Genomic DNA, 1,074,646 nt, shown 5'->3' on the forward strand with positions numbered 1-1,074,646 from the left:
AAATCTATTAATTAAAATGTATGTAATGTATATCCATCCATCCATTTATGCACAGAAAATGGATGGATGATTTATTGTAAATTAACATTTTAAAAAAATTGTACACAATTAGCAAATAAAGAAAATTGCATTAAAAAAAATACGTTGTTAAAAACAGATTGACCTGGCCTAATTGACATAAAAAAAAAATTTGGCCCTTGAGTACAAATGTTAGTCCACCGCTTAGAGATGTTTTCTTTTTAGGTTAGTATAAAATTAGCTATACAATCTGAGTGGAAGGTGGAATTTTATTTGAATTTCCTTTTTTTTATTAATTAACCAAGAAAAAACGTTGTATTCTGTTGACATTTTCATCGAACGTGAAACAAACTCTTTACTTTTTTTTTTATATATGAACTTTATTTGAAGTTAACAGTAGCAGATACAGAGTCAACAGTAAATTGAGTCAACGATTATAGCTACGAAACAAACTATTTCCGGGTTATGTGGCTTCGCTCTAATGACGTCACACAGACACTCCCTTTCCCCAGTGCAGAGAGAAAGATGGCGCCCATTCACGTATTGAGATGCTGCCAACGGGGCTTAGCATGGATACCTGTGATTTTCATCGCTATGGTTGTCTGCTGGTCCTATTATGCCTACGTGGTGGAGCTTTGTATATGTAAGTAGACTCCTTGCTGCCCCGTTGTGTCCCTTTTAAGCCCTGTTTTGTGTCCCCACCCCCCCTCACCGCTGTTTCCTGTACTCGCCACACAAACAGGCAGCCGCTTTTGGCCAGTAGGAAGTAAATGGACTGACTGCTGCCCAATAATAACAAGCCCCAGTTTAAGGCTTTTGATTCAGCTAATTAGTAGACTGAAAACTAGCATTGTATTGAGCCCAGATATTTATTATTCAACATGCCTCGGACGCGAGACAAACTTTCTCTGTGCGTGTTAATGCCTTGCTAACAGTTTTAGGTTGGCGCTCACTGGGGAAGTGGACATCTAATGTCACATGACATCAAAGAGTTAATTGCTTCGATTAATCAGTGGAATAATTGATTTTTAAAACATTCAATAGTGACTGACAGCCCCAGACAGTAGGCTATATATTTCTCACCATTGTAATTTGTCATAGTTGATGTAATATGACGATGACATATATTTAAATACACTGTTTAACTATTCTAAATTTGGCCATTTTGAAATGCTTGCAACGAATAATAATCTGGGGTCTGTATCTGCAGTACCCATTAAACTATTCCATTTACTTTCAGACGCCTAAAAAGGTGAAAGTTAATTTTTTTTTCTTTAAAGTTTTGCTACTGGTGGAAAATAATTCCACTGCGGACATTCAAGTCTGTTGAGTGAGGTAGTCAAAGGCAATAAAACAGACGTTGGTTTTGATGTACTTTTGCTCGCTCTTGCTCTAAAAATATGCATGATGGATTGCTTACACAACACTCCCTTGTCAGATCTACAATCACTGCTTTTATTTTGTGTGTCACATTTTGTTGTTGTCTCTTACAGTCACCATCACTAGTATAGGAAAACAGGGTAAGCTTTCAGTTTTTGTGCTTAATCTCTCGTTTGCCTTAAAGATTTAGATATTTATGATGAGTTTTTCTCAGTCTTATGTTAGTTTGCTGACACACTTTTTCAGTGAGGCTAATATGTATTGTTTTTATTTTTCATATTGAATTTCCCCCAGTTGTATACCTCATCTTCTTCCACCTCTCCTTCGTCATGTTTGTGTGGTCCTATTGGAAGACCATCTTCACAAAGCCCGCCAACCCTTCCAAAGAGGTACAGCGTGATCCGGGGCGACCCTGCTGTGCTATTCAGCTCAATGGTCTAAAATGATTTTTTTCCCCCTTGCTCTCTCTCTCTCTCGTTCTCACTCCAGTTCTGCTTGCCAAAGGCTGAGAAGGAGCGCTATGAGAAGGAAGAGCGACCAGAATCCCAGCAAGAGATTCTGTGGCGAGCCGCCACCAGCCTGCCACTTTATACCCGCACCGGAGCAGGAGGTGGGTATACGTGTGTTTCTTTTACCTTATTTTCACAATGGGTTGGAAACATTCGCCAAATAGACCCCCGCCCCAAGCTCAACTGCAACCCTAATGAGGACAAATGGTATAGAAAATGGATGGCTAGCCCCATGAATAGCTGATAGCTTTGCTTTTTTCAGCAACAATGAGAAACAATGTTAGTACAGTACACTGCTTTGAAAATTATAGATTCACATTCAGCGACAATATCCCACAACAATACTGATGTAAGTTCTGACCCCGATTCTGATTTAATGTTGCAGCAGTTCGTTACTGTGACCGCTGTCAAGTAATCAAGCCGGATCGTTGTCATCACTGCTCTGCGTGCGACATGTACGTTTTTATTCATAAGCTTGTATGGGGGGAAAAAAGTTTTTGTCTTCCTTGTCTGTCTCCCTGTCTAATAATTTTCATCATTTCATCTGCCCCCTCCATCCTTTGCTTTATTTCATAGATGTGTGCTGAAGATGGACCACCATTGTCCCTGGTAGGCAACCTTTAATGTTTATTCCGTACGCATTACGTTCTCGTCGGCCTCAACATTAGGTGCACCGGCACAATTGGCTTTTTTAATGTCTGAGCTATTCACTGCAGAATGTGCACTTTATTATTTCTGCTGATCTGCATTAAATGCAGGAGAATAAACATACCCAACTCAACATTATTTTAGAGCACTTCAGCAAGAATTCCAGCTTACACCAAATTCTGTCATCTATTGATGCTGTGCAGAAGTTTTTAAGTGTACAGTTATTATTATTAGGTATTAACAATTATGTTCTCATATATTTATTGAAAATAACATAAACATTCACAGGACAGGGAGGCAAAAGTGAACCTCTAGGCAACGAATTCTCCAAGAGTGAATCAGACTCGGGTGTGAGCCAACCCAGAGTCTAATCAATGAGAGAAGATTGGAGATATGGCTCAAAGCTGCGCTGGTCAATAGAAAACACACACCAGGTTTGAATTGTCTCCGTCAAGAAGCATTGTCTGACGTTTACCATGCCTTGCTCAGAAGAACTCCCAGAAGACCTACATGTAAAAATTGTTGACTTGCATAAAGCTAGAAAAGGTTACAAAAGTATCTCTAAAAGTCTTGATATTCAGTCCACGGTTAGACAAATTGTATGAATAGAGACAGTTCAGCATTGTTGAATCCCTTCCATGTAGTGGCCATCCTGTAAAGATGATTGGAAGAGCACAGCGCAGAATGCTCAATGAGGTTAAAAAAAGAAAAAAGGAACCCTAGAGTCTCAGCTGAGGACTTAAGGCTCCTTAACACTGCACTTGGCAAGGTGTCTGAGCCCCTTGACTTTCCCATTAATTTTGTGTGTGCATCAGCTTGTTTTGATGTGATGCCGAGTGTCGCTTCATCGGATAGAAAAATGTACAATTGGGGAGCGTTGACAGGGATGTGAAAAAGCTCCTCCAATCATAGCGGGGCTGGCGGAGTGATTTCTGAGTGCTATTTTGGCGGGTTAGTACTGTAAACGACACAGGGCAAATTGAGGAAGGCATAATAATTGCGGTGTCCCACTATCCCGAACCTTGGGCCAATAGATAAATGATATACCGAGACATCTCTGTGGGAGATTTCAAACTCCCTTTCAGAGCTCCCTACTCAGCCTGAAATACACCTCGAAGCCCTCTTCCTGGATCCAGAAAGCTCACGAACGAGTTTAAACTCCAAGATGCTGCCATGAAATTAGTATGGGATATTCCCATTCCTTTTTCCTTTTTTTTTTCTTTTTTTTGCTGCTGCATCACCTCCTCCTCCATAAAGTAAGCAAAGTTAGGCCTTTCTTTTCCAACGGTGACAAATACATATTGCTCCGTTGCAGTCCACTCACAGGGAAAGCCTCCGGACTTCCTTCTAGGCTGTTGTGTCACCACTTCCAAATATGGGATGGACCCCCGTTCCCATCGTCATTGCGGTTTGACACGGGGGGCCTTTCACAATGATTAAGTGCAATGTGAAAGGGCCTTTACAGAAATGACTGCACATGCCAGCATCTCTGTTGACAAATCTACTATATATACAACATTAAACAGGAAATGGGTTCATGGGAGAACACCAAAGAGGAAGCCGTTGCTGCCGAAAAACTTGGATGTTCCGCAGAACTACTGGAAAAATATTCTGTGTAAAGATTAAACCAGAGTTGATTTTTTTGGGAGGAATACAGCGCCATGTGTGGAGGAAAAATGGCAGAGTGCACCAACATCAAAACTTTATACCTACTCTGAAGCATGGTGAAGGGAGCAACTCGGGGCCTAGACAGCTTGATATCATGAGTGCAAAAATTAATTCACAAGTTTATAAAGATATTTTGTAGAACTTGAGGCCATTTGTTCAACAGTTTAAGCTCAAGAGAGTCGCAACAGGCCAATGATCCAAAACACAGAAGCAAACCAACAGAATGGCTTCTGGAGTGGCCCAGTCAAAGTCCTGACCTCAATCTGATTCAGATGCTCGAGAGCTATGCACACCAGACATCCCAGGAATTTTGCTGAACTGCAGAAGTTTTGTAAAAAGGAATGGTCCAAAATGCATCTTGATTGTTGTGCACATCTGATCTGCAACTATGTTTGGTTAAGGAATGTTTGGTTAAGGTTAAAGGAGGGTCAACCAGTTATCTTCAAGGGTTCAGTCACTTTTTTCTCCCTGTCCTGTGAATGTTTTACGTTATTTTCTCTAAAAATACGAAAAAAAAAATTTCATCCATCCATTTTGTGTGGTATTAGTTTAAGCAGACTGTTCATTCTTGTGATTTAGATGAAGATGAGAGCACATTTTATGACTAATTTATGCAGAAATTTAAGTAATTCCTAAAGATTCACATACTTTTTCCTCTCACTGTAGATGCTTACTACTTGTTAGTGCGGAGGTCCAACATGACCGTAGCCTGTCTATCTTTCTCCAGGGTGAACAACTGTGTGGGGTTCTCCAACTACAAGTTCTTCATTCTCTTCTTGGCGTACTCGCTGCTTTACTGCTTGTTCATCGCAGCCACCGTGCTGCAGTATTTCATCAAATTCTGGACCGTGAGTAATGAGTCCGGATCCGTTCAGAACTTCACCTGTACCCTGATGAGTCAACCATGTTTGGCACTGAGTTGCCCTCCTGACTTCTCTGTCCTCCTTAACCGCTGTGCCCTTCTATGTGTGTTAGACCTGCCATACTGAGCGATTGTTAAAAAATTCCCCACACATTCATAGGATCCATTACGACACCCATGCGTCAGTGAAACTGTCCACGCGTCCCCCATCCCCTTTTTTTCCTCTCATACCTTCTTTGACTTAACACACTGTGCTCTGCATTTGCCTGCTAACCATCCTTTCCTGCCTGTTCTTTCCCGGTGTTGCTAACAAGTCTCGTTTCTGTTTGGACTAAAGCTTTGCCGGAGAAAATCGGCTGAGAACTGCCCAAAGGTAACAACAGCCATCCTCCCAAGCCTTTGCACCACCTCACGAGTTGTTGGAATGCATGCATTCGGGGTTTCTTTGTCTTTAGTGGCCAGTTAGTTTATGATTTTTCTCAAGTGTTTATATGTGCCATGTGATTGGCTGGCGACCAGTTCAGAGTGTACCTCGCCTCTCGCCCAGAGTCATATGGCATAGGCTCTAGCACGCTCGCGACCCTAGTGAGGATAAGCGGTGCGGAAAATGAATGAATGTTTTGGACTCTCTGCATTACATAACAATTGCCAGCAGAGCTGATTTCTTCTACCAGACATTTTTAGAAGCCTTAAAAGTAAAAATGACCTGTCATGGGGTGACATTTTTTAATTAAAGGCACATAATTTTTCTGAAAATCTTTATTACTCAATCTCATGATAAAACAAAAGGTATAATTAAAAACTTTTATTTGATAGCATAAACAATATTTATCGTTTTAGTACCACCAAACTGGGCCTGTCACAGTTAGTTTTTGCAGCATAAGTAATGCAATTAGTGTTTTTTTGTGTTGTTTAACCTGTCCTGTTCAACAGCATGAGACGCCTTATGGTGGTCCTCCTGAATTTGAAGCCATTTGCAGAATGGTGGATCTGTATGCCTTTGTGCTGGAACGGTTTTGCTGTGAAATAGGGAGTTTGAAATACTCCCTCTGCTTATTTTTATTTTTTATTATTATGATGATTATTGAAAATTCAGCCGGACAGAAAAGGGGTTTAGGGGACAGACAGAGGGATAGAGTGGGCAAGGGGACTTGGGGTGAGAACCACAGCAGAACAATACTGACACAGTCTAGATATTTGAACTCAAGTAACATTACAACAGTTATTTGTAGATTGGGCGGGGAGGAGGGGGGGGGGGCACCCGGTGAGGACATGTAATAACTAACCAAGAGAAGAAGATAAGAGAGGATAGAAAAGGGCAGGACAGGAAGTGGGAAAATGAGCAAGGCAGTGCTCTTGACAACTGGTGCGGTGGGATTCTTATTTAGTGTCGAAACACCTGTAAGAACCTGTGAGTTGATATATTAGTATAAGCTGTGTTGTTGTTAGTGACCCCAGCACAAGTAATTAAAGCGTATAGTGTGTCTGTCAAACTTATTAGTGAATGAACACCATATCACATGCATGTTAGACAACTGGTGTACGGAGTTGCTGAGCCGGCACATCAAGGAAGGGTGAGCCCCCGCCGCCCACAAGGAGGGGGCCGAGTCAGCGAGCCCGTCCAGCAGGGGGCCCAACCAGGGGGATGCCCCCCCAGGACCCAATTTGAATAGTCCTTTAAATTACACAGATCATTTAATCAATGTTCAAAATAATTATTTAAAACAAAACAAAACATTTTGGCTCACATGTTGAATGCATTATGGATAGTAAAACATATGTCAGTGTCACACAGTGACAGATTTATCAGGGTCAGATTGCTCATTAAGTGTATCTTATTGGACAGTAGTCAGTGTAGCATTTGATTAGTGAATGTTTGAATAACACATTTTACTGGTGAAAGTCTGTCTATTAAATTACTGAATGGGTTATCCAAGACTAATTCTCAAAAACGTGGCGGGACATGTCCCGGAGTGACATTTCATGAAGAAAACATTGTTTCTAAGGTGTAAGCCTGGAAAACATTTTTTTTGGGGGAAAAAACCTTTTGTGGTGGGGGAATGATAAAGTATGACTTTCAATTAATGCTACATAAGCATAGGTATGTGTTTTTAAGTGGTAAGGACCTGGGACACATGGCCGCTAAAAATATAGAAACCCTCACATGCTGTTTCCGTCTGTCCTGGTCTCGAACTTCTAACCCACGCCCCCCCCCCCCCCCCCCTCCCCCACACACACAAATAAATGCCCCGCGTGTAGAGACGTGTTATTGATGCCTCTTCTCCCGTCTCTCTCCCCAGAATGATCTGCAAGAGACTCACTCACACGCCAAATTCCATGTCTTGTTTCTCTTTTTTGTTGCGGCCATGTTCTGCATCAGTATTCTCTCCCTCTTCAGCTACCACCTGTGGCTCGTCGGGAAGAACCGGTCCACTATAGGTAACACCTTCTTTTTCTGAAATCCATCCATCCATTGCCTGTACCAGTTACCCTCACTCAGCTGACCTTTGGGCAAGAGGCAGGGTACACCCGCGAAATTCGCCGTTTTGAACTCAAAATAGGCCATTTACGTGAATTGTATAGATCCAATTAGTTTTTCCTGGTGGGGGGGTCGCCACCCCTGTCGTCATAGGCGCTCAGGGGAAGGACCTCATCTCCAATCTGGAGAGGGTACGCCACCCTTTTCCAACTGAGGACCATGGTCTCAGATTTGAAGGTGCTGAATCTCATCCCAGCCGGTTCACACTCTGCTGCGAACCACTCCAGTGAGAGTTGGAGTTCACGGCTTGATGAAGCCAACAGAACCACATCATCTGCAAAAAACAGAGATGCAATACTGAGGCCACCGAACCGGACCCCCTCTACAACTCGGCTGAGTTGAGAAATTCTGTCCATAAAAGTTCTGAACAGAATCGGTGACAAAGGGCAGCCTTGGCGGAGTCCAACCCTCACCGGAAACGAGTCCGACTTACTGCCGTCAATGCGAACCAAACTCTTGACACCGATCGTACAGGGACAGAACAGCCCGTATCAGGGGGTGCGGTACCCCATACTGCCGAAGCACCGTCCACAGGACTCCCCAAGGGACATGGTCGATCGCCTTCTCCAAGTCCACAAAACACATGTAGACTGGTTGGGTGACCTCCCATGCACTCTCGAGGACCCTGCCGAGGATGTAGAGCTGGTCCACTGTTCCACGGTCAGGACGAAAACCACACTGGTCCTACTAAATCTGACATTCAACTTCCCGACGGACCCTCCTCTCCAGCACCTATGAATAGACCTTACCAGGGAGGCTGAGGAGTGGGATTCCCCCTGTAGTTGGAACACACCCTCCGGTCCCCCTTCTTAAAAAGGGGGACCCCCACCCCAGTCTGCCAATCCAGATGCACTGTCCCCGATGTCCACGCAATGTTGTAGAAGCATGTCAACCAGGACAGCCCCACAACATCCAGAGCCTTTAGGAACTCCCAGTCATGCCCCTCCAGGTCTCACTGTCATTGCCCACGTGAGCACTGAAGTCCCCCAGCAGAACGATGGAGTCCCCAGCGGGAGCACTCTCCAGCACCCCCACCAAGGACTCCAAAAAGGGTGGGTACTCTGAACTGCTGTTTGGTGCATAGGCACAAACAACAGTCAGGATCTGTCCCCCCACCCAAAGGCGGAGGGAGGCTAACCTCATCCACCGGGGTGAACCCCATGTATAGGCGCTGAGCCGGGGGGGGCAATAAGTATACCCACACCTGCTCAGTGTCTCTCACCGTGGGCAACTCGATAGTTGAAGAGAGTCCAACCCCTCTCGAGAGGACTGGTACCAGAGCCCAAGCTGTGTGTGGAGGTGAGCCCGACTGTATCTAGTCTGAACTTCTTGACCTCACACACCAGCTGCCAGAGAGATGACATTCCACGTCCCTAGAGCCAACATCTGTAGCCAGGGATCGGATTGCCAAGGTGCCTGCCTTCGGTCACCGCCCAGCTCACAATGCACCCGACCCATATGGCCCCCCCACAGGTGGTGTGCCCATAGGAAGGGGGACTTACGTTACCCTGTCGGCCTGTGCCCGGCCGGCCTCCGTGGGTGCAGGCCCGGCCACCACGCGCTTGCCTTCAAGCCCCACCTCCAAAAAGAATATAATAATAATAATAAATAATATTTTCCTGGTGGATGCATTTGGGATTGGCCTTTGAAGTTGGTAATAGTGAAACAGACTGATTTTAGTCAATTCTTTTCCAGATTGAGAGGGTTTAAAGCAGAGGATGCTATTCATGTGGCACAGTTTGAAGCAGGCATCAGGTACAGATGGAGATGGGCCTGGCTCAAGTTGGAGGCCAGAACAAAAACGCAAAGAAATGAGGCAAATTTAATTTTAATCTTAAATTTGCACATCAACATGTACTTGAGCGATGTCAATAAATGTTTTTCTGCGTGAAGACATATTTTTTTATTTGGCTTTATTGTACTCTTCAGAGTCTTCCAGATTGCTTAATTTATCCATCCATTTTCTTTTACCGCTTATCCTCACTAGGGTACCATCAATTTTTAATGTATTATTCAAATGATTTCAATTGTGAACAGATTATGTTGATTTTATCTCAGAGGCGTTCAGAGCGCCCGTCTTCAGGACTGGGTCTGATAAGAATGGCTTTTCTCTGGGGTTCCGGAAGAATATCGCTCAGGTATTTGGAGACCAGAAGAAGTACTGGCTGCTGCCAGTCTTCACCAGGTATTAAATTACCCCCCTTTGTCTTGTTGCTATGTTTTAAAAAAAAAAAAAAAAAAAATGCTTGAAAAGTTGTCTTTACCATTTATTAGCTTTGATCTTTTGCTCCTGGGTGTTGCTTGGGCTGACTATGTCCTCGTTTGCTGCAGTCAAGGAGATGGTCTGACATTCCCCACCCGGCTCGTCAACGCCGACATCGAGCAGCCGACAGTCGCCGTGCACCCGGAGCCTAATAAATGGTGATCAATCAGATCTGAGAAAAGTTATTTTCGTCTGAGTGTCAGGGTTCATTTAGTTGTTTTGTTTGCAGTGAAGTGACTGTGAGCCCGCTCACCGAATCACAGAGCCGCCTTCTGAGCAACGAGCAGCAAACCAACAGCATTGTACACCATATGGCTAATAATCCCATCAAATCAGGTAAATTCCATCAGAATACAGAACAAAAGAAGTGGGACACAATCCAGTAGTCCTGGAATAGAAGTCCACAGGTGCCAGAAGACTCCATACAACTCGGCTGTAAAGCAGTTCTTAGAAGCGTTGGGTATACTAGCTCGATTTTATTTTAGTCTTAGATTCACAGAAATGATAAATCTTCAGTTCATCTTCAGTAAATGTTTGAGTTTGAAAAATGTAGACACTGTTGTTTATCTAACATGTATCTAGTTCCTTTATCTTAACCTTCTGTACGCAATAATGTTAGATAATTTTTTTTGTATGTTATGATTTGGAATATAATATATAAAATAATACATTTGTGAATATGAAAATTAAAACTACAGTTTTTCACAAGGGTTACATTCCAAAAACTGCAGTGAAAAGTGAAAATCTTGATCGTTTTTCTATAGTTTAGGACCAGATTTACCCTCCCACACTATTCAAACACATTCAAGACACAAATGCATGAATATATAAATGCATCCTGTGACATGTTAAAGTCATTTGCTTAGCACGATGGTAAGAAACCTAAGTGAATGTGGGTTGTTACGGTTGCCAGCTTTTACAGCTCCTCAGAAGAATACATTTCAATTAAGACGACTAAGTTGTAGGCTTCAGATGCCATGATATTGGGAATTACAAAGTCTGAACATCAATATATGTTGTATTGTTGTTTGAGCTTTACACACTGATTTTATTCTAAACACAATGTCCTGGTTGCAAACAACACAAACCAATGTGTCTTCCTGTTTGATTTTACAGCCCCAAATGACATCACCACAGTCTCCATGAAGTGAATCCTAACCAGGTGATTTGTTGTTTCTACATCCAGTTGTGTTGCACGGTGAAAGCAATAGCAGTGTAACAAACAATCTACCCATTTAATTCCACCTGATTGCCTATTGTGTCCTCCCCTTGCCCCAGGAGTGACTCCTCAATCATCCAGTCTGATGCCTTAAGCCGTGCGACACTTTGACTCATCACCATGGTGACTACCCCTCAGTGCAACCTCAGAGTAACTATGGAAATGCATTCCTTTTGCCTGTCATAGCACAGTCGCGTCCACGGCATTGGCTTTTTTCTGCATGCAGCAGCACCAGCTGTCCCAACACACACGTTTATTTTATCGCTACACATATTTGTATTGTTGGATGATTTTGCTTTCTTTTTCTGGAATATTTATGATGATGCTTGAGGAAATCCTTTGCAGGAGTTATGAGCTGCTTTTTTTTTTATTATTATTTGTATTTTTTGGTGCCAAAAGCTACCTGGATCCACATTAAGATGGTCTCACAGGCACAAAGCTGCAGCAAAGGGTGGGAGAAAAGCTGGATCATTACCTTTTTGTTTTCTATGAGGAATCCAATGAAGATGGGACTATTATTTTTCTTGGAACTGTATTCTTGGAAGATTTAAAAAAACATACAAGAAACATCCCAGCACACATTTCCCAGATTCCTGGGTCAGTGGACTGATTTTGTCTGAGCACAAGATGTAGAGGTCATTGATGGCCATCAGTGTGCTGCTTTTTCACAGGTTGGCAAAGCAAACGGAAATGGATCTTTTGTGTGTGTGCGTGTGTCTGTGTATTTATAATGTGCAGCATTTACTTTGTGTTTTTATATTGGGGTGGGACTTTAATGCATTAATCGCGATTAATTAATTACAAACAAAATAGTTGGGGGGGTGGGGGGGGGAAGGAACCTATTTTAACCTCATTTTGTGTTGCAAACAATGCGGAGATTTCCTGTTATGCTGATTACCAAGCCACCAAAATTGAGGAATTGGATGAAACAGTGCATCTAGGACGGATGAGAGGCGAATTTCATTTAAAAACAAAAAAACACGACCCGATGGAAGCCTTGATCAGCGTGGTTTTGTGCAATTTGTGCAAAAAAGAGTTTCCATACCACGAAAGCACTTCAACCCTCCGATATGTGAACCAACTTTTCAACTTCCATGCAGAAGCCATTTAGGGGTAATAGTGTCCTAAAAAACAAACAAAACAAAAAAAACCTGTCCTAAAATGGCACTTTAACTTTAGGTCTTTAATTTTGGCCAGAGATATTTCTATTAATTTTTGTACTTTTTTGTATAGAAATGCACTTAAATGCATATATCAGAGTTAACACTATTCCTGTCTGTGTCAGTTATTTGACTCAATCATCCACTAAAATCCATTTCAATTCAACCATTTGCTTTTTTGGACAAATATTGTTCTATGATTAAAATGTGATTAATTCAAATTAATTCATTAGACAGCCTCCAATTAATTACCTTTTTTATTTTATTATTTTTTTTCAATCGAGTCCCACCCCTAGTTTTTATGCATTTGCTTACAATATGTAGAATGATTCCCTTATGTTTTGTTCCGCTCACAGTGCTAGACAAATTCAACATTTATTGCCAAAATAAGGGCTTGAACCATCAGGAGCTCAAACTTCTGAACCACAGTGTTTACACCATCCTTAGCTTTACCTTAACCTCTGTGAGCCAAACGACATGAAAAGTCATGGCGCTTGTTCTTTTCAAACTGGACCTCTTGCTTGTCGCGTTGTCTCACTCTGACCAGCAGATGGGCACAGGGCTTTATTTTTGCATGCAGTACACAGAAATATCTTCCATCCATCGATTTTCTGAGCCGCTTATCGTCACAAGGGTCGCGGGCGTGCTGGAGCCTATCCCAGCTATCATCGGGCAGGAGGAGGGGTACACCCTGAACTGGTTGCCAGCCAATCGCAGGGCACATACAAACAAACAACCATCCGCACTCACATTCACACCGACCCCACCTCCTGCCGGATGATAGCTGAGATAGGCTCCAGCACGCCCGCGACCCTTGTGAGGACAGGCGGCTCAGAAAATGGATTTAAATAATTTACCAAGGAATTCTGTTCCAAATATGCAACTTTACTGTACCTGCTCACACACACACACTATATTCATGTCTGTCTGATCGCATCTTCATGATGGTTGCAGGATGAGCCTCTTGCTGTTTGCATCCCATGCTGTACGAGTTTACAGCCATTTATATATTGTATAGAGTGGCCTGTGTTGTTGTACCTGGTTTTCTATCATAGCTGTGCTACATGTAAACAAAATAGACAGTATTTAATGTGATGACGGATAGTTGTTACTGCCTGCCTTCTGGATTTTGTTTACCTGTCACTGTTCAAACAAGTGACAAACTAGTCATTGGAAGATATGAGTTAAAAGCTCAATGGGCATCCTAACATGAAGCTCCATCTAAATGTAAGAAATCAAAATTTAGTGAAAAATCCCATTACAGGCCATTCAAAACAAGCATAATGAGCTAGAACCTTTCCACTGTTACCATCTATTCCCAATATTTGGACCTATCATCCTTTTGTTTTCTATAAATGGCCTCTAATCTTTTTCTGGGCTGTTGAGCCTTGAGATCGATGCGTTCGTGTGTATTTTTGCAATGTGTTGTTTTGTAAAATTATTGTCTTGAGAGAAATGCTTCAGTGCAGCAACCTGTTTTTTTACATACGTTGTACGATGCGCATAATGCCAGAATAAAGCCCTAAAGCATGGCGCCTCACTGTCCAAAAATTGGATTTTAGCCGTGTGTCGATGTGGTTGCAAATGAAGGTGGATCATGTTTGAAAACAGCTTTATTCTGGTGTGTCCGAATAAACGAAGCCATAAAACCACAAATAGCCATGTCCATTTATCATTTGAACATGTTCCATGATGTCAGTTCTGTTATTCTTTCTGAATTTTTGTCCTGTTATAGGCAAATAGTCCCGAAATACCAACAAGTCTAGTTGCTTTTAGCATCAGAGTCTGCTTCTGTCCTGCAGTTTAAGTTAATAATGTTTTCCTCGAAATGCTATGACACTAGCAGACAGATATATGCAATATTTTGGGGCCCATTTTGGCTCTCTTATTAACTCTATATAAGTCTGGCTATTTGAATGTGTACAAATGTACATAATGTGGTTGGTAAGCGTATGAAGATAAAATTATTTGAAGTCGGACAACTTTGGAGTTGAACATTTGGCTATCTGTCTAACACTCAGACGCTCCACTCCTCCTGGAAGGTTGTCCAGTCCTTATAAAAGCTATACGTCAACTCCACTGCACTTGAGGGGGGAAAAAAAATGTAAATTTGTGTGTCAAGGCAAGCATTTCATGCAAGAAATATAAGGGTGAGCTCACCAACGAAGCACATCCACTCCGTCGCTGTGATTCTGAATGCGTTTGCTTGTTTAGCATGCACTCATTTGCTCTCAAGGCAATGGCCTCCATGTCAGTTGTTAGACTTGTTGAAAAGCAAACACGTCACAAGGTCAAAGTGGCCTCGCTTTCACCAAACAACTTTTGCATGGCTCATCCATTACAGATAACACAAAAATCCACCATTTAATGGGGATTTTTGACATCTCAGTGTCGAGCGACATTTGGTCCTAATTCCGAACTGAAGTGGTTCAGATCTAGAAGATTTGCTAACCTCTAACAGCCAGAGGTTAGCTCATTGATCATCTAATTGTTTAACTACATGTTTTGCTCTTATTGTTAAATTTTTTATTTTATTTAATATATTTTTTTACTCCACAGAAGTGTACCAATGAGAAAACAATTATGATGGTAAACATAAAACAAACAGCGACTTAGAATAGGCTATATGTATCAATTAAATACACAAATTAACTTCAGCAAACATGTGTTAACATAATTAGCATATAGCTGAAGCATAAAGCATGGGTGTCAAACTCAAGGTCTGGGGGCCAGATCCGGCCCGCCACATCATTTTATGTGGCCCTCGAAAGCAAATCATGTGCGTCAAATTCCATGATTCTTGCTAGAGTCCGTGCCAAAATTTAAAATTGTGCAAGGTAAAAAAAATAATTAGGTTGACATATTTTTAGTAACCAAAACCATCTTTACAGTAACTTCTACAATAGTTGAATGAACTACTATTCTTGACATTTGAGTTCAGAACTACTTTTCCATCAGTTTCTTGTGTATGCGTAATACTATGATGAGGCGATGCAACATTTATCTGGTTTTATAATGGCCCTCTGAGGGAAACCGAAACTACAATGTTGCGCGTGGCAAAAATGAGTTTGACACCCTTGAGATAAAGGCCAGCATGGAAATCACCAAAGAATCTTGCCCACAAACTCTTTCCTGTTCCCTCCATGTTAAGTGTCCATCAGAAATGGTCAGGAGTTTTACTCTATTTCATTTTGTTTCATTATGCAGTGGTTAGCTTCTCTTTATACTTGGATGACTTGTATGTCTCTTACTGGTAAGTATCCTGTGCAGATGATAAGGGTTTACGATGAGGCAAGGTAATTAATTTTACATTGTTTCCTGTGTGAAAAGCAATTCTGAAACTAAAGCAATGTGGATGTCAACCAGTCATAGAGCAGGCTGTTCCTTTTTGAGTTTCCACTCTATATAAGATACCTTTATGTTGTTCACAGTAGATGCCTCACTTTAAAAATATTTTTAATAGTTCCCCAGCAATGAAATCACATTACATGCTGGTTTAGCAGATTCTCTCGTGTTTACCTCCGGAGGAAGTTTCGCCTTAAACCACTACCTAGAAATAGATTTCTTCTCCGATAATGCTTGTGAATGCTGACAAGCTAAAATAGCAACGAAAGTATTGGTGCCTATGAATTGCAGCACATCATGCAGCCCCCGATACAATGTAAATCCGATTCCTTGTAAGTGGCACAGTGCTGACCTTTACTGACTCGCTGTTTGTTTTCTCATGGAAAAAAAAATATTACTAATTCAAAGCCACAAGCCCACAGCCTCAGCTGATGAGGTGAAGGGTTATAAATACTAATTAGACCTGGAACAGTAATTCATATACAATGGAAAGAAAATAATTATAAATGTTGACATGCAGTGCTTGAAAAATGTATTACAACAAAACACTGTAAGGTTTATGCCACAACTATTTCGATGATTAGAAATATTTTGTACTTTATAGTTATTGGCTGCATTTTTGCTGCGTTCTTGAAAAGATGTCCAAAGTTTTAAAACTCTGAAATTGAAAGTCCACATTAAAACACTTTGTGCTGCATTTACGCTTCCTCATTTTTAGGAAAGGTGATCTGATAAATTTGCTCCAAAAATAAGTTTTCATTTTAAATGTGAATGACAAATATTTGATGACAACTTTCATTTGATCTCTCTCACTCTAGAAAAATACAAAACAATTAAAAAAAATAAGGCAATACAAACATGTAAGGCTTTTCCACCAATATTTATTTTGGTAGGTCAAAACGAAGGATGCTTGATACCACTTTTTTTTTCACACCGATACCAGTACAAGTATTCACATTTGATTTCTCACCAATACCGAGTACTGATACCACTAATACTGTTGATACATAAAATATCAATCAACACAGAGAATTTTTTTTCTCCTGATGCACATAATGATTCGCCAATGCGTCAGACCACTGCAGTGTAGCGCCAAGTACTGGTGAAGAAGACTTAATGTCTTTTTTTTTTTTTTTTTTTTTAAAGACTGTTTAGAACAGGCTGACAAAAATATTTTACTATTGCAAATATTGTATTTTTAATGATATGGAAGCTCAATCAAATGCAAGTTGACCTACATTTTTTTGATACCTTAGGTATGTTTTATATACTTTAATTATATATAATTTAGTTAGATCAATAAATATATTACTTTTTGATTTTTAAAAAATTGGGGGTGGGGTTTTCATTAGTAAGCCAACTGAAATTTAAATAAGTGATGGATTACATTAGATAGTACATTTTTACAAAAGTTTCCAGCAAAAGTGTGGGGAGAGTTGTGTTGTGCGCGCGCGTGCGCGCCTCCGAGTAAGAGGAGGCGGGTCCGGCTTGGCTTGCGTCAACTGTAGGGGTGCCCCCCTGCCCCTGATGCCCATATGACAGCACTGCCAAGCAGCAGCGCGGTCTTCTCGCTTGGGCGACTCACCACCGACACTTCGAAGTCCCGCGCGTGTCCGTGGATGCGAACTCGGGACCGGCACACGACGCCAAAGTTGCATCGGTGAAAGTATCGGGAACCTCCAACATGAACGAATCCGTCCCCACTGTGGACCCGCAGTGCAAGGGGGAACCTCCCCTGGCCATGGACATCATCCTCCGTGAGTAGGCTGTTTTTCTAACCCACGAAGGGTCATGTCACCCCATTAAAACATTGTCGCTACTTTATTTGGAATTTTAATACTTTTATGAATCTCTCACCCTTGTATTATTATCCGTCTCCACATTCTGTGCTTTATTCAATAGGAACATTAATTTTACTCATTCTTTTCTTGAATTTTTTGAGGGGCGGGGGACACAAAAAAACCTTGAAGTATTTTTGGGGGAAAAAAATCACTTCGATGACGTACAAACAAAACCACTCATTACATATTAACCCTAGAACCTTGTTGTTTTGTTGACATTTACAATATCACAGAGGTGGGCATTTACATGTCTAACTTTGAATTAAGAATACTGTATTACAAAATACTATATCCTTTTTAATGCCATGGGGAAACAGGGAACAGTTTTAGGTTAATAAGCGTTTATCCCCCCCAACCCCCCCAAAAAAGAACAAATTACAGAATACACTCAAAATCCTGCAATATGGAAAATTATGCAAGATATGAATATCGGAAAGAATAAACAGTGCACTAAATCCGCAATAGGTGAACCACGATATAGCAAGGGAACACTGTATTCCTCGAGGGCAGTTGTGTCCTAATTCCAATTTTGTATTTGTTCCTAGAGAGAAAATCAGCTTTAAGATGCCATGGTTGCCTTTTTATTAAACTAAATGCAATGTATTCACCCACTCAACAAGTGTTTACAATTTAAGAATTCACTGAAATATAAGTTTTCATGCGTAATCTTTCAATAGACCCCAAAATACTAAGGAAAGAACTTGATTGCTGGTTGATGCATCACATCAGTCATTCGTCTTCCGTTCCGCTTACATCACATCATAACGGTCCCATATAGGCATGACATCAGTACAATCTGATTGGATGTAAAGATATGCTCACCTAGTAATGATTGTTCTAAATATGAGTTTTAATCACGAGGAAAAAATCTGATACTTTGAAACCAATGGATGTTTGGGATTAGCGAAATTATACAGTACAAATGACGACGCTCACGTGTGCTCTTATGTTTAGTGTTTAGCTTTTTTTTGCAGAAAAAAAACAGAAACGCAATACAAAAGTCTGTGTTGTTTATTGTTAGATTTCATTATACTAAATGACTGCCCGCGCCCCCACGTATGACGCTGAGTTACGGGCAACAGAATAAAAGCAACGACTCAACCTTTCTTTCTTTTTTTTCTCAAGCATAAATGTGTGTAACATCTCTTAAATGCGCACCAGATGTGTGTTCTTTTACATGGAAGATGGATACAGCACACACATCCAGTCCTGAGAGAAACAATAATAAACATGGTTGAAGATTGTTACTTTTTTTTCTTCACATTTCTCATTTACCAAATTTGATTAGTTCCTGTTCGTCAATGCTGTAAACCTCTTGGATATTGTACTGCAATACAACAGTCCAGATACAAACTATCAGTATTTTAAAAACAAAGTATTATCCCTCCACTAGCCCCAAAATACGTTTGTCACCAGGACCTGCGAAGATTATAATTTTTTTATTTATTCAATTGGTTGTGCGTCAATTCAAGACTCTTAATTGTCCATACATTATGTGTGATTTAAATGGTTGTTTGTCTAAATGTGGCCTGAGATTGACAGGCAATCAGTCCAGGGTGTACCCCACCTCTTGCCCAAAATCAGCTGGGATAGGCGCCAGCTCACCCAGGACTCCAATGAGAAGTGCTGTAGAAAATGGACTGTTGTGTCCTGGCAACTTCGTGGAAGACAGAACCTCTAGATCAGAGGTGGGGAAATCTGTGGGTTAAATGTTTTTTAGTACTTTTTATAACAGTTCCGCAGCACGGTGAATGCCAGTTAGAGGTTTGCAGTTCGAATCTCAGCCCCGGCACTCCTGTGTGAAGTTTACTTGTTCTGTCTGTGCTTGCGCAGGTTTTTATACCAAAAACATGCATGTTAGGTTAATTGAAGACTGAATCGTCCATTGGTGTCAATGTGATTGCGAATGTTTTTTTTTTTCTGTGTAGCAATTGCCTGGCGACCGGGCCAGATCCTAAGAGGAAAGGAAGAGTAGAAGAGGCAAGTGTGGTGGACCAGGAAGTAGCAGTGATTAGTACGGGGGAAGTTAGAAAGGCACTCGAGGATGAAAAATGGAACGGTCCTGATGACAAACTGTACTTGTGGAAGTATGGAAGCATTTAGAAGATCTGGCTGTGGAGTTTTTGACCAGGTTGTTTAACAGAATTCTAGCGGGTGAGAAGATGCCACAGGAATGGAGGAAAAGTGTGCTGGTGCCCATTTTTAAGAACAAGAGGGATATGCAGAGTTGTGGAAACTATAAAGGAATAAAGTTGATGATCACAGAATTGAATTATGAGAAGGAATAGTGGAGGCTAGACTCAGGACAGAAGTGAGTATTTTCATTTTCTCAAGAACATATCCAGAGTGAAGGCTTGCATGTGCCAAGCAGACCAGGAGAAGCTTATCCATGCTTTTATCTCCAGTAGACTTGACTATTGTAATGGTCTTCTGACTGGACTCCCCAAAAGGAACAACAGGAGGCGGGGTACACCCTGAACTGGTTGCCAGCCAATCGCAGGGCACACAAACAAACAACCATTCGCACTCACATTCGCACCTACGGGCAATTTAGAGTCTTCGATCAAGCTACCATGCATGTTTTTGGGATGTGGGAGGAAACCGGAGTGCCCGGAGAAAACCCACGCAGGCACGGGGAGAACATGCAAACTCCACTCAGGCGGGGCCGGGGATTGAACCCCGATCCTCAGAACTGTGAGGCAGACGCTCTAACCAGTCACTCGCCGTGCCGCCGAGATCTACACACTCAGGTCAAATAGTGGAGAACAGAATCCAAAGCAAACATGATGAAGCAGCATTTAGCTATTATGCTGCACACAAATGGAATACGTTTCCAACAGAAGTGATGTCAGCCCCAAGTGTGAATGTTTTTAAGTCCAGGTTAAAAACACTTCTTTTTTTTCTCATGCCTTTCTTGCAGGCTACACTGTTTTAATTGTATTTTTATTTTCCTCTTTGATTTAAATGTTTGTAAGCTGTTTTTTTAAACGTTTTTAATGATGTCAAGCACATCGAGTTACCTTGTGTATGAAATGCATTATATAAAGAAAGTTGCTTTGGTATGCTTTATTTGCCTTGAGGGTGTTGATAGAGAAGTACAGAGAAGATCAGAAGGAGCTACGTTGTGTCTTTATAGATCTAGAGAAAGCCTATGACAGTATACCCAGAGAGGAACTGTGTTACTGCATGCGGAAGTCTGGAGTGGCAGAGAAGTATGTTAGAATAATACAGGACATGTACATGGTGCAGCAGAACAATGCTGAGGTGTGCTGTAGTTGTGACAGATGAGTTTAAGTTGGCGGTAGGACTGCATCAGGGAACAGCCCTAAGCCCCTGCCTGTTCACAGTGGTGATGGATAGGCTGACAGATGAGGTTAGATTGAAATCCCCGTGGACCATAATGTACTCAGATGACATTGTGATCTGCAGTGAAAGCAGGATGCAGGTGGAGGAACAGTTAGAAAGGTGGAGGCAGACACTGGAAAGGAGAGGAATGGAGATTTGCCCAAGTAAAACAGAATATATGTGCATGAATGAGAGAGAGTGGTGGGGGAAGAGTGAGGCTACAGGGAGAAGAGTTAGAGTTTACATAACAGTCCAGAGCAAATGTGAGTGTAGAAAGGTGAAGAAACAGGTCCAAGCAGGTGGGGACGGGTGCAGGAAGGTGTCAGGTGTGTTGTGTAACAAGAGTCTCTGCTAGGATGAACTTTATAAAACAGTGGTGAGGCCAGGGATTAGAGAAGAGACAACAGGGAAGCAGAGCTGGAGGTAGCTCATTAGAGGGACAACCAAGGTTAGATGTTTTGGAGACAAAGTTAAGAGAGAGCAGACTTTGATGGTTTGGACACATCCAGAGGAGAGATACTGAGTATATTGGTAGACGGATGATGAGGATGGAGCTGCCAGGCAAGAGAGTTAGAGGAAGACCAAAGAGAAGGTTGAAAGATGTAGTGAGGGAAGACACGTGGGCAGTTGGTGTTAGAGAGGAGGATGCAGAAGATAGGTTTACATGGAAAAGGACGACCTACTGGCAACTTTGAACGGGGAAAACAAGATGTTTGGTACAAACACAAAACTGCTTATCACCAAAAGAACACTTTATGTACAGTGAAGCATGGTAGAGGTAGCCTCATGGTGTAGACCTGATTTCCATTGTACTGTATTCTTTTTTTTATTCATGTCCCAACTTAATTGGAATTGGGGTTTGTAATTGTGTTTCTGATGTAAAGATGGTTAATGAGTCGTCTTGTTTTTCCACAGAGTTTGACCTCTTCTCCATCATCTTGTACTCTGTCCTCACCTTCATGGCAACCACGTCCATGCTGATCTTCCTTGAGGAGTGTGTTTATATTTATAAGAAAGTGCCAGCCAATAAGAAGAGCACCATCATATGGGTGACTGGAGCAGCACCGGTAAGAATTATGCATTAGGGCAGATGGTGGTGTGGTGAAAAAAATGCTTAAGACTATTTTCTTTTCAATACACTTTTTTTTTTTTTTTTTTTTTTTTGTCTTTTGTGGTGCAGTGCCTCTTCCTCTGCCCTTCGTTGCCAATGAAACCGTACCAGTTTTTAGTGCCAAAGCAACAAATTGATAAATCCAAAATGGTCTAAAAAGTCTAACATGGCACAGGAAAACAAAGCAAGTAATTTTTTTGCATCCATTTGGTAACAATGATAAATAATACTTAATTTATTGTATTGCTCATAGTTTGCATGTTCTCCATGCTCTCTGGGTTCCTCCTACATCCCCAAATCATGCATCTTAGGTTAACTAAAGACTGTTTTTCCCATAGGTATGAATATAAATGCACATGTGAATGTGCCTGTAAATATTCTCATTCATCCAGGACATGTCATTCTCTGGGCATTGAATCAATCGCAGCTGGACTCTGCTGGCCGTCTTAGAAGATGTTTTCGCCTCTCGTTCGAGCAAGCTTCATCGGTTCATGCAACAAGGCTTAGTTAGGACAGACTAGCCTGAGTTGGTTTGCAGAAACTCAACTACTTATGCTCAAAGTTGGAGGCACGTGCCAAAACCACAGCTGGTTTCACTCTTTTGGAATGCAAATAGGACAGCCATTAGGACGCCTGGCAGAGAGGCCACTGTCTGTCAACAAGCATCGTTAGGTGGAAACTCCCTCATTAATATTCCATTTAGTTGGTAAGGGGTAGTGGAGCTGCTTAGTGGCAAAGAGGCGGTGTTTTTGTGTTATTTGTTGGAGGAAAATGATTGTTTTTTTTTTTTTAAATGGATGAAAGGTGGTATTGTATGTGGAAGATAGCCGGTGTCGTAAGCCACTTCCTCTGTTAAGGAATGGTCTTTCCACCTTCACATGTAGCTAGCCTCTCTCACTCCTCTTTCAAACCTTATTCCTTCTTCCTTATCCAGAATATGCTCATTTTTGCTCTCAAAAGGGTGCTGTTTCTCTTGGAGTTGCAGGTAGACAGCTGAGTTTTGACCTGAGGAGTTTGCCCGCGTCTTGGTCTCCTCAATGTAACTATCTGTGCATTCTTCACTGCAATCGCTTTTCTGGGTATGGACTGTCTGGTCTTTGGGCTGTACCAGCCTTTTTTCTGAGGGTGTTACGAGGCTTGAAGTATACCGGAATGTTGTATTGGTTGAAAATCCTTCTGAGTTTCTTAGACAGACCTGAGACATACAGAATGACAATATTGTTGCATCTGTCACTCTTTTCTTTCTCGTCCACCTTGCTCTTGTCCCTTCTGGAATTAGATACAGTTTTCCCAAATGACCAGCTGGCGTAACCACAGGTTTTGGGGGCAATACTCACGTGTCTATTCTCTTTCTCTTTGGCCTGTGTCCACAGTTGGAATGTTATCAACTCTGTGTTGTAGGGTACAGATAAAGCCCAGTTTGTGTTCCAGAGGGTGGGGGAGGCCCCTGTCATCTCCAATGTGGACATCACAGTCCAAAAAAGGCAACTTACTGTCTTTGACATCCACGTGTGACCATGATGTTGTTGTCCATTGAGTGAAGGCTTGTACTTCTTGGCTTTTGATATGTAACCCATGAGTCATCCACATATTGTATCTGTACCAATGACTTGGAGTCGTTCCCTTAAAGGAGTTGAGCGCAAGCTCTGCTTTCCATGTCCTCCATGTACAGGTTTGCTGGATTGGGGGATACTGGGGAGCCCATAGCACAACCATGTTTTTGTCTGTAAAATGTTCCCTTGAATCGAAAATACATGGTTTTCAGACAAAGTTCCAGCAAGTGACAAATCTGTTCAAGGTTAGGTGTGGATCTGTCCTGGAGGCTGTGATCAAGCAGTAACCGTTGCCTCACAGTTTTCCATTGTATCTTATTCCAACCCAGAATGTGGTGTTTGTTTGTTCTCTATTTTTCTGTGGGTTTTCACAAGGGTCTTCGGGTGTTAGGTTAGGTTAATTTGAATACTCGAACTTGTCTATGAATAGTTGGCAGTCTATATGTTCCCTGTGATTGACTTGCGACATCTCCAGGGAGTAGCCTACTTCTTGCTCAAAGTCAGCTCGGATAGGCTCCGGTTCACCTGTGACTGCCACTCCCACTAGCCAAAGTTGACTTACAATTTCATTATAACATGCTGCGAATTTTGCACATCGCTGTTGTGACACTTCTACATTATTCGAGCACTGGCTGTTTTCCATACTGTTGTTTATTACTACTGGCCACTTATGTTTGTGAACTCTCTGCACCATTTGCACAATCGTTACGGTACCAGATCATTGCACTATTAATCACTTTAAAGTGCTCTAAATTGCTTGAGGACTGCATCTTTTGCAAAATGCCATTATATCTGCATCACCACACTATTGGTACACTTTCATTGCTTCATGACTCTTCGTACTTGTGTTTCTTATGTCCTAAATGTATATTTTGTCATAGTGGCTGTTTGTTGTCATACTCAAGTGGCTCCAACTCCCGGAAAAAAATTCCTTGTATGTCTTGTAACATACTTGGCTGATTCTGATTTGGCGATTTGGGTTTTGATCGGGAGAAATGTATGTCACAACGACGACACCCATTAACTAATGTTTGACGTTGTCCCCACCACCGCCTACCTCCAACGGAGACGAATGTATGACAATTGTGAAAAACCTAGCTGAGCATCCCACCTCCACTGATGATTGTATTTCGATTGGGAAAAGGTTTGCTCAGCCCCCAACATGCTGCAGTTGGTTCTGATAGAACAAAAATGAAAATTTCCCTCTCTCTTCCTGTGTGTATTATTTTTTAAGGTGATCGGCACCATGTCCTGTCTGGGAATGTGGATCCCCCGAGCCACCATGTTTACTGATATGACCTCGGCATGGTGAGTGTGTCTTCTTTTAATCACTTTCAGCCTCTTCCCCTCCACTCCCCGGCATCACCGTTTCATTACAGCTACTTTGCCATCGTGGTATTCAAGTTCCTCATCCTGATGATAGAAGAGGTGGGCGGCGACGAGGCGTTCCTGCGGCGGGGGGCGAGACACAAATTGAAGATCAGCACAGGGCCGTGCTGCTGCTGCTGCCTCTGTCTGCCGTATGCAGCCATCACACGGTAAACGCTCCACTGACTGATGCACTATGGACAGTGATCGAGTGCTTGGCGTGGCCGCCTCGCAGTTCAGAGGTTCGGTGCTCAAGTTTCAGCCGTGACCTTCCTGTGTGAAGTTAGTTTGTATGTTTTCCCCGTGCTTGTGTGGGTCTTCTTCGGGTAGTCCGGATTCCTCCCGAATCCCAAAAACATACTGTACATGTTAGGTTTATTGAAGACAACATTTAGAAAAAAGAGTGAATGTGAGTGTGAATGATGCTTTTTCTATATGTGCCCTGCCATTGGCTGGCGACCAGCCCAGGCTGTCCCCCACCTTTCGGCCAAAATCAGATGGGATATCATCGGGCTACAGCCGCGACCCTAATGAGTGATATAGAAAGTGATAAAGAAAATAGATGGCTGGATGGTCACCCAGTGCTCAGCAGCAAGTGTTGTTGTGTGTGCGTGCGTGCATTAGTGTTGTGCAATCCCGTTATCATAAATAGAACTAATTGAAACCTCGTGCTGCTAGAATGACACGCAGACCCATACAACTTCCACATGTGCACGTGAGACGCTATGGAGGTTTTTTTATTTTTTATTTGGGGAATGGGGGGAGGCTGTTTGAATGTTACATAAAATGGGGAGATCCTCTGCACGTACTGTACTTGGAAGGCAGGTTAAACACACTCCTGGCCATTCAACTCTCCCGAGTGCAGGTGGCACTTTTAGCCACGAAGTTAAAAGTCCACATACTATTTTTTTTCACATAGTGGCAATGGCAAAGACAAATAGCTCCTGATGCAACTTGTTTGGATACACTGAAAGCAATGTTAATGGTGGGAGGCGGAGATGGGAGATATTCCACACACACACATTGTTTTAATATTGTTGTGTACAACATTGGGGAATTGAATTACAGAAGTTTCCTCTGTTGCAGGCGTTGTCTTTTCCTGCTCAAACTTGGCTCTTTTCAATTTGCTGTGCTCAAGGTCGTCTTCACCATCCTCTCCATCGTCCTGTGGACCAACGGAACCTTTGACCTGGCGGATGTGAGTCGATCGCTTTGATGCCTGTACTGATTACTGACTAGAAACAAACAAGATTTGCACTACGACTCGTACAGTTTCGCATTACGTTTACAACTCCGCCCCCCCCCGTGACTCACACCAGCCACTGGAACAACATTATAGCTACTTTAGTTTAGGGAGTGTAAATACGTTCACTTGATTTGTATTGGTCTCAGAAATATGATATTAGGTATATGCACAGTCTAATACAATATAATATGTACTTCCCAAAGACAAGGATACATATAATATGCATATTAATAATTACTTTAATAATGTTTAATGTTGTATGTTTAATAATTTATTATTGTGCTTTCCAGCAGTGTGGTACCGCAATGAATCATACTGAAAGGTGTTTTTAATATTTCACCACTCTTATGTTTCTCCCAACCAAATATACTACTACCACTACTCTTACGATAATAATAATGATAATAATAATAATAATAGATTGTACACAGTTTGGGTTGCTGCATTCTTTCTATGTCAAATTATAAATGCAAAAGATTTTTAGAATATTCTCAGGGCATTGAATCAATCGCAACTGGACCGTTGTGGTTGTCTTAGAAGACAATAATTTTGCCTCCGACAAATAACACAAAGACACAGCCTCTTGGCCGTTAGGCAGCTCCATTACCACTTTACAAATGAAGGGAATATTAATGAGGTAGTTTCCACCGAACGACTCTTATTGACGGACAGTGGCCTCTCTGCCAGCCATCTTCATGACTGTCCTTTTTTTTTGTGTGTGTTCGGAAAGAATGGTACCATACGTGGTTTGGGGCGTGCCCTGAACTTGGAGCATAAATAGTTGAGTTTTTCTTTGTCTGTCCGAACTAATCCTTGTTGCATGAACTGATCAAGCCTGCTCGGATGCGAGGCGAAATGTCTTATGAAACAACCAGAACAGTGTCGTTGCGATCGAGTCAATGCCCTGAGAATGAAATGACTTTGCTAAATGAGATTATGCACACGCATAATCAGAATATAAAAAAATCTGAACCAATATTAACTAAACATTATCTAGTTATCCAATTACTAGTAACCATTAACTACCTAATTCACTATTAATTAACTAATATTACTCTATAAAACTTGTTTCCTTGTGATTCCGACTCACGGTTGCCTGCCGCGCATACACCCGCTCCCTTCACTTACTAAGTTATCCAAAAATCTTTGTGCCCAGTGCTTTTGTTTGGAAACGTTTCAGTGGAATTTGTGTTGTTGCTCATGTGTTCTCTGCCTGTTTTGTCCTGTCTTGTCCTTGCTGACTCTCCCGACGTGCGACTGATTCAGTTGAACATCACAGGATCTGCGATATGGATCAATCCCTTTGTGGGCATCCTGACGATCATCGCCCTGTGGCCCGTGGCCATCACCTTCATGCACCTCAGGGCCACCTTGCGCACCTTAAAGATCATCCCCAAATACGCCATGTACCAGGTAGGACTCGAGGAGAGGCTCCACACCTCATGACCTCACAATGGGATTGTCAGGTCCAACAAGCATTTACATGCTTGCAGCTCGTGCTGATCCTTAGCCAGCTTCAGTCTGCCATCATCAACATCTTGGCTTTGAATGGAACAATCGCCTGCGCACCGCCATTCTCTTCCGCAGCCAGAGGATACAGTGAGTCATCATCCATCAGTCCTTACATTTATTTGCACCACCAACAATGACTGTTTTTTTGTCATGCCAACCCCCCCTTGATTTGAATCATTTACTCATTAAAACTTTGACGTCTCCACAGTGATGAGTCAGCAGCTACTGATCCTGGAGATGTTCATCATCACGTTGGTAACACGTCTGCTATATCGTCGACTCTACGACCCGCTGCCCGAGGAGGAGTATGACGACGAGAACACCAAAATGGTTCCTTTGCAGAAGGCTGTATGAGTCAGTCTTAATTGCTTGTATGTGTTTGCGTCCTTATGTTTGTGTGCAGTTCAAAAGGAGATTACGGGATGTTCAATTGACTGAGCAGACTCCTTGGTTGCACAAACTTTATGGGGTGTCATAACTTTTGCTGCCAATTCTTCTCTGGTTCTTACCGTCATAAAACCATGAGAAGTTGGGCAAGAGCCTTTTAGCACAGCAACGACGTATTTGAAATGTAAGAGACAATTCTTTCTTCAATTTACAACTTTGAAAAGGGAGTGAATAGTTAAAAGATTTTTTTATTATGATAAATCTGTACTAACTGGCAAATGATTTCAAATTATTATTATAATTTTTTTTAAACAGTTCGGTTTTACCTCATGTTCCCTAGAATAATATGATATGACTTTCAGTGTTTCTTTCATGTAAGTGTCGTCATAGAAATGTACAGGAAACAGATTTTATTTACAGTGCACAGTAAATACTTGTCCTTTAGGAGACGCTATTGCATAAATGATGATGAACATTTTTAATATATCTTTTAGTGTGTTGCTTTACCGGCATTCTGGAAATGCACAAGACAAGTACATGACATTCCAAAGACAATCTGATTCCCTGTTGTTGTTTTTTTTCTACTGCTTACCTGCTAATGTTTTTCCACTAGATGGCAGTAAAAAGCAAATTCTGACGTTTGACGGTAATACAATAAAAATAGTAGAGACTATATGTATGATTATTATAAATTAAAACATGGTAACAAACGAATCAAGTCCTATTATATTTACAATGTTTTGCTATTCCGTGGGTAGTCGTAGCCATGAGAACATTACTGACATATATTTAGGCGATTAATATTAAATGATATTGCTATTGTCCAGTAGTATTACTACTAATTCCTTACGTCAATTGCTTAAACCAATGGTTTTAGCGTACCGGCAGGAACTACCAAGTGAGGTTGACTCGTGACTTTGCAACGTGCTGTCCGACCGCTTGACTAGACCGGAAACGTGACTGCATATTTTATAAATAAATTCAACTTTTGGTTTTACAATATTTAGAAAAAGGTACCTAAACAATTACCATTAGGTTTCAAATAATTTTAAAACCACCATGTTGATTGTGTAGCCCAATTCTATTGTTTTCATTTGTTTCCCCTTTTTAAAATGAAATGTTTTTCTATAAAATGGCATTTATAATGTACAGTCGCTGTACATTACACATTTGGAGTTTGATTAAGAATCTTTGCGCCCTAAGTAAAACCATAAATGGTCATTTTATATCAGACGCGGACGTCTACACTCCAGATTTATTTTGAAAAACCTAATGACAAGTCGCAGTGGGAGACTCGAACTTGACACTCACTTGACAGGTCTGAATTAATGAACAACATTGTAGATACAGGAAGAGCAATTGTAGAATTATTGCTCCAATATATGCCATAAACCCGCATGGACAAGAAGCCTTCGCCTCGCTCCATGTCCTCCGGGCCGAGACCGATGTCTTCGCCGCCGAGACGCAACCGTCGACACCGAGCGTCCGATTGTCAACATTACCGGGAATGAATGGCGGTGCGTCAGCGTTAACGCGTCAAAATGAGGCTTTTAATGTCTCTGTTGAAGAACTCCAACCCCAAAGTGGAGTATTATTCCAGGTTCTCGCCGTCTCCGCTCTCCATTAAGCAGTTTTTGGATTTCGGTAAGTGGTATCAGGTGGTAATTGTGTCAGTGCTTCTTATTTCCTGTGTTGTTATTGTTTGCTCTGTGAAACTGCTCATGGTGCTGCAGTTTAGGAGAAGCTCCAGCAAATGTTCCTGTCCAATGTGTTCGCCATAATGTGGGACTTCATGTTGTGACTGCATTGTTCATGGTTCCGCATGGCAGCTCTGTGTTTCTTATGTAAACATGCAGCAATATAAGTAGTCTTGAAACGCTACAAATATTTAAAGTGGACCAATATTCTGACACAATGTAGCCATGTAAAATATAAAATATAATGTAATTAAATTCATTATAATAAGTATAATTAAATAAATATTATTGTATAATATGTTATAAATATATATTATAATAATAATTAGTAATATTTGATGTTAAATTAAGTATATATAAGTATAATATAATTATTCTAATTATATAATTATATCACTAATGAGATGCAAGATGCACGAGCAGTTCAAATGTAAAAATGCATTTACAGAGTTAATAATGCAGATTACGCCGTATAAGGAAGCACTATTTTGTTTTATTTTATTTTAAGGCAGTCCTTTTCAAGCCTTTTACACCAAAGTACCCCCTAAAAAATGCAAAGCGCTTTAAGTACCATCTTCATGGCCAACATTAAAATACAGTAGCTTAGTAGATCTAAGTGTTCATGAAAATTATATTATTGCAAGTCACTGTAACATTGTGCACAGTTTGAACATTAACACTGCGCTTAACTATAGGAAAATTGTACTGACAAGTTAAACACAACTGAGCTGTACTTGGGCAGTGATTCTTTCGCGTACCGCTACAGTGAGCCCACGTACCACTAGTGGTACTAGTACCACACTTTTAGAATCACTGTATTTTCAAAGCATATTCTATTGCATTGTGCATAACGATGCTCCATACATCTATTACAATATTATTGTTATGATAACCCATGTATTAGATCTTATTAGAGGTGCAGGTGTACCTAATGGTGTGGTCGCTAAGTGCATATATTTTGAAAACGTACTGTCTATATTCAGATTGAATGTAAAGCGGGATCAATACCAAAGCAGATTGTTTCAATTATGGTCAAATTCATAAAAAAAATCCACAAATATTTAAGTATAAACAATATTCTGGTTGGTCGAGCCTTACACTATTACAGTCATATAAAATACATGCACATGCCAGCATATAAACAATGTGTACAAAATGCAAAGAAAAGGAATGTGTTGTGTTACATAAATAAGTTTACAAAAATATCCAAATCATTTACAAGGATAATTTTTGCGCGGACAGTTTGTTAGTAATATTTATATAAATGTGACTATTTTTTAGGGTTACATTCGGGAACTTTTCATTTTATTTTACAGTATATTTGACAGAATATTTCATCCAGCCTTTGTGTTGGATCTCATTAGATCTCTAGGTGTACCTGCTGGTGTGTTTGGTGAGTTAGTATTATATTTGTAAGTTTGACGGCGTGTATTCTGATGTATACGGTATATAAATATAAACACCAACGCAGATTGCCCCTTCAATTTTGATGAAATTCATCAAGACTAACTCCATGTTACCAAATGTGTTTTCTTTCCTTTCCTGTTTTTTTTTTCTTCTTCTCTCAAAATGCTGAGACTTGAGGCTTGAAAGTTGAGAAAACAGTTACTGTATTAACTGCAACATGCAAGCAGTTCTCTAAGCTTTCCCTTAATCCATGTGCGATTACAAGCGGTCGTTTGCGTTATGTCATTTCTTCTCACTGCTGTATGGGAAGGAGGCTGTGCAGCGTTTGTGCGCCAATCTTCTCGGTCGCGCCGCGGGACAGCATTTGTTGTTTTATGATCAACAAGCCACATCCTCTCCGTCATTCTGCTGAATCCGAGGAAGCTGAGTAGAAGGAACTTTTGTTCTACGGTATAATCCTCTTTCTCACATATTTTTGTGTGCTTCTTAAGTTGCACACTGCATTACCAGAACCAATGTTTACATCACAGCCTTTTAAAAGTGAGACATTTGCAGAGATTGAGCTTTCCGAAAGCATATAACCTACACATGACCCCACAACCCACCACACGGAGTGGTCTAACAAGACTTGCGGTTTCCTCAGAGACTCCACAAAGTTAATTCAAGTCTGATGGGTCTTGGCTTCAAGCTCCTAAAAAGCTCCCTCTGTGAATTATTGTCTTGCTTTTGATTTGGCAAATAATTGATAGTGGGTTAATGATAAAACACAGTGGAAATTAGCTCTTGTCAATACAAGGGTTGAAAACAACTGTTACTAATATGTGCCTTATTGACAGGCAAATCTAGAATCTGAGCTTTAGTTGTGCCCCTCCCCTACTCAGAATGTCTGGCATGCAGTACATTGCAATTTGCAAAACAAACACGATAAAACGAGAGATATTCGAACATATTTTGCAAATTAATCATAAAATGCATCCTAATTGGTAAACTCACCAAAGATATTTTAGGGGCGCTAAGAGGAAATTTAGCTATCCCTAAAAAGGGTCTAAATACGCCAATCCGTACTGATATATACCGAGTCACTCTTACTCATGAGACGTGACAATCAACCTTACAAAAAATCTATGATGTTTACAGTTTTCTTACTCAAAAATGTTTAAATGTAAAATACTAGTAAGTGTTTGCTTAAGTTGTCTGCACGGGCTGGGAATGATAAAATAAACATCTACGCTAATGTTGGCTTACCCTGTTGCTGCGCATTACCGCAATTTAATAAAACTAAGACAAAGTAAAACGACTCACCTTTTCAAAAGGCTCATAATGTACCGAGCAGCCATATCCTGTTCTACATCACACAGTAAGTTACATTTCTGGTTCTATGGTTATCATTATGGTCTGTAATGATATGTCCGGATGAATGCATTTTTAACAAATGGGCTTTTGATTGGTCGTCAGGATTTATGTATAAAGGCGAACAGATTGATAATGAACATCACAACAATGTATTAATCCAGATCAAGCCTATTTCCGTATGTCCACCTTTTGTTACAGGTAGGGAGAATGCATGTGAGAAAACATCGTACATGTTCCTACGTAAGGAGCTGCCGGTGCGTCTGGCCAACACCATGCGAGAGGTCAACCTGCTGCCCGATAAGCTACTCAGCCAGCCGTCCATCCGTCTTGTTCAAAAATGGTGAAATTACATTTATGTGCAAAATGTACAAAGGTTCAATAAATGGCCTCTTTTGAAATACAATGTCTGCTTGTAATATTAGTTGTGCTGAGTTATTAATTACTCCTGCGTTGTTGTTTTTTTTTTTAGTTTTTAACTGTTTGAAATAGATAAAATTTTCAATGGAGAGCTGGAAGTACATTGAGTAAAATTGTATGCATTTTGCAACCACTTGATAAGGTGTCTGATAACAGTTGCCCTTTGCCTTTTGTGTGTTTTATCAGGTACATGCAGAGCTTCGTGGAGCTGCTGGATTATGAGAACCGAAAGCCAGAGGATCCTCATGCTCTGAACGAGTGAGTGATGCATTTGAAAACAATGCTAGGTTAATTGAACATGCTAAATTTGCGTGAATGGTTGTTTGTCTATATGTGCCCTGCGCTCAATTAGCTCGGGTGTACCCCACATCTCGTACAAAGTCCGCTGCGATAGGCTCCAGCTCAACTGTGACCCTGAACAGGATAAGCGGTAGAAAATGAATGAATGGACGGAGGTGTTTCCCAAGGCTTTTGTCCATACAGTGTATACATGCCGGCTGTGCAAGTATTGTGTATTTTTACAATAACAATGGCCATGTGATAAACAGCCATCCGTGGCTAATACTAGCACACAGAAATTTGGATAAGGCAGCCCGTTTGGAACACCAGTTTCCAAGAATTGCTCCATCATTTCCCCTTGTTGGGTCTCTTTTCAGTTTTGAAGCCTTTTAACACCTCCTAAATTCTCTCTGCGTTGCGCCAAAGCTTCCTGGAGCTGTTGATCGAGATCCGAAACCGTCACAACGATGTGGTTCCGACCATGGCACAGGGCGTCATCGAGTACAAGGAGAAGTTTGGTTTCAACCCCTCCGTCAGCAGCAACGTCCAGTATTTTCTCGACCGCTTTTACACCAACCGCATCTCCTTCCGCATGCTCATCAATCAGCATAGTGAGTCTTAATGGATTTGTATGGATGTTATCGGCTTGTTTGTGTATGGCTAACTTGAATCCCTGTCCAGGTCTCCTGTTCGGTAACGACACCAACCCGGCTCTTCCCAAGCACATCGGCAGCATTGATCCGACCTGCTGTGTGGCTGAAGTTGTCAGTGGTGAGTTTAAAAGCCTCTAGTGCACCACGGTTACTACAGTTGACGAAAGTTTACAAGCCATTTTCTTTTAAATGCAATGGTTTCTATGGTGGAATTGCATATCAGGTGTTAGAACGCTCTTCACTGCTCCCCTCCTTTGAAGTGTATTTAGTGGTTAGTTGTTATATCTACAAGTAGACGTCCTCTCAATCCAAGATGGTCGACAAACAGCCACACTTGTTAACCACTGCTGGAATATCCTCCCAATCCTTCTATTGGAGGAGAACCCCCCAAAATGCTGATATGCAGGAACATCTAAGGAACAATATTATTTTTGTTTAAAAAGAAATAGTTCAAATAACTAGTAAATTGGGATTACACGTGTCCAATACAGTGGATGTCATGTCATTCGTTAGTATACAGTCATAGCCATGACTGTATTGTCTATTTATAGAAATAATTTTGATAATCTAATTGACCTGTGTCTTCTTATACAGTCATGTCTAAAAACAATGGCATTCCTGGGGCCAATGTTTTTAGCCATGACTGTAGGAGCTCAGTGGTAATGGAGGTGCAGATAGTCAAGATGCACAGGGCGGTCAGTATGATGGGGGAGCTGTGGAAAATGCTCGCATGTAACCTGCCCGGTAACCCACACTCAAGCCTGCAAATAACTGTGGAAAGTCCAAGACAATGACTTTGATGGAGATTTGGCTCCTTTTCTATGAAACTGGAAAATGAATGTCGAGGGAAGAACACTCGTCAATTTCTTCATGTACTGTATTTGTTTCCTGGTGAGCTCATTGATAAGAGGGTGTAAATCACCAACGTTTATGCTCTGCAGCAAGTAAAAGAACAGTGATGAAATGCAGATTTCTCTCAGCAGGTTCAGCGCAGGTTGTCACTGGTCCCGTCTCAAAAAGTAAAAAAGGCAAACAGATGCCGTGATGCTGCATGCACACATGTGCGACAATGCCCTGGATGCGTTGCTTGTTTTCATACAGCCTAGGATTGTTGAACTTAGCATATAAAGTACTTTTAGATTTTCTTGCAAATTCTTTTGACGGTGGCAGCAGCCAGGACACGCATTGTAGAGGTGGAAATATTTTTCTCGTCCTGAATATTTGCTCCCATTGATCTCTGCTAAATGGTTTGTATACATAATACTAATCCACTGCTAGACATCCTGCAGCGAGAATACAAAGCCAAGTGACGCAAGTAGAAGCCAAACACTTTATTTTGTTTAGTCTACTGAGTCATGTTGCCTGTGCTTCATCCATCAGATGCATATGACACGGCCAAAATGCTGTGTGAAAAGTACTACTTGGCTGCTCCTGGGCTCCACATTGAAGAGTTTAACAGTAAGTGATTTCAAGGCTTTTGTGCAATATTGTTATGATTGTTATGGCCCACCTTGGGAGTCTGGACATAATTCCAAAATGACAAGAAAGGTGACGGACAATGGAGTGTTTATGTTAAAAACATGGCAAGATTACTTTTTGCCTCAGTTACCTCTCGCGCACAGGTGTCAAACTCTAGGCCGGCAAAAGCGTGTCGCAATGTTTCCTTTATTTCTGTTCAAAACTAGTTATTCAACATAGAAATATGAGGCGCAGTCAAAATGTAATGAGCCCGATTTCACTTAACCCTATAATAATGGATTTTTGTTTTTTCAATTGGCTTCAATTGCCGTTTGAAGGTTGTTTTTTTAGGGGGGGAAATGTCCATTTTGGAAATGCCACAATTGTTGAATGCCCGTCAGAAGCAGAGAGCTGTGATTGAATTTCTTGGTTTGGAAATGGAGCCACCAGTGGAATATTTTCAAAAGGTTGCAAAATGTGTATAGGGAAGCTGCTATAAGCTACAGCACCGTCAAAAAGTGGGTGTCCAGGATCAAAGGTGAAGAACAAGAGCCTGCTTTGAGTGACCTCCATAATGACCAGCAAAGGAGGTTGTCATCAGTTTCTTTGGCGGGACAACCATATCCCATCCTCCATACTCACCTGATCTGGCACCATCAGGTTTTCACCGTTTTGGAACTTTCAAAGGAGGGGTTAGGGGTCAGCTCTCTATAATGACGAACAAGTTAAGCAAGCTGTAAAAAAAAAAAAAAAAAAGGGTAAATGAGCAACCTACTGAATTTTGCGAGGCTAGGATTTTTGTCCTAATTCATCGATCGACAGTTGGTGTTGAGAAAAAGGGAAATTATATTGAAATCCCCACTTTTTGGGCTTTATGTGTACCTGTACGGTGCCTTTATTGCAGTAAATAAAGCTAGAATAAAATCATGTCATTACTTTTTATTGCAGCCCCTAAGAATACTAACGCAGGGGCAACTTTTAGGGTTCCCAAATGGAACATATTAGATAACAGACAAGAGGAACTGCCTTGCACTCTGGCCACAACGCCTCATGCTGATAAGAAATCAACAATAGTGACAACATTAAAAGCTCTTTGGTGACATCAACCATTATTTGTGTGTGTGTTTGTGTGTGTGTGTGTGTGTGTGTATGCGTGTGTGAACACCCTCCATCGCTTTCTAGTGAAGACCCCCAAAAAGTCCATCCAGGCCGTGTACGTGCCATCTCATCTATTTCACATGCTGTTTGAGCTCTTTAAGGTCAGTAACCTCATAGCTGTCTGAATCGAATTACTCTGCATGTGACACTAATTCTACAAGGACATATTTAATTAACCCTCTCTCTTTTTTTCCCAGAACTCAATGAGAGCCACAGTGGAGCTTCATGAGAACAGCACAGAAGGATTACCACCTGTTAAAGCAAAAGTCACTCTCGGTAAAGAGGATCTGTCCATAAAGGTGAATCAGACACACCCCGACATTGTTCTTATCTCTGTGGTAAAACATAATTTTGCGTGTCTACCAGATCAGTGACAGAGGAGGAGGAGTTCCTCTGAGGAAGATCGACCGCCTTTTCAACTACATGTACTCCACTGCCCCGACGCCCAGCCTGGAGCCAGGCGCAGTCCCGCTGGTACTCTCACACACTTTTAAAATCACATTAGCGTTGACATTTTCGTAACTTTTCTTTCATGAGTTGTGTGCCATGTGGCTAATGAAATAACCTGCTCTCATCTCTACTTTCAGGCCGGTTTTGGCTACGGTTTACCCATTTCCAGGCTCTATGCCCGATACTTCCAGGGGGATCTGAAGCTCTACTCTATGGAGGGTGTGGGCACTGATGCTGTTATCTATCTGAAGGTAAACAGTGGATTTACGCTGCAGGTCTTAAGTGTCCAATTCCAATTTAATGCCTACATCCAATGTTTTTGAGGGTCATTTAGTCCTGAATTTGTAAGTAACACATATCCAATATCACTGTGTGACTGAACACCTGAAACAACTCACTTGTGTACATGCCCACAAGGCACACAAACAACTACAGGTGTGTCAACATCAGGCAGTGGCAACAAAGAAGTAAATATCCATCCATCCATTATCTGAGCCGCTTATCCTCACAAGGGTCACGGGAGCGCTGGAGCATCTATCCCAGCTATCATCGGAGAGGAGGCGGGGTACACCCTGAACTGGTCAAAGACGTCAAGACTAATATATAATACAAATATTAAACATGCTGTTTAGTTAGCCTGTACTGACTCCTACCATCCCATTGGTTTAAATGAAAGCAACCTCTGCATTACTTAATAATTACACTGGGGAACACAATTTTGGTTGAGTTAGGTCTGACAGCTGTTTTTCACAAATTTTTGGGTGCGTAATCCAACACTGATCTCAGTTTTTCTCTATCACGTCAAGTTTTTGAACCATATATCCCTGTTTTCTTAAAAAATAGGAAAAATACTGTACTTAACAGATATGTGCTCGTTTTATAAAACATTTCAAATATTGACATATGATGAAATATGAAAGAAACAGGCATGACTGCAATGTTATTTTAACACCATCACGTTTTACAAAGGATATGCCACAAATCCTCTTAATTCCTACTATGCTAGCTTTCTGTTTGCAGATATTGATAGTACTGACCTATTGGGAGCTGCACAAACCTCTCACCGCACAGTCTCAATCACTGTTGCCACAGTTACCTTGAAAAAGTAACATAGTTACTTTACTGATTACTTGATCTTAAAAGTAACTTAGTTACTTTATTGATTACTGAATTTCAAAAGTAACTAAGTTAGAAAAAGTAACTAGTTACTTTCAGCAGCTGTCAAGTGGCAGGAATATCACTTGTCCACAGTACAAAAAAAAACCATTAGCTTAACCGTACCCATTACTTGGTAATATACGCCACACAAGTTACAGAAAGATGTCATCAACATGAACAAATAACTTAAATATGAGTGTAGTTGAAGCCACATTAAATGAGCAACTTCGTGCGCACTTGACATGCCAAATAGCCACCTAAATATAAACCAGCACACCATTCTCAATACACTTCTTTAAAGACTCTTATTTGATAGATAGACAGACAAGCGGACACAAACAGTAGCAACCCTGCCGATTGTGTGGGGGTCCAGGAAGGCAACTGTGTGTGTGTGTCCGTGCGTGCGTGCGTGTTTGTGTGCATAGTGTACAACGAACCTTAGTATTGTCCTCTTCAGAGAATCTCGAAGTGGTGACTGTATAAATTCAAGTATGCAATCCCTCGTCACCGTCCAGTGGGTTTGCGCCGCTCGGCTGCTTGGGTACACCTGAATTGACTGACTATGTGTGGAAAACGTGCAACACGTCACGTGACGTCCTTGGCCCAGACGGCTCCGTTTATACATATTTAGCCTTTTTTCGATATTGTAGTTAGTCGTTGTGTGCATTTTAGTTATGGATAGTTAAGAATATAGTGTGTTTCGTCTGTTTTATTAGTCATTACTAAAACAAAGGCCTGAAAATTGGTCTACACTTATGGCATGCACCGTGACTGAATCAAAAGTCTTGGTTATTGACTTGCCTCATGTTCCCAAGCACTGTAGTTTGTTAATGATAAATATCTGTTGCCTGAGCATAAATAGCATAGTTTAATATCAAAAGCATATTAAGCTCTGGTTCTCGTGAACAAAAAAGTAACTTTGTTGTACACGTAACCAATTGCCGCACAGTATTCCTCCACATATTTGCAATTGTTTTTTTTTGGAACCTATCCTTCATTGTGCTCAGGCCAAAGCCGTGTCTAATAGGAAGATCTTGCTTTGGTGCCACCCCTTTTCAAGGAACTAAAGTATGTTGTCGTGAGTGGAGGAGCTTCATTTAGACACATCGTCTAATATAAAAGTATTTTGACTACGTCAGGCTCGCAATGACAGGTTTACTGTCCCCTCAAAATAACTCAACATGCAGCCATGTCTCAACCGCTAACAACAAAAGTGAGTACACCCCAAATGGAAAATGTTCAAATTGGGGAAAAAAGACTTCACTTTTCAAAGCTACCATAAAAATAAAGCCTTATTCAAAATAAACAGCCCTTATTAAAAATAAACAATAAATAAACACCCCTAGCCACTATTACAGGAAATACTGTAAGTGTACAAGTAATCCCTTGCTACAGTATATCGCGGTTCGGTTATTGCGGAGTGCATTGCAAATTTTTGACCACTGTAGTGCAGTAACACCCCTGGTTCTTTGGTTCACTTAGTATTGCTGAGTATTTGACTATAATGTGGCAGCAGTGACTTACTGAGCAGTTTTAACTCACACAATTGGTAAGCCACCAAGTTTCATAGTAATGCAATGAATGCGACCAGAATGCCAATGTTGAACACATACAGTAAGCTACAGTGACAGTTTCATGAATTAAAGTCACAAATACCAACCTAGCAGCCCATTCCGTATCGTTAATGCACACACTCATAACCATATGGAACAAATGCAAGTAAAGAGCAACGTTAAGCTTGATTTTCTACAACCTGTAGTTAAAAAGAGCACCACACAGAATTCTGGGAAGCTTCAGCAAGCACCATGATGCTTTGCGCTGCCGACAACGCAGAGACCATCACTATGCGACACATTGCCTAATGGCTCGGCATGGGTTGACGTTCATGTCACTCAAGCAGAGCACGCACAGCTTTTAAAGGCATGTGCTTGTGTACTGTAGAGTGTGTGGAGGGTGACATCAAGTGGACAAATAAATACCTGCACCTCCCTAACGTATCGCATACTGCCATTGAAATGCATATATGAAGCTTTCAAATTATAGTAATAATACAGCAAGTAATTGGTCGCTACTTTGCAGATTTCATCTTTTGCTTGGGTTTTCTGAAATGTAACACCCCTGTGATAGAGAAGGGATTACTGTATTTCTCTTGTATGTCACACTACTTGTGTGGTCTCGTCTGTGTGAAGGCCCTGTCAAGTGAGTCCTTTGAGAGGCTTCCCGTCTTCAACAAGTCAGCGTGGCGACACTACACCACCAGCCCCGAAGCGGACGACTGGAGCAACCCCAGCAAGGAGCCGCGTGATGCCAGCAAGTCCAAATACAAGACCGGCAGATAACTCGGCACACTCCTTCAAAAATTACCAGTTTAGCATCACACTGTCTTTATATCGTACTGGCAAATATAGAGGACATCCAGCAAAGTCTCTCTTCTGTAACTCCATTTATTAATAACCGGTGACGCCTGGTCAAATGTTCTTGTGTTTCGTGTGCTGCTTAGCCTACCTCAGCTTTGCACATAGCTCCCTGTGCCTCAGTGAGTCATCAGTATCTCTTCATCGTTCAAAGGGCGTTTTCGCTTCTTCTCGCACACCCTGGCTTCGAGTTTCAGTGGCGTCATCCTTTCTTTGAGAGCTACGTTTGACTGGACACACAAGAAGGTCAGTGGGGTGGTAGTAGTAGAGTCTTGTTTCAGCCCGTGAGCAAAGTCATAAATCAGCAAATACAGGATTCTGCTTCACCAATACACAACGGTAAAGCCTTACTACTGAATTTTATGGTGGATGTTTTAGGTCTAGAGTCCCTCATCGTCCTTTTGCAATTTTGGTAGATTAGTCATGTGCCAATCTTGCTCTGTATGGCCATTTCCATCCATCCATTTTCTACCGCTTATCTGATGTCGGGTCGCGGGGGCAGTAGCTTTAGCAGGGACGCCCAGACTTCCCTCGAGGTCAGCAGTGCACCATCCCCAATATACACAGTGTTGATGGTGCACTGCTTCCCCCACCTGAGACGCTGGATAGTGGACCAGAATTTCCTCGAAGACGTCCGGAAGTCTTTCTCCATGGCCTCACCGAACTCCTCCCATGCCCGAGTTTTTGCTTCAGCGACCACCAAAGCTGCATTCCGCTTGACCAGCCGGTACCCGTCAGCTGCCTCAGGAGTCCCACAGGCCAAAAAGGCCCGATAGGACTCCTTCTTCAGCTTGAAGGCACAACGGGTCGGGGATTGCCGCCACGACAGGCACCGACCACCTTACGGCCACAGCTCTGGTCGGCCGCCTCGGCAATGGAGGCGCGGAACATGGTCCATGGTCGGACTCGATGTCCCCAGCCTCCCCCGGAACATGAGCAAAGTTCTGTACTGAAACTCCTTCTGACAGGGGATTCCACCATACGTTCCCAGCAGACCCTCACAATACATTTGTGCCTGCCACGTCGGACCGGCATCTTCCCCCACCATCGGAGGGGGAAGATGCCGGTGGTGGTCCGTTGACAGCTCCGCCCCTCTCTTCACGTGAGTGTCCAGGACATGCCGCAAATCCGATGACACGACCACAAAGTCGATCATCGAACTGCGATCTAGGGTGTCCTGGTGCCAAGTGCACGTATGGACACCCTTATGCTTGAACATGGTGTTCGTTCTGGACAATCCGTGATGAGCACAGAAGTCCAATAACAGAACACCGCTCGTGTTCTGATCGTGGGGGCCGTTCCTCCCAATCACGCCCTTCCAGGTCTCACTGTCGTTGCCCACGTGCGCATTGAAGTCCCCCAGCAGAACGATGGAGTCCCCAGCGGGAGCGCTCTCCAGCACCCCCTCCAAAGACTCTGAACTGCTGTTTGGTGCATAGGCACAAACAACAGTCAGGACCCGTCCCCCCACCCGAAGGCAGAGGTAGGCTACCCTCTCGTCCACCGGGGTGATCCCCAACGTACAGGCGCCGAGCCGGGGAGCAATAAGTATACCCACACCTGCTCGGCGCCTCTCACCGTGGGCAACTCCAGAGTGGAAGAGAGTCCAACCCCTCTTGTACTCCAGAGCCAGCTTCTCTAGTCGGGGATCGGATCACCAAGGTCTCCGCCTTGGGCCGCTGCCCAGCTCGCACTGCACCCGCCCCCTATAGCCCCTCCCACAGGTGGTGAGCCCAAGGGAAGGGGGACCCACGTTACCCTTTCGGGCTATGCCCGGCCGGGCCCCATGGGTGTAGGCCCCACCTCCAGGTCTGGCTCCAGAAGGGGGCCCCGGTGACCCCCGTCCGGGAAAAGGAAACCTGAGTCAATTTTTTGTCGTCATCATAAGGAGTCTTTGAACCGTGCTTCGTCTGGTCCCTCACCTAAGACCTGTTTGCCATGGGTGACCCTGCCAGGGGCATGAAGCCCCAGACAACTTAGCTCCTAGGATCATTGGGACACACAAACCCCTCCACCACGATAAGGTGACGGCTCAAGTAGGGGCAAATCTAAAAGACCAAAAGGTGGAATAACAAAACAAGGAAATTGAAATGTGCAGGTGGATACAGAGTAGCCAGCATCCTAACAGTGGATCTGGTCAGGAATCTAAGTTGAACATAATGTGCTTTTTCTTTTATTAGTGGGAGTGAAAATGAGAAGGTGGAGAAAAAGCACCAGCAAATTGGTTTTATGTTGTATGTAGGAGCAAACACACCACCAGTAAACATTTGTTTTCAGCTTTGGACTGCTGTATTGTTTTTCCTTTAACTATTTTTATTCAGAAGAAACTCAATTGTCTTAATCAGGCAGCACGCCAGGGCTGAAGGCTTTGAAGGCAGCAGATGCAAATACAGCATCTACTCAAATCAAACACAGTACAAAAGAGTGCATTTTACTAACCTTACACTTAATTCTACTTGAATAAGAGTATAATCAACTATGAAGATTTCTAATGCAAAGTTTTATTATAATGGAAGATTGAAAGTGGTTAAAAGAACAAATGTAGAGTTTGTGATATGAAGGCCAGTTTAAGCCTTACTTCCAATTGTTATTTCATCTGATCCTTGGATGTTTAACATGAAATCCAGTGTGTATAAATATGAATAATGTATTTGTTGCTTATGTATGCAGCCAGTGTGGGAGTGATGGTTCATCTCACAGCTTCAAATTATGTATTTATATGCATGAAATGTGATTGTGGCCCCATGCAGACATGCAATCACAAACCAAAAAGCCAGTGATTGAGCAAAGATGTGATTCAGCATAAGATTAATTCACTTTTTGTCAAACATGACAATAAAAAAAACAGATGTTGTGCGTGAGTTGTTTTTTTTTTTTTTTTTTCAAATGACAAAAAAAACATGTTGAGTTTTTATTTTCACACCAAGCAATTTGGACTTCATCATAAAAAAAGAAAAAGAAAACATACATTCCAAAAGCATATATGTTGGCTCTCACAGGTTGCACACTTATACCGTTTCTATGCACAGGTGAGTTTAAATTGAATGTATCATCATTCTTCTGAGTAAAGGCCCAAATCCACCTTGAATTATATTGCATGTTGAGCAGAACATTTTGAGAAATGTCGAGATGTATGGCTTTTCTATAGTGTGACACGTGAAACAAATCAAGCCAAGATGGAGGAGAATGTGACAGGTTAGCTCATTTTGCGTTGAAGAAATTCAAACTAAGTGGTTGCACCAACACAGTACAGTATTGCTTATACTATTAGTTAATTGTGGTCTGCTTAAAACAACACATATCAAAGGTTAGCGATCAAAGTCAGCCAATATGTCTTGGAGCCTGCTGAAGAGATTCAATTACTTAAGTGTATCATTTTTAGAGGAAGGTAGTTTTGTGAAATGAAAGAAAATCATGAAATGCTTTATGAAGATCACGTACAAGTGAGAAATTTACTAACTTTACACATTATTGACTCAATTTCCCCCTTTGCGCGTTTTCTCCCTTATAGTTCCTGATTATGTCACGTTGCACTTTCAAAGTCTAGGCCTGACTTGTTGATTTAAAATGTTCTTGAAGCAAGTAACAGCACATACATTTTTATTATTTTTTTTTATACAGGGTGTGTGTTTTTACAAGTGTGTTCCAAAAAAATTGGACATAAGTTTGAACAATTCTACTAAAAATGATTAGCGATGAAAAGGCATTGTGTGTTAGAATATACTCGACCATGAGTGTCCAGCGTGCATTTTCAAGATAACTCAATAACAAGAAAAACACCCATTGGAAAGCAGATTTGGACATTGAGGAAAGCTGTTTGTGGAGGCATCCAGTTGTGTTTGGCTGGAGTGCTGCCTGAACACCTCACTCGTGGTGTGCACATTGAACATTTCTAAAGCTTTGTGAAATCAGTTGTAACATCTAGCTCAGTGGTTCTTAACTGTTGTCACCCTGGGAGCCACATTTTCCTACTGTTGCAAAGTCATGACCTACTTTTATAGATGTTACCAGCAATAAAGCACTTTTTGTTGAAAAAAATGGTCTCTGAAAACCCATGTGCAGTGTCTTCTATTTTTAAACGCCGTTTCAAATGAGTTGACGAGCCATGACGCCTGCTAGACAGAGGCTGAGCTGCACTGTGTTTGTTCACGGAGTAAACCAGTGAATAGACTAGAGCACAAGCGAGGAACATCTCCTGTTGCTTACTGTGTATTCCATGTGGGAACTAGGTACACCGCTGTACTGTACTGAAAAAAATCAATATGAATGGAGTTCAAGCCCTGAATATCGTACACAAAACTTTTCTCTTATAAACGAATGGCTGTAGTAAAAAGAGAAAAGGGGACAAAAACAAGTCGGTGGCTTCACAAAGCTGTGGGAACATTTGTAACGGAAATTCCATGATTAGAGTTTAGTTTTTTCTAAATATGCGATCCTGGAATCATGAACAGTCATCTTCCACCTTGCGATGGCTTCTCCACTCAGCAAAACAAACCTCCCATGCACAGAAATCCCACCGCTTCAGTATGCTTTGCTATTTTCCTTGAGGTAAAGCGTTTTTGGTATTCCATCTCGTGTTTGTGTGGGAATTGTACGTGGGCACACGTGTGACAAGTTCTCAGGCAGTGTTCTGTGAATCACGTGTGCACATGGGAGCGTCCGCCACCCGTCTACTTCTCGTCCTCGTCGCCTTCACTCATGCTGCTGATGGAGGCGGACGCTCCTTTGGGGGAGGTTGGCGGCGAGGGCCGTGCGTTGTGCCAGCGGGCGGGCGGAGATGGCGGCGAAGGCGAGCGCAGGGGAGACAGTTCACGTGGAGGGCTATTGCAGGGAGACTCTCTGGGAGACAGAGCATAGGAGAGCATTCGTCCACTGCGCTCCTGAAACACCTGCTTCTGCACAAGCACAGAGAGGGAAAGGTGGAGTCAAAGGTCATGCCATAGAAAATCCCCCCAAAAAGTGTTGCGATGCTTACCCAAGTACCATCAGGTCCGAATAGTTCCAGGAAGTTGCCGATAAACTCCCTCGATTTTTCCTCCCACTTCTGAATGAGGTCGTGACTCTTCTCCTCCACACGGTAAACAAAATGTTTGCTCTTCTCCTCGACGTTGCGAACCTTCTCTTTCATTCGGTCGACTTGATTCTGCAGCCGGTACTTCTTTTCCTGCAGAAATCACATAGCCCAGATAATTATGCAGATGATATCTTGCAGGGTGTGTTGGAGAGACCGTGTCTCGGCTGGTCACTGTTTTGTTACCAATGATCCATGCACGTACAGGACTTCTTTTGAAGTCAAAATGACGGCAGAAGTTCAGTCTACAAGGGGACTGAAGTCAAACAGATTTGCGACCCGTTCACCTTGACGGCTACTAACCTCCGGCTTCTCGTATTTGATTCATGCATAATTTGAAATATTACATTTTTTATCTAATAAATGTATTTACAAGACTCTTACAAGTTACGATAAAGCGGTGAGGTTAAGACACTAATGTCATGATATTGCAAGCAAAAAAAGTTACAAATAAAGTTATAATGTGCCGATGACGTTTTCAAGGTGCAAGAATGAAGCCGGAAACTTACGTGTGTAAGGTCAGAATGTCACAATAAAGTTGCATGTTAAACAAAGTCTTGAGCATGGCACTTTAATAGGCTACACAAAATAACAAAGTGTACAAAGGAGTATTGGACGTGCGTCTGTCGCCACAGTGGCGCTGCACCCGCCACCCAAACAAACAAACATCTTTTTGGATGGGTGGAGAAAGACAGAATAGCTGGAGTTCAATGCATGCTCAGGGAGAACTTGCAAACTCCATAAAGAAAAGCCCCAGGTGCGAACTAAGATTCAAACGCACAACCAACACGCCAGTGTCACGAGCTCACATTGATGTAGCTGACGTTGAGCTCCTTGGCCGTGTAGCCACGTTGGAGGTTACGACGGGCGTAGACGTCGTAGTCCCGGACAATCCTGGTGATGATGTCCGACGTGGAGATTCCTTCGGTGCGTTGAGTGGGCACAAACATTCCTGGTGTGCAACGAGACAAATATATTCCTTTAATACAAGAAAGGCTGCACACAACGGTCTTTTCGTTGCATCGCACAAACACACCAACCTGCCTCCTTGATGTGTTTGTAGACATCTTCGCTCCCTGCTGAGGAGTATGGGATATCATCATGAGCCACAAAATCGATCTGAGAAACAATCAGACGACGCTGTATTGCACGGAAGGACACACACAGCCTGCCCCTAGTGTTTGAACATGCCAGCCCTCGCTCGCACCTTGTGTTGCTCCAGAAATTCGGGCGTGAGCGTCCAAGGAGCATCCCTGAGCACCTCGTCGACATAGCGGCAGTGTCTGAGCGCTTCGTATCGCTCTGTCTCAGTCATGACAGTGAAGCCCTTGTACTTATGGGTCAGCTCATCGCTGCACACTGTGTCTCACAAAAAGAACACATCCAACGTGTTTCAGGCAGATTGTTGGCTACCGGAGACGTGGCTTCGCAGGTTGTCTCCTACCTCCCACGATGAGGTAGGTGTTGGGGAAAAGATTCTTGGCCTGCATGAGAGCACGAGCATGGCCCGAGTGGAACAGGTCGAAGATGCCATCAGCGTACACTCTCACTGGACGGTCCACTGAAAACGCATTTTAAAATGCTTGTTTTTACACAGTAGGTGTGCATGGTTTTGAGGTGACCGACCGCGTGCAATTCACGAGTTTGTGCAGCGAGCGGCACACGAATACGTCGTCCCGAAGCACAAGAAGGCATGCACAAAAATATTTACTGTAAAAATGCAAATCTATATGTATATATAAAATACAATCTTTTAAATGACATTTTAACATTATTCAATGTCATCTAAGTATGAAGAGAAATGAACAACTGCTTAATTAAACTCAAACTAACATAGTAAAGTAAAACCCCTTGAAAATGCATTGACAGAAGCAACAAGAAGGTCCATTGGTGTTTTATAGATACTGCTGGAAGTGTTGCATACTATATAATAAATATTTTTGGCTACTGAGTGTATCGCTGATATTGTACACTCTCCTGTGGTGTGGTAAGTTAAATTTCCTGGTCTATGGTTCTAATCACACTTTCCTTCGTCCTCACTGAGCTGAAGTCTTACAAGGTTTGCTGATGTCTCACGTGACGCCATTAAGTAGTCATACTGTGTTCCCAACTGTAGGAACTACAGCAATGTCATAAAATGTCATCGTTATTTATGATGTCATTGCAGCCTAGCGCCAAGGTCACCCCCCCCCCCCTCCACAGGCTTGTCGAACGGGAGGGCTTTTTACCCGGGGTGCCTCTGCGGGCCTGAGCGACGGTGAGCTTCTCATGAGGCGCGCGGCAATCGCAGCTGGTCTCTCTGGCAAAGATGGCAGGCTCTGTCAGCATCTGAGCAAAACACAACAACAAGAGACGGGGTCATTACTGCAATACCTCGGACGTCTGCTCCGCAGTAAAACATTGGCTCCGGTTGCAGGCGGGCCTGCTCTCGACGTGCACTTAGTTCTCTGTGCAGCACAAAAACAAATCGAGGAATGACGCGGAATGGAGAATTCTTTGTGAGCCACGTTACTCACTCTCAAGTCAGGGCAGAGCAAACAAAGGTGCTCTGCATTTACATCCTCAGGTGAGGATGTAAATGCAGAAAAGCTGGAAACGGAACCTCCCCATGAGAGGTACAACCGCTGACGTCGGCCATGGCAATCGGTCGAGACAGTTGACGGAGGCAGGGTACGCATATCATGATTCTTAACATCTCAACCCATTTTTATAACAATCGATTTACAGCGATACGGCCTGACCGTATCTTTTATTTTGTTTGAATATTTTTTTTTTAAACAAAAACATCTTGAATAAATGGGGATGTACTGCTAATAAGCGTTTTGGGGGTTGGTTCCCTCAAAACATGAAAAAAAAAATGAAAACAACTAGAAAAACAATCTGTCAATAGGTGAATCCCCGGGTGCCGGACTGCGAGTGTGCAGGGGTCCACTGTATTGTTAATTTCCTCCAGAGTTGATTAAGGAAATTTAGTCACATGTCCAAATGGGACCCCGAGACCCTCAGTGATATTGAAAATTGATGTATGGGTTAATCCTATGGGTACTGCGGCCTGCAGGGGGCGAGAGTGACATGAGGGGGAAGACTGTAACATGAAGACAGAGGGCACGGAGACATGGGTAAGGGAGCGCGGTGCCCCCGTTTGTCCTCACTGCGGTAATGCCCTCTCTGGCTCATCATCCTACCCGCTCAGTGTCCACTCAGCATCTCCCACAGGCACATGTGATGCGGGGATCTGTTTCATAACCAATCCAGGAGCCTTTTGTCTGCCTTTCACTCACACCCACACGCGCTCGACCAAAACAAAAGAAGACGCCCTACCGTCCGAGGATGGGGGCAAGTGTGTTCCAGCTCCTCCATTATTCCCAAAGACTCATTGGATGTGGCTGCGGTCCCTCCGTGATGTGACTCAGCATCAATGAGATGATGCCTCTCTCCTCGCCACTATGTGCCTCCTTCTTCTTCCCCCGCTCCCACTCTCACATCCCTCCTCCCATCATCCAGTCTCTGGTGCTCGCTACTCCGCCCTCCCCTGCCCTCCCCTCCCCTCCCATCCCCTTCCATCCACTCTCACCTCATGGCCGCACAGAGGAACTGTCCACGATGAGGACCCACTCTACAACACCACAGGCCTTACAAGCACAAGTCACAAAGATGATGATCAACAGTCGGTTACATATAATGTTTATGCGGAGGTCCATCTCTCGGCGCAGAACAGGGAATTCGTCCCCAAATCAGCCGAAAATCACAATATTTGCGTTTGTGACGCGTGAGTTGCTCTTGGCGTTGAATAGAGGATCTTTGAACGTTCGCTGATGATCGGCAGAGATCGCTCGCCCAATCAGAGCGGCGAAAACCCCAAAGGAGGACATCGCACTCTTTGGAAAGAAACAACATCAATGCATTTACGCTTTCTTTCCCCCTCCTCTATCCGTGCTTCCATTTATATCAAACTTGTAGGCGTTACAAATGAAGAATTTTAGGATTTCAGACAAGTGACAGTTGACAGCGTTTCGACACACGGAACCGATTTACGGCATCACACACCACAATTTGTTAACAAATACGAATTTAGATTTCTATTGCAGAACATTTTGATAACTTTTACCGCAGATGCCATAACCGTCGTAAAACAATTGTAATGTCTTTTTTGAGACTTTATCCAAGTAAGTATCGTCAGAATGTAATGTTAACTTCAAATGACGACCTTAACTTTTCAATTTTTTATTCTTTTTTTGCAAAATATTAATGGATTAAAATAATATATTTATATATATTTAAAATGTTTTAAAGTGCTCCATGATGTGTTCTCAAATAGGTTCATTAACCACACAACTGGGCTTCAGAGAGTCATTTTTATAAGAAAAAAAAATGTTTAATGTAAAAAAGCAGTTATTGGGCAACTTTACCTTCGTGGTTCCTCTTCTTTGCCGAGGACGAGTTGCATATGCGCCACATCGTGCTTGGCTGCGTCGCTCTTTCACCATAGCGTCCAAAAAGCATGCCAAAGTCTAAATTTAACTAATATCTTGAAAACTTGTGTTTCCCCTTTAACTAATTTTGCTTTAATGGTAGCACTTCCGGTTTTGTGCTCGAGTAATTGTACGCATCTATCTCATCATAGACATATGATGAGATGACGACAGTCGAGTGTGCTGACCTTATTGTACACAAACAGTGTCTGGTTGGATTAATTCGGTTGGCTGCAACATATTGTAAAAAATAAATAAATATATATATCACTAAAGTAAAGTGGCAACATGAAGTATAAATGTCAAACGCCAAAGTGAACTCAGTAACGAAACGGCCTTTGTGTTTTTATTGTAGACACTGTAGTATCTCTGTGGCCCCAATGTGGGGCACAAAGCTATTGTACCCTCCTGAATTCCGCCTCATTACCATAGAAACGAGTTCACACAGTGTAACAGAACAATGGCCCGAATCGTATGATTAAACATTTATTCAGACATAATAAAATTACTACACACAACTTGTCAATAGAAGTATGAGATTTTTGTTTTTCATTTTAATTGCCATATTGTTATGTTGTTGGTTTTTTTCACCCAAATTCTTAATTTTCAAACTTTCTTACAGGGAGATTTTTATTTTTTTTCAAAGAACCCCCTTATAAACTGAACCCCAATTAAACGTAACTTCCATGTGCTCCCCTAAATAGCATAACAATTAAAAAGTTGTCTATTTTCTTGAAAAAGTCATAATATTATGATAACAAATACACATTTTTCTGAATTTTTTTTAATGTTCTGAGACCAAAGTAAAGGAAAAATGTAATCTTTATGATACAAAGATGGTGGAATGAAGAGTCTTAATTTATGAAAATAAAGTCATATTTTTTCAAGATTGTCTTTCTTGCAGAGTTTTGTATTCACAAAAGTAAATTTGCTAAGGCAAGACTTATTTTCTGTGTCTAATATGAAATAACTACGAATAACTAATCATAATAATAACAAATATCTGCTGCTAAAACAAGAAAGCTATCAGAACCTTGCGATTGTGCTCCCATTTCACTGTCTTTAATCTTATTTGATTAGATTTCTATGTTTCCTCGTGACACCTGGCATGTCTCCATTTTTTCCCCGTTTATTTGTCCGTTGTAATTTTGGTTTCTGTAATGTTTTGTAGCATGTAGCTACATTGCACGACTGTCAGGTTGACAGATGTGAAATAAAGGTCGAGTGAACCAAAGAAAAAAGGGATAACTTTTGGACCACACTGCCACCTTGTGGGCAGTTAAACAACACATGTCGTCTCCATCGGTTGTGATTTGATGTCACTTCCGCCACGTGACTTTCACCGAGGGGGGAAAAGATTTGGCGCGGACTTTTCTGTTATTGTGTTGACCTGGTGGCGCTGGGCAAGCGTCATGGCTCCCGTCTCAAACCCCGACAAAGACATGGACACACAGGACGGAGGTGGGTTTATTTTAGTCCCTCTTGTTTTTAAACTTAAATTAGCGCAGCTGAAGTGAGGTAATTCGGTAGTTATCTTAATTATCACGCAGGCTACCGTGTCTGCGTTTGCTAACCCCAACGCGGAAAAGTTGAGTTCAAACAATAATTCAAATGATTTCCCGTCATTAAATTAGGTTTTGCAGGACACGTGTGTGACAATTATGTGGGAGAAGATGAGAGGAGCTAGCGGCGTTGTCGCGACATTTTCTACGCATACGTATTATAAATAACCTTAGAATAATTGACCATTTTAATTCATAAACTACATATTGTTTCAAAATGTATGAATAACCTGTCTGACGTGAAGAAACGTGTGTTTAATCTTTTATCAATGTTTCAAAGTTAAACGTATGCGTATTTTTGCATGGTACTTGTTTTTGCAGATGCGGATCTGCACCTGTGTCACGTGTCAAATTTGACCCGGAACAGCCTTAGTATACACAAACTTTGTAGCCCCTGTACAAAATAATGACACGTGGCCCATGCCAGGCCCACTGGGAGTAATTTAGGGTTCAGTGTCTTTCCCAAGGGCACTTCAACAGCGGACAGTCGGAGCTGGGATGCAACCCACCCATTTTTATCCAGACTTGGGACAGGCACTCCCAGTGTCGAACCCGCACCATGCAACATGTACCACCACATGTCAACACGGGACAAATTGGACACGAACAGTATGTCAAATTCCATTTGTATCTGTCACCTTGCCAGACGATGGAGGTGATGCCTGTGGTCTGGCCAAGTCTCGCTCCAGACGGGAGAAGAGGGAGAAGGTTGGGAGGAAGTCTGCTCTGGAGCAACTGAGAAAGGCCAAGCGAGGGGAGAAGATCAAATATGAGGTCAGTCATGCATGTAATGTTATGGCTCATAAAATCCTAAATATGAGCAAGCATGTCTAAATGTTGGATGTATGTTTGAATTAATGTCACAGTTTGAGAAATAATGTATCTATTTTTCAGGTGGAGGAGTTTAGCAGCGTGTATGAGGAGGTGGATGAGGCACAGTACTCCAAGATAGTCCAGGACAGACAAGAGGATGACTGGATTGTTGATGATGGTGAGTGGTAAATACCGTAATAATCCATGTTATCAATACTAAGCCCCCCCCCCCCCCCCCCCCACCCCTCAGATGGAGTAGGCTACGTGGAGGACGGTAGAGAGATCTTTGATGATGATTTGGTTGATGACGTAGTGGAAAAGAAACAAGGTATTGGCAGTATTACATCATACATACCCTTGTCGTTCATTTTTATGCAATTTATCAATCCCTTTTTATTATTTGCGTTGGCAGGAAATGCTAGCAGCAAAGGCGCCACCTCAAAGAAACAAATGAAAAAAGCAACGGTGGCAAAGCCCAACAGCATTAAGAGCCTCTTCATGAACAGCAATGTCAAGAAGCCAGCGGAGGTGCATTGTCGTTTGCTGTCTGATGTGTATAAAGCTCGATACTGGTGCTTCAAAAAAAAAATAAATATATATATATATATGTATAGCACACTGCTCACAAAAAGTTAGGGATAATCAGCTTCAGAGTGAAATTTCAGTAAAAACCTAAAAATGCACTTTAACCTTTACAATGAATTGAATATGACTTCTAAAGTTCTGAATGCACATCACACTGTTCAGCATTTGGAGACTTTTTGCATAACTTAATGTTCTCCAAAAAGGAGCTGACTGGTGAAACTCACAATAGGTGTTTAAGCCATGAATCAGCCAATGCATTTCCTGGTTCAACTAGAAAGTCCTCTTCGTCATGCTGTTCACCTTTTGAAATGAAGTCGCGGTGACACCTTGCCAGTGCGATACTTCAAACAGGATGTTCTCAACCACTGAGCTTCAAATGTCGCAGTATCATAAGCAGGTCGCAACAGAGAGACTGTAAGACTCACAGAAAGGAACACATACACACCTACATTTATAAATGTATTTACAGAGGGTTCTCGGTTTACGACAGTTTTGTTCCTACACCATCGTAGGTGGAGCATATATCATATCAAACCTATGCTAACATAAATCACAATTGCAGTAAATATTTGTAAGAAAACATTTTTAGATCATAAAACTAACAAAAAAAGAGAACAGTTCCTTACCTTTGCTCGTGTGGTTTAGTTGCTTGTGCAAACTTGTTTGCACATCACATTCACTCTCATTCGCATCACTAATATTTCTTATGCACAGCCCTTCAAGTCACCCCACAGATTTTCAACTGCATATCGGTCTGGGCTCTGGTTATCAATTCACTCTTCTGGTGGAGCCAGATCAATATTACCTATGGTTCTTTTATTGTACCTTGGAAAATGTGTATAAAATCTGGTTTCTGCCACAAATGTTCCACAATTTCACCTAAAAATATATGTTTCTTTCATGCTTGCATGTATCTTTGTGACCTCTTGCAGAAAGATGTGGACTTGTCCAAGGATGATTTGTTGGACGACATCTTACAAGACCTGCACTCAGAGGTTGATAGAGGCATAAACATGCTTTCATGTCAACAAATGCTTTTGACTTCCTGTCTTTTAAGTTGCTAGTTACACCCCAGTTTTCCTCTGCAAATATGGCTCGCTCTTGCCTACGCAGAAAAGCACCATCCTGTTTCCTCCGCCTGTCACACTGAAGAAAAAGAAATCCCTTGGATCGCCAAGGAATCCGTTCTCTATCAAACCTCAGGTGTCCAAAGTAAGCGTTTCAGTTGTTGAAATCATATCTGTGAATCATTGGGATGAAGTGTGTCAACTCGGCTTTAAAAAAAAAAAAACTTTTGTCATGTCTGTGATATCAGGAGCCCACTCCAGCTAAGGCGAAAGTGATCCGACCACCACCACTTGACACCCAGAGGCCATCAGTCACTCAGTCTCCTCCCTCAAAAAGGGCTCCAGCAGTGGAGAAAGAAACAGAAACAAAAACAGCCAAGAAGGAAGAGGAAGGTGATAAAGGCATGTCCATATTTACCTTTGTTTTTGCTCTGACCATTGGACTAACTTCAGTGGTTCATGTGACCCTGCACTAGCTGAAGATCTGGCGTTTGACACCATGGACTTTGATGAGCCAATGGAGGTCGGACTTGAGGAACCTCCAGAGCCTGCAGTCACAGAAGAGGCCCCGTCTGAATGTAAAGCAGCCCTTGCGGCTCCAGTCAAAGATGAGCCTCAGGACACTTTCCGCCTGTGAGTCTTTACATCCTTGCAAGTGTGCTTTTAAGGCGGAGTTTACACCATTTCCCGGTGGCCAAATCATTCCTGTGAGCCCGAAATGTAGTGTGTTGTGGGATTTCGGCAATTTTTTTTCCTCTGTATTCAAGTCTTGCTAAGTTTTCTCTGTGGGTGCACAGGGATGCTGAGTCCCAGAGGCTTAAGGGCACAATAGGGGTCGCCCGCCGTTTCACCACGGATGCCAGTATGTTCCCTCTCGATCCGTGATATTCTGAGCTGCCTCAATTTGGATGGCTTTAGAGCCAAGTTTCTGGGCCAGGCAGAGTCAAATGAAGGTCCCCTGTTGTAGCCTGGCTCCACAGTCCGCGTCAGCACAGGGGGGTGAGATACTGCAGCTCAATAAATAAATCTGACCACAGCCCTGCTCGTTGCCCCCATGTTCCATCATATATCCCGTCTTTAAAAGAAGGTTTGCGCTTTGTTAATGGAAGAAGCAGCCCTGTATTGTTTTATTTAAGTTGCCCCAAGTGCATAGCCTGAATCAGCATCCAAGTCCGATTTCGTACCCTATGCTGCTCTTACAGAGATTGTGACGATATGGTATGATTAACCACTGTTCTAATTCTGGTTCTGGATGCAGCATGTCAGGAGGCTCGTGGGGGCTGGAGGATGACAACGGTGCAGTCAGCGAGGCTCCTGCGGAGGTGCAAGTGGACTCCAGCAAGCTGCCACTGGTAGCGGGTCCAGATGGCGAGAATGTTTTCAGATTCTATTGGCTGGATGCTTTTGAAGACCCTTACAATCAAGCAGGTATGGCAAAATATATCCTCTGACATATCGGTTGTATATTCTTCATCACAGCTTCACCTTGTTTTGGTCACGCAGGCGTGGTCTATCTGTTTGGAAAGGTGTGGATCGAGTCGGCCCAGTTTTATACAAGCTGCTGCGTCTCCATCAGGAACATCGAGCGCACTATGTATATCCTGCCACGTGAATATGTATGTTGCAAACGACAACCATAATAAACACATCATTGTGTTAATACTATTTACTTGTTAATGAATCATTTGAAAACATCTTTAAATCTTAAAGTGCTTTTGTTTTCACTCCACAGAAAGTAAACCCCAGGACGGAGGAGGTGTCTGATACACCCGTTGAAATAATGGACGTCTACCAGGAGTTCAGTGAGCTTTCTGACAAGTTTAAGATCATGAAGTTCAAGTCCAAGGTACTCCCCCGCCCCCCTACAGCAAAGCATGTATATTTTTGTGTCAAGCCTCACACTTACTTTGGCTTCAGAAAGTGGAGAAGAACTATGCCTTTGAAATTCCTGATGTGCCCATGCAAAGCGAATACCTGGAAGTCCGCTATTCAGTGAGTAAATGCACGTGGTAGGATTTCGTTCCCTTTTCTGATGAAAACGATCTTATTTGTTTTTGAAGGCTGACTTCCCTGCTCTGCCGCCTGATCTCAAGGGGGCAACATTTTCCCACATTTTTGGAACCAACACTTCCAGCTTGGAACATTTCCTCCTCAGTAGGAAGATTAAAGGGCCATGCTGGTTGGACATCAAGACACCACGTGAGAACAGATTTCTTTTTTTTTTTTAGTAATAAAGTAGTGCACCACTATCTGTTTCAAGTAAAAAGGTAATATTTATAGAAATATACAAATATTTCTGTGTTTTTGTGTGAAAGAGCTTCTCAGTCAGGCGGTGAGCTGGTGCAAAGTAGAGGCTCTGGCCCCGAGGAGTGACCTGGTCACCGTGGTCAAAGACTTGGCGCCGCCGCCCGTCACAGTCATGTCTATCAGCCTCAAGACTGTCCAGAACCCCAAGACCCATCACAATGAGGTCAGAGCTTATTGATCAGCTTCTGATTGATTGGTTTTACTTTGAAGGACAACGTTAAGCTGTTATACTTTAAAAAAAAAATAATAATAATTTCTTACAATGGATGAGTGTGTGATTGTGTTTCTTTTCACTTTGTGCAGATAGTGTCTCTGGCAGCACTTGTCCACCATAGTTTCCATATGGACAAAGCTCCACCTCAACCGCCCTATCAAACTCATTTTTGTGGTGAGCTCCCGCTAAGAATTTTTTTTTGTTCGTCATGTGAACGAGGCTCATCAAATCAATATTATCTTTCAGTGGTGACCCAACCTACCGACTGTATGTTCCCATATGATTTCAATGATGCAGTAAGAAAGAAGGTGAGCTGGCACAGAAGGCCTCGTTGACATTCCTGAGGAAAATTAGTAGATCAGACAAAAATAGGGTTTTATAGCAGCGAGTAAAAGAAGGTGTGATAACGTTAGGTTGAAATTACGGAGATTCCACGCACTTGTCACATTATTAGGTACACCTCAACAATCCATCCATTTCCGTTCATCTGTGCATTTTCTACTGCCTATGCTGTTCAGGATCATAGGTGAGCCAGAGTCTATCCCAGCTGACTTTTGGAGAGAGTATGTTTACATTCAGGACTGGTCGCCAGCCAATAACAGGACACACAGACAACCATTCACGCTTACTGCACATTCATACCTCAGGGCAATTCAAATGTTCAGTTAACCGAACATGCATATTTTGTGAATGTGGGAGGAAGCCGGAGTACCCTCAGAAAACCCACACTCTCATAGGGAGGCCATTCAGAATGGTCCAACCTGAGATTCAAACCCAGAACCTTTGATTGTGAGACAGATGTTCCAACCCTGTATGTACTGTAATGTGATTTGGTACAAGAACGGTGCCAAATAAATCAACCTTGACAAAGATGATAATGTTCTGTTTTGACAAATGGATGTGACTTTAGTTCCATGATGTTTTGGACCGTCGCACTGAAGTTGCCCTACTCTCTTAGAATGCTAAAGTGGAGATAGCCACTAAAGAGAGAACTCTACTTGGCTTCTTCCTTGCCAAGCTTCACAAAATTGATCCTGATGTTCTTGTGGTAGGTGTTTCATTGAGCTTTATTTATTTTATTTTTTTTGCTTCTCATCCATGGTATGTTTAATTGCTTGGTTATAACTAGGCTTTACACGATCAGGATTTTTGGTACCGATCAGCGAGTTTAAAAAAACGATAACCGATCCGATCACAAGATGGAGGAATGTGTCTATTTCAATGACCTGTTCATTTACTGTATATACTTGTGTACTTAATTGCTCAAAACATTATATTTACAATGAATAATGTATCTTTGTTCCTCTATTTATGCCAGTGAGGCATAGTGACAGACAGAACAAATGATAAATGGTCTTCTATTAGATGGCAGGAAGTACATACAGTAATTAATGTATCCACTTTTTGTGACATTTTTGTTTGTTGGTGTGCCGTGAGATTTTTCAATTGTAAAATATATTCCTTGCCTCCATAAAGGTTGGAAATCACTGCTCTAGTCAGATCGTGTATTCTAATCAGTCAGGTCAAACCAACGTTACATGACAGAAATAATGGGTGCTAACTTACTGTAATTCAATTACTTTATTTTTAATTAAATGACTTCACCCACTTTAGAGCATGAGTCGACAGAACGGCGGCATGTTTACATACAACCGTTCGTGGTACCGCTAGCTTGCTAGGCTACATAACATTTTATTGCCTGCTTGCGAGCCGGATCGTATTAAAAGTACGTGAACATACCTCAAGCAAACCTTAAACGAACGTCCTCTCCTGTCCTGAGCACCGGTGATCACCAACACACGTTTTCCCCCATTTTGTCCTGATAATACCGTCGGCTCGGACCACTCTGGTTGTCGTCGCCACAGTAACTAGTCTATCCGGTCGCATTTGAGTTGACAATAAAGGCCAATGATCGTAAAAAACGGGATGCGGAATACAAGATTTTTATTACAGTAGTCTAATATTTACAGTACTACGTCAAATGACACGTGACAAAGCTAAAAATAAACTGGCTTTTGGATTCAAATATACTGTACACGTGGCGCCGCGGAGTCAATGTCTTTTGTGGAGCCGATTGATGACGTCATTGATCGGATCGGTGAATTATGACATTAAAGCCGATCAGCATAAAATGCTAAATATCGTCCGATACCGATCAGACCGATCACATCGGTGTAAAGTCTAGTTATAACGCAAGACTTTCTGCTTGTTCCTTTAAGGGTCACGACATTTTTGGCTTTGACCTCGAAGTGCTACTGCAGCGAATCACTTACCTCAAAGTTCCGCACTGGTCCAAGATCGGACGCCTCAGGAGGGCCAACATGCCAAAACTAGGGGTGAGGATGAAATTTCCTACGGACAAAGTGTCATTTTTACTACGACTAATGGCCATTTGCTTGCAGGGCCGCAGCACCTTTGCAGAGAAGAGCGCCACCTGTGGCCGCCTTGTGTGCGACACAGAGATTTCTGCCAAGGAGCTGATTCGCTGCAAGAGTTACCATCTGACTGAGTTGGTTGTGCAGGTGCTGAAGACTGAGCGAGCCAACATCCCAGAAGAGAGCATAAGAAATTTTTACAGGTGTCTTTCATGTCGTTAAGACCATGTCCACATGTATTTTTAAAGTAATTTTAAAGGAATGTCTGTCTTTCTAATTTGGCACCACAAACTACAATTTGGGGAAAACACTGTCTCCATGATTTTTTAAGTGTGTGAAAAATGGTCTTTCTACGTTATGTTCAATTCGATTATTGTTATTACACCTACCAGACATTAATTCTTCACCACTCTTATGGCTGGTACTTAAGTACCAGCCATAAGTTGCCTTGCGCTTGACAGTCTGCAGATTTTTTTTGAAATGGAGCGAGATACTTTTTAAATACCATTGGTTTGGACGCAGGTGTTCTTTTAATTCAGAAATTCGGGACATAGACTTGTTTGCAGATTATGTGCGGCACGTTAAAATGATCTGTCTATGTGCCAGTGATTCTCCTCATCTGCTCTACCTGTTGGAGCTGACATGGACCGACGCCAAGCTGATCCTCCAAATGATGTGTGAGCTCAACGTGCTGCCGCTGGCGCTACAGATCACCAACATTGCCGGCAACATCATGGTATCGCACGAGTCCTCTGCACACGCACGTTGAAAGTTGTTGTAATGGTCGAGCTTAATTATCTAATGATCTTCCCCGCAGTCACGTACTCTAATGGGCGGTCGGTCTGAAAGAAACGAGTTCCTGTTGCTTCACGCCTTCCACGACAAGAACTACATCGTCCCAGACAAACCGTCCTTTAAGAAAATGCAGATGGACATGGTAACACCTCAAATAAACCAGCAGCATTCTCTGTCTTTCGCTTGTGTTGCTTCCATGTATGCAGAAAAGTTACTCCTCTTTTTCACATGTCCCAGCATGAAGGAGAAGACGACGTTGAGACTGGGAAAGGGAAGCGTAAGAAGAAGGCCGCCTATGCCGGAGGGCTGGTGCTTGATCCTAAAGTTGGTGCGTGTGGTTTAGATAATTCTGTCCTCGTTTTACTTTATATATTGAGTTAATTTAAAATCCTCGCTTGTGTCCGCAGGTTTCTACGACAAGTTTGTGCTGCTGCTCGACTTCAACAGCCTGTATCCGTCCATCATACAAGAGTTTAACATCTGCTTCACCACCGTGCAGCGGGAGGCTTCCCGAAAGCAAAAGATAAGTCAGGTCTGTGCTTTGGAGACCCACGAATGTGTCACTGTGGCTTTTAGGGTTAAAGTCATTCTGCCGTTGTTGAAGCACTTATGTATAGGATGACGTTTTGTTTCTTTGGCAACAGGAGGATAAGCCAGAAGAGATCCCTGAGATTCCAGATTGTGACCTGGAAATGGGAATCTTGCCCAAGGAGATCAGAAAGCTGGTGGAACGGCGCAAACAGGTTAAACAGCTAATGAAACAACACGACATCAACCCGGACCTTTACCTGCAGGTACACACATACACAAAACACTATTTTAACAGATGACCAAATGCTTATCAAAGTCAAACCCTGTTTATGTGTTTCTCCCAGTATGACATCCGCCAGAAGGCATTGAAGCTAACTGCTAACAGCATGTACGGCTGCTTGGGATTTAGTTACAGTCGCTTCTATGCCAAACCACTGGCTGCCCTGGTCACACACAAGGGCAGGGAGGTAAGTGCAGCACGCACACAGAAAAAATAAATGCATTCGACACCAGGTAACACAGATTAGAGAGAGCCTATATTACTGGCCACATTTGTCCCCAACATGGTCATTTTGTCTTGTGTGGTTTTAAAGTCTTGACAATGTTTAGCTACAAACTTGATTTTCAGTGGTGCTGTGCTACCGTTCACTGACTGGACACTTCATCAGGTACACAGTACTGTATTTAGCTGTATTAAAAATGACATAGTAATCAATCAGAACTGAATATTAGCTTTGTAAAAGCAGAATTTTTGATCCAGCACCTGTATTACATTAGATGTGCAGGTGTACTAGTCGATGAGTCCACAAGAGGGCACTGCTACATCATATTCCATCTTGACTACCCATGCCCTCCTTACTACTTTTTCCATTAACACCTCTTCTACGTTTGTGTTTTAAATTTAGTTCACCCAATAAATATTTGACTTGTCGAATGTAAGTATTGTCTAACACCCGTGGCACTACACGCAAAAATCTCCATGTTAAATATGATGCAGGGACGTCTTTCAACACTCCCTAATGGAACAACATGGGTGAGCACACGCTCAGTAAATAGGTGCGAAGAGATGTCTTGGGTGACATACACAGCTAAATGTGGTATAGTAATTGAACACCACACACACAAACACACTTGCCACGTCAGTGGTAACAGTCGCATTCACCATCCTCGGCGGAGGCGTCGGGCGTTGCCTCGAGGGAGTCGTTCATTAACATCTCGTTACACACGCATTGTGTTTGTTCCCAAATGGAGGGCAGCGCCATAACTATGTGTTCTTCTTACTTTGGCAGCCCATTTGTGCCTTCAGTCACACAGCAACATTGTAAAATGTGTGTGTCTGATTGGCTCGTACAGGTGGGATTCTCCCGTGCTGCGAGTGTATAGGCAGCGGACAATAACTTTTATTACAATTCATCTTTTCTTGTTACATTTAGTGAAGAAGCCTTGCTGCTGTTTCCATTTTAATTTATATTTTTCATTTTAAACTTGAAATGAGGGTAAATGCATTTTATGGCAAATACATGTGTATTATTGTTGGTAGGTTTTCCTAATTGGCCTGCTCTGTCTGTCTCTCCCGTCCAGTCTTATTTTGTTCCTTTTGGGCGAGAGGCGGGATCCACCCAGAACTGGTTGCTCGCCATTTGCAGGGCACACATGAACAAACACCCATGCACACTCACATTCAGTTTGATAACCCTGAATGTAAGCGATTTACTTTTAAGGGTAATGATGTAAGATGAATTTGAAATTAGGGCTGTGGCAATCGAATCTTTTTGTAATCGATTATCCTACAGATATTTCGTCAAGTAATCGAAGCGCCCCCCCCCCCCTATTATTTTTATTTATTTTTTACTACTACTAACATCACATTTATTCTCATTTACTTCTTTACTTCTCTATGGTAGGGGATTTTAAACAACTAGATTAAAGTTTGTTAAGCCAATAGAATTTAGGCTGGGCCTCTGTTTGACCCAATTGGAGTTTTTCTGGAGCCCTGACATCAACTAGCCGTCAGCCAAGCACTTCTCAGTAGTTTCCGACTGCAGCGAGACAGAAAGGCCAGCTGGCATTTATAAGCGGCATCCTGATGTATTTGTGGCTATTGCCGTTTGCACCTCCGCCCCCGTTTTAATCGTCACATTTGCACTCTACTTTGGTGTCGTGATTTAGGAGACTTTTTATTTTTGTAATTTTAACACGCACGCACTTCTGTCTAAGTGCAAATCCAACCCATGCACCCTCCTCTCCCCCGAGGTACGTTTTGGCGGGGAATGCGTCCTGGTATTCATTGATTGGCTCTTATATTTCTCACTCGTTTTAAATTGAGGCCTAATGTGGCGGGACGAGTCAGGTCGAAGGTTACAGGAGTTTCAGAGACTAGGTGGGGGTGGGTCGGAAGGGATGTTGTGCCATCTCCCCCCCACCTTTTTTTTTTTTTCCCTCGCGTTTCTCATTTGTTTGATCTTATCATGTGTGTCTAAATGTTTGTGTACACATCCATGTGTGTCTATGCAGGTTCAGTATATTTTGTGAGTGTGAATGCACAAGTGCTACTGGCCAAACTCTGCCCTTTGTCGGTGAACCATTTGTTGTGGGCCAACTCTGTCCTGGTATGTGTGGGTATTAACGAGTGAGAAGAGGTGGGGGTGATGGTATTAAAAGGAAGGTAAGGTTTAGGATTACACGGCCGTGGATCTGCCGCAGATTGATGTCCCGCTCAACCCCTCGGTGTTATTTTGGGTCCTTTTGTATGTTCGCCAGAGAAGTGTCGGGCACAGAGGAAGAGTTATATGAAACACGGACAACAAGCGGTTATAATTGGCTGCTAAATGCATTTGTCACACCAGGAAGACATTTATTGTCTAGTAAGCTCTGGCCAGCCGATCCATGATCTCATGCTTGATGCATGTAGAAGTCAAAATTAAATAGAAAATAGAAAAAGGATCAGATCCAGAGATGAGCTTTACAGAAGACGCCAGGATCTATCAGCTTGCTCGTGTTAATTTTCCTCTCGTGGTGTTAATGTTGCTACTTGCTGCAAATTGAGTGTCAGCGAGCAGTTAAGGGAGCCACAAAACTATGCACTTCACTGGCTTTTATTTTGCTGTTCATAGCTTTCAGCTACTGATTATAAAAAGTAACAGTCATCCTAATCAAGTGATGTAAACAATGCAGCCCGCTGGAAGCCGCTGATTGTTTTGGAATGCATATTGGTTTGACCTTTGACAGTGTGCCAGCAAATCTGACAACCGTTAGCAGGTGTGTCGGGTGCGCGTTCACCCCCTAAAAGCCGTGTAATTGAGTCTCTGTCCTTGTGTTTAAAAACAGACTGACAGGAGCTCGTAGTCGACATTATTGGATGGCATGCACAGTGAGCGATAGACGCGAGCTTGGGTAACAGAGGCGAGGGTGCCGAGAGGTCAGAGTGTCGTGAAGGTTAAACCCACCCCGTGTGAATGTGTGTGCTTGTAATCAAGTCAAGGTAAATATTGCGGCCCCCGTTGTCCTTCCTTCAGGTTTTGGATCATTCCTCGTGTCTCACGAATCACAAATCATTTCCCCGAATTAGACACAGGAATCCCGCAACCATCCGATCATATGTCGTCTCGGTGTGTGCGTGTCTATGTGCATGTGTGCGTTGGTCTGTCCGTGTGTGACTAAATGGTGTCGGCCTCGTTCCAATAGCTGCTACTGTCTCGGAATCAAAGAGGTCATTTTACCTTTCCTCGTATTAGAAAATGCCATTGTAGGTGTGTGTGTGTGTGTGTGTGTGTGAATGTTTGTGTGTTGGTGTGGAAACGAGGGCTGCAGGTTTCCATGGTCTTCTTGTCCCCCCGCCCCCATAAAGAGGTGGCTTTACTCCGGACTTAACAAATAGTCACATGGGAACAGCGCTGCTATTTTGGCTCCATTAGCTCGTCGTGGTGGCAGTGGAGCGGGATGGGATTTCTACATCTGAACTGTCAGTAACGTTTGCTAATGAGGCCATGTGAAGCGGCACTCATCATGGCTGGGATTGTTTGTACCTCACAATGTCTTGATATAATGTCCAGTGTTTCAATCTAGGGAGCTCACACTGCTGTTAATGAATAATAATAATAATCAGGACATTGTCTCGACAAAAGATTTACTTCGTCAAATGTCAGCAAAATTAATTGTCATTTATCAATTGTGTTATATAAAAAAAATAACTGAGTAACTGCCTGTGGATTACAGACAAAACGATATGAAAATTTCATGCCACAATTTTAGCTCCCAACATTATCAGGATATTGAAATATTTATACAGTATAAAATTAGTTAATCTTTAAACAATCTTTGTATCCTGCTGGTTTGGTTAATGGTCACATGGTAAAAATTCCGAGCGTAAACATGAAAGATGTCGTATTGCTAACTGCTAGCACGCAAGTCAATGGTCTAACTTCCCGTTTATAATTTCTTCCCCATAGGGCGGGGCGAGTAATCAAAAAAGTAATCGTTTAATAAAAATGGCGACCCTGCAAAAGCGAGAAAATAACAGAGCTCCTGTGTTTGTCGTATTTGGCTAAAGAGGTTGAAAAAAGTGAAACTAAGATACAATGTGCAACCACTGAACGTGAATAGTAGAAGAGATGGAGCATTCAATTCAGCACATTGGTGCGAGAGCCATCGACGAGCAGAAGCGTCATCATTCCTTTCGTTCGTTGGTTTGGCGCATGCGTGTGCGCTTTTATATGCGTTCACTCCACGCGGTTACAAAAATTGGGCTGCGCTTTGTGCGCGCTCTCGACCGCAGATGGACCGATGCCGACATTTACATCACATTTGCCAACATGCACACTGTGGACACGCATATGCAGAAAGTATTGGCCTTGAGCAGCTTCCATAGCCTGCTGATGAGCACTGTTTACACTGACGCCATGGCAGCGAACAGGGACGAGCTCGTTTACGAAAAGGCACCATTTGGATTTGGTTCGGGTTTGCAGTGTCAGAGAATGAGCAGCAAGCAGGCTGGTGCATAGTATGTTTAAAGACAGTTGAAACCAAAGGAAGGGGAAACTCCCGCTAAGAAAAAAGACAACATGAGTGGATTATTTTAGTTTTATATTTGACAAAGGAGCCCGATGGAAGGCAATCGCAGAGTTGATCACGCTGAACATTGTCAGTCGTATAAATGGGCGTCGTTTATACGCTGCAAAAGCAGTCATTTATCCACACACTGGTTCACTTCAACGGTGGTAGGCAGCTGTTGTAATAAACTACATACAATCTGTACTACAGTATGGCTTATCTAAATGCGTTCTTCACTTCACGGGGGCTTGTTCCCATCAAGTCGCACTGTGTCGCTTTTTGCCAGACTACCCACGTTGGTGTGACTTGACAATGAGAGCACCCAAAGGTTCATCAAACATTACAACAACGTAAAATAAACTTCCCACGGCAGAACAATATCCATTTTCTACACCGCTTATCCTCACTAGGATCGCAGGTCTGCTGAAGCCTATCCCAGCTAACTGCGGGCAGCAGGCTGGGTACACCCTGAACTGGTTGCCAGCCAATCGCAGGGCACACATAAACAAACAACCATTCGCACTCCCATTCATACCTAAAGACAATTTAGAGTCTTCAGTTAATCTACCACGCATGTTTTTGGGATGTGGGAGGAAACCGGAGTACCTGGAGAAAACCCACGCAGGCACGGGGAGAACATGCAAACTCCACACAGGCAAGGCCGGATTTGAACCCGGGTCCTCAGAACTGTAAGGCAGATGTGCTAACCAGTCGTACACTGTGCTGCGCTGAATAATATAGGCTAGAAAAACCTCTGTATCCTCAAGTACCCCATCAGAGAGTTGAGGGGTGACTTTGTAACATGTAACTAGGCATGCCTTTAAGGCTTCTTTATACTCGCGCGGATGGCGACCGTGCTGACGTTACTGCGGCTGTCCCTCACGTAGTTTGCCTTTATACTCAAGCGCAACCCATGCGCGCTGTTTTGAAAGTGTGCTGCAGTTCTCCTCCAAGTCAGGGGTGTCGCTACGGCTGGTATTGGATAGGACACCACAGGGTGGAGTTTCCTCTGCATGTTTTTTTTTTTTTTTTTTTTTTTTTTTTTGCGCCATTTCCGGGAGCCGTCTTTCCTTTCCTTTCAGTAACAAGGAACAAAGCAACAATGGCGACTGCGACAGAACAAATGGGCCTAGGTGACCAGATGATCCGTTTAATTATGCTGCAAAATCGATCGAGAATGCGGCGACGTAGATGGTATGTACAACCAAGGAGCACGCTGAGTACATCATCACATCACGTGACTAAAACGGACCAATCACGAGAGATGATCTCCGCGGCGTTCGACGTGCAGCAACTATTTTTGTCGGGTGCGCGGCAAGCGGCGCAGAGGTGCTGCGCGGGGCAATTCGTCGGTCACGTGATGCAATGCGGGCGTTGTCACCCGCGCGACCGCGGGAGTATAAAGAGGACTTAAAGTTTCAAGTTGTAGCCAGCTTTTTTTTTTTCCCCTTGCCAAAAAATGTTTATTAGGTTGCCTACCTGGCATTAACCTGGAGTGCTATATACTTTTTGTGAGATTTTGTTTATATTTTCAGGGACAAGGGTTAATTTAGTTTGGAAGCCGCACTTTTTATTCATGGTATGTTGAAATTTTTGTTGTGACATTAATCCCAAAGGGACTTTTTTTTGTGTGTTAATTTATTGATGTTAATTTGTTGTTGTTAGGGCTATTGTGCAGCGGCACGGTAGACTCCTGGTTAGAGCGTCTGCCTCACAGTTCTGAGGACTGGGGTTCAATCCCCAGCCCCGCCTGTGTGGAGTTTGCATGTTCTCCCCGTGCCTGCGTGGGTTTTCTCCGGGCACTCCGGTTTCCTCCCACATCCCGAAAACATGCATCGTAGGTTAATTGATAACTCGAAATTGCCCGTAGGTGTGTTTGTGAGTGCGGATGGTTGTTTGTTTGTATGTGCCCTGCGATTGGCTGGCAACCAGTTCCGGGTGTACCCCGCCTCCTGCCCGATGATAGCTGGGATAGGCTCCAGCACGCCCGCGACCCTAGTGAGGAGAAGCGGCTCAGAAGATGGATGGATGGGCAATTTTGCCTACGTTTTGTATAATGTACTTTGCATTTGCTTTTCGCTTTTTATTGAAGGGGGAAAATTGATTGGCCAAAATTGATAAGGCCATTTCGCCCAGCTCTGAATCCTCATAAAGATTTTTGAGCATGGTGGAATCATATCGATAACGCCTCCCTTCATCCTATTAGCTCCAATGTTATTGGTAATGTCGTTGCGTTACTGTGCACATGCTACAACACAGAATGCCAAGGAGGAGGTGGCAACAGATGCATTTTCGACTACTACTACTACTCTTAAAAATGCTCAATATGGTATTAACGATAATTAGATTTTGAAACGGTAATACTAAATTGAATTTCTTTCATGGATTAGCCCAAACCATTTTATCAATATTGTTCATCCTTAAAGTCTGAAAAAGTCTTGCATTTGATTCTCCAATATTAAGTCCATACTTATTTCTCAAAATTGCCCTATACTAACCTTTACCCCCGTTGTTTACTTCTCTGTAAACATGCTTGTTATTCCGCTTGTGGTGGTGATAGCAGTAGTTTTAGTATTAGTACAAAACTGACATTGACATTAGTTGTCCATGATGTATTCATAAAAATGTGAATGCCAATATTTGAAAATCACAGATCACACTATTTGTTTGCTGGAGAAATGTTATCTTTTAATACAGTAGGCTATGTTTTATATATATATATATATATATATATATATATAAATTATTATTATTATTATTTTTTTTTTTTAATAAGCCCTTTGGCTTTGTGTTTTTATGCACTGTGATGGTGCTTGACTGACTTTTTTTTGTTTGTTTTTTTGCTATCACCATATAAATCACAACAAACACACACACACACAAGTCAAGCAAATCATGACTAACATAAACCTTGTTCTTTAGATGCTTTGAGATGACAAAGGCCATTCAATCGTTTTTATCGGAGGCCACTTAACTGCCACAAGTAAATTAGCAGTTTGGACATAAAACATCGCTGATTTGCTCGTCATACAGTTGACTTTGCCCGTGTCAGCGGCAACGCAGCGACATTGGAATGTGTCCTTTCCATCTGTTAGCGCGCCGTATTTTCTAATTGAGTGGACCGCAGGCGCATTGTTGTCATTGTGGAGTTATTTACAATGAACGCCAGCATTTGTGATCTCAGCCGGTGGTATATCAAAATCAGACACAGCGTTGCGACAGACTAGCCCGTCCAGCAGTAGACATGAGAACACAGCTATGACATCTTCCCGGACATGTGTGTGTTTTGGGAGCGAAGCCTCTGGTACTTTTGTGTTCATAAATGCTCACATTAGCAGTAAATCTTATTAGTCAAGTGTAATTTTTTCCAGTCTTTCTCTTTGTGTGTTTGCACATACTCATGCATGTTACATGTGCACACATAGCTCCGACAGTGTTGTGTTCCTCCACAGTTGCTATTTCAGTCAGGCCGCAGTCATCCCCAAATGCTTTTCATCAGAGTGCTATTCAAAACAATCTTCGCTGTTGTCCTTTTACTAGGGCCCTCAGTTATACTGCAGTTTAACATGCTCGCCTTCATGCGCTGATCCTCCGTGGTATTCAAATGATACATACAGTGCGTGACAGGAGATTGGCATCCACCTTTTTGTGGATCCATTGCCAACTCAACCGAGCAGCTCAATTCAGGTTGATACTTCAAATAAGTAGCTGTCCGCAAAAGATATAAATGAGACAAAGTAGTACCAAGAGTCAGTTGAACCACATGACAATGTCTTCCAATAATGAGGCTGACCAATAACCAAACAAAGGCATTTGTGTCATAGTGAGGAGTAACTCTGCTTCACCCTTCACCCTAATTGATTGATATTGTCAGAGATAATAGTTATATATAACAATGTTTATATTGTTTGCCGTTGTGTAGTACAGCACTACAATTTGGTTGGATGTGTTTTTAATAACTCAATGAAACTAGCTTTATAAACTTTGTAAAGACAATGCATACAGACATACAGCTCTTGTTTTGGGTTTTGTTAGATTATTTTGATTCATGATTCGCATTGTGTGTGTGTGTGTGTGTGTGTGTGTGTGTGTGTGTGTGTGTGTGTGTCAAGATGAGTGCTCACACCACCAGTTGCACAAATTCCAGCGTCATGGTCAAAGGACTTGTCTTACACACGGCCCATTCCTCCGAGCGGCCTGTACTGTTGGAAGCATATGGAAAATGTGTCTAAATGAGTCCGCACATTATTTACACCAAGGCATTCTCACTTTGTTTCACCTCAGGCTGTTGTCATCTTGACTTTCACAGCATCTGTCCTTTTTGCACTTATGAGGTTTTTTTTTTTTTTTCAAAAATCCATCCACTGCTCCTTAGACTCAGAACATGCCATTGTTCTCTTTGGCCACTGATTAACTTTATTACATAGAAATGGGCTTTGTCAATAAGTTGTGCCACACAGGGCTCGCCGTATGCATTGTTGGGAGTAGACACGATGTTTGTGTGGGGGTGTAACACCATGAGTGTTACATGGAGCATTAATGCGATAAACATTCATCTTCGTGCCAAGATTGTTGTTTCTGTTATATATTGTATTTACACAAAACATTAGGCTAATCGAACCTGAATACAATTCTGACTTGATCTGAGTTCTTAAGTTTCTAAATACCCCCAAAAAATGTGTTGTCTTTAGCTACATATCTGATACAGTGCAAAATATTACCACGGACGTCAGTATGATACAGTGCACTCTGCATAACACAAAGCGTAACTACCTGTAATGTTTAACAATTTTTGCATAATGAACCTGTTACGATAGAAATGCAATTATTGGTGTGCAACCCTAATTTTGTGTTTAGAATAAAAACAAGAATATAAAATAAATGAGAACTAAACTAAACAAGACTTTGCAGTGTAAATAGCAGAAAGGCACAGTGGAATAATGTACACTATGCACAGGTAGAAGCAGAGTCAGGAATGTTTCAAATGTAATGAAAGAGCTGCAATATGTATTTTTACAGCGTGTCCGTGTATCCTTAAGGTCTGTCATTTGATTTCCGAGAATTAAGGCCTTTATACCGTTGATGAACTGAAGGCCTTAATTCTCCGTAAATCCACTGTTCAAAGATCTTACAAATGCCAGATTCAATGAACAACGTTGCTATACTGCAACTGCAGTCACTAAAAAAAAAATGTTTACTTGTTTACTACAGTGTAATAACAGGTCTTAAATTTCATTGAAGTTGCCTTGGTCTGTAATTTGGTATCCTTAAACTGTACCTTGTATTAATACCTCTTTGTCAGTGTCAATGTAATCAGGTCTTGTCCTTTTAAGTAGATTGTAGTAGATCTCCGCCTGTGTGGAGTTTGCATGTTCTCCCCGTGCCTGCATGGGTTTTCTCCGGGCACTCTGGTTTCCTCCCACATCCCAAAACATGCATGGTAGGTTAATTGAAGACTCTAAATTGCCCATAGGTGTGAATGTGAGTGTGCATGGTTGTTTGTTCATGTGTGCCCTGCAATTAGCTGGCAACCAGTTCAGGGTGTACCCCGCCTCCTGCCCGAAGATAGCTGGTATAGGCTCCAGCACTCCCGCGACCCTTGTGATGATAAGCGGCTCAGAAAATGGATATCCCTTTTATGCCGTAACGGTTTTACTGTGCAACAGTGGAGTTTTTTTATACTGCCACTGTGGTTCTTTGTACTATGATGGGTAGTTATTGAAAGTTTCAGTTGGTCAGAATGAGGTTTTAAAGGAGAGTGACAGAAAAGAAAAAGAAGAGGACGGGACACCCATGTCTACACGAAAAAGACTTTACCTTTGTCTTCCACTCCCAAACTCTCCAAAGTAGAAAAAAGTACTTGATATAAATGTCTGCAATGCATTTAAAAGTAGCAAGTCACCCAATCAGAGGGAAAAAATAAGAACGTGAATTCAATTTGGATTTGATGTACTCTGTACTGTCTGTGTTAGTTGCACCTGCCTGTATGACAGCCAGTCTTCACAAACTGTAGTTTGAGGCTTTCTTTACCAGTAAAGGCGCTCCCTGTTTCCTTATCATTAGCATGTCTTTGAGTGTTTGGTCTGCAAAAACCCTTCTACCACACACGTGTGTGTGTGTGTGTGTGTTGAGACGTTGACCTTGTTGTGCAGCCTCTAATGGAGGAGACTGTTCTGTGAATGACTCAAACACCCGCCTCTGTACAGTGGCATGTATCACCCCATAAAACATGCTTAAGTCCCACTCTGGTTTCAGGGAGTGAATGTACCCCTCCCAGCCCTTTTCTTACTCTGAAATAGCCTGCGTCCTTGTCCCCACACGCCACTCACTCCACCGTGTTGTGCACGCGTATGCCGGCTCCAACTACCGGAGACAAATTCCTTGTGTGTTTTGGACATACTTGGCAAATAAAGATGATTCTGATTCTGATTCTGATTCTGATACAGGTGCAGATTGCCGGCGACAGATCACGCCAAATTCTGTCAGGTCGATTGACCACTCCTCCTCCCAAATTAAAGACTCGGAGTACACACCTGTTCGGATCACTTTGCTCCTGAGGAACACACACACAGACAGTTAACAGTCTTTGTCCAGTCTTGGGTGATTAAGGCCATTACGAGTCATTAAGAAGTGCGTGTTGTGCCCAGCGTGGATGTGTGTGGGTTGAAAAGATGGCTGTCACAGCACGCTCTCATAATTGCCCTCTTAGCCAATTATCCCCCGTTTAAAAGAAAATTACCTGCTCTGCTTTTGTGTCCACACACACGTAGTCACAGTAACACAGGAAATTATATTTTAGTCATTATAGTGTATGTCCCTGGTGTTTTAATTGTGTGGCATTGCCAATTTAGATCTAATCCGTGTTTTTTTTCTACATCTGCTCTTATTCAGATTCTGATGCACACCAAAGACATGGTTCAAAAGGTTTGTATACCCCATTCATTTCATGGCACTCTAGCATTTGATTAATCCAACAATAATTTGGTTGATAAATCAGTTTATAAAGTCTTAGACCAAAAGATTAGTAACCTCTCTGAGATCTAAAACAGAAGTTAATTCAAAACTTCCACCTGTATCTCAATAATAATAGTAACTTTTTACACTGTTAAAAAAAAATTAACAAAATGTTGTAGTTTGTGTTTATTTGTATTGAAGTCCATTATAGGATTACTAATATTTTATATTTTTGGATCCTTTATTGAGCTCTATGAGAGGAGCAACTTTTAAGATTGCATTTAAATTGTGGCCAGTGGGTGTATATTATGATTTTATTTTCTCCTTTTAATTATTGTTCTGCTCAGATGAACCTGGAGGTCATCTATGGAGACACTGACTCCATTATGATATACACCAACAGCCAGTCGTTGGAAGAAGTCTTCAAGCTGGGCAACAAGGTGGCTTTCAATCATAAAAATCACACTCAGTCAAGAAGGTAGCTTCCTTTTCTAATACGCCGATTGCATTTTTGTTTTTTGTTCTTTTTTCCTCTCAGGTGAAAGCAGAAGTGAACAAGCTGTACAAACTGCTAGAGATTGACATTGATGGAGTGTTTAAGTCACTTCTGCTGCTGAAGAAGAAGAAATATGCAGCTCTGGTGGTGGAGCAGCATGGCGATGGGCGCTACAGCGTCAAGCAGGAAGTTAAAGGCCTGGACATAGTTCGGCGAGATTGGTGTGATCTGGCCAAGGAATGTGGCAAGTATGTTCAAGTGAAGTAAAAAAGAAAAAAAAAATATCTGTATTTGAGTTAGTCATTCCTGTCTCGTGTTGCAGCTATGTTATTGGTCAGATCCTGTCAGACCAGAGTCGTGACATCATTGTGGAGAACATTCAGAAACACCTCGTGGAAGTGGGGGAGAAGGTAGCGTGTGGGGCGATACCTTTACAACAGTATGAGATAAACAAGGTAATGAACATTTGTATACTTAGCCAAGTTCTATTTGTCACTGCCTTCCTTATAGTTAAATCCTTCAATCAAACTTTATTTATACAGCGCTTTTCATACATAAACTGCAACTCCAAGTGATTTATATGGATGAAAATCAACCCCTCCCCCCACTTGTCCACAAGGAAACAGACGCACACCCCCATGCACACACACAGGTTAAAAATAATAATGTATTGACCTACGGACCTCAGGCTGGGTACAGAGTATCCAGGTCAGGAAACACCAACTCAAGGAGGCGTCTGCACCGGGACAAGATCACAGGCTGTGGCCACAGGTCACCAGCACGGAGTCCCCGGTGCAGTGGTACAGCGAATGCCACGCACGGCAACTGAGGACCCCCATGAGGCGAGGCCCCGGCCCGTCACAGTGCAGAGGGCTCCATTTGAGGAAGCTCTGAAGATACTGAACTGATACTAAAAAATATGAAACGATAAAATCAATGTAAACTAAAATGATTTTAAACATTAGTAACATACTTAAAACTATAAAGTTTTAAATAATTTTAATGCAAATAATTGACCTAGAGATCTGAGAACAGCACGAAGATAAAATTTTATAAATAAATAATTAAAGAATGGAAATAAAATTAAAGCTAAGTGATAATAAAATAAATGGTTAAAAGCTAGTTAAAAAGGTGGGTCTTGAGCCTGTCCTTAAGACGTTCTCCGGCAGGCTGTTCCACTAATAGGGGGACCTAAAACTAAAACGATGCCTCACAGTGAGTGTGTGTCTTGACTTTTGGGATGAATAAAAGGCCAGAACCGGAGCACCTTAGAGCTCGCAAGTGTTCATGGGGTAAAAGAAGTTCTGAAAGTAAGGAAGGCCCAAGACCATTTCGACACTTAAAAACCAGTAAAAGAACTTGAAAGTCCATCCTGAAATATTGCGGAGAGACAATGCAATGATTTTAAAATGTGTAATGTAGGCCTTCACGATACCGGAAAACAATACCGTTGCAATTTTATTTATTTATTTAAATTTTTTGCCTGTGGTATATATTGCATTGTGAAATAATACAAGATCAGACCTTCTCTATGCGCAGTTGTTCAAAGTTCAGTTCACCATTCAAAAAATGATCTAGTTCAGTTCATTGTTCATAATTCAAAATTTTGGACTAAATTCACTGGTCCAAAAATCTTAATTTTTTTTAATACTGTATGTTGCTGACGGGCTATTACCCTAAAAAATACTGGCATTTCACTTCCAGATTGTTGCCACCCTTTCAATCCACACTACTAGCCAGTTGCAGCTTTAGGGTGACTTATGGGGGGTAAAAGGGCCGTGATACCACTGAAAGTAACTGCAATACTTCGGCAAGGATTTCCTGGAACAGGCAGGTTTATATACCAGTGGTGATCAGGCTGATTGGAGACAGGTGCTGAAAACAGAGAAGGGAGGGGAGGGAGAGAGAGAACGCAAAGAGCCCTCCCGGCTACAATAAGGGAACTGCAGGCAGTATATGACAATTGTTTTACAAAAAAAATCAAGGAACATATTGGCTCTCATTTATACAGTCTACCTGAACGCACCTTGGACACTCACGCAGCTGCGACATTCCTACCTGAGTAGTTTCATTCTGAATAGTGAAATAGGAAATGCAGCTGGTGTGCATTGTTTCCTGTGTTTCCTGCGATGCTCAAACAGTATATCGCGCAGCCCTAGTGTAATGTGCTACCGCCTTCTGGTCTACGTCAGGACACGCGCTGCTGAATTTTGTATTAATTGCAAACCTGAAGTACACTTTTTGGGAAGACCAGAAAGCAGGGCATTACAGTAATCATTCAGATAAGTGATAAAAGCATACATTAGCGTCTTCGGTTGGCAAGGGAAGGGGGTGGACTCTGGCTATGTTTTTCAAGTGACAGAAACTTTTTTTTAAATATTGTTTATCTGTGGAATAAAAGTGAGCTCAGTCTACAATAATGCCCCGGTTTTTCACCTGTGATGAGGGATTTAAGGGTAGTACTTTGTAATTAGATGAAAGGTTTTTCTCTCTGGTTAAGCTGGAGATACCTCTCTGCCAGCCAGGATTTGATGTCTATAATATAGTTGAAAAGAGCATCCAGTGGTCTGGTGTCATCAGCAGACAGATATGTACAGCTGTGTATCATCCACGTAACTATGGAAGTTCACTCTGTGCCCCCTGACGACACCTCCAAGAGCAGATACAAATTAAACAATACAGGGCCTAAAACTGATCCCTGGCGCACACCACATTACTTCACAGAATTTTGTAGACTTTCGAGGCGCATGTACTGTATCTAAACTTACCATAAAAAAAATTTCCACTACCCCAGGCACTGACCAAAGATCCTCAGGACTACCCAGATAAGAAGAGTCTACCCCATGTCCACGTCGCTCTGTGGATTAACTCCCAGGGAGGACGCAGGGTCAAAGCTGGCAACACAGTCGCTTATATCATCTGCAAGGTGTGTTCATTCTCAAGAGACATTACATCCTCATGTTTAGTTGCACAGTAGATAGTCTTTTAGATACTAAATTGTAAGTATAGAGTTTATTTCCCCTTCTGTTCTGGGACTTCCACTCTTATGGAAATGTTTCAACATTCTTCAAGAATTGCGTGCTCACAATCTCTGTTCTTGTTCTCCCTAAATTGGTTTGATTTGGTTGACACCGGGGCTCGGTGTGGCCCAGTTTTATTCAACCACTCCAAACCAATCCAATCAGACTTAATGGCCCTTGCTCCGTCTTGCTGGAATAGAAAATAGCCTCTTTTAAAAATGGGAACTACGGGGCCTAGGCTACCCCTGATTGATTAGTTAAATGATTAAGAGGTGTGGCCTGACACTTTTCTATCAAATCTAATGATTATTCATGATTTTTAAGAGTTATACTCAGGGTTTTGATAAACAGAGCTTAAATGTCCAGTAATCCTGGATGAGTGTAAGGAGCAATAGCATGTGGAGTGCAATCATTCTCACACCACTGGACGGCTTTCACCTGCAGGATGGCTCCACATTGGCAGCCAGTCAAAGAGCGTACGCTTTAGAGCAACTCCAGAAGCAAGATGGTCTCAGTCTGGACACACAGTACTATCTGGCCCAACAGATCTACCCCGTGGTGTCCCGCATCTGCGAACCCATTGAGGGCATCGATGGCGTGCTCATAGCCACGTGGCTGGGTAAAACATATGTTAAAAATGTTTTGATTATTCTGTTGCCCAACATTTGTGTGAATGTGGAAGACAATTTTAGCATGAGTTTTATTGGCCTGGTGATGACTTCAGGTCTGGACCCCAGTCAGTTCCGGTCTCATCAGCAACACCAGAGAGAGGAGGAGGGCGATAGCACTCTGGGAGGACCGATCCAACTGACCGATGAGGAGCGCTACAAAGACTGTGAGAGATTCACTTTCACCTGCCCTCAGTGTGGGAAGGAGAACATTTATGAGAGCGTATTTGAAGGAGCTGTGAGTTGTCTTCCCTCACTTTTTTTGTTACCTTTCCCCTCATCATAGAACAAGATTCCAGTTACTTTAACTTAGAATTACTCCAATTGGCTGGGCCCAAAATGTTTTAATGAATTGTCATTTGGGTGTTCATTTATGACATATTTTCATATTAATAGCAAAATAACTGGAATATGTAGTCCAGTGCTAGCATTACACACACACCGACCACAGGTTATACACCGTCACAATCTAATTAGATGCAGTACAACAGTTGTATCTTAAATTTTGGTAAATAGGTAATGCTTCGTCTTGAAGGACATTTTCAGTGAGGTATTAATTGATCAATAATTAATTTGAGTTATTAATGTGTGTGGTGTAGAATCACCTGGCATCGTAGTGAGAGTTGTCTAGTATTTTGGCAACCTTAATTAGCTCCCAATGTTGAAGACACTTTAAAAAGTAAAAAATTGTGCATTAGGAAGCAAACTAATACTAGTAATGCTACATTCAAAACAATAATAAACATAATCTGGATAAAAGCCAAGTCACGAGATGTATGACATATTCTTTTAAAGAGCGCCACACTCTCAGGTCCTGTGATGAGAGGTCAAAGTGGCTAAAAGCTGCCTCGTTGTGATACTTGGATCAGACTCTTGGATTGGGCAACACCGAAAGGATGTGGAGGATGCATTCCATCAATAAATGTCAAGCAGATGGTCAAGACCATGCAGAGAATTGTGGCTAACAAAAACAAACTCTTTAAATCATTTCTGAAAATAGCCTTTATCCATTGCAGACTGGCTGACCACTTCATTGCGCTCTGATCCTACACACTGCATCGTTTAACCCTACAGGTATATAGCTGCAGTTTAGCCCGATGTGCAATATGTTGTACTGTGAGTGCAGGTTGGGTCTACAAAAGTGTTTTTAATCATTAGTGAGGAGTTAGACTGGTGGAATTGACTCTGAAGCAGATGAGTCGAAGAATGGTGATTCATGGTGCAGTCATGCTCTATATTGTGTCTCTGTCTGTATTTTTAGACAGCTGCCTGGCTCCAATACGCACTCTGTTTTCATTGGCATAGTTTGGACACCACAACTTGAAAAGCCTCTCCTTAACCCCTGCCGCTCTGTAGACACAAACACACACACACACACATGCGCTGATATTCTGCCATTTGTCAGGCCAAGGTTATGTATGCGCTATCTGCTTGTAATGAGGAGTAGGGCACACAGCCTCTTCTTGTCTTAAAGGGTCTAATAAACCTGACATCCCCTTTATCCTCTGCTGGCTTAAACAACTCGTATTAAATTAAGGCTTTGTCACCATATTTGGAATTTCCACAAGTATGTCATCAGCTGTCGGGGAAAAAACAGCAAACCTGCAGTCTTGCACATTCAGAATAAACTTAATATGCAAGTTAATTAGTTACGAGTATAAGACTTAATTATCCATGATTATTGCTTGTGTTTTCCCCACTATGTGAGTCACTGATAAGATGGTAAGTTAATTAGGGTGGCGAACATGGTCTAACAGCTCAGTGAGGGGAGGACAGATGGGCCTTGACACAGAGCCAGGGATGCTAGGAGGAGGCGGTGACAGATGATGGAGGACAGACAGGGGAGGATAGTTGTTTGATGAAGGTGGCGGGAGAGCCAGGGCAAAAGCTGGATCGGGCCGCAGGGATTTCCCCTGAGTTCACTTTTAGCGGTGCGGCCAGTTAAATCAACATGCACATTATCATGCCGCGGATGAATAACAGTCAGCTGACATTGTAAACTGTTTAAAAATGTTGAAGGGTGCAAACGTGTGCTTCTAAAGGCAGAAGGAGGGTTGGATGTCAAAGATATGTTCTCTGGGTCACGTTGTAAGCCCCACACACAAGATTAATTGCAACTCCTTTGCAAGCCTGACACCAAGACGAGTTTTTCATAGTTTTATTTAATTGCTCGGTCATTAAAAAGATGGCAAGTAAAGTAAGGAGGTGCATAATTTTGTTTGGGGGTGGATGTCTGTTATCGGAATGAAGCAGGCGAGTTAAAGAAGTAGCAGGGGAGGAGGTCATGTAGAGAGAGAAGGAATGAAATAATGATGGAGAGACTTAATCCATTGAACTGCATTTAGAGGAGTCAGGCAGTTGACACAGGCATAAAAAGTCCTTGTTTTTCAAAAAAGTACTGATTGAGGCTGAGGGGGTGGGGGATGTCACTTAGGGGGGGTGTCACTTCCGTGCCCGTATTTTTGAAACCTGTTCTTTGCGCTGTCAGTGTGCCAGTTCAATGAGTTTTAAAATTTAAATGGGTTTTTAAAGTAGTTTTATTTCATCTGTTATGCACCAGGATGTGTTGTCTTTTTTGTTTTTTTCCCCATGGACATAGGTTTTTGCATCATTGTGTGTCTTTCAACATTGTGTGTCTTTCTTTACGCAACCACAATGCCATTTTCTGTAATAAGTCTGACCTTATGACTGATCACAACTAGGCTTTACACGATCAGGATTTTTGGGGCCAATCAGCGAGTTGAAAAATACGATAACCGATCACCGATCCGATCACAAGATGGAGGAATCTGCTTATTTAAATGACCTGTTCATTTACTGTATATAATTTAAAAAAATTATATTTACAATAAATAATGTATATTTGTTCATCTATTTATGCCAGTAGGGCATAATGACAGACAGAACAAATGATAAATGGTCTTCTATTAGATGGCAGGAAGTACATACAGTAATTAATGTATCCACTTTTTGTGACATTTTTGTTTGTTGGTGTGCCATGACGAGTCAGATCGTGTATTCTAATCAGTCAGGTCAAACCAACATTACATGGCAGAAATAATGGGTGCTAACTTACTGTAATTACTTTATTTTTAATTAAATGACTGCACCCACACCGAAACTTTAGAGCATGATGCGACGGAACGGCGGCCTGTTTACGTCCAACCGTTCGTGGTACCACTCGCTTGCTAGGCTACATAACGTTTTGTTGCCTGCTTGCGAGCCGTATCATATTCAAAGTACGGGAACATACCTCAAGCAAGCCTTAGACGAACGTCCTCTCCTGTCTTGAGCACCAGTGACCACCAACAGATTTCCCCATTCTGTCCCTATAATACATTGTCGGCGCGCTCCACTCTTGTTGTCGTCGCCACGGTAACGTGTGTATCTGGTCGCATTTGAGTTGACAAGATAAAGCCCAATGATTGGAAAAAACGGGAGGCGGTGGTATCTGAATACAAGATTTTATTGCAGCAGTCTGATGTAGTGCAATTGTGAGAGCAAATTTGTCTTGTAGTCTATGCATTACGTGTTGTCTGTCTCAGACGTGTTGTCTGTTCTACACTGCCGACGTTTTTTATTTTAAATAACTTTATTGGCCGTCAGATATTTCCAATACCACGTCAAAAGACGCACGACAAGGTTAAAAATAAACTAGCTTTTGGATTCAAATATACTGTGCACGATGGCGACGCGGAGTAAATGTCTTTTGCGGAGCCGAGCAATGACGTCATTGATCGAATCGGCGAATTATGACATTAAAGCCGATTAGCATAAAATGCTAAATATCGGCCGATACCGATCAGCCCAATAAAATCGGTGTAAAGTCTAATCGCAACGTAGGTCTGTACAATCCAATGAAATACATGACTGTCAACAATTCTACCTTTACAAAGATAATTTTAAGACACTGTCAATTAAGTATTAAATTGCAAGAAGTTGTGACGATCACAATAAGAAACCTTACTATACGTTAAATTAATAAGCTATGTTGTGGCAGGTAGAATACAAGAAGAGTTATTGATCGTCCCTGACTCAAAGTGCAGAATGGGCACCTCAATGCAGATGCACCCACACCTCCGCAAGGAGTCCACCAAAAATGTTAAATAGATATAAGCCACACACGTACTATTCCTTTGATTTTAATTGGTGGATGCAAGACAGATGTATTTTTCTTCTCACAGTATGAGTGGTGATTGATTTCAGTGAAGCCGGTGATTCACTGATGAGCACAGAGCGCTATTGAGCGGAGCAGTAGATGACACTGTGAGAGTCAACGTCATTCATTTTCTGTTCGACATGCTCAGTTGGTCGGGTCATTGCTGTTAACAAACAATTGTCTGAGTAAAGACAGTCCAGATGACACTGATATATGATTAATAAAATGAAAATAAGAGTCTGTTGGTATTCTGTCAGTCAGGTAATAGTTCTTGTGATTCTTATTTTGCATTGTAACACAAGTGCATTCATTCAAATATCTGCCCCTGAATGCTGCATTTTGTGGTTCAGAATCTGTTGCGAAAAGAGGAGAGAATGTTTTTATTCTTTATTCGTGGACTTTGTTGTTGTCTATTTTTATTATTTTATTTTTGTGTCTGAATTGAAATGATGCATGATGTCTTTCAGGGGTCAAAGTTGGAACCCAGCTTTTTGCGATGCAGTCACGTGCCTTGTGGCGGCCGCCCCCTCGACTACGCTTTCAACATCAGCAACAAACTGCTTCTTGACATCCGACGCCACATCAAGAAATACTACTCTGTGAGTATTTCTGTTTGCAGTCCAGTACACTCGTGTGCCGTCTCCTTTGATAACTCACTGCAATGCTTCAACTACTGCCTGCAGGGCCTCAAATCCGTTTATGTTTCAACTGACTTGACTTGCACATTGCTGCAATCCACTTTTATCTCCAAAGGCGCTGCTCATTTGAATCTACAAAGTAGTTTTTCCATCAATGGCCTTCATTTGGTTAAAAAGAAATCTATATGCATTTTTTCAAACGAAGATGTCTTAAAATTAGTGATTGTGCCGATCACATTTTTTTGCGATGCGACACATAAAATAAATCCATCCATCCATTTTCGGTATCGCTTATCCTCACTAGGGTCACGGGCGTGCTGGAGCCTATCTCCGCTATCATCGGGCAGGAGGCGGGGTACACCCTGAACTGGTCGCCAGCCAATCGCAGGGCGCATAGAAACAAACAACCATTTGCACTCACATTCACACCTTCGGGCATTTTAGAGTCTTCAATCAACCTACCACGCATGTTTTTGGGATGTGGGAGGAAACCGGAGTACCCGGAGAAAACCCACGCAGGCACGGGGAGAACACACAAAATAATAATATAAAAAACAAACAAATGAAAAGACAATACATATTTAGCATGTAGCAAATATAAATAATTTTCGGAACCTACTTGACCCAAAACAAGCAAATCTTTGTCTGATTTCATGTCAGACAGTCACGGGGAAAAATCTGCTGTTACTGCTCTGCGCACCTTGGCCTTTTAGGGGCAGTGTGGTGTGATGAGTGAATGAAGCTACACGTGTGCAGTAAGCGAAAAAAAGAATAGAAGAATGTTGTGATATAACATTAACTTGTTTTTCACAGATTAGGAAGAATATATGCCTGTGAGTATTGTTATATTACCTGTCTGTATGTGTTACTACGGAGTTTGTGTATAAATATTTGTTACTTCATGGTAATCCCCCGGTGATCTAATGCTAATTTTAGCTGGCCTGTCAATGGGGTTTTCCCTTGACTGTTAGCATTAAGCTGGCAATTTCTAAAAAGATCGTGTGTGTCTTGTATTAAAATGTACAATGTGTGTAATTCCTTTTGTTGCATGTTTAATTTTACAGTAAACGACAGTAAACCGTTTAAAGCACGGAGCGGACAGAGACTGTGTGCATGTGCGTGCGTGCATCTCACACACACGCACACAACACAGAGTCTGTGTGTCTCAGTCATTTATATTCTACTGGTACTAAAAATACCTGGAATAGTTACATTGTTTAATATAAAGCGATAATATAATATAAAGAGCTTTGTACCTTTGGATTATTTTGTCAGTTTGTGACATTTAAAATATCAGAAAATAAATACAACTGATCTTTTTCACCCGATCTCGATGAGGTGGAAATCACGTGATCGACCCCGACTTTCAATCGCGTGATCGAGATCGGGACATCCCTAATTAAAATATTCCTCACGTGTGAAAATTGAGGCAGCCCATGCAGTAATGGTAAGGGAAGCAATCAAAAAGATATCGGACAAAAGATGAAGCAAACCCCAGCGGGGCCACTGCGCTGACATTTTCCAACAAAGAGCACATTATGCTTGCAAAAATAAGAGAGCACCAGGCACATTTGTTTGGATCATGATCCATGAAAATATTCAAATGCCAATTTTAACTTTTGAATGCCAAGTTTGCCTTTCGCCGCCAGTGTGTAATTTTAACGGTATATCTGTTAGGATTGGTTAATGGAGAATCAGCAGTGACCAAATATAATGTAATTTTACAATGATGCGGCAATGACAAATCTGCTTGAGTAAGTGTTGCTCTGTGACTGACTGACTCACCAGTGATGTACGGACCAGACTATTGTTGAAGGTTTACAAAACTACATGACAGTTGTTACTGACCAGACCTTGCCCATATCCTTATGACCACATACTACTTGCATGAGCAGCGAACATTCACCAAGTTAGTCTGAGGGTTGTTTGCCTGTCTTGAAATTCCATTTTTTCCTTTAGAGGCAAAAGTGAACCCCAAATTTAATCCAGATTATAACCGAATTCTTTTTGGAAACCAGATTTTAACTGAATTCTTTTTGGTCGAAATCTATATCTCCTATATTCGATAACTACTATTAATATGAATAGAACTTAGTACACATTTAGTACACAAAACAGACTTAAGAAAGAAGAGTAACAGGTTCTCCATTGAGTTTGTGTTGGCGCCAATGTTGCCTGTGACCATGACTTTGTCACATGTTGATTTGCATTTATTATGGTGTCTTAAAAGAATTACACTTCACAACCTTATAGGGGCAGCCAAGTAGCTCAAAAAGACCCGAAATTTCACTTCTACGCTTACGGCCGGTCCAATTTGTCCATGATGAAACTCAGTATATGATGCAAAAGTGTTGCTGACAAGTCGTCCTATCCATGGGTTGTTTGTAGTGCTGCATTTGTTGTACACACACACACCCCTCCTCTTTCTCCCTCTCTCTTAGGAATCTCTGGCAACCTCTTAGATGTTGGACCTGAGAGAGTGGAATGCACTATCTGTAAAAGTGTGTGTGTATGGTTGTCACTCTCCCACAGTGCTGAACAGAAATCAATTATTTGACTGAATGTGTGGGGAATGAGTCCCTCTCAACTCTTTTGTCACAATGTGTGAAACAGCTGCTACCACTGAATACTTACACCTCACACAGCAACACACACACTCCCTCTCTCGCTCTTTCACACACTGACAAACGCAAATGCGCACCCACACACACACACCAGTGATGGCTGAATTGCAGTGGACACAGCACACACAGCGGAGCAATGAAGAGGGGTAATATTGTGGAATTAAGGATTCCTTTCAGGCCGAGGGAGAGTTCAAATAGAGCTGTTTGTCTGGCCAGAGAGGCAAAGATTTGCACTTGTTTGTGGGGAGGGGGAGCAGGAGGGGGGGGGGGCAGTAGTAACTCGTCTACATTTGTGTTGGCATCCTCAACCACAGGGACATTAATCATTAGTGAATTTGCCTCCTTGACCCCCCCCACACCCCCAGCCCAATCATTATTAATAAACCTGCACCCTGAGAATAGGCAAACACTGTGTTTTCTTTCTCGGGTCCTGCTGTCTTTGGCAAAATGAGAGATTCATTGAACCACCCAGTTCTTCTTTAACCCCTCCCATCGAAGCAACGTTGCCATGGCATTTAACAAATTATTGCAATTACCCTAAATGTACAGGTCGCCCCTGGAAACCGGCTGAGGGGCAAGACAAGAAGTGGAGAAGGGAGAGAGAGAGAGAGAGAGAGAGAGAGAGGAGAATGGATGAATAAAGACAGGAGAAGGTGATAATCCTGTTTCGAACAAAAGGTCAAAGTGTTGAATTGAGAAGCTTTGATTAAGCAGAGAAGGTACAAAGTGGAACCATTTGAGCTCTATTCAGTGTGTGTGTGAGATTAAGCATGTGTGGGGTTGCGTGTGTTTGTAGCGTAGATCGATTTTAGGTCTTTTGCGTCTTAAGAGCTGCGAATGTTGGCAGCCAGCAGTGTGTGTTAATTTATGTGTGTGCGCGCGCATGCAGGTGGAATCCACTGTTAGAGGAGTCATGCTGGCTCCATGTTAATAACAAAAGAGCTCAAACAAGTGTTCCATCTGAGGAACATCAAATAGCATCTATTGTCATTTTTACTGCTTTTCATAGATTTGAATTTCTGTGCATCTACTCATACTGTATGGGGCAAAATACACATTGAACAGCAAGATGCGATGCTGAATTGAGAAAAAAGACAGAAAAATGGCAAAAGTCCGGGAGCGTTTCATAGTGAAATGCAAGGCGAGCACCCGTTTGTTGTAACACGGACCGATCGCTCCGCATCGTGGGAGCCGAGAGAAGAATGTGAGATTAACGTTAGACTACCTTACTAACATAACATTCGCCCTTGCGTAGCGTTTCTGTTAATTATGAGTACCATCGAACAAAAATTCATGAACTAGTTCATATTTTGGGCGAACGTGAACTGAACTTAGTTCATTTCTGCCTGTTCATCGAACGTTAGTGAAAACGTGCACATTCTGGCGTCTGTGAGCGGTTTTCGAATGAAAGTTCATTTTCATTCGAGAGTGCCAGGTTTTGTTCGGTACTTCCAGGACAAAACCCATCTTTTCAGTAGGCTAGTGGAGTACTAAAATATTCATTAGCTGCAGTCCTACATTCAACTCCCCTGTTATATTGTCATATTTTTGTTATTTAATAAAACCTTTGCTTTGGATCCCTGTGCGATTAACCTGCCAAAAATTGCTCCTTTAAAATTTCAAAGTTGCTCCTCAAAAGAAGAAATGATTAGCAAAACTGCTCCTCAAAGAAAAAAATTCAAGCCTATTAGATGATAGTGCCAAAGCCCAGACTGATAGGAAACTTATGTTATGTTGAAGGAAACTTGTGTTGAAGTGAGACCTCTTGACTGTGAGACTTTGATCTTTGTATGTCAGGGAGGAGCTATGTTTAGTCAGGGTTATTAGCAGACGTTATGTCTTTTTTTTGCTCTGCTGAGTGGTTATTAAAACGCTCAATCTAAGAAACGGCAGGTGTCCTGTTATTGCTTGGCAATTGCTATTTTTACAGGTTTTGGAGGCGATATACATGTGCACTTATGGTGCATTTTTTTCACAATCAAATTGTCTTAAAGCCATATTACTAAGGGTAATGTTGTGAGAAGATTTTAAAATGATATTTGTCTTTTGGGGATCCTAGTTTATGGCATATTCATGTTTTAACATGAATTTATCATGAATAAAATGTTTTTCCATGTTTTATTAATATAGACACCTGTACTGGGTCTCAATTACTTTTTTAAAATCTTTTTTTTAATTTATTTATTTATTTATTTTCCCCTCTCTCTCTCCAATCCCCTGCAGGGCTCAGTTCCAATCCCTAAAAAAAAAAAAAATAAAACACTTTCCAAAACAATCTGAAACACTATGTTCAGTAATGTGTTTTCAGAAGAAAGAATAAAACTAAATCCATCCGATGCACATACAGTATGGAGCATCGGACAATAGTAATTTATTGTTGTATTACATTAATACGTCACCGAGTGTGTAGTAGTACCGTCGTCTGACTTCAGTGCAGGAAGTGTGGGTTCAATTCCACTCCGTGACGGTGTGAATGTGAGTGTAAACGGTTGTCTATCTCTATTTGTGCTCTGCAACCGGTCCGGGATGCAGTCTGCCTTTTGCACGAAGTCAGCTGAGATTGGCTCCAGCTCACCTGCGAGGCTGAAGAGGATAAATGCTACAGGTCTGACATTGTCGAGCAAAACTGAGCATTTTCAGCAGCATTTTATAGCTCTTGTGGATTGTTTACTTATACCTTATGTGTTCCGTGGATCTGTTGACACCGTTTTTGACAGTTCAAAGTTTTTGCATGAAAAAAATGTAAGGTGTTTAACAAAATGAGCCAATTCAGGTATCTTGAAAAGAGACAACTAAACCAAGGGTGTTCAAAGAGTTAAAGATGGCGGAATATGAATGTAAAGAATGTTTAAGTGATCCACCGTCACCATTGAAGACATAAATGAGGAAAGAGGTTAACGAGACAGGAAGGTTTTTGGTTTCCGAGTGGAGCTGGTCTTGCCTTGTTTAGTTAAATTATGTAGCACTCATTTTTCACATCTGCATGCATTATGTCGTTTATCCACTGATGTACTGTAAATTGTGCTATTATGGGCCTTTATGCCACTCACGTGAGACTGTACACCTCCACTCCCAACTCTGGCTAAATACCCTGATTAGATGGCACCCCACGCACCTCCTTACTTCTCATGAGTTGCTTGTTTCTGATTTGTCTGTCTTTATTTGTCTATCTAATCTAATCTATAGATTCAATAAAAATTTACTGTAGAAATGATTTTGTTTCGCACCTTCATCAGATTAATTTGCGTAATTGCATCAGTAATTTTAACTCTTCAGTCCATTGGAATCACCGCTTTGGGGGGAGTGTTGAGGTTGCAGGTGCTGAGGGGGTTTATTTGGAGTTAGTGAATGGAAGGAAGGAAGTCCGGGCATTGATGACTGTGGTTCTTACGCTCTGTCATTAGTTGGGCATTAACCCCCGCCCCAGCCGCCCTCCTCCTCCCCCCATTTCATAATGACAGGGCATAAGAAGCTAATGGGAGTGGGTGGGCTGCTTGTAATACTACAGACCTATTGAAATAGTCAGACCACAGCACCTGTCCAGCGTCACCAACTAAACCCAGGGGGGGGTCCTCACTGCGGCTGCCCACGGTGCTGCCTGTCTGACAAGTGCACAAGGAAAGAAACATTCTGTCCATCCACCCATTTTCTATAATGCTTGTCCTCATTAGGGTCGTGAGTGAGCTTGAAAAAAAAAATCATTAAGTAGCTCATTTTCTTCCTTTCCTGGAAGTACTAATTGAGGCGAATGGAGTGCACTACTTGGATGGAACCAACAGAGGTGCTGTCACTTCACTTTCCGCTAGTTTGCGATCTGAACAACTTGACAACTCGAGGGGGTTCTTGTTTACGTCAAAATCATATTTTAAAATTATTTCAAGGCCACCTGATTTAGTAAATCACTGAAATATGAAACCACATTGAATTTGCTTTTGAACCATTGGCTCAAAATCAATAACTTTAATCGAAGCATATTATTTGTGTACAAGTTGTATTTTTTTTACGCAGTAAGTTCTATTGTTATGTACAATATTAAAAGAAGATTTTTTTTTTTTTTTAAATGGCTTTGTTTACATTGTTGGGAGAGACATAGAGACCTACATACAGTAGACATATATACTGTACGTTTAGAAATCCCTTTAGCTGTAGATCTTGGATCTTGTTTGCCTTTCTTCCAAGCGTCTTGCACTAGGATACCACAGCTTTGTCCGAGCCTCCCTGTCCTCCTTGGCAAGTCTTTGAAGCAGCTGTGTTGCTCGCTGCAGACTCTTGCATCCTTGGATTTATTTATTTTTTTTCCCCTCCCCCCCAAACAGTATTCCAAAATATTCTCATTCTAAACTTAGTTATGATAGCCCTTGGATTATTTGAGGTAGTGGTACTTTTCAACCCCAAACAGTGAATGGCGTCTACTGTGTCCAGCAAACAAACGTTACACAGACAGCGAGACAATTGTCCTGAGAATTTCAATAATCACTTCTCTTGCATCTTCTCATTGGTTTTCCAAGAAACCAGTCAAAATCTCAAATTCCACCTCCTTTTATAACAGGTATGCTCCTTATTTCCTTTGTTAAGCGAGTTTTTGGGAGATCCAAACTTTTTTTTTGCAGGAAGGCAATACTGTATCACCCTTGTTCTCTGTAATAGCAGTTATATATTCTCTGTCGATTTCAATTTCAATTGATTGATTGATTTTCAATTGATTTCCTTTCAATTGATGGAATTGCTTCTTCGGCCTTTTGGTCCACAGTTGAATTCTGTGGCAATACTGGCATATTCTTATTCTTTATCACTTATTATTATTATTCTATTTTTTTGGGGTGGGGTGGGGGTGATTTTGTTGTTGTTTTTTGTTGTTTACTTTATGTCCATGTTTTCTATCTTGTCCATACCACATACCTCCTGAAGAAATTGCAATTTGTAGTAGTGTTCAGACATCCTACCAGTTGTAGACAATAATAACTGCACTTTTTAAATGAGAAAACATCTTGACAAAATCAATATATCCTTGTTGGCAAAAAGTGTTTTCACTGTTGGGCTGTAAATACTCTGTATCGACTTAAACAAGTAGCTTAATAAAGGAACCTGCTAAAGTGCTGCCTCTCATTCAACCATCTTGGATCCTTCCTGGAACTAACCAAAAAAACAACAATATAGTCAGCTTGTGGAAATTATTCAGACCTCCACTTTGGCAAGAAGAGTAACAATGCAATTGTAGAATTAATCAGCTCACCTGAAAGTCAGCAGCTTTATAAGTAGTACCTACATGAAAAATGACATTTGACTAGACATGAACATTTTACAGACTTTAGGGTGTACCCCGCCTCTCGCATGAAGATAGCTAGGATAGGCTCCAGCACCCCCGCGACACTAGTGAGGATAAGCGGTACAGAAAATGGATGTATGTTAAAACAATGGATTGATTTACCAATATTTAGCAAATCCCACAGCGGTGTTGTTGATTTATAAAAAATATAAACATCAAGGCTAAAGGTAGACATTGTTGACATTAAATTAAAAAAAAAAAAAAAAATGAAAGGACTCAACCCATATCAACACACACCCCACTGCTGAAATCCTTCTGGCACCTAATTGCCCAGTTTTATTTATTTTTGTCACATTGCTAGTTGTCTTTATTTGAGTTAAGAGGTTTGCCGCCTGTTGAAAATATTACTTGCTCCTCAGAACTATCGAAACTGTCCATCATTGAAAAACATTTGTGTAAAGAAGAGAAATGAAACTTGCCTCAGTTATTCAGATCAAGGCCATGTTGGCTCGTTTGGAACGCTCTTGGAACGTCGATTGGTCAAAAGCTGTCGTATTCAGCCAAAGAATTTGGCTTTTGGAGTGAATGGAAGGAAGGAAGCCCGGACATTTATGATGGTGGTTCTATTCTCTGTCATTAGTTGAGCATTGTAGCGTCAAAAGCTCAGAACACTGTGGGGGATTGTCTTTGGGATGGTTACGGGACTGGTTGCTGGAGACCAGTCAGTGTTCCTAAACACTTCTAAGGCACCAAAAGCCCAATTGTTCACTGGTGTGACACTGTCTCGCAACCCTCTGCCTTGAAGTGGATCTTTTTGTGTATAAGTAAAGAAATCTTTATTGAAAACCGAATATCCCCATTGGTGTGAGAGTTGTTGTAGTATCTATCTATCTGTTTGTTTATTTAAGGGCTGGTTGGTGTGTGAGGACCAGGCTTGTCAGAACAGGATCAGGCGCTTGCCCATTGCCTTCTCTCGCCACGGACCCATCTGCCCAGCCTGCAGCAGAGCGACTCTCCGGCCCGAGGTAACGCACAAGCACCTCATTGCTGTTTGGGGTTGAATTTGACATAAATCCACACACAAATACACTCCTAATTATGAAGGATTTCTCCAGTTGATGGTGCTGTGGAGCTGAAAAGTCTTCACATGCAGGGTACACGCATCTATGGATCAATGTAACATTTCACTTCTACACACACCTCATTAAAAACATCAACACCATATAATATGTAATACAAAAGCTACATCAAAAATTGTACCATTACAAAGATAATATTCAATTTTGACTGACATGGTCATTGCCTTCCAGCGTTGCTGTTTGGAGACATACTGCCAAATCTCCCTTATTGAGCTTTCTTTTAAGTATGTTCTGAAGGTCCTCAATAAAGTTAGGGGATTATTGTGGCCACACCATGAGCTTTTCTGCTTTTGTTTTACCCTTAGCAGTGAAAGCGGTAATGACATTTTTTGCAGCATTGGACGGTGCAATGACATTAATTATTTTCCTGCAGAAGGCACGGTTCTTTTTGTACAATGGCAGGAAATAGTCAATGAAAAATGGCACCTATTTTGCAGAGGTCATTTTGACACATTCAGGCACCCTAAAGGGTCCTACTACCTCACTCCCAATTATTCTGGCAAATATAAATCACTCTGCCATCTCCGTACTGACATCACAGCCATCTTGGGCCATGGTGGTGGAGATCTACCAACCATCCAGAACTCCATCCATATGAACCATCTAATGAAACATGGCATTCATCAGTGTATAAAACTGTTTGAAAATTAGTCTTCATGTATTTCTGAGCCCATTGTAAATGTTTCTTTGTTTGCTGTATGCATGACTGCGAGGTATCAAGAATTTCTTGGAACTTCGCAGACACCAGCAGCTTCAAATACTGTACCTACTTGATGCTCATCAGTGGGTAACAGTTGCTCTCTTGTTGCCTGACGGAAACATTCCTTTATATGACCTTTTCTAAACTAATGTGTCTCACTCAAATTTGAAATGTACAGTGTTTTCATTCATGGCAAGGCATTGGACTATTTCACATTTATTTTGCTCAATTATTCACAAAAACTTTGACATGCTTTATAATGTGGAACAACCTTTGGTCATTTTCCAAAAATTAGGCTTACCTGGGAAGCAATCTATTAACCTATCTGAGATTGATATAAACGATCTAAATAGACAGTCAAAACCACATAAAAAATCTTCTCCGGAAAACTAAAACACAAATGTTTATTTTACTTTAATCTTGCGTGCATACTAGTCTGGACCACAGTATAGTTTTCAAAGATGTAGAAGCAGTGTCGGCGTCAGAGCACATCTAATGGGGCACATTCTGCTGCTCTTTAAATGTTATTTATATATACATGCATACAGCAAATGTAAAAGGTTTCTAATATACTAATCCATCTCTTTTACAAAGCATTGGCGACAATGTCTTTTCGCTTGGTTTTTCATTTTTGGGTTAAGTCTCACACAGGGTGAACCAACTGGACATTTTATTTTATGGAGCATTGTGCGCCTGTGGTCTGGAAATATGTTTCTCGAAGTGGACGATGAATTCTCACACATTGCTGTGGAGGCGCCAAATGTTGGGCCAAGTTTGAAAGCAGTCCGCTCACTTGGCATTGCCATCAGATGCGTGTGCTACTTTGACAGGATGAGACATTATAGACTTTATAAAAACTATATAAAGTTTGGCATGCGAAGGCTACACTGTAGTGGGGGGTGTCACAGTAACTCATTTTGGGGGTATTGTCCATGACACCAGCACTATGTAGAAGTACACTGCATCACACTGAGAACTGTTTTTAAAATTTTGCCAGTCTAAATAAGGGCGAAAGGTGTGTGTGACCGCATTGGAGCACACCTATGAAGGGCTCAATGCTACATGATTTTTTTAGGAACTGGTTGGCGCCTTTTGAACACTGTGTTAGCTTGACCACTGGATATAACAACACTCTACCTTTTAACTTGACTCTGACTGTCCAGACTGTCTTTCCTCAGTCCCATTCCTTTTTAACCATTTCCCTAACTCTCCTGTCATGTTTTTTTTTTGTTTGTTTGTTTTAAATCCACTGCGCTCAATGCTTTGCTGTCCCTGACTCTGTGGCGACAGATTGTAACCCAGAAGCCCAATTTCTGCTGTCACTGTAGCCACTTAGGAGGCTGTTGGTGTGCCTGAGGGCTGTGGCACTTTAAACTGCATGCTGAATAAAAACTCTCCCGCGCTCACTCATCCATCTTTTCTCAACCATAAGCATTGCTGCCTCTACGTTTGACCATCTCCGGAGTATAATGTTTAGTGCCACACTTTGTGATTGCATATTATTAAAACAGCCAAAGATAATGAAGACATCCACACGCAGTAGTGTTGAGACTGCATCCACTGTTGACAGTGACCACATTTTTTAAGGCAAGCCAAATTTATTTATGTAGCGCATGTGCTTTACATGATTAAAAGCATTTCATAACAAAGAACCAAAACACAAAGCACAGAAAATTAAAGTTCACTAAAATGACTAAAAATGTACAGTGCAAGAAATATCACTTAAAAAAATGAAAATGCTCTAAAATGCTAAATCATTAGGATGAGGAAAAAAGTTGTTTTTAACCTTGACTTAAGATTCACACTTGGGGCTGATTTCACTTCTGTTGGCAACTTATTCCATTTGTGTGTAGCATAACCGCTAAATGCTGCCTCACCAGGTTTGCTCCACTACCTGACCTGATTCTGTAGAGCTCAGAGCCCTTCTGGGTTTATATTGAACCAGCATTTCTTTAAAACCCATTCACTGCCAGGCCTCCATGTTAACATGGATATTTGAATTCAGTAGCCGTCAATGGCAATGGATATTTTAATGTATTGAGGACTGAAACCATTTAGTGATTAAAAACCAGTAGCAGAACTTTTGTCTGTTCTATAGCTGACTGGGGGTTAGTGTAGAGACTTTAGAATTATAGTAATGTGCTCTGATCTCCTTGTTTTGGTCAAAACCTGAGCTAGAGTGTTCTGAATGAGTTGCAGCTGTGTAATGCTCTTTTAGGGAAGTCCAGGCAGAAGACCATTACAATAGTCAAGTCTACTGGAGATAAACACATGCTCCTCCTTGTGTACATTTTTCAGGTGCCCGATCAAATTTGTTGTGTTGAAAGATTTGGGGCGGCACGGTGGACGACTGGTTAGAGCGTCAGGCTCACAGTTCTGAGGACCCGGGTTCAATCCCTGGTCCCACCTGTGTGGAGTTTGCATGTTCTCCCCGTGCCTGCGTGGGTTTTCTCCGTGCACTCCGGTTTCCTCCCACATCCCAAAAAACATGCATTAATTGGAGACTCTAAATTGCCCGTAGGCATGACTGTGAGTGCGAATGGTTGTTTGTTTCTATGTGCCCTGCGATTGGCTGGCTACCAGTTCAGGGTGTACCCCGCTCCTGCCCGATGACAGCTGGGATAGGCTCCAGCACGCCCGCGACCCTAGTGAGGAGAAGCGGCTCAGAAAATGGATGGATGGATGGATGAAAGATTTGGTTAGAGTACGATGCCACAAGACACGTGAAAAGGCTAAAAATAAACTAACTTTCGAAATTCATATGCGACCGTGACGCTGAGTAAATGTCTTTTGCGGAGCCGATAGATGACGTGATTGATCGGCTCGGCGAATTATGGCATGCAAGCCAATCGGCCGATAAGCATATAATGCTAATTATCGCTGATACCGATCAAGCCGATCAGATCGGTGTAAAGTCTATTTGTGAAACAAAGAGTGAAAAATTTAAGGGGGTCTGAATACTTTCCATACCCACTGTAAGTAGTCAAATACCTGAAGAGGACAATCTTGGCCATGTATTCTGTGTTGGTTGACGGAATCTGTGGCACTTGATGATTTTCTAGCCACATTATCACCGTGTCGATGTTTTTATGTTAGAGTAATCTATATCACTGTGGATAATAGCCTTAATATGATTCATGATTGATGAGCCAGAAAAACAATCAGGTTTTCTTGTTGCTGCATCCGCCACTGGAATGTAAATACACTTGTTGTTTGGTCCTTTTTTCTGTTAAGCATCATGGTACATTTACCATCACAGTGGGGGCTGCCTCTGCTTGCTTCTCTTCCATCCCTCCCTCCCTCCGTTTTTCTATCCATCTCACTGCCTTTTACTCCTCCGCCCTCTCTGGCTGGACACAGATTCAGAGCTTGATCTGATCTCCATGTAATGGGAGCGTAATAGGCACTCTGCCTTGATTGGTTGGTAATTTGGGGGAGTTATGCACAGGTGCAATTTGTAATATTTTCAGTAAATTAAATTTCTTTCTCTCCCCCTCACCCTTGCTTTTCCTTTCTATCGTTATCACTCTTGCTGACACCCACCCACATACGCAGCGCTTAACTCAAATAGCCTCTTTTTTTTCCACACCGTTTCAAATCTCTCTGGTGACTTTCCCTTTCTTTCCCCTTTTATTCACCGCTTTCTTACGCCTGCTCTTTTCTTTTCACTTTCTTTCCCTCCCCTCCCTCGTTAGCTCTCCCACTTATTCTCTCACCCTCCCTCCACAACTCCCTTTTTCTCCCCCCTCGCTTTATTGATGTACGCTCAGACGCCCATTAGAGCTCCCTTTTTCCCTCTAGTGGAAATTGCTCCGTGTTAATTTTCACACAAATTACGGCAATAGCAGGTATCTCTATTTGATACATTATAGCTGGAGCAATCAGAGATAATTGAGTGCCTTTCAGAGGGAGACGGCTGCATTCACCGCCGCCTCAAAGCTGCCCCATTATCGCCTAATCGCTCTTTAAACACTGAATTTTGCAGAACAAAAATTCTTGTTATAATTTTGCTTAAGTGTATTTGGAAATCACAGTCCTTTGAGCGAGGATAATTGAAATCAAATCCCTTTCACTGGAGCTGACATTTCTACATTTCTCCCCAATTGAAATTAATTTCAAAAATTGGGCATGAATATCTTCAAATAGCAGGCAATTATGCCTTTCAATATAGAGAAATTACCGGTACTGAATGGTTGGAGGCTTTTGGCGAGAGCACCAGTTAAATGCCTTTGTTTCCCGTCTTGTTTGCCTAGTAAAGATTTACATATATTGACTCATTATGGTGTCTTGTGAAGCTGATCAGCGCGACTAACTCGAGCGGCAATAAATGCTCATTGCATCTTTTAAAAAAAAAAAAAAAAGTTTTAAAGCCCGCTGGAGTGACAGCTGAGGGTAAATGTATGTTTGCCTCTCGCCATCACCCAGGCGCCCCCTTGCTTCTCGCAGCTGCACTCATGAGACTGCTGGATGTTGTAGGCATCATGGTCTGCATCAAGACTTGAACACAAGGGTCACTGGAGAACTGGATATACCAGAACGGCCTTTTTTATCACTGTTGCTGTGCCTGCCTAGAAGTCTATCCACACTCAATGCAACCCATTGGGTTTTTGTCCCCACAATCATATTATCGCACTAACTGCCTTTTCATTTAACCGCATCTGAGTGTTTCCGAGTGAAGTTCTTTGAAGGTTGTACGTGTTCCTTCGAATGGTCGCGGTAGGTTTTTTAAGAGCATGACCAAGTCTTGAGTACAAATTTTTTTTGTTCAGTGAACTACTACAGAAGAGTGCTAAGTGATTCGGGAATATCCTTTTGTACCTTCCTTTTTTTTTTTTTTTTTTTTTTTTTTTTTTAATTTATTTATTTATTTATTTATTTATTTTTTTTTTAAGATTCATATTTTTCTTGATGAGGTATTTCTTTCTTCTTAACTGTCTGTGCATACGTTTGTGTGTGTGTGGGGAGGGGGGGCGTGAGTCAGTAGGGACTGAAGACAAGCAAGGGGGTACGACGTGGCGGGGAAGGGGGGCATCCAGCGTTCCCGGGAGAGAGGCAATTTCACAGCTGGTTTGCTCCTTAGGCAGTCAGGCTGAAAATGTCTCATATTTGTGGAGCAAATTGAAATGGTGTCAGTGCGGGAACAAAGCGCTGAGCTGAATGACGAGGCAGCCGTATGAACGTGTATGCCAAAGAAAGGTGGGGTTGAGGTGCTACAAATTCAATAACAACCCTGTAATATTTTAGCCACGCCTTTCTGACACCTGTCAGTCAATCAGAAAGAAACAATTGGCTCACCCATAATCAGCATTATATTGATAGAATGTTTGTACGTGTGTTATCGTTTCCAGTATGTGGTGCATGTTTTCTTTTCAAGATGGCGTGTGACTGCGCTTGTACAACCTTGGCAACCAAAAGCGAGACTCCATTATCGGTCTGACATGGTTCAGTTGCTGGCTAGGCAGCGCATCAGCGGTCAACAGCTGTGCGTTCCATGCATGCAGCAGTTGACTGCCATTAAACACCTCCCTTACACACACACTCACTCATCATATTTGGCAAAGAGCTACATTAGACACTCTTGCCACTTGATTATGCCGCTGCTGTAAAAACTGAAATTACAATTACACTGGTGGTCGATTGGCAGGTATAATGGGCACACACTCGCTCCAACGGTGACACGCGAGAATTGTCGGGGGATTCTTCCTCCCGGTGGTAATAATAAAGCACTCTGCAAACACCTGACGTCGGTGTGGGGTCGGGGCTTAGCGTGCCCTCTCCATCATAGCGGGGAAATGACGATCCAATAACTGCAATTAAACATGCAGTATAATGGCTAATCAAATTGACAGCCTCGGCTGTTCGCATTCTTCTCTCACAATGGTTTATCAAAACAAACTATTACGAGGGAGGGTATTTCAGGCCTGATCCCCTCTTTTATTTCTCTCTCCATCTTTGTCACGTTCTGTTTATTGCACTCTTTGTCTTTTACCCTTTATCTTTCTTTCCTCTCCTCCTCCGTTTCCATGGCTCAGTGTTGCTCATTGTCACCCCCCTCTCACCCCCAGTTAATTGCGTTAAAGCTTTAAAAAAAAAAAAAAAAAAGCAAACTTGTTGTCTTGCTTCATACAGAGGAACTGAGATGTTCCATGTGATTCTTCTTCTTCAGCATTTTCTCATAAACGTGACAAACATTTAATCGATTTGTTTGCATCATTTTGCAGTATTCGGAGAAGGCCCTGTACAACCAGATCTGCTTCTACAGGTTCATCTTCGACTGGGAACATGCAGTGGCCAAAGTATTGCAGGGGGAAGAAAAAGGTAAGCACATACACACACACACTAGCATGTTCTTGGAATGTTAATGTTGCTTATTCAAGATTTGAAAGAAGACAAAAAAGGGCTTTTGCGATGACTGTTCACACAACTGTACATTAAACCGATGCATTGCTCCTCTCTTTTTCCATGTCTAAATTTGACCTGGGGTGTTCAAACTATAGCCTTTGTGGCCCACTGTCCGTTTTTCAGCAGCCCGTGGCATTCTATTAACATTAACATTTGACACAGACCGTGTGGTTTGTCTGTTTGGGTCTGACGCCCCTGATTAATACTACTACTGATAATAATAATAATATGATTGATTTATTTTTTTTTAAATTTGTTTTATCTTTAACCATATTCTCATTAGCAATGCTGACCTGGCTGCAGACAGCTGAGTAAAACAAAGCAAATGCATATACATCAGATTGTGTGTACTGTATATATGTACAGTGGGGCAAAAAAAGTATTTCATCAGCCACCAATTGTGCAAGTTCCCCCACTTAAAAAGATGAGAGAGGAGTGGCTTCGTAAGAAGCATTTGTCAAGGTCCTGGAGTGGCCTAGCCACTCTCCAGATCTCAACCCCATAGAAAATCCTTGGAGGGAGTTGCAAGTCTGTGTTGCCCAGCGAGGGCCCCAAAACATCACTGCTCTAGAGGAGATCTGCATGGCGGAATGGGCCAAAATACCAGCAACAGTGTGTGAAAACCTCGTGAAGACTTGCAGCTTAAACACTTCTGGGACAGTTTTCCACAAGATTTACGAGTGTGTTTATGGGAATTTTTCACAAATTTTCCAGGAGCGCATTTGTGAGGCTATACACTGATGTTGGACACAGTGGCCTGGCTCTCAGTCGCCGTTCTGCGTCATTCAAAAGTGTTCTATAGGGTTGAGGTCGGGATTGGTAAGGATGAACTTGACTGCCCTGCACAGTCCTACCCACAACCCGTTAGAACACCTTTGGAAGAAAAAGTTTGGACACCCCCAGTGTACATCCTAGTGCTGTTTTATTTAATGTAATAAATTAAAATCATCAATTTAAATATGTATTCAATTTGTGTGTATTTCTAATTTAACATAGCTATTGTATGAACCCCATATATGTTATGTAGCTGATTTTTAAGTTTGTTTCTAAAGTTTTGTCCATTTGCGGTTAGTAGAAAGCCACCATTTGCTTTTTAAATGTTGTGATATTTTATTCATTTTTTGGCTGTTTGTGTTATAACTCAGCAGTACGGTCGTGAGAATTGAAATCAAGGAAGTGCGGTTTGAATTTAGATGTCTCCATCAATGTTTCCTCACAAATACTGTAAATGTAACATAGCATTAACAATCAATAGCTCAAAGTAAGCCTGTTACCCAGGGTGCTCTTAAAATATTCATCAGTGGTGCCCCATGCGCACACAGGGACACACACCAAAGTATGGGTATTGCACATGGGAGAGGGGGGGTTAAGGGCATTCATCTCCTCGAGTCAACAGCCCTAATTTAGGAGACGGATTCAATCACACACACGTACAGAATGCAAAATGCTCCAATCACCGGGAGAACGGTGAAAAGAGCCCTCCATCGCTCTCCCCCAGCCATTCCCTCACTGTCCACCTTTACCGCTCTCTCGTCATTCGCTCTCTCTCTCTTAGACAGACACTCGTTTGGCTGTGTTGATTGAAAACAGGTTTTAGATTTGGAGAAATGATAGGGGAAGTAATGGGCGCGCTGAAGAAAGGATAGCCCTTCTCCTGTAATGGGACATGGAGCGTATATTTCCCCCCTTGGACTCAAATAGACGCTACTCCAGTCTGTGGGTGCGCTCGGGAGGCGGAAGCCACAAGGCCTCTTTACCCATAGTTCTCCCTGATTGATGTCACTTGATTAGAAAGGGCCGCTCGACTGAGTGATTTATTTATTTGATTAAATATTTATGTATGTATGCCTGAATGCCAGGACTCTGTTGGCAGCCAGGAGTGAGACAGCAGAGGTTTATATATAACTTATATATTTAATATAACTTGTAATCAGCGGATGACCACTCAGGCTATGGAAGGCGCTAAAATAAGGGATTGGCCCAGTGCAGGGCTACTAACATGATTATAGCCCCCACTTCTGCTTTCTTATTATATTTTGGTCCCGGCCTAGATGGAAAAAATCATTGCCAATCACCTCTTGACTTGCCTCCCTTTATTTTGCCGAGCTATGCAGCCACTTACTCATCCTGTGTTCACTCTTATATTGTACCTCACTATGCAACATAATGCAACACATTACGTACACAGGCGGTTTTGTCCAGTTTACTATTGCAAAGTGAAATTGATGTCAAATGAGAGGCGCAATAACATTTCTGTCATGAACGGAACAGAGGACAGGACCCAAAAATGCATGACTCCACTAACAATGGACAGTTTCAAAAAAGAGAGGTTTAATATACGGGCAGAGGTCGGTACACAGGCAGGCAATCCGAAAAGGCAACAGAGCCTCAAAAACGTGAGGCAAAAAGGCAAGGTTGTTAATCGGAACAGGGTCTAGTCTTACTGACGTGACAACAATGAATGCTGGAACGCGACGACAAGGTACAACGAACTGGCGACTAGAAAGAATGAGACACGAGGTTAAATGCAAGGGATAATTAGGGTGAATGAGGCACAGGTGGTGAAGATGCTCTCAGGAGCAGGTGTGTACGAGACCGGGAGAAGATAACAACCAGAACACACACCAATGACAGTACCCCCCCACCCCACCATATCCACCCTTAACGGCCGGCCACGGAGCCCCAGGATGCGCAACGTGGAAGTCCCGAATTAGTGAGTCATCCACGATAAACGCAGACGGCACCAATGAACGTTCCTCAGGCCCGTAGCCCTTCCCAGTCCACCAGATATTGAAACCCCCGCCCCCTCCGACGAGACGGCAACAGCCGCCTCATAGTGAAGACAGGGCCCCCATCCACGAACCGGGGGGGGGGGGGGGGGGAGGAGGGGGTCTGGAAGGCGACCACCAGAGGGGACTCCCGGGCGGGCTTGAGCAAGCTGACGTGAAAAGCAGGGTGGACCCGCATTGACCTTGGGAGCCTAAACTACATGGTGACCGGGTCGATGATCTTTGTGATGGGGAAGGGCCCCACGAACCTGGGAGCGAGCTTCCTGGACTCCACCCGGAGTGGAATATGTTTGGTAGAGAGCCATGGGGCTATGGCAGGAAACAGAGATGGTTGGTAATCATGCACAATGTGAAAAGGCGATAGACCAGTGGATGCAGAGGGGAGGGAATTGTGAGAAAACGCAACCCAAACCAGTTTCTGAGACCAGGATTGTGGCTCCTGTGAAGAGAGACATCGGAGCCCAGTCCCCAGGTCCTGGTTCAGCCTCTCGGTTTGTCCGTTGGTTTCAGGATGAAACCCAGATGCCAGACTGACGGTAGCACCTATGAGACTGCAAAACTCCTTCCAAAATCGCGAAATGAATTGGGGACCCCTATCAGATACCACATTCTTGGGGAAACCATGAAACTTGAATATCTGGTGTATCATTAACTCAGCCATGTCTTTAGCTGAGGGGAGTTTCGGAAGTGCAATGAAGTGTACCATTTGAGAGAACCTGTCCACGACTGTGAGAATGGCGGTATGTCTGACCAAGGAGTCAATTAATACAGGTGTATGAATTTCTTGATCAGGAGCGCGTAGTGTCCCTTTAGGAAGAACCCGGGCAGGGTCTTCCTTAATGAAATTCAGACTCGCCTCTCCCGTACCCTTGCTTCTGGCACCGGCAACTTTGACGTGACAGACGCTTCAGCGAATTATAATCCACTAAAAGTACGAGTCCTGTCTTGGTGCTAGCCAATAAGAGGGAGAGTACGGCGGGTTATTGTTCCATCAATATAATTGATACGAGACTTTTTGCTAGACTTGATACATTTTCATTGTTGTGGGAATACCTGGCGCGCCGCTCACAACATTGGCTCCGGAAATGCACACAACTGGGACACTTTAGGGAAAGTCACCTATTTATTACGTTCGCTAGCCTGTGAGCGAACAACATAGCGACCTGAGGAGCCAAACAGCTCTGTCTTAAAACAGAGGTCACAAACTGGTCCACGTCCGGACCCAGAAGCAGTCCTATACAGACCCGCACCGTAGCAAAAAAAGTAAGATTATGATTCAAGACATACAAAGTGCTACTATTTTAAGCACCACAACATTACAGGCTTTACGGTAGTGACGAACCATACCGACCAATCACATGCGGGTTCACCCACCCCCCGCAGACTATCAAATCTGCATTTCAGGCTGTAATCATTGACTGCACGCAGACCAGACAGAGACAGGGAGAAACATAGCCGAGGGGAGAGAAAGAGACTCAGTGTGTCGGTTGAGTTAAAGACGGCAAAAGATCAGAAAATGATCGATAAAGGAAGAGAACATTTGGAACAAACGGCGCTTAAAATGGAATGGCCAGAGTCATTTTTGTTCGTACTTCCCACCGGGAGCACTTATTAAAAGGGCATATTTATGAAACACCATTACGAAGCAAAACAAAGGTTTTGAGCAAACATAACCTCTAAAATGGTTCAGTTAAAATTTGTTAAATTAAAACATGTAAAATTGTTCGAGACTTCACTGTTGTGTCAAGATGCCAAACAGAGAGAGGGAAATTGAAGCTTTTATTTTTCTGAAGTTAAGCACTTTATTTGAACATGTATAACTTTCTGTTCCAATGATTTTTTTTTTGTCATACAAAGACTAGATGCTATTTGCAACCCATGTTTGTGTTCCACCAACAAGAGTTGACAGCATCAGTTAGCCAAAGTAGTATCACACACACGCGCGCACACATCTTCATGCTGTTAGCAAGTATAGGTTTAAGGTGTTATCCTCTGTCCTGTGGCAGTAATACCACATATTACTGCATTACACACCCAGGGGCCACATTGCTGCGATTACAGGGATGAAACATACAATGCTATACTCTGTGTAGAATGCTGTTTGTGTGAGAATGTGTGCGTGCATTCTTGAATAGTAAGTTTTTTTTCCTCATGCAACATTTAATAGGATCACTTGCTAGTGCGGGTAAGTTCTATAGTTATATTTAAAACACTAAAAAGACCTTGCCGGAGGAAAGAGAGGCTTTTCCCAAACAACATCATGAATGTTGCGACAAATTTCAGCGTTCGTTCATAGTATGTAAAAAGTCCCTTCAGTGCTCTGACTTTGAATTTAAAACCCCCGATTTCTTAAGGCCTTATTTTATACCACTAGCTGATCATGAACATCTTAGTCAATAGTGTACACAAAATTATGTACAGGATTTCCCATAATCTGCAAACAATTTCTTTCAGATCACAAGTGCTAACGGAATATAATTTTCTTGGTGATTTTACATCCAGCAGTAAACTATTTCTAACTGCATTATTACAATTGAACAGACAGACAATAGTTAGGCAAGTGCAGTTCCAATTCAGTGGCCCTTTTCATATTTTTGGATGTGCAGATTCTGAATGCATTCAAATATGTGTGGATATTTTTATGGACACAACGAGCACAATAGACCACATCGAAGTACAATGGCTGCGGATTGAACATGATCTTGGAACGGGTGCGTCTTATCTACATGTGCATGGCGTTTTTGTGCCTGATTGCTGTGGTTGAGTAAAACGTGGAGGTAATTTTATCCGCGGCAGGAGAGCTCCTAATAGATTATGCACACACCACCAGCGCTCGCTCGTGAAAACACGCCGCCCGTCCTCTGGCATCTCATATTGACGCGTTCCAATCATTTCTTGTCACTTTTCGTCTTTGCATCTGTTGCTTTTTCTCCTCACCTCCACATCTTTGAGAATGGGCAGCGTGATTGCGTGTGAGCCATAATGTAATTTTGACGCATTGATAAAACTAAATTGTCTTTGAGCCGCACTATTCTAATGGTCCCTTTTATCGGCTTCTGCATTCGGTCCTCCCACCTCCCCCCCGCCCCCTCCTGCTCTTCCTTTCTCTCTTTCTCTTCACCATTCTCTCTACCTCCTTCGCTCTCCTCATCCTCTCTTTGCTTTCTACAGCATGGCAAAGTCCGTGGGTGCGATTGTCAAATCAATTATTCATTCTATGCAATTACACTCACACAAAGAAGTTTCCCCCGTGCTCCGAGTGGTGATTAAATTAACTGCTATTCCAGCTGCCCGCCACCACCAGCCTAATAGAATATTCATGTAGGCGGCCGACATGATGGCCGATCTCCATTAACTTCATCATGCTCACTTAATTACAGGCTTGTTATTGTATTTACACCTAGTTAGAGCGTGCAGAGCCCTGACATCCTCATGCCCAGTGCCGCTAGAGTGTGCATGGCCGTGTGGCAACACCTTAGTTGGAGTGAAGATAACCCCCGATATGCTTACAGTGTGTGAGTGCGTGTGCATGCCCATTTTTGTAACGACAGTTCAATGTTTGAATTTGGAAAAGTGTTAATCCATCTGCATATCTTTTACTTTCCCCCATTCTAATAAATCAATCATACTAAGGTTGGACGTAATAGTTGATTTATTTTTATTTTTTTTAGCCTTAAGAATTTGTTCGACTGTGACAGTACATGGGAAAATGGAATGCAGTACTTGGTTGCAACCAGCAGAAGCGCTGTTTGTAAAACCTCAACTAGTATGCTGTCTTAAGAAACAGGCGTCACATCAGTTATGGGAACTTTAGTTACATCCTTGCAGACCTCCACCATGGCACAGTATTATTTTGCTCAATAAAGCACTGGCATGGGAAAAGAAATTCCGAACATTCCAAGATATTCTCCAATCCCATTACAAAGTGGGATTGTTTTTTTGATTTTCCCCATAGGTAAGAAAGAAAATGTTGTTAAAGGTCTGTCTCTATTGATTCCCATATGTTCTCAAATATTTGCCTCCCCTCTCAATGAGTGCATCATCCAGTTAAACAAATCAACACCTTATCTTTTTTTTTTTTTTTTTTTTTATAACCACAGGCTACATTTCCACCAAGTACAGTTTGTTTCTACTGTGGCCCGTGGAGTTGGGAGGCTGATAGTTACATGAGCTCTGAAAATTGAGTGACATCATTCCAACAAGATTGCGTGTAACTTGCTAGTGAATTCGCCAAAGAAGAAAATCGTGTCAAGGCAGTGTTTTTTGTGTGGACACTATCGGTACAGGGGGTTCTTGGTTTAAAACAATCAGATGAAAAATGGTAAAAACAGCGCTAACTGAGCATGCCTTCTTGGGCCACATAATGACGTATTCTTACGCTGCTGAGCAAACTAGTACATTGTGCTCCGTTTCTTATATGCAGACATTAGGCTGTACTCAGGATAACTGGGTTGAAAAAAAACAGGTCAATTAATAAAACATGCGACAAGGAAAATACGCATTGTAATTTTACAGACACAAGACCAAATAAGTGCCAATTTGAATAGACTTTGCCGGAGCACTCCTGAATGTTTGCTTCAGCTGCGCTGTTTATCCACATCGTAGTTTGTTGTATACCGTATGTATTTATTTGTATTTGCTTTTATTTTGCTTTGTTTTACTTTGCCGTATACCATACATACTGTATTGGTACAGGTTGGCGGTGGCCAGCTGATCTGACTTCCTACCCGGAGAGGTTTTAGTTCTGAAAGCTCAACATGGCATTTTAATTGGCCGTAACGTTTGCAATATTGCAACGCCGTTCACCGGCGAAATTTCAAATCGCAGCAAAACTAGCGGGCAGCAGTTGGACACTCATTAAAAGTAAAACTAGCGGGGGGACTCCGAACACTGCAAAACCGTTGAGTGCCGTTAGGCTGTCGCTGTGTGAGGCAGTTACACAATCCATACCCGTCGTGCTTCTACTCACTGAAATGTAGTAAATAAACGCTACTACAGGTATTTAAGGAAATTTAATCTCTGCCTTCCCAACTTTTTTCCTTGCTGGAGGTTATTTGTATCTACTCCTCTACGCATACTTCTACAACTTGATCTCTATTCTATTTTTGTTCCTCTTTTAATATATATATATATATTTTTTTATCTATTCACCAATCTTGATTCAGTCAGCGGCAACGAAGAAGTGAGGGTAGGAAGAGCAGAGAGAGAGATGATTTTCCACCTTTTTAGAAATGATGACATGATTGCTTTCGCTTGATCATGCATCATCACACCCACCCCCTTCTATTACCCCGATAAATAGACTCGTTTGTGTCTTCCTGCTCCCCCTTCCATGTCCCTGTTAGCATGCTGTATTTTTCGTGACAGTTGCTGATGCCGTTGAAGTCAACTTACGTTGTGTGTGTGGGTGTGCGTGCGCATGTTTCTGTGTGTGTGTGTTTCTATGTATTTTCCTGTTCTCATGGCCACAAAGTAGGCTTGTATTTATACAGCAGTCACTAATGTAGTAGGAAGGAAGAACAACACAGGAGATATAGCCATATGGACAATTTGGACACGTGTGTTTACAGCACATCATCTAGAAATGTATTACCTCCTCAAGGGTACCATATTTAAGGTACCTTTCTGTGTTAATGTGTTTAATGAACACTCTTAGTAACCACTACTTCAAAAAAAAAAAAAAAAAAAAAAAAAAAAGGATCACACTTCTGACAGTAGGCTTTGTTTTGAATGCTTTCTTAGACTTTCTCAAAGTATCCTGCATACATAAACATAACTGCTGGTAGTTAAACGATGTAAGTGGCTAACAATACAGCCTGTATCCAAAGGGCCCAGGTTAAATCCTCCCAAAAATTACAGAGGTTTTACTAAGCTCACAAATAGCTAAATTGTGTGTTCACTCACTCTAACACATGTGCTGTTCACTAAACAGGTGTCAAGGTGGTGGAGACCGCTGAATTTAAAAGTGTTTTGCGCTTTAGGATGCTCTGATAGTTTTCACCATGGAAAATTTAGGAGAGCACCGCAAGCGCAAAAGGAAGTTTAAGCTAATGGAATTGGAACTGTTATTGGTAGATATACTGCTGAGTTACAGAAAATATATTAATCATTCAGATAATGTTGGGGAAGCCGGCAACCTTATAGAAGCCGTGCTTTGTTTTATTTAACTCGCCCCAAGTGTCTGGCAATTGGATAAACATTTAAATGCCCGTCCAGCATAATATTGCATTAAAACTTGGGACAGCCCACCCAGAAAATTTATGTCACCATCATGTTTGTTGGTATTTCTAAAATGTTCACACGAGCGGAAACATTCGCCCATGTCCCCTCATTTTGCCTGAGCAACACTGGCACTGCTATGCACCCACCTTTTTAGAGGTGCTAATTAAAATTGCCAGCGCAATTTTCCTCAGGTTTGATAAATCACATTGTGCGTGCTCAGTGAATCAATTTGTATATACTCTTCCCACAACGCACAAAATGAACTGCACTTCTAATATGTCCAGTGTAATTAAGCACCCGGTTAGTAGATCCAGCTTGAACATCTGTTTGTGTGTAACTACATTACTAGGTTAAAAAAAAAAAAACATGCTTGAAAAACAATCGCAGTATCATAACAAAATAACGCATCATCATTAAGACATGTTCACACAATGGCTGAAAAAAAATTGGAAAATTGTCGTTATACTGAAGTTATTTATATAAAGCGGTACTATGTTTGGTGAGTTAAATGTGAGTCAAAATGGATGCCACACATAAGGCAATTCAATTTCTCACAGCCAATTAACAAAAACAGGGTGGTCAGGGTAATAAAGTTATTATTAAATATACAGCAATGGGGGAAAAAGTCATGTCACGTAACACCACACTTTCATGTGCAATCATTTCCATGCAATCAGAAAAGAATGGAGAATGTGGTTCCCCCCCCAGCCACATAAGAACGGTGTAATCAGATAAACGTTGGACCGAAAATGTTCTTAATTACGTTGTCTTCAGCTACTTCAGCTGCGCCATTATACCTCTTGGGTCCGATAGTGTGTTATTACTCGGTTTTATGACACTTGATGCGCACTCCTCACTCGCCGTATCGTTGGGAAGATTTGGCGAATGGCAGCCATCCCATCTGAGATGGTATCAGTGGTCTCACAGTGGCCCACCTGAGGGGAGAACACACACGGTATCGACTTAACACTCTCGCTGTACTTCTGTATCGATCTCTTGTTCCTGTGTGCTTGCGCCGCCGTCGAACGATCGGTCCAAGTCTGTGATCTCCATCCTGACCCTCCAAGTGATAGCCTTATGGGGAGATAGCAAAGCATCTCCAGGTAAATACTCGTTCAGGAGATTTAATATTTACCATGTGTTCCTCACCTTTATATTTGAACCAATTGATGATAACACTGGGTACCACATCTAAAAAATAAATAAATGTAAGTTGTCTCTCTTCTCAACTGATTTTTGACACATTTGCATCGCTGAATTGAAAAGGGAGAAAGAAAATTATTCTTATTGAGGTCGGGTTTTTTTTTTTTTCATCAGATTTTCTTAATCGATTATATATTTGTGACATTATCAGTGGATTTTTATTTCTTATCTGAGATAGGGTTTTAGGAGGGGGGAGGGGGGGTGTTCAACCTGGGGACACAGGAATACATTCCTGTGTCCCCAGGTTGAACACTCCAGATGTAAAGAAAAACTAGCTGTACAAAAAAGAAATGTGGCCATAATTCAAAATGTTGACCTGATTGAGCAAAATCAATGTGATATTTGGATTCAGCACATAAATATTTTTTTAAATCAGCTAAAAAGAAAAAAATCTTCAATGAATTTGTTGTTGGCCAGTGAAATTGATGTTCACAAAGGCATTTCCATCTTTTTTTTCCCCTCCCTTTAGCTCGCGCCGGCTGGTGGAACAAAGAAAAGGAGGTGTACCGGAAGCTGAAGGAAGTGCCAGAGAAAGCGCTCACCGCCAGTGGCTATTCGGAAATTAACCTAGCCAAACTCTTCCAAGCCTTCTCTTCCCTCAAGTAAAAATGGGATGTTGGGATTATCTTTCTTTGTCCATCTAATGGTTCTGGTAGACATTTTAAAGCCCAATCAATCGCACCCCTCACGTATTGACCCCCCCCCCCCCCCCCATCATCCATAGAAACAGGCGAGTAATCACATCTGAATGACAGTCTACAGACTATCCCCGCTTGTGTGTGCGTGCAAAAATGACTTACCTCCAGAGAAGCTCAGTATAGTCCAAAAGCCTCTAATTAAATAATGATAGCGACCTCGGCCACTCGTAGTACTGGATCCCTGAAACCAATGAACACTTGTTCTGATTACCTCCATTCATCCTCCACGTGTGTGTACATGTCAGGATGACAAAGGATGCAGGAGTTGACTTGTGTGAGGGGAGGCCACATATGTAGCCGTCCCCTCACTCTTTTGTCTCGCTATCGAACCGCAATTCGTCTTCTGCGCTGCCTCTGTTTAACTGTTTTCATCCCTTTTCACTTTTCTTCCTCACTCCGCCCCAACTTGTCAGATTGTCACTTCACATTGTGTTTTTAACGCTCGTCATTTTCTCTTAGTATTGTAATTACTAGAGCCGTTTGTGTTGTCGTTTTTGTATACTCTGATAATCTGTTTGATACTGAAATAATAAAAAGATAAGTAAATATGGTGTTTATCTTGTCATTTGCGTTGTCAGCTGCTACATCGTCTTGCAACACGGACTCAATGATCACAATATTAGGTAAACATTGCTGCTAAAGCATGAATTACTTTTGATTGACACTGGGAAAGACAATTTAAACTCAATTTCTTGTGGTTGCAACACCTCTTCATGATCCATTGACCCCGGCAACATAAATCATAGCAATAAATTTTAAGTCAATACCTATCCGGTAGTGTCAATAAAAACTTGGCGTGATCTTTGTCAAGGTAAAATATTTTCATCATGACTGCAGTTGTACCGAATGAAGTGTCCAGTGCGTGTTATTAACAACTTAAAACACCTGTTTTATACACAACATAACTCTCCTCTGAGTTCACAAAACGATAATTTTGCTGACATTGTAACTCATATCATTTTAAACATTTAAGTGTCCATTAGGTGAAAATATATGACGTCTTAATTTGACACACTACAGAGAAGAGTGCTGCTAACCACCCTGCCAAATTTAAATATAAAGTAAAGCTTCAAAAATGTGAAAAATCAACTGCGGGCGTGTCTGCTGAATGCGCTGAAACCACGCTCCACTCAACTGTCACCTGTCAATTAAATAGCAGCGCGACGACCTGGAAAATGGATGCTAGTGATTTATTTTCCTTACTCTTCCGTCTCTCTGCGTGACTTGCGCGCGCACTCACAGTTGACAACGAGGCGCTCTAAAAGTGGGCACACCTGATGACTGTCCGAAGGGACGAGGCATAGCTAGCTAGCTAATTGCATCTCACAATTGCGCCAGATAACCGCTGATGCGATCTAGGCAATCAAGTTCTTATATTGCGGGGAAGCGCAACTTGTTCTGGGGCCCGAGAGCGTCACTGGGTCCGGTTTTAGGCCCGATACACACACAAATACAGTTGGGCTGTTTTTATTCTGATTTTGCCCCTCATCGAACGCTGCACTATTTTACAAGATTACCAAATACAAAATATTCTTAGGTCTGTGTTGTGTTAAGAGTGGGTTTGTCCTGATAATAGAGTCTGAAACGGGTCGGGGCCCACAATCTTTAAATATGAAACTTGTTCAATATTTACGACGAAAAATCTTAACGTGTTTGAGCGAAGCTGACATCTCCCAAGTCATGACACCGTGAATTTTGATGCGGAAAAGAATATACATAATATAAAGGGAAATGGCCGTAAATAAAAACAAACATGTTTTACCCGATATTGTTTTTTGGAATAAAAGTGGGATCCCCCGGCTCTTTTAATTTCATTGTACCTGTGACAATGACAAATATCTATTCTATTTTATTGACATTTTACAACGCTCCTGCCTCCGGAAACACTGGTAAAACCGCGCATTTGCGGAAGTGTTTGCTGGTCTTTGTTTTTGCGAGATCGTGTGATCATGTGCGATTTATGTATCGGAGGGCTTGTTTTGTAAATCGGGGCTGGAACAGAATCTTTTTGTGTGGTGCTCTGTTGAGATTATCAGAGCACAGCACACACAAGACTGCCAAAACTGTTCAACGCCTGATTTATTTATTTATTTATTTATTTTCTTCCCTCCCTCCATGTGTTTTGAAATTGAGATTTGAAAGTCAGGATAAGCGCTACGGAAAATGAATGGATGGAAAAAAAAAAAAATTAGGAAACGTGAAGTTGTGTAGTCTTCTATGCCCTTCTGTGACTCTTCCAGTCTCTCTGTATCTCCGTTGTTGTCTGTTGTCTCACCATGTGCCGTGCTACAGTGGTTGGGAAATCACTGCATTAGAAGCACCTCTCAATATAATTCAGTGCTTTTGTACACCGGACTGCATCCACACCAATACGTCAGTCACAATTGGCACTCAGAACTGAGCATTGTTTTCTTCGATACACCTCTTATATTGGATGTCATTAGACTGTGCTTGTGTAGCTAATGGTATACAGTACTGTATATCTGGTTATTTCCCACAATCAGGTTGAATTTCCTGTTTTGTGGTTAAGGTTCAGTCCGTTAAGTGTTCTAGCGTTTTCCACCAAGGCTTCTTTAATAGAGTCAATTGATTTTCTGTTCCAACTCCATCCTGTTGTTTGCATTTCTATAAATACTGCCTGCCTCGCAAATCACTTGAAACCATTGTGACCTGCAAAGACAGCCTTAAGGGGACCGAGTACTTAAACTGTGTTTCACAATGAATCGAACATGCTCCATGCGAGTGAAAAGAAACTTTAGATATTTATTTAATTCTACCGTCTCCTCCAGCTGTTCAGCCTGATTTCATTTTATTTTGTTTTTTTTGGTCATCGGATTTAATCAGCCACATCTCTCAGCAGAGGCCTGCTATTCTCACTAGCAGCGAGGGCCTTGTTTTGTCCTGGTCCGCCGTAAACCAGTCAAATGGAGTCCCTCGCATTAATTCGACCCCACTAAGCTAATAAGGTCGAACAAGTCTCTTTGTATTGTGGTGTTAAGCTTTATTGCTTGTCGTTTTGACCAGCGATGGACAAGGTAGGCTTTGATGAGGGAATTAGTCCTCCATTCTCTGGCTGTTATTCATAGTGCACTGGAACTACAAGCAGCCGAGAGGGTGTCAAAAGGAGAGCCGGTCCTATTGCAAAGTGTCTCCCTTGTTAGAACTGAAAGGGCGGTTATGAGACGATAAACCGCTTAATACACTGAGCTAATTGGATGAGAGCAAGGGAGACGAGGAATTAAGGGGCAACCCGAGAGGGGAGCGAAGTGCCGTGGCCCCCGCTATTCAACTCTTTCACGGGGGCTGGGGAGGGGAGGCGACGTAGGGGAACATGGGCTGTTCATCAAAGCGCATTCGAGCTCCTCTCCCAGCGACTGACTGAGTGAGGACTGATCCGACTGAGGCTGTGGAGTGATTGGGCCTATTCTCTCTCCCTCTGCTCTCTGCTAGGGACGTGGTGTGATAAATAAGGGCCAGAGAATCCAAATCAGGGGCCAAATCAAGTCTGCAAGTAGGTGAGGGAGGGGAGGGCATAGGTTGAGGGACACCTGGACAAATCTGCGGAGCAAGGAGGGTGGTCGCCCCAGGAACTTTTTTTTTTTTTTGCATGGTTTGTATGGGTCATTTTTATATAATTTGGTCAATAACGGTAAAGACATACCCCACTGAATTTCATTTTGAAAATGAGTATTTGAATTATGGCAGTTATTGAAACGGTAGTAATTGTTTTTGGTTGTTTTTTTTTTTTTTTTTTTTTTAAATGTTCTAAGGGGATATTTTTATTACACTTTTAATACCAAAATGGCTTTACCGTTATATCTCTCAAATGAAATTTCATGATTTGCAAACATTTTTTCTGAAGATGCTAAATACATTTTGGGATATATGGGATATTTCTCCTATTGCTTTATATGCCTTTTCCATGAAAACTAATGCAAATGCCTTTCAGTGTCTTCGCAGTTGCTTTTTTTTAATTTTTATTTTATTAATTTTTTTTTACAAATGGTCACTCAAGCTGTCCTTCCCGTTAATGCCACGGAGAAAGCCTCGTTGTTGCAATACACCAGAGGGATGTGTGATCTGAAGTGCCAGGGTGCGGCAGACGTTTTGCTTTCACACAATATCACACGGTAAAAAAGGTAATTTCTGAAAGGGTTGGAACAATTGCATGTCTTTACTGTTATTACGACTAAGGACAAGAGTGGAATAGGTTTAATGTGTAGTTAGGATCATTCACGCCGCCACCCCCACAACAAAAATAACAGATATTGCAACACAGAGGTTTTAATTACCTCTGCTGTGATATTTCATATTGCCATGTCTTTTGCTCAACTTTGTTACCACAACACACACTGCCTGCACAACAGACAAGGCATCTGTACAGCTGAAGTTTATACTTGGAGTTTTAAGATGCAGGGTGCCACATTCCACTGCATAAGCTACTCGAGATAGCATTTCAATATTGATGTGAAAAAATGACAAAAAATTAAATTTATAAATGCCGCACCTCAAATAGATGCATTCTTTTTTTTACTTCTCAGGAAAATAACAGGTGGTTGTGATTACAATTTACCACCATGCGTCGTGGTAGACATCATTACCGCAGCACTTGCTACCTGCCAAGCAGACATGGCATCTGTAGAGCTGAGGTTTACGGGGGAGGTGAAAGAGAAAGTGCTGCTGTGTGCAATGTGGAGCAAAAGCTGCTAAACTTTTCAACGTTGACGTGAAAAGATTTTGGGAGTGGTAAATAAAAGGACAGTTTGGTGTGCACAACATTTCTGTAGGGAGGGAGAAGAAATTGGAAACAACCAATGACTGAAGCCATATAATATACAAACCCCAATTCCAATGAAGTTGAGACGTGAAACAGATAACAACAGAATACAATGATTTGCAAATCATTTTCAACAATATTCTTTCATTTTGGATTTGATGCCTGTAACACATTCCCAAAAAGCTGGGACGGGCAACAAAAGACAGGGAAAGTTGAGGAATGCTAAAAAAAAAAACACCTGCTTGGAACATTCCACAGGTGAATATGTTAATTAAAAACAGGTGAGTGTCATGATTGGGTATAAAAGGGCCATCCCCGAAAGGCTCAGTAGTTCACCATTTTGTGAACAACAGCGCTTTGTAGTTAACACAGTTCGTCGCTACATCAACAAATGCAAATTAAAACTCTACCATGCAAAGCAAAAGCCATATCTCAACAACACCCAGAAACGCCACGGACCAGAGCTCATCTGAGATGGACTGATGAAAAGTGTGCTGTGGTCTGTTGAATCCACATTTCTAATTGTTTTTGGAAACATTGGGCGTCAGAAAAGGACCATCCAGATTTCTTTTTAGCGTAAACTTCAAAAGCCAGCATCTGTGGGGGTGTGTTAGTGACCATGGCATGGTTAACTTGCACATCGGTGAAGGCAGCATTAATGCTGAAAGGTACAGATAGGATTTGGAGCAACATATGTTGCCATCCAAGCAACATCTTTTTCAGGAAAGTCCCTGCTTATTTCAGCAAGACAATGCCAAGTCACATTTTGCATGTGTTACACCAGCGCGGCTTCATAGTAAAAGAGTGTGAGTACTAGACTGGCCTGCCAGCAGATCTGACCTGTCTCATTATGAAGCACATAATGCGACAACGAAGACCCCAGACTCTTAACACTTGTAACACAGTGGTAAACATGCCCCTTTCCCAGCTTTTGTGGAATGTGTTGCAGGCATCAAATTCAAAATGTGTGAATATTTGCAACAAAATCAATAGCTTTGATCAGTTGAACGTTAAATATTTCGTCTTTTTAGTGTGTTCAATTGACTAAAGATTGAAGAGGATTTGCAAATCATTATATTATGTTTTTATTTGCGTTTTACGCAGGTCCCAACTTCATTGGAATTGGGGTTAGTAGAATAATATACAGCCGTGCATTGAGATACGAGATACGCTTGTAACTCAAAACTGCTATCTCAAATCATCTTTCCCCATTGAAATGAGTGGAATGTGTCAACCAAATCATGCAAGTGACTCTGTGGTGACAGCTGAAAGTCACAACAACAACAGTATGGCAGCACCGGGAGCACAGTCTGAATCACGATTGAATGGTTCTTGGTTCAAATCTCTGCACCTGTGTGGAGTTTGTATAATATCCCTGTGTTGTTTTTTTTTTTTTTTTTTTTTTTTTTTTTTTTTTTGGTCTGTATGTGCCCTGCAACTGACTGGCAACCAACCCAGGGTGCAATATCACACCTCTCGCCCAAAGTCAGCTAAGAAAGGCTCCAGCTCACCCGCAACCTTATATTGTACAAGGATTTTATGTCACCAGGCATCTTTTTGAACTCTTTACGGTCAACATTTTAATTCCACAGAAGTCATCTCAAATGTCAAAGAAAATATTGCCCCAGTTAAATCACCTGTGGGTAATTTATGGCTGTTTAAAACATTATAATGTTGTTGAATAGTAATAGCTGTACGGTAATTGTATGTGTTAATTTGATAAGTTTCATGTTCTCCAATTAGAGAACCAAATCATTCAATGTAATCAACTAACATGAATCTACATTATCATTTGTTCGGTAGGCCTGCGTTCTGATCAAATCTAGGTTGTAAGCACGCTGGGTCATATTAGCATTGACTGTATGACACTTCAATTCAAGTCTCGGTAAATGTAAAAAGGTATTTGTTATTGGACTGATTTGGGTTGGGGCAGTCCTCGGCCTGCCCTCCAGATGCTTGCGCCGCACACTACGCCACTGCTAATTGACATGCGTCCATTGAATAATGCAAACGTGCCTCCTTTTGGGGCTTTCAAAGTGAACTTTTATATTCATGCATGTGGGAGCTAATCCCAGCAGTCAGTGCGTTCCTTATCTTGAATGAAATTATCCAACAAGTGTGGACTTTCTGTCGGCTATTTCTCTGCAACTCGCATTTCCCTTGCACCGCAGAAGAATGTTTTTAGTTTACTGCGAGCGGGTCATCTGCACACACACCACCCCTAAGCCCCCCGCCCCCCACCCACCACCACCCCATACATTAGAAACAAAAAAACTTTGTCATTCATTGTTCACAATACTGTAATATTAAAGCTCTCTGCACAATCTCAACAAAACTCAGTTCTAGCAAGAATAATAAGAAAACAGTTTTATATATGTGGAGAAAAATGTGCATCATTTTTGCAGCAGCTGTGTCCCCTGCATAAAGCCTGTGTGAATATGTGAAGACAAAACAAGTAATTTGCCCAATATAACTCTTCCCCCGCCCTTGTCGGCTGTCTTCTGATTCCCTCTTGTTTGGAGTAAATTGAGTGATTAACAGGTGTCGGACCTGTAAAACAAGTCCGCCGAGGGAAGAAGGTTTTTTTTTTCTTCCCCTGCACCATTCAATCAAAAGAGGCACTAAATTAATCCTTAGGGTAATTTCACGCAATTTACACGGGCACCAAAGATGGGTCAAACAGAGGAGAATGCGCATTGATTGCCGTAATAGTCCCCGCATCAAGTGAGATCCTCTTGGGGGGGGGGGGGGGGGGGGGGGGGGGAGCGGGATGAGGAGGGAGAATCGGGTGGATTGGGGGGGGGAGAATTAACCATGCGAGGTGTATGTGTGTGAAAGCCGATTGATGAAGTGGTTTGTTACTTCATTAATGACAAAGAGGACTCACTTCCAGCGACACGGCATTACAGATGTTAAGACCAATTTAGCGGCTCTAAGCCTTTTTTTCAAGGAAGTTTTGTCGCCACCCGCCCAGCTAAAGTGGTGGATCTAATTGAAAACCCCTCGCCTTTGTGCCTCCTTTCAAACGTTGGGGATTAAGCTCATGAATATATGGTCTCTATTTTGTCAACTCGCCTCAAGAGGAGAGACACGACTGAAATATGTCCCCCCCCCCCCCCTCCACCGCCCCCCCATCATGTAGAAATACATTTAAAAAATCCCACCGATAGAGCTTTTTGAAAAGGTTTCAACAAAAAGCATGAGCTCCTCATAACACTTTTTATTAATAGTTCTATAATATTTCACATCATTTCAGTCCTGAATGCCAAAAGAACTCATTTCATGAAGGTCATTCATTCCGATTAGACTTCTCAGTTCATAGGGGGCGACGTTTGGACATAAATAATGAACTAAAAATCTAATAATTCATAAAACACAGATGGAGTTCTACACGGGGCGACATTCAGCACACACTACACCGAGTGCAAATTATCAAAACACGGCCTCTTGAAATATACACAAGCGTCTGTTTTGAAAATGGATCAGTTTTGTTGTTGTATTTTGTCGTCCCTCTTTACACAATATTTACATCTTTCCGTCACACAGTCAGAGACGTCCCAGCCGGGCTCGCGTGACCTTAGGCCGGATTGGACACCGTGTGTGACCTGAGGACAGGTGAGCAGCGGGAGAGGAGTAATGATTGTAGAGAAGACTCAAGTCAGATCTGTGGACCGTTTTCCTTTGGTTCTGGGCGGGTGGCTGGAGAGCGGGTGGGGGCAGGTCGTCGGGGAGGTGGGCTGGGCTGGGCTGGCCCTCGTCGACGCGTTCATTCATATAATGGAAGCAACACAGCAAGCCTTTGTGTGTGTGTGTGTGTGTGAAACTTTCTAATCTCATTTTCTTTTCATTCATGCTTCATTTTTTAGTTACACTTCATCTACTACAGGTACTCTATATCTTTACATCAGTTGCAATTTTTCTGCAGGGCCTGTGCAGTACTTTTTTTGGTTTGTTTTTTAGAGTCGTATATGCTAAAACTGTAGGACCATTATTAAAATGATCTATTGAATAATCTTACCTCTCTGGCCCCATTTTATGCCTCTAATTGAATTGGAACTACTATTTTACAAATGGACACGGCACGACACGCGGCACAGGCTTGGAAAACCACCGCAAACAGTCTCGTCTCCATTCTCACCTGGGTCGTCAGGTAATTTGATCACCGCTTTTATATTTGTAATGGATTGTACATTCCCCAAAATACAACATCACACCGGTGTCGTTTGGTGTTCGGCAATACACTCGGCTCGGACAGTAAGGTTGTCCGCTCGCGGCTGACCGAGGTGGACTCTGAGGCGGCCAGGCAAGCACGACACACTGGTCCCTTACTGGATGTTTTTTTTTTTTTTTTTCCAAGTTTAGTGAGCTGGGGGAAGTTGAGGCTACATTCCAATCTTGCCAGCAGTTTGAAAACTGAAAAGTCTCCGTTTTAGTCAACGGCCGGGAACCTTAAGTCCTCTGTGGGCCATACTAAATTGATGAAGAGCTATGATGCCACTTGCATTGGCGGGCTCAATCATGTATATGGCCCACGGGGGGGGGGGGGCAATCAATATCTCGCCTCTCGTAAAGTCATGACCGGAACAATACTGTATCTGCACGATCTAATGAAATCCAGCACCAGAGCCATTTCAAAATCATCAGCCTTTGTAAAGAAAATGTTTTATTTTGGCTTGACACTGTTAGGAATACATGTAACAATGGGTTTATTATTGAGGTTGTAGTTTGCCTGGTGTACAACTGCACTTGCATCCTTTCAGCTGTTTTATGTTAAAACCGTATGCATGACCTGACGGTAGAATATTATTCAAATGATCTATTGAAAACGTTTCCCTCTCTGGTCCCATTTTATGCATCTAATTGAATTTGAATTACTATTTTACAAATGGGAACGGCACAACAAGTTGCACGTCACGTCTCTGTTCTCGCAGGGTACCTGATGGGCACCCAAACTATAAAAATCCAGTATAGAGTATTTTTAGATAGCATTTTAAATTTGTGACGCTGTGCATCTTTGTAAGGACAGTTTTCCTGATACAGTTGTGGTTTGGATCTCATTAGATCGTTGTGGCCAGAGAGTGTGAAAATGTGTCACCCATGGTCAGTGTGTCATCTGTATTTAGTCAGTGTTTGTGTGACTTTGGTCGTGCTACTTTGTTGGGGGTCAAAGGGCTCCAACGTTTGAAGTGGCTTTTCTCTTTTTTTGGAGGAACGGGGTAGGGAGGCATCGTAGAATGGGAGGAGGAGGCCTGGAATTGTTCAACACACCTCCTTCCCGGCCGTGCCGGGGGGCAGGATGTTGATCTGGGTGAGCTGGGCCGAGTGTTCCTTGGCCTTGAGGCGCAGGGCGGCGATACTCGAGGCCCGGCGGTCCGCTGCAGCTGAGGATGCGGGGCTGGAAGAAGGGGTCGGGTCCGGGAGGACGGGGCCCGCGTGGGAGCTGTCGACGGGGGGGGCCGGCTGCCGCAGGAGCGCCGCAGCGGTGGAAGCACTGGTCAGGGGACCCATACTGGAGAAGAGCCTGCATGGCCGGAAAGATTTGCTTTGAATTCATCTCCGTAGCAATCTGAACCTCCTTTGGCATCATAACATGAAAGTGTGATGGCAGAATAGGAGGAAGACACATTTCCTGTTAATTAAGGCTTTCAGTGTCCCTCGTGGCAAATGAGGAGCTAATTGTGACATGTGGTGTTTGCAGCGTCAGCCCTCTTCACAGCTTGTTTTGCATGATCACACATTTGGTTAATTTATTAAGACATTTGGCAGTGATTACACACCACACTGCGAACAGTTAGCACTGAAACACATTTCTAATCAGACGCCCCGAGATAAATAGCAAATGTGTGGAAGCATCAGTCATTAGTCGGAGTGCTGTTGGCAAGATTGCTGTTTCAAGGAAGTGGTTAGTGTAGAAATAAATAGAAATAGAACAGGTGAAGCTTACCTGCCAAAAGTGGGCCCGATGAAAGCCGGGTGGCGAAACATGGCGGCCGTGCCCAGGAAAGTGCCCAAGCCGAGCGGGGTGGCGAGGGCCGGCGCGGACCCGTTGTGGTGCGGCGGGGCGAGGCCGGGGAAGGCGGCGGCGGCGGCGGCCGTCCATGCCGACTCGAGGGCGGGGTGCGGGTGAGGCGGGAAGGGTCCTCCCTCCAGGTAGTGGCTGAGAGGGTGGCCCGCCGCCAGAGGGCCCGGGAAGGGCAGGCCTGCTGGGTGGCCCTGCACGCCCGCCTTTTCACGCTTCCTCCACTTGGCCCTGCGGTTCTGAAACCACACCTGGAGGCACACAGGGAAAGTCATTTAACATGCATTATTTGGTATATTGAATGCGATGCAACAGAAGAAAGCTGTTATTTCTTTTTTTAAACTGCCTCTTTCTGTTAGTGTGTGTGTGGGGGGGGGGATTACATCAAAAGTTTTGTAATAGTGTCTCCCTAATAACAATATAACCAAAATATCAGTCAAAAAGTAATGAGCCCAATTTTATTTAACCTACCAATCAGTGACATTATTTGAAGGTTTATTTAAAAAAAATGTTTGTTTAAGCCTGTGCCGGCACGGTAGTCGACTGGAGTTTGCATATTCTCCGGGCACTCGGGTTTCCTCCCACGTCCCAAAAACATGCTTGGTAGGTTGATTGAAGACTCTAAATTGCCCGTAGGTGTGAATGTGAGTGCGAATGGTCGTTTGTTTGTATCTGCCCTGTGATTGGCTGGCGACCGGTTCAGGGTGCACCCCGCCTCTTGCCCGAAGATTGCTGGGATAGACTCCAGCACGCCCACGACCATTGTGAGGAGAAGCGGTACAGGAAATGGATTGATGGATGGATGGATGTTTAAGCCTGTCCTCTTCCTTTCAGCCATTTTGGAAATGAAATCAGAAAATCAGAAGCAGAGAGCTATGAGTGAATTTCTTGCTTTGAAAGGAGAAACGGGTTTAGAAAAGGTTGCACAATGTGTATTATGATGATATCCTCAATGGGAACTCTGATCTTCTCTGACCAGTGCCTCGACCCGAGCACAATTCCCGGGACGCTGAAGATGCTCTGGCTTGTTACAGATGTCTTGTCCTTCGCCTGTAGCCTGTTGCAAGCTTCCTCATTCACATTTTGCCACCTTTTGAAAATGTTTATTGGCGGTTCCCCCTTCCAAAGCGAGAAGTTTAATCGCAGTTCTCTGCTTCTGACGGCCGTCCAACAATGCCCTCATTTCCAAAATGGCTGACAGGAAGAGGACAGGCTTAACAAAATATTTTTCCTAAACATTCGAACAAGCGTTTAAACTGCGGAATAATAATAATTTTTAAAAAAATCCATTATTAGTAGGTACAATTAAATTGGGCTCGTTACTTTTTGAACTACCGCTCATACAATAAATACTTCTTTGACAGCGCCAATCAAAACAGATGTTGTATTATTATTATCCAGTTACAATTGAATATGCTTACATCACAGCAGTAATTAACTGCCATTTATAATATTGAACGCAGTTGTCCTTTTCAGGTGTAGGACTGCCATTACGGTGCCCCCTTAAAGCTACTTTCAGCCTGTTTAATCCCTGATTTTTGTAGGCAGGCTTGGGGCGGTAGACGTAATTAAAAGCTGTGTTGACTAAAGGCCCACAAAATTGCCGCTGAACCGGCTCCGATGACAATTAATGCGCTTTAAATTAAATTCCTTGAAGCGACGTCGAGCAAGTGGGACTATTTAACTTTCCCACGCACCCACTCTCGCCGCTGGCCAGTTTGCGCTGCTGACGCACTAAGAGCCCAAAAAATGTCAACGGGAGCGAAGTGACTGAGCGACGGGGACAGCCTGCGCGCGCGCGCGCACGCACGCACGCACGCACGCGCCCGCAATTCCCAGAGGGCTGTTTAGCATGACACAGCCACCGGGGAATTTATGAGTTTTTATCACCTCCCGATGGCGCCCGCTAAGTGATTTGTTCACCTACAGCCCCCTAAAGAGACATCTGTTGTATCGCCGTCGGCCATTGACCCTCGAGCCGTGTTTGAACTGTCTCTGTGGTTCTGAGCCCCCCTCCCCGTCCCCCCCGGGTTGGACGTGCACGCCACGCTTTGTGCACAAGAGCGGGCTGCGAGGGAGGGAGGACGACTGTGCGAGCAAACACCTTTAATGGCCTCTCATTCGCTCCCAAGTGCAACGCATGGGATCAATGCAATTCTGCAATCACGGAATAGGAAATCAAATAGCATTACGCCCCCATACCAACCACCCACCCACCCACCCACCACCCTTTTCCCTTCTGACGGGAATCCGAACGCCGGCAATATGTTTGCTCGTGCACTAAGTGGGCGTTTTAGGAATCGCTTAATTGCCGCTAAAAAGCCATCGCGCGAGATAAAGCACCAATAACCGGAAGTGGCCCTTGTCGCGCACACCGTTCGCCCCCACGCCCCCCCCCCCCCCCAATAAATGACCGCCTCTAATTGTGTACATATCAGTGGGTTTCAGGGTGTCAAAAAAAAAAAAAAAAAAAACTGAGAGAAATACTGTACTTAATAGGTATACCATTTTCAATTCATTTGTATTTTTCCTAAAAACACACAGTTGGCATTTTTGACCACCTGCGCAGATAATAATAGTGACACAAGAGCTGTCTGCTCAAATGCCTTCAAAAAGGCGATGACGCTCATTTCCGAGTGACACAAGTCAGCGTGCTATTCCTCTAACAGTAATTGTAATATTTCCCAACTGCACTGCGTCATACCGAGAGTGGTTTCGAATATTCCGTCTGCCTTGGGAACACATTTATTTATGATGCAATGTGTCATTATCCTGGTCAAGGCACACCGTTAAATACACACTCTTCTATTTGGATCTCATTCGATTGCGCAGAAGGTCACAATGAAACGTCATTTCGTGGCTCGATTTATTTCGTGCATTTCAAAAAAAATAATAATAATAATACTAATATTTCAATCGATATTGTTGTTATCGCGATTGTGTTTCTCGCAAGCAAATACTGGATGTCTATTTGTGTATTAACAAAAAGAAGAAAACGTTGATGGTTTCCAAATGAAAATGACTCCCCCAAAACGCCCCCCACCCTCCCACCCTCCTCCAATTTTAAAGTGAGTCTTGACTTGAATGACTAAACGTGGGAGGCCAGTTGCTATAGAGGACATCAAACATTGGAGAGAAAGACACCTACTTGCACTCGGGCTTCGGTCAGATCCAAACGCATGGCGAGCTCTTCCCTGAAAAGAAAAGAAAGAAGCAAAAAAAAAAAATAATTAAATTATCGTTTTGAATTGTTTCTGTTGTGCCCTGTCAACAATGCACGTGGGGCAAAAAAAAACAAAAAATAGCCTCGATTGTTTTCATTTGTCTTCTTATCTCGAACTAAACGACATCATTGCACGTGTTCTGTTTTCCCTGTCTGCAATAGGTGGAAATGGGCCTAGTGATTGTTGGGATTTTTTTTCCCTTTTTTTTTTTTTTTTTTTTTCCTTTCTCCATCCACATGGATGTTCCCTGTCACTGTAACAACATAATGGCTGGAATAATGACATCCAAACGAGTCTGCCACGTACAAAAGCAATTGAAGCTCCCTTCGGCTGTCGCGCAAATTAGACCCACAAAGTACACTGGGAAAAATATGAATACTGTAATCCCAATTTAAACATATTGCAATAAAAATAAAAATAATAATATATATATATATATATATATATATATATATATATATATATATATTTCCAAGCCACAAAAGACACCGTATTAATTCCAAAAGTCGAATGAAAAAGAAATACATATTTTTATAATGTATGAACGAGTTTTTGGTGCTTCTTGACGTGTGTAGTTTAGGGATTTTGTTTTATTTTCTAAATGGGTTTGGGAATTTATTTCGAAAATGGATTATACACTGGGGGGGGGGGGATACTTGATTTGATCAGGTGCATCGGTTGCAAATGATTACAAGGTCGGTTGTCTTTTTTTTTTTGCATCGATGCACATCACGATAAGAACATTTATTAGCGACTCCATTCCATCTGAATATCAGTGGACATATTTAATATGCATTTAGTTGAACGGTGACGATATATTATTATGATTCCGTGACAAATGATTCTTATGACTGTAAATAATAACAGGGTTATAATAAACGAGCGTTGTTGCCAGTAAAACATTCGAGGACAATTCGCATGAGGTTCAATGAGTTTTCGGTATGTCAATATGTTTCAAGCCAAGAGCATATAGTGAGGGCAAGGCGAATGTAGCAAATACCTGGTGAAGACGTCGGGGTAGTGCGTCTTTTGGAAAGCCCTCTCCAGCTCCTCCAGCTGGTAACTGGTGAAGGTAGTCCTGTATCGTCTCTGCTTGCGCTTCATCATGCCCTCCTCCGAGTCACTGCCCGCCGACAGGCACACGCTGTCCTCCCCGTCCCTCACGTCCCCATCCCCGGCGTGCAAGCTCTCCCTCTCCTCGTCTTTGGGAGACAGACGAGCAGCCGCGTTCCCGCAGGCGCCCTCCTCCGTCTTCACCGCGTCCTCGTCGAACTTCAACGCGCCGAGTTCCACCAGGGCCGCCGCGCCGCCGCCGCCGCCGCCGTCCTCCGAGCCCTCGCCTGGGCTGCGGTCGCCCTCGGGCCGACTCAGGGCCGCGTTCTCCCGGTACGACTTGCTGCGGCTGATGCTCACCTGCGGCGCCTGGATGATCTTGAGGCTCTCGGCGGCCCCTTCCAGGAGAAGCCGCTCGCGCTCGCGCTCGCGCTCGTGCAGCTTGTCCGCCTGCTCCTGGAGGTATTTGCCGCCGGGGCCGTACAGGCGGCGCAGCTTCGGCGGCAGGTGCACGTCCGCGCTCAGAGAAACCTCTTTGGTCGACCCTGGTCAGAAAAGCGCGTTAACTCCGAGATCCCGATCTCCACCACGAAGCCCCCCTCGTAAAAAAAAAAACAAAAACATCTCAAAGTAGTGAGGGGCACCTAATAAATCGGACGATTCAAATGTACTAAAAAGGTGCTAGTCTGCCGCCTGCTCTTGTCGCACGTGCCCTTGAGCAAGGCACCGATGCCCCCCATACTGTTTGCGCGCCCCGTTCACGCTCACCTTTTTTAAAAATGTTTTTTAATTTTTTTTAACGTGTGTGTGATTTGCTTCCGTGAGTGGTGTGCAACGCCAAATATAAACGAGTATAAATCGAATTTCCCCTTCAGAGAATATATTGAGTATAAGAGATGAAATCGAAATGTAAAGGATAATAGATTAACGTGCAACTTTCACTGCTTTAATCTCACAGCCGCGCAATGAAAATTGGCCTCGAAAGATCATTTATTCGCCAACTTTATTCAGCAGCAATACTTTTAAGGTCAAATGACCTATTTTTGCTTCATATTCATGTTTTCTATTTTTTGTATTTATGATCAAAGTTGCTAACTTATCATTGGATCAAATACCTGCACAAGCGAACAGGTCAACAAGTTGTTAGTTAGTGTTTTTCAGGCTAATTCTTAATTATTAAAAGCAACAATATTTTAGGGACCAATGAGTCCATTTTGGTACAATCCTAAATAAAACACCAACATCACTCCAGCCCACTAAAGACACAATTAGACATTTTTTTTAAATGTGTTTTTAAACATCAAGGTTATGGTAGTTCATTTATGATTTTGCGCTTGTTAACAACTAAAATGCAATTGTGAAACGTTAGCTTCATTTTTATTTTGTTACCGTTTTATTAAATAAAGCTCACTGAAGACGTGGCCACCTTTAAGGAGGTGAATAACACAGTACTAATGTAAAAAAGATATGTTTATGACCTATATATTTTGACCGTCTTTGCCACAAATACACTCGAGACACTTTTTTTTAAAATTATTATTATTTTTTTTCTTTCTAAAAGCTAATTTACACGTGCAGTATAGCTTTTGGACATTGTTATCAAATAAGCGCAGACCACTTTGACGTATCAATAAAAGGCACAATAAACTTAACGTTAACATAAGTCCAAAACAAAAGTTGCCAACTTATTATTATTATTTACATGTTGTAGCTCACCACCTCTTGAAGGAAACTTAAAAGGTGAACAACAGAGTAACCATGTAGATTAAAAAACAACAACAAGCCCCAAAAAAAAATCATCTGTAGTTGTGACGCGTCAAGCCCCAAGAGGTCACCGTTTGACAAGTTGCACCGACCCGAAGGGAAACTTACCCTCCGGCGCCTTGTCGAGCTCCCCTCTGCCGGGCAGGGCGCCGATGAGTCGCAGCCTGCAGGGGCTGCGGCGGCCCAGAATGCTGTCGATGCAGTAGGACGACAGCAGCGTGGGGGACTTGCTGCCCTTCCTCTCGGCCCGCTCGCGGCCGTCCTCGTCGAAGTGGCCGTTCATGTCGACTCTTCTCCGGCCACTTGCTGCGTCGTCTGCCGCGGACAAGCAAGATGGGGGCGGGCGGCCGGGTGGGGGGTGGCGGTATTGGCGGAGGGAGGGGGGGGGGGGGGGGGTGCTCGCTTCGCACCTCGCTGCTTCTCCGCAAGCTCTGTCACACACACACACACGCACGCGCGCGCACACACGCTCACTAACACGCACGTGCTGGCTCGGTGTAGGGTCCTCCTGATTGGTCGACAGGCTTAGTGCGTGTGTGTCGAGGGAGACTCGGAGGAGCCGCTTTATATATTTCACATTAAGGTTAATTTGAGGGGAGGGTGACAAACCCAGACGTGGACTCCTTTGCACCACACGGATTGAACCTTTCACTTTTATTTCCTTTCACGGCTTGTTATTGTACTGTATATTTAAGTTAGTCGCGTTTTGATTAACCGAGACTTATTTAAAAAAAAAAAAAACTTGAACTGAAAAATTCAAGGCAACCAATTTCGATAAAATTGAGTCATTAAACTAAATGTAAGTCGTAAATCTTGAATTCTGATTCCCCCCGCCCCTCAACTCAACTGTTACATGTACTAACTTATAAATTTACATCGAAATAACTTTTAATCCTTCCGTTTTTTTTTTGCGTGACCAACTGACAAAAAAAAGAAAAAGAAAATATTTGATTTTCATACTCAACTGTAGGACGAATAAAACTGTTCTTAAATGAACAACAACAGCAATAATAATAATAACAACAGTTTGAAAAGAATAATTAGGTATTTTAAACGTATTTTATTAGTCTTGTAATTTGAGATGCAAATAAATTAGTTTTAATGCAAGTACATGAAGACTTTTAGCTAATACTGAAATGGGGTTTTAAAGAAGGTCCAGATGTGGATCGAGGACCTGTCTTCATTGTGCGACCAACAGATTGCAGAATTGCGCCAATGCATCCATTTAACAGGAAAACCTCATGACCATTAAAAAATCGAAATGGGGAAAAAATGTCTCCCATAATAAAGCAGCGTGTTATATAGCACGACTTTCATTTAAAAAGTGCTACTCTAATAAAAATGTAAATAACATCATCAAATTTATAATATATTTGTAATTCCTGATTTTGTTTTGTTTTGTTTTGTTTGTTTTCTTTTAGACTCGAGTCCCGGATAAAGTCCCGTACATGATGCGATTGTAAGTAATTATGGCGTTACATAAAATTTTTATGATGATTATTATTATGTTTTAATCATACAGTGTATATGAGTTGTGCACGCCTGTCTGTCACTCTGCATGCTCCCCGCTGGAGTTTATGATAAAGTGAGGGTGACGAGGTGCCGCAAGGGAAGCCGGGATTGCGCGCGGGGATGACGGGAGGGGGTTTGGGTGGCGCGGGGTTGCTTTGGATGGAGAATGTAATTTTAAATGAAAGTCTATTTAACCCGCTGTGAATGGCGTGCGACCCCTATGCTCGCCTCAGAGCCCATCACTGTTAAAAGGATCATTTTCAGAATTCAATCCCAAAACTTGAGCAAGCTGCAATTTGCGCTGCCCCCTCTCTTTCTCTCTTCTTCCCCTTCGATCCGTCGACAGCGCCGCAGCAGAATGTCCAGAAAATTGCTCATAATTCCCAATTTTCCCTTCACGTCAGGTTATATTTGTATCTTTTTTTTTTGTGATTGCTCGGATTAGTTAAGGTTTAGATTTTGATATAGGGCGCCATTTAAACAAACAGCCTCTTCCAATTGGTTATGAGAGAGAAAATGGAAACGAGTATGTATGCCCTCTTTTATTGAGCACAAACTCACATATCACCTCTGGCGCGATCACCCGCAACATGTCAACTTCCGATCTTGTTTATTTGCAGGCAAATCAATGCAATGAACGTCGTAACAATAGGCCCGTGTTGCATGTTCTTGGCGGTCGCGAGCAGACGTGCGTTATGCAGACGGGCATTTAGAGTCGCTCTGTAATTTGCGGCCCACAATTTGATTCATTTATCCGCGCACTGTTATTAACCCCGTGGAAAAAGAGATGTCAGCCGCCATTTCGAGCAGCGGGACATCCGCGCTTTGTTTAAATGCGCTAATTACGCGCATACATTAGAGGGGAAAGGAACAGCCCGCCGAGCGTGCAATTTTCCGTCTTGTTGGCATGCAGGTGGGGAGAAGACGCCCGGACGCGCGCTAAGCATCACTTCAGCACGTATTGGCAACGCAAATATATCGGGACACGCAACATTTCAGGAAGGAACGTGCAAAGATTATACTTTTACACTCTTTTAATTGGCATTGACAAACAAAAAGGCGTTCATTTACAGTATGGATACAATATCATTGTGGTTTTAGTGCTCTGCATCACACCGAGAGGAGTTTAGTTTCTCATTCTGTGATTACTTTATCTCGCTTGACTTCTCACCGACATGAATTAGTCTTCATTTTTGAGGAGATATTGTTAATTATTGCATGACAAATATGGGGTGTACCTAATTTTGTGACTGTTACGAGTGCACCCGAGGCTCATTGGTGTGACTGCAGGCGACGCTTTAAGATGTGTCGACTGGCGCCATCTTCCGGTTGCAAGAGCAAACGGCTGTGCAGACCGAGAGCTTTACTTCTTGGCTACTGATTGTCGCCAAGGGCTACCAGTTTGATCACGAAATTGCTCCATATACCTGAATTGTATGATATGAATAATGATTCGTGATATTCCTCTATGTGAAGACACGAACGAGTTCTCATAATAATGATCAACAATGATTTAAAAAGGGAGGAAACATGAACATCGATATGCAACACTTCATTTCTATACATCTCTGCTTGTTTTTACTTTTTGAATTGATCGCTTCTACAACATTCCTAGGAAATCACAGTGTCCCATCCTGTGCGCTATCTTTAGAACAAGCCTGCGAGCTACTCATTGCAGTCCACCGGCACCGTGTTAGTGACTCCTTGAGAGGCCTTGCTTAAATAATAATACACATGTTTATTTGATTTAAAACAGACTATTTGCCGGCTGTAAACTACATGCCAAAGTAACAGGCGGTTCTTTAACCCATGTAACGTCATGGTCTGTGCCCTGCAGTTCCTTTTTTTGGAACTTGGGTGGCGCTCTGTGCCTCGCCTGTCCCCCTCTCTCCGCCCAGCCATCATCACCTCCTCGTTCACGCACCTCTTATTAATCAGCGCGCGTCACTGTCTGCATACAAGTCTGCCAGATCCAGGAATCCAGCGCCAGAGTATTCACGCTTGTTTGTAGTACACAAGCCTACTCTCATGGTTCCTTCTCGTGTGTTCAAATTGATTACTTGGCTACCCTCAATTGTACTAATCCTCTTGCATCCTCGTCCGTCCCTCGCTGCCCGCTCCAGCCACGCCGTCAAGCTCGCTGCACCTTCCCCGTTCCAACGGACCACCATCACTCCTCGGATATCCCACCCTCTGAGCTGCTACTTAATAAACCATTCTTATCTATTTCCTCCGCCTCTGCCCGCTTTTGGGTCCAGTCCTATTTCATACGATTACCAATCTCTCTAAACCAATCAGAAGCCTGAAGAAAGTAACTTCCGGAAAAGTCACTCTAAAAACAATGGAGAATCAACGCAAGGGCGAGTCCTGTGTTGATTGATGGAAGTTGGCTAGAATGGGACGTTATATAAATGAGCGAAGATTAAACTATATTTTTTGAAAGGCAGTTAGCTGTGGCCGAGTTAAAAATGCATGCGGGCACAATTTTATCTATAATACCGATGATACAAATATAATGAAACTTCCCAACGGTGCATGCGTGGGGATTTTTGTCTCATTTCCAACTTCGAGTTATATCTCTTTAAATAGAACAATTATATACTGTTTCCATCAAATTGTATCTTTTGGCTCTATAGCGTCCACTTTTGACCAATTGAATCCATAAAAATGAGATTTTTAAAATTCCTTGTTATTTACTGGATTGATTCAACAGCGAGGCATCATTAATCAGTGTTTGCACAAGAAAACAAATTCATGGAATATTCAGAGTGTTCGGTAGATTAATGGCTTCCTGCACTAATGGAACAAATGAATGATACAATTTAGATTTTAAGAAGTGAAGGTACTTCCACTTCTGTTGATTTGTATTTCAGAAGTGGAAGTGCTCTGCTGAGGCTATTAGCGATATAAGAAAAAAAGGTGGCCTCAAAAATACTGTACATAAAAAAAAAAAAAGATTTTTTTGAGGTTGTTTTGCAACCTGCATAGTGCAAAGAAACTGGAATTTGAACAGTTAAAATGTAAAAATGAATGACTATTTTATACAAATGACAATAACTGATGTTTTGTTATGATTATTATTACTATTATTATTGTTATTATTATTATAGCAATCAATAATATGAGGATAATAATAATAATAATAATAATAGGTATATTGATATGTATCTGTTTTCTACCTTGTTAAATTATTGTTGATTATTATTATGAGAACTCATTGGTGTCTTCACATAGATGAATATCATTCATTCATTATTATTATTATTGTTATTAAATAATATAATAATTTTATAATTATTAGATGCCTCAGTGTTGACTCAAGCCAGTAAATAAAAAGGAATTTTAAAATGCAATTTTCATGGATTCAATTGGTCAAAAGTAGACGCTAAAGATTCAATTTGATGTAAACAGTATATAATTGTGATATTTAAAGAGCTGTAACTGGAAATTAGAAATTAGACAAAAATCCACATGCATCCCCATCATCATTATTATTATTATTATTATTATTATTATTCGTATTATTGTTGTTATAACTCCAAACAAAAATGTGGACATGCCTGTTCCAAGGTGATGGATCAAATGTGGAAGCATGTCCTATTTGGTCCAGTTGGATCATGCACAATGATGTCCTATCACCCATCCAGCCGCCTCTCATCCTTTGTGTATGACATCATTGGACACTTGTCCCTCTCCTATGGCTGCCAACGCAGGAAGCGGAGGAGATGAAGGTGTGAGTGTGTTGAGGAGGGGGAGAGGGAGGCCTTTGGAGGCGCGCGTTGGCAACGTTAATTAGCGGTTATTAACAGGCCGCATAATGAGTGCGAGAGGGAGTCATTTTAATGACTTTGTTAGCGCCAAGTCGAGAGCGACATGCAAGCGCTGAGCGAGACAACAAAGGCACGCAGCCGTCGTGTGCAATTTTCAGCCCTAATGCGCTCTGATCGGAAACAAAGAGCTCTAATTTCATTCAACTGACTCGATAATTTATCCCTTACGTAAGGAAAATAATGAATGACATAATGTGTCAACAGGAGTATAGCTTTCTATTTGGAGGGACAAGGAAGCGGATACTAATGACGGAATGTCACATGGGACTGCATCCCTGTAATTATTTGCATCATACATTTCCATTTAAAATTTGTCACTGCACACATTTCCCTCCCAATGGACTTGTGCATAAAGCCTCAAATACATGTCCCTAGACTTGAACAATAAAACCCCAAGCTTATTATTGCTGTTTACTACAAGCCTGTTTTAGTTTTGTAATTTTTTTCTCTTTATATTTTATTATCATTTGATTGATTTGATTTGTTTTTTACTCAGAATCTGCATTTAGCCGCTTTTGGAACAATATCAGATTGCACTTTGATTCCAAAAAAATGTTGCTTCGTTGACAAGTGCAGTACAGTATAGTACAGTACAACAGTACGTTTCTCTGACAAATAAGGGCGCCTGCCATCTGTTGGCATGCAGTTATTGAGTTTTACAGTTGTCCCCTCCTTATTTCGGGGTTCACTCGTTGTGGGTTCAGTGCATCGTACATTTTTTTTGTACAGCACAGTACTCAACGGCAGGTCTCTGGTAAAGTAAACATCGTTAGCTAATTGAATATAACCTACCACCTCTAGTCAGAACAAAATGCGATCAAAACAATTGGTATAGAGAGAGGATGGAAACAGCCGCTGGTGTGCTTTCAATTGCTTTATTAAACAAACGTACATGCGCTCACACCTGCAAGTAACCCTTTGCCACCGTCAGTGCACGCCACAGCGGCAAATGCTATAGCCAGGAAATAGCTGGCCGATAGATCATCCTCATATGTGCACTTCCACGTCACTCAACTGAATAGACCTGACTTTAAAAGGCATACATACATTCACAGCAGTGCATACTGTGGTGTAGAATGTGTGGGACAAAAAAAAACAGCAACCCAAAAAAACCCTCCCGTGCATACTTTATAATTTGGTGGTGAGGAAATGAGTGCGTGTAACTTCAATATATATGTAAATAATACCATAATTGTTAATAATAACTGCATTACACTTATATGGCGCTTTGCTCAAAGACGCTTGATTGCATTGCATAATTATGCATTATTCATTCACTCCTCTGTCACACCTGGTGGGGGTAAGTTACAGTACTTGTGCAGCCACAGCTGCCCTGGGGAAGTCTGACGGAAGCGTGGCTGCCATCCTGTACCTACGGTCCCCACTGACCATCAGCAAACATCCAAACACATTCATCCATAGGCAATGTGGGCTATGTGTCTTGCCCAGGGAAACAAAATCGACATGTGCTCAAGCGAGGATACGAATTTGCGACCCTCCAGTTGCAAATCGTACTCTTATTCTCTGCACCACGCCGCCCACAAACTTACTTGCTTGGTTACTGCTTTGTGGATTTGATTTATTCCGGGGGGTGTTCAGGATCATAACCCCCGTGATAAATTAGCGATTGCGGTACATCGATTTAGATTACATTGGTGCCTTGAGATACAAGCAGCCATTTGGAAGATTTTTTTGCTTTGACTTTCAAGCGCAATCTTGAAATATACAAGGGCTGTATGGTGGCAGTAAATTCAACTCCATCCATCCATCCATCCATTTTCTACCGCTTATCCGAGGTCGGGTCACGGGGGCAGTAGCTTTAGCAGGGGCGCCCAGACTTCCCTCTCCCCAGCCATTTCAGCCAGCTCTTCCGGGGGGATCCCGAGGCATTCCCAGGCCAGCTAAAAGACGTAGCCTCTCCAGCGTGTCCTGGGTCGTCCCCGGGGTCTCCTCCCCGTGGGACATGCCGGGAACACCTCACCAGGGCTACCTCATCTGGCTCCTCTCGATGTGGAGGAGCAGCGTCTCTACTCTGAGATCCTCCTGGATGACCAAGTTTCTCACCCTACCTCTAAGGGAGAGCCCGGACACTCTGCGGAGGAAACTCATTTCGGCCGCATGTATCTGGGATCTTGTTCTTTCGGTCACGACCCACAGCTCGTGACCACAGGTGAGGGTAGGAACCTATATCGATCGGTAAATTGAGAGCTTCACCTTTCGGCTTAGCGCCTTCTTTACCACAACAGACCAATACAAAGTCCGCATCACTGCAGACGCTGCACCGATCCGCCTGTCGATCTCCCGTTCCATTCTTCCCTCACTCGTGAACAAGGTACCAGAGACCAAGCTGTGTGTGGAGGCGAGTCCGACTATATCTAGTCGGAACTTCTCGATCTCACACACCAGCTTGGGCTCCTTCCCTGCCAGAGAGGTGACATTCCACGTCCCTTCGGCCACCGCCCGGCTCGCACTGCACCCGACCCCTATGGCCCCTCCCACAGGTGGTGAGCCCATGGGAAGGGGGACCCATGTTACTCGTTTGGGCTGTGCCCGGCCTGGCCCCACGGGTGCAGGTCCGGCCACCAGGTGCTCGCCTTCGAGCCCCACCTCCAGGCCTGGCTCCAGAGGGGGGCCCCGGTGACCCACGTCCGGGCAAGGGTAAACTGAGTCCATCGTTTGTCGTCATCATAAGGGGTCTTCGAGCCGTGCTTTGTCTGGTCCCTCACCTAGGACCTGTTTGTCATGGGTGACCCTGCCAGGGGCATGACGGCCCAGACAACTTAGCTCCTAGGATCATTGGGACACACAAACCCCTCCACCACGATAAGGTGACGGCTCAAGGAGGGGTAAATTCAACTCACTTCACAAAAAGCAGCAGTTTGGCAAATAATGAAAAAGTCCTATCCTAACATCACGGAAATGGTCAGTGACGAACACAAATGATGGAACAACACGTAAACATAATATAGCAATACTCACAGGCATATATTCTTTATCCTCTGTAACATATGAATAATATTACAGCAACTTATTGAGTCGTAAAAGAAGGAGGCAATTCTTTTTTGTTTGTGTGTGCGTGACTGTATTGTACAGTACTGCCTCCTGGTGGCCAAAGCAGGCACACCAGAAGGAGCAGCACAATTAATTGAATTGCAGTAATAAATCATGATGCAAAAACTGTTTAATTCTTTACATTCTGTTGAATTATATTGGAGCGTATTCCACAGGTCGCCACTCAATCGCAGGGCACATACAGTGCAGACAAACAAACATTCACATTCACATTCACGTCGACATAACATGCATATTTTTCGAGTGTGGGAGGAACATACAATAAAGTAGCTCACGCCGAATAGAATAGAATAGAATACAATGAGCTTTGATTTGTCTCACAATGGAAACATTTCAGTTTTACAGCAGCAAAGTGGACATGCAGAGGTGTTCAAGAGAAATCAAAGCACAACATGCGTCAATTACATGGGCAGGGCCGCAGTGACTGTAGCCCACTAGTGCAAAATGACGGCTTCTTCACGCATGACCTCCTCATTCCACAGATGGGCTGAATTATAGGAACGATGCAAGCGCCATTATCACCCGGGAGGGGCGGTGGGGGGACACATAAGTCGTCTACTTGGATTCATGCCGAGTTAAACGGTGATCTAAAAGACAGAGAGGCTATTTCCCGGCTACTTTTGTCTCTTCTCGGCTACATTTGCCTCTTCTGATCGCTACCATAATCGCATGAATCCAGACTCATAAAGATTGTGAGCTGAAGAGGTCATCATCATCATCATCATCATCATCATCATCATCGCCAGTTGACCGTCCAAACCCAGAGGCGCTGTTTGTTTTCACAGTTTCGTTGCCCTTTTATTGATTGCGCGCCTTCATTTTAATTCAATTGCGGCGGTGTCAAAAAACTCGGCGAGAATCATCCGAGTAATGAGATAATCAAAGTAATATATGCAAATAAGTTATGTTGCCAGCTTATCAAAACCAGAGCGCCCCCCCCCCCCACCAACCCCCCTTGAGTGTGAAGAAGTCCTTTTATTCACTTAGAGGCAATACCTTGAGCGAATGGCACAATGCAAATGACAGTTGATTAGACTAAATTAAGAGCCTGACCTTGTCTGAGTTTTATGTAAATGCTCTTTTTTTTTTTCCACACTTTAATGTGATCAAAAATGTATTTTACACATTGGCCCTATACTGCATATTTTCTGTGGGGATACAAAAGAAACTAACTTCCGTCTCAACTCCCTGCAAGGCTTAAACGATCCTCTCCACAAACATGTATATACCTTGACCAAGGTGCAATCCCGCTGGGACACAAAATACGTCATTAGAACTTCCTTGCTGTGAGGGAGTGCGCCTTTAAGATTGACTGTGTGTGTAGTTGTGCGTGTACCATAACAACACATTGTTTTTAGGCACTGCAGCTGAGACTTCCTCTCTGCGGGGTGTGCGGCCTGTCGATGGGAAAGGCCTAAATCCAATATAGATGGCGGAGCGGAGCTGCCTCGCGCTGGGGACCCTCAGACTTGCAGGCCAGGATCGAAGAGACACCCCCCACTACTCTAAATTGGTCTGAGAGGCTGTTGAACTACACCCCCAAAGCTGAAACTGCCTATGATCTAATGACAGGACTGGGGACTGATGTGTGTAGCTGCATGTGCACCTTAACAGCGCTAAGACTCCACATGATTGATGTACAACCCCAATTCCAATGAAGGTGGGACGTTGTGTTAAACATAAATAAAAACAGAATACAATGATTTGCAAATCATGTTAAACCTATATTTAATTGCATACACTACAAAGACACGGTATTTAATGTTCAAACTGATAAACTTGATTGTTTTTAGCAAATAATCATTAAATTAGAATTTTATGGCCAAAGTCAGGCGAGTGTACCACTACATCAGTGACTCTTGGGACATCGTGTAAAACATAAATACAAACAGAATACAATGATCTGCAAATCTTTTTCAACCTACAGTATAGTCAATTGAATTCACTACAAAGACAAGCTATTTATTGTTCAAAAGTTTTGTTGTTGTTGCAAATATTCACTCATTTTAAAATGAATGCCTGTAGCTGGAACAGGCGCATGTTTACCACTGTGTAACATCACCGTTCCTTTTAACAACACTCAATAAGCTTTTTGGAACTGAGGACACTAATTATTGAAGCTCTGTAGGTGGAATTCTTTCCCTTTCACAAAAACAATAAAAATAAACATTCTTCATTTTTGCTGCGTTTAATAATAGCTCACTGTTTATGTTGTTAGGCAGGAGTTAGTTGACATTTTTTTTTCTAGCCAGGAAACGCTTCAGGTGGTCAGAGAACGCGCGTGCATGTCGTGCATTGAAAAATCCCCCAAATAATAATAATAATATATTTTTAAAAAAAAAAATTTTTTTTTTACTGTAGCACAACGTTTGAATAATTGTTTAGTTACAGACTTTGGTAAAAGAAATACCATTTCTTTCATAGAAGTGCCATTCAAAACTGAAATTGATCCTGCCTGGCTGGGAACTCAACACCCCTAAACCTCTCATCCTCGAAGCTATCCTGCGCTTATTTAGCTGGAAGAGAGGGGCACAAGCAAAGTTCTCAGGATTAGTAGATTAGGAAATGACGTCATTGTCAGTGAAGATTGTTAAAACTGGGGATTATTCACAGGGACCATATATATCAATGTGAGTACAGAACAATAGAAAGGAAATACACAAATGGAAGACAAAGTCGAGCATCTTATAAACAGAAACTAGTAATACACAACATAATTGACATCAATAATTGATAAATCCTTTGATTAATTTGAAGAATTGTCCTTCGAGTGCCTTAGTAATTGTGTGTTGTTTTTTTTTTTTTTTTTATTGTAAGCACCCCTCTCTCTTTAAGGCACATCTTTATAACCAAGCAATTCCAAAGCAATTTTCTCTGTGGGAGGAGAGTGTAATTTTCTATTCTGTGACACTGTGATGTGTAAGAAACTGGGAGCTGGCGCTAAAAGGCATTTGCAGCACGCATCGTCGTGTGGGTGTGAGTCGTTTTAATGGCCAACGCGGGGCGGGCGGCAGCGGTGGGGAGTGGGAGCCGTGTCAGGGAGGCCGTCGTTTAATGACCACCAAATTGTTAGAGCTATCGTCCTGGAAACACAAGGCTTATGAACCAGGAGAGCGCCACACATCGCAATAGTCCTATCTTCATATTAAACCATTTGCATAAAATTAGGCCATAGATAGGTTTCAGAAGATACTCACGGAGAGTGAGTGCCTGAGACACTGAGAGGGTGCGTTTACATGTCCTTGCAAATCTAATCAGTGTTAAATGGAGCTGTCAAATTTGGGTGGGCGAGGCAGCCAATGATGTCTCGTGTCGGGGCTAATTTAACGTTCCCACCGCGGTAGTGTCTAACTCACAGCTAGAATTCATTGTGAATAGTGCAACAGTGAGACCAGTGTCATGGATGGGCAAAAGTGGTCACAAGTTACAGGTACGTTTGATTTGTTCATCTAACATTCGGCTCAAACAAATTAGCTAACATACAGAGAATATAAGTTCCACACACCCCTGTTTCGCACTCACATTCACACCTACTGACAATTTAGAGTCTTCAATCAAGCTACCATGCATGTTTTTGGGATGTGGGAGGAAACCGGAGTGCCCGGAGAAAACCCACGCAGGCACGGGGAGAACATGCAAACTCCATACAGGCGAGGCCAGATTTCAACCCGGGTCCTCAGAACTGTGAGGCGGATGTGCTAACCAGTCGGCCACAGTTTATAACATGAAACATTAAATATTTTGTCTCTGTAGTGGATTCAATTCAATAGTTTGCAAATCATTGTATTCTGGTTTTATTGACTTTTTTTTGGTAGTTAAATCTCAAGCTCAAGCCATGATGCAAACCAGCAGCAGGATCTCATTGTTCAAAGCTATTAGTCTTGAGATGGTATCAAATAATTTCCCCCAAATTTCAATGCACCATGAAACACAGTGAAGACAGTCATCATCAAGTGGAGAAAATATGGCACAACATTAAATATCTTGTCTTTGTAGTGTATTCAATTGAATATAGGTTGAAAAAGATTTTCAGTTCTTTATTTGCCAAATGCTGTGTCAAAAACACACAAGGAATTTGTCTCCTGTTTTGTCTCCTATTCTGTTTTTATTTACATTTTACACAATGTCCCAACTTCATTGGAATTGGAGTATGGAAAACAAAGAGAATTAGCCTACACCCTGTGTATTTCAAACAACCACATAGCATTGCTTTAGATAAGTCCGTTTAGCTTCACGAACAATGCAAAATGCCGTAAATTGGCTAACGAAAAGCATCGGTGTCACAGTGTTCATTTTAACACAAATGGTGGAGCAAGACATGTGGACATACAATATGACAATACTCACAGGCATATATTCTTTATCCTCTATGAAAAATTCATAATAGTACTGTGGCTTACTGAGGAGCTGTGACCAGCCCCTAGTGTGCCTCTATGATATTGGCCCCAGGTTCCCAGGGCGCACACACCAGAGGGAGCATTACAATGTGGCTTGTGGTTGCCTGAGACTTTGGCAGTCTTCTATATAGAAGTCAAAGTGAAATCGTGTACTTCTGGACATGTGCATGTGATTGCTTGTTTATGCATATTGAGAGACTGCGGCAAGCAAGTGTACTATTTACCATTGAGCGATTCAGTTCAGCAGGCATCTACAGTAATAACAATGCATTTCTGGGCCACTTATGCATGCATAGATACAAGTCTATTTGTCAGCAGTTGTGGTTGCCTCTCTTTAAGCACACGGGCACCATCCGGATTGCACCCAAATACTCTAGAATTCTATCATGAGACCCTAGGATGAAATTAAAATCGCCTATTCTCTTTCTCCATGCAAGCTGCAGATCAATTTACGGGAATGGGGATGCGATATTTGGCCGCCATTTGAGCTTTCTCGTCTTGCACAGCACCAAACTGCCTGCCAGCGGGGAGGCCCGGGCCTGGCTGGACGCTTCGCCGAAGGAAGCGTTACTTCTGCCGCGGCGAGTTTATTTGCGCCTCGCTATGAGAATTGCCTTCATTTACCCTTCCCCAACAACACTTGCAAGAGAAACGAAATAGACAAGCGACGCATGAATGGGAAAGCCAAAATTGATTCAGTTTGATACGTGCACCTGGGGTAGACCCTCGTTTGACCACCTAGTTTAAAGATAAATGGAAAGAAATTGCCTTATGCATAAGCTTTTTTCAGCCCTGCATGTTGTTGTTTAGCACAAAGCAGTTGTCTTTGGTGCATTTTCCACTCCAGCCACAATGTGAATCTCCCAAATAATAAGCTCCAGTATAAAAAGTAATCATGTTTTGTTTTGATTCACACATAGAGACTTTGTGATTTAACATTAACATTTAACATTACATGAACATATATATTTTTTAGGGGCTTGCAGTTGCAGACGGAGGTTTGTTTTACAACCCCAATTCCAATGAAGTTGGGACGTTGTGTTAAACATAAATAATAACAGAATACAATGATTTGCAAATCATGTTCAACCTATATTTAATCGAATACACTAAAAAGACAAGATATTTAATGTTCAAACTGATAAACGTGATTGTTTTTAGCAAATAATAATTAACTTAGAATTTTATGGCTGCAACACGTTCCAAAAAAGCTGGGACAGGTGGAAAAAAAGAAAAATGTTCATCAAACACCTGTTTGGAACATCCCACAGGTGAACAGGCTAATTGGGAACAGGTAGGTGCCATGATTGGGTAGAAAAGGAGCTTCCCTGAATTGCTCAGTCATTCACAAGCAAAGATGGGGCAAGGTTCACCTCTTTGTGAACAAGTGCGTGAGAAAATAGTCCAACAGTTTAAGGACAATGTTTCTCAACGTACAATTGCAAAGAATTTAGGGATTTCATCATTTACGGTCCATAATGTCATCAAAAGGTTCAGAAAATCTGGAGAAATCACTGCATGTAAGCGGCAAGGCCGAAAACCAACATTGAATGCCCGTGACCTTCGATCCCTCAGGTGGCACTACATCAAAAACCGACATCAATGTGTAAAGGATATCACCACATGGGCTCAGGAACACTTCAGAAAACCAATGTCAGTAAATACAGTTCGGCACTACATCCGTAAGTGCAACTTGAAACTCTACTATGCAAAGCAAAAGCCATTTATCGACAACACCCAGAAACGCCGCCGGCTTCTCTGGGCCCGAGCTCATCTAAGATGGACTGATGCAAAGCGGAAAAGTGTTCTGTGGTCCGACGAGTCCACGTTTCAAATTGTTTTTGGAAATTGTGGACGTCGTGTCCTCCAGGCCAAAGAGGAGAAGAATCATCCGGACTGTTGTGGACGCAAAGTTCAAAAGCTAGCATCTGTGATGGTATGGGGCTGTGTTAGTGCCAATGGCATGGGTAACTTACACATCTGTGAAGGCACCATTAATGCTGAAAGGTACATACAGGTTTTGGAGAAACATATGCTGCCATCCAAGCGATGTCTTTTTCATGGACGCCCCTGCTTATTTCAGCAAGACAATGCCAAACCACATTTTGTTACAACAGCTTGGCTTCGTAGTAAAAGAGTGCGGGTACTAGACTGGCCTGCCTGCAGTCCAGACCTGTCTCCCATTGAAAATGTGTGGCGCATTATGAAACGTAAAATACAACAACGGAGACCCTGGACTGTTAAACAGCTTAAGCTGTACATCAAGCGAGAATGGGAAAGAATTGCACCTACAATGCTTCACCATTTAGTGTCCTCAGTTCCCAAACGTTTATTGAATGTTGTTAAAAGAAAAGGTGATGTAACACGGTGGTACACATGACCCTGTCCCAGCTTTTCTGGAACGTGTTGCAGCCATAAAATTCCAAGTTAATGATTATTTGCTAAAAACAATGAAGTTTATCAGTTTGAACATTAAATATCTTGTCTTTGTACTGTATTCCATTAAATATAGGTTGAACATGATTTGCAAATCATTGTATTCTGTTTTTATTTATGTTTAACACAACATCCCAACTTCATTGGAATTGGGGTTGTAGAAACGATGCCTTACTATGTGTAAATAAAGAAAGTTTACTCCAGCATAATGACCAACATTCACTTTTTCACTGCCAGCCGTTTTCTTGTTTTCTCACAATCACAGCACACACCTTCTACTACCTACCGCGACCATTACTCTTGCAAAGCTTGAAAAACTTGTTGTTTGTCCTGGCAGCATTGGACACTCATCTTTGTTTGCGCGCGGTCCCACCTCTGACCCCTCCTCTCCCCTTTTGCCATAGGCCCTTTTTCATTGGCCACAAGGAGGCCTAATTGAAGCCATATTGACAAAGAGTGCAAATCCAGCCCCCTCGTCCGCGCACTGCGGGCATTCAGCGGAGTTTGCTCGAGGAGAATGCCGTAAGAGTCATTCATTTATATCTTTTGTCACACTTGCGGCTGCCTCCAGGACAGAATGGCTGAACTCAAGGTAAGGCAGCATTTATCTCATTCCAAAACACTGTCTTTTTTGTTTAGTATAAGTGAGTGTGTCAGTTTTTTAAAACTTGCACATACAGATACAAATTCTCTGTCACTGTGGAATTAAAAAAAAATAATGGAAGAATGGGTTCGCCACATCCGTTCCTATTTTCGTATCATTAATAAATAAAGTTCAATGTGCAACAAACAAGCAAGACTTTCTACAGCCGAAGCAGACGGGCTGAGAGAGGGGCGATGTTGCTCCCGACCAATCAGGATGCAGCATTCAACAGCTGCCCAGATGTGACCGTGGGGACGCTAAGCTTTTAAAGTACAAGTCCCAAAACAAAGCCATTTCCCTGCCATAAATCGACAGTATATTAAACATCTCTTTTGCTTAAAGAATAGTGATTTTTACATTTTTTTTTATGGGGGGTTCTTTTGTTGGTGAATCTGTTAAGTTTTGTTTTGAAATAGAAGACAGAAAATATACCAAGACACGCACATGGAACACATTTGCGCGTAAGTCTGCACACTCCCAATGACTCAGCAACATTTCTTTACATGCCAGTGGTCATAGGGTGGTGATAGTCAGCACAAGTTTAAATAGCAGTGGTTGTGTCTAATAAAGCAATCTGAATTAAAATATCACTGGAGGATGCCGGTTTAATGAGTCTCTATCTGGAACACCAAATAATGGATGACTGTGCTTTGTTTTATCACAAATCTAATGTGAATCACTGTGACAACAATTAAGAAAAACACTTAATGACGAGCCTTCCAATTTAATTATAAGCAGCGTGAACACCTTTATCCTGCATTACAATGAAGCTGCATGGTGAGTGTGTGTCTTTTCCCTCTTAAACGTGACATGTTGAATGTCTGGTTTTCAGTACTTGTGTGGATTTGGGAATGAATTCTCCTCCGAAGACCCTCGCTGTCCTGGTTCTTTACCTGAAGGACAGGTAGGACAGGTTGAAGTTGAATTTTCATGGATAATCCCCATTTTCACAATGACACCTGAATGCGCCACCACGTCTCTGTAGAACAATCCTCAGGTGTGCCCGTATGGCCTCTACGCTGAACAGCTCTCTGGATCGGCCTTCACCTGCCCACGTCCAGCCAATAAGAGGAGGTCTCCATCTTTTTCTAACACTATACTGTACAGTAATCCCTCATTTATCACGGGGAACAAGGTTGCAGGACCTAAACCCCACCCCACCTCCCCTCCCACACACACACACAATAGATGAAATCCACAAAGTAGCCGAGAATTATTTATTGTACAATTTATATGAATTTATAAGTTTCACATATATGCAATTCTATGTCAATACATGACAATTAAGAGAGATGCTGGTATTTTATTTGTCCACTTGAGGTCACCATTTCACACACTCTACATGAGCACATGCCTCTAAAAGTCAGGTGCGGTCTGCCTGAGTGATGTGAATAACAGCCCGTGCGGACATGGTGAAAATGGGTCATTTCCTGCCTAAAGCATTAGGCACTGTGCTCCACAGTGACGATCCCGGCGTGTAGGCAGCGCAAAACATCATGGGAAGAAGGACTGGCAGATCCTGCTGCTTCCCAGAATTCTTTTTAACTTGAGCTCTTTTTAACTACGGTACTTTAGTTGTATAAAATCAAGCTAAACATTGCTCTTTACTTGCATTTGTTCCTGTCCATATTGTTATGAGTGTCTACATTAGCTGTATGTCAGGCTAGATTGGTATTTGTGAATTGAGACTGGTATTTCTGAACCAAGATATAGCGAGCCATTACTGTATATCCATATATATACTGTACACTGTCAAATTCTCTCTGTCAAATTAAATGGATATTTTAATAATTTCGCTTGTTTCCAGCTGGCTTTATCGCATTCTCCCATCTGTCAAACATAAACCTTTCCTGCCTGCGCCCTGTGGGAATCTGACAGAGAAGTGGGACGAGGTGGAGCCCGATCCCAACCAGGTAACATGGAAGCACTGTAGTCTGTTATTTGTTTGGAAGGGCCATCATGATCCATTACCTCGTTTGATTGTCTGGAACTGATTGTTGCTTAATCGTGTCCTGTAGCAAGTGAAGCACAGTCAAGTGCATGACTTGTGCTGATAATTTAGTATCAAATAGCGGTTAAAAGAACAATGTGATCTATCTGGTCAGCTGATTTTCAGCTATGCTACATCGATGCAGACCTCCACTCTGGTGACATTATTCTGCACAATACAACGCTGGTATATACAGGTATTGATTAAGAGTTTATATATTTATCATCAGTTCATCTTAGCTGACTGAAGAAATGTAGTCAAATTCTCTTCCATATGTTTGAGCGCCATGCTTTTGCTTCAATTTCCCCATAAAATGTGTAAGGGTGCCCCAAAAATGTTGACATAATTTGAAATATGAGTAACTACATGTCTTGGAAAAACTAAATTAAAGATGCTTCATGTTGGAGAAAAAAAAAAAAAAAAAAAAAGAAAATCAAGGAATTATCAAAATTAAAAAATGTTCACAAAATGATTTATTTCTTTTTTTTTTTAAATTTCATATAACACTGAAACATGTTTATAACATGTGGCTGGTGTGGATCATTTAGCTTTTGGTGTCTTGAGTTTACTGCTGTCAATTGTAGCGATGGCTTCAAGTTAATTAAACTAGTGGAACCAAAAATAACAATTAATTACGCTTCATCTAAATCCAGTAGAACTCGGTGCTGCCGGGCATGTTGCAGCACAACGTGATACTACACTGACAGTACACAATTCTAAATTAGGACTTGCCTGTACAGTATGAAAATGTAAAAACCCATAAAAAAAAAAACAATCCTTAAATAATTTGTGATATAGGGGAGGGGGAACAATTAACTGCGATACATCATTGCGATTGTGTTGGTTTCCTCTTACAGATGCGATGGCGCCCATTCTCCATCCCCAAGTCTACAGAGAAGCTAGTCGACTTTGTGGCTGTGAGCTTATCTTTTTTCTCTTTTTCAATGTTTAAACTTGAAATCAAAGGTTTTCAGTGTGACTGTTGTCTGTGAATGTTGCAGGGTCTGCACACCATCTGCGGTGCTGGGGATGCTAAATCTCGCAACGGCATTGGCATCCACGTGTACACCTGCAACACCTCCATGATGAACAAGTGTGAATGGACTTATGTGCATATGATGTTTATTATTGAGATTTGCAACTAAAATGATCCGGACCCTTTTTAGTGCCGTGACAGAGAAATATTAGAAAACAGCTCTCAGAAAGATTCAGTGCAGTGTAAATCATAACTGAGGATTATTATCCTGGAAAAGGCAGCATGCAGATTCTAGCGTAAGATCGTGAAGGCGGATCTAATGTTTTTTTTGTTTGTTTCTCATGTTCCAGATGCTTCAACAACTCCGATGGAGACTTTCTGATTGGTGAGCAAAATAAAAAAAGGAGGGATGTTTACACCCCTATCTTTCACACTAATTGCTCAATTGTGAGTGTGCTTATTCCCTCATATTTTCTTTTTGCTGGTCCTCGTACTGTTTGTCTCTTTAGTGCCACAGCAGAGCGAGCTCTTGATCACCACAGAGTTTGGCAAGATGATGGTCGAGCCGAATGAGATATGTGTCATTCAGGTACGTTTTCTTGCTCGTGTCTGCAATCCTCTGACACTGTTTTTTTTTTGGGGCCATATTTGGGAAGTTTACTTTACAAAAGTGAGAAAAAGAAGAATTGCTAGCTAAGCACCCTACGTGTCTGCACAATATGGACAAAAGTATTGAGACACACCTGTCTTTAATCTTTAATTTTCATCGTTCATCATGTTTCCAGCAAGGGATGCGCTTCAGCGTGGACGTGTTTGGAGAAACGAGAGGTTATATCCTGGAGGTGTATGGAGCACATTTTGAACTCCCTGACCTCGGGCCTATAGGTGGGTGTCGGCGTATGAATAGCGAAAAACATGCCGGACACCCAAGTGCGTCACGGCCCGCTCTTTTAGCCATACCCAAAAATTCAGGAAAACCGAAATGGTGAAAAACGGTTTAACACTATATCTCCACAATTCAGTACCAAATAGTTCTCAGTCTTTGCATATGTTTTCAGCAATTATCAAATTATGAAGACAATAACTGTATGTTCTCCAGTTGCTCCATAGTCTTGCAGACCCTCAGAAAATACTATCATGCCCTCAACATTGAAGTGACATTGTTTTAAACTTTACAACAAGTACATACAAGTACACGCGTGTGTGACTCTTTGCAGGAGGCAACGGTCTGGCCAACCCGAGAGACTTCCTGTGTCCAGTGGCGTGGTACGAGGATCGGGAAGTGTCCACAGGTTACACCGTCATCAATAAATACCAAGGGAGGCTCTTCGCCTGCCAACAGGTGTTTTGTGTGCTTTCTGTGTGTCCTTGTACTCCAACGGTGTCCTATCTGCCACGTAAGGCCTATCTGCCCTATTACCCCATTTGGAGTTTGCATGTGCTTCAGTAAACACCAGTGAAGCGCGACAATGACTAACAGCCAGGAAACTGTCCAAGGGACGCATTTGATCCATTAGCCGTCGCCGCTGATTGATTTACCATCCCCGGTGATTTATTATCGAAATGTTTCCACCTCAATTATGCGTCTTAATCGCTCATAATGAGTTAAGGCGTTCAGAGTTGCAGAAAGTGAAAAACAACTCAAGTTAAGCATGAATTGCAACAGATTTCACTCAGAGAATGATACCCCCACACCTCCTGCAAATGTCCTGTTAGGCACATAATTGGGTAGACAGAATGGATGAGATGTTTGTCACGGTAAAACATTTTCAAGCCTCTTGCTCCATTTTTTTTTTTTTTTTTTAAGGTCTGAGGTTTAAAGGTGGCAGCTTCTTTTTCCTGACGCCTGGAGTGCAGGCCGAGAAGGGGGGCAGGAAATAAGATGGGAGGTGGGGGAGGGAGGTCTCATTTTAGGGAAGATGCTCCCATCTTTTCCCGCTGTTTTGCCCCCCCGCTGAGCACCAAAACTGCTCAAATTAACTTATTATTTGCTTGACTGGGCCAATATGTTTTTTATTTCGTGTGTGTGTGTGCTTGCAACTGTCTCCCACTTTCCATTTTAATCGAATCTGGCAGAGCTACCGCAAGTGAATGTTCAGGAATAATCGTCCTGCAGGTTGACCAAAGATCTTTGAGTGCAGCAGCAACTCTACGTGTGTGTGTGTGAGTGTGTATTTAGTTCATCTAGGTTATGTAATGAACTACGTGCAATGACTTCTTGTCAGTGTGTGGAAGCTTACGTGGTAATGTGTGTGTAAAGAGTGCCAAGGTCACTAAGAAGACAGCTTGAGTTGTAATGAACTATATCGATTTTAGAGCTGCTGCTGTATTTTTTCCCCCCGTGACATTATCAGAACAGCAGAACGCTACAAAATTGCTCTCTTTTTTTTTTAACAACCAAGATAAAGAAATAGCTCTGCACCCACCGTTACTGGTTTATTTCAGCCCCCCCCCCATCCCCCCCACATCGAACAACCCCTTAATGCACTGCAGTGAGCGTCGAAATGATGAAAGTTTGTGAAAGTTTGATTTTGACGCCAATTACTGAGTAAAACCTGCAGACTTGGCTCACAAAGAACAAGGGGAATGGAAGAGGAGCAGAAGTACAACTTATTTCACAAACCCTTTTCATTACGACCATTTACCCCGCCCTCCTTTCTGTCAAGCAGCACAAACCCAGAGTACACCGACGTCAGCCATTGTTGGTGCTCTCTGTGAAAAGCTCGATTCCTTTTGTGTTAGTTACCTACTTGCTTATGGTCAAATTGTCATGTCTTGTTCCGTTCCGTTAGGATTTCTCTCCCTTCAACGTGGTCGCCTGGCACGGCAACTACACACCGTACAAGTACAACGTCAACAACTTCATGGTCATCAACTGTGTGGCCTTTGATCATGCAGTGAGTCTCATTTGTGTCCACAATTTCCAAAACCAAAATCATTACTAGCACACTCTCTTGAGTTCTATGTTGCTTCTAATATTGTTTAGGATCCATCCATCTTTACTGTTTTGACGGCCAAATCCACCAGACCGGGTGTGGCCATCGCTGACTTTGTGATCTTCCCCCCGCGCTGGGGTGTGGCTGACCATACCTTCCGTCCACCATATTATCACCGTAAGGCATAACATTTGTGCGGAAGTGAGAAAATGGATGAGATAGGAATATACTTCAATCTGTATACTCCCTCTGGTCTCTACGCTGGCCATTTGTGTCCACCTCGTTTTTTATTTTAAAACATCTTAGCTGTGTTAATGCAGATGTAATGAAACCTCCCAAGGATGGAGATTGTCTTAGTTTGTGATTTTCAACTTCAACTCTTTACATATTATCAGTTATATATTCCTTACATCAAATTGCAGCTTTTGGCTATTGTGGCCATTTTCAGCCAATTGAAATGCATGACTACGACATTTTTTAAATTCCTTCTTTACTGATTGAGTCATGCAATTTGTGTAATCGGTCTCATTCTGCAGTAGAATCAACACTTATTTGTTTTTTATTCTCGATCAGATTTCATCATTTGTTAATTTTTGGATAAGGGAGCAATTTCATGTAATATTCCTAGCTTGCGAAAGAGGCGTTTAATGGCTTAAGTGAGCTTCGGTGGAGCAAACGAGCTATTTAGATTTTACAATAAAGTGGCGATACCCTCTTCTGCTAACCATATACAATCATGACATTTTAATAGGAGAATTGTAAGCTCTTTCTGCTGGCTACAAATAAGAAAAAAGTTGGAACTGAAAAACAATGTAAATTTTCAAGTTGGAAACAGGAATTTGAAGGGTTGAAAAATAAAAATGAATGGATACAAATAAAACAAAATCTAAAAGATGAAAGCGTAGTAAAAATCATACAACGATTGAGGGTTAATGTATAGAGACTGTTGTACGTGTTCTAAATTTTAATAAGCCAGTACTATATTGCTATAATAGACGTTTAAACTTATACTGTACTATATTTGTAAAGCCACCTAGTGTCATTTGATATTATCACATCCACTATTTGCTCTAGTATTGTGTAACAGCTCCGCCTGCTGGTGTTTCAAGGTAACTGCATGAGTGAATTCATGGGGCTTATAAAGGGCCACTATGAAGCCAAAGAGGAGGGTTTCCAGCCGGGAGGGGCCAGCCTCCACAGCATCATGACCCCACACGGCCCTGACGCTGACTGTTTTGAGAAGAACAGCTTAGCTGAGCTCAAACCAGAGAGGGTGGCTGAAGGAACCATGGTAAAAAAAAATAAAACAAGGAAACAAGGAAACTCGAATAATTGTACAAAACAACTTCACATCTGTTACATCTTGCTTCCCTCAGGCGTTCATGTTCGAATCATCCTTCAGCATGGCTGTGACCAAGTGGGGTCTGGAGACGTGCCAGAAGCTTGACAAGAGCTATTACCAGTGCTGGGAGCATCTACGCAGCCACTTTAACCCCAACTGGCAGCCCACAAAACACTAGACAACGCAGAATCCGGGCCAAATGCAATAGCCAAGCAAAACTCAACATATTTCAATTTCCAAATATATTTTAACATAGCCACTCAAGTTCCATGTAGTCACTACTCTATATCACACATTTGACATGTAACACGGTACTGTTTGAAAAAAAATAAAATATATATATATATATATATATGTATATTTAATTGGAACAACTGTACATTCATTGGATGGGCAAAAAAAGAAGAAAAATCAGTAAAACTTTATCATTCCATAACTGTCACTTGATTTATGACTGCTCCCACCCACCCTGATATGTATACAATTAAAATATCATGATTCTCCCCCAGCATTAACCTTTTCTGAGCATGCCATATAAAGCCACAACACCTTTGATTATGACAGTATAGTTTTATTTAGTTATTTATTACACACACCGAAACAAGAGGCAGGTTGATTTTTGTACAGCAGAGGTCACGATGACAAACTGAACTTGCGTTCCAGCGTTCCATCTTTAATACGCTGCTCTCTTCTGTCCTGTAAAAAAAAAAACAATCAACATGACGCGTAAAGATGGGTACACACATACGGATATTCGGGCTGAATTTGAGCCTATTATCAGATGGCTCTAGAAGATTAGTCTGACCAGTGTAGGGTATGTTCAGTGATTTTCCCTTCCCAATCTGCTGACAATCATAAATGTTGAATCTTCAATAGTCACGATTACAAATCCTAGCGTTGTGTGCGGTCAATAACAAATTCCGCCTAGTTAACGGGCTCCTTGATTGAGACCTGAATAAGAACGATAGCCAAGTAGGAAGCTATCTGAAGGCTGCAGTGTGGCCAAACACAAATAGCTAAACAGATGCCGTTTTTTCCACAGCATGTTGGGGGTCTCGCATCAGGCAGAAAACCAGTATTGTTTCCAACATTTTTTCTTCCAATTGAGTATTTCTGACAGAAAGGTGCCTTTAAGAATGAACTGTAACTTAATTGAAATGACAAAAATGTGCTAAATTTTAGCTAAAGAGATAAACTATCAAAATGAGTAAAGCTCATGTTTGTAATGGAATTTGAGAATTCACCTTTGACAAACCATGACAACTGTAGTAGAGGGGTTACCTGTTGTCATCCTCCACACACACACACACTCTTAAAAAACAAGCAACTAGCGCACATACCCTGTCTGCCACACACACACACTTAAAAAACAAGCAACTCGGGTACATACCCTGTCTGTCTTGAAGACGTAATAGAAGAAGAAGAGTGGAAAAACCCCAAACATGGCCCCCAACAGAGACGTCTTGTTGGTGGGCCTGAAGTGTGTGTAGGGGTTGCCACGGGCGTATACCCAGCGTGTCAGGGCGGGATCTTCCTGTTACACAATAAAAATGTTTAAAAACAATTTTTTTTCACATGAGTTTATTGAAGACGAGCGATTGCCAATAATGGAGGTGATAATGTTTTTAACAAATTGACATCCATCAGTTTAGCTGTAGTAGATGAGGAAGATTATTTTCTGAGGGTTTTTAACAGATCTCGACCCACTCACATTTCAGTCAAAACCCTACTCATAAGCACCTGAAAAGCAAGCCTGATTTCCCCATACTAGTTAACGTACTCAGTTGGCTCAAAAGCAAGCCTGGGGCGAAATTCTCACCCATGTTCAAAGTCTGGATGTATTTTTTTTTTTGAGACAAAGAGTGAAAATAGCGAGGTTAGATAAATTTGTGTAGGCTTGTTTTGGTGAAATCGATCGCTGTAATGACACCTTGTATAGAGCCGCCGCCTGGGATAAGTGATTCATTTTTGCCTGCCAGCACGGCGCCATGCTTGTACTATTTTAGCAGGACGCTTGAAAAAATAGGTTTCTGGATGATGACGTTTCACAGGCGTTCGATTTAGTGACACATTAAAGAAGACGCTGTACCCCCAGTTGCTCCTGATGCATAGTATAGTACAGTAAGTCGATGAGGAAACAGTGTTAAAGCACTTTGGAGTACCTTGAAGGTAAAAAAAAAAAAAAAAAAGTGCAATACAGGTGAAAAGCCGATGGAGACTTTTTGGACGGACATGGCTGCCCACGACTTTGATGCGCACGGCTGATCAATTTTAATTTATTAGCAAATGAACCTAATTTTGGTGCTATAGCTGTTCTGTTCGTGTGAGAAAATGCAATGATGTGTGATTGCTTGGCTTGAGCGAGTGATGAGTCTCGCGGTTTATCATTTTAATCAATGACACCCTAATAAATTAGCAATTTTACAGAATAGAAAATTAGCGCTGGAACATAATTTGTTTTTGGGTGCTATAACTCTCGTGCTCATGTGGCATCGTAAGTGCAACGCTGGGATGAATAATTTCAAAATGAATTCAAACAAACAACTAAATTGCTAGCCTTAAAATATAGTCCGTTAGCGGGCTGACAGAACCGCACGCCATATAGTTGAAAATCTATAAAACACGAATAACAGAGTTGAATGTTAACTAAACTGGACTGTTATGAATAATGTTGACAAGTGTGCCGGTTAGCATGTTAGCTGGACTGCTTCTCCAAGCCAAGGGTGACATTGTTAGCTCGCCGGTAGCCACTTACAATAAGCTCTTTCCTATGCGGGTTGTTCAGTTGAAGCTGGTACTGCCTCTTGAGATTCGCCCGCAGCGCAGCCCTGGCCTCCTCGGCCCTTCGATACTCCGGTGAAACATTAAAATATTCATTTGGGTCCAATGTTTTCGGCCGCGTAGCCAAGGGCGCTTCTCGGTACTCCGCCATGACAGTTTTCTGTCGGCCGCGAGAATACGGAACTCTCGCGTTGTTTTGTTTTGACACTGACGCGACTTTGCGAATTCTCGCGTGGCCTTCATCTCCATGGAAACAACAACACACAAAAGATGGAAAAGTCCCAGGGAAAAGACATCAACTAGTTGATGGTGACGCGATATGATAGACACGTCACCACGTCTGTTTACTTAAATATAATCGAGAGGTGGTGACGTTGCCACATTTTAGTTGTGGATTTACAACTCCGGGGTCAACGATGACGCTCTACAAGGGGGGCAATAGTGTCAAGTTTTCCGTCCAACTATGAGCACAGACGATAACGCAATGGACCAAGACGATATGTGTGATCCTGACGGTGATGATCGTGACGAAGATAATGATGTTGATGGGGAAGTTGAGGGTGATGATGCCGCGGACGGTGCTGACGGCGATGGTGACGGTGTTGATGGTGGTGACGATCACGATGGCGCTGATGGGAGCGCTGCTGGTGATGAAGGAGACAAAGAAGACGATGGAGACAACGACGATGGTGATGATGACGACGGGAGCTTGACGGAAGGAGAAGAAGATTTGGAGGCGACAGTCAAAAGCATCAATGAGCGCGCGGGAGCAGCTCACGGCGTTTCTTCCGCCCTCGTCTCCGAGCTGCACGTCACCGCAGACGACTTTATACGCAATTTTCTCTGTCAGATGAGGATGACCGCAACTCTCGACACTTTCCAAACGGAGTGGACTGAGATGGTGCGGAAGGGCTTGCTGAATACCAAGCGGGTCGGCGAGGTGCCGGACGTTTATGTGCAGAACCAGCGTTTGCACAACGAGCTGAAGAACGCGCTACGGGAGAGGGAGGACTACCGGCTGGCGGCCTCCGCCTCGGCCGAGACGCTGGTGAGGGCGCAGAGGGCCCGCGACGAGCAGTGGATGAAGCGCAAGCGCGAGGGCCAGGAGAAGAACAGATTGGCGGAGGAGAGCAGGAGGCTCAAGACCCAGTGCCACACGCACGAACCTGCAATCGGGGAAATAGAGCACAAGTTTCAGGTGGTTGCAGAGCAGGCCGTGCGGGTGGCTCTGGGCAGGGACAAGGTGGTCCACCTTGCTCAAAGTCAGCCGTGTCCGAGGAGATAAACCACAGGAGACTGACCGCTCCCTCGTCAATAGCTCGCGTCGGTTAAGTTGTGGCCAAATGCTCTGAATTGTTGGAAGATAAGACACCTGATATAAATCATCATTTGGCCTGCAAGGACAGGCGCATCACAATAAAGTGGAACGTGGTAGAAAAAGTTCATTTATTCATACGTTACATCAATTCACTGAGTGCTTGGGACGAGGGCACGTTCCTGCCTATTTCCATTGTTTCTTGATTGTTTGTTACATAATGCTCTCATCTCGAGAGGTAGTTAATTTTGGACTTTCGTTTGCTCCAAGCTATAGTCATCAACATTATAGGTATATATTATATAGAAAAAAAGGTGAAATATTTCACTCTGACTAGTTCATCTCTAATATGAGGGTCACTTTTGGAATTTGAACAAAATCAAGCTTTTGACACGATTATAATTGATTTAGACACGGGGATTCCCCATTTTAAAATAAAACAAGCTAAACCTGTCGAAACGTCCATTGTTCATGTTGTATTTTGTTCATATAACCACTAGAGAGCCATCTCCACCAGACAACACGCCAGACAACACCAGCCAGAAAATCCATACAATTCATTACTCCGAGTTCAGTTGCAGCCATGGAGCATTTTGTAAGAATATTTATTGTCTGAGACTCAAAGTGATCATGTAGAAGCTAACAATTTATCCATTGCAATAGAATGAATCATTGATTGAACATTTTCCCCTTTTCGCCTCATGGCAAGTGCTTTCAGTGAAGTGCCTAAAAGCTTTATGCACGTGAATTGGATTGCACACAAATTTGTCTGTCGAGTTGCCTTGGTTACAGAGATGCTGACAGAGCTCTGGCTTTGAGGGCTGATGAAATGACCGACTGGCCTCCAGGACATCAGAATTCACAGGAAGTTCATAACTTCCCTTGGCCAACAAGCATCAAGCCTGTCAACACAGTGGCCACCGCGATATTTAACCTTGTGAATTATTCATGTTTCAGAATTTTACTTGATTTCCGAGCAGTTTGCCCAACAATGCTTGATGCAAAGAGACTTAACTGTGACACAAATGTGAAGAAGTGATGAAAACAACATTTCGCTCAGCCGTAGTAATCATATGCAACGTTGCTGCTGCTTTAAAATGGCTTCTAAAGGGAAGTCGAGCTAAGAAAACCAGAGCAGGTTCCATTTGTGGCCACATCCCTAATATAGTTTTGCTCTTTACCAGAGGTCCTTGAAGTGGTTTGTAGACTTACAGACAGTGACCTCATGCTGCTTCTTATTCATAATATTTCCCATCAGTCTCTTGCCTTTGAGGAATGTTATAGGAATTTAATGTCCCACCCTTGTTTTCAGCAACGGCACATAAAGACATTGTCATTTCTAAACATGGTATAAAACAAGTCAGTGAGGCGGTCGTTGAAGGAGTCGAGGTACATTTTGTACCACCCAAGCTTCACACCCATGTTTGTCTCCTCCGACCGCCGTGCTTCCTCTCTGTACTGTATATAGGAAGCTTTCAACTTTACGGCTCCGCCCGAAATATCTCACGGTCGATGGAATTCCACCCTGGCTTGCCATGCTCCCAAGTTCTGCCCTTCCTGCTCTGACCCACCCATCCTCCTCATATTCTGCACAGCAGCCACTTTGGTGTTACCTTCCTGTCTGCACAGACAGCAAAAAGCAATCAACAGTATTGCTTTGATCATTTTCCTGGTTTTATTATTTATTGCTCGGCAGACTTTACTGGGATCGAGCATTAGCACATTTGCCTCACAGTCGACAGGATGTTTGTGGGTCTGTTGGTGCAACAGCACCCCCACAAACATTCAGTCATCATTTTTGCGGTCACTTTAGACCAGTCACTGAATGTGTAATACATTTTGAAATATAGCGATAATTTTTTTTCGTCACATTTCTTACTAAATTCTTATGAGATAATCACATTAGGCTCCCCCTGAGATCTTTTTCCAATATTCTTTTAAAAATTAATTCCAGATTTCATAGCGCTCATGGTTTGTTTTAAACGTAGTCGCGTGCCAATTCCTTCACCGATCAAACTCAGCAAAAATGTTGTGCTCAAGTGTGTAGTGTAGGTAAGCGATTAGCCCATGGCAGGCACTTCATCAGTCATCCTGGAGGAACCATCAATTTCCCAGATACTGAATTTGATAAAATATAACATTGGTCATATTTGTCAAGAATCAATAGTTTAAATTAACCAAAGTGCCGATAGTCAAGGACAAGGCTCAAATACAATGTTTGCACAAGTTCCTCAATGAATCTGGAGGGAACGAGTGACTTTCTCCCAAAACACTTCCACTTCCTACATCTATTATTTTCATTTAGATGTATTTCATCCAACGGTGAGGGATGCCGTCAAGCTAAAGAAAAGAGTCCTTTCGGGCCTTTTTGGTCCTGAGACACCTGAGGCAGCTGATGGGTACCGGCTGGCCAAGCGGAATGCAGCTTTGGTGGTCGCTTAAGGAAAAACTCGGGCATGGGAGGAGTTCGGTGAGGCCATGGAGAAAGACTTCTGGACGGCTTCGAGGAAATTGTGGTCCACCATCTGGCGTTTCAGGAGTGGGAAGCAATGCACCATCAACACTGTGTATAGTGGGGATGGGGCGCTGCTGACCTCGACTCAGGACGTTGTGGGGAGAATACTTCGAAGACCTCCTCAATTCTATCGACACGCCTTCCCATGAGGAAGCAGAGTCTGGGTTCTCCGAGGCGGGCTCTCCTATCTCTGGGGTTGAGGTCACCGAGGTGGTTAAAAAGCTCCTCGATGGCAAGGCCCCGGGTGTAGATGAGATTCGCCTGGTGTTCCCAAAGGTTCTTGATGTTGTGGGGCTGTCCTGGTTGACACGCCTCTGCAACATCACGTGGACTTCGGGGACAGTGCCTCTGGATTGGCGGACTGGGGTGGTGGTCCCCCTTTTTAAGAAAGGGGACCGGAGGGTGTGTTCCAACTACAGGGGGATCACACTCCTCAGCCTCCCTGGTAAGGTCTATTCAGGGGTGCTGCTGTTTTCATTGAAAGTAATATTGACAAAGCAGACAGATGGAGATCAAAGTCAGCAGTTTTTCAGCCAATAAATGCTTAATGGTTTACCACAGGAATTTCCAAAATGGACAGCAATCTATTTAGGTGTGTAAATGACAAATGTTGTATTGTATCAATTCAATATCTGAGTCACTGATGGTTCTTCCAGGATGATGGCTGAAATACCTGGCAATGGGCCAATCTCTTCTTTGCACTGTGCATTGAGGCACAGCATATTTGCTGGGTTTGAACCATTGGCCACAACCGTGGGAAAGCTGCTTTATTGAGACGGAAATGCTTCCAGGCAATACAGTGTTCCCTCGTTTTGCACAGTTAATGGGGACCAGAACCCCAGACGAAAGGTGAAAAACCGCGAATGTGGGGTTGGCCCCCCCCCCCCCCCCCAGGAATTTTCGTGGATGTGTATGTGGGTACCAGAATGTTTAAAATATGTAAACATTATTTATACTTTACATATTTGAGACAAAGATTACAACAGTACACATATTTACTTAAATCTTTAATTATAAAACCTTATAGAGTAATTAACATTCATCAACATTGCCAACACAGGCACGCTTGTGAGGCCATATCATTTTTGAAATTTTTTGAACCAGTCTATGCTGGCTGAAAAGCCTCGTCCTCCAGGAGGCGAATCACTCCTGGCGGCGCTAGTGCTGGCTTGAGGTTCGTCAGCACCTTCTTCAGCCTCTTCATTGTCGTCATCAGGCAAGATTTGGTCGTAGAGAGCTTTGGCCTTTGTCCTGATAATATTAGTGTCCAACCTCACTGTCTTTTCCCTGCAATCAGCAATCCACAATGCCCATGCAGCTTCCATTTTCACAATTCTCTTATTACGCAGAGTTACCACTCGTTTATTGAGTTACCACTTCCTTATTGAAGGTTATTTGAAGCATTTTTGCGGATGTTTGCTTCCTCGTTCTTGATGTACCGCACTGTAGATTCATTCACGCCATAATGGCGTGCCACAGATGCATAACTTCTGCCCTCTTTGATCTAATCTAAAAGTTTCACTTTTTCGCTGATGGTCATCATCTTCTTTTTCCTCTTGGGCTATATAGAGAATAGAGAGAGTCGTACTTTGCAAACATAAACTATGAGCATGAAGATGTCTGGACTTTATAAATTGTATTGAAAAGCATTCTCATGGGGAGCTTAAGTTGAGTCAACGCAGCAAGAACTTAGGAGGAAATTCAACAAAAAAGTGAATCATAATTCAAAAGACTACCAAAAATACAATAGAAATATATAAATATAACATCAAAATTATTTATATATATATATTTATATATATATATATATAGAGAGAGAAAATGTATAAATATAATTAATACAGCGCATCCATCCATCCATTTTCTAGCGCTTGTCCTCATTAGGGTCACATGAAATGGAGCTTATTCCAACTGCTATTGGGTTAGAATGGCGGGTTAGACGCTGGACAGTCAATCCCGGGGCACTGTAGACATACTATACTAATTACTATATTTCACACTCTTTTAATTCGCACCTTTGGACAATTTAATTAACCTTCAATTAACCTATCATGCATGTTTTTGGAATGTGGGAGGAAGTCAGAGTACCTGAAATTGTCAAAAAAAACAACCAAAAAGTAATTGTGGAAAAAAACTAAACATTTAAAAGTAACAACAGTCAAAATGAGTTTTACTATCCTTGTAAAGGTAACATTTTTATTGCAGCACTTAAATGTTGTCACTGTGCACAATACTGTGGCAGATAAGTGCATATAATGTAATGTGTTGTGTTTTTTTGTAAGTAAAGAATCACATCGGATTTATGCAAATGTGACATTGAAGTGATAGAATTAACAGAGAATCTATATGTGAGACTGCCAAACAAAGCATTTGTTTATGATACAAGCAAAAAGTCCCACGAAAAAAAATGACTCCCACGCACATCCATCCTGTAAGGTCAGCGTGCAGAGGAGTTATATATCAAGTAACAAAACATCCATTTCCCGCTTTCTGGTTTTACGTTTTCATCAGTAGAACATGAGCGATGCTGCTGTGACAGCACTTACAGGATGGTTTTGGCGGGCCCAGGGCAATTTTGGGAGGGGCGTTGTCAGGCGAGAAGAAGGGGGCGAAGGGGCTAGGGGGTGAGGGAAGACAAGAGCCGCTCTTGTCTGTCTGATCCGATAGGAGGTGGCGGGAGATGAAAAAGGGGAACGAGGCGAATCCAGCCTGAAAGCTTGGTCGCAGTATGCGGTTAGCTTGAAAATAGATGAGAAGGATCCACAGAGGGGACACGAGGAAGGGAATACCTCGTCTTCACTTTCAATGACCGCAAAACCGCACAGGAAATTTGCTACAAACATTTTCTGCTTTGATCGTGAGATGAAATCAAAGTAAGATTTTGATTGTATAGTGCAACTTGGGTTGGTTTAGCCTTCCATTTATATGGCGCGCAACCAATGACAAATAAGTCTTATCCATGCTGCCATCATTCAATAAGAGCTGTCATGTGGCAGTTAGGAGATGTTAACGAACTGCTTTTAAATACCACATACTGAATGGTTTGGCAAACGATCACAGCGTTTCTGTTTTAGAGACGACCCGGACTTGGTTTAGATTTTAGTCTTCGTCCCACTTGCATGTTGTTTATGAGGAGAAGCTCTCATCAACAAGCGACAAACACTTAGAGCAGTGGTTTCTAGTGCCTGCGAAGCACTTTGACCGTAAAGCCCACTAACTACATACATGGCATCCGGGAAATTGTCAAATAATGCATGTCTCTGACGACACCATTTTGTTGGCTGCCATTGGCTTCGACACACATCACTGCGAGACAGTCATTATGACTCAGAAAACTAGTTTGTGTGTGACAAATGCTGTGATTGAATACCCTTTTTAACATATTTACCATCATGACGGAATGGGTGACCTTTGTAGTATTTGGTCATCAGTGGGACATCATGACGAGTTTTCCAGGTACAACATTGTGTGTTGTGGGTCTTACACGCACGTCATATTATCCCTTTGTGGCATAACAGTTCCAAACATGACGCTTTGGGTAATAATACATGTCCAGCCTCTGTGACTAGGAATTTAGGGTTGAGGTTTTGGATGAATGTTTGTGTAACTCATTGCTGTTTTCAGTTAAAATGGGGAGCTTTTTAGGTAGTGATGTAGCTAGGTAAATAAATAGGTAAGGAGTAGCTGAGGAGAAAGGTACAGTAGGTAGCGAGGTCAGTAGGTAGGTAGGCAGGTAGATGGGTTGTTACAGAAGTCCGTTGATAGGATTAACTGAAGGTAGAGAGGAAGATGAGTACATTTGAGTATTCAATTAACCTAGCAAGAATGTTTTGGGGATGTGGGAGGAAACCGGAGTAACCGGCGAAAACCCACACAGCTACAGGGAGAAGATGCAAACTCCACATAGGCGAGGCCAGACTCGAACTCGGGTCCTCAGAATTGTGAGGCAGACGGAGCACATTCAATATCACTAAAATGCTTCTGCTTTGGAGAAAATTGTCAGTTTATTCCTTCACTTGCATCCACAACACCTCAAAAGACATCCTAATAGCTACTGTACATGCTTTGACTGGTAAATGAGTGGTGGATGAGTCATGCAGTTCATTTGGATTATCCTGTAATGTACTCGCTCTCCTACTCAGATTGCCTCTTACTGGGGGTTTTCTGATAAAACCATTTGAGATATTAGTCTTGCAGCTTTTATTTCCAACCCATCACTCATTCGGTGATTTATTGAAACTCAGCTCACCCTGATGCTGTAAATAGGCAGAGTTGTTGTTCAAGCTCTGGTTATGTGCGCACATTGACGTCAGCGTCCTGCAGAAGCACTCCAGCCTAATCTGCTGGTCTGGACCACAATGTGTTTCCATTTTGTGGGCAAATTAATTAAAAGTGACATGAGATATTTGAATGGACGTATTATGATGCAAGAAACAGATGGGCTAATCTACATTTAGAGTTTTTTTCTCCTGTATCTTTCACTCACACAAACACCATTTGCACTCAGTAGGCTTTTTACCCTCTTTTCAAACCATAAAGTGTACCTGCAGCATTGCCATCTGTGGTTGGAGACTGAACCCTTTGCTATTTCCTTTTATGAGTCAGTCATAGGCAGTTTTGCAGGTGCCCGAGTGGGTAATATAAGGTATTAACCAAGCAAAGCGACAGGGAAAGATGACACTGCATCAAAAAATGGCTTAATGGTACACTGAGTGCGGCTGGTTAGAGCGTCTGCCTCACAGCTCTGAGGACCGGGGTTCAATCCCCGGTCCCGCCTGTGTGGAGTTTGCATGTTCTCCCTGTGCCTGCGTGGGTTTTCTCCGGGCACCCCGGTTTCCTCCCACATCCCCAAAAACATGCGTGGTAGGTGAATTGACAACTCTAAATTGCCCGTAGGTGTGAATGTGAGTGCGAATGGTTGTTTGTTTGTATGTGCCCTGCGATTGGCTGACAACCCGTTCAGAGTGTACCCCGCCTCCTGCCCGATGATAGCTGAGCTAGGCTCAGAAAATGGATGGATGGATGGATGGTACACTGAGTGTTAAAGTGTAGGTGTGCTCCACTGATTTAGAAATAAATCTCCAACAACGCTGGAGCTTTTTCAACTAAGTCTTTATTGAAATCTCATATAATAACACAACAAAACATTTCTGCAAAAATATAACCCTCACTATCTGATAAAATACAATAATGGACAAGAATGCCTTATGTATCTTTTGCTAATTTTTCATAACATGCAGGCATTACATATTAGAACCTTAGCATATAATTGCCAACTGATCAATCGACTATCTTACAGCTGAAACAGTAATGTTAGACACACACAAACCAATAAACTGCTTGTGCGTTTGTCTGTTTTCCTTCTAAGGTCTAGACACATCTCTTCTTGTGCATGTCGACTTAACCATAATAATAACATTGCACTATGCTGTTATTGTTTTCTATATGCTTCTCTTGGGTCTTCCATTGTGTCTGTCATTCTGTGGATCTCCCTGGACAGAAAACAAACACATCTTATGACAAAGGAGGTTTTTGACAGAGGGGAAAATTACATTACAAGATGACTCACCAGAACAGAGAACGCCTCGGACCGACCGGAATTGCCGTATTTGGGCTGCTCGTTCGTCACCTGTCTTCTTGCTCTGATCACCTGGAGGAGAAAAATGATTCTTAACATTCAGTCGCAATGATAATGTATGATTTTTTGATTCATTTCAAAAGCCCGGTCTGTGATCAGTGCCTGCTGCACATCGATCCAGCCTGCACAACAACGCTCTTTTGCCTCAGCTGTTTGTCTGCTCGGGGGTTGTCATGGAGACTCACCTGTAGGGGGTTGGATTTCTTATCGTTGCTAAGGAGGGAAAAGGAGCCGACACGGGATTTACGCTTGTTCTTCTTCTTATTCGCTGCTTGAGCCAAGTGTCGCCTGGACCTGTCAGCCTGGAGGAGAGTTGACAAGGCAATTAGAAACACACACACGCACACACACACACTTTCCAACTCATCTTTGTGATGCATGTGGATTTACCTGGATAAGACTCTTTGGAAAGCCTTTCGCAGAGATTACTCCAGGAAGGTTAGAGTGAACCGGGTGGGCGTGGCCTCTCTTCTCCAACTGTCTCTTCCGCCGGAGCAGGACCTACAACATAACACAGTCACAGTCGTCATGTTCAAGGACACAGGTGGAGGTCTCTGTGACTGTACAAAGAATCAAGTTTTATATGATGCGGAATGATGTGGCCCCCCACCCCCGCCCCCATCCTGGAGCCGTCATCTTATTGTGGTGGAGGGGTTTGTGTGTCCCAATGATCCTAGGAGCTAAGTTGTCTGGGGCTACACACCCCTGGTAGGGTCACCCATGGCAAACAGGTCCTTGGTGAGGGACCATACAAAGCACACTCAAGGACCCCTTAAAGACATTGGACCTCGTTTTCCCTCGTCCGGACGCGCGTCACCAAGGCCTGGAGCCAGGCCTTGAGGTGAGGGCCTGGTGGCCGGGCCTGCACCCATGGGGCCCAGCTGAGCTCACAGCTCACAGCTTTGGTGGTCGCTGAAGCAAAAACTCTGGCATGGGAGGAGTTCGGTGAGGCCATGGAGAAAGACTTCTGGACGGCTTTGAGGAAATTCTGGTCCACCATCCAGCATATCAGGAATGTTGCACCATCAACATTATGTATTATGGGGTTGGGGCGCTGCTGACCTCAACTCAGGAGGTTGTGAGTCGGTGGGCCGAATACTTCGAAGACCTCCTCAATTCTACCGACATGCCTTCTCAAGAGGAAGCAGAGTCTGGGGGCTCTGAGGCGGGCTCTCCTATCTCCGGGTTTGAGGACACCAAGGTGGTTAAAAAGCTCCTCAATGGCAGGGCGCCGGGAATGGATGAGAACAGCCCAGAGTTCCTGAAGGCTCTGGATGTTGTGAGGCTGTCCTGGCTGACATGCCACGGCAACATTGCGTGGAAATCAGGGACAGTGCCTCTGGATTGGTAGACCGGGGTGGTCCTTTTTAAGAGTGGGTACCGGAGGGTGTGTTCCAACTACAGGGGATGACAGTCCTCAGCCTCCCCAGTAAGGTCTATTCAGCGGTTCTGAAGAGGAGGGTCCATCTGGAAGTTGATGCTCAGATTCAGGAGGAGCAGTGTGGTTTTCGTCCTGGCCGTGGAACAGTGGACCAGCTCTACACCTTCAGAAGTGTCCTCGAGGGTGCACGGGAGTTCGCATAACCCATCTACATGTGTTTTGCAGACTTGGAGAAGGTGTTCAACCGTGTCCCTCAGGGGGTACTGTGGAGGGTGCTCCGGAAATATGGGGTACTGGACCACCTGATAAGGGCTGTTCATTCCCTGTATGACCGGTGTCAGAGTTTGATCCACATCCGCGGCCAAAAGCTGAATACGTTTGAATACGAATAGTGAGAGTTGGACTCTGCCAAGTCTGCCCTTTGTCACGGGTTCTGTTCATTACCATTATGGACAGAATTTCTAGGTGCAGCTGAGTTGTTGCGGGGTTCTGGTTTGGTGACCTCAGCATTGCGTCTCGGCTTTTTGCAGATGATGTGGTTCTGATGGCTTCATCAAGCCGTGACCTTCAACTCTCGATGGAGCGGTTAGCAGCGGAGTGTGAAGCGGCTGAGATGAAAACCAGCACCTCCAAATCTGAGACCACAGTCCTCGGTCAGAAAAGGGTGGAGCGCCCTCTCCGGGTTGGGAAATAGATCCTGCCGCAAGTGGAAGAGTTCAAGTATCTCGGGATCTTGTTCACGAGTGAGGGGAGAACGGAGCGGAAGATCGACAGGCGGATCGGTGCAGTGCCTGCAGCGATGCGGACTCTGTATCGGTCTGTTGTGATGAAGATAGAGCTCAGCCAAAAGGCAAAGCTCTCTATTTACTGGCGGCGGTTGATTTACGTTCCTAACCTCACCTCTGGTCATGAGGTGAGGGTCATGACCGAAAGAACAAGATACAAGCGGCCGAAATGAGTTTCCTCCGTAGGCTGTCCGGGCTCTCCCTTAGAGATAGGGTGATGGCTTGGCAATCTGGGAGGGGCTCAGAGTCTAGCTGCTGCTCCTCCGAGTACGGGAGGAGGCCTTGGGGATGACCCAGGACATGCTGGAGAGACTATGTCTCTCAGCTGGCCTTGTGATCCCCCCAGAAGAGCTGGACGAAGTGGTTGAGGAGAGGGAAGTCTGGGCTTCTCTGCTTAAGATGCTGCCCCCACACCCCAACCTTGGATAAGCGGAAGAAAATGGATGGATGGAATGACCCCCCCCATGTAAATCTAAATTCTGTTTCTTTGGTTTTATGACCAGTCTAGCTTCACCCATTTATGGAGTAAAATGGTCATAAAAATCCTTTCCTGCATTTCTCATTGATCTGAACATAAACAAGGAAATGTTATTGATTGCGCCTGTGTGCCCTAACAAATGGACTGTCAGCACGGGAGGCAACAGGTTTCCAAATTGGACTTTGTAGTCAATTTATTACATTGCTGCAGGTTTATCAATAATTCATTTTCCGAGCTAAATAATCAAGTAAAAAAGGATCTTCCTTCTTTTCATCCTTCTTAACTCCATTTCTGACTTGAAATTAAAGGCATATAAACATTGGCCTTGTGCTTATTTGTTATGCTATTCACAATGCTCACTGTGATTGCCCTTGACCTATATTGCAATGATTGTGTCTATTTTTCATCACATTGCTGCATGTGGCTATTTGGCACTGACACATAATTGGAACATGCATCATGTCATTCTATGTTTCCAAGCTGCCAGGAAGCCAGATTACTCATCTGGGCTCAACCATGTTTCCATGGTCACACCGCTATAGCTTTATTACAACTACAACATGTATCACTGATCTAATCTTAATAGCTTTGAATGCAGCTGTTTTGCATTTCACGGTGTACAGAAGATTAAAATCAGCAACCAAGCTATCCTTAATTTTATTTCCCTCACTCAACTGCAGCTGCTGCCTTCCTCACAAAACACAAACCCTTTTTCGAGCGAATGGCGACTGTCTTCTATGAGGGACAGTCAAAAATATTTACCTTTATTTATTGCAATAGAAAGGCAGTATACACATAGAAATAAAGCCTAAAAAAAAAATGAGGATTTCATTGATACTTTTTAATATAATCTAAATTTTTCTCAACACCAATTGTCCATCAATGTACAAGGGCATGTATGCCAGCCTCGTCAAATTCCTTAGGCTGCATTTTCAACCAGTTTTTACAGCTTGCTTATCTTGTTCATCATCAGAGAAGTGCTTGACCCTGAACTCCATCTTTTAATGGTCCAAAATCGTGTCAGTATGGGGGATGGGTTATGGTTTGCTTGTCACGGAGACCAGTCAAAGCAGGCTTTTGTTCTTCGCCTTTGATCCTGGACACCCAATTTTTGACTCTGCTGTGTGCCTGTTGCAGCTTCCCCATACACATTTTGCAACCTTTTGAAAATGTTTAGTGGTGGTTCTCCTTCCCTAGCAAGAAATTCAATCACAACTCTCTGCTTCTGACAGGCATCCAACAATGATGTCATTTCCAAAATGGCTGACAGGAATAGGACAGGCTTAAAAAGAAACTTCAAACAAGTATTTAAAGTACAAACAAAAAAAATAAAAATAAATCTATAATTAGTAGGTTAAATCAAACTGGGCTCTTTACTTTTTGGCTGCCCCTCGTACTTGTGTACGACCAGATGATTCTAAAAAGGTGGCATATACCTGTTCTTCATTTGAAGGCATTGGCCGTTGCAGGCCCCGATCACCCGTCTGAGAATAGAATGAGAAAGCGCACATGATTAATGACAACATGAACACATTCTATTCTGTATCTATGATATATCATTTTTACGTCAAAGTAAAACAAAAACAAAAATGGGAAATGGAATTGCATTGCTTTATAGTGTCATATTCACTGAATCACCACATTGCAGTTTAGCGTAGAATTTTTCACTCAAATCCATTTCCACTTTCATTTACAGTAGTTGAATAAACCCAAAGAACACCCACGTAATGAACATATTGTCATATCACTACCTCTATGATAATATCAATCAAAGTGAGCATTTTGTAAAATGGTATTTTTGGAGCATTTGGTTTTGTTTATGTACAGGCGGACACAATGTTGTGGCCATATATTTCTCCTGCCCCTGACAAACAAAAAGTAAACATGGTGGGTTAATCATGTACTTTTCCATTTGTTCTACAGCCTTTATTTAACATAAGATAAAACCCATCGCGCCCCATTGTGCTGCATGTAGTATGAGTCAGAGTGCCATAAACTATCTTTTCAGATATTTCACTGCCTTGACCTTTGTGGAAGCCAATTTAAGCTGAAGTTATATGTGATTCTGCCTCAGTTACCGCTACAATTGCTTGCAAATACTGTAATGACTTTTCTAATCACGAAAAGAAAAGCACATATACATTATGTCACTAACTTCTTTAGATTGAGAAGACATTTCCTCAATGTCTCCCCTCCTTGTACGGGAGAAATATTTTTTTCAACTCCTGCAGCTGTACAATGCATAGTCCAGATGAGGAGGATTATTATGGACAAAACACCATGACTTTGACGAAAAATGCTTAACCGCACATTTGAAGTTAAACAGCCTGCGGCCACATGAAACAACAACAAAAAAGGGCAGAGAGGGATTTTTGTTCCACACTGGTTTTATTTTGGGTGTTTTTGGTATTCTAGCTGAAAAAACCATTACAATGAGATGCTGCTCCAGTTAGGGAATCTAATTATATATCATTGCTGTGCAGGGTTATTTTGTCTGTTGCAATCTTGAAACACATTTGACCGCTGCTGCTGTCACACACAGCTGCCTCTTTCCAGGGAAAGAACGCTAAATGAACGCAATAAACAGGATTCATGGCCCTTACACCTACAAATATGGAAGAAAATATTGTTGTATGTTGGTGTATTTGACTTTTAAACATGTCTATAGGCATTTTTGATACTGGATGTGAAAGAGGATCTGGCTCACAATCTATGTTGCAGCGCACTAACAAGGGTTTTTGATGGACCTTGGTTTGTGCACAAAAAAAAAAAAAAAAGATCCTCCTCAAAGTTAAAAGTGTAGAATAGGCGTCAGCCCAACCACAGTTTGAAGAGGTGGGTCCGAACACTTTTGAACATATAGTGTAAATTACATGAAAGCGATCACATTATAATAATTTATACTATATTTGAACAGTAGAATATTGTTTTGTACCATCCACCTATCCATTTTCTTTACCGCTTATCCTTACTAGGGTCGCGGGCTGCTGGAGGCTATCCCAGCTATCTTCGAGCAGGAGGCGGGGTACACCCTGAACCGGTCGCCAGACAATCGCAGGGCACATACAAACAAACAACCATTCGCACTCACATTCACACCTATGGGCAATTTAGAGTCTCCAATTCATGCATGTTGTAGCATGATTCTATCTATATTTTATTTTCCGGAAGATGCTTGTCTCCATATTTTTTTCATATAGTATACTGTAGAATCATCACACAACAGTTATTGACCCCCAGATACAATTAAAGTGAAAGCATTAAATTATTCTAAAATACCTATTTCAGATTAGATATATTTGATATATTTTGTGATCTATGTAATGGATAAATTCTTGGTTTTTTTAGCATTTAAGTGATTTTAAAATGCATTTTCATAAGAATGACTGATTTAGATGTGTCTTCTTGTTTTAAGAATGTTAAATTGATGCATCAATGAAGCATTTTAACATCAGAACATGATCTTGATGGAAAAAGGTGTTCATCCCTACAGTAAGCAGTGAATTCTTTCCTTTCCTTTAAAAGGAAGGAGAGTTCTTCCAATTTAGCTGTTTCAAGTACAATGTGATGATGAGAGATCTTGACAATGCTCTTCACTGGACATCCATCAGAAGAAGAGTCCTACCTGCTCGTCCGCCGTCTGGGTGTTGACGCACAAGTCGGCCGGGCTTCCTCCCGAGCAGTCAAGCGCATGAGACAGCAGGCTCGCCTGCAGGCAGAGCAAACACAGCCACACAGTAAAGCCCATGATCCAGTCTGGAAGTAGAGTGTTCCCAGCCCCTGTCAGCTCCTTACTTTATACTCTCGGCTCCTCTAATGAGGACCAGATGCAGGGAAACATGCGTCCGTGCCAGCTTCACACAGACACACAGCCCACCGCAAGTGAGGCGCTCCACGCCTGCAGCCAATGGCCTGCGGTCCTGCACAAACATGTAAGACATCTTCTGGAGCAGCCCCACGACCACCACCTTCACCCTTCTGAGCTCACAACCCCACAACCCCATTGACCAAAAGATGAGTTGATATACAATGTTACACTTAGTCCATCAATCTTGAATGCTGCCAAACAGAGCAAGCTGACTACAAGGAAAGGAAACTTGTGTTCTTAGCCTTTAAACCAGGGGTGTGCAAACTTTTTCCTCCAATTAGCGCCTACAGAAAAACTTTGACATTCTTTAATATTGATGTATTAAATGCACTAAAACAAATCCATCAAGCAATTATATATTTTTTTAAAAAATATATATATGTTATAGCAATTCAAATGCTACACCATGGCTTTCTGTTAAAGGTAATAAGGCAAATGGTTTAGGATTTTTCGGCTTTTTGGGGTTACGGCCCTGCATTGAGCAGCAGCACATCTCCACATTCAGAATCAAAATATGAGCGATATTTTGCAAGATGAGGATTGTTAATGGGATATATTCCCAAATCGGAGCCAAACCATTTTTGATTTTCAAACTGAATAATCTTTATTTACTGGGGCAATGTTGTTGCTATTTTCATTGGAAATAGTGTCTTTGCTGATCGAGAAAAGCTCAATATGAAACCAATTTCTTATTTTTTAGTAGTCTTGGTAGTGGCACCCACACTTTTCACGCTGTTCCCATTAACGTTGCGGTGGGCCGCAAATGGCCTATGGGCCAGACTTTTTGACACCCCTGCTTAAACAAATGAAACATCCCTGTTTATTTTTTTTCCTCTCAGCATATGCAGACAAGTTTGTGGCTTAATTTCACTTCAGGAAGCCCAATAACCATTTGGAAACTCACATAAACTGTTTTAATGGTTACAGTGTGGCTCACATATACACAGATACACATTGAGGAAGCATTTAGCACACCTTATGTGAGAGATTTATTTTATTATTTTTCAAGTCTTTACAATGTTGCCTGCCAGAAAGAATGCATCTCTTGGACGGGGCAAGTAGCGCATGAATAGGGAGCTTGTCTAAAGGTGTGTTACACGATGGAAGGAGTGACTCGGAAGGAGGGAGTGAGAGTCGGAGAGGAGGCTAATGTCTTCAAGCCTCGAGCACCTAGTAACAGAGGAATTGTTTCCTGCTGGTATTGGAAACATGCGCTGCTGAGAAAATGCACAAATTGTTGAGGCGAAACATGTTTAATTTCCTCTTCAGGTTAAGCCATTTGTACAACTTTACAGATTTCTAACATATCAGTGAAAGACGTGCTTGTTACCAAACTTCCACAACTTCCCAAAGCAACCTTAAAGTTATCTGGCGACTCTTGTTGCAAATGTCTCCCAAGCCAAGACCACAACTGCAGGGGTGATGATGGGTTGGAAGGAAGGGATGTTCAAGCCTGCAGAGAAGGAGAGAAAAAGTGAAAAATGACCTTACAAACAATGGTTGTTCTTGGCAGTCAAACCATAATGGTCTCAAGACGACAGCTACTGAGCAATTTCACTAAGCGGCTCATTTCAGCGTCATAGTCTGTGTTTGTATGATATGTTGAAATCAAAGCAACATGGCTTGCTCACATTAGCCTCATGAAAACCAGAGCGAGTCCTTCTGATGACACGCCAGTGAAATGTCTTATTAGAAATATCCCATTAGGCGCCTGGAGACGTGTAAAATCCCAATGGGAAGCCATATGTGGTTCATCAATGAGCTACCAACATTGTGCTGATGATGATGCTCTGCGGCTAGCATCGGCTGATGTAAAAAAACTTGTCGGATCTGAGCAAAGATGAGGCGACAGGCCATGTGTAACACAAAGACACGTGTCGTATGTCATTGTGAGGGTGGGGAGACACAACACAACTGTTTGGCAACGATTTAGGAAACAACATCTGGGTCAGAAGAGACATGACTCACGCTGTTATAGATGTTTTGAATTAGTTGAAACATGCTCTTCATTGCTACTAATTACTGATATTGTTCTTATTTTAGAGACATTTGCAGATGTTTTATGCGCGGTCTCCTCTAATATAGTAAATGACTCTGAGGTGAATGGAACTTTTGTTTTAATGGGTGTTCTGACCCTGTTAACTGAACGAGGATTTGTCATGGCCAATTGTTGAGATCTCGGCTCAGTTTATTATATTGTATTCCTGTTTCTAATGTAGTCTATTTGAGGTTGGATACAGTATTTCTTCTACCTTGAACTTGTCCATTAATGTTGAGTCTTACTGTATTTATTCAACTTGATTATCAGAATTTACCATGAAAGTTATGTTAAGTTTATATTAATTATGTTGGTGTGTGTGTTTCATTTAACCAAGAAAAATATTTTGCTACTGAGTCCCTGCTAGTTTTGTATTACATCAAATTTAACACTGTGTAGAAATAAATGTATTGCCTATTACAAAATTACATCACCTTTTTGGTCTATTTATCAACATAAAGTTACCAACTACTCCCACCCAGGCACAATTTTATCTCAAACCGCACAGACTACTACTTTTTGAAGTGCTCTGAAGATGTTTAGCGTTATTAATCCCACACTGCTCGGTTGCAAAAATGACACGTGACAATCTATAATTGAAAAAATACTCTATGTCATCATTCATTGTTTATCATCGTATTATATTCAGTAATGAAAATTCATAACAAGGGCAGTAATGTTTTGTCTTCATCAGTGTGGAGTTTCTGGGCAAAAGGGAAGTCACTGGATATAGCCATCCATTTATCATACATAAATGATAAGCCTATGTAAAACTGCCATTTGTCACTGCATGGAAAACAAGGTGGTTTGGAATGTACATACTATATGCTAACATTCTAGCTTCTCAGCTTCATTTCAAAGCATTTTCCCCCAAAAACCTTTGTTTAAACAAGTAATCTACAGTGCCGTCAAAAAGTATTGGCCCCCTTCTCAAATTCTTTTTTTCATAGTTTCCCCGTGTTAATGTTCCAGATCATTAAACAAATGTAAATATCAGACGAAGATAACCCATGAAAACATAAAATGCATTTTTTTAAATGGTGATTTATTTTTTAAGGGGAAAAAAAAACCTATTCAAAATTACCCGGCCCTGTGTGAAAAAGGAATGGCCCCTTTGTTAGCCCTTTTAAAACGACGGGGCACCAGTGACAAGGCGGCACATTTGTATTTCAAATTACCTCACTACTTTGTGCAATTTTTATCATTCAAACAGCCGCTGAAAGCTCTGAAACTAATCATTATATCTATTATTATGGTGCTAAAAGGGTTAAAGCAATAACTATCTGTGGGCAATCAGCTTTTTTTTTTTTTTTGTAAAGCTGAGTTGATTTTCACTGACCACACCCAAGCTTGATTACCTCCAGACCTGTTCAATCAAGAAATCACATAAATAGAACCTGTCTGACAAAATGAAGTCAGCCAAAATATCTCAAAAAGCTGGAACGAAATGCCGCGATCCACAGAAATTCAAGAACAGATGAGAAATAAAGTAATTGAGATCCATCAGCAGGAAAGGATTACAAAGCCATTTCTAGAGCTTTAGGACTCCAGCAATCCACGGTGAGAGTCATTATCCACAAAGGGAGAAAACATAGAACAGTCGTGAACCTTCCCAGGAGTGGCTGGCCTAGAAAGATTACTCCAAGAGAATAGCAATGACTTGTTCAGGAGGCCGCAAAGGAACCCAGGACAACATTTAAAGAACTGCAGACCTCCTTTACCTCAGTTAAGGTCGGTCAGTGTGCATTACTTAACAATAAGGAAGCGATTGAGCGAAAATGGTATCCATGGCAGACTTGTAAAGCGAAAACCACTGCTGACCAAAAAGAACATTAAAGACTCATCGTACTTAATAACATCTGAATGATTCCCAAAACCTTTGGGAGAATATTCTATGGACTGACGAGGTGTAAGGTTAACTTTTTGGAAGGTGTGCGTCTTGCTACATCTGGCGTATATGTAACACAGCATTTTCAGCAAAAGAATACCATGCCAACAATCAAACCTGGTGCAATGGGCTGAGGCTGCTTTCTTCCTCCAGGACCTGGATGACTTGCTGTGATTGATGGAACCATGAATTCTATTCTCTACCAGAAAATCCTGAAGGATAATGTTCGGCCATCAGTTTGTGACCTCAAACTGAAGCGCACTTGAGTTCTGCCTCAGGACAATGATCCAAAACACACAGGCAAGTCAACTTCTGAATGGCTTCAAAAAAAATAAAAAAGGAAGGTTTTGGAGATGCCTAGTCAAAGTCTGGACTTTGATCCGATGGAAATGCAGTTCGTGTTAGAAAAACCTCCAATGGTGCTGAATTCAAACAATTCAGAAAGGAATATCTCCACAGAGATCTAAAAGTATCATTGCCAGATATAGAAAACACTTGATTTTATTTGTTGCTGCTTAGGGTGGCACAACCAATTACTGTATTAGGTTGAGGGGCCAATTCATTTTTCACACATGGCCAGGTAGCTTTGATTATTTTTTTTAACCTTAATAAATAAAATCACAGTTTAAAACAGCAGTTTTTGTTTACTTGGATTATCTTTGTCTGACATTTACATTTGTTTGATGATCTTAATCATTGAATTGGGAAACTATACAAAAAAAGGGGGGGAATACTTTTTCACGGCACTGTACATATCACATAAAAAAATTAGACTTAGTTACAGCTCTCATATGGTGACGCAAATGATGATATGGATCACAGAACCTTTCTTTGAACCTATGTTCTTACACATTTGTGGTTGGTGTGAAATGAGAAGGGGTGTCGAATGCATTCATGTGGAAAGAGTGCAGCAGTGTGAGTGCTTGTGAATGAACTCATCACTAATAGTTGTCTCAGCACTTTTTACCTTTAATAATAAAAAATGTCCATGTCTTATATCATATAGATGACAATGCTCCTGCAGGAGAGCATGTTCATTTTATGGCTAATCAATTAGATTCGAAGTGTCAGTGACTGGGAGGGGGCGGGGGGGATCAACGCCTCAGTGTGGTTTAAAATAATATAGGCGAGCCAATCATATGCTGTGAAAGCTAAAAGTGGGTCATGAGCAGTGTGATTATGGCTTGGAATAGAAAAGTGACACACTGTCGGAATTACGGGGTCTGGGCTGCACTTTAACATTTTGGAGCTGGTGTAAAATTATACATTTATATAGTGCTAATAAGCTACAGTATAAAGGCTTAGTACTTTTTATGGTTTGACCATTGATTCATATCATTTTGAGAGGGATTTTGAAAACTGGAGCATGGGTCACACTGACTATAAATGATCTTTTGGATGTGTCACCTTACCATTTACATGCATACTTGAACAGATGAATGAAGCAGCGATTTAAGCAGCAAAGTTCTTATTAAAGTCAATTTGCCTTTCTGACAACGACGTCACGAACAAGCGTCACATATAGCACAGGTCGCGGCCTCTCCCTATCTCTAATTTATATCCCATCGTCTCTCAGCTCCGGTTACCATGGCAGCAAGCAGTTGTATTCAAACAATGCCACTGAGGGCGAGGAGAGGAGCAAGATGCGTCTGGATGAGAATGGGTGTGGACGCGCTTCCTGCAGCGCCAGTGAGACGAGGAATAGTCCACACTCAGGTGCGCTGAATGAATCTCTCTGCATTATTCAACAATGAACTGCCCCACGTCTTTTTTAGACCGTATCGTTTTGTCTGCATGGTTTATTGCATTTGTATTGTCAACATGTTCTTTTGCTTTTGTGTGTTTTTATTGATTGGAGTAGTTTTAGTTGTAAGTATCAGATTCACTGTATACTTATTACTTTATCACATTCTTGTAGGCTACTGGAAGGATCTCATGACAGACCGGCAATATGTGTGAGTGTTGCTAAATCTTTAACACACGCACACACACCTCCCTTTTAAACTGTTGCAAAAGAGAAGCAGGCAAATTTACTCACACAGTTCACCACTCATAAAATACACACAACACAGAGGAGTTAGTGTGACTAATGTAGTCCGGATGTGGAGAGCAACCACACACTATGTTGTGGGTTTTCCTCTTTGGAAGAAAAAAATAATTAGTAGGAGGTGAGTAAAGACAGAGAACTCTGGCTGAGAGCTTTGCATTACTAACACAATCCTTTAAAGGAATTGTCTTGAGTCTGTCCTAGTCGCATGAACGTGTTTTATTTCTGGAAACTAATCCGTTCCGGGACTCTGGTTGACCTCTGATTTGGTCAGAAATCGAAACAGTTTTTCTTAAACTTAATCAATCTGTACCACAGTCAAACTCTCACATCAAGTGTAAGTCTGGCATTGCAAAGCCCCATTTTCTTGACAGAAATACAATTCCTCACATTCTGATAAGACGCTTCAAAAGAAGTCCTACGCTCCATCATCATCATATTTGTGCATTGCTTCGCATTTCCCCATCACAGTAATTATGTTTTCCACAATAGCGTCGGCAGACAACTAACAGCTAGCGGCGGCTTACGGTTAAACTGACAAACAAACAAACAAACAAGATGTGTGAACTTGGACTGGCTACCAATATGCCTGAAAGTTTAAAATCAGCCACACTGTAACCTGTCACACTATGCCAAAAATAATGCTGGCCCAAAAAATGTTTTCTTGTTTCAAATTGTACAACCTTTGGGAAGTTTGGATGGTGAAGTTATACTGCAAACATATACATACCCATATATTCGTTCTTCACTATGAATTGAAGCACAGCAGATGATGAAGACTCAATGACGAATTATTTGATGCTCTGTTTCCCACACTGCAATTGCCACTTGCCAACAATCAGTCAAGTCGACGTGCAAGAGACCGATAGATTATTTTCTTATTATTCCCAGATGAGGGAAGCGATAGTCAACAGCACCCCATCACCCCATCACCCCTGTCACTAGCTGGTGTGTGCATATACATCAATACAGAGCAGGATCACTACAGTCACTGGCTGCTCGAATGTCGAATGTGAAGGAACACTTCCTCTTAGACAAGTGTGGTGCACCTGTAAATATTGCTCTCATTTTGTTAGAATATTTAATATTTATTAGTACTTAGTCAAGCATTTCTTACTATGATATAAAACAACAACACAGAGTGATTGTCACTCAATAAGATCGCTCCCTGCTGGCCATTAGAAAGGAAACTGGAAGTTCCGCACGGCTTTTTTATATACAGTGTGCCACGGTCCGATTTTCACACAAATAGAAGTAAAACATAAATCATGGCTTGCTTCTTCTCACCTCAGATGAAGTGTCCCCCAAAGGGTTCATATTGTAAGTGACTCAGCAGTAAAGCATGAGGTTTTTAATAAGATCCATCCAGCCATTTTCTGAACCACTTATCCTCACTAGGGTCATGTGTGTGCTGGCGCCTATCCCAGCTCTCTCTGGGCGAGAGGGGGGGTATACCCTGAACTGGTCGCCAGTCAATCACAGGGCACATCGAAACAAACAACCATTTGCACTCACATTCACACCTACTGGCAATTTAGACTCTTCAATTAACCTACAACCCCAACATTACATATTTGAACATTACATATCTTGTCTTTGTAGTGTATTCAATTAAATATAGGTTGAACATGATTTGCAAATCATTGTATTTTGTTTAACACAACGTCCCAACTTCGTTGGAATTGGGGTTGTAGCATGCATTTTTTGGGGATGAGGGAGGAAACCGGAGTACCCGGAGAAAACCCACGCAGGCACGGGGAGAACATGCAAACTCCACGCAGGCGAGGCCAGATTTGAACCGGGTCCTCGGAACGCTGAGCCAGACGTGCTAACCAGTCTCCACCATATATTTGTGAGCAAAAGTTGGTTTAAGGTTGCAGAAATGTCCTTGTGACCAGGGGGATTATTGACACACTGTTGGCCTTGTTCCTTTGTCTGTGCTATAAAGTGATAAAAACAGCTGATCCAGCACATATTCACCAAATTCTAATCTGTGTTGTCTCTTTTTAGTTTAGTTTAGTAGAGCATGTACATTTTGTTTGAATTTCCAAACAATGAAAACAAAAAGCATACTGTATCAAGTTTGAATCCTCTTTGCCCAAGTCAAATACTTCCCGTTGCTTTGACTTGTCGATTTTAGCGACAGCACTCAGAAGGCGTGATTTAAGGTGTTAATCATTTGTTGCGTTCTTGCGAGCACACCCATTGCAAAGCAAAGCAAATTCATTTATATAGCGCAGTTCATACACAAGGTAACTCGTGTGCTTTACATGATTAAAAGCATTTAAAAACAAAACAAAAAACAAAAAAAAACACACAAAAAAACAGCTTATAAATATTTAAAACAGAGAAAAATAAAATACAATTAAAACGGCATTCAGTGCAAGAAATATCATTTAAAAGTGGGAATGCTCTAAAAAGCATGGGAAAAAAAAGAGTTTTTTTTTTTTACCTGGACTTAAAAACATACACATTTGGGGCAGACGTCACTTCTGTTGGCAACTTATTCCATTTGTGTGCAGCATAATAGCTAAATGGTGCCTCACCATGTTTGCTTTGTACTCTGTTTGCCACTATTTGACCTGAGTCTGTCGATCTCAGAGCCCCACTGGGTTTATATGCCATTAGCATTTCTTTTATGTATTCAGGACCTAAACCGTTTAGTGATTTATAGACCAGCAGCAGAACTTTAAAATCTATTATAAAGCTGACTGGAAGCCAGTGAAAAGAATTTAGAATTGGAGTAATATGTTCTGACCTTTTTGTTCTTGTCAGAACCCGAGCTGCAGCATTCTGAATGAGCTGCAGCTGTTTAATGCTCTTTTTGGGGAGTCCACTCAGAAGACCATTACAAAAGTCAAGTCTACTTGAGATAAAAGCATGGATGAGCTTCTCCTGGTCTGCTTGGCACATGCAAGCCTACACTCTGGATATGTTCTTTATATGGTAGAAGGCAGTTTTAGTAATTGATAAGACTGTTGAAAGTCAGGTCGGAATCTTATCAGAACACCAAGGTTTCGGACTTGGTCTTTGGTTTTTAAAGAGAGTGACTCCAGCAATCCTCTTTTCTTTATTGCCAAATACAATTATCTCAGTTTTGATGTGGTTTAATTGAAGAAAATTTTGGCTCACCCAGTTATTTATCTGTTTTAGACAGTGACACAACACCTCAATTGAACTGTAGTCATCTGGAGACACTGCTTGATATAACTGTGTGTCATCTGCATAGCTATGATAGTTAAAATTAAAGTTCTGAAGAATTTGACCCAAGGCTAGATTATACAGGCTGAACAGGAGGGGTCCAAGAACTGACCCTTGAGGGACCCCATAGGTCATTGTCATTCGATGAGATTCAACACTTCCAATGGTTACAAAATAACTCATTTGCTCCAGGTAGGACCTGAACCATTTAAGGACTGTTCCATTTAGTCCTACTCACGTTTCCAACCTGTTCAGCAGTATATTATGATCTACCGTATCAAAAGCTGCACTGAGGTCCAACAAGACCAGAATTGACACCTTTCCCGAGTCAGTATTCAACCTTATATCATTTAGCACTTTGATAAGAGCAGATTCTGTACTGTGATAAGTTCGGAAACCTGATTGAAATTTGTCAAAAAGTTCATTTAAATTCAAGAAATTGCTGCGTTGATTAGAAATTACTTTCTCAACAATCTTGGCTATGAAAGGGAGATTTGAGATGGGTCTATAGCTTGCTAACACCCCTGCCCCCTCACAAAAATTACAACTTCAAACTGACCCTATTGGTCAAATACTGTAAAATACTACGTTTCCTGATTTTAAGTGCAAAAGAGACTTAGCTGGAATGTGGCCACCATGGCACCTCCAAGCTGTACTAATACAGTAAATATTGGGTTTTACAATAATAGTTGGAGATGCCCTAACTATATTAGAATCTCTATCGCCAAAATGCACAGGTACAGTCAGTGAATGAGGTGATCGATCATGGCCAACAGCCTGTCAAAATATCCTCATTCTCTCCTTTGTTATTGCCCGTTTCCACTCTTAGTGGCAATCTGTTTGTTCCTTGACAATTGCACCATGTTTTTGTGGTTCTATTAAAAATAATAATAAGATTACAATGTTCGATGTTTAGGCTTTCTTTTTTCATGTTTACATATGTCATATCGTATTTGTGAAAGTAAATTATATACATGTATTTAACGTTTGTCCGAAGACACCAGCCATAAAACCAACTTCGGCGTCCAACAATCATGTAATCAAACCGTAGTTAGGCTCGGTAGCGTAGCATACACAGAACGTCAGCTAACCTGCCTACCGGGTTTGGTCATGTGACCTTCCCCAAACGTTTCGCAGAATCGCCAACTGTAATTTTTGTGCGATCCCATCTCTCTTCGTAAGTCATTTGCTCGAGCTAGACATATTAATTTCCATATTTAAATAGATGGCTAGCTAGACAGTGCGTTGATGTTTTAATTGAAGCCTGAGTCCTCTCCAACATGATCTAAAAGTGACACATTGGTGCAGGATTAATTGGGATGTTTTCATCTCTGCCTGGAGGCTAATTGCACTGTGACTGTCTTTGTGAATGGGACAGACAGCGAACGTAGCCTACTCCTTTTTCCTCCCCCTCTTCCTTATGCAGTGCCAACATTTTTGAGCACAGGTGCCAACATTCATCACATCAGCCCCCCCCCTCTTTTTTTCCCCTCTGACCAGTAGCATGTGCTTTCCAGCCTCTTTATGGCGCACAACCACTCAACGAACCGGTAAACAGGTTGTGTTCCAGCCCCCACTCTCACCTCGCCTTGCCTCCCTCTTACCCCCCCCCCCCCCCCCGTCCCCCCCTCCCCTCCTCGTCCTCCTCCTCCTCTGCGTAATACAAACCTCGTGATCACCCATTCAGTTCTGCAAGCGTCTGGCTCTCTTTGAGGGAGAAATAATAAGGCGAACAGCCGTGGGTGGGGGAGGTTGAGCAAATTATCCGAGGAGGGGGGCAGGCAGGTGTTGTGGAAGTTAACACCGGCCAGGAAGAGCAAGCGGGGAGAGTGTGGCTGGCGTTCCACCGGTACCGGCTGATCCCGCGTAAGTGATCCACAACAAGACGCTGCGCTATGGACGCATAGGTGTGAGTGTATGTGTGTATTGCTTCTTAGCACGCCTGCAACAAGAGCTTGGGTTCTGCTTGTCATTGCATCTTTGCATGCAGATACATGTAAAATCAGTGATGGGAGTTTTACTTTTTTTTTTTTTTCTCCCCCTTTTCCCTTTTAAGTGCGATAGAGCACACTGACGTTACCCTTTTTTTTTTTTTTCTTCCCCAAGGTAAAATCACGCCGATGTTACACGCTCTCATTATATCAATATGGAAGTGTGGATCCAATGCACGAATGCTGCTTTAAAAAAAAAAAAAAAAAGTAAGATAAAAATGCGTCATTTAGCAAGGGGGCGTGTGAAAATAACCATTAAATGCCCATGACGTGGAGCGATGTATTTTCAAATTGCTTTCTAAATTGGTTTAATGAGCTGCAGCTTGTAAGAAACACAAAGTCATGTTTTGTTTCAGAAGAATAAACCCTCATCCCTCAGGAATGCAAGCTGGAAATCCGGTGCATGGAGTGTTTGTGGAGATTTAGGTGAGCAAGGCACACAGTTGATTTGTTTGTGATGCTTGTGTACCTGTTGACAACACGCTGCCATCACTGGTAGTGGCGACACATGCAGTATTTGTCATCCAATTACCAAGCTTGTATTTGTATTGTGGTGGTTATCGTTATCACTTGCATCATGACTCAATAACGTATTCAGATAAAAATATACTTTTAATGTTGTGTATGTATGTACGTGTGAGTGCAGGGCAGTTTCAGACAATGTAAACTACAGCAACAATCACAGTTTAAAATGTAAACCTGTAACATTAATAAAGCGAGTGGCAGAAAAAAAAGCAAGTCTATCTCATTAGATTGTGCAAGTGAGGGTAAATTCAGTTTGCCTTGTGTTTTGCTACATTCCATTGTTTATCTAATGTTGGGAGTGTAGGTTAAGTTCAGTCTGTGTTTTTGCAACTGACCTGCACAAAACCTGATGACATTCTTTCTTGGCCCTTGCAACCCTGAACCGAGTTTGGTGGAAATCTGTTTTCGTGTAATCCCGCTGACAGACATGCCAACAGAAAGAAAGGAGGAAAGCAGCAGACGCGTGTGACATAATCTCCTTGGTGGATTTAATAAGAATAATTAGTACAATGCCTTTTTTTTTTTTTTTTTTAACTTGTCACGGTGAACAAATAAAGCAATGGTGACTGCCGTACCAGGCAGGTGGAAGGCAGTGAAGACTAAGACAAAGTGTTTGTTTTTTTACATCACTAATTGTTGACTGCTGACAAAAGACACAACCCAATGTGAGAAGTTTTAATTGCATGTCAAAGTAAATCCTTTGGGCTCTTGCTTAAGATATTAGACCTTGATGCCTGACAATTAGTTTGGGGCTAGAAAGTTGTTTGAGTGGTGCCAAAAACATGTTGTGATTTGTCCTTTTGATCTGAACTAACTTCAAGTTGTGAAGGAGACTGGTCAAATTGAAAACAAAAATCCAAACAACCATCCCTCCCTTTTTTCGAGACAGCTTGTCCTCATTAGAGTTGCGGGTGAGCTGGAGCCAATCCCAGCTGACTTTGAGCAAGATGCTGGTTACACCCTTGGCTGGTTGTCTGTCAATCTTGGGGCACAATACAAACAACCATTCCCAGTCACACATGTGGACAATTTAGAATCTTCAATTATCTTTAAAACAAGGGAAAACATGCAAACTCCACACATGAGGGCTGGCGCTGAGATTTTGAAGCCAGAAAATTGGGATTGGGAGAGGGCAGAAAAGGCACGTTTCACTCTTTCATGGACTTGCTCATACTTTGATGACAGCTACCATGTCCATGTTATGCACTGTACAGCAATACTCTAATGTGAATCGAAATCTGGCACAGGACAATAAGGCTTGAGATAAACTTGGGCCTAACACCTCAGAGTTTGACCTCCTCAACACCCTTGTATTACATGAAATCAATAGGGTTAATTTGTTAATACTGCACAATATTTTCCGAAGGTTTGACTGGTAATGGACTTAAAAGGGAAGTCATCTTCCTCGGCTATCCCAGTGTTGGATAGCTTTCAAAATCAATGAAATCAATGACTCGTTCCTCAATTGCCAAGGTTGGTCATTTGCTGTTTCTCAGCATTCCTCAAATAATCACGCCATTTCATCCTGCTACCAAAACTCTGTTTTGCTACATCTTTTATGTCCTGTAAATAGGATCTTAAAGTCATTTTGCTGAAATGACTTTCAGTGTTGCTCTCAATGTACCCTAACCCTGTGACTTTCACCAGCTGACCCGAGAGAGTGACCAAACAAGCAGTTCATTTAGTGCTTGGCTGCACCTGCCATTTTATCAGGTCCGGCGTCCTGAGTACGCTTTAGCTCTGGCTGGTGTTTCTTGTGCGAATTCTCCATTCTCTAAAGCCATTAACAACTGTAAGGCCTCCTGGGAAATGCCTCAGCGTGACCTCATTTTATCTGTCTCTCACCGCCAAGCTTGTCAGGCTGCAAGTATGATTTCAAAATATATTAATTTGTGCTGAAGTTGCTGCAATCACAAGTGATTAATTCAACTACACATGGTGTGTTCAAATCTGAGAGAGAATGCTATGTCAGCACTTGTGACATGATCCTCTGTTGTTGTTGATGTTTAAAAAACGGAATTTTGGGGGGCTTCTGAAACCTTAGGCCTTGGAAAAAATGTCTAACAATCTTCATTGTTTTCCTGGCCAGCCACTGGTGTGTTGTTGGAATCCTTTCTCACCCACATGGTGAAATGTAGTGAATTTAATATCCCTGATGGGACTTTTCATTTACTTTCCAGAACAAGTGTCATATATGTTTTAGCGTAGAGTGAAAACCTGAAATAAATTGAGTCTTATGGCTAAATGATCTATCATTGGCAGGGTTGGCACTGAGTCGTGAAAGCTCTTGGTCAATGTGGCTGAACATTATAAATATCTCCTAGCCACACTTGTGTATTTCGCCACATCACGTGTGTTTGTGTATAGAATTTTCCTAAAATTAAAACGCTTTAGTTGAAGATAAACATTAATATATTCTAAAATCTTTGGTGCTAAATAATAGTAGGATAATTTTAGCTGTCAGATAATTTTAACATATTTCAAGAGGAGGACAAAGTCATCTAAATTACATAGGGAGGGCGGTGGGGTAGGGGGGCGGCATGATGATTATATTTCCCTTGGGCCCCCAAATGACTAGCTAGCTACATACGGCCCTGCTTCGAGGCAGCGCCACCGCCGCTTGCCATGACGGCTAAAGTGGGATTAGAGACTTGTGCATTGAAGAAGAAGGCAGCTAGCTAGCTGCGAGAACTAATGTGAATTGCAGGACACATTGTCCATCAACACTTGAAATGTACGTCGCAGTAGTAAATATGCATGCTCCAATTTGGCGACAAGCGGCATCTGGTCTTGTCTTCCCCGATTGTGCTGCGCCCCACAACTGGGAAAGCCTATAAGCCTGACTGCTTAGTCAGCAGCGGCTGGATGGCGGATTGAAGCATTTTACGAAGTGGGTGGGGGGGGGGGGGGCGAAGACCAACCCATCAACACCGTTCACAACTTCACACACGGCAGAATGTGCGCTGTCAATTTAACTTTCATCAGGAAGGGCTTTTGAGTTTTGACGCAGGCAATTCTGATTCACCAGCGTGGAGAAGGTGGGCAATATTTGCTTCACCACAGCTTGTTTGAATTAGCGAGGTGGCGAACGGGCAGCGTGAACCCTGATTGGTCCCCAAATGAAGTTATGAAACAAACAAACCGTTGCTTTTTAAAAAAAATTCAAATTATTAAAAAAAAAAATTTTGTTTTTTTGTATTTGCACAAAATATTGGAGATAGATGTTTGCTATTATGCTTCTGACTTTTCTGCACTCAGAAAAAACGGTTTGTTTTCGGGTGCAATAGTAGCTTGACTTTTTTTTTTTTTTTTTTTTTTCCCCCCCATTTAGTTTGTGATTTCCTTTACTCTTATATGCTGACATCCTGATATCTCTACTTAATTAGTTTTGTGCATGAGACTTGTCGTATATATGAAAAGAAATCCATGGTCTTCCTTAAACCTGCTATACAAACCTCACACTCATTTGAATAAGTTGTCAGACTTGCTATCACTTCTTCCAGCATGATCCTTTCATGTTGTCATGGTGACTGTACCCTGCTGGACTGCTTGGTCCTCTCATTACTCTATGAAGCTGCTGTGTATCGATGTGTACTTCACTAGAGGGGACTGATAGCAGTAACCGTAACTACTTTTGGCTAACAAAGCTGTGAGACACTAATGCTAATCTTCAATGAAAAATGCTAAGAGGGAAGATACAGGCAGGAAGACAATGGTGTAATGGTATTTTTTGAGGATCATAGAATTTACCAAGTATCCATCAACATGCCTTATACTGCTCACAGCCTCTAGGGCATAGGTGTCAAACGCAAGGCCCGGGGGCCAGATGCGGCCCGCCACATCATTTTATGTGGCCCGCGAAAGCAAATCATGCTCGTCAACTTCCGTGATTTGTGCTAAAATCTGTACCCAAATTCCAAATTGCCATAATAATAAACAATAATGTTGTGATATTGCATTTTTCTGTTACCACACCCTTCTTCTACAGTAACTTAAACAATACTATTATCCTTGTCTTCTGATTTCAAAACTGGTTATCCCTCAATTTGTTGTGTAATGGTAATATGATTTGGTGATTAAACATGTCACTCTTCTAGTGGCCCTCTGAGGGAAATCATAACCACAATGTGGCCCGAGACAAAAATGAGTTTGACACCCTCACTCTAGGGGCTACATTTTCACGTGGGGATTTCTTTAAACATTGTCAGCCAGAGTTATAGTCTTCAGCTTATTCATATAATTCTTTAGCATTTCTGATTGATGATCGCTTTGAATTTAGAGCAATTTGTAGTGAATCTGGATAGGAATAATAATCGATAAAGTGATCTTTAAGAATTTGATCCATTGTGTGGAACTGATTCAAGATGGAGCACATTAGCGGAAATTACCCAATGTGCTATTGATTCACTCTCAACTTGTTAACTGTCAAAAGAAGAACATGTCAGCTAGCGGATGTTCAACACAGACCTCCACTCCAGCAATTCAAAAATTCAGACAGATTATACAATTAAAAGAATCATTATCCCTCCCAGAAATAAAATGTCGGCAAATGTCCTTCCCCGCTATTTTTTTTCATGACGTCATGGGTTTTTGTTTGATTTTTACAATATACCGCCGGCGCTTAGCTGTCCGAGCTAACTGTTTACATGCACATGTCACCAAGTGTGTAACACTTGTGAAATATGGCTGTCAGAGTTGGCCTTTTCCCAAGGCAAAGGGCAAAGTCTCTCATCACAGCGGCTGAGCGAGGCGCGCGTGTGAATGCCACTGTGACCGTCCTTATTTACACCGCGCGCTGCCTGATACCTGATATGCTGAGATGTTGCCGCTTTTATCTGCTCCAGAGCTGACAATGTTACAAAAGCTCCCTCACTCCTTATGTGCGTGCGCGTGTGTCCTTGTGGGTTTGCCATTACGCTAATACTCCCAACCGAAACAAATGACTCACATAAGCTCCCGGTGGAGAAATCTCTTAGGCTGAAATAGGATGATGCCTTGAGAAACAGTATTTAGAGATGCTTTCTCTGCAAAACGACACCACTTGGTCAATTTAAAGCATTTTGACTTGAGTGCCGAGATGCTCCACACAGTCCATTAGAGGCTAATGGCTTAATACAAAATGAATGGTGATGGGAAGGTTAAAAAGTGGCAAAATACACCAAAGTCAAGTATTCATTTTCAATTTATTTATTTATCTTTTTTAATTTTATTTATTTATTTATTTATTTTTTACCACAGTATAGTTTCCTCTAAGATTGGACAATTTGAGGAATGAGTATCATATGTTTATAGGGGAGGCGCTTCATCGATGAAGCTATAGGCCCAATAATGGATCAGGCAAAACTGTCTGGCCTTCTGAGTCATCATCACTCTGCAAGTGCACTCCCATCTTGTTTGGACACTGTGGTTAATGGACCTTCTACTTTTGGCCATGGAATCATCTGTCTGTACAGCGCCCTTCCTCTTGTGTTTTCTGTGTGCTTGCCATCATCCTTCCTTCACTTCCTCCCCTTTCTTCCATCCATCTCCCCCATCCTGATAAATAACTCACTGGCCAGAACAGAAGGTAAACCTGCACAATTCAATGAGATGCAATACTAGCGCTGTGTTAAAAATTATACCTTTACAATTGCAAGGATTACAAGAACACGATCTCCATTTACTGTATCTACATATCTATTAAAATCATAAAAGCATAGACAAAAAATATCATTACAAATAATTTTCTATTTTCAATTAAAATTACAAGATTGACTCTGCATGAGCACACAGTTTTTTCCCTTTTAAAATCACCAGCATTCAATGAAAGCCTTAGGGCCAGAGGGATATGGATTTTGTGAGGCCGATTCTCACACTTTGCAGAGTAAAATTCTCCTAACTGATTAAAAAAAAAATATATATAAGTCAAATAACTTTTTGGGTCCCTTAACGCTTACAACAAAAAAAGATATGAATTACAGGCAGAACATTTGACTATTTTACAATACCTTGTCCTTCAGTATTAGTTTAACTTTCCAACAGAGAGAAGAATTGGCAAAAATAGATCCAATTTGTTTTGTCTCTCTTATGTTGTAATGTGGCGGCATGGTGGCCGACTGGTTAGAGCGTCAGCCTCACAGTTCTGAGGACCCGGGTTCATTCCCCGGCCCCGCCTGTGTGGAGTTTGCATGTTTTCCCCGTGCCTACGTGGGTTTTCTCCGGGCACTTCGGTTTCCTCCCACATCCCAAAAACATGCATTAATTGTAGACTCTAAATTGCCCGTAGGCATGACTGTGAGCGTGAATGGTTGTTTGTTTCTATGTGCCCTGCGATTGGCTGGCAACCAGTTCGGGGTGTGCCCCGCCTCCTGCCCGATGACAGCTGGGATAGGCTCCAGCACGCCCGCGACCCTAGTGAGGAGAAGCGGCTCAGAAAATGGATGGATGGATGTTGTAATGTGTAAACAAAAGCGTACTTTTTTTTTTGTTTTTTTTTTTGTTTGTTTTTTTAAAGGCCTAATATGTACCAATTTAAATTAGCTGGGCCCTAAAATAACCTTTCCTTTAAACCACACTCAATAAGTGTGTGGGAACTGAGGACACTCATTTTTGAAGCTTTGCAAGTGGAATTCTTTCTCATTCTTGCTTGATATAGGACTTGAGTTGCTCAACAGTCTGGGGTCTCTCTAATTGTTTTTTACGCTTCATAATGCATCACACATTTTCAATGGGAGGTGAGGCTGGACTGCTGGCAGGCCAGTGTAGTACTCTTACACATACAGAATGTGGCTTGGCATTGTCCTGCTGAAATAAGCAAGGATGTCCCTGAAAAGGACGTTGCTTGGATGGCAGCATACAGTTTGTTGTTCCAAAACCTGTATGTGCATTTCAGAATTAATGGAATTTGAATGATAAAATCACAGACACTGGCTTTTGAACTTTGCACAGATAACAATCCAGACGGTCCTTTTCCTCATTGGCCCGGAGGACACGATGGCCATGATTTCCAAAACAATTTGAAATGTGGACTCGTCAGACCACAGCACCACTTAGTCCATCTCAGATGAGCTCAGGCCCAGGGAAGCCGGCAGTGTTTGTGGGTGTTGTTTATATATGGCTTTCGCTTTGCATGGTAGAGTTTTAGCTTGCATTTGTAGATGTTGCGACACTCTTTGTAAACTGATAATGGTTTTCTGAAGTATTTTTGAGTCTACATGGCAATATTCTTTATACAATGATGCCAGTTTTTAATGCAGTGCCGCCTGAGCGATCGAAGGTCAGAAGCATTCAATGTTGTTTTTCGGTCTTGCCACTTATGTGCAGAGTTTTTTCCTATATTCTCTCAAACCTTTGATGATGATATGGACGGTAGATCACGAAATTCCTAAATTCCTTGCAATTGTACGTTGAGAAATGTTGTTCTTAAACGTTTGGACTACTTGCTCATGCTTGTGCTCACAAAGTGGTAAGCCTTGCCCCTTCCTTGCTTGTGAGGCTTTCGGGGAAGCTCCTTTTATACCTAATCATGACACTTACTTGTTTCCAATTAACCTCACCTGTGAAATGTTCCAAACGGGTGTTTCTCAGCATTCCTCAACATTCCCTTTTGTTTTTTTTTCCCCTGTCCCAGCTTTTTTTGGAATGTGTTTTGCAGGCATCAAATGACAAAGTATTTGCAAAAAAGCAATAACTTTCATCAGTTTGAACATTTAAATATCTTGTCTTTGTAGTGTTATCAGTTGAATGTAGGTTGAATCATAGTATTGTCTTCATTTACGCTTTACAAAACATCCTAAATTCAAATGACTTGGTACATAGTTTTCTGTCTAGAAAAAGTGGTTTTAAAAAAACAAACATGCAAACCTTTGTTCATGTTAAAACAAACTTGTAAATCAAGTAACAAACACTGTTGCGTATCTTTAAATAAAACTTTTTTTAAATTTTAAAGCAATTTACCAGCTCTAATATTGAATTTCTTTAGGTTGTACAAATGTAACCAACACTGTGGCCAGTGAGTGCATTTCTACCACGATGGACTCATCGAAGAAGCACTTCTCTCTTCCTTTTGCTCCAATGATGACAAAATATTTGAAATCCAACTTCCATTTTACACCTATCCCTTTGTCTTTCTCCAGGGTTGTACAGGTCAACAGTATACTAGTGCCTCTCCTCCTCCTCATCTTCTTCATCATCATCCTGTGTTGGACCACTAGCAGCCCAGTGTGGCCAGCCCAGTAAAGATGGGCCGGAGGGTGGACTTGTCCGGCCTGACAGACGACGAGGCCGAACATGTCCTAAAAGTTGTCCAACGGGACATGAAGCTGAGAAAGAAGGAGGAGGATCGGCTAAGGTAAGACAGTCAACTCCCCCGTGAAGTTGTTTACTTTCAAATGCAGTGGAACCTACAAACTTGAAAAGCTCCACAAGTGGCACAATTAGGAGCCCAACTGAAATTTTCTGGAATGAATGTGCCTCAAGAGTCAAACAAAACCTGGAGTTTTGCTGATGACATGTAACATGTCAGCAAGTCTTGTAAGACTTCAGTTCAGTGAGCATTTGCGTTTTTCTTTTTCTTTGGCTTTTTAAAAAGTTTTTTTAATTGATGCCAACACAGAAGGGTACCCGTGATGACAGAGAGAAAATGGCATAGAAGTAGAAATTGAACTTAGTTCATCATCTGATCGGTCAGTGCAATATTAACAATACAAATCATGAATAATTAAACACGAGTAAGGTCGGTATCCTTCTGCAAACACCTTTCTGTTCCCTTTCCCTTGGGTGTCTTTCAGGCATCTTCAAAGGGTAATAACTTTTACTTTTATCCATTTGCCATATTGCTTATCCTCATTGGTGTCATGGGTGAGCTGGAGTCTTTCCCAGCTAACGTCGGGCGAGAGGCATAGTTTTGCTTCATTTTAATTGCCAGGATTTGTAGTCGAGATGTTGTCCTTGAAATTTGTTGTTGTAATGTAACACATTTCCCAGTTCCGTTAGGTTTGTTGTTGTTTTTATTGCAGTGCCTACTGATTGTCAGGGCTTCTTTTGGATTGTTGGCTGTCAGATTGGTTGGCACATGTCCCTTGTTGTCACAGCTTCTCGTTTGACATATGAGGAGTTGTTGGTCCGTTCCTTCACTCTCATTCTTCTCTCCTCATGTCAGGCGGAATTCAGAGGGGGATTCACTTTTGACAGACCCCTCCCGTACGGGTTCTGCCAAATATGTGGTCATTTGAGGGTGTCTACATGCAATGTCTCAGCAACTCTCTGGGGGTGGCTTAGCATTTAAATGACTATATTGTCACAACCAAATCCAAAGTGTAATTTGCAGTTCTCAAGTTTGGTTAGACCCAATAATTTTCCTCAACTCAAATATGTTCCCTTGACTACGAACCAGACCCCAGCATCAGCTAATCCACTTTGGAAATTTGATGTCTTTTTCTTCAGATTTAGACACTGTTCTTCTGTTCAGTTACGTGCTTTTTTTTTTTTTTTTTTGAGAGGAGGCCGTTCGTGTTTTGGTTTGAAGTGCCAAAAACACAACACAACAGAGGAACCACAGAGAAGCCGCTGCTGCTTAAACCTTAACTCGTTTTCCCAGAACCAGTTTCAAAGTAAAGATGGTGTTCTGCGAAATTACTGGTCTGTTAATGCTTCCCTCGCACTCTCTCATGAATGAGCCCAAAAAAACTTATTTTTTCTTCTTGGATAAATTCAAACGGTTTTCCCAGAGCAAACTGACTTTACCTGGTAATATTGCAAATATGATTTCTTAAAAGCAAAGAACAAAAGGAAGTGAAATCGCAACTGTAGAAACGGTACATGAACAGAGATCTTTTTATAAAAGCTGGTTGACCGCTGCCATATGTGCTTGAGTGTTTCAGCAGGTATTTTGCTCCCTCCGGGCTTCTCTTCTCTGTGCATGGCTGATATTTGCTTTTCTTGCCTGAATAAAGTTAGCCCTGCAGAGTTGTCAATTACCCAGTTGAAGGATTCATGGAAAAGTAAAAAAGCCTCAGCCAGGGCTTTAATGCTCCATTTTATTTCCCCCATGCGGCATTATAAGAAATGAAACACTTTGCTTACACTACCCCTTGTTCCTTGAATATAGAGTCGTAATGAATATGTTTTGTAAATAACATGATTCACACCGCTATACTGAATGATGACAACTGACCATAACTGTTGAATGATTTATAAGCTAAAATAAACTTTGTAAGAAATTTTTATTAGTAAACCCGAAAAGCTTTGCAGGTATATTCTCATTTGTAGGTGCAAGTGGAATGTACATTAAAATCATGGAATTAACATTAAAACATGGTCCGAGATTGAAAGGAAAGTAATAATGCAAACTTATGTCATGAGTTATGACATCCTTTAGGTTTTGCTGACTTTTGTTGCCATGGTTATAATTACCGGCGTTGAGTTAACCCACTCCCCATCCCGAATTCCTCCCCCTTCACTTTCTTGCTATGTATAGATTTTTCTTCCATTGCGCTGATTATGATTATTATGACCGCTAAAGCGTGCATCACTTGAATGTAGGTGGTTTTATTTTGCAGTTATTGCCATATTATCATGACTGATGTTGCAACAAACTATTGATAATGACCATTTAAACGGTGGAAAATGCGCATTTGTTTTCGGGCACACCCACTCTCACCCACGCGAAGAAATTATTGAGTCCATTGTGGTTTACATTCACTTTCTTGTCAAAGTGTTTGTTGTTGTTTGTCCCCGAAAAGGTCAAATTTCAATGATGGATTATAATTTTACAGCAATGTTTATTTATTTATTTTAACTGATCATCTTTGACTAATACCAATCACCTCAGTGGCTCTGCCACCAAAGTGGCAGAGTGTCATTCTGCCAATTAGAGAGCCTGAGCAGCTCAACCTCTGGCCTTCGCTGTCTCAGCCATCCACTTAGAGAGGCTCATTATGGAACAGCAGGACGCTCATGGGGTGAAGCGTGCGACTGGTTAGCAAACATCTCTCCCAAAGGGGTGCGGGAGACACTGACTGGGAAATCATTATCGATAGAAATAGTCAAGAAGGTGCCGGCTGCTCTAGCCGTTTCACTGTCAGCAATATTCCACTCGGAAGAGAGATTTGTTTTCCTAAAGCCTGCGCCAAAACTTGTTCTGGTTGCAACTTCCACACAACTCTACCCTACCCAAAGAAGAACTTCTATGTCCGTGTGCAACAAGAGAAAAAATATAATTATTAGTTTTCTTTTAGGTTTTGTGTCACATTTTGTGAACCCACATAAGCATGGGGACAGCTTGCAAACTCCACACTGGAAGCCTGGAGCTGAGAACCTCATGACTGGGAGACAGACCTGCTAACCACTAGGGAACCGTGCTGCCCTGTGAACATTATCTTTGTAAATGAAGAATACTTTGAATATCTATTTTATTGGTTATTCACATCTGCGAGTGTCTTCTATGATCTATTAACCATCGTTTGTGTTCCTTTGCGCGATTCACTATTGCTGTTGAAAACTTTCCATCCTAATTTGGTGGAGCTGTGACACATACGCACAGCTTTCAAACACGATTTTACGTGCAGTTCACGTCTCGTGTGGTGTAATGCATGCAAAAAAATATTTTGAACATAGTGTAAATTGTTTTCCCTTCACGGATAATAATTTATAATATATTTTAAAACAGATAAGTAACATACTGGGTCAATATTCTATCCAGATTCTGGGGTTGTAAAATTTTGCGTATAATACCTGATTAATCTTCCAATCAGACAAAGTATTCTGTTGACGTGTATGACACTGAGCTGTAGGATTTTTGTTTACAATGATTGCCTTTATCAAACCATTAGTTGCTCAGTTTATTCTCCAACTAAACCATTGCACGTTGTATTTGAAGCATTTAGAGGGCTAATCTGAGTCAGATCCTGTACGTCCATTTGGGTCAACTATGACTCATGCATCCAAGGGCATTTGCCTCTGATTGTCTTCTTTCTTCCGTTTAGCTCGACTGTATGCATAAGCAGAACGGTGGAAGTAATGTATTAAGAGTTCAGTGTATGGGGGGGTGAAACCTCCACTTTTCCTGTAAGTTATGTACAAAACTATCTTTAGTTCAGTAAAGTACACATTTTTGTGCCGACTTCAGTTTTTCACGGGACGCCAACAGTATTCTAAAGACACGATGCTTTGTATTTAAGTGCTTCATTAGTATAGTATATACTGTATGTGTGTGTTATTCACTCATTCTCTCTCTGGATCTTGTGCTAGAAAACTAGGTCCAACACGAGACATGCACGTGAAACAGTCCAGAACTGTAACGACGTGACCATTTGACCGCACAAGCACTCTTATGAAGCAGCTAATCTCCTCATCTCCCACATATGTACAGCAGACTCCATGGACTTTCATGTAATCCAAGCTGGGTTTGGTCTGGTTTCAGTTGTGAGAAACTGCTTACAGTATTCCATTAGCTGCTGTTCTAGTACGGGTTATTTGTCTGAGTCGGGTTGATGTGGCTCGTTTTTAAAGTGAAAGTGTACGTGTATGATGTCATTGTGTGTGTGCACAAATGCAAAATTGAGCGCTATTATCTCGTTTTGAGATGTGCCCGCTATGTACGCTGGATGTTTCTCCTCATGGATCGATTAAATCAAAGCTGCCCTTGTGCTTCGGTAGCTGTGACTTTTCGGCACTAGAAGTCATCCTATCATTTTGATACAGGATGTAGCATGTTGGTGAAGAGAGACGTAAGCATTCAAAAGGTCAAAAAATTTAAATGATATGCAGAGAAAAGTGTTTCAGCCAGTGATATGACGAAGCAACATCCTACTCACGATTGAAGTAAGTCGGGGGGACCCGTAAGCTTTAATTTCACAAGGGCTGGCTGAGGTCGGCTCTACAGTTGCCTCAGACTGTGAGATTTCTAATTAGCGTTTGATACTGCTCCTACTTGATGATATTTAATATAATTAAACTTAATTAGCTAATGGGAATAAAGCTGCCACGACCACAGCAGTTAAAACTGTGCATGCTTGTGCATACTGTGTTCAGACACACACACTCAAGTGAGAGTGCTCATGTATTGGCCTTATGGGCAGTATTCTTTATCAGTAACACTACCACATCCGAATTATTTTAGCTTTTATTTTTTTAAATTAAGCATCACTCTGAAGGTGTTGTAATAAATTGGGGCCAGCTGAAGGTCCTGATAATGGCCCACTGTCCAAGTTTCACAGTCAGTATTGGGTTAATGGAAGCGTTGTTAATTTGGCGTGCCATTGTTTGTGTGGGGAAAAATTACATTTCAACTTCAACATGATCAAATTCATGAAAACATTTTATTGGCATTCCGTTCATTAGAATGTCAAGTTCAAGAACCAATATGTGAACATTTGACTATAGAATAAGTTTCAAAATCATTTGGATAATACACTGGTTTTATTAAAGATAATTTCATCATTGTCATGGCAATCCCGGGTCGCTCTCATGCAGTGTTTCCTTAAATCTTTAACAGAATAAAACCCCAGGGCACAGGAACAAACAAAAAAAGTCCCAAAGATTATGCTGTACATACAAAAATAAGTATAATTTACTCACAAATTTACTTACTGTGTGGAATGTGGTTATTAAACAAAGCTATTCTGTTGTATATATGGTAACAGGTGGATACACAGGTTATGTGTACCTTCTGCCATATAGTGAAAGAGCATTTAATTGTTCGGCATACAAACTTTGCCGAATGCTCAATTAAGATGGGATGAAATTGCACAGAGTCGATGGAATCGTGGCAGCAAGGACCTACATTATTCCTGAGTGTTGCTAGAAGAAGACAAGCATGAGCAGCCTTCCCAGTGAAATGTTTCCCAAGCCACACAGCGGTTTATGATGTGTGAGGGAGGAAGATTCTTGCTTTCAGTGTGACAAATCAGCAGCAGGGCTGTGCTGCTTGGATTGGCTGGTGAGAGAGGGAAAAATAATCCCCCGGTGGCTCACATACACCTCTTTAGCTGTCCCTACTGACTATATAGACACAGTAGGTGTCTCAAGTTACTTTGTGTACAAAGTAGCACCGTTCCTTCTCCGGAATAAGAGAGATGCATTTCCGGCAATAAGCCGTGGCGCCATCTCCTTGAAGCCCCTGAGCAATCGTCCGAGCTGTTACCTTTATATTTGTTCAGGTCTGCAGTGATTACTTCCGCTGCTGGCCAAATGTCAAGTGCTGTTTTTAGTCTGAGGAAAATAGCTGGTTGCGGCAGAGAGACGCTGCCCCACTCATCTGTTTGCCTACCTGTGAATGTGTCACTTCTACTTTTCCACCGGAGGTTTTATGCTTCCAGGTCTCAAATGTACTTTTTTTGTTTTTTGTTTTTGTTCACATGGCTTCCCTGTTGTCTCATTAGCATCCCATGCTAATTTGGAGGCCATGCGGTGGTGGCAACCTGCTCTGTGCAGGGGAAGTATGAGGGCTCAGTTTTGATTGACAATGTTCAGAACGACCATTTTTTATGTGGTCACATGCACTTTGGCAGCGTATTGCTGCCACACTAGACAAAAAAAGTTCAGTATCACGTTTGAACGTTTTTAAGTCGAAGCTCTCGATTTACCGGTCGATCTACGTTCCTACCCACACCTATGGTCACAAGCTGTGGGTCGTGACCGAAAGAACAAGGTCCTGGATACAAGCGGCCGAAATGAGTTTCCTCTGCAGGGTGTCCGGGCTCTCCCTTAGAGAGAGGGTGAGAAGCTCGGTCATTCGGGAGGAGCCGCTGCTCCTCCACATCGAGAGGAGCCAGATGAAGTGGCTGGGGCATCTCCTTGGTGAGGTGTTCCGGGCACGTCCCACCGGGAGGAGACCCCTGGGACGACCCAGGACACGCTGGAGAGACTACGTCCTTCGGCTGGCCTGGGAACGCCTCGGGATCCCCCCCGGAAGAGCTGGATGAAGTGGCTGGGGAGACGGAAGTCTGGGCGTCCCTGCTAAAGCTACTGCCCCCACGACCTGACCTGATAAGCGGTAGAAGATGGTTGGATGGATGGATGGATGAATCAAATCTAATCTGTTTGGATTGTACAGGTGTCAGTCATGTTGGGAGAGTGACAAACTCTCAGAGAGTCAGAGGAGCTTTCTCATGGGGGGTTTGACAACGATAACGATGAGGCACTCGATGAATATGCTCTGATAGCTAAAAAATAAGAAAATACTTATTTGGGGGGCGTAGGTTTATGCTTTTAAAATTTTTGCATAATAATCTAATAGCATTTTATATCAAGCATCTTGGATAGGCTTGATGAAGCGGTGTGTGGTTTTAGTGCACCATTAAACCCTGCCTGCATGATTTAGTGCACAAACCGAAGAGTTGGCTTAAAGTCTGTGATATTACATAAACTGCTGTATATCTGCTGCATCTTTATCATGATGGTTTATGGCTGATGAGTCATTACGTCCTCAGGGGAGTCACTACTGCTTCACTATGACTGATTATGCTTGTGTTTTGGGGCTGAAAGAAAGTGTCTGCTCTCAAAATCCACCAACCTCCAGCATAACAGCTCCCCTCTCTTGATTTTCATCTTCTTTTCAATCCACTCTAGTTTCAGGAACATTGCCAGGATGGAGGAGCTCCACGCTGCAGTGGTGATCCTGCACTTATTCGCTGAGTCAGACAACCGGACTATTTGCAACTTGGGCCAAATTGTGGTGATGACTGTGCACAAAACAGACAGTTTGCTTGTGCTTGCCTTTTGGATTCATTCATGCCACCTGATCCTTTCTCTTCCTGCAACATTTTGTAACAACATTCTTCCCCCTTTTTCCATTCTCTCTGGTGTTTTATTTTTTTATTATTATTATTTTTTTAAATTTCTTAATGCAGGCTAGTACTGTCTCTTGACATACATTTTCTCATCACCTAATGAGAGCCAATACAAGAGCTGTTGTTTGCCGTTTTCGTGATAGTATTGCTAAATTTTGAGTGACACTGTCTGAGGTATTAATTTAACGTTTTTTTTTTTTTTTGTTCCCCCCCCCCCCCCCCCCTCCTTGGTTATTATGGGTGTGTTCGGTATTTTAGAACTGCACTGGATCATACTGAGAAGTTTTCTAACATTATACCTTGCTCGTGTAGCTATTCATGGTAACCAGACTATTAGAAACCTGTCTCACTTTAATGCAGTGCAGTTTTACACTGGTGGAAAATAATAACCATCCATCCATTCATCCATTTTGTGTACAGCTTCTCCTCACTAAGGTCGCGGGCGTGCTGGAGCCTATCCCAGCTATCGGCTGAGGGTGAGAGGCGGGCTACACCCTGAACTGGTCGCCAGCCAATCGCAGGGCACATATAAACAACCAACCATTTGTACTCACATTCACACCTACGGGCAATTTAGTCTTCAATCAAGCTACCACGCATGTTTTTGGGATGTGGGAGGAAACCGGAGCGCCCGGAGAAAACCCACGCAGGCACGGGGAGAACATGCAAACTCCACACAGGCCGGGCTTGGATTTGAACCCCGGTCCTCAGAACTGTGAGGCAATTGTGATAACCAGTCAACCACCGTGGTGCCAAATATAACCATAATGATTAAAAAAAAATAAATATATATATATATATATATATATAGACTATATAAATAAAACAGCTTTATTTCCTTTGCAAAGGGAGATTTAAAAAAAAAAAAAAAAAAAAAAAAAAGCATTTTGTTGGTATCACTGTCCTCAGTTGAAGGGTTTCTGTATAATCCCTTCCTTTGTTCCGATGTTTTAAACGCATGTAATATAAATATTTAAGTCTATCATCATCATCGAGCCATGTGCACACTTCTCGTGCTGTTCAACTCCGTGTTGAATGCCTGCCAAAGTCTCCATCTGCAGCTGTGGTCAGGTGAAGGACAGCAGTGGTGAAATCTAGAGACGGGCGGGATACAACAACGACTTCTTATGGTTGTTCAAGGAAAACCATAATTCATCTTTAGTTATAATTAAATATACAGTAGCTGGGATTCCATCCTGCCATCTACATTTAGCCAGAAAGGGATCTCAGTCGTAGTAAAGGGACTGAGAATCCACATGTGATGATTTAACAATGAGTTAGCAGCTCCTGCTGCTTTTTCATCTTTAAACGTTTATAAAACTGGAAACAACTGTTTTGTGCGCCACGTATTGAGACCCTTACTTGGATATTTAGATGGCTTTCTTTCCCTTATGCTTTAAATGGTTGTCACATTAAAGCAAAGGAAGTAATGGTTTGGGGTGTAAAAACGATGAATCATTTTTCTACAGCCACAGCTGATAAACTCATTCAGCTATTTTATATATATATATTAAATTGAGCCATAATGAATGTGTGGAGTGAACTCAAATCCATCAGTAGCAAGTGGTGTTTGTATTTGCAGTAAAGCGACTTTGGGAGTTTTTTTTTTAACCATGTAGTGGTTAAATCCTCAGATTAACCTCTGAATGCTTTTTCTTTCTCCCAGCTGGATATAGTTTTGCAACTCTTCTGTGCAAGGACCCATAGGGAGCACTGTTGTCCAGGTTGTACATGGTGTGATTTAAATCCCCATCCTTCGTCATGGGCATTGTTCTGGTCTGCCACATTTCAAGAAATGGTTAAAAAAAAAAAAAAAAAAAAGTCAAGAAATTGGTAATGTACTTTTGGTAAAATATTTTATTCAACTTAACTGCATTTGTAAACATTGTATTTTGCTCTTTTTAAACTATTTTTGATAAAATCTTATAGAACTGAAGGCCTCTACTTCACTTCTGTGAGTCACACCAATAATTTAATATGAAATTGAGTCTAGTACCACATTGTACTAGACTAAATACTATTTAATGCTTGTAATGCCCTCCTCTGGACTCAAATGTAATTGCACCAAAGTGTACGCTATACTCATCAATGTATTCATGTCACTGGCAATATTCTCATCAGATTTACAGTGTAAAAAAGCTTTTGTGAAAATTACGGCCACATACAGAGAGATGGCTTTTTGCCTTTTTGGGGTTTATTTTTTCTCTGCTATTGGAACTCCATTTGAAAGCACAATACAAGTAACATGCAGGGGGTTGTGGGTGAGGGAACAGTAGGGCAGCAAGTGGCTCTGCTTGTATTTATAATTATTAAACAGTAATTCAGAGATGTATTCATCGGTTTGCATGGATTTAAATTGGCAGGCTGTGTTTATTTGCGTCGCGATGTGATTTGTGAGGATGGGTCATTGCAACAAAATGGAACACTGAAGAGAATCCACCAGCTCCTCATCTGCTTGCCCTTCACTGGCAGATATAATGTGCTCCAATGAATTAGCACACAGAAACTGCAGTCATCCTACTCTCCTCTACAGACTCACTGGTCACGTCATTTTGCCAAACAAATTTGAGCGTTCCTCCACAGAATTCCATACCAGATCAGTCGTGGCCCGGGTTAACAATGTCTGCCACCGACGCTAGTAGCCTACAGAGCACCAGCGGAAATTCAGCTGCTGTGGATCAAAGATGATGGAGAGGTGGAAAGCGGGTTCTTAGGCAGAAAGATAAGAGGAAAGCATAGAGCCTTAAACTGAATGTGGGGACTTTGAACGTTGGATCGATGACAGGAAAAGCTCAGGAGTTGGTTGACATGATGATTAGGAGAAAGACGCAACGACATAGGGTGACCAAGAAGAACGGAGGCAGAAGCACGCATTACATCATGTGAAGATCATGCAATCGGAAGGTTCCTGACTGCAAGGTAGTGGTAGGGGAGAGTGTGGCTAGATAGTATAGGATGGTCGTGTACAAGATGACTCTGGTGGTGGGAAGGAAGATTAAGAAAGAATACCACAGATGCATTATTTGCCTTGAGGATGTTGATGGAAAAGTATAGAGAAGATCAGAAGGAGCTACGTTGTGTCTTTGTAGATCTAGAGAAAGCCTATGACAGAGGAACTGCGGTACTGCAACCGGAAGTCTGGAGTGGCAGAGAAGTACAGCATATTAGAACAGTGGTGAGGTGTGCTGTCTGTGTGACAGAGGAGTTTGAGGAGGTGGGACTGCATCAGGGATCAGCCCTGAGCCCCTTCCTGTTTGCAGTGGTGATGGATAGGCTGACAGTTGAGGTTAGCTTGAAATCCCCATGGACCATGATGTACTCGGATGACATTGTGATCTGCAGTGAAAGCAGGGTGGAGGTGGAGGCATGAGGTGGAAAGCAGAGGAATGAAGATTAGCCCAAGTAAGACAGAATACACAGTATGTGCATGAATGAGAGAGGAGGATGAGGAAGACTGACGGTACTGGGAGAAGAAATAGCATGGGTCTTAAAATACTTGGGGTTAACAGTCCAGAGCAAAATTGTTCCAGGGGAAAAAAAAAATAATACCCTTAATGGATTCCAAAAATAATTTTGCTATTAAAGGGGAAAAAAAAAAACTGTTAGAATATATTTGAATATATGCAAAGAAGCATTGCATAACATCTGAGTTCTACTTCAGGCCGATGCCTTAAGGTTTGTACACAAGGCCCAGTCATCATTTGATAAATTATGAATCACTGCTTTTTTTTCTGTCCCTACATTACATTTATCGCGCCACTTTTTTATGCTAATTGTAAGAAGCTCTGCACCTATTTGTTCATTTTATCATAAAGTACGGATTGCTGTATTTATTTTGTCCGTAGTTCATGCCAGGTTACATGATAGATGGAAACTGCACTGTATGAAACCAGTCTTATTGCCCCTTTTCATATGCTTGAACAGCTTCTGTTAATATGCAAAATGGCCTCACATGAATAAAGATGTTATTCCTAATGTTCCCATCGAGACACCATAATGATACTTAAGGTACATGAGGCAATAATAGAAAATACCTTGTGCAATGGTAACGTACCATTATTTCTCCTCTTTTGGACAATTAACATCCAACAATGTGCACAATAATAGTTGTTCTCTTGGTTTCGAGACAAGTACTCGTGCAAGATACTGCACTATTATTTGCAGCTGTATTGATCATTTGACCTTCATTTCAAAAAGAGGTAAAGCCCTGAGAAGAATTTCAATCATGGTCCTCCATACCTTAAAAACTGCACCCTAGAACTGTTCCATGGAGGTCTGGTGAGAAGACTGCATGGCTGGATGTCTCATTGGGTCTAATTGGGAGATTTGCAGGTTGTGAAGGCTTAGAGGTGACAGTGGAGAAGGGCTTTTAGCCTTGTGGCTTTGCTTGAATAGAAATGTGCGGGACACGAGTGCTGCTGCATTTGTGATTCATAGTGTAAGACGGCCCACGACTGCAATGTTTCAGGTCTGTAGAATTGTTTTTTCCTCTCCTTTCGCCCCCCCCCCCCCCCCTTTTGTAATGGACTGTGTGTGTTCAGAAAAAAATCATGAAATTGTCAGTACAGAAACTGTTCCCCATATTTTCTCTTGAACCTCTTCTATGATTTTTGGCTCTGATCGTATCAAAGAAAAAATACTCTGCTTTTAAATTCGTAGCAACTCGCCATATATCATAGAAATGATTGTTTTCATCAGCTTAAAAGTTTACAGTCTAGCCTCCAAAGTATCATTGCTGTAGAGCAAAGCCGAATATAGGGATTAAAGTCTAGATAAGGATTTGTTTAGTCACAATCTCTAGAGCATGAATGCTCCCGCCGCGTGGTCATGTCAGCTAATTGCGCGCACACACACACAGGTGGATTTCCCAAATCGTTTTTATTTTTTTATTTTTTTATCCCATTGGGACTGGACTTGATTCTTGTCGGTCTGAGCAAGGCAGAGGTTTGCCTTCTCAATCACTGAAACACCCAAAAAGAATATTCTTTTAAATGCAAGAAATTTGCTTTTGAATTATCTTAACGTAAAGCCTGCCTAACATTGAGTTATGACACATGCATTAGCATTTAAAAGTGTTATAATTCACTTTAATGAAAGTCCTCTTCAAGTGGTCCAGTTGCTTTTAATTGTAATCTGGTGACCTTAACCTAGAATTAAGAAGGATAACAACGCTCAGCAATGATATCTTGTCTTATTTGGGCTACTGTATTTCCCCTTGACAGAGACCGTTAATCCTCATTAACATCTATGAGCCACCGCTGGGATCATTGTCATTTACTGTGCATGTATAGTGTGAGAAACATCCTTACACGCGTCAATATTTAATGTGGTGTCTTGCAGCTTGTAGTGAATATTTACCACAGTATTGTATGTGAAATGACAGGTTAGATCAGGTGTGTCAAACTCATTTTTGTCGCGGGCCACATTGTTGTCGCGGTTTCCCTCAGAGGGCCGTTGACTGTGAAACCATATAAATGTTTAGTCACCTCATAATGTTATTACATACACACACAAAATTGATGGATACCTAGTTTTGAAATCAGAAGTCAAGGATAATGGTTTGTTCAACTATTGTTCAAGTTACTGCAAGCAGAAAATGCTTGCAATGTCTCTGATATTATTATTTTATGAGAATTTCAGCAAGAATCATGGCAGTTGACAGATTTTCTTTCGCGGGCCACATGAAATGAGTTGGAGGGCCAAAATTGCCCCCCCGGGCCTGGACTTTGACACCTGTGGGTTAGATGGACAAATTAGTCACATCTGAAATAAAAACTTATTTTTATTTTCAATGACCATGAACAGGCCAAAGATAAACATCCATTTCATTTCAAATCCTATCCAACCTGGTCACTCCGAGAGAACTTCACCATCTTCATTTCCACCACCTCCATCAGTCTTCAGTCACATAATACACCTGAAACTTTCTTCCACCAGTTCCAACCTGCTTGGACCCATTTCTTAACTTCCTTCTCCACACGCACAATTGATTTGGCCTGTTGACCCTTCTCCACCTGACCTTGTCCACCTCTCTCAAGCACATATTTTGTCTTACTTCAGCTAATCTTCATTCCCCGCCTCGCCAGTGCATGCCTCCACCTTTCTAACTGTTCCTCCATCTGCTCCCTGCTTTCCCTGCAGATCAATGTCATCTGCGAACATCATGGTCCAAGTGGATTCCTGTCTAACCTAATCTGTCAGCCTATCCATCACCACTGCAAACAGGAAGGGGCTCAGGGCCGATCCCTGATGCAGTCCCACCTCTACCTTAAACTACTCTGTCACACCTCACCAATGTTGTCCTGCCGTCATACATGTCATGTACTATTTTTAACATAATTCTCTGCCACTCCAGACATTTGTACGCTGTATGTCAGTTCCTCTCTGAGTATTCTGTCATAGGCTTTCTCTAGATCAGATGTCACCAATGCACTGTTCTAAAAATAGTTCACCAGTGCGATGCTTAACAGTGTGCTGAATCTAACATTTTCTGTTGGTATTCTTTTTAAATTGGTGTAAATTTGGAAATGACAATATTGAGACAAAAACAACTAAACAGTACAGTTCAAAGGTCATATTGTAGCGCGTGACCAAACCGTAGTGTTTCTGGAGTGAAGCTAGTAGGCACAATGATGAGATGATAACCCCCCAGAAACATGCCAAAAGGGGAAAAAAAAAAACAAAAACGAATTAACTTATAACTTTCACAGTGGATGGGCGGACGAGTTTTTTTTTTTTTTTTAAACCACTGTGAGAAAATCCTGCGTGTCTCATTTATGGAACGACTGTGGCGACGCCGAAGCGGCACAATGTGGAGAGACAATTCAGAACGTGCCACACAAGCTTCCATGCTTACTGCACACTGGGCAGTGCACTACCACCTGACCAAGTCTGTGAGTTGAAGGCAGCTTTGTGCAAACGGCAGTCTTTTTTTCCACGAGACCGGTGAAAATGCCCTAAAAGTAACCGAAGCCTCATTTAGAGCTCCAGACGTCCTGATGAAGTAAAAGAAGGCATTTTCAGATGGGTAGGTTTTCAATCAATCAATGATCATTGCAAAACCAGTTCTTAAAGACGAGAAATATGGAATTTATGTCTGGGAACAATAAACTGAGTATTATTCTCTTTGTAAAGGCATTTGGATATTTGAGGTGTGCCTTATGTTGTGGCTTGAGAGTGTGTAAGTTGTTAGCCAGTTTTTGCATGCAATTTTGCCTGGGCTCATCTTGAAGGGAATTGCCTTCCTTGTTGTGAATGGGGTGAAATTCTAATTGTTTCCAGATGAGCCCATAAACCAAATCAACAAGCAAACAAATAAACCCAATTCAACTAATGAAGCAATCTTCCTAATGCAGGTTGAATATGTTCCCTACCCTCCATTATGTTATTCCTGCACTCGCTCTCCAACACGACTTTTGACTGTGACCTGCAGGAGCTGTAAAATGCAGTTTTGTTTTTTATCAGCTGGCTGCGTTGTCTTGAATTGTTCCCTGTCGGTATTGTTCAGAGACCGTGGGAGAGGGCTTTCAGGCATTCCGATGAGATAAATGGCTGCCATGGAAGCTGTCTGTAGGGTTAAGAGTCAAGGTTGTGAAGGTTGACACTCTCTCTGATGCTGAAGTAAACACCCAAAACCTGGGCTCATTCATAAGACGTGTGTGTGTGTGTGTGTGTGTGTGTGTGTGTGTGTGTGTGAAAATATGTGTGAGGAGCAAGATGACACCGTTCTTGTGCTGGAAAAAGGATGCAGTGCTGTTCGGTTGAATCCGACTCCTTGTTAATAATATAAGGTAAAAACATCCCATTCTCGCTCAAACTAGGAGTTATCGCCACATAAAGAATGTGGCTGAAGAATAACATAAGAACTTTCCTTTTGCCTCAGTGGATTAAAATTAATTGCACAAATAAACTCACCCCGTGGTTGATTACATTTTCAGCCTGTAACGCCCATGCCGGCTTTGGATTTGATGTATTTCATCACATTTTGACAACATCCCACAATGTACTCGATGAGTCAATGTCAGGTTGGCAATGAAGGCGGCTGGATGAGTGAGTGTGTCGCTTGCTGTTATCACTGTCATGGCGTTGGATGCTTCATTAAAATGAGTTATTGACAAGATGACTGGCCAGCGACATCTTCGTTCCACAGCTGCATTCAAGACCGCTTCGAATCGAGTAAAACCGGTCGAGCAAACTAGTGCCATTAAATGCACCATAATGGAGAAAGTAGTTGCAGCCGAATTGCACATGGATGGCTTAAAGCTGCTTTTATATATTGAGGTAGTTTGCCTCAATAGCTGAGCGCCCTGTAAAATCTCTCTCTGGTTCAGCTATTCTGCCTGGATTGTCACATTTATTGTTATTCTACTGCATGTGGCTCCTAGCTGCAGAGTAAGGAGGGATGCTTGGAATATTTGCCTCAGCTCACAAACATAAGGTGACCTTTGGTAGGACAAAATATTGTTTCTGTCCGCATTTCTCATGGTTGTATCTCTTCAAATCTCAGGACCTTTACTTTTGACCTTGTACATGAGATGAACATATGCATACAATTGCAGGACACCTCATTAGCAGGCACCTGCACACACAGACTCCCAGTGGTGCTTATGCACCTGCTCTTTCGCTCTAGATGAAGAAAGTGGCTTTTTTGCTGCAGCCCATTTTTTTTCTTCATTCACCAATATTTAAAAACAAAACAAAACAAAACAAAAAAACCCTGTGTCATGAATTCCACCCCAAAGTATTTTGACGTCTGATAGGCATTTATTTGAGTCCGTGGGGCAATTATACATATGCAATGATATGATGATGTTGCTTTGTATTTGTTTTGTACCCTTCCTCTGACTAACACCTTTGAACGGAGACCCCTCTAATGCGGCGGAAGCTCTCTGCGGACCATGGCCTGTGTTGTAAGGTGTGACTACAAAAATGTCAGGAAAGGTCTACTAGAACAACCGAGATTTATTTGGGGTTAATGAGCGGCACTTTGGTGGCAGTTCTGTGTTGACTCCCATTTAACATGAGTTTGAATGTGATTGCTTAATTCTGAACACAACCACATCCCCATTTATAAGAGGGTGTGTGCACTTGTGCAACCCTGTTATCTCAGTTTATTTTTACTTCCACTCTCTAAAAGAGTGTTATTTTTCAATTGAGTTGTAAGGGTTATAGGTTAACTAAAAGTAGTAGTAGTAGTAGTTTAAATGATTTATTCTTGGTCTTATTTTTGTATATCACAAAAAACATTTGAATAGGGGTGTTTAGACTTTCTATATCGACTGTAGCTTCCCTTCACCTCCTTTGTCAATAGTTCTATTCACTGTGTTGATGTGTTAACTAAAATAAATACGTAATACATATACCGGTACTACAGTTTCCCTTAAGTATATGAATAATTTTGGCAATTGGTGGCTTTTTTTATTTTTTGGGCATTTTTGGTGCTTAACCTGCCCCGAAAATGTCTGTGCACGTGCCTGTTCATTAGTTACATCTGCACAATAAATAAAATATAAGTCACGTCAAATAGGTATTGATGAATAAGTGTGATGATCTGACATTTTGCCCCTCTTATGTAGCTAAGTGGTGTATATATATATATATATATATATATATGTATATTATTATTATGTCATACACCATGTTGTATTATTCCATAGACTCAGTCTTCTTCCACTGAGAAAAATGCTTTTATCCACAGGCGTCCCTTATAGGGTTTAATAATGCTGAATGGTTTGAAAGGACAAGAGTGGACTCCCTGTGGAGGAAGCTGCCCTGGTACCACGTGTGCGTTTTTGTGTGTGGCTACTGAATCCATGAGTGGTTCTATGTGGGTTATCGGAGGACACTTGAACATGAGAGGGGTTCACTGCAGCTCACATCGGCTTTTATAAGAAAGCTGGTTGAATGAGGTTGAAGCCATTTCATGGTTATGTGATAGGGCCTATGTGGTTGTGTTCAAGTGCCTGCTCGGGCTGTCAGTAGATCGCTGACCTTGTGTGCTTCTTGACATAAACGGTAAACCATTCCATTTCCAATCAGTCTTCTAACAAATGCTTGGAATTTGGCAAAAAAATATATAGATTGATAACTGGACTTATATTGAAAAACAATCATGTACCTACTGTATGTACTGTATGCAATCCCCCTTTTAATGCCCATTGACAGGTACAAAAAAAATGGTTTTCTACTATTTGCGGTCAAAATCCTGCAACTAACACAACTTAGCAGGAGGTTTTGCATCAGGCACTGTGGAGAGCACGCTCTGCCTTGTTGACTTGTATTGATTTGCTACTTGAACTTTGTCATGCATGTGTGTGTGTGAGAGGCGGGAAGTTCATCAGCAAAGATCCAGCCGTTAATCACAGGCGCTGTTCAAGCTGAAGTCGTGATGGTGAAGTTAGTTTTGAAATGTCTGTCAGAATGTTCTCAATTCTTGTTTTTAAGGTGTGTGTGTTGTATTGTGATGCTCAAAAAAGTTCTTAAGGTTTGCGTGGATCTAGCTTAACTTTGGTCTAGTGGTTAGCACGTTTGCCTGACAGTTCTGAGGTTCAAGTTTGTAATCCTGCCTTTGGCCTTCCTGAAGGGAGTTGCATGTTGTCCCTGTGCTTGCGTGGGTTTCTCCGGGTACTCCAGCTTCCTCCCACATTCCAAAACCATGCCTGGAAAGTGAATTCAGAGATTTGTTACCAATAACGTAATGCCTTATTACGTTATTAGCTTGGTAAAAACAACAACATATATATTTGCAAATAAACTGAGCCCATAGCGGATCCATCCATCCTAATATCATTTCATTTAACTCTTTATTTTTGGCTAGAACTGTGAAAATGCATGTTCTCTGTCTCTCTCTCTCGCTATCCCTCTCTCCATGATTTTTCCATTTGTTACATAGCATGATCTCTAGTCCCGTCTGCTGCTCCTTAAGGCTACCGCACACCGAGCTTCTGTAAGAGAAGCCCATCATGTAAAAACGGTCAAAAGTTATAGCGTTGTGGGCCTATTACATTTTAAAGAGGGCAAATTTATTACGTTAGTTTGAGGGCCTGAAGGACCCCCATTAGGCTATGCCAGAAACCCCGTTCCTCCTCTCCCCCAACAAATCCCCTCTAGCCCAACTTGTCTGTTCTTTTGCTTCACCCTTCCTTCATTATTTTGATCCACAGATAATGTTTGCATCTGGGCTTTTTATGTTTTAGTCTTTAAGCAGGTTAAAGTGTGTGTGATGACTTGTCAGTCTTCACTTCCCGCTCAGTGACAGCGTGAATCTTGTGTGAATGGTTGTCTGTCCATGTGCCTTAGTGATTTATTGCGGTGACCCTGAACAAGGTACAGATCTACAGTTGTAAGGAAAAACAAGTATGTGAACCCTTTGGAATGACCTGGATTTCTGCATAAACTGGTCATAAAATGTGATCTGATAATCATCTCAGTCACGACAGTAGACACATAGTCTGCTTTAACTGTTACCACACAAACAACTCTGTTTTGAGGGGTTTTAACCCTGAGGCTAATGAATTCTCCGAGAGCTAATTGGAATCAGGAGTCAACAAACCTAGAGTCCAATCAATGTGGTGAGATTGGAGGTGTTGTTTAGAGATGCCCTGCTCTAGAAACAAAAACACCTACTGTCCACTTATTCTCTGCTTCTTTATTCTCAAGAAGCATTGCGTGATTTGAATCATGCCCCTCACAAAATAGTTCTCAGAATAGCTACAGTTAAGAAATATGAAATTGCAAGAACCTGGTGAAGGGGGGTCAAAATGTATCTCTAAAAGACTGATCATCAGCCCATGTTAAGACCGATGGAGAAAGTTCAGCACAGTGCAGAATGCTCAATGAGAGGAAAAGAAAATCCTAGTTTCTGCGAGAGACTTACAGAAATCTGCAGCACATGCTAACATCTGTTGACAAAGCTACAATAAAACAAAGACATTCCTTGTGTCTTGCCACATACTTGGCCAATAAAGTTGATTCTGATTCTAAACAAGAATGGTTGTCTTTGGCGTTCACTGCGGAAAAAGCCACTGCTGTCCCCAAAAAACATGGCCTGCAGCTATCGCTACAGTATTTTCTACTAATTGAAGATTAACAGAACAGTTGTTAAGCTTATTGCTGTCAAAGATGGGTCAAGCAGTTATTAAATCCAATGGTTCACATACAGTACTTTTTCCACCCTGCACCCTGATGTTTTCATGTTAGGTACAGTAAAAACATGGAAACATAATTGTGTGTCGCATTGAGTTTAAGAAACAGATCACATTTTAGACCACTTTATGGTGAAATCCAGGTAATTTCAAGGGGTTCACATAGCTTTTCCTGCAACTGTACTTGACTATTATTGCTCAAGAAAATTAAACTGGCAGTCATCATTTTCAATAATATCAATCCATTTTGGGGCAATTGGTGAATAATGAATTGCCTTTGGAACGCCCCTTTTTCATCAAAATCAGCATTTCCCCCCCCCCAGTTGTGAACAAATTCACTGCATAGCTGGTGTGGAAAAAGGAATGTATTATACTCTAAAGGGGCAGTATTTCGTCATATTTTATATACTGTCTCTGTTGGGGGGAAATCCACCCCACCTGCAAAATGACAGGAAATTAAAAAACAAAAAAACCCAGACAGCTTGCTTGAGTTTCCAAACACTGCTTTGTTCAAGTTGGTATTATAGCTTTTTGCCGTCACATACCTTTGTTCTCTCACATGAAGACAACAGCTAAGGCACCCCAAAATTATGTTCAATCAGTAATTTTATTATTCATAAAAATCCCTAATTTATTAGGGTGTCATCGATTAGAATCATACAAACAACTGTGGTGGGTGCCGCCTCCTTGCAAGCCCCGTCAACCCAAGCAATCATATACTGTGGTTTAGTACTGTAACAATGACAGCTATACCATACCAAAAATTATCTTCAATTGCTAATTTAATATTAATTATAATTTTCAGAGGTGCCCGCTAGCAAAAAAAGATGCGTGGAAGCAACAAATTGCACACTTGCTAACATCCCATCTGATAATTTTCAAGGTATGAGGCCTGTAGGAGGACACCTTATTATCATCATTATTATTATGAGGCAATTATTATTATTTTTTTGCTATAATGCATATTTCTGTCATGTAAGCCTGTGCAAGTTTTGTGATCTTGTGAGCTTCTTAGCTTTTATTTAGGTATTACTCCAAATAATGTACGAAACGGCATGATTTTCTGATAAATTGGAAAAGGTTTAATAAGAGGAATATCCCATGAAATAAAAATATTTAGGCAATAATTTTTCGGTGACAGTGGAACATCCTGAAACTTCAGTGACACCTACTGTGTCAACCACAACAGCACATAGCCAGTTTCATTTGGTGTCCTGATGTGTTTTTACCTCCATCCATCCATTTTCTGAGCCGCTTCTCCTCACTAGGGTCGCGGGCGTGCTGGAGCCTATCCCAGCTGTCATCGGGCAGGAGGCGGGGTACACCCTGAACTGGTTGCCAGCCAATCGCAGGGCACATAGGAACAAACAACCATTCGCACTCACAGTCATGCCTACGGGCAGTTTAGAGTCTCCAATTAATGCATGTTTTTGGGATGTGGGAGGAAACCGGAGTGCCCGGAGAAAACCCACGCAGGCACGGGGAGAACATGCAAACTCCACACAGGCGGGGCCGGGGATTGAACCCGGGTCCTCAGAACTGTGAGGCTGACGCTCTAACCAGTCGGCCACCGTGCCGCCGTGTTTTTTACCTATTCCACCAATTTATTCTTAGATCTTTTTTAATGATAATCCAAATGATATTCAAATAATGTCTGAGCAGTCAAAATGACTGCTATGGTCATTCTAGTAGTTGCAGAATTCTGGTAATCCTGGTTAACCAGCATCCTGGAACAGATTGTGTTCAACTTTGGACCTTCCACCGTTTGTTGTTTTAGAGCAGTCTTACATTGCAGTGAATCTTTCTTACTCAGGAATTCAGTGAACGTTTCACATTTGTGATCTGCTCTTCATTTTCGCTGCCACAGAAATAGTCTCTTGTTCCCTGGCGGCTATCACAGGCCTCCTCCACTTAATATATAGCAGCACATCCTCTTATACCCGACACTTGTAGCCCGCAGCTAACTGTGCACCTTGAAGATAATGTCATTACGAACACAGTCACATGATGACATCGCTTGACATGTTTGGAATGTTTTTTTTATTATTATTTTTTTTTAAAGGTCCGTTATTTTGGCTGTTTAGACCTCCATAGAGTGATTCTTTAACATGGAACTCAGGAATGCATGGATTTGAATTCATTTTCTACATGTTGACTGAGGTACCATAGATCAAGTACGAGAACATGTTGGTTTGACAAAATACGTCCTTCAGAGTAAAAAGGATAGAGGTCTTGAATTGTTAAATGAAAGCTCCAATGGGCCCGGTGGCGAGTGGGTAGCATATCCGCCACACATTTCTGAGGTCGGGGGTTTGAATCTGGGCTTGAGGTGGGCTCCAGCCTTCGCTATGGGGTTTGCATGTTTTCGCCACACTTCTTTCTGCTGTATTTAACCCCCGCCCCCAGTCTTTTCATTCTTAAAAAAAAACAAACAAAAAAACAGAACTTTCTACTCATTGCGTCTCGAGACAGACAAAATCTCACAGATTGCTCCAGATTGCTTTGTGCAAAATGAATGCACCCATCACAGAGACGGGATGTGCAAATGAAATTGGGAGGCCGTTCTCTCTCAAGTAATTTGAGGGTCAAAACATTATTATCCGAATGCGAAACATAATCCCTTCTTCTCTAAATGAGCTCACCTTGCTGAGATTGCACATTATTTTCTTCTCGCTCCTTATCGCTCATTTCCCCCTGCTATAACTCCTATGCCAGCCGGGCCACTCTGATTGGAAATTCTTATCAGCAGAACGCACATTTGATTAGAATTGTTTTCCAAAGTGAGGGCTCAGTTTTGGCGAGTTGGCTGATGTTCGCCTGGAAAAAAAGTCCCGAGCTTAGAGAATACATTTACTGTAGTAGTTAAAAAAAAGTAATATAGATGTAAATTTTCTATAATTAGAAAAGCTATGAATTAGATTTATATATATATATATATATATATATATAAATATTTTATTCATCGCTCCATCCATTTTCCATACTGGTTATCCTCACTAGGGTTGTGCATTATTTTGGTGTGCAGAATATAGGCAATGGAGAGGACTAGAGTTCATGCTAACCATCAAGTTAAATAGGCAAGTAGGTGGAGAGAGGGAGAACGAGAGAGAGAGAATATACATTTTCACATTATGTGATAAGTGATATTAGTATATTATGTTATGGGCTCAGTTATTACATTTGCAAAGATTTTTTATTTTATTTTTTAACCGGGCCAGTATAATCAGCCAATAACATAATGGGTTATTCAATTATTGGCTGAAATTTATCACGTTATATGTTCATGACTTTTATTACGCTATTGGCCAGTTATCGCGTTATGGGTCACATTTTAAAAAGGGCAAATCTGTTCCCGTACGTGGGCTATTATGTTATGGGCTTCTACACGTCTTAACCACCTTTAAATGGAAAATTCCACATTCTTTGAAGATATTGTTCTTTAACATATCACGTAACGTTTGTGTTCATCACACAATTTTAAGAAGCAGCATCGCGTGCCATTCGGAGGAATGGATGAAGGTTTGGTGAATTGTCAAATTTAGCAGAAAGAGAGTCCTGAAAGCGTGTTTGGTTATCTACATGGAGAGCTGCTGCGTTTGATGGTGTTGCTGTGTGTTGCCTTTTGATAAATATTTTCGTCTTCAGAGAAACCAATAAGTATAGTAGCCAATTAAAGATATGCCCAATATGTGCTAACGTTTTAGCTAAAACCTTTTTGACGTTATATGTCTTAATGAGCCCAGGCCTATTAGTAACCCCAGGGCTCTTGGGTGGCGTGCTCATCTAAGTGCTGTTTTTAAAAAAAAAATAAATAAATCTGATCGCCTCCAGCTTTGCGGTTCTGGTAATAAAAACATTTGACAAACATCCTGAGCTTGTCACATGAGTTCTCATCTTCATTTGTTCTCTGTCTTAAAAACGTTTTAGTCACATTGCATCCTGGTATTTGATTATTTGTTTATATATTTTAGAAAGGAGTTTGTCCCCCCCCCCCCCCCCTTCTTTTCGGACCCACTCACCAGATACTAAATTGGGTACACTGACACAATCTAATGAGAGCCAATACAAGAGACTTCCAAAAACATTAAAGATATAAAACCTTTGTTTTGGTTAGTAGTGTTAGACACACGTAGTTACGAAATAAATGATCCAAAATATTAGAAACACCCCTTAGACTATTGCAGTCAGAAGACACAGATTTTGCTGTTGTTCTTTCGCATTGTAAGCAGTATTTCATGCATCATAGTACAGTATTTACACAGATGGAGCCTTTCTGTCCCTAGGGAAGTACTGCCTTTAAGAATGTCCCTATGTGACTTACTGCATGTCCACACACACACACACACATTTTTTTCTTTTTCTTTTTCTTTACAAAGCTGCCATGTAGCTCAGTGGGCTGTAAAGCCTGCAGGATTTTTGTGATGGACGTATACTGGATGGAGATGATGGTCTTTGTGTGTGCTTCATTCAAGAATGGCTAAGTTGGCGTCTTGATGTTTTTAACGACACTGGAAAAAACATCTTACTTGTTACACACAGAGGGGGTCTAAGGTTTATTTTTGAAATTTTCTTATTTCTGAAATGATGAAAAAAAAAAAAAAAGGAAAACATGAGCTGCGATGAAATATGTTAGCTCTTTATTCATGCGCTGGATAAATCAAGCACATTGAGAACACAGACTCACAGAAAAATTAATGATTAATTCTGTATTTTATAGAATTTCCTTTCAGCACACAACGCTGTGATAACTCTTTGAGCTCGAGGTTTGAGAGTTCAGACTGCAGAAACGAATACATCCGTGTTGTGGGACCGACTCCACCGTTGGGACAATACAGTAAAAACACATTATTTACATCTTTTCTGCTCTAATTTGAATAATTCTTGCATTGCATTTACGGCTGAGCATGTTTCCTTATCATTAATTCTTTTATACGCTGCAGAATTGGATGCCTTTGTTTGCAATGATCTAATTAACGTTACAAGAAAAAGGAAGAATATCAAGATCAAAGAGCTTTTGTAATTACTTTGCCGGCTGCTTGAAGCTCGGCATACATTGTGGGAATTATCAGTTTTGTGTGTGCCAGTTGCAAACCCAACTCCGTACCGACTCACTTTTGAATCAAAGCAGATTTACTGTTTATTTATTTTGTTGGTGAAATATTGTGCACCACATGAGCCATCAGTTCTTTTTTTTATGCTAGGAACTCTTGAGGGGAATAGGTGAATTGAAATGCACTATTGTACATAACATTTGTATCATTCCCTACAAATTTGTAGGAAATAATTGCATAAGAATGTAACGTGTAGATCTGCTAATATAAAACTGGATTGGGTTTGGTTCGACCTCTCCATCAGGTTTATTGTCCTGGTAATATATATTTTTTATTTGTTATCCTTCCCAGCATTCATAAAAAACAGAAAGGCAAGTGTGAACATGCTATTGAAATGGATTGGGCACTTAAGAACCTTCGTATTTGGAGCCTCTTTAGGGCATTTTCATAATATGACTCTGTGCAGGAAAAACAAGAGAGGGTCTGTGCTTTTGTAGCAGGTGCACACCGGAATTCAAAGTAACATTTTGAAATCATATTTGTGGTAAGCGGTCTGTGGTCTGGCGCATGCCAGAAGGGCAGGTTCGTACTCATGCACGCACACGGGCGGGAAGAGGAGAACATAAATTGTTCTTTATCTTAAACCAGGGATGTCCAAACTTTTTCCATTGAGGGCCACAAACAGAAAAATGGGAGGAAGAAATGTGCTGACTTCACCTTGTGAAACATTATGCTGTTGGTCAGCATATAAGCAGTTAAACATATTTAAAAACAAAATAAAAATGTGTGTTATCTGCATTTTTTTTTAAATTAAAAAAACTGTGTTATATCTTGTAACATTAAACTTAGTCTTCTTACATAAAAAAAATAGTTTGATATCTTGTAACATTCAACTTTGGTTACTTTTTTACTTTTTTGTTTTTAAGTAAAGAAAAAGCTAATGTCATTTACCAGTAAATGAGTTGAAAGTTTAAAAAAAATAGTGTGCTATTTTTCAACCTTTTAATGTGGGGCGTATTTAATATAATTTTTTTATTAGACTATGTGGCGGGTCTTTAAATCACCCCTGTCTTAAACTGTATGTTCCCTGCTGCAAGATGTTTGCACGTTTCTAGTTCAAGAATTATTTTTCATCTTTTAAATTCATTGTGCTTAAAGCATTGTAACATTGTTTACTGGATTATAGCGCTCATGCAAAACCTTATTCACGTTTTTTTTTTTTTTTTTTTTTTTTTTTTAAATGTTGTAAACTTTGTCAAAACATGAAGGGTACCACAATAACTAATTGGTACTACAGCACTTTTCCAAATTATACTGTATGAAGCAGAAGTAAAATTTAATGTACGGTAAAAATGTTCCAATGTGCGTCCAATAGTGAGTTACTCTAGCATTAGAATGTCGCTCAAAATGGAATGAATGCCTTAGTGACAACTACTGCATCTTACTTTGAGTACGACAGAAGAGGCAAACTTGAATGAGAAAAGATGCCCTCCTAACTTCAGCACCATGGACAGGATCCATGTAGAGACCACTGTAACGTGCGCCAACTTGAGTCACAGAACAAATCAAATAAAGCACAGTTCAAATATTCAGCTAAATGACCAAAAGGGTAAACCAAGCTAACCACCCCAAGCCCTTTAAACTTTAAACATGCTCATGGGGCTTTAAAGGACTCTCGCGTGTTAGCTTTTAAGCCAAAGTACAAAGTTCATGCGTGACAAAAGAAACTGCTGCCACAACTTTGTCCATTTAAATCTCTGCGTTAATGACCCTCTGTAAATATTTCTGACTGACTTAATAGGCAAGCGCTCGTCGAGCGACCGCTGTATGTCTGTTATTCCTAAATAATCATTTATATGAGAAATTTGGTGAAAGTTGATGCAAAGGGAAGGTATTTCTTTGTCCTTGAATATTTATTGTTATGCGTGTATTAGTAACTAAACAACTGCCTCTTAATGCAGGGTACGAGGTGCACACGCACTGTACATTGTTTTGATATGATGCATGCAAGTTAGCTTGTATTCACCGCGACACCTTCTGACAGAGTGGATGAAATGGTTTGCTCATCTTGTTAATAGTCTACAGCTAATGATTGCATAAGAAAAGCAATCAGTACATCAGGGGCGGATGTTGTTAAGGAGCAACCTTTATAAGTTATTGAATATTGCAGCAGCAGCAGCAACCCCGCCCCCACACAGACACCCCATCAGCTGCTTACTGATGCTGAATATCTTAACATTGTCTGTCCTTAACATAGCTGCATATGTTTTGCGTGTTCGATAAACGGTGTTTGCTCTTGAAAGTTTATTGCACACCTTGTAGCGTTTTACTCGACAATATATTGTAGCCGTAGGGCGGAATCCTCAAAGTGCCAAAATGACTCATTTTCAAGAGATTAAAATGCCATCTTGTGTGAGTTCGCAAATACCGCTTTGTTCAAGCTAGTATTATGCCTTATATTGCTATCCTATACAATTGCACACTAACATCAACACACCGCCCGGTAAACATGTTCAACCGCTAATTTAATATGCTAAATAAATCACAATTTTATTATGCTGTCATTGATTAAAATGGCAGGGCACGTCGCCTGCACATCAAATTGTGCGCTCACGCCAAGCCCCTAACCGTAAGTCTTTAATACGTCACAAATGCAAACTAAGCCCATGTATTAGGCAATTAATCTGCACGCAGACTTACTGTACCTCCATGGGTCCGTGAGCTTCCTTCTGCAACGAAGCATTAGAGAAATTGATTTTAACAAAACAGGCCTACTCAAATGTATCTAACCTTGTTATTGTGTAAAAAAAACCCAGGACACGCTGGAGTGACTGTGTCTCCAATAGAGACCAATATAGCTGGACTTTCTGCCAAACAGCGACGCTATGTAGTATAAAGGAGCTGCATGAATCCTTTACAAAAATTTCAGCTCACTTTCAGCCCTCCATCCATTTGAAATGTATTAGTACATAGACTTTGCATCTTATTTGCCACATTCATTGACACAAGCCCACTGATTAACGAACGGTTTTGGGAATAAATAGCAATATTGGTTCATTGCTGAGAACAGAGAAACAAGAAAAACTCAAATGCATAATTTAATTTGTCAATATCTACGTCAGCTGCTGTTGATTAGTGTCAAAAGCGTGGCGCGTAGTTCTTATTCCTCTTGAAGCGGCAAAAGACTAAACACTCCAAGTTTAATCTTTTCATTCCAGGCTGGTTTGTGCAAGTGACCTTCAAAGCAGCATTATTTATGCCTTTGCATTATCATTACTCTCATGCTGCCTGTGTCTTAATTAATTGAGGTGGCTCATTCTATTGTTGCGGATGCAGGGGGGTGATGATGCTCCTCAACTGTGTTCTGACTGCGGTAGGCAAGCACACCATGACCGGGCCTTCCAAATTGAAATGTCAGCCCTTGTTTCACTTAACCTGCGTACAAAGAGTGACAGCGAGAGAAAGAGGAAGCTGGGTGAATGCTGTCCACTGCCCCCTGCCCCCTGCACCCCTTCCCTTGTTTATGCATTTTAAATTTGCCATAGCATTGCTGATTATTCCACATCACAGTCATATTCTACCACTTGACCAGATGCTCTATTCCCTCCCTCCCTCACTTCACCCCCTCCCCTCACTTTCTCATTCTCTCTTTCTTTATCTTTCTCTCTCTCTCGCTCGCTTGGCTCTAGTGAGATGAAGCAGGAGCTGGCGGAGGAAGGCAGCAGATGCTCCATCCTCTCCAAGCAGCACCGTTTCAACGAGCACTGCTGCATCCGCTGCTGCGCGCCCTTCACCTTCCTGCTCAACCCCAAGCGTGAGTGCCTGGACTGCCAGTACAACGTGTGCAAGACCTGCTGCACCTACAACAAGGAGGACAAAGCCTGGCTGTGCCGCGCATGCCAGAAGGGCAGGTTCGTACTCGTGCACGCACACGGGCGGGAAGAGGAGAGATTTAAGTGAATGGGAGCTCTGCTTTGGAATTGGGTGACTGGAGTACGGATGGGACTGAAAATACACTGGTGGCAATTATGAAAGGAAAAGAAGGATGAATAAAGGTTGCGACATGTGCGGTAGTAAAGTGACACATTGAGGACTTTGAAGGCGTCAGCACTACAAGCTTTTTTTTTTTTTTTTTTTTAATTATTATTTGCCGTGTGACTTTTATTGACATCCAACTGTGTCATATCTAATTGAAAGAGTTCCTTTCTTTTATCATCCTTAGTAGTAAGCTTATGGGAGATGTGGTATGAAATCAGAAACGACATTTAGGGGGAAATGTTTTGTATATGACTTATTGGTCTTGATTCATGCTTGTGTGTGTCTTCTCATCGCATCTCTGCAAACACAGTCGGCATTTAGACTTGAAGGCAACTAATATTTGCAAAGTGTGTGTGTCTGTTTTGCTCCCCCGATGCCTTTGGTTATTAGTGCCCCCGCTTCTCACTGGGTGAATAGGCAGGGAGGGGTGTTGGAAGTCCTGTCGCATCAGATAGGAGGAATTCATATGTTAAAGGTGAAATCAAAGGCAGGCATAAGATATTAAAATAATGTACAATGTTACATGGCAATCATCTTTAGTAGAGTTTATTTCAAAGCAGATGTCAAATTGGAGAGGTCAAGGTTCGGATGTGTACGTATGTGGTTGACAGGATGCTGTTGAAAAATGTTTTGCCCCTCCACTTGGGCCTATTTTCCCCCTTCCATTCCCCTGACACTGCCTCTTTTTGTCTTTCATTGATTTTTGCGGTGTACTGAGGTAGCGCCGCTGCCCTTGTGCTGGTATATAAGATGCGAGGGCGATGTCAGAGCAGGAGGTACTGTATAAGAAGGGGGAGGAAATATGACATTTCAATAAGTGGGCAAGGTTTAGTCTCACCCCTCACACACCCTCGCCTTCACTGGATCTAGGCATCTGTGAACGCTGCATTTCCAAGGGATTCAGAAATGTTCTCATTAGGGGGTTTAGACTCCGTCACGGATGGGCCTGATGTCACAACATTGCCGTCGACCAGCAAGCAATTCTAATTAATAGCGAGTAGATCATTTTGGGTTAGTTTTTTGGGTAACTATTAATGTATAACCCTAAATGTGTTGACATTTTTTCCACCCTATATATCAAACATGATGCACCAGGATTTGTTTTTGGGGGGCAGTGGTTTGCACATGTGCAAAGACTATTCACAGGCATGGCTCATGTTACTGTAAAATAGCCAAATTGGAGTGATTTCTGTGCACATTGCGATTTAAAAACATGCTCTGTATCTTTAAAAATCAGCCCCCCTCATACCAAATCCCCATTTATAGCTCGGCAATTTCCAAACGGCATTCTGTCGGATCCAAATGTAAATCCAATTCCCATTGGAACAGGCCAAATGGTCTCTCTTTCTCTCTCTCTCTCTATTCCCCTCTCTCACTCTATCACTCTCTCTCCGGTCGTCTGTTATCAATTTCTTAGTCGCACAAGTGTGAGAGTCGTCCAGAACAGTAGAGTTGTAATAATAGCGCACATACACGCTTCTCAGAGGCTGAAGTTGCCTCCTCACCCTCATTAGATAGAGAGGTGTGTCAGAAAAGTTACAGGACTGATATTTTTAAAACCCAAGCTACAAACTATATACTACTATAACTATATATACAAACTATTTCTCCTGCTCTCTCATCCTTGACATATGGCACTTATAAACAAGCAACCATTCACACTCACATCCGCAATTTAGAGTCGTCAATCAACCTACATGCATGTTTTTGGGATGTGGGAGGAAACCGGAGTACTCGGAGAAAACCCATGCAGGCATGGGAGAACATGCAAATTCTGCACAGGCGGGGCCGGGATTTGAACCCCGGTCCTCAAAACTGTGAGGCAGATGTGCTCACCAGTTGCTCACCGTGCCGCCAAATGTGTACCAATTATGATAATTTGCAATGGTAGGAAAGCTTGCAAATGTCCTTTTGCATCCAATAATAGTCGACAAAGTAGCCAGACAGCCCTCTTTTTATGAGGTTACCAATTTGAGCACAGGCTTTGTGGGAATAACACCGTAAATACAAATTGTGCTTTATGAGCTGGTTGGCACCTTTTGATAGCATTCCCTTCCACATCTGTAACCTTGGAGATTGCACAGTATTTCACCATTCAGCCACCCCTATTGTTTACGTGGAATTTTTTTTTTTTTTTATTATTAGTTGTTTTTTTTTTTAAACAGAATTGTTCTAGCTTCCCATATTGTAACAGCAATTTGAATTCTTTCTTTCTGGCATCTTCTACCAAATAGTACAGCGCAACTCTCTTGACTCGAAACAAGTAGTTTAATTAGTTTTGGTTTGAATGGATGAGTGAGACAAAACATTAAGCCATTTAGTTTAGTTACTGTTAAAGCATTTCCCCATCGATTATCTTCATCTGCCTGCATGTTGCATTATGTATTGAAGCATCCCAGAAGGATTCTACTACAGTTTCTTGCGTTGTTGTTTCTTTGTACGCCCCTGCTAAGCACCTCCATGAACTTTCTGACTGCCTTCAGACAAGCACCTGCAGTTATGAGAGGCAGGGTGGTCTTTTTTTGGTCATCCTTTAGGGGGTATTTTTATCAGCACCAGCAAGCAAGATTGTGCTCTTGAACAGGGAGGCTGTGCCCTACAGCACCGCAAAGCAGCCACCACCCACGTCTCAACTTTAATAATTTACATGTCTGTGTCTCTCCTCTGTCCCACTGTTTGCGCGCCTAGTGTTTATACTCCCAGGCTATTTACACCTGCATGGCTAGAGCAAAAGCAAGCAAACAATGCAGCCCGATAGAGACTGATGCCGCCTAATCATCCATAGCATCCAGCAAGGAACTTTGCTAAGAAATTAGGAGTCTTCATCCATGGAATTTCACAACGGAACAATGACCGCCATAGGCGCCGTTAACTTGCATGGCGCTGGTGGAAATTTAGTCAAAGACAAAGGAGAGGAGAAAAGAATGAGAATAGGAAAGCACTGAAAGTAAGGACTTTGAATGTTGGAACTGTGCCTGGTAAAGCTAAGCAGTTGGTCTACATGATGAAATGTAGATGTACTGTGTCCAGGAAGGCAGGTGGAAGGGGCAGTCAGGCTACAAGCTTAGGGGAAGGGTTCAAATTGTTTTTCCATGGTGTAGATAGGAAGAGAGAGGAAGAGTTTAACAATGTCCTGGAGGTTAAAAGTGTCAGATCGAGTGATGAGGCTCAAGCAAAGCAAAGCAAATCAAATTTCGCGCATTTTGTACACAAGGTAACTCAATGGGCTTTACATGATTAAGCTTGAAATCGAGCGTGTTATGTTTGTTATTAGTGGTTACGTGCCACAGGTAGAGAGAGAGAGAGAGAGATGAATTTTGGAAGGAGCGTGACAAAGTAGAGAGACTCGTGATGGCAGCAGATTTCAATGGCCACGTTGGTGAAGGCAACAGGGGTGACGAAAAGTGAGTGAGCAGGACTCAGGACAGAAGTGAGTATAGTACTGTATTTGTGGGCAGCATTAATGTTTCTTGCCAAGAAAGACGACCACAGGTGCAATATGGGCGATTTCCCAGATCGGGCCTGACGTATTTGGTTTGAAACAACAAAACTTCTTTTAGAGTGACATAATCCATGACCAACAATTATGCCCTCCGGTAGCCCTATTGATGTCGACCAATCTTCTTCTTTTCCTTTCTTCTTGTCCCTTTAGGGGTCGCCACAGCGCATAATCCTTTTCCATGTAAGCCTATCCCCTGCATCCTCCACTCGAACACCAACTGCCCTCATGTCTTCCCTCACGACATCCATCGATCTTCTCTTTGGTCTTCCTCTAGCTCTCTTGCCTGGCAGCTCCATCCACTAACCAATGTTTTGGAACAGGAATCGACGCCGACATACAAATATCGGTGCTAGTACTATCTAGCTACATAGCTACATCCTCCAGATGGGGTCATGAATCCAGCAATAAAAGAATGGGAACATTACCTCAAGCTCTCATAGACGAATGGACAGCCCAAAATGTCCTCTTTGGAGCACCCGGCGTCTACACCAAGTTTTTATCCTCATTTTATTTTGGTAGCGGTGACATGTTTTCCGGTCCCGCCTACTCGGGGTATGTGTAAGTGTTTGATTTGACGAGCCCACTGATCATAAAAGACAAGACACGGTAATATCTTAATATATCGTGTCGTGTTTCCCATCTCTGACTGAGATATGTCTAGATTTTATGGTTAATAGTCTGACATAGTGCCATTGTGAGAGACCAAATTTGTCTTTGTCATAGCTAGGCATTAGATGAAAGTTGACAACCTGTAGCAACCCTTAACAGAACAATCAGAAAGAAAAACAAGAATACTAAAAGAGATTTAACTATAGGGGAAACGAGAAAATGCAATACAAAGGAGACAGACAAGATTCCTTTTTCAAATGTACAGTAGATCCAATTTAGCAGCACCTCCATACAACTGGACACTTTGTTCGGTACCCCTGCACAAAGATAATACTTTGACACAGATTTCACACAATTGCTGCAGCAGAACTTTTTTACACAGAACCCAGTGAAGTGGGATTGTGCCACACATATCTGCACTTTTATACAGGAAGATGGTGACTAATTGCGTAGAGTGTCAAAATCTGTGACAAATAAAATACTGCAACAATTGTTTTCAACAAAACGGGGCAAGAGAAGTGGGCCTTGGTTGTCAATTACACTCTTGAGGGTACAAATACAGCTATTGTTTGCCTTCAACGATCCACCCACTTATGCCTGATCTTTGGTCACAGAGTCATGCATTACCGCCGGTACTGTACTCTCAATGCCAAAGTACCTTTTCTTTTAAATCAAATCAGGCAAAAGTAAATCCTATATTTGTTATCCTGCCAGGTGCAGGCATGGAAAGCAGCATCACTGATCACATTCTCTCCCACACTACAGCCGCTGTTAGCCCAACCATTTTGCGCTCTTTATCATTCCGTGGAGTTGATCGTAACTCCTGGTGGCGGCACAGTCGGCTGTGACACAAAATGCGCACAGAGGATTGCTGAACAGTGACCATGCATGTGCACACTCTGCACACTGAAGATTTAAATTCTGAGAATCCAGACGTTTAGCTTTGACTAAGATCCATTTAAATGCCTTGCTCTGATTTGTTGAAACATAGCCTGAATCAAAAGCGTCTGTACTGTGTGAAAGGCGTTGCTCAAAGCTAATTGGCTGTCAACGTCCAAGCAATCCATCTTTCTCCTAATTGTGCTTCAGCGAGAGTTTGTATGTGGATTCCTGCTTTGTAAATCCCCCCCCCCCCCCCCCCCCCCCCCCCGAGGGGCCCCTGCGCTCCATGATAGGGGACGAGGTTGTGTAGCAAGTGATAAATCACTGCTGTCCAGGTAAACAAGCAGAAATGTACTCAAAAACACAAAGAGATGCTGCTTGGTCCTTGTGGGTGTGCAAATGTTTGTCAGCCATACTAAAATTCCTGTCTCTATAGAAGCTCATGTCACCCGGGCAGGTTTTCTACATACCGTACAATATACACGCATTTGTGTGGCTCAGATTGAATGGGCTGGGATCTGAAGTTCAGTTGTGAGCCCAGTCACTGGAGCCTTGCCTGTTATCAGTTGATGATCCTTAGAAACTGACCGGCACGCTCCACATCATCTGGGGGATTCTGTGGCTGGCAGTACTCAGGCAAGTGATTGGAATTCTCATGACTCTTAAAGCGGTTTATGCTGTAAAATGACTAGTGGGGCAGAACAGAAGCAAAAACCCCTTTTTTTAAATTTATTTATTTATTTATTTTTTTAAATATGTTCTATTGAGGTGAAAACCTGTTTGACACTGCCTGGCAAAGACTTCCCCGCCCATCAGTGCCATTGAGAATGTTGGACTTTCCTAAACCATTTCAACATTTTCAAAGCTTTCTAATGGAAATGATAAAAAAATCATGGATTTTTAATGGACTAGTAGCAATGCATTATCTGGTATTCACTTAATACTTGTAATGTCACAATTGCAATAGGCATAGCAACTCCTTTGGAAATTCATGTGAAAGTACTTTTTTATTAATTTTATTTATTGTTTGATTTATTTTTTTCACTATGCGTTCATAAAGTACGGACAAAGCAAAGCCATTGAATAAAAAGATAACTATTCAGGTGTGTTTTAGCCCAATAAATCATTTAGTCCTTGCTCTGTTTGCTCTGGGCTCGACTATCTACAGCCGAAAGATTAATTTGATCATCTCATGTGGGAGGCATACTGGAGTGAGGCCTGTCTCGTTTCCTGGGAGGTTTGCCGCATTTCAAAAGAGATGATCAAATCATGTGAGCCTTAATATCATAAATAAATGCAGTGTTTGCCATTGGGTTAAGGTGGTTATAATCACATAATTATTTTTCTCCTTAAATATTTCCAATCATTTGTGTGGTGCATTGACTGAAATGTGTTGAATGGATAATCATGTTTCACACCATTCCGCAGGCGAGTCATTGTCTCTGATCATGTTCCTCCCTAGAATTACTGAACTGACAGCGATTTTCAAACTCATTAAACTTTCTCCCCTCATCTACTTGAAATTCTGCTCTCATGAGAGTGAAGTATATTGCTTTCTGTTGTATCTCTTTAATAACTTCAAATTTTCCATAGATGTGAATATGAACGTTTGGTCTATATGTGCCCTGCAATTGGGTGGTGACCAGTCTCTGTTCTACCCCGCCTCTCGCCCAAAGTCAGCTGAGATTGGCTAGAGCTCACCCGTGACCCTAGAGAGGAGAAGCGGAATAGGGACTGGATGGATAGATGGAGGGGGAACTAAGGGGTCTAGCCTGAACACTGATTGATTTATGAATTTGTTGAGACGTGTCCCAATACTTTTACCATGTAATGTTTCACTTACACTCCCGTCTTCAACTAAAGTTCTGTTTTAAATGAACTACAATTAGAACAATATGCTAATGTGTCTATCCTGCAGTGGGATGATGTTTTGCGCACACTCATTTGCATGCATTCTTTCATCAACATGCATGCTTGTGCATCGCTCTGGGCCTTTGGCTCGTTGCGCCTCCTCCCCAATTTTGCAGCATTTAAAATGAGGCTTTGCTGCAGAGAGGCCAGCTTGTGTTTCGTAGTGATTTTCCACTTGAGTGATGAGAGCTGTTTGAACTCATTAAGTTTAAAAGAATGTGATGTTATTAGGTGTGTGTTAAGTCCTGTAGCCTCGTGGGATGAGCAGCTGAGTGCTGGCTATCACCCAATGTGCTTGTCCCTTTGCATCCATCAACTTGAGTGCAGTTGTGTATTTTCAAATACTGTACTTGCGTCGCAAAAGTTGAATTCAGGCAGGCATGGCAACTGGACTCTTCTTGGTTGTTGATGTTTCACCTTTAATCCAAAAGGCTTCAATAGTTTGAAATGTTTGGCGTCGGGGCCTCCATTTTATGTCTCTGGTGGCGCATCAAATGATGGTTGTTGTTGTTGCCAGGTGTGGCTGTTGAACGACCATATTACATACCAATGGCTTTTTCACATGCCTGGTGGCAACAGTTGATGGCCACATTTCCAAATGAATGGGACAATCTTTGGGGGAGGGATTTCAGGACATTGTTGTATGCAGATAATAAATCATGGCGTAAACCTCTGTTTGGAGAAGCTGTTTCTAGTTTGGCAGATGGCTTCTTTCATACCTCTGTCAAACCATCAGTCCTCCCTGTCCAGAATTTGGAAATCGTTGTCCTCAAAGGAATGTCACTTTTTCTTTAGAAGAACCATCTGTGTGGTTGGGATAACCAGTGATGCCGGTAGCGTATTACAAAGTAATGCGTTACACCTCCCCCCGGTAAATCGGTCATGGAGGGTAAGGACTGACTCACTGAAGGACTTACAATACTTAGCTTAAATAACATTTACAATGAAAATTGAGAACTCTCTACTTCTTCTGGAGACCAGACTGTGAGCTGCACAGCTGGCGTCACGCAGTAAGAAAAAAAAGTTTTCTCGCTTTTTGCATCAAAATTACTGTGGTGGGAGCAATGCTGTGTGTGTGTGTGTGTGTGTGTGTGTGTGTGTGTGTCACTCACTTTCACGTTCGCATGCATGCACGTACAAAGACACACACACACTCACAGTTGCCTTCATGGATTGTGTTGGCATCTCAAATCTGCACTAAATGGATGATTTAATCTGGCAACTAATATTTCACTTATTGGTTCATGTTGGAGTCACTGATGACGTAGTGGTACACTCGCCTGACTTTGGTGCGGCCAGCGTGTGGTCAGTTCCCACTCAGTGACGGTGTAGTGAGTGCGAATGATTGCCCGTGTCTATATGTGCCTTTCGCCCGAAGTCAGCTCGGATAGGCTCCAACGCCCCGCGACCCTAACAAGGATAAGCGGTGTTGAAAATGGATGGGTTCATGTTGATGACATCATTCTCTAACGTTTGTGGCATACATTACCAAATAATGGGTATAGTTAAGCTAATGCTTTTTTTGTACTGTGGATAAGTGTCATTTCTGCCACTTGGCAGGTGCTGAAAGTAACTTTTTCTAACTTAGTTACTTTTGAAATCAAGTAATCAGTAAAGTAACTGTTACTTTTTCAAGGTAACTGTGGCAACACTGGGGATAACCATGAGACGGGGACATGGGTAGGCAGGGGAGGCAGAGCCATAAAGGGTGGTGTCAGAGGTGTCAATTTGAGGCATTTATTTATCTTTAGTGCAACAACGGACCTGTCTACTAACTTTGGCACACTGTCTATTAAAGGGATGGCCACTCATTGATTGAGGAATGAAGGTATTTTATTCATGATCAAACTAATATATTGAAATAATGAAAATGCTTTTTGTGCAACTGTGGGTATTTATTAACTCTGTGGTTGGGTTGTGGAGTCCTGTCATTTACTTACGCCTGCATTCATTCATTGCACATCATCCCGATGCATCAAGCAGTTTCTCTTGATTAATAATCAATACTTTACTTTCAATGAGGCAGTCTGTCTTCACTCATCCTTTCCTGTAATTATGCTTCACTCCATGAAACAGCTGCCACAAATTTGGTTCCTCACGTTAGCCTCTTTCACACTGGCCATGTAAGGCAGCATTTTCCCAACCCGAATCACTGTCCACACCCTTTTGTGTTTAAAGTAATTGCTGCAAATCTAATGATCTAAAAGTGGGATTCAATCTTAGTTGTGTGTAAGTGCGTACATTCTCGAAAATAAACCGCTTGGCTGGGTCCCATCTGAAAGGGACAGGCAAATAAATCTTGGTTCTACTGGTACGCCACTGATGCACCAATTTACGAGGAATGCAGTGTGAAAATAGCTTTTGTTTCTGTGTATGTGACATTTGGTGCATAAATGCAATTAAAAGCTTTTTCAAACAGGGAGGGAAGCAGTAGAGCCTACAGTAAATGTACTCAAGAGGACAAACAAGAAAGAGAAGGGAGGACCGTGTTAGCGATACTCTTCTCATTAACGCCTTTTGTCAAACACTCTTGTATGCAACACAAACTACTCCCTGCAGTCTTACGTGATGAAAGTTTTTTTCGGTGAGGTGGCATGCCTTTATCCATACTTGTCATGAGATACAATGCATTGGATCCCATATACTGTAGCTGTATGGACCAAAACATAACTTCTCAGTTTGTAGACATCTTTGCTAAAACCTAATTGAATAACATTCAATTCAATTACCTTAATAATCTGTTCAAACTTGCTTTGGTTCATTACCATAGTACATTAGAGTATGTGTAAATCAACACAATCGCTGCTCATTTACCAGCCGAGCTTGTCACCCAGCTCGCCACAGTGGATTCAGCTCAGTCTCCTCTCCCCTCTGAAACCAAATCAGCTTTTCTGACATCTTATCAGCAGAAACCAGTGGGGTGAAACCGACATCTGTGAAGCGGTGCCAATGTTTTGTTGCTTACACAGCAATATTACGGTCGGGAGAAGCTCGCAAATCCCAGAGAATTGAAGTTTAAGCCATTTTTATTTATTTATTTCTTCTTTTTTTTTCTTTCTCGATTTAGCAGCCAAATCGATTCTCGGTGAGAAGTCTTGTTTTACCATGCGTCTATGATGAAATTAGTTTACTGACAGTGTTGGTCAATACTAAGTATCATTTTGACATTTTGATGCCGCATATGAATGTGCTGGTGTACTTAATGAAGTGGTTGTTCAAACCCACCACACTTGCACCCATCACCCTGAGAGATGAGCTAATAATCAAAGGCTTTCAACCGTGAGTAAGCGAGAGATGGTGTCCGTCCGCCCCCGGCCCCGTGCCTCCTCTGCTTCTCATCGCTGGAATTTCTCACTATGACAGCATTGGTATGAATAATACAGTGCTTCCCTGCTTTGGCCAGCAATGTGATTGTTTGCACACACATGCTGCTTGACATGAAAGCGAGCGGGCAAAAGAACTGAGACGCGGAGTAGAAGTGTTTTAAATTAGTCAACCGGAGGAGGCTTTAGCGTTGAACTCCGATGTTCACCGTGCAACGTCCTGTGATCTTTGCATTTTGCTGTCTTTACCGTGCAGCATTTTATGTTCATTGTGAATCGGCAGTGGGCATTTCTTTCTTTGCACTCACTCCATAGGGAAATTGGCAATCATTCTGGGGTGTGGTTTGGCTTAAGTTTTTTTTTTTTAACCCCTCAAAACAATGCTTACTATAGGAAATAATGTAAACCAAACTAAGTTGTTCTGGACTCTAGCCTCTCATTATCATCAACACCTTTATTAACTCTACATGCAATGTTTTATGTAACAATTTAACATTAACTCTTGTAAAGGTGTAAAGAGTGGTTAACCACGTAAAAAAATAAATCAAGTAAAACCGCCCACCCTTTGAGCAGCCATAACCTTTCCTAGTACAGTACGTTCCATTTCTGTTTTTTATGGTTGTCATCACACTTTATTGCTATTACTGGTGGTCATAAACATTTCTCGCCCATTTTTGGCGAGTCTACCCCTAAAGTGAATCGCACCACCCCTAACATTTTAGAGATGATTTGATTCTATTTATAGTATGCGCTTTTTAAAGAAGCTTAAAAAAAAGTGTATAATGATACCGAACTTGGTTGAAACTTAATATTTTAACAACAAAAATACAGCTCCCTCACCCCTTGTCTCAAATATGGTTGTTCCACCCCTCTGGTCCTCTGTTTGAATTGCAATGAGAGACACCAACTGTCGTGCCATGTGCATGTGTTAATATAAAAGCCAAGGTGCTGCTGACAAGCTAATTGACTGGATGGCCATTAACATTATAACTCTTATCAAGGAGAGAGGCAGGAGGAAAGAGAAGATTTTATACATTAGTATTCAAAGTATTCACAAAAGTCAATTGCTGTTAAATTGTGTTTTCACATGTAGTACATTGCATTTCATGGAGGAGTCCTCCAAATATGTCCAAGGTCCTTTTCAGTTATTTTTAGTACACATTATAGCGGGATGGTTGACTCCAGGGAAAAAAATAAAATAAACATGCATACTCTTAATGTGTTGCTGTATCAAAATAAAGTTGTTCTTTGCCCAGGTTAGTTTTCTAATGACAAACTCCAATCCATTCCTGGATTGCTGCTGTGGCTCGACATTTAAATAACCTTTGTCAGATTGGATGGTTTAGTGTGGGGAATTAAATGGCATTAAAAGGTACAAAACAATGAAGTTTATCTTGCCCGGCTGGGAGCTTAGCACCCTTAAGAACCGGCACCCCTTAGAATCGCCCTTGCTGGTGGTTCCATCACAAAAAAGCAAAAGATAAGCAGACTAGTAGAGTAAATCATTTAGTGGCTTACTGAGTTTAAGTATCATTGGATTTGCTTACATTTTGTGACATCACACTTTGACACCTATGTACTTTTGATACATATTTTTTCCCCTAGCAAATTTACAAACTTGCTAACTGAATTTTTTTTTTTTTTAAAGCAACGGCCCCCATCATTCCCGCCATCTGTCTTTTGTCATCAAAATCCTGTGGAAACGCATGCAATGAATGGGAAAGGATGCGATAGGGGATTATTGTGTCCGTGCACGCATGTGTGTGTTTTGTTTGTGATTCGTAATGCCACTGATTCATCATCGCCGTCACTCTCCCACGCCCTGTCTGCCAGACTGAGCGGGGGATGGTGCTCTGGATCACGGCTCATGTGATGGCTTAAAGGAACGCTCACAGTTACCTTCACTCCGATGAGAATTCCCTGAACTCTGCTGTCACATGGTACAATGAACAGACCGTTTTCTAAAGCATCTGTCAGAGTGATGCACCGACTATGTATTCTGGCCATGTAACATGGAAAACAAGGGTGTCATTACGCCAAACCCAGGATGCCTCAGTTCTAGTGGCAATCCCTGCAAATTATATGTTGTTTTCCTGCGTGAACTTTGATCACCACTGCTGGAGCTCTTTGTAAAATTGTAATCAAAATGAATGTTGTGTCGGTTATTCACCAATACAACTCATTCCATGCAATCTTGATGAATTGCACGATTTAGAGGCTGATAATGGATAATTAATAGCAAAGGATAACTATTTACAAATGATGGTATTTTTCAAAGTTTATTAAATGTTAAATTATTGTTCAGTGATCATGAATCTCTTTTATACAGAGAGATGCCATAAAAATAGCTGCATCAGAGCTGTATTAGAAGATCCTGGTGAGGTGGGATATTGCCACAGCTGTGCGGAATCGGACAATGAGATGCGTGACCATGTCTGTGCCAGCTTCGTGCGTGATGTATAAAATACTTGTCGGACGTTGGCATTGCTTTGCATACTGTATGTTTCAATGCCCAAACTGGTTCTGTTCGTGGAACCTCACAAATCAACCGCCATGATTCCCAATTCTTCTGTCACCATCTGGTCTGATCCAGAGGGATTCACTTTGGAACTCTCAGCCCCAGTGTGAAATTTTGTGTGCGGTGGAGTGCCTGAGTGGTTTTGACTCAGTGCCACGCTGCCTGCCGCTGCGCGCAGCAGTCACTGCTCACAGCGTTAAGCTTTTGTGGGACTACACGACTACAAACTTTCCCATCAACATACACATTTGTCTTTTATATTTGCGTTCAAGTTAATCATCACTTTATTATGAATTATCTTTCAAAGATGCAAGTGTCACTCATCCTAACAGTCATTATGAAATCAATATCTATGTTGATGCTTTTTTGGCACAACATGTCCGCCATGCTATGTAAGGGCTTTGCGCATGCACAGTGTCATTCATTTTACTGGAAAAGTGTGCAGTGCGCCTTCTCTATAATTTTCGACTCGTAATTCCCCTTAAAGGAAATTGCTCAGATGGAGGGACATCAGGCAGCAATGACACTGAGGACAAAGGCTGCAGTGATTTAGTCTCTTGATTTGTGTTGTGTGACTAACTTTGTGCTCTCATGTGTGGGGGCATCCAGAGGCCTGTTGAACCATTCATTTTATTCCTAATTGCTTGGAGTACAGTCACATAGCTCACTGTATTGCCTTGCCTTGCACCCTTTTCTCCAGTGAAATGCTCTTAAGTGTAGTGAATGATATGGGTCACAATTGCAAAAGAAGTGGGGTATTCCATTGGGATACTTTGGATTTATAGTCAACCTTTTAAGTTAGTGAGATAGCTAGGTTAGTCTTAACATGAGTCAATTTGTGTTTTGTCCAGGGTGGATGAGGTAAAAGGCCGAAAAGTTGGAAGTACTCAGAAACTCAAACAGGGCTGATAGTTCGTTTTAGATTGCTCAGGCCAAAAGAAAAAATGGGGGGAAAAAGAAGCTAAAGAGCAACGTTATTAGAGCTGACTACTTGATAATGACCTGTAGCGTTAAACATTTATGTAGTCTTGCTTTGTGTGTGTACAGGTTTCATTTAAAAAGTTAGTAAATCTAGTTCAAGTAAACTTTAGCATGCCATTGACAGCTTGAATCATGTTTAACCTAACCCACATTATGCGGAGCTTCATGTGGTTAAACCCGGAAAACAGGTCAGCGGACTTCATGTGCAGAAAGAAAGAAGTGCTTGGACCTGTTTTACCGAATGCGGCGGTTGGTTGCACGTAACCCACTATTATCCAACAACAAAATTGTGGCTAGTGAAAATGCTAAGTGGCTAGTAACGCTGGGAAACCACGAGCCACAGTGGCTGGTGAGCAAAAAAGTTAATGCCAAGTCCTAACTATTAAATATTCACATGGGCAAACATTTTGTTGTGAGAACTTCAAAAGTTGGGGGGGGGGGGAACACCCACACAAAATGTTGCCAAAAAAAAAATAAATCAAAGCATAACATCTGATGAACAATCCCATTATAGCTGGTCATCCATAATATTAATGATAGTGACGTGATTTTGCAAAGAACATAAAGAGAGAGCATTTCCTTTCTGATAAATTTTCCTGTTGTATGGTTGCTGCCCTCTGGTCATTGTGTTGCTCTTTGAAGTTACCGGGCGCACATGCCAAAACTCGATGTCTGGAGCTGTTCTGTGAACCTCTGTGCACCGGAAAGTGAAATAATCTCTTTCACAGAGCTTCTTGTCTTATCAGGCAAGAACAGTTTGCTGCCTCCTTTACTTCTCCATTGAAGATTTTTTTTTTGGGGTGGGGAGGGGGGGGGGGGGGACTATAATATATAGACTGGGGATGTGCTTCTGCAAAGGACTGCTAAAAATATCTTGAAATAAATGTAAACTCTTTTAGCCTGCCTTTCATGGTGCCAATCACTGCAATGACCTTTACTTTGGAACTCTCACACGGCTGACGTGACGTGAGCCACCACAAACTACAATCACAACAAAAATGTCAACGTTTTTCAAATGTCAAAGTACATGAATCTAAACTAAGCATTGTTATCCTTCTAAAATAAAAGTTAGAACTTATTATTACATTGTGCACTTGTGTGTACTTGTCAGACTGCCTCAAACAGGCTAGCAGAGTGGGCTCTGACAGCTACTCTTCACCTTCAGTGTCAGACCTTGATCAGGTTGATCAAGTTTATCACCTTGATCATCATCTTTAATCTGCTGTTTCACCACCGTTGTCATCAATTGCGCTAACGGTGCACTCCATTGTGAAGTGACATCTTGCACTTCAACATGGCTCCTGAGCGATACAGCAGTCTCAATAAATGTTGTTGTGTATGCAATGCTTTGCTCACTTGTGTGTGTGTGGGACTGACTTTTTGCATGCACAAAACATATTGCAAATGTTGTTAACAGGTTGTTGTTGTTATTAAGACCCCTAGTGAATTGTGCCCCCTGCAAAGGGAATTGCAGGTTTCATAATCCACACAGACTAGCTTGATGCAGAGGTTTGGTGGTAAACGTAACCTCAGGCTATTGTGCATCTAGATTTCCCACAACGCTGAGTTATTGCAGAGTTCTGCCACTCCAGATGTTGTCTCAAAAAGTATTGCATTGGGTGCCATGGGCTGTATGTGTCATGACAAAGTTTACTCCCTAACAGTTTTAACTGATTTAAAATTTTGCTTGAAGTATCTTTTAGTATTCTGCAAGTGTGGTATGAATGTGCTCTGGGTAGTCGTCAGTGTATTTATCCCTAAGGCAGAACAGCTTGAGGTTTTGTAAGAAAGATCTTTTATTCGCAAAGGAAAAGTGCCTAACTGTTGCCAGGTGGTCTTCCTCCTAAATGTAGACATTTTAATGACATGGGTAAATAAAGGTAATGTACCGGTGTAGCATTCCTTTGTAAGATGCAGGCGCACATGCATGTAAAATCGGATCTGTCACTCATATCCATGTATATTGCAGGAGGCTTCTCTCTCCATTCGCCTTCCTGTCTATGTGAATGGCAATCAGAGAGCCACAGGGAGGTGATCAATATTCCGGCGGCTTCCCACTAAGGTCACGAGCCGGTTTTTGCCTCCGCTCGCTGCCATATGGTTTAAAAAGATCCATGCACAGAAGCCAGGCTGGAATCATGTTGAGAAATTCTCATCTGCTTTTTAGCATTTGACCCACCGGCTTGTCCTCTGTCCACTGGCCATTTGTGGCAGCTCGCAATAAATAACCTGACCTGTTTAGTGTGGTCGTGGAGTATCAAACAGCACTAGCCAGGGAAAGAGATGGAAAAATTCAATTTTGTACACCATTATGTAAATCTTTAGTTTTTTTTCCCATTTTCTATTTATGTTCCTTCCATCAATATCTTAAACCCAAGTCAGTGGATGTTGGATTAAAGGCCATTATTTCTCGTTATCTTATCTAAAAGAATCAAAGCTAGATCAATATTAATGTCCGTTAGGATTTCGGAAAGGCAGTGGTACAGCTATTTATTCTGTTTGGGGCGCACTTTTTTTTTTTTTTCTTCCCCCCCCCCCCCACAGGAATAATTTCTGGACCAATTATTTACAATCAGTTTATCCCATATGACTTGAAAGCGAGAGGCAGGGCAAGATTTGAATGGAAACTCCAACCCTTAAAGTCAGAGTGTTACTATAACGTTAAGGGCTCTATTCTCGTAGATGGCCAGCTGCGCTTGATCATAAAAACTTCCCCATCTTGATTTGACGCGCAAGACTCTGTGCGTGTTTTCCAATTTGGCAGACCTTCTGCGCCAAGCTGGGCGTGTCGGCGCAGTGAGGGTGTGCCCTTGGGGATCCACTTGGCGGTGTCTCGCAAAGTCCATCTAAACTTATGCTTACTGGGACCAACGTCTAAGTTCTGGCACAGGATCCAAAGCGATTTTGGAGAATTTGATAGGAGCGCAGTGTAGTCGTGACGTACACCCCTGATGTCAACAGTTACAGCCAGCGCAGCCGCCGTTGTAGGCATTACTTCCGCATTGAACGACGCAGTTCAGTCAGTTGGGCCAGTCACGTGGGCAAGTTAGCCACAGTGTATTTCTTGTGACGTCGTTACGTCACATGGTTTACGAGGCCACTCAGGTGCTTAAATACTGTAACAAGGAAGTGAAGCCTTTTTTTCCTCCCGCCCTTGCGCTGGATCACCCCAGCTCATTATCGCGCCTTGACAAACATCATCTGGCGGCCCAGATGTAATTGGCAGCAGGCCAGTTCTGGCCTACGGGCGGCTAGTTGCCAACTTTTGTCCTGTTTTTGTTTTTTTTTCTTCAATCTTCTCTGTCCAGCACCCTGTTGTTTTTATTTTCTGATTAAATAAGGGTTTTGATTGATAGATTGATTGGTTGATATTGGAACATATTGGACAGAACCTCGGTCAAGCTTTATTACGTTTTCCCAAAATATAACTCAATAGAGCTCTTTCAGAACGCAAAAGATCTGCGAGGAGAACGAGAGCAGGTTTCCCAGCATTGCAGCCAGTCTAATGAAAGGGGAGAGATGATGGGAGAAAGTGTAGATCCAGAGTCAGGAGAGAATCCATAGAAATCCCTTTCACTTATTCATGCAGCAGCTTAGAATTTATGGGACTCTCCCAGTCTCATTATGCATGTTTTTCCCATAAGCTCGTGCAGCTCATACAACACTTGAAAGTTTCTAGTCTCTCCTCTTCCTCACTCCAGGGAAGCGATGTCATGCTTCATTCATTGAGAAGCCTTTCTACTTTTATCCTAAATCCCTTGCGCTCCTCCACGTCTTGCTAATTTTTATTGTACTAAAATTAGCTTCCCACCTCTTTTTTTTTTTTTTTTTTTTTTTTTTAGAATGCTGAGAGTATTGCATCACTATGTTGCTTTAAATTTAAGCAGCACTAGAATATGCAAACAATTTGGACCGAAATGGACTCATTATGCTATGCAATCTGTGCACGTGACTGCATGTGTTGCTTGGACATGTAGCTCGATTTACAGAATGATTAAGATTCCACACTTAGAACTTTGTTCATTTCTTAGTTCAAATGTCAGCAGATGTGAAGCCTTTCACAGTGCAGTTTGTGTTATGGGTGATGGTACCTCTTAGTGCTCTTGCTATTCCAATGAGTGACCAGGCTGACCCATGCAATAGTGTTCCTAGCTAGAATGGCGCCCCTCCAACAACGCTCACGCACTAATGAAAAACACACTTGAATGGACCTCAAAGTATATTTTCTTCCAGCCATTCATTTTCCATAGCGCTTATCCTTACTAAGGTCGCGGGCGTGCTGGAGCCTATCCCTGCTATCTTCGGGCGTGAGGCGGGGTACACCCTGGACTGGTCGCCGGCCAATCGCAGGGCACATATAAACAAACAACCATTCACATTCACACCTATGGGCAATTTAGAGTCTTCAATTAACCTACCATGCATGTTTTTGGGATGTGGGAGGAAAACTGAGTATCCGGAGAAAACCCACGCAGGCACGGGGAGAACATGCAAACTCCATCCAGGCGAGGGCGGATTTGAACCCGGGTCCTCTGAACTGTGAGGCAGATGTGCTAACCAGTCTCCTACAGTGCCGCCATTTCATTTTCTTCAAAATTAAAATATACTGAATCATAATTAAATATGTAGTCCGTACTGTAGCTGCGGATAGCCAGTCTTAAGCACCCTTCCAAATGATCATTAGTCATGGTGGAAAGGTATTTGGTATTAATAATCATGTGGGGAAAAGGCTGACCCACTTAAGGAAGTGGAGGTAAATAATGCCGTCAGGGCTTAACTGTGCCGTGTAACTGTCGTTCTTGATAGCTCGAGGGCTTTAATTAAAGATATTTCTGCTTTGTTTTTAATGTCTTGGATCAATGTGCCAACTGCTTTAATGAATGACTTTTTACCATCGCTCCATCTCGGAAGGACTTCTTTTGCTTAATGTTATACCGCTCTGTGCAGCTGCATATATTGCACATGCCATAAACTGCTCCTGGGCCCGAGGCAGGAAATTAAGGAGCTGAGGCTCATTAAACAGCTCTGCCCAAAGATGCAGACAATGATAAATCCACTGAGAAGGAGGAAGGGTGTTTAAGAGGGAGGGGAGCAGGCCACGGAGCCCCAGGGGCCACTCTGGATACTATTCCTTTTTACTCCCGCTTCTTTACCATGCCTGCTCCTTCATTGAAGCACACTAAAAATACCATGAAAGGACAGTCCATCTAAATGGCATGTTGGTTCCTATTCAGGATGGTAAAATCAGTTAAAATGTACACCAATTTAGTCAGATATAACTTTTTATATTCACTGCTGCACAGGAATACAAATAGCAAGTTAGTGTATGTGATATAATCTAATGAGTGGGGACAACAGAGGATTTCCTTTCCATTCAGCATTGTTTTTATTGCAAATGTGTAATCCCAAGACACAACATTAGGCACTCCAACAAACTACATCGTGGCTAAGCGATTTCACCAAGTATACTTGCAGGATCATATTATAGACCCTATCCCCCAACAATTCTGCTGCTTTCGCAAAAGACTGTAAACTCTTGCTGTTTGTAGGGGATACGGACCGAGCCCGGCTGTCAATAGAGAACATTTGCAAGTTATTGACACCCCCACAAAAAGGTTTATACTGTAATGTAATTACCTATAGATGACACAAGATGTCAGCAAAGGACTTCTGCTTCTTTTCCTTTCGGCTGGTCCCTTTAGGGGTTGCCACAGCGTGTCATCCTTTTCCATGTAAGCCTATCTCATGCATCCTCCTCTCCAACACCAACTGCCTTCCCTCACGACATCCATCAAGCTTCTCTTCGGTCTTTCTCTAGCTCGCTTGCCTGGCAGCACCAACCTCATCACCCTTATCACCCTTCTACCAATATACTGCTCTGGACGTGTCCAAACCATCAAAGTCTGCTGTCTCTAACTTTGTCTCCAAAACATCTAACCTTGGCTGTCCCTCTGACGAGCTCATTTTGAATCCTATCCAACCTGGTTCTGTCACATAACACACCTGACACCTTCCTCCACCCGTTCCAACCTGCTTGGACCCGTTTCTCCACTTCCTGACCACACTCACCATTGCTCTGGACTTCTGCCACTCCAGACCTCCGCAGGCAGTGCCACAGTTCCTCTCTGGGTACTCTGTCTCTAGATCTGCAAACACACAATGTAGCTCCTTCTGACCTTCTCTGTACTTTTTCATCAATATCCTCAAGACAAATAATGCATCTGTGGTACCCTTTCTAGCTATGAAACCATACTCAATTCTGTCCTGAGTCTAGCCTCCACTACTCTTTCCCATAGCTTCATTGTGTGGCTCATCAACTTTATTCCTTTTTAGTTCCCACAGCTCTGCACATCACCCTTGTTCTTAAAAATGGGCACCAGCACACTTTTCCTCCATTCCTCGGGCATCTTCTCACCAGCTAGAATTCTGTTGAACAAGCTGGTCAAAAACTCCTCAGCCACCTCTCCTAGATGCTTCCATACATCCACAGGAATGTCATCAGGACCAACTGCCTTTCCATTTGTCATCCTCTTTAATGCTTTTCTAACTTCCTCCTTACTAATCATTGCCACTTCCTGGTCCCCCACAGTTACCCACCACTTCATCACCCCTGTTTCCTTTACCAACATGTCCATTACAATCTGCACCAATCACGACTCGCGCTCTGTCTGGGATGCTCAGAACTACTTCGTCTAGCTCCATCCAGAATTTCTCTTTCACCTCTAGGTCACGTCCTACCTGTGGGACATCCCCGCGAATCACATTATACATAACACCCTCAATTTCAAGTTTCAGCCTCATCACTCTATTTTCACCTCCAAGACATTCTTAGCTAAGTCTTCCTTTAGAATAAACCCTACTCAATTTCTCTTCCCATCTACAACATGGTAAAATAATTTTAACACTGCCCCTAAACTTCTAGCCTTCACTTGAAACACACTCAAAAGTCAAAGCTGAGCGACTGGTGGAGGTATTTAGTCATTTATGATTTAAATGTCACTTTTCCAATTTTATATTTAAAAGACAAATGACTAATAATTCCATTTACACAATAAAAGCACAAACGCAAGACTATTGATACAAGCGGTCTTGGTCATGAAGCAGAGTGTGAGCATGCAGCATTCTGCTCTCCTTCCATTCTGCTGCAGCACTAATGGTGACAAATTTACTACCTTTATAAAAGTACTTTTGCTGACCATCCACTGCTTGTCAAAGAAGCAGATAACAACATTACAATGTTAATGTGTGGGACAAGCCCACAGGCATTACAAAAGGCGGCCTATAAAATAGGTTTTGAACCTACAGCGCGTATATAGATTGATGGTTGAACATGTACACTTTGTCAAGGCTTTCAATATCGAATCATATCGAAATCACCTTATGGAACGGATTTAAAGAAATCAATCTGTGTTGCAATTTGCGCTAAAAAAAACAAAAAAAAAACAAAAACAAAAAAAGTGTCTGTTGCATTTGTCATTTGTGTCTGCAGGATTTTGAGGACACAGTCCCTGGAATGGTATTACAACAATGTGAAGAGGCGCTTCAAGAGGTTCGGCAGCGCCAAGGTTTTGAAGACTTTATATAGGAAGCACATTATAGAGAGAGGAGCACTAGCTGATCTCCCAGGTAACCTCATTCTTTCCTGTCAGCGTGAACCCTCACTTTCATGTGTGTGTATGTGTGTGTGGTGTGTGCGCGCATGCATGTCCACGTGGTGATGGTTTCCCTGCAGCCATGCCTTGCCAGCTAATACTACGTGCAAGAGGCTGCATCCGTGTTTGGTTTTATTTTTTGTCCTCAGCGATTCGCACTGTGGTGGGCAGCAGCAGGGAAGCTTTTATCCATTTTTGCTCTCCCCTCCCGATTGCATTGTTTTGACCCAGCTGCAACATGATCAGTCTGTCTCCACAGGGCATTATTTCCAACCCCAGTAGGCGGGATTAAATGGATGAAGGAAGCACTGAGGGGATAAATCAGGTCAGACTTTGGGCTAAACTGAATGAGGGGAAGGTTCTGGACAACTGAGGGACTGTGAGACATTTTGTGTGCATTATTTAGCAGGCCAGAATGATGTGGAAGTGTATTATTATTATTATTATTATACTTAGTAGTAGTGGTGGTTGTTGTAGTAGTAGTAGTAAATAGAGCAATTAATTAATATGCAGTTAAAAATATATTATTTTTAATATTGTTTGTCATGTATAAGTTAAATTTTTAAATATAACAAATGTTCAGGTTGTATATCTCTAAATTGAACATACATTTGCTATTAAATAAAAAATCAAATTAAAAAGAATAATAAAATGTCAAGCGCATCCATGGTGTGCAGAAATAAATAGTAGCGTTTCATTACTGTTCAATTGGTTTTACTGACACATGCACACGCAGACATTCAGTATTTGTTGGCAAATCACAATTATCTCCTTCCACTGAAAATGATGTACATGAAAGGCCCGTGTGGCAGTCCCACCTTTCTCGCTCGCTGTCTGTTTGAAGGTCACACATTCGCTGTGGGGCACGTGATCGATGCAAAACACCCACCGCTCTCGCCACGACGTCAAGTCAGCCGCCATTTCGCACCTCCCCGACAATTCAGTGAAGATCAGTCCTTTGGTGATGAGTAAAGACATAAAAACCAATGTACCTGCAGCGCATATAAAATCTGCCAAAGTGTCAGCAGTCAATGGGAAAGCGTTTATGAGAATGTTTTACATTCCTGAGGTGTTGCCCCTATTTGCATGAGAGGCCATTATTTTGAGTTTCTGGGCCACATCATAAAAGCCCATTCTGGAAGTAGAGCAACAAAAATTATGTAACAACATTGTTATTGAATCCATTTTTCTTCCCAAATGCTGCACAAAATGGAATGGAACACACACAGGAATCACAGTGTCCAAGAAGTTTGAATATTACAAACAATCATATTACTTGCCTTATAATATACATTAATATTAAGAAACACAAGCTTGGCTAAAGTTTAATCAGAAGATGAATACAACTGCTATCTCTGATTTGGACATCAACAGGATGACCCTGCTCTCTTTAGTAGGATTTTATATGGGGAAAAAAATCCACTCTTGTTTTTTTGGGGGATCGTTAAAAATATATATACTTATTTTTTTCCAGACAGTTTATCTGAGATGATTTTACACGTCACCTATTTTTTAGTTAAAACATAATTTTCCAAATATAGTCAACAATTATAGTAGTCTCCCGCTTGTATATTTATTTCTAATAATTGGAGAAAAAGAATATGCAACAAATTTTGAAATTTACAGTACGATTATTATCCATCCAATTTCTGTACCGCTTATCCTCATAAGGGTCGTGAGTGTACTGGAGTTATTCATAGCTAAACTGATAGTTATGTTTTATTAAAATGTATTACTCTATTGTATGTTATGATTAGTTTTTTCTTTGCTGACTGGCTGGGAGAAATGTCCTTTGCAGATTAAAGTCTTTAAGGCATCTATGAAGTGAAAAGCAAAGTCGAGCATTCGAGGTGGGAGATCGATTTTAAGCTATGCTCGGGAAAACCAGCTACTGCATCTTGTTCCACATGAAAGTGCCAACGTTGACTTGAAATTCTCACCTCACAGCATGTTGCGTGTCGCAGAATGTTAATCAACCCTTCAAAGAGTTCAAAACAAGTTTATTTGAGGACCTGTGGGAGTGAGCCAGAAAACCGGAGAAAAGTGCATTTTGTGCTACTTTCCTCTGTGGCTCAGCAGATCTTTAAAACGGAGATCTATAAGCTTCCTTTTTACCATGTAGACTCATATCGCACCTCTTTTACTTGGGTTGCCGTGAGATGCAAGCGTGACGGGACTGTTTGTAAGTGTAACGTAGGAAGGATATTTTTTATTTTTATTTTTTTTATTCTTACTGTGAAATCACATTTATTTCAAACGGGGGGATTATAGTTGTCCCACTTTTCTCGTAACATTTGCGTTTGTTCTCCCATGCCGGCAAACATCTGTGGGAGGCTTTCCACCTTCACCGCCACCAGCAGGGATATGACGACTTGGGAATTGTCCAAATGTATTGTCACCTTTTTCCAAATGTAATTTTCTCACAGATTGTAAATAAAGACACTTTTTCTTTTTAAATACAAACACAAAGAAGAAGAAAAATATTCTTGTGCTATGATTCAGGGGCTTCACACATCAAATATCGGACAAATAACAATAATCAAATGAGTACACTTATGAATGATATCTATCAGGAAAACTGTTACTAACATTTGCACAGTTAATATTGCGCTTCCTTTTTCATGCTCTCATTCAGAAAGGCGACGTGCAGGACTTCAAGTGGCAGATTGCTGCTAACTTAGCTATCGCTGAAGGGCAACTTTCACTGATTACGTAAAACACGCTAATAACACATTACACGCTTACACGCAGGAAGGCAACAATGTATTTGACACTGTTACAATGAAAATCATGCTACAATCACACATCTCTACCACTTTCAACCCACCTGGTATTATATATTCAAAATAGTGGAGATCCCTGTCCATCGCTGGACTTTCTTTACCTCATCATACGGGTTCCCTGTTTCGTAGTCTCTGCTTTCAAAATGTTCACTTTCAATTGTATCGCTACCCTCCGTCTCCTCTTGAATTACATTTTGGCTGTGTCATTTGAAGTGGAAAACTGACTCCTCCAAACCGAGGCAAGAAAACTTGGAACTCTTAATAAGAAATCCCTTGCATTGTCAGTTATACTGTGCTACGGGGAAAAAACAAAACAAAACATATATATATATATATATATATATATCAAAACAGGAAGGCAACTAGCCAGTAAAGTCACGTTTCCATTCTCAATTGTCGCAATCGTACAAGTAGGAAGTGAAAGAAAGGGCTTGAAATGATTCTTTCATTGCAAGGGAGTATCATTAAAGAGCGCCTGAGATGCTCTGACACATTGAGAAGGAAGTCATCATTTCTCTTGTCTATGTGCTTTCAGGTGAAAGCTTTGTTCCTCAGACTATTGTGCATGATGGGCAGAATGTTAAATAGAAGCCCAGAGTGACCGTCTCGGATGTCTGCAGTGAACGTGACAGTTGGTGCAGTAATTGGACAAAAAGTCTGCTCTCCCGCATTTGGGGACACATGAACATAAGAGGAGGGCCAACTGAAACGCTGACCTTCGTCAGCCGAAGCAGATTTTACTCTGAGTTGACAGTCACTGTCAGAATGAATTACACACGTTGCGAGTTCCTCGACTGATCCCCAGCCAGTAAGTGAAGCATTGACCCAACTTTTCAAGAAGCAATTTTTGTTGTCATGTGTTGGGTTGATTCCCCTGACCCCGGCCATCCGTTTTCCCATAATGACATTTTGATCACTACCATTTAACATTAAATGTATTTAATTTACAGTATTATCCCCTGTAAATGTGAATGTCATACAGTCACCATTCCAAACTACATGATGTCCAATATTCTACCAGATTGAATTTCATTTAAGCAGTGAAATAGTAGGAGCACCTCTGTGTAATGTGCAGTTTTACAGCATTGCTAACTGTAATCACAGTTATATACATGAATTATACCCGATAACATAAAGACGTAGTACGTTTAATGTCGGAGTGGGTAGCTTGTCCGCCTCACAGTCGAGAGTTCCCGGGTTCGACTCTCAGCTCTGGCCTTCCTGTGTGGAGTTTGCACGTTCTCCCTATGCTTGTGTGGTTTTCCTCCAGGTACTACTGCTTCTTCCCATAGTTTAAAAACATGTCTGTTATTTTCATTTGAAAAAATTGTAGTAGGAGAAGTAAGGCTGCTGTTGTTGATTGTACATACCTGTAATTGCATAAAAGCATTCAAGAATTTTTGTTAACCAATTGGACTGTTTGTGTTAAGTTGTGTAGTGGGTTTTAGCAGTTGCTGGATCTATAATGTAAAACAATTTATGCTAACAATTTCAACTGGGGTTTACTGCATGTGGTTTGATTTTATGACAGATTGCAATTATGCTGGCATCGCTTCAGCAAAATCAGAGACAAAACTTTAGCAAAAAAAAAGAAAAAAAGAATAGTTGTGCATCGAGGCTTGTTTGCTTTCCTCATCTGTTGTTATGTTTGTGGAGATCCTGTCAGTTCAGCCCTTGTTGTGAAAGCATTGTTAATGAGACATTTGCTGCCATATGCTCCGTTGTAATTGAAAGAAAAGCGTCTGGACTTTTTCCGCTGCGTTCTGCCTGATCTAAATGCTAGCAGCACCTCAGGAACTTTAGCATGAAGAGAAGCTGACTATCTCATTTTGTATTTATTTTCTCTGCTTATAATACTCAATATCCAAAGTGTCTGGAAACACCCTTAGGGCCATAATAGCAAAAGGCAGATGTCTTTTGTAATATAGTAGTATATTTAAACAACATTGATGAACACTGTGCATAGCACTCTCAGCATTAACAACACAACCCAATTCAAATAAAGTTGGGACGTTGTGCGAAATGTAAATAGAGCATTCAATTATTTGCAAATCCTTTTCAATCAATCCTTAATGAGTCACATAGGTTAATGTTCACACTGATTCCCTTTTTTTGATTTTCTTTTTGCAACTAGTCACTCCAATAAGCTTTGAATTCCTTTGCATTCTTGCTTGTTGTACAACTTCCTTTGCTCCACAGTTGGGGGTCTTTTGTTGTCTTCTTTTGCATATCATAATACGGCAAACGGATCTCGTCTGCTGGCAGGCCAGTCCACTATCTGCACTCTTTTATTACAAAGCCACGTGTGTAGCATGTGTTGCTCCAAAACCTGCATGTACCTTTCACCCGTACATGGCGCTTTCATGTTTCCCATTACACGGGCACTAATACCACCCCCTCATACGATCGCATACCCTTGCTTTTGAACTTGACGTACAGATAGTACATTTCTATGATTCACAAAACCAATTTGAGTGGTCGATTCATTAGCCCCCACAGCTTACTTTTCGACTTTGCGTCAGTCCATCTTCGATGAGCTAAGGCTCAGATAAACTAAGACCCATTATTATTATTTCATTATTGTTCATTATTATTTCTTTTTCCCCGTTCCTGACACTTTTGAATAGCTGAACATGCCCCGGGGTCAAATTTGACCCAGGAACATTAATCCTGTTCCTGAAAAAACGACCAGCGCAGGACACGTATAAATGAGTGATTCAGTACACCAAATCTCGTATACTTATTATTGCACTACGGTTTACTATAAATGTCCTCACTGCTGGGCTGAAATATAATTATATTCTAATTAATTTCATTATAATTAAATGTGTCTACTGATTTGAAGCAGCAGTTTATACTTGCAGCCTTGTAAAGTTGTACATTGGCACAGTGGAGCCTGCACAACAAGAATTTAATGTTCCTAAAAGGAAAATTCCTTTGCCTTTTTTTTTTTTTTTTCTTTTTAAACAGTAATTTAAATGCATCTCCCTGGAAAACACCGTGCACAATTCGGACCGTATGGTATACAATAAGAGAGATATCAGGAAAAGGGGCATGTGCAAGAGTGCACAGTTACAGTAAATGTTAATGTAACCACACTCACATGCCCCCACAGACACTGTCATGGTCTTATTTAAGCATGTTTGTATGCCTCCACTTGCTGGTCAACGTTAAAAGAACTGGTTTGGGCTAGAAATAGACAGTGTTGCACACTGCACTTGATTTTTGCGGCACCCACCGCGGCGTAGGGCACAAGGTTGCACATATATGCCGCTGGTTGGTGAGTGTCTGAACAGGAAGTAGACTGCTACCTTTTCTCCGTGGTTTGGAAATAAAATTTGCCGCGGCTCGGCAATATGTATTTGTCACTATAACTACCTTCGTCTTCTCCCATCCAAGGAAGATTGAATTTGTCACCCTCTGGTTAAACACGTAGGAAGTATCCTCCAATCACAAACATACTCAACAGTCTTATCATTTTATTTGTTTATTCAATCAGACATTAGTCAATCTAAAGCAAGTCAGCAAATGTGACAAGTTACAAAAGACAAATCCCTTTGTGATTGTATACATTTTAATGTTTTTAATGAATCGCTTAGGCGGCTGGAAGAAAATAGTATGTTTGTTAGATTAGTTTTCCATTCACCCAAAACACATGTCACTGAAGGTCACAATTGTGCTCCCACAAGGATGTTTGTAGTCATTTTTGTCCACGTGTTATACAGTTTTAGGTGAGCAGTGAGATAAAAGTGCCACAAGTATTGAGGACTAACGGAGCAGACCCAGTCATGAAGGAGAAAATATTGGATGATGACGACAAGGCAGAAATAGAGCAGATAATCTGCCTTTCTTTGTTGTCTCCCACCTCTCACTGCATCATAGCTGGTCTGATATGAGCTTGCTATGGAGAGAATGGAAATCCGAAAACACCCCTCTGCAATGTCTAAGAATAATTAGAGGCCTAGTGAGAAATGTCTTGAAGCAATGTTCAAACATGAATTTTGTATGCAGCATCGCATCTAGTTGTTTACTTTAATCAGCTGCCATATAATACTGAAATCACTCAGCGTGAATTATGTATACAGCATAATCTAAGCGTATTTTCAAAGCATATTCAAAATCCTCACAAAATAATATACACACCGGTCACAACTGCTTTCAGACACCAATGCCAACTCCAATCACAATAATGTTTTTGACTGTCATAAATGAGGCTTCTTACAGATTGTATGCAGAATTTACCCTACTATATTTGTAGCGTATGTAGGCGTACCTGTTCCTCTGCTTCAGGTAATTCCCACTGCCTGTTGTCATACTTTCTGCCCTGCTCAAGGAGTCAATCCAGGTGTAACAAAGCGAGGGGAGAACATTTCTTGTTGAATGTGGGATCAATTGGGCTGAGACAAACAATGTGTCACGGTTTGGGAGATTGGGAGGCTTTGTGATTGCTGGATGTATGCAACGCTGCAGCACTTTGGGAAACAGAAGATTCACGTTGCTGTCAAGTTATTTCACTGCATATTTTCCTAAGATGAACACTTTTGGGAAAACTGAGCTCTCATCCAATGGCAACACGGCGTTGCAGCAGAACAGTGGTAGTTGAAGCGCGGCTCATCATCTTGCCTGGGTGACAGTTTGTTATGGCACACGCCATTAAGTGGTTCTGGTTCCATGGGAGCAGAATCATACCAAAACCACATGCCAGTATCGCATCTCTGAAACAGACACGACCGACGGTCCAGCTGGAGGGGGAGGAGGAAAGACCAGTCAAGAATGAGGAGTCTTGTATGTCTTTTTGGTTTGGAACAATGACTCTGAATTATAGCTCCTGTGTTTGCTCTGGAATTCTTATTCAGGTTTGAGAGTGTGAGATGAAATAGTAAACATATACTTCACCATGGGACATTCCGATTGTTTGCTTCTGAAACTGCGCATCCATTTGTCCTATTTATTTCTACACCTGGATGGTTGAAAAGACTATAGAATATGGGAGCAAGCTGGCGGTAATGATCCCCGAATGGAATATGTGTTTTTTAAAGGCTCAAAACAATATAAGAACCCATTTAATGTTGTTCATATTACTTATATTATTTTGTATTTGTTTTTCAGGACGCCTGTCAATAAATATGTGATCACATTTGCATTTAGGTCACATGAATATCTCCTAGATTTTCCTAATTATGTATTATAATACATAATTATAGCTGATCTGCTCCTTCAGAGACCTGTCCTGAATTGAATGAGTGACTGTTTGAGTGTTGAATTGTCATTGTCATTCTGTTAAGATAAGAAAAATGCAAATAGGAATACAGTAAGAGTACAAGTGGTGGGTGGGGGGTGGTGGGGGTTAGTGGCACTGTGTGGATGCTATATTATAGCAGGCTTAAATATAAACACGGTGTTTACATTACTGTGACAGTGTATCAGATTGGAGGTTGGACTCACAGATTCTCTTTCCCCTTAGAAATCAGCATCCACGAGGGAAGTTTCGGCAATGACAACGATGGCAGCATATGTGGCAGTGACTCAGTCTTCTACAAACAGAGTGAAGGTGAGGACGCTGCCTAATTGATATATATATTGATCAAATATGGACAAAGAACCTCAAATTGGGGGGAAAAAATTGCTGGGGATGCACCCTGATAAGCATCTGTATTCTGTACAATAATAGTTCCTTGTACTACCCCATCACAACATTGGATGGAAATTGGCAGTTTTTTGCATAATTCAGTAAGAATCATTCACTGACTTTTTTTTTTTTTTTTTTTTTTCTCCCCACACCAAAACCTCATAATATAGTTGTGTTAAGTAGTCATTTTTACATTAGAAAAATCTGACAACACAAAACAAAAAGTCCCAAAAAGTATGAATACGAAAATAATATAGTTTACAGTGGTGCCTTGACTTACAAGTGACCCGGTTTTTGAGATACCAGATTGTCAGATTTTTGACTTAACAGCTCAGACTCTGAGATACAAGTGCCGTATAATGGCAGGTGACTCGACTCACTTCACAACAAGCGACAGTTTGCATTCAAGCTGTTTATTGGCACTCTCAGTTGAAGAGTTCTGTCAAACTAAGCGTAGAACAAAGATAATTAAATGTTATGCATTTAAAGCAACCGCACACAGCCTCCGTTGCCTGAATGCTAACATACAATGGGAAATTTCATAGGCACACAGGCTAACAATTAGCATCTATGTGACGGTGTTATTGCGCTCTTTCGAAATGGATACCTGAACACAAATGTTGCTCAAACACAGACAATTTAACAGTAATCACAGGCATATACTGTTCATAATCCTTTGTGATGAAAGACTAATATTAGCTGAGAGGAGATATACCTCTCAATGAAGACCCCTGTCTGTTGTACACTGGCCCCAGGTGGCCAAGACACTCACATTTGAAGGAGAAAGTGTGACAAAAAGTTTATGTAATGACTGTATGTTTTAATAAAGTATATTATAATAGTGCTATTTTTCTGATTAAAAAACAATTTTTATTTATATGTTTTTCTTGCCATTCATTTCAATACGGAAAGATGGTTTGAGACACAAATCTTATACACTGGCATGAAGCCAAATTCTTTTATATGAATAAAAGCGAGTACACAAGTTTGTTGTACCTATAAATGGAAGGGCATTTAATGGTTTTTGCTCTCGCTATATGTACCTAGCATAGATAGATGAACAAAGATATATTTAGAATAAGTGTTCATTTTTGGTCCAATTTAGTGAAAATTGATCATTTCCCACGGCACCCCTGATAATCTCTTTCGGCACACTAGTATACCACTGCACCCTAGTTGGTCATCACTAATCTAGCTGTTCTTGTATGTTGTGTGTCGTATCAGGACACAGTATGGCTGAGACACTCACTGTTGCCTTGCGCGTTGCTGAGGAAGCCATAGAGGAAGCCATTGCAAAAGCAGAGGAGTTCAGCGACAGTTTGGTGAGACCTTCGGCCTTGACTCCCTTCTGTCCTCGCACCCTTCAGTCGCTCTCTCTTAGCTTGTGTGTTTTCCAGTATCAAAATGACTGCAATCATCCCCTTCTGGTTAACCATCACTTTCTAATCACATTTGCAGTTTACTTTCAGGCCACATAACATTTGGCACATCTGTACAATTATATAACATCCAATCAAAGAACCCTATAGATAATCCTACAGTGCGGTTCAATGGCAGAAAAATAAACATTCAGTTAATGCATTTTTGACAGTGTTAATCATAGCTGAGCATTATTGTCTTGTCAACGCAATGTTTTAAAAACAGCATTTGTTTTGTTGTTCTGAATAAGTGTCCATACTTGCATGTGTGTATAGGAGAAGCAGAATGAGGCTCGGTATCTGCGGGACCACAAAGAGGAGCTCATAGAGGAACTTGCCACAACAATTGTACAAAAGGTATTTTGAGTCGGTTGATTTCCTCATGTTTATTAACTCTCCAATAGGTAGAGAAGCAACACACGCTTGGCTAACTCTATTAAAATGTAAATTCACTGTGTAGAATAGAAAAATAATACATACAATTTACTTCTACCCAAACTTATGCATTACACTCCCATCCAAAACAATTGGAACCGTGAGGCCCATTCATTCGTTTTTGCTGTACACTGAAAGCATGTATATGAGACAAGAGAACAATAGTTTAGCTTTTATTTCCAGGTATTCATATCTGTATCTGATCCAACTAAGAAGATGGTATTCTTTGAAAAAGAACACCAAGTTTTAGGTGAGTATTGAAACAGATGGTTAAAAAAAAAAAAAATAGAAGTGAATAAGAGTTATTAAGTTACAAATCCTTGCTGGCTTACTTTTGTTTCACCGGAGCCTCTTTCAGTTTTTGTTTGTTTGGGTGGTTACTCCTTTTAGTCTCTTTTTAACAGGTAAAATGCATTCTCTATAAGGTTTAAGTCTGGAGATTGACTTGGCTAGTAGAAAATCTTGCACTTTTTGCGCCAATGAACTCCGCTGTTTTGGTAGTGTGTTTTGAGACATAATCTTGCTGCATGATAAAGGATCTTCCAATCAGACTGGTTGCATTTAAGTTCATGTGCTGCTGTCATGATGTGATACATCATCCATAAAGATTAATGAACCCGTGCCAGGAGGAGCCTTGCAAGCCCATGACATTACCTCGAGTGAGTTTCACAGATCAGCTTGAATGTTTGGGATCATGAACAGATCCTTTCTCCAAACGTTTGCCTTTCTGTCACTTTGGGAAATATTTGCCTCATCAGTTCATATGTTTTATTTTTTTGCTGGTCTCTTTTTCTGCAAATTCCATCCTGGCCTTTCTTTTGTTCTTGCTAATGAGTGGTTTGCATATTCTTGTGTAGCCTGTGTGCTTTTGTTCATGGAGTCTTCTCCAAACAGTATAATGTGATACTTTCATTCCTGCCCTCTGGAGGTTGTTGCCGATGTCACTAAATTGTTTTTGGCTCTAAATCGCTTACAATGTTTCTGTCATTAATGGCAGTGGTTTATTTCTTCTTTAGGGCATTCCAAATGGTTGCAGTTGGCCCTGATTGATTTTTATCTTCCTTCAGCTTACATTAACTTGTTTTTTTTCTCTCCCCATATACAGCTGTCTGGTTTCATGTTGGTTACACCTGTACTGTAACTATAAATGTAATCTTCACAGGCAAAAACCCACATCTGAAACAGTACTATTTATTGTTTGAATATTAAATGCAATAGGACACACTCGGGCAACAAATCACACCTATCACATGTTCCAATACCTTTGCTCATGTGAAAATGGGTGGTTTGAAGTTGTGTATCACATTCAAGATCCAAATCCATCCAAATACCTGGCAATTAAAGCTGAAATACAATACTTTTAAATGCGTTTTTTATTTATTTATTTTATTTAATTACTGCTTGATTTTCATTAGATCATCCAGAGGAGGAAGCGCTCAGAGATGCAGACAGAGTATGACTTTGTCTGGCCTCAGTCCTTGATTCAGACCAGTGAACAAGCCTCACCTTCACAACCCCAAACGTCTTCACAAGGACCTTCGGACCCCTTCAAGGCATCCTTCAGCCTCTCGGTTAGTCAGCGCCACCACACAAACACAACATACATCCAACATCCCAAGTGAAAAAGTCAGTCTTTCAGTGTAAAAGACTTTGTATAACTTTCTTGTTAATTTATTGTCTGGATGATTTTGTGACAGACTGCTAAAGATGAGAATTGAAAGCTGGTTCTTTTTGTTACCAGTAATTTGACAGGTGGGTGCCATGATTGGGTATGAAAGGAGCTTCCCTGAATTGCTCAGTCATTCACAAGCAAAGATGGGGCGAGGTTCACCTCTTTGTGAACAAGTGCGTGAGAAAATAGTCGAACAGTTTAAGGACAATATTCCTCAACGTACAATTGCAAGGAATTTAGAGATTTCGTCATCTACGGTCCATAATATCATCAAAAGGTTCAGAGAATCTGGAGACATCACTGCATGTAAGCGGCAAGGCCGAAAACCAACATTGAATGCCCGCAACCTTCGATCCCTCAGGGGGCACTGCATCAAAAACCGACATCAATGTGTAAAGAATATCACCACATGGGGTCAGGAAAACCTCAGAAAACCAATGTCAGTAAATACAGTTCGGCGCTACATCCGTAAGTGCAACTTGAAACTCTACTATGCAAAGCAAAAGCCATTTATCGACAACACCCAGAAACGCCGCCGGCTTCTCTGGGCCCGAGCTCATCTAAGATGGACTGATGCAAAGTGGAAAAGTGTTCTGTGGTCTGACGAGTCCCCATTTCAAGTTGTTTTTGTAAATTGTGGACGTCGTGTCCTCCGGGCCAAAGAGGAAAAGAACCATCCGGACTGTTATGGACGCAAAGTTCAAAAGCCAGCATCTGTGATGGTATGGGGCTGTGTTAGTGCCAATGGCATGGGACACTTACACATCTGTGAAGGCACCATTAATGCTGAAAGGTACAAACAGGTTTTGGAGAAACATATGCTGCCATCCAAGCAATGTCTTTTTCATGGACGCCCCTGCTTATTTCAGCAAGACAATGCCAAACCACATTCTGCACGTGTTACAACAGCGTGGCTTCGTAGTAAAAGAGTGCAGGTACTAGACTGGCCTGCCTGCAGTCCAGACCTGTCTCCCATTGAAAATGCGTGGCACATTATGAAGCGTAAAATACGACAACGGAGACCCCGGACTGTTGAACAGCTGAAGCTGTACATCAAGCAAGAATGGGAAAGAATTCCACCTACAAAGCTTCAACAATTAGTGTCCTCAGTTCCGAAACGTTTATTGAATGTTGTTTAAAATAAAAAATAAAAAAAACTGATGTAACATGGTGGTAAACATGACCCTGTCCCAGCTTTTTTGGAACGTGATGCAGCCATAAAATTCTAAGTTAACGATTATTTGCTAAAAACAACAAAATGTATCAGTTTGAACATTAAATATCTTGTCTTTGTAGTGTATTCAATTAAATATAGGTTGAACATAATTTGCAAATCATTGTATGCTGTTTTTATTTATGTTTAACACAATGTCCCGACTTCATTGGAATTGGGGTTGTACAATAAACGTAAAATCCCATGTGTAATGGATGCCCGCTCGCACTGCGCAAAAGTACTTTAGTCAAACTCTGTCCCCGAGAGCCCCACTACTCGCGGCAGCCGACGGGTTAGTGCACTGAACTCTGAACAATGAAGGTTAATATAACTGCATCAATGCTACTACATCACCTGTTAATGCTCGGTTTAGGGCACAGCTAGAGGAGCATGAATGTAAACAACATTGTACGTTACACTACGTTACAACACAACAACAATGAATGTCATTTAGCTGCACGAGAGGGCCAAAGTATTGGACACTGCTCACAGTATGATGCAGTGCAGTTCTACACCTCTGCAGACTACAACCACAATAATAAACCAAATGTTGATTTAAAAAAATAAATAAATAAATAAATAAATAAAAATATTACATTAGTGTAATTGTAATGTTGTGATTTTATATATATATATATATATATATATATATAGTGCTATTTCTGATCATATATAGTAATTTTGATGGGAGAAGTCATTCTTTGAGAAACAAAATAAAGCTGGTTTCTAATACCTGTTATTTTCACTTTGGAAATGTTTTAAAGCAGCCCTCGCGGAAAAAAAACAAAAAAAAAAAAAAAAAAACTAAAATTGATCCTTGGAGGCAACAATGAAACTGATGAGTAGAAATATGCAACACTCATTTCATCAGTTACACATAAACTGTTTGTTAGAGTCACACAACTTTGCCAGCAGGGACTTTTTTGTCATCAGTGACATTTGTCATCATCCTGTGCTCGAGCAAAGCATCAAAGCTGCGCTCCCAGGTTTTACTGTGTCGTGATCAAAGTTCCGTGGAATGCGTTTGGATCCTTCCGCAACAGCTCAGGTTGCCACGGGACCGCCTCTGTTGATCAGCTTCCCTTCAAACACGCTCAATTAGACACACTTGCATGCAAATACGCACTGGGCTCCTTGTGGCCTATGCTCACAGATATGTCCGCATTGCTGACTGACTGTCAACCTCTTGCCTCAAAATTTGCTCTTTATTGGCTTTCCTTTAGCGCCACCTACTGATGAGAATTTTTTGCCTCAACGAGTTTCTCCTTAGTGGTTTAAAACAGAACTTTTAAGTGGATGTGTTGAGATTAGTTACGTCTGCTAAGGTGATTATGTTTTGATTCCCCATTTGCATCTGCTAAATTCGGCCAAATGCAGAAAGTGTGCAATTTAGGGCTAATTCAATTGAGTAATGTTTGGCCTTATCTACCTTAATATTTTAGTCCCGTATGTGATCCTTCATGTACATTTCTGCGTGTGTGTGTTTTCAGCGCTCACGCTCAGCCTTCTCCCTCACCAGTGACGACTCTCCTGAGAAAATTCCTCAGGACGAGGCTGTCGGCGCGGGTGATAGCCTACATGAGTACTCCTCGCTAAAGAGGGAGGCTAAAGCCACGTCCCTACCCACCTGGAAGAGTGTCGACCGTCTGGACAATTCCAGTAATGACAGTTCATTTCTTGTATCTCACCAGGTTACAGTGGATTTACAGTAATCATTCTGTGTGCAAAATACCGCTGATGGTTTTATTTGGAACATTTCTTTATTATTTGTGAGCTGAATACAATGTGTTCCACAATCCACTTCAGTCTTTTAAGAGTAAGAATACTTTTTTTTTTGGCAGAGCAACAAAAGAGAAAGAGAGAGAAAAGGATACACAACTAATGTTCAAACTGAAATGTAAAAATAAAAAGTAAGAGTAAGACAGCCCTAGAGGTGAGTGGGTTCCGTTGATGCCAAGCTTAAACATCATGTTTTGTCTTATTTAATCAGGTGCATCCTCAGTCCTCCAAAGTCCAGACGGCAACTGGATCGCTCTCCACAGCTCTCAGCTGTCTCGTCCCAGCCTCCTGACCAAGAGGAAGAGCCTGGTGTTCAGCGTCTTGGAGAAGGAGTCCGGCGTCGTCTCAGCCTACGACGAGATGGGTTCTGACTCTGAGGAGGGCGACCAAGGCAGCTGGGGGGCAGCGTTGCAACAGTTCCGCCGCAAACTGTCCGATGAGACCTACTATACGGACTCGCAGCATGACCCCGAGTGGACGTATACGCAGCACCTGCCCGTGACCTCACCTTCCTCTGGCCAGTACACCAACACGGAGACTCTCAATTCTGACTCGGAGGCGTCATCGGCGCGGTCCTCGTGTCCTCGGAAACCGCCTCAAAGCCTGCTTAGGAAGAAAGGACCGTCAGACACGCATCTTCACCCTTACCACCAACCACTCTACCACCAACACCTTCACCAAAACCTCTCACCATATCCGCTTCTCTCAGGGGCACTGGATGTGAACTTTAACCCCAAGGTGTGTTGCCTCAACATTATTACTTTGGATATTTTAGATTGTGTTTGTGGGAAAAATTAAAAAAAGAACCTTCACCATCAGTCATATTAGGTACCCCTACCCAATCTGTGATCCAGTACATGAAATGTACAGTATAGTTGTACTTTGCAGTGGTGTCCAATTGTATTCCATTGTACTCAGAGATGCTACTCTTATTACTACTAAATAAAGTAACCAGAATGTGAGAAGTACCTCTGAGAATTACACAGTGCGAAGTACAATCAATGATATTGTTAAATGAATACCTCTCCAACTTTGTCAATCTAAAGTGAGCATTTGTAGAGGCAAATGTGTTGATATAACTCTTGTATCTCATTTGTTGTGCTTGTGAATTGTTTTAGTATAACCGTAGTGCAAATTCTGCAATTTCCCTTGTCAGTAAATTGAGTCAGGCTTTGACATATCAAATTGCCGACCGGTAAACAAGTTTATTTACACAACATTCACATTTGCAGGTAATGGGGGACAGCAGTGAGGCGGAAGAAAGGCAAAACGACCCAGTTAGAAGGTCACGGCGCCGCCGCACAAGCAAGAGAGATTCATCAATCGAGAGCAGGTCCGGGAGCCAGAACTACTCACAGTCCATTCAGGTAACATATTGTACCAAATACAAATTATAGCTCCCTTATAGATTCCACGTGAATGTTGAGAAATGCTGTTCTCGAGTCAAAAAGCCAAAGGGATGAATAGATGACTACATAATAGTTTAATAATACCAATTCCTAAATATCATGGGGGGCTATGAGCAGCATCCGTACAAGCTGACTACGTGCTTACTAAAAGTGCTATGATCTTCCAGCAATACCGAAACATTGTTGCCACATAATTACTTGTTTATAATCTTTACTTGTCTTCCTGAAAAAGTCAGATTTTCAGAATGAATACGTGTTTTTCCCCTGACCTTCAAAATAGTCACAAATAGTCACTATTTATAAAAAAGCTTAATTCAAAAATTTGATTGAAACTCCACTATTGGTCCACCTGCAAGGCAATTGAAGCAACTAATACAATACTTAAGAAAACACAGCCAGAAACAGAAACAGGTGGATGGAAATATATGGGTTGGATGTTTCATTGAGCAACGATATTCATACGTTCGCGCAGTTACCGATATTGCATGTGTAAAGTCTTAAATGTTATTGTGAAACCTTGGCGTCTCTGGTTTTCTCCATTTTTTTGCTGGAGACTATCCCAGCTGATTTTTGGCAAGAGGCGGGGTCCACCCTCCACCTTGGTCGCCTGCCAATCGCAGGGCACGTATTGTAGGCCTACTAAAGGACCAGATGTGAATTTTAAATTGAGCAGATTGAGCAGTTTTAATGTGTATGTAAAATATGTTAAAAATATGAAATAATTCATGCTAATTTTAATGTGATAATTGATCATCATTAACCAATTATTTATCAAATAATTTAAAATGTATAATACCCTTACATGCATGCAGCATTGCGGCACGGTGGGTGAATGGTTGGCACATCAGCCTCACAGTTCTGAGGTCCCGGGTTCAAATCCAGCCTCACCTGTGTGGAGTTTGCATGTTCTCCCTGTGCCTGTGTGGGTTTTCTCTGGGTACTCTGGTTTCCTCCCACATCCCAAAAACATGTACGGTAGGTTAATTGAGAACTCTAGATTGCCTGTAGGTGTGAATGTGAGTGCGAATGTTTGTATGTGCCCTGAGATTGACTGGCGATCAGTCCACGGTGTACCCTGCCTCTCGCCCAGAGTTAGCTGGAATAGGCTCCAGCACGTCTGCGGTACGGAAAATGGATGGATGGATGGATGGATGCATGCCGAATTTGATTATCTGGACCACAGTCTCCTTCTGACTCATTTGCAGCACCTGGTGGGCATTAGTGGTAGTGCTTCTGAGTGGTTTAGATCCTATCTCGCAGGCAGAACTTTGAGTGTAAGCCTTGGTCTCTCGGAGTCCCACTATGCCCCACTGTCTTAGTGGGTTCCACAAGGTTCTGTTTCGGGTCCCTGCGGTTTTCTTTATATTTGCTGCCACTGGGTTCCATCCTGAGAAAACGTCGCATTTATTTTTATTGTTATGCCGACGACAGTCAGATCTATGTCCCACTAAAGAAAAGGACGCCTTCTCCTTAAAGCCTATTTTATGTCTTAAGGACATTAAAGCCTGGATGGTATTGAACTTTTTGCATTTTAATGATAAGAAAACAAAAGTTAGTTTGGTCTGAGTGGACCTTGTAACCCCAACTCAACAGTCTCAAACTTTTTCAAAATGGACAGTGATTTAAAACTCGATTGGCAAATTGGTGCAGTTATCAAAGCCAGCTTTTCTTTATTTTAGGCAGGTGGCTAAAGTAAAGCCTTTTGTTTCACAACTGCACATTGAAACAGTAATCCATGCCTTCATTCCGGATTACTGTAATGCACTTTATTTTGGAGTGAGTCAGTCCTCCCTCAGACGTCTCCAGTTGGCTCAGAACGCTGCTGCTCGCCTCCGAACTGGAGCACGTAGGAGGGAGCGCATTACCCCATTTCTGGCCTACCTTCCTGTGCATTTTAGAGTCCATTTTAAGATTCTTTTTTTTTTTTTTTTTTTTTTTTTAAATCTTTAAATGGTCTCGCCCAACCTTACCTCTCTGAGGTGCTCCACCTCTCCACTCCTGTACGTTGCTTTAGGTCACCCGACCAGACGGTGCTGGAGGCGCCAAGGACTAAACAAAAGCTCAGAGGGGCTCGAGCTTTTTCTGTTGCTGGTCCATCTCTTTCAAATAACCTCCCCCTAAATATTTGGCAAGCCTCCTCAGTGTCCATCGTTAAAACTTGTGAGACTCTGCACTGTTTGTGTTTTTGTTTTTAACATCACTATTAATCTGTTTCAATTTGCCCTCTGTTGAATTTTTTTTTTAAAGTTTTGTTTTTATATAATGTATAACACTTTGTGTGCAGCTGTGGTTGTTTTAAAGAGCTCTCTAAATGAAGTTGAGTTGAGTTTTTTGGAAAATCCACACAAGCACTGGGCGAGCATGAGCACACAAGAAGGCTGGAGATGTGATTCAAACCCCAAATCTCATAACTTTGAGGGAGATGTGCTAACACCTATAGCCCATGTTGAGTCTTAAGTCTCCTGAATCTCTGTTGTGGTTTGTTGTCATTAAAATAGTCTTTATAGTTGAATATTTAATCTAGTTTGTGTGTGAATATTTTTCTCCTGAAGGAGAGCAGTGGTTTTCTTCTCAATGACCTACTGAAGAGGGGCCTAAGCGAAGATCAGCCTGTACCTGACGGCGTGCCAATGAGCACAGCCGCACCAGATGCCTTCACATTCGATGCCATCACCCCCGAATCCCAAGACTGGGACAAAGTAACCCCGAATTCAGTGGACCTGAGCATCCCTCATTCACCAGACTCTCTGGCTCCGGGGCCCCACCTTGCCAACTCGGGACCCGTGTCTGGCACAGGCAACCCTCTGAAGGAAGAACTGCAATCCAGGATCAGTAAGCTGGTCAGGAGCCGCACCAACAGCAGAGAGAGCAGCTCGTCTGAGGAGGAGCTGATGGAGAAACACAGTGGCAGACCAAAGCTGAAAGACAGAGAAAGGGAGAACCCAAGGTCAAGTTTTAGATTAAGAGAGAAAGCGAGTGAGCCAGGTGGTCAAGTGAACAGCCAAGAGATGACAAGAAGTGAGAGGTTGATAAAAAGTCCGCCATTGAGCGGAGAAGGCCGAGTGAAGGAGAGGAGGTTAGAGAAGAGAGTGGGGAGTTTGAACGAGATACCAGATGAGAAGGAGCAGAAGAGAGGAGAGAGAAGAAAAAACAAGAGACAGCACAGGCGAGATTTGGAGAAGGAGATGACAGAATGGAGGAGCAGCTCCAGTGCTGCCAGCTCGCCTGCTGTTACGCCATCCTCCCAGGAGGTGGTGCTGTCTGACAACCAGGTAAGGCGATGAGAGGACAGAAGGGATTTTGTTTAGGATGCTGCTTATCTGCTTGTCTTGCTGTTTGTCTCATATTTCTTCATTCCTCTTCATTTTACCTGCCTTATTTTTCCATTACTCCATATCGACAAATGTGATGTAACCATTGTTGCTTCTCTGTCGCCCTCATTTTTGACTATTTTTCACTTCCTCACTTCTGATTTTCCACGGCTCGCTTGTCTTTTTTCTTTTTTTGTGCGCGTGTGCTTGTGTCAGGAGCGACATAATGACTTGAAGCAAGAGCAGAGCCTTCAACTGCTCTCCTCTCGCTTGCAGCAGGTGAGATATCTGGACGGGAAGAAAATGTGTCAGTGCAGCATTAATATTGATTATTAAAATCCTCACACACACATTTGTTTACATGCGTATTACAAATCTATTACTTACTTTTGACTGTTCAGACCGCTGCTTGACACTCTTCCTATGTCGGTATCGTTCACACTGTGGCGTTAGTGACATTTCTCGGGCAGCAATGACTCAGCCTTACCTCAACTGTAGTCCTGTGGTAGGCTACGTGTTCACAGGGAGAGGAGGAGGCAGCGTAGTCCATTCTTGGGAGTGTCATCATGGTTCTCGTCTGTACCCGAGAGAAATAACACAACCATCATAAGCTGTACTACTTGTCAGCCACCTACTGTGTATGCTCCCCACCCTGTTGTGTCTAGCATTATCTCAAATAACATGGTACAACTATTTCTACAATATTGTCATTTGGGGTGGAACTGTGACTGTTTCTTTAACTCTCACAATAGTTAAAATCGATTTGATTGAAAACTTATTTGGTATAACATCATATTAATGGCCACTTGCACAATATAATATGTTGCACATACATTGAGGACTGACAATAAATGCTACCATACCATACTATATCCAGTTAAATAACTCTTATTAAATACTCTCTTTACAAAGCTAACAATATCTAATAATTCATTCATATGACTGATCATACAGAACACCGGCTACAGGTATAGATGTTGCACTTTCGCTAGCCCAGCCATAACAATAGGTAATAAAGTCGCAGTCGGATTTGTACATACATTTTCACTTTCGATCGACACTGTCAGGGAAGCTATTGATTTAAAACTACATTCATAATTGTTATTATACAATAGTTTGCAATGGTGTAAAACTACCGGTAAATATCATTCCCATATTTCAGATACCTAATTACTTTCCCTTAGCTAAACAAGATTAGACGTACTTGCTGTGCATCATTTTGGTTTAGATTTATTTTATTTTTTTTAAATAACTACAGAATCTTATTAGATTGTGCAATTGTACCTAATATTGTTGCTGGTGATGGATGCAAACACAAGGACAAGTTTTTTTTTTTGTTTGTTTTGTTTTGTTTTGTTTTGTTATTTTCTTCAATAGTCTTGAAAATATGTCCTGTGTTGATGTTGTTTGAGCAGTGTCAGGCTTCAGTACGACTTGTCTCTGACAGTATGGTTTGACATGTAATCATGTGATCTATTTCTGGTGGGTTTCACAACTGCTCAAATCAAATCATGACTGCTCAGACTGTAAGGGGGGGGGGGGAATCAATCTGCCAGTCTGTTAATTTTAACTCAAACTGACACAATTCGAAGTGAATTATTTATAACTCGTGCACCCAGTAGAGCCCCTTGGGTTTATGTTAGCATCAGAACTGCGCATGCTGGGAGCCACATGGCTTCTGCTGCAAAATACCGTAACTCTCTGTGACGTCAACCCAAATCCCATGATGCAGTGGAAACTGTAGTTAATTACAGTGTAATCACTTTAAAGTATTTCACTGTATGGTATGTGGTAAATCACTATATAATTGACAGGAATGTCTTAAGAGTGCAGGATACCCTTTTTCGCGCTTTATCTACAACTATCATCATAATAGCCAGGGGTTATACTATTGGAAAAGTCCCCACAGGGATAACTGGCTTGTGGTGGCCAAGCATTCATCGCAACATAAATTTTGGATCTTGGGACGTCGGCTCTTACCATCTTTGTGAAGCAGAATTCACCAAGCGTTGGATTGTTTGTCCACTAATGGTGAGCGTGAGCTGTCTTTAGACAATCGTAAGTTTTACCCTACTGATGCTGTGTTGTCGCAAAAGTAATCACGAAAGCCGCCGAGATACACCCTAAATCTGACCGCGAACACAGCGCGATTCTGATTTTTTTTGGGGGGGGGAAAATGGATTTTGATGGAATGGGACCTTGAAGAAATAAAAGATCCCCCATCTGCCATCGAATACTGTACTGCCTTTCCTTTGTGATAAAAGAGCTGCACTATGGGGGTGTTCATGAGCAAGACATTGAGGTGGAAGCATTTTTCAGAGCTCCTGCAGATCCAAAATAATTTTTCTTCAACAACTAAACGTTATGAAGCGTTTTCACAAGAGCGCTGTACTCAAAACATAAAATAATAACGGCATGCATATTTTTGGAATGTCCGAGGAAACAAATCTGACAAATAAACATACAAAACCAAAAAAAGGTGCATCCTCCTCTGTCTTAGCAGCTCAAGCTCTTTCTTTTGTCACACTGTTAGTGAGTGTTGAGGGGGATCAATACATCTACTGATTAAAGCTTCAGCCAGTGATTCATTTCATATTGAGAAAAAGCTCGGTCTCTCTTCCCTTTCACGGTCAGTGCATTTCTGAGTATATTTGCCACTCAGACAGACACCCTGAAACATCATTAAGCTTTGACAGGGCACTTATTCAAATACATAGATACTGTGTTAAAACTTTTGACCCTGGAAAAATTCCAATGTATTTATTTGCTTTACATGACCTTAAAACTTTGCTCATGTTCCGGGGGAGGCGGGGGACATCGAGTCCGAGTAGACCATGTTCCGCGCCTCCATTGCCGAGGCGGCCGACCGGAGCTGTGGCCGTAAGGTGGTCGGTGCCTGTCGTGGCGGCAATCCCCGAACCCGTTGGTGGACACCAACGGTGAGGGATGCCGTCAAGCTGAAGAAGGAGTCCTATCGGGCCTTTTTGCCCCGTGGGACTCCTGAGGCAGCTGATGGGTACCGGCTGGCCAAGCGGAATGCAGCTCTGGTGGTCGCTGATGCAAAAACCCGGGTATGGGAGGAGTTCGGTGAAGCCATGGAGAAAGACTTCCGGACGGCTTCGAAGACCTCCTCAATTCCACCGACACGCTGCTCCTCCACATCGAGAGGAGCCAGACTACTACTACTAATAATAATAATACAATAATGCAGCACAGTGGAAAAAGTGATAAGCACGTCTGCCTCACAGTTCTGAGATACGGGGTTCAACTCTTGTAGCTATATTATAAAAATACTAAGTGAGGAAACAGGCGAGCAATAAAGGAGTGTGGCTATTTGAGAGGCTGTTGGCAATGATTGATCCATTCATTGAATGCACTTGTGCATTTCAGCCACAGATACTCCGTACTGTGCTTTTTAGCCACAGGTGAAATTATAAATAGTTATGTATTTCGTAAAATAACGTAAATACTGTATTGTACAGCTTTGGTGGTGGCCAGGTGGAGCTTGTTTGCTATCAGTAAACATAATTACAGTATTGGTCGGCAGATCGTCTGTTACATCTGTGATGTTGTGGCGCCGTTCCTCTTTAAAGAGTCATTTTAAAGAGTCACAGAAAATGTGCATGAGTCGTGTACGTGCACCAAAGTGTGCATTTTTATAAAAACCCTCTCTTCTCTGGAGAAACTTGAAATGTTCATCCAAAGTTACTGTACTCATTGAGAAATCTCCTGAGCGGAAGATGCCAATGTGGCAGTGCACCATCATGCTTAAAAAGGTAGCCATCACCATCAGCAAGCTAGTTGTGGAAACATCCAAGTGTATTGGGGTACCACTGATGCAAATCTTTGGATATATTTATCAATATGTTTGAATTGGTTTCGACATCATAATGTCATGAAATGGTTTGTGGACACACTGTATAACATTCATGGGAGAGCTCATGATAAAACTGATGATGATGTTTTGTGTGTGTGTGTGTGTGTGTGTTCAAATGACGCAGAAGTACTCGGCGGCCTCTCTCTGCAGCATCACCACAGAGGTGTTGAAGGTTTTGAATGCCACCGAAGAGCTGATCAGCGAGGCAGGAGGGGATGGCTGCACGCCCTCAGACTCTCAGAGCCCGTCCACCATCTCCAGCAGCTCCGAGACCCGCAGACTGGACCAGAGGCTCACCAAGATGGAGGAGAATGTAACTCTAAATGCTTTGCCTCACATCAATAATATATATAATATTAATATATAATAGTTAGTTATTTTCTCAGTCCCTCAACGATTCTCACCTTGAAGGTTTACCTGGCTGCTGGCGCTGTATATGGCCTAGAGGGTGCACTTGGGGACTTGGAGCAGTGTGCCCGCAATATCAGCAGTGGGACCACCGACACAGAACTGGCCTTCCTGGAAGACCAGGTGGCTACTGCTGCTGCTCAGGTCCAACAATCTGAAATGCAGGTACTGGAGAAAATTCTTTGTTGTTCATCACGTTTAGCGGAGCAGCAGATCAAATAGAATCCGAGCTGAGTGGTTGCTGAAGGTGGGGGAACTTAGCGATATGATCCCATGCTACAAAAGCATAGAATGTCACCACTCTGGCAGAGAAGGTCGCCTGAGCTGGTGTGCAAGGTTGAGAAGCTCAGACTAGTTATAGTCGGGCTTGCCTCGACACAGAGCTTGGGCTCTGGTACCAGTTCTCTTGAAAGTACAAACTGTACTTATTCCCAGCACTAGCTTGGTGCCTGTATGTTGAAGTTCAACCCAGTGGATGAGCAGTTCGGCTCCCTCTGCTTCCGGGTGGAAGGGCGGTCCTTACTATTGTTTGTGCCTATAGACTAAACACCAGCTTAGCGTACCCACCCTTTTTTGGGAGTCTTTGAAAGGTGGGGCTTTGCCCTCTGGTGACTCCCTCGTTCTGCTGGCAGACCTCAACTGGTGTTCTGTTATAGCTCATCGAAGATTGTCCGTAGCCAACACAATGTTCAAGCATAAGGGTAAGTATTTTACAAGTTAATCAAGTATCTTGCATATTATTTCTACTTTTAGATATCCAACATTGAGGCCAGGATATCGGCTCTTAAAACAGCAGGTTTAGATGTGACTGTGTGCAATCATATCTCCAAGTTCAAGCCAACAGCAAAGGTATCTAATCATGTACCCATGTGTTATTAAATGACTATATACAGTACATCTAGTCGAGTCATGATGATGTCTGTTGTTTTGACTGACAATGTAGCCACAAACCCTGGACTCTTCACGCCATCAGAGGAGGAAGCTGCCAGCCCCTCCACTAAAAGGTACCACATAAAGATTTCAGTATAAATAATTTAACATGCTGCTGCAGGTTTTACTGTATTTGAAAGAAGAAGAAAAAAAAACAATACTGCAACATCCTCCACAAACTTTTTTTTTTTATTTTATTTTTATGTATTTATTTTTTTTAAATATTTTCTATTTCAAAAAAGCGGCACACTGAAAAACTGGTTAGCACATCTGCCTCACAGTTCTAAGGACCGGCGTTCAATCCCCGGCCCCGCCTTTGTGGAGTTTGCAAGTTCTCCCCGTGTCTGTGTGGGTTTCTCCGGGCACTCCGGTTTCCTCCCACATCCCCAAAACATGCTTGGTAGGTTAATTGACAACTCTAAATTGCCCGTAGGTGTGAATGTGAGTGCAAATGGTTGTTTGTTTCTATGTGCCCTGCGATTGGCTGGCGACCAGTTCAGGGTGTACCCCGCCTCTCGCCCGAAGATAGCTGGGATAGGCTTGCAGCACGCACGCGACCCTTGTGAGCATAAAGAAAATGGATGGATGGATATTTCAACCGTTTTAAAAAAGGCTTTTTAAAGTAACCTCAACATCTTTTATTTACTTACTTAAGGTGTGAGCATCTAATAATTGGTAAGATTTGAGTATTGTAAAAATATATATAATAATAATAAAAACATATTATCCCAAATTGTTGTTCTTGTAAATCTGTTAAGTGAACGGACAAAAAATGGATAATTTGAAGAAATATATCTTCCTTAAAGTGCAAGTGTGCATACGTATGTGCGTGTGTGTGTCTGTGTGTATCTTTTATCAGTGTGTGAGAGGGAGAGACATTTTATTCACTTTTGCTTAATATCACACATTTCCCTTATTGTGGAAAGACAAAAGCTGGCTTGCTGAATGGAAGTAAAAGTGAATGCATCTGCTGGCCAGCGGGATAATTAGCTGAAAAGCTCCATTAGATGTAAAGCAGCGAAATGGAAACTTGCACAAGAGAGCAAGGCTGTTTTATCAACCAACAAGAACTAGACTCCTTTTAATCTCACTGAATGGCTATTTATTTTTCTGTTTTTTGTTTTGTTTTGTTCCCCCCTCCCCCCCCACCAACCCCCTCCACCCTCCCAATCGCCAGCATCAACTCGTATGCAACTCTGATTTAGATAAGCTTTTTTAGTTAGTCACAGGAACACGCAGTGACTAAGACATCTTATGTCACTTATAGTCACCTCGCTAATTTTAGATTAACTCTGCCAAGCACAAAGGCAAGATGTGCTGTTTTGATTATTTGTTGATTGATTTTGTTTGCAGTATTAAATAAAAAATACATAACAGACCCAGAATGCAAATGGTTGGAGACTTCCCCTGTTTGTATAATCTTAACGCCTTCTCCTAAAAGGAAAAACTCAAATTCGAATCTCCATGTTGTTAACACTTTTATTCGAGCAATTCATTTTCTCTTTGTGCTGTTTGAGGGGTAATAGAAACTTTCTCCCTACCACAGAATATAAAATGCTATTATTTTGTTATCCACCATGAACTAGGACGCTTTCTGCAAAAAAATAAATACAAATTGTTGTCAGTGGATTTTGTTTTCTCTGCGGTATCTTCCACCCCAACATTAAAATTGGGATAAATATCGAATTCCATAGGCGGCACGACTGGTTAAGAGCGTCTGCCTCACAGTTCTGAGGACCGGCGTTCAATCCCCGGCCCCGCCTCTGTGGAGTTTGCATGTTCTCCCCGTGCCTGTGTGGGGTTTCTCCGGGCACTCCGGTTTCCTCCCACATCCCAAAAACATGCGTGGTAGGTTAATTGACAACTCTAAATTGCCCGTAGGTGTGAATGTGAGTGTGAATGTTTGTTTGTATGTGCCCTGCGATTGGCTGGCAACCAGTTCAGGGTGCACCCCGCCTCCTACCCGATGATAGCTGGGATAGGCTCCAGCACGCCCGCGACCCTCGTGAGGAGAAGCGACTCAGAACATGGATGGATCGAATTCCATGATTTATTTCACTTTGGGTTTGTAAAATAATTAAAATGGGGGTCTGCGCTGTATTGAATACTTTTCGAGTATCATTCATGAATGAATATCTTGATATTACCCCTTATTGCTGTATATTAAAATTGTGACATTTCAGATAAGGTGGAGCCAGAACAGCCAGTGAAAGTCTTTCGGCCGTAGTGTCGATCAGGAAGGAGCAGCAGCACAAGTCCCTCAGGGCCACAAACCAGAGCCCTGTGGACAAGGGCCCCCCCCCCCCCCCCCCCCCCCTCCCTCTCACCCACTCATCCAGTGCCTTGACCCAGCGTCCGCCTCCAGTTCCACACCAAACAGGAGCCTCCACCTGCCCTGTTGCGGCCCACAAAGCACTCAGCCCTTTCATGCCATTGACGGGATGTATACAGCAAAGATGAGTGGACAGTCTGTGTCTCTGCCTTAACACTTCTCAAAAACAATCTGTGTACAGATATACAACTTTAATATCTACCGTGATTAGGATATACCATGAAGTCAAAGACTAATAATTATAAGACATTTACCGGGCTGGAATGTCACGTGGGTCCTGGCTGTTTAGCCCCCCTTCAAGATTTCATGAATGATTGTTCATTTGCACACACACAGCTACCAGATGATAATTCCCATTCAGAGGGACGATTGGCATTTTATGATCATTCCCGAGTGCTGGGAAGTGGGAAATATCCAACTTGGAGCTTCCGAGGTTGGACGTCAAAGCATTGTAGTGAAAACAATAAATGAAAAACATGACTGATGACCCAAACAAATGCGGATAAATATGGTTTACATAATCTTTTACTATTCGCAGTGGGTAGGGAGCAAGCCCTGTCTTGAATAGCAACAAATCTGAGGGTAATTGACTCCGCAACTAAATAAGTTAATAATTACCGATAGGCACATGAGCCACAAGATGGTGACAAAGCACTACTTTTCTATTAGGGAGTGCGTTGGTCTGTCTGAATGAAGCTCCTCTCCTCACTTCAACATACTTCCAAGACCCCACAAGATGGCGCCAAAGTAATACTTTTGTATTAGACAGGGCTTTGGCCTGAACACAAAAACAACAAATAAATGTTGCGTGAATAACACAAAATAGGTTGAAAGAAAATCTGCTAAAATAGGTCAATTCAGGAGCAGCAATTCAGAAATATGTAGGAACACTGCCATTGCGTTTGATATTCACAATGGGCGCCAGAGTTGTGTGGCATCACATTTCAGTGTACCTGTACACGAATTTGTTCCAACTTTGACTCTCGTTCCAATACACTTTTCCAAGTCAGAGATCGGAAATATCAGTCTTCTCCATGACCACGGGGGTCTGTTCTTATCATTCTTTTCCTGCCATCTACCAAAACCGACTAGTAGCAAAGGTTTTGTCATTCTGGTTCTTATCTGCGCTCTTGTGGAACTTTCGATGAGAGTTCTAGCCAGTAGCTGCCAACACATTAGAAAATTAAGACCTCCTAAATATTGAACTGTTAGGTTGGTGTACATATATATTTTTTAAAATCATACATACTTTCTTCTTGTCACCACATTGTGCTAAGAGATAAGCAAGAAGTCTGTCTGTTGTAATATCTTGTGACATCACATTCTCTCATCTAACGTTCTTCTAGAACGCAAATAAGAGAAAAAGGTCTTTACCAAAATGTTCAAGATGAATTAAATGGTAGCCGTAGTAGACATACTAATAAGAAGAGATTACTGAAGGCACACACTATCATGTTAACGAATACAACATTAAACTACGATGGTCTGACATTCATCATCATGAAACACGAGCCGCCCATTCATTGCAGTATTCTCTTCTTCTCCTCTCATTTTCTCTTACTTTCCTACTTGGTGGCCTTTTGTTTGAGCGACAGATCTTTTCCTGTCCAAACTTTTGTCACGTTTAGATTTTAGTGGGGAGATTTTACCAGAGTCATAAAACCACAGTTTTTGTTACAAGCAATTTATTTTTGTACTTATAGGACATTTTTTATGCATATTATCGCAAATGAGAGATCTTTATTTTCTCCTCAGTGGTTTCAAACTCCAAGTGCTTTCAGTGTACGTCTGCATTTAAAACTCTGAGGACAATGTTACAATGGGGAAATAAGGCTATCATCATTCTTATGAAATGTGAGAATATTGCTTTTATTTTGTTTTTTTTCCTCCCATCATAACCACCATTAGCATTCCACATGAGTGCAGGGTTGATTTTCTGACTGGCTGGTGGAAACTAAAAAAAATAAATAAATAAGGTGCAATCCATCTGCCTCTGTGCACTTGCTCCTCCCCTTTCTGTGAGCGATACGTCCTTGCAACCTTTTCACATATTTTTTTAACATTGATCCTGTTATGTTTCGTCATTCTTGGAGTGTTGATATATAAAAGCATGTTTGTGATGTACAAATGCCATGAGAAGCACAGCTACAAGGGTCCAATCATCTGTGTCCTGTATTTTTGTAAAAATCTCATCTCAGAATTTAATATACAGTATGTATATGTATGGGGGGGGGGGGGGGAATGGATATGATATATGTGTATATTGCCCAATCATAGTTGAACCACTTTTTTCAATGTAGTATAACAATCATGACTTCACACAGGAATTAATGGAACCGTGTCCCACGTTAATAATGCAATTGATAAAGCGTCACACTGTTGCTGTTTAAATCCAGTGTGACTGACGAGGTTGAGGTTTACCGTGCGCAGTGCCACATCCACCTTACGTGCAGTCGTTTGTTGCAGTCCATGTCATGTTGGGGAAAATATTACCATGCAAAAAAAAATACAAATTTATAAATTAATGTGTGCCACTGTGCACCTCGAGAAAGATGTATTGTGAAGGAAATAAAATTTGCAACTTGAAACACTTTGGATGTGTGGTGTGTTACATCAACAAGTCAAGCCTAAGCACTGTTAATTTAATCTTTATTTGTCGATCTTAACTGCATTTTATATGTACACAAACACATTTGCAGGTTGATTTTATTAACACTCACCAGAGAAACACAGAATGAGAGTGTTGTAAAAAGCAAAGCAAAGAGTTTTTTGGTTTTGATGTAAGGGAGCGATGCACGTTGTCATGGTAGCCAGTCCCTATCCTCTCCCTGCAGCACTTTGTCCAGGTTCTCCTTGTTCCGTAGACTGTTGAAGAGCAGCTCCAGCATCCTGACAACAGGCACATCACCCATTACCTCAACGCTGCTGTGTCGCTTCCCAAAGCGCCCGATGGGTCTGACGCCGCGGCCCACGTACCAGAAGGGGTCGATCTCTGGACCTGGACAACAAGCAGGTGCATCACTTCTATCACAAATATGAGATGGGATATGATACAGGAGGGACTTTTTCCACACATTTATCTTTATGTACATTAATTGTGGAATTCAAAAAGTCACTGAAAGTCCACGTCAGAATCAAAATATACATGAACCTCTAATAGTCCACAATTATATTGAGTAACTAAAATGTATGAATACTGCAGGTAAATCAAAAATCAAACAGAATAAACCATCTCGGGCATTTTCAGCAGTTTCTTTATTTTTCATTTGATTGATTGATCAGCTTAAAAAAAAATCCATTCCTTTATTCAAAACAGGACATTGATATGTTGACAATTCACAAACATAAATTGATTACGATTCAGCTCCTGGTTTGGTCCGTAAAACATCAGAAATGTGCAAAAATGTTGGTCATTGGTTTCCAAAGTAAAAGCAGATGTTTGCAAATGTCTTATTTTGACTAAACACAAATATCAGTCTGCTTTCATGGAGGACTGCATACATTTGAGAAATTTACTTTTGAGAGGCTAAAATTCTGAGGATTTTTGACAATTTTAAGTTGAAAAGTGTCTCCAAACGATTGATCAACAATCGAAATAGTTGTCGATTAATTGTTGCGCTTCTAGTTATTACATTGTGCAGATGTACCTAATGTTGTGGCCAGTAAGCCATGGCATGCAAAACTGTGTTGCTGCGCCGTCCACACAATGGTCGGTGGGCTTTTTATGCCCACCAAAACCAGTTTGGATATAAACTATTTTAGTAGGGTATTAAAATGTTATACCAATTATTCATTGATTTTCATATTAATGAAAATATTTAATTATTACTAATTATATAATTACTTTTAAACCAGGAAATTAGAAGCCTATGAAATTCAGTTGAAGCTTACTTCTGTTGTCGACGTTGTGCACAATGTGAAAGTCATGTTCCACCGTGGTCCTGTGTGCGCCGCTGAGGCTGCAGGGGGAGAACAGGAGGAGCACGAGGACAAGGACGAGAGCCAGAGATGCAGGCAGCCCGCACCTCGCCTGGACATCGGTCTTTCTCCTGAGCAACATGCTGAGGAGTCAGTCGAAGGCACTGCAAGAAGGGGCTGGTCAGGCACCTTATGCACACCACATGCTCAAACGGGTGGTGAGAAGCTCTACTGACTAAATCATGGACTCCTCGGCACCCAATTTAAAATGTATTTGTATCCAAGGCGACCAAACTTGATGTTACATCATCTTATCTCTCGAGAAATTACAGACAGAACACAGTTTGAAGATGTTAACTAAATCTGAATTATCAGCAATTTGCCATAATGCCAAATCTGGAACAGATCCAGACTGTTTTTCTTCTGACCCTGCTTACAATTTTGTTCAAGATAAGAACTTGCTTTCTGACCAAGATCTCATGATAACATCCTTTGAATAATACATACTGATTTTTTTTATTATTTTTTTTATGTGACAATGCGTTACATTTTGAAAAACAAAAATTTAAACCCATGCTGTGGAAAATATGTACAGTATTGAACAAAATAGTAAATGAAATACAACAAATGTATCCAAACGAATAGGAATGAATGAAGTGAAATTCTCTTGACATGTCCAAGTAGCTAACAATAATACATATTTCGGAATTAACCAAATGTATGAATTGTTTTTTTTTTTTTTTTTTTTTAAATGTGACCTTATTTAAAAGAGCAATTTAAACTTACCCTGAACTTTGGTAAGAGGTTGAGGTCAGCTGGCGAGGTCTGTAGTTGTTAGAGCTACGCAGGTGTGCAGCATCTTATATATATCTGTGCTTCTCATGTGCCTGTGGGATGATGAATAAACACCACGCACACACAGGACGCATCCCCTCATCCCCCCCATGCCCTTACCTTCCCACTCCTGGAAGCCCTTTGCAAATGGACGTGTCCTTTTTGTGTCGTCCTGCCGTCTGTCACGCAGCAGAGGCGTCCATCAGCAAGTTGATGACGTGAAGACAACTTTAAATTAGTCAACATGGGGAAACCCAGCACCTCAAGTACATTTCTGTCAGACTGTGATCCACAACTGTGGTGGGCGTCTTTTTTCATGGCCCTTTCATCAATCTTTTTGATTGTCCGGGGCAAGGCAAGACACAATCAGCTTTAGTGTCTAATGAACGGAAAGTACTCCTTTTAATATATACATTTGGTAATATAGTCAACATTTAAAAGCTTCTCTTTTGGACCAAAACATATTTGGGTTTAAACACCTTTTGTGTCACGTGAAGGCCTAAAATATCTAAAATCGTTGCCGTGGACCGGGGGGAAACAATACTGCTACTGCATGTGTCTGTATCTTTTTATCACTGAACTTTTAAATCATTAGCATTTCCTAGCATAAGGAAACCAAAGGTTCAATTTGAAGAATCGTTTCCCCTGTGCCATAATACTTCATGTCTGGTCTGCCTCTTGAAAAACAACACTGTGTCATCAGCACCTGATTGAATGACTTCACCACACCTGAATGGAACAACATAAAGGATGACTCCTTCAATGTAAGATTTTTACCTTGTCTTTTTATTTTATTTGTTTTTTTTTTGTGAAGATATCAACTCTACAAATAGATTCTGCTTGAAAAATTGTGAATTGGAATGTCATGACTTGCTTGATACCCGAGCATCCTCCCATTGCGCTGCTTTAAGCTATTGAGAAATGTGCTATTGATTGAGAAAGACCAGCTTAGGCGAGTGATTCACAACTTGCCTGGGCCAAACGTGTGCTCGAACTCATTCCCTATAACTGCTACAGTATATTTTGTTAATCGTCTCATAAATTGTGGCCGAAACATGGCGTGGGCTTGGTTGACCGTGTTTGGATCGTCGTCTTACCTGGGTGGGGAAAAAAAAAATGCTCAAAGTCAGTGGACAATCGGGACTTTATCTTAACTTAATCGAAGCATTCATTCTTTGTAACAAATTAAAGTATTTGTATCTACTTAATGTCAAAAGTCATCATTAGAGTTCCAGTGGCCTATGCATAAGGCTTCACCTTCTAAAGGTAGGAATTGTGGGTTCAAGTTCTTCCCGGAACGTGGAATCTTAAATCTTTATTTCGAATAATTACAGTGGACATCAGAATGAAATGATTTCAGCAGTGGTAATTACAGCGACATCTTAGTGATGAATGTGGCAAATTTGTTCAGGATCTATTTGAACTTGGCTGCACTGAAAACCGAAATCAACATGCCTTGACTTTTGTCGAGCTTTGCTGCCCCCCTGTGGTGAGTTTGAAGTAAACAATAACGTCAGCAAGAGACAGTCTACAGTAATGACATGTATTATTGTACGTAATCATCTCCATGTTACAAAGGTTTACTCGATGGTACAAAAAAAATGAGGTGAGAGAGGTATTGGGAGAAACTTAATTAGTTCTCTCCAAGGTCATCGTTAGTGGGAAATATGTCTCAAAATAATTTCCACTCCATGACAGACCGAAGGTAAATGTTCTTTTGCTTTTTATCCATGTAATTGTATTTAGGTTTATAGTAGTAGGCTACTGACCAGAAGTGGAATTAGGAGTGATGGTTTTAATAATGTGATCGATATTTGTCTCTTTGTACATTTCCTTTGACCTGAACACAATATGGCATATGGCAATAAATGTCATAAAGTAGTACAATACATGCAAACATTTCCTATTAAACAGTTCCATTGCTTTATGCAGAAGACCAACAGATTTGGCTGATTTAAAGTAAAACTATTTAATTTCACTATCACCCTTCCCACCACCAAACACCATGAATTTAGTTTTGCTTTCAACTAGTGACAGCTTACTTCTATGGAACTATTTCTTTAGCTTGATCAATTCCCTTTCCATGTTTTATCAGTAATCATTTAATGTCCTCCCTGCAGTAAACTAGTGTCATTTGCAAATGGAAGAAATTATACACAAATACCCTCCCCCCACCGTGTCCACACAACCGAGCAACCAAATATGACAACTTTATCAGAAAAAGCAAATGTTGTTTGCTGACAATATTCTGTACACCAAATAAAATTAAGCAACTCTGGTCATCCCTTGAAAGTGGTTGTGGTCCTTTCCCAGCCAAGTTGCCAAGTCATGGATTATTAGGTCATTATGTAAATTAGCCCCACTATTGCATAAAAGTGGCGGAACATAAGAATGACTCGCTCATAAACACATTTTCAGAAATAAATAAAATATTAACGTTAATTTTACAAACTTCAGAAACCTTATTTGTTCATAAGAAATTTAAAAGTAACAAGACTGAAATAAAATGAAAATGTCATCTGAAATTATTAAGAGTTCAGCCCATGTGAAATTTTATTCATGTGCATGATTCAATTTCACAATTTTTGCCCCACATTCCACACAACAATGAAATGCAAACTGCAGCCAGTACGTGTTCTATTGCGGAGGAAGTCACGTTTATTTGTATAGTCCTTAATCACAAAAGAGTCTCAAAGGGCTAAAATTGGGAAAAGTCGACGACATCGCCTGATCTAAACACCCCCAATCGGGCAAGGGAAAAAAAAAAAGAAAGCATGAGGAATAATTTAGGATGTAGTTACGTAGTACTCCAGTAGGTGGCAGTGTGCAACATTTTACCTTGTCTGGCAGTAAACAAGCCGAAGAAGACGACGCAGCTGTAAAACATGACGGTCGAATAGGAACAGGCGCTTCTGGGGGGGAAAAAATGGTTTTTATAGTTTGTAATCTCCTCAGCAAACGTTAATCTGTCGCAAAAGGAGCTGCAGTACATAGCAGAGGAGGAGACCATCTGGCGGTCGAGGAAGTGACATTTGACAACCCCACGCACTTGCTTCCTGTTTGTCGGTGAGGTAGTGAAATGTCTGGGAGAGCTACTATGCTACAAACATAGCAAAGAGGAAAAGAACATCGAAGTGGAACAAAAGTAGAGCCCGTTCTGTTCGTGTCTCGTCTAAATGCGTCCCTTGACACTATGTCACTAAGTTCGGGCGGTTGGACCGCCGGTGTCGTGACGGAACAGCGCGCGCCTCCTCCGCCTGTCGAGTATGGAGCGTCGCACCCACAACCCAACTGTCAAACCGTCCTCATGTCGGTTCGGGTGTCATTGTGCCATTCTGCTATTCGACCGCTGCGTCTTCCGGGAGTAGGCGGCGAATCCCTTCGCCTGCAGCTCTGTATGGACCCGGAGAAGTCCGGGGAATTCCGTCTGTCGCTCCAAGAGTGCAGCGGGAATGGTCGCAGCGTGGTGAGTTCTCTGGAAGGCATCGCAGAGGGACTTCCAACAGATTTTGCTTTTGACTCGTGGCTTTATGGCTTGTATGAATAAATGTAGGTTTGCTGTGTAGAAAAAAAAAATATATATATATATATATATATATATATATATATATATATATATATATATAATATGGAGAAAGTGAGTGTGTCACGGTGTTGACAATTTCCTACACTACGTATTGAGCCAGTATTTTAACATTGTAATCGTGCAGTGTCATGCAATATCAAGTTGAAGTTGATTCTTGACCTAAATGTAAAATTATTGATCACTGAGAGGCACAGAGAATAACCAATCGCAAGACAACAACAGGTATGTTTGGGTGTGACAGTGTTCAGAAACAGAAAGTGAAACTACTGAGACTGCTATGGCGGAGCAATATGGCATCATCTTGGATCAGATATCTTTGTAGTCTTGGTCTAATTGTTATTATTCTCTCTTTCTCCAGACTATCGCAGAGTATAATTTGACGTCTGTGAACTATCGTGTAAAAGCGGCAACATGTCACGAGCTGAGTCTGGCAGCGCCTCCACATGATCGCATCAGCTTCAACTTTGGCTGTGAGCAAGAGGCCCAGCAGTGGGCCACCGTCATGATGACTTCACTGAGAGAAGCACACAGAGGTCAGCGACCCTTGCTTTTTTTTTTTTTTTTTAACCCACAACTTGTATTGCAAATTACAATCACATTTTTAATGTGAAATTATGCAAGTCTTAAATGAGACAAAGTGCATGTTTTTTTAATAATTAAAAACAGTTCCTAGGTGTCCCAATCAAAGGTCACTGACCATAGGTCATCACATTAATACATTTTTATCATTTTTATTTTTACCGGTGTGTGTGTGTGTGTGTGTGTGTGTGTGTGTGTGGATGAGTGGCGGGACGGGATTGATTTTAACAATGTAAAGCACTTTAGGTTGCATGTTGTTGCATGAAAAGTAAAACCATCTGACTGACCGACAGCTTTTATTTTTTTATAATTTTTTTTTATTATTTATTTTTTATTTTTTTGGTCTTGTCTTCAAAGAAAGTGTCTGCAACCGGCAATGTGCTGCTGACATGTTATGACTCCCAATTGAGTTCCAAGCAGGACTCTCCCCGCCACGGGCGCACTTTTTGGGGGATTTATTGGCATTATTTAAATATTTCAGTTATTTTTTATTTTTTTTAAAATGACATCATAAGGTAAGTTTTGGCAAAAAATGCGAAATGTTTTTTTCCACAATCCACCTAGTTGGAGGAGTTGTGTGTGCATCTCTGTGTGTCTGACAACTTGGGGAGGAGTGGCTAACATTTGCCTCTTCAGCTTTGAGCAGCTTTGCTCTCAAGAGTCCATTCAATGCAGGGATACTGGTACAGTATTTTATTGCACCTCACTGTTGCGTAGAATGTCTGGGATATATGGAGGGACAGCGCCACTAGTAGTCCGGTTAGCTGCTTACTGCCACATCAGTTAGCAGCTAACATACAGGATGCTGTGAATCAGATCAGTAACGTTATGTAATAAAGAAATCTACAAAAAATAAAAAATGAATACAGTCGTCTTAAAATTAATCCACACAAAAAATGAGTGGTCATTATTGTGTAATAAATTTAAATTCGTAAAAAAAAATTCTTATGCTGGTCAAACAGAAAAGGGAACGAGCAGAAATTAATTAAGTGTATAATAAAAGGCTAACGGACGCGCAGCCCAGTACCAGATGGCCCGCAGCACGGTGGTCGGGGACCACTGACCTGAGCACATAATACAGAAACTGGCCATTACCCATGAATTAAATATTACTTCTAATAAAATGTCTCTTTCAGAAACGGTGGCAGAAAGTGGATCAGCTACTCTATTATCCTCTACTGAAGGTGCAGACTTGAGTGGAGGTGAGGTGCTGAGCTTAGGTCTACGCAGTTATAATATAAAGTAAATATAGCTGTGTTATATATGTCTACTTTGGGTGTCATTAATAGTCCTGCGTTTTGATATCCAGTACTGTGAGTTCAGACTTCTAACAACGCAATTCAAATTCCGGATAGACTACAAGCAGTGTTTCCCAACCTTTATTGAACCCAGACACATATTTTACATGACAAAAAAAATCTCACGACATACCAGCTAAACTGTCACAATTTCATTATGTACCTTCTGGCATCTGGTGGAAGAGCAATTGTTCTGCCCCTCACTGAATGTCGCTGGCACAGATAAAACAAAAGCAATCCAAATTTATTTATACAGTGCATTTCATACACAAGTTAACTCAATGTGCTTTCCATGATTAAAAGCATTTAAAAACAAAGTAAAACCAAAACAAAACAGCTAATAAACATTTAAAACAAAGAGAACAATACAAATAAACTAAAAACAGCGTACAGTGCAAGAAAGGTCATTTAAAAGTGGAAATGCTCTAAAAAGCATGACAAAAAAGAAGAGTTCACACTTGGAGCTGACGTCACCTCTGTTGGCAACTTGTTCCATTTGTGTGCAGCATAACAGCTAAATGCCGCTTCACCACGTTTGCTTTCGACTCTGTGCTCTGCTATCTGACCTGAGTCTGTAGATCTCAGAGCCCTACTGGGTTTATATCCCATTAGCATTTCTTTCATGTGTTGAGGACCTGAACCATTTCGGGATTTCAAGACCAGTCGCAGAACTTTTAAAATCTATTCTAAAGGTGACTGAGAGCCAGAGACTTTAGAATTAGACAAATATGTTCTGACCCCTTTGTTCTGGTTGGAACCCGAGCTGCAGCATTCTGAATGAGCTTCAGCTGTTTAATCCTCTTTTGGGTGAGTCCAACACCATTACAGTAGTCAAGTCTACTTGGATAAAACCATGGATGAGCTTCTCCTGGTCTGCTTGGCACATGCAAGCCTTCACTCTGGATATGTTCTTCAGCTGGTAGAAGCCTGTTTTAGTAATTGATTTAATATAACTGTTGAAAGTTGGGTCGGAATCTATCAGTACACTGGGACTTCGGTTTTTAAAGAGAGTGACTCCAGGTATTTACGAACAGCAATCTTCTTTCCTTGACTACCAAAATCTCATTTTTGTTGTCGTTTAATTGAAGAAAGTTTTGGCGCATCCAGTTATTTACCTGTTTTAGACAGTGAAACAACACCTCAATAGTACTGTAGTCATCTGGAGACACTGCTAGATATAACTGTGTGTCATCTGCATAGCTATGATAGTCAAAATTAAAGTTCTAAAGAATTTGACCCAAGGGTAGGATATACAGGCTGAATAGGAGGGGTCCAAGAACTGACCCTCGAGGGACCCCATAGGTCATTGCCATTCAATTGAGATTGAACACTGCCAGTGGTTACGAAATAACTGAACCAGGACCTGAACCATTTAACGACTGTTCCATTTACTCCTACACGTTTCCACCCTAGTTTACTCGGTAGTTTAACAAAGGTGCATTACTCGTAGTAAATATTTTTCAGACCGATTAAGTAATATGTAATGCTTTTCTGCCACACACCTGATGATCTCTTGTGGCACACTAACGAACTGGTTGAGAATCACTGCAAACAGTGTGTCTTTATTGGCGCCAGCGGGGTTTGGTTTACAGGAGCTCAGCTTTACACTTAGGTGTGTGTGTTGAATACCCCCTGGGATCCAATTATTTGTATACATTTATAAAGTCTGCTTCCACTTACTGTTACTTACTGTTAAAAATCACTTCATCACAAGCACCTTTTTATGTCGCATCACCTAATCTTTTTAGATCATCAATTTAAAACTGTACTGGCACACTAAACATGAGAGGATTTGCAGATAAATTGTGACTTGTGAATGTCTCATAGGATTCTCCCTTTGACCAAACAGCAGGGAGGAAGTGTTTTTGTTATGTCTGAAGATGAACAGGAGCTAATATCCTTGACGGAAAAGAAAAACAATACGGAATAAAGTTGTTATGTCACTGATACAGTTTCTTTCAACCCCACCTTCGTGGATGCAAAAAAATCTGATTTTCTTTTGTGCATTGTAATCTGATATTTCACAGTTGCTTTATTCTTGTAATATTACAAATTGTTTCTCATAATTGTACTTTTTTTCAGTTTGCCCTAATCGCCGATGTAGCATGTTTGTAAAAATATTTTTTGTGATAAATTTTGTACTGCTTCTCGTCATTGCATGGCTTCTTTTTGTATCACAGTTGTTTGTGTTTCAGCTGGAGCTGGTAAAGATAACAACAGAGAGTGTCTCCGATTCCAGAACACCTCATCTTTACAGCAGTTAGGTGTGTACGGAACATTTTCAATCTTATCTCATTTGAACCACCTGGTAGATCGAGAAGGGAACTCACCATGTGTTCATTCCATCATTCATGTATTGACTCACTGGAAGTTTGGCAAAATCCTCCTCATACATTTGCCTGGGTTTTCACCTTAAGTTGGCCCTTCTGTGTTTCCATGTGAACGCGTGTACGTAAACGTCGATAGAAGACGCATGCATCGAGCTGACCCAAGCCATCGAGGGTGGTGACATGAAGTTGGCCTCCGTCTTTGCTGCCGAGCTTTCCTGCCAAAATGCTGCGCTGAAGATCCAACCCTCTATACGACAATGTGAAGACACTGAAATCAAGTAGGTTGGTTGTTCAAAGAAATGCTTTGTAGTTTTCTCTGGACCAGACACCTAAATAGTCTGACCTGTCGATGTGCAGGCATGATATGGTTCATGCCATAAATGATGCACATTATGAGCAGGACTGCTCAAAAACCCTTTATCAATAAATGGATATATGTACAAGATGGATAAAATGCTGTCATGAAGAGACTGGTCCTTCATGCCATTTAATGGACCGTTTAGTGAGACTACATTGAAATGTTTCAGACAGTAGCTATCTGTTTAATTAATGGAGTCTGCGCTCTACTGAGTGCCATTTGACTTATCTTTAGCCCTCTATGTGCACGCTCACAGCATCGACAGATTCTTGCAAAGGTGTGACCATAAAATAGTTGTCAGGCAGCGACAATTGTTCAACTTCACACCACCGGTTTCTGCGCTCTGTGCTTTTCACACTGCTGCCGCCACGCCTCTGTCATGCTTGAGCCATTACCTCAGAAAAATCTGAGATATTTGTGCCAAACACCCCCACCCCCAATTCTATATACCGGTAGATACCTTTCACACAGAACAGAGACACAGGAAAAAGCCAGCTCTGACAGGCAGTGCGAAAGAGGCTTTTGTAAAAAAAGCAATTTGCAACTCTTGTATTGGATCTCATATTTTGCTAGTGTACCTAATGATGTAGTCGGTGAGTGTCAGTATTGACCGGAGCGGTAGAGTTTCTTGACTGTTGCCTGTTTTTTCTTAACAGTTTGGCTGTTGTAGTAGAGGATTCTTCTACATCATGTTGCATCACTATGAAGGTTTCTCCTGTAATGACTACTGCAGCTTTGAAACACCAGGTGAGTGTCTTGTCTCATGTTCTCTCCTTTCCTTGTTGTTGTGAATTCACGTTTTTTTTTCCCCTTTCATTGTTTCATGTCCAACACCTCAGATGTTTCTAGAGTATGGCTTTCACCCATGGGTGCAGCGCTGGGTGATTGGCCAGTGCCTGTGCACTAACCAGCGTTCCCTGGCTTCATATGGCATTCGTCAAGATGGCGACACAGCTTTTTTGTACCTCTTGTCAGCTTGCCACGCTCACCTGACTCGCCAACTCCTCCAACAGGACCAGGAGAGTGCACTCCTCCACAATTCTTTTCCATGTGCATCCTTTCTCCATCACCCCTCTCATAATAGTATCGCATCTCAAGAAGAGAAACTTTATAAAACCTTGCCAGCTAGATTAAATTGCAGCAACGCTGGTGAGTGACACCACTGATTTTGCATCGGCCATCGGACATGCAAATCAAGTGTGTTGACATTTTCCATTTTTGTCTGAATAGGGTTCCAGAACGGAAACCTCAGTGAGCTAAAAGTCAATGTCCCCAGTGTCGAGTTGCCTCAACTAGATGAAGAATCCGGCATAAACACACCTTCCTTTCAGGTAACACACTAGAAAGATACATTCAATGTCCACAACAATAAGTACAGCAGTCCAATCTAATGAAGTCTACTACACGAACTGTATATATTTAAAAACTCATCTAAAAACACCTCTCAGCACAGTAACTTAAGAGGAATGGATGGTTGAACGGTCATTCATTAATGCGTGGAAATGTTCTTTGTTTGCACACAAATTCAAGGTACTTTGGTAATCTATAGCCTATTTTCAAAAGGTTGGGATCATTGGAAAGCTTGCTAAACACAGAATCTGACAACATATAATAATGATGTTGATTATTTTGAAATAATTCCAAAGGTAAATTAGAAGTTTTGGCACTCAAAACATGCATAGAACAGTTTTACCATCTCCAAGAAATTAAAATGTTACTTAAACAGCCAAAAAGATTTTAATAGGCATTTGAGGTTGGAATTGGCCTTCTGAAAAGTATTTTCTTGTGTTGAATGAATCTGTATAATTTATGAGTTTTACTTTTGGAATTGCAATGCCGAAATAAATCTCTCTGACAATATTCTAATTCATTGAGATTCACCTGTAGTTAAAATTATCATGGGGGTTTGAAAGAATAGTTAACTCGCGTTTGATGTTTTGGATAATTGTTTGTCACTCTAAATTTGGGAAAATTGTGTCTTGGATTTGTAGCGCAAGTACTTGGTTGATTTGAAAACTTGAAAGCGGTGTATAACCAAGGAAATGTGTTCAGCGCCATCAGTATTGATGTATAGTGGTAAGGAAAACGTGAACGCAGTGAAACACGGAATACAGCAGTTCGATTGCTGTTCAGGTTGTGTGATCAAGCATATAGCTTGTTGAGTGACCACTGCCAGCAGCCAACCAGTAGCAGATATATATGCATACACATTACAGGGTTTACGGTGCCTGTTCGCTACCTCGCCAATAGCTAATTGAAACAGGATGTGGCAAAGTGAATACTTGCCCACGTTTTCCACGCTGTCGAATAGAGTTGGGCATCGTTTCAATTTGAGCGATTCCGGTCCCAATTCCTGTTCCTTATTTCGATTCCGGTTCTAAACGATTCTCGATTCCGATTCTTTTAGGGGGCTGGGTCAAAAAAGTTGGCATGGTTTAAATAACGGGTGTCCAAATTATGAACTTTACAGATGTCTGCTTTGAAAGCAGTGTGGTATCGATTGATGTCTACTATCGCAACACAGTGTTTGTTGATCAGAAGTAAAGGTGTTTTTGAGGTGTTTATTTAAGTGATGACCTGTATTTAATAGAATTTAAATTGACAGCCAAAGATAAGGAATAAAAGTACCCATGTTTTCCTTCAGGGTTGGCCGTGTCCTTCTTGTACTTACATCAACAAACCATTGCGGCCCGGCTGTGAGATCTGCAGTACCAACCGCCCTGTGACCTACATTGTTCCGGGCGGATACCAGCCCGACTCGCTGGAACTCAGGCGGCTCCAGCAGGAGAAGGATGCCATTATACAGTACCAGCAGGTAGAACATTGCTTCTGTGGAAATACAACACCAAACATGTAGGAGTTGGCCTTAAAAAGAAAAGGCAGCTGTGCAATTTGGCGTAAGTCGTAGTAATATGTTTAATCTATGCATGTACTCCTATCGCATATTTCGGAGTAAAAACACATCGTCATTAGGTGGCAAGTCGACAAACTTCAGGCTGACTCTCTTCTCTTCTGTCTCTTTTTTTCTTGAAGGAGAAGGAGAGAAGAGAGAGCTGAGGAGTGCAGGGAGTCAATACAACTTACTACTCTAAACCTGGACCAGAACTACTAAACACGCACACACTCACAGGCATACACAGGCGCCAGTATATATACTCTATTTGTGTGTGTGTGTGTGTGTACCGTATTTATAGGACCATAGGGCGCACCGTATTAAAAGGCGCAGTCTCAGTTATGGGGTTTATTTCTGTATTTAACACACACCGTATTATTGGTCGCAGGCATGGTAAAACATACGCTAGCTTACTTTAGCATGCATGCACGCTAAAACAATGGCAAAGGCAGCAGGAGCAAAACTGAGTTCGGTTGTACTTTATTGAAGTATATAACAATGTACTCATGTTATTTTTTGATTAATCCTCATCCACAAATCCATCAAAGTCCTCATCTTCTGTATCCGAAATGGAACAGCTGGGCAAGTTCTCCAGCAAACACGGCAGGTTCGAGTCAGTCTCGTTGCCGTGCGAAAGCTCGAACAACAGTGCAAGCAGACACGTTAGCCCCAGCATCCACAATCCTTTCACAAATTGTGGCGTAACTCGCCCGCCGCTGCCTCCCTGTTTTAGTAAAGCTGTGTTCGCCATCTGTCATCCATGGCTCCCACGCCGCTCACTTCACTTTGAACGCCCTGTTTACACGGATGTCCAGCGGTTCGTCAAGCCTCGCGGAATGATGGCAAGCCCCGAGTTATTGCACTCAGTCGAATGGTGACTTGAGACGCTTCTCCCGGCTGTTCTTTGCTCATTAATCCCATTGCTCGAGTTGGTCCTCCAACTCGGGCCACCTCGCCTTGTTTCCCCGTTTTGTTTTTCTTTTTTTTCGGCTGAAACTCAGCTTCATCTTCTTGACTTGGCGAAGCTCGTTTTCCTGCTTCCTACACTTGCGAACCATGGATTCGTTGATCCTGAATTCTCTCGCGGCTGCGCGATTCCCATGTTCCTCCGCGTAACTGATAGCTTGCAGTTTAAACTGTGCTTCTTAAGCGTGTCTCTTCGTAGGTGACCTTTTTGGGGGTCCTTAGCCTAACCAATGTTGTTTTGCACAATGCACACCCCAGAAATGCTCCCAGTCAGTCAAGCGGTTAAAAAAAAAAAAAAGGCGCTGTATACCTACTGGGGGCGTGGCTTTAGTGTCCTACTTCATGCACCCTTCCACTGTTCTCAGCCACGTCCACTTTTCCTCTGTGTAAGCAGTGTGTTGGCAGGAAATGTGCAAATAAAAATAAAAAAAGTCAAGCAGAGCGCTCATCACACAACAACATTTACAGATTTTGGAACTCGGTGCACACATAAGGCGCACCGCATTATAAGGCGCCCCGTCAATTTTGGAGAAAATGTAAGACTTAAGTGCGCCTTATGGTCATGAAAATACGGTGTGTATATATATATGTTTTTTTTAATATATATTGTATATATATATATTTTATATTGTATTGACTTGTTTGTAGTGTCAGTCCAATGAAGAGGAAGGGTCATATTGTTTTGATGAATCGTTAACTATGAAGAGTTTCTCAGCAATAAACGTTTTTTAAATTTGAAGGTGTCATTTTGGGCATCCAAAACTTGTTTTCTAATTTTTGTACAATAAAATTTATGCAATAATTGTCATACCATTGTTACATCTTTTGGAACATAAAAAAAAAAAAAATACACAAGGCTCGTTGTGATTGTATGGCCACATGAGCTGGTATGAAAGATGCTGCAAATGCAAACATTTGAGTCCACACGACAATATTAAGTAGAGGTGGTCATTAATTTGATGATGGTGTTAAGTTTGCATTATCTAAGTGTGTATATATATATATATATATATATTCTCAATCAAAACAATCATAATAGAAAAATATGCATACGATATACAGTACATTACCTACTGTATATCAGCATCTGTGTGTAAGTTAGGCCAGTAATGTTCAATAAGTTGACAGCCAATGAAAACGCCCATTGTCCCAGGCAAGGGAAGAGGAGCGCCAGCAGAATTTTGCCCAGCTGGTGATGATGGACGGCCAGGACTTAGTGCCGAATCCCGAGCCTTTGGACTGCAGAATCTGCTATGTAGAGCTAAAGGCAGGAGAGGGCGCCATGCTCAGGGAGTGTCTCCATTGCTTCTGCAAGTAAGAGTCGGTAGGACAAGAGAAGTGGAATGTGTTCCCCATTCATCCATCCATCCATCCATCCGCTGTGCCACTGACCCTCACTAGGGTTATGGGTCTGTTGAAGCCTCTCCCAGATAACTTTGTTCGAGAGGCGGGTTACGCCCTGAATTGGTCGCCAGCCGATCACAGGAGACAGACAAACATGCATTCACACCTATGGAGAAAATTTGACCCATAGACAATATGCATTTGCACATATGGAGTCTTCAGTTAACCTACTATCCATGTTTAGGTCCATTGAAATGTGTTATAATGGGATATTATAAGGGGGGGGGGGGGCATTAGTAGACCCTCACAAACAGACCAAATATAAGACCTGTATCAACAATTCTGCCTTTACAATAATAATAAGGACCCGTTTCGATCTTGTATTCAAGTGTTGTGGCTTTAGTTAGTGGCAGCATGGTCTGCCTTACAGTTGACAACCATGACATCTCTGTGTAGAGTTTGCATATTTTCCCTGTGCTTGTGTGGTTTTTATTCTGGTTTTCTCCTACATACCAAAAACAAGGTGAATTGAAGACTCAACATTTTCTATTGGTGTCAATGTGAGTGTGAATGGTGACCAGTGCCGGATGTGCCCAAAATCATAGGCTCCAGAAACCCCTCAATGAGGACAAGTGGTTTACAATATGGATGGATGCATAGTTTCATATAGTGAGGATTATCTCTCCATTGATCATTTTTGATACGGCTCTTGTGTTGGTCCTCAAATGATAGAAATGAAATGTTTGTGTGTTTGCCTGTAGAGAATGCTTGCGCTCAGTCATTATGCTGAGTGAGGAGCCGGAAGTGTCCTGTCCTTACAGAGATGACACGTATGCCTGTACATGCTCCTTGCAGGAGAGGGAGATCAAAGCTGTGAGTAAAACCATGAAACACATCGCATGTAAGACCGTGATTGGCTACGGGTATTCCAGTACATTGTCTTAAAGTGAATATGAGAAGGTTTTCTAAAAAAAAAAACCTCAAGATATATAGTGACAAAAAAGCCACCTGAAAATGTGTCACCGGTTGAATGCTTTCGCCAGAGGTGGAGCAGTGGCCATCGCTTGTAAGCAAGGACGAACGCGAGGACAATTGTGCCAGTGACTTCAGAGGGTATAGGGTACATTCTTAAAATGAACTGATGCAAGCCGCATATATTATACACTAGGTTACAGACTCTAGCTATTTGCTATGAAAACACACACACACTTACACGACAGACCTTCAAACATACTGATAAGAGCATGCCATCATTTCTTGTGTATAATACACTCTTGAGTGTAATACACACCTCCAAAATTGACTCCAAAAATCAGGAAAACCCTTCTTCCTTTGTATAATGCACACCCGTGACTTTCTATACATTGATATATTTATATGCAATAAATATTAGTCATGATCACCTCCTAGCTTGTTTTGTCTAATTAGGTCTGATCAGTATTATTATTAATTCTAAGGTTTGCTTGTTTAGTAACGTATATGTGTATGTATGTATTACTGTGGCGCATCCTAGTGTTTAGTTGTAAAACTGCAGCTTTACAGAGGTATTTTCACCCTCCCACTTAATCATTGGCACGTCAGCATAACAAGATGCCATGTTCTTACAATGACGTTATAGTTCGCATCATCATGGCAGCTTGTATTACTGTGAGCAGCCAAGTATTTAGTTTTTACACTCTGGCTTTACAGCGGTACTTTCCACCTCCCACGTTACCAAGGCCACATCAGCAGGCTTACTGAAAGCTAGAAAGGTCATGTGCCCAGATAACACGTTCACTCCTGGTGCAAGATAAAAAAAATAGTTAAGACAGAATAAAAGCTGCAGAAGCAAACCACAGTGAAATGTGCACTGCACAGTACCAAGTAGGCTGTGGCCTCCCACTTGTCCCGCGTTCTCTGGACTTGTCTTGTCCAATCCCGATTAAGCTCTTTCCAGTCACGATGGAACATCCCACAGCCACACAATGTTTCGGCATCTTAACTTTTCTGGACAAAAACTACTCACTTTGCTGAACTAATACTGCATAAGCCAGGAAACAAAGCAACGTCATGTCAACCGCTGACGTCGCGTGTCAAACTGGAAAAGGCAACGTTGTCGTTCAAGGTGGCAGATTTGTAAGTTAAAAAGTGACAAACATTTGACTAATTACATTTCATTGAAATTCTGTTTGATGACTATGGTAATTTATATTGCCTATTTTTTGTTCATGACAGATGTATATTTCAGCTGATCCATCTCATCTTCCCGTTAAAGTTTAACAGCTACTGACTAAAAAGCTCTTTATGCTATTTAGCATTTAGAGTTAAAATTTCATATACTGTATTAATACCTTAAACTGTTAAAGTACCACAAAATAGGATCCCAAAACAGTTTATTATTTGAAACTCGTCTTTCAACAATAGGCGAGATACACCAGTTCAAAATATTTCCTTGCGACCAATTACTGTACCACTTTCTTACTTTGTATCACGTCATGCACCACCTCTGGGATGTTCAACTTTGGAGGTTCTGCTGCACTGCTATTGTCTCGACATTTTTCTTCTTCCGCTTTGTAAGTTGGTTACACCGGAGGAGTATCAACGCTGGCTGCAGAGAAGTCTGTCCGTGGCAGAGTCCCAATGTCAGGGCAGCTACCACTGTGCCACTGCAGACTGCCCCGGCTGGTGTGTGTACGAGGACACGGTCAATGTGTATCACTGCCCCGTCTGCACGAAGCAAAACTGCCTCATTTGCAAGGTAATAAGCACTCCAAATGATGCACAAATACAAGATACAGTGATGCCTTGAGGTACGAGTGACTCGATTTTTGAGTTTTTCATGATACGAGGCGTTGTTCACCAATTTTTTTGCTTTGATTTGTGAGCACAGACTATGAGCACTTTATGGGGGCAGTGTACTCGAGACACTTTACAAGGAGAAAAGTGAACAATTCAGCCAAAGAGTTCAAGCTGTTTAATTACACTCCTAATTTAAGTTTACTGTCAAAATAAACAAAAACAAAAAAAGGATTACACCTTGAGTATTTAAAACAAACTGCCTGAAGAAAGGCAGACAATATAAGTCATATCCTCTGCGTAGAGCAACTAGTATTAGTGCCGTAGACATTATTGTCAATCCTACTAGAATTATAGGCAGAAGGAGCAGCATTCAATTGATGCAATGTGACAAAAGCTTATTGCTTTAATTATGTCATTACTTCTTGTTTTTATGAATAACAATATGATGGAGTGCTATAGTTCTTCATTAAACATTATTTTTTCTGGGGGTTTTTTTGGAGGCGGTAGGGTGAAACGGATTAATGAAATTTCCATTCATGTTAATGGGACAAGACGATTTGAGATACAAGTGTTTTGCATGGCCATGGAACGAATTTAACTCGCATCTCAAGGCACCACTGTTATAATATTTGATTACTAGTGGAAAGGGTGGCATGGTGACAGACTGGTTAGCACCACCGCCTCACAGTGAGAGGCATTTATTTCTGTGCAGAGTTTGCATGTTCTCCCTGTGCTTGCGAGGGTTTTCTCAGGGTGATGAGGATACGCGGTGTAGAGGATGAATAGATAGATGGATTACTCGAAAATGACAGTCACTCCCCAAAACATTAGGTATGCCTGCATGATACAATAACACTGCCTTTCTCAGGCTATTCACGATGGAATGAACTGTAAGCAGTACCAGGATGATCTTGCAGCCCGCGCTATCAACGACTCTGCTGCACGGAGGACAACTCATCTACTTCAGGTGAGCTAAACGCATAGCATTATGAGCACGTGTCCATATTATAATTCATTTCATATCTTGCATTTCACTAATAGACTCTGGTGCAATCTGGGGAGGCGATGCACTGTCCCCAGTGCGGCATCATTGTGCAAAAGAGGGACGGATGTGATTGGGTGCGCTGCACTGTCTGTCACACAGAAATCTGCTGGGTCACCAGAGGGCATCGCTGGGGTCCAAAGGTAAGTTGTCCAGACCAACTAATACTGTATATAGTGAAGACTCCAAAGTCCGACACAATACGTTCCAAGGCACATGTTTATTTCCAAGTTGTTCACAGTATATGTTTCATCAGTTTATATATCTGGTGTTTCAAAAGTCACTCATGGCTCCAAAGTCGGACACAATACGTTCCAAGACTCTTGTTTATTTCCAAGTTGTTCACATTTCAATTTTCAGTAGTTTATTTATATATCGGGTGTTTCAAAAGTCACTCATGGTTTTGTATTTATTGAAAATGTAATTGAAACAAAGTGGATGAAATTCACAGGGTAAAACATTGAAGCTTATGCATTTCTGATGCGTCCTTCAAGCCATCGGAGATCTGAAGACCTTGTTCTGTAGACTTTCACGTTGTTGTAACCCCACAATAAAAAGAAAAAAAAGATCACAGGAAAAAAAATCCCACTGGTGTGGACATCAGGTGCAAGGTAATGTATAGCATTATCAGCATGTATCCATATTATAATATAATGCGTGAAACGGTGGCTTGATTGCTACGAAAAAGGTGGCGGACGCGTCAAGGCGTACCACTGACTTATGGATGAACATTCCAAATCAAAGATAGTACCACCAATATTCTCAGTTAATGTAGCTTTTACCTTTCGAATGTCATCTACTTTGTTACATTTTCTATAAACAATACAAAACCATGAGTAACTTTTGAAATACCCCCTGTACTATTATTCTTATTATTGTGTTTATGTTCAATTTTATGTACAGAACTTTTGTTTAGTGAAGTGCTCTATAAATAAAGTTCTGTTACTTGTTCTATAGTAGTTACTACAGTTTCTCTGCCATCACAGAAACCCAACAATCAAAAGAAAAAGTAAAACTTGCACAGTTTATCCTTTGGAAACGTACTGAGCCCCCCCCCCCCCCCCCCCCCCCCCCCCCCAAAGAACGTTTATGATTACTACTTTTGGAGTGTTCGACTTGAGTGGTTAGTTACACTGTAATCTGTGACGTTCTTTATGGTCCAAATCTGTGCAGTGTGAGTTATAAATCCGGATTAGAAAAGTAGTCACTTCTTTGTTGTTGTTGTTTTTACAATTATGACACTAATAAACACCCTAGTAAATGCCACTTTATGATGAGACATTTTTGTAAAGCAACTGAAACAATGTTAATTTCTTCGATTGTTTGTCTTTCAAGGGTCCTGGCGACACCAGTGGAGGATGTCGCTGTAATGTCAACCGTCAAAAATGCCATCCAAAATGTCAAAACTGTCACTGAGTCGTTCAAGAGTCGTCTCGTGTGGAAATGATTGAGCCGAGAAACCAAACATTGTCTTGCGAAGTACAAGAAGAACAATTTAGCCAAAAACTGACTTTAAAAGGTTGGAACATAAAATGCATACTTTTTCTTGACTGTTTCTAAATATCACCGTCAAGCTTTTTGACACAATCATAATAGCATATTCAAAGAAATTCTCATCGATAACAGTAAAAAAAATATATCAGAATGATGACATAATAGTAACTCTTGCATGTGGTGCCTTTGAAAATGATTTCGCCTGCAAATGTAGCCTTTCAGGGGTGTGTGACGTTGACATACTGTACCAAAATGCAATACATTACACCAAAGTGGCCTTTTACTTGTGCACAAACTCTCAATCAGGGTTTTCATCCTTGTGCCCGTGCAATTATTTTTTTTTCTCAGAACTTTAGTCTTTTTTTTAGTTCTTATAAGCATGTCTGCTTTGTTCCATAATTCGATTTTCTGCCTGCAGAATGAAAACTGTTTGAACGTCTGTTTGATGTACTTTAGCAGCTGACGAAGAAGCAGAATAAGTTTTGTATTGATTACTAGTGTAAAATTAATAGGGAAACTTGTCACCTGTAAACCCGTGTTGTATAAGCTAATGATCCCTTCCTGCCATCAATCCACTGTTTGCTTCAAATGCATGGTGTTAACTTAATGATGTGAACAGTAGGTACTCTCAAGAAGATCCCTATTTTAAAAAAGTCCTCCCCCTAAATAGGGTACCTCCTTAAAAAGATGACTATCCTGCACTGACAAGCCATACAAAATACTGCACTGTCTTAATATGTAATCAAATGTCATCAGTGTGTGGTGTCTGGTGTGCCTTAATTCTCATTAAATACCCTTTAAACAATGACACTTTGTGGGAAAACCTTACATAATTATTACTATTCCACTGATATCTGGTGTAAATTTTGTTACTATTGTAGAAATGTTGGTAATCAGGGGCGGGGCAACAAATTGAATCCACATGAAGAACACTTAACTATTAGTAAATAAAATATTGAATAAGGTATACCTGTACGATCTAATCACAGCAGATACAAGAGTTATATAAAATATTACCTTTACAAAGACAATGAAGCTGATGTTTATATTTACAAGGTTTCTGGAACGTACAATCATCAGATGAACACTGGGACAGTATTACTGATACTGTATGAGATAGCCACTTGCATCAGTGGCGGGCTGTCCATTTGGTGCCTGGGCCTTCAGTTGAGTTCAATTCATCACTATGGCGGCACAACTGCAAAAAACAATGCTACACACAAACTGAATGTAAGAGCATGCATGTTCATGCTGCGTCATGTGTTACAGATTTGTGTAATAAAATGACAAAAACATTTTAATGCTAATTACTACAGTTGTGTTTTGCTAGTTGAACTTGGTGGCTGTGCCAAGTTTTCCCATGACCAGAGGAAAAATCCTAAACATATTTAAATATATTATTTAATGTTATAAATGTTTATTGATAGCATACGCTTTGGCGTTGGCGAAACAGTAACCCTCATGAAAATTGAGGAATAAGCAAGTTACGACTTGATTTCAGTGTTCATACATTGCCTTCGATGGGAACGTCGACCTCCCCAACATGGCCGCCATAGAGGCACGTCAGTTTGCCGAGCTGTTTCATTGACCTGGCGTATCTACGCAATCTTTTCTATTGATTTCACTGTCCATGCATTGCCTTCTATGGGAACGACGACCTCTCCAACATGGCGGCCATATCGGCACGTTGGTTTGCCGGGCTGTTGCATTGCTCTGGCTTACCTACGCAATATTTTCTATGCTAAAGACCCTGGCCAGGTTAGAGTGACAGCACATGGAAGCTAAATTCTGATTGGACAAAAGATCTAACACCCACATTCACTACGGGAAGCAGTACGGAACGAAGAGGATAATAAGCTGTTGTGAAGTCGTTATGACACATTTATTGAACAAATAATAGAATGTATGTTGTAAATGTAGGTCAGTGCTTCTGATACCGTTTTGAGGCGAGCAGAGAAAGCCTTGCTGGCCCAAATGTCTTGCAAATGAAGCGATACACTGAACGTTAATGGTATTTGCTTTAACAGTTATTGAATGTTTAATGTTATAGTTTGTGGTTTCAGTCATCTAACTACATTATATCATAATAAAGGTACAATATTTATGATGTTTCACCAAATAATTATTTTGGGGGTCTCATTGTTTTTACTATAATGGTTCGCGTTGAGTATCGTGCACTTTGTTATGGTACGTTCACAATACCACGTAAATCGTAATTTTCAACCACGTGTTTTGCGACTACACGTTACTTTTTGTCTCGTCTCATGATTACAAAAAAAATGACACCGTGAAGACTTGGTATTTAAGGTCTTACATTTAAAAACGCTGTGCCCCTGACAGTAGTTTAGTCGCCTTGCTGTTGGGGGGGGAGGAGCTCCAGCTTGTGTGTGCGTGAGTCGCTGGTTTGAATAAGAAGCTGCTGGGAGTTAGGACACCAAGAGTTGACAGATCGACTTATTGACGATTAACACGCGGCTGACGGGTAAGTTAAAGCAGTTCCCCTTTCATTTCACGGTTAGGAACGCACTGCACACATTGCAAACATACATTAGTATGTTTAGATTACATTGCACGACAATCAGGTTGAAAGTCTTTCGTGCACACTCGTGTGACGGCGCAAAACGATAGATTTGCGTTCACTTATCCACAAGCTGTACAGTTGTGCGGTTTTTATATGCGCTACTCGCGCTGAAACACGTGTCATATTTCCGCAGACTTCCCGTGGATGAATATTTTGTTTGGGTATTTAATGTGATGCAATATGTGTCTAAAAAATTCAGATCTTGTGTTCAAATGTCGAGCATCACTTATAAATAAACATGTTGCATATATATATATATATATATATATATATATATATATATATATAGTGTCTATATATATATATATATATATATTCTGTGCTTCTCAAACTGTGTACCGGTTGTCCACAGTGCTCACCATGGCCCACATTCAAGGGAAGTTTGACTTCGCCATTGACCGAGGAGGAACCTTCACTGACGTATTCGCTCGACTACCAGACGGCCGGGAGAGGGTCCTCAAACTGCTTTCGCGTGACCCCCAGAACTACAAAGATGCCCCCACTGAGGGTATCCGCAGAGTCTTGGAGGAGGTAACCATGTCTGAGCATGTGTCGTGGGCTCCACAACCACAGTAATAAGCATGTTGTTAAAAGAATAGCTTTCAGACAGCGTCTATCAAAACTGAGCATGATTATCTTTTGCGAAGGCAGAATATTTCCGACACTTGTATTGGATTTCATTGATGCTGTTGCATAAAAAGTCATGGAGAGCATTGTAATGTCATTCTTTGGCTTGATAAAGTATGTTTATATTCATGCGCTAATCAATACAAGATCATGTTTCACTATCATTGAAAGCATCCAGCCATGGAATTTGTATAGCACTTGTCCTCATTAGAGTCAGGGATGAGCTTGAGCCTATCTCAGTTGACTTTGGGCGAGAGGCGGGGTGCACCCTGGATTGGTCGCCAGCCAATCGCAGATCATGAAATCAACACAACTATGATTTCACTGTCAAGATACTGTATTTTTCACCGATGTCATTGTTTCATACATACGTGATGTGTCTGAACTGCGTTTGCGTCGTGTCTGCCTCCGCCGGCAGGAAACGGGATGTGCCTTTCCTCGCGACCGGCCCCTCGACACGTCTCGGATCGGCTGGATTCGGATGGGCACCACGGTGGCCACCAACGCGCTGCTGGAGAGAGAGGGGGAGAGGACGGCTCTGCTGGTCACTAAAGGCTTCAAAGACTTGTTGCACATTGGAACACAGGCCAGGCCTAAACTGTTTGACTTGGTTGGTAATCCTCACACTGCTACAAACAGCCAAACTATGTCCCTCGCAGGGTATATGTGCTACTTTGGAAGCATTGGGGGATAAGCAAGGATGTTTTGTAATCTTTTAAAGAATCGTCTTAGAGTTTGCCCTCTAAGAAGTGAACCATTAATGGCTAAGCGGTCCCTTATGTATAAGGGTGTGTCTTGGATAAACAGAAGTCTTATGTGCTGGTGTAAAGTGCCATCCACATATTTTACAGCGGTATAAAAACATAGTGGAGCTGTAAACTACTACTACTCGTATATAAAAAAAACAAAACATCACTTATCAGAAAAAAAAAAAAAACAAGTTTGCTGACAAATAAAAATCTGAGAATAGGTGAATTCACAAATGCTGAACCGTGAATATGCAGCAGTCCAATGTATACAACTACAACTATTGTTCATTCTATGTTAAGAAAGGATTTGGTGGGAGAAAATTTGCAATTTTTGTACACATTTTCTGCCAAAATGATTTTGCAAGAAATTTAAAAAGAAGACACATTTGCTTTAATGGCCCACAAAAAATGAAGTGGCGGGCCAGATCTGGCCCCTGGGCCTTGAATTTGACACGGATGTTTTGGATTGATCAATAATTTGTAAATAAAATAAAAAATAACAGACCAATGTGGGGACTGACCAATAGTGTCAATTTGTGAACAAATATTACAATTTCCAAATTTGGACATAGGAAATTTCCGCCCGACAGTAACAATATGTGCCTTCCTATCGGTTTATCTTTGGCACACTGTATTTGTCCAGCGTCTTTTATTGCTTTCTTTACATTGTCCACTATTATACAACACTTTATATAATGTGCATTCGCAGGAGGTGTCAGTACCTGATGTGCTGTACGAGGAGGTTATCGAGGTAGACGAGCGCGTTGTCCTCAAGCAAGATGGCTGCCAGCTCCCCAGGAAGGATTCTCAGCGTGTTGTCACAGGTGTAGAAACAAAAAAAACTAAAAACAAACTTGTATTTATTTATTTATTATTTTATTTATTTAGTTGGGTGTCTATCCCCAGGCAGCACCGGGGATAGTCTGGAGGTGTGGCGGGATCTTGATCTGGAACGTGTGGAGAAGGACCTGAGAGGAGTTCTGTCCCATGGAATCACCAGTCTGGCGGTGCTTCTGCTTCACTCCTACACGTCAGCGCAGTGGCTTATTTTATACTCTTATGATAAGTCTACTCATTCACATATGCTTTAAAAAAAAAAAAATCTTCCTACCACCAAGGTCCAGAAGATCTATGTCCACAAGCAATAAGGTTTGAAGAAAATCTCTGTCTACTGTACATGAAACCACATTTGTTGGCTCTTAACTGCATTTAAGCCAATCAGAGGCGAGCTGACTTGGTTGCACTTTGGCAGAGAATAATGTGTTTTTGATCATGTGAACATGACCTTAAAGACACACCCATCACATGCACACTTTTCTCTCTAAAGTGGTTTGGTCGCTGTAAGTTGATGACACAAGTTAGCTGTAACTGTGCATGTACACCATATTGACTCAAGTGTTTTACTTTATTTTAAATCCAAAGGCATAAAACTACCCTCCGTTTCTGGAATGATGTTCATGCCAGACTGTCGTTCACTGTGCGGCTCAGTACTTAGAATTGGTCTTAATGAAACCTCCTGATTGAATTATTAAAAAGATGTGGCCCAATACGTTTGTACATTGAATGTATGTTGTGGCTCCGTCACAGTTTCCCCTCCCTTTCTCTTTACCCCTCAGGTGGTCTGACCATGAGAAAGCCGTGGGTGCCCTGGCTCGTCAGCTGGGCTTCACCCAGGTGTCTCTGTCCTCCGAGGTCATGCCGATGGTCAGGGCGGTTCCCCGAGGTTACACTGTCTGCGCCGATGCCTACCTCACACCCAAAATCCGGGAGTATCTTAAAGGGTTCACCTCTGGGTTTAAGGGTGCTTTGAAGGTATGCCCTTTCAATTCAGTGTCATCGTCGTCATTAACATAGAACGTGGGTAGTGATTATTTGATAAGTGTACAAACATCGTAATTTTGTACGTTACTTGTGACACAAAAGATTAAGACATTACAAAAAGTGCATTTACAGCAGTGCCTTTACTGCATGCTTCAACTCCACACCGCTCTACTCCACTTAGTTTGCAATTAACAACAACAACAAAAGAAAAATAGCACCTGAGAAAATAGCAAAAATATTGCAATGAATGCATGAGTTGCAATGAGAAATGAAAACATACAGCAACAAAAGTGAAGGAGAAATGAAGGTCTCATATTACTTCTCGAAATGTGGCTTTTGGCACAGGAAGGTAACTAAGTAACACGTTTTATTCTAAAGAGACTGAGGACCTCAAGAAATTTTACTGCGACAGTAAAATCGAGACCAAAGAGTAAAATACTGCAGTATCCAGACTCAGTTAAGTCTCTGGAACTCTGACCAGGTACTAAAAAGTGTACTACGTCCTACCTGCTTTTAACAAATGGAAAACCACACTTGGCACCCTTTCTAGTTACTTCTGGTGAAACTGGTTGGGCAGCAGTGAAACACATTATGCCTCCCGATACAGTATATTGACTACGTCATGTTTAAGTAAGATGAATTAAATAGGTATAGACGAAGGAGGAATAATTTTTAATGTGACATACAGTGGGTATGAAAAGTATTCAGACCCCCTTAAATGTTTCACTCTTTGTTATATTGCAGCTATTTGCTAAAATCATTTAAGTTCATTTTGTCCTCATTAATGTACACACAGCACCCCATATTCACAGAAAAAAACGGAATTGTTGAAATGTTTGCAGATTTATCAAAAAAGAAAAACTGAACTATCACACAACCATAAGTATTCAGACCCTTTGCGCAGTATTTCGTAGAAGCACCATTTTGAGCTTGTACAGCCATGAGTCTTTTTGGGAATGATGCAACAAGTTTTTTACACCTGGATATGGGGATCCTCTGCCATTCCTCCTTGCAGATCCTCTCCAGTTCTGTCAGGTTGGATGGTGAACGTTGGTGGGAAGCCATTTTCAGGTCTCTCCAGAGATGCTCAATTGGGTTTAAGTCTGGGCTCTGGCTGGGCCATTCAAGAACAGACACGGAGTTGTTCTGAAGCGACTCCATTTATTTTAGCTGTGTGCTTAGGGTCATTGTCTTGTTGGAAGGTGAACCTTCGGCCCAGTCTGAGGTCCTGAGCACACTGGTGCACACCGAGTTGAATATATGAGCAGCAAAGGGACTGAATACGTATGGCTGTGTGATATTTCAGTTTTTTTTATGTCAATGTAGGGTGCTGTGTGTATATTAATGAGGGGAAAAAAGTAACTTAAATGATTGTAGAAAATGGCTGCAATACAACAAAGAGTGAAAAATTTAAGGGGGTCTGAATACTTTCCGTAGCCACTGTAAATGTGCGCCTGTTGCATTCCAACATCAGGTTAATCTTATGTTACCTTCTGTCATGAGGGTGTGGACGTCCTGTTCATGCAGTCAGACGGTGGTCTGACTCCCATGCAGCAGTTCTGTGGTTCGCGCGCCGTCTTGTCTGGCCCAGCCGGGGGAGTTGTGGGTTACGCTGTCACTTCTTACATCCAGATGGAGAAGAGACCTGTGATTGGCTTTGATATGGGTGGTAAGTCTGTGGATTTGTTTTCTATTTACAGTGCTGTATAAAAATATTTGTGTTATAACAAGTGACAGCTCTCCATCTCCACAAAAACAAACAAAACAATGCCTTCTGTACTCCTGCAGGAACATCTACTGATGTGAGTCGTTACGCGGGCCAGTTTGAGCACGTGTTTGAAGCGACCACAGCTGGAGTCACCCTGCAAGCGCCTCAGCTCGACATCAACACCGTGGCAGCAGGCGGGGGCTCGCGACTCTTCTTCAGGTCTGTCGCAGGAATCGTTTGACCGCTGGTGGGAAGCAACAAAACACAAATACTTTTGTAGATTCTTCAGGTATCTGGGCTGTACTTGAGTATTTATTTTTCTGACGACTTTTACTTTTACTAAAGTAAAGGGGTTGGATCAGTAAAGTTTTTGTTTCCACAAGTATCAGTACTTCGACTTGAGTACAGAGTGTGAGTACATTTGCCACCTCTGTGTTTGACCCACTGATTGTTGATTCAGCTCTTGCTTTGGGTCTCATGAGATTGTGTTAGGTGTACGTGCAGTAAATATTGGCACGATGTCATCTGTCTTTGGTGAAGGGTGTTTGTCTTCTCATTTCTCTTTCCTTGTCAGGTCGGGGATGTTCGTGGTTGGGCCAGAGTCTGCTGGTGCACATCCAGGACCGGCCTGCTATCGGAAAGGTATTGTACATAACCATCATTGCTTTGCTTGTTACCCTGAAAATAAAGAAAAAATGAAACAAACTGAAATTTCAGTTCAACATAAAATGTTGTTTTTGCACATTTCTTTCAAATTTGAGGTAATTTGAGTTATAGTTTCCTATGTTACTAGACTATGAAATTATGTCATTTTTTTGAGGAACACGCACAAAAACCCAATGTGTGCATTAAACTGGTAAAACGTTATAACATGGTATTCCTGTTTGATTATCCTAGGTGGTCCTCTTACTGTGACAGATGCTAACTTAGCTCTAGGCCGCCTCCTCCCTTCCTTCTTCCCCAAGATATTTGGACCTGGCGAGAATGAACCGCTATCCCTGGAGCAGACTATGACGCAATTCCGTCATCTGACCCAAGAGATCAAACACTTCCTGTCCTCTAACAAATCACAAGTACTAATATTTTTCTTGATATCACATTATTGGACCCATTTTCAGTTACAAAATGTTTGATATTATGTTGTCATTTGCAGTGGAAAAGAGAAGTGGTTATCAAAACTGGACTCTAACTTGCTAAAGGCAAAATTTTAAATGTTGAGTGTAATAAATGAGGCAGAATTGAATTGTTGTATTTTTTTCTCTTTTGCAGACTATTGCAAAGGCCACAAACCAATCAAAGAGCAGTACTTTGCCCAAAAGCCAATCTGAGATGACTTTGGAAGATGTGGCCATGGGATTCATCCGTGTGGCAAATGAGGCCATGTGTCGGCCAATAAGAGCCCTGACACAGGTACTGAAGTAACAACGTACGCTTTCGGATTAGAGTGTGTTAAATATGTTGAATGTTAACTATCATGTATGCACTCTAGGCAAAGGGCCATGACACATCTCAGCATGTTTTAGCGTGTTTCGGGGGAGCCGGTGGCCAGCATGCCTGTGCAATCGCCCGATCCCTTGGGATGAAGACAGTCTTCTTACATAAGTAAAAATAATACCTACGATTAGGGTTGGGCATCGTTTGAATTTGAGCGATTCCGGTTCCGATTCCGGTTCCTTATTTCGATTCCGGTTCGAAGCGATTCTCGATTCTGATTCTTTTAGGGGGCTTGGTCAAAATAGTTTGCATGGTTTAAATAAAAGGTCAACATCCATTTTCTTTGCAGCCCGCAGCATAGACTAAAATGAACATTTGACTCGAGGTTCTTTATCACCAGTATCAATATCAAACCTATGAACTAAAAGGCAATGTGTGTGGAACTAGCCTAATTGACTTAATATTCATTAATTAATGATTCAGCTAAAAGTTAAATATAGCATTGTTAAAATTATTTTGGTACTGTTTCAAGTGTTGCACTGAGGCAACTGGTCATTATTTTTAAGAAAGTTAAGACACACTTTTGTTTGCGCAGCCGCCGTTGGGCACAAGCACGTCATCGCGTGGGTTCTTCTTCGTTGGTTTATGCCGCTTCTTGGTTGTTTTTTGCCACTTCCTCTTTGCGGCTGGAGGACTAGGCATCGAAACTGGCAACCGAAATTTTTCAATTTGAACGGTTCCGGGTGAACCGGACCGTTAGTCTAGCGATGGCCACGGCAGTTCTTTTGAGTGTACTGAATCATTCGAATCAGTTCATTAAAAATATTTCTTCAAAAGATTCATTCACCGAATCGGTTCCAATCGGGTCTCGATTCTCAATGCCCAACCCTACCTACGAGTGATCTTCTCTTGTTTGCATTTGCACTCATCAGGCTTTATTAGCTACACTCTTGCAATGTGACAAATAACATGTATCCATTCCATCCATCCATTCATTTTTTTTTTTTTTTTTTTTTTTTGCTGTCGTAGTTTTATGGTCGTGGGGTAACTAGATCCGAATTTTTTTTTTCAATTAAAACAAAACATTTTGTCACTAAAATTTGTGAAAAACGTTCTACCAACTGGAATTGACTTGATAAGATTCTTAAAACAAGATCTTATATCTTAAAACACGTCTTTTAGTCTTGCTGAAAGTTTAGAAAAAGTCAATACAGTCTTAAAATAAGGACAGTAAGATGTTTTGACTAGAAATAAGTTCATACGGTAGGATTTGAGTTTTTGCAGTGTAAGAATAGTAATTTACAGCAGCTTCATTTACAAGTGATTTACAACTGCAGTGCGTCATACTGAGGGCTGGTTATATAGTTTCTTAATGTTAAATAGATACACGTTTACAATGCGACTTCACACTTGTGATAAACATATTGTTAAATTAATATCTCTTTGCTGCGATTGACGGGCGACCAGTCCAGGCAAGGGTGTATCCCGTCCACTGGCATAAGCTCCAGCTCACCTGCGACCCTAATGAGCACAAGCGGTATGGAAAATAAAATGGATGGATGGATGGATGGATAAAACCTCTCTGACAGTTTATTTAAATTTGACAGTTATTGTCCTTGTTTTGGCAGATTGTTCCTTAGATTGTGCAAGTGTACCTAACGTGTTTGTTGACTGTAGCGTCACAAAAACACTAAACACAGTTTTTAGCTCGCACTTTTGTCAAATGCTTGCTGTACTGTATATTTTTTGCTGACATCTTTAGGTACAGTGGCGTTCTGTCAGCATACGGTCTGGCTCTGGCGGACGTTGTGGAGGAGGTGCAGGAGCCGTGCTCACTTCAGTACGAACACAATTCTTTCGGCGAGCTTGACCGTAGAGTGGAATTGCTCTCACAACGTTGCCACGACACACTATGTGCACGTGGATTCAACAGGTTAGCACCAGTGTAGTTCTGTCTCACACTGTTGCCCTTGTTCCTACTTTTGCTTCTTGCAAGATGAATGTGACATGGCATTAAAGTAATCTTTTTTATCTTCTCAGTAGCCAAATAAGCACTGAGGTTTTTCTCCACCTGCGCTATGAGGGCACAGACTGCGCCCTCATGGTGACAGCAGCCGGTTACCCCCGAAATGAGCAGACGTCTCAAGCTGGTGACTTCCGCAGTGCCTTTACTCAAAGGTTTGTGCGATAAGAGTTCAACCGTGTCTCCCTGTGTTACAATGAGCTAAGGCTTTGTTCTTGTCAAGGTATCTGAAGGAGTTTGGATTCACCATCCCAGACAGACCCATCATGGTAGATGACATCAGAGTGAGGGGCTGTGGCAAGTCTGGCATCGAAGTGATGTACAAACCAAAGAAGGGACGCGTTCAGGCCAAACCTGTCACGGTATTCTGACTTCCTTGCAGAATACTCAAGCAAATAGGAATACACTAAATGTCATACTTTCAGCCAGAAATTTGATGACTTCCTAAAGTAACCCAGAGTCAAATTTGACCCATTCTACTAAAATTTATTTTAGATTTAAAAGTGCATTTTGAAACAAGTGGTGGTAATGGTGGGAATCTTGGGACAGTGTTTACGGGGGAGTTTGAAACACTTCTGAGAACTGTCTGTGTTTCCTCCACATTTGCCACAGAAACATTCCCCTGTTTGTCTTTGAAGGGTCATGGGGTACTCTCGAAACAGTAAAATATTAAATAATTGAATTATCATACATACTAAACATGAAATAAAGGAACAGAGGTTATCTAGAGGTCAGAGGATGCCTTGACACAGGTTTGAGATCTGTACCTTCAAAAACAAGAACTGTACCTGAAATGTAGTAGATGAAATTGCTCTTTCCCTTTACTCTGAAACATGAATGAAGTATTTTTTTTTTATTATTATAGGGTGTTCACTTGGGGTGGAACGGTTCACAAAATCCACGGTTCAGTTCATATCGCGGTTTTGTGGTCATGGTTCTCGGTTTGGTTCAGTCCGGTTGACTGCTAAGAAAATCAATTATGTCTTGCATAGTTAACTCATTCACTATCAGCCTTCCCAGTTAACATGGATATTTGACTTCTAAAGCCGTCAATGGCGGTGAATGTGTTAAGAGTGAAAGAATGTCTCCACAACTAAACTAACCTCATTCGGATGCACACTCGGGGAATAACATTTATACCTCTTACAACAAACATAAGAAAACAAATCATAAGCGCTTGTGTTCTGGAAATGTGTTTAATGACAATGCGTCATCTTTGGCCTTCTCTCTAGATGACCAAATGTTACTTTGAGGATGGTTACCATGACACCGCCGTGTATCTGTGGGAGGAACTTCCTTGTGATCACACCATCCCGGGACCAGCCATCATCATTGACAAGAACAGGCACGGTCACTTGTTTTATGCTTAATATAGCTAATATTTTGTCATCAAAGTAGCTGCATCTGGACAATCTGATGAGATATGTATCAAAAATTAAGAAAAGGATTTCGATATTTGTCTTTATAATAGTTTGCCCCTTTCATGTAACTAATTAGGTAACCAAAATATAAAAAGCGTGGTTCATTGCTGTTCTTCAATAGAAATAATAAAAAAATCTATTCAAAAAAACTTAAGTACTGTATTAATATCTTTAAGGCAGAATTTGATAGACCTCTTCTATTGGACTTCAATAGATTTTGTAGGTGTACCTAATAGATTTATCGATTGTTGTCTTTCCTCCTCAGCACGATCCTGGTGGAGCCCTGCTGTGAGGCCTGTTTGACAGAAGGGGGTGACATTTGCATGACGGTTGGCACCGACCCTCACTGTGCAGTGGGCACAGAGCTCAACACAGTGCAGCTCTCCATCTTCTCCCATCGCTTCATGAGCATAGCAGGTTGGCTGACAACACTATCCGCAAAGACCTCCAAAGTCACATATGCAAAAACCTGATCTGTTCTGGTCTACCTTTGTGTCTCTCTAGAACAGATGGGCAGAGTTCTTCAAAGAACATCCATCTCCACCAACATCAAGGAGCGTCTCGACTTCTCCTGTGCTGTGTTTGGACCAGATGGCGGTCTGGTGTCTAACGCACCCCACATTCCTGTCCATCTTGGTGCCATGCAGGAGACTGTCCAGTACCAGGTATGGAAGCTTTGTGAGCTGTGCAATTTAGCTGGTTCAACCCCAAATATTCAGTTCTTCTTTTCTGTTTAGATCGTATCTCTGGGGGGGGGACTAAAAGAGGGAGATGTGATTCTGAGTAACCACCCATGTGCCGGCGGCAGTCACCTACCTGACCTCACAGTCATCACTCCAGTCAGTCACTGTCCTGTGGAATCTCTCTTTTGTTTTCCCTCTTTACTACCGCTCCTCTCCAACACCAACACTTCCTCCTTTAATTCCAGGTGTTTAGGAAAGGCGTTAGTGGGCCGGTGTTCTTTGTAGCCAGCAGGGGGCACCATGCAGACATAGGAGGCATCACTCCAGGCTCCATGCCCCCACACTCCACCTCTCTGCAGCAGGAGGGCGCTGTCTTCATTTCCTTCAAACTGGTCACAGGTGGAGTCTTCCAGGAAGAAGGTAGGGCAAGAACAAATTGATCTTTTTTTTTAAAGCATTTGATGCTGTGGATAGGATTCAATTGTATTTGTGTATATTCATTTCACAACATTTCAAATCCACACAAGGACAGCCTAAGCTAAGTATATAATGTAATGTATAAGTTGTGATAACAGAAATGCAAAGGTCTCAAATGTCGATATTTAAATGACTTTTAATCTATTTTAAAGGTCCCGTATTTTGCCAAACTAACTTTTTCTAGTATTTGGGATGGAATATTGTCTCTATGGTGCCTCAGTAAACATGAAATATGAATTAAAAGCATTCACGCATTTCTGAGTTCCAGATATTTTTTTTCCGAAATGCCTGAAATCATTCATTCATTCATCTTTCGTACCGCTTATCCTCACTAGGGTCACGGCTCTGACTCTGGGCAGGACGCGGAATACACCTTGAACTGGTCGCCAGCCAACCGCAGGGCACATATAAACAGGTCATTTGAATTTCTCGAGCTTATCTACGTCACTAGCGAAGATCTCCGCCTACCTCTCTGCTCCCGAGCCAGCGCTGTCAACATGACGTGTGCTCTCACAAGTGGGTCTTCTACACGGAGGCAACCAATCAGAGGAAAGGGGGTGGTCTTCGTCATATATGGGGAAAAGCGGATGCAAAACTGGGTCAAACAGAAGTAGCTCTCAGAATTGCCTTTTCCTGACACTCGTATGACAAAACCAAGGTGTTTTTTTTTTTTTTTTTTTATGAAATTAACTCTTTTATACTAACTCCTTGTTAGAGAGTTACTCTATGGAAGTATAAATAGCCAAAATATGGGACCTTTAAGTAAGACTTTGGGGAGAACATTTCTTTTATTCTGTTCTTTAAAAAAGATGAATTATGTATGACTTTTGAACAACAAATCTCTTTTTAAGACACTTTCTTTACATCAAGCCCCATTCCATTTAGAGGCAACTGTCATATGCATATGCCTTTGTATAATCGTGCTGGTGACAATATTTAGGTCACTTATACCACTGCAAACTCTTCTCCCGAGCCTTTATTGTATTTTCTATTTAATGAGGTTAAAATGCCTTGTCAAATAATATATTGGTAATTATGAAATACCCCCAGGCTACTAATAACATGCAATATATGCAGCTTTACATTTTACGTTACTTTCTTCCCACAATGCTTTTCTGTTTTGCTACTTGGCTACCCTCGCTGTCCCCTCATCAGCTGTGACTGAGGCTCTAATGGCTCCAGCCCAATACCCAGAATCCTCTGGAACTCGGAATCTCCACGACAACCTGTCGGACCTGCGCGCTCAGGTAGCAGCCAACCGAAGAGGCAGTCAGCTGGTGGGAGAGTTGATTGACTGCTATGGGCTGGCTGTAGTGCAGGCCTATATGGGCTACATCCAGGTAATAATGGCTCCAAGAGCAAACAGTAGAAAGTTGACCCCCAGTGATGGCATGGCCTATGCGTACTGCAGAGTAATGCAGAGCTGGCAGTGAGGGACATGCTGAGAGCCTTTGCGCGTCGTCGCCGGCAACAGACAGGCTCCTTGGAGGTGGAGTCGGAGGATTTCATGGATGATGGCACCCCAATCCGACTGCGGGTCAACATTAATGAAGACGAGGTGATAATCTACTGGAGTCAACACAATGACTTGTCAATGACTTGACACGGTGCCATGAGACTTTTGTTTAACTGAAAACTTGTTTGTTTAGATGGCAATTGTGTTTTGCAGCCATCTTTTAAAACAGAGGAGATTTGTACACGATTACGCCACAAACAATACAATGCCTAAACATTCACTGTTGTGGAGTTTGTGCTTATAACATTTCTCCAGTACAGTGTCCATTTACTACACCACTACTGCATTTTATTACTTACTCTGCCTGCTTTCTAAACTCATATACAGTACTGTGCTAAACTCTGAAGTCGCCGCTAAGTTTGTTTCTTTTCACCTTTTCACAGCAGTCAATATGACTTGTATAACATTTACTAATAGGACATTTGTCTTCTCGGACCAGAATGTGTACATTTTGATCCTCAAAAGTGCAGGTAGACAGCTAGGTCTTGACGTGAAGAGTTAGCCCGTCTATGTTGTGCCATGCGCCTGCACAGTGGTTGCTTGGTCACCCCAATATATTCTGTACATCAGTGCATTGCTTACTGCACTCCACAGCATACACCAGGTCTTTCTTCTAGGTATCGGGTGCCCGATCTTTGACGTGTACCAGCACCCCAGCATCCCAAAAGAATGATACCACTCATGGTTTGAGGCGTGCCTCTTACTTAGGGGATAAAAAGTTGGGTTTCCATACCAACACACAGACTACAGCTGTCCTATCTAGCCGATGTGCACAAACTCATGAAGCCTGCTCAGATAAGAAGCGAAACGTCTTCTAAGGCAACCAGAACAGTCTCGTTGCCATCGATTCAATGCCTTGACAATGAAATGACTTGGCAGAATGAGAATATTCACAGGCATGCTCCCATCTGTTCTCCATCCTCCATGAACAAGGAAGTAGCCTGCATGCTAAATAATGACTGTATGAACTAACAAACCCAAATATAAAGCTCTTTCAACTGTTTTCACTTTTATTAAGAGTTCAGCCTTGGTGGAGGTCTGCGATCTACATAGTGGCATTCTCGTTAAATATAGTCATTATGGCATTGCTAAAACAACAAATCTAATGGTGGTCTCGGACTTTTGCACAATATTTATACTACTGACAAAAGGTATTTAAAAGACAGCTTTGTCAAGGACAACAAACTACTGGACATATCAACAGCGTAGTAGAAGGGAGAAGATAAGTCCAATGTTTTGACTATAAGATACTTGCACATGCTGACACTGAAATGAAGTTGCCATTAACACCCTTTAACCACTACAGGGCACTGCGGTGTTTGACTTCACTGGGACAGGCACAGAGGTTTGGGGGAACTGTAATGCTCCTCGAGCTATTACACTCTCTGCCCTCATCTACTGCCTGCGCTGCATGGTGGGTCAGGACATCCCCCTCAATCAGGTGTGATGCTTCTCTCCATCTAATTTGTGCATAGTGGAGCATCATAGTACAAGCTGTTTTATGTTTTTCTCCCGCCCGCACATTTAGGGCTGTCTTGCCCCCATCCAAGTCATCATCCCTCCAGGTTCCATCCTGCAACCCTCAGAAAATGCTGCTGTGGTTGGTGGGAATGTGCTCACGTCTCAGAGAGTTGTGGATGTAATTTTTAAAGCGTTTGAGGTCTGCGCCGCCTCTCAGGTGAGGATGGCTGCGATAAGATGGTGCCACTTCATAAGCTCATGCTGATTTTAAAACATGACCCCTATATGACAACCTATGTCTTTGTTATCAGGGTTGCATGAACAACGTTTCATTCGGCAGCGAGAAGGTTGGATATTATGAGACCGTCGCTGGTGGCGCTGGGGCAGGGCCAAGCTGGAATGGGAGAAGTGGTGTTCACAGTCATATGACCAACACACGCATCACTGACCCAGAGATTTTAGAAAAGCGGTAAGACATGGGATCTTCAGCTGCCTCCAGCTGTGGCAGAGGAAAATTCTGTCATCTGTCTTCACTGTCACCAAAATTGCATGCCCGAGCGTTCTAAAGCGGCAGCGCAAAGCACAGGGGAAAAGGATATGCCGGCATGTAGCAACCCTGGCCAACAATGAGTTAAAAGCTGGTACAGTGTTCCCTCACATATTTGTAATTCGCTAATTCATCATCTATTTGAGCATTTTTGGGGGAACCTGCAGTATCTTCTATTATCCGCTGAAAGTCTCAACTATTCAGTGCTTTTGTGGTCAGGCCAAAGCCCAGTGTAAGATAAAGGTATTTGCTGTGGCACTGTTTTTTGACATCTTGAGGCCAAAGAACTATGTAGGAATGAGGGGAGGAGCTTCATTTTGTCAGCCCGTACCACTATCTAATAGGAAAGTAGGAAAGAAGTGCATGGCCACCATCTCATGGAATCTATAAGCAATTATAAGCCTTTGTAGGGAGAACCGGGAGGAGGGTTAATTACTTGCAGAACGCTGTATAGATAACCTTAACAAGGTTGTTGGCACCTCCAGTTGTTGACTTAAAACCACAGTCTCTCTTTTAAATCTGGATCTCTTGGCCTACAATGCCTTCGTCCCATGGAGATCAGTCCATCCTGAGTGGAAGTCCTATGAAACCTACCAACTTTATTGAAGAACCGGGGCACATACTTGTTACCCTAGCAATTTTAAGATGACCTTGTCCCTCATGCTCAACAGCCACTGCTGGCATTGTTGCAGGGATTTAGCAGTCTGAGACTCAGTGATACCTTCAGCTTGAATTCAAAATGAGGACAAGGTGCCGTGCACTGTGCACTTCAGAGAGAAGAATGCTAACCAACTGTTGCAGCTGTATAAAGTTTCTTCAAGGACTCCGCTTTGCACATCTTGCTGCCCTTGCGCATGCACATATACACACACGTGCATAGGTTAAAAACGTTATTCAGTTAGCTGTAAAATGGCAATAAACAAGCTGAGTGTATTTTATTTTTTTTAAAGTTTTTTATTTAAAAATATTAAATATTGCGTATACTGTGATTTTGTGAGAATGGGCTTTTGATTTGCTGTGGGAATAGATTATTAAATCAATTGAATACTATTTTAAGTTTATAGTAATTTTAGACAATAGTAAGGAATTCTTGAAATACAAATGTGTGTAAATGTGGAAAAACATCCACCTAGGTATATTTATTTCAAAAATAATATTTTGAACACTCAATTCTATGTAACAAGTAGCATAGCATTATATAATGTAGTATTGCAGCTATCTTATGCACTCTGTTTTCATCAGTTGTTTGACGTCACAGTTCACTTCACACCAGTGAAGGCAAACAATCAGTTTATCAACTTATTGATTGTTATGCCCATCTCTATTAGGTACCCAGTGATTTTGGAGCAGTTCTCTTTGCGACCCGATTCAGGAGGTGCAGGGAAGTACCGCGGAGGAGACGGTGTGATTCGGAAGCTCTTGTTCAGGGACAATGTGGTCCTTTCTGTACTTAGTGAGAGGCGATCCATACGCCCGTATGGCCTTGAGGGTAAACACAGTGAACCTGCATTCAAGATGTCTTTATATTAAATTGCCTGACCATTTTTGACAATGTTCTCTGTCTCTTCTGATCAGGAGGTGAAGGTGGTGCCGCGGGACTGAACATGCTTCACAGAGCTGATGGCAGAGTGCTCAGTCTGGGTGCCAAGACCAGTGTCAGCCTTCGACCGGGGGTAGGACAATGATTCTATTTTAAATATATATATATATATATATATATAATGTTATAATTCTTTCTTGTACTAGACACAAACACAAATCAGAATCAGAATCAGAATCATCTTTATTTGCCAAGTATGTCCAAAACACACAAGGAATTTGTCTCCGGTAGTTGGAGCCGCTCTAGTACAACTGTCTTAATCAAAGCAAATTAGTGTTCTACTCTGTTGCACCTCAACTAGCTTGCAGTCTCAAGAATAATTTGCTTCAATATGATGCACGGTGGTTAGCACATCTGCCTCACAGTTCTGAGGACAGGGGTTCAATTCCCAGCCCCGCCTCTGTGGAGTTTTCATGTTTCATAATTTTTTAACGATTACAATTATAGAGTAATAATTATGTTGTGAAACTGAACAGAATTATTTGCATCCTACTACATAACATACACCAAGAACTGGTAATGTTCTTGAAACAAATTGTTGTGGAAGTGAATTTCCACAGGTTGGTAGCTCTGCAGTCATAGCCATGAATGCAATTTTACTGATGATTGTCATAGTTTTATAATTAATAATCGGCGGGTTTGATTTATTTTTATATTTGAATTGTAAAGCGCTTTGTGTTGCATTTTTTTTCTCCCCCAGAACTGTGAGGCACATGTGCTAACCAGTCGATGGTCTGGAACCCATGTGCTAAATCAACACTGCATGTATCTGTTTCCCTCTACAGGACATGTTCTGCCTATACACCCCTGGGGGAGGAGGGTATGGGAAGGAGGAGGAAGCAAATAGAAAACCACAGACAAAGCGCAGGCGCTTGAATGAGACTTTCCCCGAGAGAGGCAGCGTCTTTGAATACCGCATGGCACAAGAGGGAGTGTGACTGAGCAGAAACAAAGCAAATACAAGTGGAAAGGTGGAGTGATTTGAAGGAATTACAAGATTATGCGTTCAAAGGTGGACTTTCTTTCAAAGAACACATGTGGCACATAGAGAAGAAGAGACATTAAAGTCAGATCTCTCACAGAAATGCCATTATCATTTATTATCCACAAATGTTTATTGCTGATGTAACCATGAGAATTTCAGATGATTAATTACATAAAGTAATCCCTTGTCTTCCACACTCCTGTTACCCTATACCACACTCTTAAGACACTTTCTATACTCTTAAACACTTTTTCAATTCTTAAACTTACAGTAATGCATGCATACACTATGTACATTTATGTTTTGATTAATTTGATTTTTTTTTATTTTAGTTTTAACGTTTTAGGCTAGTGTTTATTTTACCATTAAAAAAAAAAAAATACAGCATGCACTCAAAATCATAAAAACTGCGCAAAGCACTGAATCCGCTATAGGTGAACCGCAATATAGGGAGGGAACACTGTATGCACATTGCTGAAATACATTTGTAACTAACTTAACTTTTACAAGGGCTTAAGAACCCTATTAGGGTCAGCAGCAAACCTTCCACCTTTACATACCTTTTTTTTTTCCATTTTTAAGTAAGGTGAGTCATTTTTGTATTAATAGTGAAAAAAAAATCCTGCAGATGTTCTTTTATGGATCTTGGCCAATGACCCTCGCGGAAGAAAAGTTTCATTTATTTTTGTTTGCATATTAGAGTATGTATATATTGAAAAAAAGGACAGCCCAAAATGATTAAGCACATTTTATACTCCTGAACTGGGGTTTGAGTAACGGAACATTGTGGTTACTCTTGGAACCAAGTACAATGGGGAAAAGTCATAAATTTAAATGTGTGTGATTGCTGAGGTGTAGCCCAGTATTGTCTTGTATTCGGGTGGAGTGGGTGGGGGCGGTGTTGTTTCCCTCCTCCCTTTTTTGGGTGAGGAATGATGCAGGGGGACGCATGGTGAGGGAGTGCAGGCATGCGTAGGCTGCTGATAAAGAGATAGCGACCACTGCGGAGGAAGCAGCAGGAGGTTGACGGCTGCTGGATTTTGGATGTAAATCAGATGGGTTCTTTGCGCTAGCTGCAAATTCCAATCCGGAGCCCGTGATTGATCAAAGATATAGCTTCCTTGTTTATGGATCTCAATGCCTGTGCTCAAACACCATCTGTGGCACTATGAAGATTGGAGACGTGCCCCCCTTTGAGCCTACCCCGAATTATCTCCTTTGGTTTATCTGCTTAGCTTGCAAAAGCTGTGTTCTCGTTGACACCAAACATGACTAATTTAGGACTAAGCGACAATTAAAAGAATGTTCGGTAAAAAGCAGACAATTTTTCTGTTTAATCAAAACAAACTATGTTAATTATAATGGAAAAAAATAATATAAACTATGCATGGTAGAAAGACAATGAAAAGAATCTTGCAAGCAAGCAAAACTTTCAACTTTTGCATAGCTTTAAAGCCTTGTGGATGAAGTATCACAGCAATCTAATTTTGGACTAAAACAGAATTTTATTATAGACCCTGTTCAGCACCATGACATTCTTTATACAGCTTAGCCCCAGAGACAAAATCGAGGCGGAAGGATGACAATATATTTTTAAAAACAAAAATATTTAGCTGTCAACACAGGTAGACATTTATAAAGAATTTCTTTTGGTAGACATTCACGACTTCAAAAGAGTGCAAGTTAACCCCACAGTGCAAAGTCCACAGTCGACAACTAAAAATGAGGTGGTGGTCTGACATTTCCTTTAAAAAAATAAAAATAAACCTGAGCAATATTTAAAGGAACAGTACAATCAATAAGCATGATTGATCTTTGCATGTAAAAATTCTGTGTAACTGTCTAGTGCCCTTCTGTGCCTTCGATGCACCATTAAAACAGGATAAAAGTAATGTCTTTCATGAGTTTGTAACACCACTGGGTTCTATTTTATGCACCATTTACTGCCCAATTCCTTTCACTCAGCCATAAAATTTAGTACAAAACACATTCAGCTGTCCAATTTAAAAAAAAAAAACAATGCAACTAAGGTGCAAAGATAATGCTGTATGTGAGAAAATGCAAAATTTCCTTGTAAGATTGAGGTAGATATGCTCGGTTGTACAGTTAAAGGTAGTTTCTTTATTTTTGCACCTTTTGCACAGTTTTATGGAGCTGCAAGTCATGTTTAAGAGTTGTTCCTCTGTGCCTCAAATGTCATTGTAGTTTGCATGCAATAAAGTGACAGTTTATAAAAGAGTCAGTAGCTAAAGGAGTCAATACTGAGGGTACCGGTTTAAGGACGACCCATTCTGCAAGGTGTACTGACTGGGTGGCTGGTGATGTGAGTTTTGATTGGGTGGCATTAGTGCGTCAAACACACTCTTATTTGGTGGCACAGACTGCAGCATGTTGTCCAGGTCCATGATGAGCGGAGGGGGTTGGACGGAAACCCGTCCGCTGGGGAGGATGGGCCAGTAAGCATGGCTCAGAAAGTGACCCGGCGCCACATGAGGGCTCCCATAGCCATAAAGAGGAAGTCCACCATGTAGGGGCATTAGAGGTCCACTGTTGAACCGCATGCTTGGCGGGGCGACCGCATTGGGTGGGGCGTATTTGGCATAGGAGGTGGGCAGCTCCCAAGGTGGTGCAAGAGCATCCCGCCGCGCTGACTTATGTAGTGGAGCTTTATATTCCTCATAACCGTCTGATCCCGCTTGACCATCGGGAGGGAGACGCTTCCCATGTAGGGACCCCCCCTTCCAGTCTTCCTCAGAGGAAGACGAGGAGGTGGAGGCTGGGCTAGCTGAGCTGGCAGAAACACTGCGGGCAGAAGAGGCGTAGCGGGGTCGCGGAGGGGGCGATAGCTGGGGGCGTGCTGTCTCGCCCCAACAGCCCATGTCCACATCCCCAGAGCCGCTGTTGGGGCGAAGGCTGTGGAGCAAAGAGTCAATAGCGAAGGATGAGTCCAGCTTGGGTCGGAACAAGTCCTCTTGGGGTGGGGAGAGGTTCCTGGGAGGGAACGTTGTCACCGGGTCAGTGGGCCGCGCTGGCTCGGATTCCGGCTTGTGGCCCTGCAGGATGTAAGGGGCCAGATCCTGAGCAAAGATGGTCTCATCCTGGCGAGACACAGCAGTGTTCTGCCTCTTTAAGAGTTCCATAGGAACGCAGCTCAGCTCCACAGCCCAGAAGTTACCTTTGCCCTGGGGCTTGGTGGGATCTTTTAACACCTGCGGGTGGAAGTATAAATGAATAATGAATAGTTGGGCTGGGCTGACCCCCTTTCACATTTATTCACAATAACAGTGAATAGAAGCTTCAAACTGGTTTGAGGTTTCAGCCAAAAGACCATCAAAGAGTCTTGTCGCAAGAATTAAGAATGTGCAAATAGAAGCGCTGCATTTATACAGTTAGGCCAAAAATGATTCATACGCTGGCCATATTTTCAGTCAATTGAGTTCTTATTTGTTACATGAGTGCCGTTATATGAAAATGGCTGAAAATTATGAGAAATAGGCGCAGGAAAGCATGACGTCGTTCCATGAAAGCATTGTAAAAACTATACATACAATATCGAACAAGTTTGAGAAAACAATTTGATAATTTCTCGCATAATTAGTGCAGTGGTTCTTGGAACTTTTTACACCACGTCCCACAAAATAACCAACATTAAAATACAGAAACTTAGAGTTTTAATACCTGAAAAGCTTTGTTATTGTAAGACGTTATGCAGTTTGAACACAAACGCTGCACTTCTACAAAGGACAATTAATATATTGTCCCATGTAGATAATATACATAAGTATATTTATTATTGTAAGCCAGTGTACAGTTTTAACATGAACACTGCACTTCTATAAAGGACAATCTTAAAAAAAAAAAAAAAAAAAAAAAAACTACCTGAATGATTCAATGAAAAATGTATTGCATGTAAATAAATTTTAAAAACACAAAGATTAAATGCAAATTATTGAACTAATAAAATGTTTCCTTTTGACTTAAAAGTTAAATACAACTGAACTGTATTTAAAAATGTTCAGTACTGGATTTAACAAACGTGTGAATAGGCACACAGTATGCATAGTTACAAGCTTCATTCTAATACAGTGTTACATGTTTGAAATGTAGTACGTTTTATTTGTATTTAATTTAGTAAATCTTTCCCATACCACTTGAGGGAGGGAGCCTGTGTAGCACTAGTGGTACTAGTCGTAACACACTGAGAATCACTGATCTAGAACATTCTACTCCACTACTGTGTACATTTTAGATTGTCCGTTTTGAGAAAGGGTTTTAATAATTTAGGACATGGGACATTTGGTCAAGATTTTTTTTTTTAAATCAATATGCATCTCTTAACGCAACTAATTTGAGTCATTCCAAACTAACTAACATAACTACAATTTAAAATTAGGCCACATTATGAATCATTTTGGGCTCGGAGGAGCAGACTCAAACATGTTTTGTGTTACAAGCACTACATGTTGTGCTTGTAATTTGTGGTGGTGCTGCAGTTCGCCCCAAAATGTTCGGCAACGCTAACACCTGCAAGTGTAATGCAGTGCAGTTCTACATTATTGAAAACTGCGACCACAATAATAAACATCTTGCTATATGATTACCTCTCGATGGTGCCAACTGAATGGGACAACGCTTGAACGATATGTGATTATTGTCATGGTGTCAACCTGAGTCCAATTACATTACATGAATCCAGCCAGGCACTGCCGATGAAATCTCATCCAAATGGTGTGCAACACTAGTCTTCAGCTGGAGATTATTCAAGAGTACGTTCACGCAACTTCTTTTGCTGTCAACTGTGTTACCATACAAACCTTAACAAAACAGTCATATGAAGAAAGGTTGTGTCGCACAGAATCCCGCCAGCCTTTGTAGTTCCCCTTAAAGAATGGAAAGAGGGTGCTAATCTCCTTCAGAATCTGAAACCAGACCAGCAAAACATATTGTAGATCACTAGTAGCTTGAGGTGACGCCAATGCCAAATTGCACTTGGCATTGGTTAACAAATAGTTGACTTTCCTATTTGACGTCCATGTTGAGGCTAATGTACTGTACTGTATATCTTATCATCCTCTTGCTACATATCAGCATCTGGTTGCAGTGCAGTGCAACTTGTCTTATCGGTTAACAAACCCAATAATGGCACGGCTGGCATTCACTCAAGTGTCAACAAGCTTTGTTGTTTTCTGTCTCACTGTGTATTGACTTAACATTGAATCTTCATCTTATTTTCTTGAAGAAATTGCTCCTTTGACTTACTGACTCTAGAAAGTCAAAAGAGGGACGTGCGTAAAACCCTCAAAGCGGCATTGGGTGCACTTGCAATTTACAATCAAACGCATGCATGTTTTCTATTGGCGTTTACCTCAGATAAAGTCAGTTTCTTCTCCGGCGAGCGTTGGATCACCATGGCAATCATTGCAAGGTAGGAGTAGGGCGGTTTGGGGTACCGCTGATAGTTCTTCTTCTTAGCGCCTCTCGGTGCGGGGGCCTCCCGCCGCTCAGCTTCTCGTTTGGGGTTGGCCTCGTGAGCGTTCCCGTACGACGGCTCCGGTGCCAACTGATTAGCATCCATGAATGCGCCGGTGATGTGCTCCTGCGGGTGGACTGCTGAGGGCTCGGAGAAGCTCGGTGGCGGGTGCTGGGGGACCATCTGCGCCGGACGCTGCTGGCTCCGGTGCCGGACTGTGGAGCTCCGCGCTACGTGGCCGGGCGGACGACTCGAGTCGAGGCGATGGTCTCCGAGGTGGCTGAGAGCAGGCGGTGCCATCAGGCTGTGCCCCGGCCAGTGCTTTGTCATGCTGATGGTTGCTGCGCGTTCGGACAGGCGGACCGAGAAGGGTGGGGTGGGGGGTCGGGTGGGGGCGGTCAAATAGTCGGTCCTTAACTTGCGGCAGACTGCTGGCTCCAGGCTGACTATTTGAAGAGCAAACAATTAACAGTTTCATGTCAATCCCGCTGCGTAATCGAGAAGAGAATGACGCGTTATCTGAGAGCAGGATGACTGATCGCCGGGGGGTTGTGGTTGGGGGGGGGGCTTGTGTATAAGACACTAAACCACCTGTAAATAACCTTTATGATAATATCAATTTCCCCACCTTCAACACATGAATGCGGATTTTGCTCTGGAGACGTGCGTAAACATTTACGCACGGCCGCTGCGTTTCGTCAGGGAAGATACTGCAAAAAAAAATAAAAAAAAATTAATAAAATAAACACATCAACATCATATTTAAAAAGGGAACTTTAGTCATCTGATTATCGCCAATAAACTCCGGCCGCGCATCAGTATTATGTGATACTGCACGGAGGCTCTCTATAAAGGAGGATTCATGGGGAGTCATACGCGCAATCAACAATTTCTTCCAGGCAATATACGAAAGGAATCTCTCGTTTACAGCTACGACACAATTTGAAAAATCACACGCCTTCTGATATCGTTTTAGAATATTCGCAGTTAAATGGTTTCCGGAGCTCAGTACGTTGCGCGTTTATTTTGAAACGAGTCAGCAGATGCAGAATTTTCAAACTAAAACTTGGAACTATACGAGGCTTCAGTTTTGCGGCGATCTCGCTCCCAGGTGGACTTTGCATTGCAGGACGTCATTCAAGCTAGAAAGTAGAGAGTTTCGGGAATGCACATCTTTTGTTCCAATTAACGTAGTGCTAATGTGGCATCTCTTGTTTCCCAGCAAGACAGTGAAAACAAGTTGGATTAGGAGAAACCCCGTCGGCAGGCTGACGACCAAGTGAGTATCCTTCCCATAGAGAAGCTGATTAGCATGTGAGTAGATTCTGGGTGGGGGCAGGGGGGGTACTCAACACCCATTTGTGGGTTTTGTGGGGCTGACGAGCTGCGAAGTGTTCGAGATGGGCAGGACATTCACACCTTGGACAAGGACAATCTTGCGGTCGTTTGCAAAAAAAAAAAAAAAAAAAAAAAGATACGAATCAACAAAATCGTAATTTCCTAGGACTTCGCGAGATGAACTGTCTCTGGAAATCAGTTATTATTATTATTATTGAAGGATGCGCTAATGGCCTATGAGGCTACACACTGTAAAAACGATAACTAGTAATGGTTGCTCTCATGAAAGTTTTCAAACTCATCAGACTCAGAAATCAAGGTTTCCATTTACAACCTACAAAACAACCGACAAATTTCTCTCATTGTTGTCCTCACTAATATTTTCTAAATAGCACAACAAAGATGATTGACTTTTGAGTCGAGTTTTTTTTTTTGAGTGATATCAAGAACCTGTGAGAAACTCCACCTCATTAGTGAAGTGCGCATGCGCACGCGGTCTGAACCAGTTTGAACTCGCCCGCCGACCGTACCTGACCCGTGTGACGGTAGTCCGTCGACAATTTCGTAAAACTTGACCGAACGTGGACAGTTGGATGTGAACTGAATTGTTTCTGCCATTACGAATTTTTGTCTGGTCTGCAGTTTGATTCGAGCGTTGGAACATTTTCACGGACAGGAGGCGGGAACGGACAAGCATTTTGCCCTAGCAACTAAGCTAACTAATATATTTCCAGCCCTTCGCCTGCTTCTCTGCTAAGGTTTTATTTCAAAATCTGAAGAATTTCATCGGATCACGAGCTAAGACCTTCTGGGGGACTTTCAATGCGTCCCTTGACAAATTTGTGCCTGTCCTGCTGAAACTGTACAGGTCTAAGAAGGGAACTCTTGGTGAGAAGATGGATAAACAGGTGAGTAAAGTGCTTTTTTTTTTTTTTTTTTTTTTAGAGGAGTATGAATATATTTTTCAGAAAAAGATGTTGGCTCCAGCAATAACACATTAATGGACATGTGTCACTAAAAAAGAAGTTCAGCAGTCATTGCTTTATGTTCTTTTTTTGACGGTATTTTATTTAACAGAATTTTAATTTGTAAAAGTAAAATTGTTAGCATGGTTGCAGTGTTTTTTTTAATAAGTTTTATATGTTGCTGTGTCTGACCTGTGATTTATCTTCATTACTGTGAAAGAGTTCTGATTTGACATTGTGTATAAAGTACACTACGTTACCATACTAATTGAAATGCTTGTTTTCCACTGAATCCTCTTTAGACATCCCGACATTGTGTCCCACCGAAAGACAGCAGCACTGAGAGGCCTGCCCGTTTTCCTCTGAGAAGATGCAACAAAGGTTTTCCTGACGTGCTTTGTAAGTACAGAAAAAGTAATGCAAGTAAAACTAATTCCCACGAGGTGTTTTAAAGGAGGAGTTCATCCAAAATGGAAATATACACCTCCTCAGTGCTGTCCACATAGAGTAAATTTATGGTGAGGATTATATTTCTCTATAAGTCTCGCTCCCTTTTTTTTCTGCTGAGAAGCAGCTGGGCATAGTTGGTGGGTGTTCAGTAGGAGAAAATACTTTTGTACAAAACTCATCACAAGGTTGGTGGGTGAAATCAACTGTGTCATTAATAAAATAAAAAGATGTTTTCTTTTTAAACCCTCCATGAGTCAAATGACCAGCATGGTACGGAAGTTTAAATTCAAATCAGTAGAAATGTATTTCGTCTTTTAGTTTTTCTTAGCTCTCAATAATGCATTTGTTACTTCTCTTCAGGACACTGATATTTTGGAACCAGTGCTGAACGGTGCATCTCTTGCCATCCTCACCATCTGACAAGATGACAATGCCGATACATCTGTGCAAGACCAGGCAGTTGTGTTTGAAGGGGACACGGTTCTACACAACATACGAGACCTCTCTACGGCCTTGGCATACATCTTTGGACTTCTGTATGCCCTCCACATTGATTATCCAAAGCAGATGAGGTATACATTTTGAAGCAATTCAGGCCATCTTTTTTTAGCTTGGTCACAGCGCATAAGGGCTCTGAAAACAAAGCTATTGCTGTGACTGTTAATGGGGAAGTCAGACATGACTTTAACTTGTGTTCTTTAGCTTGTTCAAGTGCATTGTAGTTGAGTCATGTAAAAAAAAAAACCTGTGGTTAAAATCCATTTGCTTCTGATATAATCATTTGTCAGTTTCCCAGAGTTGCATATTTAGTGTTTGAACTGTTATTAAAATTAATTATTGTTCAACAAAAACTAATGTATGCAAAAAAAAAAAAGGTCACCTCTTTCAACTAGCATAGGGATGAGTAGGTGATCGAAAATGTTATTTTTATTCGATAAAAAGTTCCCCTCCTGTTGTCCTTCGGTTCAGAAACGAAGAAGGAAGTACAGGGAGGATGAAGGAAGGAAGGAAGGAAAGGAGGAAGGGAAGAGGAAAGCAGGGGAGGAAAGAAGGAAGGGAAGAGGAAGAAAAAAGAGGGAGGGGGAAAAGAGATGGAAGGAGCGGAAGAATGAAGGCAGGAAAGAAAGAAGGGGCGGAGGAGGGAACAGTCAAAACAGAATGGGTCATTTTGACCTGGTTGGACAATGTGAAAGTTAAGTGGATAAATCATTATTAGAAATGTCAATTTTAGTCAGAGAAATCGATGTTGTTGACAATATATGGTGAGATTCTGTCATGCAGTATTTTGAAAGCTTTGTCGAAGTGTTTCCCACTTCACACGAAGCGCAGAACTGGTGTTTTAACAGTGAGTTCCCTGTTCATTGATGGGGAAGTTTCGAAGAACTTTTAACTGCTCAAGTTCATTATTATGGCCTTAATACTAATACTTACTATATGTAGCTGGACAGTTGTTTTTTTTTCCCCCGCGTCCTTTGTTTTTCTTTATTGGTTCTGGACTTCAATGTTAACATCTGTGCTGTGGCGCTCAAAGCACCCAAAAGAAAAAGAAACCGTCAATATTTTTTTCCACAGAAATTGACCCGATTACCCATGACGTTCTGCAATGTACTTGAGGCACTGTTAAACAAAATCAATGTTAAAAGATTTCAGATAGAGTTCAGATAACATTCAGTTGTGCTTGTTTTTTTTTTTCAAAATCTACTTCATGAGCATTTTTCAAATCTAATTACAGCAACATACATTTTCCTTTATTCATATAGGTACATTTTTAACTCACTGGCGTAAGAATTGTATGATTATTCGACAAAAAATATCTGTCTTTGGTGAAGGCAGAAATACATGGCATTGAAACCAGGATTTCTTCGTTAGCCTTACAGGATTATCCTAATTAGGTCAACAAAAAAATCCAAGTTGGCAGAATTAGTGTCATAACTTGTAAACCTTAGTTAAGTCAACAACAGGAGGCAAAAGTTGAGAAAACTCAAAAATCTCTTGCATCAAGTTACCATGATATTTTACATTTTGTCAAGGTTTTTTTTTTTTTTTTTTTTTTTTACAGCGTATGAAATAGTGGATGAAAATAAACACCCACTACTTTGTCTTGTTCTGGTTATCTCATCAAATATTTGTGGTTACATTTAATATCAATCATACTGTATATAATGGCAAAACTAAACTGAACAAATGGTTATTATGAAAACCTTTCTAGTAGGCTATTTCTCCCACATTACATCACTTAAATGGAAAATCTTGACTACACCTACGCCTACACAATTTTTGGTAAGTGGTTGTTTTGTTATTCATACATTTCTTCTTCTGACGCTACATTTTTTGTGAAATTGTTAAAAAGCCTCATTGAGATTAAACGTATCCTTCACAAGAGTGTCCTTGGTCCAGGACAACAATATATAGTCATGGAACACACACAATCATAATACAAAATAAATAAAAAGGCACACCAAAATGTCCAGTGAAATCTCATAAAGATTAGCAATTGAAGCATTTGAAAGCAAAAAAAAAAAAAAAAAAGCATCAAAGCAAGTGGTTGTTCAAAATGTCCGATATCACATGAAAAATCCATCAGACCGCGAATATTGTCAATTCATACCAATTACGGTGAATGGCCTTTCTTTTATGGCTTCTACGTCACTTTATAGCCCCATAATAATAAATACTATTTTGGGGGCATGTTGTTGCTACGTTATTCAAACACTATAGTTTAGTCAAACTTTTTCTTATGTTGACTCCACCTTATTACCCCATTGGCAACACCAGTGTGGTTACTTAAGTCAAATATTCATATACTTGCCATTTTATTCAAACATGTCTAAGTTTAACCTCACTTTATAGCTCTCACACACCAAATATTGACAATAGATGCCAATTTCTGGCTAGTCATTTTTGTTGTACATATTTCCTGTACTGATTGACCCCACTTTATAGTCCTCATAAGATAGAGGCACAACTATTTACTTTTTAGATGTTTGTACATACACTCCTGTAGATTATTATTTTTTTTTTTCATTTCAATTCAAATTCAACATATAACAGTAGGTCTTACCACGTGACTTTGCTGCTTTAGTTACTTTTGCAGTCTCAACTTGTTTTCTGATGACTTCCTAAACTTCCTTCACCTGCTGCAACTTGCTAGTGATTTACCTCTCTGAAAAAGAAAAAAAAAAGATGTCTCCCTCTGGTGGTTTCAACTCAGTATCTGTATTTTAACACTGTTAATTAACACAGTTCTTCAGAACTCCCACAAAAACCCATGTGGTGGATTTGATGGACAGAATTTTGTGTTATCTATCTATCTATCTATTATAGTGATTTCTTTTAACTTTTTGCGTCAAGTACCACTGGGGGGAAAAATACTCCAGTGCTCTCCAAGTACATACCATCAGAATCAGAACCATCTTTATTTGCATGGACAGTACTAGAGAGCACGTAACCAAGGTGACGACACGGTTAGGCGCCATCTTGATTGATCATGACCAACATTAAAATACAACAGCATACGTAAGCCTAAGTGTTCATCAAAAAAAAAGAGAAAAAAGCTTTAATTCCTAAAAAATACATGTAATATTAATGTACAGTTTGAACAGTAACACCGTGTTTAAATATAGTGAAATAAATAACTAAATAATTAACTTGAAATAATGATTAAATTAAAATGTATTGCATATAAAAGTTAAATATAAAATGCCCCTTAAAAATGTTTTCAAACAAACAGTTCTTGAATATGAAATGCAAATGTATGCAGTAGAAGATAAAAGTTCAATTGAACTGTTCTTAGGCAGTGATTCGTTAGTATACCACAAGAGGAAGCCCACGTACCAGAAGTGGTAATTGATTGGACCACGCTTAAAATACATATTTCATGCTGATGCATAATAGCCTGCCTCTGTTGTGGTTAGAACATAAAAGAAGGCAATGAAACATCAGCTACAAAGTAGCATTTGTTATATTTTGGCACAGTACGTCGAATTAGTCATGAACCGCTGTTGAAATTGTAACTTAAGCCCTTACTTAAACGATATATATATATATATATATATATATATATATGCTTATAGCTAAACATTCAGTTTTATTGTCAAAACATGCATAAATTCAAATGGCGTCACAGCCTACTATATATATAAATATATATATATATAAATATATAAGACTAACTACAATAATAGTGAATGGAAAAACTCTTGCAGAAGAAATTAATTAATACATTTGTGGGACACAGACATTAATATTTAGAGGTATAATGTTGTAAAAAAATGAAATTACTATCGTTAGAGTTTGTAATGCGCAAATCTGATTGACACTGTCGGAAAAGTAATTGAAGAATCTGTTTATTATTTGGATTGTACTTGAAAGTGGTGTGCAACTGAGGAGAAGTGTAAAAGAAGCACAAAAAAAAGATTTAAAAGAAATCTTAAAAATAATAAACACGATGGATGGATTGGTGGATGAAACTGAAAGGGGAGTAAAATCACACAAGACCTGAGGGATAATAATCAAAATTATAACAAATAAATTCATGAAATATTTCACTCTGTGTGCCGTGAGTCTACATAATATGAGTTTCACTTTTGGAATTGAAGTACTTCAAATAAATGACTTTTTCCATGATATTTCCGCTGTAGTACTAAACTCTCCCCAATAGATGGCGCTGTTTCCCCGTGCTATCGCTTGTCTCCTTTTTACCGAAGCTGTTTCAAACATGGATACTTTGGCGCCGTCTGTCGGAGGCGTAGAGCAGGAGGAGAGGTTTCAGGTCCGGTTGTTATGGTGAAGCATTTCCCTGGTGGGGCTGGCTGTGGCAGGAGCTCACACACAGCCAACAGCACAGGTACGATACGTTTTTTTTGCCCCCCCCCCTCTCCGTATTCTGCGTTTTACTTTTATGAAGTACACCGTACGGTGGTTACACTGTTTATGTAACTTATGTCCCCGCTACTTGTGAGCACGACCTCGCCGCTGAAATTATGTAAAGCTAATAACCTGCGTCTCGCGGATGCTAACACGGCAGAAGAGTAAGGAAAGCCGACTTTAGCGAAGCTCAGCGGGCATTCTGAAGTTGGCTAAAGGGGATAGCCGCCTAGCACAGAACACACACACACACACGGTCGGTCTTGTTCTATGAACGAAGCCACCTTTACCTGTCCGATGAGCCACCTGTTGAGGCCAGCGTAGCCATTCGGCTTATTGTTTACATTCATGTCCTACGCACTAATGGTGCAAATGTAGCCATGTGACCATATACTTAAACGTGACAGATTGTAAGACAGATTGTAATTGTGCTTGCTTTTTATTTCAGTATTAAAAAGTATTGATAACGATTACAATTCTAGAGCAGTGGTTCTCATATATATTTTTTTACATCAAGTACCACTATAATGGTCAACATTAACATACAATAGCCTATAGCAGTAAGTGTTCATCATAAACAAAGCAGAGGTTTGCAAATTTAAATAAAAATGTACTTACAGTCATGATTCTTTCACGTACCAGGGGTTTCAAAGTCATTTTTGTCGTTACATTGTAGTAACGGTTTCCCTCAGAGGGCCGTTATGATTGTGAAATCATATAAATGTTTAATTGCCTACTCATAAGACTACGCGTACACAACAGATTAATGGATAACTAGTTTGGAAATCGGAAGTCAACGATAATAGATTATCCAACTATTGTAACTGTCAGCAGGGGTTTGGTAACAAAAAATTTGACAATTTGAAATGTTGGTACTGATTCGAGCAGAATCACAGAAGTTGACATGCAAGATTTGCTTTCACAGGCCACATAAAATGATGCAGCGGGTCGGATCTGGCCCCCGGGCCTTGAGTTTGACACCTGTACACGAGACAGACCGTGCGTACCACTTGTGGTACTTGCACCACACTTTGAGAATCACTGAATTCTAGAGCAGTGGTTCTTACATTTTTGGAGGTACTAAGCCCTGCAAGTTTCATACATCCAGTCACTAAATCCTTTGTAGCTGGAAAAATAATATGTGATTTTTATTTTATTTTATTTTTTTCTTCCCCAAATTCAAAACATAGGTACATATATCACCGCACAAAATGACCTGTGCTCAGTTGCACATAAAAGCACTGTGTTCAAAGAACAAAACCAACAAATCATGATTTAAAAAAAAAAAAAAAAACAATAACTCAATGGATATTTATTGCAAATCAATGTAACTTTTGCTGTCGCTTGCTGTTGCCTTCCAGAGATAAGTTCAGGAATGCTCGGCTTGACCTTGGCAAGTGCCACTCTCATATCATTTTCGCAACAAAGTCTTTTCATTCAATTTTAGGTCTACCATCCTCGGAAAGGATTGCTCGCAAAGATACATTGTTACAAACAGTATGAGTATCTCAAGAGTTTTCTCTGAATTGTTGACACCGAATGGCTGAGAGCATTGTTGTTCTGAAGAGTTGTCACGAATCATACGACCAGGGTGAATGGGACTGACACACACACACAAACAGTTTGTGTTTCTTGACCGCTGCTTAACCCAGGAGATTTATTCACCCAACCCCTGGGGTTTGAGTGAACTCAGCTTAAGAACCACTGATCTAGAGGGAACCTCACTTTCAGGAAGCTGCCGTCTTAAGGGTTTTGCATGGATGAAAAATGACTCACAAAGAAGAGTTTACAAATGTTTTAAACGGCGGCACGGTGGCCGACTGCTTAGAGCGTCAGCCTCACAGTTCTGAGGACCTGGGTTCAATCCCCGGCCCCGCCTGTGTGGAGTTTGCATGTTCTCCCCGTGCCTGCGTGGGTTTTCTCCGGGCACTCCGGTTTCCTCCCACATCCCAAAAACATGCATGAATTGGAGACTCTAAATTGCCCGTAGGCATGACTGTGAGTGCGAATGGTTGTTTGTTCCTATGTGCCCTGCGATTGGCTGGCAACCAGTTCAGGGTGTACCCCGCCTCCTGCCCGATGACAGCTGGGATAGGCTCCAGCACGCCCGCGACCCTAGTGAGGAGAAGCGCCTCAGAAAATGGATGGATGGATGTTTTAAACGTAAAATATCATCGTCCCTTTGCAGCCTTGATCACAAATGTGAATATGTTGCCTCGGGGATCGAAAATGTGCCATGTAGTTCTCTTTGAATTAGGGTGTGTCACACAAATTTATGTTCATAATCAATGTTTGCATTCTTGTCAAACCAGCCTTGTAGCTCAAAATTATATGTACACTACCCATTGCGGTCCAGATTTGTGCAGTACATATACCATCAAACATTTGCATGTTTCACTAGTTAACAAATGAAATGAATATTAGCTGGCAGACTACTCGAAACAGGTAGACAAGCACACAGACAGTGTTTATGATGTCAGACCTTGGAGGAAATCGTGTAAAGGTCAGGTGACATTTCTAGATTTTATTGAAGTTGAGTGGACCTTGGTCTACTTTGATCGTATGAGGAAAGCATGCGGGTTGAATACAAGTGTACCTGGTGCATTTTCATTTCACAGGAATAACATTTTATCGTTTTGCAACTAGTTTTTTTTTATTGAAGGTTTAAGATAACAATGTTGCAATAGGTGGTTTAGTCATACTGTAGATTTTTCAAAAAATATTTGTTGTTGTTTTTTAACTGAACAGCAAAGAGTATCGGGCGGAGGAATGGGGTAGACCTTTATGTGTACAATTGATTTTTGATATTGAATGATATGAATCACATCATATACAATTTAGGAATGATGTGTTAACAAAATATGTTGTCACTGTCCAACAAAAATTACGTTGGCTACTGTATCACAAAATTGTGCATTTTTTAAAAATTCTTATTAGAATAAAGATTGTCATATTTCGGATGAAGGACAAAAACTTTCTTCATGCTATTCGTTATATCGATCCATTCCGCGAATAGTATTGAAAAAAACTCTTAATCGATGCCCCTCTCACATCCCAAAAATGTCAGTTGCCTCTGGTACCAAGAGAGGCCTTTTAGGGCCATCTCGTGGCTTCCTAGGGCCTTTCAGTTAGCGCAAAAACAGTGAATAGCCGTATCGTATTAAAAGTACGTGAACATACCTCAGGCAATCCTTGAACGAACATCTTCTCCCGAGCACCGGTGACCACCACCACCACAAGTTTTTCCCCATTTTATTCTTGTTTGACCAACACGATACACGCGCAATCCAGTGTTGTTTTCATGGCCATGGTAACGAGTGTATCCGGTCACGTTTGATTTGACAAAGCCCAGTGATCGTATATGACGTCAAAAGACACATGACAAGGCTTAAAATAAACTCGCTTTTGAATTCAAATATACTGTATCTGAAGGCGACGCGGAGTAAATGTCTTTTGCAGAGCCGATCAATGACATCATTGTTTGAATCAGCGAATTATGACAATAAAGCCGATCAGCAAAAAAGGCAAATTATCGGCCGATAATTATTACTTTTGTTCCTTTTTTCCCCTAGCATTAACTTACATCAACTTTCACAGCAATAACAGAAATAAAAAAATATTATTTGCAGCTAATAAGACAAAACGTTCTTCTTGGTAAAATGTCTCATAAGTCAAATCAAGTCCCATATACAATCACGATTGCTAATTAATATTTTATATGTTCAACAATTTAATGTGACAAAATTAATCTTGAAACTGCATGGCTCGGCCGATCCATATGTAAGATAATAGTAATGTCGCACTCCTTCCTGCTCTTTCAGGCTCTTTTCTGATGTAGAGTTGTACAGGTGACCGCAGCAAAATATTTGCAGTTTATAAGAAAATTCTGTAGATCTAAAAATTATACACACCCCCTGTTATAAATGCCTTTTTTCTTTATCCCATATAACTCAATTGATGGGATGTAAAAAATAAACAACTGAGACAATTTTACAATTCCATTGCGACATGTTGACAGTTTTGGCCAATTTTGCACATCTCTATTGGGATATTATTACAATCTTACCGTACTCATTGCTGTAGCTTCGTCACGCTACGTTATTTGCGTAACTGTTGTTGATTACTACTGGCCACTCACGTGGTTGCCGACTGTGCATCATTTGCACAATTATCATTGTATCAGCATTACCACACTACTGCTACCCTTTCATTGCTCAAAGACTCTCCGTACTTGTATTTTTATGTCCTAAATGTGTATTTTTTCATAGTGGCTGTTTGTTGTCGTACTATAGTGGCTCCATCTAGCGTAGACAATTTCCTTGTGTGTTTTAAAGTATTTGGCCAGTAAAGATGATTCTGATTCTGAGGTAATGTGGTTGAAAAAGTGTGCACACCCGCTTAGAACTGGGGATTTGGCTTTGTTCAGAATTTACCAATCACATTCAAACACGTTAAATGGAAGTCAGCACACACATGCCACCATTTAAAGGGCCTCTGATTAACCCCAAATAAAGTTCAGAGGTTCTCGGTTTCTCCTGACTTTATGTTGTTTTCTAGCAGAAGCCTGAAGTTTTTGTGCCAACACTGACTGGTATTTGGAACTGTTCATAATTTCCTCCACCCTGACTAAGGCCCCAGTTGTAGCTGAATTAAAGCAGCCTTAAAGCACGATGCTGCCACCACCATGCTTCACTGTATGAGGTTCTTGTAGTGGTGAGCATTGTTGTGTTTGCGCCAAACATACAGTACCTTTTGGAATTCTGGCCCAAAAGTTCAACATTGATTGCATCGTACCATAGCATATTTTGCCACATGCGTTTGGTACATTTCTAGTGTGATTTTGCAAAATGTGACTGGGTTTGGATTAGGGATAGACTGATGTTTTTTTTTCTGGGCCGATACCAATTATTTGTAGCCAAGGAGGCCGATAACCGATATTTGGAGCCTATATTTATTTTCTGTAAAAGGAAAAATATTAGCATCAAATTTTGAATAATACTAACTCCAACACTTCGTATAAATTTCTTTAAGCATATGTTTAATAAACACATTTTCAGATTTGCAACACGATAGTTTTGTTTGGTTTTTTATCTTAGACAATAGACATCTTTGTTTTAAAATTCTAACAAAAAGTGCAGGGAGCTACCAGGCTCAGCAGAATGTCTCATGAAGTTAAATGAAAACTTAACCAAATAAATAGCTCCCTAAAGTTTTCTACAGTAAATAGTTTTCCATAATTTCAAAATGACTGAAATGCTAATCTTTCATTTATTTTTGTTTTAAGTAGAGGTGCATCAAACAATCAATTACTCGACAACTAATCGATTATCAAATTAATTAATTTTGATAATTGATTAATCGTTTAGAGACCTGGTTTAACTTGAAATTGTCCAAATCTTCGTAATTTCAGCCTCCCAATAATAAATATTGAAGAAGATGGGAGATTTTTGTCACATGTACTAAACAGTACTTGCTAGAAAGTCCTGCAAGAATGCTACTGTCAGCTGCTTGGCAGCCTCCCTGACCAGTTTTCTTCTCGTCTTGTCATACGTTTTTGCGGGATGTCCAGTTTTTAGTGATGTCACCGTTGTGCCATATTTTCTCCACTTGATAATGACTGTCTTCACTCTGTTCTACAGTAAATGCCTTATAAATTATTTTGTACCCTTCTACTGACTTTATTTGGGGCTAAATGGGTGCCGATGTGTGCTGACTCCCATTTAACTAGTTTGAATGTGATTGGTTCACTTTCCAAATTATAAGAAGGTGTGCACACTTGTGAAACCACATTATCACAGTTGTTTATTTTTACTTCCCCTATATCTTTGCCATCAATGTATAGTGACAGGCAGAACCATTGAATGCTCTTCCATTATATGGCAAAAGATACAATATACTGTACATGTATCCAACTGTTGCCATTCATACAACAGAATAAGTCATGCCTTCCTGCGAAAATATCAGCTTTGTGTTAAATTAAACAGGCCCATATGTCACACTAAGTCATTTTGTGAGTACATTTAGACGACTTCATTATTTCAGTTCTTGTTGGTGGTGTGCCATGAGATTTAAATTGATAGATGAGACCACTTCCTGTTTAGGAGCTGTCAAATGACTCCTTGACATCCATCCTTCTCATTCTCCCTTGTCTTCTTTCCTCCATGTGCTGTTCTTGAGGAAAAAAATTCTCTTCATCTCCTCCCACGACCACACATGCAGAATTGCGATTATGTGTAAAAGCTCAACCTTGACAAGACTTAATGGTTAGCTTCTCCTCCTCTTCCGTTAATTTAGCCATATTTTCATGGTAAAATACTTTTGAAATAGGTATGATGACATTAGCGAAACCTTTGTCCCGTGCTGCTGACTCATGCAAACATGGTGTGTGATTATTTTGTAAACAGATTAGCACACTTGGCGTCCGCCAGAGGATCATTCAAGAATCATCTGCACTGAACTCAGCTTTGTTTCATCAAACAGCTCAGCTACGGTGGTACACAATGATGGTGCCATGCTATTTCATAATGACACAACCACCTGCCTACTCCCAAATGTTGCCACATTTAAGGCCTGAGCCAACCTGGGATTTAAGCAGGGCTTTGTTCCTGTGAGTTTCGTTACCGCCCTCTTGATAAATGCTTCAGCAGCGTGTTAGTGTGTTCATAGTGCTCTATTCATTACACTCGTTGAAAGAAAGTGTATGTTCCAGAACAGCTCTAGACTCCCCTTCCTGTTAAGTCATGAGGTGGGAAAAAGTCCACAAATGTCAGATTGACCGAGGAATATTTGAGCAGGCACTGAATATTTGTTCATATTTCTCCATGTTTGCGTTCTGTTCTACTTTGCCGGTTTGTACAATATCAGTGATTTACCACTTCTCCTTTTATCATATCAGTGCTGAAAGTCACAAGGCCAGGACACAGTGTTGCTCACAAGAAAAACAAAAAAATTCTTAAGCGTATTGGAGCCAAGGCCAATGTCAAAACACCCTTTCTCACATTTGAAAGAAATAGGAACACAAATCCTCGATTGGATGCTTAATTTGGAGCACTGACATAAACCATTGCTGACAGTACGAATGGTATTTGGTATTTTACGATAATTACTTACTGAACACGAGGAATCTTTTTTAAGGAATGCTTTATTTTATTGTATTTATTTTTTTGCAGTTGTGATATACTAGATAGAACTTTAATTGGGTGTTCAGAAAAGGGATCACAGATTTAGTCGGATCATGTTCATATTTTGTGTATTTATACCAGTACTTGATAGTATCTATTATACCATGTACAACCCCAATTCCAATGAAGTTGGGACATTGTGTTAAACATAAATAAAAACAGAATACAATGATTTGCAAATCATTTTCAACCTATATTTAATTGAATACACTACAAAGACAAGATATTTAATGTTCAAACTGATCAACTTTATTGTTTTTAGCAAATAATCATTAACTTAGAATGTTATGGCTGCAACACGTTCCAAAAAAGCTGGGACAGGGTCATGTTTACCACCGTGTTACATCACCTTTTTTTTTTTTTTTAAACAACATTCAATAAACGTTTGGGAACTGAGGACACTAGTTATTGAAGCTTTGTAGGTGGAATTCTTTCCCATTCTTGCTTGATGTACAGCTTCAGCTGTTCAACAGTCCGGGGTCTCCGTTGTCGTATTTTACGCTTCATAATGCGCCACACATTTTCAATGGGAGACAGGTCTGGACGGGAGACAGGTCTGGACTGCAGGCAGGCCAGTCTAGTACCTGCACTCTTTTACTACGAAGCCACGCTGTTGTAACACGTGCAGAATGTGGTTTGGCATTGTCTTGCTGAAATAAGCAGGGGCGTCCATGAAAAAGACATCGCTTGGATGGCAGCATATATTTCTCCAAAACCTGTATGTACCTTTCAGCATTAATGGTGCCTTCACAGATGTGTAAGTTACCCATGCCATTGTCACTAACACAGCCCCATACCATCACAGATGCTGGCTTTTGAACTTTGCGTCCATAACAGTCCGGATGGTTCTTTTCCTCTTTGGCCCGGAGGACACGACGTCCACAATTTCCAAAAGCAATTTGAAATGTGGACTCGTCGGACCACAGAACAGTTTTCCACTTTGCATCAGTCCATCTTAGATGAGCTCGGGCCCAGAAAGCCGGCGGTGTTTCTGGGTGTTGTTGATAAGTGGCTTTTGCTTTGCATAGTAGAGTTTCAGATTGCACTTACGGATGTAGCACCGAACTGTATTTACTGACATTGGTTTTCTGAAGTTTTCCTGAGCTCATGTGGTGATATTCTTTACACATTGATGTCGGTTTTTGATGCAGTGCCCCCTGAGAGATCGACGGTCATGGGCATTCAATGTTGGTTTTCGGCCTTGCCGCTTACATGCAGTGATTTCTCCAGATTGTCTGAACCTTTTGATGATATTATGGACCATAGATGACAAAATCCCTAAATTCCTTGCAATTGTACGTTGAGGAACATTGTCCTTTAACCGTTCGACTATTTTCTCACGCACTTGTTCACAAAGAGGTGAACCTCGCCCCATCTTTGCTTGTGAATGACTGAGCAATTCAGGGCAGCTCCTTTTATACCCAATCATGGCACCCACCTGTTCCCAATTAGCCTGTTCACCTGTGGGATGTTCCAAACAGGTGTTTGATGAACATTTTTCTTTTTTGCCACCTGTCCCAGCTTTTTTGGAACATGTTGCAGCCATAAAATTCCAAGTTAATGATTATTTGCTAAAAACAATAAAGTTTATTAGTTTGAACATGAAATATCTTGTCTTTGTAGTGTATTCAATTAAATATAGGTCGAACATGATTTCATTGTATTCTGTTTTTATTTATGTTTAACACAACGTCCCAACTTCATTGGAATTGGGGTTGTAATATATACTTTAGCTAGATGCAATGACGCACAAAAGCCAATTACAGTTTCATTTGGACTGACCTTATTATTCTAACTCTTTTTTTGTTGAACAACCTTCATGGTACAATAGACAATTAATGTTATATTGTGGTTGTCTATGGCCACGTATTTCTACTTATTTATCATTTCTGTACATAAAAGCTAACCACCCACAATAACCACTTGCCATATCCTTTTAATGGTGCCTACAAGTAATTTGTTTGATTGTGCTAGTTAAGTATAAATACTGTATCGGAAAATATAGCACACTGACTTGACATATGCTTCTTCTGTGTGTCTTGAATGTTGGCCAGAATGTAAAATGCATCCAATTCAACACCTTTGAATCAATGTAATCAATAGGCCTAATTAGTATTGCCACCTATTGAAGCCGAGCAGCGACCCATCAAACACCAACACTGATAAGTCGTCTAATGTGTCAACAAGTATGATCAGCTACAGTAAGCTTAAATGATATCAAATAGAACACTTACCCCTTGGTGTATTTTGGAAGCCTAATTAGTCTCTTATCACGGAGATTCTTGAGTTCCTTGACTGACTTCAGCTTGTTTGACTTGTTTACCGGATCATATTTAGACAAGTAGACAGAAAACACACCGTATGAGTGCTTTTGTTCAAATGTTGTGGTTGTTGTTTTCACCAATGCAACATAGATAAGAGAGGATTTTTGCACTAAAGTGTTTTTTGTTTTTGTTTTGATTTCTTGTTGTCATCATGATTCATACATCATCAGTCTGACACACAGCCTCCATCTCGTATTAATTAGTCTCTAGGGCCAATCAGTGCTGCTGTTTAAACCAGGGCAAAACAACATTTTCATTTGCCACCATACACTCTTGTTTTAACTAAAAAGTGTGTCTGGAATTACACCACTAATACAGCAGTTAACGTTCCTGTGGGGATTTTCCTTTTTCCTCCAATCCCTTCATCCTTTAAATCTCCTTTCAAATGACACATGACATGTTGTTTTTCATTGGCTAACTGAATATAGTTTTCCTCTCAGCGTGACAGGTCTCCTATTTACTGTAAGCGTGGACTGTGGAAACTGTGACTTACCTGAACGAAGAGAACTTACATTGTACATGGAAATGAACATAATCACTCTTAGAGGTCTGTGTTCTTGCTGTAACCCACCAGTCAAGGGTGGTATGAAAATGACACAAACATTTGTACCAAGGCCACTGTTTAATCCAGTGGCAGGCCTGTTGGATGAGGCCCTGGCGATCACAATCTTACTGAGTGCCTCGAATTGACCTTGCTCTCAGCGCTCACAGGCCTGAGTCTAAATAATATATAAGTAGCTGAGAAAGAGCCAAGTGTGTGTGTGTAGGCCACAGACGTTGCCCAGTTTGTTATGCTAATGAGAACTTGGCTAAGATGTTGCAACGTCTCATGCCCTAGACCAGGTTCAGTCCCCTTCACATCTGTTCACACCTCCTCAAGTCTTACCTTGTGTTTATGCTCAACACCTGTAAAGTGTGTGTTTGGCCACAATGTGTGTCAATCATTAATGACAAGAGTCCCACCGTCTCATGTTTCCTTTGGGAGAGGGAGTTGTTTGAAGGAGCTCAAGAATTAAAGATAGCAGGGGTAGGAGAGAAGTGCTGTTACATTGTACTGTAACATGCCAATTAAATCTACTGTCCTTCCCCACAGTTGCAGCCAGAAGACTTGAAGTGTCCAACCCAGTTCCCTGGAGGATCAGCCCAATAAGTTGCCAGCTGCAATGCAATATATGGTGATTTTTGAGTCATCAGCAGTCACCACCAAAGGATTTTTGAAAGCACCGCATGTATCAACTGCAGTAGACACTGTGTGAATATTTAAATACCATCTAGCTAGATCTACAAGTGAGAGTGGCTCCTATTTTGTATCCAAGTAAGTAATTTACAAGCTCAAATGAAACATCTAACCGAGCGAGAAATTGGAATTCAACGGTGGATCATTGGCCAAGTGTCCCATCAATGACATGGAGGAGAGGAGGACTGATTATTGGTTGCAATTCTCAGGTCGAATGTTTTTTGTTTTGGACACATGTTTCACTTTTCCTGCCATGATAGAAGTTCTGATCTGAAATATGGAAAAGAGACACTGCAGTCATTCTATATGTTCCTCCTTTCTGCAATCATGGAGATATGTGCCATCTGATTCCACTACATAAGTTTGAATCATTGGTGTACGTACAATTTTTCCTTTCTTTCCTTTTGTTTTTTTGGCTTTAGTTTTATAGATAAATTCCTGCACCCTCACCTATGCAATGTCATAACAAACTTCTTTAGAAGAATACAGATGACACAACACTTGAACTAAGGGAAGCAGGAATATTTAGTGACTGTGTTGTGCCATTATGGCAGCCGACCACAGTGAGTTGCTAGCTGAGATGTCCACCATTGGCCGTCTGAGTGCCACCGAACGCCTCAAACATGCCCAGAGGCGGCGTGCTCAACAACTGAAGGCGTGGGCCCAGATGGAGAAGGATGCAGCACGAGGCTCGAAGGCCAAAGCAGATAAGAAGAAGAAGCGTACAAGAAAAGTAACCTTCCCCAGTGCCACTACCCTTCTCGATGCAGCTGCACGCAATGACCTGGATGAGGGTTAGTAGAAGCATGCTTACATTTGTCATATGTAATAATTCAGAGAAGACACAGTAACCCCACCCAAATATTTGGAGTTGTCATAATTAGAGGAAGTCCTTACACCGCCATTATATGCGCAGCCTCAAGACAGTATGACACCATTCTTTGAGATCAACTCTGGCCAATCAAAAATCTCTTGTCATGTGAAAGCAGAACCTAATTTATTTGTGTCATGCAAGACCTCAGACAGTAATCCATCAAGTATTAATATGGTGATGAGTAAAAACTAGATTCAAAGGAAGACATGCATAATTGACACTGACTTGAATTCTCAGGCCGTCTTTGTCTTCAATGCCCTTTGTCAGGTGTGGGATCAAGGCTAAGAATAGGGTTAAATCCTTTAAGTTCATTGTTAGCTTGCACACTGACAAGCACAACTTTTTATGGAAGCTAGATTTCTGCAATGTCTTTCATGTAAGGTTTATGTGTATATTTGTGTATATCATCTAGTGAGGGAGCTGCTCAACAGTGGCGTTAGCCCTGATCTGGTCAATGAAGATGGACTGACGGCCCTCCATCAGGTAAACGCACATATTCCCGTCAGTCTGCCTAGTTTGATATGAAGGAGCAATCCAAAACATTGCCATGGCCTTTTAATGGGGTTCAGGTTCATTTGGATTGTCACACCTTCTACAACCCACTCAGGTTTTATAAACAAAAACTGAAAAGTTAAACAAAACAATTTGCAAGTGCCCTTAAAAGTGCTATTTGTCTGGTCATCGATGTTTTTTCTGTTTGTCTTTTATTTTGTCTATGCCTTCACTTATCTTCATTATACAAACACAATGACTCCTTCCCAGAGTTTGGTGAACATTCTTTTTCTAAACGGTTTGAGTCAGATTCCAGGGACAACGTTTCTAAAATCCTGTTTTGTCTGACGAACTCCTCTGTGAGAAGCACTTAGAAGCGCTTTTCCACCATTCTTATCTCATTCTCATGACAGCAGCAAAATATTTTTCCTTCTTAAAAATGTGATTTTTCAATACACAAAGTTTTACTCCCCACTATTGTGCACATGCTTCCCATCTGCATCGAAGCCTATACTTACAATGTGGCTCATGCACATGTCCATCTGTCCTGTCCTGCCAGTGCTGCATTGATGACTTTGTGGGCGTGGTGCAATGCCTGTTGGACGCCGGTGCTTGTATCAATGCCTGTGACAGTGAGCTGTGGACACCGCTGCATGCTGCTGCCACCTGTGGGCACACTGGGCTGGTGCAACTCCTTATTCAGTCGTGAGTTGGCCTGAGAACATTTTCCCTTTCTCCTGCTGGAAGTTACTCTTTATGGTTCAGTTGCTGCCAGACAGCTCTCAGAATTAGCATAAACAATGCGAGTATGGCTTCAGGTTTACTTCTTGACACTTTGCAAACATGTGTACGGGAATCACTCATTTATCGCAGGGATTACGATACAGACCGCCCCCACAACAGACAAAGTCCTTGAAGTAGCGACCAAGTATTTATTGTTTCAGTATTTCAAAGCTTCACCTATATACTGCAAAACCAAAATATAGTATGTGCATGTGAGGTGCGGGTCTTATGTTTGTCCACTTGGGGTCACCATGCTCACACTATACACAGCTGTGATGGTGAATGTGAACCTGCCTTAAAAGGCGGGTCTGGCCTATTGACTGAGGTGGAAGTGACCGAATGAGGACCCACAGTCGGCCGGCTGTTCACTGGCTTTTGCGTTAGCCATTGTCTGTCTAAAGTGACGGGGCCATCAGCAGGTCGGCTAAGAATGCGCTCGTGTTTACTGTATGATGTTACCGTTTGGTTCAAAAAAGGGATTGAAAGAGCACCAGTGGCTGTTTTCATCCTCCCTCTATTCTAATCACCTGTTATAGATTACACATAGATTTAACTATTGATATGGTAGGTTTAGTAGTCACCGAATTGCACTCTAATCCACGTTTCTTCCATTTTGTGTGTATGGTACCTACAGTGGAGCGGACCTGACGGCCGTCAATGCAGATGGAAACATGCCCTATGACCTCTGTGAGGATGAGGCCACACTCGAGCTTCTGGAGATGATCATGACTGAACAGGGTCCGAGAGATGGGTCAAATAACGTCATTTATGTTTACATGCACCTGGATTTATTTCAGGGTACTGCTGATAGCTAAAGCATTAGCAGGAAAGACGAGATGAAATCTGTTTGTGCAGGGATAACACAGGTGCGTATAGATGAATGCAGAGGAGCTAAAGAGGCGGCCATGCTTGCTGACATCCGAGCTCTAGTTCAGAATGGAGCTGACTTAAACAGTCAGGATGATAATGGGACAACACTGGTGAGAATTTTTCTTCCCAAATTTCAAGTATTGTCCTTTTATCTCTCCAAAGCCAAGTTCTCTGTGTTATGATAAAATAACTTTAAACAAATTATTTTGTAGGTTAAATTAGCTCATTATTCATTATAAGGTTTGTTTGTGATCTCTCTTGTGATTCTGTTGTGCAACTTTTTGTTGAACGTGTCTTCTAGCTACATATAGCATCTGCCAATGGATACCTGTCTGTGGCCGAGCTGCTGCTGGAACACAAGGCTCAGGTGGAGGTAAAGGACTGTGATGGGTGGACGCCGTTGCATGCTGCCTCCTGCTGGGGACAAGTCAGTACCGCAGCATGAGAAACCTAATCTACCTGTAGAACTCACTAAGACTATGTATGAGAGCAAATAATTGTGTTTGTGTTTAAACCATAGATCCAAATGGTGGAGCTGCTGGTGGGCCATGAAGCCAGCTTAGATGCAAAGTCTATCCTGGAAGAGACTCCCCTGGGCATGTTTTTTATTTTATTTTTGTTATTAAATGTAAAACTTCCAGCCTTGTTGCTATCATTCTAAAAAATAATATCTGAATGTTTTTAAAGATGTGTGCATGGATGAGGAGGTCAGAGCCAAACTAATGGACCTCAAGCACAAACACGACGCCATCATGAAAAGCCAGGACCGTCACAAGGGTACCTTGCAAAGACGAGCTTCTAGTACCGGCAGCAGAGGGTAAGAGTGGATTTTAGGCCCCCAGTTTAGTTGGAGGGAACTTGTGGGAGTAGGAATTTAATGTTTCTGTCTCATTTATCCGCACAGGAAAGTGGTGCGTCGTGTCAGTGTGAATGAGCGCTCCAGCCTGTACCGGCGGGAGCATCACAAAGAGGCCATGGTGTGGCAGGAGAGGGGCTGTGAGCCTGAACCCCAAGATGAGGACGAGGACCGTCTGACAGATAACGAGCTTCACCAGCATGTGAGCATTTTTAAGGGAAATCTGTCTTGTCACTGAAAATATAAATAGCAATGTGGTATAGAAAATGGTTGGATGGATGGATGACAAGTGTAACTTATAACTTTTTTCCTTCCCTAAAATATTTTATTCAAGGACTGCTCCTATTCCAAACAATTGTCTGAACTATTTAATACCGTGTTGCTTCAGAAAAAGAAACAAGTGAAACGATGGACTAAAAAGGTAGTGGAACACCAGACATTGACCTCTGGTCCTTGTTGAGAAATATTGACATGTCAGCATGTAAACTTGGAAAACACCCACCTTGAAGATACCACTGTTAGGATATAAGCATATTAGTGTGGGGAACATCGCTTTCTTTTCCACATTCAACTTTCACCGTTGCATAGAAAACAATAGGGTATTGCATTATTGTTTCTTGTTCAGCCACCAAACTTAAAATTGATTTATTTGTCAAAATTTTATAGCATTATACAAAAACTACAGAAGTGGTACCTGGTGGTTGCTTGTAAGTAGGGGGAACCATTATGCCTCCATTAAGTTATTGCAAGGCCACATAAGACTCCTGATGATGTAACTGTTTGATGATCAGATTAAGAAATATAGTGTGCAGCCCGACACAACATCACCACATTGATACAAATGTAAATGTATCATTCCTTGCATCTTACCATTTAGGCTGGAGGTGGAGCCTCGTCACATGCGGATGAGCCAGAGGCTACCGTTAGCAGTAGCATTTCAAGCTTGGGCAATGGAGGGACATCTGTTTCCCTGGCCTCTTCTGTACCTGGAGAGCAGTGGAGCGGCGGCGGTCGCACGGAACGCAGCGCCTCCTACCAGCTCAACTCAGCATCAGGGCCCGTAGACGAAGAAGGCTCAGACAGTATGACTCGGGAAAAATCCCACCACACGTTGGCCGACCTGAAACGACAGCGGGCGGCAGCCAAGCTCAATAAGTACCCGGCGCCTCCGCCACCTTTGACCCCACCAATAGAAGAGGAGACCCCTGCCGCTGCGTCCGAGACGACGAGTCCTGCGGCACAGCACAGCACAGAGACAGCAGCATCCCCCAGCCAGGTGTTCTTCACACCAGCCAGTGGAGATCCTCCTCTACTGAAACTGCGAGCCCCTGAGGAGGAGCAGTCTACCAACAAGGAGCCATGCTGTGGACTCATGTAGGGACACAGAAGTTGGACAGTTTTTACACTCCAATGTGGCTCACGATTGTTATCCTTACACTTTCCTCCCACTTCATGAGTTGATTGCATGGTGCACTTTTTTTCAATCTTCACTGATACTGTGTTCTTCACGAAAGCCTGACAATAATGTCAACATTGCATAAGTCGACTGAATATGAATGACTAAATAAAAACTTGTGACTTATTATTAAATATTGAAAATATGAGCTTTAAGTTGCACTTTTTTCAGAAACTACCCATTTCTATGACGGTACGTGCTTAGTTAATTGATACTAAAGTATTGAGAGTTATAATACAGCTAATCTTTTTATGGTTGCGAGATGACTTAATCATGTTAGTTTTGTAGTACTGTACTGAATCACCATTCATACAAAATGGTAAACAAGGACTATTACCTTGCATGTTTTGTTTTCAAATTTGGAATCATCCTAAAGTCTATATTTTCAATGGTGAAGTTTGTAAATTGTCTTTTTCTGAAAAACTGTGAGGTAAATTATAATGAAATCCACACTAATCCCAATCATCTATTCATTAACAGATAAACATAATGCTATTCCGTAAGCACATAATTTGTGAGGTAAACCTACATCGAGTGCTGAACATGAATTAACACACACAGACAGATTTGTTAGAGAACAATATTTCCTTTCAGAATCAATTTCTAAAGCATACCACTGTACACTATAAAATCCTTGCACAAATGTGGGCCATTGATCATTTTGTAAAACTTGAATTTCAAGCAAATCTACAGTTTAGATTGCAATTCTCAACCGCAAATGTGTCTCATCATCCTCAAAATCCAGAAAATGTTTTCACTGAGAAATGGATAAAAAGCTTACTTTTCTTTTTCATTTATGTTGAGCACTGTAGGTGAGGTTTTCTACAAGGATGATGTCGTATCAAAGGTTGTCTCACTTATCTATGGCAAATACAATCACCACCCAAGTACACGTGCACAATCTGTAACGATCCAAAGCAAGATATGCATCATAAAAACTGACTTTACAAAGATAATACTCAATTGTGCTCCACACTGCCAAAATCTATCAATTTAAGTGTTTATATATATATATATATATAATATACAAATTAAATTTGAATAAGCAGGAGAGCTACATATAGGTACTGTATGCCCATGACGCATGCTGTTGGTAGCATAAAAAGTATCGACCCTTTTATTTTTAAATACATGTTTTCACATTATTCTTTTCATGCATTGATTTCATTTGTAATCTGTACTCCCATTGTAATCACTTTTTTTGTGGCTCAGATACATTTTTACAAGTTTTCCCTCACCTGATATTCAGAATCACTATGAAGAAGTCGCGTTTTACGGTGGTATCAAAATTAAACTCCACTGCATAGGGGTAGCCTACTGAATGTGCGTTTTGCTTGCTTGGAAGAGCATTTTGTTCTCAAGGTGCCCCTTATCGTGCAGCCTATCACCCTAACAGTACTGAAATGACTTAACCTCAATCGGATTCTAACCTTAAACTTAAAAGCAAGAATTGGACCCAAGATTATGGGATGTGAAGACGAAATCTTTATCTTTCAATGATGAGTTGAACTGCACCAATTTTAAGCTTTGATCACATGATTATCTCACATGTTGTTTTCCTCTTTCCACTTAGATAGAATTTGTTTGCACAACATAACCTAATAAATTGGACACATCTCACAAGTTTGTGCAAAGGTTACCGATAATTGTGGAGCAAGTAAAAGTCCAACAACTCGAATATAATGTTGTGCCGTGATAACTGCTGTGGACACAGTGAACTCCTTTGATTAGAATTATAAGACTGACAAGACTGATGCATGGTGATCATGGAAGAAATTGGGAATGGAGTTGGATGTTACGATAATGAAGTTACACCTCTATGTGCCTTAATGCCAAATGTACGTTAGCTGTGATTGGATTGTTTAGAGTGGTTTCTTCATGGTTGATTGCCATAAAGTATTTTTTTTAAAAAGCAATCTGGTCCATCATCTGTTCCTAGAAATCAAATGTCAACTGCAACATGTTCCAAAAAGGCTGGGACAGGTGACAAAAAAGACTGTGAAAGTTGAGGAGTGCTCATCAAACACCTGTTTGGAACATCCCACAGGTGAACAGGCTAATTACGAACACGCGGGTGCTACGATTGGGTATAAAAGGAGCTTCCCTGAATTGCTCAGTCATTCACAAGCAAAGATGGGGTGAGGTTCACCTATTCGTGAATAAGTGCGTGAGAAAATAGTCGAACAGTTTAAGGACAATGTTCCTCAACGTACAATTGCAAGAAATTTAGGCATTTTGTCATCTATGGTCCATAATATCATCAAAAGGTTCAGAGAATCTGGAGAAATCACTGCATGTAAGCGGCAAGGCCGAAAACCAACATTGAATGCCCGTGACCTTCGATCCCTCAGGCGGCCTGCCTGCAGTCCAGACGTGTCTCCCATTGAAAATGTATGGCGCATTATGAAGCGTAAAATACGACAACAGAGACCCCGGACTGTTGAACAGCAGAAGCCGTACATCAAGCTAGAATGGGAAAGAATTCCACCTACAAAACTTCAACAATTAGTGTCCTCAGTTCCCAAAGGTTTATTGAATGTTGTTAAAAGCAAAGTTGACGTAACACGGTGGTAAACATGACCCTGTCCCAGCTTTTTTGGAACGTGTTGCAGCCATCAAATTCCAAGTTAATGATTATTTGCTAAAAACAATAAAGTTTATCAATTTGAACATGAAATATCTTGTCTTTGTAGTGTATTCAATTAAATATAGGTTGAACATGATTTGCAAATCATTGTATTCCATTTTTATTTATGTTTAACACAATGTCCCAACTTCATTGGATTTGGGGTCTTATATATACCCGCATATATAATAGAAACACACACATATGTGTGTATATATACATATATATATGTATATGTGTATATATATGTATATGTATATATATATATGTATATATATATATATATATATATATATATATATATGTGCGTGGGTGTGTGTATATAGTAGTAGTAAATGAACATTTACTACAGTTATTTTATTATTATTTATTAGTTAGTTGTTACAGTTTCAGCTAAATGATTTGGGATTTTTTTCATGGAACATTCACTTATCTGGTTTGTCATATGAAGCGATACTGTCCAAATTGCGTATATTTGTCATTAGGTCAACATGGTATCCTGTTTTCCACATCCTGTACACATACACTGGACCCTCAATTTAACGGACTAAAAGGGAGAAGGGCTAATCCGTTAAATCCGATTTTCCGTTAAATTGAATAACTTTTTTTGAGGCTTCAAAACACAAGTACAGTGCCTAATTATTGTTTTGTACACGGCCTAAAAACACATACACAAAGATTTGAATTGTTTGAAAAGTTTTTAAGGTTATTCAAATTTACCTCGTGCATGGGAAGAGGTGATTTTGAGTTCCAACTGGACACTATTTTCTGTCCGTTAAATCGGGGTCTGTTGAATCAAGGTTCCACTGGATACAGTATATCTTTATGTATGTATAATGCAACAAACACATTTTTATTATGTATTTACAGTCAGTTTATTATTTATGTAAAGAACAAATATGTGGTTAATTCTAAACTAATGATTTATGATTTTTGTAATCCACTTTTTTTTTAGAGGACACATTCAAGGGACCTGTTGATGCATTCATTCAAAATATTAAAAAGTAATCAAAATGTAATCAAATGCAATTCGTTATATTACTTTGAGAAAGTAATTGAAATGACTACTATTGCATTTTCAACAGAGTAACTTGTCATTTTAAGCAACTACATTTTCCAAGTAATCTTCCCAACACTGAATATCCCCATGTCTTACTTTAACAACATTACAATTAATCATTAGATGTTTCTCTGTAAACTGAGATGCAGATTTGACATAAGATAACATATATGTAATACTGTATGTAGGGTATTTATGTTCCCACTTGCAGATTAGATAACCACCCACCCTCTTGTACCTCCCCTTGCAAAGAGCTTTAAAAGGAGCGATTTGCATGTTGTTCTATTTCTTCAGACAGCTTTACGTGCACTCCCAGTCAACATGGATTTTTCAAAGAATGCAACAGAGTGTCCACAGCCCCTTAAGGCAGAAGTGAAAGGTGTTTTTTCTCTCTTTCTTCTTTTTTACATTGTGTGCTTGGCATCAGGAAAATATTTCATTCGTGATTATTTTGTTGTTTTACTCTTTTAAATTTTTTTTATTTTTTTTAGGGAACATCCCCTCCTGGTTGCAAGGCACATTACTACGCAATGGCCCTGGGATCTTCTCAGTGGGGGATACCAGCTATGACCACTGGTTTGATGGCATGTCCATCATGCACAGCTTCTCCTTCATGGATGGTTGGTCTCTTACATTGTCTTTTTAATGCATAATTCATTAATAGACTGTTTTTGTTGTTGTTACTGCACTGTTACAGGTGAAGTGATCCACAGAAGCAGGTTCCTGAAAAGTGACACCTACAAAGCCAACATGGAATCCAACCGAATTGTTGTGTCTGAAATGGGAACAATGGCTTACCCCGACCCAAGCAAAAACTTAATTGTCAAGTAAGCATCATTCTTGAGCTGAACTAAGTGATTAGGACTAGAATAGAATTTATGCATCACCCTAAAGAGGGCAAGTGCTATGGAAAACGTATGGATGGATGGGATGGAGTTTAATAATGGAGATATATTCCATAATATCAGACACACACGAGTTGATGGTCTAGTGCAGTGATTCCCAATCAGGGTGCCGTGGCAACCGAGTGAGCTGTAAGAGACCGTCCGGGGTGTCGAGGGAAATTATCCAATTTCATTTCATGTGCCTGAAAATGATTTATTCATCACAAACACATCTTTGTCTATCTATCTATGCCAGCGACGTATAGTGATGGGCAGAACAATTAGATTCCATTAGATGGCAGAAGGTACAATAAAGCTTTTGCCATTGATACAAAACAATAAATCATGGCTTCCTGTGAGTGCATCAGCTGTTTGATCAATTAAACAGGCCCACGTTTCACACAAAGTCAATTTGTGTGTAAATTCACACAAGGTCTTCATTGTTTCAGTCAATCTACTTTTTGTGACATGCAGCCACAGCATGATGATCATTTTAATGATACACAGTAGATCGAAATGCAGTATTCTATCTTCACAAAGATATGAATCTTTGGTTTGGATTGAGACTGTCATGGAGGTATAAATGTTGAATAATGGAGTTCGAAATTGCAGCTGTGTCGAATTGCATCGTACCTGATAGCCGTTTCTAATATTTTGACTCTCTCGTGTAGCTAATCGTGGTATCCAAAACATTATCTTTGTAAAACTGCAGAATATTGGATGCAACTCGTGCAGTGGAAATATTGTGCAAGTGGTCATTGTGTTGTAGTTGGTGTGTGTATGTGCAAGTTCTGATCCTCCTCACATTTGGTGGACATTTTTTAAAATTATTATTATTATTATTATTACAACTTTTCTTTCAGTGTCTCTTCATCACAGCCACTTAGTCCTCAGGGTGGGTTTTGTCTCAGACTATCACTGTTGGAATCTTTCATTTTATGTGATTCCTATCTATATGTGTTCTTATATATATATATATATATATATATATATATATGTGTGTATTTTGTTTTCTTTTCAGGGTGATCACCTTCCTCAACCACACAGTGCCTGACTTCACTGACAACGGCACCAGCAATTTTATCAAATACGGTCAGGATTATTTTGCCACCTCAGAAACCAACTACATTCGTAAAATTGACCCAGTCACCCTGGAAACTCAGGATAAGGTAAGGCTCGTCCGTCTCAGAAAAAAAATGATAGTTTTCCTTTAGTGTATTAAGTGTACAAATGGTTTCTTTCCACTCAGGTAGACTATATGAAGTTTCTGCCTGTGAACTTGGCTTCATCCCATCCACACTACGACAAGGAGGGTAATGCCTACAACATGGGTACTTGTATCGCTGAAAAGGGCAAGACGAAATACCTACTGTTCAAAGTCCCCGCAGTTTCTCAGAAAGGTAAGTGATGACCTGCTCTACTTTGTCCCTACAATTCAACTGGCTGGATCCTTATCTGCAGTCAAAATGCAGTAACGAATGCGCACGAAATGACCTAACAGACTTTGTGCACTATTTCCATGTGTAAGCCCAGATATACGTAGCAAAAAAGTCTTGGCAGTGACTCAAGTTTGGGGGAAAGAAATTGCTGAAGCAGTAAAAAAGTGAGTCACTGTTAAAATGTTTGGCCACAGCTGTAATGCCAGCGCAACATTTGTAATGTATAATCTATCAGGGCCCCTCCTTAAGCCGTCACCTTACCGTGGTGGAGGGGTTTGTGTGTCCCAATGATCCTAGGAGCTGAGTTGTTCAGTCTGGGCTTCCCTGCTGAGGCTGGTGTCCCCGCCACCCGACCTCGGATAAGCGGAGGAAATTGAATGAATGAATGAATGAATGAATATATCAGGGTACCCATGGGTGCTTGGGATTCTTCAACACACATTGTCAGAAACTGGCTTGAATTGCTTGAAATCACAACTTTCCATTTAGGTTATATAAAACAATGGGCGGACTTAAAAGTGTTCCTTTCATTTTTACCCTGTAGTCATAAAACCGTTTTTTAAAGATAATATAATGATATTTTCATATGAATATATAATAATTCGCTGCAGCAGTAACTAGAAAAGGTTTTCGATTTTTGATCGATTGATTGATTTTTTTTTTTTTTAACCCCTGCAGACAAAGACAAGAAAGTCCCCGCTCTGAAGAATGTGGAGGTGATCTGTTCAGTACCCTGCCGCTCCCTCCTGACGCCCAGCTACTTCCACAGCTTCGGGATGACGGACAACTACTTCATCTTCATCGAGCAGCCCATCAAACTGGACATCCTCAAAATGGCCACCGCCTACATGAGGAGAGTCAACTGGGCCAGCTGCCTGAAGTTCTGCCCAGAAGATTGTGTAAGCACTATCTTTATTTTCGCCCCACTGAACATCTGGAACTTCAAAATCTTAATAATCCACTTCATTCCTTTTAGACTCTGATCCACCTGATCGACAGAAAGACAGGCAAAGTGATGGAGACCAAGTACTACACGGAAGCCATGGTCGTCTACCATCACGTGAATGCTTTCGAGGTCGACGGTTGCGTCATATTTGATGTCATCGCCTACAAGGACAACAACCTTTACGACATGTTTTACCTGAGCAAGCTGAAAGAAAAGCCAGGATCTCACGACAATAGCTACTCCAAACCAAGCTATAAGAGATTTGCACTTCCCGTTCAACCGAACGAGGTGAGAAGAAGACATGCCAGTTTGACTTTGACCCCGAAGGGGATACTGAGCTGTTCCCGTTGTGTAGGGCGCGGCCATCGGAGAGAACCTGGTGAAAGTGACGTGCACCGCAGCCACAGCAGTGAAAGAGAAAGAAGGCAAAGTAGTATGCCAGGCAGAGGTGCTCTACGAAGGTACATTTCATGCCAGTCACAGCGACATTCTGTGCAACGGGTTTTGCTCATTGAAAGTCCTTTTTTTTTTTTTTTTTGAAATCTCCATCAGGGATTGAACTGCCACGAATCAATTACGATTTTAACAGCAAGAGACATCGCTTTGTGTATGGCAACTGCGTTGAGGAAACGGTACTCTCAAAAGAGGTTTGTTTTTATTTTCTCATGCGATGACAAAATGCGAGAACAATTGAGATTCCTTTGACTTGCCAGGGTATTTTGAATAGGCTAGTTGTAAAAGTAAGGAAATGTATTGTTCAAAGCCACTTTGTTTTTCTAAAACTTATAAATGAGAAAACCACAAGGTGGGAAACTGTTAAAAATGTTGACTTAGAAGCTGTTCAAACAGAACACAAGCACCTCTTGGCCTTGGTTAATGTACCCATGGGTGGTCTTCATTTGGCAAAGCTACACAGAGCTAACACAAACAATGGAAAGAAAGGAAGTCCATTAGGCTTGAGTAGTACAGAAAATATATTTTGAAGCGCTTCCACTCATTCTGACTCTATGCCCAAATTACTGCTGTGACGTCAGAGAGAGGAAACCTGCACAAGGACGTGTCTCATTTCTGTCAACAGGATGATGTTTATTCTTCCCGCTTAAATGCCACAACATCCTTTTCGCCCAAGTTCCTCATGTTTCCATGTCTTTCCTCTGATATGATCAGTGCGTTGGTTGCAGGGCCTTAACCCTCCACCTCTCAATACCACATCGTAATTATAGAAACTAACGAATTGCACCAGAAAACCTGCACAATCGAAATGAGGTTAAATGCAACAATTCAACCAGCTACTGTAATATTGAATTACCACCGCAGTAAAAAAAAAAAAAAAAGATTGAGGTAAAAAGGTAATATTACATAATAATCAGGGGTGCACACTAGTATTGGGAATTTCGACTCTATTTCGAGAGCTGCTTCTTTAAGTTCAGCTCCCTTAAAAGAGCTTCCACGCGGCCCCTCAATTTCAGTTAATTTATTGCCAAATTATGTGTACCGGTAAACTGAATTCATTATTTTAAAATAATACATCATATGGACTATTTATATTGCATTATGAATTCACATTCTAGAGTGCAAAAAAAAACAAAACCATAAGATACAAACACATAAACAGGTAATATATTTGTGGATCGTTGAACTATTGTCGGCGCAGCAACAGATGCGATAGACACACTTGCACGTTCATTAACAGCGGGTTGCCCAACACCAGGTTAGCTAACTGAAGTAATAGTACGCATATGCCCAATGCAGGTTTTATTTGGAGCTTCTCCAAACTGAAATTTGATTTTTGCAAGGTTTGCATCCTGCAAGTTTCGAAATTTTACTTTTTTTGTTTTAATCAGAGCAGACTATCAGTGTCATAAATCTAGATAACATAATTACTAAACTGTGGTAACTGGTGCTTTATCAACATCCAAGTTTGTGTTCAGAAATATTGTCATTTTGATGGGCATAAAATGGCAAAGCATGATAACGCGACCACAAATGAATTTTTACATTGTAACACTACAAATGTATCCAAATGTGAAGCTATCTCTTTTCTACAAAGTTTTCTTTTTAGTGGGACCAATGTTCAAAGTGTTTCACTGACAAATATTCCACATCATAAGACGTTAGGTCATCGCTCGGTCAACTCGAATACTGATTGAAGTCTCCCAAGTTTGTTTCCTGGAAAAGGACATTACCAGGTCCATTAAACAATTATCCTTTATCACACTTATCAATAAATATGGCCTGCAACTGGACAAAGGTAAAAAGATAACTTTCTACTTCACTATACTGTTAGTAGTAACACTCTTTCAATATACAGTAGCTGGCATACCTTCTCAAATCGTTACAATATATATATATTTAATTCCCAATAAACCTTGATTTAAGGTGTTTTTAAATAATTATTTTTTTAAATGTAGATTACCAAGTTTGACACAGAAACCAAGCAAATATTGACCTGGAGTGAAGACAACTGCTGGCCATCGGAGGCAGTGTTTGTCCCCAGACCGAATGGCGAGGCAGAGGATGATGGTAAGCATTACTGTGCAGTTAAATTTGTATTTTTAATATAGTTTTATGAAATTGTGCAAGACTAAGTGACAAGATCTTTTTCATTTTACTGCACTGTCTTACTCTTTTTTTTTTTTTTTTTTTTTTTGTAGGGGTGATTTTATCATCTATAATCAACACCAGTCCCGACCAGTCTAACTTCATCTTGGTTCTTAATGGCAGAACATTCAAGGAAGTGGCTCGGGGTTACGTGAACACTGAGCTCCATAAGGACATGCATGGATTTTTTATCCCTCACGGAAATTAGTCACTTATGGAATGCATCAATATACATTTCAGGAAATTAAAATCCTTAATCCTGCCAACATGTATAACATGTAAATTACATTCCACTGTAGTTGGGACTACTAAACAAAGTGATCAGGATGATCTAGATATTGTATAAAAGGTGTCACATTTGACTAAACCAATTAATTTGGATGTAACATTGGCTGTATAGTGCCTCAGTGAACATGTGAAATATGAATTCATATCGTCCACGCATTCCTTAGTTCGTTTGTCTGCCGAGAGGCCTGAAATCAGCTCATTCGAATTTCTCGAGTTTATCTACGTCGCTAGCGAAGATCTCCGCCCACCTCTCTGCTCCCGAGTCAACGCTGTCAACACAACAAACACGTGTGGCAGTCTAGACAGAGGCAACCGATCAGAGGAAAGGGGGTTGTCTTAGCCAAATATGGACAAAGCCGGTACAAAACTGGGTCAAAAAGAAGTCCATGTCAAAATTGCCTTTTCTGGACACCCGTATGACGAAGCCAATGTGTTTTTTTCTTTTTTTTTAAAATGAAACTGACACTTCTATACTAAGTCCATGTTAGAGAGTCACTATATTGTCTATCCATCCATTCATTTTCCGTACCGCTTCTCCTCACTAGGGTCGCTCGCGGGCGTGCTGGAGCCTATCCCAGCTATCTTCGGGTGACAGGCGGGGTACACCCTGAACTGGTCGCCAGCCAATCGCAGGGCACATATACACAAACAACCATTCGCGCACACATTCACACTTAAGGGCAACTTAGCGTCTTCAATCAACCTATCGTGCATGTTTTGGGGGATGTGGGAGGAAACCGGAGTACCCGGAGAAAACCCACGCAGACACGGGGAGAACACGCAAACTCCACACAGCCGGGGCCGGGATTTGAACCCCGGTCCTCAGAACTGTGAGGCAGATGTGCTATCCAGTCGTACACTGTGCCGCCTCTATTGTCTAAATGGCCAAAATATGGGACCTTCAAAATGTTATTTCTTATTTACATAATTTTGTGTGGGTGAAAATGTATACTGTAGTATATACCCACTTTGTTGTTGTGTATCACTTTGAGTTGCCTTTTTGTGCGCTTTGCTTTCACAGAAAAAAAAACATTCGGCCTGTTATACCCACACAACATCGAGTAGGTCCAACCAACTCTCATCATGTGGGAGAAGTTAGACATGTGTAACATTCCGTGTTGGGCTCGGTTTCATGTCCTTAAAGCCTTGGTCTACTATATCAGAACATTATATACTGTATAACCGCTATGCTCACCCACCACAACGTTATTTTTGTAAATCAAATCTAATGTCATTGTACTAGGCATCTAATGATTTACTTTGCTCATCTCTCTTCCAGCTAGTGTCCTGTCTTTTGTTATCGTTTCTTCCTATATTGTTGAGTTATCTTTGCACTGTTTCTCACTTTTGTTTGATCTGTCACTCCACTTTAAGACTTTGTTCTGTCCGACTGAAATGTTCAATAAATATGCATCAGAATACAAAAAAAAGAAAAGAAAACAAAACTGCATAAAAGGTATACAGCGCCTCCTTTTCTGTTTTACCTAACAGCCGAACATGACCAAAAAAAAACAAAAAAACAACAACAACAACAACAAAACACTCAGTTGTCATCCAAAAAGATCATCAAGCCTTGGGATTGACTAAAGGGAAATGTACAAGTTGGAGACAAAGTGATGGATCAGATGACCTTTCGGCCAGAGACTATATCATAAATTATAAGGATGGTCTCGTTAGGTAAAGATACAATTGCACAAGAGCAGTGAACACATTGGTGAACTTTCTGTAATCGATCGTCCAAGTTGGTTCTGCTGTTAGAGTCTTTAATCAATGACTGAAAAAGGTAACTCATTTCTGATGTGAAATTATTCATAGTTTGTTATCACACATTCATCATTTGGGGGGGGGGGGGGGGGGGGAGTGTAAATAAACCAATTGCTTTAATGTTCAGTTAATGTTTCAGCTTAAACTGAAAGATAGCGTTGTTAAAATAGTCATTGCTAATTTTTAAAATTTGTTTTGTTTTATGCGAGCAAGTTTTAACTTGACTTCCTGTTTTAAGTATAATCGCTTTAATTTTGAAAGGTGCGAACCAGGATGGAACGGGCACTTAACCCTAACCTTAAGCCTTTGACGGTAAAACGAAGTAAAGAGACGCCAAGAAAAACGAACGACGAATGAAAGCAAAATGCTTTGTTTAAAATGTTTATTCTTTAGCTCTGAATCGATTTAAGATTTAAGTGTTAAGACAGACACTGATCGTGGGTAAAATTGGGTCTAGGTAATGCAACACGTTGGGCACTCATAACAGTTGTACAATATGGGATTTTATTGTTGTATTTTTTTATTTTATTTTTAATGACGCACAAAGGATCCACACTCCAGTCCGATAGATGGCGGTAATATCATCCCACCTTTCAAATCAAGTCATCCGAAGAAAATGTTGTTAACGCCACCTTCCTGCGACGACGAAGCTGATTATACGCTACCGTCGCTATTCGTCTGTCGACAACGATTGAAAGAGAAAAGGGCTTTCTGAGCCGTTAAAATGGGGAAAAGGGAGAAAGGGGATCGAGGTGAGTTATTAATCGTCATTTTAGTACGTTTCAGCTCGCTAGCTTGAAGCTAGATTTGATTCAACCTTCTAAATGGGTGTTTAGTGATGCACAAATGACTTAAATCATATTCCACATTCCGTTTGATGGCATCGCACCCATGAGGATATTGTCAACATCAATGCTGCATTTCAGTTATTGCTCTAGTTCCAGTTGACTTTGCTGCTCCCGCTGACATAACTTTATCACTAGGCGTTTATACTCCACTCCAGTTGATCAGTTCTCGTCTGTTTTCAACATGTTATGCTCTACAGAGAAGAAGTCCAAAAAGCGTTTCTATGAGGAGGACGAAGATGAAGACGACGTGGTGGGTGGCAAGTCGCAGGATGCCATACCAGCTGCTGCGGGGAAACAAGTGGATGAATCCACCACCAAGATGGATGAATATGGAGCCAAAGATTATCGTAGTCAGATGCTTCTAAAGAATGACCACTCCTCACGACCCCTCTGGGTGGTAAGCGGTGTCATTTATGATTTTCAGAATTCTTTCAAGATAAATGTTCTTCATTGTAATTGAGTTTCTCTCCCGCAGGCTCCAGATGGACACATCTTTCTTGAAGCCTTTTCACCAGTATATAAGTATGCGCAGGATTTCTTGGTGGCCATTGCAGAGCCGGTGTGCAGGCCCAGCCACATCCACGAGTACAAACTAACAGCGTATTCACTGTATGCAGCAGTCAGTGTGGGGCTGCAGACTTCTGACATAGTGGAATATCTGCAGAAACTCAGCAAGACCTCTGTGCCGGATGGAATTGTGCAGTTTATTAAGGTATGAATTTGGGACGCACCGATATCATATGGGGACTGACACTGTACGTCTATGCTCGTATTTGGACTCAATAGCAGCCTGCCGTATACGTACTAAACTATTATGTCCTCCCTGAGCGTGGTGCGGGCACTTTGGCAGATGGCAAACCAAAAAAGGTCACTCGTATGTATGCTCGCTCGTTCAGGTTTACTGTGAAACTAAACACGATGAGGAGAATTACACACGTTGCATATTTAGCCAAACACAGAGCTTTGTCTCCTCTTGCCTAATGCTAGCACATGCATGCAAAACACCATAGACAGGCTTAGAAACAGTGTCAATGTCACAGTAAAGAGAAAAGAATTGGAATCAACCTTTAAATAATTAATATTTGACCACATACGGCACAGAAAAATGAGATGATAATACTCACAGTCGTATATTCATCTCTGTGAAACACGTTATATTGTGACTTTCAATTGCGTCTCTCTCTTCTTTGGGTCTTTTTTAAAAAAAAGTTACTATTATTATTATTATTATTTATTTTTTTTAAATACAGTTTATGCGTGCACCACACTTCCCCCGAGGAGGCTAATGCGCGCAAAACAGAAGTGGCACATGTGCCTCCTGCGCAAATTAATAGGGCACTTTGCGCTTTTGAAAATGACCACAGCGGTAAAAAAAGCGCTGTACATAATAATAATAAAGATCAAGAACAAAATAAAAATGTTAAATGATAAGAATAATAGTAATAATTTTCTTTAAAAAGTTAGATTTGAGTGTTTGCGTAAAAGGAGTGTTAACTTTGAGTGAAATTCATGCTATGTTTTAACAGCAGATTGTATGTGGGTGATTGTTGTTGAACTCCAAGTCAACTATTAAGGTTACGTTGTCTTCAGCGTCTTTGTTTTTGAATGCATTTAGTGATCATGAAAATGTTTAGTTTCTTTTTTCATTATTTGATATTTCTTTTTCTCAGCTGTGCACTGTGAGCTATGGCAAAGTCAAGCTGGTGCTCAAGCATAACAGGTACATAATAGGCCACTTCAAAATCATTCCCTTTCTTGTTTTTGTTGCTCTTTCACTTTTTTTTCTTTCTTTTTTTTTTTTTTTAACCTGCGTGTCATTCTGTCTTCAGGTATTTTGTTGAGAGCACATTCCCTGATGTGATTCAACATCTCCTGCAGGACGAAAAGATCCGAAAATGTCGCCTATGTGCTCCTGATGGCACAGACGGCGAGTTGATTACTGAGGTCATCCACAGCAAGTCAGCGGTAAGCCCCCTGTTAAAACATTCTGTCCAAACACAAAAACTCTTAACTTGTTCAATTTAAAAACATCTAATAATGACCTAAGTATTTCTGTATATTTAACAGCTGTCTTACCTACAGTACTAATAAAGAAAACCAATGCCATGGTTCATGAACAATCGATACTGTATTTCTTCAACAGATCTCCAAGTCTGTTGAGGACAAAGGAGGTCCTTCCACCTCACAGCAGCCCGCTGATGGTCAAACTTCGGTCCAACAGGTCCCTGAGGACATCTTCAGTTACTATGAACAGATGGATAAGGAGGAAGAGGAGGAGGAAGAGACTCAGGCCGTGTCGTTTGAGATTCAACAGGTGCGGTTTACATTTTTTTTTGTACGGCAGCTTGTTGGTTTCCCGATGAAGTTCAAATCCAAGTAAAGTAGATGATGTTATAAGGTACAGGTGTCAAGCTCAAGGCCCGGGGGCCAGATCCGGCCCACCACATTATTCTATGTGGCACATGAAAGAAGATCATGTTTCTTGTTAAAATATAAAAATGGACAATTTCTCTTCTCTGTTATTAATGTTCAGATATAGAAAGGATTTTTTTTAACCAATCCCAAATTGAATAATGGTTGAACAAACAATTTTTACTGGCTTCTGTTTTCAGAGCTAGTTATCCATGAATTTGTTGTGTATGTGTAATATGGGGCGATCATAGGCTATACGGGTTCACACTCATAATGGCCCGCCGAGGGAAACTGTACGTATGTAATTCTAGCTTCCTGAAGCAAACGGAATTAAATTACTGTAATATCCGCTCCCGGGCCACAACATTAGGTAGGCTTGCAAAAGAGCTGTATCAAAACAGTTTCCGACCAGAAGACAATGATGATCAATTTTGATTGATAGTGTCAAAGAGGTATTCATTAATGTTTATTATTGCGATTTTGGTTTGCTGTGGTGTAGAACTGCGCTGCATCATACTTTGGGGTGTTGCTAATTATACAGCTCTTGAAAGGGATCCCTTTAGAACAAATTCTATGGCCACTGAGTGTACAGACCGGTAACAAACTGCTGAAGCTGCTTTGTGACTTTTCAAATCAACATGTACGTCGTGGTTTTGTGTAGGATATGATTGAGGCGCTACAAAAGCGCTGCATTGAGCTGGAATACCCGCTCCTTGCGGAGTACGACTTTCGGAATGATACAGTCAACCCAGATATCAACATCGACCTGAAGCCGACTGCTGTACTACGACCCTATCAGGAAAAAAGTCTGCGTAAGATGTTTGGCAATGGACGCGCTCGCTCCGGAGTCATTGTGCTGCCCTGTGGTGAGAATCCTGGTTTACTGTTGGCAAAGGAGGATGGAATGGTGAAAAATGCAGTCAAAATTAGTTTGAAACGCTAACATTTTTCTTCATGTCAAACTGACATACCGCAATGTGTGTTTGCACAGACCTACTGGCCACAACTTATGTACATTTGCTTTCCAGGAGCGGGAAAGTCTCTAGTGGGCGTGACAGCAGCGTGCACAGTCCGCAAACGTTGCCTGGTATTGGGTAACTCCTCTGTGTCAGTGGAGCAGTGGAAGTCCCAGTTCAAGATGTGGTCGACTATCGACGACTCTCAAATATGCCGCTTCACCTCCGACGCCAAGGACAAGCCCATCGGTTGCTCGGTGGCCATCAGCACCTACTCTATGCTGGGCCACACCACCAAGCGCTCGTGGGAAGCTGAGAGGGTCATGGAGTGGATGAAAAGCCAAGAGTGGGGTCTGATTATCCTCGATGAAGTGCACACTATTCCTGGTAAGGTTTAACATCACACATCATATTAAGTTGCCAATAAAACAAGAAGTAAGTGCATTTTGTGCGATGGTTTGATATGCTACCATTTTTTCCATATGCCTCTGCCTAGCCAAAATGTTTCGAAGTGTACTGACCATCGTCCAGGCACACTGCAAACTGGGCCTCACTGCTACTCTAGTTAGGGAGGATGACAAGATTGTGGACCTCAACTTCTTAATTGGGCCAAAGCTTTATGAAGCCAACTGGATGGAGTTGCAGAGCAATGGCTACATAGCCAAAGTCCAGTGCGCAGAGGTGAAAGAATCGCAGACCTCCCAGGAGCTGATAGTCCTAATTGTATGCACGTCCTTATCAACATTGTCTGTGTTGCAGGTGTGGTGCCCGATGTCTCCAGAGTTTTACAGAGAGTACGTGGCCATCAAAACTAAGAAGCGCATCTTGCTTTATACCATGAATCCCAATAAATTCCGGGCTTGCCAATTTCTCATTCGCTTTCATGAGCGGCGCAATGACAAGATCATTGTCTTTGCTGATAATGTCTTTGCCTTGAAAGAATATGCAATTCGCCTTAACAAGTATGTACCCCACCCAAAAAAAAGAGCACTTTTGTAATACAGAATTTCAGTATTAAATTTCTCTCTGTAATTGTCTGCTCAAGGCCCTACATTTATGGGCCAACCTCCCAAGGGGAACGTATGCAGATCTTGCAGAACTTCAAACACAACCCAAAGATCAACACAATTTTCATCTCCAAGGTAACAAACTGGGAATGGGTTAGTGAGTACCTCACAAAAGCTTCTTTAATATATCTTTGCCACCTAACAGGTTGGAGACACCTCATTTGACTTGCCAGAAGCCAATGTTCTCATCCAAATCTCCTCTCATGGTGGGTCACGGAGGCAGGAAGCCCAGAGGCTTGGTCGAGTTTTAAGAGCCAAGAAAGGTTAGTTTCTTTTACTGTTCTAACGGAACACTTTCTTTCTATGTGTTAATGCAAGAAACATTTACAAAAGCAGCCTCTCACACCACTAGTCTGCCTTTTTAGGAATGGTTGCAGAGGAGTACAACGCATTCTTTTATTCGCTGGTGTCTCAAGACACCCAGGAGATGGCATACTCCACCAAGAGACAGAGGTTTCTAGTGGACCAGGGCTACAGCTTTAAGGTATATCTTAACTGTTGGACACATGGACACTGCTTATGGCTCTTTGTCCAGACAATATTCAGTCAGTAGTACCTTGACTTGTGAATTGAACGTACTGTATTGTAATATACAAGAATTTAAAGAAAAAACTAAGAGAATGTAAAGAACATGAATGAATGTTTAAGTCAGTTCTATACAGTTTGGAGAGAACAAATAAGAGGATGGCGCAGATGGATAGATTCCTCCACATTGGAAATCCATATGTTATGTAAAATAGTCATGTCCCGTGTAAAAGCCATGTACGTTTCTTAGGTGATCACACAGTTGGCAGGAATGGAGGAAGAAGATTTGATGTTCTCCACCAGAGAGGATCAGCAACAACTCCTCCAAAAGGTTCTGGCTGCATCTGATCTGGATGCTGAGGAGGAAACTGTGGCAGGGGAGGTGGGCACCAGGCCACAGGTGGGTGCCACCAAAACCTTCCATACATGATAAAGCTGACAGATTGCTGCATTTTGACTGTTTTTATCTCCTTCCTATTTCCCGAACAGTTTTCACGGCGAACAGGGACCATGAGCTCCATGTCTGGTGCTGATGACACAGTCTATATGGAATATCAGGGCAAAAGCAAAGCGTCTCTGGGCAAGGGCATCCATCCGCTCTTCAAGCGCTTCAGGAAGTAGATGGGCTGACTTTACCATTAGCCACTGGAAGGTGGCGTGAAGAGGCCACAGCGGTCAGCACATCAGCCTCACACTTCCGAGGGTGGGAGTTCAAATCCGGGCTTCGGCCTTCCTGTGCGGAGTGTGCATGTCCTCCCCGTGCTTGCGTGGATTTTTCTCCAACATTCCCAAAACATGCGTGCAGGTTCATAGACGTCTACGACAATCTCTTGTAGTAGCAACATGTGACCACTAATGGGAGACATTGACCTTGTTAAAACAGATCACGTTACTGTTCCTCGAGGACCGAAAGGAGACAAAATAAATGTAGAAAAAAAAATACCCGTCCCTTTAATTGAAACTATCTGCACCCTATTAATATATATATATTATAATTAAAAAAAAAATAAATTAATTCTAATTCATTGTTTCAATCAGCTTTATTTGATCGTCCAAATTATAGAAAAAAAAATGTTTTAGATGGTAAACGTCCATAAAAATAAAAACAAATACCAATATGCAAAATAGAACCTGGTCGTAAACTAGTCTTCACATCTTTGTGCTGTTTAATTTAGACTGAATACGAAAATCCATTTATTTCTTTAAAATGTTGCCAAGCATAAATTCAACACAGAAAAGTATTGTATGTGCACCGTGTATTAGTAAACATTTTTGGAGAATTTAGCTACAGTACATCCTAGGGCAGTTATTTCTGCTGAGAAACTGAACAATTAATACTAATCTTTAACACAAACATTGGATAGAATATGTGCAGATAAGACACGATAGTAGACTAGTGAACTTGCATGCAGTCAGTATTCCACATCATTCTTACAACTGTATCATATTTAAGATTAATTTGTAAATAAATGCTAAATGGCAGTGTGTCATTTTGGATTTATCCCGATACAGTGGGGAACCTATGAATGTACTAAAAGCTACAATTAACATCATTTAAAAATATAATACTGAAAATGAATTTAAGATAAAGAGCCGGACTAGATAATGTGCTCTGGCAACAAAATGCAGGGGGGGGGGGGGGGGCAATTAGTCAGTTCTGGGGTTTCTCCAAAAGAACAGAGGAGAAACGTGGTAAAACCTAATCACAACCTTGGAATCCTCAAAGGTGCAGTGGTGTAGTGCTTAAGGGGGGCAGGATTTGTCAATCCTGGATGGGCTTTAAGGCCTTCCCCAGTAGGCCTGTGATGGCCCCAGGCCGTTCTCACCTTCCCTTTCACGTCCACTGAGCGTGTTTGGCCTCTCAAGGAATGGTGAGCTCGGGAATGAGGCCCTTTAAGGACATTGGATCATGCCTCAATGCAAAATGATGATGATACCGGGTGCCATGGAGATGACGTGTTTATGGCAGGAGATGGTTTGGAGTCTGTTCATAGCCATAAAGCACAACTTGTCTGCGCTCACGGGCGCCGTTGTAAGTTTTAGAAACTTCCGCAGCCCTTTCGCCGACCAGCTGCGTCCTCACCGGCTGTCATCTTTTGACGAAGAAGACTTTGTTTTCTCAGCGTCTTCTTCACCTTCATCAGCTGGACGACAGAGAAGCAAATTGACAAGTCAGACTAATGCATGGCCTGCAGAATCAGCAATGTGCCGTTTTATTTTGAAGGTCCTACCGCTTGTTATGTTGCACACTCAATTTTGCATTCAATGCTTCAAATAATGGATCAATTCCACACCCTCGATAAAATTCTTAACGATCACTTATAATTCTTATGCCCATATCTACTTTTGACTCCTAATGTGTATCATTTTAGTCATGTTTTCCTTGGCCTGCTTCAGCTGGTGTTGCTCTTAAACTTTTCTTTGTGCTCGCTTTCTGGATTTGTATGTTGAAAGACTTGCTTTATAACACACCCACTTTATTACATTTGTGCGCAAGTCCCCGTGTGGACTTTGTCCTGGTCCATAGTCTGATATACTTTACCTGATATACCTCTCCATTAAAGACTGACCTACTAAAGTAATACCTTTCTGACAGTGGCAATGAAAACTGTGCATTATTATACTGTTTGCAAAGGCAGCTCTGAATTTTGTGGCCGGGCAGCATGTGTGCAAGTTTTTACTTCCTCTTACCTGGTTTGTTGATGTTGACCTGCGCCACGCTCGCCGACAGGTCTGCGGTTCCCGGCGCCCCGGAGGCTGCCGGGATGTCGTGGATGGCGTTCCTGCGGCCGGACCGTCGAGAAGCGATGAAGTCCTCAAAGGAAGCCTCCACATCAGTCATCTCTGCCACGCCTCACCATGGCAGGACCTGCACAAGCTTGCAGAAAAAAATGGAGACATATGTGTTGTACAGACAGGAGGTTTGTATAAAGAAAATGCCCTTAATACAGGGCTCCCATCTCTTTTTTTTAGGACTTAATCCTTCATTAATCCCTAGTCTCTTTTAAGATCAGTCAACAAGAGAGCTAAAAAGAAACCAGAATGTTCTTGAACTGATGACAAAAAGATGAAATTATGGCCCAAGGTGGAATATATTCAAATGCCAGTTCATTTGGAATTAGCATGAGGCACGATTGGCTCTGTGTTGCCACGGAGATTCGGGTTAAACCCCTGGGTTGATATTCAAACACTCCCAGTCTTCTGCTCACCATAGCACAGCCTTTACTCTGCTTTCACTGCCGTGTGTCCATTAAGAGGCGACGTCGACCTAATTTATGCAAATCAATGATGCTCTATTGAGCTTATTCTATTCTATTGCAATTTATAGGTTGGTAGCCCACTGACACAACCTCAAATGACAGTGCCGGCATTCACGTCTATTTTCAGATGCAACTTCTTTCTCCATGTGAGTGAGCAATGAAACCCAGGCAGCTGCCGTGCTCCGAATGGTGTCAAGATGGGCGAGACCCCGCAGATGTTAACCTAGCAATAGTCACATGATAATTTTACTCTATACGTAGTACTGCTTCTAAAAGGCTCATTTTCTCAATGACGCAGTGGCAGGATGATTCAAATTACATTAGGATGATGAGGCCTCTTATAAATGTGGATGATTTTATCCTTTATACGCATGTTTGGTACACGTCCAATGAAATATTCATTTGGAAGTTTTCATAATTTAGACCTGCCTGCTCACATGATGCAGCCTGTCTGCTGTTTAGCCAATTGTGTGTGCGTGTGTGTTCCATGAGCAGGCAACCAGAGCTCAGTCGAACATATCTTGAAGCAGATGCCAAACAACTGAGGCAATCAGAAAAATACAGCACATGTTAAAAAGTAAAGGAGAAAAAAAGAGTAGGGCTGTATGGACAAAAGTACACTACAGGAAGTGAAAATGGAAGAAAATGGGTCAACTCTGCCTATTGGCTTAAAGCTGCTCTGGCCTCAAGAAAACACACCAGGTTAGAATTGTCTCCTGTCAAGAAGCCTTGCCTGGTGTGTAGCATGCCTCACTCGAAAGAGCGCTCAGAAGACCTGCGATTAAGAATTGTTGACTTGTATAAAGCTGGAAAAGGTTACAAAAGTATCTCTAAAAGTCTTGATGTTCATCAATCCACGGTTAGATAAATTGTATATAAATGGAGAAAGTGCAGCACCGTTGCTTCTCTTCCAAGGACTGGCCATCCTGTAAAGACGATCGCAAGAGCACAGCGCGGAATGCTCAATAAGGTGAAAATAAATCCCAGCGTGTCATCTGAAGATTTAGAGAAATCACTGGCACATGCCAACATCTCTGATGACAACACTACCGTTAAGTAAAACATTAAACAAGAATGGGGTTCATTCATGGGAGAACACTCAGGAGAAAGCCGTTGCTGTCTAAAAGAAATATTGCTGCATGTTTGAAGTTTGCTAAAGAACACTTGAATGTTTCACAGCACTACTGGCAAAATATTCTGTGGACAGATGAAACCAAAGTTTAATTGTTTGGGAGGAACACACAACGCCGTGTGTGGAGGAAAAATAGCACAGCCCACCAACATCAAAACCTTATTCCAACTGTGAAGCATGATAGAGGAAGCATCATGGTATGGGTGTGCTTAGTAACCTCAGGGCCTGGACAGCTTGTAATAGAAAAATGAATTCACAAGTTTATCAAGCTGTTTTGCAGAGAAACTTGTTGTTGGCCATCTGTCCAACAGTTGAAGCTCAAAAGAGTAGCAACAGAACAAGGATCCAAAACACAGAAGCAAATCAACTACCGAATGGCTTCAGAATGAGAAAATATGTGTTCTGGGGTGGCCCAGTCAAAGTAATGACTGATTGAGATGTTGTGGCAAGACCGCAAGAGAGCTATTCACACCAAACATCTCAGGAATCTTGCTGAAGTGCAACAGTTTTGTAAAGGGGAACGGTCCAAAATTCCTCCTGACCCTGTGCATGTCTGATCTCCAACTACAGGAAATGTTTGTTTGAGGTTATTGCTGCCAAAGGAGGGTCCCACAAGTTATCAAATCCAAGCTTTTACTGACTTTTTCCTCCCTGTCATGGGAATGTTTACATGCTATTTTTAATACAAATGTGAAAACATAGACTTGTTTGTGTGGTATTAGTTTAAGCAGACTCTTTTCAGCCTTGTGATTTATATGATCGGACTACATTTTATGACCAATTTATGGAGAAATTCAAGAAATTCCAAAGGGTTCACGTACTTTTTTTCTCCCAATATGTCCCCAAGGCAAATTTTCTGTTTCAAAGTGACGTATTTGCAACTTAAATGAAAATAATTAGAAATGTACCTTCACTATTGGTCATATTTAAATAAGGTATCACAAAATAAAATATCAATGGAAATAGTGGTTTTAATTTATTTCTTAAAAAATGTATTGCGTGTCCCTCACACAGCATTCCACCCTGTTGGTATGTGGTCATTTTCTCCTCTAAAGAAATAGAACTAGTCCCCATGAATCTGCATTCTGGATGTGACATCACGCTTTTCAAGGGAACTCAAAGGAGCAAAACGAGGTGAATGTAAACTTGCTGTCTGCATTTGTTCTTGTTGTTAATGTAAGGATCTTAAACTCTGTTTTACACTTACATTTTCAACCTGTTAGGCTAAATTATGATAAAACTTGTCACTTATTTTCTCATTCAAACCTGTCACTAATTATTGTATCCACGTTTTGAAATGTTTACATAAAAATAACGGGACACTCCCATTCCCATATACTGTATGTTGATATTCTCTATTTAATTTATGGGATTAGGATCACGTTAGTGGAAGGAAAATGCAGGAATGACGAGGCGTTGAAGTACACATTGTTGCAAAAATACATACAAAGCGATAAAAAGGTGAACACGTACATGCAGGTAACGGTCATGCGCACATTGATTGCAATAATCGACATGCACGTCTATGTTTGAAGGCCCCTCGCTAAACCAGTCAACCCAATTTTCGTTGTTCACATTCTGCATCACATAAACAATTTGAATTGTTGTTCGGTACCTGTAAAGGTTTAAAAAAAAAAAGAAAAGCGTCCAAATATTCGGAGTCGACTATATCAGGTGGAGGAGCGGAACCTCTGCCTCAGATATTCTCGTTACACTGTGGAAAAAGGTTTAAGAGCGTCACATTTCAGGTGACCATGGGGTGATAAACGTGTTTCCGGTTGTCGTTTCAAAATAAAGACCGGCGTCGTCGCGTTTGTGCACAATAGTGCACAGTGCAGCGTGTCTGTGTGTGAGGGTGAGAACAGTGATCCTCTTATGCCCACAGCCTCTCTCCAAGTAACAGCTGCTTGTCAGTCACTCCATTCACAATGCACATATGTGCGCAATATGCCAAACAGAGAAACAGTGTTTGGAGGAGAATTTTTTTAAAAAACTTTTGGCATTACAATACATGACAATAATACCTTGCATTTGTTCACGTGAAGAAAAAAAAGAAGAAGCAAATCTAATTTCCATATTTGAATTTAGGAACAGGGGTTGCCTCCCATGCCCATCTGCTGGTTGCCGTGCATATTGCATGAGGAAACACCACGCCGAAACAACCAATGGAATCCTGGGATGTTGACATACTGGTAGCATCATACAAGTCAGTTGCCATTGGTAGCGCAAAGATCACTTGAGACAAGATAGTTTACCTCTTGCCACTTCCGTCGAAGCTCACTACGGGAACCATCAACAGATTCAAGATGCGAAAGTCTATTTTAAAAAAAGAAACTCCCACCGTTCATTCAAATAATAAAGCGTGTGTATGAAGGTTAAGAGTGCAGACCACATTTAAGTTAGATTTAGTTTCATTTGAAGCATAAAGCGTAAATTCCACGCGCGTTGTGGAACTTGTGTTTGTAACAATTCAGCCACGGTGACGATTGAGTAGTGGCACAGGTCATCTTTATTTGAAATGAGAACATCGAGGAGTGAATTGCGTCTCATTTCTCCAAATATTTGTCGCTCCTCGCTCCTCTGGTGGGAGGAGTTGACAAGTAAACAGATCGGGTTGCAAACAAAGAAATGAAAGCGACTCCCTGGCGTCTGTTAGCAAAACCGGAAGTACTCAGAGGTGAACCCCTTTGACATCATTCGGCGACTAGCAGTCTTTTGTTTGTTAGGGCAGCTGAGCCGCATCTGACTTCAAGAAGGAAGCAAACGTTCATGATGGACGAATTCGGAGGTAAGCCAAATTACGGTGTTTAGTTTTGCCTTTGCGTGTCAAAATCCAGTTTTCAGTTTGGGGTGTTTTTGCCAGCGACCTCTTATTGTTTGGGATGTCGTTCCTGTCTGGCTAGGTAACGTTTAGACACACTAAACGTTACCTAGCTGCTCGAAAGACTGCAATTAGATTTACATACGACACAAACATTTAAACAAGGTTTTTGTTATTTTTTTTAATTATAAATAACAGCCACACTGTTCTAAATGAATATATGTAATCTCCAACCTAGACATCGTTATTGATATTGTGCTGTGTGTATGCAGTATATGAATGGTTATAAACAGTGTACTGTACTGTAAAGCCAAGTGTTTATGGGTGATTCTCCAACTATCAAAGAATTTTTGTCCCAGGCAGAAATAAGAAAAACAAAAACACGTTTCTCATTTTTTTTTTATATTCATGCTGCACTTACTAGACACAAAGACGAACTTACAAAAAAAATATGGTCGATAAATTACTATTTTTATTATATAAAATATGGTTTTATATTGAGTGTTTTTGCTATATGTCCTTTTCTCCCTTGGTCAGGTTTTGGACTCTCAGTCCCTCATACTCATAAGACTGAAATTAAAAAATATTCAACAGTATCTTTATTGACAAATGGCACATAAATTCCTTATTTTAATGAAGAATATCATGTGCTTGAAAAAATATATTAGTATTTTATTTATTTTTCATAAAAAGAACACCTGTCCCTAGGGATCACTGTCATTTCCACCACCCACCACAAAATGTAACTTTTAACTTTTTTTTTTTAAACCTTTGTCTACTTGCAACCACATCAGTTGTCATGTGACAGGAGAGCTCATAGCAGGATCGCAGTGTTAGCTCCATGGAAGGGAGGGAAACAAGAAAAAAAAATCAAGGTAAAGTTTTGCAAAACCAAGAGTAGGTTTATTGGTCGTCATTTCCAAACACCTCATCTTTCCTTTGAATGTACAAATAATGAGAAGAATACCATTTTATGTTGTGTATTTTGAGTATATTTTATGCTAACTCCAAAACAGAGATTAGCATGCTAATATGACATGAGATTTAAAAATAAATGCTAAACGTTGTCATTTCCATCACTTTATTTATTGTGATGGAAAAGACGTGTTGTGATGGAAATGACAATGTTAGTGTTATAAATGCATTTATTTGTCTTATATCACTTAAAATACTCTGTATTCAATTATGCAAAAGAGGTACAAGATGTTGGATCCCACAGTTTGGGCAGAAATATGCTCTGCTCTTGATTATCAGGGATAAAGGAATGAATCCATATGCAAGTTTGGCAGTTTGTTTAAAAGATTAAATCACGAATTACAGCCAGATTAATGAATATTTGTTTTCCTTCCAACAGCCAGCCCTAGTTTTGCAACTTGTTTGTAGGTTTTTTTGTAGTTAAGATTAATGTGCATTATTTTTTACGTTTAAACAACATAACATTTAAAAAACGATGTCACTTGATGTCAAGGACAATAAAGGTTGCCGATGTTCAGCAATGCGCTGTGTCACACGTCATTTCCAACATGTGCTGTCTTTTCCACCACACAATGTCATGTCCGTCACAACACATATTTTTACACAAAAGTAATAATAATAACAGCTACACAAATAATATTTAGGAGTTTTGAAAATGATGCAGTTATGGTTACAATTCATGTCTGGGATTGGAAAACTCATGATTCTGTCATGTACAAACTTGATTGAAAGACTTCAGTAAGATAGTAAAAAGGTATTTGATGATGAGAAAATATTATATTTTTAATGCTTAAAATACATTTATACATTTGGGTACATCTATGTGTGAAATTTCATTAAATGTTTTGAAAACATGGGTTATGCTAGTAATTTTGTTTGAAAAACATCTTTTTTGCAGTGTGATGGAAATGATGCTTTCCGCCGAATGCAAGATTAAAATGGCAAAAACAATATATTATATTTATGTAATTTAATTACAACCACTATCAGTTAATGTGATGAAGTAGAACAAATCAAAATATTTCTAAGAATATGTGTTGGAACTTCTGAAAAATATCCTGACCAAATTTGAGTGTAGTTGGAGAATCACCCTTATATTGGATGGTGGCTCAGGACCTCAGTGAGTCTTTGGACACGTTGATTTGAATTTTGACCCTCCTCTGACCTTCATCTTGTGTTGCTAATTGGAAGAGGGCCTAAGGGCCAATCACTAATCTTTTGTCATCCAGGCATGGCTTAGGCATTCTGAGGTCTACATCTAACTGACTGTGAAGTTAAAATTGGTTCTCAGGAGCTCATCCTGGTGGTAGTAGCAGGCAGTGTGTTTGTTGGTCTGTGCAACCCTCCAAAGGAAATGTGCCACACCCAACGGGCAAGCTGAATGATGTAATGGTGTCACATGCAGTATATTGAGTGTACATTTATCAGGACACTAGAAGCGAGCCTGCCATTTGTGGTGTTTGTCAAGAGGGGGGGGGGATGCTGTTTGAGCTGCGTGGTGCTGTCAGCTCAGGTCCCGATAGCTATTGAAATGTCCATTTCAGAAGCGGACTGTATTTTCCACCCAACCTTTGGTCCCATTCCAAATTGTGTGAACTCAGGGACCTTCAACTTCAATCTATTTCACAGTACAGTGGACCCATGCTATTCGCGGGGGATAGGGACCGGCCAGGCCTGACCGCAAATAGCAACAATCTGTCAATAATTGACACTCATAATTAACAGAACATTATTTTATGCCAGTGAGTGCGTGTTCCATCTTTGTTTTCTAATCTACAGTACATCTAAATTATTATGACATTTGACTCCATAATTCACTTTTGTTAATTCACAGATGGGGAAGACCTTTCTGATGGAGAGCTGTCTCAGTGTAATACCTGTAAAAGAATGTTCTTTCCGAAAGTCCTGGTAAAGTCAACACTGTTGCTTACATTCCCAAACACAGATTATTTCCATAATGTAACACTTGTTGAGCACACGACATAAAGTTGTGGTTATTTGGTGTTTGGTGCGGTGGTTGTTGAGAAACGTTTTCTCCGTTTCTCCAGGAGAGGCATTCCAAGGTCTGCCAAAAGTCAACATCGAAACGGAGGAAGGTTTTTGATTCCAGCAGGCAAAGAGCGGCTGGCACGGACATCCCCACCCTCAAACCCCTTAAACCAAAGGTAAGATCACACAATGAGGGGTGGATTCAGTCTAAATTGGACTTAAAAGTTTTAGGTTTGATTCTCACTTTGTCCTGTCAAAGCATCCCTGAACAAGCTACTGCTCAGGAGGCTGTCATTGTTTGAATTAGTCTCCCTTCCGTGGCATATTGGGTGACATTATTCAGTAAAGTTCGGGCTATGGGGCACAATTTTTCTCCCTAGCTTTACTCACTGCGGCTTAAACAACAATGCACCTTGTTTGCGCATTTTGGCCAATCCCAGGAGCTTTACATTTGTGTTTACTGTTCATGAATTCACACACATTGAAGCATTCAGATCGATCCTGAGATCTGCTCTGCTGTGCGTTTGTGACATAATGCCTACGATGCTGCCTTCAAGTTAAAGGCGATCAATCTGAAAAAGCCCGTCATGGCAATCAAGTCACTCAGAAGATTCTGGACCTTAATTTTGTTGTACTTACTTCGGCAACTAACTAAGTCTTGTTGCTTGAAGCCGTTTATTTGTAAATGTTCATTCAGCGTACTTTCAACATGTAAAATGTACAATTAACCTTGAGGTCATTCCTCCTTTTGGGTCTACACATTTGCAACAAATACAACTACTGTATATTTCAGTCACAAAGTTCATCATCTTCTCAGAAATGAAGTTGATTTATTATTATTTATTCAGTTCAGAGTTCTCCGAGGGCCTGTGTGCTGCCGATCGACTTGCACACATGTATAGTATGTACCCATTGAAACGGCAGAATGGTGGTAAGCACCTCCTCTGTGTTTTCTCCTGCCAGGCAGAGCCCCCAAGGAAACCGTCCAATTGGCGCAAGAAACGCGAGGACTTAATCTCGGCCCTCCACGCATCCAGAGCCAGCATGAGGGCCATGAAGAAAGGTGCACCTTTGCCCCCGCCTCCTCCTCCTTCATATGACCCAGGTAAGTCATATTTGGCACACTGGAAAATGGGGCTGGGCGATATGACCTTGAAATTAAAGGTCTGATTATTTTTTTTCCCACAAACACCCAATATTCGAATTAAATCAATTTGCATCAGTTTTGATAAGAAAAATATAAAAATATAAGTTAAATATATTTTTCTTTGCAGATAATGTTGGAACGTTTTTGTTGAAATATGCACGTAAAGACAATCCTTAATGAATTAACATTCTAAATGTTAACCAATCATAAAATGAACTAGCAAAGTGCATGGCTTGGCTGGTCCATATGCAAGCGAAGAGTAACACTGCGCCCCCTCCAACTCTCTAATGGTCTTTGAAAATATTTGCGGCTTGGAAGCACATACCTCGGGTCAAAAGTTTCCAACCTGCTGATAAATTACTGCTTTTGCAACATGCTGAATAAATGGGCACCGTGTCTTATGCAGTGTTCAGCATGATTTACTCCATGATTGCCTTGTACTGCGCTCCTTCCTTGTCATTCAGAAAACAATGTGAAAATACATCCACTCATGTTCTCTGTGTCATAGTGGGAATTGGTCTCGCTTGTCGCTTTTTTTGAAAACAAGTTGCTAGAGGGGTTGTAAAAGTCGCTACATATAGTGACCGGATCCCTAAATTGGCAACACTGACCGTTTTTGTCAACTCGCTCCTCTCTGTTCGCAGCCATGTGCTGCTTAGTGTAACCAGTGAGGACATGCTTTGAACTGAAGTAACCATAGGTGATTTCCTTTTGAAATAAACTTGGATTTATCCTTAACTGCCCATCCCTAAAGGAAACTTTAGTTGCTGTTTAACCGTATTCTGATAATCAAGAACAGATAGGAAACAAAAGAAGCTGGAATGCCTTAAGTTGGTTGTAATGGAAGTTTACCAGAACAAGCTACTAAGTGTGATCGAATAATAATGTCTTTGTCTTTAGAAGCATATGGTTATTTTTACACCCTGCTCCAAGTAAATGAACAGTTGTGTTTATGATCACAGGGCACCTCAATTTAAGTGGGTGTGTCAGTCATAAAACTTTGGAGACTGCATTCTGTGTGTCTGCTCTATGCAAATGTTCTCCTCTTTCTTGCAACAAATACATTTGAAAGACAACCTTTTCCCTTTGTTTATTACAATTATATAGAAAACATTGCCTCAACACATCGTATTGTGAGGGTCTGCTGGGAACGTCTGGCAGAATCCCCTGTCAGGAGTTTCAACTCCCACCCATGGCAGAACTTCACCCACGTCTCGGGGGAAGCAGGGGACATCGAGTCCGAGCGGTTAAAAAGCTCCTCGGTGGCAAGGCCCCAGGGGTGGATGATATTCGCCCGGAGTTCCTAAAGGCTCTGGGTGTTGTGGGGCTGTCCTGGTTGACATGCCTCTGCAACATCGCGTGGACATCGGGGACAGTGCCTCTGGATTGGCAGACTGGGGTGGTGGGCCCCCATTTTAAAAACGGGGACCGGAGGGTGTGTTCCAACGACAGGGGGATCACATTCCTCAGCCTTCCTGGTAAGGTCTATTCAGGGGTGCTGGAGAGGAGGGTCCGTCGGGAAGTCGAACCTCAGATCCAGGAGGTGCAGTGTGGTTTTCGTCCTGGCCGTGGAGCAATGGACCAGCTCTTCACCGTCAGCAGGGTCCTCGAGGGTGCATGGGAGTTCGTCTCATAGAATTGGATTGCCATGAAAAAATGACATGCACTTTTTCTCTCAATCTGTTCTTTAGACCTAATCCAGTGTCCCTATTGTCAGCGGCGGTTCAACGAAAATTCCGCTGAAGGACATATTAAGTTCTGTCAGGATCAGGCTTCCAGGATGGGTAACAGGAACAAGTTGGCCAATGCCAAGAAAACTCCTGCTCGCGCACAGGTATTATTCAACGTACACACCAATATAGTTGTCAGAGTATTAAAAGGTAGTAAATGGAAATGTCTGAAACAATGCTTGAAATCTCAACCTGGGTCATAAATGGTATTTCAGTATTCCATTTTGACATTCATGTATATATATATATATAAAAAAACATGGGGGATCACACTCCTCAGTCTCCCTGGCAAGGTCTCGCCAGGGGTGCTGGAGAGGAGGGTCCGTCGGGAAGTCGAATCTCAGATTCAGGAGGAGCAATGTGGTTTTTGTCCTGGCCGTGGAACAGTGGACCAGCTCTCGAGGGTGCATGGGAGTTCGTCCAACCAGTCTACATGTGTTTTGTGGACTCAGAGAAGGCGTTCGACCGTGTCCCTCGGGGTATCCTGTGGGGGGTGCTTCGGGAGTATGGGGTACCGAACCCCCTGATACGGGCTGTTCGGTCCCTGTACGACCGTAGTCAGAGTTCAGTCCGCATATCCGGCAGTAAGTCGGACTTGTTTCCGGTGAGGGTTGGACTCTGCCAAGGCTGCCCTTTGTCACCGATTCTGTTTATAACTTTTATGGACAGAATTTCTAGATGCATCCGAGGCGCAGTATTGCAGCTCTGCTTTTTGCAGATGATGTGGTTCTGTTGGCTTCATCAGACTGTGATCTCCAACTCTCACTGAAGCGGTTCGCAGCCGAGTGTGAAGCGGCTGGAATGAGAATCAGCACCTCCAAATCTGAGACCATGGTCCTAAGTCGGAAAAGTGTGGAGCGCCCTCTCCGGGTCGGTGTTCAAGTATCTTCTGGTCTTGTTCACGAGTGAGGGAAGACTGGAACGGTAGATCGACAGGCGGATCGGTGCAGCGTCTGCAGTGATGCGGACTTTGGTTCGGTCCGTTGTGGTGAAGAAGGAGCTAAGGCGAAGCTCTCGATTTACCGGTCGATCTACGTTCCTACCCACACCTACGGTCACGAGCTGTGGGTCGTGACCGAAAGAATAAGATAAGATAAGATACAAGCGGCCGAAATGAGTTTCCTCTGCAGGGTGTCCGGGCTCTCCATTAGGAATAGGCTGAGAAGCTCGGTCATCCGGGAGGAGCCGCTGCTCCTCCACATCGAGAGGAGCCAGATGAGGTGGCTGGGGCACCTGATTTGGATGCCTCCCGGACGCTTCCCTGGTGATGTCTTCTGGTCACGTCCCACCGGGAGGAGACCCCGGGGACGACTCAGGACACGCTGGAGAGACCATGTCTTTTGGCTGGCCTGGGAACGCCTCAGGATCCCCCCCGGAAGAGCTGGATGAAGTGACTGGGGAGAGGGAAGTCTGGGGGTCCCTGCTAAGGCTACTGCCCCCGCGTCCCGACCTCGGATAAGCGGTAGAAAATGGATGGCTGGATGGTTACAATGATTGAGTTATGATGGAGACATTGGCTACATCCAGTGGATATGAAAAGTCAACAGAAACATGTCCAAATGCCTGCTTTTTGTGACAGAGAAAAGATGAGACCTCAAAAAACTATATCTGCGAGCACCTATAAGCGGGCACCCGCACCCCTGGGCACATTGGCGTGCTGCCACGTTGGGATACAGGCATAATGAGGATCCATTGAAAATGAATAATGGCATAATAAATCCCAGTTTAGTCCCTGTTAAAAGGCGCCATATAAATCCAAGTTATTATTATCTGATAATACCAATGTAGCGACGCTGTCTATCACAACACACTACACCCGCATAGCAAACATGGCATCTGTAAACCTAAAGTGGAGTTTAAAACTAAACTGGAGCTTTACCCTGATGCAGTAAAGAAACACCCCCACCACTCTATGGGGTAATGCAATTTGTGGTTATTCTATCAAACTTTTCATTGACTGAGCTTTTCACCTGCCTTTGTCCTCAGTACAAGCCCCCCACTCCTGTCAAGAAGGTCAACTCTGCAGTGTCAACTATCCCTTCGGCCTCCTCCCGTCTCCCTCAGAGATCAGGCCTTGCTCAGACTACTGGTAACACCTGCAGCAAGATTTGTGTATTTATAACAGTTTGAAAACACTTTCACATTCAGCACGTCCTGTTAGATACGATATCTCATGAGCTCGAGCAGCACAAGATGTTACATTGAGTCACAAGTTCTTCCAATTCTAGGAGTGCCTTCCAGTAAGGCCTCCTCTGCAGCTTCTATGAGGACAAACACATCTGGGATCACGAGCCCTGCTTCTGGGTGAGTACACACAGAGAGAAGCATTGGAGTACAGAATCATATTTTTTTTTCCCACCCTCTTACCTTTCCCTTCAATTTATATGTCAGTGTGGGAATGAAAGGTCGAGTAATGGGCTCTGGATACGGTTCTCTGAGGAACACTACGCCCGGAAGAGGACAGCTCAACAAGAAGAAACAGGAAGACACTTGCATAACGAGGTGAGCCAACTCCCCAGAAGACATTTGTGCAAAAAAAAAAAAAAAAGACAGAGAGGCTAGGAGGAAGGGAAAGCACATGCTACACTATCCTGACCTCTTGTGTTTGGGTGGTGTATTGCTGGACACATTTCAATCAGAATACCTGCTCTAATTCCATTTAAATGCGGTTCGAAATTCAACAAATCGCCCATTGAATCCAAGACAAAATGCATATTTTTACTTGTTGTTTCATACCCAAATCTTAACTTTTTATTTGCATCAGCAAACCTCCTGAGACTTCAGCTCATTGAACTTCTCAAGTATTAAATCCACAAGTGTGTGTGTGTTTGTTTTGCTTGCTTTTGTGATACAATCACAGAACCTGTTTGGTATGGAAGTTACGCCTAAGGAAAAAGGAAAAGCAAATGCCCAGTACAGTATGAGTAATAGAATAAATGATTGTATTAATTCGATACCCACATTTTACGACGCAGGTGCTAACATTAATAGACATAATTACACACGACCCTGTAAAGTGAATTCAGGGATGAGGCTTCAGGATGTCAATTTAGGTTGTTTCTAATCTGACTGTGTTCCATTTCTCAGGGATGACGTCAACGGCAGTAACGATGTGGGCAATGATGAGAAAAAGAGCAAGTTTTGTCACTCATGTGGGACCAGGTACCCCGTAGAATCTGCAAAGTTTTGCTGTGAGTGTGGCATCAGAAGGATGTGTATCTAAGATAAAGGGACTGATGGGAAAAATAAAGTATGTCAACGCTAAATTTTTTTTCTTAAATGCATGGTTTTACAATTTATTCTTGTCATCTTGCATTTGAGTCCCAAAGTCTTTATCGACAACTGAAAGCTATTAATTGAAAACACATTAGCTCAGGATTATTTTTTCTAATGGCAAAAGTATGATGGCTGTGTTTGATGTTTGGTTATTAGAGCATTTGAGTAACAGTTATGGCCAGGGCCGTGTTTCACAAATATGGATCCTACAACTCGATTGCTCCACGCCCTTTGACAGGGATTCAGTCCGTATAATCCCATGTTCCAAATCTTTTATCACTTTTCGTCACTTCCAGAAAAGAAACATTCACCCAACTGCTACAATTTTGATATAGCCTTCAAGCTTCAATTGTTAAAAGAGCTGTGACATTGGCTTTTTAAAAGTACTGCACTTGTGTTATTGGACTATTACTGGAGTCATTGCTCCACACACCTGTGTCTCAATTGGTACTATCTAATATTATATAGTTCTTATTAACTGATAGTGAGTGACACAACAGTCTTAAAAGAGACATTGGATGATGATGATGATGACAGATGTAATACGAATTTTGTTACCACCGGGGTGGAGCTAAGACCTTGGGACAAAGTGAAGGCTACCCAGTGTTCCAAACAACAAAGCAAAACTTTGTTGCTATATATAGTGACTTTTCAGCCCCCCTTAAGGCCTCTTTATACTCCCTCGGCCAATAGCGGCCGCATTGCATCACGTGACCGACACATTGGGCCGCGCACACGATAAGAAATGTTGCTGCGCGTAGAATGCCGCGGAGATCATCTCTCGTGATTGGTCCGTTTTGTCCACATGGTGTGAGGACGTGCTCAGCCATCCCCTTGGTTCCACATATCATCTACGTCGCGGCCTTCTTAATCGATTTTGCAGCATAATTAAATGTGTCATCTCGGTCCATTTGTTCTTGCAGACACTGTCTGCACAGATTTTATAGACCGGGACCACGTCCCTTTTAACTTTTAATGCTGATATTTCATCACAAATGTAGCATTCTCTGTAAACCCATACATTCCTTTTCCGACTTGTTATTTATTTATCTGTCCTTATTTCATCTCATTTTACTGGATTTTTGTTAATCTACTGAATTTACGTTTTGTTTTTATTTGCACCAGTACCAAGATGGATTACACGTGTCTTTTGTTTTTGTTTTCATTGGTATTCAGTGAATTAAGGTAGTTTGGGTCCAATACTACAACAAACTTTCAGAGCTTGTCAGAATTTAGTATACAAGTGTTTCAACTGAAGTATTTACCAGTAACGTGTCACTCCAAAAACGGTGGACATACTATACTGAAAAAACTAGGTTACTTTTTGACTGAAATCCTACTAACTTCTCATAAGATGTTCAAAACCCTAGTATTTAAAACACTATGGATGGGTGTAAATCAATATCGAATTCATATTGATCTGTTTCAGAATGGTGATAACACGGACACCTTCAAGCATGGGTCGATATGTAGTTTTTGACACATTTTGGCTGCTTCTCACGTAAGGTCTGATGTTCCATCAGGCTTAAAGTCTCTGCTGCTTGGATTACTGTTAGGCTGGGGTCAAAGGCACATGTACCACATGATGGTACGACATTGACTTAGGAAATGTAATAGTCACTTTTACTGTTGGGAAAACTATCAGAGCCATGCATACTTCCCATGCTTCATGTTCATAAAATAAAAAATGCGTTCCTATGCTGACTACAAAAGTCGTGTGTTTGTGCAACTCATCCAATGTATAGCCTCCATGAATAAACCTTTATGCAGACGACTGTGTGTGTGTGTGTCCATTGAAGATGACAACACAAGAATCAAAAGTACAACAACACCTTTGCTGTTTTTGTTATAAATATATTTTCAATACAAATGGGTTATATACGTCAAATGCTTATATGGGTGTCTTGTACATAAACCAACAAATGTCAAGTTTAGCTCTCGCAACATACAGTATGTGGCAATTGAAGACTGAGAACTTCTTGGTGCTGACCCTGAACAGAGTTAGGTGTGTGTGTTTGAACTCAGCCATCTGTTGCAACATTAGCTTTTAACACATCAGTCATACACAGCGAGTGATCTGCTGTGTCATCTAATCCAGATTTATGACCAGGGTGCCCGTGACACTAGTATGCAGTGAGAGATCATCAGGGATGCTGCAGAGAATTATCCAATTTCACTTCATGTGTCCGAAAATGAGTATTAATGGCAAATATAGCTTTATCTATCCATGCAAGTGAAGTGTCATGACAGGCAGAGCAATTAAATGCTCTTCCAGCAATTCAACTCTTCCATTAAATGGTAGACGGTACAATACACGTGCATCTACCTGTTGTGATTCATATAATAGATTAAGTCATAGTTTATTGCAAGCATAGCAGTTTTGTGTGAGATTAAATAGGACCAAATTTCACACTGAGTAAGTCAATTTGTGAGTACATTTTGGTTTGGTGGGAGATTTTTCTAATGTAAAATGGGTGCCAATCCATCTGATTACAAACCAGGGCTGGTTGTTTGGATTTAAATTGAAAATAAAGCGGCACGAGCACATTTATTTTCACTTCTCGAGCAGTGATAGATGAGTGTAAACCCTAAAATAAGCTTGAATAGTAGTTGCCCTTATGTCATTGTTACGCTTCTTTTTACTGTGCACTTCAGTATATTGGAATGTATAGTCACACTTTGCAGAGCAAGTTCGCGGATGTTCAAAACTGAACCGTTTTGAATCATAAAACAACTCAATCACTTGGCCTTTGCACTTCCCATTGTGTTGGCTGTGTAAAGCGTAGCTAAAGAGTCATTTGTCATACACGAGCCAAAAAAATGTCACTTGCCAGGGTAGCTTAAATGAAGTGGGAGCTTCCTCTTTTGTAACCCAATCATGGAGTACGAAAGAATTTCCTGGTGTTAAAATAACCCAAGCGGCGTGCTGCTATCAGGTGTCCCCTAACAGTGAATTCAGGATCTCATAGCACTTGGTCATGCTAGATAAGATTGCATTAACTTTGCAAAGTTTTTTGGTCTCCCTGCTGATTTTTCTCTGCTGCTTGTGATTTTGTGTCATTGCTGTCCTCCTCTTTGACTTGGCTTTGTGTTCTTCACTCTAGAGAACAGACAAACACAATATGCTTCTTGAGACCTTAGATTTCACTCGAATCATCAAATTCAATGCATCGTTGAGGCACCCCTTTCATACAGACAGTCTGACAACAAAAACTATTTTGGCCTAATGTCAGGGCCTAAGGTTGGTACATGTTAAATAGAATACCACTCAGTAGGGTACAAATCTACACATGGCGAAAATGACCCATTTCGCAAAGTTAATACATAACAAAATGTTTCCTTGGCCCATGTCCCAGCCATTTTTGAAAATTTGGTGGCGCACCAAAAGCTCGAAATTAAGTTTGAAGTGACGCAATTAGAAGTGTCAAGGGAAGAGACAAACAAAGATTACTGGATTACAGACAGAAAATAAATGGGAATAAAGCTGTTTTGTTTGATTTAACTCGTCCGCGTTGGATGGGAATTGGATGTATCGCTCCATTCTGTGTACTATCGATTCAAAGAACTCTTGAAAAAACGGTCTAGGAGAGGCCATCACCAATTTCCACAGTGTGCTGAAATGGCACTGATGCAAGCAAATGCAGAGTTCAAAGTAATTTTGTCATCGGTGATATCGCATGACTCCTTCTTGTGACTGACTTTAAGGCCGGCAACACAATTGGGCTATTTTTGTCCCGATTTTGCCGCTTCCCAACCAAGGACGTCAAACGCCAGACTATATTTTGTCTTATAAGATTCTCTTCTAAAATTATCCTCATGTGTCACATGTGTCTCATGTGTGTTAAGAGTGGATGTGTCCCAATTATAGTGTCTGAAATGGGAAAACCGATTCATGACTCCGTAAATTATGACGTGGAACAGATAATAGAATGTAGCCAATCAAGAAGCGCTCGACTCAGGAACAAGGCATCCATCCATCCAACCATTTTCTGAGCCGCTTCTCCTCACAAGGGTCGCGGGCGTGCCGCAGCCTATCCCAGCTATCATCGGGCAGGAGGCGGGGTACACCCTGAACTGGTTGCCAGCCAATCGCAGGGCACATACAAACAAACAACCATTCGCACTCACATTCACACCTACGGGCAATTTAGAGTTGTCAATTAACCTACCATACATGATGTGGGAGGAAACCGGAGTACCCGGAGAAAACCCACGCAGGCACGGGGAGAACATGCAGTCAATTTTAAGATTTGAAAAATCCTTGTGTGTGTACCAGGCCTAAGTCAGCCCTTGGATCATTCCGAAGCTCCAAAATCACGTTGCTGAATTGACAATATGAATTATACATTTTTGGTTCTGGCATGTCAAAATATATACATGTATGTAAAGATCTCTCTCAGTCACCTCTCATTTTACCTATGCCGCCTCTTCGTAACAATAACCGCAGTCATCGTGCCAGTGTGCGCCTGGCTTTTTCAGACGCAAAATCAGCCGCCGTAATTTTTCCCAGCTTTGATATATCGCATTGTGCACGCTAAATCATATTTTCATCTACCAGTAACAAACTATCCACTTTTTTTCTTGTAACAGTTTAACTGTTCCCTCAGCACTTTATTCCCGTAACAATTGTACTTTATTGTTGAAAGATTAGTAACATTTATTCTTGTAATATTGCCACTCCATTTTTGTAACATTGAGTTTTTCATGTAACAATTCTTTTAACGTTTCGACTATTGTAACACTGCAACTTTACTTTCTTTTAAATGTTTTTTTTTTTTTGTGTAGATTTACTTTCATTTCTACTTCAGTGTGGCCCTAACACTCCTTTGTGTGTTTCTTACAAACAAGCAAGCGCCAATGAAAACACATCCTCCTCAGTGTAGAGGTCAAACTACTTACAATGTGTTACGTTTGTTTAATTCCACAGAAAATACATATAAATGAAGTGCATTTGGACTTACTGATTTCAACGAGCAAAAGCATTCTATTGAGTCGAGGACCGAGCTGACCAGTTGATTTGTGAGGGAAGGTTTTATAGTCTCCATTTGGCAGGTTAAATTGTGTAATGTGCTGACAAAATCCTGCAGAACAGAAACACAGGAGAGTCGTTTGTAACATGAATATAAATCCAAGTCAGGATTATCTCGATTTAGGATGCTAACTACAGAACAACGTACCCCGAAGTACTCCTCCAAGATACAATATGTCACCTTTTTTGGTTGAATGCAAAGTTTGGATGAAACTACTATTTAACGTGCATTTAAAGTGGCTGCTACTCAACAGCTGCGACTCACTGTGTTGTTTCTTGTCGTACAGCTTCGCACACTTTGTGTGTCCTCAGTACAAGACGTGTTTTGCAGCAGGGTAGCGATTCTTCCTTTCTTATTATGAAAACAAGAAAAGCGTGCATGTTAATTGAACACTTAAATGTGTTGCTAAAATGTTTCATAGCTGTGAGTCAAGGTACCACTGTATTATGAACATGTATTCTTTCTGTCTTCGTCTGCATGATTCATGTCATTTGCTTTGAACTGTCTTTTTTTATGGTCATCGAATGTTGTGCGGGAGTCTTGTGCGCATTTCTTACTCACTGCGTTGTTGAGATCCGTTTCCACGACCGGGCTGTAATCATCTCCGAGTTCTGCGAGAGACCGTCGGCTGCTGCAGCTCGAGGCCAGAGGTAGAAGCTGAAGAAGCAGGAGAATGATGTGCAGAAGATGCTTGCGGGAGATACAAGAAGACATTTTTATCAAACCAGCCTAAACTGCTTTACATCTGGTATCAGAAACCTATTTTTTCCCCACTAAGGTTTTGTGTTCTTGCCCAGCTTTTAAGAGGTTGCGTCCATCTACCTGTTTTCCGTGCCACTTATTGCTCCTATACCAGAAATGGGGTACACCCTGAATTGGTCGCCAGGGCACATAATAAACAAGCAACCATTCGCACCTACGGACAATTTAGAGTTGTCAATCAACCTACCACGCATGTTTTTGGAACGTGGGAAGAAACGGGAGTAACCTGGAGAAAATCCACACGAGCACGAGGAGAACATGGAAACTCAGCCGGATTTGAACCCGCGTCCTCAGAGCTGTGAGGCAGATGTTTAGCACACTTAACACTTCAATCAATCACAGCTATACGGTGATACAGAAGGAATGCGACAAGTATGTATTTACATGGATAATGCCCAGTTGTAAACATTTTACAAGACTATTAGGCAGTTTTTATTGTCTGTGTTGTAGAGAGTTGTATGCATTTAACAATGTGGTTATAGTGATTTAAAATATATATATATTTTATTTGTTTATTTTATTTTATGGTGCTATTAGCCCAATACAGAAACCTCTCAGTTGTCTACAGCGCAGTTTGTACATCCCTGAAAACTGCAACCACAATAATAATCATTCTTAAACTCTTGACAGTGTCAAAACTCAGCATTATTTATTTTTTTATTTTTTTTGGGGGGTGGGGGGGGATCCGCTTACTATTTTGTGCAAGTGTACCTAAGCCAGTAAGTGCACCAACCCACAGAGAAACACGAATTTAGACACTTCTAAAATATTGCAGTCTTGCGTAATACAGACACGATGAATCGCGATGAATTGAAGCAGGCTAACGCGCATGGTGCAAAAAAAAAAAAAAGGTTATGATCCAAAAGAGCAGGCGTACTTTAAACCTGCCACCTTTCCCCCTAGAGTGGCGATTTAATTTCCCTTTCCTTGTGACTGGCAAATGGGAAGTTCTACAAGCACAAGAACGACTTTCGAGGATCAGTTGGTCGCACCGGAGGGGACGGAAGCGGCACGGGAAGTTCGGCTTCTTCTCCCGAACTTTGGAAGCCACTCAGCCTCGGTGAGTCGCAGTCTCCTTCGCCTTCGCGACTTACCATTGGTCATTCTTCCTTCATGTCCACCGCGGCGTATTGTGGCGTGAATAATGCTGCGTGCAGATGCCGGCGTGCCTCCTCCTTCCAGTGGGGGCTCCCACACGGTGGCTGCACGGCGCGTGGCCACTTGCGTGCGTTTTAATTCCTCGTCCAACGGCGCGCTTGTGATTTTCACGTCCGTGGCCACAGCTTCCACTTTGTGCTCGTATTTCAATCGCGGGGGCGTTGCCAACGTTTATACGCGCATAACGATTGAATGTTTTGGCTTAAACCAAAAGATGGCGAGGGACAAGTGAACGAGTGAACCGTTGAACACCTCGCGCATAAATGTGTTGATGTACCTTGAGGCACGGCAGACTAAGTGAGTCAGGAGTCAGGAGCCTGGAGTCAGTCAGGTTGACATGTGTTAGCGGCTTGTAAGTGTTTTCCTTTTGTGTGTTTTGTCTGCCCCGATTCTTTCATTGAGAAGGGACTCAATGAACAGCACAATTTGAAGTTTACAAAGCATATTGACAGACTTACTATTAGATCTGGATCCCTTTTCAGCGCTGGTCTTTCGCTTCATCAGGTTTACTGTCGTGAGAGCAGGTGAAGCTTGCTCACGAGCGATAGCAACAGCTTTGACTGATTCAAAATGACTCTCCGAGGACACAAAACTGTCAACAAAACTTCTTTTATAGACTCTCAACCTGACTTTCAAAAGTCATAGAAAATGAATCACCAAAACAGCCTTCCACCAGCTGAAGAACATATTCACAATGAAGGCTTGCATGTGCCAAGCAGACCAAGAGACGCTCATCCATGCTTTTATCCCATGCTTGACTATTGTAATGGTCTTCTGACTGGACTCCCCAAAAGAGAACTAAACAGCTGCAGCTCAGGTTCTTACCGGAATAAAAAGATCAGAATGTCACGTATGGAGAGGAGCTGGACCCAAGAGCAGGCGGCGGCAGATAGATTATGATGAACAGTTTATTAGGAAAGGAAACATATCACTCTACACTAGCTCCCAGATAGCTTTAGAATAGACTTTAAAGAACTTCCACTGTTCTATGGTTTCGGTCCTGAATACATGAAAGACACCCTAATGGAATATAAACACAGTTGGACTCTGAGCTCTGTCGTCTCAGATCAGATAACGAAGCGCAAAGTCCAAATCAAACATGGTAAAGCAACATTTGGGATAAGTTGCCAATAGAATTGAAGTCTTTAACGCCTTTAAGTCCGGGTTAAAAACTCTTTCTCTTGCTTTTTAGAACATTTACTCTTTTAAATGTACATTGTTTTTAATTTGATTTGTTCGCTATGATTTTGAATGTTTTTGAGCTGCTTTTAATTTTTTTCTTGATTTTGTTTTTTTTTTAATTGCCCAACCCCAGCGAAGGTGCACCCATCAAATGGACTAATTGTTCCGGATTGAGACAACTTTTATGAAGAAATGATCATCCTCTCGCATTCAAGTGCTCCTCTCCATAGTAGTCAAAGAACTACATCACCAAACTGTCAAACTCCGGTTGAGGTAAAAAAAAAAACAATAACAGTAAAGCATGAGTAGCCAGATAATTAAATGGCACCACTCTACAGAAAAAAACATCAGTAAAACTTCATTTTCCCCAGCAAGCTTATTCGGCCCCAAATGGAAAGAAGGTAAAAAGGTTTTGAACCATTTCAAAATCCATCCATCCGTTTTCCAATACGCTTATCCTCACGAGGGTTGCAGGCGTGCTGGAGCCTATCCCACCTGACTCTAGAGCAGTGATTTCCAACTTTTATGGAGCCAAGGCACATATTTTACAATTGCAAAATCTCACGGCACACCAACAAACAAAATGTCACAAAAAGTGGATACATTAATTACTGTATGTACTTCCTGACATCTAATAGAAGAGCATTTATTTGTTCTGTCTGTCACTATGCCTCACTGGCATAAATAGATGAACAAAGATACATTCTTTATTGTAAAATACATCGTTTTTTGAGCAATTAACTAAAACGTGATAATTTTCCACGGCGCACTGGTTGGGAATCACTACTCTAGGGTACACGCTGAACTGGTCGCCAGCCAATCGCAAGGCACAACAACCAGAGTACCTGGAGAAAACCCTCGCAGGCACGGGGAGAACATGCAAACTCCACACAGGTGGGTCCGGATTTGAACCTGCGTCTCCAGAACTATGAGGCAGATGTGCTAACCATTTCGAAATATTATTTGAAACAGCCAAAGTCCTCTGATTTTCAGCCTCTTAGATGTGAAGGCTCTTCTTAGTCTTCTATGAAAGCAGGCAAATTGTATTTCTTTGTGTTTTTGCGAAACAAGACATTCACGGACATGAACTTAGACTGAGGAAAACTGAGCAACATTTTTTCCCTATTTTCTGTCATGTTTTAAAATCAAACAGTCCCAAAACAGAGTAGGTAACAGATCCCAATTTTAAATCGGACAATCCAAAACCTCAACATGTGAGACTAGGGTCAATAATTCCCAAATACTGTATATAGTTTTCGAAACAAGAATAAGTGTCTGTGAACACGAGGCTATAAAAAATGTCCAATTCTACACAAATCAGACCATTCACTTACTACACTTTTTCAGCACATTGATTTTATATATGGCGCCACGGTGGCCAACTGGTTAGAGCGTTTGCCTCACAGTTCTGAGGAGCGGGGTTCAATTCCCGGCCCTCACTGTGTGGAGTTTGCATGTTCTCCCTGTGCCTGCGTGGGTTATACTTGTAAAGCACAAGTGCTCTTTATATTTAGTATACTAAAAGCAGTGAGCACACATTCCGAGGCACAAACTAAGGATTTGGTTTGTCTCTAGCATAAAGATATTGTAACTAGCAAGCAAGCTAACATAATGTACGTACCAATACTGTATTAGTTTTAGTGGCAGGGCTCTGACTCACAGTACTGGCGCTATTGTTTTTGCACAAGCAAAAAAAAATAAAATAAATAAAAATAAGCGAGCCATAGCTGCCGCACAGATTATGTTTTACTTCATTACACCGAGTATGTATTAAAATGCTCATACATTTGTGTCTGAAAGAGCTGTTGGTGATATTTACTGTATGACTAACATGTAACATGTAACAGTTCTACGCAACCTCCATTTTTTTTTTTTTTTTTTTTTTTTTTGCCTTTTGCAGATTGATTAGCATGACATTTTTTTAAAGTATACATCTGTGTCATTTGTCTGTGTGATTGGTCATCTGCCTGGTGACTGATGTGTTCAAGGGCAGCACGTAAAAGCATGTTATAGCATGTCGAAGAGGAATTTAGCTCTTTTAAATGGCTGTGGAAGTGTGGGGTGGACAGAGTGAGAAAGTGGGGGGAACATGTCTCCCTGCCTCCTCGCACGCAACTACACCCTTGCCTGCTGACAGACCAATGAAAATGCTATATGCCAGTCATGCTCAGGACTAGAGAGAGCAGACAGGAAGAGGAAGTCAGACAGACACACAGGAAATGACTGCAGCCCTACAGGGATTGAGAACCCTTCATGTTTTGCAATTAAATCAGTTGCGTGTATTAAATATGCTGCATGACAAAACAAAGCCAATTGGTTGAGCTATTACTTTTCTCAGCGAATAAAAACACTACTTTTAAAAAAAGTAAAATTTCAAAAAATTGAAAAATAAACAACTGCGAGCTCATGCGCTGTTCACGTTAAAAATAATACAAAAATGTCAAAATAGTTCCCGGATCCACACCTGTCTCCAGATTTACAGCAACATTTAATAGCCTCGTCATTGGCCCATTGATAGCACCACGACCTAATGTGGAGGATGTCATCACTGTATAATCATTTTTTTTTTTGTGTGACAATTGTGCAAAAAGATGCAGAGTCCTCTAGCAATTAGAACGGTTTGAATGACTAATATAGCAATGCAATGACCATTGTGCAAAAGGCGCCGAGACTTCAAGGAATGTACGCAGTTTAAAGTGACTAGTAGTGCGATAATCTGGGACAATGTTGATTGTGCAAATGTTGCAGATACTCCTCAGTCAGTGAGCAAATGGGGCAGATGCTACTCCGCCATGAGTGGCCAGTATTGGTCAACAACAGCTATGCAAATACTGCAGCGTGGCGACACTACTACAGTGAGCGCACGAGTAATATATAATTGGCCCAAGAGAAATGTGACAACAAACTCAAGACAAAAAATTGGCAGCATGTTGCAATGGAATTGTAAGTTAGCTGTTTAAGAAGTTGATGGCAAGAGGGAAGAAGCTGTTGGAATGTCTGCTGGTTTAAGTTTGCATTGTTTGCAGCGCCTACCTGAGGGAAGGAGCTGGAAGAGCTGGTGACCGGGATGTGGAGGGTCCGAGAGGATTTTACACGCTCTTGTCTTAGTTCTGGCAGTGTGCAAGTCCTCAAGGGTAGGGAGAGGGGTACCGACAATCTTTTCAGCAGTTTTGATTGTCCGTTGCAGTCGGCGTTTGTCCTTTTTTGTAGCAGCACCAAACCAGACTGTAATGGAAGAACACAGGACTGATTCGATGATCGGTGCGTAGAACTGCCTCAACAGCTCCTGTAGCAGGCCGTGCTTCCTCAGAAGCCGGAGGAAGTACATCCTCTGCTGGGCATTTTTGAGGACGGAGTTGATGTTGATCGCACACTTCAGGTCCTGAGAGACTGTAATTCCCAGGAACTTGAAAGTCTCGACGGTTGACACAAGGCAGCTGGACAGCGTGAGGGGCAGCTGTGGCGAATGATGCCTCCTGAAGTCCACGATCATCTCTACAGTCATCTGCAAACTTCAGGAGTTTCACAGCCTTGTGCATTGAGGTGCAGTCGTTCGTGTAGAGAGAGAAGAGCAGCGGAGAGAGGACACAACCTTGGGGTGCCCCGGTGCTGATGCTGCGTGTGGATGAGGTGGCCTCCCCTCTAGCCTCACCTGCTGTGTCCTGCCCGTCAGGAAGCTGTAAATCCACTGGCAGATGGCAGGTGACACGCTGAGTTGGAGAAGCTTGGAGGAAAGGAGTTCAGGGATGATGGTGCTGAACGCTGAGCTGAAGTCCACGAACGGGATGAAACTTAAATAAAGTAAAACCACTCACCCTTTGAAGACACCTGACAGACACGAAATGGAGAGGAACCAGGAAGATACTGTCACCTACTGCTGGAATTAATAAATGTTGTACCCAGTGTATAATAAGTGTCTTTAGTTCAAGAATCTGCTTACATGTTGGGTTAATTGTGTGTCCAGAGGTGTGCAAGTGAGTGTGAATGGCTGTTCCTCTATCTGTGTTAGTGATGGGTCCAAGTACCATTTGGTACAATACGCCTCTATGGACTCTGGTTTTTCAGTTTTGCACTCAGGCTATGTACTTTACGCAAGTTAAATAAAGCAAAAATCTTTTATGAAGTTGCTGGCTTTCCCCAAGATATCGGAGTGATCTATTTATTTTGGGTAGCTCAATAAGACGTATGTTTGTTCTCCTCTTCCTCTGACAATGTGCAAAACTGTCTTTTAAATTCAGGATACAAACTTTTGGGATGTTTTTGCTGACGAGCAAAGTAAAGGGATACTTTTGAGAAAGAAAACAAGTTGTTTTCTTTATGAACCAAGTACCAGAAATGTACTGAAGCTGTGGGTTACCTGTACCATCCCACCCTTAATATCTGTCATCCCAAAACACACACACACACGCACGCGCACGCACACACACACACACACACTTAAGAAAGCCAGTGAAAACTCAACACCCGCTTCTGGAGTTAATCCTTTAGTCTAAGTCTCAAGACCTTTGGGGTTGTTGTTGTCCCAAGTACGCAATGAAAATGTGCACAAAAAACAGTAAACCTTTGCTGATCTTATTGAAATCTATAATTAAACATGCAAAGTTTTAGCCCATGTACTGTTATTTCTATGATATGATTATTATAGTGAAAATAATAGTTGATTTCGTATTTGACAACAGTATTTGCCTTTGGCTTGTGCTTCTTATTTCAAATGTGTGTGTGTTTGTGCCACAGGTCTCAGGCCGCCAGTGATTGAAGACATCTGTCCAAATCTGAGGGTTCCCACGGTGACAGCCAAACACACTCCTGATGCCCCATACACAGCGAGATTCTTTTTGGTTATTATGGTATGATGATTCACTTAAAAAGTATGTGGAGATGTGTCCCAACAGGAATGCATGGAAGCCGATTTATGCGATCCTAAATGCTTTGATTTGCATTTTTAATTTGCATTGTATTCACGACACACATTTTAAAATGACTTTTAAAAGCAGTGGCTTTAAAAGTAACTCTAATCATGATACCTTGACTTGTTTAAGCATATCCCTGTAAAATGTGTTCAACAATATTGTTGATACAAATTAATTATGGAATTTCATTGGTGATAATTGTTGTGTTATGAATCCTTTGATATGCTGCATATTCATTTCCTTACCTTACCCCCAATATCTTTCAAATGTATTTAGTTTTTGTCTGAATACGGTGAAAAAAGTAGTTTATGTATTTATGTGCTAATGCAATTTAAAGTTATTGCGTAAACGTACACATACTTGGCAAAGTCACACACAGACATGAGGGTGGGACTTTAAAAAAATATCCCGGAATAGTTTCTTGCCTAATATGTGTAAGTGAAAGCTACAATACTGGGTTTATTTCCCCTAAGTGATGTTGCAACACACTTTTTAAATGTGACTATTAAGAGAATTGTGTTTCTCGTCAGTGCAATTTTTTTATATATTTTTTTTTTGCAAGAACTTTATACTCTTGTCAAATTGTGTGCATCCAAGACAGCCAATAATTTATAATGCACAGTCATTAGGTAATGTCTAGCTATGCATGGTCAAGTTCCAATTTGTTTGCGGATGCAGTCGCTTTGTTTACTAAATGTAAATAATGCTGCAGTCTACAGGACCATTGCTTCACGCATCGTGGTCAAAAGGATTCCAAATTTTCAATGGAAAAAAACTCATGACTCATTATATATATATATAGACACACACACACACACACACACACACACACATACTGTATATGTGTCCTAGCGCTGTCACCCTCAATAGCACCCCTACAAATGTGTTTGATTTATTCATTTTTTTATGTACCTATGTATCTATGTACCATAGCATTCCTTTTCTTTTAGGGAGATTCAGCCTACCGATGTTTTTCATGTAAACTCAAAAAGAATTGCATTGCTGGTCTGGATGGTCTGGAAGCTCAATTTTTCAAAATTGCTGCTCATGTTATAATGTAAACTTGCTGATTTATGTAACCTCTTTTTTTCCTACATGCTCAGTTTCCTCTATTTGGATGGCTGCAAAAGTTACCCTCTTTTCAAATCAGGAAATTCAACAGACATGAATAACTATTGTCCAATCTCTATCGCTATCTGGCTTTAGATCAAACTTCTCCAATACAACAGCTCTTCTGAAATTTACCAACGATGTGTTCTCCTTACTTGATAAAGGCCAACTGACCGGTGCTATCTTCATTGATATTTCCAAAACTTTTGGTATGGTTGATCAATACCTTCTCCTCGACAAACTATTTACCATTGGTTTAAATCATCATGCTCTGCTTTGGTTCAATGCTAATCTCCGTAATAGAGGTCAATGTGTTGTTTTTTTTTTCCCAAGGTTGTCCGTCAGATTATTTAATTGTTGAAAAGGGTGTCCCTCAAGGTTCCACTTAGGGACCCCTCCTTTTTTATCTATTTATAAACGGCCTTTTCCAATTCTCTTTATTCTCTTTATGCCAATGACACAGTTTTATACACCTCCCTTTCTAGCATATCTCATATCCAAAAGGCTCTACAGTCTGACATCAACTGTACCTTATTTACAAGACACATTTGTTCCAAGTAGATCTATTTATTCCCGCCGACATTTACAGTACCCTTCCTTTACCAACCGTCCCCATAATTTGTAAAGAAATTGGTCGCAGAGCATGTAGTTACAAAACTCAATCTGGCTGGAATAGAAATCTCCCCGACTCATCACCTCTCTCCATTGTTTCAGTATTTATGTATTCTTGTATCTTAAAACATCATGTTTATGTTTTTAATTAGTCAATCATAGTCCTTTAACATATTTTGTATTGCCACTGAATGATTACAGATCATCACACTGTTCTGGCTATGATTGGGCATTTATCAATCCTTTGGGTCACTGTTTGTAATCGTTTTATATCTGAAGCTAGAGGAATTGCGTGAGATTGGGTGAGTGAGCTATCTTACTATTATTATTTATATTTTTCCTTTTGTTCATAATATGTATTGTTTGTTCTGTAACTCTGTTTATGTTATCAATGTTGTATCTGTGTTTTGGGACCCCCTTGAAAATGAGATGCTGCATGTCATGGGATTATCCATGAATATATATTCATATTTACAGTAAATATATAGTTTTCTTTCACGTGTGATTTATTTTACGATACAAGTTTTTTAAACTTGTGCTTGAATGCTTATTATTTGTTTATTTTTTTCAGTATACTGCATACTAAAAACATTAAAATGCCCTTAGTTGTTGTAACACTACATTTTTCACTGTATGTGATGGGAAAGTATCCATCAGACAAACTTTTAAACAATGTTATTATTGGAACCTAATTGTTCTTTTGGACAATTTACAATCATGGCACGGGAATAATCAATGGTGGGATACATTGTGATCATCCAAAACAATACTTTTCCAGAAGAATATACAGTATATATTTTTTAACTTTTATTTCCCTGCTAATTTAATAATCTGTTGTGATTCATAGTGTGTATGAACTAAAACAAATAATGTAGATATTTCTTTCAAATATCAAAGCAACTTGTTTAATGCAAGTGTTTTGTAATAGCGTTTTTGTATACACTGTAATTGTTACGCTGTACACTACTTATCATGCACTAGTCCAGTCCACATTTAAACCAATTTATTAAGTTGCTGTAATGTTTTTATAGTCTTTAGTTGTCATTTTTATATGACTGAGATGATTCTTCTTCTTATTTATTAGGTAGTGTAATACCTTTTTTTAAAAGTGACTTTAAAATGTTGAGTTTTTTGTCTTTTTTTTATTTAACATTTAAAAAAAAAATGTGTTTTGACCTACTTCGCCTCTCGCCCGAAGTTTAGCTAGGATAGGCTCCAGCACGCCCGCAACCCTAGTGAGGAGAGGTGGAACGGAAGATGAATGAATGAATGAATGCTTTGACCTGCCCGTTGTTGCTTAACCGTAACGAAAAAGGATTAAGGTGTTCCTCTGACTTTTACTTTCACTGGATCAGATTAATGAATCTGTGATTCTGTTCAGTCACCCTGACTAAGAATCTCACATCTCGGATTCAGCTGATATTTGATGCATGGCACCCATCCACATTGTTAAATACCTCAGTAGTGCAGTACTAGGAGAATCAAATGCAACACTGCCACTTTATTATTATTATCATTATTATTTAAATACAATCATTCGGTCTTTGTAAAGTTGTCATTTTCAGCTTTGTGTAGCAGAAATGGGAAGAAATAAACAAGAGCCCCAGTTCCAAAGCATCCATGATGATGTGTCAAATGATGGCATTATGCACTGGGGTTACTGCATGCTGTTTATTTATGCCACAGCTGAAAATGAAAAGTGTGAACAACCAATTTATTCCATTTGTGTGTTTTGATTCGATGTGTTTTTCTAAAAAAAGAGAAAAACAAGATATCTTTTTATTTTATTTATTTATTTTTTTACAGGCCAGCAGTCATGCATGCACCACCATTTTAAGCTGATGTTAATTGTATGTCTGCTGTTGTTGTGTGTGTGTGTGTCTGTGTGTGTCTGTGTGTGTCTGTGTGCGTGTGTGTGTGTGTGTGTGTGTGTGACCCGTGCGACACAAAATGTACACAGCAGAGTGTAAATTGAATTTCCCGTCGTGGGCGCAATACAAAATTAACCTAAATAATCAACCTTTAACAGGGGTCGTGTCAATGGTGTTGATTTGGAATGCTTAAATTAAATGCTTAAATCCCTACACGTTGTGGAAATCCTAACATCATATTATGTAGTTATTTTGTAGCCTTTTGGGAAACTGTACTGGGCCCTCTTATCAAATTCAATCTCAGATAGGGAGCGCCCTCTAGCGATTATTCTACAAATATGCAAGTATTCGCTGAGAGTCATAATAAGGCTAAAGACACATTGATAATAAATAGTCAGTTTAAGTTTATGAATACAAAAATGCCGAAGAGCTTAAATGAGTTGGTTCATTTCAAAAGTTGAAACTCATATATGTACATAGATTCACTCGAAACAGAGAGAAATATTTGCACGTTTTGATTTTGTTTGATTTTGATAATTATAGCTTCCAGCGAATGAAAACTCCACATTCACCATGTAAAGAAAAAAAAATTATATCACCCAAGAAACAATACATATATTTGTTTAAATGAAAAAGAGGTAGGAATTGGCCTTTATAAAAATAATTTTACCATGTGTTTAATGAATCGTTATATACACTATATTACCAAAAGTATTCACTCACCTGCCTGAACTCGCATATGAAATTAAGTGACATCCCATTTCGAAACCATAGGGTTCAGTATGAGAAATATAGAATTATTAGATATGAATATTAGCATATTATTACAATTAGGCTGCATAGGGCTGCATTTTTCACTTTTTGAATGAAACTGCTTAAATTAAGGGAACTTTCTCCAATTTCAAATTTATTGAGAGGCACCTGCAGATATTAAAGTAAATAAAATAAGCAAATAAAAAAAAAAAAAAAGAAGTTGTACTCAATTTGAATGAAATGACTAAAACACAAGCATGATTGTGCGGAGGTCTAATGGAATATTCAAATTTCTCGAGTGCTGAATGTTGGGAATTTGTTAGCTGAGAGCTATAATCATCAATAGTATACAAATAAAATCGTGAAATAGTTCCCTCTGCGAATAGTGACTCTAAAATATAGATTCCCACTGTGCTGAGGCACACAAGTGTTCATCAGGTGTGGTGTGCGAAATTTCACTTAATTGGTACGATTTCCCCCCGATTTTCTTGAAATAATGTATCTTGGTTCATCTACAGCACAGGTGTCAAACTGCTGAGGTGCAGTCGTTCGTGTCGAGAGAGAAGAGCAGCGGCGAGAGGACACCACCTTGGGGTGCCCCGGTGTTGATGCTGCGTGTGGATGAGGCGGCCTCCCCTCTAGCCTCACCTGCTGTGTCCTGCCCGTCAGGAAGCTGTAAATCCACTGGCAGATGGTTGACTTGGAGAAGCTTGGAGGAAAGGAGTTCAGGGATGATGGTGTTGATCGCTGAGCTCAAGTCCACGAACGGGATCCTTCCTTGAAAGCGTCCTTTTCAAATCTGCAGTAGAAGGTATTCAAGTCGTTGGCTCGTGTGCTATTGTTCTCAGCTTGGGGGGATCGTCGCTTGTAATTGGTCAGCGATTGGAATGCATGCCAGACTGATTTAGAGTCCTTAGCGCTAAACTGTTTTCCTCTTTGCAATGTTAATTTCTTTAGTCAGATGGTTTCCCCCGCTTCGATATGCGTCCTCCTTAGCTCGGCCAAGTTGCTTCAGTTTGCCAGTGAACCACGGCTTGTTGTTGTTGAATGTGCGAAATGACTTTGTTGGTACACACACCTCTTCACAGAAACTGATATCGGATGTGACACTCAAAAAAAATGAGTTTGACACCGCTGATCTACAGTATACATAAAGTATAGTATAGGGACAGGCAAAGCAATTAAGTGCTCTCCCATTAGATGGCAGAAGGCGCTTGTGTTTCCACCTGTTGCCATTCATACAACAGAGCTTCGTGTTCAACTGAACAGGCCCCGAGTTTACATTGAGTACGGGAAATTTGGGAGTAAATTGAGACAAGATCGTCGTTATTTCAGTATGACTCTTTGGGGGGAAAAAAAATCAAATCAAAAAAATCAAGACACGTCTGCAAAAAATATAGAGTCAAATGAACGTTTTGGTTTCATTCTATAAATTGCGAACAACATAACGCCCTAGTTCCAAATACAGATATTGTTATTCAGAGTATTTTTTTTGCATAACATGAAACTGGGCAAAATATATACCAACAGGTCCAGACAAGTTGTTGATTTGGTGGTCTATCGTCCACACCTTGACCGACCAAAAGTCATTTTACTTCATCATATACGCTGCATTTAAATTGCAAAACCCATCTCTTTCCAGAACAATGCAAGAATGTACTGACCCCTGCCCCCAGCCGGGCCCCCAACAGCAAAATTGCTCTGAAATACACAAGTCACTTTTTCAAATGCAACTACAATTTCCGAATGCTTTGAGTTGCACCTGCACTTCTATGAGTGATTCCGGAGGAGGGGGGGGGGGGGGGATTCTTGTGGACGTTGCGCTTTTCACCGCTGATGCACAAATGATTTGAATGCAATGCAAATTGCAGCTAAATGCATCAGCGGGGCCAATATATGATTGGAAAAACACGAGAGGATAGGCCGGGCCTCCCACGCACGGTGTGTGGAACAATGCACAGACAGAAGGGGGGGGGGGGGGGGGGACACCCTTCTTGTTGTACCGTTGTTACCCCTGCAGGGGGCGCGCCACAACACACGATTGAAAGGGCTTGAGTAAAGTGTCAGAGCGAGGAGACAGAGCGCGGCTGTCTCCATCCTTTCCGGTGCTGCTTGTCGCCGCAGTGCTTCGCCGCTCTCCCTCCCCGTCTGTGCACGTCCGAGTGTGTGCCTTATTGTTGTTGTATCCCCCCCCCCCCCGCCCCCCGCCCCTGCTCCACCTTCAGTCCTTTCGCGGACGGCAAATGCACACCGCCTTGGCCGCAGCCTCGGAAGCAGCAGGACGCGCGCTTCCATCCTAAACTGAGGCGAGCACGCTGCGGATTGGAGCCCGAAGAAAAGCGCGCCGGGGGTGGCAGGAGAAACGCGGAGAGTTGGCCAGGATCTCATTTCGGTAAGTCGTCCTTGCATGATTTTTTTGTTATACCTTGAAATAGAGAATATGGGGAATTTCAACGCCCACCACAACGGGACGTGCAAAGTGTTCGTTGTTAAAAACACCATCCCGGCGTTGCCCTCAGACATTCAGTAGACAACACACACAGGCTCGAATTTGACTCCCAATGCATCACTTATTGTACTAAAAAGTGCTCTTCTTTGAAAGAAAATAACCCATAGCACACTTGCTACTATGTTGGAAAAACGAACTAAAGTTGTGTTTTAACATACTGCTTACTCTAAACGAGCATGAGTTAAAAAGGTGATACAGGGGTAGTTATAGGACCCTTATCACCCCTTTTGCCTTACTTGTGGTGATAAATGGACATTTTGCAGGAGAGAGATTGCACTGGCAGTTTGTCAAGGGCGTGCAATAGATCCTGCTGATGAGCTGGAGGTAGAGGAGGATGAGGAGAGGGGCTGGTGTTATTAGACATGATGGGTACATGCACAGCCGACTGCACGTCAGCACTTTGACGGGGGCATGATGGACGGCAACATCATGCAGCGAGTAGGGGGAAAAAAAGAAAAAAAGCTTTGATTATTTACGCCAAGGTCTAACTATTTTTGGCATTGGACTCGGTCTCGTCGGGTGTGCGCTGAGAACAGAAGCACGAAAAAGATTTGGGTTGGTGCTTTGGGGGTGTCTTCCTCTAAATGCAGCTCAGATGCAGGACTTTGTGGCTGCAAATGCACCCAAACTCTGTGTTGTATAATACACCAATTGAGAGCGATGGAAGTGTGTGTCATATGCACATACAATTATGTGCATATTTTGCAACCTATCTTCCATTATTTGCAAAAAAAACAAAAAAACTCACCTATCTGCAGTTTTTGTGCTCAGGCCTAAGCAATGTCTGACACCAAAATGTTGCTTTGGCGCAATGTGGTGCTGGCCGTCCTGCGTACTGATGCCAAGAAAAGCAAAACGTATGAAGTCTGAAATAAAAGTGACGTGACATATGCTGAGGCCTCGGCGGGGGGGGGGGATAACTTCAGCCAGAACCCCCCCCCCCACTGATGATCAGCATCACCAGTGTTGTGTAGCATTACAACTTTGCACGCCAGAGGGTCTAGAATTCAATCATTTGGTCTTATTAGATTTGCTGATGGCACTCGTGACTGCGGACACATTTTGAAGTTCATCCCTCCTCCCACCCACCCCACCCCCCCCGAAATATTCCAAACAGCTGAGATTGGCTGGCGATCAGTCAGCTGGGAGAGGCTCCAGCTCACCCGCGCCTCTAATGAGCGGTATAGAAAAATGGATGAGCGGAATTCCAAAGGGTGGCATTTGACTTCAGAGGTTCCGCTTTAAGTGACAAACCATTGCACCCCTTATTACCATCATCAGTGTATTCTTGGGCCATATTTCTCTTTGTCACATACATGCAACAGCCTCCCATACACCTCCCTTTCGGAAATTTCCTAAAGATGAGCTTCTTTTCTGTCCTGCGACTGTCTCTTGCGAGCATGCGAAGCCTCGTCCTTTCGTTGCGGACAGAGATTAGGCTAATTCGCACAGCATCTCGGGATGTTTAATCGCTACGCAGCGGCGGCACAACACAGCGGTCTTTATAGTGTTGGAGATGAGACAGGGGGTTGGGGCAAAGCTTGCCGCCGGTGCCTATTGATCGGGCGGCGCGGCCGCTGGCCGGCGTCCACGAGGATGGAGTGCCGACGACAGTCCGAAGAGCGGCCATGATGAGCTGGCCGCGGAAGAGGGACGCTGACGACCAGGGAGGAGTTTGCAGCAATAGTTAGTCCGCCTGAAGCTAAATAGTTCGGGTGGGGATTGTTTCATTGCTCAGCCACTTTGTCAAGAACCTGTCGAGACCTGGCGCCAAAATGACCTTTCAGTCTTTCCCGCTTTGATTTTCTTTTTCCTGGAAATGATCGGAAAAGTCAGACGGCACACTGAGCAGCCAGTGAGTGAGACTCCTTTGACCTCCCTTTTCAAGTGCACAGCACCAAAATGCTTTTGCCTTGTATGCAGTACTTCACGAAGAAAAGATCCATCCTGCTTCCTCTTGACTCCAACACAAACTAGACAGATTTTGTCTCAGTGCTGTGTTATCAAAGATCATGTACTTATCAGATGAGGGAATCAATTAGGCCGAATTTACCCCACTTGCTGCCACCGTCAATTATTTTGCCTATTTAAGGGTGGACACGCCTCTAATGTATCATTTTACATCCCATTTCATGGTCTATGCTCTTGCTGTAGTTTAGATTTACAACTGGTGTTTTTTTGTGTGTGTGTGTGTGTGTGTGTGTGTTGATTTGCGTTGTTTGGGGAGACGCGGGTGTGTCAACAATTTGTCTATATTGAGGATGTCAAGCGTGCATTGTTGGGCGTAGGCCGTTCCCATCTACATTTAAGCTGCATTTGCTTTGGCGAGGCCTGATTCCATTGGGAGAATATCCTATATAACTATAAATGTTGAATGCTCAACTCCCACCATGTACACCATGAAAACATTTTTAGATGAACAACTATACGATTGTGAAGGCAGCACTCAGCATTCATGAATGTGATAGAGTAGTATTCAGGTGAATGCATGGCTCACAGCATTAACCCATGCAATACTCATGCTACTTGACTCTCAGTATTTATTGCTGTACGAAAACAAAAAGCTTGTTGACGTGGAGCAAAAATAGTCGGAATGCTGGACTTAAGTGTACACACCATGCGAACTCAGCAATACTATTGTGAATGCTTGACGCTCTCAAATTTCATGTGTAATAAATACTGTTTGACTTGCTTAGTATTTGCATAATCAAATATTTAGCGTAGTGCTTTCGTGCAGGCAGCGCGCGTTCGATTCCCACTCATTAATGGCATGAATCCGAGTGTGAATTATTATTATTCTTTTTTTAAAATTTATTTCCAGTCTCTTAGCAAAATAGTCACTGCTCTTTGTGTGATGCCCTGCATTTACGGAATGACTGAGTTTGAAGTTGAAAAGAAAAGATGAGAAAAAAAAGAAAAAGTGAGACATTTCGGATTGAACGCTTTCTCTTTCATCTAAGCGTGTGTCAAGGGTAGAGCACAGCTGAGTGACACTGGCTGTGAACTTGCCCGGTGTTTTGATTAGATTTTGATGGACTCATGGGAGGTGTTGACAGCCTCCATATGCTCATCACTCATTCCCGCTTCTTGTCAGGAGTGGATGACGATGAGCCAAGCGTAATGACATTCAAATAATAAGAATAATAATAATAATAAAAAAAACACACAACAACACAAAGTACAGTTGCTAATGGACACTTTTACAATGTTCCCTATAAGGATGGAAGTGTTACAAGATTAAATACACGTTCTGCGCCATTAAACCTGTAGCATCGCTCTTCTTTCCCCTCACAGTAGTACATTATAGCATCCGGCATGGCTGTCCTTTGAGACCACATTGAACTAATAATCTATCTTGTTCTTAATTGTGTCCATTTGAATCACTAATGTGTAATCATTACTGTTTTCTTTGTAACTGCTGATGACAGCAATTGGCCCTATTCCAAACTGTGAAAATACAGCCCCTTTTCGATTCCAGCATTTAAAACTTAATAGTTTTATAGTCGTACGTACTTTTGTGATATTCGTCTTTATAGTTAGGCATATTCCCGCACTCGACGTTGATCTCAATAAACAGACTAGAAGGTAAATTGAGCACATTTAACTTTGACAAATGAGATATTGTCTTCGATGAGTTGTACTCCAAGCTTGCTGGTATGATTAGTTATGGGCTCCGCGATTTAGGTTGAACGTCTTAAATGTATATATCGTCCTAAAGATGTCCATGAGTGGCAAGAGGAATTCTTCACAGCCCACAAGGAACGTTGGCCCGTTACTGAAATTTTGACCTCTACACGAAGCAATCGAAGCGTGAACACGCGCTCAGTGATATTTTTTTGGAATAACCAGTATCATAAAGCTACTTATTAATGTGCTTGTACTGCATACTTTGTTTATGCTCATGGCCACAACTTAAGTTACACCTGATATGCAGTAGCGGTTTATGGCATGTGCATTATGTGTGCCCGCACTTGGCGGCATTGCTGGGGGGTGGTGGCAATGCACCCTAAAAAAAAAAAACAAGAATTTTTTTTTCTATTGCGTAATGGTATGAGATGTCAATCGTGGGTGTGCATGGGGAATTTGCACCCCCGTGTGGAGTCATGCTCTGCAGCAGAGATGCAGGTCGGGGGTGGGGAACTAAAGGGAAATGTGTATTACACTCAAACACGGCGGGAAAAAGGCCATCAGGTGCACAATTTTGAAAGAAAAGAAAAGAAGTGAGCAAAGAACGCACATATGAAAACAGCTTTAATTTTTTATTAACTATATTATTCTATGTTGTTATTCTATGGGGGTTCCAACTTACAATTGTCTAGGCCCTGTCATGAAGCGTTTATTATATATTATATAATCCTTAACATGGCGGCACGGTGACCGACTGGTTAGCACATCTGCCTCACAGTTCTGAGGACCGGGGTTCAAATCCCCGCCTGTGTGGGTTTTCTCCGGGTACTCCGGTTTCCTCCAGCATGCCCACGACCCTCGCGAGAAGTGGTACAGAAAATGGATGGATGGATGAATCCTTAACATAAAAGAAAGCAAGCACACTGGGAAACAAAGTCAAAATGATTGGAAGAAGGTTCCCTTAATTTTTATTTTTTTTAATTTTCTGTTTGTTTCCTTGATTCTAGTTATTCTTTGCTGTTGCTGTATTCTCATTTGTTTATAATTCAATATATTTTAAAGAAAATATAAGGTCCGCACTAGTTTTCTTTCCATCAGTGTGTGTGCGTTTAATAATTTTGAAAAAAATGTAATGCTCACTTTTGAGTGACAGAATTTTGACATTGACACTCATTACAATTATGACTATATTCTCACGTTTCCCAATTTATTAAAGATTCAAGATTGTCCTAATATTTTAATTTGTTCTTGCATTACAACACTTTTTGTACTTACTTTTACCACTATTCTTGTACTTTTATTCTTTTTTTTTTTTTTACAGTGTGGCACCTTTATACTCTTTCATCAAAAACAAATGTTGTTGTTTATTGTTGTGGTTTAGGTTTGCAGCGGTGTAAAACAACAGTTGTTCATGACCAGTGAGAGCTTTTTCTAGTATTTAATACCAATGCCAACGCATTATATAGACCTCTTGTTACGAGCCTTATTCATTTAGTAACTTTGTACCTAATACTATTGGAGTTCTTATTAAGCTCACCTATTGGCTGACTGGAGATGTGCCCTTCCCTTGCACCTCAAGTGTAACCTCGCCATCTGTCGACCTCCCATTAAATTCCCAAAAGGGTTGTCAGACTTTTTTAGCGTGTATAACATGTGTCAACCTTATCCTGAGAAATAGGTGTTCAAAATAAAACGAAAGATTTCGCTTTGACATTGCAGAGGCCGCAGATAATGCGGGGAACAGGATTTGTGAATAAAGTCTCTATTCAAGATGGATAAGACTGAAGACGCTGTTTTAAATCCTTTCAATCAGGTGTCACATATACACTGGTCAAAAGTAAGGTTAAGCGAGATTTTTCTTTTTGGAGTGCTCTTGTGCTTTTAATCTCCCCATTCCAAACGGAATGCACTCTTTTGTCATTTCTAATGGAAAGAAAAGGTGCAAGAAGTATCTAGCTTTGGGCAAAAACTATCAATTGAAGTTGCCATTGACTCTGGCAGAGTAGTTTGACAGTGAAGGAGGTTTCTAAAGCATCACACCATTCACAATGTTGTTATGTGTTGTAAATGGTGGTGATTAATGACAGTGAGATTTGGAGATAGCGATGCGTCAGCATTGGACTGGTTCCAGCAGGGCGGCAAAGTGTGTGTGGATGCCTTCTAGTGTGTTTTCCGCTTCTGATTCTCTCGCTCCTTCTTCTAATGAGCTAGCCACAGATGGGTCTCCCTCCATCATCCCTCCTCCTCCTCCTCCACTCTATTGTCCTCCCTATCAGCTTGCAGGCAAAGAAAGAAGTCAAGAAATGATGGTGGAAAAAAGGGAAAGAGAGGTGGGGAATATGTGAAGTGACAAAACAGCGTGAAGGTGCACTAGGTTAAGGATGCAGGTGACAGAAGAGGGAATTCACAGGAAGGGGTAAGTGGCGAAAATGATGGGGGAGATGGAGTGTAAAGTGAAAGACTGGGAGGTGGAAAATGGAGAGCTTGTGATGGAGCCTGTGAAGGAGAACGTGCAAGAATCGTCACACGCAAAACGAGAGGCCAATAAAAGTAGAATACAGTATATAAAACATGCACAGATTCAAGAACTGCAGTGAGAGCAGTCTAACTGTTTGGATCCCAGCCGTGACATCACATCTGGGCCTCACTCACTGTACCGGCTGAGCTGCATTCATAATTGGCTCATTTAGCAGGTGTGCCAGAGTTAATTTAGCATCAAAGCGGAGCCTTAGATGCATAACACACAGAACATTGCTAAGTCAGGTACTTCCACTCCCGGAAGTGATGCACTTTGTCCTTCAGGATAACATCATAATACTGGAAGTGTGATGTTAACTGTGCAAATGTTGCAAACTTTACAGCCTTCTTGATAGCTACTTTATCATCAACAAGTGTACTCATTTGATTACTGTCATTTATCCTATGTTTTGGTTTTCACTTACCAAACTTGTTTCACTTGTTCTTTGTCTCTCACATACACATGCACACACACACACACACACACACACACACACACAATATTACATTGCAACTGCATGTGGCCTAACCGACCTCGATAAAGGAACCCTCTACTCATTGAAAAAAATATTTGCGGCCCTGTAGATTTGTATTTGTGTACCCTTGCTTTCAATTGTCCGTAGGTGTGAATGTGAGTGTGAACTGTTGTTTGTCTATACTGTATGTGCCCTGCAATTTGCGGGTGACAAGTCCAGGGTCTACCACGCCTCTCGCCCAAAGTCAGCCGGTGTAGGTTCCACCTCACCCGTGACCCAATTGGCGAAAAGCGCTATAGAAAATGGCTGTGTGCACGTGTAGATAAACACCCATTCACACTCACGTTCACACTTATGGACAACCTATGGCCCTTTTCACACTGCACTTGGTTTACGTGGCGTTCACAGTGGGCTGGTAAAGGGTGTCCATATTTGGCGCTGGTTGCTAAGCTACCCAACAGGTTTTCTACATGCCTTTAAGTGTACAACTCTTCCAAAATCTCTTGCTGTGTGAAATCACTTCTCCACCACCTCTCCTATTGGACGCACCGCCCACTTTGCGCACTGCCTCACGACGCGGCGTGGCGTTCCTTCATTGCGCCGAGGGAGCACTGTACACAATGAATGGGTTGCTCGCTGGCCCATTGCACTGTGTAAAAAGGCCTACATACCTAACATGGAGGTTTTTGACGGCAAGATTCAAACCCTAAATCGTAGGACTGCGAGGCAAACGTGCTGACCACTCTTCCTCCATGCTCCCCTTGGGGATGGATGATTAATGAAATTCTCTTGATCAAATATGGGGATAGTGTAAGTAAGTTCTTTTTTAGAAATGATTTTTTTTTTAATGGAATGAGAGGATAACTCTCTTTGGATGCCAGAGTTTCTACTGTCGCCATAGTCCGAATCAGAATAACAATCATCAGAATGATTTTATGCAAAATGTTCACAATGTTGGAAGAAAATACAACATTGACCACTATCAGTTGTGGAACAAAATGATTTATCCCAGAGTGTTGTCTGCATGTCTGAGAGAAGAGCAGAACAATAAGGTTTCACTGCCAAGTGTTTTATGAGGTTATTTATTTACTGATGTGTGTTGACGCTGGTCCACAGTCTTGGCTCCTGTTGTCTGCACCATTTGATTTCATTTTCTCTGAGTTAACAGGTTTCATTCTCCATCGTGTGTAAAGATGCTGTCACTGTAAGCTGCCTACACTCGATGCCGATGTTTACAATTTTACATACCGTCACACCAAAATTTAGATTTTTCTTAAAAAGGGATAGGATTTAAGAATTGTACACCTAGATAGATTGAAGTGTTTCTCTTGTGGTCTGGACCTTTGTGCTGAAATGAGTTATGAAGGCATTAACTATTGATGCAAGTAGTAGTAGTAGTATACATGTTTTGCTGTGGTGCTGTTGGTGGGTGCTAAATTATATATTACAAACGTGGGAGGAGCAAAGCTTAGGTCATAAAGTTGTTCATAAAGAATGTAAGCGTTTCAGTGAAAATATTTGAAGAAGTTATTTTTTGTTATTCTTTCTTTAAATGTATTGATCATTTTACACTTGAGACTGTGTCCCAGGATGCACATGTCATGGAAACGAGTCCCAGCCCTGGAACATTGAGTCCCTGCAACTTATCAACACGGAATACAATTACAGTAATCCTCCGCTTTTTATTACAGTTGTTACTCTTTAATCTTTTATGCTGTTTGTACAATATTATTGCTCTTGCTATCGTTCAATATATTATGTGTTTAGGCCTGCCACGATAGCAAATTTTTTTTATATGCACTTTTAACACGAGCGCTGAGTAGGAACGTCCTACTGAGAAGTACAAACAAAAACTGTTCCAAATGTTCTCTTCCTTTTTCGGTCATTTTCTGATCTTTCTCTGTCTTTAATGGAACTTACACGGAACGGAACTCTCCTTGTCTCGGTCCGGTCTGTGCCCAATCAGTGATTTCAGTAATTACCGCCTGCGATGCAGATTTGATTGGCTGAAAGGGTGGCAGAACTCGCACGTGATTGGTCGGTACAGTTCATCACTTTCGTAAAGCTTGAAATATGTTGCACCGCTTCAAACAGAATCAGAACTTTTCTTTTTTGGCTATGGTGTGGGTCCGTTTGGTACTGGGTCTGGGCACGGACATTGAGTCGGTGAAACTCTGTTTTAAATGATGTCGCAACAATTGAGCGAGCCAGAGTGAGTTGTTTAGCTCCGTAGCACACGAGGGCTAGCAAACATAACAAATAGTTCACTTTCCCTAAAATGTCCCAGTTGTTTGCATCTACGGAGCCAAAGCCGTTCCGCCAGCGGCTCGCTGCGTCGTGAGCGGCACACCGGGTGTTACCACAATGACACACACATACAAGGCTCCAAATATTTGTTTTCCTTTGAGTAGCAGTTTTGTTCATCATTTCTTCATTTAAGGAGCAACCTTCTAATTTTAAGGAGCATGTTTTTGCAGCTTAATCGCACAGAGACATGAAGCAAGGATTGTATGAAACAATAAAAATATGACAATATAATGGGGGAGTTGAATGTAGCGCTGTAGCTTACGAATATTTTAGTACTCGAGTATCCTACTGAAAATTCCATCAAACAATTGATTATTTGGATAAACTACATTTTTGCTTGGTTAAAGAGCAATTTTGAATACAAAAGAGAAAATAAGACCTTTCACTTAATAACGTATGACTAATTGGTTTCCTTTTTTATGTAACCAACAGTTTTTAATACTTGAATTCACAGAATGCATAAAGCATTAACAGCCTTTGTGCATCTTCATAAGGGTTGATGATACAGCACTTGTGTCAGATCTGAATAGAATTCTGAGTAAAGTAGAATATTATGACGTAAACTAGGAATAGTTCAAGAATGAGGGAATTTATTCTTCTTACTTTAGAACGTCTGGCTTGTTATTTTAGTACTTTATGTTTGTTTTATATCTTTCTTACACTTGCACTTCTTACACATTTTATAGGCCTATACAGTACTGCAAATCCTATCTTACTGTGAAAACAAATCCATTACAGGTGAACATCTTTCATTCCCCCCCAAAAGTAGGGAATTATACATTCTTGTTAAAAATGGGTTAGTGCTTAAAAGGAGGGATGGCTGAATGGAAGGATGCGAACTGCCAGTGCTGTGTTCGCCATACTTGTGCTATTCAGCAGTTGTCGAATTCCCACTGACAAGCGCAATTTCCTCCCTAATGCACGACATTCCATGAGAGTTTGGCAACATGTGACATCTTTGTGTGCAAAAGCAAAATGCTGTGGTCACTCACTTGGCATCACCCTGCCTCCTAAATTATATTTGTTGTGGCCTCTTCATTGCATGTGCTATCTCCAAAGTGAACATTGATTTCACTCATCTCTGTCTGGATGTATAATTTATAATGTTAACAACAATCGCCGTTGATATATGCATATGATTTAACTTGCATGTTGCGCAGCTCATGGATTTTAAAGGGCTTATGTACGTGCTAATGCCTCAGCTCTTTTGTCTACTGCTTATGACAAATGGAGTGAGTAACATTTCTCCGTGTTGTATCATATTTTAAAGCATTTTTTTTTTTGCACCCACAAGCCACCACTATTGTAATGCTTATCAATTATAGATGGAGTCTAGCTGGTTTGCGATACAGTGTGTGGTCTATTGTGTATTTCATGCACACGCCAAACATAAAGGTGCGACCGGATGCATGATTAAGCCAACACTAAGCAACGGAGAATCAGAAATGAGTTGGCGGTTTGGTCGCTCACACAAACAAAAAGCTTGAGACAATTTGGAAAAATGATGGTGAGTTTTCAAATGCCATCTGGTATTGAATTTGTGCTGTCATTTATATTTATTTGGACTATGGCTGATTGTGCATGATTTGGCTCTGCTAATTAACTCTATTCTGCTATAGTCACAAGGCATTCAGATGTATGCAAGCCCCCCAAAAATGCCTTAACAAAAGACCGCTGTCTTCGACGCAAGGCAAGCGATACCCCACACTGTTGTTCAGGCCAATTAGGCTCACAATTTGCAGGCTTGAGAGTGGCAGACAGGCATTCTCAAAGGGAAAAAGAAATGAAACAAATATACAGACATGCACAATATCTGTCTCTCTGTGCTTCCCTCTGTCTCACTGGACCGTGCGGATACAAGACGACACGGTTGAGCTTATTTACTTTCTAGTTGCATACGTCCATGTGTCACCCAGGGAATAGAATGCATGTATATTCACTGTGATTATTTGAGACTCCATTGGATTTTATTGGTTTTCTGCAATGCAAATTTGCATCACAAGTGATTAATTTTTCTCCTGATGTATTTTCTGATGTCATCGCTTTGTTGTATCACGTCAGATCAATATCTAGGAGTGGCACCGATATTGTAGAGAACACAAAGTAAACCACAGTTTGATTGTAGGTTACTTCAGCTGGACCCATGTTTAGAACATTCTTCATGTTAGAAATGTATTTATTTACTACAAATAATGTATCTTTGTTGATCTATCTATCAAAAGTGACAGGCAGAACAATTCCTGTGTCAAAACCTGTGGATCCACCTGTTGCTTCTACAAGTATTATATATATATATATATATATATATATATATATATATATATATATATATATATATATATGTCGAACTCAGGCCCCGGGGGCCAAATTTGGCCCACGATGTAATTATATTTGGCCCGCAAGACCATATCAAATGTGTATTAGAGCTGGCTCGCCAGTATATAGCACATTCGCCACTAATATAACAAATCACAGAATGCTTTGCTACTGCGTTGGCCCATCAGTCTAGACCGGCGAGCGCCCCTTCCCTTTCTGTTGCAGTTGTTAGCAACTATGCTACTAGTCTCCTCGAGCAAATTTACACTTCGCCTTCCCAAAAATGGCCAAACAAAAGATGGAAAACTTCCAAGACAGGTTGGAGGCAGAATATAACAAAGAATATAACATAATTGAATTAATGTTTTTTTTTTTTTAATGCCCTTTATCGACTCCTAGGCACGGACTGTTTGAAGTTTGAAGTTTGGATTTTTATTGAAGGACATTCTTATTTTTTTGGGTTATTTTGTTGTTGGCCTTTGAAAAAATATTTACATAAAAAAGAAAGGTCGTTGGAGATAGATAAATAGAAGATGGAGAAACAGAAAAAAAATGGAAACATTTCTTAATGATCTAAACATTCCTCAATTAAACACAGACACTAAGGACAGTCTTGACGCCCCGTTAACCATCACAGAATTATATAGTGCATTAAAAAATATGCCGTCAGGAAGAGCGCCTGGCCCGGATGGAATTTCGGTCGAATTTCTTTAACATTTCTGGTCAATACTAGCGCCTCTATTTTTAACAACAGTCAAGGAGATAAAAGATAAAGGTCAAATTAGTAACCATATGAACACAGCTGCAATCAAAGTACTACTAATACCAGGCGAAGACCCCACTCTCCCGGCTAATTGTCAACAGCCTATTCGTGTTTGTAGTTATCCATCCGTATATTTTCCATATTGCTTATCCTGTTCAGAGTCACTGGGAGCTAGAGCCTATCCCAGTTTACTTTGGGTTAAAGGCAGACTACACTGGTCGCCAGTCAGTCACAGGTCACATAGAGACAGACAGCCCTTCACACTGTCAATGGAAACTGAACCTGTAACTGGCCTCCAGGGAATTGAGGCAAATGTACCACTACACCATCAGTAACTGTAGTTATACAAAAAGTAAATTGACTTTTCCTCACTTATGGCACATTAGCAAAGACCACAAGAGGCCAGACAGCACCAGCTAACCTTACAACTGTGTAACACACATGACCAACCAATGACTATATCCTGGTGTGAAGGCAGTAGTCACTAGGGAAAAGGTACTCCCACCCTTGGTGTCTTGTCTTTGTTAGACGCTAAAGTGAGGGTCAGAAGGTTTCCAATAAGAGTACATTTTTTCATCTAAGCCCAGTAGTAGTAGTTTAGAATCCATGGTAACTACTTGCCAGGTCACTCTAGTTGCCATGACAACACAAAGATCACAAGTTCAATGTTATAATATGCCAGCAGGTATTGATTATGAACAATGAGAGTGGAGAATGACCAGTGTGAAACTTCCACGTCTAAAGTTGCTCACTATGAAAACAATTCTATAAATGTAGTGGGCCGAAGGTGGGGTGAATGAGATCTAATTAACTTTGGCCTCCAGGAGACGCAGCTGATCTATCTTTACAGCCCAGTGACCTCTCCAAGGGGACATTTGAAATGCTAATTTAATAGCAGTAACCTGCCATACATGAGTGGTGGGAGGATGACAGAAGTGTGCACACATAGCTGTGACCCGTGACCCCCGTCATGCTTAATTTTCTGAGGCGGTTCTGTTGGTAAAAGCCCAATCAATAGTGGTGTTATTAAATGCCAGGGTGCCAGTATTAGCCTGCAAACACAAAGTTAATAAGGCGCCTTTAATCTACTGTGCTGCCATAGTTTGGAGCGTGCTACTGTTTGGATTTTATTACCAAGCTGTGTGCAAATTGGACAACAAAACAAGCTACTAATAATAAGTCTTATGTATCTAGCCAATTACAGTCCAAGCCAGTATAAGGACATACATGAAATATTTTGTCACTCACAAATGAGAGTACATTTTAGATGTAATTGAAATGTAATGTAGTGTCAGTCGGTTGTGGATTTTTCATGTCGAGTTAACGACAGTGGGACTTTTAATATACTACTATGAAAGGATGTGTTTCGTAAGGTGGATATCCATAAGAATTTTTTTTATCAGACACAAATAATGCACACTTTGCACCATCTGATGAAATCTGCCTTTTACTTCAAGGTAGCAATTGTAATGTTTGAACTGAGAACGTTTCTGAATATCGATCTGAAACAGAACAATGAATGAATCCCAACCCTTTTCTATCCCCCTTGTCCTCTTTTGGGAAATGGCTAACTGTAGCATATGCTACCTGACGTTGGGCCAGAGGTGCCCTACACCCCCTAGGTGGGATACACCCTTGATTGGTAGCAGGCCAATTGCAGGGTATAGCCAAACAACCACTTTCATTCACACCTGTACCAGGAGAAACCCCATCCAAGCACGGGGGAATGTGCAAAGTCTAAACAGAGATTCAAACTGGACTGTGTGGCAGATTTTCTAACACGATTTCACTGTGCTGCCTGAATAAATAACAGTAAGTGAAAATATTGTTGTGACGGCTGTAATGTGATTAACCTTTTGCTTATTAGCCCTTTGCCTGGGTTCACCTTGACTCTGTGTGTTGCCATACTTGCTGAATTAGCATTCTTTGACCTCTGTAAAAAGCCAGCAATGTCAGTAGGGTGAGAAAAGAGGTGAGGAAATATGTCCCTCAGAAACACAAAGCTGTGTCAATGATGATCAGAATTACAGAGAAGGCGCTTTCGAATTCTGTCGGAGCGCGGAGGCCCTTCGCGCTTTCTGAGGCTCGGCAGTGGGCAGCAGCTGTGGAATTAGCTGGGAAAATCGGCTTGAAGCTGGCTCCCGCGGCTATGGCATCCACGGTGTGAGATCTATCCGGAGTTGGAGAAATCGTGTTATGGGAGTTTGAGTGAAACCACCTGCACGCCTTAACATGTGCGGTGCGTGGCTCTACGCAAGTCTAATTGACTTTATCGCCATGGCCACATGGGTTTGTTTACCTCTGTGGTTGTTTTATGTATTAAGTTTAAACCAATCTTTAAATTTCCGTCGCAGTACAACACGAGTAATTAACTGAGGATGTTACGCATTGTGTTGTGATCCATCTTTCTGTTTTCATCTGTCTGTCTGTGTCTCTATCTATCAGAAACACCCTCCACACACATTGCTTGGGGTTAGCGTCAAGCCAGGAAGCGTTACAACTCACCAAGGTCCCATATGCCTCTTGTGGTAATAGCCTAGACTAAGAACATCATCACCCCCCTGAGGAACAGCGATAGACAGAGAGGAAAAATCCACAATGAGTGCTTAAGGATGGAATAGCAGTGGCTGAATTGGAGATACAGTACTGTGCAAAAGTCATTCGAGCAGTGCTGTAATGAACATATAATGAACTTTATATTGGATAAATGAATATTACAGATCACGCACAATAGTAATATTATTAGCCAATGAGGATTTTTTTTTCGTTATCAGTTTTACTTGCAGCTCAAAGCCATTACGCAATGGGCTCTATTTTCGTAGACAGCACAGCTGCGCTTCAGCGTAAAAACTAGCAAATCTTGATTTTCGGTCACCAGTGCTTTTCACCAGCTCATTTAATAAGGGTACCTGCTAACGTTCAATGCTTCTGTCACACGCGGATTGCTGTGCCCACTTCTGCATATAGTGTAGAGATGTCTTCATGGGGGACTTTTGCACCTTTCTTAAAGGCATTGAGAGAAGTCGCTCCGATTGGGCAGGATTGAAGTTGGCTGTGATGACGCCCGCACCAGTGCAGACGTCCCACTTTTAAATGCGCTGGGGGTATGCTGGTCCACAAAATTAACCAAACTGCGTCTAGCCCGCCTCCTTGCAGAGGAGGATTTGTGCTAGTCACGAAAATAGAGCCCATCAAGTTTAATCGTACTGTCTGTACTGTCTGTGTCTGTATTTAAATGGGATCTTGTTGATTTAGAATGAGTCAGGAGCATCTGACTAACCTCTCTCCTACTATTCCCATCAGACGTTTCATTGTGTGTTTGACTTTCACTTTTGTGGCATGTGTTTGTGTGCACATAAACACATTTTGTCTTTCAACAGTTAGCCCGTCAAACCATCTGCCCTAAGGCCTTTTGGCTTGTGACAATGGACACAGAGCTCTATTGTTTTGCTTGTGATTCAGTTATTACACAGAGATTAACACAGTGGAAGATGCCACTGACACCCAGGGGCTTTGGACCCAGCGACAGACTGACAGACAGGAGAGCGAGAGACTTTATCATGTCTTTCTCCCTCCCTCTCCCTCTCTCCGTCTGTTTCACGGTGCTTCTGACAGACACATACATAGTTGCACATGATGTTACACGCTTATTCAGACATTGCCAAACAAACAGTTGCAATTACGATACAAAAACAAGACGCGCACAAACACCCAGACACACAGTCGGCCACCGACTCCTCCGGAGGGATGTGTTCAGTGGCTGATAAGGGCGACAGCATTAGAACAGAAATGGCAGCCCAGTGGCATCCGGTCATTGACACGTGCACACACAAAGACATGCCTCTCAATGCAAACACGCTCATTAGAACAGTTTGCATGAAAGAGATGGTTGAACTTCAAAGGCTTGCAAAAAGAAACAAAGCGAGCCAATGCACCGAGGCAGGGAGGAACACACGAACGAGTGAGTGAGCGAGAGGCTGACGTCATGTTGGGAAGGATGAGGTTGGGCACCGGTGGGACCACTTGTGTTCCCTCCTCTGACAGATGTAAGGTACCTTGGTGCGATCAAACACAAGCCGCAGGAAGATTTTGTGCTCTGAGCAGCTGAAGGAGCGTAGAAATGACATCTACATCCACTGTGCTACACTCCTCCATCGGTATCATATCACATCAATTACTGTTGCTGCATTTGTAGATATCAAACATTCTACTTGCTTTATTTAGCTACCTTACACGTGGACGACCAAATATTGGAAATCATCTCTCGCAGTTCAACACCGCTGCAAACTGCAACCTTAATGTTAAACATATTGTTGCATTAATACATCTCTATAATAAAGAAACGTGAAAAACTGAGCATTTTGTCTTTGTAATTGGAGTATTTTTGTTTCAACCTTTGGCCAAATTTAGAGTTAAAATGTATTTGTTTTAGCTGGCAATGACACAAGGACGTTAAAACATGTGAGTTGCTAATTAAGGAATTGCTACAGGTATTTTGATTATGTAATACCTTTTGATGAAATATTCCATATCCCCAAAAAATCTGATTCTTCCCCAATACATTCATATCCTATATGAAACGAAACTTTTATACAGCAGTCTTTAAAACATAACATATAATCTATTCTAATTGGGGCTGCAACTAACGATTATTTTAATAATTGATAAATCTGTCGATCATTTTTTTTCAATTCATCCATGAGTCAGATAAAAAACTAAATTTCCATCCATCTATTAAAAATGCACAAACCTGAATTATTATTCAGTTACTGGTTTGGTTCAACATGTCGGAAAATAGGCAAAAATGTTGATTATTGTTTTCCAAAGTAAAATCAGATGTTTGCAAATGTCTTATTTTGATTGAACACAAAAGATAATCCGTCTGCTTTCACGAAGGACGACAGAAATCTGAGAATATTTATTATTGAGAGGCTGAAATTCCGAGGATTTTGAAAAGGTTAACGTCTCTTAACAATTAAGTATTTATTAAAATAGATGAATTTAATATTTGGTTAGTTGTTGATTAATGGATTAATTGTTTCACCTTTAATTCTAATAACAAAATACAATATGAGCGGAATGTCTGGTCTTTAGTCAATCAACAACCACACTTACACCTATGGGCTATTTCGTCTTTGTTTCCAAATTAGGAAATAGTAATGACCTGTTCAATGGTCAAACCCTTGTTAACTGTAACCGTTGAAATAAATATTTCAACATTATGTGTTAACTGGCCAGTACTCCGGTGTGACAAATAAATTGTGAACCACGATAATTTGAAATGGTGCCTCTGGCAGTCTCATATCCTCCAGTTCAGGTTGCCTTTGTATTTAATTGCGTTAACAGCTCGTGATTGCTGCATGAGTGTGTGTTTGCGAGTGCTGTCACGCCAGGTGTACATCATGCGTGTATTAAATGTCAAATGCTGCAAGGGATGAAATGTGCGAATAGGTGCTCATACAGCCGTATCCCCTACAAAGCCTCCAACAGGGGATTCCAGCCCCGTCCCTCCCAAGTTCCTCACCGCTTTGAAACTGACAAACTGCCTTGATAGATTTCCCACAAAAACAGGAGCACTATAGCCAGGAGTAGAGTTTTTATATTTGAGTATATCCTAAGAGTTGGAAGATGTCTCAAGGCAATTGCATGTGCAATGGTTATTACTGTGGCAGAGCCCACAACAGGAAAGGTACTGTGATATATTTATTACTTGCAGTTAAAACCAATAGGGCATTGCATAGATGTTGTTTCCAACCTTTCTGGCTTTTAAAACAACTGTTATGTAAAGTGTTTAGACACAGTGTGCAAGCAGTTACATATTCATACAGTAGATGATGAAAACTGTAGCAGTAAGTAAAGTCCTCTGCTCTTTCCTTTCATTTTCATCCCCCTCTTTTTCCTTCCAGCGTGTTCAATCCAGTTTATTCTTTAATGCAGCTTGTTTAGAAGACTGACCTGTCAGTTGTGATCGCCCCCTCTCCAAGTAGCTGCCCTATTTATTTAGAGGAGGTGGCGAGTGACATCACATTCTAGATTGGAGGGTGAAATTCGAACAGGAACAAGAATTGCTGTAAGGAACCGGGCAGAGGCAGAAATGAGTTGAAGAGGGCAGGTTGGATCTGTTTGTGCTCTTGTCTTGTTAGTTTTGCTAATAGGAAAATGACAAATCAATAATAAATGACAATAGACGTTCAGGGACACAGTAGGAAAAGTATTTTAGCACCGTGGACAGCAGCAAGTAGCGAACAAAATTCATTAGAAACCTCTTAACTAACTCCTTATTATAGCGTCAAGACAACACAATTTGCCATTTTTTTTATAATCCGGATTCCCCTTTCATTTATACAAAGGAGTATTTTTTTGTGGGGACCAACACAACGCGAGTAGGGTCCATAGAGATGATAAGAAAGAACGCGACCCCTCAGTGAGTGATGGTGTTCGGAATACATTATCCAACGATATATAATGATATTTATTATGATACATTTTCAAATGATAATTTTGACACACATTTTTCAAATGAAAAATGCATTTGTACAAATATACAAAACTGCAGTCTTCTTCCCTCATACATGGACTTAGTTTCTATACATGGATTAGTGGATATCCCTTATCATTACATGCATGAATTACATGCTTTAGGTGTATGTACCTATTGTTACCATACGACATACATTCTCACACCGTATGTGATGGTAATCTGATGAAGCGTTTTCAGATTGTATAGTTTGTCCCACAAGGGCAAAAAAGTTTTAAGTATGTTGGCTGCATAAAAATGTAGTTTTGGCATCAGATGACACTGCTCTGGTTTGTCTAGACATTTCCTCACTTTATACCTGTCGCCTCTTTTACTCAACTCCCTCCTTCCACTCCAGTGTCAAAATAAGTGACATTATGGGGGAAATTCGACAGGGAGGTATGTTAGCAATGGGCTGTGTGACAGGGACAAGAAAGTTTAGAATTATTTTTACCTCTTTTTGACTGTGGGGGGATATATTTCTGACTTTTTATGCTGATGCTTTCTCTAGCTTGTCGCTGAATGCACACCCCAATCTAGGTCAACCTACTTCACAGACTCCAGCACAGTGTGCGCGCGAATGCGATGTGTTGCACATTCTGTCAGCACTTCAGGCTATGACAGACAATATATGCATTTTCACAGTACTGAAAGCGGTTGAATATTACTATTTTGCACTGGATGACTTCTGATAAATGGTGGACTTCGGAGTAATAAAGTTGAGCATATCATAGGACTGCATTAGCTGCAGGTATTGATTGAACGGGTGAAAGTTGCGTGCCTTTGAGGCCGTAGAAGAGCAGCAGGCCTCAGGCGTAAGATCACAGCCGTGTGTGAGCCGCCTCCTCAATGAGAGAATAAGGCCGCTGGAGACGTGAGCCACGTCCACCTCCAGTCTCATCCTCCAGTTACTTCTGGGCTTTACTCAGACTTATGGCACCTCCAGAGGGAACGTAAGACCCGACATGCATTTTCAAGATCGGCGCAGGTAGTTGTGAGCTTTGATTTCCGTTACCACATTATGTTTTGAGTCTGCGGTATCTTGCTAACACAAAATGCTCTGGAATCCCCAAATTCATGCTTTCATCAAAATAAAAGCACAATACACCTTCCGTCCTTTTTTCTTTTTTTTTTTTAAAGCCTCACATAACTCAGCAAGTTTTTACCAGGTGGTCCTGTCCCATGCAAATTAGTCACTGCCCATCCCCCGCCCACCTCTACTGCAAGGCCAACTGCGAGTACAGCTAACATTAATGTGACGGCTTAGGGCAGTGAAGGGATGGTGAATGGACAAGTGGCTTCTACTTGCACTTGCATGGTAGGTTAATAAGAATACAAAATCTCTATAGGTGTGAATATGAGTGTGAATGGTTGTGTGTTCACAAGTATGTGCCCTATGATTGGCTGGTGACCAGCCCAGGGTATACCCAGACTCTAATGCAAGGTACTTTTATTCTTCAATATGCATAACACATACAGAGGATTGAAATTATATTAATCAAGGGCCCGCAGTGCTACAAAAGACAGTACAAATAATAACATCAATATAATTGATACACTGACTGAATAATTGTGTCCCTATAGTGATAGAGTTCATGGTTGTCAATTGTTGTGCATGGATTGCTATTAGAAAAAGTAGGTGTGATATTGTAATAGGGAACACCAACATACTGTCGCAGCTTCAGCTGTTCCTGTAAGTTTGGCTTAAAAAAAGAATCTATTTATAGCTTTTGGAAGAGCATGCATCTTATGTGCTTGCCTACACATGCATACAATTGTGCACCCACTTCATCTCTGCGGAGTGCGAACTAAATTATGCATTATTCAGAGTTTAATATGAGCCATTACATGGAGGTAAATTAGAGCCATCAATCACGGGAGACGTTTGTATGCGCCATTCGTCAGGGGATCATTTTAGAAAAGCAAAAGAGTGTTTGGCACCAGGAATGATTGGCTGGCAAAATTGGGCGTGAAAATTTAAATGATCGTTGCTTCATTTTGAACCTGGCTTCACTCTGACAACATTAGTGCTATTAGCCATATGTTAGCAACGATTATTGTGTAAGCCACTGCGGAAATTGAAGTCTGCACTGAACAGGTAATGTGCTAAAAACCCTGAACAGTCATTAATTAACTGAGTCACAATTTGATTTAGGGAGTTCAAAACACCGAGACGAGATGTGAAAATGTTCCTTGTTGAAAAGCCTACAACAGCTGCGACCCCGACTCCTGCATCGCGCCCAGGGTGGCGGCCCCACGACCGGCGAAGGAGGAAGCAGAAACGGGGCAAGCGTGGAGGTATCCGAGCTAGGCTAGCGGCTAAACCACACACCTCTATCGTGTTAGCCGGCGTACGCTCTCTGGACAACAAGCTGGATTACATTGGACTACTCCACTCTACCCGTATGACTGGGAGAGTGCTGTGTTTTTGTGTTTGTGGAAAACATGGCTTAACAGCAGCGTTACAGACGGCGCCATTCAGCACGACCGACTAGCATGCTACCGAGCGGACAGAACTCTCGCGGGAGGTAAGACTCGCGGTGGGGGCCTGTGTGTTTACATCAATGCTACCTGGTGCCGGGACGCTATCTTGCACAGTCAACACTGCTCACCACTACTGGAGTTTATGGCTCTGATGTGCCGGCTGTTTTATTTACCGAGGGAATTCACTGCCATACTGCTTGTGGCTGTGTATATTCCTCCAAACTCCAGCAATAACAGGAGTAAGGCGCTAAATGAGCTATACCATCATATCAGTGAACAGAAGATGGCCCACCCAGATGCTTTCTTCATCCTAGCTGGGGACTTCAACAATGGTGACCCCAAGGCTGTGTTTCCAAAACTCTACTCAAACATTGACTGTCCAACACGGGGAAATAACATCCCCTCCCCCACCTCTGCGCTTCAGACCATCTCAGAGGGACCATAGAGAGCATCTTGACCAACTGCATCACTGTATGGTATGGAGCCTGCACCGCATCCTGCCGCATGACTCTCCATCTCATAGTGAGGGCAGCTGAGAAGCTCATCGGAACCGCTCTTCCGTTCCCGCAGGACATTTACAGCACCCGCCTCACCTGCAAAACCCTCCGCACAGCAGGGGATGCCACCATCCATTACACAGCCTCTTCACTCTGCTGCCATCAGGGAGGAGACTGCGGAGCCTGCGTGCCAGGCCTAGCCGACTCAAAGACATTTTATTCATCAGGCTGTCAGAAACCCTCTGCCCCCTCTACCTCTTCTGTCCTTTGCCTACCTGAACTCTGAACTCTGATGCCCCACAAACATGCACACGCACACACACACACACACACACACGCAAATACGCACAGGGTTGCACTAGCCACTTTAGCAGCACTGGGGCTTTGTCATCTAATTTATATCTCTTATTTGCCTTGATTCTCTGACATTGACTATGTTGCACACGTCACGTGATCTTTGCTGTTTGCACATTCAATTAATACTTTTCATACCGTATATACTATAGTTTATTTAGCTTTTATATTGATATTATTTGTACTGTCTTTGGGAGCGCCGTGGGCCCTTGAGTACCGTAATTTCAATCCTCTGCATGTGTTATGCATATTGAAGAATTGACAATAAAAGCACCTTGTACCTTGTATCTTTTTGTTACTGGTGTAAATCCATCGCTGTGTTTGGCATAACACTGCCAGGAAATGTTTTAGACCCTGTGTTGGTAATTTTGTGGACTGGCGTCCATCAGCACTTTTAAAAGTGGAAAGTCTGCGCTTGCAAGGCCATGTTCCCGGCAGACTTTGATCCTTTCTAATTGAAACGGCTCCTCTCATTCCCTTGAAATGCGGTGCAAGTAGTTTGGCATGGAGATAGATCCCTGCATGACTGGAGCATTGAAGATTAGCTGGTACCCACATTTAGTTTTCTTTATGGCTGGTGTCTTCGGACAAAAGTTAAATACATGTATATAATTTATTTGTACAAATACGATATGATACGTAAACACAAACAAAGCTATTGTCATCTTTTGGTGGCTCCATGGTGATATCTTGTATTTAGAAAAAGACAATGTAGCTATTTCAAGTTCCTATGGGTGCTTTGAAACGTTCCGTGAGAAGGAAGCGCTTTTACCCGTATTGACGAATGCGAAAGTAGTTTGCGCATATAGAGGATGGCAAGAAATTAACATTTATGAGCTAGGCATGTGTAAAGCTGTGTTGATTTTATGTCATAGAAGAAGATAGGCTGATCATTTTTCTATTGCTTGTTTTTGAGTGAGAAGATACTGTACATTTTAGAGAGGAAATACTCATATTTAACATATTTGTCTTGTGACAAATGTCAAACCAAATAAATGTCCTTTCCAGACTGCCTGTTGTACCACTTTATAATAACCAATCTTCTTTATTATGTCATTTTCTCTACCGCTTATGCGCTGCTATTCAGGGAGGTGTATCCCAGCTGACTAAGAGTGAAAGGCAGGCTTAACCCTGGACTGGTCGCCAGTCAGCCACAGGGCTCGAAAGAAAATGTCCGACAATATCAAATCATAAAGTGGTAAAAAAAATAAAAAAAAATAAAATAAGTAATCCTGGGCCCTTGCCCGATCTCACCCAAAATGGAAATTGTTGACATATTTTATTGTTACAATTTATTTGCATAATTGGGATAACAAATGCTGATCAAAAACGACACTTTGCCTGAGACATAAAAGGTCTTGGCATTACTACCCCGCAACGAACCCTATTCCTTGCGCAGACTAACAGGAAGCAGCACACTTTTCCACCAGTCCAATTAAATGTGTCCCAATCGCCGTCTAAGCTGAGGTCCCTGTTGCTTTGTATTCTGCAGAAAGTGGTGCATTTATTCAGTAGAAGCTGCTGACAATAGCGGCTGTGTGAAGCATTCTGGGATAGTGTGGCATTGTGACACTTGATGGGAAATGTGTTATAGCGGCATTATCTCTGTAAAAGCCAGCTTTGCAATTTTCTCAACGCAGTCGTGGTCAGTGCATCGACCACAACGGTTTTCTATAGATTATCACTTTTCATAATAATGTGCATTGTAACATATGTAAACAGTTTTGCAGGGAGTTGAGGAATTTGGTCTGTTTGCACAGGATGTAATTGCATCTTTTGTCAGCGTGTTACGATGAAAAAAACGAGCAATAATAGAGGATATCTGATGAGCCACAGGCCTCAAAACGCTGTTACTCAATGTCAGTAAAACTCCCACTCCTTTATGAAGGTGTTTAATAAACAGCTGAGGCTCCGTGACGCTCCTCTGCTTCAGTGTTGCCTTTGCTGGGGTCTTGGTCGCTCAGAATCCAAAGTGCGGTGTCTCATTTCCTCTTATAGAGTGAAGATGCCATGCCGAGAAGTGCTGTTTGACAGCCAAAGTGAAAATATCCATCTGCAGGCTGCCTTAACAGCATCTTTTATTTACAGACACCACCCTGCCTAGCCTGCTGTCTCTGTCCGCTGGCTAAGCAGACTAACTGGACTCACTGTTTGATTTACAAACACTCTGACTTGTTTACGGTCTTTCTTTATGCTAATGGTTTACTTGCCCTCAATGGAGATCGTATCACCCGGTGCGACTTTTGTCAGGCTGCCTACTGAACCGATACTAAGGCTCATTTGATTCTTCTGTTGGAAGTAATCGTTCGATAAGAATTATGTACATTGTGTGCAATGCATTGTTGATTAATCATGTCTTAATTGCAAGCAGCAAAGGTGCTGTTCATTCAGTGTCAGCCGTTGCGGTTTAAGGAACAACAACGTGACAGCTATGGGAAGTTGTGGCCCAGCCTCTGCTATGGCAAGCATTACTCAGAAAGAGATTCTCCCCTCCCTTTAAACATAAAATCTTTAAAACATGCTGTATTAAGTCATCGTTCATTTCGCCTTAGTCAACCAAAGAAAATGACTCAAAGCCTATACTGAGACTGCATACATAAAAACACAAAACTTACTTCTTTCTATGAAAACCACTTTATGTGCTCATTTTGAGGCAGTTTTGACTTTTTCTCTCAATTTTAAGCAAGACAAAAAGATATAAAAGGTTTTAAGATACGAGATCTTATTTTAAGAATCACGTCAAGTTAAACCATACTGTCTTTTTGTCTTGCTGACAATTAAGAAAGTCAACACTATGTTTACGTAAGTACATTAAGATGTTTTCACCAGAAATAATATACATTTACCAGGTAAGTTATGCGTTTTCGGAATTGTTGCTCTCCAACATTTTGCACCAAGTACCACCTTAATAAAAACATCGATCTCCAAGTACCTAACTATTTGGTTAAAATGTATTTGACATAATGGATGGATGGATGGATGTTTAAAAAGAAACCATTGAGTTATATGCAAATGTGTTGTACTTGAAAGTTAAATACATGTGAACTATATTTAAATATGTGCTGTACTTGAAAAGTAAAAAATGTACTCTACTGGATGTAAAAAAGGTTTTAAGCGGCTGTAGTCATGTTTCAAATGTAGATTTCAATTCAGTGATTCTTTCGCTTACCACTCGCGGTCCTCGTACCGCACTTTGAGGATCACTGTCCTAGATAATTTAGCCTTTTGCTAAATGACCAATAATTTACAAAACATCTGGTAAGGTTGAGGCACGTATGGCTAAATGTTAAAAATGTATTCATCCACACGAAATTAAAGAGGATATTGTTTCCTCATTATTTGCCTTCAATAACTATGCTTTTAAATGTAAGCCACCTATCATTATTGCAATGCACAGAGCAGAAAGGTGCACTGGGCACAGTTTTGACCAAACAATAGTTGGCACAAACTTGGATGTCAACATTAGACATTGTAATTGGACTGATGAGTCTCCCAGGAAAGAGACTCCACTAACTTGCCTCATTATTTACTTTGCTCTATTGACAGTGTCCACTCCCTGTGGTCTCTTTGCTGTAAAACTTGCTGCCCTACTTCCCGATTTCTTAGTCTTTTTACTAAGCTTTTAAAGAAGATTAAATATAAATGCCATTTGGTTTCCACATTGTGCCATTCTAACCCGCCATCCGTTTGCTTATATTACAGTCTAAGTAAAGACCAGATTTATGATGACGTAAAGGCTTTGTAGCAGTCACGATCACCTTACAGACTTTGTGTGTCTCCTACGTGTTTAATCAATGCGAGTCTGTAGCCTGGAAAATATCAATTCATGACTCATCAGTGTGTCAAAATCCACTTGGATGATGTGGCTGAAGATGCGATGAATAACCTAGCAAATGTCAAACACATTAATTCTGTGTTTGAAGTCTGGTTTAGGCTTTCTGAACGGATGAGACATGAGCAGGACGGTGCAGAAAATATGATTCGGGTAACACCAATTTCACACATGATTTTGAGATGTCGGCGTCTTTGGCACGTCAAATATTTCAGGATGCGCAGGTCTACTTTGTAGAAACCTTAATTTGGAGCGGTCAAACAACACATCTTTTATCATGCGTGTATGCATAATATGTATGTATAATAAAGGGCACAACTTTTATCTGGAGAAAGGTGCCCAATGTTAAAGATTACAAAGGTAATCCTCATTCATCCATCTGTCCATCCATTGTCTGAGCCCCTTCTCCTCACCAGGGTCGCGGGCGTGCTGGAGCCTATCCCAGCTATCATCGGGCAGGAGGCGGGGTACACCAGCCAATCGCAGGGCACGTACAAACAAACAACCGTTCGCACTCACATTCACACCTACGGGCAATTTAGAGTTGCCAATCAACCTACTATGCATGTTTTTGGGATGTGGGAGGAAGGAAACCGGAGTGCCCGGAGAAAACCCACCCAGGCACGGGGAGAACATGCAAACTCCACACAGGCGGGGCCGGGGATTGAACCCCGGTCCTCAGAACTGTGAGGCGGATGCTCTAACCAGTCGTCCACCGTGCCGCCTCCTCATTCATCACATGAACAATTCTTCAGTTTTTTTTTCTTTTTAGGGAAATTGTCGCATAGCTTTCCTTTTTCCTTTTCAAAGTAATGAAAATTGTGCTAATTTCCTTTTCACATCTTATTCTAATGAGTAAAGGAGCACTCATGATGTGACATTCTGGCAGATGAGAAGTGAGATTCGGTGTTACAGGATGATTTGAAAAGCCTCCCCTTGAGTTCTTCAAACATACTGTTTATGGATTGTGAATATATTCATTTGTAGTGAAATAAGGCTATTGAATTTATGAAACAATATTTTTCAAACTAAAGATGAGGCATTTGGCTTTCACGTTAAACATGATGGATTAAAACACATTTTGCAGAATAAAGAAATGGACCTTAATTGCATTATGGTCTAATAGCTTTAAACGACATGATCTGACCTTGAAAGATCAAGTTATTTTTGTTAATTGCGCCCATAGGTGTTTTTAGCGTGCTATCTGCACAGAGCATCTGCACCTTCTAGTGAAATACAGTCGTTATTTTCTCATTCATTCCTAATTTTTTGCTGTATTTAACCATAGCTCACTGCTTATGTTGTTAGGTAGCAGGTAAGCTAAGGTTATTTCTTGCTAGGAAACAATTCAGGTGGTCAGAGACGGCAACACTGGTCTCTTTGAATCGGAATGAGAGAAGCTAGCTGTTGTGTCATCTACAATTTTAATGCAGGGGCGTCAAACTCATTTTTGTCACGGGCCACATCATAGTTATGACTTCGCTCGGAGGGCCGCTACGACTGTGAACCCAAATAAACAAAACGTTACCACCTATAATTACATACAGTATACACAACACATTCATGAATAACCAGTTTTGAAATCGGAAGCCTATAAAAACATGTTTTTCCACTATTACATGTGTTTTCAAAGGGGGATTGGTAACAAAAAAAATGCTTGCAAATATCTCAATGTTATTACACCAGAACACAATGAGCAATTTTGATTTGCTTTCGCGGGCCTCATAAAATGATGTGGCTGGCCGGATCTGACCCCCGGGCCACCCGTTTGACACCTGTGGTTTAATGACTCCTCTCCATTCCTCTTTTTGCTGTGGCTCAACATTTAAATAACCTTCATCGGATTTGATGACTTAGTCATCGACTCTCCGCAAAAAGTGTTATGCTTGTCTTTCATAAATGTGGGAATGAAATTCAAATGTACCAAAGAGTGAAATATATCTTGCCTGGCCAGCAGCTCAGTAGCCCTAAACTGCTGGTCCTAGAATTGGCCCTGATAGCGCCTGTGAATGTTTTTGATCATTTCAGCCATGCCGGTGCCAGAGCAGCCCGCTGAGCAGGAGAAGGGCGCCATGGTTCCCCCGGTGATGTCGGGCTCCAATGGAGATAGGTCAGAGACGGAGACAACCTCATCTATCCTGGCCTCAGTCAAAGAGCAGGTAGTAACACTTTCCGTTACGTACGACATTGGGCTTCAGGGGGAATTTGCGCTGCAAACAAAACGTCTGGCCAATTCTTTGTCACAACAACAATATTCAAAAATGAAAATTAATAACTATGATAATGGTGGTTGATGCCAAAATATGGGCTCCTGAATCACTGATACAAAAAGAAAACCATTCATGGATTTGCAAAATAATAGTTTTTTTCCCCCTTGAATTGTACATTATTAGTATTATTATCTTTCAACTGCATTTTGACTTCATGTAAGTTTAGTCTTAAAAGTGTGTCTTCTATTTTGACAAATGTATGAAATTGTTTTGTCAAAAGGATTATGACACTTTCATTTAGACAAGGTATAGCTACCTCATGTAAATGAACTTTCACCAGCTCCGGCTGAAAAAAAAAAAATAAAATCCAGAAGATTGTGTATCTGGTTGGCTGTATTGTGCTGGTAACTGATATTTAGTGTGGCCTTTTCTCTTTTTCGTCATAGCTTTCAGCTTCCAGGCAGCTCTAAGGGTTATTTAGGCGACTGTTGTGCATGAAAGAACATAAAGATTGAAAGGTGCCAAAGGATTTTGAGAGTATAATGGATGGAAATGATGGAGCATTACTGGGCTCCAGCTGTTGCCAAGAAGACATAATTGAAATAGTCATTAAAAGCTAGGCAATTACTCAAAGTGGTCCTTTTTCCATAGCTGAAACATGACAAGAGTCGAGGCTTTTTGGTGGTGCCTGGGAAGACGGAAAGGATTAGAAGGCAAGTACTGCAAAGGTCAACAGCCATGGTATTTAGGTGTGTGCGTGTGTGTGTGTGTACTTGCGAGCGTGCAATTGTTGGTTTTTATCTTGTTTAAGCAGCGAATCAGACAGAAAGAAGCAAGAAACAAAAGACATTTGATGATCCATCTGAAAAACAAAAACTTTGTTTTCGCACTAATTGCATTGGGTGATTGGTGTTTCGTCTTGGTTTCATTCATCGTGCAGCTGAATGCTGTTCCATTAATTGGCATACACATTACAACAAACTTCGGAGGCAATAAATATGTTTTTAGTTTAATTAAACAGTGATGGAATATCCAATCTACTCTGAGTGGTGAAAGGGCATCTATTGCAAATTGCTTGACGTCCATACAGTATTAGAGATGACCATTTGACTAAATTACCAAGGGCACCTGAAGGAAGATAATCAATGAACTGTGGGTCCATCTCTCCCTCCATTTTCGATAGCGCTATAGCGGCATTAGGCTTGCAGGTAACTGAAGCCTATCCCAACTGGTTTGAGGGTGACAGGTGTGGCACACCCCGAACTGATCGGCAGTAAATTAAAGGGCACATGTAGACAAACAACCGTTCACAGTCCCATTTTCAACTTTGGAAAACTTGGTCTTCAATGAACCTAACATGCAAGTTTTTGGGATGTGGAAGGAAACAGGAGTAGGTCTAGACAAAACCAACACAAGCACAAGGAGAACATGGAAAAACTCCACACATTGTTCCAATGGAGAGTCGAACCGGGATATCCTAGCTCTAGCTGGGAAGCAGAAGTGCTAAGCACGAGCCAGATTTTCTAAAAACAAAATATACAGTGGTACCTTGAGTTTTTCCAAGTTACGCATGCTCGATTTTTTGCTTTGTCTTGCGAGCCAACATTTGAGTTACGACAGTAACAAACCTCGCTGTGCTGACATGCCCAGCTTGGCACAGATGGACGGGTCTGCCAAATTGGCAAACATGCACAGCGAGTCTTGCACTTGCACGAAAATCAATATGCGGCAGTTTTTTCATGCTGAAGCGCAGCTGCACTGTCTACAAAATTGGAGCCCATGGTGTCTCAGACTAGTTGAGACTGAATCAACAGCGTCTCCACTCCATTGCACTCCATTTTGTCACACTTGCTTCATGACAGGATTAATCAACAATGAATTCCGCAACCCATGTTAAATATTTTATTGATCCACCTTTATGCCCATGCATGTGATTCTAATCACATTTACAGAGCATTATTTCGTGCTCACAGTTAGTTAGAAGAAAGTTTCTACAGTAAATATTAATGGGGCCGCTGTAACATTCAATTGCATTCAGGTGCATTTAGCTTCAAAACTGAGTAAGTCAATGGTAATCTGGTAATTATTTTTTTTGGATAGCTTCTTTGAGGATGTAGTATCTGTGCTAACGTAATGGAGGATTTTGTTGGCTTAGGGTGGTATAACCTTTTCCAGGTCGACTGTGAATCAGTTATGTCTACAGGAAATTAGTCTTACTTTTAATCGGCGTATTTTCTGATGTGTAAATCTCCAGCTAAAATGTTCACCATTAACATTTTCCTGCACCGCTTCATGTGGAACCGCTTGAGTTTCTTGAGATGCTTTGCAGGATGTTGCATCAGCTCTTAGGTTGCCTCAGGAGAACTTCACCAGACCTACCGCTGCTAACATGCTTCATTCACAGTATTGCTCCATGGATATTTAGTTGAAGTTAAGGTCTGTTGGAAAAGAAAACTACTTTTGTGTTTTTTCTCAGATATATATCAATCCATCCATCGATTTTCCGAACCACTTATCTTCACTAGGGTTGCGGGTGTGCTGGGGCCTATCTCGGCTGACTTCAGGCGAGAGGCGCTGTACACCCTGAACTGGTCGCCAGCCAATTGTAGGGTACATAGAAATAGACAACCATTCGCACTCACAGTCACACCTATGGACAATTTAGAGTCTTCAATTAAGTCGCCCACCTTGTCGCCCATTTATGAATCCATAAAGCCTATACTTGATTATTAAGTAATTCATGCTATTTGATACTGTATTTTAAACATACCACGTTTTATCCGAAGAACAGCATTATGGCTGGCAAGCAGTGTTTATGATTCGCAATATCACCTTCAAATTTATTGTTGCGTACCGTGAAGATAATGACATTCTCCGCATAAACATCTTAATAATGATTAATTACATCATGGTAATTTGGTTCATTGGGATGGTTACATGTCATTAGAATCAAAGACACCAAAGGACACAGGAAACGCCTTAGCTATAGACCCTTTCCCAAAAATTTGAATATCATGGAAAAGTTTGTTTATTTCCATAGCTCCATTCAAAAAGTTAAACTTTCATAGATTCAGGGCCCAAAATGTAAACAATTTCAAGTATTTATTTGTTTATTTCTTTTAAATTTGGGCTTCCAGCTCATAAAACCCACAAAATCAGGAGTTCAAAATATTAGCATACTGTGAGGAAATCATCCCAAATTTTGCAGGCCATAAATATTTTAAACTGAGTGTCACACACTAATTATCTACTAAACTCAAAGCACCTGCACAGGTTTCCCCAGGTGTCATTAAATTGCTTCAGTTTGGTTCAATTGTCTCAGTTGGGTTCAGTATGGGGAGGACTGCAGAATAGGAAATATTTTGAATAGAAAATGAACACTCCCAATACTGGTTATGGCTTCCGCAATTTGACCCTTGAAGGAATTATTACCATTTCCATTACTTCCTCTGGCAAATCCTTTTTTTTTTGAAACCAAACATATCGGAGGTTGCAGGAGCAGCTTTTGTTTCACTTCACAGATTCCACTGTGTTATATTTTATACAGATGTATCTTGTCTTTGGTGTTCTCTGCAAAATGACTTGCATGTGATTAAACTATACATGGGTTCATTTCTTCGCTAAGCTTGTTGCATGTGAGCTGAAAGTCTCCATAATCCACCAATCCACCATCAAAGGTTCTCCACTGAAGGAGTTTGTGTATGTGATAGAAGCAAGGTCTTGTTCAGTGCACACAAGATAATATATTCTACAAACGTTTGTATACTCTGGACTGCTGCGTGCAGGTCTCCAGACTCTCTTCGTTGTTTCAATTTGGCCTTTAAAAGGAAAACCTTATTCTTTCTAACACGCTACCTCTGTTCAATATACATCATTTTCAAAAGAGAACACAAGTAGCTTTAGCAGTAACCTTTCTGTCGGTGTCAGCTGCTCAAGACTCTCAAAGTACAGTATCTTCCACCCACATTCATTGAAAATTGCCCACTTTCAATCAAGTTAGTGTTGTTGAAGTTGAAATTGGCTGAAACCAGCAGAGTCGCTGTTGGTTTAGTCTGAACTAGTTTGTGGTTTAACGAATAACAACATGAGATCAACTGAGAAGTTCAGGCCAGAGGCTGTAATTCTGATCAATACAACAATGGCATGGAAAAAGAAGTTCAACATGTGTATCCTTTACTGCTGTTGAAGAAGCATTACTGTGCCGGCCAGTATGCATTTTGCACGTACAGTATCTACAGTACAGTTTGCACTAGATATACAGTATAACGATCTCGCTTATAATGAAGTCAAACCTGTTCTGCTTGCTGTGAAGGAGCTTTATTTCTTACAGTTTCTGCCCTGAGCCTTTAGGACACTGCAATTCTACCTCTAGGGAAGTAGCCCATGTGATGACTGAGTGGTTTTTAAACAACACAGAAAGCTGCCAAGGTGACTTGTAAAGATTTTTCACTCGAGGTGTGTCACGGTAATACCTTCTCACTTCCTTTTGCTCGGTGAAAGAGCAATGCGTTCGTATATAAATGAACTAGGAATGAAACTTTGAATGCAATTTTCCCCACACAAATTGGTGTACTTAGGCTGTGTGCATATTTAAAAGCCCCACCTCCTCCTTCCATCCAACTTAACATTACCTTGCACCTGCATCAGTGCATCTTGTTGGATAAATCATCCCAAAACTTAAAAGACCTATAAACTGCACAACAATTTAATTTTAAATGCTTGATGATGACAACAATTTTTATCAGTATTTTATTTATTTATTTATTTTTAAAGTACAATAAGCGGTTTGTATTAGTGTACACACCCGAAACTAATAGGGCTTTAATTGCAGCATTCATTCTTTTGGGGTAAAAGTGTTTCAGCATGGCACATCAGAACTTTTTCTCAAAAGAGAACAAAGTGTTTAAAATTACGAGCAATCTCTTGTGCACAGTTTTTCTATTGACGTTACTATAGGTCTGGTTATTCAAAACCTTTATTATTTTTTGTGTGCAAAACCTCTCTTTTGTTGACTTGTGCGGATACCTTTGGTCACTGTCATGCTAAAAAGTAGACTCCGATGGTTTTGGGCCAAAATGGATTGGACTGGTGTTTAGGACTTCTCCACTGCATTTGAAATGTTTGTTATTTTACAGCTTTTCTCATTATAACAAAAGTTGATGACTCTGTGCACCCATCTGCGGATGGATGTTTTCTATCAACACACAGCTGTATGCCCTTACCAATTTGAAATAATGCAAGTGTAGTCATTCCTATGCAGAGTTGGAATACAGTGGTTAAGTTCTCACAATAGCATTGTTGTTTTGTTTTGCCGCCGCAATTCAAACATCCCAGTGATGAGCATGTTCCGACTGTCCATGTGTTGAATTATGTTTTATAGGACCAAAAACACATTTTGCTTACAAGCAAAACAACTCTAACTTACTAAAGATGTAAACTGTGTGACTCATCCCATGAAAATAAGCAAGTAAGTAAAATTAATTTATACAGCACTTTTCATTGGTACTCGTTACAAAGTGCTCGAAAGGACCGTTACACAGTGCTTGAAACGACAGGCACACACTGCAAAGACATAAACAAATCTCAAGACCACAGTATCAAATGCATAAAACATGCAGGCAGAAGCAACAAAATACAACACAACATGAAAAATACAAAGCAATCAGACTGATTTTAAAGCACAGAGAAACCATGCATTAAAACTAAACTAACTAACTAAAAAGCCTGAAGCTGTCCATGGGCAGAGAGCTGAGCCTGATATTGGTCAGAGATGAAATGTTTGATAAAATATAAAAAACTTGGAAATGTTTTAAAGTTTCAAATTTTATCCAAACTTACCACACCGGTGTGCTTGGTCATGGTGATATTTTTGACGTACAGTACTCATCATAGGCGAGTCTCCCGGCGCAAAAACAGCACAAGCATCCATGCACTAGCGAAGCAGAAACACTGTGGTTTCGGAGGACAAAATGGCGGACGAGGCACGGGTGTCGTAAAGTCGAAACGTCGTAGGTCGAGTGCGTCGTAACTCGAAGACTTCCTGTATACACGAAAAATTACTGTAAGCCAAGCGTACAGGTTTACACAAGAAAGTGATTTATTGTAAGCTGCCTACATCAGACAATGTGTGTTTGCATGCCAATTAAATTTGTGCCCTTTTGTTGCATCACAGTCAGGCTTATTTTGATAATACTTTTTTTTTTTTTACCAGTCTTGGTAGCTACTTGGACGAAGATTTATCATTTTATTTTTCCGTGTGGGAAACGGGCTACACATAATCACTACTATTTAGCACATATAAAAGGACAGGACAACCTCCCCAAAACTGTCTACTTTGAACAGTTTGTAGGTGAGAAAAGTCAAATCGTAATGTGTGGAGAGATAAAAAGGAGAATGATAGCGAACTTAGGAAGAGGAAGGGGGGATTTGGTAGATAAATTAAAGCGTGCTGAAAAAGCAAGCAAGAGCTTAAAGAAAGAATGCTGGTGAAAGCCATCCAGTCCACATCTCTCTGAGTCCAAATGAATGAATCTTGCCAATTACTGTTTGAAGGTCAATCAGTGAAAGTGGAATCACAGTACATTGCTGTTTGTGCACTCTGCTGCAAAGATAAATGGACCCAATACAAACAATGAAAGACTGCCGAGAAGCTCTCAAACAAACTTCCTCAGGAAGAACAAAATTAAACAAGCAGAAAGCAAAATGTTTTCTTATACAACCTGAAGGCGTATAAGGATATGATAGCAGGATACTATACATCTTAGTAAACTCTCCTTTCTCTACTTGTGCTAACAATTCAACTAAGCACAACATGGCCTACACCTCCATTATGGCAAGGGTCTGTTCGGCGTGGTACTGAAGATCGATTCCTCTCTGAAACATGATCAATGTGCAAAGTGTAGCCCACCTTCCTGTAGCTCATCAATCATTTTCATGACATTGTAAACTGTCTGGTACCAATTTAAAGCACACCTGTAAAATTAAGACCGTATTGCATGCCAAGTGCAGTGGCACTATCTTGTTTATGCTTACAGTGATTCTGGGATGCTTGTTTGGATTTCCCCCCAAAATTTCACATGGGAAATAATGGAAATCCGTTCATACTCAAAGGCACCTGGAAAAAAACGTAACTGTCATAAGTATGTAAACAAGTTAACCACTGTCAATATCAAGAGATACTACATTCCATATTTTGACCGGTAATTGTTATGAAAGTGTCAAATTAAGGTAACCACTTGCTTTGCATGTCGTTCCGATTATGGCCTAAAAGAAAAAAAAAATTCTTTTGTAACGGACAATCAGCTATATCGGACGACCACCCGCCTCTATTTGTCGGTTCTATCGAGGTCTTCTCTTAACATTCCTTGTTGAGGCTGGTCCCTTTTTTTTTTTTTTAATGTCACAAAATGTACAGAAAAAGCAAAACTGTTAATCCTTGCATGATGTCATGCATGGGAGAGGTTCGCGGTTTAAAGTTTTGGTGTTCCAAGGGGGAAAAAAAATTAACTGTTGAAAAAAGTTAGTTATATTGTCTATTGGAAAGTGGGTCAAGAGCACTGCACAACTCGCCAAGTACGAGGCTGTGACAAGCCCAAACTCAATAATAATGTGTTCATGCGTTATGTGTCGGCCGTCCCCTCCCACATTTGTGCCTGGTCATTGCGGAATGATGCAGGATCCGGTAGAACTTGCATGAACTATGACATTGTTAGACACAAAATCTAATGAGGCGTGAAATCAATATGTACACTCCTGCTTCACCCAGGGCATGCTGGGTAATGGAGTGTCAGGAGTGCTTTGCGGCGGTTTTAATCACAAAGCCCTTGGAATAGCTCCGTGTAAACAACTCCCTGAGATACAGATACAGATTGTATATGTGCACCTGTGATTACTTTTGCCACAATTGAAGCTAACTGTGCGTCCGTATGCCAGCATGGAGCTGAAATGGAGCTGCGCGATTGTGCGGCTCTGCATGAGTTCAGTGCAAGTCCGACTGCGTGGTCCATGTTATCAGTGGATCAGCATTGCTCCCCCACCTGCTTTTGTTTCATTAGCCTCTAAGGCTATGTACGACTCCTGTGAAGCAAGCGCTCATCTTACTAATCACTTACCCTGCACCTTGGGCCATCCCTTGTACCTTGTGAATGCCGATGCTACGCCAGCTCACATCATCTGCATGCTGATCAACTTTGTAACAATAATTGGAAAAAGTCAAAGTCCCACGATAAAGCTGAATACTAATAATGTATCTGATTGACATGGCCAAAAGTTGCACTGTAAGGCTCATCCTCGGCAAAGTAGTTTAGAACATTCAGAGACAGATTCTGTCATCCCATTAAAATATTGTATACAATTTAAAATGCCATTAGGGAAGTGTATTTGTCACTTTACCTACTTTTTCCTCCAAACTTTTATTCCCAGCATGATAACTGATTATGTATGGCTCATGTGGGAAGATTCACAATAACCCTCAAATACGTGGATGTCTTTTACCTGAGAGACTAGAAAGTCTCACTGAGGGTGTATAAATAAGGTAAGCACCATTTCAGGAATTTCTGTCAGTACGATGCAGTGAAGTTGTCAATCAACACTAAAATAAGCTGATATTTTTCACACAGTTCCTGGATTGGATCTCATTAGGTTATGCAGGTGAATGTATTTTAAAAACTCTACGTGGGTTTGTTGTGACAAACACCTTTTTGTTTTGAAGCAAAATTGCTGAAACACAGACTGTACCCAATTACAGACTTGTTTTGCACTAGTTTCCCTACTCTTGTTTATTTTGTGTTAGCCATTTAAGATAAGCCCTTTAGAGGGCACATGTAGAAGTACTAAATCGTAAACCATTATGATTATATATAGGTATATAAAATGTGAATCTTTTAATAATATACTAGTATGATTTGATTTTCTTTTGTTTTATTGAATAGCAACATTTTCATTTTCATCCTTAAGATTATCCCCCCCCCCCCCCCCCCCTTGTAGATGGGTTAAATCACAAAGATTTCAATCATGACTTCCTTAGTTTACAATAGAGACGAATACACTCTTTGTCACAAATTTGATATAAATGAATAGAATTAGGAAGAAAGGATACACTTGCTGAAATAGTACTCAGTCAGAGACTACACCTTGACGATCTCACAAGTACAAACAGAAATCTATTTTTGGATACTGTTGTGTTGAGTGTGTTGTTTTTGCACACTTCTGTGTGACTCAATCGCCATCCCATCCAAACATGGGGATTTCTTTATAAAAAGGGAAAACATTCCGTTTTGGCAAACGATCCAAATCCTCGCATCGCAAACACGACTTAAAGTTTTCTTTAATTGTTTGGGAGAATAGCAAACAGTATTTGAAATGTACTTTTTCTTTCAAAAGTGAATTTAGGTCTTCCATCACCTGCCTTTGTTGTTTGTGTCAATATTATATAGTGCCCTTTCCTTTCTCTCCCTTTGGCATTCTAAATGGATAAATTACTCCTGTGCACTTGCCTGGCCGCAACTGTTGACATATTCACGGCAAAGACACTGGCTGATGAAGAATGCCTCTGCCGTTGAACTTCTCTGGGAAATAAACAAGAGATCGCTCCATCTTTCCCTTTTCCCCAACTTTTTTTTTGGTTTTTCCACTCTTTCTTGCTTAGTTCCCATGTTGCACCTCCATTCATTCTCTCACTGCGTTCTGCCACAAGGGAAATTAATGACACATCAGCACTGAAAATGCATCATACCATATTTTTTGCGTCAAGTTAGAGATGTGCATCTAACCGATGTTAATGAGGCTGGTTTGCTGTCAATGTTTACCCTAAAGTAATTTGTGGTTGCCATGACTTTGTGGAAATTCATCACCACCAGTAGCTTGGAGGCAACGTTGATTAATGTCGTTTCATAATGTTTTGTCATTAACCTCTTGTGTAATATTGGATTTATCTTGTGTTTTCGCCCAAGTTACATATGAACCTTGTGTTTTGTTTTTTTTTTAATTTAAAATGATGGCAGATAAGATGTTGATTTATTGAGACTAAACTTTTACTGTGTCAGTTCCACCGAAATTTCCCCCCAAATATCTTGACTCGAAATATGAGGTGGGGACAGATTGTCACTCCCACTAATGACTTGCATTAAAATGGCCAAAGAAGCTTGTAGCAAGGCATCATGAAAGGATGACTTTATTTTTTGTTTTCTTATAGGTATTAGTGCACTTGTCTTTGTACTTTCCATTCATTTCATAAAGGTTTTATGATTTCTTTTGATCCTGGAACGGATGAATTTATTTTGATTGAAACTTCCAACATTTTGACCACAATTATTTGTGTTTATTATGAGTTACTGTATATATAACAATGGTTCTTGCTCTGTCAGACTGTCCTCGATGAAAATGCAATTTCCATTCTTTTCCCTTCTTCACATTCCTGCATAACTCCTGTATTTTTATTATAATCTGCCCCGCTTCTTCGTTCTCACACTTATTTCATCCACTTCACCCTTTTTGATAGCTTCCCACCCTTGAACTCTCTCTGGAGATGTTCTTTTCTTAGTTTACTTTTCATCCCTTCACTCTCTTTTTCCATAACTTTAAAAACATAACTTTCACTCCCTCTCCATTTCGCTGTCTGCGTCAGAACTCTTGCCTGAGCGGGCTACCAGCAACTTGTCTGACATTTGTCTTATTTTTTCTCTAACTTAACCTCATTTAAATTCTGTCTGCTTCGCGTGCATGATTGTGTTTCTCAGACCTTTAGTGTCTCCTTGCCTACTTCTCCCTCACTTCTACGCTAAATACTGCAGTACCGCTCTGTCATTTGGTTTCCTCTTGTTGCTTTTCCACATACTTTCTTTGGTCCACTTTGATACTCCAGCCCGGGCTAGTGTATAACACACCTCTTTTTACCTACAGTGTGCATATTGCAACCATTTGCTAAAATCATTTAAGTTCATTTTCTCCCCACATTAATGTTCACACAGGACCCATATTGACAGAAAAAAAACAGAATTGTTGACATTTTTGCAGATTCATTAAAAACGAAATGTCTCACAGGCATAAGTATTCAGACCCTTTGCTCAGTATTTAGTAGAAGCACCCTATTGAGCTAATACAGCCATGAGTCTTTTGGGGAATGATGCAACAAGTGTTTCACACCTGGATTTGGGGATCATCTTCCATTCCTCCTTGCAGATCCTCTCCGGTTCTCTCAGGTTGGATGGTGAATGTTGGTGGGCAGCCATTTTCAGGTCTTTCCAGAGATGCTCAATTGGGTTTAAGTCAGGGCTCTGGCTGGGCCATTCAAAAACAGTCAAGGAGTTGTTTGAAGCCACTTCTTCGGTATTTTAGCTGTGTGTTTAGGGTCATTGTCTTTTTTGAAGGTGAACCTTTGGCCCAGTCTGAGGTGGTGAGCACTCGGGACAAGGTTTTCGTCCAGGATATCCCTGTACTTGGCCGCATTCAATTGACTTTCTAGAACTTTCTGCCATCTCCCGACTGGATCTCTGGAGCTCAGCCACAGTGATCTTTGGGTTCTTCTTGACCTCTCTCACCAAGGCTCTTCTCCCCCAATTGCTCAGTTTGGCCGGACTCTAGGTAGGGTTCTGATCGTCCCAAACGGCTTCCATTTCAGGATTATGGAGGCCACTGTGCTCTTGGGAACCTTAAGTGCAGCATACATTTTTTTAGAACCGTGGCCAGATCTGTGCCTTGCCACAATTCTGTCTCTTAGCTCTTCAGGCAGTTCCTTTAACCTCGTGATTCTCATTTGCTCTGACATGCACTGTGAGCTGTAAGGTCTTATATAGACAGGGGTGTGGCTTTCCTAATCAAGTCCAGTCAGTATAATCAAACACAGCTGGACTCCAATGAAAGTGTAGAACCATCTTAAGGATGATCAGAAGAAATGGACAGCACCCGAGTTAAATATATGAGTGTCACAGCAAAGGGTCTGAATAATTATGGCGGTGTGATATTTCAGTTTTTCTTTTTTAATAAATCAGCAAAGATTTCAACAATGACATTTTTTTTCTGTCAATATGGGGTGCTGTGTGTACATTAATGAGGAAAAAAATTAACATCAATGATTTTAACAAATGGCTGCCATATAACAAAGAAACTTTCCGTACCCACTGCACCCACTGTGATTATCTGTAATCTTTATCGGTGAGCTTATCACCCCGTTGTAGTCTTTACAATGTATGTATGGAAGCATGAATGACTAAAACTATGTATGCATGAATAATTGGATGGATAAATGGACACATGCAAGTAAAGATGGATTGATTGCATTGATGGATGATTAACTGGATAGATACCCTACACTAATGGAGCCCATAGAATACAATTATTCAATATACATTTAATTTTATGTGAGGGTCAATTTTGTATGCATTATAATGCATGCTGAGCAAAGATAATACCATTTTAGCGATTCAAAATAATTGCAGGTTATTGATAAAATGATGACGATTGTGATTGTGTACATGCTACTTGATTCCCCTAATCAGACATTGGTGGATTAATGCTGCTCCTGCAAGTCATTTGAGCTAAACAAATGCATCTGCGTGTGTTAACAAGCAGCGTAACGACATTGATTTCCTTTTTGTTCCACCCCAAATCTCCCGACACACTGACAGGATGAGTCAGAATCAAATGCTCTTACATGTTTTGTGTTGTTCCTCAAATTCAAAAGTTTACACACGGTCAAGATTTTATGGATGTGAAGGCTCGTTCTATCATAATACAGTAAGAGGGTTGATAATAATCTATTAAACAGTGAACTCTGTCTATTGGTAGGAATGTTAAATCACGAATCAGCTACCGCTGAAAGCACCCAGCCAAGTAATTGCATAATCTAACTGAGAAAAAGCAAGGAACATATCAGCCAAGTCACGTTTCTACTCATGACTCTGTGTTGCCATTTATTCATTTTCAAAACACATTTTCTCAACTGGTGTCCTCACAGTCATGCTATGGTAAAACTGCATCATTGAAATTTTCAAAGATTTTAACCAACAGTTTTTGTCCTGTCGTTGCCTTCTCGTTAACTCCTCATGCATACCCTTGCATGTTGTAGCCCCTTTTACAAATCATGCAGAATGAGCTTTTTTAGTCACATGGTGTACACTCGGCATGCTCAGCTGATGCGCCAGCTGTGATTTGAGCTCTGTCACTGATGCATTTTTGTTAATGAACTCCCTCAAAGAATTTCACTTGGCATTCCCTCAGTACACTGGACAATAAACCCAATTAGAGCAAGTAGTGCATTTTCCGTACACATGGTAACCTAGTAAACATGCACACCTACACACCTCCATGGTCCCGTCTTCTTCCTAATTTCTTTCAATAGCTTTTTCAGCGGAAGCATTTCAAAGTACAGCTTATTAATTAATGCTTATTAATTAAAATCTACAGCATATTGCAAACTTTGCTTTTCTTGGCAAGTTCCATCGTCTTCTCAAGGTGTCGATCGAGCTCTTGTTTCATGACCAAGAAAGGAAGCCAGCTGGTACATCTCAGTATCCGTCATGCTCACCACAATCGACAAGGTAGCTGCTTACTTCCTCCATTTGGTGGATGAAAGTGACATGGAAGACTTTGCATCATGAAGCTTTGCACGGCCACAGAGGCAGTCGGGCATGTGTCATGACTTCTCGTCTTGCAAAGAGGTAGGGGTTGTCTTCAAGAACGGAAGAAAAGAATTGTATTGCACAGAGCATTTTTGGTGTCAGGAGAATTGGGACTGCCCGGCCATGTTTCCCCCAGATGATAATCCTTGAGAAGTGTCTACACAGCTTTTTCTCCACTTCAGAGAGTGTGAGTCCACATTCTTGTGCGGATCAGTAGTGTCACTTGCTAAAAATGCAGATAAGGGCATGCTTGAAATCATAGAGCTCACATTGCCGAGTTTGCTGTTGATAAAATGCCAAGCTGTTTCTTCAAGACACCCAAACTTGGTGTCAGCTCACATTGCCTCCCCCTCACTTCCCCACACCCATCGCATGAAATCTCACCTTTACTTTCTTCTGGTTTCCATCCTCTAATGCACAAAATACAATACTTTCAAATATTGAAATTGCATTTTATTGAATGAGCTCATGGGCAGCCTGCTGGTTAGCACGTCTGCCTCACGTTTCTTCCTATGCTCTCTACGTGCATGCGTACGTTTTCATAAGTCCGGGTACATAGGACGGTTGTCCAGAAGGGATGCTGTGAATAAACTTTGCCAAACAAATCATGCAAAGGGCTCGTTATTATATTTATTTATTAAGCATGCCACTCATAGAGCTTCTGCCTTTACTGAATTCCCACCGCCTCCATATGACATATTTGTTTTTTGACATAATGAGGCTCTGTTAGTAACTCGTTTCGAAATGCTACTCTATGTTTTTGCCTTAACGTTCAATGTTGACACAAGTACTAAAGCTTCATTCATGCTGCTTTTTTCGCCTTGCTCGGCCTCCTTGCAGCAGCTCTGCGCCTCTGTATTGAATTCTGCGAATCTCTGACATTGATTTCAAGATTACAGTACAACAATTGTATGCATAAACTACGAATACCTTTTGAAAAACATGGCGTTCCTGGCTATCGACTGGAACGGAATAAGAAAAAAAGTCCTCAATTGTACACTTTGGTTCAGCACTTAGACATTTCTTTACTTCTACTTAAAAATAATCAAATGATTTAAGTACATTCAAGGCAATCCCCCCATGGCAGCAATACTTGAATTCCCGATATTTGTGTGTCACTCTATGTAACGGTTATGCACTTGTCCAAAATATAGTAGTTCAACTCCGACCACTTTTTAAAAAATGTATCCTTCTGTCCTCCCTGTCATGTTGTTTATTTGCGCATGCTTATTGTCATGAGTCACCCTTCACAAGCGTTAGCCAGCATGGCACATTAATATTCATTTAATGCTTTGCATTGACCGTATTTGGTTAAATTTGGGCCTGTCGAGGCCGGGATCCACATGCGCACTTTCCTAAGTAGAACTGTGACTTATCAAGGAAAATTCCCCACAAGTGAGCATATGCACGCTTTGATAGGTCTGATACTTTTGGGTTGTACACCATTTTCAAATTTTGAGCGTATTGACATTTTTAGTAAGAATCCTACGCACTCTTTGATAAGTAAGGCCCCAGGTGCTCGAGTAACCATTCTCATTAACGGAAAATAAAATGCATTGTTTAAAAGTCCATAACCTCCACTCCAAGAACAATCAATAAGCTGCCTACGAGCATAATACACATATGAAAAGAATAATTTTAACAGACATTTCCCACACCAAAACACACATGCACAATGAGACACACAATCTAGAAAGTCATGAATGTAGAAGACGTTTCGCATGAGTTTCTGCATAAAACACTACTAAATGTTTGGCTTTTGTTTATACTGTGAGACTACTCAAATGAAAAGAATAATAATAACCTAATACAACGGAGCGAGTGTTGGACCATTTTACCAACGGTATAATGCTGCTTCTCTCCTGTGGTTTAACCACAGTGCATCAATACTAGTTACAGTAACTCTCACTAATGTGCGCTAAATACGTGTACAGTATAACACCTTTACACTCTGTGTGTGATTAGATGGTCGTCAGTTGTTAACTTGCTAACTTGACTTTGGCCGTGAGGCGGGTTAGGCCCTGGACTGGTCATCATCTAATCGCAGGGCACATATAGACAACCAATCAATAACACTTACATTCACATCTATGGATCATTTTGAGGCCAAACGTGACAAGAGCAATCGCTGATGAAAGGCAACACAAGGGGAATTCCTGTTGTTCTGCAAGTGAGGAAGGTGAGATGATGACAGAGTGACTGTGGAGGAGGGAGTGTTTGCCCTGTGGGCTCAAGAGGCTAAAGGTAAGTCAGCAGACAGCACATTGTGTCAGTCTGCATTTAGTCAGCAACACAGGCAAGTTATTTGTGGAGGGCTGCAGGTCCATTCCTAATGGGTTTGGGGTTGTTTTTGTCTCCCTGGCTACTTGGCTGTGCTTTGTGCTTGCCATTAAACCTCGCTAAAATGTATATCTGTTGCCCAGAAAGCCCTGCTGACATTTATTTCTGTCTGTCTTTTTATCCTTTAGCGTTATAGTTTGAGGCGAGCAAACGCGGCGCTCACGTTTTCATCTGTGTGCGTGTGAAAGCAGATCTGTTGCATGTCATCTTCCCCTCTCCTGCTCCTTCCTTGTCACACCCTAATGAATCCTGACTTTTATCGCTCATGACTCCCCCCAGAGTGTTGTTGAAGACACACACTTACGGGCACTCACACACACAACCGCCCCCTCCTGCTTCCCCCCTCCACACACACACACACACACACACACACACACACATGCAGGCATGCAAAGGCCTCCAGAGATATGAAGAGAGCTTGGATAGAAGGTTGCTATGTGTGAAGGAGAAGGAAGAAGATCAAGATGTGGATGGATGGAAGGAGACGTCGGCGCATGGTCTGAGGTGGCACGATGTTCTGAAAGGATGTATAGAAACGTGGCACTGAGGTGACAGAAATAGAATGCCACTGTGTAGAAAGAAAACTTATTTGATAGAAAGACAAGAAAAAAATCAGAACATTGAGTCAGGTTTTCAGGATTGCAAATTTTAGGAAGCTTGGATTCACTCAAATGGAAAATCCAAATGTGTTTTATTTGTTCATATGCGTGTTATCTCTCACTCACATGTTTGTCCCCTGTGCCCTTTCCCCACTTTGGAGCAAATGCCAAAACGCTAAAGTGCTTTCTGCCCAGCCCTCAATTAGATAACAGCGGCCTAAATGGATGCTCTTTGCAACACCTATCTAGGGATCAGAACGATACGTGTGAAAAGCAGAAGTGTGGATAATCATAGCCAAGCCGCTGATAATCCTTTCAGTCATCATTTATATCATCCAGTATCTATTGCATAAATTATATGTGCAATATACAAGTATTCACGGGCGAACAGTTTTAGTAGTTTGTCAATGCTAACTTTAATGGCAAAAGCTTTATACTGTACAGTATATCCAAAACCGTTTAACAACAGCAACAACATTGTAAACCTCTGTAGAAATATATTATCTTGTATACAAAACAACAAAAAATGCAGCATTCATGCTGACAGAGCTGTGTGATAGAATGATGTATATTGTTGTGTGAAAAAAAAAAATATATATCTACTGTCCTCTATAACCCTCTATCATTTATATCACTATTTTAGATTTTAGATTTCCCTTGCCGTTACTTAATGGCTCTAGTGTACAGGCTGAGACAGCACTCTCGGGTAAACCAGGGCCGCTCAAAACTCAAACTTTCATTTATGAGCACCTCCACTTGCTAAATGGTAGGCATACTTACTTATTTGTTACTTGAAGGACAGTGTGTTATTTTTATTGTATTTATTAATTCCTTGAAAACTGGTTGTACTAACAGACATTTTGAATAGTATTTATTTGGCCTCTGAATATACTGTAATTGGTTACTATATTTGGATGTCTGTCAATATCAGGATTTAAAATGACCTATATCCAGCTATAAAATGTTGTTTATATCGCACAGCACTTCATGGTGAAATTATTCATTCATTCATCTTCAGTTCCGCTTATCCTCACTAGGGGTCGCGGGCGCACTGGAGCCTATCCCAGCTATCTTCGGGCGAGAGGCGGGGTACGCCCCGACGGGTCGCCAGCCAATCGCAGGGCACGTAGAAACAAACGATCATTCGCACTCACATTCAAACCTACGGGCAATTTAGAGTCTTCAATGAACGCATGTCTTTGGGATGTGGGAGGAAACCGGAACATGCAAACTCCACACAGGTGGGGCAGGGATTCGAACCTCGGTCGTCAGAACTGTGAGGCAGATGGGCTAACCAGTCATTTAAATAAAGCTTCAAGATACCTTACGCCTACTACGTGCCTTAATTTCAAATACAATCCTAAATTTGCAAGGCGGCAAAACAGCAGAGAGCTTCCGAATCTAGCCAGAAATTACAGTAATTATTTGTTTTTCTTATTGAGCTGCACAATGAATGCTTCAGGGTCATTTATTGCCTTATGGATGTTCCACTGCTTCGACAGTAATTAGAAGGGGAAAGACAAGTCTCCTCTTTTCTTGATAAAAGTAATATAATTTCTATTCCTGTTTAAAATGATTGTGCCTCTCTTGCTCGTATATGCACACATGGACAAAACTGTTGCTATCCTTCTGTGACAGGAAAGAAAAACCCAACATGATGACTGAAATAAGTTGAAACTGATTTTGTAGAAGATACAAATATTTATAGAAAATGAACTCATATAAATCAGGCATCTTTGTGGTTGAAAAAACAAATTAATGAAATGGGCTGACAAAAATGGATGAAATGAGTATATCTTTAACTTTTGATGTACAAGCTTTTGAGGCAGTAGCTGCAAACAAATGATATCTGTCACTATCAATGAGATGTGTGTGTCTATTTAAGAACTGACTTAGGCTGAGGAACTTTATTGATCCCATAGGAATTATTATTATTATTTTTTTTTGTGCCAAACCTCATGAGCTAACAGCTCCACCTGTCTCAGGTTTGAAAAGTGCCTTCGAGAGGCATAATGTTTCAGCTCCTTCCACACATAGGGTTTAATAAAAAGATCAGGGCTCTTCAGAATGGTCCAGTCTTTTGCTATAGAATATTTTGAGCTGGGTATTTTCTGTATTTATCCTGTTGGAGGACCCATGACCTGAGGCCGAGACCAACCTTTCTCACACTGGGCAGCACATTTTCCAGTCATAATTTTCCTCTAATCTTTTTGACAGCGCTGATCGATAATACCATAACAACTAACAGCCAGTCCCCCCGATATATGAGGAACCATAAAACAAGTTGCACAAATCACAAAAAGTGATGTGTTGACAGTTTTTGCCTGATGATACGGTCCCTCACTTCTACTGGATCTCCTTTTGGAGATGAAGGATGAAGGAGTAACAGTCTGGTTTTGTGTGAGAATTTTTTTTTTGCTGGTTTGTTTCTGGCCTCTCGGTTGTTATTTTATTCATCCATCCATCCATCCATTTTCTGAGCCGCTTCTCCTCACTAGGGTCGCGGACGTCCTGGAGCCTATCCCAGCTGTCATCGGGCAGGAGGCGGGGTACACCCTGAACTGGTTGCCAGCCAATCGCAGGGCACATAGGAACAAACAACCATTCGCACTCACAGTCATGCCTACGGGCAATTTAGAGTCTCCAATTCATGCATGTTTTTGGGATGTGGGAGGAAACCGGAGTGCCGGAGAAAACCCACGCAGGCACGGGGAGAACATGCAAACTCCACACAGGCGGGCCCGGGGATTGAACCCGGGTCCTCAGAACTGTGAGGCTGACGCTCTAACCAGTCGTCCACCGTGCCGCTTATTTTATTCCCATAAAGAGAAATATTTAATATGTACATTTAGGGAAAGAGGGTCAGTAATGCTTTGGATGCTCAGGCTGCCCCAGGCTAGATTAACTCAGAAATGGAACTGTGCACATGTGCACTGTCTGCACATGTGCGCTGAGGTTTACATCACATTTGTTGTGATTGCAGCCTGCATCTGTTCACTGCACAGCCAGTTTGTTTCTGCCCTGCAGGTACATGGGGACTGGAGAGATTGTGGTGGCAATTGAAAGTGTGACTTTTTACTCACTTGCTGAACGTATCATGTATATCTTAAAGCATGTTTATGGTCAGTTTGTGGAGAAGAGGTAGCGAGCTCAGCATTTCAAACTGCTGAGTCTGAGGGATGGTGTCACATGACAAATCGAGGGGAGACGCCGCATCCTTTATATGCTGTCCTTCACACATACCCCATGACCGTCTTTCAACACATGACCTTTCTCGTCACTCAGTGAAAGGTGCAGCACGTGTGTCATGTACTGGACATGCAGTCGTAGTGTAGCATTTTGTCACCATTTAAAAGAGTTCCCATCTATCTTAAAGATAAAGAATCCCGCTGACATTCTTCAGTCAAAATAAACAAAGGATAAAGAATTACACATATCATCCACTTGTCACATTCTGGTTCAGATCATGCCATTTCGGGGGATGGTTCTGTTTCATGCAAATACAGTCTACGGCTTTCGCTACCATGACAACCAGTGGCGGAGCTAGGGCCTTGTAGATAGTAACTTTGTCGCTAGTTATAGCGACATTCCCGAACCCTCAAGCAATTCTTTTATTATTTTTTTTTAAAAGCAACTAGCAACATCTCTAGCATTTTTTTTGGTCTCGTTATTGGAGACTGGGGACTCTGAGACTTTCCACATAACAGGAGATGTTCACCCCTCCAGATCCAGACTGCAAATGAATTTTAGGGGTGCAAAGCCACCACGAGCTAATTTATCCACACGCACCCACATCCACACCCCAACCGTCCGTACAGATTCCATTGTATTTTTTCTCATGGAGGCAGCATTTAATCAGCATGCCACCGAGTAACAATTTTCTATTTGTCAAGTGGTGTGGCGCATGACATCGGCAAACACAAATGGCACCTCCCACACCAACCACAAAAACAAAAACTGAACAGAACGAATATGTGATGCTTATCAGAAGTGAATCCCGATAACACTGTTAGCCAAAGCTAATCTGTGCTAACTCTGGTTACCTTTGGCTTTTTCATAAACGTGATATCTTCAAACATCGCTCGACAATGGCAGATCTAGGAGCCTGGCTGCCAAGTCATAGTCGGAAAAACTCATTGTGGGTGCCAGTTATTATATAAATTATGGAATCATAGGTCGCAGGTGCCGATTGGCTCACTTACAGACACATTTTCAGAAATAGGCAGAAAAGATTTACTCTGTTTAATTTTCCACTTGATGTGTGGCCAGGCAGTTCAGAGATACAAACATTACAAATGTCCATATTATGTCTGCTTTAACAGAGTCATCCCAGATGAACTGAGGTCTTGTGAGGTATAGCCATAACCTTGTATTTGGTCTATTTATCACATACAGTTATCATACTCTCATTGCTGCAATGTATATGAGTTTTAACAAGAACAAAGTTAATATTCTTATTTCCTGCCTCAAGTCAATTGCAGAGATTTTAAATGGCACGTGCTTGTTAGGGGTTTGCGTACGTTTTTTTTTTTTTTTTTTTTTAATTGAAATGGACTCATTTCACTCGATCACATCCTCAAGCAGGCCAAACCCACACGATGAGCAACCACTCGACGTCATGGTTTAAACGTCACTGTGAAGTTGTAAAGTCGACAAGTCGACTAGTTGACTAGTCCGTACAATCGCTAGTGCTCGTACTAAGTCTTTAATTCAGACAGTCAAATTCCAAGCACAGTTATATTCTGTGGAATTTAGCACCGTGAGATGGTTTAGTTGTGGTCCTCATTATCGGTGACAGCAGTGACTCTTGGCGGAGCGACAGATGAGTCAGACCTTGGTGCCTTTCCAAAAACGAGACACAGGGAGAATTTTTGTCTTCCTTGGCAGCTGTGCGCATTACACCAACTGTAGGAAAGTCCTGCAGGTTAAAGTGAGCCAACGAAACACTTTTAAAGGCTTACTGACTCATTATGAAGCTGTCTTGAAGACACCCGCTTGCCCAGCAACATTAAGCACATAAACAACTCTCATTATGACACTCTCTGAAAACAATAGAGTTGAAAAACACAACACCAACTGTTTCAAATACCTTTGTCGTTGAGTTGCTGTTTTTCAACATGCTCACATCCCCCTACCAAACTTGCACAATCTAATGAGATTCAATACTAGAGATGTATGAAAAAATATGCATTTACAAAGATATCAAGGTTTAGGTATTCTAATAATATTCTTATTTCCTCTCCTTTGCTTTCCTGGATCTCTCTACATAACTCCCCCACTGCTGTCTTCCCATACACATCTTCCAACCTTATTCCCTCCCTGCCTTCCTCCTTTTTTCTCCCCCGTTTTCCCCCGAGCCGTCATCTCCCTCTGTATGGGTTGGGCGGCCCAGAGTCATGTTTTTAACCTAAAGATGCATTGCCAAAAGGGGCAGAAAACTTGACAGTTAAGATCCTCACGCACACACACACACACACGCACGCACGCACACACACAGAGATAGTGCCAGTGCCAGACAGAAGCCAGGAGATACTGGGGACACACACAGTCTACCAAAGCAGCAAACGTCTTTGACGGATGCTAATTGATGGCAATTTTCAACAATGCCAAAATATCTCTTCTCATCTTTGTAAATGAATCTTGGGCATGTTGGATACAGAGTTAGGCCTGGTGCACACATAAGGATTTATCAAATTTTAAAAGATTTGATTTTTTTTAAATCTGTGGCAGACCCCACACATAAAGATAAAAAAAATCAGGTCGTATTGTGTGTGGTGTACTCCGATAATCTCAATGCATAACACCACACACATAAAGTTTCTGTTCCACCACCGGTCTGCAAACAAGTCCGTCCAAGCAGAAGATTTCTGCTCATGGTCGCGCATGATGTCACAGAAACAAAGATGGACAATGCTGTTCTCAAGACGACACTATCTGAGACCAAGACTTGCCTGAGACTAGAACTCACCGAGACCAAGAAAAGCCCAAAACATTTGGTCGTTGAGACCGAGTAAAAACCAAGACAAGCCAAGACCAAGACCGAGACAAGCTGAGACCGTCACAAGACCAAGACCATGAAAATCCATTTAAAAAATCATGACAGGATTGAAGAGTTAAAGAGAATTTGCTCTTTAATTTTAAATGCTCTTTTCTTTCAACTTTCTGCCACCTAATTGTCATTCCGCGAAAGACACAACCTCGCTCTGCTGGAATGCCCAATTTGGCACTGACCGTTCGGCAAAATTGGCAAACGTGCGCAAATCTTTATCCTTTATCTTTATCATTAGCATTTGTGCCCCACTGTCTACGAAAATAGATCGCATGGTCTTACAACGGTGACATGTTTAGTTTAATTGACTTGTCTTAATCTCTTCCATTTGCATGCGCATGAGAAAATTACACGTCACAACTGTAAGACATTTCTTACAGCTACTTTATTACTTCAAACCATCAAGTTTCCAAACTTTCGATTTAAGATTATTCGTAATTTGTGTTACGAAATCTTATGCACTGGTCCTCGGACATCCTTTAGAAGTACTGAATACCTTTTCCCCCTCATCCAGACTGACTGCAAAGGACTGATACTGTCACTCTTAAGTAGAGTGGAAGAATCCTGGTATTTTCAAATATGTCAGCCATGTGGTTAACAATGTTTAATAATGCAACATGAAATTTACTCACATATCATGACACTAAGTAGCCCTAGGGAGGGGTTGGCATCTAGTGATAGTTACTTAGCTCTGGTTTCTATGAGTGTCAGATAAAGACTCTGCTGTGGTCATTTTTTTTCTGACTGCACACAACAAAGATGAAGACATGAACACGCGTTAAAGTCTGTTTCATACTTTGTCTCAAAATGCTTGATGTACAATGTCATGCAGCACTTCCATCATGTGTATGGGTTGCGTGAATGTGTCTGATTGTTTGTATGCCTTTAATGTGCAAGCAGATTTTCTCGGCATTAGCTTATCTCACCACCCCTCCCCCAGTACAGATCCTGCCTCTCTCCTCTGGCGTTCTCTTCCAAACGTCTCCTCAGGTTTCTCTCTTTCTGTCTCTCTCTCTCTCTCTCTCTCTGTTTTTCTCTCTCTAATGAGATGACATGGCCACAGTGTTCATCTTCCACTCGCCGACAGACTTTCTGTTGCCAATTACTGCACAGTCGCCAGCTTTCTGTTTGCCTTTGGAGATTATATCTCAGTTTGTGTATACAACCTACAAATGAGACGTGCCTTTCAAAGGCCAGAGATATCATCAACAGTTGTAAAATATATGGCGGCTAGTGCAAGCTTGTTTACTCGTAGACTATAGAAATCAATGCCCCGTGCATATTGGTGAGGCTTTAATCTGTTTGCACAGTTGCATTTCAAAGACTTCTCCATTTTTAGCACTTAAAAATCAACAACGTGTGTTTGTGTTACACAATGTGTATTCATATTAAGAATAGTGATTTTACTATACTGTATATCAATTGATCTACTGTTGGGAAAAAATTATTGTTACTTAAATAAACCTCCACAAGCGCTACCATCTCTAAAACGAGCTGTATCAAAAATCTATTTTTACAAATAACAGAGAGGTATTAATTTCATGAATTGTATTTCCCCTCTATGTTGTTATATACGTAGGAACTAGGACAGTTTTAAAGTGTGATATCATTTACATCTGTGTGTTCATTACACATTTGGGAGCTAAATGTAATGACTGCTTCACATTTAATGCCATGATGATAAGTAACACTTAATGCCATCATGTAATCTACAGATTGAGAGGGTAAGGCAATTTTTTTTGCACATGATATATGGATAATTATCTAAAATCAGCTTTTTCTGTATCCTGCAGATACAGGCATATCTGTTTGCATTTACTATTTAGTCGATTCGCTTGATGGTGAATGGGCCACACACACACAAAACCCCGTTTTTGAATTGTGAATGCTTTATTTAGTAAATAGTGTGAATGAACTGTAAAGAATGGAGCTGGCAGAGATGCTTGTTAAGCCCTTTACCGATCATAGAAAGCTGCGCCGATGGGCCCGTCTGTGATTCTATCATTGTCATGGCTGTCGCTCCCGTTTAGGTTTGGGGACCTGCATAATGTGTCTAACACACACACACACACACGCACGCGCAAAGACTCATGAGTGCATGCACAGACAGTCTCGTCTGACACAGCAAACATGCAGAAGTTTCAAATACAAACAGTATATGCGTGCAATCGGCAGTTTAGCAAGACTCGGTGTGACTCAGAGGGCAAAGCAGGTTGCAAGCTCACGGTTACCTTGAGAATTATAATGATACATGCACACACACAATCAACCATAAGCCTGCATAGTCAGTGACCTCGTCTTTTCAAAGCTAACAGTGCCGTGTGTGTTTTCTATCCCCACTGCTTCAAGGAAACATTTCCAGAAATGTTTTTCATTGGCTTCTCTCTTTGATTCTCTTAACCAAAGAATTGGTCAATTGCTGCTTTTATACTGTAGACAAGTTAACGACAGCCTTCAAGCCGCCTCAAACTGCATATTTGTTGCCTGATTGCCTCGCAACCGCCATCTCTCTCCAACTTGTTTGCTTAGAAATTCTTTGCATTTGTATGCCGTTTGTTAGCTTGTTTGTACGAGGTGGCATGTGTGTTTTTGTGTGTGCATGCAATGGTTTGCATGTGCCCAACTTGGCTTATTTATCAAAACGAGTGCTTGTGATGGCTAGTGGATGGATGACCTTTGGGACCTCCCGAGGGTCCTGTCGCATCATGTGGCGGGATGGAGGAGAGCTGGGCTATTTATTTTTACCCTGCTACGTTTCGCATACAAGTTCTTTTTGGGGCAATTCCATGCTTTTCAGACTGTATCACACCTGGCAGCAGTCTCATAGAGCCACACACTGCTTCCATATGTATAACCATGATTGTTCAAGTAAAGTAATTAAAAGTCCGCAACGCTCAAAGGTGCGCTGAGTGTTTACATATTCACTGTTACTCAACTCGATTTTCCCCATCTGGTCTGACAAATTCTAACGTGCGTCTCTCTTTCTAATCTGCAGAGCACTACTGCTCTTGCCGAATGAACGCATCATACTTTGTGGATTAAAGCGTTGAGATATTTTTTACCCCGTCCTTGGTTTTGCTTGATGCATAAAATAAACTCACCCTGCCTTGTTTTGATATCCTACTCGCCCGAACACCTACCTATCCATCTATCCTACCTTTTTACTAATCCCACACACTGATCCAAACACCTTCCAAGCTAGTATAACTCCTACCCACCTGTCCAAACACCTGCTACCTGTTAGGGCTGTGGATTAATTCAATGTTTGGTCAGATTTTTTTTATTTCGCAGCTTCTATACTTTAAAGATCGTCCTCGCTTAGGTGCAATGCTTTCACTATAATGGCAGCGGACAGAGAGGTGCTAGTTTGTAACAGTTTTGTTAGTCAATTTGGAGTTGGTTTGGGTTTGCACCTTAAGAAAATGAATAAAAAACAGCCCACTGCCAAGCACGTTCAAATGCTGTTGCAACCAAAGGAAGTAACACAACCAACTTTTTCAACATTTGAAACAGATTGGAATAAATGCTGTTGTGTACACGACTTGGAGGAACTAAATCCCATTAAAACAGAACCTTAAGTGGATTAATTTTCACATTTTGTTTGCGTATGATAAGGAGGGAGCCCGGCGGAAGGCAATCACGGAGTCAAACGCACCGCACATTGTCAAAGACATGATGGTGTCCAATTCAGGTGACTGTTTGGTCCGTATTCACTGAAGGATTAATTCGTTTTAAATAACATCCATCCATCCATCCATTTTCTGAGCCGCTTATCCTCACAAGGGTCGCCGGATTGCTGGAGCCTATCCTAGCTATCAACAGGCAGGAGGCAGGGTACACCCTGAACTGGTTGCCAGCCAATCGCAGGGCACATATGAACAAAACAACCATTCACACTCACCTTCACACCTACGGGCAATTTAGAGTCTTCAATTAACCTAACATGCATGTATTTTGGGATGTGAGAGGAAAGCGGAGAGCCCGGAGAAAACCCACGCAGGCACGGGGAGAACATGCAAACTCCTCAGAAATTTGAGCCAATAGATGGATGGATGGATGCTAACCAGTCGTCCACCGCACCGCCTTAAACTTTTGTGACAGGAAAAAAACAACAAATATAAAATATATATATGTATATATTATTGATATTTAATTATGTTGTTTTTAGAAGCATATTTGATGTTGGTGTAATTAAAAAGTAATTACAAGTAATCAAGTTCCATAATTTTAATATTATGGTACTTGGATTATGTTTGACTACTTTTTGTTTTTTTAAATACTTAACTAGTAACTGTATCGGAATACATTTTTTAAGCAACCTTCCCAACCCTGGGAACAGCCTACGGGGCATGCCTAAAGCAAGATGTTGTTGTCATTCCTATTTTCCTTGCCAAAAGTATGTGTGTAACAGGCACGGTGCCAGGATTTCTTCTCTCCCGGTGCTAAGCGGGTCTTGACCGATCCGTGGGGGGCTGAGAAATTAATCGATTTTCATGACTTCAGTTACTGTATGATAGAATATTTCAGTCATTTGTAATCCTCATACCATCTACGATTGAAATAGGGGTCCTGCTGTCCAACTTTCGTTGTTAGATGACACTGAAGAAGAGGCTGCCTTGGTTCATCAACAGGTGATTATTGACTTAAGCTGTGTCTGCTAGCAGCAATGGACTGCTCTGGTGCTCCTTCAGAACCTGGCTCACATTTTTTAACCCCCCCTTCTTTTTTGTCCCCCTAGGAGACTGGATTTTCATTTTTATTTTCTACCTGCACTCTGTTTTGAAAAAAAAGGGGGGTTTTCTCATCATTGTTGCAACGGACTGAAGGTTAGCTAGCCTTAACCCAACTCCTCCCACTCCTCTCACATGTGGTACAGGTGTAGCACAAACACGGAGGTGGGGATTGGACTGGAGCAGAATGTTTTGAATGTTTTGTTAAATTTAAATATTAATAAATAAATAATAAAATTCTAGCGGAGTTAACCGGGGCTACAAGGCTATTTGACAGGGGTTTAGCACCCCCTACCCCCGCTGTAGCGCCGTCCCTGGTGTGTAGGATCCCATTTTGTTGACATTTTCAGGGACAAAAGTTAGTGTTATTCATGTTACCTTTAGTGACAGTTGTGTTGTGGCACATTAATCCCAAAGAGAACATTTGTGTTCATTTATTGATGTCAAATTTTGAAAAATTTATTTCTACTCTAGCTGTGAAGAAAATATTAATTCTATTCTTTCTTTTGATACTAGTTAATGCTGGAAAAAAATTATAAAAGCCTGTATTTGTTTTCAGGAGAGATAACACTTATCCCAGGGAAGGAAAATTGGAAATCAGCTTTTTGTGGGAAAAAAAGTCTGTAAATTCTCCCACACACCCATCTCAACACCTTCTTGACTATCTATCCTACACATTCATAGAAACAACTATTTGACCTATTTCCACACCCAACACTCAACTACCCATCTACCTATCCGTCCAAAGAGCAACCAATTTATGTGCCTGCCTACCTGCCCATCCTACCTACATACTTCCCTACCTAAATATCTTCTTACTGATACCCCCACGGATCTAAACACCTCTGTACCTAACTGTCCTTCTTACCTATACAGATCAATCACACACACACGCACGCACCTGCGCTCACACACACATAGACACACATGAACACACACAAACACAAACACACACACACACACACACTTGGACACATGCAGAGCCGCAATGGCATTTAGGCGATGACATTTTCCAAATGACATTTTGTCTGCGGCCAAATCCATACTAGGGGAGCATGAACCGTAACGCTGCTGTGAAACACTGATGTACATCTATACGTGAATGCCCCACTCCCAACCCCCAGCCCCGTTCCACCCCGTGTTATACACGGGGCTACAGACGTTGATCGATTACTCCTTAATCCTGAGTAGGGATTTCTAGTACTTTTCAAAACACAATTTGACCTTGGTAAGACCTTATTGTTGAACTTACAGTTACGGGGTCTATTTCTATTTAACACATACATAAGGCGCACCGTATTGTTGGGTGCAGGCATGGTAAAACATATGCTAGCTTAAAACATACGGTAGCATGCATGCACGCTAAAACATACGCTAGCATACATGCTTGCGTATGTTTTTAAAAAGGCAGCGGGAGCAAAACTGAGTTCGGTTGTACTTTATTGAAGTATTTAACAATGTAAACAGTGAGTTCGGTTGTACTTTATTTAGGTATTTAACAATGTACTCACGTTATTTTTTTATCAATCCTCATCCACAAATCCATCAAAGTCCTCATCTTCTGTACCCGAAATGAACAGTTGGGCAATTTCGCCATCAAACATGCCGGGTTCCCTCTCAGTCTCGTTGCCGGGTGATTGTTCAGCAATGATGCCGGCTTTCTTCGAAAGCTCGGACAACAGTCAAAGCGGGTACCTTAACGCAGGCATCCACGTGTGAACCATGGATTCGTTGATCTTGAATTCTCTCGTGGCTGGTCGATTCCCATGTTCCTCCGTGTAACTGATAGCTTGCAGTTTTAACTGTGCTTCGTAAGCGTGTCTCTTCATAGGTGCCATTTTCGGGGGTTCTTAGCCAATATATACCTACTGGGGGCGTGCCTTTAGTGTCCACTTTCACGCGCACCCTACCCCCTTTAACGTCCACAGGCTGTCCTCAGTCACGTCCGCCTTTCCTCTATATAAGGAGCGAGCCGGCAGGAAATGCTCCCAGTCAGTCAAGCGGAGCGCTCATCAAAGTCACACAACAACATTTACAGATTTTGAAACTCGGTGCACACATAAGGCGCGCCCCATTATAAGGCGCCCCGTCCATTTTGGAGAAAATGTAAGACTTTTAAGTGCTCCTTATGGTCGTGAAAATACGGTAATAAATATGTGGTGTCAGGCAGTTAAAAACCTTTCCCATTATTTTTTTGCAAATTTGTCATGGTCGCTGAAGACAAATGATATGACTTACTGTAATGAAGTCAGTCTATTAGGTAAAGCCCAAGACCGTAGATGGATTAGACATCAAATACAAACATTAAATTAGATGACACTTGACATAATACTCTTCGAGACTGTCCAATAGGCCAATAGATCGGAAACAATAAATTTGTCCACACTTCATTAGTAGGCTTCTACTGGATTTACCAATACACAAATCATGCCTTATTATTAGCTGCAATTGTGATATAAAAGCTGGAAGAAGATGAACAATACATAATTCTACTGCCTGCACAGAAGCTAAACTAACTACATTATAACAAATGTGAGGTCTGAGCTATATTATGGGAAAAATACTAGTAGAAACTTCTCCATATGATGCACTGTAGTTTTCCACCACGGGTCACAACAGTGTACCTGATTTTGTGGCCATTTTTAATACTGAACTAGCCCTATAGGTGTACTGCTAATAGCCATTTTTAAATAATAGCTAGTAATTGTATAATCTATCAGAAGTGAAATAATTTGGAACTTTCCGACTGCATTCCCCGGAGAGAGAGTTTTGAGATTGTTTCGTGACCTGCATGTGGAATGTAGACAATCTGTTACTGGAGACAGATAATCACAGATGATTTAATCACTAAAGCACCTCACCAACACACTCATTCAATCATGCATGCAAAAGCCATTTAGAAAATGGACGAACAAGGTAAATGACGTGAATAAAAGCTGCTGCTCATTTAAGGTGCTGCCATTTAAAAGTCCCCTTTGTTTACACATATCTGTTTGTTAACAAGTGCAATTATATGATGTTATGATTTTAATTTTAACAATGGTTAAAAACTGTGCCTTTGCCTGGACTTCCATTTGCTTTGTATCACTCAAGTGCAAACTACATACTTTAAAGAAAATCAATAATAATTCATTCTAAGAGTGCCCTGTGACTGACTGGCGACCAGTTCAGGGTGTGCCCCGCCTCTCGCCCGACAATAGCTGTGATAGGCTTCAGTGCTCAGCAAGCCTAACCAGGATAAGCGGTGTTGAAAATGAATGAATTAATGAATAATTCTGAGCACATTTAATCCAAATACTTCATAGAATTATAGAATTGATTTGACATGACATGGGATTAAACAAAGTCGACAATTTGAATGGCTTTAGTGTTTCACAGCCAATGTTTAGTTTTTAGATTGGAAAAATTGCACCCTCATCCCTTTTTTTCAGAGCCGTTATTGACTTTACTAAATAAACATCATGCCACTTTTAAAGCTAAAGGCCATATTCAATTCAGAGCATTTACATTTTTACAGGATTGTGCATGTAACTAGCGACACCAAAGCCTCCATAAAGATAAAGGAAGCTGAGTCTGCACCTACATCTTCTTTTGGCGAGACTCCATCCATCCATCCATCCATCCATCCATTTTCTTTACCGCTTATCCTCACTAGGGTCGCGGGCTTGGCAAGACTCATGGTTTCCTATTTACAGTAGTCAAATGCATGCAATTGTACACACGCACACACACACACACACACACACACACACACACACACACACACACACACTGGAAAAGCAGGCAGGACCATGGACGACAGCAGTCAGAGCGAACGGAGAGACAAAGAGAGATGTTTTCATTTTGCCCACTAAGCTCCTAAATAATTTAATGAGGGGGAGATCTGTCAGCGTATTGCTGTGTTTGTGTGTTGAATATATATAATGCATATTAAACTGTTATGGGCCTGCTGCTCGCAGTCTTGCATCTCAGATCCCTGCCTTTCTAAAGGTATACTCCAATTTGATGCATCTAAAACCGGTGTCAAACAGAACCAATATATAGCAGTCTGAAGAGGTAATGCTGTACACTTACAGTATGAAGAGGCAAACTGTGCTATTGTCTACCGCTTCGAGACAGGAGAAGTGGAGGTAAAATCATATATTTCAGATGCTATAATTGACTACAGAGCTGTCGTCTGTACAAGACAGCATTTAAAGGAGCTTCAGTGGAGATGCATGAAAGAGTCACCGCACATCATCCTCCCAAAATGTGATGAAGCTCCATCTATTTCAAACATGTGCTGTAAGGCTGTTTTCTGGATCAGCGCCTCTGAGTTAAATAAGCAACAGCTATCCCCAAAACAGAACTGACAGGGTTCTCGATGAGGATTTTTGCAAAGTCTCTATTTGTATACATCAGCGTGTCCGTTCACAGCCCAAAGTCGCTTACTTTTTAAAGAAGCTGTTTTAGCTTTCTTGTCAAGAAGGATTTTGTTTCTTTGTATTTCAGATAATTTTACATCGTAGAAAGTATGAGACGCTGTCACATCAGGTACACCTGCTCAATTCTAGCACCTGGGAATTGGGAAGGACTTATTGAAGCATGGCGCAGGCTGGATGCTTACTTTCCCTTTTATAGGAAAGGATCTAATTTTGGTTGTTTATTGGGCTGTGGCTCACTGCGAGTTCAGCCTCATTAAAAGTAAGATGAAAGATTACATCTAAGTCGTCAAGATGTTTACTATGCTTTACATGTTCAGGTTTAGGTTTTTCTCAAGCATGCTGATAATTAATGAGCACTCATTCAATATTTAATAATGACTGATAAAGTCCTATTTTCTTTACATTGATGATGTAACAGTTTAGTTCCTGTTTACTTTAAAGAGAATTCTTTTGAGATTTTGCTGAAAATGACCCGCAGAATTCGTCTTTAATATCATCCATGTTTTTCCTAGTTTACAAGTCTTAGTGGAAAAAAAAGTCTTGCTCTGTTTTGAGCTGAAGTGTCTTAAATACTATGAGTTCTTATTATGGATTTTGCATGAAACAAAGTACAAAGTGCTATTGGGCGAAATCAATTCAAATTCTCCAGTTTGGCTGTTGCTTCTATCCATTGTAAGTTGGGCTCAAGCAATATGGATTTTTATACGCCGGTGCCAATCCCAATATTTGGCAGAATAATATTGCGATATCCGATTCATCAGCCGATTAATGAAAACATGTTTATATATATACAGATCCTCAGAACTGTGACGCAGATGTGCTAACCAGTCTGCCGCCGTGCCGCCCATCCGCATAACATCAATATTAAATTCATCTTTACAAGCCCACACTTCACAGAGATGAAGCTCGTTTCATTCGACAACATCCCATGTTCTCAAGCCCTTATCTGGGCAAGGAAAAAACCCCGGAAAACCAATTTGGTTATATAAAATTTAAAGTAGAATACTTAAATAAATAATATAGGTTAAATAGCGACCTTTGCTCTAATAGATGCTGTGCCTCGAATATTGCAGGATGTCGATTACAAACTTGCGCCTAAAAAGCGGATGATGATTTTTAAAAAGTTTACTAAACGTGATGAAAAAAACAGTCACGCGGAGTTGAGTGAGAGGTCATATGGTTGGGGTCCTTTCTTCTTCCACTCATCCCCTCCCCTCTCTATCTTCAATATATAGAAGGGGAGCATCAAGTTTCCTCCCGTTGGCCATCATCTCATATGACTTTCATCACCACAGTCACCTCACTGTCCTCGCCTCCAGGTATTAGCCCACCCACCCGGCTCGACTTTGTACTCATTAAAGTGGTGACGAGCGCTAAAGGAGGGGCACGAAGAAGTCTCTGAAATATAAACCCTTGAATAAAGTAACAATGACGTGTGTGCGTGTGTTTGTGTGTGTCTGTGTGTGTGTGTGTGTGTGGGGGGGGGGGGGGGGGGGGCGGGGTTCAGTATGCATGGGGTGACAGAGCAGAGCAGTGTGACCTTTTCACCAGCTCGCATTCACGCGTCCTTTTCCCCGCTCCTTTTTTTCCACAAATTTTTTCCTCTGCTGATTGAGGATGGAGAAAGAAGGGTTGAGTGAGGGAGCATCACGTCTCAAAGAGAAGGTCAGAGCTCTGTTTGATAGCCTTTTGTCTCCCATCCAAAAACAGCACCGCTAATAGCTATCCATAGGCCACTTTATAATGATTGGGCCTTATCTTCAGACACACACAGAGACCATCAAGCGCAGACGGCATGCAGCATTTTATGGTTGCTAGCAGGATCATTTGTCTCCAGCGTGGAAAGAGACACATTGTGTTTTTGTTTGTTTTTTATACTAACAAAGTGACAGGGCAGGGCTGCTATTTATCCCATTCAAAGCTCTGATAGCTGGACCACGGCTATTGTACAAACAAGACTCGCTAACAAACATCAGCATACAGTGGAGGAGAACAAAGTTCCACACCTTTGGTTGGGCATGGTAAAGCAGAGTACAGACATACCGATATTCAGACCTAATTTGAGCAGTTTTCTTCTTTTCTAATCAAAGTCAGCAATGCCCTAATTTCTCCCATGTCACTGAATCTTTATCGTGTGGTGTGGGGTGTGTTAATGTTTCTTCCTTCCTGATCTTCTCAGAAAAAGTCAGGACAGACGATCGGAAATGTTGAACTTGTTCAATATAGGGCTCGAAGTTAACTTTTTAGGGCACTTGCCCAAAATTTTTGCTTGCCCGTGGCAAACTTGAGCTTGCCCTGTTTAGTCAAGTGCATGCAAATGTTTGCTATATCTCACAGTTTGGTTTTATCACAATTTTAATCTTACGGTACGATAATTATTGCAGTATTGTGGGAAAGCTCACGGAATTGCATGGTATGTGGTAAATAACTATAATTTACAGCAATGTCGACGTGTACTGTGATACATGTTCCCAGCATGCATTCTAATATTCATGGCTCCACAGTGTTTAAGCATTTCAGTGTCAATAACAAGAGACACATGCAAGAAAATACAATAATACAAGAAAGAATGATCATAAAAATCTATTATGTAGAAAAACTCAACACTAACAACGTGGCACCGTTGCAGAAAATTATTGTTGTATATGCTTCTCGTATATGGGTGTTTATTTCATTACGGGCCTTTTTGTGCCCTTGATGTAAAATTTAAAGAAAAATATATTTACATAATTTTTTTTCAATAACCAGCAGTGGGCATGCCTAATTATAAGTGTTGTCTAAAATTTCATGTTATTATTTGTATATTTTCACATTTCTTGAGCGGTTTTATGGTGGTATTTTACCTGTTTTCACCGTGTCCCTTGCACAGGGTTTGGATATATTAAGCTCTGTCGTTCTACTAAAAAAATGCTAAAATAGTGTAACTTTTACCATAAATTCCTTAAAATATAATAGAATTAATGATTTCTCAACATATATACAAAACAGTTCAAATTATGCCGTTTATTTTTTACTAAAATATGTCTGTCCCTTAAAGTTGCTGTCATTACCGCCACATTGACCATTTTCAGATCAATAAAGTTTATTCAAAATCGGATTCTTTAATACCCTGTGTCATTTTGTCTTGTCACTCAAGCACATGCTAGGGCAGAGAGAAGTCAGAAATTTGGAAAACTGGAATAGTACGTTTTTTCCTTATTTGTACCCTTAAGTCATAATATTTTTTATTGTAAGTCATTACCAAACGACTTGTAGTGTTAATCTGTTTCAAGATTTTCCTGTAAAAACTTGATAATCATATAAAAATGTTATACAGGACTTGCTAGCTAAAATAAAAATGTAAGCTAACTCTACCAGCATAGCACAGTTAGCTAAAAACTATGAAATGTCATTACGTCATCACATAGTGCAGTGTGTTGGTGATGACAGAAACGAAAATCAAAAGTGCCCGAAATCAAATAAACACCCGTATACTGTACATGTCGGTTTGGTAGTCGCAGTATGTTTGCATTGGAGGAAGCTCATTGTAGAGGTCAATAGACCGGAGCCAATTGCTGCTTTCGCAGAGTGTCACCTGATTCAGGTAAGCTAATCAACTAGTATTGAGCAAATAATGATTCACAGCTGGTGTATGAGTACAATGCATGATGTGGTGCATGAGTCCAGAATCCTATTCAGACTACTCACCTCCCACTTTTTCAAGTCTTTTAAAAAAATAATAAGTCACTGTAAAAACTCTGTGACATGTCTAACAGTGTATTACATATTGAACTTTGACTTTAATATTTTTAGTATATGTGTGATAATATAATATTATGTCCTCTTCAGGTTGCTAAAAAAGTTAACCAAAATATTTGTCACATCTCAATATGATATAGTGCAATCTAATCTGTGCATTATCTTTTTAAAGGTGAGGTTTTATGTTGCATTTCTTGTATTGTGCATTGTGTAGGTTAAATTTATTCTGCATGGTAATGACCAAAATTATCATGCTTATCAGTACTGTATTACCATGATATTGCTAAAATAATCACCTGTTGCTAAAAATTAAATTTTAGTCACTATTATCAGGTGCTTATCAAATTAATTCTTCGCATCATATATCACCAACATGGCACTTAATACAAGAAAATATATAATTTCGTTATCTGATATGATACAAACAAGTCTCCTATCTGCTACAGTAGTGAGTTGTTATCCCAGGATACCTTAGAAGGCTCGGAAGATCCTGAGGCATTGTGTCATTAATTTCCATAATTCTGCTTTTTTTTTGCATTTTGATACCTTGAGGATTTGCCGCTGTGGCAAACAAGACGACAAAGCAGTTTGGGAAAAAAAGGAGCAGCGGTACAAAGCAAGGCATCTCCTTCATCAAATAAAGACCCCTGTGATTTCAAATTAAAGGTTCTTGCTGTTGGATAGACCACACTCGAATCACCAGTCTCAATCTTTGCGAAAAACTGGGGTGACTGGACCTGCTAGTTAGTTTTGTCTGAAAATCATCAACACTCTTCCTTGGCAGCATATGACAAACCTTTAAAGAAAGCGGATGGCAAGAAAGGGTGCATATTGATGAGTAAGTGCTTCCTGCGAATGTTGGGGGAGATGAATTGCATTGCACTGTGCTGTAATGTTGAGGAGTTGAGGGGATTGAGCTTAGAGACTTGAGATAGCGACTGGGGGATCAAGCCATTCAGCGCTTGAAATGGCTTTGAAAACCAATCACAGGCTCATTACAACTCTCTCTCTCTCTCTCTCTCTCGCTCTCTCCCTCTCTACCTCTCTCTCTCTGTCTCTCTCACTCTCTCTCTCTCATACATAATATAGCATACTTAACAGGTAAGCCCGATATCTTCGTAACACGTCACTTCACTTTGAATTGAAAACACATACTAGCTGGTATGATGCTACTCTCACAAGGATTTTCGTAGGATCTGTCCTAAACGTAAGACACTAGGGCTGTACAATTATGGCTAAAATAATAATCACGATTATTTTGATCAATATTGTCACCACGATTATTAGTCATGTTCTTCATGAAAATCTTTATTTTATTGCTCTACTTTTCGACAAACAATATGTAACAGTTTTAAGTGCAAAATGAATCTTTAAATAAGAATAAATGATAGCTACTCATAAAAAACGTAAACGTACCCCCAAAAATTCGACTTTACCAATGGCTAGCTGAATAAATGCTATAAGTGCTATTACAAAGTCCAATCACAAATTGCAACTTAATTGAAGCAAATACAATTAATGCATACAACGCAATAACATTAGGCTGTAAGCTTTTCATTTCATTTTCATTTTCATTTGAAAATCCCCGTCATCAATACAGTGAATTGTCAAGGAAGGATTTGGTCCGATGTGCACGGTCACAAACTGCAAAGAACTCGCTAGTTGTGATTTCCCTCTATTACTGTACTTCCGGCGTTTTTTTTTACTGTGGTTAGGCGAGCCGAAAAGTTGAAGCCAAGTCAGCCGCTACAGCCATTGTTAATAGTATCTTACCGTGATACTCCGCCTTTCTGCCAACGTGCTGAGAGGGCCAACTTCAAAATACAAGCTTCTCATATTACTGCTTTTGGCAGCAATGCCATTTTAAGCTTTATTTTGAAGTTGGCCACGAAACGCGATGCTGGCCCTTAATGAAGCCTAAACCTTAAGTTCGCGCCCTGGTGGCTGGCTGACTAGGTTGCGGGCACTGCTAGAAAGGAAGCACTTTTCATATGAAGCAGTGCCCGCATTTTAATTGTCAAAAAATTGCCGATGATCAGGCTCATTTAATCATGGCAGCCAAAATCACGATCACGATTAAAATGTGATTAATTGTGCATCTCTATAAGACACTGAGGTTGTCCCTTTAGGGTCTGCGCATGTGTCGATTTTCTAATTAAAGTGACACTCATGATGCTAGGAAATAGTCAAATTTGAGGGAAAAATTGGTTATTCATGTATAATCCGGTGTGGATGTTGAAGATGTGGAATTCTAATTTGACTTTAAAAGTCCAATTGTCAATCAATCTTACTGTTTTTTTTCCTAATTGGTAAAACAGAATTGTGCAAACTCGGCTGGTTTTATACAGAATTCTGAATACAATTCGCAAAACCACACACCCAATTCCCGTATTCTGAAAGAAAAAAAATGAAGCACCCTAACCAAAACATTATCAAAATCAAACCTTAGCATCAAATGATGCACACTTTATTTATATTACTAGATTTTGTTTGATCATCCACACACTGTCGGGCTTAATGAAAAGCACTCTCATCTTTAGCTTTGCCAAAATACTAAAATAGTTTAAATTGTAAAAACCTCTTTCCATTGTTCACATGCACTGAAATATTGAGAATTGAAGGAAAACCAATCCATGATCCATTTATAAGTAGAGTAGCTTTAAAGGACATTGTTGTGATCAGCTCCCTTACAGAAAACCACTTCTTTGTTATTTTTCACGATATTCTCAATACAGTTTGGGCAAAAATAGTTAATCCAATCCTCAAATGATACATCCATGTGCAGTTAGCACAATCCATGGAGGAAATTCACAAACGTGGTTAATTTATTCACTTTCAGGAGAAGCGCTTCAACTATTCAAGTGACAATGTCGACAAAAGAATTATGAGCCTTTTTTGCATTTGGACTATTTTCAACCAATCACAGCTCCTCCCACCTTCTCTCACACGCCAATTACATCTTAGTTAAATACAATGATGACACCTCATTTCAGACGTTGCATTGCAGCGTGCCGTCTACATGACTCGAGGCAAACGTTGCATCACTTCGTGCATTGCCTGAACAAACTACTTTGCATATGAGCATACTTTTCAGTAAAATGGCAGCATTACAGTCTGTATAATGATTTAAGAAAGCAGATGTGTCCGTGTTAAAGTATAAGTGATGTGGAGAAACACTTTGCAGCCAGGAGCTTTTTAAAAAAATTTTTTGGACATTTTGTGTAATTATTGGTACAAGTTTACCAGTAATGTGTCACCAACAAATGCAAAATGACGATGTCTTATTTCAGGCATAATTGGCTTTTGACCTATAATGTAAGTGGGCTGTAATATCCCAGCCCACAGCCATTATGTACATTTGCATTGAGACGTACGACAATGTCTTATTTTCAATCAAAATATGTGTCCTGTTTCCTAGCAGTCTTACAGAACCTCTTCTTCCCTTTTCCCTCTTGCACTTTTTTTTTTTTTTTTTGACGTACACTGTCTTCTGCAGGAGCTACAGTTTGAGCGCCTGACCCGGGAACTTGAAGCCGAGCGTCAGATTGTTGCCACCCAACTCGAGAGATGCAAGCTGGGATCAGAGGCTGGCAGCATGAGCAGCATCAGGTAACAATTCAAGACCCCTTTTTTTCTTTGCTTGTGGAGGTGACTGGGTGTCGTATCACGCATCTGGTGATCTGGTGATAGTTGCTGGGCTTGTGAAAACAATATCTGCGTGAGTGTGTGGGTGTCAGTACGCTCCAGTTTCTCATATACTGTATGCTATCAATACAATGAATGCAAAGATGTTCATCATGGCTGAGACTTTAACATTGTATACCCAATCTTGCATTTCATACTGTGCAAAAGGCTTAGGGTATCATGGGTTTTGTTTTAGACCTCTGCTGTGGCCAAACCTCTAACAAAAGTCAAATAAATGCCATATTTAAGTCAGTTTGTTGTTTGTCCACCAGTTCGTTATTCAGAAGACTACTTCCTAATTTTTGGTGGATGATAAACAGATGAGCAGTACAATTATGATTCTTGGGTGTGGTTGGTTCCATTGATTCTACAGTGAGTTTGTTTTTAAAAGCTTTCAATCATGTAAAGCACATTGAGTTACCTTGTGTATGACGTGCATTATATAAATATATTTGCCTTGCGTTGCCATAGGCTGATGTGGTGTTGTTGTTGTAGGGACTGAGTTAATAACGCTTCTGCTGATGCGGTTATCACCAGTAAATTACAAAACTATCTACCATATCCTTACCAATCAATGAATTACTTATTTTGTCCACCCTTTTATCTTTACTCATTTCATTTTGTTATGTCAAAATGTTTGCGAAAAAGGCAATTAAGCAAGAAAGCTAGTGGTGGGATTTTTATACTGCTCTCAATTTTTTAATTCTTAAATTTGCATATAAAATCCACCAAACGAGTGAAGTCCCAAACCTTCTGCTGTCAAACTTTTTTTTTTTCCAAAGATGCAGTTGAGTTAGTCAGAAATGGATGAGCAGATGACTGTGATCTACATGCTAATGAGGCAGTTTAATGCTAACAGCCCGAAAATCATACTTTTGCTATCTACTCTCATTAAATCACCTTCCTCCGAAACTGAAACGTCCAGAGGTAGAACTTTGTTGTTCGGGTCTCTGTGTTTCAAGCTCTTCTGAAATGTCAACGTGACAACCTTCATATTAATGCAGCAACTTATTGTGCATGCACGCAAGAAAAACTTCTTTGCCTGTTGGGAAAAAATAGTGGAAGTATTTTGAGTGTATAAAAATCTTTGTCATGATAAACACTCAATGCTGAAACTCTGCATTAAAATGCATGACCACTTCAACATTATCTGTATTGCTACGGATGCAGTTGTTGAGAACAGCGAGGCAATATTTGCGGACGTATACATACACGTGAGAGCTACTATTACAACCGCAGTAATAACAAATATGCAGTTGTTACCTCTTTGGTGTCAAAAGGAGATTTATTTTGAATTGATGTTTTTGTAAAAGCAGTTTTGTCATATGATTTCATTCAAGCAGGGTTTCACGAACGTTTTCGCCTCAAGACCCATATGAGACGTGCCACCCTGAGACCTAATTTAGAAAAAATAAGATTAATGAATAGTAGATATAAACTAATGATAACACAACAGACAAGAATTGATTGGAACAACATGAAACAAAAAGCCCTTTCATAACAATAATGCCACAAAAAGTATAAATACCGTAAAAATGATGATCTCGTCTCAATTTACTCACAGATGGACTTACGCAGTGTGAAATCTGGGCTTGTTCGATTGAATACAAAGTTGATGTACTCGCAGGAAACCATGACTTATTCTGTTGAATGAATGGCAACAGGTGGGCATACACAGGTTTATTGTACCTTCTGCCATCTAATGGAAAATCATTTAATTGTTCTGCCTTGTCTCTGTGTGTTGATGGCATTGATAGATCAACAAAGATATATGTACTGTATAATTAATAAAAAATCATTTTTAGCCAAATTAAATGCAATTGAATAACTTCCCATGGCACCTCTGAATAATAATATCTCTACGCTAGTGTGCCACGACACCTTGATTGGGAATCACTGTGTTAGACCATCATTATAATAGCTTAAATAGATAACTGATCTATAATGTATAAAAATGGCTAGAGAGTATATGATTTAGAATCCATGAATTATTCCTATCTATAAAATAAATGTCCTTAAAAATACTTCAATTTAGGAGCTAACACAGACTGAAAATAACAGATCTCAAGATCTTTGCATATCTTAAAAGACCTCCACAAATCTTGTTCATATCTCATAATCTTCAGTTTGGTGAGCATCTTTCTTTGTTTTTTCTTTGTATTTTAGTGATTCCAGCATGATTACAACCATATTTATGAACACTATACTGTACTTTAAAAGCGGTGTTATCTTTGTGTGACAGTTAAGAATGTTAAGATGTGAATTACTTTGCCTGTCCATTTTATAACTTTGTGTTCTTCATAAACCCCTCCTTGAGCCGTCACCTTGTCGTGGTGGAGGGGTTTGTGTGTCCCAGTGATCCTAGGAGCTAAGTTGTCTGGGGCTTCATGCCCCTGGCAGGGTCACCCATGACAAACAGGTCCTAGGTGAGGGACCAGACAAAGCACGGCTCAAAGACCCCTAATGATGACGACAAACAATGGACTTCGTTTTCCCTTGCCCGGACGCGGGCCACCGGGGCCCCCCGCTGGAGCCAGGCCTGGTGGTGGGGCTCGAAGGCGAGCGCCTGGTGGCCGGGCCTGCACCCATGGGGTCCGGCCGGGCACAGCCCGAAAGGGTAACGTGGGTCCCCCTTCCCATGGGCTCACCACCTGTTGGAGGGGCCATAGGGGTCGGGTGCAGTGTGAGCCGGGCGGTGGCCGAAGGCGGGGACCTTGGCGATCCGATCCCCGGCTACAGAAGCTGGCTCTAGGGACGTGGAATGTCACCTCTCTGGCAGGGAAGGAGCCCGAGTTGGTGTGTGAGGTCGAGAAGTTCCGACTCGATATAGTCGGACTCGCCTCCACACACACCTGGGGCTCTGGTACCAGTCCTCTCGAGAGGGGTTGGACTCTCTTCCACTCTGGAGTTGCCCATGGTGAGAGGCGCCGAGCAGGTGTGGGTATACTTATTGCCCCCCGGCTCGGCGCCTGTACGTTGGGGTTCACCCCGGTGGACGAGAGGGTAGCCTCCCTCCGCCTTCGGGTGGGGGGACGGGTCCTGACTGTTGTTTGTGCCTATGCACCAAACAGCAGTTCAGAGTACCCACCCTTTTTGGAGTCCTTGGAGGGGGTGCTGGAGAGCGCTCCCGCTGGGGACTCCATTGTTCTGTTGGGGGACTTCAATGCTCACGTGGGCAATGACAGTGAGACCTGGAAGGGCGCGATTGGGAGGAACGGCCCCCCCGATCAGAACCCGAGCGGTGTTCTGTTATTGGACTTCTGTGCTCGTCACGGATTGTCCATAACGAACACCATGTTCAAGCATAAGGGTGTCCACACGTGCACTTGGCACCAGGACACCCTAGGTCGCAGTTCGATGATCGACTTTGTGGTCGTGTCATCGGACTTGCGGCCGCATGTCTTGGACACTCGGGTGAAGAGAGGGGCGGAGCTGTCAACTGATCACCACCTGGTGGTGAGTTGGCTCCGATGGTGGGGGAAGATGCCGGTCCGACGTGGCAGGCCCAAACGTATTGTGAGGGTCTGCTGGGAACGTCTGGCAGATTCCCCTGTCAGAAGGAGTTTCAACTCCCACCTCCGACAGAACTTTGCTCATGTTCCGGGGGAGGCGGGGGACATCGAGTCCGAGTGGACCATGTTCCGCGCCTCCATTGCTGAAGCGGCCGACCGGAGCTGTGGCCGTAAGGTGGTCGGTGCCTGTCGTGGCGGCAATCCGCGAACCCGTTGGTGGACACCAACGGTGAGGGATGCCGTCAAGCTGAAGAAGGAGTCCTATCGGGCCTTTTTGGCCTGTGGGACTCCTGAGGCAGCTGATGGGTACCGGCTGGCCAAGCGGAATGCAGCTCTGGTGGTCGCTGAAGCAAAAACCCGGGCATGGGAGGAGTTCGGTGAGGCCATGGAGAAAGACTTCCGGACGGCTTCGAGGAAATTCTGGTCCACCATCCGACGTCTCAGGAGAGGAAAGCAGTGCACCACCAACACTGTGTATAGTGGGGATGGGGCGCTGCTGACCTCGACTCGGGACGTTGTGAGTCGGTGGGGAGAATACTTCGAAGACCTCCTCAATTCCACCGACACGCCTTCCCATGGGGAAGCAGAGTGTGGGTTCTCTGAGGCGGGCTCTCCTATCTCTGGGTTTGAGGTCACCGAGGTAGTTAAAAAGCTCCTCGGTGGCAGGGCCCCGGGGGTGGATGAGATTCGCCCGGAGTTCCTAAAGGCTCTGGATGTTGTGGGGCTGTCCTGGTTGACACGCCTCTGCAACATCGCGTGGACATCGGGGACAGTGCCTCTGGATTGGCAGACTGGGGTGGTGGTTCCCCTTTTTAAGAAGGGGGACCGGAGGGTGTGTTCCAACTACAGGGGGATCACACTGCTCAGCCTCCCTGGTAAGGTCTATTCAGGGGTGCTGGAGAGGAGTGTCCGTCGGGAAGTCGAATCTCAGATTCAGGAGGAGCAGTGTGGTTTTCGTCCTGGCCGTGGAACAGTGGACCAGCTCTACACCCTCGGCAGGGTCCTCGAGGGTGCATGGGAGTTCGCCCAACCAGTCTACATGTGTTTTGTGGACTTGGAGAAGGCGTTCGACCGTGTCCCTCGGGGAGTCCTGTGGAGAGTGCTTCGGGAGTATGGGGTACCGAACCCCCTGATACGGGCTGTTCGGTCCCTGTACGACCGGAGTCAGAGTTTGGTCCGCATATCCGGCAGTAAGTCGAACTCGTTCCCGGTGAGGGTTGGACTCCGCCAAGGCTGCCCTTTGTCGCCGATTCTGTTCATAACTTTTATGGACAGAATTTCTAGGCGCAGCCGAGGCGTAGAGGGGGTCCGGTTTGGTGGCCTCAGTATTGCATCTCTGCTTTTTGCAGATGATGTGGTTCTGTTGGCTTCATCAAGCCGTGACCTCCAACTCTCATTGGAGCAGTTCGCAGCCGAGTGTGAAGCGGCTGGGATGAGAATCAGCACCTCCAAATCTGAGACCATGGTCCTCAGTCGGGAAAGGGTGGCATGCCATCTCCAGGTCGGGGATGAGATCCTGCCCCAAGTGGAGGAATTTAAGTATCTTGGGGTCTTGTTCACGAGTGAGGGAAGAATGGAACGGGAGATCGACAGGCGGATCGGTGCAGCGTCTGCAGTGATGCAGACTTTGTATCGGTCCGTTGTGGTAAAGAAAGAGCTAAGCCGAAAGGCGAAGCTCTCAATTTACCGGTCGATCTTCGTTCCTACCCTCACCTATGGTCATGAGCTGTGGGTCGTGACCGAAAGAACAAGATCCCGGATACAAGCGGCCGAAATGAGTTTCCTCCGCAGGGTGTCCGGGCTCTCCCTTAGAGATAGGGTGAGAAGCTCGGTCATCCGGGAGGATCTCAGAGTAGAGCCGCTACTCCTCCGCATTGAGAGGAGCCAGATGAGGTGGCTGGGGCATCTGATTCGGATGCCTCCCGGACGCCTCCCTGGTGAGGTGTTCCGGGCATGTCCCACCGGGAGGAGACCCCGGGGACGACCCAGGACGCGCTGGAGAGACTACATCCTTCGGCTGGCCTGGGAACGCCTCGGGATCCCCCCGGAAGAGCTGGATGAAGTGGCTGGGGAGAGGGTAGTCTGGGCGTCCCTGCTGAAGCTACTGCCCCCGCGACCCGACCCGGATAAGCGGTAGAGAATGGATGGATGGATGGATGTTCTTCATAAATTGATTATGCCGACAGTTTGACCCAGGATCTTATTAATTCAATTTCAAATATCTTCTAGGCATCACGGTGGAATATTGGTCAGCAAATCTCCCTCAGAGTTCCGAAGTTGGAGGTTCAAATCTGGGCTGCAACATAACTTTGTTCAATTTGCATGTTCTCCCCGTGCTTGCGTGGGGTTTCCCCGGGTTCTCCAGCTGCTTCTAACAGCCCAAAAACATGAATTTACACTGTTCCTGGCAACCACAGCAGCCCAGTTTGCCAAAAACACAGTGTGACGTGGGATTTTGGCCATTTTTTTCTCCATGTTCAGATCTTGTTAAGTTTTCTCACAGAGAGGGGCTGGTAAGTTGCGGTTTACCACGGGGGTCGGGGGTGGGGGGGTTGGTGGTGGCATACAGCAACTCAATAATACTAGTGTTCTACCAACCAACTCATTCATTAATCTATCTCTTATACTTAAACATGCAAAAGAGCCCGTTATTCACCTACACACTGCATAGTGTGTTTGCGTGGCCAGCTCTCTCTGTTTCAGTCTCTCTCTCTCTCTCTCTCTCTCTCTCTCTCTCTCTCTCTCTCTCTCTTTCTCTGTCTCTCTCTCTCTCTCACACACACACACTTCAACATTAAGCATTATAAACAGGTACAACCCCAATTCCAATGAAGTTGGGACGTTTTGTTGAACATAAATAACAACAGAATACAATGATTTGCAAATCATGTTCAACCTATATTTAATTGAATACACTACAAAGACAAGATATTTAATGTTCAAACTGATAATCATTAACTTAGAATTTTATGGCTGCAACAAAAATAAGCTGGGACAGGTGGCAAAAAAGACTGAGAAATTTGAGGAATGCTCATCAAACACCTGTTTGGAACATCCCACAGGTGAACAGGCTAATTGGGAACAGGTGGGTGCCATGATTGGGTATAAAAGGAGCTTCCCTGAATTGCTCAGTCATTCGCAAGCAAAGATGGGGCGAGGTTCACCTCTTTGTGAACAAGTGCGTGAGAAAGTAGTCAAACAGTTTAAGGACAATGTTTCTCAATGTACAATTACAAGGAATTTAGGGATTTCATCATCAACGGTCCATAATGTCATGAAAAGGTTCAGAGAATCTGGAGAAATCACTGCATGTAAGCGGCAAGGCCGAAAACCAACATTGAATGCCCGTGACCTTCGATCCCTCAGCATCAAAAAGCGACATCAATGTGTAAAGGATATCACCGCATGGGCTCAGGAACACTTCAGAAAACCAATGTGAGTAAATACAATTTGGCGCTACATCCGTAAGTGCAACTTGAAACTCTACTATGCAAAGCACACATCTGTGAAGGCACCATTAATGCTGAAAGGTACATACAGGTTTTGGAGAAACATATGCTGCATCCAAGCAACGTCTTTTTCATGGACGCCCCTGCTTCTTTCAGCAAGACAATGCCAAACCACATTCTGCACGTGTTACAACAGCGTGGCTTCGTAGTAAAAGAGTGCGGGTACTAGACTGGCCTGCCTGCAGTCCACACCTGTCTCCCATGGAAAATGTGTGGCGCATTATGAAGCGTAAAATATGACAACGGAGACCCCGGACTGTTGAACAGCTGAAGCTGTATATCCAGCAAGAATGGGAAAGAATTCCACCTACAAAGCTTCAACAATTAGTGTCCTCAGTTCCCAAACGTTTATTGAATGTTGTTAAAAGAAAAGGTGATTTACCACAGTGGTAAACATGACCCTGTCCCAGCTTTTCTGGAACGTGTTGCAGCCATAAAATTCTAAGTTAATGATTATTTGCTAAAAACAATAAAGTTGATCAGTTTGAACATTAAATATCTTTGTATTGTCTTTGTAGTGCATTCAATTAAATATAGGTTGAACATGATTTGCAAATCATTGTATTCTGTTTTTATTTATGTTTAACACAACATCCCAACTTCATTGGAATTGGGGTTGCATGTTTATATGTGTATGTGTATACTAAATGTAAGTATATACATACATATTTCCAGCCTTCTCTGCCATGCCTTTTATGCACTCCAAGAAGGATTCTTCTGGAATTCAATGCTGCCCCGTCATTATGGCCATCTTGATGTCGTTAATTTCACACGGAGCCAGCTAGGGTGCGTAGGTACTGTATGTTTCTGTAGCAAGGTGATGTTTTACTCGGCCAGGAACTGTCAGGTGCTCAGGGCATTGTGAGCAGGCGTGTTGTCATGGTGAAGCAGCCAAGACTTGTCCTTCAACCCTCTCTCTCTTGGTGAAAAATCTGATCGTGTTGTTTGGGTTTGAAATACATATTATAACATGCCTTGTATTGCAGCCACTATAAAATGATGTCTACTGTACGACGTATTACTAGGAAAACCCAATACAGGGCCAGTTGCTTTAACACAATATCTACTTAGGATACAAATAAAATTAGAAGGCAAAAAGAAATGTTGTTTTCTTGTGAAAGCGCTATTATTGGCCAGTTGTTGTGTGCATCTGGAAAACATTTACTTGATGCTTTTGATTATGTCTGCATGTATGCGTGCGTGTGTTTGTGTGGGGGGGGCAGCAGTAGTCTGTCTGCAGTCTCATGGTTGCGTCATCCCATGGTAATCACCCCAGATCTAGAGGATTAGTTGCGCTTATGCCCGCCAGGAGCTTATTATGCCGCCGAGTCAATGTTGATCCCTGCATGCACTTAAACTTGTCAATGCGCGTTAACTCAAATGTGTGATGTGCGTTTGACGTGCCTGTCTGTGCATCACACCAGAGCTCATATGTGAATTTGTCTGGCTTTATTTCGTCTCACTGCGTTGATTGACGTTATCCTTTTATTCCAATTGTTCCCAGCCTAAGTATAGATAAGAGCTTCTGCGATATGACTGTGAATGATCAGAGGCAATCCGCTAGCATTCAATGACAGCGCTAACCTTTTTGTAACATCACTGCTCATTTTCCTTTCCTTCATCCGGCACGCTATGACAGACTGCATCTAAATATGTTGAGATGTTTCTTATATGTTACAGTAACTCATAAGGAAATTAAAAGGAAGGAATCATTTGAAGGAAATGAAAAGAAAGGAATAGTTTGGGTCAGGTAAAGAAAAGAATCTCTGTACTGCAAATAACCTGTTAACCTTAACCAGACAGTTAATTAGGTACACCTGCATGATCCAATTAGATCTAATCCATGGACCAGAAAGAAGTCTGTTAACTAACAAACAGACAACCAAACACAACTCCACCTATTTAAATTAAATTATACAAAGTTTGGTTTTTGAAAAGGAGTTGGAGTAGTGGTTAGGATATTTGCCTCACAGTTTTGGGAATCAGAGTTTGAATCTGAGCTCAGGCGTTTCTTTGTGTAGTTTGCATTTTCTTCCTGTGCTTGCGTGGCTTTTCTTCTGACATTACAGATTCCTCCCACATCCCCAAAACATGCACGTTAGGTTAGGTGTGAATGTCACTGTGAATAGTTTATATATATATATATATATGTGCACTGCAATTTGCTGCTGACCCAGGCAGGGTGTACACTGCATCTCGACCAAAGTCGGCTGGGATAAGCTCGAGCTCACCTACGACGTTAATGAGAACAAGCGATATAGAAAATGATGGTGAGCGGGTAGTGCAAATGATTTTCTCCTCTTGCTCTTTGAGAATAAAGAATGTAAAGTCCAGTCATCTTATGTAATTCTCCACATACAAGGACATGGCCTGCATACCTAAACACGGACATGCAAAAGTTTCCCACAAGTGTTTTCACTTTTGTCAATCAGGCGTTTGAGTGATGGTGGAAGCTTTGCCTGAGTATGAAAAAATAGTCCAGTCCAGTTGTCTTACGTCATTCTCTGTGACCTTGGAAGTGGCCTTACAATTTAGAAGTCAATGGACCTACAAAGACAAATATACCTACAAAATCCTGCTCCTCACCTGCAAGTCCCTCAATGCAATTGCACCCCAGTATCTGTCAGACCTCCTTCAGCCATACAGCCCATCCCGGGACGGCGGGACCTTAGATCTTCCAATGGTGGTCTTCTCTCCACCCCCCGTACCAGCCTGCGGACCTATGGTGCCAGAGCCTTCAGCGTTGCAGCCCCCACCCTCTGGAACGCTCTCCCTCCGACATCTGAAACGCCCCATCGCTGGACATTTTTTTAAACGAAAACTCGAAACCCACTTGTTTCACTCAGCTTTTGTCTAGTGTTCTTTGTTTCTGTGTTCTTGTCTGTCTACTTTGTGTAAAGTGTTCTTGGGGTCTGTGAAATGTGCTATATAAATGTCAGCTATGATAAATCTAAGCTATAATCATATAATTCATTTCGCTGTATTTTCTTCAAAAAAAATGGTTCATTCTTCCCATCTCAAGTTGCTCTTTGTTAGGCCGGAGGTAGCCTGCTAAATGAATGAATAAATAAATAAATACAGAACTCCTTACTTTTGATCTTGGACATAATTTTTTGTTTTTTTCTGTTTGAGTCACGATGGACGCTTCCCATCACTAATCAAAGTCAAACAATCAAAATGGTAGTTCAGTCAAAGAGACAGTGGCCTGTTAATAAATGGACAAACACCAATACAGCTTTGACATATTTAATTTTACTTTTGTCAACAATTCAAACTCCAATGTAATGACTACCTTTCAAAGTTATCTTCAAAAGTATCTTGTTTTAGAGTATATTAGTCTCCTGGTGTACCTGATGTTATGGCCTGAGAGTCTCAGGATTCAGGTTGCAAGTTGGACCCAGATGCAGAGAGGACAGGGAGGTGAGTTTGTGAATAAAGGTTTATTGCAGGATGACAAGGTGCAGCTGCGAGACTCCCAACACGTCAAAGCACTCATGAAACACACACACATGCACACAAAAAGTATATACAGAATATGTGGGCTCTGTACCTCCTCTGGTTGTGTAGCAAGAAAGGGTTTGTCAATACATTGTGAGCCTTCCTGTGTATGTTGTATTCAGTCAAAGAATTCTGGCATCTCCTTGCAGAATTGTTGAGCTGAAAGAATGTAGTGCACAGCGCTGATGTGGGACCATCCCGGCGAACATCTGTTCACACTGTGATCTGCTGGCATGCAGCACCGCAGCTTTTTACAGCAAGGAAACACATTTGCTTGTAGAAATGACATGTTCTCATGCAGGCACGGGCCACCAAACGGGGGCTAATTTGTCATTTTTCTAACATTAGTTGTAAATGGCAGCCGGTGGGGAAACTCCTTGCTCCTGCTGTCTGGTGTGTGCCTGACTGGCTGCGTCGAGCTTTGGGCCTCTTTTTAAAAAAGCCCAATCACATTACTTACACTTGGTTTAGCTCAGTTGGAAATGCCAAGAAAAAAAAGATAAAAAACCAAGTGGTGCAAAGATTAGAATGGTCTGCATGAGAAACTGCCACAGAGGAATTCATGCTTTCAACTCACTTTGTCTTACAGTCATCAGGTCTCTGCAAAAACTACTTACCGGTAAATAATTTTGACAAAACTTTCTTAAAGGTTTAGAATGGACCAAAAATAGTATTTTATAATAAGTAATCATAAGTCATTGTTATTATTATTATTCATGCATTCGTTTTCCATACCGCTTATCCTCACTAGGGTCGCGAGCGTGCTGGCGCCTATCCCGGCTGGGTACACCCTGAACTGGTCGCCAGCCAATTGCAGGGCACATATAATTTCTCAGTCAGTAATGCTTGTCACCTACTAACAACATTTAGGCATATGCAAGGGATGGGTATCTATAAATGTGTTTAATTGGATCCAGGTTAGCATTGTTCAGTCCTGCACTGTAAATGGAATTGTAGTTTCGCAATATAGTTTAATAACTTTTGTTGACAAGTGAGGCAATACTCTTTGTCATATAAAATTGTGTGGTCAATATAAGGAAATGTACAGTACTGTATAGATCTACAAAACAACAAAAAAACAAAAAAAGAAACCAAAAACAAAACAAAAGCACAATTCCTTATGACATGTATTTAACAATAAATTGTATGCAAGCATCTGGGGTCAGTTGTAACCATTAAAGTGTGTTCTGTTTTTGTGAACTTTGTCATCAAATGCAGACACATTTGAAAGTCCACTTTAATTGAGCAATTATTTAAAACCCAATAGGTCAGATAGCAAAGTTAAGTAGCCCCTGCAGGTAGTTTGCGGATGATGAGTCAACTTGAGCGAAACAAATGGGATTTTTAAGTCAATGCTCTGCTATGGAGTTGTTAAAGAGAGAGAGAGAAAGCTGTATCCATGCTGGGGGTGGTAACACAGCAAAGAGGTATAGGAAATGGAAAAAAGAAAGGAATGAGAGAAACTAATAGATAGCTTTCATTACCCTATGGCAGCGCACACAGAATGGCTTCATTGATTTATTATTAGTATTTTTTCCTGGTATCTGGCTCTGTAGTTTTTGTTTCTTCTCCTTGTCTCAGTTTCTCCTTCATTTGTCCTCTGCCCAATTGCTCTCTAGCCTTTATCATTCCTTGCCTTTTTTTTGGTTATTATTTCACTTAACTGGCCGACTGGGTAGAGCGTCAGCCTCACAGTTCTGAGGACCCGGGTTCAATCCCCGGCCCCGCCTGTGTGGAGTTTGCATGTTCTCCCCGTGCCTGCGTGGGTTTTCTCCGGGCACTCCGGTTTCCTCCCACATCCCAAAATTAACATGCATGAATTGGAGAGTCTAAATTGCCCGTAGGCATGACTGTGAGTGCGAATGGTTGTTTGTTCCTATGTGCCCTGCGATTGGCTGGCAACCAGTTCAGGGTGTACCCCGCCTCCTGCCCGATGACAGCTGGGATAGGCTCCAGCACGCCCGCGACCCTAGTGAGGAGAAGCGGCTCAGAAAATGGATGGATGGATGGTTTATACATACATACACTCACTTGTTCTATAGTGTGACGACAAGTGGCTCTGAGACACTTGACTCGTCTGAGATTGGTTTATGTATTATATATATATATATATATATATACACACATCAATTTTCTGTACCGCTTATCCTCACAAGGGTTGCGGGTGTGCTAGGGCCTATCCCAGCTATCTTCGGGCAAGCGGCGGGGTCGCCAGCCAATCGCAGGGCACATCCTGTATAAAAACACAACCATTCGGACTCAGATTCACACCTACGGACAATTTAGAGGCTTCAATTTACCTACCAAGCATGTTTTTGGAATGTGGGAGGAAACCGGAGTACCCGGAGAAAACCCACCCAGGCACGGGGACAACATGCAAAACTCCACACGGGCGTGGCCAGATTTGAACCCGGGTCCTCAGAACTATGAGGCAGATGTGCTAACCAGTTGTTCACCGTGCCGCCTATATGTGTGTGTGTATATATACATTTATATTTGTGTGTGTATGTATGTATATATATAAATAAAAAAATAAATATATATATATATATATATATATATATATATATATATATATATATATATATATATATATATATGAGGTGATAAAACAGATAAATATCTGGATGAGCCCAAATTTTCCTCAATTAAACCACAACAAAACTGAGATAATTGTTTTTGGTAACAAAAACAAGAGGATTGCTGGTGTCACTCTCGAAAAACCAAAGACCAAGTCCGAAACCTTTGTGTTCTGATAGATTCCGACAGGACTTTCAACAGTCATATCAAATCAATTACTAAAACTGCCTTCTACCATCAGAAGAACATGTGTCAAGTAGACCAGGGGAAGCTCATCCAAGCTTTTATCTCAAGTAGACTTGACTATTGTAACGGTCTTCTGACTGGACTCCCTAAAAAGAGCATTAAACAGCTGCAGCTCATTCAGAATGCTGCAGCTCGGGTTCTGACCAGAACAATGAGGTCAGAGCATATTACTCCAATTCTAAACTCTTTAAACTGGCTTCCAGTCAGCTTTAGAATAGATTTTAAAGTTCTGCTACTGGTCTATAAATCAGAAAACGGTGTTGGTCCTGAATACATGAATGGAATACTCATGGAATATAAACGCAGCAGGGCTCTGAGATCGACAGACGGGTCAAATAGTGGCGCACAGAGTCCAAAGCAAACATGGTGAAGCAGCATTTAGCTATTATGCTGCACACATATGGAATAATTAATAACATTATTAAAAAATAGATGAAGGTAAAGTCGTGACTGGAGTGGAATTGGGCACCTGATTGTTTGAATTTCCTGCTGTGTAATAAAAGTTTTTTTTCCTATCATCTATCAATAACGTGGAAGGAGTGACGGAAAAGAAATATGAAGCATCTTCATCACTAGTCATAGACAGTTTGGGAAGGATACGTTGCTTTGCTTGCTTGAACGCATCAAGCGCAAATATAAAGCTCAGTCACACAAAGATGTGGCTACTGAGAGGTGTGAGGTGTAAAGTTCATGTCCTCAAGCGATAACAGCTTGTAGTTTACACATCTGCCAACCCCCCCCAATGGGAAGGTCAGTTGAAAGTAAAAGTTATAGATTGTATTTGTGAGTGTTTGTGTTAGTGTGTGAAAAGGAAATCAAGAGAAAACCCCATTAGTTAGTCTGCATGCACACATGCTTCCCCAACTGTGTGCAAGGGGATTCATTATTCTCATGAGGAAATGTCATAAAACTACACACCAATAGTGGTGCACTATAGCCATGTTTTTCGAAGTAGTAAGTACAGTTCAGTTTGCCACAGTTTGGAAGACAACACAGTAAACAAAGGACAACACTGGAGGACATCAAACATTTTGTGTGATTTCTTTTTGGCAAGAAGCAGAAAAAAAACCTTTGTTTGAGAAATCTTTAGCATTCCTCCCCTCCCATTCCTGCAGCCACACGGGAGTGATCGTCCTCTGTCAATCAATCAACGTACGGCATAGTGAGAGCAGTGCTCTGAATATGTAATTTTTTCTCTCAATAGTATAAGAACATTTTCGCGGAGCGAGTGTGGCTGAGCACCCAAATGAAGCACACCAGGAAAGTTGAAAACATTTTAATACTCAATCTGACATGAACTGTGACAGGTCAAATCAAAGCCTGCGTTCAGTGCTGTTAAGGGCAGTCACTTCACACTCCACGATAGAGCGGTTCAGGCTTAGAAGATAGCGTGCTCTTGGCCCAGAAGATGCAATAGTGATTAATCCACAGATAGCAGGTCAGGTAATGTTCAGATTTTACTGTTGTCTTATTCCACAATTCACAGGGAGCAGAGGAGGGAAAACAGTAAATTTACAGTGACTTGACCTTGTAGCAGAATCACGGAGACCGGGAAAAAGACTTTGCAGGACATTTAGTGGAGAACAATATTTGTTTAGGGGGGTGGAGATTGGTTTTAGGGGGGCTTTGACTATGAACCTTCTCCATTTACACATATTACCGTATAATTTTGGTGGGGATACATTTTTACGCCTAGCAACACTGCTTCACACGAAACTATATATATATATATATATATATATATATATATATATATCGCTTCTCCTCACTAGGGTTGCGGGCGTGCTGGAACCTATCCCAGCTATCTTCGGGCAAGAGGCATCCTGAACTGGTCGCAAGACATATGCAGGGCACATATACTGTAAACAAACAACACATTCACATTCACACCTACGGGCAATTCAGAGTCTTCAATTAAACTACCACGCATGTTTTTGGGATGTGGGAGGAAACCGGAGTACCCGGAGAAAACCCACGCAGACACGGGGAGAACGTGCAAACTCCACACAGGCGAGGCCGGATTTGAACCCGGGTCCTCAGAACTATGAGGCAGATGAGGTAACCAGTCATTCACCATGCCTCCAAGTCTAAAACAATTTTGCATATTTTAATTTAACAAATCTTAACAACTGAACCATTTTAGAGGTTATGTTTGTTCAAAACCTTTGTTTTGTTTCATAATGGTGTTTCACATATACTGTATGCCCTTTTAATAAGTGCTCCCCAGTGGGAACTTCCCACTGAGAAGTAGAATCAAAGATGACTCTTTGTCTGTTCCATATGTTCCAAATGTTCCCTTGTTTTGTCTCTGTCTGAAACTGTGCTCAGTCAGTGATTACCACCTGAGATGCAGATTTGAATGGCTGAAGTGGGTGGCTGAACACGCATGTGACTGGTCGGTACGGTTCGTCACTACCGTGAAGCCTGTAATGTTGCGTCGCTTAAAATAGAAGAGCCCGTATGACTTGAATCATTACCTTACTTTTTTTTTTTTTTGCTATGGCGTGGGTCTGTATGGGACTGCTGTGCGTCAGTTAGTGACCTTTGTTTTAAACGATGTCGCCACGATCGAGCGAGCCTGAGCGAGCTGTTAACTCCTTAGCTTGCTAGCTAGTTAGCGCACGGGCTAGCGAACGTAATAAATTGTTGACTTTCCCTGAAGTCTCCCAGTTGTGTGCAGCGCCCGGGTGTTACCACGACGATGAAAATTGATCAAGTCCAGAATGTCTTGTGTTCATTGTATTTACAGAATGAAAACCCACCCTACTCTGCCTCTGATTGGCTAGCACCAAGATAGTAATCATAGTTTTTTGAGAATAATGATTCGCTGAAGCACCTCAGCAACACACACACATATGTAGTTAAGCAATGCTGTGCGTCTGTGGACACAGAATGATCATACTTTATGCGTCCCTGCTCATTTTTGTGAGTCTCAGATGCAGGACGAACATCAAACGAGATCCATGAGTATGTGTGTGCGTGTATATGCATGCAGTGAAATTTACCTCTGAACCCATGACAGAGTTTACCATTTTCCAAAAAGGCACACATTTAAGGCAAAAAGTAAAAACAACAACATTGAAGGAACCTGTCTCTCTAAAAAATACAATGAATCCTTAATTAATGTCATTGATATCTTCTGTTTATGTTCTTCTGTTTACTGTTTTGCAATGTAAGTGACAGCTGGACACAGAGCAATTGCTGCAATGTTTAGGTACAGCTATACTGTGCTTGGGTGCCAAAGGTGCTAGCTCAGTTCTTTTGATACCTCTCACTCTTTCGATCGCATAGTTGAGCACAGTTGAGAGCTATACCAAATGGTAGTACAGTATTTGGTGGAGCATAAAGGAAATATTAATTTGCCTATAAGACTTTGGATAATCTTTGACCGAATTACGTGATGCCATTTTGAAATAATGGGATGGTATTTGAATTGTAAAGGATTGTGATAAATGGATGTTTACCAAATTACAAACTTCAAGCATTTGTTTTGTTCTTCATTTCCTGAAAATTTAACGAGTGATTTTCTCATACCTTTGCACATTTGTTAAATATGAAATATCCTAAATGGGCTCATGTATGATTTAATGTAGTGAATGGGACCGACGGATACCGACCACATTTTGACTTTAACTTGCAGTTATCATTTTAGTGCTTTTTACATAGTCCTTTTTTTGTCCCTGGTCACTTCCCTGTTTTTGCCAGGACTAAAATACTATCCAATTAGATTCCTTTATCTCACTATAGCTCATGCTCTTCTCCCAAGTTGGGTGATAATAGAGGGATCCATCACACCATTAGCTGGAGGCGGTTTTATAAGCTCAGCAAAACGCTGCATAGCGAGAACTCAAATTATAGGCCACAGACTTCCACCTTAAAATATGCCCTCATGTTCGAGTTTGTATGTATGTGTATGTGTGTGTGAATGTGGGTGTGTGATTAATAATACCAGGAGTCGCGCTCCCTCCTAATGACTGATGATACATTTCCAGGAGGGGATGAGAGAAAAATGGTGGCAGGTGGACACATCTCTCACCCGGCTGTAGGGCCCACTGTCTATCTTTCTGTCTGCTTCTCTCTGTGTGCTTTCATCACACACTTCTATCTATTTGTCTCTTAGATTACATCTTTGGGCTTTAGGAAATGCTGTTTTTAATATACTGGCACAACATTGTACAGTGTGTGTTGGAAACAAGCCATTTGACTTGACTGAACATTAGCATGCCAATTGTTGGCTATATTTTAATTAAAATAAAAGGCTACTGTGACGCAGTTAAACTGTTCTTAAAAATATAGCAATGGCATAGATATTATTGTTGTTGTTGTTGTTTTATTATTATTGTTATCATTATTATTATTGATATTATTATTGTTAGTAGTATTATTAGTGGTAGTAGTGGTAATAGTAGTATTAGTTTATTCTTCCTAATCACATTTTTATTTGCTGCCATTTGATTTTACTGCATTACATTGCAGAGTACAATCTGTGTGCCCTTGTTACCAATTAGCCAAATAAAGACGTCTAATCATATACAGTATACTTATAATAAAGTATGGTGATAATTTAAAACAAATATTTAAGTAAACTTATTGAATGCTAACTTAGTGTAATAAAACTTTTAGCATTAATAATTGCATTCATTTATCATTCATCATTACAACGGTTTTGACTTTTTTCAATATGTATTTTTACACGTCAATAACAAATTTATTATTATTGTTTAAATTTATCATAATTTTTTTAGCTGATTTACGACAATTTTGTTGTGCTGAATCCAAATTTCAAATTGGTTTTGCTAAATCAGCTTTTTAAATTATGGCCACATTTTTGTTTACATGTTGACGTATTTTCGCTTTAGAGGTTCAAATAAACATAGGTTCAAGCCCTGAATTTTGAACAATGATGATGTAATATTCAATTTAAAGGTACTTACTTTTGTCTACTATGCAATTTACAATAAGCGCAGTTTGTAACATTTGATTAATAAACTGTTAACAACTTGTCATAAAAATCCGACCTGAACAAGAAAAACGGATGCCATTTTCAGATTCAGTGTTGCCAGTTACTTCTACCGTGGGGGCTCTAGTAATGTGATAGCCACCAGATACACTTATCACAAATGAAAATGATACCATATTCCTCGACTAAAAACACAGACATAATCTGACTCAGTTTCTTACGATAGCATTTTTGCCTGCTTTTTTATTAGGGAGATGAATTGGTTTCTTTCCAATATGTCAAATGATGTCAGGGTTGTTTTGCTATGAGATGCTCCAACCAAATGTCCATGTGCCTGTCATTCAAGTTGTGAATGTGAAGCTGGATAAATGGGCCATGTTTATTCCTGTAGGAGTCAGCAGCTGGTGACTCCATGTCAGCGGCAAGGAGATGGAGGCCTTTAGGGCATTGGTAGCATTGTGTGCGTGTGTGTCTGTGTGTGTGTGCATGCCTGTGTTTGTGTTGTGTGCACATGTGTGTCCCCACGCTGAGGGTAATCGGGGGTGTTTGGTTCATTAAACATGCAAATGAATGCTTATCTTCCCCCAACACCAGATATTGGTGCGAATAGATAAGAAGCAACCATGGTTCAATGCCAGGGAGGCAGGCGCAGAAAAGTGAGAGGAACACTGCAACCAAAACATTGACAGTGAATGTTGAAAATCGACATGTCTAAAAAGTACACACTTGTTGGAAAAAGGCCATTAGACAAATTGTACAAAGGATCATTTTAGCCCAAACATTATATAACATGGCACCTGATAACTATTCAACAACTTTTATCATCACTCTCTGGTCCGTAGCAGAAAGATAATGGATTGCTGTTTTTGTAGATTCACATCACAAATTATATTGGTTCGCCCTGCAGAGCACTGTATAGGTGCAAAGCAGATGATAAATGTGCCAGGGATGTACAATAATAATGTCAATTCGTTTTTTTCCCCCCACTTCCAAAATGCTGAGCTGTGCTGAGTGGGCTCTGCTGTCCTCAAGTTCTGAGTAACTTAATTACATAAAACATTCAGAATGTATGGGCATTGTCTACTTAACTCCTTTGGATATTGGTGCTCATGTAATGTTTGGAAAAGTAAGTTATTATGCATTTATGTGGAAATATGCAAAGGAATGTTTTGTTGCTCACACAAACTCAATAAGCTTTTAAAATGCATGTTTAGAGCATGTTTGTATTTTTGTGTGGATGCATACTGTGACATTTTCATCTGTCCAAGAGAGAAAAATTCATAACAGGATTAATTGAAAGCGGATTAGAAAAAATGTCAGGTTTAATTTCAAAAGTGCGAGATGCATTGCAGAAGAAAATCTGTGGTCATACTGTAATACCATCAAGGTGATCAACATTGTTACTACCATAATTATATTCTTGTGGCTTGTGTCACGTGTAATACCTGTTTTACTCTTTTTACACTTTTTAAAACTGGTGTGACATGTTAGTCTTAAAAAGTGGTATAATTTGGAGTGTGACCCAAATGTTGCAGAAAAATATTTCTTAACAGTCAAAGAGAACCTGAAGTTCAAACCACCATGATGATGCATGATGGTCATTGTCTGTGTTTTAGTTTAGATTATGTTTAATTTTGTTTCATGTTTTCCTGTGTCCTATGTCGTTCATGTCGTGTGTGTGTTTAGTTATTGTGTCCACCTGTTCTCGTCAACCTTCTCCCTTGTGTCAACCAAGCAGCTCCCCCCAGCCAATTGTGTCTTGTCCAGGTGTTCCTCCTCGTCTTATCTATTTGTATTTAGTTCCCTGGTTTCTTTCAGTGCTTGTTGATTCATTGTCGAATGTCCTCTGCTGTATCGTCTGTAGCTGAAAGCCATGTTTCCCAAGTCATGTTGTTTTGATTAGTTAATCCCTTGCTTCTTTTGTTACTTGGAACCTTGCTTAACCTTAGTTAATTTAGAATTTTCTGCCTCCATGATCCTTGTTTGCCTTTGTTTTTGGAATTAAATATCATTTTGAGATTCTCACACTCCTGCTTTGCCTTCCTGCATCCCTGCACTTGGGTTCTACCACCTTTTTGCCTCCAACGAAAAACGAAAAACTTGACAATGATGTTATGCAAATCCTGTGAAACTTCGACATAGTGAGCATTTTAAGGATTACCCCTGGCTTTTTTGGGGACACAACCAGAGAGAGAGCGACCTGCGACAGTGATACAAAAAACTAATAGAATTTACTGCACAATATGAATGGGTATGGGTGCTTGGTATAAAATGAGATATCCATCCATCTATCCATTTTCTGAGCCGCTTATCCTCACAAGTGTCGCGGGAGTGCAGGAGCCTATCCCACCTATCATCGGGCAGGAGGCGGGGTACACCCTAAACTGGTTGCCAGCCAATCGCAGGGCGCATACAAACAAACAACCATCCGCACTCACATTCACACCTACGGGCATTTTAGAGTCTTCAATTAACCTATCATGCATGTTTTTGGGATGTGGGAGGAAACCGGAGGGCCCGGAGAAAACCCACGCAGGCACGGGGAGAACATGCAAACTCCACACAGGCGGGGCTGGGGATTTAACCTCGGCCCTCAGAACTGTGAGGCAGACGCTCTAACCAGTCGTCCATCGTGCCGCCATGAGACATACAGTTAATGTAAAAGAAATATCATTTACAAATGTTCACATTTCACCACAAAAATGAATGAATGAATGTATTTAAGCAACACAAACAGGTTGCAGTATTGCTACAAAGTACTTTGCTGTTACCTCTCCAGTTTGTATGTTGTTTTTGTTCCATGACTACCTGTTGGCCTTGTAAAGGAGATTTTTAATCTCTTGGTTAAACTATACTAAATATGAATGAAAAAAAAACCTGTAAAGGTTCTGTGATGGCAACAGATTTAACATGTCGCAAATTGATTGACGATACTTGCTTTACTTTATGATTTTGAAATGAGAACAACTTTGAAGCCAACCAGCATCATTGAATAGATTGTGTTCAATTTTGGAATTTCCACTGTAACATTCTACTTAAAATCTAATCTCTACAGTTTCTCCTTTAGTGTTAAAGAATAATAACTACAATCGTTAAAAAAAGAAAGAAAAAAATTGTCATAAAAAGAATTGCTTTGGAACCTGACTTCTTATTCAGCAGCATTACCTCTGATTCCTGTGAGAATACTAAAGCATTAAAAAAATGAAAGACAAGACGATTGATTTATGAGACGAAGGCATTGAAAAATATAATGTATCCTCTCTACTTTACTGTGTGACAAAGAATATACTCATATCCTAACCAAGATACTATAGAGGGTGTAGATTAAGATGACAAAGCCAGCATCTTTATGTCCTTTGAGCCAGAGGTTGGACATTGGGGTAGAGTCCTTCCAAGGCCATAACTGGATGCTATGATTACACTTCTCGTGGATTTTACTACCTTCGACGGCTGCACCTCAATTTATTACTGTTGGAATTGTAACCAAGTCACTTTATTATAAATTGTCTCTTTACTAAAATAAAACACAGATCATGCATTTATTTACTTAGAACTTAATTTGTTCTCATGTAAGAAACTGTTATGTGCATTTTCTTGTCTGGGAGACATCTCTACTGCCAGTCTAACAGTACATTTTGCCATCATGGTTTTCCCGAAATCCTTGGCCGACCCCAGGGGAACCATCGAAGGCTTCATGGCCTTAGATTGTCCCATGATGATTGATTTCATGCTGCTGACACCTGATGACTGGTCTCTCACTTGCTAGGATGAGTGCTAAAGCATACACCAGGGGAAGCAGGATGTTAACTCTGCAATCAGCAGGTGAAAACCTTTGTCCATCTTACTTTGCCCTGGTGACAAATGGCTCACCTGACTTGGGGACATTGGAGCCTTCAGGTTTCTAGTCTTGGAATAATTTGTGCTTTTGCCTCTGATGCCTGTGGACATCTTAATATCTCCCAAGTGCAGAAACTCGAGCCCTTTTTCCACTAAGCGGTAGACTTCAATTTATTTGGTTATAGTAGTAAAATAATTGTTATTGTGATGGCAACCTCATAGGCAAAATACTTCCTGTTGTCATGTATGGAATAATTACCAGAATGATTGACCCCAATGAGTTTCAGTTTAACAAGACTTCTTGTTTCACCGATGTGAGCTACTTTTAGCAATAAATATGTTCATATTAGTGATGGGAGAACAACAAAATTTTATTTGAAAATCTACTATCGGTTGTTTATTTATGAAAAACTCTGCCCACAGGAGGAGTGCCATAGCGGAAGGCCTCACAGATGTAGATCAATTAACTTCCCAAGCAATATACAATATATGTATATATATATGATTTTTAAGCCTGTCTGTGTGGCTGACGCCATTTTGACTTACTTTGCATAGTTTCTGCACATATGCGCAGTTGTAGTTCATTCCTGCAGAAGATCATTGATCACAGATACAAAAACAGTAGCCATATCCCAGGTAGCTAGCTATCTAGAAAGGAGGCAGCTGGTCCCAGCCAGCGAGACTTTACGGCACTGAGACAGGTGCAAAACTAACCTGGGTTCAAGTAATTTGTTACTTTTCAACACGAATAACGAACTGGGATTAGAGGGTGAGTCCGAGCCCGACTCTCAGTTGTCCATAGGTGTGGATGTGTGTCTGAAAGGTTGTTTGTGCACTGCAATTGGCTGGCAAATCGTCCAGGGTGTACCCCATGTCTTACCTGAAGTAATCAGGGATAGGTTCTAATTACCCACGACCTTAATGAGGACAAGAAGTATAGTATGGATAGATGGAGAAAGAAGGTCCAGTGATATTTTCCAGATACATATGCTTGTTTAGTCTGCTGCAGGATTGAGTAATACATTTCAGTGTGTATCTTCAGGTGACAAAGTCATGACGTCTGATATGCGTACAAATATCAATGTGTCATAGCGAACATAATCTACTTAGGACAGCAAATTAGTTGTGTGAATCAACAGCGGCACTGCTGGTTGCATTCAAATAGTGCACTAATTGCTTCAACAATAGATGCCGTACAAATACTGGATAAATCTTAACAATATATCCATTAGTATACCCAGCCCTTTGTTCTATTTTTTTGTGGGCATGTTCATGTATACAGACCTTATGCAACCACTGTGTTGCCCATATTGGTTAAAAAAAAATATTACCACTTGACTGCATTCTACTGTGTAACATTTTTGTTCAGTTTCCGACTAAATTTGTGTCTGAACACATTGCCCTATAATCATGACATCCATGTGGAGCCACCATACTGTTCAGAAGCCAAAGGGGTCATGAAAACACCGTAATAGTCTTCCTCTGACACAAAGCTACTGATAGTGACACCCTCTAAATCATACGGTAGATTATCCCCAGTGGTTTGTGTGATTTAGGCTGCCTCGGACCCCAAACCTCTGGATCCAATCAAGACATCAAACTGCTGCTGGCTGCTGCTGGCCACATACATTCAGCAGGACGTTCTTCATTAAATTGTTCAAATAAAAGTGAAAGAAACCTTGCCTTTCACAACAGTCATGAACATCACAATTCATATAAGGCCCATTGCTCCAATCTGGTGAATGATTGCTCATTGTCAAAAAATGGAGATTGACAATAACTCATAGGTGACTCCCACGGGTAGCGTGTCTGACGAACACTGATGACAAAATTGTTGTCAGCCTTTGGTTTCTGTTTTCTGAATTACTCGGTGGTGTGCAGTGTTGACAGCTCATGCAACATTTTAATTTTGCCCTATTTTTTGTGCTCATGACTGGCAAGACAATGTTTTCCCTGTCAAACAGCAATTATTTTGAAACGCAAATGAAGAAAAAAAAAACCCACCAGTGCTGCGGTGAATTTGTTGGCTTTTTAACAGTTTTATGGATGCAGTCAGACTACTGCCGCCAAACAATGATTTGGTATTTCATTACATGGGCTTTCATTTCCTTGTGTGTTCAGCAGCCCTGTAAAAACTCCTATTCATATGAAAATGTTGACTGTTTATGCTAATACTAAGAGTTTTTTTGTGATTGTTGTATATTTAAATAGGGCTTAATGGATCCACACTGTAAAAAGCGATTTTGGAGAGTGGTAAATATAATCCATGAAAATCATCTAAAATTGACATTATTTTAGATAGGTACCGTAATTTCTCACGTATAATGTGCACCTCAAAATTCTGGAAAACCCTTCCACCTATGTATAATGCATGTTTACAATGCATGATTTTGCTTCTACCCATATGATCAAAACATGAAGTATTATCTGTATTTTGTTAGCTTTTTTCAAAGAATTATTCTGAATTTAAGCACTTTATTTGAACACGTAATACTTTGGTTTTATTGACTTGCTCTTATTTTGAAATTCACAGCCCTACTTTTATTTAGTAAATGAGAAAGCACACAGTTGTGCTCATAGTTGTGATTACCCAGGGATAATTTGTAAGATGGGTACAATTCTTTAAAGAAAACATGAAGGGTCAGGCGAAACACATTTAATTTTATTTTAATGGGATTGAAATTAAACTGTCAAGCATTTCAGAAAAGCCTTATCACTGAACAAAACATAACCATAAAGACATTATTGATGGTTGTTGTTTAGTCATCAGTCTTATTTAAAAAAAAATTAAAAAATAAAAATTTCACAAATTCTGCCAGGATATGTAAACTTATGAGGACAACTCTACATATATGCAGTCATAAGTACCCCTGTCATATTGGAATGAAAGTGTAGGCTACAGAGTCCAAAGCAAACATGGTGAAGCAGCATTTAGCTATTATGCTGCACACAAATGGAATAAGTTGCCAACAGAAGTGCGAATGTTTTTAAGTCCAGGTTAAAACTCTTCTTGTATCCCATGCTTTTTAGAGCATTTCCACTTTTAAATTATATTTCTTGCACTGTATGCTGTTTTAATGGTACTTTTTTTTCTCTTTGTTTTCTATGTTTATAAGCTGTTTTTTTTCTTTGTTTTGAAATGCTATTTACCATGTTATAGTACATTGAGTTACCTTGTGTATGAAATGTGCTATATAAATACATTTGGTTTGCTTTGCTTTGCTTTAGACCTTTTTCATAACCACTAGGTGGCGGTGAAATATTAGAATGATAGTGTACACCTTTCTCAGAATCTCTAGGTGGCAGTGGCATATTGGAATGAAAATGCACAGGTTTTTCATAACCACTAAATGGCAGAATACATTTATAAAATGTGAAAGTTTTTTTCATTTTTTCATGTATAATGCCCACTATTGACTTTTGACAATTTTTTGGGGAAAAAATGTGCATTATACATGAGAAATTACGGCGCTCTAAAAATTAATAGGGTCAATTTTACCTACACTACCTATTTGACAACAGTAAACAGTGTTCCTAAGAAAACGGTAAAGGTAAAATCTACCTAAAAACCCTTGGTACAACAATATGGATCATGTGACGCTTGCGTCATTGGCTCATCAGCGCATGTAGTAGTAGCGTGGTCATCTCCTGAGTCCCAACCCGGAAGTTGTGGGATCGCTTAATTAGTAATTAATAGACTTTACACCGATCTGATCGGGCTGATCGGTATCGGTCGATATTTAGCATTTCATGCTGATTAGCTGATCGGCTTTAATGTCATAAATCACCGATCCGATCAATGACGTTATTGAACGGCTCCGCAAAAGACATTTACTCCGCGTCTCCATCGTGTACAGTATATTTGAACATGTCGGGGGTGTGAGACAGACAACATGAAAAGCCTGGATCAGACTACAAGATAAATTTGCTCTTTCACGATTGTCAGACTACTGCAATAAAATCTTGTATTCTGATACCACCGCATCCTGGCTTTTACGATCACTGGGCTTTATCTCAACTCAAACGCGACCGGATACACTTGTTACCACGGCGACAACAACAACAATGCATCATGTGTATTATAAGAACAAAATGGGGAAAAACGTGTGCTGGTGTTCACAGCTGCTCGGGAGTGGACTTTAATTCAAGGATTGCTTGAGGTATGTTCACATACGTTTAATGCGATACAAGCAGGCAACAAAACGTTATGTAACCTAGCAAGCTAGTGCTAGCACTAACGGTTATACCGGCGTTCTGTCGAATCGTGCTCTAAAGTTTCGGTGTGGTTAAAGTAATTTAATTACAAAAACTAATGTAATTACAGTAAGGTCGCACCCATTATTTCTGTCATGTTGTAACGTTGGCATGACCTGTCTGATTAGAATACATGACCTGACTAGAGCAGTGATTTCCAACCTTTATGGAGCCAAGGAACATATTTTACAATTGAAAAATGTCATGGCACATCAACAAACAAAAATGTCACAAAAGGTGGAGACATTAATTACTGTATGTACTACCTGCCATCAAATAGAAGACCATTCATTTGTTATGTCTATCACAATGACTCACTGGCATAAATAGATGTACAAAGATTATTTATTGTGAATAATCACTAAAATGTCAAGGGAAAATGTGGAAGGTGTCTGTGTCGCCATCCTACTGGTTGGCCAATTGAATCTTTCTGTAAGTCTTTTGACACTGCCAAAATAGGCAGACTTAGGTATATCCATCCATCCATTTTCTGAGCCGCTTCTCCTCACTAGGGTCGCGGACGTCCTGGAGCCTATCCCAGCTGTCATCGGGCAGGAGGCAGGGTACACCCTGAACTGGTTGCCAGCCAATCGCAGGGCACATAGAAACAAACAACCATTTGCACTCACAGTCATGCCTACGGGCAATTTAGAGTCTCCAATTAATGCATGTTTTTGGGATGTGGGAGGAAACCGGAGTGCCCGGAGAAAACCCACGCAGGCACGGGGAGAACATGCAAACTCCACACAGGCGGGGCCGGGGATTGAACCCGGGTCCTCAGAACTGTGAGGCTGACGCTCTAAGACTTAGGTATATCAATGAAATAAATATACTATAAGAGAACACGGATGATGTGGAACACAAAGTATACAAGCTATAATGTTGGGATGCTTGCCGTGATCTCGGGCTGCTGTGGTTGGAATGTAGTCACAAATGTGCTGTAAACTTTATCCAATTTTTTATATTTTATAGCTATTGAAATAAGGTATTCACCCAAAATATGTGGTTTAAATGTACCCAATTAAAACATTGTGTAGGTTCTTTTTTTTACAGTGCATAAGTGCATGTATCCTAATTTAATAATTTGTGTTTACATCACCTTATAATCAAATATTTCCAAGAAAAGGAGCTTCAGCTTGCTTGTGCCACCACGCTGCCATCTGTGAGCATGATTTGAATAGTGCATATGGAACGGTGCGAAGCGAATTGGCAAAATACTCTAATCCATTTTGAATGGCATGGCACATGCATTGCAAATGAATCATGTGATTTAGCAGACCTTAGCTGTGTTTTTCTTGCCACCTCAACCCAAACACACCTGGAAATGACTAAAAAAGACAAATCTCAAGAATAGAAGTAGTGGAAAGAAACTGAAAATTGCTTTTCTTCACTGCTGGGTTGGTGCCAGTAGAACAATGGAGCCCTTGACATTCTCAACAAGCCAAGTTATCAGCTCGTTTTCCTAAAGTAACGAGCCAACACACATGCAAAGGCTCCATAAAAAGAAATGTAATGAACAAGTAAGAAGAAAACAGAACCAGACTTATATATTTCTGCAATATTTGCTACATTCATTCAATTTATAAAACAAATTCAAGTTTTATATAGTTTTATAGGCCTGTCACCTTTAAATAATTGTTTTTCGTTTTATTATTTGTAGACTTTGTAGATTATTTTGCGCTGACGGTGATCTCCCAAATGTTCCATGTTGAAAAATACCAAACAGTGCAAAATACTCTTTTAAATATGGCAGTCTCCACCACTCTTAGATATGTTGCAGACAGTACGCGCAATTTGTTACAGTGAGTGAATTTAGTACCGGGTAATTGGGATCTCAGCAAATCACACCCTAGGTGTTTGGTTGTGTTTATTACTTTCATAAAGAAAAAACGGCTAACTACAACAACTTTTGTTAAAATAAAAAATTCCAACAGTAATTGTTTGACTCCAATGATACAGCCCATGTCTGGCCACACGTGCCTGGTCAATTATGCATGCAGGCATTCAGTCTGTTACAGTGTAAGGCAGGGGCGATAGCTTCACTGCCATGATAGTTATAATAGCTCGCTGCTTTAGAAACACACGGCAGATGTTCCTTAGTTCAATACAATACACTTACCTAAAATGCATGCATTTATGACTGCAGTTAAGACAGTGTCGACAGCAATTGCATGTACAAGTTCTCTGTATCCAACAGGAAGCATTTAAAGATCTTGTATGTGTGTGTCATACATGTACTGTATGTGTGAGATATATGCGTGAGCATGATATATATTATCTTTTGCACATTACAAACACATTTTGACACAATTGGAAGTTTGTGAGGTGCTTGAAAAAGCCTCGTGTGTGTGAGAAAGCTGCACTGTTCAAATATCTCCACTGAAATTTTCAGCACTCTGCTGCAGTTTTTTTCCCCCTTTTTTTGTGAAAATGTAGCTTTTTGTTGCAGCTGTCAGTGCTTGTGTCTTGAAGGTGGTTTCAGTCAAGCCTTTGACAAGTAGGTTTCTTTTCCAGCCTGACCAATTAAACTGTCAGAACTCACAAACGTTTGTCTTTAGCCTTATTGGGAACAAAATGCTTCAACAAAATGTAATTGCACAATAGTTTGTGCATCTACAAACACGTCACTATCACAGGACATCGCTTTTATACTAACCAAACCAGAACATACCTTTATCTTGTACTCTCCACACAAATGTGATGTAAACATGAGGAAAAACACATCCGCCCGCACAAATACACAAACATGCACACACTTCATAAAAGACAAGCTGGCTGCTTTGAGTGACAGGTTGCAGTTATCATGTCACCTGTCATGCTGACAATGATGAAGCATTGATGGTTGTTATGGCAACCATAACAAGATCCTTACAAATGAGTGAGTGCTTCTGAGCTTTATGACTAAAATTGAGTCTGTAGAATTTAATGATTGAATGATGATAGAATAGTATATATAACATTATATATATATATATATATATATATATATATATGCCGGCACGATGGGCGACTGGTTAGCCTCATATCTGCCTCACAGTTCTGGGGACCGGGGTTAAAATCCCGGCCCCACCTTTGTGAAGTTTGCATGTTCTCTCCGTGCCTGCGTGGGTTTTCTCCGGGCACTCCGGTTTCCTCCCACATCCCAAAAACATGCGTGGTAGGTTGATTGAAGACTCTAAATTGCCCGTAGTTGTGAATGTGAGCGCGAATGGTTGTTTGTTTATATGTGCCCTACGATTGGCTGGCAACCAGTTCAGGGTGTACCCCGCCTCCCGCCCGAAGATTGCTGGGATGGGCTCCAGCAGCCCGCGACCCTAGTGAGGATAAGCGGTAAAGAAAATGGGTGTATGGATGGATATATATATGGGACACACATAAACACTTGTATTAATAATATATGGGCAACCGACAAAGTACAAATAAAGAAAAAGAGGAGCATTTAGGATGGATTAAAACAAATGTAATTCTAAAAAGGAAAAAAAAACAGATGAAAAAGTTTGCATGTTGGTACAAGGTAATACTTAATTGTCTTAATTGTGCTACAGTAATATTTGTTCTCTGAGTGGAAAGTGGGAACTATAATAATAATGAAAGTGGCATAATGATATCAAGATGACTTATCATGCACCCAATATATACAGCGTCTATTGATATGCATATGTATGCATAATAATTCTGTTGCACAAACTCGAGAGGAATTAAAAAAATGAACATTAAAATAATCATATTTAAATCTGCTAATATTCTGGTTACATATTGTACAGTCACATTTGAATGATGAGTCCAAATTGTGAGTTATAAATATGGATAACAACGAACTAGTGTATTGTACATATGTCAATATCCATAATATTGATTGTACATACCTGTATGTATTACACATTTTACATATCTACATACTTGGACCAAACTTCACCATTTCTACCTTTTTGATGAACAGCCATGAGTGTGACAAGTGACATTTGACAAAGGTTGGCAAGGGGTCCTCTCAGCTGGAAAACCTGGGTTCAAGCTACCATGTCCGCAGTCATCCATCCTTCTAATTCAGCAAGGTCATTGGCGCATGATGCTGAAGACCTCACAGTTTCTGTTTACGCTGCAGGTGACCTTGACATCCTATATTTGACCTACTTACTTCTTTTAAGACATTCTACAGAGGGAATTATGATTTTGAGCTCAATGTTATACTTTTAATATCAATTCAATGGGTTTGGCAGCTAGGATTTTGAGAAAATGTCGGTGTTCAACTGTGATGAAAAAGTAACGATCGACAAATCCTTTCACAATTGTTTTCAAATATTTTCTATTATTTATAAGAATTACTCTCAGAATTTTCTGACCGCATGTTTCCATGACAGTGTTATATTGAACAGACGAACGCAAAACGAGCAAACGAGTGACACTGAATGAATAGCGGGTGCAATGACCATTGTGCAAAGGGCGCCGAGACTTCAAGGAGTGTAAGCAGTTTAAAGTGACTAGTAGCGCGATATCTGGGACAATGTTGATTGTGCAAATGTTGCAGATACTCTTCAGTCAGTGTGCAAGTGGGCCAGATGCTACTCTGGCATGAGTGGCCAGTATTGGTCAACAACAGACATGCAAATAGTGCAGCAAGCTGCGTGCGGGATAGCCGCAGTGATGTCAGCGCGGTTGCCGCCCGCGCGAGTATATAGAAGCCTTTGTGTTCATTAGGCGTCATGGTATAGTTTTCAGTGTCACAGATATGATATGTGGAACTGTTTTAATTTGTGGGAAATTGGATTAATGTCTCCTCTAAAGATCAGTAATTAAAATCAGTCGATTTATGTTACTGTCACTAGTTAAGAACATTTGGTTGCAGATCTGCCCCCCAATTTTGTAATTTCTCTTCTTACGCTTACGTTCAGTGAGAGCAAATGTTTGCGACCGTGCACACACGAACACACTGAATGTGATCTCAGGATGGACAAGTGTTGTTAAGTGCTACTATGTTTAAAAGTAGGCAACTGGTGGTTTGGGTAGACTTATTTTAAGGCGAAATGTAGCTGTTGTCTTAGAGTGATGCTCTCTTAATGACTCATGAAGGACGTGGGTGCTGAGGTTCTTCTTGATGACGTCCTCCAGTTCCCTTGAAGATATTAGGAAAAACAAGCCGATGCACATACAGCATTCTTATAGTGATTGCTTTTTTCTTTGTACAGCTTACTCATGACAAATTCGTGTTTGTGAACAGAAATAAGTTGGTAATTGTACAATATTTAAATCACATTATGATCAAATTGCACTCCCGTATTTCCTCAAATTGCGGCCTCTACTCTGAATAGAATCCATACCAATTAATCCCCCATTTGAAGTCAAACAGTAGAAACTACCGAAGCATAAAACCAGTCTCTCTGATGAATTACAGCTCAGAGTCTGTCGTAAACGTATTCCCTGAGTTGTGTTAAGAAGCTTTTACTAACAGTATTTGGAGATGACATCTTTTCCAGCGCTCACTGCTCACTCCACAGTGTTGTATGCATCCAGTTTAATGTTGCAGGGACCCACGCGCCCTTAGCTTCACCAAGGTTATCTGTATTTTCTCTCTTCATGTTTTCCTGTGCTTGTGCCACATTCCCAAAGCATGCATGCTACTACTCAAAGAAAGCAGCTTTGGCTGTGGCGTACATTTCAATTGACCTCCAAACTGTGGGAATAAACTTTGTAAATTAATAAAAAAAAGTGTAATTTGGGTGCAGCAATGTTTCATTCTATTAGTAGAGGGTGCTGTGAGATGTAGCTGTTGAAAGTGTAGTCATGTAAAGTGTCTCTGCACAGGATCACTATTTTAAGAAAGTGGCAGCCTCTCGGGCTTGAAGTGTTGCGGTATTCCGAGCGGGCGTGTGCAATCAAGTAGAATGACGCTGTACTCACCACAATTGTCTCATGTTCATCAGCCATGTGTCAACTCAATCAAAATGTTTTTTTTTTTTCACTCACTTAACCATAACCAACAACCAACAATATACTTTGTTAGCATGTTGCCTGTTTTTTTTGTTTTTGTTTGTTTTTGTCCTGTTTGGCCGTTAGGTCAAGCAGAACGGAGTATCTGTATCCCTTTTATGCCGGAACAGTTTTACTGTGTCACAGGGGAGTTTTTAAGCTTCCGCTGTGGTTTCTAAAGTTTCTACAGGGAAGGGAGAAACGAAGACAAAAGACAAAGCACTAATTGTAAACAGGGTGAGAAAAGTAAGTCATTACATTATCTACGCCAATGAAACATTAAATATGAGTGTTGCATGGGGCTGTATTGCTACACCCTGTGAGGGAAGGCCAGGAGAAGAAGCATGCAGGACAAGGGTCGTGAACTTCATATTTAAAGACAATTTAGATGGATATCATATTTCTTCTCTATTTTCCTTTTATAGTCATCATGTTTTTGTTCAGTTGTGGGTCCATCTTCATGTTCCATATGCTTTTATATCTAAGGACTCTCTTAAGGAATGGAACAGTGCATGTCCAATGCACTGTTGCATTTGTTTGCAACAAAGTACTGTAATGTGTATTTGTGTTTTTCTTGCAGTTCGGCAGATGAACAGTTTCGTTGGAATGCTCAAGGTACTTAACATTCAGGTCACACTTTAAAGTATACATTCTTCTTGTATCTGGCTAATCATTGATTTTGTTGTACTTTTTCAGCTGATGGACAAAAGGATATTGAGGATGAGCTGACCACAGGTTTGGAGTTGGTGGATTCCTGTATCCGTTCCCTCCAGGAGTCAGGAATCCTTGATGGTGTGGAACGTAAGTCTGCTGATCAGTATCACTCGTGTGCGTGTGTGGTTGCGTTTTCAGAGGGTAACAGGAAATTTTAATTGGGTCTCATTGAATTCTAATTATTTCACACAATGTTGTGCTTTTGACACACCTCAAAGAAAATCGGCAAAGAAAAACAAAGCACAGTTCGAGCCAAAAAAGCACAAAAACATTACAGTGAAACTCATTTAATGTTCTACTTTATTATATTTACTCACATTTGTTCTCAAGGGAGTTAATTTGTAGATAAGAAATCATTTACCCCCACCCCCTAAATTGTTTAAACATTTGAAACCTCAGTCTCCTTATCTGTTGCAATGTTTCATAGTTACACCATGATAAGGCACTTTTGCAGATCTAAGGGAAAAAAATCACTTCTGTCTCAGCTTCAATTGTTTGATTTGCTCACAAGAAGAAATACCAATGTTATCTTTAAGCATCTAGTCATGTAACAACATTAAGTACTGTCTTAAACTGAGTAGTGAGACTTTCATTTCAAAAACAAATGTTTAACTTTAATATTCCATTGTGAATCCAGACATAGAAGACATTGATTGCTTTATGGCTTTAGCTTGCCCGGTGGCATATGTTGCAGTTGTCTATGACCATGGGTTAAAGTTGGCAAGGAACACAAAAAGCAAGTGATGACGTGTGCTTTCCCCATACCAATCAGTAAATGATATTTTAAAGTGGTGACATGTGCGTCATGAAATATAAAATAATGTATTCAATTAAATGATGATGATCATAAAACTGTATATATTTATTCATAATTTCCTTCTCTAATATTATGTCAATAAACAGACCCTTTGTCATAATTGGTGCGCAGGTGTGTGCACTGAAAATATTAAAAGTGCATCAGATTGAGTGTGTCACTGTGTAGTTGCATACCAAGCATTTTGCATTTTCATTTTCTTTTTTGCATCGAAGAAGTAGATGGGGCTCGAGTAGCGTTGTCGTTGGCAACTACTTCTAATGAACCAAACATTTGTGGAAACGGAATGGAATCACTTCATGAAGAGATTTGTTTCTTTCTCAGTTCAGTTCAGCTCACATTTGAATTAATTTAATTCATTGTATGTTGTCAATTTTTGTGTTTACCTTTGTGTTGTGTTTAGCTGTGTTCAAGTTTTCCAATGATACCAACCTTTTAAAGATAGGATAAAGATGAAGAAAGTTAGTTTGAAACTCAGGTTGAACAAAAAGGTCACACCTATATAAATATATATATATATATATATTGTATCATTTATAATTTCATCTTGAAGAATAACACTTCACGATGCAAACAATTGGACTTTTGCACCAATCAGCTCAAATGAAAGGCAATTATTTTGATTCCTGCAATACAGTATATCTGTGCTCCTTCTTTTGCAAACAAACAGTAAAATGTAATGCATGCTAATGTATAATAGTTTTGTTACAGTAGCACAGGGTACAGCTCAGTGTTAGATATTTTCATATCTGGCTTATTCAGATAAGAAACTGGTTAGCATGTGTAAGTACATGCAATGTAGTGAGAGATAGTTTGAAACCTGCTTGGTGGAAATAGTCCTTTATGAAAGAGAATGCTTTTGTAATAGCTTCTAATGCGGTGCTCCCGCTGTTTTGCAAATGCACATTGAAATACACATCTGCCGCAAGCATCTCAATGTGTGGGTGCTGATAAATTCAAGTCGTCATGCAGCGAATGTCATAAACGAAATAAAAGCTAAATTCGCTCTATGTATTTATTGGAAGTTGAATAATATCTTAAAGCTCATCTTTCATTCATGCCCATAATCAATTTGTTTCACATACACGTTACTTATCATAAATGCATCTAACACACGTTCCCCCTCTCTCATACAACACCATAAAAATGAGTTCCAAACTCCTAGTAGCTATCACCAACCCACTTTACATCACATGCACGAATTCTGAAACAAACATGCACTGTAGATATTTTCAACACCAAAGCGCTCTCTTTGACGGCTTTGGGAGCTCCGACTCACACAAAGTAATGGTTAATAATTCATGACAAGCAAGGGATTGCATGGGGATGGGGTAAGACAAGTGTTTTGTGAAGGCAAGAAGCTGAGGAGGTTGATCTCAGTTTGCAGGGAGAAAGTCATCGGATGGTAGAGACTGAGAAATAAGACTACATTCGTTTTTCTGGGGTAGACACTCATGGGCGGCTTTAAAAGGGAGTCTCATTCATCGTTTATTTCTTATCGTGGTCATGGTTCATTGGTTCTGGAGTCTATTCCTGAGAAATGAACACCGGAGTTAGAGCACCTGTCAACCACAGTGACACTTTAGAAACATTTAATAGGTTTTCATGGAAGAAAAAAAAGCACCGTAATTAAAAACTAGAATATTTGTTATATTTTGTTGCTGTTCAGTAAACAGCATAACTTCACATTTTTTTCCATTTTGGTTTTTCCAAAATACAACACACATTGTTATTTGGATGCGCTGTAATAATTACAAACTACAGATATACTGCATTTTAGTAACCCCCAAAATAATATTATTAACCCAATAACATAATTAACTGAGTCATTTTTAACATACTGTCACAACAGAAATAAAAAATACCAAAGTGCTTGCTAAAAATCGCTTTTTCTTTATGTCTGTGTAGATTCTCATTCAAAGGAACTAATCTTGTTTGTTGAATTTGTTGTGTTTTTTCTTATCCAAACATGTTTAAAAATGACTCAGGCAATTATGCTATAAGGCTAACGGTATCATTATCCTACACCCTAATCATATCCATCCATCCGTTTTCTGAGCTGCTTGGGCTCATTCGGGTTGCGTTGAGCCTCAGCCCAGCTGTCTGCAAGAGTTGGGGTACACCCTGGACTACTTGCCAGCCTTGTGGGATGTGTTTGGTTGACATTTCTTGTGTTTGGAATGTTTGTAAGAATATGTTGTGCCACAGCTTTCTTCCTGTGTATTCAGAGCTAACCACTGCACCGCCGTGAAGCCCTTTTGTAAGCATTTCATCAATGTGGTGCGTCTGCCGTGAGAGCTGTAATTAAACACCTCACAAGCATATCAGTCTTTTTGTCAGAAATGAAAAGAGACAGCAAGGGAGTAAAAATAGTCACCTAATGAAATATATATGAGCGATGGGAGCACAAGTCACAGACCTAACTGCCCTTGAATAAAACACAATGTGATATAGACACAAACGCATTCGTCCACACCAATGGCTATTGAGAGGTTTGCTAACAGTGGCCTACTTAGTGTCACTCACATTTTAAAATACGTACACTCACTGGCCACAACTTTAGGCACCTATGCAATATCCAAATTCAATACATGAGCTCTATAGAATATTCTTTGCTAATATAATGATGTTCACCATCTTAACATTTTGACATTCTTTTAATTCAATTAGGTAACCAAAATATTAGACCTAGGTAGTGTGTGATAGTTAGTGTGGTGCAAAAGCACCACAGCAAACGATAATAATCAAAAAATAAAATAATGGGCAATATCAACCGCTGCTGTTAATCGAAATTAACATCACAACTACGCTGTCCAGTTTTGATTCAGCTATATCCGGAACGTCACATGACCAAGCTCGGAAAACTGGTTAGGGGACTTCCTGTGTATGCTGTCATAACTAGCATAGCTACAGGTTGAAGACATGATGGTTTCAATCCAAACTTACTTAAATGTTGTTCAAACTATCGTGCCATCAACCCGTACTTATGCTAGTTATCGCAGCATACTGCGCTTGACAGTGTAGTTGTCACATCAATTTCGGTAGGCAACAGAGGATGATATTGTCCAACATGGCGGCCCCTCGAGATCCATGACGATTGATGTATTATTTTGTTAAATTGTTATTCCAAGAAAGCGATATTAATCAGGGTGCTGGCACATACGGTATAACATTTTCTTACAAACAAATGTTTTTGGGTTAAGGTCCCATTTACAATTAATTAATTAATTATTTATTTATTTATTTTTTTGGGGGGGGGGGGGGGGGGGGGTTAATAACTGAGACTACTGAGAAGCCTGAGGCACGAAGGCGGTAAAAGTAGCTATACAAAGCTGCTTTTTTCCAATTCCTTGCCAAAGTATAACATCTATACATTGTGAAAAAGGGTTCAAGTGGAGGTTTATTCAAGTCTAAAGAACAAGGTAACTTTCAACGTCTCAGGGATAAACATCAAGTTGTTCCGTCTATTACAACTTCTTCTTTTCAGCCTTCCTCCTCCTCATTCTCCTCCTCCTCATCATCATCCTCCCATGTTCTCGGTTCCTCTGTTTCTCTTTCCCTCTGCTAATAAATTATGTATGCCATCTCCAACTCACGGAGTGCTGCACTGCTGCACTATCTGCTCTAAATTGCTCTCTCTCTCCGTCTCTCTCTCTCGCTCACTCTCGCTAACCCATTTCACTCTTCGCCTCTCAATCGTTCCCCTTCATCCCCCGCTACTCTTTGAATCTCTCCCTGGTCTTCCTCACCCTTTTCTCTCCATATATACATGCATACATGCACGTTCGCATGACAGACTCAACCCCCCATCCAACCGACTTCCGTCTCTGTCCGTAGGACCGGCGCTCATCTCCCAGAGTTCCTTGCAGCTCAACTCTACCCCGGAGGCTTCGCTCCAGTACTCTGCCAGCTACCATAGCAACCAGACCCTCGCCCTTAGCGACAGCATCTCCGCAGCATCTCCTCAGCGCAGCGGGCAGGTTGGAGGAGCCGTGCACAGCTATAACCAGGTAGGATATGCTGCCATGTTAGAAGATGCAATAACACGACTGCTTCTTGTTTGGTTTAAACTTACCTTTCACTTTTTCCATAGTTACACCACCTGACAGATTACATAGAAGACCGTGCATGTACTTTTACAGTAAGATGTATTTCATACATGTAAATCAGTCGCCTTTTGGCTGTTTTGACCTCAAGATAGGCCATTTACGTAAATCGTATAGATCCGATGAGTTTTTCCTGGGGGCGGGGGGGTTCGCTGTCGCCGTCACTGACGTCATAGGCTGTTTCGTACTCCATGAACGCTGGCAGCTAGAGCCGTTCCACACATCCACCATCAACACACAGATGTAATTGTGAATTGTGACCCTACTCCACGGCAGACTGGGGTTCCGCCTGTACGCTCGAAGTCCCAGGAGTTGAGAAGAACAGAAAAAAACTTTTGCCGCTTCTGCTGTTAATAAGTCGCGGTACTTTTACTCGAAATGTTGCTCGCTACTTTTATTGACCAATTATTGCTCATTTATCAACTATTTCATGCATGAGACTACGACTTCGACTTCCGCATCGGGCGCTGTTTGCGTCATCCAATTTAAGCGCTAGTGACGTCTAGTTCACCGATCAAACGACACAAGAAAGTCACATGACCTCACACAACGTCCTCCATTGGGCTTCCAGGACAAAGGTATTTACACGAGATAAGCCTGCCCCGCTGATCGTTGTGCACACAGCAAAATTATTACTCAAGTACTGAGTAATAATTTTGCTGTGTACTTTTTACTCTTACTCAAGTAATTCTTTGGAGGACTACTATTTACTTGAGTCACATTATTGTCAAGTAACAGTACTCTTACTCGAGTACAATATTTGGCTACTCTACCCACCTCTGCAGCGGACATCCTCTATTTTTACTTTTACGTTTAAGCAACATTTTTGCTCATCAGATCAGCCAGTGTCGTATTTGTTGCACTGTTCTTTTGTATTTTCTCGTTGAGGTGCTGCGGGTCGTGGCCCTGGCTGTGGTTCCAGTGGAACCGCGAAGCACACGTAACATCGGCGACAAGAGCTGATCCGCTAGTACAACTTGTATTAATTAGGAAACGTGCCTACAATTATGTAATTAGTTTACGGATGTTAATGTTAAATGTATTAAGCGACGGAGCGATGTTAGGGATTATGTCACAACGCAGAATGAACTAACTCCAAATTCAGAAATGGCCTATAAAAATGGAAAAATACTGTACCTAATATTTTCCTGGAGGATGCATTTGAGATTAGCCTTTGAAGTTGGTAATCGTGAAAAATGAAGTGAAACATACAATGATTTTAGTCACTTCTTTTCCAGAATGAGTGCTTAGAGGAGGATGCTATTCATGTGGCACAGCTTGCAGCTGGCATCAGGTGCAGGTGGAGATGAGCCTGGCTCAAGTTGGAGGCCAGAACAAAAAAAGCAAAGAAATGAGGCAAATTGTATTTCAGTCTTAAATTTGTACATCAACATGTACTTGAGCGATGTAAATAAGTTTTTCTGTGTGAAGAATTATTTTATTTTTTTTGCCTTATTGTACTCTTTAGTCTTCCAGATTTCTTAATTTATGTTAAAATAGAAAAAAAATCTCCTCTGGGGCTTGGAGGATTCCCCCAGTTCCCCCCGCCTACATTTTCTTATTTTTTTTTTTGTCACCTGTTTCCTTTGGTGTTTGCATGTCTGGTTTTTATGGTTTTCTTGTTGCTCCAGTTATGCATCACAACACTGAGCAAATATCACTCATATTTTGCTAGCTTCTATTTCCGAAAGAAAAAAAAAAAAGATTGCACTGTATCTCATGTATCCCATAATGCGTTGATGAAAAGGGTATTTTAAAGTTTTCAAACATGGTTAAAGCTGTTATTAAGGAGACAGGTAATAATATGCTCGCCCACACATAATTAAGAGCAATCAAAAGCACCCCAGTGAGTGTTGTATTCATGAGGACCTGAGAAATAAAGCTGCAGTAGAATCCACATCATAATCACAGCAGTGTGTTAATGAAGAGTAATACGCTATGTCAAGATTCCCAAAGTGATGCATTATCGCTATAAACATGATTATTTCCACAAGAGGGGCCTCAAACAGATGCGAAAATGCCGCCATTCAATAGCTGCAGTATATTTGAAGATATGTGGGCCTTAATTTTTCATTACAACACTGGGATCATTAGGTTTCCAGGGTTTTACCTTCTGAAGATGACTTTCTTCTGACATTTGTCGCACAATTCCACATTATTAATTGTCATTTTTGTACCATGGCAGTGCGTCCCCTTCTCTCTTCACCTCCTCCTCCTCGTCCTCTTTGCTCACCATCGCTTTCTGTGTGTCTATGGCTTTGAATGTAATCGCCTCTCATGTTTTGGCCTTGTCAGTGTAATTGGGCCAGAGCTGTCAGCGAGGGTCATGAATTGACTTTTTCACAAGCTACTGCTGCAGCTCGATGGGCAGGTGCGGCCCGCAGCCATGTACAGTATATGCACGTTTTTATTGGTGTGTGCTTGCAGCAGTGTTTCCCTCAGCAGAGCATAACCCAGGTATTGATTTAATATTTTTTATAATGCGTGTACACGATCACGTTAAAAGTTAAAAGAACATTCCGTTTCAGGCTGATTTGGAGAGAAATAGAAAGAAGCAGCATGTTGGTACTCTTCTGCAGCGTATTTATATAACCCTGAGAGGCTTTGTGTTAATAATACATGGCTACATGGCACCTCAACTACTCCAGTGTTATAGTGGCAACCACCACAGTAAGGAAAGGCTCTCTGGCTCACTAATCATTTATTTGCTTTCTTCATGAATCATCAATCTCTCCTCATGCTGTCTTTACCCTGGTTCACGAAATCATTATCAGACATCTTGTCAAGCCAGTTTTGGTTCCTGCATCTCATTTCTGTTCGCATTTGGCTTTGTAACCTACTAAACTAACACAGGGTCCCATGATGTTTATTCCTTGGGTGCATTCCGATGAAGACTTGGGCCTTGCATTGTGACTGACACCTCTGGCTTGAAAGACACTGTGAATTAGTTACCCTGCCATACATTTTTACTTAAAGGTGTATGATTACGGTACCTTACATTTTTACACCCATTTGCTGAAATCATTTGTTTTTTTTTGTTCCCCCCCCCTCATTAATGTACACACAGCACCCTTTACTGACAGACAAAAATTGAATTGTTGAAATTGTTTCTGATTTATTAAAAGAAGAAAAACTGAAATATCACACAGCAATAGGTATTCAGACCTTTTGCTCTGTATTTAGTAGAAGCATCCCTTTGAGCTGATACAGCCATGAGTCTTTTTGGGAATAATGCAACAAGTTTTACACACCTGGATTTGGGGATCATCTGCCATTCCTCCTTGCAGATCCTCTCCAGTTCTGTCAGGTTGGATGGTGAACGTTGGTGGACAGCCATTTTCAGGTCTCTCCAGAGATGCTCAATTGGGTTTAAGTCAGAACTCTGGCTGGGCCACTCAAGAACAGTCACGGAGTTGTTCTGAAGCCACTCTTTTGTTATCTTAGCTGTGTGCTTAGGGTCATTGTCTTGTTGGAAGGTGAATCTTCGGCACAGTCTGAAGTCCTGAGCCCTCTGGAGAATGTTTTTGTCCAGGATATCCCTGTACTTGCCCGCATTCATCTTTCCTTCGATTGCAACCAGTCGTCCTGTCCCTGCAGCTGAAGAACACCCCCACAGCATGATGCTGCCACCACCATGCTTCACTTTTGGGACTGTATTGGACAGCTGATGAGAAGGGCCTGGTTTTCTCCACACATACTGCTTATAATTAAGGCCAAAAAGTTTTATCTTGGTCTCAGCAGACCAGAGAATCTTACTTCTCACCATCTTGGAGTCCTTCAGGTGTTTTGAGCAAACTCCATGCGGACTTTCATGTGTCTTACACTGAGGAGAGGCTTCCGTCGGGCCACTCTGCCATAAAGCCCCGACTGGTGGAGGGATGCAGTGATGGTTGACTTTATAGAACTTTCTCCCATCTCCCGACTACCTTTCTGGAGCTCAGCCACAGTGATCTTTGGGTTCTTCTTGACCTCTCTCACCAATGCTCTTCTCCCCCAATTGCTCAGTTTGGCCGGACGGCCAGCTCTAGGAAGGGTTGTGGTCCCAAACGCTTCCAGTTAAGCATTATGGAGGCCACTCTGCTCTTAGGAATCTTAAGTGGAGCAGAAATTTTTTTGTAACCTTGGCCAGATCTGTGCTTTGCAACAATTCTCTGAGCTCTTCAGGCAGTTCCTTTGACCTCTGAATACTTATGGCTTTGTCATATTTTATTTTTTGATAAATCTGCAAACATTCCAACAATTAAATTTGTTTTCTGTCAATATGGGCTGCTGTGTGTACATTAATGAGTGGAAAAAAATGAACTGAAAATTTTAAAGGGGTCTGAATACTTTCCGTACCCACTGTGTGTGTGTCTGTGTGTGTATTCTGTATTCGGATTTCAGTCTAATATAACATACTGAAAAGAATGAAACATGTTATCTATATTATGAAAATCATTAGGGTTGTTTTGATGCGAGTTTGTAATTTATATATGAAGGTTACATGGAAAATGAGATCCATCCATCCATCCATTTTTCGGAGCCGCTTATTCTCACTAGGGTCGCGGGCATGCTGGAGCCTATCCCAGCTATCATCGGGCAGGAGGCGGGGTACACCCTGAACTGGTTGCCAGCCAATCGCAGGACACACATAAACAAACAACCATTCGCACTCACATACACATTCACAACTACGGGCAATTTTAGAGTCTTCAATCAACCTACCACGCATGTTTTTGGGATGTGGGAGGAAACCGGACTGCCCGGAGAAAACCCACGCAGGCACAGGGAGAACATGCAACCGCGATTGAACCCCGGTCCTCAGAACTGTGAGGCAGTCGTCCACCGTGCCGCGGAAAATGAGATGATTTCAGCAAATTATAATGAGCAGCTGAGAAAGCTGTTAAAAGGAAATGATATGCTAATTAGGTGGAGTCCAACTTACAGAAGTTGTAACCCCAAGAGTTGTTCATTTGTGAATTGAACTTATTTGTGTTGGGGAGGTCACAGGCTGACCATAGCCACATGCTAATTTCCTGTAATGTTTTAAAAGGATTTAACACAGATTCAACACAACATATAGTATAATTAGCCGATTGTTAAAATGACTGAAAGTATAAGGATTATCAGGGCGACATTGATTTTAAAATGATACTGTAACTTGGAAAGTGAAGTTATGAGAGTAATTGGCTTGGGTCAAGTCCAGGGTGTACCTTCCCTCCCAAAGTCACCTGGGATCGGCTCGAGCTCACCCGCAGACCCTAATGAGGACAAGTGGTTTTGAACAGTCATGAGAATAAAGTCAGGATTGTAGGAGGAAAAAAAAGTGAACAAGAAGTGCTACTGTGAGAAGTCTTTTTTTAAGAAAAAAAAAGTTGTAGTAAGAAAAAGATATTAGTTTTATGACAATGAGGTTGTAATAATCTGCAAAAATATACAGTATTACATAATTAATAAATGGTTTATGGAAAAAAATCTTTATTTTTTTTAAACTATTTGTCTCACAGCAACTTTTTTACAACATTTTAAACCTGTTCAATATGGTCCTCAATCTAATAGATACTAAAGGCTTCAGAAGCTGTTGTGTTCTGTGATATTAATCCAAATAAGGTTTTGCTGAGCAGGCATGGCTTTTTTGCACGGCTGCAACTATTCCGCATATGTGCACACTGTTTGTGCATACATACACATCTTCTTGTAGATGCTATTTATTCTTGCCATTAATTGAGGAGCGCCAGAAGAGTAGCGTTTTGTTTTTTTGTTTTGCAAACTAAAGTGAAACATTTTCAGTACTCCAAGGTGACTCAGGGACTGTGTGCTTGCATCATGGTACATTATAGCTGCTCGGGTGGGTAATAATGTATCTGGATCACCTTCACAGCTCTAAGTATCAACATAAGGCTGTGTGGCTCAGCTGAACAATGGCATATGTCCTCTCCCTCCCACCACTGTGTGTGAAGACTAAGGCAGCGTGTTCTCCTGAGAATTTAGTAAGGAACTGAGCCAAACGTTAGAACTCGTCAATTTTGCAGCACAATTTGTACCAACCGCTACAAAACAACTACTGTGTGCTGTGTTGTTGAACAATGATGCAGATTGTTATTTGCGCACAACCCGGGTCATAGTTTTATTTAGCTCACGTTCAAATTTTGTTTGTTTGTAACCATACTTGAGATCTCAACATGGACCAAAAATGTAACTTTTATGAAGTAATGAACTGTATTCCAGATTGATTGCATGCCATTCAAAAGTCAATAAGTGGTTTACTTTTAGTGGGGCTTAATTATTTAAAGCTGATTTGTTTTATTGTTTTATTTATTTATATACAGTACACGATCATGAACAACTGGAGCATGCTCATGGGATACACTGGGGTGGTCTTCAACCATACATTTCTAGTTTTCAAAGGAATTGGGGACAAAGGAAAATATTGTAATCTGAAAAACGCTGGAAGTATTACTTTTTACTAAGAATCCACCAAAATTCTTCTTGGAAAAGGCTCACAATATACTTCATGGATAGCATTTGTATTTCTTTACTATTTTCGATTTGCCTCCACATTAGTGGACAGCTGGTTAGATTAACCAGTTATATAATGATAAAAGAAACATCAATATGATTTTTTTTAACATCAGGGGATTTGACTCACAACTTTATTTAACTTTGATGGTTTAAATAATAATGAGTGGCGGGGTTTATGTGACAATACATGATATTTAATATGTTAATACACAAAGCCTTTGTAGTTGTCTCCTCAACTTTGAGTAGGTGGTACAACAAGGCTTAATGAGAGATTATTTCAGTCAGAGTAGCTCCTCTGAGTTCATCGTCTGCTTCCAAGAGTCTGTTTGAATCCCCCCTCTGTGTTCAGCTGGGATTTCATTACGTTCTCATCTAGGTTCGTGCAGGCCTCCTCATTCAAAGATGTGACTGAAGTCATTGTGCATCAAAGTTTTTTTTAATGCTCCCTACTCTTTATCTCTTTCATTTTCCTTTCATTCACACTGCATTTCTCTCTGACCATTTCATTACCTCCCCACCCCTCACTCTGTAATTATTCATCCCTCATTCCCTCTTCCTCTTCTTTATTTCTTCACACCAACTCCCAGGTGACATCGAGCCGTGCAGCCCAGCAGCAACAATCACAAAGTGGGGCAGGGTCAGGTAAGTGTTCACCTCTCGTCTTCCTCTTTTTCTGGCCTCTGGTCAATTAGCCATATATTTTTATTCCATGAACAAATCAAGCTGACATCGCATGACACAGTTTGCTGAGTTGCTGAAATTTGTGGACACTGACAGTTATACATGGCACCTTTGGGATTAAAATAATCGTGAAAATTTGTTCTACTAGTAAGATTGTGGAAGTTATTCACTCTACAGTACGGCTTGATCCTGTACACTAGGGCTGGCCAAATTTTACTTTGTCTTAAGACTTGGTGAAGCAGCATGTGGCTCATGAGTCAAAGTTGTTTTGTACTACCTGTTCCAAGTAGCTGTTAACAGTTAGATGTCTGTTGCTTAATGTTTACTCAAGGGGACAGTAGCTGCATATTTATTCTAAAGACTAATTGTATACTGCATTCTGTATGTTTATTGTTTACGCCGTATAATCTCTCCTCTTCCTGGGAAGGAATAACTACGGAAAGACAACTCGGTGTTTTGCACTGCGTATTATAGTAATACTGTATCTATACAGTGGGTACGGAAAGTTTTCAGACCCCCTTAAATTTTTCACTTTTGCAGCCATTTGTTAAAATCATTTAAGTACATTTTTTTCCTCATTAATGTACACACAGCACCCCATATTGAATGAAAAAAACGTAATTGTTGAACTTTTTGCTGATTTATTAAAAAAGAAAAACTGAAATATCACACAGCCATAAGTATTCAGACCCTTTGCTGTGACACTCATATATTTAACTTGGGTGCTGTCCATTTCTTCTGATCATCCTTAAAATGGTTCTTCACCTTCATTGGAGTCCAGCTGTGTTTGATTATACTGATTGGACTTGATTAGGAACGCCACACCCCTGTCTATATAAGACCTTACAGCTCACAGTGCATGTCAGCGAAAATGAGAATCATGAGGTCAAATGAACTGCCAGAAGAGCTCAGAGACAGAATTGTGGCAAGGCACAGATTTGGCCAAGGTTACAAAATAAAGAGCACAGTGTCCTCCATAATCCTGAAATGGAAGACGTTTGGACGATCAGAACTAAAGAAGAACTTGAGAGAGCTAAAGAAGAACCCAAAGATCACTGTGGCTGAGCTCCAGAGATGCAGTCGGGAGATGGGAGAAAGTTCTAGAAAGTCAACCATCACTGCAGTCCTCCACCAGTTGGGGCTTTATGGCAGAGTGGACCGACGGAAGCCTCTTCTCAGTGCAAGACACATGAAAGCCAGCATGGAGTTTGTTAAAAAAACACCTGAAGGACTCCAAGATGGTGAGAAATAAGATTCTCTGGTCTGATGAGACCAAAATAGAAATTGTTGGCCTTAATTCGAAGTGGCATGTGTGGAGAAAACCAGGTACAGTGAAGCACGGTGGTGGCAGCATCATGCTGTGGGGGTGTTTTTCAGCTGCAGGGACAGGGAGACTGGTTGCAATCGAAGGAAAGATGAATGCGGCCAAGTACAGGGATATCCTGGACGAAAACCTTCTCCAGAGTGCTCAGAACCTCAGACTGGGCCGAAGGTTCACCTTCAAAAAAGACAATGACCATAAGCACACAGCTCAAATACCGAGGGAGTGGCTTCAGAATAACTCCGTGACAGTTTTTGAATGGCCCAGACAGAGCCCTGACTTAAACCCAATTGAGCATCTCTGGAGAGACCTGAAAATGCCTGTCCACCAACGTTCACCATCCAACCTGACAGAACTGGAGAGGATCTGAAAGGAGGATGGCAGATGATCCCCAAATCCAGGTGCATCATTCCCAAAAAGACTCATGGCTGCATTAGCTCAAAAGGGTGCTTCGACTAAATGCTGAGCAAAGGGTCTGAATACTTATGGCTGTGTGATATTTCAGTTTTTCTTTTTTAATAAATCTGCAAAAATTTCAACAATTCCGTTTTTTTTTCTGAGAATATGGGGTCCTGTGTGTACATTAATGTGGAAAAAATGAACTTAAACGATTTTAGTAAATGGCTGCAATATAAAAAAAGAGGGAAAAATTTAAGAGGGTCTGAATACTTTCCGTACCCACTGTATATATACAGTATAAAGTTAGGACCGCTGTTCTCTGTGTTCATTTTGTCCTGCAGGCATCTACTACTCCAGCTCCACCTTACCTGCCCAACGTGTCAATTCCCCTCTGTGTGGCGGGGGAGGGGGTTCAGGACCAGGGTCCCCCAATAAACTCCAACGCCTAGGATCGGCGTCCGATTCTCTGGGGTACTCCACCACTCAACGCCTGCCTTCCTCCTCCTCATCCTCCTCTCCCAGCAAGCAGTGTGCTGCTAATCGACTGGCGAAGTCATTCAGGTACACGAGTGACTGTGATGCTCATCTTGATTTTGATGGATTGCTGTTGATACTGACAATGAAAAGGAACCCTGACAAACAGAATATTGCATTAAACACATCACTCTTCAAGATGATGAGAGCAGGTATGATAAGAAATAATTAAATATGGTAGAAAGTAGTATAGATTGCAGTAGAAAATAATCCATAGCCTTAGTGTGCCTAAGTTTATATTGAGGTTTCCAAAACTCACAACACCCAAAGGCAGGCACAAGTTATCAAAAATGATAATGCAATAGATAGACATGTTATATTTATTATTTTTCATATTGCATATAAAATATTTATATAATATATATATATTATATTATAGACATATTATCTATATTCAGAGATATCTTGGTCAAGATGAATGATGTTTATTTGTCCTCCAGTACCAACGTTGCTGTGACAACAGGGGTTGGGGGAGGTTCTCCCCTGAGGTTGGCCTCTCCACCCAACTCCACTGCCACTGGGGGAGGGGCCGGCTTATCATCGTCTCCCCTCCATCAGGTAAAGACCCACTATGGCTGCCAGTTTGATATACTGGGAAAGAACAAAATAATTAATACTTTTCTCTGTAAAATTGTGCATTATTATCTTTGAAATATTTCTTTAAATACAGTTGCTACTCTAACACAAATTTTGCTCTAGTCTAAATGTTGAAAGGCTGTTTACATTGTACCAATGTGAAACTTTTGTGTGGCACTGATTGAGTTTTATTAACGCCAAGTGCTTTCAAGTGATTTACACAAAGTGATTATTTCCAACCATAAACCCACTTTAGGCAACTCTACCATGTAGAAATGGGAACAAAAGTGAGTTGGTTTAGCAAACTGAGAAGTGTACCAAAACACATAGTTCTGGCTGCCAGAGACCAAATGAAGTAATTTCACCAGTTTATGCACTTTTTAATTTCTCCCTCCCTCAGTGTATTGAGCAGTATTTGACCGAAAGCTACTTCTCGCCATTGCAGATGAGCTCAGGCATTGGCAGTTATGCCACTTTGTCTCCCAAACGGCTTGCAGCTCACCACGCGTCCGACCAGTACAAGATTTCCCATGAGCTCTATGCCACTGCTACACTTCAGAGGCCTGGCAGTCTAGCAGGTGAGAGTTTACACATGCCCACACAGTCTCATGCTACATATATTATGACAGTAGTCATTACTTCTGTAACTATACCAATCAGAGGTATTTGCACATTTGATAACCCAGTACTTGCGAATTTGAATTTTAATTTGGTCCACTATCAAAATATAATTGTAATTATATATATATATTTCAATGGTAAATTTTATTTGCCATAACTCATTCCAGAGTGCAAACGGTCGGCATCATAAAACCTTTATTAAGTGCACAGGCCATATTTTGTTAGTAGTTAGGCTGGTAGATACTTATTATACATAACACCCTCAATTTCAAGTTTCAGCCTCATCACTCGATCTGATACTCTTTTCACCTCCAAGACATTGTTAGCTAACTCTTCCTTTAAAATAACTCCTACTCCATTTCTCTTCCAATCTACGCAATGGTAAAATTATTCAAACCCTGCCCCGAAACTTCTAGCCTTACTGCCTTTCCATCTCGTGTCCTGGACACACAATATATTTTCCTGTCATAGTGCCAATATTCAAAGTCCCCACACTCAGTTCTAGGCTATGTGCTTTCCCCTTCTCTTTCTGCCAAAGAACGCGCTTTCCACCTCTCCTTCGTCTTTGACCCATAGTCAAATCTGAATCTCCACCGGCGCCCTGTAGGTCTATAGCGCCGGTGGCGGACGTTGTTAACCCGGGCCTTGACCAATCTGGTATGGAATTCTTTGGAAGAACGCTCATATTTGTTTGGCAAAGTTTTAAGGTGGATGCCCTTCCTGACGCAACCCTCTGCATTTATCCGGGCTTGGGACCGGCCTACAGTTTGCACTGGCTTGTTCCCCCAATCGGGCTGCATTACCACTGTAATTATGCAAAATGTTTATATTGTAACTACAGCTCAGATTGGGGCAGTATGAGTTCACTTGGAAGAGCTGTTGATGAAAACTCCTGAATTCAAGTTTGCTTTGGGTTTCTGAAAGGAAAAACAGCTTGTGGGAAAATCTATAAGAATATCAATATGGCTTTGTGTGTGTGTGTTTGTGTGGGCCCAGTGTTATTTAAGCACCTGGGTTATGATGGAGCCTCTTTGTTGCATATCAGTGCCCTCGCTCAGCCATTCTTAGAAAGGTCAAGTGCTGCGTTTAAGTCGATTGAATTAACTGATCTGTGAACGACACCGCTGGCGTCTTATGGTTAGCATCCTGAGATTTATGTCCACGTACAAGTCCAAAAAATGTTTTGGAGCACGCTTGTGGCAATAAAGTAGTGTTTATAACTATTTGTAAATGTACTGGCTGATGGTATTAACGATTGAATATCAGATCAAGGCTGTTTTCGGAATGAGTATGTATAATTCTAAGTAGGGATGGGTTTTTGAAAAATTAACCCTACAGTATTTGAAGATGGGGAAAATTAACAATAGATGATTTTTTTTAAATGATTCCCAATAAGATGGTAGAATTGCTCTCTGAATCCTCTTTTCTTGCTAACGTTGTATTGAGCACAAAAACTCTCCATTGTTGACATCATGTGTACTTCTTTCAGAAAGCAAACTTTTGAGACTAAATCAGCAATGCTTTTATTGCTTGAAGCCAAGTCATACATTTCATTTTACTTAAGCTGCTTCAAAATGCAATTAATTTACATAATTTCCAGACAATTGACAGAATTATAAATAATCAATTTTTTGTTTTAGTTCCCATCCTTATATTTAAAGCTTGAATTGGACTATTTTCCAGCAACATTTCTGACTAAATTCTCATGAGAGTATGCTTGGAATTTAACTGCATAAATCTTGACAATGAAGTTCCATCATTTGTATTGTTAGTTGTTGTTGACCCCAAAGCAGATACAAAATGTTGACAGAGTAACTCAAAGTCTTTATTTCAATGAAGTACAAATAAAAGTTCAACTGACAAGTTGGTGCGGTATTGTTCCACATAGAGAGAAAGAAAAAAAGACTAAAATACATAAAGCATTCACCATACTAGAAACTAACTGAGGAAGGAGTACAACACAACAAATGCCAGGAAAATCCCAGAATTTAGGGGGGGAGGAGAAGGAGCACAAAGATAAAACATCCAACAAGGAGTAGGGTTCGATACGAGAAAAGGCTATGATGCAGCACAGCACAGGACAAAGTCAAAGGAACGATCTGGCATATTCATGGTGTGAGCGCAGTGCTGAAGTCGGGGAGCCGATAGCCAATAGTCCCCAGTAGTGATGTTACAAGGTGTGCCGAGTCTTCGAGGCGTGTGTCGAGTAATGGAAGAGGCGTTTCTGCAAAGGGCATATCGAGGCTTGCTTCATTTCGGGGGCCTAACCCTAGTGATGACATCTGAAGCCTCGCTGCCCGGCTGTGCCACGTGACCGATTCGGGAAGCGCTTCAGATTTTGCCGTGAGGTTTGACAGCAATCTAAACCCCTCATGCATGCTCCATTCAAAATGGGTGTGTGTGTGTGTTTTTTTTTTTATATAGAGTTGCAGTCAGCTCAGTTTGGATAAAGACTGTGTCGTTGGTATAGGCTAAGGAGGAGGTGGAGAAATGAAAGTCATTCTTGTATGGCACTAATAGTGAGAGCCAGCACTGACCGTAGTAATTGACACTTGAACGGTTGACGTTTTATGATGTTGCCTGAGGCACAGTTGGGATCCCTTAGCGTGGTCAAGTATAAGGCCTTGCTCTATTTCTGAATTAACTGGCCATGAGAATTGTTGGACGTATTTACAGTATAATCATTTTCAAGATGGTTTGTTGAGTCATTCATGTAATCCAAAAGGAATTCCAAATATTCTGCAAACATCGTTACCATATTTGTTTGGAATCGTTTTCACACAACAAAAAGCACTGAGGCACCAAAGGGCTGGGGTTTTTTCATATATTTTGTTATCCTTAAATAGTTTACCAAATTAAACATCATGGGAGGGCTATTTTCTGCACCATTTTTTTCTTCTTTACTTAATGTTCCCTCTCCCTTTTGGAAGAAAGAGGTCAGTGCTTCTGCGAGTGAGGCCCTTTGAGTCAAAAATATAAATGAATAAAGAAATAAAAACCAACTCATCAAGACTTCAAAGACAAAGTGGATCGGAGGAAGGGAGCCAGCTTGAATGAGTCATGCAGTTAAATGGGCGCGTCTTGACTTTTTATTAGCTCGCAAATTCAGACTGTCTCAACCTGGGTTTTTTTTTAAGCTTTCCTCCTGTTTTTCTCTGTTTTCATCGTGGTACTACTCAGTGGTTGTCACAAGTACAGTACAAGCTTTCGTTGTTCGTGAGCTCTTCATTTTGTTCGATGTTATTCCTTTATTGTGAGACGCATGTAAACAACATTGATCTTGCTAACATTCAATGCAATGTCATTGCTGATAGTTGTACCAGTCTGCTTCCTTGATGGACCCAGATGTACTGTGTGTGGGTATGATTGTTATTATTGCAGTGATGGAAATCGTGGCCTCAACTGAGCTAACATGGACGATGCCATGTCAGCATGTCTTGTTTTTCTTCATTTAAACAAGAAAAAAACAATATTTAAGGTTTTATTGGTAGAAAGGACTCTCTTTTCCTTTAGAGGCTTATCCTGTCTAAGGATGTGGTAGGGATGCATCATGATAGTTGGTTTATTTGTCACTTCTTCCACACGAAACTCACCCAAGACTGCCTTAATCTTTGTGCAGAGCGGGAAAACGGGTCCTTCCTAACAAATATGGTACCACAAAGTTGGAAGCATCAAATTGTCTTGGTAAGATGGGTGATTCAAGTTCAGAATAGAATGGACCCAAACCAAATCCTGATTGATTATAGATTTTTAATAGAGGGGTTTCTTTTTTCCACTTATATACAGGTAGTGTACATTATCCTATATCAGAGGGTATTTATTAAATTCCAATATGATGTGAAAGGCTGAAGCGCTCACAGCTTTAAATTGATGGTGCAGTTACTTAGCGTTTTAAAAATTATAGAGTTGGGCTCGTTCCTTCCCCTCAGAGGCCGGAATCTCCTTAGCACACGACTCGCCATCGACAGAGCTAATGTGACACGATAGCTCCACTGGACCGTCATTCTCTCTCGCTCCCTCTCATTCACTCTCACTCATAGCTTGCGACAGTGTATACATATGATCAACTCCTCCCACTTTATGGTCCTTCCTGGCTCATTATCATATTAGTCCTTTTCTACTCGTTTCTTGATGTAACTTCTTCTTGTCAGAGGGACGCCCCTGCCTTACATTTGTTCGCCAATGTAATGAAGAAATGCCTACTGTCAATGTCTTCGTCGCCCTGTGAATTTGGACCTCGTGCCAAACACACGCCATCGCTTCTTTTTTTTCTTTTGTGACAACCAGCAATGTGTTCAGTTGAGATAAAAAATGAAATGCAATGACATTTTTCTCTTTTACCATCTGCTAATTATCCATCATTTCTTCCAGCTCTTGTGTCACCATGGTGTACTTACTGTCTCCTTTTTAATGTCTGCTGTTGAATTTTTTTTTATAAATATGTAAATGGCCCACCTTTGTAACTTCTTACAGGCGAATGGGGAAAAAAATGGTGTGCAAATGGAAAGGTCTTGTCACGATAGGTTTTTCGAAGGCAAGGCAAAAACGGAGGACCCAAGTGTAGGGAAGCAGGGAGGCAAGGCAAGAGTCAAAAAAATTTCCCAAAAGATGGCAAACAAGGAACATGGATAAAGCAAACAAAACAAAGTCCCACAACAGATAACCAAAGTAAAGAAACTTGAATAAAGCTAAAACTGGAAACAAACCATGACTGAGTTAGACGTGCCACAGACAGAGACAATGACACCTCACAATGAACCGCCAAGAACTGAAAGAAACCAGGGAACTAAATTCAAACAGATTGATGAGGCTACGAGGTATACCTGGACAAGACACGAGTGGCTGGAGGGAGCTGATTGGCTGACACAAGGTAGAAGGTTGATGAGAACAGGTGGACACAACTGAAGGAGCACACAAGACGTGAAAAACATGGAACACAGGAAAACATGAAACAAAACCAAACGCAACCCAAACCAAAACAGACCATAACACTACCCCCCCACCGCCCCCACTTTACTCCCTTTACTCCCTTTACTCTCGACACTCCTAACAGTAAGTGTAAGTGCCCTTCCAAATTGAGAGTATTCACCGCTTTTCTTATTAATGTACTTATCCACCCCATCTTGACAACATCATATTTGACTTCACTCTCTTTAGCCTCTAAGGTCATTATGACCCCCTTCGAGTCATATTTTTTCATGGACCTTCTATAATATCTTTTCCCCTTCTATAAAATCAATCTGACATGCAGAAGGAGATTTTACCACTTTTATATTATTTTTCTTCTCTCTGTTCACTCCAGGCTCTCGTGGCTCCTACAGTAGTCAGCACAGCCAGGAGCCCCTCCGACCCTTGGGGTCTCCAGAGCACCATATAGACCCCATTTATGAGGAACGCGTCTACCACAACAAGGGTCCCATGAGGAGCCTCAGCCAGAGCCAAGGGCCTGACATTGGCCCCTATCGCAACAACACCGGTAGGCAATTTTTACATTTGCTTGTATTTACTTCATATGTTGCGTATATAGATCCAATTTTTTGGGTTTTGAACCAATTTATGCTTTAGTAAGTAATGTAAATAGAAACAACCAGGTCCAAGGTCACCATCGTAAAATGGTGGATGGACGTGTGGGAGACACTTGTGCAGTCAAATCATCAATCAGAATTCATCACCATGATGATTAAAATATCCTGCATTTTCAAACACAATAATGTTCATTATTGAAAATGTCAGAGAATTTACAGTATACAACATGGTTGTAATTGTGGTTGTAGTTTTCAATGGTGTGGAATTGCACCACTCCGTGAGAGTGCTATCAAGCACATGTGAACTGTAAGACGTATTCATTCTCTCAGCTTCCTTGTGTAACTCCATTGTTGCCAATGTATTTTAATAGGGGCCTCACTGTGCTTATCTCAGTGTGGGTTTAGGTACACCGTGTTAATCCCATTAACATTATCATACCGGGATAAAAACACCCAGGTCGGTTCCGCCACATTCACAGTTCCCTTGATGTCATTAGCCAGCCTCCCCTTAATAGCTATCATTAGCATTTGGGGCAGAACCATGCCAGTAAATATGCCATTCCGGCCCTGCATTGGAGTTGATCAATTTCACTCGCACAAAGGGGACATGAAAATTTGCATTTAAGTATGAAGCCCAGCTTTCTAGGTACACTTCGGCATGAATAGATCATTGGCTGTGCTCTTCTTCTTGTAAAAGTCTGTGTAGTACATACACAGTGATAGGATTGTCTTAGCGAAAAGCGTTTTAATTAAATAAGTGCACATCCGAAGTGGTGAGAACAAATTCCCTATTATCTCTAATTTACTGTTCCTTTTATTTGTAGGTTCAAAAGATGAGTCGAAGAAAATACACAAAGGAAATTTACAGAGAAGCTCCAAAAATCAATACGATGCGAAGTAAAGCATGTGCTTTTAATTGTAACCCTTGAGCTTCACGATACCCCGCTCCAAAACGCCCAGCATAACGATTTTTTCCATACACAATTTAAACTCCAATACGCTTTTGGGCCAACAAGCTGGTACATCAACAACAAAGCCTCAGCCTTCGTTAATAAGGCAATAATTTGTATTGTATGTACAGTGACTATAAGAATCTGAGAATGGGATTCATATTACTTAAGCGATTGCACTTAATGAATTGCTTAAAAGCTGTGCTGATATGGTACCTAGTAAGTCATTAATTATGTGACATTGCCTTTTCTTGGCAATGGCAGACTCACTTATTAGGGTGGTGATGCTTCAGTAACACATTTTGCAAGTTATCCTTCACGGTGCAAAGGAAAAAGAAATGTTTGTCTTATTCCTTCCATAACTGTCAAAGTTGCATTCTTGGGGACACTGCATACTGAATCGCATCAATTCAAGCAATGTGGGTCGTCATGTTTCTTATTATGTAACTGTGTTTTACAGGCCTGGATGCATCATTAGGATGCCTGCACAAAACAATACTGTAAGACCCACGACAACAGTTGTATCAAAAGGCTGCCTTTCCAAGTGTAATAATATTTGAAGTTAAGTTTTAATTGAATTATATGTTGATTATTGTGCTTTGAAGTGTTGTGGAACAGCTGTACTACATATTGCACCTGTTCCTAATAGCTTGGTTAAATGAAAGGGCCAACCTCTCAGTAGGTTTAAGAGTACTTTAGTCAATAAGACTATCCATCCTTCCATCTTCTGTACCGCTTCTCCTCACTAGGATCGTGGGCTGCTGGAGCCTATCCCAGCTATCTTCGGGCGGGAGGCGGGGTACACCCTGAACCGGTCGCCAACCAATCGCAGAGCACATATAAACAAACAACCATTCGCACTCACATTCACACCTACGGGCAATTTAGAGTCTCCAATCAACCTACCACGCATGTCTTTGGGATGTGGGAGGAAACTGGCACCCACCCAGGCACGGGGAGAACACGCAAAGTCCACACAGGCGGGGCCGGGATTTGAACCCCGGTCCCCAGAACTGTGAGGCAGATGTGCTAGCCAGTTTTTCACCGTGCCGGCTCAATAAGACTAATCGTCTATAACCAACATTGTGTTGACATTACTCGTGTTGTGTTCTAAGGAGTAGTTTATTTTGGCACCTACTGCATTTTAGTGATATGCATGAATGATTCTTACTACTGCATAGGTGTCTCATATTCTGTTCTGTTTTCAAAGCAGTGGGGGTACTAATTAAAAACTGTATCAACTTTAAATTTAGCTTTACTCTGCTGCTCACACCAACTATTATTGTGCGTGTGTGTGGTGGGGGGCATTGTTTCAGTGTTCGCTCATGGATTAAACCAGGCCAAGGCCCCAGAGGACCGCAGGTTAATGTGGTCTATTTCAAAAGATTATTCCGGCATGGTCACCATGTCCCTCTCTTTCTCATACAGTTCCCTTTGTTGTGATAATAGTATGGCTTATGTTACGCTGTTCCTTTTCTTCTTTTCGCTGTCTAATAGAGGCAAATGAGACCTATTGCTATTCTTACTACTGTTGCAGTGTTACCCTAACATGATACAAATTAATCTCAAAAGTCACTTGTCTTTGTTGCTTGCAGTTCCATGCAAGACGGGCTTTTCCTTGATTTCAAGCAGCGTAGTCATGATGCTCCTGTTGTTTACATTCCATTTGTTGTCTCACAGACCTCATTAGCTCCTCTGCATGAAAATGAATCATTTGCCCATTAATTTTAATTCAAAAAAAGGTTTTCAAAAGAATGCAATTGAAATAGTCAAACACAAAACAGCTGGCCAGCATAATTAGGAAGTGTTAATGCTTTTTAATTTATATTAAAAAAGGGACAAAATAATAAAATGTTGTTCCAAAAATAAAAAAGTTAATCCTGCATGAAGTGCCTTTGCATACTGCTACACTTACAAGCCACAACCGTAGGCGTGCGATAACCGCGAGCAAAATATTGTGGTTTCATGCTGTCAAGGTATTGCACGACTGCTTTAAAATGTATTATTTTGAAATGTTTGGGTAAAGAAATGTTGCTAAATAAAATAAAAAAGAACTTAGTTCTCAGAAAAATGAATAGCTACTTGTCTGCTCTTCTCCGCTTTGTAATGTCTGAGAAGAAACAAACTGTTAGCCATGCTAGTTAGCTAGTTATATCGATAGCAATTCTATACTATTTATTTCACCAATTGTAGGCACTGTAACTCTCAAACGTTCATTTTAAGAGAGTGTTATAATAATATATTAGCGTTACCTTGAAAATAAATAAATGTCAATGTAAATTTGTATTGGAAGTATTGCCTCAATTCTCAATCGACAAAGTGAAAGTCGTTGGGCTCACTGACTACTGGCACCGACAATGGGAAAGCAAGCGGTCATGCCACTTCGGCTGCACTGACAACTAAAAGGGGGAAAAAAAAAAAACAAACAAAAAAAAAAAACTCATACTGCTGTTGGAAAGTTTTTGTTGTTTTGAAACCGTGACTTAAATACACAATTGCAATCTACTTATAAACTGGTAAAATTGTAGGGACACCAGCATAATCTAATGAGATCCAATACAAGAAGATATTTGAAGATAAAATAGTCAGTTTCAGTTAACTCTGTCAGAAAAAGATACATTTACAAACTGTATGATTGTAGTAGCAGTGGTTACCCTATTTAGCTACATTAGAAGTGTAAAGCCTCTCAGTACGTTGCGGTGCAATGACTTCATTCCGTCCATCCATCCATTTTCTAGCCTATCCCAGATGACTTTTGGCCAAAGATAGACTAGACCTAAATTGGTCGCCCGCCCATCAATCGCAGGGCACACATACTGTAGACACACAACTATTAACACTCCCTTCATGAGGAGTAACTGAACCCATGCTGCCCGTGCAACATTTATCATTATCAGTGAGCAAGCATTCAACACAATAATAAACTTTGTGTTAAATTAAATCAAAAACATAGTGTTGTCTTTATGAAGGAAGTTTGCTTAATAAAATGATTGCTTTGGGTTTCATTGGATTGTACACGTGTCCTACTAAAGAATGCACATCAATTAATTACATGTATTAAAAAAAAAAAAAAAAAGATCATCCACCTCGTTTTCTTATCTTTCTTCCCTTAGGCATTTATTTTTAACGTTGCCCGTTTGTACCTTTTATGTTTGTCCTGAAAACCCTCTTGGCTACATAATGACTGACCACTGGGAATAGCTGCACATTTTCTATTTAATAGCTTAGTACCAGCCCTGCGCATAGCTCAAGTGGCATCAAAGGGGGACAATGGGTGATTTCCCACATAGCTCTGGAAGCCACTTTACGCTATTGTTGGTTGATAAAAGGCTAGTTCAGTAGCACTTCAGTATCTTTAGACAGGAGCTGGACAGAAATTGTGCTACAATCAGTAAATCCACTTGCGAAAAGGAGGTTATATATCTGTCCAGCCTTTAACACATAAGATAACCTTACAAGAAATATGTGGAGGGGAAAAACGCTGGAACAATTGCATAGCTTTGTGTTACACACCTGCATATAACCTTTTACATATACAGAGGCATCCTGCCCTCGTTACTACCCTTATTACTCCTGTAATTGTGTGCTACCCTTAATACTTTATCACCTCCCAAACAGACAAGGGCAAAGCTAAGATGCAGCTGCTCCTCAAACTTTATTTGCATATTTTGCCAAACTCTACTGCATGATAAAGCTCGATACAGTTACAACTATGAGTGTGTAAACGCACAACAGGGCTGTAACGGTATTCCAAAAATCACAATTCAGTTTATACATTGTTTTAAAGGTCAGAGTTCAACAGTAACATATCGACCAATTATTTTTGCTATAACAAAATAATAATGCCATTTGTTATTGTTTTGGCATTACCCGAAGAGCCCAGAAGAGATTAAATACTGCCGGAAGTTGCGTTTTGACATGCGCTATTTTCTTATTTTGTGCTGCTGCCGTAGTCACGTTCGTGTGATGCCTTTTCAAATGAGTTAAGTTTGACATCCTGACAAAAGCATATCGCTAGTCATAATATGTGCTTACCAGAAACTAAGTTCCAATGTATTTGTTTATGGAGGAGGCGTAATATATTTTTATTAGGTAATTGCTCCCGCATTTTATTTTTAGAATTTCTATATTAGATCACTAGATTTAAACATCCATCCATCCATTTTCTGAGCCGCTTCTCCTCACTAGGGTCGCGGGCGTGCTGGAGCCTATCCCGGCTGTCATCGGGCAGGAGGCGGGGTACACCCTGAACTGGTTGCCAGCCAATCGCAGGGCACATAGAAACAAACAACCATTCGCACTCACAGTCATGCCTACGGGCAATTTAGAGGCTCCAATTAATGCATGTTTTTGGGATGTGGGAGGAAACCGGAGTGCCCGGAGAAAACCCACGCAGGCACGGGGAGAACATGCAAACTCCACACAGGCGGGGACGGGGATTGAACCCCGCACCTCAGAACTGTGAGGCTGACGCTCTAACCAGTCGGCCACCGTGCCGCCAGATTTAAACATGTGAAGGAAAAATTATGGCAAGTTTTCACAGGCCCATAAAATGACCGGATTCGGTAGATGTAGCTGTAGATGTCGATGTTAGTATGACACGTGCATTATATTCTGAAGTCTCACGACATTAGCTGATGGGTTGTATTTCAAATTTTGTTTGACTTTTGAAGTATATATATTCTAATGTTTTCTTTTCCCCACAAACGCGTCACGAAGGCTACTATCCAGCCTTACATCTACATTTCACCAATTGGCTCTGGCTAGCAAATGTGTTGTTTCTACAGTAATCAGCCTCAAAAACTTTGTGGGAGGGAGACAAAAAAGACAAGAGGGATAAGAGGAAGCAAGGACGAGCTCATCAGAGGAGGAGGAGGAGGAGGAGGAGGAGACGAGGACGAGTGGGTGATAAAGATGGAGACAGTTGGGGGGAAATGGTGCATTTATTTTGCTTCTTTCAGCCAGAAGGCAGGGACATTTAATGGAACCTCTTAAATAGAGAGAATGATTTCCTTCCTGGAAAGCAAGAAAGGTAACAAAAAGTCGAGATCACACTAAAATATTTTCATAACCCTGAGCAGAGTTGGCTCAAGGCATAAGCGAACCAAGCGGCCGCTTGGTGGTCCCCTGGCCACTATGGCTCCCAAAAAGCATCAGGATGTTTTTAAAAACATGAAACATAAAAAGAAATATAACTAAATCAAAAAATGAAAGTGGTGACACAAAGTAACTTAGAAGTTGAACGGTAGTAGTCAAGCTGATGTGATGGTGGAGCGATGGGAGGAGGGCCCCGCATCAAATTCTGCTTTGGGCCCCATAAAGGCTGACCCTGTAACCAATTAATGTTTCATGTGCAAACCATGGACTTGGTCAGTCTTGTGAATGATAATATGTCAATGGTGATTCCTACATATTTGAGATCTCTAAATGGGGCCACTATTGTATCCGTTGTTATTTTCATGGATCCCGTGTCATTCACAGTACAGTTCACTGTTTAATCTCAGCTGATCTTATTATTGGAACCTTTTGGGATGTACAGCATACTGTAAACATCATAAGCAACTGGAGGGTTAGCGGTGGGACCCTTTGGTGCCACTAATAACCATACATTCATATTTCATATCATTCTTGAATCCATGCAGTATTAACCAGATACGTATATCGATTGTATTGATAGTTTTACAGTATCATGATATCTTATGAGCACTATGTATTATTTTTCCATCATGGCAAATGTATTTTAATTGGAGAATTAGCTGCGGTACAATAACTTTCGAGCATTTAGCCAATCTTTAGAGCATTTAGCCAATCCAGTTCCACAAGTCACTTGTGTGTCAGTCTCCAGGCCAACTGTGATTAGAATCGTTTGGCTGAGATCAATTTCTGCTTGGCCCTTGATCATGCTGGTTTATTGATAGACCCTCTGTCTTTTAAATAACGGTAAAAAGTCAGGCTCGAAAATCACTCAAATAGATTTCCTCCCTACCTTAAAAGGTCTGTTTCTGTCTTTATATTTGTGCAACTTGAATATGTGCTCACTGAGGGATTTGTGATAAGAGCTTGGAAGAATGGCCTTTATAGCAATGCCTGTAATCGTGATTTGTTGTCATGAGTGAGAGCATGTGAGAGCCTGCAGAAAACCCAGAATAGATTGTGTTCAGCCCCTCCATTAAGAGCACCAAATAAAACTGAACTCCAGCACTATTTATAATACATATATTTTGTATTCATAAAAAGTCAGTCCAGAAATTATTTATGGTAAAGCTCATTTAAAAACATATGCAGCTACAAGGCATAGCTCGTCTTCAGATTTTTTTTAGTTGACACGAATATGATAAATGCCAAGTTGACGTCGTTGATAGTTTTTTCAGTACGGTACTATATAGTAGTTTAAAACAAAATCCTGCTGGAGCCTAGCTTTTTCCCCTTTACTGGTTCGCCCTCACGTACCAAAGGTCAACATTCAAAAATAAAGACAATTTAAATCAAGTAAGTTGAATAATGGCGGCACGTTGGCCACTGGTTAGCACATCTGCCTCACAGTTCTGAGGACGCGGGTTCAAATCCAGCCTCGCCTGTGTGGAGTTTGCATGTTCTCCTCGTGCCTGCGTGGTTTTTCTCAGAATACTCCGGTTTCCTCTCACATCCCAAAAACATGCTTGCTAGGTTGATTGAAGACTCTAAATTGCCCATAGGTGTAAATGTGAGTATGAATGGTTGTTTGTTTATATGTGTCCTGCGATTGGCTAGCGACCAGTTCAGGCTGTATCCCGCCTCTCGCCAGAAAACAAAAACAAAATGCCATCAACGGACAAACAATCACACTATGACTTAGACTTTTGTCCTTCCTCTGCATGGACATTAAACTTGCCTCATACACACGAGTGTCCTACAACCGCAATGCTGCAAAACACTCGATACAGTGTATGCGTGTGTGTGTCAGCCATTGCTTCTGGATCTGGAACATCATGAGCTATGTGTTAGACTGGGGCTACTCCGAGGGATTAACCTAAGGAGAAAGTAATCCCCCCCTCTCCTCCATATCCAAGCATGTGTGTGCATGTGTATGGGTGCATGTGTGTTCACCTATAGTCGTAGGGCCAAGGTTATAGCTGCATGACCTTAATGCACTGCACCAAAAATGCCCCAGGGGCATACATGTTTAGTCCATGTCAATCACTTTGATATTTAGAACTTGTGAGCCACTGTGTGTGCGCGTGTGTATGTGTTTGTGCGTGCACGAGAAAGAGGGAGAGAGAGAGTGGGGGAGAGAGAGTGAGGGAGAGGGGGAGAGAGAGAGAGAGAGAGAGAGAGGTACTGAGGGGTTTTGTGTAATCGTGCTGAGCGTTGAAGCGTGTCGAGAGAAAGGACATGTCCTCGCCTCTGATCACATAGTCTTCTACAACTAGAATAGAGGCGGCACAATGGAGAGACAGAGGGTGATTGGGAAGAAAGGCCGAGAAAAACATGGGATGAATGGTCGATGACGAGAGGATGACAGGCAAAGAAAAAAAAGGGAAGCATAGGGGGAGTTAAGAAAAGAGCGAGGGCCGGGGATTGAAAGGTGTGAGGCGGGTGAAAGAGGAAGATGGATGGGGTGAGGACAGAGAGGGATGGATCTGGAGAGAGGGAGAAATAAAGAAAGATGCGAAAATGGCAATAAAGCAATGAGGGAAAATAGCGTGACAGAGACAGAGTAGAAGAAAAAGAAATTCGGGCAGAGATGAAAGTACTTCTATACTGTATTCCCCATCTCTGTCATACTTCTTAATGCAGCTTTCTTGCTTGAAGCTCACTGGCGCTTACGCTGGCTGCCTAATTGTGCGAAAAAAACAAAAACAAAAAACAAAGTCCCTTTCTAGACGCTAATCTGCTAGCTATTTGTTTACTAAACACCAAAGTGAGGGAAAACATACACGCCAGAGTGTGTCGTGTGAGAATTATTGACACTGACTCGTTGTGGTTGACACATGACAGTGACTATAGGCTACATATGATATACCCTATTACATTTCACTTTGTCAAAAGTATTCAGACGTGATTTTTAATTTTATTTTTGCTGTCAAGGTAATTGGATGCAGAGTATTTGCGTACATTACATTGCGTACACATAAGGGTGTTATTGCAAGCAAATGTTAAAATGGATTATAATTGCCTATCTCAGTAGTTGAAATCATAAATAAAGTGATCCCTCGTTTTTCACGGTTAATGGGGACCAGAACACTCCGTCAAAGGTAAAAAACCGCGAAGTAGGATTTCTCCCCCTAGGAATTTTCGTGTATGTGTATGTGCGTACCAGAATGTTTAAAATATGTAAACAGTATTTATACTTTACATATTTGAGACAAAGATTGCAACAGTACACGTATTTACTTAAATCTTGAATTCTAAAACCTTATACAGTAATTAACATTCATCAACATTGTCTTCTGAGAGAGGCGAAGAGTTTTGCGTTGGTGGCGGAGGAGAGGCTCTCACTTGACTCTTCTGCTGGAGGTGCTGATGGTGTATCTGGGGTTTTACCTTGGAGAAAAATATGGTGATGGGTAGTCTTTCGCTTTGTTTTTTTAATTTTGCTTCAAAAATTCCCCTGTACAAGGACATAACCCTGTCCCTTATTACGCGGAATTACCACGTTTCGCTTCCTTGTTGAAGCAGTTTTGCGGATATTTGCTTCCTCTTTCTTGATGTACCGCACTGTAGATTCATTCACGCCATAATGGCGTGCCACAGATGCATAACTTCTGCCCTCTTTGATCATATCTAAAAGTTTCACTTTTTCGCTGATGGTCATCATCATCTTCTTCCTCTTGGGCGCCCCGGAGGAAGCTTTCGCAGGGGCACAGCGCATTGTAAGGGCTTAACTAATCAAAAAACGTTATCGCTTCAACCGAAAATGTTGTCACGAACTCAACACTAAGATACAGTACGCGAGACAGTCAACAGCGTGGACTAGACTGGCGAGACACAACAAGGGAAGATGCTGGGTGAGGCTGCGATGATGCGCAGCCAATCAGCTCACGGGATAAATCTACTCGTGCCCTCGTTGGTCGATGTCGCGCCTTGTATGAGTGCCCGTGGCATGTACAGTACAGGCATGTACAAAGCCTCTGAGTCAACACATCTCTTTGTTTGGCATTCAGGGAAACCTTCTCTCTCGTGCATCATCATGAAACAACACGTCAATATGGCAGTTGATATGGCTGTCTTTTTCCATATTTATATATTGATGAATTTTGTATTTTTTTTTTGATGAATATTTTGGATAAACCCACGAAGCACTGAAGCCGCAAAACGTGAAGCGCGAAGTGGCGAGGGAAAACTGGATACAACAAACTATGATCCCAAATCAAATTAATAGCATTTCATACATCCAATCCACACATTTCATCCTCGCATCCATACATAGAGCAGTTGTGGCCAAAATGTTTATATTTTATCCATGTAATATTTTTCAATATGAAATATGTGTTTTACAAACAAATGGACAAAAGATTGAAAAAAACCCTGATTAATTTCATGTCATTTTAAGGAACGATATGATCGGGATATGTATCATTTTTGGGAAATGAAATTACCCATATCAGGGTATAAAATGTTGTTAATATCATACAGCACTACTGAATACGTTTACGTTTTTGTTTTGCCAGTGGGGTGAATTCGGAAACATTTGTATTGGACCTAGCTGATAATAACAGCTCTTTTGTATTTTCTGAAAAATAACATTTCAAACTACAGTAATGCAATTAAATATAGCCAGTTCTAGTTGGGTAAAAAGCTGACTGAAGTTGAAAGGTAATATTTTAAAGTAACAGTGAAGGCACATCTTTAAATAGATATTAATATCTACCGGTAAAGGCAATTTTACAGATATTTTTTCCTTGTAAAGGTCAAGATACACCATTCGAATATATATATGCAATAACAAGAATGCATCTTCAAACATGCGCCCCGTGCTCATTTCCTTCAGGCTGCATGGTCCGCAAAGGTCAAGTCATCAGCCAGCACACTCCATTACCAGGAAAAAGGACACATTCAGCAACTCTCTTTAGTTAAGGTTGGAGAAAAGCATTAAAAAAACAGAGAGAGAAGATAGTATTGAATGTAACCATCAGTCATTCAGGAATCATTTTATCCTACTTTTTAAACCCAATCATAGTAAAACTAGACCAAAGTATATTGCCATCAAATGGATTCAAGCATCATTTTAAAGCTATCGTTTTTTCCCTTCATTCTGCTTGCCCTCCCACCCACTTCTCCCGCTTGGCATTTGTCCTATTTCAGTGTCAAGTCCCTGGGAGGGTGCACTCTCACTTGAATACTAGTGGTGTTAGCCTAAAGCCCTGGTTACTAATGAGACGTTCAGGAAGAAGGACGCATCACAGAGAACATTTAAAGAGGAGAGAAAAGACAAGGATTTGTTTCTGATGGGAGTGACTCTGCTTCATTACCCTTCCTCGTTCTGTGCTGGCCACTGCTCTGCTACCATTTAATTCCCATACCTCTTTTTCTTAAACTGCAGCTCACTCCAATAGCTTCTTTCCAATTCAGTGTATTAAGTCTTCAGTGGGGCATACTAAATCTAGTAAAAAATATAATCAAAGTCATCAATTGATTTTCAATAACTGCTGCTCATCATTAGGATTGCGGGTGAGCTGGAGCCTAGCCCAGCTGACTTTGGGACCATAAACTGGTCACCAGACAATCGCAGGACACATCCGGAGAAAACCCACACAAGCACGGGGAGAACATGCTAAGTACACACAGGGAAAGCCTGAGCTCACATTTGAAAACCGCAGCATCAGAACTGTAAGGCAGACGTGCTAACCACTACTTCACCGTGTAGCCACAATCCAAGTATTTTATTTTTATTATGCTATACAAGTATTTGTGGGTTGAATGTTTTCCTCTGAGGTTTTATTTGTTTTTAGAATTGCAAGGCTGTCTGGATGAAATGTCCTCGCTGGCCGTATGCCTGCTGCCGTTTCCCCACCCATAATTGTACTTTGGGGTTTCTCACATTTTGACTTGAATAAGATACGTGGCACCAGGAGAACTCTTGTTACATTTACCCTCGTTGTGTCTTTTTTCCTGCTTGTCTTATATGAGCCGTTGAATATGCAGTAATTAAGCATCGTTGTGATGTGTTAAGCAGGTGTGTATGCAATTTAAGTGGGAAGATAACAGGGAAGTCAAGTGTATGCCACTTCTCAAGCGAACACGAAGACGCAAAGTACTCTAAGGCCACACTTAAAAGACCTCCGTAGATGTACACTCACTGCTCACTTGATTAGGTACAGCGGTAAAAAAATAATAAAATGTTTATTGTTTTCATGGTTGTAGTTTGCAGTGGTGTAGAACTGCAGTGCCTCACAGTGACAGGTGTTTTTAATCTAGTGTACGTAGTGACATGGCAGGATAAACAAATTAGAAACAAATGTCTGTATGATGTTTTATGCCACTGCAGACTACAGCCATAATGATGCACATATTGTTTGGAATGCATCGTCTTAGACAACCACATTGTGTCCCGCACGATACCTGTTGATTACACTCGCGTTGCTCTGCTCAGAAGGGAATGTAGTAATTTACAGATTGTGAGACTCCTTGATCAATAATAATAATAACGTAAACTGTAAATACACACACAAACCTCTAATAATGGTCATCCACACTACAATCAACAATGTTTTCTCCTTTTTTAGTTCTGTCAAATCCGCCTCTGTTCTTTCCATTTCTTCGCAATATTCCTCTATATTATTTTAGCCAGTTATCACAATTTATTGGTGTAAACATGATCAATGATCATGGTTAAAGGTCCCATAAATACATTTAAAAAATATATTTTTTAAATATTCTTTGCTGTCCTTTTGTTGGGTTTGGGTTGGAAATGCCCAAGATGCCCTTTTTTAAGCTCCTGTATTCAAGTTGGTCTTTTCTGCCTGGCAACTGACACAGAAACAGCTTTGCTCTGATTGGTCCTTGGCGATATCACAGTGTCTTGTGGCGGCCAAGCATTCATAGCGACAATGCTTCTACGTCAGAGAGGAGGATATTTTGAGGTTATGCTCGTTCTCCACTGCGATTCACTTGAAGACAACCGGCGCGCGTCGTTCATCGCTCCCACACATTTTGGTGACAGTGTCTGCAAGTTTCGCTATTTCATCCACAGTTACTTTATAAATGATTAATTAATATTAATTATCGTGGTAAAACACAACATACATTATGTGTACATTACAGACTGTATTTGTACGGCTTTCCGGCAGCTGAGACGCGCTCGCTTAATGCCACGTTGCCGTTCAGTTGAGTTGAGTGGGTGGGTACCAACTGCAAAGGGGACAGGTACTTGAATAATTAGCTAGCTATCCACATCACAAACACATGGACGTCTGATCTGGTCGTTTTGCAAGGCTTTGTTACCTTTTGCATTCAATCGACAAACTACACAGATGTCAAACTTAAACCATACCACAGACTCATTTTGACTCATTATGTTATGCATAAAAAAGTTGGGGGAGAAAAAAAAAATATATATATATTTGTTGGATGGCATATGATTTTCCAAATGTATTTGTACAGATAACGGCCTCCCTCGATTGGACACCAAATACTAAAGTCAGTGCAACGGTCATATATATTCAATCATTACCTCCCTGTCAGTGTTAATCATTTGTATCTTTGTAAAGGCAGAATTTTTGATACAGCACTGATCTCATTACATTGTACAGGTGTACCTACTGCTGTGGCCAGAGAATTGTTTCTGCGCACATTTGTGCCAGCACCCTCTTACGTCTCACATATATGCTGTGCGATTTTCCATGCGAGTTTTAGAGGTTAATACTCCTTTAAAAGGAGCCTCATTGGGCTCTGTTAAAGTCCCAGTCAATCACGACCCCTTCATTGATCCCACATCTCTGTGATGCGTCACATAGTCTTTGAAGAGCGCATTTATGGGTGCATTTGCATGCGTGGACATTTGTGTATTTGTATACCTTGCTTCTAATGACAGACGAGATAGATCAGCCTCCCCACTTCACACGCACACACGTGCACATGCACACCATTTTTCTCTTCGTTTTTTTACAGCCAGAGAAACAAGGCCCCCAGACTCACATTAACACTTTGATATATCATCGCTCCTTTGCTCCCACACAGGAGCAAGGGAAGGTGACAGCTCCAATGCCGCTGCAGAATGCTTACATCACCAAGCAATTCCCCATTCAATTCCCATCTCTCGCTAAACACAAAAAGCTTGGTGTTTTTACATCTTGTTTTATGTTTTTGTGTTTTTTCACTCCTTATTGTTCACCGAACAGATGTCTCATTATTCGGACAAATAAAAGTTTACCCGATTGTTCTCTTGCTACAAGTAAAAAAGAAAACAGTGCCTAGTGTTAAAGTGGGATTTAGCACCTATTTAAGAATGTTCCTGAAATGGGGGTGTCTTTAAATGTGAGTAAAATTCTTAGCAGTTTTTTAAATGATTTCTGCACAATATTTGTCATTCTTTGTCTCTCTCCCTCCTCCAATCCCTGCGGTAAACATTGGTCCTTGTTGGAAATCCCGGGCATGTGGCCAATATTTATCAATCCATATGGAGACATGCCTGTTTGTTCCTATCCTTTCCTCTCTTCTCTCCTCTTTCCATCTCATCGACTCTCCTTATAGACTTGCCCCACCGTCTCCATGAACACGTCCTAAGTTATGTCCTTTGTCCCTACTTTCCTGCCATAGCTCCTTCTTCCCCTGGTGTCGACTCCACCCCTTTGCAGCGAACAGGAAGTCACGGCACGGGAACAGGAAACTACAGCCGTGGCGGGACCAACAACTATGCCACAGTGGGACCAGGCTACACCACAAGCGGGGGAGGAGGCGACATGTACGGCTCGGACCCCTACGTGGCGGACCCTTACCGCACCTTGCAGTACTGCCCCTCGGTGGTGGAATCCCCTTACAGCAAGTCTGGGCCCGCCTTGCCGCCGGAGGGCACCCTGCAGCGCTCACCATCCATTGACTCCATTCAAAAGGACCCCAGGTAAGATTATCTATAAAAACTAAGAGTCTTATTAATATATAGTATATTACAGTATATTAATGTATATTATATTGAGCGTCACATTCAACTACACAAATCTCAGTAAACATAGACAAATGTATATTTCTCTCATGGCTGTGGCCAATACGGCTTGGGGAAATATCCTAGAATCGATGAGCGATGACACACAGCACACTGAGGAGGAAAGCTGCTTGTGTTCATTTTGGTTTAATAAAGCAAGTGTCAATATCCTTGCTTTATGAATGTAATTTTTTGAGCTGATGATTGACAATATGGTACATGTATAGTTGCACTAAAATGTGATTGGTATGAACAAAATCGGGTGACAAATATTGCCTTCACACTATTAATGCTACTGATTGAATACAATACTTTACAACATTGTGAGGTTTTTGTGGAAACATTTTGTTTTACTTTTTTTAAATTGCTTGTGTTATGAGTTTCAGATACTTTTACTCCATTCATTGTAATTCAGAAATAAATACTGTTAATATATTTTGGTTTACCTGTGCTGCACAAAAAAGGTCTTCATTCTTCAATTGTGCTTTTTGTCAAGCCATTATAATCCCTCAGTCTGTTAACATAATTGAATTGTAACTACAGTATGTGTTCAGTTTCTCTTTGCCACGAGGTTAAGTGGCCGCCTACTTCAACTCCGTCTTTCCTGTACAATAATTGGATCAAGCTGATCTTGCATGAAGACCTAAATGAGTTAGCAGATATTTAGAGACAAGGAATGGCTTGAATTAAGGCAGAGGTTATTTTTGTGTGTGCACCACTACGTGTAAAAGTAATCAATGTATTTTTCCCGTTGTAAATTTATGTAGTTTGAAGTCTAACGTGAATGTGTGTTTTGTGTAGCTGCTATTAACGTGGTTAGGGCGCCATTACAGCTGCAGAGGAGTGACCAGAAGTGAGGACACAGAAAACTCACAAAGCCCTAATGGGTGTTGGTAGGAAAGGAATGTGGTAAATTAAGTGGTTAAGGGGAGGAAAGGAGGAAGAACAAAGGAAATAAGAAATTGGTGAAGATGAAGCCGGAAGACGAGGCGTTAGAAAAGCAAAGTGTGAGAGGAGTGGGGAGGAGGGGATGAAAAAAGCACAATGAAAAGAATGGAGTGGCACATCTAGAAAGGAAGGGGGATTTGGGAAAGAGGAAAGTGGATCAAAATGCATACAATCATTTAGAGTAGTGGTTTTATAAGTTAGATTAGTGGTAGCTTGAATTGTTTGTTCTGTGTGATTTTCTTAAAGCACTATAAGAAGTAAGGGCAGGCAATAAAGGAAAACAAATAAGGGGTGGTTGCTAAGGAAAGATAATACAGAAGAGGGTTTGATTAAGAAGATGGAAGGAAGAAGAAACAAGTAGTGAAGCATTGTGGGTGTGGTGTGTGAGTAAAAACAAGAGGGAGAGGAACATTAGCTGAGGGAGTGTGGGAATTAGGGACCACTGAGGTGGAGGCGGTGGGTGACGATGGTTATTGTTACAAAGATTAGGAGCTCAGGAGGCGCACAGGCGTGTTCCACACATCATGAAGGGGGGAGTTTGGCCAAGAGAGATGAGGATTGATGGGAAGACAAATGGAAGAAGTTGCATCACAGTGATCAAAAACAAGACTGCTGTATGTTTCCCCCCCCCCCATGCGTTTGCTTTACTTGAAAGAGCTTATCAAAGAGCCAATAAGCCTGCAGCATGCTACCGGGAGAACATAGACAGAGTTTCCATTGATGTTTTTATTAGGAAACACTTTTTTTAGGGTAAGAATATAACTTACGATATAAACCTTCCAGCAACCACATTGGGCCGCTCTCAGGGGGGCTCCTGGGCCCGACCCCGCCTCTCGGCTGGGTGAATGGGGTGTTACAAGTAATATGGTAATGCTCCATTTTGTTTGGATTGTAATACATTGGAACGTCTAAAGTCAATCTATTAGGCCGTAAAAAAATGGTTTTAATGGATTGATGGCAGACATTTTAATACAGCGCTTGTATTTATCTAATCATTGATCAGTGTGTAATGCATATTTTTAGAACAACTTGCATTGCAACACTCAGGCCCACCGCACACCGGGCGAGACGACCAAGATGGCCGAATTATCGGACAGCGTGCGGGGCTCTGCGACTAGTTTTACTGAGTGGCCGACGGTCGGCAACTTGTTCTGCTGCAATTCGAAGTGTGAATTACAGATGAACAGCGCAGCAACGTCGCAGATGTAACGGCCGATCAAAAATGCCATGTCATATCGCATGGGCTTTCGCAACAAAGATTAGGTTTCTGGGTGCAAAGAGGGATCCGGAGTTGCATAGATTACCTCACCACACCCTATTATGTCATCTGAATTAACTTGTTCGCCCCCTGACAACCTCACCTCATCTAATTATGTTTTGAATTATTGATTAAATGCCTATTGGTTAAGTCCATGTTGATGGTATGGATACGATATGTATACAACCTCTCATATGCTGAATCACAGGGCTGATACAACACAATCCTACATTACTTTATTGTGTTTCATATGTCTTTAGGAAAGCTGCAGTGGGTAAATTGTTGCTTTCACTTGTGCACTAGTGTCCGTTTGTATACGCTGAAGTGACAAAAAGAGCGCTTCTATCCCGATTGTCCCATTGTATAAGTGTGTTGGATATATTTGGTTTATGTATGAGTCTGCAGATGGGACACCTGCTCAAGATGGAAATGAAAGCAGCAGCAGGCTGAGTGCACACTGCGTTTGAATGTGTGAAAGGTTCTTGACCACAGGATTATATGCAAACTGGGGATTCCGTAGCCTCTTAAGTGAAAGAACCTGTCACTGCACTGTTTACTACATCACACATGGGGATTACAATTGTCTCAAGTGCAGGGAGATTTCTTTTCACATCATAAACATCTGTGACTACTGGCTACTTGCCACATTTTCTGTTCTCTCTTTTAGTGCTTTTCATATAGTGTGTGCACTAATATTAGTGCATATTTGTAGGAGACGTGAGGCGGATAATATGCAACAGTAACTGTTGACCGTATTTTAAGAGGCTATATTGACATTGTGTTAACATCCGAGTGGAATTTGTGCCAAGTAATGAAAAGACGCGGATTTATAAATAATATGATGATTAATTGTCTTTCTTATTTTAGAATTGCTTGTATTGATTGCCAGTGTATTTGGCTAACTTTAAGCAGTTTCAGCACCATGAAGAGCAACACTTTGAGATTGCTTTTTTTTAAGGACCTATGACAGTGTCTTTGAAAATGAAATAAGGATGTAACCTATTAAAATTAGCAATGGATCATAGGAAATTATTTTACAAATAGTGCTTAGTGAACTTTACTGTATGTAAAGTTTTTTTTTTCCTTACATTCTGACAAGAACATTTCTTTTTGTCTCTGCCTTATTGTGTAAGGGAAGCCATTTCATGATGTATTCTTGGTAATAAGGTTATGAACTCAAATGGTAAACCTTACCTTGAGCATCTGACTGAAGGATTGTGGACTGAAAGGAAGATAGATGTACTATAGGTCCCATCTATTGAATTGTATCAGTCTGTGTCCTCCATCAGTTAGAGACGAGAGCCAGACAAAGCTGTGGCACTGAGCAAGGTGTGATGGGAGGATGGGACAATAAATGTATAGGAGTCACAGTACCTAAGTGAGAAAGGAAAGAAGGGAGACATATAGAGGAGAGGACACACTCTTTTACCTCTCAGCATGGCCCATGGGTAATTTCCACTCCACATGAGAAATGCATGCTGGGATGTGGCATCACCTCCAGGGGAGGGTAATGATGCTTTGCCAGAACCTTGGCCCCGAGGCACAGCTGTGTGTGTGTGTGTGTGTGTTTGTGCAGCTGTGGTCTGGCCATCGCCCTTACCTGTTCTGGGTAAATTGCCCATTGTAGTAATTTTCCTTTTTTGAAGTGGCCTGTCTGTTTGTGTGTGTGTGTGTGACCTTGGGATGAAAACAAATGAGGATGTCTCTGCCTTCATCTCCTCTTCTCTGGATCTGAGTAGTGGGCATTCTGAATAACTGATGACTTCATTGCGACTGAACAACTACTTAAAATATAAGCGGATATATTCATTCATCAGAGCTTTTGTGGAATTTGTGGATCAAAGTGCATGCAATCGTTTAGAGAAGTGGAACCGGAAATTCTACTGCAAGAGTTTAGGTAAGTTTTTAATATGTTGAATTTCAATGTGAAATTCAATTGGATTTTTTTCATTCTTTTTTTTTTTTTTTTTTTGCTTGATTCAGTTAATGTATGTATGTATTTATATTCACAGAGAACTTTGCCAGTTGGATGGTGCAAGGGATGCAGACTCACTTTAATGACATTACCATTATCTGTTTTTCTCTGTCACACATCTTCAGGTGTGGAGAAGACGTGACAGTTGTGATGGCTTGTCGGCTGTAATCAACATTCATCCAGTAATATTCAAATGATGTTCATTAAGGATCGTGTATTTCTAGTTATGTCTTCCGTGTGCAATGTTATGAAAATCACTTCGGAGGTCTTTCAATGTGATATCACTGGACCGCCATCAATCTTTAGGGTAATCGTAATTATCACAGCATGTCGCGTTCACCATGGGCTTACGTTATATGGCATTATCAACAGCATCATTTCCATCATGTCATTGTCGTGTGAAGCTTTAAGCAAATGGTGCAATTTCCAGTTTGCCTTGCAGTGTTGCTGCTCGAGTGTAGATTAATGAAAAGAGCAAGTGCACCAGCCACTCGTTTGAGTTTTCTGTCCCCTTTGCATCACTTCACTGTTTTCGTCTTTATCTCACACGTGACTATAGGCAATTCTGACATTAGCACTCACACAGCACTCAGTGCCGAAACACTAAGTCCAAATCTATGTTCTATTACAATAGGATTTATGAAAAAGGATTTAAAATCGTTCTCTATTTGAAGCTAGCTTGTCACCTTGGCCTCCACTTATCAGGCTTTCTCTGGTGTTGTAGTTTAACCTCCACGGTGCCCTATTTCCAACATAGCAGAGAGAGCGTGACTACTGCATGAATTCATGTGTCCAGGAGTGTGCGTGCGACCGTGTGTGTGTCTGTGTGAGAATAAGAGTGGCAGTAAGCTGAAAAAGAGCAGGAAATCAACACCAGTGACTAAAAGTGTTTGACTGCGTAATAAATATACGTTGCTGTGATGAGAGTGCCAGCTGATTATTGCATTACTCCCCGTTACCCCCTTGCACACACACATTCAGTCAAGTCCACGTGACCATCATTAGTGAGTAATTCTACAGCAGCACCACAAATCACAGTCTTTAATAATAACATTAAACTACAATAACACCCCTCTCTCGCTCAAACATTGTAAAGAATAACCCTTTTTACCGTGCCTTTACGCAAGATTGAGGCATCTGTATCTGTAGTGCGCGTTAGCACAGGCTCGCCGCAAGTAGATAATCAGATGTGTGTTGATGCCAGTGCCAGCACCAGGGGTAGTAACAATTGTGGGCTTGTGTTAAACTTCACGCCTTGGTCCGGGCTTCCCACTATCCCATTTCCACATGTGGCTTTCTACCTCTGTTATGCCTGCAAGTTTGCGAGGTGACTTCAACACCACTTTCGCATAGAACAGCTTTGATGGGCAGTGTAAATGTGGCTACCAGAAGTGCTGGAATCCTCATGAAGGAGTGCTTTATTACAGAATCTGAATCTGTTTAATCATGGTGAATTGGTAAGGAAATGTGCAAATGACTGGATCAATTGAATAAAATCCAACAATTGTGTGTAAAAGTATAGATTTATTCAATAAAGTTGCTCTGGACAAATGTTTCATGTGATTAGATTAGTTTATCACGTTTTAGTGTTGCAAATATGTGCATGTAGTATCTACACAGCATTATCTAAATAAACCAATGAAATAAAATTCAAAAAAGCCTTATAAAATGAAATCCAAATTTGCTAATCAAATTTAAGGTTAAATAACTTTTGGTTAACAGGCCGAAATTAATCAATTTAACACTGTGGTGTCCAATTATTATTGTGGTTATAATTTGAACTGCATTGCATCATACTGAGAGGCTTTTCTAATATTATTACGTTATTTAGCAGTACAAAATACTGGAAATACTACTCAATATGATGCACATGGACATATATGGTATATGGGAAGAATCCATTTTTCAGGTCAAACAGAAACGAGGATCTGTATCCCTTTTATGCCGGAACAGTTTTACTGTGCCACAGTGGATTTTTTTTAAGTTCTTTGTATTCTGATGGATTTGTATTGAAAATAAAATTTCATGAACATTTCAGTCAGACAGAAGAAAGTTTTAAAGAGACTGCACAGGACAAGGACAGGAGGGGAAGCAAACAAGACAGCGGTATTGGACCCGGCTGTACAACTGACGTGTGGTGGGAGTGGCTATGTAAACTCTAAACATCTTTATAGAGTGCAAGTGAGGGGATACCCAGGAGGTTTGCATCGTTATGAGATATTTATCGCAATGAGTGAGTGGCCCCACACCAAGCGAAGACCCAGAGGTGAGTAGCAAGTGAATTGACACCGTCTCACATGCGCAGTAACTTTTAGAAGTGACCACACACACGCACACACGCACACGGTCACACGCATATACACGCAGAGAGATGGAATCCAGTTTGACATTAACATGTCAGACTATCTGTGTATAATTTGTCGATGCATACAGCATGTGGATGTGGTGTGTGATAGGGACCTGAACCTTCATTAGACGTGTGACATAAAGCTACAATTTGTCGATTACGCACACACATGCACTCGCGGGTTAACGTCCTCATTAGCATTATCGGCACGGAATGAGCTCACCTCTACTGTTTCTCATTCAGAGGCCAGAGCGCTACTTGTTGAGGTGATTGCGTCTGGGCTTGCAAATCAAAAGACAATGGGCCCCTAATTTCTCAGCCAGCGCTCATCCTTCCGTCAGTTTAATCTTCCCCTCTCACTTTGATTGGCTGAGTGCACTAGATGAGGATTTTGATTGGCTAGTTTGCTCACTTGTGTTTGATCATGGCTGTGGTTAAAGTGGCTCCTCTCAGTCTTGGAACCATCTTTATATTTTGTATGTGCAGGTCCACCAATGTACCAAAAGTCATATCTCAGTGTGCTTGAATCACTAGAAATTGCTTAAATCAAACCAAATTAGTCCTTAAACAGTGTGCATGCATACTGATTTTTAACATATTTAGCCATCTTTAAAACATAAGATCCCCACACATGACAAGGAAAAAAAAAATTAACATAAATGTGTAAGAGCTGTCAGCTCTTATAGTGTGTGGTGTACTCGAGGTGACCAACACATCACACCACAAACGAAGATATGTCCACCAACAAGATTGGGTCTCCTCCCCTATACCAAATCTCTGTTGTAGTACCTAGATTGATCTGCGAGATGCAGCATGGTGCTACAGGGTATCCAGACTGCAGTAAAATTCAAAGATTAGTAGTAGAATAAATTGAAGAAACAAGGCTGACTGTTTGCTTAACTGTTAGCTGCATGCAGGAACAAACTCTTCTCGTCATTTTTATTGTGTTTAATGACTTGTGACACACGTTATACAAACACTCAACACAACCAGCTGTTCCTCTATTTGTGTTTCAGGTCACCTCCTAATTGGCTATTGTAATGTTTCATGTCACAGTCATGGAGATTTCTGCCTTAAATATCATCTTCACAATGTTCTCACGGTGGTCCGTAATGGTGTAGGTCATCTCAGTCTAATGAATTGACTAAGTGCATGTTTCACTGGCTTGATATTTCGCTGCGTAAACATTCAGTAATTGCACTGTACCAAAAGGGAACTGTGACAATGGACTGAAAATCTGTGCTAGGCAAATATCGGGTAATCGCGATGTGAATGTGTGAAATTTTCATCTTTTTGTAGGAAAGAGTGTGTGCACAGTATATGCATGTGAGTTCATGACAAAAACAAAAGTCATCTTAATGCCTGATTCGATTTGGCCTTAAATTCTGGTTGATCAGCTAAATCTTCCCGTGGAAGCATTACACACATTACTCACTCTCACTCAAGACACTGACATTGATAAAATAGATGACTATAGCTATCCCATTACACCACACTGAAACAATTAGCGCAAGCCACTATTTGAAACAACTTCTTGGATCGGAGCTTCTGGATCCAAAATAGCAAAATGTAATAAGATACTGTATCAGATAGTACAATCAGATTTGAAGATATCCTCCAGAGATATATGTGTTAGAACATGTTAAATGGAGTTTTAAATGGCTGAGAGATGCATAATCTAGATCAGCGCCAGATAGCTGAGAATAGCATAATAGCCTCAAATTGGATAAGAGTTGACAGATACGTGATTTTCATTTCGAGATACATTTGACTTTTGGAAACTATTCTCAGATATATATATATATATATACACACACACACACACACACACACACACATATATTTTGAACGCTGGCAGTTAACGGTGATGGTACTTTTACTGCATTACAATGATCTAAATGTCGCTCGCTGCTTTTATTTGTCAATTATTGCTTATTTATCAACTATTTCGTGCGCGAGGCTAAAACGTCGACTTCCGCCATCTAATTTAAGCGCTAGTGACTTTGAAGCTAATTCACCAATCAAAAGACAAAAGAAAGTCACATGACCTCACACAACGTCTTCTATTGGGCTTCCCGGGCATTGGTATTAACACTAGATAAACCAGCCCGGCTGATCGTCGTGCCTGCGTGGCCACCATTTTGGAAAGGTCATCATTACCATGAAGGCGACGGCGCCCGACTCATAGACGAACAAAAACAACAACTTGCATGTATTGTAGTATTTTTCTGGCACTGTATGACCAGACGTGGCTATTTCAGCTCACTTATAACTTGAGAAAACACTGTGCAGTAAATTGCAGATGTTTTGTTTGTTTGTTAGTTTTTTCCATTGTTAGTGCTATTTACTCAGTACTTGAGTAATTATTTCACTGTGGACTTTTTACTCTTATTTACGCTTAGTATTTTTTTGGAGGACTACTTTTTACTTTTACTTGAGTCACATTATTCTCAAGTAACAGTACTCTTACTTGAGTACAATATTTGGCTACTCTACCCACCTCTGCAGCAGACATCCTCTATTGCTACTCTTACGTTTAAGCAACATTTTTGCTGATCTTATCAGCCAGTGTTGTATTTATTGCACTGGCCTTTTGTATTTTGCCGTTGAGGTGCTGCGGGTCGTGGCCCTGGTTGTGGTCCCAGCGGAACCGCGATTAATTAGGAAACGCGCCTACAATTATCTAATTAGTTTACGGATGTTAATGTTAAATGTATTAAGCGACATTAGGGATTATGTCACAATGCAAAATGAACTAACTTCAAATTCAGAAATGGCCAATAGACATGGAAAAATACTGTACCTAATATTTTCCTGTGGGATGCATTTGGGATTAGCCTTTGAAGTTGGAAATAGTGAAAAATTAAGTGAAACAGACAATGATTTGAGTCAATTCTTTTCCAGAATGAGAGTGCTTAAAGAGGAAGATGCTATTCATGTGGCACAGCTTGAAGCAGGCATCAGGTGCAGGTAGAGATGAGCCTGGCTCAAATTGGAGGCCAGAACAAAAAAGCAAAGAAATGAGGCAAATTTAATTTTAATCTTAAATTTGTACATCAACATCTACTTGAGCGGTGTAAATAAATGTTTTGTTTTTTGTCACCTTTTTCATGCCTTTGGTGTTTGCATGTCTGGGGACAGGCTCCAGTATGCTTTCTAGTTTTCTAGTTTGTTTGCTGTCACACATTTCATGTCTAGCTCTTTTTCCCAACTTCCATAGCATAATGTTGTGTAAGCCGGTTTCATTCCACACCTCATATTCTTGTCACTCACACTCTTTGCTAGCTTTCATTCACGCTCCCTAGCCATCCATCCCAGACAGGAAAAGCCTTGGAGAAAGCCTATTGATTTTTGTTCTTGTCCTCTTCTTTTTTCCCCAAACCATCTAATATAGAACAAGGAGCAGACTATAAGATAGACAGGTAGTGGGGAGGGGAGGAACAGGAATGCTGGTATGTGCAGACAATTGTATAGAAAGAGAAAGTCGCATCTGGCGTACTGGTTCTGACGTGATGAGTTTGAAAAAAGAAGTTATATGTACTCCTCCTCTCTTCATCACATTCCTTTATCTCATTCATGGCCTGTTCTTTTTCTTCTTTTTTGTCTTTCTCACCCCTCTTTTTCAATTTTTACTAAGAGTGGTTTTCTTCACTTTCCAGAGCTGAAGGAAGGAGAGTGATAAATAAGAGCAAGATGTTTTTGTCCAATTGTGAGGGGTATTTCATCCAAATGAACCTTTTCACTGATCCACAGACTGAGGCAGCCGTGGATCACGATATGCACAAGTCCCCAGACCCTTTTGAAAATCGGATATACGTAGAAGATATGAGTCTTTTGTCAACCCTTAGAGCCCCAGCCCTGAAGTCAAAGAATCGTACACAACATTAAAGGTCAAGAATCAATATTTTGGATTATCAATTTTTTATTTTTTAGTTTTGCTGAAGACCCGTCGATATAGTCCCATCCAAACACGATGCTGACACAAGAAGAGATGTTGTGGTTCTGTTTGTCAATATTAATAGCAGGAGTCAAATAATGTTACATTTGAAACTCGCTTAAGCATTGCATTATATGAATGCCAACTAAAGACACAAACATACACCTGTATTCATGCATGTAGTATATATTTTACTTTTTCAAGGGATGTGAGCAAAATAATTTTGAATGTGCGGCAAATCCTTAGGCTAGTTGCACTTCACGCTGCCAGGATGAATCCTATTTAGCTGGGGGTTTTTTGTGCGCCAAAAAGACATGCCAATTTAACGCAGTATTCACAGAGTTGAAAAGTATTCACAGGTCGAAAAGTTCCAACTAGATATAGTCGAGCTCGCCTCCACACACGGCTTGGGCTCTGGTACCAGTCCTCTTGAGAGGGGTTGGACTCTCTTCCACTCTGGAGTTGCCCACGGTTAGAGACGCCTAGTAGCTGTGGGTATACTTATTGCCCTCCGGCTCAGCTGCTGTACGTTGGGGTTCACCCAAGTGGGTGAGAGGGTAGCCTCCCTCCGCCTTCGGGTAGGGGGATGGGTCCTGACTGTTCTTTGTGCCTATGCACCAAACATCAGTTCAGAGTACCCAACCTTTTTGCAGTCCTTGGAGGGGGTGCTGGAGAGCGCCATCGTTCTGCTGGGGGACTTCAATGCTCACGTGGGCAATGACAGTGAGACTTGGAAGGGCGTGATTGGGGTGCCCCCCCCCCCCCTCCCCCCGTTCAGAACCCAAGCGGTGTTCTGTTATTTGACTTCTGTGCTCATCATTCATTGTCCATAACGAACACCATGTTCAAGCATAAGGGTGTCCACACGTGCACTTGGCACCAGAACACCCTAGGTCGCAGTTCGATGATCGACTTTGTGGTCGTGTCATCAGACTTGCGGCCACGTGTCTTGGACATTTGGGTGAAGAGAGGGGCGGAGCTGTCAACTGATCACCACCTGGTGGTGAGCTGGCTCCGATGGTGGGGTAAGATGCCGGTCCGACGTGACAGGCCCAAACGTATTTTTTTTTGTGTGTTTTTTTTTTTTTGTATTGTGAGGGTCTGCTGGGAACGTCTGGCCAAATCCACTCTCAGAATGAGTCTCAACTCCCACCTCCGACAGAACTTTGCCCATGTTCCGGGAGAGACCGGGAACATTGAGTCCGAGTGGACCATGTTCCGAGCCTCCATTGCTGAGGCGGCCGACCAGAGCTGTGGTCGTAAGGTGGTCGGTGCCTGTCGTGGTGGCAATCCCCGAACCCGTTGGTGGACACCAACGGTAAGAGATACCGTCAAGCTGAAGAAGGAGTCGTATCGGGCCTTTTTGGCCTGTGGGACTCCTGAGGCAGCTGATGGGTACCGGCTGGCCAAGCGGAATGCAGCTTTGGTGGTCGCTGATGCAAAAACTCAGGCATGGGAGGAGTTCGGTGAGGCCACGGAGAAAGACCTCCGGATGGCTTCAAGGAAATTCTGGTCCACCATCCGGCGTCTCAGGAGGGGGAAGCAGTGCACCATCAACACTGTGTATAGAGGGGATGGGGCGCTGCTGACCTCGACTCGGGACGTTGTGAGTCAGTGGGGAGAATACGTCGAAGACCTCCTCAATTCCACTGACACGCCTTCCCATGAGGGTCTCTGAGGTGGGCTTTCCTATCTCTGGGGTTGAGGTCACCGAGGTGGTTAAAAAGCTCCTCAGTGGCAAGGCCCCAGGGGTGGATGAGATTCACCTGGAGTTCCTAAAGGCTCTGGATGTTATGGGGCTGTCCTGGTTGACACGCCTCTGCAACATCGCATGGACATCGAGAACAGTGCCTCTGGATTGGTAAACTGGGGTGGTGGTCCCCCTTTTTAAGAAGAGGGACCGGAGGGTGTGTTCCAACTACAAGGGGATCACACTCATCAGCCTCCCTGGTAAGGTCTATTCAGGGGTGCTGGAGAGGAGGGTCCGAAATCTCAGATTCAGGAGGAGCAGTGTGGTTTTCGTCCTGGCCGTGGAACAGTGGACCAGCTCTACACCCTCGACAGCGTCCTCGAGGGTGCATGGGAGTTCGCACAACCAGTCTACATGTGTTTTGGGGACTTGGAGAAGGCGATCGACCATGTCCCCCGGGGCGTTCTGTGGGGGGGTGCTTCGGGAGTATGGGGTGCCAAACCCCCTGATACAGGCTGTTCGGTCACTGTACGACCAGTGTCAGAGTTTTCAAAATGAAATTTCCCATAGAAAATAATGTAAAGTGAATTATTTCTGTAATCGCAAAATATTGCCATCGTAACACCTTTATTTACTGGATAGGCACTTTACTTAATGTCACATTTTAACATCTTAACTGTCATGTGTGTAAAGAGAAGTTAACCACTGTTAAGGTCAACCAAATAAATTAAAATGAAATTATTGTAAATCTACTCCACCTGACAGACACATGATGGATGGGGAACAATCATATGTTTTCAGATCATTACTGTCACCTAGTGGCGTTTTGATAGGTACTTCTAGAATTCATAAATAATATCACAATAAGAACACATCTTGAATTCTGTGGTTGTTTTGTTACTATTCAAGCATAATATTTGTTGAATTTAATATAAGTTTTCATTTATATTTAATAAATTGTAATACTCATATTTTAGTGAGCAGCGAGATCCTTTCTAAGGTACCAATGAGTTCCATTTCCAGCTCTACGGTTATCATTACACGTCTCCATCAATGCTGTTCACCACAATAAACACATTATGAAAATAAAAGATAAAGCAAAACACACACTTGGAGTTAATCCTGTAGTACTCTCAAGATTTGCGTACAGGTTGTATGATGCCTTGCGTGATTTTGAACTTTCATGGCATTTTTGTCCCGAGTATTTCCATTTTACATTCATACATAATGTGTACAACTTTGGCGGTTCCACTGCGTCTAACATTAGAACCACCTTCCAGTACGACGCAGTGCAGGTCCACACTACTGTAAAGTGTAGTAAATACTGTATGCTGTATCTCTCTTTGACATTGTGCATCAAATTCTTAGCTTTGAAAAAGACAGATTCTTGTATTGAGTCCTGTTAAAATATGTGTGTGTGTAATATTGTGGGTAAGTGCAGTAAGATGACATGAGACAAAAGAGAGGAAGTGGAAGCAGTTGATATTTGACGGCCAGAATGATTTACCAGCCAATACTTCAAAAAATGCTCAGCTTGGCTCCTTTGTCAAAGTCAAACTCGTATATTGTTTCTCCAGAGTAACATGCAGACTTTCATCGCCAAGGCAATAAATTACCTCAACTGTTTTCGGCACTTTCTTTCACTTTACTCTCTCTCCAATATCTCTAAATCTCTCATCCCCCCACTGACCACCTTCATTCCTCCCTCCACCCTCAAGATGGATGTTCAGGTACTAATTAGCAAATGCTTTGGTATGCGCAATGCTTTCCTGTCTGCCAATCAGTTAACATAAATGACAGGCCTTGTCCAATCAGATTAAGGCCAGTGAGACGCACTTTCTGTCGGGAGCTGTCTCTTCAAATGCGTTTTGGGCTCTGAAGATGGATGTAAATTGGACTGTGAGGACAAAAAGGACGTAGCAAACTACAATGTTGCATATTTACGACAATGCACTCTAAGAGTCCACCTGTAGTCATTCGAAGATGGTCAGGTCAACGCATTGTATCACCATCTCACATTTGATAACACATTTGATAACAATGGACGGTGGGTATGATGTTATGGTATGCAACAACTCCACTTTTCTAATACCGCATCCAAAAAAAAATACTGATCTGCACCCTCAAAGCCATCAGTAACTGCTGGCTCAGATCTTCGTCCTCCATCCACCTCACCGCCCTTCTGTTCGTCTATCCACCTTGGGGGACAGAGCCTTCTGCCGTTCTGCCCCCCGACCTTCGATCCCTCAGGCGGCACTGCATCAAAAACCGACATCAATGTGTAAAGGATATCGCCACATGGGCTCAGGATCACTTCGGAAAACCAATGTCAGTAAATGCAGTTCAGCGCTACATCCGTAAGTGCAACTTGAAACTCGATCGAAGGCATTCAATGTTGCTTTTCGGCCTTGCCGCTTACGTGCAGTGATTTCTCCAGATTCTCTGAACCTTTTGATGATATTATGGAGTGTAGATGATGGAATCCCTAAATTCCTTGTAATTGTACGTTGAGGAACATTGTCCTTGAACTGTTTGACTACTTTCTCACGCATTTGTTCACAATGAGGTGAACCTCGCCCCATCTCTGCTTGGGAATGACTGAGCAATTCAGGGAAGCTCCTTTTCTACCCAATCATGGCACCCGCCCGTTCGTAATTAGCCTGTTCACCTGTGGGATGTTCCAAACAGGGGTTTGATGAGCATTCCTCAACTTTCTCCGTTTTTTTTGCCACCTGTCCCTTTTTTGGAACGTGTTGCAGCCATAAAATTCGAAGTTAATGATTATTTGCTAAACACAATAAAGTTTAGCAGTTTGAACATTAAATATCTTGTCTTTGTAGTGTATTCAATTAAATATAGGTTGAAGATGATTTGCAAATCATTGTATTCTGTTTTTATTTATGTTTAACACAAAATCCTTCCATCCATTTACTTATTTTACCATTCACACTCAAATTCACACCTATGGACAATTTAGAGTGCTTTTTTTGGAAAATGAAAACCCACACAGACACAGTGAGAACAGGAAAAATTCACACAGAAAGTCCCAAGCCGAGTTTAAAACATGGATTGTTTTGACTTTGAGGCAGACATGCTAACCACATGCTTCACGGCGCCGCCTGACAAAACATGCATTTATCAAATAATAAAGCTTTTCACGCCATTTAAAAATGTATTCACCATATTTAGAGTGCATTGAATTCTACAGAGAACAAGCTGCCTTAATACATATTTAGTGTAAACCTTGTGGTTTTGCTGGCATTACTCTTGTCGCCCTTTCGGTTTTGTGTTTGCATCCCGCTGTTTCACGTCACTGGCTCGTCGCCCAGCAGTGTGTCTAACAGGTTTTTACCGCTCATTAGCACCAGTGTTGACGGGTGTCCTGTCTGAGGGCTGTTTACCTCCATGCATTTGTTTTTTAAAAAGAATATTATTTTTACTCTCCCTCTTGCCTGTTGTCCCTGTGGGGTTTCCTCTCAACGCCCATCCTCCCTCAGCGCTTTGCTCCGCTTTTCTCTCGCTGTGTGACTTGCTCTCTCTACCAGGCCTTTTTAATTAATGGTGAGACCATGATGCTTATCTTATCAGCAGATCTTACTGATTTCTATTACGTGCGCTGACAGAACTGTGAGGTTGTAAGGGATGGATCACACACACGCGCACGCACACACATTTTTGGGGACCAAACAAGCCAAGCCATGTGTGTCCACATCAAAAGCCTTAATCAAATCTTGCCACATGTACACACACATAAACAAACTGCCCTGATGCTATCTGCCCATGTGATTTCGTGTTGTTTGAGGGTCTCTCCTCCTAAATGCCCTGGGAATGCCCCCCTCCTCATCAAGCCCGGTCTTCCTATTGCTCCTCTACCTCCCTCCATCAGCCATGCTTTCCAGCCGAAAGAACACTTATCATTTGGCAGATAAAGACCCGTCCAGGCAAGAGGTCACTTTATCTTCGAGAGCCATGTTTACTCCTCGTGAGTGCTCTGCTTTCCAACGATGCTTCACACACTGCATGCTCATGATCCAGCAGAGACCGCAGCATGGAGGCCAGGGCCATTTCCAGCTCCTCGGGCTGGTCAATTTCTCTGTATTTACCCTATTTTCATGTCGAGGCAACTGAGGTAGGAGGCAAAATAAACCATGATATCTAGATGGGGATTATGGCATAAGCTATTTTGGCACACGAGAGCCAGCATGAAGGCGGTAACAGCAAAATCAATCCTCATAGAGCAAAATCGATGCAGGTTGCAAAATTTCAACAAAGGCTTTTGTGTGATCACACTGGGAGTTTGGAGTTACTTACAGGGCGGTTATTAAAGAAAATATCATAGGTGATTGTGGAGACATACCCACCCACACTTTCTCACATGTAATTTTCTTATTCAGGGGACCATTACTGAGGAATTATCAGCAGGGGATGCTACTATGAGGGAGCCCATTTCCTGGGTGTTATTTCACTTGATTTACTCTTGCCAGGTGGACGAGTGAGGATAAGCGGTAAAGAAAATGGATGGATGGATGGATGGATGGATACTCTTGCCAGTGTGCTTAAAGGGGTGGAAATTGATGATTGACAATACATACAATAAAATCAGGAAGCATCTGTTGTCAAAATATACCTTGTTATTTGTTATCAAAGTTACCCTGGAATATTGTTTACCCTTAAGTGGTGTTGACTTTTAATAATGCTCTAAAGTAAGATCATTAATTGTTTCTCATGCTACATTCCATCCTAATTTCCATCCATCAATTTTCTGTCGCACTTACCGTCTCTAGGGTCGCGGGCGTGCCGGAGCCTATCTTCGGGCAAGAGGCGGGGTACACCCTGAACCGGTCGCAAACAAACAACCATTCGCACTCACACCTACAGGCAATTTAAAGTCTTCAATCAACCTATCACGGATGTTTTTGGGATGTGGGGGGAAAACGGAGTGCCCGGAGAAAATCTATGCAGGCACAGGTAGAACATGCAAACTCCAGGCGGGGCCAGGATTTGAACCCGGTCCTCGGAACTGTGAGGCAGATGTGCCGACCAGTCAAGTTCTGCCCCATCCTAATATACCACGTAATATAATTGTTAAATTCTAAGGTATCTATACTTTTCCAAGACCAAAATAAGGATATACTGTAAAAGCAATGCCAACTCTGTTGATAAGCGGATATAATGGCTTCTTATTGTATCCTTCAGCGACATTGATGGACCTCTTTCTGAGAGTGCCGGCAGCTTGATTATTCAATTTGAATTGTATTCTTTACATGGAAGGAATTATATGTTTCAATTTTTGCCTTGTTGGCTTCAGCTGTCATTATTTTAATGAATAAGAAAGTCACCTTTCAATATTTTTACAAAGTCAGTTGTCGTGTCATCTGGTCAAATGGGGTAAAAATACCTTTTTTTCCCCATGTGTATTCTTCAAATAGTGTTGGTGATGTCATTCATTTCTTTTGCTCTCACTTCTCTGTGATATGTGAAAATAATGTCTTGGCAAATTGGAATTTTACTCTTCAGTTTGTATCATTTCTGTCCCACTTGTGTTTCTAAGCCTGTCAAACTCGGTTCTGTAAAACAATGTCTCTCCATGTGTATGCTGTAATTTGATCCATTTTGACTATATTTATCAGAGTAGATTCTGTAGCGCTGGGTGTGATAGAAAGAGCGTTTGGGGTTTTATGTGTCTTCCCTCAGGAGGTAATATCGGCAAGACGCTTGTTACGTCTCCCAAGGAATCAAAATGTCTCCATCTGTCCTGTCTGTGCAGGGAGTTTGGCTGGAGAGATCCCGAGCTCCCAGAGGTGATCCAGATGCTGCAACATCAGTTCCCATCTGTGCAGTCCAATGCTGCGGCATACCTTCAACACCTCTGCTTTGGAGACAACAAGATCAAAGCTGAGGTTGGTGTCTGCATTGTCTATGAAACAGCTCATAACAAATGAGAGGATTAAGTATCTCCAAATAGTTTTGGTGTATTTCCCCGCATTACATTTCAAGTCGATTTGTTTTATCTTACCCTTGCTATTAAATTCATTTAGTCCCGAACTTGTGCACTCCTTTCTCAAATAAAATTTGGGATGGAAGACTTCAACCGAATTTAGACTTTAATACGGCAAGCAGTTCTCTAACATGTAGAGCTCTATTTTTGTAGATTGCGCATCTGCGGCGGGGTGCAAATGCCTGTGGATTCTTATTTTTGTGCAAGCGCAAGGCTCGCTGCACTTGTTTCTCCAATTTGGAAGACCGGTTTGCTCCTAGCTGGGCGTTCCGGTGCAGCAGAGTGTGTAAGTGTCCTTGAAGATACGCCTGGCGCAGTGACAATCTCGTGGTAGAAAGTCGATCTAAACTTTAGACGTTTCATGTCCAAGTCTTGGCGCAAGGTAGACCGCTGGTCTAACGTGAATTTGATCAGGGCACAGGCAGACAGATACTGTGCTCCTCGGACATATTTAAGTCACCAGCGGTTATCACCAGCTCATTCTGTATTTAATATGGGTACCCGAGCTCACATTGTCTGTAGCCACATCCTGGCCAGGGGAGTGAAAATGCACTCTTATGCACAGAGAATGGTGCCACGACTCCGTTGAGACTGTCATTTGCGCCACATTTAAAGGGACTGAGAGGAGCCGCTTCAATTGGCTGCGACTGAAGTCGACTGCAAACACCCCCGCAGCGGCGCAGCCCGCCTACTTTCAGATCCACCGCACTGCGCTTCTCTACGAAAATACCAACACTGGACTAACCCGTCTCTGGTGCAAAGTTGCACCGCCTGTGGGGCGGGGATTTATGCCATTCACGAAAATAAGGCCTATAACGTTGCTGTGCACACTCACAGCCAATAATAATAAGTACACCTGCACAATCTATTGACATCCAGTGCGAGAACTATGTTGAAATTTTGTGTTAATTAGTCACATTTGTGATATAAATAAATCATAGAAGCATCAAAAGATATTAGCAACATGAATTACAATCATAATAATATCATAATAAATGCAAAGAAAAAACATATTTCTATTCAATGTAACCATTGAAAAGCAATGCCACATCCATATTCATATTCTGTTGGCAGTTGCAATGTTTATCTATTTATTTGAAAACAATTATTGAAAAATAATCATTGAACAATTCTGTCATATGACAGTAACCATTCCCACACAAATACATTGTAGCACACACTCGCATGATGAACACGGTAACTATCAGCTGATGCTGACAATTCAGCTTAAAAAGGGACCTGTAATTCTCACTAAGCGACTTATCCACCCACACAAGCAAATAAGAAAATGCAGTCAGATTTGCACGCAAAAGCACCACCCATCCATCATTCCACTCAATTCTTGTGGCCCTGAAAAAAAAAAAAAAAACTTAAGTGCTTAATGTCTTTTATAATGGATGTAATTAACGTTTCTCAGTGAAGGCATCCAACAGTGAGAAAAATGGAAACCACTACTTGCAAGTAGGAGTTTCTTTCACCGCTTTATTCAAGTGTTTCATTGAAGGTCTAAAGTGCAGCAACAACACTTCAACATTCATCATTACATTGGCTTTCCACATAACTGTAAAATGAAAGCCTTTAACATGATTGTATGCATTCACATAATGATACGTCGATAAAGACAAGTAGCGTGTAAATCCTGCTAGATGAAAACTTTATTTTAGTTAGTTAGTAAGATTGTGTTTTAATAACCCTTACAAAGTTTTGAGCTTCCTTGCATGAAGCTTATTTTATTTGGGAATTATTAAAAGTTGTTAAACAAATAACATCCAACTTTAATTGTTCGCAATTGCATTCCTGTTATTATTTAAGATTTAGTACTTCTACATGTGTAGTCAATTGAACATTGAATTACTTTGTCAGGTCTGAATTGTATTATAGTACTTGTTTAATTTTTTATTTTTTTGTAAGATTTTCAAGCGTGTCTTGAAGAATAATAGCCAGCCTTCTTTTGTTAAAATCACAGGCAGGAGCGATAAAGAAGTTAAAAAAGCACTTCTATTACTAGGAACAAAAAAAAGTGTTAGACTTTCATTTCCCCCGCTGCCAGCTGCACTGTCCTGTGTTTCATTCATTCAAAATAGTACCGTTCGAGACCAACTGGATGATTATTAATAGTTTAACCTTACTGAGTGACCTTTACTTGGTGCTGAATCTCCTTCAGGTACAGAAAAATGGGAATCCCCATGACATATCTCTGCGATGATGTAGTAATACTTTTTATTTTCTTCTTATCTGGGCCTTGTGTGCTGTGCCTTTTATGGCTTCATTGTTTAAGACCAACTGCCACGCTGACAAATTGACCAATAAAAAGGTCACTGGCCACACCATTAGGTACATCTACACAGTCAAGAATAATGCACGTCACTTCTGACATCAATAGCTAAACAAAATAGGATTGGAATTGCTAAAGTAAAGTTACGTTTTATGGAGATATAGTTTTTAGTACGATATGTGATGATGTGATGTTAAATGGGATTTTCCATGTTAATTCAGACTGCTGCCAAATCTTCAGTAAGTCAAATCTAAAACTGTGTTTGACATTTGACCCTGCATGCTCATATGCTAATTGCGTAAGATTTAATAGAGATATGATGATGAAGATTGGCCCATCAGAAATGAAAAAGACTTGTTTTAATTACATCAACGTTGGAGCTGAATGTGTTGGGAGGCTCATGTGGGGAGACAGCCCATTCCAAAGGATTTAGGATTAATTCTGGACGGTCGGTTGCAGTGAAATAAGTGTTTGATCCCAAAGTAGCTGCATGAAAACTCAGCTATATGAACTGTTACTCTAAATAAATGGCCTTGGAAGAAAAATACCTCCTCATAACTAAGGAATCTAGGTTATCTAGGTCAGATAGTTGCACACAAATCCTTCCCCACTGCAAACTACAACATCAATAATAGACTTATAGTTGATAACGTCACTAAAAACTGAGCATCATATTTTGATATGGCTCTTCTAATTTGATCAGACTACAGTTGAGAAGCGCTTTTTTCCCGCAATGTATTTTCCATCCACCGTGCCGCCGCAATGTATTTTATTTTACATTTTATTTCTTCAGCGAAAAAGTACGTTTAAGTGACACAAAACATGGAGTTAGTCACATTGGTGGTACTGTGGGATTCAAATTCAATCAAAAAGAAAATGGAAAGAAACCTTTTTTTTTTTTTTAAACAATTTTCGAGCACATATTTTCTGTCTAAACATTTCACATTACCCATACCGTATTAATTTGATCTAAGTCAAATTTCCAAAGAAGTCATACAGCATTGATAATACGTTGATTAATGTTCACATAGTTTGAAAACCAACACCGTGTGACTTGGCCCGTGTGAAAGTTTCTCTCTTGCGTGTTTTTAAAAATAAACACTGACAGCTTATGAATATGCAATTCATCAGCAAATGGCATGACAACCTTATTACCGTGGGACTCATAACGAAGCAGATGTCAAAAAAGATTACATAAGATGCTGACAAGTGATGCAGTTCAGTTTTTTTTTCCTCTTGGCTGTGTCTTGAAATGTTGACGTTCTGATATTTGTAAAGACATTGATTTGGATTCAGCGCTTGTAAAGGACCTCCTTACATTGTGCTTGTGTACCCAAGTCTTTTGACCAGTGTGTGGACAATTCTTAATTCATCATTTTTCCGCCATTGCCAAGAAAAGCTGTCAGTTTAAGACATCCAAATAACATACCAGTGTTTTGTGTCAGAGCAAGAAACCTAATCATTCGTAGTGACAAGATGGCTAAAATTTGAGCATGAATCAGCCTCAACATGTTCAACCGATCTTCAAACTTCCAGAGATTCTGCTTCTATATTAAAGCAAGAATCCTAATGATTTGAAGGCGTTTTGAGGATTCAGGGGTAGGTGGCTGACTGAAGTTGATGGATGGATCCCTTTGGATTTTTGAGGTAGTTCAGAATCAATTTTAAAAAAAAACTGCTAATAATGGATCTCTTTGTAATCTTACAAGCTAGACAACACCTCGTCTAAATTACTGAGTCCTATTTTGAATCAGCACCTCCAAATCTGAGACCATGGTCCTTAGTCGGAAAAGGGTGGCGTGCCCTCTTCAGGTCGGGGATGAGATCCTGCCCCAAGTGGAGGAGTTCAAGTATCTTGGGGTCTTGTTCACGAGTGAGCGAAGAATGGAACGGGAGATCGACAGGGGGAACGGTGCAGGTTCTGCAGTGATGCGGACTTTGTATCGGTCCGTTGTGGTAAAGAAGGAGCTAAGCCGAAAGGCGAAGCTCTCGATTTACAGGTCGATCTACGTTCCTACCCTCACCTGCGGATCGTGACCGAAAGAACAAGATCCCGGATACAAGCGGCCGAAATGAGTTTCCTCCGCAGGGTGTCCGGGCTCTCCCTTAGAGGTAGGGTCGGTCATCCGGGAGGATCTCAGAGTAGAGCCGCTGCTCCTCCGCATCAAGAGGAGCCAGATGAGGTGGCTGGGGCATCCTATTCGGACGCCTCCCGGACGCCGCCCCGGTGGGACGTGCCCAGAACACCTCAGAGACCCCAGGGACGACCCAGGACAGGCTGGAGAGACTATGTCTCCCGGCTGGCCTGTGAACGCCTCAGGATCCCCTCACCCCTGGAAGAGCTGGATGAAGTGGGTGGGGAGAAGGAAATCTGGGCGTCCCTGCTAAAGCTACTGCCCCCGCGACTTGACCTCGGATAAGCGGTAGAAAATGGATGGATATTTTGAATCCTGGAGTCATAACATTGTCAGGGTAGTTTGACGTTTAAGATTTAAAAAGCCTGCTTCTTTCCATGTGTTTTATCATCTCATTTTCCATAAATTATGAAAGTAGATTACGACACTATTTTTTAATAACCACTGATCTGAAGTCAGACATATGAGAGTGTATGACACAATGAACGGCTAAAGGGAGTCACAACATTATTTGTTACTAAAGTATAATACTCAACAAAGACGGAGAAAGAGTGAGAAGTGAGAGCAATGAAAGAATATTCATGTCTGCTACGTGGATAAGACAAAGAGGAGGGAATTATTATTTTTTGGAAGAGGATGGCACACCTGGCAACTATTCTGTTTGTGGGAGGGACACTATTTGAGGACATGCTGTGAATTACAACAAAGCAGTAATGTATAAGAAATATAGTTGTGTTAGACTTACCTTTTTATGATTTGGAGCTTGAGATGAAGAAATGATCATGTTGGTTTAACACCTTCCTGATTGTAAAGTGTCCAGGTGATTGTTTTTGCAATCAATGTCGAGAGTCACTTTTCTTTTTTGTTTTTAGAAGAACGAATTAGGTAAAGACAAGTTGTCAAAAATTCTACTTTCCAAGAACAAACGAAAGAAAATTCCGCTTAGAGTGGAACCTTTGAAGTTAAAAACAATTCACTCTGGGATGCTTGTTTGGATTCAAAACAATTTCCACATAGGAAATAATAAGATATAATAAATAATAGTAGAGTAGTAGTAATAATAGAAATAATAAGATTGAATCCATTCCAGGATCAAACTGTTGGAACCAAAAACTTTCATATTTGAAAAGGGGAAACAATAAAAATATTGATATCTTGATTTCCTGAAATCTGATGTACAATAAATATGTTGTGAGCTGCTTTTTTTCCCAGAAAGCAAGTCATTATTAATTTTGCCAAGTAGCCACGTCAAATTTGGCCAATTTACATTCATTGATGTAATTGCATGTTCTCTACCTTGACTTTGATGATATACATTCCAGAGGAAGTCACTGGAGTTTCCAGTGTACATTCAGTTATTTTATTGTTATTATTCCTAAATTACCCATTTTATACTGAGCAACCTCTACTGTACTGCTTTCCGCCATCAAAATAAGTTCCATTTCGGTTCTGTGGTTGTCAAAACCCAAAGAAAATCATGTCACTGTTGAGTTTTTTTTTCTCCCTCTGGGTAACCTCAATAATGATGTTAGTGAAGTATGTTATCCTCAACCCAAATCCATCATACATACTGTACATAGTCACACACACTGAGATTTCCACAAGATACAGTATTCTCCATCACATGCTGTGAGGTGTGTCACGCCTGTGTTTTAGTAGCTTGTAGATGGTCACTGTAGATTTTCACTTGCTGTGATCTCTGCCTGACTACAAATATCAGATGGTTCATGGTGGCCCATTTTGGAAGGTACCCATAGGGAAATCACTGCCTGAGGCCACAAATTAAATTAGGCAAAGGTTGAAAGATCCTAAAATCGAGGCAAATTGTGGGACCAAAAAAAAAACAAAAAAAACATGGTGCATGTGTGATGGGTTTGAAGGTGTGTGACATGTTTTCACTCGGGATCAAGCTGGTAAGCATTAAGTGTTCCGCTGATTTGTGCTGTCATTCCATATGTGGTGACTCATGCCCAATAACAAACTTGTTAGGCTTCATTGGTAACCACCGTGGCTAAGATGTGTCACCCATGTCACCCACCCCTGTGGATCTCACTGGGATTTTTTGTTAACGCCTGCAGCACCTCCGAATCCCACAATCCCAGCTGTCACCACCGTTAACTGTTACCACAGCAATGCTGTCGCTATGGGTTACTGATAGTTGTGGCTGCTGCAAAACAGCGGGAGACGAAGACAAATCAATCCCCGCTTCTAATCTTCTTTACATGGAATAAGGAGGAAAGGCACGGTGGTATTGGAAACCTGTGTAGGTATTGCAAAGGCAATACAAAGTAATAGCATGATGCCTTTCATCAAAAGCTATGAAACAAGCCTTACAAGGGAGATGTATTTGGACAAAGGGAGGGAAGGAACAAAGCAAGTAAATAGTGTGGTCAATACAGCAAGGTTAGTTTGCCATTCACAGCAAACCTTAATCCATTTTAATTGAATAGATAAGCAAAGTCATTTTACTCGATAGACTCCTGCTGTGTCATCAAACACCTCCGTCCTCTCCTTGCCCTCCATCGCACCCTGGTGCAATCCTTTTTCTTCTTTGCCTCCTTTCACCTCCTCCGCCTACTGAATGTGTCTTTTCACTTAAATGTCATCAAAGCTATGTTAGAAGTTAGATTTTTTTTGTTTTTTCTTTTTGTATCCCTGGCCAAAGTCCCTTCTCTGTCCCTGTGACGCTATACAGTATGCTGTACACACCAAAGCACTTCAGGCAAATAGCTGAGGTCTTGGTTGTAAGGTGGACAAGGACGTTTTTCCATCACAAAAACACGATGACGAAAGCGATGGGAAGTTGAGCAACATCCAAGCAGATATCTGCTCTGGCGCAACTCCACCAGGCAACATTATTATGCTCATCAGTCCTTTGGCATTGAAACAGGAGTTCACAACATTAAGAGATATTTCCTACTGTCCCATTATAAGTACTATTGGAAAAACAAAATTTGACAATTCCCTGCTGTCGGTTAGTGGCATTTTGTCCAGTACACATCACTAATTGAAATGTAATTTGCATATAATTCAGAGAGGCGGCACAGTGGGCAACTGGTTAGCACATCTGCCTCAAAGTTCTGAGGACCCAGGTTCAAATCCGGCCTCGCCTGTGTGGCGCTTGCGTGTTCTCTCCGTGCCTGTGTTGGTTTTCTCCGGGCACTCCGGTTTTCTCCCACATTCCAAAAGCATGCATGGTAGGTTAATTGAAGACTCTAAATTGCCCGTAGGTGTGAATGTGAGTGCGAATGGTTGTTTTGTCTATGTGTGCCCTGCGATTGACTGGCGACCAGTTCAGGGTGTACCCCGCCTCTCGCTCAGAGTCAGCTGGGATAGGCTCCAGCACACCCGCTACCCTAGTGAGGATAATGAGGATTAGCGTAAAATGGATGGATGGATAGAGTATTAGTAGTAATCAGTGAGTGTCCCATAAAGGGTAATTGCACAAATGTCACTGCTGTAAATATTTCTCTTTTTTTTTAATAATCTGTAATAATCTCCCTTAAAATGGAAGTAAATGAAACAGGATCTGCCTGTCACAATATTTCAGTAAGTCCCGTATGACAGTGGCTGCATATCAAATTCCCGATGTCTCTCATAGACACACGCTACTGTTGAGATATTGTGAGATATTTTGTTGAACAACCTCATTCACATGGAGAAGGCAAGCTGTAAAGCATCGTGCAGGCTGGGAAGACGTTACGTGTAAGACCCAGGTCCGCTATTAAAAGCATATAAGGTTTACGGGGTCCAGACAGTGAAATATTTAATAGACCCAGATCCCATATGTATTTATAACCATTTTACATTTGTCACCTCTACAGTTTTACTCTCAAATAAACACAAAGTAAATCTGTCTAACTAGACTACTACTTCGTTTTAGTCAAGCGCCTTTATGTTAAATATAGAGAAATGGCTTTGACTGCAACACCAATCTTTCAGTGTTAAACCGGGTTGTTGTCGTTAAATTTGTTTAATTATGATATTATTATTTATAGAGATGTTTATTTATGTTACGATAGCTGCCACATGCTACATCATTATAACAATGGCACGAACTAAAATCACCTTTTTACTGCAGTGCAACCTCAATAAATCTACGAAAAAATAACAACGCAGTCGGTACAGGCTGGATAATATTTTTTTATCATAATAATTGTTTAATTGCGCCATAAAGATTCAACATAATCATGTTATGTCATGTTCAATATTATATGAGACACATAACAAATGATTTCCTTTCTCCGTTTGTAGTATTGTAAATAAAAAATGTGCAGTTTTGTATGCTTTTTTTTATTTAAATTTTCTGAGCTTCTGTGCGTGTTACGACTCGTTCAATGTTAAGATGTTAATCGCTCACAACCATAGCCATGAAGAATGGAGACTCATGTCCTAACATTTTCATGCACAAAAACTGCAGAATGCCAGGGCAGCTTTGATATTCTTCACCTTTTGTTTATGAAATATATTTAAACCTAAACTATGTAGGTCAATATTTACTGTATTTAAAGAAAACATCCGATTGTTGTTATACTGTAGCTTACAAAGCACATAGTTATAGTTTTATTGTTGTTGTTTTTTACATCTTTCTTCTTACAATGATTTCATATCTGAGGTTTGCTTTAAAATAACATTTGCTTTGCCTCAAGCAGCTAAAATACATGATGTAATGACTTCATGTCAATGTATTGTAGAAACTAATGACATAGAACACAACGTACAAGCATATAAAATGTGACCGGGGAGCCATTTTGGGTCTCAGCTCTCAGCTTGGGAATCCCTTTATCTAAATAAGTGTCTAGTGTAGTCTATCAGGTATACTTAGTTAAAGACAATATTAGTAGTTTTGCTTGTCCCATGAATAATTCAAGCCCGGGGCGATAATTTGTATGTGTGGCTTAGATCCGCAGACAAGGAGGCATCCAGCTGCTGGTGGACCTTCTGGACCACAGGATGAGCGAGGTTCACCGCAGTGCCTGTGGAGCCCTGAGGAACCTGGTTTATGGCAAGGCCAACGACGAGAATAAAGTGGCCCTGAAGAACTGTGGAGGGATCCCAGCGCTAGTTCGCCTTCTGAGGAAGACAGGCGACGTTGAAATAAGAGAGTTGGTCACAGGTATGATGTTTTACAACACACACACACATTGTAGCTGCAGTTATGTGGAGCATGACCTCGTATCTTATTAGCCACAGAGGAGCTTTTAATGTGGTAAAAATGTGTTTGCATTACACAAGACGATGTGGAAAAAAGTTAACCCCATTTGACGTGTGGAGGTGTAAACTGAATAGACCACACGCGCACACAACAATCTGGGTCGTGCATGCAAAATATTCTTGTGCAAAATGTTCTCTCCTTTGAGTTTTAGTGATGTTTACCACAACCCTTCGACTCCCTCTCACGTACGAACGGTTGCAGTTTGTTTTGTGTCCTTGACAGCAACACAAGCAAATATTTGAAGTCATTCATAACTTTTCATTCCAAGTATTTAATCAACTTCCACTATTCATTCAAACCAAAGCTGCTAAACATTCCACTTTGATTGATTTTTTTTTTTGAATTTCTCTCCAAATGTGAAATAGCACCAGGGCACGACTTGAATGCAGATGTGGCACGGACGCCAGCCAATATTGTCTTGAAACCTCACGACTCAGACCTCTTTTTATGTCCTGCTTTTCTCCTTTGTCCCAAGTTGAAGCATTAGAATTCAAGTTTCTTTCTTTTCCATTTGCCGGTCATTTTCTATAGCCCAACCCATCATGAGTAAAATACTTAAGGTAAAATGTATATTTTGCAAACTGCCTCCCACTCGCATCGTAATGATCTTTGTTCTCCAATGAAGTGCATCACCCAGCTGTCTCTGTTATATAATACACGTTCAACTATCAGTATCATATCTGTATGTGGCTGCAATTGTTTGTCAGCATGACTGGTGTCACAAAAGATACGCAGTTTTTCAAACCAAAAATAAAAACTACAAGTCTTGCCCTTCATTGTAATCGCCCTGTACTGTGGCCTCACTTCTTTGCGGCAATTAATTTTTTCCCCACATGCTTTTAATCCATCAAGAGCAGAGTTTGTGATGATGAGACCGATAAAACCAGACTTGTTAGGTCTTATTGTCATCATTACCCCCCCCCATGATGAATCATGGGTCTTTGAGTACGACCCACCGACCAAACGCCAGTGGAAGAGTCCAATCTCACCAAGGTCGAAGAAGGCAAGACAGTCAAAGTCCCAAATCAGTCATGTTTATCATATTCTTTGATGTGAGGGGCATTGTCCACTGCGAGTTCTTGCCACAGGGCCAGACGATCAACGAGCACATCAGCAAAGTGTTCAAGGGGGTCATCAAGGGGACCCATTTTTAAGACGTGGACGACCACAGCTGCGGAAGAAGAATACTTCCAGTAATGAAGGCTGGCAAAATGCATTAAAATCCAGGAGGATCTCTTCAAAGGTGAAAACTTGTAGTTTGTAGTTTGGATTTGAAATATATCTTTTGTGACACAAAAACTCACAGGGACATTCCATCCTAAAGCCATCATATGCACTCCTCTGGGAAGACATTGTGCAACAACATTATAGTGTGTCTGTGGTTAACGTTGACAATTCATCCCAGGAGATCATTTGTTAGGTCACAATGCCCGACTCACAATGTTTCTTCTGGTTTATCTCAAAGGTGTTTGATGGGGTTGAAGTCAGGGCTTTCACTCTAAACCCGTCACGCCATCCTTTTCAGAACCTTTATGACTCATTCAGTGACAGATAAAGAGCTTCGCCCAATTGTTCCTACAAAGCATGGAACTTTTTTAAGGTGTATTGAGAAGCTGAAGCATTTGGATTTCCATATACTGGAATAAAATGGGCCAAGATTAAACTCATTTTTCAAACCCAGAGTCGTCCTCTTGACTGCGAGATAGCAAAAGAGAATTCTGCACTTCACACAAAAAAAAAATAATAATTTCACTGGTCTTCCAGTGGTCACAAAAGTCTTTCAGCCCTCATTGAAACCTACTCGTTACTGTGCAAAAGTTGAATTCTGCTTTACTGCTGATGAGTGTTTCCCAGCATTTCCTGCGCATACAAGAAGGGAAACAGTATTAAGAGTGATTGAGGAGTTGCATGCAAGAGTTGCATGAGCAGTTGTTCACGTGACAGAATGTAAGAGAAATAGTATTCTCTACTCTTATTTTATTTACTACAGTCACTATAAAACGTCTACACACCCTTGTACAAGCGCCATGCTTTTGTGATATAACAAATGAGACCAAGGTAAATCATTGCAAAACTCTTTCCACCATTCATTTGACCTATAACCTCTACAACTCAATTTGACATTTTTTTTTTAATCTTTTCGAGATGGAAGCAAAAATAAACAACTGAGATAATGTGGTTGCACAAGTAAGCACACACTCATAACTAGGCATGTGGCACATTCAAACTGATGTTAAATGGTATTCAGCACACACCTGCCACCATTTAAAGTGCCTCTGATAAACTCCAAATAAACTTCAGAAGTTCTAGTAGGACGTCCTGACACTTTTTTTTCTTCTTCTTCTTTTTTCTAGCAATTCTGTTGTACTTGTTGTAGGTCACGTTAATGATGGAAAATGTTTTGAAATGATTGATCTTTCTCATGTTCTTGAACACGGGTGTGTAGACACTTTATAGTCACTGTAAATTCTCATGCGGTTTACACTTCTACATCTATCTGTCTTTGGCTCGATCTGGCTTAGAAAAAGCATAGTTTATGCTGTTGGTACTGTATATTCAATGACAAAATATTAGAAGTGGTTCAAGTACACCGTGCATGGTAAACCATTCACAGTTGCATCAACTAGACATAACTCACAAGTGCACAGACCACTCAGATAAAGACGATGTTTAGTTTGAACTCGAACCCAATTGTTCCTTAAAATCTCATTCATATACCACTGCATCCTTAGAGAGGTCACTGGCTCACCAAGGAGATGTTTGGATCAGAGTAGCAAAGAGTCAGCGAAGGATTTTGTAGTTCCCTTTAGAGATCGGCTAAATACTGATAACATCCCAGCAGAGAGTACTGGAAAAATAAAGAATGAGTGTGGGTGAGGAGGGCACATCATAATGTACGTTTTCATGACTACGGTTTATTAAATAACCTTTCTGACTTGGCTGAAGGGAGAAACTGACAGGAAAAATCCAATACAAGAATGTTCATGAAAATTCTGCCGTTATAACGATAATAATCATAAGCAGTAACTAATTTCTGTAACACATCATGTGAGATGATAATGAAATGGTGATGCATGGGTCAATATTGACAAAGATTGACCTGATTTGTCTTCACTGTTACAGTCTGCTTAATGAAGCCATTGTGAACCCATGAGATCCAGTAGATGGAACCACAATGAAAAAAGAAAAAAAAGTTTATTAAAACGTGTATGTGGCCGCACCCCCTCCTGTAATATGCAATATTGCCACTTGCATCATGACTGAAATGGAACAGTATCACCTGACATGTCACAACAACCTCGGTGTAGATTTGAGCTTTACTAAATATAATCCACTGCGGTTCTACACCTTACTGCAATACAATACTGTAATAATAAACATGTTGTTTTTTAGAATATACTGTATATGACTATCAATCTAGAGTAAGCATTTTTAATGTAAAAGGCAGAATTGTTGATGCAGCCCTTATATTGGACGTCATTAGAGGATAAGCAGTCTAAGATGGATGGATGGATGGATGGATGAATGATTGATTCAAGGTTGTTGTGTGTGTTGTGATTCAAGTGTGTAGTGTTGTCACATATTTACATGTTTAACCTAAGTCTCACTTAAGAGAAAAGAAAAATCAACACTGAAATTGAAGTAAAAGGTAGGAATTCAGTTTCGCAGCCAAATATCCCACATAGCTTGACTTTCATGACTCATCAGTCGCTGAATGATTTTCTAATGAGTAAAAGTTCATTGGTCCATCAGAAATGCATGAAGACCAATAGCGGATATTCAAACAGCATGCACATAAATGCACATAAATCATTATTGTCCTTGGCGAGACATAGTGGTCGTGCTTGAGTCCAAACCAATGAGACTCTTTACCACCCACTCGTTGACAGTCTTATCGGATTCTATCGTCTGTGATTAAAGGAGCTTTGTAGGTCTGGGAAATGAGACAGGAAACCTTTTACTGTATTGCACTGTCCTTTCTGAAGTTTAAATTTAGACAGGCTTTATTGGCTTCCTGGCTCTCCGTGCGAGTGTGATAGGAGGAAGTTGAAGCTTCCGGGCCTGTCAATCAAAATCTGGTCGATGGCGAGCCTCTGTATGTCAATAGGAGATGCTATCCATGCTCGTGGGCTCACCTTGAGGTGCTGGACTGTGACATACGGCTGGCTGCAGCTCTGATCTCTTTTGCTTTGAATGCTCTGCTTAGATGAGAGAGGTACAGGTGACATGCAACAGTTTTTGTAAATATTTTTTTTTTTCACTTGTTGGTAATTGGAAATTAATATTTTTGACTTCCATTATGTTTGACAACGGCGGCACGGTGGACAAACTGCCTCGCAGTGCTGAGGACCGGGGTTCAAATCCCGGCCCTGTCTGAGTGGAGTTTGCATGTTTCTCCAGGTACTCCGGTTTCCTCCCACATCCCAAAAACATGCATGGTAGGTTCATTGAAGACTCTAAATTCTACAAAAATCTTCAGTGAACATTGTTCTCTCTACACTTACTGCCTTCGATACAAAAGGTTAACTCAAAACAGAAATGTGGAGCTACAGTAATCCTTTAAATGTGATGGAAATGAAGGGTTCCCCATTTATTTTCGAATTTTCAATAGTTTCCTCCAAAATATGGTTGAAGTGCTTGTGTAAGAAGGTTAACGACTTCATGCTGCTCCAATTGAGGGTTGTTCGGTCTTAAAAGTGTTCGGCAAACTTGTGTGAGTGACATTGTAGTTGTGTTTCAATTCATAACATTTTTACATGTGTTATTAATATGTGGCCCGAGCTGGTTTTATTATTATAAACCAAGGCATCATGGTGTTTCTTGCACTTTGCCTTCAGAAGTATTACAGAGCCCAAGTCAGCAACCTGCTCTCAACCACTTTCCCAAAGTCCACTTTCGATTTCTCTTTTTGTATATTTTGCCACAATTCCTGTATAATTTCTTGTCTTTGGCTTTGTTCATCAGCAGGTTGTGACTCTGTTTCTTAACTAATTCACGCAGAGCCACGTAGATGAAGGCTGTTTAATAAAACATTTCCACTTGAGTCCTAACAGGCCTGGCTCCCCCCTTACAAGTCATACTTTCATTTATTCATGAATTCATGCAATCATCCCCACATTTTCCCCAAAGCACCAAGCTCCTTGGAAACTGTCTGTCATGTGTCTTGAGGGACCCAGTTGGAGCCAAGAGAGAGAGAGGGATTACAGAGGACGAGATAAAGGAGGAACACACACACACACACACACTTTTTGGCTGGCACACACAAAATCTCTCGTGTGATGTCATTGTCTTTTGGTCACCTGACTGCAATGCTCCAAAGGGCCCTGTGGGCTTAGTGAAGCATAGCAGATCCATGTTTCTTGAGCAGGCAGATGTGTGTGCGATAGTGTGTGTCAGACCTGAATTTCGCCAACGTGACACAGTGGCAGACGCGATGTCCTTGTCCCAGAAAACACTGCAGCCTCTGCTCTATTTTCTTCCTCCTCGCACCTTCCGAAGAACACATCTGTGGCTGCAACCTGATTGCAATCATGCGGCGACATTACTAACCTTTTAAGAAAGGCAGCGTTGAGTGTGTCAAGACTGTTGACCTACATTTGTTGTCTGTACCTTAAGGCTTTAAGGCTATGTTTGTGTATACAGTTGTAGTTCTAAAATCTATTTTGTAGTGTTGAAAAAAAAAATCTGTATTCGTACCAGCATTTTAAAAACTTTTATTGTAAACAAATAAATAAAAAAAATTAAAAAAAAACATTGTCTGGCTATCATGTGCATGCCAAAGCAACAGGTGGCATTGTCGTTTATAGTTTAGGATAATTGTAGCATGTCTGAAAATGAAAAATAAAAAAGAAACGCATGAACAAATCCATAAAGAATGCAGTCAACAACTAACATATAGAGTGCTTAACATTCAGAACAACTTGGGTTGCATGTAGACAAAAGCCCAAAGTCCATTTTTAATGTGCTGATGTGTCTATTTTAGTAAATACGGTGTCTTTCCTGCTTGTGAACCCGTGACTGAAGAGCGTTTGGGAGGAAAGTACAAAAAAAAAAAAAAAAGGCTGCTGAGCGCTAAGTGATGGCAAATGCCATGGAAACGCACACAGAAAGGTTCAAGCCCTCGATTGGTGCCAAATAGCAGCTATCCTTAGCCTCATCATCCTCTTTGTCCTTGTTTCCCAGACTGTCAAACAAGCACACAGAAGCAATTATCTTTTTTTATTCTCTCACTCATGCCTAATTTTACTCACTTGCAACGTTTTGTTTATGCCTAGTTTGACTTTTTTCGTCTTTTGTTTTATCAATATAAAGTGGTGCTATACAATAACAACAATAATAAGGACACAGTATAAATCAGAATATTTTTTTCTCCTCAGGGGAACAATCCAAAGTTCTTCTTATTATAACCAGGAATGTTGTTTAATTTCATTAAGGGAACTCATACTGTAACTGTAGGCCTTTTTTTCTATTGTAATGACACAACTGCAAGCATTTCCCTTCTATGAATATTTATTCATAACTCTATTCTGAAACTTTGATAGCGTTTGAGTCTGTGTTCTCAGTTGTGAACCTATTTTAAGATGAACATTAAGGTACATGTAAATATGTAAATACATTCAGCATGGTTTCCCTCAAACCTAAGTATTCATTTCCTGTGTGTTTTTCTTCAGGCTTTTTGTTCCAAAAGTGTCAGTTGCTTGCATGATGTGCGAGTTTGGTGTCACCAGATGCATGAGACATGGTGACTTTTTTTTTTTTTTTTTTTCCTTTGGGCAGCTTTTGTTTTATGTAAAATGACAAAACTCACCATGGTAATATAACATAGCATGTGTCATCTTTTGTCTCAACCTGTTCCTGCCTGACTTTATCATTACTCAGCTTGTCTGACTGTCCTAACCCCCTTATTAGTTCATTGTCACCCACTTTGTCACCAGTACACGCAGTTGTTAACATTTTTAAATATGCAAATGATGTTAAGACATTTGGTTCATTTGCCAGTAAAGAAATATATGTTTTTATTGCTTGTGTCCACACTTGATTGTATCAGCATGTAAACAGTGTGAAAATATACAGGTTGTTAATGACAGCTTGTGTGCAGAATAGCCAAGGCACAAAATTACATTTCAATGCATCACAAATATCTACTAAATCTTAAGGACTGCTCCTAGGATATAAATAGAAGGCTATGACAAAAAAGTGATTCAAAATGTTTATCCGTAAAATGCCAGCTGTAAAATCCGTCTCTAGTGTCGAGTGCAGTCTCCATTTTGGCCTAGAGCCCAGTGGCCTGTCCTCAGTCGCAGGTAGTTTTAAAAGTTTTTGTTTGGCACATCAACGTGAGCGACAAGCACCATCTTTTTTAACCTCACAAAATGCAACCAAATGCTTTGCCCAGGACACTTCTACAAGGTTCATGTCACTAAAAGTGCGTGCCTCTAAATGTCATGTTAGCAGATTATGAGCTGAACAAGAAAATGAGATTTCTGTTAGCTTGAATCACAAGGAAGTTTTTAAAATGCAAATATTTATATCGATGAAATTAACTGATTCTTGTTAATGAATTCATTGATTAATTTTTATGTGCAGGCGTGCTGTGGAACCTGTCATCATGTGATGCTCTCAAGATGCCCATCATCCAGGATGCACTGGCTGTGCTGACCAACAGCGTCATCATCCCTCACTCTAACTGGGACTCCTCCCCCAATCACCATGACGACCGCAAGCTCCAGCTTCATACTTCCCAGGTGTTGCGTAATGCTACTGGCTGCCTCAGGTAAAAGCACCTTGGACGTTGCATGAAATTGACATTCACATGTATGTAGACATGAAATCGAAATACACATGCTAATTGTAACAACTGGGTCACGAGCTTTCCGTACATGTCGTCTGTGTTTACACTTGATGCCTCAGAAACACCCTTTGCAAATCACCATTTGATTTTATTGATTCCCTGCAGTCATAATATAGCAGCATGCATAATTCACCATGGTTTTATTAGCTTTGGAACTGCAGTTCTCCATTGTTCAAATTTAGAGTAAAGGCCATGTTTCGATTGCAGTGGGTGCATACTACTTGTACTGATATACTGATATATTTTCACTTTACATTTCTTGTAGTAAATCATTTAAAAATCAATGAGTCGAATAACTGTACATGTGGATTTTGTTGTTTTTGTTTTAATGTTGTTCGTTTTAACAAGGCTATTCTATGTGTAGTCAGCTGGTCTTGGCGCAATTGAGGCAAAATTCCATGCATCCAACCAATCATATATACTGTGTGTGCGCGTGCATGTGGATGTGTGTGTGTGTGTGTGTGTGTGTGCGTGTATATATATATATATATATATATATATATATATATTGCAACAATTAGTATGCGATGGTCTTGATGTATGGAATACTTTGGTTGTTCCCAACATCTGGTGAAATTATCAGGTCAATAGAACCTTTGGAAGTACATTTAGTGAGAAAAATGGTGAAGTGGTAAATACTATATATATATATATATATATATATATATATATATTTTATATTTTATATTATCTTTTGGCCTGCCAATTCATCATCCAGTTCCGAAAAGAACTAATAAAATGCATATTGCAGTCATTAATTTTCCTACTGGCCAATTGAGGACATTTAGTTCAGTGTCCATCCGTGATGTATTGCACTTACTTCTGAATGATTTCTACTTCTAATGGTTTAATTATGTGTACGCATAATCTGCACAGCAGCATGATGGATGAGTGGTTCGCACATCCACCTCACAGTTTTGAAGTTGGCCGTTTGAATCCGGGCTCTGGCCTGCCTGTGTGGAGTTTGCATATTTACCCCATGCTTGTGTGGGTTTTCTCCAAGTGTTCCAGCTTCCTCTATATACACATTCCAAAAACATAATTCTTCGGTCAATTAAATTGTCCTTACGTGTGAATGTGTTTATTATACTGTGTGTACTGGCCACCAGACCATGGTGTATCCCACCCCTCGCCTTACGTCAGCTGGCATAGACTGCTCCTGCTCAGATGCAACCCTAGTGAGAATAAGCACTATAGAAAATGAATACATGGATGGATGGTTGTAATCAGAATTATGATGGTTTTTTTTTTTTTTATTATTCCAGTTACTTCAGTGTTGCAGACATTTTTGGAGCATTGGTACATTCAGGAATTTTGTTTGTGCGCCATGCATATATTCACAAAAGCGAAGCAATTGTTTGTGAACACTTGAAACTTTGGTCCTTGACTCCAGATGGTTACCATAGCAACAACACTTACACGTATATAAGTTCTCGCCATTTCAAGACTTTCTCTTTGATGCATTAGGCTGATAAAAGATGCTTCTGGCTTGTTGAACCTTGACATCATAAAACGACATCATGCAGAAAGCTGCTGAGTCTACAGTAGCTTTAAAGGTGACATTTCACAACCTAAAGCAATTTGATCTTTGAATACATCAAATGTGAAAAGCAATATTGGCTTTGTAAACAACATTCAGCAATAGTGCATTCAGCCATTGCATTTGAAATCCATCCATCCATCCATCCATCCATTTTCTACCGCTTATCCGAGGTCGGGTCGCGGGGGCAGTAGCTTTAGCAGGGAGGCCCAGACTTGCCACATTTGAAATGGAATGACTAAATGACAGTGTTTTTTTTGTTTTTTTTTAAACATACTGTTAACAAGACGTTTTCCATTCCTTGTTTATGATTAACAATGAATATTCCAATTTCCCGAGAACATTATTTATTCATAATATGGACACATATTCACAAAAAAAAAATCCTCCGAAGGCAGTGGTTAGATTTTCGATACTTAAAATATCTCACGTCCACTTTGCTTTCTCCCCATGCGTTGTTTCCTAAATCAACCACCTGCAGCTTGAACATTAATCCTCACTCCACTCACTCCTGTCAAGCTTCTTCCCCAGCTTTTGCGCGTTTGTCAAAAGGATTTTAAGACTGGCAGTGATAATTTCATGTTTTTGTTTGTGCTTGGTGAGAAATGTGTATGTGCAATCAACATGCCGAATATTCATCATTCGTAAGGCTTCATTGTGTTTCTGATGAATTTTAACATATTACTCAGAAAAAGAACACCCACACACTGTTCAGATAAATGCTGTTGTATGAAAAACAATCCCACATGTACTTCTGTATGGTTATTCTAGCTAAATATAATACTAACTCTAATAGCAACATAAGCAGTAAAACAATGTTTGAGAGTTCTATGAGTTTTGTGTGTATCTACATAGCATACAGTTTTCACAAAATACATTAAATATTCTTCAAAAATTCTCCAGAACATGACATGACTTAAATTATGTATATTTACAGTGGCAGCGGACACGTTCCTGCACCACTTAATGAAATCCAATCCCAGATTTTTTTTAAACTGCAGTATATTTGAAATGTATGCATGTGTTTCAGTTAGGTTCGTGTGTGTCCAGGAGCTAATGATACTAACGGACCTATAGGTTATGTTATCAATTGCCGCACAAATTCACATATACACACACACACACACACACACTACATGGAAGGACTTATCATGCCAGACACTTGGTGTTCTGTGAATGCTTTTCAATATCCTCAATAGCCTCCATTCAGTGCTGTTTACCTCCCTCCAGGGTGTTGGTTCACAGCCAAGGCACAGAGGCAGGAGGGAAAAAAAATGGATGTTTCCACACTCTACACACCTTTTCTGTCTGCGGTTCTGTTTCTGGGCTTATCGGGATCACACACGCACACACACGCACACTCTTCTGTTTGCTTCCACTAAGACACCCACTCTCATGCAGTCGTAGAATTAATGGCTGGATGAATCGAGACTGAGCGTCGTCACAACGAGCTTGTCATTTTATTGATATTATTGATGTGCTTTGGATTGTGTGTGCGAGCCAACCGGTGATGACCCGCTACTGTCCCCACGCACACAGACGCACGCACGCAGACGCAGTTTGACTAGTGTGTCGAGCCGCCTCACACCAGCTGCTCTCATGTCACTCCGTGGTCATTTGTTCTTTAAGTGACATTAGAAAGCCATCTGACAACCATTTATTGGTGTCCATGTGTTTCTTGTAAACGTTGAATGCTTGCATGAATAATAACAATCAAAAGGAAACTTTAAATTTCCAGATAAAACAGATACTGTGTCTGTATTTGTCTTCAAATAGCTGGTGCTTGTTCAGTTCTCGTCGAATGGAGGAAATGTCGCGTGTGGGGAGTAGCTGGACCCAAGAGCAGGCGGAGGCAGATGTAAAATGATGAACAGTTTATTGGGGAAAGGTTATGGAGGTGGTCCTGGATGTGTTGGCAGGCGGCGGCGTGGACATTCGGCTCGCTTGGCGGCAGGAATGACGTGGGTCAGGAACACCGGGGAGCACGGAAAACGAGGAGACACAAGAGTATATACACCGGTGGTGATGAGGCTGATTGAAGACAGGTGCTGGAAACAAAGAGGGGAGGGGGGAGAGAGAGGACACAAAGCACCCTCCCGGTTCCAATAATGGAACTGCGGGGCAGTATATGACAGGACAGTTACATGGGTCAACTATATGACTAATAAATACTAAATCTCCAGAGGTGACTTGCAAACTGTACATGAATCGTAAATACTATACAAAAATGAATGCGAACATCAGCAAGAATAGTCGGCAGCATCATGCAGCAAAACACTGTAACGAAATAATCTATACTGTATAAGCAGTTGAGAATGACAACATATATACACTAGCAGCAGTGGAATGACAGCAATACAGGAATAAATAATATACAAACAGAATGCTATACACTTGAGCTTTGCAGCGCACATTCTCCAAACAAAAGACTGCTTGCATACATACATTCATTCATTATTTTTGCTAGTTTTACCAGCTGAGATGTAAACTTTCATCCTTCAGCACCACCTAACAATAACTGATAACGATTCCAAAATCATACTTCCCACGTTTATTTTCATTCCTTTCACTTCTCATAACTTTATTGTTCTCTCTTGATTTTGTCCTAAAATAATGCCACATATTTGCTGAACTTTGTATATGCCCTACTTTCCCCAAACGCATTGATCAAATGTTCTTTATTACACTTGAGGTGTGCTTGGACTGACATGTATTTTTTTTAAATCTACATGATGTATAGTCTAAGAAACAGCATGTAATTTATCAGTCTGACACAGCCAAAATAACGACTGTTTGAATTGTGAATGGGATGCTTAATCATGTTCTGTCATTCTTCTCGCTGGGCAATTATATAATGACGCAAGCTAATGAGTTCGACTGAATTAACGATGAGTGACATCCGATAGAAACGAGGTGCTAGTCTATAATGGAATAGTTAACGAGTGAAGATTACCAGTTAAACCCCAAGAAATTCACTGGTACATTATCTCACACACACACACACACACACACACACACACACGTAATTGACAGGCAGCAGATAGGCGCTCTCATTTCCTCTCTCACTGGTGCATTACGCGTGAAACTTTGCGTCTGAATTCTGCACAGTGTCAAACCATGCTGGTTTGGGTTTCACATTCCAAATGGAGCATCTCTTGAACTGATGATCCAAGTGGTTGTGGTGACATCTCACCATCTCCACGCCTCCTCATCCTCGAGCACACCCCAACCATGTGCTGTGTGACTCATTTGGAAAGCCAGAGAAGATGTTTTACTCTTTTTTTTTTCCCCCTCTCTGTTTGTTGTCATATTTTAGATTTTCAAATAATTTCACAGGACAGGGATAGACTCTGCATGTTTTTCAAAGCTAAAGAAGATTGTTTTGTTGTTGTTGTTTTTGTTTTATTGTGGAAAGTTAACCTCATTTTACAATTGTGTGAAAGTTGATCGATCCACTGTCTATACTGCGTGTCCTCATTGGGGGCGCAGTTGCAAGAAAAAATTCAATAACTACCACACATATATGACGATTATAGCTTTACTGCATTTCAGCAAAATTAGTAACTGTGTTTGTGTAAGTCGTCAACATACTCTCTAAACACGGTGGCAGTTATGTTAAATGTATTTTTTTGTCAGCTTGTCCCATCTTGGGGTAACACATCCGTAACTCCAAGTGTGTTGCAACTTTGCTTTGGTCACCGTCATTGCAGAAAACCCCACTTCACAAAAGATAAGATGGTTGCAAGGAATTCAGTGCTTTTTGGCAATTTCTGGATATTCTCCCTTGATTTTGAATCAAGAACCCAACTCCATGTGCTGAAGCAGGTTTGAAGCCTTCATTGCCTCATTTGCGAGCAATGTTTCCACATATTACTCAGAGCGGGCCTGGTGTGTGAAAATCACCTGTAGGAATAGACCAGCATTTTAAGTGGAGCTGCTGATATTGTCTTTAAATGCCGCTTTTGTTCTTGGAAGAAGTATTTTTCTTCTTTCTCATCATTTGGCCTTTCCCCCTTTCCGAAGAAGCTCTCGAAAGTTGTTTCTGGGCTTATGTTTTTTTTTTAATCTATCACCTGACCGAGACAAGTGGTTTGACGTGTACAGAAGCACACGCAGATACACCAAAATAAAACTTTTTTCAGACTCTGATGGTAATTCCGATTTTTTATTTTTTTCCAGTCTCACTGTGCATTGCATTGGTAACCAAATGACCTACGGAACGGTTTGTGTCCTGGTGGTTGGGGACCAAAAGCTACCTGGTCTAATGCAAATATTGCAAGAAAACATTCCAATTCACCCTTTAAATGTTTAAAATTCACGTGAGCACCTTTATGAGTCAGAAAGAAGTGTTGTCAGTCTTGCGCAATGACTGCAGAGAATTGTCACTTTGAAGCCAGTTATGCAAAGTAAGCTTGTTTGCCTATTAGCATATTCAGAGCTGCTGAAACTGTTTTGACCTTGTCTTGGAAAGCCAGAAGCATCAGACGTTAAGTTTTAATTGAGTTCCTGTGTCTTTCTCTCACCTCATTCTCATCACAACAATAAAGGATTGCCCTCATTTCATAGACTAGTCAAAGAGCCGTGAACTCTTTAAAATGCCAGAATGATGAATGGACTCCGCTACATGCCATCAATACATTTCTATTGTCTGTCATAGCTGTTCGGCTATATAATAAACTCCAGGAGCTTTTGACTAATCGGTTTGATAACTATTTTGATGTTTCCCTTATTTGGTTTCTGCTTTCTACAACCCCGTAATGAAGGAATTTCATTACGACTGTAATTAAACAGGGAACTTAATACAAGCAAACTGATGAGACAACGACGAGCACCTGGACAAGACACAAGTGGCTGGAAGGAGCTGATTGGTAGTCACGGAACAGGGCTGACGAGAACAGCTGGATACGAAAACCTAGTGAGCAAGACAAACCATAAACCTTTTCAAAAGACACAGGGGGAAAACATGACATGACATAAAACAAAACCTAAATCTAATCAAAACTAAGTCAAAAACACGGATCATGACAGGCTTAGTACAGTCTGGACTGGTCACCAGCAAACAACCATTTACAATATGCTCACATTCACATCTACGAACAATTTTGATTTTTTTCCCATCCATCCATTTTCTGTACCACTTATTCCCACTAAGGTCGCAGGCGTGCTCAGGCCTATCTCATCTGACTCTGGGTAAGAGGCGGGCTACACCCTGAACTGGTGATCACAGAACTGTGAGACAGATGTGCTAGATTTTTCGATTATCCTACACATGCATGATTTTGAAATGCGGTACCCGCAAAAAGCCATGCAAGCACAGGGAGGCAGGGCTTTACACATATATATATATATATATATATATATATATTCGGAATTACTGTATGTACGGATCCAAACTATTTATACTGCATGTATTTTTGCCTGGTATGAATCTGACGTTCAGCCACCATCTGTCGGAATTGAAGGGCTTCCGTTGGACGCAAGTGAAATATTTTAATTGGAAGCAAACCTGCGGGGCATAGATTGAGATGTATCCAGAATTGTAATGCACCCTTTCAGTTTATATCTCACAGTGACTCAGTCTGCGTATATCTCGTGTTATCCCGCCACCTCAAAAACTCCCCGTTTCGTGGCACTTTTGGTTTGGCAAAACACACTCTGACGTTTCTTACAGGAACGTCAGCTCCGCAGGTGAGGAGGCGCGACGGAGGATGAGAGAGTGTGACGGCCTGACGGATGCCCTGCTCTACGTCATCCAGACCTCTCTAGGCAGCAGTGAGATTGACAGCAAGGTGCGTCTGTGTTATAATAATAATAGTAACGGTGATTATTGACAGTACTTGAGTGACTGCCCGATAAAGAGTTTAAAATGGGTAATATTTTAGTCGTAGTCGCCACAAAGAGTTCATTCATTGAACATTTCCCAGTGCGTGGTGTTCTGTTTGGACCAAGCCTGCACGTACGTGCACTCGTGTCAAAGTATGTGTTGGCCAGTCGATATCACATAAACAATGTTGTGGCTGGCTGGCTTCTCAAGGTCTCCCTGTCTGCCAGACTCCCTAAATGGCCTCCCTTAATCACTGTTTATCCGCCCGCTCCTCTCCACCATCTGACTGCAGCCGCCAGAGGAGTGCGGGCCGTTGCCTCGCTAACAAAGACTGATTGGCAGGTGGACCCGCTGGCGGTTATTAGCAAAATAGCCATAAATGATGGGCTCTCGCTGTCTTGCTTTGGCGTTTAGACTTGTCGACTCGTGTTGTGTTATAAAATGTTCAGAATAATTGGTTTTAATTCACTAGTATTTCATGTACATTGGTAAATGGAGAATTTATTACTATACAATAAACCGATTCAACAAATAAAAACATTTGTGTTGCAACATACTGAGAGGTGTTTCCAAATTCGAAATATAAAACCAGTTACACACCAATGCCAACTCCAACCACAATAATGAACATTTTGTTATAATTAATGTCTTTGAAAGTGTCACATGCACAAAATTAACCATTCATTTGGATTTTTCAAATACAGTATATCAATAAAAATAATAATAAATAAAAATAAACATAGTGTTTCTACCAGTGTGAATACCATCCTTTTCATACAGATGTTATGTTGGATCACATTACATTTTTCCATATTGCCATCACTTTACATTTTGATTCTGCTGATGGCAATACTGTATGTCCATGCACACATGCAGCAATTTTACAGAATATCTACTGTGTTGAATGTTGTGTTATCAGTTGTGCCAATATAAAAGTTAGGCCTACATATCATAGACCTTTGTAACCTGCACAAAAGTGTTAAATATATGCACATTGTTTTAACAGAATGTACAGATGTGTAACACTCAGCTAAGAAGACATTAGCACCCAGTCATTGAAATGATCTCATACCTTAAAGGTGACAAAACTACAAATTCACATGTAATACCAACTGTTATTGGAGAATGCCAAACTAGATGTTAAGTAAAAAACATGTCAAACTGTTTATTTATGCCTGAACATGACCCACTTGTACAAAAAAAAACAAAAAAAACATCATACCGTCACCAAGTTCAAGTGTCTGTTCACTGAGCAATGCAGCTGAATGAAGAAAGGAAAAAAAAAAACATGAACCCGAAGACGGAAATGTCACTGTAAATTGGAAACAATACATAAACTGTGGGAGTTTGTATGCAGGATGTGGATTTCATGTGACTGCAGCTCGCCCGAGTACGACGTTGCTTTGTTTGTCGCGACTCCCGAGTGTGTTCAATTACATTACCTGGTTGTTCTTGTGTAAAGCGGGCGGTCTCTCGGCGAAAAGATGGATGATTTGTCTTTGTTAATTTCCACTCAGTTGACTCGACGACACCCCGCTTTCAGAGTCATACTTAGCACAACCGCTCGCACTAAAGCTCACATTTACGCATAGGCATGAGCTCACATTCAACTGTTTAATGGCGTGTTAGAAACTCTATTGGACATGCCATGTTTCCTCATTGACCTGCGTTTATTCTAATCTCATTTCAAAATCAGACCTAATAAAACACACATTCATATCACCGATGTATTATCTAGCATCTGTCCTCTCACTCTTTTCATCAAGTCTGCCTAGGGTGGAAGGGGGGATAAAGTGCTGCTAGTAGTCGTCAAAGCGCTTTTATTAGCAGGCCTCCACTTTCACTTTGAGTGTGATGTTTCATTTAAGTGTATCAAGTGGGCATCTCTTAAATCTGTTCCCTCATCTTTCTCATTTCCCAACTCAGACTGTGGAGAATTGCGTTTGCATCCTGAGGAACCTGTCCTACCGCTTGGCAGCCGAGACGTCTCACGGCCAGCAGGGCGGGTTGGAGGAGCTGGACGGCCTCCTCTGTGACTCCAACGGTCGTGACGGAGAGAGCTCCGGCTGTTGGGGCAAGAAGAAGAAGAAAAAGAAGGGTGCTGACCAGGTAAGAACGCGATGGAGGAGATTCAAAACTTCTGGCAAATACATGGGCTTCTTGCTATGATGCTGTCTGATGGTGGGAGAAAGATTGGTTGAAAATTGATCACAGGAACTGAGTGACGTGAAACAATGCCCCATTAGATCAAGCAGATGTGGTTAAAAAAAAAAAAAAAAAAAACTTTGTTACTTTACTACTTTCTGAATCAATTGTGACAATATATACAGTTCGACCAAAATTGTAAATACATTGGCCAGTCCACATTTATTATAATTAGCTACTGTTGCGGGCTGGCTTGGTTTTATGTTGTGGTAAGGTTAACTCATGTTAGTTAGACGCATGTAATCATTAACGCCTGGTCTGACAGGCTGCTATTATAATTCATCAAGTTGGCAAAGAAAATTTTTTGACCACAAGTATTTCCTTTATAGCTCATAGTAATTGTTTCTTGGTTCTATTTTCCCCTTGCCAGGTGGATGGTAGTTTTTGGGTGGGGTTTTTAACCAAACACACTAAAGGAACCCACTCGAATATTGAACATGAGAGACATGCTCTGTCGTGACTCCTTGCACCTTTTCATTGTGCAGCAAGTGCATAGTTAGTGCACTGCCGAAACGGTTGTCTTACTACAGTGCTGCGTATAGTAACTTTAAGAAATGTGGGGGGGGCATTTCACATATTTGATGCAGTCCAGGGGTGACACTATTCCTCATTTGGAGGAAGACGGCCCAGTAAGCGCTCACTTGGCTTAAGATGTGATGACGGTGCAACCCATCACTGAAAGTTCTCCTTTTACTTATTCACGTCCGTTTGTCGCCAAACGCTGTGTTCCGACACACGCGTGTCCAAATAGTAGGAGCCGCCTTGCATGATGGAGCAGGAACACGTTGTCAGTAGTCGAGACAGGGGACATGTGAGCTGAATAATCCAGAGAGATGGAAACCTTAGATCACAAAGTACGCTGTAAACTTTGCTTTAATGCGTTGGCTTCCTTGAAAATAAATTGGATCACGGGCAACTTTTATATTCTTTTATGGCAATTTATATTAGTGAGACTTTTTTAAACCTAGATCTTGTTTAGCTTAATTGTATCTGCACCCTCCTCCCTTCTGTCTACTTTCTCAAGCTAATAAGCTGAAGTTTAACTCTGGTGGGTTAAGGAGTCAGAACCACATGTACCTGTTCTGAAGAGGCAATATGCGTGACCTGAAGAAATGTTAAAGCCATTTCATATTGATCTGTCACTCACTAGGTTGATGTGATGAATTGACTTGCAATGCAAAGTGGGTGAGTTCACAAATGAACCAGTGACTTTATGTTTTACTTTCATACACTTTCGCGAAAGGTAAAAGAAATGACACGCCAAATATGTCAAACAGATTTTCTTTCACAATCACGAACGTTTGCTGCACTTGCACAATCTGAGATCCAATACAAGCTGCATCCCGATAAAAAGTCAACTTTACCTGCAATAGATAATAATTGATAGTGGAGAGAAGAAAATGAGTTAATAGTGAGAAAAAGACAGGCAGCAAGAGCCGAGGGTAGGCGGCGGCACTTAGACGGTATAGTCCCTGTAATCATTTATTAGTCTTTGACGGCAAAGCCAAGGAGCAGCGTGGGAGCCTGAACTAAAGCTAAGTTCTCCTAATTGACTGCTGCATACAAATAAACTCACACCCCCACACAGACACACGCACACACTTTTTTCCTGCCACCAGTGGCAGGAAAAAGCAATTAAGTTTCAGAAAATACACACTGAAAGGACTAAAGTTTTTATTAATTCAACAATAAGCAGTTGGATTAGACCGCTTAGTTCCAACTGAGGACTTAATTATCGATGTTGCTAAGGTAGCATATTTTCACGACCATAAGGCGCACTTAAAAGTCTTAAATTATTATTTTTTTTCAGTAGGGATATAGCGTCGGGGTTATTTATTTATTTATTTTTTAATTTATTTTAATTTTTTTTTACCGCTTGACTGACTGGGAGGATTTCTGGGGTGTGCATTGTGCAAAACAACATCGGTTTGGCTAAGGACCCCCGAGCAGCCGCGAGAGAATTCTAGATCAACGAATCGATGGTTCGCAAGTGGAGGAAGCAGGAAAACGAGCTTCGCCGTGGAAGCGATGGATGACAGACGATGAACACGTTTACTAAGACTAGGAGGCAGCGCCGGGCGAGTTACGCCACAATTTCTGAATGGATTGTGGATGTTGGGCTAAGGTGTCTGCTTGCACTGTTGTTCGAAATTCGCACGGCAACGAGACTGACCCGAACCTGGCGTGTTTGATTGAGCACTTCATTTCGGATACAGAAGATGAGGACTTTGATGGATTTGTGGATGAGGATTGATCAAAAAACAACGTGAGTACATTGTTAAATACGTCAATAACCGAACAACCGAACTCAGTTTTGCTCCCGCTGCCTTTTTAAAAACATTTTTGTTCCCGTATGTTTTAAGCTAGCATATGTTTTACCATGCCTGCGCCCAATAATACGGTGCACCTTATGTATGTGTTAAATACAGAAATAGACCCCGTAACTGAGACCGCGCCTTTTAATACGGTGCACCCTATGGTCGTGAAAATACGGTATTTTGGAAAATGTGTATGCTTCCAATCGTGGGAAGAGAATTTTCTGTCCCGCCTTGGACAAATCTGGGTCCATAAAGGCACGCTTGGAGGACTTTGGTGTGGAAGAACTTGAGTGCCTTGACCTCAACCCCTTTAATCACCCTTTGGATGAACTACAACATAGATTGTAAATTGTAAAAGACCCTCTTGGCCAACATTTAGTGACCTCACAAATGTTGATCTCGGTTCAAAATAAAAGAGTGGCTGCTTGCAATTTTCTACAGTACATCATGTTTGTGTAACAGTCAGGTTTCTCTAATCAGAAAATTTTTTTTATACATACTGTAGTGCCATACAGTTCTAACAAATCCAATAGATTGTTGTGGCTTGTTATCACCTATTGAAAGCAACCATAATAGGTGCAAGGTATTTGCTTTTTCCTCTGGGACTTTAATATTGTGCACTTTTTGAGCATTCAAAATTAACATTATCTATTTGTATTCACGTAGGAGGTTTGCAGGCAACAAATGTAGAGAATAGGTTGTTCTGTTCATAGTCTTCAAACTGTATCAAGTGTTTGATTTTGCCATCAGAGAATTTATGTAAATAAAGCATGCACCCACACACACACACACACATACACACATAGTGCAAAGTGCACACTTGCCTAGTTTACCATGAAGCGAGTAGGGGGGATCAGTTGAGCGGAACGAGAAGGTCGACGGGGAGGAAAATCCAAAGAAGAGGGAGAAGGATGGAAATAGAATAAGAAAATGGGGAAAAGAAGGGTTTATTGGGACAATCACAAAAGAAAAGCAGTATAGCATCTAGAGAGAAAGAGTCATCTGGAGAGAAAAAGAGGGACACAATCTCAATGATAAGCAGTAGGAAAAGAGAGAGCGAATGAATTGAGGCCACGTGACTGACAAAGAGACAGCAATGTGGACGGATGGTGGGAGTTAAAGCGCTGAGATTTTATTTCTCCAAAAGTAGTTGTTGTGTGAAAGCAGTTATTTTATTCCTTTTCCCTTGCTCACTATTTCCATTCCATCAGTCTTAATAAAGGAAACAAAATCAAGGCGACGGCACATTTCACTTAATAGTTAGCTATTTTACTTTTTATTTGGAAAGCTCAAGGTTTCTCTCCAAGAGAGAAACAGTGATTCCGCACTAATTCCACTATTTAAAAAAAGAAGGAAGGAAAACTGGCATGAATTAAACAGGAACTAAGTTCCACAGGAGATCGTGTTCAACTCCTATTTTCCACCAAGACAGATTTTATTAGTGTTGGAGTTTAGGCTGTGTTCCTCAAGTCCAGTACACTGGTCCAGATTTACAGTACATTGGTGCTAGAAAAAGAAAAAAAAAGGCTTAGTATCAAATAGTTACCTGAAAAGTATCACATAATTCCTTGAAAATGTTGTTGTTATTATAATATCTGTTTGATGTCATGAAACATAAACTTATCACATATGTATCTACGGAGCATTCTAACGACGCTACATCAAGAGGGTCAGATCTGTTCTTTCTTTGGTACAAACCCATGAATTTCAAATTTAATTCATGTAAACAGATAATATTCTGTTTCACAGATCTTAAATCATGTAACTTTGCCTGTTTAGCTTGTTTTAACATGAAAATATCACATCTTGAATTAAAGTGGTCAATTCACTGTCTTGAAAGTGAAAGCGACTGTAACACGAAAAAGATATTGTTATAACAGAAAAAATGAAAAAAGGTGTGCAAATATGAACAGGTTTGCCTTGCATTCACGTTTTTATCTTGGGACAAAAATTGCCTGTTGTCCACTATTGAAGAATAAGGCTTTACCACACCCCCAACCACTGTATTCAGGCCTTTTTACAGTGCACTTAAGCACAGTGCAGTGCACCGTCGATCGACCCTTTCATTGTGCGCAGCGCCAAGCCATAGTGGCTGGCAGCACATGAGGTGGCGCCTGCCACCACAGCAGACACACCCTAATTAATAAATGATCAATTCGGGCGACAGCACATTGTGATGAGATCTCGGCACTTCCAATCTGGGAAAGTGGCGGAGTGATTTCAACAGCAACAGTTCTACAGTAAAACCACAGAGAAAACAGAAAAGAAAAATGGAGGAATCAATAGTTAATAAGGTTTCCCTGCAGTATATCCTGAGCTCTGGGAGACAAGACAGATGACGTACTGTGATGTGGTTAAAAAGCCACACCGATGGAAGGGGATCTTCACTACGCAGGACGTAATGTACCGAGTTTGTTGAAAGTGGTAGAAGTGTGTGTGTGTTTTTTAAAATAAAAACGTTATCTTAAAATATGGCATTATCACACATGCTTTACTTGCAACATGTCTCCATCTTGACCTTATTATGAGTAAAGCCTGGGCTTACTTAATATATTTATATTGCTGAGCTGTAGCCTACTTTACGACCAAACCAACAGGATAAAGCACCAGGCTACTTCCTTTTCGGTCGCTTAGCAACCAACACCAAATATGGGTAACTGCGCTGTGCCACTGTAGTCGCTGTGCAGTCCTGTGTCCTACCCCGCGGTGGGTGTAGTGAAAATCAAGCGCAGTGTGCTTTTACGTTGTACTGTATTCCCTTGTGGACAATCTTATCCTGTTCTTTCTTCTCTCTTCCAGTGGGATGGCGTTGGCCCCTTTCCAGACACAGTGGATCCCCCCAAAGGTGTTCAGATGCTCTGGCACCCCACCATTGTCAAGCCCTACCTCACCCTGCTCTCTGAATGCTCCAATCCCGACACCCTGGAGGGAGCAGCTGGAGCCCTGCAGAACCTGGCTGCTGGCAGCTGGAAGGTAATGATGATAAGTATGAATTGCTCCCCAAACTATTCATTGACTTATACTCACTGACAAGACAAAACAAAGCTTGATTGTATTGTCATATTAGGCAAAATCTTGGAATTCTGCAGTCACAAACTCAGTAAATTCACAGACACCAATTAATTCACAGCAGAGGAAATAACTGGTTCAACTTTGAAATGCAGCCCATGATTTATCTGATTGTAAAGCAGGAATGGAATTACTTTAATGTAAAGCCGCCAAGTCTGAGCCCACACAGGAGTCCACCCAGGGTTCAACAGCAGCTGGCTGATGGAAGCAGCTTTTTGGTAATAATGAATGAGTCATGCAGTCCAAAGGGATGGTATCAGGCAGTGTTAGCCTTGGGCAAAATTGAAGATATACACTTTTTTTTTTTTTTTCTTGCAACAAGACTGCAATTGAGAGAATGTAACCTTGAACTGCCTCAACTCAGGTGGGACATTGTTGACTGCAAATGGACAATCTGGGAATGTGGTCAATAGGTTCCCATGAGTTTACATTTGTTTTACTTGGTTGAAACTTGCACTTGTGGGTCACATTGTGGACAAGAAGAATAGCTGTGCATCTGTAGGCGTGTCTGATTTTGGTTTGTTGACTTTCTCCATAGTTAGAGGTAACAGCAGTGGGAAAGTAGAAGGTGCCCTAGGAAAATATGTTGTATTATTTCTAAGATAAGCCAACATTTTTCAAAAGATATGGCAAGCTCTCGTCTCTTATCCCTTCTTTCCTCATTTTGATTGTTCTCCTGGAATTATTATGTAACCTCTATTTCCCTAGATTGCTCTATAGAATAAACAATAATGGGTTGAAGTTCAAGTGATTTGAAAAGGCAGATTATCTTTTACTGATATCCATTCCTCTGCATATGACCCACAAACTGGCACTACTTGAGGCATCTAGTGTAGAGAAGCCCATCTAGATGTACCATGATTGTTACTGAGGGAGGATAGAGTGGTCTCCAAGCTCTAAAGACCGCTCTTGCTCATATATTTCTCCCTCTTGCAATGTATCAGTTGTGAGTCAGTGGGTTACTTCAGCCTCTTGTATGGCCCCCGAATATACAATTTCCCTCTCAAACAGGGGGCTTCATCTGCCTCTTACAGCTGTTTTACTACTCCTACTCATTTATTCAGAGATCATTTGTGCTCATACTGCGGACGAAAAAGTCGTAAAACAGCTGGAAAACTGTCACTCAAAGCAACACATGGTCAGTGTTGAAGGTATACCCTTCCATGCTATGAAGGTTTAATTGATAAGCATTCTTATAATCCATCAAGACCGTGGTTAAAAAGATGAACCCCCTTCTCCTTTTTTCTTGCTTTGCAGTGGTCTGTGTACATCCGGGCTGCTGTCCGTAAGGAGAAAGGACTTCCCATTCTTGTGGAGTTACTGCGAATCGACAACGACAAAGTTGTGTGCGCCGTGGCCACCGCTCTCAGAAATATGGCGCTGGACATCAGGAACAAGGAGTTAATCGGTGAGTCTGGATAGTGGTTATTTTCATCCATACCCATTAAAAAGAGAACTTGGTAACTAGTAACCTATTTCAAGAGTTTGGGTGGGTTTGGGTGATGGGTCAGGTTAGGTTAGGGTATTATTGTTAGGGGTTTAGGGTTAGGTCAGGAATATTGAATCATAGATTTGGATGTTCTTTTTTTTCAAATATGTTGATGATGGGCTATTACCCTCAAAATACTGGAATTCCATTTCCCTATTGTTGCCCACCAGTCACTCCACACTAGTAGCCAGCTGCACCTTTCACCCAAAAACCTGTTGTTTGAATGGTGTTTTTTAAAAGGAGGTATTAAAATCAGTCAGCAGCTCGCGCCTCGGTCGGGCCCGCCTTCTGGCCCTGTTCTGGTCATTGGGCTCTAGTTGGCTTGGGCGGGTGTTAGCTGTATACAGAGAGGAGCTTCAAAGATTCTGGGACAAAGATGTAATGCCGTGGCTTGGGCATGTATGGCTTCTTCTGGGACAGGCTCATTCATCTTTATTAATGAAACACATAACGGCAGCAGCAAACTACAGAACTATTTTGTTTTAAGATGAAACTAAACTGATTGGGAGATAGACAGCAAAAATAAAGGAATTGTCCTGTCTGCTCCAATACCTTTAGATGGAAGTGTGTATTTGTGTTTCTGCCTCTGGTATCTCTAATTATTGCAGTTTTTTTGGTGGGCTCGGTTGTTTCTATAGCAACTGTGCTTCCCTCACTTGCAGCAAATGATTTCTGGAGTCTCTTCTGGCTTTGTTAGTGAGGTATAAGAACTTAGAGTAATGCCATGGTCAAAGCGCCACATTCCCATACAACAGTTGTCTCGCTGGTCCATGGTAGCAGATGACTTACATTTCATACAGATGCCAAGTTTTAATTTCATTTGTTAGCGAGTCAGTTTTGCTTCAACACAATAGTTTTTGTAACTTTACTAGGTTATTCAGGACTTCATGTAAAAACTGAATATGTGATCAATCAATGTGTACATCACAGAGCTCACAGGGGGGTTTATGATTTTGATAAAGGAGTTAAAGCTGTTAAAAAGGCATTTGCACCAAATCCGACTGAGCCATTCGCCGTTACTTTATCGACCTAAAGGCTCCATTTAAATTAATGGATGAAAAAAAGCACTTCTTGTAACAGTCACAGAATTGGATGAGCTATTCTATTTGGTCTTTTACGATGAGAACAATATATGAGCTTCTCTGGAAATCGTTAAAACTTTGGCTAATTGATTAAAGTATTTGAAGGCAATTGATCAACTTTTATTGCGCTGCCTAATTAGCCTCTTCAGATCAGAAAGAGGTAGTGAAGAATTATGGCAAGAGTCTCCTAATAAAGATGGGTTTAAAGGAAAGACTAATGAAGAATTTGGTATTTTCCTACTCAAAAGACCAAAAAATAAATAATAATAAACAGTAGTCTGTTGGGTTACAAGTATAGTGTGTTTTGGTTTTGTCCCATAAAGAGACTGAACTCCATGTTGAAATACTATTGTACAAATAGGACGACTTTCACACATGAAGAATGTGATATTTTATATTTCCCAGCAGTTTTGAATGCAGCATGATACGGGGTGAACTGAGATGACAACAAAATCTGAGTGAGACAAACAGAGAAGCGTAAGAGCTTGTTCAGAGACGAGCGTTTGCTCTCGGCAAGGTGTGACATGATTAGTGTTGACAGCAAAGAGGTAGAGGCCAGACACCACTAGCCCCATCTTGCTTGGCCCTTGTACACAAGCTTTATTAACACACACTGACTCAAACCTCACAGTCAACTCCTGTTTCTTTACATCAAGGCAAAAACTATCCTTGGGTGACAAAGATGTTTTGCAGAGCATTTTTGCTGGTCTTTTGCCAAATACTGTTGAATCCAGTCACAGGATGGCTGGAAAGTTTGACATTGGCACTGTTGGGCCAGTATAAAGAGTTGCGGCTCAATAGCTACTACTGTGGGTACTACTGTAATTTCTCATCTCCCTCAAAATCGCACTTTCGCAGATGAATTTTCATTCAACCTATGTATAATACGCACCCATGAATTGTTGCTATCTATGCTCAAAAATGTAAATATTATCATAGTCATTTGTATTTGATAAGGTTTTTCAAAGAAATGTAAATGTTCTCTGAAGTAAACCAGAAACGCCTACATTTGCGCCTGCGTCAAACAAAACGAAAGCGGAAAATGCTTGCCTTGCTATGCGCGCTTGCATTACCGACACTAATCTACAGATCTACAGATCTGTACTAGACTTGGAATTATAATTCCACGCGTGCGCTAGGTACAGTGCATTGCAGATTTGTTTTTCATACTCATATTGTGCATAATTCACCATATTGCAGAATTTTCAGTCTATGCTGTATTTATTTTCATGGTAAAATAAATGCTTCCTAGCCTAAAACATTAAAACTGTTTAAAAACAAATCTTTAAACACATATTACAAGGAATAAAATGTACATAATGTACAATACTACTGTGCATTACTGTATGTTTAAGAATTTAAAAGGTGTTTTAAGAGTATAGAAAGTGTTTATAAGGTTGTTAATAAGAGTCTGGGGTGGGTCATACTGCTTTAAAATACTGTATGTATAAATCATTTTTAAAATACGTGGTCACTACTTCGGAACCTAACCCCTGCGATAAACGAGGGATTACTCTATATTAGAAATTCACGGTTGAGCGTTTCTGCCATCTAGTAAAGACGCTAAATCCGATGCCGTGTTACGTCAAACACCCCTAGTCACCGCTATACATCTTGCAGGGAAGTTTGTAGCATTGATTTTGTCCATCTTAAGGCTGACTAATTTTTCTTACACCTAGGCTATGTGTGATGCACACCCTCAATTTTTAATACAATTTTTAGCCAAAGGAAATTAAAAAAAGTGTATTATACACAAAAAATGACGCCATCTTTTTGTGCTGGTTATGGTTTGTTAGTTGGCCAAGAGAGTGTTATAGAAGAAAAGCAGATGAAGAAGAAAGAGGGACCAGTGACATCTGAAGACAAAGCACACGTTTGCATCTGTTGCAACTCAATGTCTTTAATGTCATCTGGCGGCATTTTGATGTCACTAAGCTTCATTTATCTCATTGCTCAACCTTTTTGTTTTATACCTGTTTCCACCCCTTTTGTTTTTGATTTGTATGTTATTCTATAAAACCATGTCACGATAAATGAGGCATTTATCGCTACGATGTCCGTCTTTGCGATTCTTACGCATTGACTTGGAGATGGCAATTTGACACACATGAATTGGGAACAAAGCTGGAACGCCAAGCAGTCGTCACATTATTCCAAATAGAGCAGCTATTTGCGGCGCTCTTTATAAACACACGCTGTGTTTGCCACCAAAACAAAGTTAATGCTGGATGAAAAGCGATTAATTCAAAATCGGTATTAATTCAAGACGCTTAATTAATTCACAGCTCGATTTAATTGGGTTTTTTCCACTTGTGTTTTGCAGCAAGCATTTCATACAAATAGGGTGCAAATACTGGAGATTATATTAAATATGTGACGTGAACTATAATGTAACTGTCACCTAAAATGACAAGTCTATCAGCAAATTTGCTATTATGGTCTTTCTTCCCTTGTCACGCCACAGCTATTGTCGACTTTAGCCTCCCCTCCCACTATTCTCCCTCCATTGCCCACCTTCCTGTCTTCAGAATGAGTGTTATTCTTCCTCCAACCATACTGTATCTGCTTAATTCAACGCCTATTTCTCTCTAATGCCGTTTCAGACATGAGCTCATAACAGCCCTCTCTCTTTTCTCTCTCGGCCATTGTGTCTCGCATTGATGACGCCGGCGGCCGAGACGTTACTGTGGAAACGGCAGCGGCGTACCGCTGGGACTTCGCTAAGTGCTTGATTGCAAGTTTGAGTGTTTGAGGTCAGGAGCTGTGATAGACAAATGCTAATGAAGTAAAAGACTCGCAGCTGGAACATTCTGGCACAGGGAGGACGGGCATCACGAGGCACGCTCATATTACCTACATAGAAGCTCCATTATGGGGTTTCTTGACACTTTTCCATGCTTCTTCTGTTTGCGAGCAGAAAACCTTTGAAAGCTAACCAGAAGAAGGTCAGAAGATGACGTGTGGGCCTCCAGTGTCTCACACTTGGATAACACACGTTTGTGTCTTTATTGGAGTACTTTGTTGAGTTTTGAATCTTTTGTAAGTGTCTGACTCTTTTATCACTAGACCTTCATGTTTTATCACTAGAGTGTGTCTAACAGATGGAGACGTAGAGAACAATATACACACACTGGATATTTCATTGGGCACGATTACAAAGGGTAGTTTGATGATAGAAATGCTAGTGAACTGGTGTACCTTGACACATTGGAAGGGGGGGATGTATGGTCCAAAGAAGAATCCATTAGATTCATAATTTATAAAGATGGATTTTGTAAATATACATTTAAAAGCAATCTAAATAAAACAAATTTAACAAATGTGCAAAATATGGCTACTTTACTGCACAATTGATCAGTTTTGATGAAAAATTCCGACATATGCTGGAATGATTTTTCGTATTTATGTATGGTACTGATCGAAATTATGGTTGTTCAGCCTTTGTCAGTGCTCATCTGATTTCCATTATATTGTAAAACTATGAAGACATAGTGTTTTGTTTTTGTAATTTGACATAGTTACCAAAAGCAGTGTCAACACAGGTATTCACAGTTTAACATTGATGCTTTCAAATGTGTTAAATAATGGACTTTTATTTAAAAAGATCACTTTTTACGATGTAGCGAAAGGACTAATAAAAGAGGGCAGCACCGTGGTTAGCTAGCTAGATTAGTTTCGAATCTCAGCTCAGTCCTTCCTGTGTAGAGTTTGCATGTTCTCCTTGTGCTTGTGTAGGTTCCTCCCACGTTCCAAAAATTACATTGATTGAATACTCTAAATCAAGGGTCTCCAACATGGTGCCCGCGGGCACCAGGTCACCCCCTAGAGTCACATGAGTCGCCCACATGCCTGTTCTAAAAATTGTACACCAGTGATGGCACATTGTGATTTCCTAGGAATGTTGTAGAAGTGAGCATTGTAATGTAAACACAGAGATTTATAGAAATTAATTGTTATATGTCATTCTTACTAGGGTCTCAGGTAAACTGGGTGAGAAATCCTACCCCTAACCCACCCTAGACTGGTCAGCAGCCAGTTGCAGCCTTATGTAATTTTTTGATTATTGTTGTGAGAAATCATAAACATGATCAGTGTCTTCACATACAGTAGATGAATATCATTATTCATTAATCATAATTTTAAGAAACTTAAAGTATTGAGAATTGAAGTGTGTATCAAACTGAAAGTAAAAGTGACTAAGCATGAAAGGAGTAGAGCATGGAGGGATACCAGAAAAATGCCAGAACTTAGGGGAGGAAACAAGGAGCACAATGAACTTGGCCCATTTCTACCAGTACAGTGTGCAGTTAGCCATCAAACTATGCTTACATCTCCAAAAATACATCTTCCCTGAGGTGCAATGTTTTATGATATTTGGACTACAGTGTGTCAGCTGTGGTGTGTCCCCACAAGCGGCGAACCAGACGGGATCTGCTGCCCCGGCAGCCCTGTGCCAGCCCGGCAGCGGTCCGGCACAACGGCGTTAGAGCCTGCGTGGCTGCCACAGAGGGCCTCTCTGGTGCCCGTGAGAGCGTGTGCAATGTGCAGCACTGGGAAGGAGGGAGACGGGAGAGAAGGCACGTATTTGATTGGCAGTTAAAGATTCCAAGGGGCGGGGTTTTCAGAGCATTCAGCGACACACCCACAGCGTCTGGAAGCTGAAAGAACGTCACAATTCTTGACCATTTGAAGCCTGCTTTTACATACTTTTTTTTTTCATTCAAATTTTTCTTATTAACAATACTCTGTGGTGAGTCAAATTTTACATTTTTTTTTTTGGTCACTTTCGTGGGCCTTTAAGTCTGGGAGCTGACTACCAATAGCCCCCAGGTGGGCCGAATTGCTAAACTCCTCCTTGCGCCGCCTCGAAAAACACAAGGAAGAGCCGACTGACAAAAACTCAAGAGCGGATCATATCAATGAATGGCTGTTTGTTTAAATGTGCCATGCGATTGGCTGGCAACCAGTCCTGGGTGTACCCCGCCTCTCGCCCAAAGTCAGGTGGAATAGGCTGCAGCTCACTCGTGACCCTGATAAGGACATGTGCTGTATAAAATGGATCGATGGACTGATGGGAAGAAGGAAAACAGTTTTGGCAGTTACTTTTACTATGGCGCCCCCTATTGTCAAAGTGACATACATTTACATGCAAAGTCTCAACTAGATCATGTGATTGGGCAAAACTGGATGGATTATCATAAATAATCCATCAGTGCTTTTTTAGATGAAGAAATGCTGCTAACTGTTTAATAAACATATTTTATTCGCATTAGGCGAGACACCTCAACCAATCAAGTTGCCTCATCTCTCATAACATCTCTCTGAGACAATTACCTCCAATTTTTCTTCAATAACACTCTCATTTTTCCTCCAGTGAACAATCAAATCACTCCATTGTTGGGGGGTAATTGGATTTCTTTAAATCAAATCAGCCATTGTGGTCCTGTTGAAGCACAGCTTTCTCGAAGGGAGCAGCACGGGGACTACAACAGGAATATATTAGCACCTCTGTATCCCAGGTGATGGAGGTTCTTTTTGGGCCGTCTAATACAAGTTTATTAACTGATGCAGGAAGAAGCATGTCCAACGTGAAGCAAACATTTCGCCATTGTAACGCCGTTGGCTTTGTCATGTTGTGCTTTAAAGCTGCGACTCACTCATGGGAAATCTTCATTTTTGTCATTCCATCTTCATCTGCATTTGCTCGTCATCATCATCGTCTCTTCATGTCATTACCATATCAGCACTCTGAGGTCACGACTGAAACTGTTTCATGATGTTGCCTCTCGCACGCATGACAAAACTGACTTGGCTAAACTACTGTGCCTACACTAAATTTTGCAACAAACACTAGAGGAAATACGGGCGTCAAAACATTAAGCTTTTATATTTGGTTAATTTTGCATTGACTTTGGGAAAGTGCAGCATTTCCCCTCCGTTTCTATTAATCAATAATTCATCACAAAGCTTCTCTTTGGCTTTGGTTGTCGCCATGTGTGCCTAAAGGACACACGTTAGATTTGAGTCATTTCAAAGAGCCTTTGAACTGAATTTGCTTTATTTCACTCGAGATCCTGTCGTGACGACACTAAGCACCTGAATAACCTGGATTCAACTTTACGTGACAGCTTCTGAACCGACAGAAAACCAAAAATCTTACATATTCAGGTGTTTACATATAAAATACACAAAAATCTTGAAAAATATCTAACGGTAGTACCACTGTCTAGTATTTGATTTCATCCAATTTTATACAAAATACAAAAGTATACATTAGTTGACAGTCAACAACATTTTGGTGAAAACATACTGCAATAACCTGGCTGACCATCAGTTGCCTCAGTTATTTGTTTATGATTTGTTTTGTTTTTTTCCTATGAGAAGAACACCCTTTTGAAAGAAAAGGTTGCAAAATGAAACGATCCCACAGGCTTATAATGAGGAATGGGAATGTGGTTGTGCGTGTATGTGCAGAAAATGCTTTCAAATACACTTGTACATTTCCACTAGTTCCCGTGTTTTTCGCAAGCAAAGCCCTTACCTTCTTTTATTATTAGCATCTCTCTTCCCTTTATGGCTTGATAAATGAGTCGTTCACTCAATCAGTGGCTCGGACAATAAATTGTCAGTCATTGGCACAGTCAATTATCTGGCGAGGCACTCGCTAAATTAGATGGTCACTAAGTTAGTCATGCCGCGGGTGAATTATTCAGTGAGTCGCTCCCAAATGCATCAAATAGAGGCCCTTGTGAGTAAGTTAATCTGTGAGGAAAGGAATCAGTGCGATTCAAGTCGCTCAAACAATGAATTTAGCTCAACTTTGTGGGCTAAAAGACAACAGCCGTTTAACCTCTGCTTATCCTGTCAAATAGATAACGCTGGGCCAATTAACCCACTACTCATTCTTATCTAGTGTAAGTGTGTCATATATGTGCATACATAAATGACGTGTCCTTCAGCGTCGCGTAATTGTGTGTTTGCTTATGTGTACTCTCTTTCTGAAGGTTAATAGTGTCATCAGAACCTCCTGATTGTCCATCATTCTCAGCCTTTCCCGGATCACTTTGACTTATTAGCGGTAAACAGGAGGAATGGATTTGCCAAAAGCAAAAACATTTTGCCTCATCATCACTGTTTGAAAGGGGAAGAAAACGTTTTTTAAAAAAATATATATGAAAAGAGGTTTGCACAGTACGGTAGAAGTGAAGGGACCATTGTGTTCCCTTCAAGAATGTTGTGTTCCTCCTAAAAGTTAATAATGCAAAAAATCTGCAGACCTTGGAGAGCATACGCGCCATGTTGTTAGTGTAGAGTTGCTTTGCAATAAAGATTTAGTAGGAAGGTGACACATCCAAATCAACATCAATTTGATTCAAATCATGATCTCTGAAGCTCAACGTTGCTTAGAAATGGCTCCAGAACACTCTCCCAACTTACAGTATCTATATATGCAATTCTCATTCTTAGATCTTTACTGAGTTCCTTGGACTTAGACTCGTCTGAGGATTAGTTGACCCAGTGTTTGCTTTTATCCTTTTCATGCTGCCCACACAAAATAACTCTGCACATCAAGAGACGCCTGTCACTTTTTAACATCCCAATTGTCACACAGGTGTCAAAATAAGTTCAACATTTAGTCCTTTTTTAGATAAGTGTCGCTATAAAAATCAACAAAAAAAACAACACACCCAGGATCGTGTTTGATGTCTCGCATGACTCCAAACTCTGACGTTTAGTGACATTCTAGAGATATTTATCCTGAATATTTTGCTCAAATCTGGAATTGCATGACTTAAGAGGCATTCAACTACAGATGCTTCATTATTTAGTGTTTCTTTTTAAGATCATTATTTATAGTAAACTTCATATTACAAAGTAGACGCTTTCTCAAATAACATCAAAAGTTATTGCTTCTGTTGTAGAAATAGCTCCACAAATATTACATTTTATAATTGTTGTTTGGCTCTCAGGAATGTGAGTGCTTTGTTGTGGAATTTCATTTGCAACCAGAGTAGATTTTAAGAGTCCACTTGAGAAGGAACGCTCAGCTCTTTTTCCTGCTTTTGACACGGACGTTTCTCCGCAGAGGACGGTTTTAGATTGTGACTCGAAGCGTGAAACAGCAGCTTTTGTATTCTCTACATTTTGATGTACTTTGTGTCAGTAACATATGTTAGCCTATCGGGTGAAGTAATTCATTCATTGGAATAAGTCGACTTTTAATTGGGCAGGTTTTGTGTAGTCCTTACAAGGGATTTTGTCAAAACGTGTCCCCTTATTTTGATTGACATTTTGAACCTCAAACACGTTCAACCAAATGTATTCTGTTTGGCCCCACTCACATTTTTCTTTCATTTATCTCCCACGTTCTTCTCTTTTTCCTTCACCTTCTAAGATTTTCCTCAGAAACACTCATCAAAATCTTCTCCATAAAATGTATACAATGTAGAAAAGCAGACCCAATGATGACGATTGAGAAATCCATTAGATCCTGAGATGAGGATTTGATCAACTTGGAGCAGAAAGTCAAATGCTACGTATTAACATCTAGAATTCAGCAATTGGACTGTGAAAAAAATTGAATAGATATGATCGTCCATCCATCCTCACCAGGGTCGCGGGTGCGCTGCAGCCTATCCCAGCTGACTGCGTGCGACAGGCCGGGTACACCCTGAATTGGTCGCCAGCCTATCACAGTACATACAGTGTGATCGTAAAGCATGACAAGCTCCCATTGAAACTCAGCCTAAATACTATATTTAATTTGTATTGTGTTGTGTTGAAGTACATTTATTTTATGAAGTCCTCTGCAAGAATAATTACCGTTGTGTAATGTTTTTGTCTTCTTCAAGAGATGAAGTTTCAGTGACACGGTTGAAAATATTCACCCTAAAAGTAAATGTTCTGTCCTATCAGGGCTAGAAAAAATATATCGATTTTTTTTTTTCTATTGATTTGCACTCCTTGTTGCCTAAATTGCAATTGTTTCCACATATATTCTTATCAATCGATTAATATCCATCCATGCATTCATCCATTTTCTTTACCACTTTTCCAAAAGGCCGACTATAGATATTTTGCAACCTTGTTTCACCATTGTCACTCTGATTGCAGATACTAGCTTTGTTTTGAATTGCTTCGGTGCACAACATTTTGCTTCATCCAAACTAAAGAGACCGTTTTCAGAGGATTAGCATTAACATGAGACCTTTCATAATAAATGCACATCCAAATACGTAGCTTTACTTGAATGGTTGATCTCACATCACATGGTCTCCATTTTGCTTGTCATGTCTTCACACACTCTTCCACGCCGGTGCATTGGCTTTTCCTATCTGACTGCATCTCCTGGACCTCCTTAATTACTCCAACAGCTCATCCCCTTGAATGTCATTTCTTGCTCAGTCTCCTCATATGCCAGCCTATTCACTGAAATATCACAAGGCGGCTCTTTTTATTGCATTCTAAGCATGAGCATTAATGCGGCTGTGTGAGAGGATTTACAGTCAACCCTCTCAGGCCAAATCTTTATGGAGTTATCCAAGCACCGACTCGCTGTGCAAGACGTCTGCTTTATTAGTTAGACACTCAAAGGATCTGTTAACTTGTTACGTTTCCTTCATAGCACTTCCTGATTTAAGTCCATTGGAATATTGCAAAGTCAAAGTGCGTGAGCATACAGCATCGTTAAGTCGTACGTGTTTGAGGTACTTTTGATTTCTGAAACTTTTCTGAAATGAGGTTAAATACTCACACATTCCCTGTGATCCACAGTAAAATATACTTAATCGAATAATTTCTCTTGCTTCTCTTAAACAGTGGCGAAATGAAGAAAATACCAGAATGGATGGTTATTGCTAGGCGAAGGATTTTAGAACAAACAGCTGAAAGTACAAGGAGTCATCAGAAACGCAGTCTCACAACTAACTAACTCCCCAAAAAGCACAGGGGTTTGAGACAACTTAAATCTACAGTATATCCATTCAATACACAATAGAAACACTGCTCATGGGCCACCAGCTTGCCCCTGATGCAACATTACCATTTAAAAAAAAAAAATCATGCTAAACTCCACAAACTCATGTTCAAAAGCCAGGTTTTTGGGATTTAAAAAAATATATGGTGGCACGGTCGTAGACTGGCTAGCACATCACGTTCTCCCCGTGCCTGCGTAGGTTTTCTCTGGAGACTCCGGTTTCCGCCCACATCCCAAAAACATGCATGGTAGGTTGATTGAAGACGCTAAATTGCCCGAAGGTGCGAAGGTGAGGGCGAATGGTTGTTTGTTTATATGTGCCCTGCGATTGGCTGGCGACCAGTTCAGGGTGTACCCATCTTCTCGCCCGAAGATAGCTGGGATAGTCTCCAGCACACCCGCGACCCTAGTGAGGATAAGCGGTACGGAAAATTCATGAATGAAAAAAAATACAGTATATGTATACTGTAAGATAGATCATTTCAAAACTTTTTCCACCATTAATGTGACCAATAACCTATACAACTCGGTTTTTTTTCCCCCCACCTTTTTGAGAGGCGAAGTAAAAATTAACAATTGAGATAATGTGTAAGTGTTGCCTTAGCCATTTGGAGACTCTTGAAGTGCGCAATTATGCATTGCATTCAACTATCCATCCATCCATTCTCAATACTGCTTATCCTATTCAGGGTCGCGGGTTGCTGGAGCCTATCCCAGCCGATTTCGGGCAAAAGGCAGACTACACCATGAACTGGTCGCCAGTCAGTCGCAGGGCACATGTAGACAAGGACAACCATTCGCACTCACATTCACCCCGTCACTGAGTGGGAACGGAACCCACGCTGCCCACACTGAAGTCAGGCGAATGGACCACTTCACCATCAGTGACATTCAAGAATAAGTGAACAAATATTGTGCATATATTTGGGTGATAATTGAATTTGCTCTTCCTATTTTAGGTAAGTATGCCATGCGAGACTTGATCCATCGGCTACCAGGCAGCAGCAGCAGTAACAACAACGCCACCAGCAGTGGGACCTCTGGTACTTCAGGTCCGCCCAGCAAGGCCATGTCTGATGACACGGTCACTGCCATCTGCTGTGCGCTACATGAAGTCATCACCAAGAATATGGAGAACGCCAAAGCCCTCCGCGACGCTGGTGGCATAGAAAAACTGATCGGCATCGCCCGCAGTAAAGGAGACAAGTGAGTGTTACTCACTCGACACATGAACGTCACTTTGGTGTTTTGTATTTTTGGAAACCCATGAGACCAATAGGAAGATATTTTCGGGATGGAGAGGATACAAATCTGCATGATTAGACTGGATTAGCCATTTAATTGTTGAGGATTTTGCTTCATTCCGGGACATTTTTGTTGTGAAGGTGTCATGTACTTCAGCGGAAAAAGCCTCTCCACACTTCAATTTGAATATAGAGCATGCATTTGCGCATGACTGAAGAACTGCAAAGGGAGGAAATAATTTTGAGAATAAAAAAGAAATTGGTCAATTTTATTATTATCATTTGTTTTATGTTCAGTTTAGTTTCAAATACAAGTCACAATATATTTATAATTATGTCCGCATCAGTTTTGCACATGCCCTTTTGGAAACAGTATTTTAAGACTCAAAATCAACCATCGCAATTGGTTTCAGGTTTGTGTGTGCTTAATTCATCCTTTTGCAAACACTCCTCCCACAATTCACAAAATGAACTGCATAGCCGTGGCACGGTGGCCGACTGGTTAGAGCGTCAGCCTCGCAGTTCTGAGGACCCGGGTTCAATCCCCGGCCCCGCCTGTGCGGAGTTTGCATGTTCTCCCCGTGCCTGCGTGGGTTTTCTCCGGGCACTCCGGTTTCCTCCCACATCCCAAAAACATGCATTCATTGGAGACTCTAAATTGCCCGTGGGCATGACTGTGAGTGCGAATGGTTGTTTGTTTGTATGTGCCCTGCGATTGGCTGGCAACCAGTTCAGGGTGTACCCCGCCTCCTGCCCGATGACAGCTGGGATAGGCTCCAGCACGCCCGCGACCCTAGTGAGGAGAAGCGGCTCAGAAAATGGATGGATGGATGGAACTGCATAGCAATTTGCAGATGCAATACTGGTTGTGCCCGGTCAGTAGGTCAGCTTGCGCGATCAAGTGTGCGCCCGTTTTTGAGCACACAAACCCTCCGAGCCATATTCTCCCGCGTTTAAAGGGGAACAAAACCCAGGTTGTCAAAACTTTGTTATATTTTACATATCTTCTTTATTTTACTTACCATAAATGGACAAAGTACAGTATTTATCAGAGGTGGGAGTAAATCACATATGGGCAAGTCTCAAGCCTTCATTTTCATCTAAGTCCCAAATCACTGGAAAAAAAAAAGTCAAGTCGAGTCCCTAATGAATTCCAAACAAGTCGAGTCAAGTCATGGATCAAACAAGTCACAAGTCAAGTCATTCGCTCTTGCTCAATCACAACATATATTGCAGTGATGCAATGGTTTTTTTTCCTCACGTATCGTTACACTAAAGAGTATATCTAGTCCTTTTGACAGTGAACCCATATAAATTGTATGATCGTCTTATGTTATTAGATATACACAACTACTTTTGAAATAAGAAGCCAGTAAATAATTGTGTGTTCTATTATTCCATTTATTTCAAAAGGGGGCTTGATAACAAAAAAATGCTTGCAATATCTCAATGTTTTTCAAAGTGAAGAAAATTTGCAATTTTGGCATTGTAGCAAAAAACATTAAGTCGACGCACATAATTTGCTTTCATGGCCCAGATAAAATATACTATGGCGGGACTTGTGTTTGACACCTGTGCTTTAGATGCTGACTGAGCTAAAAACACAAGATTTGCTGACATCCTGCTTGATGTCACACATAATGTTGGTTTTGGGTTTGTTTGACATTGAAGGGAGATTTCCAAACTGTGCCACTTTCAGGGAGTTGGACTTTGGCGGTTCCAGTGTACTTGATATGTATGTCTATCGCAATACACAGTCGGATTATATGTCACATAGTAAACTAAAGGTAATTATAGCCTATCAAGATGCACTCATGTTTTGATGAAAAGAAGTCAGTGCTTACTAAGGCACAGTGTCTATAAGGGCGGAGGTCACTATTTGAGGAAATACTTTATACACACACCTATGGATGAATTGTGACCATTGCTTAAGTATAGCCGCACAATATCATTCATAAACTGTCGGTATTCCTAAATAAATAAGTTAGTAGACCAAGTAGGGTGTTCTCCCTTGCTGCTATGGCAACCAGCAAGTCAGAAGTTGCCAGAGGTGACATCAACCAGACGTCAAACATTGAGTTATTGTTAAGAGGGTGGAGAGAGAGAGAGAGACTATTCACGGAACGTTGCTCAAGGGCATCAATACGAAGAGCGATGGGGCCGAGACTGGAAAAAAGTGCAAATTTTTCAGTGAGTTTAGTCAGCTCCTAATAGCTCACACATCTTTGTTTCTTCAAGATTGGTGCGCTGAGAAGAAATGCTCCTCATCAGCAGTGCCTCCCTTGCCTCAGTCAGAAGATTTAGCCTTTGCCTCACCCAAAATGTGTTTAGCTATTTCATAACTAGCTAAAAGAGTCGCACAATTTCAATTAAAAACATTATTAAATGTTGAAAAGTAAAAATACCTCTTATTATACAAAAAAGTTGTTATACCTATACTTATTATACTATCCTCTACACAGCAAAAAGTCCTATTCATGTTCTTGAAACAAGAGGGCGTCAAAAACCAATCAACTAAGTCCAACCAGAAAAGTGAACTATACAGTAGATGTTAAAAGCACTTTTTTGTTGTCTTTTCCAGGCAGAAATTGAGCAAAGGATGATGTTTACTTCAGGAGAGTATTGCTAATTTCGCAAGCATCGGCGTCTACTTCCGTCTCTCTCGAGAGCCATTGCTTATGAACGGATTCCTCCTGGAGTCATTTTGCAGACAAAGCGGCCTGGCAGGGGCCGCAAGTGTGCTATGGAGAGAGGGACTTTTTAACTCCTCTCCATACTCTCGAAGGGGAATTACTCTCTGCTAAAAAGGAGCAATGGCCCTCTTACTCTAAAAGAGCCGACAACTTCCGCATATGTTGCCACGGTGATATTGGCGGGAAACGGAAAAACAGTTTGGAATGTTATCAGAAGTAATAGTGCGGTAGAGATGTAACAATGTACTATCGCTCCCTCAGACACTCGGCCAAAGTGGTTAAGGCGGCCTCTCAGGTGCTCAGCAGCATGTGGCAGTACAGAGACTTGCGCTCCCTCTACAAGAAGGTAACACACTGCTATCTTGAACACCTACTGTATATACTGTATCAAAACTATGATTATTTGTCAGTTTTGTGCAAACAAGAATGACCATATAGCGCAGTTAAGATTGTGTTTCCGCTTGCCCGTGTGTGTGTGTGTTGTAGTTTGTTTGCTAACTTTGAGGTCAGTCAAAACCAACTCCAAACTATAGATCAATGCTTTCTGTGCTTGGATCCATTAATACTCTGCAGAAGAAGAAAACAAATCAATATTGTTGTGTTATATGTGTTAAACATGTACAAAAGGCTGCTTCGTTTTGCCAATTGTGACTGAGTGGTAGTCACCAATTTTATTTTAACATCACACAACGACATAAGCAAACACGAAGGGGAATGTTTCTGTGCAGGATTGTGTGCATGCTTGTGTTAGTTAGTTACTTTTTTTTTCCGATTGCTCACACAAGCACTATAACAAAAAGATTTTTGTTCCAAGTCAGTGGATGTCTTTTCAAATGACTTGATTAAATGAGTTCTTTTCTCTTCATTTGTCTCTGATAAATGTTGAGTGAATATCTGCCACCAAAGTTGCCTGCAATTCATTTTACTAAAAGAGCGTCTTGTCAAGATATTAAGTAAGGTATTAAGTAAGGAAGGCGTACTTGGCTTGGTGTCCTGTTCAAGTTAGTGTGGTGGAAAAGAAGGTGATATGAATTCCTAATGCTCAGTTTCGATTGGCACCTATCCTACAACTCTTTAGTAATACATTAATACACAGATTTAACTATCCAGCCTGGACTGGTTGCAACCCAATCGCAGGGCACACAGAAACAAAAACGTATGGCAATTTAGTGTCTTCAATTAGCCAAACATGTATGTTTTTAAAATGTGGGAAGAAGCCGAAGTAAAAGAGAAAATCCACGCAAACGTGAAAGTTGAGCCAAGATTCGAACCCGGGACCTCTGAACTGTGACTTCTTGGTCTTTCAAGACATTTCAACTTGAGTCGAATAGACTTTTTCAGTTTTAGGCACTGAAGTCCCCTATTTATGTCTCCTGTGGACTGTATCTGCCAAATGGTAGTCACATGGGAGTTGTTGTTGTTCTTGTAACTGATGAAGTACCATTTTGCAAAACATTTTCATCATACCTTGAGTTTCATTTCAAATCCATTGAGTCGAGACCTTTTCTTACTCCAGCAAGTGCAGTAATTGCTGGACAGAATGAGTGAGACTGGTGAGCCCTTGGCTCAGCCCTGTTTTTGCTTGTACTTCTTAAATCAAAGTAAGTACTGCTTGGACAAAGTTAAAGAAAACCACATACCCGGTCTGAAGTGCAGTTGGCTTTGTCTGTTGGCTGGAGTCTTGCAGTAGTTCAATGACGGCATCAACTGCCACGGTGGTGCGGATGCGTGTCTGGTTTATTTTCCTCTTGTTCACATATATTTAGTATGTATGCACTGTATGTGTGTGTGTTTATATGTATATACTGTGTGTATGTATATATATACATACACGCACACAACCAAAGATTATGTAAAAAAAAAAAAAAAGAGTCAATGGAGTAAATTAAACCAGCTAATCTCAAACTGCTTTGTCTTGTTATAGTCTCAATATTTTCAGACCAATTTTTTTTATTTAGTGTTAAATTTATATTTGGTTTCACCTGCAAAATAAGTATTCAGATTCTGCTTTACTTTGTGATCATCATCTTTATTTAGGCAGTACTAAATAATGCAGGTCAAACAAGGTTTGTATTGGTAGCAACTTTAATTAAGATCGGATCACAGTGTTTGGTTTCGCTAACTTGTCTCCTTCTTCTCCTTCTTTTGTCTCTCAAAACTGCTTTTAGCCCATTCGTTGCCATTGACAGCTGTAGAATTCAAATATTCATGTTAACATGGAGGACTGACAGTGATTAAGAGCTGATCGAAGTTGTACCTGGTAAAGCAAAAAAAAAAAAAAAAAAAAAAAAAGCACTTACTTTGTTGCTCCAGCAACTGTTACAGGCCAAAATCCACTGGAGGGATTTATCATCAGAGTCCAGAACCCTGCATTCTTCCCTTGCATGCACATACAGTATTAGGTCATGGATGTTTGGGATAGCCAAAAATCCCATAAGCCTCCAATCCAGACATGGATTAACATACAATTTCGACGAGAAGAGTCTCTACTAAATTGTTGCTATCAAATGGTAAAGCAGAAAGACCTTTGGTGAATTTTGTGTATGAGAAATGGTTAAAAAAAAAAAAACTGTCAGGTCATTAATAAGTTTACTTGTTTATTTGTTGTCATGAGTGTTTTGAGACTTGTTTTTCCAAAGTTTTCCCTGAGTACATCAGTGTATGTTTTGTGTATGCTGTTTGTTTTTGTCAAGCTACAGTCACAGGACTAAGTAGGGTTTATGACTTCGTATAGCAATTCCACAGGAGTAGAGAAGGGAATTTCGGCAGAAGCAGTAGATGTTAGTTGGATGACGGTCCATGAATAAACAGAAATGCATGAAGAGAGCATCTGAGATGACTAGAAAGATCAGTGGTGCAGCAATTATGAATAAACCAAAGCCTAAATCTGTTTCCAGCAACACTGGCGCTTGCCTTAAAGATAAATCATGTATAAAAGTCTCCAGTGTGCTTTCAAACTGCGCGTGTACCCGAGTTGATTTGGTTTCTATGACTTCTATGTCCTCATTCTGTGTTTGCGCTCCTGCTTCACTTCCTTGGAGGGATGCCACCAGTCAGCCATCCATGTCAACAACAAATGTCCAGTATTGTTCAGTCAGGGATTGATGAGCAAAAAAAAACAAAGTTACAGCGTCTTCTTGATTGGACCGGCAGGATTTGATAATCCCACACACACATAAATACACAAAACAAACTGAAGACTGAATTTCACACTGCAGTTTCCAGCTTGCCTCACTTCTTGAGAAAAGATTTAGCTGTGGCACTTAATCAGACATGCTCGCTTTATCGCTGTCTCACACACTTGCATGTAAATATACAGCAAAGCATACACAAATCAACAAAAAGTACTTGACAGTTTGGTTTCAGGGTCAGAGAGATGTTTTGCCTGGCAAGTGTGGCAGGTTCTCAACGGTGCAGGCTTGTGTAATTGACTGTGTGGATGTGTGTTAGTCAGATATGACATTGTAGAATGTGCATGTGTGTGTATGTGTGAGAAGTCAACCGTGTGTGACGCTCCGTATGTTCCTGTAACACGAGTGAGTCCATTTGTAAAGAAAATGTCAGAAAGTATGTTCAGGTCATCGCGTATCATGCGATTCCTTTCCGCATTGTTGCAGTAACGTTGCGTAATGCAACGAACGTTTGATTGATCATGCTCAAATCACTTTGAACTTGTTTTTTTTTTTTTTTCTTTACCAAGGGCATTGATTAGATGAGTGTCTTAAAAATTAGCTTGTCATCCTCTTCTGCACAAGAGAAGACACAGCAAGAAACATAGAAGGGAATTGGAAGTTCCGAGATAAAATATAAAAGTGTACTGCGATTACTTATCTGGTAGCGAGCGAGAGTATTTTACAACACTCAACCAAAATAAGGCCTGCAGAGGTCAGGTACAACATTCAGCATCGTAGAAATAAAAACAAATATGAGGATGAAATTCACTTCAGAATGAAAAACTACATAGAAGACACACACACTTACACATCCATTTCAATCACGTTTTACCTTGCAACTGCATGACCTGAAACTAACAATGCAGTTATGAGGAGAACGACATGCAGAATGGTTGCAAAGCAGAAAATGGATGCATGTGGATTAGGACAATGCTCATATTTTTGTCCTTTATGACATTTGTAATTGATATTATTTCACCACTAACAAACTGATGTATTGTTTAAATATTGTATTTATTATTTTATGTGACCACATTTTTCAATGGTAGTTATTTCTGTATGTCAGGTACTTCTGTTGTACGGACCAACCAGCTTGATTATTTCCGCTTTGTCTCTCTAACAAAATCACTGCGTTCGACACAAGATCACTTCAAAACAAGATACATTTTACTGAACGACGTGAGTCGTATCTTTAAAGTAGATTCATCCAGCTCAGGTCAATATTGACTGTTCACTAGAACCCAATCATGCTTTTGTCAAAACTACAAGACTACACAATCATTGACATTTTGCTAACATTAAGACTTCTTTTTCTGTAATCCTACTCAGACGATATAACAAATAAACACTTGCAAACTTCACATAGGGATATCCCAACGGAAATTCCAACACAGATCTCCTGACTGTGAGGCAGACGTGCTAACCATGATCAGTGTTGTGAAATAAATCAGTTGAATGTTTAAAAACTCTTCGTGTTGTTCGTGCACGCCCTTAAAGACCCTTGCGGCTCAATTCGAGGACCCGATGAACGAGCTGCATCCACAGGCAGCAGATTGCTCCCATCGCTCACTGCAAAACCCATTCATTATTCAATAGTCAGTGACTGTGTTCATTTGAGCAACATGACACTTTGACAGTGTCCAATTGCGGGGTGGCGGCATGTACCATCAGGAAGTTACATGGTTTATAATGAGATGTAGCTTGGGATGGAGGAAGAGTGAGCTGATGGATAAATGGTAGCAGTATGGATGGCTGGAATGGATCTACCTTTTGAAGCACGGGGTCTCAGAGGAGCCACCTTCTATTCGTCTTCATTCCTGTGGCGGGAAAGTCATGGGAGGACACAGCATACTTCTTGATCCTTGGCTCTGTATCTCTTTCTGCTTGCCTCACTCGTTACGGTCCTGCCATTACTCTCCCTGTTCCCACTACGTCCTGTCATCTTTTGTCTCACGTGTCTTCCTCCCTTCTCTTTCTGCCTCATCTACAAACCCCAATTCTGGTGAAGTTGCGCCAAAAAACAGAAAACAATGATTTGCAAATCCTTTTCAACCTGTATTTAATTGAATACACTACAGAGACAAGATATTTAATTTTCAAACTTATGAAAGTTTTTTTTTTTTTTTTTTTTTGGGCAAATATTCACTCGTTTTGAATTTGATAACTGCAACATGTTCCAAAAAAAGCCGGGACAGAAGCAACAAAAGACTTGGAAAGTTGAGGAATGCTAAAAAAAAATGCCTGTCTGGAACATTCCACAGGTGAGCAGCATGCGCTACTTCCATTGAAAATGTGTGGCGCATGATGAAGCACAAAATGCGACAACGGAGACCCCAGACTGTTGAGCAACTGAAGTTGTACATCAAACAAGAATGGGAAAGAATTCCACCTACAAAGCTTCAACAATTAGTGTCCTCAGCAAACGCTCATTGAGTGTTGTTAAAAGGAACGGTGATTTAACACGGAAAAAAAGCTGGGACAGCAACAACAACAACGTGTTGCAGGCATCAAATTAAGAATAGCACAGTGAAACCTTGATAGAACGGACTAATAGGGGTGGGGGTCGTCCGATTTGGCCGATTGTCCGTTACATTGAAGCACTTTTTTTGAGGCCATATGCTCCCATATTACTGTACAGTACAAAATTACTGTTTTGTAGTTGTTTATTTTGTGGACTAAAACGCCCAATACAGTACATAATTATTGTAAATAAATGTAAAAAAAAGCTTAACAGACTTTGTCAATGGCATTTTAAGTGACAAATAACTATGAACTATATATATATAAAAAACAAAATCAGTGTAAATCTATGATGAACATAAACAATACATATAAAAAACTTTTTTTGACACACTTTTTTTTTCGTTTTATCCGATATCCATTATATCAGGGTCCCTTTTATCAAGGTTCCACTGTATTTGTAAAAAAAAACAATAATAAAGTTTATCAGTTGGAACATTAAATATTTGTAGTGTATTCAATGGAATATAAATTGGGAATGATTTGCAAATCATTAGTGTACCCCACCTCTCGCCCGAAGTCAGCTGGGATAGGCGCCAGCGTACCCGCGACCCTAGTGAGGATAAGCGGTTCCAAAAATGGATGGATGTACTCTGTTTTACACAATATCCCAACTTCATTGGAATTGGGGTTTGTAATTCCTCCTCCTCATCTCCATTCCATAAGCCAACAGCGCCAACCCCATGTATGCACACCTGCACCCACTGCTAAACTCATGCCCCCCAGACAGCAAAGCAATGATTGACTCCATTTATATTTGTATTATCTACTTATGGTTTGCATTCAGAGGTAGCCAATTATCTTAATGCTAAATTGAATCAGGTTCCAGGTCTGTGATTGTTGCGGACTATCATAATCCATTTTTGAAAAGTGCTTTGCTCCAATCGCTCACTCCTTAATAAATACACACACATACACAAAAGCCATTGGCTCTGCAGTAATTATGCATGCCAACTTGTTGTGATAAAATGTCTCTGCCAGTAAAGTAATAAGACGATGCTCGGGCTTGATGCAAATGTCTTCAATTGTGTTGGCCAGTTGTGTTGTGGGTGTTTTTCCCACTCTGTGTTCAGAATCATTTTTGATAATGAAAGAAGTGATTGATGTGATTATGTCATTTTTTGGCACTAAAAGAACAATTTGGAACAGCCAGCCGGGGATGAATAGAAAGGGCAATTGTTTGTGGCTATTTGTTTGTGGCAAAACTGTGGCTATTTTAACAAATTGACCATATAGTGGAGCGGTTCATCGTACATTTACACTGAATTTGGTTTAACTTTAAGACATTTTAAAAATTAAAATAATAATAATTTGCGTCACAAAATTAAGTATGCATCTAGCCTTCTGCTATCATCCATTAGAAGCTCAAACAAAAAGTGAAACAAATCTTGAAGGTCTGCCAAGAAACCATGTGAGTGGAATGATGGTGGCCCATTGAACTATGTTGTGAACTTGTGTTAACATCTACTTGTTGCGCTGCTCACTAGCTTGAACGTTATATCATCACATCAATGGACTCTTGCAAATACACACTAGTCAATGCTGTAATGACATTTTTTTTAAATAATTTAAGTGCCTAATATTTATAAAAACACACCAATATCAGTGTCTTTTTATAATTAGTCGTACGTTTAATCGTTCAAATTATTACAGACAGGTGCACATTTGAAATAAAATCCATTGCAAACAGACTACTGCACAATAAATGTGAACATAAACATGGATATTTAAATAATTACGAATCCAAATCTAATAATATTAACAATATAAAAACAGTAATTGTATACATTACTAATAGCATCAAATATATGAACATAGTATTATTTAATGGGGGTTAGGGTTCGTTTAGGTTAGGGTTAAATTATGTTGAACAATTTCAAATATAGCATACACATATAGCACATGAAAACTTAAAATTTTACTTTTGTATTTTATATTGTTTACTTAACTGATGAACATGTTAAAAAAGCATTTCCCCTGTGACATAGTACATTTAGTCGAGTGTGCTCATTTCAAATCTGAAGCACGGAATTTCCTACTTGAAATATGATATTTATATACACACTGTACTGTGCGTTATTACTCATCATAATCTGTGTCTCTTGTATATTTTTCCTCCAGGATGGCTACTCCCAGTATCACTTTGTGGGCTCTGCCTCCACAATAGAGCGAGACCGACAGAGACCATACTCTTCCTCTCGAACTCCCTCCGTGTCCCCTATCAGGACGTCCCCAAACAACCGCTCCGGTGAGAAAACGACAAGTAATGATTATGATGAAGTGTGCGTGCATGCGTACGTGAGTGCGCACGTGTGTGTGTTTGTGTGTGTGTGTGCGTGTTAGCCTTGCTATTACCATCATACTGTAAATGTTCCAAGGGTAATTTCATCCAGTGATATTCTTCTTCTCATGCGGTCATTTAAGTTTAGGTTTAATATTTAATTTAAACTAAAATTAACCTTGTACAATCTTATATTGCTTGCAAAGATCAGTGGGGGCTTGCAGAGTTCACGTCCACTTACAAAAGTCTTCTTTGAACTATTAAAATACTTAAAAGGTAAAAATCCGCTCTATTTTATCACATAGACAACTCGTCAAAGATGTGTCATATATATTCATTGAAGGCTTCCTTCCAAGGTCTTTTTGGTGCTGTTTGAAGTTTTTTCTTTTTTTTTTTGAATACCGAGTGTCTTGAGCTGATATTTTAAAGTTGAAGCTGTGATTCACCGAACTGAAAATTCTTGACTGAAAGCAAAAACCGAAAATGAGGAACCCAAGGCTGAAAGCCGAAACACAGAAAGAAATTACTGTGCCAATTATAAGTAAAGTAGAAATTCACTTCCAGAACAATGTGTCTGTGAATTTTCCGTATTTTTAGAATTATGTCAAGAACGCTACCGCGGGACAGTTATTGCAGTATATTATGAAATCCATCCATCCATTTATCTCTTATATTTGTACAGCAGCTGTTCATTTTCACAGAACTGTATTTTTCACTGCGCAAAGGTGGTATTTGCTCTGAAGTCGGCTTACTTTATCCGCACGGTAGTATATACGACATATACGATCTTAACATCAGGCAGCTTGTCAGAGTGAAACTGAAAAAAATGTAGACAAAAGAAATCGATTAGCTAGTCTTTTAAGGTATATATATATATATCCATCCATCCATTTTCTGAGCCGCTTCTCCTCACTAGGGTCGCGGGCGTGCTGGAGCCTATCCCAGCTGTCATCGGGCAGGAGGCGGGGTACACCCTGAACTGGTTGCCAGCCAATCGCAGGGCACATAGGAACAAACAACCAGTTGCACTCACAGTCATGCCTACAGGCAATTTAGAGTCTCCAATTCAGGCATGTTTTTGGGATGTGGGAGGAAACCGGAGTGCCCGGAGAAAACCCACGCAGGCACGGGGAGAACATGCAAACTCCACACAGGCGGGGCCGGGGATTGAACCCGGGTCCTCAGAACTGTGAGGCTGACGCTCTAACCAGTCGGCCACCGTGCCGCCATATATATATATATATATATATATATATATATATATATATATATATATATATATATATATATATATATATATATATATATATATATATATATATATATATATATATATATATATATATATATATATATATATATATATATATATATATATATATATATATATATATATATATATATATATGATGATGTGTGACTTATGTTGAGTTGACAACGGACGCGACGCGAACGTTCGGCTTATATTTAACGCATTATTCATGGCAAATATTGAGTTAGTTGTGTTGTTTTAGTATTTTGAATATTTATATGAATAATAGATTATTCACATACGCAATTTGGAGAAAACTGATCCTATGATGGACAAAAAAACAAAACATTTTTGGGGAGGGGGGCGGGGCTGGAACGGATTAATGGTATTTCATTCATTTCTATGGAGAAAGATTATTTGAGATAGTGTGTTGAGTGTTTTGAGTTACGAACGTGGTCATGTAATGAAAAAAACTCAAAGTAGCACTGTAATATTTTTTGCATTTACTGTAGATATGTTGAAAATGATAGCCTCCTGGAATGGATTCTGTTTGACATTAGAAATGTAAATAATGAACATTTAGCAGTCAGTATGTTGACATCTAGGCTGAACATATTTTAGAATGTGTGTTTGTCACCCACAGTGATTACAGTTAACCTTTAGCTTGAGCCTAGTGGCATTCATGCGTTGCAAAGTGCGCATTAGCTGTTAGCATCCGTCGTCGAGGATCCTTTAGCTGTGCTTTCTCCACATCAGGCTTAGCAGGCTGATGAGGCAGAAAAGTACTTTTCCTTCCTCCCAGCTTACAGGGGTCTTCAAGGACCCAGCAAGGGAGCCATGTGTGTATTCATCCATGTATGTGTGGAGACAGCAAAGAGAGGGATGATAAACAGAATGAGAGAGAAGAATTAGATATTAAAGGACTTTTAATACAGGGATGAAGATTTGACCTTGGGCAGTGACATTGAAGTGTTCATCTTTTTTGTGTGTATGTGTTTGTGTAGGTATGTCTCCCATTTATTCACCTCTCCTCCACCTTCACTCTTCCAGTAATCCTTCTTTCTTGTCCCGTCTCCCTCTGATCGCACACACACATAAATGTGCATCTGTATCTCCTGCCTGCATATGCTCCATGATTGGGCCCCCTAGAGACGGATCAAAGGAGAGGGGGTAGTGATGGTGGAGTGAAAGTGGTGATGTGGGGGAGCTGGGTTGGGGAATTGGGGGAAAGGAGTTTGCAGGGAAGGTGTCAGGGGGTGTCAATGGCAGGGAGGCAAAGTGAGAAGGAGACCTTTGCATCCACCCTGGCCGCCGTGGGAGTTCTGCTGTGTTTCGAACTGATAGAATAAGTCCCCCAGCTAGATTGCCACTGTAACCAGGGGTGATGGCAACATCTCTGTGGGTGTCAGGTCACAGCGCCCATCCTAATGGAATCTACCTCAGGGGTGTCAAATGATATATTCTGTGGAGGGGGGAATAAAAGGATGAAAAGTTCTCTCTCAGTTCTGGGGTGGCCAAAGCTCCTTACGAGCCATATCTGCCTCTTTCACCGCCCCTTTGCTGTTCACAGATCCTCAAGTACATTGTTGCTCAGTCATGTGGCGAGCAATCTCATTTTACTGAGGGTTCATAAGTATAAGACAGCAGATGGTGGTGAAACAGTAATATTTCAGACCTCCAACAATGCAAAATCAAAATTCACTCTCTCTAACTCACGATGTAACTTGACGACTGTAATTTACGACGACTGCACTGGTGGAGACCGAGAAAATTGGCACCAAATTACACAAACATGGTTCGCCTCAAGCCCGGATTGGGTTAGGCACTGAAAATGATGATAAGCCCTACTTGCATGATCGCATAAAGGTATAGTGCAGTAGCATTCACAGAAACTACATTTCCCCAGACAATTCTAAATCTTAAATGCATTTTTTCCACTTGACATCACGTTACGTACCTATCCTCCTGTTGGTGTTGCACTGTGGTGCCCACAAATTGTGCAGAGTGGCATGCATTATGGAAAACATGCAACTGGATACTATGACAGAGGAGGGGGCAGAGGTGTATACATCTCATCAATCCTCATGGGCCGTACAAATTCATGTTACTTACAGTGTTGAGTCCTCACAGAACACTTACCGTATACATTCTGGTGTTCACTGCGCAACTCCAAAAAGAATTTCCTGTCAAGAGCTAAGATGTTTAGTACAAAAAGAGCACACATTCATGTTTCGAAGTTAACGCAACAATTGCCAGCAAGGTAGTCGACACGACACGGTAAACAACAAAAGCTAACATCCCGGTAGCGCAAGCTAGCAACATGTTTCTGGCAGCAATAGAATAAAACGATTTGATTGTAGCTCAGCTAGCTTCATGTATCTGGTGAATAGTTTCAGTGTATTTAAGCTACATTTGATGTTAACAGCTTGTACCTTAGCTCACTGCATTTTAAATAGCTTACTGTTTTTTTTAGCCAGGATAAGTACATATTGTAAGTAGTCGGTTAGCTGTAAAGCCTAACTCTTGAGTACCTGCCAACACTATGTGAGAACTCCAGTGACAGCGTTGGGAAAATGTAAAAGAAAGCAAAGCAAACCTGTGAGCAAAATATTAGAAATTCGGAGTGTCGCTGTTTGTAATATTTGGGCCAGGAGGTGTGAATGGCTGTTGACGTCACAGAATGGTCAGCCATTGTTCGTGTTGGCCGCCCCAATCTAAATCTTGGTAAATAACATTCTTAACAAACTGAAGCTCTATTTAGTTTTGCTAGATGATTCAAGTTGGCCTGGCTTGGCTTGTGTGTGCATACAGTAAAATCGCTTGTTAAAAACTGGGAACCAGATAAAAGGTGATGAATTTTTCTTTTGCTGTTAAATGTCAAACAAAGGACTTGGATTGTAATAAGTAGTCCTTTTGTATTCAAATAGATAACTTTTAAAGACACTTTAAAAAAAAATCACTTTAAACACCTTTATTCTATTTGGGTAGTTTTGCCTTGCTGCTGTCTTCATGATATAGGAGAGACGTCAAAGAGAACAAAGGCTTTTTTTTGTTCTTATTTGTCCCTCTCACATTGAAATGAAGAACATTGTTCCTCTTGTTACAATGAGAGCGTGTTCATATGCGCAGACTGAGAAAATATATACAGGGACAATCACTGTATAGAGCTCTATCACACATTTTGATTTACACTGTCACCAGGGTACAGTATAAACTCCAAAGACGGAATTGCCAGTTGCTCGAATTTCCTTTGTCTATGTCTGATAGAAAATAATCTAAAGTGAATCCATTTGTTCCATTCCACAGTTCATTGGCATCATAAAACCTTTGTTAACTGTGTAGGCAATGTTTTGAATATTATTTGGACATTTTTAACGTTAGAAGTTAACCAATGTAAAATACAACTAAACCTAAATAAAGTAAAACTGCTGTCATGGAGGCGGCACGCTGGATGACTGGTTAGAGCGTCTGCCTCACAAATTCTGAGGACCGGGTTTAATCCCCGGCCCCGCCTGTGTGGAGTTTGCATGTTCTCCCCGTGCCTGCGTGGGTTTTCTCCGGGCACTCCGGTTTCCTCCCACATCCCAAAAACATGCATGGTAGGTTAATTGAAGTCTCTAAATTGCCCCTAGGTGTGAATGTGAGTGCGAATGGTTGTTTGTTTATGTGTGCTCTGCGATTGGCTGGCAACCAGTACAGGGTCTACCCCGCCTCCTGCCCAATGATAGCTGGGATAGGCACTCCCGTGACTCTTGTGAGGATAAGCAGCTCAGAAAATGGATGGATGGATGGATGCTGTCATGGATTAAACCTGACAGACACATAATGGAACGTGAACAAGATTGTGTTTACAGAGTAGCATTGTCTAATGGCTGTTTTTTTTTTTGGGGTCAGTATAAGAACACTTCTTGACCATTGTGGTTCTTTCGTTTGTGTGTACTCAATTTATTCTTCTATTATTGATATTTTATTATTATTATCATTAATTCTGTTGCTAATATTGTACTGAGCAGCCGTACTCTTCTCTACTGCAATAAATTCAATTGCTGGTTAAATGACTATCATGACACATTTCCTTTGCCATCACTGATAACCTTCTGTGCTAGCTCACAAACAAAAAAATCAACCAAACACATACATGTGGCGTTAATTTGGCATCATGCATGACGTCATGCGTGGTGACGATTCGCTTTGACTTGAGCATATTTTGTTAAGTTTTTTACCACTTTTGGGTCCTTCTGCTGTATTAAGTTAGCTATATATCTATAGTTATGTTTGTAGTTTGCAATGATGTATGACTATTGTACCAATATCTTTTTGTAATTGTTTGCCCCTGCAGCTAAATAAAACCTCTTGCTATAATGCAGTAGAGTTGTACACCACTGCAGCATCACTGTTACCTGCAAAGTCGGACTGAACTGGTCCAGACTGAGTATTTTTAGAGTGTCCTTCACTTTGAACGCTCTGGCTAATCTTGCAGGGCATTAATGCACTACATATATGTGGAGTAGTTACAGGAATGTTTAGCAAAGGAAACTAAGGGGGTTGATACTCGGGCAGGCAGGCAGGTGTAGGCAGTATTCTGGCAATCCTTTGTGTCAAGATAAGAGGGACTGAGTAAGCACTTTGAATATGCTATAAGGGGATTACATTGCTGTGTGTGTGTGTGTGCGTGTGAGAGAGACAGAGAGAGAGCGAGAGAGAGAGACAGACAGACACAGAGGAGAGAGAGAGATATAGAGAGAGTGAGTGAGAGAGACAGAGACAGACAGAGAGAAGGTGAGAGACAGACAGAGAGAGAGACAGACAGAAGAAGAGAGAGATACAGAGAGAGAGAGACAGAGCGAGAGACAGAGAGGTGAGAGAGAGAGAGAGAGAGACACAGAGGAGAGAGAGAGATACAGAGAGAATGAGTGAGAGAGACAGACAGAGAGAAGGTAAGAGAGAGTGAGAGAGAGAGAGAGACAGACAGACAGACAGAAGAAGAGAGACAGATACAGAGAGAGACAGACAGAGAGAGAGAGAGAAAAGGTGAGAGATAGAGAGAGAGACAGACAGACAGACAGACACAAAGGAGAGACACAATGAGTGAGAGACAGAGACAGACTGAGAGAAGGTGAGAGAGAGAGCAAGAGAGAGACAGACAGAAGAAGAAGCGAGTGATATACAGAGAGAGAGAGACAGAGAAGGAGATAGAGACAGACAGAGAGGAGAGAGAGAGACAGACAGACACAGAGGAGAGAGAGAGAGATATAGAGAGAGTGAGTGAGAGAGACAGAGACAGACAGAGAGAAGGTGAGAGAGAGAGAGAGAGACAGACAGACAGACAGACAGAAGAAGAGTGAGAGCTACAGAGAGAGACAGACAGAGAGAGAGACAGACAGAAGAAGAGAGAGATACAGAGAGGTGAGAGAGAGAGAGAGAAACAGACAGACAGACACAGAGGAGAGATAGAGAGAGAATGAGTGAGAGACAGAGAGAAGGTGAGAGAGAGTGAGAGAGAGACAGACAGACAGAAGAAGAGAGACAGATACAGAGAGAGACAGACAGAGAGAGAGAGAAAAGAGAGCGACAAAGAGGGAAGGTGAGGGGCAACCGAGGGAGAAACTGGAGGTAAAGCAGTTTAAATTATGATAGGCTATGCATGCGTGCGTGTATGCGTAGATGTGCAGTGATGCATTCATGTGTGTGAAATACAGTTGTGCAGAAAAGGTAACATTACAGCTGGTAAAATATCCTCCCAAAACAGTGTAATAAATCTGTCAGGGTAACCTCCACATGAGCAGCACACATTTTCATCTGTTTTAAGATTTAAACAGATACCTGTTTTATATTGCTTGCATTTTGATTGGTTAACAATGTCAAATAAAGCGGTTTGTATTTGTGTACAGTGTTTAGTAGGTGATCCTATATGCTGACGTGGTAAATGTGGAATAATGACTCTGCATCTTGGAAGGCCAGAATGCTCATGCATGCACAAATATGGCCATGCAGGGGTGTGAAGTCTCATGCTGTTCTCATTATTTTGTGTGTGTGTGTGTGTGTGCATGTGTGTGCATGTGTGTGTGGTGTTTGTGTGTGTGCGCGTGTGTGCAGCAAGCGCTCCAGCCTCTCCGAGAGAGATGGTGAGTCTGAAGGAACGCAAGCTGGACTACGATTCCACAGCAACCAATGCCGGTTTCCATAGCAGCAAAGGCGAGCATACATCCCGGAAAGATGGCATGGCAGGTGTGTATGAGTGTGTGTGCGCACGTGTTTGTGAGTGTGTGTGTGTGTGGTGGGTCTTTCTTTTCAGCCACTTTCATGATGTTGCCTTTTTTTAACTCTCCATACATAGTGTTGTTCTTTCTTCTTTTGGGGGTGGGGGGTTAGCGTGTAATCACTTTTCTCAGTTTTTGTATCTTTTCTATGTTTCTGTTAGTCCTGGAATAAAGAGTGTTAGAGTGGAATAAAGTACTTTTTAGGTTTTTCAAACAGAGTAAAGTAGCACTCCACGTGTAAATGTCACTATTAATCATCTGTCTTTTCAATTCAAGTGTCCTGTGGAACATCTACATTGTTCCGAAACTCATACCTGACTGCCAGTGATGATATCAAGCCAAATCAGGTGAGCTGATAGTACCAAAGAATGTGTTTTTAATGCATTCTGTTCACCCTGACAAATACCATATCCAGCATGTCCTTACTTTTGCGTATGCTGTCAAGAGATAATAGCTTGATGGAATCTAAATACTGTCTCACTGTTATCGTAATTCCTCAAATAGTGGTTTCTGTTCTGAAAGATGGCATGTCTCAATTAGTTGTGGAAAAAAATGGCTACCCCCAAAATGTCTCCCATTTTTCCCTCAGGAAGAAAAAAATGAGACGGCTGTAATTACATTTACTATAGCTGTGTTTCCCAAAGAGCTATGGTTCTGTTCAGTTCACAAGGGCATGGTGCGGTATGCTCATACACTGAATTAGTTTTCTTCAGCCAGGGTTTTTGAGCAGGTCTGTATTAGTTCTGCCTGTAACAGCAAGACCTTATTGATATGAACGAAGAATTAAAGGCCGCAAAAAAAGAAAGTGCTAAAGTGAAGGAGTTAAACATTGCATTCCCATTGTACCACAGACAAACCCGTTTTCAAGAGAAGCGTGTCCAGCTGCACCCTACAAATAAAGACCTCACATCAGCAAAATGTCTTCTCTTCTCAAATGAATACCTGTTACTCTCTACACTTGAAAATATAATCACAGCTTGCAGTATTTGAAATATATTGCTATATAAATAAAAAGGAATGCGCTGGAAGAGTACAGGAGCTTAAGTATATTCAAAAATATGGTCCATATACTGTAAATACTGTTGTTGATAGTTTGAAATAATACAAGCATTATCGTTTCCTGCATCAATGTCAACAATATAGTGCAGTACAGTATAGGTTTTTCCACATACAGTATATACCAATTAATCAGTGCACAGACGAAAAAAGGTCCAAAGAGAGATGGTTTGTTTGAAGTTATTCTGGTAGCCCTGGCAGCTTTTCAGGATGGAAATACAAACAACTGCATAGCATTCTGAACCAAAATGCAATAGATGTGCATGTAAAAATGAATATGGAGCATGTGCCCACCTCCTGTTTTACGTTTTGTGTTTATCAACACTGCCTGAAACCTTTCTCTGCATCACCTCACCTTCTGCCTCCCTTCACTGCACTCCACCCCCAACCCGTCTCCCGACACTGCACCCTCGACAGGCCCCAGTTCAGCCCTGCACCATGCCCCCGCAGCCTCAGCAGGACAGTCCGTCAACAGCCGTGCTAAAAGACTATGACCACTACCCGCCCCCCCCTTCCTTCCCCCAGCCTCTGCCTCCACAGCCTCCCCCTCAAAGCCAGAGCCGGAGCTTCGACGAGACCTACTACGAGGACCAGGGACCGACTCCGCCAACCCAGCCACAGCCGCAGGTCCAGGCACAGGCCCAACCCCAGCAGCCCCCCAGCACCACCGGACCACCCCGGGACCCAAGGGAGGACCTGCGGATGCATCTGGGCCTCAAGTCCACTGGCAACTATGTAGACTTCTATTCAGCATCGCGGCCATACAGTGAACTGAACTACGAGACCAGCCACTATCCAGCCTCGCCTGACTCGTGGGTCTAATTCTATGGACTATGATGATGATGATGAGGGGTTAAAAAGCATCTCTGTGTGTGGAGGGGATTTTTTTTTCCAAGCACATCAAGTTTGCAAAGTAGTCTTGAATCCCCTGACAAGGTCTTTTTGTGCTCTCTCATAACAAAAGCAAGAAAAAGTGATGTATTCAGGTCAAGTGACAAACAATGCATGTGCATGCCAACATCTTTTTTTAACCACCGCTCACTTTATGTCTTCAATCTCAACCCCACTCCACGGAGTGAGTGCCAGGTGTGTGAAGGGCCAAGAAGGCAGTGGGCAGTATAAATAGAGAAAGAAAGCAAACAACAAGGCAAGAGATGACCGTATGATAGGGATGGCATGAGTAAAGAGCCTTTATCCGCGGGAAGAGTCCTGACCTTTCGTTGAAAGCAGTGCAAGCAAAAGAAGGTGACTTGCACAAGGCTTCTCAAGGAGGTCAGGAACAATGGAACAATATCAGACCTGAGGAGAAAAGTAGGCGTTTCCTACTTCCTAAACGTAGCACTGCTTCTATCCCCTGCCCTTTCTTGTTGTTGTTATTGCCTTTTTGCCTATGGAAGCCTCTGCATTTATTTTAAAGGAATGTCATGGGTTTTTTTTTTCTACTTTTTTAGATTTTTCAAGAAGTCATTTTATGTATTGCAGATAGATGGTGTGCACACTTTTTTTTTTGGATGCAATTCATGATTTGTTTTTAAGAGAAAAACAACAAAAAGACGTCAAATAAGAAACACAAGAAGCAGACTTCATCACCAGGATGGAAGTCAGCACAATCCCAGCTTTGCAGTATTTGTGTTTATCGACCTTCATCCAATTGAATATTGTGGTGGAAAATTAAAATGCGCACGTGGAGAGTTGCTCACTTCTGAAGCAAGAAGTGCTTTTTCACTGCCCAAAAAAAAAAAAATACATTTCCAAGCACATTTTGTCTTTGGGAAGGTTCGTCTTGTCTTTAGTTGGGAGCATCATCACTTCTGCAGGAGTAAATATTGTACAAGCCAATGTAAAGTGACAAAGGACAAGAAAGACCCTGCCAAACCCCTCATGATGGATAAATCCTGGATGACTTTAAAAGGCACATTGTCTCAGTTTTCAGATACTGACTGGATGTCTCGCTCTGCTGTTTGTAACTTTTATGTTGCTGTGCCCCTGATCTAGATATTGCTGGGAATTGTGGGTAATTTCCCTGAGATGTGCAGCGCACAGCTGCCCTCCGTGTCGGGCTGAGCATACGTGGGCGTGTAGACGGATGAGTGTGTTTTTGTGTGCATGTAGGTGACAGAATGCGTGGCCTGTACATAGACTCATTAACTCGGGTGAACGTATTTATGCATGCATGTGTGAAGTAGTGTGCGTATGCCTCTATTGTGTGTCTGTGTGTGCGACTGTGCGTGGGTTTCTGTACAATTCAATGTCCACACAAGGCATTCCTACCGAGAGTCCGTCTGGTTTTGCTAACCAAGGTACAAATCACTAGAACGAATTGTTGATATAGAATGACAAATCTATAAATATATGAATATAAATATATAATTTTTATGTGCAGATATCTGTCACAAAAGCGCAACCAATGTTTGCAGAGAAAACAGAACTTTAGTTCACTTGCTCTAATCGTGGAAACTGCAGCTCCCTGGCACCCTGCCCGTCCCTCCCCTGACGAGACTAACCAGAAATCCTACCTGAAGGTGCTCAGGCTCTGGTGCGAGTTGTGTGTTATTGTGTAATCCATGCTTCTTAAATGACCCTGCTGAGAGAGGACCGTACTTGAACACAAGGAGAAATAAAAAAAAAAAAAACATGACTCTTTGCAAACAACTGTCATTGGGTGTTTCTGTACACAAACTGTGCGTTGGTGCCCTTTTCCACGGCAAGGTACCTACTGAGCTCACCACGGTTCTACTTACTATTGATGATTTTTCACTGGCAAATCCACGTTCTAATCAGGGTTCCAAGCATGCCAAACTGGCCAGAAATACAAAAAATAAACACGCACGCTAACGTTAGCTTACCCTGTTTCTGTACCTTAGCTCTGCACCGTATTATAATCCAGTCGCCACTTTAATGCAGTCGTCAGTTTTATTGCTGCCTTCAGTCTCTAGAATATGTTTCATTGCCTCATGAAGTTAATACAGGAGACCTTTTTTCTCTGCCGTTGTTGTTCATTGGTGACATTTTGTCGATTGATGAGTTCAAAATAGCAAGTTGTATTAGTTACCACCAAATTACCACAAGTGGAAAACTAACACCAAACTGAACTAGTACCGTGCAGTGGAAAAGTGAAACTCTTTGTGATTGCTGGCCTTTCGATACTGTCATGTCAGAATATACACACAGCCGTGGCCCAAGTGCTCAGGATTTCCGCCTGCCACCGCTAGGATAGCGAACAAGTAAATTGATCGGCAGACGAATGTGTGTGTGTCCATATGTTAATTTTGTGCTTGTAGTGGTGTAGAAGTGAACTGTTCATATTGAGGTGTTTCTAATATGTGGCTTATTTTTATTTTAAGGAACGGTGAGCACATCTGGTGAGCACATCTGCCTCACAGTTCTGAGCTCCGGGGTTCAAATCCCGGCCTCGCCTGTATGGAGTTTGCATGTTCTCCCCGTGCCTGCGTGGGTTTTCTCCGGGCGTTCCGGTTTCCTCCCACATTCCAAAAACATGTGTGATAGGTTGATTGGAGACTCTAAATTGCTCTTAGGTGTGAATGTGTGCGCGAATGGTTGTTTGTTTATATGTGCCCTGCGATGGGCTCGTGACCAGTTCAGGGTCTACCGCGCCTCTCGCCCAATGATGGCTGGGATAGGCTCCAGCACGCCCGCGACCCTGGTCGGGATAAAGCGGTACGGAAAATGGATGGATGGAGAGGACCAAATTATTAGAAACATCTCTCATTATAATGATGCCCAGTTCTACACCCCTTCCATTACAATAATGACCGTGGGTCTGGTGAGTGCTTTTCACTTCAATTGTATTCCTCTAAAGTTGAGTCATGACCAGCCGAGATTATTGCGACAATATTCATTACATTTCAAAGTCACAATACTGACTATACGATGCTGTACGTAAGCACCAAAAATATGAGCGATCTGACACTATGCAAATATTGTCCATTTGCATTGCCTATGCACAGATCCTTAATGGCCGCTGTCTTGCGTCCTTCCACCTCGGCTGATGGGCAACACTGTTTACATCTTGAGCAGCTCCCAACAACATTAAATGGGGGCTTGACTGACAGGCTTTGTATATCACTGTTCCTTCCTCTGATAAAAGCTAATGTACTTACACAGCACGGCAGTTAGGCATGTCAAAACACGATGTGGGAGCTTATATTTCACTGTGATGTTGGCACGGAGTGACAGCGCTGCGTTGTTGTCCGAGAGACGTTGCTAATTACACAATGCAAAGCTATAGAGGGATGTGCCCATGGTGACAGAATTACTGTACATACAGCATTGCAATCTTTAATCATCCTTGACAGATGAATTGGATAAGTAGGCCATGACACTGCACAATTGAATGTTTGTGAAGTGCTCTTGTAGAAATATTTTCGATCGGTGGTTGTCGATCATTTTCTTAATTAAGGAAAGGTGGCATGCTCTATTAATTGCCTTTTTTTAAAGTAAAGACAAAAAGCAGAATGATAGACTGAACTGCAGTAGAGGCTCAGCGCTAAACATTTTACTCAAATGCATTAAGACCATAGTACCAACAAATAACCCTGCTTTTTGGTCAACTGTCATGAAATACAGTATATGCATGGCGATGTGAAAGTGGGAATGCAAACTTATTGTGTTGAGCTAACTTTTATCGCTCGAGAAACCTAACTCCATTCGCTTTTTGTCAGTGTGTCATGGCAGATCAAGTAGTATATCTCAAAGGTTTTTAGTGGGCTTGAGGTATGGGCTTCCAAGTTCTTCAACACCAAACTAATTATTCATGCACTGGAATCATGCTACCAGGATTGGGACGGTACAGGTAACTCACGGTATGGTGTGTACACATGACAATAAACACAGTATTATAAAATATGTAAACTGTAAACAAAAACACTACTTGTGTAACAGTCGGATAAAGCGTGGGTCGATTGCCACTGCCTGCACGCCACTGCAGGCATGACCAATCGATCCAACTGTTGCACTTAGATTGGGAAATTAAAATGTCACGGAAATGTGCACAGGCACAACATAACATTGGTTGTGCATTTTGACCAATGGCCCAAACCACACTTAATTACTCGAAGTCGTAGGGTGTGTTCCAACTACAGGGGCATCACACTCCTCAGTCTCCCCGGTAAAGTCTATTCGAGGGTGCAGGAGAGGAGGCTCCGTCGGGAAGTCGAATCTCTGATTCAGAAGGAGCAGCGTGGTTTTCGTCCTGGCTGTGGAACAGTGGACCAGCTCTACATCCTTGACAGGATTCTGGAAGGTGCGTAAGATTTTGCCTAACCAGACTACATGTACTTTGTGGATTTGGAGAAGGCATTGGCACTGTGTACCTCGGGGAGTCCTGTGGAGGGTGCTCCGGGAGTTTGGGGCACCGGACCCCCTGATACGGGCTGTTCGGTCCCTGTACGACAAGTCTCAGAGTTTGGTCCGCATTGCCGGCAGAATTCGTTTCCAGTGAGGGCTGGACTCCGCCAAGGCTGCCCTTTGTCTGTATATGCTACCCTAGGCTCAAATTCTTCAGCACTTTAATTTTGATTATCATAGCTATGCAGATGACACACAGTTATATCTGGCAGTGTCTTAGTTTCCAAGCAACAAATGCAGACAGTAAAATATCTTTCAACAGTTTTCACTCCCTTGTCATGGTATTCAAGATTGAAAACAAAATTAATCCACTGAAGATTTGAATGAAGCGGATACTCAAATTTTTGTCTTTCGAATCCTCAGCTTGAACAAGTGGTTTTATGTTTTTATGGTGTCAGCGGAATGCAGATACAACTGTGAGTGATTGAACGTGCACACACACACACACACACACAATCACACTGTGATTGATTGTAAAACGATCAGGCATGGTTGTCACACCGATTTCAGACGCAGCTTCTTGAGAGTTGTGTTGAATAGTTTCACCTTCTCGAACAGTTGGTGGAAGTAACCAAACTAAGAAAAAGCTCAATTGTATATGTGTACCTAACCTGGACTTGTTAAGTTACAATTGCCAAGGAAGTGTTTGGATCCATTTGTTAAGGCTCTTTGCGAATGAGTTGACTGCTTTTTGTTTTGTTTGTTTTTTATGTTTAGGGTCCTTTTTTGGGCACTTGATGCTGGTGGATTTGTTTTCCAAATTTAAAGAAAGCAAAAGTTAAGCTCGCAGAAGTACCCTTGGAACAAGAATTAATCGGTTAATATTTAAGTCAAATAAGATGCTGCATGTTCCCAACAGCTGGCAGCAGAAATCAGGCCACTCTTCAGGCATGCATAACTTTTCCCTTATTTGAAGCCTCTTGAAAAGATTTTTTGCTTCAAACATCTTTTGCTCTCAGGTCCTCACCCGTCCGACCCCCTTAGATATGCATCCGCTGCATTTTTTTTATTTTGACACTTGGAAGCAATGCAGACAGCCTTTGATCAGCAGCACCTTTAAGGTGGAATGAAGAGCTCTTTAGTAAACAGACGCTTAGTTATGCATTCAGCAGATCCGGAACAGCGTGCGGTTGCATTTATATGCAGCCACTTTAAGTGGAGCTTCATTTTAAGTGTTAATATTGACTAATATTTTGGCTGTGCTGTTGATCTATGTCAACTCTGCATTTTGTTTAATGGGTTATTCTTCTGCTGCCATACGTTCTGTACTGTGGATGACTGAAGAGAAAAATTTACAGTAAACAAAGAAATAGGCCACATCGAGTGAGATGTTCACTTATTGTATGTTGGGCATGCGTGTTATCCTGGTTCAGTTCCACCTGCAGGACAAGATGTTCCCATTCTAGTATTGCCAACTCTTTTCGGAGCAGGCGGACTGAACAGCATGGTTTGATGTGGCTCAAAAGCTTGGAGCATATGAAAATTCAGAACAAAACCGATTATCCTTCAAAATAATACTGTTTATTGGCAGATCACTGTCAACATGAGGTAAGTTTCATGTGTGTTTGGGGTGGGGTGCTCATTGTAATTTCTCTTCACTGTTTTGATTACGTTCAAATTACTGTTTGGAGCTCCAGTATTCTCACAAGGTAATTAGTTTTGATTGCCAGTAGATCCCCATTTAATAACCACCCTTTATTGTCTACCTCAGTTCTCCGTTCCTTGGAGAAAAAGAACCAATCGACTGTATTGCAATGTATGATCTTCTTTTTCAAAACAGTCTCTATATATCTTTTTTTTCTTTATAACGATGTTTGTTGTTCACTGAAAAGCATACTCAGTGAAACCTGCACAGCTGAACGCTATCGGTTCCGTGTCGCTGGTTGACTTCTAAGTTGTTCTCACTGCTTTTCAACACTTTTCCCTAAAAGAAATCATTCAAAAGGTTTAGTTTTACTGTCATATGACCATAAAAAGGAGTTAAACTGAAAGTCAATCTACTCACCCTTTAAAGAAACCTGACTGACACATTGGTAGAGGAAACAAGAAGTTGTTTGCAGAGACATACTGTTACCTCTTATGCACTGTATGGTTCTTTTCCAATCGGTCAAAACAGTAAACAGTGAATCAAAAATACTATATCCATCCACCCATTTCCGTTACCATTTATCCTCATTAAGGTCGCTGGAGCGTGTCCGAGCGACCTTGGCCAAGAGGCGGAGTACAACCTGGACTTGACGCCAGCCAACCACAGGCAACATGAAAATGAGTGTGTATACACGCATGCGCCTGTGTGCATGCCTGCCTGTAAGAGAGGAGTGTCCAAGACATGATTTCATGCATTTGAGAGAGCACGTGGGCGCATGAACCTGTCGGCTTGAGCAAAGGCATTCACCTGCGACGTCCTCATTCTGTCTCTCTCCAAGACATCGATTGAGTGCCCCTCCTCTCCAAGGCCTGGACACACACACACACACACACACACACGTGCGTGCGCACACACACAGATATCAGGCATGGGCAGGTGTCGAGATCACTGACTTGTGGAAAGGATTGCGCCCAGGACAGTTTAATGTGTGCCATGGATTTACACTCTGGGTAATGAATGCTCTCCTTGCTCACACTATTCTATAGTTACGTCAGAGAGGTAAAGGTCAAGGAGAAAATGGAGGGAGCACCCAAAATGACACATAAAGGAGGGCTGAGGTAATGGGGAAGCTTTATTTGGGGCTCTGTTTAGTTTTCCGCTTTAGGGAGCTCACAGCCCAATCCTGCAGGGCACAACGTGCCCACGTGGAGATTGAGATGAAGTGAGCGCCACTTTTCTTCTTAGTGGTCACAATTGTGTACGCAATTGCCAATGGACACACTTAAGTCGGGCGGGAAATGTTTTTCCTATTGTGGGGGCTTTTCCTTTTTAGGCTCATACTATGAGGTTATTTTACATTAAAAGCACAACCGCACTAACGAGCATTGCTTTTCTAATGAACATAAAGTGTTACAACTGCGCAAAGCTATGTAGAAGACAAAGGCCACCATTACATTTGTTGGTTTATCAATGCTGCAACGATTGTTCATTAGTTGGCTACATCCTGGTTCATGGAAGATGACCTGCCATGATCTGTATTTTGCAGACAATGCATTTGTACATTTTTATTTAACTTTTCTATGTTGTGACTTTGTTTTCCTGTGTATTCTCTGTCTGCTTGTTACGTCTTTGTCTCCAGTTTGCTCCCCTTGTGTCAGCCAATCAGCTCTCTCAATCCGCTCACGTGTTGTCAAGAAGTGCCTCGTTGTCTCTACAGCTCGTTTGTATTTGGTTCCCTGTTTTTAATGCCCTCTTCCTGTGTTGCATGGACTCTCGAGAACCAGTGTTGTCTGTCATCTGGGGTGGTGAGTCCCCTATTTTTATTTGGTCACCCTGTACCCTGGTTTTCGGACTGTGTTAATTTTGTATTTTTTGCTCCTGCTATTTTTGAGAATAAATACTTTTGATCACACTACTTTGACATTACCTCGAACTCCTGCTTTGCCTGCTTTCCTGAGGTTGGGTCCGCCTGCACACCACCAAGATGAGCCCCCCCGGCCAAAACGTGACAGTGAGAAACAGCTGGGCAGTGTGATTATGATTTTGGGAGCAGAAGGGTGCTTCCATTAATGTCACCGTGACTGCAAGGGTGAAATAAACTACTGTACCAGTGCCTTTTATCTATATTCTCCCCAAATTGTCATCCTTGGTGCATGCATGATTCTCTAGTTTATGGTTTTGTACTCAATGCTTCTGAAAAAGATCATTAAAACAACTAAATTAAGGTGGCCTTAGACTTTTGCACAGGGTCGTACTGTGTATATTTTGTTGAAGCATGGTTTGCAATGTTCCCACAGGCCTTCCACTCATGGTTGTGCTTACAGTACGGCATTAATGAAAAGGTGCCACATGGATGTGTCAGTCAGTGCTGATTGATGACCAAAAAAAAAAATAAGCTAAAAAAAAGTCTCTCAGCTTGAAGTACTCCCTGTTGATGTGTTGTCAGTAAAAATCACATCTTAATCAACTTGTCTTTTTGAATTTGAGTTTTAATTAAAAAAATATTAACATATGAAAGGACACTGTTCCCAATTCAGACTGCGTCCCGACCTGCATGTGAACTCCTGGCCTTTTGATTTGCTGTCAGCACCCTCCTCAGGGGACAGTGAAGCACCTATGCCAATTTACATCCAATATTTAATTATTTTAAGTTCTGCTCCTGGCCTATAAATTACTAAACGGTTTAGGTCCTGAATACATTAATGAAATGCTAACAGAATATAAACCCAGTAGGGCTCTGAGATCGACAGAAGCAAACATGGTGAAGCAGCATTTAGCTGTTATGCTGCACACAAATGGAATAAGTGACGTCAGCCACAAGTGGGAATGTTTGAATGTGTGAAGGTTCAAAACTCTTTGTTTTTCTCATGCTTTTTAGAGCATTTCCACTTTTAAATGATATTTCTTGCACTGTTCGCTGTTTTAATTGTACTTTTATTTTTTTTCCTCTTTGGTTTAAATGTTTATAAGCACTTTTTTCTTTGTTTTTAAATGCTTTTAATCATGTAAAGCACATTGAGTTACCTTGTGTATGAAATGCGCCGTATAAATAAATTTGCTTTGCTTATGACTGCTACTTACGTCCTTGCTTGCAATTCTCATCTGTATCCAGTGGCACACGTGTGCCGTAGGGGCCCGTGCCCTATTTATTTTGTATTTTATTTGATCATAATAGCTGTTTTTGTGTTAAGAAATACTAGTATTGAGTTGAGACATTAAAAAAAGAAACAGTGGTGTGATTTTGCTTGTAGATAATCTATTCTGCAACAGTCTATCAAGGTTTGAGCTGAAATTTGCACTCTTAGAACTTTGTTACCACAGTAAATTGACACATATTTGTACAATATAACTGAATAATCGTGTTATTTTTCAGTAAACCATCCATCCATTTTCCGTACCGCTTATCCTCATTCGGGTCAAGGTGACTTTGGGCGAGAGGCCGGGTACACCCTGAACTGGTCGCCAACTATTCTCAGAGCACATATTGACAAACAATCATTCACACCTATGGGCAATTGAGAGTTGTCAATTAACCCACCATGCATGCTTTTGTAATGTGGGAAGAAACTGTACAGGCGGTACCCAGAGAAAACCCACGAAGGCACGGGGAGAACATGCAAACTTAACACAGGCGAGGCGGGATTCGAACGTGGGTCCTCATAACTGTGAGACAGATGTGCTAACCAGGCGCTCACCGTGCCGCCTACAGTCATTACCACTTTTATTATTATTATTTTTAGAACAGTTCCGTAACTGTTAATAAGTCATTATAAATAAAGTTTTTTTTGACGTTTACGTCGTTACGTCACAACGCGCGCTTGACCCCTGACGCCATGACGTTTTGCTCCCAAACAATCCTCAGGAAAAAGCCACGTTGACGACTCTGGACTGGAGCTCCGTCCTGAATTTGGGCGAGAAGAAAACAGTGTACGCAGTAGTTTGGTGTCGACACACTTCGGAGCCTGAAATATGTCGTCTCCACCGAAGGAAAAGCTCGAAACAAAGGGTGGACACCCTCCTGCAGGTAAAGCTGCTACTTGTCTTTATTAATACAGCCTCCTGCGTATCTCGAGGCGAAATGTTATTACGTTTTTAAAGCCAAATGTGGTGCAATCCTCTGAAATACCCACAAAAGTATCACTAATATACGATTTGGCAACCGTGTATTTTCTGTGCTCCTTGTTTATTGCTAATTGTCTAGCAAGTTCACTTCCGGACAGTTGAGCGATGCCTTATTAGCATTTCACGTCATATCGCGGTCATTTTTTTAATGACGGCTTTATTATTTAGAGGGATATGGCCGGCGTGTAATGGCAGTCGGATGATGACGTGGAGGTCAGTGAGCGGGGAGGCGAGTGGACAGATGAGGTGTATGTGGACGGCGGCAGCTGCACTCAGATAAGTTGACATTACAATGTCAGCTGAGTTCAAAGGTTAAGATCAAGTATGAAGAGTTGCACAAGATAGACATATGGGGTTCACTGCCCCGCTATCTGTGGGGGATAGGGATCGAAATCTTCCGTGCATACTTTTATTTACACAAATAATTGGCGGTGATCTACTCGCATTGATTATTAGTGGCTATATTAAGAGTTTAAACCTGAAACATACCACAAACTATGATCCCAAAACGCTTTAAAGTTGCACCCAAGTCCTTTACGTTGTTTTGCATACATATGTTTGAAGTGCTGAAAACGTGCAAATACTGACAACAATTTAGTACTGAATTGTTGAGAGATATCTTAAATGTATTTCATCTTAAAAATGTTCGAGATTTTCTTTTGGGAGGGGGGGGGGGGGGGGGGGGGGGGGGGGGGGGGGGCGTTCGCTGATGTCACCATGGAACAGCATGAGTCGGCCTGCCCCCAAGCGCCCTTACTCCATGCAGTGGCCATTCGGTGGGATTGCCACTTCCTTATTCCTAATAACTTGACCTAGTTCTACAAGTATAGCGTGCAGTTAGCCATCAAATTATGCCCACAACTCCAAAACATACATCTTCCCTGAATTGTAATGTGTTTTGTGCTATATGGGCTACAGTGTCGCTGCCGTCTGGTCCCATGTGCATTGCGTGGCAAGGCTGCGCGTACCGGACGGGATCCGCGGCCCCTTGCCAGCCTGAGTTAGAGTACCACTTGAGGTTCGGTGTAACGGTATTAAGAGTTGTGAGCCACAAAGTTCTCGGCCGCATGTCGCAGGACGAGGAGGAGGAAGGGGAAGAAAGAATCACCCAAAAGGACCGGTGCGCATCGTGCTGCTGTGGCCCCTTATGGCGGACTCTTTGACAGCCACAGCAACGCAATTGACAGCCCACTGAATTTCAACGGCGGCAAATGAGGGAAAATTGTCCGGGAGGTGCGGCTGCTTCTCTGCAGCCTGTGACAACAATGAGTGTGCAGTGAGAGAAGGCACGTATTTGATCGACAGCTGAAAGTTCCGGGGAGGCGTTTTTTTGTTTTGTTTTTTGATAGAGTATTCAGCGACACGCCCACAGCATCTGGAAGCTGAAAGAATGTCTAATTTCTTCACCATTTTGAAGCCTGATTTCATGTGATTTTAAGCATGACTCTTCGCTGTCGTGTGTTGCTGTGCTGGTGGAAAAGTGCTTCCTTGGCCGCTGACTTTACAATGGATAGCATTTTGGTGGTGTTTCTGACTTGAAACTGCTGGATCCACACAGCGACAATACAAACTGGTGGTCATAGATGCGTTTAACGATATTCTGCTGAGCTCTTGTCAGATTCCACTGGTTTTGATGCCGTGTTTAGTCCTAGTTTGGTGACGTTATCGCGAGCCAAAGCAGACATGGGTGCTGCAATCTTATGTATCCACCCCCACTGACTGTCAATCACAATTCAACAGCGCTGCTGTTAGATTTGTGATGGGATGAGATAGTCTGTGGCTGGGAGCAGAGCTAGTAAGCATTGCACTACTAGTTCAATTATTATTATTTTTTGTTTAGTTTTTTTGGATGTGGTTACTGCCAGCAGAAGGAGAGAGTTTCTCATTCAAACGAGAAAGTTTCTTCCACCCCCCCACCCCCCATGTCCCTTTAGGGGCTCCGTAGAAAACAATGAATCATTTCGTTTTTCTGCAAATATGGATGATAAATTAAAAAACACGAAAAAACATCTGCGACTGGAAATTTTTAAACTCCAAACCACAAAAAAGCCACAAATTATTGAAGTATTCAAAATCCATTAATACTCTTTTAGCCAACAGGCGGAAAGAGACATGGTAATAATGTCCTCTTGGATGTAATGTCTTACTGAAACATATACATGTGTTGCAGTGAAGGCCGGGGGTATGAGGATAGTGCAGAAGCACCAGCCGACTGCTAATCCGGAGCCTCCACCAAAAGATGATGACGAGGAAGAGTATGTGAGCAGCAGGTGAGCCTCACTAGAGTACAGATTTTAAGTTTGTATACTGTATGTGCTGGGTCATGGTTCCAGGACAAAAATGTACAAATGGCAACTTATTGTTGGAGAGATGCTAGTCTTCTTCCAGGCTACTGTGGAAGTGCCCTGAGTAAGGCACTGTCTCCACTTCCCCAACTCAAGAGTTGCAGCACTGTTTGCACCCCTTTCACTTAGACTTTAGACCGATCTGATCGGCTTGATTGGTATCTGCCGATAATTAGCATTTTATGCTGATCGGCTTTAATGTCATAATTCACCGATCATTGATCGGCTCCGCAAAAGTTTACTCCGCATCGCCATCACGTACAGTATATTTGAATCCAAATGCTTGTTGTGTCTCTTTTGAAGTAGCACTGTAAATATCTGACCGCCAATAAAGTTATTTAAAAACAAAAACATGATGGCGGTGTGGGACAGACAACACGTCTGAGACAGACAACACATAATGCCTGGATCAGACGACAAGATAAATCTGGTCTTTCACGATTGCACTATGTTAGACTACTGCAATAAAGTCTTGTATTCCAATACCACCGCATCCCGTCACTGGGCTTTATCTTGTCAACTCAAACGCGACCGGACACTCGCTACTGTGGCGACGACAACAACAATGGATCGCGCATGTATTGTGTTGGTCAAAAAATAACAAAATGGGGAAAACGTGTGGTGGTGGTGGTCACCAGTGCTTGGGAAACGATGTTCTTTTAAGGATTGGTTGAGGTATGTTCACGTACTTTGAATACAATACGGCTCGCAAGCAGGCAACAAAACGTTATTTAGTCTAGCAAGCTAGTGCTAACACTAACGGTTTTACTGTGTAACAAAGTATTCAGTCAGCCACCAATTGTACAAGTTCTTCCACTTAAAAAGATGAGAAAGGCCTGTAATTTTCATCATAGGTATACCTCACCTATGAGAGGCAAAATGAGAACAAAAAAAATTTAATTTATTTGCAAATTATGGTGGAAAATAATTATTTGGTCAACTACAAACAAGCAAAATATCTGGCTCTAACAGACCTGTAACTCCTCTGTCCTCCACTCGTTATCTGTATTAATGGCACCTGTTTGAACTCGTTATCAGTATAAAAGACACCTGTGCACAACCTCAAACAGTCACACTCCAAACTCCACTATGGCCAAGACCAAAGACCTGTCAAAGGACACCAGAAACAAAATTGTAGACCTGCACCAAGCTGGGAAGACTGAATCTGCAATAGGTAAGCAGCTTGGTGTGAAGAAATCAACTGTGGGAGCAATTATTAGAAAATGGAAGACATAAAAGACCACTGATAATCTCCCACAATCTGGGGCTCCACGCAAGATCTCACCCCGTGGGGTCAAAATGATCAGAAGAACGGTGAGCAAAAATCCCAGAATCACACGGGGGCGACCTAGTGAATGACCTGCAGAGAGCTGGGACCAAAGTAACAAAGGCTACCATCAGTAACGCACTACGCCGCCAGGGACTCAAATCCTGCAGTGCCAGACGTGTCCCCCTGCTTAAGCCAGTACATGTCCAGGCCCGTCTGAAGTTTGCACGAGAGCATTTGGATGATCCAGAAGAGGATTGGGAGAATGTCATATGGTCAGATGAAACCAAAATACCAACTTCTTTGCAAAACTCAACTTGTCATGTTTGGAGGAGAAAGAATGCTGAGTTGCATCCAAAAAACACCATACCTACTGTGAAGCATGGGGGTGGAAACATCATGCTTTGGGACTGTTTTTCTGCAAAGGGACCAGGATGACTGATCCGTGTAAAAGAGAGAAAGAATGGGGCCGTGTCGTGTAAGATTTTGAGTGAAAACTTCCTTCCATCAGCAAGCGCATTGAAGATGAAACGTGGCTGGGTCTTTCGGCATGACAATGATCCCAAACACACTGCCCGGGCAACGAAGGAGTGGCTTCGTAAGAAGCATTTTGAGGTCCCGGAGTGGCCAAGCCAGTCTCCAGATCTCAACCACATCGAAAATCTTTGGAGGGAGTTGAAAGTCTGTGTTGCCCAGCGATAGCCCCAAAACATCGCCGCTCCAGAGGAGATCTGCATGGAGGAATGGGCCAAAATACCAGTAACAGTGTGTGAAGACTTACAGAAAACGTTTGACCTCGGTCATTGCCCACAAAGGGTATATAACAAAGTATTGAGATGAACTTTTAGTATTGACCAAATACTTATTTTACACCATAATTTGCTAATAAATTCTTTCAAAATCAGACAGTGGTTTTCTGGAATGTTTTTGTCATTGTCAAATGTCATTTTGTCTCTCATAGGTGAGGTATACCTATGATGAAAATTACATGCCTCGCTCATCTTTTTAAGTGGGAGAACTTGCACTGGCTGACTACTTTGCCCCACTGTTCGTGAACATGCTGGCATTGTTCTGCTTGTCACTATAATTTCACTGGTATAGATAGATAAATAAAGATATATCATTTGTAGTAAATACATTCTCTGAACAATTGAGATTTTCTGCACAGTTGTTGGGAATCACTGCTCTAGCCCAGCCCTGGCTTGGTTTCCTCATTTTTCATTTAACATTACACAAACACTTATAACGACGTGTTCTACCACATAATTATTCGTCCTACGAACATTTTTTTGGGGTAATAGTAAATTCCCATTCCTATTTGCGGAAAGTATAAAGCAGGGGCAGCTGGTATATTCACATGCTGCATTATCAGTTTTGTGTGGTGATGAGAGCTGATATGCGGTGCACAACAGAGGGCTTTACCATCAGTCCAGTAATTTTATGCACATTTTTTCGGTCACACGCAATTATATACACTCGCCATCCACAGCGCTAGGTACACCTGCACAATCTAATAAACTGTATAAAAAATTCTGCTTCTGTGAAGATAATAATGCTAACTTTTGAGTGTCACGGTCTGAGAGGTATTCATTTCACGATATGTTTATAACAGTGGTTGCAGTTTGCGTGAGCTGCATTATTCTGAGAGCTGTTATTTATATTTCGGCCCACTTGTCTATCAAAATAGCGTACCCAAAATATTAGATATCCTTCTAGGTATAATGCAGTGCATGCAGCCTTTATACACACAGTTATCTCCTCACCGTGAGACCAAAAACAATAATAAAAAAAAGTATCCCTGATCAGATTTAGCATCTACAAGCTGTCCGTCTACTTCCTCATTGAGTTGCTAAACAGGATATGGGGTCATGTACTACATTAATCATGATTTTCATTTTTGCCTTTTACACAACCAAATCTCTGAGAGTTAAAACAAAAACTCGTAAGTAAGTGTAGAGGAAGATATCTCATTCTGGAAAAAAATGCAAGGCATACTTATGGATGCGACAAGCAATAGACATAAATAAAGCAGTTTGATAAATGGTAATGTATAGAAATTTAAATATAAATGTTGCACATTAACCCATACAGTTTAGTGTTATTACCAATGAACAGACAATGTTGTATTTAATAACTTCCATTGGGGACAGAACAAGCTAGATACCATTAATCGATGTAAACATAGCACTGGTCTCTACAAACGTGTATATATATATATATATATATATTTTTTTTTATATTGTCCTGTGAAACATTAATCTTTGTCCAAAAAAAGTTGGTATATAAAGCCTATAGTTGCACTCAATCAGTAAAACTCCCACTCGAACTGTTCCCTCCATGAATCACATCAGCTGCGGCCAGTGAAGCGTAGTAGTCAGGGGAGCACCTGCCGAATCCAATCTAGCCCAGATGGACAGATGGGGCAAAGGGAGAAAGAAAGATGCCGATTTCTTTTTACATGGAGGAGATGTTGAGGATTGAGATGGAATCAGAACACCACCAAGGTCATGTCCATCTAAGAAAACACATTTGAAAAAAGGAAAAGTATGTGAACTTTTTTTTTTTGGTATACATGAAAATCAGTAAAAATGTTTTCTCTGCATTTTAAGTTATCACCTGCAAGCAACCAGCAGAGGGCATAAAGAATCCAGGCCCCACAAGTCTGCTGCAGAAAGAAATGAAACAGGAAGTACTAATGCTGAAAGAAGAGCACAAAGTTTGATGCAGGACCGCTTTTGAATTAGAAATTATGAAATACTTTTTCATCATTGAAATTTTAAGGTAGGAAAATACCACGGGCTGGCAAAGGTAGCGCATCGATACTAAAGGTGGGAATCACAAGAATATCACAAACCATTACAATATTGTCACAATACTTTGGCATCCATATTACCGATCTCCTAGAGTTTCTTTTTTCTGAGCTAAAATTCAGTGGTGGTAGTTTTGCAATTCGTTAACCGCTGTGAGTTGTGCAGCAAATTGACAGCTCGACGAAAAAATTAAGTGGGGAGATACCGACAAATGAAGAAAACGCAGCATACATCAGTTTCTATGGCAACCACCTCTGCGCCCATGGCAACAAACTTGCTGCGCTGCTGAAGCTCAGGGAGACGGTGGGTCGGTGAGTTGCAGCCTACCAAGAATGCTTGTATAATAACAGATTTCACTCTTTCAACTATGAGTGTAGAATTAGCATTCTGACTTCTTGTCTCACCCTCGGCCTCCTCTCTCTCCTCCATGCTTTTTGTCTTGAGGCACCAGTATGCAAGATTTCCTACAGCTCTCTGCTTCCCCCTGCAGGCTCCACACGCCTGCTTTCAGTCAAGAAAGATGTCCTGAAAAAGTTTTTTTTGTTTTTGTTTTTTTTTTTGTACTAAATAGCAACTCAGTAACTGTTAAGTAGTAATCAGTGGAATTTCATGCAACTGAACAGTGGATAATTTTACTCTTTGGATGTATAGTCTAATCGCAAATGTTAATTACTGGCTTCCTCCTGATCTTTAAATTTTTCTAAAATTCATTTTCCAATGCTTAGACTGTAATTATCCTTTAAAAAAATGATTATTCCTTAAATCCATGCCTGATTGTTGTGCAATTCAGCCCTCTCCAACCAGCTGACTGTCATTTTATAAGGTAGATTTAGGTAGTTACAGTGCCGCAAAAAAAGTATTGGCCCCCTTCTCAAATTCTTATAGTTTTGCATAGTTTCCCCACTTAAGATCGGCAAACAAATGTAAATACCAGACAAATATAACCCAACAAAACTTTAGGTGCTGTTTTTAAATGATTTCATTCATTAAGGAAAAAAAAAACTGTTCAGTTATCTGGCCCTCTGTGGAAAATTTAAGTTCACGTGTATTATATTTGTATGATATTTACATTTGTTTCATTATCTTAATCGAAACTGCAAAAATATAAGAATTTGAGAAGGGGGGGCCAATATGTTTTTAGGGCACGGTAAATGCTGCTACCTACAGGCTTCAATTACTGTCAAAATGCACAATTATTTATTATAGTATATAAAACATATGAACAAAATGTCTTAAAACAACGTGACAAAATATTAAGCCCATATTACCTACTCCTTGTAGTAACATTAAGTGAGTGAGAGGTATGAAAAAAGTTTCCTTTAATCTGCAGACACTCTGAATTGGTATAACTGTCGGGAAATAATTCCTCATATTTTATACGTCAATATATTTCTCGGAATTGTTAAATATTGTAATGACTGTTGGTTAGAGCTTTCGTAGTGCTTAAGTGTTTGAGGTGACTTTTGAAGGGTGTCTCCATAACCGAAGGGCGACGACGCTGTAGAATTAGATGGTGGCGCTCGCTTGTCACGTCACGGTCGAGCTGCACACTCGCTCCCTTCGTCTTTTCCACTGCCTCCATGCCTCTTTTTGTCCACGTTCACCCACCTCCATCCTCCTTTCTTCCCATCTGAAGATTCTTTATTATTATTGTTAGAAAGGCGTTTGGCGCCATATGTCCTTACCTGCGCTCTGGCCTCCCTTAGACCCACCACACCAAACAACGCACCAGAACAGGACGGAATTGGACCATTGCGAAAACAATTACAGTGGCTCACTCAAACCCGCACGTGCACGTGATTGAGCTCAGCACATCTATGGAAAAAAAAAAACTGTGAGAACCTGTATCAGGTTTTGAGGCTCTGCATACAATAAACTGTACTGTATTATTTTATTGAACCACAAAAAACATGGCGCGATTGGCAAGGGAAGAAGCAGATTGCCGTAAAGACGGAAAAAAACAAAGTTGTACAGATATTTTTAGAGGCTGTTTGCAGTGATCGATCGTCCCAGCCGCTGACTGCACCCATGCATATACTCTATTGGTATGGCACGGCCGGTTACAGCAGCCACTCGGTCGGGCCGGTCGGCCACTCATGAAAACAAGTTGCTGAACCCCGCACACTCCGCGACAGTTAAATCGGGTTTGGCCGTGTCGCTTGGTGTGCGGCAAGCCTTAGGCACATACCTTGTTTCCTCCACGTATCTGCTCCTTTTTTTGGGGTATCCTCATTTTCCCCTCCCTTTTCCTTTATTCCCCTCGCATAGCACATCTTCTTTTCCCAACACCTCTACCTCCTTCTCACATCCAGGAGCTGAGAGCCCCAGAGTTTGGCTAGGATGAATGGGGGCTATTTAAGCCCCAGGCATCTCCATCCAGTTTGTGTGCGTGTCTGTGTAATGCCGACTGGAGTACATATGTAGGCGGTGTGTTCAGACAACTTAAGATCTTTGTATTTTGTCTCCGTAGAGCTTTTGATATTTATCTATGTAAATGTAGCTCCATTTTGTATAAAATGTAACCCTCTTAGGCCCTTCATTCAGATTAGATTACGCATGCACACACACACACATTCTCTCCAACTCTCTCACTCACTCACTCTTAAAGCCTTTGACATAAACGCTGCCCAATGTGTAGTACTTTTTCGTATCAAATCATTTGTCTTTTCTCTTTCTTTATTTTCAGTCCACCTAAGGCCCCTGTGATTGTGTCTGGAGTGGTTACTAAGGTAACACACACTTACACATGTTGCGACATTTAACACGTCCATGGCGGAAATATAAGCAGCTTTTATATTAATATTACATTAAGTTTGTATTGAATCCAACAAGCGGCACGGTGAACGACTGGTTAGAGTGTCTGCCTCGCAGTTCTGAGGACTGTGGTTCAATCCCCGGCCCCACCTGTGTGGAGTTTGCATGTTCTCCCCGTGCCTGCGTGGGTTTTCTCCGGGCACTCCGGTTTCCTCCCACATCCCAAAAACATGCATGGTAGGTTAATTGAAGACTCTAAAATTGCCCGTAGGTGTGAATGTGAGTGGAAATTGTTGTTTGTTTATGTGTGCCCTGCGATTGGCTGGCAACTAGTTCAGGGTGTACCCGGCCTCCTGCCTGAAGATAGCTGGGATAGGCTCCAGCACTCCTGCGACCCTTGTGAGGATAAGCGGCTCAGAAAATGGATGGATGGATGGATGGATGGATGGATAGAATCCAACAACAAAATTCTACCTGGACTAACATAATTCAAGATGTAATACTGTAACAATATTTTATATTATTGTAAATGTAATTTTCCCAGTGGTATAGAACTGCAGACGAAATAGGGGCAAAATGTTAGAATATATATTAAAAAAAAAAGTGTAATATTATTTGAAGAATAACTGCAACATGGATCCAAGGGTATTAAAAAAATTAAAAACAAAAAATATCTGTAGCAAGGGCTGGGCATTAAGAACCTCATGATCCGATTCGATATTGAATCTTTAGGTTTTGCTTCGAATCTGTTTATTTGAATGCTCTATCGATGCAGAAGTAGAAATACACTAAAACATAACAGTTGTGTATAAACACTGAAAAGGTAAAGTGCCGATTTCAAGAACTCCAAAACTACTTTTTTAGCTCTGTGTGCAACTTCAGGGTCCCGACTTCTGACGTGTTTTTCGTGTTGGAATTGCCTATTGTGGTTTGAGTGTCTTATCTTTTTTTAACCTATCCTGTTCAGTTGCATGGCCTTGCAAAATGGTGGATCTGTATGCCTCTTGTGCTGGGACAGTTTTGCTGTCCAACAGGGGAGTTTGAAATAAACCCTCTGCTGATTTTTTACATTTTTAAAAATTATTCTGATGTTTATTGAAAATGCAGCTGGACAGAACGTCCAGGAGCATTTTGACATTATGACAAAGCAGATCAGCATAAAATGCTCGTTACCACGGCGACGACAGCAACAATCAATCGCATCGTGTGTATTATAAGAACTAAATGGGGGGAAAACGTGTGTTGGTGTACTTTAATTCAAGTATTAATGAGGTATGTACTTTTAATACGATACCGCTCGCAAGCAGGCAACAAAACGTTATGTAGCCTAGCAACCTAGTGCTAGCACTAACGGTTCTATCGGTATTCTGTCAAATCATGCTGTGTGTGTGTGTGTGTGTGTGTGTGTGTGTGTGTGAAGTAATGTAATTACAACCCCAATTCCAATGAAGTTGGGACGTTGTGTTAAACATAAATAAAAACAGAATACAATGATTTGCAAATAATGTTCAACCTATATTTAATTGAATACACTACAAAGACAAGATATTGTGTTCGTGCCAATGGCATGGGTAACTTACACATCTGTGAAAGCACCATTAATGCTGAAAGGTACATACAGGTTTTGGAGAAACATATGCTGCCATCCAAGCGACGTATTTTTCATGGACGCTCCTGCTTATTTCAGCAAGACAATGGCAAACCACATTCTGCATGTGTTACAACAGCATGACTTCATAGTAAAAGTGTGCGGGTACTTGACTGGCCTGCCTGCAGTCCAGACCTGTCTCCCATTGAAAACGTGTGGTGTAAAATACGACAAACGGAGACTTTTGAACAGCTGAAGCTGTAAATCAAGCAAGAATGGGAAAGAATTCCACCTACAAAGCTTCAACAATTATTGTCTTCAGTTCCCAAATGTTTATTGGATGTTGTTAAAAGAAAAGGTGATGTAACACAGTGGTAAACATTACCCTGTCCCAGCTTTTTTGGAACGTGTTGCTGCCATAAAATTCCAAGTTAATGATTATTTTCTAAAAACAATTAAGTTTATCAGTTTGAACATTAAATATCTTGTCTTTGTAGTGTATTCAATTAAATAGAGGTTGAACATGATTTGCAAATCATTGTATTCTGTTTTTGTTTCACCCAACGTCCCAACTTCATTGGAATTGGGGTTGTATTTTATTGAGTGAGACTTGGAGGGGCGTTCCTCCCAATCACGCCCCTCGCCCACGTGAGCATTGAAGTCCCCCAGCAGAACGATTGAGTCCCCAACAGGAGCGCTCTCCAGGACCCCCTCCTAGGACTCCAAAAAGGGTGGGTACTCTGAACTGCTGTTTAGTGCATAGACACAAACAACAGTCAGGACCCGTCCCCCGACCCGAAGGCGGAGGGAGGCTACCCTCGCGTCTACCGGGGTGAACCCCAATGTACAGGCGCCGAGCCTGGGAGCAATAAGTATACCCACACCTGCTCGGCGCCTCTCACCATGGCCCACGCCAGAGTGGAAGTGTCTCCAACCCCTCTCGAGAGGACTGGTACCAGAGCCCAAGCTGTGTGTGGAGGTGAACCCAGCTATAGCTAGTCGGAACCTCCCAACCTCGCACACCATCTCGGGCTCCTTCCCTCCCAGAGAGGTGAGGTTCCACGTCCCTAGAGCCAGCTCCTGTAGCCGGGGATCGGATCGCCAAGGTCCCTGCCTTCAGTCACCGCCCAGCTCACAATGCACCCGGAATTTTACGATTACTACTATTATTAAAAGAAAGGAAGTTGTTAGGGGATGTCTTTTAAAGTACATAAGTTGCAAAAACTAATTAATAACAGTCGGCCGTACAAGTAAATTTGAATTAGTTGATAAAATTGAATCCACTATCCCTCTGACTTAATTTTCTTAATATTTCAACTTTTTTCAAAGTGTGGTCAGTTTGTTCTGTAATATTTCTTCCAGTCTAAATTTGTAGGTCTTTTTCCACAGAAGTTCATGGGGTCATGTGTATGTCATATTTATACCACCATAGTAAAAACCTGATCAGAATGGATCAATCGAAGTGGTCGTAGAAGACGACACAAATGCTCACCTGCTTTTGTTTCTTCGCCCTGACATCCTTTTGGCTGACTGTGTTCAGGGCGATAAGGACTTCACCCCGGCTGCTGCCCAGGTGGCACACCAGAAGCCCCAGCCTGGCATCCCCAAGCTGCCCCCCTCTCAGCACATCAACCACCACATCCATCAGCCCCGCAAGTGAGCCAGGAAGCTCGCTATGCTGTGGCCATGCTAACTCCACCGGTCGGCCTTCCCAATTGAACACAATTTCCCGCTAGGCACAGATGTCTTTTGATTGATTGATTGGTTGGTTGTTTTTGATTACAGTTGTATGATGTGGAATTTGTCCGCAACAAGCCTATACCGGTATGACCATTGTTTCAACCGCAGTCTTTATACCTCCCCTGCATCGGTGCTGCACTAATAGTTGTGCACTTTTGTCTCCTTTCTTCAAGATGTATCTCTTTTGAAAGTCTTAAGTTGGTATAGACGTCTATTATATGATTTAAAATGAGCAGATAATCAATCACCGGTATGAGTCACCCAAGTCAACACAATAACATTTGGTTAATTAAGACCACTGAACCACCCAATTAATAGGGCGGAGGGCCTTGGACATACAGTAAATTATGGAGGGATCATCTGTTTTTAAAAACGATGTAATAAAAAAGAAAATAAAAACGCTTTGATTTTAAAAAGTATTTTCATACGAAGACTGTTGCCACATTGCACATGGGCCACAAAAAGGAAACTTGAGCATTATAACCAATAAACATTCCTGCAAGGCACCCACTAATTGGGCGGATCCTAATTAAGGCAATAATCCTGAAATATTTGTCAGTGTCCTAAAATATTGTGTTGAATGCTTCGTTAGTTGCTTGATGTGAGGTGTCAAGGGTATTATATACTGTAACATAGCAAACCTTAATGCAGTTAACTGTATTTAGCTTTCGCAGCCTCATCACAGCAATGTTATTAATTGTGCTATGCACACGCAACCTGCTTCTAGCAAAGATAATCCAGCAGTGCCTGTTAACATCCTGCACCATACTGTTTTATGTTTCTTCTATTTCAGCAGCTAATAAGCCAAATCCCTGGCAAGTGTGTACCAGGGTCTACGTACCACAAGCCAAACAAAGCCCTGTCACCAAAAAACAGCAGAATATAAATTGAAGGTAACAAAAAGTAGAGTAATTGCAAAAAAAAACTAAAAACTTCAACATTCCATCATTTTGTTTGTGGTAGTGTGCAAGTGTTGTTCATTTTTAGCACAAGGCTTCTATATTTTAAACATATCAAGATACACAATCCACTTAAACTGATTTGTCACAACACTAATGTTCAGGAAGTTAAAGACACCCACTTTGCCAAGAATCAGACATTATTTCATTGTTAATTTAACTTGAAAAGAGTTTTATTGTTGCTGTCTTTGGCATTTTTCTTGAGTCATATGTTCAATTGTTTCATCTGGAGTTTGGTATTGGTTGTGGTTGTCATAGTAAATAAAGATAAAGATGATCTTAAATTGTCTCGTTTTCTTTATTTTAATTAAATGAGCAGAAAACGTCTTCAGGCTTGTTTATACTGTATGTTGCAATTAAGTGCATCCCGTGGTGAATCAACACTCGCAGAGGGATGAGGGCTCAGCTGGTGTTTTGGAAATGAAACAAGGGCATCTCTCCAAGAGATGTCCACTCCCCCCCCCCAAGACACACACACACGTACACGACTCGTGCGTACACCAGGTGTTTTTTCATGTAATCCATCTTTACACATGCATCTGCAAGCAGGTGTCCTGTCAGCTCGTGTTAACCCAATAAAGGAGCCAGTGCAACATAACTTGGTATATGAGCTGGATTCAGTGAGCCGAGACCAAAGTACAGCTGACATTATCTCCGTGTGCACACGCACAGAAATGCATCATATTGTCTTTTGAGTGGGAGCCAAATACTGTTTATATATAACATACATTTATCAAAGTAAGTACAACTGTCGATTCAACTTAAATACTATCAAGTCAGTGCAATGGCAACATAGTCCATTTTGTATTTGTATTGACAGTGGATGTTGGTTAAAACAGGGATGGTGAAAATCTCATGTTTATCACTCAAAAAGTATCGCAATTAATCAGGGTATCTGTACCTAGATATTTGCTTTTAATTTAAAATATTTTTTAGATTCATTACTGTATCCTTAAGCTGTGTAACTGCTCTTGAATTAGCCACTGCTGAGAGAACGCATTTAGTGCCGTCACAGTATGAGAGAATAATAAAAGAAATCAAATACAAAATTAAACACCTTTTGTTATTAGATACTTTTGTCTTAGTTAGTTAGTGAGTGAGTGACTGTGGAAAAAAAAAAACTTAAAAGATATCTGGCCCTATGTGAATAAGTAATTACCCCCTTGTTAAATCATGAATTAGTTGTGGATAATCACAATTTTTGGTTAATTTTCACTGATCACACTCAAGCCCGATTACCTCCAGACCTGTTCAATTAAGAAATCACTGAAACAGACTCTGTCCCGACAAAATCAAGCGGGACAAACAAAAGATCTAAAAATGCTGCAACAAAATGACACGATGCAAAGAAATTCCAGAACTGTCGAGAAATAAAGTAATTGACATGTCAGTCTGAATGATTCCCAAGACTTTTGGGAAAATATTATTTGGACTGATGAGATGAAAGTTGTGTCTCTCTCTTTACATCTGGTGTAAATGTAGCACAGCATTACAAAGAACATCATACCAACAGTCAAACGTGGTGGTAGTGTTATGGTCATGGGCTGTTTTTCTCCTTCGGGACCTGGACAACTTGCTCTGATTGATGGAACCATGAATTCTGCTCTTTATATGATTAAATATATTATTTTTTAATAAAATTTTTCCCCTTAATAAATGAAATCATTTAAAAACAAATCACTTGGGTTATATTTGTCTGATATTAACAGTACATTTGTTTGACGATGTTAAAGTGGAGAAACTCTAATCATCAAATCTAAGAATTTGAAAAGGGGGGCCAATATGTATATACTTCTGTATCATCCAGCTGTCGGACAAATCATACGTTACATGAAACTAACCATCTTTTTTCTCTCTGTAGGGTGTAATCTGCACAACAAGTCATTCTTTTTTTTAAACCATGTTTTATGACCACATTGGAGTATACACCAGCAACTGTTGACCATGTGAACCTTAGCATCTTTGGAACCAGCTTCATCCGGTACAAACTGGACACTTGTGTGACAAAGTGACCTGAAAATCATCAGTTTACTCAGTCAACAAGCCGTAGTGGGAGTCAAAGGTATGTTAGTCATTCATCGCTCAAGGTTTATTTATTTTTGTGATGGGAGAGTTGTTGAAGGTCACTATGATAAGAAAAGTAAGATAGAAGGTTACACTGACATGTTGGCTTCATATTTATACAAGCACTCTTTGGGGAAAGTTTTAAGAACAACTTCTAGTTCACTTTTACTTCATAATATAATTCGATGAGGTCTGATGGCGTCTTAATTGTGAACCCAAAATCATTTATTCAAACGTTGCTGCTTTTCAGAAATTTAGAATTCATTAGGAAAGACCTACTTTATTTCATCTTTTTTTTTTTTTTTTTTTGTTCAAGTGTCACAGTCATTGCCATCAAAGAATGGCATGAAATCTTAAAAAATATATTTTTTTCCCCCCACATCTCATACCTTGAATGGCAGAATAGTTTCAGCTTCTTACTTTTAAATATTAACCAAAAATTATTAATTCATTGATTAGAGGAGGAGTCGCATGATGTACTGTATATGTGTGCACATATTATTTTGATCAGTGGTTTTAATTATGAGGTATACTGGTCAGTGGCATGTAAAGATAGAAGATTGTCTTCATGGGTGGGGCCTTAGGGGGAGTGTGGCGCACGCTTGCAGACAACACACCTAGAGTACATTAAAAGATTAAACTGAATTAATATAACTTTTTAACAGAGTAGGAATGGTATACAGTATGCCTGTGAGTATTGTTATAATGTCTGTCTACAGCATTTGTGTGTGAATATTCATTATTTGAACAGATGACTCCTACTACTTTGATGCTAATTTTCCTTAACCCATCAATAAGGTTTTACGTTGTGTGTTAGCATTAAGATGGCAATTTAGTATGTGTTGTATTTAAATGTACAATCACAATGTGTGTAATTATTTTTCTGGTGTGATTAGTTTTACAGTAACAGTTTGATAGTATGTGCCCATCTTGGTTTTGGGCTTGGGATTTAAAATGTCACATTAATGTACAACCCCAATTCCAATTAAGTTAGGACATTTTGTTAAACATAAATAAAAACAGAATACAATGATTTGCAAATCATGTTTGACCTATATTTAATTGAATACACGACAAAGATATTATTTGTTCAAACTGATAAACTTTATTGTTTTTAGCAAATAATCATTAACTTGGAATTTTATGGCTGCAACAGGTTCCAAAAACGCTGGGACAGGGTTATGTTTACCACTGTGTTACATCACCTTTTCTTTTAACAACAATCAATAAACATTTGGGAACTGAGGACACTAATTGTTGAAGCTTTGTTTGTGGAATTCTTTCCCATTCTTGCTTGATGTACAGCTTCAGCTGTTCAACAGTCCGGGGTCTCCATTGTCATATTTTACGCTTCATAATGCGCCATACATTTTCAATGGGAAACAGGTCTGGACTGCAGGCAGGCCAGTCTAGTACCCACACTCTTTTACTACGAAGCCACGCTGTTGTAACACGTGCAGAATGTGGTTTGGCATTGTCTTGCTGAAATAAGCAGGGGCGTCCATGAAAAAGACATTGCTTGGATGGCAGCATATGTTTCTCCAAAACCTGTATGTACCTTTCAGCATTAATGGTCCCTTCACAGATGCGTTAAGTTACCCATGCCATTGGCACTAACACAGCCCCATACCATCACAGATGCTGGCTTTTGAACTTTGCGTCCACAACAGTCCGGATGGTTCTTTTCCTCTTTGGCCCGGATGACACGACATCCACAATTTCCAAAAACAATTTGAAATGTGGACTTGTCGGACCACAGAACATTTTTCCACTTTGCATCAGTCCATCTTAGATGAGCTCGGGCCCAGAGAAGCCGGCGGTGTTTCTGGGTGTTGTTGATAAATGGCTTTTGCTTTGCATAGTAGAGTTTCAAGTTGCACTTACGGATGTCGCGCCGAACTGTATTTAGTCACATTGGTTTTCTGAAGTGTTTCGGAGCCCATGTGGCGATATCCTTTACACATTGATGTCAGTTTTTGATGCAATTCCGCCTGAGTGATCGAAGGTCACGGGCATTCAATGTTGGTTTTGAGCCTTGCCGCTTACAAAATCCCTAAATTCCTTGCAATTGTACGTTGAGGAACATTGTCCTTAAACTGTTCGACTATTTTCTCACCCACTTGTTCTCAAAGAGGTGAACCTCGCCCCATCTTTACTTGTGAATGACTGAGCAATTCAGGGAAGCTCCTTTTCTACCCAATCATGGCACCCACCTGTTCCCAATTAGCCTGTTCACCTGTGGGATGTTCCAAACAGGTGTTTGATGAGCATTCCTCAACTTTCGCAGTCTTTTTTTTCCACCTGTCCCAGCTTTTTAGGAATGTGTTGCAGCCATAACATTTTAAGTTAATGATTATTTGCTAAACACAATCAAGTTTATCAGTTTGACCATTCAATATCTTGTCTTTGTAGTGTATTCAATTAAATATAGGCTGATTTGCAAATCATTGTATTCTGTTTGTATTTGTTTAACACAACGTCCCAACTTCATTGGAATTGGAGTTGTGTATATATATATATATATATATATATATATATATATATATATATTTGCATAAGGTAAGCATATTTGTCCACTCATATGTTGATGAGAGTATTAAAAACTTGAAAAACATCATTTCATTGTACATTTAGAAGAGATAAATTATGTGATCAAATTGCCATTAATCGCAAATTAACTATGAACATCGTGTGAATAATCACGATTACAAATTTTAATCGATTGATAACCCTAAATAATAAAGGTGGTAAAAATTCAGACATGGTTAACATGATCAGTGAGAGACTGGCGACATGCTGTTTTAAAGGTAAAATGGAAAGCCTGCAGTCGACCTGATGTTAGATATGAGTGTAGCTATTATGTTTTTCTAAATTAATTTTTTAAAAAGACAACCCAACCAAACATTTTATACATCCAGTGAGGAAAAATACCTTCCACAATCCTGATAGTCACTCGTGTTCTGCGGGCCGAAAGCACTATTAGTAGTAACGTTCAGTCACGTGTGACTCATTCAAATTGTATTCTTGCAAGTGCTGTTCCACAAGCAACCAGCAGGGGGCTGCAATTAGGGTTTCCACCCAAAGCTCCCACTCATCACTCCTGAAAGTGCTGATCCAGAATGAGGTCACGCTGTCTCAAATCCCCACGCTGTCATGGTCACACATGCATACTCTAAAAGCTATCATATCACTGGGTATCCACTGTGCTGCTTCATCTTTATTAAATCTATCCGCCTCTGAATTAATGAGGGATTTGGGTCATATAGGGGGCGGAGGAAGAGGAGCGTGCCTGTAGTATGCCATAATCTCGGGTTACACTTGAAGCTAACAGCTGGTTCAGCAACACTCGTGACCTAAATATTATGTCATGTATTCAGGGTTAATATGATTGTCTCGGTTCCACACTCTGGTATAATGTACAATCATGGAGGATACGCTGTACATTATTCTTACGTACCTTTCAAAAGCGTTGCCTCTTGTCCATGCAGGGTTCAGTTGGGCTTTTGAAATGTGAGGAGCGTGGTTCTAGAACTGCTCCAGATGCAAAGTGCCTTGAGATAACATCTGTTGTGAATTGGCACCAAGTAAATAAAGTTGAATTGAAACATTTGCACTCATGTATGAATGTGACTGTAGCGCACATATGCAAACCTAACATTCAGTCGCTTGCTATCCATCTAGCTGTCCTGTGAAACAGATAAATAGTGAAATGTGAAAATCATAATAAAAACAGAAGAAAAATAAATCATGTAAATATGTATTAATACATAACATTTACATCCAAACTTTTATTAGCAAATGCTGCCAAAATACTGTAATATTTTGTTTTCATAACCAGTGATAATGTACGTATACCAAGATGCAAATTGTCATCACATTTAATAATGTTGAGATATTCCAAGTTTTTTTTTTTATTACCAATCCCCCTTTTCAAATAAATGGATTAACAGTTAAATAATTTTTTTCGTGGCTTCTGATTTCAAAACTAGTTATCCAGCAATTTGTTGTCGGAAAGCAGGCCAAAACATGCTATTTTTAGAATTGGTATTTTTGCTTCCATTTAACTCCTGCCATAGTCGTTTCAAATTTGTGAATGCTAAACCGTGCGGTGGTTCACTGTACTGTAAAGGGCAAAAAATGTATGTACTTTCGATAAAATAATAACAGCTTCAAAATGATAGAAAAATTACTTTTTATTACAAAATATAGTATTTTCATCACAGCGTCTTTGTGCAATTTGTTGCAGCGATATTTGACACTTGTAGGTAGTCTTGCTGGAGAAAATTCTAGTGAAAATGTAATGTGATTCGATTTCTAGATGATTGACTGTTTTTGTTGTGCTTCAAAACACCATATTAGTGTGTTCTCCCCCCTTTCCGATAAGGTGTGAGAGGTGTGGTCACTAGGGCTGCTTTTAGGAACATTCATTCATTCATTTTCCGGACCGTTTATCCTCACGCGGGTCGCGGGCGTGCCGGAGGCTACACCAGCTATCTTAGGGTGAGAGGCAGGGTACACCCTGAATTAGTCGCCAGCCAATCACATATAAGCAAACAACCATTCGCACTCACATTCACACCTACGGGCAATTTAGTCTTCAATCAACGTACGACGCATGTTTTTGGGATGTGGGAGGAAACCGGAGTGCCCGGAGAAAACCCACGCAGGCACGGGGAGAACATGCAAACTCCACACAAAAGGGCCGGGATTTGAACCCCGGTCCTCCGAGCTGTGAGGCAGATGTGCTAACCAGTCGCCCACCGTGCTGCCGCTTTTAAGAACAATAAATATGAAATAATAAGTTAAAGCTAAAAACACTTTCAAGTATCAAAACCCCTGGATAATCCATATGGGACATGGCAAAGGATACTGAGCACTTCTAAAGCTGGCGGCAATCTTATTAATGTCTCTTTCCATCTACTCCAAGTTCATATAATCATACAAAATCAACATTGTCTTGAGTTATAGGAATACTGCTGGTAAGTCTAGTCACCCTGAGTCAAATAATGTCCAACCTTTTTTTTTTTTTTTTTTTTTTTTTTTTGGTTTAGTGTGCTAAAAAAAAAAAAGACTACTTCCTCATCCCGACAGTGAGGTGTCTCTCGGTTAATGCCTCCAGCCTCCTCCTTTCAGCCTCCTCGGCTTTCCTCCTCTCCTCTTTGAGCTCCTTATATCTCCACTTAGGGATCTGCAGCAGGTGCCTGCCTCCATCTTTGGTGCTGCTCTTCCTGTGGATCTTTTCAGGCTCATAAGTGGGTGTGGGGGCCTTGGACACCCTCACCTTGGGGATGCTGAATCCCGGCCTGACGCTGCTCCTCCTGAGCAACATGTGCAGAGGCAGCAGGCTGGTCCTTCGTAGCTCCGTTTCGTTATAAGACAACATTCCTAGGCTGGAGCTCCTGACTCGAGGCATCGTTCTGTGCGATTGAAGGCTGGCGCGCCGGTCGGCTGAGGGCTTGGGCACCAGAGTGACCCGTGAGTTCTGAAATAGCTTGAGGTGGGTGTCCACCCTGTCCGGATTTATGGCGCTGAGCTCTTTGGCGCGCTGATGGCGGAGGATCTCAGGAACTGCATAGCGGCGTTTGCCCACACTTGGGGGGCTGTTAGGGCACACCTAAAATACAAGTGTGACTGTCATAACTGTCCTAAAGCTGTTCAGGCAAGCAAAGATCAGCAAATAACCCCCCCCCCCCCCCTCCCAAAGGTTTATGATTGCTTATATTTCTAACGGAGAGCACGGACACCCTGTGAACGAAACTCAATTTGGCCGCGATCTTGTTCTTTCCGTCTCGACCCACAGCTCGTGACCATAGGTCCACGAGGGCAGCAACGTAGATCAGTCAGTAAATTGAGAGCGTTGCCTTTTGGCTCAGCTCCTTCTTTACCACGACAGACCAGTATAGAGTCCGCATCACTGCAAATGCACCGATTGGCCTGTCGATCTCCTGCTCCATTCTTCCCTCACTTGTGAACTTACTTCAACAACTCCACTTGGGCATGATCTCCTCCTCGACCCAGAGAGGGCACTCCACCCTTTTCCAACTGAGAACAATGGTCACAGATTTGGAGGTGCTGATTTTCATCCCAGCTGCTTCACACTCGGCTGCAAACCGCAAAGCGAGAGTTGAAGATCACGGCTTGATGAAGCCATCAGAACCACAAAATCTGCAAAAAGCAGAGACGTAATACTGACATCACCAAACCAGACCCCCTAAACGCCTTGGCTGCGCCTAGAAATTGTGTCCATGGAGGTAATGAACAGAATCAGTGACAAAGGGCAGCCTTGGTGGACTCCAACTCTCACTGGAAACATATTCGACTTACTGCCGGCAATGTGGAGCAAACTCTGACACCGGTCATACAGGGACCAAACAGCCCTTATCACGGGGTCTGACACCCCATACACCTGGAGCACCCTCCATAGGACTCCCCGAGGGAGACGTTCCAACGCCTTTTCCAAGTCCACAAAATAAATGTAGACTGGTTGGGCAAACTCCCATGCACCCTCCATAACCCTTGTGAGGGTGTAGCGCTGGTCCACAGTTCCACGGCCAGGACGGAGTGCGATTCCCCCTGTAGTTGGAACAAACCCTCCGGCCTCCCTTCTTAAAAAGGGGGTCTACCACCCCAGTCCGCCAATCCAGAGGCACTGTCCCCGATGTCCACACGATGTTGCAGAGGCATGTCATCCAGGACAGCCCGACAACATCCAGTGCCTTTAGGAACACCAAGTGGACTCATTCACCCCAGGGCCCTGCCACTGAGGAGCTTTTTAATCACCTCGGTGATCTCTCTGTGATAGGAGAGCCCACCTCAGAGTCCTCACACTCTTCTTCCTCATAGGAAGGCGTGTCGGTAGAATTGAGGAGATCTTTGAAGTATTGGCCCTACCGCTGTCCGGAATTTGTTCACCATGGCCTCACGCCCGAGTTTTTGTCTCAGCGACCACCAAAGCTGGGTTCTGCTTGGCTAGCCGGTACCCATCAGCTGCCTGTGGTGTCCCAGAGTCCCAAAAAGGCCCAATAGGACTTTTTCTTCAGCTTGACGGCATCCCTTACCGCTGGTGTCCACCAACGGGTTCGGGGATTGCCGCCACGACAGGTACCGACGACCTTATAGCCACAGCTCCGGTCGGCCGCCTGAACACTGGAGGCACGGAACATGATCCACTCAGACTTAATGTCCCCTGCCTCCCCGGGACGTGCTCAAAGTTCTGCTAGAGGTGGGAGTTGAAACGCCTTCTGATAGCGGGCTCTGCCAGACGTTCCCAACAGACGCTCACAATAGCTGGGGTCTGCCAGGTCGGACCGGCATATTCCCTCACCATCAGAGGCAATTTATCACCAGGTATTGATCGGTTGACAGCTCCGCACCTCTCTTCACCCGACTGTCCAAGACGTGTCCGCAGTTTCGGTGTCAGGACCACAACGTTGATCATTGAGTTCTGATTGGGGGGGCCGTTCCTCCCACTCACCCTCCTCCAGGTCTCACTGTCATTGCCCACATGAGCGTGGAAATCCCTCAAAAGAACAAGGGAGTCCCCAGCGGGGGCGCTCTCCAAAAAGGTTGGGTACTCTGAACTGCTACTTGGTGCATAGGCACAAACAACAGTCAGGACCCATCCCCCCACCCAATGTACAGGCACCAAGACGTGGGGCAATCAGTATGCTCACACCTGCTCATCGCCTCTCACCATGGGCAACTCCAGAATGGAAGGAAGTCCAACCCTCTCGAGAAGACTGATACCAGGGTCCAAGCTGACTATATCGAGTAGGAATTTCTTGATCCCACACACCAGCTCAGACTCCTTCCCTGCCAGAGAGGTGACATTCCAGGTCCCTAGAGCCAGACTCTGTAGCAAAGGATCAGACCGCCAAGGTCCCGCTTTTGGCCGCCGCCCAGCTCACATTGCACCTGCCCCCTTTGGCCCCTCGCACAGGTGTTTAGCCCATGGAAAGGGGGACCCATGTTGCCTTTTCGGGCTGTGCCCGGCCAGGCCCCATGGGTGCAGTCCTGGCCACCAGACGCTCGCCATCAAGCCCAACCTCCAGGCCTAGCTCCAGAGAGGGTCCCCGGTGACCCGTGTCCGGGCAAGGGGAAAGAGGTCCAAATGTTTTTCTCATCATTGGGGTTCTATGAGCCATGCTTCCTCTGGTCCCCCAACTAGGACGTGTTTGCAATGGGTGACTCTACAAGTGGCATAAAGCCCCAGACAACTTAGCTCCTCGGATCATTGGGGCATGCAAACCCCTCCACCAAAATAAGGTGACGGCTCCAGGAGGGAGCTCCTCAACTCACTTCAACATAAAATAAATTCATAAATATGTGAGTTTTAAAAGTTTAAAAGTTTTACAATTTTCTGAGAATTTTGACTTGCTTCTCACTACTTTGAAATGATTTTGGATACTGTATGCACCACTCACCACCACAACAGTGCTGAATCATGCTTAGTTTTGGTCCAAATACAATTAAATTGGCTAAGTAAAATCATCCTCTTTACAAAATTGCTACATCCGAAATAATTGTATTGATTTTTTATTTTTACTTTATGGCCACTCACTGTATGACAGGTCAGGGCGATGAAAGGGCTCCTGATGGCTGTCGTCACAGACACCAGGTGGTCGATGACGCCGGCGTCCTCGGGGTTGGTGACGTTGGCAATGTTGAAGATGTCGCGCACTGTGTCAGTCAAGCGCTTCAGACAGCTTCGTGGCTCCTGGGCTTTGGCCACCATGGATGCCAGCGGGGGCCATTCTAGACTAAGAAAGCAGCATGACTGTAATGTTGCAGTTGCCCTTTAAATCAACCACTGCACAAGACCAAAAGGGAAGGATAGATTTTTACCTGTATGCATCACAGATTTGTTTCGGCGTGGAGCGTTCCATCAGTCGGGCCATCACCCAGGCAGTTTCGTAGCGGCCAGTGAACAAGGCCCACTCCCTGGCGGTCATTTGGCGGCCACAATCTCGTGCATTTAGAGTCGCTCCTGAGAGGAACAAAATGATGTCATTGAAAGGGGGGCATTGCCATTAGAGGAAATGAGACAAAGCTGTGTCTATTACACTTTCAGAACTCCAATTGTTCAAGTAAAATATACTCCGGAAAGACAACTAAACTCAGACAGTAGTTTGTGATGTCACTGTGTAAGGAAACACTTCAATCATTTGCATACTCTTTGTTTCCATGTGTGATGTGAGGCACAAGTAAACCTGCACTCAAAATATGCACTATATTGCCAAAAGTATTCACTCACCTGCCTTGACTCATATATCATCAATAGGATTTAATATGACGTTGGTCCACGCTTTACCCCATAACAGCTTTAATTCTTCTGAAAAGGCTTTCCTCAAGTCTGAGTGTCGGGATTTTTTGACCACTCTTCCAGAAGCGTGTTTGGAGGTCACACAGTGATGTTGGACGAGAAGTCCAGGCTCCCAGTCTCCGCTTTAATTCATCTCAAAGGTGTTTTGTCCAGTTGATGTCAGGATTTTGTTAAGGCCAGTCAAGTTCATCTACATCAAACTCTCTGATCCATTTCTTTAGGGACCTTGCTTTGTGCACTGTTGCACAGCCAGGTTAGAAATGGAAGAACTGTTCCCACAAAATTGGGAGCATGGAATTGTCCAAAATGTTGGCTCCGTAGTTCCAGTGAAAGGAACTCCGAGAGATTCAGCATACCAAAAGATTTTGGACAATTTATTGCTCCTATCTTTGTGGGAACAGTTTGGGGATGGCCGGTTCCTGCTCCAACATGGCTGTGCACCAATGCACAAAGCAAGGTCCATAAAGACACTGGTGAGACTTTGGTGTGGATAAACTTGACTGGCCTGCACAGAGTCCTGACCTCAACCTGATAAAACACCTTTGGGATGAATTAAAGTGCAGACAGAGAGCCAGGCCTTCTCGTCCAACATCACTGTGTGACCTCACTAAAACGCTTCTGGAAGAGTGGTCAAAAATTCCACACACTACTGTACCTTGTGGAAAGCCTTTTCAAAAGAATTAAAGCTGTTACACTAGCACATGCTAGGACTGAACATTTGCATGTGCTTCAATTGTACTGACCACCATTTTTAGTGTTTCGTGGCAGATGCGTTTTGTGTTTAAAAAAAAACAATTATATAAAAAAACAATTATATATATATATATAGAGAGAGAGAGAGAGAGATATAGATCTGAGTTCCTGGACTCCTAATTTAAAGTTGATTGTGTTCCATGACTTGATGTACAGAGATTCCCTCACCCGCCATCATGAGCGACCGCACACATTCAACACGGCCCTGCATGGCAGCTTTCATGAGAGCAGTGAAGCCGTGACAGTTTCTCCTTTCGATGTCCAAGCCTAAGTAGTAGTTGAGCAGGTAGTTGGTGATTGTAATGTGACCTAAAGAAAACACAGGCACAAAGATAACAACCCATCAATCACACGTGACTGGTGACATTTTTATGCATCACTTTATCAATGGGTCTGTGTCTGTGTGTGTGTGTGTTTGCAGTGAGCGAGTGTGTGTGCAAGAGTGTGCGAGTGAATGCGTGTGTGCAAGAGTGCATGTATGTGACTGTGTGAGAGCCTGTGTGAGATTGTGCGTGAGTGAGTATGTGTGAGTGCATGTGCGATAGTGAGCGAGTGAGCGACTGACCTGCCTGCGCTGCAGTGATGAGGGCCGTGTTCCCCTCACTGTCCTGCCAGTTAGCATCCAGATACGGACATTGAGACAGCGCTATGACAACGTCAACATAACCTTGGTAACAAGCAACCAGCAGCCCTGTCTGAGATGACAAAAAAAGTGAAGGCGTTAAGTGAGAGAAATGCACAAACATTTGTCATAGAAGATGAGGCAAAAGTGCGGTCTTATTGGACCCTGAAAGAAGCAAAGCTTAAGCATAGCAGCAATAGGCGGCATGGACCTTTGTGAATTATTATGACGTTTTCACGAGAAAACGAGACATGTTGAACTCAGCGGAAAAGTAAGCAAGAGTCGCAGTCTGATGCTGTGTGCCAGAAAAGGAGTTTGTGTTTGTGTGCGTATGTGTGAATGTCGCTCTGTGTGGGAGTGGGAGCTTATGTTTGCCATAGTGATGACCCAGGAAAACTCAGCTGAAAGTAAAAGTTGGGTACTTTTCTGGCAGTCATAAACCAACACAAACAAGGTTGATGATGGGGGAGTTGAAGTTTACTTCTTAGTTGATAGTTCATAGGGTCACACTTTTAGCTCTGTTTTGTAAGCCCATATATCGAACTGTATTTTACAGTAATACAATGACTATCATTATTTTCTTTTTTTTTTTCCTGTGACACATCTTAAATTGAACAAATCTAAATTAGCATATTACAGCATTGTTCACCACTAGGAGCAATTCTCCCTTGTTCGGAAGGCAATGCTTGCATTAAATTCAGAAAATATGAAGCTCATTTACAAAGTAAACATTTACACACGTCACATACATCAACGCACCATTGAGCTTTAGTGCACAGACGTGAGGTTCTCTGCATACTAACTTGACTCAATGTACTGTGCTGTTCTGTATATATATATATATATATATATATATATATATATAATTTTTTTTTTTTCATGTCCTTTTCCAGGCGCACTCTGTAGCTCCACGAAGAGCTCCAGTCAAATTAGCATGGTGGTGCACTATCCAAAGTTGCAATTAAATTGGACAACCTCATTTTCTACCTCTCTCTCACACACACACACACACTCTCTCACACTCAGAAGAACGCATACTGAGCGTCTGTGAGGCAGACCTCTGACTGGTACAAATTGAAATAGAAGCATTATATTTATTCTTCAATCCTAGTTTGGCCACAAGCCTCATTTGCATACAGCCGAGCAAGACAAGCATTGATGTAAACCGCAAAGCATTTAAAGCAACTTTATGACGTTCCGACCTTAATATCGTGTCACTGTATTATTGTTACAAAAGTACTCAACTGTTGTTGCCAAGGGAACAACTTCTGTGGTCTTATGATATTGGTCGACCAATGAGTACTTGTACAAACTGTTTTGTTTTAGATTTATTGGTATTCTTGATGTATTTTATTTATCTTCTGATCCTGATCATGTGATGCTGATAATAAAATGCTATTGTACAATACGACATGCCTAAATGTTTCATCTGTGAATAACTGCTTTATTTTTATTTTTACTTGCAGTGACTTAAATGTCAATTATATTCCCCAACTCTAAGGCAAGCCCTGGAGCAAAAAAAAAACAAAAATGATATGTGGCTGCTTAAAATTACATAAATTATAAGTCGATACTGTATGATTGAATATAATAAACAATTTTGAAAATAATTGCTGGACTTTAGCAATTAGCTTTTTGACAACATTGTTCAGTATTGCCGTAGACTAATTCAAGACATGTTTTGTTGGTATTTTGCATGTACATTCACTGTCTACTACAGGTTCTGAGCTTGTTTAAAAAAATAACATCTTATGTTTAATGTAATGATAGTCTTCAAATGGCAAACAAGCAAAAATGTGTTAAATGTTAAAAATATGTAACATTGTTTACATGTTCTGTATTTAGCACAGCAACTCAAATGTATGAAACACTGCAACTCTAGGAGTTGTCCGAAAGCAACAACATAAATCATCTCTTAAAACATAAAATGAAAATAAACACTGAGAAAACATCAAATTCTATGTACTGTATGCTCTGTCTATATTTTTTTAAATGAAATCGCCAATGCACCAACATTTTTGGTATTTCCCAGAGTGCAAGCTACTTAAAACAGAATTTATAGCCCATGTGTAATGGACATGATGTAAAACAAACAACTATTAAAACAAGCCAGGCTGTCAGCCGAGTGCACGTAATCGCATTAGTGTTGTCAGGCCTGGGAGCCTCGAGGAGACAAAGGGGGAATGTTTGTTGGGAATAATTGGTGGATTGTCTGGAAAAAAGTTCGCTTTAACTGCATGGCTCTGGTCATCCACGCAGATCTGGTTGGTCGAACACATGTAGACCTGTCACACACACACACACGCACGCACGTTATGTATTTACTCTGCAAACTAATTTCATACATCATATATAGCCCTCACAGTGATTTTAAAGGCAGTCCTAACAAGAAAGCTCCTCCTGAACCCGAAACAGTGAAAGATTTTATTTTTCATGGAGACCAAACAAAAAGCCAGGCAGACTAAAGACAAAAGCAATTTGAAGACTTTCATTATTTTATGCTGATGGGCGTTCTGTATATCCTCACTGATTTTTAATCTCATGTGCTCCAATTCTCCGGATTCCCGCTGACCTCGTATAACCTTTCTATTTTCAAATCGTATCCGTGACGTTAATGCAGCTCCAACTTGCTTTCATATTGACGTTCAGACTACTATGTGAAAGGTTATACCTGCACAACTTAATGAAATTCAATATAAGAAAACTCTTGACTTTAAGAAAATTATGATGTAAGTCTTGGTAAAGGCAGAGGTTTATTTGATTTTGTACAGTACTATAAAGAATATTAATGTACACTTGTTCAGGAAAAAAAAAAAACCCTGCCTGTGCGGAATTTCTTTGGGTACTCTGTGTGACGATACGATTTTAACTGGACCCAGAAGCAAGCGGAGGCTGAGAGGTTTGTGGTGAAAGGTTTATTGAAGAGGATATGGAGATGGATACTTGAGGCATACTGGCGGGTTGTCGAGACAGGGAACGTGTGGCAAGCGGTGGCGTGAGCAGGTGGATGGCTTGGCGGCGTGATGGAAGAAGTCAACACGGCGGGGGACACGAAAGGAGCACTGAGGACAAGGAAAAACACGGAGGTCAGAAGGATAGCGAGGACATGTTGGTTAGAGAGCCGGTGTACCACAGGAGAGCGTTAATACTCTGGCAAGGGTTTCTGGGTCGTCAAGCTTGGGGGAAATCCAGGAGCGTTCCTCTGGACCATACCCCTCCCAGTCTACCAGAAACTGGTAACCCCTCCCCCTGGGCCTCACATTGAGGATGCACGAAACCGTGAAGGCCGGATGGCTGTTGATAGCGGGGGGCGGGGGTTTGGGGGAGGATGGTCAGAGGTGGAGACACGGTTGAGTAGTGACACATGGAATGTTGGATGAATTTTTGGAGATTGCGGAAGTTTCAGTTGAACAGACTTGAGATTGATGATTTTCATGATTGGGAATGGATCAATAACACGTGGAGTGAGTTTGCGGGATACCGTCTGGAGTGAGAGGTCACGGGAGGAAAGCTAAATGGACTGACCCACCTTGTATTCAGGTATAGGAGAGCGACGAAGGTCCGCGAGCCGTTTGTTTCTCTATGCGGACCGGGTTAAGGTCGCCTTGATGTCTTTCCAAATGGCCTGGACCCTCTTCAGGTGATCCCTTACTGTGGGAACTGCCGCCGAATGCTTCTGTTCCTTAAATAACGGAGGTTGGAAACTGTAGCAGGCCATGAATGGAGACATACCAGTGGCGGAGCTGGTGAGGGAGTTGTGTGCGTACTCAATCCATGGGAGGAATGAGCTCCAGGAGGTGGGGTCGCATGCGGCAACGCCTCGAAGGGCCGATTCCAGGGACTGATTTGCCCGCTCCGTCTGGCCGTTGGTCTGTGGATGGTATCCCGAAGCCAAGCTGGCTTCTGCACTCACCGCTTTACAGAACTCCTTCCAGACAAGGGAGGAGAACTGAGGACCTCGGGCCGAGACGATATCGATAGGGATTCCGTGGAGTTTGAAGACATGTTGGACAAGGAGGTTAGCAGTTTCAAAGGCAGAGGGTAGCTTGGGGAGGGGTATGTAATGGACGTATTTGGAAAAACGATTGGGGGTAGGCCGGTAACGAAGTCCAAGGTGATGTGGGACCAAGGGCGGCTCGGGATAGACAAGGGACGCAGCAGACCAGCTGGGGGCAGGTGTGAAGTCTTCCTTCGGGCACAGACGGAGCAGGCTTGGACGAACTCCCGGGTGTCTTTGACTAGGCTGGTTTACAAGAAGTGTTGCTGGATGAAATGGATGGTGCGGGTGATGCCTGGATGACAAGTGACCTTGGAGTTGTGGGCCCACTGAAGGACGTCAGAGCGTGTGGAATCGGGTATGAACAGTCGGTTCGGAGGTCCGCTCTTGGGATCCGGGTGAGTCTTTTGAGCCTCTTTAACCACCTGTTCGATTTTCCAAGTGGCTGCTCCAAGGAAGCACGAGGAAGGGAGGATGGGTTCTGGTTCTGCAGGGCTGGAAGAAGGTGAGTACATGCGAGACAGGGTGTCAGGTTTGCTGTTGCGGGATCCAGGACTCTTATAAAAAATGTATAAAGAGTTATGTCATAACGCAGTTGCCCATTTCGCTGCTTTTCCGCAGAGGAGATTAGTGACAAATGCGACTTTAGGATTGTTCAGTGGGATAACTTAACGGTTGTAAATTGAAAACTAGGAAACAATTTAGGAGGAATTGGCTGCATGAACCTAAGTCCCCAGAGTAGGGCTCAGGCGGAGGAACATGAGGCTCTTTGTACAGGAGGCGGGGTGGCTCGGAGGCTGCGGGCTCGGAAGGAGGACTTACGGGATCGGATTGCAATTTCGAAGAAAGGAGGGAGACTTGTTGCGTGAGGGAGTTTAAGAATTCCATGATGTCTTGAAGAGCCTTGTCCTGTCTCCCCTATGTGGGCGCCTTGGCGGGAGAGTGCTTGTCGTAGCGCTGGGTCCATGGTAGCCAGAGTATTGTGTCACGATACGATTTTAAGTGGACCCAGGAGCAAGCGGAGGCCGAGAGGTTTGTGGTGAAAGGTTTATTGAAGCCTCACATTCTGGGATGTTTTTGTGGGCGGTAAAGTCCATTTTCATGGCCATGGCCATATTAGAAATGGGAGTTGGCCTAGTTGTTGCACTGATGAGTCACGAATGACCTTCACTTTTATGTTATAATTGGAACTAAACATTGATTTAGACCAGTATTCATCTGAAAGATGTAACTTTTCGCGATTCATTTCTGCACTTAAATTCCATCCATCCATCCATTTACAACACCGCTTAACCTGTTTAGGGTCACGGGGCGCTGACTTCGGGCGAAAGGCGAACTACACCCTGAACTGGTCGCCAGTCAGTCGCAGGGCACAAAAGCAAAAGTTGAGTTTTGTGAACTGCTTCACATGTGTGTTGCATGGTGTTAACTGATACTCCAAACAACACTGATTGGACTACATTCCACAATAATGAAGAAAAAAAAAAGTAAATGTCGACATCTTGGAAATGCTGATTAAAAAAAAAGTCTAAATCTTATCACTAGGTGCATTAAAAAGTTGTCGTAAAAAAATGCTAACTTGAAATCAGTGTCCTTACATAAGTTGTGTATCGGACTTGCAAAAGATTTGTGGTCATGTTATTATTAGCACACTGAATAATCTGGGATATATACAGTGCCAGAAATAGAACAGCTTATCTTTCTCACTCACAGGAAGAGAGAGATGTAATTATGTATCACTGACTGACATACTGTACAACATGATAAACCTCAAATTCCTGATTACATTTATCGAATAATCTCACTCATCTATCCAATCTTTTTTTTTTTTCCAAGTGTATTTATTCCAATTCGTTTAACTTTAAATAAATAAAGTAAAAGTAAATGATGTAACAGTACAGAGATCAGACCAGAGGCCGTTTGCAGTCGATAATGAACGTGTTAACACTCCCATCTGTGGCTATATCAAATCACATGTTCATGACTTTGATTTTTCCAGTCATTCACATGAGCCGGGCTACTTGCAATCATATTGCTTGCTCTGGTGGGGTGTGTTGTCCTGCAATAACATTTATCACACACAATCTAACAACATACTGTATTAGTCCTTCCTTGTCTCCTGAGCTCGCCCTGTTTGGAAAATGTGGTCGAGAGGAGGAGAGCGGGGGCTAACAAGAACAGTGGTCTCATTTAAACTGAATGGATTTGGTGGGTGTGTGCGGGAGGGGTATGTTGAGTCAAAGATGCAGTCTTTCCCATAAGAGGTTAAAAGAACACTATGTCCCGACTCCCCCTATACACTGGTATGGTACTTTAAAAAATAAATAAATAAAAAATGATGTCAAAAATTGTCTATATCAAGGCTGTTTTGTTATAAATTTAATCCTCAGCGAAAAAAAAACAAAAAACATCAGGATAGCAATCTGAGTACAATGGGTGCTAAGGCAGACCGAAAAGGATTTGACATCATGCATTTCAAATGAGAACAGGGGTTATGCGCAAGCAACTTCCGCATTGGGCTAAACAGGTCAAACTTACTTCCGGGTCAAGTAACTGGCAGAGCCCTACGGCAGGAAACTTGGACAAAGCAACTGTTGAAATATTAAACGTCGACAATGTCTTTTGTTTTACACAAAATGTCTTCAGGAAGTACCAAAGATCACCATATTCGATGTTATGGATTTGTTCCTGTTTGCGTATATCATATCACTCTATTATGTAGAAATATTTTATATACAGGTATTTACCTTTTGTCCAAAGACAACAGCCATAATTACATAATGTTACATAATGCATTGTTACAATACACACACACTGATGAGCTTTACAGATATTTTGTAACCTACATTGTGTGTGTGTGTGTGCACATACGTGAGGTCAGTGCATGTTAATGCATTATTCAACTCACACCCTGCTTATTCTATATAAATTGATCTACATTACTGTATATATATATATATACGGCGGCACACACATAGACACACAAGTCCACATTTAAAATTGAGGAATTTAGAGTTCAACTAAAATATTCTGGGAAAAAAATATGCCCAAAAAAAAAAAAAAAAAAACTGAGGTGTTCAATTCATCATCATGTAGGAGTAGGAAAGCGACACGCTAGCCACTAGTTTCCTCTGTAAACAAACACAGTGCAGCTCAGCCTGCAGCTGGCGGACATCATGGCTTGCAATATGCTTTTGGCTGTACAGCAGACTCCTTTGAAACCGCATTTAAATATATAATATACCTTCCAAGTGTTTTCGGAGGCTATTTTTAAACAAAGCGTATCTTTACTGTTCTTAACTTCTCTAAAAAGCGGGTCACGACTTTGCACAAAGAGGAAAATGCGGGTCCCAGAGTGACAACAGTTAAGAACCACTGTCCTCTGGGGGGAAAAAGTTTGGGAAATTAGAATAGATGGTGTTTTCCACTGTAATTTTGATTTGATTTATTTAAGTCTGTGCTCCTGAAGTACAATACAGTATTACATGGAGGTCAGACTGTATCCTTTTCGCAAGGCCTGAAAATAGTTCTGTAAGCCTCTGCACAAAGCTCAGGCTTAATTAATTCTCTCCAGAATCTGATGTGCTTTAAGTGAACTCGTCTCAGCAAGATGCAGCATGCAAGTACAAAATGCAGTACTACTATCCAGTATGCAACTTTCATCGATATGGTCAGGTTGAGTCCGTTCTTAATGTCCCTGTATTAATGTTTGAATTTGACTTTTATTTGCCAATTTTAGGGGGGAACAAAACATTAGATGAATACAACATATTGCTGGCGTCGGGCGGAAACCTCACATCTCCAAAAGCAGCACTTTTCAGGAAACCAAAACAATGGCACATGTTTAACTATTAAGGACAGGACAGGATGAGGGAAATGAGCAAGGCAGTGCTACCGATGAGTGCTGCGATGGGATGCTTTTATAGTGTCTATAAACATTAGTATTAAACGTTATTATTATTATTATTATTATTATTAGTGGTGCCAGTCGAAATTGGTAATGTCATTCAATTTATTCCTATTGAATAAATGGTTGATTCATTTATTGTAAAAGATACAATTACAAATATTGGCAAAATTATTTTATATATATATATATATTATTATTTTATATATATATATATATATATATATATATATATATATATATATATACACACACACAATTGGTTAGGTAGTTACAATGCAACGAATTAATTAATGATTGAAATGTATTTCCATTTGCCATATTTATTTCTTGATCTCGTCTACGAATGCAATGACCCATTTTGCAAATCAAACGTGGCCCTCGAGCCCCCTCGGCGCCAGACGCCTTTACTTTGGGTACACGTACACGTCTTCGTACACGTCGCGCAATATTCAACTTTTCTTGGCGCAAATACCGGACCGGAGGCGTTCATTGGAGAGCGGCGTACCCTGTTGTTCCGGTCCGTCTGCTGGACCTCGTCCTCCGTGAGCCCACGCCGGAACATGACCCGGACTGCAGCGGCGTTGTTGGCGCAGCACGCCCCGAAGAAAGACACGGGGTCCGGGCTCTGAGGGGACCGAGAGCCCTCGTAGTCCGCGAACGCATCACCGGGCGGGTAGAAGGAGTCGTCCGACGCGATGCTCCTCGTGTCGTCCAAGTCCTCGAAGTCCACTTCTTGGAAATCCTCGTCCTCGCACGAGCCAAGGCGGTCTTCCTCCTCAACTATGGCCGGCTGCACCTGAGGGACGCCCGCGCCGGCTTTGTGCTTGACCCGGAGCGACGCTGCGACTCCTCCGTCCCTGTCGTCCGCGATCAGCACCATCGAACCCCGAGCGAGCGCCGCCTGGCATAGGACGAGCCGCGTCTTCCGGGATGGATCCTCGTCCGACCTTTTTTCGGCCCGAAAGCTCACGTTCCGTTGCTCGGGTGAGTTCGCTGCGCGCCCATCAGCATTCAGGCGTTGGTGCGCTTGAACGCAACACGTAGCGAGCGGTTGCGAGTGTCCGCGTGAGATGATGAGAGCGTGTAGAGCGCAAACATGACATGCAGGGCGGGGAAAAAGACGCAAAACCCAACACGCAGTCCAATAATCCGATTAGAGCCCCTCTCCCTCCCAACGCCCATCAAAGTAGTTTGTCCCGAGTTTACGATGAGTTGTTCCGTTCGTTGGGCGGCGACGTGCATTTGGAGTACAGACGCACGCAGTGTCACGGTGTGTATTTTTGTCAAGATTACATTGACTTTTGTTTCCTGTTTTTCCGGTGTCCCGGGTCGTTCGTGTCTCGTGTGCTCGTTTGGATATGGCGTCCACCTGTTCTCGTCAACCTCTGCCTGCTGTCAACCAATCAGCTCCCTCCAGCCGCCCGCGTCTTGTCCAGGTGTTCCTCGTTGTCTCGTCAATTAGTTTTGTATTTATTTCCCTGCTTTCTTTCATGCGTCTGTGTGTTTCTCAAACATTGTTTCCTTATCATGTTAATTCGTGGTCAGTGTTTTGGTTTCCTTGTTTCTATGTTACATTGATTATAGATTTTTGGACTTTGCATCTTGTTTGCCATCTTTGTTTTGGTAAATAAATCCTTTTTGGGGGGGGGGGATTCCGGCACTCCCTGCTTCGCTGCAATTGGCTCCTTCACTTCATTGCCTCCATCTCCTTGAAAACCCGACCCTGACAGAACGGAGCAACCGCGAAAGGACCCAGCAGGAAGCACACGGTGCCACCCCGCACGCCGCCTGTCTGCCTCGCAGCGCCCTCGGCCTCCCCTCCCCCAGTAAGCCCTATCGTTCGTTCTTCTCTGTCTTTTCGTCTTGTCCTCCTTCTTTTGTAACGCCGCTTCTTTGCTTGGGTAACAACTCATGACGAATTCTACCTTTGCAAAGATTTCTTCTTTTTGTGTAATAAAAACCCAAAAGACAAGATTGCTTCCTGACTTATTCTGTCACAAAAAGTTTTCCCAAAGCAGTTGGTGTCAGAAGTGGGATTCTAGGATTGATCACCGATCCAGGGGGGAGTGATTGATCATCCAGGACCAACGCACGAGTCCTGCCTCCACCCAAAGAATTCAGGACGGGGGGGCTGCCGGGGCTCAGGATCCAAAACGGACCTGTTGTCCTCCAAACAAGCAATTACGGTAAAGAACGTTTTTGACTCCTTGAAAATTGGACCATTGCATATGGTGTATTTGAAGCAATCTTGTCGTTCTATTAAGTGCTATTAGTCATTGCTCTCCCCACTTTCCATTGGTGGAGAAGATGTGGAAAAGAAGGGACTTTGGATCAGAGAATGTCTGAAGGAAAACAAATAAAAGGCTTTTTTTGCGCGATCGATGGTGGGGGACCAAGTTCGTCCGACCTCTGGCTGACTCCCGGCGGGCCCCAGAGACAGAGCGACGCTGAACTGGTAATACACAGACACACCACAACTTGCACCCAACACTCGCTCTTTTGTGCAATGAAGACGCACATTGCTTTGCTTAAGCTAGTTATTTAATTGAGTCACCACTGGACATTCATTTACACACTTATGGAGTTAATGTATGCAACTATGAAGTATAATTGATAGATCCCTTTTGAAGGAGAATATATTGACAGAATGATCTGGATCTCTCAGCGCTGTTGGTTGTTATGTTCTTTTGTTTGTTGTCATAACAACAAAAGACGTGGGATAACGAATTGAAAATTGAACGAGCTGCAATGTAGAATTATTACTTCTAATTGTCTGAGGATGTAGTCCCCGCGTTCGATGTTGTAGATGTTTGGTCTGGGACCTAAGGTGTAGCAGTTTGGAACTTCTTGAACAAATCTACAGTAGGCTGGGGATGGTGTAACTTGGCCAGGGGCCTAAGAGAAGGTGATGGAGGTTATTTGTAATTTCTCAAGGTTTCGAGAAACTATCCCGCCAGTGGACATTTGGTCTGGAAAAAGAATTAAAAATGCATTAAGTGATGATTGGAAATGTGTCGTGAGTTATTGCAGCGGAAAATAAAGTAAGTAATCAGTAAATTTTCAGGACTGGTGATGAACTAGTGTGAGAGGGGTGTTTTCTTTTCTTTTTTTCTTTCTTTTTGTTCTCTGTCGGTAGAAGATGGATGATGGATGGATGTTCTCTGTCTCTTTCACTTCTGTATAACGAAGGTGATTCTTTGCTGGCACTTCAGTAAGGGCTAACAACTCATGACGACTCGTAGCGTTTGCTCTCTTTGCAAAGATTTCCTTTTTTCTTGGAGTGAAAACCCACAAAGACAAGATTAATTCTGTCAGAAAAGGATTTGCCAAAACGCACCCAACTCAGGTCAAGTATCGTTGTCCCCTTTTTCCGCCCGTGTTTCGAAGCCACATAATTTGTCACCCATTTCCACATCTCGTTCCACGCCTGCGACCAAGTCACGGCCGTTCAAATCTGCCCCCACGTCACATCGTGCCGTGCCTATTTCATCACCTGGTCTCGTACCAGGCGTGTTTGTTACTTCACCTTCCCGAGTTCCAGTGCACTTTGCCCCTCGGCCTAAGGAAACCCATGTGGTTTCCTTAGCTCCCTCCAGCCACTCGTCTCGGTGTTCCTCGTTGTCTCGTCAATTTGTTTGTATTTAGTTTCCTGCTTTCGATCTGCCTGTGTCGCAAGTGCAGCAAGCCCTGTTCCCGCTCCCCCACCGGCCGCCACCCGACCCTGCTCCGGCGGCGCTCGTCCAGTGGCCGCCACCCGAACCTGGTCTGGCGACACTCTGTGCGACCGCCCCCTGACCCTTTAGTGGTCAATATTTTGGTTTCCTTGTTTCTATTTTACTTTAATTATAGATTTTTGGACTTTTAGAATTGAGATTTTTCCATGTACCGTGTACTAGCGGAAAAAGCAAGTGTGTAACAGTCCCAGTGTGAGCCTATTAATATTCTACCTTGTTCTCAGCTCCCCGGTGAGCGCTGGGATTGATCTCCTGTGGCTCGTCCATCATCGCTATGGTACCAGCAGGCATGCTGCTGTGCGGGTGACAGTCAGTTAACATGTCTATATTTATATGCTGTACAGTATATATATCTTTTTTTTTTCATCAAGTTCAATACCAAAAGTCCATTTAGTAATAGTTGAGAGGTTTGTCTTGTCCAGCTCGTGTGGAAACATTCAAATTGCCTAATGAAGTGTCCAGTTAATTGGTGAACAGTGCAGTGGGCATAAAAAGTCTACACATCCCTGTTCGAAGTTTGTGTGTGTGTGTGAAAAGATGAGACCAAGAAAAATCATTTCAAAATGTTTTCCAGCATTAATGTGACCTATAACCTATAAAACTCTGCCTTTTTTTGGAGAGGGGTAGTAAAATACAACTGAGATGGAGGAAAAACCTCTGAACTTTATTTGGGGTTAATCAGAGGCACTTTAAGTGGGAGTTGTGCGTCCATTTGAATGTGAGCGACATTTCCAGTTATGAGGGTGTGCACTTCCCCTCACTTTTTCTCATAATAGGTCCCATTGAAAAGAAAAAGGTAAAGAAAATTTATCTTTTTATTTCCAAATGCCTGAGGTTTTTATGAAAAGTGACTCATGAATTTGAACGTTACAATATTTAAAAAAATAAATAAAATGAAAAAAAAACAAAACTTCAAAATATTGCCACATTCCTATTTACAAAGTGACATTAAAACACTGCCTGGTAAATTTGGAAGAAAAAAAAAAAAAAGTACAGGGAAGAAAACAAGTTTTTATACACATGCTGCAATGCACAAGTAGCAATTAACAGAACTTTAGCCACACCATCAATTTTACATACAACAATTTTTTTTTTTTTCTCATGTACAATCAAAGCAAACCAAAGTCCTTTGGTGGATGATTCAGAGGGCCACCGAGGGCTGTAAATGTGATGGCTGTCTTGCCTGGCCCTTTTTTGTGGACAAACAAAACTGTACTTTCCGGACCATTTACGAACAAACCAGAAATGGGAAGTTGTAGTTTAATTATGGGGGCTAACAACAAGTTCTTTTAGGACAAGAGTCAAACACACAAACAGTTCTATTTGTGTAAACAATGTATCATCACTTGTGGACACAAGTACTGCACATAAATACTCTTGTTGGACTCTTTGCATTGTTTATTCACCTGCACAAATGGAATGACTGACACTGTCATGCATACTAGATAATTGATTCATAATCTAAAGTTGTGCTTTAGATTTTTATGTGGACGTCATAGTTTTATACGGACCGTGTTCACATTTTATGTGTTTATAACAATGCTTGTAAATATCCGAAGTGGAAGGAGTTGAATTAAAATGTTGTGGGAAAGATATGCTTTGAAAGTGAAACACAATTCAAACCATCACTGTGCAGACATTCAGCCTCTTCCATTTGTGTTTCTTGTGATGTATTGCAGTGACGGAAAAGTGGTATGATAACCAGAAAGAGATTAAATTGTGGCACAGGAAATGGTCTGGCTGCTGAGTACAATAAGAGCAATACAACAGATCAAACTTCAATTCAATAATTCTAAGAGCATGTTCCTAAAAGCAAAATGGCTTAAGACGAGCAAAGTTACTTCACACTTGTACGACGGTCAGGAATGTTACAATTTGGTTTACAAATCACTTGTAAATAAAACTCTTGCGATGCTAACAGTTTAACGCTGAAACAAGTAAATTCACTTTACATCACATTCTGTATGGAAAAATTAGATTTAAAACTGGAAATTGTTGCACCGTTTGTCCTTCATTTCTAACAAACTTCATATGGGCCCAAAATGACTTTTTAAAACTCGGTGTGTGGCTAGAATTCCTTTTTAGTTGGAACAAATTTGGTGGGATGCATTTTGATCATCTCCAACAGTGAAATTTTCTTTGTATTGGCGCTTCCTCAACTGTGCAGCTGTAACGAATGGTTCTTGGATTCAATGAAATGTGCCTAATAACCTTCTCTCAGCACGAATGCCCATTAACAAAATGTCACAGTTGTTTTTAAACACGCAGTAGTAACTTGTACTTCATTTGACATTTGCTAATGAACTGAAACATGAAACCATCATCACTTTTCCTCAGCAGAAGTGACGCTGAGAGTAGCACGACATTGAAAGACGACCTTGCTCCCCCCAGCCAAAAACAGCCCACCCTGTGGTCTCTTCTGCTGCATACCCGAGGCCTCACAAAACTCTCTTCTAGAAGACAGACGCACGCACGCACAAACGATGAAATCAATGTGTTAACGGACTTGCTTGCGTCTTTGGTGATTCTATTGTTAGTGTTTTTCTCTTTTATAGCAAAGGCAATAAGGTGCTGATTATTTCAAGATTTATGAGCTCTTCCTAGTATTTACGCTGAAGACACTTAACAGCAAGGCCTATTGAGAAGCAAGGACAAAATTTTATTCAGTTTAGCTGGCAGCTGAAAAAGGACACATTTATTAGTCCACTGGCAGTAATCCAGAGAGCAATAAACCAATTTTAATCAGCCAACAATGACCCTTGATTATGTTTTTATTATTTTATAGTGGTACAGCCGATTATAAATAGCTTCAATTATTGTAAGCATCTTCCCTAAAGCTGGATGACTAATAGACACATTACTGCACATGTGCAAACACACAAACCTCTGTGTCAACATGAGAGTGAATGATAACACCCATGTCACCAGCTCAATAGTTATTGAATTCATGGAAATAAACCATTAACTGTTGAATAAATGAGTTGTTGTGGCAGCAATTAATTAAGCATCTTCTAATATGCCAGGATGATGACATCGTCGGTCCATTAAAAGATTAGAAGGGTTACAATTGGATGACAAGGGAGGAGTAGTGGTTCCCTCTTGTTCTTCACCCAGTTCCACAATTTAATTTTGTTTTTTCTTTAACTAGACAACGTTCATTTTATAGTGGGAGGCGTTTCCATAATACACTCAAAAGTCATGACACGGTTTTGCTCAACTTTTAGTCCGATGAGTCACAGGGCGGCTTCATATCCTCCCGATGGATGAAGTCAAGAGGTTTGATCATTCCGTGCTGTAGTTTTCTGCAACATAACACTTGTTTTTAATGTATGAACACTTCTATTACATCCTTGTGCATATACAGTGGAAATAAAAAGTCAACACACTCCTGTTTAATTACCACAATATGCCTTTTCTATGAAGACTAACACAAATGCAGCTTTGGGCCTCCACAATTCCTTTTTTTGGGTTCTTTTGCTAACGGTCCTACTTTGTCACTCAAGGTGTCTTTACTGTTAACGACGGTTTTGGAGGTACGAGGATTCTGCCTGACGCCAGCGATTTGCCTTTACGATAAATGGCTACGTTTTTGTTTTTTTGCCCAATATATATATATATATATATATTTTTTTAAATAGGACTTTAAGCATGTCTTTTTCAACATGGGATACATTTATCCATATAAAACTAAGGTGGTGTATTAAAAAAAAATTGCAAAATGCTGGTTAAATTATGTGAAAATGACCTTTAAAATTGCATGCGTTCATGTTTATGATGATGACAGATTGAGCCTGGAACAAATGAATTCGCTTGAAATTATTTTCTTCTGGAAATTATTTGGAATTTAGAATGCATCGCAGAACTTTAAGAGATTCAGAAATAAAATGTCCAAGCAGTGGACTTAATGCTCCAATGTCTCAACATCTAACAATGCTGTTGTAGCCAATTATGCGACTGCTAAAACTCTGTATGGTACATGCAGCCTAAATCATGCTGCTCCTGTAATGTGTTGCACCGCAGCCAGGACGCCATAGGGAGGCCTTTTGTGTCCACTGGCTCGTCTTCTATTTTGCACTACATTTCCACATTTGACATGTCTCTGGAGATGTGCAGTTTAAAAAAAATAATAATTAAAAAATATGGTCGTGGTTGTGCAACCAGGTCCACACTCAAGCTGAAATTCATAAACCGCTGACATCGTTGCAATGATGTCATGTTTCCCAACGTAGAATCAATGGAGCAACTTGCCTGAAAAGTCTTGTTTTTTTGGGGGGGGCAAAATTCTTTTAAAATAAATAAATAAAATCTGTTTGCAATAGAACTTTCTGTTTATGATTTTTAGAAACCGATTTCTCCTGTATAATATCAAAAGTTAGGCCCTTTGAAAGCCAGTTACAGCGTTTGAATGTTTCACTGTTTAGAGCTTTGTGCAAAAAGCACCATTATACTTGTTGTTTTAGCAATTCTATCAAGACCATACATGTGAAGAGTGTCAAAAATTGTGGAGAGGTGTTCATTTGTCCATCTGTTTATTAGGATTAATGCTAAAAGAATTCCACCTACATATATCTTCAACAATTAGTGTCCTCAGTTCCCAAATGCTTTTATTGAGTGTTGCTAAAAGGAAAGGCGACGTAATGCAGTGGTAAACATGTCCCCGTCCCAGCTTTTTTGGAACGTGTTGCAGCCACGTTGTTGGTTTATTCTTGTGATTTAGATGAAGATCGGACTACATTTGATGACCAATTTAAGCATAAATGTAAGAAATTCCAAATTTCCCTCCCATTGTTTATACGTTTTGGGGTAACCCGTCTTTTTCTGCTGTTGCAGCAGCAGTAATGTAAGACTGACGTATGCTTTATTGTTATCCATCGGCCTTTGTAGCCTAACACAATTGAGCATTTGGTAACCAAAAATACATCAGACTGCAGACATTGCACAGTAAAAGTAGTAGGTGTGTTTTTCAACCTTCAATGTAAACGCACACATTTTGGGTGCCAATTTGTACTTTGCATTCACTCACACACACCAAAAGGATGTTTGACAGGACCTTACTGTATTTTTTCAGAGAAAGGTTAATTTCAATGAGATAGCTGCTAGGTTATCTGTGTGTATTTGATAAATGAACTGTGGATAGTCCATTTGACAGTGTATATAGATCCTTTGTATGTCTCTTGCTGCTCATTAAAAGGCTCCAACCTGATTTAAAGCAGAGCAGTGGTGAATAAAAAAATATAGTCCCGCTAGGCCTGACGATGATAACCTGTAATTGGGATCAATTTGAGGTAATGTGCTTGAAGGAGCACCACAAGGCAAATCCATTAATGGAACGCTGTCATTTTGCTCACTTTTTCGATCTACCTTTCCTGCTGATGTGGAAACTAAAAAAAACGTCTGCTTCTTCCTCTCGGGACAGAGAAAGCGAGGTGTCAGGACACTATCTCCCAACGCCATCTGAGGCCACAGGAACTGGGCTTAACTCCCAAAATGACTGGGGCCCTTGTGGACCAAACAGAGGTCAGAATGTTCTCAGCTGTCAAGTTGTAATACAGCAAAGGAGACTCGGACAAACCCGTTTTTTAGGGCAGAATGTTCTTCACCCATTCATTCATTCATTCATTTTCAATGCTGCTGACTGAATGGGGCCGAAGGGGAGTTGGAGCCAATCCCAGCTGACTTTGGGCGAGAGGTAAGGTACACCCCGGACTGGTCGCCAACCAATACACACTCGCACCCACGCAAATACTGGGAGAACATACCAAGTCCACACAGGAAAGCCGGAGCCCGGATTGGAACCCACGACCCCTGAACTCTGACGAGGATGCAGAACGTTTCTAACCTTTTTAATATTGATTAATATTGTTATTGCTTAATATAGTATCTTAATTTGGCTGTAGTTTGAAATTGAGAGGATTGCACTGCATGTTACTGTTTGTAATATTTTCATGTAACCAAATAAAGTCACCAATATACAGTATTTCAACACCTCTCACTATGCAGTGCAGTTCTATGGCACTGCAAAAGTATTCATAATTTACCTGTGTATCAAAAGACATCTTTTTCCAGAACATTTATTCAACTTGCCCGACTTTCGAGGTTTCACTCTATGAAATGTGAAACTTTGGACTTTTGAGAAGAATCCAATGGGACGTTCTAAACAACATGCAAATAACATCAAAACAAAATTAACCTACACTTGTGGCTCCAAGCTAGTGAGGAAGCTGCCGATGTGGCCCATTTCCGAGTCCAGGTTGGCCAGGTAGGTGCACAGCAACGAAAATATCTCAAAGGGGATCCTTGCGGCACCCCCCTCCTCATCCTCTGTCAGGATCTCACAGGCAACCTTGAGGGAGGTCTTGAGAGACTTGTAAAAGACAACAGTATACAGAGCACGTTGGAACACACACAACAAAGCATTGGGAATAGAGCGCGACTGGCCCCGTGTGGCCAAAGTGTTGAGAAGCATGTTCTTAAATCATCTTTTTCCAGCTCAGCTGGCATTAAGCTCATCATTCGCAAGACTTCGCTAAGCTTGAAATTTACTGTCGCTCATTGCCGGCGTCATGCGTCGTGACTCCAAATGAGTTACTGTGTGCCCCCCCCCCTGCTTTTGGTAGTGTAGCCTGTACGTGCTACACTATATATTTTTCCCAAAAATGGGTAATCTATTTATTCAAAGTTACTAACAGTGAGATTAATATATATATAAAGAATAAACCAAAATAAGAACATGTTCAATGCATCTGACGGGGATCTAAAGTGAGCTGACTGCTTTCAAACTTGGCATAACATTTGTGAGAATTCATTGTCCAGTCAGAGTGGGCAGAATGTGCCCCCCGCCCCGACCTAATACCCCTCGGTAAAATGCGATCTGAGGCCAACACTGCGGTCTCCGCTGCTCTGTCAATTTTTAAAGCATGAAATAGAGATTTAATGGAAGCAGGATGTACGAAGTCATCATTTTCGGAGTCTCGGGAGCCTGATAAAAGCAAAAAGGTGCTACATGACACCTGGTTACAGTAAGTCTCAAAGAAAGTATAATGGACAAATCTCACATCTCCCAGAGCACTGCAGCCCAGAGCAAAAAACTCCATGCAGCTGATGTCGATGCCGAAGTTGCCCAGTATCAACATGTTCTCAAGCTGTTCCGTGGGCAGACACAAAGCCTTCCATTTGTCCTGCAATTCCTCTCTGCCGCATGTTTCCGCTGAGGACAGCTATACATTGGAGGAGAAAAATATACAGTATACACATGGAAAAAATATGCTGATTATAATAAGCAGCAGAAATGCATCTTGGAGTACGGAAACTGCTTGTTGCTAATCTAATCTAATGTGGTTTCGGCTTATGTTGGGAGTGATCAAGCAGGATATAATAGACTCTATGCACAGCAACACATTAAGTGGAAACGACAGATGCTATTTTGTAACAGTTTCTGCCGTCAGTATTTTACAAGCTTAATGGGACGCAATTTTGACTCAAAAATAACCTCTTTTGTTAAATGTCTGCTAACCTGGCGTTAGTGTGGTAGATTCAGTATATTTTAGAGTTTGATGGTAGTACTTTTCAAGGTCAAAATGCCATTAAAAAGGTTTTACTTTTCAAAGACAACGCACCAGCCAACCCTCGGGCGTGCCGCTGTGTTCAGCATTAACTCTGTTTTGAGTTTTAACACATTTCCAATGTTCCGTGCCGACCGGAGGTTAAAGCCACTTTACACCGAATGCGAATTAAGCACCGTGTGCATAATCGATTAGAAGTTCTTCCAACTCATGAATGAAAACAATAACGTGATATCATTGCATTTTTATGGCCAAAAATTTTCATACGCTGTGAGTTTGTATGATTATGTAGTGAACTGTAGAGTGTCAGGCGTCAATTAGAGACAAGGCGTTTATTAGTGTTTATTATGCATTTGTACATTACTTTATTTTATTTTGAAGAAAGGAACTAAAGATAACTACAATCCACTCAACAAATAATATTAAATATTGTATTCATAATTTTTCCACAAATGACAGTTAAATGAAAAATAGCATTGCTGTTGAAAAAAATGCATGTACCTCCACATGTTGAGTTTTCTTCTTTTTAGCAAAGATACAAAATATTTTGCTGTTGTCAGTATGAAAACAAAATCATATACAGTACAGTGTTGTAATATAATATGTATAGTGATGAAGAAAAAAACTAATAAAAAACCTTGGGGAAAGTTTTTGGAATTGAATTTTTGGGGAATATTTTTTGCCCTCTTTTTAAAAAAATGGGAAGACTTAATACTTTTATAAGTGCCTTGGTAAACATAATATGAACCTACCTGTTTGTGGAGAGTCTTTAGCAGACCTGGAGTCAGCATAGCATCTTTACTCTGGTTGCCAAAATTCATCTCTAGCCTCTCCTTGACCGGCAGCGTCTCTCCTTTAGCCAGTGCTTCAAAATAGCTATCAAAGATTGGCATGTGATTAGTAGCAAAATTTGAATTGCAAATACCGCATGATCTCAGATGAACTGCAAATGGGGGTGTATAGGAGGATGGTCAGATGTTGTACTGTATGTCACGGGACTAAAACACAAATATTAAAAGAGCCGAAAAAAAAGAACCCTTTTCAATGAGTCAAAGGTCCATATATTGAGGTTGCTAGGCCAGGTTTGATGATACTGTAATCAAAACAAACAAAAAATCTTTTCCATTTTGAGACGAACTAAAATAGTTCAATAAAATCAAACCTGACCCCTGCCAGGAATCCAAAACAAATACAGGTGTATCTGAATTAATTGGAATTACAAAAATTCATGTACAATACAGTGTTTGCGTATTTTATTTTTATATTTGATGGCTTTATTTATTATTTGGATGATTTCAGCTTACAGATAACAAAAATCCACAAGAAAGAAAAACGTATTTATAACCTATTATTCAGGGACTTCATTTCACTGTCCATTTTTATTGAAGCAGCGAACTTGGAACACGGCATTTTCGTGCAATCTAGGCTCCTACAGTTGGCTAATTATCAAAATGCGAACTTCTCCAGAAACCAACGTGAACGTCAATAAATCCACTCACAGCGGTGAACGCTGAGTGACCCAATAACAGGCAGCGTAGTGGAGGTATTGTGCTGTTGTGAGTTGATGTCCTAAGTGGGGCTGTCTTCACGTTTGCGTATCGGCCAGAACACCACTCGAGGCCAGACTCAAAAAGGAAGGATGATAATAAATTCACCGAGGCACATGTCAAGTTTTCTCGCTATTCAAGCGAAGACTGCCACTGCCGAACGGACAAACAGCGGCGAAAACAAATCCTCCGTGTCACACCTAATGTTGTTGTGTTTGACGTGTTGATTGAAAAACAGAGCCCGCAAAGCCAAAATCATGTGTGTCAACTTCCATGATTCTGGTTAAAATCTGTACCAAAATTTCAAATCCTCATATATCCTAAATGATAATGTTGAGATATTGTAAGCATTTTTGTGCTACCAAAGATGAATAATAGTTGAAAACCCCATTACACTTGATTTCTGATTCCAAAACTAGTTGATACATTTTGTGTGTAAATATGATGAGGCGATTAAAGATTTTTATGGTTTCACAGTCATAACGGCCCTCTGAGGGAAACCGTAACTGCAATGTGGCCCGCGACAAAAATACGTTTGACACCCCTGGTGTAGGCCATCTTGAACATGTGATTTGTGTTGATTTTTGAAGGGGAGTGTGTCACAGTTCCGGATGTCAAGGGGGAGGCAGGGTGTTCCAGAGCGTTGGAGCACCAGTGACAAAGGATCTGTTTTTTTTTTTTTAAACACATCTTTGGCCAGAACACATGACAATTGGTTTGTTTTCCCTGTACCACTCATTTTAATTTCTGTCAACACGGCTAGGCTTCATTGGCCAGCTATGGACCAGAGGGGTTACCCACATTCATTAATATTCTTTCTCGTTCTTTCAATTGTGGAGGGAAGTCAGATGTGCAGTGACAAGGAAGCTCCTGGGATCCAATTAAGTCAATCAATGCAAATATGAGACATGCCCAGGTCAAAAATGGCGTTTTGTTTTTGTTTTGTGTGCAGTGATGCTGCATGGACACACACACTTCTATCAAACAGACAGCAGCCTGTAGCTACAGAGCATTTAAGATGAACTCACGCTGCAGACCACATCAGCAGGTCTTTGGGCTGAGTTCGGATGGCCGCTTTAGTGAAGTTCTTGAGGACTTCTGGCAGTCCCGTGGGGATGTTGATTTGCTGGGAACAGAACATCGTCTCTGGAGGAGGCATGGCTGCAAACACAAAACGCATTGCAATGAGCGACGACCACCGCAAGCTAACACAATTAAGACGGGGCGTGCTTAACTTACTTAAAGCGTTGTGCTGCTGGATAGGATACAATTGAAACGGATAGCAGTGGCCTCAGTGGAGTAGGCGTGCAGGTGACAGCCTCGCTATGACGTAATGGGATACTTTTAATCGACAATACAAACACCTTGATAAACAATACTTCGTCAGTGAGGTCATGTACGCGTCTACCAAACTTGAGTAACCCCGACGACTGATAATAAGCAGGCGGCTTAACAAATTTAAGCCGTCGACGACTAGTCGTTGAGTAAAGAACCATGCCTGCTGCCAGAGCAATTTAAAGACGAGTTTAACTCGCCACAATAAAAGACAAAGCACTTTAAAGTATAAATTCCGTACGGCTGGCTAAAACAAAGCTCTCAACGAGTGCTAAAATACAACTAAACATTTTAATACGCCAAATATGTAAGCGGACAGATGACCTGTGCTGTTGTTTAGCGGGAAATGTTGACAAGAAAACAACAAAACGTTTCGAAATCCTTCAACGTGTCGTGGTTAGCTCAGCTAATTCTTCATTTGCAGCATAGTTGCCTAGCGACGGGCCACGCTGTGTTCTTCTCGCCAGGTTCAGATCGACACAATGTCGCCCCCTGCTGGTAAGATGAATAATGCGTCTTGCAAATAGACTTCCCCCTTTGAGTAAAATGGACTTGGCGACAAGTTACACCAATTATGCAATGAAATTACTTTTAAAAGGCTTTTGTAAATTCATATTAGTCAGTGTATTGCAAAGTGAAACATTCAAATTGAATCAATGATTCTAGCAAACATTTATTGAAGTGATGCCACAAACAGGCAAAGCATCATATATGAAAGTTTATTATCAAACAACTTTTTGAAAATAGTTGTACAGATCGTGATTAGAAAATAAAAGTACAACAACCAGTAATTGTTGACTGACAAAAAAAAATAAAACTATAAAAAATAATGAAAAAAAAAGACCAACAGAAAAACCTCAATTGTACGCATGCACATTAGCAGTCCGTCTTGGGACAAAAGTTTAGCATGACTTCTTGGTACAGTGGATCTAAAAGATTTGAATTATCTTGAGATACACAGCCAAGCACTTAACGGAAATTATAAATTGGTACGTCTAAGCAAAAAAAAAAAGCAAGTTATCAAGACTCACTATCATGATGCTTTTCACCTTTTACCTCTTACCTTCTGTTATAAAAATAAAAGTATGCCTAGCCGGACTCTTAAATGGCCAACTAGTAGGACTGTTTCTATAAACCCTAACTCAATTTTCTGGACGGAACTCAGGGCGAAGTCATCAATGCTTGACAAGAATTTGCCAGGGTCAGTCAGCCAGAGCTGACCTTACCAAAAGCAATGAGGTGCATGTTCATATGGAACACTTTCTCAAAGTCAATGTCTAAAATGGTTTTGGTCCTTGATTATAGATGCATCTTTATATAAATAATTATGTAGTTATTCTCCTTTTACGATGATTCCAAATGTGTGGCACATTTTGGTATCAACCGAATAGACCAAAGACCAAGTACGTTATAATCAAATGGAATGGAAGGCAGTGAACAATAATGGATAGGAAATCCCAGACCAGCATCCCTAAAGTTTGTCCAGTGATTTCATGCTTTTGGGAAAGCAGGCTTATAAAAAAGAAAAAAAGAAAAAAAAAAAAGAAAGCTACAACACCCGAACTTGAAGCTTCTTTGGGTCTGGTCTTCCTTCTATCTTTTGCCCCGTTTATTACCGGCAGGGGGCTTCTTGAGCTGCAGCAGGGGCGCCCCGGTGCCAAAGCCGGCAGCAGGCGGGTTGGACACCCCAAAGGTAAGTCCGGCCGAGGGGTTAATGCCAGGGTTGCTGAAGTTAAAGCCAGAGGTGTTGCTTCCTCCAAAACCTGGAAAATGCAAACAGTGAATATAAAAGTTACACACAAAATAAAAAATAAAATTGTGCACCTTTTAAGAAAACATTTCATCGGGTATTTATTAGAGAGGAAGCCTGTTCTTGTAAAAACACTTCCATAATATTATAGATAGACGTATTGATAATTCAATATATATGTTACAAAACATGTATGCGGCACAGTGACTGACTGGTTAGCACTTCAGCCTCACAGTTCTGAGGACCCGGGTTCAAACTGGCCTGGCCTGTGTGGACTTTGCCTGTGTTCTTCCCGTGCCCGAGTGGGTTTTCTCCAAGCACTCCGGTTTCCTCCCACATCCCCAAAACATGCATGGTAGGTTAATTGAAGACTAAATTGCCCGTAGGTGTGAATGTGAGTGTGTTTGGTTGTTTGTTTATGTGTGCCCTGCGATTGGCTGGCAACCAGTTCAGGGTTATTAGGCTTTACATAATCAGGATTTTTGGGGCCGATCAACGATCAGCAAGTTTATATATATAAAAAAAAAAACAATAACCCATCACATCACAAAATGGAGCAATGTGTCTATTTACATGACTTGTTCATTTATTGTATATACTTGTGTACTGTATACCGAGTATCTTAAAAGTATTCTCTAGAATTTTAGACAAAAGTTAAAACAATGACCTCTAGGGGGCACTCAAGAATTGGTCACTGACAAGTTTAGGTCAAATCAACATTACAACATGACAGAAATAATGGGTGCTAACTTACTGTTATAAAATTACCTTAACAAATACTGTTAATGACATGCTTACTCTAACTTTCTCACTGTCCCAACAATATGGACGGGTGTTCAAATGTGTTGTTGAAGCATTTAGAAGACGTTCCCCACGACGTACTTCAGTTGACTGCAAATAACTTACGTGTTGTTTGTCTGAGACACCGCAAAATAGTCCCACACCGATGACGTGTTTTTTCACCGAGAAGATTGAAAAAAAAAAAAACTTTTGGGCCGTCAGATAGTAGAAAGTAGACACGTGACAAGGTTAAAAAATAAACTAGCTTTCTGATCCATACGCAAGAGCGACGCGGAGTAAATGTCTTTTGCAGAGCCGATCGATGACATCATTGATCGGCTCGGCAAATTATATAGCCGATCAACATAAAAATGCAAATTTTGGCCGATACCGATCAAGCCAATCAGATCGGTTCGTCATCGTCACCCATTTTCTATCCACTGTAGGACGGAGGCCTCTTCATGTTTGCAATTTGTTGCCAGTGTATTCAGGTGCGTTTAATGATTTCATCTATCCATCAACTTTGAGGTCTTCGCGTGGCCGCTTTGTGCCCAGTGGTATCCAATTGATCATTTCTGTGGTCCACCTTTTGTCAACCCATTTAAGGCTTTTTATTTTCCAAATTCAGTGCTTGTATTTCCATCCATTGTTACTAAATGTTGTTGTCGACAGCGTCTAGGACTTAAGTCGTCCGTTTTGACATCGTTTTGTGCACTGTAACCTATGGAACATGGCCGTTTAGTTTTTGTTCATTTTGAGACATGAGCGATGGTTTTCTAAGTCAAATTCCTGAATACGACACTGTAGTTGTTCAGCATCATGGGAGGATAAAATGATGTCTGCAAAGCGAAGATGGCTCAAATAAGCGGCGTTAATTTTTAGTCCTTTTTCCCAATTCAGCTTTAAATAAATAGCTTCGGAGACAGTGTGTCACCATGCCTGACGCCTTTTCCTAGACTTATTTCCACTCTTCCATCATCAATTCGTATTGAACCAGATGAATTGTTTATTGATTGTAGAATGTTGATATAGGTTGGCTCTATCCCTTGATTTACCAGCGCCTGCAGTATCGAAGTGGTGGTGACTGAGTCAAACGCTTTTTCGTAGTCGAAGGCTACATACAGATGCATTTCGTACTCGTTGTGCCGTTCGATTATTTGTAGAAATGTCTGCATGTGGTCCATAGTATTAAAACCGCTACAAAACCCTGCATGTTCTAGCTGTTCATCATTGAGTTTGATTCCAATTCGTTTGTCCAATATCTTAAACTAAACTGAAAACTAATGAAAGTGGCCTGGTCAAAAATGATGGCATCTTACTATTTTCTTCCAGAATTTTTTTTTAATACAATCGCTGCACTCAAACAATTTCTGTAACACTCAATCAGACATGAGATTTTGGTCCACTCAGCGTGAGCCGGCACAGGTTTGAAGGATGGCTTCTCCTGACTGCATGTTTTGGCTCCTTCCACACATGTTCAATAGGCTTTAGTTCAATGCTCTTCAGAATAGTATGTTTGTTTTTAAGCATTTGGGGTGCTTTTTTTTACCTATGCATTTTGGGTCATTATATTGCTGGAGGACCTGAGCACAAGTTTTCAGACACTGAGCAGCACACAGAGTCTCAGAATGCCTCAAATAGTCTCGATTTTATTGTACCCGGTCAGATTCAAGACACCCTGTGCCGGATGCAGAAAAGCAGCTCCAGAACAAAACAGAGCCTCCTCCATGAATTACCATATTATGATTAACATTGTACTCTCATATTGTGAATATATAAAATATATAAATCGGCCTGAATGCTTAATGCCCACAAGGCAAGGAGCATGTTTATTTCAGTTCAGACGCTTATTGATTCAAGAGGACTGCACATCGAGTGAATAATTGAAGTAGTTACGGTATATATTAGAGTGGAGGCCACAATTTGCGGAAATACAATGTTAACACCAACACAAGCCGTCCTCAACTGACCATTGTAGTGCAATCCAGAGATAATTCTTAAATTGTTAATGAAGGGATGGTGTTGTTTATAGGGCAGAGGCTACTATTTATACAGTACATACTCAAATTATTTTAGTTTAAAAGAGATGGCATTGTGCTGTAAACAACGTTTTGTTTTGTAATTCTGTGGTAAAACAAATAAAAGCACGTTTTCATAGTTCATTAAAATGAACTGCAGTATTCAGCCAGCTATTTGCGGAAAAAAAGTTGGCATTTCAAGCACAACGAATTTCATCCCAAGTTCAAGCTCTTTTCAAACAATTCAATTTAAGCATTTAAAAGATTTTATGCACTCAAGTGATCCAGAATTTTAAAAACTACATCCTCAATAACACACAAACATACACACGCACACAGCCTGAGTCCTTCATGTTCGCGAATCATGCATGAGGAGTTACAATCCACATGTACCTGCACTCAGACTGCCTCCTGTGGGCTTAGTGGTGGAGGCGAAGGCAAAAGAAGTACCCCCAGTCCCCACCCCACCAAATCCTGGCCTTGCGCCAAAACCTGTGGGAGAGTGAGACAACGGGAGTCAGTCAGACCCTGGAGCACAGCTTTAACTCGGTGAACCTGCGCGAGCTAATATGGAATGTACTGACAGCACACCGCATGGCAAAGCAAAGGCCAAAGGGAGGAAAAGAGAACTTAACAGACTCCACTTGGTGTGCGTTCAGACCACTTTCCATTTCAGGTTAGTGTTTTCTGTTTTGTTTTGTATTGTATGGGGCATGCTTTTAGAATAGAGGGACAGTCCAAAGCTGCCGAATATGCATAAAAACACGCAGAGGAGCAGCTTCCTGGTGGTGTGAACGCACATAATGCCATACACAAAGGCGAAAGTGACAAGCCAAGCCCAGACTCAACACTCAATGCTACCTCACTTAGATGCCATCAAACTTTTGGAGGGTGGGGGGTGGGGGGGAAAAAAAAAAAAGCTGAGTCAATACCTCCCAAAGTGGTTGAGCCCAAACTAGTGCCCACTGCTGTGGCAAAGGGGTTGCCAAACCCTCCTCCCAAGGGTGCCTGGTTCCCTATGGCACACGGAGAGATTCTTTACTCCTTTTACACCTTCCTTTGACAGACAGAACGTCTCACCCAACTTAGCAATGAATAATACAAAAATACTCAAATAAATTTGCCATTGATGACAATCATGAATCAACACCCCTCTTATACATGTTGGTTTCTAATTTATTTAAAAAAAGGTACAGTTCATATGATTTATGTATACAAAGTGGAACCTCCAAAGTTGAACCTTTCCCATGATACTGTTTGACTAAGTCGTTTTGAAACGTTTCCCATAGGTAAAGTCAATTTATTCTCCACTATAAAAATGGTGATTTTTAAGTAACATTACTTAGCATTGAAAAATAGACAAGTTAAGACAAGTAAATTACTCAACCTTTGAATATGGCCTGCATGTAATAGAAATGTGCTGTTTGTTAGCAAGCTTCTCTGGTAGTTTACATTCAAGTCATTAGCCATTACGCTTCTAGCAAATAAATGTGTGTATAATCCATTTGTAATTGTTGTATTCACACTTTTTCTCTTTGCCATCATCATCACCCCCACTGTGGTGACATCACAAAATCAATTAAGCCACAAAAAACTTCAGACATTCTGTGAGGTTAAGGTCTTGCCACATAACACAACTCAATCTTTGGCTTTTGCGGCACATCCACCACCCCAGAGAATTTAGGAGGAATTCTATTCTTTTTTTGGGTGAGTGACTTTGGAAGTTCCACTGGAGTTTACAATTGCTGAAGAAATCACCAGGATGATTTACGCATCTTGACTTGATGTGAAGGGGGGGGAAATAAATAAAAAAATTGCGGCTAGTTCTTTCACTCCAAAACTTGTCTTTTTCTCTCTCTTTCGCTCTTATGCCATCAAAATATAAAAAATTAGCTTCAGTTGAAAATAAACCAGGACAACTGTTTCTTTGTTTAAAAAATGTTTTATTGTCAATTTAATATGCAACTCAATTTACAGACACAAACAAACAAGTTTAGAACATAATCGGTAGTAATTAATAACTGCTACTGCATTTGACAAGTTTCCAAAGATTCAAGATTTCAGAGTGAATGAACTAGCTTGTTAAAAAAAGAAAGAAAAAAAAGCATCACACCATTATTGAATATAGTTTAAAAAGGCACACCATATTATATATTAAATATACTGTATCAACAGGCATTGGTTATATATGTTTAAATACAAGTCAAAGCACTGAAGTATTAGATAAGACACCAGGATTTGGCATTTCAGGGCTGCCCGTCACTGTAAACTTCTAAAACTCTAGTCAGTGATGAGTTAGAGTGGAAGTAGTTGCAAGTTATCGAACCAGCAGTTTAAACCACTGAATAGATGGATCTTTACCAGCATTTACTTACAAGTTATGTTGCCTGTCTTGTGTGCAGTTCATGCACATTTGTCTTAAAATGTGTCAACAGTTCTTGTCAATTGACTCAGGCCTCTAAGAAGCCACATAGAGAAAGGTAGTAAAGAAGGAGACAAAGAATAAAAGGAATAGGAACATTCTCAACAGTCTGGAACAGCCAAAAAGCCCAGACACTCTCAGATGTACTGCACTCTCATTAGCGACGACTGAGTTCAAGTACCAAACAGTGTTACCACTAATACGACCAGTGTAATTGTCAAGCCAAGTACATGTGTGGAAGACGCATGTTAAAAATATAACTAGAATTTAAAAAAAATAAATAAAATAAAAAGTTTGTCAGGACACAACTTAAGTCAGTGTCCAGACTCCTCTGAATGCCAACTACTACATCATTTAATTCCAAGCGTCTAAACTTTAAAAACACTTCTTTGAGGAGAATGTAAAATGATCCTGTAGCCCTTAGGTGAAAGTATTGAACCAACCATATCTATTTAAAATGAAGACCATGCATCAAATTTAATTATTGTTGAACATTAAGTTTCAATAGTGAACATGAAGTTTCAATAGTTCACATGAAGTTTCAATAGTTCACAACCATAACGTCTCTCAATTTCAAGCTAGTGCTAAGTAAATGTAGAACAACCGTGTTTCACAATTTAGCCAACAAAACAGCGGAAGTTAGTTGCCCTGAGTCATTTGGCACGTTTGACTTTTACACGTGGTGGCACAAATGTAAAGCAGCTTTGGGCCAGCACCAGTGATGCCATTTCACATGTAAACAGATAAGTCAATAAATACTGAATACTCCTATTAGTCCAAAGAAAGTCTATTAGTTGACAGTCTAATATGACAACTCATGCTGCATTCCATAAAACTGTACAGTCACCATAACTATCAGAATATTGCTTGAAGTTCCTACTTGCAAACTGGGGACAAATAGATGTATTCCGACTTTATAGAGCAACATACCTGACATCATAACAGCATCACACAGACTAAAGGCCTTTTCATACAGTGATCCCACAAAATTGGCACATCAAAGAGACACACAATACCCCCAAAGGCGGGCTATATCCCTCTCAAAATGAATGTAGTAGTACCTATTTCTAGCCACCTTTCACATAGATGTCTGACAATGGCATTGTCCGAGGCTGTTATCAATAATCAAAATATATATTTCTAAAAATAAATACCAGCTCATTGGTATTGTCAGTCATATTTTTTTTTTCACAAACCCCAATTCTGATGAAGTTAGGCCATTGTGTAAAACAGAATACAATGATTTGAAAATCCTTTTCAACCTATATTCAATTGAATGTGCTACAAAGACAAGACAAACTGATAAACATATTTTTTGTGTGTGTTGCAAATACCGGTATTCACTCATTTTGAATTTGATGCCAGCAACAATTTCTAAATAAGATGGAAAAGGGGCATGTTTTTCACTGTGTTACATCACCTTTACTTTTAATAACATGTTTGGGAACTGAGGACACAAATTGCTGAAGCTTTGTAGTAGGGAGACAGGTCTGGACTGCTGGCAGGCCAGTCTAGTACTCGCACTCTTATACTACGAAGCCACACTGTTGTAGTTGTAACGTGCAGAAAGTGGCTTGGCATTGTCTTGCTAAAATAAGAAGGGGCGTTCCTGAAAAAGCCATTGCTTGGATGGCAGCATACATTGCTCAAAAACCTGTATGATGTATCTGTGGAATATTCTAAGGTGTTTTTGAGCATTCCTCAACTTTTCTATTCTTGTTGCTCCTGTTCCAGCTTTTTTGGAACATGTGAGGATAAGCGGTAAAGAAATGGATGGATGGCTGTCGCAAGGCATCAAATTAAAAATGAGAGACTATTTGCACAGGAAAAAAATAACATTCCTCAGTTTGAACATTATCTAGTCTTTGTAGTGTTTTCAATTGAATATAAGTTGAAAAGGATTTGCAAATCCTTGTATTGTTTATCATTTATGTTTTACATGTCCCTACTTTATTCAGTGCTAACAGACTGGATCTGCACTAGTCCCGCCCACTGAGTTTGATGGAACAAGATGACGGATAAGATGATTTCAGTTCAAATATTTTATATGAGCAATCCAGAACTCAAAGTGCTCTAACATTTAAAATACAAAAAAGAATAGCTGAAAGATGTTTCTACTTGGCATGTGTAACTACAATGGTGCAAAGTTACTAAAAAGGTATGTTAATGTTCCTACAAATCATTGAACACATCATCAGAGTAACAGTTTGGTTGTGGTTAGCAGACCATTAGATTTTTTCACTGGAACATGTAAGCTTTGGCTGCAAAGATTTGAAAACTAAATCAAGTGTCTGACCAATGAACAAAGCCTGCTTCTGCCTAAACCCTCCCAAGTGGAATATTGCTGTAGAACAGGAGTGTCAAACTCAAATTCACGGTGGGGCAAAAATAAAAAATTGGGACAACGTCGTGGGCCAAACTCAATATTTAATGAAAAATAACTGTGATGTGCATGTTTCCCTTTTCTGCAGAAATGTAGCGTTAAAGTTTATGATTGACAACAAACTTAAATTTTGCTTAAACATTGAATCTGGAATAAACAAACTATTATAAACACGAGAAATCAAATTTGCGATAAAAGACATCAGTGGTATTTATTGTTTTGTATTTAAACAACATGAATTCTTCTGTCTCTCTATCTTCTATTTATCTATCTCCAACTACCTTGCTTTTTGATGTAAATTAACTGTTTTCCATCTTACGTTTGGCCATTTTTGGGAAGGTGAAGTGTAAATTTGCTCGAAGAGACTGGTAGCATAGTTGCTAACGACTGCAACAGAAAGGGAAGGGGCGCTCGCTCGGTCTAGACTGATGGGCCAACACACCAAGCAAAGCATTCTGGGATTTTTAATATTAGTGGCGCATGTCCTATATACTGGCGGGCCAGCTCTAATACACATTTAATATGGTCTTGTGGGCCAAATATAATTACATCGTGGGCCAAAGTTGGTCCCCCGGGCCTGAGTTTGACATATATGCTCTAGAACCTGCACCCTGATTGCAGGATTCTTCACCATAAGTTATATTCAAAAGTCATACAAACATACACTAGTGTGCCCTGATGTGCTGAAAGTGGATTCACTTGTGAGGTTGTACTATGAAGTGCTCAGCTGGTGGAACAATATGTATAAACGTGATATAATAGCGTATTAGGTTACATTTGGGTTATTTGTGTTTCTGATATAAGCCCCATGTATGTATTTGCAGTTAAATGTGTATGCTGGCTATAAGCAGTTTGAATCATATTACATACTGTGATATTGTTTTAACTGTCGAGTGGAAAATGAAATGACTGACATGGTGACATTATGTGGCAACACGTTGCTAATGAATAGACCTTGCTTGTTTTATACAAGGTAATATTTTTTGTAAATTATTAAGAGGTTTATCTTTTCTTTTTTTAAAGAGTGCCACTTGCCAGACCCTGTACAGCAGAAGAGGCATGCTTCAGAATCACCATATTTTTGCACAGCAATATTTAGAAAATATAGCCTGCATTTTCCTACTGGAAACAATCAAGAGCTACATTAAAATCAGTCTTGTCAGTGACAACACAGATGAAGGAAAATTAAACTAAAGCAGCTGCCACACAGTGTGGAGTTTACATCCATATTCACTCATATTAGTATCACTCACATATTAGTCAACAAGCCAAATACAGTGGTATGAAAAAGCTTTCTCCCCCCCTCCTGATTTCTTATTTTCTTGCATGTTTGTCACACTTAAAATTTCCCCATCCTCAAACAAATTTAAATGCTAGTCGAAGACAGCACCAGTAAACACAAAATGCAGTTTTTAATATTAAGTGAGAAAAAAAAAAAATCCAAACCTGCATGGCTGTGGTTGAGCATAACAGTTGAATTCCTCTAGCCACACACAGGCCACCTGTGATACTGCCACACCTGTTCTCAATCAAGAAATCACTTAAATAGGACCTGCCTGACAAAGTGAAGTACACCAAAAGATCCCCAAAAGCTACACATCATGCTGAGATCTGAAGAAATTCAGAAAGAAAGTAATTGAGATCTATCAGTGTGGAGAAGGTTATATGTGGAAAAGCCATTTCTAAAGCTTTGGGACTCCAGCGAACCACAGTGACCACATTATCCACAAATGGTGAAAACGTAGAACAGTGGTGAACCTTCCCAGGAGTGGCCGGCTGCCCGAATTACCACTACTATCCAAACTGTAGGCCTCACTTGCCTCAGTTAAGGTCAGTGTTCATGACTCCAGCATAAGAAAGAGACTGGGCAAAAACCACTGCTGAGCAAAAAGAACACTAAGGCTCGTCTCAATTTTGCCAGAAGACATGTTGATAATCCCAAAGACTTTTGCAGAAATACTCTATGGTCTGACAAGACCAAAGTTGAACTTTTTAGAAGGTGTGTGTCCCATTAAATCAGGCGTAAAAGTAACACCGCATTTGAGAAAAAGAACATACCAACAGTAAAATATGGTGGTGGTAGTGTGATGGTCTGGGGCAGTTTTGCTGCTTCAGAACCTGGAAGACCTGTGAAAAATAGAATCATGAATTCTGCTGTCTACCAAAAAAAATCCTGAAGGAGAATGTCTGGCTATCTGTCCGTGACTTCAAGCTTAAACGAACTTGGGTTCTGCATCTGGACAAAGATCCAAAACACACCAGCAAATCCACCTCTGAATGGCTGATCCAAAACACACCTGACTTGAATCCTATCATCTCCTTAAAAAGGCGGTTCATGCTCAAAAACCCTTCAATGTGGCTGAAATGCAATCATTCTGCAAAGATGAATGGGCCAAAACTCCTGCAGAGCACACTCAGTAAGAGATTCATTGCAAGTTATCACAAACGCTTGATTGCAGTTGTTGCTGCCAAGGTTGGCCCAACCAGTTATTAGATTTAGGGGGCAAACACTTTTTCACACAGGGCCATATGTTTGGATTTTCTTTCTCTCCTAATAATAAGAAAACTTAAAAACTGCATTTTGTGTTTATTTGTGTTGTCTTTGACTAATATTTTAATTTGTTTAGTGTGATATGCAAAAAAAAAAAAAAAAAATCAGGAAGGGGAAAACACTTTTTCAGATCACTGTAATAATAATAATAAGGATACGGATTGGGTGGGCTCAATGTCAGTTCAATATCCATTTGTGTAAAACTACAATTATCCAATTATTAGTATTGTACAAGGCGCATTAAATAAATTAAATTAATCCAGGCCATAAAGTGATGCATCAGACGTGATAAGGCAGAAACCCATTTCTTATAAAGAGAAAGTTTTATTTCTCCTTCCTTTTCCTCGTCATGCATTTCCTACAAGTATAGCAAGCAAGAGCTCTGCAACATTTTTTTCTTCTTTCAGTTTTCCTCCTTTCTTCCTACACCAGTATCAGTATGAAGTATATTAATTAAATTGTGTTCTTTTCAACCCTCCAAAGTAGGCAAGAACTTTCTAAAACTTGTAGGCAGTCAGACCTGGAGTTGGCTGCTGTTGCTGGGTCAGTGTGGCTGCCATGGCAACCGCTGCAGCATTTGGCACACTTGAGAATGGTGCCGGACCAGTTGTCACGCGCGGCGTGCTCTGCCACTTCCTGTTCGACTCCCGTTTGGACTCAAAGACGTCGGTCGAGTCCTCCAAAAAGGCCCGGCGGTAGGAGAGGTACTGGTGCTTCAAGATCTAAAATACAAAGCAGGTATTTATATTTACAAAACTTAAAATACAGTGGAAGTAGGGCTGCACAGTAGTGGAATTTTTTTTCTCAAATGTTCATACAACAATCGTGTGAGCAAATCTAATGAGAATTCAGCTCAGTCGTCAGCATCAATAGACTCAAATCCACAAGGGTGTCTTGCTTTTTCTTTGTGACGCCATCACAGAACTGGAATAAACATTGTACAATACGAAAGCTCACTGCTTAGTACAATACAAGAAGTCCAATTCACTAAACAATATAATACACACACTCATTTTACAATATAACAAAATTCCAGCGTCCTTACTTAAGCATGTTAAAATGTTACTTAAAACAGTGCTCGTATACTTAAGGTTTTACGATGGCCTAGCTCTAGAAGGAATGAATTTGCTATGGGAAAATTGTGCTTTGACAGTAAAACTGTGGGATCCAAGCAAAACAGATTGTGACTGGATGCGATTTGATTCACCTTCTTTGCCATTTCACTCGGCGTTGGGAGAGTTGAACTACGAGCGACATTCGCATGGTGACAGCCAATCAGTCAAGAATGGACAATGTCACACACAGCATCCTGTTGACATTCTACAGACGTTTGGACTTCCACAACGAGTACAGAGCCACAATTCAGGTCAAATCGTCATTCATTGCTGCTCGTGCATGGCAGGAGGAAATGCTGTCTTCACCTCCCGGAGGAGAAGCCCCTCCTCTTCCGCGTTTACAGCGCGAATAAAGCAAATGCGGATTCAATGTGTATTTTCTACTACCATGATCAAACTCAAGCGAGGGAGGCGAGGCAAAGCAAACTTTCGCGTTTGGTGCGAATGCAACATAAGCGTTTAACTCACTCGGAATCTGAACAAAGGTATCAAGCATATGAAAGGATACCTCAGATCAGATCATTTCTTTCCTTTAGCATGTCTGCATAAAGGTCTTAGTACAATAGGATGACGTGGTTCTGTTGGCTTCATCAAGCCATGATCTCCAACTCTCACTGTCAAGCAGCTGGGATGAAAATTAGCACCTCCAAATCTGAGACCATGGTCCTCAGCCGGAAAAGGGTGGAGTGCCCTCTCCGGGTCGGGGATGATATCCTGCCCCAAGTGGAGGAGTTCAAGTATCTTGTGGTCTTGTTCACGAGTGAGGGAAGAATGGAACAGGAGATCGACAGGCGGATCGGTGCAGCGTCTGCAGTGATGAGGACTTGGTATCGGTCCGTTGTGGTGAAGGAGCTAGCCGAAAGGCGAAGCTCTCAATTTACAGGGCAATCTACGTTCCAACCCTCACCTATGGTCACAAGCTGTGGGTCGTGACCGAAAGAACAACATCCCGGATACAAGCGGCCAAAATTAGTTTTTTTACGCAGGGTGTCCGGGCTCTCCCTTAGAGATAGGGTGAGAAGCTCGGTCATCCGCGAGGGGCTCAGAGTAGAGTCGCTGCTCCTCCCCATTGAGAGGAGCCAGATGAGGTGGTTCGGGCATCTGATTGGATGCCTCCTGGACACCTCCCTGTTGAGATGTTCCGGGCACGTCGCACTGGGAGGAAAACCCAGGGACGACCCAGGACATGCTTGAAAGACAATGTCTCCCGGCTGGGAACGCCTCGGGATACCCCCGGAAGAGCTGAATGAAGTGGCTGTGGAAAGGGAATTCCCCCGCAACCCGACCACAGATAAGCGGAAGAAAATGGATGGATGGATGGATGTTACCAAGGGTGAATCAGTAATTTTATTGTTAGAGAGTTTGTGCTGACCTTTACATTCTCATGGACAGACTGGAGTTGAGCAGCCTGGGCAACAAACGTCTGGTACAACTTCTGCATGGCCATGGTCAGGTCTGGGAACAGGATTTTAAAAAAATGTTTCGAGAATAAAAAGCAAATGATGCAGTTATTTGTGCATTTTAAGGCCTCTGACCTTGAGGGGTGATGTGGGAGCCACTACTCTGTGTGGTTAGGTGGTTCTCCAGCTCTTCGATCTGCTGTCGGTACTGCTGCAGTTGCACCTCAAACTGCTCTACCAGGCAGCGGAAATAACTAAACAAAAAAGTAAACTTTTTAATTTTGTCCATAAAAGATTAAAAGGAAGTTGTGATAGGCTACTCACTCTGATGGAGCAGTGTTTTCATGCTGAAGTCCAGGGGGAGTCTTTTGTGTACGCAGCGCTATGTCAGCATTTTTCAGCTCCTTAATTCGGAAACAAGCATGAATAAAAGATTTGGACATATTCTAGTAAAAGATTGGGATTTGAGCACACTGACAAAGACATTTAATAGCTTGACCAGATTAAAATGTACTTTTGTCGTATTGGTTTAATGAGTACGAGTAATGAGTGCCTCTGAGATCAAGTGCAACAAGTTATGCCTGACTGTAGCGACCTGTGCAGTCTCCAGCTTTAGCTTGTCAATGGCCAGAGCTTGACGCTGCAGACCGCTGGCACTGACGGAGAGAAGTTGCTTGAGGGTCTTGATGTCATCCTGGACTTTGGATATTGCCTTGGATGACATCCTGCTGATGTCTTCCTGAACCTGTTTCTGCTCTTTGACAAACTTTCTTAAAAAAAAAAAACAAAGCAAAACAAAACATTGAAACAGATATTTTAAAAATATATATTTTCAATAAGAAATAATTTGTATACATCAATGTTCGTACGGACAATTTCAGCACAAATTCGTGCGTACGCACTGTTTGTGAATGAGGCCTAACAAGTGGGCTAAAATGGCCGTTGACAGGTGCACAAGACTCCGTGAAGTTACAGGAAGCAACGATGTGTTTAAAACACGACCAAAACTCCAGAGGGCAAATGAGTGTCAAAGACTCATCACAAAGCACAGTGGATGCAATTCTGATTCACACTTACTGGAAATTCTCAACATCTTGACAAATAACTGGAGGCAGGTTTTCATCCTTTAAAGCTTTACTGTCCCTTAAAAGGAGAAAAAGAATTTGGTGTTCATCATGGAAAAAAAAAATAACAGGTAAATTTAACTCAATCCATTGTAGTGCATATTGAGGTATCAGGTGTCACGTAGAAAAGTAGCATTCAAAAACCCTCACATTTTTGTAAATGTTTTATTATACCTTTTCATGGGACAACACAAGAGAAACAATGATGCTACTATGTAAAGGAATAAGTTTACAGCTTGTGTAATAGTGTAAATTTAAAATAACACACAGCCATTAAAGTCTAAACCCCTGGCAAAAAATGTGAGTACATCCCTAAGTGAAAATGTCCAATTGGGCCAAATTAGCCATTTTCCCTTCTCAGTTACATGTCTCGTTAGTCTTGCAATTCATTAGGCGTGAATGGGGAGCAGGTATGTTAAATTTGGCATTATCAGTCTCACACTCTGTCTTAATGGTCACTTGAAGTTTAAGTTTCAAACTCGCTGAGGATATGAAAAAAGGAATTGATGCGCTACATGAAGATGGTCTGGACTATAAGAAAATGCCAAGACCCAGAAACTGAGCTGCAGCACAGTAGCCAAGAACATACAACAGTTTAACAGGACAGCTTCCACTCAGAAAAGACCCCATCATGGTCGACCAAAGCATCCTCAGGGTCATATCCAGAGGTTGTCATTAGAAAATAGACTACAGTAGACCTCTGCCAGCGTTGCTGCAGTGGTTAAATGGGTTGGGTGTCAAACTGTTGGTCCTCAAACCATGATGTGCTACACAGGGCATCAAATTGGTCAGCATGGCTGTCATCGCAGAACAAAGCCTCTATAAATGATGTAAAAGAAAGCCCGCCAACAGTTTGGTGAAGACAAGCAGACTAAGGAGATGGATTAATGGAACCATGTCCTGTGGTCTTATGAGACCAAGATAAATAAAATTCCACACTATAATTTCCAGACTTCTCTGTAAAGAAAATACAATAAATAATCATTTGTGACATTTGGGTTTTCTCCGGGAACTCCGGTTTCCTCCCCACATCCCAAAAACATGCATGCTAGGTTCTAGAAAGAAAGAAAGTTCTAGAAAGTCAACCATCACTGCAGCCCTCCACCAGTCGGGGTGTTATGGTAGAGTGCCTTGCATGTCTCTGTAGACCCAAACCCTATTGAGCATATGTTGACCATCCTCAAACTCTAACATCCACCAACAGCTCTGACTTGTGAAGCTCTGATGAAATCCATGCCCAAGAAGGTTGAGGTAGTGCTGAAAAATCATGGTGGTCAGTTGGCCACACAAAAAAATAACACCTTAGGCACAATTTAGACATTTACACTTGGCTCTGCACTTACTTTGTTTTGCTGCGACTTTAGACAAGGGTTGTTTGTCTGTTCAGTTATTTTTAGACACAGTAAATTTATTGTTCTACAGGTTGTACACTGACTAAATTGCTGCAAAGTGTTATTTTGTCAGTGTTGTCCAATGAAAAAATATCAAATATTTACAAAAATGTGATGGGCGTACACACTTTTGTGAGTATACAGGAGAGCCTCTGCACAGTCACCGGCAGTGCATTGCATATTTCCTCTAATAGAGCCTGCGTGTTTTTTACTCAAGCTCAGAGACCACCAGGTGTTTAATTTTATTTTATTGATATAAATGCTTTTATCATTGAGGTTGTGTGACATAAGCAAGTCTTATAAGGAAAAGTGTAATAATAAGTATAGATAATCCGTGAGTCTAAAAAGGGACTTGCTTATGGCTGTTAAGAAATGGCACTGCGCTAAAAACAAAAAGAAAGTGCATCACTTCAATTTATTTTGTGTTTACAAATTAGAACTTGGAAAACAACGAGCATCATGGAATGGAGTGTGGTTGACTTTGGAGGTTCCACTGTAACAATGTACATTATATATTGTATTAGTTTCATAATCATAGCATACTGGTAAATTGTGACAGTTTATCAAGCTTCTAGTAGAGTAGAGGCCACAGAGTGTAATTACACTGATCAACATGACTTACTGTGCATTGGCTCCAGATGAGGCATCACTCTTGTTCTCAGAGGATGTACTGAAGTCAACCCCACCCAAGCCAATACTGGGAGTAGGGGCTGCCGTTGCTGCTGTTGAAGTGCTTAATAAAGAACCTAATGTTAACCCCCCTCCTCCTCCAAGAGTGGATTGACCCAAACCTGGGATATAAAGTGAACAGATGGGCTGACATAACATTATTAATACTTTTATGCTTTGTTATATTGCAAGTTTGCCAACCTGTAGCCACGGTACTGGAAAAGAGACCCGTGCCCAGTGAAGGAACCGTTGGGACAGCTGCCGTGGTTGTCGTGCCGCTGAGGCCGAGTGTGAAGCCTGTCGCCGTGGGCTGCTGTGGCGCCGTCGACGTCAGGACAGAGCCGAATGTTAAACCTGCCCCAGTGGGGACAGACGCAGAGCTGGTGGTAGCAGCGGTGAGGGAGAACGGGGCAGCTGAGCCAGTGGGTTTGTTGAAGGCTATGCTGAAGCCAGGTGAGGCTGTTGTAGAAGCTGGGGCCCCTGAACACATGCAAGAATTACAATTTATAATATTGTGGCTTAGCGAGGAACCTTTTTTTTTTTGTGAAATTACATTGCATGCGTAACCACTGATCTAAACCCGGTATTGTTTAATATTGCGTTCGTGGAATAACAATTAAATAAATTAATCAATCAATTTTAGCACTATAGCCCTCTGCTGTCGACCAAAATAAACATCACAACAGCTCTCACGCTTTCGTTGCAAATGTGGCTGACTAAATACTTTTTGTCCCACTGTAAAATGCTTTAGTCTTTACTTGTCCATGCTTGTTCCACACTCTGGCCTCTGCTTCTGTAAGTAGAAGCAAGCAACCAGCCACAGCGTCCACTCGCCAGCAACATCCCACTGGTATACATTGACTAAAGAGGCTTAACAGGCTGGCTCACATCTTGCCAGCAAATGAATCCGTAACAGCAGGCTGAATCTCGTCAGTGAAATGACGAGTCAACCTGCGAAGAAACTCTAGTCGCAAAGCTCAGGCGCCAACCCTGGTCATCACGGCAACGACACCAGACTTGCCACTGGCCCAGCAGTATATGTGGTGTGATAACGCAGGCTCACTTGCATGAATAAATAGCCTAAAAACAGGCAGATACTGGCAAGACAAGAAATCGGGGGTGCAAAGTATTCTACAATTCTTGATCCTTGGGGTATTTTGACTAAAGACAATTACCGTAAGACCCCTGGGAACTGTTTCTAATTGTAATTTATCAAATGCATGAGTTGTCTCCTTTAAAACATATGCTCACCTAAAGTTAGTCCAGCAGTCGGAGCAGGTGCAGAACCTGTACAACATCAAGAAAAATGTTTTGCTGCAGGTAGGATTTAAATTATAATACACCCATTATTTCTGTGACAACAGAGACTTTACTCATCCACAAGAGAAACACACTTTTTTTTTTTTTAATGCTTTAAGCATCATCTTTTTTTTATTATTATTTTATGCATTATCATGATGCAGAGCCACAAAGCGACTCGCCAGTGTGAGACACACCATTTCCATTTCCCAGGAGACAATTTATATACACATTCATGGTTTTGATAGATATGATGTCAATGTTGGAGCAACATAAAATCAATTAATAACTTAATGAAGAGAATGGGGCTAGGCGATGAGTGCAAAAATGAAAATGCTAATTGAACTTTCTTCGATTTCAGGTAATGCAAGAATATCCCACTCTCAACTCAGTTTATTCTGTAAACATTTAGATAATTTTGAAACAACTAACAGAGGTGAACATGCATAGATGAACAATTAAGGATTAGTGAAACAATGTAATTGAAAAGACATCAGCTAGAATGAAAATGTTTTGTGAAAAAAATAAATAAAATTTTCCTAATGGGAGAAAATAAACATCTTGTAGTTCTTGCAAGCAGAATTTCAATACTCCTGTGTTAATGTAGAAAGTAACTTTCACCTTAATTTTAAAAAAATTCATTTTTACAGGGAAACTAAAATTGTAAGACCCCCCTACACAATAGAAAATAAATTATTTTGCGATAGCACAGCATATCTTTGGCCGAGGGTCTTACAGAGGCACTTAAAACCACTCTGCTCAACAGCTGGTAAAGATGCCATATCTTTTGTAATGTAGTCTGAAGCATCAGTTTCTCTTTTAGAGTCCATTTCATATTGTGTGGCATGTGTAACTGCTTCTGTTAATGGCATCTACTTTATGGTGGCCCTTGTTGTCAGACGCGTCTCCTTTTTGTGCCATGCACCGTTTATATTCGGTAACATGATGGCGCTTCAAAAGTGACCACTGGACACAGAAACTATTATTCCGTGGAGTTTGCACTTTACTACTTTTTGGTCAACGTCATACTTATTAAAACTAGTGTGTCCAAACAACTGGCACAGAATTCCTTTTGGGTTACAAGCTGCTTCTGCTTTACCTTCGGTTTGTTATTTTGAGTTTTCCTCCATGACGCTTCAGTATAGCGAACTGGACAGTGTCATGTGGCTACTTTTCCTGTTGGTTTTCTGGCAGTCTTCACACTTTGCAAAACCTGTCACGTAAACTACAAAACCAGTAGTGTGCTTTAAGGGGGTGTATTAGTAGAGAGAATTAGAAGGGGCGAGGGGGCTCTCCATATGTTAGAAGCTCTAAATGTTGGTTTTGATTTTTTTTTTTTTTTTTTAATTAATTACTCAGCCCTAATGAATCCAGCAAGCAATACAATTCCCAATACACACTTTATCAGTTGTGTGACTTACCTGGGGCAGGCGTGTTGAATGAAAACCCTCCAGAAGGTTTCTGACCAAAGAGACTGGTAGTGGTGGTGGTGGTAGAGGCAGGGGTGGCAGCCAATGCATTACCAAACGAGAAGCCACCAGTACTGGCCGCAGGTGCACTTTTAAAGCAACAATGACAAGAGTCATCACGTTTTATTGACAGACAGGGCGCTACGTTGAAAAGACAAATGCTAATGTGAGATTAGGTTCACATGAGTCAAAAACTAATGACACACAATGACGTTTCCCTCGTAAATCTCTCGTGATATGGGTTATTGATATATTACAAGGTGGCTGTAACAACTTAGTTTAGGTGAATGTTGTCTACTTACGCTATGCTAACGTTAGTCGAGTCGTATTAGTTTCCATTACCTGGTTGCTGCTCCAAATGCAAATCCTCCGCCAGCGCTGGTGGAACCGAGTGTTCCCGTCCCGAAGTTAAATCCAGACATTGCACTTTAAGCATGAAACACTTTCAAGCCAAACTCTTTGTACTTCAGCCACATCAGCAGAATAGCTGCAAGCAACACAGCATCGCCACTATCCTGCTAGCTAGCTAGCTTCGCAGAAATGCGCGCGTGTGGGCCGGAGCCGCAGTATTTTAGCTTAAAATAATATTCTTTTGAGATACAACATGAATTAAACACGTCGCTGGAATCCAGTTGTTTATAACTGCATGCCCAAGTCAAGTATCCCTTTTAGACATCTAAAACGGACAAATATCGAAGGACATAGCCACGCATGGCTTGGATTTTCCTATTCCCCGCCTGTTGCTAATCGAGTGCTATTGCATTTTGGGTATAATACTGATAAACTACATTACCCAGCATGCCGTTTTCCTACCGCGTGAGCATTACATTTCAAAATAAGGATAAAGTAAATATGTAGCGAAAGAATGCAGGTGCCATAGCGGTCACGGTTCACGTCCAATGTAACAAGTATTTATTAGTATCACCATTAATTTGGTGTGGGGGTTTTACTTTGTTTAAACCTCGGTTGATAGTCCCTCCTGGCTTTTTTTCTGAAAAGTCATGCAGTTTCGGCATAGGCGTGATTATCAAGCGCTTTACGCGGATGCGGGAGTAAAGTAATTGGCAATAAACAGACTGAAAAAGTCAAGGCTTTTGACATCGTACTCTCTGATTGCGTTGCACATTTGAATAGGATTGTATCAATGATAGAGTCATTTGCGGAAGGCGTTGCGTGAACGCTGAAGTCGGTGACAGCTGTTGCGACCCGGAGACATGGAACATATCCGAACCCCGAAGGTAGCTAACAATTTCTAGCTAATTGCTGCGGATGCAACGCGAGACAGTCGCTCGGCCTAACACGGGAGCGACCTTTGGAAAACAAACGAGATTGTGTTTCATTTCATATGCTGCGTAGGCTGTAGTTGCTGTGAGTGCATCCACGTCGGGCAGGTGTCGCTAGCTTTGTCCGTTTTCGACGTGCCAAGAATCTGTGAGCGCTTCTCTGTCACCTCCGTGCACCACTGCATCTTTTACCCTCATGGCGTTGATCGACTTTTAACGAAGCGCTTATCACAAATTGAATTAACATGCGATCAGAAAGCGAGTTCCTGCAGCACATTGTGGATGTGTATTAGTTCCCCTAAAGGCCTAGAAATATATATTCTTTCCAAAGAAAAAGCACTGGCCCAGAATTGGATTGTCAACGTCAGTCACCTCAGTCTAAATCACTGAATGAAGATCAGGCTGACTGCTGCAAGACTGACAAGAGGCCATCAGGGGGCGCTGGTGATTGCTTCAAGTCATTTGTGTGATTGCAAAAAGATGTGCTGCTAGACATCATTAATCCTTTTGTAATAATCATATCCCTACCTATGTATTGTTGTATTTGAATAGCCACGTGCATCTGAAGATCAATTGGCATCATTGTTTTTGGGGGTAATGAATTGCCACCATGACCGGCCTAAATTTACATGTTCTGCCACAGAGCCCGTGAAGCCGTTCTCAGCACTGGTCTGTGACAAGCACAGGAAAAAGGAAACCGGGGAAAAATGTCTTAGTCGACAAGAATTACTGCAATGATAAGTCGTCAGTTTGCAGTGACAACAGGCAAAAAGAACAACATTCTTTTGGCCACAGAGAGCACCTTGCTAGTGACTGACAGTTAAAAGGAGAATAGCATGGTTGTGTATACACTTTTCTGGATATATGCGCGTAAAATGTGTTTATAACCATCTAGCTAGGGCACCACATGTGACATGGGTGAATATTCAACTTCTAACGTGAACCAATTTGCATGGTGGCATACTGTACCTGTGAGTATTGTCATGACATTCTCAGGGCATTGACGAGATCGCAACTGATCGCACTCAGTCCAGTTGCGATCGATTCAAAGCCCTGAGCATGGTGACATACTTTTGTGAGAAGTAAATTTCACACACCGTTTTTTTTTTTCTTCATTTATATCCAAAAGAACTACATTTTGTTTTTGGGGTCACAGGTGAGCTGGAGCCTAGCCCAGCTTGCTTTGGGCTACAGATGTGGTTTCACCCTGGACTGGTCGCCAATCAATTGCAGAGCACTTGTAGACAAACAGCCATTCACAATTTTGAGTCTCCCCCCCCCCCCCCCCCCCCATTAAAAAAAAAAAAAAAGTATATATAATGTTATCTTATGTCTCCAGTGGTTACCAGTGATTAGCAGGTACAACATTGTATATACAATAAAAACATGAAATATTGTATCATAGGCCTTTTTTATGGTTATGGGTCATTGAATAGTGTATAAAATATTAATGACAAAACTGTCGGTTACATGCAGGAGGCCGTTCTAATTAAGATTATTGAGAAAAGGCTGTATTAGTTTCGAATATTAGATCTGGCCTTCCCGTCCTTGTGTGACGTTTCACAGGGTGCTCTGGGTTCCTCTCATGGATGTTGGGTTAATTGGATGTTGGGTTAATTGAATTGTTTTGTTTGTCTTTGTGCCCTGCGGTTGGCTGACGACCAATCCAGGGTATGTCCCGCTTCGCGGCCAAAGTCAGCTGGGATAGGCTCCAGCTCACCTGCAACCTTACTGAGAGCAAGCTGGATAGAAAATGGATGCATGAGGATTTGTCTTGTATCCTCAGCCCATGTTCAGTTGTGGTAGCGAATGGTGAGCACCAGATGGTCAGGATTAAGTGGTGCTCTCGCTGGCATCATGCTTCGCAAAATCAGTCTTGAAGGTTTTCTTTCTTCAAGGTGTGTGTGTTTCTATCCTGATTATTTTGGTGTGTGTGTTTGCAGGTGGAGCAGGTGCGCCTGTTGGATCGCTTCAGCAACAAATCCACCAGTGGCACACTATACCTCACAGCGACGCACCTTATCTTTGTGGAGAGCGGCTCCAACAACTCGTCTGCCGCGCAAGAGGTTTGGGTGAGTGAATCTCAGTGTTTTGGATTCCCGCGTTACTTTCCAATGCAGCTGAATTGTCACCTTTTTAGCCCAAAGCTGGTACTGAAAGGGTCCAATTTTCGTTTTGGCTTAACTTTTTACGTGGGTAATAGAAACGGTCCCCATTCCATTGAGACATTTTTGCATTCTTGCAAACTAATCATGATACATTTGTCCCTCACTATATCACGTTTAAAGGTTCAGTGCATCTCAGATTTTTGATTTGATTTTACAGTACAGTACAGTACACATAACTGCACGTCTACGGTAAAATAAACTTTGCTAATAGCTAATTGAATATAGCCTCCCACTGTTCATTATAACAAATTGTAATCCATAACAGATGGTATGGAGTTATGGAGGGAGGATGTAAACAGCCGCTGGTGCTCTTTCAATCACTTTATTAAACAAACGGTAACAAAATACAGTAATTAAAAGCACATTCTAAGCCCACCTGCCGGTAGCCTCCATAGCACCGTCAGTGTACACCACATTGACAAAGATTATACCCAGGAAATAGCCGTCCAATAGTATGTCCACATACAGTTAGATCTCTTCCACCTCACTCAAGAGTAAATCTGCCTTTTAAAGGCATACACATGTTCGCAGTCATTGTGACTATAGTGGCGGCCCCAAGTGGACAAAAATAATACCTGCAGCTCACATGCATATACTGTGTTGATGGTCGGTGATGAAATGCATGCATGAAACTTTCAATTATATGTGAATAATACTTGGTTGCTGCTTTGCGGATTTTGTCTGTTGCAACGCTCGCGATAAACAAGGACTTACTGTATTGACTTACTGTCCGATTACACGGAAGATTTGCTTTTGCCGCTTTTGTCTGATCGGAGTGGAGCGAATTCACACAGTTTCAGCATGCAAAATAGAAATATACAACACTTTCTCGTTTCTAACCTTTTTATGCTTTGCGTAGGTACATGCGTAAGTGTGTCAGGTCCAGCTACAGCACAATGCATGGATGCTTTTACGGAGCCAAGTTCGAAAGCATCCTGGAGTGTTTGCGTGTTACTGTATCTGCCATATTTGACCTTGTACAATATGAAGAAGTGTTTTTCGACCTCCACACTTCCTCTTGCAGATTTTGCACCACCACATCGCATCCGTGGAGAAGCTCTCACTCACCACCTCGGGCTGTCCACTGGTCATTCAATGTCGTAACTTCAGAGTGGTTCACTTTGTGGTGCAGAGAGAACGTGACTGCCATGACGTCTACAGCTCGCTTTTGCGCCTTCTGCGGCCCGGTGGGTTTCAGTGTGTCTGACTGTGTGGCCTTCTAGCCATTTGCCGCACCCATTCTGACCCGTGCACATCTATACAGATTTTTATTTATATAACTGACTAGGGTTGGATGATATTTTGCGATGTACATGTGCGCAATAGTCACATCGCAGGGTCTTACTGTGATGTTTATGTTCTGGAATATACAGTGAATCAACTGCAATGTTAAAAGCGACCAGTAGAGAAACCTGTGTAGATGTGCTAATAGAAAGAATGTACGCCTGCTGCATTTCCTATTTTGCGCTTCAGAATAAAACTAGGCAGGCACATGGTAGCTGTAAGTGCACGATGTGCGTTCATGGACACTGCGTGAATGAGACTGAATGTGTTCTTTTGTTAGACAGTACATAATTGTAAAAATGGATTACAAGGAAAATTGTTTGTATCAGAATGCTTTAGTGAAAACACTATTATCACACAGTGATAATATAGAATTTATTTTGTTTTGTAATACAACAATAGATAAATTATTTTGTAACCGTATTTTGACATAAATATGTTCACAGTCTATATCCACTGTAATAATTGCATCTGGAACATATTAAAATCTGAAAAATAATGGTAATTTGTATGACATAAACTGCGATTGGCTGGCAACCAGTTCAGGGTGTACCCCGCCTCCTGCCCGATGATAGCTGGGATAGGCTCCAGCACGCCCGCGACCCCAGTGAGAAGTGGTCCAGAAAATGGATGGATGGATGGATGTTTTTTCACATCTTTTTCCACTTTCTTTCTTGTAATCTCTATATAAAACATATGCTTAACTTGACTGTGTCTGTATTAACAATTTCCTTCCTTGTGTGCAGAGTCGTACGATGAGCTCTACGCGTTCTCCTACAATCCCAAACAGAATGACCAGCAGCGTGAGGAAGGGTGGCAGCTCATCGATTTAGGGGCAGAGTTCGAGAGAATGGGTGTCCCTTGTGACCAATGGCAACTCACTGACGTCAACCGAGACTACAAGGTCCATGAAGTTCTGGTCTCGTAAAATGTGACATAGAATACACTGGGGCAACTGTTTTGTCATAGATTGTATTGCTAATTATTATTTTTTTTTTTAATGTGATTGGCAAGAAAATTGAATGTCGGAAGGGAACATACCATTCAGGGTGTTATGCATGCTGGTCCAAAAGGGGGCGTTAATGCTTCACCATTGACGTTAAAAAGAAACTTTGTAATCCAAAATGATTTCAAATATCGTTTAAAAAGTGCCACGCCTACTATTTACTATGAAATCTTATTTTAAAATTAATATAAAATATTCATTAATTAATTTTCACTCATCATCTTTGAAGAAAATTAAAGAATTTAATCTAAAAAGTTTGAATAAACGGGGAGCAGGGCTGCGTTTTCTCCTCACAATTCTGACGTCCTTGGTTGAAGTCTCAGCTCCGGCCTTCCTGTATCGAGTTTGCATGTTCTCCTTATGCTTGCGTGGGTTTTCTCCCACATTCTAACAACATCCATGTTAGGTTAAATGAAGCCCACCACCCGTGTGAGGAAAAGCGGTATAGACAATGGATTGATGGAAGTTTGAATAAATTGAAATAAAGCCCCTTTTCCACCTAGCCGATTTTTAGTGTTTCTATTGTCAGAAGTGTTTTATTCCTTCCTGTTCCCTTCTACTGTGGTGCTAACAGCAGTGGACGTGTCGACAGAGAATCATCACTACCAATTTAATTGTACATGTTAAAAAAAAAAAAATGTAAATACAGTATGTGTGCCTTTCTTCACAGGTTTGTGAGACATATCCACGTGACCTGTATGTCCCCATCACGGCCAGTAAACCCATTATTGTGGGAAGTTCCAAGTTTAGGAGCAAAGGACGCTTTCCAGTGCTTACTTACTTTTACCAAGAGAAGAAGGTACATACTGTAGTTAATGCTGTTTTTGTTAGCTTCTGCTTGGTAAACTTTTTTTTTTTTTTTTTTTTTCATTGTACTGATCAGCCAAAGCCTTTCACAATAAGGTTTTATGATTAGATGAGGGTCGCCGCACACAGGGAAACTTTGCCGAATGCGACCTAACTATCATGTAATTTGCAGGGATCTGCAAATAGTGGCCGACTTTCAGCAACTAGTTTATGCACGGCATCGTAACATCGCAGATGTAATGGCCAATCAAAAATGCCGTGTCGCATCACATGAGCTTTCACAACAAAAATGTATTTTCTTCAGAATCAGCCGGCTGCTGCCAAGCAGTCCCAATTCAGTATATACAGTAATATAGTTTGTGTTTTGCAACAATACTTGACTGTGTTTATAATTTCATATGTACCTGTGGCTAAAAAGCTAAGCGTTAGTGCAGTCATTGAATGGGACGATCATTGCTAAGAGCCTCTCAAATAGCAACACTCTCTCCTTTCTTCTCGCCCGTTTCCTCTCTTCACATTATTATCGTATAGCGACAGCGGCCAGAGCAGTCCGCTACTTCCTTGACACCTGTGCCATGTCGTTTGATATTCAATCAAAAAAACAAAATGGTAAATTATATGTGGAGCCTCAAAACACCAGGGGTCACAATGTTTCTGTTGCAGCGATTTGGTTTGTGATTGACTAGTTCAGTTGTGTTTTTCTGCCGTCACGATGGAGCATGCACTGTACCAAGTTTTTCACCAATCTCTATACATTTATAGTATTTGTATTTATTCGGGTTTTGTTCTTATTGTGATGATGTTGTTTGTCCATCATGACAGGCGGCAGTGTGCCGGTGCAGCCAGCCTCTCTCTGGCTTTAGCGCACGCTGTTTAGAAGATGAGAGCATGCTGCAGGCCATCAGCAAGGCTAACCACAACAGCCGATTTGTTTACGTCATGGACACGAGGCCAAAAGTAAGACCGTACCTGCCTTTTAACAATTTATTATTTAATTTCAAGAAGACTTTGGTTATTCGGATGGATAGGTACAAGGCTTGGGAGTACCTTTTGTATACAAGCCATTAAAAAGCAAGATTCCCATAAATTCTCCCTTTAAACACAGCTGCGTCCTCATCTCACCTCTGACTATCTTGCAGCTGAACGCCCTCGCCAACCGAGCGGCAGGCAAAGGCTACGAGAACGAGGACAATTACTCCAACATTCGCTTCCAGTTTGTGGGGATCGATAACATCCACGTGATGAGGACTAGCCTGCAGAAGCTGCTGGAAGGTCCAACACCACTACTTTAAACATTCGCAGTTGATTTGTTGTTGTGCAGACATTCTTCACTTTAGCCATCCGATGTGTTTGTGGCCCTTAGTGATTGGAGCTCGGTCTCTCTCCATGAGCGACTACCTGGTAGGACTGGAGAGCTGCGGCTGGTTGAGACATATCAAAGCTGTTTTGGATGCAGCAATCTTCTTGGCTAAGGTAGATGCGTATAAAACTAAAACAAATGCGTATTCTTGCGGGCTAAATGAGAATTTGAAGATAAAAAAAAAGTGAGGCACTAACCACTGCATTAGGCTATATAATAAGACTACAACTACATTTGTATTGTTGGCTGCCATATTTTTTTGCTTTCATATCTGATATGCTGAGACAACACAGGCATGCATAATTGCTTATAAAAGCATGCATGCTTGCGTGGCTTGTCATCCACCCACTAGGCGGTGACCCGGGAAGGAACCAGTGTGTTAGTCCATTGTTCCGACGGGTGGGACCGAACAGCACAGGTCTGCTCCCTGGGGGCTCTGCTCATGGACCCCTACTACCGCACCATCAAGGGTTTCATGGTACCACTCACATCTTTCTTGGATGTTCTGGTTTCCTGCTTACCTCTTTCTCACCTTTTTTTTTTTTTTTTTTTTGGTAATGTTGTCCGTTAGGTGCTGATCGAGAAAGACTGGATCTCCTTCGGCCACAAGTTTGCAGATAGGTACAGTATGTTTTGCGCATCAGGAGATTTAAGTGAGTTTTATTGCTGACTGATTTCTCAAGGTACATTGCAAGCTTCCTTTATACATAAATGTATTTTGTGTATTCCTAATGTTGCTTACCCTATCTAGCTACATGAGAGGGGCAAGATATACATTTGAGCAGCATTCTCAATTAATGAATAGTAACTGTAATATAAACTGTAACTTAGGTGTGACCAATTAGATGGAGACCCAAAGGAAGTGTCTCCAATCTTCACTCAGTTCCTGGAGTGTGTTTGGCAGCTCTCTGAGCAGTTCCCTCAGGTGTGTGTATGTCAGGTATGTGTTCTGCATGTAAGACACTGTTGCAAGTTGTTGTTGTTGTTTTTTTTTTTTCAGGCATTTGAGTTTAGCGAGTGGTTCCTGCTGCAGATCCACGAGCACGTCCATTCGTGTCAGTACGGAAACTTCCTCGGCAACAACCAGAGGCAGAGAGAAGAGCTTCAGTGAGTCCATGACGCAGAACCAATGCTCTTAGAATTTCCCCTTCTTGCCAATCAATGACATGGCGCCTACATCAAAGTGCACAGATTGTTAAAAAAAAAAAAAAAGATTTAAAGAACCACCCTCGGACCATTACAATAGCAAATTTCATAGATGTGGGGTTCTTTAGCCTCATCACGCGTTCTGGAATGTATCACGTAGAGTAAATAATGCTCTTTACTTTGAAATAGGCATTGTAGTGTTTTTGTGCGGAGCTACAAAACCGTGTGTGATAATTTGAGTGTGACTCTCATCCGGTGTTTTTGTGTCCCAGGCTAAGAGAGCGAACTCATTCATTGTGGGCACATCTAACGAGCGAAAAACAGAACTACTTGAATCCGTTCTACAGCCCCGCGTATGCTGAAATGCACCCTGTCCTGGAGCCCTCCACCTTGCCCTACTTTTTCAAGTGTGTACCACCTTCTTTGCTCTTTTCTCGGTCATGCTACCAGCAGTCAGATTTTCATGTGTCTGTGTGTGCAAGGTTTTGGAGAAACATGTATCACCAGTTTGATCGCTCAATGCACCCGCGGCAGTCCATCCTGAAGACCATTCTGACTGGGAAGGAGAACAGTCGCAAGGCAGAGAGCAAAGTGCAAGCACTGGAGAGTGTAAGTGAATACGCACTGATGCTAAAACACCAAACTCAACTTAAAACAGGAATGACTTTTATTACATAGCCCCTGTTGCGTCATACGGTAGCGCTTTATATTGTGATAGGCCCAAAGATATGTTGTTATTCCAGCTGTTTGCATTAGATGAAATAAAAACAGAATGTGAGAAATGACATGAAGAGGTGTACATATTTCATTCAAAATTTTGAACTAAGTTCACCATTCCAAAAATGAACTAGTTCCTAGTTTTTTTGTTTTTTTTGTTTTCCAATAAAAATAGAGGGATTTCATTTTCCTATTGTTGCCACCCATTCAGTCCACACTGGTAGCAGCTTTTACCCTATAATCTCAAAAACATGACGACAATGGCGATGCGTGTTCTCATTTCCGTTCATCGAGCAGAAATTAACTACGTTCGCGTTCCCACAAAATATGACCTACTTCATGAACTTTCGTTCGTTGAATTCGTCCAGGTACAACACTGCTGACAGACAATGGCGAATGAAAATGTGTTTGCATTATCTTGCAAGAATTGTTTAAATTACGTTAGCGTTGGAACTGGAAAATTGAGTTTGACTTTTGAGGCATATTTTGAAATTGTACCACTTTTGGAACAGAAGACTGTGGAGGTTCCATAAAAGTAATTTTGTTGTCCCCTTCTTTTGCATGTAGAGGTTCCACCAGCTGGGTGTGACGCCAGTGGTGACCGCCGACCTCCCTGCAGCCCCGCTGACCAGGGATAATTACTCACGTGACAAACCCCTCCCACCACGGCCCGACTCCCTCATCTTGGGGGCGCCCGTCAATCACAACGAGGCGCGTCGCCAGCAGAAGGAAGACGAACACGAGGAGGTCGGCGAGGAGGCCACCGAGAGCACCGACACCGAGCGGACAGTAGAGGGCAGCAGCGGCACTGAGAGCCGCAAGCAGAGCTACGGTGAGCTAGAAGGGACGTACAATAACGATCTGTCCAAAGAGGAGCCGGGTGTCGTAAGTTTGGAGTTCGGAGTGGCACGCATGACCTGCTGAGAAACGGAGGCGTTGTAAGAAAAGGACAGGCGTAGTCTAACAATTTACTGAAAAGTGTGTGGGGAGAAGTGGTTGTTCTTGATGTGATTACGTGCTGATTATAAAAATGATCCTAAATGGGTCATGTGCTATGTCTGTATAGTCTAAATCTCAATGGAAAGCCTCATAACATGTCATATATTGCACCTATAGAAACGCATTTTCTTTTCTTTTTTAATAAATGAATGTCAGGACGCACTATAGAGAAACTAATAAGTGAATAAATTCATCCACAGTAAAATCCGAGTTCCCGTTTTTTTTTTTTTTTTTTTACGATAAAGTCTTGTGTTTTTCAGTGTGTATGAGGGTCTATTTATTTAACAAAAACAGGCTGAATGCATGAAGGACATGTATGCTGTCCTGATATTTGATGACGAATGTGACCTTAACCAGATTAGGACAGTAATCCTTTTCTCCCCTTTTTTCTCATTCAAAACTGCCCCACTGAGGGCTCGCAGCCAGTCTAATCTTACAACATCAAACTGGAAATTACACCAAACCAGAAAAGTCGGCCCTGCTTGTGGTTATTCCACTCTCTTCCTGGTGGCTGTGGATAAGCCAACTTTGGCCCTAAGACCTTGAAGAGGCTCAGCTGTCAACACCATTGATCATTTGATCCTATTTTACATCTCACATTGATCAGATAAGCAGACTCACTAATGTGCATTGATCCCAAAATCCCATTGGCGCTGTGTGCCAGGACAATGGCGTGTGACCCTGATTGCGGGTCCCTGTTGCAAATGTAACAGAAGCCCACACAGCTTCTCAGCAACCATTCGGCAAACCTGTAATGTCGTGCTTAGACTTTAGACCGATCTGATCGGCTTGATCGGTATCATCTGATAATTAGCATTTTATGCTGATCGGCTTTAATGTCATCATTCGCCGATCCGAGCCGCGAGACATTTACTCCGCGTTGCCAACGTGTACAGTGTATTTGAATCCAAAAGCTAGTTTTTTTTAGGCTTGTCGCCTGTCTTTTGACCTTGTACTGTAAATATCTGACCGCCAAATAAAGTTATTTGAAAGAAAAAAAGATTTCGGCAGTGTGGGACAGACAACTTTCTGTCTGAGACAGAAAACACACAATGCCTGGATCAGACTACAAGACAAATTTGGTCTTTCACGATTGCACTATGTCAGACTACTGCAATCAAATCCCACACAGGCGGGACCGGGGGATTGAACCCGGGCCCTCAGAACTGTGAGGCTGACGCTCTAACCAGTCGTCCACCGTGCCGCCCAATTGCCATTGTGTTTGGAGGAAATAATATGTGACTAATCCAGCCTGTCTGCAGCAACGTTATGCAGAAGTGTTGAAACTTTGTCTTGCGTCTGCGAGTAAACAAACGTCCATTTGCGCTTCACCCGCAAAGGCATATTTATTCGGTAACTTGGAACAGAAAAAAAAACATTTAAAATCCACGTTCGGGTCCAGCTTTGTAGTCTCTACTCGTGGGAGTATTGATTCTGCGGTATTGATATATTGATACTCTCATGAGTATCCATTGGGTATTGACTACGCTCATAAAGTATTGATAATAAATCAAAAGAGTGTATGTGTCACTTCCACAATTGTTAGCATAACTTAGTACAATATGGCGCTTACTCACGAAATAACGCATGAAAAAAAAAAGTGGCATAATCAGTTGTGTATCTGTGGTGGTACTTGTGTACCATTTGGTGCTGATCCAAATTAGCTTGTTTGTTTGGGTTTGGAAGTTTGCAGCCATTCCACTAATCTCATACAGAACCTCTGCTTTAGACTTTGTTTTGGACATGACATGGACATTGGCTTTTGAATCTTTTTGGGGTTTACATTCCACTGCATATTATAAATCTGTGCAGTGACAATTAAATCCAATTTGAATGATGACGTATTCCGTGATGAGGCCAGAAGTTTTGAATTGACATTTTTTCTGGCTTCAGAGTATTGTATCTGTGAACATTGCAGCTCAAAGATTTCCCACCAGATTGGATTTCTTTCCCCAATCAGATTACAAATGGCAAAACCTGAAAGATGTCCGCATAATCACGCTTGGCATGCGTGCAGTCATCTTCCATGCAAATTAAAGTAGTCATGATTTATTTGTGAAGCGCTTCCCAAGGCAGCTGAGCAAAGCACAACACACGGTTCATTCCACTGTTTCGCCCAGCCACTAAATACTTAATTGAATGTGTGCTTGCAGAAATGAACGACTTATCGAAAAGCTCTACTGACAACAGAAGGGAATGTTGTGGTTTTCATGCAGACACACTAAAACACACAACACTCAGACACAGTGACCTTAGGCCTTTTGAGAGAGGCCAGTGTCTTCAAGCAAATACAGTCATTCTTGTGCTGCAGCAACTGTCAATAAAGATAGGCGGATAGTGCGGTGTGCCTTGCGTAGCCCCTTCGCCTCCTACACGAATGGAAACAGAGAAACAAGAAAATCCGTGATTGTGTGGCAATGATGTTGACTCTCCAGATGCAGATTTCTAAACAACTAGGATTTTCCATATCACGAAAACATACGATACATGCAATTCGTTCATACAATACATAGATGCATACATACAGTAAATAAATACATGCATAAATACAGGTATGTCAGGTCGTTAAATATTGGGACATCGACACAATTCTCATCTTTTTGGCTACAAACACCATTTTGATTTGAAATGAAAAGAGCAAGATGTGCTTTAACTGCAAACCTTCAGCTTTAATTTGAAGGTATTTACATGCAGATCAGGTGTTTTGTGTAGGAATTACAACGGTTGGTACACTGAATATGCCTCCCACTTTTTAAGGGACCAAAAGTAATGGGACAATTTGCTGTTCAGCTGTTACATGGCTGCTGGGTGTGTAAATTCCCTCATTATCCCATTTAAAAAGAGCAGATAAAAGGTCTGGATTTCATTTGAAGTGTGCTATTTACGTTTGGAATCTCCCACATCAGAGAGAGAGAGAGCAAAAACATCAGGTTTGACCAAATCAACTGTTTGGAACATTCTTCAAGAGAAAGAACACACCAGTGAAGCTCAGCAGCACACAAAAGACCCGGAGGACCACGGAAAACAACTGTGGTGGATGACCGAAGAATTCTTTCCCTGGTGAGGAAAAACCCCTTCACAGCAGTTGACCTAGATCAAGAACACGCTCCAAGAGGTAGCTGCATGTGTGTCAAAGACAACAATCAAGAGAAGAGTGAAAACAGAGAGTTCACCACCAGATGTAAACTATTGGTGAGCCTCAAAAACAGGAAGGCCAGATTAGAGTTTGCCAAATAACATCTTAAAAAAAAAAAAAAGCCTTTACACTTCTGGAACAACATCCTATGGACAGATGAGACAACGATCATCAAGTTCCAGAGTGATGGGAAGAGAAGAGTATTGAGGAGGAAAGGAACTGCTCATGATCCATGTGGTAGTCAGTGTTCGGAAAGTTCATTTTCTACGCAAACTAGTTCAAAGTTCAATTCACCGTTCCAAAAAGGAACTAGTTGGGTTCACAGTTCAGAATTCAGAATTTTGAAATCAGTTCTAAATGTTCATAGTTCTTTTTTTGTTATCTCAATGTTGCTGACGGGCTATCACCCTTAAAATACTGGCATTTCATTTCCACATTGTTGCCACCCATTCAGTCCACACTAGTAGCCAGTGAAGAGGTTGGGATTAGAATTAGCACCCATAAATCTGAGGCCATGGTCCTCAGTCGTACAAGGGTGGTGTGCCTCCTTTTTTTTTTTTTTTTTTTTTATAACACTGGTTAACTCCAGACTGTATCGGTCTGCAAACACGTTCCTGTTCCCCCTTGTTTCTTAACAGGCATATTCATTTTATTATACAATAGTTAATTTCTCGATATACTTCTATGACCGTTAACGACGTTCAAATCTTATTGACAATGTAATAAATAAAGTTTTTACGATGGTGAAGGTGAACCACTTGGAAGTGAACAATTGCCATGAAATTAATTGTTGTATCACTTTGGAGATTACACTGTCCTAAAAAGGATTGTGGTACATTATAAACATTTTCAGGCATGGTCAGTAGGCTTTATCAATAAAATAATGTACATATGTATTGTAGTCCATTTTTTCTTCACTCTCACGGATTTATAAAGTTCTTCCTTGTAAGTGGTGGCTCTCTCCTAGCCTACTTGTGCCACATTACCTCATATGAAACATTTAGCAGTCTCTCCGTGGGCTCTGAATCATTCAGATGAGCGCTGCACACCATGCTGGTCGAGCACCCCTGAGTACAAGGATGGAGCGTTGTAGTCACGCTTAACATAAACACAGCCAGCACTCATGCAAGCTGTGTAACTCACATGCACGTAAATACACACATATACACTCACTACAGCTACAGAGTCACTGGGTATATTGTCTTATCTGTTCCTTCTTTCTCAAAAGCTCATGTAAAGGTGTGGTAACCTTTTTTAATCTCACCATTGTCAGAGCATTCAAGATATGAATAGAAGATGGTCCTTCTGGTTCAAACAGAGCAGATTTTACTGCAAACTACTCTTGGCTTTGATAACACTTGGGAATTACAAAACAATGCTCTTTTTTTTTAAACTGCAAGTCATATACTGCTACAAGGAATGCAAAAGTGTTTGGGGATTGCCACTTAGGGATCTTAAATACAATTATCACCACTCCCCATAGATTACAAACGTAAAAAAAGGGCATTGGGTATTTGGGTTTAATCCCAGATAGTTTAACACTGTGCGCGCGTATACACACAACTACATGCCTGTACGTTTTGTAGCTTTGTTTAATCTTGATCCTCCTGCACCCCCACCTCCCTGCAGGGCTAAATGTGTGGTCTGTTCCTAAAAACAAACAAAGGCAGGTATATATATATATATATATATATATATATATATATATACACACACACACACACACACACACAGAGTAAAGTGTGATAGGTTTTCTATGGAGAACCATGAGAAAAATACCGCCCTCTTTTTGCCTTTTTGCAAAGTACAGCATATGCAGATGAACTGATAATGGTTTGTATTTGTTTTAAGGCTAATACTGTGTTAAGTGGGTCGCATCAAGACAATGTGCTCAATTATTGGCATTAATGCTTTTATATTGTCTGTCAAGTACACACATGCACACACCCTTGCACTACCAACATGTCAATATTTGCATCTTAGAGCCCTTTGCAAGTATGAAGATTTTTTTTAAAACGCAGAAGAGCTTTTTGCAGCCAGATTGTGCAAAAACTCATGCGACCGAAAACACGAAATAAGACTGAGTGTCCTCCAACTGTTCCACTTATTGCTGAGCTTCACTCAGGGGGCTGAAATGGGAACCCTACAGACAGATGGGGAGGAAAGAAATGTGTTTGTTAAAATAAGAGGGTGTGTGCTTTTTGTCCATGTGTCTGCTTGCTTTTCTATAGTTAGACCTAGGGGAGAAAAATCACTGGCTTATGAGGAAAATTACAAATAAATTCCGAACAAAACCAATTACTGTCACAATGCAGCACATGCATTGGGCATTTTTATCAGTGACATACTGTATATACTGTACAGTACAGGATTCAAAATAGTTTTTATTAACCCTAAATCTGTAAAAACAAGCTGTAGTGAGTCACGTACTTGAAATTTAGAGTTGCAACAACACTGAGGCCTGAGTAGAATCCTTTGTTTCATTGTGTTATCACTCACCAATCCATCAGCCATCTGCTGCTCAGCATTGAGCTGACCTGCCAGCATGGCCGCGAGCCTTTCAGCAAGTAAACATAACATCGACCTGAGCAGCGGCATGTTCGCCCTGTGCATGACTGGGCAGTCAGCAGTGTGGGCAGGCGATGATGCCTCCCGGGTCAGAGATAGATGCGCTTCCTCGCCTCACTCTGGGGAAGCCCTTGGAAAATTTGTTGGTGTGCTGCCGGGGTTGCATGAATGCAGACGTTGTATGCTAGCAGTGGGCTGGAAGAGGAGAGCCTGCAGTGCCCATGGTGACAGAGGAGGAGGAGAGAAAAGAAGCAGGGGTGGGAGAAGGATGGTTGTAATTGGGTCGGTGTAGCAGGGAGATTCATGGGGGGTTGGGTGGAATCATCAGGAATAAAAGAGCACCCACAGTTGATCAGGCCTGAAAGGAGAACACTGGTAAAAAAAAAAAAAAAAGTGCAGCTCTAAATGAAATTAGGAATCGATCAGAGGTTGGACTCGATGCCTTAGTTGCTCCTGAATATCAATTCAATATCAATCTCACAAAGACATTTTGGACAATTCTATGCTTCCAAATGTGCAAGACCAGTTTTGGGAAGGAGATTTTCTGCTCCCAGTCCACAAAGCAAGGTCTGTAACAGCATGCTTGGATGAGGTTGGTGGGGAAGAACAGGACTTAGAAGCCCAATCAAACACCTTTGGGATGAGAATGGAGACTGCGACCCAAGAGACCCTCTCTCAAATTTGCAAAGAGGAGAACAACTCCATATTTGCTTTCATTTTACTTCCTGTAGGTGTGCCAATACTTTTGTCCAGAAACAAAGTCCATATGGGCCTGTCAACAATAGCTCGATGGGAGTGATCAGTCAATGTTTTGGAAAAAAAAAAAAAAAAAAAATCTTTGTTCCATCGGCATTAGACTACAGAACAAGTTAGTACTTTTTTCATAAATACTTTTTTTGCAGTACAGTTCAAAACGTCATACTGAACAATGCTAAAAGTATATTCCAATCTACTGGAGGTTAAGTTCAAATAAAAAGAACTATTTTTGAGAAATAAAGCAAATTGGCAAACCTATGCATCCTAGGTAGAACTATTAAGTCCTGTAGCTCCAGCCTCCAGGAATACAAACATGGACAGATACAGCATTGCGGAACTACTGAAGTACAGGTTCTCTCTGGAATGTCCGCATGGGAATAATAGTGTCTAGGATCGGAAACACTAAACCATTGATTACAGAGCTATTTGAGGGATGTGTGTATTGATAATTACTCGGTGCCACCATTTGAGGAAATACGGTAAATAGAATAATCCCGCAACGACAAGACTTGAATTGTCAGTGGTTGCCAAGGTGACGGTTGGACAGGTCTACTACATAGCAGGCTTCTCAAGTTCAATAATGACTTCGATGATAATCCACACACGTTGCATCATATTGTCTTCAAAACTATATTCAACATGAGACAATTAGCTGGAGTCATAAATAACAAAAAATGATACTAAAAAGAGACGTGTATGTCGTCGTTTGAAATAGGGGATTAGATGTGTTGATGAGTCAGTGCTCCCCAACACTTGCCTCTGTGGGTCCATATGGAGGACGGTTCAGGACCATATGGTCGATATTAAATGTCTGGCCCGAACTGTACGAGAGCTAAGTCTGAGCTCTTTCTCTGAGCCCAACAGTGCTGAAAAATGTTTCTAAATCCATATCCCTGCATAAGCCTGCTCAGACCGTTGATCAGCGGCACGGAGCGTGCCTTTAACCCCTGATTCAGGCTTTTTACCGGGACTACAGTATTTTTGTTTACTCCCCATAGTGTCTCTATCGCTCACACAAAATCCTAAACCCTTTAAACCTTATGTTAAAAAAAAACAACAAAATAGTGGTTCAGAACAAAGCAGTACTACAGCCACAATTATGAACATATGGTTAAATTACGAACATTTCTGACTGTGTCAATCAAAAACTAAACCATATCTTTCTGGGAGGAGTTTAATTCTGAATACCCCCCCCCCCCCCCCATTAGATAGATGTACAGTATCTAACAGCAGTGACACACAAACAGAGATGGAAGGGTTGGAAAACTAATGACTAGTTTTGAGGGGAAGGAGCAACAGTCCACTGCTGACTAGGAAGGTGGAGGGGGGAGGGAGGACAGACTCTGGCGCCACGCCAACATTGACGAAAAGCTGCTTAGCCCACCCTGTTGCCATGGATACAGTGAGGAGGAGCACAGAAGGGGCGAGAGAAAGAGAGAGAGAGAGAGAGAGAAGGGGGGAGAGAGAGAGAGAAAAGCTGCAGGCAGGCGATCAAGACAGCCAGAGTGGGAGTGAAAGAGTTGTTGGAAGCAGCGTGGAGAGAGAGGGAGAGTGGATGTGCAGTCAGAGAAAGCCCAAAGGGAAGAAGCAAAGTGCTAGTGGGAAGCGATAAAGCAACACAATGGAGGTGCAGACGGAGTGTGCGGATCCCACTGCGGCCCCTCCGTGCGACCCCCAGCCCACCGGGAAGATCAACAAAGCTGCCTTCAAGCTCTTCGGAAAGCGACGTGCCGGCTCCGGAATGGGCAGCTTCTTCTCTTTCAGAAACAAAGGGGCCACGCTGAGCAGGACAAATGGGCATTCTGACACTGGGAATTCGGTGAATGGGAATGGTTCAATGTCATCAGTTGAGCTGGTGAGAAGCAAAACACACGATGGACTCACTGGGTCCATCAACGATGCTGATGGACAGAGAGGGGAGGGGCTGTCTGTCCTGGAGACAGGAACTGTGAGGTCTTTGAGCAAATCGCTAAGTTTCTTCTCTCTACTGAGACGTGGGAGTCTTAAGTCAAGTGAAAACGGTGCGGGACTTGTACGAAGAGGGAGGGGCTTGAAGGGGTTTTTCAGTAGCCTCCGCTGGCGACGTAAGGACATAACAAACGAGGGAGACGGGGAAGAGTTGGAACCCCAGAAGGAGAAGGATGTGGATATTGCAGACCCTGAAACGGCAAAGGATGTCACCCTTACCCTTGACCCAACAGCACATTATCACCAGGAGGATCATGGGAAGACAGAGGCCGAATGTAACCTCCAAGCGGCCGAGGCTCACGCTACCAGTGTTTCACTGACACCCACACACTGTGTGGCCGTGCCGGGCCCATCTGGTGAGCCAGATTCCCCCTCTCCTTACACACCCAATGACTCCCCTTTGTACCCTGCCACCAGCAAGGCCAAAGCCTCTGTCTCTAGCCTCAGCCCCTCACTCGCCACACCGCCTTTGGAGTGTTGCAGCACGGCCGACCCGCCCTCGGAACCCTCGGTGGACCGCCTGTGCTCTCTTCTCTTCAATGACGTCACATCCCTCAAGAGCTTTGATTCACTCACCGGCTGCGGGGACATCATTGCCGATGCAGATGAGGAGACGGCGGGTAATGGGGGCAGTGGTACTAGTAGCAGTAGCAGTGGTGGAGGGGGAGGGGGGAGTGTAGGCGGATCAGGTGTTGGGAGGCCGCTGGGAGCCACCTGCGTCGCAAATCGTGGCTCCCCTTCGAAAGCCCCTCTATCTTCCACGCGAACACAACCCTTGTTCACTTCATCTTCTGGCCCGGCTTCACTTCCTGCCCGTGCCGCGGTGCCCTCCACCCCTCAACCACCCCCGGTGGGCAGTGGGGTGGTGGCCTATATGGGCGGCGGGGAGGAAATGGCGAGTCCAGAGGGAGTGGACGATGCTGACATGCAAGGGCTTTGGCATATGCTGCCTTCAACCGGGGACAACTCCCCTGCTTTGCCCCGAGCACACCAACCCTCCTGCACCACTCCCACCTCCACCTACCCCCTTCGCACCCTCAACTCCGCCAGCTGCCACCAACCTTCAACCAATGTATGTGTGGATCGTAAGACGCTGCAGGTGAAATCTTTGGGCCTCAGTAAGATTCCAGTGGTTGGTGGAGCAGGAAGTCGAGCGACAAAACCCCTCCTACCTCATGGTCGTCACCCAACGTCACCTGGGGACAAAGAGCCACTCAGCGACGAAGGCTACTGGGATACACCCTCGGCGACGCCCACAGCAACACCTGAGGAAAGTGGGCTGCGGCAAAGGCACAATATGTCACGTGATAGTTGCTCTGGTGACCACCTGTACGACCTCTACAATGACCCAGAAGGTCCAGAGGACGATGACGACCAAAACAGTTCTTCCTCCTTGTCAACCGAATACAAACTCAGCCCTCCTTCCTCCTCCTCCTCTTCTTCATTCCGGTCAATAAAAGGCAGCGCCAGCCTTCCCCGGGAATCTAAGATTCCAGTCAGCGCCAGACAAACGACACCGCCACAGTCAGCCAGCCAATCAGCACTGTCGTCTGTCCTGGAGTCTGAATCGTCGCTGCCAAAGACCCAAGCACCTCCTACGGCTCGCACCAGAATCCCCGTATCCAAGGTACCAGTGCGTCGCTCTGCAAACAAACCGGGCCCCGCAACTAGAGCATCTAAGAAGTAGTTCCTCTTTATTCTCAGGCCTCTATGAACTTCAGAGGTTGACCCCTCTGTGCTGTTTTTTTTTTTACAGAGCCAAAGGTTTTCCTACGCCAAGAAAAATGTTGCGCTGTGCAGTAAACGGCCCATGAATTCCTTTTGAATCTTAAAAGCTCCCCTTCCCAAAAGGCTAGACTTGCGTAATGCGCGCTTGTTCACCTGAGAAAAGTCGCAAGGAGACTCCAAAAAACCTGGGTTAACCTCTTCTAGCTCTCACTGGAACTTCGAAGCTTGACCCTTGACAATCCATGAACTCTGAAAAGTTCACTTTTCAACTACCTGCAAAAAGGCCTAACTGCGAGTTGGAGGATTTCAAAGCTTCAATTCATGAGTGCATACTGAAAAAATAAGCTGTTTTTCTCAAATCTTTTATGAAGTTACACATTTAAATGAATTTCCTCTTGACGATCACTCATCTCATCCCTCACAAAAGAACCTTTGATTCTCTCCATTTAAGAGCCAAAGTATCATTCCTAAATAGTTTGGAACAGAATGTTGGGATGCAAGGCTTTTTTTTATCATGGATTTGCACCCCGATTAAACATCTGCATGTGAAACAAAAAAATCCATTGCCACAGAGATGTGAAGGCTTTTAATACATCTCTATTTTGAAAGCAATACATGGTTCATGAAAGGTCCCACCACTTTAGCACTTTGCATACAAAGACTTCAGTTGTGGAGGGCTCCGATTTGGCTTCTGCATCCCAAATTTCCTTAAAACCAATTGCACCATGGGAAGTTCAGACACACCGATCTTTTTTTTTTACAAAAAAAATCACTGTACCTTATTAGAAATGTCAGTACCAATGGCAATATATTAATGCATAAACACTAGCATTACTTTTTACTCCCTCTGCATTCAGGGCTACACATGAAAAGCACAAAGGTCAGGGAACACACACAAACACACACACACACATTCAAAATTTGTACTTGCAGCTCCACTGGATGGCTTTCTACGCTAAGAACACATGCAAAAACAACATTTCTGCATGTCGTGCTTTTCTTTTAAACAACTTTTTATATGCTAACATACGGCACGGACTCAAACTGTGACTGCTCCAGTTTTCTAATGTATCTCTTCTTTCCAATTAAAAAATGTTGTAAATGGTTTAAATATGGGAATAATTGCTTCTGGAATATGACTGCCACATGACCCACCAAAAAACAACAATGAAAGGGTTTCAAATGAAAATGTACGTAACTACTGTATTCTATCATTGGACTGATATGTTTAAAAAAAAAAAAAAAAAGCCATTGTGTATTGCTGAAAAAGTAAACACTGTAGAAACGAGGAGCTATTTCAGGTGTTTATGAAAACCGAATGTAGCTTGGCATCTTTGTAGATCAAGGATTAGTATATATATTTTTGTGTGTCTGCAGGATTTTATAGGAGCAAGACAAATGACTGTACAGTTTTTAATTCCTCCCCTGTAACGTGAGCCGATCAGCAAAGTTGTTCTCAACACGAACAGTCCCCAAATGTATTTTAATAGTGGCACAGTGCAACACAGAGCAGGTATTTCTCAGCCCTCAGTTAAACAGAGGGACTTTTATATGCAAAGCCATTTGGGACTGTGCACATTTTCTATCCTCCGAACAACAAGGTGGTCTTTCCCGGTCATGATAATGCTTCCATCTCACTTGTAATTATTGATCCATGACACAGCTCCGGGTTCACATATCATTTACTTCCCTGATGGTAAAACGTAACCTGATCCCAAGTTCACAGCAAGAGCGTATTTTTTTTTTTTTTGCTGGGTACAAAGAGGTTTAGTTTGACTAGTGTTATTTGACTGTTGGTTAGGAAAGGGTGGTGATAACAGTTGCCTGGTGTTTTTTTTAATTTTATTTATATTTATACTGAGATCAAACAAAGAGACAAAACATTTAATTTCCCTCCATAAATGCCACATCAAACTGTGACTTTACAATGAGTGATTACTTTTCAGTCCGTATAGTATATATAGTCATGTCTTCTCATTCTGGTATGACCTGATTTTCCGTTTCCACTATGATATATGAAATATTGTAAAAGAACTCAGTTCCATGGAGTTATCTATTTTCTGTCCTCTTTCATTACAAATGTGGCGATCGTCTGTTGCAATGAAAACCACATCAGGTTTCTCCTTTTCGTTTGTTTGACCATCTGTTAGCCAACAGTGTGAAATCTTTCCATTTTCATATTTAACAAATAAACGTGTTTGTTCAAATGCATGGGTCCCTTTATTCTTTACAATCAGTGTTACTTTCAGGGCCCTCATTGTTTATTGTAGTAGTAAAATCCCCTGCAGCATTTGTTCACAGTTCCTCATGTGACTTTGTTGTTATGGCATCACGCTTCCTGGTCGCCTTGTCAACATTAGTTAAACAATGTTTTTTTTATTGTTCACTCCAATGAAACCTGCCAGCTGATTGATGTGCACATTGCACACGTGACTCATGAATAATAATCAAATGCCGGGTGCTATTGTTAAAAAGTTTCTTTGTTGTTGTGGTGTAGCTGCAGCAGGAGTAAGAATTGGTGCAGTGTAAATCCCTTTTGTAATGGTGCAGCAATCCCTCATTCTCTGGCTCCCTCCCACACTCGCTCTGTTTCAGCACACTGGGGTTTATGTAAAAAGCTTACGTAAGACCATAACACTCACTTCTACAAAGCCCATCAGATCAAAACTGGAGTGAGGCTGACAGAGAGGACGGTGCGTGCGAAACATTTGCATACCGGCTTCGTCTCATTGTTTTTCTACGACTGCTTCCACTCTCGTTCTACAACCCCAATTCCAATGAAGTTGGGACGTTGTGTTAAACATAAATAAAAACAGAATACAATGATTTGCAAATCATGTTCAACCTATATTTAATTGAATACACTACAAAGACAAGATATTTAATGTTCAAACTGATCAACTTGATTGTTATTAGCAAATAATCATTAACTTAGAATTTTATGGCTGCAACACGTTCCAAAAAAGCTGGGACAGGTGGCAAAAAAGACGGAAAAAGTCGAGGAATGCTCATCAAACACCTGTTTGGAACATCCCACAGGTGAACAGGCGAATTGGGACAGGTGGGTGCCATGATTGGGTAGAAAAGGAGCTTCCCTGAATTCACAAGTCATTCACAAGCAAAGATGAGGCGAGGTTCACCTCTTTGTGAACAAGTGCGTGAGAAAATAGTCGAACAGTTTAAGGACAATGTTCCCCAACGTACAATTGCAAGGAATTTAGGGATTTTGTCATCTATGGTCCATAATATCATCAAATGGTTCAGAGAATCTGGAGAAATCGCTGCATGTAAGCGGCAAGGCCGAAAACCAACATTGAATGCCCGTGACCTTCGATCCCTCGGGCGGCACTGCATCAAAAACCGACATCAATGTGTAAAGGATATCACCACATGGGCTCAGGAACACTTCAGAAAACCAATGTCAGTAAATACAGTTCGGCGCTACATCCGTAAGTGCAACTTGAAACTCTACTATGCAAAGCAAAAGCCATTTATCAACAACACCCAGAAACGCCGCCGGCTTCTCTGGGCCCGAGCTCATCTAAGATGGACTGATGCAAAGTGGAAAAATGTTCTGTGGTCCGACGAGTGCACATTTCAAATTGTTTTGGGAAATTGTGGACGTCGTGTCCTCCGGGCCAAAGAGGAAAAGAACCATCCGGACTGTTATGGATGCAAAGTTCAAAAGCCAGCATCTGTGATGGTATGGGGCTGTGTTAGTGTCAATGGCATGGGTAACTTACACATCTGTGAAGGCACCATTAATGCTGAAAGGTACACACAGGTTTTGGAGAAACATATGCTGCCATCCAAGCAATGTCTTTTTCATGGACGCCCCTGCTTATTTTAACACAACGTCCCAACTTCATTGGAATTGGAGTTGCAGGTTGTGTTTGGGTCCGGAAGCTGTTAGGACTGATATATAAGCTTGTGATGGTCAAAGGAAGCACATATGTGGTAATGAGATGAGATGCCATCAGATAAACAAACAAATATGGACACAGGAAATGCAATAAGAGAATTGTAAATTGATAAAGGTTCACATTTTCACTTCATTTTGTTGTTAAAGGATGGTAACACCTTTTGCAGTACAAATCAACAGCACTGTTGGATGACAATTATAATTTTCATGCAAGATGGGTTTTATAAGCAGTGGTACTACCATTTCTCATTACATTCGTTGTATCAAAGTGTACACTATGTAATACATTTGACAACAAATTGTAGAGTAATTCCTGACTGACGCTGTCCAACTATTAATCCCGTTCCGGCTATGGAGATTTTTTTGAAAGCCTTTAATAAGAATGTACGAAATCTCCGAGTTGCTACTTGATACTGGGATATCATCATTATGAAGCGTTTCCAATATGATTCAGTACACTAGATGTAGCAGTAAATATATATATATATATATATATGCTATGCTGATATTTCCAAAAATATCTCTCAGTATGTGTTGGGGTCTCCTTCCCCTAAGCTACTACTATGTGTGTCTGTCTGTGTGTGTACCATTCAAAAACTGTAGACCACGTCTTGGATGGCAGTCCCTGCAAATTGGTTCCCATGGTAACTGCACTAGGTCAACCAATGAAAAGAGAGGCCTGGGCAGGAAGAGGGCTGCAAGCTGTCACACTGTGTGACAGTTGTTATTGGAGAGGCTCTCGGGTGTCGTTTTGTAACACACCCACTTGTCAATAATTAATTGTGACTTTGAAGCCCAATCCTCACTGCCTGTGATGGCTCACTAGTACATTTAAATGGTTCATATGGTGCTTTCAAAAAAACTAACAAAAAGTGACATAAAAATAATAAGTGAGGAGGTCAAATTACTTTTATCGCCTGTTACCAATAAATTAGCATTGTCTGTTGCTGTACAACCTTAATATCAATATCAATAATATCGATATCAACAATCTGAATCAACATGAGACCATCCCTCCTGTACAACAGCTTGTCTTGCTCCTCTTTTAGGGGAGCAGCAAAACATAAGGAGGGTTGGCTTGGCCAGAAGGAACATGTACAGTCATGCACCTTTTGAAATGTGACGAGATAGTCAGGTATTTATTTCAGCCTCTATTATTCTAAAACCCACCAGTCAAGAGTATACTTTTCACGTGGGGAGATAAACAAAACCAGAAACAAACAATTCAATCATTTTCATAGGTTTTCGGACACTCTGCCTACATCTAACTTATAATTTGTGGCGCAATAGTTAGAAATGTTATATTCACAACATTGAGGGCATTTACACGATTATGTTATATTATACTTCGGTATTCCAAGTAATTTCTAAAGTATGAACACTCACACACACACACAACTACACAAATGGATCTCGACGTTTCATCCTCATTTAGCTGATGGAGCGTCAATGTCAACGGTGATAAAAGTATAGGATGCATACCTCTCAATGCCACTGACTTGGTAACTAAGCGAGCTTAAACCATCTTGATGCATTGTCTTTTGGGTCTGTCCCACTTTGGCAGGATTCACTGGATTGACCTCATTATGCAGGTCCCCATCATGTTTAATCATCTTATACTTCCCAATCAGCACGTTTGGCCGAGAAATGGACATCCCTCGGAAGATGATTCGGTTATACATATCGTCATCCTCGCCGCCCCAGCCCCAGAAATGGTTTGGGAAGCCATTGATCCTCAAGTATTGCTCCTTGGACAATGAGCAGACACCTCCAAAGTAGGTCTTGTAGGGTAAACTGTAATGGAATTTATCCATAGCCACAGCTAAGTGCCTGGGATTGTCAAAGCATCTGTACAGGTTGCGGTCATCCAGAGGCACCAGGTCTACGTCGGAGAAGACAAAACAATTATAGTCGTAATCCTTTAGGGCCTCCACAAAGCCTGCATTCAGCAGCTTGGCCCGGTTAAACGCTCCCTCTCCGGCTTCGTTGATGACATAGACGCCGTAGTCCAATTGCTGCCGCATCAGAATGGGATGCAGGTAATAAAGCCACTGTTTCAGGTGCTCGTGTCGGTTGCGGAAAGGGATGATTATCGCCACCTATATACAAATAAGTAGGGAAACAATGTGAGCCATTAGGATGTGATGCTCTTGAATCTGTGATCTTTCATGGATGAAAATTCTGCACAGTTATTACAAGGGAACATCAAAACGATGAGCGTGCAATTACTTGAATGGTACAAACCGACTAAACAACCGCAAAGCTATCTGTCTTTTACTTGCTTAATCGGTCGATTTACCCATGCGGTATTTTTCGCTGCCTTCATTGGCTTACCTTGTGCGTGGCGATACAATTGGGAGGTTTGTATCGTCCCCCCATCCCAAGGGAAGGAACGCTGACCTCCTCTGTGACCTTATCCAGCGACCATCTACGAGCAAACTCCACATGCAGAGAACCTACAAGATCCGGAGGGGTGTCAGGACAGACTCCCAAAATCTTGTCCATAGCCTTCGAGGTCACATTATCCCCTTGTCTGGATTTTCTCACTGAAGGTTCAATCTCTTGCAGCTCCTTCAGGTGTGCTTTTGCTCTCCAGTAAACTGCGCCATCCGACATGGTAAAACTCCCCAAACTGCTTGGTTTGCTGAAGAACAAGAATATCAAGCACGCTACAATGAGAACAAGAAGTAACGAGTAAAACGCCTTTTTCAGGATCTTAGATATCATTTTGGCTCAGAAATGGTTCCAATACAGCGGCCGTGCAGGTGTGACTCCCGCATGCTTCTTTGCAAGTCAATGGTGGTGTAAAATAAGCAGCCAGACAGGTTTTCTTTAAGTTGCTTCCGTGTTTATCGCCTCATCTGATTGGACCCTTTGACAGTTATTAATCAGAGCCTTTTTTTTCAGCTCACACTCACACAGATTTATTTAGTCTAGAAATAAATAGTATAGAGCAGTACAAAAACCTTGCCTACTACAATTAGCAAATATGATCACAACGCTCAGTTGGAGACTGATGTTAACTTCCAAGGGGGTGTGTGGAGGGGGGGCTAATTTTTAGGGAATTATTTATTGATTTTTTGCAACCAATAAAGTTACCATATAGGTGAAATCAAGTTTATTACGGTGACACCTCAATTTGTCCTCTGATGCTGGTGGACATCCAAGTTGCTGTCATTACCAAACCGTAGGAATTAAGTAAAGTGAAAACCTTTCATCACTGTACGCCTGCAGACAATGCTTTGTATAGATGTACAACATTTAACCCAAAAGCTACAAAGACCACTGACAGACATGTCATGGAGAGGAAACAGACTGTTAGTTGAGCAATACTGTCATCTAGTGGTGCTTTGTTTTGATTATAGGGTACTGCGGAAATTAATAAGCAGTGTGTTTTCATAAGTTTGAATGTAAGAGGTAGAACTATTAATAAATGTTTCTATATACATTTATGTGAGTTACCATTGGCTAAAGCTCAGTAAAATATATTTCAGAATCAGAATCAGAATCAGAATCAGAATCATCTTTATTTGCCAAGTATGTCCAAAACACACAAGGAATTTGTATGTATGTCATCTTTACTTTTCAGTGGAAAAGTGTAACTTTGTGGCATTAATCCTTTTAGATGCACGAGATCTCGTTCGATTTTCTCACTTCTTGCATGACATCACGCGTGACGATGCTTTAGTTAAGTTCTATTTGACATTTGAGGCATATTGATCTGCAAATTGTGCCACCTTAGGGGCATATAAATTTGAAGATAGAGCCAGTGGAAGAGAGTTTACAATTCTAACCATTAAATTAAAGGTTGCAATGACAGTATAGCTCAAGTTAATCGTAGGGTGTATTTTAAGATAAGTAGAGTGAAGTAGTAATTTTTATTGTATCACTTCAACACACAAGGAATTTGTCTCCGGTAAGTTGGAGCTGCTCCAGTACGACAACAGACAGTCAATTGACAGAGAATACTTTTGAGTCATAAAGACATTGAGAAAAACAGTCACTGAGCAATAAAAGGTTGCTAGTAATCTGGACAATTGTGCAAAAATATGCAGAGTCCTCTAGCAATTACAGCAGATTGAATGACTAATATAGCAATAGTCCGGTGCAATGACCATTGTGTAAAGGGCGCCGAGACTTCAAGGAGTGTACGCAGTTTAAAGTGACGAGTAGTGCGATAATGTGGGACAATGTCGATTGTGCAAATGTTGCAGATACTCCTCAGTCAGTGTGCAAATGGGGCAGATGCTACTCTGGCATGGATGGCCAGTATTGGTCAACAACAGATATGCAAATAGTGCAGCGTGGCGAGACGACTACAGTAAGTGCACGAGTAATATAGAATTGGCCCGACACAAATGTGACAACAAACTCAGACAAAAAATTGGCAGCATGTTGCAATGGAATTGTAAGTTAGCTGTTTAAGAAGTTGATGGCAAGAGGGAAGAAGCTGTTGGAATGTCTGCTGGTTTTAGTTTGCACTGTTTGGTAGCGCCTACCTGAGGGAAGGAGTCGGAAGAGCCGGCGGGTCCGACAGGATTTTGCACGTTCTTGTCTTAGTTCTGGGAACGTGCAAGTCCTCAAGGGCGGGTAGGGAGGTACCGACAATCTTTTCAGGACTTTTGATTGTCCGTTGCAGTCGGAGTTTGTCCTTTTTTTGTAGCAGCACCAAACCAGACTGTGATGGAAAAACACAGGACTGATTCGATGATCGCTGTGTAGAACTGCCTAGACAGCTCCTGTGGCAGGTCCGCATTACCAGCAGTAAGTTGGAACTAAGCCGAAAGGCGAAGCTCTCAATTTACCGGTCGATCTACGTTCCTACACTCACTTATGGTCACAAGCTGTGGGTCGTGACCGAAAGAACGAGATACCGGATACTAGCGGCCGAAATGAGTTTCCTCCGCAGGGTGTCCGGGCTCTCCCTTAGAGAGAGGGTGAAAAGCTCGGTCATCCGGGAGGAGCTCAGAGTAGAGCCGCTGCTACTCCGCATTGAGAGGAGCCAGATGAGGTGGCTAGGGTATCAGATTAGGGATGCCTCCTGGACGCCTCCCTGGGGAGGTGTTCCGGGCACGTCCACTGGGAGGAGACCCCGGAGACGATCCAGGACATGCTGGAGAGACCATGTCTCCCAGCTGGCCGGTACAGCTGGATGAAGTGGCTGGGGAGAGGGAAGTCTGGGCGTCCCTGCTAAAGCTACTGCTCCCGTGACCCGACCTCGGATAAGCGGAAGAAAATGGATGGATTGATGGATGACAATGATTGTAAATTGACTTCAAATTAATTGAAAATTCCTCCTGCCAGTACTTATCCATTCAAACTAATTATACTTGTATTCATAAGAAAGAGATAGTGAAGGTGAAGGATCTCTATTAATAAATAGCAGCATACAGTACTTGACTCATCGACTGCAATCTTACATTTTACCACTGGAGTGCACGCATGCACCATCATTCAAGACTTAGCGGTGGCCCTATTCTGTCTCTGGGAAACAACACACACACAAGTACGCGAGCGCACACAAACACACACACACACGCACGCACACACACACACACGCCTTCCTGTTGTAGTTAACCACACACTTTTGCGTAAATGGACTGCTATTTGTACAAGAACCGGGAGGCCTCTGTAGATGGAATTGGACTGAAAACGATAATTTAATTTGTTACACCCCCGTTTGCTTTAATGTTCATTTCTGGTACTCCTGCCATATTGGGCTGGAGAGCCATAAGCTTATTGAGACACATTTGCAAGCAAAGACACAGTGCTCAATGCAGACCTTTTGAATAGTAAGCTTTCTGTCCATTCCTCAGAAAGAACTAGGACAATATTCAGAATTTTGATGAGCATTAGACTCATTTGTAGTTCAGTACATTAGAGCTTACTCATTTTTACAACATTAAAATATTTTGTTAGCCTAATAGTACAGTTGCCCAAGTCATTTTTTAACTTTTTTTTTTGTAAAATGAAAAAAACAAACGCATTGGTATTTTTTTAAATTGATATTTAAACAGTCAATTAAAAATGACAGGCAAATATTCTGTGAGGGTCAAGATTTGTTTCAATTTTTTTATTATTATTTATGCGTAGGTCTATGTGCAGTACATTGACAAATATCATTTGCAATCAGTGGCACACCTTAGTTGGACTATTTTTGAATTATTCTATGTCATAGATATTGATTCTGAAAGGAAACTCAAGGTTTTTTAAACACATTTTTTGGACTGTCCTGATTCATGCAGGGTGCTGTGTACATAAACCTGTTTGAGGTTCATTGTAATCCAAACTGGGCTGGCAAAACAGGTAATCCCCACTGGCCGAGCCACACCAGTTATTGTTAGCACTGCCAATAGGTGAGGCTGGTGTTTTTCCACCCACATTTTACTGAACACGCATACTTGTGGCATCACTGTGACATTTATGCGTTTAAAACACAACTCAAGCATTATGTATAAAGAATTGTAGTAGAACATCATTCCAGATATATCAGCCGATTGTAACACAACATAATTCTATGTGTCGCATGAAAACAATTTGATTCAAAACAGATCAGGTCAAAGAAGGGATACATAGAACGCAAAACTGTAAATGACAGAGAATGGATTTGTCGTTTTTCTCACATCAAAATGTCTCACATTTGCAGATCACTATTTCATGTAAATTAGAAACAGGGCTCGACAAAGTATGCACACCCCCGCACCGTTCCCAAAAATCGGAGAAATTTTTTTGGTACGTTCACAACCACAGCAGTCATGGAGATAGATGTGAACATGCAAATGGACACACACACGCACGCACACACACACACAGTTATCCTCTACCACCGCTCTTAAAACAACTATACAGCCTGGAGAACTCAGCAGTTTAGAGAAACATGATGCTCTCACCATAAAAGTGTGTGTATGCGTGACTGTGTGTGTGTGTGTGTGTGTGGATTTGAGTGGTCTCAGCTGCATGGGCCATGCTGCAAATGACAGCCAATCAGTGCTAATTCAAAATCAGAGTGCTTTTGACGGCTTTACCTGGGGGAACAAAGCAGTGCGTGCGCGTGTGCGTGCATGTGTGTGTTGCATTCACTGTACACTCCACCTGCTTCTCATTGCCAATGTCTGTTTCTGGATATTTTCAGCTTTCCTAAACCACACACTGGAGGTGCAACTGATGGATGATATGTATAAATACTGCTTAACTGAAATAAATTGATCCATATCTGCTATCGTCTCGCTCTATCTTTTTGTCAAAAGAATATTCCCGAAATGACACATTGCAAATCATATGCGGTGTCAGCATATCACACGAGAAGTAGGTAGGAGAAGTACCTCAATAGACTTTATTTCAGCCAGTATCAAAGGCGAAACTCGGTGTGTGTGTTTTGCGCTTTCCTTTGGCTTTTTGCCACACTTTTTCTCTCCAGCCGATAAACCCCGGCTGCATCCAAATACATGAGAGTACTTTCTAGCATTAAGTGTTTCAGTGCCATGGTAGTCTGAGATGATTGATTGTATCCATGTGGATGACCCTGGCAGACGTTTTTGTCCTGCGTAGCAACGATTAGCAGTGTCGCTTCTTGATTTGCATTCCCATTACAATGGCTTAATATGGCTCTTATCTGAAGCCTCGTGACTGGTGTCATGCATATGAGCCCATCTATTTGTGCTGTTCAACAAGGAGGAGCACTTATGTTTTATGTTATGTTAGCTTTTTATGCTAGCCAACTATTGCCAAGGGTAGGGCTAGTTGTAATCAAAATTTCGAATTAGGTGCATCAATGACTTGGTGTTTATTACCTCGCCGCGGATCCTTCGGCAGCTCAAGTCTTCCGACCGCATCTTCCCGACGTTTCCTCGACTTTCTCTCTTTGGGAAAGCTATGACTGCTTAACTCCTTTTTTGCATTCCGCCCTGCTTGGAAATTGGATCCAAAAGCGTTTTAAACTCTTTTCGCTGACGATAAACGTTGTTCGCAAGTGGCTAGTTTAGCTTCGCAGAGAGCGGCAACGTAACAATTTTACGTCATTATTCCCAGAATGCTTTTGCGGACGCTAATACAGAATGCTTTTGCAGACGCTAATACAGTGTATCAAATTATGGCCTAAAAAAAATATATATATATGTTTTTTTTTAATTTACAGGAGTGAATTCTAAATATATACCACCGTATTTCAGTAGTAGAGGTCAGTAATTGTAAAATTAAATGTATTTGTCATTTCAATCGGAGCTCACTTTAAAACATTGCCCGTACAGTTCGGAAATGTCTTATGATCTTATGATTGTTTTGTTTATTTCAGACTCATTGTTCATATCAGATGACCAAAGCAATTCTAAAACAGAGAAAGCTCTGTCGCTGTTCTTAGAAGAAGGGTCGCACTAATACGGATACCAGTATTGTAGAAATGTTCGGATACTACGTAACAATACCACATCACCGTCCTGACCTACCTTCTGGTTTTTTTTTATTTTTTATTTTTAAATGGGATTAATTTTCTTTGTTATCAGGCAGAGCTACAAGGTATAGTGAACTCTTTTTATATAGTGCCCCCTATTGTTCAGACTGAGACATCACACAACTCAAATGCCTTGTATTACAGGTTACATGTGAAGAGCATGCAATTGGATGGTGGGTGTTTTAGGTGTCATATTTGAGTGAAACATATGCCATGTTTTTGAACAATATTTGATTAAAATTAAGCACATTTAAATCACAATTGCAAGATGTGATGGCATTATCAAGTATTGTTACTCGGTATTGATGCACAGCCTACTCAAATGTAAGTACTTGTACTCATACTCTGTCTAGAAAAAAAAAGTGGTGTCCGTGCATCTCCAGTTAGAAGAAAAGTAAACACAAAACAGGCCAGAGTTCTTTTTTTAAGCCTTGTTCAAAACTTCATTTCAAGTTCATCAGAGTTTTTTCCATCCTGTCGGACATTTGATCCAGCAGTTTAGTTGCTACTCTAGCTTCCAGGCTATGGCCTCTTGCGGTGGTTAAGAAGAGCCTCAGATGGCAACTTTAGCGCTTCAGAAAAGTTGGACGTGTCATACCTTAGGGGACGAAAAGCTGGAGAAAGGGAAGTGCCGAGCATCATCCACTGCTCCCGTCTCCAAAGTGATGTGAAGCTGGCGTTCTGGCAATCGGCACTGAGGTGATGTCAGAGAGGAGAAGAAAGAAAGAAGTGCACAATTAGAGCCCTCTGACACACGTTCTTCAGACTAAACTAGCTTCTCCTCCTGCAGGTATCTGTGTCATACAGTCACTGGGCTTCTTGCGTCCTCAAAACACCCCCACACGAGCTGATTTCACTCTTCATTAACATAGCTTCTTCCCACAGCACAATTTTTATGCTCATTTATTTTGAGAAACCATTTTCAAAGATTGTCCCCTTTTCTCGACTGCAAAATGATGTGTGCTCTGCAGTACTGCCAGGTTTTCCACACTTCATGCATATTAAAAAAGAATGGAGTTTTTGCCCGACGCAGTCCCTTGCTTGCCCAACTATAAATATAGTTACACGAGGGTTATGTACTCCTCACTTGTAATTACATATTTGTTTATAATATATCATGATTTCATAACAGTTAACACTTAACAAGTTAAAAATTGCTGTAGTGTATTTCAAGCCTCCAGTTTCCTCCCACATTCCCAAAACATGCTTAGTAGGTTATTTGAAGACTCTAAATTGCCCGTAGATGTGAATGTGACCGTGAGTGATTGTTTGTCCATATGTGCCCTCCAATTGGCTGGCGACCAGTTCAGGGTGTATCCCACCTCTCGCCCAGAGTTAGCTGAGATGCTAAAGTGCAATAGGCCTAGTGCAAACTCAAATAATAAAGAATCTACTACTACCACTACTACTACGAATAATATTAATAAATGAATAAATATTTTTTCTAATTTAAATATATAAGAAGAGCTCCCCTCACATCGGCATTTTTGGCATACAGGAGGAGGTCCAGAGTTTGATTCCCTTAGGCTATTTTTAGCAAGACGAGAAATAGTGAGTCTGATATAATTCTTGATCCTTGGGGCACTTTGACGAAAGCATGTCACAAAAGCCTGGCAACATTTTTAAACGGTGAAAAGAAATCATAATATGCTGTGTCTTTTATATATTGGAGGTCTCCTTGTGAGACTCCCCCCCTTCGTAGTAGCGTGTAGTGGTATGTTGTAGGTAAGTAGGCAATTTTGAACAAGCGGGGTCTCATACCTGCATCACTCTTCCTCTTCTCATTCCACTTGTTCTTCTTCTTCTCCCCCTCCCTGCCTCCTTCCTCTTGACATGTGTCACATTTTGGCTTCTGCTCTCGAGGGATAAATGCCAGATTACATGGTGTAGTATTTTTATCCCTAGTACATTAACTCACGAAGCTTACTGCATCAAAGCTTGGAGGACGTACACACACACACATAAATGTACGCACGCGCGTGCACACACACGCATGCACACACACACTGCTGTAATGGAAAGAAGTGTGCAAAGTGCCTCCTTTGATCACTCTCACCCTCCCTATTTCTAATTACCCCAGTGACACACACACACACACACACAGACACGCTGTACCCATCCATACCTCTGCATGTGCTCACTCATGTACACAAAGAAATGAAAGCATCATGGGACTTACTGTACATGAAATCTAAATCCAGGAAGAAATAGTGAATTGGATGTCACACGTTTATCTGCTCAACAAAAGCACCTCGCTGTCTGTGTGGTACTACTAATACCAAAATGACGACTTCAATATCATACCTGCTTCAAATATCACGTAATACCACCGTGAATGCAGAACAGAACTCCAACGCCAACTAAGGAAGTCATTTGTCTATGGCTGGATTTATACTGTATGGTTCATGTGACACGATTTAGATTTAGTTTTTGCTCTCAAGTGGCACAATTATGATATGCATCATGGCAGCGTAAAAGAAAATAACACATTGGATCAGAATCAGGCCTCTTCCAAATGTGATCCAATCTGACACAGTGATTTGCCAATGCCAGTTAAGCGTAAATGCAAAGATCAGATATGGAGCTTAACATCATTGAAGTACACCATTTGGTGACATACTGGGTCATTTTCCAATAATTTGATCAATAATGGTAGAGACATGGCCCACTGAATTTCCTTTTGAAAATCCGTTCATTTTGATATGAGTATTTGACGCCCGAAGATAGTCGGGATAGACTCCAGGACGCCCACGACCCCAGTGAGGATAAGCGGTACAGAAAATGGATGGATGAGTATTTGAATCATTTGCAGTTGTTATCCATCAAAAGGTCATAATTGTTTCTAAGAATAACTAATATTCGAAAGTCAGATTTTCCACTTTTTAATTTACTGTTAGGTCCCAGAAATGAAGTTTCCTGATTTTCAACATGGGTGGCATGGTGGTCGACTGGTTAGCACATCTGCCTCACAGCTCTGAGGACCAGGGTTCAAATCCCCTCCCCCACAGTTGGCATGGTCTCCCTGTGCCTGTCTGGGTTTTCTCCGGTTTCCTCCCACATCCCAAAAACATGCAAGGTCGGTTGATTGAAGACTCTAAATTGCCCGTAGGTGTGAATGTGAGTGCGAATGGTTGTTTGTTTCTATGTGCCCTGCGATTGGGTGGCGACCAGTTCGCCCCAAGATAGCTGGCACAGGCTCCAGCACGCCCACGACCCGAGTGAGGATAAGTGGATGGATGGATAGATTTGCAACATGTTTTTTAAAGATGGTAATTCCATTTTTGGATGTACTGTATAGGCTTTTTTCTCCTATTGCTTAATATGCCTTTTCGATGAAAACTAACACAAATGCATCTTAGTGTCTTCAGAGTTCCTTTTTGTGTTCTTCAACAAACAGTCCTTTGTTGCCACTCATGCTGTCTTTACCGCGAATGCCACTGGAGAGAGTTCCAGGATGAGGCAGCCTTGTTGCATTCGCACCATAGCCAACAGCAACATCATTTATGTTTATGTTAATTCTGAGATTGAATGAATATGTATGAATTTGTGAAAGTGTCAGAAAAATTGCATGTCCTTACCGTTATTGCGGTAATGATTGAATGAGTCGTTAGGATCTTGTATCTGCCGAGTTTGAAGGGCAACACATTTATGCAACTCACATAGTTTTTATGAGGCTGTTTATGTCTTGACTTTTGTCTTTATGGTTATAAAAGTATAGTCAGTCTATTTCAATGGGCCACCACCATTTGCTCCGTCAATAAGGATTGCCTTTGACTATGAACGCCAACATTTAAAATCATCATAACTTTTTGAAAATTGGACTTTAAGCGTTGCTGTTTCAGCATGGGAGACATTTACCCATACAAAACTCGGGCGGCATACAAAAATGGCAAAAAGTAGATTTTATTTTTTGCAACAAATCCAGCTTAAAAGCATGGTTATAAATGTGATAGCTGAAGTAGTACAGCTGGTGCAAGACGATCAAGGGTATCTCGCTAGTTCATCGCAGAATGCCCTCTTGTTGACCTTTGGGTCCTGTCGGCCAGTCAATGAGGGGCTTCTGTGCTCCGTTCCCACCTTGTTGTGGTGTGAAGAGCGTCAGTTTACTCCATGAGGTCATTTAGGAGAGCTTCAAGTGGCTGGGAGGGTGTGCTTGTGAGTATGCGTACATGTGTCGGGTTTAAAGATGAAAATGTGTGTGCTGTGTTCGGGGTGATGAGTGGCTCTGCAGCACTCATAGTTTAGGTGAAATCAATACACATCTATTCTTTGAGTGTCCCACTTCAAGACTTTTACGTGATACGCAATCACACATGGAGAAAGTTGTGTATTTTTGCAGAGGTGCATTTGAGACCTCATAGTTGCATGGTATTAACTAAAAAGGAGCAAGTGCCAGTCTCCCGCTGTTTTTGTGCTATATTTTCTTTCCTTGGGTAAATGAGTGGGGTTGTGAGGTGGATGGCGCATCAGTGTCTGTCTCTGTTTCTCTGTGTGGGGCACATAGTCCCACCAGGGGTGGCTGACAAGAGATGATTCCCGCTTACCACATACGGCGAGTGCTACTCTTCTTTAATCTCGCGCCCCCTCTTTCTCTTTTACCCTCCATCTAAATTTCTCTTAACTATGACATGCAAAAGCTCTCCCGCCCATCCAAACGACTGAGCTAATCCTTCAGCAGCTCTTTCGGGGTGTCGTGCTGTTTTGGGGGTCTTTTTCTGACATGAGGATTTAGCATCATAATGGCTTCCAAACACCTGTCCAATTAGCCTGATTGTGACACACCTCACACTACAAGACAGATCCTGTGGTGTAGCATGGAGATTTAGCACAACACGCTAAATACGCTTGCAGGATGTTGTTGCAGTTTGGTGTCTTTCTGTAAATCTAGCTTTAGTGAAGGGTAATTGAGGGAAATTCAAAAGTCAGCTGTCAGCAAAGGACAAAAGTGTGTAAAAAAGTGTTGAGAATTATAGGCAATACATGATTTATGGTAGCGTTGAATTAAAACGTCTGAACTAAAGTAGAACACACTGGCTTTAAGAGTGTTTTTTTTTTTTTTTAAGACTGTAGCTAATGGAGATGTGACGTGAAGAAATGACAATCTTGACAAGCTAACAAACCATGACAAATGACAAAATGACCCATTCTTAAAGGCTTTTGACAACCCTGTCGTGCCAATAGTTGTACACCTCAAGTACCACTTGGTTTTAGAAGCTATTTTGAATGCGGTCTTTTCAAAATCATATAGTAATGTTGACACTATAATTGTATTGGATTGGAATACATTGAGCTTGTAGTTGTTTGTCGGTGAAATTGATCTTTTTGTGTGTGCAGCGTATTATTGTTTAGTGTGTATACAACAGTACTTAAGAGTTCAGCATGGGCCAAAAAGGCAGTGGACTGAAATTTACCAACGTCCCTACATGGCAACGCCACCACACTCGAATGTGCTGTTGTCACCGTGTGTACTGGAATACATAAGAAAATGTATGTTTAAAAAAAAAAAAGTGTAATTATCTTTGTTTTATGTTTAGTTTGATGGTAACCTTCAGGTGAGAGTGGCCATAAACAGCTAGACGCCTCTTGAAGTTTGCGCTCGCAAGTCAAAGCAAAAAATAGGCTGATCGACGGCTCATATCCTGCAAAACTGGTGAGTCAGGTCACTTGTTTCTCAAGGCACAACTGATAATGGTATATGCCAAGACTGGTAAATAAACGTATTAAAGAGAAACACACGGACCATTTTTGTCTTGCTGGTGACAAGTTTTATTTCTCTGCATGTGGTATGGTGACCTAACCCTGCTCTCTGTGAACCTAAAAAAAGAAAGAAACAGAAAAACTGTTGTGTAGCTATTTTAAATTGCTGTTTTGCCATTGCTGTAGTGCATTACTATTGGAAAACTTCCAGAAATGTTTGCCCCAATTCAAAAACATGGGATTATGACAGGATGCCACAGTATTGCCAAGGTTAAAGCAAAATTGGGGAGAAGAGCCTTGGTGAGAGAGGTAAAGAAGAACCCAAAGATCTCTGTGGCTGAGCTCCAGAGATGCAGTGGGGAGATGGGAGAAAGTTCTAGAAAGTCAACCATCACTGCAGCCCTCCACCAGTCGGGGTTTTATGGCAGAGTGGCCCGACGGAAGCCTCTCCTCAGTGCAAGGCACATGAAAGCCCACATGGAGTTTGTAAAAAAAAAAAAAAAAAAAACACCTGAAGGACTCCAAGATTGGGAGAAATAAGATTCTCTGGTCTGATGAGACCAAGATAGAACTTTTGCCTTAATGCTAAGCGGTACGTGTGGAGAAAGCCAGGCACTGCTCATCACCTGTCCAATACAATCCCAACAGTGAAGCATGGCGGTGGCACCATCATGCTGTGGGGGTTATTTTTCCGCTGCAGGGACAGGACCACTGGTTGCAATCGAAGGAAAGATGAATGCGGCCAAGTACAGTGATATCCTGGATGAACATTTTCTCCAGAGCGCTCAGGACCCCAGACAGACTTCCAACAAGACATGACCCTAAACACACAGCTAAAATAATGAAGGAGTGGCTTCAGAACAACTCAGTGACTGTTCTTGAATGGCCCAGCCAGAGCCCTGACTTAAACCTAATTGAGCATCTCTGGAGAGACCTGAAAATGGCTGTCCACCAACGTTCGCCATCCAACCTGACAGAACTAGAGAGGATCCGCAAGGAGGAATGAAAAACTTGTTGCATCATTCCCAAAAAGACTCATGGCTGTATGAGCTCAAAGGGTTGCTCCTAGTAAATACTGAGCAAAGGGTCTGAATACTTATGGCTGTGTGATATTTCAGTTTTTCCTTTTTAATAAATCTGCAGAAATTTCAATTTGAACCCCGGTCCTCAGAACTGTGAGGCGGATGTGCTAGCCAGTCGGTCACCGTGTCGTGCAATATAACGAAGAGTGAAAAATATAAGGGGGTCTGAATACTTTCCGTATTCCACTATTTTCGTAATAAAATATGAGATATGCGTTATCGCATTCAGGCTGCCCCCCGGGTCTGTTGTCGGAAGACATTGCTCTCCGAGTCGGGCAGATAATGAAGCACAGCGTGGCAGCTAAGACAACAGTCTTATCAACATCTCTCGCTCCTATTACTTTCTCCAGTTGGTGTGCTTTTCTTATATTCTCGTCCTTTCCGACTCTGTCACTCTTTCCACACAACGCTGTCTCTCGCTGACTTCCTGAGCTTGATCAGAATAAAATGGTGGTGTCAAAGAGGGATATGTCCCACCGTCCGCGGAGCAGTGGGCCTGACGGGGACCCTCAGGATGTAGAGCTCCTTTCAAGTGAAGCCCAGATGGAGGTGGCACCATGCTGTCAGGAGCTCTGTAGTTAATTAGAGGACACTGTCGCTGTGGTGTGGCGAGGGCGGTAGGACATCATGGTCAATTATGGCTAGGTTGCAACATGAATTTGTCTCAGCTCACCTGATACTGACCAGAATAGCCTCTTAAAATTTGCTTGGAGTATTTGTACTATGATGTAAAAGAAAACTAGAATAATTAAAATCACAATGTTTGTCTAAACTGATAGGCTTTCATTATATTTCAAGCAGACATTACTTCAAAGATGGATGAATTCTGCAAGACATTGAAATGATTGAGAGAAAACATTTTGTTGTATCGTTCCACATTTTCAAAAAGCGGGAACATTTTTATGTCCGGTCACCGAGTGGTTAGCATGTTTGTCTCACAGGTTTGGGGTTTTAAGGTTCTGGGTTTGAATCTTGACTCTGCAGCCTTCCTGTGCGAGGTTTACATGTTCTCCCTGTGTGGATTTTCTCTGGGTACTCCAGACTTCCTCCCACATTCCACAAACATGCACGTTAACTTATTTGAAGATGTACAGATTATGAGTATATTATAAGTTTTGAAATGGTTTATCTTGGTCTCATTAAAAAAAAATATTTTTTATATATATATCACATAAACCTGGGATTTGAACAGGGGTGTGGAAATCCACTTTATATCCCCTGATTGACTGATGACCAGCTCAGGGTGTACCGAGCTCCTCGCCTAAAGTCAGTTGTGATATGGTCCATCTTACCTGCAACCCGAATGAGGACAAGCCGTATAGAAGGTGGAAAGTGTTACATAAGGTTCATCTGACGAACCCAAACAATCCATATTTAATGTGGAAGATCCGTCCGTAAAGCGAGGCAACGCACGGAACTTCATAAAGGGGCAACGTACAAACTGTACAAACTCAGTGTCAGCCATTCACACACACTAATATAATATAGACAGCAAACACAGTATGTGAATAAAAAACAAATCTGATGATTCCATGTTTAGTCCCATATAGCTACAAAATATTTCAAAATGTATCATCACAGTAAGTTACTGCATTAGTAGCTGTAAACACTAATGCAAATGTTAGGGGGAAAAAACAAAGTACTGTGTCTATAACATCTATATTTTATTTCATACTATGTTGTTTTTCATTTAACCTTTATGGGGTAAAACACACTTTTCCTGTATTACGATCAGTGAAAAGTTTTTTTTATTATCACTCCAATATGGGTTGTGACTAATCTTGTGACTGCCTTAACTTACATCTCGCTTAAATCAAGTAATGACTAGAAACGCTTTAAATTTAGTCGAGTTGGATTTGCTGAATTTTTGCCCCAGTAACTAGCTTGCAACTCTCACGTTGCTCCGACCTCTGGAAATAGCTCCCCTACATCCAGTTAATTAGCCCTGTGTACTTGCTTGACAGCTTGCGTCTGAACGATTAGCCTCAACATGGCGCGCTAATCACTAAATAACCAGTTTTTTTATTTTTGCATTGCGCCATGGAGGTGTCTTAGCTATTATAGATCATTTGTGGAGCCTAAACCTACTCAGTCGATGTCTCCATTGGCTTAATTTACACTACTAACATGCATAAAAAACACAACGTACCGGTACTTATTGAGTTTTTCATTTGCATATTTTAAGTTATAGTCATGTGGAACGGTGAACGACTGGTGACTCATTTGACCTTTTCAATCAAGTTCTGGTTGAGAGTCTCTACTTTTGTTTGCAGAATTTTACACTACTCAACACAAGCAAACCAGTCAAGTGACGGATCCCCGTCTGTGAAAACAAAGGGAAATGGCTGTCAAGTCTGAAAATAAATTGTGTACCTGTATTTGAAAATCCATTAGGCGAGGTGTGCGAGCAGGCTGGAACTGCTGGGATGAAGCTGACGACAGGGGTGACTCATTTCATGGTGCTACTGTGCGTTTTAGAGATCGTGGTCTACAAACTTAGTCGCAAAGTTTATCGACAAACTTGGAAGCATTTGCAGGCGTATAGTTGCGGATGTATGCCGATGCATCCCTTACACAACCAAGAAGCTGCAGGAACGCTTAAGAAATAATTGCTTTGAGGCCATTAGGGAAGTGAAGGGCAGGCAGGGTAATTATACGAGAGACCGCTTGAGGAGAAAACTGACTGGGGGCTGATGTTCTCGTGTCCCTGTCGCCTGCCAAATCAAGGCGAGTTCTTCCTCTTTTCTAGATTTTTCAATTTCCCCATCTTTTTTTTTTTGTAAAACCCTATTACAAGAAAACCACTCTAACATGAGCTCATATTGAAAGAAAAGTGCTTATTGTTTTCATGTGGCACATTTCCCACGCTGTGTCTTTTTCTGGTTGTATGAAAACCTAAATGCAGAACCCAGCTTTTACCGTTGCCGATAGCAGTCGAGAGCCTTGCTTGTTTTAACATCGCTGCACTTAATATCCAGAAGTAGCGCATGAAATTCTGAGGCTCACGGTTTCTTAAGTTGACCTCATCTGTTGATATTCTTTCCCTCAAAAGCACTGCTCGTCAAATGCAATCACTCGCTTGCAAATGACCAGAGAAAAGTGAAAGATCATAGACCTCGCACGTATTTCACTGCAGCCACAATCCAAGCCGAGGGAGGAATAGAATGAGTCAATTTGTATCAGCAACCTGCAATTCTCCGATGCCCCCTTTTAATTTAGAAAGGTAGCTCTTTTTATAGATTTTCCACCAATTTGCTTGCCTCATATATATGATTGCCTTCAACTGAAAGTGAGCAGAATAGATCACCATTTGCTGCTAATGCAATGTGTTTCTTGAAATGCATAAGCTGCTGCTGCTGCTGCTGCATTTCCATTTCGTTTCTGAACTCGCCCAGTCTCATTGATTGAATCAAAATGGAGAGAGTCTGTATGGAATTATGAATATGAACAAACTTGCAAACCTGTTTGTTGTCTTGGCCAAGTTTTCGGGGGGAAAAAAAAACCTTCCATCACATTAGCATTTTGTCATTATAGAAATGGTGTTATATTATCGCTCTCATTTCATTGTGCCATTTCAAACTCAATTGTTTAGTGGTCAATTGGCCTGAGAGGTTGTCTAATAATCTCACATGCATGAACGCACGCACGCAAGCACACACACACCCACGCTGGTCAAATTGAACAGACTAAAAAATGGACGATCGGGGCTTAAAATACCATTAGCATGTATTTATGGACATATTTAGGCCACATTAGGTGCCCATGCAGCAATCTCCAATGTAAATGTACATTAGCATATATTATGACTTGGTGAGCTATGCAAATATGCTGCTTTAATTAGGGATAAAAAGTAATCTTTCTCGCACCAGGAAGTTTCTCTGGGCAAGTGGAGCACTTTGCTGTCAACTGGGAATTAACTAAACAAAAGCGCTGTGAAAAAAAAATCACAACTTTTCCCTCTTGTGACTAACTCCAAGTGTTTTTCTAGTTAATAGTGTCATGGTTGGTGGCTCATTCCGCGGTCTCAAAGCTGCTCAGCTGTGGACACTGTGGAAACGTTAAATTTGATTGGACGTTTCTGGGTTGCTAGATGGCATGTTGGATTAGCTGCTGTATTAATTATGACTTAGACAATCAACAGCTAAGAATAAGGCTCCACTTTGATGCCGAACGTCATTCCGGTGCATATCTGGAAAACTTTTTTTCTTTATTTAAATATAGTACATATTTTGCATACCAAAGAGACGTAAAACTTGTCAAATTAGTAGTATAGCCTAATATCATGGCTTTCTGTTTATTTTTTCTTGAAACAAATTCTCTGCATGCACAAGTCCTATAATAAGGACTCATCCACTTGCAGTGACATTTTCTGGTTTTTTTTTTTTTTTTTTTTGGTCAGATTCTTCATCATTCTCTCTGTGAACGCTGTTGAAGGCAACATTGAATTTTCTGCAAATCTGTATGTATACCTAATATCAAATGAACTCCATTTGTGTACCGTGTAGTTAACTGCTGAATGTCAATTATTGGTCAGACATTCTTCAATGTCACCCTGTCACTCTAGTGACCAACGACTGTCACTCATAAACCGTGCGGTCAGCTTTTATTCATGGGGGATGGTGAGTCTGCTGGGCTTCTTTTGACAGGATCTGTCAATAATTCAATTTGGTTTAAAGCAACACACCTTGCTATTTGCGAGTGTTCCTTATGTATTTTCCATCCAGAATGGTGTGCATGCTTGACAGGTCATTGATACTCTGAACCTGATGGCGAAGGTGCTGTTGTAACATACACGTAATATTTTGCCCTTGTCGCACTATTCTTGTTTCAGAAAGGAATAATAATTATATATATATATATATATATATTGTATTGACTTTGAATTTTTTTTTTTATTTGTTTACAAAAAAGTTGTTGTTGTCTTGGCTGGCAACCAGTCAAGGGTGTACTCTGGACCACAGTTAGCTGGGACAGGCTATAGCTCACCCGCGACCCGAATGAGGTCAAGCGGTATAGGAAACGATTGATTGAATGATAGGTCAAATGTCTGTGTAATAAATGATATAGCTCATGTCATTTTTTAGACAGCAAACTAGTTGAGAGTGAGTCACCAGCAACTCTACCAATTGCAGCCAAGTAGTGCACTCCATTTTCCATAACCGCTTTAAAAGACACGATTAATCGACAATCAGTTTACACAATTGAAATGAACCCCGGTTGTGTACTGTGTAGCTCAGTGTTGAATGTCTGCCTATCCCTAGTTGAAACGTTTATGTGTTGCCCACAAAAGATGGATGAATAACTATTTAATCTACAATGCATTTCACATAATTTACAGTAGCTCATCAAATGGTGGGCTCTCAAATTATTTGCCTGTCGGGCAGTGCTGTGCGATATAGAAATATCAACTATCAAATATATTCTCTCCACATATTTATTAAACACATTTTATGTAGAAAACACAATAAAAAAACATTAAAACAAAAAAGATAAATAAAACACAATTATCCAGTGGCCAAATAAATACCAATCAAAATATTTGGTTTACAACTGATTTCAAGGAATGCAATAGATAAACACCCTAACATGAACAAAGTGCTTCAAGTAAAATTCCAGTAGTGTATGCCTACTGTTTAACCAGTAAACATGCTAATAAATGAACTTTTTGTTCGTGAGGTTGCATTTTGAGAACATGAGTTTGTCAGCCTGTTCTGACACGAGATGAAAACTGTTTCTGCTTTTTAATATTTTCATTCACAGGTTGAGCGATAGGAAGACGAGCTGGTAAACTCTTACATGTAATTATGTAAGGGGAGAGCGGGATAAATTGAGCCACTTCTCTTGACCAGGATCATTGCAGGAAGGTAGTTAATTGTTGGGGGCAAACTAATATATGAATGTATATTTCAGCAACAACCAGATTCCATGTGAACCTAACAGTTTTGGTGATATAGCCTGTCCAAAAAAAGTACTTTTGTGACACAACTTACATGCATCAGCTCACAAGTGACAGCTGAATCTTATCGTTGCCTCTTCACCATGTCCGTGTATGTTTAGATGTCAGGGAGTTATTAGAGAGTCGCAGGAGTTCAGTGTACTAAGCAGCCTTGGCTTGCATGCACAAATACACGCGCTCGTGCACACACGCACACGCAAGCGCAGACATACTGTCACTGGGACCGATTGTTTCACATGATGGATGTCGCACAGTCGCCCGTCAGCGCAGCGCCCCTGCTGCTTTTAATTGCCCTATCAGAGAGCTGGAACATTTGTTACTGCAGGGCAGTTAGCTCAGGTTAGCTAGATGAGAGGCCATTCCCTCTTGCTCACGCACACTGGCAATCACGCGCTCACTCGAACACGCACGCTTCCTTTCTGCAATCATTCCTTCCGCTGAGGAGGTTATTTATTTATTATTATTATTCATTTCGTTTTTTGTTTTTTTTTTACACATCATGTTTTGGTTAGCAAGATGTTGCAAAAACACTTGTCTCCAGGTTGTGTTGAGCCTAGGGTATATATACATATATATATATATATATATATATATATATAATATAAAACTTCTGTTGACATTTCATATTGGATCAAAATGTGTCAAATTCAGTCAAATGCAGGAGGTAGGTATCAGTGGCCTCTTTTGCACAGGGAGCCCACAAAATTGCCATCCCACAGTCAAATAATTAGATGCGTGACATCAGTGTCTCGTGTCAATCGTCAAATACTTGTAGGATAGCTTAGCAATACAATTTAAAATACAATCCCCCCAAAAAATAAAAATTTATACTGAAGATAAATTCAACATAAATTGGCCAGAATATGAGTTTAAATAAATAATCATTCTTACTGAATTTCCAGTCCACGCTTTTGTCTGCGACCTAGCTTGCACCGGGAGCTGCCGCGTCGACGCAACGTGTGTGCCGCAATACGTGGCGCGCAGCCAAAGGCGACATGGGAAGAACGCGAAGGATGAACATGCGAACGTTTGTCGAGAAAGTAAGTTGTCGTCAGTGCTGCTGGTAACAATTAGTTAGCTCCAGCTCCCATGCTACTTAGCTAGCTAGTTAGCGTGCAACGCATTTCAAAGCTCCTGGTTGTTTACATCAACTTTGAAAAAGTTTGGATTGTGAACTTCGCATGAGCTGAGCTCATGCTCGATTTATTGTCGTCACTAGATAATGATGATGAAAAGAATAATAATAATTACCTACACTATTGTACAATTCAATTGAATTGTTCTGCCTGTCACTATACGTCGCAGGCATAGATAGATGAAAAAAAATATGTATTTCTGATGAATAAATATTACATTGAAAACTAATAATAACTCGGGCTCGGACTTGCACTCCAAATCCTCATTTGTTATTCGTGTTGAAAGTAACGAATGACTTCCAAATCTGAATCGATTCGTTACCCCTTGTACTATTCTGAAATAAAGACGTCATAGTCCAACAAATGAAAAAAAAAATGATTTTTTTAAATTGAATTGAATTGAAATTCAATGATTTCAACCCATCTATTGAACCGGAAAGAGAGCACGTTGGTGCATTTTGGCACCACTCACTCCGGAAAAGTTTTTCTTTTGAGCGAACTTATTTTAACCAGGATTCCCGCACACCCTGTGCATCTCCCGGGGGGCTACACTCCTCCGTCCATGAAACCGAGTGATGCCCCCGGTGTTGGATGTCAAACTTCAATCCTCTGTCCATCCTTTCTGACATTCCCTTATACTGCACGCTGGCACCTCTCTGCATCTATTACGGCTCTGATACTAACTCAGAATGCAGATTATGATGATGATGATGAGGATGATGCCACCAATTCCTTTCATACAAAACGACACACATAAATGCCAGGTTTTACAGGCAGTGTTAAGGGGCTTATGAAGGTGTAAAATCTGGTGCAGATCCAATTGTTGGGCCTTGGTGGACTTCTGTGCTCTCCTGAGTGTCATTCTTAGCTAAAGCTTTGATTGTGCACTTGATCATATGGGGAACAGTGTTCAACCTCAGTGTTGATGGCAGTGTTGTCACAACAGATAATAACACTGACACCTGTAAGTACACACTCTTTGTCACGCTCCGCTCTAATCTCAACAACTACAATTGACGTTTCGCAAAAGAACTGTTGTGGTGACATGCAATCATGACAAAACAACACTTTTTTTTTTTTTGCTGACAGATAAAACAGCAAGAGATAAATAGATAGGAAACATCAAGTCCATTTTGCTTCGGCTTCACTCGTTTCTCTTCAGTGAGAACACTTGTCTTTGCTGTTGAACTCGCTGCCAAAATCTGTCCCGGGGGGGGGATGTCAGTAAAGTCAGACAAATCTAGTCATAACTATCTAACTATGAACTTAAATCAAAGTAGTGCATGTCGTCTTGATGCAGTTCACTTGTTTGGGTATGTGCAAATGCAGTTCCTTTAAAAGATATGGGACAAAAGGTATAATAATATTCAACACAAGCTCAGCTGAATGAGAGTCGAGGAAGTTTGCTATATGACCATAAGGGGGCAGTGTAATACCATGTAAGATGCATTTGCGCTATACCATCCCTTCACTTTTACTTTCTTTCTATTTTTTCCATCCATCTTTGTATGCCTCTTTGTCTCTGTCTCTGCTCACTCACACATTCACATACAGTGCAATAATGCACACACACACACCCACATACAGTACTGACACACAAATACGCAGTAATCTCTGTTCCCCCCGCTCAATTATGAGCTACAATGCGTGTAATTAGAAAAGAATAAAATGCATTTCAGCTTTCATTAATGAATTTCATTGATTGGCTCCATCTCTTTGTTTCTTGCTTTGATGAAGTTAACTTTGTGGGGAATAAACAGCTGAACTTGCAGCTGTGGACGTGCGTGGCACCGACGATGCATGTTGTCTTTGGCAAGTTGGCTTTATGGCGTGTTCTAAATAGAAAGAGGCCCTGCCACAAAGCTAACAATGGTAATGGAAAAGGGAGATCTAAAATCCGAAGAAAGAAGTAATAAATCAAGGGACACCATTATGGTAAAAAGCAAGAGGCGGCGTTTAAAAAAAGACTGTGAGAGCAGGCAGTAAGAATAGATGAGGTGAGGGGAAAGGACATAATTGCTACTCTTTTTGGGGACATCTTGCTGCAATAAACCGCACAACTGTGACTATGAATAAGGGAGAGTCCATGCCAAGTGTGTGCACGTGTGCATTATTCCATCGACTGTGACATGCACGGGAGCACTTGATGCCCAAACCTTTTGTCATCATGCATTTAGAGCTCGTGTGTATTTGTGTGTGTATGTGCGCGCTGGAACAGAGGCTCTGTGTCAGCAGCGCCGTGCCCTCAGTGAGCCAGTCTCTAATTACAGTCTACGGTTACGGCGTCCAGCTCCCTGTTTAAACCCGGCTCAGGCAGCCCGGCCCCACTGAGCCAAGGTAAACCACACGGCTAATTAGACAGACCAGCTTCCATCTCTGCACCAACAGTTGAGGCGGGCGGGGGCATGCGTGGTATGGAGAGAGAGAGATAGGAATGGCGGGAAAGTGGAGGATAGGATGTAGAGAATTAGGTGCGAGTGTCTCATTTACATTTGGAGGGTTACGTTGTTATCAGAAGTTAAGAGCACAAGAGTGTCTGCTGTGCTGTTTTGGCCTGTGTTCACTCGTGTGTGTGTGTGTGTGTGTGTGTGTGTGCGAGTAACGGGTGAGGCATTTGTGTGGTTTTTACTGTGCTGTTTTGACACCCCTGAATGCATTTTCTTTAACGCAGAGGTAATGTGCATATTGTAAGCAATTGTAAATGGTGGAGAAGGTCATTGGTCAATCTGGGGCAAGCTAATCTGCATAATTGGCTCTGGTGGTTCAAATTATAGCCTCCTGCGGCTGTGCTTAGAGACGCAAACCAAGGGGGAGAAATAGGAGAGGTGCAATTATGGTCATATGCACCCAATGAAGGGGGAAAAAAATCATTTTCTTTCTGTTTCTCAAGATTTTGCCTCTGACCAATGAGAGTTTAGGGTGCTACCAGACAGCAATCAGGAATCCATCAGCGACTAAACCCCGCCCTCCCCACGAGTGGAAAGTGAGGGAGACAGGAAACAACTGAATGAGAGAGAAACATGGAAGAGAAGGAAAGACTGAGAAAGGAGATGGCATCCATCCTCGCCAGTGTGGCTTGCATCAAGACGTGTGAGTGGAAGGCAAGGATGAGGGTGCGAGGTAGACGCAGTGAAATGAAGGGGAAAATAAGATGGAGTGACAGATCTGTTCGCCTTGTACCAAGCGACATTCTCTCCTGTCCCGAGTCAGAAGAAGAAAAAAACAAAGTTCTTTTTTGCAGATTCTACCTCATCTCTCAAACATTTGATTATTGTATGTGTATGTGCAAGGAGAAGTTAGAGAAGGGCACAGTAAATAAATCATGGGGGGGGGGTCATTGGAAGAAGGTCACCGGCTGGACCCTTTCTGCTGCTACACCCACACCCACACACACACACATCCTTGCTTGCTGACAGGCCCCTGCCCCTCATTTCGGGGTGCTCTGGGTGATTCTCCCAGCGTAATGGCTTCTACCCCATTTCCAGTCTCCCGTCTGAAAGAAATGGCACACAGAAGCTCACATACACTGACATACACACACCTGGCCAGACGGGCACTGGGGAGAGGCAAACGGAGGGAATCAGCGCGGTAAATACGTTCTTTTGTATATATTTGCTGTTTGTCTGCCTTGACGTGCCTTATAGCCTATTATTTTACGTCTTTTTTAGCATTCGTTTTTTAGTTGGTTTCTGAGCGCAAACGCAAAGTAATTCTGGCATATGTCGCCACTGCTTGAGCACGGACGGCCCTCTTACTTGTGTTTCTTCGTGTCTCTTCCTTGCGTGCCGCAGTCCAATGCTAACGTGGAGGTGAGCCGCGCTGTCAATCATCACATTGCACAGGCTGTTGGTTAGCCGGAATTTTCTGCAGGCGCTTGTCACGCGTTGAGGCTGGGAAGTCGAGATGAGTTGACACCTTGAGGAATGTAAAATGGCTGGAGTAACTTATTGGAAGCGGAATTGTTGTATTCATGCAGCCCGGTCACCTTCTGTCCATCAGGTAGCGTGCTGTCATCAAGGCTTTACTTCTAAATTGCAATAACAGAACATAACACAATTCATACATTTGCACAGATTATTAATCTGATATACTGAAAGCTTTAACCTGAGGCCCTTAAATTTTCCCTTTTTTTATTTTGAAATTTTGATTGGGCTTCTAATGTATGACTGATCAACCGCTGATTAGATTTAACAGGGGTGGTGGGTGTCCAAGCGAGATAGACAAAAAGAAATGTATAAGGCAGATGGATGCATTTGTCTGTCTGAATCTCAATCTGTCTAGCAGGGCGGCAAGTGGGAGGGTCTATCAATCACCCCCCACTCCCCGTCATTTATATTCAGCAGTTCATATCACTTCAGGAGGAGGAGAGAGTCAGCTCGTTTGCATAGGGAAGAGTAACTCCTGAAAAGCTGTCAGAGCAAAGCAAATAAATGACTGCAGTGACGTATAGGCTTGATGTTTTTTTTTGGTTGGTTTTTTTTGGATGGTGATGATGACGGATGCAATCTCACCGCTTTTCTTGGTTTTGTCGCACATGAACAATTTGGACAGAGAGTTAGAAGATGACAGAATATTTAAGTGTTTAAAAAACATCAACTCAAATCATTTCAGCATCATGCTGAATTTTCTTCTGATTTTCCCCGATGTGACGATGAATTTAACCAAGACGAATCTAATTCAGTTCAGTGAACATTGTCTTGTGAAGCTTCTTCATTTATGTCTTTTGCTTGGTAAAGGTCTACTTTGTTTCTCCAATGCGTTAATCTTAGATTGATTTCGATCATTCAGTTAAAAGCGTCCTTCTATCCTGCCTATTGAAGAGGGATAGGGAACCTTGGGACCGTGGGCCATACAGCCCATGACAACAAGTGATGTGGCCATTTAATTGTTTTTAGAATTAAATAGCTGCCGGAACATTATTATTATTATTTTTTTTTAGAAACATTTAACCCATAAATGCACTTCGTATATAATAATAAACATTAATTCAATCATTGCATCACTTTTTTTTTTTTTTGTTCCTAAATTTTAGTATGGCCCCGCGAAGGACATAACAACTGAAACGGATCCTGGTTACACACCCCTGCTTTTGAAAATGTAACAAAAATGTGGTTATGCTGTCTAAATTCCTCCATCCCTCACTCTGTCCTCCATTTTACCGTTCCTCAGTGTGACCTTGTGCTAGTGTGTGGAAATTGAATGCAGCTAACTGCAGGGGCTTAAGTGTAATCATGTATTTAGCTGCAAAAATGTACCAGCGGGCTGTTTCTCCCTGGAAAAAGAAAACTCACGACATTAATTGAGGGATATTACTGTTGAGGTCAATTTCCATGTTTCTGACAGGGATATTCATACCCTCAGACCTGAACAAATGTTTCTGTCTGGATGCAAAAAAGAGAGAGCGAGCGAGAGAGAGAGAGAGAGAGAGAGAGAGAGAGAGAGAGAGAGAGAGAGAGAGAGAGAGAGAAAGAAAGATGAATAAGGGAGAAAATAAAGGAAAACAATTCCAACATTTAAGGAAGTTTTAACACCTCTTAACAAAACAAATGCATAATTATGAAGAACTCTGCAACAGCGATAATTTGGTTATATTTGTCCGTCATTGTACGTCATTTTCTTTTTTGACATGGACTTTGACAGAAAAAAAAAACGTTACAATATATATATTTATATTTTAAAGTACATCTGTAAATAATCAATTTGAAACGGAAAATTAAGCTGAACTATTTGTAGAAATTCAATTGTGCATCCTGATTTGACCAAGTGACAAGTCGGCCAATAGGGGCCAGTGTGTAACAAAGTATTCGGCCTCTCTGAGGCTGCCGTTTATTGGAGGAACCACGAGACAGGTCGTGGGGGGGGGGGGGGGGGGGGGGGGGGGGGGAGGTGGGGAGGCTGGAAAGAGGAGGGTGGGTCTGAGTATTGTCAGATGGGTTATTGTGGAATGGCATCGGCAAACAAGGCGTTCAACTCTGCTTATAGAATATGTTAATTTGATGTTTGTGATGTGTGCTGTGAATTATTTGCCTCATCATAAAGTGCATTTGTGACGCACGCTCATACATATGCATCACTATGAGCGTTTTCCTAATTGAACTTGTCCCCTGTTTCCTCTCCCTCCTTCTTTTCACTTTGCGCTAACAACACAAACAACCATTTTTAAATTCAACACATCAGTGGATGTTTTGGAAACATTTCTAATTTTCTCCCCTCCAACTCATCCACCCCACACCATCTTTTGGTATATTTCATTACTGTGTTACAATGTTGCACAAGAGATGGTTTGAAGTCACAGTAATTAGAAAATTCCTGGAGTTGGTCAGAATTTATTGACCAGTGTTGGTAAACATGCACAGTACACTCTCTTTTTCTCTCATTTTAAGATTAAAAAAAAAAAATCCTGTTTATAATTTTTGAGGATATCCGCAGCGATGACCCATTTAACTTTGTCATATAATGTTCTTAATATCCAGATTAAAATTTCTTTCTCTAAACCCTTTTCAACATGTGAAATTATTTGAGCAATCAAGCACAAAGACCGCTCCGCCCACTTCCTCTGCCCTTCCCCTTTGCCTGCGATTGTAGCCTGGCCTCCACAAACCCAATTTCTAATGCAAAATGCATGAACGCAATAACCCCCCAACACACACACACACACACACAAACACACCTGCAAACACTCACACATACCTCCCCGGTGCTTGTCTCTGTGCAATTAGAAAGTGAAAGACTGCAATAAAGGTGGCGCTGTACAAGGAGGGCAGTTAATGAAAGAAAGGATTATGGGTAAAAGCAGCATCAAGGGGAGATTAGGAAAGGACGAACAGGCTCCCTGAGACAAAAGATCCAACTGACAAGAGCAGCTTAGCACACATTTTTGTTTTTCCCCGCACACACGCGCACACAATGTAAATCCATTCTGATTTGCAAATGTGGACTCGCATGTGTAAAATCACTGAGCCATACCCTCCTAAAAGTCATGCATCAAAACAATCTTAAAATAAGTCCAGATGTGCCCCTGAATTAGCACTCTTCAGGAAAACTTCAGTGACATAAAGCAGCATACAGATGCTACAGGACGCAAGGATTTAGCCAAGATGTTGTCACATAATCCCTGTGCGTCTTTGAGCTACTAACAGTATGTATTTGAGTTCCGCATGCTGAAAGCTGTTTTGTAGGAGGAGGTATGTATATGTATCCACAAATGCAAAATTTACTGACAATATAAACTTTTTTTTTTTTTTTTCCTCCAGAAAGCAGCTCTGTAGTCTCTTTTCCCCATAAACATGCACTATTTTGTTGCCCGTGACAGGTAGAACATGCACATGAGTTTTAAAAGCTGGAATTTCACTACATGGCTCAAGTGACACAATTACTTTTTTTTTTGCGTGACACAATAGGAAAAAAAAAATAAAAATCTAATCTATCTAATATCCTCAGAATCGGGCCTCTTTCAAATGTGGATCCAAATCAGAAAGCAAAAAAAAAAACTGCAGATACCGTATATGCCATCAGTGCGACGCTGATCACTGACTTTAGTTTTAATTAATAAAAAATAAAAAAAAGTATGATATTCATTATAATCCCTCAAGGCTAAATGTAGTTTACACTGTATAGTCTATGTTGCGCACAGGTACGCGAGGTGCACAAACACTGCTGCACCTCTTGAGTTAGGCTTGCAGTGGATGTCATTGCTTTTGACAAGGGCACCTCGACAGTGGTCAGAAAGCAGACTCGCAACTCTCTAACAACGTGGGACTCTAACTGTGACTTTCCTGATTCTTGTAATGTAATGGAGTACAAATACTTTTTTTTTTTTCAAGGAAGAAGATTGCCCTTACCACTGTAGATATATTAACGACAATACAAATGAGAGGAAACAAGCAGGAAAATAAATGAGAGTGTGGCTATTTGAGAGGTTATCTCATTGATCACACCATTCATTGACTGCGCTCATGCATTTTGGCAACTGACTCGAAACGCTTTTTAGCCACTGGTGCGTACAAAGTTATAGAAATAGTTAAGTATTATTGTAAAACACAACATAGGTACCATTTATACTTGTCTTTACACCGATTTTATCGGGCTGATCGGTATCGGCCGATATCTAGCAATTTATGCTGATCGTATTTTAGTAAAATAACATTTTACAAATCTCACGGCACACCAACAAACAAAAATGTCACAAAAAGTGGATACATTAATTACTGTATTTACTTCCTGCCATCTAATAGAAGAGCATTCATCATTTGTTCTGTCTGTCACTATGCCGCTCTGGCATAAATAGAGGAACAAAGATACATTATTTATTGTAAATATATATTTTTTGGGCAATTAAGTACACAAGTATATACAGTAAATGAACAGGTCATTTAAATAGACACATTCCTCCATCTTGTGATCGGATTGGTGATCGGTTATCGTTTTTTTTAAACTCGCTGATCGTTGATCAGTTATCGTTTTTTTTAAACTCGCTGATCAGTGATTGGTTATCGTTTTTTTAAACTCGCTGATCGGCCCCAAAAATCCTGATCGTGTAAAGCCTAATTTATACTGTATTGGAACGCCTTGGCGCCAGCAGGCTAGATCTTGCTTCATATCCGTAAATGTATTATTTGTTTCGAAAGCTGATTTGATAGACATGGCATTTTCAAACAAATATTAAAATTACAACACGTGGTACTGCATTACACTGACAGTGCATCTTCTTCTTGTTCTGAATTATGCTACATCTCTTGCAGTGCTGAGGTCGCTTCAAATTCGCGATATAGTGGGGTGCGATCGATGAGCCGATATATTGGTGGTTCTTTTTATTCTTTAAAAAACAAAAGCATTTATTATTATTTATTTCTGTGTTGACGCTGCCCACTGTTGATACTTGTGTAGTTTATTTCCGTTTTTTTTTTTTTTTTTTTCCTGTGTGTGCATACGGGTTGTTTGTTGAACATATATGTAAATATAAAAATTGGAAAAAGGCACGAAACCGAAATTGAGCACTTAAACCTGCAGTGTAAATTCGGCCAAAGAAAGCTTGGCTTGCATGAGACAGCCATCCGGCCTCTTTAAGTAGAGTGATAAGCACTCTGGCCTCAATGCTGAGCAGGGAGCAAATTGAAAGTGAAGATTGCCTTCCCATAGACTTTATCTTTTCCCACTAAAACAGGGAGAGGGTGGCTGCGACTACACCTATTGATTTTGCAATTTCAGCAAATTAAGAAGGAGACAGACAAGCCTATTAGAGAGCTGTCTGTGGCCAGGACTTGCATGGGAGTAGTGGTCAGTGATGGGGATGCTGGCAGAGAGAAAGTTGGAAAGAAAGTCTATTCATTTTGGATTGTCATCTGTTTTTTCTAACCTTAATTAGCTAGTACATTGCCACTCATCCCTTGAGTGAGGCCGGAAGTAGAGAAAGCCATCACGATGAATGTACGTAATATAAGAAGCGAAAGGTTATTATAATAGCTATGTATTCTATAGGATTTACTACAAATACTAATGAGAGAGGTAAACATATCAATAAGATCAATTATACATAATGTAATGCCACGTGTGGTTACGATCTACCATGGCTTCAAAGCAACAGGAGCAAGTCCAAGGTTGCTTGCAAGAGGTTTTATAAAAAAAAAAATAAATAAATAAAAAAAAAAAAAAAAAAAGCATTTTCTCCCCTTAGGAAGCAACCATCCAAGTGCACTAATCCGTGATATACATTTATCGGCAGGAAGGGAATTTTTTCTCATTTTTCAATCTGATTGTGTTATCAGCCTATATATGACTTCCATATTGGAGGTTTAATATGGAAAATTCAATAGGAGCAGTGATGGATGATTTCTCTGCTAAAGGGTGCACATTTTTCATTTATTCTGCTAACTTTTTTTGGGGGGGGGGGGTGGGTGCTTTCCCCTGAAAATGATGAAATATGAGATTTTTTTTTTTATTGATCATTAGTCTCAGCACTGCACCTGCTTCACCAATTTGTTTCCAATCAAAATTGGCATAAAGATTTATATTTTGCATCACACTAGGCGAGGATTATCATTATTCATTCAATAACAAGCGAGAATTACAAAGACAAAGAGCAGTACAAGACACACACTTTGTTCAATTTCTGCTAGCATGATTATATTTTTAATATTTCCCCTCAGCCTATTTTGCATTGTATTTCAAATGGCTGCCCTGAGGATTTTGGGAAAATTAAATTCTTTACCACTCCACTTTGCTAAAAGTGAGAAACAGTCCACCTTGGGATTCTAAAACAAGATCATTGGGGCAAAGTGTAAATTCATCCACTTATTCTGTATGCATTACTCATGTTCTGTATATGTATGTGTGCCTAGAGTGTTGGCGTGTAAATGGAAGGGCTCAACTGGCAACTTAACACGGGACTCGCTAGTTCATTGATTGGCCCTTTTGTAAATACAGCTCCTAATTGTTAGGTAATTAACATGGCATGCCGTAATTATGTTTGCCTAAGGACCCGATTAGTGTTGCTGCATGTCTTATGGGTGCTGTGGGGGGCTGTGTGCGAGCGTGCGTCTAAGCCTATCTGCTGGCCCGGGGACAGATGGCACATTGTCAAAAGCTGACATGTTTTGTTTCCTCTTGATGTGTGTCGAGGGGCTGCGCGCGAGAGACGAGCTGCGCCCAGGGGACGTGTCCTTTTGTTTCAGCGTTGTTAATTAAGTGCTAATTGAGTGCAATTATTTACATCATCAAACATGGCAAATGAAGATGTCAAGTGGCAGAGGCACAAAGGCAGTTGGTTGGAGGCTGGCAGCTGAGAGTCCGCAATCTGTTGATGGCTGCTGCATGCTGACAAGCCACCTGCAACATATGGAGGAGCAATTAGCAACAAGCTGACTATCCTGTTGAACTTGCATATAGGTTTACTCTTTATTTGATCACATTCAGTCATCGTTCTAACACATTTCCAAGCATTAAGTAGCTGAATATATCAAATGCAAAATTAGGAGACAAAGAGTGGTGGGGGGCTGGGTGAGGAAAAGAAGCACTAAGAGACACAGAGTGACATTGATCAGCCGTGGAGGGAATGAGATGAGGCAGTATCGAGTGTGTTAACACCTCGAGCTAATCAACATGACAGAGTTTAGACTAGCCCCCCAAAACAACACATACGCACACTCATCCACAGAGCCGTGTCCTCAGTCGGCGTGGAAACCGTGAAGTAACTTGCGACAATGATAAAATCACGAGAAAGTGATTATGCGCTTGGAAGAACATCAGCCGCGATACATCGTAGTATCAACGCAAGTGGAGATTGAAAATTATAATCGTCAAAGAATTTACATAATTTCATTTTAAAAAATGCACTTTTATTTCAAAATATTTCCATAATAATAGTCACTGTCCAAAACAAGAGTTATTTGGCAGATTTAGCAGCAGAAATGTTAATCTCTCTTTACACAGTCATTTCATGATGTATGTACATATTTAATGTAAGCACACATGGAGCAAATGTTTCTTATGATGAGCTCATGATGTTACAGAAGCATTGCTCTTACTGTATACGCTATTTTACAACTTAATTAACGTAGTTAACGTAAAAATACCATTCAAAATATCCGGTAGAGCAACTGGTTTTCAAGGAATGTATACTGCTGTTGTGTGCATTGTAATGTAGTGTAATGCGCAATGTTGTTTTCCTCCACGCTCCCCGACTGCAAAGTAGTAGCGTTGCTCAAGTTACATAACCTTCATTCATTGTTCGTACAATGTCAGTGTAGCGTTCGAGGTGCGGGGCGTCTAAACTCACTCTTTTCACACAAAAACGTCTTAACTCATATTTGCTTGGGGTGCATGCACACTGCACAGACTCCGTTACAAGACTGTAACGGTTGGATTGAGCATAAATCGATTAGTCATGCCTGGAGAATGAGGCACAAAGATGAAATAATAGAAAGGCAGCTGTTGTTGTGTTACCGTCCAGGAAGCTACATTTAGTGTAAGCAGAGCTAACCCAATACCCAACAGTTGCGTTATTAGGATTTCCACATCGTTTCCAGCCAGGACACGCCCCACTGCAACACGATTGGCCCCTGCGTCGCCGGAAGTAACGAGATGACCATCCCAAACATGTATCACATTTGCACGAAATAAAAAGAAAGAAGTTTGTTATGGTTAGGTTTGGGGCTAGTGTTGGGGCTTAAGGCGGTTCAGGATGGTTTAAGGTTGGGGTTAGGGTGGTCCAAATAACGCCCCACAGAACAAAATAACGTTAGAAACGGTAGATGGTTATACCGTATCGTACATGTTTTTATATTGCACCATGATATACAGTGCCTTGAAAAAGTATTCATACCCCTTGAGCGTTTTCACATTTTGTGACCTTACAATCACAAACTTGAAAGAATTTTGCTTAGATTTTTTTCGGGTGAAAGACTAGCACAAAGTCCACATAATTGTGAAGTGAACGAAAACGATACATGGTTTTCAAAATTTTAAGCAAATATATATCTGTATTTTGTAACGAGCCCTTCGTACTCTCATACCCCTAAATACAATCCAGTGCAATCAATTGCCTTCAAAAGTCACCAAATTAGTAAATGGAGTCCACCTGTGTGTAATTTGCTCTGTTTAAATACACCTGTTCTGTGAAGGCCACAGTGGCTGGTTAGAGAACAACAGCATCACGAAGGCCAAGGAACTCACCAGACAGGTCAGGGATAAACTTGTGAAGGAGTTTAAAGCAGGATTATGTTGAAAAAATAAAAAATAAAGCATCTCAAAATAGCAAAAGTATGGCACAACTGCAAACCTACCAAGGCGTGGCTGTCCACCTAAACTGACAAGAGTGAGCGAGAAGCGCATTGGTCAGAGAAGCAGCCAAGAGGCCCGTGGTCACTCTGGAGGAGATGCAGAAATCCACAGGTCAGGTGGAAGAATCTGTCGACACGACAACTAGAAGTCGTACGCTACACAAATCTGGCCTTTATCGAAGAGCGAGAAGAAGAAAGACATTGTTGTAAGAAAGGCATTTGCAGTTTGCCACAAGCCATGTGTGGGACACCACAAACATGTGGAAGACAGTGCTTTGGTCAGATGAGACCAAAATTTGAATTTGTTGGCCTAAATGCAAAGCGCTATGTGTGGCGGAAAACTAAACATTGCTCATCATCCTGAACACACCATCCCTACTGTGGAACATGGTGGTGGCAGCATCATACTGTGGGGATTCTTTTCTTAAGCGGGGACAGGGAAGCTGGTCAGAGTTGATGGGAAGGCGCTAAATACAGGGTAATCCTTGAAAAAAAATCTGTTGTAGGCTGCAAAAGACTTGAGACGGGGAAGGAGATTCATCTTCATGTTGAGTTACTCTGAGCTTCTTCAGTTTTCAGTATAGATGATTAAAACTGTCATTTTGAAAACATTTCAAAAATATAATTTAAAAAAAAGTCATAATAATAAAGGAGATCGGATGATATGAAAATAATTTATCGTTCTTTTTTTTTTTGTTTGTTTTGTTTTTCCAGATCGCGCAGCGCAATTTTGAAAACATATAATTTCGCTTCTACTTTACAATTATGTGCTACTTAGTGTTGGTTGATCTCATAAAATCTCAATTCAAAAAAACTAAGTTTGCGGTTGTAAGGTGCCAAAGTGTGAAAATGTTCAACGGTGATGAATAGTTTTTCAAGACACTATATTCTTATATTGCAACAGTTCGAGTTTAATCGATAGTTTACATACCTTCATTAAAACATTTTAAATGGAGGCTCCTTTATTATTGAGCTATGCAAAATGTTGAGTCTTATGAAGCTGTTTTCCACGTCACGTTTATATGACATACACTGATTGATATGAAATGCTTCACAACACATATCTTCATCTGAAGAGTCCTGAATCACATTTAGGAATAGTTGGACTATTGAACAGATCTGATCCTTGATCGTACCTCAGTCTTTGTTAAAAATTAATGCAGAGCACGTGGACTCGATTGGCTCGAGGATCGTGTGAAGCATGTGGAACGCAGGCATTTAAATAGTCAAAACACAAGCAAACAAAAACAAAGTGCACCCTGAGACCAAAGAATGAATGTCACTTAAATATGACTTGGCAAAAGGTCACTTAACAACAAGCCTGAATAAAGCCTAACCCTAGAGTGTTAAAAGACAGTCATCATTTTTTATTTATTATTATTTTTTTTTTTAGACCTAGTGTTTACTCTGAAGAATTACAGTCAAGTAGCTCTGACATATTGCTGTTTTTAGCGTACAAACGTATTAAGAGGAAGCCAGGCTGTATCGATGTTGTGTGTTGTGAATCAATATAGCTGGAGTGGGGAGCTAATGCGGTGGTATCAAGTGTTGCATTCAAAACTATATTTGTACGTGTGCGTGTGTTTATATGTAAGTATTTACTCAGCCACCAATTGTGCAAGTTCTCCCACTTTAAAAGATGAGAGAGGCCTATAATTTTCATCATAGGTATACCTCACCTATGGGAGACAAAATGGAAAAAAAAAAAAATCGAGACAAATCACATTGTCTGATTTTTTTAATGGATTCATTGGTAAATTCCTCGGTAAAATAAATATTTGGTCACCTACAAAAAGGCAAGATTTATGGCTTTCACAGACGTGTAAATTCTTCTTTAAGAGGCTCCTCCACTCATTACCTGTATTAATGGGACCTGTTTGAACTTGTTATCAGTATAAAAGTCCTCTTCTGGATCAACCAAATGCTCAGATACACTGTTTATCAAAGTATTGAGATGAACTTTTGTTATTGACCAAATACTTATTTTCCACCATAATTTGCTAATGAATTCTTTAAAAGTCAGACAATGTGTTTTTCCGGACGTTTTTTTTCTCTCATACGTGAGGTATACCTGTGATGAAAATTACAGTCCTCTCTCATGTTTTTAAGTTGGAGAACTTGCACAATTGGTGGCTGACTAAATACTTTTTTGCCCCACTGTGTGTGTGTGCGCGCGTGCTTATGTGTCTGTGTGTGTGCGTGCATGTGTGTATATATATATATATAAACACATTCATGCACTTACTATTCAAGCTTAGTTAGTTAGTTAGGAGAACGCCATAATTAGCCTCTCTGGCAACTTACCTACTTAGCTACATTATAACTGTACAGTGAAAACTCCGTCGTCGAAAACCTGCAAAGTCATACAATTTATGCCTCAAGTCAAACAAAACCTGGACTTCAAATCATCATCCTTTGTGTGATATCACCAAATTGTGTGTGACTTCATGAGAATCTCAAGGACAAGGACTGTTTGTGTTTTGGTTACCACAAAAGGGTACCATGGAAGATGGGAAAAGTGTGATAATAACCATAGAACTAGAAATGGAAATTACTCGGACAAAGGAAAGCATCTAGGTACTCAGTACAAAAATCAATCTAAAACAATCAATGAGATATCAATTACATACACAAATTAATTTTGAAATAGACGCTAGCACAGTATGTAGCTAGAAGCAGAATGGCTAATAACTAGCAAAACTATCACGAGAGAAGAACTTGTTCTAGTTCCCATTCAACTATGTTGAGACCTACTGGTCCTTAAAGAGTACATGCTCACAAAGCAACCGTAAGGTGCTATATGCGTTTTCAGGGTACCTTATTAGTAACAAACCTATAAAATGCACTAAAACAATATCGCACAGCAAATACTCTCCTCTGTATTACACCTGACAGGTGTTATCAAAGGGTGAGTCGTTTTACTACAGTTTAGATTTACTGTACTATATACAGTGATTAACTTCTCTTTACTTATATGAAAGGTAGCAATGTTTAAATGTTACTGAAAATAATGCATTTACATCTGATAAAGGTTTTATGGTGATGGTAGTTTGAGACTGGGGAAAATGTATGTACCAGCTGGAGGCAGGTGTGATGCCTTCCCGCGGGCGCAGACGGAGCAGGCTTGGACAAATTCCCGGGTGTCTTTGACCAGGCTGGGCCACCAGAAATGTTGTTGAATGAATTGGATTTTGCGGGTGACACGTGAGCTTGGAATTGTGGGCCTACTGAAGGACGTCAGAGCGTGCGGAATCGGGTACGAAACGACGATTCGTAGGTGCGGTCTTGGGGTCAGGGTGAGTCTGTTGAGCGCGTTTGACAATTCGTTCTATTTTCCATGAGGCAGCACCAACGAAGCAGGAGGAAGGGAGGATAGTCTCGTGTTCAGCAGGGCTGGTGGGGGGTGAAAACATGCATGATAGGGCGTCAGGTTTACTGTTGCTGGATCCAGGTTGGAAGGAGAGGCTGAAATTGAATCGGCTTCAGAAGAGGGCCGGGTTAAGTCGTTTGGCGCAACGGAGGTAAGAGAGGTTCTTGTGATCAGTTCAGATGATAAACGGTACTTCAGTCCCCTCTAGCCAGTGCCTCCAGTCTTCCAATGCCCATATGATGGCTAGCAGCTCTCGGTTACAGACGTGGTAATTCCTCTCGGCAGGGGACAGGCGACGGGAGAAAAAGGCACAGGGATGAAGTTTCTGGGACGTGGAGAAATGGCCAGGGCTTTATTGAACACTGGAGAGAGATCATGACATTTTTGGGGGACTCGGCAGAGGTCAACTGGTGCGGCAGATGGTGGTGGGATTCCAATGGGCGGTATACCAGAGAGCAGGCAGTGTGAATGGCAGTGAGGGCTCCATCCAGTGATGGATAAGCGTGTCCAGTCTATGGCAAGGTTATGTTGTTTAAGCCAGGGAATTCCGAGGACTAATGGGGTCTCAGGAATAATGAAAAAATGTTCACGGTGATTGCCAGAAATAAGCAAGGTGAGTCGTAATGTTTGGTGGGTGACAGGCGATATGACTCGGCCATCCAGGGCTTTGACCTTTTTGGGAGACGAGAGTGGTTGGAGAGGGAGTTGGAGCTGATGTGCTATACCTTCGTGAATAAAATTATCGTCTGGAAAAAAAAAAAACATTGGCGGTGTGGGACAGACAACAAGTCCGAGGCAGACAACACGTATTGCATGGATCAGACTACAAGACAAATTTGATCTTCCACGATTGCACTATGTCAGACTACTGCAATAAAATCTTGTATTCCGATACCACTGCATCCCGTTTTTTACGATCACTGGGCTTTATCTTATCAACTCAAACGGGACCGGATACACTCGTTACCACAGCCACGACAACAACAATCGATTGCGTCATGTGTATTATAAGAACTAAATGGGGGAAAATGTGTGTTGGTGGTCACCGGTGCTCGGGAGGGGACTTTAATTCAAGGATTGCTTGAGGTATGTTCACATACTTTTAATGCGATACGGCTTGCAAGCAGGCAACAAACGTTATGTAGCCTAGCAAGCTAGTGCTAGCACTAACGGTTGTACCAGCGTTCTGTCGAATCATGCTCTAAAGTTCCGGTGTGTGTTAAGTAATGTAATTACAATAAAGTAATTTAATTGCAGTAAGTTAGCACTCATTATTTCTGTCAGGTTGTAATGTTGGTTTGACCTGACTGATTAGAATACACGATCTGACTCGAGCAGTGATTTCCCACCTTTATGGAGGCAAGGAACATATTTTACAATTGAAAAATCTCACAGTACACCAACAAACAAAAATGTCACAAAAAGTGCATACATTAATTACTGTATGTATTTCCTGCCATCTAATAGAAGAGCATTTATTTGTTCTGTCTGTCACTATGCCTCACTGACATAAATAGATGAACGAAGATATCTTTATTGTCAATAGAATTTTTTGAGCAATTAAGTAAATGACGCATTGCTCCATCTTGTGATCGGATCGCTGATCAGTTATCGTTATTTTAAACTCGCTGATCGGTGATCGGCCCCAAAAATCCAGATTGTGTAAAGCCTAATCTAGACGTGTGTTAGCAATTTGACAGGAGAGGATCAGTCGCTTTTAGACGGATACTAAAAACTCAATTGTATGAAGTTTAATTACCACAGCTTTTTGAAAGGGTATGATGATTTGTTTACATAACTTGAGCTTCATTGTTAGTTAATGTTGAAAGATGAATGATTTCCATCTAACATCAATAATTCTAATCAGATACATAACAGCATGTGATGAAACATATTTATGGCTGATGAATAAAATACAACAGCACTCGTGTTGACATGTACAATTTGTCATGGATGAATTCCAGCCTCAATAAAGCACACGCACACCCTCGCAGTGACAATACATTAGTCTAATTAAAGCTGGTATTTGTGGAGCTACTGAATTGTATGTTCTTAAGACAGCCCCCCAAGCCACATTTCATTAAATCAAAGATGTGTCTCGTGACAGAAAAACCCCAAATGACCACATACCAAACATTTTAAATGGCAGCCATCTGCCAAAGGAGTGTCTTTTCATTACCCTAATCATTCACATAACTAAAAGATGATTATTTACCCTCATGAAATGATAATTATAATGTAGTGGATTATAATGAGGGCAAAAACATGCCTTAATGTCAGAGAAGATTGCTGAGTAGTCTCAGTAATCACTGCTTGGGTTTTTAATCGGAGTGAAATATAGGCCATACATTTTTGCCTTTCATGCAAACTTGTGTTTATGCACAGGCACGTCACAAATCAAATTTGTTCCTGCAATTTTAAGAGGCTTAAAAAATTGTTGTTGTTTTTTTGTGTCCCGGAACGCTGAATTAAAAATGGTCGGGGTATACTTTCACTCGTGGGGTTTATTTTGCACATATTTTTTTTTTTACAAAGTGACATCCAAATCTCAGAATAACCCATCTGCAATTGTAGTACAGCTGCTTGCGTCTCCAAAATGCCAGCTAGCCAAGCCATTGCATAGAAAGGGTATAATACAGCATGCAGCTTGCAGCTCATGTGTAATACCTGGAAACCCTCATCTAAATATCCTCGAGGAGCCTGTTTGTAACTCTCAACGTATTGCATCACTCAGCAATCTCAACTCCAAATAGTCTTTTAAATCTTGCAGCTGATCTGTGATGCTGCATTGTCCTGAAAAGAAGAACTCATACATTTATTTAAAATACCTTTCAGCCACACAGTGAAAGATAGTTTTAATATTACAAAACACCCCAGGATTCAGCTGCTAAGATAAGATACTCAGAGCCTGGAGGAGAGAAAAAAACTGCTCACATACAAAAAGGTTTATCTTTTGAGCTTCATTCTTGCTGCTCACATGCCAAACACGGCAAAGTCCACGGCGCCTGCGCTCACCCTCATCCTTAACAAAGCAGCAAACCCCATCTATTGTGCCAGATCCCTCGGTAACACATTCATACATCCATATCGACACACCAGGAAACAAGACTCCTTAGGAGAGTAGGATGGAGGAATGGGCAAAGAGATGTTGGGATATACTTCTCCCTTTCTCTTTGTTTCATTGGGGGTATTAGCAATCAGAGCAGCTGCAAATTGCTTTGCCACCTCTTCCCCCAGCAGTCTGTCCCGACAAATCTGCCCATGATGTATCATTATCACAACTTTGGGTGGAAATCCATAGAATCAATAAGTTTGTCAGGGAAACTCACGCTTGGGATTGCTTACACGCTGTGAGGCTTGTTCATCCACTAGTCAGGCCTATCCTGCCGAAGGCAACGGCAAGACAATGCGCTAAGTGCGCATGGAAAAAAAACACAGGCTTTTTGCACAGCTTAAATCAGAAAATACATTTATATTGCTAAATCTGTCAGTCTGTCCGTCTGTCAGGTTTCCCTGACTTGTCTGCCTGTGCGTTAATTCATTAGCTGGTCAGCAGGAGCTGGACGGACGTCTCTTCCCATGTAATTACTGTCCGGTAAACAGGTCAGAAGGGTAAAGTCCAGCTGCTGCAGCCTTCAACAACTCTCACACACACACAAACACACGCGCACAGCACGTGCACGAAAACACAGCCGTGCACACACGCAAGGTCCCGAGCTTTCAGAGTGGTATTGATTGGTTGGGCTGTGACATCTCCTAAGCCATGTCACCCATGTGAAAGAAGCCTCCAAATTGACCAATAATAAAGTGGTGGAAGTTGTAGTGGCACTCTCCTGGGAGCTGTGTGTGTGTGTGTGTGCGTAGGTGCGTGTGTGTGTGTGTCTGTAAGCACACTGCATGTGACCATGAATATATGATTGTGTCTATTGTAGATTTATGTGTGCACACTCTTCGTTCTCTGCATTAATATGTGACAATACTTACACAAGCAAAGCCCACACTTGCATTTCTGACTCTCTGACTAGTGAATCATGTCAGTTGATAACGAAAGAAGAAAAAATGTTTTACTGTACTGTGTTGTTGCAAGTGTTTGGTTGAATGCTTGTTTCTCCTTTTTTTTTTTTTTTTTACTTGGAAGCTCTCCTTTTACCAGTAAGGCTGGATTTCAGTAGACGGGAAAAGCAAATTCATGCATCTTTCACTTATTCAGTGTGGATTTTTGTCCACTTTGATGCATACACATGAAGTGGTTAAATTTATGAGTAAATGCATTTTTCTTGTTATATGTATACACCAAGAGAATCAGCCCTACTATTTATTCACAGTAAAACTGGTGGGGCTAGGGACAAGTCTCCCACTTAGCACTCATATATACCATTGTTTGCCTCCATCCGACACATGATCACCTGTTATGTCTTAGATGTAGTCATTAAATGGAGTCTGCAGTGTTAAAAAACAGTGCTAGCAAAACCACAAGTCCAATATTAGCCACAGCTACTACATGACTTATTCATAATGGAGTGTTACTATGACACTAAATGTTATCTGTGTTTTTTTGGAATGTGCAATCAATAAAATGATTTATTTTCCAGAGGTGGATATTCCGCCGTAGTTCCAGCAAAGGTCCTGAAATCCCGAGGTCAGTGTGAGGCCGCAGAGGTGTGCCCACCATGAGTGTGCTCACGAGTAAACTGCAAATGATTGAGACCTAGTCAGTCGCCTTCTGTCTCTGACTGGTTGTTTTTCAAATCAAATTAGATAGGCAAAAGACGGGTCACAGATGGCTTACTTTTTTCACAGCTCATTTACGACTGCTGTCAGGTCATAGTTACAGTTTTAATAAATACAGGATGACAAAAAGTTATTTTTTTAACCCACCTGGACATGGAACAGATGAACAGCCAGTTATCCCATTATTTACTCCCTGAAAAAGTGGGAGGCACATAGAAAACGTGGTAATTCTTACACCATTCACCTAATTTGGATGTACCGTCATTTCTGGTGTATAATGTGCACCCATGTATAATACGCACCCTCAAAGTTGCCCTCAAAATTCTGGAAAACCCTTCTACCTACGTATAATGCATTTTTACAATGCATGATTTTGCTTCTACTCATATGATGAAAACATGAAGTATTATCTGTATTTTGTTAGTTTTTTTACAATGAATGATTCTAAAATTAAGCACTTTATTTGAACACGTAATACTTTCTTTTTTAGTTACTTGCCCTTATTTTGAAATTCACAGCCCTACTTGTATTTAGTAAATGAGAAAACACACAGTTGTGCTCATATGTTTGATTACCCATGCAGAATTTGTAAGATGGGTACAATTCTTTAAAGAAAACCTGAAGTGCCAGGCAAAACATATTTAATTTTATTTTAATGGGTTTCAAATTAAACTGTCAAGCATTTCAGAAAAGCATTATCATCAAACAAAACATAACCATAAATAAATTAATGATAGTTGTTGTTCAGTCATCATTCATATTTAAAAAAAACAAAACAATATTTCACAAATTGTGCCAGGGTATGTAAACTTAGGAGCACAACTGTACATATATGCAGTTATCCGTACCCCTGTCATAGTGGAATGAAAGTGTACAGCTTTTTCATAACCTCTAGATGGCGGGATACATTTATAAAATGTGAAAGATTTTTTCTCTCCATTGTCCCCTATACCTATGTATAATGCGCACTATTGACTTTTGATAATTTCTTGGGGGGAAAAATGCGCATTATAAACGAGACATTACGGTAAATACCCTCAAATTAAAGTTGAAAGTCTGCAGTTAATGGATGTCTTGTTCATTTCATTCAAATCCAGTGTGGTGGTGTTTAGGGACAAAAAAATGAGTATTGTGTTAATGTGCCAATATTTATGGACGTGAATACCACCTCATCAGTGAAGCATGGTGGTGGTAGTGTTATGGTGTGAGCATGTGTGGCTGCCAATGGAAATGGTTCCCTTGTATTTATTGATGATGTGACCGCTGACAAAAGCAATAATATCTGCTCATATTCAGCCAAATGCTTCAGAACTCATGGGACGTGCTTAACAATGCAGGTGGACAATGACCTGAAGCATACTGCGAAAGCCTCAAAATAGTTTTCTAGTCAATCACCTGACCTGACTCCGACTGAGCATGCATTTCACTTGCTGAAGACAAAACTGAAGGCAAAATGCCCCAAGAACAAGCAGGAACTGAAGACAATTGCAGTAGAGGCCTGGCAGGGTATCACCAGGTATGAAATCCAGCATCAGGTGATGTCTGCGCATTCCAGACTTCAGGCTGTAATTGAATGCAAAGGATTTGCAACAAAGTATTAACAAGGGAAAGTTTTGATTTATGATTGTTAATTTGTCCCATTATGTTTGCTCTCTTCACAAATATGAGGCATATATACAAACGGTTGTAATTCTTACACTGTACAGCTGATTTGGATGTAAATACCCTCAAATTTAAAGTCTGCAGTTGAAGCATATCATGTTCGCATCAATCCAAATCCATTGTGGTGGTTTAATATTTATGGACCTGACTGTATAAACCGGTGAGCACAATACAGAATTTTATGGTACCTAAGTTACATTAACTCCCATTTTTTGGGAGATGTTATCTCTTGTATGGAAGTGTAAGTATGGAAGCCCCCTTTGTTCTTCATGCATACAATGTGTAAAACGGTACTGTTGGCTTTGTTCACACTTGTCCCGTTTGGCTCGGTTAAAATTATTTTGAGATTGGTCTGTATAAACGTGATCATCTGAAATCTGGTGCGCTCCATCAAGCGGACCGAGACTGCTTGAAAAGGTGGCCTGTGTCTGCTTGCAAATCAATTCTGAGGCAGTTTGGTTCACTTGAGCTCAAGTACAAACACTGGGAATACAGACCAGCGTTAAAATGACGGGAAAAACATAAGGAAATCACAAACAGTAGCTCAGCGCATGTGTCAGAGGTGCCATCTCTCTGCCACTTGTCTCTGTGTGTTGTGGTGCTTCAAAATTCCTTTTAGAAGCTTCTCATGACACCTCACCTGGCAAAATTCTAAAAATATAAAATAACAAATGTATTCAACACAGCAGAAAGCATTTGTTTGCTGTTTGCAAGCACACCTTTGTTCATTTGGGAAATAGACCCTTCATCTCGTGTCTCATTAATCCTCACTTTGTGAGAGGTCGGCCTTCTGCAAAAACAAGTGCTTTTCTGCTTGTGTGTGTTCTAACACCAACTTCATTATAGTGTAGCCTTATGCACAAAGACTGTGGGGTCACATTGATTTGACTCCCTGGAGTATTAGCATGGGATTACAGCAGTCAACAGCCCTTCATAGATGTGTGTGTGTGTGTGTGTGTGTGTGTGTAAAATAGAGCTGAACTGAGGGTCATTACACGATAGAATAGTGTGCTGCTGCTGTATGTGTGTACGTGCAAGTGTTTTTGCATACCCTCATTAATTCTTTGTGCTAATACAACCACCACCCTGCGTAAAGTGTTCGACTCTTTGAGCACTTCTCATCTTCATGATGTAACACTTTGATCCGAGAGTTCGATTGGCTGTGGGAGGTGTTAGATAGCGCGTGTGTGTGTGTGTGTGTGTCTTTATCTCAATTATGAGTGTTCCCATCAGAAACACACTCAGCAATTCACAATCAGCATGTCACGTGCATGTGTTCATGTGCGCATAATGATGGCCATTTGAAACACTTAGTGGATTACGCATCATCAGTATTTGCATAACTTTGAAGTATTCATAGCATTAGCAAGGCAATTACAATAATTAACATGGGAATTCATGTCAATGGGCCACAGCCACCAAGCGAGTGTAATTACAGCTATGCTAATGAAGGTTTGATTAAGCTTTTAAAGAACAATCGGCTTATTTAACCCAACATGTTCAAGAGGCTGTAGAGACATTGAGCACCCCCCCAAGACCCCCCTTTTCCCACCTGCCTGCTATTTGGAAATTTGCACATCATTGTGTAGCAGCACTCGGTGTCCAACGTGCTCAAAACCCTGTCTGTGTCCCGTCATATACAAAGTATATACTGTATACAACCGAGGACACGCGCGCACACACGGACACGCACGCATACGCACACACAGGCACACAACACGCATATACACTTGGCTGCACACACATTGTCTTCTCCTCTCCCTCGCTTCTTCCCCCTCCTTTTGTTTTGCCCGCTGCCTTTCCATCCAGACAAGAAGACATGATTTTTTTTTTTTTTTCACTGAACAAGAACAATTTGCTGTCTGATGTTGGAAGCCTCATTGCAGTGACGAGGCCTAAATTAAAGTGGGGGCTTATTAAAGGCTGAATGTGTGTTTGTGTGTGCGCCCGTGCCCGTACACGCGTGTGCTCTTGACACTGATCCGCCCAATAAACTCACTGTCCGTGACTAAGAGTGCACTCGCAGCAAGACAGACACAATTGCCTGTTAAGTCAGTGTTGCTTTTATTGAGGCTCCCTGAACAATGCCTTGATGTGTGTCACGGCTCAAAGCAACATCAAGACAAGCGGAGATTATTTTAATGAATTAAGGTGCCTCTCTCTCTGGACTTTGTGGGCATCGTCCTATTTATGGGCACATTTTACCATGATCAAAGACAACTCATTGACCGCTTTATAGCTGCCTCTATTTTTTTTTTTTCCATTGCTTTGTGAAATATTGTTTTAGCATAGATAAAATTGTTTTAGCATAGATAAAAAAAAATCTCGTTTAATATTTAATTCCAAAATGGCACTGGCTCTGTGGTTATCGTTACACAACTCAAAAGTTTTATTGTGAGATACTGTATATTTTTTCTGGGGGCGTTCCACTTCGGAGGTCGCCCTGCTGTTGGGGAGTAACTAATTGCATGTAACTAGATTATGTAATCTAATTACAAAATGTATGTAATTGTAATCCATTACATTACTGGGGTAAAATGTGTAGTCAAATTGTAATTGCTTTTGGAAATTTCCATGATTGCAATAAAAATAGCCCCAACAGGTGAGATTGAAGTCAACAATGGCTGTCCGGTCGTATGCCTTTCTGCTGGAGTATTTTGAAATATGACCTCAAAGCACCACCTCGTGGAGCAATCTATTAGTCTGTCTGAGATTAAGGGAGGACTCACAGTGACACTTTTGAACATATAAAAGAACATTTTGAACAGTTTTCATCCATTTATCTATTTTCTTCCAGTTATCTGGGGTCGGGTCGGGGGGGCAGCTACATTTCCAAAGTAATATTTCCAACACTGCCTATATGGCTGACTAGTGGGGGACCTGCCAGAAGCTGCCCCATGACCTATATTTTTGTCCCAAACTGAAGTGATGTGACACTGTCACAATAAATGCATGTATTAGAAATACATTACAGCAGGGGAGAAGTGACTGACACAGTCAAATAGTGCGTCGTCTTATGGTGCGAGTCAGTCTGGGTCAGCCGAGTCGATGGATGACACTCACTGCCATATCAGATTCACCATAAAGCAAATAAAGCGCTGCCTCGGAAAGTCTATAATAACCATAGAGAAGAAGAGTCCAGTTTATTTGTTATGACATGTAGATTCATGCTCGCACGCACACGCAAAGTCAAATGCACATGCGAAGGACCTTTTGCTTGTGCTTTGATTAACTCCCAGTTTGCACTTTGAAAACATATGTGTTGATTGTGTGCATTTGCATAAGCATTTAAGAGCTGCAGTCCGCACGTGTGGACTCACAGCATTTCCATATTTGCGTGACTGTAGAGCGATCATCATTACACAAGTCAATAGGCACATGCCTGCCTATTGATCGCTTTATTGATGAGCAATGAAAGATCTCAGACTGCAGAGGGTTTAGACTTTCACTGAGACTACAGTCAGATGAGCTCAAGTTCAGCTAAAGATCACCTTCGGGGTAAGATTATTGGCTCTTTGACGGCTTTACAGGTACTATTAAATGGCTATCTGGTTATAGTGGATCAATTAAAATGGGCTATTATTGCAAGCAATTGTGTCTCAAACCAAGAGAAATGTAGTTCTTAAAACATGTAAAGTAGATTTATCTCCAGGACAGATATTCTTTGATATATTACTGATCCTTGGATGTCACTTTATTAAGGACAGCAGCTTTAATACTCATCCACAGGCCAATGGATCAATAGTTGGTGGTGCAAAAAAGTGGGAAATATAGATCAGAGTTGTGCATTTATATCAATAGGCATCATCCTTTGCTTGGTTTGTGTTTTTTTCTTTTACTATCAATATCATGTTGATGGAACTTCCAGATTTGATAACATTTTATTCATCCCAAAAATGAGAGATTGGCCATTTAATTCCACTTTGTTTATCAAGAGTGTTTTGATCCACTAATCATGCAAGTGCAATAAAGTGGTTGAGTGAGAAGGATGTTTCTGTTCATTTCTGTGTAGGATTGTGCATCTACTAAATCTAATTACACAAAACCTTGCAAAGGGATGGGAGTCGGCTAAGTAACTTTTTTCTTTTGTCACTGTTGAAATCTGATTCTGTGGACGATGTCTTTGTGTCTCAGGGCTTGAAGTTTGCCGATTCTCGATTGCCCTGGGCAAGCCAAAAATAGTCACGGGCAAGCAAGCAAAACATACAATGATCGGGCAAGCGTATGAAAAAAAATATATATTGTCGTGTGTAGGGATGTCACAATATTCACGATATCGCGAAATTAAAAGTGCCTTGATATCGTTAGAGCCATCCCTTGGTATAAAATAATTGTTTATTGTTAATAAATGCCCTCTCCTCTACCAAATTGTTTAAGGATATTGTAACAGTATCACTCTTTAGTGGTGTACTAGTGAAACGAAAGTCATGGGTGAATGAACATCACACGGAGAGAAAATAACGATTCTAACTCCCGTTAAAACATATACCTCCGCAATTACATTCCATTGGTCCCAAAAATGAAATAATAAAATAGATCCACTCCATATCGCTCCAAAACTAAATCACCTTACATACTTCCCTCTCTTTACATTTGAAATAAAAACATATCACAGAGGCTACTCAGAAAAATCAATCATTTTACAATGTCACTAAGCGGAGGAAAAGAGGTTTTGGAGGTACAGTATACGAATGTCAACATTGGTTGGACAGGGATAGAAGTGCACAGTGATATAGGATGTGAAGATGTCTTTCACAAAAACGCATGGAAAGTACCAAAGCCTATTGAGAAGGACTCAGAAAGCTATTCCAGCTTTTCACCTCTTTTGCCACCTGTACTGTCAAGCTTCCTGCAATACCGTAAGCTTTCCCACAATACCACAATCATTATCGTATTATAATACCATGATAAACCCGAACTGTGAGATATAGCAAACGATTGAGCAAGCTCAAGTTTGCCATAGGCAAGCAAAGATTTTCGGGCACTTTCCCAACTTGAAAAGTTAACTTCGAGCCCTGGCGTCTTTTTCGTTTAGTTCATGAAGCTGAAGTAGGTTAGTTAGTGACATAATTACTGGCCACAGTTAAGGACTGTTGACATTGACAACTGGTCTCAGAAACTGGTCTTATTTTAAGACTATTATTAACAGCAGAACAAATTTGGGCCGTCTTTCTTAGGTACAGTATTACACTAGACGCTAAGCTAGTTGGGAGGATTCTACCACCATCTGGTATTATTGTTTCGCTTCTTCAGCTTCCAGTATGTGCTGCTGAGTCTAACACATAGGCCGAAAGTGTTTTATTTGCTCCTATGTGGGGTCACCTGTTAGTTTTAGGTTTTAGCCCACGTGCGAAGTGGAAGTTTCCTCCAGCACTTTGCATAGCAAGCTCATTAAAACACATTACCAACCCTTGGCATGCGGGTTGAATTATGGACCATTTAAACTCTGGAGCCAGAGTTCCCTGCAACAATGCATAAGTACCATATTGTAGATATTGTAATCTTTGTGTTTGTGTATTATCTTCAGGCTTGTTTTCTGATTGTAGACAATATTTCAAGAGCAAAATAAGAGCATTAAGCCTAACTATATGCGTTTCTGTACTATAAACAAAAACACCCAAGAAACCCCTTTAATTTATTACTTTATTCATTCTCGTTTGAAAAATAGTGTGTTATTATGTAAATGTCATAGGCTGCTATACAGAATAATGCTTCATGTGAACAGTTTAAACAGAATTATGTATGAATGTCAACAGCATAGAGCACATTTCTGTGACAATATTGTAGCGTAAATGTGTGTCAACATAGTTTGTTTGTACGAGAATATAAGAAATAAACCCTGCAGCTCTTTTATATTTTCTCGCGCTCCAGTTTACCATTTTCTTTGCCTTCCCTGCTCAGGCTTCCTCCTTCCCTATCCCCCCGGGGTGTCCTGAGACCCTTCATGACTGTCGCCATGGTAACACCTCAACCATTTGACAGTGGTCCAGGACACTACATCACACCCTCCCATCTTCTTCCTGTCCTTTTCTGCCTCCCTTCTTTTCTCATCAGAGCATCGCCCCCACCACCACCGACCAACCAACCCTCCACAAACTCCCTCCTGTTCCTCTCAAAACATGGCTTCCGGACAAAAATCACAAAATCACAGGGGCAAGTGGGGCATATGAAGATGGGACGACCCCCTGAGGGTTTTTCTCTTTCCCCAAGCACCCCTTAAATGGCAATAGCAATCATAACGTCCTCACACCTTGAAGTCTGCTCCCAATTCCTCTCTTTTTTACTTTTCCTGTCTGTCTACCAGCCCCCCTTTATCCCCCTTTCCCCCTTTTTTCCCCCCCTTCCACACTCTCCTCCTGCCTCAAATTGGCAGACATGTTGCGCCTGTATAGCCGTGACAGGGGGATGTCGTGCTGGCTATTTCAGAAGCAAATCAGTCAGCATCCAATTAAACATGGGAATATTGATCTCATGCCTCATTTCTGAGGATTAGTCTTCCCTTTGAAACATGACCGGGACATTAACACACACACACACGCACACACACATAATAAACATGCTGCGAGACATGTCTGGTGTCAGCTTTCCAGGTGTGATTGTATGTCATTCCAGCCGATGATGCCAAAGGGAGATTTAAGGCCACCCTTATTGCTGCTTCTGCAATGCCAAGTTCATGCGCTCACACACATACACACACTCATCCACCCACGCACTCTGTTCTCTAGCAATGTTTTAACCATGATCGGGTTTGTTTGTACTTATAAACACGTGTATCAAAGAGCCTCATAGAAGTCAGCCCGATGGGTATCCTCGGTTGCTTTTGAAAAGGATGCATGCCGCATCCCACCTACAGGCACACACACTAACAAACACACACATGCTCCACTTCAAACGTAGAGCCTTCATTTTGAGCTTTTGCATACACATTGAAGGTCTTTTTCCCTGAGCCCCAAGGTCAACACAAGTTGTTTGTGACTGTCGTGTCGAGCTGTCCCCTGGGCTCAGCTGCTTCAGAGGCCACCACCTGCTTTTTCTCACAGCAAATGTTGCCGTCCTTCCGAGTGAACACCTGAGAGGAATACACTTTGGAGCGCTGCGGTTACAAGTCGGCAGAAATTAGTTGACAAAAAATGCCGCAGTAAATTATTGGTAATATGTTACTTAAAACCAGTGGTGGGAAGATTACTTTGGAAATGTACAACCCCAATTCCAATGAAGTTGGGACTTGGTGTTAAACATAAATGAAAACAGAATACAATGATTTGCAAATCATGTTCAACCTCTATTTAATTGAATACACTACAAAGACAAGATATTTAATGTTCAAACTGATCAACTTGATTGTTTTTCGCAAGTAATCATTAACTTGGAATTTTATGGCTGCAACACGTTCCAAAGAAGCTGGGACAGGGTCATGTTTACCACTGTGTTACATCACCTTTTCTTTGAGCAACATTCAATAAACGTTTGGGAACTGAGGACACTTATTGTTGAAGCTTTGTAGGTGGATTACTTTCCCATTCTTGCGTGATGTATAGCTTCAGCTGTTCAACAGTCCGGGGTCTCAGTTGTCATATTTTACTCTTCATAATGCGCCACACATTTTCACTGGGAGACAGGTCTGGACTGCAGGCAGGCCAGTCTTGTACCCGCACTCTTTTACTACGAAGCCACGCTGTTGTAACACAAATGTGGTTTGGCATTGTATTGCTGAAAGAAGCAGGGGCTTCCATGAAAAAGACGTTGCTTGGATGGCAGCATATGTTTCTCCAAAACCTGTATGTACCTTTCAGCATTAATGGTGCCTTCACAAATGTGTAAGTTACCCAGACCCATACCATCACAGATGCTGGCTTTTGAACTTTGAGTCCATAACAGTCCGGATGGTTCTTTTCCTCTTTGGCCCGGAGGACACGACGTCCACAATTTCCAAAAACAATTTGAAATGTGGACTTGTCGGTCCACTGAACACTTTTACACTTTGCATCAGTGCATCTTAGATGAGCTCGGGCCCAGAGAAGCCGGCGCCGTTTCTAGGAGTTGTTGATAAATAGCTTTTGCTTTGCATAGTATAGTTTCAAGTTGCACTTACGGATGTTGCGCCGAACTGTATTTACTGACATTGGTTTTCTGAAGTGTTCCTGAGCCCATGTGGTGATATCCTTTACACATTGATGTCGGGTTTTGATGCAGTGCCGCCTGAGGGATCGAAGGTCACGGGCATTCAATGTTGGTTTTCGGCCTTGCCGCTTACATGCAGTGATTTCTCCAGATTCTTTGAACGTTTTCATGATATTATGGACCGTAGATGATGAAATCCCTAAATTCCTTGCAATTGTACGTTGAGGAACATTGGCCTTAAACTGTTCGACTATTTTCTCACACACTTGTTCACAAAGAGGTGAACCTCGCCCCATCTTTGCTTGTGAGTGACTGAGCAATTCAGGGAAGCTCCTTTTATACCCAATCATTTCTTTACACAAATAATAAACCGATATCAAAACATGACAAATTGTAAAAACATAGTGAGGATTAGCGGTGTAGAAAATGGATGGATGGAAAATAAAAAATGTTTGTTGCATTGTAAATGTACAGGAGGTGGAAAACCACCAAACCATATCATGTTGACCGAATGACAAATGTGCAATATTAAGACAATAGCACTTAATATGGCAATGCAGATAAGTGAATGTTCCATAAAAAAATCCCAAATTATAAAGATGAAACTGTTTAAAAATCAATGTTCTTTTATGTCTTCAAAACTAACTATGAGTGTATAAATCTCAGCTAAACTAATAGATTGCACCACAAGGTGGCGCTTTGAGGTTATATTTGGTAAAATATGTCTTGTTTGAGACCAACAGAATGGCACATAACCAAAGAGAGCTTTCGAAAGAGGAAGTGATATGAGAAAAAATCTGAGGTTTTGGGGCTATTTTCTTAAATTTAACCAAAATTGTAATCATGGAAATTTCCAAAAGCAACTGCAATTTAATTACACATTTTCTCCCTGTAATGTAATGATTTAAAGTACGTAATCTTGTTTCATGTAATTAGTTACTCCCCTACACGGCTTAAAACATTGTCTGTACAGTTAGAACAAATTCATTCACTATACATTATTTCCTATAGGAAAGATTGTTTCAAAACTCTTTGGAGTTCACCCCCATAAAAGACTAATTCAAGTTGGTCATGCATACTTTGTTGTCGTCGGTGTATACATGGTACTGGTCAGTATTTTGTTTTCTACTTACATTAGCCACCACACCTTAGGAGACAGTCAGCATGTGGTCAGGAATGATGGCGAGCGCCTCACTGGCGAAAGAAGGTGCGATGCGAGGCTTTGATGCTGATGAAGGACCGTCTGCTCGGCTGAAGGCGCTTTAAAGCACACAGTCATAAATGTCAAGTAGCCTGGGCTGAGCCACTGTCAGGAGGTGGGCAGGAAGGTATGTCTGATCTTGTCAAATAAAGCCTGCAGTCAGCTCAGAGTATAGCATGGACTGGGACTGAGTTGTAGTTGGGTTGCTGACTGATCTAATCTGGCACCGAACCCACACATAATTACGCATAGGTTCTCTGAACAACAGGGAGGAAGCTCACAACTGTAGCCACGACATCAAAACACCCATCAAGTTACTTTAGAAAAAAATCCGTTCGGATATAAAATTGCTGGAGGCTCCACTGTCTAAAGTTATAACAATAAAAAAGACATAGAAATAACGAAAGGCCACTATGATCACGTACTTGCATGATGGCCAATTAGAGTGATACATTCTTAAAACGGGCAACAGTTAAAATATAAGTTGGAGAAAGGGTTGTTGGCCATAGCGATGGGAAGATCATCCACTCAAAGTTGGCTTTCTACGAATTACAGTGCATCCTTGCCCACCATTTCTTAAGGTACCCAGCCCACTTTTTAACATTCTTGTCAAACAAATGAAACACTGCTAATTGCTACAGGCGTCACGGTGGACGACTGGTTAGATTGTCTGCCTCACCGTTCACTGTGTGGAGTTGGCATGTTCTCCCCGTGCCTGCGTGGGTTTTCTCCGGGCACTCCGGTTTCCTCCCACATCCCAAAAAAAACCTGCATTGTAGGTTAATTGAAGACTCTAAATTGCCTGTAGGTGTGTGTGGAGTCGTTTGTGAGTGTGTTTACGTGTCCGTGCTATATTGTAATATTGATGACTGGCACATTGATGTGTAGGGAATTGAAAAGAAATACATGACTATTGCATGAGCTAGTAAAAAGAGCCTTTCAAATTATTTTGCTGAGGAAATTAATTTATCTACAGCGTTTAATGAGTGTCATCTGTTTATAATGGACTCATTGAAGGCTGCCTGTAGAGTATGACCAATGAATTGAAATAAAATATTTGGGAAGAACCCTGCATCTTACGAGCATGTACTGATACCTTTGAAAACGACCTTGTACTTTCACTTTACTTTTGGGCGCTCCTGTATAAAGACTGTGAAATGAAAGAAAAATGTGTTGTTGTTGGGGCAAATGAGTGCATGGTGTCTCCAGAGTCATTTTCATTCACAGATAAACATACGGCAGCAGTGGTAAACAAGATTCACGGTGAAAGGGTGAGACACATTTGATAGTCATAAAGGACTTTTTCCCCCTCAACGAGCAGAGATCAAATAAACTGTGTGTGTCTGAGGTGTCTTGTAGCTTCAAGCAGCCAAGCATAAATTTACCACAAATCTTGTTTCTCTTACAAAAGGTGTTACTTTAATTTCTGTGTTTGGGTAAAAGGGAAGAGTGTGGGGTGCACATTATGAGAAATAAATACGAAAACATGCAGGTACACAATTCATTTTACTGAAAGAAAAGTGTGTCATATCCTTCCCTGTTCAAATTGTCACCTCATATACCACCTGACCCTGGAGCTCCCTTCTAAAATCAGTTTTGTTTCAAAATAGAAAAGCAATTTTCCTTGGGTTTATAATCCTTGGTAATAGTCAACCATCATTTTTAATCTTTAGATGCATTTTAAATCCAAGCTGTAATGTCTTAACTCTCTGTCAAGGTCAAATATCTTAGCAAATAAGGCTTAAGCTTTGTTTTATATGAAAGAATTACATGATTAATACCAAAGAATTAATCAGGTACTCTTCAGATCTCTGAGATTGGGTTTGTGCTACAGGATTATGCTGTCCTACTTTTTCCAAATGGGCATAAATTCACATGGACTTTTTTTTTTTTTTTTTTTTTTGCTCAGCAAAGTACTGCTAAATACATTCTTTTTTTAAACTCTTCCCTCATACACGGAGCCTTGATTGCTGCTCACGGCACACCGTGATATTTGCATTCCTCTGCAACTTTCCTGATAATCTTTATTAATTCACAGCCACTTTTCAAATCACGACAACTATGTCATGGTGAAGCTCTTCAAGTCAACAGTGAAGCTATTTCAGCAAATCCATTATTTGAAATAAATTGAAAATTGCTGAGAAGCCATTAAAGTTGTATTAAAGTAAGCGCCTTGATGTTATGTTTTTTTTTTTTGTGGTTGCTTTACATTGTGCATTAAATCCATACAACGTGCTGTATCTAAAGCGCATCCTATTACTGGCCAGTCTCTAATGTCGATATTAAGAGGCAGGACTAAACATTTGGAGATGAAAATTGAGCCTCCAAAGTCAAACACTATCCGTTCAGTGACAAAGGTAAACCTTCAAGTTTCTCTAACCATCCATCCATTTTCTGTAGCGCTTGTTATCATGAGGTACGTGGGTGAACTGGAGCCTATCCCATCTTACTTTGGGTTAAAGGCGGTGTACACCCTGTGCTGGTTGCCAGCCAATCACAGGGCAGGAAGTTATTCTTACTCAATAACCCAAAATTACAATAAATAACAAAATTACGACTCGAGTTGCCAGTTTTATGACTTGCGACTTGCTTGCCAAATACTTAAGAAAGACTTGACTTTAGACCTGGTAGCCAAGAGACTTGACTTGAGTGTGACGTAACCACCTGCATGACCAACGATGGAAAGATCTCCAAATATTATAAAATTTGGATTCAGCGATTATGTTGTCGATGACGTCTGCAAAAAGAGGATGGCAACCTGTATGGCTTGCAACCCGCGCATTAAAAACACAACAACAACAACAACAACAACGTCGAACTTACAGACAGATAAGATAATTGAACAGTTTAGCTAGCTGGTCAAACATTAAGTTTCATAGACTGGTTTGGGAAGATCAAAAATAAAAATGGTGTGTTTGTGAACGTTTTAGTACAACTAAGTAAGGTAACTAGGGGTGGGACAGTTTATGATAATCGTCCAAACCTTACGTTTCTGTTCATAGGCAAGCAAAGCTCCCGCTCTCTTTTTCTCTCTCGTTTAACTAGTAAGGCAAAGCGCTGTCCATGCTAGAGCAGAAAGTAGCATCTAAAATATTATGCAAACCGCTGAATGGGGAAGAAGTGCAGCGGCGTTGCTAGCGGTCAGTTATGGATATGAAAAAGAAAGTGTGGCGACATTTGCGGGCATGATGAAAGAGTCGGCGCGAGAAGATACCAGGTGCGGTATAGGTCTGCTGCACTTTGGATTACGATCACAGCGATAAACAAGTCGTTGACAAAAAAGTGCGTTCCACTATTAGTAAGTACAATACAAATTGTCGGTAGCTACTGAACGTGTTCATTTTTATTTGATGGATTATTCCCTTCATTATGAATCTCTTTTATTCATCATTAGCCCATTAGGTGCACATCTAATTATATTTGACCAACAGAAAAAAAGTCTTGGCTTTTGTTTAATGGTGTTCTCTTAAGAACCATAGGAGTTAAAAGGCTGTCACCACAACGTACACAGCATAGTTTGTTCAGAAATAAAGATGTTATATCGAGTTTGAAATACAACTTTAAAACAATTTAGTGCATTCAATTCAATCAATCATAATCTCATTTGTTGCTCATTTAAGTGTGATAAGGTGTAAATTGCTTTTTTTGTGACATGAGGGGGAAAAAATTGTCCAAAAAGATGTTATTACCTTTCCAATATATGTTGCGACTGGAACAAGATTGTATGACATGAATTGCGAATATAGCTTAAACCAAGTCAGGACTTGACTCGACTTGCTTGATTTTTTTCCCCCCCACCGCGACTTGGGACTTGCTTGAAACTTGAAGCTTCTGATTTGAGATTTGTACTTCCTCCCACCTCTGCCAGTAACATTTAAACATTTCTTACTTTCATACACGTGTAAAGAGAAGTTAGATGCTGTAAAATAAGACTCAATAAAAGTAAAATGTTTCATGCTATGAAGATGTCTGGCAGACATATAATGGAGAGGGGACATGAGAGCGTCAGATAGCAGCATAATATACGCATTGTTGTTTGTGGTTTGCTTGCACTAAGTTACATCTTCCTGATTGTCATTACGGTTTTCCACTTTGTCATCATTGGTAACACTGTAGCGGCATAACAAAAAAGCCCAAGGTTAATTACAGATGAACACAGGTGTCACACTCAAGGCCTGAGGGCCAGATCCAGGCCTCCACATGATTTTATGTGGCCTGCAAGAGCCTTGCCACATTTTTGCATTCAATTCTGTTAAAAACGATCCATAAAAAGGTGAATAACTTATCCAATTATATAATAGTTGAGCGAGTGTTAGGGTTCCCACACAGAACATATTACTGTAGGTAAGGGACAAGAAGTGAAACTACCTGACACTCTAGCCACACTGCAGAAGTGACTTTCAGCTTTTTCCTGTCAGGGGTCACCGATTTATTTGGCACAGTTTTTATGCCATTTTCTTTCCAGGCATGTGACCAGCAGTGGTTGGGTATTGGTGCACCGACCGGGAATCAAACCCGCAGCAGCATGTAGCACTACACTACCATTGCTTCATTCTAGCAACACTCGTAGTCAGTAAACAAAGAGAGTGGAGCGCAGCTTCTGGCAAGAGGATAAAAAGCTCAAAAAGTACAAACGCTGTTAAGAGGCATTTAAACAGCTTCTCCCCAGCTCTTCAGATGGAGCCAAAGCGGTAACAAATGCCATTATTAGCATTTATATGCTATATTTTACACAGTTCAAACTGTTATTGTTGCAATTGTCTACATCCTTCATTTCCTAAAAAGGTATTGTTGCACTTTTCTAAATATAAAAGATTTTAGCTGTTGCTGTTTCATTTTCAATGTCCTTATTTTTGTTCCTGTTTGCACAAAACATCAGCAATTGTTGTTGCCTTTTGTTTACTGACTGTACCCAATGTGAACAAAACTGTAAACTTAAAACTAAGGTGGACCGTGATTTTGGGGCATGCCATTACCCCCTGCTGATTATATACTGTATCGATGTGGTTTCATCATTATAACAGGCCAACTGTTAGCAAAATAATCACAAAATACAAATATACTACTCTACTATGCTGCACATACTCTACACTACTATACTCCAAAATTACAAGAACGACACTCCTGCTTAAGAAGCTCAGTGTCCGTGTGACATCGCAGATGTTGATGGTTGAAATTCCATATTTAGTTTGAATTTTGAGGCATATTTTTCCCAGAAAATGTTGGTTGTACTCCATATTGTACCACTTTTGGAGAATCTGACTGTGGTATTAAAGTTTACTAAGCCACCTTGTAATGTCCTAGAACGGTTGATGTTCTGAAAGGACACTTCATCATTTGGAATCCAAGACAGGAATGTTTTCCATTCAGTGATGCCGTTTGAAGAAACATTAGCAGACAGCGTCTCTTAGTTAGACCTCCACCTCATGTTTCTGTTTACGACCACCCAGGAGGGTCGCTTCTTATAAATGCAAACGTTTCATAAACCGGACGGCAATTTGACTCCTCCGCTGTGCGTCCAAACAAACCGGGATTTATAATTCACGTGATTTATGATCTATCAGCATGCCAAAGCACCTGTGTATGCTCAAGCGTTGGTTTATAAATGTGCCGGCTGCAGATAAAGTAAAACTAGATGTAGATGCATCGGACGATTTCATTCAAAACCTGCTCATGTGTTTATTATGCACAATAAATCTAAAAGCACTTGGAGTGTCAACACTATCTGGTGCTTCTGCTGCACCTTCATTGTCGAGCCAAATGATAAGTTGCTTTTTAAATTGCGGGGACAGTGACACATGCATAGTAATGAGACACTGAATGTTCCCCATGTGAAATGATTAATTGCTGAATATCATGTGGCAAAGTGATAGAATTGTAAGGCCATGGCTGTTTAACTTTTGGCACTGAAATAAAGACCAACCCTTGTATCACAATCAATTTTCAGTATATTTCTGCATATTTTCACCCACATTTTTCGACATACTCTGAACCTGCTTTCAATATAAATCTTTTTGAAACCATAAAACCCATTCACCTGTCAAAACACTCAGATCCAATTTCCTTATTTTTTGTTTTGTTTCCATAAGACATCTGAAATGACTGTTATGCATTGGGCATGAGTGCATGTGATTATCATATGAAAGGTTATATTTGACCCTGACAAGTCAGTTGCGTTTAGCATCCATTTTGAGCCGCTCTCCCCTTTTGTTCAGGCTTACCTTGACTATCACTTGGCTATGCCTTTGAGCTGGCTGATGTCTCTATACGTGACAGGTATTACACAATAAAAATGTTTCAGCAAAGCTCACTATGTGGGGTAATTGGCGCTGTTTAAAAATGCATCAGGTTTTGGCATGGAAGCACACACACAAATTCATACACAGTTGCACGCCAGGCGCTTTCTGATGTGACCCGTCAAAACCCATTAAGGCTTAAAACATACTTCCAACTGACACCCGGAGTCTCCATGAGAAAGCCGCCAATTACCAGTGGAAAATATCCCCCACCTTTACTGCCACATTTGCATGTGAGTGGAGTGATCGGTTCAAATGAGACCATTTTGGCGCTGTTCAAAATCCCACAGTATGCCGTCAGATCATGGCGGGAGTAAAGGGGGAGGCTGATATAGTAATATGAAGTCAGCGCTTTAACGGCAGGTTTCAAAGTTGCTTGCACTGCAGAGTGAAGTTAGACCCTCAGAATTGTGGTAACAGATGGAAGTTGGCCCCGTCTTTGCATAGCTTCTACCATGAGTTGGCTTTTGCCGGAACACAGTGGGTCTGAACTGTTTTCATTTAAATACGTTTAACTACAAGGGAAGGGGAATAACAAACTCTGAACATGAATGGCTGTTGCAGTGCGAGCGAAAAGTACAAACAGTGCTGTTTTATGCAATAATAAGGGCTTTAATTAGAATGTCATGCTCCTAGTTTTCTGGTTCTCGTAGTGGTTTGTGTTTGTGTGTCTGTTGCCCTTTTTACATTTCAAGGAGTTAAACATCAATCTACAAGTGCTACCTTCTCCCTTCTTAATAGATACAAGGAAGCCAGTAAATACTGAATAAAGTTGGGTCCTCCACATTCGTTTTCTGAAATGGCTGCCGCATTCCAGAAAACTGTGAAGTGGGAAATATTTGACCTTTGACTAGAACCTACTTGTGAACTTGGGACACATAGACGGAGCCCGACTTTCCAGAGATTAGGATATTTGGCATCACAACTACGTAAAAGCCAATAGCGTCTTCCGTCAGAAATCCTGCAAAACTGGTGCATTGGAGCCATAAGAGTAGAGCTGCCATTTATCCTTCGTTGCTTTATACGAAAACCAGCGAGGTGGGATATTGCCATGACTGTGTGCAGTTTCACACAGCTCGACGGCGTCTCACAACTGATGTAAAATACTTTCAGCAACAATTGCTTTCAACGAAGCAAGGCAGGGGAAGTGACTGAGTGTTAAACGTCATACACTGGTCCTGGCGTTACGAAAAACTCCTGCCCCTTTACAGCTCTTATACTGTACTACTGTACCTCCAAAGGCAGAAAAATCCTAGGTTGGTAGAAAAATGCTGGTAAATGCTGTCTTTTACAGGCAGTGTGCGAAAGCAGAAGGCAAAAGAGGGAATATACTGCGTTTTTGTCTCAGTGTATCTGCAAAAGTGTACTTAGAGCCATTGCAATCAAGATCATTCATGTTCATCTTTGTCTCTCACTCAGTTCATTGTGTCGTCTGCATGTGTCACTCTGATTATCTGACCATTACAGCCTCTGAAAAGTTGATGATGAAGATGCAGATGAGGATGATGATGTGCATCTGAAGTCAGTGCAGAAGTAGGCCAATAGATGTGAATCCGAGCATATGTCAATCAGAGACAATAATCACCCAGCTCCTGGCTGAGGTGGGAACTGACATAGTGGACTTGCTGGACACATACACACACACACACACACACGCGCACACACACACACACACACAGACCAACTTGTCTAGACTGAAATGTGCCTAAACTTTTCACAGAGGCCAATTATACATGACTTCCCTAAGAGATGAGCAACAAAAACAGTATGCTAGTTAGTTACTATTACCATATTCAAGTAAGTTGGAAGCAGCAGAATCCTCTGTTCAGTGACACTTATACAACACAATTAATACATTGGATGGTATTTTATGCCTTTCACGCAAAGGACAGTCTGCAATGCTTGTTTTTGACCGTTGAGTTTGTGTCTAATCTATTTGAGCTGGGGAGTGGGTAGAAGATTTTGTCGTAATGTATTAAGCTCATGTTGGACCCATGCGGAAAACAAATCCTGGCAAAAACAAAACCTCCTTGGTGGAAGTGAATTCAAACTGTAATTCTAAGAGCTGCAGTCATGGGAAGTTAAGGTACCGCCACACCAACCTCTGCCATGGCACAGCTCCTCCAGGCAGCATTAATCCGCTCAATACAGTGCTGACTTGGAAATAGAGTTGGCATGCTCTCGCCGTGCTTGCATGGGTTTTTGCCGGGTACTCCGACCTGCCAGGTGGCACTGGTTAGCACATCTGTCTCCAAGTTCTGGGGACCGGGGTTCAAATCCTGGCCCCACCTGTGTGGAGTTTGCATGTTCTCCCCGCGACTGGGTGGGTTTTCTCCGGGCACTCCGGTTTCCTCCAACATCATAAAAACATGCGTGGTAGGTTGGTTGAAGACTCTAAATTGCAAATGTGAGTGCGAATGGTTGTTTGTTTATATGTGCCCAGCGATTGGCTGGCGACCGGTTCAGGGTGTACCCTGCCTCTCGCCCGAAGATAGCTGGGATAGGCTCCAGCGGCCCGCGACCCTAGTGAGGAGAAGCGGTGGAGAAACTAGATGGATGGATAAGTCACACAATATAATGTCCCATAGGCATCATAAAAATAATTTACATCAGCCAATATCAGATGTATATTTGAACTAAAAACATCTCTTGCAGCATAAATTGAGTTTGGCACACTTTTTCTTTTTTTTTTAATGTGACAGAATTAACATGCAAATCTAATCCGCTGTGGTGATAGTGTGAAATGGCCTATTATGCTTCTGTTGAAATAAAATGGTGATGACATTGATTGTACAATGTGACACATTTTCTTCATATGCGGCAGACAGTAATGACCGGGCTGATGGCAGGAACATCATTATCACCACCGTAATCACCATTCGTATATTCAGCACTGTTTTCAGTGGGAGATTGCTTTGAATCTCCTATTGGTTACTCAGGAGGTGATCGAAAGATGGACATGCTCACACACACACGCGCGCGCGCACACACAGACACACTGCACACACACGTACACACAGATCCACCCGGTGGCATTAAACGAGGCTTTTCATTGTTGCCCTTGTGATTAAAGCCCAGCGCTATTGAGTCTCTTATATTGTCATCAGAGCGCTTTTGTGATGTGTCTGGGCTGCATGTATGTGTTTGCGCTCCCCGTAGTGGCCCTGCTGTAAATGAATGTCGTCTTGCATGGGCCCCAATGCGCCCGATCAATACTTCATTAGGCCTGGATTGTCTTGTGTCCATGCAACCTTGAAGCTGTTCCTTAATTACCCCAGCATTAAGCCAGGGGACGCACCACCACAATATCTGTGAACTCCTGCCCCCTGCCACCCTCACATGCACACGAAAGCGCACATGTTCAAACATTAATTAACAAGATGCGCGCATACAGAGGTAAAATGCATAAACATATATGTTCTGACCTTCATACTGAATACAAAGCAATAAAGCACATTGGAGCAGCAGTATTAGGAGAGATTTGATGGGCAAAGAAAGGAAATATGAAGAAGGGATGGTTTCCAAATGCAGAGGGGGGAGGAGGGCAGGAGACGCTGCAGGAGTTGAGGGGTGAATTGAGGGCAACGAGGGAGGCCGAGACAATCAGCATTTGCCATAGAGAAAAAAGGTGCATGAGTGAATTTGTCAAAGGGCTTTTCTAATACCGTGGAACCTCAGAAGCCTCAATTTTAAGATGCTAATGGACCTCCGATTTGGTCAGTTTTAAAAATGTATTTTCCCATAGAGATGAATTATACTTAGAATCATTCATTTCAGTGTCAAAGCACTTGCCATCAAAACTCTTGGAGAGAGAAAAAAAAAAGAAGTCACAATTCCAAAATTCTTACTTTGATACTATACCTCGGTACTGATACTGAAACGATGTCATGAAAAAAAAAAAAAAACATCATAAAAGCAGCTGAATTATTGATGACAAAACATGGAACTTCAAATTTCTTGTATTTTGTTAATTCAAAATGATATTTGGGAGTGGAGGATATAAGAAAAAGTTGTTATATAGACCCTGCTGATAAAAAAAAAAAGACAGCAGTTCAGCTACAGGTAATTAACAAAAATAAAATAATAGCTTTGTTTAAAATATAAAAAGGAAAAAGTTTTTTTCATCACAAAACAGATGTGTGAAAAGCAGCACACATTTCAGCTTTTTACTCTCTGGGTTTATTGTTCGGACACTTCAGTCACTCAGTAGAAAAGAAATGTTGCTAATTTGTGAGCAAAGTTCATTTTGAGAACTGTTTTTCAGTAATTCGATTCCGAGGAATTTTTGACTTACGTGCCCAGCGATTCCGCATATCGATTCCTCTTACTCGACAAATGAGTGATTATGTCGTGAAAAGGTGATACCGAGGTTCTTTACAACTTTGCCCAAAGTTTTAATATAAACAAAAGCTGGATTATTTCTCATAAGCAGAAATATATCTCTGTGATATAAAATCGTATACAGTATTCCCTCACGGTGCACCTATTGCCGATTCAGTACATTGTAGATTATATTTTTCATATTTATATTAGACATTACTACCCATATCGTGGGATTTGGAGTGTATGCTGTATTTATTTATTTTTTATTATTAAATAAAGGCTTCCTAGCCTAAAACATATAAAACTGTAAAAAAAATTAAAAAAAATAAAAAATAAAAAAGAAAGAAAATTCATCAAAACACATATTCCAAATAATAGAATGTATACTCTGCATTTCTTTATGTTTAAGAGTTTAAAAGATATACGGTATAAGCCTACAGGAAGTTTTTATGAGTAGAGGATAATAGAAGTGTGGGGGAGATTAAAGAGTCTGCGGATGTTCATACATCTTTAAAATACAAATCCCAATTCCCATGAAGCTGGGATGTTGTGTAAAATGTAAATAAAAACAAAATTTTATGATCTGCAAATCTTTTTCAACCCATATTCAATTAAATACACTACAAAGACAAGATATTGAATGTTTAAACTGATCAACTTTATCATTGTTTTTGCAAATAGTCACTCATTTTGAATTCGTGCCTCTATCACTTTCCAAAAAAGCTGGGACAGTTGGGAAATTTGAGGACTGGTCAAAAACACCTGATTGGAACATTCCACAGGTGAAGCGGTCAATTGGAACAGGTGTCACAATTAGGTGTAAAAGAAGCGAAAGGTTGTTGTTCAATAGCAAGGATGGGCCACGGTTCACCACTTTGTAAACAAGGAATTTAGGGATTTCATATCATCAAAAGATTCAGAGAACCTGGAGAAATCTCTGCACATCAGCGAAAAGGCTAATAATTACTCATTTTTGTTAGCCCATCTATGGCATTTGCATTAAGCTTGTGCACATTGTTTCATTTTATTTGTTTTACGTGTCAGTTTTATGGTAAACTTCAACTGGGAGTGAGAAATAAACAGCTGTAAGCAAGCACTTTCTGCCTCTTATGAAGAGTTATTTGCTATTGGTGGAACTGCACATAGCCACTCTTAAAAACACTGGTCCTAAAAAGACATACGATAGTACAGTTTTCGATGGCAAAGTATCGTGGCACTATTTTTAGTACCGGTATACCTTGCAACCCAATTTTAAAACACTTTTAAAATAAACTTTAAGTTACATTCTTGAAGCAGACGTTCACCAGTCTAATAAGACTCAGTTAAAAATGATTAAAGTGTGTCTTTACTTAAGGAGTTTTTTTTTTTTTTTTTTTTTAATTTAACATGACAGTGTCACACAAGTATAAAATAAAAATAAAAACGGGCAAGCTGTCATGCGTAGCAGTCTACATCTTTACTTAGTAGTCTTGGTTGTAAATCAGCATAAACAGAAATGCACAATGCCGGACATATAAGATCTAAATGTTCGTTCTTTAGTCACAAACATTGGTCAATGCCGGCTCCAGTTGAGAGCAACATCAATAAAAGAAAGACAACCGCCAGTGATAGTGCACCAAAGTTACAACCCGTCACATGCCTTTAATTTTCCCCATTTAATTTCTCATAACAATACATTTCAAACAGAGAAATATGCAACAGGAATGTTTTGGGGGGGGGGGGGGGGGGAGCCGAGTCGCTGCTGTAACCTTTTTGTTTTCAGATCAGACGCAGACAGCAGAGGATGAAAGGCCTAAATGTCACCAGGCTTGACATTTTGACCGCGCATGTCTGTGTATGTATGTATTTATATTAATGCGTGTGGCTGTGCACTTGATATGCGGCTACATTTTTTTTCTTTTTCTTTTTTTGCACGTAATACCAGTCTAATCCTTTCTGTCTGTTGAGAACATACTGTATATTTCTTGGATTAACAGAGCCAAAGAGGAATAAGATCATAATTGTGTTTTCTTACAAATTGTTACTTCTGAGTTTGAACCGTTTTCTTAACAAAGTTAGATGCTGCACCGCCCTATGACACCCACACGTCACATTTGGTTTTCAACAGCAATAAAAACACATTTCCTAAAATGCTCAACGACAGATTTAGCACCAGAAACACAGATGTTTTCCCAGCTGCCACAGTATGGCTCTCAATGACCAAATAATACTTTTAATTAGTCGTTAAGTTCCTATCAGCTTGTAACAATGTCACGCCAGAATTACATTTACATTTCACTTTGACTTCAGTGTAACTCAGAATGTAATGGCGAATTTGGCCATCAGATTTTGTCCACGACACATCAATTTGAATGTAATTGCCAATCATGTGCTCAAACCATACCGTTCATAATCGAAGGTTTTTGACAGTTGGTTCGTGGCTTTGCTCTTCAGGATGCTGTGCGTTATCCCTCGTGGTCCAAACCAGAAGTACCTGTTTTGAAGCGCATTTGGCAGCGTTGTAAAAAGGGCCTTATAAACTGATTTGCATTACTTGTTTGGCTACATACTTTTAACAGGACACACAGGCGAACACAAACAATCTAATTATGTTCGAAATCGTCATAAGGCAGAGATACGGGATTTTCATTGGACAGGGACTATAAACGATACCGGTGTTAATATAAGTCCGTGGAAGACAGGCGGTTTTTGGGAATGGACAAGCACACTAAGGCTGCATGAGAGGCACGAGGAAGAAAGATGAGAGACTGTACAATGTGTTCAAATAGATCCTTACAAGCAAAAGAAAACAGAGGGGAGAGACCAGCAGACGAGGAAGGGAGGCAGAAGAGGAGGACGTTGAGGAGTGTGTAGGGGTGGGGGGTGTGGAAGAAGAGGCAGATGGGGAGGGCAGAGAGGGGGGTAGTCGGGGGGTGCAATCAAATGGCACTCATGACAAATGACATCCCCTGTCTCCCAGTCCCCTCTCCTCAGCACCATGATTTGTCATCTCCACTTCTGACATTTTTCATCGCACTATCAAATCACCCTGACAGAATGATATTTTCTAATTCTCCCAGCCTTGGAGCACGCCAAAAATAATGGCCTCCACATGCTATGCACACGCTTCCTCTTGTTTCCATTCGGCTATTTTTTATTTTTTCCCCACTCGATGCGCTGATTCTCTGGTAATGCAAATGCAGCATTGACAATAAATTGACTGTCAGCAATCTGCTCTTCAGAGTCATTTAAGAGGTTTCTTTCTAGAGATGGTATGTGTAAATGTCATTTTCCTTTACTCTTACAGTTCTCATTTGCTGTTGTGCATGTATGATGAATATAAAAAGTCTAGCTGTCTTAGAAGACTTGTGAACCAAGTACAGCACACATTTACTGAACTACATTTTTAAAGCTTACCTTCACTTTTGATATTCTTGCTGCAGTTATGTGGTGGACATTGGAATCAGCCCAATAATCCTTTATCTTTCTCTCGACCAACTTAAATGAGTCCCCCACCTGCTGAGCCCTTGATTTTCCCACCGTATCATCCTTTCAATGTTTTATTGACTATAAATAAGGACAATGTCATATCTTCCTTGACCCACCTATTCCATAATCCAGGTCATGGCACGGCAAATGAGTGTATGGCTAATTCTATGCCAGCAGGAGATCACTATCCCTGTAGCCCGAAGGCATACAAAGAAACAGGGTTATCGCCAACTCTTCGCTTGACTGCTTTGGATCTTTTTGATAAGCACTAACATGCAAATCTATCGACATCTCGGAGGGGCAGCGATTAAACACATTTCCTGCTTTAGAGTAGCTCTGCATGATTCACATAACAACAAATGTGCTCTCGTTAATCTTAATACAGTCTGTGTTGAACTCGAACTTTTCGCTTCATTCTTTGCACACAAAGCCAATTTGAATTAGAAATTAACACAATAGATAATCAATTGATTGTGAAGAATGAATGGATGGATTTGTTTCATAGCATTTAGTGTTTAATTATCCATTTTTGTCAAGAAATATTTCCTCAAGTCTGCAAATAGTGGCCATGGGAGTTCATCAATAATCTTTCATGTTGTGCAGGGAACTTGTTTACAACAAGCTGCAAGTCTACATTTGAATTCATTTGCTATATGCGTTGTGTGATTCAGGGCTGGGTTTTGGTTTGTCAATATAGTGTAAATGACGTTAACGTACACAATGATATCACATATGGGTCTCTTGAAATGTAAAATTGCATAAATAGAGGTTCAGAACAGAACCGGGCACCATTTTTTTTATTAATACTCCCCACAGTCGATCAAGTCGATCATTTTGTTAAAAGTGCATCATTATCACTGCTCCAATAGAACAGAATAAAATAAAACTCTGTTAAAGATACGGCTCATCTGAGTGACACTGTTAATGTGCGCGTGTGTTTGTGTGTGTGTACACGTGTGTATGCTCATTTTACAACATCTGGGGTAATTAAGCATTAACCCGCTCCTTTTAAGCAGCTAGCGGGTGTTGTTGTTTCATGTAATAAACGTCATGTATGCATGATTTCACAATTTCTTCGTTAACTGTCCTACACTAACTGCTAAGCATCACCAGTGACCCCCCCCCCAGCTATGAGAATCTGCTAATAACACTAGCATTTAGCTGAAATCAACTGACTCATCTCACCAACTCAGTGGTAGTTTATTCTTCATTTTTATTTCTGCCAAGTCTTTTTGTACAGTATTTCAGCAACACCATCTGTGTAGAAATAAAGGAATATGACCTGATATTATTGTCAACACTTCCCATCTACACCATAGTAAAATGATTTGAACCCTGCCCCTAAGCTTCTAGTCTTACCGCCTTGTTAACCTGGGCCACGAACGATCCGGCATTGAATTCTTTGGATGAACATTTGTTTGGCAAAGTTTTAAACTGGATGCCCTCCCTGACACAACTCTCTGCAGTTATCCGGGCTTTGGATCGGCCTACGGTTTGCAATGACTTGTGCCCCCACCCACCCCCGTAGGGCTGAATTCTCGGTGGGGGACATGATATGTATTATGTATTACTCGTGCACTCACTGTAGTTGTCTCGCCGTGCTGCACTATTTGCATATAGTGGCCACTCATGCCAGAGTAGTATCTGCTTCATTTGCACACTGATTGAGGAGTATCTGTAACATTTGCACAACCATTGTCCCAGATTATCGCAGTACTCGTCACTTTAAACCGCATACACTCCTTGAAGTCTCAGTGCCCTTTGCACAATGGTCATTGCACCGGACTATTGCGTCATTAGCCATTCGAACTGAGGACTCTGCATCTTTTTGCACAATTGTTGTTTGTTGTTGTTTTTTGTCAATGTCTTTATGTCTCCAAAGTGTTCTGTAAATTGACTGTCTGTTGTACTAGAGCGGCTCCAACTACCGGAGACAAATTCCTTGTGTGTTTTGGACATACTTGGCAAATAAAGATGATTCTGATTCTGATTCTGATTCTGATAGTGAATAAAGAATAAACAAACAAACAAACAAACAAAAAACAGCAACTAAGGAACCAGCTGCAAGCGCGTCGACGTTCCACTGAAGAAGACCAAAGTGAGAAATGTCGCCAAGGGCCAATCAGAGCAATGTTGTTTGCCATATTTAAATTAAAGATAATATTGACTGCACATATCAAATATTAATGAGAAATCCAGCCGTCTCAAATGCCAGGTGTAAAACACCAATTAGAATAGCTTGACAAAAGACATCCTGGTTATTTTCAACCCATATGATCTTGCAAATCCAATTAAAGGACATCAAAGATTATTTAAAAACAAAATTAAAATAAAAAGAAAATGTTGGTGTGGGACCTTTGATATAAAGTTTAGAAAGTTTTCAGTTTGACTTCTTTAAGTCCACGGGTACTTGGTTGTTAAACTGCTCTGGTGTTGACCTACTGGACTCCGAGCTGGGCCACAGTGTCCATTTGATTCACCTTAAACATTAACTCGGACTCTGCTTTTGTAATACAAAGTGCAACGGCAACAGCTGGATGAAAATGAAGCAATATTAAAGCAATTTCAACTATAGCCGCTCTGAGATCAGGCCACTGCCAAAAGTAATACCTGAGCAGAATACATCACTTTTCTATCATCTGCGGATACGCTTAAGGTGAAATAGACCTCTTAAATGAGGCTCAATGATAACTGATGTATGGTAAATGATAGGGATAAGATAATACAGGAAATTGCGCGAATGGAGTCTGGGGACTGAATCAGTTCATTTCAGAGCAGAGCTACTGTGCGTCCTACCAATTTTTTTTTATCAAAAGTACTGTCTGTTCTTCTCTGCATATTTTATATTGAATCTCACATCTGTGCAACATGTACTTAACGTACACAGTGAGTGTAGCATATGCTTGCATACGAAGCAAAAGGGTGTTATCACCTCCTTACTTCCTGATCAGCTTGTAGCGTTCTTTTGAGCAAGACAGCGGTCGCTTCCTCTTACTCAGAGGCAAGACAGGCCGAATTAAACCTGAGTGTGAAATAACGGGGAGCAGAGGAGAGGGAAGTGTTGATGGGAGAGCAGCGAGGAGGAGAGATTGATTGAGCCAGCCAGAAGATGGCCGCTGCTGAAGGCCTCTCATAGGCAAGATGGATTTAGCGTCGGGTCCTCGCTGCTATCAGCCTTTGGCCTAATCTACCTCAAATTTCCCTCTGATTGCTTCCAAATTGCCTTCTCCCGTACTTTCACGCTGCTTCCTTACTGCCAACTCCTTGCCACTCGGAACAGAAACTGAAGCCTCGCCTGGTGAGCGTCTTCCTTGGCTTTGACTAAAAAATGTGCTCTGAGAGATTGGGGATGGAGGGGGCGATGGCTCCTGTGCCCTTGTGTGTGTGTGTGTGTGTGTGTAAGTCGGTTCCCTCATAAAACCAGTCTCTGGACTTGTCATTAAAATGCATTATCATCCTGCTGTGTCAAGAGAGGAGACAAATAGTCTCTCCCTCCGCCTGCTATCTGACTGTCTCATTCTTATTCTCTCTTTCATATACTCCCTGACTTCATCTCCTCAGGGGATGAAGGTAGAGGGGTCTTTTTTCCTCTTGTCCCACCTCTTTTTTTCTTGCTCGCCCCCCCCCTGCTTTAATTACTCCGGTTCTTCCCCTATTTCTCACTGTCTCAGCCTCCCTAGACATTCTGTCTCTGCTTTTTCTTTGCATTCTCACTCAAATTCACTGTGCAAAAACAAAATACAGAAAGTGGACGCGCTTTTCTTTCAGTGGCGTGGGGGCCTTTGCCTCAGCAGAGTGATAACAGAGATATAGTCTAACGCGCTCTGATTTGTTTGCCACTCATTTATCATGTGACCTTTTGCTGCTATCATTAATACAGAAGAGGGGTTGGGGGGAGGCTGCTGAGGGAGACAGACAGACAGGGAGGGGGGAGTTAACGATGGACATATTGCAAGACAAAGCTACAACCAAAGAAGCAGAGATACAGCGAGAAAGGTCAAGTAAAGAGACAAACAAAGTAGGAGCGACGTTGAGAGAGAATAGAGGGAGAGCACAAAGAGGAAAAAAAGAATAAGATTGAGAGAGAGAGAAAGCGATAACAGGGAAGGAGCAGAGAAGATTGCATTTTAGAATTACTGGCCAACACCTAACAATTTATGCCCTCATGCAGTGCTTGGCAGCAGCTGGAGACTGCAAAGCCTGCGGTGAATGTGAGTGTATGCGTGGATCTGTGTGTGTGTGTTTGCGCATGCATGTGTGTGTGTGTGTGTAAGAGAGGGAGAGGTGGAAGAAGAGTAAAGGTAAGCTACAGTATTCTATAGCACCAAAGTGACATTATCAAGGGGCATTAAGAGAAAAAGCACCGGCGATCAAGCCTTCTTGGCACTGATATGTTCTCAGTGTGTAAAGTAAGCCTGCACTGTGGTCTTCTGCAGCTAGCAGACTAAAAATATCTTCTCCCCTATCGACGCTCTTGTCTTTTCATTCTCGTTTTAACGCCAACATTTTACGTTGTTTTCCTACCAATAAAGGAATGAAAATATTTGGTCCTTCTGTCCACTGTGTTGCATTGATATTTAATTCATCGTGTCTTGAAGTATTTGAAGCAAAATAGAGCGTAATACAACATGGCGACTGCTATGCAGAGGTGCGTAGTAACGCGCTACATTTACTCAACAATTGGTGGTGGCAGGTGTGTGTCGACTCACATATATTATTTTACTCACAAATTACTCTTTACTTGAGTCGTTTTTTCATTGGGTACTTTCTTACTCTTACTCAAGTAAATATTTGGATGACTACTTTTTACTCTTACTTGAGTATAATATTTGGCTACTCTACCCACTTCTGCTGCTATGGAACGTTAAACCACGTCCATGTAGCCCTTTATTATAGCATCACATCAACCAGTGTATTGTTCTTTCATGCGGCATGTTTAATGTACAGAGATTTTGTTGGACCTCACGCTCAACTGTCTTTCAATCTGCTGTTCGGTTTTTTTCTTAAGCTAAAAAAGTGCTTTGTTTGCCATAAAACAATACTTACACACAGTACTGGAAATAACGTGAAATATTGTACACAAAAAAAATTGTAAAAAATAAAAATTATATATATATATATATAATTTTATTTTTTTTCCCCTTAGTCAACCAACAAAATATAGTCAATTCCCCATTCCTACTTACGAATACCCGAAGTATAAGAATTATTCCCTCCAGGGTGTAATTGAATAAACCATTGCAAATCTAAAACACCAACACCCAAGAATGAAAACCATCTGAGAGAACTCTTTATAGTGCAGATTCTTTTTTCTTTTAATGTCTAAACTGTGAAGTCAACAGCAGGCTGTTTGATCAAGTCCATAAATGTCCTCTCCACGGCCACAACTCTCCAATTGTGCAAGTAGAAAAGCTAACACAAAACATTTGTAGGCATGTTTTGATTTTTTTTAATAAACAGTTAATCCATTACAACATGAGATTGTAGTTAAGAAGACTTTGATCCAGATGGGGACATATCAGTTTGTTTATAGTTGAAAGGATTAAAATAAATGTGTAATTCTTGTGTTCGGACAACCCCTGCATCAAAAAAGGGTTTAGGCAAATACGAGAAACAATGTCAGTCCTAACTGTATCTTGTCATACTTGTACATGCAGGACCGCTGTTCCCCTTGTGCATAAACACAGGCCTCATCATCCCCTGCGTGTTATCTGCCGTGCGCCTGGCGTCAGCGGGGTGGAGGACAGACCACACAGCGAGGGCCACAAAAATTAAACCATCTACAATGCCATCGCCAGGCCCGGAATATGAAGAGAAAAAAAAATGAAGGTGACATTTGAAAAAGAGGGGGAGAAAGAGCGGTGTACCGGCGGGTGAAGGAGTGAGTGAGGGGGGAGGATTTAATAGGTCCCTGAGACACGAAGGGTGTGAGATGAGATGATGAAACCGCAGGATAGAGAAGAGCAGAGCGGGAGATTGTGTGTCAAAATGTGGATGTTTGGAGATTGGGCTTCCTACCCTGCCAAATGATTAAAATGTTCCGTCTGACATTCATATTCCACTATAGGAGTAGTTGTGCCTATGTACCAACCACTGTCTGGAATATGAATCAACCCTGCTTGTTTAGAAGTTTATGTGGCAAATGTTGATACAACTTGAGGATGGTAAATATGTGCTGTAAATATGTACTTGCGCTCAACAATTGAATTAAAAAAAATTAAAAATCATGTCATCAATAACGAAATTCTTAAAACTTTCCTAGTATAATTGTTCATTTCATCGGTTTATATACTTTTTTTCAAATTTAGTTTTGGATTGCTCAGTTGCATTAGAAATATTTGCTGAAGTGAATGGAGAATCGCTTCTCTTTCCATATAGTAATTTTAATATTTATAAAATGCACAAAAAATAAAATAATTAATATACTTGCGGTACTGATAGATTTTCGCACCAAACATATCAAGGGGCGCCTCAAACGTCACAAGCCTGAGTGTGTTCCTTTCCAACACTCTCGAGATGAGGGTTGTCATGGTTACGGGGGCAGAAAAATCACCCCATGGCCCACCCCACCCCACCCCCCGTGACACACGCACACCCGACACACACATCTTGTTGTGTGTCCCCCGCCTGCTCTTCTTTCCATTGTCCAGGCCTTGCTGATGTCACTGGTGAATGTATGACTGTATGACTTTACCATACAGGTTATGTGATGCATATCTGGACTGTGGCAGGAAGGGCTAAAACCGAAAGAAAAAGAGCCTTGTTGCCTCGATAGATAGATGGCTAAGACGCACCGCCAAAATACGCTTGAAATTTAAAAGAGAACATAATCAAACATGAGAGTAAATTCAACATTGAATCGCAACGAGATTTGGTATTGAGGGTGTTCTGCTTTCGCTTCCATTTCAGCTTTCCAGGTGCAATTCGCTTCTTTTTCCTCGGAATAATGTAGGAGAGGGTAGTAAAACCTTAAGAAGATATATTTGGGGGGGGGGAGAAAACATGGAAAGGAGAAAAAAAAAGGATTTTTGTTTGGTTTTGTTTTTGCGGTGTGTGCATGTCAATGCGCTGCATTAGAATTGAACTTCACTAAGCACTCAGGGGATTACAGTGCACTTGCTTCTGATAAATAGTCTTAATTTTGATAGGATTTTTAAAGCCATCAACATAATTATTGTTTTCTATGTTTCTTCCCCTTTCAACCTATTTTTTTTAATGAAGACCAAATGCAATAAACAAAATGGATATGCATCAAGGGGAATGATGGAGCTTTCAAGTCGAAACCTCTTGTGTCTATTAAGTGCTTCCATTACACCACATTCTTTTTTCTCTTTCATCAAAGCAGATTGCAGGTATCTCGATACGCTTAGCCTTTTGCAAAATGCTAACTTTGTTTAGAAGGAATATTAAAATCCATTATCTGAACATCTTGAACAGCCTCAAATGCAAATTAGTTGAAAAAGATCATGTACTTCATCACTGAAGAAATGTGTTCGTACTTGGATGATAAAATAATTATCATTTTACCTTTTTAGCCTGTATTGTTGCGTCTTGGAGTGTCGAGAAAAGTGCTTTATAAATACATATTATTATTATTAAATATTATTTTTATTGTTATGCTGTTTATAATTTGTAATTCCGTCCATCCTATCCTCACTCGGGTCGCGGGAAAATTTCGTAATTGTCATTTGTAATAATAAATTGTCATTGTAAGATTTTGAGTTGTTGCAGTTGTAATTTGTAATAATAAAATGTTTTGCTTCACTAAATGAAACCTAATTGTGTTAAATTGTTCAAAATGAATTTTAGCGATTCTTGAGACCAGACTGCCGAGAAAAAAACAAATACATTGTTCTCACTGCACTATGTCCGGACATCATGTGATTGGTGTTTGATAACTGACTATTGATCAGAACTGAGTTCTGACCCCAGCAATAAATCTGGAGCCCTAGTTCAGGTCACTGCGAAATATTTTAGTGCTGGCTAAAGAGGAATGGCCATTTATCCTCCCCCCCCTCCCAACCCTCCCTGCACGCACCTGTTTGTCTCTTTTTTATGACAGCAGCATGCTCATCATTCCTCTTAAGTTTTACCCTTTTATGACCTTTCGCCGATACCAAACGTGTCGGCTTTTATATATGGGCTGTCCTTCCATGACGGAATAGCCAGGAGGTTATGGAGGGGATGCATTAGGAAGTCCCCCCTGCCTCCTTCACTCCCTATCCCACCATGCGAGAGTCCCCAACCCTGGTCCATTCATTCATTTTGTTTGTCCCCTGCGGTTGGCCGGCAAGGCCTCTAAATCCCCCCTTTATTGTACACAGTGTGCACAAAGGCAGGCCTACGCTCTCATTTTCTTAATGGGCCTTTGAACGGGCGTGGACGCAAACATTAGAAAAAACACCTCCTGGTGTCCTCACGACTGTTTCTGGTCAGTCTGACAGACTTGCCTATGATATGCAAGCGCATAAGGGTCATTTTTATATAATTTGACCAATAACGGTAAAGCTGTCCCACTAAATGTCCTTTTGAAAATCAATTATTTTTACTCATACGACTATTTGAATTTTGGGCTGTTTTTTTCCATCAAAATGTCATAATTGTTTCTAAGAAGAATTTTGTATTTTTTTCCCCCCAAACCTTCCAACCAAAAGGTCTTTACCGTTAGGTGTCCCAAATGAAGATGAATGATTTGCATCGTGTTTTCTGAAAATGCTAATTCCATTTTTGGATATATAGGATTTTTCTCCTATTGTTTAATATGCCTGTTTGACAAATACTAACACAAAACAGAGTTGTTGTTTTTTTTTGTTCTTTTAGAAATGCTCCTTTTGGTCAAAACTTAAACCGTCTTTATCATTCATGCCACTGGAGAGACCCTCATTATGTTTTTGCAATACACCGGAGGGTTCTGTGAGCTGAAGTTGCCAGGATGAGGTAACCATTTTGCATTCGCACAATAGCAGACACCAAAATAAATGGTGTTATTTTTGAGATATGAATATGTATGAATTTGTGACTGTCAGAACTATGGCATGTCTTTACCGTTATAACAATTGTATAAAGAGTGTAATGAGTTTAATAATTAGGATAATTTTTGCACTTGTATCCGCAGTTTGAGCCGCAATACGTAAATTGTGCAACCCACATGATTTTTATGAAGCTGTTTGTCTTTACCATTATAGAAAGAAGTATATTTCAACGGGCCATTACAATCATCAATAACTATTTGAAAACAGGACGTGGCTTTTTCAGCATGGGAGACATTTACCCATATAAAACCAAGGCGGCATTCAAAAGAAAAATATTTTTTTTATTTTTTTTAAATTTACAGGTGCTGTTAGTGATCAAATTATATGAAAATGGCTCATACATGAAACATGTTGTGCTTCCTGAGGAGACGACGCAGCGGCAATAGGAGGTGGACAACACTTAGTCAAGCACGCCGAGATGACCCACTTGATCTTCTGGTTGACGCCAATCCTCCCTCGGCTTTCTTTCTCTCGCGCTCGACACCTTCCTCTTCATGAGCAACAAAAGTAGGATTACCCAGAGAGAGAGAGAGAGAGAGAGAGAGAGAGAGAGAGAGAGCGAGAGAGAGAGCGGGAGACAGTAAAAGAACATCGTGTTTATGCAGAGTTAAGCTTTTTTTAACCCGGGGGTTTTTCCATCATAAAATAGACTCCCTTCCAGGCTGGCTACTAATTATTGACCAGGATGGGAGAGGGACAGTCATTACGCATGGACATTCCTCAGAAACTTTTTGTCTGCTCAGAAATCTAGTAGGCCATTAGTATTTTGTTGCCCCCACCCTCTTACAAAAATGCATGTGGAAGTCACACTGCCTTAAAGGACAAGGCCACCGCTTCATGGCAGTACAAGATCTCCTTCGAACGCTTTCCTCCATCTTTGACGTCTCTCTCACGTCACGTAACAAGCATATCTCCGCTTCTCATCTGGTCACTCAATCCAACACCGTTGTGCTCTGTGAAAAGGAATATGTGGTCAAAATATTTCTTCAGAGCAACAGTAATATGGACCTAAGGCATGCATGTCTGTCATACAGTATGTGGTTAAAAATACTCAAAATAAACGAAAACAGAATATGGATGTTGGATTCATCTCTTTGAATGAATTCCATTATTGTATAAGCGGCCGTGATGCTGTGGCTGGTCGGTGTATTTTGATGCATAATTATCTCCTGCGAAAATGGGTTCATTGCAACAACTCAAAATCTTACCAAGAATATTTGTTTTATTTCTTGTCAAAACTAATTTGATTACACTTAAAATAAGACACCTCACCTAAAAAGTAACTTTTTTGGGGGGGGGTTTTCACTTGTTTCAAGCAAAATTTCACTGTAAATAAGTAGATAAATCTGCCATAATAATAAGTATTTTAAGTAAAAATTAGCTTTAAACAAGTAAAAATTGTATCAAAACAAGGGACGTTTTAGGTGGTGAGTCTTATTTTAAGTGTAATCAGATTGGTTTAGAAATACGACAAATATTCTTGGTAAGATTTTTGGGAGAGTTTTTGCAGTGTTGACATTTTGCATGTGATTACTGACAGTTTGTTAGGAATTTAACACCTCATTTTCTTGACTTGTGCATTCTGCTCATATCTCATAGTGCGCTTTGCAAGTATTTAAGAAAAAATACAGTATATAAGCCTCCAAAAACAATGAAAGCCTCTTTCTTCCTTTTTTTCCTCCCTTTCACATTGCATTTGTTGCATTTATTTTAAAAAACATTAAGATCGTCTCAAAATTTTTCAATGTTTGTCAAATGTTTGTCAGTTGTAATAGTGTGTCATTATTCATCACTGATATTAGCCGTGTGTGACACTTCTCTGTGGCGCGGTGGCACTCACTTCGTTTCTACCCATCAGGCATTGGGGCATGACAGGGGGAAGTATTGTTAGGACTGCGGTCCCTAGCTTGTCCCCTGATGTAGACAGACATTCTAAACGACATCGGCCAATCAGACGCAAGATGGCGACCAGGGGTGGTGCTGAATGTGTGTGTGTGTGTGCACGTGTTTGTGTGTTGGATGGATGCTAGGGAGAAGATGAAAAAACCTGGGGAGCCTCATTTGATGCAGTTAATGTGCAGATTTATGTAGAGGGACAGTGGTCAACATTCATAAGATCTCCTTACTCCCTCCAAGCCTCCCGCCCCCGCCCATTCCATTTTCTTCTATTGCACACCCCCTTACACACACACACACACACACACACCAACCCCCAAAGCCCTTCTTCTCCTTTGCCTGATTTTCTTCTTCTTTGTCACTCACCGTCATTCCATCCGTTGCACCCTCTCTTTTTCCCCATCCCTCATCTGTCTTTCCTGCCTCCCCCTGCATCACTTCCCCCACGCCACCCCAACCCCTCACCCCTATGTAAGGACTGAGGTTGTTGTGGACTGTAGCCATCAGACCAATAGGAGGCATAGGTAGACCGTGCAACCGCGTAGCGATGATACACATCCCACCTTCAATATTTTATTTTTATGTCGCACGAAGCAGGCAGCTTCTGTGTTGAGCTAAGACACGTCGATAAACATGACAATTTATTTGCTCATCTCCTGTTAATTAAAATGATAAAACGCATAGATTCGATGTCTCTAAATGTGTCATTTCACATTTCAGATGTCTGCTTTCTGTGTACTGCTGATCTTGAAATAATCCAGTAAACTACAGATGATAAAATGCAATCGTCTTACTTTTTTTGTCTCTGCAATTTACATCTTTTTGTTTTTGAAATGTAATAATCAAATGTGTACATGACACATACAAGTACATGTGATAGAAATAAAAGGAACCACAACCAATACAGTAAATGGCAATGATTATTTAACTGATTGAAAAGAATATTATTTCACCATTCAATAAAACAGACCATAATATAGATAACAAAAAAATATGAATGCTTACCTTTTAAATGATATTCAATTTAAATTGAAATTTTTCTGCAGGCTCCATATCGTTTCAGGTTATGTTGTATTATCATGAATATTTTTAGACAATTAATTTCCTATATATTGTCACTGTCCAATCTCCACATCCAAAACACAAATAAAAAATACTGATGTAAATGCAAAACTTGAAGTCACATGTTTTGCAGTGGACAATATGAGAAATAGAGTTTTACAACCCCGTAATTATCGGATACGTTTTTGGCAACTAAATGTGATGTGATCTAGTTCACTTATGTGGTGTCATGATGTTTAAATGTTATTTTAAGGATTGTTCATTGTGTTGATTAAAAAAAAAATAATTATGAATTCAAATGTGGTTTGTCACTAACTGAATCCATTTACGTCTGAATTGAACTTTCCAACCGCACACACCAGCCTCTGCCACTTCCTCATCTTCCTGACCTTCATACAGTACTTTCTGTCTTCACTTTTATTTCCATCCCCTCTTCCCCAGTCCACTGACTTCTCTGGTAATCCCTCTCCATCATTACAGAGGCCCTTCACTCTTGGTGGGACTTTCTCACCCCTCGTTGCGCCTGCACTCCCGTCCATTTCCCCTCCACTTCTTCCCCATCTCTGAAGCACACCTCAGCGCAGCCTCTCCTTTCCATTTTTAAACCACCAAAAATTCACTTTAGAGAACAAACTTCTCAATCTAAATCAAATACTAACTGGCCCTTTAATAGATGCAGTGCTACAATTAATTGTCACTTGATATAAATAAACCTCTCTAAACTAGATGTCTCACTTTCCCCCCCCCGAGGAAGAAAATATGGGTAGTAACTGTAATTAGTGACTATTATTTGAGATAACTGCTGAGCTTTTTAAAACTCAGTTGCTAACTCGGTTGATAACCAAAACAGCAGCACAAGGTGTACGACATGTAAACAATTTACCAGCACAATTTTGAAACTGATTTTCATTATGTTGAGATGACGTTTTCCAGTGTTCCAATAGATTCTTATGTGCTCGTCCCAAATATTGCTTTTTACATATTTATGGTAGTCAGTTCACCTTGATTCTTGGTGAGGAAAAACAGCACTAAACAGTCAACAGTTTTTGAGTTTGATAAAAAAAAAAAACAATGCAGTAAATATTTGTGTTTACATGTTCCTGATGAGCTGTCTAAAATGGTTGATGGAAGCTAATGACATGAAAAAGTATGCGTTTCGCTTTTATGCCAGCAATCACTTTGTCATCCGGCTTCAAACGGGTGCATCTACCCCGCTTAAGAAACAAACTGTGTTTCTACCTGCAGCAGAAAAGTGTCTACTTTTTTCCTATTCTTTGTCTGGAAGCTTTACAAGTGAACCTCCCAGACTGGCTGCACCCTCGGGCAAGGAAGTGGAGACTATATATACATTGTGTGCGCGCGCGCGTGTGTGTGTGTGTGTGTTGTATGTCAGTATATGGCACAGCCACCCTTAAAAACAGGCTATAAAGATCCATAGCCCAATAGTAGCAAGTAAGTTGGAACTTAGGGATTTTGTTTTCCCCATTTGCATTAAAAAGTTGTTAGCTTATTTACTGTATTTCCATATTTTGTCCCGAGGCGATGTCATATAAACCGTGATCATACTTCCAGGGTCAAGAGACTGGATGACTGTTTGAATTGTGTTCAATCATAAAGACTTGATTATCAATATTAACTATCGAGAGGCAAAGTACTTTTGCTCAGTGTAAGGTTTACATTTTTGAACGCATATTTTGATGTTAACATTTTTTTCAATTTTTCTTCAATTTTTCTCATGATTTTCTGTCAGGCAATTCAGGCAAATGTATTTCTTAGAAAAAATAGCCCCGTTATCTTTTTAAACATCAATATGAATATATCTGATAACGTGCAAACTGCCTTTCAGAGCACATTATTAAAGAATTAAAAATTGCTCACAAAAAATAAGGCCACAAAGTTAGACATGCCTCTTGTGAAGAAACTTGTGTAAAATATATTTTAAAAAAACTGTGTAATTGTATAAAGACCCACGCTTTTATCTTCCTTTTATCCAATGTGAACACTTTTTAAATACCCCGGCTCATAATTTCGCATTGCCATTTTGCCTTGGGACTAAGATGCTACATGTTTAAGGCATCTGTCTTTTAAAAGAGAACTTTGATTTAAAAGAAAAGCCCAAACTCGGAAGCGTATTAAATCTTTTTAAATGTATTTTTGACGTGTGGTCATCACCCCACCAGTTGAGTATCACTGCTCTACATTGCTATGATATCATTGAAATGCTTGCACATCAAAAATTAAGACAAAAAGTTTTTCTATTATGACTCAAAAATAAGTGAACAAGGGGTGCAACTAACGATTATTTAAATAATAGATTAAGGTGTTGATTATTTTTTTTCTATTAATCGCTGAAGTGAATTAGGGCTGCAACTAACAAAGATTTGAATAATACATTAATGTGTCGATTATTTTTTTTTTTTATTAATCGCTGAATCGGAATAAAACAAATAAATAAATAAAAATTCCCTCCCTTTAGTCAAAATGGACATTATTTAAAATTAACAGTGCAGAAAATGCACATACACAAACAGATTATGACTCATTTACTGGTTTGGTCCGAAACATTGGTCAGAAAGTCGGCCAAAATGTTGATTATTATTTTTCTGAGTAAAAGGCTGATGTTTGCAAATATCTTATTTTGAAAAACAAAAACAAAAAAACCCCCACAAAGATAAACAGTTTCCTTTCATGGAGGACTACAGAAATCAGAGAATATTTAATGTTGAGAAAATCGGACAATTTTAAGTTAAACAAGGTCACTAAACGATTATTGGATTATCGAAATAGTGGTCGTTTAATCAATCGTTGCACCTCTAAAGTGAATAATGTACAATATAATTCATATGAAAAAAATCCATAATTCTTAATTGCATTTAATGTATGAAGGGCACTACCTTTTCTCTCAATAATTGTTTTCAATACAATGCTCCTAACTTTACAGTACATTAGCCAGGTCGGCATTGTAAATGACAATCTGTTCTCAATTGCCTTAACTGGATAAATAAAGGTTGAATGAATGAATGAATAAATAAATAAATAAAATATTCATAGAATCAGAGCACTCAAAGATGATATGTTGTTTGCCATTTATAAGTCAAGGAACTATATTTGGTAACTTCAACTGACATGAAAAAAAGAAACGTAGAAACGTGATATTTCCTCGCCAATCAGTGAAGACGTTAAGGAAAAAAAACATAAAATTGTGTCACTGGCAGTGTAGTGCTTCACTCATGACATGGGTTCAGTTCCCTCTAAAAGATGGTGTGTATGAGTGTGAAGGGTTGTTTGTCTCTACTGTATGTTCCTGGGGATTGACAGCAGTCCAGTCCAGGGTGTAGTCTGTCTTTTGCCCAAAGTCAGCTTGGATAGGCTCCAGCTCCCTGTGACGATCAGGATAAGCACTGCAGAAAATGGATGCCTGGTTGATTGGAGCTTTTAATTTCCCTCCTGTTTTTGGATTGACTTCTAATTTTGACGAGGCGGCCGTGTCGTACAGCATTTTTCATGGCTGGTGAAGCATTGACATATGAGCCAGACTTTCAAATTTGTCAGCCAAGCAGCAGCCTAACATTAAAAACTGACATTAAACCATTTGACCTGGTCTGACCTCTTCAAGCTCTGGCATTGGCGTTCCTTTATTAATTAAATCCCGTTTCAAATTGGTAGTCAGGTTAGGAGAAATTTTTAAGGTGAAAGCAAAGCAGATTTATTTATACAGCGCATTTCATACACAAGGTAACTCAATGTGCTTTACATGATTAAAAGCATTTAAAAACAAAGAAAAAAAACAGCTTATGAACATTTAAAACAAAGAGAAAAAATAAGAGTACAATTAAAACAGCGTACAGTGCAAGACATCTCATTTAAAAGTGGAAATGCACTAAAAAGCATGAGAAAAAAGATGTGTTTTTAACCTGGACTTACATTCACACTTGGGGCTGACGTCACTTCTGTTGGACGTTGGTTAGACAGAATACTTTCCATAGTTGGCTTTCATTTTGGAATTGCAGCCAGCTACGTTTCTGCATAGAAAAAAACCTGCAGCAAAGTGAACCCGTGTGCCTGTACACTCACTTCTGTGAGCGAAGTTTTGTCTGCCTCACCTCACGCATGACAGCAAGAGAGACAGAAACAGGAACTAGACAATTTCAAGCTTCCTAGACCTAGCCAGTGAGGAATTGTGCAATCTTGACGTGAGGCTCAGTTGCTTGCTGCCGCACTTCGGGTCTTGGCCATGTATTTAAACAGGAAATATGCAAATTTAGCTATTTGATATATATATATATGCTGAATGGGAATAATTTGGAAGTAATATAGTATGTTAGAAAAAATGACGACACGCAATGAAGTCAGTCAGCACCAAGCTTTGCCTTTTGCCTTTTTAAAATTGCCAGTGTAATTGCACATTAGCTGGAACACGAACAAAAAAATACATTTTCTATTCTCTTTAGCGCTGTTTATCGAGTGCAAGTTAGAAGATTTAGAGTTCTAGACACGGGAAAGACGCCTTGATTGACAGAGAAACACTTGAAGGGCAATACAAAGCTTGCTAGCTGGGATGGCTGGATAGCTCCACAGTGGTTGCTAATTAAAAGAGAAGTAGCTGTCTTTCTTTCACTCTCTGTTATTCTCTTATTCCTGGGAGTATTAATGTTTTATTCAGGAGAAACATAACTACAGATGAAATTAATAAAATCAGGCCCTGCCTTTCCCTGCCATCTCTTGAGGGGACCTAAATTCAAACGCTCGTTTCTGCCGGCTTTGAAAGTGCAAACTCAAAAGTGCTCTGTGTACTGTACTTTTCATTTTCTTCATTTCCTGCATATTAACTTTCTTTTCCCTTTTGTTTCAAAGTGCATTGCCATTGCCCTGAAAATAAAGATCAATTTTTCAGTGCGAGTCTGTGGAATTAGAGCATGTTTTCCTCAGAACCACAGCGATTTACTGACATTATTGAATACATTTTCATTGGATGTTTAGTGTGCGGGGATTATTGATTTATTTTTTTTGGTATATCACAAATTAGAGTGTGACACTTTTACCCCTTTTTACATTATCCACATGAGCAGGATGCAAAGAAGTGTGCTTGCTTTTTATCACGCAGTTCCGCTGTTGTTTCATTAGGTGTGTTCATGCCTTTTTCATGTGTGTGCGTTTGTGTGAATATATGCGTGTGTTTCATTTGACCATACACATGCAGGCCCAGGGAGTATTTGCCTGTCTGATCACCTCATGTGAGTCTAAGGAGGGAAGCCATGCGTGACTAACACACACTTCAGAGTTGAACTAATTGTGTCATTTTTAACATGAATCTGTGCTTGCCCACATTTGATTCAGCCTCTGCCTTGTCCCCGAGCCACACGATGCATGCACATCTATCCTACTCTGGAGGAATTTCCAATGCTTCTGCAGGTGCGTCATTCATTTCCCCTCGGTATTGCGGTTTGTGTACTTCTAAATGTCCTCAGTGTGGATCAGGAGGATACTCATAATATTATAGGTGCTCATTGAGACTAATGCAATGAAAGTAAGAAAAAAAAAATAACTTACTGGGGTTACATTTACTCACATTGTGGAGGATGAGAATTGTGGCTTTAATACAGATGCTGAACTTCAGTACTGTTTGAAAATTTGTAATAAACTTGAGAAGGGTGATCATAATGATTGATTCCATTGTTATTTGTGCATTATTATTAGCTGCACTGACGTTGGGCTCCAAAACACGCATTGCTGGACAAAGATTCCACTGAATTGTCTGCTTAAATCAACAGCGCTGTGAGAGAGGCAACCTGTTTCAGCAGCTCACTGTTGTGCTTTTCTCATTTTTTCTTTAGCTTGCTTGTTTGTATTTCTGTACCTCAGTGTGTTTCCTCTACTTTCTAATCACGGACGGACAATGTGTGCTGGCTCGAAGCTGTATGGCTGCTTCGTTTACAGTCGTGATCAGCAGTTAGCACTACGTGCTAACACCACGGCGACTCTTGGAGCGTAACCTGACATTCCACGTGAGCTAAAGAGGAAGAGACGGGGGATGTTGTGCCGAGACAGTGAGTTGAACAAGGAGGAGACGATGTCAACCCGTCCTCACGTCTCTTCTCATGGGGAACGTTTGATCTAGCCATAATTAGATGGGCGAGCTTGCGGCGCTAAGGCATGAGAGGAACTTCCGGGACGCACGCCTGCTGCATTTTACGCAGTTGTGGTCTCACAGCACCGGTGGTTTAAGGCCTCCAGCACACTGCGCGAAGTAGTCGAACCTGATTGGACTGAACCATTGCATAAAAATGAGAGTTGCCGACGCACCACCGCACATTGACAGATTGGACATAAGGACGCCCTGAACTGTGAGCCTGTATCGGCGTTTGATGCTGTAAATACATTACAGGTATATTGTGCTCTATCACATTGATTAAACCATAAATTGATAGATTAATAGTTAAGGAAAAAGCGGGTTGCTCAAGAGAGAGCACGTGGGCAATAATAACAGTGAGAGTGTAGATATTTTAAAGGAGTCTCACTGGCTTCATTCATTTGAACGTATCCAGCGAGGTGCGTACGATTCGCGTGCATTTTTGGTCACAAGCTTCACTTTTTCATCACAGGGACATTACACTGCGTTACAAATGCATTTTTGTATGTTGTCTATGTTTTTTCAACTGATTGATGTGACCTTTGTTCGAAATGTTTACCGGATTGAGCAAAACCAATGTGATATTTGGATTCAGCACATAAAAATTGTCCTAAATCAGCTAAAAAAAAATCGTAGATCAAAATAATTTTCTTGATCAGTGTTATACATTATGAATAGCCTATTGTTAAGTATTGACGTAAAACACAATATTTGATGTTTTATACAGTCTATTTTCTTGAGGAAGCGCGGCGGCTGTTCGGTGTCTCACTCACTTAAAACCTTGAAAAGTATTTTTAGTGTGAGTGGAAGCTTATGTCCATTTTGATTGGCTGTAAGCTGTGACGTGACGATGCGCACTGGCGATGCAGATAGTTAGATTTAATCTGGTTCAATTGATAGTTTACATTGTGGTCGTTGACAATCATGCACATCTAGTAACAATTATGATGGAACATTTTATTTGATGTGCAACAATGTCTCAGTTACCCCCTGGCCCTCACAAAAACTGTGTGTTATGAGCACAGTTTACCAAAAACACTTGTTCACTCGTTCATAGCACACGGAAGTTGCTTTTTTCCCCACATTTTGAAGATGGTCAGTGAGGTTGGGGATAAAAAGCATTGATTCCACATAGTGTGTGGCTGTCACTGGATCTAAGCAGTACTCACAAGGTCTACTAAACACAATTCACACTTTAGTGGACTTTTTGCTATGAATTTTTCAGGAAGTCACAATTTACAAACGAGTTCCGTTCCTACGCTGGCGACGTAACAAGAATTTCCGCGTCAGTCGGATTTCACCGTTAAAGTCTAAATTTACGGCGAAATACATCTGTAAACCCCACGGTCAGGTGACTGTAGCAGGAAAGGTTAACACTTCATATAAAGAAACTAAAATAGATTAAAATAAAAACATAAGATGATTACTTACCATTACTGCTGAGAGTGTGAAAAAAGAAGGGCGAAAAAGGCAAAGATACTCCCGGCTCACAAACACAGACAAGCACTATGCACTAGCTAAGCAGAAACACTATGGTTCTGGGACAAAATGGCGGACGAGGCACGGGCGTCGTAAAGTCGAAACGTCGTAGGTCGAGTACGTTGTAACTCGAGGACTTCCCTGTATGCACAATGTCAGTCTCACTTTTTGCAAAACAATACAGTGATTTGCAAAAGACTAAACACACTTGCATACATTAGACACAGAAGTTTATCATCAAGTCACTTCCTTGCAATTCCAAAGCATCGTCTAATATTTTATGTACCCTTTTTATGATTATTTTTTCTCTTTTTACTGTAATTGTAACCGGTGTTGGATACAGTATTTTATGTTTGTCTGATATTTGCTGACCTTACAATATTATGCACACTACCGTAGTAGCTTGGCATGTTGTGGGACATGTTTTGTTGTGATTCTCCATGTTGACTTATGTGGCTATATGGCGAGAAATAAATTATATTTTCATCACTCTGCAGCATTGGTCTTGTCTATTGTTTGGTTAATTTACGTACTGTGTACAGTATTTGCACACTCTATGTACTTCACTTTCAGTTCTAATCACTGAGAAGCAGAAGGTGTTCTCCTGCTTGTGTGTGTGGTTGTCTGTTGTCCAAAAAAATTTGCCGTTTTCAAAATCGTGTTTAAGCAATCGTAAAAAACTGTAATGCTTGTTTTGTCTTCATTATTTTTTTGTATGGGATCAGATTAGATTGAGCAAGCGTATCTAATAGTTGCACAAATCGAACGACATTAGGTGGAACGATACATTGAAAACTATCTTAACTCCATTTCTCCCTCGCATGGTCATAGCGCTGCTATTTTCAACAGCTAATAGCTTTACAGTAGCAAAGCTACTTCCATGATCACATAGCGATAGCGTTCACAGTAGCTTTTCTCAGGCACTTCAAAACTTGCAATTCATCTACTGTTTGACATCACACATTACAATTCACACACACGTTCAATTATGTCCCGAAGTTAACAACAATCTCCAGCTAAGATAATTATAATTACTTAGCTAACATTGACCGCTAACATCACATGAGCTAGCAAAGTGTTTTTGACAGAAGTAGAATAAAACAGGACAGTACATGTGTGTGTGTGTGCATGTGTGTTTGTGTGTGTGAAGGAAATTTAGTCAGGAAGATTACAGATGAAGCTGAAAATTATATCTTGGGGTTATGTTACATAGACATATTAGTTTTCTGATTATTTTCTCTATAAAACCAAATTGTTGTGGTTTATTTAAATAATTCATTTGATATTTGATATGTTAAATCATCCATCCATCCATTTTCTGAGCCGCTTATTCTCAGATGAATTTAAAACTGGAGAACAATGAGCACATCTGTAAATGTAACGCATTTGATTAAAACAAACTGCTTAGTTACGTTAATAACACAGTGCTATCTCTGCATTCGCCATTAATATCAGTGATCGTAAGAAGCACTATTATCCAAAGATTTTGGAATTCAGTTCTCAATTAAACCCATCCATCCATCACAATCGTACAAATACAACATTTTAATATGTAGGTTTTTTTTCTTTGAGACGCTCCACCCAAATGAAGTAGCTTTGGTGTAGTTTAACTCCTTTTGTCATTTATTGTATCTTATCTAGCTATATTTCTCTCATATGCTGCTACATTTAATGTAGAATAGCTTGTAGCTTAGCTCACTACATTTTCCAAGTACTGCAGCTTGCCGAATGCTGCAAAGAGGCACAGATACCGACAAATTATATCCTACCTAACAGCCACACACACAAACATATATGCACAAACAAACTTAAAGCAGCACGGTGTCTTTGATCAATAGTTTCCTGTGCTGGGGAGGGCTGATGGCTTCAGACAGCAGTCAAAGCCCTGAGGACCGGGAGGTGACACCCCTTATCAACTGAGCAAGGTGAAATGTCAAACACTGGATCTACGTTCTCTCTCCCTCCCTCTCTCGGTCTGTAATTTTCTGTGAGCAACTCCAAGTGACTTGAATTGAATGCATTTTTTCCATCCCGCTTAGTTTGTGCTTTTTGTTTAATGGCTTTTATATATATATATATATATATATATATATATATATATATATATAACTTTTTTTTTTTTCATATTACGTTTCCCCCATACCATTTCCCTTTTGTCCTTAACTCAGATTTTTCTTTTTCTTGTGCACTATAGCAATATAACTGCAAAACAGCCTATTGAGCATAACATAGATATGAGTATGAATTTGAATATGGCCACAATGTTTGTGGGGGTGTTTCACTGCTAATCTGGCTTAGATGCACTCTGCATGTTTTACACACTGTCCATTTCAATGGCCCTGAGCTCAATAACAACACTGTCGGATTAGTCCTGGGTGACTTCACACACTAATAACAACAGAAAGGAAGATGCAAAATATGTAGGCAGCTAGAATACAGAAAAATTGTTATGCTGTCTATGATATATTCAGTTAAATCAAATAATATACCATATTTTTAGCCACAAAAAGATAGATGTGCAAATATGTAAAAACGTGTTTTCCCCATTTACTTGTGGTAAACATGCTTGTGCATACACCACAACAAACATATTTTCCTCTGCATAATATTTGGCATTATTTCCTCATTTGGCAAAAGGATTATCATCGTCAGATTGGATTTATGATCTGAGCGCAAAGGCAGGTTTATCCAGCCACCATATGTAGAATTATCATTAGAGCTCTAATCCTCAGCACATCACACACACACACACACACACACGCGCACACACACACACACACACTCTCTCTCTCTCTCTCTCTCTCTCTCTCTCCCAAGCTAAATGATTGGCAGTTAGCGACTTGGTGCCTTTTGTTTTTGCTTTGTCAGTGGTTAAAAAACAAAAACAATGCGATAAACACTTGGGTTAGGACAAAATATGCACAAATGTTTGACGAGATGAGGGTTAGATTATTTTCATGTTTTCTCATGAATTAAGTCCCTCACATTGGGAAGATCCTGATATAATTTAGCCACTCCTTAAGTTAGTTAACATAGTTAACATTTTATATTTCTTATTACAGAGAAATAATTTCAGTTCAACCACAAATATTAGAAAAAACATGCCTCAAAGGTCAAATTTGAAGCATAAACCATCATCATCATCATGTGATGTCAGCAAGTCTCGTGAGACTATGAATTATCAAAAAAAGATTTATCTTTTTTTGTTTGTTTGTTTTATGTGATGCCAGCACAGAAACGTACCACTAGAGGCAAAGAAAAAAAAGGAAAGATAACTAAAGAACAGGACATTTAATTTAGCGTGCCAATATGAGCAATACATTTAAATAAATATCAATTACATGCATACATTTATTTTTTAAAACTATAAAACACACTTATTATTCACTACACATCACTTATTACCTAGTATCTAAAAGACGCCACTTAGTGTACCGGATAGCTGCCAACACTTCAAAGGTTGATTATTATTTTTTTAAACTTGTATCCCAGTTGCGAATGTTAACACTTATTAACTTTGCCTGTAGAGTTAATTAAGGTTTTATGATCTTGACATTAGAGCCTGGACCAAATTAATTCACTTCACTACATTATTTCCTATGGAAACTATGGTTTTACATCATAAAAACTTCAGTAAAAGTATGACTGAATAGATTTTGCTCGACTTTGGAGGTTCCACTGTACTTGGGGCTGTCACATTTCAATAATAGAGAGCGTCAAAGAATTCTAACAATTAATTTTAATGTATTTCATCTATTTGAAAGGAAAGAATACCTGTTTCTCATGGATCATTCATAAAATGCAACTCATTACTGATTTATATTCTCCACCATCCTCTCTCAATGATAAGTCATCACTGTTAGCCCCCACCCCACTGCCCCATCCATGGCTCCCCCAGGCTTCACCAGCTCTAATCAAGGCCTAATGAGCCTAATTGGTCGTTAAAACATGCCCAAGTCTGACACAGCCGTGCTACAGCGTCTGCCATATGGCCGGGGTTGGCCCGAGGCCCCCAAGCTGCCAACTGTTCCCCCCATCAGTGCCTGAACTGTGCTGAATGGCAGCGCCTGCATTGAGAGTTTCTCTGCTCGATGATTCAGCACTCGTGCCGCACCGTGTGCATTTCTGTGAACGTCTGTTGTAGATCGACCAAACTTCCAACCACTAAAAAGACACGTTAATTACCATAATTTCTCGTGTATAATGCACACCCATATATAACACGCACCCCCAAAGTTGACCTCAAAATTCGGGAAAACCCTTCTACCGATGCATTTTTACAATGCATGATTTTGCTTCTACCCATATGATCAAAACATGAAGTAATATCTGTATTTTGTTAGGTTTTTTTTAAGAATTATTCTGAAGTTAAGCACCTTATTTGAACACGTAATCTTTTTTTAATATTACTCTACTTATTTTGAAATTCACAGCCCTACTTTTATTTAGTAAATTAGAAAACACGCAGTTGTGCTCATGTTTGATTACCCAGGCAGAATTTCTAAGATGGGTACAATTATTTAAAGAAAACATGAAGGACCAGACGAAACACATTTTATTTTAATGGGATTCAAATTAAACGGTCAAGCAGTTCAGAAAAGCATTATTATTCAACAAAATATAACCATTAATAATGGTTGTTGTTCAGTCATCAGTCATATTAAAAAAATAAGAATTTCACAAATTCTGCCAGGGCATGTGAACTTAATGAGCAGAACTGTACATATATCCAGTCATAGGTACGCGTACCCCTGTCATATTGGAATGAAAGTGTAGGCTACACCTTTTTTAACCACAAGGTGGCGAAGGCATTTTGGAATGAAAGTGTACAGCTTTTTCATAACCGCTAGATGGCGGCATACATTTATAAAATGTGAAAGTTTTTCCCATTTGCCCATATACCTATGTTTAATGCGCACTATTGACTTTTGACAATTTATTTGGGGGGAAAATGTGCATTATACGAGAAATTACAGTACCTCTGTCAAGGAGGCTTGTTAGTTTCGTAGATTTTTTTATTAGAAACTAGATTTTTTTTACGTTGAAAACTGAGTCAAAGTGATTTTTTTTCTGTATATCTTTAGGAAATACTAAAACAACTTTTTTCTAATCTAATCAATTATTACAATTCTCTGTTGACATTTTGGCGTATTAAAATGTTTACGTCGCAACAAAAATCTAAAGATTAACTGGCTTTGTTGAAATACATTTTAAAAAGTGAACATGAGGGCATTCAACCCTGAAAAAAGTAACGTTAACCGATATATTTTTTGTTGTTGTGGAGAAAACGTTTTAACACATCAAAATGAGTACCCTTACTCCATTCACTTTGCCCCATTCTGGTACGTGCATAAAGTATACTATGTGACGCAAATACTACAATTTTTAGTCCTAGTATTTAGTACCATATTTGACAACTAACATCATTCATTTTTAGTTCAAATTAGCCACATTTAGTTTTTACTTTATTTTTTAAATTTCTTTTCATTTCTGTGTATAGCAGGAGCTGCGTTGAGCATTACTAATATATACGTCACACGATTTTTAAAAGATGTAGCATTTCTTCTGTGGCAATAGAAAAAAAAGCCACTATAAATAGGAACAGTATGGTTCTTATGAATAGACCAGTTAGAATGTTTCATTGCGTCTGACACTTGCTCCTGGGCAGGGAAATGCGTTGCAGTGTAATATTTAGTAATATTTAGACATCGTTTGCCATGTGATCTCAGCTGCATCAGTAATGTGTTGCCTTGACTGTGTTGCATGGCCGGCTAATTAATTTGCCTCTATAAACTAGGAGCTGTGAGGCCTGCTGCTCTCAGCCAATTTACTTGTGACCCTAATATGACCCAAGCACCGTGCTGTGTGTCTTGCTTTTACGCTCTCTGTGTGTGTGTGTGTCTTATGTGTGAAAAAGTTCAGCATATTTAACAAAAAAATGGAAGCCCAAGATCTAACAAGAAATGAGTACTGTATGCAAATGATGTGTTGGTAGCTTCGATACCACCAGGGTTTGAAGCTTCGGTGTGTGTGTGTGTGTGTGAGTGTGTGTATGCGTGCATGAGGGAATCTGAGTCCTTTTAAAGCCTCCTACACACTGGGCGAGGCCGTCAAACCCGATAGACCCGGACCATTGCATAAAAGTGAGAGTTGCCAATGCACCTCCACACATTGAGCGATTGGATATACAGTGTGGACGCCCTCAAAAGCGAGGCTGTATAGGCATTTGATGCTGTACATACAGTATATTGTACTTTATCACATTTATTAAACCATAAAAAGATAGCTCAATAGTTAAGGAAGAAGCGGGTTGCTGAAGAGAGTGGATGTGGGCGAGAATAGCGAGGTTTGTACCGTTCACGTACATTTTGGTCACAAGCTTCACTTTTACATCCACAGGCACATTATACATTATGAATATAGTTAAGTATTGATGCTTTATATACTCTACTACTACTATTTTTATATGGCTAGGGGCGGCGCCAAGGCTGTTCGGTGTCTTGCTTGCTTAAAACCCGGAAATGTATTTTTAGCGTGAATGAAAGCTTATGTGCATTTTGATTGGCTATAATGTGCAGCGTTGCAATGGCACTGAATCTGGCCTCCTGCAGCCCACAATCACCATCTTTGCAGCGATTAACAGCACAATTACTTAACCTTGACCAAACGTTACTGGACTTCCACATGCAGAACCACAGTTTCTCTCTGGGTAACCTGTCATATTCTTTCTTTAGATCTACTCCTTTTCTCCTCTTATAGTTCCCATAGCTCTGGATATCATCCTTGTTCTTAAAAATGGGCACCAGCACACTTTTCCTCCATTCCTCTGGCACTTTCTCACCTGCTTGAATTCTGTTAAACAACCTGGTCAAATTTTTCACAGCCAGCCATTTTTAGTACCAGGACCAACTGCCTTTCCATTTTTCCTCCTCTTTAGTGCCTTTCTAACTTTCCCCTTACTAATCACTGCTACTTCCTGGGCCACCACACAGATCTTCTACTCTTCTTTCTCTCTCATTTTCCTCATTCATCAACTCCTCAAAGTATTCTTTGCATCTATCCAGCACACTAATGGTACCAGTAAACACATTTTCATCTCTATCCTTAACCACCCTAAACTGCTGCACAACCTTCCCATCTCTATCCCTGTCTGGCCAACCTGTATAGATCTTTTTCTCCTTCTTTAGTGTCCAACCTGGCATACATGTCTTCATATATGTCTTTTGTTTGGCCTTCTACCTTCACCCTACGTCATATCTGAATGTATTCTTGTGTCCTCTCCTCTGCCCTCTCAGTGTCCCACTTCTTCTTAGCTAACCTCTTTCCTTGTATGAATTCCTGTACTATAAGGTTCCACCACCAAGTCTCCGTCTCCCCTTTCCTACCAGAAGATACACCAAGTACTCTCTTGCCTTTCTCTCTGATCACCCTCAGCTATCCTGGTCCAGTCTTCTGGAAGCTCCTCCCACTGAGAGCCTGTCTCACCTCTTCTCAAAAAGCCACGCAACACTCCTCCTTTTTCAGATTCCACTACATGGTTTTCTCCTCTGCCTTTGTCTTCTTCATGTTCCTCCTCGCCACTAGATACCTCTTACACAACACCATTCGATGCCGTCTAGCCACACTGTCCCCTACAACTACCTTACAGTCAGTAACCAACTTCAGATTACATCTTCTGTACAAGATGTACTCCACCTGCGTGCTTCTACCGCCGTTCTTGTAGGTCACCGTATGTTCCTGCCTTTTTCTGGAAGAAAGTGTTCTTTCTTAAATTACTTGTCCATTACAAAATCTACTCAGTGACTCATAGGATGAGACATTGCATTTTAAGTGTTACCGTTGTTTTTAATTTGATTTTGTGACTTTTCCTTTTTTGTAGAATATCAATATTTAGGGAAGTATTGCTATTCATCATATCATCAATATTTTGTTCAGATACAGGTCTTGTCATGTAAATGCCCCGTATTCCCTTTAGCATACGGGTTGCCTTAGCTCAGTTTCTCTGGTTGACGTCTCCATTAGGGATCACTGTGGGCCCGTGTGGAGTGTGGCTGATTTCCCTGCCAGTAGATGTAAGCTGATTGAAGGCAACCGGCGCCTTGTCAATACTGCTTGCTTGTATTTTGCCGCGTCCAGCCGGCCTCCAACACAGCTGATTATTGAAGACCTCTCATAGCGGTATCGAGCTGCTGTCCCCACTCTTGTTACCTAGCTGATGGTTTCATTGTTTAGATGCAGACGGTACTGTTGAACAAGTCGACATGATGGCAAACAAACACAGTGTCATGTGGTGTCAATAGAGTTAATTAATACACATAAGGGGACACACAATGAACACTGCAGTTTATATTTTCCACCGCTCACATTTTCTGATGTTAATATCAGCTTTGTGAAAGACTGAATAACTGGCTGATATTCTAAATACAATGATACAAAAAGATCATTGTAATATTTGGTGTTACTTTGGAAACTATGACATTAAAGCCTTATGTGGCAGTGAAAAAATCCATTCACAAAATGGAAAGTAATAATTCACATCAATCTGATAAATAACTGTTGATGCTGATGTTTTGGTTTGCTTGTGATATTTTTCACACTTTTCTCTCTAGTGAAAACATATGATGACAGTATACAATTTCAAATTTATGGCAGTCTTTCAATTGCTGCCTGATTGCTAGCAGAAAATAGCTTATTTCATGCTACTATTATTATTTATGGTATGCTCCTGTTATTGATTATTAAAGCAACAATGTTTTATTGACGAGATTGGATCTTGTGCTTGATATGAAATGATAAACGGACTATTTATCAGCCCGTTTTTAGGTTTTAACAAATTATGAAATGCATTGTGCCATGGTTTTTATCTGTGTAAATGTTTTGAATTTGTTGCATCACTGTGCATCAAGATGAACAAACAAGGGCATGCATCTTGCTAATATATTTTTTACCAATTTGGTTTATTATTAATAGAATACAGCCGAAGTAACTTATTAAGGATACAATGTTTAATAGTTTCTTTCCTTAACCAGTGTTTAATGAGCCTCTTTGCACTCATCAGTATCTGTTAAAGGCTATTGTCCCCCCATTCTTTCTTTTTCCACCTCAGTGCACTGTTCATCATTTATCACTGATTATTCACAAACCCTGTCTATTATCCATTATAAATATAGCCACATAAAAACAACATTGAGGGAGTGAAACTGTTAAAAGACATTTTACTGTCTTGGAAGCGTTTCTTGACGTCCCATAGTTTTACTGTAGCAACATAAAAAGGGAATATTGCAGCTCCAAGGCACAAATGACTCCATTCAATATTGGAATGTTTTGCTAAGTTCAACTAAATGTCTGAGTAGTTTACCGTGCTTCGAAATACTGCTGTTTGCTGTTACGAAAAAATGTTATGAACCTTCAGCGGGGATTGAGTATTTAGTCAACATCATCATTACACACATTTTTGTTATTTTTGTTAAATAACTTTTTTTAGTGAACCTTCGTCTCTATGCCTCGGCTGCGCCTACAAATTCTATCCATAAAAATAATGAACAGAAACACCTTGTCACGGTAAGAAAAGGAAAAAAAAATAATAATAATGAAAAAAAATGCCACACATTCGATGGCACTCATAATTAAAAGAGAAAGACGGCAGCCCGCAGTGCTAACGTTATGTTAGTAACGTAGACTGACGTTAAGCTCACCGATTTGCGCTTCACCTTCGTCTCTTGGGTCCCGCGACGTGGCGTCATACTCAGCGCAGAAAAAGGTCCGTGTTACAACGAACGGCTGCTCGCCTCGCATTTCACTATGAAACGCGACCACACTCTGGCCATTTGTCCTTTTTCTCTCTCTTCTCAATTCGGCTTTGAATTTTGCAACCGCTGTCTTGGCGCTTCGAACTCAAACGCTTCACTTCCGCGTCCACGCATCCGTGACGTAAGCGCGTTGTGTCATTTCCGCTTAATTAAAGTCCTGCACAAATACGTCGGTAAGCGATGTTGTGCGTCAGCAGACGCACATTCGCAAAGTGTTTTGCGTCCGCCATCATTTTTGTGCCTCAGGGACACAGGACGCACATCAAACGAGATCCCTGTATATATAGAGTAATTATGTGAAATTATTTACAGGTCAGGAAATAATTTCCAAATCAGCAAATTCAGCACGGTCAATTAATACATATGTGGAGTTTTGGTGAGATATGCCGATAAATAATGAAGTAATACTGTTTACTCTAATTTGACCAGATCACACAAAAATGTTCCCACAAATGTCAAATGTTTCCAACACAAAAAAAATAATTTCTCTTGAAAATTGCTGGCGCGTTGTCATCAGATTGAAGTGGCCACTCCAACCAGAATCGGCATTTTAAAAGAGATCTTGTCACGTTGCCACTCATTTGCAGCTGATTTTTTTGATTGCATCGTCACCTCACGACTGTCAAAACACATCTCTATTTTATACTCTCAGATCATGAAATCTGAATTTATATATATATATATATTAAGTTTGGGTGTTTGGTGGCCTGGGAATGGGCACTTTGAAGCTCTTTGAGTGCTTTTTAAGTATGAAGGGGCAATATAAATAAGCGGTCGATTGAGTGATTGGTTGCTTGTTTGATGAGTTGATTGATATTTCTGTAACATATTTTTAAAAGTTTCCCAGAAAAGCACACCAATAGTTGTGGGTCAAAATATCTGCCGGCTACTCAACATGGTTGTAATCCTAGATGTAAAAAAAGATCAAAATAAAGTCATTATATTTTTTTTCTGATCTGGCCCTGTCTGTAAGCAAATATGTGACGAAAAGGGGCAGCACGGTGGACGACTGGTTAGAGCGTCAGCCTCACAGTTCTGGGGACCCGGGTTCAATCCCCGGCCCCGCCTGTGTGGAGTTTGCATGTTCTCCCCGTGCCTGCATGGGTTTTCTCCGGGCACTCCGGTTTCCTCCCACATCCCAAAAACATGCATGAATCGGAGACTCTAAATTGCCCGTAGGCATGAATGTGAGTGCGAATGGTTGTTTGTTCCTCTGTGCCCTGCGATTGGCTGGCAACCAGTTCTGTTTCAGTTCAGTCCTGCCCGATGACAGCTGGGATAGGCTCCAGCACGCCCGCGACCCTAGTGAGGAGAAGCGGCTCAGAAAATGGATGGATGGATGGTGACGAAAAGGGAGAGCAATCTGTGATGTGCCAAGTTTGGAAAACCTGCACTGCAGTTCTCTTTTCCATCTTGAAAGGGCTGACCCAAACATCACAATATGCAGTATCAAAGAAAACCTTTTGATAAAACTTTAAAAGTGAGAGGGCTCAGCATGATTTTGGCTTGTGATGCATTGAATTCAAGAATATTCCCTCCACCGAGTGCAAGCAAATATTCATTCGTCTTAGCATCAGACTTCATTGAGCCATGCATTTTTTTCAGTTGTTATTGACAAATTTGGGTACAGTAGAGGGTATGCGGTCTGTCAAGGCTGAATATATGAGAAGGCATAAAGAAGGCTGGGCTGTTCTTCATCTCAAGCCGTAAATAAAACATCCAGCAGCTTTCTCAGGGATAGTGCTTGTGTCTGGTGACTTCTGAAAGGTTAAACCCTGTAAAAAGGTTGAATCTTAAAAGAATTATTTTCATTACTTTTCAGCCTTTCCAGTCGCCCTCACCCCTTATGGGAATCAGTGGATTAATCCTTAGGTTGCATGCTATGCTTTTCTTATTCCTCCAATATCACCTCATGCCATTTTCAAGTTGTGTGTTTTTCTGACCAGCAGCAGAAAACCTGTTGAAAATGAAAGTGCAGTCTGAACACATCCCACACGCACAAGCTAACTTGCAGTTAAGGCATGGAGCCGCACAGTAAGTTTACATACTTTCATGCACTTTTTACGTGTAAGATGATAATAGAAGCCATTTCAAAGACAAAAGGTATATATTTTTACCTTGATTTGCTTTACTCTAGGGATGCTGTTACCATGCCGACAACAACAACAACGGATTACAGCATTGTGTGTTGGGAAAAAGAACAAAAAGCAGGAAAAAAAATGTTTGGTGTCATCCAGAGTACTCGGGAGATGACTTTTGGGCTGTCTATTCAAGGTGAGCTTGAGGTACAGGTATGTTCACATAATTTTAAGACAGATCGCAAGCAGACAGCAAAACTTTATGTAGCCAGCTGGCACTAACGTTTGCACATAAATATACTGGCGTTCTGTCGATTCATGCTCTAAATCAGGGGTGGACTTCAGTGAAAAGGTATTTAGTACTCCATTCTATATTAAACACTCGGCAGTGTCTGTCGACCTTTCTTTTCTTTGCCCAACTCGTGGTTGAAGAAGCGTTCAGAGCAGTAGCACATTAAAAACAGAACAATGAAAGTCAAGTCAATGCATCACTGTACCTACTGCGCTACCTGGTGGAACCACTGGGCCTTACAGGACAACCTGGTGGAACCACTGGGCATTACAACACAATCTGGTGGAACCACTGGGCCTTACAGGACAACCTGGTGGAACCACTGGGCATTACAACACAATCTGGTGGAACCACTGGGCCTTACAGGACAACCTGGTGGAACCACTCGGCATTACAGCACAACCTGGTGGAGGAACTGGGCCTTACAGGACAACCTGGTGGAACCACTCGGCATTACAGGGCAAGGTCAAATGAATGCTGTCATGATTTTGATATGATTTGGGCGATTCTCTACCAATCTTTGGCGGGCCGAATTGAAATGATCATTGGGCCAGATGTGGCCCGCGGGCTGTAGTTTGTCCACCACTGCTCTAAAGCTTCGATAAACATTGGTATGTGCGCGTGAGTACAATGGCGACCAAGTATGTTGACAACGGCAAGCAAGGGAGGCAATGAGGCACAATACACAATCCTATGAGTCAATGTCAATATACGCTGTTGGAGAGTTATCGTTAATATGTCACACTACACAGAAGATTTCAAAAAAATCAAGCATGCTCGATTTTTCATTTTGGTCTCTTACGGCTATCGTAGGGCCAAAATCGTTGATCGTGGATTATGTCACACTACAAGAGGTTTTGTCGTTCACGATGAAAGATGTCGGCCCCGATGCGGGAAATTGGCCGCGATAGCAAATAGGGCTAATAACGGGGCAAAAATCCTGTAGTCTGAACTAGGCATTAGAAAAACATACAGTTTGATGTTAAAATGTTACTTTTCAGTGTTGTAGTTGATTGAAACTTATGCCATGTTAAAGAAAGTGAATGTTTGTATTTCAACAATATTTGGTTCAAATGAATTTTGACTACGATTGCAAGACCTAACAGCATTATCACGTATTGGTACTCGGTATCAGCGCATACTCAAATGTAAGTACTTTTACTCGGTCAGAAATTTTTTTTTTTTATGTATGCGTGTTTCTCCGGGTAATCCGGTTTCCCCCCACATTCCAAAAACATGCATGGTAGGTTAATTGAAGACTCCAAATTGCTTGTAGGTGTGAATATGAGTGCGATGAGTGGTTGTTTGTTTATATGTGCCCTGTGATTGGCTGGCGACCAGTCCAGGGTGTTCCCCACCTCTCGCCCGAAGATAGCTGGGGTAGACTCCAACACACCCGCGACCCTAATGAGGATAAGCGGTACGGAAAATGGATGGATGGATGGAGGGATATTTCCGGAAAACGGTATGTTTGTTGACCAATTAACATGGCATCGTCAAAGACAGCAAGCCATTTTCAACAATTTAGATTGGTCTATAATTTGTAAAAATGACAGACTCGCGGGGACTCAACAACAGTATCGATTTGTGAAGAAATATGGAATTGGCCAAATTTGGACACAGCAGGTTTACGCAGCACTGATGATATGCATTTTTATGATGATATTGAATGCATATCCATCAGACTTGATTCTGTTAATATAATACCATTATTGCCAATTGTCTGCTCCAAATTATTTATCCAAGGTTGTCGACAATTGGTTCTTTAAAACAAAGTGATTGCTTTCCTCTTCTGTAGTTGTGTATCTTTGCTCGTCTCCACTACAAAGTGAATAGAAGAGATGTTGTCTAAAGCAGGAGTACCTTTTTTGAAGGACTGTTCTAGGAGTGAATCGAGATGCTCGTTCTAAATATGGCCTCACGGAACATGTTTTTGCTGTTTCTTACACACTAACACTGAGAATCAAATTATGTACAAAAAGAACTAAATTAAATCAAATACTGTGGTCAAAGGCGGTCCTAGTTTGAATGCAGCCCTGTGCGAGACCCCCCTTTGCATGTAATGATACCAATAGAAAACCATTTCTGGTACATTTCTTTTGTTTGTTTGTTTGTGGGGATGGAGGTGCGTTCCCACTCTAACTGTAGTGAAGATGCGAGTGACTGACTGAAACCTTTTGGATTTCAGACCTGTTTTCCTCACATGGAATAAATTCACTGGGCATGGTGCCTATTCGGTGGAGGGCACTATTTGAAGAAATGTGCTAAAATGTTATTGCACAGAGGATTGACAGTAAGTGATAACTTGAGTGCAGAAAGCCACTCTAACGCAGCTTTCATCAGTGATGTACAAGACAGTTAATTCAAGTTTTGTAAACAGAGCCACCGTTTAACTTTTTAACTCTCCATAGTCTGTTGTGATACTGTTATGGCCCCATTTCCATTTTCGTTTTCATTTGGCTCATTAGAGGCTAAGTGGTTCAGAAAATGGTAAAATGATGTCACCTCTATAAATGAAGACCACAAGAGTGATTGCTTTAAATGCCTCTGTGTAATTGAATTGCATCATCTCGATATGCAATCGAATTATGCATACTTCACTGAATGGTCTTGTGTACAGAATGAGAGAGAGAGAGAGAGAAAGAGAGAGATGGAGCGACAGAGGCAGAGAGAGAGAGAGAGAGAGTATCCAACAATTAATAAATCAAAAACTAAAATTGAAGGAATTACACCTCCATTCAAAAGCAGCAGTTGTTGGCACTTAGGCACTTAAAGACGCCTTCTGTAGTTTGTTTAACAGCAGTAAATCGGGCAGCAATTGCCATATTATATCTTCTTAAATACAATAAAACGTGACTTAAAACAACAAATAAGGAGATAAACTGTTACAGTTTAAAGTTTAGAGTGAAAGGAAAATCAACTTTTGTGAAATGTGAAAACAACAGATATGTATATCAAGCTTACTATAGATCACAAGTGACAAGCAAATGTGAGACGCTAACATAAAAGTCTGCAACAACGGTCTCCAACCACTACTGTACTACAACTATATATTAACACAGTCTGAATTATTATTTTTTGTTCAAAAGCAGGTGCAGCCGCCCGTACCTCTGTACTCATCAACACGTTTGACATGTGATACGCTAGTAAAACAGTAATCCCACAAGATAGCATGAAGGAGTAAAAAACAAACATCTTTAGAGAGCTTCTTTGGAAAGGGGAAATGGCCAAATGATGAGACAGAGGAAGAGCCTTCAACTTCCAAGAAAAAGAACGAATATCAGCAGTTCTTCTCAAAATACAGGTTTATCGCGCCAGGTATTTCTCACGCAGCAAGCCCTCTCCACGTCCTATGTGGTGACAGGCTCACAAATCGGGCTATAAAGCCTTGAATATTGCCCAAAAAGCATTGATTAGCAGTACCGTGCTTCCGTTATTGATTCATTACTCATCATCACCAACTAATATGACGCAAACATGCTGACAAAAGTACATGGACACAACCACATGCATGCATGCGTGCACACACACACACACACAGTCATTTGATTCTGACTGAAATGAGGTCCAGTCAGGTGTGCTGACGGTGAGCATTGTGACATTTTTTATGTTAGGTTTTTCCTGAAAACACAACAAGCGTTAAAGCGTTCCACTCTTGCAGTTCCTCTGTAGAAACAACCTTTTTGATTATGATAATATGAAAAATGCATGTTCAAACAACTGGCCATGGATTTTCTACTAGAAGATTCATAGATGTCAGGTCAGCCCGCTTACTGTCTTTCTTTCAAATAATCGCACAACTTGACGCACACGCTCGCAGCTTGCTATCTGACGAGCCAGACCTTGAACTGTGACCAATCGGTGTGTGTGTGGAGCGTGGACAGTGGGATTATCACAAAGACACAAGATTTATCTCCCGTGATTTCCATACTGTTGTTTGCGCCTCTCATTAGAATAACAATAAACACAATACAGATGCCACCATAAGCTGACATCCATCCAATATGCTATAGCTGCAGGCAGGAGGTCAGAAGATACAAGTGCATGTGCGTTCATACACACACGCCGGAGGATTTGTCTCTGTTAAATGGACAAGATGTTAATCAAAGTTGTCTTTGTGGACTCCAGTCTTTTATAACTGTGTGTGTGTGTCTGTGTGTGTGTGTAAGTCTAAGACACAGCTCCGATGATGGCGGCGCGTGGCGTCACTATCATGTGGCATAGAATTGATTTGCTAGGGGTTACACACTGCCGAGCCTGAAGTGTGTGTGCGCGGGTGTTTCCAAGTGTGTGTGAGCGTCTGTTTATGTGTGCGTGTGTGTGAAAGTGTGTGTCGTCAGACCTTCTAAGCTGAATATTGATGTATTGATCAGACGCTTGTGTTGCTTAAAGCCATTTGCTCCTCGGGGAGTCCATCTAACACACACACACACACACACACACACACACACACACACACACGTATACAAAGACACATTCAGCGTGGCTATTGAACACTGTCATCTTTTCTGGGAGGACAATTGCTGACAATCATTGTCATTGTCTCATCCGACACAAGCAATGCGCTACTACTAGGCACACCTGCCACGCGTTCATTCGCTTGAATGCTAATGTGAGCTCAAGAACTTAATACTATTATGAAATATAAAAGCCTGATGGCGCACCTATTGGCCTTGTACATGCCCTACTATACGGCCAAAAAAATGGCATAAGCCAGATGTTTATTTTTTTAGGGTAAAGTGGGAACAGATGACATGTCCATGTGCTGCAAAGTAATCACTCATCAGCCCAAATTAGGTAGACAATCTCTAATAACATCAAATACTGAAGCTGGTAAAAAAAATAAGGTCTTTACAAATATAGTAATGTTTTTCCGCCTATGTAGCCAAAATAATTAAGAAGACTTTATCGATAAATGCACAGAATGGAAATTCTCCGTCACTGCGAGCTTCACATCAGTCATCGAAACACACCGTTCTCTGTGTGTATATATATATATATATATATACCTGTTTCTGCCCAAACAACACCAATAAACAATTGAAAAAAACATGCTCTTTAAAAATTCGTATTACAGCGATAGCTTAGACAGTGAAATATGGTCTGAAATAATACCTTAGAGCTGCGTCGATCATCGAATAAGGAAAGTAAATTCAGATGGTGATAGAGTGATGGAAAATGTATACAATCATAGATTAATTTCTATACATTCTTGAATACAGTAGCTATAAATCTCAAGTGGGACATGTTTAATACTGACTAATGATGGATTAGACCGCTGACTGTGTTTGTGGGATAGTTCTTCTTTGATGAAATCAGAGGATCACTAAGTCAGACAAGACTATCTTCCTGGGATACTAAGAGAAAACAATGGGAGTCATCAAGGCTGATATTCTCCCATGTGCGTAAGAGGAAAAATTGCACACAGTTGCAGATCCTCCCAGAGATTTAGGTCTGTCACCAACGCATCTTCAGATACACATTCTGGGCAAAGCCGTTTTTAAAATGTGGCCGTTCCTTGTCAAATCTGGCCTTGCGCGCAGTCTCCCATCGACTTAAACACTTTTCCCTGTACGCGTGTCAGAGGCTGTCTGTCGTAAGTCAAGTGCTCCAGGAAGATTAAACTTCATATTTCACTTGAAGTTTATGTAAATGCAGTTACAATATATGCCACGTGTACGAATACAATTGTAAAAGAGACTTCCGGAAAGCTGTCAAATATATTTAAACTGCCACTGTAACAAAGTCTTTTTTAAAATTGTCTTTCTTTTTTCTACCGCATGCAGTCACATTAAAAAGTTTTCTTTTATTAAGGTCTCTCTAATTGCAGTTTTTTACCCATCGTAGGTGCGTCTGAAACGTGTCCCTTGTGTTAAATCACGGTTACCTGTACATTCTTCAGCCAGACCAATATGATAGGTGCTAAGGAAATACTGTACTTTAAAAAGTGTGTTTTAATAAGTTTGAATGTAAGAGGTAGAACTATTAATAAATGTTTTTATTTGGTCTCTCTAATTTGGGATTGTTGTCTATCGCGGGTGCGTCTGAAACGTGACCCTTGTGATAAATCACGGTTAACTATACATTCTTTCATTGGATAGTGACAATAAAGTGCATCTGTATCGGCATAAATATCTGGCTATAAAGAACTCATGAATGGAGTGGTTATCATTTGTCGTAAAGCTTCATGACTCGATCCAAGGAAAAAAATAATGCAAATTCACAGCAAAGTGACTGGGCTACAGTTAGACTTGCCCCAAACTGTCTTTGGGGAGTGCGGTATAGATTTTGCCAAGGGTATAGATTTGGACTCTAACGACTAATCGTGATAATGCTTCGTGTCAAAATGGCCTCAAACATGTCTGAACATGGAGCTGGAGGACCTGCCACAGCCGTACATCTTTCTATGTCGAACAGTCAGGAACTACTGGGGGAATGCTAGGCGCTAAGCTACCTTGCTCCCCCCCCAAGCTATGAGCTGCGGCTGACTAACTAGTGTGGCTAAACACATTTTTGAAGCTAGTCCTCAAAGTCATTAATCCTTACCTCAATGGCAACGAATAAGCTACACTGCTGACAAGCATCTTTATCATTAAAGGAGGACGAGGAGTAGCTAATCATGTGACACACCGGGCAAGATTGAGAAGCTATGCTACCCGCTATGCTAATATGAAATGTAAACTAAGTGCTCAAGTGGCACGCTACACTTTTAACAAATGGAAACACTCTACAGCGGAGACTAATCAACTATAAATCGTAAATTAGCAGGTAATTTAATATGATTATTTTCTAAAGGGAAAATAATACAATACCTGTGTACATAGCAAGCGCACAAGTTTGAAAACGAGAAATGATTCAGTATGTTATGCATATGTTTATATCCCATGAGGTCAAAAGTATATTCATTTTTTTTTGTATAGTCAATATTTAGAATATCAGCAGTTATTTGTGTTTGTTTGCACTATTGGGAGCTGTACAATAAATGTTCTCAAAATTACATTATATCTTTTTTTTGGGTATTTTTTTTACTTTTTTTAATCCATCCAGTTTAGCTAAGAAACTACATAACCCATTCCGAAATATTTACTTCCATTATAATTGTTACACTTATGTTTGTATTGCGGTATATACTGTTAGCATGAAGGGTTTTAATTTAGACATATGTTTGATGATTTCTAGGCTTTATTGTCGACCTTTATCGTCTCTGCTTCTTAAAAAGCGGATGAAAAATTTAACTCAAAAGTTAAAAATAAAGGGAAATCTGTTAAAAGAAAACAGTAACGTCAATCTGAACTGAAAGACTGTTAAATCACAACAATCATGCTGTCATGTTTCCGCCATCTTTTTACTGTACTTTTTACTTTACATCGACTGTCATTGAGATAAATAACCACCGTAATGAGGCACTATCATACACACTTGATCAATCGCGTTGTGTCTTAGGAGCACAAATGTAATTAGCTAATGCATTTGCCTTAACTCATAAGGAGATGCAATTAGCAAGGGTTCAATTGGAAAAGCTCATCGTGTATCAGTGAGGCGCAATCAAGGCATGCAAGGAAAGCAAGGGGTAAAAGACAAATCAAAGACAGACAATATGTGAATAGGACGAAAGGCTTAACTTTGCTGACTGAAACAGGTCTCATCTCGTACACCTACCTATTCATCTGTGACCCCGATCCCCCCCAAACAAAGCACCCCCCACCCCCCCCAATCCTACCCTCTATCACTGTTCTCTTTTTCTAATTACAGCAGATGGCATTGAAGTGGCAGCCGGAGCATATTTCATGGGAAGGGAATAAAAGCAATTAGACATTCAATTTGGAGTGTAATTAATCCTGCATCAAAGCTTTCATTAGTGATCGCTCGTTAGTGAAACATGCCTCTCCGATAATGGGCCCCCTTCGTCAAGGGATCAGCTCTAAAAGGGAAATCAAACGGGGTTAAACAAAAGTCATTGTTCCGTCAGCGGCGAGACGAAGACAAATGAGGTGGTTAGGTTGGAGTTCGACAGACACTTTTACACAGGCTACCAACTCAGTGCTGTTTTTCTTTCAGGTTAGAAGTTTTAACTGTTAAATCTCTTGCTTAACGTGGTGACCTTGCAAGGTGTTTTCATCTGAGTCCTTCCTACTTCATGAAGCTTAAATTTATCACCGGACTCAATATTAGTCATTTCAATAAGGAAATCACTTTTTTTTTTCCAAATTTAGGGCTTCAAAATATGTGCTTAATTGTACAAATTTTAGATATTTCGCATTCTTAATTACGGCATACTTTGCTTGTTACAGTACACATTTACTGTACATATAGAATTCATATTTCTTGTGGTACGTCAACTTCATGAAACCTTGTGCTTTTGTGTTCAAGGGCCAAATTAGATTTTTAAAATGAACATATGAGCTAGGTCAGTGGAAGATGAGTTTAAAATATATATATATATATATATATATATACATGTGAATATAAAATATGTAAAAAATTTCATTTTAATAAAATAATAATTAATTCACATTTTTTCAATTTTGGCATTTGTATTCATGTAAATGTGATTAAATAAACACATTTAATAAATACATTTATTCAGTGTATGCAACATGTTTTAATAACATGTTTTTTTAATTATTTGCAATACATCAATTAACCAATTACTTAAAGCAATAAATCAATGAAAAATAAATGCATTTTGATGGACCAATTTTATGACCGGATTAAAAAACAAACTAGTCCGCATGTGGCGCGCGGGCCATGCTTTTCACATTTTGACTTTAATACATAAGGCATTGTTACTCCATCCCCCCATCCATGTATTCGGCCATTTTATATACCGCTTATCCTATTCAAGGTCACGTCAGGGGCGAAAGACAAACTACATCGCCACTCAATCACAGGGCAATTCAGTGAGAATTGAGACCACAGAAAGCCTCTTTTACACAAATATCCTGCAAAATTGCAGAGTGGGAGCCTTTTTGCACAAAACTCAGTGAAGCGAGATATTGCAACTGTAAGGGTTATCAGGCAGCAACATGGTATCTCGCATTTAGATAATTAGATGTGTGGTGATGTCAGCACCAGCATCTGGTGTGAAGTATAAACTACTACTACTGTCAGACAGTCAGACAAGGCGGTGTTGGTGTTAAACTTAACACCCCTGTCGTGGCAATATACAATTGCTTTGCTTTACCGCTAAGGCTGAGCGATGTGGTGCAAAATTCATATCATAGTATAAATCGAATGCCTTCACGGTAACGTATATATCGCGATATAAACATCCATCCATCCATTTTCTGAGCCGCTTCTCCTCACTATCTTACTTCTGACTTATTTATTTTTTTTGGGCTATTCTACATATCACTTTAGCTTAGTGATACTTGTCAGGAGTGTCGCTTTTTTTGCTGCCATGGAGGCAAAGATGAGCGACTTAGAGGAGGGCTTCACACTCTGGAAGAACAGAGTTCAGCCGCACTAGCAAGCCGGTAGTTCCTGAGCAGCACGAAAAAGCAGGGAGTATAGGTGACTCTTGGACATAGATGCACGTACAGATGGTAGCTCCTCCGGCTCCGTGATCACATGTCCTTTTCACACTGAGGGAGATACAATGACATCATCAACAAGCCTTATTGTCATCTTTACCATTGGACAAAATCGCCATTTAAGGCACATATCACATACTGCGCACCCCTACCTACTGCTCTGGTACTACCTCAGAGGGTGGAAAATTACTTGGTCGGTGTTATCCTGTTGGTTACAGAACACTGTATAAACCGTACGCATTATAAAAGGGACTTATGTGAACCAATACACTATCCATGTCTCACATTGTAGCTCATTCACTTTTCAAGTCCTGGCCTATACTGCTTTGTTATTTAATTGTTCAGTTTTTTTCAACAATATTTCCTGTTTTCTGTTCATATCTTGGGCACTGAGCACTTCGCTGTACAAAATGCGTTACACTTTTAGTCGCAGTGAAGGTTTTTATCTGTTTTTTTTCCCTCTCTAGCTCTAATTAAAGTTTTGTGTTTCTCTTGTTTTCCCCTTTTTTTTCTTTTCTCTTGACTTTGGCAATATTTCACAGTCAAGCAGGTTTGGGGTCTCCACATAAAAGATAAAATCAAATTGTATCTGTGTACCCCTCTGCTTGATGTCAATTGTTTTCTCTTTGAAAACATTTTGGCTAGCTTTGGTCAAGGCTGATGTCGTCGACTCGTCATTTACACGCCGGTCGAGGTTAGTTACAGGTGCTATCTCTCCAACACAGATGCCTACGGTCACACTGTGAAGCATCTTAAACACAACTTCTTTTATGTTCCCTCTGAGCTTGTTAAATTGGAGCTGTACTTGTGAACAGTTCTTTTTTTATGACAGACTTACGGACTAGTGGGGAGCGTATAAAACTGGCACTGTTTTGTCTTTTTAAACGAGATGTTAATTTCCATTAAAAAACGCCAATAACAAACACAAATCTGAAATGCGACGCTTAGCTCAAGAAAAAGAAAGAAACATTATGAATCCAAAATATTATAATGATGTGCCCTCCGAGCAAATGAATTGGAAATCATATGGAAGTAATTTAAAGTAGTATATGATCAGGACATTATTTTATTATTGTAATGTCAACTTACAACTGATTAGCTTACTTTTGCACAAAATCTTACCAAATCGTCAAACAACAGGCTGCACAGTTACCGTTAAAAAATTATTGTCATGCTTTTTTTTTTTTTTTTTTTTTTGCTTTGTGTTTCAGTTCTTCTTTACTTCATGCCATTTTACTCTAAGTTGGCACTAGGATTTGAAAGGCTTCAATTTTTAAGGTAGGTCAGTTGACCTCGACTAACCGATGATGTTATTGATATATTTTCTAGTTGTCAACTCAGTGTCCGTGCCTCCAAACAAGCTTGCTCGCTCAACCTCCGATTCGATTCGTTCGTCCAGTCACTCGCTCACCTAGTCACATTCAGATGCCTTAATGGCCTCCCACAAAGTCTGAACTTGTAACACCAATTCACGTTACACAACTGCAGGGTTGCTACTTACAACAGCATATAAATATAGTATATGATTTTTAAAAACTACAAGGGGGAATACTTTTCAATAATGTATTGTACCAAACCGACAGTTGTGTTACGCACATTTCCAAGAGTTTTATGAGATACGACATCATCAGCTAGCATGAGAGAGTGCCATATTAAATGGGTTGCAATAAGTACATAATGAAAGGCTCATACTATTGTGAAAACAATACATTAATAACATAAAATAACGTAATAATGTAATAAGTAATGCCCTAATTGTTTTTGGAAATTTTAATGAATGTTTTACACAAAGAAAAATCATTGAGCGCAGACCCCCGACAAGGCTGAAATATTCCCAATTTTCATCAACATGCTAAAGTTTTGTAATTATTAAGCAGAAATGTTTTCATTATGATATTTGGAACAATATCAATATCAACATGCCACTCGGTTGTTCCTAAAACTAGCCTTTTAATCTGGATTGGTGGAGATAATGATCTACAGTTGTAACACACAAGGCGGCATGAAGTTAATTTACTGTGGGCTCGAGCCACAGATACATCACATGAAATGTGTCTAAAAAAAAATCCATATCTATATTTGCATTAATGAATTTAAAGTTTTATTAGGAAGCAAAACATGTCATTGTGGCTATATTGTTGTTTTTTTTATTGTCACATCCTCACAGAAATGTGCTGTGTAATTGGCGGACTCAGTTACAGGAAGAAGTAGTATTAGGCATCCATTTTTGTAGCTCCTGTCTTTCCGTGTCTCTTCCGACCTGTTTGGGATTGGGGAGGATGCAGTTTGTCATTTGGCCAGTGAGACAGATACTAAGAGTTTTGGCTGTGACTTATTTGAGCTAATGGTCCAGAACATTGTGAGCACCCTCACACCCAGAAGCAATTTCGTAAGCGCACTGGGCCGCTGCAAATGGCCCATGGTACACCTCCATAGTCAACACACACTAGCCAGGCCCAATATGTGCACATGCACACACATGCACAAGTTGATAGTCACACCTGTCTGGCACTTTCGATGTGTCCCATACTGAGGAATGTTAAATTGTGATAAATTCCTCACGCAAACAGCCCCATATTGTATAAACAATAGAGATTGGGGTGACAGACAGTTTAAAATGCACACAAATGACAACAAATAGCTCATAGTAGCTGTCAAGGTTAGATTTTTCCTGAAGAAGATTAAACTTCAGAAATAAGACACTGAGTTTAAACTTGGGGTCGTCAATTAAAAGTCAAAGGAAGGAAAATGTATGGTCAGTAACATCAGAATTTGCAATCGTATTATAGTTCATTCACAAATATTTTAACACACACACAGATGAATAAAGGATTGATCAAAATGATCTACTAATAGGTCTAACAATACCGTAGGTCTAGATTCTTAAAGAAATGAGTATGCCTGATTGAGGACCTCTGGTTTAGACTGTCTGAGTACATTTTTTTCCACAGATTTGGTGGTTGAGAAGCAATCCAATCTCCTTTGTAACCGCCACTCTCAGCTCTTCAGTGCAATATTTACTGTAGGATGGAGTGAATGGTCATTTGTTTTCTTCTTAGGAGGACAAACACGTGTAGCTTTTACTTGGAGTACAAACACACACCAAAACCTACATGCATTTGAGCTGTTTTGTATAATAATCATGTTTTTGGTTGTTGTTGTTGTTGGTGGTGGTGGGCTTATTGTATTCTCTCTTGTAATTGGTAGAAACACATTATTGAATCTAAACACATTTGTTTTGACCTGTCATGTTCATGGTAAACTGATTCCAATTAAAATTTAACTGCAACGTTCGTTATTCTCTAACACCATCTATGATATCGATTTTATAGCTACCGCTAAGCATAAACTTTGGTGCGCACTTCCCAGCTCTACAATTCACCTCCTTCCAATAATCGTAATCCTTTGAGAATTTATGGTGAAGTTCAAAGATCATACTATTTTTATATCCCAATGGGCATGACGAGGAAGGCCAAAACATCGAGTCTGCTTTGCCTTGTTAACTTCAGCATCCTTCTGGATTTGTCTGTGCTGTACATAAGAAAATATAATTATCCTGAATTGTTTAAAAACACTGCAGGGTATGTCCTTGCAATGGTCAAATCAGTGTCCAGTGGAGGGAGAGTGTGCACTGTTAATTGTGTTTTCATTTATTAGCACATATTTCCTGCAGGCATTTAAACTATCAAGGTTTCAGAGAGCCTTGGCTGAGCTTTATGTGGCCTGTCATTGATTTTACTGAGCGCTGGCCATGGTAAAGACAATACTCTCCACTTTATTGCTTAGGAGAAATTAGTACATCGTGGCCTATGTCTGTGTGTGATTGTGTGTGTGTGTGTGTGTGTGAGATCATTTTGGATTTTAAAAATCTCTAAAAAAACGTTTAAAAACTGTGTACATGTAATTGAAAAAGTGGTCCCTTTAGGATGGATTTACTATACATGATTCAGGTGACACAATTATGTTGCATACCTTTCCAGTGCAGTAATAACATTGGATCCCCTCAGATCAGTATTGGGGCATCTTCCAAATGTGGAAAAGGACTGGATATGGATGTGATGTCTGCCAATGCAGGTTTAGTCCATGTCCAAGATTACAGGATGTTGGGACCCAGTTGCATCATAACCACAGGAGGAAAAAAAAAAAGTTGTTTTGATGTTACTGAATTTGATGAGGGCAGGGTTAGGTGACATTCATTATTTACCTTCTATCCATTTAAGCTTGCTCACAATGGTGTTTACTGCTCCAAACAAACATCCAGGCTATTCTTTGGAATGAAGTGTTTCTCCTCTGCAGAAAAAAAGAAAATAAATAGAAAGCCACACACAATATCAACTGTATGCATGGCCCTCAAGCAAGGTATTAAGACAAGTCAAACAATCTGATTTCAGTCAAAAGGTTGGAGGGCTTAAATTTTCACATAAGGCCAAATTTATCTGTATGCTCTATGTTTTGTTGTTATCATTTGTGATATGTACAGAATATGTGGAGGTTTTTATATTTTTCACCTTTTCGTTTCTTCGTCTCTTTAATAAGAACATTTACAGTGCTTAACATACACTCCCTTCCAAAAATATTAGAACAGTGAAGCCAATTCCTTTATGTTGTTGTAGGCCGAAACCAGGAAGAGTTTAACAGGGATTTACATATCGTCAGTCAGGCGGAAACCTCGTATGTCCAAATGTGGTCATTTTCATATTTTTCACAAATCGATATTATTGGAGCGGCATGGTGGGAGACTAGTTAGCACATCTGCCTCACAGTTCTGAGGACTGGGGTTCAAATCCCGCCTGGGTGGCGTTTGCATGTTCTCCCTGTTTCTCTGGGTACTCCGGTTTCCTCCTACATCCCCAAAAACATGCAGGGTAGGTTAATTGAAGACTCTGAATTGCCCGTAGGTATGAATGTGAGTGCAAATGGTTATTTGTTTATATGTGCCCTGCGATTGGCTGGCGACCAGTTCAGGGTGTACCCCGCCTCTCGCCCGGAGATAGCTGGAATAGGCTCCAGCACGCCCGTGACCCTAGTGAGGATAAGCGGAACGGAAGATGAATGAATGAACGATATTATTGGTCAGTCCCCATGTGGGTATGTTATAATATTGACCAATCTAAAATGTGGAAAATTGCTTGCTGTCTTTGGTGGATGCAATGTTAATGGCTGAACAAACATGCTGTTTTCTTGGGGTTCCTGACAAGTGACATTTTGAAGGTATGAGAATTCTTCCCAACTTGTGATGTTAGTGGGATAAGGATTTGCATACTAAGTCATATTCACTTTAATTTATTTTATTCCAAACTAATCTGGAGAAGCTTCATCGTGCAACAAGACAATGACCCAAAACACACTGCCAACACAACAAAGGGTGAAATTTGCAAGGTCTTAGACTGGCCAAGTCAATCACCGGACCTTAACCCAATAGAGCATGCATTTTACCTCCTGAAGAGGAAACTAAAGGGAGAAACCCCCAGAAACAAACAAGAACTCAAAGAGGCTGCAGTAATTCCAAATGTCTTCAGTATACATCAAATACAAAGAAATTGACCTTGCCATTCCAGTACGTTTGGAGGGGACTGTATAAACAGTTGGCAATGGAATAAACACTAGCAATACTATCTATTATATGCATGAATGAAATAAAATAAACATAAAACTATACCATACTATGCAGTGCATACATATTCAGATACAATATAAAATGTGAACAAAGCAGCAAGAATAGGCAACAACAGTGAAGGTGAAAATGTTCCAATGGCTCAGCAGATAGCATATAGTAGACAGACCTCAATCAAATGAGGTCTGTCTGATGATGTTAAGAAAGGAGAGAAAGTAATCTCTCCTTCCATTATTATTCCTCGATAGCAATTTTTGATAGCCATCCACTGCTGAAAAAGAAATATTCCCTAACAAGCTTCACATTTGCTGCTTTAGACTAATTGTTTGTCTGCATTTTGGGGTTTATCTTTGTGTGCGTTTTCACCCCCCTCTCTGGCCCGAAAGGTCATCCTGTACCTCATCCTGCTGACATTTAAAGCATTGATAATATTCCCTCACATATCAATTTCACCTATTTTCTCATCATTCTCGTTTCCCCCTAGCAGAAAATGGAATCATTTGTGCTTTCAGCAATTTGTTATTGATTGGGAGAGCTCTGGAAATAGAAGGTAGCCATTATGGCAATGCTGCAGCTATGGTTAAATTGAGTTTTAAGCAGGCCTGCAAATGTATCATTTCACGGTCATAACACAAAAGCTTTTAAATCCATGTAACTCAGGATGGATCAAATGCCTAAAAATACCAGAATTCTTATCGTATTGAGAGCTATTAGAATTCCTGCTGTTATTCTGTCGAGTGTGATGTTATGTGGCGGTGTTTAAGAGAAACTGCACTATAGATTGATTCTCCGATTAGCATTGCATCCTGGGGAAATGTGCCACCATGGGACACTCGATTATTGACTAATGCCAGATATCTTATTTTACCATATACAAAATCCTCAGCCTGTAGCCATCATTAGATGTGTTGGACTTGGTTTTATGAATGAATGTATTTAGAGTCACATCTCACATACAGTATACCATAAGCAGTTGGACGGGTTTTTCCGTGGTTTACATTCTCCATCTCTTGACATCGGACCCTTAGCCCTTTACTCTCCACCCATGGGAGAGGCCTGGGCAGGAGAAGCGGTAAGAATGCCTCAGGCAGGGTCTTCACCGCATCATTCCAGCATCAGTCCGGTTGGGATACCAAAGAAACCACGGGCGTGTAGCACCTCTTTTCGCTGCTCATAAATAATGTTCCCTCTTAATAATGAATAAGTAATTACCACAGTTGTTTTATTTTTGTTGACCAAGGTGCAGAGAGGCTCGTAAATTGCAGTAACCTTCCTCTCCTAGGACGTATGCGTACTTGGAGCTCCCTAGGGAAGGGGTTGTCTGCTTTTTATGACCCGTAAAGTCACCACCACCACCACCACCACCACCCTCACTACTGGTTGGCTGCATATCCCTGCAACTGTCCAATCCCGTAGCCCCCTCATCCCACTCTCAATGTTAGCCTGTCACGTGACTTGGCAGACATGTTTGCAATTCTGGAGAAAGACTTGGATCACTTTTAGATGGCAGGTAGTTTATATACTGTATTGTTCATTGAATATTGACAACAGCATGGTGCCCTTAACTATCACTCACAAAATGTTTAGAACATTTTTCCATTGAGCTATCTTTTAATTCCAAAATCTCTGTGCCGTATTTTAAATCTTAGTCATTTTTAAGGCATCATTCCAAACAATATTTGAATATGATGATAGTGTATGTATGACTCACAGGTTCACATAATCCTTAGTTTTATGGCATTGGCAATGACAAGCTTGTTTAGCTATTCAACTGCCTATACTGTATTCCAATTGACGAAACCATACCTTATTTCCATGGCAGGTAGATTTTATTTCCATAAATACAGATGTTACAATGTATGAGCAGTAAAAAGAGTATTTTAAAACAAAATACAAAAGACTATTATGGAAAAATGCAGCATAATGACTAGAACAATGCCAGACTGAGAGTGTTATGTAGGTCTCCAGAACACAACATTGCAGAGCGACCAAGATGCCGATGATTTTGTAGTTAACGCATAGAGGGAACATGGCATCCATATTCCTACTTGTTGATATCTTGTGGATGTAGAGGCTTCTTTCTTCTTTGTCACTTACAGCAGTGTCTCCTAGTGTTCGGACTGAGACACCACATAACTGAAATGCCTTGTGTTACAAGCTACATTTAAGTGAAATGTGTGGCAAGACTGTTAGGAAAACATACAGTTGAATGTTAAAATGTCAATAATGACAAGTTGTTATTCTAAAAAAAGTATGATATTTGAGTGAAACCTATGCCATGTTTTAAAAAAGTTTGTGTTTTTGAATTTTTATTTGGGTTAGAATAAGACAAATTGTAATGACGTTTCCAACTGTCGGTACTTTGTATTGGTGAGTGCGGTATCAGTGCATCCCTAAGAATAGACTTCTTTTTCTTGCGATAAGGAAATTAAGGATATTTATAATTTTGACTAATATTGATTGTGTTAAAAACGGTATATAAATGTCACATTAATAACGTTGTTACGACAGTGGAACCTCGATAAAACGGACCTCGATATAACGGATATCAGATAAAACGGACCGTCAGGACTAAACAATGTGTCCAAAGATCGTTTCCATTTGTCACTTAAACTGCCGTTCAAAGTCTGTTAGTTCCAAAATTGGCCACTGTTGTTTACTGGCGCTGTGGCGCAATAGAGGCAGAGAATGGGCCTTACCGATATACATCACGACTAGATCCTTGCCTCCCATACCTATGTGGCAGCCATGTTGAATGTGGCACATTTCCATGACGTGGGGCCATGGTGATGATAATTATATCTCTTTTCTATTGTACATAGAGTGCTGCTCAGCGAGAAAGAGCAGCAAGGCGTCGGTTTTAACTCTGAGGAATTCAAAACAAGTCTCTGGAGTCTGAAACACGCTATGTTTGGAACAAAGTTGTTAAATGTTTTTTTGTTGTCGAGCCGTTCGTCTATGGCAACGGATTTGGAACTAGGAAGCAAACGAATTCCTTGCGGCTCATGTAATGCACCTCGATTCACCTATGATCACTACGTCAACAATGTCACCATCAAGCACACCAGCATGGTAAGTTTGGATAAAATTTAAAACCTTGCCAACATTTTCAAGCTTTTTTATGTTTATTTACAATAACTTTGTACTGTTGTGGGCGTTTTAGGCCAATTTTGCATGTTAATTTTCTACTGTACATATGGCCACAAAAAAAAGTGCTTCAATGTAACTGACAATCGGCTATAACAGACGAGCCCCCGACCCTATTAGTCCGTTATATCACGTTTCCACTTGTACACTCAATGTCTGGACACTGTTTTAGTTTTATATTGTGAAATGTAGATACGACTCGTGGTAGTTGTAGAAAATAGTTGATACTGCAATACTTGAGTTATTTAGGTCTTTCAACCTGAATGCATTTATTTGAGTGCAATTTTTAAAAGAGCTATCGTGCAAAAACACATTTTTCAAATATATCTAAATATATTTTTTTTCAAATATCCATGTATACTATGCAAATCTGACCCAATTTTGAATGAAAGCTAGAGGTTGTGCATGTCAAAAAGTTACATTCTTGTTGCATTATACTTGGACGTGTCCATGTGCGTGTTGGAATAGGCTGATGAATGGTGCATTTTGACTATGGCCCTGTCGACTTGCCTGGCACATAACATCCTTATTTGACTTTCCTCTAAAGGTTGCTGTGTGTGTTTAGTTGTTGACCAGTAGTGTGTAAGTGTACGTGAGTATGGTTTTGGGACGTATGGGTGTGTAGCGAGAGTGAGAGTCAGAATGCCAGACTCCTAATGATCCCTCCAGAGAGGGCTTGCTGTGTGCAGCGTTGAGGCCCGGACAGGGAAACCGGTGGAAATTAGCTATCGCTCTCCATAGCCTAGCATGAAAGTATGCCTCTGTCACTGACTCCTCAAGACAATAAGCCAATTAGAAGAAACCCATACGAGGACCAGGGCCTGAGTGTGTATGTGCATAGGTTGGAGGTGAGACAGACTATGGAATGCTTTTACAGATTTCCTCTGCATACATTCCCTGCTGCTAAGAATCTGGATGAAGATAATTTTCAGGAAAATGCCACATAAGTAAATTTCCACTTGGCTACACTCTCTCGCTTGCCCCACTGTCTATGGGATCTGCATTTGTACAATTTCTGCATTTGCTCTCACCTCTTGGCAGATGTAGAATGAAAAATACGGTATATTAACTCTGTTAAAAAGGGCGAAAATCTATATATGCTTTACAGGGCCTGTGTTCGAAGACAATATATTCAGGCTGTGCAATACAAAAATGTTTTTGATTCATAACTAATCAACTAACTAAAGTATGGTTCACTATCTGCTATACCATCTTGTGTTCATATCTTAAATTTTTGATTGCAAGGCAAAGCAAAAAAATTACCAATTCGGACTCGGAAGTCAGGCCACTTGTAAATTGAGGTACCACTGTACTCAATTTAATGATGAAAGAGTGTTAATAATATTGCTTTTAACTTTTGTCTTTACTTGAAGTTAGAAGTTTAAAAAAATCATCAAGGCATATTTTATATCTTGTTTACTTCCGTTGGGATGGAGACAATAACGCTGCTGTTTAATTAGCAGTTGGTGTGTGTGTGTCTGTGTGTGCATGTGTGCGTGTCATATTTGTAATATTAACAGGGTGTCCACACATCCTAAAATAATCCGAGATACAAAGTTTTCCGAAATTAATTATCTTAAACTTGAATTCCTTCTTCGAATGCCTTTTAAAATGCCACTGACATTTTCTTGGTAAAAGATTTTAATGTATTATCAATATGTTGAACCATTAATATGGTTATCATTTAGTTTTGTAGTAAAAGGCCTAGGGAACTAGATTCAGGTTGGGCCTTATGTGGTCATATTTCGTAAATCTGATGTAATGTCTTAAATATGGCCATAAAAGGGTCCTAAAAGTCTATAATTTGACTTCGTTAAGCCCACAGATACTCAGAATATGTTTCTGCATTGTAGTTGAAGCAAAGAAAGACTGCTAAAAGGTTTGTTGTGTTTTGTTAATGAACCATTGTCAACAAGTCAAGGGTGAAGGAGCTATTGAGGTTTTCCAATTTTATTTGAAATGGTCACTTTTTTTTCTCACTTGATTGATATTGCTTTATTTCTCTTGTGGTGTTTGACAAATAATCTCTCCCCCTCTCAGCCTATCTGAGATATTGGACTGTCTGCTCATGCCATAACTCATACTTTGCTTTTGACGCGCAATTAAACTGCATACATTAAGGGACGTTGATGGGGAGGTAGGACGTTTGTAATCAACCATATTTATTCTCCCTTAATCACCCTGGGGACCTGGAGACCCTAGGAGGCACACAAACACACACACGCATGCACGCACACAAAAAAAAACATACACACACACACGAGCATGCATGCATAGCTACCCATTAAAATCCTCAATCAAACACGCCAGCTTGTCAACAGGACTTGCAGTCCAAATGCACGCACACATGCACAAACAGTTACAGTGGCTATAAAAAAAATCTATACAAATGAAACAAAGATGAACTGAAAAAAATGTATGATGAAAAGATGGAGCTGCCAGGAAAGAGGTAGACAAAGACCTAAGAGAAGGTTAAGAGATTTAGTGAGGAAAGACATGAGGGCACTTGGTGTTCGAGAGTAGGAAGCATGTAAGATAGGCTTACATGGAAAAGGACTACACGCTGTGGCGACCCCTAACGGGAAAAGCCAAAAGGAAAAGAAGAACATAGTGTACAGATGTCTGACATGCACAGATCTATGTAAACAGTACGTGATTTTTAGTTTTTCTTTTTTTGTTGTTGTATTTAAATCCTTAGTTAGCGACCCTGTGTGAGCTAACCTTACCAGAAATGCTAGTTTCAGCATCATCCGTGGCAGCGTTAAGAGAACTCTCCCCATCACACAACTCCTCCTCAAAATCCACATCCACTCCGTTGCCACCGACGTTGTGGTCGTCCTCCCATAATTTTGTCCAGCGGCTCATAAAACTTAAAGTTGGTGGCGCCGTATCCACCTTTGTTGTTCTGCTGTTGAACCTTATCGTTGGTCGTCTTCATAGTTTTCCAGCAGTTATTTATTTGGTCGACGTTTTGGTCTATCCTGGGTTCACAGAATTTTCAGTGGATTTACATTACATTACATAGGATTACATTCATTTCAAGTCGCCACAATGCAGCTGTCTTGTATGTATTTCCCCACAACTACCTAGCTACACACTCCCACAGGCATGCACGCACGCATGCGCACACACACACGCACACACGCGCACGCACGCATGCATACTTATCAATCAGCACCGCTGAACTCAATCAACCCTTGGCTTGGCAGCCTTGACTCCGTTGGCCCCGCAACGCCCCCGCCTTACTCCCCACGCATTCTGCTCTCTCAACCCCAACTACATCATGACAGCAAACTAGTTTGCATATTAATGAACGGCACCATTTTTTAATATGCTGCTCACTAAATCACACACTATTAGTGCTTTATACTCCTGCTTTGTTTTTGTTTTAAATAAATGGGGTGATCTTAAGGGAGCTCATGCATGCCTGCAGCAGTGTGTGTGAGATCTACGTTGTGTATACATGTTCATAATAGCCCGGCCTGACACGTCAATGTCTGGATTTGTTGAGTTTCAACGATGCTGTGCTTATTTTGGTAGTTGACATTGAGGTAACTTTTTAAAATGCACATATGTACACACACACATACATATACACGGATCATGCCAAAACGCGAGAGACACACAGTTATCCATGTTTTACAGCAGTCATTATTTCTGTCACCTCTGACAAACAGTAGCCTCGTGCAAATACAACCCCACTGTCACCTAATCTCCGCTCGCTGTCAGTAATCACATAAAGAATGCAAGAGGTGGCAAATAATTAAAAATATTCCCAGTGGCTGCTTTGGTGAGTGGAGCCTCACTTAATTAAGACGAGGAAAGAGACACACCGACACCTGTGAAGGCGTACGCAAACATCCAAGTTGTGCATTTTTGCTGTCCCAAAAGTATACACAGGCTTGTGCTCATACCTGCGCCCGCTAACAGACACACACACACACACACACACACACACACACACACACACACATGCACGCACGCACGCGCTCACACAGCACTCACACAGCACACTGAGCGACAGGGGAAATAAAGGCTTGGTTTAAAGAGGACTTAGAGCCGTCCATATCCACGTATGAGTATGTATTCACTGAGAGCTGTGTGTGTGTGTGCGCGTGAGAATGCATGAATGATGCATTTGAGGTCTTTCATGTCAAATTTATTTGATCGTAAGCAAGGAATGAGAGGAAGAGGTGTGAAGGCGAGGCAGAGAAAGAAATAGAGACACAAACAGGCACTGAAATAATGCTTGTAATGCCATAAAGCCTTCCATCTGTCACTTAATTTTCACACATTTGGCATAATGTATATGTCTGCACTCACAAGCACACATTACAACAAAATACAATATTTCTTCGAACAGTACAGGTGCGGTTTTGGCTTACAGAAGTAAGCCACATTGCGGAATCACAAGAAAGTACAGACTAGCATCTTATGCACCAGGTAACGCTTAGCTTAGCTTCTCTTGGTATACAGTGGAACTAGCCGGTTGTCACTGTGTCACACACAACCCACAGTCAAGTGTCACCGATAGTTTCATAACACGCACATTCAAACAAATTAGGGGTAAAATTAACACCCGATTCTTGTTATATTAATCCCTACTGTACATGTGACATGAACAGTAAGGATCAACAACCTTATTATGGCAACAGTTGGGCAGCGCATGGCGCAATGCCACCCGGGAACTGAGTGGCTTCACAATTCACCATCGCTACAGTATCATTTAATCAAAGTGTAAATCCATTTATGTCAGCCATAAACAGTGAGATAAAGATAAAAGGAGAATCAAAACTAACGATAAGAAACATTGTGTTGATCATTTGCATATAGTTACGTCACTTCCTGTCAAAGTACGAGTTTACCATATACTGTACATGTGTTGAGTGAGGTGCTTTCAAACTTAGCATTTGTCACCTCCACTGCAATATAAGATAATTCATCCACTTAGATTTACGCGTTTCAGATCATCCTGCCTCAACTTGTCTAAAGCTAAGCCATGTATTTAATTTATCTAATGCCTGTCATGGGCAACTTGTTTTATAACACTTAATGTTGCAAGAGTGTGTGCATATGTGCGGCCGCCATGGCACCTCTTTTATAAAGGTTAAGAATATTCTATTTGACTTTTTTTTGTTTTGTTTTGTTTTTTTTTCAGTAAAATGTGCCCCCTGAGCACTGTGCCTCCCCACTCTCCAAGTTGTTCTGCCGCCTCTGGTTCCCATCAATAATGAAGCGCTGGTAGAAGAAGAAAAACTGTTGTTAGACTGAAGTTTTTGCAATGTCTCATATGATAGAAGTAGTACAATTACATAGTAACATCTATTCAAGTATGCATTCGATGCACAGCTATGAGACCATACTGATGTGCGGATTGTTTGTCGTATGCTGTATTTTAGGCAATTTGTTTCTTTTCAGCCCAGTTCTCACTGGTTGGATAGCCCCATTTTTATTTATTTATTTTTTGTTTTAAATTTTATTTCTTATTTTAAAACTAGTGTTTAAAATATTGTGGGTGATAGCAGAGAGTTTTTTTGTTTTCCGATAATATACACACACAACACTATTTTTTTTTTTCCACATTTTTCTTCTTTGGTCACTTTAGACCTATCCTGCTGCTATAATATTGCACTATTTATGAAGATCATGCAGCTCTTAATGCACCACCAATTTCGGTTGTTGCTTGTAAATGTAGCGCTTGGTAGAAACATGGCAGCTCCAGCTCCAAACAAGCACCACATTTTTTTTCCCCTTGAGAATGCATTTATTTGATAATGGCGAGGACACATTTATTGAGACTTGGTGTCTATTAGAGTGGAGGGCACGATTTAAGGACGTTTGATAACTTTCTATACCAATTGTGATATTTCCTGGAAGCTGTCAGCATGGTTGAGTGTGCCGTGCAAATGTTGCGCACACACACACACACACACACGCATGCACACACACGCGCGCACACGTTTTGTAACAGCTCCAATCCATTCACCGAGTCATTATGTATAGGATTCTCTCTCATTTTCCCCATTTTGCAACAGCCATTAAGTACCCACTTCATTATCGAGCTACCATCTGCTAATAACAAAATAGACAAAGAGAATAATCAACACTCTCTATCTTCGCTGCTTTCTTCCATGTGCCTATTGTGTACCCGCTCCCCTTTCTACCTAGTCATTTGGATGAAATCAAGGCAACATCATAATTTGACTGTGTGTAAATGTGTGTCTGTGTGTGTGTGTGCAAGACCAAAAGAACGTATATTTCCATTGTGCAAAAGTATGTTTCAAGCATGTTATTCGTGTGTGTGTTTGTGTGTGTGAGCGCAGATGAGATGCAATAATTGAAGGCCCTCCTGCCGATATCATACAATCAAGATGGCCACACTGGAGGTGATGAAAGTGAATCAAAGATTGAAGGGAGCCTTAAAAAGGCTTTCAGAGCTGCCACCCCCATGCCTCAATTATCCCCACAATGGCTTATTAAAACCATACCCACCTTCACTACATTGCGCCCTTTATTTATTTTCTTCCCTTCTTCCCACTTCATGTGGCTGTATAGTTTTATTTCGGACCAGAACTTCTCTTTGCGCGCCATCCTTGTCCTTCATGTACTGTATTTTTTAAAACCCAATGCCCTTTGTCTGTATATCTCCCAAATCTCTGTCGCTGTCACCCTACCACACCACCTTTCCCTGCAGTTTTTTTTTTTTTTTTTTTTTTAATGAAAGGACCCTGCTGCCAGCAGAGATGATTCTCATTGGTCAGTCTGAATTGGTCTAACTTCTTTTCTTCCCTCACCATATGAAAATAAGCTCATGGATATGATCTTGTAGAAGAATACGGCCCCATTACTAAAAAAAAAATGGAGGAGCTGTGACGTTAATTGTTTGCCTGCTCAGCTTACGCATGCTGCACATACATGCTGTCTTGGGGTAAGAGAGGATGGCAAAACGCGGGAGAACGAGGATGTGCCTGTTATTATCCACGGCACGTTTGTGTTTGATGTCGCTGCCATCATTTTCTCTCCGTGCGTCAACATCTAGCCAGAGAGCAGTTTCAGGATCACAGCGGCACGGTGCGGGAGAAAATATTGAATCAGTGCTTCCGCCAGCTTTTGAAAGCAGGGTTAGCGTTTGATGTTGTGAGATCAGGTAAGATTGAGAGAAAACGAAAATATGTATGACCAAACAGTCACCGTCTTCCTTTGACCCTCCCTCTGTCTTGCTCTCCTCTTCTGTTTTCACTACTTAACCACTGTCTTTGTCTGATTTAGCTTGTCTAAAAATATAGTCGTCCTCCCAAGATGTAAAGGGGGGAGAAATGTTGACACGTGTGCTGCCTTTTCATCTAGCAGGCAGGCTGCAAGGAATCTTGGGGGAAATCAGGTGTCTTAATGACAGCCCAACGTGCGGCACGGGCGATGCACAGCGCCGCCATTTGCTATACACGCATTAAATTATTCACATCAAAAACTCATTGTTTGTTACCTGACACAGCCGTGGAGATAGGTGGAAGGATGATGGAAAGACGCAATGAATTAAACATCAGGGAGATGGAGTGCCTTGGCGCGAGCTGGGGAGATGCAGTAGGAGAGAGAAATGACAAGAGAAATGTGCATTCAGATGGCTTGTTTAGAATCTCTAAAGATACTTTTTGTCTATTGAGGGAGAGGTGCTTTACGTTGAAAGAACGTGCGCATATTTACAAGTGCGATTTTTTTATGATAACATGAATGACTGTTTAGAGTGCCCGTGCTATTATCTTCGACATCAGTGGTAGGCAGTCAAGAATCTGAGTGTCAAAACAGGAAATATGTTACACAACTGCAGATACAGTGAAACCTCAAAGCCAAATACCCCAAAAGCTGTACAAGTTGGGATTCAAACACACATTTATGGACAAATGTGCCCGAGATAAAGTCAAACAAAACATGAAGTTCAAACCGTCATCTTACGGTATATGACATCATACTCTAAGGATCAACACCAAGCATGTTTTGCTTTTTATACAGCACTTTTTTTTTTTTTTACACAAACGTATAACACTTCCGCTGCAGCAATACCCCAAGTTTACACTTGCTCTGCTAATACCCTCGTGTTCCCTTTCCATCTGCTTGTCAGGCGTCTTCAAACGGTGATTTTACTTTACTTATTTTATTGATACTTGCACAACACATTGTTAAAATGCCACTTGCCTCTAGAGTTTATAAAAGTTTTATGGTGTTGGCAGTTTGAGCCTTGAACAAATTAATTGACTTTACATTATTTCCCACTTGGAAAATATGTTTCAAAGTTAGAACAACTTGAAAGTCAACCGACGTTTCATTATGACTCTGGCAGGTGGACGGGTTGTCATGATGCCAGAGCAATGAAAATGGCTCAAAAATATTCAACGATATTCCTGTATCCATGGCGTTACCAGATTGACACAATGTTCTTCCTTGTCTAAAGCATTACCCCTCAACAAAGTTGTGTGGATATTGGTTTTGTTCTTGCATAATCTTGCTACATGTATCTGTCCTACTTTATTGGTTTATATGTAAAAGTGAATGTTATGAAAAAGGTACATCGTACAAACAAAGCTCGTAGTGGCTCAAGACTTTTACACAGTACCGTATATTGAATGTACAGACTTTTGATTAGGATTTATTCTTACCATCATTTAAATTTTTCATTTGTTGGAAAGCATTTGTTTGTGTTGAACAATGATCTTTTCTACAAAATTAATATAGTTATGTTACATGAGCTAGATGCACTACATATATATAGAAGAACTGTAAATTGTTGCTTTCGACGTCACGGTGGCCAACTGGTTAGCACATCTGCCTCACTGTTCTAAGGACCGGGGTTCAAATCCCGGCCCCGCCTGTGTGGAGTTTGCATGTTCTCCCCGATCCTGCATGGGTTTTCTCCGGGTACTCCAGTTTCCTCCCACATCCCCTAAACAAGTGGTACAAAAAATGGATGGATGGATGGATAATTGCTCATTTTTTTAATGGAATATTTTTCTTAATGCAGGGAAGTCATAGAAGCACTTGATGTTGTAACATTTGATGCAGATGCTGTATAAAATTCTCTGAGGCCAAACAGCAAGTCAGCTTAAAGCAGTCCTCCGTTTGCTCTACTTTGCGGCTATGGAGGGAATTAGTTTGATGAGGAAAGACATTAGCAGCAAGTGTAGCAAATTAATGTTTAAGCATTCTTTAAAAATGTATTACATTTAATACTTTATGAAGTACAATGATAATAGCTTGTTTCACAGAGACATAATGGTGCATTTAACAATGTACTGCAATTAATACACGGCGCTAAGTGGTATTATGTTAATTTGCAGAATGAGTAATTAAAAATAGATTATACAAGTTGTTCAAGTGTGTATCCTCTTGACTGAAGAGCTCAAAGCAAAAAAGGCGGAGGAAAAACACATGCATTTATCAGAGAGTGATTAAGTTTAAGGCTATGACTCACTAAATATTTAACAGCTTTGCTTGGTGCAAAGTATATCATGAATTATAGATGACGAGGATGAGCACGTCCTGATGTAAGACAGTGTTTAAAAGACTTCACCTACAATGAGGGAAGAGCAATTACCACTGTAATAAACGAGAACTGACTTTTTATTCGTTATTTCTAATTAATTTCTGCGGGTGATCACAACGGGGGGGGGGGGGGAGTGAGGACTGGGACACGTCCATTAGTCTCTGACACTTTGAGGCCCTTTTGTGCCTGATAAATGCAGTCCGCTTTAAGTGACAGGAACACACACTCAGCACACACACACACACACACAAGCATGCTTAAACATTCACAAACACCACTTTTAATGCAAATGCAGCAGAATTTCAATCCTCCCACTTCCATACTTTTTGCCTGTTTTCTTTACAACAGAGCCTGCATGACTAATGCTCAGCCTTTAGACCTTCTTGAACAGAAGTCCTCAATTAAAAGTTATAGGGGTCCAAATCAGGAAAATGTCTTTTTAGCCGAAGAAAAAGTCTTTTAAGCCGAAGGTCTAATATAAGTGTGATCAACGAATGTAATTACAGTAGAAACTTGGTTCACAAATGCCCTGGTATGTGAAGAATTTGGCTCATGAACATCATTTCCAAAGAAATATTACTTTACTTCACACATTGAAATCTCACTTGTGCTTCTTCTTGCACTGCATAAATGTTATTCACACACTGCAGGTACCTTTCTAGGTTTTTTTGCTCGAAATTATCCTCAGTATAAGAAACCCAAAACTTTTTGCGATAGTGTTATTAGGATGCCCGTTTATATTACTGTTGAAAAAAGAAGGAATTAATACCTAAACATAAGAATGGTGATTCAGGTTTGTGAGCGCACTGTGCAGCTAGCTTTCTCTCAATTTACCATTTGAACTGTTGTTCAGACCAAAGAGGCAATGAAGGCAACTAATGTGATGAAACGAGTGGCTACGAGGGTGTGGTTAAATGAAAAATAATCAATGGTAATAGTGTAAGCATTACACAAAATCTATGTAAGTAGCCTCTTAATTTCAAAAAGGCTCAAGGCAAAAAGGCTAAGACGAAGTGATTTTCTAGCAATCACGCCGTTATTCCGTCACAGCAAAGTGTGTGTTTCACTAATTACTATATTGTACTGTATTTATTCTTAACAATACACTGATGAAAACAAGCGTTCTAGACGTTGTAGCGCATCAGAACTTTCACTACCCATTACTTAATGTCTTATCACTAAGAAAGATGGAGGAGGTGTACACGCAGCCCCCTGGATTCAAAGCCACTGTAGCATCCCATGTGTGGTGTCTGAAATATTGACGAGTAAGCAAAAAAAAAAAAAAGACACTTTCTGAAAGGATAGGTCAGAGGTTCTCAGTTTTAAGCACTTTTTTTGATGTATAGCTCTTACAGATGTATGCTGAAAGTCAACTGATCAGTCTCGGTCCAGCAGTGTACTTTAAGGGCAAAGCTGATGCATATTAATCGACTGCAATGATCTTTCAACACCTCTCGTCTGCATGATTCATTGGATTATTCCATCTGATGCTGCGAACACACCAAGAAAATCATAATCACATTGGCAAACTTCTTTCCCCTGCGCTTATTTGCATCCAAAGAAACGACTATTTTATTCATTCCCTGACTCTTGTTTAATTGATTGTCTGTTTCTCCTTTCAATTTATATCCCTTTCTTGTTGTCGCACCCTTTTTTTCTCCCCATCAGAGTTGAATGAGTAAGTGCTTGGTTTCTGCGCTGGTGGGGCTACACAGGTTTTAAGCCTATCTGGTTTGTCTGAGTGTAGTTGTATTGATCCTTGGCTGAGACATTAGATGTGTACGTCATGTCAAGGGTTTGGTGACCTCTAGCAGTCTACCTCCAAGTGATAGCTTTGATAAGCCCCATCCCTCGCTTTGTTCTATCTACAGCTCGCCGCTAACCTTTAGCCCCACTCTGTGTTTGAGCATGACCTTTCTTTCATGTGTAATACACACCACGTGCCACCCCACCACGGAACACACTCATTCACACATGAGACTTACACACAGACACACACGCACACACACAGTTAGTCAACACCCTGAAGCATCAACTCCCATGGAACCTTATTAAAACCAACTTCAGTGGAAATGAGGGAACTTCTCAAAGTCTCAATAACTTGTATAATGTGTTGTATGAATGTTTTTCCCTCCTCATTTCCCCTCTGCTCAATCGTTAATGCCGAAAATCCCAAATGTCTTTCTCTCTCACACACACACACACGCACGCACACACACACACACACACACACATACACATACACACACACACACAAAAGACAAAAGTCCACTTGAGGCCACTGATGGGCATGTCTTATTTACTTGGGGCAACAACAAGCGGCATACATGTGCACACAGGCGTAGATGCTCTCATCCGGCACACTTTTGTTTGATGTTTGCCAATCATCCAAGATCCCTCACAGCTTGCCCTGCCTCCTACCAAATAGCTGTCTTCATTAATTAAAAAAGAAAAGGCAGCGTTATTATAATTCCCTTTGCCTTCCCCTTGATGTCATGGAGGGGGTGTGTGGTGTTTTGTGGCTCTTCCCAAGTTTGCTTTCATCATTGTCTGCCATTCCCCATGGCTTTGCCTTACTGCCATCAAATTCTCTTTCCTTCTTTTTGTCTTTTTATCCAATGAGAGGAAGTTATAGAAAAGTTACTGTAGCCCAACAGGATATTTTTTTTTTTTTTAAGTGGCAGTTGCCCTCTAAGCTGAATTTATCATTCTGTGTGTCTGTTTAATTATTGGTGGCTTGAAGTCATTTTATGGCTCAAAGTAGCCAAACGTTCGGTGTGCGGCTTGATTTTAGTTGACGCAAAATAATAACAATATCCATCCATCCATTTTCTGTACCGTTTATCATCACTAGGGTCGCGGGTGCTGGAGCCTATCCCAGCTATCTTCTACACGATCTGACTAGAGCAGTGATTTCCAACCTTATGGAGCCAAAGAACATATTTTACAATTGAAAAATCTCACGGCACGCCGACAAACAAAAATGTCACAAAAAGTGGATCCATTCATGACTGTATTTACTTCCTGCCATCTAATAGAAGACCATTCATTTGTTCTGTCTGTCACTATGCCTCACCGGCATAAATAGAGGAACAAAGATAAAAAAAAAATTGTAAATATAATTTTTTGAGCAATTAAGTACACAAGTATATCCAATAAATGAACAGGTCATTTAAATAGACACATTCCTCCGTCTTGTGATTGGATCGGTGATCGGTTATCTTTTTTTTTAAACTCGCTGATCGGTGATCGGCCCCAAAAATCCTGATCGCGTACAGCCTAAAATAAAGCAATTCCCGGAAGGGGAACAAAACAAAAGTAAAACTTGTTTTGAATAATGTCAATGCCCATATTGCCCAGCCCTACACTGTACTGTAAATGGTACTTATTGATGTGGGGAAGCATTATACACGTCTCTGCCCCGGCTGCTCAGCACAATTACACTAAGTATTAGTAATGTAATAAGTCATTGGAAAATAAGCAGTGTTGAGCGCTTATGTGAAGAGACTCACCTACCAGGTATGGGCAGTAATGAGCCCTCTTCATGGGCAAAGTTAAGGTTGATAGGTATATTATTGGTTTTTTTTTTCATCATAGACCACAGCCGGACATGGCTCACTTATTGTTTGCAGAGATTTTTATAAAGTGACATTAAGTTACAGTTTAGCTCTGCAGTCAAACACTCCAGTACGTGTATCTCAGGCATTATACTTTATTTTAGAAAGTGATTGTAAATACAATCAGATTGGTGGTCAAACAACATCGCAGATGAGAGAGATTTTATTCACAAAAAGAGTCAGCCATGATGGACAGCAGAAGCATAGCAAAAGGGCAAATGGCAGTACAGTCTTTAAGAGTTGCACATGCTCGGCACACAGGTCTAAAAGACTAATGAGCCAAGCGAGGAAAATGAGTGAGAAAGTGGAGCACACGTTTGCACTCTGTTTGCAAAGGCTAAACTTATTAGTGTCTTCTTAATGCCTCTAAGTGCAGATAGCATTAAGAAATACAGGGTAATGATGATTTGTGTTCTCTTCATCCAGGCGGAGGGAGAGAAGACCACTTATTCCACATAAGTGTTATAATTGGCACCTTATTGCATTAGGGAGAGAATGCATTGTGTGATTTCCTGGGTGTCATTTATGACTAATGGCTTCTTAAGAATAGTAATCTAATCGCTGTCATTACTTCATCTCCGCTGTTTTCAGGGAAAGCAAAAAGTAGCAGGACTGAAGGAGTTTAAGCCTTGGATGGAAATTCGTCTGCACATCTTGTTAAAAGAGAGGCTTTAATCAATTGTTGGGCTGTAATTTGCAGGGTGGATTATTTTAAACTTGTATTCATTATATTTTATCGATGTGTAATTTCAATCAACATAATTGACTTTATTAACCCACATTTTTAAGATACGTTGAGCTATCCCTCTCTTTTATAATAAGTAGTCATAATTATATATATATTTAACAGGGGCACGGTGGACAGCTGGTTAGCACATCTGCCTCACAGTCCTGAGGGCCGGGGTTCAAATCCCAGCCTCGCTTGTGTGGAGTTTGCATGTTGTCACCGTGCCTGTGTGGGTTTTCTCCGGGTACTCCAGTTTCCTCGACATCCCAAAAACATGGCGTGGTAGGTAAGTCTCTAAATTGCCCGTATGTGTGAATGTGAGTGCGAATGGTATGTGCCCTGCGATTGCCTGGCGACCAGTTCAGGGTATACCCTGCCTCTCGCCCGAAGATAGCACGCCTGCGACACTAGTGAGGAGAAGCGGTACAGAAAATGGATGGATGCTTATATATTTAAATATTAATAAAATACAAATTTACTGTAAATGCATTATAATATCCATTGTTTTTTTTTTTTTATCATTCATTTATATCTATGTTTGAGCAACACATATTGCATATTAGTAAGCTTGGGTCCCAGGGTGGGACCAAATTTCTAATTGGGATGTTAAATTCAAAATGAAACTGATCTAAAGGATCATACATTATTGAGATCCCCTTTTCTAGATCCATCAAATGTACCAAAAAAAAAAAAAAAAGAGATTGATATCACAAAACTGAGTGCCGTGTATATACAGTACAGATTTGCAGTTGAGTTATAAATGTTTGTTTTGCCTTGGTTTCTTCACTTCTGTTTTGGTAAATATACTGTACACCGCTTTATCCAGTATGTGCATTCATGTACCTTGTCAATATAGTATGTTGTAAATATACAGCAAAATTCGATATCCAAATACGCCACATTTGTTGTTTGCCATTTTCTTTTGAAGCGAGCCACTAATATGCTGTGTTCAGTCATCAAGCTGTGCTCTGGCATCTCATTCTGTTTCAATAGCTACAAGGGGTTTGTTTCCATTTTCACTTGCCTCCATTCTGCTGCCGTGTCACAAATAGAGGTGATGTTCTGTTTATTTTATTGATTCTGCGTTTTATCTGAGCATCAATGCAGTGTTCACTCACCGACTATCAAAACACACTGGACCGCTGCTTTGAGGCCTTCATCAAGCAAACACTTCTTTTACACTATACAACGCAGAGGCTTGTGCACGTAGGATTGCGGTCACTGTCAGAGGTTTACAGACAGTTATTATGAGCAAGAATGTCATCATAATTTAGTGGAATGATTTTATAACATAAATCTTCAATGTGTTTTAAAATAAAGAATTGGGTGAATAAATGTATTCTTTTTAAGCACATATTCGCTGCTCAATTATTTCCCCCTTGCATCACTGTACACATTCCCACCCAAGTGCCCACACATACGGAGGCACGAGGATATATATATATATATATATATATATATATATATATATATATATATATATATATATATATATATATATATATATATATATATATATATATATATATATATATACACACACACACACACACACACACACCACCACAGCCGGTCTGTGAGAAAAATGCCGACTCTTAACCCGTCCGCGGTGCAAAGAAGGTTGGGGAACACTGTTTTAAATGATTAAAATAATAAAGAAATACAATAAAAACAGTGTGCCGTGCAAGAAAGATCATTTCAAAGTGGAAATGCTCTAAAAAGCATGAAAAATACAATTATTTAACCTCTCCTTTTAGCCCACAAGCTAGCTGGTAGTTAGCCTCTTGTTGCAGCATGAAAAAGCCCCGTGATGATTCGGTGAGATATATTCTAGCTACTGGAAGCTTGAAGCAGATACATTTGTGCTGCTCAAACGTATGTGTAGGCATATGGACGAACAAATGTATTTGATTGACAGTTGAATGTTTAGCGGGCCATGTTTTCCACGGACACGCCCGCAGCGCCTGAGAGCTGAGAGAACATCTTGATTTTTCACCATTTTGAAGCCTGATTTCATATATTCGATGATTTGTTTCTATCATTCAAATTTGGCAGTCTGGTGTACAACACTCTTTTCTGTGCTGTGTCAAATTTCTAAGATGTTTTTATTTTCCCTCACAGGGACTTTCAGAAGAGTGATCAAATATCCAGCTGTAAGTATGCCAGTACCTTTTTGATGGCGACAGAGTGTCTTGTTGAGGTGAAATATATGAAATAAATAATAGGAAATATTAGACGAGGTGGAAGTGTAGTATATATTGGAGCCTCTATGTATAATTTTGACCCTGTGTGGATTACAGGAAATCCAAATACAAGTCAATTCTTGTTTAAAATGATGGACAATGTATGTTTTTTAGTCATTCCACTCAAGAGAAATAGCAGTTCAAAGAAATCATTTAAGGCCCCAAATAATATGACATTCTTGCCCATGAGTGTATGCAAACCTTTGACCCTAACTTGACATGGACACAGACTCGATGACCTTTTTTTCTTTTTAATTGTACTTCATGCACAGAAGCGAGCAGGTGCAGCCATTCTTTGACCTCCTGATCATGTTTTCAGGCCACGGATGTGCAGGAATGTCAGACTGTTTGTCAGGAGACTGTCCTCTTGAATAACCCTTGACACGTGCATGCACAGACACACACACACACACACACACGCGCGCGCACACACAGAGATATAAACAGCAGAGTGATTGAGAGAAAGTCAACTACACAAGACCCTACCCTTCCTTATGGACTTTTTCCACAATAACCCTCCCCTCCCGCCATCACCCACTGTCCTCCCAACTCTCACCCCGCCGTACTCCCCCATCCTCCAGGGAGAAAAGGCTGACTCGCATTCAGCATCTCTCAGCAAAGACCGAATAATAAAAGAAAGGAGACGTCCCGTTGACAGTCAATGTCTGTGCTGCCAGGAGCCAAAATAACTGTCAGCAACTGCTGGGGACTGTCCAAAATGCCACAGAGAAATGAAAGATTGACAAATAAATGAATAAATAAGGTACATTTTGGAATAGAAAACAACAACAACGAAAACACAATCAGGCCACTGAAAAGATGAGTTACCTCCTTTGAACCAGGCTTCGTTTTTAATTGAATCACTAAATTATGTCATCAAGTTTACTTTAACGTCACAGCTGCAAAATTAGCACATACTTCATAAGTCAATGTATTTATGCAATACAGAGTTGTTCAATTCACGAGTACACTTTAACCAATCTCTTCTGTTTGTTCGTGTCTCTCCTTATAGAGTTTGGATGACATCACAGGCTCCTTTCCAAAACCACTTGTACACTAATCGAGTGCATGTCTAATGTATGGGGCTGTCATTTGCTTTGAAATTAAATAACAAGTGGCCCCTTGGTTCTGTGTGGTTGGTGTGTGGGTGAGGGGAACGGATGAGATAGTGTGATGAATTGCCCACCCTTCCTCTACGTCATCCTTGACTTAGAAAAATAGTCTTGGCGTTTTATGTCAGCTTCTGACAACTATTAGGCACAGTGAAATAGATGGACAGTGACCTTATTTTCTCCCTGAACCAGATTATTTTTGACTCTGCCTTTTTAACCTGTGTGAATTTAAAAAATGATTTACTTCAATTCACCAAAGGATTGATTAACAGATGTGTTATTTTAGCTCTCTTCATAAAATGAATATTTTCATGGACGTTGCTATTGATCTCTCAATGCGGTGGAGGTCGAGCCAGCTAATTCCCTTTTTCATTACAGCAAAGACCCCTGAATTCTCTTCGTAGATCTGCCTCTTTCAATGACATGAATATAAGCCCGCGCTGATGGGGCCTGGTGTAAATGTATTAGCTCCCATGCCTGTGCCCCGAGCCCAGCCAGCCATAATTATGTTAGGAACCAATGAGACAGCTGGGAAATCAATATGCTAAGACAGATTGGGTGGAGATGTGTGGCCAGTAGAGTGGGAATAGAGAGGCCTGGCAGCTCCCTGCGGTGTGAAGGGGCTCGAGTTGAAGATTAAGCCATAGACTTAGCATTTACTGCTAGAATTCCCTGTCTGAATCTTGTTAGCGTTTAAGGAAAGATCCCTGTGAGCAGTCAGTGTTTCTCGTAGATGGAAGCTTCGCTCGACAGCAATGTGGTCCATCATCCTCTGAGCCTGAGCGGAGGTCATGTTTAGGTTTAAAGGTAGATTTCACCACTGTCTAATGAGCCGTGGACTCTAACCAAACTAGGCTGACGAATCATTCAAGTCACATTGCAATTGCTGAAACAGTAGACTATATATGTATGTTACAGTGGAAACTGCACTGTTACACTGGTAGTGTAGTGGTACTGTTCATGCAGTTGCCTTTCGTCCAGACGGTACCGGTTCGATTACCAGCCACTGCCCCAATACCCAGCCCGTGCTGGTCCCAAGCCTTGATAACAAATTGGTCGGTAGTGTTACAAAAGGGCTTCAGTCGTTCATGTTTTTTAATTGCCAGAAACAATGCAATTTTTGAAGCTTCTGAATGGTAAGAGCTGGCTTATAGTCAGTCACAATAAGGAGTCATTTCATATCACCGATGGGTAAACTCTTTTCAACTGCATTTCTGTAAGTCTGGGTCATTTCAGCACACTTTTACAATTGGTGCTGGGTTCTCCCAAAGCGGTTTTCGGGTGTGCTGTCCCAAGTTTTAAACGCGATGTTACACAAGGATGGGCATCGGCACAAGTGAAATCAAACTAATCATGGCTTGTAAGCAGTTGCTGGTTTTCCCCAAACTATCGGGGTGACAGATTTCTGTAACTCAGTAATGTATTTGTTTGTCTTCCAGTAAAAATTCCAGTTCCAGCACTTCTGGTGCTCTCCCAAATGTTCCATGGTGAATACCATGAGAGCTAACCAAAGAGCAAAATCTTTAAAATACTGCGACCTCCACCACTTTACACCGGTTGCCAACGGTTTAGACAATCTGTTAGAGCAAGGGAATACACAATTTTTGGGGGATCGTAAGATCGCGAAATCGTAAGATTGTAAATCGGGACCGTTAGTGTACAGTCAAAGGTGAAGTTAGAAAGGGTGCTCAAGAATCGAGACAAAGTCTTGGTATACTGATTGGGGATTTTAGGTGGCGTTGTATTGAGAATCTGGAAGAAGGCTGTGGAAATTTTGGGAGGGGTAATGCATCTGCTCCTTGCCCCAATCAGCACCCACCGTGGCAACGTCCGCTAACAATGGGCGCCATCAGCCCAGGCAGTGGAGTCACAGGCATAAGTGCACCCAATAAGAGTGCAATTTCTGCCCATATGACCATCCTGACACAATTGCTCTAATTTTCCTCCTTTGAAATGACTGATAAAAGACTTCAGTAATTGCTGCAGAATTTCTTCCATGATCTGGGGAGGGGGCGCAATATGGAGAGACTGAGGAACACGTGTCTGTGTGTGTGTGTGTGTGTGTGTATGGATGTGTACATGTTTGTGTGCATATATCAGAGCGAAGTGACACAGCCTTGGGGCCTGAGAATGGAGACTCGAGTGTCAGTTTGTGAAAAATCCCAAATTAATACTTGTCATTTCCTCTCTCCCTCTTTGGTGTCCTTTGCTTCCGCTGAGGATCTTATTAAGTGGAGGTAATTTGTCCTGACAATGTATTGGCGACCACTAAATCAGATGAATTCTTGCTAAAGATATCCAAAGCATGTGGTGTTGGGTTAAGGTGGCGTCTCAGTTCACTTCAGTTAAGATTGCTATGGTACAGTTTGGAATGGTAAACGCAGATCTGGCTTGTGTGGATGGAGATATCTGTTTCGCCTAGTAAAATCGTCTGACATCATAGCATTAGCATGGTCATGCTGGTCAGGGGGCGGCACGGTGGGCGACTGGTTAGTACATCTGCCTCACAGTTCTGAGGACCTGGGTTCAAATCCGGCCTCACCAGTGTGGAGTTTGCATGTTCTCCCCATACCTGTATGGGTTTTCTCCGGATACTCCGGTTTCCTCCCACATCCTAAAAACATGCATGGTAGGTTAATTGAAGACACTAGATTGGCCGAAGGTGTGAATGTGAGTGCTAATGGTTGTTTGTTTATACGTGCCCTGCGATTGGCTGGCGACCAGTTCAGGGCGTAGCCTGCCTCTCGCCCGAAGATAACTGGGTTAGGCTCCAGCACGCCCGTGACCCTAGTGAGGATAAGCGGCACAGAAATTGGATGGATGGAAGTATGCTGGTCAGGGTAAACCACTGAAGTTGAATCCAAGGCAATTGCACTCGAGAAGCAGAGCAGATACTGTAAGTGGGACTCAAATGCATTAACACCAGTCACAGAAGATCCAAATCAAAGTCCTTTGCGAACTTTGGTTACCAACCAAGGTGCTCTGGCACCCCAGTGTGCCATGAGAGAAGATCAGGAGTACCGTGACAAATTATTCAATATCACTTAACTTGTCTGAAAATGATTCATTAACTCCAAATAATGTATCTTGGTTCATCTATCCATGCCATCGACTTATAATGACACGCAGAACAATTAAACACTCTTCCATTAGACGGCAGAAGGTTCAGTGAACCTTTGGATTCACCTGTTGCCGTTCATACAACAGAATAACTCATGGCTTCCTGTGAGTGTATAAGCTTTTTTAAACAGTCCCAGATTGCACTGTGAGGAAGTTGATACGAGATCATCATTATTTCAGTATTGATACTTTTTTGTGACAGTTTTGTTTGGTGGCGTGCTGCGAGATTTTTCCAAGATAAAAAGGGTGCCTTGGCTGAATAAAGGTTGGTAAACACTGGTGTAGTGGACGTTTCGCTGACATTGATACATTATCTTTGCGACAAGAACTAAATATTATCATTCAGAAGCTCCCTGACCAGCTTCTTTGTACGCGCAATCATTGAATATGTGTGCCTGTGTTTGATGTGTGCACTTGCTGTTGTGTGATGCCTAACTCTGATAGCTTGGCTCTAACCAGTGTCACTCTTCACTACGAACTTGTCCTTTGCAATCAAGCCTCCTTTATCTGATCCCTTGCTTTCCGTGTGTGTGTGTGTGTGTGTGTGTGTGTCTGCGTGTGTGCGTTTGCCAGCCATCTTATTGGAACACCATGTATTCCGGGCTGTGTCCTCACTTGATTGGAGTTCAGTTACAGAGCGAGATAGAGTGCGAGAAGACGAGCTAAGGGAGAAGGAGGGAAATGGACGAGAGAGTAGTACTTTACTGGCTTCACTAACTAACCAGTTTCAATCAGCTTCTTTTAAACGCCATCTGTGTGTGTGCTAGTGCATGCTTGTGTATTTGTGGCTGTGCGTGGGTGTGTGATACACTGTGACAGAGTCCTGAGGTGCTGATTCCAATCGAGGTATCTACCAGTGCCTGGGTAATGCTGGCTAATAGCTTAATCAATACTTATTATAGCGCTATTGGTCCACTAAAGTGAGAACAGAACCGAGCTGCACAGAGTGGCTCAATAGGAAAAACGAAGAATCAGGTCTTCTGCTGATCCAGATGGACAGCCTAACTTCTCTCCTGGGGTATCCTTATTCAGGAATCCAATTTTCCCAATGTGATTGATGCGGATTGGATCTAGTGGAATACGGCTAACTCTTTTAGCCCCCCCACCTCCCAATAAAGCAGTGGTCTAATGGTCTTGTCCCCGATTATCCAACTGTTCGTTCTCCATCTGAACTGCTTGTACGCAATTAGTGCTGGCAAGGCAGTGGACGATCAAGGAGCTCAAGTGATGGGGAGAACGTGTGAGAGCGGAGGAGTAAATGGGGAGCATGAGGCAGCAAGAGAAGAGCTGATTAGTCAGAGATGTCGGAAAAATAAGACCACTCGGTCACAACATGTTCCAACATTACCTTTGTAAAGAGGTAAATGAAATAGGATGGTTGCAATTGAACCCATGTTGAAATAATGCTTGAACCGAGTTTATGTGACTGATAAAACAAAGCCCTGATACTTTTTGTATTAGTAATGCTGCTCTATTTAATGTGAGTGGCAGTGCTGTATCGCATACTGTATGTTCTAACCTTCTACTTTAACTAATTTTACTGTACAGAAATAGAGTTGTTAATACTATACTATGAAATGCCAATGTCATCACATGCAGCATTCGTCATGAGGTCTAAACATCCATTTGCAAGAGAAAATGAGTCAAATTGAAAACACATTCAAACACATCACTAAATTTAATATATATGCTTCTGGAGCTGTCATTAAATCTGAGCGCTACATGTATAATGATGTTGATTTAGCATGTTATGATGCTGGTTTAATGACACAATCTAAATTGGAAAATGAAAACTGTGATAGTTCATTATCAAGCTCATAAAGAGAAGTAAGTGCGCGTTCTGATTTTATTGAAAGTAATAATTAGACATTTCCCATACAGTAAACAACATCACAAGTTGACTTGTGTATTAATCTCATGAGTCCATTTGCATTGAAATGAGGAGAAAAATAAGTATATTACAAAAGATAATTGAATTGTTTCAGTCGTTAGGATGGAGCGTTCACAATTCTACAAGATATAGTTTATTGATTACATCCATTTGCTGTCACGTCTAAGTTGGTCAAAGTACATTTACAATTTGATTCATCGGCCGAATTAACAGAGTTACACTGGACAGGTTAAAAAAAGAGGGAAAAAAACTCATTTCAACACACAACTGACAAAATGTGATGTGAATTACTTAATATTCTTCAGCAAAATAATGTTATAGTGTCATCATAAATCAATACGGTGATATTGATCACATACCGCACATGCATTTGTACAATTTAAAATGCCAATTAAAAGTTTATTTGTCAGTTGATCATAATTAAAGGTATAATCCATAGAGCAACCTTAATGTATAGTCGCAGCAAATAATTAATAAGTGTGTTTTGTGCATCTTTTTGGGGGCTCGACCTGGCGAGGCTTCGACAGTTTGCGCTTTCCCAGCTGTCATCGCAAGACCCACATGCAGTAAAATGAAGGCTAACTGTGGTGTACGCTGGCAGTGTTGAACAGGATCACGTGCTAGCGTGTACAATGCTCTGCATGTGTGGCGTGTAAAATGTTGTGAATAGACTGATTGCACAAATCCAATAAAAAAGTAGCACACCGATCTTTCAAGCTCTTGTTTCAATTCACAGCAACTGTGCATGGGGAGGGGCCAGCACGGTAAATCGGGGGCATTGATTGACAGATTAATCATGCTGGTGCTATGTGTGTCTGTGTATGTATGTGTGTGCGCGCGCTCGTGCGTGCATGCATGTGTGTGTGTCCCTACTGACCTTGACAGCTCCATAGTAGGGTGGAAGCCACTTCTGAGACACAGCTGGCAGGTTGTGGCGACTCGAACTTACTAACACTTAACACTGTCTGCTTTGCAATTATCCACAGTGAGAACACTTGATATTGGACTTTGAAGCTTTACCTAATTAATTCACATTGCAACACAATACTTTACATCGACATGGTATTATTATCAGTTTCGGGTAATGGTAAGTAGTGTTTTTCTATACTGGTGAAATACACTGTCAGTTACAAGCTAAACGATAAGCCCGTGCCAGGAAGCACTTTTCTTTATTTATCTAGCATACAGAGAACTCCCTTTTACACTTTACTGTATGGTAGCCAGGCTGAATATTCCCACCTCAGTGTTCCCGAGGGCCTGACCCTGAACTTAGTCACCTCTGACAGCTCCTCAATATTATCTGGAGCGCCCCAACCCGTGATCCTAGAACAGATATTTTCTTATCCTTCTAATGGTTAAGGTTAGGGAGTTGGTCCTGGGTAATCTGACCCTGAATCTGTGGTGGGAGACGAGTTCTTCCTCAGGCATCTTGTACTGCTCGGCAAACAGAGGAGAGGAGTGGCGAGCCAGGGGGCAGTGTGGGTCTAGCCCAGCCCTGAGCAAGGTTATTTTGTGTGAATGCGCAAACTCATACGATTACGTCCATGTCCATACTTTTTTGGACAGACAAACATGTACTTGCATTGTTCTGATTATATACTGTATCACGGGTGAGCTGTGAAATTAATTACATTATTCTTGTTGCACATGCATAATTTTAGATGCTTTTTAATTTTTGCCTGTGTGCGTGTGTGTGTGTGTGTGTGTGTGTGTGCGCCTGCGTGCATTTGTGCATCTGACTCGCAAAGGCAAGGGAAATGTCATGTTCACTTTGTGTTTGGCTAACCCTGTGGTCTCCGCCCCAAATAGCAGGGTCTATGGGGTGTAGACAGATGCCAATATTCATTGGCAGTTGAATCAAGCTACTTAGATAGTATCTGTAAACAGGACTCAGAGGGCCTTGAATTAAATGGAGGGCTGCAAAGAGCTGAGCCCACTGCAGAGATTACACAGGTTCAATACAGGTTAATGGGCTTTTATTTTATCCCCCCCTTGCAATGAATCACTTTTATATTAGCAGGAGTCTGTTGGAAACCTCACATTTTCTATAGTACATCAGTGATGTCTAATTGCTGGTGCTAGCTTACCAGAATTTAGTTCACATTAGTAAAAGAGAGTACTGTAATTAGTAAAAACAAAAAAAACAAAAAAAAAACCTTGTCTTTATATAATTGTATTTGTCTTAAAACGATACAACTTATACATACACATTCCATGAAATGTAATGAAGTGATAGGGCATTTGTATGATTTCCTAACAAATTACATAATATAAGAAAGAGCGCTTTATATGTCAGTGAACATACAGTGTGTTGTTGTTACACGCTGTACACAGAACTACTCAGCCTTTGATGACACCTGCCAGATCAATAGTGGTGAGCAATGGGCAGGGAAAAAAAAGCTTTTTGCTATACTGTACATATGTTTTATGTATATATTGTGATATCACATTTATGATTTCCTACAATAGATATTGACAACATGGTACATACAGTACATCATACACACAAAAATAGTATATTGGATGACATATCCATGTCCAAAAAGACAATGTGAGTAATCATTAATGTGTTCCTCTTAACTTTGTTCTAAATTATCATTAGAATTTTGAACAACCATGTACACTTGATAATATGACACATTAATGGAGCCAATCAGTATTTTCCCCGCTCCCTTCTTTTCCCCAAGTCATCTTCCGCTCTTTCGCCACTATAGCACTCTGCTCACCAACACTGATTCATAATCTATAGTTGTGCCTCGGAGACCAGCAGCTATTGATTTAACGCCTACAGTAATCCAGCGCTGTATCCGCTGCTTGTTAGAGATGCTGAGGCTTGCAGAGCCAGCCAGAGAGGGACTTTAAAGCTGATGGAGAGAAGACATTTTTGGACCCCTTCTTTTTTAGCAGAGGGGAGAATTTTGGGACTTGACTCTTGAAATCAGAAGTCACACTAACAGACTGATTTAAAAAAAAGTAAAACAACTCTAGCAAAATAGACAAAAGGAAAAGAGAGGTTCTTTAATGATTTCCCGAAAGTGGATTTATTTGAATTGATGCCATCCTAAATCCTTTATGTGACCCGTACAGTATGTGACCTGCTTAATATTGACTAATGATTGATCGGAATTTTGAATACGGTTGGGGACAAAACTACCTTCCTGCTGACTGAGTAGATATTACATTTTTCTTTTAACGTTGAGGCACAGTTTTACATTCCATTTGATTTTGGAGATTCCACCACACTTTTATTGCCTTATGTGCAAAACAGAAAGTATTTAAGGCTTAATTTACAATTGAACTCCACTTTATATCGTGCTCAGTGTTGTGCGAGTTGAAACAGCAGTTGTATGTACACCAGTGGTGGGACCAAGTCATTGCTTTGCAAGTCACAAGCAAGTCTCAAGTCTTTGCCCTCAAGTCCCGAGTCAAGTCCCAAGTCGAGACAGGCAAGTACCGAGTCAAGTCTAAAGTCGAGACATGCAAGTCTCGAGTCAAGTCACAAGTCCTACACTTTGAGTTTCGAGTCATGTTACCAACAAAATACAAATATATTATAATATACATGATATTTATATTTAATTAATATGTGTATATTATATACTCCATTTATATATTTAATGTATTTTTATTTTTTTTTTTAGCAAAATGAATTTGATAAACAAGTACATTTTATAACTTTTATAAGAAAACTAAGGGACTGATCAAAATTGGCAGTATTGTGTCGGGTGTGTTGTGCGGCAGAAGAGTCTCTGCGAGGATGAAGTGCAAAGTTTAAAAGACAATGGTGAGGCCAGCCATGATGTACGGATTAGAGACAGTGGGACTGAAGAGACAACAGGAAGCAGAGCTGGAGGTGGCGGAAATGAAGATGTTGAGCTTCTCTCTCGAATTGAGCAGGTTGGATAGGATTAGAAATGAGCACTGTTTTGAAGACAAAGTTAGAGAGAACAGACGTCGATGTTTCGGACACATCCAGAGGAGAGATTGTGAGTATATCGGTAGAAAGATGATGAGGATGGAGCTGCCAGGCAAGAGAGCTAGAGGAAGAACAAAGAGAAGGTTGATGGATGAAGTGAGGGAAGACAGTTGGTGTTCGAGAGGAAGATGCAGGAGATAGGCTTACATGGAAAAGGATGACACGATGTAGCGACCCCTAACGGGACAAGCCGAAAGGAAAAGAAGAAGAAGTTATGTTAACAGTGGTTCTTGGAATGTATACCTTATTTAGCTGTCACATTTATTGTTGATTTATGTTGTACTGTTTTTTTTTTTTTTTTTTTTTTTTTTTAATGAAATCATTACTTTAGGTAGTGTGTGAAAGAATGACCTCTTGGTCAATTCCTCTACCCGTGCACGTCCAACAGGGTGTTAACTGTTAAAAGATAAGAACTAACTTCACATTAGCAGTGATGGTGTGGGACACGTCGACATAATAGTCATTAAGACTTTCAGCATTATGTAGTCACTTATCACTTTAAGTTGCACATAAAGAGCCATAGAAAGACAAAGCTACAAAGTGTTGGTTTCTCGGTCTTTTCAAGTCAATGGGTTCAAGTCCAAGTGAAGTCACGAGTCATTGCTGTTCAAGTCCGAGTCGAGTTGCAAGTCTTTTAATATATTGTCAATTCGAGTCTAAGGTCATCAAATTCATGACTCGAGTCTGACTCGAGTCCAAGTCATGTGACTTGGGTCCACACCGCTGCTGTACACTAATGCAATTATATTATTATCATATTAGTTTTTTCACCTCATAAGCACGGCAAATCAAATTTCACAATGAAAGTTCAATAGCTTTCTTCCTTTCTAAATACCAAATTAAGATCTCAGTGAGTACACACTGGATACAGTAGCAGAATCATGCGTGTGCTTTCCAGTAGGCGGCAGATAAGTAAGCCTCGGTCATATTGCTACAGCATGCTAATCATGCATGATACAAGAATAATAGAGGTTGTCGCTTTCACTTCATTAAGCATCAGGTAAGTGGATATGTAATTCAACTCTTATAATCAAATCTACCTCATTTGGTTTGCCCCATCCATCATCATAATGGTGACATTCTCTGCACACATACTGTATTCAAGTGTGACAAGCCTATATAGAGAGAGTGTTGATGAGTTCCTATTCAATTATAGATCATTACATAGTGTTCCTTTTGCATTTGTTCTTTTGCAAACTGGGACCCGAAATAAGAGCACAGTTAGTACTGATACAGCTAAAGGAAAATGTAAAAGATAAAGAAAATGTGTCTCTTGGTTTCTTAATCAAGATGACAGATGACAGGAGCACTGAAGAGGAGTATTTATCTCAATCAGGTCCAGGTCATCAGCATGGGGGTACACACAAGCACTGACCTTCATTAAACTGGCCAAATAATTAGTTGACCTTGGCTAATAAGCACTCCCCCACTGCACACATGGACACACACACCCACACACATGTGCTACGGTCTGTATGGCCTCTAATGAAAAGAGGGGCGAAACACAAGGCTGATTGCTTTGTTCAGATGAGATTCAGCCTTAAGTAGCACACTTGATTGATGGACAGATGAACAAGAAGATGGATAGATGAAGGAAGATTGCGGCGTGTCGCACAAAAGCGACTCTGTTATTGCTATATTAGTCATAAAAGATCCAGTGGACCCTTTAAAGTTGAGCAATCTATTCCCTGACACCGGTCACACATATCCCATTCCCGAGTCCAAACTGTCACCATCATGAAACATCTGTGATGAACTCGAATAAGTCACCCATCCCTCCATTTTCTGTTCTGCTTATCCTCACTAGGGTCGCGGCCGTGCTGGGGCCTATCCCAGCTATCTTTGGGCGAGAGGCGGGGTCCACCCTGAACTGGTCGCCAGCCAATCGCAGGGGGACATATAAACAAACAACGAAAGACATGTTTTTGGGATGTGGGAGGAAACTGGAGTACCCAGAGAAATTCCGGGGGAGAACATGCAAACTCCACACAGGCGGGGCCGGGATTTGAATCCCGGCCCCCAGAACTGTGAGGCAGGTGTGCTAACCAGTCGCCCGCCGTGCCGCCCTCGAATAATTCATTAACATCAATTGTCACATAAGTATAAAATGAAATCAACCACAAACATAACACACATAACACACCATGTGATCACAAGAGACGAGCATATGGTAGCTAGACAGTCAGTGGCTAGCACAAATCGATTGTGTGTGTTGTTAATAAACATTGAGTTTTAATACAATCAACTTCTTTGAGTGAAGAGCAATATTTTTTTCATGTGCTTGTGTACTTTATGCACGGTCACATCACCATGACCACTACACTAATCTCTGCTTTTCTCCTCTGGCTACAATGAGCTGAAGAAGGTTAACTTCACCTTGCAGGGTAAATAGAAGAATGAAGCGGAATGGCTGTCTGGGACGGCGCTATAAACACTCGTTATTAACTCGACTTGATCGTACACGTGGAGATTTATAAGAGGTTGCTGCTTTGAAGTGACTTTTACTGACACAAAGAGCCACACAAATCAATGCACATTTTGGGGTATGAGGAACACATTTTATGCAATGGATTTGTGATGTAGTTTAGAACTTTTTTTTTTTTTAGCCCTTTAAGATACAAACAATTTGATGTTTTGAGATATATTGACAAGGATCCAGTTTGCATCTCCGATACTAAGAGCTGAAATAAGCCTGCAGCAAATGATACATACTGTAGGTTCAATTGCAGCACAGTGAAATGAATTGGTAGTCAAAGTACTGAGGCATAACTTACATCAGTCTATGTCTAACATTTTGCAGCACTAATATCATCTAGCACGTGTCACAGGACAATGAAGTGAAATTGCAGCTTCCGTCACAATTTTCATGTCAGTACAATCTAATCTGAATCCATTTGAGCAAATAAAATGATATTTACCTCATCTTCTGTTACAAGCTTTCAAAATTACAGTCTTTGGGAAAAAAAATCAATAGAATGCCATCTTAGCAGCAGATGTATGCTCTGTCGGAGTGCTAACTTTTCCTCTTGGTACATCTGCCAGGCCTTGCCCCCCCCCCCCCCCCCCCCCCCCCTCCCCACACACACACACACACACACACACACACAAACGAAGAAAAGGAAGGTGCTCACCAACAAGGTGGGGTGGAGATGTTGTAGTGGAGGTTTATCAACTACTTGTGCTTGCAGGCCGACTGCACCATTGTCTTGTCCGAGACGCTAACCTTTAGCGTCTCGCTGCGCTTCGACGCATCTTACAAAGTTCATTGCGAGAAGAGAGTCTTGACCCTGTGGATGATTTGGAGGACTGAAATACCACTTTCATTTATTATTAATCCGGGCCAGCCGAGGGGAAGGCGAGCCGTGGCACTGTCATACCTGACTGGCTAATGTAAGAAGTGGCCATCTCACTGCAGCCCAGGGGAATCAAAGCCCATTACTGCTTTGAGAGATGCCCTAATGTCCAATGTGAACACACACACAGGTACACACCACATCAAAACATTAGGACGAGCGTGAGATGTCCATGCACACAAAAACACACTCAAAATAACGTGTATAGAGATGTTGCGTAACACTCAAAGATTTTATTTTATTTTTTTAAAAGGCTTGAATTTCCTGTTTGAGAGCCTTTCACAAGTGAGAGTCAAACATTTATAATTAAAACCTGGCTTTGTAAGACGTCTTGTAGTATGTCTAATATTGACGTGGTGTTTATTGTTATTGGCATGCACAGGCTGGAATTCCAAATATTATTTTTTTAAATTGAAATCCCTAAAAATGATCTTGTGGAGCTCTGGATCTTTTCATCACGCAATGCCAGAAAACAAAATTGTAGAAATATGAACATAAACATTTATCAGGTTATACATATTACAAATACATTGTCAATTCCGTCCTAGCTTGTGAGGCTTTTTTTCCTATACAGACCGACAGACAGGCTATTATTAAATTATTCATACGGATATGTGTAATTTAACCTGTTCAACCTTTGGAGGAGTAAGACGGCTTTTCTGTTAATTAAGTGAATGTATGCATACGGATCAGTCAAATACTTTGTAATTCTTTGAAAATTGTTTGCAATGAGCAGCTTTGTGAGTGTAACGAAGAATTCGAAAGGAAGCCAACATGAAATGTGTTGTGTATTTCATTTGACAATCGGCTGGTGACGATAACATGTTTTTGCAGGAATTATGATGCATAAAGAACTCCTGTTCGTACACAGCGGAACCTCGGTTCAAAAATGCACTTGTTCACAAACAAATTGGTTTATAAACAACACTTTCAGACAAATATTGCATCAATTCATGAATTTATGCTTCAGTTTGCAAACAGTCACAGCATCCTCGCGGAACGCTCAGTTCATTAACTTAGGTTCCACTGTACTGTAAATATGTAGTAAGTTGATAGCAATAGTATTTTAGGACTTGAAGTTTTGTGCTGAAGCTTTGATTTAATTGTTTTTAGCACCGGTTTGATGGTACTGTTAGGTGAAAAAAATATAAATATGAATCATTTTGAACTCAACTAATGTCATGGAAATGTGTGTGTCTTTGTGGTAGAAAATGCAGCAGCTCAATGACCCAACGGCTCTGCGACTGAGGTGTGGCTAATGACGCATGTGTGTATGAAGTACAGACCCCTGTGTTTTAATGGGGGATTCCTATCAATACCATAAATTGGATTATTATTTCACAGATAATGTTTTTGTTGAAGAATTTGCAAAACAAACACGAGGCGAGGCTTCACAGTTGCCTGTGCAGGAAAATGCTATTTTCTCAGACTTATCTGCTCATATTTTTAATTAAGAACATAATGGCTTTATAGATTTTTGAATGATGAATTCTTATTGACATTTTTATAATTACCCATCTTTATTGCTTTTTATGAAAATAATCGTCACGGCTCATTTACTCCCACAAACCCTCAGGCTATTGGTGGAATGGTTTCATCGGGCATTCCATATTATTGGCCCCTCCTTTAATCAGGGATTTTCTTTCTTGTTTACACAAAACAATTCTCCAGCTCTTGTGACACAATATCCGGCAAAATTGTACTGTATGTCAACTGCACCGTATATATTTGTCCTTGTTAAATTTATAAATGCTTTAAAAGCTGTGTAGTAAGTGGAGTTGTCAAAAGTGGCACACAATAGTTTAGTCGCTTTTGACCGCGTCACTCGATTTTTACTTACAGTGGAACCTCGGTTCAGGACTTTGTTCACGAACAGACATGTTCCTCAACCATAGCGAATGATCCCAATAAAATAATGAAATGGAATCAATGGATGCTCTGACTGTTTGTGAATTGAAGCATAGATTTATATATTTGACAGGCGCGTTCGTGAACTGAGGCTCAACTGTATATTTGTTGTTTTAACAATGTATCAGTTTATGGTTGTAATTGTAACGCTGGTTCGGCCTGTGGTTCGTGAATTGTTCACACTTGAGCTGAAGCGAGCTGAGGTCTTAACGCTTGATCAAGGTCAACGTTTGGTTTGAACAAAAGCGATTAGCAGAGCAATTGCACCAATTGGTTGTAACTGAACCAAATGTGACGCGTGAGCACAGTCATGGTTTAGTTCCAGTTTACTTGTTTAGTTTTGACACTTGTGTGTCCCTGGGATTAACGGGAACAAGTAACATTGGGTCTCCCAGAGTACGCATGAATAGGTGTTGGCCCATCTTGTCTGGCTTGGTCATGTCTGCCAAAAGTGTAAAACCAGCCTGTTTAGGTTTTGTCTGGGTGGGGAAGATATGTACAGTACAGTCAGTGTGGTCTAAGGGATATTTTGGGTATGACTGTTACACATAAAAAAATATGCTCAGCAGATGTTAGCTGGCCCCTGGCCTTGTTGGCTCCGCTTGGAACAAAGCACACAAACTACTGACACACAGTAGTTCTCTGAAGTTCACATGGGGTCATCCAGAACCAATACAGTAAAGAGCAAAATTACAATTACACTCTGTAGAGCACAGACCGCCTCTAAACAATTACATTTTGGATCAGAATGAATTACACCGCCTTCATAGTTACCCACAGTTATGGGTTATGGGTACATGTTTCAGTCTGGAATATTCCCGTTGTGTTTTATTTTTTAGGCCAAGTATTGATTTGAAATACCACTGGAGACAATACTTTCTTTTAAAACATTGGGGTCCAAAAGAGAGCCCCACCGTTTTCCGGATACAAATAAAATGGAGTCTTCCTTGGTTTAATAGTTTTTGCATAATAGTGCCAACCAATTAACATAACAGGCAAATGAAAACATAACCTGCTTGGCTGAGTTAACAAGATTTTTTTTTCTGTCGTTGGAATAGTTAAAGAAATGGCATATTCAAATGTTCTGCTGTCATTGATAGACATTAGATAGATGTCATTGATAGACATTTGATAGACCGAAGACAATCTGTACAGTACAAATACGTCTAGAATAGCAATCATTTACACATTCTAAGTTAAAAACAGCATGGTCTTACCATTCATTCAAAACTGTGCGCAGCAAAGAAACACAAAGTCACAACAACATTCTCGGTCGGGAGATTTTATGAAAAGCTAACGTTTTAGTCCCAAAAGCAGCCATAGTTATTCAATGAGGACATGCTGCCAAAGCTTAATTTAGTTTAGAAAATAAGCAGTCAAAAAAAGAAAGCAACATTTTTAAAATGAATTCAAGCAGTGAATAGCCTCTGGGACATGTCTGATGATAATCATTTTCTGTGTATTTCATTATTACATTTAAATTAGCCTTGTCTCGCTCTCTCTTTTTTTTTTTTTTTTCCAAAACTCCAGAGAGGCCATAAGTCTGTCTTTGTGTCTGTCTGCTGGCTCTCAACCTTTGCCCAGACACACCAAAGTGTCAGCATCATGAAACAAACATTTAGCAAACGCACATCAGTAGCAACGTTTCCTGCTGCCGCGCAACCGTTCAAATCCAGCCCATCATGTAAATAACTTGTTTCAGTGTGCTTTCAATTAAAGCGGAGGACAAAGTGCCATTGCGGCCTTTTGATGGATGAGCTTAGATATTGGAGTGTACCGCTGGATGACAAAACGTTCCCGCACTCCACCTCAACTCCTCTTTTCTATTGATTCCCCGAGCAGTTATTCATCAGGGCAGTGGCCACTGTCAGATCAGCCGCTCCTTCTGCTCACAAAACACATTTTCCACAGTTATTGATAAAGCTATTTGACCTTTTATTCATATGTGTGTCTGTGTGTAAGGCGCACACATCTGTGTTTTTATTTCTCTTTGCCTTTGCCAGAGGCTTACACATCATTGCTGCTACACCAATAAAGTCAGGCTGTTTTGATTAACGGCAAATGACTAGGTCTATTCTTTGCAGATGTCTGTTCTAGACGTACTGTGCCTTGCTTTCTTGCAAGTAAAATAAACTCCAAACCTGGTTTTACAGTTTGGCAAAACCATTGCATACACATGATGTGGTATGTGGCTTCAGACACCTACTACCAGACCGATAAGTCTTTCTGAAAAGTTTTTTAATTTGGGCTGCTATACATACATACATACATATATAAAGTATATCCCCATTGGGATGAAAGTGATGATTTAAGGGACACTTTTCTGAAACCAATCTAGAACTGTACTACAAACACAAAGATAGAATAGAATATGGCAATATAATCACTACACTTTGTCTTGAAATTTAGTGGGGCTTCGGTTGAATGAGCCATGGAGCTGTTAGTTTTAATCCATATTGATCATACTTGAGCAGTCTGAAGAAAGTTTTTAGGTGACGTGCAGGATGGCAATTTGTGTAAATTGCGCCTTTTCGAAATTTAATTGCTGGTCAAATCCTGGCTGGTCAACTGTGTTGCTCTTCTACCGTTATCTTCTGTCTTTCTTTATCTATCAGTTATCTGTTGCAGTTGCTTCAACTAGGGCTGGACATCAATTGATCATTAAAACCTTATTTGAAATTTCGTGTTTATTGTGTCTTGAAGCAATTGATGAAAAACAGAGTGGACTACTGTACTTATCTGCAACCAGTAGATGGGCTTTTGATTCAGAAAAAGCTACTGTGTAGTAAACTGTACTACTACTATGTAGTATAATGTGACTGGCTAAGGCCTACATCAGTAAGATGGCAACTATTTGGGTCAATACAATACAGGTATCCCATCGTTTAGAAAGTCATTCTCACATCCCATTAAAAGTAGTACTTAGAAAAACAATCAATTTATTGATTGTAATTGTGTCCCGTCAATCAACGAAGTTCCCATGTATAGCTTCAACATAAGCATTGGAAAAACCTCAATGCCAAAATATGTGTCCTATTGTTGTCAATAAAGCTGCAAAGTTACATTTCGTTAGTCAGTCAACCATACGCATGTTTCTTCGTGGCAGCAGAGCATTTAAGTAACTATGTCCATTGATTTCCCAGCAGACTGAATGGTTTGAACAATATGGACTCCTCTGATGTTTTTCAAATGGGCGAGTCAGCTTTCCAGATGTGTTCTAACTAGTTTAGGAGGCCATTTGCAGCAGGCCTGAAACAAAATGCCAAACTTAACAATATTGAATGTTTGGCATTTTAATGCTTAAACTTGTTAACGTTAAACAAAGTTTGGGTCCTGTTGTTCAAAGTAGCACTGCATTATGGCAACTAATGTGGGATTTTTTTAAGTTGTTTGAAAAGCCTCATCAACGGAAAGATTGATTTTGAGTTTGTGATGAGTCACAGCTGTTTTGTTATGAAACTTTATTTTAAACCCCATTGAGATTGAGGCATGGCTCTTTCATCCCGCACAACTCATCCCCATGTCTTTACCTTGCCATCAATTATTAAGACGAGATCTTGGAGTGAAAAAGTAATTTCCCTTAAAGGAACCCAGACAGAATTGATCTAAACCCAAGCCTTAAAACACACTCCAAGCGGTATCTAAAAGCTCAGCATGTAGCAATAAAAGTGGAGAGGGGAAAAAAAAAAAACTGAAGTCATTCTAAGAAAAACAAAACAACAAGCCCAAGAACAACCCATTGAACTGGGGAAGTGAAAAACAAGAGAGACTTAAGGTGACTCTAATCTTTGACTCCAAAACCTGGGCACCCGCAAAAAAAAGTGGGAATGTAATTTCCCAGACTAGGAACATAAACCAGCAGTAATCTGGCCTGTAATTCCTCCTAGTCCTTAAATAAAAGCCCTCCATTTTAAGTCCTCAACCTCGTTTTCTTTCCCCCCTCCTCTCCCACCTTTAATAGGATTTGGCAGAAAATGGCTTTGTGAATCACTCCTCTCCATCTAGCTGAAGGTAGAGCATACCATCTTCAATGAGACGTGCTTAATTGCTTCAAATGAGTGATGCGAATGGCCTTGAGCACGGCCACTGTCGTCACCGCAACCACACAACAAATGGTTCTCCAGGATGATGAACGGAGGTGTGGGCACTCCGCGAGTAACGTGGTGTACATTTGTATACCGATGAGAAGAATGCTTGCATCATATGGCTCTCTGGGCGGGTCGTAAGAGGATTCAGGAGCGTGACCTCCTGCTATTGCTTGGAAGTGGACCTGCAGGCGCTGGTGCGTGGGCGGGTCAGTGCGTGTCCTATCGACACCCCAGTAAGGGTCTAAATTAAAGCTGTGATGAATTGTGCCTGTCAGGGCAGGACAGTGGAGACTTTCTGTGCTGTATTTCGCTGCTGATTATGTGCGCAGAAAAAGATACAGAATATCATTATCAATATGTAGTGCTGTATTTTCATTAGGTTTTGTCTGTCCCACAGTGGACAGCTTCATAGCAGGATGATTTTTCATTTCAGAAGAAGATTAAACATGCTTCAATGCTGTCAAGGAGTGTTGTGAATACTTTTGGTGACGTTTTCCTTCAGCGACAGTATGGTGCTCGGGCTTCTCATTAATACTTTGATGTAGAAAAATCAGCAAAGGTGCTACGTGTGCAGTTCAAATGTAAAACATCAAATCCGTGACAGCTCTCTCATCATGGTCACCATCGGGGAGGCAGAAGCTCAGCTGTTAACTAAAGTAGAAAGTCGATGTCGAGGCACGGATTGAAGGTTCTTGCATGCAGGTGCACAGTGTGGTTTAAATAGGGTTTCCTGTGGGGAGGCCACAAGGTCTCTTCTACAATATCAAACATTCAAATGAAATTATCTCTGCATGAAAACCTCTCTCGTCACGTTTGTCTATAATTCATCAGGTTCCTTGCACAATGTCTTCATGTAAAACTTGACTTTGCATTCGAAAACACAAATCTTACTTCTGCCGGGGAATGATACCATCTCCTCACCTTACAACTGAACCAACGAGACCCCCAAAGCGGACTCATAAGAATTGTTTGCTACTTTGTCCGATCCAATCTTTTTGAATTGTTCCCATCGGAATCATCATAGTTGCCTCACAGTGACACCAATCACCATCTATACAGTAGAAATTGAGACAAAAAGGCATGTTATTTCAAGGGGTATCACAACATTACTGGATTATTGTCAGCGATTTTCACAAAGACATAAGGATTTGTGATTTTTAATGGTTTCACTGGATATACCAGAATGTGTAAGTGTTTTCTTGGATGGAAATACCCCTACGTTTCTGTGCTCGTCTGTGTTCAATAGCCTTGTTACCATGGCAATTGTATTGGTGACCCCCCCTGACATCTAAATGACACACACAGAAGATGATATGACCTCTGAAATTTTTCTTTAGGAAAGCAACATATTCATTTTGTGTGTCCAAGGCAAATGAGCTGTATGGCTAATGTTGCTGCTATAGATTGCTTTATTGATGCCACGTATGGTAGATGAGGACTCAGTTAGGATCTCAAAGAATGTTGTTTTTTTGTTGTAGCTGGAACCTACGGCGAACAAAAAGCCCAAGTGAAATTGTAGGATCTCAAATTATGTAGTATTAGTGTCGGACATCTGTCTTTTTTAAAACAGCAAATTCATTGAAAAGCAACGTTTGCAGATGGAAGAACCTCTACATGTGTAATACTAATTCGTTTTGGGCTAGGGTGTTACTAATAAACTTGGTGGTACATGCCAGCATTGACATCACAGAGTTTGATTATTAACACAAATTTGAATGTAGAGGGTAGTGATTTTCACAAAACTTGATTTCCTTATCCATCTCTCTCTCTCTCTCTCTCTCTCTCTCTCTCTCTCTCTCTCTCTCCCTCCCTCTCCCTCCCTCTCCCCTGTACTGCAAGAGCTTACTTAACCAGCAAGAGGTCAGCGGATGCCACACACACTTTCCAGGGTTTTCTTTTCATACTTTACAATTAAATTCCCCATGATTTAAAAAATAAGTTACGATTTTCAGTAAATTTGTAGCATTCGTATGCCATGTATGAAAACACCAGTAATGTTATTGCAGTTGATTCTTGTATATATTGTGGGTGCCTCACTTTGGACTTGTATATATTGTGCTTATCAATGTTTCTACTTCCATACATTGTTCTTGGCAGACTACCCGAAACACTATTTACACGAGAGTATGTGATACCAAAAATTATATATGAAAGTGATACACATGAAAGCCCCAGGTGTTCATTGGTCAGGAGGATATATGTTTATCCTCCCATAGTTGATGGGCAAGTGTATGTTTATATGTTGTCTAATCACTGACCCATATCTTGTTTACCTGATCGAGGAGAAACCCAATGTCGAGGCTCCTTAAAAGTCAAAGCCAAGGGGAGTGAGGAGAAATGGGCTGTCTGTGTTTGTGTAGCGCATCCAAAACGTATACCACATGTTATCATGCACAGACACACTCACACACTTTCCACCAGCCGCAGGGCGCCATGGTTACCTTGGAAGTTTAACGTGGACCAGCTGGTGTACGTGGGTTGTGAAATTACATTGCACACACACACACAAACGCACATTTGCACAGGATCAAAGTGTGTTGGAGCCCTGCACAGCAGCCCTTCTGCTCCCGCCTTTGGCTAAATGGACGACCAAACATTCCAGACTGTCCAGCCCAGTAATATCTGGCCTGAAGCCTAATGAAGCCGGATTGCGTTTAGAATTCTCATGTTTGCGCTGATCACCAACGTAATCCCTTCTATACACAAAACACGGGGACCGAAAATATTTTTTTCTTTTTATTAACTGGAGAAAAATAGAAAGAGACTCGGTGAAGTCCACTAAGATTCAATACGACCCTTCTTTGAGTCGGCTTGGGTGGGTCTTTGCTTTTTCCGACGCCACGTCGTCATGTGATTTCAAACAAAAGAGAATGCACTGAGGGATGTTTTTCTGCTCGTGTGAGACTTTGACACCTGCTCTGCTGCAGCAAATTGGACTGGCTCACTCTCAAATGAGATTTCTGCCCGCTGCTCGCGCACTGAAAGAAAGGTCACGCATTACAACTATTCTACATGATTCACAGAGTTATCACATCTCGGCTTGCCTACCTTCACTTTAATTAGCTTTTGGGACCTGGGCAAGATGTATGTGCGTGTTTGTGTGTGTTTAAATGCGCTGGTGATGCCTTCCTCTATAGTTGCAGCGAAATTAAGATTCCCATGTTGACATGCTGTATTCCTCCTATACAACAAGTAACCCGCGGAATGCTGGTAACCGCTATGATTGAGAGGCATACTATCTCCGTCGTGATGTGGTCATGTGATACTGATCTTTGGTTGTTGTTCTATATTTAAGGAAGAAAGAAATGGCAACAAATAAATGAATTACACGGAGTGCCAAGATCCTGTTTCAGGATGATCACACTAGTCTGACACTCTGCTTTTCTGTAATGCCATCATCACTACATACACTTAGACACAAACAAAAGGCATTAGCACCAAAAGGGATCCAAGGCTTTAATCAACTCTCCGAGGACGACATCATTCCATTTGGAGTCAAACGTATAGAATCAATAGCTATGTTATGCTTAAAATGACAAAGTGTTCAGCTGCAGCTCATGCATACACTACGCCCGCGGGTTAGTTTTCTAATGTATAGATGTATGTGTGGATTCTGTATCGTTGCATTATACTAGATGCTTGCAAATTGAGATCACAGGGGCACTGAAGAGCATTTCAACCACAAGGTGTTTTTCGTTGTGACAATTTTGTGGTTCCATTGTAAGTTATTTCGCTATGTACCGATCATCTCTTCATCTGTGCTCATCATATATTTTATTCCATGTATTCTATTTTGAAATACAATGACTAAAATACAAAATGTCAATTATGTCTAGTTGCCTTCAATACAGCTTTCTTCTACAGTATGAGTCACAAGATGCAAAAGCGCATGTGAGCATTTCCATTTCTTTTACACGGCTGTTAATGTGTATACATTTTCCTGTTTCTTTCAAACAGTTGAAGTGGACACTTGGCATACCTGCAAGTAAAGTACATTACATTAAGCTACATGCCGCTCTCTAGTCTCTTTATTTGTATGTATTATTGCTTGCACAATCTATTTCTTTTGGTTTGTCAGAGAGCCTTCAGCCTCAGTTGGTGTCACATGAATCTGTTTCACTCATCCAATATTGTAATAATTTGGAGGACTAAGTTTCAACTGAGTCATATTATACTGAAGTAACAATACTCTTACTTAACTAAAACCACCTACTCATGACTCACCTTATGCAAAATAACTTGCGTGTCTGTGTATGTTGGTCTGAGTGCTCGAGAGCAAACCTTATATATTATTGCAGTCACGCTGTCCACGTCTGAAAACATTTCACAGTGCAAGGGAAATGTAAATCTCAGTTTGCTGTATCAAACACACATGCACACACACACACTCATGCGCGCACACATACACACACATATACAAAACAAAAAGAAAAATCTCATCTCGTTTTTCGCTTATACTCACATAAATGCATTAAAATGGAAAATAGCTCATGCTGGCCACCCCCCCCCGCTGAACGGGCCCTAATATTTGTTTTCCCCTCCGCTGTAGTGTCCTCATTGCCAATGACCAAATTCATAATAATCTCCGCCTCAGAGTCCAGTGCTGCTTTCGGAATCAGCAATCACGTCTGCAGTCATGTGGCCACGCTCTGCTTCACCAACGCTGCAATTCTTAATATGCCCAAATCCTGCCTGCAGTTTGTGTTGTTGCAAGGTGACATCAGACTACAAGAAGGTGTTGCTGGTAATCATCTGACACATCAGTGGATCTCGCATGCCTTTCCTTGACCCGAATTGCATGGAGATGTGGTCGATTATAACCTGCAGACAATGTTCCGAACAAATTTGGTATTTCAGTGTGTGTGTTGTTTAATCAGTGTTTTTGTTAGAAGAATAGCAGGAATCAGAAATGATTGGAAATGTCGATAGCTTCTCTAAGGAAGGGTTGGCGGTTCAAATCTGACTGTATACCTCTGGATAGGTTTTTTACCATCGGGACACAATTTTGATAGATGTGGACAAGTAAAAGTATTTTATCAGATAGAATAGAAGAGCATAATTTTATGCACAATGGCAAAATTAGGGATGAGTACCTTTCACTTTTGAACCGGAACGCAACAGTACCAATTTTGGGTACTTTTAGCTGTTTATGTGTTAATGTGTTAATAAAATCCCCAAATTTATTAATTTAACATTTCCTTGTCAATATATGCACTTTGACAAATATCGCAAAACAACATCCGGAGTTAAAAATGAGAAAAAGAACATAGAGTAAAGTAAACACAGTAAAAGTATCATATAGTCCTGCTCACCATTGGGACCCCTTCATTTTTTGCATAACCTGTATAATATCTTCAGAAATAAATCGATATGTACCAAACATATATCATCAGGATCTTTTAATTGGAGGTCCAAAGTAATTTAACAAAGAATATTGTTTTTTTTTTTTAACTTAGATACTGTAATTTCAAAGTAAAAAACAAACAAACAAACAAACAGAAAACAGCATGTGCAGCAATATTGGGACCCTTCCTTAATATTTGGTTGCAGACCCTTTGGCAGCGATGACATCCTCCAAACGTTTCTTGTATCTATCCATAAGCTTTTTGCACTTTTTTCTCCCACTCTTCCTTTGTAATTTGTTCAAGCTCTTGAACATAATGCAGGGTTCATTTCCCCAACAACAGATTTCCGCTCCCCCTGAAATTTTCAATTGAATTGAGATCAGGACTTATTGCCGGCCATTTTAAAACATTCCATTTTTTTAAACCCATTTGTTTGACTCAGCTTGCTCCATCTAACAGCTTGCCACTTGTTAGCCAAAAGCTAGGTCCGCCGGTACAGGTCCCGCTTGGACCAGATTTTGCCACCCTGCCAGCTCTCCTGGACGCTCACCTGCGTCCACGGATTGCAATCCCCAACTGGCTGGCTAGCCTGCTTCTAATTTCGAGGCACTGTCCAACTTTTCCCCGTCTCCAGCGAAGCCACAATCAGTACGCGCCACTGTTGACCTACCATCATGTGGTTTATTAATCTGCTTCTGACTCTCATGAGCGCAACTCCGCCACTTTGTTACTCGGTGGCGGACATATCATTTTACGACTCTGAAACTTTTGAAGCAGGACCATGCTTGTTTATTGTGAGTGACGTCATTACGCTCTTGTGCGGCACTGCTGCGTTCAAGTGTACCATGGAGATTGGCCAATTCTTCCACTCCCATTGCTCGCACAGTCACAAGGGGCACGCTTTGGTACGAAACATGCTAGCAATTGATTTTACATCAATCGATACTCAGTAGTACGAGTAAGTAAGTAAGAGTAGGCACCTTGACACAAAACCCAGCAGCTCTGACAATTTGTTACTCCTTGATACGGTACTAATTGTGTTAAATAATAATGTTGAACTTTTTTAGCTAAATGTATTTTTGTGTTCATCCATCCAGCCATCCATCCATCCATTTTCTATATTGCTCATCCTCAGTAGGGTCACCCGGGCCATGACCTGAAGCCTATCCCAGCTATCTTCGGGTGAGAGGTGGAGTGATCTCCAGCCGAACGCAGGCTTTTGGGTTCAATCTTAGTTTTATGTGACAGTTATGTTGGCAGGAGTGTCGAGAGCTGCGGAGTGGCCACCGGTGTTTGATACTTCTGCAGTACTCTTTTCTCTGTTCCTTATCTACCCATGCCTGCATCCGGCCGGTAAGACAAGGTCTCATCATCAGATCATCTTTTTAAGAGCACATACCCCACACTCTCTTACAAAAAACAGGGCCTCCATCTATATATGAAGTACTCACGTGTATGACGAATCTTGATTAATCAACTGGCTAAAGCAATTTTTTTTACAGCCTCGCCCCTCAGGCATGTTACCTCAGGCAGTGCGCATGAATCATGAATCAGACCAATCTGATTACGGCAATGATAGTCTCTTATTCCTGCTTTGTTCTCACCTTCCCTGAAAGTGCATAACAAAAATGATGATGGTAATAACAGGCAACCCAAAAATTAAACAAAGGACGCTGCTTCCGTTTTGTTGGTGATTTAAAAAGAGAGGAGACCTAAACTGTGTGACCCCTTTCCGCATATAGTCCGCTGATTAATATGGGATTGCGTGTGTGTGTGTGTCTGTGTGTGTGTGTGTATGTCTGTGCATGAGTGATGACGTCAAGTACCTGTGACATCGTACATCACTCTTTCATGCATATACTGTAAAAAACAAAAAAAAAATTAAAAAAAAACAGCCTCCTGCCTTAGTATCCTCATTTAATGACGATACCCACCACGAGACCATTAACTTAATGACATCACACTGGCCCACCACAGACACTCACGCACATAAGCGTATAACTCTAGGCAGTGGCATTCTCTTTTCTCTATAATGAACTATGAATTAACATGTCTGCGCTTACTCATAGAGATGAATGTGTGCTTATGTGCGTGGGGGGGGGGTGCAGTTTCATTTTACTAATTCACGGACAGTTCCTAATCATGCAAAGTGACTGCATGGACACATTACAGGAACATATGCATTATAACTTCGTACATGTTTACAAAACACACACACAAACATACGTGTGCACACACACCTACTACACTTAGGCAATTTGTAATATTGAATAGGTGACACAGTAGGATTTCATCAGCTATTGGCAGTGTCAGAGCACAGTCATGCAATGCTGTGTATCTATCTATTGATAAACACAGCATTGGACTTTCATGCTTGTTTTTAATCTGGGTCTATGTGGCAGATTTAAGGCCACCGTTGATGACCTCACAGCACCCATGGGGACTAAAGATGACAGCAAGTAGGGGCTTTTCTTGCTGTGCTGCATTTTACAAATGATAACACAAACAGAAGATGAAGCATATTTTAATTTTGTTTTGTATGTACAGTATGTAGTATGAAAGAAAACCACTGATATGCATGTTAGATTGGCAACATGTACCATATACCCAACTACATAGACAAAAAAAAGAAACAAAAACATACTAAGTACCGCTTCTCCTCTACTATGTTTTAGCTGAATTTATCCTATTCCATGTATATAACATAGTATCATATAATAACACTACATGCAAGCTGTGTGACGCACAGTCCATACTGTAATTGAAATCAGCAAGCGGATTCAGTTGATAATTGTCAACACGATTCCCCCATGGTGGCAATTATTGAAAAACATCCGAAAGCACCCTCCCACCATCGTATATACACACACAGCATCTACATCACAGTTGCCTCTCCAATTATAATTTTTTAATATCGTGCTCCTCTGAGATGGAGATTAATGGCCAATCGCCATCATGAATTCCAACGTCATCTATTATCATCCCAGCCGTGGTCCCAGTCCACACTAATTAAATCCTCAAAAACGATCTGCAAACCCCCCCAGCAACCTTAAGATCAATCAATAATTTGAAGATGTCCCCCTGCAGTGGCGCTCCAATCCCGTTCCTCGTCTTCAGCTCCTTTCTGCTGCCTCCACGTGTATCGCTTTGTTTCCAGAGAGCGGCAAGTGCCGCAGAAGAAGGGCCGATGGCAAATTAATTGCTCATCTCGTCTACGTCTCCCTGTGATGCCTTCGTTTTGTTTGTCCGTTTGTTGCGCCACCCATCCCCTTGTTTTTCGCTCGTGTCCGCAATGTCTTTCCTCCTTCGCCCGTGCTCCGTCTGGCGCATAGAGGCAAGGGGGCGCTTTCCGCTCTTCCCCCTTCTCCCCATGTAATTAGCATGCAGATATGTATAGACTGATTTGCAAGTCAAATGGCTTATTTTGGCCTCTGCGACGCAATCTTTTGGGCTATAATTGTTCTTATTCAAATGGGAGCCCTCTCAGACCAGCCAAACACACACATAAAGAGTACGATTAAATGAGTCGTCTTTATCTACACATAACAGAGGTTCTGATATTGTTCTCTAACATTTCATCCTACTGCCGATCATGCAAATCAGGAACACATGAATCATTTAACAATTTTGTAGCTATTTTAGAGCAACATGGCTTATGCAACATCCTGATTGTTAACCAAACTTACTCCGACGCCCAAAGTGATGTATAGACTTTCTCTTGGGATTAAAAACATTTGTAACACATTTATAGACACAAAAATTTATTTCTAAGACAAATGTGTTGCTTTTCGGTATATTTTAATACACATTTAAAACACATAACATCCGTAGAAACTATGGTTCTGTGTAGCCTAAAAGAATGAGGCAGCAGCTTTATTCCTCATTACAAATACGACGAAAACAAAATTCCAGTGTTAAAATAAAGGTTAAAGTTGGTTGAAGCATGGATTTTTTTTTTCTTAAATACCATAAGCATGCAGGAGTCAATATTTGGCCTTTTGCTGCATGATATAGAAGGGAGGTCAAATCGAGGCCAGACACATTTGTTTTGCTGTAGGCCCTCTCACCCACTTTATTTTGTACATTTAGTGGTATTGACACATTCAATGATTTTTAAAGAAGAGATTCCAGTCAGGCATTATGGCAGAAGTGAAATTCAGCATAAGGCATTTCCAGCTATGGCATTCTTCCACATGAGTAGATGAAGCAACAAGTGTGTGTGCGGGGAGGGGGGGGGGGTCATAGTCAGTGTTCTCCCCAGTGCAGTCACGTTTCCGTATCCTTGGCACCAGGCCAGATTTGCCATCTGCGCTTCGCCTCCTCCTCCTTTAAGCCAACCTGCACTACAGTCGCTATCATTATGTGCCTGCCATCCTTATGGCATATCTGAGACGGGGCACCAGACAGCCTTTACCCCCCCCCCCCCCCCACCCTTTCTCCCACTCCTTCTCGTCCGCCTCCTCTCGCCCTTCTTTCCACGCCCACATTTGCCATCCAGTCCTCCAAAGGGTCCAGGTGGCATGTTGCCCCGCTCTCTTGTCAGAGTTGGGACAGAAAACAAAAAGGGTAGTGAAGAGAAACAAGGATATACTCCATTCCACATCCTGCCGGGAGCCTGCAATACTTCCTGTGCCCACAGACTTGTTGTTGTTGTTGTTGTTGTTGTTGTTGCCTGGATGACTGTTTCACTTTGAGCAAGAGGGTTGAGAAGTAAATCCTCTCCAAATCTTGGAACTTCTCTGGCTTTTGGTGTGGTTCAGGGGACCTTGGTACGTCTCTCTCACACACACACACACACACACACACACACGCACACACCTAAGATGCTGCACTGCTTCTCTCAGAGCTCCCTGCCACTTCCTCCGCCCGCTTCCTCGAAAGCACTGGGAATGCCACCGGATCTAGCAGAGACTCACGCATGCACACGTTTGGATTTAGCACGAACATGCACTCGCCGGTCGTTGGAAGCTGCGGGAAAGCGAATAATCAATTAAGTATTGATTTCTTGTACGATTTTATAAATTTCAAAGACAAAGCGGGTAGCTTAAGAAGCGCCGCGAGCAAGAGGAGCCGCAAATTAGCCAATAAACACAGACGGGGGGAGTAAACGAAGGCGAACGAACGAACCGTCTGTCATTGCGTTGATATGCTTGTTTTTTGTGCCCCTCCAGATGAATGAACGCCGTATGTGACAAGGGTTTCCTATGAAGAAGAAGCAATGGCAAATGGGTGAGCAAGGGTTAAAAGCAAGCGCTCCAGGAGGAGAGAGAGAGAGAGTGACTGAAGGACTTGGTAATTAGGCGGTCTGCAACTCATGCCTCATCAGTATGCGGAGTATGCAAATTAAACGTCTGGGTCTTTATTTTTTGTGGAGGATCAGAAGGCAAGCACTGCAGAGAAGAATTAAAAGCAATTATTCTCGCCATGGAATGGCTGATATATGCAAACAAGGAATGGAGAGCAGAGATATACAATGGACTCCAGTGTAAGGACAGTTAAAGATAATCACACAAGTACAGTCATTCCTTCTTCGCACACTGGGAGATTCTTCTACATTCGTGCTGGAGGTAATGAGTGGAAAAAAACGGCAATCAGACATGCACATTCGTTCCCCATTACGCCTTTCTTCGCATATTGATGCGCTGCCTCATGGATGATCATTACCTTTTGGAATATTGCACCGCGAAACGAGCCTTGGAATAAATGAACAGAGCGAAGGATGGGAAAAAGACAACAAAGCGGAGGTATGCAAAAGCGCTAATGATATTCAGAGCGCTGACTGCGTGTCATCTGCATGATGACAACGGCAATTACAATGAACCATTGGCTCTCTGCCACAGATAAGTAGGAGAGAAGGATATTGACAACGAGGAGGGGGAAGCAAAAAGTAGTCCCACCCCCCTTTCTTCTTAATGTGCTGCTGATTTGTTGACTCGACGCCGTGGATTTACAATAACGATAACAATGAGGAAGATAAAAACACAACCACCCAAGCTTTGTCCCTCAAATGGAATAGAAGGCCAAAGGTGATAAAGTATCCCTCCATGTTGAAATAATGGCTGCCAAGGATGGTATTCCATTTTGCCCCGTTAGTTCTGATGGCATTCCTTCCCGTATCAACCACCGCCACAACGAAGCTGTCGGAAACCACAAACGAACAGACACGCACAAAAAAAAACACGGCACAATTTTTTTTTCCACAGTGCCGCCCTCTCCCCTTCCTCATCACAGTGCAAAATGCCTCCCATCACCATTTTGCATATTCACATGCCGCCCCGCCTGTCACAAAGGACTAAACAGCCATATGCAAAGCAGTCTGGCATCCCCTCTTACATAGCAATGAGGGGAACACTCTATGAAAGAGAGGAAGGGATGTGGGGTAATACATGATGGGGGGAGTAAGTACATGAAGATGGTGACGGTGGCGAGGGGGGCAGTTGGGCCACGGGGGATCTTGTTGGCACTAAAAAGCGACACGTGCGGTGATACCACTCCCACTGCGCAATGACAAAAAGGCGGGCGTGGGAAAAAACGAGTGGAGGGGGGATGAAAGGGACGGGAGTCGAAGGACGAGGGCATGTTGGCACTAAGAAGGGGGCACGTGTTGCCTGAGGAGGGGAGGGGGCGACTTGGGTTGGTAAAACGCAGGGGGTGTTTGATAGAAGTGCAGTGTTAGACAGGGTCTAATTTTTCCGGCGCGAAAAATTCAAGTTGTTGACAAGTTGTTGGGGCTCACTGACTCCTTGCACCAACAGCAGCAGAGTGAGTGGTCGGTTCACTTTGCCTACAAGAAAAACAAACCAAAAAACGCTGATGCCGCTGATGGAAAGTTTTTGCAGTTTTGAAACTGTGACTTTTTAAAACCTTGAAACTAAAAACCGGCCCATGCCTAGCTGGAATCATCGTTTATTTTGTCACATCATGCCAACTGGCACTACATAATGACATCCAATAAAAGAGCTTTATCAAATATGGTGCTTTTAAAATTTGATAGTTTAGTGTTGATCGACAGTGTGAGAAAGGTATTAATTTAACAATATCTTTATTATTGTAGTAGTAGCTTGCCTTGGTGTACAACAGTACTGCACGATGCAGAGCTCTTGCTGATATTTTTCTCTCTCATGTAAATAATTGAGGGAACCAAAATATTAGACACACATTACGATGCAGGACAGTTCTATCTACACCTCTGCAAACTACAACCAAAACAGCGAAAACATTGTTAAATAAATACCTCTCTCAACATTGTTATCTTTGCAAATCAACAATTGTTGATACAGCTTCTGCATTGGTTATCAATATATTGTGAATGTGGTCAGAATGTTTTGGCTGGTTGTTATAGGTCATTGAATTGTCATTGCACTTTCATTTTAATCTAAAAAAGAAAAAAAAATGGTGTAAAAAATCTGTAAACAAATCAGCTTTTGTCATTGCTGTCTCATGTGGTGAAATGTGTCATGTGTTAAAATGTTGGATTGTTGAATTCTGATTCATGTTATTTTCCTTAAATACCTGGAAAACCGAAGTATATTTTTGCCAAATGTATTATGCATACCAAACTTGTAGGAAATAATACAAAAGGCTTGAGTACATTAGTTACAAAAAAAGAATCCAGTAGTTTTTAGTTAAACTCAGTGAGTCATCAGTGGCACCAGGCATCAGATTACTCTCAACACAGACCAAAGGTTCTTTAAAGGCCTTTTAGTCAGCCACGCTAGCATAACAGCTAATTTACAGCAGACTCATTAGTGCAGCATTAACACAATTTCCTGCCGATAAATCGAATTTGGCAGAAAGATCATGACCATGGCAATAATAAACAAGCTTATACAATAGTTCCTAATGGCAGTTGAGGCAACTTAATGCTGTTCGCAACGCCCCAATATAGCAACAGGGGCTATTTTCAATACTCCTTTTAACATAGATCATTTTGAGATAAGTGCCAAGATTCCCTCTTTCTTTATTTTTTCTCCAGTTTGTCTCAGGCCTGTACTATGACAGTGGAAATCTAATGTTTCATAACTGTCGGTGCTAGAGGGTTGTATGAGTAGCCTGAGGTTGCTGTGCTGAACAATAAACCATAATTTGATAGATGAGAAATTACTATGGTCCGTACAAGGGCCCTCACCCCAGGCAGGGCAATAATGCGCCAGATGATGTGTCACATTTTTTCTATAATAGCAAGAAAAATAATAATATTGTTTTATACTTTCTTCATCGTGTGTATATGTTTTGAATGTAACTCTTCTTACTGTCATTTATAGATAAAATGACAAGGAAATGCTCCATGCACTACATTGTGAGAGTTGATATTCAAAATATAAGTTACTTAACAGTAGGTTGTGAATAATAATCGATTGATCGTTAAGAGTCGACCATAGTTAATTCATTGTGTTTTGAAGCAATTTAGGCCAAATTTGGTATATTATTTTGCTGTAACCAGCAGGGAACTGTTGAGTCTTGCTGAACTAGTTTGCTGTCTGAAGAAGGCCAACATGATATCAGCTACGGGCAGTTGACTTACATCCGTGTAATGGCAACTCCTTTGGGCAGCAGATCTTCTCCATTGGGAAGAAACAGAGAGAGGGCGAGAGACAGAAACAGAGAATCCCATCCACCCACCCATCCATCCATCCATCCATTTGTATAGCACTTGTCCTCATTAGGGTCACGGGTGAGCTGAAGCCAGCTGACTTTGGGATAGAAGACTGGTTGCCAGCCAATCCCAGGGCACAAAGGGCTGACAAACATTCATACTTTCATTCACACCTTGGGAAAAGCCATTCAAGAAGGGGGAGAACATGCAAACTCCACACAGGAAGACCAGACCAGAGATTTGAAGACTGGACATTAAGAACTGTGAGGCAGACATGCTACCCAGTAGTCTAATATGCTGGCGAGGGAGAGAATTCCAACCAGTTATATAAATATATATATATATATATATATATATATACAGTATAAATATCACCTGCCCACCTGTGCTACGACCTATCTAGCCTTCCTACGTTGGCCAGTATATTTCCCATCATTTCGAGCGTAGCTTTGCCGTGGGGTCTGTGTGGAAATGTTTTTGGTGACACCGTGGCTGAGAACGATTCACATCGACCATTAGCGGCCCTGAAGCATGCTCCCGCACCGTATCATTTGTGTCAAGCATACGCTTGGGCGCAAGGTGAGTGACTGACAACCACGTGAATAAATGTAATCGCTGAAAACTAGTGCTTGAGTGTAAATTAGTGAGCAATGTTAACAGCATGCATGACAGGACGTTTAAAGAGTATTTAACGCAGATGTATTAAAGCTTGCAAAGACGGGCACCAAGTTGATCGCGCACGCAAACAGATGTGGAAGCTGATCTACGAAACGGGCCCAACCAGGATTGCGTCTGCCAAATGAGTTAAATTGCCGCCCAGTTCTTTTCGTGTGTTGTGCGAGGAGTATATGCAAATTGCGCAATGTGATTTATCAAACCTGAGACAAGTTGCGATGGCTGATTGTGCGTCTTTAAATAGCACATCTTAAAGTCAGGTGAAAACATCCAAAGAGACAGACAGACATGCTGAAAACAACTTTTGTTTACAAACAAACATGTAATTCATGGCAACTTAAGAGGTAATGTACACATTAAGGAACAATGTAGAGTGAGTTAGTATTATTGTTATTATTATAATGCGCCACAGTTCCTTCAGATCTTCAGATATGGGCTTTTTAATACATTATATGTGCCATGAAGTAAAAAAATGTAATTTGTGAGGCTGCTATGGTTTTTTTTTTTTTTTTTTACTTGTGGAAAAACAGTAGTGTGTATCAGAGCCCTAATGCTAAGACTAATACATTATTGTGAACTACAGTATGTTAGCTTGCTGTTTGAATTCTACAAACAAACGTGATTCTTAATTCCTGCTGAGAATATGTGCTCACGGCTTTGCTAATATTTTTTTAAACTTACATACTACAATTATAAAGAGCACTTGTGCTTTGCAGGTTTTTCCTATATAGTAATAATAAAGCGCTGATTGATATATAGTATACTGTATCCAATAAGTGTTTTGAAATATGTATAGTAAGATGGTTTGATATAATGTTCATATTTTCTTGTTCATTTTGTATTTCAATATGTTAATTATTTATATTGATGGATAAAAGCCGGGATTATTTTAAAGTTTAGAATGAGTGAATTGGACTGATTATTAATTTGCATTTTTACATCCCCATGTTCAATACACTATTTATGGACATAAAAACTGGCAAATTTGGCAATTTCTGACCTTTGTATGACATTTTGAGATTTTGGTGGGTTTCAGAGTATTTTCAGATTTCATATAGAGATCTGGCACTCTTTATACACTTATTGCAGGTTGTGTTTGATTGAAAAACATGTCAGAAGATAGGCAAAAATGTTGATCAGTTTTCCTAAAGTCAAGCTAATGTCCAAAAATGTCTTGTTTTTGAGTGAAATGAAAGTGAAAGTTTGTCTACTTTCATGAAGGCCTAAGGAAAGCAGAAAATATTAACATTTGTGTGGCTGAAATCAGAGGCTTAGGCCTATTTGAAATGACATTTAAAAAGTGGTTCAAAACCTTTGCACTTCCTTTCTATTTTGTGTTCAATACGCTTGCTGGCAAGAATGTTTTACTAAACTGTTGTGTTCAGCGTTGCCATTGTTCACTGATCTGGCTACTTATGCTTTACTGTCATTGTGTTCTACTTCAATCCCGGGGCGGAGCCAAGAATTTTTCAGTGGGGCGGCCCAACAGTCAGCATGGTGACCATGAAAAACAATCGTCACGGTGGGAAGGGGGGACTGATCAAACTTTTTGTCCCTTAAAAGGCATTTGTCAAAGGAGGTGATGATCGAAAATTGGCCATTGAGGTGATGATCGAAAATTGGCCATTGATTTAACACGCACTGGGTGATGGGGGGCCACCCTTTGACCATGGGCGGCCACAGCCACCCCTGCCTCCGCCCCTGCCTCAATCTGAGTGACAGTTTGGTTATTTAGTTCTTTCTCGAGAGGATGATCATTTGCTCATAAAAGTTGGCTTGCTCCTGAACAGTTTGTCCCCCAACTTCTGAAATGATGGCTACGCCCTTGACCACTTTTACACCCGTTATCAACAGTATTCTCAAATCTGTTAGTGAGTGAGCACGCAATTTAGCGTCCGCTATTTGGGATCTGTGTAAAAGCTCTCAATCTTAGTAAATCATGTGCAACACATCCACCAAGAGCTCTCGCAATCTGGTAGAGTAAAGTCTCAATTTAAAGCCGGCTTTTTAGGATCTTAGTAAATCAAGCGCAGTGTGCCACAGTCGTGAGGCAAGCTTTGCTAGGTTATGGGCATCTACGGCTGTGTGTTCGCTTGACCACAAGGGCACTGAGATGGTCATTTTGAGTGAGATTTGTAGTTAAGTCAAACCAACTAATGTATTTGTCAAAAATAAGCATATCAACATAACTGCAAAGTACAATTAATATCGCATTAACAAAAAAAAAAACTGTTTCAGGAGTACTGTTTCAGTGCTGCTGTTTTGCTAAGCAACTCAGTTAGGCCACAGAATCTTATCTGCCAGGAGAATTTATGTTGTTTTTTTGCACAGTCAATTTCTTCTTTGTTTGGCTGTATTTGATGTCCAAGCACATCCCACTAAAGGAAACATTGTGCCCTCCTTTTGAAGCCACTGAAGCTCACATCCTCAGGAGGTGGTGATGTCATGTGAAATGAATGGCGTTTATTCCTCAGTAATTTTACAATCTTGCCATGAAACCTTATATCCTACCCTTTCCCTGCACTGAGCATCAACCCCCCTTTTCTTCGAACAAGAATGATGTGATAGATGGTGAGAAAGACGTTTCCCCCTTCTTCCCCTTTGTTCTGGTCAGTGGGCTCATGCAATGTTTATTAGATTAAAAGTCACTCACTGCAACGTCAGAAAGGGTGGGAAAAATGCAAAAGCTATCATTGGCTGTGGCAGTGTCTTCACTGCAGTTCTTATTTTTTTTATTGCAAATTGAGACCAACTCGCGATGGAAGGCAGTAAGAGAGGGGAGAAATAGATGCGTCCATGATTTAAAGCACCAGCACGCAGCACAGCATTTATGATCACAACATGCGTTTGACAATCAAAGTGACTCCGGTGGGCCTTTTGGCCGGATTCAAAGTGTTTCAAAGTGATGCCAGACTACATAGACATGAATAAGAATATGCACGCAGTATATGGCATTCATAAACGACAAGGGAAGTATGGGTACGGGAGTTCATCCTTCACACACACGTGAATTGTCACAGCAGCCTGTTTGATGTGCAGCATAGTGGGGGTTGATTGTTGCCACATTGTGACCGGAGTCATTCACTCCCACTGACAATCTTATCACTGTTCCTTGCACAGCAAAGGCCTCAATTCTATCTAATCACACCGAATGCTCAAATAAAACTATATGACCTCACCGTGTAATTGTAAATCTGAGAGAAAAGAGCATCTCGTAGTATTTACTGATGCCATCTCCATATAAACGTTACTGCTTTCACTGTAAGCTTAGTTGGGTCAGGTCTTTATTGTGATTCAAAACAAGTGACACACAAAAATAGGTCTTTAACAGAAGAAAAACCTACTGAAATAAAGTGCTGTGTCATTAGGTTAGTTTGTGGAACGTCTGAAGTTGAATGCTTCTGAAGTCTTTAAATTCTGAATTGGCACCAAAAATCTAGAAATAATCTGCCTCTAATATAAAACGCAACTTCGAGGTTCAAATTTACTTGATAATGCATCAGTGGATTAACTGTGGGGATGCATTTTGCATTTTTCTTTTGCTTTTTTTTGCCGCACATATTCCAAACAATTTAACCTTCATCATCCATCGTTGTTCAGATTTTGTTGTTTTTAGGTCTTAACATTGTCATGTTTTACACTGATAAAAATGTTCATCAAAAATTGTGCTTTCATGAATATTATTTTTTAATAATGGCAGTTTGACCGTGGAACAGACTGTGTGTCAGTTTCAGTGATTTGTTATCAATATGTTTTGGAAATACAGTCCCCAAACGAATCGTGCTTATCCTTAAAGGTTCCGCACAATGGCCCATACTCTCTTGTTTGTGCACGAGTCCTATTTTACGTGGCTGGGCTTGCACTCTTTTTATCTGTAGGTATTCTCTCATCCAGGCGTATGGCACAATTCCACCGCATCTAAACTGGGAATGAAAGAGGTGATATTCACTGACATTGCAGGAAATCCTGGAAACATACTTTTCTTGAGACTTGGCAATGTCATTTCAGTTCATAAAAAAGTTAAAGCACACTTTTGAATTTGAAAATGCCTTATTATGGGGCAGTGTTTAGCAACCGTGGAACCCTGGTGGTCTGTGGTGCAATTCCAAGGGGTTCGTGAAAATAAAATACTTATTTTAAAAAGAGCCTATGACATTTATAGAGAGAGGATTGTTTTACTCAAATGTGACAGATCTACTGTACCTATCTACCTAAACTACAGAGTGTACAGGACTTTTTCCCCCCTCTGATTCCATCTGTTTGTGTAAGTGTAATTCATTGCATTTTAATAAGGTGTCTCGCCTACATTTGCATTGTTGAAGTCAGGGAGTCCTCGGGGTCAGTCAAAAATGTGTGGGGGTCACGGACCTTAAAACGATTGAGAGCCACTGATGTAGGGGATGCAGTGTGAAGTTGGCCTGTCGCCAGGACCTGCGGATCACTCCGGGCACTTTAAAGAAAGTTATTTTTTTCAATATACTGCATGAAATAAATCCAATAAAAGTAATGTAATCAGAATACTGGGCTTATGACTGATTGCATGTTTGGAGGGACATCAAAAAAGGTTTGCGCCTACCGTGCTCTAGATATTTAAATTGAATAGCTTGATACTTTAATAAGCTCAAGCTCTGGTTAGGCATGAGGGTGATTGGTCGTCTGGTTGGAGAGGTGCTCCCCCAAAAGAGGGCACAGTTGAACGATCGCCTCATGGTCCAGACAAAATTCTTGAATACAAACTTAAGTGAGCCCAAGGAAGTCCAGACACTGCTGACATACAGTATGCCCGGTTGCCCTCCATTGCACTGTTCTCACACTGTCTTTTTCTCCCATTCGTTCTCTGATAAACAGTCTTTAACTTGAAGGCTTTAATCCAATGTATAGGTGTAAATCAAGTGAATGAAAAAGGGAGAAAAGTTTACAAACATTTGATAGCTTTCTTGAAATCTCTTTTACATTATTATTATGTCTGGTGTAAATTGTCAGTGCATCCAAATCGCAGTGCAATATGATGTCATCACTATTGCTACCTTTTCCTCTTCCAAATTTAACCTCACTCACGTTGTTTCTTTGACATCTGTGTGACTCAAGCAACTGAGTTGGGTACAGTCGATGATGTGTGTGCACAATCAATAGCAATCGCTTCCTCTTTGCCTTCAACCATCAGCTGCATAGTCCACCTTTCATCAGGCCAGACCATTGATCCTCCGCTTGGTAGGGGGTCCTTTCACAAGGCTGCCTAATGTCCTTATTGTCCTGTGTGTGATGACGGGATAATTAGCATGTGATTAAGACAGATGGATCAAGCTGGGTGGCGACAGACCTGTCACACTTTAAGGAGCTCATAAGAGTATAGATCGTGAATGTGATACCTCATGGAAAGCTGGATCTACATTGGAGGAAATCACATTACAATATGCAATAAATGTGCTCCAGTCAACTGACGTTTAATGACATTTCAGAATTGAATGTTCAGATTTCCATTCCCGAGTCGGTGTGTGTAGGTCGGGAGGGCATGAGGACTAAAAATCCCAAGGTAATCTGAAGCACAAAGCCAATGTCATTAGAGACATGGCAGGACATTATTCTAAAATGGCAAGTGAGGCAGTGCTGAGACAGTAGATAAGGTCCAGAGAAAATGTGGAGTAAAAAGGAGAGAGTGAACGCTGGAATTTGTCATGGCCAGATAAAAACAGGCAAAGGGGCAGACTGGAGGACGCTGTGATAGCACTGTTTTGTTTTTTTTTCCCTCTTCCACTTTCCCCCTCTTCCTTTTTTCCTGCCATTTTCCCTCACTCCCCACTCCCCATTTGAGGTTTATCTGACACACGATGAATACAGCAATTTTATCTGAATAGACAAAGAAGCAGTGAAATGCAGGCACACTCTGACGCTTGACCTTGAAGGATGAAAGAAAAGACACAAAGGGAGGAAAGACAGATGACCATGATCATCATGGCTTCTCATCTAATTATCATTGCACTAAGGTTTGTTCATATTTGTGTAGTCATTTAAATCTGAGATAATTATCACTTTTTGTTCTGGAGCGATTGGCTGGCGACCAGTACAGGGTGTACCAGAGTCAGCTGGGATATGCTCCAGCACGCCCGCGACCCCAGTGAGGCTAAGCGGTACAGAAAATGGATGGATGTTACGTCCTGGAGGCTGCGGGAGAACGTAGTAAGTTGCTGTTGAGGTAGGCAAGCAAAAAAACAAAAGGTATCAAGATTTGGGAGCGCAGACTAAGGCACAAAAGTGTTCCTTTTGGCATCCAAATATATAATGGCATCATCTAAATACTTACTGTTTGGTTTCTTGAATTGTGAAAGTCATCGGATTGGTTTTCTTGCAATTCAACGGCATCACATGCACATCATACCAACGCAAGTGATAAAGAGGTTATACAGTATGTTAAAAATAATCAAGCAGAGCCTTTGGAGCCAAGGTTGCAGCTGTCAGACATCAGCTGTAGTACATGTAGTGAGCTTAACACTCTCTGGCACACCTTAGCTTTATGGTCTGCAGCTGTACATTGGAGTGGAACAGGGTTATATGTGGCCCACAGCTGGCATCTGTTCTCGAGATGCCACATAACCTGCAGCGCAAACTTGACTTCTGACCATATCAATTAACAGATATGTTCTGACTTTGCTACATAAAAGACGTAAATAAATAAATAAGATTTCCCTCAGAGGGATCTACAAGGCAATAGTTTTGCACAAGGAACTATTCCAAACTTTTTGAAGCTGCATGTTAGCAATTTTGAATGTCAGAAAGTCTCTGTGTCTCTGAGCTCATTGTGGGAACAGGAAAGCAGTCATTTCACAAATTTTGGCTGAGGATCAACGAGTATTCCAGTGACACCATGGGAAATGAAGCCATAAAACAAAGATTAGAGGAAACATGCATGATAAAATAAAGGTTTCCAAATACTTATACCTTTGTTTACATTCGGAGATTGAATTTCAAATTATTATTTTTTTTTGGGGGGGTTGTGCACACATGAATGATTGTCAAATTGTTTGAACTAAGTTATTGGAAAAGAAAATACCAGAACTTCACAGAAGAGGATCGAAACATGTTGACAACTGTAAAGCTAAACAGTGGTCATGATGCAAAGTGGCAATTTTTTTTAATGCTCAGTCTACAACTACTAGCTCCAGCACTGATCAATTCTAGCTTGTGGTCGAGCAAAGTGGCCTGTGACGTTTCCGCATTAGGAATGAGCAGAAGGTTTAGAATTCAGTTGATAGTCTCAAATTGATTGTTGATTAATCGCATCTTGAAAGAAGTGAGACAAATTGGAGTGCACGACTTGAAGAGGCGTGTTGACGTCAACCGTGGGATGTTGAGCTACTGTGCATCCGAATAGGAGTTCAAAACATCCAGGTGGGATTCTCCCACCACATATTCAAAAATTATATTAAAATGTAAACTTAATGGATTAATTGCTGTTATTCATGTTTTCAATCGTTGACCAAAGTCCTATGTGGTCACCGTCACTAGGAGGCACAACTTTTCCTCCGTTTCGCTCTGTAGCTGATTCATTGTACCCCCAGTTGTGAATACAGGGCAGTATCTAAACATATAATTAGAGCTTTGACTCGCTGTCTAAGTCCCTAATCGCTATTCGCATTGACAGTAACGAATGACTCGAGAATCACAATCGAATCGTAACCCCTTGGACTATTCCGAAATAAAGACATGCCATTGCCCGACAAATGAAAAATCAGATTTCATTATTTGACAACTATCTATAGCCCTCGAGTTAAGTCCTGGTCACAGTTTTTTTGGGGGGGGTCCCAGATTTTGTCACAACACTAGAAAAGACGCATTTTGGCTGGCGTGAGCAAACACTTTGCCCTCCACAAAACGCTGTTGCCAAAGCGCTTCTTTTTAGTTGAAAATGGATTACTTTAACCAGGATATCTCACCGCATCGTGGCCGTGGTCTGTTTCAAGCCAGTCTCAGTGACGTAAAATGCGTAAATTCACGTTGGCTACTACATCTGCTTATACTAAACCAGCTAGTTGGCTTAGCTGCTAGACAGCGGTCATGGCTAATGTACAACTGCACGTGCACAGTAAGTCAAAATGGTGGCAGAAGTTGCCGCATGGCTTTGCAGCATTGCAGCTCTTGTCAAAATTAAACTTTGATTCGTTTTCATTCAAATGTGAAAATTATGACTCGGGATTCATTTTTTTCAAGGGAACTCGTGAATGAATCCGAATTGGCACTCATTCGTTCGTAGCACTGTATATAATAGATTGAATGGAAATGAGGGAATTTCTAACTATGGTGAAATAAGGACACATTTTGTTTGTCAGATATTGTCAGTTGTTACCTTTTATATTAACTTTGATTTGAGGCCCTATTACAGGTAAGTCTGGATCATTGAGAAAATGTCAGTACCCCCTCCCACTGTGTATATAATTTAAGTCTTTTGATGAAGGCAAAGTCTTTGGCAGAAATGCGGAGTGGCCTAAAAGTAAACTTTTTAATTTGTTATCTCTGGCTCCATCTTCAATGTATTTGAATTAGCAAATGAAGAAGCCTCAAGTGAGTCTATTTCAAATGTACTATGTTAAGCCGCTCGATATACTGCTTGTGCGTGGATTTGCATTCAAATTAAAATTTTCAAGGACTGATATATCATATCGTGGATCAATGCTGTCCTAGATGCAAATTATGTGTTTTTAAAGATACAGTATATTTTCAATAGTAGTGAGACCGTTTTGTTTTTACTTTCTTTTCTTCGAATATATAACTCGTTTCATTAGAAAATCGAGCTGTAGTAAATATCAATGTCTGCACTGCTAAAAAGTGAATAGTTCTATCCAGACAGTGATCTTTTAATCTGCTAATGTGAGGGCAAGAATAATCCCACATCTGGAAGTTCTACCGCAGTACGTAATTGCTCCCCCAATCCCTTCAGTGCCTCAGAGAAAAAGAATGACCCGCATTCAGTCCCTGTGCGACAACATTTAGAAGGCATGAAATTTGGTTAATTTCAAATGACTTGATGTTTCCAAACCAATTTGTTTTTTTTCTGGGACTGTTTATTGACATTTCTTCTAATACGACGTCTGTGGCACACATTTCACAAGTGATGGATTCATAGTTTTCTTTTCTATGTTCATCTCTTCCTCCGTCTTTTCCTCATTTCAGTCTTGTGTAGGATTTCATCTCGACAGGTGCTTCCTGTCCGCACTTTGACGTGAAATTAAACACAAGTCCAGATGTGAAGTTTGTGTGTTTCGGTGGCGACAGAAGGAAAGCATGTTTCTTGTGCCCGGCCATTTAAGGAAAGTGGCACAAGAAAAAGGTCGCTGTCAACTTTCCATGAACCATGTCGCGCTTTAATCTAAATGTTTTATTATGTATTTAACTTTCCTCAAGCCATGATGTGTTCCAATGTATGGCTGCTTTATCTTAACGTCAGCATCCATTCATTTGATTTCTTTTCAGCTTCAAAGTGAGTCCAGGTTAATGGCATCACAATGCGCCTTTTCAAAGACCAATTAAATGCAGTCGTTTTTCAATTCTTCCTTTTGCGTTTGACGTCCTTGTCTTGGATGCAGAGAGAGAAAGAAACCTGGGGAAAAGAGAAGCATGAACAGAAATGGAAAGGTCAAGAGTGATGGATGCTTTGTGTGGGTCTGTCATTCCCAATTACTGAACTTTGCCTTCTAAAGCATCGCTTAGCTGCATTTCTCATTTCTGCCTTTCTGACTGATGAAGAACAGGCTCTGACTGGGGGGCACTGCGTGCTTTAAAGAGCGCCCCACTAGTCGGTCGCTATTTACTTCAGATGCAACACAGTGCAGCAGCCACTCCTCCGCTATTCCACTGGAGCTTTCTTGATCAGTATGTCACCAAATATATATGTTTCCCTTTGCTTTCGTCTGTTATGGTAAATATACATAAATGTTTCTTTTAGCTGTCAAAATTTGTAAATAACACCGCTGGGAATATTTTAGAAGACTGTACAGGAAACACCTGTTTTCACCCGAACCTGGTGGAATTGTGGACAAAAACAGGTAATTCCGAAAGTCCAAATTCCTAAAAATCATGACATGTATGTAATGTATGTCTTTGCAGCAACATGTGGTTAAAATTTTGGATTATTAAGGATTATATTTAAAGGGATGGGAGAATCTCAAGTGTTGTATTAAGCGGAATAATGCAGGGCAGATTAGCCACTGAGGCGGCGGTCTGCATTATGTAGCTCAATTTCCCATAGCTGGTGCCGTGTTGGGCTTCCTTAAATAGAGACGGAGCTAGGTGTAGCTGGAATGTTGTTTAAGTTTGTAGTTTAGTTGGTCCCCTCTCATCTTGTTCTCCTGGTTAGTTATTGCATGTCCTCACCGGGTGAATTCCCCCCCCCGCGAACTCCACACAGGTGAGGCCGGATTTGAACCCGGGTCCTCAGAACTGTGAGGCAGATGTGCTAACGGGTCATTCACCGTGCCATCAAGATAATGGAAAAAAAATAAAATAAAAAAAAAATAAGCAGAGGGAGTATTTCAAACTCAGCTTTGTTTCTAAATACCATATATACGTTTGAAGATAATTACTGAAAACATCTGCAAAGACTGAGAACAATGTAGGACTGAATTGTTAAGATATAGTGTTAAACTCTTTTTCAGTATTTCATTTGAATGATTTTTAGCTTCACTCAGTCTTTCAAACGCATAACTCCTACTGGCAGCATTATTCTGCTCTAAATAACACTGACATTGAAACAGGAGTTCAGAACATTCAGAGAGAGGTTCTTTCACCCAATTTGTGGTATTTACAACGGTCACACACTTTACAGGTTCAGAATCTACACAGCCAGTGTTTGTTGCCCTTTTAAGGGAAAAGTAATAGCGAGGTGAGGGACAGGTGCTATTGCAGGCAACTAGGTTAATCTCTCCTGTGCTCCGTCAGCCTCCTTGCAAAAAACTTTCAAAAGTGTTATGTTGACTAGCTGCGGCACTGTGACACTCCACAGACATAGGAGGAAGAGGCGGGAGGGGAGAATGAAGCTGAATTTGATACAGAGCAGAAGCTGCACCCAAAACTGTGAATGATAATAAAAATAAAAAAAAAAAACAGAATCTTCCACCTACTATCCTCATTTTTCTTCCCTCCGGCTGACTATATTAAAATTATAATACATCTATTTTCTGCTCGTGAAAACCTCCCTAAGTGTCCCGATAAAGGTGGAGGTGCTTTGTGAGGTCGGTCCGAGGAGAGCTTTACGAGACAAGCTGTGCTGATATATGACTCGTAGAGACTCCATTAAAACCCTGGGCCCGCGCCATTCGGGAAAATGGAGGGCACTCATGCTCGGGTCACAGGACATCTATAAAATCAAACTTTTTCCTAATATCTGCTCATATATCAACAGTTTTTTTTCCCTCCCCTCCACTTACACTTGAATTTTAAACAACAGGGCTCTGGTTGAAGACGATCATTTTTCAAGAGATGCTGGATTTTTAATGTGCTGGGGGTGTTGGTACTGGGTGATGTTTTGCCTCTGATAAATGTATCTTATCACTATTGCAGAGACACAAAAGCCATGATCTTTGCATGGCTCTTTTTTCCCTTTACACTTGTCATTCCATCCCACTTTTTAGGGGGACCGTTGTTAGGATTGTTCGGTTCCTGTCATCATGACAACATACAATAATTTTGTATTCAAAATAATGCCTTCTTCTTAAAATGTTTTATTAACAGTACAGGTGGTTTCCGAGTGTCATTTTTACATTATTGACAATATGCACACAAGAAATCTTGACAATTAATTATTCATTACAATGACATGTGGTGATAGGCGGTTCAAAATGATTTTTTATTTCTTTTTTTACTACCATTTGGGTTTACTTCTGAGTAGTCACTATAGTGTACTAAACCGTGTTGTCCCGTTTTATGATCCTACTATATACCCGTAAACCTTAAATGCGCATCGTTTCACATCTCCTCCTTCTTCTGCGTCTGGGGCACGCTTTCCCCTGTCCTCTTGTGTCTTCAAGCTAAAGTGTGTGTCCTGTCTGTCTACCTGTGGCTCCCAGCTCCCTAGGGGACCATTTCCAGGCTTCATTTGTTTGAGGGCTTTCTAATCTGGGGACCAAGACAACCTCAGTCCACTGTGCCCTCGTCAATCATCGCTGGAAAGGAACATGGAGGAGGTGAAGAAGGCGCACAGAGGAGGGAGAAGACTTGAGGTGATAGCGTGATTAGTTATCAGTCCACCCTCTTGCCATCACCAGCCATGGACCATCTCGCTCTCCTTTGGCCAATACCTGTATGTGCTCCTTGCTGTCTGTGCATTCATCTTACCATCTTATCTCTGTGTCCCTTCTTACTCACCCCCCTCTGCATCCTGAGCGCCAACCATCCCTCTGTCCGTCGGTCTACTTTTCTGTCTGTCTGGTTGTCTGACCTCAGCCTCAACAGTGGTCCCTTTTATGACTGCGGACAAATGAGGATGACCTTTTATTGTAAAACAAACACCTGTGGCGAGGGATGAAACTGCTAGTGTTGAAATTAATAGCAGCGAGAACAGAGGGAGAGTTTGAGCAAGGGTGGGAGGCTAAAAAGTTTTTGAAGTCGTCATAATTATCAAACAGTGTTTGCGTCATACTAGCATGAACACCGTACAATAATAAACTCCCCTACCTGGCGAGCAAATATTGATGAACTGTGTGGAGCGGACCTCTTAAATGTGCACCGGACCCATCAGTGTGAGTGCATGAATTATAAATGGCTTTGACAGCGGAAGCCGGAGAAGACAGAGTATTATTGTACATGAAGGTCCGTTCTGATTTTGATTATTTTTATTCCGGGGGGCTCACAAAAGGCCAGCAGACTGTTGGTGAATATTCAAAAAGGGCAGACTTTGATTTGGGCTCTAATAGCCACTTCAAACAGGTTTGGACAGACTGGAGGCAGGGGAGGGGATGCCGCTGGTGTTAAAGGACAGGAAGACAAAAAGGAGCCAACATGCATTTTACAGGTAAAAACTTGCCGTTGTACAAGCATAGACATATTCATTCATTTATCTGGAATCCTGTAGATGAAATACTTACTATGTGCAAACTTGAACTTCATTGTCGATTTTTGACAATTTAGACTTTGGTAGATTTATTTTTGTATTTATATAAAATACTTAACTATTTCCTCCTAATATAATTCCCAGGTGAGAAATAATGAATATTGTATGTGGCATTTGAAATGAGGCTGTTCACAACGTCTCAGATGGTATACCGATATGAATATGAGCGTATTTGTAGGGTCAGGGTCAGGGTCAATAATTCGGTGGATGTTCTCTGCGCCTTTAAGGGGGCCTTGTGTGATTTTGAAATCAATGACGATTCAGCTCTTTGTCTGATTATGCCTTTCTTTCCTGCAGCAATATTCATTTATTTTTCACATTAAATCAGGTTTCTTTTCTTGATGGTCTTACCCCATTTTCCTCTCAAAATAGTTGCAGAATGGCTACTGTATGTTTTACAACTTGGTTTATTCCTTTTTTAATGAAAACATGTCTGTGGTCAGGTTAAGGCAGTGTATGGTGCATCCTTGTCACACCAGGACACTTCGTCCACTGGAACTGACAGGTCCAGCCACTCGCTCCTCAACTGTTGCGAACAGAAAGCATTTCAAGTCAGTCGAAACTGTAAGTGTTCCAGTTGGGAATTAGATGGTCAGCTCCGTTTTAAGGCCGGTTTCTTTACCTTGAGGCCACAAGGATCACACCAACAATTGCCTGATCATTTTAACCAGCCTAATGTCAACCAATTTTAATGTCCTCCTGCTTTCCTGGTGTTTATGGGTACAAAGCATAACTTGATTGCAGGGGAGGCTTAAAGTAATGTGCCCCCCCCCCCCCCCCCCCCCTAAAATGTTAAAATTTGACCATCAGTAATGTAACTTTAAAGGGTGAAATGTTTTCTTTTCATTATATGGGCCACCTTATTGATTACATTATTCTCTTCATTAGACTATTGTTTAAATCACAGGTGTCAAACACATGACCTGGGACCCAGATTTGGCCCTCCATGTCATTTCATGTGACCTGAAAAATCTTTGCTGCAATTTTTTCTGTTCAGAAATAGCCATAACAATGCTACTACCCAGATCGCATAGGGAATATTGTTGTGCAATTATTAGGGTTCTCACACAGAACATACTAGGTAAGACAGAAGAAGTGTAACTCCCTCGAGCTCTGGCCACATGCCCAGTCCGTAAACAAACAGTGGCTAGGAGATAAAAAACAAAATAGCACAGAACAAACACAACTTCCACTGGCATCTGACAAGCCTCTTCCAACCAATTTGAACCCAAAAATACAACTTAAAGCCAAAGTATGTACTGAACTGTGATTTTTGACGTACTGCTATGACCCTTACACATTTATGTGGTTTTCACCATTTTAACTCGCCCCCTGACCACCATAACTACAATGTGACCTGCTGTGAAAACAAGTTTGGTAGCCCTCGTGTGTGTGTGCATGTGTGTGTAAGTGTATGTGTGTGTGCGTGTGTGTGTGTATATACATATATATATATGATAAATGATATATATATATATATATCACAGACACACACACATGCACACACACTTTCATTCCCATTCAGACATTCCACCACTGCCTCCCCCAATTCTACATGCCCAAGGATCTGCTGTCGGCCAAGTATGTTTTCATCCGCCACGATGACCATCGAACACTGCTGCAGCACCCCTACCATGGGCCCTTCTGTGCACAATAGGCTGGGGCTAAGAACTTTGGCGTGGGTGGGGACCCATCCTGGTTTCCCCGGACTCTGTTTGCCCTGGACACCGCAGCTGTTTTGGCTGCCAGATTCGACCACGCTGCGTTCACTGTTAGGCGTTACGTTTTTGTTTCCGGGCTGTTGTTCTGTTTCACTCCTTTGACCTTGGTGAATTCTGGGGGGGGGGGGAACCTATAACAGCTACCTTCACCACGGGAGTATGACTTGTAGAGGGACATGGCTTCCGATTATTACGAAGAGAGACTTCCCATACCGAGTGGCGAGGAGTATCTTCTGGGTTATGTGTTGAGAACATTTACACTGATCGTGCTCAGGCTAACTGTTGTTCATTTGTTAAGTAGAACATAAACGTTTGACTCAACTCATCTTTGACTTGTGTTTCATCAATTCCAACACCTCCACAATAGTATTTATTTTTTCAGATATGAAATAAATATTTCTGTACATTCAACATACTTTTTGGACCTTACCTTATCATGTTTATACAGTATGTGCTTATTGATGCCTCCAACAGTGAGGTGTCTGTGTTCGTTTTTGTGGTTTGCCGACTATTGCACTTGTGTGTGTGTGTGCGTTTGTGAGTTAGGATGAAGGAGAAGATATAAGCCTGGATTAAGTTCACAGGGTGATTTTTATCCTTGCAGGGGGTCTCAAAAAAGGAAAACGATGGATGCAAGGTGACCCAATCTTGACACAACATACATACACACTCACAGGTGGGTAGGAAACACAATTATAAACACAGGTACACGTTCCCATAAGGGTACACAGAAGTACTCAAATACAAACGTAACACACTCACATAGGTGTGTTGATTCCCAAATGGGGATTATAAATTGCTGATGTTAGGAGTGAAAGAAAGACAGCTTTACTAAAGCTTCCTCCCCACTGTAACGCTGATAACACTAACAGTATTGACAGTTCTTAGAATCAGTACGTCTATAAGTTCTTTTTCCTCTTTTATCATTTTCCTTTCTACTCCTCTTTTACAAACCCAATTCCAATGAATTTGGGACATTGTGTAAAACGATAATAAAAACAGAATACAATGATTAGCAAATCATTTTCAATCTACTGTATATTCATTAGAATACACTACAAAGACAAGATATTTCATGTTTTCTTTTTTTGTAAATATTCTAACTTTTTGAATTGGATGCTTGCAACATGTTCCCAAAATGCTGGGGCAGGGGTAACCAAATACTAAGAGTTGAGGAATGCTATAAAAAAAAAAAAAAACACCAGTTTGGAACATTCCACAAGTGAACAGGTTAATTGGAAACAGGTGAGTGTCATGACTGGGTTTTGAAGGCGCATCCCCGAAATGCTCAGTTGTTCACAAGCAACGATGGTGTCAGGTTCACCACTTTGGTAACAACTGTATGAGCAAATATTCCAACAGTTTAAGAACAATGTTTCTCAACGTACAATTGCAAGGAATTTAGGGATTTCATCGTCTACGATCCATAATATCAAAAGATTCAGAGAACCTGGAGAAATCTCCGCACATAAGCGGCAAGGCCGAAAACCAACATTGTATTCCCGTGAACAATGCAGAACGGCATTAAAAATCATTGTGTAATTGCCACGTATGCTCAGAAACACTTTAAAAAAAAAACAAAAAAAAAAACACTGTTAGTTAGCAGAGTTCGCCTCTTCATCTACAAATGCAATTTGGGGTGGCGTGGTGCAGAGGGTAAGTGTACGAAGGGGTGCCGGTTCGTATATTGTCCTGAGAGTGTGTGAAAACAAACACTAACAAATGTCAACTTCCATTCGCAATTTATTTTTTAGGGTTGTGCTTCTCCATCACTGAGGCCATGGCTAGCACTGCCAGTGACACCATACAGTAGATTCATGATATGTCGAAAGCTAATCTTCATAGGATGTGATATCACTGAGTCCAATGAACACAACTCCATTCAACTTTATTTACAGAGCACTTTAAAAAAAACAACCACAGCTAAAAGTATGGTCAATGAAGGTCGAACATAAAACATACAATAATAATAATAACAATTTGTCTCAATAAAATATAATTCTTTAAATACAAAACCAGTCAGTGACAAGTAAACACTCATGCAGCGCCGCCACTATTTTGAGACCAAACTCTCACAGTTCTTATGTTTACCACCAAATATTTTCCCAGCGGCCTGTTAGTGGTCTCAAGGTGTATGAAGTTGTGGATTTCCCTGAGGAAGGAGGAAGGCTCCCTTTCCATTGGCATGCAGGAGATCCAGAATTAAGATGCGATACGATATGCTTCACTACAATTACGGTGTGATTTAATACAGTAACATAGAGTCTAATTACAAAGCGATATGGCAGCACGGTGGCCTCGTGAGCACATCCATCCCAGTTCTGCGGTTCAGGGTTTGAATCTTGGCCCAGGGCTTCTTGTGTGGAGTTTGCATGCTAACATACTGTCTTGACTTGCATGATCACCTGATCAAACATCACAAGTTTGCAAAAGAAGGACCAAGGGTTGACAGTTATGTAAAGGGCAACAGCAAAATAGTGGGTGTTGGGGGCAGCTGTATCTATCTGTCTTTTCACTTCCATAGCATAGTGACGTGTGTGTGATGGAAAAGCAGATTATTGTGGAATTTCTCTTTGTTCACGGTGCAGAGACAAGAAAATGTAATTTTCTCATTCAAATCCTCTACCTTCTTCTTCTTGTCCTTTCCCTCCCTGTTGCTTTGCAGCTTTGTGTCCACATATGCAGCACTGATCTGATTTGGCCATTGGAGATGGGATTTCGAGTGACTCAGTTTATCCCCGAAATGCTTCAGTGTGACCTTTGCCGCCTCACTGTGACTTGTGTGTGAGTGTGCAACGCTCAGGTGCAGGCATGTGAACAGACTTCTCTCCCAAGTGGCTTCGACGCCAACTCTTTGTGCTGTTTATTGAAAGTAAAAACAACGTGGAAAGACTTCAATGGGAAGATAAAAAATGACAAGATGTGGATATGAAATAGAGTGACAACTGTCTATTTTGCTTTGTTTTGGACTTTATCTTTGTGGTGGAAGTGTGTTATGTTAGGTGTGATTTGAGTCAGGAACTGTAACTTGAACGAAAATAATGATAATGATACTTTGACTAGATTTAAGATGTGCCTATAGCTTGCTAACATGGAAGCGTCGAGCGTTCTATTTTTTTTAGCAGAGGCTTAATGGCAGCTACTAAGAGCTTTAGGAAACTCGCCTGACTGAAGTGAGCAATTGATTATTTGCTGCAAATCAGCTAGCACAGACTTCGCAATAGCTTTGAAAAAGCCGGATGGTATTGAGTCAAGACAGCTCGTTGATGGTTTCAGCTGCTGAACCGTTTTCTCGACAGTTTCTTGGTCAACTGTATCAAATTCTGACATGGTAATAGAGTTTTTCCTGGGTGGCTTCAGATGTAGTATCATTTTATAATTTTTCTGATTTGTGCTAATATTTAACCTGATGGATTGTATTTTGTTTACTAAAATAACAAGCAAATTCATTGCATTTATCTGCTGTTAGGAGTTCTGGAGCTATCTGATTCGGGGGGGGGGGGGTTGTGAGCTTGTCAACCACAGCAAACAGAGTGCGAGTATTGTTGAAGGTCTTACTGATGATTTCAGAAAAGTGTTGCTGTCTCGCCCTGACTAACTATTGGTTAAAATTCCAAAGACTTTGTCTGTAGAGGTCATAGTCAATTTAGAGTTTAGTTTTTGTCCACTTACGTTCTGCTTTCCTACACTTTGATTTAGAGGTCTTTACCATCATTGTGCTCCTCCACGGTGTTCAAGGTCGCCTCAAGATTGTCTTAGTTTTAATAGGAGCGACAGCATTCATGATGACCTATCTACTGGGGGGAAACCATCGATAAAATGTCCCAAAGGCAGTGTACTTGAATAAAGGGAAAGTACTTTTTCATATAATAAATAATAGCATTTAATACGAAAATTAAATGTTCTCTCATGTTCAATTAATTGTTATATTAAAACACAGAAGCGATGACAGTTATTAGATAGATCTTGTAACAGAGTTATCATTGCTGTGTGTTTTACAACACAGGAATAGACATAGTGTAAGAACAGATTCATTGAGTGCTGGAAATTTTCCACAAAGTTGATGGCATTAACAACTCATTTTACTGTCAGTTCTGTGATCAAAACATTGGGCCACATTCAACAAGAACAATTTTCACAAGCAAACACTAATCGTATTAACATATTGGGGAATCGGACTCATGACAGTCGATGTCCAAAGTACCGACGATCTGCTCCATTCTTGATAAATTTGTCACTCTTCAGTCTTTGCCAAAGTGATCTGGATGGAATAAGACATTATTATGTGCCAAGTTGACATTACAACATCTTCGTCCTTACCTTTGTATGACTGAAAAAAAATAAAAATAAAAAAAAAAAAAGGTTCCCACTTCAACGCTGCTTCATCTTGATTAACGATCTCTTCTCCCACGGGATCATTTCAAACAACAATTTTTTTTTTTCATGGATGGCAATCAGACAGTCACCTAGTACACACAGACACACACACAAGCACCCGACATATGTACGATAATGGCACTAAGTGATTAGGTTTACAGATGAGGGATCATTTTTGTCCATTTTCTGGGAAATGGTGATTGCTCCAAGCATTCATTAGCAAATCGCAGGGGTCAAATGATTCAGAGGCAGCACTCGCTCTTTGTAAAACCCCGTTGCGCAGCAGTCCAAGATGAATAAAATGGGGCCGCAAATGAATAGGCCTGCCGCTAAACTGGTTCCCCTGATGAAAAGGGATACCATACTATTATGTCCTTGATGTCTGTGGGAGGATTACGAGAATATGCAAGTGCCAAAATATTCCTTTCCAGGGGATGTTCGGGAGTCAACAGCAACATTTGTGGTAGTGTTTTCGTCGTTCGCGGCAGCATTTGAAAGTTTCCGTGCGTGTGCGTGCGTGCGTGCGAACATGTCATTGAAATGTGTAATTCCCCTGCAATCGGGGGGCTGCAGTGAGATGCAGAAAAGGGGGCTTCATCGTGGCCTCTACGGGAGGCTGTGATAGACTCCAGAGTGAAGGGGCGGGAGAGAGAAGGGAGAGGAGGGAGGAGGATCATCTGCACACTGACAACATGAATGATACATTATATGATTGTCTTGGACAGAGCTTCTCTCTGACGACCTGCATTGCAGCCTCTAAGCCTCCTCCATTTTCAAAAGCTCAGGTGGACCATTTATTACACTTTATTTATTACTGCTAAAGTGGTCAACTGCTAAGACACAGTTTGAAAATTTGTAGGAGTTACTCAGAGGACATCACAAATTGTGATTCATGACAGTGGAACCTTGTAAGTTGAACTCAACTTCTCCGATTCTGATTGATGATGGTTGACTTTCTATTTGTTGTCATTTCAAAACCAAGATTATTATCATAAACGAAAAGTAACGAAATAACCAAAACTGAAATTGAAAATAACATTTTTGTCCACAAAATAAAATAATAATGACAAAAAACAAATAATAATAATAACTGAAGCTACATTTCTACAATTAACTAAAAGTAACTATAGCTAGACCAAAAATGTCCTCCGTTTTTGTCTTTGTCAATTAATTTCAAACGTCTGCTTTCGGGCTTGATTTTAAACGTATTTATATCAATACGCCCATACGGAACAAGCAAGGTTGAATAGTCGTCTGGGAATTGTAGTTCTTTCACTGTATGTCGCCTTGAAATTTAGTTTCAGCTAAATTAACCACAAGCGTTTTTCATCTATCCATCTATCTATCTATCTATCTATCTATCTATCTATCTATCTATCTATCTATCTATCTATCTATCTATCTATCTATCTATCTATCTATCTATCTATCTATCTATCTATCTATCTATCTACCCATCTACCTATCTATCTACCTATCTATCTACCCATCTATCTATCTATCTATCTATCTATCTATCTATCTATCTATCTATCTATCTATCTATCTATCTATCTATCTATCTACCCATCTACTTATCTACCTATCTATCTATCTATCTATCTATCTATTTATCTATCTATCTATCTATCTATCTATCTAGGAGCACAATGCAGACTGAAACTAATGAAAACTAAAATCTAAAGGTATTAAAACTAACTGAATTTGATAAAGAAAACGCAAAACAAAATAAAAACTAACTATAATGGAAAATCCAAAACTATTATAACCCTGTTCTAAACAAATGTAAAGAATAGTGTAAAGGAATTATATTTGTTCCAGGTTCAAACTGACACTATGACAAAAATCTTTATCAACTGTACAGCTGTAAGTTTTTATGCTTGATATGGCGGTGTATGAAATTTAAAAGATTGGAAAAAATAATTAATTGTATTGCTTAGACTGACGATTGCTAGGCCCTTTCCTATGCAACTGTAAGGTCCATTTCTTGTTTGGTTATCATGACTTTGTTTACCTCTTCACATCACTAGTCCCATTCTGTGCTGGCATCACACAGATGCAAAAAAATAAATAAATAAATTGAGTTAATCATTTAGATGATCATTAAGTTGAAGTCTCACAAGATTTGCGTGCTTGGTTTGAAATCTGTAGACATTGTTCTTATCAATCTCAATTGTATGGGCACTTTTTTACATCTCCACTTACAATGTTCTGTTCAGGCATACGGTTAAACAAGTTTTTTTCCACTGGCAACCGATCAGATCTCGCTGTATGTAAAAGTCCTCGTATGCGTGAAAAAATCTATTGTGCAATCAAACACAAAGTGACATATCAGGTCAAATCTAAGTGGATATATCTAAAATGCACTTCTTTTTTTATCTGCTATCAACGTGTCGATGACAATCAATAATGTCTGAAGTGCGAAGAAGGCTTTCCTTCCCCTTTTCTCTCTGAGCAACGGGCCGGAATAAACACGTGTGATCAGCGGGATAACAATAACGTTGTTTTTGTTGGATGTAGGTTACTTTTCAAAAGGTTTGGAAGGCCAGAGAAAGCAACGCATGTGAATTATTGAGCAGGCAAGGGATAGGATGGAAGAAGAGTATGAGTGAGTAGCATTTAGAGTTCAGAAGAGAAAGAGAGAGCGGGAGAATGCATATGCCTGCCTCCCAGTACACATCTTTGAGTGGGACTACAATGAGAAACCTATGCAGTCTAACCTTTCTTTGTCCGCAGTTGTATTGAAATTGACTGGTCGTGGGGCTGTCCACATCTCCTCATCTGGCCCTCAACTTTCAAACTCTGCTTGCATTCTATATGCATGAGGATTATCAGATCGTTACATTGATACAGATGTAAAGAAAACTCAATTGTTAGCTGACAAAAATATTTTTTTTTTGTCCTCTGTATGAAACATTAGTGATCAGTAAATCAGTTCTCAGAACATTCATGGCACCTGGTTTAATGGGGGCGAGGGGGAATATGTTTTTCTCCACCATTTTGTACCTTTTTTTCTAAATTTGCCAATTTGCCGTAGATAGAGACAATCATCCGAAATAACAACATATGAAATTGCAAAGAGGATTAAGCATAAACAGCTCCTGTATCTCCACCGGCCACCCTGTTGAGGCAGGCCAGGTCGGCAAATAGGCTTTTCACATTTCAGACACCACAATGTCTCTCCATCTCATTGCGGCATCCATTACATGATACCTTGGGAATGACGAGAGGTGCATGCTGAGAATTAGGGCAGAAAATGGCCACCCGCTTGGAGGGGTAAAATGGCCAGCGTTATTATTCCGGCACGCCACCCCAGGGGGAATTGGCCTGAATATAGATATGCAATATTATAAAACCAGGTTATTATCTGGGTGCTGGGTAACGGCTTCTCGTTCCTCTTTCCCCTATGACACACACACAACCTACACACAGACATACACCCACAAGCATACACAATTTTCATTGTGAGTTCACATAGGAACTGCAGATTCTTGGTTGTACAGCATGTTGCAGTTATTTTACGGCTTTGAATGAAAGTTACTCGCTTATTGTTGGAGTTTCTCTGTTTTTGTCATATGTCGTTGGACAAATGTGGGTCATTTTCATATCATTTTATTCATAACAGTAAAAAGACACACACAAAAAAATACATTCTAATTTAACGATTTCATTATGCCGCCTTATAGGTTATAGGTGGGGAAATGTCTCCCATGCTGAAACAGCCACGCTAAAAGTCCCATTTTCAAAAAGTTATTGATGATTTAAAATTTTAGGCATGGTAAAGGCAATCTTTATTTACAGAGCAAATGATGGTGGCCCATTGAATTACACTTTATAACGGTAAGGACAAAAGTGCATAATGGTAAAGACAGAAAAAATAAAAATCATGTGAGTTCAAACTGCAAATAACCTAAAAAAAGGAACTCTTCATTTGTGTTAGTTTTCATGGGTAAATAAGATAAAAACATTTACAGAACTTCATGATACTTCCTTATTAGTAAACATAATGCCGATGCTAATGATTAAAAAAATTGATCAGCAAGAATTCTGCTGATTATGCAGCGTTCGTTGCTGATTTAATCATGTCAACCGATCAAATACTTATTGTACTTCACAGAACTGCTAATAAAGAAAGTTTAAAAATACCTTTCGCCCGCCAGCAGTCTTTGACCCTCAATTCCCTGGGCCGTCGCACTCCTGCCCATCCCATGTGTAAAATGAATTCATGTTGTGAAACAACCACAAACAGCAGAGGTGCTGTTGATTTTGTCTCAAGCATTCCAGGTCTGAAATAACAACATGATGTCACCAAACGTGTGCTTGAGCTTTGACCGTGTACACAACCACTCAGGGTGCATTATTATGCATAATACAATATTGTTGTGGAAAAGGGAGTTCAGAGCAGTCAAAGAGAGGTTATCGCATGAAATCATTTCTAGGTCTTTTTGGTGCAACAAAGCACATGGTTCTCCTGCCTTATATACGGTAGCGAGGTGTGTAATGTCCATATTGTCTTTAGCTAAACATTTTGTGTCAAGCTCAGCCTGCTTATGCCATAGCACTCCTTAATTATAACCTACTATATATAGAACTGAACACTTTTCATTGTGAGGGCAAGTATAATGGAGACTGCAAGTGGCAAAAAAAATGATAATGAATAAAAAAATACACACGTCAATGACCGAGCTGCCGAGGATCCTTTACAGGAAGATAAAGCACTCTCTGACACAATATCACCTCAGGCCTTTGGGATAGAGAAACTTGACATCCCATTTACGTTGGTCATGGGCTTCGGGGCTTTCTGTTGTTGTGTGTTGGGTCTGACAAAGAGAGGAAGCAGAGAATAAACCTCTCATACAACTCTGTTCTCTCTAGCAGGCCAACAGCAACTATTAACAGAAGTATTCAAACACACCAAATTAAAACGAGAGCATTATTATCCTAAAACACAAAAGGTGTTGTATCATACATCATGAGTTTATATCCAGCAGACAACCAAGTGTACATTCTTTGTTTACTGTGATCGTCTTTCCCTCCTTTCTCTCTCTTATCTTCTTGTGAATTTCATCCTTGTTGATATCCACTTATTATGCCACCCTTCAGCAGATTTGCCCCTTGCCTCTGATACTTTTCATACAATTTAATAGCTCTCTGTCTCCTTTCCCTCCACCTCGCTGGCTCTCTATCTGACTTCTCCAGGTCTGCTCTAATTCCCTCCTTTATTCATGAACCTAACCCTGCTGGGTTAGTTGGTGTGGTGTGTATGTGCATGTATCTGCGAGTGTATGTGTGTGAGTGTGTGAGTGAATGAGTGTGAGTGCACAAGCAGAGAGGGAGACAGTAAATAGGAATATGAATCTTTAAGGGCCTGCTGCTACTGTGGTTGAAATGACTTTTCAGAGCTGCAGTGATTTTCCAAGACGGATGTTGATGAGGGGTGGATTGCAGCAGATATCTGTGCGTGTGTGTGTGTACGTGTGTTTCATGGTTTGTGTACTTTTGAATATGAACAAAAATAAAATAAAAACAAGAAGTGATCTCAGCCCTCTTGTCTACAAATCTACTTTATAAAGCTGTAATCCATTTAACTTAATAATCCCCGCTCTCTGCAACAAACAGCTGCATTTCTTTTATATTTATACTGTTCCTTTAAATATGGATTGGGTTACAACATGTCCCAGATGTCCAATGATGACACGTATTTTGCTCATCTAAAAGATAAGGAAGTAAAGAGAGAATGTTCAAGTTCATCTTATATAAGTTGGTTGTAAATATGATTTATAACCGTCCTTAAAGCTGAGCATCCCACCTCGCTATTGGAGGTTGTGAGCAGTGTGAGAGACTAACACTTCTATTTGAGCACTGCAGCCATGTGTCCTGAACCCTAAATGTCAGCTTGATCACCCGCCATTGATCATGATGAGTCAGCAATAATTTAGTAGTGGTTGTGGAGCATGGATGGGGACGGCAGCTGTGGGTCAGGGTTAAGGGTAAAGGTCACGTAGGGAGGCGCCGTTCACTGAATTAGATTAAGTGGGCCGCATTCGAGTGGAATTCATCTGGGACATGAGGTGCCAAATGTCAACAACAACAACAACCAAAAATAGCAGAAGATGCAGACAGGTTAAATAAATTGAAGAAGTCGTCAGATGATACTGAGGTTTCTTTGACAAGATCATTCCAAACTACAGTCCTCTCTCAAGAGTTTACTTTTGTAACTGACTTTCTTTACAGTGGTGTTTATAAGAATAGCTAAAAATGAAGGTGTTTATGTGGAAATGACTGTGGGAGTTCAATATAAACACCTAAATCTCCTGAAGCAATTCAAGCAAAACTGTGAGTGCAGTACTTGGCTGCAACCAGCAGAGATGCTATTGAGTCAGCGTCAACATGCTGGCTCATTACCCAAGGTTATTTTTAAATGCCCTGTTCCCGGTAACTGTAAACGATTGGATGTTTGTGATTACGAGGCAGTTTGACGTTTACTATAAGCAGCATGGCAGCTGCTACTCAGAAGACCTTGTGTATTGCATTCCATGCATTCGGGTTTTGCAATTTCTCCTGCTTCACAAAGACCACACCTGGGGCTTCACGTACAAAGACTTGCGTGGATTTCCTACTGAAATCCAGAAAACGTCATACGCACAAAAATATCCAGATGTATGAATCTGTGCGTATGCATGAATCCAAGCACATTTCCTTCGTACATTCCAATCAACGTGGAAATGAGCGCACTTGTTGGAGTAGCCGACCCCTCCCTGTCCACGCCCACATTTCAATATGCAAATCATATTTCAATGAACCTTGCACCTGAGATCCCGAGCTCCGCGTGATCAGGAAAAAAGGACAATGAGCAAGGTAATGAAGACAAATATTTTTTTTCGGATTGTGAAGTTGCTCAATGAAATGGAGGTGCGCAAGAAAATCTTTTCTCACAACTCGCGAAAGAGAAGTGACAGCGCGTGTGCGGCTATCAGTGCTGTGGAGTCGGAACAACGCACACACACTAATGTACAAAAGAAGTGGTCAAACATTCAGGTGGATTTGAAGCAAAGAACAGCTGCCCATCGCCATATAATAGCTGTCCTCACAAATGTCAGTGATTCATCAATACACTGGTCAACAAGTGAATTCAGAGTCCTTGCTTCTTTTACATTGTTGAAATCAAATGTTGCCGGGCATGAATTGTTCATCAGTGCGAATTGTTCACGTGTCTCTGATGTGCAGATTTCTCATAACAGTTACCCAGCATCACCTCGAAGTGTCGCCAAAGCACCGAAAGCTGTAGAAACGTGCGTACGCCAGCCATGAAGTTGGCGTGAGGCAGGTCACATTTGCACGCTCATTTCACTCTTGATTTATCTGAAAAAAGAACGTACGCCACGTTTTTGTGCGTACGCCACGTTTTTGTACATGAGGCCCCTGGTGTTTCCCAGTGTTTAGTACAGTAATTTAAAAAAAAAAGAAACAATTATTCATAAATTGATTGCAAATTTTACTCAGAATCAATCATTACCTACTGAAATACCAATCCCTAATTTTATAATTATGGCATTATGAAATATGGAATGGATTGGACCTTATTAAAATGGCCAACTGCAGTACATATTATGACATGAGTACATATTTTACACCTTGATTAACAGCATGGTGATGTTGTGGTTAACATGGCTGCCTCAGAGTTGAGAGGACCTGGATTTGAATCTGTGCTCTGGCCCACCTGTTTGGACTTTGCTTGTTCCCATATTCAAAAACATTGATGTTAGATTCATTGAATAGCCCTAAATGTGAATGTGAGTGGGAAAGGCTGATTGTTTATAAGTGCCCGGTGATTGCCAGCGGTTATCACCAGCTCGTTCTGTATTTAATAAGGGTGCTGTTGCTGCACTGGCCAAGAGCGACGACAATGCTCGACTCAAGCACGGATCGCTGTGATTACACATCGTCCGCATGCCGGTCACAAAAATAGAGGCCTCAGAGTCAACTGGCATAGGCTACAGCTCACACGTGTGACCTTAATTAGCACAACAGCTATAAAAAATGGGTGGATTGACGGATCTTAGGAGTTATTTTACTAATGCCCTCAGACAAAAGGCAAATAATAATAAACTCTCCAGTCGAACAAACACAAAATCTTTTTCCACAATGAAACATCACATTTTATTCGAGATCAGACAGCAGGAAGCAAGAAAACAGACCGCTGCAGCAAAGTGGAGACTGGCCTAATTTGTGGTGGTGATGGCAAATTTGGTGGGAGAGCAGCTTCGCTTGACTAACAAGCGACCAGCTGTGGTTTTCATCACCCATACAGAACAGGCTTGGCTCGCTTGGAACCCTGGCTGACCAGGTACTACAAATAGTAACTCCTAGTACCGGGTTTGTAGGGGTGTCAATAGCGAATCAAAACTGTTCTGCAAACCACGACTCATCGGCTCCAATAATTATTTTTCTAAATGGGAAGATCAGAACGGTAATTAGGTGACATACTCCAGTTTCATAAACTAATCAAAACTGACTGACAGTTTCTTAAAATATTGAATGTGTGGTTGTGTGTTAGAGGGCAACAAATGTACGGTTATGCAGCTGAAAGTCTGTCACAAATCTTCCTTTTTTTCTTCAGTAGCCTTTCAAAGCCTAAAAAATCTGATAAAAACAGAGATTAAGTCTCATCTGTGATCTTCCCGATGAATATGATAAGACCTGCTCGGGGTTAATGGACCTCGACACCTATCATGGCCCCGGGAACTGCTGATCCCGGATCAGAGGTGGAAGAGACAGTAGAGGTGGAGGTGGAGTCGGACCTAAAGGGCGGGTGGGGGGGTTAGTGGAAGCTGCCCTGGAGAGATGCTCACAAACAGAGCTTGGATGACAACCGTGGCGAGGTGAAGGTCCAAAGCTTCACACAAAGCCTCCCTCCCCTTGCCTGTTGAAAAAAGAAAGACAACCTTGATTCACTGAATTCTGCCATCCTATCTTTTTTCCTTTCTCGCTGTCTTTCAACATATTCTGCTCAACTCAATGTTCTTTGTCTCTGTTTTCTCTCTCACTCGTTCCCTCTCACTCACGCACCACACTCTTACACACAGGGATCTTGGGGATATATAGGGGTGTGGTAGAGCTAGTAATAGGGATCTGCTTTGATGCCCAGTGGGAGATTACTGGGCCAAGAAGCAGAGATAAAACAGGTATCTGTGCTTGCTTATGCTTTACAAACACATACACACACATCCATAACACATGTTCCTGGTAGGCCAGGATGCACAGGCAAACAACAGGAACACGCCTACAGTACATACATACTAACATAATGGCTAGTCAGTGACACTGAGGTCTTAGCCTCTGTCTGCCATTCCTTATTTGTTTCCCAGCCCCTCTTGTGTCTATGCGTGTGGAGCAGCAGCACTTGCTACCGGGTGTCTTGTTACTCCTCAGAAGGTCTATTGATTTAACTCTTGCCACAATCTATAACACTATTGTCTTGCCTTAAGTGTCTCATCTGTACAATTCACTGGCAGGAGTCTATACATAACCAAAAAAAAAAAAAAATGTCTGCTTAAGGATATCGGTATTTTACAATGTTAGGGATTGTTTATTTATTTATTTGTTATTCCCAGAGAACTTCACATTTCTCGCATTTTCAACCTTACTTTTAGAAGCGAAGACGCTTGCAGCTAGACATATTTTTACAAAAGTGCTTAAGTTTATGGAGTTATTTTAGTGCCACCAACTGTATATTTTCATGTACATACATATTTTCCGAGAAAATATATATTGTTGTGTTTATAAATGAAGTGTACATTTTTGTTAGTCACATCTTGTGCATTGAGATTGTCCTTGTGCTCCATGCCAAAGAATTTCTCTTTCCATACTAACCCCATTTGTATTCGCGCTCTTTATTCTAACAATTTACAATTAGCAACATAGCTGTGCTTTTTCAGGACACTGACACTCCAGAGCAGTCAGTAGGTTAGTCAACTTGCAACACACTCCAATCAATAATAATAATAATAATAATTAAAAAAAAAAAAAAAAAAATACATGCGGCACGGTGGACGACTGGTTAGAGCGTCAGCCTCACAGTTCTGAGGACCCGGGTTCAATCCCCGGCCCCGCCTGTGTGGAGTTTGCATGTTCTCCCCGTGCCTGTGTGGGTTTTCTCCGGGCCCTCAGGTTTCCTCCCACATCCCACAAACATGCATGAAATGGAGACTCTAAATTGCCCGTAGGCATGACTGTGAGTGCGAATTGTTGTTTGTTCCTATGTGCCCTGCGATTGGCTGGCAACCAGTTCATGGTGTACCCCGCCTCCTGCCCGATGACAGCTGGGATAGGCTCCAGCACGCCCGCGACCCTAGTGAGGAGAAGCGGCTCAGAAAATGGATGGATGGATGGATAAAAAATAAATAAACTGCACTCAGCCACCAAAATGTGTGCGTGTGAGCAGCCGACATGAGGAATTGTATTTTTGCTGCATCCTGATCCTTGCTGCATTTGCACCTTTGCACACATTCACAACTGCAAATAAGTCTTTTTATATATATATATATATATTTTCTTGTTTTACTTCATCTAATTCTTGAGACTTATTGGGCTAATCTGGGACATTGGGTATTAAATGTTGTGGCATATCATGTGTAAATGTGTATTGGTATAACAATTAGTCCTTGAATCCTTGAACATCTCTCTCGTTCTATTCCGTTCGCTTCACGACTGCATAGCTCCTAGCAATACTTTTAGGTGCATTTCAGTAGTTGCAACCATTCTCACCGGGTGTTATGAAGTGGTGAAGTCCAGCAACGGGAGGTCCTCCGCCATCACAGGCTCAGCGGCGAGATCCACTACCGCCCCGGCGGAAAGGTCCACTGCTGGCCGACTCGGTCTCGCTAAGGAACGAAGGTCCGAGCCTCAACGCGCGTGTGCGTTTTCCTTGGCCAACCAGAGGAGATGAACACCAGCGTGAGGCTGGCCGGCGGGGACACTCTGATGGTCCAATCCAGTCGGTCCCGGGGTCATAAAAAAATAAAAAACTTCCATTGACAAATAAATATTTGCAATCCACAGTCTGTTTTTATTTTTTTACGCAAGCACATTTACAGACAGCAAATACTTCAGACTGCTGTATTTAAAAACTGACTAATAGCTGTCCATGAAGTCATGTATTTTTTATTTATTTATTGAACATTATCCAGGTAAACTATTTGCAATGCCAACCTGGTTGCAGACAGCAGAGTAAAATGTATTTATTTTCTTGCAATACAGGGGGTATTTACAACTTACATTGTTTCGTGGTTAAGAAGGGTGCACAAATAAATTGTCTCCTCAAGTGGGAAAGCCAAATGAAGAAGTGAAGTCAAGGAATGTTCTCTTTTTTGTGACTTTTTTATTTGATTATTCAGCCTACTGTGGAAGGGGTTTTCAACAAATACTGCATGTACTTTAATTATGACTTCACTAATGTTTTGTAATGGGCGGATTTTGTGTCTATAAATATTTTTTGCGGCTTGCCAAGGTAAAAACCATCAGAGCTACCTGAAGCGTAAATCTCTCTTCGAGATATGGCGGTCTCCACAACTTTTGCATCTGTTGCGCAACAACAGCGTGCGCAATCTTTTAGAGTGAGTTCACGTGCAATTTAGCACTCACATTTTGGTATCTTAGTATAACAAATGTGATCTTGGAAGATCACGCGCAACAGGCCCACCATCAGCGTGTGCAGTCTGTTCAAGCAAACATGCAATTTAGCGCCCACTATTTGTTAGCTGAGTAAATCAGGCCCTATATGTCTTCAATATTAAGTACAAAATAGGATTACATCAGTGTCGTAGGAGCAGAGCTGTGTCATAAACCAAGGAACACCTAGATATTGATTACAGCACATGACTGTTGTATCATTTCGTCCTTGGTAAACTCTGTAGTTACAATATGATGCCCTACCATAGTAATTACTAGAAAACCAACATCTTTGTAAGTTACTTGAAACCTTTACCTTATTTACTATTAATATGATATCCATGACCAAACTCGACCTCTTAACCCGGAATACTAAATTATCCGGTCTGTATGTAACATTTTCAGTTTAGAAGAAGTCTTAAAATGTTCAGTGCTGTGAAAATTGGGAATATGTTCTGTCAATCAATTTTCACAACACACCAGTCTAAATTTAAACAATCATGGATTACTAAAAAATATTCACTGCCTTGAACCTCTGGATGCTCTCCAGGTTGTGAATCCACAAACCACTGTTTTTGTATTTATTTTATCTTCCATCGATACTCCTAAAGTGTTTTTAGGAATTGTGTATTTAATGTGTGGACTGCATGTGAAAAGGCTCTTTCAGCGTCGCTAGTATGCTCTACCGCTGATCTCCATCTGCCAGTCCATCCATTTAAACATCACGTCAAGGACCTAAAGTCACACAGAGATCTGCTTGTATCAGCAAGGGCCTCTGTCACTGTGGAGACAGCAGCCATGTAATCCGCAGGAGGTACATGTACCTCATCCTAGTTACCGTCAGCGGGCTCGGCAAGATATGACACCGGCCCAGCAGGAAGGGCTAGTGATTAGAGCCGGACTGGGCCATGGAGATACCATTACACTGTGAAGGATGCAAGGTGTTGCCTTCGGAGCCACTGAAATGGCGAGCAGCAAGTTACATGAACATACTCATCCTCCGTATGAACTCTTTTCATTTATATAAACACATAATCCACTTAATTTCTGCTCATATGAATTAAGGGCTGGACATTATTGTCAATTCATTGTTTCCATCCATTTTCTATACTGCTTATCCTGTTCAGGGTCGCAAGGGACTGTAGCCTATTCCAGCCTGGTGACAGGCAGAATGCACCCTGGACTGGTCACTATAACTTGCCCTGTCAACGACAGCAAAACAACAACAAAAATGAACAAAATGATGAAAGCTAAACTTGAAAACAAAATGTCATTGAGTAAATGTGTTTTTTTTTAAAAACAAAACAAAAAACAAAACAATAACTACTGCGATTGGTTGGCGACTAGTTCGCGGTGTGCCCCGCCACTTGCCCGGAGACCCAACTATAATTATACCAAAATGGTCCTTTGTTTTTGTCTTTGTCAATTAATTTTATACATAAGCTTTTGGTCCCAATGATCCTAGGAGCTAAGTTGTCTGGGGCTTTATGCCCCTAGCAGGGTCACCCATGGAAAACAGGTCCTAGGCGAGGGACCATACAAAGCACAGCCCCAAAAACCCCTATGAAGATAAAAAAAAAATGTAAAAAGATGCCGGCCGACCTGGCAGGCCCAAATGTATCGTGAGAGTCTGCTGGGTACGTCTGGCAGAATCCCCTGTCAGAAGGAGTTGCACCTCACACCTCCGGCAGAACTTCACCCACGTCCTGGGGGAGGCGGGGGAAATTGAGTCTGAGTGGACCATGTTCCGTGCCTCCATTGCTGAGGCGGCCGACCAGAGTTGTGGCCGTAAGATATCGGTGCCTGTCGTGGCGGCAATCCCCGAACCCATTGGTGGACACCAACGGTGGGGGATTCCGTCAAGCTGAAGAAGGAGTCCTATCGGGTCTTTTTGGCTTGTGGCACTCCTGAGGCAGCTGATGGGTACCGGCCGGCCAAGCGGAATGCGGCTTTTATGATCTCGGTAATAATCAATTATAATAATCTTTTGTTGAGTTGGTATTACACAGTACTTATTGTGACCTATTTTAATCTTGTACCAGACAAAAACCCACTATTAAAGAAACTAAACCTAATTTAAAAAAAAAAAAAAGGAGTTCTAAGCATTTTCAAAACAATAAAAACTAGAAAACCTGCTCTAAAAACAAATCAAATCTAACCAAACTTGAAAAACAAAAGTCCAAAGGAAATGAAAACTAACTATAACAGAAAATCCAAATCTATTTGAACCCCATTATATACACCCACTTTACTGAGTCACTGAGCGGGAAATGAATCTACACTGCCTGACTGGAAGTAAGGCAAGTGAGCCCCTACACCGCATGTGACGTGTCCGGAAGCGATTGAGGCAAAACGTATTACATGGCTTGGCTCCAACTAGCGAGGTCCTCTTGATTCAGTCCCAACTAGTTTGCTGTCTAAAGAAGAAACATGTTGTCCGTTTTAAGCCTACATCTCATTGGGCAGAATTATTCTCCGCATACTCCTGGCATCGAAACAGTAGCTCCAAACATTCAGAAAGAGCACCAGTGATATTATAACACGTTGATTAATAATAGAAATCAATTAATTGATGGTTAGTATTTCCCACTGCCAATGCCCGTCCCTACCATCTATCATCCCTGTCAAAAATAGCATTCCCTCTCTGATGTACTCATTATGACAATACATATACAATACACAATTCTAGCACTATATCGATCCAGCATATTTACACTGAAAACCACATTCTGTTGTTGTTTGTGGCGCAGGCATGAATAAAAACATGAGGGGTGATTTTCCAAGCCTGAATAATCTGCCATTGACACCTTTTCCTGCGTGGTTCCATTGCCCTAAAATGAGGCTTGGTCAGATTGGGAGTGATGGTGTTCCATGATGGCGTTATACAGTCATTACCTGCACACATGCATCCCTCATCCCCATCCCCCACCCACCTCTGTCTCAATTTAGGTTCAACCCCAGTGTCCGGGTACTAAAAATCATCTATTTTGGATCCGCATCACTGTCATCCCATTACAATGGCAGCATTCTAGCGTCGTACATGTGCATAGCTCACAAATACAAAGGTATATGGATTACCGCGCAGGTGGCCAGAAACGTACATTATCTGAAACAGGGTCTAATCCCTCTCGAAAAAAAAAAAAACATTGAAATCCATTTGGGATAGGATGCTCGTAATTTGGATTCAAATAGTTGTGGATGTCAGCATATGGGGAAGAAGCATGCTATTCAGAGAGCTACTTCTATGAATACATAGTGGTGTATGTATGTACTGTATAATGTTTATCCCATGGGCAGACTCCTGGCACCACAGTTGGCATAAATAGTTTAACTATGTGTCCAAATAAATGGCAAATGGTAGAGCACGCACACATGCCAGGGCAAAAAATAAATAAAGAAATAAAGAAAATCCTCAGTTGGATCAGCGCCATCACCAATGCACACTTCCTATAATGGTCTGAATATTGTCATTAAGCGTGTACTCGCACTAGTACACATGCCCTCCTCTGGCACGCTAAGAAATGGTGAGGCACTTAATGCATTCACTGCCAGCCATTTTCAAAGTAGAGTTCCCCATATTACCAGCCATTTAGTAGCATTTTGACTCCTCTTTTAAGACACATAGAATTCACCTAAACCAACTAAAAGAAACAGTAGACTCTTCTTTCACCAAAAAGTTTGACCTTTTTCCATTCTTCAGTAATCAGCAATAGAACATGGGTGGGTTTCACCAAATAAAACGGTTTGTGTGCAAAAGGAAGCAGAGAAAACAAGCTTTTTGTGAAAAGAAACCATTCAAACAGTGACTTTGATGCTAGTATTTATTTTTGTTTGCTTTTGTGACACCTCAAAATGTCCCCTCAAAAATAATAATAATAATAATAATAATAATAATAATAAGACTGTGAGGACTTGTGATGGCAAAATAATTAAGTACTCTGAGATGTACAACAAAGAAACACAACGCGAGTGCCGTTGACTCACAGCATGACTGGAGTTGAACGTCGCTTACTTTATTACATGGCATTCCTTATTCATTCCACGCATTGTCTTTTCTCATGCTTGCTGAACGCACGTTCTACTGCCCACGCCACACATAATCTGTTTGTACCATACATATACATATTATGTTCGAGTGTGAAGTCCCTAAACTTGTTCTAATTCCAACGTGTTTGCATTCCTCGTCCTCATAATCAACGTGACAAGCCGAGAGTTCCCGGCTAATCTTTATCTTCTACTCGAAAGCTGTGCTGATGATCAAATCCAAAGCGATACAGCGCCACCATCTCCACGAATCCTTTAGGCATTACAGTAATACAATGATACACATTACAGTTATTTACACTTTCGACGCCACTTCCGCCAAAGATCACGCTAGGTTTCTAGATCTTTCCGTGTGTGCTGTTCTGTGTTGACATTGTCTGCACCCACCGCACACGACACAACCAAAACTGTTGAGTATGTCTAGAACATTCCTCTTGTCCTCTTTTGAAGGGTTTTTGGATTTCTTTTGCTCAAAAAAAGGTTTGTCAAAATTGTTAAATGCCTGATTTTTTTATGTTTATGCGTGGGATATGTCACAGATAAAAAAAAATTAAGATTTAAAAAAAACTTACGTGTGTACCAGGCCTTTGTAGTAAAGTCCGAATGACAGTAAATAGTTTTGTGAAGAACCCTTCTAGGCCACGAATACAGAACTATCAAATGAAAATCAGTAAGTATGGTGAAAATTGAGTGTGCCTTCTTCTTGTGCCGTGTGATGATGTATTCTTATGCTTAGTTTATTGCATGCCTTAAACCTCTTTATTAGAGGGAATTATGTGTGTGAAATGTCAAGGTTAATTTCCTGGTAAGAAGAGCGTGAGGCACAGCGAGGGGAGGAAGCTGCGACGAGTAGAAGAATGTGAAGTGTGTGTGTGTGTGTGTGTGTGTGGGTGTGCTTGTGTATGTGTGTATGTGTGTGTTTGTGTGCGTGAGTCACTATGGTGTAAAGCTAGATGATAGATGTTTATTATTTACGTCTTAGTAAAATGGTATGATGTGGCATAATTGCGACCCTGTATCAGGTTTCTAGGCTCCGCATACAATATAGTCATTGCATTGTTTATTATTGAACCACAAAAACATGGTGTAATTGTCAAGGAAGAAGCAGATGGCAACAAAGAAGAGAAACTGAGAATAAGGAAAGGGGTGGCTATTAATGATCGATCAGTTCATTACATTTTCGGTGTTTTGTGCATAAAGAGAAATAATATTTTTCTCTCTCAAATATATGTCTTTATTTTGCTCGTCAGCAAAAACTGCGTTTGCTGTGTACTGAATAATCTAACATTTTACAAGCAAACCATTCTTGACGCAACACGGCAAAACTTGATTGTCTCTTATTCCTTGACTAAGTGATTATGTGTCAATGCAGTCGTATAACTGATACTTGTGTTTCCTTTAAACATGTTTCAAGCAACATTTGCAGACGGTAAAATGTCTGTCAAAGGTTTTCACTCCCTCATCATCAGAATAGAATGGAATAGAACACAATACAATTCAATGGTTAATTAATGACAAGTCATGGTTAAGCAACTAATCAATTAGCCTTCCCTAATTTTAACTTGTTAATATGCATATTACTACTTTCACTTCTCTGACCTTTAAGAATGTTGAAATGTGACTTTGCCTCTACAGTTAACCAAGGTCTTATAATTTAGACGGTTTGGACGACGTAACATTTTATTTCCAAGATAATTGATCTCCATGGGAAGTTGCAATGGCAAGTCACAGAACGTATTATGTTCCACTGTGGCGGTCTCGCTGTATCCGAGACAGGCGGATACATAAAAGTGTATTGTGTGCCCCTAACTTCAGTGTGCCTTGCATCCAATTTATTCTCTTCCTCAATGTTTTGGTGAGACATTTCTTTCCGTCAGTACAAAGCCGCCGTCATGTTCAGTGCTTTTCTGCGTAAGTGTTTCATGTCACTCTTTTAGCCCTAAAACACACTTGCTTATTCTTTGTGTTCCTGGTTTTCTATTTATTTCGGTTTGAGAGTGGATAGGTTACATTAAAGAGCCATCAATTTCGCCACCTCTGTCATTCTCCTCCTTGATACAGCATTTGATCTCAAGCATGATATGTCTTTTATATGTGTATGCGGACACACACACACACACACACACACACCAGGGCAAACAATGTGCACACAGCGATTGACAGATAAGTAGTTTGAGGCAACACGCTCACACTCAGACATGGGCAAGAACACACCTTTATCTCGCGAGGCTTTCATTTAGTGCATTTCCTCCAAGCCAAACATCAAATGGCAAATTCCACCTCGCCTTGCACAACCTGCAATAAATATTACAAAGGCTGGTGCCATTTTCACGTAGCTCACCAGTGGCAACTTGTGGAATAGGTTGAGGGAATCAAATACGGTGAAATAAATACTCAACAAATACCACCTGAAGCAAATCAAATATGCATGGCAACAGGACAAGCACCTGTGAAGTGACTACTGTCGGAATTTCTAAAACTGGATTCCACCTGTTTGTCTGCTATTTTATTTCTCTATTACTTCAAGAGTATGTATTTATACACTTGAATATATGGAGATGCTTTCATATGTGAGAACAAAACAAGAAAAACAACAACAACCAAAAAGTTTTTTTATGCATACCAACTTGCATTACTTCCATGCACCTCCATCTCCTAAAATATGATATGGCATTAATCATTTCAACATCTGAACAGAATTATGACACTCGGATGAGCTCAACTCTCTAAATGCATTTGAGAGCAAAATGTTCCAACAGTCAAAAATGATGATGTGCTCATATTTTAAGAATGTGCTCGTCAAAACAATTTGTAATATGTCAGATTTATCTGGGGGGAAAAAAAATACAATGCCTTTGTTCACTTGATCTGTTATTGAAAAAAAGCATTAGATATATATATATATTTTTTTTTTTTACATATTTTACTGCTTTCAAAGACAAAGTACAAAGTAAATGTGTGTGTATATATGTGTGTGTGTGTGTGTGTGTGTGCATGTATGTACATATATATATATATATATATATGTATGTATAAATCATCCTTTTGGAATGCTTGGAAACTGACATGTGTTACAGAGCCTACACTGCCACACAACCACAGTCAATCCCAAACACACATGAAAACAATGTGGCGTAGTCTCTGGTATCAAATTTAGTGGCCGTGGGGATCAGGCAGGGGGTCATAAATCTATATCTAATGTGAGGAAAAGCTCAACATGAATTTCTGGAAACTCAGACAGGAAAGGAGGCAGGCAAAAGGAATCAAGAGGGACAGAAAGACAGAGGAAGCAGAAGGCATCATAAAAGAGTCGTGAGCCTAACAACATCAGTGGGAACCAGAAGCGAGGTATAGACGGGGATAAAAGAAATCAAAGAAATACGAGGTGGTAGGAGAACGTAGGGAGTGGGCAGTAAAGCGACACGTAAGAGCGATGAAGGCAAGCAGGAAGAGGCAGACGTGGACGTGTGACAAGAGGCGGAAAGAAAAGGATAGAGGCAGACGGCTGGCTGGAGAGCGCGAGGGAGAGATACAGTACATGACCCCCCTCTCTCATTCTCTAACAATGGCCGTTCATGTGGTGCCTCAGCTTAGCAGGCGAGCCGTCAGAATCAGGAATGTGGAATACGGGATTTTAGGCTTGAAAGTGATCGCTACTGTCTGTGTGTAATATTTAGGACCGACGCGGCGAGCATCTGGCACGCCATGAAACACACTAGACATTTACGAGGGTGAGGCCACTTGTATGTAAGCATGGGAACGTGTGGGTCGTCAAAAAAAAACAAATATTATTCAAAAAAAGTTCAGTGCACACGTTATTGAAAGATGACATTAATACCAATTAAGTCTTTTAAAATAGTAAATCCAAGTGTAACAATGTGACAACACTGCCTTTACTGGCAATGTTTTGGTGACAATAATTTATTTTTTATTTGTATTCATGCAAGCGTACATTTCCAAAACATCACAGCAATGCATCTGCTTGAGGTGATTTCCTTTCAAGTTAACTCGAATAAACAGCAAGAATGGGAAACCTGCGAGAGTATTGAATCCGACAGATGTTTACAATATAACGATAATGATTTTCGATAGCAGAGGACTCGTTTAGAGACCTTGTTTCACTTGAAATCGTCCAAATCCTCGGAATTTCAGCCTCTGAAACAATAAATCAATTATTATATTTATTATACTAATGAAGCGCACCGATTAGGTTTGTGTTTCATCAAAATAACTTTGGAAAACAATTATCAACATTTTTGCCTATTTTCTGACATGTTACGGACCGAACCAGTAACTGAATGATAATCACTGTATATTTTTGCATGTTGTGCCTTTTCAATTTCAAATAATGTCCTGTTTTTGAAAAAAGGGATGGAAATTTTGAAAAAAAAGGTTTTGAATCTGATTCATATGATTAATCCCCAAAATTTGACAGATTAATATCCATCCATCCATTTTCTGAACCGCTTATCCTCACTAGGGTCGCGGGGTGCTGGAGCCTATCCCAGCTATCTTCGGGTGGGAGGCGGGGTACACCCTGAACTGGTCGCCAGCCAATCGCAGGGCAGATAGAAACAAACAACCATTCGCACTCACATTCACACCTACGGGCAATTTAGAGTCTTCAATGAACCTACCGTGCATGTTTTTGGGATGTGGGAGGAAACCGGAGGACCCGGAGAAAACCCACGCAGGCACGGGGAGAACATGCAAACTCCGCACAGGCGGGGCCGGGATTGAACCCCGGTCCTCTGAACTGTGAGGCAGACGCTCTAACCAGTCGACGACCGTAACGCTGGCAGATTAATAGATGATTAAAAGCAATCATTAGTTTCAGCCCTAGTGTTTTGTCATGTCCCTTGTTCATTCATGTCTTCCCAGTGTCCTTGTTATGTCTTCATCTGCACCTGTTCTCGTCTGCCCTGCTACTTTTGTCAACCAATCAGCTCCCTCCAGCCACTCGCGTCGTGTCTTGGTGTCATCTCGTGAGTCTGTTTCTATCTACAGTAGTTCCCCGTTATCTTTCGAACAGGCTCGGTTCACTACAAATCAAATGCTTGGACACACTTTTTCACTTTTTGTTCCAATGTATCTTTTATCTCTTTGTTAATTATAGTTTTTGATCCAAAGCATTACTGTTTGTTTGCCTTTTTGTAAATAAGTCCTTTTTTGAGATTCCCTTGCAACCCAGATTTCTTTGCCTGCTTCAGCACTTACCTATTGCCTCCAAACCCGCTGGAATCCTGACAAATAGTGAAATATGTTATGAATATGTCTCTTTTTTCGATGCACATGCACTCTCCAATTAAAGCTTGGTAGAAAAAAAAATTTCAATAAAATGTGGGAATTCTCATTATAAATACACTATTAGCTATAGTTAAATTCTGTTCTGTTAGATTGACAGATTCATATAACATTTTAACAATTAATGCTGTAGCCTATAGTTCGCTTTCTCATTGTAGTTTGCTGTCTTTACTTGATGAAATAATTGGAAAGAAAAACTCATGAGTACCGTAACATGCATACATAAACAGTTAAACGTACACTGACATGGCGTACATACATTGTCGACTCCCCCCCCCCCCCCTCTCTCTCTCTCTCTCTCATTCTCTCTCGCTCTCTCTCTCTCTCTCTCACACTCTCACTCTCATGCACACACGCGGCTGCTAACACAGGAGACAGTTGTTGCTGGCCGCCCCAATGGCTGTCATGGCTGTCAGGCCAAATCCTGTGAATTATGGCTCCTCCAGATGTAAGAGATTTCTAAGATGCCTCCTACGGCCTGCGCTCTGTGGTGGGAAACAGAAAGAGCGAGACCGATTAGGCTTTATGCGTTTTAATGCAAAAAAAAAAAAAAGAGCGAGAAAAAAAAAACCTTTATTGTCTCACTGTGCTTTATCAGTGACTCGGCTCGTTTTACCGACTTACCGTTACACACAAAGTTTCTAAAGTTAAGATGTTCGTCACATCTGCATGAAAAATTGACTACAGAGCATAAAGCCACATGAAATACATTTTGACTAATAACATTTGCAGGCTCAACAGCGTGTGAAATGATATCACTACACAGTGAATCTGCCTCATATAGTGGCTGGAACATTTATATACTCAACTGCAGGTGGGTGGTGTCATCAATGGAAGGGACACATTTTTAGAATGATATTAAATAACATAATGCTTCCAATGGTGGTATAGTGGTTAGCAGAGATACAGTATGCAGCAACACACAACATTTACTTTACAACCTACACAAACACGTAACTTTTTGGAGGAAAGTATAATTTTCATTTGTATTTATTTAGTTATTTTTTAAATCTATATTTGCTTTCACGATCTACGTGGAGAATTCTGAGTCGGACAAAGTCACATGTCTGTGTTTCAGCAATCCAACGTAACCACGAGCTGGATGGGTATCGTACTGCATTTAGATTTTGCTCATCAGCTTGGTTCAAATGATTGAGTTTGAAACCAAATCCAAGGGATTTAAACCCAAATAAAGATCGTGGATGCACACAACATTGCAGAGCGAGTGCAAACGTGTCCACGAATGCTGAATGCCAGAAAAGATGCCGTCACCACAGGATTAAAGATCATCTTTAACACACAGGGAAATCATTTATAACATCCAGTGACTGAGGGAGTTGGAGGGAGGTGCGAATTTGAACTTTTAGATGGACGGTCCGATTTAATGTGACAAAATATGGTCATGGGTTTATATGTCTCAAAGGGAAATTTTCAGTGCAAAACTATTTTATAGGCCGACCAGTTGCTTGGTGTTTATCAACACATGGCTCATCTTGGGTGATCAGCGCGTTACTTGAATTTCCCCTTACATGAATCGACACTTAAAATTCAACCCTCGGCTTTGCTACGTATGCCCTTACCCTTTCTCTCATTAGGACTTCGTTATACCGGACAGTTTATTTGAAATTATGAAAGCATTACACTCTGATGTAGCAGTTTAAAAATCAATAGCTGAAATCCGAGCCGCCTCACTTAAGCCCCCCTCCTATGGCAAAGGGGATGTCTCTTTCACCCTCGCTTTCTTAAATGGTAATTTCGTTTGCAGTCACTAAGACCTCGCCGATAATTACCGATGCCCTGGGAGGGAAAGGTGAGCAGAGGCAGAACGAAGTCTGGAGAGCCAAGGAGCAAACGGAGACGGATTAAGTAAGGATGGTAAATGTTGGCAGTTTCAGCAACACAAAGCAGTCTTGTGTAAAGAACCTGAAAGTGATACTTGAGGAAAAGTACACGTATCTTTACAGAATAAAACTCAGGTAGGAGTTGTTGTTGTAAAATACAATAAAATTAGTACAACAAAATAACACGACAAAAGCAATCATTAACAACCTCACTCTCAGCACAGAGCGGAAAAAGTAATACTACTACTAATAATAATAATTATAAAGAGTAACAATAATACAATCGTACAGAATGGAGAGTGACAATCAGGTTTTAAATAATTAAACAAGGTATTTTTAAAATAAACGTCAGCGTGTAGAATATTACTTCAATAAAGGTCGTCAAGTATCTGACATTTGCTGTACTTAGTATCAAGTTTTATGGAATTAAATTAAGAATCAGAATTAAAAGAATTTAAACAAAAGGGAGTGATGAGAATTTTGATGAGAATTGTGTTTATTTAGTTGACTTCAGTGGTGTACTGTGCTTCAAGATTTGCATTTTGGCTAATGAGCGAAGTTAGCCTGACCATCACATGACGCTGGCGTCTGCTGACCTCAAGCCAGATGGAGGACAGAGACACACACACACAGACACACGCACACAGACACACACACACTACCGGTGCACCCATATCAAGACTGCCTGATTACCTGCGTCTCATTTTCATGAACTTCCCCTCCTGGTGTCCTTACCACATAAGTCCAGGCAGGACTTCTGCTTTGTACGTCAACAAACACTTCTTCTGATTTTATTTTGTAGTAACAAGTAACTAAGATAATTCGGGGGAACATATTGGAGGAAAAGTCTACATTTTATTTAGTAAATGTAGTGAAGTGAAAGTGTCCATAAATATATATCCATCTATTTTCTGAGCCGCTTCTCCTCACGAGGGTCATCGGGCAGGAGGCGGGGTACACCCTGAACTGGTCGCCAGCCAATCGCAGGGCACATACAAACAAACAACCATTCGCACTCACATTCGTTGTATGTTCTCCCCATGCCTGCGGAGAAAACGCACGCAGGCACGGGGAGAACATACAACATGCTCCACACAGGCGGGGCCGGGGATTGAACCCCGGTTCTCAGAACTGTGACGCAGACGCTCTAACCAGTCGCCCACCGTGCCGCTCATAAATATAAATAAGAGTAAATGACAAAGATGTGAAAATTCTACTACAGTAAAGTGCACTCTTATTACAAGACTAAAGTTAAGAACGCATTGTCTTCGCCGCCTGATATGAACGTGAAAAGAAAAAAAGACAGAGTGGAAAAAAAGGTAGCCATGAGAGGAAGAAAAAAATAAAATCCCTGAAGTCCTAAATAGCAAGGCTTCACTTTGACATTGAACCCTCTCCGGTCTTGAGTTACATTGGAGCCGTCTATTTGTAAAGAACGCCACCCCCTCACTAGCCCATCCGCACCCCACCCCATCCTCCCATCCCCTCCTTCATTTCTCAAATGAACTAATCAGAAGGAAGAATATGAAGTGTCCTGCAGGATCTATTTCTCCGGGGGCATATGGCAATGATTGATGGGGGACAACTTTGACTTGCAGGTCATCTTCCTTGCGCACATCTGGGAACATGCAATAATTCTCTTAATTTTAGACCCCCTTACTTCCTCCTCCCTCCCCGCATCTTTTTTTTTTTTTTTTTTTTACTTTCACTGCTTCTAAGACCCCTCTCTTTCTGTCCTACTCTCAAGGCTAAAGAAAGCAGTCTTTTGGCTGAATTAATGCTCGGAAGACAGATGTTTATATAGACATGTTGGGACTACTCCCATACTCTCCCTTTATTTTTTTATATAATTTTTTATAGCTCCCATGATGTTTCTCAACTTCTTCAAAAAGAACCACTTTTGTCATATAGCCACTGTAAGTGAATTTTCCATATGTGTTTTAAAATGACACATGCATACATACAAAGAACCGCAAGGAATACGAGTTATCTGTTTATCGCTCAAGGCTGCACACCCTGAAACTGACAAATGTCAGCTGCAAACAAAGAAAAAGCTTGCAGGAAGTTGCACTTGGAAGTCCCATTAATCCAAAGTAAGCTATAACACGGAAAAGAAAAAAAAGTTAAAAAGAAGATCTGAATTATTACTCCAAGTGATCAGAAATTCCTGACGAGCATTAACTTTTCAGTGTGTTTTGGGAGAGATCAAAACCTCTTCGACAACTCACGGGCCTTGTTAGCTGTGCCAGGGAATCATCTTTGACTCTGCCGTTACAATAACATAGATGAACCTCAAACGCTAAATGCTTTCGGGAAACCCACCCATCCTCCTCCTGCCATGTGACGATCCCACCTCTGAAATATTCAGCGCCATTAACATTCCGATGAGTATCATCCCCTTTCAGGCACAATTTGCTCTGCTCTTCAGAGCTGTGGGCCAAGGTAAGGAGAGGCCCGGAGCAGATCTTTATCACCGCTCATTCTTCGTGAGACCTCCTCCGCCGCCTCCTCCAAATACTCTCGTCGGTTATTTTTGCTGCTGACTCGTGATAGTACTCAACGGGCTCTCACCAGAATTTTCTAGCCGCTTGAACAAAACGTCCTGCCGCAACACATACTCAAATATACAAATTTGGAGGATGTGCTGTGCAAAAAAACAATAACGTTTGTTATTCTGGTTCATGTTAGCAAAGCAAATTTATTTTCTATAGCGAATTTCATACACAAGGTAACTCAATGTGCTTTACATGATTAAAAACATTTAAAAACAAAGGGAAAAAAAATCTATAAAAATACAATTAAAACAGCGTACAGTGCAAGAAATATTTAAAGTGGAAATGCTCTAAAAAAAACATGGGAAAAAAGGTTTTAACCTGGATCTAAAAACATGCACACTTGTTAGTGCATATTTATAAAATGTATTAATTTTAAAAGAAAATATGCAGTTGTCACTTGCTACGCATATACTATACTGTAGCCGTTCACCTTTTACGGGTTCACTGCATCTCAGATTTTTGTATTTTATTTTACTTATATTACAGATTATTTGCTATAACATGGGATTTTGCAGTGATTCTTTTTCTACACGGACTGTTGTGCGAGCCAGGAGGAAAGAGAGCATAAATGACAGAAGAGGACCAAAATTTGGGATCGTTTCACACCTAATAAAACAAGTTGAAGTGCAATGTGCCTCTTCCAAAGTACAGCTTGCTTAAATTACATAACTGTATGTGCAAAGTAAACATCATTACCTCTAGTTAGAATGGATTGTAATCCTCCACAGGTGGTTAGGATAGAGGGAATACAGGGGCAGACCGATGTTAACACCTTTTCACACCGCAATTGCCGATGCAATTGACGCCCACGACTTTCCTATTCATTGTGTATGTGCTGAGTGGGCGACAGCGCGTTTTGCGATATAGATAATATAGAGGGGTTACTGATGCGCCACAGAGTGACCTCGAAGAGAATAATTTTGAGAGCGATATTGCGGTGACGTCAGAATGGTCCTCCAATAGGAGAGGGGCTGGTGGAGTGATTTACGTGTGCTTTTTTGTCCTAGGGAAATGCACAAGGCTAAACTCTCAAAGACCCTGACAAGCCATTACTATGGGATGCACCCATTTCCTTTTTTTTTCTGCAGCCCGTCTCCTCCTCCTCCTTAAAATGAGCAATGCCAGGGCTTTCCTTTGCAAAAAAGACATACATCTTGCCAAAGTTGCCGGAGTGTGGTCTACTTCTCCAGCTGGAAAATTTCCTGTTACTTTCTGGTAGGCGTCTACATCAACACTTCCCAATTTGGGCACACTCCACCGGGGCGCTGTGGTCGTCGCTGTGCCGTGCGGTCCTTTCTCATTAAGCAAGTGCGGTGTGAAAAGGTCTTTAAGCTTTCAATTGTTTTATTGAACAAATGCTAACAAAATACAGGAAACACCATCACATTTTTAGACGACTGACTTGACTGCTAATGGCCTCAGCGTTTAGCCACTTAACAGCCAGACAACTATACATTATCATTTGCTGACTTTCACGTCACTCAATAGGCCGGCCCGCCTTTTAAAGGCACACACACATTCAACGTCGCGGATACTACCATGTACAAAGTGAGAAACACCTGCACCTCACATGCATATAGTATTGGTATTCAACATGAAGTTTTACAATACATATAGAAATACTAAAATAAACACATGTTCACTACTTTACGTATTTCATCTGTCGCTGGCGTGGTCTGGAACATAATCCCAACGATAAACGAGGCATTTCTGTTCAGTTGATATTTAGAAATCATTGCTGTCGCTATAATAACTTTATTTACTTTGCAGGCATTTTAAAGTAATATTTTAACATAATATTTTAATATAATGGTCAAACATTGTGACCACAGAAACAAAAAAAACAGTCTTTAATGATTTTTTTGTCTTTAGAGACATAGCTTTTACTGAAACACTTTTTTTGGCTCTTCAGGTACCACCATCATGATCAACATTAAAATACAGTAGCATAGAAGTCCTAAGTGTTTAAAAACAAACTTAATTCCTAAACACTCATCTAATATTACTGTGAGCCGCTGTAACATTTATGCACAGTTAACACAAACACAGTAAACAATAACACTGCGCTTAAATATACGTAAGCAAAAAAAATTTTACTTAAATAATGATTACTTAAAATATAAATTCAATACAAAATCATCGTACCTAATAATCAAATGTTTCAAAAACAAACAGTTCAAAAGTTTTAGTGCCACTGCATTTCACTTAGAAGTTAAAGAACTGAACTGCACTTCATAAATATACTTTACTGGATTACAAAAATATATTTTTCCCTGTTACATTATGCACAGGTTGAACATTCGCCTAATCTTTTGCATACAACAGTTTGAGAATCACTGGTCTAGTGATTACCTTTCCGATCTTTGGTAGAACAGGCTAGTTTTATATCTGAAAATAAGCCTTAAGAGTTACATTTAACATGAGTTTTTTTTTTTTAATATATGTATATGGGCCTTAAGTTCCTATAATAACCGTAAGTAATGACTTGTAATTATGTGTAATGTTTTATCAGTAGTTAATATTCTGTGACCTTGAAGTATGTATCCATTAGAAACCTCTATCACTGCACTTGGCCACGGAAGCTGTTTGATTTTAATTGCTAATGATTTGACCATTCGGCTGAATTGTTTTGCCAATCATACCTCTGAAGGCTCTAAAACCTCTCTGCGGGCGCAATTAGCGAGGTGTGAGAGAGTTGTAATCATGTGGCAGACGGGGCGTTACATTCCGAGCGTAATTAGCCAGGCATTTAGTGTCTTAATTGTCGACATTCAATGCCGCGGCGCTCACTGATGAACCAGTTAGCAGTAGATTTATGGATTAGCTCTTCTCATATGTAACTAACAGGTGAGGAATTAACGCTCGCAATGCTTCCCCGCCAATGAACATAACTGTATTGACTAACACTGGGAACTGCTTTCTCCTCTTGTTAGCATTTCCCAACAACTGCCTCAATTTGGCCTTTTTTGAGACCCTTTATAGGTGTCCTCAAAGACGCTTACATTCCATCTTAACAGGCCTAAAATTACCACCGTGAAAGTAATGATTCTAATGGGCAACAAAATAGTTTTTTTGTTTTTTGTTTTTTTTATTTTTATCCAAACTAAAGCAGTTAGAGTCTTTATAACACAGATACCGCTGCTACTAAAAGTTCCAGAATGCAGTCCAATGTTGTCACATAGCTGTTCCCCTCTCCTCTGTTAGTCCACTCACCTGTCAGCGCTCATTTAAGTCAATTTTTCGTGGTAGTGTTTTTGCAACCCGAATGGTTTACATTGCGGACATAATTGATAAATTAATATTTATAGTCTTGCTAAAAATTATTCATTTGCCAGTTCCTGACATCTGGATGCTTTTGACTACGGTTACCTTTAAGGATCAAAAAGAGTTAGGTAATGCGCTCCATTGAACTTGTGATGAGTCATCTGTTATTAAACGTGATTATACATTGTGAATTATATTTAGCCACCACAACAGATGAATTTAACTAATTAAATTGAATTTAGTAAGTAAGTAATAATGTAATGTGTATCCAATTGAATTGTTTGGAAGTATGAAAAGGGTCTAATACTTTACTGGATATGTTATTGCATGCAGCAAATACAAAAACAAAATGTATCATTCAAAATACTGATAATCATAAAGAAATTTTGGAGTGTCAAACTAATTTGACTGTTTTTTAAACTCATGAGGTTAGTTTTTTTTTAACAGTGTGTGTGTACAATATACAGTATATATATATATATATATATATATATATATTCTGATAACTAGCTAATCACCCCTGGGACTTGTTGACTCCAGGCCACGTGTTGTCACACTGCTTTTGTCATAACATAGTGGCTCATAAATGTCATGTAGCTAACAAAAGAACTTTGCAGAGATGCGCCAGCAAACAAAACCACTAGTTATAGAGTTGCCACGATGCATTAAATCATGTTTACCCACACGTATGCGCGCCACACACGCATGAAAACTCTGACTAAATGTATGCTTGTAAAAAAAAAAAAAGTGCATGCTGCGACCGCCGCTCAAAAAAAAAAGACACAAAAAAAAAGTGCTGCAGTACGTCTTGTCTTTGGAGTTATTTGAACAGATGCAGCAGGCCTCACCCACATCCATGCACTGTAGGTGCGGCACATTTTGGACCCACTTTCCCCTCCCCGGTTCACTGTCACGCGCACAGATTTTAAACAGGACGCTATAAACGGGAGAGACATCGCTTGTCCGATAGATTAGCGTGTCCCCAAACGTCACATGCCTTTGCCTGCGCACGTCACCACTTGTCTGGAGGTGCCTGTCGAGCCTCATTAGAAAATGTGAAGATGCAAGTAGCAGAGAAATCTTTTCTAAAGGTGGACATAAACATGAAATGCATCAAACATAAGACGGGATTGGACATCTGTATGAGCCAAGCAGACTTGGGCCTCCCATGTTTTCATCTTTACAGATCAAAAATAAATATTCTTGACCATGCATCATTATTATTCAACACAAAGCGCACATTCGTACCAACAAAAGCAACCGCAGGCGGAGGCGAGGGCCATTCGGCATTTCAAACGCCCCTGAGATTCCACATATTCAAATACCGAGGGACTTTCTCTCATATTTATTGTGGGAATCAGAATTTATGATGAGTAAATTGGGCTTCTTCATCTGTGTACCGGGGGGGTTGCTACATGCAGCCAAGATGGCTTGACTTATTGATTACAGGGAGCCGTATGCCCCATTTCAAAGGGAAGGAGAGCCCCAGCCATGGAACTTCTGAGAATTAATTTGCCCGGCATCGGCCTTGCCTCATAAGAAACACATGTCTGCGCACACACAGATGCACACGCACACGAACACATACAACCCAAAGCCTGCAGGTAACAGAATCTCACACACACACACACAAAGAAACGCACTTTGTACATGCAGCTGCTTCCAGATCCTACACCTAACGTGCACACACACAAACACACACGCCCCAATTGATACAGATTGCGATCATACAGTACTTGAGACAAACACATACAAAGAGTTGCGCTGACCAGTTGTACTGAATGGAAAGGTAGAAAAAAAGCGGGGGTGTTAAACCCTTCACCTAAAGGACCATCCAACATACTGTCAGAGTTCTGGCAGCAATCCCAACTCATGACACGGTCCCATCCAAAGCTTTCCTCCACAGCTGAACTAGCAGTGGCTCATCCCTGGCATTGTCCACTGGATCGCCCTCTGCACCCAGACACCGGCTCCTATTTCACACGGCAGCAGCCGCGCTAATTTATCATCGCGGCCGTGACAGAGAGCACATCTGTGCGCGAACGGACCCTGGCGGGGAAGCAGGAACGAGAGTGGGAGAGGGAAGAGGTGCAGGAAATATGGTATGGGATCGTTTCGACCGGGTCATATTTTGTTTGAAGGGCCCCATCTTACCCTTCTCTCCACCTCCATTATAACATCCTTGCCGAGGGAGCCCTTACCTTCTTATATTGCAGTAGTACAGGTGCCATATGGACATTTATTTAAGACAATGGAGACATTGGTATGGAATTTTTGAAAAATTCTGTGTGAAAATGGACATGTGCAACAGGTGGGGTTGTATCCGTAAGGCCAATTTAGGCAATCAGAAGAAAACTGAAAGGCTTAACCTTCCTTTCCTTTATTTTAATCGACAAACTCCTCCTGCATGCAGTATATGAATTTCTGAGCATCATTCATAGAAAAATGAAAGAAATGTGTCCATCTTTGCAATGTTAACAAAATTTCCCACATTACACCACACTTAAAAAAAAAAAAACAAGCATGTGAAGATAATACTGAATCATAAAAATCATTGATGATTTTTCTTTGAAAATTACTGATGAGGTTGTGTTATCAAGGTGATGAAGCAAAACAGGTGAAAGGTGATGTGCAGCTTGTTTACACGTGCATATTAATACTACGGCTCGACCGATTAATCGGCTGATATTAGCCCTTTTCAAAGCAACACAAAATCGCCAGATTATTATTATTATTTTTTTTTTTTACATATTAACATATTACAACATAAGACAAAGATAATATTTAAACATTAAAAAAAATTGTTTTTCTCTCTGTTGTAAAGTTAACAAATACTAAAGGACAAAGTATTGTAAAACAGTCAAATGTTCTGCCAGTAATTCACATCTTTATTGCAAGCATTAGGGGACCAAGAAAATCATTATGCAAGTCATTTCATATTCTTTAAATTAATCCGCCGATTCATTGGTTATCGGAATTTCATTCTGCCAAATATCGGAATCGGTCTCAAAAATATCTATATCGGTCGGGCCCTAATTAATACACCATTTATGTGTGTGTATACAGGTTTATACCACGCTTGCCCTCCCGCACACACACACACACACACACACACACACACTCACTCACATAGAATTGCATGTGTGTGTTCAAGCAAGCATATCTGTTTACTTTTACTTCCCGAACCCACTCACATTAGAATGCAAGAGGCAGGACACATCTCCCCGCTCCATGAACCAAAAGACAGTTCAGTCAGAATATTTTACATTTTACACACACAATAGACCACCATGCACGCGCACACACACGCCTCCCTGGGGTGGCCTATATGCGGCGCCTGGGGAGTGCAAAATGGAACTTTCTAAAAGCCAAAAATCACTTCTCCCGAACAAACTCGTCTCGCTGAACAATAGTGCACTTGTGTCTCACAAGAGGCTGTCATTATCAACAAGGAGTGATGTTGCCGCTGCTTTTTTTTTTTTTTTTTTTTTTTAGGGAAAGGTGACGCTTCTGTTTTGCCCACCCACAAAAAAATAAAAGAACATAAAGATGTTTGGAATCATTGCGTAAATGATGATACTGCGGTGCAAATATGAATCACTCCAGAGACGGTAAAGTTACTGAATTGCCCTTCCTGGCCCTGCATGATATGTTGCAATATTCTGAACTGAATTACATCAAAGAATCAACATAACTTTTTTATACGTAGATGGAATACATAAATATAAGAATAAACTGGATCTCTTTTTATTTTTTCTTCAGGTGCGGTAAATCATTTTATGTACACACAGACACACAAAAACAAACACAGAGGCAGCCTGTACTGTATACAGACGAACACACACATGCACCTCCTGCTCTTATGAAGATAAATATGGCGAGGGTTAGACTTTCACCCACACCCACTGAATGGGACACACACATCCATCTTTGTTGTATTCACTGTTCTTGGGTGTGTGTGTGTGTGTTTGTGGGTGGGGGGAAATGCATATTGGGGATAGAGCAGCAAGGGTGTGTGCACCTCACTGCCTTTTCAATGTATGGAAATGTATGTGCATTTTTAAAGTAAGGGAGGGGGTTAAATTTATTTCTTGTCCCCCCCCACCCCCTCCCACACACACACACCACCCCCCCAAAAAAAAAAAAACACCACCACCCCACCCATGTACCGTGTGTCCCTTCTTCCCTCCCCACACCTCATTTGAGGAGCTGATAGACCTTTGGATGCCTGATAGATGTGGAAGGAGCGAGCGACGGAGGGAGGGAGGGGGTCTCTGCTTGAATGCATACATACATGCATAGATGTATATACAGTACAACACCCATCCCAAACGCACAAAGTCATACGACACACTCGTGAATGCGGGATTTGCAAGCATACCAAAGGTAATCCATAGTTTTACACAATGGCGAGCAGGAAGGAAGGTCAGTGCGAGGAGTTGGGTGGTAAAGATAATATGAATCATCGGATTGTGTCTGTACACACAGTCCACCAGGGAGATGGTGATATCCTATAGGGGAGTATATTAAGATATGGAGACGGCCCCACCCACCCCCCAACCCGCTCTCACATACACCCATTTGTCAAGAACACATGTGGGTCAAATGTGAGATTTGTCCAATCTTCACAACATATGGGTCATTTTCATATCATTTGATCATTGACGGGTAAAGGGGAAAAAAAACAGCCATGGTTTAAGTCCTACTTTCAAAGACGTTATTGATGATTTCAAATTTTAGGCATTCATAATAAAGACAGTCCTTATTTACAGAGCAATTGGTGGTGGCCCATTGAAGTACACTCCTATTTATAACGGTAAAGACAAAAGTGTATCGCAGTAAACATAAACAGCTTCATAAAATTGTTTGAGTGGCACAATTTACATGTACTGCCTTCCAAACTTTGCAAATACAAGCTAATAAATGATTCTACTCAAGAAACCCATTACGATCTTGTCTTTAAACAATCGGAATAAAGGTAGAGACGCGCAATGGTTTTGACACTGTCCCAAAATCATGCAGGCTCATCCATATATAATAATTAACACCATTTCTATTGCTGTCTGCTACTGTGTGACTGTAAAATGGCTGTCTCATCCTTGCAGATCCCTCTGGTGGATTGCGACAACATAATGAGACTCTCTCCAGTGGAATTGAAGGTAAAGACAGCTTGACTGACAAAAGAAGGGCTGTGTGGAAAAGAAACCAACCCCCCCAAAAATGGGGAACTCTCAAGACACAAAGATGCATTTGTTTTAGTTTTCATGGAAAAGGCACATGAAGCCAAAGGAGAAAAATCCTATTCATCCAAAAATGTAATGAGCATCTTCAGTTAACACGTTGAAAATCATAAAACTTCATTTTGAACACCTAACGGTAAAGACATGTTAGCATTAAAAGTTTGAATATATATATATATATATTAGAAAAGAATATGACCTTTTGATGGATAATAACAATAATTCAAGTATTCCTATCAGTAATATTAATTGATTTAAAAAAAGAAAAGTCAGTGGACCGTGTCTTCATGGTTGAAATGATGAAAATAACCCATATACAGATGAGGAGGATTTACGGGATAGTATCTTCATATCAAGTGAATGGCTTTCCGGCATGTGCGTATAATTGTATGTATGGAGTTTGTTTGTCACAGGAATTAATTTAGCAGCACACACTCTCCCAGCAGACAAAAGTAGAGTCGCTGTGTTAATTATTCCGAGGAAGTTAATTTTTTCCTCAGAATATAATTATCGGCATTTAACCATCAGGGACAGAATGAGATAGATCAAAGATTCATACTCGATGTCATGCAGATAGCATAAATGAGCAAACCCTCTTTAACTGTATAATTATCTTTGGTGAGAAGGGTTCCTTTTGTGTTAATTCTGGAAATGAAATAGTCTCCAAAGAATTCCGTGAAAATTAATTAGGAAAAGCTGCAAGACAGATGCAGAAATTGCATTTCAAATGCAAATAAATGGGTTTATTTTATTTTATTTATTTCATCCATCGCGGTTTTACAGAATCAGTTAATTCAAATAACATTTTAATCTGAATCCAAACTTGAGTCAACAGAGTATGCTAATTTATTAATTCACCTAAAATAGTGCTCATTTGTGGGAAATGTTTTTGAACGTGCATCATTTCTGCTGTAGCTGAGATGCACACTGATGTCCACATATATCACCAAATAGAGTGAGATAGGGTGTGCGTGCATGTTCGTGTGTGTGTTTGTGAGCGAGAGAAAGAGAGGGAGGTTGAATTTGTAGCGCCCAGTATGAGCTGCCCCAGTGAAAAATAGAATTGTTTCCTCCATATTAGGAATCAAAACCAGCCGTTATTGTGTCCACCATTTTGACTGCAGCCGACAGACCTTGAGGAGGCAGGTGCGCCGTCAACACTGTGTAGGTGTCAGTGCATTTCATTTTATTATTGACATTTTTAAAAAAAAAAATTTAAAGCATGCTTTTTCAAAACCTTTCCGCCCATTGTGATCTTGTGACATTCATATTTATTTATATACTTTTATCATGGATGGACGGATACTTCCATGTGATGAATATGGCCGAGGGTGTCCATGTGTGCTGCTGGTGCACAAGCATGTAATGCTTGTATGTTTTTCTATGCACCCCCCCCCCCCCCCCCCACACACACACACACACACACGCCATAACCACCCGGTGTGTTTCCAGAGGACCCTTGAACTTGACCATAGAGGGAGAGGGGTGACGCCATCTGAGCTGAAGCTTAAAACAAACCACTGATGGACAACAAAGACAGGGTTGTAGGGAGGTGGGGGTGTTTGGGTTAGAAAGCTTGGGCTATTTTTTTTTGGGGGGGGGGGGGGGGGGCGTGTTGCTTAAAGGTGCAGACTTCACAAGGAAGATGGTCTCTGGGCTGCATTTGTGCTTCTTTCCAAATATCTTTTATTACTTAATTCAAGTAATGTGATTTATTGTGCATCGATTCTCTACCTTTGTGGCTGATAATAATTTTCTAATAAGGCTTTTTTTTTTCATTCATCAATCATTAATTGTTAGTAACATTTGTGTGCATTTCTGCTCAGGCACCTGTCCTGCATTTAAATATTCACAAACACTATATCAGATACTTGCGCATTCATTATTTTTTGTTTATTTTTTCGCCAAATACTTATATAATTGTTGCATATTTTTATTTGGTGGTCATTAGTTTGTACAGGTGTAACTAATGTGGTGTAAACAACTTATTTTACTGATAAAGTACCAAAAATTACGGATGATACCATAATGACAGCAAAAACAATAAGAAGGAAATGTAGACAAGATGAAAGAAGACAAATTGGATGTTGATGATGGTAGAACTACGCAGAAGGAAAAAGGAAAAGGTTTTGGAGGAGGAGCTAGGATGGCAAACAGGTGGGGGTGGGGTGGTGTGTGGAGGAGAGGTCAGCGAGCATGTCTTTTTGGCAAGGAAAATGACTGCACGCGTAGGTTTGTGTGTGCACTCGTCCTAATTGTGAGTGCAAGGTGAGGGGTGAGATCTTGGCACAAAAACTGCAGATACATACGGCGAGTCATAGGCGGGCTGCCCTTGATGGTTGTGTATGCATCGTGTGTGTGTGTGTGCCTTGGTGTTTTAATAGCCACGGTCAGAGAGCCTCTGTCAGATGGTCAGCTAATTGGCCATCTCACAAGTACAGAGGAGGCTGCTGGCAAATTGGCAAAAAGGCCAAGCAGCTTCAATCTGATAGCAAACTCCTCTCTTGTCACGATGCTGTCTATTAAACAACAGCTTAAGTCAGGGAAATGGAACACAAATAAAAGAAAAACAGAATACAAAACAGAAGGGGACAAAAGAGTGCTGTAATTGTCCTTTGGAGACTCTCGATCCGCGTGGAGCGAGACAGCAGGGATCATGCTGGGTTTAGCGTAAATACAAATTTAGGGTAAAAGTTGACAACTTATGGGCTCTTTTTCGTCTTTTTTTACACTTGTGTGTTTATGTGTGTTTCTGTGTGTTTCCCTTTTACATGCGCCTCATGTATTTTAATCCATGTAAAGTCCCAACTGGGTTCCAATTAGGAACAGGTTTCCCAGCGCCCTGAGGGAAAACTGCTAATTATGCTGTAGGCTGTGGTCGGGATTTGTGAGTACTTGGGTGCGTAATTTCAAGGGGGCTTTACTACACTACAGTCTATGATTTTCTTTTTTATCTCCCTTGTAGTGTTTACAATGCTGACATTGCAATCCCTATCAAATGTGTCTGCATAATTAGACACCATGCGCTCACATCTCTGTTTTTTTTTTTTTTTTTGTAGTTTTGTTGCGAGTTTGAACCATTTTTTTTTTTTTTTTTAGCAGCTTTGCTGTGTCTAAATATGTCATGCTTGTGTAGGGAGGGCATATTCTTTTTTGTATATGTTTATACTAGGACTAGACTAAAATTTGGCAGAAAAAAAATCTGATTAATTGGCTACTTAATTTAAAGAATATAGCGTAAGAAAATAACTTATGTTTTGGTGCCTTAACACATACAAAAACAAAGACATGAACTACAGGCAGAACATTTGACTGTTCTACAATACTTTGTCCTTTAGTATTTGTTTAACTTTACAAGAGAGTAGAATTTTCAAGTACAAAAGTGTACAAAAATATGCAAATGCATTACATCCAGAGACGTATGCAGTATATACGCAACATAATGAGTGAAGTTATTATTTATGGACGTTGCAGTGGCAGTTGTAGGTGGGATCGGGGGGGGCAGGGCCCCCCTAACACTGGGCTTGTCCCCCCCAATGCCACCCCCATGAATGCCCACCACCCCCTCGACAAAATTGATCGGATGTGACTGGACTAGTCAGTCAAAATTGTCAACCAACAACTACCGCCCCACCCCAACCCCGTTGACAAAATGGTTGGGATGAAAGTAATATTCAGTCTGCACCCCATCCCCCTTGCCCCCACCCCTTCCCTTTAAGAACATGTGTAATATACCGTTCTCCATCTCCACTTGATGTTTCAGACAGTGGTAGTAGAGTAGTAGAAGATTTCAATATCGTGCAAAATGTTGGCGGTGTTCGCGCGAGAACTGGGACAACCGCATCATCCTCTCAGGAAAGATGCGTATTGGATTGAATGGGGTCAGAGTGCCGTTCAGTCGATAAACGACACAAGGACGTCATTCCGCGCGACACAGACACTTAACAGCGTTTACGCAGCAAAATTGCTGAAACTCAAGTGAGTCTTGAAGCATACAGGATGGACACAACACATTCTGTGACTTTGACCATTAAAACAGAATAGACTCATGATATGAGAATAATTTTACAAGGGAAAAGAAAGTTACAATTCTTTATATTAAGATGTTTGTTGAAAGTCATGTTGCAAAAATAAATTTGCGCCGATGCGAGAATTTAGTATTATTATAAAAGACAGGCACAGACGTGTTACAGAAATTGTATCATACCAAACAGGAAAAAAAATACATTATGAAAATGACAACAGTATGTCAAAAAAATACCGTCATGTCAAAACTAAAGAATTTAGTCATGTCATAAGAATAAGTGGTGTTCTGACAAAAAGTTATAATGTGATGAGAATAAAGTTGTTATATTTCTAGAATTAAAATCATAATTTATGAAGATATAATCATTTTAATATAAGCATAAGTTATATGACTAGAAAGTCATGTCATACAGAATAAAGTTATGATATTACAAGAAAAAGTAATCGTAATAATAATGTCTTGAAGGGAAAAATAGATGGAAAAAAAGGTCACATTGTTTCAAAGTATTGTTGTTATATTACAGGAAAAAGTGATGAAACACGTAATTCAAAATATTTTAATGTTATAAGAATTCATTGTTGTATTGCAAGAAATAAGTCACAGTGTTAAAAGAATAAAGCTGTTATATTATGAGAAAATGTGAACGTTTCAAAAATAAAGTCATAATGTGACACGAATGAAGTAGCATAAAGTTATCTTACTGAGAAAAGAAGTCAGTGTTACAGAATACAGTCATGATACTACAGGGGGAAAAAAAGTGAAATAACTGTAATGTTACAAGAATAAGATCTATATTATGAGAAAAATATAATTGTGATATTACAAGAGAAAAAAGGTGATTTCAAGAAAATATTCCAGGAATATTTTGACAAAATGTCCTAAAGTTCCAAGAATTTGGAACTTTAGGGTGACATAACTCGTATTGTTACAAGGGCTAAAGCCAGATTTTTGTGGAGAAAAAAAGCTATCAAATCGCATGATGACAATGGTTGTAATGCACACTGTCTCAGTTCTATGAACAGCGCATAAAGAGAAAGCGTTGTTATAATTTTGTGCTGGTAAAATATGACTAATTGTGAATTGTAAATTCCGATTTATTTCCTTTTTTAGCACGTCATTTTTTTCATTGTGGCCCTAATACTTCTCCGTACATCAGTACACACGCATGTTGATTTGTGCGCACGTGCGCGTGCGCACAGGTGTGTGTACATGCTATTTTGAGTGTGACAGGTAACCGTGCCCTAATGCTCCTTAACTCCCCGCTCGCGTTCGCTAACCTTGAGAGACGAGAGTGACGCTGATTTAGTGGACGGCGCGGCTCTTGGCAGCAACAAAACGTGCCAAAATGTTGAAATATGTCCCTTCAGATAAAACGGATGACCCACACTACAGTCAGTTGGTATCAATACTTTGTTTTGCAAGACTGAGCTGACGAGAAGGGCCAAGAAAATGTTGATTTTTTTTTTTTCTTTTTTTTTCTTTGCTCATATGGTTTTCGGCAGTTTGAAAAGCTTGCAGCAGCCCTGTATTTATTTTCTGCGCCTGAGTGTTTTCTGGGGGGGGGGGGGGGCATGTTCGGGCCTCCCTCGCTGTGTATTCATGAACTTATTGTGCTTGCCGCTATTTCCATATCATGTATCCCCACAGAGGGAATCAAACGTGCAATATTTACAGCATTTTTCTTCGTAGAAATTAAAGGATGAGAGCGGCACAGGGGATCTTTTGAGACGGCAAAGCAGCATAATTGTTTTGCTACCCAATCCGGTGTTGTACAACACATAATGTATGGGTGTTTCTTTCATACAGCCTCCAGACTGCCAAGATGTTTTCAATTTGGCACGGCCTGCGATCATGATATCACAGAGAAAAAGAACAAGCGAGAGAGCTTCCAGCCCGGGATGGACAAAGTGGCGAGAGGGTGATCATTCCGCCAAATTCAAAGCCTTCTTTTTCTCCTTCCCAACTCTCTCTCTCTTCTTCTCTCTCTCCCTGGGACGAACAATTCCACAGTTGCTGAGGCACTGAAAAAGCAATCTGCGGAATACCCCAGGGTCATGTCTGTGGCCGGATGATTTGTGTGAAATGTCATACATTAAATATAAGTTTAACATTCAGCCCGGTGCACTGTAAAACTGTCCTGTCGTTGCCACAGTCCGCCATTTCCCTCTGTGCGGGCAGGCTCCGGGTTCAGGAAAGCGGTCACAAAGGAGGCGGACACACATACATGCGTGCACGCACACGCACACGCACACACATAGCCCTGTGTCTGCCCAATCTTGGAAAAAGACTAAATGAAGGCGGCGCGGACGGCAGGGAGTTGTGAGCCCATTCGATCCACAGCTGCATTTCATTTACGAATGGCTGAACTTTTTTGGGGGTGCAAAATACCTCAATATAACCCCCCCCCCCAAAAAAAAAAAAGAATTAATCAGTCTTTTTGATTTTTCATCAAGGAGGTTTCTGGTTCGACAACTGTGGTGGATGCAATTGTCAGACAGGCAGACAGACAGAGAGACAGACAGTTTGTCTCGAGGTGCACATTGAATTCGCAGCCCTGCTGATATGAGAATGTAAGAGAGGTGAGGATGGGGGAGAGGGGTGGGGGAGTGGGGGTTGTAACTAATTCATAAAGTTTCAGAAAGATAGCAGCAGCCGAGAGGAAGAAAGAGGCGAGAGACAGAAGGAAAAAAGGTGTCTTGTGGGACTTGAGTGAGGCAGTCATCGCAGAGAAAGGAAAAGGAAGAGAGTGTCCATCCAAGCAGATGAGACAGACATGACAGAGAGGGTGCAAAGGATGTCATCCACAGCAGATGGACAATTGATGACTTTTCTCGCTGTCTTTTTCTTCTGCTTTGTTTCCTATTTCTGTTCTTGTGGCTGCCTTGTTTGTTTCCTTGAAGCGTTTCTGGAAAGTTACATTGCGAGTGAGCACAGTGACATGACGTGATCAAGTCAAACATGGGCAATTTGTTGCTGCATGATGTCCAAAAAATTGGGACTTGTGCACTTAAAGAGCACTTTGACATTCTGATATGATGTCAAAGTCATATTCCACCACCAGATATATACGTTATAACGGGCTATAGCGCACGTTTTAACATGATAAATATCACGTTATAACGTGATAAATTTGGCTTTTACATTTGGCGAGACTAAACGGAGCAGGTTCAGGTCACTGGTGGAGCCCGATGAAGGTATCTGTGCATTCTTTTTGTGTCTTTTAGCTCAAAGTTACTAACTACGTAACTACGCTGCTCTTATATAATATTGTAAAAAAACAAAAAAAATAAATGAAATAAGGCCAAGTGTTTAAAAAGATTTGAATTAAAAAGAAGACACACATACCTTCATAGGACTCCGCCAGTGACCGGAACCGGAAGAAATTGCTTCGTTTTGTTTAGCTGAATGCCGAGGTCACACTTATCATTTTTTAACGTGATAACGTATCACGTTAAAACAAAGGATTTATCACGGTAAACGGCGAAATGTATCACATAACGCGATAGTGAACTTCTTTTTTCTGGTGTGACAGCAATACACATCCCTTGCGGAGACAACACACAACTAATGAAAAAAAATAATCTCTGATTATTGTAACTTGGTTTTATTAAGTATGAATAAATATGGAAAATGATCATTGTTGCCCGATGATTAACTGCCGGCCAGTCCGGATGTTTTAGATAACCTTTTTTCAGTCATGTGGGATAGGCTCCAGCTCCCTTTGACCCTAAAACAGGATAAGCAGTATAATCAATGGATGGATGATAATTGTTTAGCTCTAATACTGGTGTTGTCTTTCAGGCAAAATATTGTTTTTTCTATTGTATTCCGTGTTACTCTGCTCCTTAGTTGTATTATAAATTATCATCTCAGTGCTGCAGGTATGAACACATTTTTCCATCAGCTGTGATGAAGCAGACACAGGTGAATGTTCATGAATGGAATTAGCTCCAGGTTTTCCCCCAAATTTTCTTATCTACTTGGCACAGTTTGATTTTGTTGGTTATGTCTTGACAACATTTACACCCCCCCCCCCCCCCCAAAAAAAAGCATCCAAATTTGGCTTCTTTTTTTTTTTTTTCCATCAAAGAGTGAGATTTATCAATTTTACCTTGAAGGTGTTGCACTCAGCTGCATTTGTAAGCAACCCTTTGAAGACAAACACGGCATCGTACAATCTGAACAGACCCCTCCCTCCATTCCTCCCCCTTTCCCCCTATCTACTTCAAAGCTGAAGGTTTGAAATGAAGGTTTGCAAAGAATTGGAAAACAAATTGTTCATTTGTATCTGGGAGGAGACCAGACACTCGAGCAAATTCTCGCTGCAGGTTCTATTTAAACTTGCCGCAGGTACGTGCGAATCGCACACTGATCACCTTCAGCTCAATTCCACTCGTGTGTGTGTGTGTGTGTGTGTGTGTGTGTGTGTGTGTGTGTGTGTGTGTGTTGCGAACCACTTGTGTCTTTCCGACACTGCACCATATCAAGGCCGAAAGTTCATCATGAATTAGAGTGTAAGCATTAAATGCAGATGGATATTTGAAACTAAATTGTTCTTACCTGGTCATAGGGAAAATATATTAATTATTGTAGATTGTTCCTTTTCTCTAAAGTGTTACTGAGTGCAAGACGGTGTTGCAGCTTTAGTTATGCAACAGCAATGTGCTTGCTGTGAACGTAAACCTCAACAGTCCAGAAGCGTACATTTTCTATTGTAGAAACTATTAAAAAAATCATACTGCATTCAATTAACAGACATCAAACACCTTCTTAAACAAAAGGAAGGACTTCTCAGAACTAAATTACTTCAAGTACAATAACTCCAGCCTTCTTATTTAAAATAGTCATTTGAGAAGCTCCAAAAGTATTACACTCATGAATAAAATATCTTTAACTTTAGCCATTTAGGCCATTTGGCTGCTTGCTGTAATGCAAAGCAATCAAACAAATCAAACATAACTTTATGCAAACATTAGATTGATCAAATATTGGATAAATCATGCCCACCCCTAGTATTAGGAACCTGAAGCCCCGTGAAAAAATACAAATTGTGCCCAACGACTAAAAAAAGTGCAAATTAAAATGACTATTTTCTATGGTCCCCGGTCATTCCTGGACCCTGGAAATTGGCACCACTTTTTCCCCCCTAAATTAGCATTTCAATTGTCGTCAGTTCGGTGACAAAAACACACAGACACACACACACACACACACAAAAGTGAACATGGTGTACTGAAGGTCTTTGTTTTTCCCACAGTAAAAACCAAGAGTGATTCAGTGTGTAGGCTGAAGGCATTGCTTATTACACCTACCTCTATGTGCATAACAGCACTCTGTGAACTCTGTCATACAAAAAGCCTGTTAGCCTGTTAAAACAAAAAAAAAAACCTACCAAAGGGCATCCTTGACTTTCCACCGAACAATAAATAGATGTGCTAAAGACAAAAAAAAAGAAGAAGAAGAAGCACTCCAACAACGCTGTACGTAATTGTCTATTCGGTTCTGAAAAGGTGAAATTCCAACAATCTCGAGATGAGTGCAAAGCATGCTTGAAGTCTGCGCGGCATCAATCTTCATCTTGTCAGTGTTTGATTGCTAAAATGAAAGACGATGTGTCCCCAACAAAATTGTAACCCAACAGCCGCTTCTGTGAATTCTGGGCCTTCTCTCGAGCGAAGGTATGCGGTATCTTGGGAGGTAATGCCTAATGTGGTTGCTGTCAACTCACACTGGGATTGAACGCTTTAAGACTTTGAATGGCAGTGTACACAGTGTGTATTAGTCCACATGGTACTTTACTGTATGTCATGGCATGCAGCCATTTGTTATTAGCTTCAGACCTCTGATAAGGAAAAATAGGTAGATGGGACTGCAGTTCTGTGGCCATTATCCACAAGCTGGCAAATCAAGGCAGCAAATCAGGAACAATGGAGGCCCCAAATAGCAGTGGGGATCAAAGCAGCGCTAACTGGCCATTGCAATCCAATTGAAATGTTCACTTTGCATCTCTCCAAAGGTAATGGACGTGAAGAGGGGAAGGTGAAAAGAAAGGGCTCCCCCCGCCCCCTCATATTTGACGCAAAATTATGGAAGGTAAGATGAGAAAAAAGGAGAAAAGAAATGCATGTGACAGCCTTGGCCTTCTCAAGTCATCTACTGTAGAAGCTTGGTAATGTCCCTTGGTTGTTTTTTTTTTTTTTTTTTTTTACTTTGAATTTGCCAAGATCCATTTTCTCACTGCCTCTCCCTTTGAACCTTCCAACAGTAACATTACGATGATATATGAGATATTATAGCCCTTGTGCATGTGGAGCAGGACTATCTCTTCAATTGCCCCGCCACTCTCTCTTTCCCCTTCGCCTGCCGTCCTCTCTTCTTCTTTCTGTCTCCGCATTTCTTCCATCCCCTCATTTGAATGTGTTGATCACCTGGGGAGATGCTGCATTAATGCTGAGCGCGGCAAAGAAGCAGAATTTCTTCTTTATTTATCTGTGCTTTTCCTCCCAATCTTTCCAGAACATTTCACTCAATCACGCAACTCAGGCCGTTCCATTAGCCACACAGGGGCGTTTTACCCCATTGAGCACAACACGCCCTGCACTTCTATGAATATAGATTCCCCTAAATTATGTATAATGGGAGTGCTCTGATTTTTAGCATTTTTACTAAGAGCATTTGAGGATCTTTTAAGTTGTTCCTGGTTACTTTTTTAAGAGCTTCTTCAAATTCCTACTGTGTGTGACTGTGTGGTTACGGCACATTTGCATCTTTGTTTTTCCAAGTTTCACATGATAAATAGTGAACTGTTGACAGTTATTGTCATCATTCGAGAGCACGTGATGAAATGACATGTTGAAATGTTCTTTATTAGCCTTTACCGCAGTACTGAACTGATAATACTAGTGTTACTTTTGTCAATCGTTTCTAAGATAACAGCGTTTTGGAGCCCGAGAACAGGAATATTTGAGTCTTAAAGTGGAAGTTTTTGAAAGCGCAGCCAAGACAGAAATGGCTTCGCACATGGCTTGGCAGTTTGTCACCTCTACTGAGTTGCATTAATTCTACAGAAGGCATTGCTTTTATGTAGAATTGATTGTTGATGAATCAAATAGTGAATCAAATAGTGAAGCATCCATCCATTTTTGTCTATACTGCTTGAAAACCATGCAAGCTCCACACAGAGATGTTCCAACAGAGGTTTGAATGTCATCTTCTGACTGTGTGGGAGACATGCTAACCACTTCGGCCCAGTGCTGCCCGAGTGTTGAAGCAATTTAGGCTTAATCTTACAAGATTGTTTATCTGTTACAGACCCCACACATGAAGAGGAAAACAAATCAGGCATTTAACTGTTTTGATCGTACTGTGTGAGGTGTGCTCTGATAATCTCAACACAGAACACCACACACGTAAAGATTCTGTTCCGCCGACAATCTAGAAACAAGTCCTCCATCCTACGTGAGCTAACAAGAACGAAGGACAAACACCTCTGAATATGTTGCAGCAATGTTTCCCGAGTGTTTCCAAAAGGACCGAAGGCGAGAGTGTTGTAGAATGGTGATTTTGTCCAAAAAGACAAAAGAATATTTCTTGCCGTCTGGGGAACCCCCTGTTATACAAAAAAACAACCTTGGATGGGACACGCTTGTTTTTATTCTTGGCCGCTTCATTGTTCCTCACTTAGGACACTTCTTTGATTGGCTACATTCTGTTCCATGTCACAATTCACAGAGTCAGGAATCAGGAGTAGTCAGCTTTCCCCAGCATCCCCACACACATGAAGATTTTTGGTCATCAGTATTGAACGTTTAATATTTAATATCCTCGCCCCCGACCCATTGCGGACCCTATTGTCGGGACAAATTCACACTTAACAACTTGTAAGACATAAAATAGTCTGGCATTTGTTGTCCTTGGTCGGGAAGGGGCAAAATCGTGACAAAAACAGCCCGATTATCTTTACGTGTGTGCCGGGCCTAAGGCAAAATTCAGCACACTACCTAGACTCAACTAGCAGAGTTGAGCTGTCAATGAGTTTCAACAAATTTGAGGTCAAAAGAAGAACAACATGAGATCAGTTAAGTGTGAAGGTGAGCTTCATCCATGTAGACCTCTGCTATGTCTAAAGTTTTTTGTTTTGTTTTGTTCAGTAGGACTCTGACACGATTCTCTCTTTAAAACTAATAATGAAAAAAAATAACAATAACTCGATCATCTTTCTGCCATTATATCTACAGTGTATTGACCTTGCAAGTGCTGTCACCTTCAGACATATCTGAAGACATTATCACCTCCCCCTAGATAAAACTATTGTTTGCTAGCACAAGTCGGGCCCAACCTATAAGAAATAACATGTCGTCCCCAAATTTTGTCTTGATCATTGATCTGCTGATCACAGTGACGAATTGGACAGTCAGTAATTTCAAATGAACGTTGGCAATTTGGTGTCCATGTTGCTCGGCAGGAGGGAAGTACACAGTGCAGCAGTATCAACAACAGTGGCACAATTCTTTATCATCAGAACCAAATCAACATCCTCATTACCATGTCCAAGTCACAGCTAGCTCCAAAAAAAAAGCTTTCAGAACTCCATCCATCCATTTTCTTTACCGCTTATCCTCACTCAGGTCGCAGGCTGCTGGAGCCTATCCCAGCTATCTTTGGGCGGGAGGCGGGGTACACCTATAACCGGTCGCCGGCCAATCGCAGGGCACATAGAGACAAACAACCATTCGCACTCACATTCACACCTACGGGCAATTGAGAGTCTTCAATTAACCTACCACGCATGTTTTTGGGATGTGTGAGGAAACCGGAGTACCCGGAGAAAACCCACGCAGGCACGGGGAGCACATGCAAACTCCACAGAGGCGAGGCTGGGACTTGAACCCCGGTCCCCAGAACTGTGAGGCAGATGTGCTAACCACTCGCTCACCGTGCCGGCGCTTTCAGAACTCTTTCGCCTTATTTTTTGTGATTACATTTAGTGCTGCGCTGGGAGTATAATTGCCCAAGGGGTATAGTGTTAGATTTTTGTTTCAGTCTGTTGGCCGGTATATTTTGGTAGCTTACTTTGTGTTACTTTGATGTTGTCCTATTCAGTATGCATAAATGTGTACAAATGTAAAGCACATCATGTGCATGTTGAATCAATTTAGATGGCAGGTTCTGTTTAGTATTTTCTATTTTTGTTTATTGGCTTTGTTTAAATTAGTCATTCTCAGTATCTCGGTATGGTACACTGAGACCTTCAGTTTTTCACGACTCACACACACACACACCGACGTGCACACATCGGCAGTAGTCAGTTGTATTACACACGACTCTGAATGTGACCACAAGATAACACAGGTTAGCTTTTTTTTGCACAATTCTACTTTCTTTCTGAGAGCACGAGCACATCTTTGCCTGTATCTTTACTTGAATAATCAGTCACCAGACAAACAGTCTCAAGGGAAAAGTACAGCACCAACATTAGTTTGCAGCCTTGTTTGCCAATTAGTTCCACAGCAGCCCGACTTTTCTTTTATTGTTTTATTTTTGTCATGATCCACTCTGAGTTGTGTTTTTATCTGTTAGTTGTCTCTTCCTGTGATTTTGGGTCGTTTCCCCTAGACGGCACCTGGAGGAGTTGAGCAGGAAGGTGGGCACCTAGGAACTATAGTAATTAGTTCCCAGTGTTACCACTCCATAGACAGCACATCTGCGGCAAATCCTGAGTTGCAAGATTTGTTGTGCGTTTCCCAATTTGAAAGAATTTGTAAGTTAGTGCCAAGCTGGGCTGGAGTGTCCATGGAGATGCGGCAAGCAGAGTGGCAGATAGTCTATCTAAATGTATGCCTGCTCAGACCACGTCTAAGTCCTGGGGCAGGCTAGACTGCTGGTCTAATGTGATTTTGGTGAATTGGATGGGGGCACAGGAGACAGATTTAAAGGGAATGAATTGATTGGCGGCGAATGAAGTTGGCTGTTAAGGCTCCCACAGTGGTGCAGCCCGGCCTCTATTAGATCCACCGGGCTGCCCTCGTCTGCGATAAAAATGGTCTAACCCACCTCAGAGTTGTGTTGCGCGCCACGCTGGATTTATGCCGTTCACAAAAATTTGAGTTACTCTATCTACGCTCTGCTCCCTCTCTGTAGTTTGACCAGTCTGACATTATCAAAATGTAGAGTTTTAGGTTGACTAGTGTTAGTGCTGAGCCTAGTGAGTGTACAAGGATTGTCAGAAAGGTTTCAGGATCGGTGTCATATATTTTAAAGCCAAACTAAAACTAGTTTTTCTCTTTGAAGTAATCACCCTGGAGTCTTCAGCCTACTCTGCCACGTCTTCATGCACTCTTAGAAAGGTAATGTTATGGTAAAGCAGCCACGACTTGTCCTGCCACCTCCTCGCCTCTTCCCGTGCATTGAACGAAGTGAACACCGCAGGAGCTCTTTAAAATTGTGCTGGTTGATCCTCTAGCCCACCATGAAGGAGGAAACTCGTAGGTTGTAGTTTGGATTTGAAATTCATCTTTTGTGACACAAGTCCTGGAATTTTTCTGACACATTTCATCAAGCAGCTTTGCGGAGGCTGTTAATAAATCTGACCCATTTCACTGCTGAATCCCAACTAAAACCAATCTCAGGCAGATCTCGTGTAGCTAGACGTCATTCGCTCCGTGGTCTCATTTGATCGACTGTGTTACATTATATACTAAGGCATTGCATGAATCTTCTGTTTATTTGTCCGTAATGAAGCTTGGCAGAAGCCAGAAGAAAACTGTAGACCAGCTGTTTTCAGTTTTGAAGATGCAGTATGTTATATAAACAATGCACAGATGGATGGACGGACAGACAGAAAGACAGACAGATAGATCTTGTCGATACAGTTGTTTTAATACGGTGAAGTTAAAAGTAAAACAACACAAAAATGCAAGTATAATTTTAAAAGCACATGGACTGAATGTGATTTGTGGCTTTTGTGATTTTTTATTTTTTTTTGGTCATTTTTTTCAACATTCTTAGTTGACATTCAAATGTGAAAAGCTTTAAATCACTGTGAAACGTAAAACTGCTAAAACATTTGACCTTAACATTGATGGCAACTAGTGACGCATGGTGAGACTGGACAAAAGTATTTGGACATATCAGGGCTCTTACTGTTTTGAATGTTCGTCTGCTTACATTACCTAACTAATGTAAAATAAAACTTCTTCTCTCCTCAAGTTATTCTTCTTTAAACCCTCCTTCTTGTTATGATTTATTTATTTTTTAATGCTACCTGAATTAAGGTCTCTTGAGGTTCGTTGATGTCATAGTGCATGATATCGTCACAGTACGACAATGGGCATAAGACATTCGTAGTTCCCCTGTATTAAGACAAACATTCAACTTCAGTGGAGTCTTTTGAGTCATTACTGTTGATGATGCAAGATTAGCACACTCGTGAGAGTATGTGACACAATTGTGTACAAGATGCTACCGGGTTTCTCATTGCGGCTTGTCAGGGCATAATGGACGTGTCAGCAGAAGGAGAGGAGTCTGCTTGCCAGGGTCACTGTGCCCTTCAAGTTACAACGACATGTAGAAAGCATCCAGAAACCATAGCAACTGATTCTGTGTGGTCGTGTGTGTGTGTGTGTGTGTGTGTGTGCGTGGACTGATTTAAAATGTCCAAAGTGTGTTATTGAGCAAAACGTCGCTTCTCACATCTAATCTGCTCCAGCTCACATGTAATTGTATAATGACTTTGATAGAATTGTTAGTTTCACTTTCGAGATTTTTGGGCTGATGTAAATATATATACGGCCTGTGATTCAGACAGATTGCGTTCATAAAACCTGCCAAATATAGAAAGTCTTCCTTTAAGTGTACAGTGCACACACCCACACCCAAACACATTTGTGCGCGCACACATACGCACACACACGCACTCACGCACGCACACACACACACACACACACACAAATAACCATACAACCAACACTTGCACATAGATGCACAAACGCTTTTTTATTGATCTCCAGCTTAGCTCATGCCAGCAGGTAGCCCAAGTCGCTGGTTATTCTGAGGAATTGCTTTCAGTAGCTACACACAGACACACACACTCTCTCACACACACACACACACACACACAGACAAATGCAACACGATTGTTTCCAGTGCAAATGTACACTGTTAAGGAACATCACCTCCTCTTCACAGATCAAGGGATGTGGTTGTCGATATCACGCGCGCGCGCATACACACGTGCACACACAGTTTTGGCAGTAACAGGTTGAATGCTGAAGTTTAGGACTTTGAACCAATTCCTTCATGGTGTCTTCTTCTCCCTCCATATCTTTCTCCATCCCTGCTAAAATGATGTTATTTAAAAAGCACATCTATTGAGGCCATATTTTGCATCTTTCAGTAGCTAGAGGATTATGTGTAAATCACAAGTTTAGATACAGCTTCAGAGAGTCAGCTTGGTACGAGCTGTCCTTATATTTTTATGTACCACTTCCATCCATCCATTTTCTGAACCGCTTCTCCTCACTAGGGTCGCGGGCGTGCTGGAGCCTATCCCAGCTGTCATCGGGCAGGAGGCGGGGTACACCCTGAACTGGTTGCCAGCCAATCGCAGGGCACATAGAAACAAACAACCATTCGCACTCACAGTCATGCCTACGGGCAATTTAGAGTCTCCAATTAATGCATGTTTTTGGGATGTGGGAGGAAACCGGAGTGCCCGGAGAAAACCCACGCAGGCACGGGGAGAACATGCAAACTCCACACAGGCGGGGACGGGGATTGAACCCCGCACCTCAGAACTGTGAGGCTGACACTCTAACCAGTCAGCCACCGTGCCGCCTATGTACCACTTTTCATATAAAATCCTATTTCAGTGGAATCTTAAAAGACCCTGAAATGTGAATTCAGTTCTGTTTCTAAATACATTATTACGTGTTTGAAGATGATGCTGAAAATGTGCAGGGACACATGAAACACTTTTTCACCATTACAGTTTTTCTGAATTTTTGGCCGTGGCTAAAACAGCACCCCGCGACACACTTGGCGATTCAGCATGAGTCGCCCCTCCCACTCAATATAAGAACTGACAGCCTTTGTTCGCATCAGTGGCTATCCGGTGCAATTGTAAATTACCGTAATTTCTCGTGAACAATGCGCATCCCCCCCGCCAAAAAAAAAATGTCAAAAATCAATGGTGCGCATTATACATCGGTGTAGGGGAAAATGAAAACAAAACGTTCCCATTTTATAAATGTATGCCGCCATCTAGAGGTTATGACAAAGCGGTACACTTTCATTCTAATATGCCAGCGCCACCTAGAGGCTATGAGAAATGTGTAGCCTACACTTTCAATCCAATATGACAAATCCCGGCCGCGCCTGTGTGGAGTTTGCATGGTCTCCCCGTGCCTGTGTGGGTTTTCTCCGGGCACTCCGGTTTCCTCCCACATCCCAAAATCATGCGCGGTAAGTTGATTGAAGACTCTAAATTGCCCGTAGGTGTGTATGTGAGCGTGAATGATTCTTTGTTTATATGTGCCCTGCGATTGGCTGGCGACCAGTTCAGGGTGTGCCCCGCCACTCGCACGAAGATAGCTGGGATAGGCTCCAGCAAGCCCGCAACCCTAATGAGGCTAAGCGGTACAGAAAATGGATGGATGGAGTTCCAAAGACATTTAGGTACACCTTATTTGTGTAAAATCTCATCAGTCCTATATTTTGTTTCCTTCCTCAGAAGACAAATGTAAGCTTGTGCTTCAGTTATTAGAATGGGAGTTTGTACTCTGCCTGTTTCAACACCCATTGCCACTGTCGTTTGACTTCAGTGAACATTTAGCATATTCGGCTGTGTTTAGGAATTTGACTTTCGCAGAGGAACACAAATTCAGTATGTAAAAGTAACATTCATTACAATGGAATGTTTCTTATTAAAGTCAGTCAAGCAGAAGACAACAAAGGAGCTTTCATTGAAGGCTGTGAAGTAAAAACAAAAAACAGGGCACCCCTCTCCTTTTCATATGTAATATGTGCAGCGTTTTCCTCCTCTTCCATAATTGGTCTCTCTTGTTTGAAATAAAATCAAATTAAGATGTTTTTTTTAATGGCCCAGCTCCCCAGCCTTGTGAGGGGTCATAAGTCTAATGTAATTATGGTGCAGAACTGTGGCAAAAGGAGCGCATGCCATGAGAGGGTAAGCACATACATGCTGTAAACTGCAACTTTCTCTTCGCTAAGCACAATGTTGATCAATATGTTTGGCTGAAGATTGTAAAGCATTCTAGTTCGAGACTTTATTTAGACTTATTTCTGTCTGACCTCCTCGTGCTCAGCCTTGACTCTTAAGTGCAGACAACCCTTTCACCACAACCACGTGGCATTGCAAAGTGGTGAGGTGACTGTTATGAAAGTCCATAACATGAGTTAATCTGATTGAGCCTCAAAACTTAATAAAAACTTGAAGATTATTTTGACATACACTCCTATTTATTTCAAATATCTACACCAGGTGAAGTAGTTAAGTATTACCACTATCAAGCATTTTACAGTACAGTGGATCATCTTAGCCAGGTTAAAACCAGTTAGGACCGTGATCCACCGCTAATTTAAATCACAGGAAATAACTGAAATTGAAATAGTCCATTCTAGGGTCAAAATATCACTATCATACAACATTTATTAAATGTGAAATAAATAATACATTTAAAAAAAATAACGTGTCTTTAATGACATACAAGCGCAAAAATAAGACTCAAAAATATGTAACTCACTTTTAATACACTCAACTTTTATCAATGTATATTCATCTTGTTGATCTCTTGTCACATTCTTCTTGTCTTAGCATCACTTGGTGAGGCTGCTCCTACTTTTGGAAGAATTGTGTCCAATAAATTTTTTTTGCTGAAGTGAGGCTTTGCATGATTTGGAGGCCTATTATCCCCCAAAATCTTGGTAAAATTCCCAATTATTTGACCAAAGGGGCTTCCATTATGTATATGTGTGTCTCTCTCTCTCTCTCTGTTTATATATATATATATATATATATATATATATACACGTACACACACACACACACACACTTCACTGTGCTACAGTGCATGCGTGTATGCCTCTCAGGATTTATTTTTTTTCCTGTGTCGTCCCCTGCAGAGGAGTAAACCCTGACTGAGAATCACAGTGCATGTGTATGTTTTTGTGTAGACTTACATCCTCACACAGGTGTGTGTTTCCAGGATGGGAATACAACTCCTAGGACATTTAATCTAAGGGGAATTTCACACTCGTTACTGGCTGTCATCAAAGGTTTCTCACATAAAATACTTTTCATTGGCTAAAGTTCAGAACGGGTTCACTATTGGAACCCTGGTGTGTGCCAAGAAGGTTGATAGTCCTTTAAAGCATGCACTTGATTTTATTTTATGTGTATGTGCTTCACGAAATGTAGAATATAGTACAAAGGTTAAGATCTGAAATTAAGATTTTTTTTTTTTTAATATAATATTTTTTTTTTGGGAGCATGTTGCACAAAAAGCAGAATTTCACATTCCCTGTGCATACATTTATTATTACATCGTATTTTGATATGGCACTTTTTTTTTTTTTTAATTATATTTTGTATGGTTTCTTACCAAATGATAAAAATATTGCTATTTCAAATGCTTTTTACGTTCTGTCAGACAAATGACTCCAAGATTGCACGTTAAAGGGCCAATTCAAACTTTACATTACAGTCACACCCACACGTATTCACACACTTGATCCCAAGCTTTCGGGAGGACTGATCCACTATATCTCCAGTCGTATGTGTTCACTTAGCCAGGCACAGCTGCTAGCACCATTACTATGATTTCCTGTGTGCGCGTCTGTCTATCGGCCCCCTCAATATACACACACACACACACACACAGACCCAGACGTACACATCTCATGACTATAACCAAATTGGTTTGAGCAAGAAATATTTTACACACGTCGGAGTCACTCTGATGTTCAGGTGGGTCTCTAGCTGTTAAATATGCCACAGGTTGTCCTCTACGCCTAATGCATATCGCAGCTTTTAAAAAAGTATGACTCATTTTTCCAAGAAAAAAAAAAAAGGAAAGGAAAGAAATCATAGCTTTAAGTGTCTGAACAAAAGGAAGGAATATTAGCTATGTTGGTTTCAGCATTAATGCAACTAAGTAAAGACGAATGCTTTCTGTCTTTATCATGACTCCAAAGCTCTTTAAAATTGAGGCCTGTTTGTGACAAACTGTTCAATCAGTTTTTCTTGTTTTTTGTTTTTTTGTTTTTTTTGAGGGCATTGTAAATGGCAGTCTGTCTCTGAAATATGTTGCATGCTTCACCTGACCCACTTCACGTGTATCCTGTGCGTGTGTGTGTGTGCCTCTTTGCTCGAGAGGTTGTAAATGTAATGTTAGACACGTTACTTGGCCTGATGTTTTTCAGATTGATGTCAGTTGCGATTAGCATATCTCCTGCCAAGACACAGGAGAGCTCTGTGAGAGTGCCAAAGCCTCGTGTGTACGCAAACAGTTAGGTAAACATATGCATCTCGGCTGCCATTTTGAACAATTTTACAATCATTATTTGATGCTGCAATTTTTAATATTTTTTTTAACACAGCCTGTAAATAAACTGAGAAAAGGAGGACAAATGTGACTGACAAGCTGTGAAACTAATTTCAGTCGACTGATACTCCCTTTTCCTCTAACATATTACATATTTAACACTTGTTCCCCGCCCCCCCCTGTGTTTTTCTTAGAATACTGCCATGCAAGTGCAGCTGTGACCTACGCAATGCACTCTGTTTCTTTTATGGCTATCTTGCACAGAGGAAATGTTCTCATGTAAGACAACACGACGACCTTACATTTGAAAAGCTCTGTTTACAACACAACAAGATAATCTATTTTTTTATTCGAATGAGATGGTAGATCTGTGTATGTTGTGAATTCCTGTTTCATTCCCAATGTTAGTGAGCATAAAAATTGCTTCCCAGAGGATTGATGCCTTAGTCTGAGTAGATGTAGCTCAACTTTAGCTTAATTTATGTTGTTTTCTTTAAACAGCAAACTCGTTGAGACTGAATCAACAGCGCCTCTGCAGGTTGTTGCCATGTACTGCTGTCAATTTTGCCGCAAATGCCTCAAAAACCAATGTATAAAGAACCAATTCCACACTTTTAATTTCATGTTTACGTGAATATTGGATCATCTAATATTTTTTTTCATACACTTGCCCAATTGGGAACGTTTTGCTTGCTTGGCTGTGACTGTCTTTGACTTTGCGAGGGCAACTGGAAAACGGTAAACTTCGAGCCCTGGTACATCTCTCTGATAACAAAACACAAACATGGTCAATAATTTAGAAGGAAATTGCCTGGAAAAATTGAGCGTTGTATTATCTTCCATACTTAATTAAACATGGTGGACATGCTGTGCTTTAAAACGCAAGCACTGTAGTTTGCCACAAAACCGTATTTTCCAAATGATACATTTATGTTTACCATTGATTGAAAATTACTTTTACAATACAAATTGGCCCTTTTGTACAAATGATTGTATCCTTAACATACAAACACCTTACAAAATTCTTGTAAGTTTTATTTTCCCCTCCGTGTCGTCCTCTCCACACAACCCTGACCAAACATAACCCACCACAACCTGCCCAGGAGAGTGGGAGACTAACTCTAATACAAGTAGCACAGTAGATGTGTGTGTGTGTGTTTGAGAAGGAAAAGTCCGATAAAAGTAGTTAAAAGAAGAAGAAGCAGGAGTAACAAACAATAGCAGAGTTAGTGACCAAACAGCGGGTGACAGAAGGGGATAGGAAGACGGATGCGGCTGGGTGGGGGGCAACCGGGATGAGAATAGGGATGAGAATATACTGTATATGCGGTGGCCTGTGTTGTGAGACAAGGCAGGTTGCTGTCACTTTAAAAATGACTGTAATAAAAGTGACCGTCGGAAGATGGATCTGGTGATTTTGGCTTGCTAATCAGTCATCTGTGAAGAGGAGCATAGCCCAGATTCAGCAGTCGCCTGACACCTCTTGATTGATGCCTGCGCCTTATAAAAAAAAAAAAAAAAAAGGCCCATTAACTGTCTCCCTATGAAATTGGGTGGAATGCCCCAAAAGTGGCCAAAAAGCACTCTCTTCAACACTCCTTGTCTAATATTGCTTTTCTCGTAGTCTGTTTGTTATGGTGATATTACGAGAAATATCAATCAGCCTGGTGCTCACACTGGTTGATTACCTTTACTGGGGGAGGTCATATGTCAGGTTAGCACCAACCAATGCAAAGGAGCCTGTACAATCAGTGGTGACAGGAAATGTGTGACTTCAAACCTCCTTTTAGCCTTGTGACATGAAAAAAATATATATATATAATGACCCTGCAGCTGAATCTCATATCGCCTCATCTCACCTTCTCGCTCTCTCTCTCTCTCTCTCTCTCACGTGCGCACACACACACACACACACACACACACGCACACACAGATTGCCTGCAATAATAATAACCCCAGACAACAGCTTCAGCCACCTCCCTCCCATCCCCTTACCTCCTCCTCATCCTCCCACATACAATCAAACAAAGCCTCTTTCTTACCTTGCGCATGACCAATCCTTCCATCTCCCCCCCAACAACAACCACCTCCACCTTTTTCCCCTTTTTTTAAGCCTATGCATGCTCTTTCCCACTTAACAGCGGCACCTCACACTTCTCCAGACCATCCTACAGCCTACAGTGTGGCACTCTCACACACACACACCCCAAATAAATGCAGCCCTGGTTTGTCGTTTTCCCATCCATCCCATGGCTCTCCCTCTCTCTCCCCCTCCGTCTTTCCCTCTCTCCCCACGCTCCTGGCTAGTGCTGGTGAAATATCAGGGCAAACGGATTCCAGCTCCCCCCCACCCCCCACCCCTCTTTCTCAGAGGGGTTGTTCCGTGCTATTTGGCCCTGGGGTGCATTTCAACGCTTCTGATGTGAGAGAGGGACCAAAAAAGAAATAGACAGAGAGACACAGAAAGAGGTAGCCTGCCAGGGTCAGACAGTGGCTTTAAAAAAAAAAAGAAAGCAGCAGGCTTTTGGAGCAGTGTTGAACCAGCACCCTTGGTTGTACTGTGTGTGTGTGTGTGTGTGTGTCATATAGCTTTTAAAGGCCTTCAGATGATCTCCGTTTGCAACGGTGACCATGCACCATGACAGGTGCACGGCCATCTTGGAATCACAGTCAGCGAGTGACACGAACGCAGCGTGTGAGTGTAATGGTTTTGCCACAGAAAATCGACTCACGCCTGTAGCCTCTCTTAGAGTGCAGGGCTCCCTAAATTTACATCTTCATAATGAACAATAAATATCATATTTAAGCTCTTTAACTATGTGTAAATGAGTCTTTGTGGGGTTTTTTTTAAGCCAGTCCTCCCTAAAATCAGTCATCAATATTGTCTCTGTTTTTTGTCCACTCACAATTTTCACTACTCATTCATGTTTGTTTTAAATGTTTGAATTAATTGTTTATCAATTAAATGTATTTTTAGAATGTCTTTTTTTTCTCCCGTCCTTTTTGTAAACCCGGCAAGTATCGAGGTCAGGACACACAAAAATGCACAACTCTGAGAAAGACACACAGCATTCAGAACAAATCACTGGTGAACTGCACTGTGTGCAATGATTACGACATTTTGTTTGGGAGAAATAGTATTTAATTGAAGGGAGAAGTCAGTTATGCAACCCGAGAAAATGTCTGCATTTCAACCCAAATTGAAAACATAACAAGGTTCATGTTTGCGTGTGTGTGAAGTTGCTTCCACTCCTATCCACTCTTTTTTTTTTTATAGCAAAATCTGTTTTGTTTTGTTTTTTACCCAAATAAACGTTTGTCTTTTTCCCCTAAATCTAATAAAATATATTACATGTTATATTGTTGTTTTATACAGTCACATTGGCAAATATAAAAATGATGTGGAAGTGGAAGCGGAAGCGTGCAAATTCACTTTGTTGTTGAAGTTTTGATCATGTACATTTGTTAACTTTTATAGACCTATTTTGCATGTATGAATGCAAGCTGTTCTTTCTTGCAAAAGCACGACGCTTTTTAAAATAATGCCATCTGTTTTGGCTATCATAATAAATGATTGCTAGGAGTCATATTGGCGTCCAAATGTTACATCTGGACCAGTTTTGCTAACTGATGCTTGGTCACTGCAACCCAAATGATTGCTTAAACCCAGGTCATGTGGTTAAATGAATGATTTGCCACTCTAAAGGCAGGCGAAGAGCCCTCATGCAGACTTTAGTTTAACATTCTGATGAAGCCAACAAGTGTTTTGGAGCGTCACATCTTTTCCTGTGTCAATGCATTTCTAGTATACAGCATAGCTATACACACACACACACACACACACACACACGTGTATATAGAAAGAAATATATATATATATATACACACTGTATGTGCGTATATATTTAAATATTTATTGTAAATCCCTGTAGAATTCAGCCCAAAAATTTATAGTAAAGTTATCTCACCATTGATAGTCACTCTTTGAAATTGTGACGGAAAATGTGTGATTTTGTAAAAAAAGTAGTGCTTGGTAATTTGTGGAAAATTCACCGTTTGGGGTTTGTTTTTCTTTCTTTATCTTATTTATAACGATGTTTCGGGACGGTTATAGCACACTTTTGTTGGACCGGCTCACGTTGCAAGTGCACTGACGTTTACGCTGATGGATATACAAATTAGTATGACTTTAATATTAAGCTTTTAGTACGTTTGTTGCTACACTCATTGGAGAATTTCTCTGCGAAGCACAGACCACATGGCTATAAGCTGATGCCGGGATGTCAATGTGTTGACATCAAATTGACTTCTTGGTACTGACTAGGCCAGGTTATTTGCAGCATTGGGGTGGCCCACTGCGTGTTAAGAAAGACAGAGAGAGAGAGCGGGGGGGGGGTGCATGGATGAATGGATGATGGGGTGGGGAAAGTGCAGGGGTGACAGTCCCCCAGAGAGAGGCTGAGATCTAAAAGGACCTCTTGGACCACCAAATTGACATGTTCAAGCTTGTGGGTTGTCATGAAGGAAGCACTCTAATAAGCCGTGTGACACCATATAGAGTCTTACTTCCATATGGGCGGGCCTTCTCATTTACTCTTTTTTTATTGCTTTTGATATGTATTTATTGATGTATTTGTCCTATTTCTGCGTTACACATTCAAATATGTTGGCCAAGTTACTTCCTATTTCTATTTTGGCTTGAGTTGCTTGCCTTGAGCAGGAATCACGCAGGTGCTATTGTTCCCATCCACTGCCGTGTTACGGCTCTATAAGTGCATGTTCCTGAGTGATAATCGATAGGATTCGCTGTGGATGTGTGTGTTGGGGCATCAAGCAGGTGTGTTTGGGGGTACAACACCCCCCCCCTCCCAACCCGCAGTCCATATATGGAGGACAGTGACCGGACACGTGTCTATTAAAAAGGCATCAATATCAAAAAAGATGGCAGGCGCAAAGGGCCAAGTGGGAGGAGGGCAGCAGGGTGAGGTGAAGCTGAAAAGGAATCGCTGGTGCTGCTTTGGATCTTCCTGTCTGTGTTGATATCCTCTCGTGAGGGAAGGCACACAAAAAAAGAAATCAGCAGGGGGTGACCTCTGCTGAGTGACCCCAACGCCTTCTTCCTACTTCCTCCACGCCACCGCACGACACATGTTCCTCCATGCCGCCAACATGGCAGCCTTCTTTGCTCGGCATGCGTGAGCCAGGTTGAGGCCATTGATTTGCTCTTATAAAATAAGCAGAGTGGAACTGAACTGGAGGCTGTGTGGACACACCACCCCAGGTGATCCCCCCCCCCCCCCCCCACCCCGAACCCACCACCTTCCAGATCTAAACCCCTCCCTTTCCTTTCTCCAGAGCCTAAACAGCTGTGGTCCCATGCATGTAAATTTTACATGACTGGTACCTCATTTTACAACCCCCCCCCCCTCCCCCCGCTACCCCCACCGCCCCTCAAGCCTAACCCATGCACACACATCTCCATATCATGTTGCATATTAATGCACTTTATGCAATATCTCATCTGACAGTGCACAGGAGGGCACTCCATTTAGCCATTTGCATACCTGATTGTGTTGCCCCCACCCTCTCTCCCCCCCCCCCCCCCGCAGTGCACGATTGTTGCTTGCATAGGTTACATGATGCTGAAATGTGATATTTGCTATGAAAACAAATGTCAAAGTGGTGGGGGTAGGTGGCTGTTTGGGGAAGGGGGCGGGTGGGATGAATTGATGAAATGATTCCCCTTGACCCCTAAAATGCAACATAATCCAGTGTGCCCCCTTTGATTGGGGCATTTAATTGTTGTCATCAGTGTGGTGCACTATCAGCGGGCATCTGGAAGTACTTTCAAGTCCGTGGTTACCCCCCCCCCCCCCCCAAAAAAAAGTGTGCGGAGGGGAAATCTCACTAAGACTACTCATGCATAGTTACATTTCAAAAGACTTAATTTAGCCATTTAAGAAAAAGAAAAACAAAGATGCAGTTTGTTTCAGCAGTGAAATGCGCCATATTTGGGGGTGCTAATGTCGCAATCCATCTGACAAAAGGTGGGGTGCACGTTTGGGGGCTTGTTGGCTAAAAGCGAGAGGCAAAGGTCTGCACTGGTACTCTTTGTTTTCAGTGCAGACACTCTAAGTTCCCCCCACCCCACTCCCACTCTCTCTCTCTCTCTCTCTCTCTCTCTCTCTCTCTCTCTCTCTCCCAAAGTGAAGCGGAAGAGTGGGCTGATACCGGTCTCATGTTGCGTATGGATTTTCGTTTATATAATCGATCGAAATGTCCCAATACATTGATTTTGGCTTCAGTGTTTTACAAACAAGCGTTTATGGGTCTCGATTTTTGTGTTAGGACTGATTCCAGTGTGACGAAGAGGCGCAAACATGTCTGAATTGTAGATTGTTTTATAATATATATTTCCCCCAAAAAAATAATTGGAATACTAAATTTAAAAAAAAATTAAATATTAGTAAATAATATTAATACGGATTGATTTGGGATAAGATAAAAATCCAAAATGTGCTGCGTCTCCTTAATCAAATAAAGTGGTGTGAAAACACGCGCGCACAGCCACGCGCGCGCGCGCTCGCACGCACAAAGCATTTCCTTCCCTGCGAATTTCTCCTTGAATTATATGCCATCACTAGTGTGTGTGATTGCGGAATATTAAATTAAAGTGGGATAAGTCGGCACCCGGGCGGGCTGCGTCCAATCCGCAACTCATTTCCCGTGTTGGAGCAGCGCATCACTGCTCCTCCGCGCTCAATGCCAAATGTGCCAAATGTGCGCATTTTGAACAACACTTTCCATATGCTATTATCGGATCGCTACTGAGCAAGAGAAAGACTGCCAAACGGAATGCTTTATACCAAAGGTACCTTAACCATCTACATCTTTTCCTTCCATTTTTCCTCCCTTTCACTGGCTTCGTGGTGTTTGTGATTTTTTTTTTTTAAATGGGTGATTTTTAACGAGGTAAGAAAATGTACATTTGAAGGATTTTTTTTTCTTTTTTTTGTTTTTAAAGAGATAACATATTTTATGTGGCACTGTCCGATGGCTTTGGGGCGAAAGACGCGTGAGCATGCAGAGTTGATGTTAAAGCATATATATGGGCAAAACTCTTTTTTTTTTCACCCCCCCCCCGGTTGTGTTTTGAATGTTATTTTACTCCGTTTTTATGGCTTAAGTGCATCGTGTTGCCGATTGAGGGAGAGCGAGACGTTGAAAGACAGAAATGCTGTTGAAATGAAAAGGGGGGGATTTTTCTCTCTTTGATTTACTTTGCTGTTTGCTGGGACGCAACTTTGCTTTGCCACTTTGACAACTGATTTAAATGGAAAGAATTTCTATGAATCAATTTTGAGATGCATTTCCCCCCCCCCCCCCCCTCCGCCTCGTGTTGTTCCATATAGCACACAGCACCTAATTTTCAAGCTGAATTGCCTTTTGTCACTTTATTTGTCGTTGTTGCACCAGTGTGTGCGACTGTGTGGAAGAGTGAGACTTGGCCAGTGGGTCAATGCTTGTGTCAGGTTGTGGGTCACAGCTGTGGGCTTTTTTTTTTTTGTGAGGCACAGTGGGTCACCCATCGGGCAAAATAGGTGCATTTTTTTCCCCTTTAAAACACACCAAACTGGGAGTGTTTATGTGAAGTGATACAGGACATTTTCTATTCATTATTAATGTAAGCGCGGCAAAGAAAGAAAAAAACAACAACTTTTGAATGGGATCCAATTTTGATACACTGATGAGTATTTGTTTTTTGTAACAGTCACACTGTATATATGCTAATGCGTGTCTTTCAAATAAAACGCAACACCCTTCAGTGCTTCATAAGGACAATTTCACGACTATATTGTTTTGAAATTACAAATAAGAACGTGGTTTTTTTTTTTTGGCGTGTGGCTATATTGTAGCGCGCACGCACACATTTATTCAGAGCGGCCTTTGCGGATAAATGACCAATTATGACCGAGATGGAATGTTGTCTATTATAAAGCGGTACACCGGAGAAAGCGCAGAGAGGGAGGAGACCAGGAGAAATATAGGGGGGGGGGGGGGGGGGGTTTGACTTCAAGATAAGCGGTATCCAGTGTTACTTCCTTACATGAGCTTCCCCCCCCCCCTTTTTTTTTAAATGAGGAACATAAAAAAGAACGGAGAAAAAGCAAAAAAAGAAAAGCATTGTTTACCTAAAGGATGCTCCTTTAAATGAAAGGAGAAATGGCTGTTTTACGACTATACCGTAATCCTCGGGTTTCGCTGTTTAATTTACGCAACGAAGAAAAAAAGGTCCACGCTCGGCAAAGCGAACCGGCGCCAGCGCGCTTTCACTTCAACTCCGCCACGCGACGCGACGCGAGCGATGCCGCGGCGCTCTTCTCGGGGCCGCCTGTGCGCGCAGCGTCGCCGGGCGTTCGCAGGCTGCGAACCCCCCTGGAGGACCCGGAGGTAGCTGCAACAGTAGCTTCGGATCCGTCGAGAAAGTGAGAGCCTCGACCCCCTCGCACCCCCCTCCCCTCTCCCCCATCTCTCTCTCTCTCTCTCTCTCTCTCTCTCTCTCTCTCTTTTGGTGTCAAAAGACCTGTCTCCAACCAGAATAACCAAGCCCGGGGTCGTGTGGCTTCTTAAGGATCCGGTCCGGTCCGTGCATGGCTGCAAAGTGGAGCAAGTAGTTCACTTGCCAGTAGCAGCCTTATCATCACATCCCAAGCCCCGGTTCACTTCACCCCCCAGTTTTGATCCCCTCCCCCCACCCCTACCACCGCCACCCCTCACCACCCCCCACCCCCCCAACAAGGCGAACCAGATCTCTTGATTTTCTCCTCTGTAGAGAAAGTCTTGAGCCGCCATTGAGAAAACACACAGTAAACAGTTTGCATGGAAACGCTCAATAGGGGCACTTTTGGGTGGGGGGCTGAACTTGTACAGTATTTTGGGGGTCTTTGTGAACCCACACGCGGGCCCCTTAATGGTCCTGAAGGTGCAACACATGTACGTGCACGTCACACACGTAAGCACAACGTGCAGATTTGGTGCCCACTATTTTGTGTGCCTGTGATATTTTGCTGTTTCATTCATATATTCATCTCCATTTAAAAAAAAATAAAAAATATCTATAATATTTACTTACAGGTGGATATGTTTGCATGATGCTAAACCTATTTTTAAAAAAATGTAACATATGGTGCCCCCCCCATCAAAACATGTCGTACCGGTATGGAAAAAAATGATACACTTCTTCTTGCCCATCCTGCTTTATTTCTTCCATTGTTCCGCCTCTGCATGCAATGTCAAACAATGTTTATTTACTTTTTTCTTTTCTTTTCTTTTCTTTTCTTTCTCTTTTCGACCTATATTCCCCTCCTTTCCCTTCTGTGGTCGTCTCATTTGCATTGCGGCGACTGTTGATCAACTGACTAATTACACTTCTTCCTCCTCTCTCCGCCTCCTCTTCCTCTGTACCCTCCTCTCTCTCTCTCTCTCTCTCGCGCTCTCTCTCTCTCTCTCTCTCTCTCTCTCTCTCGCCGTCTCTCGACCCATTCCCAGAGTGCATATCGGGAAATGGACACACAAAGACATGCGCACTCAACTTAATCAGCCATTTTTTTCAAAAAAAAAAAAAAAAAAAAACCAGGGCTAAAAGGATAATAATTAGCAGAATAAAGCGCTATCGGATTTTCATTTCCTATTCAAGCTCGGCGTTTGGCGAGCCTCCGTCCACAGGAGCGAGCGCGTTTGCAGCCCCGTCGACAAGTCGTCTCACCGCCGCCGGAACCAAAATAAGGGACTCTTAAGACCGCTTGACGTTTGTGATTTTTACCCCTCTCCCTTTTTTTTTTTTTTCTTTGCCCATCACAAAGTGGGAGGATTATTTCCAATTCCGTCTGTTTTCGGTCATCGCGTCGGCGTGCTGGATGTGAGTGTTGTGTTGTTTTTTTTTTTTTTTTTTTTTTTTTTTGGGGGTCCGAGCTCGAGCGAAGAGGAGCGGAGGTGGCGCTTTTGGAAGGGGGAAGAAAGTAAGTTCTCTCCTTGAACTTTTATCGAGCACTCGGCTCGGCGTGTGCGCTCCATCTGCGGCTCGCCTATCGATTATCTATCAGGCTGCCGGTTCACTGACGTCGGGTCAGTTTGGAGAACAGGTGTCGGATGCCGTTTTTTGTTTGTTTGTTTATTTGTTTGTTTGTTTAAAAAAAAAAAAAAACGAGTCCGCAGTGGAGTCGGATGTGGACGCCGGTTTGTCCGTGCATCTCCTTCCACTTTGCCTCGGTGGAGCTCTTACGCGCGGCTTCGCGACCGCGTCGACGCGAGCCTTTAGGGAACCAAGAGCCGGACGAATACTCGCAAGTGTCCCGCCGCACCGCGACGGGAGCAAACGTTTGGCCGCTTTCGGTGAAGCCTCTCTCGGACATGACCTCCCCCCCCCCTCCCCCTTCCCTTCCATTCCCTTCACTTCCTCACGTTTCATCCCCATTTTTTGGACGCTACTCGGAATCACGTCCAATGGAGGAAGCAACCTTTCGGTGTCAGCAACGCCAACAAATACGCAATTTGATTCGATTTTTCTGAAATAACGACTTTTTAAAAAAAAAACAAAAAAACGTGCGTGTACAACCAAATACGTTCACCTGCTCCGCTTAAAAAGTCGTCCTACTTCCACTAGCGGGAAGTGTTCCGGTTGAGCTGCCCGCGAGGGAGAAGCCACTGCCCGGCCGCTGATTGTGGCGAGTCCCGGGGCGGGAGAGCTCTATCACCTCTCCGGTGTCAGCGTGAGGAAGACCCGGGGTGAGGGGTGGGGGGAGAACCATCGGCTTCATTCTCGTCATCTAATTCAATCAAAACATTTTAGTTCCCATTTCCCATTCGAATCGATTCGTAATTTAACAAGCATTTGTGCACGTACATTTCTAACCTTGCCAATTGCTATTCATCTTTAAACCGCCCATCCATCCGTTTGCTTTAGTTTCAACGTGCCAGACGTTTTGTTTTCTTCGTTTTTCCTCTTTTTTGGGGGGGTGTGGGATGGGGGGGGGGGGGCTGGGCTTGGGGGTAAACAACAACAACAACAAAAGACGTCTCAAAGTGGGACACAAGTGACAGGTCGTGGGATTGGGTGGAGGTCATCGATCGCACAGAAAAAAAAAATAAAAAACACCAGGGCCAAGGGGCCAGCCTGTCTCCAAGCCGAGTTTACAACCGTGTAGTGTGTGTGTGTGTGTGTGTGTGTGTGTTGAAAGTGTATCTTTCAGTGCAGGACAGCCTTTATTTCATGGAAATCTTCCGAGTATTATTTGTCTTTTAATATGAATTTAACTCCGTACTTGCTTTATTACTTGGCTTTTTTTTTTTAAATTTAATTTATTCAACTCCACAATATTTAAATGGCTGCGTCTGAATATTACTTGCAAAATAGTATTTTGCAATTTACAGATTTTGTAAGAATTAAGACGGGAGCGAAAATAGAATGGTTACCATTGTTTTTATGATTATGAAACTGTCCATTTTTTTAATATAAAAATTATTCAATTCCACTCATAATGTCATAAATGATGTCATTAATCAGAACAATTTGTATATTTTGAAGGCATTTTTAATTGGATGGATAATCCTTTTGTAAATATATTTGAATTATAAAATTAAAAAAGGCCCATTTGGGTGAGTAAAAATCTGAATATACGAGATGAAATGACTCTAATTGCACTGAATTTCATCAGTTAGTGATCCTATTGTCTCACCCTTATTTTCTTGTCTTGCAAATGAGTTCTTTTTTTTTTAAAGGTTTGTTTGCAAAAGCGAGTCCCTTGTTTTTGTTTTTCCTTTGCATGATGTCTTAGCTCTATCAAAGGGCTGAGCGTGTATCTCTGCGTGTTAGTTAAGCAGCTTGCTGTATTCGTTTCACCCATAGCAGTGGAAGGGAGCGATGAGGAGGGGGTAAAATAAAAAAAAAAAAACATAGAGCGAGAGATGGGCTGAGGACAATAGCTGTTGGCTTGAAAATGCTTCTTGATTATTAAAAGCTAATGCGTTTGCAGTATTGCAGCCTTCATTAAGGGTGCACACGCCAGGGTGGAGGGGGGAGGCGAGGGTTAAGGGGAGGAGGAGATGATGGGAGATGGAGAGAGAGAGAGAGAGGGAGACTGGGGGGTGGAGGGGTGGGGGGGAGTCTGTCCTATAACTCCTGGGCCCGAGACACATGCAGCAAGAAGATTGGCTCGAGCCTCTCCTAGGGGTCGACAATGTGTCATTTCCACCCAGCTAGATTGCCCTCTGCCTATCTGATATTAATGTGCAAATCAATATTTCAGGGATTAAATTTCCCTTTTTCATTTTTTATGGTTTCTACCTCAATAAGTCTCCCGTCTAATAGAGGAGACTGGATGATTTAGAAGCCTTTGCTGCTGCTGAGAGAGAAAGAGAGAGAGAGAGAGAGCGAGAGCGAGAGAGAGAGAGGAGCTTTGGAACGAGGCTATCGCTGCATTTTAATGTTCATCTCAGTCAATCCCCATAGGCCTTCAGTAAGGAGGGCTATATCGCTGCTTTACACCGTAAAGACACCCAATTTGCCTAAAAAGGCAGGAAGAGAAAATATGAGTCCGGTTGAATACATAAGACGCTGTGTAATCCAAGTAGCAGGTATTAGTAAAAGGGAAAGCCCACCCCCCACCCCAACACGCACACCTCCTTCTTCTCCTATAGCGCGACATCCAAACTGTCATGGCTGAGCGAACACTATAGCTTACCACACGGCGGCCTGCTCGCTCTAACGATATTTCTCCATCCTCTCGCTCATCCTCTTTAATATTTTGCATAGACTAGCGTGTCAAGATGAAGCAACATCTGGCGTATGTGCGTGCGCTGCCACACAATGACCACAGTGGTGATTAGTAAAAAGAGGAGCATATTATTACTATAGTCATAATGCTGCATGCATCTCATTGAGAGTCAACTAAATCGGCCTTTTGACTCCCTCCAGACGTTCATCAAGGAGCGTGTGTGCCTATCGGTGTGTGTTTATTCAATCCGCCTTCCTGTACCATCTGCCGGGTGCTTGCATCCATATGTGTCCAGCAGCAGCACAGTGCAGGGTGGGAAAGCCCCCTCCCCGACCCCCCCAAATATTTTCTTCTTGCTTATTAAGGCTTTTTTTGAACACACGGCTTGATAGGGAGAGAGAAAACAAGCGAGGAAAGGGAGAAAGCGACAGAGGAAGAAGCACAAAGGAGCTCTAATTGTGGCACGACCGCTTGGCTTCCTCTAGATTCACGGCCATTACAATTTGAAAGGCACAAGCGCCATGTCCTGCTTCATCAAAATGCCGAGCCTACACACCCATCCACTTTTGTTTCTGGACTGTGTCTCGTAGACCTCAATGTCGGCATGTTTCGCTCATAAATGATCAGAAGCCGAATGCATGAGGTTAATTGTAATCGTAACTATTTGGTGGAATTTCGGTTGGGCTCCATTAGACGCGTGCTATGTCGCTGTACTTGTTTTATTTCCTTGTTGTGAGGGGCGAAGGAAGTGTGCTGCAGCTCAGCGTTACATCTCTAGGAGGGAAGGGCAGGCGGTGGTGGTGGTTGTGTGTGTGTGTGGGTGGGGGGGTTTCCTGTGTCAGGCCTGGGGCACCACCAAGCGAACACACACACACACACACACACACACACGCTTTCTCCCTATCGCTGAGGAGGGTTAAACACTTGGAATAAGATCAAGCCTCTACGTAGCTCCTGGGGAGGTTGCTTGTGAATATGCGAGTTTTAGTGTAATTAGCACTTAATTATATTAACATATGCAAATTGTCAAGCGCGAGGAGGGCTTGTAGCGCCGGTGGGTATGTGGGCCGGGATACAAGTGGTTCTATTGTAACGCCACGGCAGGGAGAAAGAATAATGGCGAGCGCATAACCAGCTCACTTATGTAAATCTCTGGCTGGCTGCTTTGCCAAATTTCATTAGTCGCCATGACAACCTGCTTAATTGTGCTGACTAATGTCCCATGATCTGCTGCCAGTCAGGATGGATGTCACCCTCACCCCCCCCCCCCCCGCCCCCCCCCCCCCCCAGAAACGCACAAACACGAGAAGGTTAGAGTGCGAGAGGCCCGACTGTCCAGATTAAAGCAGCTCCTATTTGCACACACGCTCCTCTTGTACGTACATTTGCATATTCCCCCCCCCCGCCTCCCCCCCCCCCCCCCCCACCCAAAAAAAAATCCCCCACTATGTCTGCTTCTCTGCTCTGTGTGCGTTTGCATGTGCCGTCAATGTGTGGCGGGTGGGTTTCTTTGGTTGGACGACAGCGGTTCAGTGGCGTGTCACACGTGTAACGTCTGATCAGACTGGCACGGAGACATCACTGAGTTTGTTTTTGATTATGGGACATCACTCGGTTTCTGTCAAGTCAAACAAACACACAAAAACGGCAGATGGTGTTCTGCCTTTTAAAACTTATATTCTATCCAAATAAGTCTCAGTCTCCTCTGGCGGACAAGGATACTAGCCAAAGGTGGCTAAAGATTGGGCCTCGCTACTGCTACTAGTAGTTGCATGCTAATCCTGTTTTTTGACAGCAACGTAAACTGATATAATTGCTTTTCAGAGGCAGGATCGGCAGTTTATACAAGTGTGAAAGCACGGGAAAGGGGATTAGCATTATTTTGCATAATGCTGGCCGGGCGCTGAATGGGGCATTGAATGCTTGACTGGGTGACAGAGATGAAAGGGAGATGAAATGCTCTACTCCCCCCCCCCCCCCCCCCCACAGCCATCTCGCCCCCCCTTGCATCAGTCCCGCTGCCTCCGGACGCTGTTGTTGGTCGAGAAATTGCAGTACGGAAACGCTAGGCCGGTGTTCTCTGGTCCGTTTCAGATGCCGGCAGACGTAAGCTGTCATGTAATATGTATAAGGCCCCCTTCAGGTCAAACCTCCTTTGTAATGATGTCGTGAGTCAGGTAACATTCACATTCCAAAATCACATCCACTGTTCCCACATTGAGGTGGATTTGTTGGGATATTGTCTTGGTACTCTGGACGAGAGAAGCAGGTGTGTTTTATGTGAATGTGTGTGCATGTTTTTGTGCGTATGAGCGCGGCGGGGCGGATGGCACAGCTTCAAATTGCCACCGTGACTTCCATGTGACCCGACCCAACTTTTGTGACTAATTTATGATCAAGCGTCATCATCGGCCATTGAGTCTGCTGTATGGAAATGATCCCAGTGCGGGGGGTTGAGGTAATATGGCGGAGAACATGCAACGCCACAAAGGCCGATGTGGCCTGTTTTTGTTGTCTGTTATTGGACAGGATCCTCTTTCTATGACCTTTTGCACGCCTTCCCTCGCCTTTCATATGCAAATGGTGGCCAAACCAGAGGAGGAAACACGCTGGAGCTGAGTAGAGGAGGACAAAGACTCTCTCTGCCTCTCTTTGCTGCATCTCCTCTTTTTCTTGCCTCTTCCCCCTCTCAAGCAACTTGACAGACATTGGCGTGAAAGGAAGTGAGCGCTGGGTGCATTGGAGAGGTGGCGATAGCAATCTGGCTGTGACCCGTACCACTTGCCAGGATCAAGTAGGCTGTGGTTCCTGAGTGTTTAGGTGGAGTGGGCCCTTGTTGTATCATGCACATGGGTGACCGCTTAAGCCGGGGGTATCAAACTCATTTTTGCTGCGGGCCACATCGTAGTTATGGTTTCCCTCGGAGGGCCGTCATGAGCGCGAACACATATACAGTAAATGTACAATTGCCTCAGTTTATTACATATACACGCAAACAAAAAAAATCGATGAATAACTATATTTGAAACCAGAAGCCAGTCAAAAGTTGTTAATTCAGTTTATTTTGAAATGGGGATTGCTAACAAAAATGTGTGCAAAAAACGTCATGTAAAAGGGAAGACTGTTTGCAATGTTGTTATTTTAGGAAGAACCATGAAGTCGACGCACTTGATTTGCTTTCGCGGGCCACATAAATGGATGTGGCGGGCCGGATGTGGCCCCCCGGGCCTGGAGTCTGACACCAGTGGCTTAAGCGGTATGGTTATGCACAAGAACCACGGCTGATGTAACACCTCGATCGTGCATGCTTGATAGTTATCTGTCAGTAGCGTGTTATAGGGCAGGTAGCAAGAAATTTGATATTTTATGTGATGACAGAAAAGTAGCAGTTTTTACTGGCATCTCATTTGTCAAAACTATTTAATGTAAAATCAAGCAAATAACACGTCAGGATTGAGATAAGGTAATTTACCTTTGACCTTCACTGTGTTTTAGGACACTGAATCACACAGAAAAAAATATTATGAATATGTCAAAAACTAACATCCCCTATTTCCTTACATAAGCCAATTTTAAAGTTTTATTGATTCATTTTTCATCGTTTTCTTAGCTTTATATTCAAATAACTTCCACGCCAACGGCATTGCTGTGGAAACAATAATAATAATAATAAAAATAAAAAAACTTCCCGTGTGGACGCAGCCTAAATCACATTCTCTGGTGGGGTAAAAGGATACTAATGCAGTTAAGACAACGCCGTGCTAGCGAGCATAATACACCAGCGCAACGGTGTTTTAGCACGACACGGTTTTCTGGTTTCTTTTCAAGGCCGTGTTATGGGAAGGGGCATGTTATCTGTAGGAAATGTAATTTTTGTCCTCATTGAAATGGTACATTATTGAGCCCGGTTATCTAAATGTTTTTGTTGCTGTTGGTCTCACGCCAGTCGGGATTGTGTTACCCCCTCTTTCGCTCTCATCTCACTGGGCCTTCATCAATCTCTTCAGGGAAAACAGAAAGAGGGGATTTTTTTTCCCCCTCCTCTCCTTCTCTCTCACTATGTTCTCTGTCCTTTTTCTCAGGCTCTCCTGCCTGCTCAGCATCTCCTCCAGGATATTAGCTATGGGTCTGGCTATTTAATGCAGAATAATATGCTGAATCTTTGCGTTTGAAAGTGGAAGTTAGGAGATTTCATGGACCAACTGAGCTGTGGTTCTCAGTCTTAGGTCAAACAAAACGGACTGCTGTAAGGGAGAAAAGAGGCTTCCCCTTTTATGTTATATTGTCTATTTGCTTGTCTCTCTGCTGGTGTCTGTCACATGTTCTTTGTCATCTTTCATTTGCTCCCCTGCATGTTTTTCTCCCTGTTGACAGCTATGACATGTCACATTGGCAGCGGCTGTTAATCCCGAACACTCATCCACTTCTAAACTTTTTCTGTCATGCTGTACATTTGGCGCACGGCTTTTCTTATGTTTTTCTTCAGGACAACAGAAGACTTTTAAAAGAAGCGTTAATGCAGAATCTCCAGCTGTTGGTTAAAGGTCAAGCCAACAGAGCCTGGAAAGATGCCCTAAATTATGGGGAAGAAAAGCTGCTGAATGAATGACTAAGTTTGCAGAAGGTTCGTTTGCCACAATAGCACAATATGTCTCATGACAAATGATACATTCTCCTCCTTGTGAGCCAAAGACAAAGACGCAGATTGAAGAGCACAGTCACAGGACATTTCCACATTCGTGAGGAGAGGATGATGTTGTATATCAAATTGATTGAAAAAAGAAAAAAAAAGAAATCCACACATTTATATATGTCATCCGCGTGGAATCAGTTATCGTCTCGCCGCGTCGCTCCGTGCATGTTCTCCAGTGTCAATGCAAGTGGACGCCGTGATGATTGGCATTTGCTATTCCTGCAGGCAATTGCACACGAATTCCAGGGCCATTGGCGGGGCTCATCAGGGAATAAGTGGCTAATTAAATATGCATGACTGGTGGGCTTAAACAACAGTGTAATGAAAAATGAGACAAGTTTACCAACGAATTTAGCTTGAGCTGCATGAAGACATTACCACTGATAATGATAAGCGTGTTAGAGAAGTAATTTCAAGAAATATTAGAATTTAACTAAATAGTATACGGGGGAGGGGGGGGGGGGGGGTGGAATAGTTAGTGTACGTGCCATTTTGTAGTGTTTAAAAAAGATCTCTTTTTTTCTGGTGGAATGATCTAAAACAGGCACATCTCCACATCTCCCTTGGGGAGACTCCAGCCAACAGTATCGCTCTCAAACCCGGACTTTTCCTGCCTGGCATCATCCGTGGAATAATCTTTAATTATTTGCTTTTTAAAAGGGAGGGGAAAAAATGAGGCTTTTTGTGTGACAGTGGTGAAAAAGAAGAAGAAGAAGAAGAAGAAGAAGAGCAGCGCGGGTGCAGGAATGTTCCTGTATGAAATTGTAGGTATTAGCAGGGGCGGTTTTTGTCAGTGGTTTTGGCTGATGAATCAGCTCTTTGCCCCTAGACTAAATAAGAGAGGGGGAGCTTTGTCCTGTTTCATCCCCGTTTGGATAAGCAGATACAAGACGGCTCTGCAGGAATTGTTAAAAAAGCAAAGCGTGCTTCTTTTGCCTAGCACACGATACCAAACAAGTGTCAGGAAATGGTGATGGATGGTCCTGAGTTCGTATGGTGTTATTTTAAAAGCAAAAGCAGAAACTATCACTGGGAAACCATTTACAATTGTAATATTTTCACAACCCGTTAAATACATTATGCACTACTTTTTTTTTTTTAAAGTAAGGCGTAATCAATGTGTTTGAAAATGTTAAAAAATGTAAAAATTACACGTTCACTATTGACACACAAGATAACTCCAAAAATGTTTTTTTTTAAGCGTTTAATACACCGTTTTTAAATGGTAGATGTCAGTGTTTTTTTTATGTCAACTTATACTGTACTTAATAGCATCATTTCCTAGAGCGAGCAGAAAGGTAATGCGTCCATTTCATCTTGGTTCTCCTTTCAGTGGACCGGCTCTGGATTTCGCGTGACATGTTGTTTATTTGATAAAGGGATATTTCGCCACTAATCCAAAAACCACACTAATTACATCTGACAGTTGTTTGTTTGTAGTTAAATTAAAATGTACTATTTTCTTTCCATCTCAACCTTCACCACCTCAGCCCCTCTAAAATTCTCTTCGCTCCCTCTCATGGTAACCAGAAAAAGTACCCACAATGGCCTAAGTAACAACTGTGGTTTCCTTGTGTTTTTTTTTTTTTTTTTTGTGTGTGAGAAGAAGGCAAACTAACAACAGCTGTCAGAAAGAAAAAAAAAAATGGGGGCATCAAGGTTGTTTAAAAAACAAATGGCTTTGGTCTAAAGTTCATTTGGAGACCTCTCTAATTAAATATAGAGCCAAAAGCTTAAGTTAATTAGTAATTCCCTGGGTCCAGAAATTAGACCTGTCATGAGTATTCAAGCCCAAAGGTTTGTGTTGTTTTGTTGTCTGCACCAGTATCATGTGATATAAAATGTCCAGCAACATATGCATGCTCTTTGTTTTCGTTTTTATTTTATTTTTTCTTCTGGTGGTTAAGTGCGGGGCACATAGCTTGTGGCGTCTGTCGGGGTACTGGCCCTATGATTATGTTTATGAAGAAAATAACAAGACCTGAGTAAGGCAAGGCTGACAGTTGAGCCATCTTTAGTGATAACCTGGAAAGAACACGACTTGAATTGAAACCCAGAACCCCTAAAACCTGAGAGATGATTTAGATTTTTACTGTATGTCCTTTTTAAACAAGCTAAAGTGTATATATAACCATATATTATTTGTTCGAAACACAAGATTTTAACAACAAAAATACAGCACCTTTTACTGTATATAACATTTACTGTATATAAACATGATCTTACCCAAAAGTGCTGCTTCTCTTTCAGAAATATGGGAATGGAATTGCATTAAAATGTACAAAATGTATCCTGACTCAGCACCCCTAAACATTTGCTCCGAGAATAACCCCTGTCCATGACAAAATAAAAAACAAAACAAAAAGGAGGGTTAGCAAAAACCTTACTTGCGGCTTAGACCAAATCAACGGTTTGGTAAAAAAAAAAAAAAAAAAAAAAAAACACAAAAAAAGGGGAAAAGAATAAGCTTGGAACACTACTGAAGCCAGTGAAAGTGGATAACCAGCAAACATCCTTTCCTTGGTGACAAAAATTGTCAAACATTGTCAAAATCTACATTTAGGTTTATAGAGGACTTAGAAAATTGTGCAAACCACTAGTAATATTAAAGAACAGGAAAGCCAGATTAGACTTTGCAGGAAACATCTAAAAAGCCTCTAAAAATCTAAACCAAATGGCTGTAGATTCCTAAATAGTAAATGTCAAATTATTGTGAAACCTTTCAAATTCAAGATGAAAGTCTCCACATCAATATCATCTTGACTGTTGTATTTCAAATCCATTTGGTCTACGTAGCTACACTGCTACCTCTTCCATCTTCCCAGAATTGTACCACTCTTTCCAAAAAAAAAAATGCTTTCTATCTTTTTTTCTTCACAAATCAATGAGTCGGAAATATGAGTTGTTTGGAAAGTGGGGCAGTTGTGATCGCACAAAACAAGCAAAGAATTTGGGGCTCTGGCTAGTTGATACAGTATAACCGGCCTTTTATATTTGCCAGGTGGATGTGAAATGCCTGCGTCAGAGACTGTGCTCTGTGTCTGTCTGTGAGTGTGTGCTATCCTTGACTGACGTGGACACTGTTTGCTTAACCTCTTCTACGCTGCACTGCCATGGCCTTGTCAACTTAAGTGTGTGTGGGGCTATGCTTGCATGTGTATGTGTGAGTGAGAGGGAGCAAAGGTAGTTTTCATTTTTTTTCTATTCCCAGCAGTATTTTCGCTAAACAAACCTGCTGAGAGGCTGAGTGAGAGTGTGAGAGGGTTCTGAATCAACACAAATGAGTGATATGTGTTGTTTTTTGCTCTCCCTCGTGCTGGTTCATAATTGTGTGCATCCACACACCCCCAGAGAAAACATTTTGAGATTTTTTTTTTTTCATACTTTGTATTTAGCAGGATTAATAATTTCACTTGGCAAATAATCCCAGTATGGCGTGTGTGTGTGTGCGCGCGCGTGTGTGTGTGTGTGTGTGTGTGTGTGTGAGCGTGCGTGCGTGTTGCCCAATGCTTTAGACTCATCCAAAAGATAAGGCCATGATTTATGTAACGGCTAAACTCTTTCATATTGTGTATGTTGTACCTTACAAGAGCATGATGAGCATGCTAGATTAATATTTATTTAGTACGGGTAAATCAAGGATTAAGCAGTCATCGTTTTAGCGCTAATCCACATCTCTGGTGAGATGCAGAGACAAAGCCAGGCAGATTACTAAAGACATCGCACCACAAAGTCACAATTAGTTGTTGACTGTAACGAAAGTTGGACAGGAGATGTGCTAACACATGCTGGCACACAATTTGACTTTTGTTTTGACGTGCTTTGCATTCTTTTTGTTCTGCACCTCTCTGATTAAGAGACTCACGTTGACATCAGCAGTCATTTGCCTGATTCACACTTATGTGTGTCATGATCTTTCCACTGTTCATGCATAGGCAGGCACACACTCAGGCTGACACACATGTATGAGCAATGAATACTTCTTTCTTAGCTGCGAGCACGTGGGAGCAGAGGGATAGCTCGCTTGTACTGCGTGAGAGTGCAGGCGTCTTGCGAAGTTCCATGTTGAGTCTGCAAATCAAATTACATTCTTTGCTAATTGAGTTAAACCGCTGTGCTGGAGAAGTGGCAAAAAAACAGATATGAAAGTAATGTGTGCATGTCTTTTCTTGCTGTATTTTTTTTCCCAGGTGCTAATCTTGTTATCGCTTAGCACTCTCAGGTGGGTTGTCTACGGTCCAACTTAAAAAAGGATGAAACTGTGCAATTTTGGTAGCTCGTGTATATACTAACAGCATTTCAGAGAAATGTCGAAAGATGTTGACATTTAAAAAAAAAGTGCTGTGCTATTGTTCCCGTCTGAACAAAACACTCCTCTGTGACTGCAACGGAGAACAGGAATATGACATATTCCCCAAAACAATGGCGGAAAAAAACAAATAATAACGTTAAATGATTAGATGATGATGATTAATTAGAATTCGCTTGAATTCTTTTGGAAACAGGAGTTCAGAACATTCAGATAGAATCACCTACCCCCCAACAAGCAACAATTAATAGATCTTTTAAGTTTCCCCATTGTCGACTAAGGAAGTTTAGCCAACTGCGCTTCCCTAATTTGAAACTGTAATACCAAATACATTCCAAGATCATTCTCATGTAGCAGTTTGCAAAGGGCTCAATGTGTTTTTTTTTTGTTAAAATACAGACCCCCCCACGCCCCCTTTAAGAAATTAAATAAAACAGATTATAACAGTGGGGACACTGTGTATATGAGTACCAGTATATGAGAATAACAATAACAAATATATATATATATATATGTATATTAGGTTTTACACAATCAGGATTTTTGTGGCCGATCACCGAGTTTAAAAAAACGTTCACCAATCCGATCACAAGATGGAGCAATGTGTCTATTTAAATGACTTGTTAATACTGTATATACTTGTGTACTGTGTACTGAGTATCTTAAAGTATTCATTTTCTAGTCCGGTGATTCCCAACCAATGTGCCGTAGTGTCAATTATTCATTTACAAGAAATAATGTGTCTTTGTTCCTCCATTTATGCCAGTGAGGCATAGTGACAGACATAACAAACAAATGCTCTTCTATTAGATGGCAGGAGGTATATGCAGTAATTACTTTGTATCTGCTTTTTGTGGCATTTTTATTTGTTAGTGTGCCGAGAGATTTTCCAATTGTAAAATACGTGCCTTCGTTCCATAAAGGTTGGAAATCACTGCTCTAGTCAGGTCATGTATTCTAATCAGTCAAGTCAAACCAACATTACAACATGACAGAAATAATAATAATTAAATTACTTCACACACACCGAAACATCACGCCGGGATGTTTCCGCACAACCGTTAGTGCTAGCACTAGCTTGCTAGGCTACATAATGTTTTGTTGCCTGCTTGCGAGCCGTATCGCATTAAAAATACGGGAACATACCTCAAGCAAGCCTTAAATGAACGTAATCTCCCGGGCACCGGTGACCACCAGCACACGTTTTTCCCCATTTTGTTCTTATAATACACGCGTCGCGATGTCATTATGAGTTAACAAGATAAAGCCCAGCGATCGTAAAAGACGGTATGTGGTGGTATCGGAATCCAAGATTTTATTGCAATAGTCTGACATAGTGCAATCGTGAAAGACCAAATATATCTTGTTGTCTGATCCACGCATTACATGTTGTCTGTCTCAGACGTGTTGTCTGTCCCGCACCGCCGACATGTTTTTTTAAAAATAACTTTAATGTTTGTCAGATAGTTACAGTACTACGTCAAAAGACACGCGAAAAGGCTAAAAATAAACTTGCGTTCAAATTCAAATATACTGTAAATGATGGCGACGCGGCGTAAATGTCTTTGGTGGAGTTGATCAATGACGCTATTGATCGGATCGGCGAATTATGACATTAAAGCCAATCAGCATAAAATGCTAATTATCGGCGGATACCGATCAGGCCGATCAGATCAGTTTAAACTCTCTCTCTCTCTCTTTTTATAATATTTTATGATAGAGCGAGAGAGAGACAGAGAGAAAGTAATCGTCAAAAATTGGACGATTTTTTTAAAATATATTTGTTTGAATGTCAATATCGCTGTCTTATGGTATAATGTGTTGATATGTAAAAAGAAATAATAAAAAAATAATCGGCAAATAAAACAACACTTTTGCTGATTTGAAAGGTGCTAATATCGGCCGGTTAATCCGTCTGGCCCTAATATATATATATATCACTGCAAGGAACAGGAAAAGAGCAAAAACAGGATCACCGCAAGGCTGATGCGAGGGAGGGGAAAGGATTTGTGAGGGAAAGAGGGGGTTCCAAAGCAGATGTGAGAGAAGCCTAAAAGACAAGAGAGAAAAAAGGATGCACAGATGAATTTTGCTGTGATTAGAGAAAAGACAAGGGGAGCAAAAAGAGAGAGAGAATGCCATCCTTACTTCCCCTTTGCCCTCTTTCACCTCGCTCACTCGGCCGCTGAATGTTAATGGATTTTCTGCCCCCTCATTCAAACACACTCTCCAATCCCTCCCCATGGACACTGCTGCATTGTTTGTGGTAGTGCCTCTATTCTTTCAAACTTAATTACCTTCTTGCCTTTTGTGGCATCAGGAGCTGAAAGTTTTTTTTCCCTCTGTGGCAGCGGAGGTCGTCACACATTCTTTGGGCTGTGCATTCCCTTAATCTGTGGGCGGTACAAGTGTGTGTGTGTGTGTGGGGGGGGGGGGGGGGGGGGGGGTTATCAGGGTGAGGGTCCAAAGAGGGGAGCTTCTCCTCTGCTCCCGAGGTGGCTAAAGCAACCCGATACACCCCCACCCTCATGCTCGCGTGCATACATGTGCGCAAGTCATAATATTCGGGGCATAGGCTGCCCTTTGTTTGTGCGGTTCATTTCCAATCAACCTTAATTAACTGGAGAGTGTTTCCAGATTGCCAGCAAAAGAAAAATCCCCACTTCCACCCCCTTCATTCCACCTCCCTTTTACCCTCAGCCGCTGCTGTTTTGAGTTGGAGGACGGAAAGGGGAAAAAAGTGGAGGCATTAGCTATGTAGATTGGCTTCTCCTTTGATGCTGAAAAAAATCTTTAGCAAGGGCCGTAATTGCAGACTGTGACCAAGCAATGTCTGACTATTTATTTTCATGTTTGAGCTTTGGTTCAGTCTGAAATATTGTGGAGTTTTATACAGATATTTAGGCTGGACTGTGTAAACCCATTTGGATACGAAATTAAATCTAGTCAATGTTGTCTTGTATCTGTTCACCCACCATCCAACAGTCATAATACCTTTGACAGGGCCCAGATGGGAAACACAATAGGTCTTTTGGTTTTTGCTTACAAAGAGGAACTGGTGGACCAAGCACGTATTTTCCCGTTATCTTGGTTAAATTTAGGTCTACAAATGGGCTCTTGAAATCCGACCGCAGGTCAGCTTTTCGGGCCCATCCACGACTCCGATCTCTGAATGCCAGGGTGTCAAACACATTTTTGTCATGGACCACATTGTTGGTATGGTTTCCCTCAGAGGGCCGTTATGACTGTGAAGCCATATAAAATGTTTCATCGCATCATCATAGTATTCAGTGGCGGCTGGACAATAGAGGACGCCAGGGGGCTTCCCCACTGCTGCTGAGTCACCTTGAAAAGGACAAAAGTAAAATCATGAAAATGGAAACAAATTATTAGAATGAAAATATTATAAATTATATGTATACTTATTTTCAGATGAGTAGGATAAATAGTATACCGTAAATGATAATTCAAATTGATTCGTTTATCTCTGGTCATCTCATTTAATGACGCAACTTCCGGTTTAGGCCGCATCAACGTTTTCTCGTGAAATATTTGTCATGCGCAGTCGGTTCTCGTGAAATACAAAAGATGGGGATTTGATTCCAGCGCCCTTTAACGTTAAACACAGTTATTGTTAATCCCTCCCATGCCGATCAAGTTACTGTAAAAAAGGGGTTTGGTAACGAACATGCCTTTTCTCAGCTTTATTATTTATTACATATGCCGATTTAACATTTTGGTAGTGATTTTAGCAAGAATAATGTAAATTTACACACATGATTTGTTTTTGCTGCCCGCATAAAATGATGTGGTGGGATGGATTTGGCCCCCAGGCCTTGAGTTTGATACCATGACTTAATCCGTCAACAGAGCCTCTGATTCTGAACTAACTATTTGGGGGTGTGGGGTTTTGGGGGTTCTTTCCGACATCAGCCGGGTATTGTCTTGCACGAACAATGACTTTATCAGGTGTGGACCTGAGGGCGCTTTCGTGTAATGTTACCTGAGCATCCAGTCAGGCCAATTTACCTGTCAACAAGCTAAATGATAGGTGCTGCATACCTGCTCGAGGTGGAAAATAAGGAGCCCCTCTGACAACTCACCCTTCTTTTGGGCCTTATCACACTCAAAAATACTTCATGGCCCTTTTCCTCTGCACGGTACTTGATTATTGACATTTTTACAGTAGCGAAAGCAGATAACAAGGGTTCAAAGCCTGCGGAGCGGCGGCGGTGACATGAAGCGTTTCTGGTTGTTGAGGGGTCGAGCATATTTGTTTGTCATTTTTGACGGATACAGCAGTGATTGACTGCAGAGTCTCCACTCTCTCCTTACCGTGACCAACATGCTGAGTGAGTAAACTAAAAGTAATACATTTGTACTCCGCGATTGTTGCCAATTGAATGTTTGTCTTTTTCTAACTTTTGCGTTCAATGCAGTATGATTTTCTCAGTTTCCCTGGGCACTATCTTGAAAGGGGCAACCTCAGCCTGTACTGTAAAGTGTAAAAGCAAACATTAAACAGCTGCAGTGGTACCCTCAAAGTTACAGATGTTTTTTTTGGGGGGTACTAATTACTCTCAAATGTAAATGCTTGTAAACATACATGTAGCTACCCTAATTAGCCTCAGACTGTACCGTTAGGAACAGAAATGAATTGCTGTGTACAGGTACTATGATGGGACAGCATCGGATGTTTCTTCAGACAAGATTTGTATGTGTTGTATTACCTTAGAGAATGAGTCATGCTTCATCATCTTAAATAGGTGTATTTTTGGTTTGAAGACACAGCATGGACAGAGACGCTTGGCTCGTAAAAGATGTGCAGCTAACTAGGCTATCTTGTGTCTGCTCTCATGCCTTCAGGCAACAACCAATGGTTGCATGCGAACCGGAAATATTTGGTCACAATGTAATTCCCATTTCTAATTTGCTCCTGTTTTCTCTTTAAGACAAACGAACTGCCTAAGATTTAGAACTGAAGAAGCCTTTTGGTTTAAAGGTAACATGTATTCAACAAACAAGAACAGTCCAGTTGCCTCGATTCAAGCTTTGCGGATAAGAACTAGACTTGGCTCTATGATTGAATGCATGTGTGTCTCCTTTAGTTAAAGGAAGAAGGTAATTCTCCTCCTTCATCCACTTTGTTTTTTTGTTCCCTGCGCTTACGCATGGCAACAAATAAACAGGCCTAATTAGACCCGAGTTGGCCTATTCATGCCAGTGCCAGTGGGAGATGGATGCACAGGCTTTCACAGCGACCTCGGCCTTTTGTCTTTGGCTAACGCTGGCTGACATTTTGATAGAAGATTTGGTGCTTGACTGAGGGGCCACATGGTGAGAAAGGATGACCTTCTGGGCGACCTCAAAGATTGGAATATGGCCACTCCTTTGACTTATCATTCGTGCGGATTCAAATGAACCAGTAAGACGCGAAATGTTGGGAAGATGCATCCTTGGAGGGCAAAACGCAATTGAGCAATTTTGCAGAAATCACCTTTGTTTGGATAGCATCATATTCACCATATTGGTTCCAGTTTTAAATGGGCAATTTGGACATAAAACAGATTCCCGCATAAACAGAGATGACAGTGTGGCGGCACTGCAATTAGGTTTCACTTGTAACAGGCTGAGAGTAGTGCGTCTTATGGATGATAGTGTGACAGGAGGACAAAAGCCGGAGGAGACTGTGACATCAACAGGAGCTCAGTATGTCTGAGCCTGAAATGCAATGTTGTCTTTTGTCTTGTTATTTGGTTTGTGCTCTGGTTACACAATGTGATTTATGACAGGCCTCATAACATACACATACCAGATCCATTTGCCAACTTCTGTGAAATATGTTTGCATATTTAGAATACTCTGATCATTAATATACAAGCATTCTGACAATTGTGACTTCTCGTGATTAAAGGACAAAAGTAAGAGAAGAGAAAAGCTGGACAAAATGGGAAAAGAAATGGAAGAAATCCCCCGCTTTAGACTGGCTGTCTATGTCTCAGGGAAGTACTGAAAGGCAGATGGATGGAAAGGGGTTGAGCGATGAGGGGGGAGAGAGCAAAAACTGTACGCCCAAAAGTTTCTGGGCCCCTCTCTCCCATTAGAACATGCAGTGTCCAATGCTGAAATTCCTGGCCTATTATTTGCCTCTCACTGGATCTGATCTGCCACTTTAATTACCTGAGTGTACTGTACTGTATGTCTGTGCACGTGAAAGCGAGGAGATGTGCTTAATATATAAAAAAAAAAAAAAAACACTATTTGCGGCTTTAACTATTGATTTCTTTTGCAAAGGAGGGGACTCTGATAAGTGTAAATACACACACACACACACACACACATAATGTGTTATATTTACACACACAGCATTCTGCATATGTTTATCTAGCCATAGATTAGCCAGACTGGATACAAGTAATACAATTCTAGACATGCAGATGTTTTAAAATGGTTGCTTTGTGAGCACGCCTGTAAACAGCTGTTACCAATGGAGGCTGCCAAAATCTTAAAAAAACGCATTGGCTTATCCGTATGATGTAAGTCCACATTTAAATGTGATACATGCATTTTATGTCTGTGCTGTAACTTACTTCGGTTGCCCCAATCGAATAAGCGTTGAAATGAGTTGTAAATCTCAATATGTACCTTTTGCTGTCAAACTGACTGTTTCTCAGCTGTCACATTTTAAACAAAGCTCCCAAAAATGTATTTTTCATGAGAGCAATTTTAAATATAACATTTACATAAATCCAAGTTATTTTTCTATTCATATTAATTTATTTCATTTTGTGTTTTTAGTCCAGCAAACATATTTTCTTGATTTTATACAATGTATGTTTCATAGCAACATTTATAATGTGTAATCTCTGAATGCATTATTTTTATTTTCCCCATCATAGTCTAATGTATGTTGTCGAAACCAGTGTCCTCCCGAGGAACATTGGTATGAGTGCAACACAAACCATTGAAAAAACAGCTTGATAACGTCATGCATTCCTGTGACATAACACTTATTTATGGCCTGTTTCAACTTGCGGCTTGTTTAGAAGGTAAAGCTTATTTCTGCTAATTTTTCCACAATTGCAAGGGTGCCTTAATAGTAAGTTTTTTTAAATTATTTTTTTGATTTGCAGTTCTATGGGGTCAGTGTGAGAAAGCGTCTTTAATCGTAAATCTGAAGCACAATTTGAAGTTGTTCACAAAAAATAATGAATAGATTTTTCTATTTAATAGGCTGGAACTTTCACCCCCAAAAACCTAAAATTATTCATACTCCTTGTGAGGGCCCTTTTCCCCCTTTAATTTTACCTAGCGTATATAACAACAGTACCTGAGTGAGACACAGAGAACGAAAACAGAATTTCTCTCTTTTAATCTATCACTAGTCCCCATGGAATCATCTCTTGGATATGTCAGATTAGACTTGATTATAGCGTGTGCACATACACATGCACTCACCCACAAACATAATCACACACACATTTGATTCCATTCCTCACGCTTTCACTGTCCCTCCCACTGGCTTTGTTTGGCCTTGGATTGGTACGGATTAATCCTCTAATTGCTTTGTAGCTTTGTTGTGAGTCAGGGAGAGAGTAGCAAAAGCGAGGGAGAATTAAACAGCAGGTGGATGGGGGGTGAAGGTCAACATAGCCCTTTAAAGCTTTCTTTTAATGTCAGCTCATTTACACGCAAGCTACCTGAGAGGAGCTGGTACTCTACCAAGTAAAAAGACGTACTACCGTTTCTCATTTGTTGCATTTATCTGAGCAGAAAACAGTTTCCTTTAATTAGCACTCAGCGTCGTTTTTTGTCTAATTTTATTTTATGTCTTCGTGATTACAGAATTGATTGACTGTCGGGTACTTATAAAAACACAGGGAAACAAAGAAGCTTCAGGGTTTTGAACAGTTTCCAAACATTTTTTTGGAGCCAAGGCATCCTTTCTACTTTAGAAAAATCTCACGGCACACCACCAAACAAAAATGTCATTCTATGTAATTATGCCCTCATTCCTTTCTGCTTTTAACATGAAACATGAAAATAATTATCATAAAAGATGAAAGAAGATACTTGAAGAATTAGGAATTATCAGTAAATCAAATTTATTTCCCTTGTTCACATAGACTCAAACTGATGCCTCAAGGGACTTAATGGGCTAAATATGTGCCATCTAATTAACTATTCCTTACTGGTAAGAACACACTGAGACTAAAGTAGCACTTTAACTTCACTTTCATTCACTGAAGGCTCCTCTAAATCTAATCCAGTTCTTTAGTCATCCGGGTTGCAAGCCTTAAATGTTTTAAAAAGTGTTGCACAATGATCATCTTTAAAGCGCCTTCCACGGAAGCTGCTCATTTAATTGGATAAATTTCAGTTCAAGTTTTGAACCAGATGTCAATGACGTTTTCTGATTATTTATCACTTACCTCTAATGTTTTCCACCCTTCTTTTCTCTCTAATTCAGGTCCCTGCTGGGCTGGATGAGATGAGATCCCTATGTAGTGGACACCATGGCAACTTGTGACTCTCCCCCTATGGTCTCGTCACGGCAGCAGGAACATGGTGGTCAGAGGCTCTCTGCTGCTGAGGACAACTCCGTTGTGGCCATGGAGACCGGTGTCGCCAACAGCAACAATGCTAATAACAACCAAACATCACCTGTAGCCAGAGAGATGAAGAATGGCCTTGGAGAGCCCACTGTCAGCCCACTGAGGTCCACAGCTGGCCTCACCTCTGTCAGTGGAACCATTGACTCTGTTACAGAACAGAGTCGGAGAGAAAGCTTTACAACCGGTAACAAAGGGAGTGTTACCGGGACTTTACCAGGAGTAGGAGGAGGAGCAGCTTTGGGTTCAGACTGTTCTGCCCCTGCCACGTCTCCTGTGGCACCGGCAAAGGAGATCCCTTGCAACGAATGTTCCGGCTCCTTCTCCAGTTTACAAAAATATATGGAGCACCACTGCCCCAACGCCCGACTGCCTACCACCGGAGGTCATGAAGACGTTGACGAGATCGAAGGTATGGTAGGGGAGGAGAGTGAAGATGATGGAGAGCGTGGGGTGGGTGCGGCCGATGGAAGGGAAATAAACAGCGAGATGGAAGAGGAGAGTGATGTGGAGAACCTGTGCGGTGAGATCATCTACCAGCCAGATGGCTCTGCCTTCATCGTGGAGGACTCCAAAGAGCAGCGTGGCAACCAGGAAGGGCTCCCTGGGGCTCTCCATTTCAGGGGCCTGCTATCCTCCCAGACCTTCCCCAAAGCCCAGACCACCACTGGCCAAAGTGGTCTGAGCCAAGGGGGGGAGCGGTTGGAGCAGCCTGCTGCACCCATGTCCTTCTATCCCCAGATCATTAACTCCTTCCACATCGCATCATCCTTCGGAGGTAAAACGTTGGCGGTCGACCCCCCCTCCATATCAAATACCTCAACTGGAGGGAGGGCAGGCGCTAGTCCTGTGTTGCACAGTTTTCGTGTTTATGACCTCCGCCACAGGAATGACAAAGACTATCTGACGGGGGATGGTACAGCCAAAAACTCATGTGTGTCCAAAGATGTCCCCAACAATGTGGACTTATCCAAATTTGAGGGCTGTGTGGCCGATGGGCGGCGGAAGCCAGTGCTCATGTGTTTCCTGTGCAAGCTCTCATTTGGTTATAGCCGGTCCTTCGTGACACATGCTGTCCATGACCACCGTATGACCCTAAATGAGCAGGAGCAGAAGCTGCTGAGCAACAAGCGTGTTTCTGCTATCATACAGGGCATCGGGAAGGATAAAGAACCTCTTATAAGCTTTCTGGAACCAAAAAAAACCCCTGTATCTGTGCTATCCCACTTTCCCACACCTGCCAACTTCCTAGGGCCAGACACTGGGCTTCGCGGCTTGTGGAATGCTTTCCATAGTAGTGGGGAGAATGCCGAGTCACTTCAGGCAGGCTTTGCTTTCCTGAAGGGCAGTGCCAGCAGCTCCTCCAATGACCAAAATCCCAGATCCCAAACCATGCCAAAGGCTGAGACCAACCCAAACCTCGGGGGAGGGGCTGGTGCCCATAGAAGCTCCAGTGGGAGTTCTGCTGCTGCTGCCACTGGTGGCAACCTGGATGGCCGGAACTCTAATCTTAACAGTAAGGGCCACATTAGGGACACATGCACTTTGCAACCCAATGGGCTGGACCTGAGCCACTACCCACCCATCAAGCGGGAGCCCGGTGCAATGGGAGAACAAAGTCCAGAGCAGGATGAGGACAGTTACTCCTATGGTGGCGGAGAAGAAATTGAGGCAGAGGATGAAGAGGAGCAGGCAATGAGTGTACTCATGAAAGGCCAGAGGGCCAACAGCACCAGTAGCAAAGATTTCCCTCTCTTAAACCAAAGTATTTCCCCTCTTTCCAACAGTGTGCTAATGTTTAACAGTGACAACAAAGGTCCTGCACCCACCTCCTCTTCCTCCCTGCCTATGTCTGAGAAGCTGGAGATGGAAAAAACTTGTCTGTCCGTTGCCCTGGCTTCTGCCAGAGAACGGGAGAGCAGTAATGACTCAACCACTGAAGCGCTGATGGGACGGGATGGGTCATCACCATCTTCCCATCCCCTTGACATGATATTGATGCGGAGGGATGATGAGAGTCCTGGACCTCCTCATCCACACACTGGAAACCCCAGTACCCCTGGTACCCCAGGTACACCAGGTACACCAGGTCCAGGTGAAGGGTCACCAGGAAGTGGTGTGGAGTGCCCAAAGTGTGACACAGTCTTGGGATCCTCGCGTTCTCTTGGGGGGCACATGACTATGATGCATTCGCGGAACTCCTGCAAGACGCTTAAATGTCCCAAGTGTAACTGGCACTACAAGTACCAGCAGACACTGGACGCTCATATGAAGGAGAAACATCCAGAGTCCGGAGGATCATGTGTTTACTGCCGTACAGGACAGCCTCACCCTCGTTTAGCCAGAGGGGAAAGCTATACCTGTGGATACAAGCCTTTCCGTTGTGAGGTCTGTCTAATTTTACATCATTGTCTTTTATATATCTGACAAGGACATAAATACAGGGGTGAATCCCTATAAATTGCACGTAGTCTGAATTATGTCACTTTTCATACACTACAGTGTTCCCTCGCTATATCAGGGTTCACATATTGCAGATTCAGTAAATTGTGGATTTTTACTTGTATCGCGCATATTGTATCAAATATTTTGTGGGATTTTGATTGTATCCTATAATTTTTTGTGGTAAAATAAACACTTCCTAGCGTAAGACATGAGAATTGTAAAAAAAAACAAAAGAAAACAATTATTAAAACACATATTACAAGGATTAAAATGTACTTAATATACTGTATTACTGTGCATTACTGTATGTTAAAGATTTTAAAAAGTGTTTAAGAGAAAAAAAGTGTTTATATGAGTATGGTAGAGGTGGGGAAGATAATCAAGAGTGTGGGGATGCGATTTAAACTATGTATACCGTAATTTCTCGTGTATAATGCGCCCCCCCCCCCCCCCTCAAAGAAAAATTGTCAAAAGTCAATACTGCGCATTATACATTGGTATAGGGGGAAATAAAAAAAACTTTCACATTTTATAAATGTAGGCCGCCGTCTAGAGGTTATGAAAAAGCTGTAAACTTTCATTAAAATGTCACCGCCACCTAGAGGTTATGAGAAAGGTGTATCCTACACTTTCATTCCAATATGACAGGGGTACGTGTGACTGCATATATTGTATCTATAGTTGTGGTCATAAATTTAAATACCCTGGCATAATTTGTGAATTTTTTTATTTTTTTTTTTAAATATGACTGAACAATAACCATCATTCATTTCTTTATGGTTATATTTTGTTTAATGATAATACTTTTCTGAAAGGCTTGACAGTTTAATTTGAATCCCATTAAAAGAAAATTAAATGTGTTTCACCTAGCCCTTCATGTTTTCTTTAAAGAATTGTACCCATCTTACAAATTGTGCCTTGGTAATCAAACATATGAACACAATTGTGTTCATTTACTAAATAAAAATAAGGCTGTGAATTTAAATAAATAAAAAAAGTATTACATGTTCAAATAAAGTGCTTAACTTCAGAATAATTCTTTGAAAAAATACTTAATGTTTTGATCATATTGGTAGAAGCAAAATAATGGATTGTAAAAAGCGTTATACATAGGTTTTCCAGAATTTTGAGGTCAACTTTCGGGCTGCACATTATACAAGAGAAATTATGGTAAATAATCCCTAAAATATGTGGTGGTGAATTATGCGGATTTCACCTATTCCGGGGGTGGTCCGGAACCTAATCCCCACGATAAACAAGGATTACTGTATACTGTATCTAATAACAAATCTTCCATTTTAGGTATGCAACTATTCAACTACCACCAAAGGCAACCTTAGCATCCATATGCAGTCGGACAAGCATCTAAACAATGTCCAAACACTCCAGAATGGTGGAAGTGAGGCACAGTACAACCACAACCATGCCAACCCAGCAGCTAGTGCGGGCCTTGGTGTCAGCTGTGGGGCACCCTCACCATCTAAGCCCAAACAGAAACCGACTTGGCGATGTGAGGTAACAAAAAAAAAATACAAATCAACAGAGCGACATTGTAGTGCAGCGGTAGCAACATGGCAATTTGTGACACAATGAGCCACTTATTTCACCCTGTGTTACTGTCTTATGTTTTTCTTCCACAAAACTCAATACATTTAAAAATAATTTTTCATATATTTTCATATAATATTGGTTAAAACATATTCAAATCTCATGGTGTGGTCATGTGTGGTTGCATGTTGTTTGAATTGATGTAATCAGGCTCCAGCACGCCTTCGACCCTAGTGAGGAGAAGCGGCTCAGAAAATGGATGGATGGATGGACATTTAAAAGATGTCAAATAACTCTTTTTTTCCTCCAGGTTTGTGACTATGAGACCAATGTGGCCCGAAACCTGCGAATCCATATGACGAGTGAGAAACACATGCACAACATGATGCTGCTACAGCAGAACATGAAGCAGATCCAGCACAGCCTTCATTTAGGCCTGGCACCAGCTGAGGCAGAGCTGTACCAGTATTATCTGGCTCAGAACATCGGCCTGGCGGGTGTCAAACTGGAGAACCCTGGCGGTGGTGGCCCAGACGCCCAGATGATGATCAACCCCTTCCAGCTTGATGCAGCGACAGCAAGTGCTCTTGGATCTGGTCTTGGTAAGTGACGCATGAATCCAAATAAAACACTCAGTTTAAACTTGCCTTTCTTCATACATAACCTGTGATATCTTAAATCGATCTTATGAAACTATTTGAAGCCCCTTATAGAACAAGAAACCACACTTAAGTCGAAAAAAAGGACACCACATGCCTGACTATAATGCTGTAGAACCATGTGACTTCTCCAATCCAATCAGTGAATACTTCAATGAGGGAAGAACTGATCGTTATCTATCCATTCATCCATCCATCCATACATACATGCATTTTCTATAGTGCTTGTCATCAAAAAGGTTGCGGCTAAGATGAAGCATATCTCAACTGAATTTAGGAGGTGGGTTACAGCCTGGACTGGTCTCCAGCCAGTCGCAGGGCTAGTGAAGCGTAATGAAACAAAAGTACAATATAGTTTTTATATTATTATTATCAAGATCACTAATATTATGATCATTAATGTGCTAAATTAAATATATATTGTGCTACAATAATGACCAGGTGTTAGATTTTGCATGTCTACATATTTCGAAGAACTTCCTTAAGTTTTAATATGTGAAACACGTATATTCAATATTGAATTGGAATTTAACTAGAGGAAGTGTTAGCTATCACTTGAGGACATTTCTTCATTTACATTGGATAATCTTTAAAATGTGTGGTTTCATTATAGGGCGGCACGGTGGCCGACTGGTTAGAGCGCCAGCCTCACAGTTCTGAGGTGCGGGGTTCAATCCCCGTCCCCGCCTGTGTGGAGTTTGCATGTTCTCCCCGTGCCTGCGTGGGTTTTCTCCTGGCACTCCGGTTTCCTCCCACATCCCAAAAACATGCATTAATTGGAGACTCTAAATTGCCCGTAGGCATGACTGTGAGTGCGAATGGTTGTTTGTTTCGATGTGCCCTGCGATTGGCTGGCAACCAGTTCAGGGTGTACCCCGCCTCCTGCCCGATGACAGCTGGGATAGGCTCCACCACGCCCGCGACCCTAGTGAGGAGAAGCGGCTCAGAAAATGGATGGATGGGTTTCATTATAGACTTCTATAGAGATACAGACTATAGCATACATAACTAGAAAAATAGCAGCATAGGATTTGAACATGCATGTAAAAACTAGACTTTACACCGATTTTATCAGCCTTATCGGTATCGGCCGATAATTAGCATTTTATGCTGATTGGCTTTAATGTCATAATTCACCGATCCGATCTATGACGTCATTGATCGGCGCCGCAAAATACATTTACTCCGCGTCGCCATCGTGCACAGTATATTTGAATCCAAAAGCTAGTTTATTTTTAGCGTTGTCGCGTGTCTTTTGGCATAGTCCTGTAAATATCTGACGGCCAATAAAGTTATTTAAAAACCCATTATTTCTGTCATGTAATGTTGGTTTGACCTGACTGATTAAAATACACGATCTGACCAGAGCAGTGATTTCCAACCTTTATGGAGGCAAGGAACATATTTTACAATTGAAAAATCTCACAAAAAGTGGATATATTAATTATTCTATGTACTTCCTGCCATCTCATAGAAGACAATTCATTTATTCTGTCTGTCACTATGCCTCACTCCCATAAATAGAGGAACAAAGACACATTATTTATTGTAAATATAATTTTTTGAGCAAACACAAGTATGTACAGTCAATGAACAGGTCATTTAAATAGACACATTCCTCCTTCTTGTGATCGGATCGGTGATCGATTATCGTTTTTTTTAAACTCGCTGATCGGTGATCACATTTAAAAACTGACTGATCCTAATCTCAAATTTGCGCTTCATTTTTTTCCCCCTCAATCTTGGTCAGTTTAATTCTTTTTTTTTGTCTCAAGTATCATCTCTGTTGCTATTTTCTTCCTTTTCATTTTTATCTCAGTCCTTTGGCCTTCTTTTACCACTCCCATCCCTTTTTTTTCCCACTGTGCCCCTTTAGCTCCAGCTCTTTTTCCTTCCCCCTATCTCTTCTCTCTGTCAATATCTCCTTTTGTTTGACCCCTCACTGATTAAAAAGATGATTATGAGACGCCACACGAGAATTATTCTTAATCTTTCATTTGTAATTTTCTTAAATCATCTTAATCCTCGCCACCATACACACTACGCCACCTTTCCACGCCCCAGAAAGAACACACACACACATGCACACACAAACACGCATACACTGGCACACAGCAGGAAGTGGATTCCCGTAGGAGTGAGGGAGATTTAACAATGACCCTGCCGTGTTACACACACTCCCTCTGCCAGTGTTGAGGTCACAGCCCAGCCAGCAGATGTACTTCCAGTGATTTACACCGATAACACCCAGCTCCCTATAGTGAGCGCAGCTGTACCTAGGTTTTGATGGTGCGACTGTGATTGTTTTATATTCAAATACTGGAGAAGGTCATTGGAAATGTGCACTGCTATGCACCATGCACCCAACGATGAATGAAATACATTTCCTTAATATACTGTATTTCAATCAGTTGTTTTTGTGCTCCAAACAAAGTGTTAAATTATGTGAAACCAGACATGATGTGCTTTGATAGCATACATAGACGGGTCATTGAAGGTATCGAACAAAACATTTGTTTCATTGCTATGGGTGGCAGATTTTTTTTTTCATTTCCAGGTCTGGGTGGACAAAAGAAAAAAAAAGTGTGTGTGTGGATGAGAGAAAAGCCCAGCGCTTTAAAAACGTTATCCCACCGCTGCTGAGAGGAGTAATTAAAGCTACCTGATGAGCGAGTTAGCAAGTTGAAAAGGATGATTGTAATTGATCCTGATTCAATCCTATTAGAGCTTTTTTATAGACCAGACTTTGTAAGGAGCCCTCGTCGTCTGTGAGACTTTATTTTATCAAATCCTTTTGTGTAAAAGAGGCCTGCATGGAGGACTCCTTTCTCCCTCCCTTTCTTTTTCTCAATTCTTTCTGCACAATAATATTCACGCTCTTTTTATATTTTTGTTGTTCTACACTATTCTCCTTGTTTCACCTTTATCTTATTGTTAATATTACGTTCGCATTCACTGTCTTCGTAGTGAACAGTGACCTATCATCGGAACTGCGTCTCGCCAGTGGCCAGCTGATGGCTGACGACCTCTCGCTGGTGTCCTCAGGTGGAATGGGGGGCATGTCCTCAGTGGACCCTTCCCTCTCCTCCCTGTCGCCGCCTATTAGTGACCCCTCGCTGCGCCTCTACCAGTGCGCCGTGTGCAACTGCTACTCCACAGACAGCCTGGAGGCTCTTAATGCCCACGTCAACACGGAGCGCTCGCTGCCGGAGGAGGAGTGGCGCTGCGTGGTCGGCGACGTCTACCAGTGCAAGCTGTGCAGCTACAACACGCAGCTCAAGGCCAACTTTCAGCTGCACTGCAAGACGGACAAGCACATGCAGAAGCACCAGCTGGTGGCCCACATCAAGCAGGGAGGCAAGGCCAACCAGTGGAGATTAAAGTGTGTGGCCATTGGCAACCCTGTGCACCTCAAGTGCAACGCTTGTGACTACTACAGCAACAGCGTGGATAAACTGAGGCTACATACCACCAACCAGAGGCATGAGGGTGCCATACGGCTTTACAAGGTAAAAAAAAAAAGAAAAAAAGCTCTTATCTGTTCGCAGTATTTTTTCACGTCATATCATATAGCGATCAAAGCAGTCCCATTCCAATACAATGTAGGGGGGACTTCATGCAAAATTTGGATTCAGCATGTTTTTGTTTATGAAGAGTTTGCACTGCCATCTTAACCGAGACCCTCGCAATCATCAAAAGTTCCCATGAGAATGGAATGCCAAAGATGAAAAAAGGTGGCTTTTGGATGCTAGATGATTCCAATCAGATACGGGCAGATTTCCTGCTTTTTATCAGCTGGCATCAGTGTTGCTGTTAATTACCCACGTATTTCAAATTCTTCAGCCTGACCTTTGGGCTGCAAACAATTGTGAAATAACTGAATACTTTGTTTTTGTGCAAACATCACACAGTCATATTTGCACAGTAGTTTTCTGTCAGAACTCACATACAGTGTTGGTTCTTGAAAATACATTTTTAAAAAAGTTTAGCAAAGGGATTGCTCTAAATATTTCATTTTTAAAAGCCAGAAATATATTTTTAATATATATTTTTAAAGATGGTAAAAAAAAGTATACACATACAGTTAGTGAGTTTGCCCATGTATTTTACTGAATTTTATGTCGTTATCGTGATAAATTAATTTGCATTGGTAGTAGCATACGATAAGTGCATTTGATGTGTGTCTCCTCTTTGTTTGTCAGATGTCTCCCTTTTAACAGGAAGCTGATACATTTTTAAAGCCCTTATTTATATCTTGATTTAACCGTTATTTATCTAGGTAAGGCAAATGAGAACAGATTCTCACTTTCAATGCCAACCTGGCTGCAGACAGCAGAGGAAAACAAAACAAAGCAAAAGAAAACCAAATACATATACAACAAACTGTGCAATGTGATACTTTGACCTCCAAGACATTACGACATTGATTCTTTTGCCGCTGTAAAAACAATCAGTAAAATTGTAATAGAAACCCAAATGAAATAAGACTTGCAAGTTTAAAACTTTAATTCATTAGCATTTAATACATATAAGAGTAATTACACTTTGGAACAGTAGACTCCTGTCACTCGTAAAACACTGTGATGATGATGTATACATTTCATAATAATCTTCTCGGAATTTACTTTCTTTGGAAATGAGGGACTAATTCAAAGTTACTGTGCCCAGGATCGAAATGATTATGTCTGTTGGCGTTCTTATGAAACATGTCTATATTGACACACTGAGTATGGCAGAGGCTAGGTTAAAGATTAGATTGAATTGGATTAGATTAGTTTTTATACACAATATGTTCATGAAATTAGTCTTCTTACTAAATGTACACCTTTTTTATATAGACATTTGTTTATATATTAAGCCATACGTTAGCTCCATTGGCAACATAATAAGAATTAAATAATAAAACGTTCTGTGAGAATTTAGTAGGATTTTGCCCAAAACGCGGTCCACTGTAATTGAAATTATGGACAAAAAAAATATTATTTTAGCCCTGTCATGGTGTATTTTTGTGGCAACATTTAGCATTGTCATAGCTGAAGTGCCACCATTGTGGTTGTGATCCAGTTCCAGTTTGAGTGTGGTGCTTTATTGAGACAATTTTTGTTTGTCATCTCAGTGGGACAATAAATGATTAAGAAAGAAGAAGAAAAACAGACAGGGCAAACAGTTGACACAGGAAGAATTTTCTTTTGGTAAAAGCATTTCTATTTTTTTCTCCCCCAATATATTCCACTAGAGCAAGGCAATGTCTTTTAACCAAGGCAAGTGAGGGCCAGCCCAATGCCCGCTCTGCGCACCCTGTGCACCGCAATACCTCATCTACCCACCCACCGACCTCCACAGGCCTCAACAAATGTGTTCCACAGATGAGGCTTTTAATGCATCTGGCACAAGTCCCAATATTTTACCCTTGGACATGTGGTACATGTGCTAGTGAAGCCAAGCAAGTGGGAGAGAAGGCAACGAGTGGTAGAACTGGAGTAGAGGAAAAAATCATTTCTTTTATTTGACCAGGAAAAAAAAAAACACCTCCTCTTTCATGTATTGGCAGAGGTGAAAAGCACATGGGAATGGAGGTAGCTTGGCTTGGTGCATAAAAGATCCGAGTGTTGACGACTTTACCATCTGTTTTTTTTTTTTTTGGAAACACAGAAAATCTTTATGGCATGGGAAACCATTTGAAGACACAAAACAAAAAGCATATTCAGGAGATTTTATGACCGCTTTGTAGCAGAGATGGAGGACTTCTAAGGGGAATTTGAAAGTGTCTTATTTTCCAAACTTTGAAAAAGAGAGAGACAAATGACATTTGCAGCAAATAGACATGAAGTGAACGGGTGTCCCGGGACTAGCAAGTGTCAAAAGTCATAGGCCTCATTTGGAAAAAAAACGGCACTCTGTGCTGGTGCTTAGGATGGGAAATGTTCTAACTGTGAATGGGCATAATAACCAATGAATCGGAATTCTGCTGTTTGTATTGGAATTGATTGGATTTGAATTCGGCCTTGAAGAAATTCACGGTTAAAAAAAAATGTAGTGCAGTCCATAATAAAGCAGAATGTGACATCAGCTTTGCGAGGCCGAGCTACTGTATATCTTCCGAGCACCATAATTCTGGTCAATACAACACTGGCATGGAAATAGGAGTTCAAAACATTAATCCCATTAATCCTATTTGTTACTTTTCCGCACCGTTGAGTAAGAAAATTTGGTCAAATGCTGTTCCTTGGTTGAAACGTTTTGTTTGCAAATTTCTTACAATTTTGTATTACTTATTATGAGTTGCACATCGTATGATTTAAATTCAATATTATAACAGCTGTTGAGTGCAAGTCTGTGTCCGCATGTTGTGCCAGTAGCATATGTGGTTAGTCGAACATTAAACACCGTCATAGCGTAGCCTGTCTGTCGCTGGCCAGAGCTGGTGTTTAGCTTAGCATTGAATATGATGATGTATGGTTTCGTTTATGATTTGTAATAACAAACAGTGGCCTTTAATACACACAAGAGACGGGAATAAATCTGTCAGTGCCATTCACAAGTGTTGCAGGGCTAAGTAGGGGGGGGGGGGGGTCGGTTCGTAGCCACTGCATGTGTGTGTGTGTGTGTCCATTGGGCTTTGAGGTTGCGATCAGGGCTGTGCCCTTGGGTCATTAGGAGGGGAGAATGTTCATGGTCAATGTTGCGTGGTCAGGGACCACACACACACACACACACACACACATAAACACAGACACACTGTCTCATAGGCCATAGCACCTGTTTCTCAGATGGCTGTCTGAATAAATCTTCAACTGTCCTGAGTCGCCACTACCCCTCCACCGTCTGTCCCACTGTCTGCCCGTCTGTCCAGTTTTCCGTCATTATTCAAGCAGAAATGGACATCCGGGATCCAGTGTGCATTTCCATATTTCTGTTTTTCTTTTCATTATTTTCCCACTCGTCTTTCTTGTCCCCTGTGTCCTTCTTTGAACTCCGCTTTATAAAAAGCTCAACGTTTTTATGGGCGAAGGGAAAAGAGAGGGCAGAGGATGTCGAGCTTGAGTACACTCCGATAAATGGATGTTTCAATGTATGTTTGCTTCTAACACTCATTTTTTATTTTTCCTTGCTTTGAGAAATTGCAGATATGCCTTCTCATTACACATATTTCCCTTGGCAAGCAACAGGTGCCAATTAAACAAGAGAATGCATTTGGTGAAGCATGTTAAGAGACACCTCTTTTCTCATTATCATCAACTCTTTCTATTTCATTTTTTTTTTTTTTTTTTGCCTTTCATGCATGCATATTGTATTCGGCTCATCTCTTTAGAATGCAGATAGCTCGGTTTATGTATTTGTGGCATTAAGTCAAACGCTGTGTCTTGGTTATTAGCGAAGGTCAACCTTTCCTACTCTCATTTAAAAATCTAATATCTCTCTATATAAATGCAGCCCAAATGATCAGACTGTCATATAGACCAGTGTGATAGGGAAATAGACAGGAGATTGACTCCTGTAGATTTGCATAAAAACCCATTGTGTTGGTCCTCAGGAATAGTAAAGAGACAGATCTATTTCATATGCATTACGCCGTTTATGACACAGTCCCTCGCATATGCTCCTACAGAGGCGTAGCTTTGCATATATTCATGGAGGCGTACTTATATCTACAGTTAAGTCTCTCGTTCAACCTTGGTCTCCATTATGAAGTCTTCCCACTTGAGTTGCTGTCTGCTTGATCACTGCATCCTTGCCTCCCATTAACTCAAATACTTGCTGTTCTAAACACATTGCTCACCAATTGAGCATCACTTTCTGACATGATGCAGCCCTGTCAGCCAGCCTACTTCATCTTCTGTCCCCTCATTTTCACCTCTTCATCCCTATGCCTCGTAAATGGTACAACCTGTCTCACCTTTCACCTGCCGCCGTTACAATGGATATATGTGAGCTTTAGGGGAAGTGGGGGAGGGTGACGGCTAATTAAAGCGTAAATACAGGTGCTTGTTCGTATGTGTGTATGTGTGTGTGTGTGTGTGTGTGTGTGTACAGTGCGGCTTTGTGTGTTTGAGTGGGCAGCCTTTATCCCTCAATAATCCTCTACGATATTAATAAGAGTTTCTCCTTTCCAGGCCTCAACCAGATGGGTAGCAGAGCTTTAGTGTGCATGACTTTATATGTGTATGGTGTGCGCAATCTAGACTTTGCTGACACTCCGAATTGCAACTCACGCATAGTGTTGTGTTCATAACCAAATTTCCACAATTTGATTTCAGCTCAGTTTGGAATAGCACATCCTGATCTGCGTTTTTTTTTTTTCTACAGGTGTGTAGTTGGGATAGCAATAACCGTGTCAGCCATGTAAATAGCGACACGATAGAAAACAACGTGTTTTGTCTAGCTTCACCTTTTAGCTACCTAGTTGGTACTCCGATGGGCTCCCTTAACTGCTTTTGATATTTGAAAATACAGTATGTTAGGGGACTGTACCAAGCTTTATTCAGTTGCTCTCTTTGGCAGTTGAGCCCTATTACTCCTCAGTGTTTTTCTGAAGAAGGCAAGCTTAGCGTTGCAGAGGTGTGGACTCAAGTCAATTGACTTGGACTCGAGTCAGACTCGATTCATAAATCTGATGACTCGACTTGACAATATGTTAAAAGACTTGCAGCGCGACTTGGACTTGAACAGCAGTGACTTATGACCCAGCTTTCTCTATTTACAACTGTATGTGCACCTCACTGCTTTACTGTCGAATAAATGATTTGTGTCAACATAATGTTAAAAGATCTGACTGATTATAATTTAGTTCAACATCTCCCAAGCCATAATTAGTAGTAGTTAATTCTTATTATATTTCAACAGTTCATGACCTGTTGGGCACACTCTTGTAGAGGAATTGAGCAAAAGGTCATTCTTTGACACATGACCCAAAGTGATGGTTTCATTTAAAAAAACAACAACAGTAAAACATCCATCCATCCATTTTCAACACCGCTTATCCTGGTTAGGGTCACGGGGCGCTGGAGCCTATCCCAGCTGACTTCGGGCGGACTACACTCTGAACCAGTCGCCAGACAATCGCAGGGCACATAGGAACAAACAACCATTTTCACTCACATTCACACCTACGGGCAATTCAGAGTTTTCAATCAACCAACCATGCATGTTTTTGGGATGTGGGAGGAACCCGGAGAAACCCCACGCAGGCACGGGGAGAACATGCAAACTCCACACAGGCGGGGGCAGGATTTGAACCCCGGTTCCCAGAACTGTGAGGCAGGTGTGCTAACCGGTCGGTCACCGTGCCGGCATATATATAGCTATATATATTGTGTGTGTGTGTGTGTGTGTGTGTGTGTGTGTGTGTGTGTGTGTGTGTTTATATATATATATATACACACACACACTGCGATTGGCTGGCAACCAGTTCAGGGTGTACCCCGCCTCCTGCCCGATGACAGCTGGGATAGGCTCCAGCACGCCCGCGACCCTAGTGAGGAGAAGCGGCTCAGAAATGGATGGATGGATGGATATATATATATATATATTTTTTTTTTGTTTGTTTTTGTTTTTTTTGTTTGTTAGTAAAATGACTCGAAAAGGACTCAAAACTCAAATCGTAGGACTTGCGACTTGACTCGGTACTTGCATGTCTCGACTTGAGACTTGACTTGAGACTTGTGTCTTGCACCGCAATGACTTGTTCCCACCTCTGTAGTGTTGTCACATTCATAACTTAAGGAAGGTTGGCTGGGCATTTTTGTGTTTGACTAAAGAATATGATAATAAAAGAGGATGCACAATCTCTGATCTTTGTCGAGTATGTGTTAATTAGTGGCGCTAAAGTAGACATCCTATTTCGCAATTTAGCTATTTAGATCCTGGCTCTCCCCTACTTTTCTTCTCTTGTGAAACCATAAGATATTGATTTGGACAAAGTTGAGCTGAAATACTCCTCAACGCCCTACCAAATCAATAATCAATCGATTTGGAGGTAATTGTTCCTCCCTTGGACCGGTCCCAAGTCTCTCTCTCGCTCTCACACGTGCTCTCTGTCATTATCAGCATGTGGCCCAGCATTTGGCATTTCAGCATTCCAGCTCTAATTGATTTTAACCATTAGGTGCTCAGTGAATAGATAAGTACTGGGAGATATTCGATTATATGGTGGAAGAGAGAGGCAGGAATCAAACGAGAGCTGGAAGGCTCACTATTGAGGAATAGTGTTGGTGGGCCAATGAAAGGAGGGGGAAGAGGAACCGGCTTGTCCTGCAGTCCATCCACCTTTACCCATTGGTCCCCTATCCCCCCAGCAGCAGCACAATGCTCCTGACCTCCTGTGAGTTCAAGCAGCTTAGGTTCTGTGAAGTAATCCCTAATGCTTTGAAATAGACCTGATAGAAAGCCCACTTACTTGTTCGGGATTAATGTGGGTTGGACGACGGTGGGTAGGGGGGTGTTGATTTGTGGCTTTTCTGCACATTAAACAAGCCCACAGGAATAATAACATTATTTTTGAAAGTGAAAAGCTCAGCAATGCTAAAATGTTATTTGTTGGTATGCTAACGTATAGATGCTACGACAAAATGGCAAGCTCAGTAGAGAAAGTGCAAAGGAGGATGAGAATGGTGAGGATTTTATGTTGGGCCCTCTGATCAGGTACCATTTTGAAAGAGAATAGCAAGATGTCACGCTGAGTACAGAAAGCACTCAGGCATTTGCTTACAGTATATCTAGCTGTGTGCTACTTCACTGAAAAACCTAATCAATTAGGCTGGAACAATACAGTATCGAAACCGAAAATTGCTGTACCGTATGACACGAACCCGGGTCAACTTGGAAATGGCAGAAATGCCAATTAATTATTATAATAATAATTATTATTATCCATCCATCCATCCATTTTCCGTATCGTTTATCCTCACTTGGGTATCGGGCATGCTGGAGCCTATCCCAGCTGACTCTGGGGGGGCGAAAGCGGGGTACACCCTGGACTGGTCGCCAGCCAATCGCAGGGCATTAATATAGTAGTAGCCGGGTTCAAATCCGCCTTCGGCGGTGTGGAGTATGCATGTTGTCCCCGTGCTTGCGTGGGTTTTCTCCGGGTACTCTGGTTTCCTCCCACATTTCAAAAACATGCATGGTAGGTTAATTGATGACTCTAAATTGTCCGAATGTGAGTGTGAATGGTTGTTTGTCTATTTGTGCCCTGCGATTGGCTGGCGGCCAGTTCAGGGTGTACCACGCCTCTCGCCCCAAGTCAGCTGTGATAGGCCCTAGCACACCTGCGTCTCTGGTGAATGGATGGATGGATGGATATTTGGTAAGATATATTTATCATATGAATTTATTCATTTAAAAAAATGTAATTGTGTATCGAACAGCGGGTCAGAAATCGAGATTTGAACGGAATCTTAACTTTCATGTATTGTTATAGCCTAACTGGTGAGGCTGAGTGAAACTGAGGAAACTCCAAATTAGGGGTAAGGACTGTGTCATGTGACAGTTGGCTCATGTTGATTGCTTACACTTGTGTAGCACGAACTGCGAAAATGACAAGATATTTTCCATGTAATTTGCTGAGAACGTTTACCTCCAAAAAATTGCGATCACCATCAAACCGTTTGAGATATTAATTCCATATAACTCTTGTGAGCACGGAGAATGGAGAATGGAGGAAAATGCTCATTTTCTATACTGATTAAAAACTGACTGAAGCTTTGGTAGAGAAATTAGCAAAAAATAACATTGCGGAGATGATCGACTTTCCCTCACTTAATGTGAAATAAACGGTAGAAAATACTATAGCTTGTTTGTGATACAAAATTGGGTTTTCCTGAGAGAAGACACCTGTCTTTAGGTAATCACCAAATAGTAGTCAACAGGATTGAAGGATTTTTGAAAGGCTATACTATTGACTCATAATCTAAATTCCATAGTCCCACTCTAACAAAAGTCAATACACACTCATCGAAATCTGCTTTTTTTGTTTGTTTGTTTGCTGAATTTGCTCTACTTATTATTGACACAGAAGGGTGAGTTTTCATTTTCAGAAAAGATAAAGATCCAAAGCGTGTCAACAAAATGCGATGACATGAGAAACACGTCTCACAGTTAGAACAGCATACCTGGGGAAAAAAAGGGACTAATTTCAACAGCCCCATTCATTTTCTATTAGTTTGTTGGTAGTTTTTTTTTAGGAATTTCATTACTGTGGTAACACAAAATTTATATGAGAAAATAGTTCGGGCCTGAGTGCAGCCATAACACATTTTGATTGGTGTAGGATACATTTTGTCTTTGTCTGGAAGAAAATGTCACAATAATAAAGAATTAAATTAAAAGTTATGATATGTTGGCGCCATGGTGGCCGACTGGTCAGCACATCTGCCGGGTTCAAATCCGGCGTCACCTGTGTGGAGTTTTGCATGTTCTCCCCGTGCCTGTGTGGGTTTCCTCCCACATCCCAAAAACATGCATGGTAGGTTCCTTGAAGACTCTAAATTGACCGTAGGTGTGAATGTGAGTGCGAATGATTGTTTGTTTATGTGTGCCCTGCGATTGGCAGGCGACAAGGACAGGGTGTACCCCGCCTCCCGCCCGAAGATAGCTGGGAATCGGCTCCAGCACGCCCGCGACCCTAGAGACGATAAGCGGTACAGGAAATGAATAAATGAATGAATTATGATATATAATAAGTAGGAGCATTAGTAAAATGGGCTGCTTAGCTCTGCTAAAGCATGTTCCGCAGCAGCCCCATAATTATTGCAGCAGCATGTCTTCCATATTTGTGGAGTGGGTGTGGAGTGCTCAACTTTTTGTACGATTTCTTACTAATGAATTTTATTTGGGATTATTATTGTTTAGCTTTTCGATAGACAGTGTCCCTTTTTTAATGGATGGGCATTCCTTGTAAAAGGCATTTGATGCTGCTTTTTTTTGTATATTCCTTCCTCTTCAGTCAAGCAGGAGTCTAGGTTAGGGCTAGCAGACTGGGCGGTTGCGGGCTGGTGGGGGAACAAAGGCAAACATTTGAGTAATCTTCAAAGAGTCCATTGGTATGTTGAGTGGACGCTGGTATGTGGACTACGGCTGAGGCTTTTTCAAGGGAAAACAATATCCTTCCTTTACACTGCCAGAATCTGGACAAACACCACCGGCCAGGCAACTCTACCCTCTGGTGCCGTCGCTATCATCTTACTGTTCCCTGCTCATGCCGCCACGGGAGCCTCCTCTCCTCTAAGTTTGGGATAGCAGCATCCAGTTTATGGGGTTAGACAGAACAAATCAGGTTGTTGAAAATGCGGTCTGTTGAGTTTATGTGACATGCCAGTAATTGTTACAGGAATTATCTACGTGTGTTTGGAGACACACGGTCTCTATTTTAGTCTCGACCTACAGATAAGTATGCAGACAAAGGCAGTTGGACCTCTGTAACAGAGACAGCAAAAACCAAGTGTGCCATCTTTCCAATCACTCGCAAGGCACGCTAAACAACAACAGCTCGTATTAAATAAAGATCGCAAGGTGTGATTCAAGTATGTCATGTGCGTAGTGTTACTACATGATGAGAGCCTGATTTAATTACTGCACTTCTTAAAGGAAAGAGACAGGCAGTCTGACATTTTGTGACAGTTTCAAAATGAACTCCCTTTGGCCTATAATCACCACCCGATTTCTCATGAGGATCCACCCCGGGGATAATTTCTCCCATTTCTCTTTCATTAGCAGGACTCTCGGTGTGAGACGTGTTTTGTTCCCTGTACCTTTTGTTTTGTACTAAGTGAAACCATGTGACAGGGTAGGGGCTAACTGGAAAACAATACTCCCTTCACAGGCTCAGGAATGTGTAATTAGTGATTTGAACCCGACTACGCTTGTCTAGATTGTTCCCTATCATTCTCTTCCCTTCTGTCTCATGTTATTTTGTTCTCACCTCTTATAATTTCTCACTCTCTTTGTCTCTCAAACCAATCGGTTACTTTGCTTCACCACGTTTTTACCATTCCTTTTGTCTAACTATTACTCATGGATATATATTCTTTTGGAAAGCATGCAGCTTGAAGAGAGCAAAGAAAACCAAACTTGGCAAAAAATAAAGAAAAAAATGCAGCCCCTCCCGGCGCCAAAATTATTTTCCCTTCTCTTTCGGTTTTAGTTAAATATAACAACATCAGTGTAGTACAAACCTCTTTGATGGTACCAAGCAATTAGCTGAAGCCCCAGATTTCCATTCCTTTTATTTTTGTTTTTCTTGACGTCTCTCACAGATCCTGTCAATTAGGCCTTGCCTTGATTTTCACCCAAAGCATCTTTGCATGTTAGAAAAACTGGAAAATGATTAACCCTGCCCAAGAGCTTGTTAGCATTTGTGCAGAATCCCTCCCCCTTGCACAGCATTGGGAAAAAATATCATCCTGTGAGCATGTTAGCATTTTAACCATCTTGATCTTGGCGATTTGTGATCTCTGTCCCATTGTGAGATGACGGAGAAGATGGTTTAGGGATATGGGGAGGTCTGGTCAGAGTCACCTGGCAGCAATAGAGACAAGCAGGAGCTTTTAGATCCTAATGGGTTAAGGTCAGGATAGCTAATAGGGAATAAGTGGCTGAGCCTTGCTGTCTAAATCTAATGCTAATGTAAATACTCATCCATTTTGGTGGGGGTGGAGGTAAACTGGCTTTTAAGACATCTAATACACACATACGCACACACACATGCACACAAGCGCTGATGAGTAAGTAAGCCCTCATCTGGCGTCTGTGTTTCTTTGAGTCTGTTATTCCCAACTGTTGGCTCAGTACAATGTAAAATATGTGTGACTAGGCTTCATTGACTAAAACCAGAAGACATGGATCATGTAAATCCTTAGCAAGGCTGTTTCTCTCCTCCTTTTGTGAGGGGGTGGCTGTGTGTGTGTGTGTGTGTGTGTGTGTGTGTGTGTTGGGGGGGGGGGGGGTGCGGGGGTGACGACTGTGCTTGTGTAAAAGGGAGAGAGAAAAATGAGGGCTCGGGAGACTGAAGTGATTTTTCCAAGAAAGGGGGCCAAGAAGGTCAGGAAGCTGTGAACTTCAAGATTGACCTTTGGCCCATATGTCAGATATGCTTACATCACCACTGGAAGAGTGTATAATGTATGCATGTGTGTGGAAGTGAGAGAAAGAGAAATCCGGTCGGTAGGCCTGAGGAGTTATACTATTTTTCCCAAAGCTTTATCGCCTTTGCGTCCTCATTGTGTCTGCTGACAAGGAGCAAAGAGTAGAGGCAGAATGGAGAGAACGAGAGAGGGAGAGTGCATGCTAGCAGACGGATGGCAGGAGGCTTTATTCGAAAGACTCAGTGTGATAATTCATTTATTTGCCTTGGCAGCCATTATGCAATGGATGCTTATTATTATTGGGTGACCTAAGCTAAGCTCGCCCATGGGCCCTCATGCACCTCATGGACGGGCCTCAGAGCTGTGATTACATGGGACGGCCATCAGCCAGGACTGAGACACAGGAGAAGCAATTTAGCTTGAGGAAATATTTTTCTTAGCATTTATGATAGTGGAAGCTTTGCAAGCAAAATAAGGAAAGAAGATCAGCAAGAAGGAAGAAAGAAGTTTTTTTATTAGTACTATTTAGGATTTTTTTTTTTTATAGTCTTAAGCATAGCAATTATACAAAAGGACACAGTTGCCTTGAGGATGTGAAAAATAAAGCCGAAGATTTGCCTAGTATGTAGTTACAGTACATATCTGATGATATAAGTATTTTAGTAAAAGCACTATTGTACATGGAAAGACACCCCTGTTTCTAGGCAGATTTAGCACTAGAAATTTAAATATATATTTTCAGAGCCATGCCTGTATTTTGTGTATTTAATATTTGGAAATGTTTGAGCATAATTGGCCAGAAAATCCATGTCTCAAAAAGTACTGCTGTATAAATACATAAAACAGTTTTAATCTTTCTCTCACCATGTTATGATGGGCAGCAAGGTTAAACGACATGCTTCCACGAAAGCATTGATATTTTACATTCAAAGAAGTGTAATTCATTTTAATGGCCAGTTATTTTTATTTTTTTTTACCTGTGTGCATCAATCAGCCAGTGACATTTATTGTCAAGCACCTGCTCAAAATGTATTTATCTATTTATTCATTCATCCATTTTCAATATTGCTCCTCGTGTTCAGGGTCACGGACAGCTGGAGCCTAGCCCAGCTGACTTCAGGCAAAAGGCAGACTAAACCCTGAACTGGTCACCAGTCAATCACAGGCCACTGCTTAACACATTATGATCATCATCCGAAGTGGTTGCCGCTTTGTTTGTTGAAAACCAAGTAAATGTGGTAATTATCTTGACTGCGATAAAAGAAAGTCAATGGACGAGGTGTGGTCTAATGGGGAAGTACTAGCTCAGGAAGAGAGAGATACTTGTTAAAAATCTGGCAAGTTTTCATCTGACAATATGCAGTCACAGTTTTTGTGTTTTTGTGGCTTCAAATTTGTCTTTCCAATGCCTTGCATTTGCTACTCTTGCTAACGGTGGAAGTAAGGTGACACGCACCTGAGCCCTCAGCTTCTTTTTTTAGCGCCGCAGATTCATCAACAGTGATCTCGCTATTCACTCAACTTTTTTCCCGCGGGCTGAGCGGTGGTAGGCAGTAACGTATTTGGGAGATGGTAGCACAGGTTGGAATTCTACACTTGGCAGCCTTCCAGCCAGCGCTGCTATGTGTTTAAAATACTTTCAAGGAACAAAACACGCTTTTGTTGTTTGCTGGGCCAAGTGGGGCTGTTTTTGTCTCGGATGGCTCCGGGGGGCCCGTGGGATAGCACCGGAAGCTGGCGACGCTCCACAAGGAGGGTACAGCCGACAACCAGCTCCCTGCTCCCACTGATGAAATGAAATGGTTATTCTTGTCGCAGTGTGACGGGGGCACATTTGCATGTATGCACCCCTCTCCTCAGCGGACACAGAAATGTACTGTACGTGATGGTTCTTTACATTTAAAACATGTATGCAAATGATCTGACTCACATGTAGCGGTTATTAAGACATAGCTATAGTGGCAGTATGTGTTCATTAGTGGCCTGCTTCTGCACTCAATGACAGGAAAGGGTCATGTTTGTGCTGGATACCTTAATTTGTCGTATGGTTTATGGTGGAAATAGCGAGCCTTCCGCTTTTGAAATATATTTGTCGTTACAAGTTTGCGCACACAATCGGAGGCAAAGACAAAAAGGGAGGCGCACGATTGGAACACGCAAAATAAAAAAATAAAAAAAGTGCTCTGGAAATGACTGATGCATAAACACACACACACACGTCAGTATGGAAAGAAAGATGAAAGAAGTTTTTGCAAGGCTGTATTTTGCCTTGCCTTATTAAGAATTCAGTTAATGAGACAGCTTTGCCACCACACATAGAACAAATGAATGTGATGCAGCGCCGCCGCTTCCCCGCCCCACAAACCAAGCGAGTGAGCGCCGAGGTGTGTGTACTTGTGTTTGTGTGTGCCAGAAAGGTGTTTTGTAAACATCTCATTCAGAATAATGAATGTAGTCCTGTGTCAGCCGCTCTCTCTCTCTCTCTCTCTCACACACACACACACACACACACACAGGAGCAAAAACACCACACGGGAGCTTCCCACACCTGTCAAATTAACTCTCCTCCTCCCTCTCCCAATTTGTGCGTGTGTGTGTGTTTGCGTGTGTGTGCTTTATGGACAAGATTGACAATGTTGTGTTTTTGACAAATAAACAGTAAGTCCCCCGTGTGGTAATTTGCATTCCATGTGAGGGGCTGGGGGGATGTGAGCGTGCACATTCGCCGCCATCCAGAGAGGTGTGTATGCTACATTATGGTCTACCCATGACAAGGGGGCTGTTTATGAGCTTGATTGGCCCGCCGGGAATGTTAGCTTATTTGATTGTTTGCCAAACACTAATTCCCAACAATTAACCACCACCAGGAGTTGTGATGAGGTGCCATAAGCCACAAGGGCGTGTGAGTGTTTTTTGTAATTCTGTGGACACATACAGGCAATAAGGTGGCACTATTGTATTAATGCAAAGGGCTCTCCTGAGAATCCGGTAGAACGTTGTATACAGTATAACCAAGTACTACACTACGTTTTAAGTGGAATGTTTCCAGCAGCTGCACCAAAGCACTTCACAAAGTGTTCCGTCCTTAACTAAAAAGTCTCAAATTTGACTTCCATTAGCATGCCGATGCCCTGACACAGGTCACAGTTTTTATTATTATTATTATTATTATTATTATTATTATTTGCTTGTAACAGTACTTGTGATTTCACATTTACTGAAAAAAAAAAATCAATTTTGATGAAGTTATCACATATATAGTTTATGTACAGTATTAGTTCTCATTTTCGATCAGAATATTGTGGTCAGTCTTGTCTATGTAAAAACAAACAAAGCCATCATATCAGTGGAAACTGCAGACTTTGTTTTAATGGAATCTGATTGTTTGAGTGAACAACTTTTATCGTGCTTATACAGTATTATAAATGATGCCCAGCAGCATACACTGGGATTATCCACAGCCACACATTTCTAAGGTAAGAGTTAGAGTTTATTTTCATGATCGTCTTTTACACGTAGCCCCAAAAAATGGCAGTTTCCAACTAATTCAAAACAACTAAGTCCTACTGATGTCTCCCGAGAGCAGGTTCATCCATTATATCCACATTCAAATGGAATACAGACACAAGCGCAAACCCAGGAGCAGGAACAGTGTGTTTGTGTGTTTGAATATGCATTACGCAGCCCACGCCTGGCAGGAGTCAAAGTGCTCTTTTAAACATTCATAAATCATGGATATTCTGGCCTACGATCTCCAGAGCGCCTGCCGAGTGCCAGAGCGACAGACAGACAGCCCTCTAGTTTAAGTCTTAAACAAACCCTCTGGAATGTGCTGATGGCGAGAGAATTAATATTAGGTCTAAACCTAGCTGGCAGCCCGCTTCAACCCCAAGTGTATCATTCAACTCTGTCTGACTGAAGCTTCGTAAACCTAAAAGCAAATAAGTCAAAATGTTGAACCATGTGACGCATTTTTGGGGCCGCTGCTGATTTGTATGAGCATTTTAATTTCCAACCGGTTCAATTACCTGGATGGCTTTGCCAGAAGAAACATTTGAAAAGCATTCAAGGATGACTTGAGTGAAACCTCACTCTTTTTCGCAGAGTTATCAGTGGCTCAAGGCTTAGAAAAAGAACACAGGCTTTGTCACATTTATACGGCGCCTTTCTTTCTTTTTTTTGCAGTTGTTGTCACTGGACAAAATCAAGGTCTTGTTTGAGTGCTAGTTCGCTATTCAATGCTAAGGACTTGCATTCATTGTAGCTAGTTCCCATTTATGTACAGAATAAGTAACTGGAGTGAAATCCCGAGTGAATCAAGAAAGAACACAAAACAAGGCACGGTGAAAGGCACCATTGTTTTTACACTGAAGTACTAATGATTGATGACAGAATGCAAGATGTCGAGGATCTATAGGGGCTCTTGTGTATGCTGCATAGCATATGGTGCGATTATGTAAGGCCATTATGACAGGCCAGGACATGATGATTGGTTTCACTAAAAAAAGTATTGGGAGAAATGTTTCAAAGATATTAAACTCTTGCATGTGATATATGCATGTGTGTGTCCACGGGCACATGTATGTGCGATGACCGCAGCTCACTTCTCTCCTTCGAGCGAGGGCAGGAAAGAAAAGAAGCATAGAAGAGAAAAAAAACGGAGCGAGAGGGGGAAAGAGTGCGAGGGAGGCCTCCTTTTAGAGAAACAAAGATAGCTGTAATTAATGGCCCTGAGCTCTGGTCTCGGGGAGCTTTCTTCTGACAACTCGGACTTAATTAAAACTTAAGATGTCTGAAAGGGCCTCTGACTGCGCAGGGACGTCCCACCGCCTCATGAGAAAAACCTGGTCAGATTTCCGACAAAAGAAAGAAAGAACGAATGAAGAAAAGACGTGTTAGCAGCTGTACCTAAGTTTCTAATCCCTGTTTGTCAAAGACGGAAGGGGAGATGGGGGGTTAGAACTCACACACCTGCAGCCCACCACACACAAACACAACACGCCCACACCCTTGTCCCCACCTGTTCTTTATGACTGCAACAATGTTTGGACGTCGCAGGAAATAATGTTGGATCCGTGCGTTGAAACCTCGCTCGCGCTTTACGAAGGAAATGCAGCATTTGCCCCTGTGTCTTTGCAGTCTCCCTCCTCCCACCACAGAGGATCAGATAATAAAAGCTTGGCCCGCTCTTTTGTTTTTGTGCATTGTTCATTAGCCCGGCAGCAACAAGAGGCACACTCGATATGCTTGGCTTGACTGGGTGTATGAGAGCAGGACAAGGTGGGTTGCTATAGACCAGGGGGTGGGTGGGGGGTTGGGTCGCTGTGCTGTGTGTGCATGTTTCTGAGCTTGTGCACATGCGGGCGCTGAGGGCAGGGCGAGAGGTAGGGGGCGGCTTTGCATGGCTGCGGTGCCATTAAAGAGGCAAGTGGAGATGCAGGGCTTGCAACTGACAGCACACGTTGAATGAGAAACCCCTGCAGCTGGCAACAATGAAGAGAGCTGGACAATGTAAATGTTCAGAGAAAAAGCGCTTTTTCCTCCCAGCTCCTTATTTTGACTTTTCTATGTGCTGAGTCTGCACGTCACCTCAGACTTATCCAATTAATGAATTACAGGCTGTATGCATGAACACAGCTCTGTTTTTCTTCTAGTTTTCTTTGTTATCATATAATATTTTATAGGAGATAAATTTTATGTTGGAACCGCTACATGATGCTTCCATAAAACGCAAAATTAAGCACAAAACCAAAAGTGGCTTTTGGCCTCTTTTTTTTTTTTTGCTTTATTAGGGCTGCTTCAGCTCACTTACTGCAATGTGTAATTAACATGTATAGCTGGAAATAAAAGACAAAGTGGCTGGGACATTATCCATTGACGTCTCTGGCTTGTTTGAAGCCAGGGAAGTGGGATTTCTGGGCTGTGGATCATTGGAACCGTACTGGAACCAGAGCAGAATGAAAAGCTTTAATGGTAATAAAGTGGTAAATGATATAGGCATGATTAAGGCAACGTCTTTCCCTGATGTTCTCCCAAAAGTTCTTTCGTACATTGAGGACACTTCTAAAGAAGCTGCCTGCCTGTTCTCTTCTCTTTAACAGCACTTGCACAAGCTGGACAGCGCCTACAGCCCAGAGTCGTGCATTTATTACTGCATGCTATGCGACTACTCCACGAAGGCTCGCCTCAACCTGGTGCAGCACGCCCGCTCGGCCCGGCACCAGCAGAACGAAGGCCTGAAGAAGCTGCAACTGCACCAGCAAGGCCTGAGAGGGGACGACGACGGATTCACCCTCCACGAGTTGTTCCAGGTCAAGGAGTGTCTATCCAGCCAAGGTCTGTGTTGTTTTAGTTCCTCTTAGTAGTAAAGTAGCAGAAATACCAAGAAGGAAGGAGAATCCCAATACATTTTGGTCAACGTTTTGACATTACCCATTGGATAATCTTCATGTCAACATTCAGGCATATACACAAGATAGTTATCAATGAAGGCGTTGCCTCAAATAAGGATTAGTTATCACACATGATCCTTCTAGTCCTAGTTATCTCATACAGGCATGCAGACTTTATACATCTGCAACCTTTACAAAATTATTTTTCCACTTATGTTATTTTTTTCCCAGTGTGATTGCCCTTGGCTATAATTACATCCACCTTACTTTCCTCCCTAACAGTCCTGCTATCTCCTCTTTCTCGCACCACTCCCTTTACATGCTGTCAAATCGTCCTCCCTCCCTCTCGCCTTTGGCCTTCCTATCCACATCACGTCTCCTGATACAGAGCCGTCCTTCCCTCCTAATCTCTCCAAAATGAGCATACTGTTCCTATTAGGCTGCCGCACTTCTATCTCCCACAAACACACACGCACACACATACACACACACACAAGCTGCGTGCACAGGGACATCCCGGGCAGGCGGGCAGCTTATGAAATTTCACCTTGGGAGGATCTCGCAGCCTGTGCGCGCTTACAATCAACACACACACACACACACACACTCACACACACACGCAGCCTCTCCCTGGAGTGAGCTTTCATTTCCTTTCTCATGACCAAAGCAATTTGGCTTTCATTTAAGGGTCTCCGTCCTGCCAGCAGCTAATAAGTGTAACAGAACTGTAAAACATTCAGAGAGAGCAAAAAAAAAACAAAAAAAAAAGAGAGAAGAAAGATTAATCGTTTTTCTTTGAGTGGGGGTTTGATGGTTGGTGAGGGTGTAAGGAGGAGGAGAGTGGGGGTCTTGTGGTGTAATTTAAACCAGAAGAGTCAGGGTCCATTATTTAGTCATCCTTATGTTAATGCTGTAGGGAGAAAATGAGCGCTTAACTTGTTTTTGCTTTGCTTGACCTGAAGGAGCGGGCGGGGTTGGGGGAGGAAGGTAGCATGCTTTGAATAGCATTCCAGCATAGCATTTGGCCTGACATTTGTGTGTGCATGTGCTTCCCAAAGTATCCAGTCTTGACCACACACTCCCCACCCTGCCATGGACACTCATTACTGGTGTAACTTTGGTTTTAATTACACACAGATCACATTTCTGTAAGATTTGGAGCCGCAGCAGGAAATCCATTGCATTTCAGCGCCACTTCCTCATCGCATCTCTCTATCTCACTCTTTAGATTAGATTCCGTACTCCGCCCCCCCGCCCCCACCACCACACACACACTTCCAAGTCTTTGTGAGCGTGACCAGATTTCTCAAAAAAAAAGCTAAATTTGACCCCTGCACCTAGTTCAAAAGCTGTGCTCCTCAAATGCATCAAATTTGTCACTGCTGCCTCCTTTCATGCGTTGTTTTTGACTACCGATGGGGAATTTCCAAGGGGAAACTACTGCAACGCTTGAAAGGAAGCTCACAGCATCCAAACCACTTTTTGGCCCCCTTTTGCCCTCTTTTTTGACTGTATATTTTAAGTGATCCGGGTAGATGGCAGATATGTCAGGGCTAGAAAATACCCTTTACAGTGTACACATCAGCACAGCTTTTTTTTTTTTTTTGTCAAGCAAAGCTCAATCCTATGATAGTCCATAATTAAAATAGTGTATTGCGGCCTAGGTATCCGAATCAGAATCCTCTTTATTTGCATATGGTTAAAGAAAGTAGTAGTAGTTTTTACATGGACAAAACTTCAAGTCAAATTATTACAAATCACAAAGGTTGTTTCATGGGGTTGAGGTAGGGGCTCTCAAGTAGTTCTGCACAAGCAATTAAGTTTTGGAAAGATGAAGAAATACGATTGAGGGGGAACTAAGCGGTGTTGCACAGCCCCCCTTGACTGAAACAACTTCAGAGTAGGGAACATTTCCAGCCAGTGGTCCCTTTAAAGGGGACGCAATTTGGCAAACCAACTTTTGCGAGTATTTGGGATGAAATATTGTCTCTATGGTGCCGCAGTAAACATATGAAATATGATTTAAAAATCATCCATGCATTCCTGAGTTCCAGACATTTTTCTGCCGAGAGACCAGAAATCAGGTCATTCGAATTTCACGAGCTTATCTACATCACTAGTGAAGCTCTCCGCCTACCTCTCAGCGCTGTCAACATAACAAACCCGTGTGTTCTCACAAGTGGGTCTTCTACACGGACGCAGCCAATCAGGGGAAAGGGGGCGGTCTTAGCCAAATATGGACAAAGTGGATACAAAACTGGGTCAAACAGAAGTAGATTTCAGAGGGGCCATTCCTGGACACTTGTATGACAAAACCAAGGTGTTTTGTCAAATGAAATTGATACTTTGATACTAAGTCCATGTTAGAGAGTCACTCTATGGAGGTCTAAATAGCCAAAATATGGGACCTTTAAAGAGCCTGCATTCGTCCGTTTGTGTGCGCATGCTATTATTTTTCTGGGGCTACAATTCCTGACTCGAGCACTTTTGGTTCATTAGAGAGCGGTATGAAAAAGATTAATTTAAGTGCTGACCGGTATCTTTCTCTTAAAGCCGGGACCTGGCACTGAGCCAGATAATTACAGGCCCATTTGGGAATAAGGGCCCGAATGCTCCAGACTTTATGTACATGTGAATGGCTTTCATTAAACAATTTGGGTGCTGATTTTACGGCCTAATTAAGGGTACAGCACTACGGAGCCGCAACATAGTGGAGGAGGTGTTTTGACAGGCGTACGCAAGCAACACTTCTCCTGGGCTTGCTTTGTTCCTGTGTCTGCTCACCTCTTTGCACAAGTTTATTTTATTGGTTTAACAGTAAAAGTAATACTAATGATAGAGTGTTTTGTCGTAATGGATATATTCGGGGGAAAAAATATAACTAAATAATATATCACAATATAGGATTGTTGGTCAATCACATCTTGGCAAATGGAGGCTCAACTAGTTTGTCGTCTACGTCAGCTACGGGAAGTTGCGCTCCGAGCAGGCCTCCGCTATGGCAGTAAGATTCTGCTCAATACAACACAGGCATGGGAACAGGAATTCAGAACTTTCAGAGAGACTTTCTTCTATTCTATAAAAAATACAAAAAGACAATTTATCAAGTCATTTAATATTAATTCGCCACATAGTTCATCAAGGACAATTAGTTGAATTCCCATCTCTATTACTACACCCTCCCATGATCCTTTAGTGGTTTCCCTCAAAGACAAAAAGCCCACTGTGTCGGTATCACTGTGATAAATTGTGCTTCTGTGTGCACAGTTAGAAGTGTTACAGATAATTGAGTTGATTCAAAAAGAGGAAAAAAAAGCCAGTTTGCATCATAAGAATTAGCTTAAATGAATTGCCTCTCAGCGTGGAAGGACTTTGGAGGCCATTTTGCTTTGAGGGTTGTCCAAAAGTTGTTAAGAGAAATTAGATCTTTTTGTGTGGGCGCTACTGCACTCAGTAATGAAATTATGCCCTGAATGGAGCTGTGTAATCAAATCCATGCAGAAGAAGTGAAATATGACAGCTTGCACGACATGACAATTTTTAGCTAAACTTGTGCAGACTCTGAAGTGACGAGATTTTGCTCGGACTATTACTGTGTTGCTGCTCTGTCTGCACCGTACTGTGAGGTGTGTGCGCGCGTGTGTGTGTGTGTGGTGCGTGAGGTGTGCGTGTGATCGTGTCTCATCGCCCATTAGCCAACCGTGTGACCATCATGTGTAAAGCTCCTCATAAATCAGATCAAGCAGAAACACAAGGGCGCACTTTTCTTCCCCCTGCGTACTTGTTTCTTCTTTTCTTCACTCCCCTCTATCCTCCATGAAAAAACGATGGTAGATGGGATCTCATGGAGGTAATTACTTGTGAGAGCAAGGCCTGTCATCCGTAGCCCCCGCCTCCCACTGCACGCCCCCACCACCACCACCACACAACATGCATTAAACAGGGAGGGAGATGACCTTCTTTGTCTGGGTCCCCCTTTTAAACAAAAGACCTCTTCTAACTTGAAGACCAAAAATACATTTATTACATGTGTATGTGTACTCTGTATGCCCTTTTGTTTTCTATTGAGTGATAAGGCTCTGGGACATGCTTGGTCCTAGTCAGATTATAGTCGCCGTGCTAAACACTTTCCTAGCGGCTGTAGGCTAAAATGAGCCTAATGGACACTTATTAGCCCTCGATGTGCTTGTAAATGGATGGAGATGTGGACTTGCATGAGGAGCGTGTTCCTTGATGAATCCTCGCTTCGGCATTTGTGAGCATGTGATCACGTGATTTTCAACAAAGAGAGTAGATAATTTTCTATGTATGCGTGTTATGACATCAAGATGTCTTTGAGGCATTATTGGTTTGTCTCTCTCACTTTCCCTCCTTTATGTTTTTTTTTCTGCTCGGTGGGGATGGTTTCACCATTCCACTGCTTCTCTTTTATTTCCACGAAGGTCTCTCTTCAGACAGACATCAATTCCCAGGGTTTGTCTCCGTAATTTGCTGCCATCACATAAACATGCACAGATGGTCGGAGGAACGAGAGAATGGATGCAACACACACACACACACACACACCTCCTTTGGTTTGCAAAGTTACACACATTACAACTAGTTAGACTACCTACCATCTTCACCACATTTGGTGCACTTGCAGAATCTCACACTGCCTGAGCGATATGAAAGGGACACTGGGCAAATTAACACGTGGCTTGATTGGTGTAATTCATAATTCATAATCATAATATGAATAATAATAATCCCTTGCTTTATAGCGGTTCACCTATTGCGGGTTCGGTGCATTGCAGATGTTTTTTTTTTTTTTTTTTTCATATTCATAGCATGCATAATTCGGCATATTGCGTGATTTGGAGTATATGCTGTGATTTTTTTTCTGGTAAATTTTCATATTCATATATGGCATAATTCAGCATATCGCGGGATTTGGAATTGTATGCTGTATTTTTGTTTTTGTGTAAAATGAACACTTGCCAGCCCAAATTATTAATATTGCAAAAAAAAACGAGAATAAAATTCATTAAAACATGTTTCAAGGAATAGAATGCACATTGTGTACAGTACTACTGTGCATTACTGTATGTTTAAAAGGTTGCAGAGTGTTATAAAAATTGTTTATATGAGTATTGTCGATGTTATGGGGTGGGGGATTGTTAAAACTCTGGGGAGGTTCATACGGCTTGAAAAATATGTATAAATAATCCCGAAAATATGTGGTGACTAATTTGAGGATTTATTCCTGGTGATTGTTGACAATTGCAAGTTCCATAAGAAGAGCGACCAAAAATAAGGACAACGGTTGGAACGAGAAGGCCACATTCACAATTACACTGCATGAACCATATTTATTTATTGATTTAATTTAGCAATTTCATTTGACAAAGACAAGTCAAGCCAGCTGCCACAACAATTGTTCATACAATGCGTTATGATGAGGGCCAACTCAAAATAGATTAATATGCATTGATGTCCATGTCTGATTTGTTGTGCTTTTATATTGAAGTTGGCCCTCATAGCACATTGGCGACCGTACTGTAATGAAAAATCCTTGTGGCCTGACCATAGTCCTTTTTTTGTGCCTGAAAACATGACATGCGGCATTGCTTCTTCCTCGTCCAAAGGAATATATCTCTCTTTAGGCCTACGGTATTTGGTCATGGTGATTTGAAACAATGAAGCCTCCTTTCGGGATTAAAGGGAGAAGCATTTGTGTAGGCGTTTGTCACGTGACGTCGCTATCCGGATTGATTAATATGGCAGTGCCCAGTATATTTTTTTAAATTGCTTTTAAATGTACTAAATGTGCATGGAAATTCGACCATATTTTCAAATTCTTTACAAAAAACATTCGCTTTTCGCTGCCGCAATGAAAAAGAATCGCCCTGAAAAAAAGTACAGTCTCCCTTTAACAATAGTTATTACTGTGGTTGCTGCATCATAAAAGGCAGAAAAACATGTCAGTAGAAACACCACTGCAAACAACAAAACTGTATTTTTTTTTCAACTACATCAAAGCAATCAAAACTAATTGCTTGAGCTTGCGTACCATATTGGCCGCTCAATAGGTGTATGCTCTGTTTTTGTTTTTCGTACTAACTTAAATATCCATAACTGAGGTTTACAAAGCCAGTAATCATGTGTATTTTGTGTGTGTGTAGTAAGTAAGAAAAGTCAGTAGTAAAATCATTGGAGTCCAATTCTGCCCTACAACGCACGTAATCAAGTGAAATGATGAATTAGCCAAAGGAGAATAAGCCACACTCAAATGCAGAATATATGTATTATTAATATATTTTGGGCAAGCAGTAATTTACCCCCAAATTCCCCCAAACCAAGCTCTCTGAGGCAGTGTGGTCATTTTTTTAATAATTCCATGCAAGCAAATGATCATTACCGTGTGGTTTGTGTGTGCACATACTGTAGAGAGCCTGACTGAAGAAATGAGCCTCGTTCACCATAAACTATTTTTGAAATGGTGTGTCGGGGGGGCGGTCAGAGCTTGGCCTGATTGTTTTTCTTTGAGTGGAGGCAGCTCTTTGGTGGAGGGGGTATTACCCGCGCTAAATTGTTCCCTCATGTTTTCCGCCAAGGATTCTGTGCCCTGCCACACTGACAGTTATAATTTGCAAAAATTGCGCTGATTATCTGAATTAGCATACCTGACCAATGCCACATTAGCCTTATTTACAATACAAAGCCGTCGGGCTCTGAGGACGCATACTAAATATGACTTAAGCCTTTTGAAGAGGGTGTCGCGTACGTCTGTGATGTCACAAAAGGCCGCCCTTAAGGTCCATGTGGACCCAGGAGCCTCTGGAACAGGAAGTGTTGAATAGAAAGTTAGTTTTGATGCAGAACGCTTATTATAGGCTGTTTTCCCTCACTTGGAGTCTCCTTCGTTTCATTTTGTTTCAGCTTTTTTTTCATCTGCCCTCCCCCCTTCTTTCTTTAGCCCCCGCTCTTCTTTATTTCATCCTCCTTCACCTCCATTCTTTTCTCCCCCTCCCTGACCCCCTCATACACCCTCTGTCCATTGACTCTTAACCACAGATGGACAAAACAATGAGCCGTGTCACACAGCATTAAGACAAACAATCGGGTGATGGGAGGGGGCCCGTGTGGGGCCGGAGCCACGGTAACCAGGCAATTCTCGGGCTTGGTCCAAGCAGCCGCTAATCTGAGACGGTGATGATACAATTCGCAGATGGACATCGGAGGCGGCTGACACACACACACACACACACATGCAGATCCACATGCTAAATTGTTATTGTCAGGAAGAATTTCTGTCATCCCTCCCTCCTTCCTCCTCTCTTTCCTTTACCTCATCCATCAACGGGAGGTATGGCATTGATAGAGGCTATTGATTACCTATAGCTCAGGCTAATCGTCGCTAACTGGAGGAAGCTTTGCAGCAATAGCCCCTGTCAATGGCTTGTTGTGTGTGCGCGTGCGTGCGTGTGTGTGTGTGGGGAGGGGGTGATCTGTGTGTGTGTGTGTGTGCGTCGATGTGTGTGCGTGTCAGTCTTCGTTTGCTTGCTGTAATGTAGTGTAAAAAGAAATAGTACAATGTTGGCCAAGCAAGTGTCTAGAATAAGGCAAATGTAAGTTTTTTTGTTCCAGGTTGTGAGTCCTGCCAAGTTTCACCTCCCACGTACAGTATGTGATGACAACCGCTCTCCCTCTCTCTCTCTCTCCCTCTCTCTCTCTCTCACTCAGTTTCTCTCTCTCTCTCTCTTCATCTCCCTAATAGGAAATTTGAGCACCCGGTGTGAGATTAAAGCTCAGAATCAATGCCTTGTGAGCAATCATTTCCAGACAAAATCTCTTTCATCTTTGCCGCTCCCCTTTGCACCCTCCCCACCCTCTCCGTCATTCTCTTTCGTTTTCTCTCCCACCTCCTAATGCTTACAGGGGGTCCCGTGTCATGACATCCCTTTTTTGCTTTTATCATGTCCTAATAACACTGAGAAAATAGAGAGAGACAGAAAAAAATGTGACACCGAATCAGAAAAGGATGCTGGGAGAGAAAGGGAGGGAAAAAAGAAAATACAAATCCACAGAATGATCTGGGGGTCTTGACTTTGATGTAGGATGTCTTTGTCCAAATTAAACAAATATGCCTCCTTGGATTCATCTCCAAGCTCTTCATAAAATGACATCTTCTCATTTTGCAACCAAAAAAGAGGAAACACTTCATTTAGAAACACATATATACAGATCTGAAAAATGAATAGAAGTGACATGTAATAAAGAATGGAGTAGGGTTGGGACAAAATAGCGTGATATTTTGCACTCAAATCTCTTGTTGAACTATTGTATTGATACACCAGCATCAGATACAATATGTCCAGTGTCTAAACATTTGCACACCTACGCACCAGTTTTGTTTTCATGTTAAGAAAGTGTTAAAGAACCCTGGATACGTGTAGATGTCATGGAGCTTGCCATAATTTAAAAAGAAGGTTTTGCGCTTCAGGTAGCTCTGACTGTTTGCACCATAGAAAATTTGGGAGACTGCCGCAAGTTTGAAGTGATGGAAGTGGAAGTGTTAGTAGAAGACAAACAAACGCTGACAGAAAAGAAATCTATAGCTCTAACAATTTTCGAGAAGACAGCAACCACAATAAAAGCCATGCTTTGTTTGATTTAACTCTCCCCCAGGTGTGTGGGAATTGGATGTAGCTGCCCATCCTACATGACATTGCGTTTAACACTTGGGACAACACACCTGAATAACTGCTCTGGGAGAGGCCAGAACCAATTGTCACAGCGCGCTGAAATCAAATGACCCGTCGCAAGGATATGCAGCGTTGAAAGGCGTTTTCAGACTCCTTCTTATAACTGGCTCCAAGTCAGCCCTTAGATTATTCACAAGCTCCAAAATTGCATTTCTCAATACAAAGATATGCGGCAATAAGTTTTGTTTTTGATATGTTTAAAATATGTATCATTGTATGGTCTGGAAAAAAAATATTACACCACCCTTGTTTATTCATTTGAACGCTTGATACCACTAAAGGTATATTGCCTGAAAAATACTGTGAACATGACAAAAATGCAGCTGATTCTATCATGCTGTATGTCCTATTTGACATGCTTAAGCTTCATTGTATTCCCAGTTATTATCGAAGTAGTACTTCGATATGCATTTAAAAAAGAAAAAGAAAAAGGGTGGTTGGCTGTATTTTTGTCTGCATCACTGATATATATCGTGATACTATTGTTGACAAAATATCTCCAAATATTTTATCGTGGGGTACTCTGCAATTGTCACTCCTAGAAAGGAGGATGCTGCAGTTACATCCAGCGCTCCGAGTTTGACCAGGAAACACACATGCGCACGCACACGCCCAACTTGGCCAGAGCTTTGTTTCCAAACACAGGTTAATAGGGAGTGAGGAAGAGGAGCATTGCAATTTTCTGCTTTTTAGGCACCAGAGAATTCTCTCCAGTGTAAGAGGGACCACACTCTCAACGTAATAGGCATTTTGCACCCTCATCACCCCTTCGCACACACACGCACACAAACGCACGCACACAGACACACCCACACACACGCATAGCAGAATCATGTGGGAGTCAAAGAGGCCAGTCCCGAGAGTGCCAGTGAGTGTTAGACATGCATGGAGTCTGCAATGAGACAATCAGCATGCTGAAATTGAAACCCTGTTTGGAATCGCATGGGAAGGCAGGACGAGGAGCCAAGTGGGAAAGGCGGAGAGGAAGAGGAGCCATAACTGCTTAAAGAAAAAAGAAAGAGTGGAAGAGACGAAACAGGGAGGATAAGAGGAAATTGGAAGTGATGCTTTGTTTAATTGCTCCATAAGTGATGACACGGATGCTTATGGCCAAAGAGAAGATGTTGTTCATAGACAGGGGCATCAAGCATCTGTGTGTCCATTGTGTCCCCCCCTCCGCCCCCCGGCCACATCAACTATAGGACACCGTTAAAGTATGGCGGTTTGTGTCATTCCGCATCGTTCAGGTTAATTAGCAGGAAGACGCACAACTCTCATCCTTTACAGTATAATCAGAATAATTACTCTGTAGCTTCCGGTTTATTAATATCTACGCTTCACATACCTGAGGACATCGAGACGAGTGTTTCCCTTTTTTCCTCATTATCGTCTCTAATTGTCTTTTTTTTAATGACAATATTCCACTCTGTGCCAGCTAAATGTAACAATGACTCAGGTTGTGTCAAAGTGCGTCCCACGGAGCTGTCCGCTTGAGTTAAGCTCTTTCCGTCTGCTTTCGGAGCCCCCAGCGTACAAACACACACACACACACACACATGCACGTGCACACACATATGTGATATACACACTCAATGCGACAATATCAATGTGGGAGTTCCTGTATCTGACACGAGATTAAGAAGGCCAAGTGGAAGAATGTCAGGGAACTGCCTTGTTGCATTTGCAAAGAGGAGAAAGGGACCATCTTGTCACACACGCACGCACGCACGCACACTCACACGCACGACCGCAAGAGTCCTGTGCTGTAAGTGAGCAAGTAGCCTCCCTTGCATTATTCACAGCAGCCAAGTGATCGAAGCTTGGTTCAATAGCACTAAAGCGACGCGCGCTGGAGAGATTTGTCTTACAAAACCTTGACACACACACACTACCTCACGTAGTCTGCTCTCACAAACATTGATTTTCGGTGGTGGGAATCTCCCAGGCTTTGGACAAAACGAGGGGCTTCCCCCGTCAAATAAGCCCAAACACACACACGTACAAGACATTCTAGGTGCTCTTATTTGAAGTCTTTAAAATTGTGATTTGATGATGATGGGGTCCAGTAGAGTCCAGTATTTGACACTGATCTAACAGTGTTTTAATGAAAGTAATATTTATTCAACTAAACTGATTTTTGTTCTGCTAACTTTATTTAATTACTTTCAACTTTCAAGGGTCTTTTTTCTTTGTATTGCAAGAAAGAAAATGGCTTTGCCTGTTTTCCAAAATGGATACTATTGGTCTGTCCCCACTTCATCTGTTATTTTTAGGCAATGTTAACCAATTTAAAAGTGGTGAAAATTGCTCAAGCGCAAAGTGTTGTAAAACTCTGCCTCTTTTCTAGTTCTGTGGAAGCAGTACAGAATATTTGTTGCCTATATTGAAAGTCTGAATGTTTTTTAAATGATAATAAGTGAAATAGTAAGGTTAGAAACATTTGAGTAGGCTTGTTTTGTTAAAATTGATCGCCTTCATGCTTCGTTGCAGAAGGAGGTTCATGAGTCATGGGGTTCAAGTCTGCTTTTGTGCCTTATTGAAGTTGTTTTTTTTTTCCAGTCGGTGGCTTGCACTTTGATGTGCTGGTGATGTGGTGACGCTGTATTCTATCTAATAGCTAAAGCATAATAAATTAGCAATTTTATTTTAGCATATTAAATTAGTGATTGAAAATGATTTTGGGATGGTGTTGTGTTGATGTTTGTGTGCAACGGTACATGAGAGCAATATAAGATATGATACCAATTTCAACAAAGTGGTATTTAAGTAGTCATTTTGGAGGTGTGAGGATTTCGCCCAACATTGACGGTATACGCTGCGTATCCCTTCTATAGTTTAGAGCGTATTGACATGTATTGAAAAGTCAGCACTCACGTCTGTCATATAGATGCACTACCACTACAGACGGAGACACTGCTGTCCCCCTACGATCTGGATCTGACCATCCAAATCCCTTATAATCATCGGCTGGACGCCCAACTCACTCACGCACACGTTTTCCCTTCAATCCCGGGTAATGGTTTGGGGCAGAAGGCTTGAAGCGGTGGGCCTCTCTCCCAGTGCCCCAGTGTCTTAAGCTGCCATTGATTAAATGTTAACTGATATACTCGGCCCTGGCGATCTTGTTAGAGCCGAAGCAGGCGGGCTGCTAGACAGACAGTTTAGGACCCCGTGCACCCTTTCCTGATCAATAGCGCAGATAAAGATTTCATCCATCAATGAGCTCCCAAAACAAAAGGTATCAGAAACCTGATTAGCCCCGTGGGGACATACACTACCATGTGGCTTGATGCCGCTAAAAGATGCCACAAGCACCTTAGCCACCAATAAATGGGCCCTGATACACACACACACACGCACGCACTCGCGCGCACACGCACACATGTATTTATTTTTTCCCCTCCTGCAGCCCCACCTGAAGTCATTCAGCTCCTCACCTAATAATGTAATTACACCTGATGGGCACACACACACATTTCGGTTTGCAGATAAGCTAGCTCTGACTTTTCCCCGATGAAGGTTAATTATCCTGTGTGGCTCACTTAGGTGTGTGTGTGTGTGTGTGTGTGTGTGTGTGTTTCCTCAATTACCTGTTCATTTAAATCCTCCAAGCACGCCAAAGGCACCGCAAAATGTCTGAATCAATGTCTGGGCGACCACCGCTGTTAAAGTGTATCAATAATGTTCTCCTATCTGCTTTCCTGGCTATTGTGACAGTTTGAATGTCCAAGCCCAGCTGTAATTAAGAATTAAGTATAAATCAATAGAAAGAGTCATTTGAATATAGATTTTTTTTTTTTTTTTTTTTTGCTTTGAACATCCTACAGTTTTCCCATGTTTTTTGTTCAAAGTTCAAGGGGAGTCAATACTTGCATGTCCTGTCATCAAAAGTGCTAATTGGGGAGAAAAGAACAACAGCGCGTCTCGACGCCTCTCAAATTGTAATTGTAATTATTTTAAACACAATGATATGCTGGTTTAGATGGCAAAACATAATCTAATTGGAGGATACTAAGGGGGCAATTTATGCTTAATTATTTACATAATTTTTATGGAATTTTGCAAAACGCTAGTCACTGTACAACTGAGCAACTTTACGCCCATGCAAGTAATAATAAAGAACAAAAAAAAAACGGACGGTTTTTTTGAAAACACAATATTTTGAATTTAAAATGTAAATTCAAAGCATTTAAGGTTGGTGGCGCGTGTTATTCTCAGAGCGTGGGATTAATTAATACACGAAAATCTAATAATAATAATAGGAAATCTCCTAAATTCTTTTGAGAAAAGGCTCAATTATTGTCCGATATATGATTCTGGCCCAAAGATCAATCCAGAAAAAGTTGTATAGAATGCGAGCCGCTAGCCTGCCTTTCATTTGATGAAATCATATCGTTGCACTTTTGCTCGGCCATTTTGAGGGGCTATGGGGATTTTCAAGTGGCGTGTCAGGAACTGGGAGTCTAATGCATGGAAACATGGATCTTTCTGTTTTCTGACGGCTAGCGGAGATAAGGGAGCGATACGGCTGAAGCTCTGGCTCAAATCTAAAACAGATCCCGCTGGAGGAGGCAGGGAGGGCGGTGGGAGGGAGGTGTAGGAAAGGAAAGTGAGGGTTACGGGGAGGGGGAGAGAGGTAGCAAGAAATGGGAATACTGTCAATCCTCTAAGTGTCTGGCGGTGTCTCCCTTTCTTTCCCTCTTTCGCTCCCTCATTCTCTTCCCCTCTTCGCCCCCACTCCCTGGGTAATCTGATTTATTCGAAGCATATGTGCGCTGCTCTGTCTTTGTCTGCCTCTATTAGGGCCGGTGGGGGCCCATATGACATTGTTTAGCTAGTAATGAAATGGACATTTTTTGCATGTTTTTGAGAAGGTCTAAGGAAAGCCAGCACTCCTGCTTTATAACCATCTGGGAATACCATCTCCGGGGCATTTGCCCCAGGTCTGTGTGCCTGCGTATTACAGGTTCCATGTGGTCATTTCGAAGCTGATTCTGAGCAACCTAATGAATATTTCTGCCTGGAGATATTCTTCCAATGTTGAAAAGTCATGCCACGCTCCAGAACACATAATAACACAAGACACTTCTTGCCCTCCTCTCTAAAGGGAAATGACAGGTCACATAAGTATGAAATTGTTAAATGGTAGCACCCATCAATAAGGAATGTTACCGTGACATGAATGCATTCTCTGTTAATGTGACTTCCACTGAATCCAACACAAATACAGGAAGAAGATAAGGCCTCAATTAAAGCGCTCAAAAATCAACACATTGCATTCTTACACTTACATACTTTTCTGTGACTGTCATGCATGATGACCTTGTTGCATTTGAGGACTGAAAGCAGTCGGTTTCAAAGTAGGTAAAACAGTACAACAGCCTGATAGGATAAAGATCTTTTGAAACATTATTTATTCGTCTCCTGCCATCACAGGCCCATTTAAAAGCGTAGATACACACACATTGGCAACAGAGGGCATATGCTCTTAAAACCACCGCTTTTTTAAAATTAGATATCCTCTTTTAGGGCCTCTTATTCATTCTGAGAAGACGAAATAAACCCTGACTACATGACAAGGACCACTCTGGTCAATTACCAACAATATCTGCCTTGCTGGTATGGCTGTTAACCAGTGCAGCGACGGATATTCAGATAAGGAGGAATAAATGGAGGGACAAATAGGATATATGTGGATGGCTAGCTGTGTGAAAAGATTCAAAGTTGATGGATAGATAACTAAATGGATGGATGCATGCGTAGACGTGGCGGCGAGATCTTTTCGGGCTGATAGAGTCGGGCAGGTATGCCGAGAAACAGCTGCTATCTTCATTAGGATCATCTATCGATCTTGGACCCTCGCTGTGTGTGCATGATCGTGTGTGTGTTTGGGTGTGTATTTGAGGAGGCGAGCGGCGACACAAGGCAGCATCCGTAGATAAGTGCTGGTAATCGAAGAGAATGAATTCTTATCACAGAGATGGGAACGCCATTAACCCTCATCTCCCTTTCTGTTTTTGTCACTTTTTGTTTTTCCCTCACGACTCCCTCTTTTCCTCCATCCATCCACTGATCCCTCCATCCAGGGTCAGCCTGGTGAGCGTGTGCGATATTTCCACTGTGTGTGCCACCTCACGGTGTGTGCGCGTGTGTGTATTTTACGGCCGCTGCTGTGCAGACTGCCTCGTCGACCAGATGTTTATAATCGGGGGCTGAATAAATATTGCGCCGAGGTATGATAAAAGATGGGGAAATAAAAGAAAACAGAGCAAAGAGATGAAACAGAGGAGGGGAATTCTCTTTTCAGATGATTCCTAAATCTCCCGGTGAGCTTGCCGTGCCGCCTCTCCAATCTTGCCCTTCAGCTGATTCAGGCTGCCGAAACGCAATATGGCTGTTGTGCAAGACGCAGGTGTTTACGTGTGTGGAGGTGGACAGTCGGCGCGCAAGCGCGATTGTATAAGGCCAGGTGTTGCGCCGCAGAACCTTTTGAAGCCATATTGTTATCCTGTCTTTTGTATTTGGGATTAAAGAATCATATACAGTACCTCTCATGCATGCAGCCCTAAAAATGAACCTCCCCCTCTCTTAACATGCAACGACAGCTTATTTCTCTATAGCGAGCCTTTAATCTAGGTTATGTTTATTCAAATGCTTTTTCTTTTTTTTTTCTAAACATTAATATGTGTTTTGTTAGGTGCCCGCAAGACAGCAGAGCGGGCAATTTGAGGGAAAATGAAACAATATGGTGTCTCAGGAAGTCGTAATTGACAACAACAAAGCAAATTTGAAGCTGCTGATATGAGCATTTTTTTCCCTACCCTCTCCACACAAAATTCATTTTTCAGCGTATTCCGTCATTGACATTCACACCGGGATTGTGTTAAATGCGACAATGCTATTGTCTGATGCTAAACACTTCATTTTTTTTTGCTGGCGTAATCTGTTCTGCTGTGTTTTTACCAATAAATAGTCAGGTGTGGGTGGATTTGAGTGTGTGGATGGACACACATGTGTTTACATGTTAGCATGTGGCCTTTAGAACGCTGCATGAAATACATGGAGCACAACGTTGGCGTAAATGTGTGCATGTGAAGGGTGTGCCTGTGTGTGTGTGAGAGTTGTTCCGAGGCCCTGTTGTGCAGGAGCTGCAGCCCCTCTCTGCTGGGTTGATGTTTAGTATTTTAGACATGCTACATTAACAACATCTGGTTAAGATCTAAATGCTTGTTAAACGCGCTGAAATTCGGCGGGGAAAGGTACAGGGAGAATGGGCCGGGGGGGGGGGGGGGGGGGGGGGGGGGTGTAAAGAGGGGAGACTTGGGTAAATAAAGATTTGAGGGTGAGAGAACAGGAGGGAAGGAGATCAGTAAGTCTATAAGGTTATTACTGTGACAGTATTACCGCTGGCCCTTGACTCCGTGCGTGTGCGCGTGCGTGCGTATATTCGAGTGTCCGCGTGGGACGGTGTAATGTTTCAAAGCTTTCCCCTTTAGAACCAAGAGGCCAAACTGGAGCCGCGCGCACTGCACAGAAATGTGACATCACACTTTGCATTCACACACTCACGTGCACACTCACACGCAGAGTCTCGCAAGGGACATATGTGACCGGAGTTGTAAGAAGAAATCAACATCAGCGATAAAAGTGCAGGAGACATGGTGGTCGTGGGTGTCAAGGCTGCATTACTTCCACGTGCACACAGAACACACTAATGATTATTTTCCAAATGTTATTAAGGTAGGAAAGATGTATAAAGCAACGCTCAATGTGATTCAATCCAATTATGATTACAATTCAAGAGTTGCGATACTTTGCCCACCAGTTTTCATGGAGGTTTTCATTGCTGGAGCTCAAGAGGCAGACCTTGTTGTGTTTGCACTGCACCACCTTTTAAGGCTTACTACTTTTGTGTTCTGCTCAAGGTACAAGTTCATCTCCCTTAGAAAGTATTTTTCTTTGGCTACAGCTATGAGTACTGTTAAATTTTTTTTGTAATCATTTTTCCCCCTTTACCCATTTTATTCTTTCTTTTTTTGGGCGGCGACCAACCCTGTAAATGCTTATTTGCGGTATATCCCCGCTTATTCAATAATTAATTTTTCCAATGCATATATAAATTGTAAATCAAAGAAAATTGTGTAAATTAAGAAAATTTGTAAATAAAAAAAAAAAATATATATATATATATATATATACTGTATATATATACTGTATATATATAGTGTATGTATACTGTACACACGTATATATTATGCTCATTTTCCTCTTTAATGAGCACTATCCCAGCCCCTAAAAAAGCACATTAGTGGCAGCTTGGTCCCCACTAATGAATTCAGCCATTTTGGAGTCTCCGAGTCCAGTTTGTTGCGTGTTATTGCTCTGTGGTTGTTGTGCTGTGCGACCGAGTCCTCCACCGGGCACATAATGACCCGGAATGGTGGTTATGGGCCCTTAGGGGCAGACAGGAGGGGGAGCGAGTGGTCTCAGAGCAGGTCATTATACAGCCAGAAGAGACACACGCACACACACACACACACACACACACATTCACAATACAACCTCCATCATCCATCTCCCATATGTCTATTCTTCTATTTTCTTTCCAAACATCTCTGTCTTGCTCTCCGTCCTCATGCATTGTTTTTACTTGCATGGTACTGTACTAGCAATCTTAAAATAATACTTAAAGATGAATTTAGCAAAATGTTGCTTGAGTAGATCATTTTGGCCATCCATGTGCGGGTATTTAAAAAAAAAATAATAATACGTACTGAAATCTCCCTACCTCCGTGGTAACATAATAAATAAATGTGAACACATTTTCTGTCGGTGAAGCGTAAGTTACCCAATCAGGAGCCTGGAAAAGCAACTGCCTCAGCTGCACACTGTAAAAGTATATTATACTCACATTACAGCACTCATACAATTTGCGAGTGGACAAAAAGCAGAACATATTTGTTTTTAAAGATGCAAAACGTTACCCTTGTGGATTTCTTATTTATTCATGGCCACGACCAGTGCTTCCAATTAATAGCTAAATGTAAAACCACACCAACTTGGGTGTGTACCTGATCAAGAGTCACTTAATTCTTCTTCCTCTCCTCGCAGTTAAATATAGGCTGGCGTCGGTCGCCCAGGGTAATCGGACCCGGGCTGTGTGGTTAGAATCAAGCTCACTGTCCGGCTTTAATGTTCCGAGCGAGCCACATCAAAGGAGGATCTCGCCAGGCTGCCAAAATCCAAAATCACACCCACTGCCTCACCCAACGTGTATGTGTGTGTGTGGGTGTGTATGTGCGTGTGTGCACAAGGCGGTGGAAGGTGGCTGTGAAAGTTTTGCTCTGGTTGCGATTAAGTCGATAGTCGCTGCTCTTTCACACACACACACACACACGCACACACACACGCACACACTTGCACATGACAGCTCACATGCAAACACATGCAGTCACTGTCTCACTTACTTGATCAATGGCGCACATCCACGTACACGCACACACACGCACAGTCGTATGCATCTACACCATCATGTGGTGTGTAACTGTCAGGGTCAGTCAGAGGGCAGACGCTGTGCTGATGTATTGAGAGAGCTCGTCTGGGAATGTCCTCAGCGTGGAAACGCATTCTCGTATGCGCGAGCACACACACACACACACACACACTTTTGCCACTAATCTAACTGAGAAGGTGGGGAGGGGGGCGGTAAAGGAGGGAGAAAAAAAAACACTGATGAGGCCCAGATGATCGCCCTCCTCTTTCAATCCCTCGCTTATATTTTCCCGCTCCTTCCTCCTTCTTCTCTTTTCACTGTCTTTCTTTCTCGTGTTTTTCCCACTCTGCTTACAGGTAGAGTGCCCCCTAGAGGTTTGTTAAGAACCCTGTTGGGGATTGTAACCATCCTGGACTGCCTGCCAAGCGTATACCACAATATTACATCTTGAATGGGATAACTAACATCAAATAATATTGTAGACTGTTTATATTCTTTTTATTCACATTCCTATGATGTTATGGTTCCCTTCTTTATTTTTGGAAAACAACACATACACATTTATAGCTGCAGTAAAAAAAAAAAAAACATACCTCCTCTTGCCTAAATGAAGACAGGGGGAATAAATATAAAGATGGACGCACCAGCAGCAGCAGTGAAAATTGCAGTGTCTGTAGCTGGGGTTCTTTTGGCTGACAGGAGATATTTCATTCCTGTTGTCACCCACGTATTAATAAAACATCAGCACTCCTATAGTCTCTCTTTTGTCTATCCTCGCCCCTGTACACACACACACAAAAGGACATACATTTGACTTAGGCTGTTCATCTGCATGTACCAAATGCTCACAGCACTCGCACGCACGAGCAAAAAGTAAAATATGAATACTATAATAGTGTTTTCATTCACATACCTCAATTTGTTTACACTTGCCTATTTTTGCATGCGTTGTTGTATTTGAAAGGGTTAATGATATCATGTTTCCAAAGAGGGGGTGTACGTGAACCCCGTCGTGCTTGTCATTCAATTGCCAAAGTTGATTGTATGCAAATTGCAAGCTGACCTCAGTGCCCCTTTTGCCTTAGTTCTATGAATATGACCGTGGGTGTTAGTGTGTGTGGGTGGGTGGAGGTGTGTGTGCGTGTGTCTGTGTTATACATTGTGGTTACTTTTCTATTGTTTTTTTTTTGTAACACTCTTTAATACACATTAATGCGCATTTTATAGGAAAAGCATGCAACATTATGGGACAAGGGGCAATTACAAAATCAAACAAGCAACATAAGACATTACTAAACAAAGGATTGGGGGTGGTACATAGAGTTGTGCTAGGCGATGCTGAGCAAGCACATTGGGGGGTAGTGAATTTGTTGAAGAGAGAAAAAAAAATCATCCATCCATCAAATTCTAATACCAGCCATCCCCATTAGTGTCGTGGGCAAGCTGAAGCCCACCCCAGGCGAGAGGCAGGGCACTCCTGGGACCGGCCACCAGGCAACTGCAGGGCGCACACAGACAAACAACCATTCACACTCACATTCAAACCTAAGGGCAATCTAGTCTTTTTAAAGGATGAACCGTCTGGTTGAAAGTTTTTAGGAATCGGCTCTGTATAAAAACTGCATGAATGGGAACCAGGTGTTATTATAATGTGGGATATTGATTTTCTTTTAAATATTGAAAGTTCCATTATCAGGTTGTACCGTGGTGGGGGAGCTTGGGATGCTGAGGTTGCGGATCTTGGATAGCTGTCCACACAACATATTGTATTCCCACACACACACATGTATAAATAGGGACCAAGTCCACCTGCGAATTATGTATTTCCACAAATCTTATTTATCCACTCCCATTGACTGTCAGTCACAAATCTAACACCACTGATTGTATGAGCGAGTAGGGGACTCGGAACAGCACAATTGAGCATAGGCGGAACTCCCGTCAATATACATACATACGTACAATATATACGAAACAACATTGAGTTGTTGAGTGGACAACTTGTTTGATGTTTTTTTGCGAGCCTATCCCAGCTCACTTTGGGCGAGAGGCCGGGTCCGCTCAATCGTAGGACACATGTAACAATTTGGAGTCTTATATATATGTTTTGTCCAGGAATTGTCCCACTGAGATACAAGATCTCTTCCTTCAGGGAGTCGTAGGCCAAGATGGCACATAAAAGGTTTTCAACATAAAAAAAAACATACATAAGGGCATACATAATATACATGAAACACAAAAACACCCAAAAAAAACCAACAACAACATTAAGACAACTAGACTTTATGCCGATCTGATCGGTATCGGCTGGTAATTAGCATTTTATGCTGATCGGCTTTCATGTCATAATTCGCCGGTCCGATCAATGACGTCATCGATCGGCTCCGCACAACACATTTAACTCCGCGTCTTCGTCGCGTATGAATCCAAAAGCTAGTTTATTTTTAGCCTTGTCACTTGTCTTGTGACGCAGTAGTGTAGCTATCTGACGGCCAATAAAGTGTTTTCAATCTAGTCACTGAAAAAACACATTGTCGGTGTGGGACTATTTTGCGGTGTCTCAGACAAACAACAAGTTATTTGCAGTCTGTGCACAACTGAAGTACGTCGTGGGGAACGTCATCGAAATGCTTCAACACAACTAATTTGATCAGGCACCTGAAGAATGTACACAAGGAGGGGCATGCCGCGTTCAAGCAATGCAGTGTGGGGGAAAAAAACAGCAACAACAACAACAAAAAGAAAAGTCAAACTCTGGACAACACCGTCCATAGAGCCGGAACAGTGAGAAAGTTAGAGTCAGCATGTCATTAACAGTATTTATTAACGTAATTTTATTACAATAAGTTAGCACCCATTATTTCTGTCATGTTGTAATGTTGATTTTACCTAAACTTATGTCCTTGGCCAATCCTTGAATGCCCCCTAGAGGTCATTGATGTTTTAAGTTTTGTCTAAAATACTAGAGAACAATTTTGAAGTGAGTACTGTTCAGTATACAGGACACAAGTATGTGCAATAAATGAACAAGTCATGTAAATAGACACATTGCTCCATCTTGTGATCGGTTCGGTGATCGATTATCGTTTTTTTTAAACTCGCTGATCGGTGATCGGCCCCAAAAATCCTGATTGTGTAAAGCCTAAAGACAACTAAGCTAATCAAAAATAAAACAAACAAACACAGCAGGCTACTGGTGCTGTAACAAAAAGCATAATTGAGTCAGCAACAGCATCAGGTAAAACAGTTCCATGTTTCCTTTAGGGCTACTTGTACCATACCTTTGAAGACAGGGAGTGTTTCTAGACAAAGACTCTTTTGCCACTCATTCCATAAAAAGGGGGCATAGTGTGAGAATGCAGCTTTGCCAAGCTGTGATTGAATCAAAGGAACATTTAAAACCATCGTATTTACAGCTCATCTGGTATTAAAACGGCAAGTGTAAAAGGACAGAAGTCTGGAGATAAATAAAGGCAGCTTACCTACCAATGACAAAAGCAACTTGTGAGATAGTTTTGTTTGATAAAGAGAGGTCCATGATTGATAAAGAGTGCAATGGTGAGTTCAAGAGCCTGCACCTGTTACGACGCATATAGCAGTATGGTATGCAGAGGCCAACTTTTTGGAGTGGGGAGGATGGAGCATGCGTATACAATAAATCACATCACCGTAGTCTAATACAAAGAGAAAGGAACTGCACACACATATGACTATGAAGAGTATATATGTATACACACACACAAACACACACAGACACATATACTGTATGTACACATACCCCACCTCATTTTTTGGGGTATGTTTAATCTTACCCTCTCTCCCCCACCTACCCCCGCGCACACATTAACAAGACATGACCGTTTTAACGCTTTTGCTTTTATGTGAATTCGATTTTGCACGTGAAAGAGAGAGTGTGTGTGTGTATGTGCGTGCGTGTGTGTGTTTGTGTGTGAGTTTGTGTGATTTGACGCCTGGCTGTAAGTGTTTCACTTTGGGATTTTCTATTCATTTACTAGTTCTGAAATGGAGGAGGGCTCTGGATGTGGAGATGCACACCCGCATATGTGCATGTGTGTGTGTGTGTGTGTGTTCGTGTGCATGCGTGCGTGCCCACAGGCCTGGTTATCTGGCCTCTCTCAGACTGCTCAAAATTCATTACAAAGTGACATCAGCCCAGCCGGAGACAAATGATGGCTGGATGAAAGGGAGCGCTGGAGCTCGGCTAGGATTAGTGTTAGCTTGTGCTGGCGACACATATACACACTTACACACAAACACACACACACACACACACACTGGCTTTAATCCACTGGCAGAACACTGCAGATACACAGAATTATCAAACAAGGGGTTGAACTCTCAAAGATGGCTAGGCTAATCTGCTAATAGTAGAGTGCGTGTGTGTGTCTGTCTGTATGTCTGTCTGAGTGTGCGTGCGTCCGCGCGCGTGAGCAAATACACATGCATTTCATCACACGTGTGCATGCACACATGTTAGAAAGGTATATAGTATATACAAACAGACTAATCTGGAGCATTTTCACTTTTATACTGTAGTGTAAAAGTGTATGTTTTAAGTTGTAAGTATTCCAATCAGAATGGATATGCATGTTAAAAAAACATTCCAAATATATGTAGATCAGTAAAATATAGAAAGAAGTGCGAGGTGACCAGAATGACAAATACAGCTTACACGCGAACGTGCCTTATTTCAGGCCATGGATGTTTTATGTTTAACCCTCCAGAAGAGGCACGACAGGGCTATATTTAACTGGACACGTTTTCAGTTGATATATACTGTACAGTGAGTCAACTTGAGTCATGTTCCTTTAGAATATAACTGTTTGTAACACATGCAAATGCATCATTCAATGTGTCTGCTTCCTGTCAATTTTAGTGCCGTTTCTTCCATGTTCAGAGCATCACGGTAATCTCGTCTTTCCTTTGCTGCATTTTCAGAGGAGACCGCTGAGGATGGTGAGAGACCTCCTGGCTCTTCTTCCAGGCCCGCATCCAACCTCACTGACCGAGACGTGACTGACAGCAGAAAAACTGACAGTGAGTACACACTCGCACGCACGCACGCACGCACACACACACACACACATGTGCCTCTTAGCTTAAAGCATCCCATCTTTCCCAAGTGATTGTTCGCTCTCTTTCTCTCAGGAGTAAGTTTAAAACATGTGTGCGTAACATGTGAACGCTGCTGACTAGCCTCCATGTGACCTGCTTTAATCATTTCCATCTGTCAGAACGCGAGAGAGAGAGACAAAGTGAGAGTGAGAGTGAGAAAGAGAAGGGAAAAGAGGAAAACAGAGAGAGAAGAAGAGGGACAAGTTGTGGTTATTACAAGGCAATGTCCAGGGCCCAGATTATTTTTTAATCAAATCAGTTTGCGTGCTTGTAATTTATAAGCGCCTTGCATTAATCTTTTCCCGTTCTTGTGCCCTCTCCGATGACATATTAATTTTTCATAAGCTCGGGATTAGATGGGGGGGCTGGGTGAGGTGGCTGCTGTGTATATGTTTTTCTTATATTGCATCTTTGCAACCCCTAAATTAGTTCGTCCCTTCATTTTCTTTGTCTGGCTCAATCCATCCTTTAATTGTTGGCCAAGATGCAACACTGTCACTGGGTTTTAATTTACACATTCAAATAGCAGAGAAATAGTGAATGACCATGAGAAACAATATGTATATTCTGGCTGGTGGTGGCAGTGGGACAGGGGGTCAAATTTGAGGGCTTCAGTGGTCAGGATAGCCCTGCCTTTGTTACTTGAGATTTTACCCAAATAGGAATTCATATAGTCGTTTATGTATGAGATGGAAATCCACGGCTAGGAATAAATATCACATGGCACCAAGCTCTCTCACTCACACTCCGTTATTTTATCACATGGGGTTCTCGCTCTTTCTCTTTCCCTCCACTAATGTCCTCCTCTTCCTCTCCAACCTTAACCATGCAGACACCTACCCTCCATCGGTCTCAAAGTAACCCCCCCCTTTTTTTTTCCCTGCCCGCCTCCCGCATTCGAGCATGGCATACCTTGCTCCATAATGTGAGGCTCAATGAGGCAGAAGGGGAGCCGATTGAGGCTGGGGCCTATTAGTTTGGCTCGTCATCTATCTTTCAGCTCTATCTCTCAGAGAGCGACTGGCGGAGGGAACCACCATCCATGCGTTCACCCCCATATATTACCGCTAATGTCATTTAACACCACCGCACACATGCCAAAAATGTGCAATGTGCAGGTTGCGACGGCTTTTAAAGCAAGCTCACTATGTGTGAGTCTTCAGGTTTGAAACATCTACCGATCGATGGCTCTATCTAGCGATCGAGCTACACTGAAAAAAAATGTCCTTTGAATTTACTGAATTCGAACATGTACATACGTTGCACATTATTAAAATGTGATAAAATAACATATCGCCGGAATATCGGGCGGAATCCTTGCATCTCCAAAACCAACACTTTTCAGGAAACCAAAAAAAAAAAAGCATCTTTAAGAATCCATTAACATTGCATTGTCAGAGAGAAGGCCATTTTCAACACTTGTTCAATAATTTGTTAAAAAATATATACATACAAGATTTTATTTGCAGTTGTAGACCAAATTTGTCTTGTAGTCTGGTCCGGGCATTACATGCTGTCTGTCTCAGACGTGTTGTCTGTCCCACACCGCCGACATGTTTTTTAAAATAACTTTATTGGTGGTCAGATATTTACAGTATTACGTCAAAAGACACGGGACAAGGCTAAAAATAAACTAGCTTTTGGATTCAAATATACTGTGCACTATGGCAACGCAGAGTAAATGTCAATGACGTCGTTGACATTAAACCCGATCACCCGAACCAGCATAAAATCCTAATTATCAGCCGATACCGATCAGGCCGATCAGATCGGTGTAAAGTCTAGTAGAAAACTATGAAAATTGACGAAATTTAGACATACGAGGTTTTCAGCCGGACACTGATAATATATGATTTGTTCATTATTTGTTTTTTAGGAAAAAAATGGGAAAATTTACCCGCATTATGTGCAACTGAAAATTATCTATCTATCTATCTATCTATCTATCTATCTATCTATCTATCTATCTATCTATCTATCTATCTATCTATCTATCTATCTATCTATCTATATATCTGTCTGTCTGTCTGTCTGTCTGTCTGTCTGTCTGTCTGTCTGTCTATCCGTCCATCCATCCATCCATCTATCCATCTATCTATCTATCTATCTGTCATCTGTCGCAAGCCCTGTTTCCCCCCCTCTCGTTCTCCAACTTGAAATAGTACAATTTAGGGACTCCTTCCCCAGCCTCCAGTCTCTGGCTCGCTTCAGATGTGTGTATGTGTGATTCCCTATGGAGGGGAGGGATTACAGTGTGGCCAAGTGAGCAGTCTGCCGCTTGCACACTTCATCTCCGAGACGCTTTAAACAAAGAGGGGCCATATAGATGCAGAGGGGAAGAGGGAGATGATGAAAAAAGGGGAGATATGAGGAGGGGGGAGGTGCGCGGAAAGGCAGAGTGGGCTTTTCCCTTGCTTCATTTACATTGTTTTTTTAAATCCCATGTCACTTTAGATTAATTATAATCCATGTTACATTCTCCATGCAAATGTCCCTGATGTGGATTACTTCCAGATAGCTTTGTGCTGTGTGTGTAGATGGTGCATGTCACCACGGCTCGGGGGTCTACTTCTTATAAATAACCACCCAAACAAAAGGCCCCAGCATGAAAATGAGCCTGTCATGCGGTCCAAGGAAATTTGCAAATATCTACCTGCTTCAAATTAGCAGAGATATTACTCATTGCTCCCGCAGTCAAATATATTAAAAGCACATACAAGTTTGGATTGTGCAGATAACAGGGGAAAACAAAATGGAACTGTACACGAACCAGATTAGATTTGATGTATTCCATATTTTTATTTTTTACATTTGCATCCATCTTGCACATTTGAGATGAGGGCGCCACTTGTTTTCAGTCTCTCCGAGATGAGATTAAAATATATTAAAGACATTAGCATGTTTAATTACAGGCCTGCAGCAATTCTTTTATGCGTGTGTGTTTTTTCATAATGACAGCTTGTTGTTCGTCATAGCCAATTTGTCAAATGTGACAAGGCCCTGTTCATATTCGTCTCTCTTATCAGATGCAACTCCAACAGAAAGGAAGGCAAGTAATTAAAAACACACACATAAATGGCAAGACAGCTGTTTTTTAGCATTCTCTCTCGCTCTCTCTCCTTCCGTAGCCCGTTGAGTGCTTTGGTGGGAGTTTGGGGTTCAAAGTGTGTTGTTGTAATGTTATCAAGTGACCAGGGGGTCAGCCTAATGCGTAACCTCAGAGCAAGAGACAAGTAAATCATGTCAACCGGCCCTCCCTGGCCCATTTTGGCCAGCTCCCCCTCGTAGATTTACTGCTTCATAACCTTAGCCAGTCTGCCAGGACTCAGCAGCGCTAAATTGAATACTAAATCCAAGCTGCCGCCACCCAGCCTGCTTCCGCTTAAGTTGTGGAGCCTTTCGTATTTTCACGAAATTGTCTGGAATGAACGGTAATTGCTCAGTCGCTCGCACAAGGTCAAAGTAGGAAAGTTTTGCACAAAATAAAATACTTTTTGTCACAAATGTTAGGCACACAATCAAATTATACCCTTTAATAACAAAGGGCTTTTACAAAGAAAATTATGTTTAATATTGATGCCGCTGTCAGAGTGGTATTCATACATCTACAGCATACGTTTAGTATTGCCGTTGGAGTCGTGTCGAACTGCACTAAGAGCTGCAACTAATACATTGTATTTAGCTGTATGAAAGGGATAAGATATTCCAAACAGTTTTCCGTATGATACAGTGCATTTCTACCTCTCGGCAGACCACAATAATGAGCATATAGTTGAATTAATATTGCTGCTATATCATTCATTATCAATACTTGTCATGCAGCTCTTTTATTGGCTCTCACGCCATACCTAGCTACGCACCTGCCAAGTCGAAGATAAAGAAGATTGATATTGATGTGGAACCCACAATTTAAATGTATACTACATTTTAAAATGGACAAATCCTTGTAATCCTTTACCTTATGTAGTATTCGTAGTTGGGATCCCGTACTTTGGATAGCACAGCTGTCCCTTATGTTGTAGTTACTGAGTGTACTTTATGAGAGGGCATTTTTTTTATTATTGTTAAGTCCATTTTGTAAGAAGAGCTTGCATGCTTCTTTCTCCTCCAATTCTCTTTCTTCGTCTCTCCCTCCACTGCTCTTTACGTCTCTCCTTCTCTCCATCTGAGACCATACTTGCTTGTAAGTGCGCGTCCAGGACACCCTAAACACCACTGACAGTCGCAAATAAAGATGGGTAGCGAGTGTGCTGCGCTCTCCCCCCCTGAAATGCAAAAGGGCGGGTGAGTGTCATAAATCTCTTTTTGATTTATCTAATCAAGCCAGGTCCTGCTGCATGCAGACATTTGTCATTGGTGGAGGTGGGAGGGGTGGATTGCAGTGGTTACGGGGTGTCAGGTTTATTCGGCCCCGCCGCTTCACTGGGCTGCAGCTGGAGGAGTCCACATGAGGATGGAGGGAAGGTGGGAGGGCAAAGAAAGAGGGAGGAGCGAAAAAGGACAGAGTCATTAAGCAAAGGATGCAGACTCACCTAGACAAAGGCGAACGAGCGACGTGGTTGCCATCTTCTTCTGGTTCCCGTTCAACCCCATTATTATTTTTTTAATGGTTCTAGCTATCCATGCAGATTTTGAGAGCAAAAACCAGCAACTGGATATTTGATTTTGTCTCATAAAACCATAGATGGCATATGAATTGTGCTTTTACCCCATTGTGTTGGGTTTCAAGTCATTATATATTTGAAGGGCACTTGACTTTAGAAGGCATTTTCTCCAAACAGCTTCATTATGCACAGGCAGGGTTCACCATTTAAATCTCCTAAGTGGCCGCAGAGACAATGGCTCTCTCGGCATTCAAGGTTAGCCCAACTGTATTTCTTGATGAAAGCACCAAGACAAATCTGTATCAGAAGGACGGACACACAACCGAGCGTGCAGCCATTACACAAACATACATTCGTTCACTATGACAGTAATCAATGGTGATGTGTGGGCTCGCTCCCATCCGCCATGTAAATGTGTTTGCAGCCTCTTGTCGGACAATCGCCTCATCTCCCTTCGCATGGATGCAATTTAGTTGCAAATTGAGTGAAAGACGGAGGCAAAAATTGAAAGTTGAAATTAAAATTTGTCGTAATGAATCCGGGAGGTGGGGCGATACAGAGCAGAAAGGTCAGGTTATATGACGGCTGCAATGAAGTGTCAGAAGCCCGTCGCGGAAGACATAATGTGCACACAGACATGCACACTAACACATATGTAAGCCCTGCAGGGGCATTGGCAAACGGCGTAAAACAAGATTACCTTGCTATTCTGAGCTGCGGTCCAATTTTCGGATGTTCTTGGAAATTCACATTGTGCCCTTGTGTTTTTTTCCCCTTTTCTTCCCTCCTCCTTTTCTCTTGTCACTTCCCTTGACAGGCCAATATTTCAGGCTCCAGATATAGAGGATTACAAATAAAATAAGTAGAACGCCTACTTAATGCAACAGAATTAAAATGCATGAACTGGCCAGAGGAATTGATATGCACCCAATAAAAACATGAGGCACGGAATAATATAAAATACAAAATGTTTTTTTCTCTCTCTCTTCTACCCCCTCTCCATGTATCAGTGCTTTGATTTCCCCCTTTTTCCCTTTGTGCATCCAGCATGAAGCGTTGATTCGCAAGAGTGAGGCTCGCATATTGCCTTGAGTGACCAGGCAATGGAGGGTTTGTGGATGATGACTTGGGGAGGGGGGGCAGAGTTTTCTGTTGCTGGGTCTTTGTTTTGCGCCGGCTGTGTAGAGCTGCAGTGGCTTGATGCGAAGATGAAGCTAATGAAAGATTTATCACGAAATACAACCAGAGGCTGATCTCCCCACACTGGGCGCTGTTTGTTAACGTCGCACACACTTACACATGCACGTACAAGTCGACACACAGACTACTGTACCAACAGCCATGATGACCCCACCCCCCCCACCCCACCCCGAAAATGTTGCCCCTCGTGCAGACAGAGGCATAGTTGAGGCAGCTGGGGAAATGTATATGATCTAATGAAGTGTATAATATTACCATAACATTTAATGTATGTCGTGCTGTGATAATGAGCCTGCCTGAGTTTTCTCCATTTCACATGGCCGCAGGGCAGGAAGTGTGTGTGTTAGTGGGTGTGCATGAGTGATACAGCCCGTGCCTGCACACTTATGTTGTGTTGGTGTCAAAGCCTTTAAATGATCACCGCTATGTCCCCTTTAAAAGTGTTTGTATACTGCAGTACATGAACACATCACAGTTAAAATACCATTGTTTTCTGTAAAAAAAAAAAAAAAGAGAAACAAAATTAAGACTAAAATTCTATTATTTTTTTAATTAGAATTTTTTCTTAAATTATTTAACAATGTTTGTATTATTTACATGCATTTTGAAAAAATAGAACGTTAAAGCTTGGTTTCATGCCTTGTGTCCTTTGGAAGATGAGCTCACTAGATTATGCAATTTATTTAACATGGTTTTTTGGGGGGCATTTTTAAAATGAATTGTCTTCTCTCCCCCACTTCAGGAGTGAATGCCACACCCAAAGAATCGCCTGGACAGAACGCAGCAGTGAAACATTCACTCCAGCCCGTTCAACAAATTGAAAGCCCTCCCAAAAGGCCCAAATCTGCTGAGCTGAAGAACTCTGAGCAGGTACCAGTTTGCAGAATCTTTCAGTTGTGCAACACAAGCTGACCTATCAATGTGAAGGTTTGATCCAACTGATCCTCAAAGTGTTTGAGGTGCATTGAGGGATTTGTTACTGTTTTGACCCTTTCAAATGCAACAGAATTGCAGGTTTATTTGGCTTTGTGTGGATTTCTTTAGAGTGGACATCTGGTAGGTCATGTGGATATCTGAATGTATTTTTGCAGGACAGGCGCCTGTACTAACAAGCACTATTTCCGGAAGATGGATATACATCCAACCTTTCTACTTGTCAACTGTTTGGGGCAAATTGCCCTGAAGTTAGTAATTGCTAGCTCTGGTTTCAAGGCCTTTGGTAGTGTAGTAGGTCAGTCACTAAGCTGACGTTCATGCAGTTAAAGTGGGATCAATTGCCACTCCATTCACATCCCCTGTGATTGACTGCTGATCAATCCATAGTATTGTCTGCCTTTCACCCTAAGTCAGTTGGGATACACTCCAGCTCCTGATATGACCCTGAACAGAATAAACAGTCCAGAAAATGGGAAGATGGGAAGCTCCAGTTTCCTTGGAGAGGTTTAAACGCAGCCCTCCCTTCCCACCCTGGCAGAGCTTTTTACTATCAAGAACAGTCATTATGCTCTTAAATAGAATACCTGCACTCGCCTTGTGGCTCCCTCCCTGCTGCTTCCCAATTTGCATCTCTTTAAATTATATGTTTTTAAATTAGATTATGAAGTATTAGCCCGTCTGGGCCACTATAAGAACGGAAGACTTTGTCATTTCAGAAATAGATTCTATTAAGGCAGGTGGTAGAGAGGCAGCTATGTTATGCGCACTCCCCGTAATGAGCGGTGTATCTTGGGAGACTGCTCACCTTTGTCATCTGTAATCTCCTTATTAAACATTCTGGACAGTTATGTTTTCGGCTAAATAAAATGGAATGAGTTGATTTTAGTGAATTACATGAAACAGGGTAATCCTACATTTTCTCTGTAGAGAAAGACCATCATGTAAAGACATTCCATGCTGCAGATGCATGGGTATCTTCACCCCTAGAAGTGCAAAATATATGGAAAAAGCTGCATTATTTGTGACTTCCTCTGGCTGGATTACATGCAAACCCAACTCAACCCATGTACATTTTTCTTGTAGGTTCAGCAGTGTCCCTATTGCAACTTCAGCAGTAAAGATGGCAACCGTATGCAGCTCCATGTGATGTCCCAGCATTCTATGCAGCCAGTGATCCGCTGCCCACTATGTCAGGATGTCCTCAGCAACAAGATTCACCTGCAGCTGCATCTCACCCACCTTCACAGTGTGGCACCTGACTGTGTTGAAAAGCTCATTATAACGGTATGTAGACTGTCTGCATGTGTGCGTGTAATTGCCTGTAATTGCATGGCATAATTTCCTCAGGACGACAGAGTGACCTCGCTGTCCTCATTGCCAATTACAAAAGTTCTACAGAACATTTGCCTTTGAAACTATTGTCCTCACTGTCTCAAATTAGAGGTGACCTACTTTGTCGTATAACTTTTGAAGCTTTTGAATTTGAAGCTGTCATTATGTGTGAAAAACTATTTGGTCTTGATAGGTTGTTGGTCCTGACACGACAGGATCAAATAGTACTATTCATCCCCAAACTGGACACGACAAAGGAATGCCTTCAATAGATGCATCAACCTTTCTTGATGAGTCTGGAAAAACACAAGGTAAACGACACTTTCAGCAGCAGTTCATTTAGCTCAATTATGTTGATATGACCTACATTTGTAATCACATCATCTGTGCATTGGTAATCTGTTCTAATGATGGTGCGTTAACACTTTAAATTGTGTTGTCTGCTTTAAGGAAACTCTTCAAAAGATGAATTGACAAGTCAGGACAAAAACGAATTAGACCTCCGAGCTGAGGAAATGAAGCCCCCAAAGGAGGCCTCAGAGGCTCCGGACTGGAGGAGAGCAAGCGGGTTAGGGCATGACAGCAAGACCCCTGATACCCTTCAGGATCATCTCAGTGAACTCCAGAGGCTCCAACAGCAGCAGCAGCAGCTGTCAGTGTCTGACCGCCATGTCTACAAGTATCGCTGCAATCACTGCAGCCTGGCCTTCAAGACAATGCAGAAGCTCCAAATACATTCTCAGTACCATGCCATCAGAGCAGCCACAATGTGTAGCCTTTGCCAGCGGAGCTTCAGGACATTCCTGGCCCTCAGGAAGCATTTGGAAAATGGACATCCTGAACTCACTGAGGCTGAAGTGCAGCAACTGATTGGAAATCTCCCTCTGAATGGCGATATCACTGAGAGTGAAGCCAAGGCTTTAGAGGAAGCTCAGGCATTTGAGCAAGACTTGGACAAGGATGATGAAATGGATCAGGAAGAGAAGCCCAGTCCTACTGGAAGTGACAGTAGCTCTCTGATAGATGACACGGGAGCAGAACCAAAACGGACCCTACCATTTAGGAAAGGGCCAAACTTTACTATGGAGAAATTTTTAGATCCTTCTAGACCTTACAAGTGCACAGTATGTAAGGAGTCTTTTACTCAGAAGAATATTTTACTAGTCCACTATAATTCTGTTTCCCATCTGCACAAGTTGAAGAAAGTGCTTCAAGAGGCATCGAGCCCAGTTCCACAAGAAACAGGCAACAACATTGACAATAAACCATTCAAATGCAATATTTGCAATGTTGCATATAGCCAAAGTTCAACACTTGAGATTCACATGAGGTCGGTTCTCCACCAGACTAAAGCTCGAACGGCCAAATCTGAAATGAGCAGCAATAGCACTGGCACTAGTGTTCCAGTGCCAGCAAAAAGTCCTGCTCCAAGCACCCAAGGAAACAGCAACACAGAATCTGCTCGAAGTGAAACACCATCATCTAATAAAGAAAATACTCTGGAACCGAAAGACACTAATAGCAACAACAACATAAAACAAACTACTGACCATGTTTCAGCACAGTCAACCAGCCACCAGTCAGCCCAGTCCTCAGCGCAACTGCAAATGCAGCTTCAACATGAGCTCCAACAACAGGCTGCCTTCTTCCAGCCTCAGTTTCTTAACCCAGCTTTCTTCCCTCATTTCCCAATGACCCCAGAAGCATTGCTGCAATTTCAACAACCACAATTCTTATTCCCCTTCTACATCCCAGGAGCAGAGTTCAACCTCAGCCCGGAGCTTGCTCTGCATTCAGCAGCAGCGTTTGGAATGCCAGGTCTTACAGGATCCTTCCTAGAAGATTTGAAGCAGCAGATGCAACAGCAGCACCAACTACAACAGGCTCAGCAGCAACAACAACAGCAGCAGCAGCAAGTCTCCCAGACACAGTCACAGATTCAGCAGCAAAAGAACCAACAAATGCTAAACCAAAAACCTAAAATGGAGCCCAGCAATGCATCAGTCTCAGATGTTCAAATGTCAAAAGAGGCAGACGACCACCATGAAAAACAAGACAGCAGAGCAAAGTTGGAAAATGGGTGTGATGCTTTAATGGATGGAGCAAAAGACAACAAAGACATGAAAAAGTCAAAATTCTCTGAGCCATTGATTCCTCCTCCTCGCATTGTGTCAGGAGCAAGGGGTAATGCAGCCAAAGCACTGTTGGAGAATTTTGGATTTGAACTGGTCATCCAGTACAATGAAAATAGACAGAAGAACCAAAAGAAAACTAAAGATGGAGCTGAGCAAATGGATATGAACACTGATAAGCTTGAGTGTGGAATGTGTGGAAAGCTGTTCTCCAATATGCTCATTCTCAAAAGCCATCAAGAGCATGTGCACAGTCATTTTTTCCCATATGTAGAGCTTGAAAAGTTTGCCCAGCAGTACAGAGAGGCCTATGACAAACTCTACCCAATTAACCCTGCTTCACCTGAGACGCCACCACCACCACCACCACCTCCTCCGCCACCTCCTGCTACTGCCCCAGTGACAACACCTCAACCAACTTCTACATCAATGACGAAGCCCCAAACGCCAACACCATCAGCAGTCCCTGTGCCCCACCAGACCTCACACCAAACTACTCACCAGGGACCACCTCTGCAACCACCACATCCTCCCCCAACATCCACTGCTCCTCCTGCACCTCCCCAAGTGCAGCTTCCTGTTCCTTTGGATCTGCCCCTTTTCCCACCGCTCATGATGCAATCCATCCAGCACCCAGGATTGCCCCCTCAATTGGCCCTCCAGCTGCCTACTCTGGATTCTCTCCCCACAGACCTTACACAACTCTGCCAGCAACAATTGGGACTCGATCCAAACTTCCTCCGCCAGTCCCAGTTTAAGCGACCACGAACTCGTATAACTGATGACCAGCTTAAAATCCTCCGTGCCAACTTTGACATCAACAATTCCCCCAATGAAGAGCAAATTCAGGAGATGTCAGAGAAGTCTGGTTTGCCTCAAAAGGTAATAAAGCACTGGTTCCGTAACACCCTCTTCAAAGAGAGGCAGCGGAGCAAAGACTCCCCCTACAATTTTAATATTCCTCCCATCACTACTTTGGATGACATCCGAATAGAGACTCAGCTAAGCACCCACGAATACTACAGGACTGACTCAGCCATGAACAAGAGGTCTTCCAGAACCAGATTCACAGATTACCAATTGAGGGTTCTTCAAGATTTCTTTGACACCAATGCCTATCCCAAGGATGATGAAATTGAGCAGCTTTCCACTGTCCTCAATCTCCCAACTCGAGTCATTGTGGTGTGGTTCCAAAATGCACGCCAGAAAGCTCGTAAGAGCTATGAGAACCAGGCTGATTCTAAAGACAGTGAGAAAAAAGAACTGACTAATGAACGATACATCAGAACGAGCAACATGCAGTACCAGTGTAAAAAGTGCAGCATTGTTTTCCCACGTATCTTTGACCTCATCACTCACCAGAAGATGATGTGTTACAAGGATGAAGATGAAGAAGGTAATGAGGAAAACAATTTTGAAGAATACATAGATGAGCAACTTCCAATTAGAATGACCCAACAATCAGTAGAGCTACCCAAACATTCCCAGGGAACTGCTACCAGCTCTGGCTCGAGCTCGCCTGTGATGGCCTCTCCTCATGCCAGCATTGGAAAAGCCTCTCCTAAGCCAGACGTTGAACTTCGTTCTGAAAGTGAACCAAAACAAACTGAGACTGCACCCTCACCAGTGGTAAAATCACTACCAGAACCAAGACCATCTAAAGCTTGCACACCTCAACCACCCCCTCAAAAAGTTGCCCAGCCCCCCATGTCAAGACCCCATTCCCAGCCACAGGCAGCCACAGTGCCCTCTAGTCCTCTCTCCCTGGCCCTTTCCTCCCTCACAAACAGCCTCTCCCACCAGATGCTTCAATACCAGTGTGACCAGTGTAAGATTGCATTCCCTACAGTTGAGCTTTGGCAGGAACATCAACACATGCATTTCTTGGCAGCCCAGAACCAATTTCTGCACTCACAGTTCCTTGAAAGACCCATTGATATGCCCTATATGATATTTGACCCAAACAACCCGCTAATGGCAAGCCAGCTATTATCTGGAGGCCTTTCCCAAATCTCTTCACAGGGTAGTTCTGGTTTGGCCTCCACTGCAGGATCAGGGTCAATGAAGAGAAAATTGGATGAGAAGGATGAAAGTGTCAATGATAAAGATGGTGGAAACAGTAGCGAAGAACAACACAGAGATAAGCGCCTGAGAACCACCATCACACCTGAACAACTTGAGGTCCTTTATGACAAATACCTAATTGATTCTAACCCAACAAGAAAAATGTTGGATCATATTGCAAGGGAGGTGGGCTTAAAAAAGAGAGTGGTACAAGTTTGGTTCCAAAACACTCGTGCTCGAGAGAGAAAGGGACAGTTTCGAGCTATGGGACCCTCCCAGTCCCACAAAAAATGCCCCTTTTGCAGGGCACTGTTCAAAGCTAAGTCAGCTCTTGATAGTCATATACGATCTAGACACTGGCATGAGGCAAAACAGGCAGGCTTTAGTTTGCCACCAAGCCCAATGATGAATCAAGACAATGACAGAGGTGATAGCCCAAAGTATAATTTCTTTGACTTCTCACAGCTGCCTACAAAGACTGAGCCATGTGACTATGAGTTGCCTACTGCGTCATCAACCCCAGTAAAACCATCTGAAGCGCAACTAAAAAACTTCTTAAGCCCTTCATCATTAAAAGCTGAAAACTGTGATGAAAATGATGGGCCTAATGTTAACTCAGCAGATCTATCATCTTACGATCTTAACAAGATGGACTTTGATGAGACATCATCAATTAATACAGCCATTAGTGATGCTACAACTGGAGATGAGGGCAATAACAATGAGGTTGAAAACTTCACAGCTAATGGAGGGGACAAGCTGACTAACAACAAGGTTGGTATCGTGTCAAATTCTGATGGCGGGAATGACCGATTCCAATTCAGCATGGTGAGCCCTGCCCTCAGTTTCTCCGGAAAAGACTGTGACTCTTACTATAGCTCCAGAGATGATGACCTGGATGATATCAACGACAGAAGTGAATCGTCAAGCCTAGCTGATCCCAGTTCTCCAAGTCCGTTTGGGGCTGGCAACCCATTCAAGTCTAGTAAAGGCACCAATGCTGGGGATAGGTCAGGCCATAAACGATTCAGGACGCAGATGAGTAACCTGCAACTCAAAGTCCTCAAAGCTTGTTTTAGTGATTACCGCACTCCTACAATGCAAGAGTGTGAGATGCTGGGCAATGAGATTGGACTTCCCAAGCGTGTTGTACAAGTGTGGTTCCAGAATGCCAGAGCTAAAGAAAAGAAATTCAAGATAAACATTGGAAAACCATTCATGATAAGTCAAGGCTCACCAGATGGACCGAGGCCTGAGTGTACTTTGTGTGGTATTAAGTACACTCCACGGATGTCCATACGAGACCACATCTTCTCCAAACAGCACATCACCAAAGTGCAAGAAACCCTGGGAAACCAGGTAGATAGAGAAAAGGACTACCTAGCACCAACCACTGTCCGACAGCTGATGGCCCAGCAAGAACTTGATCGCATGAAGAAAGCTGGTGAGGGACTCAGTCTGCCTGGTCAACAGCAACAGACAGCAGTGGACAACAGTAATGCACTTCATGGCCTTAGCCTTCCCTCAGGCTACCCGGGGATCTCTGGCCTTCCGCCAGTACTACTTCCTGGAGTCAACGGGCCGTCATCACTTCCTGTTTTCCCACCCAACACACCTGGTGAGTTAGTATGACAAACCATGACAAAATAGACTACACGCTTTATGAACTGATTTGATCATGCACTGTTTTATTCTCTAATACTGCTGTTTATTCTGTATCACAGTGGTGTTAGTCAGCAAGTCCTATTTTTAAATACAATTTTGAAATTACAAATGGTTGGTATAATGCATGCATGATTTTCATCAACAGTGTTGAACTGATGAGATTTTTGTACAACAAATGTATATTTACCATGGCTTTCATTTTTTTTTCATTTCCTAATTATTGGCTCAGCATATTTATAGTATTATATAAAGACTGACTGAAGTCTTAAAGCATATGTGACAGTTTTGATCCATAACAAAATCTGAATAAGAGGTTTGAAAAAAAATGACCAGAGACAAATTAAGTACCTTTACTTCACAACAAATTTCCCCAATTTGTGGTTGAATTTCTAAATATTGAATATTTCCATATCTATATACTACTGTATTTCAGCTTTAGCATCTCCTGGTGCTGGCATGCTTGGGTTCCCTACACCAGCCACCCCATCTCCTGCCATGTCTCTCAGCACTACCCCACCCAAGACTATTCTGCAGACTCCTCCTCCTCCTCCTCCTCCACCTCCTCCTCCTGTTCCCTCCACACCTTTGGCAGCAGTAAATAATACAGTACAGCAAGGTAAAGACTCAGAGAGAGACAGCAGTAAAACAACAGGAGACAAGCCACCACAGATGAAGACGAAGGGCAGCGAGAAAGAGAGCGGCTCACGTCCCGAAACCCCCAGCACGGCCAAGAAGAGGGAGAAACCAGCTGCAGGGAAACCAGGAAATGAGCCTCCACTGGACACAGCAAAGCTGCAGGCCCTTCAGAATGCTCTGGCCACAGGTGATCCCAGCTCTTTTTTGGGAGGGCAGTTCCTGCCCTACTTCCTTCCTGGATTTCCTAACTGCTTCTCACCCCAGCTTCCCAGAGGGATCCAACCAGGCGGGTATTTCCCACCGCTTTGTGGGATGGAGAACCTGTTCCCATACGGCCCGGCAGCAGTCCCACAAGCTGCTATGGCCGCTGGTCTCTCCCCAACCGCTCTTCTGCAGCAGTATCAGCAGTACCAGCAGTCCCTTCAGGATTCTCTGCAGAAGCAACAACAGCAGCAGCAGAAACAAATAGACCAACAGCAGAAGCAGCAACAGAAATCAACCCCTGTGAAGACACCCCAGAGCATAAAGGGCACCGCAAACAACTCTTTCAAACCAAAAGAAGCTAATGATACTAAGGATGACACCAACACAGGCTCTTCAACAGAAAGCACAAAAGAAGAACCGAAAAAAGATACCAAAATCACAAAGGATTTTCCAGATGCGTTTATTGTACCGTCCATCAAGCATGAGTTTATATGCAGGAAGTGCCAGATGGTTTTTGCTGATGAAGATTCTGTGCTGCGTCATCAAAAATCCCTCTGTTACTTTGGACACGCTTTTAGTGACCCACAAGAGACGGTGCTTCGAAAGGCAGTGAGCAACTACACGTGCATCGCCTGCAATGTGGTCGTCAATGGGAATGAAGCACTTGGCCAACACCTTCAGTCGCGCTTGCACAAAGAGAAAACAATCAAACAAGCAATGAGAAATGCCAAAGAGCATACTAGATTATTACCTCATTCTGTCTGCTCCCCTACTCCTAACACCACATCTACCTCGCAGTCTGCAGCTTCTTCTAATAACACCTTTCCTCATCTTTCTCGCTTGTCCGTGAAGTCCTGGCCTAATGTCCTGTTCCAGGCCACCACCACAGCCCAGAAAGCTGCTTCCTCCTCCTCCCCATCACCCTCTCCTCCTCCCCCTCTGTCCTCGCCGTCAACGGTTACCTCAACTTCCTGCAGCACCTCAGGGGTTCCAACTTCACTACCCACCGAGAGTTGTTCAGATGAGTCTGACAATGAGCTAAGCCAGAAGCTGGATGACTTAGATAACGCGTTGGAAGTCAAGGCGAAGCCGGCCTCTGGCCTAGACGCGAGCTTCAGTAGTATCAGAATGGATATGTTCAGTGTGTAGGAGTGACAAAAGGATCCCTTGCTTAAAGAAAAAAAATAAGACTTTTTAAACTGCAGTTCCAAAGTTTCTCTTAACCCAAAAAGATTCAGTACCAAATGATTGACTCAGGATTGTTTTTCCCATATTGATATGCTGGCAAGATATTGATTAAATTTGTTTTATTTTTATTATTATAATTTTTTTTTTTTTTTTGTTATGGACAGAACTGTTGCAGATGCTTGACTGAGCTTATATTGTATACAAAAACACGGAGTAGGAAAAAATTCACAGGCTCCCTCTTTGGGGGGGGGGGCTTGTTTCAAGCCAAAAACTCATGATAGCAAATTGCACCTCAGCTGGATTGTTTTCCAAATGCTAGCATGTACTGTATGGGATGACGATCCAGAACCCTCAAAGAGAATCTCTCTTAGTTTTTAGGTAGGTGTAATTCAGTAGCTTTAAATTCTCAGGTCAGATAACATAACATTTCTCATTCGTTAAAGCAGCAAGCCTGGGTACACTTGGCTTATAACCAAAACATGTCAAGCTTTATCGGACGCATTTCCTTGGTGTGTATAGAGTACCAAGAGACAATATAACTGTTACAATGGACGATGTGCATATTCTTTTAGTTGTGCCCTACAAAGACAGCGTGGTTTTGCCATTGAGGGAATTTAGGATGTTGAAGTAAATGTGTATGATGACCCCGTGTTTGCAAGTTTTTAATACAAGCTGTAACTATTTCCTTGCCCCCTTTTTGTTCTTGTACTCTATACTAATCTGTGCCAACCTTCTCACTTGTACCTCTGCTCACACCCTTTTCTGAAGAGGTAATAACTCTAGTTTTGATAGACTCTCCGATCATGTGAATAGAACATTTTTTCCTTGGTGAATTGCTGTACTGTTACGGTACCTGCTTGTGTCTGGACTATAGTGCACTTATTTTTTGTTGTTTTATTTGTCTTTTTATCATATAAGTAGGCCATTTGTTAATTTAATAGAACATTTTTATTTGTTTGTTTTGTATGTTCGTATGTATGTGTTTTAATTATTATTTGTGTTAATTGCAGCAGCATATTGGTCCATATGTGTTACAGCATGGATGCCTAACAATCTATTTAACAATTGGTGCATCCATGAAAGCAGTACTGTATACTTGAAACTGTTAAGGTACAAGTTGGTCACGATGATTAAAGAAAAAGGTATGATCATTTGTTTGCAAATATGCTGCTTTAAAAAACACAGCATTTGTGTTGTAGACTCAAAAATTTCGTGTACTTGTAGGACTGAAAATAGTGTTATACCTGTGTACTGCTATTGAGTACATAGGTGGACATCCTCCCATCAATTCTCTGGGCACTTGTGATCATCTGCATTTAACAAAAAACATTTCAACATTGCAAAGTATTACCTTACAAAAGTTTTGCTGCTACTGTGTAATTGTATTTTGCCTGCCATTATTTCTCTCAAAACTTATACCAGACAAAATACTGATCCATGAATTAATTTGCTTCTGCTATTTTTTATGTTATGTTGTTAATTTTGCTGTGGAACTAAGAATGTGAAAACTGTCAAAGGGTGTTCAGTTGTCAGTTGAGTTTTATTATTATTTTTTTTTTTCTATTTTTGTTGTTTTAAGAATCACCTTCTAGTTTGGTCATTGAAACTAATGTGATTCATTCCAAAGTTACAGAAGGCTATTTGTATGAAAGAAAAAAAGGCTTGTGAACAAAAAGAGCAAAGCTGTTGTACATATTCATAGTTGGCTGTGCATGGTACAAATTTATTAATATGAAGAAATGCAAAAATGTATTGCTTTTTGGTATTTCCTATTCTGAGATGAGCAAGTAGCATGTAATGCAACTGTTTGACAGGTTAAATCAAATCATGCTTAGTTATTGTTTCAAACAATTAAATCAAGTAACATCTCCTCTTATGTTTTATTAATGTAAAGGTGTTCTTTCCCAAAGTTTTAAAGCAAACTGTCCATTTTTGATTTTCTGTGTGAGCTTTTTGTCCTTATTTGAATTTGTAGTATTTTATCCGTTACTTTAATCCTGAAGACACTTTTCGATTGTGTTTCCTAAAAGACATTCTGGCCTCCCAAGGTGCAATTCTGCCATTGTACAAACATGAGCGACTGTCCTAATTCCAAAGGCTTTCACAACCTGGCTTTTTGCCTTTCCCCACTCGGTGGCTCAGCATTTTAAGACTGAACTTGTCACTTGCTAGCATCGTGTGCTAAGATGCTAGCATCACAGACAGGACGCTTTCCACACCAAGGACTGGTAAAAGCTAACAAACCAACAAAACGGATGGTCCAACAGCAACTGTACATAGTTATTGCAACTGCACAGCAGCCAAAAACAAACAAAAAAAAGAACTTTAAAAAAAAAAAAAAAAAAAAAAAGTGGACCGATTGTGTCATGTTTATAAGGACAGCCTTCAAAAGGTTGAAAATTGGAATTGTTCTTCTGGATGTCAAAGGGATTTTCATGGCGCAGTCACATCCTACTCAATATGTACTCTTCAACATCTGGGTAACATAGGAAATGCACCCTGAGGTTTTATTAAGAAGAAGCCCCTACGGCTAAAACTTTAAATAAACTAAACCAAAAATGTTATTGATGTTTTATATATAGAGAGTAGTTGCATTAGTTTTTGTTACTGTACTGTTTGAGGTCTCAACTGTACCGTATCACGGTAATAACATGGTTTTGGAACTTTTTTTTTTTTTTTTTTTTTTTTTTTTTTTTTTTTAATTTGTCACAGACCTGTTGTCATAGTTGAAATGACGTTTATTGTAGATGGTATTTGAACAACTTCTGGAAATAGTTCATCAAGTATGTTTGTTGCTCATTGTTGTGATACATTAAAAACTGTATCTGCAAACCACTGTTGTCTCTCAGGTTATTCTTTCTATACACAGTGTAAATTTTTTGTCGATTTTTAGTTTACACTGCATTTAAATGTCCAATTACTATTTATTGGCAAATTAATTTGTATTAAGTTAAGGAAATATTTTGAAGTTAATCTGGATGTAATAATGGCACCATTGTCATAAAAATAATAAAATATTTTTTTTTTATAGAATGTGTGTGTGTGTGTGTGTGTATATATATATATATATATATAAATATATATATATGGCGGCGCGATGGACGACTTTCCTCCCACATAGGTTGATTGAAGACTCTAAATTGCCCCTAGGTCTGAATGTAAGTGCGAATGGTTATTTGTTTATATGTGACCTGTGATTGACTGGTGACCAGTTCAGGGTGTAGCCCGCCTCTCGCCCAAAGTTAGTAGGAATAGGCTCCAGCACGCCCGCGACCCTAGTGAGGATAAGCGGTACCAAAAATGGATTGATCTATATAGATATATATATAGATTGGTCTTAATTCTGAACACTTGTGCCACCACATTATTTCAGTTGTTTGGTTTAACTTCTTTTTGTAAGTTCTACAGGTCACTTTAATGGTGGAAAACGTTTTGAAATGATTTATCTTTTACATCACAAAAACCTCATTTGAGCAGGGATCTGTGGACTTTTTATAAAGACTCTAAAATTTAAATGTATTTACTACACTAATTTGAAAATAGATTTTCTTAAAAGGGATTTACTTTAAAGAAAATGATCTCCCTAATAAATCCCCCTCTAGTTAATGAGAAAAATCCCCAAATTGTACAATGTGTACTTGTTATGTGGTTTGTGATCATCTGAATTTGAACACAGTACAAGACTAAAGCACAGAGAATAGAGTATGTGTCGAACTTTCTGCTAATCTTGATCTCAATTTTCCTTCCTTCTGTGATTGGAGATTTTAAACCAATGTGAGGCGGCGCCTTGTCCGATGGAAGGTCATCCGTGTGTGTGTGTTAAAGGCTCAAAAACAGTTTTTTTGTTTTGCTTTTTTTGCCCCCTTCCGACTTCACTCGTCGCCCTTGACAAATGTGCTTGGCGCACAGCGGGCAAGCGTTGTGCTGAATGGTCCTTTCCCGTTGCCCACCCTTCAAGTGCAGGCTGTTGCCAAGGTAGGGCTCCCCCCTGCTATATTAAGGGATTGAATTGCATTTGACCTTTGTAGAGAACAATAGCTCGAGGCCTTTCAATATTTCTGGCCTTCTCAGACGCCTTAAGAAGGACCCCTATACACTTTGTGTTCACTGTGGCCTGCCATTAAATCACAGACATTACGATCTGGTGAAGTACACCACACACTGTACATACGGTATGTTGAAATTATACAGAATAGCAAATGTTACGCTGCTTTTTCTGCCACGGTTAAGAGAAATTTGTTTCCGCACTTCATAATAGTACAGCGGGAAACCTAAAAAGCCACATTGCATTGGATAAATCAGTCGGAATGAGACATGCTAATAAACAACAACAGATGACTACGAAGGTCTCCTGTATTTACCTAATAAGGACTGAGGTTGGCAAGAAAAAAAAAGGACAACCGCAGCAAAAGAAAGGCGCGGCACAGCGTCAGGTGATGCTAATGTTAGCACGTGTTTAGTTTTGTCGTGTGGCCATTTAATCCTCATAAGTTAGAATGAAAAAATTGCTTTACCAATGACCCAATCAACCAAGTGGTATCGGCTCAGCAACTTGTAAATAATACTGCTTAGCACCTGCTTTGCCAATGGATGCATAGATAACCAAGTAATAGAAAATGGGACATTAGGCACCATCAACTGCCTTGTTTTAGAAACGCTATAATGACCACATATATCTCAAATTTCACTGTTCTTATCAGTCAAAATGCATGTGTTTTGCTTCCAATGCATGATAAAGGGTTTATTGTAAATTCTAAATGGCATTTTCTGCAAGCCATACATCACTCATGACCATTAGGTTCCACCCTCACTGCATGGTGCGCCCTTCTCGGCTCTCTCCATGATATAGTGCAGAGGCTGATCTGGCTTTGAATAGCCTGCAGTCAATGGATTTTCTCTGGATAATACAATGTTTGGGACAGAGAGGCAGGGATTAGTCCAGACGGATACATCCCGCACCCCCCCCAACATGGCCAATCTAATTAGACTGAAATCAGTTTAAGATGAAAGCAAGCCCTAGCGTCACCACACTAAATACTAGAATTAGTATTCCCCGCATGGGAATTTAATGACAGAGACTGAAAATCCAATCACATTTACTCTCAGTTTAGCCCATCGCGCATCGGGCCTGGACAATGACGGAACCAAAGAACAACAATGCTGATTTGCCTGTCAATAGATATTGACTAGCATCACATCTGAGGCCACTTGTGTATTGGCGTTGCTATGTTGTCAGGATTTAACAAGGATAAACAACTCATCATCACATATTTATTCGGTTTCACGTACACACCTTTGTCTGAGTATTAGTGGGCCTGAATGGAGAATGGAAGAACAGTGAAAAGTGAGGATACTTTTAAGTCCTATTTGGAATCTCGAATTGAAACAGTATTTGTATATTGAGTTTGATCTGTATTCTCATTTTCGTCTGTTTCTCTGTTCTGCAACTCAAAACAGAAGCAACTGGACTTCCTCGAAAAAACTCGATGGCAAAGAGGACAAATAGGAGGGTCACAAAGGAACCAGAAATGAAACTAATTGCGATGAAGGAAAGACAAGAGAAAACATGTTTCTGTCCTAGCTGATTAGTACAATATGGCTAAAGTGACAACAAATCAATAACATATAAATCAAAACAACAAAAGACGAAACAAGTTTACATTCCAAAGTCGGCTGTATCTGTCAAGCGCTACACCTCAGCAAAACGCTCAGGATAAAAATTGATCGCTCATCGTCATTATGAATGAGCGCGTTTAATGGGTGTTAATTTTTACTTCACTTCGCAGATGACGTGTCTAGTCTAAAAACTGACAATTTCCTTGTTTGTCAAATGTGTCATAAAATGTTAATTCACAAAGTCAACAACAGTCCACAAGTACAAAAAAAAATAAAAAATCAATCACCCTTCCATTTTCTAGATTGCTTGTCTTGTATGAGGGTTGTTGGAGCTGGTCCAAACTTACTTCGGGTGTGAGGTGGGCTAGACTCTGGACTGGTTGAGACCCTACCCCAGGGCACATATAACCAAACAAACAAACAAACAAACAAACAAACAAACAAACAAACATTCACACTCACACCTATAGCAAATTTAGAGTCTTTAACGAGCATAGACCTTTCTGGAATATGAAAGGAAGCCGGATTACCCGATTAAAAAAATCAAGAACATGCAAACACCACACAGGAACACCGCACACCACCACATCACGCATTTTCAACCTTGAACATCGGAACTGTCAGGATGACATGCTGCACCCGGCAGGAAAGGCTAGTGCATTTTGCGGCACCGGTAAAAGAGGTCTTGGCTCCTCGCGGTATGAAATAGGTCACTTCCGGCTCACGTTGGTTTTCCGCCTTCTCATCACGGCATATCGAGGCACAGTCGACCTGCGCTGCTCATTCCATGGCGTTGCATGTGTTTAGAAATGGCTTGTTTTTGGTCAATATACAGTACTGTACATTAATACGTGCCAGTGCAATCATTCACATCTTAATACACGCGTCAGTCAAGAACGCCATCTTAAGGTCTTCGCTCCTCACTTCTGGCTCATTACGACATATCGAGGCATATTCGACCTGCTGCTCTTTCCACGACATTGTAGGTGTTTAGAGAGGGCTTGTTGTTTTTGATAGTGGTCAATATACAGTACATGTATAAGAGCAATCATCCAAAATACCTGCTGTTAAGCCATATGATTATACTATTTTTTTCTCTATAGGTTTGAATGTTAAAATTGCTGTTTTTATTTTTACCTTGGAGTAGTTGAAGAGTTTTAGATTGAGTTCATTTGTCAATATAGTTTCTATATGGCAAGATGATAATTTTGTAAACATCGCCTTTGGGATTATTGTAAATTTCGTGTGCAGAGGCTGATTAAGATGACATTATGGAAGTATTTGTTTATTAGAGACAGTGTAGATGAGGCAGTTATTCCTCATAATGCCGAGAGCCACCAATGGATCGGAGCAGCTTGGGCAGCCGATGTTTAGTAATGGCTTTTTTTGTTTTTTTTGTATAGTGGTCAATATACAGTGCTGTATATGTGTAAGTGCAACCTTCCCCATCTTAATACATGCTCCAGTCAAATAAAACATGTTTTGTCATTTTCATGCTCCTCAATTGCCGCCTAATCGTGGAATGAAATACATCACTTCCTCTTCAGCCGCGGCTCACTGCCGGCTCCCATCGCCGGCTCACCGCTGACTCAAAGACTCACTCTCGAGTATTTTGTTTAGGTTATTGGTAGCGATGTTGTGGGCAATAGCTCTCCAGTGATGTGACATTGTTATTTTCTAGAAGGCCACCCCATCTATATCCCCCTGCCATTAAATTTGCTGACTTTTTAAATTTCCTCTTCATTATTGCTGCTATAATACACGATATGCTATGCGATTTTTCTGGAAAGCCATGGAAATATGAACGTTAATACAATTTCTTCAGAAAACACAACACTGTCACAGAGCGGCGCCGATTGATGTTTCTGCCAGTGGGTGCTCAATACCCATGGAATTTTGTTCATCAAACATTATGCGGGACTTGAAACCTCCTGGGTGATGAGCACCCAGGGTCGCACAGTAATGACTGTCACAATATGGCTATCAAAAACAACAAGCCGCTTCTAAACACATACGATATCGTGGAATGAGCAGCGGGTCGAACACTCGATACGCCACAATGAGCAGATGGTGAGCCAGTGTGAGCCAGAAGTAACATATTTCCTGCCACGAGGATCCAAGACCTGATGCCGCTATTTGTTGCCGCCATACTGTTACATACAGTGGCTGATACAGGTCACAACAATTCCAAATGCCACGACACAACACTATGAACAGAAATCGAAATGCCACAACCCATTAAAACCACTACACAACGGGATTAACGCACAACGGAAACGCAAAAGCCACAACGTATTAAAACCACAACACACATTAAGACACAATGGAAATGCAAACGCCACAACATAACGACATTAATCCACAACATAGCAGCATTTAAGCAGACCGGAAGTGAGCTCCCGCTCCCTCCGACTGCATAATTCGTGTTGTGGATTAATGTCGTTACGTTGAGGCGTTTGCATTTTTCGTCGTGTGTCAATCTCGTTGTGTCGTGGTATTTGCAATTGTTGTGACCTGTCTCGGCCACCGTAGTTGCGGCCCTATGTATGATCAGACGGAATCGGGCGTTCTCGGTATAGTATGGCTCCAAGCTATGCTACACTTTGCACAGCTCGGTGCACATTCAGTGTGTACGTGAGGCTTGCGAGCATGAGGTTGACACCTACGGCATTGCAGGCGCGCCGAGATTCCAAAGTCATTCATTGTGAGGGAAAATGTGTTGATCACGACAGTATAATGTGGGTGTCTTAAATATTGATTACTTTTGCGTCAAATTTGTACATTTGTTATTCGAGCGGACCCCTTCACATGGCTTGTGCGTGGGCAGTGGTGTCGGGGTGGCCGGAAGCAGTTAGTCAAAGTTACGCGAATCGTAAAAAATGACACTGTTTTGAATATTACAAGTATTATCACACAATGTAGTACAGTGCACAGTATCATCGCACGTGGCCCCTCCGACCTCGATATTTGCGGCCCTTTCGGATTTGTATTTGAGTACACCTGGTTTCGAGCCTTCTGTTGCACTCCTTTGTCTCATTATCTGTGATTAAAATGTCCATGTTTGCACTTTTTTATATGTATGCCCTACAAATGTTTTTCCAACAAATATTTCCTGTAATTATGACTTAACTATTGCCTTAGAATAGATTAGTGATAGTCTTTATGTGTTGTGACTCCCTACTATGACACCATGTTATGTCGGAGTCATAGGAAGGGGACTTTTTATCACTCCCATAAACTGAGGACCCCCTGTAGTTCAGCAGTTCATTGATTCAACAGACCATATCAATAGTCAGGTGCAAATCCAAAGATGTTTTATGTCTTGTTTGAGTTTTCTTGTTATCTTTTTTAAAGGGCTTTGTCCTTGCTTCATGTGCACATAAAACTGCTCCCGCTGAAGTTTGTTGCTAATTATCTCCTTACCTCAAAGCCTTGATTTCTTCACAAGATTTGGATCAATCAAATCACCGTTAGAGGCACCAAGTATCTGATATGTTTGCGTTTTCATTATCATGCAGAAGACAAAAGAGAAGCTCTTTTACAGGCCACCTTCTTTTGAAACATTTCTCGTCTCTCTGCCCTTATTGTTATCATTATTCCCCCTACCTGAGTCTATGTCGTCTGGGGGAGCTCTATTTTAAACCCACTAAAATGTGAGCCCAATTTCAGCATCGGGATGGTGATTAGCAGGAGATACCATTAATAACTACACCACCACCACCTGGGTTCCGTTCCCGCGTACAGTACATCTCCTCCACCTGCAATCCAACCACCATTTTACACATGAGGAATCTGGAAGCCCCCTGTGCTCACACGCACGACACCGAATCATGCTTTTATTTATTGCGTCTTTGTTTGGGGGTGAGCGCCAACATGCAGTCTGCAGGGTTCATTGTATATATGTGTATATAGTATCTCACAAACATGAGTACACCCCTCACCTAAATATTTTCACGGGACACAGCTGAAGAAATGACACTTTGCGACGTCGACTCGTTGCTGGTCATGTCATTGATGTATTTTGGTACAATACATACTATAATTTAAAAGCACGAATATAGGGAATGTTTTGGAATAATTTATATTCATGACAAGGGGCAGCTCTTACACCAAATTTGCACTCAACATACACATTAGAACCACTGGCGCAGCCAGAAAATGTTGTGTGGCGTGGCCAAGGTTTGGTTGATGACTAGTTAGTGACTAGTTGATGTCACAAAATCCCCTTAAAATAAATCGTCACACTGCCATTAAACACACGCCGCTAGCAAAAAAAAAAAAACGGAGTAAACCCCCAAGTGAGTAAGTGAAAATGTTTTACCATTGTTTTCCAGCACGGCTCACCAACACTTGCCACTGGAATCGTCTTCCACTGCTCGTTGACGACATCACAGAACTGGTGGATGTTAGAGATCTTGTGCTCCTCAACCTTCTCTTTGAGGATGCCTCAGAAATGCTCAATAGGTTTAGGTCTGGAAATTATGCTTGGCTAGTCCATCACCTTTTTCCTCAGCTTCGTTAGCAAGGCAGTGGTCGTCTTGTAGGTGCGTTTGGGCGTTGTCGTTATGTTGAAATACGGCCATGCAGCCCAGTTTCAGTATGTCGCAATACAAGTTGGCATTCATCTACATATATGGATCAGTGTAAAAGATGGATTTTCATATGACATTTTCTTGACTTTCACAGTGAATAATGCATGTAGTGTGTCCTGAAGACAACATTCAGGCATGTACATGAGGTGGGTTTAATTGAGTGCCATTCAAGGTGTTGCTTGTTTTAGCAAATGACTCAGTAGAGGAGGTGACTTGCAAGTGCGTTTTGTCCCTGTAGACGTGTCTATTTTTGGCCCATCGGTTTACTTGTTCTCATTCATGAAGCACGAACAAACAAACGAAGAAGGCAGGTGGGAAAAATTGAATTTCAGATGTGCACAGTCTCATTCTTGCGATGTGCATTACAAGATGCAATCATTGCCGGTGTTTTTTCTACACACAGACAACTAGCACGTGTTTTGAAGTGAAAGGGAAGGAGGAGGTGTGAGAAGAGGCCCGTGAGGAGTAAACGGAGACAGACAGGCCAACAGACAGCGTGACAGAGAGGAAGAAAGAAAGTAGGCGCTACAGACAGCAAAATGAGCAGGTGATAGAAGTGAAGTGAGAGAGAGAAAGAAGAGGGGCGACCTGAGAGGAATCAAGCAGGGGCTCCGTGCAGCAGAGCTATGTCGACAAATGAACGTGTTATGGCTGCCCGCTGGGACTTCCCCGCCAGATCATTTGTGCTGTTTTCAACGTGTTGTGAGGAGCGCCACAGCGCCACATGGGGAACACGTGAAGGCGTCAAGATGGGATTGCTTAAGACATAAGAAACAAGGTGTTTTTTTGATGCCATCTCCAGCGGACAAAAGCCTGATTTCCTGTTTTTGCTTGTGACACAAAGGGTGCTGTGTAGTTTGCAGTTTGTTGTTGTTGTTTTTGATTGTCAGTGCTGTAAATAACTAAACACACAAGACGACAAGAAGTTGCGGAGCGGCTGGAGGTACGAGCCTAAATCTGAAAAATAGATGACATATTTTTTTTTTTTGTCTTTCTACACCTGTTACAAATCAGCAAACAGTTTGCTCACCTTTGTCTGTCTTTTTATTTGCCCTGTAATTTACTGCCGGCCCGTCCAGTCGGAGTCACTCGAAAGTCAGTCGGGATAGGCCCCGACTCCCTACAACCCTGAACAAGGTCTGAATAGGAAATGCATGGACTGATGGATTGAACAACTATTGTCTTATATTATACATTTTTACAGAACCAGGATTTTTTTTTATTTTTTACTGGTACTGTATGTACAGTAGATGTTGGTGTTGTCTAGGTGGGACATTTTCTATGTGACTTGAAAACATTTGCCCAGCCCAGCCCAATTTTTAGACAGGTCGCAGAAATTAGGAAACGAAGAACGAGATGGTGCAGGAAGGTTTTTGCGCACACACATACAGTACACACACACACACACACACACACACACACACACACCTCACCTCACAAAGTGAAATTATGCCACGTGCAACAAAAGAGCAGCCGGTGAAGAAATAGAAGCTAAATATAAAGAGACACTATGCATTCCCCAGGTCATTCACAGAGCCTGCACCCAATCACAATGCTGGTCATTTATCTCACACACATACGCACACGCGCACACACACACACACACACACGCGCGCGTGCGCACACCAAAAAACAAGTAGTAGCTACCTCCATATAAAGCAGCCAAATGCATGTCTTGTAATTTATACAATCTTTGATAAAGCGCCGAAGAGATACATTAACATTAAAGCAGATGCCGTCCATTCTTACAGTTTCGTCTGCGTATCAACTCAGCATCTTGGCAGGAACATTTGGACCAAAAAGCTTTTTTAATGCTTAAATGAAAATTTTAATGAGGCCGTGTCTTGCCGTTCTTGTCGAGCCTTTAAGAGCCCTCTAAATCATTAAAACTTGCTCTTTGATTTCAAGGTCATTGGAAAAAATAAGGCAGCCTTAAGTGGCCCTCAGACCAAAAGTGGCCTATATGCCCAAGACCACAAATTAATGTAGCCTAATGCTTTTTAATTTGCATTCATCTTCAAAAAACTAAATTCGAACAGACTTAGATGGCACTCGGAGGCCCGGCGGTCATTAGCAGCAATGCAGATCCTCAAAAAAAATAGAAGAAGGAGAATGTCATTCTTGTCTTGTTTTATGTTAAGCCCATTAACCTGCTAGCCACTCGTTCTTTTTCGACCCGGTTTTGTTCCGTTTTTCATCATAAACACGAGTGTCGCCTTCTTGTGCGAAGTCACACAAAACCCGCACGGCACAATGAGTGCAAGGCCAAAATATGAACATTTTAGGGTAAACACATTGAAATGATGAGACAGCGAATAACAGCGCGTCCTATTAAACACAGTAAGGCGAGTCATCCGTATTCTCGTTGTGCCTACTATCTTTCTTTTTCAATTCACCATCATATGTCCTTCTTCCTTCACTTTCATTTCCTTCTCTCCGTGGATGTATGTTTGAGTGTGTGTGTGTGTGTGTGTGTGTGTGTGTGAAACGCTGAACATCTTCAGTGAAATTGGTTTTCCGTAGAGAAGCTGATGGATCACTCTGTGCTCCTGACGGGAGAAGAAGATTGTTTATGCCGTACGGCCAAATGCACGTATGCACGCACGCACAAACACACACGCACGCGCACAGGGGTGAGAGGACGAGGGGAGTGTTTATGCTGAAGCAGAACGAATTTTTATGAGCTGTAGATTGCTGTTTATGGGGAAAGTACACTTTTAAGATGCAGAGATGTAATCTAGATTGTAGCGTTCCCAACAATGAATTATGTTTTTGAGGCAAAAGCTCTTTCTCGTCCTCCATTTTCTCAGTACACACAAACTGCATGCAGATTACTGGCAAAAATGTGATTGCTTTTATAAACAAGTGACTTCAATATCATAAACTTTGTGCGTGCGCATGGGTGAGTCGTTACTGTTGACTTTTTAGGCATGTCAAGACTAGTACACCCAGTAGACACAACACTGGGTACATATGCACACTTTAACAAGATCCAATGAAACTGCTGTATCTATAATGCTGCGTCTCTAACTGTAGTGCATCATGACGGCTGTTTCTTTTGGCTACTTTATTTAGTAAATACAATATAGGAGTGCCCATCAAAACCAAATGGAAAGTATAAATACAGAGGAGTTTTTATTTTGGGAACTTGTAAGTTTAGAATAAATTCGAAGAGGAGATGTGTTTCTGTAGTGAACATTTGGAATGATATTGGTGGTGGGTTCTCTTTTGTCCAACCCTTGGACTCGTCATGGGTGGAGGTATCTGGAGTAACATGTCGCCAACGCTCTGCAAGGGCCAGCTTCAAAACAAAAGCTTCAACAAGGCATTGATGTCCATGTATTACTTGTTAGGCTTTTATTTTGAAGTTGACCCTTGCAGTGCGTTGGCGGCATGCTACCGTAATGCATAGCATAAACAATCGTTGCGGTGGGTGCTGAATATTTACCAACTCTGTCTGGTTTTGTCATAAATAAAGCAGGCCAGAAGGAGGACTGATACTCGTCACATTCTCGCCGACTTTGCACACGTCATGACGTGAAAATATTCACACACACACATATAAATATATATATATATATAAATATTCACATTGCAATCTCAGAGCTGTTCTCTCAAAGTACATACGCACATACTGTAGACAGTGTTTTGCCACAAAGAAAATTTCCTGACAATTTTCGCCATGTTACAGAAAATGATCAAAAGGCCATTTTGTCTGTGAATAATGGAGAATAGGTTAAAAAAGAAAATCTGTGAATAGGTGAATTTGCGAATGCTTAACCGCAAATATGAGGGGGTCAAGTTTACTGGCATTCACTACGCAAGACTTAGAAAATCAGATGAAAAAAAAGATTTCTTTTGCAATGATGTTCTAAGCGTCCTGGCGGACAGCTTGGATCTTTGCGGCATGCCCGTAAATGTTTGTGTGATGCTGCAGGTGTCGCCCTCCTCGCTCGCCCTTCAGCACGGATACAAGAGGCAAATGCACCAAATTATTGATCTCCTACAAATGTCACATACATGTCTTTATCAATCACATGCAATGAATAAATACTTTGAGGTGTTTTAATAAATGTCATTCTCTCTGTCTCTCCAACTATTCAGAATCAAATCCCAATTAAAAGATACCCTCAAAAACTACTGAATGACCAATATTAATGCAAAACACTCACATGCTTTCATGTAGAGCTTTCATGGAATAACACTGAGCTTAAATTCATTCTCTCTCTTTCATTTCCTCTTCCATTTTTTTTTCCTTTTATCAAAACTGAAGCAATAACCCGAGTGGCGATGGCGCAAATGTATTCCAGCCATATGTATGGATGAATGAATGAATACGATTAACAAGTCTCGGAGCTTCTCAAGGACAAAGTGCAGCATGTGCTGTTGTCATTGTGGACGCATGGGTGCACAAGTTTTAGTGCTTATATATTCACTTCAAGAACATTTCATCCAATTGTTCATTTTTAGTTTCAGCAAATTAAAACAATGGATTTTCTGTGAATTTCGCCTGGCAAAATATATATTTGTGCTTGCTATGTAGCTTTATGGGAGTGTTTGCAGGAATGTATGTGGACTCTCAGAACCCCCGTACACTAATATTCATATTTTCTCCCTTTGCTGTGCAGTTAGCGTGCAATATCACTAAAGGCTGTCCTATTTCACACTGTTTTGCTGCGGCGTGGTAGCTGCTGATTTTGCCACCGACCACTCACCAAAATCATCAACTGAAGTGGGGGCGGGTATGTCGGGCTGGGGGGAGGCTACCATTCAAATGTAAAATCCCCACTGCGGTACAGTGCAACGGCAGTTCTCTCCCTTGTCTCCAAGGCGGCCATCTTAAAATGGAACGACAGTGCGTTTGATGGTGTGTGAATGTGCATCTGTGTGCGTTTGATAGAGTGTTGTAGAGCTGAGCTGCGGCGAGGAATGGTGAGACGGCGTGAGGTTAGCGGGTGTGTGAACGTGTGTGTGTGTGTGTGTGTGTGTGAGGCTGAGGGTGATAAATCAGAGCTAGGTAAAGGCTTTTTAATGCAGCGGACCCCCTCTCCCAGCCTCCGTCTTCTGTCAGGGCTCAGTAAAAGATGAGAGCCCCCTGGGGAAGTGCACTAGCCCGCAGCGTAGTACAGTTACACCGCAGGTCAACACGCACGCACGCACACACACATACAGAACCGTAAACACACACATGGGGGCTTACGCATTGGGCCTTGTGAATGAGTGAATAAATGAATAACTGAATCTATTGAATGCATGAATATATAAATAAAACTTTGTGCGGGAGCCACCTTTATTGATGAGCACACCCCCCACAAATAAATGTGTTTTCTCGAATGAATTCCTAAATGATTTATAGCCTGTGATATTGCATTTATATTGGTGAAACTATTTGGGGGAAAAAAACAGAATGGAAATTTGCTGCATTTCTGCTCCCGAGGTCAGGCAGCATCTTTGTTGATGATGTGCTTTGAGTCTTGAAGCGCCGGCCCCCACGTTTCAAGGAGCCGGATATGAAAAATATGTGGAATTTGCCAACATCTGACAATACTTAGTCAGCAATATATCTTCTGTCTGATAGAAAATGTGTTCTGAATTGCTGATATGCTCCCTTTTATAGCATGCCTTTTTTAAATTTGACTTTGAGGTAGAGCGCGGCGTTCTCCCGCATACTGTGGACGTGCATAAATGCTGTGTGGCTTTGTGGCTGGAGAACGCTCCTGCAGCTTGGCACAGAGAACATAAGACTCAACAGTGAGTCCACAGTGTCAGTTTGGGGCGATGACATCAAACGTTTGGCTCGTTTGTAACTGACAATAAAAACAGCTGACGACTCTTTGCTACATACTGTACATACAGTATGTTGTGTTATTTATTTAGGTTTTTCTTCCCGCAAAATTTGGCTGAAAAGGCATTGTATTGAAACGTCCTCGCACCATAGGTCAACTGCATCATCGAAAAAGGTCCGCTACATGCATCTGCCTTTACATATAGAAAAAAAGTAACCCCAACGTTTTTATTGAGAAAGTCGTTCGTTACCTTTAGTAGTGAAATTATGTAACCAAGATATTAGAAATATACAGTATCTCACGATGAAAGAGAGCACCTCGACAACATTGCAGACTGTAAACACATTAACAAACATATTGCTGAATGAATGACTGAATAACTGCCCTGCGATTGACTTGCGACCAGGTCACTGTGTACCCCACCTCGCGCCCGTAGTCAGCTGGGATAGTCTCTAGTTCCTCGTGGCGCAAACGAGGGCAAGCGGTATCGAAAATGGAAGAACGGCTAGATGATTAACTGTCAATCAAATCATATATGACTTTAATTCGTGTAAATCATGTGAATCATTTATTCAAAAAGTATACTACTCTAATGACAAATAAATGTGTGCGGAGGTGAGAATAAGGTTACTGTGCATGTGTTAGTCGGAGCAGGTGCACGCAGGTTGACACAAATCTCCTGGATGGTGAGATCTTCACACGCATGTATCCATGGCAACCACAAATGGCATATCTCTTCCTTCCCTGGAAATCCAGATTGAAGTGTTCATGTGGTTTCGCATTAAGGAAAATGCCATCTTGTCATCTGCATGTGCCTGTGTGACCTCAAATTCTATCCATCCAAAGCCTTTTACATTCGTTCGTAGTTTTGACACTCAGCGCTGGGATACTACTGGACGTACTTGAATTAGCAGGACCAATATTCATTTATTACAGTATGTGCTATTGTGCGTGGGGATGAGGGGTTAAAACCCTTGCGTGCTCTTTTTTTGCTATATAATCCGATGAAGTGTCCGGGGTCCGGTCTCACGTGGACTCACGGTCAATCGCCGTTAAATAAAGATAATGAGCAATGTCACGCAGCATTTTTCACTCCCACAGGCCGCTGTCACGGACTGCGTACGAGCTACACAAAGCATCGGCAGACCATCTGTTGTTATCACTTGATCATAACGACCCAATCAATTTCGTTGTTTAGCGGTGACTGACTCGTCTTCGTTTGTTCGTTTTTTTTCTGGTGAGATTTGCGGAAAGCATTTGATGGCGAAGACGCCGGCGACATGGCCCGTTTCAAAGTTCGGACGTTGACTCAGGAAAGAGAGTTTTAAAGAATGAATGGATCAATCAGTGCTTTTCTATTCTTCCGGGGCCTTCACAAAACAGGTATATTTATACTGAGAGTAAGTTACACAGGTGGGCCATTTACCTATGACGAGACAGAAGAGGTAGAGGGGGCAGAGTTCAGATTCCTGACAGCCTGATGAGTAAAACTGTCTTTGAGTCGGCTCGTCCTGGCCCGCAGACTCTGCAGTCTCCTGCCTGATGGCAGCAGACTGAAGAAGCTGTGTGACGGATGTGTGGCCTCACCCGCAATGCCGAGGGCTTTGCGGGTGAGGCGGGTGCTGTAAATGTCCTGCAGGGAGGCAAGAGAGGTTCTGATGATCTTTTCAGCTGTCCTCGCTATGCGATGGAGAGTCTTGCGGCAGGATGCGTTGCAGGCTCCGTACCACACAGTGATGCAGTTGGTTAGGATGTTCTCTATGGTATGCTCTGGCCCTCATTTTTATTACAGTGATATTTTTCTTCATTAAAACAACAACAAACAACAAATGTGCGGTGTTTAATTGGGGGCTTGAATGAATTAATGGCACTTGAATTCATTTCAATAGGGACAGTTGATTTGATACAGAAGCAAATGTATTTGCAAGCTTAATTTTTACTCCTGTAACCACTCATCGAATCAAACATTGTTCTTTCACCATAGTTCAAAGTGCATGTGATTATATGAAGGTTAAATCAGGTATGCTGGTGCTCCAGACAAACACATGCCTTCATTTATATCTCTTTGAGGGCAAAAAGGAATTTTGAGACGTGCACCACATTCCTGAACAAATAGTGGTTCAATCACATTTGCAGAACTTATCAGGAGTTTCAAAGAGCTCAGCTGGTGCCTTAAGTCACAGGAAATTCACTGGGACATCTGGAACCCAGCTAACATTTCCATCTGGGCCCCGTGTGGGGTTTCACATGGGCATGTGGGCATGGGTTCCATCTGGTTTTGCTCCTGGGTTCTGCTAGGGGCGCACCTGTGTTAGCCCACATGGGCTTGCGTGGGTTTTTGACTGGGTCTTAGGTAGGTTCCAAGTGGGCAATTTTACATGGGGGCCAGGTGTGTACCACCTGTGTTTGCCTATATGGGCTTGAACTGGTATCTGAATGGTTCTTATGTGGGTTCCACCTGGGCAACCCATGAAGACCACAGTTGTGTTTGCTCATTTAGGACTCCAAGTGGTTTTGGTGGGTCACAAGTAGCACAAGTAGAAAGTAAAAGTACACCTGTTTCACAAACCTACTAACCATTAAACATCTATACAATGTGACAGATTTTGGTAAATATTATATATGTATATTACGTACCCCCAAATATTGCACGTATTTTTGATTTATTTTTTTGCAAAAAATTGTTATACTCGAGCAATTAATTAGAGATCTCCACTTAAGTAAGTAATAATTTAATTTCTTAACTCAAACTCAAGATGTCAAAAGTGCTTAAACTTTGGCAAATTTTATTTGAACCAGGGTGAAAAAAACCCAATATCAGACAGTTTATCTTTTGACAAAGTTTATTGCACAAGACACGATAAATATGCACCCAGATTATTTAGCTGCTGCTATCTTTATCTCTCTCTGCGACCAACGTATATACGGTACTGTAGTGACAAGGCAGTACAATTAAATGCTCTTCAATTAGTTAGCAGACAGTACAATTAACCTGTGCATCCACCTTTTACCATTCATACAACAGAATAAGTCATGACTTCCTGCGAGTATATTAGCTTTGTCTTCAATTAAGGAGGCCCAGATTTCCCACTAATTCAGTTTGTGAGGAGATATCAGTATTCATGCTCTTTTTGCCATTCCTGTTACGTGGTGTGCCGTGAGATTTTTCTAAATGGGCGCCTTGACTCAGAGCCTGGGGAAACACTGCCCTAAAACACAAACAGATGTGACCTTAGGCGGACTGCAGCGCACCTGTGTATAATCCCCATGATGCCCTCTGGTTGTTCTTCCTATCCCCTCGCTACTTCAGTCCTAACTCATCCAATAACAGGAACGGTCGGGAAAAGTTTTTCATCTTTTTTTATTTCTGGTTTTGCGCAAAGGGGACAAAAAGATATACGAGTCGTTTTTAGTTTTATGTCATAAACGCCTCAGACACATTGTGCTAAACACAAATTATACCACATAAAATCTACAATCATATAGTTGTGATTGCAAAGGTGTAAAATGTAGTTTAAAAATACATATATAAAAAAGGCAGTATTGCACTAGTTATAATGCTTTATGTTTCGTACAATTTTCTACTAACTTCAATAGACTAGATTGTAGACTGTAAATCAGGTAAAGACTGTAAATTTAAATCGGAATTACAGGAGCACCTTCAGAACAAATTAGAAAAACACATTTTATTATGTAGTTTAAAATGTCATATTTTCAACTTTGACATCGGGATCATTTCTCTTGTTTACTTTTCGGAGTCAAAATAAATGCATAAATAAAAAAGAGACAAAACAATCAAGAATAGATGTCAATATTATCTCTATCGCTTCCAAACACGCACCAAAGTCCTCACTTGAACTCAAACAGTGCTCATCTTTGAACTTGACTTGTGTTTTAACGCCTCAAGCTGCCAGATCCTAACTGTGGTGTTAACACATGATCAAACATTACTTTTCTTCTGAGGTTGTCAGACTTTTACAAGCCACAATATTTGACATCGCCTATCCACTGCACCCAGTGGGTCCCCAAAGAAAACATCAAACGGTTCTATCAGATGTTCCAAGGCATTTGGTTTCCTTATAAATGTTGTGGATATCCAATCCACAGCATGCTGTATATCTCATTTACAGCATTAGAACATGTACCTAATTCTAGGGTAGTCCAAATTCTATAAGTACATGCCAAATATGATGCTTCTTCCTCAAGGTCAGAGATGCAACCACAAGATGGAAGCGCAGCAAATGACTTCCTTATTTTGGGTGTGATTGATTGTCCCCCTGACCTGTTAGACTGAAGAGGTGCTTAAGAGGAGGAAGAAGACTACGATAATTGGGCCCGGTGGTATCCAAAGCCCGGCAGGTGCGCAGAGAACTCTCCAAGCCCTGAACTCTCGAGCCCAACTTGGATTGAACTACCTCGGAGGAATGTTTTGCCGTTTTATTTCTGGCTTGTCTTTTATTGAGCAGATGAAACATGAGCGATACAGTACTTTTATTGACATTTTAGACAAGATAAATAAATTTAAAAAAAAAAAAAAAAACTATACAGGTGTCAAAAACTCTCTGAAGTGCAGACAAATAATGACTTTGAATATAAGGGTTTCATTTGTATTGCAATAATTGCTGTGCTTATGATATACTTTTGAATGAAGTACAATCTTTAACGTCAAATCTACAAAAAATACAGTATACAGCACAAGTACCCATTATTAAAGAAGGAGATTCTTTTCTGTCTTTAAAAACGATTTAATCAGGAAAATCAATGAAAGAAATGGAGATGAGGTAGCGGCGGATAAAGAGGCTCATCAAAGAAGGAGATCTAGTTAGGGCTTCAATGCCCTATAATTCGCTTTCTCTTAAAACCTTCGTCAGTGGGGGCACATGGCCAATTTGCTCCCTAAATGGCTACGTGTGAATGTGCAGATTGCTTTGCATAGCCGCTGGGAATGGGAGCTTCTTCCTCCTTTGCTTCTCCACACGGAGCCTGTGAATTGGAAAAGATCCAAAGACAGATAGGCTTAATGCGGCCTTCGCTACCTACCTAAGTCCACCAGAGCCTTTTTCCAACACGTGGCTAATTCAATCCATGCTCTCACTCAATTAACAGACTTTAATATAGTCCTTCGTCTTTATCTTTCCTAGGGACTGGGGGACCTCTATTAAGAGTTGTAGAATAATATCTGCATAAAAGGTTTATGGTGTAAGTCTCGTGGAATGTTAAGACAATGACGTGTCCCGGTGGCATTAACGGTGATCATATATGCATCCCTCATCTCTCTTTCTGGGACTTGAAGTACATGAATGTAATGTAGTGCATAAAATATTGACAACCAGCTGCTCCTGTCTTGGCTTCATTAGTCAAAATGTCCCTGATGGAGGGCAGGAATTTCCACTTGATGATGGTTTTACATCCCGGGTATGTCAGAAAGGTCCAGGACTGGTGTCACAATTGATATATTTCAAACTCAAATTAGTTTTCCCCTTTAATGTGCGCCGGAGGATCAACCAGCACATCAAGAGCCTGCGGCATTTGCTCCATTCAGTGCATGAGAAGAGGAGGACAAAACACCTGCTTACAATGCCCCGAGCAGCTGACAGTTCCTGGCAGAACATCGCCATGCTGGAGCAACTTCTTTCCCGAACTCAAATGGGTCATCAAGGGGACCTTTTTGAAAACGTGGACAACATCAAAATGGTCGTGGGATGGAGCTGTGGTGGAATAGTTCCAGGAGTGCACGAAGGTGTCAAACAGAACGCTGAGAAAATACATTAGACTCCAGGGGGATAACTTGGAAGGGAAAAACATGTAATTTGAATATGAAATGTACTCTAGCTTTTGTGATACCAGCCTTTGACACACCTTGTACAAACTATTCAGCTACATTTGTAAGCCTCACATCGATATGCTCATTCTCCTAAAAATCCAATAAGACACCAGAGTGGAATATTTTATATGAAATAATCTGC

The 1,074,646-nt window shown here is 41.3% G+C and overlaps 28 protein-coding genes and 3 long non-coding RNA genes across 70 annotated transcripts; 19 read left to right on the forward strand and 12 right to left on the reverse strand.

Moving 5' to 3' along the window:
• The first annotated feature begins 524 nt into the window (after positions 1-524).
• On the forward strand, positions 525-13,922 carry LOC133470305 (palmitoyltransferase ZDHHC20-B-like). 3 transcript variants are annotated; one of them, XM_061758526.1, is made up of 14 exons: positions 525-661; positions 1,512-1,538; positions 1,693-1,787; positions 1,888-2,008; positions 2,293-2,362; positions 2,484-2,516; positions 4,951-5,071; positions 5,423-5,458; positions 7,386-7,524; positions 9,683-9,809; positions 9,956-10,045; positions 10,117-10,223; positions 11,004-11,049; positions 11,166-13,922. In XM_061758526.1, exons 1-13 carry the CDS (start codon positions 544-546, stop codon positions 11,036-11,038), a joined length of 1,119 nt encoding a protein of 372 aa, XP_061614510.1. In that variant the 5' UTR covers positions 525-543; the 3' UTR covers positions 11,039-11,049; positions 11,166-13,922. The 3 variants fall into 3 exon arrangements, with proteins under 3 accessions (XP_061614510.1, XP_061614511.1, XP_061614512.1); XM_061758527.1 differs by having other exon boundaries at positions 2,296-2,362; XM_061758528.1 differs by lacking the exon at positions 5,423-5,458.
• Positions 13,923-17,130: 3,208 nt separating this feature from the next.
• slc51a (solute carrier family 51 member A) lies at positions 17,131-28,796 on the forward strand. Of its 2 annotated transcripts, none has more exons than XM_061758177.1 (8): positions 17,131-17,368; positions 21,713-21,864; positions 24,696-24,769; positions 24,841-24,999; positions 25,916-26,027; positions 27,342-27,488; positions 27,569-27,674; positions 27,796-28,796. In XM_061758177.1, exons 1-8 carry the CDS (start codon positions 17,296-17,298, stop codon positions 27,939-27,941), a joined length of 969 nt encoding a protein of 322 aa, XP_061614161.1. In that variant the 5' UTR covers positions 17,131-17,295; the 3' UTR covers positions 27,942-28,796. The 2 variants fall into 2 exon arrangements, with proteins under 2 accessions (XP_061614161.1, XP_061614162.1); XM_061758178.1 differs by lacking the exon at positions 17,131-17,368 and adding an exon at positions 17,404-19,140.
• Positions 28,797-29,207: 411 nt separating this feature from the next.
• pdk3a (pyruvate dehydrogenase kinase, isozyme 3a) lies at positions 29,208-43,272 on the forward strand. Its single transcript, XM_061758171.1, has 11 exons — positions 29,208-29,618; positions 32,630-32,771; positions 33,035-33,106; positions 33,554-33,738; positions 33,809-33,898; positions 35,161-35,238; positions 36,421-36,497; positions 36,594-36,695; positions 36,763-36,870; positions 36,984-37,097; positions 40,194-43,272. The coding sequence occupies exons 1-11, from the start codon at positions 29,516-29,518 to the stop codon at positions 40,341-40,343; spliced, it is 1,221 nt and encodes a 406-aa protein (XP_061614155.1). The 5' UTR covers positions 29,208-29,515; the 3' UTR covers positions 40,344-43,272.
• Positions 43,273-43,316: 44 nt separating this feature from the next.
• On the reverse strand, positions 43,317-50,054 carry pcyt1ba (phosphate cytidylyltransferase 1B, choline a). 4 transcript variants are annotated; one of them, XM_061758172.1, is made up of 8 exons: positions 49,899-50,054; positions 47,718-47,817; positions 46,934-47,050; positions 46,697-46,848; positions 46,530-46,608; positions 46,299-46,441; positions 45,394-45,582; positions 43,317-45,313 (listed from the first exon to the last, which is right to left on the reverse strand). In XM_061758172.1, exons 1-8 carry the CDS (start codon positions 49,974-49,976, stop codon positions 45,089-45,091), a joined length of 1,083 nt encoding a protein of 360 aa, XP_061614156.1. In that variant the 5' UTR covers positions 49,977-50,054; the 3' UTR covers positions 43,317-45,088. The 4 variants fall into 4 exon arrangements, with proteins under 4 accessions (XP_061614156.1, XP_061614160.1, XP_061614157.1 ...); XM_061758176.1 differs by having other exon boundaries at positions 46,934-46,973; positions 49,899-50,038; XM_061758173.1 differs by lacking the exon at positions 49,899-50,054 and adding an exon at positions 48,811-48,993.
• A 1,244-nt stretch (positions 50,055-51,298) lies between these two features.
• pola1 (polymerase (DNA directed), alpha 1) lies at positions 51,299-135,134 on the forward strand. 4 transcript variants are annotated; one of them, XM_061758726.1, is made up of 38 exons: positions 51,299-51,422; positions 52,170-52,297; positions 52,418-52,514; positions 52,587-52,664; positions 52,749-52,864; positions 53,854-53,916; positions 54,035-54,133; positions 54,237-54,390; positions 54,465-54,621; positions 55,247-55,416; positions 55,492-55,604; positions 55,721-55,834; positions 55,906-55,980; positions 56,049-56,187; positions 56,304-56,458; positions 56,599-56,683; positions 56,756-56,817; positions 57,468-57,557; positions 58,729-58,845; positions 58,912-59,087; positions 59,491-59,620; positions 59,702-59,821; positions 59,917-60,007; positions 60,087-60,211; positions 60,324-60,473; positions 60,555-60,677; positions 72,151-72,183; positions 72,561-72,653; positions 72,752-72,957; positions 73,032-73,164; positions 75,504-75,635; positions 76,174-76,348; positions 76,454-76,635; positions 81,024-81,155; positions 89,993-90,109; positions 97,145-97,241; positions 126,496-126,533; positions 134,847-135,134. In XM_061758726.1, the coding sequence occupies exons 1-37, from the start codon at positions 51,374-51,376 to the stop codon at positions 126,510-126,512; spliced, it is 4,293 nt and encodes a 1,430-aa protein (XP_061614710.1). In that variant the 5' UTR covers positions 51,299-51,373; the 3' UTR covers positions 126,513-126,533; positions 134,847-135,134. The 4 variants fall into 4 exon arrangements, with proteins under 4 accessions (XP_061614710.1, XP_061614706.1, XP_061614708.1 ...); XM_061758722.1 differs by lacking the exons at positions 126,496-126,533; positions 134,847-135,134 and adding an exon at positions 108,009-108,783; XM_061758724.1 differs by lacking the exons at positions 126,496-126,533; positions 134,847-135,134 and adding an exon at positions 108,009-108,783 and having other exon boundaries at positions 54,237-54,381.
• On the reverse strand, positions 116,220-125,437 carry arxa (aristaless related homeobox a). 2 transcript variants are annotated; one of them, XM_061758902.1, is made up of 5 exons: positions 125,183-125,437; positions 123,258-123,855; positions 122,182-122,227; positions 118,959-119,284; positions 116,220-118,535 (listed from the first exon to the last, which is right to left on the reverse strand). In XM_061758902.1, the coding sequence occupies exons 1-5, from the start codon at positions 125,355-125,357 to the stop codon at positions 118,274-118,276; spliced, it is 1,407 nt and encodes a 468-aa protein (XP_061614886.1). In that variant the 5' UTR covers positions 125,358-125,437; the 3' UTR covers positions 116,220-118,273. The 2 variants fall into 2 exon arrangements, with proteins under 2 accessions (XP_061614886.1, XP_061614887.1); XM_061758903.1 differs by lacking the exon at positions 116,220-118,535 and having other exon boundaries at positions 119,147-119,860.
• Positions 135,135-140,755: 5,621 nt separating the features above from the next.
• Positions 140,756-148,711, forward strand: hgd (homogentisate 1,2-dioxygenase). Its single transcript, XM_061758572.1, has 14 exons — positions 140,756-140,913; positions 141,797-141,868; positions 141,950-142,038; positions 142,772-142,877; positions 143,812-143,871; positions 143,956-144,047; positions 144,281-144,315; positions 144,440-144,519; positions 144,716-144,815; positions 145,148-145,272; positions 146,723-146,827; positions 146,917-147,043; positions 147,976-148,157; positions 148,243-148,711. Exons 1-14 carry the CDS (start codon positions 140,899-140,901, stop codon positions 148,384-148,386), a joined length of 1,332 nt encoding a protein of 443 aa, XP_061614556.1. The 5' UTR covers positions 140,756-140,898; the 3' UTR covers positions 148,387-148,711.
• Positions 148,712-148,758: 47 nt separating this feature from the next.
• Positions 148,759-151,177, reverse strand: ndufb4 (NADH:ubiquinone oxidoreductase subunit B4). The gene is made up of 3 exons (XM_061758573.1): positions 150,964-151,177; positions 149,599-149,742; positions 148,759-148,904 (listed from the first exon to the last, which is right to left on the reverse strand). The coding sequence occupies exons 1-3, from the start codon at positions 151,138-151,140 to the stop codon at positions 148,842-148,844; spliced, it is 384 nt and encodes a 127-aa protein (XP_061614557.1). The 5' UTR covers positions 151,141-151,177; the 3' UTR covers positions 148,759-148,841.
• An 8,738-nt stretch (positions 151,178-159,915) lies between these two features.
• On the reverse strand, positions 159,916-166,883 carry si:dkey-12l12.1 (uncharacterized). Its single transcript, XM_061758905.1, has 6 exons — positions 166,727-166,883; positions 164,538-164,585; positions 160,848-160,958; positions 160,643-160,759; positions 160,389-160,469; positions 159,916-160,311 (listed from the first exon to the last, which is right to left on the reverse strand). The coding sequence occupies exons 1-6, from the start codon at positions 166,847-166,849 to the stop codon at positions 160,261-160,263; spliced, it is 531 nt and encodes a 176-aa protein (XP_061614889.1). The 5' UTR covers positions 166,850-166,883; the 3' UTR covers positions 159,916-160,260.
• A 10,944-nt stretch (positions 166,884-177,827) lies between these two features.
• myripb (myosin VIIA and Rab interacting protein b) lies at positions 177,828-265,730 on the forward strand. 7 transcript variants are annotated; one of them, XM_061758050.1, is made up of 18 exons: positions 177,828-178,009; positions 178,491-178,560; positions 186,774-186,988; positions 215,313-215,534; positions 236,877-237,013; positions 245,287-245,373; positions 246,676-246,773; positions 247,146-247,226; positions 248,720-248,875; positions 251,680-251,848; positions 252,180-252,706; positions 253,201-253,335; positions 255,930-256,649; positions 260,690-260,878; positions 260,977-261,138; positions 261,727-261,822; positions 261,917-261,977; positions 264,087-265,730. In XM_061758050.1, exons 3-18 carry the CDS (start codon positions 186,879-186,881, stop codon positions 264,128-264,130), a joined length of 2,994 nt encoding a protein of 997 aa, XP_061614034.1. In that variant the 5' UTR covers positions 177,828-178,009; positions 178,491-178,560; positions 186,774-186,878; the 3' UTR covers positions 264,131-265,730. The 7 variants fall into 7 exon arrangements, with proteins under 7 accessions (XP_061614034.1, XP_061614035.1, XP_061614038.1 ...); XM_061758051.1 differs by having other exon boundaries at positions 178,494-178,560; XM_061758054.1 differs by lacking the exon at positions 186,774-186,988.
• Positions 265,731-266,868: 1,138 nt separating this feature from the next.
• On the reverse strand, positions 266,869-271,962 carry prlh2 (prolactin releasing hormone 2). Of its 3 annotated transcripts, XM_061758061.1 has the most exons (6): positions 271,826-271,962; positions 269,108-269,166; positions 268,940-269,040; positions 268,127-268,317; positions 267,212-267,233; positions 266,869-267,124 (listed from the first exon to the last, which is right to left on the reverse strand). In XM_061758061.1, the coding sequence occupies exons 4-6, from the start codon at positions 268,293-268,295 to the stop codon at positions 267,037-267,039; spliced, it is 279 nt and encodes a 92-aa protein (XP_061614045.1). In that variant the 5' UTR covers positions 268,296-268,317; positions 268,940-269,040; positions 269,108-269,166; positions 271,826-271,962; the 3' UTR covers positions 266,869-267,036. The 3 variants fall into 3 exon arrangements, with proteins under 3 accessions (XP_061614045.1, XP_061614042.1, XP_061614044.1); XM_061758058.1 differs by having other exon boundaries at positions 266,869-267,233; XM_061758060.1 differs by lacking the exon at positions 271,826-271,962 and having other exon boundaries at positions 266,869-267,233; positions 268,940-269,738.
• On the forward strand, positions 271,826-288,463 carry shrprbck1r (sharpin and rbck1 related). Its single transcript, XM_061758057.1, has 15 exons — positions 271,826-272,453; positions 272,932-273,106; positions 274,289-274,354; positions 276,631-276,714; positions 276,917-277,058; positions 277,795-277,885; positions 277,978-278,287; positions 278,369-278,469; positions 279,783-279,953; positions 282,151-282,311; positions 283,103-283,214; positions 284,899-285,078; positions 285,988-286,086; positions 286,161-286,304; positions 287,497-288,463. The coding sequence occupies exons 1-15, from the start codon at positions 272,181-272,183 to the stop codon at positions 287,575-287,577; spliced, it is 2,190 nt and encodes a 729-aa protein (XP_061614041.1). The 5' UTR covers positions 271,826-272,180; the 3' UTR covers positions 287,578-288,463.
• A 990-nt stretch (positions 288,464-289,453) lies between these two features.
• On the forward strand, positions 289,454-307,482 carry oplah (5-oxoprolinase, ATP-hydrolysing). 3 transcript variants are annotated; one of them, XM_061758179.1, is made up of 29 exons: positions 289,457-289,666; positions 289,996-290,137; positions 290,589-290,767; positions 291,282-291,473; positions 292,322-292,436; positions 292,519-292,642; positions 293,229-293,424; positions 294,937-295,102; positions 295,222-295,360; positions 295,716-295,783; positions 296,039-296,214; positions 296,411-296,551; positions 296,631-296,743; positions 298,338-298,508; positions 298,616-298,753; positions 298,822-298,960; positions 299,831-299,943; positions 300,285-300,436; positions 300,524-300,684; positions 300,757-300,858; positions 300,948-301,122; positions 302,335-302,519; positions 302,591-302,737; positions 304,002-304,136; positions 304,224-304,373; positions 304,468-304,625; positions 306,032-306,192; positions 306,279-306,376; positions 307,089-307,482. In XM_061758179.1, exons 3-29 carry the CDS (start codon positions 290,597-290,599, stop codon positions 307,239-307,241), a joined length of 3,939 nt encoding a protein of 1,312 aa, XP_061614163.1. In that variant the 5' UTR covers positions 289,457-289,666; positions 289,996-290,137; positions 290,589-290,596; the 3' UTR covers positions 307,242-307,482. The 3 variants fall into 3 exon arrangements, with proteins under 3 accessions (XP_061614165.1, XP_061614163.1, XP_061614164.1); XM_061758180.1 differs by lacking the exon at positions 289,996-290,137; XM_061758181.1 differs by lacking the exons at positions 304,002-304,136; positions 304,224-304,373; positions 304,468-304,625; positions 307,089-307,482 and having other exon boundaries at positions 289,454-289,666; positions 306,279-306,379.
• A 1,294-nt stretch (positions 307,483-308,776) lies between these two features.
• On the reverse strand, positions 308,777-321,058 carry foxh1 (forkhead box H1). 5 transcript variants are annotated; one of them, XM_061758191.1, is made up of 7 exons: positions 320,996-321,052; positions 318,573-318,674; positions 316,943-317,035; positions 313,387-313,468; positions 312,654-313,204; positions 312,103-312,207; positions 308,777-310,497 (listed from the first exon to the last, which is right to left on the reverse strand). In XM_061758191.1, the coding sequence occupies exons 5-7, from the start codon at positions 313,086-313,088 to the stop codon at positions 309,544-309,546; spliced, it is 1,494 nt and encodes a 497-aa protein (XP_061614175.1). In that variant the 5' UTR covers positions 313,089-313,204; positions 313,387-313,468; positions 316,943-317,035; positions 318,573-318,674; positions 320,996-321,052; the 3' UTR covers positions 308,777-309,543. The 5 variants fall into 5 exon arrangements, with proteins under 5 accessions (XP_061614175.1, XP_061614174.1, XP_061614178.1 ...); XM_061758190.1 differs by lacking the exon at positions 316,943-317,035 and having other exon boundaries at positions 320,996-321,053; XM_061758194.1 differs by lacking the exons at positions 316,943-317,035; positions 318,573-318,674 and having other exon boundaries at positions 312,654-313,200; positions 320,996-321,058.
• On the forward strand, positions 314,598-336,598 carry ppp1r16a (protein phosphatase 1, regulatory subunit 16A). Of its 6 annotated transcripts, XM_061758185.1 has the most exons (14): positions 314,598-315,004; positions 315,364-315,460; positions 315,872-316,083; positions 330,976-331,495; positions 331,684-331,913; positions 332,406-332,476; positions 333,045-333,190; positions 333,903-334,006; positions 334,124-334,248; positions 334,440-334,565; positions 334,659-334,734; positions 334,826-334,955; positions 335,043-335,196; positions 335,872-336,598. In XM_061758185.1, exons 4-14 carry the CDS (start codon positions 331,455-331,457, stop codon positions 336,370-336,372), a joined length of 1,704 nt encoding a protein of 567 aa, XP_061614169.1. In that variant the 5' UTR covers positions 314,598-315,004; positions 315,364-315,460; positions 315,872-316,083; positions 330,976-331,454; the 3' UTR covers positions 336,373-336,598. The 6 variants fall into 6 exon arrangements, with proteins under 6 accessions (XP_061614169.1, XP_061614171.1, XP_061614167.1 ...); XM_061758187.1 differs by lacking the exons at positions 314,598-315,004; positions 315,364-315,460; positions 315,872-316,083 and adding an exon at positions 320,214-320,357 and having other exon boundaries at positions 331,674-331,913; XM_061758183.1 differs by lacking the exons at positions 314,598-315,004; positions 315,364-315,460; positions 315,872-316,083 and adding an exon at positions 320,214-320,357.
• A 3,813-nt stretch (positions 336,599-340,411) lies between these two features.
• Positions 340,412-347,753, forward strand: bco1 (beta-carotene oxygenase 1). Its single transcript, XM_061758863.1, has 11 exons — positions 340,412-340,515; positions 340,628-340,756; positions 340,834-340,963; positions 342,042-342,189; positions 342,270-342,420; positions 343,138-343,358; positions 343,436-343,693; positions 343,761-343,866; positions 343,958-344,052; positions 345,817-345,928; positions 346,060-347,753. Exons 1-11 carry the CDS (start codon positions 340,458-340,460, stop codon positions 346,212-346,214), a joined length of 1,563 nt encoding a protein of 520 aa, XP_061614847.1. The 5' UTR covers positions 340,412-340,457; the 3' UTR covers positions 346,215-347,753.
• A 617-nt stretch (positions 347,754-348,370) lies between these two features.
• ercc3 (excision repair cross-complementation group 3) lies at positions 348,371-355,475 on the forward strand. Its single transcript, XM_061757694.1, has 15 exons — positions 348,371-348,810; positions 349,104-349,303; positions 349,382-349,618; positions 350,577-350,626; positions 350,736-350,871; positions 351,050-351,220; positions 351,980-352,184; positions 352,347-352,661; positions 352,771-352,955; positions 353,034-353,236; positions 353,320-353,416; positions 353,487-353,604; positions 353,707-353,825; positions 354,117-354,266; positions 354,356-355,475. Exons 1-15 carry the CDS (start codon positions 348,783-348,785, stop codon positions 354,485-354,487), a joined length of 2,346 nt encoding a protein of 781 aa, XP_061613678.1. The 5' UTR covers positions 348,371-348,782; the 3' UTR covers positions 354,488-355,475.
• pkia (cAMP-dependent protein kinase inhibitor alpha) lies at positions 354,888-360,025 on the reverse strand. 2 transcript variants are annotated; one of them, XM_061757696.1, is made up of 3 exons: positions 359,874-360,025; positions 356,558-356,744; positions 354,888-356,010 (listed from the first exon to the last, which is right to left on the reverse strand). In XM_061757696.1, exons 2-3 carry the CDS (start codon positions 356,706-356,708, stop codon positions 355,946-355,948), a joined length of 216 nt encoding a protein of 71 aa, XP_061613680.1. In that variant the 5' UTR covers positions 356,709-356,744; positions 359,874-360,025; the 3' UTR covers positions 354,888-355,945. The 2 variants fall into 2 exon arrangements, with proteins under 2 accessions (XP_061613680.1, XP_061613681.1); XM_061757697.1 differs by lacking the exon at positions 359,874-360,025 and adding an exon at positions 359,732-359,848.
• A 498-nt stretch (positions 360,026-360,523) lies between these two features.
• Positions 360,524-371,970, forward strand: zc2hc1a (zinc finger, C2HC-type containing 1A). The gene is made up of 9 exons (XM_061757695.1): positions 360,524-361,046; positions 363,889-363,962; positions 364,103-364,219; positions 365,007-365,148; positions 366,882-367,024; positions 368,907-369,009; positions 369,149-369,224; positions 369,312-369,422; positions 370,008-371,970. Exons 1-9 carry the CDS (start codon positions 361,028-361,030, stop codon positions 370,141-370,143), a joined length of 921 nt encoding a protein of 306 aa, XP_061613679.1. The 5' UTR covers positions 360,524-361,027; the 3' UTR covers positions 370,144-371,970.
• A 3,956-nt stretch (positions 371,971-375,926) lies between these two features.
• ctnnd2a (catenin (cadherin-associated protein), delta 2a) lies at positions 375,927-620,028 on the forward strand. Its single transcript, XM_061757693.1, has 29 exons — positions 375,927-377,048; positions 383,063-383,175; positions 388,103-388,395; positions 389,810-389,976; positions 417,812-417,942; positions 456,986-457,098; positions 490,114-490,148; positions 490,230-490,334; positions 494,899-495,071; positions 502,256-502,310; positions 504,411-504,630; positions 505,044-505,161; positions 505,625-505,757; positions 511,103-511,276; positions 526,013-526,313; positions 544,317-544,449; positions 553,860-554,073; positions 561,760-561,946; positions 569,236-569,353; positions 571,315-571,497; positions 576,711-576,884; positions 578,238-578,388; positions 590,487-590,733; positions 593,726-593,810; positions 601,279-601,405; positions 608,787-608,918; positions 609,227-609,297; positions 610,424-615,269; positions 617,554-620,028. The coding sequence occupies exons 5-28, from the start codon at positions 417,814-417,816 to the stop codon at positions 610,826-610,828; spliced, it is 3,783 nt and encodes a 1,260-aa protein (XP_061613677.1). The 5' UTR covers positions 375,927-377,048; positions 383,063-383,175; positions 388,103-388,395; positions 389,810-389,976; positions 417,812-417,813; the 3' UTR covers positions 610,829-615,269; positions 617,554-620,028.
• Positions 620,029-620,770: 742 nt separating this feature from the next.
• Positions 620,771-634,830, forward strand: dap (death-associated protein). The gene is made up of 4 exons (XM_061758437.1): positions 620,771-620,985; positions 623,254-623,353; positions 630,192-630,234; positions 633,388-634,830. The coding sequence occupies exons 1-4, from the start codon at positions 620,931-620,933 to the stop codon at positions 633,505-633,507; spliced, it is 318 nt and encodes a 105-aa protein (XP_061614421.1). The 5' UTR covers positions 620,771-620,930; the 3' UTR covers positions 633,508-634,830.
• A 5,955-nt stretch (positions 634,831-640,785) lies between these two features.
• ankrd33ba (ankyrin repeat domain 33ba) lies at positions 640,786-656,094 on the reverse strand. The gene is made up of 6 exons (XM_061758078.1): positions 655,720-656,094; positions 647,251-647,380; positions 646,854-646,994; positions 645,455-645,596; positions 645,171-645,369; positions 640,786-642,224 (listed from the first exon to the last, which is right to left on the reverse strand). The coding sequence occupies exons 1-6, from the start codon at positions 656,092-656,094 to the stop codon at positions 641,682-641,684; spliced, it is 1,530 nt and encodes a 509-aa protein (XP_061614062.1). The 3' UTR covers positions 640,786-641,681.
• LOC133470122 (uncharacterized) lies at positions 656,059-664,941 on the forward strand. Of its 3 annotated transcripts, none has more exons than XR_009785867.1 (4): positions 656,059-656,198; positions 656,622-657,040; positions 657,219-657,400; positions 657,479-664,941. It is a non-coding gene; the product is annotated as an uncharacterized LOC133470122 (long non-coding RNA). The 3 variants fall into 3 exon arrangements; XR_009785868.1 differs by lacking the exon at positions 656,059-656,198 and adding an exon at positions 656,390-656,484 and having other exon boundaries at positions 656,945-657,040; XR_009785866.1 differs by lacking the exon at positions 656,059-656,198 and having other exon boundaries at positions 656,513-656,650; positions 656,945-657,040.
• On the reverse strand, positions 659,573-669,865 carry ropn1l (rhophilin associated tail protein 1-like). Of its 3 annotated transcripts, XM_061758081.1 has the most exons (7): positions 669,717-669,865; positions 669,297-669,380; positions 669,086-669,218; positions 667,263-667,386; positions 666,004-666,165; positions 665,143-665,312; positions 659,573-662,250 (listed from the first exon to the last, which is right to left on the reverse strand). In XM_061758081.1, exons 3-7 carry the CDS (start codon positions 669,214-669,216, stop codon positions 662,169-662,171), a joined length of 669 nt encoding a protein of 222 aa, XP_061614065.1. In that variant the 5' UTR covers positions 669,217-669,218; positions 669,297-669,380; positions 669,717-669,865; the 3' UTR covers positions 659,573-662,168. The 3 variants fall into 3 exon arrangements, with proteins under 3 accessions (XP_061614065.1, XP_061614063.1, XP_061614064.1); XM_061758079.1 differs by lacking the exons at positions 659,573-662,250; positions 665,143-665,312 and having other exon boundaries at positions 665,423-666,165; XM_061758080.1 differs by lacking the exons at positions 659,573-662,250; positions 665,143-665,312; positions 669,717-669,865 and having other exon boundaries at positions 665,423-666,165; positions 669,297-669,709.
• Positions 669,866-670,052: 187 nt separating this feature from the next.
• On the reverse strand, positions 670,053-690,519 carry nup58 (nucleoporin 58). Of its 3 annotated transcripts, XM_061757719.1 has the most exons (14): positions 690,106-690,519; positions 689,716-689,852; positions 688,247-688,282; positions 687,197-687,475; positions 686,949-687,117; positions 684,889-684,954; positions 684,407-684,581; positions 684,136-684,215; positions 683,947-684,065; positions 683,784-683,866; positions 681,817-682,018; positions 674,873-674,956; positions 674,334-674,432; positions 670,053-671,155 (listed from the first exon to the last, which is right to left on the reverse strand). In XM_061757719.1, the coding sequence occupies exons 1-14, from the start codon at positions 690,183-690,185 to the stop codon at positions 670,986-670,988; spliced, it is 1,779 nt and encodes a 592-aa protein (XP_061613703.1). In that variant the 5' UTR covers positions 690,186-690,519; the 3' UTR covers positions 670,053-670,985. The 3 variants fall into 3 exon arrangements, with proteins under 3 accessions (XP_061613703.1, XP_061613704.1, XP_061613705.1); XM_061757720.1 differs by lacking the exon at positions 674,873-674,956; XM_061757721.1 differs by lacking the exons at positions 674,334-674,432; positions 674,873-674,956.
• A 277-nt stretch (positions 690,520-690,796) lies between these two features.
• mtmr6 (myotubularin related protein 6) lies at positions 690,797-700,738 on the forward strand. 2 transcript variants are annotated; one of them, XM_061757718.1, is made up of 15 exons: positions 690,797-691,001; positions 692,990-693,118; positions 694,239-694,401; positions 695,245-695,402; positions 696,175-696,303; positions 697,134-697,268; positions 697,451-697,583; positions 697,675-697,784; positions 698,024-698,149; positions 698,243-698,292; positions 698,503-698,596; positions 698,672-698,778; positions 699,090-699,224; positions 699,300-699,426; positions 700,102-700,738. In XM_061757718.1, the coding sequence occupies exons 1-15, from the start codon at positions 690,978-690,980 to the stop codon at positions 700,456-700,458; spliced, it is 1,977 nt and encodes a 658-aa protein (XP_061613702.1). In that variant the 5' UTR covers positions 690,797-690,977; the 3' UTR covers positions 700,459-700,738. The 2 variants fall into 2 exon arrangements, with proteins under 2 accessions (XP_061613702.1, XP_061613701.1); XM_061757717.1 differs by lacking the exon at positions 690,797-691,001 and adding an exon at positions 691,469-691,490.
• A 1,122-nt stretch (positions 700,739-701,860) lies between these two features.
• LOC133469982 (beta-1,4-galactosyltransferase 1-like) lies at positions 701,861-717,403 on the reverse strand. 2 transcript variants are annotated; one of them, XM_061757723.1, is made up of 3 exons: positions 716,946-717,403; positions 716,094-716,710; positions 701,861-702,902 (listed from the first exon to the last, which is right to left on the reverse strand). In XM_061757723.1, the coding sequence occupies exons 1-3, from the start codon at positions 717,336-717,338 to the stop codon at positions 702,851-702,853; spliced, it is 1,062 nt and encodes a 353-aa protein (XP_061613707.1). In that variant the 5' UTR covers positions 717,339-717,403; the 3' UTR covers positions 701,861-702,850. The 2 variants fall into 2 exon arrangements, with proteins under 2 accessions (XP_061613707.1, XP_061613706.1); XM_061757722.1 differs by lacking the exon at positions 701,861-702,902 and having other exon boundaries at positions 714,722-716,710.
• On the forward strand, positions 708,367-712,896 carry amer2 (APC membrane recruitment protein 2). Its single transcript, XM_061757716.1, has one exon. The coding sequence runs from the start codon at positions 708,615-708,617 to the stop codon at positions 710,646-710,648; it is 2,034 nt and encodes a 677-aa protein (XP_061613700.1). The 5' UTR covers positions 708,367-708,614; the 3' UTR covers positions 710,649-712,896.
• Positions 717,404-832,641: 115,238 nt separating the features above from the next.
• On the forward strand, positions 832,642-887,501 carry LOC133470457 (uncharacterized). Its single transcript, XR_009785985.1, has 3 exons — positions 832,642-832,873; positions 848,949-848,980; positions 879,035-887,501. It is a non-coding gene; the product is annotated as an uncharacterized LOC133470457 (long non-coding RNA).
• An 18,517-nt stretch (positions 887,502-906,018) lies between these two features.
• On the reverse strand, positions 906,019-959,029 carry LOC133470536 (uncharacterized). 2 transcript variants are annotated; one of them, XR_009786013.1, is made up of 3 exons: positions 913,099-916,905; positions 911,184-911,240; positions 906,019-907,151 (listed from the first exon to the last, which is right to left on the reverse strand). It is a non-coding gene; the product is annotated as an uncharacterized LOC133470536 (long non-coding RNA). The 2 variants fall into 2 exon arrangements; XR_009786012.1 differs by lacking the exon at positions 906,019-907,151 and adding an exon at positions 958,881-959,029 and having other exon boundaries at positions 910,853-911,240; positions 913,099-913,311.
• Positions 959,030-966,451: 7,422 nt separating this feature from the next.
• Positions 966,452-1,055,045, forward strand: zfhx4 (zinc finger homeobox 4). The gene is made up of 12 exons (XM_061758250.1): positions 966,452-966,857; positions 987,084-989,613; positions 990,973-991,185; positions 991,529-991,820; positions 994,845-995,386; positions 1,013,059-1,013,293; positions 1,036,549-1,036,647; positions 1,043,272-1,043,399; positions 1,044,549-1,044,749; positions 1,044,991-1,045,108; positions 1,045,248-1,050,611; positions 1,051,092-1,055,045. Exons 2-12 carry the CDS (start codon positions 987,130-987,132, stop codon positions 1,052,645-1,052,647), a joined length of 11,232 nt encoding a protein of 3,743 aa, XP_061614234.1. The 5' UTR covers positions 966,452-966,857; positions 987,084-987,129; the 3' UTR covers positions 1,052,648-1,055,045.
• Positions 1,055,046-1,074,646: the final 19,601 nt, after the last annotated feature.

Source organism: Phyllopteryx taeniolatus, chromosome 20 (assembly GCF_024500385.1).
Source record: "Phyllopteryx taeniolatus isolate TA_2022b chromosome 20, UOR_Ptae_1.2, whole genome shotgun sequence".
Classification (NCBI taxonomy): Eukaryota; Metazoa; Chordata; class Actinopteri; order Syngnathiformes; family Syngnathidae; genus Phyllopteryx; species Phyllopteryx taeniolatus.

Coding starts and splice junctions, on each gene's coding strand:
- oplah (XM_061758179.1), top strand. CDS start 290,597: ATGGCCCACATTCAAGGGAAGTTTGACTTCGCCATTGACCGAGGAGGA. Junction 293,425..294,936: donor GGTTTAAGGGTGCTTTGAAG/GTATGCCCTTTC, acceptor TTCTGTCATGAG/GGTGTGGACGTCCTGTTCAT. Junction 295,361..295,715: donor GGCTCGCGACTCTTCTTCAG/GTCTGTCGCAGG, acceptor TTTCCTTGTCAG/GTCGGGGATGTTCGTGGTTG.
- amer2 (XM_061757716.1), top strand. CDS start 708,615: ATGGAGGTGCAGACGGAGTGTGCGGATCCCACTGCGGCCCCTCCGTGC.
- prlh2 (XM_061758058.1), bottom strand. CDS start 268,295: ATGTTGCTCAGGAGAAAGACCGATGTCCAGGCGAGGTGCGGGCTGCCT. Junction 267,234..268,126: donor GCACAACGTCGACAACAGAA/GTAAGCTTCAAC, acceptor CTTGTTGTCCAG/GTCCAGAGATCGACCCCTTC.
- pdk3a (XM_061758171.1), top strand. CDS start 29,516: ATGAGGCTTTTAATGTCTCTGTTGAAGAACTCCAACCCCAAAGTGGAG. Junction 33,899..35,160: donor TGTGGCTGAAGTTGTCAGTG/GTGAGTTTAAAA, acceptor TTCATCCATCAG/ATGCATATGACACGGCCAAA. Junction 36,871..36,983: donor AGCCAGGCGCAGTCCCGCTG/GTACTCTCACAC, acceptor CTCTACTTTCAG/GCCGGTTTTGGCTACGGTTT.
- zc2hc1a (XM_061757695.1), top strand. Junction 364,220..365,006: donor TCAAACCCCTTAAACCAAAG/GTAAGATCACAC, acceptor TTCTCCTGCCAG/GCAGAGCCCCCAAGGAAACC. Junction 367,025..368,906: donor AAACTCCTGCTCGCGCACAG/GTATTATTCAAC, acceptor CTTTGTCCTCAG/TACAAGCCCCCCACTCCTGT.
- ndufb4 (XM_061758573.1), bottom strand. CDS start 151,140: ATGGCGGAGTACCGAGAAGCGCCCTTGGCTACGCGGCCGAAAACATTG. Junction 149,743..150,963: donor CGCATAGGAAAGAGCTTATT/GTAAGTGGCTAC, acceptor ATTGTGTAACAG/GAAGATCCCGCCCTGACACG. Junction 148,905..149,598: donor ACGTCTTCAAGACAGACAGG/GTATGTACCCGA, acceptor TTTTTTTTACAG/GACAGAAGAGAGCAGCGTAT.
- ankrd33ba (XM_061758078.1), bottom strand. CDS start 656,094: ATGGTGCTGATCGCGGACGACAGGGACGGAGGAGTCGCAGCGTCGCTC. Junction 645,597..646,853: donor GCGGTCGCTCATGATGGCGG/GTGAGGGAATCT, acceptor TGTTCCTCTCAG/GAGCGACTCTAAATGCACGA. Junction 642,225..645,170: donor TCGCCCTGACCTGTCATACA/GTGAGTGGCCAT, acceptor CTTGTATTTTAG/GTGTGCCCTAACAGCCCCCC.
- hgd (XM_061758572.1), top strand. Junction 142,039..142,771: donor CGTCCAGCCAATAAGAGGAG/GTCTCCATCTTT, acceptor GCTTGTTTCCAG/CTGGCTTTATCGCATTCTCC. Junction 144,816..145,147: donor CCCTGACCTCGGGCCTATAG/GTGGGTGTCGGC, acceptor GACTCTTTGCAG/GAGGCAACGGTCTGGCCAAC.
- myripb (XM_061758050.1), top strand. CDS start 186,879: ATGGGCCGGAGGGTGGACTTGTCCGGCCTGACAGACGACGAGGCCGAA. Junction 251,849..252,179: donor CGACCGTCTGGACAATTCCA/GTAATGACAGTT, acceptor TTATTTAATCAG/GTGCATCCTCAGTCCTCCAA. Junction 252,707..253,200: donor ATGTGAACTTTAACCCCAAG/GTGTGTTGCCTC, acceptor TCACATTTGCAG/GTAATGGGGGACAGCAGTGA.
- ppp1r16a (XM_061758182.1), top strand. CDS start 320,294: ATGGTGAAGCATTTCCCTGGTGGGGCTGGCTGTGGCAGGAGCTCACAC. Junction 334,007..334,123: donor GATGATCATGACTGAACAGG/GTCCGAGAGATG, acceptor CTGTTTGTGCAG/GGATAACACAGGTGCGTATA. Junction 334,249..334,439: donor ATGATAATGGGACAACACTG/GTGAGAATTTTT, acceptor CGTGTCTTCTAG/CTACATATAGCATCTGCCAA.
- pola1 (XM_061758722.1), top strand. CDS start 51,374: ATGGCTCCCGTCTCAAACCCCGACAAAGACATGGACACACAGGACGGA. Junction 60,008..60,086: donor GGTGCTTGATCCTAAAGTTG/GTGCGTGTGGTT, acceptor TTGTGTCCGCAG/GTTTCTACGACAAGTTTGTG. Junction 72,654..72,751: donor TCTTCAAGCTGGGCAACAAG/GTGGCTTTCAAT, acceptor TTTTCCTCTCAG/GTGAAAGCAGAAGTGAACAA.
- foxh1 (XM_061758194.1), bottom strand. CDS start 313,088: ATGACAAAGCACTGGCCGGGGCACAGCCTGATGGCACCGCCTGCTCTC. Junction 312,208..312,653: donor AGAAACTGACTTTATCTGAG/GTAAACGCCAAT, acceptor GTCTGGTTTCAG/ATTCTGAAGGAGATTAGCAC. Junction 310,498..312,102: donor CATATGACTGTTTTGTTAAG/GTTTGTATGGTA, acceptor TTCCACCCGCAG/GTGTTAAAAGATCCCACCAA.
- pkia (XM_061757696.1), bottom strand. CDS start 356,708: ATGACTGATGTGGAGGCTTCCTTTGAGGACTTCATCGCTTCTCGACGG. Junction 356,011..356,557: donor GGTCAACATCAACAAACCAG/GTAAGAGGAAGT, acceptor TCTGTCGTCCAG/CTGATGAAGGTGAAGAAGAC.
- LOC133469982 (XM_061757722.1), bottom strand. CDS start 717,338: ATGATATCTAAGATCCTGAAAAAGGCGTTTTACTCGTTACTTCTTGTT. Junction 716,711..716,945: donor ATTGTATCGCCACGCACAAG/GTAAGCCAATGA, acceptor ATTTGTATATAG/GTGGCGATAATCATCCCTTT.
- ctnnd2a (XM_061757693.1), top strand. CDS start 417,814: ATGCCGGTGCCAGAGCAGCCCGCTGAGCAGGAGAAGGGCGCCATGGTT. Junction 505,758..511,102: donor GAGGCCTGGCAGTCTAGCAG/GTGAGAGTTTAC, acceptor TGTTCACTCCAG/GCTCTCGTGGCTCCTACAGT. Junction 526,314..544,316: donor TCCATTCAAAAGGACCCCAG/GTAAGATTATCT, acceptor CTGTCTGTGCAG/GGAGTTTGGCTGGAGAGATC.
- mtmr6 (XM_061757718.1), top strand. CDS start 690,978: ATGGAACATATCCGAACCCCGAAG. Junction 693,119..694,238: donor CTGCCGCGCAAGAGGTTTGG/GTGAGTGAATCT, acceptor TTCCTCTTGCAG/ATTTTGCACCACCACATCGC. Junction 699,427..700,101: donor AAGTGCAAGCACTGGAGAGT/GTAAGTGAATAC, acceptor TTTTGCATGTAG/AGGTTCCACCAGCTGGGTGT.
- zfhx4 (XM_061758250.1), top strand. CDS start 987,130: ATGGCAACTTGTGACTCTCCCCCTATGGTCTCGTCACGGCAGCAGGAA. Junction 991,821..994,844: donor TGCTCTTGGATCTGGTCTTG/GTAAGTGACGCA, acceptor CTGTCTTCGTAG/TGAACAGTGACCTATCATCG. Junction 1,050,612..1,051,091: donor TTTCCCACCCAACACACCTG/GTGAGTTAGTAT, acceptor ACTGTATTTCAG/CTTTAGCATCTCCTGGTGCT.
- si:dkey-12l12.1 (XM_061758905.1), bottom strand. CDS start 166,849: ATGGGCTTTACTGTGTGGCTGTGTTTGCTCTGCCTGCAGGCGAGCCTG. Junction 164,586..166,726: donor CCCAGACGGCGGACGAGCAG/GTAGGACTCTTC, acceptor TTCTATTCTCAG/ACGGGTGATCGGGGCCTGCA. Junction 160,959..164,537: donor TGCCTTCAAATGAAGAACAG/GTATATGCCACC, acceptor GTTATGTTGTAG/GTCCTGCTCCGGCGGAAGAG.
- shrprbck1r (XM_061758057.1), top strand. CDS start 272,181: ATGTCACTAAGTTCGGGCGGTTGGACCGCCGGTGTCGTGACGGAACAG. Junction 276,715..276,916: donor CTCATCTTTACAGCAGTTAG/GTGTGTACGGAA, acceptor AAACGTCGATAG/AAGACGCATGCATCGAGCTG. Junction 286,087..286,160: donor GGACAACTCATCTACTTCAG/GTGAGCTAAACG, acceptor TTTCACTAATAG/ACTCTGGTGCAATCTGGGGA.
- dap (XM_061758437.1), top strand. CDS start 620,931: ATGTCGTCTCCACCGAAGGAAAAGCTCGAAACAAAGGGTGGACACCCT. Junction 620,986..623,253: donor GGGTGGACACCCTCCTGCAG/GTAAAGCTGCTA, acceptor CATGTGTTGCAG/TGAAGGCCGGGGGTATGAGG. Junction 630,235..633,387: donor TGTCTGGAGTGGTTACTAAG/GTAACACACACT, acceptor GACTGTGTTCAG/GGCGATAAGGACTTCACCCC.
- slc51a (XM_061758177.1), top strand. CDS start 17,296: ATGAACGAATCCGTCCCCACTGTGGACCCGCAGTGCAAGGGGGAACCT. Junction 17,369..21,712: donor GGCCATGGACATCATCCTCC/GTGAGTAGGCTG, acceptor GTTTTTCCACAG/AGTTTGACCTCTTCTCCATC. Junction 26,028..27,341: donor GAACCTTTGACCTGGCGGAT/GTGAGTCGATCG, acceptor CGACTGATTCAG/TTGAACATCACAGGATCTGC.
- LOC133470305 (XM_061758526.1), top strand. CDS start 544: ATGGCGCCCATTCACGTATTGAGATGCTGCCAACGGGGCTTAGCATGG. Junction 1,539..1,692: donor CACTAGTATAGGAAAACAGG/GTAAGCTTTCAG, acceptor AATTTCCCCCAG/TTGTATACCTCATCTTCTTC. Junction 5,072..5,422: donor ATTTCATCAAATTCTGGACC/GTGAGTAATGAG, acceptor TTTGGACTAAAG/CTTTGCCGGAGAAAATCGGC.
- nup58 (XM_061757719.1), bottom strand. CDS start 690,185: ATGTCTGGATTTAACTTCGGGACGGGAACACTCGGTTCCACCAGCGCT. Junction 682,019..683,783: donor CTGTCCATGAGAATGTAAAG/GTCAGCACAAAC, acceptor TTTGTATTTTAG/ATCTTGAAGCACCAGTACCT. Junction 674,957..681,816: donor GCAACAGCAGCCAACTCCAG/GTCTGACTGCCT, acceptor CGTGTGCCATAG/GGAACCAGGCACCCTTGGGA.
- bco1 (XM_061758863.1), top strand. CDS start 340,458: ATGGATTTTTCAAAGAATGCAACAGAGTGTCCACAGCCCCTTAAGGCA. Junction 340,964..342,041: donor AGCAAAAACTTAATTGTCAA/GTAAGCATCATT, acceptor TTTTCTTTTCAG/GGTGATCACCTTCCTCAACC. Junction 342,421..343,137: donor CCCCGCAGTTTCTCAGAAAG/GTAAGTGATGAC, acceptor TAACCCCTGCAG/ACAAAGACAAGAAAGTCCCC.
- ercc3 (XM_061757694.1), top strand. CDS start 348,783: ATGGGGAAAAGGGAGAAAGGGGATCGAG. Junction 349,619..350,576: donor GAATTGTGCAGTTTATTAAG/GTATGAATTTGG, acceptor TCTTTTTCTCAG/CTGTGCACTGTGAGCTATGG. Junction 352,185..352,346: donor AGTCATTGTGCTGCCCTGTG/GTGAGAATCCTG, acceptor TTTGCTTTCCAG/GAGCGGGAAAGTCTCTAGTG.
- pcyt1ba (XM_061758172.1), bottom strand. CDS start 49,976: ATGGTGAAAGAGCGACGCAGCCAAGCACGATGTGGCGCATATGCAACT. Junction 47,051..47,717: donor GGCCCGCAGAGGCACCCCGG/GTAAAAAGCCCT, acceptor ATGCGTTTTCAG/TGGACCGTCCAGTGAGAGTG. Junction 45,583..46,298: donor TCAACGTCAGCTACATCAAT/GTGAGCTCGTGA, acceptor TGATTTCTGCAG/GAAAAGAAGTACCGGCTGCA.
- arxa (XM_061758902.1), bottom strand. CDS start 125,357: ATGAACGGCCACTTCGACGAGGACGGCCGCGAGCGGGCCGAGAGGAAG. Junction 122,228..123,257: donor TACCCCGACGTCTTCACCAG/GTATTTGCTACA, acceptor TTTTCTTTTCAG/GGAAGAGCTCGCCATGCGTT. Junction 119,285..122,181: donor TGACCGAAGCCCGAGTGCAA/GTAGGTGTCTTT, acceptor GTGTGCCTCCAG/GTGTGGTTTCAGAACCGCAG.
- ropn1l (XM_061758079.1), bottom strand. CDS start 669,216: ATGCCTCCTCCAGAGACGATGTTCTGTTCCCAGCAAATCAACATCCCC. Junction 667,387..669,085: donor CTGCTGATGTGGTCTGCAGC/GTGAGTTCATCT, acceptor AATCTTTGATAG/CTATTTTGAAGCACTGGCTA. Junction 666,166..667,262: donor TAAAGACTCTCCACAAACAG/GTAGGTTCATAT, acceptor TCCAATGTATAG/CTGTCCTCAGCGGAAACATG.